Consider the following 1,153,433-nt stretch of genomic DNA (forward strand, 5'->3'; position numbering starts at 1 on the left):
AGTAACCCCTGTGGCTTGCTGTCCAGGTGGACAGAGTTATCCCTGGGGAGGGGACAAGTGTCACATCCCGGGGGTAGAGTGGGCAACACCACTGTGTTGGTCCTGGTGGTACTATCCTGCTCCTGGGATACGTCTGTGAGCAAAGTAAAGTTAGGTGCTGCACAGATGGTATCCGCAGGTAAGGAGAAAGGTTCCCCATGGGTTGGCGTAGTGGGCCCTGAGAGTATAGACAGAAGGATCCAATTGGAGTCAGGAAGGTGAAGAACTCGAGCATGCCCCTGCTGTTGTGGGTCTGGGTCCTTGTTCTATCGCCTCAAACAGGGAAGTACATCAGGATAGTGATTGTTCTCCCCTGGCTTTAGGCTGGTGGGGGGTCATGTTGGACCTGGCTTTTTGACAGGGTCATCCCCAAACTTTTTGCCTCCTTCCTCCCATTTTTTCTGACCTGTTGTTGTTGGCTTTTGAACTCTGGGCACTTTACCACTGCTAACCAGTGCTAAAGTGCATATGCTCTCTGTGTAAATTGTACTGTTGATTGGTTTATCCTTGATTGGCTATTTAATTTACTTGTAAGACCCTAGTAGAGTGCACTATATGTGCCTAGGGCCTGTAGATTAAATGCTACTAGTAGGCCTGCAGCACTGGTTGTGCCACCCACTTTAGTAGCCCCTTAACCTTGTCTCAGGCCTGCCATCGTAAGGCCTGTGTGTGCACTTTCACTGCCACTTCGACTTGGCATTTAAAAGTACTTGCCAAGCCTAAAAGTCCCCTTTTTCTACATATGTCACCCCTAATGTGTGCCCTAGGTAACCCCTAGAGCAGGGTGCTGTGTGGGTAAAAGGCAGGACATGCACCTGTGTAGTTTATATATCCTGGTAGTGTAAAACTCCTAAATTCATTTTTACACTACTGTGAGGGCTGCTCCCTTCATAGGCTAACATTGGGGCTGCCCTCATACATTGTTGAAGTGGCAGCTGCTGATCTGAAAGGAGCAGGAAGGTCATATTTAGTATGGCCAGAATGGTAATACAAAATCCTGCTGACTGGTGAAGTCGGATTTAATATTACTATTCTAGAAATGCCACTTTTAGAAAGTGAGCATTTCTTTGCACTTAAATCTTTCTGTGCCTTTCAATCCACGTCTGGCTAGGTTTAGTTGACAGCTCCTTGTGCATTCACTCAGACACACCCCAAACACAGGGTACTCAGCCTCACTTGCATACATCTGCATTTTGGATGGGTCTTCCTGGGTGGAACCCGAATTAAACATCCTACCTGCTCTCGTCTACCTTCTCATCTACCACGAGTACGAAGTCCGGCGCAGACGACAACGGTGAGTACTGCACCTACGACACACGGGAGGGGGGAGGACGAAAGGTTACGGGCACACACATATGCGACCCCCCCCCCCCAACTATGTACACACCAATGCAGAGCAACAAGTCACAGTGACACCACCCAAACACCCCAGAAAAATGCTAGGACATAATCAAATTTGGAATAAATATTTATGTACCAAAAAGGTCCTGAAAAATATCGTACAACCATGAAAGATATTCACAAGAAAACAAATGACATACACATCAGTGTATAACTGAAGTAACAAGTCCTGCACATCCTACGAATCCATCATGTCCGTGGGCCAAAGTTGTGAGAAACAAGGGCAAAGCCCACACAGGAGACCTGAGTCCTTTGGAGAGAACACTGCAGGGGCATCAGATGTAAAAACTACAGGCACCTCAGGGGGAAGGGAAGGGGGGGGCACCACAGCCACATGAGTCCACGACGCCAGATCCACGAGGAGCCACCATGCCCACTGTACCATCCTGGGGAGTGCAAAGCCACAGTCTCTCAATGTCTCTACAGTGGGTGGGCTGCCCACTGGACCATCCTGGGGAGTGCAAAGCCACAGTCTCTCAATGTCTCTACAGTGGGTGGGCTGCCCACTGGACCATCCTGGGGAGTGCAAAGCCACAGTCTCTCAATGTCTCTACAGTGGGTGGGCTGCCCACTGTACCATCCTGGGGAGTGCAAAGCCACAGTCTCTCAATGTCTCTACAGTGGGTGGGCTGCCCACTGGACCGTCCTGGGGAGTGCAAAGCCACAGTCTCTCAATGTCTCTACAGTGGGTGGGCTGCCCACTGGACCATCCTGGGGAGTGCAAAGCCACAGTCTGTCAATGTCTCTACAGTGGGTGGGCTGCCCACTGGACCATCCTGGGGAGTGCAAAGCCACAGTCCATCAGGTGGATGACAGTCTCCACTGGTCAAGGAGGAGGCATGGTGGGCACAGTGAACCATAAACAGTGATTGAGATGGCGGTGCCCAGCGGAGCGGTGCTTGAGAAGAAGGGCCCAGCGGAGCGGTGCTTGAGAGGAAGGGCCCAGCGGAGCGGTGCATGAGAAGAAGGGCCCAGCGGAGCGGTGCTTGAGACGGCGGTGCCCAGCGGAGCGGTGCTTGAGAGGAAGGGCCCAGCGGAGTGGTCCTTGAGACGGCTGTGCCCAGCGGAGCGGTGCTTGAGAAGAAGGGCCCAGCGGAGCGGTGCTTGAGACGGCGGTGCCCAGCGGAGCGGTGCTTGAGAGGAAGGGCCCAGCGGAGCGGTGCTTGAGAAGAAGGGCCCAGCGGAGCGGTGCTTGAGAGGAAGGGCACAGCGGAGCGGTCCTTGAGACGGCGGTGCCCAGCGGAGCGGTGCTTGAGAAGAAGGGCCCAGCGGAGCGGTGCTTGAGAAGAAGGGCCCAGTGGAGCGGTGCTTGAGACGGCGGTGCCCAGCGGAGCGGTGCTTGAGAGGAAGGGCCCAGCGGAGCGGTGCTTGAGAGGAAGGGCCCAGCGGAGCGGTCCTTGATACGGCGGTGCCCAGCAGAGCGGTGCTTGAGAAGAAGGGCCCAGCGGAGCGGTGCTTGAGACGGCGGTGCCCAGCGGAGCGGTGCTTGAGAGGAAGGGCCCAGCGGAGCGGTGCTTGAGAAGAAGGGCCCAGCGGAGCGGTGCTTGAGACGGCGGTGCCCAGCGGAGCGGTGATTGAGAGGAAGGGCCCAGCGGAGCGGTGCTTGAGAAGAAGGGCCCAGCGGAGCGATGCTTGAGACGGCGGTGCCCAGCGGAGCGGTGCTTGAGAGGAAGGGCCCAGCGGAGCGGTGCTTGAGACGGCGGTGCCCAGCGGAGCGGTGCTTGAGAGGAAGGGCCCAGCGGAGCGGTGCTTGAGAAGAAGGGCCCAGCGGAGCGGTGCTTGAGACGGCGCTGCCCATGTGCTTGAGAGGAAGGGCCCAGCGGAGCGGTCCTTGAGACGGCGGTGCCCAGTGGAGCGGTGCTTGAGAAGAAGGGCCCAGCGGAGCGGTGCTTGAGAAGAAGGGCCCTGTTCAGCGGTGCTCTTCTCCACGGCGGGCCCTGTTCAGCGGTGCTCTTCTTCACCGCGGGCCCTGTTCAGCGGTGCTCTCCTCCACGGCGGGCCCTGTTCAGCGGTGCTCTTCTCCACGGCGGGCCCTGTTCAGCGGTGCTCTTCTTCACCGCGGGCCCTGTTCAGCTGTGCTCTTCTCCACGGCGGGCCCTGTTCAGCGGTGCTCTTCTCCACGGCGGGCCCTGTTCAGCGGTGCTCTTCTTCACCGCGGGCCCTGTTCAGCGGTGCTCTTCTCCACGGCGGGCCCTGTTCAGCGGTGCTCTTCTCCACGGCGGGCCCTGTTCAGCGGTGCTCTTCTCCATGGCGGGCCCTGTTCAGCGGTGCTCTTCTCCACGGCGGGCCCTGTTCAGCGGTGCTCTTCTTCACCGCGGGCCCTGTTCAGCGGTGCTCTTCTCCACGGCGGGCCCTGTTCAGCGGTGCTCTTCTCCACGGCGGGCCCTGTTCAGCGGTGCTCTTCTTCACCGCGGGCCCTGTTCAGCGGTGCTCTCCTCCACGGCGGGCCCTGTTCAGCGGTGCTCTTCTTCACCGAGGGCCCTGTTCAGCGGTGCTCATCCAGCAGGTCAAGGGAGCCAGACCTGGCCTGGACTCCCTGCTCAGTCGCCCTCGGACCGTGATGTTTCTGGACCCTTCGGGGACGGACTCCTGGCCTCCTTAGTGTCCTCCTTCCCAGCTGGGATGTGGCATGTGGGGTCCACCTTCTCCGCGCTCCTGCTGCCCTTCCTCTCCTTTGATGGGGCTCTCGGGCCCTTGCCTCCCCTAGATGGTGTGGGTGGTGAAGTGGCCGCACATTGCTCCTTGGGGGCAGCCCTGTCGGTCCTCGCACGGCGGCCCTTGTTTTTGCGGGTCCTCTTGCCGGGGGGGGGCTGGACGTGTCCTTGCTGCTGATCGATGTGTCACTGCTGGCAAAGGGTGGGCACCAGAACCCATGCACAACAGTGACACCCGAAGCTGGGCTGGTGGTGGCTGCGGTGCTCTTGGGACTCTTTGAAGATGGATGGGGGAGCTCATCGGGGGGAAAGAGGTCAAGGTTAGCCATGAAAAGTTTCTTAGGGCCAAGGTAAAGGGTAGGAGAAGTGGAGATGGAAGTGAAGGTAGAGGAGGTGGTTGTAGGAGAGTCAGGTGTGCTGTCATTGGGTGAAGGTGCTGGTGCTGTAGGCTGTCGTGAGGTGGATGGCTGTTGGGTGGGTGGCTGCCTGCGTTTGTGTGTCTTGGAAGAGGGGGTGACAGACACAGTGGGAGAGGACACAGGGGACGTGTAAATGGCAGTGGGGGTGGTGACTGCACGAGTGTGGACTGTACTGGAGGGTGAGGTGGTGATGGAAGCACTGGCTGATGTTGGGGTGCATGCAGGTGTGAGTGTAGACGTCACAGGGAGGGAGGAGGGAGACGACGAGGAGGGGGACACAGGGGTGGCAGTGGCTGTTGGCATGTCTGCATCTGGGTGTTGCTTGGGTGAGTGTTTGTGGGATCTGTGGTGCTTGTGTTTGGATGAGCTGCTCTTGGGTGTTGAGGTGTGTGCAGGCTGGTCTGATGGTGTGGATGGGATAGGCTGAGGGACAGGAGACAGAGAAAGGCTGGAGGCAGTAAGAAGAGGGAGGCTGGAAACAGGGACAATGGCTGCCGTCAGTGCTGAGGCCAGAGCAGTGAACGCTCGTTGATGGGCAGCCTGACCCGAATGAATGCCCTCCAGGTACGCATTGCTCTGTTGCACCTCCCTTTGCACACCCTGGATGGCATTCAAAAGGGTCGTCTGCCCAACAATGAGCGTCCTTACCAGGTCAATGAGCTCCGCACTGAGGGCAGCAGGGGCAACAGGGGCAGGGGCTGAGGTGCCTGGGGCGAAGGAGACGCGCGCCTTCCTGGGCGAACGGGCACGGAGCGAAGACTGAGGGGCTGCTGGGAGGGCGGGGCTAGTGCGCTGGGTGGCGGCTGTACCTGTAGAGGCGGGGGGCACGGATGTTGCCGCCACCCCTAGGGAGCTCCCATCCGAGGACGTGTCGCTTTCGCTGCTCTCACCAGCGGTCCCCGTCGTGGTGCTCCCCTCGCCCTCCGGATCACTGGTGCCCTCGGTGTCTGTTCCTGGGCCCACCGGGGCCTTGTGTCCTGCAGCTCCCTCGTGCTCCGATGCCAAATCTCCTCCGCCTGATGATGCTAATGCACACATGCACAAGAAGATGAAGAGAAAGGGTGGGGGGAGAAAAAAGAAGACCAGGTTGAGTGCATGCAATGTCAACACCGTTGGCGGAGAGGACAGACACAGGTGCCTAATGCACTAAGCCGCGCATTCGGGGTACACTACTCAGTACTACTGACTAAGACAACAGGCCAAGAGACGTCAAACGCGCACATGGGAGATGCTGGACCTTCAATGGCTGTACTTGTCACCCTACCGAGGTGGGGGCCGGGGGCACAGGGCCATGCCTAAGGGAGAGGACTACACTACAGAAAGCGCCCTGGCATAATGTCACCCACAGCCCTCCTCCCCCACCCATACGCCTCCACTGCGCAGAAAGATAGGAGAATGTGCTGATACTCACCCCCTTGTGTCTGCTGTGATGTCTTAAAGCGCCCATCCAATTCAGGGTAGGCCACCGCCAGGATCCGGGACATCAGGGGGATCATGGTGCGACTGGCACCCCTCCTAGGTTGGGAGGCCATCCCCAGCAGTGTTTCTGCGGTCTTCCTTGTTCCGCGGCGGATGTCCTCCCACCTCTTGCGGCAGTGGGTGCCCCGTCTGTTGTGGACCCCCAAGTTCCGGACTTCCTTGGCGATGGCACGCCAAATCTCGATCTTCTGATGGGCGCTGACCTATTTGACATGTACAGGGTGGAAAGGAGGAAATCATCAATGACCTGCATGTTAGATGTGATTGGACCCCCCCTCCAACTTTGCCATATGGCACATGCTCTCATCTGTCGGGCGTTGCACTCCTCATTCGCCCCCCACCCCACCAACTTACATCCACCCCAATCCACACAGGCATAGCCCATTCCATGTGCACCCGGTGTACTCACTTGTTGGTCTGGAGGACCGTAGAGTAGCGCATACTGGGGGAGGACCCCATCCACGAGCTTCTCCAACTCTTCAGACGTGAAGGCAGGGGCCCTTTCCCCAGTCGCAGCAGCCATTGTATCTTCCAGACCGAGGTCACAGCAGCACTTGCAGTATAGGTCCTCTCCTGTGGATGATCAGGTCTCGAGTGATTAAGCAGATAGAAAATGGCGGTCATGCCCGCGGCGGTGCGTACCGCGGCGGTGCGTACCGCGGCGGTGCGTACCGCGACCGCCGGCGCACTTCGTCATTGGCTCCTGAAACCCATAGGCTTCAATGTTAACCAATGCGGCTTTGCGCCGCGGTCTTCGACCGCCTACCGCCACGGTGTGCCCCGCCAGCGCATTGACCTCACATCCCATTGTCCCACTTCACAGGTCAGGCAGCCGCCATTTCAAGGGCCTACTTGGCTTAATTTTGACTGCGACACACAGGCCTAGGCCTTGCATTGCCACACATACACGCCTTTCAACCCATTGCCATTCTTTAACTGTGCAAGCTGTCTGTACGTACCTGTGGTTTGGCTGACTCTGTGCTCCATGTTGTCCTTCCTAGGCACCGTCCGCTGGGACTTGGGATGAGAAGGAGGAATCCTCGCGTGTACCGACCGCTGGTGGACCTGTCGACAATGGAAGAACGCCATATAATACTTCGATACAGACTTGACCGTGCCACTATCCATGAACTGTGTGCCCAGCTGGAGCCAGACCTGATGTCCCCCATCCGCCAACCCACAGGGATTCCCCCTCTGGTGCAGGTTTTGTCAGTCCTCCATTTTTTGGCAAGTGGGTCATTCCAGACCACAGTGGCCATGTCATCTGGAATGCCTCAGCCTATGTTTTCTAAGATTTTGAGCAGAGTGTTGTCTGCCCTGATGAAACTCATGCGGAGCTACATCATTTTCCCAGAGGAGGGTGACTTGCCTACAGTGAAGGGTGATTTCTATGCCCTTGGACATATCCCCAACATCATTGGTGCCATTGATGGGACCCATGTGGCTTTGGTACCCCCAAAAGACGATGAGCAGGTGTACCGAAACAGAAAAAGTTATCATTCGATTAATGTCCAGGTGGTCTGTTTGGCTGACCAGTACATCTCCCATGTAAATGCCAAGTTCCCAGGGTCAGTGCATGACGCATATGTGATGCGAAATAGCAGCATCCCCTATGTGATGGAGCAGCTACAGAGACAACGTGTGTGGCTAATAGGTGACTCTGGTTACCCCAACCTGCCGTGGCTACTGACCCCAGTGAGGAATCCCCGGACAAGGGCAGAGGAACGCTACAATGAGGCCCATGGGCGCACTAGGAGGGTGATTGAGCGAACCTTTGGCCTCCTGAAGGCCAGGTTTAGGTGCCTGCATATGACCGGTGGATCCCTAATGTACTCACCAAAGAAGGTGTGCCATATCATCGTGGCGTGCTGTATGCTTCACAACCTGGCTTTGCGACGCCAGGTGCCTTTCCTGCAGGAGGATGGTCCAGATGGTGGTGTTGTAGAAGCCGTGGAGCCTGTGGAGAGTGAAGAGGAGGAAGACTCAGAGGACGACACAGACAATAGGGACAGAGTGATACAACAGTATTTCCAGTAACACCCAGGTAAGAATCACCCACGCCATTTCACAATTGCTTATAGCCTCCTGCATCTGTACTTTCTGTAGTTCCCACCAGATCTTTTTGGGTAATTTTTGTTTTTCCCTTCCCTTCTCAGTGCTGTATGACTCAGTGCCTGACTTCTGCTTGGTTTGCCCATGAACTACAGCGTATTGACATTGGTATGTTGTCATCACTAATTGACAGAACAGATATTGAACAGTAATATGTAAAACATTTGCTAATAATACAGCATGACTCCAAACTGATTTGTGTGCAATATGTGATTTATTTACAGTGCTAGATATTGGTACATGTGATTATAAGGGTGATGGGTGGGGGTGGAGTAATGTCCATGGCAGAGTCCAGTTCTCAGTCTCACAGGTGCATTGTCCTTTTGCCTGTGGAAGGATGGAGCAGAGGCAGTTCATGGTTGGACAGAGTGGCAATGTGGGACAGTGGGAAGAGTTCAGGGGGTATGTCCTGCTGGCGGGGGTCTTGACATCCTACTCTGTCTTTTTTTTGGATCTCAGGCTCCTCTTACGAGGTGGTTGTTCTTCAGCAGGAGGTGGGGTTCTGGTGGCCTGTCGTGGTGTTGGGGCCTCCTGTCCACTTGCGCCGGCGGAGGTGGTAGGCTGTTCCTGGTCCGGGCTAGTGACAGGGGCCCTGTGTGGTGCCACATGGTCCCGCAACGCGTCTTCTATCCTGTTGAGGGCCAGGACGATGGTCCCCATTGCGGTCCCGATGATTCTCAGCTCCTCCCTGAACCCCATGTAGCGTTCCTCCTGCTGTGCCTGGATCTCCGTGAACCTGGCCAGTACCGTCGCCATCGTCTCTTGGGAGTGGTGGTAGGCCCCCATGATGGTGGTGAGGGCCTCTTGGAGAGTGGGTTCCCTGGGCCTCTCCTCCCCCCCCTGTCGCACAGCAGCCCTCTGAGCTGCCCGGTTTCCCCCGGCCTCTATCTCCTGGACGGTGTGCCCGCTCCCACTGCCCCCAGGTCCCTGTTGTTGTTGGGGTGTTGGGTTAGCCTGGGTGCCCTGTAGTGGCAGACACACCGCTGATTGACGTGTCCTAGAGACAGAGGCATGGGCCCGCTGGGTGGGAGCTGTGCTGGTGTTGGCAGAGGGGGTCGGGTCTGGTGTGGCCTGGGGCTGCCTGAGGGGAACCGACTGCCCAGAGGTCCCCGATGGTCCGGGCTGGTCATCAGGTTCAGTGTCGACAGAGCTGCTGTCCTCACTGTGGGCCTGTTCCGGGGGTGGGATGGACATTTCTGGACCCTCCTGGCTGGTGTGTTGGCGTTCGGGTCCTGCATGGGGTAAGAGAGTTTGGTTATTGTTTCTGTGTGTGCAATGGCGTGCGTGTTATGGGTGCCCTCGTCCCCCAGTGCAGGCATTCCCTTGAGGGAGGTGTTGTGAGGGTAGTTAGTGGGGGGGGGGGTAAGTGCAGTGGTCATGCTTGGGTGATGGGTGTCCATGGATTGTGTTGGCATGCAGGAGTTGGTGTTGGGATGGGTGGGTTGTGCTGGTGAGACATTGTCAGGGAGGATGTGTGCTGGGGGTTTGGGGGTGAGGGTGGGGGTGTGGGTTGGCATGCTGGTGGGGTGGGGGGGATATAGTAGTTGAGATTGGACTTACCAGAGTCCATTCCTCCGGCTACTCCTGCGAGGCCCTGAGGATGCAGGATGTTGAAGACCTCTTGCTCCCATGATGTAAATTCGGGAGGGGTGGGTGGGGGTCCGCCGCCAGTCTTCTGGACCGCAATGTTGTGCCTGGAGACCATCGATCGGACCTTCCCCCGTAGGTCGTTCCATCGTTTGCGGATGTCCTCCCTATTCCTGGGATGCTGTCCCACCGCGTTGACCCTGTCCACGATCCGCTGCCATAGCTCCGCCTTCCTAGCTATACTGGTGTGCTGCACCTGTGAGCCGAAGAGCTGGGGTTCCACTCTTAGGATTTCCTCCACCATCACCCGGAGTTCTTGGTCCGAAAAGCGTGGGTGCCTTTGGGGTGCCATGGGGTGGTGTGGGTGAGGTGTGGGGTGGTGTATGTGATGATGAGTATGTTGGTGTGTGGTGCTTTGTGCTACTATGTGGTGTGTGTGATGGTGTAGTGTGCCTCAGTGTGTATTGCTATGGATTGTCTGCTGTGTCTCTCTCTCCTTCTCTCAGTAATTGTGGTCGTAGGGGTTTGTGGGTGATGTGGGGGTGTGTTTTATAGTTGATTGATTGTGTGGGAGTGGGTTGTGTATGTGTATCAGGTGTGTGTATTTGTAATTGTCCAATGTGCCTGTGTTTTGGTGCTGTGTGTGTATTTTGACCGCGGCGGTGTGTACCGCCAATGGAATACCGCGTTGGAAAGCCCGCCGCGTTGATTCGTGGGTCGAAATGGCATGGGCGTATTTCTGTTGGCGTGACGGTGGAGGTTTGGTCATCTCCAGTTTATCGCTGCCCGCTGATGTGGCGGCCTGCAGTGGAGGTCGGATTTTTGGAGGTTTGGCCGTTGTGGGTCAGAATGACCGTGGCGGCTTTCCGCGGCCGCGGCGGTGTTATGGCGGTCTTCTGACCGGCGGTAAGCGCCTTTTACCGCCGAGGTCAGAATGACCCCCTTTGTTTACTTTTTAAAGACTTAAGACACTTCATATCACTTTTTAGTGATATCTTTACAAATTCATATTGCATCTTTGATCGTTTTGACCTGCAAATACCCAGATAAATATTATATACTAAACACTGTGTGGTGTATTTTTGTGGTGCTATATTGTGTTATTGTATGATTTATTGCACAAACGCTTTACACATTGCCTTCTAAGTTAAGCCTGACTGCTCGTGCCAGGCTAACAGAGGGTGGGCACAGGATAATTTGGATTGTGTGTGACTTACCCTGACTAGAGTGAGGGTTCTTGCTTGGACAGAGGGTAACCTGACTGCCAACCAAAAACCCCATTTCTAACATTGGTGATCAGCGGTGAGGATAGGACTTGTATTTGTGCAGTGATATACAGTAGCTAAGTATTTCACTACCTACCCACAGTTGAAGGTCAACTTGATTTTTCATCTTTTTGCTTTTAGTTCTCTGATGTCCTCCTGGATATATTATTGATATTTTGGACTTTGGATTTTGGTTTTGCCTGTGATACCTTAACAGATTGAGAATGGGTATCTACTGTGTGTCATTCTTTGTGCCTACTGAATCCCTCACTAAGGCTGACCTAAGGAGGCTTTGCAGAAAATGGGGACTTCCTATGTCAAGGAGATCTACTAAGATGGAACTGCTAGATACCTACATAACCTGGGGGGAAGAAAGATGGGCAGAGGAAGAGGCAGCAAAAAACCAAATGACTAAGTACTCCTCAGATGAGGAGGAGGACTGCTCAGATGAGGAGGAAGACTACTCAGATGAGGAAAGAGAACCAGTGAAAAATGAATGGCTCCTAGAGGCAGAGCGGTCGCTGGAGGAGCTAGATGACTTTATTGAAAGGGCTGAGGCAGCAAGAGCCTTAGCCCTGGAAAAAGAAAGGATTGCAGCTCAGGAGCTGAGCTGTGAAGAGCTGAAACTGGAGGCCGGAAGGGCTGAGTCCAGTTCAGATGGTGGCAGCAAAATTCTTGCATCCAGTACTGCTGAAGAAGGGCACCAGCCCAGAGATGTGGTGCCCAACTTGAAGAAGGGAGTTGACACACCCCAGGCGGTTCAAGAGTATGAGGTAGTTCCCGTTATGCACAGGGTTCCTGAGAAGTTTTGGGGAACTGGCACAGGGAGTCATATTCCTACTAAGGGGGGGGACACTTTACTGTCTCTAGAAGAGAGTGACAGGTAAAAAGGTTCCCCCCTGGTGGACGTCCTGGATATAGAGTGTGGAGACATCCCAGAAGAGTATGGGTTGAGTGTCAGGGACAGTCCAATACTGTTTCACCAGTCTCAGGAGGGTGATGTAGAGTGCTTTTTCAAAGCTGAGTCACTGGATGGTTGGGTGAAGGGTACTGTGGTCAATACATGTGAAGGGCAGAGTGATGTAATTGCTGGAGACCATATGTCTGGTCCTTATTTTCCAGAGCTGCGCCAATACCAGGTGGATTGTGAGTTTTCTGACCCCAGGGAACTTACAATAGAGGCAGACTTCTGGGTGAATACCAGAGAGTCTGAAGAGGCATTTGGGGGGGCTCCTGAAGGGAGTGGTCTAGGTGTTTCCCAACCAAGTGAGGTGGGAGAGGATTGTAGTGTCCCAGGTAGGTCCCAGGTCCTAGAGGGTTCCATTACGGAACGCCAGAAGGGAAGCCTAGCCTGTACCGTAGGGCCACCTGTTGAGGGAGGCTCCGCAGTGTCAGAAGAACTTGGGGGGATGACTGTAGCCAGCATCCCACCAGTTCTGGTGTCTGGCAGTACCACTCCTAGTGAGGGGGTGCAGAAGTCCAGACAAAGGGTTGAGAGGGAGTTGCGGACCCCAGTGGAGGTCCTGGAGAGTCAGGGGTCAGCTCTGAGAGCAGAGCCCCCCAGGAATGACTCAGGTGAAACCGTTTCTGGTTTGGGGGAGATCCAGAGTCTGCCAGATGGGCAGAGGTCAGGAGACCTGCGCCAACCAGACTCTTGTGTGGCTCTTGGGAACGGTGCGTCCCTTGTGGGGGGTGAGTGTGCCCCCAGGAAGTCCTGGCATGCCGGGCAATGGTTCAACCTCAGGGTGGTGACTCTGTGTTGGATAACCAGGTTCAGGGGTTAAACTCTGGCCTGGTGGGGGGGTCAGTGTGCCCCCCAAGAAGTCCTGGGGTGCCAGGCAATTGTTCAACCTAAGGGTGGTGACTCTGGGTTGGATGGCCAGGATCAGAGGTTAAACTCTGACCTGGTGGGTGGTAGGTGTGCCCCCCAGAAAGTCCTGGTGTGCCAGGCAATTGTTCAACCTCAGGGTGGTGACTCTGGGTTGGATGGCCAGGTTCAGAGGTTAAACTCTGACCTGGTGGGAGGTAGGTGTGCCCCTCCAGAAAGTCCTGGTTTACCATGCAGTGATCCAGTCTGAGGGTACAGACCCTGGGCTGGAAGACCAGGTTCAGGGTGTCCCCCCGGACCTGGAGGGAGGGACTACTGATAACAGTGCCCCTACCATGTTGTCTTCTGAGGAGGCCACTCCTAGTTGGAGGGGGCTGGACCCCAGAAGGGAGGGCAGGGGGAGGGAAGCATCACCCCGGGCCCTAGTCCAACCTGAAGGTACAGACCCCAGGTTGGAGGGCCAGTTGCAGGTTAACAGCCCTGCACTGGTGGAGGAATGGTACAGGGCGGCTTCTATAAGCACCCTGACCATGTTGGACTCTGGGGGTACTGCTTCAGGAGGGAGGGTACAGAGCCCCAGCGGGGAGGACCAGGTTCAGGCTATCATCCCTGACCTGGTGGAAGGGAGAGTGGTTAAAGGGTGCTTAGCACCTGGGGCTACCGCCCCCACTCACCACAGCCACAGTTGTGGGAGAGCTTTGAGAGGCCTGGGGCCTGGCTCTCATCCCTGACAGTTGTCAGTAACCCCTGTGGCTTGCTGTCCGGGTGGACAGAGTTATCCCTGGGGAGGGGACAAGTGTCACACCCCGGGGGTAGAGTGGGAAACACCACTGTGTTGGTCCTGGTGGTACCATCCTGCTCCTGGGATACGTCTGTGAGCAAAGTAAGGTTAGGTACTGCACAGATGGTATCCGCAGGTAAGGAGAAAGGTTCCCCATGGGTTGGCGTAGTGGGCCCTGAGAGTTTAGACAGATGGATCCAATTGGAGTCAGGAAGTTGAAGCACTCAAGCATGCCCCTGGGTCCTTGTTCTATCGCCTCAAACAGGGAAGTGCATCAGGATAGTGATTGTTCTCCCCTGGCTTTAGGCTGGTAGGGGGTCATGTTGGACCTGGCTTTTTGACAGGGTCATCCCCAAACTTTTTGCCTCCTTCCTCCTATTTTTTCTGACCTGTTGTTGTTGGCTTTTGAACTCTGGGCTCTTTACCACTGCTAACCAGTGCTAAAGTGCATATGCTCTCTGTGTAAATTATATTGTTGATTGGTTTATCCATGATTGGCTATTTAATTTACTTGTAAGACCCTAGTAGAGTGCACTATATGTGCCTAGGGCCTGTAGATTAAATGCTACTAGTGGGCCTGCAGCACTGGTTGTGCCACCCACTTCAGAAGCCCCTTAACCTTGTCTCAGGCCTGCCATTGTACGGCCTGTGTGTGGAGTTTCACTGCCACTTCGACTTGGCATTTAAAAGTACTTGCCAAGCCTAAAACTCCCCTTTTTCTACATATAAGTCACCGCTATTGTGTGCCCTAGGTAACCCCTAGAGCAGGGTGCTGTGTGGGTAAAAGGCAGGACATGTACCTGTGTAGTTTATATGTCCTGGTAGTGTAAAACTCCTAAATTCGTTTTTACACTACTGTGAGGCCTGCTCCCTTCATAGGCTAACATTGGGGCTGCCCTCATACATTGTTGAAGTGGCAGCTGCTGATCTGAAAGGAACAGGAAGGTCATATTTAGTATGGCCAGAATGGTAATGCAAAATCCTGCTGACTGGTGAAGTCAGATTTAATATTACTATTCTAGAAATGCCACTTTTAGAAAGTGAGCATTTCTTTGCACTTAAATCTTTCTGTGCCTTTCAATCCACGTCTGGCTAGGTTTAGTTGACAGCTCTTTCTGCATTCACTCAGACACACCCCAAACACAGGGTACTCAGCCTCACTTGCACACATCTGCATTTTGAATGGGTCTTCCTGGGCTGGGAGGGTGGAGGGCCTGCCCTCACACAAAGGACTGCCACACCAACTACTGGGACCCTGGCAGACAGGATTGAACTGAAAGGCGACCTGGTGCATTTCTTAGCCACTCTTTGAAGTCACCCCCACTTCAAAGGCACAATTTAGTATAAAACAGGGCCTCTGCCCTACCTCATCAGACACTTGCTGGAGAAGAAACCTGAACCAGAAACTACATCCTGCCAAGAACTGCCTGGCTACTCAAAGGACTCACCTGTCTGCTTTCTACAAAGGACTGTTGCCTTGCTGTTGGCCTGCTGCCTTGCTGAACTCTTGTCTGGCTGTAAAAGTGCTCTCCAAGGGCTTGGATAGAGCTTGCCTCCTGTTCCCTGAAGTCTTAGGACCAAAAAGACTTCTCTTTTCCATTTGGACTCTTCATGCGCCGAAAATGTCGACGCACAGCTTGCTCCGCGGCGATAAAATCGCCGCACGCCGACGCTGCTCGACGCAACACCTACGGGGCGACCGGAACTTCGACGCACGGCCTCGCATGGACAACGCCGCCCGACTTCCAAAGGGGAAATCGACGCAACGCCTGCCGTAAGAAATAAAATTCCACGCACAGCCTCCCGGAACGACACGCAGCCGGAAAAGAAGCCGAAGATTCCACGCACAGACCCTGGGACATCGGGTGATCCCGCGATCCATAGAAGGAAACGGTCCGCTTGCCGTAAAACGACGCACGTCTTCCCCGAGTGAAAAATAACGACGCAAGTACGTGTGTGAAGGGGTGCAACCAACGCACACAGCATTTTTCCTCTCGTAGAACGACGCACGTCTCCCCGCATGAAAAATAACGACGCAAGTCCGTGTGTGAAGGGGCGTAACCGACGCACACACCATTTTTCCACACATCTCCTCTTCTGCAGCCCTCTGCAGAGATTTTCCACTCCAAACCAGGTACTTTGTGCTTGAAAGAGACTTTGTTTACTTTTTAAAGACTTAAGACACTTCATATCACTTTTTAGTGATATCTTTTCAAATTCATATTGCATCTTTGATCGATTTTTGACCTGCAAATACCCAGATAAATATTATATATTTTTCTAAACACTGTGTGGTGTATTTTTGAGGTGCTATATTGTGTTATTGTATGATTTATTGCACAAACGCTTTACACATTGCCTTTTAAGTTAAGCCTGACTGCTTGTGCCAAGCTACCAGAGGGTGGGCACAGGATAATTTGGATTGTGTGTGACTTACCCTGATTAGAGTGAGGGTTCTTGCTTGGACAGAGGTTAACCTGACTGCCAACCAAAAACCCAATTTCTAACACATATGTTACAAATTACGTATTTGGAAGACACTTTCTTCCCACCAGGCCTCATCTGAAACAATTACCAGACCAAGGAGTCCCTGGGTGTCTGCGGTGGCTGACTTGCAGAAACGGGAGTACAGCTCTCATCAGAATCAAATGATGACATTCTGATCACAAAAAATCAACAAAGTCAGAGAGGCATCTAAAAAGGTATAATCACCGAAAAACCCAATAGGCAAATGATGTAACCGGAAGGGAATCTTTCCTTACTAAATAAAGACATCCATATGAACCAATCACTATCCTTCTTTGGGATGTCCTTCCTCTTCTGGGCATCTGGCAGGTGTCTCATGAGAAGGCAATGAGATGGTAAAATACAGAGAACTTTCTTAATATCTCAAATGGAACAATAAATTAACTGTATTTGTACTTTAAACAACACTTCTCATGGCTTACTTTCTTCAAAACTGTAAAAATATCAGCTTATACACTTAATTTCAAAGGTATGATCTTGCAATCAGATTGTGAGAGCTAGACAGATGGACAGAAAGCACAGCCCCCTCCTAGTCCATGCAGGGGGATTGTGTGTTTGGCCATAAATTAGTAAAAAAAACAATTCACACAATATACATACTGTACTGATTAACTTTATTATTAAAAATTAGCATTCAATACAAAATACCCAGGTGAGAAAGAACTCTGTACAAGAGATGTATAACTCTGTAATCTTGTGAACCTCCTGCAAGAGCACCTTAAAAATAGAGGTACGTATTGAAAAGACATAGGCGGTCATTCCAACCCTGGCGGTCCGAGACCGCCAGGGTTGGGGACCACGGGAGCACCGCCAACAGGCTGGCGGTGCTCCCATGGGCATGCAGACCGCGGCGGTACAGCCGCGGTCAGAAACTGAAAACCGGCGGTGTACCGCCGGTTTTCCGCTGCCCTGGGGAATCCTCCATGGCGGCGCAACTTGCTGCGCCGCCATGGGGATTCCGACCCCCATACCGCCATCCTGTTCCTGGCGGTTTCGGCCGCCAGGAACAGGATGGCGGTATGGGGTGTTGTGGGGCCCCTGGGGGCCCCTGCTGTGCCCATGCCAATGGCATGGGCACTGCAGGGGCCCCCTAACAGGGCCCCACAAAGATTTTCAGTGTCTGCCATGCAGACACTGAAAATCGCGACGGGTGCAACTGCACCCGTCGCACCCCTTCCACTCCGCCGGCTCCATTCGGAGCCGGCATCCTCATGGAAGGGTGTTTCCCGCTGGGCTGGCGGGCGGCCTTCTGGCGGTCGCCCGCCAGCCCACCGGGAAACCCAGAATAACCGTGGCGGTCTTCTGACCGCGCAGCGGTATTCTGGCGGCTCCCGCCGGCCCTGCGGTTACCGCGGCCGGCAGGAGTCAGAATGACCCCCATAGTTTACAGTATCGGACAAATTGATCAGCGTCTTTTTGAAATATAAATATGAAGTTTATATAAAGATACATACAAAACTATGAAAACTATGTTGGGGAAATTTCTGTATGTCTATTACAAAAACTTAGAGGTTGGACATTCTCAGGGCAAACATTGTTGGAGCAGTTAATGTACTTGTATTTTTAAATATATATATATATTTTTTAACTAGAAATTCACTGAAAAAAGCAAAGGGTAAAGTAATGTTATAGTAAGGTATAATAAAAATATCTGTTTTCGATAAAAAAAAACCTTAGAAATTCCTTGAAAAAAACAAAGATTTTAGTGAGGTGAATTTCTCAGTGACAATGTTAACTTTTTGAACTAAAAATATACAGAAATTCAGTTGCCATGCATTGCTTATGAATGCACTTATGACCTCACTCATGACATGTTCTATGACATCACTGATAACATCTCACATGACCTTGGTTTTTCCATTTTCCATTCAATGATGTTATCAAAGGTGTCATTTGTTGGGTAATTTGCACTGCATAGGCACGTGTTATAGTTACCTTAGGGCACAAGTTAAAGTTACTTGAGATAACTCTAACTACAACTGGGTTTTTTATGTTTAAAATGTTAGCCTAACTATAACATCCCTGTAACCTTTGTTTTTTTCAGTGAATTTCTGTTTTTTTTTAAATATAGGCCCTCATTATGACATTGGCGGTAAATCCCACTTACCACCATGCTGACTGCAGCCAACATACCGCCGCGGCAGCAGATATCCACTAACTATATTACATCACACACGTACCATTCCGTCACTATTCAGCCACACACACAAATCCGCCAGCCCAAAGATCAGTGATAAACTGGCGGTCTCAAAACCTACACCTTTATGCCAACAGAACTACAACCACAACATTATGACCCACGAATCACCACGGCGGTTATTGAATGGCGGTAAACCATTGGCAGTACATACTACCACGCTCAAAATACACACACACAGACAAAATAACACCACAATGGCTAATTCAAACTACAAACACCTGACACCCATACCACATCCACACTGCTATAAAACACCCTCCCACACTACCCTCAACCCTTTAGGAATACCAATAATTGCCAGCAGAGAGAGACAGCAACAGCACTCACACAACCAGAGCCACATATCCCATCACCTATACACCACCCACGCACCTTACATCACACCTCAACACATCACCCTACAGATCCTCACCCACACCACTCATACTACACCCATGGCACCACAAACACACCCAAGGTTCTCGGAGGAGGCGCTAAGGGTCATGGTGGAGGAAATCATCCGGGTAGAGCCACAGCTATTTGGATCACAGGTGCAGCAGATATCCATTGTTAGGAAGATGGAGCTATGGCGGAGATTCGTGGAAAGGGTCAACGCCATGGGACAGCACACCAGAACAAGGGATGGCATCAGGAAGAGGTGGAACCACCTAGCGGGAAGATGCGTTCCACTGCAGAAAGACACCAGCTCGCAGAACAGAGGACTGGCGGTCGACACCCACCTCTTCCCCCACAACTAACAACATGAGAGGAGCAAATCTTGGCAATCATGCATCCTGAGGGCCTAGCAGGAGTAGCAGTGGGACTGGACTCTGGTAAGTCAACTCTCTCTTACTATCATCCCCCCACCTGCATGCCATCGACGTACTCCCATCGCTCTACCACCTCCCACACACCCCACCATCACAACCCACTCATCCCAATGACAAGCCCTGCATGCCATACCAATGCATGGACACCACTCACAGACCGGCATGGACACCTATCACTACAGCATGCACACTAGAGACAATCAGCTAGCCCACCAAATAACAACTCACACAAGGCAAAGCTGCCAGGGCAATAACAATCATAGAGGGCAACCCACCCATGCACAAAATGTCACACACAGAAACAATAAGACAGCATTTACATCCCCACAGATACCCCAGCCAATGTCACCAGAGAAGAGGTGCCAGAAACATCCAGTCCCCCCCACAGAAGAGGCTCACAGTGATGACAGCAGCTCTGGTCGCCTGGATCTGGATGACCACCCTGGCCCCTCTGGGAACCTCCGGACAGTCGGTTACTCAGGCACAGTCTCACACCACCACAAAGCCTCCCCCTCAGGAAACACCACCACTGCACCCACCCAGCGGGCCCATATCTCTGTCTCCAGGACAAGTCAGTCAGCAGTGTGTCCACCACTACAGGGACCGCAGGGCACCCACAAACCCAGGACAATCAGGGACCTGGGGTCAGTGCCAGTGGGCACATGGTTCAGGGGACAGAGGCACAGGACAACAGTGAAGCTGGGAGGACTGCTGTGCGCCAGGGGAGGACAGGCCCAGGGAACTGACTCTCCAGGAGGCACTCACTGCGATCTTGGGAGCATACCAACACTCTCAGGATACGCTGGGACGGATCCTGGACAAGATGCAGGAGAACTTGCAGCTGCAGGAGGGACAGTACCTGGGGATCAAGGAGGACTTGAAGTCCATTAACACCACCCTGGTCTCCATTGTAGGGGTTCTGGCAGACATGGCCAACAGTATGAGGGAGGCAGTGGCACACCAGCGGACACCCTGACACTAGCCAGGCTACTGAATAGCCCTCCACCTCCACTGCCGCTAGTGGAAAGGAGGGCCCCCCACAGGACCAACAGGCCACCAGCACCCCTCCTCCTGCAGAAGGAGAACCACCCCGCAAACGTTCCCTGCAATGCAGGCAGAAGCCAGAGACTATTGCCAAGACCCCTGCCAGGAAATAAGACTCTCCTGATTGTCACCCTTGTGTCCCACTCTGTCACCCTGGCCACCTTGAACTGCCATTGCTCCCCTTCCTATGCCCCCTTGGACAATGCACCTGTGCTACAAATAGACTGGACTCTAACCTGGACTTTCCTCCATCATCACCCCAGCCCATTGCACTTCTCCCTTTTCATCAGAGCACTTCAATAAACACACTTAGAAAAATACAAGTATGGAGTATGTCAAATGATTTCAAAATGTATTTGTTTAACAAGGTTAAAAAATTGCAATTCAACTGTACAGTAATGTTTGCATAGAAACGACCTGTAGCTGGCTGCAGTGAACACACCAGGAGCAATAGAGGGGCACCAACATCTGCAAAAAGAGATGCCAATGGGTAGAGTGAGTGGGCATAGAAGTAGGAATTCACAGCCTGCCAGTGACAATGTCACACATCAAACTGTCAATGAAATGTGAAATAACACTGTCTTACCTGTGTGTCATTGGAAGTATTGATGAATGACTGCACTTCTGTTGCCCTCATCCTCATCCTCTGACTCCTCATCTTCACTTTCCACAGGGTCCACTGCTGCCACACGGCCATCTCCAGCCTCCTCCTCCTGCGGAAAAGGCACATGGCATCGCAAGGCAAGGTTGTGCGACATACAGCATGCCACGATGATCTGGCAGACCTTCTTGGTGGAATAGCACAGGGATTCAGTGGTGAGATGGAGGCACCGAAACCTGGCCTTCAGGAGGCCGAAGGTACGTTCAATAATCCTTCTTGTTTGCCCTTATGCCTCATTGTAACGTTCCTCTGCCCTTGTCTGGGATTCCTCATAGGGGCCAGTAACCATGATAGGTTGGAGTAATCAGAGTCACCTGCAAATATCGAGCGACAACTGTTAGCCACACACTATGACCCACACCATACCATACACCAACATCCACTGGGTGGGAACCAGGGCTCACCTATTAGCCACACCCTGTGCTTCTGGAGTTGGGCCATCACATTTGGGATGCTGCTATTCCTCAGGATTAAAGCATCATGCACCGAGCCTGGATATTTAGCATTGACATGGGAGATGCATTGGTCCGCCAAACACACCATCTGCACATTCATTGAGTGATAACTTTTTACAATTTCTGAAGACCTGTTCATTTTGTCAGAGGGGGACAAATGCTACATGTGTCCCATCAATCGCATCAATGATGTTGGGGATATGTCCCATTGCATAGAAGTCAGCCTTCACTGTGGCCAAATTCTCCAAGTGGGGGAAAATGATGTAGCTGCACATGTGTTTAATCAGGGCAGACAACACTCTGGTCATCTCTATTGAGAGATTGACTGTGACATTCCTGCTGCCAAGCCCACTGTCACTTGGAAAGAACCTGTTGCCAAAAAATGGAGCACTGATAGCACAAGAGGGGGGATCCCAGTGGGGTCACGGATAGCAGATATCAGGTCAGGCTCCAATTGGGCACACAGCTCTGTGATTGTGGCCCTGTCAAGTCTGTAGGTGAGGATAATGTGCCTGTCCTCCATTGTTGCTAAGTCCACCAGGGGTCTGTACATGGAGGGATGTCTCCATCACCTATTCATCCGCAGTGGTTGCAATCTATGGGGTAAAAGAGTGAGCAGCTGGTCATTATCTATACATTGTAACCACTACAGTTCAATGCATATTGTGATTGTTACAATATTTTGGTGGCATATGTCCAGAATGTGAAATTCTGAACTATGACGCAGTTAGGATCCATGGCCTGCCCGCCCTCTTAAATGGCATCCGCCTGTCCAGTATTGAGGGACAGGTGGAAATTAGGTAATTCCACTGACGTTGTGCGCCGTTGCGGGAGGCGGTTGAGAACCGCTGTGCAACTCCTCATTGGTTATCATTGGGCCCTATGGGGTACAGTGGCCAATGGTGATGTACGCCAGCGGTGACGGTACGACCGCCACGGACGTGACCACCATTTTCTGTCTGTTCACTCACTTGCTACCTGACCTTCAACAGGAGAGGACCTACACTGCATGTGCTGCTGTGACCTGTGGCTGGAACCTACCATGGCACGTGTGACTGGAGAAAGGGCCCCTGCCTTTACCTCGGCGGAGTTGGAGCGATTAGTGGATGGGGTCCTACCCCAGTACCGACTGCTGTATGGGCCTCCAGACCAACAAGTGAGTACACTGTGAGTACGATACATGGGGCATGAATGCATGGAGTGCTGTGTGTGAAGGCCTCGTATGGGGGGGTTGTTGGATGGGCCCTGGGCAGCATGCAGCATGTATGCTGGGCCATGTCTGTGCTAATGGGGGTGGGAAGGGGCATGGTGGGCCATGAGTGTACCAGGCAGGACGGTCTGACTAATACCTTTCCCTGTGTGTATTTCTCTGCAGGTCAGCGCCCATCAAAATAAGGGTATATGGCGTGCCATCGCCAAGGACGTGCAAACCCTGGGGGTCTACAGCAGGTGGAGCACCCACTGTTGGAAATGGTGGGAGGACCTGAGAAGCTGGGCACGGAAGACATCGGAGGCCCAACTGGGGATGGCCTCCCAACGAAGAAGGGGTGCCCGTCGAACCCTGACCCCCCTGATGGCCTTCATACTAGCAGTGGCCTGTCTAGAGCTGGATGGGCTCTTGGGGGCATCACAGCAGCAACAAGGGAGCATCACAGCAGCAACAAGGGAGTGAGTACAGTGCCCTTCATTACTACTTACACCTGGTGGGGTGGTATAAAGGTGGAGGATGTGGGCCTGTGTGTGCCCCTAGGCCATGCCTGACATTGCAGAGTAGGTCCCATGTTGGGCAGGGTTCTGATGTGAAATTCCTCCAACCTAGCTAGTAGGCATCCACTACTGGGCAGGGGTGTGTGGGTCTCAGGTATGCTCAATTGGTGGTATGTGGCCCTACCCATGACGTGGTGACTAGCATTGTAACTGGTAGTGCATTGCCTGTGTGTGAGTGTGTTGGTGCCACCATTGACCAAGTATATCCTTTGTCTCTTCCCCCCCCTTTTTGTTTTGTCATCCTGTCCTTAGGTGCATTAGCATCATCTGGCGGAGGAGCAGAGGCACCTGCGACGGAGGGAGCTGCATCCCACAGGACCCAGGAGGCCCAGTCCGCCAACGGTGAGGGCACCAGTGGGACGGAGGGCGAGGGGAGCACCTTGGCGGAGACAGGAGGGGACAGTTTGGACACGGATACCTCCTCCCATGGAAGCTCCCTGGTGGTGGCAGACACCTCTGTGACCACCCCAGCTACAGGTACTGTAACACCACGCTCAGACACGGCGTCTCTTTCTGTCCTCACGGATGGAACGCGCTACCGATACTCGGAGCGCCGTTCTCTGCGTTTTTTGACTACACATTCTGGGAAGCATATACTTCGCTCCCGGTCGCGCTACACTTACCTGTAGCCCTTTTTTCTTCTTTTTTGTTGTTGGTGGGTTTGTCTGGTCTTTTTACCTGTCTCTGTCCATGTTGTGTCCATCTTGTCTTCTTCGTGTTTTTGTCCCAGCATGCTCTGTTTTTCTTTTATACTACTTCCTTTTTCCTATACTGGTCTATGGGCTCTTCCCAATTCAAGATGGTGTTCTTTCCTTTTCCTGTGATGTCACTTCCCTTTTCTCAGTATATAAGTCAGTCAGTCTTGTTCCACCTTGCGTTGCAAACACATCCTTCTGGTTGTGCTGTTCGCTTCTGTTCTTTGTTCCTGCATCTTGCCTTGGGCGATTTTTGGCTGTTCTTTGTTCCTGCTTTTTGCCTTGGGAGATTTTTGCCTATTTTTGTTTCCTGTTATTTAGTCCTGTTTTTTCTTGTTTTTTTTCAGGAGTTCCTGTTTGAGGTTTTTTCCCCAGTATTGTGGTTTATTCCCTCTGGGACTCCTTCTGGAGGGTACGGTCTGCTTTGGCGTAGCCTGTCAAGCGGCACTGTGGCTACTAGGAGGGGTCGCCCTTATCTGGGAGTATCCAGATCCTGTAAAAGACTTGGGGGGTCATTCCGACCCCGGCGGTCAAGGACCGCCGGGACCGGGGATGCGGGAGCACCGCCAACAGGCTGGCGGTGCCCCGCAGGGCATTCTGACCGCGGCAGTTTGGCCGCGGTCAGAACAGGAAAACCGGCGGTCTCCCGCCGGTTTTCCGCTGCCCTGGGAATCCCCCATGGCGGCGCAGCTTGCTGCGCCGCCATGGGGGATTCCGACCCCCTCACCGCCATCCTGTTCCTGGCGGTTCCGACCGCCAGGAACAGGATGGCGGTGAGGGGTGTCATGGGGCCCCTGGGGGACCCTGCAGTGCCCATGTCAATGGCATGGGCACTGCAGGGGCCCCCGTAAGAGGGCCCCACTTTGAATTCCAGTGTCTGCTTTGCAGACACTGGAATTCGCGACGGGTGCCACTGCACCCGTCGCACATCCTCCACTCCGCCGGCTCCATTCGGAGCCGGCTTCCTCGTGGGGAGGGGTTTCCCGCTGGGCTGGCGGGCGGCCTTCTGGCGGTCGCCCGCCAGCCCAGCGGGAAAGCCAGAATGGCCTCCGCGGATGGCGGCTCCCTCCAGGCGGGCGGCTCCCGCCGCCCGCCGGGGTCAGAATGACCCCCAAGGTGTATTCGCCAACCCGGTATCCAGAAGTGAGAAGTCCAGCGCAGTACGTAACAGGTACAGCCACCAACTCCTGTACCAGCACTGCCCTCCCAGAAGCCCCTCAGCGAGTTTCCTGTGCCCGCTCACCCAGGAGGGTGGGCATCTCCATCACCCCAGACACTTCAGGCCCTGCCCCAGTTAGCCCTGCTGCCCTGAGTGAGGAGGCTATTGACCTCCTGCGATCCATCTCTGTTGGGCAGTCAACGATTGTGAATGCCATCCAGGGCCTGGCAGCCCAAATGCAACAGTCCAATGCATTTCTGGAGCACATTCACACTGGCTTGGCGGCCCAACAGAGATCAATCCAGGCTCTGGCTTCCTCTCTGATGGCAGCCATTGTCCCTGTTTCCACCCTCACCCTCCAACTTCCTCTACCCTATCCCATTCCCCTCAACCCCAACCTATCCCAAGCACACAGGCAGATGAGCATGCACACAGGACAACACCCTAAAGTGGACATGGCAAACACAAGCACCACACTTCCACCCACAGGCGCTCACACAAACACCATCCAGATACAGACATCCTCCACCTCCCTCCCAGTTGCGTATACACTCACACCTGCACGCACTACATCCTCATCCACTACCCCCATCACCAGCACACCTATCAGAACACACATCTCACTGGCAGTCACCTCCCCCACATCCATGCACATATCCCCTGTGTCCTCTCCTACTGTGTCTGTGCCCCCTCCTCCCAAAGTACACAAATGCAAGCACTCAGACACTCAACAGCCATCCACCTCACAACAGCATCCAGCCCATGCACCTGCACCCAAACACAGTGGACTGACACCTACAACTACTCTCTCTTCCTCCTCTCCCAAACCATCTCCCTCTTCTTGTCCCAATGTCCCTAAGAAGCTTTTCCTCTCCACCATTGACCTCTTCTCTACCCCTCGTCCTTCACGTCAGGCCAGGGTGGTCAAAACCCAGGTAAGGACCTCAACCACCCAGTCCACGGGCACAGTAGTGTTTCGAGCAACTCCAGGTGGGAAAGGATCCCGGCCACCAGCCAGACAGACTGAAAGGGTGCATACACCAAGTACTGCAGGAAGGAAGGGCAAGAAGCCAGCCCCAGCTGCTGCCAAAAGGGGCAAGGAGCCATCCCCAGCTCCTGGCAGGAAGGGCAAGGGGCCTGCACCACCAGGCAGTAAGAACAAGGGGCCTGGTGCTGGGACTCACCAACCATGGTGGTGCAGCCATCTGAGGCTGCAGGGGATGGGCTGGAGCTTCCCCCCACCACCCTCAGCAGCACCAGTGGACAGACGTCCGAGGCTGCTGAGGATGAGCTGGAGCTTCCCCTCACCACCACCACCAGCAGCAGCACCAGTGGGCAGCCGTCCAAGGCTGCAGGGGATGGGCTGGAGCCTCCCCTCACCACCACTTGCTGCAGCACCACTGCCACCACTGAACAGCCGTCACTGCTGGCGGACATTCTGTAGACCTGCGTCAATGGGCTGTTGTGCAGCCTGCCCTTGCAAATCCAGTAGGTATGACACCCACCCGAGAGACTGTGACCTTGCACTCTCCTAGATCTGCATCACAGGGCACAGTGCCCCCTCCAGAACCAGTGGAGATGCTATCCAATCACCCCATCCTCCCCAGGATGAAGATTACAGGGCACAATGCCCCCTCCAGAACCAGTGGTGATGCCATCCACTCACCCCATCCTCCTCAGGATGAAGCTCACTGGGCACGATGCCCCCTCCAGAACCAGTGGAGATGCAATCCACTCACCAGGGCAGAGTAATGGGCATGTTACCCTCCTCCAGAGAATGTGGGCAAGTCACCCACTTGAGAGACTGTGGCATTGCACTCCCCAGGACAGAGTAATGGGCATGTTGCCACCTCCAGAGCATGTGGGTAAGTCACCCATTTGAGAGACTGTGGCCTTGCACTCCCCAGGACCAAGCACAGGGCATTTTGCCCCCTCCAGAGCATGTGGGTAAGTCACCCATTTGAGAGACTGTGGCCTTGCACTCCCCAGGACCAAGCACAGGGTATGTTGTCCCCTCCAGAGCATGTGGGCAAGTCACCCACCTGAGAGACTGTGGCCTCGCACTCCCCAGGACCAAGCACAGGGCATGTTGCCCCCTCCAGGACCAGTGGCGTTGTACCATCTTCCGGCTGAGGTGCCCCCGGTTCCCCATCCTCCTGAGGTGCCTGCCCATTTTCAACCTGATGCCTCTGCAGTGTTCTCTCCGTGTTGTTGCAGGAGTCAAATGGGGCCTTGGACTTTTTAATGTGGCCCTGTGGCCCACGAACATTGAGGACTGGGCAGTGTCCCTACATTTGTAAATATGTATATACTTTTTGATTTGGATGCACATATTGCTACTATGTGATCGTGTTACACTCTTTTTAATCTATTGTAGTTGTCCTTGCAGTATCCCTGAGGGGTACGGGGTAAATATGTTATGTTGCTGCATCTGCTTGTATGTATGGTGTTGTGGGTGGGGGTGTTGCATGTGTGTGTCACTATCTTTTTCCTCCCCCCCTCCCCTGTGTGCTAGGCGGCAGTACTCACCATCATCGTCTTCGCCGTCATTGGTGTTCGTAGTGGAGCAGCACGTAGAAGATCATGGGAAGACATGCAGCTCGGGCTCCATCGCGGCCTGGTTCTTCCCTGAGTCTCCACAGGCGAGTCCTTTAACTTCTGAGCTCTGTTTCCGCCAGGCTTTTGATGTTGTTGGTACCGCCCCGGAAAAGGTGACGGATTGGACTATCTTAATACAGTGGGCGTAACATTGTCTTCCGCCTGGCTGTAGACGGTTACCACTGTGGTGCCTGTTGATTCCGCCTTGGCGATCAGTGTGTTAAAGTGGCTGTCTGTCAGAGCTTTTTCCTTTATGGTCATACTTTGGCGGTATTTACCACCAGCCTGTTGGCGGTATTACTGCCACTTTATCACCAACCGCCAGGGTTGTAATGACCCCCATAGTAATTTTCATTACTATACGTTAGTTCAACCACCGCCACAGTGGGTCTGTGAGTGGGTGTGTGATGGTTTGATTGGGGCTGTAAGTGGGTGCACAAGGGTCTCAGTAGGTCTGTGAGTGGGTGCGTGAGTGTCTGAGTGGGTTTGTGAGTGGGTGTGTAAGTGTCTGTGTGGGTATGTGAGTGGGAGAAAGATTGACAGAGAGGAAGAGAGTGAGCGAGAGAGATACTTTTTTGGGCTTTGATGTATAATATAGTTAGAATGAGATATTTCTGTACAATTAAAAAATATAAATGTATTTGTCATTTTTTTAAAGTAAATTTACCTTCAATATGGACCGTAAACATTTCTATTAAAAAAATATATATATAAAAGAGGGAAATGAGTCCGGGTGGACGCAAATTGCTCAATGCTCAGTGTGAAGGTCTGTGACCCCTGCACTGAGCTATTCTGTTATTTTTTAAAATATTTGTTTAGCCCTTTATGGGCTATCTTTGACTGTGAGGGAGCCCTCAAGATCTCCCCCATGCTCCCTACATATTTTGTATTTATTTTGTATTTATTTTACAACAAGCCCTTTACGGGCTATCTGGGACCGCAGGAGAAGCCTCAATGCCTCCCCCACGGTCCCATTGCTCCTAGGAGCTGCTTTAAGTAGCAGCTCTGTGTTTACTGAAGCAGACTTTTCATCTTTGTTCCCTGCACGCATACCTGCATGCAGAGAACAGAGATGAAAGCTTCACTTTCTTAACAGGTCATGCTGTCAAAAACTGGAGTGTTTGCTGTTGCCACCCCGGGACATAGCAGGAGCTGGCCCGGGGGGGGTGCCCAGGGCCATCTATGGTTCCTCAAGGGGGGGGTGCATGGCCCCTTTCAATTGTTTAAGAAGCCCCAGGGAGGTGGTGGTCCCCAGGGCATGAAGTTCCGAAATGGATCCTCTTTACATTATGTAGTCGCAAATTTGCAGCACATTTAAAAAAAAAAATGCTTTTTAGCCCTGGGGTGTACCTTTGGGACCCCAGAGCTAAAGGGTCAGGGTGTTCATACCCTGACCCCTTTTGTATTTTCTATTGTTTTTTCGGGGATTCGGCTTCAGCCGAGTCCCAAGATGGCTGCCAGCACTTCCTGGTTTGATGTGTTGGCAGCCAATCAGATCTCAGCACAAGATCAGAAGGGGTCCTGAATCCTGAGCTTCCCTAGGTATACTAATTTGGGCTTCCTAAAATTTCTCAAAAACTACTAAACGGATCTACACCAAATAGCAAAAAGAGATCTGTTGGACCTAGTCCTTTTTCCAAATGTTTTGCCTCCTTCCTTCTATTTTTTCTGACCAGGTTTTGTTGGCTTTAGGACTCTGGGCACTTTACCACTGCTAACCAGTGCTAAAGTGCATATGCTGTCTGTCTAAATTGTACTGGTGATTGGTTTATTCATAATTGGCATATCTCTTTTACTAGTAAGTCCCTAGTAAAGTGCACTAGATGTGCCTAGGGCCTGTAAATTAAATGCTATTAGTAGGCTTGCAACACTGATTGTGCCACCCACATGAGTAGCCCTGTAAACATGGCTCAGACCTGCCACTGCAGTGTCTGTGTGCAGCTTTAAACTACCAATTCAACCTGGCAAGTGTACCCACTTGCCAGTCCCAAACCTTCCCTTTTTGTACATATAAGGCACCCCTAAGATAGGCCCTAGGTATCCCCATGGCAGGTTGCACTGTATTTAAAAGATAGGACATGTACTGCTGTGTACTGCCAAATTCGTTTTTCACTATTGCAAGGCCTCTCTCTCCCATAGGCTAACATGGGGACTGCCTTTAAATACATTTATTTTAAGTGCAGTCTCCCATTGGGAGTAGATAGAGGTATGGAGTTTTGGGTCTCTGAACTCATAATTTAAAAGTACATATTTTGGTGAAGTTGGTTTTTAGATTGTCAGTTTGAAGATGTCACTTTTAGAAAGTAGGCATTTTCTCGCTGAACCATTCTGTGCCTCTGCCTGCTTCTGGAATCAGCGTCTGGGTCAGATATACAGTTGGGCTATTTGTGAATTCCCTCTAGACAATGACACAAAGGGAGCTGAGGAGTGTGCTGCATATCCTGATAGAGTTTCCTGAGCGAGAGTGAGGAGGGAGGAGTTGATACCTGCACCTGAAAGGGCTGTGCCTGTCATCACACAATGGAGCCTCTGACCGCCTGGTGTGTGCCTGGGGCCAGTGCATGCTGGTCTGATGGTGTGCTTGGGATAGGCAGCGGTAGAGGGGATTGGGTTGGGGTAGTGGAGGTTGGAGGGGGGATGCTGGACACAGGGACAATGGTTGCCATCAGTGCTGAGGCCAGAGCCTGAAATGCTCTCTGTTGGGCCAACTCGCCAGAGTGAATGCCCTCAGGTAAGCATTTGTTTGTTGCAAATGCCTCACTACACCCTGGATGGTATTCAAAATGGTTGACTGCCCAACAGTGAGGTACCTCAGGAGGTCAATAGCCTCCTCACGGAGGGCAGCAGGGCTGACTGGGGCAGGGCCTGAGGTGCCGGGGCAAAGGAGATGCCCACCCTCCTGGGTGAGCGGGCACGGGAAACACGCTGAGGGGCTGCTGGGAGGGTGGTGCTGGTAGAGGGGGAGATGGCTGTACCTGTTGTTGCTGTGAGCACAGAGGTGCCCACCACCGCAAGGGAGTTCCAATCAGAGAAGGAGTCGCTGTCGCTGATGTCCCCTCCTGTCCCCGTCGTGGAGCTCCCCTCGCCCTCCATCCCACTGGTGCCTTCAGACTCCGTACATTCACCCTCCAGGGCCATGTGGGTTGCAGCTCACTCCTGCTCCGGTGCCACTGCTCCTCCGCGAGATAATGCTAATGCACACAAGGACAGGGTGACAAAACAAAAAGAGTGGTAAGACAGAAGAGGCACACGGTCAATGCCAGCAACAACACCACTGTTGGCGGACACAACACACAGGGAGCAGACCCATGCACTAGGCCATGCACTAACAGTTCTTAGGAAAATCACCTGCCCATGGGGGACCATGCCTAAGCCCATTTGCTGCACACCTGGAACCCACAGGAGGCTGACTAGTTGTAGATGACCACTACCACTATTGGGGTTTGAGTGCCACAGAGCCTGCCTAACAAGGGACCTACCCTACCAAGTTTGCCTGGCGTAGGGAAACCCACAGCCCACTTCCCCCACCCAGACACCTCGTAAAGTGCGCAGAGTCAGCTGAATGAGACTGTACTCACCCCCTTGTGACTGCTGTGATGCCCTCAAGCACCCATCCAACTCCGGATATGCCACTGCCAGGATCCGGTACATCAGGGGCGTCACGGTGCGACGGGCACCCCTTCCACATTGGGAGGCCATCCCCAGCTGGGCCTCTGCCTTCTTTTTGCTCCAGTGGCGCAGGTCCTCCCATCTCTTGCGGCAGTGGGTGCTCCGTCTATGATAGACCCCAAGGGTCTGCAATTCCTTGGCGATGGCACGCCAAATACCCTTCTTCTGGTAGGCGCTCACCTACAGGAAAGTCAAAGTAAGAATGGATTTTACTCCCCCGTCTGGTTATTCTTACTCATTGACCACAACTTCCCAACCATGCCCTGAAACACATACACTGACCAACCTCACATGCAGGCCACAGCCACCGCTCACCCCCCCCCCATTTGTCTTCCATCCACGCCACTCCATAGATTAATGTCACATCCACCATGCACACAGTGTACTCACCTGTTTGTCTGGAGGACCATAGAGTAGCGTGTACTGGGGAGGACCCCATCCACCAGTTTGTCCAACTCCTCTGCAGTGAAGGCAGGGGCCCTTTCCCCAGACACTGTAGCCAATGTCGCTTCCAGACTCAGGTCACAGCAGCACTTGCAGTGTAGGTCCTCTCCTGTTGAAGGTCAGGTATCAAGTGAGTGAAGAGATAGAAAAAGGCAGTCTGGTCCGCGGCAGTGCATACCGTCACCGCCGGCGTACATCGTCATTGGCTCCTGGAACCCATAGGGCCCAATGATAACCAATGCTGAATTACGCAGCTGTCTTTGTCTGCCTACCGCGAGGCTGCACAACGCCAGCACAGTTACCTCATTTTCCCTTGTCCCTACTTACAGGTCAGGCAGCCGCCATTTCAGGGGGGCACATGGCAGGGCACCTAACTCCGTCACAGCACTTTTGGGTATGAATACGGACAGACAGCGCCACATACAGATTAAATCACAATAGTGCAAAACACCCTTGTGCTACCCATGTGGTATATGACCCTCTGCTCACCCTTCTCCTCCACATGGCACATCCGCTGGGGCAGATGATGAGATGGCATCATCCTCCGGTGTACAGACCCTTAGTGGACCTGTCGACAATGGAAGACACACACATCATTATCACCTACAGACTTGATCGTTCCACAATCCATGAACTGTGTGCCCAGTTGGAGCCAGACCTCATGTCAGCTATCCGCCATCCCACAGGAATCCCACCTCTAGTGCAGGTCCTGTCAGTGTTCCATTTCCTGGCCAGTGGTTCCTTTCAAACAACAGTGGCCATGGCATCAGGGATGTCTCAGCCAAGGTTCTCTAATGTGTTGTCCAGAGTGTTGTCTGCCCTGCGAAAACACATGCGCAGCTACATCGTTTTCCCACATTGGAGGATTTGCCCACAGTGAAAGGTGACTTCTACGCCCTGGGACATATCCCCAACATCATTGGTGCCATTGATGATACACATGTGGCATTTGTCCCACCCCGCAAGGATGAACAGGTGTACAGAAACCGCAAAAGCTACCATTCCATGAATGTGCAGATGGTGTGTATGGCAGACCAGTACATCTCCCATGTGAATGCCAAGTATCCTGGCTCTGTGCATGACGCTTACATTTGGAGGAATAGCAGCATCCCTTATGTGATGGGCCAACTCCAGAGGCACTGTGTGTGGCTAATAGGTGAGGCCATGGTCCCCACACAGTTTGAATAGGTGTCTGAGTATGGGGTAGTCCCTAAGGGTTAGTGTATGTCTAACAGATACCCCTCAATATTTACAGGTGCCTCTGGTTATCCCAACCTGTCATGGCTACTGACCCCAGTGAGGAATCCCAGGACAAAGGCAGAGGAACGCTACAATGAGGCACATGGGCGAACTAGGCCTCTTATAGAGCAGACTTTCGGCCTCCGAAGGCAAGATTCCGGTGCCTCCATCTAACAGGTGGCTCCCTGTATTACTCACCGAAGAAGGTGTGCCAGATCATCGTGGCTTGCTGTATGTTGCACAAACTGGCTTTGCGACGCCAGGTGCCTTTTCTGCAGGAGGATGGGCCTGATGTCGGTCTTATGGCAGCTGAGGAGCCTGTGCACAGTGAAGAAGAGGAGGCAGAAGAAGAAGATATAGACAACCGAAACAACATCATCATGCAATACTTCCAGTGAGACACAGGTAAGAGACTGGCACTGCTCCTCTCATATCAAACTACTGTAGGACATTGCATAAATCTGCCTTTTTACCTCTGTGTATGGACCCTGACAGTTCACTTTGGCTTTCCTTTTCACAGATCTGGGTACCACATTCTGCCTTCTGCTATGTTTACTGCTGCCCAACAACTGTCATACTTTGGTACGTGCAAATGAACATTGCCATTGATATTTGTCAGAGAGGTTGTAATAACACATTTGTGAAAGTACAGACAGTTTTGTGATTCAAGGGTGTTTATTTAAGTGCTAATCAGTGGAGGGGTATGTGCAATGGGCTGGTGTGATGGTGGAGGAATGTCCATGGTAGAGTCCAGTCTTGTTGTATCACAGGTGCATTGTCCAAGGGGGCATAGGAAGTGGAGTAATGGCAGTTCAATTAGGACAGAATGACATAGTGGGACAGAAGGGTGACAATCAGGAGAGTCTTATTTCCTGGCGGGGGTCTTGGCAATGTTCTCTGTCTTGTGCCTGGATTGCAGGGACTGTTTGCAGACTGGTTCTCCTTCTGCAGGGGGTGGGGTGCTGGTGGCCTGTTGGTCCTGTGGCAGGACCTCCTGTCCACTAGCGCCGGTGGACGTGGAGGGCTATTCATCGTTCAGGCTAGTGTCAGGGGCCCGTTGGTGTGCTACTGTCTTCCTCATGGTGACGGCCATGTATGCCAGGACCACTGCAATAGTGACCAAGGTGGTGTTAATGGACTTCAAGTCCTCCCTGATCCCCAGGTACTCTTCCTCCTGCAGCCGCAGGGTCTCCTGAAACTTGGCCAGTACCATGCCCATGGTCTCCTGGGAATGGTGGTATGGTCCCAGGATGTTGGAGAGTGCCTCCTAGAGAGTGGGTTCCATGGGCCGGTCCTTCCCCTGTTGCACAGCAGTCCTTCCAGTTTCCCTGTAGTCTTGTGCCTCTGTCCCCTGAACCGTGTGCCCACTGCCACTGCCACTGACCCCAGGACCCTGATTGTCTTGGGTTAGTGGGTTTGCCTGGGGTCCCTGTAGTGGTGGACACACTGCTGAGTGACGTGTCCTGGGGACAGTGGCATGGGCCCACTGGGTGGGTGCTGTGGTGGTGTTTCCTGAGGGGAGAGGTTCAGTGGTGGTTTGGGACTGTGGCCGGGAAACCGACTGTCCAGAGGTCCCTGATGGGCCAGGCTGGACATCTTAATCCAGGCGTGCAGAGCTGCTGTTTCCACTGTGGGCCTCCTCTGTGGGGGGACTGGATATGGCTGGCACCTCCTGTCCGGAGACGTTGGGTAGGGGTCCTGTTGGGGAGTAAATGCATAGTTATTGTATCTGTGTGTGTCATCTAGTGCAATGGGTGAGTTTTCCTCTACTCCTGTGCTAGCATTATTGGCTGGGCCCTTGTGTGAGTGGTGATTTTGTGGCCTGGGTGAGTCTCTCTACTGGACATGCTTTGGTGATGGGTGTCCATGCAGGTCTGTGATGGGTGTCCATGCATTGGTGTTACATGCAGGGCTTGGTATTGGGATGTGTGGGGTGTGATAGTGAAGTATCTGCGAGGTGTTGGGGTGGTGGGTATGAGGGTAGGGGTAGGAGTTTGTGATGGCATGCCGGTAGGGTGGGGGATAAAGTAGTTAAGATTTGACTTACCAGAGTCCAGTCCTCCTGCTACTCCTGCGAGGCCCTCAGGATGCATGATCACCAAGACTTGCTCCTCCCAAGTTGCTAGTTGTGGGGGAGGAGGTGGGAGTCCACCGCCAGTCCTCTGTACAGCTGCCTGGTGTCTGGATACTATGGAACGCACCTTCCCCCGTAGGTCTTCTTCCTGATGTCATCCAGTGTTCTGGGGTGCTGTCCGACTGCGTTGACCCTGTCGACAATTCTCCGCCATAGCTCCATCTTCCTTGCAATGGAGGTCTGCTGCACCTGTGATCCGAATAGCTGCAGCTCTACCCGGATGAATTCCTCCACCATGACCCTGAGCTCCTCCTCAGAAAACCTTGGGTGTCTTTGAGGTGCCATAATGTGGTGTGGGTGATGTGTGAGGTGATGTTTGTTGTGCTGTGTGATGTGTTGTGTTGGGGTGTGTTCTTTGAGGTGCGTGGATGTTGTATGAGTGATGGTGTTGTGTGCCTGTGGATGCTGGGGTTGTGTTTGCTATTCTCTCTCTCTCTGCTTCTTACAGAAAAGTCATTGTAAGGGGTTGTGGGTAATGTGGGTGTGTGTTTTATAGTGGTGTGAGTGTGTGGGTGTGGTGTGTGTATGTGTATCAGGTGTGTGTATTTTGAATTGTCCAATGTGGTTGTGTTTTGTAAAAGTGTGTATTTTGAGCACAGCTGTGTTTACCGCCAATGGATTACCGCGGTTGAATGACCGCTGCGTTGATTCGTGGGTCGTGATGGTGTGGACGTATTCCTGTTGGCGTAACGGTGTAGGTTTTGCTATCGCCAGTTTACCACTGACCTTTGGTGTGGCGGACTTGTGTGGATGTCTGTATTGTGGCCGATTATGAGATGTGGGTCGTAATACCTGTAGTGGATTTCTGCCGTGGCCACGGTATGTTGGCTGCCGTCAGTGCGGCGGTAAGCGGGATTTACCGCCAGGCTTGTAATGAGGGCCTATATGTGCTTTGCAGTGGTTCAACTGAGCCAATATTCTGTGTCTCTTATGAATAGAACCCATTCCATGCACATTCCAGGTGATAATATTGTAGTTACATGTGAACGTCATTGTAAGTCCCTAATGTACGAGAACTGACCACGTCACATATATCCCAGCTGTGTGTAGTGTATAGAGCTTGTGGATAAATGTGTAGATGTCCTAAGAGTAATATAAGGAACATTTCCTCCAACTAATTTCAATTCTAGGCTGAGCATAAACTCAGCCAAACTAGTAATAAACAAGAAACTCTTAAATCATAACGTAAAACAAGCATTCGCTACTGGGGGGGTAATAGGCTTGGAAGCATTAGGCTTTGCAGTGATAATAAACAGTTAGGGCAACATAGTGCTCTTAGGGCCCCATCCAGGTCCGCCAGTCATTAGTGAAAATGCACCGTACGTGGAGGGTAGGGCCAGGTTAGCTAGGGGAGGGGCCAGCTGCTCATAATTCACAGCAATAATTTGTGATCCCAGCAGATTCTGTCTATACCAGTATACCACATGTTGCATATCGTGGGAGATCAATGTTCCGTGTCATATCCTGTTCCCTCTACAGCGCACTGCGATCCAGGCAGCAGACACTGGCAGTTGGTATAACACCCTTATTGCCTTCTCTATCAACACATAGGCCCTCATTCTGACCCTGGCGGTCGGCGGAGAGACGGCGGTCGGACCGCGAACAGACCGGCGGTATTAAAAATGGCATTCTGACCGCGGCGGTCCCCGCCGCGACCGACCGCCACTTCTCCACTCCGACCGCCATGGCGGTCATGACCGCGGGGCTGGAGTTTGCGCACTCCGGCCCGGCGGTCGTCCCAAGACCGCCAAGGGTATTATGACCCTGCCTACCGCCGCGGTTTCTTGCGGGCGGGAACCGCCGTGCGAACCATGGCGGTAAGCACTATCGGGGCCAGGGAATTCCTTCCCTGGCACTGATAGGGGTCTCCCCCACCCCCCACTACCCACCCGAGTCCTCCCCCCACACCCTCCACCCCCCTGCCACCCCCCAGAGGTGGTACGAACCCCCTCCCCACCCCCACCCCGACATGCACATACATGCACCCCGACATGCACACACCCCCAACATGCACATATACACACCCCCTACACACACATACACAACGGGGACACATACCCGCACACATACATGCAGACATGCGCACCTGCCGAACAGCACACATTACCCATAGACACAGCAGCACCCCCGCCCGCATACACGCACTCACACACCCCCTCTACACACTCACACGCACACCCCCATGCACGCCCACATCACACAACACCCCCCCACCCCCTCCCCTCACGGACGGTCAACTTACCTTGTGTGTTGGTCCTCCGGGAGGCGACGGGAGCCATGGGGAGGTGACCGCCAACAGAAGACCGCCAACAGAAGACCGCCACACAGAAATGTGGGTCGTAATTCTGTGGGCGGTGTTCTGCTGGCGTGGCGGTGGAGGTTGACCAGTCTCCACTTTCCCGCCGACCGCCAGTGTGGCTGCTGGCGGTTTTCCGGCGGAACGCTCCCAGTGGTCAGAATGCGCACAGCGGCATACCGCCGCGGTCGGCGGTCTTCACCGCGGCAGTAACTCGGCGGTCTTGCGAAAAGACCGCCAAGGTCAGAATGAGGGCCATAGTGACTCTCATGTCATAGCGCCGTCAGGGACATAAATTGAGGGCTGTCTGGGGTGTAATAGATGGGAACCAAGTGACACTTTCCTCTGAGTCTGACACTACAGTACTATCAGCAGAGGAAGCGATGCTATGAGGGGGAGATCGGGCGCTCTGGATGTGATATGCAGTTTGTATTGATGCTTTTTGACTCTCCACGGCCTGCACTAGTGTGGGCACAGTACTTCCCTGGGATGGGCGGTGTAGGGACCGACCTTCTCTGCACAGAAATCGGCACCTCTTTAGTTGCAAGGAGTCCGGGGTCTTCCAAGTGAGGGAAGGTCTGGTCTAGCCAGTCTCGCGCCGTCTCAGGTGTGTCAAAAAAGTGGTTTTTTTGATAATACATGATCCATAACTGGGCCTTAAACAGCGATACGTAGGAAAGGCCCTCTTACTCGGAGTTGCTGCTTTAAGATCTGAAAGGAGGCTTTCCACCTCAGGATCGCCAGTGTGTAATCTGGATATAGAGATACACAAGCATTGTCAATAATGAGAGGGTCTGCCTAATGCGCCATGTGCAGGAGGGTGTTGCGGTCTCTGTAGTTCAGCACACAAACCACTATTGCATGGAGCAGTGCCCTTGGTGGAGATCTCCTGCTGGGTACTCAGTGTGCTCTTTCCACTGTGAATTAGGCCGATAGTCCAGTAGTCGCTCTGTTCCATGGCCATGTCTCCACATACTGTGTCATGTCCATCACTTCCGTGCCCTCCGGTAGGCCAATTATGCGGATATTGTTGCAGCACGATCTTCCCTCTGCATCTTCCAACCTCTCCTGTATGGTCTCCACCTGCTTCTGTAGTTGCTCGATCTCACCTTTGCTGTCCTTCTGTCCGGGTTCGAGGCCAGCACTGTGATTTTCACCCTGTCCACCAGTTTTTGGTGTTTATCTTTAGGAAGGCCACCTTCAGTAGAGATGGACCCCAGTCTTTGCTCTATTGCTAGACTTGACTCCTGAATTTCTTTCAGGATAGCATCCAGTTTGTCTATGGGGGTCTGCAAGCATGGGTGATACATAGTCTTCGGACATTGACACCCTTGAACTTTCCGAGTGTGTTGATTGCTGGCCGTGTTCTTTTGGGTCCACATGCTTCCCTTTCATGCGACCCATAGCTAATTACTTGTTTGGCTCCAAGCAACATGATCTCAATGCAGGGTATGTACTCCAAATGAGAGGGCTATAAAGTTCCATATACCATGCTCCTCCAGCTGTCACCCCCCTTCAAGCCAGTATGATAGGCCTTCAAGATTCAACATTCAGTTCAAGGGGGGTAGGTCCGGGCTACTTATATACTGCCCCTCTGTGCCCTTCTACCCTTGACAATCTGGGGGCGGGAGAGAGGAGGCCACAGCCAGGGCCCACAGCGCCGTCCCCGGCACCAACCTGTCCACTGCTAGGCCAGGGTTTGGCTCGACTTGCCGCAGCCCCCCACTGGAACTGCCCGGTCACAGGGCCATTTCTAGTCACTCTCGGGCTTGCCTTTGTACACCAGCTGACTCCAGTGCCCTCGCCAGGAATCCACAGCAGAAATGGGCCATCAGTCATCTCTGAGCCTCACGGAGCTTCCCATATGCTCTCACATCTTTCTCCCTTTCTGTTCCCCGGGGCATCATCCGGTCCAGCCATACAATTACTAGTTCACCAGCAGCTCCTGAGCTGCCTCGTCTCACTGTTTTCCTCCTTTGTTTCGTAGAAGTGCCATACACCGCTGCGCTCCAGTAGCATGGATAGCCACTAGGGATCCTCACAGCTGGACAGTCCCAGCCCATCACGTCTGCCCCCCTCCTCAGGACTCAGCTGACCCAGATTTGTGTTGCCGGAACCTGCCCAGGCATTTTTCGCAGGGTGTCTTTCTGAAATTTGGATCGCCCCTCGATATGCTAAATAATGTGTGGCTGGCGAGCCTGAATTGGGTGCCCCACGATCAGACGTTCGCCATCTTCTGCAGTTAGCCACGTCCATAGAGAAATGTATTAGTTATCTGGGACAAATTGAAGGAAAGGGTTATGTTTCATAAAGTAATTTTCAGCTGCAAACATTCATTTACAGCTGAAAATTACTTCTTTGGATGAAGCGTAATCCACTTGTTACTATGTAATTGTATACCACATCTGTGTTCAAGTATGCAGTTGCTAGTCCCGCACAAAGTGAAGATCATAGTGTAACATGCTTTGTAAGTTTGGGAGTGTCCACAATGATGCAAACAGATTGCCACTCACACTTTTTTCTGATGGTTGTTGTCCTTTAAAATTGAAGAGATTTACTTCAGTGACACATTGGACCAATTCTCTTTGCAGGGTTTAGGAGAAGGGGATTCGCCCTGGGGATAAAAGGTTATGCTATGGATAAAAAACAACTGTTATTTCACAGTGGGGCTGCCTTTTCCTATTCATAACAGTACTGTGTATACAATTCTGCATTTGTTGAATAACAACGACTAAATATGTCTTGTTACATTGACAGTAGTTGAACTGGAAAACCTGTGTGTATGTTTTGGAATGGCAAAAAAGTATAAATCTAGAACCTTACACCTGTTTGTAGGAGTAGAGTTGTGAACAACTTTTTTTATGAACCAGGTACAAGGCTTGTAGAAGGAAATGAAATTGTAGACCATATCTCCAACACTTTTGGGAGGACGAAGAACATTGGTTAAAATGTTTGGGTGGCAGTGGCAGCCCACAGTATCATGTGATGTTGAGAGATATTGATGTGACAGTTAAAGTGTCTTTTCAAGTTTAAAGTAAAGTCAAGCAGGGGGATCCGGACCCAGTAGAGAGGCACTTTCCGGATATTTGAAATAACGATCACTCCCATGGCTTGTTGATACGAGGTTATATTTAGCATATGCCAAGATGTTAAAAAGGGTTTTACTGCGTCATTGGGTGACTAGGTGCCATTGGAGGACATGATAAGTGATAAGTCGTAGAGGACATATGAATAATTGTTGTTAGCCTGCTTCTACAAATAATTAGAAAGAAGACTCATCTTTATACTTATTTCAGAATGAGGATCCTATTGGTTTTAAAATAAAAATAAAAATACTTTATAATGACAATACCTAGGTGTATTAGAATTGTATTAGGATTAAGTATTGGTTCATATGTTGAGTACTCTCACGCATCTGTATAGCACAAGAGTACTCTTGTTATAGTTCAATGATAGTTCCATGTTCGAGAGCGTCCAGTGGCTGCGTGGCTTTGAGCAACTTGGCAGCTCAAAGAGGTGACAAGCACCGGCGCTCCTGGTTGTGGGTGTTATCACCTATGGAATAAAATGAATAGAAACACTTACCTGCCTCATCATGTTTTTGTCATCTTGGCAATGAGCAAAAAATCCATGCCCTGTTGTCAACACCCACAAACCTTTTGAGAATTTCACATGCCGATGGATCGCTGGACCTCATAACGTCTGTGGTCTTCGGATGTCTGCAGTTGCTTTGTCGTGAGTGGTTTCATTTTGTGCATTGATTTGTGAAATTTTTCACCCATGTCATTGCCACAGGACGCATGTACGTCTTCCCCCAATGCATCAGACAGTGCTTGCTTGTAGCAAAGCGTACTGGTTTTCCCAGCAATCCAAGAGCATTCTTAACAGTGCACGGTGTTGTCATAAGGCACAGAATGGATATGTGCTCTACTCAATGTAGAAACATGCACCACCACGATGAGATGGCCATCTTGGAAGTACAAATGTATTGTGATAGGCACGCCAAGTACTATAGCCTATTGGTTAATTGCAACCACGTCAGGGCAGCTACAGCAACAGACACACCACACATTTTAATCAGTTGTCTGTCACTATAATTACATTACCAGCATCAAGCTTGCCTCCTTTCTTCGGTTTGTGGTGACAACCATGCCAGGAATAATTTACTACATTCAAGGACATCCACAGTATGTTAATTCTTTTGCCTGCATTTACGGTGACAGCCACACCAACTCGAGATCCCAAGTAAGGTTTGACTTAAACAAATCTAGTGCTTTATTCACTAAGGTCTAAGGAGATTTATAGACATAATTACATTGTTTTCTTTATTATGGTTTACAGCACAACAAATTATGCAACCACCTCCATTTTTACAGAGACTAGGCAAAACTAGCATCAAACGCTGTCACTGGGCAAAGATATTTGAAGATTATTAAGTAGCCATTGATGCGGTTAAAGGTTCGCTGGAGCGTAAAGTAGATGTCTCAGATTACTTCATGGGTCTCGCTTCACAACAGGTTTTTGAAAATTTACCACTTGTTTCCCCAACACAAGGAAGTGCTGATGATGGTGAGAACTGGAATTGTTACAAAGAAGCAATGGCATGCATGGGTTAGCAATATGTGGACGAGCCAAGCATAGTGCTTGAAAGACACTTTATTCAAGAGGAGTCGATCTGCAGATGAAAGTGTGGAGGAGTACATCTCAGCACTGAGACTCCTAGCAGCTACATGTGAATTTGAAGCACATACTGACATATACATTACAGATGAATTGGTTTTTGCCTGCATTTAAAAAGAAAATACAGGAAATACTACGTAGTTGTAGGAATCCCGCATTATTTGAGACTGCACACATAGCAAAGAAAAATGAGTGTTCGATGATTTTGACAAAAGCAATTCATAGTGAGCACTCAATGTTTTGAACGTTGCTGAGGAAAATGTGACATAAGATGTTTGTGCAGTGAATGTGATCACAGTGGGCAAACAACCATCAAAGAAAAGTAACTGATGATTTTGCTTTAAATGTGGGTCAAAAAGTCCTAGTTGCCCTGATATAGGAAAAGGATGTATGCAGATCGATGAGAAAGTCCACACATATTAATAGTGTGGAAGTGTCAGATCCTGTAGAAACATGTACAGAATGGCTTCATAATACCATATTGATAATTGAATGTGATACTATAGCTGATTCTTACAAAGTAAAATGCCCATTAGGCACTGCATAAATTGGTGATATTGAAATCCCTATTATGGCTGAATCTGGGTCACCAATTGCCATTTTGTCGGAAGTCATTTTCTTGGAAAAGTGGGGTACCAAAATCAAGGTGGAACTGACAGATGTGAACCTCAAAGCATTTAGTGAGTTTGACATACACCTTCTAGGATACTTTGTATCCAGACTAGAATGTTTAACAAGACGCATTGTCACTAAAGTGTGTGACATTCCTTCAAATGATTCAGAAGATAAATGTGTTGAAACTATTTCTGAATGTATTTTCAGACCAGCTTGGTACAGTCAAAGGCATTGAGCACAAAATTTGCCTTAAATATGATGCTAAACCAATTAGTCACAAAGAGCTTCCCCTACCGCTGAGTGCTAGTGATGAACTAAGATCCACACTAAAAAATGTGTGCCCCAAAGTAGTCTTAGCACCCCGTGACTCCTTGAAATGGGTTTCTCCCATTGTTGTGGCCAGAAAAAAAACTGGAGAGGTCAGACTATGCGCAGACTTGTATTAATTGAATAAAAGTATCCTGTTCGATTGGCACCCTCTTCCCAAGATACATGAATTGCTTGTCAAATTGGAGGGGGGCAACATTTTTTTCAGCAATGGACTTGAGTTCCACATATCACCAAATACCACTCAAAGCTGAATTGCAAGAACGCACCACATTTGCTACCCTGTTTGGAGTACTTAAGTACCTCAAAGTACCCTTTGGTCTGGCCTCAGCAGCTTGCGTCTTTCAAAAACTCCTTGATAATCTGTTGGAGTGCATTCCAAGGGTACATGTCGATCAAGACGATGTTCTGGTTTTGCTACAATTTGGTAAACACACAATTCGACCCTACACAGATTATTATCAGTGTTAGCCAAAGCAGGCATGACAATAAGAACGGAAATTGGCAAATTTGGCCCACAGCAAATTGAATTTTTAGGTTACATGATCACACCAGAGGGCATCAACTCCAAGTCAGCCTTGATCAGGGCTATTCAGGCAGTGAATCTTCCAAAAGATAGGGTTGCTCTTCAGTCACTTTTAGGCTTAGCGGAGTATTATGCCCGATTTCTACACGGATATGCGCGAGCGGTGGAACCACTATGAGCCTTGTTGAGAAAAGGCATTAAGTTACAAGCAGGTTGACTCAAGTCTTTCACAAAGTCAATGATATGATTCTGGAAGCTCCTGCATTGCATCAATTTCAAGATAACTGCAAGTGTTTCATCCAAGTCGATGCCAGCCTAACAGGCTTAGGAGCAGTCCTTATACAATGGGTGTCAGGTAAAGAGCATACTATAGATTTTGCATTCAGGATGTTAAGAACAGCAGAAACACATTATAGTACAATAGAACGTGAAGCCCTTGCATGTGTGTGGGCAATCAACAAATTCAGAACCTACATTTGGGGTGATAGTTTGAGGTTTTCACTGATCATAAATCTCTAATGCACATGTTGAATGTTGGTGGTTTGGGAAAAGCATCAGCAAGATTAGTATGTTTGTTATCAAAACTACATGAGTATCATTTCAACATCAAACATAAAATGATGAACACAATGTGGTTGATTTGGGAGACACTAAAAGCCTCATCATGTGTTTGGCAGGCGGCAGAGGCCGCCCACCAAACACATTGGACCAGAAAACTGTCACTCTGGTTTTCCACCCGCCGGTCCCATTATGTGTCTCCTGATGGGCCGGCAGACGGAAACAGCATTTCCGACAGTCGTCCCAGCGGTACACACACCACAACATTGACACGGGCTTGTAATCGAGCCGGCGGCAATGTTGAAGAGCGGCGGGTGCGGTGAATGTGACGGAGCTGCCACAGTCGGACCGCCGACACCGCGGCACTGGTGGTCCTAGGGCCACCAGGGATAAAATGAGGCCCTGAATGTGCAGTAGCTACTGTCGATGCTGTGGAGTAATGTGTTCCCATTACTGAGCAAACATGACTGGAAGCTTATACTGAAGACCATAAATTTAAAGAAGAGAAGGAATATACAACAAAAGGTTGGCCAGAGAAAAGAAAGTTGTTCGGGGACTTGAACATTTTCTGACAAGTGGTCTCAGAACTGTCAGTAGTTAATGATATGATTATGTGTCATGATTTGTTCATCCAACCAGAAAGCTTAAGAAAATATATCATATTGGCAGCACATCAGGGGCACTTTGGAATCACCAAAAAGATGCAAACTTGTCAAACAATATTACTGGTGGCCGTCATTAGAGTCACAGGTTAAATCCTTGGTTGATGTTTGGGCTGAATTTATTGTGTCTAAGAAGAAATGGAAAATTATAAATAATCCTCTTCATCCTGATCCATTCCCGGAAAAGCTAAGGGACAATGTTGGAATGCACTTTTCTGGCCCCTATAAGATTCTACCAAGTAGAATTAAATATTTGATTCTATTAATAAAAATTCACTCAAAGTGGTTGTATCACATGTTCTGTGATACCCTAGAACTGAGAATGCAATCAAATTTTTAGAACGTTTATTTGCAATTGAAGGGTCACCACAACCAATTGTTACAGACAATGGAACACACTTCTTATCACACAGAATGTGCACATTCCTTGAAAGGAATGATGTGAAAGATGAAAAAGTTGCATGGTACTCCCCAAATTCAAATAGTCTAGTTGAAAAAATGAAGGAAGGTATTCAAACAGCAATTTCATCAAGGCATGATGTTCAAGAATTTGTTGAAATGAAAACATGGAATTACAACATTGTACCACATAGTACCACTGGTGTTTCTCCTTTTACCTTATTGAGAGGAAGAGAGGTACATTGTTTCCCGCGTGGTTGAGGAACAAAGACGTGCAGGGATAGAGGAGCGAAGGACACATTGGTGGCTTCCCAGGTGCTAAGTAAGCAGATCACCATGAAAAAGACATTTGATGATGGGAACAGTTTCAAAAATGTAGATCTGCAAAATGGTGACTGGGGTTAATAAGAAATCTCAAGCGAGTGCAGAAAGGTGTGTCAAAGTTTTCCTCTCTGGTACAAGCTACAAGAATGAGCAAAGGGTCAGCTCTTCTTGGTGATAGGGGATGCACAGGCATCTTCTTTGAGGAAACTTTAAAAAAAAAAGAATGAATCATTGTGATTGGTCTAACTGGGTGCAGGATCCACAGGAAAGATCTTCTTTCTCTCAGGAGTCTTTCTCTTCTGAAGATTACTGTCATTTAGATATTGACACTATAGTAAAACCTATGAATGTAGTGAAGCAAGAAACTGCTGATGCCACAGTCATGATGAAAGAAGGACTTCACCTGAGAAAAGCGTCTTGCAGATTTGACCATTAGGTATTACTTTAAAGGTTTGGACTTTGTGCATGTTATATGTATGTTTGATAATTCTCAAAGGTTTATTACTCAGAATGAAGGTATATCATTACTTTGTTTACCTTCATATAAATAAATAGAGAAAATGCTCCAGTAGAATTGTAGTAGGATAAAGTATTTGTTCATATGTTGTGTACTCTTGCGCATCTGTATAGCACAAGAGTACTCATGTTATAGTTCAATGATAGTTCCATTTTCAAGGGTGGAACAGTGGCAGCGTGTCTTTGAGCAACTCAGCAGTTGCTGGAAGACCTCACAGGCACTGGACTCTCCTTGTTGTGGGTGTTATCATCCATTGAATAAAACAAACAGAAACGCTTACCTGCCTCATCGTGCTTACTTCACTGGGTGTCTGGGGTGATGGGTTGTTTGATGAGAGTGGATCAAACAGATTCACCCTAGACTAGATTTAACCCCAATGTCATTTTGTCTGGCAATTCACTTTATCTTCTTAAACAAATAGACTTTTGTAAATGAAGAAAAAGCATTTGAACTGGGAATTTTCATCAGCTTTGTTAGAAGCTATTGGGTGTACCTTCCCAGTTCACCTGGCAGTTTCAGGTGCTGTATGTTGCTGCAGGGGCAGAGCTATTAATAAATACTTTCCTGGTGAGAAAGAATGGCACAAACACGGGTACATAAGAAGAACGCCCTTATTCTGTTGCTTTTGTCTTAAGCATTGAAACTCTTGCTACACCTATAAGAGGAAACATTACCTAGGTAACAAAAGTATAGTTGTATGTGGAAGGCATTGCCTTATTCTTGGTCCCCATATTAGGAACTATTAAGAAGGCAAAAAGTAACTGCTAGGCTCAGTTGTAAACTTCTAGACTGATGTTTGCAAAAGCTGAAGAAGTGGTAGCACCATGTTAAAATTACTGATGAGATTCTACCTATAGAATTTGCTATGGAGAACTTTGACAAATATATGAGAAACTGAATGATATAGGTTTTTATTTATGCGTATGATTTTTATTGTCTAAATTTTAAACCTCTACTACTTTAAACGAAAAGTCAGCTGAAAGTCAGGTCGACACAATAAATTGCTGACCACATGTATTTGTAATAAATTTCAACTGCATATTGTTGTGTTCTTTATCACAGTACAAATTCAACATTTGTTATTTGAACCAGCAACCAAATAGTGCCTTTGCTAAGGAGGATCAAGAGGCTCTAAATTTAAAAGGTGATTAGTTAGGATGATGACATGTGATCAGAAATTAGTGGTGAAAACTAAGCTCCCAAACATATGTAAAAAAACATGTCACAAGACAACTCAGTCTTCAGCCTTTTTTCTGTATATAGTGACTGAACCCCTAGGTGATATACAATATCGTCAACATATGCAATATGGGATGATGGATCCCCAATCTCACAGAGTTTTCCTGATTTAACAAACACAACAAGTTCCAAGAAAGTTCAGCACAAAAAGTAAGGTAATAAAATTAAACCTCCAAATAATGAGGTCAGAGACTCCCTAAGATGCCTCCTTTGAAGCGTGTAATTAGACAACCATACTAATGTCCTCATTAAAAGTTTGGCGGTCCGAAAACTTTGGCCGCCAAACCCATGGGAAGGTGTTCTGTGTGAGCCACTCACCTGAATTCCAGGTGTTCCGAAGGGACGATGACAATTCTCCAATCCCGGAAGGACTAACGTGACCACAATGAAGAGTAAATTGCCCTCTCACAAGTCCTCAAGGGGAAGGCGGTTTTGGGAAGAGAAAATACCGGCTTCTGTTTTGTGGACTGCAGAATAGGACAGTTGGACCCTGGACTGTGTGTCGTGTAGGGTGTCAGGACTCCTGATTTCTCAAAATACTGGGTTCTTGGTTTTTAGGATTCTGTGCTGCAAAATAATTTGTTTATTAATACCTTGAGTTTGCATAAACTATTGCAAACTGTCAGTTATTGTTCACACATTGTGCATATGTTTCTATAAGGCTGAACAAGTCTCTTCCTCTTTTTACAATGCTTTCAGAGTCTCTGAAACAATGTAAAAACTCAAAAACAATCAACTTGACTAAAGGGCTTCTTTGTGTTCTGGCGTAATCTCTTGCAAATAATAGTTTCGATAAACTTGCTCTATTTCTGATCTCCTAATTCTCAGCGGACAGCTTGTTACAGGAAATACGTCTTTCCTTAATGTCTTTTCAGCAGTATCTTGGATTCTCACCCAAACAATAAATCACACTATTTCTTATTGTCATTAATTATTTAAAAGACAGAGCTATGTTTTGTTTCATTTAAGCGATTAAGCTTTCTTTACCTTGAAATAAAGTTACTTACTTGAAAATTTCAGAAGAACCCAAGCTGGGTTTTTTCACCTTTCTTATTTTCTTTCTTTTATAGAAAATAAGGGATCGTAGGCAGAAGATGGAAGACTAAAGCCAGGACTCCACAGGAAGTCAACCGGAGGCTGAGGATCGCCGTAACTCAACTGGAGGCTGTCCAAAGGACAGGAGATGCTGGAACTTGACTGGAAGCTGGTCAGAGAACGAAGAACACTGGAACTCGACAGGAGGGAGGCTGTAGGACAAGGAACTTGACTTGCACTGGAACTCCACTGGAAGCAGGCTGGAGGACAAGGGGCTTGACTTGACTGGAAATAGGTAAGCAGAGCAATAGGTACGAAACCAGGCAAGGCCTCAGACTCACAAGCATCCTTAAATAAGCAAATGTGCACATGTGCTTTTTGGCAATTGATTGCTTGTTAAAGAAATTAGCAATTATCCTCCTGATTGTGGCACATGTTTAATACAGATGACATTGTGAAGAGCACATATTTTAGCAGTTACAGTTGGCACAAGTTTAGGAGGTGGAATACAATGTGTATAATCAACAAGCATTGGTTATAATAAATGAGACATTTAACAAGCATTGTTTATTGCAAATGTGATATTGAAGGATGTCATGAATGTACCCAAATAAGTCTGAATGTTGCAAGCAACAGTACCTTACTGTAATCGAGTTCTTGGATGTGCTAGTGTGCCCACAACAGAAGGAGACAGCCATCACTCCAGCTACCTTCCAACCAGTCGTATTACAAAGTTGTGGAGGGAACAGTGCTATGATATTGGTCATTTCGAGGGTGCGGGGCAGAGGAGCCCCAGCACTACCCATGCCATGGACAGTGCAGGGGCCCTCCAGCACTGCCTCTCTGCCAGCCTTTCCATGACAGTGTCCCCACCATGGAATGGCTAGTGGAAACAGGATTTGTGGTCAGCATAGTGGCGCTGAGCTCACCACCACCGTGACTGACCATGAGTCCATGCACCATCAGCCCATCTAGAACCTTGTTCCTGGTGGAGAAGGCAATCCGACAGCCAGTGTCGTAATGTGGCAGTTGGACGGCATGGAGTGCGGTTGTCGGACCGTCACTGCACGTCTGGGTTTCCTTAGAGCACCAGACTCATAATGAGGCCCTAAGCCCACTTTGGCAGCAGACTGTAGATATAGTATTATTCACATAGCTCTCCCAGTGGACCTCAATCCTGCACTACCATGCCAGATCACGTTTCTCCCAGTGCACCATAATCAAGCATCACTGTTGGCCCCAGTCACTACAGTGAGTCCAGCTGGGTTGATGTGGCTTGTGGAGCCAGAAGGCTGGCAGCTCAATTCAAAAGTCAATAAATAAACCTTCTGTTTCATAGAACGGTCCAGTTACCTGACGTGACACCAACAACCAAATTGAATGGTGGGCGAATAAATAGTTAAGCAATAAAAAATGCATTATAAAATAATTCTAAATGCCAAATCATAACTGGTACTTTTTCTAAAAAGGCTTTCACTTAATGTGAAAAAATCTGCATGTAGAAGTCAGAGCAGTGGCTTGTAAAATTCACTGCCAAAATGATTTGCCTAATGAAGGTTTCCTTTTTACACAACTACTTTTGTTTTACTTAGCATATTCTTAGAGCCACATTTAATAATTTCCAATAGCCTTGGATTGTTTTTTATGTTTTCCCCTATATTCCCCACCACTGCTTCATGCAATCCGCTGAGGTTTTTTTCTGATGTCAAGTTCGGTTGTTAAATATCAGGGGAAAGCATCAGACAACTAGTGTGGGGAAACTGGACTGATTGCAGAAGCCCCCTTACTTTTTGCCCTCATTTTTTGCTGATATTGGTGTTTTCTGACTCTAACCGTGCCCTGGGCACTGCTAAGCAATCCCAGCATCAGTGTTCTGTTTAAAATGGCATATGCAAATAGGCCTAATTATAATTGCCTTTGCTTTAAGAACCTACCTATAGGTCCCTAGTATATGGTAGGGCATGTAGATTTAGGGACCCCAAGGTAGATAGGGCACCCTTGGGGCACTGCTGTGGTCCCTGGTGTCATTGTAGAGGCAAGTCTTCCTTGCTGGCTGCTTTTAAGTTAAAATGAACCCCAAATTCGACTTTGGAATTAAAAGTAATGCAAAAGTCTCAAACTATCTAGGCCCTCATTATGATGTCGGCGGGTTACCGCGCCGACACCTGCGCTGACGGTCGACAGAAGACTGACAGCACAGCGAAGCCCCCGCCAGCCCTATAATGATGTTCCCAGTGGGTCGGCGGATGGAAACAGTGTTTCCGCCTGACCGGCCCATCAGTAAACAAGGCCTGTCTATTGACGAAGGCTCCACATGGAGCCGCCACTAATGCGGCAGTGTGGCGAGTGCAGCAGCACCTGTCGCGCATTTCCCTGCCCCATAATTCGGGCAGTGAAATGTACCACGGGCTGTGCATGGGGGCCTCTGCACTTCCTATGCCAAGTGCATGGGCAGTGCAGAGGCCCCCAAGGGGGCCCCAAGTCACCCATTCCACCAACCTTTCACTGACCGTGTAAACCGCCAGGAAAAGGCTGGCGGAATGGGACTCATAATCCACAAGGCAGCGCTGCGTGAAGCGCTGCCCTTTTGGATCTGAAATGCTGCCATCGCCAGGCTGCCTGGTGGCGGAAGCGTTTCCACAGTGGCGTTTTAGCCATGGTCATAATACAGCAGGCGGACCGCTACTACCACGGCGGTCAGACCACCACCGTGAATCTGGCGGTCCATGGACCGCCAGATTCATAATTATTTCTGCCTATAGGTCACCCCTAAGGTCTGCCCTAGGTGCCCCCAGGGCTGGGTGTAGTGTAAATATAAGTAGGGACTTTATAAATTATGTTTTATAAGCCCTGGTGAGGGAAAAAAATCCCAAATGCATGTTTCCCCTTTGTAGTGAATGGGCTCCATAGGCTAACATTGAGAGACTTTATTTTTAAATAATAACGCCTTATTCCCATAGAGATGAGCTAAATATAACATGTTTTGAATTCACATTAAATGTTATAACAAATCCAGTGACTTGCCAGTGTTGAATTTAATATAACTAGTCTAGGGAAAGAGTGTTAGAATTCCTTCTGAAATTTACCAAATTCAGCCATGTAGTGCCCTTTCCTAATTGGTCAGCCTCTGGCACCCTGAGCCAGGCTACTTTATTGAGGTGTGAAATGGCCTGGTTGAGACAAAAGAAACATCTGGTGGGCGGGGAAACTGCCACAGCAGATGGATGAGCAGGATGGGGGGAGACCAGCCAAACTGGTCTTCAAAGGAGAAACAACCACTTGGGACAGAAACTGGACCTCCCTCATTTCCTGCTCCCCTAGACAGATGGGAGCACCACTGATTAGATTAGGAGAGTAGTTTAGAGGTGTGTGTTAAGGGAAACATTGCCACACCAAATCTAACCTCCAAGAATGAATTTTCGCCTTATTGGATTTTTAGAGAATGTTGATTACTGGAATTTATTTTTGTCACACTTCACAGGAAGAGGTCGCCCTAAAGGATGGTGGCCTGCACCCCATTGGACAGGAACACCCCCCTGCTTCCCATCCCCAGGAGCAAAGATAAATAAGGCAGACCTGCCCCTCAATTCAGATCCCTGCTGGAAGAAGATACTAGAGAAGAAGGACTGCCGTGCTCGACCCCTGAGCTGCACCTGGACACTGCATGCATAAGGACTACACGAGCTGTACACTTTGGGCTTCACCAAGAAAATTACTTTGCCTTGATCCTGCAACTCCAGGAGTGGACTCTCTGTAAGCTACAGGAACAAAGGAGCTGACCAGAGTCCCCTGCATCAAGTCCTGAAAGAAGAGTCCAGTTGACCAGTGGCCATTTGAGGATTCTGAGTAGGTTCATTCTGGGAATTGTAGGCCTAACACCCAAGGAACAACTCAAAGCTTTTGGAACCGTGGATCAAGATTGTGGACACTTCAATGACCCAAAAAGGACCTCTGGAAGAAGATCCAGAAGTTTGAAGATATTTGGAGCAACTGTTGCAAAAAGCTCCTTAAGTTGAAGAAGTGTAGTGTGGGAGTTGTAGTCCCAGACCCCAAGAGGCAAACCAAAGCCTCTGAACCCTTGGCTGGAGCTGCGGACCACTTTCCTGAATCAAGAAACACTTCTGAAAGTCAGTGTAACAATGTTACATCATAGGTGACCTGAACTCTGGACCTTGTCCCGTCCAGTGCACCCTTTTTCAACCCTTTGAGCGCTATTTGCTTCTAAGCGCTAGTTTTAATTTTAATTTTTAAAAATTCATATCTCTGGTCCCCTACATTGGATATTTGCCATTTTGTTGTCATTTTAAAGATAAAAATATGTCCTATTTTTATAAATTGGTGTTGGATTTTTATTGCATGTTGTGTTTTACTTATTGACTGTTTTGTTGATATTAAATGCTTTACACACCTGTCTCCTAAGTTAAGACTAACTGCTCGTGGGCCAAGCTACCAAGGGTTGAGCAAGGATTAATTTACTGAGATCTTGACTGGACCTAGTGTGGGTTTGAGGCCTATTGCAGAGTGTAGGTACCTACCTGCCCTCACCAAAAACTCACTTTCCAACAACTAGTATTGCAAATCATGCCACCTTTGCAATGTTAATTATTGTACTACATGTCATTGTTGTGAGGACTTCTTGTGCTGACGTTAGCTGTCCATTTCAGCTTCATTTTATGTTTTACATGTTTTAGCTGACATCACTTTTAACAGTGCATTTTTGGGCTTGCATGATATTATTTCAAGAACACATTGTATATGCTGTATGTTTTTATTTAGCCTTTCTCCACGTGTAATCTGTCCACTCTGTTCCAGGCTAGAAACACAGTACAAGGTAGCCTAGAACTTCCATTGCCCATTCAGGAACATCTTCTACTATCAAGACATAGTATTACATCAGGGCTGTGCCTCTAATAGAATATACACTGATCCATAGGGCTTAGAGGATCACCCCATCTGCGACCGCCTACAGGTGAATGCTTTGTTCAACATGCAGCTCTGCTGGCGCTGACCTTCCAGTTTGCCAAGAAGGATTGCCATCTACACTACAGGCCAGGTCCCGGGTTCAATTTGCCAGGTATGGGGGCTAAGGCTATCCTCTTAGAACGGGTGAAGGCAGTGGGTACCCTCACTATGCTCTCAGTACAGGGTTAGTGTTAGGTAGGAATATCTAGAAATCATTTGCCATGGTTGGACTGCTTATTCTTTTCACCATGTTCATAGTGCTGGTAACATTGCTTTGTTTCTTCTGCCTAATTATCCCAGCTCATTGTCTCTATGCAAGACTACGATTGTATTGAGAGCATATATCGTATCTCTCTTGTATTTCGCCTGGGCACGCATGAGTAAGACAACGAAAGGGTAAGATCTGGTCCCACAATTCCTGTGGTGATCAAAGTGTCATGTTCAGGTTGCCATAGTCACCTTCCACCCTGGTAAGGTTAGGGATTTTGGTGAGACACTATGAGCTAGCCAGAAATTAGGCAGACAGCTTCTGATGGCGTGCATAGACTCAGTCCCAGTATTCTGAAGATCTGTCGTCCTATTACGCAGTCCTATTATCTTAGTAGAAATTGTATAACACTATTGTACTCCATCCATTAAAAAATTACGTTACAAGGCGAACTGGGATGTACATAAAAAATGCCAAGGTTTAACATGCCAGATATTGCAGCCTGAACAATAGGCCTTGTCAATATTTGTTTGTAGTACAGGTAGAAAGGATGATTGTTGAACAGAAAGGCAAAAAGCAGAGCAGACACATTAAAGGCATACAGGCTGCACAAATGAAGCTTCTATCGTATAATATTGTCATACAAAATATTGAAATACAAAACTACCATCAACAAAATGTAGAGAACACAAATGTTGCCAACCTATACATAAAACAAAAAAAACAAAAATATTAATAACAAATACTTACAAAAAGAGAGCAAAGCTACCATGAACTACGTGTAGAATAATCCCTAACAGAACTTAAACTAAAAATATTCAAATAAACTAAACAATTGAACCATGTGCAAAGTGTGACTATTATTAAACAACCAAAGCCAGAACACTACTATAAAAGAAATAACCATTAATTAAATCAAACTAAAACCAGACTAAAATAATTACCCAACAGAAACCTACAAAATATTATAAATAATACAGTATTAAATTTTTTTTTCATTTTGATAACAATAAAAAAGAAACATAATTTCAGGAAAAAAAAAATTAAAACAGCCCCTAAATAAAACAAGTGCAATTAAAGAAACACATACATACAAAAGTACTTAATATAACACAACAGGATTATACATATTTGCAAAATAGCAAAATGTTAGCAAACACAAAATACATTCCCACCAAACACATACATGCTCACTGTTTTGCAGCTTTTCAGAAAATATGACATCCATAACAAATGTAATCCATGCAGGAATTTGTAAAAGATGTAGTCTAAACAATGTGAAAATACTGATAAAAATAGAATCCAATCCAATTCAAATAAATAAAAACCATGGACATCATCTATACGCCCCACAAAAATACTGAAATGCTAAAGCAGCTTCACAAAAAATACAAGGAAAAATAAAATAAGCAGATCTCAACTGTTTTTCCTTGGGAAAAATACATTTAAAAATGCATCCATGTCCAAAAAATACATCTCAATTTCTAATAAACAACCTACAAAAGAAACCTACCCACATAACATTCCACACATAGACACAAAAAATTCAAAGTACCTAAGAATAGTTAGATATAACTATATTAACTATCTAATATTGAAAATACATTTAGATAATTCAAATATATGGCTGGTGCATGCACCGCAAACAATTATGAGAAAAACCCACACTAACTGCAATCTAAAAAAATGAAAACATACAAATACAAATTTAACAATGTACATATTAACCGTAAACATATATATTAAAAAATGTACCCTCATTGAAGAACAGCAACGAGGAACCGCTAACCTGCACAATTGTCAGGCTCCAAAAACATCGAAAATAGACTAGAAAATAAAGCAAGCATTAAAAATGGTGGACTATGGAAATACAGAAAGTCTTTCCTTTTACTCAAACTAAAGGAGTAAAGAAATGAAAATAGTTAATTTGTCTCATGCTATAAACATGTAAATATACATGAAAAATACTGTTAAAATGTACAATAATTGAAAAACACTATTTTTTAAAATATATATTTATATATATAATAATAGATTTTAAAAAACAGAAAAAGTAAACCCTTTCTTTCAAACAATATTAAGAACAATATGCATCCAAACATCTATTAAAAAACTTACAAAATTGTGTATGCAAAAAATATAACTTTTTCTAGTTAGAGACTTTTGAAAAGTGCATTTAAAAATAATACATATATCAACTCCAATGAAAGTGTTGCAATAAGTGCAAAAATAATAAACATGAAAAACTAAAGTGTATACCATGACACAATGAAATAAAACTGAATTAACTCCAAACTAACTAACAAAGCCGAAACTATCGCTATTTATTTAATTTACATTAAATATTTCACTCCATATATTGCCACATTGGAGAAAATGTGTTAGATTGGGTGGGTCAGATTTAATATTCCTACTCCAAACTTAACCACATTGAAGAAAGTGTTGGACTTTGTGGGGGAGGTTGGTGTTAACTTTAGTATTCCCACTGCAAACTGAACTGCACTTGGGAAAGTGTTGGCCATTAGTGGGGAGGTACACGTAACATTCACATTCAATTCTAAACAACATTCTTTTGAAATCTAAATCAATAAAAAATATAAATAAACCTGATATATTACACATAGAAATCTCAAAAAACATTTATTTATTACATGGAAAAGAGAAAATATTTTTTGAAAACAAAAAAGAGAAAATATATAAATTAAATTGAACCGTTTTTAAAATATAATTTCAAATCCTAAATTCAGCTTTAAAACTACACCCCACACAAAATGTTACTTTCTTTCACACAATGTTAAGAATGAATCTAAAAATAAACTAAAAAATACACATAAAATGTAAAAAGCTCCATGTCCTGGTTAATCCTACAACCCAGTCCTAAAGTACTTCAAAGCAAATTTATATACATTTGAAAAACTATTTGAAAAACATACATATTTGAAAAAACAACAAGCAAGCCAAATGCATAAAAATAAAACCTCTAAAAACTGTACAAATTAAATAAAAAAATTACTTTAATAAAAAACACAAAATGCTTAAGTGTAATTAAATTTACTAATTATTACAATATATTTTCAGTACAAAATTTCAACATAAAATGTCAGTCTAAAAAGCTAGATTTAATTTCAAAATATACATCAAAATAATGTAAAAAAGCAAAAACAATACAAAATATATAGCAATTCATATTTTTTAATTATTGTAAATAAAAAGATTGAAAGTATAAAATCAGAAACAAAACAAAAAAGCGGCATACAACCTGTTCCTAAAACACATAAAATTAAAATGATGGAAGATAGTTCTAGCAAAAACGCCAGGGCAGGCGTTAGCATGATGCAACAAGGGGAAATACTTTTATTTCACCTTGTTTTTGCTTTTTCTATGTGTGCTTCATTTTGCAGCACACATAGAAAGAGCAACATGCCATGAATGATTGTTTATGTGCAGGAAGGTGTTTCTTCCGGCAAAAAAAAAAAAACAATCATTCAATAATGACGATTTGCTGCTTCTATGTGTGGTAACAAATTGCTATTGTAGATTGTTTAACAATCATACCTTCAACGCAGACACCCTTGTACTATGGTGCAAGGATGCATGTGTTGGCACTGGCAGCTAAATTTAGAGCCAGCACTAGCGGAAACACAGGGGTGTGCCGTATTTGTAAAAATACGGCACATCCCTGATTTTCAGAAGTGAGGCAGCGTGGCACTGCACTGCGTGGTGCAATGCTGCGCTGCGCTACTTCCGTGTAAATATGCCCCAAAGACTTTGTAAAACAATATTCGCTAAGTACGACTACATAACTTATGACAAATGGTGTGTGGGCCACTTCCGTGTTTTGGCTGTCTGCAGATATTCATGGATTACTCAAAGACTTGGCGTCCAAGTAAGTTGGTGAGGAAAGTTTGAGCCAAGGGCCCAAAGCAGTTCCAGAGTCATGAGCCTGAAAGGTCAAAAGGGAAGTTTCAGGCTGACAATAACCCTTGGAGATTGTTGTTCTAGATGAAGGTCCATCCAATTAGAGTAACTGTTCTAATGCTGAAGTGTCCTTGGTGGGTTCTAACTGACATGTACCTCAGGTATCTGGAACTTGTTCTATATTTTTAGACAATGAGCCTAGATGTGGATTCTAGTTTAGGTCACTAATGTAGTTTCTACAAGTACTGTAGATCCTCGCTGAAGAACCCTGATATGGGTTCAACTGCAGATGCATAAAACAGGTTCCAGCCAAGGTGTCCTCCTGTGGGTTCTAAACTGGATACCTTCCACAAGTTAAAACCCCAGCCACTGACCCAAAGAAACATTGTGAGGGCCAGACTCGCTCCAATCCTGACCTTCCCCCACTTGTTTCCTTCATGGTTCAGATGACGAAGTTGTGAAATTCACTCCTGACACTTAAAAGGATCATCCACATCCATTTAGACAGCAGTAAAGCTCATGTTGTTCCCTAACAGATAATCTTATCATGCACCTATAAGATTAGATACTGGCAGTTCTTATCCAAAAGTCTCACTTTGAGTTACAGTTTTATGCAGCACTCTAAATTAAATATGTTAATTGATTGCTTTCATTCCTTTTTGCCTCTAATACATTTGTTCCTTGCTCTCACTTGCACTGCATGGCATTTTCATTTATGTTCATATCAGACACACATCAGAATTTGCAGTGCAGAAAATTTTTCTGTCACTACCTCTGCATTCTATCTAGTACACAGTACTTGAGAATTTGTTTTTGATAGGATACAAACATGTTGTCTCGCTAGATGACCAGTGCCCCTGCTTTAAGTTTAATAACTAAAGAAAACTCCGAGGACGATTCTGATATGAAGTGGTTAGATTTATAAAGGAGTTGCTGCCAGTACACTGTCACAAAGGATCTACCTTTCAGTGTAAACCTTGATTTGTGTTGGAAAGTATCCCTATCAAAACAAAAAAGTAGAGCTTTGCCCTATTTTGCACCATTTTGCTTTAAGGGGGCATCCTGTGGGTGGCACATGGTCATTCTCATACAACCACCTATGGATTATGACACATAGCCCTCTTTCCTAAATAAAGTACAAAGTGCGTTTAGCCAAAAATGTATGTTTTGTTGAAGCTAATGTGTGCGAAAAGGTTTCTTTTCTCAGAACTTGTGTAACTTTGCATGTGTATTTTATTCCACATAATTTATAATAACGATACAAGGCCGAGATAGCCCTACCATTATTTGAATCTGTGACTTGAGGCACAGATCACAAGACAGAGCTTCCTTTCCAACTAAGGGAGCTAATAAATCTAGAGGTAATTCATTTCCACATACCTGAGCAGAACAAGTCTGTGCTCAAAGTGTAAAAACATTGCCTTTATTCATATTCCTGTTTTAATACAAACAGATCAGGTATGCACAAAGATAGCAATAACATTTTGCTTCTAATTTAAAAATATATTGTATAATGTGCTTTGTAAAATTGATAAAAGATACAAACTAGACAATGCAAATAAGAAAATGTTTAAAAAGCAAACATACATAGAGCTATTCTATAAACACTCTAAATAAGTAATTAAACCTTAAGATAAATAGGAAAGTTGACGTAATGTCACCAAAGGTACACGGCCCTGAACAAGAGAAGCTAAAAAAAAACAATTGTAACCACAGTGATGGTTTGAAAATGAATGCTTCCCTTTGGTGTAACAGACTGAAGTCTGGGATCTTCCACAGTCAATAATGTAACTCAGATCCAGAGTGTAATCTGCTGCGGTATCTCCAGCATGTACTACATTGCAAGCTATGTTATTAACTTTCACTCAAGAGGAACAGGATTCCATCTGTTTCTTATTAATTTCCTGTGTCACCAAGAGGCGTGTCACAAGAATGATTTCTCGCTGCTGCAGCATCTGCAGCATCATCCATCAGATGCAGTCTACAGCCCTATCTACTTAGTTAATGCAAAGGCTGCACGTTCCCCAGGCTCCCATCCTCATCTCTGAAAGTCTGTCCAGTCTGGAGGACCACAGATGCAGGTTTCACCGGCCGTTGCAGGCAGGAGGTGTTAACAATCCAACTTCATGCAGACGTTGCCTTTGTCTGATCTGTGAGCAATGTTGTGAACACTGGGGTGTTGCCTTTGCATTTTCTGCATCTCTTTACCATAATTTATTCATAACTACACTCCAGGAGTGTAACACGTGCACGTGTGGCGCAGGAGGGTGGGTGCTCAATACTTTAAGAAGCTCCAAAACTGTCCGGCTTCAGCCCCAAATCAATTAATATCTGTGAGATATGGGAGACGTGGGGGCCCCTCAATACATTCTACAGCGGGGGCAGCATCATTTTGCGTTTCGTAGCTGCCCCTTTCCCGCACAGGGGGACAAAAAACACTTTGCAATAAAACGTCACCACAAGTATCAATCAAGGGCCGCACTGATAAATAGAAAAAAATAGAAAATCGGATAGTGGGGAGAGTTCATTTTTGGAGAAAGAGACACGATTTTTTGGATACGCAAAAGGAGTGAGGGGCTTTGACTCAAGGAGTCTGGGTGACTCAGAGAAATTACCAGTAAATCAGGAAGGAAACAAAATAAATAGCTCGCCCCTCGAGTTTGCTGTGTTCTAATGGGCAGTAAAGACAGTGACTATGATGCAGAATCTCACTGAAAGTGGGTGTAAATTACTTATTCCAATGACTATTGAGCCACGGAGTAGGTGACTATTTCCTATTCTTGTGGAAATTAGGAAACATAGCTAATGAACTTCCATGGCGTCGTTTAGAGCTAGTTTGATCTAGCAATTGGCTTCTTGATTTCACAGGGAGAAATAGGACATTTTTTTAATTTAATTATTACAGAGTTTACATGTATCAGCTATTTGTATTCTTTGTTCCCTACATTTTTTTTGCTGAGTGACATTTAGTACTAAGTTTAAAATAAACATCGTTCCACTCACTGTCCCCCTTTCTAGCTTTCTTGCATTGGGATGGAGAATTGATTATGTTATATGCTAAAGTAATCAAATAAGTAATTTCACTAGATTTTCCAGGAATTACCTGTCTACCTTTGTGTTCTTTGTAATAGAACCATCTTTTCTACAGTATAATTTTTGTTTCCCTTATGATCCTTCTCTGCCGTCGCAGGGGAGTGAATTGCAGGCACACATACATCAGTTGTATTCATCCTTAAGGAAAGGGGGCAGGATAAAATTAGGCTCGGGGAATTATAATCTGTTAAGAAGACAGCTACCAATGCAGCACTCGAGGAAGGGCAGATACTGCCAAGTACAGAATTTTTAAAAGTCGGCCGAAATTCAGTTTCACAACCACAGGAATGAAAGGGCCTTACCATAAGTCGAATAACGATTTACACAAATATATTTATTACAGATGTATTCAGTCGGAACATCACACTGAATCCTAACAAGTGCCTAGCACAGGAGTAACTGACTTAGAACTAATGCTATTCCAAGTTTAGTCCTGCAAGGTTGCAATTTACTGCCATGTTTGGTTAAAGCACGTGGACGTTTCATAGACAAAATGAGATACAGCACATCATTTGCTACATCAGAGTAAAAATAGCATTCAGAAAACAGGGTTGCAGAGTCTTCGCCACTCTGGTACCCGCTGAATGACTAGACCATACACTGAGCTGCAAATCACACGTCTTTATTCCTCTGCCTGTACCTGTGAGCTCCAACATTCTAAAGCAAACCCTCATACATTATATTCTAGCCATTATGTCACACACAGATACAGAGTCCTTGGGGAGCCATAAAGGTTCCATTCAAATCATGCAAGACACTACATCTCTTCCTCTGTTAAAAGAAAAATTGCAAATTTTTGAAAATCATTTGACAGACACAAAATCTATATATACAGAAACGTGTAGAACTATATCTCTTTAATTACTCTTCTTGGCGCTTTGATCTGTCTACCCAGTCTGGCTACTGGAAGATGTGAATGGTCATCTTCAATGATGGAAATTGTCAAGGATGGTAATAAGTCATTGAGTTTTCACAATCAGCCTTTCTTTCACCATCTCGAGCTGAAATTTGAAGAAACACAGGCCTGAATTGAGAAGAGTCTCTGTTAAGGGACTTTCCAGGTCAGTGGATAGTCACCGTATGTCCTTTGGTAGATACTACTTGAAACAGTTCAGCATTGTAAGGAGCATCAGATTTTCTTTCTGTAGCTGTAGAGCGATCCGCAAATCTCCCTTTTGGAATGAGAGGTCTTTCGCATGTCGCCTCTTGTCTGCATACATTTCCATTTTTTGTTTTTGAACCAAGTCCATTGTACAAATCAAATTTTCATAAGTATCTCTCTTTGTGGCCCATTGAGGTATCTTGGTTGCCATTGCTGTCCCGAATATCAAAGTCACAGGACTTTCACCTGTGGAAAAGTGAGGTGTCGAACGATAAGCTCATATAGTAGTTTAGCAATGTTCCTAAATTGAGCTTATCAAGAGTTGCAAGCTGCACTGCTTTCTTTAGCGTACCCATAAAATGCTCAAGAAGCCCATTGGCCTGTGGCCACAAGGGAGTGATCTTTTTATGTTTTACATTCAGACGCTCCGGAAATTCCTTAAAGTCTTTGCTATTAAAGGGTGGATCATTGTCCAACTTCACAATGGATGGCAAACTCCACGTTGCAAATATGCTATCAAGTTCCTTGGTCACTCGTTCATGTGTCCTTGATGAAAGATCTTCGGCCAATGGAAAACATGAATATTCATCTATTATCATAATTAAAAGATGTCCATTTTTTAAGTAGACCACAGAAATAAATGGCTTTGTTGTCCTAGGCACGTTTGCCATATTAAGTTTATGTTGAGTTACTTTGGTTGACAGGCAATTGCATATGTGACAGAGTTCGAGCTCCCTGTCAACTCTTTCTTCTAGATATGGAAACCAAATATGGTCTCAAAGAGCTCTCTTTGTAGCAACAATACCACAATGTCCTTCTTGAGCCACTTCTATCACTTTTTGTCATAACCTCTCAGGAATCAGAATCCTCGATCCTCACAGACTAACTCCTTCCTGAGTTATGGATAATTCATCGTTGACATTCTTGCACCTTTGATATTCACCATCATTACTTAGTGGTCGATCATGTTTGTTCCACGACTGAAATGTAATTATGTCTTTTAACTTTAACATGTCACTATCATGACTCATAGCAGTGACGATCTGGGCTAACGATAGAGCAGATGGTGTACTTGACTTGACAAAACAATTGATGTAGGCCTCAGCTGTTTTGGAACGATGCCATGACCTTGAATAGGCACTCTCAAAAAGTAGTCAGCAGGATTTTGATCCTTTCCAGGTTGATGCATAAGTGTATAATCATACTCTTGCAATAGTAGTCCCCATCGTTCAATGGGTGGAGGCTTCTTGGCCTTTGGATTTCCAAAGATAGTCAGCAAGGCTAGATGATCAGTCACCAGTGTAAAATGATTTACGTACTTGAATACATTGAAATGTTCACAAGCCCATACCACAGCCAAACTTTCCTTTCCAGGCTTTGAGGAAGCATGTTCTGATTGACTAGTATAGGCCACAATATGTCTTCTTGAATTTGGGCTTACACTATGCTGTGCAAGTATAACGCCTGACCCAACAGGGCTAGCAGGGGTGGTTCCTGAATGAGAGCAGTAGGGCGTTTCCTCACTGTACTTGAGGCCTCCCTGGCCCCTGTACTAAAATAATAAATTATGCTAAAAAGTAAAAGTTGTTTTTTTCTGCCTCCATAGTTTTATTTTAGCCGCGGTCACATCATGATGCAGGGAGGCTGCTGGTGCAGAATCATGAGCGTGTTAGTAGGGGCGGTACATAAATATTGATAGCAGAGGATGCTGGTGGGGTCTACTCTGCACTTAAGTGTAGTGCGCATGTCAGGTTCGATGGGTTTCTTTCGCCGACCAACCTGAAATGGGCATTGGAGGTCTCTTCTACCTGCACAGGTTAGGGAGCCGGGGAATCACAGCCAAAGCATCCCGGTCTCCTAAGGAGTGCTGTTAGTGCCTGCTCCAGCCAATCCCGGCACTGCTTTTATTCTGTTCATTAACATAAACATCAGGAGAGCAGCGTCTGGATTGGCTGAAGAGACACAAGTATGCCAGTCTAGTAGTTTGGCAGCACAGGGATGAGAAGTTTGGGTTTGCGAAACATGTCCAATTGCTGTATGGCTATGTGAAGCCGTGCAGTGATTGGTAATTTTCTCTCTCTTTTTGTTCCTTCATTCCTAGCGCATTGTTTACAAGATAACAGTCAAAAAGAAGAGGGCGATGCAAGGCCTGTGTGAGAAAGACTGCAAATTACTAACTTCAGTAAGTAAAGCATATGTGTTAAATTGATTCCTTAGAAAGACAGGATGTGGTGTAATGGCCAGAGCTGCGAACTTTGGAACTGGGGAACCAGGTTCAAGGCTCGGCATCAGCTCAACATTCTGTGACGCTGAGCAAATCACTGAATCTCACTGTGCCTGTATTATGAATGTGCCCTTGTGTAATGTAACTGGTGCTCATGTAAAACTCTGGCCTTCTAGAACTTTGTGTCGATAACACCCAATAGCAAACTGAAAAAAAGACTGTGACAACTGTCCCATATATTGATTGTTCTAGGCATATATGAAGAAGGAGCGTATCATCCCCAAAGCAGACTCCAGGATGAGTGTAACAAGCAAATTGGCACAATCTGTGTAGCTTCTCGAGAGTCAAATCTGTACCAAAAATTGGTAAGCATAGTGCAGTCTATGACAACCTTTTTGCAATTCTATGAATGATTGCATACCAAGCAGAGTCTGAAAGAAAACTGTACTGTGGTCCACATGGCCTGATTGCAATGCTGTGAGGTAGATGTTAATACCCTACACTCTCTCCTCAGTCACTATGGTCAAACTGAAAGCTTCCATTTTATTTTTACCTTAACCAGGCTACAATCTATAGTATTCCTCTCTCAATTAATGATGCAGAATAAAGCATCAAATTCAGTGGTTATGGTTGTTCTGAAAGACACATTTTTTTCCTTATCCATTCTACTTTCCCTGTTTCTTTCTTTTCTTTTCTTCTTGCTGTCAGTGATTGAAAAGAAAAGGGCACGGTTGCACCTAAATCTGTGCAGATGTTTCTTTATTCGTATCACTATGCATAAATAATTACCCTGCTAATTAGTGTCATTATTTTCACAGTCCTGATTGTGGTAAGAGGGGAAACCTGCACTGCGGGCCATGCTTCCATCACCCTTTTTGTTTTCCTTCTAATTGCAGAGTAGTGGCTTGGTGCTATACTTCTCAGATGTTGAAGTCAACTGCACTGCAAATGGATCCCAATGCAGTCAGCACACTGCAATGGCATGACAGCACAAACAGCATCAATCAGGCCCTGACAAATAGGCCCTTTGCTTCACAGAGCAGAAAATGAGTGCAAAAAACAGCTGCTAATTGCTACTCTTTTTGAAAAAATAACTCTTGGGGGGAAGACAAAACCCCCCACTTTTGCCTGTCGGGCTTGCTTGCTCCACTCACTAGTGACATATCACTCCAAATCAACTTTTACTCCCCACCACCTTCAAATGTCACCAGCTACCACTGAGGGCTAGAGTGAACCACAATGTCAGTATGAAGCTTTGGGAAGAAGTATGCCATCTCTCTACCATTTTCTATTGCATGTGAGAATATTTTGAAACTCTTTTCACATTCTCTTGACCATTTGAATGAAACATTTTTCTTGGTTAATTAAACGAGTCCCCTTTCTGCCATGGAAAGGCTGGTGGAAAGGAAGTGCTGGGGCCCACAGGGGGGGCTCTCTGCACAGCTGCCTTAAATTTTTACTGTCTGCTACAGTGCACATTTTGAAAGTGCTGGAGACCTCCTGTGTGCGACAGCATTGGCCTTGGCTCCATGTGGAGCCAAGGCCAATGCTAAGGCACCGTTTCCACTAGGCTGAGCGATGGAAACCTCCAAACATGGAGGTTTCGGCCGGTCAGCCTAGTGGAAACATTGTAATCAGGCTGGGGGAAACCGCCAGCTCTGCGGCGGTCTCCTCCCCACGGGGCTAGTGGTCGGCCTGCAAGTCTCATAATGAGGCCCTAAGTCTCTTGTATCTAAACAAACCAACATGTGTAGCAAAGGATGTAATATAGTGGCAGTTTTCTAATTGAAGATAAGCTTTATTTAAATCAAGTCAAAAAAAGATCTTGTCACCATTCAATTGCCTAATGATGTCTGTAATGTGCGCCCCTGAATGTTGATCTCCTTCATTTGCTTTGTTTGATTGGCGCATGTCAACCTATATGCACACAGCTCCTTCATGGTCTTTTTTAGGCACTACTACAATGGGAGGAATCCATGGCATAGGACCAGTAAAACATTCAATAATGTCATGCTTTAGCAATGACTCGAGTTCTTTTTCAACAGCTTCGTGTAAATGAAAAGCGACTCCGTTTTGTCTCTGAGCAACAGGACAGACATCCTCATTAATATGCAGTATTATTTTCACAATCTTTAACTTTCCTAAACCATGAAACAATGAAGGGAATTGACTTACTATTTCATGATCAGCATTCATGTTGTTATTCACTGTAATCAGTCCCATGTCAGCAGTCATGTTGAAACTGAGTGAACCCAGCACTTGCTGCTTTACCTTGAAGTACATGTATAGGTGCTTGAACCTTTCTTTTCTTATGTTTCACTGTCACCATTAATGAACCTTTACTCTTCATGCGCACCATGGGTGTCAATGCAGCTTCTTTCTATGCTTTGGTCATTGATTGCGTGAGCCCTGGTAAAAGGGACAGTTTATTGTACTTTTCTTCAGGCATTATATTTATCAAAGCACCACTAACGATGATGAAAGGTATTGAACATCCATTTATTTTCAATGTAATCTTTGGGCAGTGTTTGTATAATTTTTTTATTTTGTCATGTCAACTTTTTCTTGGCTAACTTTTTTCCTCACAGGCAACCAGTCTGACACATGCCTGTGTCCCTGAGGTAATCATTGACATGTCACAATCACTTTCTTCACTTTCACTTATTATTGAGGCTGAAGAACTGTTTGACGATGATCCAGAGTATGATTGACTTCATTTAGTATCTATTTGCCTCAACTGATGTTGCCACTTGGCCTTGTGGGCACATGTCAAATGTTGCCTCTGGAATGTTCTGGCAGCTATTTTGTCTTTGCATTGTGACACACTTTTTCCTTCACTCTGCACACGTCACAAATTGGTTCTCTTTACCGCAGCCTTTGTATATTTGACCAGTGGCGGGGTACTTTTCTTCGTGTGGAAGTGGAAATCCACATCTGAAATACAACTTGATTTGTGTAGACATCACTTTCTGTCTTTCAGTCTTGCTTCAAATTACTTTTCACACTTATGACTGACTCGCTCTGGGCACTTCCGGACACCATGTTGGCAGCTTGTCTCTCAGCATGTTCCTCAGCTCTGGCAGCCATCATCACTCAGGCCTGACTTAGATTTTCTATCAGCATTCATCCATCGATCATTCTAAGCCTCACGGCTTCTTCATCATTAAATTAATTGAACTTACAGTGTTTGATGAGTGTGTTGAGTATTTCTGTGAATTCATCGATTGTTCCAACAACTCTTTGACGTTCTTGCGAGAAAACATATTGTTCATAATCAATATTTGGTACTGGACTTAACTTGAGACTCAAAGCATTCTTAATCTGAATGTATGTGATTTTGTCAGTTCTTGGCATTTTCTTTATGATTTCTTTCATACCATCACCAGCAAGACTTTTGAAATATTTGATAATCTTTCTGTTCTCTTCAAGAGCATCAATGAAATCATCAAATGTCTCTATCCACGTAGTCCATCTATTGCCAATATTTAGCTTTTTGGCATTATTGTATGGTGGTTTAAGGAAGGCAGCTGCATTGTAAACTGGTGTGGAACTCACTGACATTGAGAGTAGTGCTTTCCCTGGCCTTTCTGACTAGAAATCAGACTCTGTTCCATTCATGCCCTGGTCCTGACTCTGTGATGGGCTGACTCGGGGGCATCCTTAATGGGCTATATCAGCCAAATGCCTTTCTGCCGAGTTTCTGGCCTCAGGAAATACCGACTGCTCCTTTAGCACAACCCCTGTGCTTCTTCTTGGGCCAACGTCGACCATGATGCAGTAGCTTTCTTTAGTAGGCTTGGTAAGTTCCTCACTTTATTCTCTTTATACTTCAGTTTGTAATGTTTTACAACTGGTTGATCCACCTTCAGTGCTATTTGATATTTGGTAATTGTATTTAATTGTGCTTTGTAAACCTGGTTGAATTTGCCTTTAATGTTGACACTCCAATGTATAACTTTATTTTGGGTGGCAGTGCAGTTCCTTTTGGTATGGTCTTGGTCATAGTTCCTTGACCAACGATGCATAGACTTTTCCTTGAAGCATTCTTTCCATTCACATGCTTCACACCAGCTGGAGTTGCACTTTGACTCCACATATGCCAACTATTGACTCAGCAATTTGACGAAGTCACACGTGACACACAAACACTTTGCTTGGACCAGGGCAAACTCTTGAGGAGAGCACTTTGTTCTTCAGGTTACTTATTTCACCTTCTTCGCCAGTTGTAACATCTTCCCTAGCCTTGTACCCACTAAATGACTAGGCCACACAGAGCTGTAAATCACAGATCTTTATTTCTCTGTGTGTACCTGTGAACTCCAACATTCTAAAGCAGACTCTCATACGCTCTATTTGAGTGATTAGGTCACACACAGATATGGAGTCCTAGAGGAGTCATATAGGTTCTGTTCAAATCATGCAAGATACTACAACGGTAATACCTTTTCAAAGCTGCAAAAAGGAGTTTGCATCTTAATCAGGGTCAGCAGTTGTGCAGTAAAACCAAATTTTTACCCTGCACAAATTTCGCTAGGTAAAACCTTGTGGAATTTATGCAAGGAAATTAACAGACATTCTGACTTCTGCAACCAAGAATGTGGGAAAACATGTGGAATTAGTATATTATTCCCCTGTCTAAGGTGCAGAAATGGAAAGTGAAGGTAAGTGCAACACACATTAGTATAGCATTTAGTGGGTAGTGTATCTGCTAAAAAATAATCAACAGCTAGTAATGATGTAAATAGTAATACACGCAACCCATTCCACTATCGCTTTGCACACTTAAATACCCATATTCAAAAGAGGGCAGTAATGGGACATCCACCTAAAAAAGGTACATGCCATTCCCACTTCCTCTCTGGTTCACCCTCTTATTTAATGTGCAAGTACAATGCTTGCCAAGGGTGTGAGTTGCAGTTAACTTAGGGCACGAGTTATAGTTACTTGAGATAACTGCAACTTGTGACATGCAGTAGTTTTGTTAATTTAAAATGGTGTGTTTTAACATATTCACCTAATTATAACACCCCTCTCAGCTTAGTTTTTTGAGTGAATATCTGAGGTCATTCTTAATTTAAAGAAAGATATTGTTACAATTCTAACAATAACATCACATTTACATTTGCTTTTTTCAGAGAATTTCTATGTTTTTTAAAGTAAATTAAGATATCCATTGCACAGCTGACTTTGTCATATAAAAATATAAAGAGTGCCATTTTAAGTAAGGAAGGCTAACTGGCTTTGGCAAAGGGCCAGAACACCAAAATATAAAAAGTAGCAGGTCTATTGGCTTTATGAAGGGGTCCAAACATAAACATATCTAAAGCAGACCAATTGGCTTTGTCAAAAAGTCACCACCAACTATAATCAAATGTATATTTCATAAACTCACTCATTGTAATTTTGATTATTGTGATTGCTACAAAATATTTAAAAAAAAATAAAAAAGCAATATTTAAAGAACATGACTATACACGTCTTTGAGTCTTTTCTTACATTTTCCAGGCCACAAACGTCTGCCATAGAACCAACCACATGGGGTCCCTGCACTCCAGCTGAAGAACACACAGCTCCAGTTCAGAGTGCTTTAACAATGTAGTAAGTGTCCTGGGGTCATAGATGCAAGGACCAGAATACTTACATTGTTTTTTCTTTAATGTTGCAGGGGTGCTGCTGTGCTCCCTCCTGCCATCCACAACATTAAAGTGCATTTTTTGTGCATAATGGGGCGCTCCTTGCTTGGAGCAGTGAAGAATAAATTAGTGTCTCCTGAATCTCTTTTATTATTCTTTTTTTGAACTTTTTTAGGTGTTTCAGTCCCACCTAGGACACTAAAATTGTATATTACCTTTAGGGCCACCAGTGGGACCCGCTAGGCCCTGTGGCCTCTGCAGACTACCTAGCCAGCACACAGCATGGATGACAGTGAGAACAAACTATTATTTTAAAGTTGGTGCCCAGGTGCCCAGCTAAGCATCCAAAACTTGGCCAATGGTTGGGAGATGTGAGGGGCAAGCCCAAGGCCACACCAGCCCTTGTCAGATCACCAGCCAGAACCCACCCTGGGTGCTGACTGGAACCAGCTTCATTCCTTTGCACCTGCTCGGACAGAACAGCCTGCCTAGAGTCATTTTCTGATGCAAAACCATCCATACCACATGACTCCTGTCTTTTAAAACACAGGAGTCATGTCCATCACCCCAATGGCCAGCACAAGGGACCAGGGTCCCCTGGGCATGGCCAATGCACCCAGTGCCATGTAGGGGGGGCATTTCAGGGCCCCCAATGGCACTTTAAAAAAATGAAAAATACTTACCTGTACTTACCTGGGATGGGGTCCCCCATCCTCCGCTGTCCCTCTGGTGTGGGGGGGTGTCCATGGGGTCTGGGTGGGGGCATCTGTGGGCTTATTGCATGGTGTTCCACCATGGAAATAGGCCCACAGGTCCCCTAACTCCTGCTCTGACCCAGGCATTAAAAAATGGGGCAAAGCAAACTTTGCACCATTTTTTGACTCCTCCTCCCTCCCATGCACCATTTTTGCACGGGTGTATAAATATGGCGTTAAGGCCATAGAGTCATTTTGTGCATGGGAACGCCTACCTTGCATTTCATTAAGGCAAGGTAGGTTTCCACTTCCAAAAAATGACTTTAACTCCGTAAATGTGGTGCTAGACGGGTCTAGCACCAAAGTATAAATATGGAGTTCGTTTTGCACCAAATTAGAGTAAAAAGAAAATTATGCTAATTCAGTGCAAACAGAGTATAAATATGCCCCTTATTCCCTTATAATGGGGAGAAATGAGGCTGCAAGTATGTGACCACCATAGTTACACATGAGGAGTCTACAATTGACAGTTTTTTTAAACATGCTTTGAATGTGATATCTAAACAGATCAAACTTGCCAAGAGGTGCTTGCCATTAGATGGTAGCACTACCCCTAGTAGCCTTAATACCCCATGTCAAGGCTTTCCCTGTATTGTTAATAGTGCTTTTTCTGAGGCAATGTGTATGGAAATGTTTCCTGCTCCTGAAAACAACCCTATCTTGCATACTGAGCTGGCAGCTAAAAGAAAGAGAAGGGGCAGCAGCTGTCAAAAGTTTTGGACAAAAGTATTAACATTATTCATAGCACACCATAGGATCACAACTTTGTTTGCTGTGTTAGTTCTAAACGTGGTTTCTGTTTGAAGGAACTTCTTCAGCCTCTTATTGACTCGATAGGGTGTTTTCTGTCACTTTTCATTAATCCCTAAGTTCTACTATTCGTCTAGGCCCTTTTATTTAATCTCCTTAAACGATTTCTGGAGCACCAGTAACACCTACATCATAACTTGCTGTGCTACCACCCCCTTCCGTCGCTGCTTCCAGTCTGCGCTAGTACAATAGAAGGGAAGCCTTTCACTAGCAGCAAGTCTCACACTATCCATTCACTTCAACCAAAAGAGCTTGTCTCATGCTAAGGTGCACTTGCATGGTGCTCAGGACTGGATAAGTAGACCTATCTCTCTATTGCCTACTTTAAGCTTGCCCCCCGCAGCCTGTCCTATGTTATGATTCTTGCAAATGTGCTGTCACTTCACCAACAAAGAAGACTTTCAGCTTAAAAACAAAGGCATTAATTGACTGACTAGATATTTTCACTTAAATGTTCCTAATACTGATTATGTATTACCGACAAAGAGGGTTGCTTGGTCCTTCTCATAAAGTATTTTGCAAAGTTTGTCCTGTTGTTACTTTTGTGTAACTGCACATTTTTTACTAATTTGTTACTCCATGTGCCTACTAAAAAAAGTCATATTGAGGTTTTACCAATTGGTTTTTAACACCTCCATCTTTTTAGTCTATTGTCAAATTACAACATTAGCTCTTCTGCTCAGGCAGCCTGTAATTTAAATGTTTTAAATCCCTTTCAAGGGACTTGAAAAGGTAGACTGGCTTTGGCTGAACATTTAAGTGGATTAGGTATCAGTTATGTGGCAAATAATAACCCTATGGACAATCTGAACAGCCTAACTACCAATGTTCTGAGTGCCTTAAGGGTGCTTAGGTGGAATATTACTGGAACCAATTCAAAAATTAAATTAACAGACTGGATGTGGTATTTTTACTACTTTGATATACATATATAATATTCTTACAAGCAATCTTTGCTACTAATGATTTATTCTTTGATGGTTACTCTTGCTATTCCAATCCCTCAGTCCCTTTTGCTTCTACCAGAGCCAGACAATGGCTCTCAACATGGTTCAAGTTGTCCCTTAAAAGTTGTGTTATTCCTTTTGCCCTGGAACGCAGGGGGATACAAGCATTCAAGATGAACTTGAATACCAGTTATTCTTTCCACTTACTAAATGTTTATAATGATGATTTTACTTATAAGCCTACTACAAATGTTGAGACTCTGTTTAACTTTATTGATAGCCTTAGCACAACCACCAGGCCACCTTATAAGAATCAAATATAATCCTCTGTGGAACTGTAATGCTAAAATGATAGACATTTCTTCATTATTTGACAACTATTCTTCACAAAGAAATAAGGTTTCTTTATCCAGTCAGTTTGATTCCAGGGACTTCTTTTGCATTTGTTTAGTTGAAAAAGATCTTATTAGCGCCAAAGAATCTGAGGGTAAAGTACTTTATTTTATCCTTACATTTTGTGGGCACAGTTGTTGTTCAGTTATCAACTATATGTTTTTGTCCCTTAGTTTGTTTAACTATCTTTTTAACACTAAATTAGTAACCAAGGACTATGAGGTTCACACCCTACAGAAAGCAGTTCTTGGACTACCTGTCACAATTTACACACCCTCAAAAAGTCTGATTCCTATGAGAAAGAGGAAATGTATTATGATAGTATGGCTACTGTATGATACACATGTACTTGTATGTAATATGTTAAAAACCAATTAAGATTTATTTAAAGCATGCATCCTAGACAGTACTAGCTGTATTGAAGTTCTTCGATTTTTCACTGAATGGAACCTGCAATCAAAAGTTATCTTCTTATACCTGTTCAGATTTATGCTACTAGCAAACCTAGGTGGATTGATGGAGCTTGTTCTTCATTGATCAGATGTCTGTGGAAAGAAGGAAGAATGAACTTAACTGTTCCAACTGCAAATCCCTTTTGGAGGTGTTTAACCAGAAAGATTCCAAATTGTTTTGGCAGGCGGTCAACTCTATCATAGTCGACAAGGGGTCTTTACCTGGTCTGGAGGCACACGTTCCCACTGTCTTGTGGGTAAAGTATTTATTGCCTTACCCATTAGGGCAGATCTTCTATTACTTACATTGATGATAACATTTATTGTTGAATGAAGGGTTTAACACTTGACCATCACAAAGTCCTTCAAATAAGGCTCTGGGTCCAAATTCGATATCTATGGATCTCTATAAAGCCAATATTGATCTATGGGCTCCTCTGCTTCCCAACGTACCCAAATGTCCATGTAGCACACATTTACTCACTCCAGGGCTCCTTCCACTATCACCTCTATGTTTGAGAAAGGCAGTTGATCTGACTCCATTGATACAGAGTAATATTCCTGATAGGCTCAACTGTGAAAGTTGTGGGCAGAATCCTTCACAGTAGGAATCAGGAATGGTAAAGGACACAACAATATTTTGCCACCCACCTCCCCATGAAAGGCAACTCGGGCCCAGATACATGAAGCCTTTATATTTCAAAGGAGCATGAAAATTACCTTTTTTTAATGGGACTGAAGACCCATGGATCCTCTGTGAATCTGTGGTTCTGTTAAAAAAATATGTTGTTGGCCGCAGGGGGTCCCTCTCACGAGGCCCCTATCTTGTCCCTCTATAAGTTTTTTATTCTTGTTGATTGACAGGGGAATAAGTCTATGAGTTCTAAAATGGCTGCTGCCACATCTTTGTTGGTGTCCAACACCTCCAGGAGGGACCCTCTCTTAGAGAAAATACACACAAATTTGCCCAGTTAGTCTTAAGGCTGGAGATCTGTGGATAATCTGGAAATGTGCTCACTACCACCAATATATATGAAGCATGGCCTCTGTGAAACAGCAATGTGTCATCCACATGTGATGAAACAATATGATTCCCCCCAGGCGATTCTGTACCTCAGTTCCCTACTTTAGTATGGAGAAGTGCAGCAAGAGGCTCCATAGCTAAAGCAAATAATACAGATGACAAGGGGCATTCTTGCTTGGTTCCCCTCAGGATTTAGTCACTGCTGCAAAACAACACTGCAATCTGCACACATACTACAAGATGCCCCTAGGGAAGGTGGACACACTTCAGCATAGCTGGTCTAAACCCTATACTCCAAAACCACAAAAGGTAAGGCCATGGCACTGTGTTGAAGGACTTTTGGAGATTTACTAATGCCACTAATAGGCACGGGGCTTGCAAAGAAACCAAGTTAATCACACAGAACATTTTCCAGAGGTTCACATAAGTATTATGGCCAGGAAGTACCCATGCACTGCTTGTGATCTTAAATATCACATTACAAATGATATATTAAATGACATAATTGATTATATCACTGAAGACATCTTAAGTGACAACCCACTTCAGCCTGCCTTCTATGTTTAGCTTGCTGTCCCTGTCCCTGCCTCACCACCTGCCCTCTGTTCTCTGTATGACTTACCAGGCTTCCTCACACCTGCCCTCCATGATCTGTTGTTCTGCCACTGCCCCTGCAGCTTGCCCTGTATGGTCAGATTACTGTCTCTGGTTACAGACACCGCAGCACTCAATGAGTTCATAGATAAATAAGTCCTTCAGTTAAGTTCCGTTAAGGTAAATTCTTTTATTAGAAGACATCGACATAAGTCCATCGACTGATCATCTTTCCATAACCACAGCCATCGTATTCAATTGGATGAACATCATTGAACAAGCAGACCAACACGTGTTTCGTCACAACAGGTGACTTTTTCAAGACTGCAAGATATATACGACAGTTATGGTAATCACTCCCTATCATGAAACGTTCGAGGAGGATAACATGGTCAATGGAGTGTAGGGGTCAAAATGGTGAAGCATGTGTCCACAAAGGAGAAAAACTGGTAAATTGCCCCTGTACCAATGAGAAAGAACAAACAGTGAGAAAAGGATTGTGGAAACACACCTATTATATGAGTAGATAGATCAAAGCACTCTGTGCTGACGTGTCCTAGGTGCCACAGCATAATAATGATGGCATTAAAACATGCAGTGAGTAGAATATTTGTGTTGATGCCCCGTCACCATCATCCGTGCTAGTTATGTGCTGAATACATAAAAGGAACTATATAGAAATGGTAGTAAATTACCACAACAGAGAAAAAGAGAAAGCATACCTCTAGGAGTAAGCACGGTCTGAGAAGTACCTGATAAGTGAACACAGTAGGTGCAGTATGCCTAAGAAATATATTAAGCAACTCGTCATAGTAGTGTCAAAAGAGGATCGAAGTTGTATGAGACCATGGTAAGTCTCATGCCTGGGGAAAGACACAATGATATGTGAAATCTGACGATGTACATGGCAGCGTTGTGCATCTAAAGAATATATCGAAAAAGTGAGAACACGCGTCTCTACGCCAGCACTATCCTCAGTTCACTTCTCTGAGGTAAGCCATTTTTTTACATCGACTTATACTTTCTTTGGTCCTTTTCATTTTACAAACTTTGCCCCTTTGATTTTTGATTTATTACAGATACTCCAACCCTCATTACAGCCACTCCCTCATAATACTGGCACCACGGCACGTTCACGCATGGCTTCAGGCTCTTGCCTTAGTCACTTCTGATCGGTAGCCCTTGTTCTGACTTATGACTGGGACTTTTTTGGCATCTCCCGTTCGCTTCCTAAACCATGCGCTTACATTTGCTTCCCCTTTATTTTTATATTTTTCCCTGTAATGTCAGCATAAACAGTACTTGTTTACATTTCATAACACAAAAGTATACTACATACAACAGCTGGCGTTTGTTTCAGTTTTACAAGCCTTTTTTTCAGATGCTTATGTTTGCTTCCCTTTACAAACTCGCTGTTTTAAATTTTTATAGTGTCTAGACAACATTTGGTCTCCGTTTTTCTCAATATATTCTTTAGATGCACAACGCTGCCATGTACATCCTCAAATTTCACATATCATTGTGTCTTTCCACAATCATGAGACTTACTATGGTCTCATACAACTTCGACAACCAATATTGTGTGGTGTTTCTTTTGAACACCACAATACTCTCTAAGGTAGTGGAGCTCACTCAACCACATTGCACCACAGTTCTTTTCTAAATACGTAACATCTATACTTATACAACATTTGGGAAGTGCACCTTATTTACCACCCGTACCCATCTTCCTCTGTGTATAGCTTGCTATCTCTGCACTTGTCCTCTGTCCCTCTGTTTTCCGTGAGTGTGCCCCTGCCTCCTCTATTCCACCCTCTGTTGTCCTTTGTGCTTTCACAGTCACTATTGCTTGACCTGCATGGTCCATTGTGCTTCCACTACCCCTTTTAGCTTCTAGACATGGTCATATTGCTACCCCTGCCTCCCTTCCCCATGCCCCCTGCTCTCCATGTCCATACCCCATTTCCTTCCCTTCTGCCTTGAGTGGTCCATTGCCACTAGCCCTCTCACTTGCCTGGCATAGTCTTGTGTGCTGTCACTGCCCTCTCCACCTGCTCTACATGATCAGAGTGCTGCAATTGCCCCCATCCAACACTCTGACTCTGTGGTTCATTGTGCTGACACTGCCACTCCTGCTTGCCATGTATTGCCTGTAGTGATGTCACTGTTCATGTTCATCCAGCCTACTCTGTTTGATCATTTTGCAGACATTGATCCCTCTTCCTTCCTGCCCTCCATTCGCCTCCTGTGTACCCCTCCTGCTGTCCATGGCCCTTTGAGCTGCCACTACCCCTGCCACTTTCCTTGCATGTTCTGTTGTGCTGTCATTGCTCCCCCTGCCTGCCTTATGTGATCAGCTTGTTGTCCCTACCTCTGTCTCCTCCCACGTATCCTCTATTCTCCATATGCATGTCCCAGGTTCCTTCCTTAAACCTTTCTGCCCTACATGGTCTGTTGTCCTGGCACTGTCCCACCTGCTTGCCCTGTTTTCTGCCACTGCCCCTGCCTGCCTTGCATGGTCAGCTTGCTGCCCTGCACTCCTCCCTCATGCACTTGATTTTCCATGTGCACTCTACCTCCTACTATCCTTGGTCTGTTGTGCTGACACTGCCCTCCCACTTGCCCTGCATGGTCAGTTGTGTCACCAGTGCTCCTCCCACCTGCTCTGCATTTTGAACTTACCTCCCCTGTCCCTGAACCCTTCTCCCACTGCCCCATGTTCTTCCAATGCATGACATTGCCCACTCTCCTCTGTGCTCCATGGTCCTGTTAACGCGTCCTTTTACGTCAATTTGTGCACATTAGGACTCGTTTTAGGCCAACGAATCTTTTGACCCAGTTGAGAGACACTGTAGGACGAGATGGCTGATCAATATGTCAATCAATATATCAATAATGTCATCAATATTTATCACCACAATACATTTCACTTTGGTCAAAGACATTAATCAAATTGACGACGCAACCATGACCTTTCAGCCATGAATAACCACACCTTTTAATAGAATTTTATGAAGTTTATTCCCTATTAGTTACAATCTAAAATTAAGTGTGTCAATCTCAAAGCCAAGAAACACAACAGCATAGTTACAATATGGCAACTTTGATAAGATTTCAATAAGGCAAGAATCATAAACATCAGAATATAACACGGCGCAAACATAGATCGGAATACAGCATAGTGTCAAATACGCCTCAGTTCAACATAGCATAATGTCAGTCGTTTGTCTATTTGCGTCAATTTGATGATCACCTGTCCTAACCACTAATTAGCATCGGCATGTTGGGCTTGATGCAAAACAATTTAGAACACCAATTTGAAAAACATCTAGCTATGGTCTCTATCAAAATTAAGCAGTTGGTACCTAGAAAGGAAAAGCAAACAGACAAATTACAAATTGCATTGTCATAATTACCCTTCAAGGATTAGGTCAGCACACAGGATCAGTCTTCGTCTTCAGGGCATCAGTCAAAATGCCATCAGTCTAAACTCAACTAAAGGGCATAGGGGCCACTTCCCTCGTAAGGAGGAAAAGTGCAAATGGGCAGTCTATGGGTGAGGATGATTTTAATAAGTCTCAAAGTCACCAAACAGAGTGACAGAGTTTCTGGATAAAATCGATAGCATTCCGTACCTAGTTCTAATGACCCTTCTGTGACATGGGTTTTTATCCCTTTTTCGTAGTACATTCCCCCAAAATTCTATTGGACATTTACTATACCCCACTATCTTTAACCTATCAAATTTAGCATTAGGTAATCCCAATTGTCACCCCACATTAATTCATAGCACTTTGATTGGTCTTCATAATTGACGTCTTCAGAGGTGGCACGTCCGGTGTTACTTCACTCTTTGGCACGTCTTTTGGGTCAGCAGATCCATTGTCCTTTGGTCTAAGCGACCTTGTACATTTCATTAATCTACATTTGTTTCAATTTGCACATATCCTTTTAAAACAAGGCACCAAATATGTGCTTGGGAACGGAATCAACATAGATACGTTCGTTTTCCAAGTTGAAGAAAAAGAACAGTTGCAGGGTCATGGCCCTTTGCGAGTCAGCTCACTGGAAAACAGAAAAATGCATTTAATATGAGAGCTGGGCAGCTAAAACCCGCAGCTCACGCTAACTTAAGGCCTATAAAGATTTTCAATACAAATGCAATAACATAAATGTTAATATAAGCTTAATTAAACATAACATAAACGTTTTATTTATCACTATTAGTCTGTGTATACATTGGTGGTCATTTACCGTGATCACAATTAAGGTGCACGTTTAAGCAAAACTGCTATTATTATTGTTTTCTACACAGCATCATTACACATTGATATAAGCATTTTATTTTAATATAGGTTAAGTAAGCTACGCTCTCTCAGTCCCTCCTCTGTTGACGCTCGTCATCACACAAACCTTTCCCTTTATCCCTTTATTTTAATCTTTCACTTTACGCATAATGTGCATTTCAACATCTTGTCCCTTATGTGAACTCTCCCAAATATCATTGAACATTTTCTCTCTTTCGTTTTCTTCATTTCTCCTTGTTCTTTTGGTCCAATTTCTGGCAACCCACCCACTGTAGAGACTTGTGAGACTGTGGCTTTGCACTCCCCAGGATGGAACAGTGGGCAACCCACCCACTGTAGAGACTTGTGAGACTGTGGCTTTGCACTCCCCAGGATGGGACAGTGGCCATGGAGGCCCCTCGTGGATCTGGCATCGTGTACTCATGTGGCTGAGGTGCCCCTCCTTCCCTTCCCCCTGAGGTGCCTGTAGTTTTTCTATCTGATGCCCCTGCAGTGTTCTCTCCGTTGGTGTCAGGTATCTTGTGTGGGCCTTGCCCATGTGATTTGGGCCCAATGGTCCACGGACAATGACAGCTAGAATTATCGGACTTTTAATATTTATGTATATATTAGTTTTAAATGTGTGATATTTTTATAAGGCAATAATCCAATATATTCAACTTTTTATGATCTATTCCTTTTGTCTTTGCATTCTTTCGGGGGGGCTTGGGGGTTGTAACAGTGAGGTATTGCTATGCATTGATGTGTGTGTTGTAGTGGGTGGGGTGGGTGTGTCGCGTATGTGTGTCCCCGTAATATTTTCTCCACCCCCTCCCCTGTGTCGTAGGTGCAGTACTCACCGTTGTCTTCTGCGCCGGCGTTTGTGCTCCTGGTAGAGGAGCAGGAATACAATAGCTGGTAGGATGTGTAATTCGGGTTCCATGCTGTCCAGATTCCTCGTGGGGTGTATGGAGGTGAGCGTTTTCGGTTTGAAATGTCTGTTTCCGCCGTGTTTTTATCGCCGGGGCTACCGCCCCGGAAAAGGTGGCGGATTGGTGGGTTGTGATAGGGTGGGCGGTACATTGTCTCCCGCCTGTCTGTTGGCGGTGACCGCCGCGCTGTTTGTTTGTCCCACGGAGGCGGACGGAGTGTTAAAGTGGCGGTCTCTGTTGGCGGTTTCCGCCAGGGTCAGAATTCCATTTTATTACCGCCAGCCTGTTGGCGGGTTAGCCGCCGCTTTAACACCGACCGCCAGGGTTGGAATGAGGGCCAGAATCTCTTAAACAAGACCCATCAACGAACATAATGCAGTCATTTTCTTTCAGCTGTGTGTCTTGAATATCTGGTTGTGGCTTTGTACATAATTCCGTTACCTCAAGACAATCATGTTCAAATTCTTCCTCATTGTTAACTTCAGTACCCTCAGCAGGAAGCAGAGTTGCCGGGTTTAACACAGTACAACACTTCAACGAAACATTTGGTGACCCCAGTATGATTGTCTCATATTTAGTAAGTCGGGCATTTGTCATGTGTTGAGTTTTGGTTTGAGTCAACAAAATTTAAACTGAATGAGGAACCATTACTGTTAGGGGGTATCCCATCACTATGCCTTCACACTGCGTAAGGCTTTGACCAACTGCTGCAACTGCGCGCAAACAACCCGGTGATGCTGCTGCGACGGGGTCCAAGGTAGCTGAAAATACGCTACAGGGCGATTTGCCCCTCCATGGACCTCTGTTAAGACAGACAAAGAACAAGCATCACATTCATGACATAACAGTAGAAAAGGTTTTGTATAATCAGGCATTCCTAACGCTGGTGCCCTGCACATGCACTCTCTCAATTCCATTAATGACTCAAGCTCTTCTTTGGACAAAGCTATGGTGTATGGCTCATCCTTGATCTCTTTGCCTGTCAGTCTTATTAAAGGTTTTGAGATGATCGAGAAGTTGGGTATCCACTGGCGACAGTAGCCTACCATTCCCAGAAACATCCTGACATCCCATTTTGTCGTTGGAGGGTTCATTTGCAAAATGGATGTTATTCTTTCTTTCGATATTCTCCTGGACCCTCTTTCAATTAGATGTCCTAGGTATTTCCCTTCTTTCTGACAGTACTGCAGCTTCTTGGGTGACAACTTGTGTCCGTTCTTTCCCAAATGATTCAGTAAGGCAATTGTATCATATTTACAGTTATCCCTTGTTTTGGATGCAATCAGCAAGTCATCGATGTACTGCACTAGAGTCGAGTTAAAAGGCAGTACTAAGGAATTCCTAATCCTTTTTCATTATCTGATTAAAGATGGACTGTGATTCAGAAAATCCTTGAGGAATTCTGCACCAACTGTACACCTTATCCAGGAATTTAAAACTGAACAAAAATTGGCTGTCCTCCTGAAGAGGTATCGAAAAGAATGCCTGTGACAATTCTATAACGGTGAACCATTCAGCATCACACGGAACTTGAAACATGATCACTGCTGGATTGGGCACTATGGGGCAACATTTTACCACAATCTAATTTATTTTTCTCAAATCCTGCACAATTCGGACTTTCCCACAGGGCTTTTTCAGACCCATTATTGGAGAATTACATGGACTGCTCAAAACTTCTTTCAAGACTCCCTGTTTCAGAAAATCTGCAATTGTTTGTGACACTTCGATAAGAACGTCTTGTGCCATATGATATTGTGGCACCTGGGGAAACACTGCATTTGACTTTACTTGAACTTTAACTGGTTCCACGCCTTTTATTAGTCCCACCTCCTTTCCTGTCAGATCCCACACTCTCTCTGTCACTGTTCCCTGTAACTCGACAGGTAGATCAATCAGTGTAATCATTGGAAACAAGGTAATCAAAGGATAATCCTCATTTGCTGTCCCTGTCTCTTCCTCTGAAAACTGACCTTCATCTCCCTCATCGTCACTGTTTGTCTGTACTTCGATCCCATCATTGGAACAGATAATCGAACATTTTGTCTTGCACAGTAAGTCCCTCCCCAGTAGGGATACCAGACTTAAATCACAGACCACAAATCTATGCAGTCCCTGGAAGTTGCCGATCTCAACTTTTACTGGGTCTGTAATCAGGTTTGTCAGGTCCTGGTTTGCTGCTCCGACTACCCTTATGGTACGCCCCGAAAGTGGTAGTTTCTGAACCTCCGCACTCCTGACTGTAGAGCGTGTAGCTCCAGTATCGACCAAAAACGAGACTTTATAACCCATCACCTTCCCTTCCACATAGGGACCCCTTTGATCCACCTCTAAGGATGCTGCAAGCCTGCACTCTTCACTATCTGAGCTATCATCCGACCATTCTTCATTCATGCCATTTTCACCTCATAATGGGAATTGCTGCACTGTATTATTTTGACTCATTACCTGACCTGTGACCTGTTGAGGAAGCATGACCTGTTGCTGTCCCATCAGAGCCATTGGTAATTGCATTTGCTGTCTAGGTACCATGGGAACCTGCTGTTGTACTTGCTGCATCTGTGCTGGATGGAAACGCGGCATTTGTATTTGCTGCATGGGCTGTACCCCTTGCATTTGTACCAGGTTATTTTAAAAATTTGGATTTTGATGTCTTGGTTTCGGACCTCTTACATTTTGCAATGTACCAACATTAGTGCTTTGTTGAACGACACCATCCTGCACCACATTTGGGCATTCCCGTTTCCAGTGCCCCCGCACTCGTGACATGGTGACATCTTTTTCACCCCGTGTACGTCATTTTGAACCACAACAGTATTCAAGTCTGGACCGCGATTCACGAACCCTCGGCCTCGACCTCTCGGTTGTGCTTGAAACACACCATTCATTTGCGGTTGCTGCTGTATCATCTGCTGGACTCCATTTCCCTGTATTCCTGCCTGTGCAGCCCTTATTTGCATCACCATCTCTTTCTCTTTCAGCTTTTTCTGCTTCAATTCAATTTCGGCACTACAGTATTTCGCATACTGCAATACTTCATCAATCGGCTTTGCTTGCCAACAAATTAACTGATTCTTAATCATTTGACTAACCTCTGGTTTTAACCCTTCAACAAATCGGAACACGAGATGGTTCATGTCTTTTGGCTCAATGGTCTCAGTACCACTGTAGTGTTTGAATGCATTAAACAACCTTTCATAGTAAGCATGTATGGATTCTTTAACCTCTTGCGAGGTCTGATCGATTTTCTGCCAATCAGTCACTTTCGGCGACACCTTTTGTTTCAAAAATTCAATCACCTTATGATAGTACTTCATCACCTCCTCAGAGGGAGCTCCAGTCACCTTATCCCTTGCCGGCTCCTTCGTTGGCCAGTCTACCCCTCTTTTTCACTCAAGCCACAAATCAGACGGAACAATAATCTCAAACAAAGTATTCAAGTCTTCCCAGAGACACTTCGCAAGCTTCACGAACCTATCTGTTTGCTGATACCACTCGATAGGTTTCTCCCTCAATCTGGGATAATCATTAGTAAAGGATAGGATGTCTCCTCTGGACCATGGTACACGTACTAAAACACCACCAGCTGTTTCTCTCATGGGTAGTATTTTTACTGATTCTGTATCGGGTGAGGCTTTGGCTTGACCTGACCCTGGACTGTCACCCTTTTCCTTATCTCTTTTCTTTGCCCATCTGCCTTCCCATTTTTCTAATGCACCCCAAATCTGCGCACTTTGCAATAATTCTTTTAGATGCGCTTTTATTCCAGCCGACCTCATGTGCTCAAAATCTTTCGAATCAAAATCTAATCTGTAGCTTCTTTTCAAATGTTTAGTGTTTTCAATGTCAATGTTGTACTTGTCGGCTAGATTTGCCAACCTCTGATGCACTTTGCCTACCTCTTTAGTAATCTTGGGGCACAGATACCTCAGCTCTGCTTCTGTGTATGACTCTAATCGGTTTACCCCCATTGTTCCGTCCACTAGTTTAGCAGCTTCCACTCCCAATCTTACAAAATTCAGGTACTCATCTTTTTCTGACCTTTCCGGTTCTACTGCTGTTACTGTAGTCTTTTGCGAAGCATAGGTCTTCTCTAACCACTCATTCAACTGCTGTACTGTAAAGCCTTGCAGTGAAATGTTCCCTGCATGCATCATTGGTGATTGTGAAACATTCGTACTCATCGTCTGTGGGGTCAACAGGCCTAGCCCTGGAAGACGCATTGTTTCCAATGGTGCTTCCACTGGGCTAAGATCTATTAAAGACCTCGGCTTTTCGACTACTTGTTCTCCAGGGGCCATTAACTGAGGGGTTCCTATGGACCCTCCTTGTATTGCATCTTGGGTCATTACCCCCTGATCACATACGCCAGATTTACCTTGTGCATATAGTGGCACTGGTGGACCAACAGTAATTGGTAACGATATGGCAGCGGGTGTCTGACCTGGTCCCAAACTCCGTGGAGCAGTTATTCATATAGGTCTGCTCCAAAGTACCCGGAACAGGTACTAATGGAGGACCAGCTACTGGGTTGTACCCTGGCATCAGCTGTGGCTGTGGCTGGGACAGCAATTTCAGAGTACACTCAATCTGTACTAACCTTGATTTTGTGTATATCGGGTCTGGCGGCACTATCAGGTTTGTAGTAGTCTCAAGTACTGGGACTTCTGGATAGATTCTCTGTATCTGCGGTGGAGGTTGCAACTGTATCTGCATGTCTGGTGCAGTGGGTACACTGACACCTTTCTGTATCGAAGTCGTATCACTGGTCTGTACCGTATCAGTAACTCCCTTCTCCTGCGTCTGGTTCCCAGGATCCACGCTAGTACTCGGAACACTGTCGCTCACCGCATAAGGTGGCGGGCGATCATGTAATAATCGGTCCATGAACTCTTCATCGTCTGAATCGTCTTCTTCTTCCCAAGGTCTCTTATTCTCCTTAGGCTTACTAGAATCTTTGTCTGTTTTACAGGAGGCTTTCTTTCCCTGCGTCTCTTCTCCCTGTGCAATTGCTGGGAATAATTTTAATCCGTCAACTATTCCCCGTCTCCACATTTTGTTCTCATTATCCCATCTAGCTTCTGCGTAAGACTTTTCTGCCCTTTTCAGTCTTCTCTGAAACCTTTCTTGTCTATGTTTAAGAGCCATCAAATCCCAAATCGCTAAAGCCTCATACTGAGCTGGCCTCGGAGGTGGTTTTTGTGTACTTAACATCCACCTTAAATTCTCTAGCACCTTCGGATTGAACGTCCCATGTTCTGGGAACGCTAAACATCCCTCCTTTTCTGTTAATTTGCGCCACTGTTTCATCCATAGACAAGGTGCAACATCCTTTTCCTCCATAACTATATAAGCTGGCGTACCCTCAGGCGGTGTAGGTTCCCCATCAGTTGGCATAATGTATGCGTCTCCTTTTAGAGCACTCTTAAAAGCCTTGACAAAATTCATCTTTGCGTTTTCTCTTATTTGTATTTAATCAGAAAGTGACTTTAATTTCCAGGACACTCTTCACCCACCTTTCTCAACCTATTGCCCCTCACGGACGGCAGCCAATCCATGCGCGACTCCTCTCGACAACTGACCTATCTCAGCGCGGCACCACTGCAGCTGACAAAGTCTTGCGGCTCGTCCGCCCCTCACTGAATTCACACAAAACTAATGCAAAATATTGCGAGCACAATACAAATCTGTCAGTTTACTACAGGAAGGGTAACACATTCGCTTCAGAATTTTACAGAGATTTCACTTAAAGCCTCGGCCGCTACTCTCTCCTTCTCAATTCCCGCATACGCAAGCAGAATTCGACCCGCAAATCCTACTCTCGACTTGTCAATGGTTCGTCCTAGTGCACTTTAGAACTTGCCAAATCTCCATCGAAGGTTTCACACATGCATTTTGATTCAAACTCGACTTGTCAACCACGCCCGATTGACCTATTAAACCTCACAGATTACAACATAAACCCAAGTGTCTCCTACACTTGTCAATATACTCCGGAGTCTTAGACCACGACGGGTCTGTACATAAACAACCAACCACGTGGATAATTTTGAGCATAAAGTGCCACACTCATATGAAGTACGCCGACTTCCCTACTCTCATACTGCGGAGTACGCCCACTCCTTCTAAAACAACGCTTACTTGACCTAGATACACACAAACGTCACAATTCACCTGCAAAATGCATAAGCTGAGCAAGCGCAAAAACCCTATACCACACACATTATGACGCCGAAAACATCCCCAACTCACTTAGGCAGGCTCCGAGATCTCGGGAAAGTCATGGTGAATTTAGAAACACATCATACCTCCAATTTGCATTATCACAGAAAAACAATTTAAACAATGATTCTCCGTCCTAGGGCCCCAAAGGGCCAAAACCGTCGCTCTGCTACCAGAACTGTTAACGCGTCCTTTTATGTCAATTTGTACACATTAGGACTCGTTTTAGGCCAATGAATCTTTTGACCCAGTTGAGAGACACCGTAGGACGAGATAGCTGATCAATATGTCAATCAATATATCAATAATGTCATCAATATTTATCACCACAATACATTTCACTTTGGTCAAAGACATTAATCAAATTGACGACGCAACCATGACCTTTCAGCCATGAATAACCACACCTTTAAATAGAATTTTATGAAGTTTATTCCCTATTAGTTACAATCTAAAATTAAGTGCGTCAATCTCAAAGCCAGGAAACACAACAGCATAGTTATAATGTGGCAACTTTGGTAAGATTTCAATAAGGCAAGAATCATAAACATCAGAATATAACACGGCGCAAACATAGATTGGAATACAGCAGAGTGTCAAATACGCGTCAGTTCAACATAGCATAATTTCAGTCGTTTGTCTATTTGCGTCAATTTGATGATCACCTGTCCTAACCACTAATTAGCATTGGCATGTTGGGCTTGATGCAAAACAATTTATAACACCAATTTGAAAAACATCTAGCTAAGGTCTCTATCAAAATTAAGCAGTTGGTACCTAGAAAGGAAAAGCAAACAGACAAATTACAAATTGCATTGTCATAATTACCCTTCAAGGATTAGGTCAGCACACAGGATCAGTCTTCGTCTTCAGGACATCAGTAAAAATGCCATCAGTCTATACTCAACTAAAGGGCATAGGGGCCACTTCCCTCATAAGGAGGAAAAGTGCAAATGGGCAGTCTATGGGTGAGGATGGTTTTAATAAGTCTCAAAGTCACCAAACAGAGTGACAGAGTTTCTGGATAAAATCGATAGCATTCCCTCCCTAGTTCTAATGACCCTTCTGTGACATGGGTTTTTATCCCTTTTTCGTAGTACATTCCCCCAAAATTCTATTGGACATTTACTATACCCCACTATCTTTAACCTATCAAATTTAGCATTAGGTAATCCCAATTGTCACTCCACATTAATTCATAGCACTTTGATTGGTCTTCATAATTGACGTCTTCGGAGGTGGCACGTCCGGTGTTACTTCACTCTTTGGCACGTCTTTTGGGTCAGCAGATCCATTGTCCATTGTTCTAAGCGACCTTGTACATTTCATTAATCTACATTTGTTTCAATTTGCACATATCCTTTTCAAAGCAAGGCACCAAATATGCGCTTGGGACCAGAATCAACATAGATATATTCGTCTTCCAAGTTGAAGAAAAAGAACATTTGCAGGGTCATGGCCCTTTGCGAGTCAGCTCACTGGAAAACAGAAAAACGAATTTAATATGAGAGCTGGGCAGCTAAAACCCGCAGCTCACGCTAACTTAAGACCTATAAAGATTTTCAATACAAATGCAATAACTTAAATGTTAATATAAGCTTAATTAAACATAACATAAACGTTTTATTTATCACTATTAGTCTGTGTATACATTGGTGGTCATTTACTGTGATCACAATTCAGGTGCACGTTTAAGCAAAACCACTATTATTATTGTTTTCTACACAGCATCATTACACATTGATATAAGCATTTAATATAGGTTAGGTAAGCTACGCTCTCTCAGTCCCTTGTGCTATCGCTGCCCATCTCCTTTGCCTTATGTGGCTGCTTTGTCTTCACTGCCCTTGGGCCTGTCTTACATGATCAGCTTTCTGTCCCTATTCCACTCCACTGCCTTCTGAACAGAATTTCACAAAATGTGTCCAAAAGCTTGATCAATACTCAAAAATCTTGCTTTTTGTGATTTGAGACAAATCTGTTTTTACATTTTAGGGATATTACAGTTTAAAAATTAGAGATATCTGTAGAGGGACACCAGTAGGAAAAAACTGCAAAAAAGATCCTGATTGGCTGAATGAAGAAAAATGTTTTGACTGCCATTACCAGACTTGGGGACTCGAAGACTGTGTGAGGACGTGGGTTGCCCTCTTACTGATTATTGGGTGCAGGCCCTGCAGCCTGTCCCAAAGGCTGTGCATGGGGGTCTTTGCCACAGAAGTACCATAAAAGATATTACTTCACAGTAAAAAACAATGGAAATTCGCTGAAAAAAAGGTAAAAGAGGAGTTATACATTAGTCTTATAATCATAAAATAATCTACTGTTTGAAAACCAGTAAAACACTGACATTCACAGTTAAAAGTAATTGACAGAAGTACAACATGCACTGCTCTGATGCACAGATCATGATCTCACAAATACCATCACAAGTTACCATTATGTGAGGGTATTAAAGGAGATAAAAGTGCTTGCACATAAGAGGCAAACGGACATAGGCACAATTTCATGACAGTATTGCAAACAAAGGGAATCCTATGTAATGGAGCATGACTTTGTCATGCTTATAGGATACTAAAACAGACCATAGATGGAGTAACACTAGCGATAATAGGCAATTATTATACTTCTCTTAAGAGTCAAATTCACATCAGCCATGCACTTTTGTGCACAACCTTATTTACTTCATTTCTGGAGTGCGCAGAAAGGGGAAGAGATTGAAGAGCTTATAGCATGCTTAGTAAGAAAGAGAATGGTTCTACATTCCTAGTTCCTGCAAAATACTCAGACTAGGTGGGTTACACATTTTCTTTCAACCAGGTGCAACCCTATTCTTTGATGACTCCAAAAGTGTTCCTTTTAGCAATTCTTGACTAGCTTGCAATAATAAAGTTCAAGTTCTCAATTATCAGGTTTTGTTTTTTTATTCTTTTTGAATGCCAAAACGTTTGTCTTGGTTAATGAGATGACTTCTTGATCATCCTCATTCAGGTAAATCTCCCAATACACACTTTCTTCTAAATCACACATCACAGAGGTGCCCTCAAAAAGTCCAGAATTTTGGTTTGGATTTAGCCTGCTTTATATGCAATTCAGTGCTGCTGTGTTTGGCCCTGGTTTGATCATTAATATATCAGCTATCAGCACAGGAGTTATTCTAACTTTACAACTTCTAGAACCTTCTCTAGTTTTTTTTTATTTGCTGAACATGGAGTGCTCGTTCCCCTCTCCTGTTGCCCTTCTTGGATTAATCACCATTCCACTATTATTACAGAGGCACTGAAACCACCGCAGGCTTTAGTCCGGATTAACAATCAAATACTTGCCAGTTTTATAATGGATTTAAATTAGGGGTGGGAAGAACTCTCGGAATTTCACTCCATGGATTTCTGCGGAGTTACATAAAAACTCTGTGATATTCCACAGAGTTCCCCCAATAAGCAGAAAAAAATGTATGTTGTGCTGCTCATACTGTAATTTAGTGTCATTAGCGTTTTCCATGCTGAAAAATCAACATGAACTGCAACACATTATGCAATAGCTTGCAGCCATTTTAGTTGGTGTTGCTGCTGTTCGATTACAAAATCTACTCAAGAAGCAGCTCTTTTGCCACAACCGCCACTGTGACCGCTTGTGTTAGAAAATCACACTGGGAGGCCTCCTAGCAACTGGAAATCGAAATAGGAGACAGCAAATCTCGCTTGCGCTCACCAGCTCACTTACTGGAGCCTGTCACTTTTCCTATTGTCATTATGTTGCTCAATTGGGAGAAAACTTCTGCTATGCAGCAATCAGTGGAATTTTGCTGGGATTCTGTGTTAAAACAGTAACACAGAGCTGCCAAATTCCTCCAATTTGGCGAGCAGAATGAACAATTCTGCCAGGGCCTAACTTAAATCCTAGTAGACTATTAGTGGTTCCTTCAAGACATACAAGTGATCACACAGGTGACAGTACACTAATTGGAGCTTGGTATGAACGAAGGGCTGTGTTGACCACTTGGATTTCATCTCTGAGAAATACAAACTTGCTGGATGCCAAGTTTGCAAATCCATTTTACCGAAACTGTTGCTTTATTATTACAAAAGTAAACTCCATTCATCAAGTTTTGAAATCTGTGTCTCAAAATATCAAATACATCTTTCTTTTTTTCTTTTCTTCCAATCTGCTTCCTTAACTGCTAGTCTCCCTCTATTTTTAGTAATTTCCTCAAGACAACATTGCCAAAGCTGTTGTCTTATTTTTATTCTCCTTTGCTGTCACTTTTCAACCTCCTTCTTGCTTGTTTTATTGTCCCCTTTCCATCTATTTTCTTTGGCATGATTTAGGATTGTGCATCATCAAGCCCCTATGTTTTACCTCTTCATTTTCTGCTTTTTTGTGCTCTTCCTCCCCCTAGGTGTTCTTCATCTTGATTCCATTTTTTTTTTTACTAAAGAGGTGTTAATATCTTGTATTTGCTTTATCACTCCTTCTGTTCTACCAAGTTATCCTGCTCTCTCCCCCTTTTCTTACCTGTTTTGCTTTTGCCATTGTCTTGAATCCACGCCTCGTCTGCTTTCAAGGTTGCAGTACATATAAAATAGAATATTGTGACAGTGCGCATTTTGAGGGTACTGGGCAGGGGCAGAGGGCCCCCTGCGCAAGCATGGGCAGTGCAGGGGCCTCACTGTGGCCTCTGGCACTTGCTCTCCGCCAACCTTTTCATGGTGGTTCAACCACCATGAAAAGGCTGGTGGAGAACAAGGTTGTAATCAGCAGGGCGGCACTGACTTCAGCGCCGCCCTGGCTGATTACAACCTGCACCACCGTCATCCCATTGGGATCAGAGATCCTGGTGGGGATGGAGGTAAGTTGGCAGGTCTGCCCACCAACCTTGTAATGTGGTGGTCCAACCGTTACCGTGAGTCTGGCGATCTGTTGATCTGGCGATCTGTTGACTGACAGACTCGTAATAAGGTTCTTAATTTGTTAATTTGATTCCATGAATCATACCAGGTAGAGGGCTGGCTTTCTGGCTGGTTATGACATACGTTCTTGGGACTTAGAGACATTCATTACTGACCATTGTATACAACATACCTCTTTGTTGCCAGGTTTAGAGTAAAGTTTCATCCAGCCCAGTGAACAGCACCTAGGTTGTTGAAGCATCATGAATCTATCAACCTAAAATGCTTAATGCACATTCATGGAAGGTAGCACAGTATATGTTGTTAAACAAGTTTCACATTGAATGCTACCAATTGTACTTAAATATTATTGAAAATTTTTATTTGACACATCTCAATGAAAAGTAATACAAGTATGATGAATAAGGATCATTTGGGACTTCTTTTATGAACCCTTGGATCAACACTATTAATTGTGAAAAAATATTTGGACACAATCACAGTTACACCATTAAAATACAAATATAAGTTAACTCTGGTACTATGGTAAAACACACTTTGGATTGACAATTTCAATCATGTAAAATTTACATACATGCAGGAGCACAAAGAGAAGAAAAATGAATTACATTTAAAGATAATACATTGAAGATTCCAATTCATACACACACGAATAACTCTATGATATTTTATAAAACAATTACATTTTGCAACAGTATTAATGTTTCAAAAATATAGTTCACCACTGCAAAAATATATGTTTTATTTGTTTGTGATGTAAAAATTGGGGTTTCTAGTTATACACCAACCCAAAAACCTAGACATCTGTCAGCACTAGCAAATTATTTTACTTCCCCCTTTCACCCTGGAAACAGTAGGAATTTTACTCTAGCTAATAGCTGGTGTAAGTCAATTTCCAGAGTGGGGAGGGGAGTGCATCACCCCTAGATTTTCTGGGGGTGTGAGGGAAGGGTTTTCTCCATAGGGAAAAATATTTCCCCACAGTGAAAAAGTGCATTTGCACAGTAAACCCTATTTGTTCTTCACTGTGGCAAACTCTGTACAGGGGAAAAAGAATGGTGCTGAAAATATCACATGACTTTCCCATGAATATATTGTGAACCCTGCTCCTGGCACAGATTTCCATGCAGAATAATGACAATGTTTGCTTATTCTAGAAAGTATTAAATCAGCACACGCACATATGTGTAAATCTGCAAGTGTAGATTTGCTTCTTTCTTTGTAAAGAGGGCCCAATATTATTAGCAAAAAGTAGAAAGCCTGGAAAGTATTTGTATTGGTTTATAAAATATATGTCAACAGGAATTACAACTACTATATACCATATGTTATTTATGGTTTTTAAACTTAAATAAAATATTTACTGAACTGTAATTGGAAAAACAAATAGGAAGCTGAACAGACATCTTATAGCTTTACAAATGTTTCCCATATAAATCATTCAATTAAATAATGGCCTACTGGAACCATTTTATTCTGTTCATTATGGAACTAGGGTATAAACTATTTAACTTAAGCTATACACATAGTTTTAATAATGTGTTAACTTTCCAATAGGTTTAATATATATTTATATATTTTTAAACTCAGTTGCAGATGGCATCCAACTTCAGAGAAATAGTCAATTGCTGAATATAATCTGATGATAAAAAGATATATTTAAAATAAAGGTCTATACATAATATTGCATGTCTTTATAAACATCTTGTCAAAGCACAAATGATTCCAATACAAACCTATACTCCAATGAAACAATATATTAGACAGAAAACATTTTGTTTCATTCTTCATGGACCTCAGACATCAAAACTATTTATTTTAAGCTAAGCTTTTAGTTATAATTTGTAACTTTGTAAAGTGTTATTATGTACATCACATTGGATTGGAAAATTGGACAATGGCTAATTATGCTCCAATACTGAAAAATAGATACCTAAAATATTAGGCTTTCAAATATTTGTCATGTCACCATAAAGATGTGATAACCATATACAAATGTCCATTCCTCTCTTTACACTTGGATATCATATGGCAGAATGCTAAGTGTTATCTACTAAGTTGTAGACATATACAGTTATTTTGCTTTTTAAAAGATTGCACAAACATTATAAATTCTACTGTGTTATCCCTGAGGTAGCAAAACATTGGCCATATTATTTGAAGTAAAGAATTCCAGCCATGTAACATTTCACCATTGTAAACCAAGACACTACAATGTATGCCATAACACCTAACTCATGTACGCTTATGTATAGTTTCACAGTTTTATAGTACAGATTTATAAGGAGGTAAAGGTGAAACGTATGTATAGTAAGCATTATTCATGATTTATGTTTGTACATTCACTGAAAAAACCTATGGTTGAAGTGACATTATATAGTTAGGTTTTGGAATGAGGCACAAGGTAATGGTAAAAATGGCCCAAAACCACAGAACTACACCAATTGTTGTTTAGAAAACTAACCATAACTTTGGCCTAACTATGCATTGCTTATGATTTCACATTACTCTACTTTTGACATGTTAAATGGCATAATTGAACATAAATATAATACCCATATAGTTCATGCCCACCTGTGAAAGACAAATTTCATAATCATAATGACTAACCCTAAACTACTCTGCAGTACATTTCATTTATGATGGCTGCTAAGATCATGTGGTGTGCAGGACCAAGTGATGGGGAAAACATTTCTTAATTATGAGCAACAAATGCACATTATGTGGCAGCTTCTATGCCACTATTTTTTCCATTCATAATAGAAATAAACAACATTTTTGAAAAGTTAGAAATTATGCAGCAACATATGTGGTAAATGTAATAATCCATACTTATGTGATGAATGCTGAAGTCACAGAATCACATACATCCTCTAGCTCTCAGCATTGTGCATTGTTTTATAACAATTTACTCTTGAAACTAAACCTAAGTATTCTCATTGCAACCTGAGCTCATTGTTAGCTGCAATGTGAAGAAAACTTATTTTTCAAGATACCCACCTCAAATAAACATGTAGTGTAAAAACAAACTGTATATATGTGTAAAATGCTCCTGTATTACATTTCCAGGCCCCTGCTGACTTGCTCGCAATAGGTATAACACCGGGAGAAATAGAAGGATATTGAATAATGTCTCTGTTTACCAAACTGCTTCGATTAATTGATATTGGTCTTATTCATAAAAGTAATCTTACACTTTTGTGTAAGTTTACTATTTTTTGTACACCCAAACTATGAGTTTAATTTTACTAATAGTAAGATAGGACTGTCCTACTTTTTTACGTGCGGAGTTCTCCACCCAACTGCAGAGTCTCTGCAGTCATTAAATCACTGTTGGTAAAATTAAACTCACAGTTTGCAAATACCTAAATAAATGTACACAAAAGTGTAAGTTTTCCTTTTTGAATCAGGTCATGTGCCCTTTGGTATATTTCCATATAGAAATGTCTGCCATGTTAGTTATTATAGGTAACAAGCACAATGTCTTAAGTTGACTGCCAACAAAATCAATGCATTTCTAAATAAATACATGTAACTCAGTAATTAGGGAAAGGTGAGCTTGTTTACACAAAATTTCAAATCATGAGTCAAAGAAACAGATTAGGCAAAGTAGTCAATTGCCAGACATGTTTTTTCTGTGGTAGACCCTTTGATAAAGCATTCTGGCAGCTATGTGCCATATCCTCATTAAGCAAGGAAATAAGTAGCAAATGTTAAAGGAACTCCACAGAAGTTGATTAGGAGTACATTTGTTGCTCCTCTTTTTCTAATCTAGATTGTAATTCAATTCAAGAAGCAGTAATATATTTGATGAATTCTGATACCAGTGCAAATATAGTAATGATTTCAATTTTTAGAAATTTTATTGGTTGTGATAGGTGTATGCAAAACTGATTTTGAACCAATGCATACAATTACGTTGAAATTAATCGGTATTACATCGACAAATATGCCTTTAGCTCACAAATATATATTTTTTTAAATAAAAGTTTAATGTAGCAACAATGTTGTTAAGATAGGGAATTCATCCAATTTGAATATGGTATAAATGATCATGAATGAAACATATTTGCACTTCAAGGGAAGTGGATGACATGAAAGGCATTAAAAGGGGCATTTCTGCCTACTTCTCCACTTATCGTTATAGATTATTTTTAATATTGTGGAATACATGTGTGACGTCTTTGATCGCATGTCAATTTATATGTTACGGTATAGATTTTATGAGCAACAGATATTAAAAGAACAAAAGTCATTGACTAAAATTTAAGAAGATGATACTACTTGGGCGGACTCAACCTCCTGGTTAAAAGAACCAGAGGGAGTGCTGAAATGAGACTGACTGGAAATACGTATTTCTTTTTAGACTCTAAGAGACATTATCCGCCAACGAGCCTTCTTTTTTCCCCCCTGTTCTTAGCCTTACCAGCATACGCCCCCATTAAAACTAGCAATAGCAATTGGTGACTTGCTTGGTAATTTTAATTTTCACCCCATCTGGATCTCTGTAATTATCCAGTCAGTCTAATTTCAGCACTCCCTCTGGTTCTTTTAACCAGGAGGTTGAGTCCGCCCAAGTAGTATCATCTTACTTGGGTGGGGCTAGGTGGTCAAATGATGAAGCAAGACACTATTATGTTTGTGAGACCACCTAGTCCGTAAGGGAACTCCCCCCTCCACCTGTAGAACTACATAGCACCCCCTTATTCGGACGTTCTCCCACCATGACTTCCCCACTTCAGAATCTAAAACGATTCTAACACGGCGTACTGAGGGAATCGACCCAGTCCCACCCTCAGGTCCTACTACCCCACACCTTTAGTGATGATATATGCCAGTTTCCAGGATTCATGAAAATTTGCTGTATTTAACGGTCTTCTCAAGAAGCCCACAGCTGACCCAAATCCACTGAGAAACGTCCAACGCAAATCCCTGTGCCTATAGCCAGCCAAAGTAATTGGGAAGGCCAAAAGCATGCAACTCACAACCCACCTCAAACTGCATCATCTTCTAGAAAACAGACCACTCAATCAAGATTCGGAAAGAACCACAGCACCGAAAAAGCACTCATCGTGGCCAGCAGTGACATTTGAATTATCCTTGGCCGTGGAGAAACAGTGACCCTCATTCTGCTCGACCTTTCCACAGCCTTCAATACTGTTTCCTACAATACCTCCATCAGAAGACACCATGAGATTTGCTTAAAAGGGTACACTCTTAAATGGAAGTCTTCCATCATCATGGGAAGAACGCAAAGGGTTAGGCTGCCATCCTTCACAACAGAAATCCTGAAACTGATATGCAGAGTCCCACAGGAATCGTTCTTCAGTCCCACCCTTTTCAACAAACACCTGTCATCGCTCATCAACATCATCTGATCACAAGACATCACTGTCATCTGCTATACTGATGACACCCAACTCATCCTCTCCTTGGCGGACATGGCAACCACAACCAGAACCAACTTCACCAACTGCATGACCGTGGTTGCAGACTGGTTGCAAACTAACTGTCTGAAGCTCAGCTAGACAGAAGTGTTGGTCTTTGGCAACAAGACCTCCCGATGATACTCCACCTGTTGGTTAGGACCAACACTCCCATTCACCAACTTTGAAATAAATCTAGGGATCATTCTAGACAACAAGTTCAACCTGATGGCTCAAGGCAACGCAGTGTGCACTTCCTGCTTCCTATGCATGGTGAGAAAGATGGCTGCCTTGGAACACCACACAAACCATCATATAAGCATTCATCACCAGCAAGCTGGACTACAGCAACACTCTCAGCTGGAATCTCCAAACAACTCCTACACACATTCCTCGCCATGCCATGCCACACCCCATCACACTGCACCTCAGGAAGCTTCACTAGTTCCCCATTCACAAGTGCAGCTAACTTAAACTTCTCGCACACATATACAAAGCCTTCAGGACCAGGACACCTGACAGCCACATACATTATCATCAACCTACCAGACATCTATGCTCTGCCTTACTCACACACACACACACCCTTCCCGCATCTGCAAAAGCAAAAGTGAAGGTCCATTATTCTCCTTCACTGCACCCAAGACATGGAACAACCTCCCTCAATACATCAGAGCCTCTTCCTCACTTATTGAGTTTCACAAGAAGCCGAAGCCCTGGCTCTTCACATAAGCACCTTGGGGAATCACATACCTCCACAACTGCCCAAGCACCTGGATACCCTCTTGGGTGATTAGTGCACTACACAATCAACATAAGATAACATAACAAAACATAACATAACATAACATATGATTTAAAAATCTGAAATGAATTACCTAAATAACTGCTCTTTTGAGGACCTTAAGGAACATATTTAAAATCTCTAGGTACAGTGCTTTGGATCATTTACAAAGGAGTCTTGTTTTAATGATAGCACCTAAAATTATATCACGTCACATTATCAATTGCACTTGTGATATCAGGAGCCACATCTGAAATGAGAGATCAGAAGACAAGTGTCACAGTCGACTTCTGCCATTCTGCAATTTACCTCCCCCCGGTTTACATAACCATACTAATAATGGCATTGTGTAGGCCTAGTAAGCTAGATTTCAATTGCAGAATGCTCACTAGGGTTAAATCCCCTTCACACACATTATGCTGAACTGTAGACACCCCAAAATTAACTGTGGTTAGTCTCCTATTCTACCCCAAAAATCAAATATAAAGGCCCATATTTATACTTTTTGACGCTAAACTGCGCTAACGCAGTTTAGCGTAAAAAAATTTAGCGCCGTCTAACGCCATTCTGAAGCGCCATGCCGGCGCCGTATTTATGGAATGGCGTTAGCCGGCGCTAGCAGACCGGCGCTGCCTGGTGTGCGTGGAAAAAAAACACGTAGACCAGGCAGCGCCGGCGTAGGGGGAAAATGGCGTTAGGGCGTCTTAAAATGGGGCAAGTCAGGTTGAGGCAAAAAAATCGCCTCAACCCGATTTGCGCCATTTCTTTCGACGCCCAGACGCCATTTAAATGACTCCTGTCTTAGTAAAGACAGGAGTCATGCCCCCTTGCCCAATGGCCATGCCCAGGGGACTTATGTCCCCTGGGCATGGTCATTGGGCATAGTGGCATGTAGGGGGGCACAAATAAGGCCCCCCTATGCCACCAAAAAAAATTAAAAAAAATAAAAAATTATACTTACCTGAACTTACCTGAATGTCCCTGGGATGGGTCCCTCCATTCTTGGGTGTCCTCCTGGGGTGGGCAAGGGTGGCAGGGGGGGTCCCTGGGGGCAGGGGAGGGCACCTGTGGGCTCATTTTGAGCCCACAGGCCCCTTAACGCCTACCCTGACCCAGGCGTTAAAAAGTGGCGCAAATGCGGGGTTTTTTGCCCCGCCCACTTCTGGGCGTGATTTTTGCCCGGGAGTATAAATACGACGCATTTGCGTCGCCGTCATTTTTTTAGACGGGAACGCCTTCCTTGCATCTCATTAACGCAAGGAAGGCGTTCACGCAAAAAAATGACGCTATTTGCCCATACTTTGGCGCTAGACGCGTCTAACGCCAAAGTATAAATATGGCGTTAGTTTTGCGCCGAATTTGCGTCGAAAAAAACGACGCTAATTCGGCGCAAACGGAGTATAAATACGGGCCAAAGTGCTCACATTTCCTTGTGGAGGGTCTGCATATCTTGACCAACTCCTCATTTCTTTGAAGGAGAACAGTTAATTATAGGACAAATGTCTGTTGTTGCTAGTTTTAAGATGATGTTATTTTGTTGCATAAATTCTGGAATAACAAAACAACATCACTAAGTATGTAAACTATCTGGGGTCTCTGGTAACTTCCAGGATAAGACAAAGATTTGGATTAAGGAACTGTCCCCACACTTCTCAAAATTATTTCAATATAGAAAATAGCATTTCATAACCTATCTCTCAATTTCCTCAAAACCATTTAAATGTGTGTAAAAAACAGTAAACGCCTAATTTACAGAATCAGAAGGACCAGGTTTATGATATATATGCTTGTGTTAATGGGTGCGTGATTCTGTCTGTGTCTGTGTGTTTATGTGAGAGAGAGAAAGAGAGAGAAGAATAAAAGGTGGTTTGTGACATTTATCACAGTACCCTGTCATTAGCTGAGCCAAAGTGAACTACGCTAGGTCAAATTAATAATTTCTTTGTGCCAAGTCTACTAATCTGTGGCTTGAGTTAGTAACTTTTGAAGGTAGCAAACCTAAGAAATGACAGCAATGTGAATTGTACACATATATTTTCTTAAAGCAATTTGTGTTTGATAACTACTGTTTCTGTTCATTATGGTATTCATGACCCTTTTGCTGAAAAGTACCCCAAGCCCAGTGCTGTTATTTTAACCCTTAGGAGGAGCACATTTCAGGTAACCAATCCAGGGGTGCAGTAGAGGGATGTTCCCTCAAGTGCTGTTTGTTCATAATTCAAGAAGTTATTGGACATTGGCACCATGTCTGTGAAAACTGCCCTCAACTGTTTTTGAAAAATGACAAGAACATGAAAACTCACACATACTACTAGAAGAGTTGTAGACACAGCAGTTGTGATTTGTCAAAACTGTGAAGGGTGTACCAATGTCAACTTTGAACTGACAGTTGAATGATAACTGAGGAAGACATTGTGTCATTTTCTACTTTAGTGGTTGGTGCCTGTTAAGTGGGTCTCCAATAGAGGAAGGCTATGGTCGCTCACCATGGTGGGAATATGTGTTGGTGGAATGTAGGTAACCATGTAGGTAACCATGTGCTGTGCAATAAGTTCTACACATGCCAAGAATACAGCCTCCTTCTACATCCCATAACAAACCTCCAGAAGAGTAGACAATCGAATGAGAAGTGTCTTTATATGCACAGAAAGCTCTATGTGCCTATTACCATTTGACAAGGACCCAGTCCTGGAAACACATCAGTGGTGGTAAATACAGCGGCCATTGAGTAAAATAGGAGTATGCAGAAAGAACTTTGAGAAAGAGGTTAACATGGATGTCTAGTCCTTACCTGAAGCCTGGCCCCACCAAAAAAATAACAAGTAAGAAATACTAAAAACCCAGCTCAATGACATAACCTTTAGCAGCTATGAACTCCATTTCATCAATGCTACATCACTTGGTTCACCCCAGACACTAGCTTTACCATCAAGGACCACATTGCCAAAACCAATGACGGTCTGGAACCAGTTCTCTCTTCTAAAGAAAGTGAAACCATTTCTTCCACAAAGCAACTTCAGAACTGCTGTTCAAGCCCTTTGTACTCTTGCATATAAATGGTGGTAACATTTTCCATGGCATCCAGGAGTACACAATGTCCTCCCTTAAGAGGATTGTAAATGTCACAGCATGTACATCAAGGAACTGATAAATTATGATCGCATCACCCTCATCCTGATAGAACCTTCTTGGATCCCTTGCCAGCTTGCATCATCTTCAAAACTCACTGCATCATTTACAAAGCTATCATAAGCAGTACCCCACTTATCTTGCAGACAAACTCCTCATCTTTGATGTCTCTCGCCAACCTGCAGCCAGAATACCATCGACTAGAAACTAGGAAGGATTAAAAAAAAAAGAAAGAAAGGGCAGTAGGGTTTTTCCATTTGTGCATCCAGGATCTAGATCAAAATCTCCATATCTAATAGGACTCCCCCAATGCTTCTACAATTGAGAAAATAGTTGAAGAAGAATCCCTTTAAAGTCTAAAACATTGCAATGCAATAGCAGTACACTTTTGACTCCAGATCCGGGTCCCTGTCCCATCACTATAAAATACGCTTGCCTTGACCCTATAGAGTGCTTTGCTTCCTTTTAGGTAGGTTTGTGCTGCACGAATACCACATTCTTACGTATTTATTTAAGCAGAAGTGAATGCCATGCTTTGCATGAGTTAAATGTGCAGCGTTAAATGGCACTGAATTACTGGTTTCTTAAAAGCATCATCTAAAAGCAACACTACTTTGGCAAAATGTTTTCCTACAAACAAGCAAAGACACTCAAGTGCATTACCATCATTTGAAGGCCCTCACCTCCATCTTACAAAGAATGTCAACACAGAGCCATCATTAAGAAAGTCCACTGATTGCTAAAAGAGCCAAAACGTGGAGCAGCCTATCCTTAAAGTTTTCCATATTCGACCATGGTGGGAATTCAAATAGAGTAGTCACAAATGCTTTTTATTGCAGTTGTAACATATAGGCTTTTGGAAATATGAAGAATTGCAATTGAAACAATTCTAGCCTATTCCAGTTATCTTATCTTAAAACTGCTTTTTTGAATGACTACATTCTGTAAAGTTCATTATAACTGCTGTATTGAAAATAGGCAAAAGGCGCTTCTGTTGGTTGAGGATGCAGTGAGATAGCTAATGGTTAAAAAGGTAACATACTCTCTAAAAATAACATGTCACTCCAGGCTACACCATTTAAGCAGACAACTGGGAGAAAATCCTGCGTGCTTCTGGTGCACGAAGACGTATAACACATTGAGTGATTGACTAGTGAGCTCGCTGAGGATCAATAATAAACAACAAAATACCCCCATCAAAATGATCCAAAATGAGTCCAACCCTAAATGTACAAAATAGTGTGCAATAATAGTGCACAAAAATAGGGGAAAGACACGTTAATTACCTAAAATAAATGCAAGTACATTTGTCATTTAGTATGACAATGTATTTGGAGATGGATAAGTAGACCAATCACTGGTTACTGGGTGTTTTTACAGCTAACAAATAGAATGGGAGCTAAAACAATTAAGGGGCACGTGTACAAAGGTTTTTAAAAGTTGTAAACAGTCCGATCCACAGAATTGGGTGGTTTCTGACTACTAAAAAGCATTTTTATGTACCAAGGCCAAATTGCGATTTGGTAACCTGTACTGAATCGCAATTTGACTTTGTGATTCGATATTAGAAAGGGCCGTGCTTAGGGCGTCCCTTCTTAATACTGAGTCGCAGTAGTATGTATGTATGTTTTGCAACCGAAATGCAGTTGCAAAACGTTTGCAGTTTACCACCAATTTCAAATTGGTTGTAACCCATTTGTCTGTGAATGTTTGTAGAAGCATTTTTTAAGTGCAGGCAGTGGTCCCACTGACCACTGCCTACTCTTCATAAATGAAAAGAAAACTTTTGAGTTTCTTTTTTAAATGCATCCCATTTTCCTTTAAGGAAAACAGGCTGCATTTAAAACAAATGCTTTATTTAAAAGCAATCACAGACATGGTTGTCTGCTGACCCCTGCAGGTCATCATCCCTGTGATTTCAGTGATTCCCAATGGGTCACAAAGCAAGGCTTACCTCAGTAATATTCATGAGGTGGGTCTATTTGCGACCCACTGGGAATCCCAAAAGAAACTCACAAAAGTTTCATACATTTGAAATTGCAATTTCCTATGTGCCATTCGCATTAAATCACAATTTGGAACTCACAGTTTCATACTTTCGTACATGTGGACCTAAATGTTTGTTCCCATTCCATTTGAGCTTTATCAGTCCAGCAGCAGGCTTCCTTTCTCAGGGTAATAGTTGAAATAATAAAGAGACAGTACAGAATAAAGCACAGTATGATCTTAAGACTTTTGGTGGCCCCTGGAAAAACACACCTTGGGGACTCCTACATGGAACAAATATGAATGTTATTATCCATTTCAAGCCCTCAAGATCCCAAACAATATTCAATTATGCTCAATTTTAAGACAGTCACACAAGAACAGTTGAAATATGCCTTGCCCGGATTGCCAATCATCTTCAAAATGACACTAGCATTGAGGGCCAGAGTTAGAGGTAATGGTAGGCAGAGAGTGAGGGGTTTAGATGGAGAAACAGAACAGACAGAGGTCAAATAAAAGGAAAATTAATTTACTCATGGGGCCAATTAGAAGGTGAGGTTACTGGGTAATGGCCCACTTTGCCCACGTCTTTAAATGCCTCTGGGCCCATAAATTTTGTTCTCATATACAGATTTCAATGCTTCTCACTGCATCCTACAGCCCTTTATTTACATTCCTTTCTAGAAAAACATAGACATTTGGAATTATTGGGACAGACCTAAATACCTCAAAACACTGTTAAAGTGGCATATTTTTTAAAAGTTGGCATATTCGCAGATGAATTGCTCAGCATAACTAGGACGGGAATGATAGAAATGCACGGCACTCTGAGCCATGCATGTGAATGTAAGAATGGTTGACCTTTGCACTGGACCAGGGAAGAACAAAGAGGTAGGGTGATGCCTCATCGGGTTCATTTTACATCCACAGAGATACAAAGCAATGGTGATATTCAAGCGTGTATGCATGTGATACATGCTATTCTTCATGTGATTCATGCCAATCCTTCATTTCTATAGTTCCATACTCATTCGTTGACATTTTATTTACAAAAATATAAATGTTCTTAGATAATATGTTGAGATCAACAATAGTGTGAAAAATACAAACACTTATAGTTCAATGTTAAATGTTTCTCTTCCAGCTATCTCCAGACTTTTGATGTCGTTTGTCTGAAATTGTGGCCTGTATGAAGACAAAATCTTTCCAGATGAGGTTCCATTGTCAGCGTTGTCTCCTGTAACTGAATGCAGAGCTGAAGAATTGTACTGAAGAAATGTAATCTCGCTGTATGAACTTTGGCTTTGAAATGGGCACATGATTCTAGAATCCTCTGGAAAATCCTTTTTATCGTGCTCGGTTGAAGAGATCCCTACATAGTAACATTCCCTCTCAGGGCTAGCGCTGTCGAGGAAGTTTTCATCTGCATCTGATGGCTCTGAAAAACCTTCTGATGATGCAGTGGAACATGGAGAGCTTTTGCCAGGTTGGATCGGGTTAAGTCCTGCTAAAATTAGCAGCGCTTGTGTGTCAACATCCCAAAAATGTCTCTGTGAAGATTTCTGACCAGGAGAATTTTCCCCAAAATGGCCTCCATTCAATGAGTCACCACTGACACTCATTCTATGTCCACGAAGCCCACTGGATTGAGAATTGCTCACAATGACAGCATATTTAATGGACTCTGATGTACTTTCTTGATAAGATTTGTCAATGCTCGCACAAGCTGAGTCGTGGTCAGGATCCTCGACCTTTTCGCAAAGCGATTCAGGTGCTAGCAGGTCAATTTTACTCTCACCTTTGACATCCTTTTTAACACTAACATTTCCAACACTGATTTCATGCTCTAGAAAAAGAGGAGGCTCAAACGCCAGAGTTTCATGATGCTTGATAAAAAGATGTTCAAGGGTTTCAGGCTGTAAGAGAAGAAAACAAACGTCTTATTATCCCAAAAAGTTAAAGGTTCTAATGCTCTTCTTCAATAACCAGTTAGTAAACATAATTTGTTCCTAAAGTTACTGTTGCATATCAGTCACCATACTTGAAAGAATATACACAACTATCTAACTGGAGATGGAGGCAGTAATTAAAAGAAAATTAGCATTGTTATTAAATACTCTGTAAAGTGGGACGTCAGTTGAAGGCTTTAATTACATTATTACAAGTATTAGCTTGATTGTTCCCTCTTTTATTCATAGTTTTTTTTTTATATATTAATACCATTTTTTATGGAATGACTACATAACATGGGACTGACCTTGGAATGCCCACTACATTAAGAGTGGTAATATAGGTATAGTGATCAGACTATTAGTGTCAGCATTCCAACACCCATGATAGAGATTAGTACTTGTTCTAAAGCATTTCTGTTTCCACCATGACACAAATAGGGGAATCCCTGGCAGTAACATAATATCCCAATGGATTTCATCGCTGGCTGGGAGGTAATGGGATAATCCTAATTGTTCATAATCTTGTCAGAACAGAACTGATCCATTGATTAAGTTCCTTGAGACCACTCTAGACGTAGTAAGTCCTGTTGGGCTTCCATATGCTCCAGAAGTGAGGGACTGATCTAGAGGATTACATGAAATAAGAGCCTGATTTACAGATATTCCACCCACTTTAATTACTGGTACCATGTGCACAGGCGGACATAGCTGTCAATTGTGATAAAGTAATCTCTCTGTCAAACTCTGAATCAGACTCTAAAAGAGGTCTCTGGGCCTTATTTAGAGTTTAGAGTTTGCAGACAGGGTATTCTGTCAAAACCTGGCTGATATCCAGCTTCCCGTATGCCATAAGCTTTACTGCACTTGTAATATGGAAAATAGGGTCCTGGGGGAGATTGCCGAACGAGGCGACGTCTCCTCCCCCGGGAGTTTTGGGGGAAGTTGTGCAGCCCATGACTGCATCCGGCTATTTTGGGTGTTTTTTGGGCGGGGCGCCAGGTATTTCAAGGCACCATTTTGAGAGGGGACACCATTTTAGAGTAGGTGACACAGTGGCTGGCTGATGGGGGTAAAGGTTTTTGTCTCACACTCCCACCCTCAGAGAAAGGAGATAGGGGGCCCATTACTGGAGGAAGCTTTGTCCAGTGGTCAGGCCGTCTTCTGCTGGTTTGCGGGTGTACTGGGATGACGTTGTGTGGGGTTGTCACTTGGAGCAAGTACAGACGGAGGCAGGGAAAGTTCACATGCCAATGAAAATAGGTACGGATAGCACACTTTGAGAACAAAAGAGGGATGGACAACAGCAGGACAGGACAGACAAGAAGGAAACTTTGCATTAAGAGTTATGCTAGTTGCAAGTTCATTTGTTATGTTGCATCAGGAGCCGGTTAAGGATACAAAACTGTTTCAACAGGGAGAAAACAGTCTGAGCTGCTGAAAAGTACTAGATTGCAAGGTTAAGCTTAAAGGGTGGGGTATAGTGGGGGTGAGGAGGGGGGAGAGTTAGGTGAATGTCTGTATAATGAGTATTTAGTTTTGTAAGGCAAAGGCCAAGTTTTTAAAATGTAAGTGCACCTGTTTTCCAATTTCCTGTTTTCCAATAAAGCGGCCTTTTTCACACATAAGTAAGTGTCAGTTTTGGTTATGCTCCCTCTTCCCCAACAGGTTATCTGTCACATTTGTGATAAAGTATCCCATCTGCCAAAGTCTAAATACTGATCTAAGCCTGCAGAGTTACGTGGGTGAAAAGACTGGTCTCCAGTTTGTTCAGCATGACTGCCCTGAATTCTACAGGGTAATGGTGGTGTAAATAAGTCACTGATCTGCAGGTTTGTCGCCAGCTGCTGTAGCTGTGCTGATGGTGAAAAAGCATCATTATTCCTCAGCACCACCTCCACTCATGGGTGAAATGTGTAACATACAGTTTGGCTCCTTTCACCGCTACTGTCATGACTTTAATTTTTAATGCAGCTTCATGACTTCAGGGGTAATTAAATAATGAACAATTGCGGATTTTGATTAGAATTTAACAGTCAGCAATTCATCTTTGATTGTCTGTGTAGATCCACAGCGTGCAGTAGTATCTCTTGGCATTTTGTTTTTGTATTCCAGGACTTTTTCAACAACTTACACTAGTTAGCATAAGTGAAAGAGAAAAAAGATGCATTAACAGTGACATTTACATATGATCCCTCCTTCCCAACGACAACACACCAACAACTCAACACACCACCACCATTCTAGACGAACACTTCACTCAGTGTTCTCCGGCATCCATTGGTATTTAGAAGTAAGCATCACCACCACCCATGCTTACAGCCATGAGAACCAGGTGTACACTCATATTTAACTTAATGGCAATCACCAAACGAGTCACTCTCATGTAAAATGAACAATAAATGCATCCATTGCACTCAGTCAGCAAACACATTACTTGAGCAGCATGACAAGATAACATGCTAAATTGTAAATCACAAGAAACTACAATGGTTAAGTCAGATGCAATGACTATCATACTTGGAAAATATGTAAGTCAAGGCAAACAACATTTTATATGCTTAAAGTGGATGACATTAATTGTAGTTTTAGGGCTAAACACTGCAGCATCCTTTCCCCAAACTATACTGCATCCAAATCAGTAGTAGAAACATACTAGCTACCTACAAGATGTGATCACAGCGCGGTGATGTACTATTTCTGCTGCTCTGTAAGGCTGTTAAAATCTATCCCATTGTTCACAAAACTATGGGTGTACTCATTATAATTAAAGCTGCAATACCAGATCCACATCAAAACAGGATAATATGTGTCTAAACAAATAGAGGAGACACCTCAAAAGAGCCACCAAGAAAACAAATTACTGTGCTCTGGACTTCTCATTTTTGGTGCATTGCTTCAGTTGAGGGATCCTGTCAATTTAGGCTAGAGTTATGTGCTTTCAGTAATTTATTCTTTTTTAAGTTTTCTGCTTCCCCTATTACTGCGATCACAGCTTTGTCAGGAAAACGATTGTTCAGTTATAGGGAAGGGAGTGTCATTCTCTTTACAAATGTCTAGGTAACACCAACAGACCTTTATTACAAGTACACTAGCACATATTGAAAACTTAATGTCACAAGCTTAACATGTTATGAATTTATGGCTGATATGTTTCACTGCCTATGACATGTAGGAAGATTCTTCAGGACCTGAGGACACAAACACCTGTCATTAGTGTTTCCACAGGTACAGTGGTTACCCTAATCACTACTGTATCGAACCAACTAAGCATGCACCACCACTAAGTGTGTAGAGTTTATAGAGTTTAGAATGCTCTTGCTATTGTTATTATTGCAATCACTTAGATGCTTCAGTTAAATACTTGAGCAGATTGGGCAAGAGCATACACCTCGGATTTCATTAGTTAATCCCCTTTCACGGGCTGATGCTAGTGAAAGAGGGTTCTCTGATTTTAAGTGATGGCAGTAGGAGGTCCTGCATGCAAAGAAATCACAAATTAGAAATACGAACAATAAACCTCTATGTTCGCTCAAACGTAAGCCACAATGCTAGGGCAATAAAAGGGAATCTATAATGAACTTTACCCTTGTGAGCATCGTAAAGAGCACATCAGTAAAGATGCATGACTACTGTCCCTCATTTTGACTGTTCCTCGAGGGAGAATTCCTCCCTTAGAGTCGCAAATGTATGCTGATGCTAAGGAGTTATAAATATTGATTTACCTAGATCTCCCAAACCTGTTGGGGAAGAGAGGTCATGTGCATGGAGGGATTACTAGAGTCAATGATTTTAAGAAGGACTCTTCTATTCCATCTTGAGCAAATACTGGTCCTAGTAAATTTAAACAAATGTCAGATAAGTATATGCTGGATTTTTTTTCTTTCACACACTTGTGTGAGCAATGAAATGTAAATGAACTATGTTATAAAGACTATACCTTGATTTTCAGACACAAAATTGGTGTAGAGCATTGAAGATGTACAATATGGATTGACAGTAAACTGGTCCTATTAACAAGGATCACAAGCACCATATTAGGGAGTGTGACTAGTGAAATACACTTTGGAAATGTACTAGCAATGAAAATGCCACTAAAATAACATTTTGGAAAACATGGTTTGTTTTTTTATGACCTCCACTATCAATAGTACTAGGTGTAAATTGTGATCTATAATCCTAAAAATCTTGGATTGTGAAATTCATGTATCTGATGTATGAAATATCAGAATTGGAAAGAGTTATGCTGGAGGCTCAAATTGTAATGGGCTAGTCTCTTTCCATATGTGTGTACTACAGTTGAAGATAGTAAAAACACAAACCTGGCGGTCTATGGGTCCCCACACTGCTAGTTATAGCACCTCAGCCTGACAAGAGACGGTCTCATTAAACAACAGCACTGAAGCTATCTTTATCAGTAGACTGTGAAAAGATTCAGTTAGCATTTTTTTCCCATGCCTGATCATGAGTCTGGGAAACATGTTCCACGATTGTCCAAGTGAGTTCTTTCTAATGGTCTCTGTGTGGCTTCAGTAAAGTGGGATCCCAAATTGAAGGTAATATACTCCTTTATGGTACTCAGACATTCTTGGATTTTGAACTTAACTCTAAGAGTCATCATACGTCCTTAGTACAGGTGTGGGTCCAGTATTCTAACTTTACACATAAGTAGTACTTCCATGGTTTTATGAACAATAGGTATTTTTTCCACTTGGCAGTCCGGTACAAATAGTACATCACCACTCAATGGTCACATCCTGAGAGTAGCAATTCACTTATTACTAGACACGAATGGGCCTTTTTGGATGCACTTAAGATTTTGTGACCCTATTAACACACCATTTAACATTTAACTACTAGCTGGCCAATGAAAGACTACAGACTGTCTATGGATGGGGTTTCATTCTTAAATTCTATTTATAATTATAATAATATCATTGAAAACAAATATCACCTATCAAAAACATTAGAGGTGAAATGTCAGATCGCTTTCTACTCCCCTTTGAAATTAAGCAATGTCAGCCAATTCATAAACTGAAAACAAAATCTAATACTCATTGTAAACAATCAGTTTGACAGTAACATCAGAAGTAAATTCAACCGTGCAGCAATATAAGAAATCCACCAGGGAAATTGTTGGCAAAGTAGCTCAGGTTAACATGAGAATAAATAACCCAAGCTTCCTGTTGTATGGGCCGGAAATAACAGGAACAGAAGACTGGGTTATTTTCCAGAAAAGAAAGTGTATTCCGACATAGGGCCCACGACTCGCAGCCAGGAAAGCAAGATCCCCAAACTGACTGAGTCACTTTCCAACATTCTAAAACACATACCAAATATAAACATATAACATCTACACAATTCCACAATTATACATAAGCACCCACATAACAATATAGTAATTGAATTTTACAGGAGTCGTTCTAATCCTATAGTTCCTACTAAACTTTTGTTAGGCACAGCATTACCTTGTACATCATTTTTTAGTACATTACCATGATGTTTTTCCATGTCAGGAAAAAACATTCCAACCCAACCAATCTGTGTTGTTGTGAAACACGTTGTCATCACATTCCTTGTCATGTTTATTTCTAATAATATTAGCTTGTTCACATGTAACTTTCACTATGGCATTTTTACTCCACCATCCCTTGTCCTGCAGCAAGACAGCTCTCCTGGTAACTCTTTCTACTTTACCTGGAACTGAAAATGTAGATTCCCCTTTGTTAATTTTCATAGGTTTTCTAACCAAAACCCAGTCTCCAGGTCTCACTACAAGATTTCTTGCATTTTTCACACTATCAAAATATTTTTGCTGGCATCTTGCTTCCACCTAACATGCCTGCAAACTTGTTCAAAATCAACCCCATAATCATTGCGATCTATTTTGTCACCCAGCCACTTGGGCACTAACGTAGTTACTGGTTTCCTTCCCCTTAACAGGACAAAAGGTGCAACCCCAGTAGTACTATGAGGTGTAAGATTATTAGCAACAGCAGTTCACACTCCTTCTTTCAACAATAGGTTAGCCCTTTCAACTAGTTCTTTCGAAGAAGGACTATAGAGAGGCACTTTAATATGTTTAACAGAATGATTTACAAAAAATCTAGACATTTCATCTGACACAAAATGTGTCCCATTGTCAGTAACAATCTCTTTAGTTGGTCCCTCAATCTGAAATAACCATTTCAAAAATTTAGTAACAGTGCTAGAATCTGCTGACTTGACAAAAGCAAAATACAACCATTTTGATAAATAATAAATAGCCACAATTATATATTTGTTCTCACTCCTCAAAATGTTAAAAAGTGCAGCAAAATCTAAGCCACTTTTTTCCATGCATTACTGGGCCATTCCGTGCAGCATAAAGGACTGGCATTCAATTTCCAATGTTTATCAGAACATAAACATTCAGGACACTTATAAATAAAACCTTTAACCTGAGCGTCTATTCCACAGCCACCAATAATACTGTTTAGTGTTCTTCACAGTAGCGAAATACCCAAATGTCCTTGATGAGCTATAGAAATTATATTTTCTCATAAGCCTTGAGATGGTACAAACATATTCTGTCTCATTATAATATCATTGACAACAGATAACTCAGGTGCCACTTGAGCAAATGATTTCAACTCACAATCCAAATTCCTGTCTGGAGGCCAGCCAGAAACAAGATACTCTTTAACCTTTAAACTATAGTAATTTTCACAGCTCCAAAACCATTCTTCCTCTGATATTTTGAAATTACCAGCTGCATCTGAAACTGTCATCACACATTCCTCCTCAAAATAAAGTTCACTTTCATCTCCAACAACCGGCAAACGGGAAAGATAATGTGCTCTTATATTCTTTCCACCTGGAATATATTTAGAATCAAAATTAAATTCCTGTAATCTTGAAATCCCCCTCACTAATCTAGAAGAAGCTTTGTTAGAACAACTGTCACTCAACATATATATCAAAGGTTTTGTGATCAGTATACAGCTCAAATCTTGTGCTTCAAACGTACATTTTGCTCAAGAGCAATCAAGCGCTTCACGTTCAATGGTGCTATACTTTATTTCAGCCCAATTCAGCATTCTAGAAGCAAAAGCAATAGTATTCTCAAGTCCATCCACAATCTGACTCAACACAGCACCTAGACCGAATGAGCTGGCATCAACAGTAATACTGCACTTAATGCCATAACTGAACGGTTTAATGGCAGGAGCATTAACTAATAAATCTTTTAGTTTATAAAAAGATAATTGTGTTACCTCAGTCCATACAAATTTGATATCTTTTTTTTAAGTGCCCTCAATGGCTGAACAACCATGGCATACCCACAAACAAACCTACAATAATATTCAGTCCAACCTAAAAATGCTCTGAGTGAATTTTTATCTTTCTGAACTGGTGCTTTTACAATGGCCTCACTAAAGAGGATTTAGGCATGATACCTTCATTTGAAATACTATGCCCCAGATAATCTACTTGGTTAGCTAAAAATTTACAATGTCCTTTGTTGACTGTAAATCCATGTTTCTCCAATTTTTAAAAAACTAGATTCAACAGCTCAAGGTGTTTCCCTTTACTTTCTGTGTGGATTAGAATATTATCTTGAAAGGCTTGAATACATTGTTCTTCACCAAACAATGCATCCATGAACCTTTGAAAAACATTAGCTGCTGATGCCAAACCAAATGGTATTCGCAAGTATATGTAAGGTCCAAAGGGCGTTACAAAAGATGTTAACGGTTGAGAATCTTTGGATAAAGGAATTTGATGATACACCAAACTTAAATCTATTGTTGAAAAATACTTGCTCTTTTCCAAATTTACCAACAAATCATGAATCCTTGGCAATGGGTGGGAATCTACCACAATATTATGATTGAGTGCTCTCAAATCGTCACACAAACGAATCTCACCATCTTTCTTTTTAGCAATAACACTAGCGGAATCCCATTCAGAAGACACTACAGGTGTGATGATATTTTGTTCACACAATCTACCAAGTAATTTCTTAAGATCCGTTTTCACAGAAAATGGTAGTGGACGAAGTTTCTGTGCAACTGGCTTGGCATTACTCTTCACCTTAATTTGATATTGAAACCCTTTATCCAAACCAATATCATCATTACTTTGTAAAATCTCTCAAGTAAATTACTGAGAGTACAATCATCATTTTGCTAATTTGTTTCTGACAAAGAAAGCACAGGAAGATCTCCCTGAACCAGTGGTACATTCTGACCTGGTTTCAAAATTATTTCCAACTTGGCTTGATCTTGCCAGCCCATGATATCCCTACCATGTTCAGCCACATACATTTTAGTAAATATACTTATGCCTTTAAAATTTAAAACATCCATAAAAAACCCTTTCATTATAATATCAAAGTCACCAAAAGCCTAAGGATTGACATTTGTATGTTTCAGTAAATGTTTCGACCAGTATTTTTTGAAAGTTACATCTGAAAATATTGTAATTGGAGAACCAGAGTCTAACCCTAATACTCAAATTGATAGAACCTATTTTAACAGAACATATAGGACTTTTAAATTTCTTGTGTGAAACATCAACAGTATCAACATCTACTGCTAACAACACATCATTAAAACTTTCGCGGAGGTTATCATTAACAACTTCAATCTGAGATACCTTCGTCTTAACCTTGGCTAGACAACACACACCTTGAAATTGACCAATTTTCTTGCAAAAATTACATTTGTTTCATTGAGCTGGACATGACAAATTATTCCCCATATGAAATTTTGACCCACACCTGTAACAGTATCCGAATTTTTTTTTTTTTTCCATACTGTTCCAACTTTTAACTTTTTTGGATACCACTTTGACTTCCAAATCATCACTTTGACACACCGTTGCCACTTGAACATTAGACCTAACATCCTCTGTTAAAATTTTAGAAGAGATAAGAGAGCGTTCTATACTCTTCACTGTGTGCATTACTTCACCTAAGGAAGGATTCTTACATGTCAAAATATGTTCCTGATTTTTTTTGTTATAGCAATTGAATACCAACTAATCACATAAATATATATCAAGATTGAAACCAAATTCACATTTAGCAACAAGTACTCTCAAAACCAAATAATCTTCAATGCTTTCATCTGCTAGTTTCTTTCTTTTGAAAAAATTGTGTCTCTCCAGCATAACAGATGAGTCATCAAAATACTGTTTGGCCATACTTGTAGTAGCTTCTATATATGAGTCCCAGTCTTCATCACCAAGGGGTAGAACAATCGGTGATAAGTTATCAAATGCTTCTTATCCAGTTTCCCCTAGATGATTAAACAACAAAGCTGCTCTACATGTAGCATTATACTTAGAGGCATCAATAGTCACTAAATATTTTTCAAAGATGCGTAACTATTTTTTCCATGAAATTAAAGGTCTTCCAGGCCTTTACAGAAAAGGTGGAAGTTGTACACAAGCCTGTGATGTAGCTTTTAATTTAAAATAGTAAAAAAAAAAAATAGATACAGATACAGAAATATATATTTTTTCACTTTCATCGTGGTAACAGGCAATTAGCACATGTACTTGTATCCACTAAAGAGAATGGTGCTTGTACAGGAGAAAAACAGATATAAATTAACATGGTGTGCACATCACCGTAAAAACATGCACACAACAATGTAGGAATGCAATGAGTGCATGTAAAACATCCCAAAGCACAAAGATGGCCGCCAAAAAACACTGAAAGATGTTGCTAAAGGCAGTTAGGCGTGTATCTCCAGCTCGAAACAACGTCAGTTTCAATAGGCCATGGAGCTTGAACAGGAAGCGTCGACAGACACGTAGTCTGGAGACAACAAGAAGCTCGAGGCATCTGAAATCCGTTCCACGCAGAATCACCAGTCAATCGAAAGATACAGGAAGCAGTAAGCCCAATTAACACCAAAATAAGATCCCGTATACCACGAGTGTCACAGCCGCCACATTATGAAATAAATAGACAATAGCAGGGTCCAAACAAATAGCAAATTGCCAGTGCGCTCAATATTAAAGATGAAATTTGTAATCCAAAGTATGTTATTGGGTCCAGGAAGGTCCACTCGTTGCCAAAATAATGTTGAATGGTATGGAAATAATAGGAACAGAAGACTGGGTTACTTTCCAGAAAAGAAAGTTTATTCCGATATAGGACCCACGACTCGCAGCCAGGAAAGCAACATCTAAACTGACCAAGTCATGTTCCAACATTCTAGAATGCATACCAAATGAAAACATATGACAACTACACAATTCCACAATTATACATAAGCACCCACATAACACCTCCCTAACTCATGGTTCTGACACATACCTAACTGCAAACGAAAGACTCTATGAATATTGTAACAAAGACTGAGAGCACATATAAAAACCCAGAACACTGAGTTAAAAAGCTAGAAAAAATATAAAACCAAAGCAAGCTTTCTTCTAAAGAAGATCCACAACTTGTTATAAAAACTGCAAGAAATGTTCCAACTTGTAAACAAGCTTTGGAAAAGCTAATAAAACTGTCGCATGCCACCCTCCTTCGGGCAATTTTTGTTTTATCATAGTTTTGCAAAACATTATTTTTCAGGAATATGCTGGGCCTTCATCAATGTAAAAAAAAAAACATTTTCTACAAGCAAAAAAGTTTTTGGTCTAAAAAAACACATATTGACATACTACCTCCTCAGAAAGAGACAAAGAAAAAGAAAGAAAGAAAGAAAGAAAGAAAGAAAGAAAGAAAGAAAGAAAGAAGGATGGAAAGAAAGAAGACAAGAAAGAACACAAGAAAGAAAGAAGACAAGAAAGATGAAAAGAAAGAAGGTAAGAAAGAAGTAAAGAGAAAGAAAAAAGGACGGAAAGCAACAGAAAGAAGACAGGACATAGAGAGAGAGCAAAGGAAGAAAGAAAGAAATATAGAAAGCATGTGAGAAGGCAATATTAAAAAAGGCAAGAAATAGAGAAAGAAAGCGAGAAAGAGAAACATAAATAGAGGATAACAACACATAACAGTTTAAAATGGACATTGTTGGAATGGAGACGTCCTCTGCATTGTAAAAAAACAGTGCCCCTGCCCTGAGTGCCCAAAGGTACTGTTGTCTGGTTCCCTAATGCTGATATTTGTTGTCAAAGGAAAGCACACATCATGCGTGTGGCCCAAGACAGAGGTCTGGCTCATGAATTGTGGTCTTGTTTGACCGGGAGGGGTGCCTAAAGCACTACCCTGATAGTGGTGGAAGGCTACTGTCTACACTAAAAAGTTAAATAGCACAAGTGTGGTGCCGTCAGCATACTGTGGAGTGAACGGGTCCTTTTTAGGTCAAGTGCACAAGCGATCTAGCCTGCTGTAATCTATCTGTGGGCTTTTAACCACGCCCACCGCATACCCATCACTCGCTCATGGGCTTGCCTTTCAAAAATCTGTGGTTTTCATTGGTAAATACTTTATGTTTGTCCCTCCTTGGGGCAGTTTTCTTACCGCCTCGGCCATCAACCCTGTTACATAATAATTGCATGTTTGCCGATACATTTGACAGCAAGAGAACTTCTTTTTCCTTTTATGTTACTCCTTCACGCTAATGCTCATGGTGGCCATGGCGCTTTGAATCGGCTCGCTTATGTCAACTGTTTCACTTTTCATTTTCAATTTATGTGGCACGAAAAGTCCACTTAGGAATTTATAACGCTAAAAGCTCTAACTCGAGTAAATGTGAGACATTGCAAATGCTTGTTACCTTGTGTCACTGGAGTGAGGGCTACAGTCTCACCCACCTTCTTTAAAGTTCTGCTGCTGTGTATTTCACTCACCCTTGGCTTTTATCAGGTAGATGTAGAGTGTTGCACAGAGCAGGAGTAGTGACTGCGCTGAATGTATGTGTGCCTATAAAAGGTACAATACAAGAATGGAGCAGTGCTGTGCAGTGCATGCATGTATAGTTAGTGCATGTACTAAGTATATGTATGCCTGCAAGGAATACAGTATATGAGAGATGTAGTGCTGTGCAGTGCATGCTCAATGAAAGCATGAGTTCTTTAATAAGTACAATACATGAACAGTGAAGTATTGTGCAGCACACACTTGATGTGTGTGTGTGTGTGTGCTGGCAGTATGTGTGTTTGCAAATAACACACTCTGGACCAATAAAGAAAAGCTACAGTACTGAACTATGTGTGTGGCGCAGATTGTATGTGTTTCTGTGGTGGCACAATACATGGAGGTAACAGTGCTGGATAGTATGTGTGCTGTGTATTTACACTGACTGCAAGTATGTCTGCATTTGTACATTACACCAGGACACCAGTGAAGGAGTGGGGGACTGGACCAGGTTTCCAAGAATCCGTCTGGGTGTTTGCAGAGGTGGGGCAGCCTTTCTATAGAACTTCATAACCAGCACTGAGAGAACCACAGCATGGGACAGCAGTGGAGTGGACCACGTTACCCTCATAACCGGCGCTGAGAGCTTGCAGTGTGAGACACCAGTGAAGGAGGGGCGCATGTTACCCAGAACCCTTCTGGGTGTTTGCAAAAGCATGACAACATTTCCACAGCACCTCATAACCAGTGTTGAAAGCCCCCAGCGCAGGACCTCACTGCAGGAGTGGAAGAGTGGGGAAGTGGACCAATTTGCTCAGAATCCATCTGAGTGTTGTAGAGGTGGGGCAGCCTTTCCACTGCACCTCATAACCTGCAGTGAAAACACACTGCATGGGATGTCAGTGAAGGAGTAGAGGAGTGGACTATGTTACCCCAAAACCTCCTGGGTGTTTGCAGAGGAGAGGCAGCCTTCCACAGCACCTCATAACAAGCCATGTGCCTGAGCAAAGACTAGGCCAAGAGTGGGCCTCTGTGCCCATCAGAGCCCAGAGGAGGCTATGCTGGGCCGACTCCATTTCATCTGGTACCTTGTTTTTCTATGTAGCTGAATCCTAAACGCCTACTTCTAGTGCTGTAAGTACATTTGTGGTGGTTTTATTTTTGTCTCGAACATGATAAAAAGGGCATTGAACACTAACATTACTAATACTAATACCATGGCTTCCTTCAAAGGAATTATGATCAACAAAATGTTGAAGTGGGTGGTGGGGGTTATCGCTACTGAAAGTTTTTTAACTGAGTGCAGACTCGCTTAGAACAGAGACCTAACAATGCAACAATGGAAAGTACAGTGTCTTTGAGTGAAAGAGAATTGCTGCTAAGTTTGATGTGCAATCTATCTACAACTTCTTTGATGATCCTGGAGCCGGGGGTAGGAGAGTCTAGCCCGTCGGTATTTCCTTTGTCTTCCCAATTCCGGATGCTTCCAGTCCCAAAATGGTAAAGAAGTTGCAACGTGACTCTTGCTGACTCAAGCAAACCTTTTATTGAACCCACTACCTGCATGGGAACAATACCGAGTAAGGTTTTTGAGGATTGCTCTATGAGGCTACGAAATCTTATTCAGTCTGGCCAGCAACCCATCTTGGAGTGCCATACTCTGATTGAATCCTGCCTGGCAGCCTTGCATCTTTCTTAAGGTTTTGACTCCTCAAGAACTACTTTATGTGGTATCTCCTTCTCAATGGCTGCTTAGTATAAATGTCCTCTTGCTTTCTGCCCCCACCTCAGGTCTTCCCCCCTACCATCAAGGGTAAAGTGTGATTGCCAGCCATCACTTTTCCGCACCGGGGGAAAACCATAGTGGTGTTGGCAAGTCCCATACTCAGACAGTCGACAGGCCTCATGTCATGCAAAGTCAAAATGTTTCATAGTTACTGCAAAAGGCTGTGCAAGTTGAGTCACAAGTGGTGGCCACCTGATGCAAATGGGCCTAGTAACATAGCTGCTTGCAATGGAGTTGAGAAAGCCGAGCCGGAATTGGCACTCAATCTGGATGTTATTGACTTGCCACCAACCGTTAGTCCTAATGTTCTAATTTTGGTGGGTGTCCATGCCCTTCGCAAGAATAAGGAGGATTACAATAAAGTGCTGCACTGGCTGGGTAACAACAGGGGCTATCTGCATGTGAATATTAGTAAAGTTCTCAGGATGAGAAGAGTGGTTTAGATCGGCCAGTCTAAAAATGTTTTTTGGGAAGATTGTGTTATTGTTAATTTTAGTAAAACTGTTTTTGTGAGAAATCTATAATACCTTCTTGCAAACTGGTCACCGCTATGTGGAAGGATTGTTATCCTGCCCTTGGGTTATTTTCATAAGCCTCTATTGCCTTTGTACCAGCTGTTATTCCACTAAGTGCACAGCCTGGAGCTTCTTTGGCTGTCCGTTCAAGCTTACATTACACGCATTGCAGTAACACCTATGGCCAGATCCCCATCTCAAATTGTTTCACAGCTCTTATGGACTTGAACTTAATTGACTGACTTTCATCCTGTGCATACTTGGACAAGACTGATAGTATTATCCCACATGTAATCATAGGGGGGTGCCCGTGACCTCACTCTCTGTTGATCTTGAAGCTTTATTTGTATTCAGTTGGAATATTGCTGACATTAGAACAAAGATGCAGATTCCGACCTGGTTAGCATTTACTGAGAAATATGACATTGGTTTCTTCCAGGTAGCATTGCAAATAAGAGCAGTGCCCCACAAGGGAGATGCCAGTTATTATTTTCAAGTTATTTGTTCAAGCTCAGGTCTAGTAAATGGGGGATTACTCCCTCAATTTAAATGTGGAAATATTAGGCACTTCACATCATGGCTTTCAAGCTCTCCTAGTAAAGAGGAGTGGTAATTACCATGTTTAAGTGTTAAAGGTTTATAACAATGATTTTAGGAATGGCCCCAATAGTAATTGTATGCATTTGTTTAATTTTCTCACCTCACTACAAGCACAGCAGAAGACCGATCAGATGAGAGGAGTGATTTTAATGCAAAGTATTTGCAAAATACTTTAAGTGGACCAAAGGCTTAATACCTTGCTATGTTTGACCTAGAGATATCATGATCTGTACTAGAAATTGAGACTCAACCATGTGAAACCTGCTTCAGTGTTCACAAGGTGTTATCTATGTTGCTATTCCTTGCCTCATGCAGGGTGAAGCACAGAGGAACGTATCATCCCTACTCTGAATTCATGATAATGGGCTAACACTTCATTGGCGTATGCACAACCCAAACTACCGATTGGTAGTCTTGATACACCATAATGTCAGTGCCTTTGATAATTGCCTTTGTGAGCAGACTGACAGATCCTGTGTTCAACATGTTTTTGAGGCACTAGAGTTTTATATTACAGTGTCTCTCTTGGAAACACTTAGAAATGTTAGGAAAGAGCCTAGATGGTTTAATACCCATTGCTACCGGTAAACTGAATACTTAGAAAAACTCTATCAACTACCCCTAAATAACTGTGTGAAGTTGCCTCGGCTCATTCTCTGTATAAGCAGCAACTAAACAGGAGGAAAAAAGAGTTTGGTGACAATAATTGGGAGCAGTTGGTTGATGCTGCCAGGCTCAAAGATCAACACACCTTCTGGTCAATGCTCAGGCAATGTAGGTCAAGGGGTACAAGGAGGATTTTCATTTGCAGTAATATAAATCCATTTGAATGGGTAAGGCATTTTAAGGAAAGTTCTATGAGCCTAGTAGATAACCCTATGTCACAATTTGGTTCTGCATCATCCTCAGAGAAGTGGCTTAATTTATTGAATTATGTGGAAGGGATTGTAGAAGCCATACATCATCTATCTCCAAAGCCTCATGCCCAGATGGTTTACCAATGGATTTGCTAAATCGAAATATTGAGCTTTGGGCTTCGCTTCTCACTAATGTTTTAACAACCTCCCTTGTATAACGCTTCCTAGTTCTTGGTAAAGATCTGTAATTGTGCCAGTCTTTAAAAAGGGCAATAGGGCTGAATCCAAGTGCTATCTCCCCATCTCCCTGATAAACACATCAGTTAAGGTAATCAAAAAAGTAATTTTTAAAGGGATGTGTGAATGGTCAGGGACAATAGCATTTACATCCAAGCCAATATGGATTCAGGGAGTGGCTAGGTATGATGGAGCAGTGCCTGAACTTGCATCTTATAGTGGGAAATACACAATTGCAAGGCACTTCCTACTATACCTGATCTCCATGGATCCTATCCATAGATTTTGCCTGTGTGAACACTGACTGTTGTTAACCATGGGTTTGGACGAGGCCTTGGTCCATTTTCTTTACATTCTGCTTGACGCTCTACAGGCTAGGGTCAATTTGGTTTTAAGGGAGAGTTGACTAACCCTTTCCCCATTGCTAAAGGGGTATGGCATGGTTGTATGCTGACCACCAGGCTTTTTATTCTTTATATTAATAACTTAAGTCCATTTTTAATTACAGTCAGTAAATGTGTTTCCAATATCAGCTGCATGCCTAATCCTGCATTGTAATGTAAAGATGATGCAGTTCTAGTGGCACACACGCTGATCACCCTGCTCAAGCTAGTAGATTCTTCTGTCAAATTTATGGCAAGCCTGGATTTAAAGACAACTTTTAGCAAATCACAGGTCATGGCTTATGACTAATAGAGGAGCAAGGTTAATTGTTTAGTCTGTGGAAGTGAGCACCTGATGGGTGTGCATGATTTTCCTTGCCTGGAAGTCATGTTTAACTCTGCAGGTACATGAGACTTGTATATTCTGAATGCTTTACTTAAAAGGTGTAAGCTATCAATACTCTTTTCAATTTGCCTTGGCTCTTGGAGCGCAGGTCAATGACTCCTCTTTTGAGAATTTACAAGTCCTAATGTGTTCCCATAGCAAGCTACGATGCAGATGTCTGGGTTTATTCGAACAGTTCTGCTGAAGTGGACAAAAATTATTTTTGTAGATGTCTGTTGCAACTCCCTCCCTCTGGTTCACATTTTGTCTGCCACGAAGAGCTGGGTCTGCCCTATTTATAAGATGCTACTCTCAGTCCTAATATGGATATCTACTTGGACCAACCCGGAAGCATCTTTGAATAGGGCTGTCAAAGAGGATTATCTCTGACAAGAGGAGGGTCATACCAGGCCTTGGATTGCTTATGTTGCTGCCACTCTAAAGTATTTGAGGGTACAGAGCTTTTTTGGACTTCACTCTAGTAAAGTAAAGGGGAGGAAAATTGGCTCAGAAAGTCATCTTTGTGAGGTCCAAGCATGCTAAAAGGGAGTGGGATGAGTGTATCAAAAGCATAGTGAAGCTCTATCTTAGCATTAAAGAAACTGAAAGAAAGGAGCATTATCTGACATGGACCACGGGGAGGTCAGAAAGGACAATTACTCTTCCCCTTTAACCCCTTCGCTGCCAGGCCTTTTCCCCCTCCTGTGCCGAGCCTTTTTTTGGCTTTTTGGGGCAGTTCACGTTTAGGCCCTGTGGCAGGTCGAACAGTATGAAGACCACTGAGGCGTTAGTTAGTTAGAGGTAAGTGATTTATTTTTAAGTATTTGGAAAGAATAATATGATTAACAAAAAAATCCCAAGTGTTATCGTCTTCCTTAGTTTCTGTGTTCTTCTTTTGTATCTTTTCCCAGGATCGTGATTATATGTTCTGTGTTTCTTATTTCACAGGTGACCCAGCTGTCCAGCTCGCTCGTCGAAATCCAGGGTGGTGCCGGAAATAGAAGGAAAAACGCTAAGGTAAGTATTGTGTTTTTAATTAGGGTTCTTTCCTTTCTTTTAGCTCTGGACTGGGAGGTGGTACACACAATAGGAGGGGGTTGGTGCCAGTGAGGAGTGTGCAGGGGACTAGTGGACACACACCTACTCTTAGTGTGGGTATATGTGACACTAGTGGGTTTATTTACAGTGCCCTCCCTTCTACCTCCCTTTCCAACCCTCCTCTATGACCCCTCCCCAGTCCCTTCCCTTCAAGTTTCCCTTTTTCTTGTCCAAAAGGACCGTACCTTGCTAAGCCACGACCCTCCAGGGCCGTGGCTGGCTGGATAGTGTTCCTCCCGTTGGCCTCCTGGTTCCTCGTTCTGGAGCTCTTCTTCTCTCTCTCCTTTCTCCAATGCCTCATCTGCTTCTTCCCTGGTCCTTTCCTCCTTCTCGCTCTGTCCTTGCCTTGTCTCCTCCGTGGTCCGTCCTCTCTCCTCGGTTGTTTCCCTCTCCGCGTTCCTCCTCCCTGTTCGTGTCCGTGCGACCTCCTTTTGGCTGCCTGTAGCCCGGGAAACACACGTCGTTTCCCGGGCAATGCCGTCCTGGCTTCCGCTCTCGAGCCGCGTCTCCCTGACAACGGGAAGACGCGGAAATGACGTATCGGCCATCTGCTGTTCTCGTAGCCGGGATCGCCCGGCTACATACCTCTCCCCATGAACGGTCCTGCTCGAGGACCGGAGCAGCGTCAGGGAAACGAGATAAATAGTCAGCCGGGGCCTGTTGGCGACCAGGTATGTGACGGACCTGAAAGGAAAATGGTTGCAGTTCAAGGAACCATCGTAATATCCGAGAATTGGTATCCTTATGGGCAGACAACCACATGAGAGGAGCGTGATCCATGAAAAGTATGAAGGGCCGACCCAGAAGGTAATATTGCAATGTATCTACGGCCCATTTTATGGCCAGACATTGTTTCTCAATGGTCGGGTAGTGTTGTTCCCGGGGAAACAGCTTCCTACTGACGTATACTACGGGATGCTCCCTACCTTCCCCGTCAGGCTGGGCCAATACTCCCCCTAAACCCACATCTGAAGCATCAGTATAGAGATGAAAAGGTTTCGAGAAATCCGGGCATCGGAGTATCGGGTCTTTGGTTAGGAAGGATTTTAGTTGTTCAAAGCTGTTTTCCTGTTGCTCTGAAAAGGGTGCTAGCCTATTAGGATGGGATTTAGACAGAAGGTCTGTGAGAGGGGCGGCCAATGTAGAATAATCAGGTATGAATCTTCTATAATAGCCCACTAACCCTAAGAAGGATCGTAACTCTTTCTTTGTTGTCGGTTTAGGTGTGTTTAGTATGTCCTCTACTTTTTTTCTTTGAGGTTTTAGGTTCCCTTGGCTAATTTTATAGCCCAAGTATGATATGTCGGGTGTACCTATGATGCACTTTTTAGGATTAGCAGTTAATCCTGCGGTGACAAGAGTGTGGAAAATTTGGTATAAATGGTTTAGATGATCATTCCACGTTTCACTGAAAATTACTACATCGTCTAGGTAGGCTGCTGCTAAAGACTGGAAGGGATTTAAGAGTTTATCCATTAACCTCTGGAATGTGGCTGGGGCTCCATGGAGACCAAAGGGTAGTACAGTGAACTGATACAGACCGGATTGGGTGGCGAACGCTGTTTTCTCTTTATCCTCTGTGGCTAAGGGAATCTGCCAATATCCTTTTGTCAAATCTAAGGTAGTCATATATTTGGCTTTTCCTAGTTTCTCTAATACGTCATCAACTCTGGGTATGGGATATGTGTCAAACATGGAATTTTCGTTAAGCTTCCTAAAATCAATACAGAATCTAATGGTACCATCGGGTTTTGGTACTAACACAACCGGGGAGCACCAGGGACTATTTGATGGTTCAATTACCCCTTGTTCTAACATTTTCTGTATTTCAGCCTCCATAATCTGCTTCCTCGCCTCAGGAATACGGTATGGCCGTAACCTCACAATTTTCCCTGGCATGGTTCTTATTTTGTGGGTTATCAAAGTGGTTTTTCCCGGTAATGCTGAAAAGAAATCCCGGAAGTGCTCTATTAACCCGTATACTTCTTCTTTTTCTGCTTGTGTTAAGGTTTCATTTACTTGGGGTAGATCTTTCCCGTTACTGTGTTTGGTTGGACAGAGCTCTATACTTGACTTATTATTTGTACATAGTAATCCCGTCAACACTCTAGCAGGGTTTGGGGAATCTGGTTCCTCCCATTTTTTAAGGAGATTTATGTGATAGATCTGTGATTTCTGGGGAGAATTTGATAATTCCACCAGGTAGGTAACCGGAGAGACTGCTCTTATTATCTTACAGGGGCCCTGCCATTTGGCAAGTAGTTTTTGTTCTGAGGTTGGACGCATAATTAAAACCTGATCTCCTGGTTGTAACACCCGTAACTTGCTCCCTCGGTCATAATACTGTTTTTGAATATTTTGAGCTTGTTCCATATTCACTTTGACCGTGTCCCATAGACTTTGTACCTGTGACCTTAAATTATGGGCGTATTCTAGAAGAGGCTTTCCCCCTTCTTCTGCCTCTTCCTCCCATGTTTCGATGGCCATGTCAAGAAGAGATCTCGGCTGTCTTCCGAACACCAGCTCGAAGGGGCTGTGTCCTGTATAGGACTGTTCATGTGTTCGAATAGCATATAATACTAAGGGTAATTTTTGATCCCAGTCTCTCCCTGACTCTTCAATCACTTTTTTCAATAAAGTTTTTATTGTTCGGTTATATCGTTCCACGAGTCCATCCGTCTGTGGATGATATACCGAGGTACGGATTTGGGAAATACCTAAGGTTTTACATACTTGCTTCATAAGAGTGGATACAAAAGGAGTCCCTTGGTCGGTGAGTATTTCATGAGGGAATCCTACTCGGGAAAAATTTTTTATCATGGCCTGGGCCACTGTCTTCGTTGTCATACTTTTTAAGGGAACGGCCTCGGGGTATCTTGTGGCATAGTCAACCATGACTAGGATATACGTATAACCTTTTGAGGATGGTACTACAGGTCCTATGAGGTCCATTCCTATCCTACTGAAGGGGATATCTATAATGGGGAGGGGCATCAGAGGTGCTTTCTTAGGCCTACCAGGTTCAGTGAGTTGGCATCTGGGGCATTGGGAACAATATTTACGTATGTGAGCAAATACTCCCGGCCAATAGAACCGTCTAAGAAGGTATTCTTCTGTTTTTTCCCTCCCATAGTGGCCGCCCCCAGGTTGACAATGTGCCATCGTTAGGACCTGATTTCTATAATGCTCGGGTACCACTAATTGTTGTTTCTGTTCTCCGGTACCGGTAGTGGTTATACGATATAAGAGGTTGTTCTTAATGAGGAAGTAGGGACCCACCTCTTCGGTTTCTTCTTCCCTGGCCGACTTCCAGGCGTGAGCGAGAGAAGGATCTCCTCTTTGTTGATGGGGAAAACTGACAGGGACTTCATGTGTCTCTGCAATAAGGCCTGTGTTTGGTCCTGATCTCTCCTTTCCCAAGTAATTAAATTTTTCCATTTGTTTCTCTCGGCGTGATAACCTTCTCCGGATTGTGGGACTTTCTGTACTGCTATCGGAAAAAGGAGCGTCTCTCCACCACTCCTGTGTCAATGTGGGTTGTCGAACGTAATCCAGTATTTCTTGGAAATGTTCATAATCAGTTCCAATGATACACTCCTCAATCAGATTTGACATTACTCCCATCGGTAAGGTATCCCGGTGTTTTCCCCATTCCACTGTGAGGTCGTATAAAGGGTATTGTTCTTTATCTCCATGTATGCAACATATATTCACCCATTGTTCAGTTCTTTCACCGACTAGGGGGACTATATCTTTTCTTACCACCGACTGGCTACACCCTGAATCAATAAGTACCCATATAGTATTCCCATTGACTTTCAAAAGTTGTTTACATTTTTGGTTACCTCTTCCGGTACACAGTACCCGTCGCCTAGTAACTCCGATTTCCATGGGCTCACTACTGTCTTGTTTTCTGGGGCACATGCGGGCAATGTGGCCCCATTCCCCACAGCTATAACATTGGGGTCCTGCTACTGGTGGAGGATTAGGAAGTCGGTGAGGTACTGGTTCTTCCGCAAAGGCTCTTGTCGTACTTTTAGGAGTGGAAGGCCCTGGTTTTAAGATTGGTCGGGTGGATATATTTCTCACATCAGTGGAGCGATGATAAGCACATGCTAGATCAATTGCCATGTCCGTAGTCACTTTTGGATGTTGGCGGATCCAGTTCTTAGTGGTGGTAGGTAGGGACTCTAAATATTGTTCCAGGACAATTGTTTGGATTACTTCTTCCCTACTATTCCCGGAAGAACCCAACCATTTTAATGCCAAATCCTTTACCCGATAATAAAAGGTTCGGGGATCTTCATTCGGTCCCCATTTGATTTTTCTACATTTAACCCTATAGTATTCCGTGTCATGTCCCACACGTTCTAAGATACTAGTCTTTATCTCTTGGTACGGCGTGGTTCCACCCGGGTTTGCTGCTTGATATGCTGCTTGTAGGATCCCTGTAAGTAAGGGGGCGATATACTGACCCCATCTATCCTCAGGCCATTGGGCGGATGATGCCACTCTCTCAAAATTAGTAAAAAAGGCTTCGGGGTCTTCTCCGTCTTGATATTTCTGTAATACAGAACTTGGGACATTGGGATGTACTTTGCTACTAGCAATGGTTTCAGTCAATTTCTTCATGGCCGTCTCATGGACCAGTTGATTATTCTCAAGAATGGTCGCCTGACTTTTCAAAGCTGACTGTAACGCTTCCCTGTCCTCTTTGGCCTCTCGCTGGTGGGCCTTCCACACCAGTTGGAGATGACGTTGGCCCTCGGCCAATTGCTTTATCATATCCTCTAATGAGGGTTGTTCACTCATGGTTATACTGTTCGATTACTGCGGGGAGGCTACACAGGTAGTGATCCCACTTCTGACACCACTGTGGCAGGTCGAACAGTATGAAGACCACTGAGGCGTTAGTTAGTTAGAGGTAAGTGATTTATTTTTAAGTATTTGGAAAGAATAATATGATTAACAAAAAAATCCCAAGTGTTATCGTCTTCCTTAGTCTCTGTGTTCTTCTTTTGTATCTTTTCCCAGGATCGTGATTATATGTTCTGTGTTTCTTATTTCACAGGTGACCCAGCTGTCCAGCTCGCTCGTCGAAATCCAGGGTGGTGCCGGAAATAGAAGGAAAAACGCTAAGATAAGTATTGTGTTTTTAATTAGGGTTCTTTCCTTTCTTTTAGCTCTGGACTGGGAGGTGGTACACACAATAGGAGGGGGTTGGTGCCAGTGAGGAGTGTGCAGGGGACTAGTGGACACACACCTACTCTTAGTGTGGGTATATGTGACACTAGTGGGTTTATTTACAGTGCCCTCCCTTCTACCTCCCTTTCCAACCCTCCTCTATGACCCCTCCCCAGTCCCTTCCCTTCAAGTTTCCCTTTTTCTTGACCAAAAGGACCGTACCTTGCTAAGCCACGACCCTCCAGGGCCGTGGCTGGCTGGATAGTGTTCCTCCCGTTGGCCTCCTGGTTCCTCGTTCTGGAGCTCTTCTTCTCTCTCTCCTTTCTCCAATGCCTCGTCTGCTTCTTCCCTGGTCCTTTCCTCCTTCTCGCTCTGTCCTTGCCTTGTCTCCTCTGTGGTCCGTCCTCTCTCCTCGGTTGTTTCCCTCTCCGCGTTCCTCCTCCCCGTTCATGTCCGTGCGACCTCCTTTTGGCTGCCTGTAGCGCGGGAAACACACGTCGTTTCCCGGGCAACGCCGTCCTGGCTTCCACTCTCGAGCCGCGTCTCCCCGGCAACGGGAAGACGCGGAAATGACGTATCGGCCTCGGCCGATACGTCATCTGCTGTTCTCGTAGCCGGGATCGCCCGGCTACAGGCCCTCATAACTTTTTGTTCACATAAGCTACCCACGCCAAATTTGCGTCCTTTTTTTCCAACATCCTAGGGATTCTAGAGGTACCCAGACTTTGTGGTTTCCCCAGAAGGAGGCCAAGAAATTAGCCAAAATACAGTGAAAAAATCGTTTTTTTTTTTAAAATGGGAAAGACGGGCTGCAGAAGAAGGCTTGTGGTTTTTTCCCTGAAAATGGCATCAACAAAGGGTTTGCGGTGCTAAAATCACCAGCTTCCCAGCTTTCAGGAACAGGCAGACTTGAATCAGAAAACCCAATTTTTCAACACAATTTTGGCATTTTACTTGGACATACCCCATTTTAAAGATTTTTTGTGCTTTCAGTCTCCTTCCAGTCAGTGACAGAAATGGGCATGAAACCAATGCTGGATCCCAGAAACCACAACATTTCTGAAAAGTAGACCAAATTCTGAATTCAGCAAGGGGTAAGTTGTGTAGATCCTACAAGGGTTTCCTACAGAAAATAACAACTGAAAAAGAAAAATATTGCAATTGAGGTGAAAAAAACATCAATTTTTCTCTACGTTTTACTCTGTAACTGTTTCCTGCAATGTCAGATTTTCGAAAGCAATATAAAGTTACGTCTGCTGGACTCCTCTGGTTGCGGGGATATATAGGGCTTGTAGGTTCATCAAGAACCCTAGGTACCCGGAGCCAATAAATGAGCTGCACCCTGCAGTGCGTTTTCATTCTATACCGGGTATACAGCAATTCATTTGCTGAAATATAAAGAGTAAAAAATAGCTATCAAGAAAACCTTTGTATTTCCAAAAAGGGCACAAGATAAGGTGTTGAGGAGCAGTGGTTATTTGCACATCTCTGAATTCCGGGGTGACCATACTAGCATGTGAATTACAGGGCATTTCTCAAATAGATGTCTTTTTTACACACTCTCTTATATTTGGAAGGAAAAAATTTAGAGAACGACTAGGGGCAATAACACTTGTTTTGCTAATCTATGTTCCCCCAAGTCTCCCGATAAAAATGATACCTCACTTGTGTGGGTAGGCCTAGCGCACGCGACAGGAAACCCCGCAAAACGCAACGTGGACACATCAAATTTTTTGAAAGAAAACAGAGGTGTTTTTTGCAAAGTGCCTACCTGTAGATTTTGGCCTCTAGCTCAGCCGGCACCTAGGGAAACCTACCAAACCTGTGCATTTTTGAAAACTAGAGACCTAGGGCAATCCAAGATGGGGTGACTTGTGGGGCTCTGACCAGGTTCTGTTACCCAGAATCCTTTGCAAACCACAAAATTTGGCTAAAAAAACACGTTTTCCTCATATTTCGGTGACAGAAAGTTCTGGAATCTGAGAGGAGCCACAAATTTCCTTCCACCCAGCGTTCCCCCAAGTCTCCCGATAAAAATGATACCTCACTTGTGTGGGTAGGCCTAGCGCCCGTGACAGGAAATGCCCCAAAACACAACGTGGACACATCACATTTTTTTAAAGAAAACAGAGGTGTTTTTGCAAAGTGCCTACCTGTAGATTTTGGCCTCTAGCTCAGCAGGCACCTAGGGAAACCTACCAAACCTGTGCATTTTTGAAAACTAGAGACCTAGGGGAATCCAAGATGGGGTGACTTGTGGGGTTCTGACCAGGTTCTGTTACCCAGAATCCTTTGCAAACCTCAACATTTGGCTAAGAAACACATTTTCCTCACATTTCGGTGACAGAAAGTTCTGGAATCTGAGAGGAGCCACAAATTCCCTTCCACCCAGCGTTCCCCCAAGTCTCCCGATAAAAATGATACCTCACTTGTGTGGGTAGGCCTAGCGTCCTCGACAGAAAATGGCCCAAAACACAACGTGGACACATCACATTTTTTCATAGAAAACAGTGCCTACCTGTGGATTTTGGCCTCTAGCTCAGCCGGCACCTGGGGAAACCTAGCAAACCAGCACATTTCTGAAAACTAGAAACCCAGGGGAATCCAAGATGGGGCGACTTGTGGGCCTCTGACCAGGTTCTGTTACCCAGAATCCTTTGCAAACCTCAAAATTTGGCTAAAAAAACACGTTTTCCTCACATTTCGGTGACAGAAAGTTCTGGAATCTGAGAGGAGCCACAAATTTCCTTCCACCCAGCGTTCCCCCAAGTCTCCCGATAAAAATGATACCTCACTTGTGTGGGTAGGCCTAGCGCCCGCGACAGGAAAAGGCCCAAAACACAACGTGGACACATCCCATTTTTTCATAGAAAACAGTGCCTACCTGTGGATTTTGGCCTCTAGCTCATCCGGCCCCAGGGGGGGCAGAAATGGCCTAAAATAAATTTGTCCCCCACCCCCCAATTCCCCCCCGGGAGGGACCCTTGCCTACGGGGTCGCTCCCCCTGCGTGACATTGGCGCCAAAAAATAAATCCCCGGTGCCTAGTGGTTTCTGCCCCCTTGGGGGCAGATTGACCTAAAATCGGCCAATCTGCCCCCAAAGCGGGCAGAAATGGCCTAAATACAATTTGCCCCTCCAGGGGAGCGACCCTTGTCCAAGGGGTCGCTCCCCATATGTAAAACAAAAAAAACAAAATATCCCTGGTGCCTAGTGGTTTCTGCCCCCTTGGGGGCAGATCAGCCTAATCAAAATAGGCTGATCTACCCCCCAGGGGGGCAGAAATGGCCTAAAATAATTTCCCCCCCCCCAGGGAGCGACCCTTGCCTAAGGGGTCACTCCCCTTGCGTGAAATTCAAGTTAAAAAAAAAAACTCCCTGGTGTCTAGTGGTTTCTGCCCCCCTTGGGGGTAGATTGGCCTCATCAAAATAGGCCGATCTGGCCCCAAGGGGGGCAGAAATGGCCTAAATATAATTTGCCCCCTAGGGGACCGACCCTTGCCTAAGGGGTCGCTCCCCACCTAAAAACAAAACAAAACAAAACAAAAAAAATTATCCCTGGTGCCTAGAGGTTTCTGCCCCCCCTGGGGGCAGAAAAGGCCTTCCCAAAAAAATGCCCCCCCTTGGAGCGACCCGTGCCCAAGGGGTCGCTCCCTTATGTCCATTTAAAAAAAAAAAATCCCTGGTGTCTAGTGGGGTTTCAAAAGCCGGATTGCAAGCAATCCGCCTTTTGAAACCCTGGGAGAGACTTCAAAGGGAAGGAAATACATTTCCTTCCCTTTGAAGCCTCTCCGGGCCTCCCCCACGTGATTGAAAGAGAAATGCTGAGCATTTCTCTTTCAATCGCGCTGGAAGCAGAGCTTCCAGCGCTATGGGGGAGACCCTGTGACAAATCAGCACGCTTTACAAAACAGTTTCTAATACCTTTATTTAAGGTGCACAGAGTGGAACAACGTAGGGTGGCCTTCCATTTTCTTGCAATTGTTGAGCGAGGAGGATGTTTACTACTGAGTCAGCACCTTATTAAAAATGTCAGTTTGTTTGAAGAGAACCATGTAAAATTGAACTTTTCATTGCCCAACTTACATCCAATTCATGGTTCTACATTCCCTGGGTAATTTTAGAAGTATATCAATTTATTTCTAATTGATTCAATAATATACTTTTTGATCTATTAGTTGCTGAGTGGACATCATCCAGCGAAACCAAGACTAAATGCCCTGTAGCCTGGAGTACTAGCACCTGCATGCTTTCCAAGACCAGTGCACTCTGTGAGAAGTGGAGAGCATTGGAGGCAGCGAGGTCAAGGGGGGAACCCTACATGAGGACTCCCTGCGTGAGGATACAGCTGTGCACTGATCAGCTTCAGTGGCGGCCGGCAGCTTTAGGAGGAGGGGGCGGGCGGGACACACACACACACACTCATTCTTTCACACACAGACACGCACGCACACACATCTAATAACAACACTCATACCATTCAAACATGCACGCACTCACCAAACATTCTTTTTAAAAGATCACACACACTCATTCTTTCACACACACACGCACGCCCGCATGCACATCCATTGACAACACTCATAACACTCAAACATGCACGCACGCACCAAACATTCGATTTAAAACATCACACACACTTACCTTCAGCCTCCAGGTCCCAGGAGGGTTGGGACTGCTGCCTTCCCTCATTGGCTGACCTTGGGTCAGCCAATGAGGGAAGGCAGCAGTCCCAACCTCGTCACAGAGTGGGATGGGGTCAGTAAGACTGCTGACCCCACCCCTCTCTGTGAAGAAGTGACACTGATTGACACTCGCCCTGGGCACTTCAGGGCTTAAACTGAAGCGCCCAGGGAGAGTGTCAATTGGTGACGCTTTCCTCGTCACCCAGGGAAGGGCCTCGAGGCACCTTTGCTGAGCCGAGGAGGTCACGCCCATAGGAGCTGTGACCTCCGCAGCCCAGCAAAGTTCAGCTCAGGCAGCCAGGAGTGTGCGCAAATCGTGCATGTCTGCTCCTGGCTGCCTGAGCTGAACATGGAGAGTGTCTGTCAGGCTGACCTTTGTTCAGCCTGACAGACACTCTTCATGAGGGGCAAAGGTGGAGGGGCATGGCCCCTCCACCCTAAAGGACGGGCCGTCACTGATCAGCTTGTTGCCCTTTGCAGATTTGATTTGGCGACCCCCATATGCCAGGAGAGAACATTTGTGGACTGAATCGTGCATCAAGCCTTGTGCTGGGAGCCCCTATTGCCTCATTGCAGTGATCACATTAGCCAAAGTGGGCCACTGTTGAAGTAATTGTGTGAACAGTGCGGTGACCCCGTGTGCTAGGAGGGGCCACTGTGGGGTGGGCTTTTACACTGTCGGAGTCTGAGTATGCCAGGAGGGGCTGCCAGTACTAACTTGGCAAAGAGTTCGGGCCATTGCCAGGGATAGAGTGAAACTGCAACTAGAAGGATCAGCTCCAGCCATCGAGATTTGCCCCTGATAAACCCATGAGGATGCCCAGGAAGATGTTGCAGCCTCACTGGGCTGGGTCAGGAGCTGAAAAACCAACCCCCCTCTCCACCCAGTTTATGCAGACTTGGAGCATCTGTAAACAGTGGGAAAAACTCTTTTCCCTGACTCTTTGAAAATTAATCAGGTCATGCTCTGATTAGATAACACACACAAGGTGACCCAAACATATATAAAAACTACAGACCCTGGCCTGAGAAAGTTATTGAAAAGTGCATTGCAATGCAACTGTCAATGTTCATAGGAAACTAAAATTTTCTCTCAACCTATCAATCCACTGTGGATTCTGTAAAGGCTGCATTATTGAACTGGACACCATTTGGATGATGTTCTCTACATGCTGGATATTGGAGAAGCATACCTTCTAATCCTTCTTGATCTCTTGACAGCCAGTGGTACAATAGATCAGTAGAGGCTCTTTTGCAGCCTCTATACTCACATCGGTTTAAGGACACTCCTCTGAGATAATTCATCCCATACCCCACCATCAGCAAACAGTTGCTCAGACTGAAAAATACGTGTTGAGTCCCAGCTACTGTCACATGTGGAGTATTGCAGGGCTCTGTTTTCACCTTGTTATTCACCTTGTACATAGAGCCTCGAAGAATAATGATAGAGAAGTCAGGTGAGTTCATCTACCAATATGTGGATGACAGTGAAAGATATATGAATATTACCTCCCACATTGATAGCCCCACTGTCAAGCACCTCCCAATAAATACTAATGAATTGAAATCATTATATGTTTTTGAGTTAAATCTATAAAAATGTAATTCATTCTCATTTCCCATGAACATCACCAAAAACATAATAATGTATTTTGACTTATTGAACTAAAATGGATGGATGGTCTCTCAATCTGGCCCGAGAAGTTAAATGATTTGGTTTCTGGATGGACTCCAGTCTCTCCATGAAAGCACACTTTGAGTGCACAGTGAAAGCAGACACTTTTCATAAAAACACACAAGACCATGCTAATCCAAAAAGATGTCTATCATTCAAGACTCTTCTATCATGACTTCTTTTGTGTTTTAGGAAACTTACTGTGATTTACTTCTGTTTTCCTGTGGTCTGGGATGGGTTCTATTACTTACCTTTGGTGTTTTCTTACACTCTCAGCGTCCCTCTACACACTACACTTACCTAGGTGGGAAACCGACTTTCGCATTCCACTATTTTAGTATATGGTTTGTGTTCCCCCTAGGCCCATTGCAACCTATTGTGATTTACACTAATTGCAATGTTTTCTAACTGTTTTTACAGCAATTTCTGCATTCTAATGTATATACTGTGTATATTGCTTCCCTCCTAAGGGAGTATAGTCTCTACGGTATTTTTGGCATTGTGTCACTAAAAATAAAGTACCTTTATTTTTGTAACACTGAGTATCTTCTTTCATGTGTATGAGTACTGTGTGACTACAGTGGTATTGCAAGAGCTTTGCATGTCTCTCAGATAAGCCTTGGCTGCTCAGCTACAACTTCCCCTAGACAGCATGGCTTCTAGATACTGACTACATTACACTAATAAGGGATACCTGGACCCAGTATAAGGTGTACGTACCTTTGGTACCCACTACAAACCAGGCCAACCTCCTACATTGGTGGTGCAGCGGTGGGATAAGTACTAGCAATTGCCCTATCACTCTGTCACCTGTGCTTTTCACAGGAAAGTTTACTCTATACCTAGAGCTATACAAATATATACCTAGTACAGGATCTAGTCTTTTACTTTCTTTCTGAAAGTCTAAAGGTTAGGTGGAGTAGGTATTTGTCTTTCCTTTCCTTTCACTCTACTCTAACACACTACACTATGTCTTCCTCTGAGGCCACGACTGGAGTCGTGGGAAATCCCTATGAGAACATAACTTTCAAAGTACTAAGAGGGCTTTGCTCATAGAGAAACTTAGAGGTAGGGAAGAACTCTAGCAAGAATTTCCTTTTGAGTCTCCTTCTCCAGGATGACCAGGAGCAGTCCGGTAACCAGGAGGAGGAGAGGGAGGGAGATTCTAACCCTTTAGACTCAGGGGATCAGCCTGAAGATTCAGGGGAGGGCTCTTCACAAAATCTTCCCCCTAGCAAACCATCTGGTGTAACTGGCAGGGGGAGGGGTTCACACACAAGTAGGGATCCCTTCTCACCTTGAGGTCAGGTCACTAGAGTTAGCAACACTAGGTAAAGATCTGCTTCTGCCAATTCTCACGTCACCTCAATTTCTGAGGGGTCCACACTTCCACTCCAGGTGATGACTTCATAGACAGGGAGCTCAGGAAGCTGAGATTGGAGGAGGCCAAGCTGAGGCTGCAGCACCAACAGCTAGCCCTAGATAAGGAGGCCTTAGCTGTGGAGAGAGGAAGGCAGGGGTTGCGGTTAGTTCCCCATGGTGGCAGCAGCAGTTTCAGGAATTATGGTGTTAGGGAGAATACCTTTGATTCCAGGAACTTGCACAAAATTGTTCCCCCTTATAGAAGGGCGATGACATCTACAAGTGGTTTGCTGCACTTGAGAGGGCCTGTAAAGTACAGAGGGTCCCTCAGATGCAGTAGGCTGCTACTCTGTGGTTGTCCTTTTCTGGCAAAGAAAGAGATAGACTTCTCACTGTCAGGGAGGGAGATTCAGATAATTACAATGTTTTAAAGACAGCACTCTTGGATGGATTTGGCTTAACCACTGAACAATATAGAATTAAGTTCAGAGAAACCAGAAAAGAGTCTTCACAAAATTGGATAGACTTTGTGGGCTGTTCTATGAAGGCTTTGGAAGGTTGGCTACACGGCAGCACAGTGTCTGACTATGAGGGTCTTTATAATCTGATTTTGAGAGAGCATATTCTTCACAATTGTGTGTCTGACATGTTGCACCAATACTTGGTAGACTCATATCAGACCTCTCCCCAAGAATTGGAAAAGAAGGCAGGCAAATGGGTCAGAACAACTTGAGCAGAAAAGCTCATACAGGAGGTGACAAGAAGAAGGATGGTAAGTCACATAACAAAGGTGGGGACAAAGAGAAAAAGCCAGAGTCTTCATCAGGCCCACAAAAATCCTCTGGGGGTGGGCACAAATCCTCTTCCAACCAACAGAAAAAGCCTTGGTGTTACATGTGAAAGAACAAAAGCCATTGGGCAAGTGACCCCAATTGTCCCAAGAAATACACCAAAGCTCCCACCACCACAAACCCCACTGCTTCCACTATTGCCCCTCATAATAGGAGTGGTGGTGGGAAAAACACTACAAATAACCTGTCCAAGGGTTTAGCAGGGCTCACGTTGGGTAATGTAGTGGGGGTTGGTTTAGTTAGTGGAACCACTGAGGCTGTTTTAGTCTCAGATGGTGTCATTGACCTTGCCACCCTTGTTGCTTGTCCCCTTAATATGGATAAGTACAAGCAACAACCCCTAATAAATGGTGTTCAGGTTGTGGCCTACAGGGACACAGGTGCCAGTGTCACTATGGTGATGGAAAAACTGGTATCCCCTGAACAACACCTACTTGCTCATAAGTACCAAGTGACTGACGCCCATAATAACACTGTTAGCCACCCCATGGCTGTTGTGAATCTCAACAGAGGGGGGGTTTACTGGTCCAAAGAACGTTGTGTTACCCACTGACCTACCTGTAGAATGTCTACTGGGCAATGATTTGGAGACTTCCGCTTGTGCTGAAGGGTAATTGGAGGCTCATGCAGTAATGCTGGGCATTCCTGGGCACATCTGTGCTCTCACAAGGGCTCAGGCCAGGAAGCAAAGAGGACTGGGAAACTTGGATCCTGGAACAATGGACCAAGTGCTTCCAAAGACTAGGGGTAGAAAGGGTAAACCCTTATCCACCTTCACTGAAGATTCCCCTTTTGATGAGGAGGAGTCTACTCCCTGTGCGGAACCTACACCAGAGGAGCTCCAAGCTGACACAGTTGAGCTTTTGGTGGGTGCAGGGGGGCCTGCCAGGAAGGAGTTGAGTATGGCACAGCAGACCTGTCCCACACAATAGGGTTTGAGACAGCAAGCTGTCAAGCAAGAAGCAGGGGATGTCAGTGACTCTCACGAAGTGTATTGGGAAAACAATCTCCTTCATACAGAGGCAAGGAACCCAAAACCTTGTGCTACCAGGAGGCTGGTCATTCCCTTGCAGTATAGGGAATTTCTTCTAACACTTGCACAGGACATTCCCCTTGCTGGACATTTGGGGTAAAGCAAGAACCCGGGACAGACTGGTCCCTCACTTTCACTGGCCTCATATGTCAGAAGACACAAAAGAGTTCTGTCACTCTTCTGTCACCTGCCAAGCCAGTGGTAAGACTGGTGGCACCCCAAAGGCCCCCTTGATCCCACTGCCTGTGCTTGGGGTGCCCTTTGAAAGGGTAGGGGTTGACATAGTTGGCCACCTTGACCCTTGTACTGCTTCTGGCAATAGGTTTATCTTGGTAGCAGTGGACCATGCTACTGAATATCCAGAAGCAAATCCTCTAAGGACCACTACAGCTCCTGCAGTGGCAAAGGCTCTCCTGGGAATATTTTTCAGGGTGAGCTTCCCTAAAGAGGTAGCATCAGATAGGGGTAGTAACTTCATGTTTGCATACTTGAAAGCAATGTGGAAAGAGTGTGGTGTGACTTATAAATTCACCGCACCTTACCACCCTCAGACAAATAGATTGGTTGAGAGGTTTAATAAAACTCTCAAAGGTATGATCATGGGACTGAAAACCCAGAAGGAGATGGGGTGTCATATTGCCATGCCTCCTTTTTGCCTACAGGGAGGTACCCCAGAAGGGAGTGGGCTACAGCCCATTTGAACTCCTTTTTGGTCGCCCTGTTAGGGGTCCACTTGCACTTGTGAAGGAGGGGTGGAAACAAGCCTTGAAACACCCCAACAGGACATAGTGGATTTTGTACCTGGCCTAAGATCTAGAATGGCTGAGTATATGAAAAAGGCCACCAAAAACCTTCAGGCAAGCCAAGAGTTCTAAAAACAATGGCATGACCAAAAGGCTGTCCTGACTGAGTACCACCCAGGACAGAAGGTGTTAGTACTGGAGCCTGTGGCACCCAGAGCACTCCAGGACAAATGAAGTGGTCCATATCTAATAGTGGAGAAAAAGAGTGAGGTCACTTATTTAGTGGACCTAGGCACTCCCAGAAGTCCTCTAAGAGTACTTCATGTGAACCGCCTGAAACCGTACTATGATAGGGCAGACTTAACCCTACTCATGGCCACTGATGAGGGACAGAAAGAAGGGAGTGACCCTCTCCCTGACCTATTCTCCCACACTGCAGCTGATGGCTCAGTGAAAGGAGTCGCTCTTGCAGACTGCCTTTCAGAAGAGCAAAAGGAGGATTGCAGGAACCCCCTAGGCCAGTTTTCTGAGCTGTTTTCTCTGACACCTGGTCAGGCCACTTGGTGTGAACACACCATAGATACTGGACACAGTTTACTTGTCAAAAGTAAGATTTATAGACAGCCTGACCATGTCAGGGGCTGCATTACTGCATTAAATCAGAAGTTCAGAAAATGTTGGACTTCGAAGTGATTGAGCACTCAGATAGCCCCTGGGCCAGCCCAGTGGTGCTAGTACCCAAACATCATTCTCAGAATGATAAAAGGGAGATTTGGTTTTGTGTAGATTATAGAGGGGTCAATACAGTCACAAAGACTGATGCTCACCCTATACTCAGGGCAGATGAGCTGATAGATACACTTGTATCTGCCAAGTATCTAAGCACTTTTGACTTGACTTCAGGGTATTGGCAGATCACGCTATCAGAAGATGGAAAACCAAAAACTTCATTCTCTACCACTGGAGGGCATTACCATTTCACAGTTATGCCTTTTGGTTTGAAGAACACACCTGACACTTTCCAGAGGCTGGTGAATACAGTCCTCCAAGGTCTGGAAGCTTTCAGTGCAGCATATCTAGATGATATTGCTGTATTCAGCTCCAACTGGGATGACCACCTGGTCCACCTATGGAACATTTTAGAGGCCCTGCAAAAGGCAGGCCTCACTATCAAGGCTTCAAAGTGCCAGATAGGGCACAGGAAGGTGGTTTAGATGGGACACCTAGTTGGTGGGGAACAGATTGAAACACTACAGGGGAAGATCCAGACTATTTTAGTCTGGTCTCCCCCTACTACACAGACCCAGGTCAGAGCCTCAGGTCTCACTGGGTACTACAGGAGGTCTATTAAGAATTATGGCTCCATTGTTGCCTTGCTTAATGACCTCACTTCCAAGAAAATGCCTAGGAAGGTATTATGGACAGCCAGCTGTCAGAAAGCTTTTGAGGAGCTTAAGCAGGCTATGTGTACTGCAACTGAAAATCCCAAACTATTCAAAGACGTTTATTGTTCAGACAGATGCTTCAGAGGTAGGGGTTGGGGCAGTGTTATCACAACTGAATTTAGAGGGCCAGGATCAACCTGTTGCTTTTATTAGTAAAAGGTTGACCTCCAGAGAAAAGCGTTGGTGTGCCATAGAGAGGGTGGCCTTTGCTGTGGTCTGGGCCCTGAAGAAGCTAAGACCCTACTTATTTGGGGCTCACTTCATTGTTCAGACAGACCACAAACCTCTCTTATGGTTAAAACAAATGAAAAGTGAAAACCCTAAATTGATGAGGTGGTCCATTTCCCTACAGGGGATGGACTTCACAGTGGAACATAGACCTGGGAGTAACCACTCTAATGAAGATGGACTCTCCAGATATTTCCACTTAGACAATGAAGACACATCTGGGAAAGGTTAGCCTTATTGTCCCTCGTCTGTCTTTTTGGCATGCTACCAATTCCAGCAGGAATCCTCTGCATCCTTTATTTCACCTTCTACTGACGGAACTACATCTGGGCCCTCCAGGAACTCTACAAACTGCAACAAAGAAGCTAATATGACTTCTGCAACATTGTATCTTCAGCTCCTGCCAGCAGCTGCAACTGTTTCCAGGTCGTGCATCCTCCAAGGACTCCCTGTCTTGAGCCTGCACCAGAATAATGAAGGAATCTCCCTTGAAGTGAAGGAGTCACTTCCCTGCTTCAGCAGGCAACCCTCTGCAGTGACGACCGCGGGCTTGTGTCCCCTCTCCTGACAAAGTGTGTTGATCTAGCAACACAGGTGGTGGACTGAAGTTGACCCGAAGGTCCTAAGGTCCAGCTGTACAACCTGGGTAGAGGTAAGAGCTTGCCTCCCAACGCAAGACAGTACCTGCATGAACAGCATGATTTGCAGTTGCCAAGGTTTGTGTGTGACCTTTCACGAAGTTCTTCATGCACAGAACAGCTCCGTCCACCAGCACTCCTTCCTGTGATATACAGCTTCCTGAGTGGCTCTCTGGTGGCATGGGATCCCTTTGTGTCATGCTGCATGGGCTTCCATTTGCACCTTCTTTGTCCCCGTGCTGTGGGACTCCTGTGCACACTGCCTGGTCTTCTGAGGGTTCTCTGAGTTTCTGATAGCCCTCTCTGTCTCCCCCTCCTGGATAGAGGCCACCAGGTCCCTCCTGGTCCCGAGCTCCATTTTCTGCTAACAGCGAGCTTTGCATATGCCACGGCTTGTTGGCGGAATCCAGCAATGCACACCAGACTGCAATCTTCAATCGGGCGTGGGACATCGTCTGCACCAACCAGGAGCCTGCATCCATCTTCTTGGGTGCAGTATTGACTGTTCTTCTTCACCAATGGTTTTTCTTTTGCCCCTTCATCCGGGTTAGCAGGGTCTCCTGTTCCTCCTAGACTCTCCAGTGCCTCTTAGACTTGGTCCCCTTCTTCCACAGGTCTTCAGGTCCAGGAATCCATTGTTGGTGTCTTGCAGTCTCTGCTGGTTCTTGCATAATCTTCTATCATGACTTCTTGTGTGTTCTAGAAAATTTACTGTGATTTACTCCTGTTTTCCTGGGCTCTGGGGTGGGTTCTATTACTTACCTTTGGTGTTTTCTTACACCCCCAGCGCCCATCTACACACTACACTTGCCTAGGTGGGAAACCGACTTTCGCATTCTGCGATTTTAGTTTATGGTTTGTGTTCCCCCTAGGCCCATTGCAACCTATTGTGATTTTCACTATTTTCACGGTTTTCTAAATGCTTTTACAGCTATTTCTGCATTCTAGTATATATACTGTGTATATTACTTACCTCCTAAGGGAGTATAGTCTCTAAGATATATTTGGCATTGTGTTACTAAAAATAAAGTACCTTTGTTTTTGTAACACTGAGTATTTTCTTTCATGTGTGTGAGCACTGTGTGACCACAGTGGTATTGCAAGAGCTTTGCATGTCTCCTAGATAAGCCTTGGCTGCTCAGCTACAGCTACCCCTAGACAGCCTGGCTTCTAGGCACTGCCCACTAATAAGGAATAACTGGACCTGGTATAAGGTGTAAGTACCTTTGGTACCCACTACAAACCAGGCCAGCCTCCTACAGTTAACTTTTAACAAAATGTTCTTGGAGTCCAACTGCAATCTGTAAAGCATACAAGAATCTTTTCAGGATCTTTTCAAGTGGTGCAAAGTTCAGATATTTCTTGTAAGACTTACACAGGAATTTGGATGTAGTACAAAAAAAACGTAAAAAAAGCAGAAACATGCCAGGAATTAGACGCACTACTTAAAAGAAAACCCTCTGTAAACTGAACAATTAGTCATCTTCAAAGTATATCTGTTCAAGCACTGAGCCCTTCCACACACAGGGGCATATTTCTACTCTGTTTGCGCTGAATGTGCGTCAAAAATGTTGATGCACATTCGGCGCAAACCGTGCCCCATATTTATACTATGGCGCCCGACCACGCGGACGTCAAAATTCCATCATGTGCGTCATTTTTTGGAAGCGGGAAACTGCCTTGCGTTAATGAAATGCAAGGTAGGCGTTCCCTTCCAAAAAATGACTTTAAGGCCTGTGTGCCTTATTTATCCCCCAGCGTCATTTTGACGCACAGGAGGGGTTGGGCCTTAAAAAACAGTGCACAGCCTGATGTGTGCCATTTTTTAACGCCTGGGTCAGGGCAGGCGTTAAGGTTTTTACTTGTTTTTTAAGTGGCATAGGGGGGCCTGATTTGGGCCCCCCTACATGCCACTATGCCCAATGACCATAGTCCCCTGGGCATGGCCATTGGGCAAGGGGGCATGACTCCTGTCTTTCTTAAGACAGGAGTCATGTCAATGGGGATTGTGCATCAAAAAAAATGGTGCAAGTCCGGTTTAAGGCCTGATTTTAGCCTCAAACCTGACTTGCACCATTTTTTGACGTACAACCCCCATTTTTCCATATGCCGGCGCTGCCTAGTGTGATTCATTTTTTTTTACTCAGACCAGTCTGCAGCACCGGCTAACGTAATTCCATAAATATGGCGCCCGCATGGTGCGTTGGAATGGCGTTAGCCGGTGGTGAAATTTTTGACGCACAACTGCGTTGGCACAGTTGTGCCTCAAAAAGTATAAATATGGCCCGAAGTTTCAAAAGGCAGTGGGGCTGGTGGATTTCAAAAGTGGTGGGGTGAAATGGTTCAACCCGAGTACCAGGCATTAACTAACACAGCAAGCGAGCCTGACTTGAAAGAGGAAGTGAAAATATGTTGTCTCACCTTGATGCAAATAGTCTATTTCGCCTAAAACATTTCAGGAAATCCTACTACATTAAAAAAAATCAAAATGTTACCCTTCTGCATGCAACACACTGCACATACAGACTCAAGTCTCACTCTGCACTCTGACACACAGCTCGCTCTGCCCTCTGGTGCAAAGATCACCCTGCTCTCACACAGCATCACAACTCTCCGTGCACATATTACCCTGTACTAACACACACAGCTCACCCACACTCACACAGCTCTCCTTGCATTTACAAAGATACATCATTCACATAGACAACATTCACCCTACACTCACAAAGGCACACTGCTCACTGGTCTCTCACAGACACAACACTTACTTTGCACTCACGGACACACTGCACAATCTAAATTCATACAGACAAACTCACTTTTTTCACTTTCGTGTGTAAAGTAACTTACCTCTTTATCTTCCCTGACCTGTGAACACAGCAGCCTTCCCAGTGTCACGCTTTCACAAATATTGTTTTTCTGAGTCAATATAGGCCTTGATAAGGTGAAATAAGTAGCTGCTGCACAGTTAAATGCGGGCCATACACTTAAGTGCTCGTTAACTAGGGCTCCCTAAGAAATGTTTCTTTTCTGATCATGGACTGCTTTTAAAAGCTAGCATGCCCTGCTGCTGTCTGCAGTGTAGTTACAAATAATTAAAATATAATTAGAACTATTTGTGTAAACTAATGTGTTAACATTAATTATTTTGGAAGAGTAAATGGAGTGTTGGCGAAAAATACGCTGTGATTGAAATATTGCCCCTTTTAATTTTCAAAAAATATCTGCTCTTTACCAATTGCTACTGTTCCGTACCTAGCGCTACAAAGTTGTGTTTGTTGACACTAGATTGGAAAGGTCTATTTGATTTATCACTGTCAGCGTGGCTCTGATTCTAGTCCGGACTTGGCAGGGAACTGGTGAGCACAACCCCTTCTCCAAGCCTGGCAGAGTACGTGTCATGTGGCCTCTTTTTATGGGCCTTAAAGTGAGCAAATACCTGTCCACCTGTCCCTGCTATAACAACTTGCAGTCCCCAGCACGCACGCATACACACACACAAATAAATACACCCCCCAGCACACAGAGAAACACACACACACAACTGAAAATGAAACTTGCCTGGGGGAGTGTATTTAAAAAAGAGCTTGCATGCTTTTAAACTGTGTGGCGATTCCTCAGTCTCCCGTCTCCTACCTACGGCACCACACCAGAGCCAGCTGCAGGAACTTCTACCCTACGAGAAGCAAGGATACAGGTGAAGGTAGATCCTTTTTAGGTTTCACTTGTATGCGCTTGCACTGTGCTTCTGAAATCTATTGTATCTAATACAAATCTAGAAAGGGGCTTACATCCCACCCCTTCCTTTCCATTGGTTACTGTGCTTGCAACTTACTTTTCCTTTCTTTCTATTGGCCGTAGCACTATTTCTTGATTTTAACAATTCTTGTTTTTCTTGTGTTATTCTGCTCCTTTTTCATCAGCGTTGCCCGAACTTCTTTCTTATCTTATTTGTGAGCAAGCGTGTCAATGCTTATTTACGTTTTAGCGTGTGGTTCATCTCCTTCACCCCGTCCTCCTCCCCTCTCCGTGGTGTGTCATCATCCCCGTGCCCAACATGGTGTCACCCTCCGACCTCACAGTTGGTTCACCAAAATTCCTGCTCCGCAATCAAGCTTCTGTAGTGCAAAGTGAGCCTGGCGCACTCAGGAATACAAAGATCCACACTTGGTTCTCTGAAAGTAAACACCACAAGAGCAATTGTATGTGCTCTAATGTTGAGGCTGGCGCTGTGCTTGCTTCCAAGCTAAACACCAGCGATTCTCTCCATTTATGTCTAAACCAGCAGAATAATCAATAAAAAGCCGAGTCATGGTGGTGCAACAAACGCCCTCGCAGCCCCTGTGATGCGTGGGGGGGGGGGGGGGGGAGGGGTGGGGGTCGAGCTCCAGAAGCCCTCCTCCGGCACTATGCGTGGGCCCCTGGATGAGTGCTCCTGATTGAGTCTGGAGCATGCGAGGACCCCTCCATGTATTTTGCAAGGGGTGGGACTTACGTTTTGTTACGCTATTTGTTATGAAAACATCACAGTCCAGAAAAGTGTTCAAGTACTGTAATCAACTGGACAATGTTCGTGCTTTCTGAGCACTTCCTGTTGATTATTGTCTAGGGCATCAAGTGTATAATACAGTCCGTGAGTTCAAACCAATACAATAATGTCAGTGTACAGATTAATAGAGTGTAAGTTGCCTTCACAGTGATCTGCTAAAAGGTTTCCGTCTTCATAAAATAGTGAGTCTGAGCTGGAGGATGTGTCAATCGCTGCAATGAACTCGGTGGTTCCTAAAAGTGCTGTTACTTGCAGACAAAAAGGTTGTTACTCAGTGACAGGACTCCAGCCGCTTAACTATTACAAGGTGACCTAAGAGTGTTTTGTGTGTATAACACTGTTAAAAGTCCATGATACTGTTCCGAATGTTTAAACAGCTAATGAGTATTCCCGTGCCCTAAGTGGAATCAAAAAGGTGTTGGAGGTCGGAGCGGGAACAGGCACTAAGAGGGGCGCAGCAAGAGGCGCGGCCTATGTAAATTAAGACAATACTAAAACATCAGTGCTGGAATCCTGTGCTTAACATGGTATGCCATGTTACCAGTATTTGGTCTTCTATTTGGATGTATTTAACACCAAATTACATCCAACAACAAATGTGTGCACTTTAAGCCAGGGCTTTTGGCTTTAACAATGCTTATTAGCGCAGATTTTTATTCAATATCATAGAATTAAGCAACAACTCACATTCTTGCCTTCACTTTCCCCTGAAATCTCTCGGTTTGCATTAGTCACCTACGTTTTCTCCACACATCTCTTTACGAAGCCATACATATCCATGTCCCATACTTTATCTCCTTCTGTCTTTTTTCCCCATGTACTTCCTTTTGTTTCCTGCACTCCATCTTTCCCTTGGGCTCTCTGACATATATAAAAACTGTTTCCCTTTCCTTTGGTACTGTTAATATTGAAAAAGCTCTGTCCCTCGTTCAAGCACTTTCTCATTGAATCGTAACAACAGATGGCACCTATGTGACCATAGATCTGTGCGCGCTGCAGAGAGGCCAAGGACTGGATGAGCATGTAGTTGGAACAACATTATGACACCGTGTCCGGCACTGTGACAAACTCACACCACTTTCAGCCTCCACACCAAATCTCTCAATGGTGCCACATCATGAACACCAACATAAGCTCGGATCACATACCCTAAGACGACTCAGTGTGCAGTCCACGCTATAGGAGACTGTTAGGTTGCTTGAAAACAAAGCTACAAAAAACAGCAGGGAAAGTGAAATCTTCCTTGGAAATTTGGACAAGGATACCAAGCAACATACCGAAAAACGTGTGAAATGTAAGGAACTGTAACAGTGACTGCCCAACCATTCTTGTACACATTGTGGAGACAGTGATCAGTGGTTTAACTTGTTAGAGAAATAAGCAGAGAGCCAGTGGTGTAACATGGGCCCCTGCGGTGCACGGGGGGAGGGGACGCACTCAGCAAAACTGGCAGGTGGTGGTCCAGGGAGTGTGCCCACCTCAAATTTCGTTAGGCTACTGAGCCATGTTACATTCTCATCTCCGTGTCGCCAGCTTTAACCACTGTCATATTCACCCGAAGTCTTGTACACACTTGGCATGCTAAGTGATACTCATGTTCCTGAAAACTCACTTACTATTCCGTCCCTTGCTAAATGGTTTCATAGTCAGGGTGGAAGTAATGCAGCGCCAGAAATGTAAAATAACAATTTTCATGTGCTGAGCCGTACTCTAGTCCGTTGAAAACCACAGCTTTTCGCAAATAAACTGATGCTGCTGCAGTAGGCAACGGATAGTTCTGCACTTCTTATTAAAATCAATAAATCGTTTTTTTTCGTTTACAGAGTGCTTATGTATTTGTTGGTATTTTAACGTGAAGCTCAGCAAATGTGTTCTTTTGGCTGCCGGCTTCCCTTTTTCACAAGGCCACTCCTCTGCTCCTAATGGAAAACTACTGTGTTCGAAGTGTTTTAGTTTTTGCAATATTGCCACCTCATGAGGAAAGAAAACCTCAATATCTTGTTTCGTGGTAAATCTCAAGTACAGGAGAAATGCTAATTTGTAACCTAAAATTCGAAACACAATCTCAATAAAGGTATGGTTGGTCAAACCTGCACAAACAAGACCATTAGTTACACAAGCCACAGAGTTTGGACACAATCTATCCCAGAAAACACACAGCTTAGTTACCCGGCATCACAATGACACCTTAATGGTAGAGTCATTAGATTGTGGAGGGGGCTCAGGCCACCATTCCTGTCCCAGCGGATGCCATTCTGCCAACCCACTATGTTCAGTTTTAGTAGTTAGAGGTAGGTGCTATCTATCCTCATGTTTTGCCTCCTCTAGCGCAAGCGTTTTAAATATTTCCATTAATGCTACCCTCACTTAGGCAAAACCTAATGCATTTACCAATGCATGTTTCTTTATTCCGACTTCTGACAGGATAAAAGGGTGTATGCTTGACAAGCCCTGCAGCTTCATTATCTGACATGCTGCACTTCATGACGCAAGTGCAGCATGTCAGATGTGTATTGTGACAGTGTGAGGTTAGGCACACATATGCAATACAGCCCAAATGAATCCTCTTCTGCTGCCTACCTAACATTACAGCTTTTACATGCAAATATACGATCTGTGAGATCATTTGTTTTCATGTAAAGTGTAAGAGGTAAAGAATGCAGTTAGTGGCTCTGGCAGAGGAAGGTGGTGGGTCAACGTTCTGGCAACCCCAAAAGGGTTCCATGAGACAACATGCCTGGAACAGTAGCTGATGGTGAAAATGTTTTGCAAACTTACCAAAACTTCAAGTAAGAGAAAAGGCTGGCTGACAGCACATTTGCCAGATAGATCATATGGCTGTCTGGGGGTATGTCAGTGTTAGAACCGGCATCCTTGAAGTGGTTTCCCCTAACTTCTTGCCTTCATGCAGTCTGTTTTTGGTGACTTTTTTTTTGCTGGCTTTGGATTCTGCACACTTTACCACTGCTAACCAATGTTTGTGCTCTTTCCCTAAAACGTGATAACATTGTTTTTATCCTCAATTAACATATTTAATTTACTTATAAGGCGTGTAGGGCCTGTAAATTAAATGGTACTAGTAGGCCCGCAGCACTAATTGTGCCACCCATTTAAGTAGCCCACTACACTTGTCTCAGGCCTTCCAATGCAAAGCCTGTGTGCGCAGTTTTAAACTGCCATGTCAACCTGGCAATATAAACCTCTTACCAGGCCCCAGCTTTCCTTTTTAATACACATGTCACCCCTAAGGTAGGCCCTTTACAGCCCCAAGGACAGGGTGCAGTGTATTAAAAAAGCCATACAGGTGGTTTTAAGTGTGAAACGTACTGGTGGTGAAAAATGATTTTGGCTTTCAAGAACTATTTGCCATTTTATTATCTAAAAATTCAGATGTTCACGTTTCACAAATACTTTATATGTTACCTTCAAGTAAATCCTGACTGCTCTTTGCCAAGCTACCAGAGGATGAGCACAGGTTCATTTGGGGTTCACTCTTGCCTTACCATGACAAGAATTGTGGTTTCTCCTTGCCCAACGCTCACACCCGAGTCAACAAACAATCCAGTGTCTCACAGTCAGGAAAAGCATCTCCATCATCCTGACATGGCAAGTCCAACGAACAGGGAAAATAAACTTAGGCTACCCAGGAATGGTTATCCTAAGTTGACCTTTGTGGGCAAGAGTTACAGGTTTGCCCATTCTGCACATTTTGCATGAAGAAACGCGTTCTAGAACTACATTGTAGGATTGAACCCAGCCTTCTAGGGCCCTTCTTTGTAATAGCATTCAGATTTGACCCAATGGAGGACTTAGAGTCTCAAAAGTTGACTAAAACCAAAAGTCATACTTGAACAAGGCAGAAAAGGTACCCCTGCAAAAGAGTGACCCCGGTGGTCACAGTTTGCATGTGTGTTCTGCTTCGAGCATTTAATGACCTAATTGAAGGTCTCAGAAGCAGCACAGGCTTAAGGTATTTGACTCTGAAACTCCCGTTAGCTATGTCATCCAGGCCTTGCACCACAATAAGAGAAATGTTTCTGTATAAATGGCTGAGTAACATGGTAAAACATTTGATCAGTGTCATTCTCTTGGCTTATCTGACCTCTGCTCCATGTCATTCTGAGTCTAATTTCCCAACTATGTCCTGGTCAACCAGAATAATTCACTGACATTGGCTCATTGTATTTTTGTGGCTTATCTTTAGTTTACAAATTATAAATATCATATCTCTGTGTATCTTAATTAACTCTGGCAATTTGTATCAATTTTGTTTAACCCAGTTTACTTTTGTTTTTAGAAATTGGTTGATAATGTTATTGCTTTGTTTCTTGACTTTATTATTTTTCGATGCTGCTTAACTACATAACATAGATTTTTTGTGAGAAAAACCTGCCTTTTTAGGCCACAGTTACCAGAAGTTAAGCCAAGGTTTTCTCCTTCAGACTGCATTTTGACCTAGCAAAATACAAGATTTGTAAACTTACAGGACCTTCCTCCACATTAATAATTCACAATCTCACACAGACTCTTATTGCTTGCTTCGATTTAGTGCAGTGTATAAGGGCCACATGTACAAAGATCCGGTTTTGCGACTCACAATTTGCGAGTCACAAAACCCAATGTACAACAGTGTCAATGACACTGTCTGCCATTCGCAATGGGGTCGCAAATGACCTACCTCATGAATATTTAAAAGGTAGGTCACAATTTGCAACCCCAATGGGAATGGCGGCACTCACAGGGATGGTGGCCTGCTGGTGTCAGCAGACCACCATGTATGTGACTGCTTTTAAATAAAGCAGTATTTTTTTTAAATGCAGCCCGTTTTCCATAAAGGAAAACGGAATGCATTTCGAAAAAAAAAATGAAAAGTTTTCTTTTGATGTTTTCAGAGCAGGCAGTGGTCCTTGGAACCACTGCCTGCTTTGAAAAAATGTTTTCACATGCATTCACAAAGGGGAAGTGGTCCCATGGTACCTCTTCCCATTTGCAAATGGGTTAGCATCAATTTGAAATTGGTGCCAACTGCAATTGTTTTGCAAACATATTCGCGGTCACAAAGCAATCATACATACCATTATATTCGGTATTAGGAAGGGACGCCCTTGACACGCCCCGTCCTAATACCGAATCGCAAAACCCAAACAAGTTACCGAATCACAGTTTGCGCTTTGTGCATCCCAAAAAGCAATTTTCTAGTCGCAAATGGGCCCATTAGAATCGGCCCGTTGCGACTAGAAAAATGCTTCGTACATCTGGCCCTTATTCCCTTCTTCTTGTCTTCATTTGGTATGGTAAAACATATAATAAAGGTGTTTTAAGATTGTTACTCTCTCCCTGAGCTTTTTTCTCTACATTTTAAACTTCACAAATATTTCTCAGTTGGACTATGCCTCACCGGGAATTCGCTTGGTCCCATTTTCATTTTGCCTTGCCTCACTTCTATAGGATTTGCTTACCTTGCATGGAGAATAGGCAAATTCTGCCCATTAATGTCTATAAATGTGTGGACTCTGCAGCCACCTGCCTATCCCACCGCCTCCTCTAGGATTGTGTGGTCTGAGAGCTTTACCATTTTCAACCTGCAGGATAAAGCTGATAAGTCCTAGAATTTGATGAAGCCTCTTGCATTTGGAATGCCGCAGCCTCATTTGAAAAAGGTTACAATGAGTACAGTTTACATATACATGGCTGATGTTCAAACATTGCATCTATGTACATGCCGTTGTTAAACAATATAATACTCAAATGCTGTTTATTAATTAATCATCACTCACCAACTCCTCTGTCCTGACAATCTTTTGGCCACAGTGGGCTTGTGCATGGAGGAGGAGTGCCTTAACCTTTCAAACCTCTCAAAACTCCTTTCAATCACCCATAGTCTCACATCCTGACTGGCAAATAATGGTTCCTGCCTGTTTGATACAGGCGTAATGCCGGTTTCCTTTGTCTTAGTTTCAATGCAAAACGAGCAATTTCAAATGCGGTCTGTTGGATGAACTTTTACCAGACAAGGGACTTGTTCAAATGCTTTCTGCACTTCCTTGGACAGGCTTAATTTATCACTACACAATCTAAAGATCTCAGTAAGGTATTGGAGAATAGGACATGGACATACACTTTTGCAAGAGCCTTGATGAATTCCAGAATTGGACGAAACACATGTCGGCTGGAGTTTCTGACTGTCTTTTCCGAGCAGTGTGAACTGCATGGTTAAGCACGGAACTATATATGTTTGACTCTTAGGATCGGATGTAACTTCTTTGTTACCATTAGGAATTTCTCAGGATGGATTTATTATGTACACCAATTTAATGTTTGTTTTTTCTTTGTATTGTTTAGTTTATGTATTAAATGTTGTCCTAAATGGAATAAATATCAAATTTTCAGATTGACAGTATATTTATGGTCTTTATGTACTGTAGCTCTGAATGCAAAATCCCCAAAAACTTTTTTCTTGTTCTGGTTTATGTCCTGAATACATTTGTATGATCTTCTTATATATGTAATCACATTGTTTTCTTTTTCATGACTATTTAGAGACTATTTACTTATTGGATAGGAGTGCTCCACATATTTTTATATTTTTGTAGTTTATTGACTGGTTAAAGTCCCTTTTCCAGTATACATATTTGGCAACAATATGTTTATGTGTTTAGAGCACCCGCTTAACACCACTTTACGATAGGAATATGCGGCCAATTCAAGCTTATTGTTGCCTTGCTTATATGTTATGGCAAATAATGGTGTTTGAGGTCAATTGTTTATGGGTTTACAGACTCTTGGCCCTAACCCTAATTCCATGCTTATTTTCAGTTACCTTAAGTGATTAAAGCAGCACTACATTCTTGATTTTACTGGTTGCATGTGATTCTTTAAAAAAAAACGTTTTTATCTTATCTTTTAGAGCGCATGGCTACCATAATGCTTCCTAGAGCTGGAATTCCTGGGGAAAACACATTTAAAGAAATCTGTTCTGAAGAAATACTCTCCATAAATGTTTCCTTGATCTTTTTTTCTTTTCAATAGAATCCCTAAGATTATTGAATCCATTGTGGTGAATGCTCTTTATGTGTAAAAATGCAAACAGTTTTTTTCCACAATCACATTGATCTATTGCTTCTTTTTTTAATAGAGAAGCAATTGCCCCTCCCCTGCAATGTAGTTTCTTCCACTGCCTGTCTATTCTCTTTTCATTTGTTCTCCCTTATTTGTTTCCCACCACCTCACACTTTTCCTCAAACCTGTTTCTTCTTTACCCTCCACTTCTGCCCATACTCTAGTACCTCTTCTCCTACCAACAGTTGTGTAAATATACTCCCTCTACACTCCAGTGCCTCTACCCCTACCTGTGCTGATTACTGTGACTCCTATCTATCCTATGTTGCTTCTTCGCCTTTCTATTGATCCTACCTCCATTTCTCCTGACATCTTTTCCTGTGTCTTTTTTGTGTACCTTGTCCACTCTCCTGGTATTTGTGTTGGATTTCTTGACATTTTTCTTTATTGGTGAAAAGAGTTTTGGAAATTTGCCAAAATCGAGTTTCATCTGTCTGGAGGTGTCAGGCTGGTGTTCTTCAATTCGTTTTTTTGGCTTATATAAAAAATGATGGACATACTGCTTTTACACCTGAATTGATTGCCCTAATATGGAAGTTCTAAGCAAGTTTGATAGGGGCCCAAAACATAATGGGCTTGGTTATAAAGGTATGTACATGTGTAGATTTACTCACATGTAAATCAACTCTTTCAACTAGGAGTGACTGTATACCTATTTGCTAATGACTATTTCCATGTATAGAGTTACTACCAAGTGTAGATGTGCATGTCTCCATCCTGTGGTGAAGCCTTCTACAAATTTTCCTACATATGCAGAGATCTCCCTAGGGTAAAGTATAGAAAAATGTATTAAAATTTATCAAACTTAAAAAATATTTAAAATATGTTATTTAAAATATTAATGTAAAATCATTTTACATACTTATAATAAATCTAGAACAAATAAACTAAAACTTTGCATCACATTAATGTAAATAAGTATTAAATAATTCCATAAAATCAATATAATTCATTAAAAAATATTATCCCTAAGAATAATTGTAAAAATCCCACTTAAATCAAAAAGTCTACTTGTGTTTCATATGTATTACATGTTATTGTATAGAATCATTGTTGAATACTAATAATTATTTAACATAGGTTATGGTATTATAGTTTTAATTTAGCAATAAGTGTATTTTTACATTTTTAAATAACATAATAATGATTTCTTAATAATATGTATATGTATTTGTGTATATTTTAATTTTAAAAGTCAATATAATAGAATTAATCCTAATATCTTTAACTATGGGGTGGTAATTTAATCACCACCTTCATTGATTCCCAGGGTGTGTATTGCAGTACCTGTGCATGGCTATTTGTGGTGTGTGGTGCAGGTGGATGTTTTATTTTGCATATCCCTTCATAAACCTCCCCATTATTGTACCCTAAACCCCTCCCATTTAGGTGTCATTTTCCAGCCACTACCCCAGGACCCTCTAATGTTTACTACTAAAGTGTAGATCTAACTGTGCAGGGATCTTTGCACTCCTGGTAGAGATCTCTGCATAGAAAAGGTAAGAAAGGCGGAGGAGGGAATCTCCACATGTAGATTTGGAAATTGCTGTATTGAGTACTACAAAATGCAGTTTTCAACTTAGACTTAATGTGAGGAGTAATTTAGACCTCCTATTTGCTTTTGGTAGTTTCTGATCTTAGCTACTCCTCTTCCTTTTATATTGTCAGAATTGTTTAGTCTTTTGTTCTGAATTATTGTTCCTTAGAGTATTGCTAAACTCTTGATGATGGTGATGACTGCCTACATTTGTTTTAACATCTACTGTGGTTATCTTTTCTCTGATCTTCAGATACTATGCTTTCTCTAGTTAATTTGTGCTTTGCATTTATTGCTTCAATTAAATTAAGATTTATGATGCTTAATAACTATGTGGCTGTCTGGTTTTCTACTGTGGATCGAATGTGAATGGAGGGTTCATGGTCTCTCAGAAAGTGAAGAAGTAAGTATTCTTGCTGCCAAGCTCAAGCCCCAGTTTGGCCAAACAGCACTTGTTAATTCTTAATGAACACTCACCCATTTAGAAAACAAAACAATGGAAGCCTCAATTAAACGTTTTTGAGTTTGGTACTTGTAATACTGAAGTCATATGTAGAGACTCGGGCCTGATTACAATCTTGGGGGAGGGGATTACTCCATCACAAACATGACAGATATCCTGTCCGCCATATTACAAGTTTCATACGATATTATGGAACTTGTAATATGGTAGGCAGGATATGCGTCACATTTGTGACTGAGTAATTCCCTCCGCCAAGGTCTTAATCAAGGCCTGTGTGTCTGTCAAATCTTTCTACCTTTTACTTTGGGTAACTTAAATTAGGAGACATCATTAAAAATGTCTAGCCGTTTCACCTTAATCAATGAGTCTTATTTGTCCTGTCCTGTCTTATTTCAAAGTTTCTAGATCACTTTTGTACTACACCATATAAAGCACCTGAAATATTTCCCACACTAATGATGGGCCTTTTTACATCTCTTTGACTGTTCTCTTGTCATTAATGTTGTCATGCTGCTGCAAACATTCTATTTTTCCCAGTTGTTGAAATGGCTGTCAGTTGGCCCAGAGTGAAAAATGATTAGCACCACATTTTTTGCTTCCCACCAATTCTGTGGGAATGACTCATCTGGTGTTTTTGTTTTGTGATAATTCTAACATTATTGATCTTCATCAGGGGTATTTTGCTCTGCCTAAGGCATAGTTTCTTTCATAGTCACAATCCTAGATGAACTGTGGGGTAAAACAGACAGTGTTATACCTCAGATCTAATCATGTTAGATCATCTGGCTGCCTTCATCACTTTTGACCTTTTTATTCTGCTCTTGACACTCTTTGGAAGAGGCATCTAGGACAAGGCTTTGAGTTGATTTCATAGGCAGTGGTTTTACCTCTATTCAAATCTTCTCTTATCCTTGTGCATATTGGGTCCCTATGTAAGTCTGGTGTTTTTAGCACCTATGCTGCTTCAGTAGTGGCTTTTGTTCAGTCTGTAGATTTTGATTTCTTATATTATGCTGCTGACAAACAGATCATCGTGAGGCTTTACAGACACCAAATGGTGTGAGAGCAGACACTGTGTGCTGGCTGAGAATGCACTTTTTAAGCTTTTAGGAAAAGTTGAGACTGAGGTCTAAAGCTGTCAGGCAGTGCTTCTTCTAATGGGATCTATGCTTACGGGAATGATTCAGTTGTTTCTTATTGTTAGGACAGAGGGTTCAAAATAAATTTGAACATGACTCTTTTGGTGCCCCCCAAATTGGGCAGCACTTTAACTGCTATGAAATAGCTTGCCTTTCTGGGTGAGTTTTGAATCACACCACATTAAAGACAATAACAATAAGTCCACACTATTGTTGTGGTTTGTACTTTGGGTGAATGCTGGAAAAGATAGTGTTATTCCAATGCTTTGAGTATTCTGCTGAGGACAGTTTGCTGTGGCCAGAGGAGTCATGAGAACCTGTTTCCTGTGTTGGAGTTTACTTTGTGTAATGCAGGATACTAACATGAGCCTTCCTTTGTGTGAATACAAGCCTGTCTTTATGTGTATTGCTGACTTGCACACAATAATTTGGCTATGAGCTGCTGTGTCACCTGGGTTTCAGAGGAGGAGGAAGTATGACCCTACGACCCTACCAATGTGCCTTTGGTGCAAACAGCAACATTTCTTTGGGTGTGTCAGGAACAAAAAAGGTTAATTTCAAAGATTTTGGACAGCTGGGACTGTAATAGTGTCAGCCCCACCATTTCAAATACTAGTGCAGCAACCGCATCATCTCCCACCAGGTATTTGTGATGCCTATGGCACATGCTGGCATTCTGATGTCATCCTGGGAGCTGGAACATGTTATGCATGTGGCACAGATTGACGCATGCCATGTTGCAGCTATTGTGCATCCAGTCACGCTACATTACCTTACGCTGGGGCCATATTCAATTGTATGTCAGATTACACAGGCAAACAGTGAAGGAGTGTGCGTGTTGGGAAGTGTGATAAACACTGTGTACTCAATTTGCACCGGCAGACGTTGGGAGAGTGTGTGAATCAGAGGAGATCATAGCACAGGAAAAGGGTGAGGGTTATCGACCCAAATTAAAGAAGGATTATTTACCCATTTGGATACTGGTTTTAAAGTATTCTGGTACTTGCATAAGACTATTCAAGGAACACTACTAGTTTGCAATGGAACAACACAATTTTATTATGAGCCCATCACATGCATTTTGATTTTCTGGAGCTGAACCTTTGCTAAGATGGGTGGAATGGAAGGACTATTTTGTTCATTACATTGCTGCAAGTGATTAATCCAACAGAATGTCAGCAGACCAAACAAAAATAATTCTTCTTCATTCTTTAGGTCCAGTGGGGTTGACAAAATATAGTCACATGCCAATCTTACAATTGTAGGTGAATTGAATATTTTTGAAGCTGTTTTAAATGACTATGACTTTAGATCTCAGCGAACATATTACTCCATCACAATGGTGACGGATATCCCGTCCACTGAAATATAAGTCCCATTATATCCTATAGAATTTTTATTTTGTCGGATGGGATAGCTGTCACGGTTTTGATGAAGTAGCCCTTCTGATGAGATCTAAATCAGGCCCTTAAACACATATTTTGCACCAAAAGTCAGCATAGGCATTAGGAGGTACAGATTTTTCTAACGTAAACAAGGCATAGGGAAGTCAGTTGATGACTTTGTGGCAGAATTTGAAAAATTGCCGATAGGCTGGAAATTTGGTGCTACGCATAACGACTTAATAAGAGATCAACTTGTCATGCATGCAAACAATCCTGCCATTGAGGAGCGGTTGTGGATTAGTGGAAACTCTCCACTGAAGGAGGTTTTAGCCATAGTAACAAGGCAGCCATTTCTGGTCGCTATGCCACGGATTTTAGGCAAGCCGATAGAGTTGAATTGAGTGTGCAAAGTGGCAACTTGCAAAACAGAGAGGGAGCAAAATGGCGGTTCCAAAGACAAAACTGTCACAAAGGACAGGAAATGTTTCAGTTGTGAAAGCAAAGATGACTTGGCATACAGTTAATGCTGCCTCGTAAACAAAATGTAACAATTGTGGAATTGTGGGACATTTAGGAAGGGTCTGCAGGAAAGAGGAGGGTTGGGTCAAATGTATAATGGAAGATACTAAAATCCCTGTAGATAATGACGTTGAACTTGAACCAGCAAAGACTAATAGTGTCATGAGTTTGTAAGACAATTTTGTACTACATTTCAGTGACTCTAATAAGAAAACCAAACTCAAATGTCACATGACCATTGGTAGAGTACCCATTAAGATCTATGTGGATTTTGACTCATCTTTCACTATTGTGAAAGAAGAAGTTATGAGGGAAAACTTTATTGATAGGATTGGAACACATTTGTTGGCACCTAACATACATCCTGAGAGTTATACTGAAGAAAAGATAGACATTTTAGGTTTCCGATGGTTAACTTTCTCTTTTAAGAATAAGCAATCAAGGGGCACATATTATATAGCATAAGAAGGACCGTTGGTCCTAGGCTGGTTCGATCATGGAAATTTCTACATTATCTTGAATCCTAATAGTGCTGAAAAAGTGTTGGTGGTAGATGATGGGAGTTCAGTGGGCAACCCCATGATGGCAATGTTTCCAAGTACATAGTTAAACTCTAGGTAATTTGAGTGGGTTTGAGCACAATATTGTCCTGATGAGTGATGCCACTTTAAAAATTTGTAAGGTAAGAACTGTACCAATAAAGGCAAGGGATGATGTTTTGAAGGAGTTGGAGACACTGGTGGCACTGGATTTGATCAAACCTCTAGAGGTCTCAGAATGGATTTCTCATGTGGGGGCACATTGCAGTAATGGGAAAATCCATTTGTGTGTGGATGTACATCATCTGAACAATAACATAGCTATTGACTAGGTTCCTTTGCTGGAAATTAATGAGATTTTGTCATTCCTGAAGTGAAGGGAGCTAAATGGTTCTCAACCATACCAGATCTCATTGGCACCAGCTTCTAGGAAATTCACAGCCTTTATTAACCCCTTTGGTGGTTTCCAGTTCAAGTGGAGGCCATTTGGAATGGCATAGGAGGCTGCCGTTTTCTAAAGACTGATGTTTAGATTGTTTGGAAAAGAAAGTGGGGTAAGAAGATATTTTAATTTTTGAAAAGGATAGAGCCAACCATTTCGAGAGATTGGGGACAGTCTTGAAAATATTTGAAGACAAGGAGCTAACTGTGGAGTCTGCCAAATGCAAATTTGCTGAAAGGAGTAATAATTGCCTTGGGCATGTGATTGAGGAGGGTGAAGTTAAGTCTAAACCTTCACTGAACAATGCAATTACTGCGGCATCAGCAGACTGGGTTGGTCCCTTAAACACACCGTAGTGCCTCTCCACGATACCATTGCCACTCAGGTTGTACAGGGGTGTTGTTTTGTGTTTGATACCTACTTTCTCAAAGTAAATTTTTGATGGGGGACGCTGACTGTTACTGCAGTTGTTGACATTAGGCATCCCAGGATACTTTATAATCTTACAGGCAGCTGGACGCAGGGCCAGAGGCGACACGCATCATATATCACTATAGGGCTTCATGCTGCTGGGGAACACTGACTGTTGCTGCAGTTGTTAAGACTACGCATTCCATGATACCTTCTCATCTTACTGCCACTGGAGAAGGGGCCAGAGGTGACACATGCCATATATAGTGCTACACGGCTTCCCGCTGCTGGGGGACACTGACCGTTGCTGCAGTTGTTGGGAATACACGTCCCAGGATACCTTCTCATCTTACTGGTGGCAGAAGATGGGGCCAGAGGTGACCCACTATACAGCATTACAGGGCTTCCTATTGCTGGGGGACGTGTGCAGGACGTGCCCAGTGTGGGCCAACGTGAAGACCGGGCCATGAGTGGGCCTGTCTTTGCCCATCTGTGGCCGGCCAAGACTGGTCTCCCCATCCCTCGTGGTCCCTTTACCTTTAATTCACCAGGATATATTGGTGAGTGAGTTTCTTTTTTACGCAACCGGAATAGGTCTATGTTAACCTGTATCTGTGTGGTTGCCTTATTGATCAAGCCCCTAGTCTACTGGACATCTGGATGTGGAAGAGTAAGCATCAAGGAGGCAAAGAGCAGATGAGGGCAAGTAGGGAGCCTCTCAGCATGACTCTTGACTCCTTCCTGGCCAGAGCTGCCGGATGGTATCAAGGGAGATTGTCTTGGGCAAAAGGAGTCTACTGGACATCTGGATGGGGAAGAGAAAGCAGCAAGGAGACAAGGAGCAGACAGGGGCAAGTAGGGAGCCTCTCAGCATGACTCTTGACTCCTTCCTGGCCAGAGCTGCAGGGGTGGTATCAAAGGATATTGTTTTGGCCAAAAGGAGGCTCTCTCTTGAACTTAGTGACCAACAACGAGTTCTTACCCCATGCCTAGATGTAAACACTACCTGCAACAAAGTAAACAAGGAACCTGATGTTGCTGCAGACTTGGTGGGAAGCTCTGGGCCCCTTCTGACCATGATCAATGATTCCCAGCTAGGTCAGGAGCTCCACTGTCCTATAGATGGTTTCACTAACTTGCCTTTTAGCATGGGAAGCACCATCCAAAAAGAAGGTACCTGTGTATAAAAAAAGGAGTAGAAATGACCTCAAATGTTATTGCACTATCTCTCTCTTAGACTCAACAGTGAAGATCCTGGGTCACATTATTGAGCAGGAAATTGAGAGCTGGACAGAGGAACAGGCTACTATGAGCCCAGTACATTTGGGGTTTATAGAGGGTTTGTGGACCCAGAACAGTGTTTAAATCTACAACTGTTAACTGGCAAATATGCGATTGCCAAGAAAGGTACCCTATACTTAGCTTTCAGGGACCTCAGCAGCACCTTTGATAGGGTCAACCGCACTAAGCTTTGGAGGAACCTAAATAAGATGGGTGTGCCCAATTCTATAGTTGATGTTTCTGTGAGCACTCCACACTGGAACTAACCCCTCTGGAAAGTATGGTCTGGAAGGTGAATGTACAGAATTTTTATCACTTTAGAGGGATGCACCAGAGATGTGTTTTAGCACCAATCGTATTCCTTTTATATACCAATGGCTTGTACGCTTTTCTAGTGGACAAGTGCAAGGACATGGCAGTCATTAATGGGAGGAGTGTGTCAGCTTCACTGTATACCAACAACACGGTTTTAATGTCAAGAACCATTAACAGCTTACGGGGGCGGTGGATGCCTTTGTGAAATTTATTGATGATCTGGACCAGGAAGTTGTTATTACAAAAAGGTGCTATATGGTGTGTGGTAAGTTCCAGAGTATACAGGGTCTGGTGACAATTTAAGGTCAGCCCATTAACTGTGTTCATGAGTTACCCAATTTGGGTGTGACATTTGATGACAAAGGAAACTGGTTATCTTGTATATCTAAGTGTTGGACCTGATTTAATGCTGCAGTGGGCTCAGTTTTTGAATTTTCATCTAGGGTTGGCAACAAACTGATTTTGCCCATGCTTGAGGTGTACAGGTTAAAATGTTTACCGGTGTTAATGTACCGGGCACCCATCTGGGGTTATCGGAATAGCTCTTCACTGCAATTGGAAGAAGGTCTTGTAGGTGGCTGTTGGGAGTTGGGCCTAACAGTCTGCACTTTATCTTACATGAGGTGCTAGGATTGGGCTATGTAGAGGACGTTATCAAGCTCGTCCCTTTGCTCCTTTGATTTTCTATCTGGGTAAATGAGCACACAACTCTCAACAGGGAAATTATAACTGACTCTAGTCTAGGCTGAAAAATACTGTGTTAAAATTATATTGTCTTTGTTCTTGCATATTCTTGCAAGAGTATGTAATTGTGCTCATTCTTTAGATTGCCGGTAGTGGACATTGTGCACAGAGCTGACACTACCACTGCATTGGGATTTTTTATAAAACCTTTTTTATATGAACGAATTTCTGTGGTGGTTTTGAGAGATAATGGTGTGCAATTTGTCTCTAATGCATCAAAAAAGTACTTTGAGAAAGTAGGTATCAAACACAAAACCACACTCCTACAGAACTTGAGAGACAATGGTATCGTGGAGAACTACAATTTGTGATAAAGAGAGCAATTCAGTCTGGGCTGAGAAGACACAGTAATTGGCTAAATGAAGTATGGAAAGTTGTATGGGCTTATAGAATGACTACAAGGAAGCTACTGGATTGTTGTTTTTTTTTATAATGAGGGGAAGGATTCCAAGGAGTAAATATTATCCTGCATGGCTGTGTGACAGCAAAGTGGAACAGTGGTCACCAGATTTAGTGTGGAAAAACTTAAAAGGGACTCACGAGAGCAGTAAATCATACTATGATGACAAACATGGAGTTAAGCCTGTTCAGGTGAGAGTTGTGAGTGAGTACATAGAAGGAAACTGAATAGGGTTCCCAAAGTCAAATTTTTGTGCCAGAGGAGGTTGTGGAAGTGTCACAAAATACTGTTAGGATGAGTAGGAAAAAGGTATGGAACCTCAAAAGGGTGGAGTTGGGTTTGAAAGAGTTGTGGAAGGATTGTAAAGAAGATGTGACTAGTAGTGGAGATTTTTAGTGGTTTGAGGATGACAGATCACCGGCTGTGGCTGAAGGTGTACAGTCAGCACCGCTAGAGATTGACAAAGGAGATTTGCCAATTTATTCAACTGTTTCATTGGATGAACGTGGAGAGGAAGCCAGAAATGAAATTGGGTGTAGTGTTCAGGAATCTGCTGCTACTGCCAGCCAAGATAGTAAGGAAAAAATTGGGTGTGACGAAAAAAGGAGGGAATTTCCTGGGAGATTGAAGGATTGTTGTAGGTTAATGACATACACGCATGATGTTAACTTTCTATTTTTTAATTGTTTTTTGTGGGTTTTGTTTTTTTAAAGGGAGAGATGTTTTGTGTTTTTTTCTTAAATTATTAAAGGGTGGACATGTGTTGTGGTTTGTACTTTGGGTAGACTCTGCAATGCAATGAGTTTAGAATGTGTTATTCCAATGCATTGAATATTCTGTTGTAGGATAGTTTGCTGTGGGCGGGGGAACCGTGAGAGCCTGTTTTCTGTGTTGTAGTATACTTTGAAGAATAAGTAATAATACAAGTCTGCCTAAATGTAAATGAAAGCCTTTCCTTGTGTGTATTCCTGGCCTGCACACAACAACTATTATTCCACCTTTTAGATTCTCTTTCAATATTTTCATATCATTACTGGTGTCACATTACTTCAAAAAGAGAGGAGAGGCATATCCGACTAAGCATTATGAAGAACATATTAAGAGCAGCAGCGACAGAAACATCTTAAGAGATTAGAAGAAAACATTTTAGAAGAGGAACGATAAAGTTTAAAAAGGATAAGTAGAGAAAAAAAATTACAGGGAAGATAATAGAATATGTACAGAGTAACAACAATGAGGCACTACAGGAATTGGAAAACAGGGAACATAAGTACAAACAGATAAGAGATTGAGTGAATTTAGAGGACAAGTGAGGTGTATAACATCTATACGAGACAAACTTACACCTCCCTTATACAAGCCTTCTTCTAATGAATCCAGCCTGCACCTCTCTCATACAAATTCCCAGCTTGTCAACCATTGTGGGTTTCATTATGCATGACCCAAATGCAGCATTGTTGGTTCTACTCCACCGGAGGTAAAGATACTGGAGGCCCGGTTATCTCTGGTGTTGCAGAATTAATAGGCATTCAACTGTAGCCTTAGAATCTCATGAGAAATTAGGAAAATGGGGTGTCCAATTCTCTTACCCCTGTTCCCCATTCATCCCCTCTTTTTTCCTAAGAGATTTCAGTCATTTTCATCAACTGCAGTCCCCTGGGGGGAATGTTTCCAGGAGCTTGGTTTTACAGCAGAAATCAGAATCAGAATCTCATAAAGGGGGCCTGTGAGCTGAATGTAGGTGTAAGGAGTATATGACTTCAAACAACAAGCTTATAACATTACATCTTGTCACAATAGTCCACATCATGATGGCACACTGTACGATTGCTGGTAGCTATTTTCTTGTTATAAAGGAAGATAAACTATCTTTTTATGATATATGATTATAGGCACATATTGCTCTTCATAAAGGTGTTCAGAGAAAGAGGAAACATGGTGTTAATGTTTGAAGAACCTAACAATTCATCTAAAAATTATGACAGTCATTTCTTACTCAGAATGAAGATTATTCATACAGAAAAGAGGTTTAATTGAATTCTGGTTCCAAATGTCAGTTTCTTATCTCAGGTTGTTGCCTTCTGAAGTTTTAGTGCCAACACAAAATATGACTAAGCTCACTGGCAGAGCTTTGCTATTTGAAATGATGTCCCTTGTGCTTTACGGCTGGCAAATTACAATCAATACTTCACATAAAAAACATGCACTAGTAGACAATATATTTCCCTCAGCACCAGAAAAACAGATGGTAACAAAAAATATGACTAATTCATAATTTTATTTGAAAACTGCATTAGAAGTTCTCCACAAACCTTTTGAAAGTTTACTCCTTGGGCCCAAGAACAATTTTGGGGGTTTGGAACATCCTCCCAGAACATTTTTTTCATCCTGTAAGTACATTTTAGAAACTGTTTTAGAGTTTATACACTACTTACATTAGGTGTCTAAACTACATACTTTTGAGGGTTTACAACATAAATTCGAAAATTGCAGCTTGTGTAGGTTGCACATAATGACATATATTCCAAGAATTACAATCCTGGTGGTAAATATAAATAGATTGCATTCAAAGAAAATCTGCAAACCTTCAACCTAAAGCAATTGTGTCATGTCATATTACTGAGTTTATAGAATGCATTGTCCACTGGAAGCACAGGAGTTTGATGCAAAGAGGTTACTGCAGAGGTGAAAGTTTAAAACTGTGGCATAAAAACAGTAAATGTAGCTCAGGAGAATATAGGAGAGTTTAGGTTTCTCTTGGAAAGATTAACATTTTTAAATTCAATTCAGAGCAAGGGGAAACAAGTTCAAAGGTTCATATGCACACAATAAAAAGCTGAGCCCTCCCCATTTATCCTGGCTATCTCTAGGACATTCAAGCAATCGTTTGTCTTGTTGTAGGTTCCTTTTAGTGCTTAGATTGGGCATCTTTATTTTAGTTCCAGGCCTGCAGCCTGTGCCCTTTTACCTGTATATACATTTTACTCATATTAGTAATTTTATTATATTTTAGTACAACTTGCTTTTCTGCAGGGTTATTTTTTTCTAATCAGCTGCCTTTATGCGAAAACATTGTTAAATTCTTTGCATAACATTTCACTCTATACCCTGCTCAAGGCTGCCACTGCACACAATAGTTCACTTGGTATTGCCAGTTCAAGAGTTATGGAGCCAACGTTCTAAGCCTAAACATATTATCATGTCAGGCCTGTTCTCAGAACACAACACATTTTGTTATAAAAACACCACACAGGGCAAAGGAGAGCATAGGGAACATTTAAGCGAGCCATCTTTCACTGTGTGCCACTTCATTGCAGCTTTGTTGATCTTGGCCTTGTCTTTCAAGCCAACTCGGAGGACTACCAGCAGACCAACAGACAGACCCCTGTTTTTCCAGGTATGAGGTCGGGGTCCCCTTCCATAGACGAGTATGGGCAGAAGAGCAAATACTGCTATGCTTTCACATTAGATGCTAGAAGTGTAGGAAATAATTCTACACTAATGATTATACCATGATGATGGGACTGTTTATACTCTAATGGTCACAGTCTTTACTGTGTTATTTCTCCTCTTCCTAATAATTTCAGCTCATGCTTTTTATCATACAATGCAGTTCTTTCAATAAATGTATTCAAACTTATCCTGCGTCTCTTTGTCTGACTTCGTATGTGTGAGGCTTGTGCAAATGAGAGAAATGGGTAAGATCTGTTCCAGCACTACTTCCCTGAGGAGTCAGAGTGTCTCTCATGCATCAGGCTGCCACAAATCACCTTTATTTTCCAGGTTTGGGTGAGGTGCTGCTAGTTAACCAAGAAGGTTCAGGCAGACAGCTTCCAGGCAGTGTGGGACTGACTCAGTCTCCAACACGCAGTGGTGCTGCTGCCCAAGACCAAGCAGTATTAACCCAACTCCAACAGGCAGTGGTGCTGCTGCCCAAGACCAAGCAGTATTAACCCCTTAGTAAGAGTCCTACAACAGTCTGTCGATTTTCAGTTCCTTATTGGTTGGTATTTATTAGAATGAGCATAGGCCTGGAATTGCACATTGTATTGTGGGTCGTATATAAAGACTTCAATTGAATACCATTTTTAGCAGGATACTAATGGAAGGCTCATACAGATGAAAATACATGCACATTCTCTCCACAGCATTCTACAATCTCTGAATTTGTATTAGCAGGTGATAGAGCGTATACATTAGTGCTGTCACTCGTGTCACAAAAAGTAATCTGGATATGACAGGTTTAAGCTTGTGAAAGTAAAAAGAGAAAAACTAACGGAGAAAGCTGCAGTGACACACATTTTAAAGGTGCAATTGCTTGTATTTAAGAGTTTGACTTAGGTACCCTTTGAATTAAATCACGTTAGGAGAATACAATGTATGTTAAAATGTCATTTAGACTCTAGACTAACAGTGCATAAACAAACAGTATTGATTTTCTTGTGATTACTGAAACATTAATGAGTTTAAAAATGTGTGCAATTGAGAAAAATGCACTCCTCTGTTATCATTAATGAAATTTAATAACAAAGTTTTTTTTTCTCCATTTGATAGATGGCACAAATGCCACTGAAAGATTTTGTAACATCAGGGCTCAACTCCATAAGTATCCACACTTATTGGAGGTTGTCCAGTTATTTTATTTATTTTTACAGTTTTAGATAGCACGAACGTGGCACAAGGACATGAGAGGCAAACTTTAAACATTTTTAGGTGCTGAGAGGCTATTTGATTTACCCAGAATCACAGGATACTGAGATGAGGCCAGGATTTCAACCTTTATCTCCCAGATCTAAAGTCTGTAGATCTCCTCCATGAGTGCATTTATGACAGACCTCGTGCCAAGAGAGGAGCAAAAACCTGTCTGGTAGATGTCTGCTATGTTATTATTTGCAATAAAGTCCTGGAGCTGCCCTCTCATAGTCTATTCTAGAAGGTTTCAAAGGGGATTTGCTTAAGCATAGTAGAATTATTTCAGTTTGCTGTAAAAGCAGTTGTTTAAGTACTCTAACTGGACAGCCCTCCAAATGTGAGTTGGCGCATTCTTTAGTCATTAATCTGATTGGCCGTATCTGCTGTCGATATTGGTAAAACTGGTGAACTCTTTCACATCCAAATCAAAAACCATTAAATCAGAATTGGTGTTAAGTAAATGAACAAACATTGGCATAGCCAATAGGTCTCCCCGATGGTTTTGCTAATTAGTTTTTTTGTTGTTTATTAGTGTGGTTGCTATTTATTGCAGTGAAATGTATGTGATGTTAAGGGGCATTGAGTGATCATTTGTCTTTTTCAAAATAGAGGGGGAGGGAGTGTGTGTCTATTTTCGTCTATGTGTATATATACATTCCCGGTGAAACCTGACTCTCACCTCACAATAACAGGCTGAAATCACTTTTACCAAACTATTTACTGAAAATACATTTATTAAGGGGCTATGACACCCCAATCACCTCCCACTGAAGCTATGCCCCTGGCACTAAGGATGGGAAAATAGAAGCAAAATATGAACACTGTTGAAGTGGTCTATTTTGCTTGTATGAACAAATTGTGTTTTCTTAGTTTTTGTGAAGTCCTTTTTACAGAAACAATCAACAGTAAACCATGTGGCAAAGTAATAAAGTAGGTGCTATGATAAAACCACTGAATTGATTTGTGAAGCTTTCAAGAAAGGAACGCAAAACTGTAGTTTCTTTAAAAGTATGTTAATTACACTGCTGATAATATAAACACATCTGAGTGCATTACAAGCAGCTTGTGTGCTTAAGATAGCAATATTTTTTTAAATGACACGTTAGATCTTTTAAGCCATGTGATTAGCGACAAGAAGTCTGAGTGTGGTGGGTGATGTTTGAATAGTTTATAGGGCACTGCGAAAGACAATGTAGTAGCAGTCTGAGCCTTTGCAGCAGCCTGTCACGTTTTCTTGTTTAACGGGCCCCAGTTTAACAAAATATTACTGACCCACTTTCTTTTCTATTCTTAGTACCATTTTGCTGCGAGAACCAAATTAAGGAGAGCTCTTTTTTTCAAAGGTCCTGTCAATGTAGGTGAGAACCAGGGACGTGGAAAGGCACTGCACGCCGTGGCACAACCAGACCGTGCAGCAGCATTCAAACGGCAACCAATTAAACTAATCATAACATTCCAGTGAGTACAAGGAAGCTAACCTGTTACTTCTGAATGGAGTATGCGATTTTCCAGCCACAGGCAGACCCGCGTTTTGTAATTACCCAGACCATAATCTTGTGAAATTGATTTACCAATAGTTGCCAAAATCAAATTTGCGTGGCCTCACACGAAGAGGTCATAGCAAAATGGCACAATCCTCACAGAAAAGTGCAGGAGGTGATGGAGACGGCAGCTTGAGTGGGAGCTCAGCCCTGGGCTGGGCAGAGCCTCACTAGGGAGAAAGACGGGAGCTGGGTACGATGCAAAACCTCACAGGTGGGGAGACTGGGCTTCTGGGATTTAGCTGCCAGCCTGAAATGCCTCTAGGATATGGTGGTTACAGAAGAATCAAAATGTCTGGCAGCCCTTAGAGAAAATGAACATTTTCAGGCTGCCTGTGATTACCTTATGATAATGATTCATAGATCCTGGGAGGCACCTTTGCAATACCTTTAGAAGAATCCAGACTCTGCATCTCATTAACCAAGGCTACTGGCAAGCACATTCCTCAGAGGCAGCATGAAGCAACCAGCTTAAACAAGCAGCAGAGCACCCCATCACGGCAGCTCCGATCAGAGCATAACATCTTTCCTTTTCTGGGTTGGGAGGAAGTGGATGGGACGAATGCTGAAATGAAATGCAAGCAGCTACGGGCCTGAAGCACCCACAGTGTAACATTCACAGGAAAAAAATAATAAAAGTCTCCAATGAATAGGTAAACACTATAAAGTGTAATAATACTGTACCTAGTCCATGCACTGTGGGTGGAACGAAAGAGAAAAGGAGGGACAAAGAGGCAGAACTGACCACTGGCAAGCAAGAAGTTTTAAAGATCACTAAAACAAGCAAATGAGAAGCAGGGGGATGAATTTAAACCCACCGAGATGTATACTAAAGTATACTTGAGGTCGTACGCACAACCTAAAAAAGCTAGCAGTGAAGATCCGGAAGAAGTATATCAATTTATTTAGAGAAAAACACAGAGATTGAATTACTGATTGGCTGAAGCTTTAGGGTATTTGTTTCACATGTATTAGTTAAGTGTAATTCATTAATGACTTTCCATGGGTTGGATGATGAACTAAAGGCAGTTATCATCAAAGCTCTCTTTTCCTTCATTACAGGGATTTATATTCCCTACAATGTTTTATGATTTGTATTTTCTTGGCAGGCACATGTGTATGGCACTACTTCTATCTCAGCTTCAAATAAAGTAGTGTGAGTTTTAATACTCATTCCTTAAAGCAGGGTTTAGTTTGAGGTTGAAATCATGCTATTCGGAGAGACGTTACGTCTTGGAGATTGCTGCATTTGGTGAACTGCCAATTTGGGATTGGCAAACTTAGAATTCACCTAGTAGAATTGAATATCAACTTCCACACTTAGACAAGTTTCAAGATTTGTGAACTTTCCAAATTTGCGAAAGGGCCACATTTTGCACACAAAAATGTTCCCTCAAACTCTTTTTTAATGTTTTGACACAGCAAGTCTTTATAGCTGGGAAACTCTCCTTTAGAAGGGGCTATCACAAACAATTCTATAAACTTCATAACTTTGTGACGGTTACCGAGTTTGCAAGTTTTAAAAACACCTAAAAAAGGTTTTTAGATGTGCTTATACAATAATGATATTCTGAACTAGAATTAAACTTTCAGGCCACAATGAAACTGAGCTTAGTGTCACTGAAAATTTTGAAAGTATCGAACTTTAGGAGTACAATACAATTTATATGAAATCTGATGTAGTCTACATACCTATGATGGGATATCAGCAGAGCTGCTACCAGCAGAAATGATGACAAAACAATTATTGGTAGAATCACGTACATCCCAGTGTCATTTTGTGTTTGAATTTCATCTGAAAATAAGATCATAAAAACTGAAAACAGCAAAAAGGTGTATATTTTGCATTATGAGATATAACATTTAAATATTCAAATGGTCTTACTCATTTTTGATCATATCTTATGCTCATGTGATGTATACAGTTTGCATAATAGTTTAATTCATTGTTTAATCTATTAATTAAACATTGCTATATAAAAATACATTCTTCTGTCATTATTGATATTTACTAGCCGATGAAACATGGGCTTTATAAGAAGTGCTTTAAAAAAATTATCATAGTGAAAAGGCTTCAACATAAAACGTGTTAAAAACACTCGATGATCCCATTGTTCAGCTAGAGAGTACTAAAGTGAGTACTAAGTTAACACTGTTGAGTGCTCCACCAGGAGCAAGCTATTTGGCTACCCATCAAAAAAGGTCCATCGGGACCAGAAATAACCTGTTTTATTCCTGCACTTGTGTGCAGAGTTTCTTTTGTTGCTGGGCTAAGAAAACTGCATGTCTGCCCAGTGGGTACTTAATTCTCCCCAGGGAGGGAAGTGCCTCATGAGGACATGTATGCAAAGGAGCACACACACTACTGTCTCTCTCCTACTCTATTCACGCCTGGTCAGGGCCACTGACCCCCCTCAAGATCAGCAATGTCCTGGGCACCATCACACTTAGAGCCTGTTTTAAATCTTGGTGGTTGCACCGCTAAGCCTTGTCTGCCGCTGACTCAAGAAGGATGTCAAGTCGATGGTTTTCTGCCCACATATTTAGATGTTACAGCTCTGCAAGCCGATTGAATGCCGACAGATTGCTGGAGGATGAAGGCGATGGAGGTCAATGGAATTTGTACAATGGCAGGGGATATGGAAGGGAGGTGTGTGACACACATACACAGTGTCCCTTAGCCATGGTTGTACCCCGCACTACACACTATACAACACATTCTCACAACAGCCCATTGTCATTCCAACCCAACACAACCCCCACATGTCAAAAATACACATTGACATCCATCCATGCCCCAACATACACAGACCATTGACACTGCACTCACACACCACACAACCACAAGAACCAACACAACTGCACACTCAGCTACACAAACACATACCCACATGCACAACTATACACATCATGATAACATCTCCACACAACAATCACACTCACCTGAATGTGTCACACGTCATCAAAACATACACAACATCAATCTCATATGTGACACACATGCAGACATCACCCACTGCCACTCCCTCCACATCAAGCAGCCAACACACACACATGTACTAACACACACACAACTCACAGCACAACATAACAGGTACAGGTCTCCGGGCAATGTGCACACACGGACACAGTTGACAGGTGTGAACGTACCATAATTTTGGTGCCACCATTCACTTGCCAATTGTGTATGTGTGTGATATGTGTTGTGAACCAGTGTGTCCATATCCATGTCTAACTCACTTGTGACCCAGATGCATGTCACAGTGATTTAAAAAAATTACTGTGACATGTATATGTATGCAGTGGCCCTGACCTCCCTTGCAGTGCCCACCCAATGGACCCCGGCAATGCGGCATCCCTACCTTGGAGTCCGGTGACGAAGGGGTTGTGTTTTCTCTCTGGGTCGGTGGCAGGTGTTGCCCAGTAGTGTCCAGAATATAATATAGAAGAAATACTTCAAAACTCTAATGTTCAACATTGTGATGTTTTATTACATGTGCATATTGAAAATGACTGCTTGTTGATAATGCCAAAGAAAATGGAATGAAGTGCATCCTTTCAGGCATCATTATGGAAAGTTTTCAATGTTATGTTATGTTTGGTATATATAAAGTGCTCTTTTACCCAAATGCCCCATGGTGCTAAAAGGGTAGATGAAAGGAAATCGATTTAAATCTTGAAGGTAGTCTATTCTAAAGCTTAGGAGAAAGTACTGAAAAAGCTTTCCCGCTATGGGTGACTGAACAGATTATTAGAAGCAGATCGGAGGTTGCACTGGAGTAGATCTTTGTTCAATCTAATTTTTAACAAAATCAGTGAGAACCCAAAAACTACATTTGTGGCAAGTGGAGGGAGGATATTGTGATTTTTAGGGTCAAGGTTTCCAGGTGCACACATTTATAGATGCCTGCAGCCTAGTGGATCCAGGATACATATAGCATTTACTTGGCCTGGGTGACCTTTATTTAGAATGTCCCTTGTATTTTGTGCTGCTATTTAGAGGGTAATCATTACATACAACAATGCCCTAATGGGGAAAGATCGACAAATTATTTATATATCATAAAACAACATAGGTGAAAACAAAAAAACTATTTATTCATATAAATATATATATTCATTTATTTACTTATACATAAATATCAATTTAATGTATTCATCCTATATGGACAACCCATCTAGTAAAACAACACACCAAAGGCAGATAGTGTGAGAAAAAGTGCTTGTGATAGATAGAAAGAAGAATAATACATATTCTAATGAATCAAAAACCTATACAAAAAACATTAAAAACAGTCGGTTGGTTCTTTTCTGTTTGCTGCATTAACTCCATTCCAAATCCTCAGAGAATCTAAATCAATTCCTTTAATCCTCTAAAGATCCTCTGCAGAAACCAATCCAGACTATGATATATCCGTCGACGTTTCGACCCCTCTATACCTTGGGCCAAATCCCAGCTCCACAATGGGTCTTCTTCAGGGCTAGTACGATAGGAGTCCCTAAAACACCACAACAACTCAATCAAAAACCATCACTTATATTCTAACCACTTCCCCGTTAGGGCATTGTTGTATGCAATGATTATCTTCTACCCAGCCCGATCGGGTTTTGGGTTACCCTCTGTTGTTTATAAGTGCTCTTTAGAGGGTGTCACCGCATGTAATTTCACCTGTTGGTTTGTAAATATTAGTTAATTTGCCTGTAGTATTTAGTTTGATGTATAATCAAGTATGTTTATAATAAAAAGAACTGACTGAACAACATGTTTGTAACTGTTGTTTGTTGAGTTGCTCGGTTTTGAGTGTCTAGCCCACAGATCATCTATTGAGTAAGCATTTCACTGTTCTGCCTTGCAATCCTGAGATCCAAGAGCTAAAAAGCAGTATTTGGATCACAATTTAATTGCCCGCACTAAGTGGTTCCCAGAGCACAAGTGGCGAAAGACCTCCACTTGTTAAAATTGGGGGCCAGTTCCCTCTGTCTGCCAGGGGATTCACCAACCTCGATTTCTTACACTAGATCTCGAGGGGAATAAGTGTGAAGCATTCAAATGATTAGAAGCAGAAATAGAAGTCTGGTCAGCCACCCGTGGATTTTTCGATTCTTGTCAGCAGTTGGTTATTTTATTGCAGGGAGGAGTGTATGTTCAAGGTGAGGGGATTTGGAGCATTACATTCCCACACAAAAAAAGGATTCTATAGTTTGAAGTAGTAGTTGGGGTGCCCTCTTTTGGGTACCGCAGTTGTTTTAAGTGAGTTTGACCTGGGATCTGTAGCAATGGAGAAAGAGGCGTGCCTCTATAAATCAACGCTTTTAAACAAACCGCTCAGCTCATTTCACCCGCAATAACTACAACATGCATGGAAAAAGGCAAGATTTGCTCTTAAGTATAAAGCCAAGGTTTCCCAAAAAATATTCAACTTTTCATTTGATCATTAAAAAAGGATTGACGATTTTGCTTCCACATGCCTTACAAAGGTATGATAATATCTAGGTCTTAACATGGTTTGGAAATAATATATCATGGTAATGTCTGCATCATTTAAATATAGGTACGACTTACCTATTCTACTTTCAAAGTGGGTTTCTATTTTATTTAAAAAAAATCGTTTTTCATTACCATTTTCACTGAGTGTGTCCAAAAATATTTCTTGTCACAGTTTTAATTTTTGGAACGTCCTCAAACTACCAGCCTTTCTACCCCCTTCTGTTTTTTTCCTCCTTAGTACTTTTACAGTAGGCAGGGTTGTGGCAATATAAACTCCATGTAAGCAATGAAGGTGCTCAGTGTATTAAGTGGTCTTTGAAAATGTCTAAGCTCTAATTCACAAGTTGATGCTAAACACTTAGTTAAAACAGAGCCTTTCTAATTGCATGGTGGTCAGAGCCTGAGAATCAGATACCATGGAGAGACTTCAAAGACCACAGGACCGGGAGCTGATTTTAGCGCCACTCGTTCTGACAGTGGCAGTGATTTCATGACGTGCCAGGGGTCAGAGGGCTTTTTAAGGAGCAGTTGACACTGAGAATGGAATTCAAGGACTAGAGTCCCTCTAACCCATTTTAGCCTCACCCATTTTCACATCAGCAGGGATTTCAGCTGCCTAAGTGTGGCTTGTATGCATGCACATGGGGCTATGCTTACTGTGACACTGGAACCAAGCTGTACTCGTCTGAAGATGCACAAATAGGCTGTAATCGATCTTGGATTGTTTGTGTATTGGTTCAGAGAGGACTTAGCTTGGCAGGTCAGGCTAGACTGTTCCTATTAGAACAGGATCAAGGCTGATTTGCATACAGCTAGGTCTCATCTAAGGTAGCATGGTGGACAAAAAAAGTTGGACTTGGAGGTGGCCCGCATAATTACCAGTGGCTGAGTATAATTTAAGTATTTCATCCATAATGTTTCAGGGTTGAGCCTGTGCGAGCATGCGCTAGAGCCAGTGTCTCGCTTGCAAGACTCTGTTGTTATCTAGAAAGGGCTTGGAGCCGGCCCATTGCTTACCATTTGTTTGTTTGCCTGGCACTCTTCTTTAAAGCCTTGTAGGTGGTCACTGCAGGCCTAGCATTATTTCCGTTCCTGTCTGTTGTGCAGGGACCAAGCACTGATTAATTCAACTTACTCAGTGCCTGTCCGCTGCTCCCAACGTGATCGAGGTACCTCCTTTTTAACTTCCAGGGCCCTGAGAACCGAAGGAGTGTGATGTGCAAAAATGTGCCCAGCAGGAAAAACAAAACTGCAAACTTTTATTTTCTTTAGTTAACTATTTTCTTTTATTTTGCCAATTCTTCTTTTCTCACTTTGCACTCATGTTTTGTTTTGTTTTTTCTCATGAGCGTTGTTCTCAAATGATGACGATTATCTTCTTCTCAATATTGTATATTATGTGTAATTTCAAAAATTATGCTTTAAAAAATCATTGTGTAGTACACCCCAATCCACCCCACTCCAACTTAATCTGGCTCACTCCAACCCATGACAGTCCACCCCACCTAATCCCACAGCAATCCACCCAACTCAATCGAATTGACCCTAAACCAATCCAATCCACCCCACCTCACCCCACTCCAAACCAAACCACTCACCCCATTCCACTCCAATCCACCACACTACAGTCCTCCCAACCCACCCCACTCCAATCTGTCCCACTATAATCTGGCGCACTCCAATCCAAAACAATCTGCCCCATTCCAATCCAAAACAATTCTTCCCCACTCCAATCCCAAACAATCTGCCCCACTCCAATCTGCCAAACGCCAATCCAAAACTATTTGCCCCACTCCAAACTAAAACATTCTGCCCCACTCCAATCCAAAACATTTTGCCCCACTCCAACCTGCTCCACTCTAATCCAGAACTATCTGTCACACTCCAGTCTGCCCCACTTCAATCAAAAACAATCTGCCCCACTCTAATCCAAAACATTCTGTCCCACTCCAATCCAAGACCATCTTTCCCACCCTAATCTGCCCCGGTCCAATCCAAAACAATCTGCCCCACTCCAGTCTGTACCAATCCAAACTAAAAATCTGCCGCACTCCAATCCAAAACAATCTGCCTCACTCAAATCCAGAACAATCTGCCACACTCCAGTCTGCCCCATTCAATCCAAAACAATCTGCCCTACTCCAGTTTGCCCCACTCCAATTCAAAACAATCTGCCCCACTCCAATCTGCCCTACTCTAATCCAATACAATCTTCCCCACTACAATCTACCCCACTCCAATCTGCCCTACTCCAATCTAAAACAATCTGCCCCACTCCAATAAAATATAGTCTTCCCCACTCCAATCCAAAACAATTTGCCCCACTCCAATTAAAAACAATCTGCCCCACTCCAATCCAAAACAATCTGCCCCACTCTAATCCAAAACAATCTGCACCAGTTCAAAACAATCTGCCCCACTCAATCCAAAACAATTTGCCCCTGTTCAATCTGTACTACTTCAATCCAAAACAATCTTTCCACTCCAATCCAAAAATCTGCCCCGCTCCAATACAAAATATTCTTCCCAACTCCTATCTCCCCCACGTCAATACAAAACAATCTTCACTGCTCCAATCTGCCCCACTGTAATCCAAAATAATCTACCCCAGTCCAATCTGCCCACTCCAATACAAAACAATCTGCCCACTCCAATCTGCCCCTCTCCTGTTCAAAATAATCTGCTCCACTCCAATCTGCCCTACTTCAATCTATCCCACTCCATTCTGGCCCCTCCAATTCACCCTACTCCAATCCAATCCACTTTATCCCAATCCAAATCAATCACCCAATTCCATCCCATTTCACCCCTCTCACATCCACCACTATCCACCCCACCCAACACCAATCCAATTTACACCACTCCAATCCAAGCCACCTCACACCAATCCAATCCACTCATTCCCACACCACCCCAATGCACCTCACTTCAATCCACCACAATCCACCCACTCCAATCCACTCCACTCCAGCCCAGTCTACGTCATTCCAGTTCAATCCATCCCACTCCAGTCAAATCCACCACACACCAATCCAACCCACTCCAATCCAGTCCAACCCAATCTACCAACTCAAATCCATTCCAACCCAATCCAATTCACCTTAATCCACCCCATTCCACCCCACCCCAAACCACCTTAATCAACCCCACTCCAGTCCAATCCACCCCACTCCAATTAATTCACCCCACTCCAATCCTCTTCGCTCCAGTCCATGCTCCTCCAAAAACCCACCCCACTCTAAAAAGTCCACTGCACTCTAATCCAATTCAACCCAAATCAATCTAATTCACCCCACTCCAATCCACACCTCTACACTCCAGTCCAATCCACCACAATCCACTCCATTCAATCCAGTCCACCCTAATCCAATCCAACCCAATCTAATCTATCCCAAACCAGTCCACCTCATTCTACCTCACTCCAATCCATCCCCTGCAAAAATCCATCCCACTCCAATTCATGCCACTCTAATCCACCCCACCCTAATCCATCCCATCCATATCCACCCCACTCCAATCTACTCCACTCAGTCCAATCAACCCCACTCAATCCAATCCACCTCACCTCACTCAAATTCAATCCACCCCACTTCAAGCCAATTCACTCATCTCCAAGCCTCCCCATCACAATCCAATGCACCACACTCCATTCCACTGCACTCCAGTACACCCCTCTCCAGTCAACCCCACTCTAGTCCACCTCACCCCATCAAATCCACCCAACTCAACTCAACCCAATTCACCCCACTTCAATTCAATCCACCCTACATCAATGCAATCCACCTCATTCCAATACACCCCACTCCAATACACCCTACTCAAATTCACCCCATGACACCCCACCACACTCCACCCCACCCCAATCCAATCCACCCAATCAAACACAACCCAATCAAATTCACCCCAATCTAATCCACCACACTCCAATCCACCTCACTCTACTTCAATCTTCCCCACTCCACTCCAGTCTACCACAACCCGCCCCATTTCACCTCAATTCAATCCACCCCACCCCATCCCAGTTCAGTCCAACCCACTACAATCTAATCCATCCAGCCCAGCCCACTCCAATTCAATTCACTCTAATCCGATCCAGTCCACCCCACTCTAATCCAACTCACCCTAGTCCCATCTGCACTGCTTCAACCCAATGAATCCAATCCACTCCACCATACTCCAATCCACCCCACTCCAATACAATCCACCCCACTCCAGTCCAATCTAATCCACCCACTCCAATTCACCCCGCTCCAAATCACCCCATTCTAATCCAATCCATCCCAATTCAATCCACCCAGTCCAATCCAATCCACCCGCACCAGTCCTATCACTCCAGTCCAATCCACACAGCCCAATCCAATGTAATCTACCCCACTCCAATCCACCCCAATCCAATCCAGCTCCCCCATTTGAATCCACTCGACTCCACTCCACCCCAATCCAGTCCACCCATTCCAAACCACTCCACTCAAACACCCCACTCTACCCAAATACAATGCAATCCATCCCATTGTACTCCAATTCATCCACTAGACTACGTAAATCCACTCTAACCCACTCCACCTTATTCCACCCCACTCCATTCTAATCTACACCACTTCACTCTATGACACTCCACTCCACAACACTCTCTACCACTGAACCACTGAACTGTACTCAACAACACACTCCTCCCCCTACCCCTCTCTATGACACTCTACCCCAACAAATCCACTCTACAATACTGCTTCCCCTTGCCACTCCATGATACTCCATATCACTAACTTTAAGCCATGCTGAACAACAACCACACTGGTGTACAACTTGGCAATAACACATTGCCAAACCAAACGCTCTTGTGTAGGCAAGACCTATTGGCTTTACCATTGCTTGTTTCTATTCTTCATAGGGCAACCATAGGGCAAGATGGCAGGTGCCAGAGACACTGCTGAGGAGCAGCTAACATTACAGGGGAAATCCAAGGCCCAGAGTCATGGAGCCAATTTTAGTGTCACTGGCTATAGCAGGAGAAGAAATGTAAATCACCTAGCACTGTTTGTAAGGCAGGAAGCAGTGCAAGAACCGGAGGCGCTCTTATGGAACAGTTGACATTGCAGGGGCATTCCAATGCCCAAAGTTCCTGAGCTGAGTTTAGCCTCACCCACTCCTACAGTGGTATCGGTTCAGCTGCGTTGAGCTATTGCAACATGAGAATATGTGGAGCAAGTAGTCAGAAGCACTCATAAACAGCACTGTTTATCTGTATTATTGTATATAATCCCCAAATTGCATGGAGAGAAAAGTGTTTTGGGATCCCCTCCTATTGTCAGCACCCGCTTGACGGATCACGCCTAAGATTTCCAGTAAGGAACGGAGGTTGGGGTGGGGTGTGTGTGTGTATCACAGAATGCCCTAAGTGAATTGACAATTCCACATTACCGATAAAATTAACATAATTCCCTATCCAATCACCATCATAGAATCAATGCAATAGTTATCGAGTCCCTTGAACTGCACAGTGATCCAGAAATGGATTTTGCATTCATGTTCATATTGTTATTTTATTTTATTTTTTTGGCAAGTTTGCTCGGCTATCGTGAGAATAATGAGAGATGCTCCCGTAGTCAATGTGCTTGCTGTAAACACTACACGGTATGACTCACATGAGATTCGTTGAATCTGCTTCAAGAATGCACAACAGGCAATTGGTTAATCGCCACTTCATCTTTTTCCTCACAAGGAGTAGTGTACTTTGATTGGGAGCCAGGCTGGCAGCAGGGGAACCAGAAATCATTCATCTACACAAAGATCAAAACCGGCGCTTCCTTCTCCACTGCATGCATTCCACAGCATCCCTCCAGCTGTGCTTCACGATTCCTGGAGGGATAACATCAGAGTACCAGGAGGACAATTCATTTTCCGTAGCATCGCTTCATTTTCCATACGCACCTCACTTCAGCCTTGCAAACTAGATTGCCAATTAGTAGCACGTGCGTTAGAAGATTTCAGAGCTAACAAGCCACCCAAGAAGGCACGTCTGCATATCATCATGCACACTACCCCTCCCAAGCATCACTGACATATTTTTTGCATTAAAAGCAATACCAGTGAGCAGAACACCCTACGCAATGGCTTGCTTTTTGTGAAAATAGTTTCTCTTTTTGGAGTAACACTAACAAATGAGAACATTTTGCAAGTGGTACGGCTAAAAAAATCAAATTATATTTACCTGTGCTGAATCTATCTGCTGATTTAGGTTTACAAATCCCTTCTGCTAGTACTGGATAAAGAGTAAATCGGTACTTCTCAACAGCTATAAAGTGATCTAAAATAATTAAAAAAAGAAGATTAAGTTATGTAATTCTGAAAAAAACACGAAAGTGTCTCAGGCATAAAACACAACACACATTTTCAATGGATATTTCCTTCATATCAAGCATCAGAAACCTATTAAATCACTGTAATTCCTTACTGTACATGCAATCGCTTCGAGCTCAACCCACTTTTATTTCGTTCACACTCGATTTACAATTATGGTTTTTCCGTTCAATCTTGCATCAATGTTGTAATCTAACTGCTCGGAATTTTTTTTCTCCAAATGGCTAGGTATATTTTTCATCGTTTACTTTTGGCAGAAATGATGGTTTCCAACAGGCTGCAGGATAGAGCACTCACTGCCTAAAGACATATTTTTTGGCTCCTGGGACTTAGAAAATTTACTTTACCGTTCTGCTTTTTTGTTTTTGTTTTTACAAGAGGGTTTGAACGATAACCAAAAGACTTGACACATCAAATCGAACATCATACCCTCCTCCAGGCACATAAAAACGAAAATTCTAATACTACTAATGTTATCTCTTAAAAATAATTAGCGGATCCTGTTGTCCGTTTTTACAGATTTTTTTAGCTAGAAATCCATTTATTTTCCTGTCAGTATTTATTATTAAATATGGAAAAATACAAAAAATATGTCTTCTGTTTGACAGTTCTCCCTACTGTCACTCATAGGTGCCAGGTAAGTAGCTGTTCAGACTGACAGATAAGGTAGCTAAAAAAAGAAAAAAGATATCCTGATGAAGCTTAAATAACTGTAGATATATAGATTTTTTCAGCTGCTCTACAATTAAAATGTTTTCAGATGATTGCACTTTGCTGAAAAGTTACAGAACTCATTGGACAATCAAACTTTGGCGAACTTTTATTGGTTAAATAAATGTGGAAATAAACCTATTGTAGCTTCAAATTTACATTAAACACCAAATAAATATAGATAAATATACACAAAAACAGCAAAAAATAAATATCAATAAATACAGGCGGAAATGTCAAAAAAGTGAGTACTGTAACCTGGGAGCCCTAAAATAATATATTATTTGACTGAAAAATTATGATTTAAAATATAATATGTATTTGAATTTGTTGCAGATAATTCTGTGTTTTTTCTGCAAATTCAGATATAGGTAAAGATCATAGAAAGGTTAATCATCCCTCCCCCCAAGAGTGGCAGTGAAGTGAAAAAGAAACAGCCATGAGATGTTTGTGGGCTGAGAAAATATATTCCTTTCTTGTGTGGGGGTAGTGAAGAATGGGAAGGCAGCAGTAGTGTAATGTTTAAGTCATTTTTATTTTTCTAAAAATCTGCAAAAACAGGACAATGCAATGATATAAGAAAGTTTACTGTGAAAAGGTATGAGAAATTAAAAATGTATGTGACCAATTCAACAATGGGAATAAAGAGAAATTAAAAAGAAACATACGTGTATGCTTTGGTGAGGACTGTATTCAAAGATGAAGGCATATGTCATCATTTGAAAGTGAGTAATGTCATTGGTCACAGGGTGTTTTAACCACATAGAAGAATCCTTTGCTGTGCTTTTAGGATGCAGAAAAATAAACATAAAGTAACTTAAACAAGTTAACACTTTGTTGTTGTGTGCTTCATGTTTCGGCATTGAGTGAATAACAATGATTAACCCATTGTGTGATTGAATTTCGGAGTTCAGAAGAACCTTTTAACATTTCACAATTTTGGAAACAGATGAGCCTAGTAAAAGAAAGATATGTTTAATCAATGAATGAATAACGTATTTGTAGAGTGATCTGCTGGTGAGATTGAGAGGACGTCAAACTACGATAGGTGCTGACCACAACAAGGGTTCAGAGAAGAGAGAAGAAAGGTTTTCAAAAGTTTCTGAAAGGCGCTATAGTTTTGCTGGATGCATTGTACCAGAGGGAGTCTTTTCCAGCCCTTAGCTGTAACCACTCAACAGGTGTTGTTGCTGGAATGTGATTGCTTAAATCTTGGTGGCAAGAGGAGAACGATGTTTATGTAACAAAGGACCTGTGCATGGTTTTGTAAGACAACGGTCTTTGTGGATACAGCAGATCAGGGCCAAAGACATAATTATGGCAAAGACACAGAGACTTAAAAAGACTGTGCTTGAGAATAGGAATCTAGTACATTGCTTTTGGATGGTATAAGAAACGCAAGCAATGGTTCAGGCCTCATGTCAGCCCGGCTACCACATTCTGAAAGTGCAGGAGTCTGGATACAGACATTTTTGGAGCTCTATAAATAGGGAATAGAAGAAGATTAGAAACGAAATGATTAGAACCTGTACTATTGATGTTAAAGAGCGAGAAGAAAAGGAAGGACCTTGTGTAGAATTTGTAACAAGAAAAAGTATATAATTTGCGAATGTAACTTGATAAGGATAACTGGTGGCCATGAGGATCTCCACAATGAGGACATAAGAAGCAGAGACAAAAGGACAGCCAAAGTCTGAAGGCTAGCAGGAGGAGCTCTAATATGAGGTTTTACCAAATAGAAAAACTTCCGTTTTGTGTTAATTCTAACATAAAGAATAGTATTATATACAAGAGTGTGTGGCCTTAACAGCCAGAAAACTGGAATTATTTCTGAAGAAGAAGTAGAGTTGAAATCCTGACTAAGTGGCATGTAAATAGCATAGGCCTAGAAACTGAAGGCAAAAGACTGAATCAGATTGGTCAGAGGAGGCAACATAAATCCTAAAGATAGTGATGCTCAAACCAGAGTCTCAAGGCACTCCATAGCAAGTGGATTAAAAAAACTAACAGAAGTGATTGAGAGAAACCGCTTGATTTAATTTGCAAGAAAAGAAGAGAGCCAGTTTAGCACAGTGTCTTGAATCCCAGCAGGATTTAGATGATCCAGGAGACTTTCATGAGACACACTGTCTAATGTGGCAGAGGCCAGAGAGGAAGAGGGCAGCCTCTCCTCCGTTATCCAGGACGACCCATTGTCATTAGCAGCAGAGACCAAACTTGTTTTGGCGCTGAAAGATGAAGATTAGAACATAACACAAAAAAGGAACTATATACTTCTAGAAACCACCTCTGGTTCCTATGTTGGCTTTTTGGGCACTCACTTCCAAGGTAGATGAGTAGATGTTTCCTTGTTGAAACAGCATTACTTTCTACCCTCATACTCATTTACCCTTTGCATCTCTGATAATCGAGGGAGCCCATTCAGACCACAGCATTAAAGTTGTAATAGAACTTTGGTTGAGCACCTAAAAGTGGGGTACGAACATCTCTAAGTAGAAAAGAACATTTTATTAAAGATCCTTTCCTAAACTTTTTGGACAAAGCAGAGACTCTGTTACATACCCTCTGATTCAGTGTGCATATAGGCACATCTAAAACCAAGAAGAAAAAGGAACAAGTTAACCAAGAATGAATCATTAACATGCAAAAGCACAGATATTAAATTGCCCGCTAAGACCAACAGATGATACCTTGAGAAAGCAAAATTAGCTTTTGATTCCCTGTATACACCAAAGACCAAAAATGTCCTTCGTGACAACATTATGAGAGAGGTGAGAAAGTAGGCAGATTCCTAAAGGCTCAACTCCAACAGAAAGAAGCAGAGATGGCAACACCAATCATAAACGATGAAGAGGGAATTTTCAGAGTTGTCCCACAAGAAATCTCAGACAAATTTGCTGACTTATAAAGGGAATGGTACAGTTCAGAAACATTAGGTATACTGGCGAAAGAAAAACTGTTTATGTCACTCTGAAGCTCCCAACATTAATGCAAGATCTCTGAAAAATCATTGAGTAAGTTATATATCAAGGAAAGGAACCTCAGCCGCCATTACTGAGCTTCCCTATACTAAAGTCATGTCAACGGATGGTTTCTTGGTGAATTGTATAAATGGGATAAAGCACAGATAGTAGCTGTCATGTATGGCGTGTACAAAGAGGCAAAGGATGCAGATAGTCTATCATCACTCTAAAGTAAAGCATTGATGAAGATGGATGTCACAATACTGACAAGGACGTTGGCTAACATGCTAAAAAAAGTGATACCTTCTCTAGTTCACGATACAGGTGATGTTTGTACCTTTCACCACACCTCAACAGCATCTACAGACACTGTAGCACATGTTATGGCTTACCAGGAACTTCAAAAATGAACTGGTAGCCCTGCCCCTTGGCACAGAAAAGGCATTTGGCAGGATGCAGGGGACTACATGTTCAGTCGACCTAAAGAAGAAGACCTGGGTGTGATGTTGAACATAAATTAAGAAGGCTGTCTGATCTGCAGAGGCTTCATGTCTGACAACTTTTTTTATTCATTGAGGCATGACCTGAGGATGATGATTACCCAACTATTGTTTCCACTGGCCTTAGACCAATTAGTGGCAGCCATCAGCAGTGCAAATCCTTTGTGGGAATTCACAACCCAGTAGGGAAATGAAAAATGCTAATATGCTATGCTCATCCCAACAGAATATTGCTCACTGCCAACTCTTCTAAGCATCATTAACGCCTTTCCTTTATTTGCTGGATATAGGTTTAGCTGGGGAAACACTGAGGTACTTTCATGTCCAGACCCACTATTTCTGAATCTATCACAGGTTACAACTTTCATACTTGGGCATTTAATCAATACAGTGCTAAGTGCACGATACAATAAGATTACATCAAATGATTATTGATGTTGAGCTCAACTATAACTGTCACTTTGCGGTAGGATGCAGATTAGTATGGTATTCATAGCACCACACTTTAATTATGATCCTGGGCATGCATAGACAGTAACAATTCAAAATCTATATGACAAAGACAGGTACATCAAATCCTTCATTTCAGGAAACATTATACCTTGTTTAAAGACTTTTAAATTATTAACAGATACACACTTTGGTAGGCTAGGACTACCATATACAGAGTCATGTTGAGTCTTATTATTAGGCAATACATCTATCACAGATACCATATCTGATACCCCAGGCTAAGGAAATCTCAATGTGGTTATCCTTAGAGGAAGATATAATCTTTATTAAATGCTTCAAAAGCACCCTCTCTGTTATCGAGTATCCCAATAACTCAAATGGCAATATGGATATGGAATTAGGTCCATAAGTTTTTGAAGGTGAACTCCTCTCTTCGTAATCTTGTTCCTCTCGGGCACAACACAGCTATCCATAATACAGAATGCACTATTTATCTGGAAGTCTGGGCTGATTCATTAGTACATACAAACTAGACAAACGGATCACAAATAGTGAAAATAAACTATTTGAAGTACAAGAAGGTCAATATGACCTGACTAGACCCCATCAGTAGTGGTATATGCAACTTACATACTGTTATAAAAGCAGAATGAGAGAAACTCCATGGGACTTACCTGATTCCCTGATTTGAGAATATCTAAGGAGATTAGACCAACACTAAGGGGTGATGTCTGTGTTGCGGAAGGACCTAATAGGCAAAACATTTTTTTAAACTGCTAAAGGTGACTTAATGCTCCATATGGCAAGAGCTCCTTGTCAGCAATTTAACACTGCTGACTGGTCCCCAATTATATCATCATGTGATACAGGGAACCCCAACTGAAATTCAGTCAGTATGAGGTACTTTTAAAAATGGTACTTGGCAACTACTAAAGCTAGTAGCTTCTTATGTTGGAGATGGACAGAGCCTAACTGTGATCTACCACCCATATTATGGGCTCGTCCAAGTATAGATCAATGCTAGAAAACAGTGTTGGACATACAGATCAGTTAGACAGAATATCCCTTTATGCCTTCTGATAGGGTAGCCTTATTACATGTCACTTCTGATAAGCCAGTTACTATTTTGTATCATAAACCAGGGTTGTCAACTGCCCTTGCCGTGGCTAAAGTGTGCATTCTGATACACTGGTGCTTTCCAGACCCACCTACACATGGATGACTGAAATGTATAAGATGGCTTCCTATGAGCATATCATGTATAGACGAGGAGAGTAGATAGCAATGTTCCTAAACACATAGACCTCATTTGTTCTTCACAGGAGGCACATGCTTATGGTGCCTAAAGGCATGGAATTCGAACTGGACACAGCCATCAGACACATTTTAGAAACATATTTTTTTACTCAGTACTAATATCTAAGTAAAATATATGACAACCCCCAAATCATATCTCTATCAGTCTCACTGAAAATCCTATAAGTGGATTTCCTAAAAGTTTATATTTACCTTCTCTTACCAGGATAACATTGGTTCTTTTTTACTTTCAAATAAAATATTTTAACACAATTTTGTATTATGAATTTTACTTTCTGTTTTTACAACTTTTGGGGATGCTAGCAGGGCTGGACTGAGAACCCAAAACAACCCTGGAAAATGTGTAGAACTAGCCCCCGTGTCAGGGGTGGGCGCAAGTGCGAAGCACTACTGCTTTTGTTACTGGGGGCCGATATTATAGCACAGCTGCAAAACCGTCTCCCAGTAACAAAACCGGCCCCCACCATTGTAAAGCCGACCCCTGCTTTTCCAGCCGCCACTGGAAATGCCTGATGTCTGCTACGGCCAGTCCAACCCTGGATGCTAGTTAATATAATTTTACTTTTTTAAACTCTCAGCCTTTAAATCATTTCTAAATACTTCTAATTGTATTGTTTTTTATTAATATATTTGTCTCAATCCCGTTCATGCATCTCAAAGTAGGAAAATACATTCACCCAGATTCTGAACGTGTACTGAAGATTTATCAAAACTCTTCATAAATGGCGACAGGAGCATTTTGCAGTGTGTAGATCATCGTATATATTACAGTGGCGAATTTATATTTATTAACTAACACGTAACCCAGGTCTCTGTTAACAGCAACCCTGGTGTTTTATTACACACAAATTGCATCACAATGAGGTGACCACGTATGTATCACAGTATATCTTTGATTGCTGGTTATCATAGAGAGAACAATTTAATTCCTGGAGTGCCAATTTCTAAGTCACACTGTCGCTGTGAAAAATGGGGGCATATTTAAGAAAAGTGGCGCTGCACTGTGTATTTGAAATACTGTGCACCATGGTGCAGAGTAGGGGGCATTAGCATCCTTTTTCATGACACTATCGATGTACTTTGCAAGAGAAGTGCCAAAATATTAGCGCTACTCCTGCAGAGTACATAGGGGCCCATTATAAATAATGGAAGCCTCCTTTTAACGCCTGGTCTGAGCATGCATTAAAAGTGCCATAAGAAATGATGCAAGGAAATCTGTTAGATGTCCTTGCAACATTTTTTTGCCCCCCCCCCTAACTTGGAAACGCCCCCTTTGCAGACATCATGCCTGGCGAAGGCATAATGTAGCGCAAAAGGTAACAAAGTGGCACAATGCATGCATTGCTCCACTTTGCAATATGGCGCAAGGATTTTGGCCTCGTTGGGCCACATAAAAAAAAATGACACTAATGTGGCGCAAGGTGGCACTAAGGTCTTATGCATGGTAATTAATGTGTTGTAGAATGATGTTGCTTTATATGCTGTTAAGTAATAAATTATGCCTTCAAATGGCTTGTGGTAAACTGCTAGGGATCCAATCGCTGGGAAGAAGGTTTAGGACTCAGGTCCAAATGTAAGTTGCTACAACACAAATACAATGAAATCTTTGAGTGAATCTGCACAGCAAAATCTCACTGGTATTCGCCATTGGATAAATGCACAGGAATTAAACAAACATATCTGATACATAACTCACCATGTATATAATATCTGCGGATGTCCGGGGGCACAGATATCCACTGCATTCTCTTTTCTTGACTGAGGTTTTCCCATTCAATCACATAACCTCTTGGGTTATTAGCTCCGGGAACAGTTGTCCAGAAGAGGGCTGCACAGCTGTTGTTAATGAGATACACCCTAAGCGAATGCACAATGTTCACTTCAAAAACATAAAAAAACACAAATTCAGTTTATGCCAACTACAGCCATTTTGATTAAAAATAATGATTGTTGAAATGATACACAAACAGTTTTAATCTTCTGCGAGGATTACAGAGATATATTTGCCAACTTGCGTGGGTGCCCTTTTTTGCTGTATACTGAATACAACCCCCTCCCCCCCCCCCCGGGTCAGTGTGGTTAGTTCATTCACAACAGATTTTAAAGTTCAGAATTTGAACTAGAATATGAGGATCAACATTGTTTCAAATTGACGACAAATAAGTTGAATACATTTTTTGGCCATATGGGGCATATTTTCTCACGGTTACTTAATGGTGTGACCCCTGTGCCATCGCTGTTGCAATGTGATATTACATCCTACTTCACCCCGGCATAACTGAGACTCCATTTGGAAAGATTGTTCTGTAAGTAGGTATGACTTCGTTTTGACTTACTCCTCTCTTATAAAATTGATGGAGCCCTCTGTGCGTGTCATGTGTTCTGTCACCATTAATAAAAACAAAGATAAAATAGAGACTGCATCCTTTTCCCATGGTTTGCCATGTGTAGTCACCTTCGAGATGTTCTGAAATAATAATAGTGGCAGGGGCACGATAAAATAGTGTTTAATATTGCAATGTATCATTTTGTGGAAAAGACAGCCAGTGCAGCTCTATCGCCCTTATACCATGGTGCATATCCCACCCTGACCTGAAAAGGCCACTTCAAGACAGTCAGGGGTGGTAGCCATTTTTTCTTTCTCAGTAGACTCATCTCTTTATGAGATAGCCTTCCACCTTAGCCAGGAAAAGCTATTATTGTGAATTCTGGTGAATCCAGGTATGAAATTGTAATGACCAGATCTACGAATTCTAGATTTTTTTCTTCTAGGACCTTTCTGAAGCATGACTCGAAGTTTAAGCAGTACTGCAGAATCAGTGTATTCAAATTCACACAATTCATCCTGGCCCCTGCTCTCTGACATGTCCTGCTGGGGGAATTTGATCTCCCAGAAAAAGAGTAAGTCTATAGAAAATATTTTTGATTAGAGTAAACCACCAAATGTTGCCAACCTTACGCCATCGACAGTAGACTAAGGATAACACCTAGGTCCTTGTCTACATCTCCCCATGAAAAAGCATTGACTTATAAACCCTGTTGTTTTGTACTGATGCTTTTTGATAATTGCATATCTCTTGATAACCACATTCATTTTTTTTTTTTCATTTTTCTCATTTTAACTCAATTGGTATGGGGTGATTAACTTGTACCACAACTGTTCTCTCAGGAAGCCTTTTCTATGTGTGTCAAGCTGACAAGAAAAACACTGAGATTGCGCAAAGGCTTTCAGTGTACTATTTCGACACTAGAATGTTTGCAACAGCTCATATCAAGTATGAGCCTACCCTTTCTGGTAGACCAAGAGTCCTGTTACTGACAAAGCCATTGCAGACCTTGTAGGTCAGAGCTATCGTTCAAAGTAACTCTTTCAGATCTACTAAATTTGGCAGTCACTGCATGACTGAGTAAAGGTCAGCACAGATAAAAGCCACTGTTTACATGATGTCGGTTCATGCATTCTTTTAAAACAATCACATTACGTGCATGACCCATAGAGTAAGTTGCCTCAATGACAATGTCTGATGTTCAAAGAATTAAGATTGGAGGGAAGGCCACAAAAGATTCTGTAGGATAATAAATTGAAAGTCCCATGTCTGCCTGGTGAAGACAAGAGGAGTAGAAAAATCCCCAGAACAGATTTGTGAATTGTTGCATTCCTGTGAGCTGGGTGGGACATGAACTGGAGGAAGGGAGGAAGAGACTCCCCCTTGATACTCCAAAAGGGTGCCATTTGATTCAGTGATAGATCATAAGAAAGGGAGCTAGACACATCTCAAGAACGGGATTAATCTGATAAGGGAATCATTAAGAGTAAGGCTAGGAGCCCAGGATTAACCTTCTGATGCACATATCACTGTGACTGACATCCAGGTGTAAACTGCAGACATTAACATGGCCTGCGTTGTGGGACAAACAGCTTTGGAGAATTTCGTACTGTGACAGAAAGCCTTTCAAGAGGGAAAAAGAGAAGGAAAATGTAAAGTTCAAAAGAAGCAGAGCCCTAGCAGAAAACTTCAGTGACTCAGTCCCTAGGTCACATTTGTTGTTTGGAAAAGGATAATTAAAGGGGAGCCTTCTAGTCTCCCTCCTGGGGACATCTCCCGGGAAACCAAAACCACTGTGGCTGGAGCCTTGAGCACTAGCGCCTGCCTACCTGCTTGCCAAATCACCGGTGTGCCATGTGAGTAAGAGGAGAGTGCTGGGGGGAATGAGGACCATTGGTGAGCCGTATCTAGAAGACTCCCTCAGCAAGGTGTGAGGGAATGGCTGTGCATCGATTGGTCATTGCTTGTGTGTAGTTTTGGCTCAGCAACCAATAGAAGGCTGCCATGGACTTAAACTTATACTAAGCACCGTGATTAGCTTAACAAGCCAGTACCACTGTGTTGCAGTGAACCCATATGGTGGAGGGCACCTCTGTTGAAGTTAATGCAGCAAGAGAGCTGAGACTTGTACCCTCTATGGTGAAGGTGATTGCAATGAAGTAGTCTGCACTTGATTTGTAAAGTACCTTGGTGTTAGACCTGACAGCCTTAGGGTGGTCACCCCTAACTTCTTGCCTGACTCCCTCCACTTTTTAGATACTGTGTTTGATGGTTTTAAGACTCTGAGCACTTTGCCCCTGCTAACCAGTGCTAAAGTGCATATGCTCACTCCCTTTAAGCATGGTAATATTGGATCATACCCAATTGGACTATTTAATTTACTTAGAAGTCCCTAGTACGGTGCACTATATGTGCCACGGGCCTGTAGATTAAATGCTACTCATGGGTCTGCAGCACTGATTGTGCCACCCACTTCAGTAGCCCCTTAACCTTGTCTCAGGTCTGCCATTGCAATGCCTGTGTGTGCAGTTTCACTACTGTTAGAAATGGGGTCTTTGGTTGACAGCAGGTTACCCCCTGTTCAAGCAAGAACCCAAACTCGAGTCAGTGTAAAAGAGAATCACCATCAGCTAACCCCTGCTTACCCCCTTGGTAGCTTGGCAGAGCAGTAGGCTTAACCTCAGAGTGCTAGGTGTAAGGTATTTGTACCAAAACACACACAGTAACTTAATGAAAACACTACAAAATAACACAACACAGGTTTAGAAAAATAGGAAATATTTATCTAAACAAAACAATACCAAAATGACAAAAATCCAAGAAACACAAGTCAAGTTATCAATTAAAAATCAAAAAGAGTCTTCAAGTAGTTTTAAACACACACTAATGTTGTCAGTGTGAAAAAGTACCTTGGGTGCGTCAAAAATAACCCGCAAGGGCGAGTGCGCGTCAAAAAGGGCTTGCGATGCATTGATTTCACTCACAAGCGGGACCTTGCGTCGTTTGTCCTTTCACCGGATCAGGGCCTGTCATTTCTTCCCTCCACAGGAGAGAGATGCGTCAATCCGGTCAGCGCTCTCGGGTCCGGGCATGCCTTGCATTGTTTTTCCATGCCCAGCAGTACTTGAGTCGGAAATCCAGCCGCACGAAGATCTGAAAACCCTGCAGCGCGGGTGGTGATCTCCCAGCCTCCGTCAGCGATGCTGTGCATCGTTTCTCCTGCTCCATTCGTCAATTCTTCGGTCGCATTTCCTGCAAGAGTCGATTCTCAGCTGCGGAGCCGGCGGCGCGTCGTTTCTTCAGCCGCAGATCGGAGTTGCTTCGATCTTTTCCCCGCATGGCACTCTGGTGTGGATATCCTTGTCTTCAGGCTGCCAGCTTGTCCTTTCAGGGTCCCAGGAACTGGATGGGCCCCACAGGGCAGAGTAGGAGTCTCTCCAGAGACTCCAGACGCTGGCAGAGAGAAGTCTTTGCTGTCCCTGAGACTTCAAAGAACAGGAGGCAAGCTCTAAATCAAGCCCTTGGAGATTTCTTCTCAAGATGGAAGGCAGACAAAGTCCAGTCTTTGCCCTCTTACTCTGGCAGAAGCAGCAACTGCAGGATAGCTCCACAAAGCACAGTCACAGGCTGGGTAGCATTTCTTCCTCAGTTCTTCAGCTCTTCTCCAGGCAGAGGTTGCTCTTTTTTCCAGAAGTGTTTCTGAAGTCTGTGGTTTTGGGTGCCCTTCTTTTACCCAATTTCTCCTTTGAAGTAGGCCTACTTCAAAGTAAAGTCTCTTTTCAATGTGAAATCCTGCCTTGCCCAGGCCAGGCCCCCGACACTCCCCAGGGGGTTGGAGACTGCATTGTGTGAGGGCCGGCACAGCCCTTTCAGGTGTGAGTGACCACTCCTACCCTCCCTCCTAGCACAGATGGCTCATCAGGATATGAAGGCTACACCCCAGCTCCCTTTGTGTCACTGTCTAGTGTGAGGTGCAATCAGCCCAACTGTCAAACTGACCCAGACAGGGAATCCACAAACAGGCAGAGTCACAGAAATGTTATAAGCAAGAAAATGCTCACTTTCTAATAGTGGCATTTTCAAACACACAATCCTAAAATCACCTTTACTAAAAGATGTATTTTTAAATTGTGAGCTCAGAGACCTCAAACGCCACATGTCCATCCGGTCCCAAAGGGAATCTACACTTTAATCATATTTAAAGGGAGCCCCCATGTTAGCCTATGAGAGGGACAGGCCTTGCAACAGTGAAAAACGAATTTAGCAATATTTCACTGTCAGGACATATAAAACACATTACTATATGTCCTACCTTAACCATACACTGCACCCTGCCCTTGGGGCTACCTAGGACCTACCTTAGGGGTGTCTGACATGTAAGAAAAGGGAAGGTTCAGGCCTGGCAAGTGGGTACACTTGCCAAGTTGAATTTACAGTTAAAACTGCACACACAGACATTGCAATGGAAGGTCTTAGACATGATTACAGAGCTACGTATGTGTGTGGCACAACCAGTGCTGCAGGCCCACTAGTAGCATTTGATTTACAGGCCCTGTCACCTCTAGTGAACTTTACTATGGACTTACTAGTAAATCAAATATGCCAATCATGGATAAGCAATTACATACACATTTTGTGAAGGAGCACTTGCACTTCAGCGCTGGTTAGCAGTGGTAAAGTGCCCAGAGTAACAAAAACAGTAAAATCAGAGTCCAGCACACATCAAGAACCTAGGGAACAGAGGCAAAAAGTAAGGGAGACCATGCCAAGGATGAAAAGTCTAACAACTACCAATTCGACTTGGCATTTAAAAGTATTTGCCAAGCCTAAAACTCCCCTTTTTCTACATATAAGACACCCCTAAGGTATGCCGTAGGTAACCCATAGGGCAGGTTGCTGTGTAGGCAAAAGGCAGGACATTTACCTGTGTAGTTTCAATGACCTGGTAGTGTAAAACTCCTAAATTCATTTTTACACTGTTGTGAGGCCTGCTCCATTCATAGGCTAACATTGGGGCTGCCCTCATACATTGTTTGAGTGGTAGCTGCTGATCTGAAAGGAGTAGGATGGTCATATGGGGATTTAAAATCCTTCTGATTGGTGAAGTTGGATTTAATATTACTCTTTTAGAAATGCCACTTTTAGAAACTGAGCATTTCTCTGCACTTAAATGTTTCTGTGCCTTACAGTCCATGTCTGCCTGTGTTTAGTTGACAGCTCCCTTGTGCATTCACTCAGACACACCCCAAACACAGGATACTCTTCCTCACTTGCATACATCTGCATTTTGAATGGGTCTTCATGGGATGGGAGGGTGGAGGGCCTGCCCTCACACAAAGGACTGCCACACCCCATACTGGGACCCTGGCAGACAGGATTGAACTGAAAGGGGACCTGGTGCACTTCTAAGCCACTCTTTGAAGTCTCCCCTACTTCAAAGGCACATTTGGGTATGTAAACAGGGCCTCTGCCCCTAACAACTCAGACACTTCCTGGAGGTGAAACATGTAACCAGAACCTGCATCCTGCCAAGAAGAACTGCCTGGCTGCCCAAAGGGCTCACCTTACTGCTTTCTGTGAAGGACTGCTGCCTTGCTGTTGCCCTGCTGCCTTGTTGCTCTCTGGCTGAGGTGAAGAAGTGCTCTTCAAGGGCTTGGCTAGAGCTTGCCTCCTGTTTCCTGAAGTCTGAGGACCAAAAATACTTCATCTCTTCAAGAAGGACTTCTTGTGCAGCGAAAATCAACGCACAGCCTGCCAGAAATGACGCACAGCCTGCACCGCCGTGAAAATGTCACTGCACGCCGAACTGAAACGACGCAGCCCGACTTCGCAATGAGAAGATCGACGCAGCACCAGCGTAGTGACTGGAAATTCGAAGCACGGCCCACTGGATCGATGCACAGCCGAGCCGTAATGACGCAGCCCGACTTCCAGAGAGGAATCGATGCACTGCCTGCAGTGCAGTAGAAAATTTGACGCAACGGCCACCGGATCGATGCAGCTCCTGTGACTTCGTCCTGCCAGTGCAGGTAATCCACGCATCGTCCCCGTGGCGTATGAAAACCTTGCAACCCGAAGAGAATCCACAACCGAGCACCGGAAATTGATGTACAGCCGTCCCTGTGTGAAAAGTAAATGACGCATCCCCGTGTGCGGCCCGAGAAAATCGACCCACACCCCTTTGTTTCCACGCTTCTCCTCCTCTGCGGTTCTTTGTGGAGATTTGTCACGCGAACCAGGTACTTTGTGCTTGAAAGAGACTTTGCTTCTAAAAGACTTAAGACACTGTATATCACTTTTTAGTGATATCTCAACATTTACTTATTGCATTTTAATCGTTTTGACCTGCATTTATCCAGATAAATATTATATATTTTTCTAAACACTGTGTGGTGTATTTCTGTGGTGCCATATGGTGTTTTTGTATGATTTATTGCACAAATACTGTACACATTGCCTTCTAAGTTAAGCCTGACTGCTCAGTGCCAAGCTACCAGAGGGTGGGCACAGGATAATTTAGATTGTGTGTGACTTACCCCGACTAGAGTGAGGGACCTTGCTTGGACCGGGGGCAACCTGACTGCCAACAAAAGACCCCATTTCTAACACTTGGCAACTTCACATACCAGAAGAAGATGCCAGTACTGGTGTTGCCGAAATGTTTGGGCTGTCGCCCGAAGAAACACTAAGGATGCATTCTGGGGGTTGAGTAAGTTAACTGCTCTTAACTGGCCCTTGAGGACTGTGGAAGATGCTGCTGACCACGTCACACCCTCTTGCTTACAGCCTACTGGTATGTATTCCCTGGATGCAGCCAGCAGTGAATGAGGAATAATCCTGACCACATTACAAGGAAGAGGGTGAGACAGGGATTTTCCTGACAAACGCTAGAGCTCTGACTTCAAGGGGACTGTGTTGTTGCTAATGAATGTTGTTACTCCTTTGCATATGTAGAGTTAGAAATAATATAAATTATTTCTTTGTCTTTTAAAAGCAAATATTTGAATGGACACTGATTTATTAACAATGCTGTGTGCACTTTGAGTTATGTGTTGTGTTCACTAATCTGTATTTACACTTCGCCCGTGAGAGCCTTTGACTGCTCATCCACAGCTACTACTGAGAGTCAAGTATAGAAAGGGTACTTGGCCTAGTTGTTTAGGAGCCGTAGAAGGTCGAGCCCTGGGACATCAGGGGTAAAATGTCTTAACCATCTCAGTTGGGCCCTGTAACCCATGTGTGCTCTGTGGTTCCCAAACAGGGGTTCTTACAAACAACTCTTAATTACTTAGCAATATTTTATTATTAGGAGTACTGCCCTCGAAAGTACACAGATTTCTGATACAGATTCGGTTTGTCTGGCTCAGTCTGATTATCCAGTAAAATGGGGTCTGAATCAACATTTATAGAGTGGCAGAACTACGCATGTAAACAAACATATTTAAACACTGACACATAACTAAATATTACCTTCCTTTGTAACGTAGACATGTTCAGAGACCTGAATATAGAATTATAGACTGCTGCTGAGGCCCTGAACCTAATTTTAGGCCCTTGTCTGTAGAGAGAGTCCATAATGAGGGTGAGGGCCTTTAATAACTAGTGTAGCCCAATGTAGAAGGGCTATCATGCTGTTAGAGCATTCCACCACTAAGGGTTCAATGATCTAAATTAAAATGGAAGGAACGTAAACACAAACATTTGGATATACCACCAGTGAAAAAGTGCTTCTTTTTGTGTGTTACCTGTTTTTTTATGGACTGATGGTGCTGGATTTTGAGTTCTGCACACCAGGGCACTGCCGTCCAGTCCCCCTTCAATGTGCTCTGACTCCTAGAACATGATACAATTAGCTAACTCCTAAGTGACATATTGAACTCCCTATGAAGGTCAAAGTATGTGTATGCAGAAAATACAGCAATAGCATGGAAATGCTAAACATCACCCGTGGACTGCAGCACATATATTGCTCCATTTACTAGGCTAACAATGGAAATGTAGCTGCAGGCCTACCTGTGCATCTTGACTCCTGCAACTTTTAAACTTGTAGGCAACCTGCCAAAATAGCCCTTTTGACAAAAAGAACCTTTCTTATAAATAATAAATGAGCCAACCCTAAGTAAGCCTTGGAGTCCACAAAGACGGATGCCTCATATTTAAAAGTGGTAAATGTAAGAATTTAATTTTCGTATGTACTTAAAGTGACTGTCCTACTGCACTCCCAAAAGCTATTTTCACTGTTAGAACTGGAACTGTCCCATGGGAAACACTAAAGTTCAGATAAAATAATTAGACTGGTAATTGGGACAAGTTTTAGAAGTGATCATACCACTACATTTAATATTGATTAAAAATCATTGGTGAAACCGGTTGCTTAGTAGATATTTAAGAAAAGTGACTTTTAAAAAGTTGCACATTTTCTGTAGGCTAGTTAGCATTAGTCAGAAGCTGGACACTGTGAGTGCTTCCCCTTAGAGAGGTGTGAAAACTGCTCTTAGAACAGGAACAAAGGCCTTTAGAAAGAAAGCATGTTCTAAAGCTGTTGAACTTTTAGGACGATCTGGGGTGACTAATATGACTCCTGTCAGTCCAGGAAAAAAAGAATGGGAGGGTCCAGGAACTTCATTAAAATGAAAAAGACCAGTGTGAGGCCTACCCATTCACAGTTCAGTATAAGGGGAGACCTGAGGAAGGAAAGCATTTAGGCCCAGATTTATACTCTGTTTGCGCTGAATTTGCATCATTTTTTTTACTCTAATTCAGTGCAAACCTAACTTCATATTTATATTTTGACATTAGACTGGTCTAACCCCAAAATATTGGAAGTAAAATCATTTTTTGCTAGAGGGAAACTACCTTGAGTCAATGAGATGCAAGTTAGGCGTTCCCGGGCAAAAAATGACTCAAAGCCCCTAGCGCCTTATTTATCCTCCCATGCACAAATGGTGCACGGGAGGGAGGTGAGCCTAAATAATGGTGCTAGGGACACCACCACCCACACCAGAGGGACAGTAGAGGATAGGGGCCCTCATCCCAGGTAAGTATAGGTAAGTAGATGTAAGTATTCGATACATTTTTTAAAGTGCCATTCGGGGCCCTGAAATGGGTCCCCCTACTTGGCATTGGGTGCAATGGCCATGCCCAGGGGACCTTTATCCCCTGTGCTGGCCTTTGGGGTGGTGGACATTACTCTTGTCTTTTCTAAGACAGGAGTCATGTGGTATGGTAGGTTCTGCTTTGAGAAATGACTCTAGGATGGTTAGAGTCATTTGTTTTTACTCTAACCAGCCTAACGTCATTTTACTGTGCAAACCCCCCTTTCCCCATACCACCACCCCCACCCGTCATTTTCCTTGACGTTACCCCACCCTTAGCGCCAGCTTGCGCCATTGCTTAAATATGGTACCCAGCTGGCGCTAGCCTGCGGTAAGCTTTTTCACAGAAAATACTGCACTAGCGCAGTTTTGCGTGAACATTTTTAAATGTGGGGCTTTGTTCCTTGGGCCATCTTCACCAGCATAGCACCAGGCTAGTAGGTGGGGGAGCTGGTCCCAAAACCACCAGTTTGGTGTAGCTGAAGGGATTGCTCATTTCCCTAAAAATACCGCTGGCAACCACACAAGCTCTGCTCCAATGCAGAAAGTTTACGACATCTTGGATTTGTGTCAGAATAGCGTACTGTGGGATCGTTTGCAGTAAGGAAAACAGGATGTGCTGCAGAATTGTTCCCATTGGTTAGGGACTGTCCAGGAGTCATCCCCACCCACTGGCTAGTGAAAGTACAAAGTTGTCACTTCATCCACAGCTCATCTAAACGCAACCCCATCTCGGGCCAGAATCACCATGCATGACTGGCATCTCTGCACATATTTACTTCTATGAAGAATGAAACCCATGGAATGGAGAATTTCTGTGCGGACACAGAATTACCACACAATGATTCACACATTAGTCCCTTTTTCTGAGGGGCTCTTTGGGGAATAACTAAACCCTAGCCCAAACATTCACAACCTCACTAGCTAAAACCACAACTGCAGACTCGCCCTCTGCAAAGAAACATTTAAAGACCCCGAGATTGAACCGTGTGTGGTACATAAAAACTGCAAAACATACCAAACCAAACTATTCCATCGCATTCCGTATCATAAAATATAACATAGCTCCCTATGGTTCCCTCTCTACCTACTATTCCTGCACGTCTTATTGGGCATCCTTTATCATATTCCTATTATGTTATTTGCCTAGTGCATATTGACGCACTCCTGTAGATTTAGATGTTAACATTACTGAACACACTATGCCAGTTTCGGATATTTCTCAAAAATTAAAATCCGAGTCAAGTCAAGAAGATAAAAGGTAGACAAAGATATTATGTAAAGACCATTTCATTTTAAAAAGTGAGCTGAGATCATGGGGACGTTAATACAACTTCCTTAAAACATACATTTCATATTTTGCCTGTTATGCTTATGATGAAGGTCACATGATCTACACTACCTCACATTAAAATCACTTATGTGATCTGAGATCTGAGCTGGAAAAAGCTGGCTTTTGTGGCTGCCAATGATGCTTTGTCATTTGGATATAGCCAATATTGCATTTTGTTCTTACCTGTGCTCATTTGTTGTGAAAATGTCAGATTTAAGTTTCTTATAGACGATCCGATTGAGTTGATGGCTTGAACTGTAACAGTATGTACAGGATCACTCCAGGAAAACGTGTATTGTGTTTTATTTCCAATGTACTCTGACCACTTAGCATTGTTTGATGTGTGATGCTCCACTGCATATCCGCTCACACTGCATAAAGAGTAATTCTTCTTCAAAGGCTGTGGTAAAGAACAACAAGAAGTACATTTATGTGTGTCAAATATATTTGCTCATGCATGTAGAAGGTAAAGCCCCTTATAACAGAAAAAAGCACTGCAGCACTATGCCAAATTTTTAACATTCTAAAATAAGAAAGGTGATAAATATTAATGTGCAGAGATGCATCCTAGTTCAAACCACCCTTCAGCTTTCTGTCCTGACCCATTTTTATTTGATGTACCGCAAACTGCCTCTACTTAGCATTATGAAATACTTATGTCTATGGCAGAAATTAAGAATAAAACTTATGAAGAGAGCTCGTTCCGACATCTTTGTGAACTATTTATGCATGTGTTAGGCAGAATTTATGCTTTATATTGCTTAATGTTATAAACCGCAAATCAGTATTCATTTCTCAGAACTAGCGAATAATTACATTTTACCATTATTGACCTAATTCATAATTTGATTGACATTTTTATCAGTGTCAGAAGTTGAGTTCATTCGTTAGGGATGACCCCCAACCAATTTAATAAACACAATCTGGCTAAATCCAAAGACAGTTCTGAGGGAATCTTTGCTCCATCTCTGGTAGCTATGGCACAAGCAGCCAGCAGTTCCTACAGAAGAGTGTGTTCAAGCGGTATCAACAATTTTATGGATCAAATCTGTTTATTGATTTAAATATATCAACATATAAGTACAGCACATCGTAGTATGATAAACACAATGCAACACCTCTTATTCAAGAAGCTCTAAAGCGGGCCCAATGCATCCATCACCTGTAAAGTCATGTCAAAAGGGACCCCCATCGGTCTCTTCCTTGCCACCCAATGAACAGGTGGGCCATGCGCAGAAGTCTGTTGCGTTGTGAAGCAAACCTCATATGTTGTAATACATAACATATAAAAAACTAATAAAACACTAACAGTGCTTCCCTTGAAGGACCCCGTCTTTTCATCTCTCCGTTGCCCCGCATTGCCCCCGTTCTCCGCAGAATCCCGCCAAATAGGCACACACCCCAGAGTTCAGGTCAGCCCCAGTATTCTCAGATAAGCGGGGCATGTCAGCTAGGTAAATTCTGTGGATAAAATCTGAAGGAACGGTCTCCACTATGTAGTCAGGTCCCCCATCCGCTGTTGAGAGGCCAGAGTAAGCTTCTCCATCGCCAGAATAAACCACAGTTTCTGCAACCAGGACACATATGTCTGTACCCTGTCTGTTCCCCACAAAGCTAGAATCAGCTGCAGCACTGCATTAAGGGCCAGGGCCATCTGCCACCCTTTTAGCGAACACAGAGGAAAGGTGAGGGGATTAGGCAGGCCCAGCAGGGTATACAATGGAAATCTAGGAATCGTAGTATTAAACGCTTTATCAACACCGTCCATAATACTCTCCCAAAATCTATGGAGCTTGGGGCAGTGCCACAGTAAATGCACAAGTGTACCTCTTCCCCCGGACCCCTTCCAACAGAGGCTAGGTCTAGTGGGGTCCCATGTGTGTATCCTTGCTGGGGTGTAGTACCAGTAGGAGGCTACCTTATATGCTGTCTCCGTCCCTGCCGCATTATGGGCCGTGTGATGTATTCTGTAAAAGAAACTCTCCCACTCTTCGTCAGAAAGCTCCCGTTCCAGCTCCTCCTCCTATCTCAACTGCCCATTAGATTTAGACGGGAACCCCTCCCCTGTAAAAGCCTAAAAGCTCCTAAATTACTTGTTTATCATCCTTCTTCATCAGGAGCCATCTCTCAAACTGTGTTAATGGCCTATCTATTAATGCCCTATTAGCCGGCAAAAGGGCCCAGTTCCAGATCTGGTAGTACATCGTCCTATCCTCCTCTGTCAAGCCATATGTCTCTCTCAGCTAATCGAAGGGAATCCCTCCCTGCTCATCAAAAAGGCTCCCCACCCTCTTGCAGCCCCCCTCATGCCAACGTCGCAAACCTTCCATGTGTAGCCCCGGTTCAAAATCAGGATTCGCACCTATGGGGGTTATCGGGGACGGAAATGTCGTCAGCCCCAACCGACTCGCCACCGCATCCCAGATGCGTAACGTTGCTCCCGTGATCGGGGAAGAATAGAGTCCCCCCGCCCTGTGCCGACGCCGGAGCCAGGGCTCCTTCCATATATGAGAGCCCGCCACCGCCTGGTCCATAAAGCACCAATGTTTCTCTGTAAGTGGCCGACTCCACTCTAAAAGAAAACGCAACTGTGTCACGTGAAAATATCGCAGAAAGCAGGGAACCGCCAGTCCCCCTTTCCCCTTAGAGCGATACAGAACCCGTCGCGGGAGACGCGCCGGTCGACCCTCCCAGACAAATCTCATAACCGCCGCTTGAAGAGTCGCTATCGTCCGGGGCGGTGGGGTCAGGGGAAGCGCCTGGAACACATACAGTATACGCGGCAAGACTGTCATCTTTACCGCCGCCACCCTACCCAGCCAAGACAGTTTGAGTCTCCCCCAGGCCTCCAGGTCTCGCTGCACCTCACAAACCACCTTCGCATAGTTCAAGCTCGCCGTCTTTGCAGCAGAAGGTGCCAGATCAACCCCTAAGTAGGAAAGCCGCGAGGACGACCAGAGAAAGGGGTATCGGGCCCTCAGATCCTCCTCAAGCTCCGAGCTTAAAAATCGACTAAGGACCTGGGACTTCTGCATATTCACCCGGAATCCCGAGACCCGGCCAAACTCATCAAGTATCTCCATAAGCACAGGAAGCGATGTCGCGGGCTCCGCCAGGGTAATGATCACATCATCTGCATACAAGGTAATGAGATGGTGATCGCCTCCGAACTTTATGCCAGAGGCTAAAGAGCTCTCTCGCAAACGCTGCACCAGGGGCTCCATGTATAGCGCAAACAAGGGGGAGAGAGCGGGCACCCCTGTCTCGTCCCTCGCCTAATCGGAAACGGCAAAGAAAGCGTACCATTGACTCAGACCGCAGCCCTAGGGACCTGGTAGATACAACAAATCCACGTCATAAAACCTGGACCCAGTCCAAGCCGTTCCAACACTCTATAAAGATACGGCCAATGAACCCTATCGAACACCTTCTCTGCGTCAATAGAAAGGAAGAGTGCCTCCCGGCGAGAGCGATCCGTTTTAGCTAGCAAATGAAGCAGCCGCTTCGTATTATCACTGCACTGTCGGTGCGGTATGAAACCTGCCTGATCCGGGTCAACAAGACCCGCATATAGAAATTAAGGCGATGGGCGAGTATGCCTGTAAATAGTTTGCCATCTATATTCAGGAGCGAAATCGGCCTATATGAAGTGCACTCCTCTGGGTCCTTCCCTGGCTTATGTATAACTACAATGGTAGCATCCAGCATACTGGGCGTTAGGGCTCCTGACGTCCGGAAGGAGTTAAGGAGCCGCACTAAAAGCGGCACGAGTTCCGCACAAAAGGTCTTGTAAAAAAGTGCCGTAAAACCATCTGGGCCGGGGGACTTCCCAACCTTTAGGCGTGAGATAGCGATATGACCTCTTCCGCCCTTACAGGCTGGTCCAACGAAGATGCCTCCCGCTCCCCGAGAGGAGTGAGTGCTATGCCCTCCAGAAATGTATCTAGAGCCACATTGCTCCGATCATCCGCCGCATACAACCCTTGGTAAAACTCCGCAAACACCTCTGCAATCCGATCACTCGTTCTCGCTTCCATTCCGGAAGGGGAACGGACCAGCTTTATTGTCGACGCTGCGTGTTGAGCTCGCAACCGGTGCGCCAAAAGCTTCCCACACCTGTTGCTCCCAATATAGTATTTATGCTTCAGACGCGCCATCGCATACTCCGCCCTGTCCCAATCTAGCCGTTTCAGCTGTTGCCGAACCTTCTCCAGCTCCCGCCAGATTCTGGGCGCTCCAGTAGACTTATGTGAGCGCTCCTTTGCCGCCACCCTTTGTTCCAGCTCTTCCCTCTTCTTGCTTTATTATCTCTAGCGGACAGCGACATCACCTCCCCCCTCACCACTGCCTTCAAGGCCTCCCAGAGCGTCTCCGAACAAGTGTTCCCGTCGTCATTAAAACTAAGGTAGTCCGTAGTTGTGTGCCGGATTGACCCCACCGCTGCCCCATTCTGAAGCAACGAATCTCTGAAGCGCCGAAGCAACGAATCTCTGAAGCGCCAGCCCGAAGCACCCACCCGGCCCACATCCATAGTAACCTCTACAGTAATAGGAGCATGGTCAGACAATGCTCGAGGCTCAATCGTGGCCTCTCTAACTCGGGAGAGGAACTACTGCGAAGCCAGAAAAAGGTCGAGCTGTGCATACGTCTTGGTCGCCGCTGAGTAAAAGGAATAATCCCTACTCGTGGGGTGCGCCTACCTCCACACATCCTCTAGACCACACTCAGCCAGCCACTGACGCCCTGCCACTGTAAATGCTCCGGTCTGCCCAAAGCGGTGGCTGGAGCGATCCAGTTCCTTATCCATCACCAAGTTAAAATCTCCCCCCAACAAGATGGCGCCATCCGGCGAGTGTAGGATCGGGGAGACAGCCTGTCTCAGGAAGACTTCCTGCTGAGTATTAGGGGCATACTTCATGTATTTTTGCCACTACTTCCCCAGGGAAGGACCTTTAAAGCAATATCGCCACCCCAGCATGTTTCGAGGAAGCTGAAGACCAGCATTGTCTAGGGAACCACTGTGAGCGCATGCGGTGTGTGTCCTTATGCAACAAGTGTGTCTCCTGTAACAAACAGATATGGCTCCCAGACTTCTCAAGGCCTGCTAAGATCACCGTCCTCTTAGTCGGACTATTAAGCCCACAGACATTCAAGCTTACGCACTTAATAGCCATGCAACAGGAAGGAAAGAGCGCTCAGAAAAGGAGGAGCCCCGCGGGGGAACTATAGTCCAGGAGAGCACCTTGACCCTTCCAAACAACAGGGCCATATCGCTAAACCACACAATGACCGGGATCTCAGGGAAGCACACCAACAGAAAACCATTACGCACAACAGGTGCTCACAGCAAAAAAGTCCTCTCACACACATCTCCATAGAGGCAAAGTCTCGACAGGGCAATAGAACCTCCCAAGTTCGTCAAGCCAAGTCCAACGGCTCCACCACCCGGGCCCCTCTTTAACGGCCACAAGGCCTTAAGCAATGCGACCCCATTCAGTCCAGCCTTCCACGGCCGCCTCTCCCTTAAGCACTAGTCCTAGCGGCCATGGTGCTCAGCGTCGACTGCCGTTCCGACATCTGTTCCGAAGCCGTAGGTCGCTGCTGCTTCCTCCTTCTCTCCTTCTGCCACCAGCGCGGGTGTTCTCTGCCAGCCAAGCCGACCTTCACACCCAGATCCTGGCTATCACCCTCCAGGTGCAGAATCCGATTTGCCTCCGATATTGACTTCACCTGTCGAAGCTGATCCTTCCATCGGAAGACTAGGCGAAACGGATGACCCCAAGAGTAAGACACATCATGCGCTCGCAAATGCTCAGTAATGGGCTTGAGTTCTCGCCGCCGCTGTAAAGTCCGAACCGAGAGGTCCTGAGATAGTTGGAGCGCGTGCCCTCTGAAGTGGACCTGTGGAAGATTACTAGCCTGCTGCAATATGCTTTATTTAAGCCCATAGCTGTGGACACAGACTAGAATATCTGGCGGACGGTCTCCGGCCCCACCAGCTCGGCCCACTTGATGAACTCTATCTAGCGTGATCTCCCGGGTCTCCTCCAGGCCAAGTATCGAGCGAAACAGTGCCAGCACAAAGTCTCCAATGCCCTCCTTCTCAGCCCCAGATGGCACTCCTCTGATGCGAATATTATGCCTTCTTGAGCGATTCTCCAAGTCCTCCACCGCTATCTGCAGGAGGTCCTGCTGCTCCCGGAGGCAGACGAACTCCTCTTGCAGGTCCTCCACTTCTTCACCGCAGGAGATCTCACCATCCTCCATCTGTGCCACCCTCTCTCCCAGGGACGTAACCTCCCCTCGCAGGTCTTCACCTCTTGAGATATGTCCCTGCGAAGTTCCTGTATATCGCTCCTGAGTGAGTCGAACAAGGAGGTAAGAAAGCCCTTCGTGACAGGGGCCCCCTCATCCTCTTCCATCTCCCCCCGTATCTCTGGGGACTTCGTCACCGGCGGCCCGTCAGCAGCTCCACCCGGCACCGGCCGTGTTCCAGCCAGCATGTCTCTAACTGACCGCTCCCGCTTAGACTTGGAGGCCGCCATCAATCCTGATTCTCTACTGCGACCGTGCAATCACCCAGCCAGGGCCTCCTCGCGGTATCTCCAGGGGACCAGGCCTCACCAGGCCTCGTATTCCACCAGCAGCCACTGCCCTTTCGCTCCTAGACTCTTAATGGCCACTCCCCACCCAGCTGCTTCTTGTAGCACCAGTTCGGGCCACAGCGGGCCGATCACACCGCCGATCAGTGGCCCAGTGCCCTCGCACCACTCTAGGCTGCCTCTCTCCAGAGCTGGGGTACCCTGGTAACACCCCGGCTCGTCCGCCGCCTCGTCTGGGGCCTCCGTCCAACCAGAGGGCCGAGCATTGCGGGCACGTCAGCGCCGCATGGCCGCCGGTGCACCACTCCGCGCCGGGCCCCCGCCGCAGCTCCACTGCACGATATCACCACAGCCCCACCTGTGCTCCTGCCGCAACTGCACCTCGGGCGAAAGGCTGCCGGGCCTTGGGCCCACCACGCGGCTCCGTCCTCGGCGCACCGCGCTCACTGGCACCCAGCGCGGGCCCAGGCCGCGCAGCTCCGCGCCTCCACCTCTCGCTGCAGCGGGCGTCACCAACGTCCTCGGGGCACCCTCTGCTCCTCGGGACCAGCCGCTACCTCCAGGCACCCCTGGACATCGATCTCCGTGGTCGCAAGGCAGCTTTCTGGGGCCCGGGCGGTGGAGCTCAGACGAACGCGTCCGCTCACGCCGCCATCTTGGCCACGCCCCCCCATCAACAATTTTAAAGTGAAGAACACAGCACAATAAAATCCCAAAACAATATAGAACAATAGTAAAAAAGGAACAAAAAGACTCCAAGATCATCACTATAGCTTAAAGAGAACTCATGATGTAAAATGTTTTAAATTGTAAGTAAAAGCATCTAGAAAGAGAGAAGAAGATCCATTAAAAACAATGGTTTGTAGTTCACTGGGACCTAGATGCGATTACAGGCTGTGATGCAGTGGAGGTCAGATACACCAAGCGAGTCACCCTGATCAAAATCTTCTCTGAAATGGAAGTCAAAATCTTCCAGCAGGACAAGGTGCATAGATGTTCCTGACAAGGGTCCCTGAAAGTTGTCATCAACCTATTCGTTAAGCTATTAGTTTTGGCATCAAAAGATCTGAGCAGGAAAAAGCTGGCTTTTGTGGCTGCCAATGATGCTTTGTCAGTTGTATATATTTACAGCCTTGGCTCAGTCCAAGGCTTTACTTTTGTTTAGTCACTTTTTTTGGAACGAAAAATCTTTTATGAGGGCAAGGCTGGAACCAGGACAGGGTTCCACAAGGCTAGATATCTTTTCTATGAGGTCTTCTGAATCAGTTTTTAGTGTAAATTTTGAGCAGATCGAACCTAGTTTTTCTGCCCATCTAGGGTAAAACCTTCTTGAGCAAGAATCAGCACTTTGTCCCAGTCTTTGTCCCAGTCCTCCGGAAGTGGAAAATATGACTGTGTCACACGTTTCACTTTCTGGTCAAAATTGCACATTTTAGGCACCAAATCACTCTTTAGCCAGGTGTACTGCAGGATTCAGTTGGCTGTGGTTACCTGGACCCTTTTAGAGTCAGGCATGCTTCTGTTTTTCTGTCCCTGAAGCAGGCAAACATGAGGCCAACACTTCGAGAGCAGTTCACTAGATGACTGCAGGATTTATAGATCGTTCAGTCCTTGAGTGAGTTCTGTTACTCAACCATGGAAAGGCTGGAAGGTGTAATTGGGCAGGCACTAGGAGGCTGGAGGCCACATGACTCAAACTAACCTGCTTTCAGTGCAGCAAAAACTCAGAGCAAGATGAGCATGGTTCTGTTGTCTGCTAGTGTACAGACTTGTGTGAACCTCAGAATCTTGTCCTAGTCCTCCTGAGGAGATAAAAATGACGATGTCTCACTTTTTCTACAGCTGCTGGGGGATGCTCACTCTAGACAGTACTGCAACCTCTGGCTCTTTAAGGGAGGTTTCTAGGCACTAGGATATTCTCCAGCAGGTCAACTGCAGGGTCCAGTCATTTGTGGAGAATGGGGACTCTTAGAGGTAGATTACTTTCTATGTTTTGTGTCCCTGAAGTAGGCAAACAGGAATCCAACCACTTGGCCCCTGGTGGGCAGTACCAACCCCTGGTCCTTGAGTGAGGCTTCTACTTTCAGCAGGAGTCAGAAGAACATCCAGCAGGGCCAATTTTTCAGGTGGAGTCTACCCAAGTTCAGGAATGTTCTGAGGCAGTGGTGGTTAAGGTGCTAGATTTATCCTGTGAATTGCATGGGATAGGAGAAAGTGCCTCATCTAATTATTTTCCTCCACCACCTTTTGTGGCATTTCTTCCCAAATAGAATGGTCCAAACCAGTTCCATCCCCCACTCGCACATCGTGGCTGTCTATGATGGTTTTGATAACCAATAGAGAAACTCTCTTTGGCTAATGCTAAGGTTGTCCTTTGTTCAGTCAACTGTTCCCATTTGCTCCCACATAGCTAATCCCTGCTAAGTGACTAGCGGTTAATACCTTCTTAGTCTTCCTGCATTTTTAACTTTCCAGCTATGGAGGTATGATGAGTGGCAGAACCTTTTTATAAACTTACTTTACTACTTAAGTTATCAAATGCTTATTTCACCACTACATCTAATTTTGAAAATTAAGAAAGAAATAACTGTGAATGAAGTTAGTATTTTCCCAGCCTGAGATAGAACATTAAATATATGAGTTGCACCCCGGGCTGTGCATTGCAAAGTGTATAGGTCTTCTCTCTTTATGATATATTTTTTTAATAAATTAGGCACGCTATCTTGATTGCTTACAAGGTACTCTTCAGGGATAATTTATTAATATTTAAAAATCGTTTTTCCTACATAACTAAGACATGTGGCTTTGCCATATATTTCTTTTGTCATGTACTGCTGAAGGGCTTTCAAATTTCAGCCTGGTCAAAGTACAGTAGTGCTCCTGGCAGATACATATTTTTGCTGCACTGAAAGGAGGTTAATTGGAGCCCAGCAAGAGTACTGCTTCCAGCATTGGCTTGCTAGAGGACTTCTAAAAACTTGACTAAGTCAGAAGGAAAAACCTTGGTCAGGGGCGAGGCAGAAAATCTATCTGACATAGGAAACACCACAGGCAGCCACAAAATCTCGCTATGAGTTTTTTGGAACCAAAACTAGTGACTTTAGCATACATCAAGGGAAGCGTGCCAACCACTGCTCGGTAAACGTCCCTGAATGGGTTGACGCGGGATGCCTTGTTTGTTGTTTCTAACCTCTGCTTGCTCCATCGTGGTTGACCAAACATCATGCCTAGGTCCTGACCAACAATAATAATGTTGTTTACAATGGTGCATCACTTTTCCAGGGCACATTTTGCCTTAACACTTTGGAAATTCATATATGGTTTTCACCTTATCCTATTGTAAAGATATCAGTGTCTCTTTGCTCAATCATTTTGTCTCTATTTTTCTAAATTGGCTTGTGGATATTATAGTGTTGTGTACTTTACTTAAAATTGCTGCAATTGTTTGAACACAAAATATTAAACAGGATCCCCCATGTGCCAGACCTGAATACTTCCAGATGTGTCAATTAGAATTTATGGGACTAGGAAGGGAAGGGGGAGACAGATATATATACTGAACATAAAGCTGAAATTCTTCAGTTGCCCTGATGTATATGTGATATCTAATTGGAAAAATATTTTGAAAAATTCATCTTTCAAGCATTTCCTGAACTGAAGGTAACAAAATTTCATTTGAAGATGAAGACTAATGATGTTCCATAATTTCAGACTCTGGCATCCTATCTGAAAGTGAGCTTGTGGAAAGCGTTGGAACCAATGACATCAGGTAACAAGAAATGGGTGCCAAACTCGGAAGTGAGACTTAGAACTTACAACCCATTGCAAGACGTTTTCAATTGCCTGCATGAGTCCCAAGGATTGAAGAGGATTTAATTGAGAAATCTCCTCTCTCAATATATCTCAATGTCAGAATCAAGGCTAAACACCAAAACAGCAGGAAAGGGCTATTAACATCAATAATCTGAAATCCTCTTTTTTGCTCATACTGCACAGAAGTAATTGGAAACTTCAGGAGACGATCAGGCGCCAGAAGCTGGATGTTGTTGGATTATCACAAAATGGTGGCATAGATCCCAGCTTTGTCACATAGCCAAAACATGTGTGATTCTTTGTTCATTCCCCTTTGCTTCAAATTCTAAATATGTGTAGGATACTGTAATGTCTAAATATGTGTGATATAAAAAGTAATTGTTCTTTCTAGATTTGTCTTGATTACTTTGTTTGTGTGTTTCGGTGATCTGGTTTCTACTAACTGAGCAGAACCCCCAACACACAAATCACACACTCACACCACCTCATTAAAATGCTCTTGCTAGACCGGACAGCCTTACGGTGGTCACCCCTAACTTTTTGCATGCTTCCCTCCACTTTTTAGATACTGTTTTTGCTGGTTTTAAGGCTCTGCTCACTTTACTGCTAACCAGTGCTAAAGTGCATATGCTCTCTCCCTTTAAACATGATAACATTGGATCATACCCAATTGGATTATTTAATTTACTTATAAGTCCCCAGTAAGGTGCACTATATGTGCCAAGGGCCTGTAGATTAAATGCTACTGGTGGGCCTGCAGCACTGATTGTGGCACCCACGTACGTAGCTCCTTAACCTTGTCTCAGACCTCCCATTGCAAGGCCTGTGTGTGCAGTTTCACTGCCAATTCGACTTGGCATTTAAAAGTACTTGCCAAGCCTAAAACTCCCCTTTTTCTACATATAAGACACCCCTAAGGTATGCCCTAAGTAACCCATAGGGCAGGGTGCTGTGTAGGCAAAAGGCAGGACATGTACTGGTGTAGTTTACATGTCCTGGTAGTGTAAAACTCCTAAATTTGTTTTAACACTGCTCCGAGGCCTGCTCCCACCATAGGCTAACATTGGGACTACCCTCGTATACTGTTTGAGTGGTAGTTGCTGATCTGAAAGGAGTAGGAAGTTCATATTTAGTATGGCCAGAATGGTGATACAAAATCCTGCTGACTGGTGAAGTTGGATTTAATATTACTATTTTAGAAATGCCACTATTAGAAAGTGAGCATTTCTCTGCACTTAAATCCTTCTGAGCCTTACAATCCACGTCTGGCTGGGTTCAGCTGACAGCTACCTTGTGCATTCCTTCAGACACACCCCAAACACAGGATACTCAGCCTCACGTGCATACGTCTACATTTTGAATGGGTCTTCATGGGCTGGGAGGCTGGAGGGCCTGACACTTACATGTCAAAGGACAGTAGCCTGCCCTCACACAAAGGACTGCCACACCCCCTACTGGGACCCTGGCAGACAGGATTGAAAGGGGACCTTGTGCACTTCTAAGCCACTCTTTGAAGTCTCCCCCACTTCAAAGGCACAGTTGGGTATTCAAACAGGGTCTCTGCCCATACCAACTCAGACACTTCCTGGAGAAGTGAACCTGAACCAGAACCTGCATCCTGCCAAGAAGAACTGCCTGGCTGCCCAAAGGACTCACCTGACTGCTTTCTGTGAAGGACCGCTGCCTTGCTGTTACACTGCTGCCTTGCTGCTCTGTTGCGAGAAGTGCTCTCCAAGGGATTGGATAGAGCTTGCCTCCTGTTCCCTGAAGTCTCAGGACCAAATAGACTTCATCTCTACAAGAATGACTCCTTGTGCGGTGAAAATCAACGCACAGCCTGCCAGAAACAGCACAAAACCTGCATCGCAGTGAAAAATCACCGCATGCCGACCCAGAATGACGCAGCCCGCCTTCGCAACGAGAAGATCGAAGCAGCACCAGCGTAGTGACCGGAAATGTGATGCACGCCCCACTGGATCGACGCATAGCCGAGACGGAATGATGCAGCCCTACTTCCAGAGAGGAATCAATGCAGCGCCCGCTGTGCGATAGAAATATCCACGCAAAGCCCATCGGATCAACACAGCCCATGTGACTTCATCCTGTCAGCGCCGGAAATCCACGCATCAGCCGCGGGCATCCGAGAACCCCGCAACCCAAAGAGGATCCATGACAGAGCGCCGGAAATCGACGCACAGCCGTCCCTGCATGGAAACTAAACAACGCGACGCCGTGTGCGGCCCGAGAATTCGACGCACACATCCTTGTTTTCTTCTCCTCTGCAGTTCTTTGTGGAGATTTTGAATGCAAACCAAGTACTTTGTGCTTGAAAGAGACATTTATTGCTTTTAAAAGACTAAAGACACTTTATATCACTTTTACAGTGATATCTCACCATATACTTGATAAATATTATCTATTTTTCTAAACACTGTGTGGTGTATTTTTGTGGTGCTATACTGTGTTATTGCATGACTTATTGCACAAATACTTCTAAGTTAAGCCTGACTGCTCAGTGCCAAGCTACCAGAGGGTGGACACAGGATAATTTGGATTGTGTGTGAATTACCCTGACTAGAGTGAGGGTCCTTGCTTGGACAGGGGGTAACCTGACTGCCAACCAAAGACCCCATTTCTAACAGCTCTCTACTAAGCATTCACTGCACATTGAAGCAGGACTCATGCATATAATATACCTAGAATAAAACAAATACATGAAAAACTAAATGAATAAATAGATTGCATGCCCCATGGTTGTTGAAACTGCAGTGTGAAACACAAGATACAATGAGCAGTTACAGGTTTAATGCTTGTGGTTTACAAGAAGAATCATGGTGGAATTTGGCTAGCCAAGTAAGCTCTAGGCCAGTGGTTACTAATATGTAGTCCAGGGACCCATGGGGATCCATGGATCCCACTGAAGCGGTCCATGACAGCCTGGAAAATGTAATAATATTAGCAGATAAATAAAGTGTACATAATAAAGAAGCAAAATGCACAATTGAAAATCTTGAAAGGTTCTGTAAATGTGAAGGACACTAAAATTGGAGGGCAAAAATGAAGTTAGTATCCTTTGATTGATTCTTGGTAGCAGACTGAGTGCATTAAACATAATATAGTATGGACGATGAGTGGCCTTAATTGAATTTAGAAATGTTTCAACTTTCCTGGTAAAATAAAAGTATTACGTTTTATAATTGTTTGTGAATTAAATATGAAATTTAATCTTTTCTATATTTGTTTGATGAATGTTTGCTTCTGTATATGTTGTGTATTCTTTTGTGGTTTACATAATCAGACATGCTTAGGCCAAGGTCCTCTGTTTCCAGTGATTAGTCAGTCGGCGTCTCCAGAATCCGATAATGATTCAATGGTGGTCCCAGTGTCCAAGCAATGATTACTTGAACATCTACAAAAGTGAAAAGGTTAAGAACGACTGCCCTAGGCTGCGGCACCATCACCCATACCTCTCTAACCTCTCCATTTAACTGATAGTGAAAGCATCATTACTCTTAGTCTGAATCCTCCTCATCCCAATCATGAAATTTTTAGAATGTCTCACTCAACAGACAGATCTATCGGGTTCCCTACTTTCTACAGTTTAGCATTTTACCTTCTCTTAGTCCTTTCCCATTTCTCCTCTCCCATTCACACAAAACACCTCCGCCAGAAAAAGAAATCCTTATTAATACCAAGCTTATGCTGGCAGCAGAAAGGTTGGAAAAGGGTGGGTTGCTGGACAAGGATGAGAAAGGCCCCAAACTATGAGTAAGTAACATTCCTGAACAACAGAAGACAATTCTGTTTTGCAATAACTTCCTGGACAACTGGCCAAAATGTCTAATCAGTAATGCTGTACAAAAACAAGGGGAAAACACCACGCAGCACCTCTTTAAATCTCTGAAAGCTGAACCCGTGCAAGAAGTAGCTACTTCGCTTGTAGACCTACTTTAAATTTTAGAGTGAAAGTTCTGGCCTGAAGTTTCATAAGCTGTGAGCATAGCTTTTTTTACCCATGTGCTGAGAGTAGATGTGGAAGATTTAACGATTTTCTTGCCTGAAACAAAAGTAACCAGTACAGAATTCAAAATGAGGCTATTGTCGCAAGGTAAAATATTAATACTCTGCTAATATCTAAAATGCGCAATAGATGTTTTTTAGGAGAGGAAGGATCCGAAATGAAACTCTGTAACACACTATCTTGCTGAATATGGAATTTGGAGCAGATCATAGGACAAAAACCTTGTCTGGGTCTAAAAACCACTTTCTCCTACGGAATATTTAAGTAAGGACCATCAACTACTAGGGCACCTATCTCACCGATATAGTTAGCTGAAGTTATTGCCAGCAGAAAACACAAGTGAGAAAAAGTAAGGAGACCATTGCTAACAGTTCAACGTGACGCACCTGAAGTGCTTGCAACACTAACTGTGGGACCCAAGAGGCAAGGGAGGATGAAAAGGGCCTCTTTTTAACTCAAAACTCCTGAACAACTGAGACACACAACTTTCAACTGAATTTAGAGAATGTCGCTGCTCTCTACAAACCCTCATGGCTGCATTTTGTGCCTTAGGTTGGGAATAGACAATTTCGTCTAGAACCCATCTTTTAAGAAAGGAATATATAATTCTGCACACAGTCCCTTTTTTAGGACACCAGTGATAAAAATGTAACCAATGGTTTTCATTAGCAGTTCTTGCATAGCATCTTCCAGTTTCCGGAACACACACAACTACCTCTTACGAACAACCCAACGGACTCATTCACAAAGTTAAACTTACACCTTGGTGTGAATTTATGTTTGTCTTGAATTCACAAAACTGCATTTTAATAGTAAGTTTACACTGTGGAGACTCTGCAGTCGGAGCAGAGAACTCAGCACAGAAAAAAATAGGGATGTTTTATTTTTTATGTGTGGAGTTCACCGCCTTGACTGCAGAGTCCCCACGCTTGTTAAGTTTCTATGAAAATGCAGTTTTGTGAATTTCAAAGCAAACAGAAACTTGCAAAAATGTGTAAGTTTGCCTTTGTGGATCAGGCACCGAGAGTATAACGCTAACTTCTCAATCCCTTTTAGAGAGTGGAAGATCTTGCCACAGGGAAAACATTGGATATCTGTTAGTCTCAAAGGAAGGCCAGCTGCTGTACTAACAAAAACAGAGGCTTCATTAATCAGTGTGTGGAGGCGAAAGAAGAGCGTGTGAAGGAGGTGCAGAAAGGGCTGCAGGTGCTGTGGCCATGCTGTTCGTGCCTCCCTAGTGGAACAGGCCTCACTGGCCCCTCACTGCCCCCCCCACTGGCCCTGGCCCCTGCCAAAACAAGTATCAGAGCCACCAGTGGTCAAAGCAAAGTCGGAAGAGTGCGGCACAAGCAAGCGAAGAGAGAGTTGGCACTGCACCACCACCGTCAGTGGCGCTTTCTTATCGAGGGGGTGAGGACTCTGCCCTCTTACTTTCACCCCCCCCCCACAGGGCATGTAACAAATGAAAGTAATTGTGAGGGTAACAACTGATTCAAAAACACATTTACACACTTTATTTGTCTTGCTGGGGGCCGAGGCTGCAGCCTGCTCCACGGTGCCATTCACTGTGCTCTTTCTTGTAGTGATGCTTGCATTCACTAAAACTGTGGCCCCAAAGGCTACAATATTTGCCGGGCTGACATTCTCGCAGCCCTGAGGCCTGTGAGGTCATCAGCTCGGCAAAGACATAGCTTTGAGTGCCAGTCTCCACCCCCTGATGGCATGGGTTTACAATTAGCCCCAGCGGTATTAGTCTGAAGCCTTTAGCGCCGGGGCTTCATGTCAATCAGTGAGTGGAGAGCATGCTCACTGCACCCTTTCTCAATGCCTGACAGGGTCCCATCCTGTGACGAGTTGGGAAGGGGTGGGGTAGAGACTGCAGGCAGGAAAATACACTGCACAGACTTTACGTGTATGCTTTCCACACTAAATTGAATATAGGACGCCATTAATCTCTGATTATTAATTGCCAGCCAGCACACTCATGTCATACAGAGAAGGTGGTACATTCGTCTGGTTTAACTTTTTAATTGAACGAGATTCCCTCCAGTCCAGACGATGCCCCAAAATCCCATCCGTGTGAGGTATGTAAAAAACTTAGCAGCTGCACTGGGCCTGATCTAAGTAAGAAGCAGATCTAGCCTAATCATTTCATCTGTGCTTAAAACCAATATGTAACTGGTACTCATGTAAAGTGCTGAAATACCTTGCACTATATAAAACTGCAAAAACTAAAACCAAAAGGTAATCTTTTGAAACTAATGTCTTTTAGCAAGGTTTGTGCAGCGATCAGTGGTAAGGTCCTGGCACTTAATTACCACCTTTATTTTGTGGAAGGGAATTCATCGGCAATGTTTTCCAGAGGATTGCTATTTAAAAAACACTGAGTTTCTTTAAAAAATGGTCCATTCAAGTCTGGAGCCTACATCACTACTGCAGCCAAAATAGATCACATGCTCCAGTGTTCTGTGAAAGCTTGAACCTGACAACTAGGTGCTATGACAAAGGGCATGGTCTCCTTAGCACACTCAGCTATCCTATAGTTAAGCCAGTAGCATTGAGACAAACCTGCTTGGTCTGCCAGGCACGGTGTTGTGTATTTTCCTGGAGTTTTGATGTAGCGCGAAGTGCATGCGAATCAGAAAGAAGGGGCCAAAAAGCATCTCCAATTGATAACACCCAGATACTATCAGGGCCCATCACAAACATTCAGTGACAACGTTTGTGTGTGCATGCAGGCGAGGGATATTGCAAGGGGCTGAGGGGCAGAATGGTGCTTAGTCTGAGAGTGGTGTGTTCTGTAATGGCAAGGGTGTGGCACCCTGGTGCAGCTTTCTGGCAGTATTTGGTTAAGTGCTACGGGACCAAATTAATGAGGACATTGGTGAAGCACATGTGCTGCCTGCACGTCAGCGGTTCAAATGACAACAGAGCTGAATCAGTCATAATTTCATGTTTTATAACTGTGTGCCCTCAACTATAGTGACAGCTCCCAAAAAATGTTGTGCCTCTTAACATGAACCCTCAATGGCCCGCCTCAACCCTATCCCTCCCAGTCCAGCCCCACCACTGATAAACTTCACCAGCCACCACTGACCACTGACCACTGTCATCGTGGTTGCCATCCTGATGATACAGTGAAGGAGGGAGAAAGGCTCAAACCAGTTATCCAGAACTCTCCCCTCTCTCCAGCTTAGGCGGCAGGCATTAGGTTGGTGTAGCTTGTGCCTCCCAGTGAGGAGTTCGGTTTTGCACATTCTTTCAAAAACTATATCTAAGTAGATGACCTTGAAGAAATTGCGTTCTGGTCAAGTAATTTCTTCTCCAATTAAAAATCCAAGATTAGGGAAACTGTCCCATAGTGCCAGCAGTTCTCAGCATCCTAACCTTAAATCTCCCCTAGTTAATACTTGGTTTTTACGGAAAATGCCCAAAGTGGGAAACTGAGAATAACAGCAAGGACAGAGGGTATTTATTGGATTGTGAGGTTTTAGGGGGTATGGCCCCCTTGCCTTTCAACATCCATGCTGCACACGCAGGGGGGTCATTGTTAGTTGCTCTACTCCTGTCCCTCAATCATTCTGGCTGGGTTTTGAAGGTCAGCAGCTCCCCAAATCTACTTGTGGATGTCGGCAACTGTGAGGTGCCTAATGTAGTTCCAGCCTCAGTAGAGTTCCAGAGAAGTGAAACTGGTGAAAACAAGGTACCACCAATCCGGAAAGAGGTGATGGTTGGTGAAGATTTCACCCTTCCAGACATTGACATTGATCAGAACATGGTGTGTAGGGGGAGCTCTTTAACAGAAAATGTTGAACGAAGGTGGCAGTCTTAATGTACCTTCATTTTCCTCCCAGTTTCCATCTTTACCCCTTTTGTTCTGTAGTTCTCTTTTCTCTTCTCTGGAGGCTTGTCTTTCTGATTTTAAGAATTACAACTTTTTGCAGAATACTCAATTGAATACAGTCAACAGAGGGGAGCGTGTTCCATTGTACATTCTATTTTGCATTGAAAACATTTTTAACTCTATCTTGTTTTTATTGGAAAAAACTGTACTAAATCCTGATCATGTTTTATAAATGATGTCTGCTGTTTTGCTGGAAGTGCAAAGTGTAAACAAAGCCAGTAGTAACTCCTCCCCGGTCCCTTGCAAGAATAACTATACAAATCAAAAGCCTAATGTGTTTGGGCCCTTTAGAGGGCTAAAAGATGTATCTGTCCAAGCTGGCGCAACATCACGCCCTATGTTGTCCCCTAAACAGGATACTGTTTTAGCCAACAAAGAACTATTTTTAAACTTGTTGTTTGGAGATGGGGAGCTGTGTCCACTTTTGGATAATGTGGAGACTGAGATATTCCCAATGTTTAAAAAAATCAAATGGTGCCATCAGAAATACATGTACTCTATCCCTTCAAAAGTTCTTCAGCACCGCAGGTGAAGGGAAATCAGAGGGGAGGTGTGCTGAAAGCAACTGAAAGGTCAGCACATCTATCATCCAAGCCTACCAGCAAACTCTTCTGCAGCAAAACAGGGAAAGAAGAGCACCTTCCCAAGTATTGCATCCCCAGCCAAGATGTCACAAAATGAAAACCTATTGGATGAAGATAAAATTCTACTGCCGGTGGAAAACACTTGGCTGAGGAATTTTCTACACCCACTAGACAAGATGCTGAGAGAGATAAGAGATTCTGTTTTACCCACAGCATCAACTAATTAGTTACCTCTGCCAAACTCCTACATCTTGTATTCCACTGCTGATTTATTTGTGCCTTAATCACCTGATTGTCTGTCCTTATTCAGAATATGTAACCCTGTAGAAGAATGGCAAATTATTTAGGGCTATTACAATCAATATCAGTTCTCTCCAGTTCGATAACTGTACTGCCTCTTCCTGAGACCATCTACCTTGTACGGATTTCTTTTATAAAGTGGTTCCCCACCCTACTGGGCTTGCATCTGTAGTTACTACTTTGAAGTAGGAGGTTCAAGGAAGGGAATTTGAGAAGGTTTAAGACTGATAGCTACCAGGCTGTCCTTTTTTGTAGTTGTGTTGACTCTGGGTCTAACTGTTCCAGGTCATGACGTGCAGGATTCAAATGCATTAGAATTAAGTGGATTATTGGCTTGAGAATACAAGGCACAACATCTGTTGCAGCTGACATCAGTCTCCACACTCCATGCTTGCAAAAATATGTCTTATCTGTTCTTGAAGATTCAAAATATTGTTCCCTGCTAGGAGAACCATTCCATGGTCTGTCTAAAAATGGATGACTATGAAGATCGGAACCAGATCTGATCCAATGCCGACCATGGTCTGATATTTCTTTCTGTTTAGAAATACTGAAAAGAGTGGCAAACGTTTTATATATATTCCTGTGACTTAGATCAAGGAGGATCCCAATTAACCAATCATTCAGATATAGGAATAAACACATTTTCTTCAACTGAATAAATACAACAGAAGGTACCTTTGTAAGTATTCCTGTTGCTGACAGTATGCTAAAAGTGTTCCTCTCCCGGGGCAAAGCAGAGATACTGATGAGTAGAAACATGGATCGGTATATGAAGTCCTGGAAATTGAAAGTTGTTAATTAATTTCCTCTGCGTTTTAGAGTAATTACTTTCCATTATGACTCCATTTTGAAAGGTATTTTCAATATATACTTGTTCACTTCTGCAAAGTCCTCCTGGAGATTTTCATTTGAAAAACAAACTTGAATACATTGGCTCTGATGTCTGTGGGCAAAAAGGCTGTAACATAGTCATCTCTTTAACTGACTTCTTTAAAATCTCATCAACCTGGGGTCCAAATAGCTTAGAGCCAGTAAAGAAAGATGTGCCTATAAGTTCTTTTGGGATGCATTTAACTTTCATTAATACATTCAGATCTGTCTCTCTGCTGTCACAATTGATCCAGCAGATTTTTCTGCTGCACATAGGTCATGAAAGGGAGTATCAGAGACAAATGGTGTTCCATGAAACACAATAGATCTGATCAATCTTCTCCTTTCGGTATCATCACATTTAGCACCTGGAAATGTTTTAGCAATGTTTGAGTAGCATTTCTGCATGTGTCAATGACATTATCAAAGAGTTAGATGCAGCATATGTATGTTTTAATGCCACGTGTACTTGTCAGATGGGTCATTGGGCAGGCAATTGTCAGTGGCAACAGAGGAAGACATGCTGGCAAGAAAAGTACTGACCCTTGACAATAGTGGAAATTTAGATTCAAAGACATGAAAGGAATGTCTTTTGTTGAGGAAAGTTGTATCTAGTTCCTTCCAATATCTTAGAGCCTTGAGAAATGGCAATGAATCTGATGCCGGAGGAACATAGGAGCTGATCAAATCTTCTGATCATCTTTGATTCCAGGTGCTTGAAACTTTAGGTGATCTCTATTGTGTTGAATAACTTCTGCATGTTGAGTGCCTTGTACAAGCTTGTAAGCTTGCATCTGTGAGGTTCAAGATATTCATCTTTTGGCTTGTCCTGAATTTCTTCTGAACAGGAATTTTTTACCATGTTCTGAGGGGTTATAATCACAGCTTTGTCTTCAATGTTTGAAGACCTTCTGGAGATAATGCAGTGGTAGCAGAACCAGGCTCCTCATCTGTAATATGACACTTATCAGTACACTTGTATTCCTCCAACCTGTTCAGCTAGTTGGACAATAATGCCAGCTAAACATGAGCTTATATAACTTCTGGGTCATATCCTCTCATGAGATCAGCCTTCATAAATACTAACAGAGGACCCAACATGCTAAACTGAAGCCAGCAATTAATTTAAAAACAAAATTTAAATTAATCCTACCTTCTCCATCTTGGGTGATACTATCTTTGCACAGGACTGGAAAGGAACAAAATCTTCTATTCTCACTGAGGTGTTTTGTGGGCATGTGGGAGGCGAAATGGTATAAGGAATAAGCAAAGCTAAACACTCACATACAGGAAATTCTTAAATCAATAGGACTGTCTCTCGGGTGAGAAAAACCCTCAAATATTCAGGACTGGGATAAGAAAGAGGAGGATGGAGAGGTAATCACAGATTCAATCTGTACATAGCTACATCCAGAATGCACATTCTCATCTACATTATTGTTTGTTTTCCATGTAAGCACTACTTTGGTATTGGTGCATTGTTTCTCGGAGTTCATATTATTTGTTGGTCAGTGCTCTTAAAACTGCAGATAGATACCTGTAAATACAAACCTATAAACATGCTTGCTTTCACTGTAATTTTCTTCTGACAATGTGAGCACACACTACTGCAAACACTGAACACATGACACATCTTTGACCAAAATGTATTTTAGCAAACATGATGCTAGTCGATGAGTCAGGAACTAAGAAGGGTGCAATTTTAAAATTCAAACTTTTGCAGTTTTTGTTATAAAAGCAGCCATGAAGAAGTAAACTGGAATAAGGAAGTTGGATATATGAGAAGGCTCCAAAGCTCGTGGAGGCTGATAATGTGCAAGATTGCACTATTATCCAGATGTAAAAACCATCGGAAATCAGGTTTGGTGCCTTTTACTTTGGAGGCTATGATGGATTACTTTTCTAAAGATTGCAAACGAGGAGAAAACATATGTTGACAGAAGAGATTGCACTAGAGATTCAAAATATGATTTTCAAAGTCATTGTGTTGAAATGTATTCTTGTCTTTAGGATTCTAAGATAAAGTTAGTCGAACAAAATTCTGATTCCAATTGATTTTTAAAGATTCTATTTTTAAAAAGAATTAACTCAGGATTTCCTGGTTGGACCATGAGATACTTGTAGTCTGCTGGGTAAACGGATTTGGTCTCAAGTGCATTTGAGTCTTACTCTCTCACCATGACTAGTACATTTCTTCATTCATCACCATGCTTTCACCAAAAATATTAATTATTACTGCCCATTTGGCACTGCTTTTCAGCATCTTCAGGTGGCTTCAGTCACAGCTGACAACCTAATACCAGCTTACATTCCAAATTAATATTTATGACACACAGCAGAGAGTACTGACCGGAGAACCAAGGAAAAATCACCCACTGCCTAAAACATGACTGACTTGTATTTGCAAGGCCCAACGCTGAGATGTTGCTAGTAGGAGGCATCATCAAGAATTCCATTTTGTCTGAACAAACGTAAAAGCTGGTACTAGTCCTTTGCTGACATGAAAATAAACAATCTTGCTGACTGAGTTGACGTTCATACACCTAAAAGATTCTGTTATCAAACACACTAATGTTCAACTACTAATGCTGAAAACAATCCTAATACTGGTCTGGTGCAGACCACATCAGAACATGTGTGCTTCTCCATCTAGACTATGATAAAATTGCCCAACTAGATCACAACAAACACTAATATACATAGTTAATAGAATCTAAAATTAAGTAACCAGTCTCTGCCTGAGCTTGTGAGGTACTAATAACACTACATCCACACTAAGGCACTCTTAACAGCCAGCCTGGATATTAAAGCAGGCCTTACCTTTGCAGAGTCACTGAGAGCTCTTCATTAGAAAGTAAAGCCCATGTAACCACTACAGTTCTGCACGTAGCATCGTAAAGCCTCAGATCGCTAACTTCTGTTCTCTGAGGCAGGTAGCCATATGAACCCACCTCCGACATAAACTACCCTAATGACACTGCCATACCACACCATTGAGGCACTCCTTAAAGATATACCAGCAATTGGGGCCACCCTCACCACCATGGAAGACTTTGAAACTGGAGGTATCCATTATTCACAAACATCAGGATAAGGTTGACCAGTGACTGGAAACAGTGGTGACCCAATATAAGCACCTGCTGGACTGGGGGCGAAAATGAGTTTCTCTGGCATAAAATAATTGACCTAGTAAGAAGGGTGAGAAGAGATATATTTTGCATCTATGGAGTCCCTGAGGGAATTGAACAAGAAAATATTATTTCACAATGCTCCTGAAACTTTTTAGCCTTCAGCAACCAGCACTATTAACATTTAATCTGGCCCACCGGATCTGATCTTACGATCCTGGGCAGTTAAACGTGCTCTGTCCATTCATATTATGTGTGCTTTGTCACCAACACACCAAGATCATATCACTGCGGGCATAGAAAGCAAATGAAACAATATCCCTCAATGCCCACCACATTTCTTTATCCTTAGATCACACTGGCTAAACAGTAGGATGAGTCCATGCCCTTCTCTCCAGACCGAAAAACAAGAAGCTAAAGTATGGTCTACTTAATTCTTCATACATTCTAGTGACTATGGATAACAAGACAAAGGAATTCTCTGATCGCTTTGGATGCCCCCACCATGGACATTGCAATTCCTGGAACTGCTGCTGCCCACTCTTCTCAGGCCAACTCACTCCGTACTGTAAAAATCACCTGGATATGAGCCCAGGCATCAGAGAGTAGCAAGTGTGGCTTGGAAAGAATTGGATCATGCAGTCTAGCAAAAGGTGGTGGAAGCCCAACATGAGGAAAAAGACCGACAAATCATGATCCTCCCTGAAGGTTATAATTGTTGAAATACTCTTTCAATCCCATATTACACTCTCTACACAAGTTTTGTGCTGCATTCCATTCTGAGCACATTTGGTGTTCATATAACGTGCCTCTGAAATGTCCTTTCTAATTGAAACTCCTTTTTTGTCTGATTTCCTATGTACTTTACTCTGTCGTAAAATGTCAATGCTATTTTTTATGTGCGATCTATTAAGTTTGCGGACCTTAACTGCTGTGTGCACATAGTACCTGGGCTCCACCTATGCATATGATGGCTGGCTCCGACACTCATTGGAGACAATGTTCCAAAGCGATGTTAGCTTTTGGATCTCCTCACTCAACGCCAGTGGGCCTGTTGCTGAGTGCACACCTGCCAGACAGGAAACACCATCCCCTATTGCAATAGAATTTGTTACTTCCAACATGGCGGCTGCACTTTATGGTCTAGCTACCACATGGATTTCCACTCCTGTGATCGCTTCCACACACCTGCAACCTATTTTGAAATGCTTAAAATCTCACTCACTGGCCTCTTTCCCTACCTCCAGGCTGGCAGAGGACGGTACATCACGGGTAAGATACCAGATGGGACCAACCACATGAGTACTACAAAACATTAACCATGTGCATACAGTGTATGATTTGCCTCTCAACCTCCTCCTTACTGGAGCACATAGGCCCTGATTTGTACTTTTTTGTGCTGCATTACTGTCATTTTTTGATGCAAAAGTGGCACAAACTTTCAAAATACAGTTGTATTTTGTAAGTTTGCACCGCTTTTGTGTCAATAAATGACGGTAATGCAGTTAAAAAAAACTATAAATCAGGGCCTTGGTTTCTACCAGTTATTCCGCAGCTAAGCGCAGTTCTCTGTCTAGTCCTAAGGGGAATAATTGATTGCCCAATAGTATAAGATCCTTATTCTTACCTACTGGGATATATTATCCTGCATCGCTCCACCCTTTTTGTATTTGGCACTATGTTTGCTGTGGTGAGGTGTTTTTCATGTGTAGTCACCTGCCTGATTTGTGTGATTGTACACAATTCACTTTAGGGCAATGATGCGCCCCTAGGATGTTGTTTAATATAATTGACAGCATATTACATGTGTTAAAGGGAGTGTCAACCTACACAGTCAGAGGCAACACCCTTCCCCCAAATAGCCGTGTTTCTTCTTTTTTTCTCTGACAGGTTGGAACCCTCTGTCCTGTACCACAGCAGGTATAGATTACATACATTGTTTGGGCACATTCATTTCACACACTTTGACTCCTAAATGGGTGCAAGGTAGGGATTATCCTTTTGTTCCTGAAGAAATGCCTACGATCTAGTTGGCCACAAGGCATGATGCTTGTCGACCTTACATGACTCACCTTGAAGCTGTCACAGTTCATTAGTCCTTGTGACAGCATTCTTTCTGCCTTGTATTTATCTATGCCAAGGGGACTACCCCAATAAAATTAACTCGGTATAACCCTTAGACACCTAGCACTCCATAACCTCAACTGCACTCATCAATGCAGCAACAAATCAGATGATCTCTGATAAAGAGCCCCCCTTTGGAGCCCATTTGGCATTGCAGCGCGAGCCCAACAAGGAGCAGCCCAATGATGAAGCATGACACACACTTGAGTGTGTGAGTGCTCTTTCTTCTGATCACTCAGACCCTCCAATGTGGTGGATTAGCCCCTCTATGGTTCTAACTGACAGCTTTACATTTTCTAAAGGAACAGCATCCCTTTTTTGCATAGTTGCTATATAATTAGCCTTGTTGCCAGATGGCCCTTGGAGTTATCACAATCAAGTGTGAAGGGTGGGGCTTTGACCTGTAAATGGTTGGTATGGTGCCCCTCATTGTCCTGCATCACCTCCCACAACCTCTCTTATGTCCTCACCACAGACAAAACCCATTTCCTGAAGCTCCACTCAAAATTCTTGTTCTTTCTGGGGAAAAAATTACGGTTTAACTCAGCGGAGACTGGAGGTGAGTCCCAGACCCAACTCTCAATAGGAGAAGTCACCCCGATACACACACTCGGAATGATAGAGCCCTGCTCTGGGACCCGTTAGAAGACCATGCAGTCATTGATATTTGGTGGCTATTGCACCCTTCAGCTCAGAAATACACCTCTTTCTCTTGCCTGCAATGGAACTCAGTCCCAAATAGATTATTATCTCACTCATGGGTGGCTGTTACCTCAGATGATCAGCTGCGACATGCTGGAAGCTAGCCCCTCTAACCAGAGCCCAGTGCTTAAGGGTCTTGATCGAGGAATTTTACAACAGCTTCCGGTCAGGTGGTGGATGAAGCGCTTTACCTATAAATTCCCAAAGATAAGGAGCAACTTCACAGTCATAGTCACAGTTGTATTTGATCCTAATTTCCTGATAATGAAGGGCCTGTGGATTCCCTGAGGATTCTCTGGACAGCCATTAAGGTAATGTGGAGAGAACAGATGTTGCGGGACTCAGTGGAAGGAGACACCGGGGGCTCCTGTGGGAAGGGGAGCACAATGCAGTTAAGTGTGGTGCGGTATGTCGAATCACACCTCTCTCATGCACAGCTTTCCTCAGTTCACTTTGTACGCTAATACAAAAGTCAGCGTAAGTGTGGAAAGAGCACACTCCTCTATAGTAGGGTGTGCAGTCGCACAAACCCAGAACCACATGCACCTGAAATTCATTGTCCAGCCCCTACATGCTGCGGCTGAAGGTGTGCCCAGGGCTGTTTGTCACAGCGATGAGACTGTTTTTTCCCTTGCTCCATATCTGTGAGTCACCGGAGCATATTCACTTTGGCCCCCAGGAAGCACAATCCTCTTTCCATCCTACCTCTCTAAACATGGTTGTAAAGATTTGTGATATAGGAGGAGGATCTGGGTACCAAAACGCACTTCTAAATCTGAAATGATCTTATTGTTGTAGTGGGTGCAATTAGTAATAACAACAACAACGATAATAATAATAATAATAATAATAATAATACTCTTATGTCATGTCACCAGTAGTATTTCTACTGCAATACCTGCTATTACTGCTACTAATACTAATAATGATCAAAATACACTGTGCAGGCCCCGGTAACTGGACTAACTGAAATTGTGTTTTTCAGTGACGAATACTAACCAGGCTTGATCTAAATCATTAGTCTTTTTCCGATCTACTTTCCATTCACTCCAGGTAAATTTCTTTGCCCAGTGCCTCAAGGCTTCTCCATCACTCTACAGCCATGCGTGGATCTTTTGTCATCAAATGTCAGCCTAAAGCTACTTAACCCTGACCTTCAAGTAGACAATCCCAGCCTGTAGGTATAGTTTTCCACGAACACATCCGACGCCATATTCAATCACTTCCATCGAATGATTGTGTGTTAATGATTTCTTGTCTTAGAAGAATGAAACATTGAACCTGCGAAAGAATTGTATTTTGTGGCAAAAACGTCTAAATTTAACCTTGATCTTTAGGCAAAAGCACAGAGAAGATGAAGGAATGAGTACCGTTATGGTAACATCACGGTGTTAAGATCAAAGGACACTCATAGTTATGCAAACACGGCGTGGACTATGCATAATCATGAGGTGGTGGACATATCAGAATATACGCATAAGTACCAACGGAGGTAAAAATATCATTTTTCTGTTCCACTTGGTAATTTGTACAAATCGCACAAGTTAACATTACATGAACTATGTGAAATCTCAGATTTTATGCCAGGGCAACAGTTTGCACAATTTATTGCTGCAGAGGACTAGCTCAAGCTGAAAATGTCTTGGGAGGAAACAGATGGGCTCAAGACAGACATTTACTCTGTGAAACAGTGATCTTGCCAGTATCTACAGCAACTTATGACTGTGCAGCTTCCACTCAATATATACCAAAAATGCATTTTGCTTAATTACTTAACGTACATTTCGTGATATTTTGCTTAATCTTAGGGGTAAAACTGCACAATTTCCTTAGTTATCACGTTTCATTTTTTGGAAGAGTGAATACCAATACACTATATCCGATTTTTACTTTTTAAGCTCTTATAAGGTTTATATGTTTTCAATTTTCTTTTTTTTAAAGGCTACTAGATCAACATTCTTATATCCAGAACAAAATCTTATTACTAAGTAGCTTATCATTTTGTTGCTTTATACAATGCATGAATGAAGTGCGCCCACTGTAGATGAAGAGCTTATTGTAACACACTTTTTAGCTTCACATGCAAGTAGGAAAAGGCCAACCATTAAAGAGCATCATACAGCATTCCAGACACCAACCGATGCCACGAATGGAGATCTTCCAATATTTGTTTTATGAGACTCCAGTGATTACCAAGGCGTTGCATTTCGCTTACATCATTCACTGCAGATCAATGCTATTCAACTTAAACCACCTGTTATGTTCTCATCTAGGGTTTACACTGGATTTAACATCGGACTTTATAACGTAAGAACATAGAGAAACGTTGTGCACCGTAGATAGATAGGTCTGGCAGACATCTTTTTGCCATAGAATTCATCATTTTTAGTGTGTGAGCTCTGAATATGAAGTATTTACTATAGCTAGTAAATACTACGCCACATCCTGTCTGTATTTACTGGGCCACTTAGGATCGTGCCATGACAGAACAACACAAGTGACCCATGAATTTTGGGAAAGCATCAGTGACCCCAAGATGGATGCGATAACCCTCAGTAGGGAATGGAGGAAAACGCTAATACAACATGGATTTCCCTTGTATATCATAGTACTTGTTTGTATCCTGCCATCAGGTAACTAGTTCGAGCAGACTCTCATTTTCACCTAGGACAGCGATCATCTTAGGGATGGTTCATGTGGTCCGCACGATGGCAGAAAGGAAACCGTTTAACCACAAGCAGCACATAGGGTAGTGTAGAAAGCAACTGTGGCTTGTGCAGTGTCAGAGCACCATGTCAAGTCAAACGGGAAGAAGAACAGACGATCTCAAGGACCACGTTTAGAGGAGGACATACAAATCAGGGGCCCAATAAGGAGACAGTCATTGTTTTGAAGGCTGGACTTCACTTTCAAAAGCCAATCTAGGAAAGTTACCTGGATGGTGGAGGAGATAGAGAAAACAGAGAGGAAGTGGAGGTTCATACACATGGAGACTGCTCATTGAGTTCAGGATTATTTTTTATCCCCTTTGGGGCCTGGGAGTAAAGCCCCTATCCTTGATGAGATGTGTTTGAGTGGGACTCAAATTATAATTGATTTGGAATAAACCCCACAGAGAGTATTTAGACCTTGTGAAAAGTGTGATGACCAAACTTAAACAGGGCTAATTTGAGCAAACAAAGTAAGATGCTGGAGACCTTACTGTAGTGGATCCTGTTTAGTTTTAATGGGAATTAGGAGCCTTCTGGCTTGTATGCCTGTGGCCCCTTCATCTAGTGACTTTTAACCTACTTAGCTTGCTCTGTTTTAGCACCATTTATTTAATTATTTCTTCCAAGATGGCTGCCATGTTTATAGTTAGGAAGATGTTTCAGTTTCCCGCTATCAGTGCCACTCTGTAAAGGCATCACTATCAGCGTCAAAGATAAATGAGATACTTAGGTATTCACATTATGTACTTTCCCACTTTCGTGTGCCATTAACATAATGTACTTTTTCAGGGAATTGTTTATATAATTGCCGCCCCAAGCTTGCCTTCTCATCTATTGTTTGGGAACATACCTGCATCAGGGGTCCTACCATTCCAAGGTAACAAGGGTTAAGGGGCTTTTCTCATGGACATGGTACTGGCGGATTAGGTTTAACACACCTAGGTCTCTAGGTTAGAGCAGTGGTTCTCAAACTGTGGGTCGTGGACCCCCAGGGGTCCGTGACACATTCCCAGGGGGTCCGCAGGCCTGGGCTGGGAGGAAGGCAATCCTCTGACAAACACTTGCATTTTTTAATATTTATTGCTTCCCTTGAACAGTTTTAAAAGCACTGCAAACTTCCTCGTACAGCTCTTAAACAAAAATAAAAGCATCAAGATTACTCTAGTGATTAATGTCCCTGCTGGAGAGAGAGATGGGAGTTTTGTCTAGTGCCAGTTTTGACTCAAAGGTAGCACAGAGGGTTAATATGCCTGCTGCAAAGAACCTGTATCAGGCAAAGAACAGCATTTTATGTGCATAGCACAGTCGGTTACTGCTTTTGTTTCTTTTCTCACTGTGCAGTACATAAATCACAATCATAATCTAACATAGTGAGCTATGAACTGCCATTAAGGAGCTGCATGCAAACTGCAAGGCACAAATTAGAAAGTTATTTTTTCCCTAGACTTTTATTTTCCTTGTGCTGCTAAATAAGGTTTGCTTGCATAAAAATGCATTCTTGATATTAAAGTCATTGCTAACCGCTGTGTTGTGAATCCTGAGTTTATGCTTCTCCAAACTAAGCACTCTTAGAAAATGCCTACCAGTGTGGATAACGTGAATCCTACACCTTGATTTCCCCTGTAAAGTGCTCTGACTCCCTACAATGGTATGGGAGGTGCTATAAAACAAATGAATTACATGTGATAGGCAGGCTATGGAGAGATGAGAGGCTCTTATGATTGTACTTCCTTTCCCTACCACATATGTATGTGAAAAAACATTCTCAGATCTATATACCTAAAGATAAAAACAGGAATCGCTTCGGAAATGTTGAATCTGACCGGAGGATTCAGCTTTCCTAAATAAAACTAAACATTGAGAAGTTGGTCGCTGAGATGCAGTGCTGACCTTCCCATTAAAATGTTTCAATTTTGCATATTTTTCCAATATAAAATAATTATATAATTAGTTATTTGAGCGTTTGATTGGTGTGCACTTTTTTGTGTATTTTTTGCAAATTACTGTTTTAATGTTTGAAATTTAAATCGTACAAGTTGCTTGGGGGTCCCTAACTTTCAGTAATGACTCAGTGGGGGTCCCAGGAGTCAAAGGGTTGGGAACCACTGGGTTAGAGATTAGGTTCATCATGTTAGGGTATTAGGATCTATTTCACATATATTCCACATTTTGTGATATTGCAAGATGCTGGGGGTCTTTGTACTCATGACTTTCGTTTTTACTGTTCTGTTCCTTGCATTGTTCATTACCCTAATCATTGCAGCCTATTCAATTTATTGTAGATTGCAGTCTTGTTAAAAATACCTTTTGAAAACTCTACTGCATCTCTTTAATTGCCTGTGTTTGATTGAGACATGAGTTCACGTGAGAAAGGAATCGCCGTTTAGCCACAACCTCCCTGAGATGTCGCACTCTAGAGTCCATGCGTAAATGCTGCCACAAATCACCTTTCACTGTTTGTGTTTTTGGTGAGGAACTGCTTGTGAGCTGGGAGGGTTGGGACGACAGTTGTGACTTGTTGTAGGATTGGCCTAGTCACCTACAAACATAGGTACTGTCATTATTAAACCAGCAGTCTTGCCTAAAGCAAGAGTCAAACTATGACACTATGCTTGGGAAAACAGACAGAATGTTCTGTGTTCATAGGTGGTGATAGATACAAAGTCGAAAATAAAGAACCATCTTTGTTTTACCAACATAAATGTGGAATGAACCTTTACTTACTCTGCATTATAGTCTGATTATGAACTGTCCAGTAAATGCACCAGTTTGGTTGACACGATAACAACATAATTGGTAGTCAAACTTTGGTATTTGGAGAATGTCCCGAAACTGCTGAAATAGTCTGTGGCAAACTTCATACCTCTTGTAATTGTTGCACCTTTCCTCAAGAAGCCTGTAACTTCAAGAAAACTGCAGGACATTGCCAAGCAGTGTGCATGTATTTCCTCCCAGTATTATAATAATTATATTATCACAGTTGGTATATTGCGATAATTGTAATTATCACAGTTGGTATATTGGGGGACAGCAACAATTTGCCTGGTAAATCAGGTAACCCAAGCTTCAGCTGCCAGCCACAGAATGACCTCACACTGACTGCTGCAATATTCAGATGGTGTCAGCCTGCAGACTTTTCTTAGTTTACACAACATATCCATTCCAACAGCCCAAGGTGAGCAAACGTGTCCTGAACTGTAAAATTCTTATTCTTCTCAATTAATCTTCATAATGAATGAAGCTTGAAGGAATTCAGTTGCCTATCCAGCGGCCTAGATTCATTTTTAATTAATCTGTATCTACTCTTCAAGTTAGAAATAGAGAGGAGGAGTCATTGAGGTGTAAACAGGGTTTTATTCAAAGCAGTTGATGTGCCTGGTGACTAACAAATGGCAATGACTTTATAGATGTTGAGTCACATTTGGTTTCAGTTCACTTCAGTTTCCTAATTTAGTAAGAGCTGCTGCTCTGCCAAATCAGATCCTGTATTCCTTTCCTCCCATTTCCTTACTTTAGTTCTGAAGATGTCTACCAAACCCAACTTGTACTCTGATATGTTCAACACTATGATTTTTTCAGCCAATACATTCAACTTCAGTTCTCTAGTGCCTAACCCTGATTGCCTAGAGGATGGGAAGCTAGGCTTATAGGCAAAGCGTAGTGACCTTTGCCCCGAGTGCCTTGTTAGGGGAAAAGGCACACCAGGGCAAGATTCCATAGCCCACAAGATCAGAAGGTCAAATGGTAGCAACTCTAATGAAGACAAAAGGAAAAACGCAAGTGTATTTTGCGCCTACCTATATGGAAGAAGGTACATTTGAAACAAGCCATCTGAAATACTTGTCCGTGGCTCACAGGGTATTATGAGAGGGACTTCAGACACAATGACTCTGAAAGTAAGTGCACTTAAAGATATACAACTTGTCTTTTTTCAACATATAAGAGCAATATTAGGCAGTATTTGTAACATTATTTGATTAATTGGAATAATAGAGAACATCAAAGGGACACAAACCAAAATCAAAGTGAATAACATTAGAAATTAAAAAGAAGGCATTGTATTTGTGACCAGTTAGAGTAAACACTTTTCAATGGTTGGTATTATGGCAGAACACTAAACCCGACTATGCCTACTAGACTGTACTCTAGTTATTTGTTAGTACCTCTGGTAAGCCATTGTAAGAAAACTAGAAGACACATACACATATTAGAAGTAAAAGCAGGTATGCCCCACAGATGCCGTTCATACAAGATCCTTTATATTCCATAAGAGAGTCAGCTCCTTAGAAGTGCTGCCGAGTTCCTGGCCCAGATTTGGACATCCTTCCAATCTATAAATTGCAGGTGCAGTACACAGACTTCTTCTGGTTTTAGTCTAGCAGCGTCCCTTTCAGCTTCAGAACGTCTGACCACAAACTCCGAAATCAAAAGTTTTATTAAGGCTTTTTTTCAAACCCTTTAATTATGAATAGATAACCCTTAAGTATTATCATTGGTTCAGACCTAGTTACAAGAGAAAATTATATTAGAGGTCATATAATTTCAGAATTATGTGCAGGTCTAGAATGTATGAATCTCCCTTTAACCAATGGCAGACTCCAACATGACATATTATGCTTCAAATTGAGGGTAGGACGTGATCATGTGCTGATCACGTTATTTGTACTTGTCCCGAATTTTTATTTCAACCAGCAATTGCACTTAAGTAATATCAACATTTGCTTCTTGCACTGGATATGTATTCACTGCATGCTGTGCTCCAACATATTGGAAGGTGCTGATGGCTCCAATATTTTAAATGGTTGCCAAAACACCAAGCAAGTTCTATATAGCTCAGGAAAGAAGATGGGTGTCGCACAGTGCATTGCTCGTAAGTGTTAATTCAAGCACATAATGAAAATCACTTTCTGAATTACTTTTCATTCTAATGAATGACTGCTATTTTTTTAATCACACAGCATAGCATTCAACACATAGATCAAGTTTAATGCACAAGGTTTAATGCTTTGTGTGTAAATAGCTTGATCATGCTTCAGTGTCAAGTGCTAATTTTCACAACTATTTTCAACTTTTGGATTTCCTGCTATACAAGTGGTGTACTGTGTGACTGGTTCCGTTTTATGACGCTTTACACCATCATAGGCTACAGCCAGGTCTAATTGATTTTTTTAGGCTGTTAATCTTTAAGGGATCACATTCTGATGATTTTTGCAAACTGTCCTTGAAGTACATGATCTTTCATCGATTGGCTTCCAAAAAGGTGAAATGCTTTGCAATGTGTCCAGTGACATGATTCACCAGAAACAACGTTAGAGTTAGTCTCTTTCACCTTTTTAGGCACAATGTGTTATTTTATGGCAAACACTGGCTTTAGGAATTGGTGGCCTTTAGAGTTTCATAATTCCCTCTGTAAAAATGTTACAGGTAAAGTGGTTCTTTTTTCTCCATACCATTGGTTCCCAAACGTTTGACTTCTGTGGATCCCCACTTTATCATTACTGGAACTCAGGGACCCCCATTGAATCATTATTGGAATCCGGGGAACCCCTTACTGAGTCATTACTTAAAGCTGGGATCCTTATCTGTTAAGATTATTTAATTTTCTAAGCAGTTGCGGACCCCTAGAGGAGGCTTCGTGGACCCCCAGGAGGCCCCGAGCCACAGGTTGGGAACCATTGCTCTATACACACAGTAAAGTAGAATAGGACTTTGTATATCTGCGAAGGCTAACTTGCAATAGATATGCTCTGGGAATTGTAAGGTCCTCACCCGCACAGTCATGGCATACTTCATCATCAGGCATTTTCACCCGTGAACTTACATGGGCTCAAGTGGGCTGCAACCCAAAAGTCAAAATAGTATTCATTATTTCTCACTATTATTTATTTCGTGGGTACCAGGGCTCGAGTTATAAGGTTACTAGAGATGGATTGGTGCTACTAGTAGTCTTCCATCTAACTAGGTCAACATATTTCAGTTGTTTATTCAGAGACCAGTGGGTCTGCGGTTTTCTTCAGGACAGGTCTCTTCAAACAGCTCTCAATAATATTAGGGAATACCTATGTGTAAAGCTTGCATGCCAAAAAGTCCTATCAATGATGATACTAAGAGCCGCACAAACAGACACCAATATTGTTTTCACATCAGATTCTATCAAATGTTTAGACTACTTATACTAAACCCAGGATGGGGAAGGAGGTGTCACACTGTTGGCAATTGTCAAGGATAGACCAGTGCCTGTGGTGGGGTAAAGGAAGCAGTAACTGCGGTGGTGGCCTATCATAGACAATTGTGTAACTACAGCACAAGTTCCTAGAAAAAACAATTTATGTTATGGTGACTTCTTCCAGAACATACTGGAGATGCACTTAGAGAAGTAATAATGACAATCAATATTATGACCCAATATTTGCTATATTTATTCAGGATACAGAAAAAAACCAAAAACCATTAGAGTTGCGGAAGAGAATATGCAAATTTATGTCAAAGGTGTACCTGCTCTCTTATCTCGCCTTCTGAAAACAAAAGCAAAATTGAGGTTTTTGCTTTTAAATATTTTCCAACCGGACTTCGCTCACAAAACATTTACACATACAATGAATCTCTTTTCGGAAGGTGTGCCCTATGTACACCCTTCCTAATAGTGATTAGGTATGGTTTTTGTAACCCATTGTGCGAATCCCTGACTTTGTTGTAACAGCAGTTCATTTCATGGTTGCAAAGTGTTGAGGAAAACACCCACTAATCACTACTGTGGTAAAAGAGTTCACTTCTGTCTCACCCGATCTCTAGCTGACTGTCTGATGAACACTTACCCACTAAACATTAATGTGGAGGAAATGTAAATATGGCTTTTTCTAATATGCTTCTAAGTATCAGATATAAACAATTGCTTATGATCTTTCTCTGTTTCAATAGAGGGTTAAGCTTTTTGAAATATGTGTAGTTCAAGCCTAATTAAGACAGTCATCTTGTAAACTGGGATTAAGTGTTTTGTGATTGGTCGTTGTATTAACTAATAAATAATTTGAATTTTAATGTAAGATACATTTGATCACTGCAAAGTGATAGCTATTGTTCCTTCATGACACAAGTTTAGTATTTCTCAAAATGAAATGCTAACACAGAACAACAAAAAATCTGCAGTAATTAATTTACTATAAACCTGCTCCTTAGACTAAGCCATTAAAACTGAGCATACTCCCGCTTATATTGTAAATACAATAGCTATTTACCGTTTATCAACCTTTCTCCATTTCACTGGCATTCGACCATTTTTCAGTAAAATTGTTTTCCATTTAAACTGCTTTAATAACAGAGCAGAGTAACTCAGGGGACTGTCTAGGTGACTGATCACTTTAAATTGTTATGATCCAGAAAATCGTTGCTAGCGCAAGACATCAATTAATATTTGCTTTGCATGCTTCTCACCCCCTGGGGAGGGTTGTGTACTCTTTGGACCATTTGACAATATCCAATCAATAATCACATGGAAGTGTCACATTTCTTGACGCAGTAACTTTAGTTTAAGCAATGGTCCCTGGTGTAGATTTAGCCAATTCACAAACTGGTCCTTTAACAGTAATGCGCTAAATCTACACCCAGCAAACAAAACTGAAAGGCAGATAATGCATTTACATACCTCCCACAGCAAAGTAACCATTGTCCGCTTGTTTATGGGATCGTCTTCAATTTTTCTCCAAAATGAAGGCCCTTTCAACGGAACTGCAAAACAAATATTATTCTAATCACGCACGTTGATTTAAATCACCTCCAGTTTGTAAGCAATAGATCACATATGCATTGGCCATACCTTGCACATCTTTGACTGTTGAATAAATTGGATTGCTCCACTCACTCCAATATCCCGCTCCACTTAGCATTGAGCAGCGCACCTGCACAATGTATGCAGCACAGACATCTGACACATTTATATAGGTGGATTCTGTTTCCATCATATCATAGATCTGTAAAACAATCATATGAGGAATGAACTATAAAACTACAAACTACACTGTTCACTCATTCATTATAGTTGCATTTGGTCTGTCATTTAAATCGGACTCAAAGGTGATTGCTAGAGAATTTTTACATTTGCTTTGGTAAACATTGACAGATTAATTGAAACAGAAGCTGCCATTGAAAACAACAACAATAAAGCAATCAGAGATTGCTGTGCTTGGTAAAGTTGTAATTTCCAAACTGAGTTAAACAGACTCAAAAGTTCAGTAGAATTGATTTTGAACATGCCTCTTTCTTGGCCATTATTTGAGGTTTTCCAGAGTTTCTGAGTAACTTGATCAGGGGTGGTTTATCATAATTATCAATGTAAAAATCCCTCCTCTCCACAAAGCCGATGAAAGTGGAAATAAGAAGAGACACACACCTACTTGGGTGAATTGTAGACGTTTGATTTTGGGATGGGCGCAAGTGAATCAGACGGTTTTCAGTCTTATAAATGACAGATAAAACACATATTTATTTGCATTCATGCTCTCAGTGTAGTTAGTTACATTTTAACTTAGGGAATTCAAGTTACATACAGTGCTGGCATAACTAGTTTTGCATTAAATAGCTTCTGTTGTGATGATTTAGCATGCATCTTATACCACTAGGGAAGTAAAATGCATCCGAGGCATGATCTAGAACATAATCCACCACAGTCAGATGTTCTAGATTCTAAATCGAATCACTGCTCTTTGTTTTGAGGTCAAAGATTCAAGTAAGGCCTGCTGCCTCTGTCAATCATGAGTCTCTTCTTTACTTCTGCTCAGATCTACAGCCTCCGAACAGCTTCATTCACTGCCTAGTTGGTGCAAGACTCAAAGTCAATAACCCAGACCTACTTTCTTTGTTATACGCATGCAAACAACACACCGGATGAGCCACAATCAATTAGAATATACTTCGATTGAAAAAGGTATTTTGCTCAGTCGTGGAGTGAGTTACCAGAACATATACTAAAGAGCACCACATTTTCTGGATTTTCTGAATTCTTCTTGTAAAGGGAAGGAATTGCCATCCTTTCCTATTTTAATAATAACATTGCAGATAAAGAAAGCTCTGTAGATGGGGTAAGAACGTGTGTGGATGTATTCATTGCATTATACATTCTGATATGATGGTTTGTTCATAGATCATTGATATTATAATATTAAATGGTTGGTCCCTTTGATGTGCAGGTTGTCTCTGAGAATACTGCAGAAATAAAGACTACTGCCTTGGATAATTGTATATATACTAAATTGTTTGTAGCAATGCAAAATAAATAAACCATTATGTATGCAAAGCCACCTAGCACAAGTTTAAAGTTTGTACTTTAGAGCAGATGTGCCTCCTAATCCTGATGTAAAAATGTATTTCCACAAACAGCAAAACATCCCACGATGCCTAGACAAATGGTCAGTGTCCATGTAGCAACTATATTGGACCTCTTGGTGAGCTCACAAAAGCCTTCAACCTTGTTTTCCTTGCAGACGTAGCTGTGTCCACTAAATCTACAGGCAACTGAGCCACTTAAGTGTGCCACTGGCTCCAAGTTCAATATTTAAGCATAATTATCCAGGGAAGAAGACTCTCCCAGATTCAAAGCTTAATTTTCCAAAAAGTAAGTGCTAGTCCCCAAAATTATAGAACGTTCAAGAAAACAATTGCTCCCTCTGAGGACATCGCATTACTTCTATAAAAGCATGAACCACTGCTGTGTGCTAAAAGAACACCTATTGAATCACTGTCAATGTGTTCATGAGTATACCCATGCACAACTAAAGAGTTGGGTGCCCCATTAAACAGAGCAGTGAAAGTTCTTGGGGGCAGTAAAAGTGTGCCAGTGTTTAGAACAAAACACAAATGTTGACAATAAGCAATATGATTTGTGAAACACAGATTCCTGTTCCAGTTATGGTTTTGAAACTTAAATCTTTTTTTTTTAGTCCACATCTATCCACATCTATATATGCCGATGTTTCTACCCCCTAACAGAGATTTCTGATGGGGTCTTCATCAGGACAAGTAGTCAGATTTGTATCACTTTGTAAGTGATTTGTATCCATCATTTGAAATTAAGTCAAAGAAAGGTAGCTACCTTCACTTGTCCTGATGACGACCCCATTAGGGATCTCTGTTAGGGGGTTGAAATGTCAACATATATAGATGTTGATTAAAAAATAACAGTTTAAAAATTCTAACTAAGTCAACATTCTTTTTTACTGTAAACACTAGTGCACTATTTGTTCATGATTGTCACAAAGTACTTTCATTGCACTGTTTTATGGGACACTATCAGAAATTGGGTTACTGATTGAGGGGGTGAAACCCACCTTATGAAGAAACCACAATCCTTGTCAGGGTGAAGACTCAAGCAAACCCTAAATTATCATGTGCTCAACCCTCTGGTAGCTTGGCACAGAGCAGTTAGACTTAACTTAGACGTAATGTGTAAAGAATGTATGCAGTATTTCAAACAGTAATAAAGTAAAACATAACACAAGAAAGATCCCACACCAATTTAGGGAAATAGAGTAAAATTGAATAAAAAAATGAAGACCAAAACAGCAAAAATCCAGTCAGTAGAACCAGAGATATGCAATTTTAAAGGATGAAGTGAAAATAGCATCAAAAAGCACAAAGCTCCAACTTTAGACATTTGGTCGTACTAGACCGAGACAAAGTCACAAGTTCAGGTTGTAAATCACAAAAGAAAGTACGGGGTTCTGGCAACTGTAAGTAGATTGATAGTGTGCCAGTTGCGACACTAGACCAATCTTGTACCTCGACTAAAGGTAAAATGTGGATGGATTGTGGGGTGGTATGGGGTCTGTAGAGGGGGATTTCCTTTACGGACTAGGTGGTCTCACACACTATATAGTGTCATGCTTCATCATATGACCACCTAGCCCCACCCAGGTAGGATAATACCACCTGGGCGGACTCAACCTCACTTTTAAAAGAACAGGAGGGAGTGCGTAAATTAATTTGATTTCTGGAAAGAGGGGATCCAGCTATGCTATGGGAATAAAAACACCTACTCAGATACCCGGGTGAGTTTAATAGAAGGTTCTGTGTGGTGTGATTAAAAGAAGTGGGGAACCAGTGTGAGAACAATGACTCACAAGGTCACCTATCTAAAAGAAGTAGCCGACATGTTTCTGCCCTTATGATTGAGCTATGGAGGGTCTCTGGGCATTCATCAGGGCGTTGGATCCCTGTTGCAAATGCTTATTACACGCTGCAGAAATAATCACTGTAGAAAAAGGGGGTGAGGAAGGGCCTACCTTAACCAAGGGAATACCTGGGGAGGACCTACAATAAATAAAATAATATAAACAAACCAAAATTGACGGTGAGAAGATAATCCACAGCAAACCACAACACACGTGACAAATTTCATGCAGAACACAGGAGTACTGGTTGCAATTATAAATAACAGTCGCAGCAATGCTGGCTATGCAAGGCGAACGATAGGTAAGGGCAGACAATTCCTTACCCTAACACTGGAGGCTAATAGCCTCTGGTATCCTGGAGAGGGAGCGTCCCCTTATAGTCAGACTCTAGGGTTAGGAGGAAAAGAGCAGAAGGGGAGAACAAAGATGAAAAAATAGAACAGGGGTAGTCAAGAAATAGATGGTAGAAGCCAAGGACAGGGTGAAAAACTGTAGAAATCCGAGAAAGAGGTCAATGGAGAGGGGAGAAAAAAGGGGGGAGGAAAAAGCAAAAACGGGGGAGGGGGCAGAGAGGGAGGGGGGAGGACAAAGAAAGGAAAGAGGAAGAAAGAAAAGAAGAAAAGAAAACAAGAGAAAAAAGAAAACAAGAGAAAAAGGGAGGAGGGCACAGAACCAGAGAAAGAAAAGAGAAAAGAAAAGAGAAAAAGAGAAGGGAGAAGGGAGGCTTCTTATCTGTGTCTCCAACGTTGGCCGACTCACTGCATCAAAGGTGGGCGCTCTCTGTGCGCCTATACCGACCTCTCCTTCAGGACCGCTTGGGTAAAGTGGCCTGATTGTCGGTAGCTGATATAGTGGTCTTAATAGGGTAAAATTAGCTGCAGCTGCTGGCAATCACCGCCGCGGCCCGGGGGCCGGAAGTCTTGCGAGCTGCCTACGTTTCTGTGAGCCAAGGAGGACTCCGGCCGCCCCGGATGTGTCGGGGGCCGGAAATGGCCAATAGTGCAAGGGGGTGCCCGTGGGTGACGCTGCCCTCATGTGCTGATCCTTCTCTGATCACCGGAGCTGGCGTGGTCGGTGGCCGCGGCTGAGGGAAATCCCTTGTTTGGGCGGATACGCCCAACCCGCGAGTGTTGTCGGGAAACGTAGTTTCCCGGCAGCTCTGCGGGCTGCCTACACGCGTACGTTTCCCAGTGGCGAGCGAGGCTGCCATGGGTTCAGTATGCCCGAAACGCGGAGCACGGGCGGGGTGGAAGGAAAAGGAGGGAAAGGAGGGAAGATACTGTAGAACATCACAGTCTAATATTTTGAGTCTCACCAAAGATGTAACTTTTGGAGCCTGAATCACAGAGTGGGGCAAAGTTTGATTATGTAGCCACCACAACCCCTTCCCTGCTGGCAATATTTTTATCCCTTGGTCTGGTCCCAAGCCCTGTGCAGCAAGATGACTGCTACTGGACCTGGTGGCCTCTTTGTGGACGAGCCACCAAGTCAAAGGTTTACACCAGTGGAGCCATCAAAGGATCTGCTGGTGTAAAACTGGTGCTTCTCTGCCTCTAAACAGAGTGGTGGAAACATCCCGATAACTTTGCATAAGGCCCTTGACCACTTTTTTTGTGTCCCAGAATTTTCCAGCAGGGCATGGAAAGGTGCTGTAGCAAATGAATGTTTCAAAAGGTAAGATTTGGATCTGGATAACTCATCAGTTCATAACCACAGACATTATGTCTTTCTTCGGGATGCTTGATGTCCTGTTGGGACCTCATGTGGTCTACGCAATGCTGAAGTTCCACTTTTTAGCAAGTGCTGATAATGCTACTCCGGGTCTCTTCTACAGCTCCAGATTCCATGGCAGTCCCCTTGGGTTTAGGTTTCTATCAGGGTACAGTGCTACCCACTAATTTGGGCAGCTGGTTCTCTTAAAGTAGGTGATGTCTGTCTTCTTTTAGACAAACAAAAAACAGACCTTCAAGAAGCACTTCCAGTGGAGAACAGGATACATCTCATTGCTCTTCACAAGCAATCTTAAATATTAATTCTGACCTCTAGGGTCCACAATAAATAACAATACCCTGGGGTAAATTATTTATTGAGTGCAAAAGACAGCAACTGTTAGGAGTTTCTGCATAATAACATGCAGATTTCAGTGCTTACCACATCAAAATCCACAGGATACATTTAATACCATATACTTTCCCCCTGTTAATTTCAGGCAGGCTTAATCTAGCAAAATGTAACTCAGGGTGAGATACTTATACAATCCAGTTATTACCAAATGCAGTAAATAAATAATAATAGATTTCAGCTCCTGTGCAAATGGGTTTACACAGTGGTCAGAAAACACCAGCCCACTGGTAAGAAGGGCTTCTTTCAATTATTCACCAGGTCTAGGTGGGTTCTGATGAGCTGGTGAGGTGAGGTGCCATTTTTATCATGAGCCTTTAGCATGTGATTGGTGACAATTTCTGACCCAGTCATACAAGAATCCTCGAAGTCCAGCCATCCCACTTTGCAGACGTTCCTATGGACCTACCTGAAATTGTCCCACAAGTCCTGGTTCAAACCAGTAGAACACTTGCTCTAGGGTTTAGAGCTCCAAAACACCACTCAGGAGCTGCACTATGAAAATGTGAAACTAGCCAAGGCAAATCCCCTCAAATATTTTAGTAGTAGGCTTACTCCCTACTGGAAAATGGAGGAGGGATCCCAGCTCATAGGTTACCATCACAATGATCCCTGCTTAGTATTACCATGTAAGAAGGACCAGACCCAATGTCGTTGTTTGTGCAGGCATCTGTACCCAGGCACACTTCTAACTCCCACATTTCAGGAAAGGTTGCCTACTTCCACAAATGCTGTTATTGTTTAATTGCCACAGAAGCTTTTAACACCTCATAAAAGCTTAATTACTATCGTGAGTGACGACCCGCAGGGTTAAATTAATTACTGCTAAAGCTTGCATGCTGCAAAAAAGTATATTTTTACAGGTAATCTTTGCAATATATTTAGCAAACATCTATTTTTACCACTGAATTAATTTCCTGGTAAATATTAGAAGTAAACTTTGAATGTTTTTTCCAGGATAACTATTATTTTCAGAACCCGAATTGTGTAAAATATATTCAGAACCAAGCCACTCCTTAGGAGAAAACTCCAATATACTTTTCTAAACATGTAGAATGTCTCCATTAACTACTCCAGGGACCACAAGGTACAGTTAGCAGCAGCTTACAAATGGAAAACTGTTTGATTTTGACATTTTTTACTGCAGGTTGCAGCTAGTCATGCCGACGATGTTAGGACTTGTGAACACCTAATCATGTACTCCTAATTATATCATAATCATTTATTTATATGCATTACACTATTGTTGCTTGCTTTTACACATATGACCAAGAATGTGTCAACATTTTTTATAATCCAATGTGGATGTCATTTCACAGTATTTTGAAACATCAAGAGGCTTTAAGTATAGTTGCTAATTTTAATGGGTCATGTAGACCCCAGTCCATCTTATTTAAAGTTATACATTAGTGCATTCCCAAGCGGCGTACCTCACTTTCAAACCTGGCAAACAGAAGCAGGCCTATATGAGAAAAATGAGCCCACTATTGTGTTTATGAATTTTATCTTCTTCTCAAGGACGTTTTGTGCTTCCTTGGAGAGGAAATGCTGCCACATGCACATTAAGTATGTTTTTGCTAAAAGTAGCATGCTTTTGTCAAGTGGTTGCGTTCAATGAACCTACATTGGGTGAAAACCTATATGTACTTGTTTAATTTGTATGCATTCTAGCGTTAAGCTTCAACTGACTTAATTCCAGCAGGAACCCGGGTTGGTTGAATTGACAACTGTCTTCAGTTCTTTTGCTGTGCTGCCTACTGTTTTACCATAAATGCTAGCTGATCTTAGACTTCCTGACATGCTATGTTTTATTTTTTAACAGACTCGTGCTCTGTATTCCAGTCATACATGTCTACACCTTATGTGTAGAGCTCACGTCATTCATCACATTTATGTTTTATGATTCTGGTGCATTTCCTGCGCCCATTTACTGTGGTTTTACTTAAATGCTAAAAAAAAACAAGTTGGCCTAGCCTGTTTCAGCTCCTGTCTGGGCCAGAACACACGGCTGTCTTACATGCCCAGGTTCAAAATGACGGCAAACACTACAATTGTCGTCCTTGAAAAATTACGTCTGCAACACTTCATGCTCAGCAGCATCAACAAATGATGCAAATGCACAGCTCATTGTAATACTCCGCACTCAAACACTGAAACGCAGCAGGGCTTTCGAAGACAGACTATGGCAAAGCGCCTCTGGATTTATATATTTTTTTGTATTTTTATGATCATGATGTGCTTCAGACTTATGATGTTAACAAGTTGGGTGATCTCATTTTATCATGAACAAACCTCAAAAACAAAAAAACACAAATGCAGTTTATAAAATGAAGAGTGTCAATTATCTGTTTCTTTAGCCCTAGAATCAGAAATGGACTGCTATGATGTACAGTTCCTTAATGGAAATCTATATTCAAATAAGCTGTCTTCACCACTCTGAATAATTGCCTGCTCATATCCCTGCGAGGGTTGTTTTATAAATATAGCTACATTTGCTGCCCTGCCATTCAATAAACCTCTCTCTCTCTAGAGATAAGATATCTCAAAGTTAGTGTTGTCAGACCACTCCATGCACCAAAAACGAGTGTAAACAGTTATCAGCTTTGAATTGGCAAATCAATGTACCAAATGTGCTAGTCCAATTACTTTAAATGAAGCAAAAAAGGTACAACTGCCATAATGCACTGATTTGTTAAATAATAAAAGCAGAGAATAGACCGTGTGTGTGTGTGAAGATATCAGGAGCCACTAAGTCCACGTTTGCATTTATTAACAGTGCGACATGTAATTGTGTACACACAAATATTATTGTGTATAGTTTAAATTCGTTTTGTTTCCCTACTTTGAAACATTTGTCTTAAGGGCGTTTCGTTTTGCCATCTGCTGAATGCATTTTTTATATTTGTGTTAGTCTGCTTGGCATTAAAAGTGTGTTTTCATTTTAGTTGAGAATGCTGCCTTACAATAAATCTTCCTAATTGCCAATTAAAAGCTGTTGGTGTTGAACTGGTTGTCCATTTAGGCCAATTAGTTCAATGAATCTCAAAAGATCTCAAAAGAACCTTACCTGCTCAACAGCGAAAACAGCAGAAGCAAAATTAGAACGTGCACCTCCTTCCTGAATGATGACTCTAGCATTGCTCTATTGTTCAGCCACAGGGAAAGCATGGAATTTCAGTGTCTTCTTAGTCTTATTACATCTCCAAAAAGATTTGGCATATATATTCCAAGAGAAGCATTCTCAAAACCCAAACCAAAGAAATGAAAACTTCATCTTAATTCGGAAGATTACTGCACCTCAATAAATTATTTTTTGTAAGGGTGTTTTTGCCTGGAGAATTAAGATTTGTCATGAACAAAAGACACCCATCCCAGCAAAATGGCATCTGGACCATACATGAATTGAAGATTGGTTAGTTGGACGTCCCGCAGGCCATATCTTGCACCATAGCTGATTCGAAAGGAGATGGGAACTTTGCACATTAAAATACAAAAGAAAAGCGTAAAAGGCTTCTAACAGCCGGCATCTTTCACGCGCTTCTCCCATGACGTTTTGCCCTCAACCTTCCTGTTTTGCTTAATTCGTTTTTCCGGGCTTTTTAACTCTGCACACTCTACCATGGTAGCCAGTGCTAAAGGTCTTGTGCTTATCCAGTCAGGCTAAATGACTTCAAACATAAAGTACACCAAGGGTTGAACGTGAATTGGAATTCTGGATCCAATACTATGGAACTCCAACTTGGATTAAAGCAATTAGAATGTCACCTTCAGTTTCAAATGCAATTTCTCACTAAGTAAACGAAGTACTAGATACTTGACAATTCAATTCAAATTCTCTTCATTTGGGTTTTATTTAGAAACCATAAAAACACATATAAAAACCGGAAACAATTAAACTATGACCAGCATTACAAAAAATCATCATTATCACAAAGTTATAAGGTATAATTATTCATCCAGGTTCTTATACAGACTATGGCTCTTAAAAAACAAACATAATTTGTTCAAACAAGCTCATCTGACAACATTTGTAAGCATAAAAGAGCAAGGTGAACTTGTGAAAAGCCTTCCCCTTTCAGTAAAGGAACAATAAAAGAACTTCTGGGTGCATTATAACATTTTAAAAAACATTACGAAATGCAGGGTATCCTGCAGAGACCTTTTGTCGCAGCCAGAGGGACCCAACAAATAAAAATTGTAACAACCTTTGGGGGAGGCGAGGTTCAAATGCAGGAGATTGAGTCTGAATTTAAATAGCAGGTATCTGTCCCTGTTATTTTTCACAAGGGTTAAATACGGCTCCATGCCCAATGTGGTGGTAACCGTAACATAGTTCCCAACTGAGGGTTTCAGCAGCTCTGGTCCTTCCCTGAGCATGGTCACCCTGTTGATGAATCGCTTCTTTACCCATTTGCCATCCCTTCTGCAAATGCCCTCAGGATTGGAGAGTAACTCAGCCCTCCCTATCTTGGGCAGAGCGTCCCTTATGTATCTGAACCACAGTATTCTGAGAGCACCATCCAATGACAAGCATTCCTTCATTATTAGATGAATAAGACTGAATTCCTCCCAGGCCCAAATCCTTACCCAACTCAGTAAAGGACAGAGAGCTATCTGGTCACTGAGGTATTTAATGCCTAGCTCCTTGTGCACACTAAAAGAGGGCATGCTTTGGGAGACACAAAGTATCCGCCTGAAGAAATGATTTTCTTCGATTTATAGCTCATTTACTAGCCCTAAAGACTGAAATATCACTCCCGTACAGAATTTTTGAAATGCACTTGGCCTAGTAGATCTTCACTAGGGTCTTGAATGGTCTACTGCCCAACCTAGATGCATAGCTAAAAATGGCTCCAAAAGACTTCCTGAGCTCCTGCCCTTTTGCTGCAACCAGTGGTTTCCAGTACAGATTTTTATCGAATAACACCCTCAGATAAGGAAAGCTCTTGACTTTTGCCAAGGTATTGTGATTCATAGTAAAAGTCTTAGTTCTGGTTGACTTGGACCTCATTACCGTACTATTTGATATTGTGAAATTCAGATATTGGGCTTTTTCACTTTGGCACGGTCATCCCCAATCTTTTTGCCCCCTTCCTCCTATTTTTTCTGACCTGTTTTTGTTGGCTAAACAGTGATAAAATGCACACGCTCTCTGTGTAAATTGTATTGTTGATTGGCTTTCCATGATTGGCATATTTGATTTACTAGTAAGTCTCTAGTAAAGTGCACTAGAGGTGCCCAGGGCCTGTAAATCAAATGCTACTAGTGGGTCTGCAACACTGGTTGTGCCACTCACATCAGTAGCCCTGTAAACACGACTAAGACCTGCCACTGAAGTGTCTGGGTGTGCAGTTTTAAACTGCCAATGTGACTTGGCAAGTGTACCCACTTGCCAGGCCTCAACTTTCCCTTTTTAAACATGTGAGGCACCCTGAAGGTAGGCCCTATCTAGCCCCATGGGTAGGGGGCAGTGTATGTTAAAGGCGTGACATGTACTTATGTGTTTTACATGTCCTGACAGTGAAATACTGCCAAATTCAATTTTCACTGTTGCAAGGCCTATCCCTCTCATAGGTTAACAAGGGGGTTGCCTTTAAATACCCTGTAGGCTTTGTGTCGCTGCAACCACCGATCCTGCCCAACTTTGCTGATACCGGAGTGTCATAAGTCCAATGTCTGTGACGGCGCGACGACATCGCAGCACCTGCGGCCCTGTGATGTCATCACAACCCTGTAAGGTCACACCGCAGCATCGTGACTCCGCCAGACTTCGTATCTGCTGGAACCGAGGGCTGACTTCGCATCTGACGCTGCTTCACCTCCACCGCCCTGTAGTGAGGGCCCAACGTCGCTGCGCGACGCCACAGTCCTTTTGCCCCGTGGCACCGGAACAGACGCCGCATCGAACCCAGCAAAGCTGCTCTCCTCGATGCCGTGCACCAGCCTGTTTTCTACTTGTTTCTTAAGGTACTGTACCTGAGGGTCGACCGACTCCGTAAACGGCGCAATCAGCGTTGCATTGTAGGAAACGACTCCGTTATGATGCCACTTATTACCAACCTGCAGTGTTTTTACCTCAATAAATAAGCAAAAAGTGGTCTAACGGTAGGAATAAATTAAATTAATATTTTTGAAAAACAGTGCTCATTACTGTCTTCATGGATTATTTACTTTCCAAAATTTAATTCAACTAATTAAGTGCAAGGCAAAACGATGGTTCATTAATGTATTGTACAAAATACAGGATATTTACAAAAAAAAATACAGAATATTTACACACAAAAAACAAATTATAAACAGCAAAAGACATTACATGTATCTCATTGTAGTCGCTTTTTCTTCTAGATTCGACAATGGACAGCTTTCATGTGAAAGCACACATTCATGTGAAACCCACTTTAAAACAATATATAATCAAGCAGGAAATCCTTCTGCTGAACTAATCATGGATTAATGCTTCTATGTGGACAGTTAACAATCTGTCCAGAATATTTCAATGATATATACAGAAACCTGTACTGTATTATGTCATATAATTCAAGAACATATTCTTGTATTATTATTAATTACTTTCATAACACAAAAAAACTCTTGTAGTGACAAGGACGCAATAGAGAAAAAAGTGCACCCCAAGAGAAAAAACACAATGAAAACATTACAATCAAAATTCACTGTTGTTTCTACAATAATTAGTGTATTGCTATATGCACAAAGACAGCCTTGATTGATATTTGAACAAATGCATCCATAGGGGAATCCCCGTTATGGGATAAGAAGTAATGGGGTCTGTCATGTTTAGCTGTTGATGACATTTTGACCCTTAATGAGGATACAAAGGTCTCATCAGGATAAAAGATAACCTGGGGAATGATTGACTTACAGTAGGGTTGCAATTAATGAAATTCTTAGGATAAAAGCCACACTTGGCAGAGAATGTGATATCAAACATGCTGCAGCACAGGAATTCCTGCTTGATTGTATATTGTTTTTAAGTGGGTTTCACGTGAATATGTGCTTCTTCAGATTTAAAAACCCATGTTCACATGAACATTTGAGTTGCTCTTCTGCTTCATTAGCTCACTTTAGAGTTGAGCCGAAAATATCACCTACTGTTTTAATTAGCACTCTACCTTTTTTAGGTGCTTTCTGACTTGAATAATTCATGTCTCTAGTTCCCCTAAACCTATTTGAAAGATATTGGTGTGTTTTTCTCATTATGTTATTCTGTATTTTTCTAAATTGGTTTGGGAACTTTATTGTTTTCTTCCCTTCCTACAGCTTGAATTCAACAAACCTTTATCCGGGGGTTTCTTGCAGTTTATGCTAGCACTACAATAGATTGAGCAGAGATTATCTTGTCTACAATTTTGACTTAACTAGATTGTGGTTATCAAGTATATATATCCCTGAATATACCATCTTGAATGAATTCTCAACCATGTGAAGGTTGTTTGATCTATTCTCCATACCTTTTTTCACAAAAAGCTGTATTTATATTATGAATATTATGATAACTGTCATTATATTTTTCTAAACTAATACATTTTTAAAATATTTACAATTCTTGTTGTAGTGGAGAAAACAGGCGCAAAAACAGAGCCCACTTTGAGGTAACTGACATTAGTAAATTCTGTAATGTCTAAGAAATGTACTCTACCTTCCAAGTGCCTTCTTTCCCATCTGCTGAATATTGAACCTGAAACCGAAGGTCTTCCACCGGAAGGTTTGGTCTTTTCCAGCTCACATTCAAGAGTCTACCTTCGGTGGCAATTTCAGCACTGATGTTTGAAGGAGGTGAAGGTTTTACTAGAAATTCAAAGATAACATCTACATTGTGATACATACAGTGGCATAATATGTCTTAAGAACACAGAAGAACCAAAGTACTACAATCTTAATTTAAAATACTGTTATATATATATATTTGCAAATATATATATATACAAATTTGTCACAAAACACATAAAGGATCACAACACAATGAATAATTATATCAGAGACAATTTAGTCAATTAATACTTAAAATTGTGTAATCCAAGAGCAAAGCTGTTTTCTGTTTGACATTAAATGTATCACCACCAGTTTCAAATGTTTTTTACTGACCCCAGCTGAAACATATCCAATTTGGATATCAGATTATGAACAGCAGAAGAAATGGCGAATTCAGGATTAAATAGAAACAGCCATTGAAACTACACTACTGTTTTTAAGACCAATAACCAGTTCCAAGATGCAGCAACAATTGCAACAATTACATGGAGGAGCCTTCTTAATAGTTTTATGAGTAATCAAAAGTATTTTGGCCAACTCAATTCAGCTTCATCCTTTTGTATCAGTGTAGCAGCAATTTCCAGCCTGGTCCAGTGGTCATCAATGCATTGTCAAATGTTTTCAGAAACTAGTCATAGAACACAAACTGGTAAATACAGTGTTATGTTTTCATTTCAGAGAAAAAAACATTAGATATTCTCATTTTAGTTATGTTTGCGTTGAGTCATATGCCTACAGAAGCCATGGTGCACTGTCAATAAACTGTATGCCATTTTTAAAGCAGTGACCTACGGTGTCAATGTGTTTGGTGAAGTGTACTATGATCAATTTAATCTTGCTATATTGAACTTTAAAAGCAAATACTATAAATCTATTTACCTATGTGTTTAAAATGTAAAAATGATGTACATATAAGAACTGATTGAATGTAAGATTCATTCCACGGTGAACTGTAAAACAATCCTGCTTGTTTTCTCAATTTACCAACATCCTGTGTAATGGGATTCGTACCTCCCTGGTCTTCTCATCCTGCTTATCCTCTCTCTTTGACCTCTGCAGCTAGTAATATCACTCTCACTATGTTGTGTACTTAGAGAAAGCTGCAACACTTCACTGTTATAACAGTTTACTTTTCTCTCTTTTTATCTATTTTGTTTACAGTACTGGTTAAAAATGTGTTAACGTTTATCGTGGCTCACATAGCACTAGCATGATCATCGCAACCATTTTTTAGTCCCAAGAAACATAAACTACCCCAGTCCAAAGTAACATGCATATTCCAGTTCTGGAAACACACACATAGAACTAGCAAATAGAAAATATACACTGACCTTACTTTCAGTAAAAATGAAGTGGTATTTACGTGTAAGGGAAAATGCATAATATTTTTCTAAACCTAAGAAATATGGGTTTTAAACCTAGCAGGTTTGAGCACTATCCTCTATGAAAATTGAAAATCCAGTATACATTTCTGTACAAAGTCACACAACATAACAGCTCCATGTATTGGGCAGTTACGGTGGTAAAAATGTTTCTGGCAGTATGCCACTGTATACAATAGTTACAAAGATAGTTGTTCAATGTATTGGAGGGTTCATCTACATGAAACGTGTTCTTGGGGTATGCAAGTACATATTAAAGTCACAAAAGATACCAGCTCATGTATTTTCAATACAGTTTCTAAAATCACACAGTCATCATTGCAAGCACAACGTATACAGTAACAGCACACATCCAGTTTCCCAACCCCCATCAAGACATTTTCTCCTTAAACAACTCCCCTTTGGTGGGAATTTGTGCTCAAAATCAGGCTTAATACAAATTAAAAGTTGAACAAAATACAGAAAGGACAATGATAGGGTAATAATAGCTTAATACAAGTTTACAAATGCATACAACTATTTTGCCCTGGCCTAAAGGTGTGTCTCAAGGAAAAATAATTTTATTAAAAAAAGACAATTGAGTGATCAGGTTTCTGATTGGCTCAGTTCATGAAAATACATGACCATCAATACTTGCCAAAACATTCTTCTTATAACTGCACATATAATAACATCTTGTTATTCATTCATTGATTATGTTTATTTTGGGACTAAGCCCATAAATAACACACAATAAAAACATTAGAAAAATATAATGCTAAAATGAAACATTATCAATTTACATCAGTGGGATTCATGTAAAACCTATTGTTTACCCTCTTAGAAAGTTCATATAAGCTTTAAAAGAGTACATTTACATGTTATTTTGTTTAGGCATATATAAAAGCATTTATTTCCATGGAATAGTACAACAGCAGTGAGATATTTACGGAGAAGATATGAGCAGACAATTTGAATGATTTAAAGGAAAATACCCTTATTATCCAGACAGAATAAGGGTAGCTGCTGAGACATGTAACCTTAAAGGGGTTACCATTGGTCTGGAAAATTCAGTAAGCTGTCTTAAAGCCTTACGCCCAGAGCATTATAGAGGGGTTTTATTAAGGACCGTCTTGATTTAAATAGGCTTGCCAAAAAAAGTAGGTGTTTTACATCCTCATTAACATAATTGCAAAGTGTGCAGTGTGGAGATCTTGCAAAATGTATCTTCCACCTACTGGTAAACTTGTGTACTTGCTGTGTGCCTAACCTAAATTTTATATATAGTGTTCGAGCTTGGGGTGGTATATAAATGTCCATATATGGTTCCGGGGGAGAGGCCGGTTTGAAGGCTAAGTATTCATCAACCAATCCACCTGCTTTAATGCTACGGTAACAAGATTTAACCTGCTTTCTCAGTATGCGTCCTTGATCAAGATTTTGGTATTGTTGTTTATCACTATAGGATTGTTCCAATACATGTTCAACCTTAGATTGCTAAGAAGTGTTGTGATGTGATGGAACTAGCAGATGAGATTACAATTCCCAAGGTTCATTACTTCTTCTATGGTGAGCTTATGGATTGTGAGTTCTGGAGTTAACCACATTCTTGCCCAGAAGAGTAATAGTTTTAGTGAGGCTTAGTCACCAATCCCTTTTAGCTCATTGTCAAAGAACAGAGGAACAATTGGGGTGCTCTTGGGCAGATTGAATAGTGATCTCATAAAGCTGTTTGCCTTGATTGTTAATCTACTGATATTTCTTGCCACTCCCATATTTTCACTCCATAAAAGGTCGTGACCTGGGCTTTAGACATATAAACCTTGATTGCTGGAGTAATCTATCTAGGGGTAGTTGCTTTATACTTCCTGCTTACTGCAGATGTGCTGTGCAGTAAGAACATTTTGCTTTTTGGAGAATCGGCTTCCACATACCAGATTTGTCTAGCATTAGTCCCTGATAGTCACATTTCCTCACAAAATGCAATATCTCCCCCTTTATTTGAAAGTCTCTTTTGTATGATTTGTAGGGACTAATCATCTGACCTTCATCTCCTGTTAGGTCTGAACCATTGAACCTCCTGTTGTGTTGCTATGCAAGTTCCATCTAGTTTGCACCTGCAGATGTCACATGACCTGTTGGGTTACGTCTGTTTCCACTGTTAACCATTGGTATGCACCATTATGGACCTGGGTTCCGTACTTGTTGTTGTCGATTACCACTTACACCTACTGCCTGGTAAGCCATGCCCGTTTATATGTAACACATGGTTCTTCCAGGGTCCCTTCAGAAGCCTCCACATGTGACACATGCTTTTCTGGAACATTCTTGGCTTCTTGTATAAATAGCCCCTCGGAACTTGCATCAGGGCTTGGCCTCGTACCTGTATTTGGCCCTCACAAGTCTCGATCAAGTCTTGCGCAAGCAGCTTCCCCATACTTGCCTCCTGAGTTGCCTGGATCTCCTGTGATCCTGTTTAGTGTAAGCTATGTCCCTGCACCCATCTCATGAGTAGCCCAGGCTGCATTCGCTTAATTTCTGCACTATCTGGCAAATCTTCCGGAAACCACCAGATGTCCCAGTCTTCCAGGTCCTTCTCGATGACCCCCAAGAACCTTTAGAACCTCTCCTCCATGAACTATCATTCTGTCTCATCTTTAACTTCTAGCAACGATCCACCTGCTGTCTCTGAACTCTGTAAAGTACTTCTCAGGTTAAGTACCGGATTCCAGGTTAGTGTGCCCTAATCTCTACTAGTCCTTGCAAGCCTATCTGTTACCCCTTGCTTCTGTCATTGGATATCTTGATTTTATGAACTGTTTCCCATGTATTAGCGACTGTCTCCTGAATCAGCCTGTACCTCCAATTCTTGAACTAAATGTTATTTTGGTTTTTGGCATACCTTGGGAGTGTTAGGGACTCCAATCTGGAACTGAGAGTTATTCACACTTCTAGTATATCTTGGGAGTGCCCGCAACTCCAATCTGTTTCAGTGCTAACCATGTATCTAGATTCTTGGGAAGTGTCTCTCACTCCAATCCATGTTTCTAATGCCACCTTGGAAATCTCAGCAATTCCAAACGTGTGTCTCGATGCAATCTTGTTTTTTTGTTTATTGTTGTGTTTTCAGGTTTCAATCAATGTGCAGATACTCCTGAGAGTGTTGATAGCTTCAACACTGTATCAAGAACAATTCTGTTTCATGTGAATGTACCTTGTTGAGCCCTTACTTATGTGCAGTACACAACCTCGGGAATGCCGGTAACCTGGCCTATTTAGTACATATTTGCTTTCTGACATCTTGCAATGCACAACCTTGGAAATTGTGAAATATCAACCTTGTGTTCCATAAAGTCTGGTTTCAAGTTTGCTAGTTTTGAATGTAGTACAGATTCAATTGCAACTTGGCCTTCAGCATACCTTAAGAATTGCCTCACTCTGAACCCATAAGTTCGCCGAAATCTAGTTTCCTATTCTTGTGAATGTCTCTGATTTCAAAGATATGTAATGTGTGTTGTGTCTGGAGTGGCACTGACTCCAGTCAATGTTCTGAGTTTCTTGTGGAGTTACATAACTCTACCTAGTACTTCCAATTAATCTTCAAAAGTTCCAGTAGATTTCTCTAGAGTATCTGATTCATCTTCTCCCATGTTATGAGTTCTTTTTGTGTAATCTTTTCAAGATACTCAGCAACTCAAAGTTAATACCTAGAGAGACCAGGGTGGAGCAGAGTTGCTCTCTTGAAACCAGGCCAAAGACTGTGCTCAATTCCACCAAGGCTATATTCAAGTGATCTTTTGAAAGCTTTGAGTACTTCCACACAATACGGATTGGTCTGAAGATCTGGTCTAATGTGCTTACACTTTTACGAAACCCTTCTTGGAATGGGGATAGAGTTTTAACGTCATTCATCCACTCAAAAAGTCTGTCAAGAACCTGACGGCAAAACACCTTTTGTAAGTCGTTGATCAGACTAATGGGTCTATAATTTCTGGAAATGAATCTAACACCTTTTGTGTACAAGTAGATTATTTCAGCACCATGCCATGACTCTGGTATTCTGTTTCCTGCCATAATCCTATTAAATAGTATGTTTATATACGGTCTCCAAACAGTTAATGTCAACTGAAACAGATCTCCAGAAACCTTGTATAGGCCTGGTGCTTTCCCGGGTCTTAGTGACCTAATGGCTATAATTGTCTCAGTGAGAACTGTATGGGACCTAACCACTACTGATTTCTGGGTTGTGAGTGATGCTAGTGGATACTGTGTTGGGGACAAGCTCTGAACCGAATGGTGCATACATTGTCCTAAAGTGTTCCAACCATTGCTGGGGATGCACAAGGAATTCAAGAGGAGTACAGGATTTTGAATTGTTGTGTGCAAAAGTATGCCAGAATGACTGGGAGTCCCTGCTTTTGGATGTTTCGACCAGAGCCAGCCAGTTAAAATTGATCAGTTTTTGCTTTGAAGAATAAGTAACTGACTTATATTGGACACAGGCTTCCCTAATGGACTCTCTTTTTCCCTGTTTAACAGCCTTGATTAACTTTTCCTTAGCCTTACGTAATTCAGTTGTGTAGCAGTATGGTGCCAAGGAGGTTGACCTTTTGCATTGTTGGACACATTTAGTGCACAATAAATATAGGGCCTTAAACAGATCATTGTACAAATTCATAAAATAATGGGTATCGAATGAACCATGAGTATAAGAACCAAAGATATTGGTGAAGTAGGTAAATATTTCTGATAATAATCAGTTTTAACCATCTTACTGTTTTCCTGGTATTCCCTAGGCAGCACTGTCTCAGAGTATCCACCCTGACTCATACTTTTTGTTACCAATTCTTCAGTGGTAGGCCAGAGACAGGTTTATAGGGCTACTTAAGTGGGTGGCACAATGAGTGCTGCAGGCCAGTAGCAGTTTTTTAATTTACAGACCGTGTGTACAGGCAGTGCCACATTACTCGGGATGTATAAGTAAATGTATTGTGCCAACTGGGTGGAAGACAATACTAAAATGTTTTAGGGAGAGAGCACACGCACTTTAGCGCTGCTTAGCAGTGCTAAAGTGTACAGAGTCCTAAGGGTAGGAAAAACAAAGTCATCAAAAACAGGATTGAAGGCGAAACGTTGGGGGAAAACCACTTCAAGGATGTCAGGTCCAACACACTGGATTATTTCTTTGTTTTGTTCTAAATTAAAAATAGATATGTAAACATTCATATTTAAAGTAAACATATTGTTTATATTTATTTTGAAGTTGAGTATATTTTTTTTAATGTTCCCTATACTTTAAAATGGGAAGAGCTCCTCCTCCACTATAGAGTATCCCTGTGCACTGAATGCAAGAGAGATCTAGTGCTAGACTTTAGGAAATACAAGTGAAGAATATGTTAATATTGAGAAACCAATATGTAAGGGTGGTACATAAGTGGGTTTTTCTTTTGTCTGTGTTTTATACACACTCTCCTAATGCCTAATAATTTGTGTGATCTTTATTCTGAGAAATTGAGTAAGAAAAAATTGAAGAGAAATGGAATACATTTGAATGGTTACAACTGTGCTGGGTTTGCGTTGATGGTGCTTTGGAACATACAGTTGAAGTTTAAAGACAGAGTATGTTAGGGAAAGAAAAAAGTAGAAAAGTTAAAAGTGTTAATTGTGGGACAACAACTTGAAGTATATTATGTCATTGTATTTTATGTTAAATGATATTTACAAAGCGCACTAAGCGTCTTGGTAAATGAGTCTAGAACATAATAACCAATATGAGGAGAGGGAATAAATTAAGTGGCAAGGAGCAAAACTTTAAAAAGTTCCATAAAAATTAAGACAAATAGTTGGGATCTGAGATGATGAGAATTGTACATTCTATCAACGGCAAGAGAAAAAGCCTACTTGCTAGTGCGAAATGTGCTGATGAAATGGATATGCAAAAAGTATGAATTTGTAGTCCTAAGAAATTGAAATGCAGTGTGCTGTTTCAAGATCTAGCAAGAAAAAAGGGGGCATGGGTACAAATTGCCTCATGCATTATTCTTAAATATTTAAATTGTAATGCATCCTATTACAGGTGATGGATTGTGAGGAAGGTGTGATCCCATTTTTTTGGACAGTTGTCAACTAGGTTCCTTCATTCTGCATTAATTGTAGGTGGTTAAGCACATTTTTGACAACACCAAGATAGACTCTGTTCCCATAGTCTATTCTTGATTGGTCAATGGCATTGACCATTGATACTTGATGAGTTGAGACACAACGAACGTGGCAAATCACTTAAAGGTAAAAGATGGAGATGCTGCCCACAGTCAATACCTAGGGCTCAAGTGATAGTTTGCCATTTAATTGGATGAAAATGTTGTTTCTTTTGTAGAAGTGGATTTGGCCCCATAGTTGCAGACCTGCTAATAGTGCACCAAAAAAGAAAAAGAGTATCATCAAAAGAAATTTTACTTTTTACAGATTAAGTTTAAGGAACTTTAGTGACATCAGAGAACAAACTGCTGACAAACAGGTAGAAAGGCACATAGATTGGTCTCTAGGGCAGTATTTTTGCAGTGATATTTGTGGACTACAGACATGTAGAATTGAGTGTATAAATCTAGTTCACACAGTTGTAACTCTTCACCTTTTTGCTATTCAACATTTGTGAGATCAACTTATCATTGGTAACGGTGCAGTCTATGGAACATGCAGATAGGATGCTGAAATACAGTTCTTTCTTTGAAAAATGATGGTTCGTTGACCCCCTTACCAAACCATCTTTAAAGCCCAAATATCCAAAATGTATGGCCTTGCCCGAGGACTAAATGTCCTCTACCTTAAGAGTGGAATAGTGTGCACTCCCTCAGTCACATATAATGCATAATATCACACCTATTTGCATGACTTGGGCAGGTTGGCCATGTATTATGAACAGAGGACATATTAGGTAGGACTAGGCGGACGGGTCCTGGCTAGCAAACACCCTCGCATCAGAAAAGGCACCATCATTAATGTTAAACCCATATCAGGGATTCTAACACTTAAAATAAGAGCTTGCCACCTAACCTCGCTTTTTGTTCTTGGAATGTGGAAAAATGATATTATTTACATTTTTATATGATTGCAATCAGGTTTGCTAAAAACTATGGCCCATATTTATACTTTTTTAGCATCGCATTTGCGCCGCTTTTTAATGCAAAACCAAACGTACAAAATACAAATACATTTTGTAAGTTTGCAATGCTTTTGTGTCAAAAAATTACGCAAATGCAGCGCAAAAAAGTATAAATATGGGCCTATGCCAGTGGTTCCCAATCTGTGCGCCGCGGCTCGCTGGTGCGCCATCAAAACTAGCCAGGGGCGCCGCACACAGTTTGGGAACCACTGAGCTATTTATAGCCCTTGGGCCAGTTCGTACAAAATAAAACTACTCAGTTGTAGCAGCTCTTTTTTAATTTTGTCCTTGAGCGCCCTCTGGTGGTTAAACACAACTAAAGGGATTCTACATTTCACAATATTTAAACAGTTATGTTATAACTACATAAAAATGAGACCTGCCCATTTTACTAGGGTTACCGTCAACCAATATTTTCCCCTTACTAAAAAACCCTATGCATGCTGTAATTAAACAACTGTTACATTTTTATTTTTTACAGTTATATATAGAATTACAATACCTTCATTGGCGTCATCCCAATTCTTTTCAGGGAGAAAAATGGATGTACTCCCTAGGCCAGGCTTACATCCCCCACCCGCCAACAAAAAGTAACATAATGGGGAGCCGCAGCCAGTGGCCAATAGATCAAGGGAGCCGTGGGTCGAAAATGTTTGGGAACCACTGGCCTATGCTCTCACTTCAGTACAGGAGTCCTGGTGCATTGTCCCGCCGAGGTTTTGGACAAATATAGCATTTTCGACCTCAGCAGCCATTTCCACAAAAGGGGAGATATGTGTGGGAGGGCTGTTAATTTCCATTTCCACTAAATTGTCCTTTGAATTTAAATCTATACTTATTGCGAGCTCCTTCATACAGAACTAGCTTATTAAGGTAGAAGCTAAGAGAAAAGCACTTGGTTTTACTGTTGTAAATGTTTGCATAATTAAAAAAAAACAATCATTAGACATTCTAATTGATGTTTTAGAAGGCTATGAAATCTGATTTCCCAAGAGCTATTGATTGGTTCCCAGCAATTTTAACTCAAATGTATTTACCGGAGTGAAGGACAAATGATGAGGCTGCAGAATATCAGGATTGTTTAAGGGGTATCCCAGGCTAGATGGACTCTCCCACGCACAATCATTCAAGGGCTTAATTGCATGTTTTAAATTACCTTCAAGGCTGTGCGTCTTCAAGCTTTAAATGGCCACTTTCCTTTTGCTTGCCCAATGGGAATGAGCCACACCAGTCAAAACAGTGAGAGCATCCTTAACATCATGTTTGCTTTGCCTCTGTCCAACTGTTTCAGGCAATTAACAGCTAGTAACCTGTAGTTAAGTGCTGTACTCTGGTTTGCCCCAAACATGGTGCAGCCTGTGTTGCCTGCCTTTAGTAGTATGGCAGGGTGCCTATATAATTCTATCAGTTGTTTATGGACTATGTATTTTTGGCGAGGTTGTTGACCAGTCTAATTTGTATGCTGTGCACTACTTGAGGGACAACAATGCCAGACTTAAGCCTCACTCTAGAGCTACCCGGTGGACTCCAACAAATCCAGATCAGAAGAAGTTCTGTGATTTAACTTTGTTGATGGGATTGATAAGGAAGCTGTCACTTTCTTCATACTGGTCCGCTAGTTCCTTGATGGCGACTGTTAAATTTCCTGAAACAATGATTTGTTTCCCAATTAAGCATGCTTGTTCCTGAAAGCTGGTGAAATTAGCACCACTAACCTTTTGTTGATGCCATTTGCAGGAAACAGATACTTTCTTCTGCAGCACTTTTTTCCCATTTTTCCCCAAGAAAACAAAATGTAGGTGTATTTTGGCTAACTTATCAGCCTCCTCCAGGGGATGCCACAAACCCTGAGTACCATTAGAATCCCCATGATTTCGGAAAAAAGGACACAAATTTGGCGTGGTTAGTTTATGTAGGCAAAAGGTTGTGGAGGCCTAAGCGTGAACTACCCTAAAAAGCCAAAAAAAAGTTTTAGCACTGGAGAGCGGGGTGTTGGAGGCTAGCAGTGAAAGGGTTAAATTTATCTAAGAATGGGAGGTGACTATTTTCCCCTAACTTTTACGATGAGTGTACCAGGGCCCGACCTTTAATAAATACAGTGGTAGAGTTTACTGTGCTAATATCCTAAATTATCAAACTGACTGGGATTGCCAATAGTACAGGCGCTAGTATTCCACCTGAGCAATATTAGTGAGAAACCTGACCAGCAATGGTTTGTTCTGTTATTGCTAGGCACTTGGTAGAAATGCACAGTGATGCCACTGACCAGCAGATGAATACATTGTCAAGCAAATTTGCATCAAAGTGGTTCAGCAGGTTGGTTCAGCAAGTTGCTATGCTAATGGAGCAAAAAATCATTAGCAAAGGCACAAAGAGATATCATCTTGCTTAACAATGAACTTCAGTGTGTCTACCTGAGAGTGATATGGAAAGCTAAAAGGGAGGTTAAGGACATAGAATGGCTGAAATTGTACTCACTGTTAACCATTAGAGCTTGCAAAAGGTTTTCAAATTATGTTAGTGAGTTAGAACAAAGCTGCTGGCAGAAATGGACATCAACGTCTTTGTAGAACAATGGCAAAAGTATGTTAAATCTCTGTATGTTACTTCGGAGGAGGCATATAAATCCCAAACAGTAGACCAACACAATACCATTGCTTGAACAGTTTTAGAGAGAGTCTCTCAAATTATTAAAGAAAGGGGCTGATAGTGCATCTACCTAAAATGGTCTCCCACCCACTCTCTAAATAATAAGATGTCTTTTGGACAACCTGAATAACTCCACTTTTTAAATGGATACTATACAACCAAAGAGATACTGCAACCTAACAGAGTTCTGTATTGCCCTGCCTATTTTAAAAGGCCTCATTCAGTCTGTAAAAGTTATTCAGTGATAGCCTATTTTGATGTAGATGCAACTATTTATGCTCGTTATCACTTGAAGATCTAAAGGATTTAGTGAACAAAACCTCCTTCCCTGTTTTCAGTCATGCTTTGGTGATTATCGAGGGAAAACTAAAATCATCTTATCCCTAACAATGCTGATTGAAAGATCGCAATACCCCTTCTACCTCCCCATTATATGCATGTTTTGAAGACTATCAAATTGCATGTGATGGCATAAATAGCTGCATCACTGGGGAATTCCAGGCCCACTGTTTCAAGTTGTTCGGCAACTGTATTATGACATCTGGGTTTGTGTCAAACTTGAAAAAGGTAATGCAATCTCAGATTCCTTAAGAAACCAATAGGGGACTGAAAAAGGGCTTTGTGCTTTCCCTGCTATTTTGTAAATTGTAGGTTGCAAAAAAAAACACTGAGCTAGTGTCCCCCCAGACTAGGTGGGCAGTTAGTACCAATTATACAATATGCTGATTACTCTGTTGTTGTATTCAGAGGGAAAGGTCTTAATGCAAGGCACTGGAGCAATTCAGGTAGAATGTGAGCTCATCTCTTCATTGTAGGCCTTTAGGTTAAAGCAACCACAGGTTTAGCCATAGCCTGGAGAGAACTCAACCATCTCTGACAGGAGACTCCAATCCCACTGCTGCAGAATATAAGGAGTGGCTCAACCCAGCTGCCAATAAATTGCCTCTGGTTAAATCCATCAAATCTTTTAGGAATAAGGTGATTGCTCTTTGGTTCTCCTCCAATCTCAGAAAAATGAAAAAGAACTGGAGGAGACAGGAAATGGTCTGGAGGAGTAACTACTCCAACGAGGAGAAAGTCAAACATAAACATTTGATTCAGAATTATAAAAATATGAAAAAGATTGAAAAAACTAAATGCTACACTGAAAAAATAAATAAGGCAAAAAACATGTCTTGAGAGCTCTTCAACATGGTTCGGGAACTTGCATATTCTTGTCCTTGCAGTCCGCTGATTTCTAGTCAACATTTCTGTAATAAACTAGTGGATTTCTTCAAAGATAGGGTAAAATCTGTATACAGAGCTTTCAATTCCACACTAAATTCTCACTCCCGGCCCTTGATTAATGAATCGGTGAAGACAAACCACCCTAAGCTCCTCAGTTTTCCAGCTTCCTCCATTGAAAGAGTGTTTGACCTGAATAAACTGACCAAATCAGGTGGTCTATCAAATCCCTGTCCACCGAAAATTTGTAATGAGATAGCAGATACATTACTAAATTATAGCAGTTTACTTCATTACTAATCTGCGTTATCAACACAGGCATCTTCCCTTTCAAGTGGAAAAAAGCAAACATCTTGCAATTGCTCAAACATCCACATTAGATCCCAAGGAGGAGAAGAATTATCATCCTATTTTTCACCTTTTCTTCCCCACCAAAATCCTAGAGAAACGCCTTAATACTGTGGTTTCAGAATCCCTGGACCATAACGAGATCTTGGATGGAGCCCAACTTGACTTCAGAAAGGCCCAAAGTACCAAGTTGGCTCTTTTACTAGCAACAGGAAATAAGGGAAATCATGGACAATGGAGGAAAGGCTGGGGTAGTCCTATTGGACCTATCTGCAGCATTTGACACTGTAAGCCACTTGGTTCTGATGCAAAGAATTGTGGAGATAGAGATGGGTGAGTCGGCCTATGACTTTCTTTGCTCCTTCCTGTCAGAAAAAGAGCAACTGGTTACACTAGGGGATTTTGTCTCCAATCCCTTATCCCTGCCGTACAGTGCTCTTCAAGGGTCTTCACTTAGTCCCACCTTATTTAATATCTACGTGGCTCTTCTTGTGAAACTCACAAGATTTTAAGGCTTTTCCACCATTTCTCATGGGGACGATACGCAAATTGTGATATCTATCAGTAATAATATCGAGGAGGTAGAATTGAAGTTCAACCACTGTATGTGAGTAGCGGTCACCTGGATGGGAACCCACTGCCTCAAGTTGAACTCTGAAAAAACCGAGGTACTCCTCTTCGGGAGCAACACAACCTTTTGGAGTGCTACTTGGTTACCATAGAAACTAGGTTCTCTTCCTACCCAAGTTCCAAAAGTAAGGAACCTTGGGATAGTATTTGATTCTAAACTTACTGATTTCTATCTGTTTTTACCAGCTAAAAACCCTAAAAAAGATTCTGCCCTTTCACCCCGTAGACCTCCAGAAAACTGTTGTGATCTTGCTAGTCGTATCGAAGTTGGATTACTGAAATTCTCTCTACCTGGGCATGTAGAGGCCTCCCTCTAGTAATTACAGAAAGCGTACAGTGCAGCAGCACGCCCGATTAAAAATACCAAGAAATGTTATTCAGTATCGAGAGCCAGAGAGAAGCTCCACTGGCTTAACATACAAACACTCCACTGCACAGGCCCTGATTACCTTATGAATTAGCTCTCCTGGTATGTCCCAGGAAGAAGTCTTCGACCAGAAACCTCGAAATCTGTCAAGGTGCCTAGAATTCAAAGTGCCTCATGAGGCAGCAGAAATTTTATATTTTTGACTAGTAAACTTTGGAATCAGCTGCCTCTCTTCCTTAGAAACCAGTCAAATTTGTTGACTTTTAGGAAACTGCTCAAAACATGGTTATTCTGACTTCCTATGTAGCCATGATATCTTTCTTTTCATGCAGATGTTAGTGCCAAGACACCCTCGGGCATATAAGGTAGGTCGTATCAGGGCTCCATCCTCCCTCCAACTGACCACAAATCTATAATGTCATTCACGCACAATATTTCACTCTCAGCATTCTACATACCAGCTCAGACACATGGGGAATGGGAACACACAGGGTATTAAAACTGTCATGCAAAAGAAGGCAGCATTTACTCACTGGTCTGAAGGCCTACTGAGGCATGAACCTTCTGTCGGTACATGTTTCAAAAAAAGAATGTAGTAATACTTGGAAAAAAAATAAAAAGGGCACCTGGATATTTAAGGGAGATAGTATCACCAGGGCAACCGGATACAAAAATATGTAAGTATGTGATTTTACAAAAGAGGCTGCTATTGCCATCATTTGCCCAATTAAAAACAATTGGCCAGCGTGCTCTCAGGCCTTTCTCTTGATCGCATTTTTGAAATAATAAGAGCACAATTCCTTCTAGTTTTGAGTTATGGAAACACAATTTGTTCATACAAAAGTGTATTCGTTTTGTTCAGACAAAAGTTTATATTTTTAGTCTTGACATTCTTCAGTTTAGGCCCAGATTAAATGAAAGTTAAAACAACAATGGGCTGGAAAGCCTCACTGTTAAGATATTGATACAGTGCCAAATTGATCAGACATGCTGATTAAGAGCCATTTCATGTGAAGAAATAAATGCCCTTGGTGAAAATTATAATAGCTGGTTTCTGACCCTGACAAATACACTGAAGGAACTTAGTATAAGGGCTATCTGGAACAGGAGCTTGGGTTACAATCATCATAACAGCATTCTGAAAAAAGAGATCAAACACAGATCTCTTGTGCAGGATGGGGGTACGTTTACCAAGACAAAAATGTTTTGGTAGCCAATTTTACCGAACGTAGACCATAAGGAAGACTATTAACATTGAGTGCTTGAGAATAAAATTTAGCTTGTTTCATTTCAGTGAAGTCAGCTATAGCTGGAAACCTGAGGCAATTCATGACCAGTGTATCCTGTTCAACATCAAAGTGTTACACTTCCTCTGCCTCTGTCTGGCCAGAAGCTGTGATGGAAGAACACTACTAAAGACTCCACATGAGAACCTGCAGTGAGCCTGTTGAAAAATGTGTAAACTGTAATGATGAAGGGCTCATGGCAGCCTTTGTGAAGTTTGTGAAGGCTGCACAAAACAAATACATGGCAGCCCTAACAGCACAAGCTTAATGATGTCTGCATGTTCTGTATATACAGCACAGTTGATTATTAGGCGCTGCACCTGCTAGTTGTCCCAGAGTAGTGACTAATCTGTGTTTTGGCTTCTGTATCAGAAGCCCTGCTTTGCTTGTACATGTTGTACATAAAATATCAGAATAAGAATCAAACATTAGTGCTTTTGCAGGGTGTGCATACTTCTTTTTACCTGACCTGTCATTATGTCTCGAGCTGTGACTAACCTGAGTTGTATCCTCTGTACTCAAGGACTGGCTTTGTTTTGTGTTTCTCTGCCTAATTTTATGATTTTATCAATTATTAGTGTCCAGACAATCTCCTCTTTATTAGCATATAGTTTGGTGTGTAATTGCCTTTTTACTGTATGTATGTTGTCTTAAACACATTTTTTCACATTAGTTATTCTCTTACATGCAAAGCATCAATAATATGTTTAATATTGGTATACCATTTTATCTTGTGTCTGTTTTTGCTAATTGTTATGGCTTACTCAGCAATACAATGCATTTCGTTAAAGCCTATACTCATGTTTGTGGACATCTCTGCCACTGTAATAGAGATCTAAGGCCAGCGGTTTGTTAATTGCGGTTTTCTACTATGTGAAGTACAGGAGTACTAATTTACATACTTCAAAATGCCTTTTCTTAATTGAAGCCCAAGAGTACAGAGAATATATTGCAGCGGTGTCATGTAAATATTCAATAACAATAGTAAAAGAGCAGTATCCTGAAGTACATCACACTCACAAATCGAGGATGTGTATGGTGGTGACATACCATCTGAGACCTGTCAGAGAAGTAAAATGGGGTAAGACCCCCGGACTATGCCACCCTGAAATGGCTTAATATCAGAAGAGGACTGTCATATCCTGAAAGTGGGCAATGCCCGAAAACCCACAATTTGAAGACTAATTTAAGGTGGAGGGAACATACAGTTTCCAATGCTGTATATCTTTTAAAGAGCTAGCTCTCTAATATTCAATAAGACAAAAGCAGGTAAAAGGGCAATGTATTCTTTTAGATTAAATGTTTGAAAGATTGGTCCAGCCAATACTTGTTTCACCCCTTGTGCATTGTGCAAGCCTGGGGCTTTTTCAAGGCTAAAAAAAAGACAGGTTGACATTCATCATAATGTTGTTGAGTACTGTAAAGATACATGAAACGTCAGCAGAACTGGTCTGTCTGCAGCACTCAATCCATTATCAACTAAAGAGATGGTGAGAAAAGGAGATTTGAAAATCATGCATTTAAGTCAGTTTTTGAAAGGGTGTCAAGCGGGTCCGACAGATACTGAGGATCTCTTGTTTAGTGAAAAAACACTTTATCGCCCTAGCATGGAGGCAAGGCAGAAGTGTCCTTATAAACACTTGGACCGCAGAGACCTGTTACCTTAATGTTTTAACAGTGTTTATGAGGACGCCACTGCCTTGCTTTAATTAAAAAAAAAAAAAAAAACAGACACTGGATATTTAAATCTACTTTTCTTCCAATCTCAATAGTTGATATTGACAAAATAAAGTTAATTGTGTTGCCTCAGTGGTGTTCACCTGTGATTACATTTGAGAAGGTAAGTGTTCCTTCCATTTATTCTATGCTGCACAGTTATGTGCCAATTGTGTTATGTACTTCATTTGCTGTAATGTACTTGTACATTTACTTATAATTGTAGGTGGGGTTGTGGTGCAAAAACATCACAGGCCCAATGCAGAAAAGGCATTTATGAGTATGTTGATGAGCACTAGATGTACTATTGGATTACTTCATATACTCACAAATGTAATTCACATAGCTACAGCCGTAGGGCTTCATCTACCTCGGTCCTATCTCTTATGTGCAAACACCTCAGCCATGAGTGCCTAGATCTCTGCACATACAGCCCTATGTTTTAGGTGTAAATGTGGGAGTGTCGAGAAAATGAGGACAGGAAGAACATGTAAATACAAAACCAACAAAAGTGTAAATCAGTTGCAAATCACTTAAGTTACACCCCTATCCACTGCCTTAGTACTTCAGTCCCAAACAATTTACTCCACCAAGCCTTGGAGGCACACAACTCACACAGCCACACACGGGTACTCACACAGCCACACACGGGTACTGAAAAAACAATCAGTGGTGTAGGTAATAAGACTACTAGCACAAACCCCAACACCTGGGAAAAATAAGGATACGTAGTCATATAATACATAGGATATACCACATTGTACAAAATTAAAAAAATTATGAAAATAAAATTAATTTTAATAGCATAAACAATGGTCATTTAACTGTATAACAATAACATTTGTGGACACGTATTCAAATCATTTTATTAAAATGCAAAACATTACAAAATAAACTAAATAAGATAAAATGTAACTAAAAAAGACATATAACTGTATACAAATCGTATATAAATATGTCTATATATTTATATGTATATGTATATATATATATAGAGAGAGAGAGAAACATAACAGATGCATAAATATGTAAATATACAAATATGTGACTCATCAAGGAATGACAAATATTAGTTCTTATTCTACCTGTCACATAGTCAAAGACACATCATACTCATTGCAAGTTTGAAACACATACACTTAACTGCACACAATGACACACACTTAACTGTTGCTAGAGTCTGGATCCACAAAGTCTCACAACACACAGGGAAGAATGTGGGTGGTACTTATGTGCTCTCAGTAGTGACATTTGACCAATGTGTATTATTTTCCTCATGTGATGCCTGTTTCACTATTTATTTCAACTGGTAGTTCCATAAAGCATAGATGAACATCTCCATCAACGTCATGTAGAACTACATTTCACAAATATATGCCTCTAATACACTAGTAAAGTTAGTAGTAGTAACACTTCCTTCACATCAGGGAGTGGGTACACATACACCTATTACTAGGAGTGAATACAGTGGTGTTGGAACAATTTTCAGAACGTGGGTCCTGACATAAGTGTTACATCACTGAAGTAATAGGGAATGTACAAAATCCAAGTGTTTCACAAAGACCAAATATAGAAAATGAGCCACAGCCATTCAGCAGGAGAGTAGTAAAGGTGTAGTATGTGTATAAGAGTACACTGTTGCGAATATATTATTGCAACATGGTGTGGTAACACACTGTCATTTTCCATTACTGTGGCCACAACATTCGCACTGACATGCAGTTTTACAGATACAACTATATAACACACAAACAATAATGTGTGGAAATATTTTCTCTAAATATTATTGATTTCCACATTGCCAATTAATGTGTCTTGACTTATTTTGATTCTTTTAAAATCTTTGTTTCCACTAAACTTTTGAATTATATACAAATGCGTTTCACTTACACTTTCTTAACTACTGATATATTTTGAAATATTTATAAAGTTCCTTCACCAGTATTTACATGCTGCCGCGTGTTAGAAAAACTGACAGCTTTCCTTTCACACTCTCAGTACTGCAGCAATATTGTCAGATAGTTCACTTTACAAAATCCTCTTACTTAGCAGGCAAAGAAAGAAAAGTAAACACCAATCTCTATGCTAAAAATACAAGAGAGCAATTTGGGATGACGCAGTATGACATTTAGCATCTGTCTTAGAAAACACAGCAACTGTCACAAGGTAAAAACTATTTTTAAAGGCATCTCTATTGCACATTCACCTTCTGAACTCTAGCATGATTATTGAACCCTTACTTCCAGTGCCTATGTGGAAATATCCACCTGGAATTGCTGAATTGCAGTTGGGTGGAGATTTACATGTAAGCATGTGTGTAAATCCTGTCTGAGTACCTAAGTTGGGCTGCAGCCATGTCAAACACAAAGTAAAGAGGCAGGGAGGAGTTCTCATCTAAACTCAAGGTCCCTCTTCCTCATCTAGTAGCAGGTCCCAGACAAATCTGAAGGGGGGACTTCACATTATCCCCGTATTTCCTCGGACAACATGACAGACAAGGCAGGACGGTTTCCCACAGGCAAGTATAAAAAGCAGAGGAAGGAGAATGGAAAGAGGAGCTAAATCACTGCTATGAGGATACTGAAAGGGATGTTAGAGGGGATTACTGAGCTGCAATCACTTTTGCACTGGAAGCACACTCTTCGGAAAGGTTTCTGTTAGAAATTGGGTTGCTGGATAGCAGAGGTTATGCACACTGTCCAAGCGGGAACCACAGTCCTAGTCAGGGTAAGTCATAAACACACCCTAAATTAACCTGTGCTCACCCCCTAATAGCTTGCCAGACAGCAGTCAGGCCGAACTTAGGAGGCAATGTGTTAAGTATTTGTCCAACACTTCAAACAGTAAAACAGTGAAAACACCATACAAAAAGATGCAATACCTGGTTAGAAAATTAGGGCTTCAGTTCATAAATAAAATAAGACCAAAATGGCAAAAATCCAATAAGTAGAAGTTGCGGTATGAATCTTTAAAGAATAAACAGATAAATAGCACTTAGAAGCAATAAGTGCTTACTTGAGATATCTGATTGCACTGGACCGGGACAAAGTGAAGACTTCAGGCCGGCCGTGACGGAGGGCGGGCTGGCTACAGGGACCCAGTGAGGCCTGCTGAACAAAAGTACCTTAATCCTGGTGGCCTCGATGGAGATGCGGGAGTAGAAGAGGTGATACACCGGTGTCAGTCCCCGCAGGAGATGCACCAATTTTTTTCCATACAGTCAAGGAGATGCACCGATTCTCACCATGCAGCAGCGGTGATGTGGAGTGACCAGGGTTAGGTGGTTCTGAAGGAAATGCGCCAGAGTCAATCCCTTCAGCACTGAAGATGCGTTGATTTTTCCCACGCAGTAGAGGAGATGTGTCAAGTTTCTCCATGCTGCAGCAGGGATGCAGTGGTTCCGAACTGCAGTGGTTTCAAAGGTGATGCTCTAGTTCTAGCCTTGCAGCAGAGGTGATGTGTTGGAGTTGATGCCCAAAGTTGGAGGTCCCATCTCTTCCCAATTAGATATTACACTTATAAAATGTAATGAGGTAATCCCAATCTCATCCTATGGATGAGATAGGTCTTGTAGTAGTGAAAAGCGAATTTAAGAGTTTTTCTCTGCTAGGACATGTAAAACCTAAAAGTACATGTCCTACTTTTTAAATACATGGCACACTGTCCTTGAGCTGTTTAGAGCATAATTTAGGGTTGACTTATATGTATTAAAAATGAAGGTTTGGGCCTGGCAAGAGAGTTAACTTGCCAGATCAACATGACAGTTTAAAACCGCACACACGGGCTCTGCAATGGCAGGCCTGCGATATATTTGAAGTGCTACTGAAGTGGGTGGCACAATGAGTGCTGCAGGCTCACTAGTAGCATTTAATTTACAGGCCTTTTGCATAGGTAGTGCACTCTACTAGGGATGTATAAGTAAATTAAATATACCAATTGTGCATAAGCCAATGTTATCATGTTTTAAGCTGATAACACATGTACTATACCACTGGTTAGCAGTGGTAAAGTGCCCAGAGTCTTAGGTTCAATGCAAAATAATTCAGCAAAAAGGGAGGATGGAGGCAAAAAGTATGGGGATGGCCTTGCAGAAAGGGCCATTTCCAGCAGTTTCCATCCAGGAAACACTTTATTTAAAAATAAATGCTCTTAGGGCAAGGGTTGGGCATAGCATCTAGGGCTTAGTTCATGTGATACTGAGTAATCTGTTTATGACCTAGTAATTAAAGAATATACACTCAGCCACTGAATACTTGGATATATTTGTGAATCATTGTACCACCTTGCACGTGGCAAGCATTGTATATCTGGAAGGAGTAAGGATTTGGTCTTTGACATAGATTAGAGTACTTCTTGCACGTATTTGGTGTTAGTTTGTATTCCATGTTGGCAGATTTCAATATCTATTTATGGTGCAAATTCATCTTCCACCTGCTCACCACTCACAGTGAGGGCTTTTTGGTTATATGGTCTTTCACTTTTTTACCGTGCCAATTTTCTATTTCCAGCAACTTCTTTTTTGTATGCCACTTCATATAATCCCATATTTGTTGGTTTTCCAAATGTCTCTCGAATTTACTTGTGTTTTAATTGCTGGCAGGTTACTTCCTGCACTTCTGTTCTGCTTTCTGTTCTACTTTTTCCAGTGCATCGAGCCAAAGTACACCTTCTGGTTTTTGGTGATTGGTTACTTGTTAGTATTTGTATGCAAAAGATTAACTGAATGCTTACCAATTTGCGTTGAAATGTGTGTAAACATGTTGGTCATACGGCAATGGAGTTTTGAGTGGTTATGTAAAGCAAGCAGTGAGTGGGCTCATTCGGTTGTGTTTTTCATTACTTAATAATTACATTTCTGATGAATAACAGTTGTAAATATTAAAATTATTTGTATGTTCATTTCTTAAATTACCACTCACTCATTTTCAAAGAAAAGCCATTTGTATAATTAGGCAACGTTTTATTTCAAATGGTTATTCTCTCAGTGACTAAGTAGTAGGCATTCACAACTGCAGTTTTCTTGCAAGCACTATGGTCATGATTTGAATGGTGCAGTAGATGCAGTGGCACCAGGGCCTAAAGGTATCAACACTCCTGTAAGCACCAGATATTACTATATTTACCTACTAAACAGCACATCACAAATGCAGTTATCTTGCAGGCATTAGGGTCATGATTTGAATGGTGCAGCAGGTGCAGTGGCACCAGCTCTATGAGCCCCTCTAAACACCAAATATTCCCATATTCTACTATTAAACAGGCAATCAGAAGTGCACTTACCTTGCAAGAAATATGTCATGATTTGAATGGTGCAGCAGGTGCAGTGGCAGCAGAGCCAAAAGTTGTCATAACTCCTCTAAGCACCAAATATAGCAATATTTTACTACTAAACAGTGAGTAACAAGTGCAGTTATCCTGCAGGCACTAGGGTCATGATTTGAAATGTGTAGCAGTACAGTTGCACTGGGTCCAAAAGTTGTCTGAACTCCTCTAAATACCAAATATCACTATATTTACTCTTAAGCAGGCAGTAACAAATGCAGTTATCTTGCAGGCACTAGGGTCATGCATTTAATGGGCAGCAGTTGCAGTGGCACCAGTGCCAGAAGGTGTCAGAAGCCCTCTAAACACAGACTATTGCTCAATTTTACTACTGAACATTCAGTCACAAGTGCAGTTACCTTGCAGGCACTAGGTTCATGATTTGAATGGTGCAGCAGGTGCTGTGACGCCGAGGCCAAAACCTCTACCAATCCCTCTAAACACCAAATAATGCTATATTTTACCACTAAACAGGCAGTCACAAGTGGAGGTACCTTTCAGGAAATAGGGTCATGATTTGATTGGTTCAGCAAGTGCAGTGGCTGCAGAGCCAAAAGTTGTCATAACTCCTCTAAGCACCAAGTATTGCAATATTTTACTACTAAACAAACAATCATAAGTACAGTTATCTTTCAGGCAGTAGGATAATGATTTGAATGGTGCAGCAGGTGTAGTGGCACTGGGCTCAAAATTTGTCAGCACTCCTCTAGACACCAAATGTTGCTATATTTTACTACTAAACAGACAGTCACAAGTGCAGTTTTCATGCAGACACTATGATCATGGTTTTAAAGGTGCAGCAGGTGCAGTGACACCAGGGCTAAATGCTTGACGAACCCCTCTAAACACCAAATATTAGTGTACTTTATTACAAAACATGCAGTCACAAGTGCAGTTTCCTTGCAGGAAATAAGGTCATGATTTAAACAGTGCAGCAGGTGTAGTGGCACCGGAGCCAAAAGTTGTCATAACTACTCTAAACACCAAATATTGATATATTTTGCTACTAAACAGGCAGTCACAATTGTAGTTATCTTGTAGGTATGAAAAACAAAAGAAATGATTGCCACGCACTCTGCTCAGCCACAGAGTAAATTTAAGTGGTTTATTCGGTGCAAAAAGAAAAAGAACAACGCGTTTCGACTATGCAGTCTTCTTCTTAGTTCAATAGTCCTTTCTCTAACAGATCTATTTATACTACATATTTCACATACCAATCCAATGCATTCTTGTTATAATAGTTCAATTGTACAATGTAAAATTTCACCTAATTTATACTAAATTTCATCAATTCAAAAATTTGTTCGCCAGAAAATAATATAAATGATACACAAATTATATCTATTATAAATTAAAATAAAAAGCTCATTTTCATAAGTTAGAGAAAGAGCAAAATAAAGTATTATTCTACAATAAACAATAAACAGCCATTACATGATTAAATGAACCTCAAAATTCATTTCCCTAATTAATTTACTTCCAATTCATTGCTCAAATGTGAATCATGTGAAAAAAAGTTAATTTGATTAATGTGATCATATAATTTAATATTTAATCAAAATTCTGGTAATATTTTTAGTGAAATAAATTCCAATTCATTTAAAATTCATTTTAAATCAGAGATGGACATAAAGCTTCTCGTCATAATTGAGCCCTGACGGGATCTTAGTCCTCATTGAGATAATATACTTAGATTCCAGTTGTCTCAATTTTTTTACTCTATTTCCACCTCTTTCATTTTCAGGAATGTGGTCTATCCCATAATAACGTAACATTCTCCAACTATTTGTTTCATGTTGTTGGAAGTGTTTGGCTATGGCATATGTTTGATCTTTATGTAAGACTGCTCTGACATGCTCTAAAATTCTCTTCTTAAGCATGCAGATTGTACTGCCTACGTATCTCAGGCCACAATGACATTCAATTACATAAACTGTAAATTTTGTGTTACAAGTTATTCGATGTTTAATGTTCATTACCGTTTTATCCCATAATTTTACAGTTTTAGTTGATTTTCCAATTTTGCAAGCTTTGCAACTATTACATTTAATGAAGCCACATTGTTGTTCAATTAGCCAATTCTGTTGATTTTTTATTGTGAAGTGGCTTCTTACAATATAATCTTTCAACGATGGAGATTTTCGATACGTGATCATTGGACCTGATCCTATTATTGGACCAAGATCTAGGTCTTTCCGTATAATATGCCAATGTTTGCATAGAATATTTTTGATAAGGCCACTTTCTTTGGTGTATTCAATTATCATCCTCACATTGTTTTCCTCTATTTTGTCCTGTATAGCCTGAGTTTTCTTGGGCACTAATGTCTCATCTCGAGAGATTGTTTGTACTTTTTATAAATTTCTTTGTAAAAGTCGAGAATTGTAGCCTCTTTGTTTAAATCTATGTAAAGTTTCTTTATATTTTAACTGTACCTTTTTCTCATTAGAACAATTTCTACGCATTCTGATCAATTCTCCATAGGGAATGCTTTTTAAAAGTGATTTAGGATGAAAACTTTGACCATGTAAAATGCTGTTTGTTGACGTCTTTTTACGAAAGACTGTGGTTTCTAATTTATTGTTTTCTACATAAATATTAATGTCTAGAAAATTAATTGATGACTTACTCATTTCACAAGTAAACTGCAAACCCATATTATTCTGATTCAATTTGTCAAAGTATAGTTGAAAATCATCCTGTGTTCCTTGCCAAATTATAAATAAATCGTCAATGAAGCGTACCCAAAGTGCAATTTTATCCATAAATACATCATTATCCTTACTCCAAGCTATTTCCCTTTCCCACCAACCCATTGTTAAGTTGGCATAATTGGTAGAAAGGGAAATGCCCATAGCTGTACCACACATCTGCTGGTAAATCTCATGATTAAAGATGAAAATGTTATTATTGAGGCATAGTTCTATCATTGAAAGCAACATCTTTGAATGTTCAAGTTCCGCAATACTTCGCTGTCTTAGAAAATATTTATCTTGTAGGTACTAGGGTCATGGTTTGAATGGCAAATGGTGCAGTGGCAACAGGCCGAAAAGGTGTCAGAACCCCTCTAAACACAGATTATTGTAAATGTTACTACTAAACAGGCAGTCAAGAGGGCAGCTATCTTGCAGACACTAGGGTCATGATTTTAGTGGTGTAGCAGGTGCAGTTACACCAGAGACAAAAGCTCTATGAACACCTCTAAACACCAAATATCACTATATTTTACTACTAAAAAGGCAGTCAGAAGTGCAGATACCTTGCAGGAAATAGGGTCATGATTTGAGTGGTGCAGTAGGTGCAGTAGTGCCAGAGCCAAAAGTTGTCATGACTACTCTAACCACCAAATATTGCTATATTTTACTACTAAACAGGCAATCACAAGTGCAGTTACCTTGCAGGGAATAGGGTCATGATTTGAATGGTGCAGCAGATGCAGTGGCAGCAGAGCCAAAAGATGTCATAACCCCTCTAAGCACCAAATATTGCAATATTTTACTGCTAAACATACAGTCACAAGTGCAATTATCTTGCAGGCACTAAGGTCAAGATGTGAATGGTGCAGCAGGTGCAGTGGCACCAGCCCAAACGTTGTCCGAACTCCTCTAAACACCAAATACCTTACCTTGCAGGCACTAGGGTCATGATTTTTTAGTGGTGCAGCAGGTGTAGTGACACGGGGGCCAAAAGCTCTATGAACCGCTCTAAACACCAAGTATTGCTATATTTTACTACTAAACAGGCAGTCACAAGTGCAGTTACCTTGCAGGGAATAGAGACATGATTTGAATCTTTTTTGGTCTTATTTATTTAAAAATAAATGCTCTTAGGGCAAGGGTTGGGCATAGCATCTAGGGCTTAGTTCATGTGATACTGAGTAATCTGTTTATGACCTAGTAATTAAAGAATATACACTCAGCCACTGAATACTTGGATATATTTGTGAATCATTGTACCACCTTGCACGTGGCAAGCATTGTATATCTGGAAGGAGTAAGGATTTGGTCTTTGACATAGATTAGAGTACTTCTTGCACGTATTTGGTGTTAGTTTGTATTCCATGTTGGCAGATTTCAATATCTATTTATGGTGCAAATTCATCTTCCACCTGCTCACCACTCACAGTGAGGGCTTTTTGGTTATATGGTCTTTCACTTTTTTACCGTGCCAATTTTCTATTTCCAGCAACTTCTGTTTTGTATGCCACTTCATATAATCCCATATTTGTTGGTTTTCCAAATGTCTCTCGAATTTACTTGTGTTTTAATTGCTGGCAGGTTACTTCCTGCACTTCTGTTCTGCTTTCTGTTCTGCTTTTTCCAGCGCATGGAGCCAAAGTACACCTTCTGGTTTTTGGTGATTGGTTACTTGTTAGTATTTGTATGCAAAAGATTAACTGAATGCTTACCAATTTGCATTGAAATGTGTGTAAACATGTTGGTCATACGGCAATGGAGTATTGAGTGGTTATGTAAAGCAAGCAGTGAGTGGGCTCATTCGGTTGTGTTTTTCATTACTTAATAATTACATTTCTGATGAATAACAGTTGTAAATATTAAAATTATTTGTATGTTCATTTCTTAAATTACCACTCACTCATTTTCAAAGAAAAGCCATTTGTATAATTAGGCAACGTTTTATTTTAAATGGTTATTCTCTCAGTGACTAAGTAGTAGGCATTCACAACTGCAGTTTTCTTGCAAGCACTATGGTCATGATTTGAATGGTGCAGTAGATGCAGTGGCACCAGGGCCTAAAGGTATCAACACTCCTGTAAGCACCAGATATTACTATATTTACCTACTAAACAGCACATCACAAATGCAGTTATCTTGCAGGCATTAGGGTCATGATTTGAATGGTGCAGCAGGTGCAGTGGCACCAGCTCTATGAGCCCCTCTAAACACCAAATATTCCCATATTCTACTATTAAACAGGCAATCAGAAGTGCACTTACCTTGCAAGAAATATGTCATGATTTGAATGGTGCAGCATGTGCAGTGGCAGCAGAGCCAAAAGTTGTCATAACTCCTCTAAGCACCAAATATAGCAATATTTTACTACTAAACAGTGAGTAACAAGTGCAGTTATCCTGCAGGCACTAGGGTCATGATTTGAAATGTGTAGCAGTACAGTTGCACTGGGTCCAAAAGTTGTCTGAACTCCTCTAAATACCAAATATCACTATATTTACTCTTAAGCAGGCAGTAACAAATGCAGTTATCTTGCAGGCACTAGGGTCATGCATTTAATGGGCAGCAGTTGCAGTGGCACCAGTGCCAGAAGGTGTCAGAAGCCCTCTAAACACAGACTATTGCTCAATTTTACTACTGAACATTCAGTCACAAGTGCAGTTACCTTGCAGGCACTAGGTTCATGATTTGAATGGTGCAGCAGGTGCTGTGACGCCGAGGCCAAAACCTCTACCAATCCCTCTAAACACCAAATAATGCTATATTTTACCACTAAACAGGCAGTCACAAGTGGAGGTACCTTTCAGGAAATAGGGTCATGATTTGATTGGTTCAGCAAGTGCAGTGGCTGCAGAGCCAAAAGTTGTCATAACTCCTCTAAGCACCAAGTATTGCAATATTTTACTACTAAACAAACAATCATAAGTACAGTTATCTTTCAGGCAGTAGGATAATGATTTGAATGGTGCAGCAGGTGTAGTGGCACTGGGCTCAAAATTTGTCAGCACTCCTCTAGACACCAAATGTTGCTATATTTTACTACTAAACAGACAGTCACAAGTGCAGTTTTCATGCAGACACTATGATCATGGTTTTAAAGGTGCAGCAGGTGCAGTGACACCAGGGCTAAATGCTTGACGAAGCCCTCTAAACACCAAATATTAGTGTACTTTATTACAAAACATGCAGTCACAAGTGCAGTTTCCTTGCAGGAAATAAGGTCATGATTTAAACAGTGCAGCAGGTGTAGTGGCACCGGAGCCAAAAGTTGTCATAACTACTCTAAACACCAAATATTGATATATTTTGCTACTAAACAGGCAGTCACAATTGTAGTTATCTTGTAGGTATGATAAACAAAAGAAATGATTGCCACGCACTCTGCTCAGCCACAGAGTAAATTTAAGTGGTTTATTCGGTGCAAAAAGAAAAAGAACAACGCGTTTCGACTATGCAGTCTTCTTCTTAGTTCAATAGTCCTTTCTCTAACAGATCTATTTATACTACATATTTCACATACCAATCCAATGCATTCTTGTTATAATAGTTCAATTGTACAATGTAAAATTTCACCTAATTTATACTAAATTTCATCAATTCAAAAATTTGTTCGCCAGAAAATAATATAAATGATACACAAATTATATCTATTATAAATTAAAATAAAAAGCTCATTTTCATAAGTTAGAGAAAGAGCAAAATAAAGTATTATTCTACAATAAACAATAAACAGCCATTACATGATTAAATGAACCTCAAAATTCATTTCCCTAATTAATTTACTTCCAATTCATTGCTCAAATGTGAATCATGTGAAAAAAAGTTAATTTGATTAATGTGATCATATAATTTAATATTTAATCAAAATTCTGGTAATATTTTTAGTGAAATAAATTCCAATTAATTTAAAATTCATTTTAAATCAGAGATGGACATAAAGCTTCTCGTCATAATTGAGCTCTGACGGGATCTTAGTCCTCATTGAGATAATATACTTAGATTCCAGTTGTCTCAATTTTTTTACTCTATTTCCACCTCTTTCATTTTCAGGAATGTGGTCTATCCCATAATAACGTAACATTCTCCAACTATTTGTTTCATGTTGTTGGAAGTGTTTGGCTATGGCATATGTTTGATCTTTATGTAAGACTGCTCTGACATGCTCTAAAATTCTCTTCTTAAGCATGCAGATTGTACTGCCTACGTATCTCAGGCCACAATGACATTCAATTACATAAACTGTAAATTTTGTGTTACAAGTTATTCGATGTTTAATGTTCATTACCGTTTTATCCCATAATTTTACAGTTTTAGTTGATTTTCCAATTTTGCAAGCTTTGCAACTATTACATTTAATGAAGCCACATTGTTGTTCAATTAGCCAATTCTGTTGATTTTTTATTGTGAAGTGGCTTCTTACAATATAATCTTTCAACGATGGAGATTTTCGATACGTGATCATTGGACCTGATCCTATTATTGGACCAAGATCTAGGTCTTTCCGTATAATATGCCAATGTTTGCATAGAATATTTTTGATAAGGCCACTTTCTTTGGTGTATTCAATTATCATCCTCACATTGTTTTCCTCTATTTTGTCCTGTATAGCCTGAGTTTTCTTGGGCACTAATGTCTCATCTCGAGAGATTGTTTGTACTTTTTCTAAATTTCTTTGTAAAAGTCGAGAATTGTAGCCTCTTTGTTTAAATCTATGTAAAGTTTCTTTATATTTTAACTGTACCTCTTTCTCATTAGAACAATTTCTACGCATTCTGATCAATTCTCCATAGGGAATGCTTTTTAAAAGTGATTTAGGATGAAAACTTTGACCATGTAAAATGCTGTTTGTTGACGTCTTTTTACGAAAGACTGTGGTTTCTAATTTATTGTTTTCTACATAAATATTAATGTCTAGAAAATTAATTGATGACTTACTCATTTCACAAGTAAACTGCAAACCCACATTATTCTGATTCAATTTGTCAAAGTATAGTTGAAAATCATCCTGTGTTCCTTGCCAAATTATAAATAAATCGTCAATGAAGCGTACCCAAAGTGCAATTTTATCCATAAATACATCATTATCCTTACTCCAAGCTATTTCCCTTTCCCACCAACCCATTGTTAAGTTGGCATAATTGGTAGAAAGGGAAATGCCCATAGCTGTACCACACATCTGCTGGTAAATCTCATGATTAAAGATGAAAATGTTATTATTGAGGCATAGTTCTATCATTGAAAGCAACATCTTTGAATGTTCAAGTTCCGCAATACTTCGCTGTCTTAGAAAATATTTATCTTGTAGGTACTAGGGTCATGGTTTGAATGGCAAATGGTGCAGTGGCAACAGGCCGAAAAGGTGTCAGAACCCCTCTAAACACAGATTATTGTAAATGTTACTACTAAACAGGCAGTCAAGAGGGCAGCTATCTTGCAGACACTAGGGTCATGATTTTAGTGGTGTAGCAGGTGCAGTTACACCAGAGACAAAAGCTCTATGAACACCTCTAAACACCAAATATCACTATATTTTACTACTAAAAAGGCAGTCAGAAGTGCAGATACCTTGCAGGAAATAGGGTCATGATTTGAGTGGTGCAGTAGGTGCAGTAGTGCCAGAGCCAAAAGTTGTCATGACTACTCTAACCACCAAATATTGCTATATTTTACTACTAAACAGGCAATCACAAGTGCAGTTACCTTGCAGGGAATAGGGTCATGATTTGAATGGTGCAGCAGATGCAGTGGCAGCAGAGCCAAAAGATGTCATAACCCCTCTAAGCACCAAATATTGCAATATTTTACTGCTAAACATACAGTCACAAGTGCAATTATCTTGCAGGCACTAAGGTCAAGATGTGAATGGTGCAGCAGGTGCAGTGGCACCAGCCCAAACGTTGTCCGAACTCCTCTAAACACCAAATACCTTACCTTGCAGGCACTAGGGTCATGATTTTTTAGTGGTGCAGCAGGTGTAGTGACACGGGGGCCAAAAGCTCTATGAACCGCTCTAAACACCAAGTATTGCTATATTTTACTACTAAACAGGCAGTCACAAGTGCAGTTACCTTGCAGGGAATAGAGACATGATTTGAATCTTTTTTGGTCTTATTTATTTAAAAATAAATGCTCTTAGGGCAAGGGTTGGGCATAGCATCTAGGGCTTAGTTCATGTGATACTGAGTAATCTGTTTATGACCTAGTAATTAAAGAATATACACTCAGCCACTGAATACTTGGATATATTTGTGAATCATTGTACCACCTTGCACGTGGCAAGCATTGTATATCTGGAAGGAGTAAGGATTTGGTCTTTGACATAGATTAGAGTACTTCTTGCACGTATTTGGTGTTAGTTTGTATTCCATGTTGGCAGATTTCAATATCTATTTATGGTGCAAATTCATCTTCCACCTGCTCACCACTCACAGTGAGGGCTTTTTGGTTATATGGTCTTTCACTTTTTTACCGTGCCAATTTTCTATTTCCAGCAACTTCTGTTTTGTATGCCACTTCATATAATCCCATATTTGTTGGTTTTCCAAATGTCTCTCGAATTTACTTGTGTTTTAATTGCTGGCAGGTTACTTCCTGCACTTCTGTTCTGCTTTCTGTTCTGCTTTTTCCAGCGCATGGAGCCAAAGTACACCTTCTGGTTTTTGGTGATTGGTTACTTGTTAGTATTTGTATGCAAAAGATTAACTGAATGCTTACCAATTTGCATTGAAATGTGTGTAAACATGTTGGTCATACGGCAATGGAGTATTGAGTGGTTATGTAAAGCAAGCAGTGAGTGGGCTCATTCGGTTGTGTTTTTCATTACTTAATAATTACATTTCTGATGAATAACAGTTGTAAATATTAAAATTATTTGTATGTTCATTTCTTAAATTACCACTCACTCATTTTCAAAGAAAAGCCATTTGTATAATTAGGCAACGTTTTATTTCAAATGGTTATTCTCTCAGTGACTAAGTAGTAGGCATTCACAACTGCAGTTTTCTTGCAAGCACTATGGTCATGATTTGAATGGTGCAGTAGATGCAGTGGCACCAGGGCCTAAAGGTATCAACACTCCTGTAAGCACCAGATATTACTATATTTACCTACTAAACAGCACATCACAAATGCAGTTATCTTGCAGGCATTAGGGTCATGATTTGAATGGTGCAGCAGGTGCAGTGGCACCAGCTCTATGAGCCCCTCTAAACACCAAATATTCCCATATTCTACTATTAAACAGGCAATCAGAAGTGCACTTACCTTGCAAGAAATATGTCATGATTTGAATGGTGCAGCATGTGCAGTGGCAGCAGAGCCAAAAGTTGTCATAACTCCTCTAAGCACCAAATATAGCAATATTTTACTACTAAACAGTGAGTAACAAGTGCAGTTATCCTGCAGGCACTAGGGTCATGATTTGAAATGTGTAGCAGTACAGTTGCACTGGGTCCAAAAGTTGTCTGAACTCCTCTAAATACCAAATATCACTATATTTACTCTTAAGCAGGCAGTAACAAATGCAGTTATCTTGCAGGCACTAGGGTCATGCATTTAATGGGCAGCAGTTGCAGTGGCACCAGTGCCAGAAGGTGTCAGAAGCCCTCTAAACACAGACTATTGCTCAATTTTACTACTGAACATTCAGTCACAAGTGCAGTTACCTTGCAGGCACTAGGTTCATGATTTGAATGGTGCAGCAGGTGCTGTGACGCCGAGGCCAAAACCTCTACCAATCCCTCTAAACACCAAATAATGCTATATTTTACCACTAAACAGGCAGTCACAAGTGGAGGTACCTTTCAGGAAATAGGGTCATGATTTGATTGGTTCAGCAAGTGCAGTGGCTGCAGAGCCAAAAGTTGTCATAACTCCTCTAAGCACCAAGTATTGCAATATTTTACTACTAAACAAACAATCATAAGTACAGTTATCTTTCAGGCAGTAGGATAATGATTTGAATGGTGCAGCAGGTGTAGTGGCACTGGGCTCAAAATTTGTCAGCACTCCTCTAGACACCAAATGTTGCTATATTTTACTACTAAACAGACAGTCACAAGTGCAGTTTTCATGCAGACACTATGATCATGGTTTTAAAGGTGCAGCAGGTGCAGTGACACCAGGGCTAAATGCTTGACGAAGCCCTCTAAACACCAAATATTAGTGTACTTTATTACAAAACATGCAGTCACAAGTGCAGTTTCCTTGCAGGAAATAAGGTCATGATTTAAACAGTGCAGCAGGTGTAGTGGCACCGGAGCCAAAAGTTGTCATAACTACTCTAAACACCAAATATTGATATATTTTGCTACTAAACAGGCAGTCACAATTGTAGTTATCTTGTAGGTATGATAAACAAAAGAAATGATTGCCACGCACTCTGCTCAGCCACAGAGTAAATTTAAGTGGTTTATTCGGTGCAAAAAGAAAAAGAACAACGCGTTTCGACTATGCAGTCTTCTTCTTAGTTCAATAGTCCTTTCTCTAACAGATCTATTTATACTACATATTTCACATACCAATCCAATGCATTCTTGTTATAATAGTTCAATTGTACAATGTAAAATTTCACCTAATTTATACTAAATTTCATCAATTCAAAAATTTGTTCGCCAGAAAATAATATAAATGATACACAAATTATATCTATTATAAATTAAAATAAAAAGCTCATTTTCATAAGTTAGAGAAAGAGCAAAATAAAGTATTATTCTACAATAAACAATAAACAGCCATTACATGATTAAATGAACCTCAAAATTCATTTCCCTAATTAATTTACTTCCAATTCATTGCTCAAATGTGAATCATGTGAAAAAAAGTTAATTTGATTAATGTGATCATATAATTTAATATTTAATCAAAATTCTGGTAATATTTTTAGTGAAATAAATTCCAATTAATTTAAAATTCATTTTAAATCAGAGATGGACATAAAGCTTCTCGTCATAATTGAGCTCTGACGGGATCTTAGTCCTCATTGAGATAATATACTTAGATTCCAGTTGTCTCAATTTTTTTACTCTATTTCCACCTCTTTCATTTTCAGGAATGTGGTCTATCCCATAATAACGTAACATTCTCCAACTATTTGTTTCATGTTGTTGGAAGTGTTTGGCTATGGCATATGTTTGATCTTTATGTAAGACTGCTCTGACATGCTCTAAAATTCTCTTCTTAAGCATGCAGATTGTACTGCCTACGTATCTCAGGCCACAATGACATTCAATTACATAAACTGTAAATTTTGTGTTACAAGTTATTCGATGTTTAATGTTCATTACCGTTTTATCCCATAATTTTACAGTTTTAGTTGATTTTCCAATTTTGCAAGCTTTGCAACTATTACATTTAATGAAGCCACATTGTTGTTCAATTAGCCAATTCTGTTGATTTTTTATTGTGAAGTGGCTTCTTACAATATAATCTTTCAACGATGGAGATTTTCGATACGTGATCATTGGACCTGATCCTATTATTGGACCAAGATCTAGGTCTTTCCGTATAATATGCCAATGTTTGCATAGAATATTTTTGATAAGGCCACTTTCTTTGGTGTATTCAATTATCATCCTCACATTGTTTTCCTCTATTTTGTCCTGTATAGCCTGAGTTTTCTTGGGCACTAATGTCTCATCTCGAGAGATTGTTTGTACTTTTTCTAAATTTCTTTGTAAAAGTCGAGAATTGTAGCCTCTTTGTTTAAATCTATGTAAAGTTTCTTTATATTTTAACTGTACCTCTTTCTCATTAGAACAATTTCTACGCATTCTGATCAATTCTCCATAGGGAATGCTTTTTAAAAGTGATTTAGGATGAAAACTTTGACCATGTAAAATGCTGTTTGTTGACGTCTTTTTACGAAAGACTGTGGTTTCTAATTTATTGTTTTCTACATAAATATTAATGTCTAGAAAATTAATTGATGACTTACTCATTTCACAAGTAAACTGCAAACCCACATTATTCTGATTCAATTTGTCAAAGTATAGTTGAAAATCATCCTGTGTTCCTTGCCAAATTATAAATAAATCGTCAATGAAGCGTACCCAAAGTGCAATTTTATCCATAAATACATCATTATCCTTACTCCAAGCTATTTCCCTTTCCCACCAACCCATTGTTAAGTTGGCATAATTGGTAGAAAGGGAAATGCCCATAGCTGTACCACACATCTGCTGGTAAATCTCATGATTAAAGATGAAAATGTTATTATTGAGGCATAGTTCTATCATTGAAAGCAACATCTTTGAATGTTCAAGTTCCGCAATACTTCGCTGTCTTAGAAAATATTTATCTTGTAGGTACTAGGGTCATGGTTTGAATGGCAAATGGTGCAGTGGCAACAGGCCGAAAAGGTGTCAGAACCCCTCTAAACACAGATTATTGTAAATGTTACTACTAAACAGGCAGTCAAGAGGGCAGTTATCTTGCAGACACTAGGGTCATGATTTTAGTGGTGTAGCAGGTGCAGTTACACCAGAGACAAAAGCTCTATGAACACCTCTAAACACCAAATATCACTATATTTTACTACTAAAAAGGCAGTCAGAAGTGCAGATACCTTGCAGGAAATAGGGTCATGATTTGAGTGGTGCAGTAGGTGCAGTAGTGCCAGAGCCAAAAGTTGTCATGACTACTCTAACCACCAAATATTGCTATATTTTACTACTAAACAGGCAATCACAAGTGCAGTTACCTTGCAGGGAATAGGGTCATGATTTGAATGGTGCAGCAGATGCAGTGGCAGCAGAGCCAAAAGATGTCATAACCCCTCTAAGCACCAAATATTGCAATATTTTACTGCTAAACATACAGTCACAAGTGCAGTTATCTTGCAGGCACTAAGGTCAAGATGTGAATGGTGCAGCAGGTGCAGTGGCACCAGCCCAAACGTTGTCCGAACTCCTCTAAACACCAAATACCTTACCTTGCAGGCACTAGGGTCATGATTTTTTAGTGGTGCAGCAGGAGTAGTGACACGGGGGCCAAAAGCTCTATGAACCGCTCTAAACACCAAGTATTGCTATATTTTACTACTAAACAGGCAGTCACAAGTGCAGTTACCTTGCAGGGAATAGAGACATGATTTGAATGGTGCAGCAGGTGCAGTGGCAGCAGAGTCAAAAAAATTCAGAACCCCTCTAAGCATCAAATATTACAATATTTTACTACTAAACAGTCAGGCACAAGTGCAATTACCTTGCAATCACTAGGGTCACAATTTTAGTAGTGCAGCAGGTGCAGTGACACCGAGGCCAAAAACTCTATGAACACATCTAAATGCCAAATATTGCAATATTTTACTACTAAACACGCAGTCACAACTGCAGTTACCTTGAAGGCAGTAGGGCCGTGATTTGAATGGTACAGCAGGTGCAGTGGCACCAGAGCTAACAGTTGACATAACTCCTCTAAACACCAAATATTTCTATATTTTACTACTAAGCAGGCAGACACAATTGTGGTTACCTTGCAGTTAAAAGAGGCATGCTTTGAATGGTGCAGCAGGTGCAGTGGCACTTTACTAACTACACATTACTATACTGTAATATGATGACATAATAATTAAGGTACAATTTACAAGTTTGGAACCCTTGGATAATAATTCAACATACATCACAACATAAACAACGATCCATGGAAAAGTATTCATGCAAGAACCCTTAGTCGCAGTTATTGAAGAAATAGAGAGAGGAACATAAAATGGGTTTCAGCAGATCGAAAATTATAGTGGTTGGCCTTATTATGGATTTTGGTTTCATGTTTCCAGTGATCAGAAAGTGCCTTACAGTTCTAAAAATGTGGCACGTCAGCACAAATTAAATACAATAAATGTATTTAAAGAAAACATGTAGTTTTATGAAATAAATGTAAAAAATGCGTTTTCAATTGAGAGCATCAATACAATGATGTTTAGGAAGAAGTACATATTTAATAACAGAAGCAATTTCAAGATTTGCTACCCATCTCTATCGATTAATATATTAGATTGTCAACATAAGTATTTCACTTTTAAGTAAAACTGCCTCAACATGATTAAAAGCAACAGTACATTTCTGGGAATTAATTAACACTCACCAAATCGTATCAATATATACAACGAATACCAGTATGCCACATTTTAAAAGACCAATATCACACTTATCAAATACGTAGGATTAAATACATGTATATTAAAGGCGATCTTTTCAAAGTATTAGAACCCATTTTGTCAGGATACGGTAGAATTAAATCTTCCTTCTCCATTGCGCACCTACCTACATCCCTTGGCATGACACAGATTGGTGCTGATGCAAGTGATCCGAAGGGATGCGTGATGTCTATCCACATTGTGTATGCACACACAGGGTAGATGGGTTGAAAGATGCATTCATAGACGTCATCACTACGCAACCAGCAATCTTCGGAGTCCGAAGTATTTTGAATGCTCGGTTGTTCAGAACAATAGATGCTACTCCTTCAAAAGAATTGAAATGTGGGTTAATTTTCTTTTCCAAATGAGGAAGATGAATTTAAAGAGTAAAAAATTGTATGTTGACATATATTATTAATAATTAAGTAGCTCATTTTTATCTAACAGTTCAGTACTTCGTCTTCTGATTTAAAGGACGTGCATTATATGAGCTTTGATTATGGTAAATACTGCAATTAAGCAGGCATAGAGAAGTTTGTCAAAGTACATAAAAAAGTTTGCACGAACGTTTTTCCACAGCATAAAAAGTCGTGCATCAAGCCCTGAAAAACGGGATAACCACAGGCATATTAGAGGGGAGCCTGAATAACTTAGATGAAACATTTAAGTAGATATTAATTTACTGCTTATGAATGTGAAAATTAGTCAATGCAGTTTAGGTGAATGATATCTTTATTTGAATAATTCAAGCATCTGAAATTATGTTGGAACACTTCATTCTCTTTGGTACTTTGATAAAAAAAAAAGGGCTTTTTTCTCTAAATAGACATGGGTTTGAATATTTCAGGATTTTGTTAAATTGAAAATGACCAAAAGTGGGCCTATCTGTTCCGAAAAATGGAAAGGTATTCACATCCCTAAGCTACTACAAAGACAGCGGCCCTAGTACGGTATTGGGTTTCTTTTTTTAGTATGACATTTTTATTGACTTTCAAAATATGTTTATTGCATATTTGGCTCAATACTGCTATAAAAGCAAAATAACAAACAAATAAGAATGACTCCAGAAATAACCAATGCCAAAGAACACAGAAAGATGAAGGGTATGCCGGGTGGGGTCTTTGGAGAGAAGGGCAACAAAAATCCTGTTTGTAAAGGCCAGGTAAATAAGACTGGACAAATTCTCATTAGAGGTTGAAACCCCTGTCTACTCCTACTGGTGCAATTTATAAGCTTAAAGCGTACCAATCGTAAATTAAGCCACAACTAATATAACCCTGCTTCAAAAATTACATCATCCTTATTACGTTCCTGGGTTGGATTTTCAGAGTACTAAATGCCACATATAATTTGCCCTGCATGCAAAATGACAGAGGTTTTTGGTAATGGGAAGTAGTCTCTAATTTTTTGATTTCATGTCCCTTGCATGTATAAGGGATCCAAGCACGTAAGGGCGAAGGAGAAACGCAATGCTGTTCTTTGTGAACACAAGAAATAACGCCTGGCAATTTGCTTTCCTTTGCTTGAGTCTGAATACTAGTACTCTTGCATTACTGTAACAGTTATTGTTCACCTGCTATCTTGCATTATATGATAATCGTTGGTCCATAGTTAATGCAGACGTTTACACCAGTATGGCAAAAACATATCCTGTCCATATATGGGTATCATTTTGTTCATAAAGGGCATGTCATCGTACTGACCAAATTCCAGTGAGGCTTACCTGACACCATGTCCTAGGTCACAGGTTTGATAGGCGGTAACAGTCTCTTTGTTAAACCGCAAGCCCCTTTGTTCCCGCTTTGTCATAGGACCGTCGCTCGAGCATTAACCTCAACTACTGCTCAACCGTGCTAGCATTGCAAAGCTACTGCTCTGCTCCATGCCTTCATGCAAATCCTCCTTCTCTGCATGTACAACTTTCCTCCTCAAGCTCACACTGCAAAGGCCACACTACAAGCTGCAGTATCATTGTTGTCTTCCACGACGCTCAACAACACTCATAATCTGCAAGTGAATCAACTCTTTGGCCATGCAGTTATGAACCAGTTCATGCTGCACACCTGTGAATTCAGCAACTTACACAATGCGCATGACCAAATCAGCTCTTGGGTCGTGCAGTCATGAAACAGCTGCTGAGCTGTGGTTACAAGTTTATACTCTATTTCCCTTTCTGAGACTGTATTATAGTTCTTACTGCACAGTCTCTATCAGAAAGTACACATTTGTACAACAAACATGCACTTTATATCAATGAACTGTATTTGTGGGGTGCTCCAGGGCCAAGTACATGAAATGGAATGCCGATGCAGATTCAGCCGTTAAAATCAAAATTATAGTTCCAATAATTGTATTCCAATTTATATTGATGGCATAAGGAATATAAAATATTCAGCTCTCGAGCACCAAAAACTGCACATCAGTCTAAACTCATTTGTACTGTTAAAAGGGTGGCCATCTTAGAAGGGTCTATGATTCTATAACACTGTTGACATAAGGTAATGTAATTGGGAAATGCCTGTCATTTCTTAAGAGTCACCTCATTTAAATGTTTGTCATGCAGTGTAGCGGCCATATTGGAAACAACATGCAAGCATTATAGATACTCCATGTTTTTTAAATTACAGTTTACAAATTGCACAGTTGAGCAAGGAACACAAGGACTGTTGCTAAGTGAAACATATATATCTAGTGTGTCTGCTACTGTTCATAGAACTGTTCCTAAAGAATGGTTTGCTCATGCTGCATATCCTGCACCTTGTCTCCCAACGAAGTTGGTCTGTTGCAAAAGATGGCGGGACACCAAAATAAAGTTCTCCATTCCAAAATATGCATGCACCCCGCATTTATTTGCAACTACACGCAAGGTCATAGTATTTTTTTTTTTTTTTCTTTTCTTATTGAAAATAGTCCAATCCTATTAAATGTGGCAACTAGTAACCCAAATACTCCAAAATGTGCGTTTCAATGTTTAAAGAAACACCAGAAAAATAGGAAAAGGTTTACTTGGAGAAAGATTAAGCAAAGGATGTAAGCACATCATGACATGCTAGTGGTGAGTTTTTAATAACATATTAAATTTGTAGTTTGATGTATATTTGTGCATGTGACAAGAATGACTGCACATTCACATATTTATTTAGGTCATACTTTAGTTTATATGTAGAATATGTGGCTTTGATTGGGGAAGGCTTCTTTTCAAGATGGTTTCCACAATTAACAAACACCCCTGCTACATGCTGAAAGCAACGCACCTCAGTTGCTGCAATGGAAGCACTTCCTAGGAGGTAGAATGATACACAAAACAGCCATCAGCATGAGATGAGAGATAACTACAGCTCTGAAGCTCACCACCTTAACATCTTTTGAGAATAGTTAACGAAAACTAGCTACGTGTGAAGCCTAACCTGAAACACTGTAACTGCCCTCTTGCTATGCCCAGTTTCAAATATCTATATTAGTTTGCTGAGATACCCACTGCCTTTTTAAAGTCTATTCTGCCTCACGCATAACTTCTGAGATGAACACTGCCAGAAATCATTACACAAATCTGCAATTCCAACTGAACAGGAATCCTGGCCCCTAAGTTGCAAGGACTTATTTGATTCATCAACTCCCCACCAAAGTTAAAGTAATGCCTTTAAAGAAAGGTTCAACCTTCTATGTTAGGTCTCATTGGAAAGGCAGCAAATACATCATTTTAAATGTGTGATAAATGGAAATGTAAAATGGAGTCCCGAGCATGGCCGAAAAGGTGGTGGCTCAAGGGATTGAAAGGAAACTAAGTTAAATAGTAACCAAATAAAAGCAAAACTGAGTAAAAGTTAAGTAAAGGTACAGTAAGCCATAGGAGGCAAAATGTGGATGGAATAATATAAGCACAATATCCAAGTGTCAGTCTTGCGGGGTGTCTGGAAGGGACCAAAGACTAAAATTAAGGAGCATGGAGCCACTATCTGCTTGCGGTCTATTATAAGACACCACCATTCTAGCCAACCTGACAAATGTTTCCCTTGGTAACAACTGGGTGTGCTCATACCCTTGGGTGGTGAAACTGCCAGTGCCCCCTACATTCTATTTCGCCATGGACAGTTTGCATTCTTCTGGAAAGAGACACCCCTGAGATACTCTTGAAACATTGTTGAGCCATTAAGTGATAAATCTTGTACAGAGCTGAGATTGAAAGGCAATTATTGTCAAATATAAATTGCTAAATTAGGGGCATGGGAGGCCACCTTTCCAGTGAAAACGGCACCTGCAGCCACAAGTGGCACATTATTTAGAACCATGAGGAACACAAGACAAAACACTAAACTACAAAACATTAAACTAAAAACACCTCACACCAGTTCCTCTGAGATTTTTGAAGGCACTTAAGATTTCAAGGAGACCATAGCAAATCATCAGAGGCAATTAATGGGTGACATGGCAGGAGTGACCATGCATGTTTGCACGCCAAAGAGGTCCGTCTGCATCTGTAACGGCAATTGACATGTTATCTCCAGGAAAACCAAGAAAAGGACCTGGTCAAATGTCACTCGATCGTGTTATTCTTTGATTCATCCAACAAGTGAGTCTTCTTCTCTCCTTGTCTTAAATCAGGGCAAGATTTAATTGAAGAAAGTTGAGCCACAGGACACCCTCAGCAGCAATATTCTGAGACAATCTTCAGGTGCATTTCAACATGTATTAATTCATGTTATGCCTATCCAGTCTTCAGGAAACAGAATTACCAATTATTTTGCAATAATGTAGTCACTGGCCAGCCGCAGGAGCACGCACTCCTGTGTTTCAGCCACCCCAGGAATTACCCCTTTAACTTACAAGGTTCAACAATAGACCACACAGACGGTAAGCACATCCCAGAGGCTGTTACAAGAACAGGCAGAATGTTTTTCTGTGGACCCCAGCAAAATCAGTATCAATTTGATCACCCTAATGCATTGCAAACAGGATCTTATCTGTTTTACTGATCTTTGTTAAGACGGAGATGGTCGGACTTCCATCCTCATATCGGCTAAAAATCAACTACCATTGCCTGGCAGTAATTCACAATGACCAGGAGGAAGAGCCAAATGGCAACCTCCTGCCAGCTGATCCAGTCATGTCTAGCCCTCTCAGTAAGCCAAAAAGCCCCAATCCAATCGTATCCCTTCACCTTCTTGTCATCATGAGCACCATGTGCAGTAAGCCAGAACTTATGGCAACCAACCTAGCACTTCACACCCTGAAACTAGATGATCAAACCAAAATTCTTACCAATATATAAAATGTTGCAACTATTGACTCACAAATATATGCCATAGAGAGCACAGTAAAGGGTTTGCTTAAACACAACAATGTCTCAAGGAAGATTAGGAACTGCTCTGCGATTGTCTTGAAACATGCAGAGGTGCTAAAAGTTATTAAATCCATTCTGGTCAATTGTAGAAAGAAAATAATTGGTGGAAAATGCAAAGGTAGAAAACCTAGAAACAAAGATCTCCTATACTACCACGCCATTGAACCTTCCCATCAGTGGCCCTTCATGGCAGTACTAACAAACCACAAAGAGATTCATTCATAAACTGCAGCACATCTAAGACCTCAAGATACCCATTAAAGCCTACAGGAGGAAATTCCACAAACAACAGCTGTATAAAATCTTAAGAAAACCGCAAAGAAGGAAGCAATCAAAACAAAAATATCTAGCGCTTAAAAAAGTTAGTGAACAGCCAACAGTTGAGGTCTTCACATCAGAGGCAGGAGCGCATGAAAATGGAAAAGATCATGCAGAAACGATCTAGCAGTCAATGGATGAAGGTACTGATATCGAAAGCCATTACTTGCAATTCAGCACTTGACATTTTCCACTTCTTGCCAGGAGCACAAACACATAAGAGAGTTCTCACTGGACCTAGAGCACCATCCGCTATGTTAGATTTAGTAAAGCCATCTACTGTGTCTCCTAGAACACAATGCAATGACCCCTTGAGCATGCTGCACTGCACCTGTTCATTTGGCCCAAAGAAGGTGTGGAAATCTGGTGATGACAAATAGACAAGTTGAGGCCAGTCAGACCCTGGAGACTCTAATGGCCAACAACAACCGAACGCTTCTGCTTTTTACATGGATCCTAAAGGAACCGTCACTTAAGTCCCAGGAAATGGTCAACATACAGGGTACTGGACGGCGATATTGTTGAAGTCACCCAGCCTTTTTTGGCCCAGTGGTCTCCTGGCCCCCTGACTAAAGTGATGTCAGTTTCAAAAGCTAACAAAAACCTAAGAAATACTTTCAGCCCCACAAATAAATTGCCCTATGAGACTCAGCATGTTGTTATAGCTGCTTGTCCTGTTGCCAAAATCTGACCAGGTACATCAATGAATTACATAGAAGGACTCAGTTAAGCTACGGAGGGGACAAATGCAGTACCATCCAACCTGAGCAACAGGGGCAAATGCAGGCATCTTCTAATATCACCCAACCCGCCATCATCTTATTCACACCAATTCATAGTTCCAGGGGTCAGTATGACATCCTGAATAGAAGCAATCTTTTAAAATCACTAAACTTTCAACCAGATTTAGAGAGATAGAGTTCTCTCCTAACTTACTGTGGGTTGGTTTTCTTCTGCTGTATTCCATTGCCAAAAGAGGAACCACCATAATATGGTAGGCAAGAAAGTGTACAGCGGGTCTTACACTGTCAAAAGGAACTGCCCTAGCCAATTGGGGCATATTGATCTGTGAAGGTTTAACCAACAGTACCTGTCAATCTATGAATCTTGTGCTGCCTCACATTTAAACCAGCAGCAGGATGCACACCATCAATGTTCCCTTAAAACTGCATTGACTGACAATGTGAATGGAAGCTCTAGACCAAGCAATGCATCTATATTTGACACCAGGATCTCTTTACATCATGAAAATATATGTAATGCCTGGTTTAAGCCTCAGTTTTATTCTCTTCAGATACACCAACTGCTGTAATTTGAAATCCATAGGAGCTAGCTCGTGTTCTACCATCTAAAGCCCAGAAAAAAATCCTAAAATTGAATATCGCAGGCCTGAAATCTATATTTGAGAATAAGGACTGGATAGAATCTATAAAATCTCAATCTATCTGCTGTTTCCAAGCGATCTGGGCAATGAATGAGATTCACATAGACAGTTTTTCATCATATAGTATAGGAACCCAAAAGAAAGAACAGAGAGGCCAAGTGGGGTGCAAACTACCTTAGTATCCACTAACCTAGGCATGGTTAATCAGGAATCCTTTCAAATTAGCAATAATAGTAAGCTGCTTCACATTTCCAGTGAACTGTGGAAACTAGATATACTAAATATGTATATCCTACCTGGGTAACCATCAGTAACTAAAGCCCAACTCCAAGAGTTGGATTAATTTAGTGGTTCCCTCCATTTTGAACCCTCACCACAGCAGCAATCTAGCCGGCTTGCAGCCAAGCTATTCTGTGCGAGCCACTCACCTTCCGATGGGACGATGACAGTTCCCCAATCCTGGTGAGGACTAACGTGACTGTGTTGAAGAGTACATTGGCCTCTCACAAGTCATTGAGGGGAAAGGGGTTTGGAAAGCAAAAAAGAGAAAATATCAGATTCTGCTTCGTGGACTGCAGAATCGCACTGCTGTACCCTGAACTGCGTGTCGTGTTGGGTGTCAGGACTTATGATTTCTCAAACTCATGTGTTCTTGGTTTTTAGGATTCTGGGCTGCCAAAGAATTACTTCATTAACACATTGAACTTGCATATGACACATTGTGCATATGTTTCTGTAAGGCTGAACAAGTCTCTTCCTCTTTTTACAATACTTTCAGAGTCTCTGAAGCAATGTCCAAATTCAAAAACAATCAACTTGGTTAAAGGGCCTCTCTGTGTTCTGGTCCTAAGGTCCACTGCCTACTCTTAAAGAATGAAAAGAAAACTTTCCAGTTTTCTTTTTAAAAGGCATCCCATTTTTCATTAAGGAAAACGAGATACATTCAAAAAAAATGAATTGCTTCATTTAAAAAGCAATCACAGATATTGTGGTCTGCTAAATCCAGCAGGCCACCATCCTTGTGATTTTCCACTACCCCCAATGGGTCTCAAATTCTGATCTACCTCATGAATATTGATGAGGTAGGTCCGTTTGCGACCCACTGGGAATCGCTAAATGTGTCAGAGACATATTAGTACATCACTGTTTGTGATTTCCTAATTATGAATTTTCGCGATTCATAATTAAATAATTGCAAATACAAAGCTACATACCACTAGCCCTTAGTAGTGCGAAACCAGAACAATGTTGAAAATTATAGCCGACTGCGATGGAGTTCAGTCCAGGTACATGAAGTGGATTAGGTCCTGTCTCTGCTTACCTTTAGACTGAAGAATTGTTAAAAATGTCTGATGTCTGAGAAGGTAAAGTTCAACAGGGGCAAGGCAGCCAGCAGTGTCAGAGAAGTAGACGTTGAGGGGGACAGTGGATGAAGTTGCAGTGAAGATTTCTACTTTCCGACTTAGGACCTGATTTAGATTTCAGATGATGGGATTTTCCATCACATTGGTGACGGATATCCCGTCTGCCGAAATATATCAGCAGACAGGATGTTTGTCACCATTAACATGTCCATCAAAATCGAAATTCTCTTTTTTGGAATGAAAAAAGTCTCATGCAGAATGAAACTGCAGGCTAGCATCGACGAGGGCTCCATGAGGCAGGATACCTCTTCTATGAAGAGCCACTGAACAGGATTTTCTGCTTTGGAAAAGAACTTAGCAGGAGCTACTGCAAAGTCAGGCTGACTGGCAATGTAACTTATGTGGATTGTTGAGGAGGTAAGTCTTGATCCCCTCATGGTTCTCAGGGCACTTTTGGGCTGAAAATTTTGTAGGTACCAAGTTTAGCATTTAGGCTGATTGGGTACCTTTGGAACTCCTTGCAAGTGTTCAGGACTCAGTGGGCACCACTTGGAGGGCTCAAGTTACTTCAGACAATGTCCAAGTACGAGGTTCAAGTGGTTGAAGCTTTTTGTGTCCCAGTAGCTCAGAAAAGAAGATCACCAAACTAGCCTTTAGAGTCACTCTGGTTTCAACACCAGGGCAGTCCTCTGAGGGTTCAAGGCAGGTGGCTTCCAACAGCATGGCAGTCCTCTGAAGCACAAGGCAGGCCTCAAGCAGCAGGGAAGTCCTCTGAAGTGCAGTGCAAGTCTTCTAACTGTCATCCACAGGTTGAGGTGTGAACTGAAGAGCAGATCCAAGGGTCCTATTTTTATATGTGGTACCAGCTTTGAAGACGAAGAAACTTCTGGAGTTTTCACCTCACAGATGGCTATGGAATTTCCTTCCTCCCTGCCCTGGTCTTAAAATGACTGGGATGATAAAAGGCTAGCGTGAAGTCCTTTTTGAGGGTGCTGACGCAGCTCCTTTGAAATTAAGTGGGACTGTGCACAGCTCCCCCATCCCATCCTGGCAAGAAAACTTAGGCCCATATTTATTTATTTTTGGCGCCGCTTTTTGATGCAAAAACGGCGCAAACTTACAAAATACAATTGTATTTTGTAAGTTTGCGCCGCTTTTGCATCAAAAAAGTATGCAAATGCAGCGCTAATAAAGTATAACTATGGGCCTTAGTCCGCTTTTGTGTCACAGTCTAGGATGAATAGCTAAGCTGCCATGTTAATCACAGTCAGGTGACACAGTATTTAGGCTGCAGGCACCAAATGGTTATAATATACCAACATTCTAAAAGTTCCCATAAGCGTCATGTTCAGAAATGTGACTTAAAATCCCATCCCACTTACGTTTAAAGAGGGTTTTAAATTACAATTCTTTATATACCAAACATGACATTTCCTCCTGTTCTCAAACAAATGTTATCACTTATTAAATATAATAAGGTACCCTCATGTTATCATATGGAAGAGGTAGGCCTCACAGTAGTGTAAAATGAATTTAGGAGTTTTCACTCTCAGGGCATCTAAAACTTAAAATATACGTCCAACTTGTTAGCTACAATAAACCCAGGCCTTTGGGCTTTTATGGGTGATTTATATGTGTTAAAGATTTAGTGGCCTGGACAAAAGAATATTTTTCCTGGTCAACACAGCAGTTTAAAACTGCACACAGGCTACATTGGCAGGTCTGGGACATGTTTTACAAGCTGCAATGCATGGCATTATAAGTGTTGCAGGCACACTAGTAGTATTGAATTTACAGTCTCTGGATACATTGTGTACCACTTTCATAGGGACCTATAAGTAAATTAAATGTGACAATCAAATAGGTGTTGACCAATTTTACAATGTTGCAAGGAAAGAGAGCAAACCCTTAAAACTGGTTAGCTGTGGTAAAGTGCACAGGGTCCTGATGCGAAAAAAATGAGTTTCAGCAAAAAGGAGGAGAGTAGGCAAAAACCTTAGGGGAAGACCACCCTAAGGCTGACAGGCTTTCACAGATTTAGAATAGGATTTTTGCCAGTGAAATTGTATACCAGCAACTGGTTCAATGGAAGGAGTAGATCAGCGACCTGTAGCTGTGAGTTGGGGGTGATGACTCTGTCATGCATTTTCTGCTGCTTTACTCTTTCGCAGTGCAGGTCAGAAGATACTATCTTCACCCTCTTTTCACCAGCCATAAAATCAGACATTGTAAGCATGCTCTGGCCTTATGCATGTGTACCGATTCTGATGCAATTTTTAACCAGATCTCTTCCTACAGCTATGCAGCTTGGAAGGCCACCAGAATATTATTACTTGCTAGTTGCACTACCCAGGGCATGTGATTTGAAGAACTTTCTACCTCTGCACTTTTGCACTTTACGAGTTCCTCGCACTGGGATTTATAGAACATTAGTTATATATTTTTTTTACCGTATGACTATAAGAATGGTGAGACCTTTTTCAGAAATAGCATATTCACTTTATTTTAAGTCTTTTTACAACAGGCATTATAATACGGTACAAGTATAGATATTTCTTGATTTTTTTTTCAGAAACGGTACCAAAACAGCACTTGCACTTTATTGATATAATAGGATACACAACAGGGATTATAATATGGGACAAGAATAGATATTGTTTTATTTTTTTTCCAGAAACAGCACATGCACATTATCGATATAGCAGAATATGCTATTTAATGCTTAATTGTTTTAGGCCGGTCTCACTCAGGAGCTCTCATGCCAGGGTACTGAGCTGAGGCTGCGCCCTGGAGTTCAGACCCTCCCCTGATCTTGAGGGTTGCAGGGGCCTTTGTTACACCACTGGTTAAGTTCAACATATCATGACTGTGGAGACTTTCAGTAACGCCTAGATTTATAACAGTACTTAGGTGAGCTTTATGATGTCCCTTTACTGAAACCCTTAGATGCAACCATCAAATTATTAATAAATATAGTAGCAGGCTAATCTCGACTAAATATCCTTCAGTTCCTCACTGTCAGACTGATCTTTCTATATGTTGTAAGTAGGAAACTCTCTTGACATACGTTCCTTGCGTCATCCTCTCATTAGAGGCCAAATGACTTTCAGCTCCAGCAGTTCACTTCTGGAGAGAGGGACATAAACACAACAAAGTTAAACAGATTTGAGCTAATGTGCCTTAATGTTTGAAAAACACTCCATATTAAGTTCCCATCAAGTGAATTGACTCTGTTGCAACTGCTCTTTGGAGGCATTAAAAGTGCTAAGTATAGGATTCTAAGAAGATAAAACACTCCATTTGTACTGGATCCTGTCTAGGTGTGGTTTGATATGCTCTTCACAACTGCCAAGAAGTATTTATGGAATTTATTTCCAAAAAGCCATGTGGATTATCCACACTCCCTACAGCCGTGCTATGTGAAGTGCTGCATCAAAGGTTTCGAGTTTATACAATTCCATGTCTCCTTAAATTCAGCACTCACCGGCGTCCTTTCTAAAAAAAAACACAAATGGGTTCTTGTTGTCTACATGAAGATATTTTCTTTTCTTTATGGATATGTTGAAATATCCTTATGCATCTCCCTCGGGATAGTTCATAACATTATGATCCTCATGTGAATTGCTAAATAACTTTGGGCTGTATGTCCGTCTACCTTACAAAAGGCAAGTTTCCAAAGTTAAATGAAGGGCCCAAGGTGCTCTGTGTGGAAAGGGTTGACCTTTCGCCATTGTCTCTGGGATTTTTTATTGGTTTTAGAAGACATTTGTTGCTGGACTTCAGTGTTCTGAAGGAGCAGATATACAAAGGCGTATATAGTAATATGATGGACTTCTACTGGCAGCCTGCTGATCTGCCCTACAGTTGTAATATGTATATATTTGTAGGTATTACCTGTGGCCCTGTTTTGCTTGTTGTAGTTTTTTGTCTGCACTGAAACGTTCTCTGCTGCTTGTTAGAGCACGGATTGTGCTTTATAAAATATAATTAATAAAATAAATATACAACAAACAATACACTTCTTGCAATCTCATATTCTTTTTACAATCGATAAAACTTTAATATTACGGGCAGGAAGGTCAGATGGGATATCAACAGCATCATTCCATTAATCCAAGAACACACACAAGAGGAAATAGATTCCTGGAAACTAGCTTTGTGACACACGGGCTGCTTTAAGCCATCAGTGACTGTGTTTGATATCATCTACCTCTACCTGTGGGAGCAGAAAGCAGTTATGTAAGACAACGCTGTACACAAGACAAAGATGAACAGCCGGCTGTGAAACTGCCATTTCAAGGGTAGGTAGAAACACTGTAAACCACTGTAGGAAGGAAGTGCATGCGAATTACATGTCAAATGATGTTGAACTAAGGTATCATGCTGGAAACCAATGAACACGTGTCGCCGCACACGCTACATATCAGATCTTCGCTATCGTCTTTCATAGCCAAATGAAGATCTGTAAAATTCTGTGGCATACAGATTGTCTGCTTTTATTATGGCCTTAGCAGGTTCCAGGCATGTGCTAAGCTTTGTTCCAAAGGCCCGAATTTATACTTTTTGGTGCAAAACTGCGGCAATGCAGTTTTGCACCAAAAAGCATAATGCCGGCTTGCGCCATTCCTGAGTGCCAGCCGGGCACCAAATTAAGAGAATGGCACAAGTCGGCGCTCAGCTCGGGCTAGCATCAACTAAAATGACGCTAGCCAAATGGGGGTGGTGGTAGGGAAGGAGGAGGTTGTGTCCAAAAATATGACGCTAGCTTAATTAGAGGCAAAGAAATGCCTCTAACCAGACTAGTGCCATTTCTTGGCGCACAACCACCAAAAACATGACTCCTGTCTTAGGAAAGACAGGAGTCATGACCACCACCCCAATGGCCAGCACAGGGGACCAGAGTCTCCTGGGCATGGCCATTGCGCCCTGTGCCATGCAGGGAGCCCCAAGTTAGGGCCCCCAATGGCTCTTTAAAAAAGAAAAAAAACATATTCACCAATACTTACCCTACTTACCTGGTATGGGGTCCCCCATACTCTGGTGTCCCTCTGGTGTGAGTAGTGGTGTTCCTGGGGCTTGGGGTGGGCACCTGTGAACCTATTCCATGGTGTCTGCCAATGGAAATTGGTCCACAGATCCCCAAATGCCTGGTCTGACCCAGGCATTAAATAATGGTGCTAAGCAAGTTTAGCACCAATATTTAGCCACTCCTCCCACCCGTGCATTATTTTTGAACGGGATAAATATGGGGCTATAGAGATAGCACCATATTTTGGATGGGAATCTCATTGACGCAAGGTAGGTGCACGCATCCAAAAAAATGGTGCAAAATCCTATGTCTAACATCAATATGTAAATATGGAGTTGAGTTGGCGCTTAATTTGCATAACAAATGACGCAAATTCGGCGCAAACAGGGTGTAAATATACCCCCCCCCCCAGTGTCTCAGAACAGGCACATACTGTGCAACAATATGCAAGCAGTTACAAGACAAACAACTATGAGTTGAAGACCTCTGAGCCCATCACATGCCATGCAGTGTTCCATTTATCCTTTATATTTGTCTGCTGATTAAATAATGGTGCTATTGTGTGTTTACTTGTTTCCAAATCAATACTAATCAGCTTTGCGTGAGGTGGCGGTCTTGTTTTCTGTTTTCGCTGGTTCAAGTTGGGTCCCAGAAATTAGCATGAGAACAATATGTGACGCTTTGCGTAATAAACCAATTAACTTAAATACACGTTATGCTGTATTTCCATCTGACGATCATGTATCACATTTGTAGTTGAGGTGACAATAGGGACTACCAAAACGTGATCCACAAAATAGGGGATGAGGGACTAACATGTCTGTCTCTGACCTCACAAAAACGTAACTCAACACAGGCCTTAAAAAGAGCTTCTTCGGGGTTTATTGTGTGAGGAATATGAAGATGTAAATGAAATCCATTAAAAAGGAATGAAGTCTAAACTGTCCTCACCCTCATTTGTAAGCTATTTCCTTTATTTTCGTGCAAAGTTATGTTATGCATTTTACTGTTTTTACAGGACGATCGACCACCTGGTGTGGTGCCACATGTCTTGTAAAGACAGGCATTGCGTGTGACCCCTGGTTGCAGCTATTGCCATGCTGATAGTTTGACTATCACCGCTATGCATCACACGTTGTCTCGCAAGTTACCACAGTGCCAAAATGTGCAGAACATGGATCGAAGTATGGCTTACAGCCAGACACACAACAGAGCTACAAAAAGTTAGCATATAAACGTTCGTCCCCTATTTGTTTGATCACTTCAAAGAACACGGCATGACACTTAGGAGTGGTGGCGGGATTTACCATGTCTTCACACAGTGCTAAAACTCTTGCGTTACCTCTCAAAGTATATCGAGCAGAGGTGAAAATATTCTAGGGGACAGACGCAGAGCAGAAGCATCCTCGAATCCACTAATACCAGCTTGACATCATTGTCAACCTCAGCCATCTTGCTCTCTCCCTTTCTTCCCGTCCCACACACTGCAGATAGGACCGATCTGCAAGTTCTAAGGAGCAAAAGTACACTAAAAGTTACAGTGGTTGGTCTGGTACTGTCTCCACTAGCTAATTATCAGCTTTCTACCATTATTTCGTGCCTTCCCTTGAAATGCAAATAGGACTGGTGAGTGGCGTGTATAAGGAAGTACACGAGGGGGCCCTTTCCGATCTCACTCAGAAGCTTGTAGACCAGTGTAATGTGCTGAGGGAGCCCTCTAGAGCTCGCCCCTTCCCGCACCACGGGGAATGAGGAGGCCTTTGTTACGCCACTGGAAGCACCCCAGAAGCCACAGCAGCGAGTCTCCAGCAGCCAATCACCACACCCCTTTTTATTTCTGCCTTCTGAAACTGCCACTCCTAGATTGTGGCTGCCCTGGCATTCTTGGTAAATAGCTTTCGAGGACAAGGGTGCCTCCTGTTTAGGCCTGTTGGGACAAGGAATGGTCTCAATCTAGAACCCCTACCTCCATCTAAAGCACACTCATGATGTGCCTCTAAAGCCATGCACCTCACCTTATTGCAACACTCAAACCCAGACCATGTGCACACTAACTTGGAACACTTCACAAATAATATCCTACTTACAAGCATAAGTACTTGAGCCATACAATATACCCTCTTTCCTATGCCCATCACCCTATCCGTATGGAAGACTGCCACGTTCATCCTGATCGTCAGACCCCCAGCACTAAATAGGGTCTTCACCAATGAAATCTCAGGTTTCATCATGCCTTTCCCCATTTAATATATACACCACATATTCCTTACAGTCTTCAAGAAATATAAAGCCTGAAATACTAAGTAAATATAAGAATCCCTTCTCCACACTTCTGAACAGCATTATTATCAAGAAGCACATCGCCAAATCTGCCCATTCCAAATCAATTACCTCTGTCCTCATGACAATGAGCTCACATTCAGTCTAATGTAGGCCCTGGCATGCCTGTACTTGATTGACCATGTCGCCACTGACCTTCTTGCTACTTCATGCCACACCAAACTCAGAAAAACAAAGACACCTCAAGCTCAAAGAAGATCACCAAGGATTCCAACTCCCACTATCTTTCACTAGATGTCAACATGCTCCTCACTAAATATATCAACACCCTGAAAAAATGTAAACTTTAATGCACCATTCAAAACATAATCCTCCAAAACCGAAGCTTCAACACCATGGTACTACCAAGAACTCTCAGTGAACAAGTATTCCATACAAAGGCAATAAAAGAAATTGACACAGAATACATAGGTCCAGTTGATCTCACGTCAACCAAAGCACCTAATCTGCATACAGATACCTCACCTGTGGAGATAAAGTCATCTTAAACAGAACTACCTTTCACAAAGTGACTAACGGAAGCAAAACACCTTTCAAAGCGGTCAAGCCCCAAGTCAGCCCATTACCTGACCCACTAGTCCCTCAGTCAATAGAGAAGTGCAATGCAAGCAATTAAGCTTTTAAGCTCCTCCCCATCCCCAGTAGTATCAGCTCCCTCAAAACCACCACCTACAGAAACACAATAGAGATCCATCCATGGAGATATCCTGATATCCACACTTTATGATCTCTGTAATATTGAAAACAGTCTTTATTCAACTTCAAGAGAATATCAGTAAAACTAACCGTCTGCAGGGCTAACAACCCAGATTCAGACAATGCTGTAGCATGAACAATGTCACTCTTCAGACAGCCGAAGACAGCTTTCTAAACACAAAGAGGAGTGCCGCCTCTCACCTAATGCTACCCAACATTGCTGCAGCATGTTTTACAGCAACCAACAAGCACCAATACATAACCTGGAAACTTGGTTGTGATTCCCCAACACAGGGACTTGGTTGTGCTCCAATATGAACTGTACACCCAGAACTGGCAGGCCAGGCCACCTTCCACCACTACAACTGCACCTTCTGCCTTGCAACTGGACACTCCTTATATGGACAAGGGATAGACTGGTACTGCAACAGTTAGCTGACAATTTTTAATGTATTAATGTGTTGGCGGCACTCAGTGTTAGTATTGTGACCAGAAATGCTATTGACTGTGGAAGGTGCTGAACTAGGAGCAGAGAAAAACATAACTTAGAACAACAGGTGGACCTTGGGTAGATTCAGCTGCTTCGAGCAAAGAGAGACTGGAGATCTAGAGGTTCATGAGAAAAAATCAGGGAGGGCATATAAATCGTTTTCAAAAGATGGTGACAAAACATGATTCTGCGGGAATAGAATAGACAGTATTATTTAAACACCCCTCACGATTTACCTTAACATCATTGCCCGAGCCAATTTAAAATATTTACCCCATTTGTGTATGCGTGATTCAATACTTAGAAATTAAAGACCAAGATTTTTAGGCTATGGGAGAGCATTTTCAATGAGGTTATTTAAGGCTTATCAAATATCACGTCACACGTTTACGCATATGTATAGAAAAATTAGTGTGTAATAAAAACTCAACAGGGTTTGATGAATACACTGTAAAAATTGCATACAGACCTGTAATATTTCAACTTTATATAGCTTTCCTCCAGCATCAGTAATTTGTCTTTGGCCCAGGTGCACGTCATTTTAGTAATTTTACTATCAGTTTCACAGGAAATTGAAATGTTGACATCTGCAAGAAGTAAAATTAATTAAGGAAAGAGGCAGACAAATAAGTGATTTCGCTTATCAAATTGAGTGATTATCACCGTTATAGACACACATCCACACTAAAAAGTTAAAATGTTGCATGTCTTTAGTCAACACAATTAAAATTGGATGGGTTTTTAATTGTACCGAATATCCTGCATGGAAACAATATTGTCAATAAACAATAACTATTTTTTCCTAATTATACCTCCTTCCTCTACTGAGTACCCCACAACAAAAAGCACCAGACATGTCAAACAAAATAAACTAGATATGAAAACACTTCAAAGCCGCACATTCGTCTTAAAGTCTGTGCTTCCCAAAAGTGTGCATGGTAGTATTTCAGCTACACTAATAACATGTGCTAATTCCCCATATATGCACACTGGTTAAAATATAGAAAATAACATCACATGACTCAGGAGGGAAGGTCATATCTTTGGGACAGCATACTGACAGTCATTGACGTGATTTAGGGGTCGCAGCTGGGACCCCTGGCTTGACCCTTATGACCCCTGCCATAGAGTTTGTGTCTCCTGTCCTCACCGGTGGCAAAATCAATGCCTGGGACACAGTGGCAGCTTTATGGTCGTCAGTTGGGGTTCAACTCTCTGTTTTCTGTCAAAAAAAGTTATTACACTAATATTGAATAAAAGAGTATTCACTATTAATGCAAAAAATGGAACACAATTAGCTGAAATATGACCTACACCGACAGCTAAGGTAAGTAAAAAAATGATTTTAATGTATGTTGTGTTTGTGCTTGCGGGTGGGTTTATGTGAGGGAATGTGAGTGTATGTGTGTGAGTGACAGTGAAGACCAAAATGTGTGTGATGTCACTTACTCTGCCCCTGGTATTTTGGTGAATTGATATCCATGCTGCTAGTGCATTTTATTAGTTTGTTTTTGCAATCTTTGAAATCTATAAACAACCTTACCATGAGCAAGGTACCTGCGCTAATAAGTTCACATTTCAAACCCATGGCCTCCAAGCAAATGTGAAAATTTACGTTTGGCGAAAAAGACATGGAGATTTTGGCAGAGGAGACAGCGAAGAAGGAAACCAGGTTAATGGCACATCTGGCACATAAGGCAAGTGCCATTGTGAAATGACAAATCTGACAAAACAACAAAGTGAACTCAGGCAGCACCCATGCATGCTGTGTACAAAAATGCAAAAGCAGATATGAAGATCTCAAACATCATGTGAGAGAACTGATAACTAAGCACCAGTGTGAATGTCGAAAAAACGCATGAGGTGCGAGACCCTATATTTGACTTTCAGCCTTGGGACATGCAAGAGCATGCAATTATGAGCCACGGAGGCACCATGCTAGTTGGAAACCAAGGACACAGTGAGAATTATGCAGGTTAATTAATATTATGTTATAAATGTTTCTAATGACTATTGCTAATACTAATATTAGTAAAATCATTTTAATCACAAATGTAATGGTTTCATTGTGACGGGTGTGTTTTGAAACCTAGAAATCTGATTTTAAAATGTACTTAGAATATATCTCCATAGATAGATAGATAGATAGCTAGATAGATATTTTTAAAAACGAGATGTCATATTTCCGTGATAAATATTTTTTGTTTTAATATTACATTTGCAGGGGACACTGCATAGGGGGATGTTGAAAAATTGTCAACTAGTTGTGAGCCTCCACCAAAGAAACAAAGGCGACATGCTGCCAAAAGATCCTCTACCATCATCCCAGCACCTGAATGTCTACCTGACCCCACTTCTAGTCCAGTCAGAACCAACATCAGAACAACAACAATTCCAGAACAACAACAACAATTTCAGCTGCTTTCACAACTACAAGTGTGATTATTTCTACAACCAGTGGCAAAGGTTCCATACTGCCTGGCAGTGGCCCATTTCCAGTAGGATTTCCAGTTTATGTGTCACTGCAATCACGAGTGTTGCAATAAATAGCATCCCTACACTGCCATTGATCCCCGTCATTACAGCCAACTACCATTATCTCAGTGGATGTAGCTGACTGTGCTCGAGGATGATAGGAGGGTTTTGGATGTAGAGGAGGTGTAATCAGCAGAGTAGCAACAAAAATACAACAAAGAAATCAGTTGCAAATGTGGAGGCTTGAAGCATTGATGATGTCCCACATTCTGAGGATCATCCTTCACACACGCAACAAGGGTGAACAGAGCTAACACTTCCGCAATCCTTGACTGAAATTGCCCAAACTCTTGAAAGCATATTGGCACTTCAGGATACCATGATGAGTAACATATTCGTTCCCACAGACGTTCGTGTTCAGCTCTCTAAAACCAAGTGCACCACGAGCAGTGGCATAACAAAACTTGAGGCTGCCCCCTCCCCCTGGATTCAGTCAGGAGCCTTCCGCCCGTGCAGAGTGTTCAGATCCGAGGGGGTCCCCTGGAGTTCGGGGCCCCCCTACACTGCAGGAGCATTTGTTACACCACTGTTCATGAGAGACCTAGTTCAGGTGTTCAGATATAGATACCAGAATATAGGTATTTCCTGATCAACATAATACAGCAACTCGAAGGCAAGGATCGGAACAAAGGCATTGTACATTGGTTTTGGCTGAAGGAGGTGACAGTAAAAGGGTTATTAGGTACCGCACTCATGAAATCAATAACTTTACCCAATACATTGCTGAGAGGTATATTGCACTGTTATATGCAATTTATACACAAGCTCAAGTTCTACACTTATTAAGCAATGGTCCAATTATCACTACCCAAGTTTCACAACATTAATAAGGTAGCGGTACTACCAGCTACTTTCCTCAATCTACTACCTCATCATCACATTCTTCGGTGCAGGTTTCAGCCATCTTAACGTGGTATAGAATAAGACAAGCCCAACGACCAACAGAGGCAGTCCAATTTTTTTATAGTACTGTAATCATGTAATAATGTGTTATTATACAAGTATTTCTGCATAGAAAATGTAAATACATTAATTTTCTTTAGTTTAAATTGATATTGTTCACGGTAACAAATTTATATTTTTTGGTTTTATTCTTTGGATTGTATAACCAGTTCACCCTTACCTCCATGCTGATAGATTTTGCGTAGAAATTAGTTAATTAATTGTGACAGCAGCTTCCTATGAGATTTGACGTTAGTTCTTCCAGAATGTAGACTAAAGTGCTTAAACTACAATTCCAGGTTCAATTACTTATGTTTTTATATCTTCTGTGAATTGGAAAGCAAAAATCATAAAACATATACCACCTGCTTATGGCAGGAGGTAAGAGAGGTTTTTGCCCATGGAGATGGAAGGTGAATAGTGAATGGCAGCAGCGGGAAGTGAGAGAGCGGGTGTTGGAAAGTGTAATATTAGTAAGGGAAGGTAGGTACCTACATTTAGTAACAGGCCACAATCCCACACTACATCCAGTAAAGGTCTTAGGGCCAGATGTAGCAACCCTTTTGCGAGTCGCAAACGGCAAAAATCGCCGTTTGCGACTCACAAACGTGGGTTTGCAATTCAAAATGCATATTGCGAGTCGTTACCGACTCGCAATATGCATTTGCGACTCGCAAATAGGAAGGGGTGTTCCCTTCCTATTTGCGAGTCGGAGTGGTATGCAACTCCATTTGCGACCGCGTACGCGGTCGCAAATGGAGTCGCAGTTACCATCCACTTGAAGTGGATGGTAACCCACTCGCAAACGGGAAGGGGTCCCCATGGGACCCCTTCCCCTTTGTGACTGGACCCCATATTATTTTTTCAGGGCAGGGAGTGGTCCAAGGGACCACTCCCTGCCCTGAAAAATCCGAAACTAAAGGTTTCGTTTTTTTTTGTAGTGCAGCTCGTTTTCCCTTAGGGAAAACGGGCTACACTTCAAAAAAAAAAAAACTGCTTTATTGAACAGCAGGTCGCTAACATGGAGGCCTGCTGACGTCAGCAGGCCTCCATGTTAGCGAGTGCCTATACTCGCAATGGGGCCGCAATTTGCGACCCACCTCATGAATATTCATGAGGTGGGTCATTGCGACCCCATTGCGAGTTGCAGTCGGTGTCTGAGACACCATACTGCATAGCAATTTGCGACTTGCAAATTGCGAGTCGCAGGGACTCGCAATTTGCAAGTCGCAAATTGCATTTTTGCTACATCTGGCCCTTAGTGTATTAAGCCTTGCTCAACCCTTGGTAGCCTGGCCCCTGAGCAGTTAGGCTCAACTTAGGAGAAGTGGGTAAAGCATTTAATATCAACAAGACAGTAAATAAATAAAACACAACACATAATAAAAGTCCAACAACAATTTATAAAAACGGAAAATATTTTTGTCTTTAAAATGTCACCCGACGGACCAAAATCCAATGTATGGAACCAGAGACATGAATTTTAAAGATGTAATGTAAAAACGTGCTTTCTAATGCCTAAAAGCAAAAGCCACCAACTGGGTGACCTGGGCAAAGTCAAAGTTTGAGGCCAACTGTGATGAAGACCAAATGGAATACACTGAGAGGTAGGCGTCTGTCAAAAGTTTACCTTCAGGTGGTAGCAGGGCCCCCTGTGCGACGGCATTGGACTCAGCTCTATGTGGAGCAGAGTGCAATGCAGCTGCACATTTTCCACTGGGCTGGCCAGCAGAAACCTTGGTTTCCGCTGGTCAGCCCAGTGGAAAACTCATAATGGTGCTGGTGAGGAGCTCACCAGCACCATGGCGGTCTCCTCATCGATATTTGGTGGTCGGGCTTTTCTTACTGCCAAAATCATAATCAGCCCTTTAGTCTCTTTTTTAGAACTTTTTCTTTTGTTGTCAGTTGAGGCTCCTGTTCAGGCCGGCTTGCGAAGTGACATCATCAGCTTGGCTCACCGCAAGGTCCCGGTCAACCCCTGGAAGTCTTGTCCATGGGGAAAAGCTCCAGAGCTTCAGCAGGATGAACCTCAAATTGAGGCCGGAGCGCGGTTTGACGTCGCCGGCTTGAATCTGGTTGACAGGTCAGTCACCTTATGGAGCTTTTTCACAAAGTTGCTCCAAACTTCTGTATCTTCTTCCAGAAGCCCTTTTTGTGTACACAAACCTGACCCAAAGCTCCAGGAGCTCTGAGGTGCTCCTTTGATTGTGGGACCACAGTGCCCCGAATGCACCTGGTCAGAATCCTCAAATGGCCACTGGATGCTGGTCAGCTGGGCTCTTGTTGCATGACTTAATGGATGGGACACTGTTCAGCACCTTTGTACCAGTTGCTTTCAGGGAGTACATGTCGGATGCTGTTGCAGCAAGGCAAAGCCCTTTTCGTGGTGAAGCCCAGAGTGTGCAGCTGGTGCAGTCTTTGTGGGTGCAGTCCTTCAGGTGCAGACCAGAGGTTCAGTAGGGCAGTCCTTCTACTCCAGTATTTTGTTCCAGCAGGGATCTGAATCATTGGGCAACTCCATCATATTTATCCTTGCTCCTGGATTGGCAAGCAAGATGACACACCTGACCAACGGGGTACAGGGGACAACCCCTTACTGCAAAGTGTGGCAAAAATCAATCCCAGAAAGCAACAATCCTTAAAAACCTAAAATGGAGAAGATCTCTCCTTGGAGATTACATCCAGCTGAGCCCAGCCACCAGTGTGGCTACATTTCCGTAACACACCCCTTCCTGCCCCTATCCCAATCTTATTACTGGGGCTCCCAACTGGCTGGGGGAGCAGGAAATGAAGGCCTAGTTTCTGTCCTAGGTGGCATTCACTCCTTTGAAAACTAGTTTGGCTACTCTACCTCCCTTCCCGCTCTGCTATCTGCTGCAGCAGTTCTCCTCCAACCAGAAGCTTCCTTTTTTCCAGCCCAGGCCGCTTCACACCTCATTATGGTAGCTTGACTCAGGCTGCCAGAGACTGGCCAATCAATCCAATCAGGAAAGGAAAGGGCACTACAGGGCAGATTTTGTTAACTTTCTGAAGGAGTTCTAAAACTCTTTCTCTGTATTAGTTTTATTCTAACTTTTAGTTTGAAATCAAGCATGAAATATTTAGCTACTTTCTAGCAGAAATGATACTTTATTGTTTCTAATCAAGACTCCCAATGTTAGCCAATGGAGCTAATGTACTACAATGGGGAAAACAAATGTGGCTGTTTTTCACTCACCAGGGCTTATAAAAGCATATTTTATAAAGTTCATGCTCATATTTGCACTGCATCCAACCTTTGGGGCACCTAAGGCAAACCTTACGGGTGGCTTATATGAACAAATAAGATAGCTTAAGACTTTGGAAGTACTTTTAATTTGAAAGACAAATTTGGTGTTAATTTTACTTTTAAAAGCAGCCTGCAAGGCAGAGCTGCCATTAATATGGCGCCAGGCCCCACAGCAGTGCAATCAGGCGTGCCCTAACTACCCTGGGGTCTCTAAACCTACATGCCCTACCGTATACTAGAAGGCAGTTTGTCAGAGCCAATTATGATTATGCCTCATTTGCATCAACCATTTTAAACAGAGCTCTGGCCCTGGGACTGGTTAGCACTGCCCAGGGTGCAGCGAGAGTCAGTTAACACCAGTATCAGTCAAAATGTTTGGAGGTGATCAGGGCAAAAAGGATGACTTTCTCACAACAGTTCTCTTTTTAATTCTGTTGGAGTCATCTTCTGCATCCCAGAGGTGATTGATGCAGTCTTGGGTCTGATGCATCAGCTATCCACAGCCCTTGCAGCTCGGCAGGGAGGTCCTGCTCCAATGTCTCTGGCCCTGAAAAGTCAAAGCCCTCTGTTTGTGCATAATTGTTAATGGATTTCTAAAATAAGATGTCTTGACACAACTGTAATAGTGACTTGGTTTATTTCACCCAACGTTGTCCTTCTCTGTGAAATAGACTAACTCATAATGAGAGCCTTTACGTGAGAACTTGTTGTAGTTTAACAAAACAAAATTGACCATGTTCCATAGATGAGAAAATGTATAACTAGTACCATCTTTGTACATTATATTCTAAAATATAGATATCATATAGTTTAGACATATACATTTCTGATGTAATTTCCAAATATATGTTTATAAAAGAATTAGACGTACGGACACATTGCTTGAACATTAATGTTATGTTTCTAAGGTGTTTAACCACTGCATTTTAATCTAAAATGTGAACACTTATTTTTGGTGAAAAAGTTGATCCGGACATATCCCCTACCATCCAAGCACATGTAGGAAGATCAAGACATAGGAGACAATTAACACGAATAGGTCACAGCAGCACTTTGACCAAAGCTCCACTCACCATCAAGATTAGCACAATATCTGGTGCCTCAGCCATATTTCCAAACCCCTGTCATGTATGCATCTAATTTACAGTTTTCTTCCATCCTGCTTCCTAGTGAGAGTGTTCACAGAACATAATTAACAATAACTTTAACTTGCATCACAGCTCATTCAACAGTCACTACTGTGAGAGAACAGAGCACATCTGCTCTTACGGGCCACCTGTTACTCCTACTTCATGCATCAGAGTGCTCCTGCAACCATGTCTTAGGTCGAAGAAGCTAACCGGATGCTGCAGGAGGGAAAGGGAGTGAGAATCTAAACAAGAATTCTATTGCAGTTAGGAGCATATATTGATGCTAATGATGAGTACCCACAAACAATTGAGGCTTAAGCAGTTTAAGAAGGCAGGAAAACAACACTAGATAGCAATCTTGGAACACTCATCAAGGCTAATTACTGAAATGCAGAAGCATACGTCTATACTGATACAAAATTCAAGATAATCTACAACTCCTGTTGTAGGTATGGGTGGCTGCCTCTTAATCAAAAGTGACAATATATCTAACCTGGTGCATCTGCAACAACAGCAGTATAAACGAGCAATAAGACAACCCATTTAGATATGCAGAGACTTAAGACTGTCACAATGCCTATGCATGTTAGACATGAATGAGTTAAGAGCAAATCATGAGGCACTATAGAGGATGACAAATGCAGTACAACTTAAGCAACCAGGTTGCACCAGTGGTAGCAGCTATGTTGTCAGCAACTGAACCCATACAACAGAGCATGTAGAGGAAATGTTCTGCTACACTTAAGCCTACACCATCAAGCAGTGAGACCAGTAAACAGCCTGACATGCTCTCTTGCTGCCTAAGCACAACCTTCCATCAGCCTTCTTCAATCAGCCCTCCAAGAAGGTCTGCCCGTTTTGCTCATCTGACACAGGAATAACAAACCACTTGTTTGGCTAATAATCCTATACATCTTTGTAAAATACATTGTAAAATTGTATGAAGGAAGGTGGGAAGGCCACATACCTACTATCTACATTTTGCTTGGCATGTGAATTTATCTGCACAGGGAACTATTAGCATTATATATATTTATATAATTCTTGTTGTACGCTGAAACTTTTGTTGTGATCCATCAAGCGATGGCTAAGAAAAGGAGGGTGAGGGGGTGAAAGAAATGTGTTTCCCATGTGAATTTCCATAGGAGCTTTGGACAAGACTACAACCCAAATCACTGGACAGAAGTACACCTAATTTGGCAGAAAGCTGGCTTTTATTATGCATATTGTGCTTTTTGTAATTTGGTGTAAATCTGTTATTTAGTTTTTGAGATATTGAAGGGAAAATAAATTTGTATATCTAGGGCCGCAGATCTGTTGCATCATTTAACACATATGTGACGTATTCGCGAATGCACGTGCAAACTGGAATGCTGTGATTGGCTGACCGCAACCTGACTAGAAAGTTGTGGCAGCCATTTTAGGGAATGGGACACAGTCCCCAGGGCTGAAAATTGAAACGAAAAGTGTGGTAAGGGGTCATGGTGGAGTTACCCTGACCCCAGGGGTGTCAAATAGGAGTCTTTGTGGATCAAGTTATGACCTTACAATGTTATTTTTCAAGGCGCGCAATATTCCCGAAAGTGTTGCAATGCTCAGAGTGCGCCTTCTGTGTAACATTGTGACATATTAGAAAATATAAGGCAACAACAAAAAAAGTTTCATACACTCATTCATTCACTCTTACTAGCATGCAGAAAGGCTCACTCACAGTACCACTCAGAAAGTCATACATCCACTTTCAGACCCACTCAGACATTCACGCACCCACTAACAGACATACTCAGACTCTCATGCACCCACTCAAAGACACACTCATCCACTCATGGGGTTAGTGCGATTGGCTGTAGGGACTGGCCACGGGCCAGGTCCTGTAGCCAATCCCACCGCGCCTTTGGCCGTACACAGTGCAGGGTTGGGTAGTTATAGGAGGATTGCCACAGGGCCTGGTCACGGGCAGACCCTGAAACCAACCACCACCATGCACAGCCATATGTGGCACTGGTTGGATTAACGTATAGTAATGAAAATGATTTTATGTTAAAAAACAAGGGAATTCAATGAAAGAAACTAGGTTATTGGGACGTTAAAGTTAGGAAATAAAATTGAAAAAAACATAGGAATTCAGTGAAAAAAACAAAAGTTACAGGGATGTTATAGTTAGGCTCATATTTTAAACGTACAAAATCATAGAAATTCACCTGTTGGAGGTATTTCAAGAAACTCATGCCCTAAGGTAACTAAAACTCGTGCACTGCTAATTACCCTACAAATTACAGTATTCATGACATCTTTGATAACATCATTGATAATATCAGTGTAATATATGCAGTAACATTTTTGATGAAAAAGCTGTGCATGGTGGGTGCACGTGTTATAGTTACCTTAATAACTCTAACTATAACAGGTGAATTCTATTTCCTAACTATAACATCCCTGTAACCTTAGATTTTTTAATGAAAAAAATAAATAATTTGTTTTATATATATATATATTATATATACATATTTATATATATATATATATATATATATATATATATATATATATATATATATATATATATATTTATATATATATATATATATATATTACCTACTGGCTGGCTGTTGCCACTAGGTAGTTATAGTTAAAAGCTTTTTCTTTTCAAAACTAATATGACAGTCAGTTCACCTGTTGTGTTGAAAGCTTCAGGGTGGTCTGTGGTCCGTGAAGCGGAGGACTGAGAAAAAAGGGGTGGGGTCCCAAAACACCCTTTTCCCATAGGCTCTTTAGACACAACTACAGCCTGAACCGCTGAATTGAATTACACCAAATTTGGAGGAGAGCTAGATCTTGGTCCGCCAATCGTGCTTTTTGTTATTTGTTGTAAATCCATTCAGTTGTTTTGGAGGTATTAAAGGAAAAATAAATATGATATCTGGGCAGGTTTTAGTTATAATATTTGTTGATGGTACCACACACATTTTAGGAATTGTGGTGTGTTGTAAGGTGATTCTACCCTGTGAAAAAGCATTCTGCTGCGATTTCATTAATCATGTTGAGAGAAAACTGTTTTCTCATCATTTTCCCAAAGTTCTTATGGAAGGTGCTCCGGAAGCTTAAATAAGAGCATATTCTCTGTAACTTCACACTTTCTCAGTCATATGAGAATGAAGTCTGACATTCTCAGTAAAACATGTATGTCCAACAGGAGATTCCCTTGTGTTCAATTGCAGCCACCCACGGTGTTCTAAGGAACAACTAGAGCACTAGCAGTCTTTCTTAACAAACAACAGTCTTTCTTAACAACACATGTGTGGCAGACCTGAAGTCATTTTGGTTGAATCAAACTGGTAAAACTTAAAATATTTAGGCCCAGATTTAAGCCGCCCTAGCACCTCCTTGCGCCACATTTGTGTTATTTTTGTACGCTAATGTTGCCGAACAAGGCCAAAATTGCCATGCCAGATTTACAAAGTGGTGCAATGCTTGCATTGCTCCACTTTGTAATTTCTTGTGCCACATAATGCCTGTGCCTGGGCGCCTAAAAAATGACACAAAAAAATCAAAACCTTTTTTGCAGCTTTTTTAACGCCTGCACAGAGCAGGCATTAAAAGGAGGTGCGCCATTATTTATAATGGGCCTCAATGTGGTTTGCTGGATTGGCGTCAGAATTTAACTACCACCATGGTGTGCCATATCTTTCATATGGCGCACACATGATGGCTTTAGGGGAGTGCTAAGGGGTGCAAGAAAAGTAGCGCTGCATTGGATGCACCACCACCTTTATTAAATATGCCCCTTAATTTAGAAAGGAACAAAATGAAGGTGTTCATTTTTTCATAGAAATTACGGTTAGTGCTGTAGAAAGAAAAACGAAGACATGTTTAAAGTGAGTTCTCAAATATCTCCCTCTTCTATTTCATTAAAACATTCTGACATGCAGACTGAAACATGCACTTTCAACAAGATCAGCAGATTGCCAGTTAACTCCCTGGTAATCAGAAACTTTCCAAGAGTGTTCTAATGAGCAACTAGAGTGCTAACATTCTGAATCTATGCCACAAATGTGGCACATGAGAATGCCATCTTAATGGAATCGAAGTGGAAAACTGAAAGCATTTTCTACTGAGGATACTACAGTAAATGAAGAATTTAGGGAGCTTCATAACAAATAGGTCTCCTAAAATGTCCAACAGAGAAAAAAGAGCCGAAATGTAGCACAAATTTCACCCAAATGTAGCCCAAGCATAGCCCAATGACAAAAGTTTGCAAAACACATTTAGAACTCTGCGGACAGGTTACTCCATCGCATCTGTGATGGATATCCCATCCGCTGAAATCCAAATCCAAATATATTCCATGGGATTTAGATTTCAGCAGATGGGATATCCATCACCGTAGTGACGGAGTAACCCATCCACCGAGTTCTAAGTCAGGCTCTTAATTTTTTTGTCTTTTTGCAGTTTAATATAGCGTAAACTTGACCCGAAGATTTTGGAGTGCTTTACATGAGCATCAGTTACATTACACAAGGACATATTCATTTTGGGTTTAGGCATGGGGAGATTAAGGGTCTCATTACAACTTTTGCGGTCCTAAAAACGGACCGCCAAAGCCATGGTGGTGTCCCACCAAAGCATATTACGATGTTCTTGTCGGTCTGACCGGTGGGAACGTTGTATTATTTGTTCCTGCCGGGCTTACCAACGAGAACAGTACTCCGATATTGGCCTCAGCTCCCTTAGCACACCAACACCATCAAAGCAGACAGTGAGCATTCCGATGGTGCTGGGCAGGGGGGCCCCTGCACTGCCCATGCTAAGGGCATAGGAAGTGCAGCAGCACCCCTGTGGCCCCCTGCACTGACTTTCGGCCATCCTTTCCATGGCGGGGTCCGCGCCTTTTGAACGGCTGGTGGAAAGCTGAGTTGCAATCAGCCAGGCAGCACTGAGTTCAGTGTCGCCCTGACTAAATACAACTCATACCGATGTCAGCTCATCGTGAACCATGTTCCTGGTGGGAACGGTGGTTTCTTGCGGTCTGACCACCAGGGTTGTAATGTGGCAGTCACATAGCCACAGTTGAAGTGGTCTGACTGTCACTGTGAGGCTGGCGGTCCTTAGACCTTCAGCCTTGTAACCAGGCCCTCATTGATTTGCCCAGAATGCCAAGCTGACACCGAAACTTGAACCTGGTTTCCCATTTGCAAAGTGTGCAGCTCTGGCCATAGAGCCACACCCTCTCTCCATGTGTGACATATAATCAAGTGATCAACTGGATAAAAAGGCATAAAGATAGCAAATAATTTAAAAGTCCTTTGTCACGTCACTATTTGAGAACTCAGAAAATATGTCCTAATTTTAGCATTTTTAGAGCACTAACCATAATTTCTATGGGAATAAGACCCTCTCATTTTTATAATTTCTAAAGCAAATGCTTTAGGTATTACAGTTTTATTATATCAATGTGACATCAGGCATGCCTCACTTTTGTAATGAATAAAGAATGTTAGCACTCTAGTTGTTGATTAGAATACTGTGGGGAGGCAGCAATCAAGGGGAGAGACTCGGATATTTGAGGGCAGGGAGGAGGGTGCAGAAGGGCCACGTTGACCATGCAGGGCAAGTGGAATGGGCAGTGGAAGCACAATGGACCATAGATGGGCAGGGGAAAGTGGGGTAGGGGTAACAACCCAACCATGCAGGACAGACAACAGAGGCTGTGGCAATATAACAGACCATTGAGGGCAGAAGGAAAAGGCAGTGGCAGTGCAAACATACATGCCAATAGACCCGATTCAGGCAGGAGACTCCTGATGTTTTTAAGCCCAAAAGGGCTTTATTTCATCTGTCTCCTACCTGAAATTGCCTCTTTTTCAATGTAAGTCAACGGGGAAAATCAATTCCCTAGGTTTTGTTTTTAAATCTCCCTCTTACCATGTTCAAAATGTTAGCTGGTATGGTACATTGGATTATGGATGGCAGGAGAAATAGGGCAGGGACATGGACTCAGATAACAGAAGGTAGGTTGGAAATGGGCAGGGGCACCAAACTGACCTTACAGGGCAAGGGTCAGGGTTTGCAGCAGCACAATAACCACACAGGGCAAGTGGGAGAGAAGTGAAGCACAAGAGACCATGGAAACAATACGGAGGGGACAGGGCCATGCACATGGACACATGAGAGCAGAGGGTAAAGGGGCAAGGCAAGCAAGCTGACCATACCGGACAGACAGACAGGATAAACAGTTGCAACATACCGGACCATGAAGGGCAGGAGGGAGGGTGCAGGGGCATGACAACGGACCAGACAAGGCAAAAGGGAAGGGATAGGGGCTGCATGCACATGGAAAGCAGAGGGCAGGGAGCAAGGGGGCAGAGCAGGAGGAACAAGCTGGCCATGGAGTGCAGGAGGGATGGGCACTGGAAGCAGAACCCAGCATGTAGGATGACAGTGAGACTATAGTGGCATACAAACAGACAACAGAGGGAAGATGGGAGGGAGTCAGGGGCAGCAAGTTGACCGAACAGGACAGGTGGGAAGGGCTGTGGCAGCACAGGAGACTCTGCATGGCAAGCAGGAGGGTTACTGACAGCACAACAGGTGCGGTGGGCAATTGGGAGGGAGCAGGGGCATGCACAAAGGACCATGGAGGACAGACGAGAGGGGTAGGGGTTGTACACAGATGAGAGAGGGAAGGGGAAAGGGCTTCACAGCAGACTACGCAGGGCAGGCAGGAGTAGAAGCTGCAGCACAATAGAGCATGGAGGGCAGAAAGAGTTGCAACAAAATAGACCATGGAGGACAGGAGGCAGGGGATAGGGGCATGATACTTGGGTAGGCAGGGTAGAAATGGCAGGGACAGGTGGCAGCCATCTGACCATGCTAGGCAGGTGGGAGGGGGAGTGGCAGCTCAACAGAACACTCAGAGTAGATAGGCGGGCAGCGGAAGGTCCTTGGAACATGGGGGCAAAAAGGAGGAAGCAGGTGCATGCTCACAGACATTGGAGGGCAGGGGGAAAGAGGGTAGAAGCAACAAGCTAAGCACAGAGTCTAAGGAGGAAGGCAATAATGGGGCGTAGCATTGAGCAATGGAGGGCAGGAGGAGTGGGAAGAGATAGCAAGCTAAATGGAGGGCAGTGGCAGCCAACTGGACTATGCAGGGCAGGAGGGATGGAGTCAGTGCATCGACTCAGACAACAGAGGGTAGGAAGGAGGTGGATGGGCCTGTTCAGGGCAGGCAGGAAGGGCAGTAACAGAACAACGGCCACACAAGACTGTAATGAGGGAGCAGGGGCATGAACTTGGACAATGGATGGGAAGGAGGAGAGGGATCAGGAGATGCAATCTTGGGTAGAGGCAGCACAATGCTAGGCCAGCACCTGCATCCAACCCACCCCTCACTGTGCATTGTGATGGACATCTTGCTTTAAAAAAATCTAGAAATTCACTGAAAAAATTAAAGTTACAGGGACGTTATAGTTAGGAAAGAGAATTTAAAAAAATCTTGGAAATGCACTAAAAAAACAAAGGTTACATGAGCATTATAGTTAGGTTCAGATTGTACACACACAAAATCATAGACATTCAGCTGTTATAGTTATAGGTATTTTATATAACTATAACTCAGGCCTTATGGTAACTATAACTAGCGCCCTCACCATGCACTGCTAATTACCCCAGATATTACTTCACTTGTGACATCTTTTATGACATCATTCATAATATTCCTGTAACATTTGCAGTGAAATTATTGATAAGAAAACTGTACGTGGCTAGGGCACTAGTTATAGTTACCGTAGGGCATGAATTATAGTTAGATACCAGCTGAATTTCTATGAATTTGTGTGTGTAAAACCTGAACCTACCTTTAACATCCCTGTAATCTTTGGTTTATATACTTTATTTCTTTTTTTAAACATAAAAGTGCACATCTCAAACAGCAATACAAAATTGATGTAATCAATTTAAGATGATTAATCTGATTAAAATCAATATACACAGGAGTGTGCAGAATGTACAATACATTATAAAAAAACTGAGTAGTTATTAAAGTCTCAATGAATAAAATGAAGGGTTTATGGCCCATCGGGCTAGCACCAAATTCGGTACGTAGTTCTCAAGGACCTTACACGGATAAGTCTTCAGTCCCAAACTATCAAGTCTGTCACACCTCCCCCAGTGCTCTGGCTCTGATATTTCAGCTCCAGAGCAAATACTTGGAAACTGTGCAATCAATGAATTCTTTAGTCTCAATATGCAAACGCCTAAGTGCTACTGTGCACTGTCTGACCCCAAGCTGTCTACAATTTGGACGGAGCCAACACTTCATCAGCTCACATACCCAAGGCAAAAGAAAAAGAAGTGGGGTACAGTCTGCTGTGCACAACAACACACTGGGCAGGCAGTGCTCGCATCAAAAAACTTGATATATAGAAGTCTAGCAGCATGAATTGGAAAAAACCTAAGAAACATTGGAACTGGCAATATGGTTTAAAATCTAAAAGATCTGTAGTGAGAGATCCATGATTATTTTCGCTCCCTTCAAGACCCCACACAAGCCCAGTAAATGTTCTTTAGAGGCTGCTTGGGAAGGTGAAAGCAACTCTCACTATTGTACCAGTAATCCTCTAGGCCCAAGTGAAGTACTGAATCCTTAAAGTAGCATACCCACGTTATTCTATTACTTTTATCTGCTTTAACTATGTTCCTAAATGCATGGTAATAGTCTGCAAAGGCTGAGGTGTACTTAAGCCTGCCCCAGTATAGGAGAGATCATAGCTGGGCCTTGTGAGTAATGGTGTTAATACCCATGTCCCACCTTAGGGAGAGCAGGCTTGTACCTTTGGGAAGGTTCACAGGGACCTTAAAACGTTATTCTCTGCTACCCCGAGTGGAGCCAATCTAAATAAGCCCCATAGTTTGCCACCATATGAGGCACTACCCTCTGCCTTGATGATGTATACCTTTAGGGCTAGTGAATAGGTCTCACTTTTGAGGCATTTTCAGTCTAATGATTCCAGATGCTTGATGGCCGAGGTTCAAGCTGCTCTTCTTAACTTGGGGAAGTTATTGCATTGAATTGGTAAGCCTTATTCTGAGGTCATTGAAGGAGATTACCCTGTCAAGGCCACAACCCTCAAGAACGATGAAACACCTAATTGACCTGTGGGGATTTAAAGTCATGAATTTAGTTTTAGCACGAGTAATTACTAGTTCACAGTCAGCACAAAAACATCAAAATGGTCCACCAAGGTCTGCAGGCCAACTGGGGTCTTGGAGACCAACAAGACGTCATCTCAAAAAAAAAAAGCAGAGGAACTTTTAGGGCCACAACCCTTGATGAATCATTATACCAGGCATCAAGGTGAGCTACCACATTGTTGAGGTAGAGAGAAAATAAGCTAGGGGCAAGTACACATCCCTGCAGAACACCCTTATTGGTCCCTATCCATTCTATCAGATCTCCTTCAGACCCCCAGTGTACCCGAGCATAGATATCCTAATGCAGATGCACAAAAAAGTGCAGCAAGTTATGGTGAACCTTGTTCAACTTCAGTACCTCCCAAAGTTTTTGTCCTGGGACCATGTTAAATGCAGACTTAAAATCCACAAACACTAAGTAAAGATGCAACCTCTGCAGGTTAAATGTCTTCCAATCAATGGTAAAAAAATCTAAAGACTCGGTCAATGGTACTTACATCTCTTCTAAAACCAGCTTGGAAATTACATAAGGCATCATGCTCTTCTATCCAGAGGTCAAGTGTATTCAATATCTGCCGGCAGAAGATTTTCTGGGTCATGTCTATAAGGCTTATTGGTCTATATTTGAGGGGGAACCCCTGGAACCCTTCTTGTAGACAAGGACTATCTCTGCTGCTTTCTAGCTGGTGGTAATTTCCACACCCTCAAGAACTCATGTTGCTCTAACTGGCCCAATTCTCTAGGTCGACGCAGAATAGCCTCCCTCCCCCCGATCCCATCAGGTCCAGCAGCTTTACCAAGGGCAATGCTATTAATTGGAAATGTAGTTTCTTTTGCATCTAGTACTAGAGAAGGGATGGAATCTTGAGCTCAGTGGTGAGAAGTGAATGAGATGCTTGTTGCTTCCTTGGACCATAAAGGTCAGAGATGTGATTAAACCAAGTGTCTCAATTGATGGTGCATACTAGATGACACTTCCCACTCCCCCACGGTTAGCTACAATGCTTCAGAATTTCTCAACTTCCCTAGCCTTCGCAGCATCATTTAGGTCTTCCAAAATGCGGGTTTCCCAACTCCTGCCTGATTTTACCTGGACCTGCTTATAGACTTTCCTCTTTTGTCTGATAGCAATACAATTTCCCCTTTCAATAGCATGTTGTTACTCATTTGTTGCTTGGCTGCAACACTTGTTGCACCATGAACTGGCTGCTTTTGCTGGCATTGATCCCTAAATAGCTTCCTCCAAAAACATTGACCTATTATATTATTGTGGATGGATCAAACCGCAAATTTTCTATCCTGTTATGACCATGATGTATCTAGGTTCTCTACAGTGTCCAAAAGGGGGTTATTCATAGTGGCCCTACGCTCTCAATCCATTTAAATTTTGGGCCATTTAAGTCTATGCTTATATTTCAATGGAATCCGCCCAGTGGAGAAGGAAAGGGGAGACCCCTTCAGAAGATTAAAAAGGACAGACACTGTACAGTGCATGGCATTGTGCTCACTGTTGTTTCTTGGAATGACCCTTATATGACTCTACACATATGCTTCGTCCCCTTTCCCTTAGACTAATTGGCTGGGCCCCAGGGGATGGGGTCCCTGGGCTTAAAATCGCCCAGGGAGGGAGGCCATGTGCCCCCTTACCTTTTATTCATTTGCCAATCCCCAGGGATAGAGTCTCTGAGGCTGAAATCAGCCTAGGAAGGGAGGCCGTGCAGACCCCTCCCTTTTCAGTAATTGGCCGGGCCCCAGGGGATAGGGTCCATGGGGCTAAAATCAGGCCAGGGACGGGAGCCATGTTGTCCCCCAGCCCATATCTTTGATTGTCAAGGGCCGGGGGCTGGGTACCCAGGGCTAATATTGTTCCAAAGAGGGGTGCAGTGTGCCCCCTTCCTGAATGATAAATTTAGAAAGCTGCAGGGGTAGGGGTCCCCGGATGCAGATTGGCCTGTGGAGGGGGGCCACATGTCTGCCTCCTTTTCATTATTGATGGCCAAGCCATGGGAGATGGGGTCCCCAGGGCCAAAATCGACCTGAGGAGTTAGACTGCATGCCTTCCTCCCAATTTGGTATATGAATGGGCCCTGGGGAGTGAGTTCCCCGGGCCGTAATAGGGAGGTCTGCATGCAGTGGGTTAGGTGCAGGGTCTGGCCAAAGGCTGTGCACGGCGGGGGTTAGATTAACAGAAGGTAATTAAATACTACTTAATGTTAAAAAAAACACTAGTAATTCACTGAAAAAAACAAAGGTTACAGGGACATTATAATTAGATTCAAATTTTACATCCACCAAACTATAGAAATTCAACAGTTATAGTTATACTTATCTCAAAAAAATATAACTTGTGCCCTAAGGTAAATAAAACTCTCAGCCTCACCATGCACTGCTAATTATCACACATACAAAATCAGACCACATCATCTATGACATAATTGAAAATATCACTGCAACATCTGCAATAAAATTACTGATGAGAAAACTGTGCATGGAGAGTGTGCGAGTTATAGTTACTTGCAGTAACTATGCACTTCTGCTCTCATAATCCAGCTACTTCGCCTGTCACTGTTTGACTGTTTGCCTGCCTTTAATCCTGCCCAGTTCTCCTCTGACTTTTGACTAAATTCACACTACACAAATACCACATACATACATCAATGTCCCTTATTTATTGTATACATGCAGTGTCTGTCCATAGTGTTGCAATTTCTGTTTCTTTCACTTTAATCAGCAGTGAGAATGTGCAAAATTTGCACATTTGTTACATAAACCACGTACATTTTTCTAAAATATATTTAATAAATGACGTACATTTCTTCGCACATTCCATGCACTAAAAAGTTGCAATAGATATCGTGCATCACTCTCTTCCCACTCGCCTACACATAAAAATAAATACATGCCACCCAATCTCACCACCCTCTCTGACTTCGCTCTCCCTCCCTCCCTGAGTCGACCTCTCCTCTCTAGTGTGAGTAGTGAGCCAACATCGCATTCGCAAAGGTTTATGCGGAGCCGCCGGCCTGCATAACTAATTTTCCCGTGTCGATGGAACCTTAAGTTTGTTTTTATTATTCTTTTTTTCGAACAGGCAAGGAATGAAGTACTGCTTCTTACTTTTCTGCCAGCATACAGTGTAGTCATTGTTTTTACAACTTGATGTTTCTTATCAGAGTGAAACTAATCTCCCGCGTCTTCAACCTCCAGGCCAAGAGCTGAAATATGCTCTTTCAATTTCTCGCTTGACCCCAAAGAGATAATTGGATCCAAAAGAGTCTGGCACACGGAGATCATTCAGGGATCAGAGCTGTCTCAGGGCGCCTTATAGGTGAGCCCTCCAGAATATCCATGTGTTTTGTGAGTACAGGAGTAATTCAACAGAATGCTTCTTTATCAATCAGCGAAGTGGGAAATCATGTGGTTCTAGTCCATTACTGAGACACCGGAAGTACATTAAGATTGCACCCATCTATGCTGGTCTGCAATGTACAAAAAGGATTAATACATACAGTTTCTAAGGGCTAATCAAATGAAACAAGTATGTTGTTTGCTTTTGTTTGAAAATTAGTCCTAATCATGCAATTTTCTGGAATGGCTTACATTCTTCTGAAAGGTTACTAGACATCTAAATGATCTCTGAAGGAAAAAACAGATGGCTATCCTGTGTCCATTCTTAAAAATACGGCAAAGAAGCAAAGAACAGTGTGGCAGAAATAAGCACACAGACCCTTTCAGACTTCTGAATGGAGTGGATACACAATGGACCTCATTACGACTCCAGTGACATCTCTGATTTTGTTACATTTGATTATGTCCTACAGATACCCTGGGGACGTTATGCAAAATTTCAGTCTATCAATATTGGAAAACATGATTTCTTTTCTAATCAGGTTGTATTAGAGCCTCCTCCGAAGAGATTATAATTTTTCTGTTTGTAGGACACAGACATTATGCCAGAGAAGTGGGGGAGATGGCAAAGATTACGGGCTGAGATCACAATCTGCTCTCCACCACTGACGACATAGAAACCTACTTGGAAATTACCCTTAATATGCAGCAAAGTATTCACCTGTCCCGATTGAAATTGAATGCTGCTCACTATCTTGTTGGGTTCCCAAAGGGTGCATCTAGGATGGAAGATCTCTGCATTTTTTTTTCAGCTATCTGACTGGTCCCTCCACTTAGACTGCTAAGATACAGACATTGTAGATCATTACTTTTATATTTACAACTGATCCCTATGGAAGTTGTCTGCCTTACTTTAATACATTTTATAGAAGCTGCAGTGAAGATAAGGAATTTGTGGAGGATAGCCACTAGTTTATTATATTGACATGTTTTTATTTGATTGTGGGCTTTTCAATTGTGTATTGTTTTCAAAGGCTTGTGTCTAGATTTGACCTATTATCGTTTGCGGTTGATTAATTACAACACGCTTATATTTCAGTGTACATACGTTTTATGGCCTTTTGAGCCAAATATAGAATGTTTTGATGTGATTTGACGTCCGTGTAAATGCAAATACCTCACACTGCGGTATGCACCAGATGTGTAATTACCGCTCTAATCAAACTTTTCCTGCTCAGAATGAAATGCAGCATGCACAGGCAGAGTTTTGCACACCAGACACAGCACGTTTTCTAGTAGTGTTTCTTGTTCCCCTTTCTTCATTTTTGTTCTGTCAAACTGTGAACAGGGCAAGTTACCAGATCTGCAGTTTTTTCAGTGTAGCTTGCAGGACCGGCTTCAGGTTTTTTAAAGAAGCATAGGTGGACTATAAAGATGAATGGCAGGGGCCAAAAACTGAAATACAAATAAACGTTTATGTGATGTGGTATTTTAGGTACAGACATATTTCATCATCATCTTCATTCGATTCATTTTTATATTTTTTTTTTTACAGAAATAAAAATAACAATGTTAAAATCTCAAAGTGCAGATCCATTAAGCGTGACATACATTAATGTATCAAACTTAAGACTTATCACCTAGCTTTTTTACGGTAACCTAAAATAACCTGCCAATTAAGTAAAACATCATCCATCAGAAGAGTAGCATACTATAGTACTGAATGGTAGACTTTAAAAACTGACCAACATTAAAACACATTTTACTAGAAGTTAACATTTGTAGGAAAAGTAATGTACATCTACACATCACAAAGCATAGCTTCTTGAGGATAGGAAAGAAAACTCTACGTGAGAATCACTCATAGAACCTACAAAAAAAAGTGAAGAATGGTCTGTGGCAAAAAGTTATTACAGGGTCTCTGCATACAGAGGCCATGTCGTTGTAGTGACCCAATGGAAAACAAATATGCCATTTAATGGAACCCAGTCTGAACCCATTAATGAGCATTTGCATTCATGAATGTGTGACTAAGGGCCTTAGTATGAGTTTGGCAGTCCAACTGTCGGACCTCTGATATGGCGGTGGGGAGGACGGTGCCAAGCTCCCCATGGCCGTCTTATGGACTCCCCACCTGGCCTTTTCATGATGGGTTCTTGCCATGGCAGGGCTGGCAGAAAGGCAAATTGTGATCAGCAAAGCGGTGCCGAAACTGCCATTGCTGTGCTTGACCACGACTTGCACAGCCACCAACCCGTCGGGATCCATAATCCTGGTGGTGGCGGCAGTTTTGTGGCGGTCCAACTGTCAGCATCGTAAACTGGCGGTCTGACCACCAGGGTTGTGGCGGTCAGACTGCCACTGCAGGTACGGTGGTCCTTGGACCACCATACTCGTGAGAAGGACCTAAGTCAAGATAAAGTCCAAAGCCTATTGTTGGTTGAATCACTATATATTCCTTAATAGAAGGCTTCAACAATTTTACCACAATCCTCTTATGGCACCTGGAATACATGAAAGACTATTTAAGTCAGACATTGTCATTGGACCTCAACTCTGATGTCTTTGTAAACATAGACTGTCTACCCAGTTTTGCCGTAACTAGGAATCCAAAGAGTCTTAAGGCCATGATCACATATTAACAAGTCTTTAATTACTTCTTTGTTTAGGGAGGTGAGACCATTACACCAAATCAAGGCCCACAACAGCAAAGGAGCTAGTTTAACTCCTTCTTCCACAAAATCTAAACCTAGCTCTTGGTGTATGGTGTAAATTGGGCTGCACAAAGGAAGCCCCAAGAGACAATGACACGTGGGTTTCCTCCAAATGCATGCTTCTTACATTATTTTGCCTCCCAATACCTGCACCACATGTCAGAATAGGAACACATTGCTGTAGCAAATTTCCAATAAAATGGCAATTGGTCGGTTGCCTATGCGAGCAGCCAACTTAAATAACAACCCTGTATCTGGGCCCAGAACTCTATTGGGGGGGATTTTGCTTACAGAGTACTCTACTTCGTAAAACTGAAGATCTATAGCCACTAGGTAAGTTAGTAGTTTCAACCTAATGTCATCATTATCACTAGTCAAGAGATTGTAAATCAATACAAAATGTGCTACCTAGCACTAAGGTCTAATCTTCAAACCCAAGGGCTACTGTGGGGTTTTAGATAATTTGTTATTATTGACGACCTTCCAAATAAAAACTCAGGGTTATATTTAACTTACAAGAGGATACTAAATTATCCCAAGCCTCTTTTAGTACATCACTTTTCCTTGTTTCAGTGCAGTCTTGTATTCAGCTCTACATTTAGCAATGTCATCCATATCCTTAGGCGATTGCATAAACACCCAATGCCTCCTATTATTAGCAGATCAACAGGTTTTATCAAACCACGCTTGGGAATCCCAGCTTAAAATTCTTTGTGGCTTCATGAGTAAGAGTCTGATGCATCTTCTCAATTTTACAAAGGCCGGATAACCTCTGAAGGGCTATCTATAGAAGATAAACACCGAACCACCAGATCTAAATTAGTTTGAATTAGTTTGTGCAATACGTCACCAAGATCTGCAAAGTTCCAAACTAACCTTAGCCCATTATAATTTGTGGTGATTTTGTACATCATTCAGACATGTTTTTTGTTTCACCCTTAGGGGTTGATATTGTAATAACACATGTGATAACTGTAGATACTCGGTCTTATATTGCTTTCTAAAATGTGCTTTCTCAAGTGCTTTGATATAAAAATATAATCAATGATAGACTCCAGCCCTTTCCTGAAAAGATCAGCATAGGTAAATTGAAGGATCCAGGAAAATCCAAAGCATTACCTAAATCTTGACACATCAAATAAGTGAACAAAACCTTTCCCCTGAATTCCCAGGTATGAACCACATCTATGGGATCTATGAATTGAAATGGTTTTAAAGTTGCTAGCTATATCCTGACCCCTAACATCAAACTAAGGCCTATATCAGAGCATATAATGTTGTTTCCCAGGTCATCAACAAATTCAAATAATATTAAAAAATTCAGGCTATCAGTAGCTTAAGAAGAATCATTGTAGAAATGAATTCAAACAAAATTACAATTGCCTAGTCATTTTAAGCAAAATGCCTGGTTAAGCCACAATTGCTGATATCGTTGATATACAGCATTAAAATGTTCCCTTAAATCAGGTGGATAAGCTAACCTTAGCCCTATCTGAAGTCGAGGGCAGAGCACGCTAAGAAAAGCAGATAAATCCATCAAAATCTATATCATTAGTATCCCAAGTTTTCTGTACCAGAACAATGGTGAATATATTCTATCCAGTTCTCCAGATATAGGCCCTCATTATGAGGCTGGCGGTCATCAGATCGCCAGCCTCCCTGTGGCGGTTTTACCACCGCAGACCCGGTGGTAAAGACCGCCGCATTGCAAGGCAGAAGCCAAACTGCCACAACGCCACCTGGCCCGCTGGTGCGGTCGCACCGACGAGGCCAACGGTGAGCTCCTTCAGCCTGGTGGCAGGCCTGTGTCTGCTTTCCGTGGCTGTCACCCTGCCAAGAAAACCCTGGTAGTAATGCACCCGGCAACAGGAATCCCCATTCCTGTCACTGACAACACGCACCCCAACACATCCACACACATGCAGACCCATACCTCCAACCCGTCCACACACTTACAAACACCCCCAACCGTACACATCCATTCTAACACTCCCACTCGCTCTCGCACTGACATACACACACCCCCACTCACACATATGCACCCCCTCCACAAACATTCACACCCACACACCGCTTGCATACTTTGACATATACACCCCTCCGCAAACGCATATATTCACGTACAGACCCCTCTGCATATGCCTACATTCTCATACACACCCCTCTGCATTCATTCACACACGCCCCCCTCACTCGCAGACTTGCACACATGCACCCCCACTCACATGCATCCCAATACACACACCTACTCACTCGCACCCCGACAGCCCCACTCCCCTCCGCATACATGCAGACACACACCCCCAACCGCATGCATACATCCAGACATCCCCACTCGCTCGCTCACAAACACGCACTCATACACACCCATTCTCACACATACATGCACACACCACACACATACATCCAACACTCCCCCCAAGCCCCCCTGTTCCGACGACCAACTTACCTTTTCCGGCAAGCTGGTCATTGAGGGAGGTTGGGTCCTGGCGGTTTTGCACCGCCAGCATCACCACACCAGCAATACTCCGGCTCATAATACAGCGGGTGGAGTCTTGCTGGGGTGGCGGTGCTGGTGATGCAACTGCCTCTTTAACTCTGTTGGCCAGGCAGTCGGAGTCCAAACACAACTCCTAATATGGAGGTCAGCAAACCAACAGCACTGGGGCTCTGTTGACTGCAGCGGCATAATGAAGCCCTTAGTTTGGTTGTTTCACCCGAATATTCCAAGATATTATTTTAACTCAGAAAATGTGTGTGGTTTGGTATTATGAACAATATCACCTTCAACATGGTTCAGTAACTGGAGAGCAAGGCTTTGGATCAATCTGTCAATCGTTTTGTGATAAATTTGAAAACTCTGAAATAAGATTGTATATAGGAATCTGGGCTACAGAGCTTAATGGAAAAATAGAGCAGGAATCTGTTCCAAGTTCCTGAATATCAGGCTTCAGTGTCTATAAATGAAGCTGAAAGGCTAAGCTGTATTGGACTGGGACATATCTGCCCTTGAAATGATTGATGTAAAAGACCTCCAGCCAGTTAGGCTTATCTAATATTCTCAATGCCAGCTACCATCAAAGAATTTAGCCAAAGGGCCTATCCCCAGGCCCTTATGCACCACTGTGATAGCCTAACAACTGTAGGTATTAAACTCTGAATTCATGACTTGCCAGTGATTGATTTTATTTTTAAGTTGGTCTAAGGCATCTCCTGACTCAGGAGATAATCATGGTACTTTAGGCAGAATGATTACATATGGGTATGATGAGGGTGGAAAATGTATAGCCAGAGTAGCCTCTGTGTTATGCCACAAACATCCAGCATCTTGCACCTCGGGCCACCCAGCTTTTCTTCCTGTGGTTGGACTATGATGATCAACACATCTACCCACAGAGTTAGGTGCCTGCATACTATTGCATAGTCTGCTGGTACCTATTGTATATTGTGTATATATATATATATATATATATACATATATATATATATATATACATAGAGTTTAGGGTTGGGTAAGGGTTTAGGGATGGGTTGGAGTATAGGGTGGTAATTATACTTTTAGGGTTTAAAGGTGGATAAGGGAATTGGTTGTTAAGGGAGTTTTTTAGAGTGTATGGATTGGTAAGGGTATTTGATGATTAGGGTATTTTTTGGATTTAGGAGTGGGTAAGGGAACTGGGTGTTAAGGGTGTTTTTAGGGTTTAGGAGTGCAAAAGGGTGTTGGGTGGTAAGGGTCATTTCAAATTTAGAAGTGGGTGAAGGTATTGGGTGGTAACTCTTTTTTGGGGTTTAGATTTGGGTCAGGGTTTTAGGTGGTAACAGTATTTTTAGGGTTCAGTGTTAGTGAAGGGAATTGGGTGGTGGGGGTACTTTCAGGGTTTGGTTGAGTAGGGGTTTGGGTGGTAAGAGTGTTTTTAGGGCTTAGGTGTGGGAAGGGGTATTAGGTGGTAGAGATATTTTTTAGGGTTTAGGGTGGGTAAGGATATTGGGTGGCAAGGGTATTTTGAGTGTTTAGGGGTGGGTTAAGGCATTGAGTGGTATGGATGTTTTTAGGGTTTAAGGGAGGTTTAGGTTATTGGATGGTAAGGGTACCTTTAGGGTTTAGGGTGGGTAGGGGCATTTGGTAGTAAGGGCATTTTAGGTTGGAGGGATGGGTAAGGGTATTGATAGGAAAGGGTGATTTTCTGGTTTAGGGGTGGGTCAAGGTATTGGGTGGTAATGTAATTAAAAAAGGTGAGACTGAATGGTCTCACCCTAAGAATATAAAATGTATGTGTGTGTGTGGGTGTGTGTGTGTGTGTTAACACTTACCTGAGTGGTAAAGACATATGTGTGGTAAAGACATGCCTTGTAAAAAATGCATGGTAATTGGCAGCATTGTATACATTCAACCAGCTGGGGAAAGTGACAGAGACACCAGGAGCCACCCTTGGCTTTCAAAACCGACCTCCAAGGGCTCCAGCCCACCAGGAAATAGCCTGGGCAATAAAAGACAAGTTCGTCCATGATTACATGAGGCAAACACCCTGAGCCTCAATATAACTGCTCCCTTAACTTGGATACTGTTTAGCTGGAGCAGAGGCATCTTGCAACGCAGAAAAATGCGACACCATTCTTGTTGTCACCGATATGCAGGGGAGCATAGATTCTGCAACTAGACAACATGCTGGAGTTCATACAATTTGGGAAGTTTATCTTCACTTATCCGAGGGACGATGCTCGGGGTTTTTAGAAGCACCAGTTACCAGTTACATTGTGCTGGAATACCTTGGGAATGAACCAAACACATAATATACCCTTAATCCCAAACCAGCATATTACAAACACATCACAGCCTTTCCTCTCTGTGCACTCAGTGCCATTTAGGAAGGGAGACAGCACTCTGAATACCACTATCAATAACGAAACTCAACATTCTTCAACACCAGATGAACATGCCAATGCGCTATAGGGACAGTGGCATGTCTATCAGGATTTTCCCTCAGTATGGGGCTTTATAGAGATAATAAAATCCATTCTGGCCTTTGGAATTTGTTTTTCTGGGATTTAAAATGTTAAACAATGCAATAAACGTGGGAAAGTACACAGATTTACCAGTGTGATTTTCTGAGCCACAACTAACTGACAAGCATGCATTTGCAGGTCAGTCCAATCTCTAAAGACCCAAAATAATCTGAGGTCAAATTCTTGGAGATTTCCTTCAGAATACGACCTAATACATACTGCAATTGCTCAAGCAATGAGACCAGTGTCTCTACTGTAGTAAACAAATGGAATCTTGTGATATACTCCATTACTCAGATATTCTAATCACTTTAACAATGGTTTTCACATGGTCGGGGTGCTCTAAAATTTTTGTGCATTCTTTCTCTAAGTTCATCTCTTTATGCAGTCTTATTTTTTTGGCTCTGTTCCACAATGTGCTTTTGCATAACTCAAATGTTATTAAGCCGCTTAATAATTAAGGAGGTTGTGATCATATCAGATTAATGAACGCAATCTTGTTAGGGTACAATACGTTCAATGAGAAATCTCTGTGTAACCCATGGTGGCTATGGCGCAAAGACAAAAGTGTCCCCAGAAAAATCTGTGGTAGGTTTAAGCAACCCCCAAGCAGAAGTTAACAAGACAAAACAATACAATTACCAAACCAGTTTAGAACATTCATGAAAATGTAATAAGCAAATGAAACTAAAAAGGATGAAATCAGAGTAGGGTATTAGGGGACTGCATAGCAGTTTTTTTTAAAGTTTTAAAGCAACAAGCACCAAAAAGTGGCCAGGCACAAATCAAAGTCAATGTTGGCTGTAGACTGGGACTATTTGATTTAGAGTCGGGGCAGCATGGTGTTTCTGGCAATTGAGGGACAGTGATCATTGTAATTCAGACTTTATGCACTATTTAGGGTGGGACATACGTTCTTTTGTTCAGAACCAAGGAGTCCAGAACTCCAATAAAGGAAACCCAAACAATACCCTACAGAATGGAATAAAACTCCCACCATTTAAAGGTAATTTAATTTTTGTTTTTCAATAAAAACTCCAGCTTTGGGAGAATGTTTTTGAAGAATGAAAAACTTTGCTGAGCAGGCGGATTTAAAAAAAGTACTCTTAGGAAACCTTCAGTTCCTTCAGAGGAGTTGTCCTGAGGGTGGCTTTGCTAAAGGCACATATTTCTCCACCTGCCTGGCAGAGATTTTTAAGTATGGCAAGTGGTCTCCTGCCAAGTCTGTGTGGGACATCTCCCTGCTGACTTGACAGATCCTTAGGCCATCCTCCATACTCTAAATTAGACTTTTAGGCCCTCATTACAACCTTGGCGGTCTTCTAAGAATACCGCCGAGGCAGCGGGTGCCAGAATACCGCCAGTGCTGGTGGTATTTCTGGCTCCCTATTTCAACTTTTCCATTGGGCCAGTGGACAGTAACAGTGTTACCATCCGCTGGCCCAGCGGAAAAGTCACATCAACATTGCTGCCAGCTCGTAATAGAGCCAGTGGCAATGCTGATGTGCAGTGGGTGCAGTAGAACCCATCACACATTTCACTGCCCGAAATTCAGGCAGTGAAATGCACGATGGGGCTATGCCTGGGGGCCCCTGCAATGCCCATGCCAAGCGCATGGGCAGTGCAGGGGCTCCCAGGGGCACCCCAAGTCCCGCTTACCGCCAGCCTTTCCACGGTGGTGTTTACAGCCGTGGCCAAGCTGGCGGTCAGGGACTCATAATCCCCAGGGCAGCAGAGGCCCTAAGTCTTTTTTCTTGTTCTCATATCTCTGCAGGACAATACCTAATACTGTAGCTGATGACAGGTCCATGGGGTCAGATGCTTCCTTTTGTTGGTCTGACAGTAGCCTTGAACTTGAAGCAAGAAAGGTCTGATCATCTTCACACCACTATCCCTAGCCAGAAAGGATGCATATTTCTTGGACAGCTTTTAGTTCTTTGTCCCAGTCCTCCAAATGCTAGAATAATGGCAAAATCCCAATTATTGTTGATGCCTGGAGAGTCACTCTTGTGACATTTCCATGCCAAAAGTAAAGGCAGTGTTTCAGCCTTTGCAATAACATCTGTTTCTGTTCCCCTCCCTAATGGCCTATCCTACGTAAGTGTTCAGTGACTGCCTAACAAGAGTCTTCTTGTCTTTATATGTTGATGAATTGTTTCCTGGAAGAACAACTTTTCAACTAGAATTTCAGACAGCATAAAGTACATATTTTAACTGTTGCATTTATATTATTGATATCAGAAATCCACTTTCACCACTCCACCAGGTGCTTTATAAACAGTAAAAATATTTTAAGCAAGTTTCTGGCATTTCCTGACCAAATTCTCAACATAAACGTTTATTCTTAAGCAGGTGTCACGGTAGGAAAGTGCCATTTTATCTATATGACAAACAGCATCTAGCTTGCCCCCATTTTATACATTATTCACCCAGCTCTGAGTGGTTAAAATATACAGAATTGTGACTGGCCCAGAGCAAAATTCCAGGGGTGAGAGTGCACTGCTCTGGGCCAATCCAATTCACCCAATTGTTTCAGGGCCCAAAATTACTGAGTCTGCAGCTTCCAGGGCCAGGAAATCCATGTCACCAGATTCAGAGTCATATATGGTGCTGTAGGGGCTAATTGCAGTTGCTATTCACAGCCCCTCCTGCATCTTGAAAAATGAGGGGAGCTAAATATGATTGACCAGCTTTCACCACATGTTCTTTGCCCTCCCCTCCTTTTGCCCCCCCACTACTAACATTAGCCAAAACAAAGCCCCCCAAATCCATTCACCATTTGCTTGAAGCAGGTGCTAAATGAATGTAATTTTGTCCTTTTATTTTACCTGGATGGTGAAAACACGCACACACGCACAGAGGTAGACAGGCACACACAGACACACACACATGCACACACTTTCACACATTTCCCCAGTCTATGCATAACCTTCACAGTAAGGCTTTGGTAAGCCCTTGATGGAGGTAGACAGTAGTCTACTTCTTCTAGGCTACAATCCCTTGGCCCTCCCGGGCTGCTAATTACAACAATTGGGTGACGGAGAGCATTCAACCACTTGAATGGCATAATTCCCACCTCTGCCTCAGTTCGTAGCCCAATTATTTTTTGCCCTGCTGAAATCCACTTGTAATACTTGACCTTGTTCCAAATGATGAGCCAGGATGACACTTGGGTGTGGAGGATGCCTGCCAGCACTGAGCTGATATTAGAGCCTCATAACCCCCTGTCTAGGTCGCAGGGACTTCACTTGTTTCACGTCCAGCCTACCATATACACTTCACAGGGTACACAGGGTCAGAACTTTAAGGGCTCCTCGAACATTAGAGAGGAAGCACAGTTTTCATTCAGCTGGTTCCAATTAAACTGCCATATTCTAGATCATGGTCTTTAAATCATCACCATACAGAGGCATTCTGTTGCCATAGTCCCACACAGTCAGCATTCCTACTGCAAGTCTGAAGAGTGTAGTCGTATCGCCACACTCAACAGTCAATCTCAAACATTTTCTTCACCACCACATTTTGGAGGAAGTTTTTCAACTCATTCACATAAACATTATTTCCTAGAACAGTGACATCATCCCTATGAAGAATAATATAAGGACCACCCTCTTCTTAGTGCAGCTTGTGTTTCTGATAATAAATCAGGGTCTGATTCGCAAAACATGTTTTATTAAGTATGGCTAACTACTGAAATGCAGGAATAATTCACTAATCAATCAGGAGTAATGAAAGCCCACTAACAAAAATGGTTGTTAATTAGATTTGTATTGTTCATATATTAAAAGCATTGATTAACTTCCATACACTTTATGGTTATCACAACTGTAAAAATAGTATTACAAAAGAATTGAATGTCATTTTACCTATCACATATATTTGTGCATAGCTGTGGTGGCATTCATCATTATGGCAGCAGTACAGTGCATCGAATGGGAATTTTCCTTTTGTTTTCGTTGCATTCAAGTTGAGAAGAGTTACTTTTCCTATGTTCTCATTGATGAATGTATATTGTTGTTCTGGAACTTTCTCCGCTAGATTCAACCACCAGGTTAAAGTTCTAGAAGATGCATTCATCTTATTGTAGGTACAATAAAATGAGGCACTGGAGCCAACGCTTGTCAGAATTTTCTGGGGAAAGTACATAACTTCTGTTAAAAGAAAAGAAGCAAAACAAAGTTATAAAAATACAATAATACATTTAGAAAAATATTACACGTAGATCTAATTGCATTGCAAATTATTTGAAGATACTCCACTATGAGTTATGCATCAGTACAGGTAATATTTACAGCCTCAAGAAGAGTGTTGCCTAAAAATCACATGCAAATACAGTGTGGGTAAGCAAAGCTACTATATAGTGGCAGGTCAGCTTTTGTCCCTGATTTCAAGTTTATCTGTTGATAACAAATTGCAACTTGCAGACCAGATTTTACTGATTAATATTAACAATACTGTAACTGTTCCCTGCATTATTTTAACTAGAGAAAACTGGATATGCTACAAAAGCCTTAAACGCAATTTGCAAGAAACCTGTGCTATATTTTTACTTTTAAACTTAGCATGGCACACAGAATGATGTCATAAGTGGTATTCAGTCAAAGCTAATCTCACAGCAAGCTAATACTGGTTAGCAATTAGGAAGCCTTCTGCCATTTTCCAAAAGACTGTGGGGGTCATTCTGACCCTGGCGGTAATTACCGCCATGGCGGAGGTCGGCGGTAGCACCGCCAACAGGCTGGCGGTGCACCGCTGGGCATTCTGACCGCGGCGGTTCAGCCGCGGCCAGAAACGGAAAGTCGGCGGTGTCCCGCCGACTTTCCGCTGCCCTTGAGAATCCTCCATGGCGGCGGAGCGCGCTCCGCCGCCATGGGGATTCTGACACCCCCTACCGCCATCCAGTTCCTGGCGGTTCTCCCGCCGGGAACAGGATGGCGGTAGGGGGTGCCGCGGGGCCCCTGGGGGCCCCAAAAAGAATTTCAGTGTCTGCCTAGCAGACACTGAAATTCGCGACGGGTGCAACTGCACCCGTCGCACCTTCCCACTCCGCCGGCTCAATTCTGAGCCGGCGTCCTCGTGGGAAGGGTGTTTCCCGCTGGGCTGGCGGGCGGACTTTCGGCGGTCGCCCGCCAGCCCAGTGGGAAAGCCAGAATGACCGCCGCGGTCTTTCGGCGGGAACCGCGTGGCGGGCGGCGACCGCCGTCCGCCGCGGTCAGAATCACCCCCTGTGTCATATTGCACCTTCTAGTATTGAAGTTCTAAACTTGGCAAGGGAATTTATTATGCAAGGCTGACTTTTGGGAAAGCATTTGCCTAAAGAGTTACAAGTTTTCTTTGAAAATTAAGGAATGAGTTGTCTATTGAGAATGTCTTGGTACTGAAAGGTGTTTCTCCTATTGACATCAAGAATAAGATAATTTCCTTTGCACATTTGGGACATATTGGTCAATCTTGTAATATTAGGAAAACAAGGGAGTTGATCTGATAGAATTTTGGGGATTTGACTTTCCTTTCCTTTGGTAAAAACTGTTTGTTATGTCAAAATGCAAAGTTTTTAAAATGCAGAGGGTGGATCAGTTCAGGAATGTGTTGCCGGATGATTCATGGAAAGATTTGGCTATGTATTTGTTGGTACCTTATGAAGGCATTGAACATGGAAAGCTGTATGTTTACGTACTCATTGACTATTTCGCTAAATGGGTGGAATTTAAGTGCGTATGTAACTCCGATAAAATTTTGGCTTTCCTCCAGGAATGTTTAAGAAGGGAAGGTTTTCCTGATTCTGCTATTTCCAACAATGGCGTGAAGGTCATTGTAAAACTACAGAATTATGTTTCCAGTTTATGTTTTAAGCATAAACACACAGCTTAATATTTTCAGAATATGAATGGTCTTATTGAAACCTTTAGTTGAAGGTATTCCATTGGCTAGTTGAGGAAGAATTGACGTAAAGAGCATATTGCAACATTAATTTCATCATATCATTGTACTTATTTAATGAGGTGTACTCCAGACAAGGTTTGAATGGCAATTAGCTTATGAGACATGATTCTAGGTTTGACTTCTATGAAGTATATAAGAAAGTTAAAAAGAATATTTAGTATAAAAATGATAAATCCGTTAATTCTAAAAAAAATTTTTCAAAATGTTCTTTTTATGATTTGGTGTTGGTGATTGGGTTAAAATAAAACGTCCATAGCATGTGTCTAAAGGGATTTCACAATTTTCAAGGACATGCAAAGTTTAAACAATGGGTCGCAGTGGAGTTGCTCAAAGATGGCTTGAATTAACAAGGATGCTTCTTCCGAGTTCATAGAAGTATCTAGTCTTGACTTTACCAGCAGTTCTGTTTGCAAGCAGTATAATTTGATTGATCCCAATGTTAATACTCCAAATACTTGCTACTAGTGATACATTATTGTCAAGTGGTTCTATTGTATCCTCTTTCTCTTTACCTGATCCTCATCAAGAGCCTGAAGGTTTTAGTGTGAAATCAATAAGATGATTTTATGATGTATACGTTTTTATATTTTTTATGTTTGTTTTGTATAAAGGTACTAGGTGTGTTGGAATGTTACAGGATGTAAGTTTACAAGATGTAAGTTGTTTTTATGTCTATTATGGAATGGAATTGTCACTATGTTCTATGTATTTTATTGGTGGGTGTAGTGTTTCTTCAAGTTATTTTCCTAATTCTAAGCCAGTTGCTTGTTTCAGCTTGTTTCAGAGGTGTGTGGGTGTTCCAATGAATACTTCAATTATTTACTTTGGTGGGTTGTTCTTACCAGAGAGCAACCCTGACACTTTCGCATGTATATTAAGTGTACCGTGGCACTGTGGCTAGAGAGAGGAGTTGCTCTTTCTTTAAGCAATCAAAACAGAAACCTGGGAGACTTTTGTAGCTACATACATTTCAATTGAGCTTACCACTTGCTTAAAATACTATTGGATTAACAGCTCTTTGCTAAATCTGTGTGTCATGCATGAATGTGGTACACAATGTAACCTTACTCAGCAACAATAAAACTACATGACCTCTCACTGTGAGCTGAGTTTGATACTTGGGCTAATGTGTTTGTGTGTGTACAGTGGGTGTGACTGTGCCTGCCATAGTGAATATTCTGCAGTCAATATTTTTGTAGGTGTAATTTCTGACCTTGGTATGCTGACATGTAGCATGATAGGGATCCATTAAGTAATGGAAGGGGGCTGTTATGTGCAAAATTACCAGAGTGATTTCCTCATGGATGGGCAGCATTTTGGGAGAGAATCATTGGAAATCAAATGTGTGGACCCCCGGAGTAGGCCCGGTACTAGAATTGTATATTATTGTTGTCAGGCAATTATATGAACTAAATATTGTATCCTAAAAATTCTTGTGAATACCACCCTATTGGCGTTAACACTATCAAACTTAAATTACATTTGACAGTTTGTTTGTAAACAATCTTTAGTGCACAATGTTTATGAAAGGCTACATTTATGTATTACGTAATTTGGCGCCGGCTACATATTCAATGTTGATAGAGGTGGCATTTGGGCTGTATCAGTGACAATTATTAGTAGTTCTTATGGGTTACAAAACATTTATTTTAGAAACAAAAATATGTGACATTGCTGTATTCATGAATTTTGTTCAGTGCTTGGTGGTGAGTGAAAGAATTTAGTGACAAATTTCCTGAAAAAAATAAATCCTGCTAATGATTCTGCATAAACTATTGGCACTGAAAATGTTCATAAAATGCAGGGTGCCTATAGATGAGGAGCAGCAAGATTGGACAGAATAAATCCAGAACATTATTGTTAGACTTGGCATCCTTTGCGTGGTCTCCCCTAACTTTTTGCCTCTGTTTCCCAGTTTGTTGATACTCTAGGGACTTTACCACTGCTATCCAGTGCTAAAGTGCAAGTGGCCCTATGTAAATTTTATGTGTAATTGGCTTTCCATGATTGCACATTCTATTTACTGGTAAGTCCCTACTACAGTGCACTAGAGATGCCCATGGCCTGTAAATCAAATGCTACTAGTGGGCCTGCAGCACTGGTTGTGCCACCCACAATAGTAGCTCTGAAAACATGTCTCAGACCTGACACTGCAGTGTCTGTTAGTGCAGTTTAACTGCCAATTTGACTTGGCAAGTGTACCTACTTGCCAGGCCTAAACCTTCCCTTTTCTTACATGTAAAACACCCCTAACGTAGGCCCTAGGTAGCCCCATAGGCATGGTGCAGTGTATGTTTAAGGTAGCACATTTACTAATGTGTTTTATATGTCCTGACAGTGAAATACTGGCAAATTCGGTTTTCACTGTTGCAAGGCCTGTCTCTCTCATAGGTTAACATGGAGGATGCCTTTAAATATGATTAAAGTGTAGATTCCCTTTGGGAATAGATAGACACATGGAGTTTGCGGTCTCGGAACTAACAATTTAAAAATACATCTTTTAGTGAAGCTCGTTTTGAGATTGTGTGTTTGAAAACACCACTTTAAGAAAGCAGGCATTTTCTTGTTTAAACCATTCTGTGACTCTGCCTTTTTGTGGATTCCCTGTTTGGGTCAGTTTGACAGTTGGGCTGTTTGCACCTCTCTCTAGACAGTGACCCAAAGGGAGATGGGGTGTAGAATGCATATCCCGATGAGCCATCTGTGCTAGGAGGGAGTGTTCACTTACACCTGAAAGGGCTGTGCCTGCCCTAACACAATGCAGTCTCCAACACCCTGGTGTGTGTCTGGCGCCCGGCCTGGGCAAGGCAGGATCTCACCAACAAGAGAGACTTTCCTTTGAAGTAGGCCTACTTCAAAGGCAGAAAAGAGTATAAGAAGAGGACCCAAAACCCCTGAAAATGAGATCACTTCTGGAATCAAGAGCAACTTCTGCCAAGGAGAAGAGCTGAAGAGCTGAGGAGAAGTGCTGCCCTGTCTGTGACTGTGCTTTGTGGAGCTATCCTGCAGTTGCTGCTTCTGCCTGTGAAAGGGGACAAAGACTGGAATTTGTTGTGCATTCCTACTTGTGAAGAATCTCCTAGGGCTTGAGCTGAGCTTGCCTCCTGTTGTTGAAGTCTCAGGGCCATCAAAGACTTCCCCTGCCAGCACCTGGACTCTCTGCTGAGACTCCTGCCTTGCCACATGGTGCCCTATCCAGTTCCTGGACCCTTCAAAGGTGAAGCTGGCAGGAAAAGTATGAAAATCCACGCACAGACCGCAGTTCGGGGAAGTTTTGACGCACATTCCGTGACGCGGCTGATAAACCACACGCCGCCAGCTTCGCGGCTGAAATGTATGCTCCACTTGCATTGCGGCTGGAAGGCCAATGCAACGAGGCTGGAGAAACGACACGCAACACCCTCTAACAGAGGCTGATAACAAAGCAAACCCCACGCAGCGCAGTTTTGTGATACCGTGTGACCAGATTTTCAATGCAACATTGCTGGGCACGGAAAAACAACACAAAGCCTGGCAAAAAACTATAAACATTGCTGTGTTTTCATGCTCTTTTCCCTTTTAACTGTGGACCGATGCTGCATTTTCCACCTGTGACATATCGTGAGACCAAAAGCATAAGACGGGTCACTGATAACCTTAATATAGGTTTGACAACCTGGGGAATTATGAGGGTCAGAGAAGTCTAACAACGATTTGACAGTTCTCCAAAAGCTTTTAAGAAGGTACGAGATTATATATGAAAATTAGTCCTTCAAGCAAAAAGTAATAGTCCATTAAATTTGTCATCAGTTATTTTGTTTTTATTTAGTTTGGTTTAATTTAAAAAAGGAGCAGTGCTTTCGCTCAGATTCTTTGTGGATTATGTAAACTAACAGAAGTACAAAAGAGATACACAGGAAAATTATTATATAGAATTTTCAATAGTCATATTAGCTAATTTATTAGGTCTGATTTTGTAAAATGGTATTGAGTTTAACAGGAAGCAGTTCTGCCTCTCATATAACGTGTAAACCATTAAGTCTGAACTATTATAGTATAGCACAAAGACGTCAAAGCATTTTAATACAGATGTGTTACTTTTTTCAGTAAATAACATTAAAATCACGTTGTGTGCGCCGGTTTCTTCTACATTAATCTAGCCCAGTCCTGGCTTCGACAGCTTCAGTAGGCACGTTTGAGGAAGATATCCTCTGCAAACAATCATTTTTATAATTTGCTTGCCTACAAGCTTTTTTTCAAGCGTTTAATCACTACCTATTCACAATAACCCGATCTATTATAAGTAATAACAGCAAAAAGAAAGTCTCCTAAATAGGAAGAATACTGCGAAATAAAAGTTGGTTGCACATGGTAGATAGAAAACACCATTAGACGTTGGTGTTCTTTGCGGTCAGGAAATTAGAAGACCTGGACTAACCATATTATTCACTTATCTTTTATACCACATAAATGTAATTTTGCATTGGCATGCACTGAGGTCTAGGGGTCTAAGGTTACATTTTCTGACCAAATTATGCTATTTATCTTTCAATACATTTAGTTTAGACTTTAGTGAGAAAGCAGTGCTGCATGATTAGCTTATGTTAGCTCAGTAGTTTGGGGGTAATTTAGAGATTGGCGGATAGGGTTCTCCACCACAGCTGTGGTGGAGGACCGTATCCACCAAACTGATGGTTGGTCCGCTCTGTTTAGAAGTGAGAAGACCGTCCTTGTCCATCGATGGTACCCACGCTGGCTCCAAGATTGTCAGAGTCATTCCTAGTTTATTTTTCAAAAACAAATTCCTGATGTGGGAGTTCGTTTTTGAAAAACGAAAAAGTTTTCTGAGCGGTCGTGTGACCTAAGGTGGTTGTTCAGCAAACTTACAATGACTTCAGAGGAGTCTCCATTGTTTCTCTGAAGGCAGTGTGGCAACCAGTTATATGGAAAAGTGAACACATACCTACCTGTTTGGAACCACCTTTATATGACTTTCTTGTAGTGTTCCAATGCAAATATATAGGCTACCCAATGAAAGAACCTGTGTATTTATCAGTGTGATAAGCTCCTCACTGAAACAATAACAAATGGTCGCTTTGCATGTACATTGGACACTTTAGAACAGTGGTTCCCAACCTGTGGTCCGGGGACCCCTGGGGGTCCGCGAAGCCTTCTCAGGGGGTCCGCGACTGCTTAGAAAATTAAAAAATATTAACAAATATTGACAAATTAGGTCCCATGCTTCCAGTAATGACTCAGTGGGGGTCCCTGGATTCCAATGATGATTCAGTGGGGGTCCCTGGGTTCCATTTGTGATAAAGTGGGGGTCCACAAAAATCAAAAGGTTGGGAACCACTGCTTTAGAAGAATATGACTTACCCTGGTCTCCGGACTATGGAAACTGCACTCTGCACTTTTTCTATTTAAAAGGAACTGCCATATCCAGTGACTAATCTGCAAATAAACTGAGTATTCGGATGATGCAGAGCTGGACGAGACATGCTGTTCTGTATATCAAATTAAATACATCTGTGAACCTTGGTTGACCTTACGGAACGAGGTAGGCGGTATCATTTATTCATACTGGGCAAGTGATTCTGTGAAATTACACTTAAGTAAACCCTTTAACATCAATCTGTTTCACTCATTTCCTGCCTCCCTCGTTCTGTTTTTTTCATTATCGGTGCTGAAGCTGTGCATTAGATGTGTTTTTAATAAATTGACAATCTGTCTTGTAATCCTTTAAAGGGGAATTGAATTAAATCAGCCTTTTGAGAAACCCCGGGGCTCTCAAAGAATTATGAACTTAAAAATGTCAAACAATCTTTTTCATCTGAAGAACAAAAAAACAGAAATTTACAACAGTCACTGAAAACTTTGGACCTGATTTAGAGTTTGGAGGACGGCAGATATTCCGTCCTCCGTATTATGATTCCATTATATCGTATGGAAATTGTAAAATGGCAGATGGAATAACCATCTCGTTAGTGACAGTAACCCGTCTGCAAAACTCGAAATCTGGGCCTTTATGTCACTCTTTAATAAATGGGTCAGTTCACTAATGTACACTCAGCCCAGTGTACAAGAACGAGGCAGCACAATGGGTTCATAATTTCAAGACGTTAACTGTGGTCAGGTGCAAGTTTGCAGTGAACATCAAATGAAGAGAGCTTGCCTCACTGGACACAGTCAGAGACTGAGGCAAGGTTCGAGGCTGGTTATTAGTAGAGGTAAGTATGTAACTATCACTAGCAATTATGCCTCCAGACGGTGTTAGGTTCAGCCAATGTCTCAAAAAATCAGCCACTGTTCAACCCCCTTTTAGTTTGGCAACAAGCAGGCAGGCTTAACTTAGGACACAGGTATGTAAAGCATTTAAATACACCAATACAGTAAATAAGAGACACACACAATAAAATCCCACACCAATTTATAAAAGTAGTAAATATTTTTATCTTTTGAATGAGACCAAAATAACAAAAAAACTATATAGGGAACTGGAATTATGAATTTGTAAAGATTCAATAAAACAAAACTCTTTCTAGTGCTTAGGAATTAATAGCGCCAACCAGGGCACATCTGGTTGCACTTGATTGGGAGAAAGTCAAAGTTTGAGGCAGACTGGGATGGAGCCCTGCTCGGATACACTGAGCAGGAGCCCTCAGTCAAAATTTTACCTTCGCACTTAGAAACTTTTCTGGAGCTTTTCTCTTTCGATGTCATGCAGTCCTCTTCAGCAAGCCAATTTCGATTCAACATCATCGGACTGCTTTTCCATTAGACCCCAGTAAAATTACTCGATGTCTGGAGCTCTGGAACTTTCAGCGTCAGCGGGACCAACCTGAAATCCTGGCCAGGTCGCGGGTGAAAGTAGTCGGCTTGACTCAGGATGGTGAGTCGGTCCATTTATGAAGCTTTTTCCAAAGGTTGCTCCAAACTTCTGGAACTTCTTCTTGGAGTACCTCTTCAGGGTTCAAAGTGTCCAAAACACACATTCAAGGGTCTAGAAGCTCTGAGGTGATCCTTGGAAGTTTAGGACCACAATTCCCACAATGCGCCTGGACAAATTCTTTAAGTCCACTGGACACACTCCAGGCTGGGGACTTTGGTGGTAGTTGATGCAGGCAAGCTCTGTTAACCTGTTGTTTTCAGCGAGTCCACTCCTCAGTACTTTTTTTGAAGCAAGCCAAAGTCCTTAGGGGTGTGCAACAGGAGCAGTACTTCAGTCTGCAGACCTCTGGGTTTCTGATCAGGGTTCCAGCAGGGCAGTCCTTCTTCTTCTTGTGGTTTCAGGCAGCAGATCTGAGTTACAATGCAGGTCAGCAAATTTTATTCAATCATCTTGGGGAACAAATAAGCAGACGTCCTTTTCCGCTTGCTGCAGGATGCCCCCCCAAAATAATGACAGCTTACTCCAAAGTGTGGAATTTTCTTGACCCATAAAGCACTGCACTTTAAAATTCTATGATGGACGATGTATTACTCCCGAGAAGCAAGACCTGGCTAAACTAACCTACTGGTGTGGCTCATTTCCATTAACACTCCCCCTGTGGATCTGCAAATTCCTTTCCTGGGACTGCTATCTATCTGTGGAGAACAGGGTGAGAGGGCAGCCTCGCTGGCATTCCTTTCTATACAGCTTCCTTTGAAGCCCAGTTTGTTACCCAGCCCCCTTCCTGGCCTGGCCTCAACATCTGCCAACCTTCGCCATCAGATAACCTCTGCTCAGTGCAGGCCACTTATCACCTCATCAAAGCAGCCTGGCTAATCCTGTTAGGGCTGACCTATCAGGAGAGGTCACTAGCAGGCTGGAATTTGGCTTACAGAAAAGAAAGTCTTATAACTTCTGTACAAATTCAACAATGGCAAATTGTTGGATTTATCATTACTATTCTTTTGAGTCCTTTCATAATACATTTAGCTTCCTCCTAGCAATACTTGTGCTTACGGAAAATATTCCCATGTTAGCCTGTGGAGCTACGTATCTACAATGAGAAAAAATGAAAGGTGCAGTTGTTCCCTCATCAGGGCATATAAAACATATTTTATATTGTCTGTACTTATAGTTACATGGCATCCCACCTCCGGGGCACCTAGGGGAGATCTTGGGGTGACTTATATGTAAATATAATGAAGCTTACAATTTGGAAGTACCTTAAATTCCAAAGTCGAATTTACACACATTTTACTTTTTAAAGGTTGTCTGCAAGGAAGGGTTGCTTTTAAAAATGACAGCAGCCAACACAGCAGTGCACACTCCAGTGCAGGAAATCTGCTGGGCCTCTAAACTTCCCTGCCCTATTACATACTAGGGACTTATATGTTGTCTGAATAACCCTTGTCCTATTATCTACTAGGGACTTACAGGGGTCTGTCTTTGCCAATTATAATTGTGCCAATTTAGCATATACCTTTTATTCATAGCACTGGCCCTGGGCCTGTCTAGCAGAGACCCGGGCACAGCCAGGGTCAGTTACCACCAGTAACAGCCAGAAAACCTTTGGGTGAACATGCTAAAAGGATCACTTTCTCACAGGCAACAATCCACAAATGCAGAAACAATGTAACATAGCAGTCAAATGATTAGGGGCCTGATTTAAATCTTGGCAGCATACATTTTCCATCATGATGGTCACAGAGTCACCATACTGCCAAGACGGTGGTCCGTTTGCCAGATTTGACTGCAGGGAGAGCTTAGGTTTAATCACGCTGGAGACAGACTTCTCTGTGTCTGCTGTGGTTAAGCCCCTCCAACAGCCCACAGAGTAGGGGCCATAAGAGGCAGATCTCTATTTCCACCAAGCTAATGTAGATGAACAGAATTAGAGGCCAGTTTTCACTGCTGTCACTACCAGGAAAACACTGGCAGGAAGGCTTACTGAAAACTGCAGTCTTCTCACCTTGCCATTTTTAATTCTCAAAAAGAAAATCCCACTTCAGGATTTACTGTTTGAAAATAAAAAATAAATACGATGCACAGCTTCCTCATGTTGGTGGAGCTGTGCAACAAACTTCAAAAAGAATGCTTTAGACATGTCCGCCAGCTTGGTGGTAATTTCTAAATTTGGCTGTCAGCATCTCCATCATGGTAATATAGTAATTTACTCTGTCTCCCTGACACGGAAACACACCAACAGCCAGCTCATAAATCAAACCCTAGGAGTGGCTCTAAATGTAAACAGACACTGATTCACAGGAAACAAAGTGTGCCCTGTGAATTCCTAGAATGCATGTCAGAATAACAACCACAGAAGTACTGTGAAAACATATATATCGTCAACATACATATGTACACTTACATAAAGTAAATCTATGCTTACCCATATATATACTTACCTTCACAGTATTTTTTGTGTGAATATTCTCACTGCAATATTTATGTAGCAGTATGTTTAGGGCTCAATATTTAACACTACATTAAACCTGTATATAACATGCATGCAAATAAAGTATACACTGCTCTCCTTTATAGATATATTCAGCAGGGAGATCAGGAGCTGACAGAAAGTAAAGAGTTGCTAAAGACAATGAAAAACGAACCACAGACTACAGGCATCACAATGGATGCAGTAGGAACAACAGATACCCACCAAGTCATCCAGCCTGGAAGCCATCATCAGGCAAAATACTAAAGTGGTTGAAGAGGACATGTAATACAGCAGGAGTGTGAGACACTGTGCACACACTTCCAACTGGATGTTACTACATTGATGCTCAACTGATAGATGCATTCAATGCACGATGCATTGCATAGATGTGAGGTTGAGATGTATTTGTTCAAAGGAATCTCTTTCAATTGCCTTTGTTCATGAGTCTCTTTTAGGTCTTATTCACATTAGTATTTTGTGTGTAACTTGCTATTTTACTTTGTATGTACATTCTCATTCAATCAACCTTGTCATGGGATTTCCGTCTACTTTGTCTTATTATTACACTTTTCTATAGGCACGTTTTGTTGTGCATTCATACATTACATTATGAATGAGTTCTCATTGTCTTATATTAAACATGTTTTCAAAAAGTAAGCAAATATTAGGAGTGATGTATAAAAATTATGGGCCTCATTACGACCCGGGCGGCCGGCGGTAAGCTGGCGGTAACACCACCAACAGGCTGGCGGTGTTCCGCCAGCTATTATGACCGTGGCGCCATAGCCACGGCCATACCGCCGGCCCCTCCAACATACTGCCAGGATTATGAGTCCCCGACCGCCAGCCTCTCCACGGCGGTGAACACCGCCATGGAAAGGCTGGCGGTAAGGGGGACTCACAATGCCCCTGGGGGCCCCTGCACTGCCCAGGCACTTGGCATGGGCAGTGCAGGGGCCCCCAGGCACAGCCTCATCGTGCATTTCACTGCCCAAATTTCAGGCAGTGAAATGCGCAATGGGTGGTACTGCACCCGTTGCTCATCAACATTGCCGCCGGCTCTATTACGAGCCTGCTGCAATGTTGATGTGACTTTTCCGCTGGGCCAGCGGACGGAAACACTGTTACCATCCGCTTGCCCTGCGGAAAAGTCATAATAGGGAGCCAGAGATACCGCCAGCACTGACGGTATACTGGCGCCCGCACTTTCGGTGGTCTTTGGCCAAGACCGCCGACGTTGTAATGAAGCCCTATATGTTTTTTGATTTTTCAAAAGACTGGGATAGATGGAGTTAAAGAAAGAAACCAAGAGGGCAATGGGAAGCTCTCAAAATAATTTTCATCTAGATGCATTTAAACCTGTCTCAGACCTATCTTATTTGAAAGCCAGGAAGCCCAGTTCAATAAAATAAGTAGTATCTATGACTCTTGTAACTTAAACCCTTGTGTTTCTCGTGTTACTCCTGCAGTAAGAAAAATGTGACAATATACGGTTAGATAATTTGACAATTCTAACTTTGGAATACAGGGTCTTCTGGTAGCAGAGCCAGATGAGGCATTACTTCTGGAAACTCAATATTCACCCGCCTCTAAATGTGGTGAGGGAGCTGTGATTTCAGGACAGGAGCCACACCAATTTCTGACAGAGCTACTTCTCCACCAAATCATATATCATTCCCAAAGTGTGAAGTAGAAGGTAAGAATGAACGCATGACAAAGAAAGTGAGCAGGGTCAGACAGGCCTATAGGGCAATCTGGCAGTTCCGGATGGCCTGGTCTGACAGGTCATGTTGTGGGCCATTTGTTGGCTGTTGGAAAGCCTGGTTTTTGCTTTGCTGGCCTAGTTTTACCGTAGATTTCCTTGACATTGCTTGCAGCAAGCTCAAATGCATGCAGTTTTCCATACCTTGTAAAATACTTATTCTGTGTATTTTACAAGTTCAAAGCTGCACAATTTGCAAATATGGCCAACTTGCAAACATGGGCCACTTGTTTTAACTAATGAGGGTACTTTTATTTTGATGTCTGGGTCTGTTTTCTGCCCCATTCCATTACTGGAAGTGAGCAGATATTAGAGTAATATGTGACAGAAAGTTCCCTTGTGAGGAAGAAGAAAGGCCCTAAAATGGAAAAGGAGGAACTAGCAGAAAAGATCGACAAAGAGAGAGGACATACATTTTTGGGAGAAATTATGGAATGGTGGGAGATGGAAAAGAGTAACACACTCGGGGTGAAGGGTCGAGGTCACAGTATTAAAAAAAACACAAGCAACACATTGCAAAAAGCAGCTATTTTGTTGTGCACTAGAATCACTGGCTTTCACAGATTACATGTGAGCTGTTTGCATTGGACCAATATGTCCAATAAACCAGTGAGCTGCTCAGGACTTACAGTCAATTACATGATTTTCCAGTGAATTGATTTCATCAGCCATGCGATGACTGCATTGCACCAACCCTCTTAGAGCAACCTACATTGATGTGCAGGTGTAGGAATATTAAACACGTTCAACACCATAAGGTATACTGTGGTTAATAAAAAGCACCTCCATACATCTAATCAAATGAGTAAAATATGTAGTTTATCATATATTGGAGACTTTAATCTGTAATGGAGATTGGACAGAAGATGCTGTAACTGGCAACGTGTTAAAGGTAGAAGATTATGAAGTGGGAGATACAAAGGAGCGATGCCTTGAAAATTGTAATTTATTGGATTGTTCTTTGTATTGCACTCACAAGCAGCATGCTGGAGTAAGGAAAAGTGTTTAAATCTGTGTTTGCAGAAAACAGGTTAATGTCAGAGTTTCTATTGAAAAGGCATTTTTGTTTTCTTAATGACTTTGGTGCCATTCAACAAATCTGCATGAAACTTTTCAAAAAAAGTGAATGAAAGTTGGGTAGCTTATGGTATGTTTTGTGTAGATTCATCAAGAGGGGGCCAAACAACAGGGGCACTAAAAGGGGTATTTCTCATTTTACCTCCCATAGGATTCTTTATTCCTCCATATATAAAATTTAGGATTATTTGATCTGAAATATAAATAAAATGTTCAATAGAATTACACTAGGCTTTAGAGCTTTTGCGCGGAGGAAGTGTCTTCGCATATTTCAGTGTAAATCCATTCAGTTATTTTGGAGTAATTACGTCTAAAACGTTTTCCAGTGTAGGCGTGAAGAAGTTACATTTTAGAAATATTTTGGCAGTTGGAAAGGGATATTTTTGATTTGCCTATACCTTTACCACTTTTTGTGAATTTAGCATGTTTTCCTTACTTCTGGTATTTTCAAATTTGTGAGTATTCAATGATCGTGCGTATTTAAAAGGATCTCAAAAAGGCTTAATTTGCTAACAAATATGAGCTGATAGAATCCATATGAACTTTGGCAGACATTTGGCATTTTTAGCCTTCTATAGGTGTGGCAAGTTATGTGCAGATCTAGCAAGAGGAGGCAAAGTTAAAAGGGAGAGAGAAAAAACGATTTCATTCTCTAATAACTTTGATGCTCTTTCACGAGTCTGCATGAATTTCGGCACCATGCTAAAAGACTAGGTCCAAAGGAGAAATCTCAGGCTTCATGCAGATCCAATAAGAGAGTGTAAAGTTATATGGAACGGGGTTTAAGAATAACTTATTTCTTAATAAAATGCTTGCAGTTTTATCGATCAGCACCATACTTGGCACACACTTACCATAGTTAGCTTACTCACGATATTTTGAGTTTCATGCAAACCTGTCAGGTGGCACTTAATGGGATGGTCAAAAAAATCAGCATTTCCAATTTTAAATCCCCTAGGAATCTTTGCTCTCTTCTACAGAAAGAAACATGGGGGCATATTTATACTCTGCGCCGGAATTGCGTAGTTTTTTTTGACGCAATTCCGACGCAAAACTAACTCCATATTTATACTTTGGCGTTAGACGCGTCTAGCGCCAAAGTCCATGGAGTTTGCGTAATTTTTTAGCGTCGACACCTACTTTGCGTTAATGATATGCAAGGTAGGCGTTCCCGTCTAAAAAAGTGACTCCGAGGCATGTGCGCCATATTTACACTCCCGGGCAAAAATCACGCCCGGGAGTGGGCGGGTCAAAAAAAATGACGTCCAGCCACTTTTGCGTTGTTTTTTAGCGCCTGGTCAGGGCAGGCGTTAAGGGACCTGTGGGCTCGGAAGGAGCCCAGAGGAGCCCTCCCATGCACCCAGGGACCCCCCCTGTCACCCTTGCCCACCCCAGGAGGATGCCTAAGGATGGAGGGACCCATCCCAGGGAACATAAGGTAAGTTCAGGTAAGTATTATTATTATTTTTTTTGTGGCATAGGGGGGCCTGATTTGTGCCCCCCTACATGCCACTATGCCCAATGACCATGCCCAGGGGACTGAAGTCCCCTGGGCATGGCCATTGGGCAAGGGGGCATGACTCCTGTCTTTGCTAAGACAGGAGTCATTTCAATGGGGGTTGGGAGTCTAAAAAAATGGCGCAAATCGGGTTGAGGCGATATTTTTGCCTCAGCCTGACTTGCCCCATTTTTTGGCGCCCAAGCTCCATATTCCCCTACGCCGGCGCTGCCTGGTGTACGTCATTTTTTTTGACGCACACCAGGCAGCGCCGCCGGCTAACGCCGGCTAACGTCATTGAATAAATACGGCGCCCGCATGGCGCTTCAGAATGGCGTTAGCCGGCGTTAGATTTTTTGACGCACAACTGTGTTAGCGCAGTTGTGCGTCGAAAAGTATAAATATGGCCCATGGTGTGAAAGTAAAACTTTACCCGGGAAGTGCCATTGCTCGGCATGTAAATATGTTCTGTAGTTTTCAAGAAATTAGCATTTCAATATTTAGTGTGTCAGTGGGCTTGAAAGGCTTAAAAGTAATAGCCATCTAAATCATTAGTTTGTGGACATTCCTTGAACTCAAGTTTGCGGACTGTCCATGGACCTTGATGTAAAAATAAAAAAAGTCCTTTGAACAAAGCAGCTTTTAGCTCCTGTAGTCCACTTCCAGCTAGCAGCAGCAGAGGTCTGGCCTCCAAACCCATAACAAGCATTTGCAATCCACTGGCTCTCGCATTTGCTCGAGTTGGAGATATTAGTGTTGTAAACTCCTAACCGGACTTTTCTTGCCACATAAATTGAAAATGAAAGTAAAACAGTTTCACATAAGTGAGCCGACTGCTGCCATGAGCGTGAAGGAGACACACAAAAAGAAAAATAAGTTTGCTCGCAGTCAAACGTATCAGCAAAAGTGGAATTAGCCATGTTAACAGGGTCGATGTCCAAGGCAGTAACCAAACCGCCCCAAGGAGGGACAAATGTAAAGCATTTACCAATGATAACAAATAATTTTTGAAGGACAAGCCCAGGAACGAGCAATAGTGATGGGTGTGGTTAAAAGCCAAAATCGATAATAACACATCGGAAAAGCAGCGATTGCGCGCTGCTATGCTTGACCTAAAAACAGGGCCCACAAATCCCTATATAAATGTAATAAATATCCAGCCAGGCTACAGACCAATCTCTACACCCAACCTCTGATACTCATGTTTAAAGGCCACACAGCAAGGGTGGCAGACTGTGGCAAGTTAGCAAAGTAGTAGAAAATCCATTCTTTTCTGCCCCCTCACTAATAAGCATACCCTGATGGATTTGCAATAAAATCTATGTACTAAAGTTAAAACAAACTTGCAAATGGCCTTCCAAATCCCATAGTGGTGCACAAAAGGGTACCAAAGGTTTTAGCAAGAAAAATAATTTTTGACCACCCCCTTTAACGTTGCCCCCTTTGTCAATCCTTCCTGAAAACTGGGATTCTTGCATGGGACTTCTAAAAAACCTGTCAAATATAATGCCAATTCCTTAACCAGCAACAAAGTTATTAGAAAATTAGCCCTTTTTTGATCAACCCTACTTAAGTGTGCCCTTTCTTCGTGGATTTATCTGAAACTCAATATTTGGACAGTAATATATGAATATATATATATATATATATATATGTATATGAAGAGTGAGTTAAACATGATAATGGTATGGCAAATTCATTCTCATTCTTCATAAGGTGACAAAAGCAAACAAACACAAATGATGGACTGGCTTATGAAGGGTGATACCCTGAAACCGGTCCCAGGTTGCTTGTTTCTGGTTCAGGGAGGACCTGGCTTGGCAGTTTGGGCTGGACTGTTCCCATGGAGAACAGGGTCAAGACTGATTTGCATATGGCTGGTGTCAGGAATAAGGCCAGGCGCGGTCCAGGTCTCGCTCGAAACTCCGCTGCGCAACTCTGCAGCGCTTTATGCGCACCACTTGTCATTCCCTCTTGTTCCAAAGGGGCCCACCAGCGTTGTCTGCCCTGTGGCAAAACTTATAGAGCTGCAGGTTCAGGACATCAGTGGACAAGATGCACTTATCAGTGTTATTCTATGAAGGGACTACAATTTGCATGTTTTTAGAGGCAGCAGCCATCTTGGGGTGTGGCAGGCCTATAAAGCCCAGCCACACCCAAGCACGTTGCTCACTATTTTGAAGACTTCGATGCAGCCAGACCTCGTGGGGGTTTCTCTGGAGAAGAACAGAGTTCCTGATTGGCAAAGGGCCGTCTAACCAAAGAATCCCTGTTTCCATGGTGCATTAAAAAACGAGTAGGTCGTACTCATAGCGGTAAGGCCTTGCTGAATCCAAGTTTGGAGGAAGTCATTACTTCCAAAAGGTACAGTGCTCTTTTGCACGAGCAATTCAAAGCATTTCAGTTCGCAGATGTAAACACTTTTGTGCACAGCAATTCAAAGCGTTTCCCTTCATAGGTGTAAAGCGCCCTTTGCACAAGCAATTCAAAGCGTTTCAGTTCACAGATGTAAAGTGCTTTTGTACACAGCAATTCAAAGCGTTTCCGTTCACAGATGTAAAGCGCTCTTTTGCACAAGCAATTCAAAGCGTTTCAGTTCGCAGATGTAAAGCGATTTTGTACATACCAATTCAAAGCGTTTCCATTCACAGATGTAAAGCGCTCTTTTGCTCAACAATTCAAAGCGCTTCAGTTCACAGATGTAAAGTGCTCTTGGCACGACAATTCAGGCGCTTCAGTTCACAGATGTAAAGTGCTCTTGGCACGACAATTCAGGCACTTCAGTTCACAGATGTAAAGCGCTCTTGGCTCAACAATTCAAAGCGTTTCAGTTCAGCGATGTAAAGCGCTCTTGGCATAGCAATTCAAGCGCATAAGTCCTCAGGTTTAAAGCGCTCTTGGCATGACAATCAAAGCGCTTCAATTCACAGGACTAAAAGGTACTTGGCACAACAATCTAAGTGATTCAGGCTACTTGAGTAAAAGCGCTTCCTGGTATTATTGAGTAAAGCGCTTCAAGGTCAATGAGTAAAACGTTTTGGCATTTATTGTTGTGAATGTGAAAGTATTTCTGGAGATAAGCAAATCATAGTTTTCATTGTTCTTTGAAAAGCTTAAGATGTGAAAAGCATATTTAATTCTTTGAGATTTTCTAATTGATGATCAAAGGTTTATGTTGTGAATACATAAATGTTACAGGATTGATATTCTGTGTATAATAATAGTTCACAGTTCTTGCCATCTCTTGATTCTGAGATCGTAGTTTACTCTTGTTCCATGAATCAAAGAATGGGCTTTGCCCTCATTTCAAAAGTGTTCTCCATCTGATATCTCGGAGACGCATTTAGTCAAGAGTCTATTGATGAGTTACATTTCTATGAAAGAGTAAATGCATATTTGTTCTAACCTTTACTTTTCAGATATCTCTCCCTGCTGTTCCCTACCCTAATTCCCTTCCCCCTGACTGGCTTCATCCTAACTCTGTGCTATAATAGCTTTCTGAGTGGGTGATGCCAGAAGGTGGGCCTTTTGTTCAACAATGTGCAGATCCTGAGGAAAGGACACCGTGACAGCTGGGTCCAAACTGGCATGGCATGTTACTCAAAAAAACTGATGGATTAAACCCAGATTTGTCACTGGGGCTGAATGCTTGATTTGTTCTGCATTCCGTCCATCATCTGTTGTTTTTGTATTTGTCGCCCCAAGTGGGAAGGGTATGCCAAGTCGTGGGTCCCGTGCTTGCTATGCCATCAGATTCAAGCTAGCTTGGCTGATGAAGGGTGATACCCTGAAAATGTTCCCAAGATGCTTGTTTCTGGTCTGGCAGTTCGGGCTGGACTGTACCCATGGGGAACAGGGTCAAAACTGATTTGCATATGGCTGGATCCAAACTGGAATGGCATGTTATGCAAAAAAACTGATGGATTAAACCCAGATCTGTGACTGGAGGTGAATGTTTGATTTGTTCTGCATTCCGTCTATCATCTGTTGTTTTTACATTCAACTTTCATAAGGTACCAGAATTATTAGCATACCAATGATGTTTTCACCCCATAAAAATTTGATTCCCCTACATAAAACTTGACATACCAACAAAACACTAAACATGCTCAACGTCTGCCAAATGTCATGCACAGGGTTGGCACAAGGGACTCTTTAATACGGTATGTGATTAAAAAAAAGAAATAAATCACTAAAAATAACAAAGGTTAACATAATGTTAACTTTGTTTATAACACCTTAAGGTATGCTGAATACAATTTCAGATATTCGCTTGAAAAACAGAGTGTTAGAGTGATGTTATGGCAATGAATTGAAACCACAAAACCACTGAAACATGCACGTTATGGTCAGGAACATAACAATCTAGCAGATCATTACTCCCACACCCTATGCAATGATTGTGACCTCACAATATTTATATAAATAAATAACAACAGCTAATAGCTAAACATAATCAAACAACAACAAACGGTCAAGTCAATACATTCATAGTCATCTCTGCCACAGTGGTAAGGGTAATGTGATATGTAATCTCATTTGGAAGATGATATACAACATTTGTAATGCTATCTGCTTCATTAAAAGTGAGTGCATGATGAGCATTGCAATTAGAGTGTAAGTTATGGTTCGAATGGCTGTTGTGCAAGTTATGGATTATGCTGTTAACTGGAAGTTGGGAATATGAACAGCCATGCACAGCGCAGGGTTGACCACAGGACCTGGCCTCCAGCCAGGCTCTACTATCAACCTTCCACAGGTGGCCAACACCCACAACAATCCAATAAGTAGAACTTGATATATGACTTTAAAAAAAAAAAAACAGCAATGTAGTGCTTAAAAATCAATAGCGTTAAAAGGTTACTTGAGGTCATGCTACACCGGGGTAAATCCAAACTTTAGGCTTGCTGCAATGGAGGGGGGCGGGCTACACACAGGGCATGCTAAGAAAGTGCCTTGGATGGAGTAAGCATCGGCGTCAAAGACTCGATGCGTAGGTTCCGATCCATGCAGTCGGGAAGATGTGTCATCGGGGAGCCTCGCAGTCGGGTCCAGTGTCAGCATAGAACCATTTTTTATGCAGGCGATGTGTCACTGATGAGTCGCTCAGTGATGTCTTCACATCACTGCTGCTTTGTCATCGAACTTTGCAGTCAGGACCCATGTCATCGTCGAATCGACACTGAGTCGGCATGGAACAGCACAGCATTGGTTCCAAGTGGCACAACTGCCTTGATGCGTCCGTTTTCAGAGAAAACAGCTGCAGAGTCCACTCTCAAGGTCCAGGACTCGGTAGTCACCTCTTGGCAGGGAAGGACTCTCAAGGTGGCAGAGTCCAGCAGCTGAAGCAGAATTGTGGGAAGTCTTTGGTGGCCCTGAGACTTCTAGAACAGAAGGCAAGCCAGAATGCCCTTGGAGTCACTTAGTTCTGAGGACGAAGAGGTGCAGGTCCAGACCTTCTCTCTCCCAGGAACGGAGGGCACCAGGGAGCAGGGCAGGTGAGCAAAGCTGGGGTCCAGCAAAGTCCAGCAGAATTCCAGCAGAGTGGCAGTCCTTCTAACAGCTCAGTTGTCGTTTTTCGTGGCAGAGTATCTCCATTTCCAGAAGTGTACTGATTTGGTAGGGTCAGAAGTCCAGTTCTCATACCCAGTAGTGCCTTTGGAGTGGGGGTGACTCCTAAGAGGGGCTTTGAAGGGCCCACAGGTTCTCCCTTCCCTACCCTAGCTCCAAAAACACTAAAGGGGATTATGCAGCTGTTGAGGAATGGGTGGACTAAGACAAGAAGGGAATGGGCTGAGGAAAACATACCATTCAACTCTGCGCTTTTGGGAATACATTAAGGGGGTCATTCTGACCTCGGCGGTAAAAGGCGCCTACCGCCGGTCAGAAATCCTCCATAATCCCGCCGCGGTCGCGGAAACCCGCCACGGTCATTCTGACCCGCAGAAGGCAAACCTCCGAAAATCCGACCGCCACAACAGACCGCCAGACCAGCGGTCGGCGGAAAAGTGGAGGTGACAAAACCTCCACCGTCACGCCAACAGAAATACGCCCATGCCATTACGACCCACGAATCCACGCGGCGGTCATTCAAACGCGGTATTCCATTGGCGGGACACACCGCCGCGGTCAGAATACACACAAACGAACAAAACTCAGCCACATTGGACGATTTGAATCCCACACACCTGATACACATACACACACCACTCCCACACACACAATACAATATAAAACACCCACCCACATCACCCACAAACCCCTACGCTAAAAAATTCGTAAAGAAGGCAAGAGCGAGACACCAGCATCCAGAAAATAACAGCCACAGCCACTCAACACCATCACCCACACACTATCCACACACAAAACAACACACACCACCACACTCAACTCACTTAAATACACATACTCCACCCCACACATCATACACACCACCCCATGGCACCCCAAAGACAACCCCGCTTCACAGACGAAGAACTCAGGGTCATGGTGGAGGAAATCGTTCGGGTAGAGCCCCAGCTGTTCGGCACACAGATACAATACACCAGCATTGCCCGGAGGACGGAGCTATGGCAGAGGATTGTCGACAGGGTGAACGCAGTGGGACAGCACCCCAGAAATCGGGAAGACATCAGGAAGCGATGGAAAGACCTACGGGGGAAGGTGCGTTCCATGGTATCCAGGCACAACATCGCCGTGCAGAAGACTGGCGGAGGACCCCCACCTCAACCCCCACAATTCACATCATGGGAGGAGGAAGTCTTGAACATCCTGCATCCTGACGGCCTCGCAGGAGTCGGCGGAGGAATGGATACTGGTAAGTTGAAGCTTCAATACTGCTTCCCCCCCACCTGCATGCCAAATCATACCCCAACCCTCACCCCCATCCTCGAACCCCACCCTCACCCCCACCCCCATCCTCACCCCCACCCTCACCCCCACCACCATCCTCACCCCCACCACCATCCTCACCCCCACCCCCAGCACACCTATTCCCCGCCAATGTCTCACCATCACAACCCACACATCCCAAAACCTAGGCCTGCATGCGTCCACTAAGCATGGACACCCATCACCAAAGCATGCCCAATGCATATACACATCCCCCCCACAAGCCACCCTCACCAAAGCCCCCACACACGAATGCCAGCACTTGGGGACACGAGAACCCATAGATACACCCATATGCCACTCATTGAAACTATAACCATACCTCTATACCCCTGCAGGACCCGACCGTCAACACACCGCGGCGGAGGGGCCAGAATTCTCCACACCCCCCACCCAAGAGGCCGTCAGCGATGACAGCAGCTCTGTCGACCTGGACACCGATGACCAGCCCGGACCATCGGGGACCTCTGGACAGTCGGTTCCCCTCACACAGGCCCAGGCCACTACAGACCCTAACCCCTCTGGGAACACCAGCACAGCTCCCACCCAGCGGGCCCATGCCTCTGTCTCCAGGGCGCGTCAATCTGCGGTGTGTCTACCACTACAGGGCACCCAGGATAACCCACCACCCCAACAACAACAGGGACCTGGGGGCAGTGGTAGTGGGCACACCGGCCAGGGGGCAGAGGCCCAGGGAAACAGGGGAACTCGGAGGGCAGCTGTGCGACAGGGGGGGGAGGAGAGGCCCAGGGAACCCACTCTCCACGAGGTCCTCACCACCATCATGGGAGCATACAACCGCTCCCAGGAGACGATGGCGACGGTACTGGCCCGGTTCCAGGAGATCCAGGCACTGCAGGAGGAACACTATCGGGGGTACAGGGAGGACATCAGAGCCATCAACACCACCCTGGTTACCATGGTAGGGCTGCTGCAGGACCTCGTCAACACCAGGGCGGACACTGAACAACACCCAAGGGCCCCTGCCACTAGCCTGGACCAAGAACAGCCAACCACCTCCGCCGGCGCTAGTGGACAGGAGGCCCCCGCACAGCAGCAGCCCACCAGACCCCCACCTCCTGCAGGAGAAGAACCACCCCGCAAGAGGGCCCTGAGATCTCGCAAGAAGACAGAGTAGGATGTCAAGACCCCCGCCAGCAATGGATACCACCTGATGTCATCCCACTGTCCCACATTGTCACCCTGTCCATCCTTGAACTGCCCATGCTCCATCTCTCCACAGGCCTCTGGACAATGCACCTGTGTGACTGTTACTCTGGACTCTGCCATGGACATTCCTTCACCATAGCCCCCACCCACTTGAAACCACCCATCCCATTTTGAGCACTTAAATAAACACCTATTTTGCACCAAAATATCTGGAGTCTGGCTGTGATTTCAATATATTGTAATTGACATGACAGTGCAAATATGTCCTTGTACATGGTGAAGTCAACAAACAGCTGCCACAAAGCTGTAGTCCATGGGGAAACGAAGCACAGGACTCGTAGTGGGGACCCCAGATCTGAAATAGGGAGGGAAAAGCCAAAACTCAGTCATCATACACTGGGGCAAATAGACAGGCAGCAGAGATGCAGGAGAGTAGTTAACATTTACTAAATTATCTTTGAAATGTTACCTGTGTCCTATTGGAAGTACTGTTCAATGATTCTGTCCCTGTTGTCTGTTTCAGCCCCGTCGTCTTCCTCCTCGTCACTCTCCTCAGGTTCCACCGCTGCCACAACACCACCGTCTCGACCATCCTCCTGCAGGAAAGGCACCTGGCGACGCAAAGCCAGGTTGTGAAGCATGCAGCAGGCCACGATGATGTGACACACCTTCTTAGGTGAGTACATTAGGGATCCACCTGTCATATGCAGGCACCTAAACCTGGCCTTTAGGAGGCCAAAGGTGCGTTCGATCACCCTCCTAGTACGCCCATGGGCCTCATTGTACCGTTCCTCTGCCCTGGTCCGGGGATTCCTTACTGGGGTCAGTAGCCACGACAGGTTGGGGTACCCAGAGTCCCCCACTAGCCATACACGGTGTCTCTGTAGCTGTTCCATCACGTAAGGGATGCTGCTATTCCTGAGGATGTAGGCGTCATGCACTGACCCTGGGAATTTGGCATTTACATGCGAGATGTACTGGTCAGCCAAACACACCACCTGGATGTTCATTGAATGGTAATTTTTTCTGTTCCTGTACACCTGCTCCCTGTCTCTTGGGGGAACCAAAGCCACATGGGTCCCATCAATGGCACCAATTACGTTGGGAATATGTCCAAGGGCGTAGAAATCACCCTTCACTGTAGCCAATTCGCCCACCTCAGGGAAAATGATGTAGCTCCTCACGGATTTCATCAGGGCAGACAACACTCTGGATAACACCTTCGAAAACATGGGCTGAGACATCCCAGAAGCAATTCCCACGGTTGTCTGAAATGACCCACTTGCCAAGAAATGGAGTACTGACATGACCTGCACCAGAGGGGGAATCCCTGTGGGTTGGCGGATGGGGGACATCAGGTCGGGCTCCAGCTGGGCACACAGTTCATGGATAGTGGCACGGTTAAGACGGTAGGTCAGGATAATGTGGCGTTCTTCCATTGTCGACAGGTCCACCAGCGGTCGGTACACGGGAGGATTCATCCGTCTCCTCGCCCAACCCAGCGGACGGTGCCTAGGAAGGACAACATGGAGCACACAGTCAAGCAACCCACAGGTACGTACTCACAGCTAGCACAGTAAACGATTCTCTATGCAGTGAATGGCGTGTCTGAGTGGCTATGCAAGGCCTAGGCCTGTGTGACGCAGTTGAAATTGAGCCATGTGGGCCCTGGAAATAGCGGCTGCCTGACCTGTGAAGTGTGACAATGGGATGTGAGGTCAATGCGCTGGCGTGGCACACCGCGGCGGGCGGCGGGCCAAGACCGCGGCGCCAAGCCGCATTGGTTAACATTGAAGCCTATGGGTTTCAGGAGCCAATGGCGAAGGGCGCCGGCGGGACGCACCGCCGCGGTACGCACCGCCGCGGACGTGACCGCCATTTTCTATCTACTTATCCACTTGCGACTTGAACTTTCACAGGAGAGGACCTATACTGCAAGTGTTGCTGTGACCTCGGTCTGGAAGGGACAATGGCTGCTGCACCTGGGGAAAGGGCCCCTGCCTTCACTGGAGAGGAGTTGGAGAAACTTGTGGATGGGGTCCTCCCCCAGTATGCGCTACTCTACGGTCCTCCAGACCAACAAGTGAGTTTAATTCTATCTGGATTTGGGGCCGCTGGCTTGGGGGCCTGGCGGGGGGCCTGGCGGGGATGGGGGGCATGTTGGGCCTGGCGGGGGGCATGGCGGGGGGCCTGGCGGGGATGGGGGGCATGTTGGGCCTGGCGGGGGGCCTGGCGGGGGGCCTGGCGGGGATGGGGGGCATGTTGGGCCTGGCGGGGGGCCTGGCGGGGGGCCTGGCGGGGATGGGGGGCATGTTGGGCCTGGCGGGGGGAATGGCGGGGGGCCTGGCGGGGATGGGGGGCATGTTGGGCCTGGCGGGGGGCATGGCGGGGGGCCTGGCGGGGATGGGGGGCATGTTGGGCCTGGCGGGGGGCATGGCGGGGGGCCTGGCGGGGATGGGGGGCATGTTGGGCCACTGGCAAGGAAAATGCTGACAAACTTGAACGTGGTATTTCTCCCTCCCTGTACGTGTCACATAGGTCCGCGCCCATGAGAAGATCGGGATTTGGCGTGCCATCGCCAAGGAAGTCCGGACCCTGGGGGTCCACCATCGACGGGGCACCCACTGCCGCAAGAGGTGGGAGGACATCCGCCGCGGGACCAAGAAGACCGCCGAGTCTCTGCTGGGGATGGCCTCCCAACGTAGGCGGGGTGCCTGCCGTCAACTGAGCCCCCTGATGTTCCGGATCCTGGCGGTGGCCTACCCTGATTTGGATGGGCGCGTGAGGGCAGCACAGCAGACACAAGGGGGTGAGTACAAGCATTATCTACTCTGTTGTTGCGCAGTGGAGGTGTCTGGGCGGGGGAGGAGGGCTGGGGGTCCCCCTAGGCCAGGGCGATATCTGTAGGCTGGGCACCCCCGTAAGCCCCTGTGTCCCCAGCCACCACCCTCAGTAGTTTGTCAGTACAGCCATCCCTGGGCCGTGTCATCCATGGGTGCAGTTGTCAATTCTAGGCGTGTAGGGCATGTTCCACGGAATGCGTAGCGGACCCCAAGTGCGCAACTTAGTGCAGGGGGCATCTGTGTCTGTCATGTCCGCTAACTGTACCGGAGATCCATGTAATCAATATCCCTTTATTTCTCTCTCCCCCCCCCTTTTTGTTTGTCTTTCTGTGCTTGTGTGCATCAGCATCATCAGGCGGAGGAGAAGTGGCATCGGGGCAGGAGGGAGCTGCATCTCACATGGCCCAGGAGGGCCATGCCACAGAGTCAGACTGGACCAGTGAGACGGAGGGCGAGGGGAGCTCCACGACGGGGACGACTGGACCCTGCAGCGACACGGACACGTCCTCGGAAGGGGGCTCCCTTGCGGGGGTGGCACCATCCGTGCCCCCCGCCATTACAGGTACAGCCGCCACCCAGCGCACCATCACCGCCCTCCCAGCAGCCCCTCAGCGTTCGCCCCGTGCCCGCTCTGCCAGGAAGCCGGGCATCTCCTTCGCCCCAGGCACCTCAGGCCCTGCCCCTGTTACCCCCGCTGCCCTCAGTGAGGAGGTCATTGACCTCCTCCGAACGCTCATTGTTGGGCAGACTACCCTTTTGAATGCCATCCAGGGGGTGGAGAGGGAGGTTCATCGCAGCAATGCGTACCTGGAGGGCATTCATTCGGGTCAGGCTGCCCATCAGCGATCGTTCCAGGCTCTGGCCTCAGCACTGACGGCAGCCATTGTCCCTGTCTCCTGCCTGCCTCTACTAACTCCCTCCTCCCAGTCTCCTGTTCCTCTGCCTGTCCCACCCACACCATCAGACCAGCCTGCACACACCTCAACACCCAAGAGAAGCTCATCCAAACATAAGCACCACAGATCACGCAGACATTCACACACGCAACATTCCGATGCAGACATGCCAACAGTCACTACCACCTCTGTGACCCCCACCTCCTCGTCTCCCTCCTCCCTCCCTGTGACGTCTACACTCACACCTCCATTCACCTCACCATCAGCCAGTGTTTCCATCACCAGCACACCCTCCACTCCAGTCCGCACACGTGCAGTCACCACCCCCACTGCCATTTACACGTCCCCTGTGTCCTCTCCCACTGTGTCTGTCACCCCCTCTTCCACACCACACAAACGCAGCCACCCACCCACCCAACAGCCATCCACCTCACGACAGCCTATCCCTCCTGCACCTGCACCCAAAGACAGCAAACGTGACTCACCTACAACCACATCCTCTCCCTCCACTCCCATTCCCACTGTACCTACCACTCTCCATTGTCCCAAGAAGCTCTTCCTCGCCACTACTAACTTCTTTCCTGACCCTGAGCCCCCCCCTCCTTCTCGTCGGGGTAAGAAGAGCACCTCAGCCACCACCAGCCCTGCAGCCCCCTTGACAAGGGTGCAGGGGTATTGGAGCCCGCCAGCCCGCATGTCTGGATCTTCGCCCAGCAGCAAGGGGACAGCCAGCCCACCCCCTGGGAAGAGGAGCAGAAGGCGGAAGGGGCGCCGCAGGAGCCCGCCTTCTACATCCCCCCCGGACACCACCCAGAGACAGTCACCAGCCACAGCTCCAAAGGGAGGAAAGGGCCACAGGCCCACGACTAAGGAGGGCAAGGGCAGCAAGTCGGAGAGGTCAGGCAGCAGGCCTGCTGCCCAGGAGGAGCCCACAACCCCCATAGCCGCTGCCCCGGGAGGAACCGGCACAGCTGCCCCGGGAGAGCCCACCACCCCCATAGCCGCTGCCCAGGGAGGACCCAGCCCAGCTGGCCAGGAGGGCCCCACCACCCACAGCCCAGGTGGGCATTGAAGGAGCACCATCCCCGCTGCCCAGGAGGGCACCACCAGGCAATGAACAGTTGGCCATAGACCAGCCGCCGTCTCCAGAACCGCTGAACTGGGCCCCGCCGTCTCAAGCACCGCTCCGCTGGGCCCCGCCGTCTCAAGAACCGCTGAACTGGGCCCCGCCGTCTCAAGAACCGCTGAACTGGGCCCCGGCGTCTCAAGAACCGCTGAACTGGGCCCCGCCGTCTCAAGAACCGCTGAACTGGGCCCCGCCGTCTCAAGCACCGCTCCGCTGGGCCCCGCCGTCTCAAGTACCGCTGAACTGGGCCCCGCCGTCTCAAGCACCGCTCCGCTGGGCCCCCGCCGTCTCAAGAACCGCTGAACTGGGCCCTTCAAGGCAAGGAGCGCTGAACTGGGCCCCGACGTCTCAAGAACCGCTCCGCTGGGCCCCGCCGTCTCAAGAACCGCTGAACTGGGCCCCGCCGTCTCAAGAACCGCTGAACTGGGCCCCGCCGTCTCAAGCACCGCTCCGCTGGGCCCCGCCGTCTCAAGAACCGCTGAACTGGGCCCCGCCGTCTCAAGAACCGCTGAACTGGGCCCGCCGTCTCAAGCACCGCTCCGCTGGGCCCCGCCGTCTCAAGTACCGCTGAACTGGGCCCCGCCGTCTCAAGCACCGCTCCGCTGGGCCCCACCGTCTCAAGAACCGCTGAACTGGGCCCTTCAAGGCAAGGAGCGCTGAACTGGGCCCGCCGTCTCAAGAACCGCTCCGCTGGGCCCCGCCGTCTCAAGAACCGCTGAACTGGGCCCTTCAAGGCAAGAACCGCTGGCCCTTTGGCAGACGTGGCAGGGCAGGATCTATCTCGGGCAGGGCTGCAGGATGTCCTCTGGCCAACTTGCCTCCTCCAGTGGCAGTGGGGTCTGTTATGGACTGTATGGACTGTGGCTTTGCTCTCCCCAGGATGGCCCAGTGGGCAGGCCACCCACTGTATTGACTGTATGGACTGTGGCTTTGCTCTCCCCAGGATGGCCCAGTGGGCAGGCCACCCACTGTATGGACTGTATGGACTGTGGCTTTGCTCTCCCCAGGATGGCCCAGTGGGCAGGCCACCCACTGTATGGACTGTTTGGACTGTGGCTTTGCTCTCCCCAGGATGGCCCAGTGGGCAGGCCACCCACTGTATGGACTGTATGGACTGTGGCTTTGCCCTCCCCAGGATGGCCCAGTGGGCAGGCCACCCACTGTATGGACTGTATGGACTGTGGCTTTGCTCTCCCCAGGATGGCCCAGTGGGCAGGCCACCCACTGTATGGACTGTTTGGACTGTGGCTTTGCTCTCCCCAGGATGGCCCAGTGGGCAGGCCACCCACTGTATGGACTGTGGCTTTGCTCTCCCCAGGATGGCCCAGTGGGCAGGCCACCCACTGTATGGACTGTATGGACTGTGGCTTTGCTCTCCCCAGGATGGCCCAGTGGGCAGGCCACCCACTGTATGGACTGTATGGACTGTGGCTTTGCTCTCCCCAGGATGGCCCAGTGGGCAGGCCACCCACTGTATGGACTGTTTGGACTGTGGCTTTGCTCTCCCCAGGATGGCCCAGTGGTCATGGAGTCCCCTCGTGGATCTGGCGTCGTGTACTCAAGTGGCTGAGGTGCCCCCCCTTCCCTTCCCCCTGAGGTGCCTGTCCTATTTTCTTTCTGATGCCCCTGCAGTGTTCTCTCCGTGGAGTTCTTGTCGTGGGACTGGGCCTTGCCCCTTTGCACAGGACCCCTGTGATCCACGGACAGTGGTTGGACTACATTTAGTAGCTGTATATATTTTGTACATAGTTTATTTATTTATTGGGATTACTGGTGTCCATATTTCAATATATCTGCCCGTTTATGATCTCGTCTTTTGGTCTTTGCATTATTTCGGTGGGGGGTGGTTTGTGGGTTGTGACAGTGATCTGTGGGAATGCATTGATGTGTGTGTTGTAGTGGGTGTGGGTGGGTGGGTGTGTGCCGGTAATCTTTTCCCTCCCCTGTGTCGAAGGTGCAGTACTCACCGATGTCTTCCTCGCCGCCGGGCGTGCTCCTGGTATATGAGCAGGTATAGGAGTGCGGGGATGACCTGCAACTCTGGTTCCATACTGCCGGAATCTCGCGTGGAGTGCGTAGAGGTGAGCGTTTTCCCGTTCGTAGTCTGTTTCCGCCGTGTTCTTATCGGCGGTGCTCCCGCCCCGGAAAAGGTGGCAGATTGGTGGGTCGTAATAGGGTGGGCGGTACATTGTCTGCCGCCTGGCTGTTGGCGGGAACCGCCGCGCTGTTTGTTTGTACCGCCGTGGCGGGCGGAGTGTTAAGTTGGCGGGCTGTGTTGGCGGTTCCCGCCAGGGTCAGAATTGCATATTTTAGACCGCCGGCCTGTTGGCGGCTTGGCCGCCGCTTTATCACCGACCGCCAGGGTCAGAATGAGGGCCTAAGTGTCTAAAAGCTAACCCCATGAGAGTCCTAATGGATACTTTTAATTGCTTTCGCTGATTACTTGTATTGTGTGCCTAGAAACAGCTGGCAATAAAGGACCGGGCTTTTTGAATCCAGCAGGTTATTACCCATTGGGCTCATGATGCCCAATAACTAGGCTGACCGTCGACTGGTCAAAATCCTTAACCTCAACCCAAAATCTTTCCCAGTAAATACCAGCCTCTCAAAGGGAGGAACACAGAGGTTAACAATATCCCCATTAGAGGCTACCTTTCAAAAGATCAAAGGAGAACAAACAATTGAGTCCTGAATGGCATGTGAGACATTTTCATGAATGATGGCAAGATCTGTATTTTTGAGAGAAAGGGGTGTAAAATAGAGAATTGATTAAAGAGGCAATTTACTATTCTAGAAATGTATGTAGAAAGTTGCATGGTATTCATACATGTGATGGAAATCTCTCTCTTAATGCACAAACTATTTAACTTTCAATATGTTCTTCTTTTCCTTTCAACTATTTCACTGTTAATGCAGCCCAGTGCATAACCCTACCACGAATGGTAAAGAAAAAGAAGTAGTTTAACTATGAAGTAGATGCTTTAGGGAGTCACATAAAAATCACACAAATAAATAACATATAGTTGACATGTTATGACAGTAAGTAAAAATAGTCGGCCTATTCTATAACTATTTCTTCACTCGCACCAGATGTATCACAAGACGTGCACTTTTTATCGCCCTTAACAAACCTTCTGCCAGAACTCAGTTTACAGCCATTGACTCCCCATTGCTGCTGTTGATCTGCTGATCTTCTTCACAGTGGAAGTGAACCTCATACACAGCGTGGTCATAATCTAGAACTAATTCAAAATCTGCCTCCTGTGCTTGCTCACCCTCATTTTTTCATTTAGCTTTTATAGCTGGAAATTGAAAAAGTGTTTGCCTCCAAGCTTTGTTACAAAAGTCAAAATGAAAATACTAGCTTTACTTTCGTCTTTGAAAAGAAAGTCTTATCAGATGTTATGTAGCTATGCCTTATATCCATGACATGAAATATGTTAAGTCTACTTCTGGCTTCAGGTTAAACCAACCTGCCCTTCTAGTAGGCTTTACCCTACAATAATTTCTATAACAATTAAAAAGTGTTTTTACCTATCTAAATCCCAGTGAGTGATCCCCTTTAGTCCATATTGAAAGTAAATGCATAGATGTAAGACATAACCATGGCTGTGCATCATTTTTATTCCCAAGGTGGGGGAATTTGGTTGCTCGGTTGGTCTATGATATTCCTAGACAAGAATCATCCAGGCAAGCTCTCCCATATCCCCCTTTGGCTGCCTGTGGCCCAAAGGGTTAAATTCAAATCCCTCTGTATAGCTTATTGGGCATTTATGGACAACGGCCCTTCGATTTCCCAACCTCTGATTTCTCCCTATAGCCCTACCAGAAATCTGCTGTCAACTAATTCAGGACTTGCAGTGGTCCCTTCAACATATGATGTTGACAAGTTATAAAACTCCTTTATCCCTCACCCCCTCACCCAGGGCAACCAACTTGGAACTTCCTTTTCGTATACTTCTGAAAACATGGTTGTTTGACTGCACCCACCATTAATAACTTGGTCAGCTAGATGTGTACTTGGCGCTGGGATGCCTATGGGTAGCCATGCGCTCTACAAGTGCAAAAATGTAATTAAATGAAAATGAATTGAGTAAAGCTTACAATTGTTGAAGTTTATGAAGTTGACAAACCTTTTTTATTTTTAGTGCAATCTCATCACTGGAAAAGCATTTCTGTAAAAAAAAAGACATTTCAGAAATACAAGGGTGCGTCGTATTTACTACAATACAGTGCACTGCTGTGTTTTCCATAGTGCTGCTGCTAAAATTAGCTGCCTAGTGCCATTGTAGGCATCCTTGCATTGTAATGCAAGGGTGCATGCATTGCAGAGAATGATTGTTTATGTGAAGGAAGGTGTCCCTTACTGCACATAAACAATCAATAATGTTGATGTGTTACTTCTGTGTGTGCAGCAGTATGCAGCACACATAGAATTAGCAAATCGTCATTATTTAATGATTGTTATGTGCAGGAACGAACAATCATTAGTGGCGTTTTTGCAAAACGCAAAAAAATGCGAAAAAGCATAGAAAAAGCAAAAATGAGGAGAAATAAAAGTATTTCTCCTCACTGCGCCACTCTATCAATCAATCATTCAATCAGAGGCATTTGTATAGCGCACTGCTCACCCGGAGAGTCTCAAGGCGCTGGGGGGGGGGGGAACGCTACTGCTCGAACAGCCAGGTCTTGAGTTGCTTCCTGAAGGCGATATGGTCTTGCGTTGTCCGGAGGTGGATGGGGAGGGAGTTCCATGTCTTGGCTGCCAGGTAGGAGAAGGATCTTCCTCCGGCGGTGGCTCTGCGGATGCGGGGGACGGTGGCGAGAGCGAGGCTGGTGGAGCGGAGCTGGCGGGTGGGCTTGTGGAAGGTCAGGCGGCTGTTGAGGAACTTGGGGCCCAGGTCGTGGAGGGCCTTGTGTGCGTGGGTGAGGAGTCGGAACGTGATTCTTTTGTTGACGGGGAGCCAGTGCAGGTCTCTCAGGTGTTCGGAGATGTGGCTGTGTCGGGGGATGTCCAGGATGAGTCGTGCTGAGGCGTTCTGGATCCGTTGGAGTTTCTTCTGGAGTTTGGCGGCGGTGCCGGCGTAGAGGGCGTTCCCGTAGTCCAGCCGACTGGTGACGAGGGCCTGGGTGACCGTCTTCCTGGTCTCGGTGGGGATCCACCGGAAGATCTTTCGAAGCATGCGCAGGGTGTTGAAGCATGAAGATGAGACGGCGTTGACTTGTCTGGTCATCGAGAGGGAGGAGTCCAGGATGAAGCCTAGGTTGCGAGCGTGGTCCGTTGGCTTGGGGGTGGCTCCCAGGGCGGGGGGCCACCAGGAGTCGTCCCAGGCGGATGGTGATGATCCCAGGATGAGGACCTCCGTCTTGTCTGAGTTCAGTTTCAGGCGGCTGTTCTTCATCCATTCGGCGACGTCTTTCATCCCTTCGTGTAGGCTGGCTCTGGCGGCGTCCGGGTCGCTGGTGAGGGAGAGGATCAGCTGGGTGTCGTCGGCATAGGTGATGATCTTGAGGTTGTGTTGACGTGCGATGGTTGCGAGGGGGCTCATATAGACGTTGAAGAGGGTGGGGCTGAGCGATGACCCTTGTGGAACTCCGCAGATGACTTCGGTGGCCGCTGACCGGAACGGGGGGAGGCGGACTCTCTGGTTTCTTCCGGCGAGGAATGAGGTGATCCACTCCAGGGCCTTCTCCTGGATGCCGGTGTTGTTCAGGCGCTGTACCAGGGTGCGGTGGCAGACAGTGTCGAACGCTGCGGAGAGGTCCAGGAGGATGAGGGCCGCAGTTTCCCCATTGTCCATTAGGGATCTGATGTCGTCTGTGGCTGCGATGAGGGCGGTCTCTGTGCTGTGGTTGGCTCGGAAGCCGGATTGCGAGTGGTCGAGGGATCCGTTGGTCTCGAGGAAGGCAGCTAGCTGTCTGTTGACGGTCTTCTCAATGACTTTGGCAGGAAACGGGAGGAGCGAGATGGGGCGGTAGTTCTTGAGGTCGGAGGGGTCTGCAGTTGGTTTCTTCAGCAGGGCACTGATCTCGGCGTGTTTCCAGCACTCCGGGAAGGTGGCGGTGTTGAAGGAGGCATTGACGATGTCACGGAGGTGGGGTGCGATGATGTGGTCGGCCGTGTTGAAGATGTGGTGTGGGCAGGGGTCCGTAGGGGATCCGGAGTGGATGGTGTTCATTGTGCGTGTTGTGTCTTCGGTGCTGACTGGGGTCCAGGTGCGGAGGGTGGCGGTGGGGGGCATCGGTTCGGTGGTGGGGTTTGTGGTTGGTGGGCCGAAGCTGTTGTGAATGTTGGCGATCTTGTCGTGGAAGAAGGCTGCGAGGGAGTCGCAGAGGTCTTGCGAGGGAGTGATGTCATTGTTTCCGGCGTCGGGGTTGGAGAGCTCTTTGACAATGCTGAAGAGTTCCTTGCTGTTGTGGGTGTTGTTGTCCAGTCGTTCCTTGAAGGCTGTCTTCTTTGTGGCGCGGATCAGTTGGTGGTGTTTGCGGGTGGCGTGTTTGAGGGCCGTCATGTTGTCTGTGGTCTGGTTGGTGCGCCAGGTGTTCTCCAGGGAGCGGCAGTTCTTCTTGGAGGTGATGAGCTCGTCGGTGAACCAGGAGGCTTTCTTGCTGCTGCGTCTGCTGGGGGGGTTTTTCTTCAGTGGTGCGAGGGCGTCTGCGCAGTTGGTGATCCACTGTGTGAGGTTGTTGGCGGCTTCGTTGGGGTCCGTTGAGCTGGTGGGGGGGTTCTGGCTGAGGAAGGTGGTGAGCTGGTCGCCGGTGATCTTGTTCCAGCTCCTGCGGGGGGTTTGTTGAGGGTGGTGGTGGGTCGTCGTTTTACTGAAGCTGAAGTGGACGCAGCTGTGGTCAGTCCACTGGAGATTGGTGGAGTGGCTGAAGGTGACATATTTGCTGGATGAGAAGACTGGGTCAAGCGTGTGGCTGGCGTGGTGGGTAGGGGTGGTTACCAGTTGCTTGAGTCCGAGGTTGGCCAGGTTGGCCAGTAGAGCAGTGGTGTTGCGGTCCTTGTCGTCCTCCAGGTGGAAGTTGAGGTCCCCCAGGAGGATGTAGTCGGTGGAATTGATGGCGTGGGGGCTGACGAAGTCTGTGATGTCTTCGCTGAACTGTGTGCGTGGTCCCGGTGGTCTGTAGATGAGGGTGCCTCTGAGCGTGGTCTTGGGGTTGGTGTGTATCTGGAAGTGGAGGTGTTCGGCGGAGGTGAAGGTGTCATCGGAGTTGGTCGTGATGCGGATGGTGTTCTTGTGGATGATGGCGATGCCTCCTCCTGTCTGGTTGACGCGGTCCCTCCTGGTGATTTTGTAGCCTTCTGGGACGGCGATGGCGACGTCGGGTGCTGAGGAGGCGTTCATCCAGGTTTCCGTCAGGAAGGCGATGTCTGGTGCTGTCGAGTCGAGGAGGTTCCAGAGTTCGACGGCATGCCTGTGAACGGAGCGGGTGTTGAGCAGGATGCACATCAGGTGTTTGTTGCTGGGGCTCGGTTTAGTAGGTGCAGTGTTGGGTCGTAGGCTGGTGAAGCGGCAGGTCAGGCAGGTGAAGGGTCCGTGGGTGCGTCTCGGGGTGGCTCGGTAGCAGGCGGTGTTTCGGCCGGCGTTGAGTGCGTGGAGGGTTCTGGCATCGTAGCTGTGCAGGGTGTGCTGGCGAGGGCGAGGACCAGGGGGTCTGGCGCTGGGCGCGGTCCAGGCGCGGACGGGCGCAGACGGGCTTACCTTTGGCGCACCTTCGCGCTCAGTCGGTGCTCCCGCTGCGCGCTTCCGCTGCGCGGTCGCTCTGGGGGCGTCATAAGTAAGGAGCCGGGAGGGAGGAGCAGCTGGGTGGCGGGAGCGGTCTGGCGAATGGAATCACAGGGGGGCGGGCCGCAGGGAGGCAGCGGCGGGAAATCCCAGGAGCAGCGAGCGAAGGAATCTGCAGGCAGGAGGCGGCAAAGGCAGGCAGGAGCGGCAGCAGTGAGTGGGGCGACCAAGCCCTGTGGAGGGCTGAGCGGTCACACTCTGTGGTCCCCTACGGTCCCCTTAAGTAAGGAGCCGGGAGGGAGGAGCAGCTGGGTGGCGGGAGCGGTCCGGCGAATGGAATCACAGGGGGGTGGGGCCGCAGGGAGGCAGCGGCGGGAAATCCCAGGAGCAGCGAGCGAAGGAATCTGCAGGCAGGAGGCGGCAAAGGCAGGCAGGAGCGGCAGCAGTGAGTGGGGCGACCAAGCCCTGTGGAGGGCTGAGCGGTCACACTCTGTGGTCCCCTACGGTCCCCTTAAGTAAGGAGCCGGGAGGGAGGAGCAGCTGGGTGGCGGGAGCGGTCCGGCGAATGGAATCACAGGGGGGCGGGGCCGCAGGGAGGCAGCGGCGGGAAATCCCAGGAGCAGCGAGCGAAGGAATCTGCAGGCAGGAGGCGGCAAAGGCAGGCAGGAGCGGCAGCAGTGAGTGGGGCAACCAAGCCCTGTGGAGGGCTGAGCGGTCACCTAACGCCACCCCTGCGGTGGCATTAGTTTTTGCCACTGCCTCAGGTTTACGATTTCTCGTAAATCTGTGGCAGCATCAAAATGCAATGGGTGTCATGTGGGCACGCCCACAACACCACCCATTGTACGCCCCTTTGACCCAAAGTAATGCGAGTAAAGGGGCTGTATTTACAAGGCAGCGTTAAGCCACAAAAAGTGGCTTAACACTGCTTTGTAAATATGGAGCAGCGCATTGCACTATTAGAATGTCGAAAGAAGTGACATTGCAGTAGCACAATGCCCTTGTAAATGAGGCCCTAAGTTTGTTAAATGTCTCACACACCTTCACGAAACGGAGGAAAAAAATGCACCAACTATGTGCCGTACAGGGCATTACCAGTATTACACACCAAATAGGAACCTGCAACTGGGTCCCCCGAATGCCAGATTCACCAAATGCCAATGTGGCCTAATACTTATTCCACTTTATACCCGTTTTTCCCATCACCATAAACCTACTGTTGCTTTATTTCCCTCTTGCAGGTTATTTTCTATCATTGGTTTCTACTTTTTCCCTGTTTTCCAATTGTTTACTTTCTCCTTTCTCTTGCTTTCTTTTTAGTTTGACGATGAAAAACAAGTCTTTATCCCCAAACAAGTGCAAATGTCCACAGCACCTGCAACCACCAACACAACAACAGCACACTCCACTCCTTTGTGATCGATTTAGAAGAAATGTGTTATATTTCTCTGCAGGTTCGGGGGTGAAGGTTAAAATTTCACTAACCAATAATGAAAAAAATGCCATTGAATAAAATATGATGCTTTTGGTATTTCAGACTAAGGGGTACATATTCTAAGATTTGAAACTGCGATTTTCCAATTGCTATTTCATGTGAATCGCAATTAGGAAATCGCAATTTCAAATGCATGAAACACTTTTGAGTTTAATTTACAATTCCCAGTGGGTCGCAAAAGGACCTACCACATCAATATTAATGAGGTAGGTGAAAAGAAAAATGTACGGTTTTCCTTCTTTTTAAGTGTTTATTTCAGCTTAAGGAACAGCGACCAACCCCAGCCAAGCCTCCCCAGTCCAACCGCCAGCAACCTTTTCCTTAACATTCTATATTCCTATCTTACCAACACGAAACGTTTAAGCTTCGTAGGCAGTGCTCCCACTGCCTACTCTTAGAAAATATTTCCCCAACTATTCTCATAGGGGAAGAGGTTCCTTGGACACCCATTTGGGTTACAACCAATTTAAAATTGGTGGTAAACTGCAAATGTTTTGCGATCCCATTCATACATATTTTTACAATTCAGTAGTAGGAAAGGACGTCCTCAACAATGTCAAATCGCTAAACCCGAAATGCTATTGGTAACAAGTTACTGAATGACAACTTGGGCTTTGAACATCCCAAAAAGCATTTTTCCTGTCACAGACATGTCGATTCTCTGAATTGGCCCCTCTGTGACTAGAAAAAAGCTGTGTTCATGTGGCCTTCAGCACATATCTAAAAAATGTAATCAGACAGCAGTCACTACAACCAGATTAGCTATATATTACATAAATGTATGTCATGAGTTCTGAACCTCTTCAGTGTGATTCAAATTTCACGCCAAAAATACAGACCTTCTATTTTGTGCAAAGGGAGTGGCGACTACAGAAATATGTTTGCTTCAATTGGCGTTTTATTCAGCTTTTCATCAGAATTATGCATATCACATATATTTTTATTTCTACATAAAAGAGACACTAATTATATGTTAGATTTAATAACTTCCTGCACATTTAAAGTCCACATGGTAGTTATCACAGTGCTTACAGTTTGCCTTAACCTTGCTCTATTTGAATATGACTCAAGATAATTAGAGAATTTTTTGCACAGTTCTGATGTGAAATAGTGTGGAGTAGAGGTCACCCGTCGGTATATTAAGCTATTTCAATTGCTACCTGGAAGCTAAGTGAATGTCCGGTGAAAGCTTTGATGTAAAATAGTTCACGTGCTAGTATAATGAGTATTTTGGTGAATATTTTGAAGATATCTTATTACAGCCGCTCCCTTTTTGTAAAACGAAAAAAAGTCATTTGCACTTCTCTTGAGCGATAACATGATCCCGCCTTCAAACAAAGCGAAAAGGTAAGTGACTAGGACTGACAAACGCGTCCTTAAAGCACCAACTTCATACCTGAAGGTTTGGCCACAAGATTGGTAAAATATATCAGCTACTAATTAGCAGCTTTTGAATAAATAATATTAACTTTATGTAAAGCTATTGTAGGTAGGCATTAATACAAAGTAAATATTAGCAATTTATTGAACAAGCTATATTTACCTTCATTTACATGTACATGGGAAGTCAGTAGCCACACCTTAAGCAGTGCGTGGTTCCCATCAGAAACACAAATTTTACGTTTAACTGTTATTTTCGTCAGTTAAACATTTAAACATTAAGTGCTAAAATGTTAAAAACAAAACTATAATGTCGTCGATCTGCCTACCAATACTTTTGACAAAAATAATATTCCTCGAAAAAGTAATAACACAACGACTATTTCCTGCAGTTTCCTACCTTGTGAAGCGAGATCCAAAGGACTGCTCCAGTCACTCCAGAGTCCTGGTCCACGGATTCTCCTACCACGCACTTGAACAAAATGTGAAGAACCTTGCCTTTTTGTTCCTAGGGTAATGCAATTTCTTCTAACAGTCTCCACAACCTAGGGAAGCAGAGCAATATGTTTAAGTCTGGTTCTGTTTGTGGCAATTAATGAAAACATGGCAATTAATTAAAACAGACGTTTAGAGTGCAATATCCTGTTTGAACATTGTCTGTCATTGCTGTAAGACTGCTTAAAGCCATTTTGATGAACCACACATAATCAATACAGAAAAAGATCTCAGGACATAGCAAATGAGAAGCCTGGAGGGCTACAACATGCGAATTGGACAGCTGATGACTGAAAGATTGCCCGCATTCAATTTTCCCTTCACCGAACTATCCGCTCTAACCAAAGATTCAGGTTGATATCTGTGCAGTTCTTGCAAAACAAACATACGCAAACACATTAATATAAATTAGGAGCCACAAGAGTTGGACACCTTGCTACTGTTGGTGTTCTACTGGTGACCCCCAGTCTAAGATGAAGAAGCTACAGGATTGCACAAGCAAAAGATATTGAGTGGTCAAAGAGTACACTTTGCCTCTTAGTACATTAAACTGCTGTCCCATCCCTCAACCTCAGTAGCAAATAAAAGGCTGCTGAGGATTTGGAAGAGGTAACAAGTAGGAGTGTTTCCTCTCTCTGATGTGCCAGAGAGAGAAAATGAAAAACGAATAACCCACAAAGAAAAGAAAGTTTGGGACTGCATGGCACTAGAAGGGACATAGAGGGACCCAGAGCCTGCACAGTTTAGGGCTGAGGCACCTTGAAGACACACTTGAATTGCCAATAGAGATCAGACCACACAATGGTGCCCTGGGTGCCTGTCCCCAGCAGGGACATGCCACATCCACTTGCCCCTGGCAGAAAATGCAAATGGGATGAGATGGTGGGAGAGAGCAACTGGATGAGCACTGAAGGCTAAGTATCCTTCCATTTCTAGGAGGGTTTAGTCAGTGGCTCATATTCAGGTGTCTGTATTTGGTATAGGTGCATGTCTACTTAACCTGTGTAGTGTTCTGTTTTTATCCTTGTAAGAAAATGGGTTATTACTTGTGTAAGGTGTGAGTCCTACAAAAGCAATGTGTACACAATTCTCTCCTTATTGGGAACTAAGTACCCCATTTTAGCACTTGACTCTTACAGGGTAGCAAAGCAGAGCAGTCCAAAGCCTACTCAAGGTTGGGGATGTGGGCAAGTAATCTCTATCCACTGACATGCAGATTCTATTATGGTTGTTGGACTTGACCTTTTCTGCCGGGTCATCCCCAAACCTTTTTACTTTCTCCTCCAGTTTTGCTGATCTAATTTTTCGGGCCTTAGGACTCTGCACATTTTACTATTGGTAACCAGTGCTAAAGTGCATATGCTCCTTCCTTACAATATGGTAACATTGGCTCATTGCCAAATGTCATATTTAATTTACTTATAAATCCCTAGTAAAGTGTTACTACATATGTCTGGGGCCTGTAAATTATATTCTTCTATTGTCTGCAACACAAAAGGATGATGGACTGAGTGCTCACCATGCCACCATAATACGGACTCAACCATATGCAGATCACTCTTGACCCTGTTCCCCATGGTAAGAGTCTAGCCCGAACTGCCAGGCCAGGTCCTCCGTGAACCAGAAACAAGCATCCTGGGACCGGTTTCAGGGTATCATCCTTCATCAGCCAGGCTAGCTTGAAACCAGTGGCACGTTGAGCATGGGACCTACGTCTGGGCATACCCTTTCCACTTAGGGCAATTTTAGCAACACAAAAAGATGTTGGCTACTCTTAAAACATATTTCCCCAACTATTCTCATAGGGGAAGAGGTTCTTTGGGGACCCATTTGGGTTACAACCAATTTAAAAGTGGCCGTAAACTGCAAATGTTTTGTGACCCCATTCATACATATTTTTACAATTCAGTAGTAGGAAGGGAGGTCCTCAACATGCCACTTCCCAATGCTGCATTGCTAAACCCAAATTGCTATTGGTAACAAGTTACTGAATCACAATTTGGGCTTTGAACGTCCCAAAAAGCATTTTTCCCGTCGCAGACACGTCAATTCTCTGAATTGGCCCCTCTGTGACTCGAAAAAAGCCTTGTTCATGTGGCCTACATCAGCACATATTTCAAAATGTAATCTGACAGCAGTCACTACAACCAGATTAGCTATATATTACATAACTGTATGTCATGAGTTCTGAACCTCTTCTGTGTGCTTCAAATTTCACGCAAAAAATATAGACCTTCTATTTTATGCAAAGGGAGTGGCCACTCTAGAAATATGTTTGCTTCAATTGGCGTTTTAATCAGCTTTTCATCAGTATTATGCATATAACATATATTTTTATTTCTACATAAAGGAGACATTAATTATATGTTAGATTTAATAACTTCCTGCACATTTAAAGTCCACATGGTAGTTATCACAGTGCTTATAGTTTGCCTTAACCTTGCTCTATTTGAATAACACTCAAGAGAATTAGAGAATTTTGTTTCACAGTTCTGATGTGAAAAAGTGTGGAGTCGAGATCACCCGTTGGTATTTTAACCCCTTCGCTGCCAGGCCTTTTCCCCCTCCTGTGCCGAGCCTTTTTTTTGGCTATTTGGGGCAGTTTGCGCTTAGGCACTCATAACGTTTTGTTCACATAAGCTACCCATGCCAAATTTGCGTCCTTTTTTTCCAACATCCCAGGGATTCTAGAGGTACCCAGACTTTGTGGGTTCCCCAGAAGGAGGCCAAGAAATTAGCCAAAATACAGTGAAAATTTTGTTTTTTTCAAAAAAATCAGAAAAAGGGGCTGCAGAAAAAGGCTTGTAGTTTTTTCCCTGAAAATGGCATCAACAAAGGGTTTGCGGTGCTAAAATCACCAGCTTCCCAGCTTTCAGGAACAGGCAGACTTGAATCAGAAAACCCAATTTTTCAACTCAATTTTGGCATTTTACTGGGACATACCCCATTTTAAAGATTTTTTGTGCTTTCAGCCTCCTTCCAGTCAGTGACAGAAATGGGCATGAAACCAATGCTGGATCCCAGACACCACAACATTTCTGAAAAGTAGACAAAATTCTGAATTCAGCAAGGGGTAATTTGTGTAGATCCTACAAGGGTTTCCTACAGAAAATAACAACTGAAAAAAAAAAAAATTGAAATTGAGGTGAAAAAATCTGCAATTTTTCTCTACGTTTTACTCTGTAACTTTTTCCTGCAATGTCAGATTTTTTAAAGCAATATACCGTTACGTCTGCTGGACTCCTCTGGTTGCGGGGATATATAGGGCTTGTAGGGTCATCAAGAACCCTAGGTACCCAGAGCCAATAAATGAGCTGCACCCTGCAGTGCGTTTTCATTCTATACCGGGTATACAGCAATTCATTTGCTGAAATATAAAGAGTGAAAAATAGCTATCAAGAAAACCTTTGTATTTCCAAAAAGGGCACAAGATAAGGTGTTGAGGAGCAGTGGTTATTTGCACATCTCTGAATTCTGGGGTGACCATACTAGCATGTGAATTACAGGGCATTTCTCAAATAGATGTCTTTTTTACACACTCTCTTATATTTGGAAGGAAAAAATGTAGAGAAAGACAAGGGGCAATAACACTTGTTTTGCTATTCTGTGTTCCCCCAAGTCTCCCGATAAAAATGATACCTCACTTGTGTGGGTAGGCCTAGCGCCCGCGACAGGAAATGCCCCAAAACACAACGTGGACACATCACATTTTTTGACAGACAACAGAGGTGTTTTTTGCAAAGTGCCTACCTGTAGATTTTAGCCTCTAGCTCAGCCGGCACCTAGGGAAACCTACCAAACCTGTGCATTATTGAAAACTAGAGACGTAGGGGAATCTAAGATGGGGTGACTTGTGGAGCTCTGACCAGGTTCTGTTACCCAGAATCCTTTGCAAACCTCAAAATTTGGCTAAAAAAACACATTTTCCTCACATTTCGGTGACAGAAAGTTCTGGAGCCACAAATTTCCTTCCACCCAACGTTCCCCCAAGTCTCCCGATAAAAATGGTACCTCACTTGTGTGGGTAGGTCTAGCGCCCACAAAAGGAAATGGCCCAAAACACAACGTGGACACATCCCATCTTTTTACAGAAAACAGAGGTGTTTTTTGCCAAGTGCCTACCTGTAGATTTTGGCCCCTAAGCTCAGCCGGCACCTAGTCAAACCTACCAAACCTGTGCATTGTTTAAAACTAGAGGCTTTGGGGAATCTAAGATGGGGTGACTTGTGGAGCTCTGACCAGGTTCTGTTACCCAGAATCCTTTGCAAACCTCAAAATGTGGCTAAAAAAAACACATTTTCCTCACATTTCGGTGACAGAAAGTTCTGGAATCTGAGAGGAGCCACAAATTTCCTTCCAACCAGCGTTCCCCCAAGTCTCCCGATAAAAATGGTACCTCACTTGTGTGGGTAGGCCTAGCTCCCACGAAAGGAAATGGCCCAAAACACAACGTGGACACATCCTATTTTTTTACAGAAAACAAAGGTGTTTTTTGTCAAGTGCCTACCTGTAGATTTTGGCCCCTAGCTCAGCCGGCACCTAGTCAAACCTACCAAACCTGTGCATTTTTTAAAACTAGAGACCTAGGGGAATCCAAAATGGGGTGACTTGTGGGGCTCTGACCAGGTTCTGTTACCCAGAATCCTTTGCAAACCTCAAAATATGGCTAACAAAACACATTTTCCTCACATTTCGGTGACAGAAAGTTCTGGAATCTGAGAGGAGCCACAAATTTCCTTCCACCCAACGTTCCCCCAAGTCTCCCGATAAAAATGGTACCTCACTTGTGTGGGTAGGCCTAGCGCCCACAAAAGGAAATGGTCCAAAACACAACGTGGACACATCCCATTTGTTTACAGAAAACAAAGGTGTTTTTTGTCAAGTGCCTACCTGTAGATTTTGGCCCCTAGCTCAGCTGGCACCTAGGGAAACCTACCAAACCTGTGCATTTTTTAAAACTAGAGACGTAGGGGAATCCAAGATGGGGTGACTTGTGGGGCTCTGACCAGGTTCTGTTACCCAGAATCCTTTGCAAACCTCAAAATTTGGCTAAAAAAACACATTTTCCTCACATTTCGGTGACAGAAAGTTCTGGAATCTGAGAGGAGCCACAAATTTCCTTCAAACCAGCGTTCCCCCAAGTCTTCCGATAAAAATGGTACCTCACTTGTGTGGGTAGGCTTAGCGCCCACGAAAGGAAATAGCCCAAAACACATTGTGGACACATCCTATTTTTTTACAGAAAACAGAGGTGTTTTTTGACAAGTGCCTACCTGTAGATTTTGGCCCCTAGCTCAGCCCAGGGGGGGCAGAAATGGCCTAAAATAAATTTGACCCCCCACCGCCCCACGGGGAGCGACCCTTGCCTACGGGGTCGCTCTTTTGCGTGACGGCGCAAAAAAAAAGATCCCCAGTGCCTAGTGGTTTCTGTCCCCCTTGGGGCAGATTCACCTAAAATCGGCCGATTTGCCCACAAGGGGGGAAGAAATGGTCTAAATACAATTTGCCCCTCCAGGGGAGCGACCCTTGCCTAAGGGGTCGCTCCCCATCTCTAAAAAAACAAACAAACAAAAAAAAACACAAACAAAAAATTAGCCCTGGCGTCTAGAGGTTTCTGCCGCCCCGGGGGCAGATCACCTAATAACAAATTTGACCCCCCACCACCCCCTGGGGAGCGACCCTTGCCTAGAGGGTCACTCACCATCTCTAAAAAAAAAAAAATTGCCCTGGCGCCTAGAGGTTTCTGACCCCCCTGGGGGCAGATCGGCCTAATAACAATAGGCCGATCTGAGGGGGGGCAGAAATGGCCTAAAATAAATTTGCCCCCCCTAACCCCCTGGGGAGCGACCCTTGCCTACTAGGTCGCTCCCCTTGCGTGACGGCGCAAAAAAAAAAGATCCCTGGTGCCTAGTGGTTTCTGCCCCCATGGGGGCAGATTGACCTAAAATCGGCCGATCTGCCCCCAAAGCGGGCATAAATGGCCTAAATACAATTTGCCCCTCCAGGGGAGCGATCCTTGCCTAAGGGGTCGCTCACCATCTCTAAAAATAAAAAAAAAATAAAAAATATTGCCCTGGCACCTAGAGGTTTCTGACCCCCCTGGGGGCAGATCGGCCTAATAACAATAGGCAGATCTGAGGGGGGCCAGAAATGGCCTAAAATAAATTTGCCCCCCTGCCCCCCCCGGGAGCGACCCTTGCCTACTACGTCGCTCCCCTTGCGTGACGGCGCAAAAAAAAAGATCCCTGGTGCCCAGTGGTTTCTGCCCCCTTTGGGGGCAGATTAACCTAAAATCGGCCGATCTGCCCCTAAAGCGGGCAGAAATGGCCTAAATACAATTTGCCCCTCCAGGGGAGCGACCCTTGCCTAAGGGGTCGCTCCCCATCTCTAAAAAAACCAACAAACAAAAAAAATCCCCAGTGCCTAGTGGTTTCTGCCCCCCTTGGGGGCAGATCGGCCTAATTAAAATAGGCTGATCTGCCCCCCTGGGGGGCAGAAATGGCCTAAAATGAATCTGCCCCCCAGGGGAACGACCCTTGCCTAAGGGGTCGCTCCCCTTACGTGAAATTCACGAACAAACTCCCTGGTGTCTAGTGGTTTCTGACCCTAAGGGGGGCAGATTGGCCTCATAAAAATAGGCCAATCTGCCCCCAAGGGGGGCAGAAATGGCCTAAATATAATTTGCCCCCTATGAGAGCGACCCTTGCCTAAGGGGTCGCTCCCCACACCTAGAACAAAAAACTAAACAAAAAACAAACAAAAAAAAAATATATATCTCTGGTGCCTAGAGGTTCCCAGGGGTGGCAGAAAAGGCCTTAAAAAAACATGCCCCCCCTGGGAGCGACCATTGCCCAAGGGGTTGCTCCCTCATGCCAGTTTCGTTTTCACAAAAGACATCCCTGGTGTCTAGTGGGCGTTTCGACAGCCGGATTGCTTTCAATCCGGCTGCCAAAACGCAGAGAGAGACTTCAAAGGGAAGGAAATACATTTCCTTCCCTTTGAAGCCTCTCTCGGCCTCCCACACATGATCGGAAGAGCAATGCAAATGCTGAGCTTCCAGCGCGATGGGGGAGGCTCTGTGACAATCGGCGCTGACGTCACAGGGCGGGGTGGGGGGTCGGGTGGAAGGGGAAGGGCTTCCCCTTTCATCCCTGACTTGGGGGGGTGGGGAGAACCCCACAGAGGGAGCGCTAGCGCTCCCTCTGGGCTGTGTGCCCAGGACGTAATGTTTACGTCATGGGCACAGCAGCACTGTGCCTCAGGACGTAACCATTACGTCCTGGTCACAGAACGGGTTAAGCTATTTCAATTGCTACCTGCAAGCTAAGTGAATGTCCGGTGAAAGCTTTGATGTCAAATAGTTCACGTGCTAGTATAATGAGTATTTCGGTGAATATTTTGGAGAAATCATATTACAGCCGCTCCCTTTTGTAAAACAAAAAAAGTCATTTGTACTTCTCTTGAGCGATAACATGATCCCGCCTTCAAACAAAGCGAAAAGGTAAGTTACTAAGACTGACAAACGCGTCCTTAAGGCACCAACTTCATACGTGAAGGTTTGGCCACCGGACTGGTAAAATATATCAGCTACTAGTTAGCAGTTTTTGAATAAATGATATTAACTTTACGTAAAGCTATTGTAGGTAGGCATTAATACAAAGTAAATAATTAGCAATTTATTGTACAAGCTATATTTACCTCTATTTACATTTACATAGGAGGTCTGTTTTTGCAGTGGTCACACCTTAAGCAGTGCATGGTTTCCATCAGAAATACAAATTTTACGTTTAACTGTTACTTTCACCAGTTAAATATTTTAACATTAAGGGGGTCATTCTAACCCTGGTGGTCGACGACCGCCAGGGCTAAAATGACGGGAGCACCGCCAACAGGCTGGCGGTGCTCCCATGGGCATTCTGACCGCGGCGGTACAGCCGCGGTCAGAAACGGGAAACCGGCAGTGTCCCGCCGGTTTCCCGCTGGTTTCCCGCTGGTTTCCCGCTTCCCTAGGGAATCCTCCACGGCGGCGCTGCTTGCAGCGCCGCCATGGGGATTCCGACCCCCTTACCGCCATCCTGTTCCTGGTGGTTTTCACCGCCAGGAACAGGATGGCGGTAACGGGTGTCGTGGGGCCCCCTAACAGGGCCCCACTAAGATTTTCAGTGTCTGCATAGCAGACACTGAAAATCGCGACGGGTGCAACTGCACCCGTCGCACCCTTTCCACTCCGCCGGCTCCATTCGGAGCCGGCATCCTCGTGAAAGGGGGTTTCCCGCTGGGCGGGAGGGCGGCGGGAGGGCGGCCTTCTGGCGGTCGCCCGCCCGCCCAGCGGGAAACTCAGAATTACCGCGGCGGTCTTTTGACCACGCAGCGGTATTCTGGCGGTTCCCGCTTGGCGGGCGGCTCCCGCCGCCCGCCAAGTTCAGAATCACCCCCTAAGTGCTAAAATGTTAAAAACAAAACCACCATGTCGTCGATCTGCTTACCAATACTTTTGACAAAAATAATATTACTCGAAAAAGTAATAACAATGACTATTTCCTACAGTTTCCTACCTTGTGAAGTGAAGTCCAAAGGACTGCTCCAGTCACTCCAGAGTCCTGGTCCACGGATTCTCCTACCACGCACTTGAACCAAATGTGAAGAACCTTGCCTTTTTGTTCCTAGGGTAATGCAATTTTTCCTAACGGGAGTGTTTCCTCTCTCAGATGTGCCAGAGCGAGAAAATGAAAAACTAATAACCCACAGAGAAAAGAAAGTTTGGGACTGCATGGCACTAGAGGGGACATAGAGGGACCCGGAGACTGCACAGTTTAGGGCTGAGGCGCCTTGAAGACACACTTCAATTGCCAATAGGGATCAGACCACATAATGGAGCCCTGGGCGCCTGTCCCCAGCAGGGGGACATTCCACATCTACCTGCCCCTGGCAGGTAATGCAAATGGGATGAGATGGTGGGAGAGAGCAACTGAATGGGCACTGAAGGCTAAGTATCCTTCAATTTGTAGGAGGGTTTAGTCTACTATTGAATCTGCAACACAAAAGGATGATGGACGGAGTGCTGAAACGCTTCACTCACCCCCAGTCACATATCTGGGTTTAATCCATTGTTCTTTTGCTCACCATGCCACCATAATTTGGACTCAGCCATATGCAAATCACTCTTGACCCTGTTCCCCATGGTAAGAGTCTAGCCCGAATTGCAAGGCCAGGTCCTTCGTGAACCAGAAACAAGCATCCTGGGACCGGTTTCAGGGTATCACCCTTCATCAGCCAGGCTAGCTTGAAACCAGTGGCACAGTGAGCACAGGACCTACGTCTGGGCATACCCTTTCCACTTAGGGCAATTTTAGCAACAAAAAAAGATTATGGACCGAGTGCTGAAACTTTACAAATACTCACCCTCAATCACAGACCTGGGTTTAATCCATTGTTCTTTTGCTCACCATGCCACCCCAATTTGGACCCAGACATATGCAAATAAGTGTTGACCCTGATCCCCATGGGAGTAGTTCAGCCCAAACTGCCAGACCAGGTCCTCCCTGGACTGGAAGCAAGCATCCTGGGACCGGTTTCAGGGTATCACCTTTCATCAGCCAGGCTAGCTTGAATCCAGTGGAACAGTGAGTACGGAACCCACATCTGGGCATACCCTTCCCGCAATTTTAGCAACAAAAAAGGATGATGGGTGGAGATCTGTGACTGGGGGTGAATGTCTGAAATGTTTCAGCACTCAGCACATCATCCTTTTGTGCTACTATGGATCCTCCAACACTGATTGTGCCATCCACATAAGTGGCCCACTAAACAAGTCTCAGGCCTGCCATTACAGCATGTGTGTACAGTTTGACTGCCATGTCTCATTTTATAAGGGTAATTCTTAAATAGGAACAGGTGACCAGTTCATATATCATGTTTCTGGAATTGGAATTTTAAATTCTCACTTATGATGAAGCCATATTTTAAGTTACAATTTTGAAAATGCCACTTTTAGAAAGTTGGCATTTTATTTTAGCCATTTGGAGTCTGCAGTCTGTACCTGGCTCAGATGACCAGAGTAGCTGACAGTTGAGCTTTGCGTATTCCCCCTAGACAGTCAGACACACAATAGAGAACATAGGTGTGCCTGGGTGAACCATCGCTGGCAGGATCAGAGGGAGGAACTGGGCACATCCCCACTTACACCTATCGCGGGTTCGCATAGGCTGGGCAGAAGAACATAAAGTGTTCAATGGTTTCAGAGGTGCTGCCACAAGCAGGGCATATATCAGGGAGACCAATCAGCCCCCACCTGTGAGTCAGTGACATCAGGGGCAGGGAGCCGAAACGAAACCTTGCATATAGGCTTTTGCCGTGCAGATCCGGTATAATGTCCAAATAGGCTTCAAACTTTGAAGTCCATTTAAGATCAATAAAAAAGTTAGTTAAACGACCATGAGATTTACAAGTTATGTTATTGTCCCTAACATAAGACCAATAAATTAACTTTAAAACATTTTTATGCCGTCTCTCTAGTTTGTGGGGATTTTCCCAATAATCACCCAAGCCCAACAGATGGAACCAATGGGACACATGGCAAATCCACGGGAGAGTATTGGTATTTTGGCATTTTAATAAATCAAGTAAGGAGGTCTTATATATATCTAGTTCAGGGGTAGTCCATAACCGGATCCAATACAGTAAAGGTCTTAAAATAGCTAAATCTGCTGCTCGACTTAACCCCAGATCCAGAAATATTGGGAGCAGGGGTGTGGAGCGTGGACACGCTATCAAGGCCCTCGCAAAGCTGTTTTCTGTGACTGAGATCTTGTTACAGTTGGAGAAACCCCATACCTCCGCTCCATACAGAGCTGCGCCTTGTGCCTTGGCTATATAAATCTTTAATGCTGGAGAAACAGCTTTTACAAGGGAACCCTGATAAAAGCGCAGTATGGACGAGGCTCTATGTTGTAGCAACCCTGCGCTTTTTGTGATCTGCTCTTCCCATGATAGTTTACTAGTTCCCACAGTTTAGCTCTTGGAACCAGATCAAAAGCAGATCGCAGATCTATAAATACTACATATAAACATTGCTTGGCGATAAGGACATATTTCCAATACAATATAGCCAATCGAAAGACCTGGTCTATCGTGCTAGTTTTGGCACGGAACCCGGCCTGTAATTGAGAGAGAATTTGGCGCTCCTCAACCCAGCTAGTTAGCCTCTGCAAAATTTGTTTAGCGAAAATCTTTTGCAAGTTGTCTATAAGGCTAATTGGCCTGTAATTGGCTGGAAGGTTGGTGTTTCCTTTTTTGTAGATGGGTATAATTTCGGCCCCCTTCCATGTGCCCGGAATTTGTCCCCCTGCAGCTATACTATTTGAGATGGCATTGATATACCAGGACCAGATATTTGGTTCTGATCTAAAAAGATCTCCAGGGAGTTTGTCCGGTCCGGGTGCTTTGCCAAGTTTCAGACTGTTTATAGCCTCCAGGGTTTCTTCTACTTTAAAAATGAGATGACTCTTGGGGATACACTGGGCCCCCACTTGGACTGACATACTGGGAATCAAATCCAATAGTGTAGATGGGGAGTTGACTACATTGGTGTCCGTTGAGCCCTCTGGTAGGGCGTAAAGAGTAGAAAAGTGTTCTACCCAGCTTTCTGGTTGTATGTGGTTACTGGGGCAACTCCTGCCTCCATTTTCTCTTTTAGACAGAAGTTCCCAAAAGCACTTATTATCCTTCTCTCTGGAGGCAATTAATAATTCCTGCCAGAAGGAGTCCTCCCACCGCTTTTTTGCATTAGACACGGTTTCTTTGTATAGAGATCTAGCTTCTTTGATCTCCCCCTGGGAACCGGACATTACTACTGCTTTTAGCCCAGACTTAGCCTTTGAGCACCTCTCATCAAACCATCCCTTACGTGCCCCTTTTCCTTCACATGGCTTTGGCCGCCTTGCTTGATAAAAAAAAACCCGTAGCTGAGTGGCCAAACTATCATGAATTTTAAGTATCGGAATGTTCCCCACAAACTGCTCTTCATACTCGGCCAAATTATTTAAAAAGATTTGGTATATTGCTCTGATATGATATGGGTTAGACATCACTTTTGGCCAAGTAATCTTAGAGAATTTATTATTCCAACATGGTGGCGGGATTATTGTAACATGATTATTATATGTTCTCCTAAACATTTCTCCGGAAAGGGTAAGAAGCAAGGGAAAGTGATCGCTATCACTTCTCACTATTACTTCCATGTCTTCCAAGTGGGGCCACAACCTAACATCAACTAAGAAATAATCTATAGTGCTTGTGGACTTGCCCCTTTTGAACGTTGGTGCAATGTTCATATCAGATGGCGTCCTACCATTACAGGCCCTAAGGCCGTGTTTTAAACATAGTGAAGCTAATTGAGTGGCCACCCGAGATTTTTTGCAGGGCCGAGTGATAGATAGTTGCGGGATCCCCCACAGCTCATCCTCTTCATCAGTTAGGTCACTAGTAAGGATGGAAGGTTCAAAGGTGTAATTAAAATCTGCAGCTACAATTAAAATATTTGAGGGGTGAAGGCTTTCTACAAATTCGGACAAAATGGCCAAGGTCTGAGGCTCGGAGCTACATGAGACCGATCGTATATAAACATTAACAATAACAATTGATAAAGTTCTTTTGAACGTAATGCACATAGCTTTAATATCTACAGAAATAATTTCACACTGCAAGTTCTTGTTTACAAGTAGTAACAACCCACCTTTCTTCCGGCCCAACCCCTTCTCTGGAGGTATAGCAGGAACACTAAATGAAAGGAATCCATCTATAATAGTAGCATCCTCTACCCAAGTTTCCTGGAAGAGACAAACATCTATATCCTTAATAAAAAAGGCCCAATTGCTGTCATCTAATTTCTTTGCCAACCCCAGCAATGTTCCAGGACATGAGTTCTAATGTGCATTTGCCTTTGTTTACCACCACAGTTGAACAGCCAGCGTCCCCTGGGCCCAGGTCATTATTACAAATGTTGAATGTTGATACTTTATTGTTCCCCTTTAGATGTGAAACCTTGGGACAGGCCATCGCATGAGTCACTGGTTCAGAAGTCAGTCAGACAGAATCAGGCAGCGGCCCAAGATCGGTAGCTGCCTTACATACAACACCTCCTTGGGAACTAGTTAAGCCAACTGATCCATCAGGTCCCCTATCTGGTCCGTGATTGTGTGGGTTTAACATAAGTCTTATCCCCGCCTTAGTTGTTGCTCTATTCGAGTGGGTGCGAGAGTCAAAATCCATTAGTTGAGTCACCATAGACTCATCTCCAAAATGGATAGTAATTATGTCAAATTTGGTCCCTGAGATGCTGTTTGTCTCGGCCGATGTTATATCCGAACGAATGACAGAGAGACAGCTTCGTCGGGAACGTATCCAGTGTATGACTTTATTAGTCAAGGAGGCTTGGTTCTCAACTGACCCTGGCAATAATTTTGGAACATTAGTCAAATAGATTTTGTTTGTTCCATAGTTTGTACACAAATCCTGTTCTTTGTAACTGCGTTCTCAATACTGTTACGGGGGAATTGTTGTTATAGAAGGTTTTGTAAGGCCTGTTAGGAGATTGTGTGGGATTGTCCCCTTGGACAGTTTCGAGGGGGTCGGATCCATTGATCCTACCTCTAGCTCTACCACTAGTTGGATTAGTCGCCCAGTTCCCTTGACAATCCCGGTTTCTGGGTGCGTTTTCAACCCTCCCTTTGGGCCTCAAGTTATCTTTAGTATGGTTGGGGCGGTTAACTTCCCTCCCTTGTGGAATTGTCCCCCCTCTGACGGGGAGACAAGGATTAACCCTTGGCTCAGCCACCTTATTTGGGGCAGAGGAGGGGAATACTTCTTTCCCCCTGACCTCTCCACAAACCCTACAAATCCCTTTGCAAGCACAGTTATTCCCATGCTGGTGCACAAGATTATTCTTCAAGAGATCTATTAGTACTAGAACCAGTCCCTTGGCTTCGTCAACTCCCTGGAGAACTTTAGCCAGATTGTCTCTGCAAGCTGCTGGGTCATTACCTTCCGGATCAAACTGGGGGATCAATGGAATAACACTAGGATTAGATATTCCAACTGCAGGCTTAAGCACACTCACAGGCACAGGCAGGTCCCCTTTTAGTTAATCTGGAGCCAGGACAGGGAAGGCAGGATGCCTGTGGACTTCAAAGGGAAGCCTCTATAAGTTTTTCCCCCACTTGGCAGGTACAACTGAGTATAAGTACTGGACCTCGGACACCACCACTTCACTACACATCTAGACCAGTGGAAACTTTGCCAGGAAGACCAGTTGCCTGCTTCCCTCTTGCATGGACGAGAAGGACTGGACTTGCATTGTTTGAACCCAGAATCTCAGAGTAACTCTAAGGGCTGGGTGGCTGGCCTCCTGATCTGAAGCCTCAGGAACACAAGAGGCTTCCATCAACATTGTCCCTGAACCTGAACTCTGCCATCCCTGAGGGTACCCTACCAAGTGCTGCCACCCCAGTCCTGGACCCTTGAAAGTGGGCTTAAGGTGTTATGCCAGCCTCTGTGGATTCATCAGAACCAACACATCTCCTTTCCTGTGTGGCAAAACCTACAGAAGAACCGGTGCATCTTCCTTGCTGCATGGATTGGACGCGCTGCAAAGACCTGCATCATTGCGGCAGCCCATATTACCTTTGGAACCTTTGTTGTGTGTCGCATTCTTGTTGTAGGCCCTCACATCTATCATTAACGGCCTTACAGCTCCTTAGAACTGCTGCATTGCCCCAACTGCACTATACATCCCTGACTCTGGACATCGCACAACAAGCCCTCATCAGTGAATCTTGCAACACTCCACAAACCAGGATTGAAGGTACTTTGCTCAGTAGGCCCAACTTGGTCCCTGTAGCCCACCCACATCCATCGCAATCGGCCTGAACCTGTGACTTTGTCCCAGTCCAGTGCAACCAGATTTCCAAATTTGGTGATTTAAGGCTTTTGGTGCTATTTTTCCTAAAATCTTTCAAATTGAAAATCTCCTGTTCTACTGATTGGATTTTTGTTATTTTGGTTTTGTTTTATTTGTTAAAAATATTTTGTAACGCCATGGTGGGCTCACTTTGTATTGTGTTTTCAATGTGTTACTGTTTGTACAAGTACTTTACACATTGCCCCTGAGTTAAGCCTGACTGCTCTATGCCATGTTACCCGAGGGTTGAGCACAGGTCAATTTTGGGTTTGCTTGTGTCTTCACCCTGAGGAGAATTGTGGTTGCTGCTTCAGAAGTGTTTCAGCCCCCGCAACCAGTAATTGATTTTCAGTGAGTTGTGGTAAATTCTCCACTTTGCACATGATGACCCACATTTGTTTGCTGACTGATACGGATGTTTTTTAAATCTGCATACTAGTGCACTGCTGTCCCATCCAGTGTAGGTGTTCTGGCCTCTAAACATGGTAAAAAATGTCTATTGCCAATTGGTATGCTAACGCGTCCCTTTATGATAAATTATTACACATTGGGACTCATTTTAGGCCAATGAATCTTTTGACCCTGTTGAGAGGCACCTTAGGACGAGATAGCTAATCAACATGTCAATCAATACATCAATAATGTCATCAATATTTATCACAACAATGCATTTCACTTTAGTCAAAGACATTAATCAAACTCAAGACACCACCATGACCTTGCAGTCATGAATAACCACACCAGTTTAGTATAAATTGTAATGATTTTATCCCCTATTTGGTTACAATACAACTAGCAAATTTATTAATCTCAAAACCAAGAAACACAATAGCATAGTCACGATATGGCAACTCTGATAAGATTTCATCAAAGCAAGAACCACAAACATTAGAATATAACACGGCGTGAACATAGGCTATCCTTAGCAGAGTGTATTAGCACATTGTTCAACAAAACATAGATTCAGTCATTTGTCTATTTGCGTCAGTTTAGTGAACCCCCTCAACTAACCTCAAATTAGCATTGGCATGTTGGGCTTCATGCAAAAACAATTTAGTAAACCAATTTGGAAACCATCTAACTATGGCTCCTGTCAAAAAGAAAAGCAGTTGGTACCTAGAAAAGAAAAGCAAACAGACAATCACAATTTCATTGTCATATAGTTACCCTCCAAGTTTGGTCAGCACTCAGGTTCTGTCTTCATCTTCAGAACACCAGTTGATTTGCCATCAAAAAAGAGATTCAGCTCCAGCAAAGGAAAAGGGGGCATTTCCCTCATAAGGAGGTAAAGTGTAAATGGGCAATCTAAGGACACGGATGGTTCTAGGTAAAATCAGCAAAGTCACTAGGTAAAGTGACAAAGTCTCTGGATCATATCAAATCGCATCAGCATCTCCCTAACTAACTAACTCATTTCCATGTGTCAAGGGGTTTTATCCCTCTTTCGTTGTACATTCCCCTAAAATCTAATTGGACAAGGGGTTGCACCCGACTATCTTTAGCCAATTAAAATCAAATTACTTCATCAAATTTGTTACCCCACAACAGTTCTCACATATTTTATTGGTGCTTATGATTGACGTCTTTAGCGGGTGGAATGTCCGGTATGATTTCATCGTCTTGTGGTCCTTTGCACATCTTTGGTCAGTGGCTCCTTTGTCCGTACCGGTTTAGGCGACCTTGTTAATCTACACTGTTGCATTTAGCTAAAATGTTACTATAGGCAGGGCGAATTTCATGAGAACGGATCTACTACAGTTACATTCAGCTTCTAGCTTTTGGAAAAAACAAGAGTTCATATCCTTTAGCGAGTCAGCACATTGCACGTTAGAAAAAATACATTTAATATGAGAGTCAGGCAGCTAGGCCTCGACTCATGCTAACTAAGGCCTAATGATTTATTAGTTAAACCTTTAATAACATAATCATTAATAATTAGTGTAAAACCGTATTATAACATTTAAATCTTAACATTATTAGTCAGCTTCATTAGTCCCTGTGTACATTGGTGGCCACTCCCCGTGGGCACATTTCAAGTGCACGTTTTAGCAAAACATGTTAATACAGTTTCTATACAGCATTATTATATTATACATTAGTTCATAAACATTTCATGTTAATATAGATTATATTACGCTCTCTCAGGTATATTGAACTTTTAAGTACCAAGTTCATGGAAAGTTAAATGTCACCTCTCATCTGCAGCAGATGTTGTGCCATCCGCTAGACTTGCAAAGAAAACGTGGCTTCAAGCCTATATGTGTAACCTGACAACTGCAGCGCCTACCCATGCAGACATACATATCTTAACCCTTTTTGAGAGGAATGAACCATACATTTAAATATTAAATAAGTCACCCATATGTAGGCATTGCAGCCTACCAACTAGGTTACCTAGTACGCTAAAGTGGTACATGCAAGCATTTAGTGTTTGCATGCTCCCACAGTGACTAGCACCCAAACGTTATGTCCACTGTAAGAGCTTCAGCTGTCCTAGCAGAAAGACTAAAGAACAAAATACTATGGCCCGCATTATGACACTTGCGGTAAATCCTGCTTACCGCCATGCTGGCAGCCACCAATATACAGCTGCAGTGGCGGATATCCGTTAACCATATTATGACACACAAACCAATCCTACAGAATACTGCCACACACACAAATCCACCAGCCCAAAAGTCAGTGCTAAAGTGGCAGTACCAACACCCATACCGTTACGCCAACAAAACAACGTCCACCACATTATGACCCACAAATCACCACAGCGGACATTCAACGGCAGTAAACCATTGGCGGTTCATACCGCCGCGGTCAGAATGGACACCGACTTACAAAACAACACATTGGCCAGTATGAAAAACACACACCTGACACCCATACACACACCACACACACCCATTCACAGCACTATAAAACATCCACCCACAGTACCCACAACCCTTTGCCAACACCAAAAGACTGCAAGAGTTAGCCACCAACGTCACAGAGACAACTACAAACACATCACTGACACCCCACATCACACACCACATCACTGAACACACTCTCACCAACACACAACATACAACACCCATGGCACCACAAAGGCACCCCCGTTTCACTGAGGAGGAGTTAAGGGTCATGGTGGAGGAAATTGTCAGGGTAGAGCCACAGCTGTTTGAGCACAGGTACAGCAGATTTCCATTGCCCGGAAGATGGAGCTATGGCGGAGAATCGTGGACAGGGTGAATATTGTGGGACAGCACCCAAGAACAAGGGATGACATCAGGAAGAGGTGGAACGACCTACGGGGGAAGGTACATTCCATAGCAGCAAGGCACCATCTCGCCATTCAGAGGACTGGCGTTGGACCCCCACCTCCTCCCCCACAGCTCACAACATGGGAGGAGCCAGTTTGGTGTAGGTGAGGAGGAGGGGACTGTTCATTTACCCAAACACACCTCTGACTGGTACACTAGAAAGTTGTAAGGACTCTAATTGTACATAGGACTGAGAAGTAGACTACAAGGGTTAGTCAGCTCTGACCTCCTGCATGGCTGCAGGGACACAATAAGCTGCAAGAGGTCTTATTTCTTGAATGCCTAGCTGACAAGTAGCATCAGCACCTGGAATGAATGCTGCTGGTGGCCTCTGATGAAGTGAGTCCAGGCCCCTAAATATGAGCCCTCAGATCCTATGTGTCATGACCCTGTGGTAATTCCCAGTTTGGTCATGGTGATCCCCATTATTCTACAAAGAATGTTTCTTTCTCCGAACAGCGGGTCCGGGCATTCCGAAGGTGTGGTCCTCCTTTGCGGCATTCTGTGGGGGCCTTCTTGCAGAAAATGTGTACTACACAATGAGCCTGCTTGGCTTTCTCCTTCCCACGGTTCCTATGTGAAGTTGTGAGAGAAGGGCCTCATTACGAGTCTGGTGGCCTTCAGACTGACAGACTCATGCTTTTGGTCAGTCCACCACACTCTTGGCAGTCCGACCGCCAAATTATGACCCTTGTGGTAGGACCGCCAGGGGACCACCATTAGGAACATGGTTCCTGACTGGGTGGCTGCAGTTGGAGTCATGGACAGCCACGGCGGCGCATCCCTGAAGGTACACTTAACATTATGAGTATGCAAAATTCACATAATTCGTTTTTGCGTAATAAGGCTAAATTTTAGAAAAATTATGCAAAATGTTGAGTAAATGCAAAACTATAATTTGCATTATATTTTAGAGTGAAATGCATCCTTTTATACATTCTGAACATAAGGATGCATTTTGTGCTAAATTTATAGCCCAAAAAACACAAGTTCTGCAAACAGATCTGGTCTTTCAGGTTTATCCCGTCCACTTGTGCTAAATTTTTTGCAACAAGCAATTATGTGATGTGTCTTAATAGCATTATTTTGGGAAAATGGTGTAACACTTGTACATGAATGCAAATTAATTTTATGGCAAGACCGGAGGCTCCTATTATGCTTTCTTTTCTTGTTTATTTTAAATAGAAGCAGTTAAGACAAAAAACTGCAAATTCCAAGAGGCAAACAGTAGTAGCCAATGGGAAGAAACGTGCAGTTCCAAGTAACGCACCAATCATAAACAAGCTGCCCCCATAATACTTATCTTGATGGTGAACAGCCCTCTTTTCTTGCTGCTCACAGTCAAGATAAGTATACATTGTTTCATGATATTCTTAAAGTAGTGTTAATTACGGTGATTTCTAACAGTATATGCAGTAATGTATGTGCGACTGCTTATCGCGTGGCATTTTCTCATTAGCCGGCTTGTAGCTGCACATTTCTTTCACAACTGCCTCGTGCGCGGCTGTTGTTTGGAATCTTTGGCATTTCCCTTAGCTTTCGGGCCATTTTCAATGACAGTTGAGGGGAAACGTCGAATTCATACCTCTGCGCTTTCAGCAATTTCTAGACTCTGGTTTTATCGGCTTTGGGCCCTGAATTTTCCGACCTCTGGCATTGCGGTCCTCTTTAAGGTTGATCTTGTTTTTCTCCTTGCCAGCCACTCCCTTTTCTCCACCCATGGGTGGAGCCTAGCCATTTTTTCCTTCGCTTGAGAGGCTGTTAACCCTTTCCTCACCAGTACTTTAAAAAATTACAGTTTTACCCAACAGTTATGATGGAGATGGACAGTTCTCCTATTTCCGATACTCTGAATGAGGAGGAGGAGGCTATTAAAGATTAGAAAATTCTGTTATTAATTTGGTTTCAAAGATGATTTTGGCCCAGTCTGTGGGGGATAGCAGAAAGTGTCCTTTTTCTTCAAAAGTTCCCAAGGTGGCGCTATTGGTTGGTGAGGGTTCCTCACAAAAGGCAGAGGTTGTGGTTTCTCAAAGTCCTCCTTTACGGGAGGGGATAACCAAAAATAAATCATCTAAAAAATATGCCTCTAAGTCCAAGCACTTATCTTACCCTATTATTATATCTAAAATCCTTGATACTGATGAGGATTTGCAAGATGCTGACTATGATACAGATAAATCCGACAATGATGATGGGCATTTGTCCCCCCCTCCTCCCAAGAAAGCCAAACATGTGGCTCAAGAACTCTCCAAACCATGTAAAATTACTGACACAGAAGGGGTTCCTATGTTCGACCCGAATGATATACATCATCCACATTCCACTGAATTACTTCCTGCAGACCATGTGGCAGAATACGTAGCTTCTAGAATATGCACTCATCTAGACAAGCAAGTCAGAGCAAAGCTAAGGTCGGAATGTCCCCATCCTTCCCTACATTGAAAAATAACGGTAACTCCTACTATTGATTCTTCTGTCATTACCTTTTTCACAAAGTTCAGCAAGGATTCCCGCAAGGGAGTGGATAAGGCATGATCTACATGCCAGGACAAACTGTTAGACATTGTGTGGCCTTTAACCCACATTTTTGACATGGGTGAGGCAGCTCGCTTGGATAATGCTACTGTTAACCCTGTTGACCTGTCTTTATGGGTGCAGTGAGCTGTATGTTTATGGGGTAATGCCAACCCATGAGCGTAGGAAGGGACTTCTGCTCAAGCTCGATCCAAAACTGGTGAGACTGGCCGTCACAGATCCAGGAATTAAGGTGGAAGGTCTCCTGTTTGGGGACTCATTCATAAAGGAGATTAGTAAATATGTGGCAACGTTCGCTTTACTGGACAAAGTCCAAAAATCGCTTAAGAAGATGTTTTCCAGTCGGGTTTTTGCCAGGGATCGCAGAGGTAGGAGCTGCTTTGCTGGCCGTGCATTCAATAACCAAGGTTCCCGTGGTGTCTACAACAACTCTTACCAGGAGTACATACCACAGTTCTATCCACAGACAAACATTTGGTTTCTGTAATAAAGGCAACAGAAGTTCCAGATTCACATCCCAGCCCGGTAAGTACTCTTCTGGCCTTCCTATTGTAGGAGGTGGGATTTTACTATTTCTTCCAAAATAGCAGTCAATAACAGCGGATCTGTGGGTTTTAAACACTGTTCAAGGAAATACTATTGAGCTTTACTCAAAGCCTTTTCAATTAATGCTTCCTCATCCTCCCCAGTTTTCTACAGAAATGACAAACTTAGGCCCTCATTACAACATTGGCAGTAAAAGGCGCTTACCGCCGTGCCGAAGACCGCCAATACACCGCTGCGGCGGCGGGAGACCGCCACAGCTATTATGACACACATCACGGAATCCGCCGAAATTCAAACACCCACACAAGTCCGCCACACCAAAGGTCAGCGATAAATATGCGGAAACAAATCCTCCACCTCCACGCCAACAGAAACACGCCCATGCTATTACGACCCACGAATCCACGCGGCTGTCTTTCAACCGCGGTATTCCATTGGCGGTACACACCGCCGCGCTCAAAATACACACACCTCTCCAAAACACCGCCACATAGGACAATTCAAAATACACACACCTGATACACATACAAACACCACTCCCACACATCCAATACAATATAAAACACACACTCACATCACCCACAAACCCCTACGACCACAAATTAGAGACGAAGGCCAGAGAGATACAGCACAGAATAGATAACACCATCACACAGAGACACACTACACCATCACCCACACAACATCCACGCACAAAACACCACCTACCACTACACCCACCACACTCATCAACACATACACCACCCCACACATCACACACACCACCCCATGTCATGCCAAAGACACCCCCGCTTCTCCGAGGAGGAGCTCAGGGTCATGGTGGAGGAAATCATCAGGGTAGAGCCACAGCTATTTGGCGCACAGGCACAGTACACATCCATAGCCAGGAAGATGGAGCTATGGCAAAGAATAGTCGACAGGGTCAACGCTGTGGGACAGCACCCAAGAAATAGGGAGGACATCAGGAAGAGGTGGAACGCCCTATGGGGGAAGGTGCGTTCAACGGTATCCAGGCACCACATCGCGGTACAGCGGACTGGCGGCGGACCCCCACCTCCTCCCCCACAACTAACAACATGGGAGGAGCAAGTCTTGTCCATCTTGCATCCTGAGGGCCTCGGAGGAGTCGTCGGAGGAACGGACACTGGTAAGTCTAATCTTCACTATCATATCCCCCACCCTACCTGCATGCTATCACACACCCCAACCCTCACACCCTCCCCTATCACCCTAACTCCTCACTAATCTACCCATAACACCAACCACCCATCCCAACCCCAAGACCTGCATGACACAACTAAGCATGGATAGCCATCACTAAAGCATGCCCACTGCACAGACCCACAACACCCCCCAACCATCACCACACAAGCCCCCACACAGGAATGCCTGCACTGGGGTACACGCACACCCAACCATTGCACACCATGAAACACACACATGCAATAATCATGTACTTATACCCCCGCAGGAACCCAAAGGAACGTCACTACACCAGAGGGTCCAGACAACACCACTCCACCCCCAGAAGAGGCCCACAGTGACGACAGCAGCTCTGCCTTACTGGATCTTGATGACCAGCCCGGACCATCGTTGGCCTCAGGACAGTCGGTTCCCCTTGCCCAGCCACAGCCCAACACCGAACTTCCTCCCTCTGGTAACACCAGCACAGCACCCACCCAGCGGGCCCATACCTCCCTACCCAGGACAGGTCAATCAGCGGTGTGTCCACCACTACAGGGCACCCAGGCTAACCCACCACCCCAACAACAGGGACCTGGGGGCAGTGGTAGTGGGCACACGGTCCAGGGGACGGAGGCACAGGAACACAGGGGAACTGGGAGGGCTGATGTGCGACAGAGGGAGGACAGGCCAAGGGATCCCACTCTCCACGAGGCCCTATCCTCCATCATGGGAGCATACCACCACTCCCAGGAGACGATGGCAACAGTCCTGGACAAGTTGCAGGAGACCCTGCGCCTGCAGGAGGAGCAGTATTTGGGGTTCAGGGAGGAGCTCAGGACCATCGGCTCCGCCCTGGGCACCATCGTAGGGGTGCTGACGGACATTCAAAAGACTTTGAGGGACACCGTGGCACTCCAAGGGGCCCCTGACACTAGCCAGGACGACGAACTGCCCACCACCTCCGCCGGCGCTAGTGGACAGGAGGCCCGGCCACAGGACCACCACACCAGCACCCCACCCCCTGCAGACGGACAACCACCACGCAAGCGGGCCCTGAGATCCAGGAACAGGACACAGCAAGATGGCAAGACCCCCGCCAGGAAAAAAGACTACCTGATTGTCCCCCCACTGTCCCACTTTGTTACCCTGTCCAGATTGGAACTGCCCCAGCTCCACTTCCAATGGCCAGATGTGCAATGTACCTGTGAGACCAATAGACTGGACTCTGCCATGAACATTATTCCACCATGACCTCTCCCCATTTCACAACCCCCCTACATTTTTATGCACTTCAATAAACACCCTTGAAACCTCAATAATATTGGAGTCAGTCAATGATTGTGAACTTTGTATTGTCAATTACAGTGTTAAAAAAGGTTAGCCATTGGAAGGTCAAGATACCTATGTCACACATCACAAGCCTTTCAAGGGTGCAAGCTGTTGACACGTAGGTCAACAAATTAGTGAAACTGAAATGGAAGGGGACAACTCAGTTAACAAATAGGGAGTGAAATGTAGGTACAGGATAGAGGCAGACGTGTGAAATGTAATATAATGTGAAACATGAAATTGTACTCACCTGTGTCTTATTGAAAATATTGCTGTATAACTGACTCCCTGTTGTCGTTTTCATCTTCATCAGCTTCATCCTCATCCTCATCACTGTCCACAGGCTCCCCAGGCTCCCCCGCTGCAACAACACCGTCATCTGGATCATCCTCCTGCAGAAAAGGCACCTGGCGTCGCAATGCCAAGTTATGGAGCATGGAGCAGGCGATGATGATGTCGCACACCTTCTTCGGTGAGTACAATAGGGACCCACCTGTCATATGGAGGCACCTGAACCTGGCCTTCAGGAGGCCGAAGCTCCGCTCGATTACCCTCCTAGTCCGCCCATGGGCCTCATTGTAGCATTCCTCTGCCCTGGTCCTGGGATTCCTCACTGGGGTCAGTAGCCAGGACAGGTTGGGGTAACCAGAGTCCCCCAATAGCCTAACACGGTGCCTCTGGAGTTCACCCATCATATCAGGGATGCTGCTATTCCACAGGATGTAGGCGTCATGCACTGAGCCAGGGAACATTGCATTTACCTGCGAGATGTACTGGTCTGCCAAACAGACCATCTGGACATTCATGGAATGATAACTCTTCCTGTTCCTGTACACCTGTTCATTCCTGCGGGGGGACCAGAGCTACATGGGTCCCATCAATGGCACCTATGACGTTGGGGATATGTCCAAGGGCATAGAAGTCACCTTTCACTGTAGGCAAATCCGCCACCTCAGGGAAAATGATGTATCTCCTTACGTGTTTCAGCAGGGCAGACAACACTCTGGACAAGACGTTGGAAAACATAGGCTGGGACATCCCTGATGCCATGGCCACTGTTGTCTGAAAAGACCCACTTGCTAAGAAATGGAGCACTGACAGCACCTGCACGTCAGGGGGTATTCCAGTCGGATGGCGAATTGGTGACATCAGGTCAGACTCCAACTGGGTACATAGTTCCCGGATTGTGGCACGGTCAAACCGGTAGGTCACGATGACATGTCGCTCTTCCATTGTCAACAGGTCCACCAGCGGTCGGTACACCGGCGGATTTCGCCATCTTCCAATATGTCCCAACTGACGGTGCCTGAGAAGGACAACAGCAAACAAACTGTCAGCATTCCTCCAGGTATGTACCCACAGTCATACACAAGACTACACCAGACAAATAACCCATCCGAGAAAGGTTTTGAGTGTAGGCCTCGGTATGTGTGACGCAGTAGTAAATTAAGCCATGTGGGACCCTGAAATGGAGGCTGCCTGACCTCTAAAATGGGACAATGGAATTGTGGGGTAACTGCGCTGGTGTTGCACACCGTCGCGGTAGGCGGTCGTAGAGCGCGGCGCAATGCTGCATTGGTTAACATTGGACCCTATGGGTCCCAGGAGCCAATGAACAGGTGCGCTGGCGGTGATGATGCGCACCGCCGCTGACGTCACCGCCGCGGACGTCACCACCATTTTTTATCTGTTCAATCACTAGAAACCTGACCTTCGACAGGAGAGGACCTACACTGCTAGTGCTGCTGTGACCTCGGTCTGGAAGCGACGATGGCTGCTGCGTCTGGGGAAAGGGCCCCTGCCTTCACTGCACAGGAGTTGGAGAAACTTGTGGATGGGGTCCTCCCCCAGTACACGCTACTCTACGGTCCTCCAGACCAACAGGTTAGTACACAGGGAGCACGTTGTATGGGCTAGGCCTGGGTGGAGAGGGCTGGGTGGATGAGGGAAGGGGGTAGAGTACATAGAACAGTCATGCATGGGGATGAATGGACCACATGGATAGAGTTGGGAGGGGGCCAATTACAACGACGGTGCAGTAGGCAATGACTGTTCCTCTTTCCTTGTGCATGTCATGTAGGTCAGCGCCCACCAGAAGAGGGACATTTGGCATGCCATCGCCAAGGAGGTCCGGACCCTGGGGGCCCACCAGAGACGGGGCACCCACTGCCGTAAGAGATGGGAGGACATTCGCCGCTGCAGCAAGAAGACGGCGGAGGCTCAGCTGGGGATGGCCTCCCAACGTGGGAGGGGTGCCCGTCGCACCATAACCCCCCTGATGTTCCGGATCCTGGCGGTGGCCTACCCGGAGTTGGCTGGGTGCTTAAGGACATCACAGCAGACACAACGGGGTGAGTTCAACCTCATGCAATGGACTTTGCGTGCTGTGGAGCTGTCTGGGTGGGGGTGGTGGGCTGTGGGTGTCCCTAGGCCAGGGCGAGTTAGGTAGGCAAGGCCCCTCCGTTATGTAGGCCATGTGGCACTCTACCCCAGCAAAAAAAAAAAGGCAAATTGATGTATAGTTGCCCCTTTGCCATCCATGTGGGCAGATGTCTACCATTGCCATGTAAGCCATTTCCCAGGAATTGCATGTGCAGAGGGCAGGAGCACGGCGTAATGCAGGGGGCTGCTGCGTTTGTCTTGTCCGCCAACGGTAGCGGTATGCCATGCACTAAAACTCTCTTTCTTCTGTCTCCACCCTTTTCCTGCTCTCCCTGTCCTTCTGTACATCAGCATCATCAGGCGGAGGTACAGTGGCACCGGAGCACGAGGGAGCTGCATCCCACATGGCCATGGAGGGCCACACCACAGACTCTGACTTCATCAGTGGGACGGAGGGCGAGGGGAGCTTCACGTCAGCCACAGGATCACCAAACAGCGATACGGACTCGTCCCCCGATGGGAGCTCCCCTGTGGTGGTGGCACCATCTGTGCGCCCCACTTCTACAGGTACAGCCGCCACCTCCCCTACCAGCACCGCCCTCCCAGCAGCCCCTCAGCGTTCGCCCAGTGCCCGCTCACCCAGGAGGGTGGGCATCACCTTCGCCCCAGGCACCTCAGCCCCTGCCCCTGTCACCCCTGCTGCCCTCAGTGAGGAGGCCATTGACCTCCTCAGGTCACTCACTGTTGGGCAGTCTACCATTGTGAATGCCATCCAGGGTGTAGAACGAGAGTTGAAACACGGTAATGCATTCCTGGAAGGCATTCATTCTGGTCAGGCTGTCCTTCAGCGAACCCTGCAATCTCTGGCCTCAGCACTGATGGCAGCCATTGTCCCTGTGTCCAGCCTCCCCCCTCCAACTTCCTCCACCCAGACCCAATCCCCTGTACCCCAGCCCATCCCAAGCACACCTACAGACCAGCATGCACACAAGTCAACACCCAAAAGTAGCTCAAGCAAACATAGGCACCACACTCACCACAAGCACTCACACAAGCATCAGACCCATACAGACACAGCAACACCCACTGTCTCCACTGTGTCCCCCTCCTCCTCTTCTCCCTCCTCCTTCCCAGTCTCGTCTACACACACACCTGCATGCACCACATCTACAGGCACTAGGACTCGCACCAGGACACCCAGCACCACAAGCCGCTCACCTGCAGTCACCACCTCCACTGCCATATACACGTCCCCTGTGTCCTCTCCCAGTGTGTCTGTGACGCCCCCTCCCAAAGTACACAAACGCCAGCAATCACTCACCCAACATCCATCCGCCTCACGACAGCCTCCAGTACCTGCACCTGCACCCAAAACACCTAAAGTGACACCTCCTACAACCACCTCCTCTTCCTCCACTCCCAGAGCCCCTCCAACTACCCATCCCAGTGTACGTCAGAAACTGTCCCTATGTCAAATTGACCTTTTTGCCCCCCCCCCCTCCAATTCATCAGTCCCGTCGTAGCGCATCAGCCAAAATGCCTCTAGTACCAGTGGTGCGTGTTCCAGGTTTTTGGAGTGCCCCGTCAACCAGGGCAGGCAGTAGGACCCGGAGCCAAGGCACTGTCAGCCCACCCCCTGTGAAGGCTCCGAAATTGGAGATTGGACAACGGGACCGTGTCAAGACTCCTGGTGGTACAAACAGTGAAATGGGATCCAAGGCGATTGGTGAGTCATCTGTAACTCAAAAGAAGGTGGGGAAGGTCCCGAGGAAGTCTCCGAAACCTGTTGTGAGTGTCACGGCGGAGAAGTACGCCATCATTTCCGGCGGTCCAGACACAACCGCCAGCACCCTCGTTACTGGTCAGGAGACCACCGCCAGAGTCATAGCCCAGGAGGGCTCAAGTATCGTTACTGGTCAGGAGACCACCGCCAGAGTCATAGCCCAGGAGGGCTCAAGTATCGTTACTGGTCAGGAGACCACCGCCAGAGTCATAGCCCAGGAGGGCTCAAGTATCGTTACTGGTCAGGAGACCACCACAACCGCCGGAGTCACAGCCCAGGAGGGTCCAGAATCTCACAGCCCCTGCTGGGCAAATATGGAACGTCATGCCACACACCAATGTCAGTATCTGAACCGCCATCTTAGGCTACCGCTGAACAGTCCATAGGCAGCCATGGCAAAGCACCGCTGAACAAGGCCAAGACCGCCATGGTGAAGACCGCTGAACAGGGCAAAGACCGCCATGGCAAAGCACTGCTGAACAGTCCATAGGCAGCCATGGCAAAGCACTGCTGAACAGTCCATAGGCAGCCATGGCAAAGCACCGCTGAACAAGGCCAAGACCACCATGGTGAAGACCGCTGAACAGGGCAAAGACCGTGTGGGTATGAATAGTCCGGCACATCAGGCATCGTTCTCCCATGTGCAGCTGGGACAGTGACAGGACAGGTACTTTCACGGGAGACTCATCCAGTCTGGGCACCAGTCCCCCTCCAGAACCAGTGGAGACCTGCATCTACCTGAGAGACTGTGGCTTTGCACTCCCCAGGATATGGCAGTGGGCAACCCACCCACTGTAGACACTTGAGAGACTGTGGCTTTGCACTCCCCAGGATGGCACAGTGGGCAAACCACCCACTGTAGTGACTTGAGAGACTGTGGCTTTGCACTCCCCAGGATGGCCCAGTGGGCAACCCACCCACTGGAGACACTTGAGAGACTGTGGCTTTGCACTCCCCAGGATGGCACAGTGGGCAACCCACCCACTGTAGAGACTTGAGAGACTGTGGCTTTGCACTCCCCAGGATGGCACAGTGGGCAAACCACCCACTGTAGTGACTTGAGAGACTGTGGCTTTGCACTCCCCAGGATGGCACAGTGGGCAACCCACCCACTGTAGAGACTTGAGAGACTGTGGCTTTGCACTCCCCAGGATACATCAATGGGAATGGAGCCCCGTCGTGGATCTGGCTTTGCATTCATGTGGCTGAGGTGCCCCCCCTTCCGTTCCCCCTGAGGTGCCTGTAGTGTTTCTATCTGATGCCCCGGCAGTGTTCTCTCGGATTTTGGTCAGGTTTCTATTGTGGGCATCGCCCATGCATTTTTGGACTGTTGGTGAACGGACATTGTTGTGTACATATCTGCACTACTTCTTGTTTTGTATATTTATATTTGACAGATTTGGTGATATAGATCCGTATATTTTTTAATGAGTTGTATATTGGCTAAATACAAAGTTTGGGCGCTATTCGTTTGTCATTGCATTCTTCCGGGGGGGGGGGTTGTTACTGTGATTTTTGTGACAGCATTGGTGTGTATGTTGTAATATGCAAGGGTGGGGGTGGGGGTGTTTGGTGGGTGTCCCCGTAACTTTTGCCTCCCCCCTCCCCTGTGTCGTAGGTGCAGTACTCACCGGTATGTTCTGCGCCTACGTCGCTGATGGTCGTAGATGAGCAGGAATGCAAGGGCAGGTAAGATTTGTAGTTCCGGGTCCATGGAGTCCTCGTTCCTCGTGGGATGTGTTGAGGTGAGCGTTTTCCCATTGCAAAAGCTGTTTCCACCGTGTTTTTATCCATGGTGAATCCGCCCCGGAAAAGGTGGCGGATTGGTGTGTTGTGATAGTGTGGGCGGTACATTGTCTTCCGCCTGTCTGTTGGCGGTGACCGCCGCGCTGTTTGTCTGTACCGCCCTGGCGGGCGATGTGTTAAAGTGGCTGTCTTTGTTGGCAGTTTCCGCCAGGGTCGTAATTCCATTTTTTTGTCCGCCGGCCTATTTGCGGTATTACCGCAGCTTTAACACCGTCCGCCAGGGTTGTAATGACCACCTTAATTTCTTCAGAGATTCAAACTCTTCTTCAAAAACAGGCAATCGTCCCTTCTCCGCTCGATTTTTCAGGCTTTATCAGTTCGGTCTTTCTAGTCCAAAAGAAGAACAAAAAGATGCACCCTGTTATCAACTTGAAACAGTTCAACCACTTTGTCATTTATCAACATTTCAAAATGGAAACCATCTTGCATCTCAGGGATTCTTTGCTTCAGGGCAACTGGATGGTTCACTTAGATCCTCAGAATGCGTATCTCACTGTCCCCATGCATCCGGATTCCAGGAAGTACTTACAATTCTAATGGCAAAACCAGTCTTATCATTTTTTCTCCCTACCTTTCGGCCTCTCTTTCGCTCCATGGTGTTTCACAAAGCTCATGAAGCCGGTAGTAGCTTTTCTCAGAGCTCAAGGAGTCAGGTTGATCATTTACTTGGACGATATCCTTCTTAAGAACCAAAATTCTTTGTCTTTTCTATCTCACATCCAACTAACTTGTACTCTTCAGATAGATATCTGTTTCATTATCAACAATGAAAAATCTTCTATAGTTCCAATTCAACAGATTCAAACTGCAGCTGCACGTGATCTGGTCTTTCACATTCCTCCCATTCACTTGTGCTAATTTTTTGCTGTAAACAATGTGCAATTATGTGATGTGGCTTAATAGCATTATTTTGGGAAAATTGCTTAACAATTTTAACACAACGGGCCTGATTCTAACCGCGGCGGGGGGCGGTCGCCGCCCGCCATGCGGTTACCGCCAAATGACTGCACCGCGGTCACAAGACCGCGGCGGCCATTCTGGCTTTCCCGCTGTGCTGGCGGGCGACCGCCAAAAGGCCGCCCGCCAGCACAGCGGGAAAGACCCAGCAACGATGAAGCCGGCTCCGAATGGAGCCGGCGGAGTTGCTGGAGTGCGACGGGTGCAGTAGCACCCGTCGCGAATTTCAGTGTCTGCTATGCAGACACTGAAATTCTTTTTGGGGCCCTCTTACGGGGGCCCCGCGGCACCCCCTACCGCCATCCTGTTCCTGGCGGGAGACCCGCCAGGAACAGGATGGCGGTAGGGGGTGTCAGAATCCCCATGGCGGCGGAGCACGCTCCACCGCCATGGGGGATTCTGCAGGGCAGCGGGAAACCGGCGGGAGACCGCCGGTTTCCCGCTTCTGACCGCGGCAGAACCGCCGCGGTCAGAATGCCCAGCGGTGCACCGCCAGCCTGTTGGCGGTGCTACCGCGGTCATTCGCCCTGGCGGTTTTTACCGCCAGGGTTAGAATGACCACCAACATTTCTAAAGAGTACTCTAGCGAATCGCAATTAGGGACTCGCAAAATGAAATGTACAAAGATGTCTCAGGCATTTAGGCCCGCGTTATGACACTGGCGGTAAATGGTGCTTACCGCCATGCTGACAGCTGCCAACTTAACGCCGCACTGGCGAATATCCGTTCACCATATTATGACACACACATCCCAATACGACAGAAGACAACCACATACACAAATCCACCAGACCAAAGGTCAGTGCAAAAGTGGCGGTCCCAAAACCCACACCGTTACACCAACAGAACAACACCCATAAAAATTATGACCCATGAATCACCACGGCAGGCGTTCAACAGCGGTAAACCATTGGCGGTACATACTGCCGCAATCACAATGGACAACCACATCCAAAACAACACTATATTGGACAATTCAAACAACACACACCTGACACCCATACACACACCACACCCACATACCCACACCACTATAAAACACACACCTACATTACCCACAACCCTTTACCAACATCGATTGCCACAACAAGACTAAGAAGAAGAGCACAGAGACAACTAGACACACACACCACTCACACCCATACACCCCTCACACATTCCACATCTCACACCCCACCACATTACCCAACACACCCTCAACAACACACATCACACAACCCCCATGGCACCTGGTTTCACTGAGGGGGAGTTAAGTTTCATGGTGGAGGAAATCGTCAGGGTAGAGCCACTGATCTTTGGAGCTTAGGTGCAGCAGATATCAATAGCAAGGAAGATGGAGCTATGGTGGAGAATCGTGGACAGGGTAAATGCCGTGGGACAGCACCCAAGAACTAGGGACGACATCAGGAAGAGGTGGAACGACCTACGGGGTAAGGTACGTTCCACCACAGTAAGACACCAGCTCGGACTGGCAAAGGACTGGCGGTGGATCCCCACCTCCTCCCCCACAACTCACAGCCTGGGAGGAGCAAGTCTTGGCATTATTGCATCCTGAGGGACTCGCCGGAGTTGGAGGAGGACTGGACACTGGTAAGTCTACTTTTAACAATTATCACCCCCATACCTGCATGCCATCACACACCCTCAATCTCACTCCCATCACTCCACCACATCCCACACACTCTACCGTCACATCTCATTAATCCCAATGCCAAGCCCTGCATGCTGTAGCAATACATGGACACCCCTCCCAGCCCTTCATGGACACTCATCACCAAAGCACGCACAGCATAGGGAAACTGACGTACCCACAATACACCAAACTTCACAAGCAAAAGCTGGCAGGGGAACAACAACCATAGAGGGGAAGCTACAGAAGCACAAATCTCAGCCACATGAAGCATAATACATCATTTACATCCCCACAGATACCCCAGCCAATGTCACTGGAGAGGCGGTGCCACCACTATCCAGTCACCCAACAGAAGAGGCCAACAGTGATGACAATATCTCTGGACTTCAGGATCTGGACGATCTACCTGGCCCATCAGGGACCACTGGACAGCCGGTCCCCAAGCCCACTCAAAGAGCCTCCCCCATCAGGGTCCAACACCACAGCACCTACCCAGCGTACCCACACCTCTTTTCCTAGGACACGTCAGTCAGCAGTGTGCCCACCTGTCCAGGGACCCCAGGCCACACCTCGCACACAAGACAATCAGGGACCTGGGGTCAGTGGTAGTGGAAACACCTTTCAGGGGACAGAGGCACAGGCCAACAGGGACACTGGGAGGACTGTTGTACACCAGGGGGAGGACAGGAGCAGGGAACTGACTCTCCAGGAGGCACTCTCCGAGATCCTGGGAGCCTACCAACATTCCCAGGACACGATAGGCCGGATCCTAGACAACGTGCTGGAGAACAGGCGGCTGCAGGAGTGACAGTATCAGGGTATCAGGGAGGACTTGCAGGCCATTAGCAACACCCTGATCTCCATAGCAGCGGTGCTGGCAGACATGGCCAACATCATGAGGGAGGCAACACCACACCAGCGGCCCCTGCCACTAGCTCGTCATCTGAACAGCCCTCCACTTCCGCTGCCGCTATTGGGTAGGAAGCCACAGCCACAGGACCAACAGGCCACCAGCACCCCTCCCCCTGCAGAAGGTGAACCACAACTCAAATGTTTCCTGTGAACCAGGCAGAAGCCAGAGACACTTGCCAAGACCACCGTCAGGAAATGAGACTCTCCTGATTGTACCCCTTGTGTCCCACCGAGTCACCTTGTCCACCTTGAACTGCCATTGCTCCCCTTCCTATGTCCTCATGGACAATGCACCTGTGCTTCAAACAGACTGGAACAATACCCTGGACTTTCCTCTAGCATCACCCCATTCCATTGCACTTTCCCCTCTAACAATAAACACCCTTGGGTAAAACTTGACTACTAGTATTTCATGTATTGCACATTTTGTATTGATTGAAACAGCTACAACCATTGCAAATGCACTGTACAAAGAATGAGCATAGAATTAATGACCTGTAGCTTGCTGTTGGGATCACACCAGGAGAATATTGTCATATCAACAACATCTGCAAAATGAATATCCAGAGGTAACAGTAAGTAGGGCAAAGAAGTGGGTAACACCAGAATGCCAATGCCACACAGAATACACCAATACTCATAGAAGTTGCACCGTCTCACCTGTGTGTCATTGGAACTACTGACGTATCACTGATGTTCTTCTGTCCACATCCTCATCCTCTGCGTCCTCATCCTCACTGTCCTCAGGGTCCACTTCTGCCACAGGGGCATCTCCAGTCTCCTCCTCCTGCAGAAAAGGTACATGCCGTCTGAAGGCCAGGTTGTGCAACATGCAGCATGCCACTACTATCTGGCAGACCTTCTTGGGTGAGTAGCACAGGGATCCACCTGTCAGATGCAGGCACCTGAACCTGGCCTTCAGGAGGCCAAAGGTCCTCTCAATGATCCTTCTGGTACACCCATGTGCCTCATTATAACGTTCTTCTGCCCTTGTCCTGGCATTCCTCACAGGGGTCAGCAGCCATGATAGGCTTGGGTAACCAGAGTCACTTGCAAATATTGAGAGACAACATTTAGCCACACAATCTCCTACAATGGCCAACACCATAGGCATACACCAACATATACGGGATGGGAACCAGGGCTCACCTATTAGCCACATCCTGTGCCTCTGTAGTTGGGACATCACATTTGGGATGCTGCTATTCCTCAGGACAAAGGCATCATGCACAGACCCAGGATACTTAGCATTGAAGTGGGAGATTTACTGGTCCGACAAGCACACCATCTGCACATTCATGGAGTGGAAACGCTTACGATTCCTGAACACCTCTTCATTCTGGTGTGGGGTACAAATGCAATATGTGTTCCGTCAATCACCCCAATTATATTGGGGATATGTCCCATTGCATAAAACACGGCCTTCACAGTGGCAAAATCCTTAACCTGGAGGAAAGCAATGTAGCTGCACATGTGTTTTATCAGGGCAGACAAGACTCTTTTTAGCACAATTGAGAACATTGGTTGTGACATTCCTGCTGCCAAGCCCACTGTCACTTGGAAAGAACCAGTTGCCAGGAAATGGAGCACAGATAGCACTTGCACATGAGGGGGGATCCTAGTGGGATTACGGATAGCTGATATCAGGTCAGGTTCCAACCTCCAGTGTAGCTAAGTCCACCAGGGGTCTGTACACGGGGGTATGTCTCCATCTCCTACTGATCCACAGCTGTAGGTATCTAAGGGACACAAGAGTGAGTAGGCTGTCACAAACTGAACAATGGAGCCACAACAGCAGTCCACAATGTCCAAACATGTTATGGGGCAGTGTAATTTGCCTATTGATCCTGTGATGCAGCAATTATCGATAGGCTTCTTCACCCACCGTGAAATGACGAGCGCCTGTCCTGTGTGGAGGGACAAGTGGAAGTGAGGTAATGCCGCCGATGTTGTGTGCCGTGGCAGTAGGAGATCGTGAACCGCCGTGCAATTCCTTATTGGTTAATAGTGGGCCCTATGGGGTACAATAGCCAATGGGGATCTACGCCGGCGGTGACAGTATGCACCGCCATGGACATGACCGCTATTTTCTATCTGGTTCCTCACTTGTTTCCTGACCTTCCATAGGAGAGGACCTACACTGCATGGGCTGCTGTGACCTGTGTCTGGAACCTACCATGGTCCCAGCCTTCACTTCTGAGGAGTTGGAACGACTGGTGGATGGGGTCCTACCCCAGTACGGACTGATGTATGGGCCTCCAGACTGACAGGTGAGTACACTGTGGGCACGATGCATGTGGCATGAATGTATGGAGATGTATGTGAAGGCCTCATGTAAGGGGGGTGGGCAGATGTCCTCTTGGCGGTGTACATGTTCTGGGCTGGGCTATGTGTGTGCCAATGGTGATGCAAATGGGTATGGTGGGCCATTTGAGTGACAGGCTGGACTGTTTGTCTAATGGTGTTCTCCTGTGTGTATTGCCTCTGCAGGTCAGCGCCCATCAAAATAAGAGAATATGGCATGCCATCGCCAAGGAGGTGAGGACCCTGAGGGTCTATGGCAGGCAGAGCACCCACTGTCGGAAACGGTGGGAGGACCTGAGACGCTGGGCATGGAAGACCACGGAGGCCCAGCTGGGGGTGGCCTCCAAATGAGGAATGGGTGTCCGTTGGACCCTGACCTCCCTGATGGCCCGCATACTGGCGGTGGCCTACCGTGACTTGGATGGGCGCTTGAGGGCATCACAGCAGCCACAAGGGGGTGAGTACAGTGGCTATCATTGCAACTTACGGCTGGTGGGGTGATGTCCGGGTAGTGGTTGTGTGTCAGTGGGTGCCCCTAGGCCATGCCAGGCATAGCAGCGTAGGTCCCATGGTGGCTAAGGGTTTGAATGTGAAATACTGCTTACCTAACTTGTTAGTATTCACTTCTGGGCAGGGCTGCGTGGGTCCCAGGGGGGAACATCCTTTTTTACGACTTTTTTTTTCCGAAAGTCGTGGTTAACGAAAGCGCAACAACGCTTTTTTTAACCACGACTCCGGTTTTTTGTGCCTTAACTACGTATGTTCTGAACAACGAACATGCATGGTTAAGGTACAAAGAAGTGAGTTGGCGAAGGAAAGTGGTGGGTTTAGGTTTTGGGGAGGGGGTGGGTGGTCAGGGGGTTTTAGGTTTTGGGGTGGGGTTGGGGGGGTGGGGCGTTTTTGGTTTTGGGGAGTGGGTGGGGGGTCAGGGGGTTTTAGGTTTTAGGGTGGGGTTGGGGGGGTGGGGCATTTTTGGTTTTGGGGAGTGGGTGGGGGGTCAGGGGGTTTTAGGTTTTAGGGTGGGGTTGGGGGGGTGGGGCGTTTTTGGTTTTGGGGAGTGGGGTCAGGGGGTTTTAGGTTTTGGGGTGGGGTTGGGGGGGTGGGGCGTTTTTGGTTTTGGGGAGTGGGTGGGGGTCAGGGGGTTTTAGGTTTTGGGGTGGGGTTGGGGGGGTGGGGCGTTTTTGGTTTTGGGGAGTGTGTGGGGGGTCAGAGGGTTTTAGGTTTTGGGGTGGGGTTGGGGGGGTGGGGTGAGTGATGTAGGGTGAATGGTGCCTATTGCTAATGATTTTATCAGGAATACCTTTACAACGAAATATTGTTGTTAAGGCATTCGTGGTAAAATCATTAGTAGTAGCAACGAGGTCGGTGTTCCGACCTCGTTGTTAAGGCAGTACTTGTTTTTGAAGTTGTTGTTTCGTCGTACAGTCGTCCCAGGTGTGCTTCATTTGGCAGTGTGTGTCCCTCCTCATTCCTTGGTGACTAGCCATTTCACTGGTAGTGCCATGCATACTGCGTAGGCCTGTTCCTTGTGTGTGAGGGTGCTGTGTACGCCAATGGTGGTGTTGGTGCAGTCGTTGACCCAGTGTATCCTTTGTCTCTCTCCCCTCCTTTCTTGTTTTGTCATCCTGTCCTTATGTGAAATAGCATCATCTGGTGGAGGAGCAGAGGCACTGGCAACAGAGGGAGCTGCATCCCACAGGACCCTGGAGGCAGAGTTCACCGATGCCGATGAAACCAGTGGGACGGAGGACGAGGGGAGCACCATGGCGGAGACTAGAGGGGACAACACAGACTCTGATAAATCCTCTGATTAGAGCTCTCTGATTGTGGCAGATACCTCTGTGACCACCCCAGCTGCAGGTACAACCGCCACCCCATACCAGCACCACCCTCCCAGTAGCCCATCAGCGAGTTGTCCATGCCTGCTCACCCAGGAGGGTGGGCATCTCCTTCGCCCCAGGGACCTCGGGCCCTGCCCCAGTGAGCCCTGCTACTCTGAGTGAGGAGGCTATTGACCCCTTGAGATCCATCTCTGTAGGGCAATCAACCATTGTGAATGCTATCCAGGGGCTGGCATCCCAGATGCAGCAATGCAATGCATTCCTGGAGGGCATTCACAGTGGATTGGCGGCCAAACAGAGATCGATTCAGGCTCTGGCCTCCTCTCTTATGGCAGCCATTGTCCCTGTTTCTACCCTCCCCCCTCCAACTTACACTTCCCAGTCCCATTCTTCTCAACCCCAACCCATCCCAAGCACACAGGCAGACGAGCATGCACACAATACAACACCCAAGAGTGGCACAGGCAAACACAAGCACCACACTTCATCCCACAGGCACTCACACAAACACCATTCAGTTGCAGACACAACATCCACTGTCTCCACTGCCTCCCCCTCCTCCTCCTGCTCCACCTCCCACCCAGTTACGTCTACACTCACACCTGCATGCACTACATCAATATCCACTAGGAGCATCATCACCACACCAAGCAGAACACACACCTCACTGGCAGACACCTCCACAACATCCATGCACGCGTCCCCTGTGTCCTCTCCCACTGTGCCTGCCCCCCCAAAGGACACAAATGCAAGCACTCAGACACCCAGCAGCCATCCACCTCACAACAGAATATAGCCCATGCACCTGCACCCAAATCCAGCAGACATAGACCTCCAACAACCTCTCCCTCATCCTCCATTTCCATTACTCCTCCCTCTTCCTGCCCCAACGTACCTAAAAAGCTTTTCCTTTCCATGATTGACCTCTTCCCTAGCCCTCGCACCCCGTCCTGCACGTATGGCCAGGGTAGCAGGGTAGCAGGGTAGCAAGGACCCAGCCTAGGACCTCAGCCAAACAGTCCATGGGGTGACACCACCTACTTGTGGTTGTAGGGATTCCAGACCAACAATACTGAAGGGGAAGGAGCCTGCACCAGCTGCGAAGAAGGGGAAGGAGCCTGCACCAGCTGCGAAGAAGGGGAAGGAGCCTGCACCAGCTGCAAAGAAGGGGAAGGAGACTGCACCAGCTACGAAGAAGGGGAAGAGCCCATCCACCACTCCCAGGAAGGGCAAGGGATCGCCAACCCATGACCAGGAGGAGAGGAGGCAATCTACGGCAGCGGTAGCTGTCAGTCAAACACCACCACCAGCTGTCACAGGGCCCCCACCGCCAGCCGTGGTTGTGCAGCCATCACCGAGTGCGGGGCTGACCAGGAGCCTCACCCAACCACCACCACAGTGTAGCCATCACAGTGTGCAGGGGCTGACCAGGAGCCTCCCCCAACCACCACCACAGTGCAGCCATCACAGAGTGCAGGGGCTGACCAGAAGCCTCCCACAACCACCACCACAGTGCAGCCATCAGAGAGTGTAGGGGCTGACCAGGAACCTCCCCCAACCACCACCACAGTGCAGCAATCACCGCCGGCGGACGCCATGTAGTCCAACCTCCAGGGGGTACTGTGCAGCCTGCCACCTCCAGAACCAGTGGGTAAGTCACCCACTTGAGAGACTGTGGCCTTGCACTCCCCAGGACAAAGCACGGGGCATGTTGCCCCCTCCAGAACCAGTGGGGAAGACACCCACTTAAAATACTGTGGCCTTGCACTCCCCAGGACAATCACAGGGCATGTTGCCCCCTCCAGAACCAGTGGGCAAGACACCCACTTAAGAGACAGTGGCCTTGCACTCCCCAGGACAAAGCACAGGGCATGTTGCCCCCTCCAGAACCAGTGGGCAAGACACTCACTTGAGAGACTGTGGCCTTGCACTCCCCAGGACAAAGCAATGGGAATGTTGCCCCCTCCAGAACCAGTGGGCTTGTTCCCGCATCCGGCTGAGGTGTCCCTCCTCTCCCTGAGGTGCCTGCCTATTTGACAACTGATGACCCAGCAGTTTTCTATCTGGATTGGTGCAGGATTAGTGTGGGGCCTTGGATTGTGCCCTGTGGCCATGTGGGCCCTTTAAACTATGGACTGGGCAGTGTCCCTTTTTTATACAAGTGTACATATCTGTTTCATAGCCAAATCGGATTGTTGATTTTATTGCTGGACTGATTACAATCACTTTTGTCAATTCCTGTTGTTCTTGCATTATTCTGCAGATTTTCAGGGGTCAAATTGTTTTTGTAATGCATCTGATTGTGTGAATGGCGTGTGTGTGTCGGGTGTGTGTTGTGCGTGAGTGTGTCACTCTCGTTTTCCTCCCACCCTCCCTTGTGTACTAGGTGGCTTTACTCACCGTCGTCGTCTTCACTGGCGTTGGTGTTCCAGGTGAAACATAATGTAGAAGATCATCGGGAATACTTGCAGTTCAGGTTCCATGTCAGCATGTTTCTTCCCTGTGTCTCCAATGGTGAGTCCTTTGAATTTTGTGCTCTGTTTCTGCCAGGCTTTTGATGGCGTTGGTACCGCCCCGGAAAAGGTGGCAGATTATAGGGTCAAAATATGGTAGGCAGTACTTTGTCTTCCTCCTGGCTGTAGGTGGCTACCGCTGTGGTGACTGTTGTTTACGCCCTGGCGGTCGGTGTGGTACATTGGCTGTCTATCGGAGATATCACCGCCATGGTCATAATTTGGTGGTACTTACCGCCAGCCTGTTGGCGGTATTACTGCCACTTTATCACCCACCGCCAGGGTCGTAATGAGGGCCAGAGTGTCATACAGTGACAGTCTCAAAAAGGCAAATCGCATCACACAAACGTGTCTCACATAGCCATCCCAACAAGCAAATAGACAAATACAGAGAGGTAGACTGAGACAAGCCGAGATTCTTAATCATAGTTTTTGTCATAAAGATGAAGATGCGCTCAGAGTCTAGGGGCTCTGATATATACAACTTTCCAAAGGTGCTCGTAACACAAAAATCAACAAGCACCTCTTATCTCGCTGCGGCAGCCAAAGTCTGAAAATCCATGCACAGACCGCCGTGCTGAGAAATTTTTGACGCACCTTCCGTGACACAGCTGATAAACAATGCGCTGTTGGCTTCGCGACTGAAATCAACGCTCCACCTGCATCGTGGCTGGAAGATCGAAGCAACGCAGCTGGAAAAATGACATGCAACACCCGCTAATGGAGGCAAACCCCACGCAGTGCGGTTTTGGGATTCCGTGCGACAAGATTTTCAACGCATCGCTGGGTGCAGAAAAACAACGCAAAGCCTGCCCAGATCCAAGGTGCCTGTCCAGATCGACGCATCGCTCTCTTGCGGGAGACAAGAAACGGCACACCCCGACTGGAGGAGGAACAACACACGGTCTCACGTGCGAGTGAGAAATCAACACACACTCACCAGTGTGGTGTTATTTTGATGATACCCAGGTACTTTTGCACGCTAACAATGTTCTCACTGTTTTCTAAAGGATTTAAGACTTAGGGGGTCATTCTGGAACCGCCAGAATACCGCTGCGCGGTCAAAAGACCGCCGCGGGTATTCTGGGTTTCCCGCTTGGCTGGCGGCCGACCGCCAGAAGGCCGCCCGCCAGCCCAGCGGGAAACACCCTTCCATGAGGATGCCGGCTCCGAATGGAGCCGGCGGAGTGGAAGGGGTGCGACGGGTGCAGTTGCACCCGTCGCGATTTTCAGTGTCTGCATGGCAGACACTGAAAATCCTAGTGGGGCCCTGTTACTGGGGCCCCTGCAGTGCCCATGCCATTGGCATGGGCACTGCAGGGGCCCCCAGGGGCCCCACGACACCCCATACCGCCATTCTGTTCCTGGCAGCCAAAACCGCCAGGAACAGGATGGCGGTATGGGGGTAGGAAGCTGCGCCGCCATGGAGGATTCCCCAGGGCAGCGGGAAACCGGCGGTACACAGCCGGTTTTCCGTTTCTGACCGCGGCTGTACCGCCGCGGTCAGAATGCCCATGGGAGCACCGCCAGCCTGTTGGCGGTGCTCCCGCGGTCGTTGGCCCTGGCGGATTTTACCGCCAGGGTCAGAATGACCCCCTTATTCTTTGAAAATTCTTAATTTGACTTGTGTATGTTGGATTTTTTGTCGATTTGGTCTTGTTTTGTTTAGATATTACCTATTTTTCTAAACCTGTGTTGTGTCATTATATCATGTTCTCATTGAGTTACTCTGTGTGTTGGTACAAATACTTTACAAATTGCTTCTGAAGTTAAGCCTGCCTGCTCGTGCCAAGCTACCAAGGGGGTGAGCGGGGGTTAACTGAGGGTGATTCTCCTTTACCCTAACTAGAGTGAGGGTCCTTGCTTGGACAGGGTGTAACGTGACTGCCAACCAAAGATCCCATTTCTAACAGCCGGTAAAGTGTGGGAGGCCTTCAAGGTGACCATCTTGGGGAAATGTATGACTGACATATGGGGTACGCAGATCACTGGTAGGCACAGTCACACGATTGAAAAAAAAAGATAGACACACACGGATGAGGTCTGGAAAGTCTGGAAAGTGTAGCACAAATTACAGGATGAATAAAATTACGCCTGAAATATACTGTGAAAACATGATTATCACACATACATAGAATCACAACACCAACGTTTTTGTTACTCTGGGCAATTTACCACTACTATCCAGGTGACATCACCGGTAAGCTGCTGGAGTGGCTTGTTTACAGAGGGGAGGAGTGCAGTGGTAGCCCTCAGGGCCATGAATTTGTGGGATACTGACATCCCAGGAAGCAATCCTGGATCGCTTTGCTGAGTTCTACTCAGAGATATATGCAAGGCAGGACGGGAGAGATGAAGCAGGAATGGAGGCCATTCTTGATGAGGCACAATTACCTCGAAAGGATGAGTACATGGCCCTATTGAACACACCAATAGATGAGACAGGCATTAGATAGGCTATCAAACACAAGAATACAGGGAGGGCACCAAGCAATGATGGGTTGACAGTGGAATTCTAACATGTGGATCTACTCTATGCAGCACTGTTAGCCATGTATCGGAAGACATTTGAAACAGGGGTGCTGCCTGCATCACTGAGGGAAGCACACATTGTGACTCTCCCTAAGCCGGGTAGGGATCCTGCCGACTGAGAATCATATCGACCACTATCAATGATCACAGTGGATACAAAGATAATGGGGAAGATATTAGCCCAGAAACAGGCAAAGGTGATAGAAAAGGTTAAATATATGGACCAGGCAGGGTATGTTGGTGGTCCTAACACATCCACCAATATCTGAAAAGCATTCCCTCTTATAGAACAAGCTGCGGCAAAGGAGGAACCTTGCGCTCTGACCAACGTGGATACCCATAAGGCATTTGATATAGTTGACTGGATGTTTCTGGACAGGACACTGAGACGATATGATATGGATGGTTTATCTGTGATGGGTAAACCTACTGTACACTGGCAGTAAAGCTAGAATGAAAGTAGGCCACAGGATTTCTAGTGCTTGGCCGATAGAGTGGAACCCGACAGGGATATCCCTTCTCTCCCCTGATATTGCAATGGTTATAGAACCATTGACACAGATTATAAAACATAGACACATGGCTGCTGGTGTATTGATGGGGGACAAGTGGGAGGTCATCTTATTATATGTGGATAATATCCTGTTAACCCTGAGGAATCCAGCAGTCACATGGATAGCTCTCAGTGCCACCATAATTGAGGTGGGGGCTCATTCAGGTTTCACATGGAATACAGATAAATCAGTGCTTTATCCGATATCATCCATTTGGGTCGGGGATGACACTACACACAACATAAGAGTACAGACCACACCTGTTAAATATTTAGGGGTACAATTAAGTTCAGATGTAAATGAAACCTTTGACTCAAATGTGGGTAATTTTCTGGTGGGTCTGGAGCAGAGCGCACATAAATAGCTGTGATTCCCAAAGTCCCTAGTGGGGCGCATAGCTCTTAGTAAAATTATCATGTTACCTAGAGTTCTATATGTAGTACACCATATACCAATGTGCATTCCAGAAACCTACTTTAACAAAGTGGACGAACTGCTTACATCACTGAACTGGGAAATGGAAGGGAGAGGATAAGTTTGGAGGTACTTAAGCTGCCCTGGGATGGTGGATGCTTACTGGCACCGGACTTTGGGGATTATTATTTGGCCTTTCACCTACAATACACAGTGCCGTGGTTCCAGGAAGAAAGCAGTTATCCTATAGTTGGAACACTGAAACGCCTGCTTCACCCACAGAAGCCGCTGGTGCTGCCTCTAGTCCCTCGGAAGAAAAGGGTCACTTTACCCCTACTGGTCAGACTCTTTTGAAGGTATGGCAATTAGGGGGTTATTACAACTTTGGAGGAGGTGTTAATCCGTCCCAAAAGTGACGGTAAAGTGACGGATATACCACCAGCCATATTACGAGTTCCATAGGATATAGTGGACTCGTAATACGGCTGGTGGTATATCCGTCACTTTACCGTCACTTTTGGGACGGATTAACACCTCCTCCAAAGTTGTAATAACCCCCTTAGTGTCTAAAAGAAAGGGTGATATGTAGATTTATATGCAGCACCAAGAGAGGGTGATATGTATATTTATATGCAGCTCCTGATCCCGTGGCATACAAGTATCAGTCCTCTGCTGCAGGTGTTTTCAAGAGTCAGAGAAGGGGGAAATACATCACAGAATATACGGGACCTATATAAGGATGGCAGGCTGGTTGGCTATGCAGATTTCAGTACAAGATCGGGAGTGTGAAGTGGTGGCTTTCTGGCATATGCTGATCTGGTGGCAGCTATCTGCAAGACCTGAGCGGGGTTTCCACAGGAACAGGAGACACACACACACTATTGGGCACAGGTGATAACCTCATTACACAAATTTACACACTGCTGTTGCCAAGCACAGTTGGCGTGATACAGTCCTTATGTATGCATTTATATTGGATCAGTTTCAGGTGGGCATTATGTGTGACTTTCCTGCAGTTGCTCAGCATGGACAGCCACTCGAGTTCCCTCAATTCCACACCCAAGTCACCTTCCCATTGTGACTTCAACTTTTGCATTGGGGCAACTGGGTGTTGCCAGTAGGTAGTTATAGCTAGGAACTAGTTTCCATTGAAAAGGCATTTTTTTACTTGGCTATATCTTTGTCGCCGTTTGAGGAATCTTCACAAACTTTTCCCCAAAAAGTGTCAAGATGGGTCTTTTGTGCATGGAAAGTTTTGGCGCGATCTTTCAGTGGGTATTGTGAAAAAGAGGGGGTAAAAAAAGTGTGTTTCCCATGTCAATTTCCATAGACTGATTGGACATGCCTGCAGCCTGACCCGCTGGATGGAATTACACCAAATTTGGCAAAAAGGTAGCTTTAGACCGCAGATCACTCTTTTTCTTATTTGGTGTAAATCTGTTGAGTAGTTTTCGGGTTAAAAGGAAATCTAAATTTGTCAATCTGGGTGGAACCTATGCACAGATCTCATGGTGCGATCTGATTGGCGGATCACACTTCAACCAGAAAGTGATTGCAGCCATCTTAGGACCAATATACATGATAGCACCCCACTGAAATGCATTCTATTGAATTTCAGGTTTTGAGGGTCACAAAAAGGAGAATGCATAAAGGGTGATTACACAATTTGGTTACAATAGAAATGATTTGTTGTTGGCACAATACGAATTTTAGGAATTGTGGTGGGTTATATGGTGATTTTACCCTGCTAGGATTTCATGAATCATATTGGAGAGAAAACTGTTTTCTCATGATTTTCCCACTGAAGTTTTGGAACGTTCTCCAGAAGCTAAAATGAGGGCATATTTTCCATAAATTCACACTAACTTTCTCAGCCATATTAGAATGAATTCTGACATTCTCAGTAAAACATGTGTTTCCAACAGGGCAGCCTGTCAGAAGATTCCTTTTTGTTCTACTGCAGCCTCACAGAGAGTTCTAAAAAACAACTAGAGTGGTATTAGCATTACTTGTGACAAAAGTGTGGTGCACTTGAAGCCATCTTGATTGAATCAAACTGATAAAACATAAAACATTTAACTTAGGAAGGAACAAAATGAATGTGAGTCATACAAATTATAGCTAGTACTGTACAAAGAAAAATTAGGACATGTTTTAAGTGAGTTCTCAAATATCTTCCTCTTCTATTTCATTAAAACATTCTGACATGCAGACTGAAACGTGCACTTTCAACACGCAACAGACTGCTGCCAGTTAACTTCCTGGTAATCAGCAGCTTTACTACAGTGTTCTAATGAGCATATAGATTGCTAACATTCTGAATATATGGCAAACATGTGGCACATCTGAAAATCATCTTGACTGACTTGAAGTGGAAACTGCATTTTCTACTGAGGATACTGCAGTAAATGCAGAAATTAGGGAGCTTCATAACAAATAAGCCTCCCAGGAAGTCCTCCAGAGCAAAAAGAGCCCAAATTAGGGCCTGATTATGAGGCTGGTGGTCCCCCTGCCCAGGCACCCTCGAATTACGCACAGTCTGCTGTGCAGACAAGTGTACATTTCAATGGTGCTGGTGCCCTCTGCATGCGGCAGCATTACCGCTGGCTCTAGTATGAGCAGGCAAGAACGTTGCCACACATTTCCTACTTTGTGGACCGGCAGAAACCTTGGTTTCCCCCAGTCAGCCCAGTGGACAATCGTTAATGGGGCAGGCCGGGGGTCTCCAGCACGACGGCAACCACCCCATCAGGAGTTTGGTGGACGCGTGTTTCTGTCCGCCAAACTCCTAATTGGCCACATAATTTTAATTTTTTTTGCAGATTTATATAGCGAAGACCTGACCCGGAGGTATTGATGTGCTTTACATGAGCATAAGATACATTACACAAAGACACATTAATTTAGGTTTTTAGCATAGGGAGATTAAGTAATTTGCCCAGAATTACAGAATGTCGAGCTGACGCTGTAACTCAAACCTGGTTCCCCAGTTGCAAAGTCTGCAGCTTCGGCCATAACACATCATTTCCCCTACGTTTTTTGGAGCACTAACCATGATTTCTATGAAAATAAGGCCCTCTCATTTTTATAATTTCTAAAGAAAATACTTTAGTTATTACAGTTTTGAATACATCAAGATGACGTCAGACGTGCCACACTTTTGTAATAAAATAGAATGTTAGCAATCCAGCTGTTCATTAGAATACCGTAGGGAGGCAGATGTCAGGGACTCGGACTCGGATAATTGAGGGCATGGGTGAGGGTGCGGAGAGGACAAGTTGACCACGCTGGGCAGACTAGAGGGGCAGCAGCAGAACAATGGACCATGGAAGACAGGGTAAAGAGGGGCAAGGGCAACAAGGCAACCATGCAGGACAGGCAAAAGAGGCTATTGCAATATAACAGATCATTGAGGGCAAAAAGAAGAGGCAGTGGCAGTACAACCATACATGCCAACAGACCCGATTCAGGCAGGAGACTCCCAATGTTTTTAAGCCAAAAAGAGCTTTATTTAATTTGTCTCCTGCCTAAAATCTCCACTTTTTCAATGTAAATCAATGGAGAAAATCAATTCTCTGGGTTATTTTTCAAAATCTCCCTCTTACCAAGATCAAAATGTTAGCAAGTATGATATATCGCATCAAGCAGGACAGGAGGAATGGGGCAGGGGTATCGGCTTGGATAACAGAGGGCAGTAAGGAGATGGGCAGGTGCACCAAACTGATGTTACAGGGCAGGCATCAGGGTTTGCAGCACCACAATATACCAAACAGGGCATGCAGGATGACAGTGCAGCACAAACGGCCATGGAAAGCAATAGGTAGGCGACTGGACCATGCACATGGACAACAGACAGCAGAGGAGGAAGAGACAAGAGCAGCAAGATGACCATACTGGACAGAAAGGAGGGACAGTTGCAGCATAACTAACAATGAAGGTCCGGAGGGAGGGGGCAGGGGAACGACAATGGACCAGATAAAGTAGGAGGGAGGGGGTACGGGCCTGCCCATGGAAAAAGGATAGCAGGAGTCAAGGGGGCAGGAGCAGCAAGCTGACCACGGAGAGCAATAGTGAGACGATACAGAGGGAAGGTGGGAGGGGGTCGGAAGCAGTAAACTGACCATACTAGGCAGGTGGGAGGGGGTGTGGTAGCACTGAAGACCATGCATGGCAATCGAGAGGGTTAATAAATGCACAACGGTCATGGTGGGCAAAAGCGAGGGGGGAAAGGGCAGTCACAAAGGACCATGGAGGACAGAAGGGAAGGGTAGGAGCTGGATACAGATAAGAGAAGGCAGTGGAAGAGGCTTCACAACAGACCACACAGGGCAGGCTGGTGGAGCAGTTGCAGCACAACAGAGCATGGATGGAAGAAGGGAGAAGCAGCAAAATGGACCATGAAGGACAGGAGGAAGGCGATAGGGGCATGAACTCAGACAAGCAGGTTGGAGGTGGCAGGGACAGGGGGCAGCAATCTGGACATGCTAGGCAATTGGGAGGGGCAGTGGCAGTTCAACAGAACACTCAGAGTAGATAGAATGGGCAGTGGCAGGTCCATGGAACATGGTGGGCAAAAAGGAGGGAGAAGAGGCATGCACACAGACATGGGCAGTGGGAAGGAGGGTAGGGGTAGCAGGCTACGCACATAGGCTAAGAAGGAGGGTGGTGATGGGGCATAGAATTGGGCAACAGAGGGCAGGAGGAGTGGACAGGGATATCAAGTTAAATGGAGGGCAGTAACAGCACATCGGACCAAGCAGTGCAGGAGGGAGGGGGCCGGTGCATGGACTCGGACAGCAGAGGGTGAGAGGTGGTTGGGGCAGCAAGCTAACTGTTCAGGGCAGGCTGGAATGGCAAAGGCAAAACAATGGACTCACAGGGCTGTAATGAGCAATTAGAGGCATGGACTTGCACAATGGATGGGAAGGAGGAGAGGGGAAGGGGCAGCAGACTTGGGTGGGGGCAGCACAATGCCAGGCCAAAGTTATAGATACCTTAGGGCACAAGTATTGAATTGTCATTTCAGCCAAGAGAGTACCCATACAGTATAACTATTGTATTGCAATGTACGGCATAAGGAGTTTAATATCATGGTATCAAAAATATCTACACCTCATATATCCAACCATAAGAAGCTGGACTGGCGATTCATTGTGATATGAAATTTACTATTGTATGGTCCACAATTTCATAATGCCTTAATGGGTGAGCTTTATAGGAAGGGAAACTACCAAGTTATGACAGCCAATTTCAAGTTTCATCAATCATGTGTACACATTACCCAGAGGGAACTTTGTTATATCTACAATCATCTATTTCTTCACATCAGTGCTGGGCAAGTTACCTCAAATGTGTATACAGTCACCCCCCCCCCGCCCCGACATGTGGAATAGGGGTCAGTATTCCATGCAACTCAGCATCTCTACATGTGCAAGTGAGTAGTGTGATGAGTGTTGTGTGCAATTCTACTCCTCACCACTCTCTTACATATCTCATAGGTCCATTATGTGCGGTGACATCCCCCATGTAACAGTCAGTGTTCCATACAACTAAGCGTCTCTGCATGTGGCACTAGGATATTGCAAATAGGATTTCCTATTTTGTGAATCACAAAATGCGAAGTTCTACTGGGTAGAAATCACATTTTCAATGCAGCATAGGCATTTGTACATTAGGAAAGGCAGTTTTGCATTTCATAACCACCAGAATTGCGACTCGGTCAGTTAAGAAATGCAAAATCCTTTTGAACTGTTAACGCGTCCGTCTATGTCAATTTATACACATCAGGACTCGTTTTAGGCCAATGAATCTTTGGGCCCAGTGGTGAGACACCGTAGGACGAGATAACTGATCAAAATATCAATCAATATGTCAATAACAATATCATTATTTGTGGAGTTATAATAGGCCCTCCTCTTATCGTTTCATGAGTTAGGACTCCCTGTTCACACATCCTTGTTTTCTCCTGTGCATATAACGGCACCGGGGGACCAACTGTAATGGGTAGTGATATAGCGGCAGGTGTCTGGCCTGCTCCCAAGCTTCTTGGAGCTTCAACACCATAGGTCTGATCTAATAATCCTGATGCAGGTTCTTTTAAAGGACCCGCTACTGGGTTATACCCAGGTATCAGTTTTGGTGGTTGTGACACTAACTGCGGAGTTGACTCAATCTGCATTAACCTTGGCTTTGTATATATCGGGTCTGGCTGCACCACCAAGTTCGTAGTAGTCTCAAGCACTGGAACATCAGGATAAATTCTTTTTATCTGTGGTGGAGGCTGTAACTGTATCGGCGGGTCTGGAGCAGTGGGTACACTGACACCATTCTGTATCAAAGCTGTATCGCTATTCTGCACTGTATCAGTAACACCCTTCTCTTTCGTCTGGTTCCCAGGATCCAAGCTAGTACTTGGAGCACTGTCGTTCACCGCGTAAGGTGGTGGACGATCATGTAACACCCTATCCATAAACGCCTCATCATCTGATTCGTCCTCTTCTTCCCAAGATCTTTTATTCTCTTTGTGTTTGTCTGGTTCTTTGTCAGTTTTGCAAGAAGCTTTCTTTCCCTGTGTTTCCTCTCCCTGGGTTATTGCCGGAAACAGCTTCAACCCATCCACTATTCCTCGTCTCCACATTTTGTTCTCATTATCCCACCTAGCCTCTGCATAGGATTTTTCGGCTCTTGTCAATCTCCTGTGAAATCTTTCTTGTCTATGTTTAAGAGCCATCAGGTCCCAAATTGCCAAAGCCTCATATTGTGCTGGTCGAGGAGGTGGTTGCTGCGTACTTAACATCCACCTCAGATTTTCTAAAACCTTTTGATTAAACGTTCCATGTTCGGGAAACGCTAGACACCCTTCTTTCTCTGTTAGTTTGCGCCATTGTTTTATCCATAAACACGGTGCAACACCCTTTTCCTCCATAACCGTGTAAGCTGGTGTACCCTCAGGTGGTGTAGGTTCCCCATCAGTTGCAATGATATACACATTTCCTTTCAATGCGCTTTTAAATGCCTTAACAAAATTCATTTTATTTTATTTTTACTCAGAAACGGCTTTGTTCCCAGGACACTCTTCACCTACCCTTTGCTCAACCTATTGCCTCTCACGGACGGCAGCCAATCCGTGCGCGACCCCTCTCGACATCTGACCTATCCCAGCGTGGCACCACTGACGTCACACTCACACACACTGCAGCTGACAAAGTCTTGCGGCTTGTCCACACCTCACTAACTCCTTACAACTCATACAAACTAATGCAAATTATTGCTAGCACTTGAATGACAACACAAATCTGCCGGTTCACTACAGGAAGGGTAACACATTCGCTTCAGAACTTTACAGAGATTTCACTTGAAGCCTCGGCCGCTACTCTCTCCTTCTCAGTTCCCTCATATGCAAGCAGAATTCGTCCTGCAAATCCTACTCTCGACTTGTCAATGGCTCCTTCTAGTGCACTTTAGAACTTGTCAAATCTCCATCGAAGGTTACACACATGCATCATAACTCGAAACTCGATCTGTCAACCACGCCCGATTGACCTATTAAACCGCACAGATTACAACATAAACCATTTTAACATCATACTCCGGAGTCTTAGACCTCAATAGGCCCGTATACAACAACCAACCACGTGGATAATTTTGAGCAACAAGCGCTGCATTCACATGAAGTACGCCGACTTCCCTACTCTCATGCTGTGGAGTACGCCCACTCCTTCTAAACAACACTTAATTTGGCCTAATCACACTCAAGTATTCACAATCACCTGCAAAGTGCATAAGATTTAATAAGCGCAAAGACCCTAACCACACATACTATGGCGCCGAGAACATTCCCAACTCATTTAGGCAGGCTCCGAGATCCCAGGAAAGCCCATGGCAGATCTAGCAACTCATCATCTTTCCAATTTGCATTATCACAAGAAAACAATTGAACAGTGAAAACTCCGTCCTAGGGCCCCCAAGGGCCTAACCGTACTCTGCTACCAGAACTGTTAACGCGTCCGTCTATGTCAATTTATACACATCAGGACTCGTTTTAGGCCAATGAATCTTTGGGCCCAATGGTGAGACACCGTAGGACGAGATAACTGATCAAAATATCAATCAATATGTCAATAACATTGTCATCGTTTAACACCAAAATATCTCTTACTTTCGACATTAATAAACATTCGGCGCAACCATGACCTTTCAGTCATGAATAACCACACCTTAATGGAGTTAATAAGTTTTATTCCCTATTGATTACAATCTAGTAGTAAAGGCATTAGTCTCAAAGTCAATAAACATATAAGCACGATTACAAGATGACAACCACAATAAGCTTTAGATAATGCAAAGATCACTAGCATAGATAATCAGATAGATATAAGCGGATTATAACACATGAAACTTTCTAAGATACTAGTTCAGCATAGCACCACGTCAGTCACGTCAGTTTGTCAGTCAGAATGAATACCTCGTCTAACCTCTAATTAGCATTAGCATGTTGGGCGTCATGCAAAACAATTTTGAAAACCAATTTGGAAAACTTCTAGCTAATGTCACTTTCTGGTAGTTTTATTTCTTCTCTAAGAATTCTTGTTTATTATTTTTAGCTTTCACAATTTTCAATGTCTTTCTCTTCAATTTTCTTGTTGTATTTTCTTCAGGTACCGTAGTACTGGCCTGGTATTTCTCGATCAAAACAGAACGCTAAGAATTCTTGTTGCCATTCAGAGGTTGTAGCGTATGCCCATTCAGGACCAGTATATCTTCTGTTTGCTATTCTTTTTCTTTTTATTCTTCGTTCACCTTGCTGTTCTCCTTCACTCAGATCGTCTGCCCGTGAGGTATCGCTTTCCTCTATTATTGTTTCGTTTGCTATTTCTCTTATTCTAAAGTGTGAATTGTCTGGCCAATTGTCACCTCTGTTCGTCTTACTTCGGCGTTTTCCTTCAGTACCTTGGACAGCACCCTCCTCTGATAATATGGTGTTTTCTCCTGATAGGCTTGGAACTCGTTCGTCAGATCTTGATTCGTTCTGATTTAAATTTGCCACTTCTTCGTCTCCCTCTCCTTGTTCGACACTGTATTCAGATTCTGAATTGTATTCGTCTGCTTCTGGGAGAACCTCTCCTTGACTTTGTTCTCCTGCTGCCTCCACTGAGATTGGCACTTTGTCACCTCTCTCGAACTCACTGATAGTTTGAGGGACAAGGCTGTTCTCAGCGGGCTCTCCTGTAGTCTCAGATCCTTCTTGACTGATCTCTGATTCTGAGACTTCCCCTCTTGAGGTTGCTGCACCGGAATTTTCAAGTTCCTGTTCAACAGGACACGCTACCCTTTTTGTATGACTGGCATGTATCCAGTTGGGAACCCCGGCACACTTCACAGCAGTAGTGGTGGTCAATATCACTTGATATGGCCCTTTCCAACGCGGCTCAAGACACGATTTTCTTACGTGCTTCTTGACAACCACCCAATCTCCAGCTTGCAGAGAGTGTCCTGGTTCGTCGATTGGTGGTAACGTGTTAGCTTCCACCTGGTGAGAGAAAGAGCGAATCACGTCAGCCAAACTTTTGCAGTAATCCAACACCATATCATCTGTAATATTCACTAGTGCATTTGCAGGTACCGCTGGTAACCTCATTGCTCTGCCCATGAGGATTTCATGCGGGGACAATCCTGTTTTCTTATCTGGCGTGTTTCTCATAGACATCAGCACTAGAGGTAATGCATCTGGCCACTTCATGTTTGTTGCTGCACACATTTTTGCTATTCTTGATTTCAAAGTACCATTCATCTGTTCGACTAGTCCTGAAGCTTCAGGGCGATAGCTACAATGCAGCTTTTGTTCAATGTTGAGTGCGGCACACAGGAGTTTAATCACCTCATTGTCGAAGTGTCTTCCCCTATCTGATTCTATAGAAACCGGAAACCCGAACCTGGGTATTAATTCTCTGAGTAGTAGTTTTGCAACTGTAAGACTGTCATTCCTACGTGTGGGATATGCCTCAATCCAATGGCTAAAAACACACACAATCACCAGCACGTATCTCAGACCTCCACAAACAGGCATTTCAATGAAATCCATTTGTATCTTATTAAATGGACCACCAGCTCTCCCAATGTGGCTCAAAGTTACCACAGTTCCTTTTCCAGCGTTCATCTGTTGACAAATGACGCATCTGTGACAAGTAATCTCTGCGGCATGTCTGAATTTTGGATTGAACCAATCAATCTTAAATGATCTGATCATGGCATCTCTTCCCAAATGGGCCTGCCCATGATACAATCGGGCAAATTGTGACAGAAGACTGTTTGGCAACACTAGTTTTCCCTCTCCTGATACCCAAATATCGTCTGCTCTCTGTACACACTGCATTTTCTGCCAGGAACGTTTTTCTTCCTTACCAACGTGGCTTTGTAATGTCTTTAATTCGTCTAAAGTATCAACCACTCGTAATGCTAGACTTAAGGCTGTGTCATTCTCAGGTTGTGGTAACAGTTCCCATTGCTCTTTAAAAGATATACAGTTCAATGCACAAAATCTGGCAACCTGGTCTGCATAACCATTCCCCATTGACACAAAATCTTGGGATCTGGTGTGAGCACTGCATTTCACCACAGCAATTTCAAGAGGCAACTGAATCGCATGTAACAAATCTCTTATCTGTTCTCCATTTTTCACTGGTGAACCAGAGGATGTCATAAACCCTCTTTGTGACCAGAGTTGACCAAAATCATGTACAATTCCAAATCCGTATCTGCTGTCTGTATAGATTGTGACCTTTAGATTTACAGCAGCATGGCAGGCTTTTGTGAGAGCTATCAATTCTGCCACCTGTGCAGAAAACACTTTCTCGAGCCAGGAGGCTTCGACTATACCGGATATGGTACATACTGCATAACCAGCTCTCAAGGTTCCTGATAAATCTCTTAGACAGGACCCATCAACGAACATAATGTAATCGTTTTCCTTTAACTGGGTATCTTTTATATCTGAGCGAGGTTTGGTACTGAGCTCAGTTACCTCCAGACAATCATGCTCAAACTCTTCCCCATCTTTTATTTCTGTATTCTCAATGGGAAGTAGAGTTGCCGGGTTCAGTACAGTGCACCTTTTCAATGTGACATTTGGTGACCCCAGAATAATTGTCTCATATTTGGTAAGTCGGGCATTTGTCATGTGTTGTGTCTTAGTTCGTGTCAGCAGAATTTCAACAGAATGTGGAACCAATACAGTCAGGGGATATCCCATGACTATGCCCTCGCATTGTGAAAGGCTTTGACCAACTGCTGCGACTGCTCGCAAACAACCCGGTAAGGCTGCTGCGACAGGGTCCAAAGTAGCCGAAAAATATGCTACAGGGCGATTTGCATCTCCATGGACCTGTGTTAAAACAGACAAAGAACAAGCATCACGTTCATGACAGAACAACAAAAATGGTTTCTCATAATCAGGCATTCCTAATGCTGGAGCCCTGCACATGCATTCTTTCAGCTCTAGAAATGACTCAAGTTCTTCTTTTGTCAATGTGATTGTGTATGGTTCATCCTTAACTTCCTTTCCTGTCAGTTTTGTTAATGGTTTTGAAATGATCGAGAAGTTGGGTATCCACTGGCGACAGTAGCCCACCATTCCCAAGAACATTCTGACATCTCTCTTTGTTGTTGGGGAATTCATTTGTAAAACAACTGTTATTCTCTCTTTTGATATTCTTTGAGACCCTTTCTCAATCAGATGCCCCAAATATTTTACTTCTTTTTGGCAGTACTGCAGCTTTTTAGGTGACACCTTATGTCCGTTTTTTCCCAAATGATTTAATAAGGCAATGGTATCATATTTGCAACTGTCTTTGGTTTTGGATGCAATCAACAAATCATCAATGTACTGCACAAGAGTCGAATTGTAAGGTAGCACAAGAGGTTCCAAATCCTTCTTCAATATCTGATTGAAGATGGATGGTGACTCAGAGAACCCCTGAGGAATTCTGCACCAACTGTATACCTTATCCAGGAACTTGAAACTGAACAAAAACTGGCTGTCCTCGTGAAGTGGAATCGAGAAAAACGCTTGTGATAGGTCTACTACGGTAAACCACTCAGCATCACAAGGAACCTGGTACATTATTACTGCTGGGTTGGGAACCACAGGCCAGCATTTTACCACGATTTCGTTTACTTTTCTCAAATCCTGCACAATTCGAACTTTCCCACAGGGCTTTCTCAAACCCATAATTGGAGAGTTACACGGACTACTCAGGACTTCTTTCAAAACTCCCTGTCTGAGAAAATCTGCAATTATCTGTGTCACTTCAATAAGGACATCCTGAGTCATGTGATATTGTGACGCTTGTGGGAACACTGCATTCGGCCTTATCTGCACCTTGATTGGTTTTACTCCCTTTATTAATCCAACCTCCTTTCCAGTCAAATCCCACACCTTCTCTATCACCGATCCTTGCAGATCAGCATGTAGATTGATCAAGGTGAACACTGGAAAAAGGGTAATTAGAGGGTAATCTTCATTCATCTCTCTTCCTTCTTCCATGAGCTGACCCTCATCTGCCTCGTCATCACTGTTTGTCTGAACCTCTATTCCACTATTGGAACAGGTAATTGAACATTTGGTTTTGCACAATAAGTCTCTTCCTAACAAGGATACTGGACTTGAATCGCATACAACAAATCTATGCAGGCCCTGGAAATTTCCAATTTCAACCTGCACTGGGTCAGTGATTGGATTAGTCAGGTACTGGTTAGCCACACCAACCACTCGTATGGTGCGCCCTGAGAGAGGTAATCTTGGTACCTCTGCACTGCGAACAGTAGAGCGTGTAGCTCCTGTATCAACTAAAAATGAGACTTTGTAGCCCATTACTTTTCCCTCCACATATGGGCCTCTCTGGTCTACCTCTAAGGATGCGGCGAGTCTGCACTCTTCACTGTCTGAACTATCATCTGACCAATCCTCATTCATCTCATTTTCACCTCGTAATGGGAATTGTTGTACAGTGTTGTTTTGATTTGTTACTTGACCTGTGACCTGTTGAGGAAGCATCACCTGTTGCTGTCCCATCGGAGCTAGGGGTAACTGCATTTGCTGTCTAGGCACCATAGGGATCTGCTGTTGCATCGGTTGTACTGATACTGTTTGGAAACGCGGCATTTGCATTTGCTGCATAGGTTGCACCCCTGTCATTTGTACCAAATTATTTTGATAGTTCTGATTCGGGTGTCTCATTCTTGAACCTTGTGAATTTTGCAATGTACCAGCATTGATACTCTGCTGAACTGTACCATCCTGCATTATATTTGGACAATCTCGTTTCCAATGTCCCACGCCCCCGCACGCATGGCATGGTGACATCTTTTTCACTCCTTGACCATCACCTTGAACAACAACATTATTCATGTCCGCACCACGGTTCACAAACCCTCGACCTCTACCTCTCGGCTGTGCCTGAAACACACCATTCAATTGCGGTTGTTGCTGTATCATTTGCTGAACACCATTTCCCTGTATTCCAGCCTGTGCAGCTCTTATCTGCATCACCATCACCTTCTCCTTCAACTTTTTCTGCTTTAACTCAATTTCGTCACTACAGTATTTCGCGTACTGTAATACTTCATCAATCGGTTTAGCTTGCCAACAAATCAAATGATTTTTAATCATTTGACTGACCTCCGGTCTCAGCCCTTCGACAAATCTGAACACAAGATGATTCATGTCCTTCGGCTCAATTGTTTCAGTACCACTGTAATGTTTGAATGCCTTTAACAATCTTTCATAATATGCATGTATTGACTCTTTAACCTCTTGAGAGGTCCGGTCAATTTTCTGCCAATCAGTCACCTTCGGCGACACCTTTTGTTTCAAAAACTCAATTACTTTATGATAATATTTCATCACCTCTTCAGAAGGCGCTCCAGTCACTTTATCCCTTGCCGGTTCCTTTGTGGGCCAATCTACCCCTCTCTTGCATTCAAGCCATAAGTCTGGCGGAACAATTATCTCAAACAAGGTATTTAAGCCTTCCCAGAGACACTTCGCAAGCTTTACGAATCTATCTGTCTGTTGATACCACTCGATCGGTTTTTCTCTTAACCTGGGATAATCATTCGTAAAGGACAAAATGTCTCCCCTGGACCAAGGCACATGCACCAAAACACCACCAGCTGTTTCTCTCATAGGTAGGATTTTCACTGTCTCTAAGTTTGGTGTGACTGTTGTTTCATTAGATACTGGACTATTTCTTTTCCCCTTATCTCTTTTCCTCATCCATCGGCCTTCCCATTTCTCTAGTGCTCCCCAAATTTGTGCGCTTTGCAGCAGCTCTTTCAAATGTGTCTTCATGCCTGCAGATCTCATGTGCTCAAAATCTTTTGAGTCAAAATCTAATCTGTAACTTCGTTTCAAATGTTTCGTGTTTCCAATGTCGATATTGTATTTGTCTGCCAAATTCGTTAATTTCTGGTGTACTTTGCCTACCTCTTTGGTGATTTTAGGGCATAAATACCTTAATTCTGCCTCAGTGTAAGACTCCAACCAATTTACTCCCATTGTTCCATCCACCAATTCAGCAACTTCTGCTCCTAGTCGTACTAGATTTAGGTATTCATCGTGTTTCTCTTTCTCAGGTTCGATTGCAGCTGCTGTAGCCCTTTGTGATGTGCAGGTTTTCTCTAACCACTCATTTAGCTGTTGTACTGTAAAACTCTGCAGTGAAATGTTCCCTTCATGTATCATTGGAGTGTATGAGGTATTTGTACTCATAGTTTGGGGAGTCAAGACTCCCAATCCTGCTTGTCGCATTGCCTCAAGAGGTGCCCCTATTGGACTAAGGTCCATTAAGGGTCTTGATTGTTCACAAGCCTGTCCTCTCTGTGTCATTATTTGTGGAGTTATAATAGGCCCTCCTCTTATCGTTTCATGAGTTAGGACTCCCTGTTCACACATCCTTGTTTTCTCCTGTGCATATAACGGCACCGGGGGACCAACTGTAATGGGTAGTGATATAGCGGCAGGTGTCTGGCCTGCTCCCAAGCTTCTTGGAGCTTCAACACCATAGGTCTGATCTAATAATCCTGGTGCAGGTTCTTTTAAAGGACCCGCTACTGGGTTATACCCAGGTATCAGTTTTGGTGGTTGTGACACTAACTGCGGAGTTGACTCAATCTGCATTAACCTTGGCTTTGTATATATCGGGTCTGGCTGCACCACCAAGTTCGTAGTAGTCTCAAGCACTGGAACATCGGGATAAATTCTTTTTATCTGTGGTGGAGGCTGTAACTGTATCGGCGGGTCTGGAGCAGTGGGTACACTGACACCATTCTGTATCAAAGCTGTATCGCTATTCTGCACTGTATCAGTAACACCCTTCTCTTTCGTCTGGTTCCCAGGATCCAAGCTAGTACTTGGAGCACTGTCGTTCACCGCGTAAGGTGGTGGACGATCATGTAACAGCCTATCCATAAACGCCTCATCATCTGATTCGTCCTCTTCTTCCCAAGATCTTTTATTCTCTTTGTGTTTGTCTGGTTCTTTGTCAGTTTTGCAAGAAGCTTTCTTTCCCTGTGTTTCCTCTCCCTGGGTTATTGCCGGAAACAGCTTCAACCCATCCACTATTCCTCGTCTCCACATTTTGTTCTCATTATCCCACCTAGCCTCTGCATAGGATTTTTCGGCTCTTGTCAATCTCCTGTGAAATCTTTCTTGTCTATGTTTAAGAGCCATCAGGTCCCAAATTGCCAAAGCCTCATATTGTGCTGGTCGAGGAGGTGGTTGCTGCGTACTTAACATCCACCTCAGATTTTCTAAAACCTTTTGATTAAACGTTCCATGTTCGGGAAACGCTAGACACCCTTCTTTCTCTGTTAGTTTGCGCCATTGTTTTATCCATAAACACGGTGCAACACCCTTTTCCTCCATAACCGTGTAAGCTGGTGTACCCTCAGGTGGTGTAGGTTCCCCATCAGTTGCAACGATATACACATTTCCTTTCAATGCGCTTTTAAATGCCTTAACAAAATTCATTTTATTTTATTTTTACTCAGAAACGGCTTTGTTCCCAGGACACTCTTCACCTACCCTTTGCTCAACCTATTGCCTCTCACGGACGGCAGCCAATCCGTGCGCGACCCCTCTCGACATCTGACCTATCCCACCGCGGCACCACTGACGTCACACTCACACACACTGCAGCTGACAAAGTCTTGCGGCTTGTCCACACCTCACTAACTCCTTACAACTCATACAAACTAATGCAAATTATTGCTAGCACTTGAATGACAACACAAATCTGCCGGTTCACTACAGGAAGGGTAACACATTCGCTTCAGAACTTTACAGAGATTTCACTTGAAGCCTCGGCCGCTACTCTCTCCTTCTCAGTTCCCTCATACGCAAGCAGAATTCATCCTGCAAATCCTACTCTCGACTTGTCAATGACTCCTTCTAGTGCACTTTAGAACTTGTCAAATCTCCATCGAAGGTTACACACATGCATCATAACTCGAAACTCGATCTGTCAACCACGCCCGATTGACCTATTAAACCGCACAGATTACAACATAAACCATTTTAACATCATACTCCGGAGTCTTAGACCTCAATAGGCCCGTATACAACAACCAACCACGTGGATAATTTTGAGCAACAAGCGCTGCATTCACATGAAGTACGCCGACTTCCCTACTCTCATGCTGTGGAGTACGCCCACTCCTTCTAAACAACACTTAATTTGGCCTAATCACACTCAAGTATTCACAATCACCTGCAAAGTGCATAAGATTTAATAAGCGCAAAGACCCTAACCACACATACTATGGCGCTGAGAACATTCCCAACTCATTTAGGCAGGCTCCGAGATCCCAGGAAAGCTCTTGGCAGATCTAGCAACTCATCATCTTTCCAATTTGCATTATCACAAGAAAACAATTGAACAGTGAAAACTCCGTCCTAGGGCCCCCAAGGGCCTAACCGTACTCTGCTACCAGAACTGTTAACGCGTCCGTCTATGTCAATTTATACACATCAGGACTCGTTTTAGGCCAATGAATCTTTGGGCCCAGTGGTGAGACACCGTAGGACGAGATAACTGATCAAAATATCAATCAATATGTCAATAACATTGTCATCGTTTAACACCAAAATATCTCTTACTTTCGACATTAATAAACATTCGGCGCAACCATGACCTTTCAGTCATGAATAACCACACCTTAATGGAGTTAATAAGTTTTATTCCCTATTGAGTACAATCTAGTAGTAAAGGCATTAGTCTCAAAGTCAATAAACATATAAGCACGATTACAAGATGACAACCACAATAAGCTTTAGATAATGCAAAGATCACTAGCATAGATAATCAGATAGATATAAGCGGATTATAACACATGAAACTTTCTAAGATACTAGTTCAGCATAGCACCACGTCAGTCACGTCAGTTTGTCAGTCAGAATGAATACCTCGTCTAACCTCTAATTAGCATTAGCATGTTGGGTGTCATGCAAAACAATTTTGAACACCAATTTGGAAAACTTCTAGCTAAGGTCTCTATCAAAACATACAGCAGTTGGTACCTAGAAAGAAAGGCAAAATGAATTTCCATTAGCAATTTTATAATTACCCTCCTCTGATTAAGTCAGCATTCAGGATCAGTCTCCGTCTTCAGGACATCAGTTAGATCGCCGTCAGTCTATCTAAGTTAGAGGCAAGACACTCTCCTCGTAAGGAGAAAAGTGTAAGGGGCAGCAGTATGGGCAAGGATGGTTTGTCTAAGTCTCAAGTCACAAAATTGTGTGACAGAGTTTCGGGATGCAATCAATATCATTCCCTACCTAATGGATCATTATTTCCTGTGTCATGGGTTTTTATCCCTTTCTCGTAATTCATTCCCCCAAAATTCTATTGGTTAGTCAATACACCCCATCATTGTTAACCTATCAAATTATACATTAAGTAATGCATTTGTCATCTCTCAATATTGTTTGGTCTTCTGATTGGTCTTCATAATCGGCTTTCCGTAGGTGGCATATCCGGGGTTACTTCATCATCTTGGCACACGTCTCAGGTTAAAAGTTCTCTTTCCCTCGTCTCATTGTCCTTGGAAGTATCTACAAATGTTTCGAAGCACAATCATTTTATACTAAAAGATGCTAGCATGCGGATGGGAAAATGTCCCCATGTTTCAAACTAATACAGAAAGAACAATAGCTGGGTCATGGTCGTTTGCAAGTTCTGCACACTGAAGAGACAGGAAAAATACGCTTTTTAATATGAGAGCTACACAGCTTCTGCTTGGCTCATGCTAACTTAAGATATACGAGTTCTAATGAATGCAGTTCTATACGTTTTAATGTACTCAGTTAGGCAAACTATAAACGATTATTTCTTACAGTTGACATTAGTTTATACATATGAACGATTCTCCATTTTTATGAATACGCTTTTAATGAATGTTTTATTAATACAGCATTGTTAGACATAAGCATTTCACGTCTATAATATGTAATATCAAATACGCTCTCTCAGTACAAATGGGTCTATGCCTTACTAGAAGAGTCTGGCAGTGGACTACTTTTTGACAATGGAAGAGTTTCACGTGGGACTGTAGTTATAAGGTGCAAGGTTTCAAGAGAAATCTCCCTTTCTGGTGTTTAGTAAGGATGTGAACGGCTTTGATTTGCTACACGTTCCACTGCAGATTAATTTTCACCTCAGAGGCATTTGTATTAGTTTCCACAATAGGTGATGGGTTAAAACCCATCTAACAAGGTCTCAACTGCACAACAATTATGTAATTGCCTACCCCATGTGCACCCCTCATAGACAGATGCCTGCATTCTCTGTATTTTTCCTTTAGGAAACACACCAATTTGACCCCAAAGCTTTTCTTTTCTATCGGCATCATTATGCATTGTTGCATTGGAGGTTGACTCTTCAAGGTAGAGTAAGCGAGGCACCACCAATTTTTCTATCCACCACAGTCAGCAGCTAAGCAGATGGTTCAGGCCATTAGTGTGGTTGCAGGATTTTAGTTGCAAATTGAGCACGTGTGACGGAAGAGGTTTTGACATCGTTGTCTTTTTTTACATGTAAAAGCAAGAGAAAGAGAGAAGTGGAAAGGCTGCAACATTTCAATGACTCCGTGACAAAGAGCACAACTTATCAAGATCGTGTAGCCTAATTGGCTGTATGAAGCATAAGTGGCAGAAGCAGTCATTAAAGCAAAGCAACCGGGCAAAGCCTTCCTCTGTAAATGAATGGCTGCTGCAGTGTTTCAAGACAGCCATCCAATAACATGAGAAGATGATGATCTGGGAGGGAAAAGGTTAAAAACACGCTACTGTCTGCCATGGGTGCCCTCCTCTAACAGCTAGTGGAGGTGATGGTACAGGTACTTCCCTGGCTACAAACAAGGTAAGTAATACTCTAAGATTCACAGTGGGAGTGTCTCAGGAATGTTGTTTTGTTTGAAAAAAGTGTAAATAAGTGAGTTTGGCACAGCATATATTTAGGAAAGTTTTGCTCTGTGAATAGCGTACAGACAAAAACACCATGAAAAACACAGAACTAAGATGCAACTTTCTTCAGAGAGCTTAGGGCCAGATGTAGCAAACGTTTGCGAGTCGCAAATGGCCCGATTTGCAATTTGCGACCCCGCAAAATCGGAAATGGGATGCAAAAATCCCATTTCCGACTCGCAAAATGCGACGCAAGCCATTACCGACTCGCAAAATTTGCGACCCGCAAATAGCAAGTCGCAATTTGCGAGTCGCAAACCATATACAATTGCAACTCGCAAATTGCGACTAGTCGCAAAAAGACCATTTTGCACTTCCAATTTACCACTAACTCAGAGCAGGTGGTAACCATTACCAAAGTATAAAAGGAGACCCAGAAGGCATCTGGGTTACTCAAGATGGCAGAGATATACCTGATAGCAGTGAGGAGGAGAGCCCACGCCACCCAGCAGAGGAGGAGGAGGAGCCAGAGACAGGAGAAGATATACAGAACAAGGCAGACACTCTTCCAGCAAACTGAGGAGGAAATATATGATAAATATAGACTTATATAGACTTATACGCAGCTATACTAGATTTAATAGAATTACTCAAACCACAGCTAGAACGCCAGACTGTGCGCGGCTGCACCATCCCTACGCATGTGCAAGTGCTATGCTCACTGCACCTCTTGGCCTCGGGTAGCTATCAGGGGGTAATTGTTGTGGCAGGTGGGGTATCCCAAGTGCACTCTCACGGTTCTTTAGGGCATTCCTAGACACCTAACTCACACACATGTCCAGATACATATACCTACCCAGGAATGAGGCAGAAATCAACAGCACCAAGTTGGAATTTTACAGGATTGCCAACTTCCCCCATGTCATAGGGTGTGTAGACGGGACACATATACAAATATGCCCTCCTGCAAACCTGGAATATCTGTTCCGCAATAGGAAGTGTACCCACTCACTCAATATTCAGGTGGTATGTGACGCCCATTATGTAATCACTGACATGGTTGCAAAATTTCCAGGCAGTACTCATGACTCCTACATTTTTAGGCACAGTGGGATACACCAACGCCTGGAACGTGGGGAGTTTGGAGACGGATACCTCCTAGGTAGAGCTGAATACACCTTGCAGACATACACACAGGTCAATGTGCAAACCACCCATGCCTTGCTAACATTGTACGTTTTGTGCCAAACAGGTGACAGTGCATATGCACTACGACCATGGATACTAACTCCGTACCTAACACCCAGCAATGATTCCGAGAGGCGATACAACAGTGCACATAAGAGGACCAGGAATATAATAGAACGTAACTTTGGACTGCTGAAAGCAAGGTTCAGATGCCTCCACCGAAGTGGAGGTGCCCTCCAGTATACACCAATAAAAGCTTTCAAAATAGTTGTTGCATGCGCTATACTGCACAACATTGTCACCCGACGTGGGCTACATCTCACCCCTGAAGACCCAGATTCTGAGGATGAAGAGCAAGAGCTACTACATCGCCATCATGGGGAAAGGAGCATCGCAAATCAAGGCAGACTGAGACGGGAACACATTGCAAACCAATACTTTGGAAGGTACGTGCTCACTTTTACCATACTCACCAATGTAACACACAAAGGCGGTGGCGGGCGGCGGTAGCTGCCCGCCTGGCGGGAACCGCCCGCCTGGCGGGAACCGCCGAATGACCGCGGTCAAAAGACAGCGGTGGCCATTCTGGCTTTCCCGCTGGGCCAGCGGGCGACCGCCAAAAGGCCGCCCGCCGGCCCAGCGGGAAAGACCCAGCAACGATGAAGCCGGCTCCGAATGGAGCCGGCGGAGTTGCTGGGGTGCGACGGGTGCAGTGGCACCCGTCGCGATTTTCAGTGTCTGCAAAGCAGACACTGAAAATCATTATGGGGCCCTGTTAGGGGGCCCCACGACACCCGTTCCCGCCATCCTGTTCCTGGCGGTAAAAACCGCCAGGAACAGGATGGCGGGAAGGGGGTCGGAATCCCCATGGTGGCGCTGCAAGCAGCGCCGCCATGGAGGATTCCCTGGGCCAGGGGTAAACCGTCGGGAAACCGCTGGTTCCCCTTTTCTGACCGCGGCTTTACCGCCGCGGTCAGAATGGCCCAGGAAGCACCGCCAGCCTGTTGGCCGTGCTTCCGCGGTCGTTGGCGCCAGGGTCAGAATGACCCCCAAAGAGTCCATGTGTTAAGTGGAAAGAACAAGTGATTTAATAAGTGCAAACAAAAAAACTATGTACAATAGGAACAGTTCAGGGGCTTCAATAGTCCACCTGGCATGGGACACATTGACGTCATGTGCCCCAACCCCAGGACTGTGGGGAGCTCAGACCCTACGGCGGGCTCAGCCAGCATGGCTGGTACTAGGGGGGTCAGCAGTGCCCTGCCTTGTGCTTCCACTGCAAAGCACCCTGGTGTCACCGGCAGAGACACTGCTGACAGTGGAGCCCTCCTCACTGTCCTGTGGCATGTCGCCTGTGCCCCTGGCCACCTGCCGTGCCTCCATGAGGTCTATAGCATGGCTGAGACGGCCCAGTCCCCGTGCCACGTCACTAGCAAAGTGGCCCATGTCCACCTGGAGGCTGACTGTGCGCCTAGGCAGACCTGTTGTGTTTACAGCCAGCCTTACTATTGAGGAGGACATCCTGTCCAGGCGGTTCAGCAGCTAGCAGTCCCTGCACCGTGCACTCTCAGTCTGCGTTAGCAGTCCTGCCACTAGTTGGCGCAAGGAGAGTGCAAGGTCAACCCATGTTGGAACTGATCACCTGCAACTCTGAATGTACCTGCTGCATACTGTTGCCATGATTTTGCTCCAAGCGCCGCAATGCCCCACTAATCCTCCTTAATTCCTGTGTTTGCAGGCGCTGACCCCATAGGAGTGCGGCCTCGGTTTGTGATGTGGAGGCATCCCCTGACCCTGCCTGCTGCTCGGAGGATGGTGTTCCACGTCGCCTGCGACGCGGTGGAGGCCCTGTGATGTCTCCTGTGGCACTCTGGCTCGTACCTGGTGCAGGCTCACACACCACTACTGCAACAGGTGTTTCCTGAGGGGACATGGTTTCGGTGGTGCAGGTCGCAGTGGTGGCTGGTCCTGTTCCCTCATGTGCCTGCTGGCTGACCAGTGGCCCCTGGCTGCTTGGGCTGGTGGGGGTGTCTTGTGGGAGACCTGCGGGACATAGGGAACACACTGTCAGTATCTACTATCTGTTATCAACTTCCTAATAAACTATTGCCTATGAACTGCCTACTTGACTACATTGCCCATAATGCATCATTCTGGTGTTTGCTACTCTGAAATGGAGCTATTTTGGTTGTGCATGCTCCTGTGTACAAGGTGGGTGGGGGTATGGCATTAATGAGGGTACATGCATGTCACATGATACTCACCGGTTGATGGTCCTGCCTCAGAGGTGTCCAGATCTCCCATCCCGCTTACAGCCTCAGGCTCTAGGGTCTCTTCTACCCTTTCCTCCAGGGGTGTGGGTGGTGGTACTGTCGATGGTCCCCCTCCTGTGCCTCTCATCTCCCGGAACCGCTCTGCCACCCTCTCCTTGGTCCTGGAGCACAGGTTGTACCACCTTTATTTCAATTCTTCCACACTCCGGTGGCTGACCCCCAGGGTGTTGACTTTGTCCTGGATCTCCTGCCAGAGTCTTCTTTTCTCTGTCTCTGGCACGGTGAGGGCTGCCCTGCCAAACAACTGATCATGGTGCTGACAGCACTCCTCAGTCAGCACCTCTAACTCTTTTTCAGCAAACTTAAGTTTCCTCTTCCTTGGGTTTTCAGCCATGGTTTCAGGAGCTCTGTTTGTTTGCTGTGCTGAAATTTAAATGGGTGTGGTCCTCCCTCCTCCCAGGTGTATTTGTAAACTTCCTGGCTGTGATGTCATCATCAGGAGCCAGGAAGTATTTTCCAGAGTGTTCTGCAGCACCTGCATTCAATTGGCGGGAAAGTCGCAATTTGCGACACCCACTCGCAAATTGCGTGTCTGTTTTTTGTGCGGTCGCAAAAAGCGACCTCGCAAACAGCGGACTCGCTATCTGCGGTGCGGCTCCGTGTGCGAGTCACAAACTGTCCTCGCATTTTCTAGCTGCATTGCAGTTAGCGAGTCGGAAATTGCGAGTCGCAAAGAATCGCAATTTGCGAGTCGCTAATTTTTCCCTCCCTACATCTGGCCCTTAGTGTGTTACTGCACCAGCAGCTGTGGGGCGCATGATAACCACAAACACTGAATGTTTTGTGATGGAGCCAGAGTTAGAAATCTATAATTACCACCATCTCCTAGAACACTTGCTAATTTCCTGTCATTATCAAATGAGTGGCTATCACACCTCCAGACAGACATCCTAGCTGGTCTTATTTATGTCTCTACCTACGAAGCTTCTCTTCCACTTTCCCTTGGGTGAATGGAGGTGGACATCCAACCAGAAGATATCCTGACAAGGATTTGGGTCCTGCAAAATATGAATCTGTAGAAGTTGAGGTTTAGAATATCATATGATAAGGATTTATAAGGGCACATTGGATCACATCAGCAACATTTTATTGAGAATAGTTGTTTTAGAAACCAATTTGGCAGAACCTCATCACGTGCATCAAACTGAAACTAGTAAAATGAAATACACTGGCTGGTTGGATTCACAACATTTGGATCATCACAACAGATACAAATGATTTGGGATGCAAATAAAATCTGTACTTTTTATGAGGACTCTCCAGGCACATTGGTCTTACAACATGCTTCCAGTTGGGAACAGCTGGAAAGCCATCAGAAGGTCTCTGATGGCTTTACTCCTCTATTGAAGAACTAACTCCAGGGTAAGCCAAATATTGCAGTCAAGATTTTGCAATGGCTCCAAGAACAGCTAGTGACCCTCAGACCAATTCATAATAAGAGGATAGACAGTTTGACAGCAGACAAGCTTAGAAAGTTTTTCCTATGCTCACAGGACTATTGAGTGAACCAGAAATCTCCCCGTTCAGTTTGTAGGACAAGAGGAATTCCAGTGGCTGGATCACAAGAGTCCTCTTATTCCTCTGTTTTGTTCCCATTTTCGTGTGGAGAGAGGCACACTTATAGATGCCAAGCCATGTACATTGCCAAAGAGACTTCTTTATTCTTTCTTTTTGAGAGAGATACAATTTTACTAATATATTAGTGGCATAGAAGTTAGCATATGATGATTAATTCATCTATATTTGAGAGGCCTAACAGATAAAACAACATGACCTGTAAAATGTGCGTGTTTGAATTATGATGAACCATGTGGCCATCATTTGTATTAAACACTTCGTTTTAACATGAGAGTTTGCATTTCATTCAATAAATGTACTAATGTGAATTAATATTACATTTTTTATTGAAATATTAAATTAATCTGAATTAATTTGATTTATATTGGATTAAATGGATTTTATTATTGCAAATTACGTGTGCCGAAAAATGAATGAATATTTTAAATTGTTTTAACATGTTATAAATAATGTTTGAAATTAAATAATTTTCTTTGCAGATATGAATTGTAAGGTGTGCAATAGGCTTATTAATGTATTGAATGTATTAATGTGTGTCAAGGGTTCTTAGCTTGACTAGCCCTAGAAGGATTCATTTTGCAGCATTAATGGAAAATCACTTGTTTATTCTGTCCCCTCTGATCTGAATTCTTTTTCTAGGCTGCTAAAGGGAATGTTGAATGTCCTGTTGTATTGAAGGCAAGAGACATGTTTTAGAAGCTATGTTACACTATTTGTTCTAGCTTTCGAACAGGACAGGAAATTTGTAGCTCTCATGAGAAATGTATTGGTTTAGTTCATTGTGTGCCGTGAGACCGGGTCTCAAGTAACAAATGACTAGAGAATGTAATATTTTGTTAGTTACATGTAAACCATCCAATGATAATGCACTGTTGCTGAGAAGTTTTTAGTATAGTTGCAGATTCGATGGTGCCATCTGTAATGATTGGATGCTAAAACTGATGTCTGAAATGGGCCCACCTGAAGGACCAATGAATGGATCGTGTATACTTCAAATTAGTGAAGAATTTGGAAACTAAGAGTCAGTCCCATGCCTGCTTTGATGTTGTTTACAACTCTGTCTGGGACTGTTGAAATTTTCTGTCATTCTCCTATTTTCAAATTTCCCTGATGAGTGTCTTCATCATAGTCTTAAATTCCCTATTCTGTTATAAGGTCCAGTACAAATAAGGCCAACTAATTCTGAATTGCTAATGTGTCCTCTGTGCAGCCTGCGATCTGCTCCATCATGATGCAGTTGTCAACTGATGCCGGAAGATGGTGACTGTCCTGCCTGATGAACTAGTACTGTATGTTGTCTCATGAGGTGAGGTATCACTAAATGTGGTTTCTCGTTTCCTTCCAGTAAGTTATTACACCAGCATATTTTTATAGTGAGGTATTATAGTTAGATGTTTTTCCAAATTATTCCTATCTCTTTTTTTATTTTTGGTTGTGTCTGCATGAGCTTGGCCATTCTCACACATGCAAGTCCAAATTTGTGTTAGTGATAGCAATGGCCCAGTTTTGAGTCCTGAAATCTGAAATTGTATGCTAAACTGTATTTTGATGATTTACTGATGTCACCATCATCTGCTTTGAATTCTATCAATAATGTTCATATTATGTTGTGGTTAATCTACATTATTCTTTTGTACTGTCTAACAGTATTGATGTTTATTAGGTTAAATCTCTTCGGACATTTTGGTCAGCCTATGGTTTTTCTGTATGTTTATAACTTGATTTTGCGCACCATATATGTAACATTGATTTGGGGTTTGTAATAAAGTTTTGAACCTTTATTCGGTTTGGAGTCTGATTCAATGTTAAATTGTCTATGGTGTTTAGTATTGTTTATGGTATGATGTAATTGATTTGTGTTTGAATGATTCTGACTACTACACTCTTCACCAAGTCCAAAGATTCAGTCAACCACAGTAGGTGAGAATAGTGATAGTGTCTCACCTGAGTGCTGGTGGTTATTGAAAGCAGAACCCGAGAGGAGTAATTCCTTTTCGGGGGCCCCAGCGCTTTAGCACTTTCCTTTCAAGTTGTTTCAAGAATTTTAATGAGGACAATGAAGGAGAGTGCTTCAGTGGTTCTGATTGTTGCAGCCTGGCACCGCTCATATTGGGTTCCTCTTCTGCATTTGATGGCGGGGATCTATATCATTCCATCTCTTCTCTGGTTCTCTAGTCTGTCTCTCTTGAGACTGTCTCACCTCCGCTTGCCGGCTTGAATATTAAGATAGATTTTCAGAATAAGGGTCTTACTAGGGAAAAGGTGATTGCAAAACAGGATTCAAGAAGGAGTTATACTATTGATCTTACTCTCATCACAGGTGTTCCTCCCAAGGGTGGTGTGAAAATATGGAAATTAATCATTGGTTTGGGGAAGGCATGGGCATTTGTTAGAAACTGGGTATCTAGGTAGAAGAGGTATGCACCCTGTCTAAGTAGGGGGCCACAATCATAGTTAGTGTAAGTCAGATACACACCCTAATTAACCTGTGCTCACCCTCTGGTAGCTTCGCACAGAGCAGTCAGGCTTAACTTAAGAGGCAAAGTGTAAAGTATTTGTGCAACATTTAAATTACAGTAACACAGTGGAAAACACAACAAAAAGACTTCACATCAATAGTGTTAAAAGGTTACTTGAGGTTGCCCTAAACCAGAGCAAATCCAAAGCTCAGCCTGACTGCGATGGAGGGCAGACTGGCTACAGGAATCATGCAGAGCCCACTTAAAAAGTACCTTGAATGGAGAAGCGTCAACATCGTGAAGGTGATGTGTTGGTTCTGATCCATGCACTTAAGAAGATGCGTTGATGCCGAGTCCTGCAGTTGTGTTCCACGTTGGATTGAACTCCATTGAGATGTATGAGATGCGTCATCATCGAGCCGTGGAGCAATGCCCTTGGGCCATCGTTGTGCCAATGTCGAACCTCACAGTCAGGTCCCACGTCGTTGTCAAATCGGCAATGCATCGGTGTCAGAGGGCACTGCATCTGTTCCGAAAGGTGAACCAGCTCTAACATGTTGATTTTTGCAGGCACACAGCTGCAGAAACCTACTTCTAAGGCCCAGTACTGGATTGGCACCTCAGGCAAGGGTAGGACTCAAAGAGTCCAGCAGGAGGAGCAGAGATGCAGGCAATCTTTGATGTCCCTGAGACTGTAAGAACAGTAAGCCCTTGGAGTCACCTGGTTCTGTAGAGGATGTAGAGAGCAAAGTCCAGTCCTTCTCACTCCCATGCAAGAGGCCAACACAGCAATGCAGTTGACCAGAGTGGCAGTCCCTCCTGGCAGCACAGCCATCCTTCTCCTAGCAGAATGTCCTTCAGACCCAGAAGTGTGCTGATTTGGTTGGGTTTGGGGTCCAGTACTTATACTCAGTTGAGCCTTTGAAGTGGGAGGGACTTCAAAGAGTGGCCCTTGAAGTGCACAAGGTCCCTGCCCTTCCTTTCCTGGCCCCAAACACTCTAAAGGGGGTTATGCAGCCCTTCATGTTGGAAGAAGCACAGCCCTATTCAGGTGTGTTAGCTCATTCCTCCCATCTAACCCAGGTGTGTGACAGTCTAGAGGGGATGCACATAGCCCAGCTGTCATCCACCCTAGACATGTATTCAGAGAGAGAAACACAGATTGGTTAAAAAAACAGAAGATGCAACTTTCTAAAAGGGGCATTTTCAGACTTACAATTTAAAATCTGACTTCACCATGAGTTGTGATTTAAAATTGTGAGTCCAGAGACACCAAACTTGGAAGTTACACTTAAAAGTTGCTTCAAGGTAACCCCAATGTCAACCTATAAGATAGTGATAGAGATAGAGAGAGATAGAAATTTGGATAGAGATAGAGATAGAGATGGAGATAGAGATAGAGATAGAGACAGAGATAGAGATAGGCCTTCCAGTAGTGAAAAACAAATGTAAAAGGTTTCATACCAGGACATGTTAAACATAAAAGTACATGTCCAACATTTTAAATGCACTGCTTCCTGCCCTTGCTGCTAACCAGGCCTACCTTAAGAGTGACATATCTGTAACAAGCATTTGCAATGCAATGGGTCTCGCATTTGCTCGAGTTAAAGCATTTAGCGTTGTAAACTCCTAACCGGACTTTTCTTGCCACATAAACTGAAAATGAAATGTAAAACAGTTTCACATATCTAACTGGACTTTTCTTGCCACATAAAGTGAAAATGAAAAGTAAAACAGTTTCACAAATGTGAGCTGATGGACACCATGAGCGCAAAGTAGACACACAAAAGGGAAAAGAAGTTAGCTAGGAGTGAAACGTATCGGCAATAGTGCAATCATCCATTTACCCGGCAAAAGTGCAATTATCCATGTAACAGGGATATCGCGCTGTCTGCGAAATAAAGAGAAAAAGTAGTCCAGAAACCATACGGAAAACATCAAGCCTCGCACGTTTTTAGTAGTTGGCCAGTGAGCTAGAGGAGGGCTAAACATCAGAAAAGGCCTCGGAATAATTCACTAATTAAATCAAGCTAATTTTAAAAGGCAATCACAAGAACCAACCAAACTGATGGGTTGCACATGGGTGTGGTTAATAGGCCCCCAGAGAGATTACACCAGGGACAGAGCACTTTGCGCTCTACTCTAAAAACACTATTAACAGAGTAAGTGGACAACAACTCTTCGTTCATTTAAAAACAGCATGCTTTATTTAGTGTACAATAGATATGCTTTTTTTTTTAAAATGAAAGAGAGGCACTGCTGAGATTCAAAGTCAGAGGGGGTCATTACAACATTGGGGGTATAAGGTGCTTACCGCCGTGCAGAAGACCGCCAATACACCGCCGCGGCCACAGTAGACCGCCACAGCTATTATGACACACATCACGGAATCCGCCGAAATTCAGAAACCCACACAATACCGCCACACCAAAGGTCAGCGAGAAACATGCGAAAACAAATCCTCCACCTCCACGCCAACAGAAACATGCCCATGCCATTACGACCCACGAATCCACGCGGCGGTCTTTCAACCGCGGTATTCCATTGGCAGTACACACCGCCGCGCTCAAAATACACACACATCTCCAAAACACCGCCACATTGGACAATTCCAAATACACACACCTGATACACATACACACACCACTCCCACACACCCAACACAATATAAAACACACACCCACATCACCCACAAACCCCTACGACCACAATTCACGAACGAAGGCCAGAGAGATAGCACAGAACAGACAACCCCATCACACAGAGGCACACAACACCATCACCCACACAACATCCACGCACAAAACACCACATACCACTACACTCACCACACTCATCAACACATACACCACCCCACACATCACACACACCGCCCCATGGCACGCCAAAGACACCCATGCCCGCTTCTCCGAGGAGGAGCTCAGGGTCATGGTGGAGGAAATCGTCCGGGTAGAGCCACAGCTATTTGGCTCACAGGTACAGCACACATCAATAGCCAGGAAGATGGAGCTATGGCAAAGAATAGTGGACAGGGTCAACGCTGTGGGACAGCACCCAAGAAATAGGGAGTACATCAGGAAGCGGTGGAACGACCTACGGGGGAAGGTGCGTTCAACGGTATCCAGGCACCACATCGCGGTACAGCGGACTGGCGGCGGACCCCCACCTCCTCCCCCTCAACTAACAACATGGGAGGAGCAAGTCTTGTCCATCTTGCATCCTGAGGGCCTCGGAGGAGTCGTCGGAGGAACGGACACTGGTAAGTCAAATCTTAACTATCATAACCCCCACCCTACCTGCATGATATCACACACCCCCACCATCACACCCTCCCCTATCACCCCAAATCCTCACCTATCTACCCATGACACCAACCACCCATCCCAACCCCAAGACCTGCATGACATAACTAAGCATGGACACCCATCACCAAAGCATGCCCACTGCACAGACCCAGAACACCCCCCAACCATCAGCACACAAGCCCCCCCACAGGAATGCCTGCATTGGGGTTCACGCACACCCAACCATTGCACACCATGAAACACACACATGCAATAATCATGTACTTATACCCCCGCAGGAACCCGAAGGAACGTCACCACACCAGAGGGTCCAGACAACACCACTCCACCCCCAGAAGAGGCCCACAGTGACGACAACAGCTCTGCCCCACTGGATCTTGATGACCAGCCCGGACCATCGTGGGCCTCAGGACAGTCGGTTCCCCTTGCCCAGCCACAGCCCAGCACTGAGCTTACACCCTCTGGTATCACCAGCACAGCACCCACCCAGCGGGCCCAATCCTCCCTACCCAGGACAGGTCAATCAGCGGTGTGTCCACCACTACAGGGAACCCAGGCTAACCCAACACCCCAACAACAACAGGGACCTGGGGGCAGTGGTAGTGGGCACACAGTCCAGGGGACGGAGGCCCAGGAACATAGGGGAACTGGGAGGGCTGCTGTGCGACAGAGGGAGGACAGGCCAAGGGAACCCACTCTCAACGAGGCCCTCTCCTCCATCATGGGAGCATACCACCACTCCCAGGAGACGATGGCCACGATCCTGGACAAGTTGCAGGAGACCCTGCGTCTGCAGGAGGAACATATTTGGGGTTCAGGGAGGAGCTCAGGACCATCGGCTCCGCCCTGGGCACCATCGTAGGGGTGCTGACGGACATTCAAAAGACCTTGAGGGACACCGTGGCACTCCAAGGGGCCCCTGACACTAGCCAGGATGACGAACTGCCCACCACCTCCGCCGGCGCTAGTGGACAGGATGCCCCGCCACAGGACCACCACACCAGCACCCCACCCCCTCCAGACGGACAACCACCACGCAAGCGGGCCCTGAGATCCAGGAACAGGACAGAGCAAGATGGCAAGACCCCCACCAGGAAATAAGACCACCCTGATTGTCCTCCCACTGTCCCACTTTGTTACCCTGCCCAAATCGGAACTGACCCAGCTCCACTTCCAATGCCCAGATGTGCAATGTACCTGTGAGACTAATAGACTGGACTCTGCCATGGACATTCCTCCACCATCAACCATCACCATTTTACAACCCCCCTTCATTTTTTTGCACTTAAATAAACACCCTTGAAACACCCCAAAACAATGGAGTCAGTCTATGATTTGTAAATCTGTATTATCAATTACAGTTTCATAATGGGTTACCCATTGGAAGGCTAACATACCTATGTCACACATCACAAGCCCTTCAAGGATGCAAACAGTTGACACATAGGTTACCACATTTGTGAAACTGAAATGGAAGGGGACAACTCAGTTAACAAATAGTGAGTGAAGTGGAGGTACAGGATAGAGGTAGATGTGTGAAAATTAATGTAATGGTAAAAAAGAAAATGTTCTCACCTGTGTCTCACTGGAAATATTGCTGTATGACTGACTCCCTGTTGTCGTTTTCGTCTTCCTCAGCTTCATCCTCATCACTGTCCACAGGCTCCACAGGCTCCACAGCTGCTACAACACCGTCATCTGGATCATCCTCCTGCAGAAAAGGCACCTGGCGTCGCAATGCCAAGTTATGGAGCAGGCGATGATGATGTCGCACACCTTCTTCGGTGAGTAGAATAGGGATCCACCTGTCATATGGAGGCACCTGAACCTGGCCTTCAGGAGGCCGAAGGTGCGTTCGATCACCCTCCTAGTCCGCCCATGGACCTCATTGTACCGTTCCTCTGCCCTGGTCCTGAGATTCCTCACTGGGGTCAATAGCCAGGAAAGGTTGGGGTAACCAGAGTCCCCCAATAGCCATACACGGTGCCTCTGGAGTTCACCCATCATATCAGGGATGCTGCTATTCCGCAGGATGTAGGCGTCATGCACAGAGCCAGGGAACATAGCATTTACCTGCGAGATGTACTGGTCTGCCAAACAGACCATCTGGACATTCATTGAATGATAATTCTTCCTGTTCCTGTACACCTGTTCACTCCTGTGGGGGGACCAGAGCTACATGGGTCCCAACAATGGCACCTATGACTTTGGGGATATGTCCAAGGGCATAGAAGTCACCTTTCACTGTAGGCAAATCCTCCACCTCAGGGAAAATGATGTATCTCCTTACGTGTTTCAGCAGGGCAGACAACACTCTGGACAACACGTTGGAAAACATAGGCTGGGACATCCCTGATGCCATGGCCACTGTTGTCTGAAAAGACCCACTTGCAAGGAAATGGAGCACTGACAGCACCTGCACGTCAGGGGGGATTCCAGTCGGATGGCAGATTGGTGACATCAGGTCTGGCTCCAACTGGGTACACAGTTCCCGGATTGTGGCACGGTCAAAGCGGTAGGTGATGATGACATGTCTCTCTTCCATTGTCAACAGGTCCACCAGCGGTCTGTACACCGGCGGATTCCGCCATCTTCTCATATGTCCCAGCTGACGGTGCCTACGAAGGACAACAGCGAAGAAACAGTCACTATTCCTCCAGGTATGTACACAGTCACACACAAGAGTACACCAGACAATAAACCCTTCCTGTATGTGTGTTGAATGTAGGCCTCAGTATGTGTGACGCAGTTGAAAATGAATCCATGTGGGCACCTGAAATGGCGGCTGCCTGACCTCTAAAGTGGGACAATGGGATTGTGGGGTAACAGCGTTGGCGTTGCACACCGTCGCGGTAGGCGGTCGTAGAGCGCAGCGCAATGCTGCATTGGTTAACATTGGACCCTATGGGTCCCAGGAGCCAATGAACAGGTGCAGGTGCGCCAGCGGTGATGATGCGCCCCGCCGCGGACGTCACCGCCATTTTCTATCTGTTCAATCACTAGATACCTGACCTTCGACAGGAGAGGACCTACACTGCTAGTGCTGATAGTGACCTCGGTCTGGAAGCGACGATGGCTGCTGCGTCTGGGGAAAGGGCCCCTGCCTTCACTGCACAGAAGTTGGAGAAACTTGTGGATGGGGTCCTCCCCCAGTACACGCTACTCTACGGTCCTCCAGACCAACAGGTTAGTACACAGGGAGCACGTTGTAGGGGCTAGGCCTGGGTGGACAGGGCTGGGTGGAAGAGGGAAGGGGCAGAAGTCATACTACAGTAAAGCATGGGAATAAATGGGCCACATGGTCAGAGTATGGAGGGGGCCACACACATTGATGGTGCAATTGGTAATGACTGTTCCTCTTCCCTTGTGCATGTCATGTAGGTCAGCGGCCACCAGAAGAGGGACATTTGGCGTGCCATCGCCAAGGAGGTCTGGACCCTGGGGGCCCTCTAGAGACGGGGCACCCGCTGCCGGAAGAGATGGGAGGACATTCGCCACTGCAGCAAGAAGACGGCGGAGGCTCAGCTGGGGATGGCCTCCCAACGTGGGAGGGGTGCCAGTCGTACCATGACCCCCCTGATGTTCCGGATCCTGGCGGTGGCCTACCCGGAGTTGGATGGGCGCTTAAGGACATCACAGCAGACACAAGGGGGTGAGTACAACCTCATTCTGCGGACTTTGCATGCAGTGGAGGTGTCTGGGTGGGGGAGGTGGGCTGTGGGTGTCCGTAGGCGAGGGCGAGTTAGTTAGGCAAGGCCCCTCCGTAATGTAGGCCATGTGGCACTCTACCCCACCTCAGAAAATTAGCAAGTTGAGGTATAGTTGCCCCTGTGGCATCCATGTGCGCAGATTTCCACCATTGCCATGTAGGCCATATCCATGAAATTGCATGTGCAGAGGGCAGGAGCGCGGCGTTGTGCATGGGGCTGCTGCGTCTGTCTTTTCCGCCAACGGTAGCGGTATGCCATGCACTAAAACTCTCTTTGTTCTGTCTCCCCCCCTTTTCCTGCTCTCCCTGTCCTTTTGTACATCAGCATCAACAGGCGGAGGTACAGTGGCACCGGAGCACGAGGGAGCTGCATCCCACATGGCCATGGAGGGCCACACCATAGACTCTGAATACACCAGTGGGACGGAGGGCGAGGGGAGCTTCACGTCGGCCACCGGATCACCAACCAGCGACACAGACTCGTCCGCCGATGTGAGCTCCCCTGTGGTGGCGGCACCATCTGTGCGCCCCACTTCTACAGGTACAGCCGCCACCCCCCCTACCAGCACCGCCCACCCAGCAGCCCCTCAGCGTTCGCCCCGTACCTGCTCACCCAGGAGGGTGGGCATCACCTTCGCCCCAGGCACCTCAGGCCCTGCCCCAGTCACCCCTGCTGCCCTCAGTGAGGAGGCCATTGACCTCCTCAGGTCACTCACTGTTGGGCAGTCTACCATTGTGAATGCCATCCAGGGTGTAGAAAGGGAGTTGCAACACGGTAATGCATTCCTGGAGGGCATTCATTCTGGTCAGGCTGCCCTTCAGCGAACCCTGCAATCTCTGGCCTCAGCACTGATGGCAGCAATTGTCCCTGTGTCCAGCCTCCCCCCTCCAACTTCCTCCACCCAGTCCCAATCCCCTGTATCCCAGCCCATCCCAAGCATACCTACAGACCAGCATGCACACAAGTCAACACACACAAGTAGCTCAAGCAAACGTAGGCACCACACACACCACAGGCACTCACACAAGCATCACACCCATACAGACACAGCAACATCCACTGTCTCCACTGTGTCCCCCTCCTCCTCTTCTCCTTCCTCCCTCCCAGTCTCGTCTACACACACACCTGCATGCACCACATCTACAGGCACTAGGACTCGCACCAGGACACCCAGCACCACACTGCCCTCACCACCTCCACTGCCATTTACACGTCCCCTGTGTCCTCTCCCAGTGTGTCTGTGACGCCCCCTCCCAAAGTACCCAAACGCTGGCAATCACTCACCCAACATCCATCCACCTCACGACAGCCTCCAGTACCTGCACCTGCACCCAAAACAGCTAAAGTGACACCTCCTACAACCACCTCCTCTTCCTCCACTCCCAGACCCCCTCCAGCTACCCATCCCAGTGTTCGTCAGAAACTGTCCCTCTGTCAAATTGACCTTTTTGCCCACCCCCTCCAATTCATCAGTCCCGTCGTAGCGCCTCAGCCAAAAAGCCTCCAGTACCAGTGGTGCGTGTTCCAGGTTTTTGGAGTGCACCGGCCACCAGGGCAGGCAGTAGGACCCGGAACCAAGGCACTGGCAGCCCACCCCCTGTAAAGGCTCCGAAATTGGAGAGTGGACGACGGGACCGTGTCAAGACTCCTGGTGGGACAACATGTGAAATGGGATCGAAGGCGATTGGTGAGTCAGCTGTAACTCCAAAAAAGGTGGGGAAGGTCCAGAGGAAGTCTGCCCAGCCTGTTGTGAGTGTCACGGCGGAGAAGTGCGCCATCATTTCCGGCGGTCCAGACACAACCGCTAGCACCGTCGTCACTGGTCCAGAGACCACCGCCAGAGTCAGTGCCCAGGAGGGCACAAGTATCGTCACTGGTCCAGAGAGCACCGCCAGAGTCAGTGCCCAGGAGGGCCCAAGTATCGTCACTGGTCCAGAGACCACCGCCAGAGTCACAGCCCAGGAGGGCTCAAGTATCGTCACTGGTCCAGAGAGCACCGCCAGAGTCAGTGCCCAGGAGGGCACAAGTATTGTCACTGGTCCAGAGAGCACCGCCAGAGTCAGTGCCCAGGAGGGCCCAAGTATCGTCACTGGTCCAGAGAGCACCACCAGAGTCAGTGCCCAGGAGGGCCCAAGTATCGTCACTGGTCCAGAGACCACCGCCAGAGTCACAGCCCAGGAGGGCTCAAGTATCGTCACTGGTCCAGAGACCACCGACAGAGTCACAGCCCAGGAGGGGTCAAGTAACATCACTGGTCCAGAGACCACCGCCAGAGTCACAGCCCAGGAGGGCTCAAGTATCGTCACTGGTACAGAGACCACTGCCGGAGTCACAGCCCAGGCGGGGCCAGGATGCCACAGCCCCGCTGGGCAATGATGGAACGTCATGCCACACACCAAAGTCCAGTGTGGAAATCGTCATGCCACACACCAATGTCCAGTGTGGAAATCGTCATGCCACACACCAATGTCCAGTGTGGAAATCGTCATGCCACACACCAATGTCCAGTATGGAGATCGTCATGCCACACACCAATGTCCAGTGTGGAAATCGTCATGCCACACACCAATGTCCATATCAGAACCGCCATGGCAAAGCACCGCTGAACAGTCCTGAACCGCCATGTCAAAGCACCGCTGAAGAGGGCAAAGACCGCCATGTCAAAGCACTGCTGAAGAGGGCAAAGACCGCCATGTCAAAGCACCGCTGAAGAGGGCAAAGACCGCCATGTCATAGCACCGCTGAACAGGACAATGCACCGGGTAGGAATGAATGGCCCACCACATCAGGCATCCTTATCCCATGTGCAGCTGGGACAGTGACAGGACACTACCTTTCACGGGGAGACTCATCCAGTCTGGGCACCAGTCACCCCCCAGTACCAGTATGGACCTGCATCAACTTGTGAGACTGTGGCTTTGCACTCCCCAGGATTGAACAGTGGGCAAACCACCCACTGTAGAGACTTGTGAGACTGTGGCTTTGCACTCCCCAGGTTTGAACAGTGGGCAAACCACCCACTGTAGAGACTTGAGAGACTGTGGCTTTGCACTCCCCAGGATGTAACAGTGGGAAACCCACCCACTTGTGAGACTTGAGAGACTGTGGCTTTGCACTCCCCAGGATGTAACAGTGGGAAACCCACCCACTTGTGAGACTTGAGAGACTGTGGCTTTGCACTCCCCAGGATACATCAATGGGCATGGAGCCCCGTCGTGGATCTGGCTTTGCATTCATGTGGCTGAGGTGCCCTCCCTTCCCTTCCCCCTGAGGTGCCTGTAGTGTTTCTATCTGATGCCCCGGCAGTGTTCTCTCCAATTTTGGTCAGGTATCTATTGTGGGCCTTGCCCATGCATGTTTGGACTGTTTGTGCACGGACATTGTTGTGTACATATCTGCACTACTTCTCGGATTGTATATGTAAATAAGAGTGATTTTATAATACATATATTTGTATATTTTTGTATGACATGTATAGTGGCACATTACAAAGTTTGACCGAAATTCGCATTGTCTTTGCATTCTTCCGGGGGTATTGTGGGTTGTTACTGTTCTTTTTGTGACTGCATTGGTGTGTATGTTGTAATATGCGAGGGTGGGGGTGTTTGGTGGGTGTCCCCCTAACTTTTGCCTCCTCCCTCCCCCGTGTCGTAGGTGCTGTACTCACCGGTATCTTCTGCGCCTACGTCGCTGTTGGTCGTGAAGGAGCAGAAAGACAAGGGCAGGTAGTATTTGGAGTTCCGGGTCCATGGAGTCGTCGTTCCTCGTGGCACTCCCAGCCAATCCTGATGCTTCTCTGGGCAGCGTCAGGATTGCAGGAGTAGATGGAAGAGCAGAGAAACATCGCGTTGCGGGAGCAGAGGTAAGTGTTTTTTTAATATGTTTTATGTGTAGTGGTGTGTACCCCACTTGCGTGCCGCCCCGCCCCTCGGTGACCCACGAGCCATGACTGTTCAAAGTCGGGATCCCATTTGGGTGTGAGAAAGTTTAAAGCAGCCTCCTTTTGAACTCTTGAACTCAGTTTGTCTGCACTTGTTTGTTTGTAAAATATCTAGTTTCTTTGGGTAACCTTTTCACCCAAGAGATTGGTGAACTAGGTTCCGGTTCTTGTAAATCCCCATTATTGGGAGTTTTTACCAAATATATTGTGATTGGGTCCTTCCTTAACATCTAAATGCTCCTCATATTTTCTTTTAGAGCTGGGGATTATGCTTCCTGAATCCATGCCAAATCCTGATACGCCAGAGGATGTTTTAATACCCACTCTTGATGCAGGGAGGGCAGTGTTGATTTATTTAATGAGGGTGAATGACTCCAAGAATACTGATTCATTATTTTGAACGTTGGCTCTGCTAAAAAGTGGGTTCCACGCTCTAAGCAGATGGGATCAGTCATCAGATTGAACAACATATAGGTTTAAGCAAATTCCTCTTCCAGAAGAAGTGCAGGGTCGCTCTACAAGGAGTATATCAGCATCCTGTATGGAAACTTGGCAAACTTCTTTGTTTGAGATATATAGGGCTGTACTTGCCCAATTGCTTCTGTATCTGTAAATCAGTACTCCCCTCACTGTGCATCTCATAAGATACAGCATTTTAACAACAGGGTTATGAGGTATTTTCCGCTGAAGGTGCTCACGTGACTCTAAATTCTGTTATACATTTTTAGAGCGGTTTAGCATCATTAATTGATGGAGTTTAATTTCCATTTGCTTTTTTAATTTGGCTTCATCTCGACCATTAACTGTGGTAGTGCTCGTATGGTAATGACTGGGCTGAAGAAAAGAATAAGGAAGTAATGTTTTAACTACGTATCAGTAATTTGATTACAATATGAATCTGAGGAATGGTGAACACTAGCAACTCAGATGACCTTCCCTCGCAGTTCTTATATAGTGTTCAGAAAGTAGCCATGTGCTAGAAGACCACAGACAATGTATTTATGGTTGTGGTAAAATACACAACTCCAAAAATAAACTCTAAATTAAAAAGGTGATCTGAACCTGAATTTTAGATGCTGCACATACATGCAATTTGCATACAATACGAGCATTAGAACCGTAAATACATTTAAAGGTGATGTCAGATCATTCATGAGAATTTAGGCTTACAGGCTTCACTCACTCAATACAGGAGGCAGCCTGAACAATTACGCAGGAACAACGAGGTGCGTTGTCCACGAAAGCGCAACAACGCTTTCCTAAACAACTACCTTATTTTCCACTGCCTTAACCACGCATGTCTGAACAACAAACATGCGTGGTTAAGGCAGAGGAAAACAGACTCGAGATCAGAGAGGACGTGGTCAGGTAAGTGGGGCTGAGTAGGGTTAAGGGGTAGTTTTAGGGGTGGGGTAATTTTAGGTTTTAGGGGTGGGATGGGGGTTGGGGTAGTTTTAGATTTTAGGGGTGGGGTAGTTTTAGGGGTGGGGGTCGGGGTACTTTTAGGTTTTAGGGGCAGGGGTCACAGTAGTTTTGGGGGGCGGGGTTGGGGTAGATTTGGGTTTTAGGGGCGGAGGTGGGGGGTCGAGGTAGTTTTAGGGTTTTGGGGCAGGAGTGGGGGGTCACTTTAGTTTTAGGGACGGGGTGGGGGTTGAGGTAGTTTTAAGTTTTAGGGGGCCGGTGGGGGTTTGCAGTAGTTTTATGGGTGGGGGTGGAGGGTCGGGGTAGATTTAGGGGCAGGGTGGAGGGTGAGGGTAGTTTTAGCTTTTAGGGGCGGGGTTGGGTGGAGGGGTACTTTTAGGTTTTGGGGCAGGGGTCACAGTAGTTTTAGGCCTTAAGGTGGGGTAGGGGGATCACAGTAGTTTTAGGGGCAGGGGTGGGGGGTTGGGGTAGTTTAGGTTTAAGGGGCGCAGTGGGGGGTCAGGGTAGTTTTAGGTTTGTTGGCAGGTGTGGGGGTTGCGTAGTTTTAGGGGTGTAGGGTTGATGTAATTTTAGTTTTTATGGGCGGGGTGGGGGGTCGGGGTAGTTTTAGGGGCGGGGTGGGCGGTTGGGGTAGTTGTAGGGGTGGGGTTGGGGTAGTTTAGGTTTTAGGGGTGGTTTGGGGGGTCAGGGTAGTTTTAGGTTTTAGGGTGGGGTGGGGTGGGGGGTTGCAGTAGTTTTAGGGGTGGGGGTGGTGGGTCAGAGGGGTCGCATGCTGGAACCATGTGCCATTCCACGCATGCCTTTACCAGGAATGCCATTACAACAAAAACTCGCTGTTAAGGCATTTGTGGTAAAGGCATTAGTGGTAACAATGCAGTCCTTGTTCCAACCACATTGTTCAGGCATGCATGGTTCCAGCATGCGTTGTTCCAACATATATTCACTCAATACACTTCGGAGTGGTCTTTTGTGTTCCACCAATTTCAATGTTCAGTCTGCAAATATCACAACCCTTTTGGCATCGGGTCCCCATGGCTTGAAAGGTTTTCTCTGAAGAAATTTCCTTCAAACATTTCTTCTGTTTGTGCCAGAAGCAGCGTTCTCATTCTATTAGATGGACAGTGTCACAGTTAAGATCCACCTTTAGGCATCTCACACAATTGCAGCACATTTACGCTGGGAAAATGCATTTCGAAACTGTCCCATGGATCGAAAAGTTAGTAAACTGCTCTTATTACTCTGGCAACAGTAAACCTGCATGTCGCGTAAAAGGAAGCCACATTCCTGAAAGTCCTAATATATAGTGACCGCTGGTGTTAATCTTACCTTGTTTTCAAACAATTGTAGAATATATGAGCCTTTTAAAGTAAATCTGCAGAAGCAAAATATTATGCTCAGTTCGGAAGACAAGCTAGTTAGGGTCTATACACAAAGGCATTTATGAGTATGGGTTTACATGCTTTTGTGAATTGGTAACAAACATCTAAAATGGAAATAACATGGGAATAGTCAGTGACTATTCAAATATACAGTTTGTACGACCAAAAAGAACTGTGCCCTATGTGCAGGTTTACTAAAAGGACTTGTTGATTCTGGGCTGATTCAGAAAGGCATGTACGAGCAGGTATAAGAGTACTCCTGTAGTACGTCTTCGTATCATAAATGCTTTTGTGAATTGACCCCATTATTTGCATTGTGAAAGTAGAGGACATAGTTGTATATTTAATAAGAACTAAATAAATTCCATGTGGCTAAGAAAAGGAGATAATTGTGCAATTTCTTCCTTCTCTGATATTACAATATAAGTTTTAGTAATGGAGCTAGTATTGTTACCAATCTAAAAATATATGTTGTTTGTGATAAAATGCGCAATGTTGGGAACAGACGTGATCTAACGGCAAGGCTTGATGATATTGGAATTTTGAAGCCAGGTTCAAGTCCTTGCATTGGCTCAACATCCTGTGATTCAGAGAAAATCACTTAATTTCCCTGTGCCTAAAAATTAAAAAAGAACCTGATGCTCATCTAAAGTGCTACAATGCCCTAGAGCTGAGTTTGTGCTACATACAACTGTAAACAAGTGTTCAAAATCTTTTTTTGATAGATGAATGGGATGTAAAGGGTACAATCAACATTGCCTATGAAAGATGTAACTCTTTTTGGGCATACACAAGGCAGGAGGCAGGGAGTATAATGCCCCTCAAGTAAAGTACTGCTCTCCCTAAGCCTTGTATTAAAGTACTGCTCTCTCTTAGCCTTGTATTTAATGCATTTGACACTTTTAGGTAGTGCCTATAAACAGCTTTCAGCTGACTTTTGTTGAATACCTATTTTGGACAATGCTGATATTTGAAGTGAGCTTGGGGTCAGCTTACCATTGATTGACTTCTTGTCAATCTCAATTGCTTCTTGTTAGAAATGGGGCCTCTGGTTGGCAGTCAGGTTACCCCCTGTCCAAGCAACGACCCTCACTCTTGTCAGGGTAAAAGAGAATCACCCTCAGCTAACCCCCACTCACCCGCTTGGTAGCTTGGCACGAGCAGGCAGGCTTAACTTCAGAGTGCTAGGTGTAAAGTATTTGTATCAACACACACACTAACTTAATGAAAATACTACAAAATGACACAACACAGGTTTAGATAAATAGAAAATATTTATCTAAACAAAACAAGACCAAAATTGTTAAAAACCCACCATACACAAATCAAGTTATCAATTACAAAGCACAAAGAGTCTTCATGTGATTTTAAAAACAACGCTAACGCTGTTAGCATGGAAATGTACCTGGGAGTGTAAATAATAACCCCACATGGGCGAGTGTGCATCAAAAGGGGCTTGCGATGCCTCAATATCACTCACAAGCGAGACCGTGCGTTGTTTCTCCTTCGTTCGGTTCGGCATGCGTTGTTTCTACTCTCCGCAGGAGAACGATGCGTCGATCCGAACAGAACTCTCGGGTCTGAGCAGGCCTTGTGTCGTTTTTACAAGCCCAGCAATGTTTTCACCGGAAATCCTACCGCACAATGATTCGAAAACCATGCAGCGCGGGTTGTGATCTCACCAGCCTCCATCAGCGATGCTGCGCGTTGCTTCTCCAGCAGCGAGCGTCGATTTTTCAGCCACATCTCAGAGTTGCGTCAATCTTTTACCTGCACGGCCGTCTGTGCATGGATTTCTTACTCTTGTTCTAAAAGCTTTTCCTTTCAGGGTCCCAGGAACTGGATGGTCACCACTTGGCAGGGTAAGAGTCTCAGCAGAGGATCCAGGTGCTGGCAGAGAGAAGTCTTTGCTGTCCCTGAGACTTCAACAACAGGAGGCAAGCTCTGTTTCATGCCCTTGGAGAGTTCTTCACAAGTAGGAAGGCACACAAAGCCCAGTCTTTATCCTCTTGCAAGGGCAGAAGCAGCAACTGCAGGATAGCTCCACAAAGCACAGTCACAGGCAGGGCAGCTCTTCTTCGTCAGTTCTTCAGCTCTTCTCCAGGCAGAGGTTCCTCTTGGTTTCCAGAAGCGTTCTAAAGTCTGTGGTTTTGGGTGCCTTTCTTATACCCATTTTGCCCTTTGAAGTAGACTTACTTCAAAGAAAATCTCTCTTGTTTGTCAAATCCTACCTTGCCCAGGCCAGGCCCCAGCCACACACTAGGGGGTTGGAGACTGCATTGTGTGAGGGCAGGCACAGCCCTTTCAGGTGTGAGTGACCACTCCTCCTCTCCCTCCTAGCACAGATGGCTCATCAGGATATGCAGGCTACACCCCAGCTCCCTTTGTGTCACCAGCTCAACTGTCAAACTGACCCAGACAGGAAATGCACAAACAGGCAGAGTCACATAAATAGTTTAAGAAAGAAAATGCTCACTTTCTAAAAGTGGCATTTTCAAACACACAATCTTAAATTCAACTTTACTAAAAGATGTATTTTTAAATTGTGAGCTCAGAGACCCCAAACTCCAAATGTCTATCCACTCCCAAAGGGAATCTACACTGTAATCATATTTAAAGGCAGCCCACATGTTAACCTATGAGAGGGATAGGCCTTGCAACAGTGAAAACCGAATTTAGCAGTATTTCACTGTCTGGACATATCAAACACATTAGTATATGTCCTACCTTAAACACACACTGCACCCTGCTCATGGGGCGACCTAGGGCCTACCTTAGGGGTGTCTTACATGTAAGAAAAGGGAAGGTTTAGGCCTGGCAAGTGGGTACACTTGCCAAGTCGAATTGGCAGTTTAAAACTGCACACACAGGCACTGCAGTGGCAGGCCTGAGCCATGTTTACTGAGCTATTTATGTTGGTGGCACAACCAGTGCTGCAGGCCCACTAGCAGCATTTGAATTACAGGCCCTGAGCACCTCTAGTGCACTGTACTAGGGACTTACCAGTAAATCAAATATGCCAATCATGGATGAACCAATTACATACACATTTTGGATGGGAGCACTTGCACTTTAGCACTGGTTAGCAGTGGTAAAGTTCCCAGAGTAACAAAATCAGCAAAAACCGAGTCCAGCACACATCAACAACCTGGGAAACAGAGGCAAAAAGTTAAGGGAGACAACGCCAAGGAAGAAAAGTCTAACACTTCTACTTTATTCACTGACTTGTCTTTCTCGGTTTAAAGTTATCCCTCACTTATCTCATAGATACTTTACCATCCTTTTGGTCGGAACTTGCACAGAAGCACATCAAGTACTTTTTAGGGTCAAGCCTAGTGCATGCGTCTCGTAAGCGATACACTCTTGTATTAAGTAAAGGGCTTGGAGCTCACTACTTGTTGGTTTGCGTGGCACTCTTCTTTGCAGCCTCGTAATTTGTGAAGGCACGTCTGGCATAATTTCCGTTCCTCTTTGTAGAGCAGGGATCAACCACTACTTAATGTCAACTTAACTAGTGCTCTTCCACTGCTCCCGACGTGATTGAGGTACTATTTTGTTTATTTTAAGTTCCAGTGCCCTGCAGACAGAAGGCTTGTGACTGGCAAAAATGTACCCACCAGGAGAAACACAATTGCAAAATGTTTGTTTTTAAAGCTAACTTTCTTATATTTTGTTAAGTCGTCTTTTCTCAGTTTTCTTTTGTTTTTGCTGGCACTGTTGTTGAAAGATGACAACTTGTTCGAAATATGTAAGACCTATTGCATTGCAAATGCGTGTTTTCTTTTACTTTCAGTGCTCCATAGGAAAGGTTGTATTTTCATGCTGTCTCCCTGGTTTACTGCTTCCCTCTCACGTCCCCATGCAACTGGCTGCATAATTATAATGCATGCCAAAACATATATCACCACTCCTGCACATGTATACACCATTATGCTTTTTTGTGTTGCTGTTCAGCATTGGCAATAATAATGTGGTTTATTTTCACGGATTCAGTCAGGTGTTGGGAGACTCCTAGATTATATTCTAGACTTTCTCACTTACAGCCAAATATACTCTCTCCCTGTCTCCCTCTCAGGTCCAATAGAGGAACAGTTTTCTGGAGACCCTTTAGTTGGAGCTGATGATGCAGAAAAAGAAAGACTAACAAATATTCATATATCATGTAACAAAATCGTATAAGGTAGTGTGAATTTAGCAAAGAAAAATAACGTACGTGGGAAAATGTACCCACGAGGTAGTTCGCCATTATTATAAACGAGCGTAATTAATCATGAAGAATCGACAAATGTAGTAATGTGTCATAATTGCAGATGTATTCCTTGATTTTCAAGTTGAAACTGTTTTATGCTTAGCTTAAATTTAGCAGAGGCTTTGGCCTAGTTGCTTGGTCTCAAATTTTAACTGTGTGGTTTTCACTTGTATTAACAAAAACTTATTTTAACTTTAAGGTTGTATTTTTCCAGTAGAAATGACTAATACACTTATCTCAAGGATTCGTGCTAGGCAAGTTTCATCCCCTTTGAAGCAAGGTCAGTTTCTGCAGACAATAAAGACACTGATACAGAAATAATAGGCAAACTTTGTTGCAACTTGTGTTCCAAGACTCCAAGGTCACCTTATGCATAAATGAGTACTAAGAGAAAGACACTATTCATTGGTCAAAAGGAAGCCATCCTATGAACCCTCCAATGGAAGACCCTGAAGAATTTGGAACGTTTCTTACTTAAACCCACCAAACAAAGAGAAATCAGCCATTTTCTTTGATGCCATTTTGAAGCCAGATTCAAGACGCCATTTTAAATGACACTTTGATGCTTTTCTCTGTCGCAGAGAGAGACTTAAAGAATTCTCACCCTAGGGACTTTAACTTTAATTTTGCCCCGTCTTGTCCATGCAGTAAAATTTGCCCCATTCTCCTTGCTGCCGCAAGGAAAACTTGCTTTAACTTTGCCCCTTTGAAATCTGTCCCATGCTGATCGAACCGGTACCTGAAGGACGAAGACTTACCTTGAATGCTGATTGAATTTGGTAATTATGAAAGGACATTTGTATTATGCATTGTGTTTTCCTTCTTAGGTACCAACTGCTTATTTTGACAGAGCCCAAGCTAGAAGTTTTCTAAATTTGTGTTGACTAAATTCGTTTTTGCATGAAGTCCCACATGCCAATGCTAATTAGAGGTTAGTTGAGGTATTCATCTGATGCACCATGCTAAATTGAAATCTTGTTATGCTGACCGATGGATGCAATTAGTCAAATTCAGTTGCTTGTATTAGTGATTTGTATTGCTATAACCGAGTGCATTATAATCCAAATCTTGCGTAGATTACCTTTCTTCAGTCACTATGGACAGCTAGTAATGTTCGTATATGTATACCATTTGATTTTAAGACTTACTTATATCGTGTTAGCTTTGTTAATATAGGGAAATAAACTCATTAACTTTTAATAAACAGGTGTGGTTATTCATGACTGAAGGTCATGGTGTGTCTAATTACTGATTTCCTGTTAAATACATTTGTTGTTTGATTATTGATTGAGTATTGGGTATTGATTAAAATGATTATTGATTATTGATTTGAGTGATCCGACTATTCTTGGATGAGGTGAACCCAACTCGGTCAAAAGGTTCACCGACCTCCGGCGTGTCCAAGTACAAGTAATTTATAAAGACTGGACGCGCTAGCAGTAGATGGTAGCAGAGATTGATGGTTTCGCCCTTTGGGACCCCATCCGAACAATAGACGGATTAAAGTTTGAATTTTCTTTGATAAAACAAGTTGGAGAGATGATGATGCCCTAAATCCCCAATGACTTTCCCGGAATCTCGAAGCTTGCGAATGGAGGAAATGGAGGTGTGAGGATGTTTTCGGCGTTTCTAGTGACGGTATGAGTGAAGTTAGGGTTTTGCGCTTGCATAGCTTATGCCGCAGATGAATTGTGAAGTTTGTGAGGATTTTAGGGGGTTACGAACTCCAATCAAACTTTTAGAGGAGTGACACTCCAAAGTGTGAGAGTAGGGAAGTCGTCGAACTTCACATGTGTGTAGCGCTTTGTGCAGGAAAAATTGTCCACGTGGTTGTTGATGTTGAGACGGGCCCTGCGAGGTCAAGAGACTCCGGAGTATGTTGAAAAGTGTATGAGACACTTGGTTGATGTTGTAATTTGTTCGGTATAGTAGGTTGATCGGGCATGGTCAACAAGTCAGTACGAATGTTGAGGAATAAAAGAAAATTTTTGACTTTGAGATTTGACTAATTCTAAGGCGCGCTAGAATAGTTCATTGATCAGTCGAGAGTAAAGTTTGCGGGTCAAATTTTGCTTGCGGAAGTGGGAAACTGAGAAAGATGGAATAACTGCAGAGGCTAGTGAAAAATCCCTAAGGTTTCTGAAGCGATTGTATTACCCTTCCTGTAGTAAACCGACAGATTTGTTTTCTTCTTTTTGGTTAGTGCTCGCGATATATTGCAGAAATTAATTTTGAGTGAAGCTAAATGAAGGAGGACAGGCTGCGAGACTTTGTCAGCCACAGTGTGCAGGTGTGACGTCACTAGGAGCCGCGCTGGGATAGGTTGGTTGGTGAGAAGGGTCGCGGACGGATTGGATGCAGTCCGTGAGGTGCAATTGGTGGGGAAAGGCAAGCGAAGAGTATTCCGGGAATTAAAGTCACTTATTGATTACATTTTTTTGAAGAAAATAAAAGACAGAAAGATGAAATTTTTCAAAGCACTTAAGAGTGCCTTGAGGGTAGATGTATATATTAAAGCAAATGTAGGAGAATAAATACCGCCTGAGGGTACACCAGCTTACATCGTGATTGAAGAAAAGGGTGTCGCACCATGTCTTTGGTTAAAGAAATGGTGCAAATTAACAGAAAAGCATGGAAGTGTAGGGTTCCCTATCCACGGGTCGTTTAATCTAAGAGTTTTGGAGAATCTAAGATTTGCGCTATATGACATGAAAGTACCTCCAAGACCAGCACAGTTTGAAGTATTAGCAATTTGGGAGCAAATGGCTAGAAGGCAACTACAAAAGAAATTTGAAACAAGAGTGAAAAAAGTAGAAAAGACACTAGCGGATGCTAGATGGGATAGTACTCAAAAGGTTTGGAGATCAGATATATAGCAGGGGATTAAATTGTTTCCAGCAATTACTGACAAAGAAGAGATGGAAGGAAGGAAAGCTACCTATAAAACAAACAGGAGTCAGTCTGGAGATAGAGAAAACAATAGAAATTCGAAAAGGTCAGACGAATCAGACGATGAGGAGTTCATGCTGCAATTGGTAAATGACCGCCGCCACCGTATGTGGAAAGCGAAAATGGCCCAAGCACTAGTACTGCCCCTCTAGAACCAATACAGGGTACTGTAACACCGAATTTGAGAATATTGCAGAGGCAAAGTAGTACCGATATGCCTTTTATGCCAGAAATACCACAAGTTCAGAGAATATACCCTGACGTGCCTAAATTGAAACCTGTCAATGATTATCAGCCACAGGTTCAGAGGCGCTATTATGATGAGCATAATTTGGGAATGACTTCTAATTTAATGGTTCAGGGAGGACAGAATTACCAAAGACCGACTGATTCAAGCCGAATCAACACAAATTTTGATGCCTCAAAAGCAGATGCAAGAAGTGCCGAAATACATTCAAATAGCAGAAAACCAGTTAGACATGCCAACAATGATGAACCATAATATGGGAATTAACATGCCACAGAATTCGGGGAACAGACAGAATCCGGATGCAATATCTTTGCCTATCACTGTAGGCCCGCCAGTGTCATTGTATATACAGGCAAAGCCGAATGTATGTGACCAAGGGGTAATGACACAAAATGAGACAGGAAGGAGATGCATAGAAAATACTCAAGAAACGACTCCGGTAGGAACTCCACCAAATAGATCTGGGTCTTTGTTGGAATTTAGTCCAATTCCAGCTTGTGCTCCGTCAACTGTAGTAAGGTCAGGTCCATCACTAATAGTACAGCTAACTTCAAAAACAGAAATGTTACAGAAACCATCAGTAGCAGTAGACGTAAGTGCCACATTGATGGGACTGAACGCGCAACAGTTGACACAATGGTTGAACAGCCTGAACTCCCCACAGAGTACACCCAGCGGGAAGGGAGAAGAATATTTGAATAAAATAAGATTGGGAATGGAAGCACATGGACTAGTAGAGGGAACGATGGGTCTGAACAGGTGAGAATCATACACAGAAGAAGAGCTGCGATACATTTGTCCTAGAATCACGAGAGAAGTAAGCAGCATACATAGGAGGTTACAAGAAATAGCAGATAGATACAAAGTAGACAAATGTAAAACCAAACACTAGAGCAAAAGTTACAGGTTAGATTTTGAGACAAAAGATTTTGAACACATGAGGTCTGCAGGAATAAAAACACACCTTAAAGAGATACTGCAAAGCGTGCAGGTTTGGAGATGTCTAGACAAGTGGGAGAGCAGGTGGGTTGAGAAAAAAGATAAGAAGAAAGAAAGTACCCCAGATCGGAATGAGAAAGCACAACAGAATGATGATCTTATAACGATGTTACCAATGAGAGAAACAGCAGGGGGAAAGCTTGTCCATGTACCATGGCACAGGTGTGATATTCAATCCTTTACAGATGACTTCCCTAAATTAAGAGAGAAACCGATCGAATGGTATCAACAAACAGATAGTTTTGTGAAACTCGCAAAATGTCTTTGGGAAGACCTGAATACTTTATTCGAAATTGTAGTTCCGGCAGATTTGTGGGAAGATTGTAAAAGGGCTGTAGGTTGGCCAACAAGTGAACCAGAAAGAGATAGGGACACAGGTGTACCATCGCCTACGGTAATGAGTTTATACCACAAGGTGATTGAGCATTTAAAAACAAAAGTTGCGTCGAAAATGTAGATTGGCAGAGAATTGACAGAACAGCACAGGAGGTTAAGGAGTTGATACACGCATACTATGAGAGATTGTTGAAAGCATTTAAAAATTACAGTGGCACGGAAACGATTGAGGCAAAGGACATGCTCCATTTTGTGTTCAGATTTGTGGAAGGATTGAGACCCGAAATCAGCCAGATGATTAAAATGCATTTGATTTGTTGGCAGTCAAAATCGATCGATGAGGTGTTGAACTATGCAAAATACTGCAGTGATGAGATTGAGACAAAACAGAAAAGGTTGAAAGAAAAAGTGATGGTGATGCAGATTAGAGCAGCTCGGACAGGTTTGCAAAGTTTGCAAGGTTTCCAAGGTTTCCAAGGTTTCCAACAACAGTTGCTGCAGCAGCAACAGCACGGAAATGCTATGTTTCAGCCACAGATGAGAGGCAGAGGCCGAGGAGGTTTTGTGAATAATGGTCCTGATTTAAATAATGTTGTGATTCCAAATGGTATACAGGCAATGAATAAGGTGATGCCATGTCACACGTGCGGACTCGTCGGGAATTGGATACGGGAGTGCCCAATGTTGGTGCAGGAAGGTGTAGGTCAGCAAAACAATGATGTCAATACATTTCAGAATATGAGAGGACCGAAATCGAGAGGTCCAAATCCAAATTTCCAAAATAATATAAATCAGATGCAGGGTCTACAACCTATACAACAACAGCAGGTGCAAATGCCCGTGTACAAATGGCACAGTTGCAGCCAATGCAACAGCATTTTCCTATGGTACCTAATCAGCAAATGCAAATACCCTTAGCGCCAATGAATCAGCAACAAGTAATGCTTCCTCAACAGGTCACGGGTCAAGGAATGAATCAAAATGACACAGTACACCAATTCCCGTTATATAGTGAAAAAAGTGAGAGTGGAATAAATGATGTATGGGAGAGTGAAAGTTCAGATGAGGAGGGAAATTGTATGCTTGCAGCATCTTTGGAAGTTGATCAAAATGGACCGTATGTGGAAGGAAGAGTTATGGGTCACAGTGTTTCCTTTTTGGTTGCACAGGAGCTACACGCTCTACAGTCAGAAGTATCGAAGTACCAAATTTGCCACTTTCAGCGAGAACAGTTCAAGTAGTGGGAGTAGCAAATAGGTATCTGACAAACCCAGTCACAGATCCAGTGCAAGTCAGAATTGGTAACTTTCAAGGGTCACATAAATTTGTGGTGTGTGACTCGAGTCCGATATCCCTATTAGGGAGAGATTTATTGTGCAAATTGGGATGCTCGATTATGTGCTCAAATGATGGAATTAAAATTCAGACAAACAGTGATGAGGAAGAAGAGGACAGTTTAGGAGGGGACGAAGTGGAAACTGTCAATGAAGAGTATCCCCTGATTACTCTTTACCCAATGCTCACTGAAGCAGATATTCCTGCTGAATTACAGGAAACAGTTGAAAAGGAAGTGTGGGATATGACAGGGAAAGAAGTAGGATTGGTCAAAAGAGTGGAACCAGTGAAAGTGACTGTAAAACCCAATGTACATTTTCCCCAGACTCCACAATACCATATGTCACAAGACACTCTCATGAAAGTCGCCCAACTCATTGATGAGTTTGTGAAACAGGGAGTACTGAAAGAAGTACTAAGTAGTCCATGTAATTCACCAATCATGGGACTAATAAAACCGAGTGGAAAGGTCCGAATTGTTCAAGATTTGAGAAAAATAAATGACATAATAGTCAAGTGTTGTCCCATAGTACCAAATCCAGCTGTGATAATGTTTCAAATTCCCTGTGATGCAGAGTGGTTCTCAGTCATCGACTTGTCATAAGCATTCTTTTCTGTGCCTCTTCATGAGGACAGCCAATTTCTCTTTTGCTTCAAATTCCTAGACAGAGTCTACAGTTGGTGTCGAATTCCTCAAGGGTTTTCGGAGTCACCATCAATTTTCAATCAGATTCTAAAGAAAGATTTGGAATCATTGGAATTACCTTTTGAATCAACCTTAGTATAGTATATTGACGATTTACTGATCGCATCCAAGACAGAAAATGACTGTACGGTTGACACTATTGGCCTATTGAACCATTTGGGAAGGAATGGACACAAAGTGTCTCCTTCAAAATTACAATTTTACCAGAAGAAAGTGAAATATTTGGGTCACCAAATAGAGAGAGGGTCGAGAAGAATCATGAAAGAAAGAATAACAAGTGTACCTCAAATGAGTCCACCCAAGACGAGAAAAGAGGTGAGAACGTTTTTGGGAATGGTAAGCTACTGTCGCCAGTGGATTCCCAATTTCTCAACTCTAGCCAAACCTTTACTGAAACTGACCCAGAAAGATGCGCTGGATGAAATAGTGTTGAAAAGAGATGAAATGGATGCTTTTATTGAATTAAAGGAATGCATGTGCAGAGCTCCAGCTTGAGGTATGCCTGATTACACAAAGCCTTTCACATTGTTTTGTCATAAACGTGATGCATGTTCCTTGTCTGTCTTGACCCAAGCCCATGGTGGCATAAACAGACCAGTAGCATATTTTTCAGCTACTTTGGATCCAGTCGCAGCAACCTTACCAGGATGCTTGCATGCTGTCGCAGCAGTTGGTATAAGCCTAAATCAGAGTGAAGGAATAGTGATGGGACATCCTTTAACAGTTATGGTCCCTCACTCAGTCGAAATACTTTAGACACGTTCCCGAACACAGCACATGACTGGGGATAGGCTTACAAGGTACGAGACAATAATTTTGGGATCACCCAATGTGCAGCTGAAAAGGTGCACTACGTTGAATCCAGCAACCTTGTTTCCCAGTGAAAATGTCGAAATTGAGAACGCCGAAGACATCGAGCACGACTGTCTTCAGGTGACTGAATTTTGTACAAAACCAAGACCTGATATCGAAGACACCGGATTGGAAGAAAATTATCAAATTATTTTTGTTGATGGTTCATGTTTAAGAGATGCACTAGGAATATTGAAAGCAGGATATGCAGTATGTACAATAACCGGTGTTCTGGAAGCATCTTGGCTTCAGGGAGTTTACTCTGCACAAGTGGCAGAACTAGTAGCCCTTACTAGAGCTTGCCAGCTTTCCGCATTAATGAAAGTCACCATTTACACTGACAGTCAGTACGGGTTTGGAATAGTGCATGATTTTGGACAATTGTGGTGACAGAGAGGCTTCATGATCTCTTCAGGATCACCAGTGAAAAATGGTGAAAGAATAAGAGAATTATTACATGCCATCCAGTTGCCATGAGAAGTAGCAGTGGTAAAATGCAGTGCACACTCGATCACAAGACTTTGTTTCTTTGGGAAACGGATATGCAGATCAAGTAGCAATTGAACTGTATATTGCTCAGAGACGAATGGAACTTAATAAATGAGCCAGAACTTGAACCAAGTGAAGCCTTTGTTCTAAAAGTTGGAGATACAATCGAAGAATTGAAATTCCTACAAAATAATGTCAGTAAGGATGAGAAACTCTCATGGAGCAAATTACAATGCGTAAAGAAACCAGATGATTTGTGGGTTTCAAGTGAAGGGAGATTGGTTCTGCCAGACAGTCTTTTGACACAATTAGCCAGGTTGTATCATGGACAAGCCCACCTTGGAAGGGATGCCATGATTAGACTATTCAAAATGTACTGGTTCAATCCCAAATTCCGTCAAGTTGCTGAAGCAGTTTGCCATCGTTGCGTCATTTGCCAACAAATGAACGCAGGGAAGGGAACAGTAGTAAATTTGAGCCACATTGGAAGAGCAGGTGGGCCATTCAGCAGGATGCAAATGGATTTCATTGAGATGCCTATGCATGCAGGGTTGAAATATGTGTTGGTGATTGTGTGCATTTTTAGTCACTGGATTGAAGCATACCCTACACGCAGAAATGACAGTCTCACAGTTGCAAAACTACTTTTGAGAGAACTAATACCACGTTTCGGATTCCCGATCTCTTTAGAATCAGATAGGGGAAGTCACTTCAATAACGAAGTAATCAAATTATTGTGTGCAGCACTGAACATTGAACAAAAATTGCATTGTAGCTACCGCCCTGAAGCATCAGGACTAGTGGAGCAAATGAATGGCACATTGAAATCGAGGATGGCAAAAATATGCGCATCCACAAACTTGAAATGGCCTGACGCATTGCCCTTGGTGTTAATGTCAATGAGAAACATGCCTGATAGAAAAACTGGACTATCACCGCATGAAATCCTCATGGGCAGAGCCATGAGACTTCCAGCAGTTCCTGCAAATGCTCTTGTAAATATTACTGATGATATGGTATTGGACTACTGCAAAGGTCTGGCTGAAAGCTGGTAACTGGGTCGAGATAAAGAAGCACGTGAGGAAGTTGTGTCTGGAACCCCGTTGGAAAGGACCTTTTCAAGTGATTCTGACAACTACCACCGCTGTGAAGTGTGCGGGAGTTCCCAACTGGATTCACGCCAGTCACACGAAAAGGGTGACGTGTCCCACAGAAGAGGAATTTGAAGCGCTGAAATTACCAGCAACTGACAGGAAAGTACCAGGCACCAAGCCAGAACAAAGAGAGCCTGAAAGCGAACGAGAAGAAATCGAGACAGGAGAAATAGTTTTCTGAGGAAGGCGCAGTCAATCCTTTTGAGGACAACAAAGAAGCCTCAGGAAGTGACAAAGATCCCGGAGGTGACAAAGATCCTGTCACAGGTGAAGAAGCAGGAGAGCCTAATAAGAGGAGGGCTTTCCCCGAAGCAGGCGATACAGGAAAAGAAGGAGAAACCCTGATTGACCTCCTAGGGGAAGAAGACAAGACAGAGCAGAGAGAAATTGTTCAAGTTCTTCCAGAACCGGTTGCAGTTCCATCAGGTGAAAATAGCGCGAAACTGAGGCAAAGCATATCGCCAGTGAAATCAAAGACTAAAGAATCATTAAAAGAGAATGAAGGGCCAAAGTTGAAGGAGAAAAGAAAAGAAGCATCTATCGTAATAACAACACCGAGTGAAGAAAAAGACACAGCCAAAGAACAAGACATAAGCGAGAGAGAATCGAAAGGAGATGCAAAATAGAAAAGGAAAAGAATACTGAGCAGAAGATATTCTGGTCCAGAGTGGGCATACACAGCCACTAACGATTGGTCAGACGAATTTCTAGCTCTCAGTCTTGAAAACGAAGAAGCAGAACGACACTTTGGTACTTGAAAAGTGAAATTTCATGAACATTACCGAATAAGACATTGACAACCTGATTGAATTTTGAACCGGATAAGACATTGATAACTTGATTGACTTTGAAACCGATTTTGAGACAAAGCTGCTAATCCGATAAGAGACTAAGCTGCTAAAGAAAACTGTGTGAACATTGAACTCGTTCAGCTTTATATATATATATCTGCAAAACTGATTTGATAAAGTGTCTTCAACTTTCTGATTCTATATAGATCATGCCAGGCAGTACTACAAAGGGACATAAAATGAAGTGTTCTAAATACATGTGTATAGGTCTAATAACTGCATGTGTACTAATAATTATAGCAATAGTTTTTGTAATGTATGGAGAGAGTGAAAGAGACGCGAATGATGCTTCTACTTCTAAAATTACTACTGAATTAACTCCTTTGCAGAAACTCGAACAAGATGAGAAATATTTACACGACAAGAAAGAACTCTCTTCCAACGTCTTCTATTGCTTGCTGAATGAGTATGTTGAGACAATGGATGCGAGAGATTGTTATGTGTGCACACAAATACCTACCTCAGTAATAGAAGGAGTGACATATCATAGCATGCCTCTTACGTATGGAATTTCATGTAGCTTGTTACTGACCAGATTTTATGGCCAGGAGTCTATTGAATACTTCTATTCCAATCATGATGTCATGTTTTCATATGTCCCCATAATAGAGTACTTGAGTAAAGTAGCAAGAGATTATTATGTAAAAATAGTTAGGGGTTTCTTTGAACCACTATCACCTTTTTCCACAGCTCAAGCTCATAAAGAAAACCTTACATGCTTGCTTTCACCTGTAGAGAAAAGTTTTTTAGATCACACTGAAGATAGAAGGAAAATGGTAAGGGAAAAATTAGAAAAAGAATTACACAAAAGAACGTCTGTAGATAACTATGCTTTTGCCACGATAAAGACCCAAGGGAAACTAGCTTTAGATGCAATACACATAGGAAAGCTTTGCATATATAGACCCAAATCATATTATGACACAATCTTGGTGGGAACGAGTGAATGTAAACACGCGTTTTTGTTTCAGGCTAAATGGACGTTCATGTTAAATGGCCTAGATCTAACTACTCCAGGAGTATATTATATTTGTGGACTCAATGCCTATTATCGCCTGCCAAAGGGATGGTATGGGAGATGTTACTTGGGAATAGTATTTCCAAAGATTTTTCAACTAGACGACTTAAAGAAATTTCCAAAGCTGTCTGAATTACATCGCATTCAGAAAAGAGAGACAGTTTCTTGTGTGGTAGGAGATATATTTGGAGCAATGATTTCTTCTGTAGGAGTTATACTGAATTCAATTAAGATACAAAAGTTGTCAACTATTGTGGATAACATGCTGACAAAATTCTCAGGAGCCATGATCCTGATTGATGCTGAACTCGCTGCAGAAAGAGCTATGACTCTTCAAAACCGGCTTGCTTTAGACATTCTTTTAGCAAAGAATGGCGAAGTTTGTAAAATGCTTAGTGCACGTCACTGTTGTTCTTATATTCCGGACAACAGTGGGCAAATTAGGAAAATGCTTACAAATTTAACTAACGAGAGTGCAGATTTGAAAGAATTGAAAGAACCAGGAGTATGGGAAAAGGTTGGAAAAGGATTTGCTTCCGTGGGAAATTGGCCCAGCAACATTTGGAATGGACTATTACAGAAAATAGTAAAAGGAATATTAATAATTTTAATTTTCTTATTAGGTATTTGGGGAGTATGGAAATCTATTAAAATATTGAAATCAAGAAACAAAAGGAGAAGAGAAGAGAAAGAACAAAATAAAATAGTAGAAATATACAGAGAAAAATCAAAGGGAACAAAAAGGAAGAGGGAATTGACTGAAGTGCCAAACTACTAAAACAGAATTGTAATGAAATAAAATTTGTGATGGAAGATTTGATGTGATGAAATAGTTAGTCATCAGAGGAGGGATTGATGAAGCAGAAAAAGAAAGACTAACAAATATTCATATATCATGTAACAAAATCGTATAAGGTAGTGTGAATTTAGCAAAGAAAAATAACGTACTTGGGAAAATGTGCCCACGAGGTAGTTCACCATTATTATAAACGAGCTTAATTAATCATGAAGAATCGACAAATGTAGTAATCTGTCATAATTGCAGATGTATTCCATGATTTTCTTGTTGAAACTGTTTTATGCTTAGCTTAAATTTAGCAGAGGCTTTGGCCTAGTTGCTTGGTCTCAAATTTTAACTGCGTGGTTTTCACTTGTATTAACCAAAACGTATTTTAACTTTAAGGTTGTATTTTTCCAGTAGAAATGACTAATACACTTATCTCAAGGTTTCGTGCTAGGCTAGTTTCATCCCCTTTGAAGCAAGGTCAGTTTCTGCAGGTGCAGACAATAAAGACACTGATACAGAAATAATTGGCAAACTTTGTTGCAACTTGTGTTCCAAGACTCCAAGGACACCTTATGCATAAATGAGTACTAAGAGAAAGACACTATTCATTGGTCAAAAGGAAGCCATCCTATGAACCCTCCAATGGAAGACCCTGAAGAATTTGGAACGTTTCTTACTTAAACCCACCGGACAAAGAGAAGCCAGCCATTTTCTTTGATGCCATTTTGAAGCCAGATTCAAGACGCAATTTTAAATGACACTTTGATGCTTTTCTCTGTCGCAGAGAGAGACTTAAAGAATTCTCACCCTAGGGACTTTAACTTTAATTTTGCCCCGTCTTGTCCATGCAGTAAAATTTGCCCCATTCTCCTTGCTGCCGCAAGGAAAACTTGCTTTAACTTTGCCCCTTTGAAATCTTCCCCATGCTGATCGAACCGGTACCTGAAGGACGAAGACTTACCTTGAATGCTGATTGTATTTGGTAATTATGAAAGGACAATTGTATTATGCATTGTGTTTTCCTTCTTAGGTACCAACTGCTTATTTTGACAGAGCCCAAGCTAGAAGTTTTCTAAATTTGTGTTGACTAAATTCGTTTTTGCATGAAGCCCCACATGCCAATGCTAATTAGAGGTTAGTTGAGGTATTCATCTGATGCACCATGCTAAATAAAAAAAATTCTAGCTATCGCGTCAAGAATTTTCAATTCTATTAAGGACACGGAGGCGAGGATTATGCTTTCTCTTTCTTTACTGACTTAAACAGCAGCCAATGAAATACAAGTAACAGAATAAACTACAACACCCAGGATACCTAACATCCTGTCACATGGTCCAATCACCATCCATGTCCTCTGCTATGAGTCCTTTGACCTATGAAGTCACTTCCTCTTTCTTTGTTCAAACAGATAATGTCAACTTGGAAATGCAAACTTTCTACGCCATCCCGAATCCGGAGTCATAAACTTCTTCTCCATAGTGAAGAACCGAAACTTGGAGACTCAGGGGGTCATTCTGACAACGACCACGGAAGCACAGCCAACAGGCTGGCGGTGCTTCCTCTGTTATTCTGACCGCGGCTTTACAGCCGCGGTCGCCCGGCTGGGTCCGGCGGTTTCCCGCCGGATTTCCCACACAAGCAGCGCCGCCATGGAGATTCTGACCCCCTTACCGCCATCCTGTTCCTGGCGGTAAAACCCGCCAGGAACAGGATGGCGGGAACGGGTGTCACAGGGCCCCTGGGGGCCCCTGCACTGCCCATGCCAATGGCATGGGCAGTGCAGGGGCCCCCTAACAGGGCCCCAGCAGGATTTTCACTGTCTGCTTTGCAGACAGTGAAAATCGCGACGGGTGCAACTGCACCCGTCGCACCCCTGCAACTCCGCCGGCTCCATTCGGAGCCGGCTTCCTCGTTGCAGGGCCTTTCCCGCTGGCCCGGCGGGCGCTCCTTTGGCGGGCGCCCGCCGCCCCAGCGGGAAAGCCAGAATGGCCTCCGCGGTCTTTTGACCGCGGAGCGGCCAGGTGGCGGTTCCAGCCCGGTGGGCGGCGCCCGCCGCCCGCCGGAATCGGAATGAGGCCCTCAATGCCGGAGAAACAACCGGTAGAAAATAATAACTCAATCTTTCCATGAGGTTACGACCTTCAGGCGTTCTTCTGATCAGAAGCTGTAACAATAAACATGTAGGTAATATCCCATAAAATATACGTTATCTCAAACTTTATAATTGCAAATAATGGGAGGGTTAAATGACAATATCTCATCATATATACATAATAATTGATAATAAATATTCCATAAATATAACAAGGGAGGGATAATCCTCGCCTCCGTGTCCTTAATAGAATTGAAAATTCTTGACGCAATAGCTAGATTTTTTTTTATTCTATGTCAGGACCGGAGGCTCCGATTATGCTAGTTTAAAGCTGTTCCATCACCACACTTGCTACATCCAATACAGGTTTATGATAAAACTTATGAAAAGTATTTTCTGAAGACCAATCTGCGGCTTTCATTATGTCCTCTAAACGAGAACCTAAAGCAAATGATTTTTAAGCCATAGCCCCTCTAGCAGAATGGGCCCCAAAAACAGAGGTATTAATACCTGCTTCATTCATCAGCCATCTCATCCATCTAGCTAAAGTAGCTGAGGAAACCGGTTTAAAGGGTTTTTGCAAAGCAATTAACAATTGACCTTTAGCATCCTGTCGAAATTCTTTTGTGACAACTTCATAATCTTTTAAACATTGAACTACACATAATTTTGAATTTTCCATATGAACTGGATATGATACTGACCTGCAATTTGTTTTAGTTCTCCTTGTCACCGAAAAGGAGACTCCTTCCGGTGAAAAGGTTCTACCTGCTAAATCTAAAGCTCTGACGTCCGATACTCTTTTACAAGAGACAAGGCATAAAAGCATGGTTAACTTAGCTGACAACTGCTTGCGAGACAAATATCTGGTGGTAGGCCGAGAATCAAGAAATTTTAATATAACATTAACATCCCATAAAACAGTATATTTAGCTTGAGGTGATTAGAAAGACATATACCCCTCAAAAGCTTGCAAGTTAATGGATGTTCTCCAATGGGCTTGCCTTCTAACTGTGAATGCCCTGCTGAAATGGCAGATCTAAAATTATTGACATTCCGATAAGCTAAACCCGAACTGGCTAGTTCTGCTAGAAAATTAACAATCAAACCAATATGCGCTTCCACTGGATTGGCACCCCTTCCATCACACCAACTAGACCATCTGTGCCAGGCTGAATCATATCTCTTATGGTACTACTGGCCCAGGCCTGTTTAATGAATTCCGCAGCTTGTTGCGAAACATCTGGGGTATTCCATCTCGACCTGAAATTAACCAGACTAGAAGTGTTAACTTCCCTTACAAGATCAGAGGATGTTGAAGGCCCTCTGGACTCAAAAGAAGATTCGGACGAGGAGGAATCAGAAGAGGAGAGGCACAGGCTAAATGTAGAGCACTGGGAAACCAAGGCTGTGCTTTCCAAAACGGAGTCACCAGAACAATCTCTGTTTTCTGTCTCCGCACTTGAGCCAGAACTCTGGCGATCATCAGAAAAGGAGGAAATGTATAACCTCGAAACTGGGTCCAGTCCTGAAGAAAAGCGTCTGTTTTCAGAGCATAAGGGTCTGGACGCCAGCTGTAAAATTTTTGAATTTGGCAATTGAGACGAGAGGCAAACAGGTCCACTTCGCAATTGCCCCATTCCTGGACTATCTGGGCAAAAATCAGAGGATCCAGCTTCCAGTCGGTGGAGTCTGATAGGTATCTGGAGTTCCAGTCTGCTATGACATTCTGATCCTCAGGCAGATATTCCGCTATGACCACTAAACGCTGGGTTAGGCAAAAATGCCAGAAATCCTTGGCAATCTCCGCCAGAATTCTGGACTTCGTGCCTCCCAATTTGTTGACATACCTCACTGCTGATATGTTGTCCATCCGTAATAGTATGCAACAATCTGTTTTCTGCGGGGAGAGGCTCTTTATAGCAAATGATCCCGCTAGAAGTTCCAAACAATTGATGTGAAGGGATTGTTCCCACTCTGACCATCTGCCCCCCGTCACTTGGGAGTTGCATCGAGCTCCCCAACCCCATCTGCTGGCATCGGACTCTATCACTACCCCAGGGTGAGAGCCGAAAATCGCCCTGCCGTTCCAAGCTTCCATGTGATGAAGCCACTATTGAACTTCTGATCTTACCTCGGCAGTCAATGGGATTTGTTCTGAGTAACTCAGACCCTGTTGTAGATGCCTGATTTTGAGCCTCTGAAGTGCTCGATAATGTAGGGGTGCAGGGAATATCGCTTGAATAGATGAAGCTAGTAAGCCCACTACCCTGGCTATATTCCTCAAAGAGACGGTCTGGCAAGCTAACACCGATCTCAATTCCCTCTTGATGTTGCGTATCTTCTGAGAGGGAAGAAGAAGCTGACATAAAATGGAATTTATCTGAAAGCCCAGAAAATCTATCACTTGTGAAGGTTTCAACAACGACTTCTGTACATTGATCAGGAAACCTAAGTCTTGTAGGAGACTGATGGTCCAATCCAAGTGTAAGATTAGGACTTGATGGGAATGAGCCATCAGCAGAATGTCGTCCAGATATATAATCAATCTGACTCCCTTGAACCTGAGGCATTCCATCACAGGTCTCAAAAGCTTCGTGAAGCACCAAGGGGCTGACGATAGGCCGAATGGGAGTGCTCGGAACTCCAGGCACTGACCCTTCCACTGGAATTGTAGAAATCTCCTGTGGGGAGGAAAAATTGGAATCGACAAGTAGGCATCTTTTAGATCCAGTCGAACCATCCAATCCCCTTCTAACAGAATGTCCCTTAGCATGTGGATGCCCTCCATCTTGAAATGTCGGTATAGGATCCACTGATTGAAATCCTTTAGGTTCAAGACTAAGCGGTGGCCTCCTCCTTTCTTGTCTACTACAAAAATAGGGCTGAGGAAACCGCAAGGATGAGGGTAAGTGTATTGCACGGCTCCTTTGTCTAAGAGAGCTTGCACTTCTTTGTCTATAAATCTTGATTTGCTTGGGAAACACACATTATTACCGGAGGGGACAGTTGTTTGGGAGTGCTGACAAACTCCAGTCGAAAACCTTCTACTGTTTGGAGAACCCATGGATCTCCGATATCCGCTTCCAATTTGCTAAGCAAGATACCACTCTGCCCCCTAGTTTGACCTGAGAAAATTGAATAATGCTCACCTGTGAAACTGGAGTCTTGAATGGCTCCTTGTTGGCCTCTGCGATGACCCCTACGGAAACGGGGACGACCCCCTCTGTGCCGTGTGGGGTAGAAGGTGGAGTCCTGGTCTCCGTACCAGCCACCTCTGCCTCTCGGATAGTAATTTTGGGGACTGTTGAAGGAGCTGCGGCCGGACATACGTCCTCCGAAACAACCGGCCCTGACAAAAAGGCCTTGTTTAAAAACCTTCTTGAGTGACATTTGTGCCTTGTCAAGCGAAGAAAAGGTGGAACAGAACTTGGCTAAGTCTTTGATCCGATTATTTGGGATCTATGCGCATAAGTACAGACTTCCTGCGTTCTGCCGAAATGGCACAGTTAGAATTACCTAGTAGGCACACAGCTCTTTGTGCCCAGCCGATAAGGACATCGGTGTCCACCGGAGTGTTAGATTCCTTGGCTACATATGCCAACTCAAGGATCTTAGTCAAGGGTCCTGAAAGATCCAACAGTTTGTCCTGACAACTCCGCCAGGAGCGGTCTAAGCCTTTTTTGGGGTCCTTGGCGAATTTTTTCATAAAGGTGACCATAGTGGGGTCTATCTCTGGAGTATCGGAAACCTTGCCCTCCAGGTCAGGTCTGGGGCATTCCGCTTTCAAGCGTGATCTAACCTCTTTATCAAAGCTTTTACGTAGATTAGCCTGGACATATTGTGCTACTTCAGGAGAAGGGAACCCAATTGGTGGATCTGGGATGAATGATTTCCGTGGGATCAAAGTCCAAAACCTGGAAGGGAGGAGGAGTTTTCTTACTTTTCTTACTCGGTATGGGGGCGTCCGAATCATCTGAATCATCAGAGGAGGAATCTTTATCAGAGGAAGAGGTAGAAAGGGGGGTCCCCTTTTTTGAGCTGTAATTATGTTCGCCACTGCGTTTTTTTCACAGCTTCTCGAAAACGTCAGTATGGACACCACTGACCTCTGCACCAGTCTCCAGATTTTTTGCTTTGTCTTTGACTTTTTTAGGTTCGTGTTGAGGAGTTTCCTGAGTCCAACCCTGTGTGCGAGCGAAATCAAATATTTGCCCTGAAAAGGGTCCCAAAGCTCTCACTAGAGCATCATTTACTGACTGCTGTACCCTGGTTTCAAGGGCTTCCACCAGGTCAACTTCAAGTCGATTGCCCAACTCCTCTGTATAGTACTCAGCTTCTTGTTCATCCCATTGAGCCATGGCTACAATATGTATCAAAGTACTGAGGAGAAAGAACCTTTTACTCAGGGATCCAACAGGGGGAGTGCAAAAACCCCAATCTCAGGCAAGAAAAAAGGAGCCCCTAATATTAAAGTGTGGAGGAAGCAGCCTGAAAGGCACTCTAGGCAGCAGGCGTCAGGGAGCAATAATAACTATTTATTTGAGTGAGGGGGCACAGACAGGCACGCAGCATCCACGAGCCGATCCTCACTAAAATGAAAGTAGATCGGCTCGAAAATGCGTGCACGTGCGTGTGAGCACTAAAAAATGGAAAAGAGACTGCCCTAGAGCAGCTCCGCTTCCACTCCACTTAAAGAATCGGGCTGAAATTTTGGCAAAATGCCATAAAAACGAAGCACGAGAGCGCTTCTACAAATATACCGAGAGCGCGCTGAATTGCGACGCTTAGATCGGTAATATTTTAACCTTTAAATAAACAATGTAAATTACAAACATTCGGAGAGAAAATAAAAGTGTACTTATCTGCTGCGAAGCAGCAAAGAAAGAGGAAGTGACTTCATAGGTCAAAGGACTCATAGCAGAGGACATGGATGGTGATTGGACCATGTGACAGGATGTTAGGTATCCTGTTACTTGTATTTCATTGGCTGCTGTTTAAGTCAGTAAAGAAAGAGAAAGCATAATCGGAGCCTCCGGTCCTGACATAGAATTGAAATCTTGTTATGCTGAGCGATGTATGCAATTAGTCAAATTCAGTTGCTTGTATTAGTGATTTGTATTGCTATAACCGAGTGCATTATAGTCCAAATCTTGCGTAGATTGCGTTTCTTCCGTCGCTATGGACAGCTAGTAATGTTCGTATATGTATACCATTTGATTTTAAGACTTACATATATTGTGTTAGCTTTGTTAATATAGGGAAATAAACTCAATAACTTTTAATAAACAGGTGTGGTTATTCATGACTGAAAGGTCATGGTGTGTCTAATTACTGATTTCCTGTTAAATAAATTTGTTGTTTGATTATTGATTGAGTATTGGGTATTGATTATAATGATTATTGATTATTGATTTGAGTGATCCGACTATTCTTGGATGAGGAGAACCCAACTCGGTCAAAAGGTTCACCGACCTCCGGGGTGTCCAAGTGCAAGTAATTTATAAAGACTGGACGCGCTAGCAGAGCCTCCTGGACTTCTATGGACTGGTCCTGTTGTGTGCACCTAGGAGTCAGCTATATAGGCTCCTGCAAGGCACACAGACATTCTACACATGGTAGAAGGACTGAATGTCTGGAATGTGCCAGAAAAAGAGTCGTCTTTCATGGAGGGTCTTGGTGTGCTGATGCCAGGAAGCCTTCAGATCATGGGTCAGCAGGGTTGGACAGAACAGCGGATCAAAGCTCCTACAGTCTAACTCATGCTACAGAGAAGAAAGGGAAAGTGCCAAAAGCTGAGGAAAGGCATTAGGAAACCTCACACATCATTCTTGAGGTATGGAGTCTCCAGAACCATACACCTGGTGGCTGGAGCATGACACTACATGCACAGAGCAGAAGACCCAGTTAAAATTAGTCAAAAGGTAGCTGCCCACTATCTCTCTCCATCCACCTGTCAAGACGAGAGCAGGCAGAAAAACTACCAGCTTACAATCCACCATGGAGGAGACTGTGTTGAGTGGGAAGAGAGCTGGCGTGGCTGGAAGCATCACAGTTAGTGGGAATAGTTGCACAAGAGCCCAAGAAGGTTGGAGCACACACTAGGATCTATTGGCCACCTAACAAAAACAAAATAAAAGAAAAATGAAAGAGTTCTCTTACTCCATATCTGCAATGCATCAAAAAGAATCACCTCATATGATGGCGCACTCCATATGATCCAAGTCTTGGAAAATGTATACATCTCAAAAAGGTTGAGGGCACCCTCAAAGAGTTTGGTTTGGTTGTGAGTGTCCATTCGGAATGACAGTAAGTGCCCCCAAGACCCTTTGCACAGGGAGAAATATGCTGCTCTGAGGCCCTGATAACGGGTTTAGGTGTTAGCTATCACCTAAGATAAATAACAATATTACGGGATATTTCATTTATCATCTGAAATACATAACACCTATGATGAATTTGCAGGAAATAGCATACAGATTATGGTGTTTAAAACACCAAAATTCCCATGGTACATGTGTTAATTACCTGCCAACTCGTAATTCCAACCTGCACATAAACAGAGGTTTGTACACAGGTTGGATTGTAATGACTAAATCGTAATCAGCGCCTTGGTTTCCCAGGAGGGTGAATTAGCATTACAGGAGAATGTGGGCTCATTGTCTATTATTCCCTAGGTGGAACTTAAATATTCTCAAGGGAGTGATGGTCCTTGTTGGCCCCGAGTGGTTGTTTTTCAGCCAAGAGTAAAACACAAAGGGGCAGAATTAGGAGCTCCTAGCACCTCCATGCGTCGCTTTAGCGTAATTTTTTTCATGCAAATGTGGCCCAAAGAGGCCAAAATCGCCGTGCCAGATTTACAAAATGGCCCAATGCATGCATTGTGGCACTTTGTAACCCTTTGCGCCAGGCATAATGTATGCAAAGGGGGCATTCCCCCATTGGGGGAGGAGGGGCGAAAAAATGGTGCAAAGAATTCAAAGAGATTTCTTTGTGTCATTTGTTTTGGCACATTTAACGCCTGCTCAGTGCAGGCGTTAAAAGGAGGCACACCATTGTTATGATGGGCCTCAATGGGCTTTGCAGGATTAGCATCAAAATGATTGACGCTAATCCTGCGAAGCTCCAAACTAGCATAACATTTTTTGATGCTAGTTCCCTAACTACCCCCATGGTGCACCGTATCTTAGATACAGCACACACATGGTGGCGTTAGGGAGACGCTTGGGGTGCAAGATACATGGCTCTGAACTGGGTGCAGCACCACTTTTCTTAAACCAGGCCCCAAATTTTGTTGTTTATGTATGAAAAGTTGAGTCAAAGCTCATCAGTCGGACTTTTCCACAGTAAAGTGCTGGTGATATAGTTGTTGTTGTAAAGTTAACAGCCTTAAAATGTAACATGTTGTGCTGTAGGTTTGATTTCAATATTATGAACTCCTTGACAAGGCCAGTGTCTTAACTTTTTAATATTACATAACTTTGTGTGAATTACTGTAGACATCCAAAGGCTATTAATATCTTTGGACACTTAGGCCCTGATTTATAGTTTGTTTGCACCCCATTACTGTCAATTTTTGATGCAAAAAAGGTGAAAACTTACAAAAGACAATTGTATTTTCTAAGTTTGTGCCGCTTTGTGTCAATAAATGACGGTAATGCGGCACAAAAAAAGTATAAATCAGGGCCTTAGAGCCTATAAGGAGGGACAGTGCCTTTAACATACAGAATAGCCTGAGGCAGAAGGCTATAAAGATATGAGAACATTCCATCCACTGAGGGTAGAATGTTCTCATTTAAAAAGTGAAAAACAGACATACAAACATTTGAATGTCGGAGCAGAAGGCTTATACCACACATTAAAACGCGGAGCCACTTCATTGTCTGCAACCGAGCGCTCAACATTGTAATATTCTAATTGGTATCAAAGCACATTACTGCTGATTTCATATTTCTTGGATACTTAGGTCCATAAAACAAAATAACACATATGCAAAATCCTCAGTGGAGAGCACAAACAACCACAGTTTGCAGATGCATTTGATCTTAATTTTTATTTAGAGTGGTTATAAAGTACAACAAACCACCTAATGGTGGCTTCGGAGCTTATGAGATCATATAGAAGAATAGGTTAAGGGACCATAGTCTTGGCATACAATTAGCCAGGAACCAGCAACATGCATGGTTTGGTGGATCAGAGGATGAATACATCTATGACAAAGACCTGTGTTTGGCCTCATGGTTACAGGTTCAATTCCCTGTCATTCCTTTCATCATTTTGTTCTTCCGGTGTTGATAAAATGAATAGCATTGAGTTGGGTAACAGTAAATAGCTGGCAGTCAGCATGAAGATAGCCTTCTAGGTAAACATGGTTTAATAATACATGATTTGAATATAATCAGCTGATGAACTATCACTTCAGAGTAAGGTAGCTGAAGCAGGTAATGCAGTTTAAAGAGCCAATAGTGTCAAGATGCTGCCCTAGGACGTACACCTTTACCTGTTTTTGGCATCTGAGCAGTAAGGCCTGAGGTAAGTAGAAGACACAATAGATTTACATTTGACAATCCTATGTTTTTTGAAGAGGTAGGTTTTTAGCAGCCTTCTGAATTTGAGAAAGTAATCGAAGACTGAGTGGTAGAAAGTTCCACAAATTGCACATCTGCCCCATACACAATAAGTTGTGGTTGGTAGACCATAAGTTTCTAATTGCTGAAATGGGACAAACAACTTGAAATGGTAGTTTGGTGAACAGCCAGGCATCTGAAATTCACTCTTTCCTTTATGGAAAGCCTCTGGGTGGACTCTAGATTAAATGTGATGTGGTTGTGACATTTCAAGCCAAACAGGAGATGAGGTTGATGGCTTTGGTCTCTTTGCATTTGTAGTGAAGAGCATAGATACAGTGTACAGTAGTACAGTATAGCGTGGCATACAGTGTAGACATTGTTGCAGCAATAAAGAGGAGTCATTGAGTATTCACCCTATTTTCTGAGGGGGATGAGTGGTTCAGCAGGCTCTAGTAAACAAAAGTGTGAAGGAGACATATGGGCCAATTTATAGTTTAGTGGATGGGGTTTTACTCCATCAGCATGATGGAGTAAACTGCTGTGTCATCCTGATGGCGTGCCCCCTTCCAAATTCTGAGATCTCTAGCACTGGCAGGAACCATTGGCACAGTTTGACAGAAGGCACTGTAAACATGACAGAGCCACACTGCAAACGTAAATATTCTTTTTTTATTTTGCAAAACAAAAACCCAAAGAAAATAAAAAAAATGCTTACATCACTGTGGGTGTTTTCTCCCATGTAAAGGGGGCATTTGCAGTTTTCACTGCACTTTACTGCCAGGATTTACGTGGCGGTGATGGACAGGGAAAACTGGCTATGTGTTCATTCACTCTAAATTGGATGGCCAGACACATCGTAAAACCTCTGATGGCCCTTATTCCATCAGGCTGCTGGAGGTTTATGTTGGTGGCAGAGAAGAAGTAGTCTCCACTGTTGACATAACAAAGTCCGCCTGCCTCTAAATGAGGTGGACAGATCTTCAGTTTGACGAAGAGGGTAGACCGCAGCCATCGTAATGGAGTACCTTCTCTGCCAAACTCTAAATCAGTCCTGTCTTTATCAAGCTGCACATGAAGGTTGCAGGATTTTTCCACTAAGTGTTAAGGACATCCCAGGGGTTTAGAAGGAATACAGAGCTTTTGAACACCCCACTTTTGATTTTAGCAGCTATGCAGAGTAATGGACCTAGTTTGACTTAGTTTGTAAGGTTTAGAATCCAGGGCAAAAGCACAATTGTGTGTTCTATAAATGCTGTTGAATATGTCAGTGTTGAAGAGCACATGAGAATCAATTGTGTCAAATGTGGCCAAGAAATCTAATAAAATCAAGGCACAGGGTAGGCCTTAGTCATGGGTGCTGATCAGTACTTACATGATGTTACAAAGGCCTGACTGACAGTCACTAAAAACATTATAATCCAGGTGGTGGGTAAAGTGAAAAGGTGAAATCTGTTTCAAGAGCCTTTACAACAGAGTCAAATTGACATGTTTGTATTTGGACAGATTATCCATGTGAATTGTATATTTTTATATGCTAGAGCTAAGAATGGGTTGTTTGGGGGTTAGCAAAATAGATTCACTTCAAAGAATTAGGTTAATTATCCTGATAGTGAATGGTAACAGTGCCAAAAGACAAACATTTTCCATTTTAGTTTTGAAGGCAAGTCATGGTGGGGAGGATTTGTTAAGGACATCAGAATTCGACTTAGCAACTTCAGTTCTTAGTGTAAATTCACAAAGGTGTTAGAAGAGAGAGGTGCCCCTGGGTGCTTAATTAATTTTGGCTTGACAAAAGGAGCTGTACTGCATACTCTGCTATAGTACATAAGAGAGCATTGGCACGTGCAAGCAGAGGTATCTCATGCTAATAGTCTCCTGCTGAATATGTCCTTACAGAGTATGTGGAAGATGCAGGCATCTTTCCTTCTTGCATGTTGTGAGCACTCTAGGAGTTGTCTAGAAACTACACTTTATAAAGAGGACCATTGTTTGGGGGCAAGGACGGTCCTCTAGACCCCTCCGCATACTGTGAGCATCAACACCAGTCCAGTAGTCAGGTAGTCTGAGCTATGTTTTCATTCACCTGGGCTATGTGTTAATGCTCGAACACATGTTTCTGGTCTAGTGGTGATGACAATCTGAGGGCCCTTGAGAAACAAGAAGGAGCACCACCTGCCGTAAACTGTGGAAGTCGTATAGTCCACACATTACAGAAGAACGAGCACTGACTCACAGGGCAAAGATGGTTTCAATGGCCTAGTTCTTAATACTGGCCAATGTGTAAGCTTGTGTCATGCCCAAATTCCTGCTTTGAAACCAAACCAAACCAAACCAAACCAATGTTTGAGAGAAAACTCAGTCTAACTAGTATTACAGTGTAATTCAACATTGTTCAAAACCTAGACAAGGCTACTAGTCCATATTGTTATTATTTTTTGTTTTCTGCTTTTCACATAGCACCCTATGTTTCAGAAGCTATCATTCCAGATCACGTTTGCAGCAGAAGTAAACCTCACATGCCTTATTATTATAATAGTTCAGCCCACGTTATGTACATGTGAAAAATGCTAGTAAACAGAGTCCTTTAAATTGACCTTTTCAATTGATGGTTGATAAAATTACCTGCCAGGTGTTTCCAGGCACGTTCCCAGATTGCTTCACCTCGTACTGAAGCTCATATGGTAATGGTTTGGGGTGTGACCAGCACAGTTGCAATTTTCCTTCCTCTGTAATTTTCATTTTCAGGTTTAATGGAGGGTTGGGTTTCACTAAAAAATCAACACAAATATATTGTAATTCCTCGTGTAATTGCACAGACTTCACATGTTGTATTTGTGTTTAAGTATGTAACTTGTTTAATCTTTAATCTTGTTTAATCTTTATGAAAATAGTTGAACAAGTGCAATATTTGCCTGGGGTGAAATACTGCTTTGCCCAATCACAACTGGCCCAATGTTCCTGCACTCAAATTTTCTAGATGTGGGAACTCTGGGCCTGATTATACAGGTCTAAAAATCCAGAGTGGAAATCAGAGGAGGGTCAGGCAGGGACTGTGGAGACAAGTGCAGTCGGACCTGTGCCTGACCCTGCTCCTGTTGCACGAGAGGCACTCAAGGTCCCCACTGCCTGGCTCTAACCACGCCTGCTCACTGATCCTGCCCATCCTCTGCAACGCCTGAGCTCCCATTTACCTATTGGTCAGAGTAGGTGGTAAAGAGGAACAGTAGCCAACATGTATTGGGGATAATTGCCATAATTTATTTCACACAGACAATCTGACTGCATGGTTATTCCCCAATCTGCGGGGATTAACTCTTAACTACACTCCACGGTAGGATGATTCCAGTTCATAATGGTGCACAAAATGTGCAAAACCATTATCAAATAGTCTGTCAACAACATCATCGAAGTGATTCAAACAATTAATGTCGCTAAACCCTATAAGTACAGCAAAAGCTTTTGTGTTTCATACACTTTATGGAATGACATATTTCACCTTTTGAATTCAATTACGCTGTGGACATGGATAGTCAGACCAGTTCTGCATCATCTGAAGTAGGCAAAGGATAGTGAACAAACACTCTTGATTTCTTGCAGTATCTCCCCTGGACGAAATATACTTAGTTTATATCCAGTAATCCTCTCTGGTTCTCATTGTTGAATGTACTTCAATATACGGGTAATACTTAGTGCACATAGATTCTTCTCAAAAAGTCGTACAATATATGTTTCTCAAATACTTTTTCTACTGTGTAGATCAACCCCATTACCTCTTACAATATCTCATCCCACGATTCATAGCCATTTTCCAAATAGATGGAACAGATTTCCATTGCATTGTAAGTGGCACTCCTCAAGTTGATCACATTCAATTACAATTGAGCAAAATTGATAAAGGGTGATTAAAATTTAGGCTCAACAAAATCCTCGTTGCTCTCTTTGACAACAGGGTTGATTTCTCTTGGAACTAGTTCTTCTTTAGCAAGGGTAAGTCTGTATCTTTCAGCAGATCATGATTCATTGAGTAGCATGTTACAGCACTTTTTCTTTTGTACCCTATACACTAACATCATTAATCCTGGTGACTCCGTGGAAACCTCTGAGCTTTTGTGAGAGAAGCAAGGTCCACATTTATTTTGTTTTCGAAAGAAATCGTGAATCATACCTCTGCATTAATAACCTTAAATTTCATTTTCCAACAATTTATTTAGATTCCGGCACAGAAACCTCAATTTTCTTGTAGCCTAGTTTCTCTTTGAAGAAGGAAATGTATATGTCAGGACCTCTGGTTTTTTACATGAACTGAGTGCGCGATTGCGTTTGGTGGTGTTTCAGATTTTCAAAATAGACAAAACTCATTCCATCAGCTCTCACTCCTGGAAGGATCCAAAAGTGGGCATTGTTTGTGTGAAATATTTTCTTGAACTTCAAGTTGAAGGGTCAAGTCCTTCCTTCCTTCCTATCCTTACATAAATGTTCCTTGGGGGAAGGCAGAGGCCGTGAGGAAGTTTTATTCTAATGGGAACATTTTTTGAACGTGTTTTGTAAAATGGGTCGAGAGATGAGGTCAGGACAGAACTTGCTAAGGCTCCCCAGCAGCCACACAGAATTGATGGAGCATAATTTCAGTGGAAACATCCCATGAGGCTTGAACAACACAATGTTTAGTGCCTGTCTACAATTACCCACAAAATGTACATTTTGCCCCTGTTAATTTGCTTTATTATGGCAATTAGTAAGTGCATAATTTGCACCTGATTCCAACGTCGATACTCCGGATTTAGAAATAACACGTATTTAACACGTAAAAAAAAATAAGTGAAAATAATATGTTAAGCTTTTTAACAATGAAAATGAGAACTGGTAATTCAGCTCTACATTATCAGTTAAGGGTAATTAATTATTAGTTGTCATAAATGCCATATTAATCATACTCACCGGGATATGGCTGAAAATAGCCTAAAAATCTACAGGATGTTTTTGTAATTTTAATAAGGGTTAGGTTTAATTAGTATAGAACTACAGACGGGCTGAGCTTGCAAAATGTTACTCGAGGCAACTTTCTCGCTTTCTTATTTTGACACTGCATGTTTTTCCACTTAGACACCATGGGCGCTGTACTTATTAGACTCTCTTTTATCCGTAATTGTACATACAGATGTATTTTAACAATGTTATTTAAATAATTTAGACCTAGCTCAAACACTCCAACTTCATTAAGTTGTTCTGCGGGAGAAAGAAAGTGTCTAACATTTAATCTTCGAAAGATGATTCTAGACAAGCGCTGTGTTTTCTGGAAAAGTCTGCAAGAAAGAGAATTTCACTCTCGTGCACTTATTTTCTAATTTTTTATCAGGAAAGTGGCTACTTCTTCACAAGAGATTGTTTGGTGATAAAAAATTTGTTGATGTGAATATCTGAAACAGTTGTTTCAAAGTTATGTTCTTGAGAGAAGAGGCTTACAGGAAGCGGACTTTAAAGGTAGCAGACTGAGTCATGAAATTGGCATTACCCTGCATACCTAGGGACATATTTTGTGAAAATGCATAATTGCCCTGTTAGCACTTTCAATGGGTGTCCCCCGACAGTGACATGAGCAATGTACTGCATTACATACAAAATGTGCTGTCACAAGTAGAGACATGAACTCCTACCAGAGACACAGTACAGACAAGGCAAACAATGCATGTGTTGAATGTTTAATCTTGTCTCTTCCGAGTCCCTATGAATATAGTTTTTTAAGGAGCAGCTTCTGCGCGATTGGCCGGGGCATATTCAGGACTGGCTCTCCAGCACACTGCCTCCATCCAGTCAGGTATGCCACTTCACTGACTTCCAGAACGCCTAACAGAAAATAGTACAAATCAGTGCACACGTTAGAAAGTGGGTTTTGATGGATGAATACAAATCCTCTTTAATCAACAGCCACAATCCTTGTCAGGGTGGTCCACAAAAGTCACTACATTAAACTTTGCTTAACCCTCTGGTAGCTTGGCACAAAAGTAGTCAGGTTTAACTTACAAACAATTAGTAAGGTATTTATGCAGAACTTAAACAGTAATAAAGTAAAAACACCACACATGAAAAAGACAATTTCCACACAAATTTAGAAAAATGTAGTACAATTTAACAAAATATTTGACATAAATATGACAAAAATCCAATCAGTAGAACCAGAGTATGAGTTTTCAAATTGTTGAGTAAAAACTAGTGCCTACAATTCAGAGCACCAAATACGACATCTAGTCATGCGAGACCTAGTAATGACGTAGATAACAAATTATAACTCCTTCTGATTGAAGGCCATCTGAGGGATGGTGTCCTCTTAGGGTCAACAGATCATTACGTTTGTCATCCCCTTTAAATAAAGTAAACTGCTTAAATGCTTTAAATACAAAGGGCCTGATTACAACTTTGGAGGAAGGTGTTAATCCGTCCCAAATGTGACGGATATACAACCAGCCGTATTACGAGTCCATTATATCCTATGGAACTCGTAATACGGCTGGTGGTATATCCGTCACATTTGGGATGGATTAACACCTCCTCCAAAGTTGTAATCAGGCCCAAAGTGTTTTCTTTGAAAAAAGTTTATTTTTTTAAAAACGTTTGAGACTTGTCAGTGGGAGGGAAATAGGATGAGGAATGGGTCCCAAGGGGGTCACTTTTGCGAATGAATTATCACATAAACTTGGCAATTTGCAACTTGTCAATGTTTTAAGTTTAGTACATAGTTAAAACCTTTTTGGGGATCAGTGAGCCAAACTGTATGGGAGCATAAATAACATTTAGCACATTTTGCCACACATCTTTTAAATATTGACTTAAGAAATATAGGGCCAGATGTAGGAAGCAGTTTGCGCCTTGCAAAATGCTCATCGCGATGCTCATTCACAATGTGCGAGTCGGTACCGACTCGCAAATTGTGAATGCGACTCGCAAATAAGAAGGGGTGTCCCCTTCCTATTTGCGACTCGCATCGCGATGCTAAATTGCTTTGCGACCGCGAATGCGGTCGAAAAGCAATTTGCAGTTACCACCAGTGTCACACTGGTGGTAACCCATTCGCAAAAGGGAAGGGGTCCCCAGGGGACCCCTTCCCCTTTGTGAATGTTGCCCCAAATGTTTTTTCAGAGCAGGCAGTGGTCCAATGGACCACTGTCTGCTCTGAAAAAACGTAACTAAATGGTTTCGTTATTTTTTTTATTTTGCAACTCGTTTTCCTTTAAGGAAAATGGGCTGCAAAATAAAAATAAAAAAACTGCTTTATTTAAAAAGCAGTCACAGACATGGAGGTCTGCTGTCTTCAGCAGGCCACCATCCCTGTGAGTGCAGGGACTCGCTATGGGGTCGCAAAAAAATCGACCCACTTCATTAATATTAATGAGGTGGGTCTTTGCGACCCCATAGCGAATCGCAGATGGTGTCTGAGACACCGTTCTGCATCCGATTTTGCGAATCGGAAATTGCGTGTCGCACCGACTCGCAATTTCTGATTCGCAAAATCGGAACTTCCTACATCTGGCCCATAGTGCCCTTTTTATCTCTTCTCTAGTACAAAGTGAACTACAAAGCCTGTGGAGCATTGTCTGTTTAGTACATTAAAATTCAGACTCAACCAAAATATTTGTATCATGACTTAAAGATTTCTTACATCTTCATATAATTCTAAAGTGTGGTGGTCAGGAATGCACTGGATAGTTTATCTCACAGCCCAAAAGGGGAATTAATAAAAGTGCCAAGACCAATTTTGCCCTCTTTTGGATGCTTCGAATTTAAGTGGCATTTCATCTGCTTGTTTTTGTCAGCAGAGGGCCAGATGTACTATTAAATGATTGCAAAATACTGGTGGCAATTTGCGACCAGTATTTTAAGGAGTGGCCTATGTACTAGTACTAGTAGTCAATTAATAAAATTCCTAATTGTAGTGGATCGGAATATCCAACCTACCTCATGAATAATAATGAGGCAGGTCACAAATTGTGACTCAATATGACTAGAGGCCATAAGAGGTGTGATCAGCAGGTCTCTGATTGCTTTTTAATAAAACAAACTTTTAAAAAAAAGAATCCTCCCATTCTACATTCTCATGTTATGATGAACCAAACAATTAATCAGCAGCTTCACACTAAACTCTAGCATGGGTGTACTGAACCATGGTTGTGCTGTTGAATCAAGTTTATTAACAATCTTGGCATTGTAATCACCACACGTTATCATTCCACAATTCTTACAGCAGGCCACATGTAAACCCACTGTAATCTATAATCTTTCAAGAATCTATTTTTTTATCCAGTACTGGAGATAAATGGGGCTAGGTCCTGGTTTCCATCCTGAGAAGGACTGTTTTCTATTTTAAGAATTGGGCAGTCATCATTTACATCAATAGCTCTACTGCTCATGGCACAAAAAAGTAAAACGTAAAATGACGTCAAATAATGGACTTCTTTTTTGTCATTCTGTGGAATAACTAGTATCTAGGAACTAAGGGCCAAACTTATATTGTTGCAGAAAGAGTACTCTGTTGCAACCATGGCAGAGGCAGTGTGCCCTGGTCGAACAAAGGGTGGACTCTCAACCTCATTCAAACCTACCCTAAATGTCAGGCCACGCTTAAACAGAATTTGCAAGGGGACTTTTAGCATTTTTCTGTGCATGGTTAGAACAACAGACGTTGTTATTCAGTTAATTCAGTTAATTTTTATAACAATAATTAGTAACAGACCCTACACCTGTAAGTATAATCTGATGATTTGCTGCAACGTTCGTGACAAACTGGCCATTATCACTGTTGACGCTTGCATGTTCTATAACTATCCATCAGTTGCAGCTTTCATGGAGCACTCTAATGACAGGGGAGTTGAATTAGGCAAGTATATACTGCAACGTAATTAATGTACACAGGAGCATTTTGTGCCACACTTAAAATGTCAACTTTTTTGGCAGTGGCTGTGCCTCAACTATTGATTATATATTTGTTTTTGGAGACCTTTTGAAAACTCCTTTAAGCAGAAACATCCTAGATGCTTGAAGATCATAATTCCTTGATTGTTTCTTTTTTGTTCCTCTCAGTCTACTGTCCATAAACACGCTGAGCTGTTTCATTTCTCATCCCCTCAGCATAATGGGTTAAGGTTAGCTTGGAATCTTCCCTATCTATTGACATTGCTGGATACTCTGATAAAAACAACTATAGCACTTTTATGATCTACTTATCAGACACTGCATGTCCCATTCAAATAACACAGACTTTTATTCATCTGTGCTATTGGATTACCAGTTCTCTTCTTAAATCTCCAGTCACTTAAACTGATTACAAAATTCTCAAGAACACACAAACAAGATAAAACAGAAATCTCATAAGCTACATGGTTATAAATCCCAAACTGATAACTGATATTAAAATAATCATTGCACTAAACGATACCATGATGATCATCCAAAAATTAATAGAAGGTAGATAGCAATAACAAATTTTAAAATAATGTATCTCACAGAGACTCCTAAAATGAGGGAGGCTGCACAAGCTGAAATGCCCAAAAATAAATTAGGCTGACAACAATGTGCAAAATCATCAATCAGTACCTTCTAGAACAGTGGTTAAACATGATAAACCTCCTTAACCATTCAAAGTTTTTCTGATGCAGTTCAAAGTCTCTGAAAGCCCCCTCTACAGACCTTCAGGTTTTAGAGCAAGGTTGGGCACAATCGAGTAAAGCTTACATTTTAACTTATTATTGGGCAAATGTAAAGGGTATCCCATTGTACCCAGCTTATCCTATGCTTTTGAGGGTTAACCAGTCTAAATTGTGCCTTCTTTCATCTCACCTGGGCCGTGATCCTACACTCATTAAGGTTTTATTTAATTTGCATCGCAATCCTATGGCTAAAGTAAGATTTTGGACCAATGGGGAGATATCAGACTCATTTAATTTGGAAAGAGTAATTAGCCAATATTGTATTCTGCCCCACATTTATATTTTATATATTAATTAGCTCAATTCACATCTAGTGAGCAGTTGCATTGATGTTTCAGTGGTAACGGTAAACCCTTAACTGTTTTAGTTAATGCAAAAAATGTGGTCTAACCTTCCTGCACTCCTAGGGGCATATTTATACTCCGTTTGCGCCGAATTAGCGTAATTTTTTTTGACGCAAATTCGGCGCAAAACTAACGCCATATTTATACTTTGGCGCTAGACGCGTCTAGCGCCAAAGTATGAGTAAAGAGCGTCATTTTTTAGCGTGAACGCCTTCCTTGCGTTAATGAGATGCAAGGTAGGCGTTCCCATCCCAAAAAATGACTGCGCCGCAAATGCGTCGTATTTATACTCCCGGGCAAAAATCACGCCCGGGAGTTGGCGGGGCAGAAAACCCCGCATTTGCGCCACTTTTTAACGCCTGGGTCAGGGCAGGCGTTAAGGGACCTGTGGGCTAAAAATGAGCCCACAGCTGCCCTCCCATGCCCCCAGGGACCCCCCCTGCCACCCTTGCCCACCCCAGGAGGACACCCAAGGATGGAGGGACCCATCCCAGGGACATTCAGGTAAGTTCAGGTAAGTATAAATTTGTTATTTTTTTTAATTTTTTTTTGGCATAGGGGGGCCTGATTTGTGCCCCCCTACATGCCACAATGCCCAATGACCATGCCCAGGGGACAGAAGTCCCCTGGGCATGGCCATTGGGCAAGGGGGCATGACTCCTGTCTTTACTAAGACAGGAGTCATGTAAATGGCGTCTGGGCATCGTTTAAAATGGCGCAAATCGGGTTAAGACGTTTTTTTTGCGTCAACCTGACTTGCGCCATTTTTAAGACGCCCTAACGCCATTTTTCCCTACGCCGGCGCTGCCTAGTGTACGTGTTTTTTTTCCACGCACACCAGGCAGCGCCGGTCTGCTTGCGCCGGCTAACGCCATTCAATAAATACGGCGCCCGCATGGCACTTCAGAATGGCGTTAGCCGGCGCAAAAATTTTTGACGCTAAACTGCGTTAGCGCAGTTTAGCGTCAAAAAGTATAAATACGGGCCCTAGTGCGCTGAGGAATTTGGTGGCAGTGTTTACCCAGTTTATGTTGAGTCCAAATCTTGACACCAATTTTACCAAATAATAGATAATAGTTTGTGGGACTAAAAGCTCTAATATGGAAACTTTTATCTTAAACAACAATAGATTAGAAAAGATTGCTAATTTTCAGCATTTGTGGGAAACATTTAATTCTTCCTCTTTATTAAGTACAAATGTCTCTGTGAGATGCCAAAAATGGACCTAAACAATAGGTACTTTGTTCAATTTATGATCATGCTTATGTGGTAAACCAATGGTCCCACTGCTAGAAATGTATACGTTATAATGTGAATCAATTGCTATCTATGGAGTTTGGATATGGCGTCACGCTAATTCAATCAAATGGAAGACAACTGCTTCTGCCGGCATCTCTCCATGCTGCATTTTACCAACAGATAGATGGAATGGGTCTCCCACTATATTCTATATGTGTTGCAAGGAGCTTGGGCTCAATTATTTGAAGAACAATATTAAACTTTTCTTCTTAATGTCATGTTTATCTATTTTTTTAAATCCTGAAGCCACTCTCAACCAGTCAATCACTAATGACCGTTTAACTTGTGAAAGAGGATTGAAAATCCCATGGCTATCAAATGCCAAAGAGTGTTTTCAGAAGTAGAGAAGTTTGTTCCTGTTTGAATATCCTTTAACTTCAGTTTGCAAGACTGACAAGCAATGTATTGAAAGGGCATTTTTAGACAATATGAGTTTAGCCAGGGAAGGACACGAACTGTGAAAACCAACAGTGAGACAATATTTTATCATGGAAACTTGCCCAGGTATTGAGTCTTATTTGAAACTGGTGCTGGGTCTCTGGGTAAGGGATTTAGGGCCAAGTGTAGGTAAGTATGATTTTGCGAGTTGCAATTTGCGAGTCATAGCGACTCGCAAATTGCAACTCGCAAAACCAAATGCAGAAAGGTGTCTCAGACACCTTCTGCGACTCGCTATGGGGTCGCAAAGACCCACTTCATGAATATTAATGAGGTGGGTCGCAGTTTGCGACCCCATAGCGAGTTCATGCACTCACAGGGATGGTGGCCTGCTGGAGACAGCAGACCTCCATGTCTGTGACTGCTTTTTTAATAAAGCAGTTTTTTTTTCCATGGGGACCCCTTCCCTTTTGCGAATGAGTTACCACCCACTTCAAGTGGATGGTAACTGCGAGTTGGTTTGCGACCGCATTCGCGGTCACGAAGCAACTCAGCATGGCGATGCGGTTGCAAATAGGAAGGGAACACCCCTTCCTATTTCCGAGTCGCAGCCTCAAATTGCGAGTCGGTACCGACTCGCAATTTGCGGTTGTGCATCGCATTAGGCCTTTTGCATGCCGCAAACTGTGATTTTCGCAGTTTGCGACGTGCAAAAGGCTACCTACATCTGGCCCCTACTTTTTAGATGTAGATCCAGTATGATTTGAAACTTTCCTTTGCAATGTGGTTTCAAGTCACATTATTTTTTTCTGTAAATTTTATCAACACTTTACTGAACTGTTCTTATTATCTTTGTGATGGATTACTATTTTTACACATTGCAGAGCTGCTTTGTGTATCTTATAGCTGCCTTAGGATGGTATAGTTTGTTTTTATTGTGGGATCCTTTTTTTACAATCTATTTTACGTTATTCAAATATAATGCTATTATAATGTTTGTAGTCTTTCTTTGACATTTGAAATAAATATTTTTTTACTTGCCTTGACTTACAAGACAGTATGAAATATTAATTAAATAAATGCCATGCACAAAAGAGATTACAATTTTAGTGTTGTGTTTATTCCACATATGTAAATAACCTCCAAAATCAATAAAATTCCTGATTCAGTCTTAATGTCCTAAAAATATTACCAGTAGTGGGCAAAACCTTCAAGGCAAGAATTCATACATTTACTGATGAATAACCCTACATCTGAAATCTAGACGTTCACTAATGAATCATCTGACCTTTCTACCAACAATGAAGTGTCAATTGACAGTGGGTAACCAATTTAGTTATCAACTGCTCTGTCATAGCAGTGGATTATGAGATTCAGATACGGAAATCACTAAAAAAGGCTCTCTATGACAGCCATACATAACATACAGAACTATGGATAGGTAACAATGAATAACAGAGATGTTTTTCGCTGGGGTGTTGAGTGACATTAAACAGGCAACAAGAGTGAAGCTTCAGTGACCTATGTTGTCTCTCAGAACCCTGAGGTTAAAAACATCCTTGTAATTCCCTTTTTCCCATGTAGAATTTTATGTTATGCATGTCGCCCAAAATCATCTGCAGGTGCTTTCAACTGCTATGCAGGGGCAGAGGAGTAATGGAGTAGCCATACATAACATGGCCTCTGTTATGTGTCCCTGTCCCAAATATTTAAAAAATGTACTTGTCATATTTGACCAACATGAACCACTTTCCCTGCCTTCCTTCCCCCTCCTGCAGCTTTGCTTTCTGCTTTCGGTCAAAGAAGATAAACAGCGATGCTCTGACAGGCTCTCAGAGAGACCTTCAGGTTGGCTTGAAAGGCCTTTATAATATCACCACAACTGCTAACATGTTTTGTTCTCAACTGTTGATATGTCATAGCAGTGGGTTATGAGAAATAGAAAGTGAAATAAAGTGTATAGCCTCTCTATGAGAGATATGCTGTGGGGAGTCTGGTATCTTATATAGTGTGGTTGTGTGATCTTGCAGAGGCATACACTCACAAAGGCATCTTGGGAAGAGTCAGGCTCATTTGTAAAACCTCTTCCCCAACCCCGGGTAGCTGTACCTTCGAGCAGCAAGACTTAAACAAAGGAACTAGTGTAAAGCATTTAGAAGCTCTAAACAACAGAATGTGAAAGTCACACAACATGAAGGAGAACTGACACCAATTTATAAAAATAGATTATTATATTTTTGTACATTTGTAGGTGCCAAGATGAGGGAAATCCAGCAGAGGGTTTTGGAGATATAAGGGGTCATTACGACCTGCCGTGCGGCCGCCAATGCAGCCGCACCCCGCAGCGGCCATTTGGAGATCCCCGCCGGCCCAGCGGGGATCACGGCTGCAACATAGGAGCCGGCTCTAAATGGAGACGGCGGTGTTGCGGCCGTGCGACGGGTGCAGTTGCACCCATCGCGCTTTTCACTGTCTGCTATGCAGACAGTGAAAAGCTCCATGGGGCCCTGTCAGGGGGCCCCTGCACTGCCCATGCCAGTGGCATGGGCAGTGCAGGGGCCCCCAGGGGCCCCACGACTCCCCGTTCCTCCAGACTTTTCATGGCGGTGCAAACCGCCAGAAAAAGGCTGGCAGTCGGGGACTCGTAATCCCCTGGGCAGTGCTGCCGCCGTGGTCGTAATAGGCCAGGAAGCACCGCCAGCCTGTTGGCGGTGCTTCCATCATTTTAGCCCTGGCGGTCTCGTACCGCCAGGGTCAAAATGTCCCCCATAGATTTTGAAAGAAAACATCAATCTCAGCTTTTTAGTCCAAAGCACAAATAAACATTGTTAACCACCAAGTTGGGAAACTTTTGAAAACTGTTGTGTTTAGCTACTCTGGCTCAGGATTGGGTGACCAATCCCAACAGGTAAGAGGTCAGGGAGGCCAATAAGGAATATTTGGATGGTTACCAGATCACCATTTCCACACTTTACATCATAACCACCATAGAGGTCAATGGAGTGGTCCTGATGCTGAGGATACAGGATGCTGAGGGATGCTGTGCAGGTGATGGAGGTCTCCTTCTGGTTATTCCTTAGTCAACTGGTGAGGTAGAATGACTTTGGCCACAGGGGTCAGCGAACCTCAAAGTCCTCTTTGGGCCAGTTGAAGTCCAGCAGCAGCTGGGCTACAAATCTCCGTCCGCAGTGGGACCACTGGTTTTCTTTGTTGAGGCTTGTGCCTGTTTTGTTGACCAATTCACACTCTAGTTACTCAACAGCTATGGCCAACACAACTGCAACTTTTGAGTCCGGAGCGGTGGTCCTATTGGCTGCACATCGGCAGTCAGTGGCAGTTCCTTGGTTGTGGCTACTGCCTAGCCAGAAAGGCTACTTTAAGCTTTTATGGCCCTGGCCTGACTGATTCAGTCTGGGGCTCAGGAGCGACTTTTCTGTGAGCCAGGGGCCACAGACACAGTCGTCTCTTCACTTGCCCAGTGAGCAGCAGGTGCAGTTCAGTAGTCGGTGCAGCTTCTCTTACCAGGTCTAGTGGTCAGCCTGGCAGCATGGCAGTACTTCTTCGGTGTACTCTCTAGGCCAGTTGTGATCTGAAGTTCAGGGTGCCAGGGATGCCATATTTATGCTCACAAAGATGCTGGGGAGATAATGCAGTTAATAGCTAATGGGCTACAATGATCCATCCTGCCCTGTAACAACTTCTGGCTATATGTGGCATCTAACAATCCCAAAGGGCGTTATTCTAATCCCTATCAAGATGTTTGAGCCCTTCCTTGGTCAAATGGAGGCTGGAAGCCCATTTTAAAGGTGAAAATGATTTGGTAATTGGTTTCCCCTCTGTTTCCACCACCAGTCCATCTACCTGAACAAAGGGGCAGCCCTACTCGAGTATGATCTCAATTTGCCATCAAAGACAGTTTGTCCTTTGAAGCTCACCTTTTGGACTAACACCCTGTGTGGCTTCCTGCAATAAGGAGGTAAAACCCCCCTCTGCAGCAGGCATTGATTGTTCCTGGACCTGGGAGTTTTTCACACTACTCCCCAGGAAGGCAGACAGCTGTCTGGTGGCCAGCAACTGGGAAAGGCCGCCGGATAAACTGGGGAAAAGGGTGGCAACTCTCTAAAAGTTCCTTTTTCTAAAAATGACATTAAATTTGACTTGGGCATCAAGTCAAGTTTAATGCCATGATTAATCTGTTAGTTTAAAGACCCGATATGCGTAATCCAATTCAGAAGAAAGCAGGATTGAGATGGCAGCCTGTAACTCTGTACTTGCCAATGGGACTAGTAGCTTTTCCACAGTAAAATGGCAATTTGGAAGTTTTACTGTTAGAACATATTAAAGTATATGTCCCACTGAAAAATGTACAATTCCCTACATTAGGGCTCAATCGGCCTTCTTTACGGGAGATTCATATATATTTTAAGGGAAGTGGGGGCTTTGCCATTTGTTTAACATTGAACTAAGCAGTTTGAACTGCTGTTCCAGGCTGCAGTGGCAGGCTAAGAGATTTTGTCAGACACAGGGTGGCAAAATCAGAGCTGCTCTAACTTACATACCCTATGTATCTTTGGTACCATATACAAGGTGCGCATGGGAAGCTGGCTGATGTCAGTTGGGGACAGCCAATTCTAAGTACATTTTATATGGGGTTAGACCACTGGCACTGAGGCCTATTGGAAAGTCCCAGCATTCTCAGAGTCAAAAGACAAGCAGCATCAGTCCAAAACTGCAAGTGATCATCCAAAAAGAGGCCTTTCCTTGCACATACAGAACATAACCATTAAGTTTTCACTGTAAATGCACAAGTGGTGCAGATTAAATCTGGCTGCTCCCATATTGACCATATTGACATGACAATGTATGAAGTTATAATAAGTCAACTATGAAGTGGTGCACTTAGAATTCCATATTGAGGTGCATTCACTGTAATATAGAATCTAAATGTGTGCGGTCTAACTATATTAAGTGAAATTTAACTATTGACTCTGATTTTATATTATTCTTGGTCTTAATAGAGAGTATTTACACTTGAAACAATAATAAATTTCATAACAAATGTGCACTACATGCTATAGGTTAATGTCCAGAAATGTAGTTCCCTGTCATATTTACTTACATAGGTTAGCAAGTTATTTTGTTTTGTATTTATTGTGACATAAATTTTAAACAAGAATTATCACTGACAATTTATAAGTGAAAGTTTTTATGTGTTATGATTTATTTGAATAAAGAGTGGCATTTTAATTCTGCTTAGTTTAGTCATGTTGTCCTCATAGGCCACAGTCTCATAAAATGTGGAAATTGTTTTTCTCCTTTACTAATGTGTCCCTTCTTTCCAGATGTTGTTCGCATGAAACATGGAAATAGATGTGCTATTGTTTCACTTATAAAGAGCCTGAGATTTTAACCTTGAGAATGGTACATGGAGAAACTGAGAACCTGAAGACCAGCTTTATCCATTTTTGTTGCAAAGTCGTACAGGACACCAAGGATGGATACCTTTTCAGGACTGTCTTGGGAACCTGCAAACATGTTGCAGATGTCTGTTGAATGAAGCGAAGGGACTGGACAATGAAATCTTTCGATCCATAGGAGTTACCAATGGACAAATAACCATTTACTTTAAACCTTAACTAACTGATTTCAGTTATGACGAAGAGGAGATCTGTGGGAAATGGCACTTTATTGAGGGCTATCACCAAACTTTTTGCATCCTTCTCTTATTTTTCCGACCCTTATTTTGTTGGCTTTAGGACTCTGGGCACTTTAACACTGCAATCAGCGCTAAAGCGTATTTGCTCTCTCCCTAAAACGTGGTATGGTTGGCTTTCGTCCTATTGGCATTTTTGATATACATGTAAGTCCCTTGTAAAGTGGTATATCATATACTCAGGGCCTGTAAATCAAATGCTACTAGTGGGCCTGCAGGGCTGATCACACCACCCACAGAAGTAGCCTTTCAAACTTGTCTCAGAACCGACACTTCCTTGCCTGCATGCACAGTTTGCTGCCACATTGACTTAACATTTTAAACTACTTGCCAAGGCCTAAACTCCCTTTTTACTACACCTAAGTCACTCCTACGTTAGGCCCCCAGGAGTCCATGACACATTCCGAGGGGTCCACGGGCCAGGGCCGGCAGGAAGGAACTTCTCCAGTTGGGGCCTCCCGACAGAAGCACATGCATGTTTTTATATTTATTATTACTTCAATTGGGCAGCAGTATTAAAAGCACTGCAGAGTTCTTTGTACATCCAACAGCTTTCGGATAAAAATCAAATTGTCAGGATAAGTCTGGTGATTAACAAACGTACTTGCTGGAAAGAGATGGGAGTTTTGTTTGGTGGCAGTTTTGACTCATCTAAGGTAGAGCAGATAGTTGATATACCTGCTGCAAAGAACGAGTATCACGTAAAGAACAGTATATTATGTGTATAGCACAGTAGGTTACTGCTTTTGTCACAGAGATTCTTTTGTTACTGTGCGATTCATAAGTTACAATTGTAATCTAGCACAGTGAGCTACAAACTGTCATGAAATAGCTGCATGCAAACTGCATGGCACAAACTAGAAAGTTATGTTTTTCCCGCATTCTTTCATTATCCTCATGCTGCTAAAAAAGGTTTGCTTGCGTAGAAATACATTCTTAGTATTAAAGTCAACGCTAACCACTGTGTTTCTGCTTCTCCAGGCCAAGTAGTCTTAGAAAATGCCTACCAGTATGGATGACATGTGAATCCCACACCTTGTATTCCCCTGTAAAGTGTTCCAACACCCTACAATGGTATGAAAGGTGCTATAAAACAAAATGAATTACATGGCATAGAGAGGCTATGGAGAGATGAGATGCCCTTATTATTTTACTTTCTTCTCCCCATCACATATTTATGTGAAAAGCTTTCTCAGATCTTATGTACCTAAAAAGTAAAATCAGAAATTGCTTGAGAAATGTAGAATGTGACCTGAGGATTCAGGTTTCCTAAATACAACCAAACATTGAAAAACTAGTCGCCGAGATTGAGTAACTACCTTCTCATTAAAATGTTTCAATTTTTACATATTTTCTTCAATATAAAAAAAATATGTCTTTAGTAATTTGAGTATTTGTTTGGTGTGTACTTGTTTGTGTATTTCTTGTGCGTTACTGTTTTAATGTTTGAAATTTACAATGTACAAATTGCTTGAGAGTCCCGAGCTTCCAGTAGTGATTCAGTGGGGGTCGTCAGGAGTCAAAAGGTTGGGAACCACTGGTCTACATTAACTTGAGTATACATTTGCAATAAACCCTTCATCTTTATTTCCAAGTTGGATATTCATTTAGTTCCAAATTGGTCATGCTGTAAATTAAATGTTGATTGATATCATGTTAAATGTCTCTTATCACCAGCTAAGGTGCAAAGATTTGTTGACCTCGTTTAGAGCATACCTGAAATGCTCCACCACAAGCAACAGTAAAGACAGCTAAAAAAGCTTCACCAAAATTACTTGGCCATGCTCTCTGACAGACAATACCAACTTACATGCCTTTATTTAGGATGGATAGAAGCAACCCTCTAGAGCTGTAAATGGGATACTGTGTGACACACCTCATACCTGAGCATTCTTGGTAACTTTTAACATGGACTTTAGCCTTGCAGCAGCAGTGCCAACTGTCTCTGAGATAAATGAACAATCGCAAACTCAACAGCTGTACATGAACATATAAAAGTAAGTTCCCTTAACATTAAAATTTATAATAAAAAATGCTGATAGTGTTACTGATGTTTCTTTACTGTCCCTTATATGATGGTGCTGGAACAATTTTCAGAAAGGAGGTGAAGCCATCAATGTTATATCGCTGAAGTTATTGAGGCTGTGAAAAATCAAAGTCACAAAATTCATACAAAGAACAGGTGTACCAAATGAGCCATGTCCATTCAGCAGGAGGGTGGTAAAGGTATGGTATGTAGCAGATAGTGCATTTTGGAGCACATGTTTGCAAATATATCACAAAAGCACGGTATGGAGGTGCACTGTCATTTACATGCAGCAGCCCTTCCATTAGTATATAACTTAGATACCCTAAGTGCACAGACAGATAAAACTGTGCAGCACAGAACAGGTGGGAATCGTGTTTCAGCTAGTACTTATTATTTGTGAATCACCAAGTTAAATGTCTTTATTTGTTTTGATCCTATTGAACTATTAGATTTTCATCACACTTCAGAATTACAAGAAAAATGTGCTTCATTTTTGCCTTCGCAACTGCTGATATATTTTGAAATTGCTGAACAGATTTTTTTACAGGTATTTTGTCAGACATCAGTTCCTTCCTCTCATTCCGTACCTCAGCAAGGTTGTCACTTTACAAAACCCTCTCACTTTGCAGTGAAATAAAAGTAAACATCAGTCTTGTTAAAACAGTCAGCAGTAATTTGTCGGAAGACATATCCTGACATTTGATCTGTCTTTGAAGACAGAACAAACTTAGCAAGATGAAAACAAAATGTAAAGGCATCTTTATTGCCCATTCACCTTCTGAACTCCACCATGTTTTTTAGGGTGCTGCAGCACCCCCTGGCACCACTACATCCAGTGCCATTGCCCTCATAGAAAGCATATTGTTTGACAAGACCCCACCCATGTGCTGTGGGAACTTCAAGAAGTGTAATGGGCCAGGTGACTGGTAAAACCCTAGAAAATAACTAGCCCCACTAACTTACTGACGGTGATTTTTATTCTATTCACATACAATTAAGCGATAAAGGAGATTTATTAACTCCTTCGCTCCCAGGCCTTTTCCCCCGCCTGTGCCAAGCCTTTTTTGGGCTGTTTGGGATAGTCCGCGCTTAGGCCGAACTTTTTGTCCACATAAGCTACCCACGCCAAATTTTCGTCCTTTTTCTTCCAATATCCTAGGGATTCTAGAAGTACCCCAATTTTGTGGGTTCCCCTGAAGGAAATCAAGAAATTAGCAAAAATACAAATACAAGAAAGCTTGTGGTTTTTTCCCTGAAGATGGCATCAACAAATAATTTGTGGCGCTAAAATCACCATCTTCCCAGCTTTCAGGAACAGGCAGACTTGAATCAGAAAACCCTATTTTTTAACACAATTTTGGCATTTTACTGGGACATACTATTTTTTGTGCTTTCAGCCTCCTTCCAGTTAGTGACAGAAATGGGTGTGAAACCAGTGCTGGATCCCGGACAGCTAAACATTTCTGAAAAATAGACAAAATTCTTAAATCAGCAAGGGGTCAATGTGTAGATCCTTCAAGGTTTTCCTACAGAAAGTAACAGCTAAAATAAAATAAAAATTGAAATTGAGGTGAAAGAGACATTTCTGTCAATGTTTTCTTCTATACCTTTTTCCAGCAATGGCAGATTTTTTTAGAGCAATATACCGTTACATCTGATGGACTCTTCTGGTTATGGGGATATATAGGGCTTGTAGGTTCATCAAGAAATCTAGGTACCCAGAGCCAATAAAGGAGGTACACCTTGCAATGGGTTTTCATTGTATACCGGGTATACAGCAATTCATTTGGTGAAATATAAAGAGTGAAAAATAGGTATCAAGGAAACCTTTGTATTTCCAAAATGGGCACGAGATAAGGTGTCGATTTTTCTACACGTTAGCATCCCAAAGTCCAAAACGTGTAGCCCTCACCATTCCACGTGGGACGATTTTGAGATTTAGCCAAGCTCTCATGGCCCAAATGTAAAATCAAAACCCAAAATAATCAACTGTCCACTTCGTTGCCATTGGGAAAAGATCTTTTAGTGTATGAGGGGGAGAGCTGAAAGACCGTTACCCCCTTCAGTTGGGGTGGGGGCATAACCATGCCCATACTGGGAGGTAGCCACCACCCCACTACTTTTTTTTTTAATTATCTGGCATCTAGTAGGCTTTCTGTCCCCCTGGGGAGTGTATCAGGGGTAATTTGTTTGGGGTGGGAGCATGGCCCTACCCTCACCCTCTTTAAAAAATAAAAAATAAAAATCTGCCCTAGTGGCTGGTGGACTTTCTGCCCCCTTTGGGGGCAGATGGGCCTTACAAAAATAGGCTGAACTGCCCCAAGGGGGGCAGAAAGGGCCAACAGTAATGTGCCCCCATGGGGAGCGACCCTTACCCAAGGGGCTGCACCCCCACACAAAACACACACACCCTAGCCTAAGGGGTCGCTCGCCATCTGTAAAAAAAAAAAAAAAAACATAATTCCTGCCGCCTAGTGGTTTCTGCCCCCCCTTGGGGGCAGATCGTCCTAATTAAATAGGTCGATCAGACACCAAGGGGGGCAGAAATGGCCTAAAATAAATTCGCCCCCCAGGGGAGCGGCCCTTGCTTAAGGGTTTGCTCCCTTTGCATGAAATTGGCACACAAAATAATCCTTGGTGGCTAGTGGTTTCTGCCTCCTTTGGGGCAGATTTACCTAAGAAAAATATGCCAATCTGTCCCCAAGGTGGGCAGAAATGGCCTAAAATAAAATACACCCCCCCCCCTGGGGAGGCGACCCTTGCCTACAGGGTCGCTCCCCATCTGTAAAACTGTTTTTTTTTAAACATCTTGGGGGCAGAAAAGGACTAAAAAATGCCCCCCCAGGGAAGCGACACTTGCTCAAGGGGTCGCTCTCCTTTATTGTTTATATATAAAATAACAAACTGTCTGGTGGGCATTTCTGAAGCCTGATCCCTTTATGATCGGGCTGCAGAAATGCTCAGAAAGACATGAAAGGAAAGGTCTTTCCTTTCATGTTTCTCTGCCTGCCCCCCATCCCAACTGGAGGAGAAATGCTTTCATTTCTCTTGCGATCACACTGGAAGCTGATCTTCCAGCACAATAGGGGTGGCCTCTGATAAGGTCAGCATGCGATCGTGCGCTGATGTCATCAGATGTCACTGGGGGGCATGGGGATGCTTGGGGCGAGGGTGGAAGCCTGGGGGGCCTGCCTATAGGCCCTAGGGGGGAGCGCTAGCGCTCCTCCTAACGGCCTGTACCAGAATATAATGGTGCTTGAGTCCTGCGCCACAGGACACAACTATTGCATCCATGCCAGGGAAGGGGTGAAGCATGCAAGTTAATGCTCTAAAAAAAAAAAAACAATCACATGTGGCTACAAACGTAACATCACCTGGCCAGCTCTGACCCCTTCAACTCCATAATTTCAAAAACCGCCAAACACCATATCGATCATCTTGCATACTACACCAAACACACACATGCACACAAATAAATTCATAGCTAGCAACACAATTCTCATATGTCACCTGTAAACTCAAATAACCAACATCCAGCAGCATACACCTGAGATGTTTCTTAAATGCTGCTTAGTAGTCTCAAAGTGAGCTTTGTTGGTAACATACATGGTTTATAGTAACAGTTGTTTAAGAATTCATGCCATGCACAACTGGTTGGTTTGCATCATGCTTTTAGTGCTATTGGAACCAAATCTGAAAACATGAGAATACCTGAATGTACCAAAATGCAGAGGGGAACCCCCTCACAGCTAATAGTGTGAAGCTTTTGAACACTGTCAACTGATCATTTGTTCAAAAAGGCACTGTGTATTTAGCCTTCCCGGGCTGGTTGATCTTCACTATACTTTTAGTGGTACTGGAACCAAACTTGATTGTGAAGCAGCATGCCGTATTTCACCTATGATGCATTTTCTGAGATTGCAAAGATAGATTGATCTTTATGTTTCAGATGTCTAGTTCTAAATGCTGTTGTCACAGGTTGCAATGTGGGATGTGTGATCACTGAGTACTCAGATGTTTAGAGAGCATTTAGGGTAATGTGCATGGAGCAATGTTCAAAAACATTGAGGTAGGGGTCAGATTGAGCTCCTCAGGAGTTGGTGTGTTGAGTGAGTCCTAATTGTTAGTGGAAACATGGGGAGCAGTCTCTAGGGAAGAGTGTTTGTGGTAGAGGGAGGTGGGGAGCGTGATTTGAAGACTTTGTAACTAATCATTCAGGAATCCAGTTAAATTTGATGCCAAGTAGTTCCTTTTGAAGAATAGATAACATATTATCTGCCAGTTAGTTGTAAGTGGCTGTAATGATGTATGAGGAGAGTTATTGCATCTCTCATGTGAATCATGCCTATGGGTAGGGGAGTTCTTCTATGAAGAGCCAGTTTGTATGCGTTTGTTTGGACTTTTTGGCTCTACTGAAGGGGAGGTTGTTTGACGGAGGGAATGCCGTAGTAATGTTACATTAAGGTGCGCATCAGTGTGACAACGCATTTGTTTGACACACATACGTGAAAAATCACAGTTAGCCGCACATTTAAATGTGAAACCACAATAAGATGCAATATTAATCTTGGCGCAACATCATCAGAACTAGTGAGCACACTTTTAGAGACTAAAATCAAATCTCTTAGTAAAACGTCAGCTTGAATGCTGAGGCACTTTAAGTGCAAAAACACATTACGTATGGATTACGAATTGGGGTGGTAAAGTAATACTTGTAAAAAAACTGTTATGTGTGCTAACACCCAGCCAGTACAGTGCAATTATAAATGTGTCCCTAGAAATGGGGAATAGCCGGACATAAGAGTATTTCCTTTTCTGTGGGGATTATCACTCACATTTATAATCTCCTCTAAACAGGTATTGCATATGAACAGGAGGCTGCTCTTGGGTTTGAGGTAGGATCGAGGGTGGGGAAGGTGGGTATGCGGTTTAGTAAGGGAGACTGCAGTCTGGCAGAGGAGAGCATATACTCTGCACTATGGCTAATGGAGGGGTGGAGGGAAGAAAATGTGCGTGGGCTGCTATGCAGCCCATTCCAAAAGGGACATTGCCATTCAGATTATCCAAAAGGTAAAATCAGATCAGTTATTCCAGTACCCGATAAATGCACATGTGGCACAATGGCCCACTCAATATTGAGTGGAGTAGAATTCTATACAGATTCCCCCCTCACTCAACTTATGATAGTGCTTTGGGACCAAACATCACACTTAGGTGCACGAACACATTTTGCTACACATAACCAGTGCTGCAACATCAATAGGAGTGTGAAGACATTTTGAGATATAAGTAGGAGCCAAAGTTACCTTTAGTTGCAGAAATACATTTAGGTGCAAACTCACCCCTAGTGAAAAGACTGTTTTTGGTGAAAAACGTGGTATCACATTTAGGTGCAAAAGAGTGCTAGATCCAATAGAAACAGCTCATGACAAGCCCACACAATCCTTAAGGAAGCCCAAAATAAACAAAATCCATAAATACAAGAGTTAGGTAGTGTAATATGGGGCTTACTTAAAAAGCCCAAAAGAAAAGCCACCTTCTCTGAATGGAAGTGCACAACGAGACTGAACTCTATCAGTAAAAGTCGTCACTGAAAATATTAAAGTTGAGATTTGCGACACTTCACTCCCCAAATTAGCGTAATATTCTTGTAGATTTGTTGCTGAAGAAGTTCTTAACAATGTTACATTACCACGCTGGCCACACAAAGGACAGGTGCAGCCAAGTGAGCCTTTCTTCCGCTATGCTGTCGCACTAGCAGTGAGGATCCATGAGATGGACATTAAATAAAAGAAGACTAACGAAGGGTTAAAACATACAAGACAATGCTCACAGGCACTGAAAGATGATCCAGCACAGGTTAGGTAAGACTGAAAACCTTGTTGGAAATATGATCTCGATTAATATGCAAATGCACTACAATACCCCGTAGTTGTTTCATATTTTCGATGCATTCATATGCTTCATATTTTCTTTTAAGGGTGCTTTTTTTGGTAGGAAGACATCTAACGATTATTAGATATGCGTTTAGGTACATACTGAGGTCAATTTTCAAATACCGGTTTCTTTATAGGCCGCATTTTGGTTGGTGTTTTAGTGAGGGGGTACGATACTTCCGTTCAACGTAGCGTCTTTGTCTACTAAAGTGTCCCTGTCAGGCGCTGCTGTTCCTCAGTATTGCAATGGAATAACTCCCAAGGATGCAGAATAATGCACCTAAAGCCAATAGGATGACAATAATATAATAATAATACTCTTCTGGCCTGACTCAAGGTGTGAAAACATGGCCTCAAACCAAAGCAACCAATGACTCTAGTGACTGACCCTAGACCCACTCTGCGTTTATTTGTTTTACACAATGTTAGACGCCAAACCTAAAAATATGATTTTTACGATCAAAGCATTTTTACAATCTTAGCGATTCCAGGTGAAAATAAAAATGATGTCTAGAACGTACAAACATTAGGTTTCAAATACCAAGTTACCACCCGCAACAGTCCTTGGAAGCGCTTCCTGTCTTACGAGGCATGAATGGTAAAGTAATGATTAAGGTAGCGCTCCTGATAAGGAGACAATTAAGGCAGAATAAAATATGTGTATTCACGTTCAAACAAGGGAATGAGGTAAATGAGAATAACCGACAGAGGAAATCAGTCGCTATTTGCAGGAAGGCCTTTTTGTCACTGCTAAATACAGAACAAAAATAGAGTCAATTAACTGTTCTATGTTCCACAAAGTAGCAAACCAAGATAAATATGTTTCCTTATGCATTGTTTTAGCTAGCAAAAGTAAAATATTAAAACCTTCATGCGACATTGCAGAGCTAACTGAAAGCGTGCATTTACTTGACTATGGATCATTCAATAGTCAAGAGAATAAGTTATATTATTATGCCCTGAATTGAAAAATTATATGTTAAATCGATGGAAAGCTTTTAAAACCACACAATGCAGAATTCATGTTTGTCTTCTAGCGCATCAGAGACTCGAGGTAATAAACAGAGATACAACAATTTACCTCAAACAGTACAAAGGTAAGATTGACTTTGTAAGGCAACAAAGCTGCTGAACTTAATAGTTTAGCATGCAGATGCGTTCAGGCATCAGTTCCTTATCCAATAATGATATAAAGTAACTGCAGTCTTTGAAAAAGAGTTTATTTAGTTTAGTAAATGAAGAGTAAAAGCATTAAATGTAAGCAAAAGAACATGAAATATTCCTGTTAAAAAGGCTGGGTAAACCTTATTTTTTTGCAAACAAAGTGTTTGCCGAGATAGACTTTATACTCTTCATTATGTTGCCGTGTATTGGTTGCTATAGCTACCTTGAACTAAATTTAAGCATCTTTTTCTTGGTATCCACCTATTATTTACTTTTTTTATAGCAATAATTGCTACAATGAAATTAAGAGAGTTCTAGTAAACTCTGTTTATTCGTAAAGCACACTGAACAATTCAGCCTTACTCTCACATAATGAACCCATGAAATGTTCAAAATGGACCATAAGGCAACAGTACATTGCCACGACAAAACAAAACATTTTTTAAATGCATTATTTCGCATATTCTTTATGATGAAAAATTGCATAATGCAAAGTTTGAGGAAGTCACTGTCCTGATATTTATGGAGGAGAGCCCATGCTCATTAAGCTGTACCTGAACATACACAGAACACAGACTAAGCTGTACACAAAAAGAAGTGCACCAAAGGTACTGGTGGTTCAGCCTTTAGCAGTCAGGTTAAGGTCAAGGCTTAATATTGTGAAACCTGATTCGAGATTCAAGAAATAACATATGATTTTAAACAATGCAAATCAGCTGCACACAAGAAAAAAATGAAATGAAGCATTTTGATTAGCTTCCAGATGGGCGATACCTCTCTAGGAGATTTCTATCTGGTACCTAAGACAAACTTCCTTACATTAACAGCCCTCATGTCACTATTCCTGAATCCCTTCGCACCTACGTGTGAAGGTCAGGAAGTACTAATAAAGACCTAGAGTGATCATTTAGCTTCCAGAATGCCCCTGCCCTAGACAGAAGATGCTTTAGAATCATTAACTTTCCAGTGCACAACACTGAATATGTAAAGGAAAATGATTCTCATCTCCTCAGCTACATGTTCTTTAAGTAAACAAATCTCTGACAATATTCTTTTATGATTAAAAAGTTTGCCTCAGGAGCTCTGGGTAATAGTACTTAATTCACAACAAATTCAGCAGGAGAGGATAGTTCTCGGTTTGTGATCCTATCCATCTCTTAATCTGTTCAACTCAGATGCCCAAAAGAGGTATTAGAGTGTTATATGTGTCTTTTGATTCACTTTGACACTCAGTCTAATGTATTATCTATGACCTTGTTAGCGAGGAAAATATGTCAAACTATCTCAACAAAGTTAAAATGTAGTTGTTGATGTAACAAGGACTTAAAGAGGAGTCCTTAAATCAACGATGATTGTTGGAGTCATGTTAGACATGGGGTACATGGTTTGCAGTCAGTTTGCACTCTGTCCAAGCAGGGAGCCTCAGACTAGTTAGGGCAATGGAGATACACACTTTAGATGACACCTGATCACCCCCTTGGTAATTTGGCACAAGCAGTCAGGCTTATCTCAAAGGCAATGTGTAAAGTATTTGTACCAACCCACACAGTAATACGGTGAAAACACTACAAAATAGACACCACACCAGTTTAGAACAAGCTTTTTGTAATGCAATGGGTCTCGTGTTTGCTTGAGTTAGAGTTATTAGCATTGTAAACTCCTAACCGGACTTTTCTTGCCACATAAAATGAAAATTAAAAGATAAACAGTTTCACATGAGTGAGCCGATGACTGGCATGAGCGTGAAGCAAACACACAAAAGAAAAGAGAAGTTCGCTCTCAGTGAAACGTATTGACAAAAGTGCAATTATCCAGGTTACCAGCAAAAGTGCAATTATCCATGTAACCGGAAAAAGTGCAATTATATGTAAAAGATTGAACGTGCGCCTGAACCCAGTATGTTTTCAGCAGTTATGCGGTGCGCTCGAGGAGGGCTAAACACTGGAAAAGGCATGACGTATGCATGCCTTTCACTAATCAAACCAAATGAATATTAAAAGGCAAGACCAAAAACCAACCAAACTGATGGGCGTGGTTACAAGCCCATAGAGAGATAACAACAGGAACAGACTGCTTTGCGCGCTCAACCCTACAAATAGGGAATATTTATCTAAATCAAACAAGACCAAAACAACAAAAATCCAACAAACACAAGTCAAGATATGCATTTTCAAAAGAATAAGAGTATTACTCCATGGAAAACAATGGAAATGTTGATTTTACACAAAGCACCTGGTTTGCGTCAAAAATAAAGCTGCAAGGCGAATGAGGCTAAGTCGGAAAAGTCAGCGATGCGCCGATTCCTTACTCGCAAGTGAGGCCGTGCGTCATTTTCTTCTCCAGTCAGCGAAGCATAATTTTTCTCTCCCGCAAGAGAGAGATGCGTTGATTTCCAGATGGGCACCTCAGATTCGCGCAGGCTTGCATTGATTTTTGACACCCAGCGATGATGTGTGAAAAATCCGGTTGCACTGTGTCGGTAAACCGCGCTGCATGGGGTTTGTGTCATTACCAGCAGCCACAATGGTTTTCTGTAAAGATTACTCCTTTAGAAGTCCATTCCTTTTTCCATAAGTTCTTCTTTATTAAAGTTCAGGAAATCACAATACCTTCAGCGCAGCTCCTAATTCAACCTCCCTTCTCTCCAGTCTCTATCTCAGCCTCCTCATTCTATTCTTGACCTCAGCCACCGCATCATCACATTCTAGGTTCTAGGAAAAAGATGTCCCAAGCAATAATGGAAAGTGACATCTCTACACACCTCCCCCTTTCAATATAACAGGAAAATAAATGAACATTGACTTATAGGATAAACAACTATATACAATAACAAAGGATGTTAACATGTATATTAACGATTAATTTTGCAAACACATCTCATGCTCCATGTGGAACCATTTTCTAGGATCACAACATTTCTTTTGACATCCTGTACAAGTTGGGGAAGAGAGTACTTGCTTTCTCCTTTCACAATAATTCCTTTCTTCCTCACTGCCACCCAGTTTCCCTTCTGTATATCACAACGTTTAACACTCATCCTTCTGTTATAGTGTGAAGCACTTTTCTCCTTCATCTTCTAAACCCTTGCCTTTATCGACTCCCTGTCAACTATCACCTTCCTATTGGCCTTTAACCACACCGGACATTCCAATACTCCCGGCTCCCTACCCTTCAATTACACAAAAGGTGACACTCCCGTTGTCGAATGAGGGGTTGTGCGATACGTCCATATCATCTTATCTAATTCTCTCTTCCAAGGAAGCTGGTTGGCCAGAGATAATTGGATGTTTTCCATTATCAATCGATTTATCCTCTCCACCAAACCATTGGCTTGTGGATGGAAAAGAGCTACTCTTTCATGCACAACGGTGATCTCTGATGATACAAATTGTACACCATTATCAGACACCATGGATTTAGGAATTCCCTCCTCCATGAACACTTCTTCAAAAAATTCAATAACCACTGAGGTTCTCACATGATCAACCATCTTAGTAACAAACCACTTGGAGTGTTAATCTATTAGCACAAGTATGTATCTACACTTCACGCCCAACCTGAATACTGGTCCGATGAAATCCACTGCCAACTTCTCCCAGGGTCTACTTGGAAATTCTACAGGTGCCAGGGGGCCTGTCTTAATACCTTGGTCTTATCACTGTTGGCACATGCAAAGCAATTTTTTACCACTTCTTCTACTTGTTTATCCATCTCAGGCCACCAAAACGATTGCCTTACCTTTCTTTTCATCATTCCCCTACCCAGATGTCCCTGATGCGTGATCTCGATAATGTATTCTCGTATGTTAACAGAAGGAACAAGCTGATCTCTCCTCAATAACCTCCCATTGACTATGCTTAATTGATCTTTGATTCTGAAATACCCAACCAGATCACAGTCATGCTCATCGTTATTCCTCCAACCATTAACTACCTTTTCCTTCAAGACAGGATCAGTAGTTTCCAAATCTTCCCATTCCTGGGCTGTTATAGCCAACTCACCTAGAACAGTTCCTATAACATCTTTTACTCCATCCTCCACAAACTGCTCTTCACTCATGGGCACTCTAGAAAGATAGTCTGCAACAACATTCTTATTCCCTTTCACAAACTCCACAATAAAGTTGTAACTCAACACTGACAGTAACCATTTAGAATTCATTGTGTAATGCTACCTTCAAATCCCCACGTCCTGCCTTAAAAATATATGTCAATGGTTTGTGGTCTGTCCTCAGTTTAAAGGGTAAACCCGACAAGTAGAATTTAAATTGGTTAATTCCCCAACAACAAGCTCGGGCCTCCCTTTCGATTAAGGAAAATGAGGCCTCAGCACCTTGTAGTTTCCTAGACGCAAAACCGATTATGTGTTCCTTACCTTCTCTAACCTGTGCCAGTACAGCTCCTACACCTACATTACTAGCATCTGTGGTTAAAAAGGTCTTAGCATTCGCATCGAATACTCCCAGGGTAGGAACTTTCAAGATACAGTCTTTCAATTCCTGGAAAGAGTGCTTACAACTCTCATCCCACTTGTACGTTACACCTTTTTTCATGACCTTTCTCAGCGGTTCAACTATTTCGGTAAAATTCCTCACAAACTTTGAGCAATATTCTACAAGTCCCAGAAATTACCTTAGCTCATCTTTTGAACTGGGTTCAGGCGCACGTTCAATCGCAGACACTATGCTCTTTTTGGGCCTAATACCATCCTTACTTATTGTGTGTCCTAAATACGTCACCTCCTGCTTACGAATTTTACATTTCTCCTTCTTAATTGTTAGCCCATTTCTTTTTAATCTGTACATTACTACCTGAAATAGAAGGTCATGATCGGATTCACCCTCTCCCACTATCAATATGTCATCCTGGAAGCATAATATCTTACTCATGTCCCCAAAGATTCGCTCCATTATCCTTTGAAAAACCGCAGAAGTGGAGGCAAGCCCAAAAGGCATCCTCTTATAGCGGAAAGCCCCCAACGGAGTTACAAAGGATGTCAGATGTTGTGAATCCGCATGCAAGTTTATCTGGTGGTACGCAGAGGACATATCTAGGACACTGAACACATTCCCTTTCGCTCTTACTGACAACATCTCTACAATGTTAGGTAGTGGTTGTTGGTCAACCCATATGCACCTATTGAGATCCCTAAGATCAATGCATAAGCAAATCTTTCCACCCTCCTTTGGTGCTACCACCACTGGAGCTAACACTCCGAAGATTCGATCGGTTTGATGATGTCCTCCTTCAATAGTTTTTCCAACTCTTGCTTCAAAGGTTCTCTCATTAAATTTGGGACATTTCTTACTTTATGAACCACAGATGTAGTGTTCTTCTTCAATATAATTTTATGAGAAAACCCTTTTAGGAGGCCTAATTTTTTGAAGAAAAGACCTCAGGATGCTTTGTAACCAAACTGTGTTGCAGTGACTCAGTCACTACTCCAATGTCCATTTCGTTGGTAAGCAACACTGGCTCTTTTACGTTGGGGTTTAAAATTATGCCTAGATCTTTTTGATGACGCCAACCCAGCAGATTTGTCCCATAGTCCATGATGTACACCTTTCCTCGAATTATCCTTCCTTTGAAAGAGATTGACATCCAGTGCATTCCAACTAGCTCAATTCTCTTCCCAGCGTAACCCACAGCTTTTATGTCTGGAACTGCCAAGCTTTTGTCCGCTGGGTTCGTCCATTCCGAATCATATACTTCTCTTGATATGAGAGTAAACAAGCTTCCTGAATCCACTAGAAGCTTGACTAGTACATTGTCCAACATTACTTGGGCATGTGGTTTTACTAGTATGTCAGTACTCTCTTCTTTGACCTCTTGAACTGATTCTCCTTCACTTTCGTGAGAAATCAGTTCCCCGTGCACAGTCAAAATTATGTCCTCCATAGTTTCACAGACATCTTGGGAATTTCTTGGACTGGCTTGTTTCCTGCATTGGACTTGAATCTACAAACTTTGGCAAAATGTCCTCTTTTACCACAATTACGTCAAATAGCATTCCTAGCAACGCATGCTCTACTGGAGGCTATGTGCCCCGGAACGTCACAACTGTAGCATTTTATTTCTCTCCATTCTTGTGTTCTGCGTTTCTCTTCATTATTTACTTTCATTCCCTCAGAATTCCTAGTAAATTTGTTCCACTCCACTTTAGCTCGTGGCTCTTCTTTCTTTTTGATTTCAGCTATAATTCCTTGTTTCATTTCCTTGGGGACTTCTTCCATCTCTTGTAACCATACAGCTGCATGCTCAATCCTTTTAGCAATTCGTATAGCTTCCTCCAGAGTTGGGTCCCTCATAAATAATTTTTCTCGTATCCTCTTATCGTGTGCACACCCCACAAGTTTGTCCCTTATCAGGGAATCTAATAACTGATTGAACTCACAAGATAATGCAAGACCTCTCAAACTTGCAACATATGATGCAATATCTTCGTCTCTTCATTGCACTCTTGAAAACAATTTGTGGTGTTGTAGCACAAGATTAGTTTTTGGCGTAAATTGTGCATCTAGCATTTGTACAGACATGTCGAAAACATTAGTAGGTTGGCCGTCTCCCATTCCCAGAGATACCTCCGGCAGGTTTTCATAGATTCTTCTGCCTTCAGTGCCAAGGTGATGCAACAGGATTGCTTGTCGTCTAGGAGGGGCATACTGGTCACTACCTATCCCCAACATGTAAGTATTAAAAATGTTCTTCCATTGTTTCCAGGAAGAGGCGGATCCTCAGGAGTTGCCAGGAACGGTGGGGGTGCAGATATACTTTGATCCCCCATTTCTCTGTTTTATATGTATATTGTCTTTTTTCTTTCTTTTCTTTTTTTTCTTTTTTTTCCAATATGTGTATATTTATTTTGTTACAAGTCTCCTTTCCTATTATAAATCTCACTTTTGGTTACTGGAAATCAACTTAATTATGTTTGCCACTGGAGCTTTAAATATATTCCTAGTCTTTCTTTTATGAATAGCATAGTCTTTTTTCAGTTTCTTCTATTTCCTCTCTGTCCCTCTAAGAAATCCAGACAATGCTTTCACTTGGCTGTAAGAGGAGGAGTGGATTGTCCAGAGCGTCGGGTAAGTTATTTTCCAATTATTGCTTTTATTATTTTATAGCGCTCTGATGTTTATTCTGCTCCTTACACAATTCGATGTTTTGATGTCAGCGCGAACGCACGCACGGTCAAAAGGCGCGTGTGATCCAACTCGGTTAGTTTGGCCCCAACACGGTTAGTTCGGCCACATACATTGAGCGCGTGCGAGACGCACGCGATTCTGCACGCGATGCACCGCTGCCGGATGGTGATTTCAAATCCAATCAAAGTTTCACACGCACGAAATGCGCTTGTAATACATGCCACAAAATACAGTTTTCAACACAATCTAGTGGAAGTTATGTACAACAACTCAGATAGCCGTTACGATCTCAAGTTATGATTAGAGTACGAGTAGAGTAAGCACAATTAAAGTTAAGTATCTTTCTTGAATTGTTAATTAAATATAAGATTCTTCCAACTCTTGCTGTTACCTTCCAGCCGTTTAAATTATGAAGATTTCAAAGTTTCCAGTTTCCAAGTTTCCACGTTGAAAGGAACTGTAAATGTTTGATAAATCCAGGAGTGAAGGTGTCCTTAGCCCGTCTCCTGCACGGGCCCCTCGTCGCCAATGTAAAGATTACTCCTTTAGAAGTCCATTCCTTTTTCCATATGTTCTTCTTTATTAAAGTTCAGGAAATCACAACACCTTCAGCGCAGCTCCTAATCCAACCTCCCTTCTCTCCAGTCTCTATCTCAGCCTCCTCATTCTATTCTTGACCTCAGCCACCGCATCATCACATTCTAGGTTCTAGGAAAAAGATGTCCCAGGCAATAATGGAAAGTGACATCTCCACACATTCTCAAGCCATGATGCGTCGATCTCCCAGCCGTGATACAGGTGGAGTGTTGATTTTAGCCGCAAAACGGGTGGCACATCGTTTTTCAGCTGCGTTGCAGGTGGTGCGTTGAAATTTTGCCTGCGCAGTGTTCTGTGAGTGGATTTCGGTCCTTGTTCTGCCAACTTACCTCACAAGGGCCCAGGGACTGGATAGGGCACCACTTGGCAGGGCAGGAGTCTCAGCGGAGAGTCGAGGTGTTGGCATAGGAAGTCTTTGATGGCCCTGAGACCTCAAAAGAGGAGGCAAGCTCAACCCAAGCCCTTGGAGATTCTTCATAAGCAGGAATTTACCACAAAGTCCAATCTTTCTCCTCTTTCAGGCAGAAGCAGCAACTGCAGGCCAACCGAGCAAAGCACAGTCACAGGCAAGGGGGCAGTACTCCTTCTCCAGCTCTTCAGCTCTTCCCCTTGGCAAAGGTTCCTCTTGATTCCAGAAGTAATCTAAACATTTGAGGTTTTGGGTCCACTACTTATACCCCTTTCTGCTTCGGAAGTAGACAAACTTCAAAGGAAAGTCTCTTGTTCACAAGATCCTGCCTTGCCCAGAAGGCTGGTGACTGCATTGTGTGAGGGCAGTCACAGCCTATTCAGGTGTAAGTGACCACTCCTCCATCCACTCTAGCTCGGATGTCTCATCAGGATATGCAGGCTACACCCCAGCTCCCTTTGTGTCACTGTCTAGAGGGGGATTCAAAAACAGCCAAATTGTCAGTCTGACACAGACAGGGAATACACAAGGCAGGCAGAGTCACAGAATGGTTTAAGTAAGAAAATGCCCACTTTCTAAAAGTGGCATTTTCAATCAAACAATTTAAAAACATTTTTACCAAAAGATGTATTTTTAAATTGTGAGTGCAGAGACCCCCCAAACTCCACATCTCTATCTGCTCTCAAAGGGAAACTAAACTTAAGGATATTTAAAGGCAGACCCATGTTAACCTATGAGACAGATAGGCCTTGCAACCGTGAAAACTGAATTTGGTAGTATTTCACTATTAGCTCATGTAAAACACATGAGTACATGTCCCACCTTTAACATACACTGCACCTTGCCCATGGGGCTACCTATGGCCTACCTTAGGGTACCTTAAATGTATAAAAAGGGACGGTTTGGTGCCTGGCAAGTGGGTACACTTGCCAGGTCGAATTTGCAGGTTAAAACTGCACACACAGATACTGCAGTGGCAGGTCTGAGCCATGTTTACAAGGCTACTCATGTGGGTGGCACAACCACTGCTGTAGGTTCACTAGTAGCATTTGATTTACAGGCCCTGAGCACCTCTAGTGCACTTTACTAGGGAAATATGTCAATCATGGAAAAGCCAATTACACATATCATTTACACAGGAGCACTTGCACTTTAGCACTGGTCAGCAGTGGTAAAGTGCACAGAGTATCAAAAACAGCGTCCAGCACACAGTAAAAACATGGGAAGCAAAGGCAAAAAAGACTGGGGAGACCACACCAAAGATGCCAGGTCTAACAGGTCAGCTAAAAGCCTATTGTAGTAGAAACATTTTCAAGTATATATGTGTTAGCTTGCATGTCTTCAACGTGTTAAGTCTCAGAGCTGGCTTGTAGATAACATGGCTGACATTGTGGGGCACTCTTTGTCCTGCACAGTCCGTACAATTTGGAAGTGGGTTACATGTGGTGTTTGGTAGTATCTAATGTATTTGGCCAGCTTTAATAGCCTCTTGTTATGATGACATTTTAAGATAAAAGGCATGTTTCAGTGATGTGAAGGCACTGCCTAAGGTAAAATAATGATATGGTGTGAAAAGCCTCAGGCAAAACTTACCACTCTAGAATAATGTTAAGATTCAAGAAGTAGTAAATATTAAATCAGACTTTCATTGAAGAACCAGGTTGTGAGGCAGCAATCATTTAATCAAAGGAAATATGAATATATTTTTTTGCCATTGTCTGCCTCTTGATTTATGTAGCTGGGAGACAGACCCAACCCTAACTTTTAAATCACACGTAGTCTGTGTTATAATGACAAAGTTTAAAAATGCAGTTGCTACTAATAGGTACTCCCTACAATATTGTAGCAATCAATGAGAACTACTCAGCCCATGCCTTCAAAGAGTTTTTGAAAAGGTTTTCTAGCTACAAATCATGATTTGGGTTTCCAGAGAATCTCATTCTCTTGATGTAAGGGCTGTAGTACCACTGGCATGGGATGTGAGGGTTATGAGATGTGTGGATTATGTCAGCCCACAATAACACTGCAACATTGATTAAAAGTGATTAAAACCAAGAGTAGAGAATTAATTTAATACCGGGCCAATACTCTTGCCAGTGTCAAGGGGTTAGGGACCCAAAATGAATTAAAGTTTGTGACCCATTTCTGATGCTTTGAAATGGAACCTCAGCTATCTGACTGGTGTGGCTTCTGGCAATTACAAGTGATGACCAGAAATAATTTTGCAATGGATTAGTCAAAACTCTTTCTCACCCACTTGAAAGATTAGAGCTCTTCACTCAGGTTAAAATGTCTGATATCAGGAACCCAAAGGTTTGGAGCATTGATGCATGAACTAGTCAGCAAACTTGGTTTCAGAATACCTGCACAGAAAGGGTGTAATTTGTGGCCAGACAGGAAATTATATGTCGTCATGCCTCTCTATGACTTTTAAGACTACCAGGAATATTTTGTGCATACTTTGACAGCTTGCCTTACATGAAACTTGGGATTTCAGATATACATATGGACAACACCTCACTCCTCACAGAACATCTCAATTTCCAACTACAAACTGACGGCAATACTACCCTAAGAGGCACTCCCATATAGAGACCCCCAGGACCATCACCAGCTTTCTACAAAGCCATCCCCAACGTAATTGCACCACTAGCCATCCACTCCAACCACTACATTCTACTCAGGGACCTCAATTTCCACATTGATGAGCGAAGTTAACTCCATCACACTCCTTTAAAATTTGAGCAATATAGGCCTCACCCAACTAGTCAACATACCCACACACAAGGCCAGACACACTCTCGACCCCCTCTTCACCTCCAGTGACACAGTCAGACTCAGCCATATCCCAGAACTCTCCTGGTCTGACCACAGCATTGTCCCCCTCACCTCCACTGATGCCCAACACACCACCACTAGGTACCACAGAGCTGACTACTGCAACTGGAGCACAGTAACTGAATCACAGTGGAAGCAGGCCCTCAGCTCATACAAACCCAAGTCCTAATCTAACCTTGACCAAGCCATCCTGAACTTCTCCTCCTGGATAACTGAATGTGCTGACTCAGTTACTTCACTGAAACCAGCCAGGACCAACAACGCCTCTATAAATGCCCGCTGGTACACTCCGGAGCTCAGAGCCACCAAGTGCAGTTGCTACAAACTTCAGAAACAATGTCGATCCATCAGAAATCCCTCTGGTAGAACAGCCCACAAAGCAACCCTCAGCAACTACCTCTGACAACTCAAGGAGTCCAAAAGAGATGCCATCATGACCTGCAACAACGCAGCATCCAACAGAATAAAATAACGTTTCGAAATAGTAAAAGAATACTCCAACCCAGCGGAGAACACCATCCACCCCTCCCATGAACTCTGCAACACCCTTCCAGACTACTCCCACAGCAAAATTGCTACCATCTACAACAACTTCGACCCCAACCCCTTATCTCCAGCCTCAGCTCTCTCAACCTCCCGGTGCACACCAACGGCACAATCTGCACATGGGCACCGCTCACCACTCAATCCACATCAGCCACCATGTCATCAATTCACTCCGGGGCACCCACAAACCCAGGCCACCACCACCAGTTCAACCTCGGAACCCATCTCATCAGCATGGATCTCACCAGTATCCTCAAAACCTCCATCACTTAGGTAGTATTTTCTGGACAAATGGAAACATGCAGAAATCAAACCCCTCCTAAAAAAAACCTCTACCACCCCCAACAAACTCAAGAATTACCGACCCATCTCTCCACTCCCCTACCCGACCAAACTACTTGAGAAGGCAATCAATCAACAGCACACCTGCTACCTGGAAGAAAACAACCTACCGAACACCTCTCAATTAGGTTTTCATTTCAACCACATCACAGAGACCACACACATAGAAGCCACTGACGACATAAGAGTATTTCTCGAAAACAGAGAAACAGACTCCCTAATTCTCCTCAACCGATCAGCCACATTCCACACCATCTCCCAGCACAACCTCATCAACAGACTCCATAGCATCGGAATACAAAGCAACACCCTTAAATGGATCACCTACTTCCTGACAGACTACACTCCGAGCATCTGACTACCCTCTTTCACCTCCGGACCCAAGAGCATCATTTGAGGCATACCCAAAATTCATCTATCAGCCTCACTTTGTTTAATACCTACATCACCCCACTGGCCAACATCTTTAGATCCCACAGACTCAACATCATCTCCTATGCAGACAACACTCAACTGACCCTCTCACTTACTGAAGAACCCTCAAACACCAGAACCAACTTCTGCAACGCCATGGCCACCGTAGCAGAATGGATGAAAACTAACTGCCTGAAGTTTAACTCCGACAAAACAATAGTCCTGATCTTCAAGAAAAATACCTCCATTCGGGACCATAGCTGCTGCCCAGCCAAACTTGGACTCACTTCCATGCCTATGAACCACGCTAGCAACCTTGGCATCATCCTTGACAGTAAGCTGACCATGACACAGCAGATCAACACACCTGCATCCTCCTGCAGCCACACCCTCTGAATGTTCTGCAGAATCTTCAGATGGATCCCTGCCAGCACCGGGAAAACTGTCACCCAAGCCCTCGTCACCAGCCACCATGACTACAGTATGGATCTCTGCGCTGTCATGTCCTCCCAGCTCCTAAAGAGATTCCATACAATACATAACTCTATCGCCAGACTCATCCTGGACCTTCCCTCGTACATCCACATCACCACCTCCTCAGAAAACTCCACTGGCTCCCCATCTAGAAGAGATGCCATTTCAAGCTCCTCACGCATGCCTACAAAGCCCTACAAGATCAAGGACTGGACTACATCAACCACAGTGTACACTTCCATCAACCCACCAGACACCTGTGCTCTTTTTCTCTGGCCCTCACAAACACACCCAGAATCAAGCACAGCTGCATCAGCGGCTGCTCTTTTTACTACATCCCTGCCAACACCTGGAACAACCTACCTCTCCTCCTCTGAGCTACACTCTTAATGGCAGACTTCAGGAAGAGACTCAAGATCTGGATCTTCAACAGAGGCATTACACACCAGTGCACAGATACCCCCAGGATTGACAATGATGTGTTGATTGATGCTCATACCGATGCAGAACCTATATTGATACCATTCTAAGAAGCAAAGATGCACAATGCTTTTGTGCAGGAGTGTCTCACATGGATAGGGCTGGGCGGGTTGGGGTGTGCGGGGCGCATCGGGGGCGTGGAGGGTGCGGGGACAAAATAATAAACAAATAATAAAAGATACTAACCTGCTTTGCTCCCGCCCTGCGCTTCGCTACTCTACCTTCGCTGCTGCATGCACAGGCTCCCAGCCTGCCCTGCGCCAATCCTGACGCCAATGAGTGTCGTCAGTATTGGCTGGAAGCGCCCAGTCAGGGTGCTCCCAGGCAGACTGGAAGCCTGTGCCGGCTCTCTCCAGCCCAGCAACCATGCTGCTAGGCTGGAGAGAGTCCTGTGCGCATGTGTATTTGGCCGGCCCAAGACAGCCGACCAAACACACATACGCTCTGAGGGGAGTGAACAGTGCACTCCCCTCAGCTCGTCACCCCTAATGCCCTGCCTCTTTTACATGGAAAGGATAATAAACAGAGTTTATTATCCTTTCCATGTAAAAGGAATTGCAGCGGTTGCTGCTTGTGGGGGGGTGATGCTCCTTCGCCCATATGAAGGAGCCGCACCTGCTATTGTGCACTGAAAAAAAGTGGTTATGCTAGTGTGCAGCTGTGTGCCATAGGAAGGACCATATTCGGTAGTGATAGTAACATTATATTTATATTTGTATTTATTGTAGTCAAAGCATTATGAATAAAAACACTGTACAAAGCTATAGAACCGTACATAAGAATATTGACAGAGGTGATGTAAATAAGAAATTGATTTTGATACACGGTTAATACAGAGTAATGTGTAGAGAGTGGTAGTGCACTACAAAGAAGGAAGGTCATATAAGAATACAGTGATTAACTGAGTGCCAAGAGGATAATAAGACCCACCATAGACCAATGGCACAACAAAGCAAGAAGTAAAGATCAGAGCAAGGAGGCACAAACAAGACAAAGCAAAGAAAGAGGCATAAACAAGGGCAAAACAGTTCGAAAAAATGGAGCAGAGCAAGACACACAAAGGTCAAAGAGCAAAAGGCACAAACAAGGTCAAATCAGGACAGAAAACACAAAGCAGAGAGGCACAAGCACAGGCACATGCAGAGCCAAAAACAGAGCAAAGAGGCAAAGAGAGAATGGCACAAAACGGAGTTGGCACAAGGGAGTGAAGAGGAAGAGATGAAAAGCGAGATTCAGAGAGAGAGATGAACCCAGATCAGTCCGTTGCAGCCCTTGCCCTTGGTATCTGAATGTGTATTTTTGGCTTTATTGCAACACAGCGTCATGCAATGGGGGGCAGGTTTCATTGCCACGCTGCAGATGCAACAGTTAAGCTCCAGGTATCATGAAGGATCAAATGTTTTCTATGACTTGATCTAAGCTAAAAAGGCATTTCAAGAATGAAATGTGTGGCAGCTGATACAGAAATGAACAATAGGCCAAATCTGGGGTGTTGTGGCAGAGAGGGAAACAGATGGAATTTTAAATTTTCTACATAAGTATACCCTGAGGTAATTTGCCTAATTCAATACTTTTGGCATGCACCTGGCACATCAATCAACTGAGCTACTTTACCTGTTATGGAGAAAGAAAATGCACAGGTGTTTGGTTCAGGGTTGCCAGGTGAACTAAAGAAAACCATATTTGCAGACCTGATAAAAGCATCATGAGCTTGTTACTGCTGGATCAGAATTATGTCACACTAATGAGTGGCAAAATATCACCCTTCAACAATACTTAGTGCAGAATATTCCATAACTACAATACCATTAAGGCGCCTGTATATAGGAAAGTTTAGACTTACTATTCAAACACTGGCAAGTTCAGAATTACAATTTTAACACCGGGAAAACACTGGTTAAATTTACAGTACAATTAGGTAATGAAAATAAGACATTGCCTTACGTAAAAAAACAAATTCACTGATAAAACAAAGGTTAAAGTGACATTATAGATAGGTGACAAAGTGCCACAAGAGCAAACTTTTAAAAGCTGAAGATTAAAAAATACTTCAGTTATAATGTAATCAAGTAACTTTAACTTGCATCCTCATTAACAGCTTATGACCTCACTTATCACATCACTCATGACATGTTAATTGACAACATTGATGACATCATTGGTGGCATACGTGACTTTTTTATTTTATTTTTAAACTGTTTTACAGTTTGAAGTACTGTGCTTTCAACTGTGTATTTTTGCACCTTTTCAATAGCTTTTATAAAAAGGATTTTTTAATTTATTTAGGTATTTTTTTTTACAAACCTTTGTGTTCTCTCTAAGATAATCTTCCATGGTCTTGGAAAAAATATTATATGTATTCCTCCAATTTATAGTTAATGCCTGCAATATGTAGAACAATGCTGCATCTTGTAAACATATTCCTCTTACTGTTGATGCAGCACTTTCTCTGGCACAGCCTGCTCTTTTTTTGCTGCCTGACTCCTCTCCGCCTTAGCATGAGCTATTTCTTTGGGATTTATAACTCTTAGGTGCTTTCATATCCCAATCATTACCATGGAATACTGGACAGATTTACTCCTATGAGGCACTTGATTGCACAATGTGCACATAGCCGCCTGAGTATTTAATTTGTGTTGGCCAACTCTAAGTATGAAAAATTGCCACACCACTGACTCCTTTACAGGCCTCGGAAATTGTGCTGCTGCAGATGTTGAAGCAATGACAATAACTTTATTACCTGTGCTACGGCTGGTGGATTGTATTTTGGTGTCCAGTGGTGTGCAATGTTCTATGTAGCCAGGATGAATTGTGATAGTGTTCACACCAGTCTGTCTATGTGTACCAAAGGGGTACTCCTGTTGTGGAAATTCATCTGAAGATTTTTCGAAAGGCTTCAAGCTTATATTTTGTTCCTTCAGTATCCAGCAAAATTGCTGTTTCATTTTTACTGTTTTTATGTCCCATTGGTACCACTGTACTTCAGTGGGACACAGACTGCCAAAGCTAGTGGGTGGCATGACTCCTATGAGGTCTTTCCTTCCTTTTTGAGTCCTGCAGTAGTCCTGCTGGACTCAGAAATTTTACGAAAGTTTAGTTTACTAGGAAGGGGTTATTTTTCCAAGTTTGAGCATAAAGGTTTGCTAGATGGCCCAAATAACTAGGAATACTGCCATTAATGAGTAGCACTTCAATGTACACACATCCTTGGCTCTCTTCTCTGTATTTTCAGTGATTTTTCAATTTCTGTAGAGACCTCAACCATAAAATGTGTAATATAGTAACTGGAATCTGGAGAAGATCAGAGAGGAGCTGAAGGGTCTGAGGAAGAACAACAGGAGTCAATGGCTTCATCACAGTCCATTGTTGGGCAATTCCATTCCTCCTGGAGAAAAACATCTAACAAGCAATTCATTTCACAGAGAGGTTTTAAGGGGTGCTTATAAAGTAATTCTATGGCACATTGGAAATGATCAAACACTTTAATTCAGGGTACACCATGGAAGTCAATGCAGCTAAGAGCAAATGTGAAAAAGATGAGGGTGCACCAACATCTTCTGCTTCAGCCCAGAGTCAGTAACCTAGTGATTCACTTCCTGCACAAGTTACTGTCACTGAAGCCCTAGACTTGTATGCAAATTTTGCACTATATTGAATAACATCTGTTGACGACAAAGTCCAGCAGCAAGAGATCAGCAGTTGTCTGCTCATCAAATGAACTGCAAGATATACTTTTTTTCTATTTTTTGGACTTGGACCCAAGCTTAAATTTCCTGTTTTTTTTTCTTATATTTAGATGACCCCCTAAATAATTTTAAAAGATTTATGGTGTCATCAGTAAAGCTAACAATAATATCACTTGAGCTACCCTCAGTGATATTATCAATGATGCCATTTAACATTTCATCAGTGATGTAAAAGACGAGGTCATAAGCAGTGCATGGTGGGGTATGGCGGGGTACCAGTTATGGTTAGCTTAGTAATTGATGAATTTGAGTGGGCTTTTCACTTTGTAAATATTAGTTTCTATCTTATTTCAACATCTAACTATAACTCAGTGTTGAAAACAACCATCTTTTGTGTGGTATTTCCCCACATTCTTGCTTTCTGTTGCTGAACCATTTTTTGTCAGCCATAGGACTCTGAGCACTCTACCCAGCTAACCAGTGGTAAAGTACTTGTGCCTTCCCTTTTCAAACATGCTTAAATTTATATACTTGATTGGCACATTTAATTTGCTTGTAAATTCCTAGTATATGGTACCACCTGTAAAGTACCATAAGAAAAGCACTTTTTAGTTTTCCACTGAGTGTGGATTTTAATTGTTGCACAAATTTAACCCCTTGCATTCTGGTTTTGGTTCAATACATTTGTTGAATCAAATGCAAACTGCCAAGGCACAATTCAAATATAGACACATGAAGAGAGGGGGAGGTGCATCATGATTCACTCTTGAAAGTCATGACCCCTCCTCACACTCAACAATGGTAAATATTACAGTCCACACATGCATACATATATGTGTGTGTGCATATATCACTTCCAGAATTTTTCGGGCTTCCGTCGTGCACCTATTCGGTGGGTGCGTCTGCTTTTTGCAGAACCAACACTCTCTGCTATTAATACTCCACTCTCTGTTCTACTTAGAAAATAGAAGCTGGCAGCGCGTGAAGGAGGAACAACAATGCTATGCACATCAAGGTTGCTTTGAGTTTATTCACTTGCTACCATAACCATCTTCTGACACGTTTCGGCTGTCCTACAGCTTTGCTCACTTTTTGGCAATGAGTATCTGATGGAGCACTGGGTAATGTAATATGTGAAATGTAGCTCCTCCTTAGATGGTAGACATTGGAGTCTAGTGCCCTTAGAAATTCAGATGGCTTAAATATTCCTTTACTGCGCCATTCTAATAAGGCAGGAAGCAAGTCCAGTTCTCTGGTGAGAGTTTCTTAAGGACATCTCCGCCAGACCTTTTTTAGTGGGGACACATTGTAACAAACTCTGCATTTTACTGCATTATGCGCACATAAACATTTTCAAATCCTCAAGGTTTGGAGGTAATTGTTATAATCTGAGTTGTTATTTGTTTTTTGTTTTTAAAACATTTACAGCGAAAACAGAAATCAGGTCACATCTTGGATCGCAAATTTCAAAGTGTAATAAAACCAGTTAGGCAAAAGGAAAACAGATATTGTAAAAAGAGCAATACAACAGTAGTGAGAACTAATCCCACCCTTTAGACGAAATACCAGCACAAACGGTAAGCAGTTTCTACTGTGGGAGAAGATAAATAATAGTGTCATAAAGCAATAACAATCATTAATGTCCATATGCATACCTTCTGCACAGTAGACCTGGTCTATGGTCTGCCTGCAATTAGCCTGTGTGTCCGGACTCTTGTGGACAGAAGACAGAAAAAAGTGGGGTGGGAAACCACAAAGGAAGGGAGCGTAAATGGTGGCACCATCACTTGATTCGGTGTTAGAGAGCTGGAGATAGGAAACTAAGGAACATAAAGTAGGGTGAGATTGAGAGCGGGAGGCCCAGGAGGAGTTATCAGCCTTTAAAGGGTCCAGATCCATAGTGTCAGAGAGGGGTGGGTCGGAGCTGTTCAGAGCAAAACAAGTCAAGTGCCATTGATAGTGACGATGAGGATGTCAAAACATTTAATGAGGATTCACCATGCCAGTGCCTCAAACCCGCTCTGAGTGCAGAGTGGGAATGGATAATGATGAGTGGGGACGAGCAGGGAGATACCATGCCTATGATCTGAGCACTGGAATTTGGGTAGCTTTTGAACTATGGGAGTGATCGGCCAAGAATCATTCTTATATTTGCATATATGTCACTGCGTTACCTTGCAGCCTGTATAAGAATCATTCAGATGCTCCTATTCTGTACATTTCAACCACCCACATGTTGTGGGTGGGCAACTGTAGCGTGTGCCAATAGCAACGTATCCATATTTTTGCCACTGTGAGCGCCATGGCTATCAGGTTCCTCATGTGAGTTGTCAGGGTTGGTAGGTCAGTTGTTTTGTGTGATAGCACCAACTTGCATGTCCAGTGGAGGGGTATGTGAAGTATCGCCACTAATAAGGTCTGGCCAGATGACTAGTAGTCCTGTAGATCAGGACAATGGTAGAGAATGTAGGGTACGTCACAGGTCTCATTGGCACAACACCAGCAGGCGGAGTGGTACAGTATGCACCCTGCATGGAGTTATTTTGGGGGTCTAGAACCAGTATTCTGACCCATTTGTCCATATCCCCAAGAACTGCAACCCAGTCCTTTTCTGTATAATCTAGTTGAATTACCCCTTGCCATTTGGTGCATAATTGTGCCCAAAAGGGTCAAGAGTGGAGGTGTTGGAGAATAAGATTAAAATTCGGAGAGCATAAGAATAATTTTCTGTTGCCAGAAGTCCTAGAGGATAGGTCACCCCACCCCTTGTATGCTGGTGTTGCCTCAGACAGAAGTTTGAAAGCGCAGTCTGATATTATTCTGGAAATGTTTGTTGGTAGTAGACCAGAACTTAAACATTGTCTGTATGACCCAAGTGTGTTTTGTATTTCAGGAAGTTTTAATATCAAGTGCTATTGCAAGATACAGTGGATAGCTAAACAGTGTTTGGTTGTGCCATTGGTAAGTAGGAAAAATGTACAAAATGAAGTGTAGATGGAAGAAAGCAAAGCATGGGTAAGTGAGGTGCAATGACCCAATCTCTTATATTCGTCTAGAGGAAAGTTAAAAAGGGAAATTGCACTGCATGATTGAATGATTTTACTGAATTGTGCTGTAGGTTTGATTGATGTGTATTCTTGGTTGAAAGCAAATGTTTAAGATAGAAAACTTGTCATAAGAATGGTGTTGCAGAAGACAGCATTTCAAACATGTGCGTTATTAAAGAATGATGTACAATTACACATTTACACTAAGCAATATGGTGAATCACATATAGATGAATAGACATGCTATCAAATTGTAGGTGACAACTGCAGTGCCACAGAGAAGCTAAGTAGTGTGATATATCACAAAGGCAATTGCTAACATACTGCAGGTAGGGTTATAGAGGAAGCTTCTTTTATTTATTTTTTACTTGTTTTCTTCTGTAATTTTGTTTATAAATTGATGTGTGGTGCTTTATGAGTAGACAACTATTTCAAAATGAAAAGGGGATGTTTCTGAAAGGTAATGGAAAAGTATTTTAAAAGAAAAGGGGTTTTGATACAATAGTATCATACAAAAAAAGCAAATGTTTGTGTATATATATATACATACGTATCTATAAATATAATAAAAGAGGATTTTATTTTTTAAAGATGAAAGTGATTTGTATTTTATACATCTGAAACAATAGTTTCAGGGCTTAATTTGATATTGGATGGCACTACTTTATTATAGTGTTCTTGCAAAGCGCAAAGCAGTTGAAGTAGAGAATGGCTTTATAATATGTTTAGAAGAGGTTAGTTGCAAGAGCAGTGGGGCAAAGAACAGCAACACGTATTTTTGTTGCATTTTTGGGAAAGCCTAGGCACACACACACCTTTACTCTGCCAAAGGGCAAAAGAATTGGTACATGCAAAAAGACCAGTGACTAGGCAAAATAATAACTACAACAACAAATACAGCAAAGATCATTAAGTATATTCATAAGAGAGATTAGTAGATAACACTATGGGACTGATTACGACTTCGGCGGGGGATTACTTCGTCCCAAATGTGACGGATATCCCACCCGCTAAATTACAAGTCCATTATATCCTATGGAACTCGTAATACGGCAGGCGGGATAACCGTCACATTTGGGAAGGAGTAATCCCCTCCGCCGAAGTCGTAATCAGACCCTGTGTCTTTATGACATGCTAAGCATTTACACATCACTCACATTCTAAACAAAAAGGCCATACATCAGCAATTAAACTGTTGTGCCAGCAAAGTAAATATATGAAAGAACACAAATGTTCCCTAAATTACATACTGCACATCATGGTGTATCTGCAGGCCAACAAGCAACTACATGAGACCCCGTCAGAAAACCTAATGAGAGCACTAATTGTAACAATTTATACATACTATAGGCTTGATAGCCAGCCCATCCAAGCAAAGGCAAACTATATAAATAAATATGCAGCCATCGATTGACAGCAGGTTTTACAAAGCTCACTCTTTCTCTGCACTTCTTCACGTATTTGAGGAATTAGTGGCACAAGGTCCTGCAGGCCACTGATGGTGCCTGAAGTCAGACTTAAACAGAGTCTCTCTGTTGAACTTACATATCTGTCAGGGAAAACAGGAGACTATTTGCTGTTCTTTGAAGGTTAGAGCATATAGAGGTCAATTTGCCAATCATCTGGATCTTGAAATGGTAATGTATTTACTTATTTTATATTATAGGTATGCCAGTAACCTTCATAGCTCTCTACAATTATCTTTTACACTCTTTAGACCTAATTTCATATCACTAGTGCTTTCATCATCAAAGCAGCTCATTTGGACATTGGACAGAGTGTTGGGTTATACTCTGAGCAACCGTTGAGCTATACATCACATTCAAGAGTCCTGCACTCCTTGAAGTATGTACTAAAATCTTATGAGGACCACAGAATGGAGGTTTAGTGGAATTTTCCCCGCATAGTGCCTTACCTTTGTTTTGGTATTTGCTTTTTATTCTGGGCTCTGCAGCCTGTCAAGATAATCATTTTATGTTGTCTTTTTTTGTCCACTGGTATTTGTTTTCTCTACTATGTCGGTTGTGAGGTAGAAGGTACACAGAGATTCTGTTACAGTATACCAAGGCGCAGATCAGTTTCATTTGCCGGTTTCATTGGTCGAGAACTTGAGCAATCAAGTTGCTGTTTTCCCTCCCTCCTATTACTGGAAAGGAAGGAGGGTATTTCAGAATAAAACAGTATGTTTAGTGCTTTTTCCTGTTTTGACTGTGACAAGTATATCATTTTGGCACAAAAGCAAATTAAACGGCACCCGAATTTGGTCTTCTAACACAAGCACTTCTGTTTTGGACGAATTTAGTCACGGTAGATATGATGAGGGACATACCCTCTTTGTTTTTAGCCGGCTTCAGTCTATAGTATGATGTGTATCTATAGATGGCGAATAACAATTCTGATGTCTGTTCACTGTCCTGTGGTGCATTTTTATGTAGAGGAACTATTGTAATTGATAATCCTCTTTCTGCCCCTGCTGCTTTATCAATATTTCAGGCTTGATTTAAAGTTGTTCAGGAGCCAATTGTTTCTGCACAGAAATGCATAGAGATGTTAAAGGAGGGAGAAATGTTTTTCGATATTCCTCCATCGACATTTCTTACAAGTGAGATAACGGAGACTTTGGAGGTAAAAAGGTCAATGTGACTCTAAAGCATGCGATATTAGTTGTGGATTAGCAACTCCTCTTATCTGTTAATGTACTATGCCGTTGTGAGTTGGGAGGTATACAGAGACAAGTTTTTCTGAAGAACTGGAATTCTGAAAAATAATTTTGAAACAAAAGGAATGGCTGTGGAACCAAACTGAGATAGTGCAAATCAATCAATAAACTTTTTCGATAACTAAGAATAATTATTACAGTGTTGACACATAATGCTTGTAAAATGTAAAAACAACACATCTCTATAATAACATTTCAGACATTGTGTACATATTATTAATAAAGCATGGGGTTTTGATGATGAACTGCATATTTTACAAAATAACCAACCAGTGAGCAAACGTCTGTGCCTATAGCATTTGTAAAAAAACATAAGACTGGTGCACGCCTGGCATATCAATTCTTCTAAAAACAGGAATTAAGAAATGACACCTACAAACTTGATAAAATTCACAAAAACAAAAAATTTAATGAATATTGAGGGGATGATTCATCAGAATACTGACCTAATGGGAAACAAAGGCCACTGTGGATAATGGCTAATCTAAATCGTTTTAAGAAGGGTCTTTTCCCAGGGATATGTAAACCAGGCTAAATAGGGCTCTTTAAGTCATTGGGGCCTGCAAAATAACATATTGTCTCAATAAAGGTTTCAGTAGCTCCTCCACTTCTCTTAAGAAGCATGTGCGCTCCATTTAAAATCCCCTACCGAAATGCTGTCTTTTACAGTTATTGAGTAGAGATGTGTGAGGAATGTGGTTGTTGATTGACTGGGGTGTGAGCCTTGGACGACCAACAGCCACAATCCCTTGCAGGGTAAATCACAAAAAGTCACTAAATTGACCTCTGCTTTACACTGGGTAGCTTGGCACAGAAAGTAGTCAAGCTTAATTTAACTTAGAGCAATGTGGAAAGTATTTCTGTAGCACACAAACAGTAATAAAGTGAGAACCCAATTTAGAAAAATAGAGTACATTTTAATAAATTACTTGACACGAAAATGACAACATTTTTTTACAGGTTAATGTTCAAAATAGCACCTGAAAGATCAAAGCGCCAACCACGGACTTCTGGGTGCACAAGACTGTGTCAAAGACAAAACTAAAGACCGATTATGATAGAGCACGGTTCAGATACAAGAAGTGGATTGGGCCCGGTCACTGCTTACCTTCGGACTTAGAACATTTTGAAAGAAAAATGTCTGAGGAGATAAAAGTTCAGGGAGGCAAGGCTGCAGGAGATGTCTGAGGAGTGAGCTTTATTGGCTAAGTTCAGGCTTAGTCACTGAAATGGAAGTAAATAAACTCTGGCAGGACAAGGCAAAAGGCTATAGCCGAAGACAGTTCCACAAAGTCAGATTGGAGAGGACCACTAAAACAGATTTACTGCTGTGGAGAAGAAAGTACCAGGAGAAGCCACAAAGTCAAACTGAATGGCTAGGCACCTGGGGGGGATAGGCGAGCAGTTAGTCCCGGTCTCCTCCTGGTTCTCACAGCACTTTTTGTCCAAACTTTGTCTAAGTTATTAGTTTTTGGAAAATGGCCATCTGGGCACTTTTAGCATCGCAACCAAAGGTCCAGGAGTGGATAGAGGCCTCTTGTGGGTACAGGAGTCACTTAGGCTGGGTCCAGGTGCCTGGATCAAGATGGTGGGAGCCTGTTATTTCCCTGTGGCTCTGAAAAGGAGGCCAAAAAACTAGCCCTTGGAGTCATTACTCTTAGTCCTTGCTGCAGGGCTGGCCTCTGAGGGCTCAAGGCAGGCTCCAGGCACAGCAGCAGTCTAGCAGAGTGCACAGCAGGTTACCGTAGCAGGCAGTCCTCTGAGAGTCCTTCTGCAGGTCCAGTAGTGAACTGAAGAGTGGGTCTGAAGGTCCTATTTTTATACACTGGTGCCCTTTTTCTGAAAGGTGGGAGAAGTTTCTAGAAATGTTCCTTGATGTTCTTGGAATTTCCTGACTCCCCTGCCCTGACTCCAAGCCGGCTGCAGTGACAATACAGAGTTCATAGGCCCATTGTGAAGAGACAGGGCACAGCCTATTTAAGTACATGTGCTCAGCTCCGCCCCCCCCCCCCCCCCCATCCTGCCAGTTGATGGCCCATTGAGGCACACCTAATCCCACTATTCTGTGACTCTCTGGGAGGAATTCACAAAATCTGTCAGCTACACCCAGTCTCATGACCCAAGACAGGGTGCAGGCACAAACAGCTACGGGCAGGAAAATGCCAACTTTATAGAAGTGGAATTTTCAAAATTGTCCTACTTTACCACTAAACAGGCTTTATCATTCTTATTCCATAAGTACCATCCATGACATATCCATCTCATCTCACGTAGGAATAATATAATATTAAATGAAATAAGCAATCTTCAATGTCTTCAGTGTTATCCAATGGGAGGGGTAGGCCTCACAGTGGTGAAAAATTAATTTGGGAGTTTTTCAATACCAGGACATGTACATCTTAAAAGTACATGTCCTACCTTTTGATTACACAGCACCCTGCCCTATGGGCTACCTAGGCCTACCTTAGAGGTGACGTATACATAATAAAAGTGGAGTTTAAGGCTTGGTAAGGTGGTTTAAATACCAAGTCAACATGGCAGTGTGACACTGCATTTAGGCTTCAATGGTGGGCCTGGGACAAGTTTTAGAGGCCTTCTTACCTGGACGGTGCAATAGGTGTTGCATGCCACTGGTAGCATTTAATTTACACACCCTGAGTATATTGTATGCCACACTACAAGGGACTTAAAAGTAAATCAAATATGCCAATTAGGTATATGCCAATCAAACTATGTTTACAGGAATGAGAGCTCGTACTATAGCACTGGTTAGCAGTGGTAAAGTGAACAGAGTCCTAAGGCCAACTGAGGCAAAAATCCATCAAAAATGGAGGCAAATAGGCAAAATGTTTGATGGTAGACCACCCTAAGTCTGACAAGTTTAACACAATGTAAAATAAAACTAGTATGTGCAGCAGTTCTGCTACAGATTTGACGTAGCAGAGCCATGGTATTTTAAGACCATAATCACATGCAAGACAATCCTCAAAGATGTCTTTTTAAATTTGCATATTTGTTGTTCTAGACAGATATCTGCAATAACATTGGGGCTATTTTAATGAGACCCTCAGCGAAACTGAGACCCATCTCCTCCTTCATACAGTAACATGGACTACCTGGCATAATGCAAAATGATGCCTACAAAAACGATTTCCCTCAGTTTGGAATTTAGGCATATGACTGTGGACCTAAATACTCCATAACTTCATTTTGTTAAACACTTTCTGCAATAGATTTGCAATAATGCAGGGATTACTTTACTACATAACTTTAAGGCAAAATTGGCTGACTAAATCTCTGTTACTACAGAAACTAGATGAACCAAATGTTATATCCTACTATTTCAGAATACTCAACTGGACTATACGTGGGTAAGAGTTATTTGGGGTCAGCTCCTCTAAACCAGAATAATGATATATCTTTTTAAAATGGGTAACCCACTGGTTAGCCATAATATATATTCCATTGCCTGTGCCTGAACCTTAGCTGATTTTTTTGAATTAACAACCTTCCACAATTGCTTAGTGTCTCTAGACTTGGAAGAGATGACCAATCTATTCTGAGCCTGCTCCCTCAATGTGGATGATTTTCTCTTTTGAAGGGTGGATTTATAGTCTGATTTACAACTTGCTGTTTCCTCACTGCATTTAGGGCTTCTATTCAGTACCCGCAGTAATCTTCTATTGGCCTGTGAACTTTCTGTGTCAAACCATCGAGGGGAGTCAGATCTATGGCTCCTGCTCTGTTCCCAAAACATGTTCCTGATGGACATAGCAAGGATGACAAAAGCATCAATGACATCTCCTAGGATGCTATCCTGAGATATGCACAGATTTATACAGGTCACATTAAAAGCTGTAAGATGATTGTGGTCACTGTAACTGTTTAGCCAGAGATAGTGATTAAACCAGCAGGATTAAAAACAGGATCATCTTACAGGACAAGAGATTCTGAGTAAATTCAGTAACCCTCAACATTATTGCAGACTACAAGAGAACCTCCCAAAGCCTATACAAAATTATTTTTGCAACTCTCCACACACACCAAGGATGAAAGTTATCTGAGCCAGAATACATTTTTATTCTTGAATTTCAAAAACCTAAAACACTCTTCAAATAAACATTACTAAAAATTAATCAGAACATTGAATGGCTTCTGGTCGGAGCAATAGTGTCAGGATTTGGGTCCATTTTAGAACCCAATGGATGGTATGTTATTTTTTTTCACCAAATGTTCATGCCAGTCAATGATTGCTACATATGTGGCAGCACTAATTTTATTAACATTGTTTATGATAAATCCTTTGACCCCTCCAATGAAATACTGGTGACTTTGGATATAGAATCCCTGGACACCAATATTCCCCGAGAGGGTGGGAAAAGGGTTATCCATTTTCTATTAGACACCAAACCCCAAACTTAACAGCTACCCATCAGACCCATAATTGTCTTATATTTGGCCTTGTCTAAAAATGTGTTCTATTTTGATAGAAAATATTTTTTACAGATTGAAGGGACATTAATAAGAACAGTTGTGCTACAAATTTTGCTATACTCTTTATGGACACTCTTAAATCTACCAATATCCTGTCTAAGAGTAATCCTTTTACATCTTTCATATCTTCGTGGAAACATTATATTGATTATATTGTTTGATCTGGTGTGGTTCAGAACCAGCAGATTGGTTTCCTTAGATGGCTAAATAATAACTGTAAATTACTACGCTGTACCATGCCTCATAGTAACTCCAAAATCAAATTTTTATGTTTTTCAGTGAAAGTTGGAAACAAACACTCATATACCACTTTTATAGGAAACCAACTGAAAGGAGGTCACTTCTTCAATGCTCCATATACCGCCCTAGTTCCGTCAAGGATGCTTTACTCTATAGGCATTCCTTAGGATAAGGAATATCTATGAACTCAAGACAGACCTTTCGAGGAAGCCGCTGTATTACCCATCATCTGATAAAAAAACGCTATCTACATCGCCAAGTCTACTGCTCCATAAAAAGAGATTGATATTGCCCCAGAGATGAACTTTTGAACCCACATGACAAAAACGAGAATACAAAATTTTATGTATAACAACTTTCTCACCCTGCATCTAATTTCAATCCAAATGTATTTAAAAAATGACCTACATTGTCCGTAGGGGACCTGTAACTTGAGTCACCTACTTTTGCTTTTAGAAAAGAACAGCAAGTAGTAAGTACAGCCCTTCTAGCCAATAATACCCCTAGAACCATAATGACATGGGTATTTACAAGGCGGAAGTGGCATTTCAAATGTGGTCAGTGCAAAATTTGCCACTTAATGTTTGAAACCAAAGAATTTTCTTCTGAAATCACAAGGGGTGCTTAAGCATTTTTCCAACTGTAACACCTGAAATGTGGACTACAACATATTTTCACCATGTGATTTACTTTACATAGGACAAATCAGCCTGAAACTTTGCCTACGTATTTGCTAACATAGGCGTATGGTCAGATTGAGGGGCTATAATGCACCCATTTATGCACATTCACGTTAAAGGAGCACCTCTTTGGAAGATCTGAGATGGCAAATTTGTTCTTCACTCCGTGCGGGTGCTATTTCGAGAACAAAGAAGAGCTTAAGTGGATTTTACATTGTGATACTGTAAATGCAGACCTGAACAGCATAGAGGACAAACATTTCACATAGTAGATGGCTGTTGATTTCCACCAAATATAAACAATACCCCTGTAGATACAAATTAATGTCATATTTTATGGTTGCTGATGTATCCATTATGTCTGTCCCCAAAATTATTAACTATTACAGATCACCTTGAATACAAATTATTATTTTTTATTCTTAATGATTTATCCATAATGTTTTGTTCCTCCCAAATTGGCTGTTGTCTGCATTTTTACATCTTCAGTTTTTGATCTGTTTGGTTTTCACTCTGTCTTTTATCTTCTACTATCTGTGATGTACTAGTGGACATTGATTTTTCCCTAGTATAGCTGCTGTTATCACCACCTTCCAAGATTACCTCCTTGACTGGTCTAGCCTATTGAACCTCGCAATTCATTTCACCTGGACTCAGGCATTTCAGTGGAGTTCCCACAAAGATCAACCATGGCTGGCGATCCTTCTGCAAGCCACAGAATGGTTAAGCTACCAGCTCTGTTTTCTCCAGTTACCGAAGAAACGTCTACCTACGTTCACTTGCAGCCAGAATGAACTAAGGCTAGTTGTGATCCATTGCTTCAGGAGATGGTACCTTTTCCTTTCTGGTCCACTATGCTTTAAATGGCATATAATCCTTGATTCTTTGCTGTGTTCCCTGATTAGCTGATTTATACTTAATTGCAACATGTGGCCCAATAATTACGTTATGGCTGTATCTTGACCAGTTTTATAGGACTCAGTGCTAGGAGGTCAATCTTCTCAATCTAAGAGCCTCCCATTTTGATAACATTATAGTGAGCCCTCATTTATTCTGGGATATCATCTACACATTTTGAGCTTACTATTCACCAAATTTTAATTCATTACTTTATCTAAAACCCTTATTACTGTACCATTGGGTCTTCACACTTCATTCACTATGAGAATCCGCACGGATCAGTAGAATGGGATGCACTGCTTCAATATCATTGGACCCAACGTATTGTATTCATTTTCCTAATGATCTCTTTTTTTCTGATTAGACCAATCTTAAATCTATGTAAGTACTTGAATGGAGTGACCTTCACTTTTTAGCAACATTTTGCAACCATTAGCCTGGTCCCCTTAACCCTCCCCTAATGTTCTCTCCTTTCTTGCTTCTCCTTGTATTGATTTCTTTTGGAATTTCCGTCTCTGGTCTCTGTTTTCCTTTAAATATTGCCCATAGCTATAATCCCATACCCCTAGGGGATCGAAACGTTATTGACAAAACATCACAAGCCAGTTACTGACTTGGACATCATGTTTGAAATATTTGTAATAAAAAGGACCATGGCCCTGATTTATGAGGGCCTAGCACTTCCTTGTGCCACATTACTTCTAGTTTTAATGACTCTAATGTGGCCAAACGAGGCCAAATTTGCCGCAGCATATTTACAAAGTGGCGCAATGCATGCATTGCACCACTTTGTAACCCCTTGCACCACCTTATGCCTGCGCCAGGCATATTGTTTGCCAGGGGGTGTTCCCCTCTTAGGGGGACCACAAAAATGGCGTAGTGGAATCTATGAGATTCCACTGTGCCATTTTTTGTGGCTATTTTTAACACCTCCATAGAGCAGGTGTTAAAAGGGGGTATACCATTGTTTTCAGTTGGTCCCTATGTACTCTGCAGGATTAGCGCCAAAATTTTAGTGCTAATCCTGCACAGTACATTAACAGCGTAAAAAAAGTTGACGCTGTTGCCCCCACCCTGTGCCATGATGCTCCATATATTAAATATGGCGCACATATGGTGGTGGGAGAGGGGCCCTAAGGGACGCAGGAAAAGTGGTGCTGCATTAGATGTAGGACTACTTTTCTTTAATTCTGGCTTATGTATTATTCACTGGAACAACCATATCACAGTGTGTACCTGGGTGAGCACTGAGCACTTTTCACCTCATTTTTTATGCTAAAATTTACAAATTAAAAAACATGACCATGGATTAACCATTCCTGTTTTTGGTAGACGTTTATTTATTTTACACATTCACTTTAGATTTGTCTTTGCAATTAAACTTCCAGAGACCCTTGTTCCCTTAAACAAATGTGATCCGAGGTTCCTATACCTTCTAAAGTAAACCCTGTTTCTGATATAGAAATAATTATTTGAGGCACAGCACTGGACTGACCTTTTGAGTAGACATCAGGCTTTAACTCTGTTGGACACGTGGTTGAACAAAGGAAAGGAAGGAGGGTGGCTTAATTATTACAGATGGGATACGAATTTAAAAGGACCATCACATTTTTAGAGTTTTTGGAATTTTGGGATATTTGAACCCACATCAAATTAGTAAAACCTCAAAGAAAATCGAAAGCAGCAGCTTAGCCTCAAAGGGGTCACCAAATACAACTGGTAATGCTAAAATTGCCAAGAAGGTATGGGAGTGTCCAAAGTACAATTGGTTGTTGTTGGTGGCTCTTTCTCTGGGCAGTATCAATAGCATCGGTTTTCTTACACATTCAAGACCTTGTGCCACCTTTATGCAAACATGACTAGAACTGATGAAGCTGGCTATGTTCATTCACCAGTAGAATGCAATGAAACTAGATGTTCCCTGAGCTGGAACTGACTAATTAATTTACTCATTCAGTGTAGCTTCGGTGCTGGGTTCAAAAATCTAAATCTGACAATCTATAATGAACACAAGGCCCAAGTATGAATTTTATTCTGCAAGGTCACAGACTTCCCCCATGCACAGATATTATCTTATGAAGAAGGGTACTACATAAAATATTGTGGTGAGGGGCAACCACGTCTATATGAGAGAGGTCAACACACTCCTGCTGTTTCCTGCCAGAAAAGATGACATTGGACAATGGTCATTTAGGATTTGAGTGCATCTCAGAGCAGGTAATTTAAAGCATTGCATGCACAATATCATAAAACTGCGTGAATAATCATCCTAGACATAGAAATAACCTCAAAGTGAGAGGTAGAAAAATGTTGCCCAACAAAGCACTGATGACATGCCATAAGCCTGAACCACATTTTGTAGTTGGAAACAAGATTAGATGGTGGCACACCAAAAATATGGGGCTATGCCTCAAGAAATTGAGCTAGCGTCAAAAGAGTTAAAGATGGGAGAAAATATAGCAAGACTATAAAGCCCACTGCTAAAAATACATGAGGGCTCCAAACCATGTTTAATATCTTTTGAGATTCAAAATCTACATCACCACGCAGTGACACGAGATCATTGTTTAATGTTTAAAAAACGTGAAATCTACAAACAGGTCCAGTCTGTCCAACATTCACCCCCACCAGTGACTGTTGTTGCTCATGGATTCCTTATTTTGGGGGAATACTCTTTTGTAGATCCTGTTCATTTTTGCAAAGAAATATGCAATATACATTGGTAAACAGGAAAAAAGTTTGACTGAGAAATCACTGTTACAATACAAATCCTGCTACTGCCCCTAAGAGATATTATTTGAATGTAATACATATTGGTATGAGGCCTGATACCAAGGGCATAGTTATGTGGTTAAAAGTGATAATGTAATAATCTTTTCCACTGTACTGTGGTAATGTCATACTCATTTCCAGTGTACTGATGAATTTAGGTATCACCTACCAGTGCAAAAGAGATGTGTTCGGCATATTTTTTTAAGCATCTGCTACTAAACGTTAGTTATATTTGTGTTAGGCATACTACATCCTTTAACCCTTCAACCTACACATCTTCTTTATCCCTACTGTTCAACATGTATCTAGCCTCTCTTTCCAAACTCGTAAACATTCAAACTCCCTTGCTATGGCAATGAAAACACTGCTGAATTTGCTGCAACTTTAGGGAGTCAAGAATATTAGACTTGGAGGATGCCTATTTGGAAAAATAGATTATACAGATTCACCTAAAAATCAACTCCTCTAAAACTGAAACTCTCACTTGTGGAACCCAGAGAAATTACAACCCCACTGTTAGCACCATGAACTGGGGCAGCCATCAACTACAATTCACGTGAAAACCCTGCGTAATTGCGGACTCTCTTTTTGATCCAAGGTTAACAAAGTGACAAGAAACTCATTGTACAGAAGAAGAATTCTATTATATTCTACTTTCCTCTACTCAGGGCTTTCTCATCAGATATCACAATTGGATTATGCAAATGGCCTCTAGATTGGAATCCACTTACAAAAATAGTTGCAAAGCTACAAAGAATTCAGAATGCTGCTGTCCGACAGGATCACAATCCTCTTGCCCTCAGACTACTACTCAAACTGTGGTTTGCAAGAAGAATATCCTACAAATCCCTCGGCACTGCTCATCGGGGTGCCCATGGACAAGGACTAATATCCCTGAATCCAAACTCATATTTTACAGTCAAAGACAAAACTCTAGGTCAGGCATGCCCCCCCACCCCCACTCCCCCCTCATGATAGCTGTTCCTTTAAAAACGACATTAAAGGCAATTGGTTCTCAAAACAGATATGCAAGCTGAAGAATATACTGCCAGTCAAATAATGACCATCAACAGCCACGAACACTTCAGATGAGCGAAAAAGTCGTGACTTTCCTGAAGCCATGATGTTAGTGACCGACTCTATCGTGATTGGTTTCGGTATACAGCTTGCAAAACTATCATCACGCTCTTTTTGCTTTCCCACCATATGTGTAAGGTGCACTTGCACGCCGCTCTGTCTCGTTTATGGCACAATATCTGGGCATCAGGCACAATAACACTAATACTCCATAATAATAAAACACAACCAAAGCATCGCTCTTATCCATCCACTTTACAAGTCCTTTAATATAATACACTGGAAAGCTCTTTGAGCGGCCAAAAAGTGCTAGGAAAGTGCTGTAAAATGGTGATTTACAATACAGTAACACACAGATGAATTAGAATTACATTGGTATACTTGTATGAACATATTCTTTAGCAATAACCTTTATGTGGTTCTGTATTTCTAATTTATTAATAATGATATATATTTCACGTTGGCACTAAATGGCATTTGCTCCTGATGAATATATTTGCATTCGGGACCATAATGAAGCCACGTTGTGACTGGTGACCATTGTAAAAATTGTTCTTGCGATAGAAGTGTTGCCTTTTTTCTGTGTTCAGTGTAACTGAGGAGTTAATAACAGGCACCCTTCAGTATTTCACAGCACTCAACCTAATGATATTTAACTCGTCACTTTTGTGCTCAGCAATTACGATATATAGAAGGCAGTATAAATTGAAAAGTTCCACTTACCTATATCGAGAGGCTTGACGTCCAACAAAGGAGATTCGAAATGTGCCATATCAGTTGTGATGTCCACCCACATGGTGTAATGGGAACTTATGTTCATGATAGGTAAAGAGCATTGACACAACGTATACCCGCTGCATTGACACAAGTCACTCTTGAAGCTGCCTTCCTGTGTGCCGAAAGACTCCTCAATTGACAGATTGGAGCTGCATTGAAAACACATGCTTTAGTTTTCACCATTGCAAAGTATTCGTAATGTACATCTGCGAGCGTACAACCAACAAATATATTTCTGTGAAAGCAGTGAAAACTTATACAACACCACTACTTGTACAACTGTTTAACCTCCTGTCTGCAGAAACTGCGTGGAAGTACATGTTATGGACTCTAACAATAATAAATTAGCATGAAGAAAGGCTCACTTAATACTTCCAAATGCTGTGGATCGACATAAACACAGATTTGTGTTGGACACACAGTTCTCTAAAGCTGCACTTTTATTTGGAGTTCAGTACTCATTACTTCTTTGACACAAACATAAATAGAGAGCTGCTATGCAATGTTATAAATTGGACTCTATGATCTGTTCCCAAACATTTGAAATTGCACATTAAATCATGTTCAGCTTTATAGTAAATTCCACGCTCATCAACTAATTTGTAAATGAAAAGGACAGTTCTTGGACATGACAATCATTTGGGCATCAAGAGAGAAATTGTACAGGTATGTATTTTTGTAGCGCAAAGAGAGCACTGATAATCGTATGGCAAGGGATGCAGCTTGAGATAAGTAAGTGCAACTTCTTTACAGGTAGGAGGTATCTCTTCATTTAACTTCAGGCAGGGAAGCAACAAATGTATTTAATTTCAGTGACTGAGATTGGTTATACATTGCCTTTGGAGCGTTTTGGATCTCCATCAGGATGAAGTGTTGCTTTGAGTTCGAGAATATGAGAAGGTGTGTCATTTAGTCGTCTCCTTCTTCTGACTCTTTACCTTGAGCTTGTGATGTCACTACTTTGGGTACTGAAAAAAACACTCCAGATTGTTATCTTGCACACCAAGTGTGGGGCTGTAATGCAGAGACTTGAAATTGAAGCTGTATATCTCCACCAATGAAAATCTGAATGAGTATAGGAGTAGGATCCAGCTCCCAGAATATCATGTGTCTGTCACCATAAACTGGAATTTAAGACTTGCTAACATTTCACTTGAAGACATTTTGCTTTGCTGAGGACAAAATAGCCATCAATCAGGTCCTAACAGGATGAAAGAAGCTGGTTTGGGTGCATCATTTACACAAAATAGGTACCATCCACCTAAGGTAAAACCTGAAATCAGTGACTCTCAATTAGTCTGACTAGTGACCCAAAACAAGCATTAACTTGAGTGAGACTTAATGCATTGTCTTGTGGCATGGTGCACAAGAGAGACTACTCAACAGAGATAGCTGGCACAGGGATCACTGGAAGAGATTACTAAAAAGGAGGCCATCCATTTAACACCGCTCAGTCCACTTCTACCTTTCACAGGTGAGCAAAGAAGTTAGAATTGTTCACGATGTCAGAAGCAGTCAACAGATTGATCAATATATTTCTCATAATCTCATAACCATCTACCAAATGCAGTATTTAATCTCTCAAATTCAATAAGCCCAATTCTATCTAAAGGCCTGCAGAGAATACAGGAGATCATTGTCCTACATATTCCACAGGTGATGCAGCACAACATTCTCCAAATCTTTGCTAAATAGGGCAAGTTGGAGATTAAACAAGAGTTATTTGCTTGTTCTGGATCCAATGTAGAGAGCCTGTGAGAAGTTGTCTGTGAAGAGTTAGGGATCAGATCCCTAATTTTCCAAATTTTGACTGAGAACAAAAGTTCAGTTTCACATGCATAGACTTTAGGAGCTTTATTTCAGCATTAAAAAATACATCCACTATGTCAGCAACAAGGATCATGTATATTCAAACATTTACAATTTCTAGGGATTCAGTGTTCAGCACTAAGATCACAGATGCTGTTCCATGTTGCAAGCATTTATCTGTTCTGCAACCAGCACTTCAGGCAACTAGAGGTTGTTCTTGTACTCATTACTGACCAGCTTTTTGTTATAAGAACTGTGCACATTAATAAGCCTGTTGCTGAGCAGTCACAGTATAGTCTTTAGCTTCATTGTGGGAAAAATTTAATAATGATAAAAATTGAGCAGTCACAGTATGGTCTTTAGCTTCAGAGCAGGAAAAATGTAATAATGATTTGTAAAAAACCTGCTCAAATCAACCACATAAGTTCCAGCCACGCTGTTTCCATGGATTTGTTGTCCAAAGAAAAAAGGATAAAAGTAGGGTTTGTAAGAGAACACTTCAACAGCCCCACCAGCTCCACTGTGTGATGATGTTTTTGTGTGAATCATCGGATATTCTGTGAATTACTGAAAGCTGTCAATGAATGTATGATTTTCATGGGCCCACAACTGGCATCACTTTAAACCTATATTAAAACCTGCTAGCACAAACCAGCAGGGTGATTATAATTTGAGAGACATGATTGATTCATCTACATTATCTGCAAAGCTGCATTGCATCCAGAAAGACAGTAGATATCTAGTAAAGTAACAGTGTTGCAGGATGGGAAAGTACTTTTAGCAACTAGGAATGCAAAAGTGGATTTAGAGAGATTTAGTTATATGTTACTAATCCATTGTTTGTCATTGATAACTGCTAATGCCCATCCTGGCTTGGATGTGTGCATTTAACGTACTAAAATCCTCAGGCATTTCTGAAACAAATACCTATCCACTACAATCATTGAATTGATTGCAGGGGATTGTACAGGAGGTGTAGGGAGTGGCTGAGAATATGCAAAGAGTGGACTAATATATGATGTGCTTAAGGTTCTGCCTTTAGATTCATGAAACATGTACTAAAACAATGGTGCACTTTTAACTCATAGTGCATGGGGGAAGCACTCCTTTAAAGCCCTGTATGAAATTCCAGTAAGAGTCCTTTTATTGTGGCCTCATTTAAAGTACAAGAAGCATAGACTTTTCAAAACATTTTCTGAGTCAGTCAAGAATAGATGTTAATTAGTATGTGTAGGAGGCTGGCCTGGCTTGTAGTGGGTGCCAGAGGTACTTACACCTTGTGCCAGGTCCAGTTATCCCTTATTAGTGTAGAAGAGGTGTTTCTAGCAGCTTAGGCTGATAGAAGGCAGCTATGGCAAAGCAGCTTAGGCTGAACTAGGAGACACGTAAAGCTCCTACTATACCACTGGTGTCATATGCACAATATCATAAGAAAACACAATACATAGAAGTACTAACAATAAAGGTACTTTATTTTTATGACAATATGCCAAAAGTATCTCAGTATGAGGATAAGATATATGCACAAGATATATGTACACAAACCAAAATTATGCAGGTAATAGCAAGAAAAGTAATGCAAGCAGTGTAAAGTTACAATAGATTGCAATAGGAGCCCATAGGTATAGGGGCAACATAAACCATATACTCCAAAAGTGGAATGCGAACCACAAATGGACCCCAAACTTATGTGACCTTGCAGAGGGTCGCTGGGACTGTAAGAAAACAGTGAGGGTTAGAAAAGTAGCCCACCCCAAGACCCTGAAAGGTAGGTGTAAGGTGCACCTACTACCCCTAGAGAGCACAGAAGTCGTGATAGGGGGATTCTGCAGGAAGAACAAACACCAGCAATGCAACAACAGTGGATATCTGGACCTGAGTACCTGTAAGACAAGGGGACCAAGTCCAATAGTCGCGACAGTGTAGAGAGTGGGCAGGAGCCCAGGAAATGCCACCTGAGGGAGCAAGGAAGCTGCCACCTGTTGGAAGAAGCTTGGAGTTCTGCAAGAAAGAAGAGGACTAGGAACTTCCCCTTTGGAGGATGGATGTCCCACGTCGCGATGAAGCTTGAAGAGGTGTTCCCACGCAGAAAGACCGCAAACAAGCCTTGCTAGCTGCAAGGGTTGCAGTTAGAGTTTTTGGGTGCTGCTGTGGCCCAGGAGGGACCAGGATGTCGCCACTTGGAGGAGAAGACAGAGGGGGCACCCAGAAACATAGGGAGCCCTCACAGAAGCAGGCAGCACCCGCAGAAGTACCTGAACAGGCACTTAGAAGCAAAGTTAACCAGAGTCCACCCGAAGTCACAAAAGGGAGTCCCACGATGCCAGAGAACAACTCAGAAGGTTGTGCACTGCAGGAAGGAGTGTCGGGGACCCAGGCTTGGCTGTGCACGAAGGAAATCCTGGAAGAGTGCACAGGAGCAGGAGCAGCTGCAAATCATGCTGTACCCAGCAATGCAGTCTAGCGTGGGGAGGCAAGGACAAACCACCACCAAACTTGGACTGAAGAGTCACTGGACTGTGGGAGTTACTTGGACAGAGTTGCTGAGTTCCAGAGACCACGTTCGTTGTGCTGAGAGGGGACCCAGAGGACCAGTGATGCAGTCTTTTGGTGCCTGTGGTTGCAGGGGGAAGATTCCGTCGACCCACGGGAGATTTCTTCAGAGCTCCTGGTGCAGAGAGGAGGCAGGCTACCCCCAGAGCATGCACCACCTGGAAACAGTCGAGAAAGCCGGCAGGATGAAGCAATACAAGGTTGCTAGTAGTCGTCTTGCTACTTTGTTGCGGTTTTGCAGGCGTCCTGAGCAGTCAGCGATCGATCCTTTGGAAGAAGGTGAAGAGGGAGATGCAGAGGAACTCTGATGAGCTCTTACATTCGTTATCTAAAGAATTCCCCAAAGCAGAGACCCTAAATAGCCAGAAAAGGAGGTTTGGCTACCAAGGACGGAGGATTGGCTACCAAGAGAGGTAAGAGCCTATAAGAAGGAGCCTCTGACATCACATGCTGGCACTGGCCACTCAGAGCAGTCCAGTGGGCCACAAACACCTCTGTTTCCAAGATGGCAGAGGTCTGGGACACACTGGAGGAGCTCTGGGCACCTCCCCTGGGAGGTGCAGGTCAGGGGAGTGGTCACTCCCCTTTCCTTTGTCCAGTTTCGCGCCAGAGCAGGGCTGGGGGATCCCTGAACCGGTATAGACTGGCTTATGCAGAGAGGGGCACCATCTGTGCCCATCAAAGCATTTCCAGAGGCTGGGGGAGGCTACTCCTCCACAGCCTTCACACCTATTTCCAAAGGGAGAGGGTGTAACACCCTCTCTCAGGGGAAATCCTTTGTTCTGCCTTCCTGGGCCAGGGCTGCCTGGACCCCAGGAGGGCAGAAACCTGTCTTAGGGGTTGGCAGCAGCAGCAGCTGCAGTGGAGACCCCGGAAAGTCAGTTTGGCAGTTCCCGGGTACTATGCTAGAGACCCGGGGGATCATGGAATTGTCACCCCAATGCCAAAATGGCATTGGGGTGACAATTCCATGATCTTAGACATGTTACATGGCCATGTTCGGAGTTACCATTGTGACGCTATACATAGGTAGTGACCTATGCATAGTGCACGTGTGTAATGGTGTCCCCGCACTCACAAATTCCGGGGAATTTGCCCTGAACGATGTGGGGGCACCTTGGCTAGTGCCAGGGTGCCCACACACTAAGTAACTTTACACCCAACCTTCACCAGGTGAAGGTTAGACATATAGGTGACTTATAAGTTACTTAAGTGCAGTGGTAAATGGCTGTTAAATAACGGGGATGTTATTTCACTCAGGCTGCACTGGCAGGCCTGTGTAAGAATTGTCAGAGCTCCCTATGGGTGGCAAAAGAAATGCTGCAGCCCATAGGGATCTCCTGGAACCCCAATACCCTGGGTACCTCAGTACCATATACTAGGGAATTATATGGGTGTACCAGTATGCCAATGTGAATTGGTAAATTTAGTCACTAGCCTGTTAGTGACAAATTTGGAAAGCAGAGAGAGCATAACCACTGAGGTTCTGGTTAGCAGAGCCTCAGTGAGACAGTTAGGCATCACACAGGGAACACATATAGGCCACAAACTTATGAGCACAGGGGTCCTGGCTAGCAGGGTCCCAGTGACACATAACAAACATACTGACAACATAGGGTCTTCACTATGAGCACTGGGCCCTGGCTAGCAGGATCCCAGTGACACAGTGAAAACACCCTGACATATACTCACAAACAGACCAAAAGTGGGGGTAACAAGGCTAGAAAGAGACTACTTTCTCACCATATGCAGCTAGCTTTTCAGACCCCATTCAAGAATCTGAGACAGACCATTTGTCTCCTTCACCAGGAGAACAAAATATTGCTGACTTCAAGGAAACCTTTTATTTTTATATTTTCATATTTATTTATTCACTTATTTATTCATAGATGTGCCATTTGACAGAATATCTTTGTGCAATGATTTCTAAAACTAACTGATATCTTGTAGTTACATTTTGTAGGAATTATATTGTACCAAAACTGCTATAGACATCAAAGAGGTTATGATCTAAACAACACTTGGAATACAATGGCCAGCAATGTGGCACCAAAACATGCAAATATTTTTATGCATGTCATCCAAACTAGGTTGATATTTTATCATCTGATTTGGAAATGCAGAATTAATGTCTTGTGGGTTTTTTGCCTTTACAGTGTTGAATGCTTGAGGATGGTGGAGCATGTCGTAAAGGTGCATATGGTGGATGGAAATGTATTTGTCAAAAATAGTTTTCTTTTCACATCAACTTTTTTATTCTAAGGTTAAAACTTATGGATTAGTATGCATTCAGACAGTAACAGTGTAAATTATAGTATCAAGTGAGAACACTTCAAATTTTTGGTTAACAGAAAGATCGGGAAAATGAAAGAGAAGGAAATATCCAGAAGTTCTGCTTTGTGAAGCTAAACAATAGCGATGTACACATGGAGAAAGGATATTCAGGACATGCTAATAAAATAGAACAAGTTTCAAAAGTTCCAGTACACAGGATAGTGATAGCATCTAAACAAAGGAACCTATCCATGTGGGAACATATTTCAGGTTTCTAAAACCCTACGTCAAGTAAGTGACAAGAATGTTAAAATCTCATATTTTGGGACACGTGTTTCTGAAAATTTGATGACCCTCAAAAATTTTCCTTTTGTATGTGTATATGTGGAGAAAGGTTTATACAAATTAAAGATACAGTATATAAATCAACTATTAGTGTAGCAGGCTTGCAATCAAATTTGACAAAACATTTCTCAGAGAGACATCCGAACTTTCAGTTAAGATCCCAGATCTGTGAGTTGGTAAGAAAGCTAACTAGAGGAAAATACAGTTCAAATTATCACTCCAGGAGGAATTTTGGTGCATAAAACATCAGGAATATACAATGAAAATGAAGCTGTTTCTTAAAAAAAAATGTAAGATACATACAGATCAATTCAATTTAAGTATTTAATCATGGTGGAGAGAAGACTCAATAGATCTGAAGAAAGGCACACACTACTTGGGCACAGGAAAAGATGCAATGATTGAAAGGAATTTACACATGCGTTCTAAAATGGTAGACATACATGCATGATAATGAACATGTTGGAGGTGTAGAATTTGTGGAGAGGCCCTGCCATGGTTTCAATGAACTCTGAAAGTAGTAAGCAATACTGAGAGCAAAATGGTGTGTATTTGTAGTAAAAATGAATGTGGTTTAAAACATAATCCTGAACAAAGATAGAAGAATTTAATGAAGACAGTTGAATGGTGAATTAGAAGTTATGAGTTGAATATTATTTCAAACACCAAAATCATTTATGAATCAGATACGCAGCAACCAAAAGGAAAATATGTGTTGGAAATAAATTTTGTGGGAGAACCTAAGTTGACGTCTGGATCCAGCCCACATTAATTATATTGGAATTGTGAGCTGGAACGGACAGCAATGATAATGACAGGATGACTGGTAACCGCTCTGCATTTGCTAGAGTGGCTGATCCTAAGTGCTATGAGGTGTACCTGGACCTCTGTGACCTCTGCAGTGCATGAAATTGTTAGGATTTTAGTTATGCATTTAGAGAATAAGTTGCATTTTGCAAGGTGGCAAATTCTCAATATGAAGCTGATGGACACAGGGCAGTACAATTCAATTCAAGATCCAGCTGTTTCTGATTCACAGGATTGGGAGTGTCGGACCATTCACCAAGGTTAGGGAAAGCTTTTAGTTAACTCTGAAGGGCTGAAGAGCCTTTGAAGAGCTGCAGTATTTGATGTGAATATGGACCTCTTGCACTGGTTCTGCCTTCCAGGAACTTGAAGACTTTCACCTGTTCCTTCATCATATGGTGTGGGACAAGAAGGCATGATTCATATTTCCTTTGACAGGTCCTGTTCTGATGTTAGAGCACATTCCTATATGCTTTTTCTGTAGAAGGCCTTGGCAGTGAGCAGTGCATCTCTATGCCTGTTTTGTTTGTTTGCCTCTGTGCTTCAGGAGGCTTAGGTGAAATATGAGCACAGTGGGATGTTTCAAGCAGAAGTCAAGCTCTTCAACATGGAGGAGAATGACTGGTATTCGAGAATGACTGATATTCTTAGTGAGGAACCCAGTTTGGCTCGTTGGTGCTTCTACTTGGAATCACTGGATCAAACTGAAACTGAATCATCTAATTGAGGGTTTGACCATTCATTGCAACAAAATCAGTAATACCCCAATGAAATGTAAATGGTGACAAAGAGAATGATCTTAACACAAAAGGGTGAGGGTCCTTAAAAGGGATGCCTCATTGCCTTCTCTTTGATTCTATTTCAGAATATTGTCAGACATAATTATTGTGCCATAAGTTAAAACCTGAACCTGAATTGTATATAGTAATTACTCCAATGAGGCAATATTTCTGTAAATTATATTTGAAAACTGTATGCCACTGTGAGTACCACACCTCCTCTGGATGAAATCCATTGTCTCCCAAGGGATATGTTCATCAGAAATATTAGCACAAAGACTTCCCCACTGTTGGAATAATGTGCAAATCTTAAAACAGGATTGTTGCGTAGTTAGCTTTCAGAGGAGAGCAATATAGAGACAAATTGCAAATGAAAACAAGCATTTGCAATACAAAAGGTCAGACATTTGTTCGAGTTCTCGCACATAAATTAAAAATGAATAGTAATACAGTTTCGGATAAGTGATCTGATTCAAATCGCTACACCATGAGCGTGAAGGAGACACACAAAAGGAAAAATAAGTTTGCTCGCAGTCAAACATATTGGCAAAAGTGCAATTAGCCATGCAACAGGGTTGATGTCCAAGGTGGTAACCAAATCGTCCCAAGGAGTGACAAACGTAAAGCATTTACCAAGGATAACAGTGGATTTTTGACTGGCAAGCCCATGAACAAGAGACAGTGATGGGCGTGAGGTGGGCATGATTAAAAGCCCAAATAGATAACAACACGTCGGAAAAGCAGCGCCTGCGCGCTGGTATGGTCAACCTAAAAAATTGGGGCAATCTATGAAATCCTGAAGAGTGCTAGAAACATAGTCCAGGTGAATCATTTGTAAAACTATAAGTTCTGATGCCCAAAGCTCTGCTTTGGTGGCTGTTAAAAATTGGTGTGCTGAATACCAAGGCTGCATAATGTTGAATTAATCTCAAACTTCTTTAATCTGCTACCAGATGTTGCTGTTTCTTAATCTCACTCTTGCCAGTCCCTGCTTTCTCCCTTTGTGATGTTTTTTTACATCATTCTTTTCCTCATTCTTTACTGTTTGTGTGTTTTCCTTCTCTGGCTCGTGGTCAATACCTGATGAGGGAAAATAAGTGCTGGCCACCAAAAATGAGCGCCAGTGCGTCCCACGAGCAGCCACCGGCTCAAATTAAGCATACCAATGAGTGAACAAACAAAATCACTCAAAGTGCGCTTCTGCATGAGAGATTGAGAAATGCTTGTTAATGACATACACCCTCTTGCATGGTATAAGGTGTACACGTTCATTTGTTATCAAGTAACCATAAAATAAATGTATTAAAAAATTACATTTTCAAACAAAATGTGAGTCATTCTGTGTCAAATGTGCTTTGAAAAGGCAAATAAACAATAAAGCATGCTGTTCATATTTCAACAAAGCACTGAATGAAAAGCTTGGCAAAAAGATGTTCTTTATTTTGTCATCATACATTTTTATTTAATAAGTACAGCACACAGAATGCTGAAAGAATACATGTCATTTCAACATAAATAAAAGACCATTTTGGAGGCGTAGTTCATTCATACTGCATCCATGTTTAATAACTTGGCCTTAAATGGGAGGGTGGTTGTAGAATTTCCTAACTTAATAAAATGCTGATGACTGTCACTGACTATAAAGCTTGCAAGAGATGCATTTTTTTGTGATGCGCTACACATGGTCAGAACACACTTTAAAGTATGTTTCCCCAGAATAGCAGCTATGATTGGTAGCTGGACTGATCATACTTAGCTACTACCATGAATTATATGGTCGGCTAGATGAAGAGGCTTGACAATTAGCCTTTTAAGTGTCTTGAAAGAGGGATTTGACAAGCACTACTAATCACCTCACATGTACGTCAGAGTGTTGTTATCCAATGGCAAATCACTAATATCCTTATGGAACTCCGTTGGCTCCCCTTGCTGACCAGCATCATCTTCAAAACCAGCGGCATCATTTACAATGCCATCATGATGAGCACTCCACTTACCTTCTGAGCAAGCACACCAACTGTGGAGGCTCTCCTCCCGCATGGAACAGCACATCTTCAGCCAGGACACCATTAAATTGCAAACTGGAAAGTGTAAAAAAGAAAGAAACAAGGCAGCAGCTCTTTCCAGCTGGGCACTCAATATATGGAACAACTTCCCTGTATCTATAATGACAGCCCCAACGCTGCTCCACTTTAGGAAAGAGTTGAACACACACCACTTTAAAAAAACCAAAATTAAAAATGCAATAAGAATCCAATAACCAATTACCTCTCCTTTCACTTATTGACTGAACGTGTGTCTTTGAAAGTGAACAGCATTTCTGTGCCTTTTGGTTTAGGTTTACACTAAATACCACATAGATATATTCATACTTACTGGGGCTGCTGGTTAATTTGAAAAAAATATGTAATTACCTTTACCCGGTAATCAGAGTATGGGGCATGTTTACAAGCCCCTAGCGCCACCTCGTGCCGCCATAGCATCATTTTTTTACGTTAAGGCAGCATTAAGGAGGCATTTCTCCTGCAACTTATTTACAGTTGCATTGCACCACTTTGTAAACTCTTGTGCCACATTATGCCTGTGTCAGGCATAATGTATACAAGAGGGGCGTTCTGACGCAGGGAGGCCCAATAAAATGGGTCAGTGAAATTAACATTTCACTGCTCAGCGCAGACGTAAAAAAAATTGATGCTATTGTCCTAATGACCGCCATGGTGTGTCATATTATAAATATGGCACAACCATGATGTCGTTAGGTGGGGCAGGGGTGACACAATAAAAGTGGCGCATCGGGACCGATGAGCCACCTTCTTGTAAATATGCCCCTTTTTCTTTTAAAGAGAAAAATTCCTCTGTAAAATCCCTCTAGTGCGTTGTAGACAATGTGTTGGGATGGGAATGTTCACCACATTGTATAGAGGCATATTCCCAGGCCCTAAGTGTCCAATTGTGTTTATACCGTATCATTACTTTGGATTTTTTACCCTGAAGTCATGGTAATCTATTATGTATACAGAGACCTAAGCCTGTCCCTAAAAACAGTAAGTCCTGGGCTTCTCCTGTGACCTAAAGGGGTCACACCAAACGTGTCCTTACTTGGTGACTGTGGACTTCTGGTGGCAGCATACTGTGTTTCGAGACATAACAGACTGACCACACCATTTCATCTGAGTCACTTATGTGGGGGACTACTAGGTGAGCTGACAGCACTGTTTGGGTATGGGATTTGTATATTGGCCTGGATGCACAACGAGAGATTGTAATCACCTCTGCAGATATTCTGAAGCATTTGCAGCTATATTGAGAGCGCAAAGAGAGAAAGTGCGGCCAAATGCATGCTGCATATCCCGCGAGGATCTAGTGCTAGGTTCAAGTTGCACTGATAAGGTAAACATTAACTGAACACTACCCCAGAGACACAGAGTGCTTAGAGCTGAGACTGTGGACTTATTTTGTCAACCACAAAGAAACCAGATACCCTTTAAAGCTTTGACTGTGAATCATAGATAGTTACCTGCTCCACTTCCCACTGTGAGCCTGTCCTGTAATTTTCTTGCGTAGATCGGAACTACCTTGCATGTGGCCCCTCCTTAGAACCCTGTGTTCTCTTGCATATTCTAATTGTGTTGTAATACATACTTGGTGTAATAAAGCACTTTTTTAAAAAAAAACTAAAGCATATTGGTGGACAGTCACTGTTGAGTTCTCCTGTGTGATTGTTGAGTTCTGAGGGCCTGGTTTAGACTTTGGTTGAGAAGGTACTCCATCGCTAATGTGACCTAGTATCCTCTCTGCCAAAGTGAAGTTCCACCTGCCTAATTTTGACTCGGGTGGAACTTCAGTATGTAGACGTCGGAGATGACTTTGACTCTGCTAACTACATGCACCTGCAATGGCCTGACAGAGTAAGGGCCATCAGAGGTTTAGCCATGTGTCAGACCACTCTACTTAGAGTGGGCAAACACATAGCCAGTTTTTGTGTTGTGTTCACATTCTGCCATAGGAAATGTCAGCAACACATGTTTGTTTCTGCAAGACAAGACACAGCATTCTGAAAACTCAAGCCATAGCACATGAAAAAAATAGCGTGTGAAAATAACTTAAATGGCCATATTAAAAATGAGACATGTAACAGGGCCAGTCACATGGGAGAGAACAACACGATAAAAAGAAGGGACAAATGGCAACAACTGACCCCTAAAAAGCAAGGAATTTCTAAAGGCACATGAAGGAGCCAATGAAAAGAGGTGGATGTGGTAAAATACCAGAGATCTAAAACGGCATGTCTTGAAGAGACAGCTCATGCGCTGCCTGGGCGAGACCTAAAAAACATTGACAGGTTTGAGTTTATTTACCATAATAGTGCAGTACTGCAAAATACGACCTTTCTAAAGAGTTTAATAAGACTAAAAAAAATGCAATGTGAATGGAACTTAACCATATGAATCCATAACAATAATTGCTTCCAACGAATTACTCTCTGAGAGCAGGAAATGGTGCTGTAACAGCTCTTTACACAAACTATAGCGCCATGCTCAAATGGGTTGATCTAGGAACCCTCCCATTGACCTAACAACAAAAAAATCCTTTTCCTTTAAAGAAGTCTCTCCCACCAGGGATACACCTTGGTTGCATGCTCCATCATAGAGTTCCTTCACGTTTAGTTGTGGAATGGGGTGTGCTACACCTTATGAGATGCAGTGGAGCACTTTGTTGGAAAACGAATAAGGTAGTGAGTGGGGCTAAGGTTACTCTTTATAAATACCTGCCTACAAGCCCTAACATTTTAATCCCGGCACCAGCCGGTATGATTAAAAACAGTTAAAAGAAGAATAGTTAGGATATCCTGGGGATCCAGTTACCCCTACTTCCTTTTAGGGTCAACATGTTTTTGCCACTAACAACCACAATCCACATCTTTTCCATAACGCTTACATAACTGGTGAATTTACGATACATACATCGATCACACTTAAACCACCTACTTGGTGTCCATAAATGGGTATATTGTAAGGCACGTATTATTGTGCTAGAGGTACATGAAGGAGAGGCATGCCTGTTGTCACACAGACTCCAAGGTCCCCGTCTGGCTTGTTTGCCTAAACTACCTCTGACGGTGCCTGCATCTCTGCGTCAGAGGAGGGTTAGCTCATGCTCTACAGAACTTCATCACGCTCCTTAACTTGTTTATGGCTGCAACAGCATTCACATAATTATAAGAGAATATCCACTGGACAGTTTAAATACAGTAGGACATGCCACTCAATCCTTATTTCTTGTGAAATTTTGCAAAATTCCATTTAAGTTTTGCACAATTATGCTTTTGTAGTGAACTGTGTTTTTCAGGTACTTTGTGTTATTTTTTACCCAAAGGCACATCTCATGTGTAAGAACTTGGCTTATAAGTTGGGCTGAAGGTGAGACCTGTACAAGTAATATGTCCACAATTTCTCCTTACTGTGAACCAAGAACCTCATTGCAGCATTTGACTCTTTCAGGGTGGTGAAGTAGAGGAGTCCAAGGCCTGGTCCTGGGAGGTGATTGTAGTGATGACATGTAGAATATAGAATGTGGTCATAACCACATATAAAATGTTACTGTTTAGAGTAGGTGCTCAGTTGGATAGGAAGAGCTGGGGAGAGAGAGCTGAAGAAGCTGTCCCATTTCTCAATAAATATATTTGGTACCATTAGATGTGGTGTTGCATCATCACAGTGGTGTGGACTAGTAATCACTGGCAGGCAATAATAACATTCAATACATGACTGTCCAGTAAGTCATTTTTTTTTTAAACTAAAAGTGCATTTATTGCACACACACTATTAAATACTGTGCATTCATTTACAAATATATATACATTAGGCAGATAGAAATACCTTTGATGACATTCTGAAATAATATTTGACCCCTAATATGTCAGGATCGCCAAAATCTCAGTAACCCTCAACTATATCAGATAGAACATCACAAATTCTGGAGGTATCAATTTAAAGATATCAGGCCTATAAGCTTTGTCACAGGTCACCACTACAAGAGTATAATGCAAGCCAATTGAAGGGGTCACAACTTCAAAATATGAGGCAAGCCTAGAGGCTTTGTCAAGGGGCCACCACATTAATAAGGCCAATAACCACATGTTAAACATTAAGATTGTGTCATTGAAATTAGTAATCACGTTAAAGTGTTGTCATTATTAATACAAAGCATTGCAATGTTTATCAAAAATCAGAAACATATAAGCAATAAAGAATGCAAAACCAACAGATCAAAGGTTTGACTTTTTCTTATACATTTTAGACCACATAAAATACAGCCATAGAACCAACTCCTTGAGGTTGCTGTACACACAGGATGTAGCACAATAGTTCCAGCATTAAGAAAGCTTTGAAATAACATTATGAAAAGCCTGGGGGTCATGCATTCCAAGATTGTAGAAACGTAAGGGCCCGTTCTCAAATTCATAGTGGGGAGGCTTATGTATTCTCTGCCACCCCCAGAGTATTTAAAATCCAAGTTGGTTGTGAGCCTGCCCTCAGGGGGCCACCCCATGAAGAGAAAAACATTCAAATCAAACCTTGCAGGGCATTATGGGATGCTCCCACCATGGAGTAGTGAATATTTTATTAGTTGTTCTCCTGGTGTTTTCTGGGAGAGTCGAGTTGCCCTCTTTTTTAGGGTTGAGCGTGCACGCGCTCTTGCCTGCTGTAATCTCTCTGTGTGCTTTTAACCACACCCACTGCACGCCCATCAGTTTCGTTGGTTTGTGGGCTTGCCTTTTTAAAATCGCTTGATTTTATTTGTGAAAGACATGCATACGTCATGCCTTTTCTGGTGTTTAGCCCTCCTCAAGTGCACCAGCCAACTACTGAAAACATACGTGGCTCCATGTTTTCAGAATGGTTTCTGGACTATTTTTTCTTTTTGTTTCCTATGTAGCGTGATCTTGCTGCACATTTGCCAATACGTTTGACTGCGAGCGAATTTCTGTTTCATTTTGTGTGCTCCTTTACGTTCATGGCGTGGTGCTTTAAATCTGCTCGCTTATGTGAAACTGTTTTACTTTTCATTTTAGGTGGCAATAAATGTCCAGTTAGGACTTTACAATGCTAATAGCTCTAAGTCGAGCAAATGTGAGACACACTGCATTGCAAATGCTTGTTCCTATTCTTTTTACCGGGTGCCTATTCCCACTTGTGACACCCCAAGGCAGGTTTTTGTGGTAGGGCTGCAGGGAAAGCCCCAAGGTCCCACAAGACCATGGCCAGCTCCCCATGCACAACTCCATACTGTACGGATTCAGCAATATCTTATGTGCCCCTCCTGCTGAATAAGGCCACTTTCCTTGTGCTCCCACAACAAGGAGCAGCCTCCTTTGTCTGGGTCCTGGGATGGGATCCCAAGACCTTGTAATCTGTCTTTGGGCCATGGGATGGGGTTGCGGACAACCTTTAAGTGGATGCGGACCCAGAAAATGAGGTCCACAAGCCGAGAGAGAAATGAATTCATTTAATCTTGTACCAACGCTGATCACTGACCTAGCCAGGAGTAATTTTAGAAAGAACAGTGGAGTGCCAGATGCACAATTTCTCATGTGGGGGGAGTCAAAGATCAAAATCTTTAAATGGACATAACTCCTGCCCTGATGAGCGAATTTCATAGATCTTTTTGTTCCTGGTGGTGAGCCCTAGCTACCTGGAGCATTTCCAACAAGCCTCCTGAACTCTGTGAGAAGCTGGATTCACTGTGCACTCCACAGACCCATTGGCCTCCTGACCACCTTGCAAGACATCTGGGGGGCAGTGAAGTCTAAGTCTTCTCCCAACTGATCCACAGGGACTTTAAGGGAGGCAGCATTACTGGTCCTGGGGTCAGTAGACAAAGTCCTCAGCTCATTACGGTATCAGCGGGCTTGTCCTTCCAGCTGCCTATGATGTTGCTGCTCTCTCAGTTCGGATGTAGGGTCTTGCTGCCCTTCGGGATCTGAGATGCCACTTGTAAGCCCAGTCCAGTTTGTGAGTGGGGATTCCTTCTTTGTCTAACTTCCCCCCTTCCCTGAGTTTGGCTCCAGCCTGGTTAGGGACACAAAAGTCTGGGGTCAGGTATCTTTTGTATATTAGGGAGAGCCCCTTTGAAATGTAATCAGGGCAGGGCTCAATTCCTTCCTAGCCATCCTGTCAGGAAGACTCACTCCCTTTACACCCAGGCCCCTTTTTGGATGGTCTGTCTTCAATAAGCTGGCAGAAGTTCCCGTAAAATGTAGGCAATAAAATGCCAACTTTATTTTTTTAAAGTGCCATTTCTTACATACTAATTTAAAATTCTATGTAACAATTAAAGTTGGTATCAGTTCTAAATAGCGGGATCTCAGCCCAATGTCATTGGAGCACTTTACATAAGCATCAGTACACTGCACAAGGTCTTTTTCATTTTTTAGGCAAGGAGAAATGATGAAATTTGCCCAGGATCACACGAAGTTGAGCCGACGCCTAGACTAAAACTTGGTTCCCCAGTTTTAAAGTCGGCATCTCTGCTCTAACGCCACATCTTCTCCGTAGAGCTTTGTGTTGCTTTTATTTTACACTATCCAAGAGCAATTGGTCAATTACAGATTTTTAGATTTAACAGGGAAAAATTAAAATTACAGTTTATGACTCAACACTATGGGGCATATTTATCTGTTTGCGCCGGAATTGCGTTGTTTTTTTTTACGCAAATCCGACGCAAAGCTAACTCCATATTTATACTTTGGCGTTAGACCCGTCTAGCGCCAAAGATCTTGGAGTTTGCGTCATATTTTAGCGTGGACACCTACCTTACGTTAATGATATGCGAGGTAGGCGTTCCCGTCTAAAAAATGACTCCAAGGCATGTGCGCCTTATTTAAACTCCCGTGCAAAAATGACGCACAGGAGTGGGCGGGTCAAAAAAAATGACGTCCAGCCGCTTTTGCGTCATTTTTTAACGCCTGGTCAGGGCAGGCGTTAAGGGACCTGTGGGCTCGGAAGGAGCCCAGAGGTGCCCTCCCATGCCCCCAGGGACACCCCCTGCCACCCTTGCCCACCCCAGGAGGACGCCCAAGGATGGAGGGACCCATCCCAGGGAACTTAAGGTAAGTTCAGGTAAGTATTTTTTTTTTTTTTTTTTGTGGCATAGGGGGGCCTGATTTGTGCCCCCCTACATGCCACTATGCCCAATGACCATGCCCAGGGGACATAAGTCCCCTGGGCATGGCCATTGGGCAGGGGGGCATGACTCCTGTCTGTGCTGTCTGTGCTGTCTGTCTGTCTGTAATTTCAATGGGGGTTGGGAGTCAAAAAAAATGGTGCAAATCGGGTTGAGGCCAATATTTTGCCTCAGACCTGACTTGCCCCATTTTTTGACACCCAAGCTCCATTTTCCCCTACGCCGGCGCTGCCTGGTGTGGGTCATTTTTTTTGACGCACACCAGTCAGCTGCGCCGGCTAACGTCATTCCATAAATAAGGCGGCCGCATGGTGCTTTGGAATGGCGTTAGCCGGCGTTAAAATTTTTGACGCACAACTGCGTTGGCGCAGTTGTGCGTCAAAAAGTATAAATATGGCCCTATGACTTTACTTACTGAGCCACAACACACATATCTATTTGCTGATACAGCTGGAGATATAAAAAATGTGAGCTTTATAATCTTCGCTGTCAGACTGCTGATTTGTTGTTCGATGTTCTCTGACTTGCTACAGGTCCATCCTGAGCGTATAATCAATTTAAGGGGCCATAAGTGGGTATGGAATTGAAGCGATTAAAGAGAAAATTACATATTCACTCACGATGTAATTACTTCATCCATTGGTGACCTGAAATAGTGTGTTAGCTCACTCAAGTATCAGAGGCTACATTTTAATAAATAGCATTAATCCTGAAATCTTTCCCTAAATTAAAAGTCTATTCAGGAATAACTATATTTATGCTCAGGTCTGTTCCTTTGCTACTTGACTGCTGCCAGCAGGCCCCGCGTACTGAACAGTAGATGGTGATCAAGAGATGAAAGAGAACATCAATAATCAAACCTTCAACGTGACAGTTGTGTTCACAAAACAAACATGGACGCAGCATGTCCTCCCTTTCAAATGCAGGCCGGAGAGCATGAATCACGCTGTGTTTATCTACTTAGCAGCAGCAGAGCCGGGAGGCGCGAGCAGCAGCAGGGGGCAGTTTCTAAAGGCGGCCAGGAAGGCAGTTACATGAGCTAAGTGGAGGAATAAAACCACCAATGGAAAACCAAAGGTGCTCCCGCGTGCTGCTTTGCTCCCGGGGTTTCAAATGCAGACCAATACCTAATGAACGTTCCCTAATGATGATGAAACCAACAGTGCTACTTTAGCACAGGCACAAAAATCACCACAAAAAAGGAAAGAACAAATACCCTTTACAACGTTTGGCATTTCTTTGCTTCTAATTGCCCGCACGCTATTCGTGTGGTTCATGTCAAAAACGCCTTGTACATTTACGTTGCCGTATACATGACAACGGTTTCTAACGTGTTTCCATAGCTGCTGACTTTATTGTGGGCCGCAGTACAATACCTGAGTCCGCGAGCTATGATTCGATTACACTAAAGTGGAATAGGACTCAGTCAGCCGCGACTACAAGCACGCACATGTCCTCATTCACTCAAGAGGGGTCAGTCACCTCCTGTGATCTCCCAAACATTGATACTTCCTCTACTTTCCTAGCTTGAATTGTGTATTTTCTGGTGAAAGGAGATCACTCGCATGGGCTTTGGGGAGGGAGGAGTTATTCAGTCCTTGGCGTTCACGACCGTGGAAGGGTCTTAGAAACTGCACGCACTATTAACTGAAGTGAAACAAGACTTTATAGAAAGCACAGGGTTATTAAATGAAAACCAAGGATTGAGGACCTTTTTCTTGGTCACATGCAGTCATCTGGTAGCTTTACTCTTCCACCTCAGGTGGCGACAGTGGGGCAGTAGCAATCTAGAGTGATAGAGGGACTAATGTAGCCACGTCTCACTTGGATTGTAAAAGATAGTTATAAATGGAATGCATTGTACCACATACAGTCCTGGCCCTGGTGCCACTGCACTTGCTGCATTGACTAGAGAGGCATGTGTGTAGTGGTATAAAAGGCAGGCAGGCCCCGAGGACTTGCTCTTGATGAGGCGGGCATCTCATGACTGAATGCACTATACACAGGGCTATCTGTCAGTAAGCTAACGCGAAAGAGTCAGGCTGTGCTATCAGTAAATTAAATGTATACACCGTGCTCAATAAGTGACACAGATACATCATGCACTTCGCTGAGAGGACATATTTCATTTGGTTACAGCCTGTCACACTTAATTAGAGTAGATATGAATGAACTGCATGAAAATAATCCTACCCCACAATCATATTTTGAGGGAAAATCCTGACCCTGCTATGATTCGTTTATGAACAAATATTCTTCAATGATTTCATGTCAGTCTGCTGCTGAATTTTCTATTTAAGGGGCAGGCAGCAGAGCAAAGTCAGTGAATTTCGCTCTCTGGCATTAATTAAATCAATACAAAAAGTACCACAAATCATACATGTCTGTTGCTATACTTGATTAAATCTTTCACACGGTCAAGTTGCTGTCTTAAATAAAGTGGGTCGAAAAGATGTATGTCAAATAAGGTTTGCCAGTTCAGTCAGTGACTTGCTTGTGAGTTTGTATCACAAAATACAAACATTTCCTACACCTATCTCTTCTGAAAGGTGCACGTGGACCTGGAGACAAGAAGTTTAGCAGGCCAAATACCGTCCATCAGGGTGGCGGACGACATTATCCTCCCCCCCTCCACCCCGCTGGACTACCACACACCAAATTAAAAGATGACTGCTGGCTTAGCGGTCATCTCTGCACTTTGAAGGGAACTGCCTGTCACAGATTTTCTTTCATTGTGTTAAATGGTTTGTGGCATGTTAGCCTCGATTTGATGGCCTCCCAACCAAACTTTGAACTTTTTTTTTGTTTTTCAATAACAAACTCTCAAAGCATGAGTTTGTTTTTGAAAATTAAAGAAAAAAACTATAGACAGCCACATCTTGGGAGCTTCTTTCAGGATATGAGGATCATTATAGTTTTTTTCGCCCTGTTTCTCACTGAAAGGTTTTTCCTGGCACCAACGGACAGGAAAAAAAAGATAATACACTGTCCACCCGAAAAAGAGTGGAAGGTGTAATGTCCTTCCTCCAATGGCTCCTTCTCTATTGGGCCAGTAGAGGAATAATGGCACGATGGTGGAATACTTAATATACAGCCATCTCTAGATAAGGGGGCTAGAACTAAGGGTTGGGTGGCAGAGAACCATGGCCCTCATTACAACTTTGGCGGGCGGAAGTTGTAACCACTGCGCGGCCACCAATGCAGCCGCACTTCCCCGGTGGCCATTACAACATCCCAGCTGGGCCGGCGGGCGGAAACCGAGTTTCCGCCCGCCAGCCCAGCGGGGATGTCGGCCGCAACATGGGAGCCAGCTCCAAATGGGGTCGGCGGTTTTGCGGCGGTGCAACGGTTGCAGTTGCACCCGTCGCGCTTTTCACTGTCTGTTATGTCCATTACCAGCCCAATTGGAAATAAAAGGTATCTGGTACTGAGGCACTGACTGGTTCAATTCTGTGATTTGTTACGTCATATTTATTAAATATTTGTAGATAATGTTTTGAGGCTAATTTTGCCTGCCGTCCTCTGAATGGCTAAAATATTGACTTTGGTAAATCCAGGAGCCAAAAGAGTTGTGATCTGCAGGTTTTAGCGAATCAGGTCATGGAACAAAATAGCAAATTCCAGTTAAAGATACATATGGCTATTCACAAAGTTTTTTTTTTTTTTATAAAGACTTTTATTTTATTTTGAAGAACAAAAAGGAAATACACAACAAACATACATTACAGAAATACCTGTGAAACACCGATTTCAATACCATGGCGCTTTCACCACGATGTAACATCTGCCACCTTTGTCTCAATCGTCCTGTGGGGCCCGGAGACCTGTTAAGTTTTATGTTTTTAAGGTTTGAAGGATTCTGGGAATTGTGGTCCTGTCTTATAACATTAAAGTAGCTGACCGATCCCCCCTGACACCGCTCCGAGAGAGGTCAGTATGTTTTCCCCTTTTGTGGCCAGTGATCGGTCGCCCCGCACACAAAGCAAAGTCTTCAGCTATAGCTGCCCCATGGACCTTGGGTGATTTTTATTCGGGGGTGTATGGAGCTTCCTGTCGTCTTAGTTTAATCAGTCAGCCAACAAACCCACCCATCTCCCCCATATTCTATTGTATTTTTCAGGACACCCTCTCGCTTCATACACCAGTCTTTCGCAACCTGCACACCAATCCACTCCTCTTCTCCACTTGTTAAGGGTCGGCGCTTTTACGGCCTTCCATGCCGACATAATATCCCTTTTTGCCACTAAGCAGGCCACTCCCAGGAATGTGCGGCTCGATCTATTTAGCCCTGTCTCGCCCAGTGCCCCCAGTAAAAGTGGTATTGGGGATACCTCCACCGTAGACTGCAGTACCTCTGAAACTTCCTTCATAACCGCCCTCCAGTATGACTCTATAACTGGGCAGGCCCAGACCATGTAGAAGAAATCAGCTCCTGGCTGAAAGCACCGGGGGCACTCGTCTGTGGTCCGAAGATTCGCCCGGTGGAGCCTCTTAGGGGTAAGGTAAGCTGCGTGTAAATAAAGGGACTGTAGCAATTGAAACCGTGTGGATATGGCCAATGTTCGGGGAGCCATTAGTGCCTCTCTCCAATCCAAATCCTCCATGGGACCCACCCATTCCTCCCATTTCCAGCGGAGTTCCTCGAGGGGAGGGGATGTATTAGTAAGGATGGAGCGGTATATTTGGGAGGTTCCTCCTTTATTTAAGTGTCCCATCATAATCATAGCCTCAAGCGGGCTATACTCTGGGATGCTGTCTCCTGGTCGTACGTGTACCCTTAGAGCATGTCTGAGCTGTAGATATTTGTGAAACTGGGTGTTGTGTAGAGAGTATGTTTTCTGAAGTTCATCATATGATCGAATGTGGGAGTTGCCCCAGATGTCGCCGATCGTAGTTATCCCAATATTGTCCCAGTTCCGAAAGCCCTCCAGGGTGGAGACTTCCTTTAGCCATTTCCCCTGCCAAAGAGGTGTCTGTAGAGTTAGGTGAGCCCACCACCCCGTGGCTCTCTGTGCAGTGCGCCATCCCGTGAGGACCAGCTTGGTCACCTCTGGGGTGGATGTCGGAATCGCTCCCTCATACAGGGTGTTGAAAACCCCGTTGTAACCCATCTCATGAAGTTCCAGTCTGTATGCGGGATCGGTCCAACCCCCCTTTAGCCAGTCGTTAATCACCAGTAGGCGCATAGCTAGGTAGTAAAAATAAATGTTGGACATCCCCAGTCCCCCTTCGTAGATGTTTCTTTGACACGTGACTAGAGCTAGTTTGGGGCGTGAGCCGTGCCACAGAAATTGGCGTGCCATAGCCTCGACCTCATTGAACCATTTCCGAGGGATTAGGTGCGGGAAGTTTTGCAGTTGGTATAGGAATCTGGGGAGTACCATCATTTTGTATAGAGCTATTCTCCCCAACGTGTTGAGTGGTAGATTCCGCCAGCGTTGGAGGTCTTTCCTGGAGTTTTTAAGGAGCGGTGTGATATTCAGTTCCCAAGCTAGCTCTGGGAGCAGAGCTATGTGGACGCCTAGATATTTAAAACTATTGCGGCGGATTGGGATGTTATCCTGCCAGTTAACACAGTCTCTCGAGGGGTGTAGTGGGATCAGTAGGGATTTGTTAGCGTTCAGGGTAAGCCCCGAGGCTTGTGAGAAGAGCTCTAGGAGTTCCAGGACCCGCGGGCCGCTCATTGTCGGGTTGGAGAGGTAAAGGAGGAGGTCGTCAGCATACAATGCCACTCTTTCCTCTGGTCCCGTAGGCCATGCCCAGCCTGATATCAGTGGGTCTTCTCTCAGTAGTTTTGCCAGGGGCTCAACTGCCAGGGCGAAGAGTAACGGTGATAGGGGGCAACCCTGGCGGGTCCCGCGACGGACAGGGAATGGATCGGATGTCACTCCATTCACCTGAATACGAGCTGTCGGGTCGGAGTAAAGTAGCTTTACTAGGTTTCGGAATTTAGGCCCAAAACCGTTTTTCTTTAAAACATGTTCTAAGTACGTCCAGTCCACAGTGTCAAAGGCGGCTATTCACAAAGTTAACTTACACTTATGAGTTATTTACCTTGTGTAGTTCGCTCTTACACTTTTTAAGTAACTTTACTACTTTGGACTATTCATGAAATACAAGTGTAAAGTTACTCAAAAGTGTAGATTTACACGCATTCACCACCTGGAGCTAAATTTAGGGCTGTAAATCACTAATACCAAAAAGCAGCGGTAAGTCCAGCACTATACATGGCCAACCAATGAATACCGCAACACCTCCCCCATAGAAAATAAAGGATGTAGCTATTTAAACTATAATGCCATAGGAATTAATGTTAAATTAAATAAAATTACTTTAAATAGTTCAAATATAAATAAATATATTATAAGTATAAAATACCTACAAATAATTCATATTTAAAATTCAATTATAAAAAATTTTAACAACCTTTTTTGAATTTATAAATTAATGTAACATTATTTATCATTAAAATGTAATTAAACTATATTTAACTGATAATGTATTCCACTTTAAACAATTAATTATTAACGCATTATACAAAATATATATATTTTTTACTTTAGCTGGGAATTTAATTTTTAATTTAAACTTCAAAAAGTGATTGTTTTAAATGTAGTATATTAAAATTAATTAAAATGTTAATTCAAAGTTATGTTAATAGCACTGTCACATTTGTTGTTTTACATTTGAAATAAAAATAGAACATTATTTTACATTAATATTTACATAACGTTCCCATAGGGAGATAGCCCCGCCAAACTATACAAACTGTGAAGAGCTTCGTAACATCAGATGAGTTTTGAGTCATTGTGATATAAATTTTAATTAGAAAGGCACCAGGGCAAACTAGTCTGTATATTTAGTCCTGACTGAAAAATGGAATCCTTATTATTCTGCATTTTTAATTACCAATTACATTTTTAGTCATCTCCACCTTCATGGCAAAATGCAAACATCACAGTTATCATGAAACTTGCCAGGAACTCCTTGGTATACATTTCTATAGGTTTACCCTTAATTAATCACCTCTCAATTTTCAGCTTTCAAGTGAATTGGATAAACATGGTTATATCGAGTTTTATAAACTAATTTAAAAATTCATTTTATGATTGATTACTGAGGCTAGAATGCAAGTTATGAAATTATACTTTGAGACAGGCAGAATTCTGAATATCAAATTTCCCGATGTTAGTGTTGTGTAGCCATTTTATGTATAGCTCCATGCACTTTAGTTTAACATACTAGGCCGCTGTGCACTTTGCCCTAGATATATTTTATTCAGCTTTGCACTGTTATTTTACAATAACCGTTTTTTACGGTCTTGTTTTAATTTCTTCTATCACACTGTTTAGCTTAGTTCAGCACTGTGTTCTCAAATAATGCATTCTTGATCGCCCTGTGCTTCAGTCAAGGCTACAGTCTGGTACATTGCCGGTAAACGTGGTAGAAGTTTAGTCTCCAACATTCGTAGAAAATACACATCCTTACGTAGGGACATTTTTTTAGAACATCTGTGTGTTAGTTATAAAAACACTTTCTAGTCCTAGTACACGTCAAGAGGGAGATTCCAGCCAGGGAACCACAACTGTATGCTGAATGCCCGTTGCAGATGCTGATACAGATTACAGGCCTTTGCTCAGGTATGAGGGTTGATGTCCTCACGGGGGAACCAAAAAGGCAGGCTTAGAGCTTAACATGCTGTGCTCAAAATATAACTTAGAGAGAGACTAAAATAGTGGCACCATGATAGCCTTATTCTTGTGTTTCACTCTCATCGTCACTATTTTAATATTACTGTGTTGTGTAGTTCTGGTTATTGCAGCTCACGCTTTGCTATCCAAAATGCAGTAGTTTTATTAAACCAATCTTTAAAACTTATACTGCCTTTATTGTCATTTATATATGAGACCGCATTGTGTATGAGAGAACCGGTTGTGACCTGAGTGACCACGACTTCCCTGAGAAGTACTGAGATGTCATGCGCTCAGCTGCCCAATTGTCTCTGCCATTTGGGAGAGATGAGGCACTGCTAGTTAGCCGGAGCAAAACCCAGATTTGGAGTGACAAGCGTCATCCACCGTGGGTCAGACTCAGTCCCCCCACATTGTGGACGATCTTGCTGCTCAAAATCCAGTAGTCTCATTAAGATAATGAGAGTCTACGCAACATTAGGGTGTGTGCTATTGGTGGGGAAAACTGCATAGAGATAATTTTGATTGACAAGAAATGTTTAAACATTTTGGAGATGAATCTAATGTAAGGGAATAGAGTACATCAAATATTTATAAAATAAAAATGGCATTCTAGTATGAAATTGAAATATATTTTGAATTCAAAATATAAATGAAAGGAATTTGGTTTATAATGGTCTTAATCAAATTGATGGCAAACCTCTGAGCGTATGTAATTAAAGGTTCTATTACTAATGGCTAATATGATGATGAATACTGGGTGGAGGGCTAATGGTTTTCCACTGCCTGTTAAATAATTGTTTAGAAAGGCAAAATATGTTTTAAAAATAAATACAAGTATGCAATTCGAACTGTACTAAAAAATATCAATAGAAGGTGCGATCCCCCCACTTTATGCTGACTGGTATTTCTTTTTGTTTTATCTCTGAACACAGGGCACTGCTGTCCAGTGCCCATTATAAGTGTTCTGACTTCCAAAGGATGGTAATAATGGATAATCCTGAATTGGAATATTTATCTTTTCATTAAATCCCTAGTAAGGTGCAGGAAAAGATAAAAAAAGACATTCAAAGTTAAATGTTGCATTTGGACTACAACATATGTACCAGTGTAGCCTGACTACTACAGCTTTTAAATCAACCAGCAGAGCTGTGAAAATATCCCTTTTTACAAGAAAGAACCCTATGTTTAATTATTGAACAATTAACCTGTAAGTGTGGCTCATGCCCACTGGGTAGGAAACCTAGTATTTAAAAGTGATACTTGCAAGAATTTAGCACTGCATGTTGACCATCCCCCAAAAACTATTTTCTCTGTGAAGGACTGGAGCTGTTTCAAATATAAAAGCTAAAGTTGAAATAAAATAATATTTCTGCTACCTTTGTTAGCCAAACTACCAAAATGATTAAACCATTATTTTTAATGCTTATTAAAACTCCAATTCACTGGTGTTTAAGAATAGTAACTTTAAAAAAGTAATACTTTGACTACCTGAACCTCTAATAGGCTACTTGGAATCAGTCTGCCAGCAGCTGGCTCCTGTTAGTGTCTCCCCTTCATGAAATATGAAAACTGCTTCCAGAGCAGAAGCAATGGCTTAGGCCTTTAGCAGAAAGACCTGCGTGTGAGGTATGTGACTCCTATCAGCCCAGAAAGGGCAGGTAGGGAGGGTTCAGGAACTTCATTATCTTGAAAAGGACCAGGCTGAAGCCACCCAGAGAAAAAGAAGCCTTTGTTCCCTGGCCCGCTGGTAGAGAGACTGAAGCAGCCCAGTGGGAGGGGGAGATTGGGCCCAGAAGCAGTTGGGTGTTGTTTTGAAGGAAAGGACTGCCCATTTCCCTAAAAAACACACCTGTGGCTGGCAAACCAGCAGCCTCCAAGGCAGAAGGATGCTGATATGTTGGTTTTTAATCATCAGAATAGTGCACTGTGGAATATTTTGCATAAAGGCAAACAGGATGTTCTGCAGAAGTGGGAAGGGTTGTCCTGAGAAATGTTTTTCTAATTAGTTAGGGAGTCTCTAGGAGTTGCCCACTGGCTAGTGAATCCTACAAAGTGGCTCCTCCCCCATAGCTCAACAGAACCAGTAGGAGAAGAAGACTGGATCTGCTGTCTGTGACGAATGGAAAACAAAAGTATTGGAATTGCTGCCCCTTGTAGTCAGGACTGAGAAGAGGCGTTGAAGGTCTAGTGAACTGATCTCCTGAATGGCTATAGTAACCTAACAATTTGTAACCAGCCTGTACCTTGCTAGTGGTCTGTGCTAGAGTGAATCCTATTCCCAAAGTTCTGCCCCTGAGGTCCTGGGAGCCTTAGAAGTGGTCAAGAGGAACTGAAGCAGAAGTCTGAAAAGCTGAGGATTAGAGAATGTTTTGACTACAGAGACCTCCGGACCTTAAGCAGGATCATGTTCCAAAAGTGTGTGACCTCAATTGGGACCTTGTTAGATACAATTACCAGGTTTGCCCCGCTGAAGGATGAGGAGCTCCAAAAAAAGCGACTAAGGCTGAGGATAGAAATTTTGACCAGGCAAAGGCACGGAAAGTATCCACCAGATAAGAAAGTACTTTGGTAGCTGTGAAATTATAATTTTTCCACTCAGAGCCTTTCCCACTAAAACCAACTGCTTTAGCTGGATCTTGTTCAATGGCTATCTGACATTCAGAGAACTTCACTGAATACAACCTGCATCCTTGCACTCCTGGAGGATTTTGACTTCCATTTCACAAACTAAGGACCTGATTTAGAGTTTGGCGGAGGGGTTACTCTGTCACAACGGTGACGAATATCCCATCTACCGAAATGTAAATCCCATAGGACTTTAATCAGGCCCTAAGTCAGAAAGTAAATTCTTTCACTAGTATGACACACTTTGGATACCCGCCCTCCACCTCACCTCATTCGAACAGTGACTTTTGTTTGGAGCTTTACCTTTTTTTGTCACTTTTGACCTAAAACTTTAAAAATTCCTATTTCCTATGCCCCTTGTTGGATTTTAGCCATTTGCTATTATTAAATTATTCTCAGTTATTGGTTGTGGGGATTTTATAGTGATACGTTATGACTTTTTAATTGTTTTCATATTGCTTAATACTTTACACCCTTTCCCTTAAGTTAAGCCTGTCTTCTCTGTGTCATAGCTACCAGGGGCTGAGCCTAGGTTTATTTATTAAACATGTGTGTTGGAACTGAGAGGGTTTTGGATTTATTGCTTGGGAAAGACTCACATCCTGCCAAATAATAACCCTTTTTTTCTTACAGAAGGTTTCTTATATTTCCTTACAGGAGCTATTAAGAACAGATGTGACATAATGGGCCAAAACAACATTGATGCACATTTCAGTAGAATTCTAACCACTAAAACTGCCACAAGGGTCTAAAAATCAAACGTTTACCTAAATGCACCCCATAAAATTAAATACCATCTGAAATAACATTTGTCAACGTTTATCTCCTACTCAAACCACTAATGTGTGCATTGAGTATGGAATTTTCTTTGAAGAAGCTTCCATTAAAATAACATGACATAGTTTATATAATCAGAACTTTTAGTCATTTAAATGTACAAGAAGAACATTCTTTCATGCAAAACTCCAGAAACATAAGCACTGCACACTTTACCACATTATTATCCATACCACACACATACAAGCCTCTTAAAATTGAAATCAATCATAGAAGTGTATGATCATTCGTATATGTAGTATGTATGATAAAATATTATTCAATTCTATGAATTGTATAAACTAAAACAAGGTATCATTAAGTTCAATAAATCCATATGTTATTCAGGCAATTAAATAAATGAGAATATGAACCTGGGCAATGTGCCTTGACAAATGTTAGAAATCAGTGTGCAAATGGGGGATTAGGAGAATGTTTCAGCAAACCGATGACCCTGGCTTATTTCAAGACATAGACACCCTACAATAAGTGGCTCACAGAGTAGAAAACTTTAGGAGGAGAAAATACTCTAGGTACTTTCATAGGTGGTATGTTTGACCATCCTACTCTGTCTTGAAGAATTCTACAACATGGTACTTTGCGTACTGGTATCCAATAGGAGTTTGTGGGGTCTCGCTAAGGCAGCAAGTATCAGGTCACTGAACTACCATTTCTTCCTTATATTTCTAGCAGGATCATAAAAACTTAAAATGGAATTTCGATCCTCTGTTCACCCAGTAGAAAAATGCATCATTGCATAGGTAACATTTTGAAAATTATATTTGCTAAGTAGCAGGTTTGCCATATAAGGAGCACATAAAAAGGAAGTGGGTAATAACTAATTTTTCCGAATCTGATCATACACATTAATCTCACTAATTAGCTTTTTTCTGACCAAATCTGCAGTCTAAACCTAATGTAAAATTTCCCTCAATGGTTTTGTTAAATGTGAGTAGAATATCCACCACTGTCCTTGAATTGATTTTTTTCAAAAACACATCTATAAAAAGACCCAAACGTTAAGTACTGAGCTGGTGTGAGCTAGCGAAGAATACATGTATTAGGAGGCAGTCACAAAAGTGGTTACAACTTGTGCATCAATTTTTTGCAAATGTTCTCCGGTTTTGTGAAGCAACCTAGGTGGGTCACCGCACAAACTCACCATTCACAGGTGGTCACAGAGCAACCTATCTAATGAATACTAATTAGGATGCAATTTGCAACTCCCTGTAATTGGCTTAAACACAGAGATGGTGGCCTGCTAGGTTTCAGCAGACTACCATCCCTTTCTTTTCTTTCTCTTGTTTAATTAATTGTGGTCCTTAAAAGAACAGTGCAGCTTTAGGAAAATATTTTTTTTCAATTTGGGAAAACATCAGTTGGAGTATGGTGTGGACTCCTGGATTACTACTTACTCCCCCAGGCTTCCAACACAATTCACAAAGGGGAAGGAGTCCCTCCTTTAAGGGAACCTGTGATTGCTCACCGATTTGTGACCAGAATTGTAGACATAGACCACTGTAAAATTGCATATGGAATCACAACTTGGACTAAACTCCCATTCTATGTTCCTTCCAAATTGTGATTTTTTATGGGTCACAAAACATATTTTAGGAGTTGGGCCACCTTTGCTTACTTGTAAAAGGGGTTTTGTACCTTATAAAAATTTGGTTTTGGTTGCACACGCAATGAGTTTGAATTGCGGAGTTTGCATTCGCAAAATAATTTTCATATTAGGCCCCGGATTCTTTCTTTTTGTCTTTGTTAGAAATGGGTTCTCTAGTTGGCAGTCAGTTTACACCCTGTCCAAGAATGGACCCTCAGTCTAGTCAGGGTAAGGGAAATACAACACTCAGATAACCCCTGCTCACCCCATTGGTAGCGTGGCACAAGCAGACAGGCTTATCTCAGAGGCAAACTATAAAGTATTTGTACAAACACACAGTAACACAGTGAAAACACTACAGATGGACACCACACCAGTTTAGAAAAATAGCCAATATTTATCTAAGTAAAACAAGACCAAAATGACAAAAATCCAACATACAAAAGCAAATATATGAATATTTAAGATAAAAAGAGTATTAATCCATAGAAATCAATGGATGCGTTGTTTTAGCAAAGTACCTGATATGTGTAAAAAAAAAAGCCGCACGGGTGAGCGTGCATCGGAAAAGCAAGCAATGCGTCGATTTTTTAATCACAAGTGAGGTCATGTGTCGATTCTTTCTCCACTGGGTAAGAAATGCGTTGGATTCCGGACAAGCAGCTTCGGGTTCGTGTGGTGATGTTGAAGATTTTGATGCCCACAGACGATGCATGGAAAATCCAGACAAAGGGCACTGATAAATCCATGCTGAGCTGACGATGCATCAATTTCACTAGCGCTGCGCTGATTTTTCAGCCACAGTGCAAGTGATGCATCGATTTTTCTGCTGCTCGGCTCCGGTGCATGGATTTTCACTCTGGTTCTGCCAGCTTCTCATTCCAGGGGCCCAGGGCCTGAAGGTGGCACCACTTGGCAAGTCTGGGGTCTCAGCAAAAGTGCCTAGGTGCTGGCAGATGAATAAGACTTCTTAACAGGAGGCAAGCTCAGTCCAAGCCCTTGGAGAATCTTCACAAGCAGAATACACAGCAAAGTCCAGTCTTTGTCCTGTCTAAGGCAGAATAAGCAACTGCAGGCCAAACCAGCAAAGCACATGCAGCAAAGGTTCCTCTTGATCCGGAAGTGTTCTAAAATTGTGGGATCAGCAGTCCAATACCTATACTAATTTCTGCCTTTGAAGTAGACAAACTTCAAATGAAAGTCGTTGTAGTGCACAAGACCCTGACTCTTCCTTGCCCTGCCCCAGACACACTCTAGGAGGTTAGACACTGTATTGTGTGAGGGCAGGCATAAGCCTTTCAAGTGCAGGTGTCAGCTCATCACTCCTCCCACTCGAGCCCAGGAAGACTCATCAGGATATGCAGGACACACCTCCGCTCTCTTTGTGTCACTCTCTAGCGTGAATTCAAACACAGCCCAACTGTCAGTCTGATTCAGACATGTATTCAGCAGCCAAGCAGAGGCACAGAATGGTTAAGCAAGAAAATGCCCACATTCTAAAAGTGGCATTTTCAAACAGACAATCTAAAAAACAACTTTACCAAAATATATATTTTTAAATTGTGAGTTCAGAGACCCCAAACTCCAAATCTCCATCTGCTCCCAGTAGGAAACGGAAACTGCACTTAAAAGATATAGGCCGTGCAATTGTGAAAAACAAATTTGGCAGTATTTCTCTATTAAGCCATGTAAAACACACCAATACATGTCTTACCTTTTGAATACACTGCACCCTGCCCATGGGACTGCGTTGGACCTACCTTAGGGGTGACTTACATGTAGCAAAAGGGAAGGTTTGGGCCTGGCAACTGAGTTTAAAACTGCACACACCGACACTGCAGTGGAAAGTCTGAGACATGAGGGCTACTTATGTGGGTGGCACAATCAGTGCTATAGGCTCACTAGTATCATTTAATTTACAGGCCCAGGCACATCTATTGCACTTTACTAGGTACTTACTAGCAAATCAAATACGCCACTCGGGGATAACCAATCATAATCACAATTTACACAGGGAGCACTTGCACTTTAGCAGTGGTCAGCAGTGGAACAGTGCCCAAAGCACCAAAAAAAACAGCAACAATGAAATCCAGCATGCAGTCAAAAATACAGGAAGCAGACGCAAAAGGACATGGGAAATCATGCCAATGAAGACAGGTTTAACAGTCCTCCGTCTGCTCTCCTACTTTTTGGAGAACTTTGCTATGAACCCTGAATGGTGAACAAAATAGAAAAAGTGGTTACTGTACACTATAATCCGCATGCTTGTTTTATTCCAGCCCACCATTTTTATGGGTGGCTTGATGGTGCAGCTGCTGCCAGACCTTTTATGATCAACAGAAAGTACAGATTTAACTTGGGCAGAAGTTATGTGTGTCAGCTGAAAGCTACCACTTGTAAAGCACTTTTTGCCCTGTGAGAAAGTGTATTCTCAATACAGCAGGGCTACAGTGGTTATGGTGACACACTACTAATCAAGGCTATAGGACTAATTTGTTTATTATTTTTGGGATGTGAGTGTCTCCTGCAAGGTGAATGGTTGCATACTCCTGGGTATCTCTATACTGAGTACCTGACTGCACATGAAACTAGTATCCTGACTCTTTGTTTGTCCTAGTGTCATGCTATTCTAGTGTTTGAGCAGCAACCAAGGCTGGTCTCTGGTAATGTAAGGTCCAACATCTGTTTTATTTCCTGGAGGGGTGAACTGGACTAATGCCCATGCTCTGGGGGCATCCAAACATGGAGGTTGCAATGTACTGTGTTCTGTGAGTCAGGAGTATGACCAGACCTTTTTTCTAAGTCAAAGAGAGGCTAACCTACTAACTCCTCTTGTGTAAAGTTAAGCTGTTAAGTTAAACCCAGAATTCTGCAGAGGAATACTCTGTGCATGTTGAGTGTGTGTATGTGCATTATTGGTGAGGTGAAAGCCTGAGCAGTAGGACCAGTGCTATCCATTTTTAGATGCCCCTGGTTTTACATTTCACAAGATAAAGGATGGACATAGCTTCCCCAGACAGTGGAAGTGTATTGCATGCATTTATGGGTCTGAAGGGTGGAGATCAAGACACTGAAGTGAGGGGGTGGAGACAGGGCTACCATTAGAAAGTTAGTAGGGACCTGGTTTGCATAGTGCTGCTGAATAGCTCTTCTGAAGAAGCCAACTGCCAACTGGTAGGTGGAGGAACTCAGAGGTGGGGGTTGCAGTTTCTGTTGTTCAATGTGAGGAAGCTTCTAGGCAGGAACTGCCTTTTCTGTCTGGTTTTGATTTAGTATGCCTAATAACAGTCAGGAGCATAGATCTCACAACCCATTTTGTCCTTGCTCAGGATACTCCAACTAGAACTCATTTTGCTTCCTTTCTGGGTTCTATATGAACTGAGATCTCCACAGAGAACTCAAAACACTCCTGTATGACTAGTGCTATTGTCTGCATGACAGACAGTCACATAGTGGTGAAGTAGTACATCTGAAGTTTGTACTTTCTGATGGAGGGCTTAAGGGTCTGCCAAGTGCCTAGAAGCCTGACTAACGATTGACGCAGCAAAGGAGAATGTTCAGCTCTGCAGAAGGAAAGTTTCCTGGAGGAAAAGCCAGTGTGATATCGCCATGAGAAACACCTACAAAAAACTGACTGCCCTAGCAAACAAAGCCAGGAGTGACCCATGCTGTAACAGGGCGTCAAGTATATCTCAGTGGTTCCTGTATGAAGCGCACCAAGACTTTGCAAGTACGAGAACTATTGTGTCATCTGACAGTCCACCATGGGTTTGAGATCTGGTTTAGCCGCTGCAGACACCAGAAAAATGGAAGACACATTGCTGCAGAATTGGGAGCTTAATCGGCCTAACTTCTAAGGAGACATCAGCACAGATGGATCAGCTCAGAGCCCTTACCTGCTATGACTAGGTACCCTTGTGCACTCAGCCTGGAGGGCTGTAACTGCCAAGGATATTGTGATGTTGCTCAGGATCTGGTGCATTGACTCCATCCAGGTTGAAGAGAGGCTAGTACGGTTGCCCCTTCAGTGAGAAGCTACCGTTGCAAATAGTAGGTATGTAAGCTGAGCCCGCCACCCCACTACACCAATAGATCTACAACAGTCATTGAGCAGGTAAAGCAGGGCTTAACGTGCAAAGTGAACAAGGGACAAAAAGAGCACAGAGGATCATGGCGTGGGGACTTAAGATTTTTTGAGTGAGTGACCATCATTGGTGAGTACTGAGTTGCTTACCTAATCAGTGGGGTAAATAGAGCTTATCCTCACATGTGCTTAATCAATGCATATAACTGCATCATCCCAGGGAACAAAAGATATTAGAGCTCTAATTAGATAAATAGGGTGCAGCACCTTGCTGAAGGTTGCAACTGAGAAAGCAACCTTGTAATTGTGCTTCCTATTGAATTGAGTAATATTTTGTTTTTTCTGTTTTAAAAAGAGAAGGACTTGGATGGGCTACACATTATTGCAGCTGTTGGTTGTCAACTGAGTGCAGTCCACATTTCTTCCTTGAGAAGCCTTTGTTTGTTTGGCATCCATATCTTAAGAGTCTACTGTAGAAAGTGTTATACTTGGCCCAGTTTGAAGAGCCATGGGAGGAATGCATCCTGGATGCCTGTGGAATCTGCCTAAACAACCAATGTGGGGGCCCAGTATCCCTTGTTTGCCCTGTGTCTTCTCCATTCCACTTCCCCAACCAGGGTCTCAGACTTTCTGGCAAGTGGTGTATAATTTACAAGTTCCGGTTCCAAATGTCTTAAACAGAACAATATGTTTACCTAAAGCACAGCATGACCTGCATAGTACAGTGGCAGATGCAAGGTTGGTGGGAGTAGACCTTGCCAGTTTGAGAGTGACCTAGTAAAACACTTGCATGGATGCTGAAGGAATATCCACCTAGAACAGCAGAAGTCTTTATGTTCGGAGACAGGGTATCCCATGACTGGATCGATCCTTCAAGCTTTCTTTGCCTAAAGAGTTTTACAACCTTAAGCTTTGTATTTCCCCTAATCAAATCAAGGCCTTTCAGATAATATTACCCTTGCTTGGGTTGACGAGAGAGTTTGTGAATTCCTTCTATTCCCTATCAACATGTCATTGATAGTTTTGCTAATGGTAATGTTCCAGGCTCTGATGGCAATTGACTTTTACAAACAACTTAGTGATATCCTGGCCCCCTGGCTGGTGGAGTTATATCAAGATATCCTTGAATACCAGACTTTACCCCAACCAAAAAATGCCTTTATTTAAATAATCTTAACACAGTTTGAAGATTATGGCTCATACCAACTGCTATCTCCTATGAATACGGATCATAACATTTTGCTGTGAGTCCTAGCCAATAGACTAATACCTGGATGGGCCACTTCAAATAATCCCATACTTGAAATGGTTCACCATATCAAATCGAATGTCCAGGCTGTCTTGGTGTTCCTTGACTCTTTTAGTTATTATTGCAGCCAATGTGCAGATGAATGGCTATTTTACCTCAGTTCTTGAGGTGAGCAGCGTTGTCCCCTATCATCTTTGTTATTTGCTTTAGCTATTGAATCTCTTGCTTACTTATTGCATGAGCAGCATGGACATATGGGCCTGGTGCTTTCTACATGGATGTGTCTGGTATCCCTCTATTCAGATGTTCTAATACTATTCGTGAAGGACCTAGAGGAGGACTTTTGCTCTATCATTTCAGACATTATTCAGTATGATGACTTTGCAGGTTGACAGATTAATTGGGAAAAATCAGAAATGTTCCCTCTTGCTGAAAACACCCAGAAAATTACGCCAGGAACTCCCTTGTTATGGAGAGAAGATATGGTGGGATCTCTTCAGAAGAAAATAATACTTCAGGATAATTATGACCCAGTCCTCAATAACCTCTCAGCAGAGACTGAGCATTGAATAACTCTGTCCATCTCTATGACTGGCAAAACAGTTCTAATAAAAAATGATTGTCCCTCCAAACTTTTTAAATCTTCCTATAAATATTCCTATTCCATCAGGTCTATGAATGTTTATTCAGCTGCACCAATTATTATTAAAACTTGTATGGGGTGTTAAGGCTCTGCAAATGAATTAGGAAAAGCTAACACAAGCATGAAGGGTCTGCTATACTTGACTCTGTATGCTATTTTCTGGCAGCACAGGTGCACTATGCTATTTATTGGGTCAGCTCAATTTATCTTGGTGCGCACCTCCCAATTGAGAAGGACCAGCTTGAGACAGGTATACTGTCTGTCAGGATGTCCAGGCCGGGTAGATACAAAGAGACAGCCCCTGCATGTAATGGGTAATTTAGTCGCTGGTGAGACGGGCCAAGTTGCCTCAATTCTACTCCTCTTAATTATCCATCATTGATAAGTTTACTCTGTCCCCCACATTGGACAGGCGACACTGCTGATCATTGCTATCACTAAAGTGGGACTGTTTTTGGATGGCAATTTTCTCATGTTTGAGCAATTTTGATCACTGGATGAAATCAATATGCAGGATGTTTTATAACCCCTACAGCTTGCAACATGTGGCCACCACACAGGAACAGCAAGAGTTCACCCCACTAACACAAATGTGGGTATCCACCTCCTCTAGAGGTTGGGTTAAACAGCTTGCTAGAAATTGGGTTTCCAGTTGGCATAGGTATTCACCCTTGTCCAAGTAGGGACCACAATCCTAGTCAGGGTAAGTCACAAAACAAATTATTCTGTGCTCACACCTCCAGTAACTTGGGACAGAGCAGGCAGGCTTAACTAAGAAGGCAATGTGTAAAGTATATGTGCAATAAATCATACAGTAATACAGTGAAAACACCACAAAAATACACCACATGTTTAGAAAAATAGATAATATTTATCTGAATAAAATAAGGTCAAAACAATGAAAATTCAAGGTACACAAGTAAAGTTATGAATTTTTAAATATTAAATCCTACTAAAGTGCTTAGAAACTCAATAGCTCTAACTGGGGCTATTACAGCATTGTTAACGGAGTATTTCCCAATAATCATATGCCATAGGCGCCAGTCACGGAGTCGCAAGGACACCCAGGCACAGTACCTTTGAAATCAAAGAAACAAAGACATCTCATGGAGTCGAGGAAATGAAGCGTTGCTGTAGCCGGTGCGCCATCAGTCTCTTTAGGCGTCCGGGTAGGTGAGGCGTCAGTTCTTTATTGCGTCGGTTCCGTCCGGCTGCAGGGGGAGCAGGTGCGTCATCAGTGGTGAGATGTCGGTTCTTTGTGATCCAGCGAGGTCGATGAATCCAGTCAGTCAAGACGTGATGAGTCGACTTCCCAGTGTTGTGATCTCATTGTGTGGCTAGGGGTGGCTCCTCCGTTTGGGTGAAGGAGCGCTGCCTGCCCCCTCCAGCAGCGGCAGCTGCAAAACCTTTACCAGAAAATGATAATAAACTTAGTTCATTATCGTTTTCTGGTAAAGGGGCAGGGCAATGGGGGTAACAAGCAGTGCACTCCCTCTCACTGCGTAGGTATGTTTGGCAGGCCATCTCGGGCCAGCCAAACACACCTGCACAGTGGGCTCTCTCCAGCCCAGCAATACAGCTCCCAGCCAATCCTGATGCTGCTTTGATTGGCTGCAGGGCAGGCTGGGAGCCTGTGCCTGCAGCTGCGATGAAGGAGAGGAGCGGCGCGACGGAAGGTAAGAAGGAAGGTAAGTGTTTTTATTTTAAAAATTTAAATCAATGTTTATTCCCCCTCCCCCCGTGCGCTGCCCTGTCCCTTCCATGCCCTGCGAGCCACCACTGTGAGTAACGTCAGCGGCATTGCAGCGATGTCAGACTTGTGGTTGTTGCGTGAAGTGGGGACCACAGAGCTGGAGCAGGCAGTGGTGTTGCGTCGGGCAGTGACATCTGTGCTGGAGTTGTGGAAATCGGTCATGGAGTCACTTAAGTCAGAAAACTAGCTAGAAGCTAGTAGGTGAAGTCTTTGTTGGCCCTGAGACTTCAGAACAGGAGGCAAGCTTAATCCAAGCCCTTGGAGAGCACTTTTGGAGAAGGCATAGTCTTTCCTTTAAAGTCAGAGGTCAGCAGGGTAACAGGGCAACAAGCAGGGCAGCAGTTTTTAAGACCCCAGGAGGGCAGAAACCTGTCTGTGGGTTGGCAGCAATGGTAGCTGCAGTAAAAACCCCAGAGAGCTAGTTTGGCACTACCCAGGGTCCATGCTGGAGCCCCGGGGATGCATGGGATTGGCACCCTAATACCAGATTTGGCAATGGGGGGACAATTCCATGAACTTAGACATGTTACACGACCATATTCGGAGTTACCATTGTGAAGCTACATATAGGTACTGACCTATATTTAGTGCATGCGTGTAATGGTGTCCCCGCACTCACAACGTCCGGGGAAATTGTCCTGAACAATGTGGGGGCACCTTGGCTAGTGCCAGGGTGCCCTCACACTAAGTAACTTTGCACCAAACCTTCACCAAGTGAGGGTTAGACATATAGGTGACTTATAAGTTACTTAAGTGCAGTGTAAAATGGCTGTGAAATAACGTGGACGTTATTTCACTCAGGCTGCAGTGGCAGTCCTGTGTAAGAATTGTCTGAGCTCCCTATGGGTGGCAAAAGAAATGCTGCAGCCCATAGGGATCTCCTGCAATCCCAATACCCTGGGTACCTACGTACCATATACTAGGGAATTATAAGGGTGTTCCAGTGTGCCAATCAGAGTTGGTGAAAATGGTCACTAGCCTGCAGTGACAATTTTAAAGACAGAGAGAGCATAAGCACGGAGGTTCTGGTTAGCAGAGTCTCAGTGACACAGTTAGGCACCACACAGGGAACACATTTAGGCCACAAACTATGAGCACCAGGGTCCTGACTAGCAGGATCCCAGTGAGACAGGCAAAAACAAACTGACACACAAGTAAAAATGGAGGTAACATTCCAGGCAATATGGTACTTTCCTACAAGCGGGCACGGGCAACTCGCTGAGGGGCTACTGGGAGGGTGGTAATGGTATGGGGGTGGTGGCTGTACCTGCAGCTGGGGTGGTCACAGAGGTGTCCACCACCACCAGGGAGCTCCCATCGGAGGAAGTATCTGAGTCTGTGTTGTCACCTCCAGTCTCTGCCATGGTGCTCCCCTCGTCATCCATCCCACTGGTTCCCTCAGTGTCGGTGGACTTTGCCTCCAGGGTCCTGTGGGATGCAGCTCCCTCTGTCGCCGGTGGCCCTGCTCCTCCACCAGATGATTCTAATGCACACAAGGACAGGATGACAGAATACAAAAGGGGGGGGAGAGTCAAAGGAAACACTGGGTCAATGACTGCACCAGCACCACAGTTGGCATACACAGCATCGTCACACAAAGGGATCAGGCTTAAGCACTATGCATTGCACTGTCAGTGATATGGCTAGATGCTAAGGCAATATGAGGGCCACACACCACCAAATACACCCCTTCTGGTACCCACCAAGCCCTGCCTGAAATGGTATTCTAACAAGCTAGGTTACCTGCATTTGCTATACACCCACTACCCTAGAGTTGACCCACGCTGCAATGTCTGGCCTGGCCTGGCCTTAGGGGCACCCACTAACTCACATCCACCACCGGATCCCACCCCACCTGCCAAATTTTGGATTAATACCCACTGTATTGATCCACTTGTGGCTGCTGTGATTCCCTCAAGCGCCCAACCAGCTCTAGGTAGACCACCGCCAGTATGCGGGCCATCAGAGGGTTCCAACGGGCACTCCTTCCTCGTTAGGAGGCCATCCCCAGCTGGGCTTCCGCGGTCTTCCATGCCCAGCATCTCAGGTCCTCCCACCGTTTCCAAAAGTGGGTGCTCCCCTTGCCATAGACCCCCAGGGTCCGCACGTCCTTGCAGATGGAATGCCATAATACCTTCATTTGATGAGCGCTGACCTGCAGAGGCAATACACACAGGAGAACACCATTAAACAAACAGTCCAGCCTGTCACACAAATGGCTCACCATTCCCATTTCCATCACCATTGGCACACACGTCGCCCGGTGCACACCAAGTACACCACCACAAGAAATTCCCCTCCACCCCCCTGATGACACAATGCTTGCACACACATCTCCAGGCATCCTTCCCACATGCATTGTGCCCAATGTGTACTCACCTGTTGGCCTAGAGGCCCATACAGCAGTCCGTACTGGGGTAGGACCCGATCCACCAGTCGCTCCAACTCCTCCGAATTGAAGTCAGGAGCCCTTTCCCCAGTCATATGGGCTACGGTGGGTTCCAGACACAGATCACAGCAGCACACAGTGTAGGTGTTCTCCTGTTGAAGGTCAGGAAACAAGTGAGGAATCAGAAAGAAAATGATGAACACGTCCACGGTGGTGTACAGCGTCTCCGCCGGCGCAGATCCCCATTGGCCACTGTACTCCATAAAGCCCAATATTGTCCAATGAGGAATTGCAAGGCGGTGCAAGACCGCCTTCCGGCACGAAGTCCAACATCGGTGGAATTACCTCACTTCCACCTGTCCCTACATATAGGACAGGCAGTCGCTATTTCAGGGGGGGACAACAGTCATGTCGACATTAACTGCGTCACAGATTAGATTGACACATACCTCACCATTAAAACCGTCCCATCACATAAATGCACCATGTACACTGAAGTTGTGGTTCCATTGTTCCAATTGTGACTGCCTACTTACTCTTGTGTCCCTTAGACACCTACCGCTGCGGACGAATAGGAGTTGGAGACATACCCCTGTGTACAGACCCCTTGTGGACTTGGCTACACTGGAGGACAGGCACATTATCCTCACCTATAGACTGGACAGGGCCACAATCACAGAGCTGTGTGCCCAATTGGAGCCAGACCTGATCTAATCTATCCGTCATCCGACTGGGATCCCCCCTCTTGTGCAAGTGCTATCAGTGCTCCATTTCTTGGCAACTGGTTCTTTCCAAGGGACAGTGGGCTTGGCAGCAGGAATGTCACAGCCAATGTTCTTAATCATGCTGGCAAGATTCTTGTCTGTCCTGATGAGACCCATGTGCAGCTACATTTCTCTTCCCCAGGTGTAAGATTTGGCCACTGTGACGGCCAGATTCTATGCAATGGGACATATCTCCAATATTATTGTGGCGATTGACGGGACTCATATTGCGTTTGTCATCCCGCCAGAATGAACAGGTGTTCAGGAATCGTAAGAGTTTCCACTCACTGAATGTGCAGATGGTGTGCCTGGCGGACCAGTACATCTCCCTTGTCAGTGCTAAGTACCCTGGATCGGTGCATGATGCCTTTGTTCTGAGGAATAGCAGAATCTCAAATGTGATGGCCCAACTACAGAGGCAGGGGGTGTGGATAATAGGTGAGACTTGGTCCCCACCCACTGTATGTTAGTGTAAGCCTTCAGGTGTTCCCCCCATAGGACTGTGTGAGGCACAATGCGGGCCCTCAATACTTACAGGTGACTCTGGCCTACCGTGGCTGCTGACCCCTGTGCGGAATGCCAGGACAGGGGCTGAGGAACGTTATAATGAGGCACATGGGCGAACCAGATGGATCATCGAGAGGACCTTCGGGCTCCTGAAGGCCAGGTTAAGGTGCCTCCATCTGACAGGTAGATCCATGTGCTACTCACCCGAGAAGGTCTGCCAGATAGTAGTGGTATGCTGCATATTGCAAGGCCTGGCCCTCAGACACCATGTGCCTTTTCTGCAGGAGAAGGAGACTGAAGATGCCCCTGGGGCAGCAGTAGACCCTGAGGACAGTGAGGATGAAGAGGATGAGGATGAGGACAACAGAACATCAGTTATCCGTCAATACTTCCAGTGACACACAGGTTAGACAGAGCAACTGACCATTCCTATGACTATTGTATTTGGTGTGGCTATAACATGATGACATTAACTACCTTTGCATCTCAACTTACTGCCACCTATGTCTTGTCATTTTACAAATGTTGGTGATATACCAACTGTGTACTGATGTGCTGATTACAGACAGCTACAGGTCATTATTCCTATCCTTTTACAGTGTACAGATCATTTGCACTAGATGTGACTGTTTCTATAAATACACATTTTCAATACATAAAACACTAGTAGTCAAGTTGTGTTCAAGGGTGTTTATTGTAGTGCTAAGAAATTGAGGAGAAAGTGCAATGGAATGGGGTGATGATGGAGGAAAGTCCAGGGTATTGTTCCAGTCTGTTTGTAGCACAGGTGCAGTGTCCAAGTGGTCATAGGAAGGGGAGCAAAGGCAGTTCCAAGTGGACAAGGTGACACTGTGGGACACATGGGGGACAATCAGGAGAGTCTCATTTCCTGGCGGTGGTCTTGGCAAGTGTCTCTGGCATCTGTCTGGTTCGCAGGGAACATTTGTGGGGTGGTTCACCTTCTGCAGTGGGAGGGGTGCTGGTGGCCTGTGGGTTGTGTGGCGGGGCCTCCTACCCACTAGCTGCAGTGGAAGTGGAGGGCTGGTCAATGGACTTGCTAGTGGTAGGGGCCCACTGCTGTGCTGTTGCCTCCCTCATGATGTTGGCCATGTCTGCCAGCTATGGAGACCAGGGTGGTGTTAACGGCCTGTAATTCCTCCCTGATCGCCGGATACTGTCCCTCCTGCACGTTGTGCCTGATCTCCTGCATGTTGTGAAGGATCTGGCCCATCATGTCCTGGGAATGTTGGTAGGTTCCCAGGATCTCGGAGAGTGCCTCCTGGAGAGTCGGTTCCCTGGTCCTGTCCTCCCCCTGGCGCACAGCAGTCCTCCCAGTGTCCCTGTTCCCCTGTGCCTCTGACACCTGAACGGTGTGCCCACTGCCACTGACCCCAAGTCCCTGATTGTCTTGGGTATGAAGTGTGGACTGGGGTCCCTGTACAGGTGGGCAAACTGCTGATTGATGTGTCCTGGGGACAGAGGTGTGGGTATACTGGGTGGGTGCTGTGGTATTAGATACTGATGGGGAGGCTCTGTGGTGGACTGTGAGTAGGCATGGGAGACCGGCTGTCCAGTGGTCCCTGATGAGCCAGGTAGGTCATCCAGATCCTGAAGTCCAGAGTTACTGTCATCACTGGGGGCATCTTCTTTTGGGGGACTGGATAGTCATGGTACCTCCTCTCTGCTAACATTGGCTGGAGTACCTGTGGGGATGTAAGTGATGTATTATGCTTCATGTCTTGTTGACATATTGTATATCCCTGGCTTCCCCTCTATCGTTGGTGTTGCCCTGCCACCTTTTGCTTGTGTATGGTGATGTGTGAGTGTTACTTTCTGTATGCTGTAAATGCTTTTGTGATGGGTGTCCATGCAGGGCTGGGAGGGCTGTCCATGCATTGCATAGCATGCAGGGCTTGGCATTGGGGTTAGTCATATGTGTAGGTAAAGTGTGTGGGATGGAGTGGAGTGATGGGAGTGAGGGTGAGGGTGTGAGATGGCATGCAGGTATGGGGGTGATAAGTGGTAAATGTTGACTTACCAGTGTCCAGTCCTCTGGCTACTCTACCGAGTCCCTCAGGATGCAGTAGTGCCAAGACTTGCTCCTCTCATGCTGTGAGGTGTGGGGGAGGAGGTGGAGGTCCTCCACCAGTCCTCTGTATGGCAAGCTGGTGCCTTGCTGCTATGGAACGTACCTTCCCCCGTAGGTCGCTCCACCTCTTCCTGATGTCGTCCCTTGTTCTTGGATGTTGTCCCAAAGCGTTCACCCCGTCCACGATACTCCACCATAGCTCTATCTTCCTTGTAATGGATATATGCTGTACCTATGCTCTAAAGAGCTGTGGCTCTACCCTGACAATTTCCTCCACCATGACCCTTAACTCCTCATCAGTGAAACTAGGGTGCCTTTGTGGGGACATGGGTGTTGTGTGGTGTGTGTTGGTGAGAGTGTATTGCGTGATGTGATGGGGTGTGTGATGTGGGGTACGTGAGGGTTGTATGGGTGTAAGTGGTGTGTGTGTCTAGTTGTCGCAGTGGTCTTGGTGTCAGTCTGGTGGCAATGATTTGTATTCGTAAAGGGTTGTGGGTAATGTGGGTGTGTGTTTTATAGTGCTGTGGGTGTGTGGGTGTGGTGTGTGTATGAGTGTCAGGTGTGTGTTTATCGTATTGGCCAATGTGGTGTTGTTTTGTATGTCGATGTCCATTCTGAGAGCGGTGGTATTTACCGCCAATGGTTTACCACTGTTGAATGTCCACCATGGTGATTCATGGGTCATAATGGAATGGGTGTTGTTTTGTTGGCATAGCGGTATGGGTGTTGGGACCGCCACTTTTCCACTGACCTTTGGGCTGGCAAATTTGTGTATGTGGCTGTATTCTGTCAGATTGGTGTGTGTGTATCATAATATGGCGAACGGATATTCGCCACTGCGGCGGTATGTTGGTGGCCGTCACCGCGGCGGTAAGCGGGATTTACCGCCAATGTCATAATGAGGGCCTTAGTGTCCTGTGATTATGGTTGTCTGGGTGGAATACACAAGGGGAGGTGTCAACCAGCACAGACCAAACATGGATTGAAGACACAGTTAAAAGAACTTCACCAGTAAGCAGGATTTTCTATTACCATTCTGGCAATACTAAACATGACAGGACTACTCCTTCCAGATAAGAATCTACCACTTAAAAGTATGTGAGAGCAGATCTAATGCTAGTCTATGAGAGGAGCAGGCCTCACAGTAGGGGAAAACAAATTTATGAGTTTTTAACTACCAGGACACGAAAAGCACATAAGTGCATATCCTGCCTTTTACCTACATAGCACTCTGCCCTATGGGTTGTCTAGAACCTACCTTAGGGGGATAAATATGTAGAAAAAGGGGTGTTTAAGGCTTGCTAAGCAGTTTTAAATGCCAAGACAAAGTGGCAGTGAAGCTGCACACATAGACCTTGCAATGGCAGGCCTGAGACATGGTTAAGGGGCTACTTAAGTGGGTGGCACAAGTAGTGCTGCAGGAGCCCTAGTAGCATTTGATTTACAGCCCCTAGGCACATGTAGCGCACTTTACTAGGGACTTACAGGTAAATTAAATATGCCAATTGGGTAGGACCCAATGTTACCATGGTGAGGGAAGCGAGCATATGTTCTTTAGAACTGGTCAGCAGTGCTAAAGTGTGCAGAGTCCTAAAACCAGCGGAAATAGGTTCAGAAAAATGGAGGAAGGCAGGCAAAAAGTTGGAGGATGACCACCCTAAGGCTGTCAGGTCTAACACAGATATATTAAATGACAAAGGCTATGCTGCCTGCCACTGATAAGTCCATCAGGGGATGTTGAAAGTGTCCCAGTAAAATTTTGGGGCACTGTAGTAAGTTTTGATAAACCAAAGACTTATGCATTTTAATTTTATAAATGAGGTCTACAATAACCCTGAATGACTTCACAAAATACATTCAACATGATCCCTTGAACGTATCTGATGTTCCACTGCAGTGCAGCCTATATGTAGTGATGTGGTGTAATGATTGAATGACCAGAGCTGGGCTCGTACCTTGCCGTAGGTTGTTGCGTCTAGGCATTTGATGGCATGGAGAGGCATGAGAGATAGTAATCACATAATTTACATTAATTGACTGCATTACTACTTTATCTGGTCTCTGTAAATCTACCCACAAGTAATAGAAGAGCAGCTTGTGGTATGCATTAAATGCAGAGAGTCATGACAGATGCTCACTATATTCCCCCAGATCAACAGGTGAGCAACCTGAAGGCATAGACTGAATACAGGTAGCAATGGGGAATTATCCATATGCTGAGGAGCAAGCCACAGGCATGCACAGGAGAGCACAGTGATATCAATGTTCATAGCAGTCTAGGAGGAATAGTGGCATATCTTTTGGCATGGAACTCTTACAGAGAGCCAGGATACATTATTTTGTTACTGAGTACACCCAAGAGCAGCAGAGAAAAGTCCCACAAGAGCTCATGGAGGAGCGACAGAGGAGTGATCCACTGGAGTGCACTAAATCTCATCAGTCATTAAAAACTAAGGCCCATATTTATAATTTTTTTCCTCGCAACATCACAAAGCAAAACACCTTGCTGCGCTATGCTGCGTGAAAGGGAGAGGACAGGAAGACTCCATATCTACAAGATATGGTGCATTCCTGCTCTCTCCTTGTGCTGGTGCACTTTTGGAACCAGGTGTAAGGGTGCCTGCATTGCCTGCAAGATTGTTTTTATGCAGGAATGGACACCTTCCTGCACAAAAACAGTCCTTTAAGGCTTTTTCCGATTTCTTTGTGTCTTGCTTTCTACAGAAAGAGGAAAAATTAGGAGAAATAAAGATATTTATCCTACCCCTGGAAGCCTAGGCCTGCTACTAATGGAAAACCTGGTAATGTGCCAAAATCCAAAGGTGGATGCTTCGGACACCCATGCTCCACCCATGGAACACCTCCGTGGGGCAGAGTAATGCAAGGCCGCAACTTGCAATTCACTAAGCCCCGTAGGGCCAAGCAAGGTGGCCTTGCGTGGCTTGGTAAATGTAATTCTAGATTTTGCATCACCCTGCGCCACCTTGCCTGATGCAAGGGTGATGCATAACCTTTGATAAATAAATCTGGACCACAGTTCCAGGGGAACAGAAGAGTAAACCCATGTACATGTACTGTTTATAGGCAATCAGGCATGCAGGCAGAAGAACAGGAGGATTTCCACAGACATGGAACCCACCCAGCAAAGGTAGAGGTGCAACTACTGGAGTAAGTGAGAATTGGGGAACCTGTAGAAGTAATGCATATAGAATAATGAAAAAAGAAGGAAGTATGGAAAATATTTAGGAGACAAAGGGCAGAAAGATAGGAATTATGGCCATAGGCTCTTTCCAAGCCCTATCAGACTAATGCAGGGAAAAGGCCCTGGGAGGCCCCTAATCTCTCCCTCCTTTGCCAGGCACTCAGGCAGGTGACTTAGGGAATGGTTACATAAGGCCTCATGTGATTAGGGTGACCACTCATCCGTAAATTTCGAGGACTGTCTGTTATTTCAGTGTCAGGTCCGTTGTCCATCATAATTCTTTTTACAGGTGTCTTTTGTCCATAATTCTGAAGATTGGAGGAATCTGTGATGCCCATTATTGAGTTTTAAGTCCAATTATGTATTTGCTTTTCTTCTTTGCTATTTTGTTACATCTATGTTATGAATGTTGTGTCAAAAACTGCAATACAAAGAGTATAACATAAATGTATTAACCTAAATCTATGAAGGAGCATCTTGGGCTAGGTATTGATTCCACAAAGGGTAGAGAGAAGTGACTTACCACCTTAAGCTGACCACAGAGAGACATAAAATGATAAGATGGGAGAGGACCACATGAATGGCTCAGGGAGAAACAGATGAAAATGCCTCTTTTTTGCATAATCATCTCAATTTTTGTGAACTGATGCCGTTGGTTTTGACTTGGAAATCTGCTAATCAGGTGTATGTGCTCTGACCCTTAAAGTATGTGGAAACTGGTTATACTCCAACTGACATATTTAGCATAACTATTGGTCCCTAATATACGGTACAAAGAGTACTCAGGCTATGTCCGTTAAATACCATTAGTGGACTCTGGCACCCATGGTGCCACCACATCCAGTGCAAACATGATTGCAAACCTACCACTGTAGTCTGACTACTGCAGTTTTAAACTGCAAATTCAACTTGTCAAACTATCTCAGGTAACCCTATGGCCAAAGTTTGTGTGAATCACTATTTACCTCAGTTCTTGGGCTGAACAGGGTTGTCCCCTTTCAACCTTTTTTATTTGCTTTAGCTATGGAACCCCTTGCTTCCTTATTCTATTAGCTGCATGGACACAGGGGTCCTGTGTCAAAATAACCTTGGGTGTGGGGCAATGTTTCTGTTCCTCTGGCAGGATGGCTACCTGGGCTGGGTCCACAAGATTGACTAACCTCAAAGAGACCTAGCCTGTCACAAACATATGTTTGCTGAAACCTCAGCAGGGATCTCCTTTGTTCCCATAGTCAGGTAGGCACCAATCATAATGGGAGAGGAGCTTCCCCAGAACTGGTTTGATGTGACCACAGAAGAGGGGTAGCTCATTTCCTTGGCCACACCCTTGGGGTGGGTACGCAAGACCTGCACAGAATGAGAATGGTTGTGCCATGTTGGATTTAGCTATAGAGGTGCAGTATGAGTTTGTTTACTGTAAGGCAAAAATGGATAGGTCCACCCCTGGGAATGTTTTTCTTTTTTTCTTATTGGTTAAGAAGAGGCAATACGTCTCCCTTATCCACAAACTATAATTGAGCATCAATGTAGCACCCCTGGGTACCTTCTTTAAAACACTGCTTGGCCTATGGAAGACAGAAAGATTATACCTGGTGTTGAGAGCTGTGAGGATATCTGAAGAGATGGACATACTCCTACATGTATTAAGGACAAGAAGTGACTTGGAGGGGCAGTTACCTGACGTCCAGTTAAACTGCAAGACTACAAACAGCTTCAGGAAGCACTTTGTTTAACAGCCCGCCTGATCTATTTCAAATGGACCTGCCCTGGACCCTTCTGGTAGCTTCTGTTGGAGTGTCTTGACTCCCAAGTGCTGTCCTTAGATTCCTAGAACCTTAGCTTGCTGTATTGATGAGTACTCCTCCCAACATCCTGAAATAACTGGGACTTAGAAAAGGTTTTGGCCTACCATCCACCCCAACTAATAATATACTTTCTCACATTGACACTGTAAGATCTTCTAACTACCACTCAACAAAAGGAAATGAGGTGTACTCAATGTAGAGGGAACTGGAGAAACCAAGGAGGTCTATGGATAAGATCAAGGCACAAGAGGTACCTGTGACTCAACTGCAGAGGAAACACAGTGGGACCATGAGGCTAGAGTTCAGAAGTCTGAGAATTCTGTCTGCGCTTCGATTGTCCATGTTAAATCCAAAGTGAAAGTAGAGTGTCTAGAAAATTAGGAAAATATCTTGAAGATTTGAGTACTGCAGCTATCTGATGTGAAAGAAATTGAGAATCCCCAGCTCCCCGACTTGCAAAATAGAGAGGACATGCTTTATTTTAAGTGAGGTGGCATAGGGGGAGGCGATAAAACAATTAATTCTGTTAAAGCTCCTTGCGTCTCTGAGAAGGGGTCCTTAAAAAAGATAGTGATATGGTTATGTTGAATGTGAAATGGGGTAACTCCGAGCAGTGGAAGCTGGGTACTATGATTGCAGTGAAAAAAGAGAGATCTAACTTTGTATGACACAATGATTCACATTTTCTCAGTTCCATGTCCCCCTTAAGAGATGATTAGACCTAGAGACTCTGAAGAAAGAGCTGATCCTTATGTCATACATGTATAGCTTCAAGGTGTCTGAGGATTGGAAGACATTTATATTTTTCAACCCAGCAATAACTGAACTCAAGTGAAAGGAGAGAAGGGCCAGTTGAGGAGGATCACCCAACATGACACTGTGCCTTTGGTTGTGGACTTTTGCAACTATTGTAAGCAGGTATTTCTGCTTTTGTGTCTCACTTTAGGTTAATGAAGGACATGCTTGGGGTCAATATTACTTGTAGTACACAATGTTTAATCATTCTTGTCAGATTGCTAAATGAAATACATTTCCATTCTTAAATGAATGATTGAATAAAATATTTGTTAGAGCAACTTATACTCAAGGGCATCTTGTTGCTGAAAAGGCAAGTGGCTAGGAATAGATTGCATCAATAAATTTCACTCTTAATTAAAGAGATGAATTTTCAAAGGTTTGCAAAACAAGCTGCAATTTGAACTGGCACAACGAATAACGTACCTCCCAAACAAAAACACCTAAAGCAGAAGAACCAAAGTCATGGCAAAAGATACTGGGTGGCGGGGACTACTTGGAAGTAATCATAGGATGTGGGCCTGTATCACCTGACTCCCAGTACTGTGCAAGATCCAATAAACCAGGCACTTTGTTTTAAACAAAATTCTTTGTTTCACTGGTAGCTCATGTAATTTAGGTTGGGCATCCGTTACATGATCAAATTTACTCAGTTAATGGACCAATCTCACTGCCATATTCTGACCAAGTTAAATTCTAGCGAGCAGCTGAGTGGGAAGGCCTAAATAGCAGGCACTGGGGAAGTCCAGTCTAGAAAGAATGGCCGGATCCACGACTGATTATCTTAGTTCTTGAAGGATGACCAGGATTTTTTCGAAGAGCCTTATTTAGTGAAAGCTTCCAAAGCCAACTGAGATTCTTAATCAGACTGACAGGATAATTAGGGTGTAAGATTTGGGGATTGACTGAGGTGTGAGTCCTGGTCAAACAGCAACCTCAGTCCTTGCCAGGGTGAGGCGCAAGCCAACTCTAAATTAACCTGTGCTCAACTCTTCGGAAGCTTGGCACAGAGCAGTCAGGCTCAACTTAGAGGCAACGTGTAAACTATTTATGCATCACTTCAAACAGTTACACTGTGAAAACACACCACAAAAGAATTTCACATCAGTTTAGAAAAATAGAGCTGAATTTAATAAATAAAATGAGACCAAAATGGCAAACATTCAATCAGTAAAGCTGGAGTTATGATTTTTTAAAGATGTAAGTGTAAAATAGTGCCAAAAAACACAAAGCTCCAACAGTGTCTATCTGGTCTTGCTGGAGTGGGTCAAAGACACGCTTTCGCGCTGACCATGATAGAGCATGGGTTGTCTACAGTTACCAGGTTAGACCCACTGAAGCTTACTTTATCAAATTGGTGCCAAGAGTCTCGTTTGTGATGGAGAGTGTGGTGAAGAGCAGGGTGAGCATCATGGAAGGCTGCCAGAGTAAGGCAAAGAGCAGGCCAGGCATCGTTGGTGTGCAGGTGTTGCTGCAGCTTCGTGTTGGTTTTTCCCCACTAGTGGTTGATGCTGTAGCATGAAGAGGCGGCTGCCAGAGCTTTGCATTGAATAGCACTGCAAGTGGGAAAGTCTCAGTGTAAGTGGGCTGGTTCACAGTCACAAGAGCTCAAAAGCTTGAATACAGCTCCCTAACCCAAAAGGTGCAGGTCCTGAGGGGCACCACTTGGGGGTAAGGAACTCTGGGACTGGTGCAGGATGTTGGGGAGCCTTTTTATGTCACTGAGTCTCAGGTCAGTAAGCCAGCAGACTATCCCTTGGAGTAGTCAATCTGGTGTCCTGGGCTCAAGGGTGAAACTGCAGGTCCCGTTCACCTCTCTCCCAGCCAAAAGAGCAGCAGGCAAAAGGGCAGCAGGCAGCAGGTCAGCACAGCGGGGCAGCAGTTCCTTCAGACTAGCAGTCCTTTCAGCACCGCAGCAGTCTTTTTTTCTGGCAGAGAATCCACAGGTCCAGAAGAGGTGGTGTCTGAGATTCATTATTTATACCAAATTGTGCCTTTGAAGTAGGGAGAACCTTTTAGAGGCATGCCTTTGAAGTGCACAGGTCCCCTGCCATCCTGACCCTGACTCCAGTCTAACTACAGTGGGTATGCAGCCCTTTGTGTTGAGACAGGAAACAGCCTATTCAAGTGTAAGTGGGGCTGGGCCCTGGCCCATTCAGTCACACCTAATTTTCCCATTTTGTGTGGCTATCTATAAGGAACACACAAAGCCTAACTGTCCATTACACTCAGTGCTGTGACCTAGAAATAGGCTGTAGGTACCAAATGGCTAAGGCAAGAAAATGCCAACTATCTAAAAGTGGCATTTTCAAAATTGCAATTTAAAATCCAACTTCACCATAAATTAGGACTTTTCATTGTAGAATACACCAAACACAAACGGACTACCTCTTCCCATTTGGAACTAACACTTATAAAATGTAGTAAGGTAACTCCAATGTTATCACATGGGAGAGGTAGGATTTGCAGTAGTGAAAAATTAATTTAAGAATTGTTCACTACCAGCACATGTAAAACCTATATGTATTAAAAAGGAATGTTTGGTTCGGCAAAAGATTTACATTGCCATGTCGAAACTGCAGTTTAAAACTGCACACACACTGGCTGCAATGGCAGGTCTGAAACATGTTTAAAGCGCTTCTTAAGTGGGTAGCACAATCGGTGCTTCAGACCCACTAGTAGCATTTAATTTGCAGGCCCTGGGCACAGGTAGTGCCTCTATACTAGGGTCTTGTAAGTAAAGTAAATTAAATATGCCAGTTGGGTATAGGTTAATATAACATGTTTTAAGGAAGAGCACAAGTGCTTTAGCACTTGTTAGCAGTGATAAAGTTTGCAGAGTCCTGAAGCCCTCGAAAATGAAGACAGCAAAAACAGGATGCCTGAACACAAAACGTTAGGGGGGCACCATGCCAAAGATGGCAGGTCTATTAGAGGGGCTCCCAGAAAGTTTTGCCAGAAATTGACATTCTAAGTAGGCATTCAGATCCAGCACATTCCTGCCCATCCAGGTTTGAAAGACCAGGAGGCAGGACCGGAGTCTAGGGGTGGCTCAGACTAAAGGTAATCTGGGTGTGCACAAGACAAACAGCTCCAACCAAAGGATTTGATTATGTTGATTAAAGACCACAAGTAGATGTTAACCAGAACCACAGATAATGAAGATCCCAGAGGGACTGCACCTCACCTTGTTGGGCTTGGATCTGTAGGAAGATAGTGTCAATGTCTGTTTATGCCATAAAGAAAAAAGTGGAAAACAGCGCATGGGCCGTTCCTTTTAATCCTAAACTATCCAATAGGCCGACTAGGATGAAATGATCAACAGTATCAAATGCTGCACATAAGTCCTTTATAATGGGCCCGGCATGAGGCCCCACATCCAGGCTCATTCTGAGATCATCAAATGTCAACACAAATGTGTCTTCATATCCTGTCTTCTTATCATGCCTAGGTGGGAACTGCTTTGTATTGCATTAAGAAGATTGTGACAATCAAAGTGTCTAGAAAGCCTATTGCTTGATCTTTCTGGTGGAGAGCAAAGATATAGGTTTATAATTGGGCTCCAGTGTAGGAGGATGACTAGGTTTTTAGTAAATACGTTGCCTAATCTTTCTTAAAGGTTGTTAAGCCAATCATTGCTATTAAGTGTGCTTTAAAGGCAATTACTAACTCTTCTCCTGTGCCTTTTCTCCTGCTCTGGTGATAGACTCTTAGCAGTGACTAAGCTATTGCAAGACTAGAGGCAGCATGTAAGTAGATTTCTGACAGAATAACATACCTGGGTGAAGGTCACTCAGTCGGAGATTAATCTCGTCCTTAGTTTTAGAGCGTGATCGAACATTATGGTGGTCATTCTGACCCTGGCGGTCTTTGACCGCCAGGGCGGAGGACCGCGGGAGCACCGCCGACAGGCCGGCGGTGCTCCAATGGGGATTCCGACCGCGGCGGTAAAGCCGCGGTCGGACCGGCACCACTGGCGGGGTCCCGCCAGTGTACCGCGGCCCCATTGAATCCTCCGCGGCGGCGCAGCTTGCTGCACCGCCGCGGGGATTCCGACCCCCCCTACCGCCATCCAGATCCCGGCGGTCGGACCGCCGAGATCCGGATGGCGGTAGGGGGGGTCGCGGGGCCCCTGGGGGCCCCTGCAGTGCCCATGCCACTGGCATGGGCATTGCAGGGGCCCCCGTAAGAGGGCCCCTACATGTATTTCACTGTCTGCTGCGCAGACAGTGAAATACGCGACGGGTGCAACTGCACCCGTCGCACAGCTTCCACTCCGCCGGCTCGATTCCGAGCCGGCTTCATCGTGGAAGCCTCTTTCCCGCTGGGCTGGCTGGCGGTCTGAAGGCGACCGCCCGCCAGCCCAGCGGGAAAGTCAGAATTACCGCCGCGGTCTTTCGACCGCGGAACGGTAACCTGACGGCGGGACTTTGGCGGGCGGCCTCCGCCGCCCGCCAAGGTCAGAATGAGGGCCTATGTCATGCGGCCTAAAGGCCAGGACTAATATTAATGGGTGAACCCACTGAACACTGGCACTGTCCATTCTGAGGTTACTAATCATATCTCATAGCTGTGGGTTAGGGCATGGTGCATGCCCCTCAATTCCAGCAGTTTGCATGCATTAAACCGAAAGCAGGTGATTTCCTCCTGTTCTAAGGCGTCAGAAGGTCTGACCTTGGACTTTTATTTGTGAAATGGGAAAGGTAAGACTTGGAGTTCATGTTTTTTTTGTGGTATATATCTGCTGTTGCTCACTCTTGTATGTCACTGCTCTATCAAATTGTTTAAAAACAAGCCTGCTTTTGGGAGCTCCACATTTTTCAATAATATATTATAATATAATAATAACAGCATATCAGGAAGTCACCTTTGATAATTTACAGTTGACACAAGAACATAAACAAAGCAAAAAGCACTACAAAACCCATAATTCCGAATGTGAATAGAAACATGAACTTCACCTGCAAGTCATTAGATGGTTTGTCTGGTTTGGTGTAGTGTGCTCGACATACATACAGTACACATGTTGCATGCAGTAGTACAGCAGCCACAGTCCCAAGACTGTTTGGGACCACTACACAACCAGCAGCAAAGAGAATAGAAAACTGCTTTCAACGTTCAATGAATTAATAAATAATCTGGTGTACTGTGATGGAATTGCACACAATTTTGCTTATAAATGAAAAATAATAATTGACAACATGTGCATAGACTGAATGTTCATGTATCCTTTGCAGGATGTTCGTTGAATTTGAATTCCATACGTTAGGTGTGGATCTGGAGCATGAATGGTAAAAAGTGTAATATTCTGTTGGCTGCAGTTCTCCAAGTGAGCTATATAATGCCATTTTTGTTGCAGCAACCGTCCCACAATTCATTAGAACCGGCACTGTAAGCAAGATAGCCACTCCAAACAAAGTCCAAAATGAAGGTAAATATAGCAAATAAACATGGTTGGTCAAAGGAGGTGGGTCAAATGTTGTGATAAGTACAGCAAAAAAGTAGTCTACCTTTGTGTGTCCGTTTTCTCTTTCAATTACGCGTGTCATATAGCTGAGGCAGGCTGGATGGGATTGGGTCTGAAGTTATTATTTTAGGCGGTTTGAGACAGAGGGGAACGAGCAGTCAGAAGAGAAGGGATGTACTGGGGCACAATGACCGTAGAGAAAATGCGTATTACCAAGTTATTTGTAATGCAAAATTAAAGTGTCATGTCACAACTACTGCACAAAACAAAAAAACATCGTTAAGAAACAAAACGGGTTCACCAGGAAGGCCAAAGGCAGCACCGACTGTCTCCTGGGCAGGATTTTCTGAACAGAGTGTCCTGCCAGCTGCATACTTGACGGTTGTCTCTTGGGCACAAACCATACCAAATTAAATATCTGTTCAAATTTCGCGTGGCAGCCCAGAAAAACAAATGTTTACCATAATTGTCAGATACAGATCAAGAATAAATGTTTTCTAAAAGTAGTCGTTAGCATTAGGGTTTTCTCTATCTGAAAGAGGGAAGCAATTCGAGATACCTTTGCATGCTGTGCTGCGCATGGAATGAGCAAATGTTTTTGAGCATATTTTCAAACGCCCTATGTACAAATTTCACATAATCTCTTGGGTGTTTCAATAGAAGTTGATTGAAAACATTCTCATGTACCCGTTATGGGCCATAGTCCACCTCCCAAAAAAACAATCTCAGTCCACATGGTGTCAGCATGATGTCAATTTTAAAGACTCTATGAACATATTTTATTCAATTGTAATGGCACAGAGTGAAAGGTATAGGCACAAAGCATTTTAAATGCTCTGAGTCAACAAATAATACATTGTTTGAATAAAAAATAAAACAAAAAAATACATAATCTTGTATTGTTCAAGAAATCTCTGTACATATGTGCTCGCAATCCATAGAAAGAACTAAAACATGAGTTAAAAAAGAGTGAGTTCAGTCAACATAGGTAATCATACATGTATGATAAACGATAAACGATACCTACTGAAATATTTGTCGCATCATAAATACTAGCGTTATCTCCTTTCGTATGAATAATTCCTCACTCCATGAAAACATCAACAGCCTCGCCCAAACACTAAAACCTGTCTTATTTATTTTTCGGGAGCATGAAATAATATCCTATTCTCCCACCTAAATTTCAGGATGATGAGGTACACAATTCACTCCAATCCCCAGAGGTACCCGCAATTACTTAAATCGTCTTCAAGCCTTGCAAATACTACTTGTGTACAATACACAGAGTTTGTACAATGGCTCAGCTCCTTTCATTAATTGCTTTGCTTAGGTCAGACCCTCATCAATCATATCGGACAGTGTCAGCCCCAAACATCATCAAACCAGTTGAGTATTTCTCTCTCACCATTATGCTGTAGTTTGTTCGGTATATTGGAACCCCTGTTAGTGAGCACGTATTCTTTCCACCTGCATCAGCAGTAGAAAGAGCCTATTTTATGAATATAAAGGCTGTCTTGACACAAGGTTCCCCCACTTAAAAGGAACTGTTAGAGCGTCTGACCTTAATAAGTAAACTTACAAGGGGGCGCGAATAGGTCGATTAACCTTTTGACTCGCAATTAAGATGTTCTTACCATAGCTCCAATACATAATCAATTATCAAAAACCAATACACAATATCAATAATCAACACCAATCAATAACAATAATAATCAATGGAGTCAGTAATTGTCACACACCATGACCTTTCAGTCATGAATAACCACACTTGTAGTAATAGAATAGTTATTTCCCTATATTAACAATGCTAAAGTCATGCAGATTAATTGTCAAAATCAAATGAAACACATACAGAAACAATACTGGCTGTCCAAAGCAGCGGAAGAAACATAACCTGATCAAAGCTTGAACTATAACACAGTCTAAGGTTACGGTGCAAATTAATAGCAAAGTCAACTGCGTCAAAGTGATTACATACATTCGAATTCAGCAGAGAAATTCATCAAGCATTATTCCCTATTAGCATAATTTTGTTAGTGAGGATCCTTAACTAACACCAGATTAGGATCAGCATGCTTGGCTTCATGCAAAACAATTTAGCAACATCAATTTGGAAAAACATCTAACTATGGCTCTATCAAAACAGTGCAGTTGGTACCTAGAAAGAAAAAGCAAATATGCATAATAATTAACAGTCTATTTCATTATACCTATCCTCACTGTGGATCAGCAAGCAGAGTCAGTTTCGTCCTCAGGACATCAGTCGATCAGCAAGGCAATCAGGATTCAGCATCAAAGTTCAGAAAACGCAAAGGGGGTCATTACAACCCTGGCGGACGGTGTTAAAGCAGCGGTAATACCGCAAACAGGCCGGCGGACAAAAAAAGGGAATTATGACCGTGGCGGAAACCGCCAACATAGACAGCCACACTTAACACTCCGACCGCCACGGCGGTACAGACAAGCAGCGCGGCGGTCACCGCCAACAGACAGGCGGGAGACAATGTACCGCCCACAGTATCACAACCCGCCAATCCGCCACCTTTTCCGGGGCGGATTCACCGTGGATAAAAACACGGCGGAAACAGCTTTTGCAATGGGAAAACGGTCACCTTAACACACTCCACGACGAAGGAGCCCACCATGGAGCCCGAACTACAAATGCTCCCTGCGCTTGTCTTCCTGCTCCTCTAAGATCACCAGCAACGTAGGCGCCGAAGACAACGGTGAGTACTGCACCTACGACATAGGGGAGGGGGGAGGCAAAAGTCAGGGGGACACACACGCAACACCCCCAACCCCAACCCGACCCTCACCCACTACAACACACACCAATGCATTTCCGAACATCACAGTAACAACCCCCAACCCCCCACGGATAAATGCTAAGACAAAAGGAAATGAGTTCAAACATTGTAATGTATCAAAAATCAGTAAGCACATATATACATCAATATATACACATTCCAAATATATACATTACGAATAGTAGTACAGGTATGCACATTTCAATGTCCGTGGACCACTGGGCCCAAAATGCATGGGCGAGGCCCACACACGATGCCTGTCCTGGAACGGAGAGAACACTGCAGGGGCATCAGATAGAAATACAACAGGCACCTCAGGGGGAAGGGATGGGGGGCACCTCAGCCGGATGACAGCACCACGCCAGATCCACGACGGGGCTCCATGCCCATTGATGTATCCTGGGGAGTGCAAAGCCACAGTCTCTCAAGTCTCTACAGTGGGTGGGTTGCCCACTGTACCATCCTGGGGAGTGCAAAGCCACAGTCTCTCAAGTCTCTACAGTGGGTGGCTTGCCCACTGTACCATCCTGGGGAGTGCAAAGCCACAGTCTCTCAAGTCTCTCCAGTGGGTGGCTTGCCCACTGTACCATCCTGGGGAGTGCAAAGCCACAGTCTCTCAAGTCTCTCCAGTGGGTGGCTTGCCCAATGTACCATCCTGGGGAGTGCAAAGCCACAGTCTCTCAAGTCTCTACAGTGGGTGGCTTGCCCACTGTACCATCCTGGGGAGTGCAAAGCCACAGTCTCTCAAGTGGATGCAGGTCTCCACTGGTTCTGGAGGGGGACTGGTGCCCAGAGTGCTTCATCCTGTGAAGGACAGACAGAGTGGATGCAGGTCTCCACTGGTTCTGGAGGGGGACTGGTGCCCAGAGTGCTTCATCCTGTGAAGGACAGACAGAGTGGATGTAGGTTTCCACTGGTTCTGGAGGGGGAATGGTGCCCAGAGTGCTTCATCCTGTGAAGGACAGACAGAGTGGATGCAGGTCTCCACTGGTTCTGGAGGGGGAATGGTGCCCAGAGTGCATCACGCTCCCCGTGACGGTCCCAGTTCCGTCACTGTCCCAGCTGCACATGGGCTAATGATGCTTGATTTGGCGGTGCTTTGCCCTGTTCAGCGGTCTTCACCATGGCGGTGCTTTGCCCTGTTCAGCGGTGCTTGCCTTTGCTGTCTCTGACCTGTTCAGCGGTGCTTGCCTTTGCTGTCTCTGACCTGTTCAGCGGTGCTTTGCCCTGTTCAGCGGTCTTCACCATGGCGGTCTTTGTCCTGTTCAGCGGTGCTTTGCCCTGTTCAGCGGTCTACACCATGGCGGTGCTTTGCCCTGTTCAGCGGTGCTTGCCTTTGCTGTCTCTGACCTGTTCAGCGGTGCTTTGCCCTGTTCAGCGGTCTTCACCATGGCGGTCTTTGCCCTGTTCAACGGTGTGTGGCATTACGGTCCCTCAGTGCCCAGCGGGGCTGTGGCTGCCGGGGCCCTCCAGGTCACTGACGCTGGCGGTGGTCTCCGGACCAGTAACGATACTGCTGCCCTCCAGGGCACTGACTCTGGCGGTGGTCTCCTGACCAGTGACGATACTGCTGCCCTCCAGGGCACTGATGCTGGCGGTGGTCTCCGGACCAGTGACGATACTGCTGCCCTCCAGGGCACTGACTATGGCGGTGGTCTCCGGACTAGTGACGATACTGCTGCCCTCCAGGGCACTGACTCTTGCGGTGGTCTCCGGACCAGTGACAACAGTGCTGGTGGTGGCGTCCCGGCCGGCGGGGAGGATGGCGGCCTTCTCCGCCGTGCTGCTCCTCCCAGACTTTGGAGACTTCTTCTGCCCCTTCATCACCTTGGGAGGAGTCACAGCTGACTCGGCACTCCCCTCGGGACCCTTGTGAGCTGTTTTGCCGGCAGGAGTCTTCACCCTCTCCCGTCGGCCACTTTCCAACTTAAGGTGCTTTACAGGGGGTGGACTGGCAGTGCTTTGGCTCCGTGTCACACTGGCTGCCCCGGTGGCCGGTGCACTCCAAACACCTTTAACAAGCACCACTGGTACCGGACTTTTTTTGGCTGAGGTGCTACTACAGGACCTATGAATTGGAGGGGTGGGGGTGATGGGAAATAGGTCAACGTTGCTGAGGAAGAGTTTCTGACGAACACTGGGACAGGTAGCTGGAGGGGGTCTGGGAGTGGAGGAAGAGGAGGTGGTTGTAGGAGGTGTAACTTTAGGTGATTTGGGTGCAGGTGCAGGTACTGGAGGCTGTCGTGAGGTGAATGGATGTTGGGTGTGTGGGTGCCCGCGTTTGTGTACTTTAGGAGGGGGCGTCACAGACACACTGGGAGTGGACACAGGGGACGTGTAAATGGTAGTGGGGGTGGTGAGTGCAGTTGAGCGGGGTGTGGTGCTGGGTGTTCTGGTGCGAGTCCTAGTGCCTGTAGATGTAGTGCATGCAGGTGAGAGTGTAGACGAGACTGGGAGGGAGGAGGGAGATGACGACGAGGGGGACACAGTGGAAGCAGTGGATGTTGCTGTGTTTGTATGTGGGTGATGCTTGTGTGAGTGCCTGTGGGTTGTGTGGTGCTTATGTTTGCCTTAGCTACTTTTGTGTTTTGAGGTGTGTGCATACTTGTCTGATGGTGTGCTTGGGATAGGCTGGGGTACAGGGGACTGGGTCTGGGTGGAGGAAGTTGGAGGGGGGAGGCTAGACACAGGGACAATGGCTGCCATCAGTGCTGAGGCCAGAGATTGCAGGGTTCGATGAAGGGCAGCCTGACCAGAATGAATGCCCTCCAGGAATGCATTACTGTGTTGCAACTCCCTTTCTACACCCTGGATGGCATTCACAATGGTAGACTGCCCAACAGTGAGTGACCTGAGGAGGTCAATGGCCTCCTCACTGAGGGCAGCAGGGGTGACAGGGGCAGGGGCAGGGGCTGAGGTGCCTGGGGCGAAGGTGATGCCCACCCTCCTGGGTGAGCGGGCACGGGGCGAAGGCTGAGGGGCTGCTGGGAGGGCGGTGCTGGTAGGTGGGGTGGCGGCTGTACCTGTAGAAGTGGGGGGCACAGATGGTGCCGCCACCACAAAGGAGCTCCCATCGGCAGACGAGTCCGTGTCGCTGTTTGGCGATCCGGTGACCGACGTGAAGCTCCCCTCTCCCTCCTTCCCATTGGTGTATTCAGAGTCCGTGGTGTGGCCCTCCACAGCCATGTGGGATGCAGCTCCCTCGTGCTCCGGTGCCACTGTACCTCCGCCTGATGATGCTGATGCACAAAAGAACAGGGAGAGCACAAAAAGTGGGGGGAACGACAGAAGAAAGACAGGTTGAGTGCATGGCTTACCGCTACCGTTGGTGGACAATACTGACACAGCAGCCCCCTGCACTACGCCGTGCACTTGGCCTCTACAGATGCAATTCCTGGGATCTGGCCTACATGGCTATGGTGGACATCTGCACACATAGATGACACAGGGGCATGTATACCTGTACTTGGCACTCTACAGAGGTGGGGTGGAGTGCCACATGGCCTGCATTCCGGAGGGGCCTAGCCTACGTAACTCGCCCTGGCCTAGGGAAACCCACAGCCCTCCTCCCCCACCCAGACCCCTCCACTGCGCGCAAAGTCCGCTGAATGATGTTGTACTCACCCCCTTGTGTCTGCTGTGATGCCCTCAAGCACCCATCCAACTCCGGGTAGGCCACCGCCAGGATCCGGAACATCAGGGGGGTCATGGTGCAACGGCACCCTTCCCACGTTGGGAGGCCATCCCCAGCAGAGCCTCCGCCGTCTTCTTGCTCCAGCGGCAAATGTCCTCCCATCTTTTATGGCAGTGGGTGCCCCGTCTCTGGTGTCCTTGGCGATGGCACGCCAAATGTCCTTCTTCTGGTGGGCGCTGACCTACATGACATGTACAGGGAAGAAGAGAAGTCATTACCAAACTGCACCGTCAAAGTGAGTGGCCTCCATCCCTATCCTTGCCATGTGGCACATGCATTCACACTCCTTCATGCTCGCTGAACTCTGCCCCCTTCCTTCTCACAACCAGCCCTCTCCACACAGGCATAGTCCATACAAGGTGCTCCCTGTGTACTTACCTGTTGGTCTGGAGGACCGTAGAGTAGCGTGTACTGGGGGAGGACCCCGTCGACTAGCTTCTCCAACTCCTGAGCAGTGAAGGCAGGGGCCCTTTCCCCAGACGCAGCAGCCATTGTCTCTTCCAGACCGAGGTCACAGCAGCACTTGCAGTGTAGGTCCTCTCCTGTCGAAGATCAGGTATCGAGTGATTGAACAGATAGAAAATGGCGGTCACGTCCGCTGCAGTGACGTCCGCGGCGGTGCGTATCATCCCCGCCGGCGCACTTCATCATTGGCTCCTGGGACCCATAGGGTCCAATGTTAACCAATGGAGCATTGCGCCGCAGTCTACGACCGCCTACCGCGACGGTGTACAACACCAGCGCAAATACCTCACATCCCATTGTCCCAGTTTAGAGGTCAGGCAGCCGCCATTTCAGGGGCCCACATGGCTTCATTTACTACTGCGTCACACATACCTAGGCCTACACTCAACACACATACAGGAAGAGTTTTGTATTTGGTGTCGTGTTCTGTGTAGCTGTGGGTACATACCTGGGAATTTGTTGACTCTGTGGTCGCTGTTGTCCTTCTTAGGCAAGGTCAGCTGGGACATTTGAGGAGATGGCGGAATCCTCCGGTGTACCGACCACTGGTGGACCTGTTAACAATGGAGGAGCGAGATTTGATCATCACCTACAGGTTTGACCGTGCCACAATCCAGGAACTGTGTACCCAGTTGGAGCCAGACCTGATCTCACCAATCCGCCATCCCACCTGACTTGCAGGTGCTATCAGTGCTCCATTTCCTTGCAAATGGTGGCCATGGCATCAGGGATGTTCCAGCCTATGTTTTCCAACGTGTTGTCCAGAGTGTTGTCTGCCCTGCTGAAACACGTAAGGAGCTAAATCGTTTTCCCTCAGGTGGAGGATTTGGCTACAGTGAAAGGTGACTTCTATGCCCTGGGACATATCCCCAACATCATAGGTGCTATTGATGGCACCCATGTAGCTCTGGTCCCCCCACGCAGGAGTGAACAGGTGTACAGGAACCGGAAGAGTTATCATTCCATGAATGTACAGATGGTATGTTTGGCAGACCAGCACATCTCCCAGGTAAATGCTATGTTCCCTGGCTCAGTGCATGACGCCTACATCCTGCGGAATAGCAGCATCCTGTATGTGATGGGTCAACTCCAGAGGCACCGGGTGTGGCTATTAGGGGACTCTGGTTACCCCAACCTGTCCTGGCTATTGACCCCAGTGAGGAATCCCAGGACCAGGGCAGAGGAACGCTACAATGAGGCCCATGGGTGGACTAGGAGGGTGATCGAACGCACCTTCGGCCTCCTGAAGGCCAGGTTCAGGTGCCTCCATATGACAGGTGGTTCCCTATTCTACTCACCAAGGAAGGTGTGCCAGATCATCATCGCCTGCTTGATGCTTCACAATCTTGCTTTGCGACGCCAGGTGCCTTTTCTGCAGGAGGATGGTCCAGATGACGGAGTTGTGGCAGCTGTGGAGCCTGTGGAGCCTGTGGACAGTGATGAGGAGGAAGCTGAGGAAGAAGACATAGACAACAGGGAGTCAGTCATACAGCAATATTTCCAGTGACACACAGGTGAGAACAATTGTTTTACTATTACATTCACTTTCACACTTCTACCTCTATCCTGTCTGTCAATTAGTAGCAGTATTTGGTAACTGAGTTGTACATTTCCCTTACGGTTTCACAGGTGTGGTTACCAACGTGTGTCATCTACTTGCATCCTTCATGGACTTGTGATGTGTGACATAGGTATGTTGGCATTACATTTGAAAACGCATTTTGTCACTGTCATTGCTAATATACATTTTCCAAATCACACACTGACTCCAGATTGTTTTGTGGTTCAAGGGTATTTATTGAAGTGCTAATTATTGGAGGGGGTGGCAAAATGGTGATGGGTGATGGTGGAGGAATGTTCATGGCAGAGTCCAGTTTATAAGTCTCACAGGTGCACTGCCCATATGGGCATAGGAAGTGGAGCTGGGGCAGTTCCAATCTGGACAGGGTAACATAGTGAGACAGTGGGAGGACAATCAGGGTGGTCTAATTTCCTGGCGGGGTCTTGCCATCTTGCTCTGTCCTGTTCCTGGATCTCAGGTACCGCTTGCAGGGTGGTTGTCCGTCTGCAGGGGGTGGGGTGCTGGTGTGGTGGTCCTGTGGCGGGGCGTCCTGTCCACTAGCGCCGGCGGAGGTGGTGGGCAGTTCATCGTCCATGCTAGTGTCAGGGGCCCCTTGGAGTGCCACGGTGTCACTCATGGTCTTTTGTATGTCCTTCAGCACCCCTACAATGGTGCCAAGGGCGGAGCTGATGGTTCTGAGCTCCTCCCTGAACCCCAAATACTGTTCGTCCTGAGCGCTGGGTCACCTGAAACTTGGCCAGGACCGTCGCCATCGTCTCCTGGGAGTGGTGGTATGCTCCCATGATGGAGGATAGGGTCTCGTGGAGAGTGGGTTCCCTTGGCCTGTCCGCCCCCTGTCACACAGCAGCCCTCCCAGTTCCCCTGTGTTCCTGTGCCTCCGTCCCCTGGACAGTGTGCCCACTACCACTGCCCCCAGGTCCCTGTTGTTGTTGGGGTGGTGGGTTATCCTGGGTTCCCTGTAGTGGTGGACACACAGCTGATTGACGTGTCCTGGGGAAGGAGGTATGGGCCCGCTGGGTGGGTGCTGTGCTGGTGTTACCAGAGGGTGGAAGGTCAGTGTTGGGCTGTGCCTGTGCAAGGGGAACCGACTGTCCCGAGGCCCACGATGGTCCGGGCTGGTCATCTGGATCCAGTTGGCCAGAGCTGCTGTCGTCACTGTGGGCCTCTTCTGTGGGTGGAGTGGAGATGTCTGGATCCTCCTGTGTGGTGACGTTACGTAGTGGTCCTGCAGGGGTATAAGAGCATGATTATTGCATGTGTGTGTGTCATGGTGTGCAATGGGTGGGTGTGCGTGTACCCCAGTGCAAGCATTCCTGTGTGGGGGCTTGTATGATGATGGTTGGGGGGTTGTTATGGGTATGTGCAGTGAGCATGCTTTAGTGCTGGGTGTCCATGCTTAGTTGTGTCATGCAGGGCTTGGTGTTGGGATGAGTGGTTTGTGTTATTAGTACATTAGTGAGGAGTTGGAGTGATAGGGGAGGGGGTGAGGGTGGGGGTGTGTGATAGCCTGCAGGTAGGGTGGGGGATATGATAGTTAAGATTTGACTTACCAGTGTCCATTCCTCCATCGACTCCTCCGAGGCCCTCAGGATGCATGATGGTCAAGACCTGCTCCTCCCATGTTGTTAGTTGTGGGGGAGGAGGTGGGGGTCCGCCGCCAGTCCGCTGAATCGTGATGTTGTGCCTGGAGACCACTGAACGCACCTTCCCCCGTAGGTCGTTCCACCTCTTCCTGATGTCCTCCCGATTTCTTGGATGCTGTCCCACAGCATTGACCCTGTCGACGATTCTTCGCCATAGCTCCATCTTCCTGGCTATGGAGGTGTGCTGCACCTGTGCTCCAAATAGCTGTGGCTCTACCCGTAGGATTTCCTCCACCATGACCCTGAGCTCCTCCTCGGAGAACCTGGGATGTCTTTGGGGTGACATGGGGTGGTGTAGGTGATGTGTGGGGTGGTGTATGTGTTGATGAGTGTGGTGATGTGTGGTGGTGTGGGGTGTTTTGAGCGTGGATGTTGTATGGGTGATGGTGTTGTGTGCCTCTGTATGGTGGGGTTGTCTATTGCTGTAGTCTCTCTCCGGCCTTCTTTCAGATTTTTTGGTCGTAGGGGTTTGTGGGTGATGTGGGTGTGTGTTTTATATTGTGTTGGGTGTGTGGGAGTGGTGTTTGTATGTGTGTCAGGTGTGTGTATTTTGAATTGTCCAATGTGGCGGTGTTTTGGAGATGTGTGTGTATTTTGAGCGCGGCGGTGTGTACCGCCAATGGAATACCGCGGTTGAAAGACCACTGCGTGGATTCGTGGGTCATGATAGCATGGGCGTGTTTCTGTTGGCGTGACGGTGGAGGTTTTGTTTTCGCCAGTTTATCACTGACCTTTGGTGTGGCGGACTTGTGTGGGTGTCTGAATTTCGGCGGATTCCGAGATGTGGGTCATAATAGCTGTGGCGGTATTCCACGGCCACGGTGGTGTATTGGCGGTCTTCTGCACGGCGGTAAGCGCCTTTTACCGCCAATGTTGTAATGACCCCCAAAGTCTTTAAGCGGTAAAGTTAAGCACGTCTCTTGTCAAGACGCAAAAATGGGCAAGAATGAGCTATGGCAAATGTAGAATGCTGTGCTAAATGCTGCTTTCCTCTCAGTGCAGTTCTGTTAAATTAAAATGAGTAAAACTATATCCCAGATCCCTATTGGTCAGTTAATTGCATGTTCACACTTTGTCCAATAAAACTAAAACTCCAAATCTATGAATTCTATCATTACTCCATTCACATGTCGTTGATTGGTTGTCCTGCAATATCCTCATCATCCGGCTTGTCAGGTAACAATATTATTGCAGCTTCCCCTCCAGTCAGTATCTCCATTGTTCTTCTCCTGAGAAAGTCAGTCTCACATTACACACAAAATGTTACATTAGCAAGAACAGCATCATCTAGCAGTCGGTTCTCATAGGAAATGATTCTCAGCTACGAGCACATTTAAACAATGCAAAATGAAGTATAACTCTCTAGGACAGCCATTTATTAAACGTTAAAAAATACAGCTTTGACATGAGGCCTGGCATGTAGGCCAAGGCATTTGCTAAGTTAAGGCCTACAATTAATAAAGCTAGTACATAATGCATAATCCTTAATATGACATATTACTACATTAGTCAAACATATATTCAACATTTCACAATATTCAACTACTAATAAGTACACATAAGTAAAATTGGTGGGCACTCATCGTAATCACATTATCAAATGTGTGCATTAGTTTTCTACTTTATTATTTTTTCTACACAAACCCATTATACAGAATACATGAACACTCATTAATAATTTTTATTAATACACCTGTGCTAGCAGAACACATGCAGCACGATCATCAGACATTTACGTGAAATGTCATATGTATAAGTATATAAATCCAGTACAATATTTAAGTATTAAATGGGGTCTTTGGTTGACAGTCAGGTTACCCCCTGTTCAAGCAAGGATCCTCACTCTGGTCAGGGTAAAAGAGACTCACTCTCAGCTAACCCTTGCTTACCCACTTGGTAGCTTGGCAGAGCAGTAGGCTTAACTTCAGAGTGCTAGGTGTACCGACAACACAGGTTTAGAAAAATAGGAAATATTTATCTAAACAAAACAAGACTAAAACAGCAAAAATCCACACTACACAAGTCAAGTAATGAATTTTTAAAGATTAAATTCAAAAATAGCGCTTAGAAACACAAAATGCTTCGATGAGGTGTTAACACGGCGTCGCGACGGAGTCGTTCCCAACAATCCAACACCAGCGGCGCCGGCCACAGAGTCACGCAGACCCCCAGGTACAGTACCTTGGTGAAGAGTGAAAACAAGCCGATGCGCGAAGTCGGGGATCGTGACGTCCATGCGAAACGTTGAATCCACGCACTTCGAGCGGCATCAGTCACGACGTGGTGCGGCGACTTCCACGGAGTCGCGGACTTCGGCGGGGCTGCAGCGGTGTTAGGCCTGCGAAGGTCTGCACGTTCCAGCGATGATCACGGAGTCGGTTGCAGGCGGCGTCACCGGATTCAGCAGCGGCGTCAGTCCGGAGTCGTCTGAAGTCGATTTCCTTGGATTTTCACCAGCTTTTCCTTTCAAGGGCCCAGGGACTGGATAGGGCACCACTTATCAGGGTAGGAGTCTCAGCAGAGAGTCCAAGTGCTGGTAAGGGAAGTCTTTGATGGCCCTGAAACTTCAGAACTGGGGGCAAGCTCAGTCCAAGCCCTTGGAGAGTCCTTCTCAAGCAGGAATATACCACAAAGTCCAGTCCTTGTCCCCTTGCACAGGCAGAAGCAGCAACTGCAGGATAGCTCCACAAAGCCCAGTCACAGGCAGGGCAGCTCTTCTTCCTCAGCTCTTCTGCTCTTCTCCAGATAGTGGTTCCTCTTGTTTCCAGAAGTGTTCTAAAGTCTGTGGTTGTGGGTGCCCTTCTTATACCCAATTTCTCCTTTCAAGTAGGCCTACTTCAAAGTAAAGTCTCTTTTGAATATGAAATCCTGCCTTGCCCAGGCCAGGCCCCAGACACTCACCAGGGGGTTGGAGACTGCATTGTGTGAGGACAGGCACAGCCCTTTCAGGTGTAAGTGACCACTCCTCCGCTCCCTCCCAGCACAGATGGCTCATCAGGAAATGCAGACTACACCCCAGCTCCCTTTGTGTCACTGTCTAGTGTGAGGTGCAACCAGCCCAACTGTCAAACTGACCAAGACAGGGAACCCACAACAGGCAGAGTCACAGCAATGGCATGAGCAAGGAAATGCCCACTTTCTAAAAGTGGCATTTTCAAACACACAATCTTAAAATCAACTTTACTAAAAGATGTATTTTTAAATTGTGAACTCAGTGACCCCAAACTCCTCATGTCCATCCGCTCCAAAAGAGAATCTACACTTTAATCAGATTTAAAGGTAGCCTCCATATTATCCTATGAGAGGGACAGGCCTTGCAACAGTGAAAAACAAATTTAGCAATATTTCACTGTCAGGACATGTAAAACACATTACTTATGACCTACCTTAACCATACACTGCACCCTGCCCTTGGGGCTACCTAGGACCTACCTTAGAGGTGTTTTACATGTAAGAAAAGGGAAGGTTTAGGCCTGGCAAGTGGGTACACTTGCCAAGTCAAATTTACAGTTAAAACTGCACACACAGACACTGCAGTGGCAGGTCTGAGATATGATTACAGAGCTACTCATGTGGGTGGCACAACCAGTGTTGTAGGCCCACTAGTAGCATTTGATTTACAGGCCCTGGCACCTCTAGTGCACTTTACTAGGGACTTACTAGTACATCAAATATGCCAATCATGGATAAACCAATCAACAATACAATTTACACAGAGAGCATATGCACTTTAGCACTGGTTAGCAGCGGTAAAGTGCACAGAGTTAAAAAACCAACAGCAACAGGTCAGAAAAAATAGGAAGCAGGAAGCAAAAAGATTAGGGATGGCCCTGCATAGGAAAAAAAGTCCAACAGTTACCATTAAAGAAAATCATATAATAGTGTGCAAACATACAAAATATAACTTGAAAAGTAATACATGAGAAGTATTATAGTATATTCGCATACTTAGCCAGATCATATTTTAACTTATCGAGTGTTGCAAGTGAAATGCCCAGGGGCTGCACAAGGCAGGAACACGGTTGGTCCAAATCTGCACTGGTAGTTTGTACTGTGCACTCAGCATCACCTGGTCAGTCAGGATCTCATTAGAGAGAAGGCTGCCAGACAGCACAGCTGTCTTTTTGGCTTCATTTGTTGTAGGATGTCCAGTATGTCTTTGACCCTCCTGTGTAGCATACCCTGTTTACTGTATTCTTCCATGAGTGCTCGCTTTCTGTAAACAGGCCTTTAAATTTTGCTGTGCATTCAAAGACAGAGTTCAAATATCAAGCTCTGTCTTCCAAGAGAGGTTGGTGTTTACTTTTCTTTCTCTGACTTTAAAATTAGAGGATTTATCTGACAATTTGGACATATGAAAGAAAATGCTTTTTTCTAGCACACAACACAATTTAAATGTCCATAAATGAGCTGTGCACATATTGCAGAACATATCTAAATAATTTTGAAGTGTGCTGGAAACAAATAGTTTGATACAATCAAAATAAATCATTACACTAGGTGTTGGACCTGGCTCTTTTTTCAGGATCTTCCCCAAACCTTTTGCTTCTTTCCTCCTATTTTTATCTGACCTGTTTGTGATGGCTTTAGGACTCTGGGCACTTTACCACTGCTGACCAATGCTAAAGTGCAAGAGCTCTCTGTCTAAATGATATTGCTGATTGGTTTATCCATGATTGCCTTATTTGATTTACTAGTAAAACCCTAGTAAAGTGGACCAGAGGTGCCCAGGACTTGTAAATCAAATGCTATCAGTGGGCCTGCAGCACTGATTGTGCCACCCACATGCCCACATGAGTAGCCCTGCAAACATGTCTCAGACCCGCCACTGCAGTGTAAGTGTGGTGTATGTGTGTGCAGTTTTTACTGCCAGTTTGACCTGGAAAGTGGATCCACTTTCCAGGCTCAAACCTTCCCTTTTACTACTTGTAAGTCACCCCTAATGTAGACCCATGGGCAGGGTGCAGTGTATTTAAAAGGTAGGACATGTACTAGTTTGTTTTACATGTCCTGATATACTGCTAAATTTGTTTTTCACTATTACAAGGATTACCTCTCCAATGGGTTAACATGGGTATTGCCTTGCAATATCTCTTAAGTGTAATTTCCCACTGGAAGCAGATAGAGATATGGAGTCTGGGGTCTCTGAGCTCACCATTTAAAAACATATTTTAGTGAAGGTGATTTTTTACTTGTGTGCTTGAAAATGCCACTTTAAGAAAGTGGCTATTTTGTTGCTTAACCATTCTGTGCCTCTGCCTGGCTGTGGAATCCACTTCTGGGTCAGGATGACAGTTGGGCTGGTTGTGAATTCAGTCTAGACAGTCACACAAAGGCAGCTGAGGTGTGCCCTGCATATCCTGATGAGACATCCTGGGATAGAGTGGTGGGAGGAGCTGACAACTGCCCCTGAATGGGGCTGTGCCTGTCCTTACACAATATAGTCTCCAACCTCCTTGTTGTTTTGGTCTTGTTTTACTTAAATATATATTGACTATTTTTCTAAACTTGTGTGGTAACCATTTGTAGTGTTTTCACTGTGTTACTGTGTGTGGGTACAAATACTTAACACATTACCTCTGAGATGAGCCTGATTGCTTGTGCCAATCTACCAAGGAGGTGAGCAGAGGTTATCTTAGGAGCATGACACCCTTGCCTTGACTAGAGTGAGGGTCCAATCAATATTGATAATAAAAACATTGCATTGTTCACCATAAATCATTGGCAGCATAAAATGCAAAGCACTGAAAATTATTTATATCTGAGTCTTTCTTTTACACACTTCAGGCCATATATAATGGGTCAACTTCTACAAGTCTTTGTACTCCCAAACTGTAGAGCGACATGCCCTGAACCAGGAAAGCTTAAATAAGAGTCAGGTTTGTCTGGGGAACATGGATTCTCCGAGCCTAGACAAAGTTTGCAAAGTTTTTACGGGGGACTGCTGTGCTTCCTGCAGCCCGCTTGCAACATGTTTGAAAATGCTTGTGGTGCCCCTACTCCTCCTGGTGGTATCAGAAGTGAGAAATAAGTAAATTAAAAGCCCCTTCAGGGCATTGTAGGGCTCCCCTCACTGGGAGCATGAATAAGAGATGAGTGTTTTTTCTATGCACAAGGATTAAGACAGCCTTGGCCTGACCTTTCATTCTTTTCGTTTTTGTAAGAATATCATGTACACAGCTAATGCAGAGTGGGGAGCCCAATCTTGTAATGCCCCAGTGGCTCTCCACCTTGCCAGCATTATTTCAGGCCGTTGTGGGTGCCGACATGCTTATTTCCCTGCTCACATCCTCATGGGTGGGCTTCCACTAGTGATGATCTCCCCGTTCCTTCCAGTCACTGGCAGGGGGAGCAGGAGGCAGTACCTCCTACTCTAGTTTAGTGGTCCCAGGGGGATGGGAGACACTGGATCAATACTGAGTGGGCTGGCCCAAGAAATAGGGGCCCCGGGCAAACAATGAGTCTGGGGAAGAAGCCCCAGTCATTTCCTCTTCCTAGATAATGCTAGGAATAACTGGTGAAAGTCCTGTGTCGTCCACCTGGGGCTTTGGTTCTTCCCCTGGTAAATTTAAGGAAATATGACAGAGCTCAAGATTTTTTAAATTTCACGTTGTGGGTCACATTGGGCCATAATGTTTGATCTTGCACTCGTTTTAATTCTGGTGGTGAGCTCTAGCCTCCACACCTCCTGGCCTCTAAAGAGTGCACTTTGCAAAGAGCTTGTTTCACTGGCTTCTTGTGTCAGCATTTTCCTATTCTTTGCCCTTCAAAGACTCTGTGGCCTCATGATCATGTAGAAGGGCATAAGGGGGTCGGCGTTACTAACCTGGGAGAGACCAATTTGGTCCTGGGGTTCCACTGTAGAAAGAGTTATTAGTTCATCTAGGGCATGACGTGGCTTGCCCTTTCAGCTGTCCATGATTCTGGTGTTGTCACCATTCAGGATCAGGGTTTTGTTCTCTGTCTCTCCCTTTTGCAGGGGTTTATAAGTAAGAGTGGAAAGTTTTAGATGGCAGGCACCTCTCATAAATTCAAGGATATCACATCATGTCCATCCCATCGCAACCCTCCTGCACAGTATTCTGGGACAATCTAATGTGACACACTCAAGTTTTCTATGTGAAGAGCTCCTCTGAGGGCCTCAGATCGATCCCTAACTGACATCACTGTGAGATACATCTCCATTAAAACTCCTAAAGGGCTGCCCCTCCTTTGTCAGCTACAAATGTACAGACTTACTCCTTTGTTTAGAGGGCCTGGGATGTCCCAATGAGGTTGCAGTCTGAGAGCTAATTACTAGATGTAGATTTTCCTCCCCACCGCTTCCTTCTCAGAAACTGAGCTAAACAGTGATAATTGCTCCCTTTGTGTGGCAGGTCTTTGTTCCCTCTTCTGAGAAGTAAAGTAATTAATTTGGACCATCAGGGGGACAGTACGTTGTGCATCTATGGTATTTGGACCTGCATATTCAAATTCAGAATGCAGATTTCACACCAGTTTGACACCTTGCTGGATTGTGTAGACCTAAGAGGAGCTAAGTTTCACTTTAAGGCCGAATTTCCCATATGTGTTAAATACAGCAACACTGCAGATTTTCCAGTAAATCCTACTGGCCTACCTATAAATGCTCACCAATATTATAAGGCATAAGCCAGGTCAGCACCTATCCTGGCAAGATCCATTCTGTGCCAGGCTACCTGGGCGCATTTTCCAGACTGTGCATGATGGTATCCACACACGCACAGCCTGTACATATTTGGGCACAAGTGTTCATATGCAATGCCCCTTATCCTAGCTACACTGCAATGGTTTTATCTTCAAAGGCGGCACTGGCAGTAAACAGACTCAGTCCAATTGCAGTGAAATTATAGTGTGAGACACACCCACAATAAAGATCCAAAAACTGGGTGATCAAGTGGCAACAAATCCTGGTGTACTAAATGAGCAGAACCCATTTGCAACATGGATCAAAGCACTGAGATAAAATCATTGTAAACCAGCAGAATTGATTAATACATATTGCGAACTAATAAACCAAAACTGAAATTCTGACTTTTGCTAATTCCACCAAAGAGGGACCTGGGAGGTGTTGGACTGATTTATTACCCTTACTGTCGCCTGCTACTTCAGCTCATAATTTCGGCACTATTTTTGATCCTGCTGTCTTATTCGGCACCCGTGTCTCCAATCTAAGAGCCACTTGTTTCATGCTATTAAAAATGCTGAGTAAAATTCAGACTCTTTGGGGCATATTTATACTCCGTTTGCGCCGAATTTGCGTCGTTTTTTTCGACGCAAATTCGACGCAAAACTAACTCCATATTTATACTTTGGCATTAGACGCGTCTAGCGCCAAAGTTCATGGAGTTAGCGTCATTTTTTTGCGTGAACACCTTCCTTGCGTTAATGATATGCAAGGTAGGCGTTCCCGTCTTAAAAAATTACTGCGATGCATATGCGTCGTATTTATACTCCCGGGCAAAAATGACGCCCGGGAGTGGGCGGGACTAAAAAACCAGCATTTGCGCCGGATTTTAGCGCCTGGGTCAGGGCAGGCGTTAAGGGACCTGTGGGCTCAGAATGAGCTCAGAGGTGCCCTCCTAAGCCCCCAGGGACACCCCCTGCCACCCTTGCCCACCCTAGGAGGACACCCAAGGATGGAGGGACCCATCCCAGGGAAGAAAAGGTAAGTTGTGGTAAGTATTTTTTTTAATTTTTTTTTTGGCATAGGGGGGCCTGATTTGTGCCCCCCTACATGCCACTATGCCCAATGACCATGCCCAGGGGACAGAGGTCCCCTGGGCATGGCCATTGGGCAAGGGGGCATGACTCCTGTCTTTGCTAAGACAGGAGTCATGTTAATGGCATCTGGGCGCCCAAAATAATGGCGCAAATCGGGTTAAGACGATTTTTTTGCCTCAGCCTGACTTGCACCATTTTTGGACGCCCAAACGCCATTTTTCCCTACGCCGGCGCTGCCTGGTGTACGTGGTTTTTTTTCATGCACACCAGGCAGCGCCGGTCGGCTAACGCCGGCTAACGCCATTCAATAAATACGGCGCCCGCATGGCGCTTCAGAATGGCGTTAGCCGGCGCTAATTTTTTTGGCGCAAAACTGCGTTAGCGCAGTTTTGCGTCAAAAAGTATAAATATGGGCCTTTGTGTCTTGCATTATTAAAAGACAGTGGTCCAGTCTCTCATCCTTGTTAGAAAAGATGACTGAACCTCAGTTTAGCTAGGCCTCTCTCAACATCTTATAAATTGTTTTCAAGCCATTCTAAATACAGCTGCATTCCAGGATATCCACCCATTTATGAAAGCTAAGGAAGCCTAGCCTCTTTATAGCCCTGAGTCTGTGATTCAAACATTTCTTCAGAAGTTGTTTTTCAGATATCACCCAACCAGTAATCTTCACCCACCTCCATTTTTCTACTCTTCTGGGCCGTCAAGCCTTTTCGTACACTGCAGCAAAAGCATTGGGTAGCCACCCTTTCCTCTAAGGTGTGCTCTTTCCCTTATGAACTTCGGCAAACCTCCTAATGCTCATCTCTTTTTCCAAGTTTAACTTTAATCAATCAATCAAGCATTCAAAAAGGGGATGTACTGAATGCATAAAATATTTTATGAAAATGGGCGACAAGCAATGAAGTTTATGATAGGTGACCGGATCCAGAAAAAGACATACTGCGAAGAAAAAGCGTTTGGGTCTGAATGCAATAAACGTGAACTAAACTTCACTTAGAATTGGTATCCAAAGTGTTTTGGCAAAACGATTATTTCAGTTTTCCTCTCTTCCTTTACTTGTCTGATTGTTATGGCCACTATGCATTGCACTTTCCCCGACCTTTTCTCTCTCTAATACTCCATGTCACCCATTCTTAAAATGTACATTCCAATATACAGCCCACACCGCCTGAGGCTGTAATATTGTGGGCAGGATAAGAAATGTCCCATTAAGGACTTACAGAAACGTTATGATGAGAATATGGAGTGACAATATTAGCCCTTGTAATGAATTTAATACTTAGTATATAATTCTAAATAGAACATTATTTTTTCATAAATATGAAAATTAGAAAAAGTGGTACTGAGAGGAGAATGCTTTTTACTTTCAAGAAAGGCAGCAGATCCCAGGTCGAGTGAAACTGTACTGAGGTAAGGACACTGAAAGTGCTATGATTGGTGATTGGTCTAAAAGATTTGTGAAATAAGACGCAGCTCCACCATCATCATGATTCAGAAAAATGATTTTGATCATTGACAGTGGATCATAGAAGAGAAGGATGAGGTGACAAAAACAGAGCTATAAGAACTAAGACACACACCTGGATTTCTAAGTACTCTTAAACTGGTATGTGTGATGACTAGGTGGAGCTGGGAATGGATGGAGAAAATGATCATTCCACCACATGCCACACATCAGCTGGAGAAGGAGTCCACTAAACAAAGGACACTATGAAGACCTAGACGATCCCCAGGCCCCTCACCATACTCAAGTTGTATGATACAGAGACCACATTAAAGGTTTAGTCTGTTTAATTAGAGAAACAGTAAATATCAGACGTATGCATATAATGGGACATGTGAAGTGCCCACTCACCTAGCAAGCAATGGAGTGTTGAATACAGTAGAGACAAAGGGGACATTTCAGATCATGATCTAAGCTAGCGGAAAGGATTCCAGAGGACTGTCAGTGAGGAGGAGAGGGTGCTGATACTATTAGGACGGAGAACAGGATGACCTCTGGATCTCCAAGAAGGTGAGTTAGCAGAGCGCTATACTTGTGTGCTGGGTTATAAACAGGAAACATTAATGAACCCGTACACTCAAGTAATTGAATGCATTTATACACACAAATCACCTTGAGACTGACCAGCTGACGTGGTTGCACTAAATACATTCTTCCTGGATTAATTCAAATACATGACAAACTAGGCAATGAAAAACGCATTAGGAGGCTCAAAGGGAAGATGAAAGCGTTGACAAATCAAAACAGACATTGCCCATATTAAACGGGTGCACCAGTGAAAACACAGTGCGAGAAGGCATCAAAGCTCTGGAATGTATTAATAATGCACAATAGCGCTGGAACTAGGGGTGGTGGAGGTGCTGCATCACCCCAAGGCAGCTCTGATGGAATTCACGTTGAAAATTAACAATCTTTGGCTTATTTTATAGCAACATGTACTGTGTTTTTATCAAAGACGGCAGTCAAATGTCAGACGTCTTCTGGCTGTTAGTATTCCGAAAATGTTGTGTATCTTAACCCAAGTGACACTCTTACCAAGATACAGGAGAGTGTGAAAGGAAAAGGCAGGATGTCAATGTTTTATAACATATATATAAATAAAATTATCTATGTGGTTTACAGATTAAACTTTACACAAGTATTTCATCAACTAACAGAAACCCTGAAACACAGTGGGTCTCTTTGTAGGACCCATGGTATGGAAGGAGTTAATCCGGCACCCATGAAATACAGTTGCAGTGGGGTATTTGCCAGGCGTGGTGTTAGCTAATCATTGTGAGTTTATACACTAAGGATAAAAATGAGGATCACATGTTAATAACATATTTTTCTTTGTTCGAACTGCAATATATTCCCCTTAAATTTACCTGAAAATATCTGTCCTGGGAAAAGCGCAGAATTTTCAAACAAGTTAGAATCCTGATCCAAGCTCAAATTCAGGATAATAACCTACACTCCAGATTTTAGACATGTTTTTGTTAACAAGTGCCCCAAAATCAGCTGTTGGACCTCATACTCTGCACCTGCACCAAGTGATATCTCTCATTAAATACACTTGCTCTTTGAGTAGCATTTTGATTTTTCACAACTCTATGTCTCAACACCACTGATGTCAAACAGGACCAGGGTATACAAGAAGAAACAGGCCACCGTGAAAACTGCTCAAAGTGCTTCCTTATTTAATTCTCCTTTGAAGAAATTGCAGCCAGGGTAACTAAATTATCATGTACATGAAGCTAGTTTGAGTTTTCTTCCACAGTATATATTCTTTCTGTTCAGGATATAAAACTGCAATAGCAAAATACGCCTGGCTCAATATGCTGTACAATGGAAAAGATGTACCTACGAATGATGACTTCACAATCAATCACTGGGCCGCATTGCAGTCCATTGTTTTTTATCCTCTATGCCACTTCAGACAGAGACCAGAGACATTCAAACCAGCCCTGCATTTGCATTATTTTTTAGTCATACTTAAGATCCATTAATGAAGTATACCTTAAGCGCTTTGACACAGTGAGCAGGAGAGTTAGGTCTGAACATACCTGTCACACTTAGGCCATTGCATTGAGGAACACACAAAGGCGATGGATGGGCTGCTTAGAAAAGTGTCAGCTGCTGACAAGCACGTGTGCTGCATACCAGTCCATGATTTTCCACCCATCATGCCACTTCAGATGGTCACTGACTTTATGCAAAACAGATTTGATCCTGCTCCAATAGGAACAGACCAGCCTGAACTGCCAGGTCAGGGAGTCTCTGAACAAGACTTAGAGCAACCCCAGACCATTTTTGGCCTGCTTAGGCAGAGCGGGAGCATGGACAAATTACTTCTTGCTGGGCCACATTTCAGCAGAGTCCGGAGTAGCTTGGGTGAGTGTCCTGGGACCGGCATCTCATCTGATTCCACAATCCACTGTGACAACGGGCAAGAGCTTTTAGCGCCACTGGATCCACTTTACCAACTCACATTTCTACTGTATGTTCTTTGTTGAATTTGATTTTAATTGGCTTCTATTCTCTGTGGATTTAACCAACATACACGGTATGCAGTACCTTATTACCATTGCACGTATAGCTGTTCAATGCAAATGACTCACGAGTATTCCCTGTGAAGCATAGGTGTTACATGGCTGAGGAGCACCATCAATCATCAATGTTAGTATATGTAAATGTGACAGGCCAATCAAGGAACACCACAGTGTTATACACTCAGTTAAGCTACTTTAAATGGTAAGTATCTGGGAACAGCTGTGTCATACTTTAATATATTATATACTTACAGCATATAGAAGAGCTTAATTCCGTAGTTGCCGCTCCTGGCATATGTTTCATATGTTGAATTAAGTTGACAAACAAGTTTGTCCATGTTGCCTGTCGTCCAGCAAAGTATACGCCAATGAAGATCTAAAACAGATGTTATTTGCATCATATTAACTCAGTGTTCCAGTTTTTTGTATGATTAAACTATTTGCCTAATATTCGGCGGTACAGTCCCAGGTATGAAATGCCTTTTTTTTAATTTTCCCAGTCAGTGCATCCTCATCGTTTCTAAAATTAAATACATGCCAGCTTTCTGGCTATAATCACCATTTATTTTAGCGTGAATGATCCTGAGTTGTAATACTTAAAGAATTGGTGGTTTTTACATTTATTTTAATTAATTTAACAAGAAAACATGTTTTGAATTGGCTGCAATAATTGCGTAGCTTTTCTGTTAAATAAAAACGAATGAACAATATTAAAATAAAATAAAGTGGCACAGAGCCACTTGCCTAAGATGCAAACAGCTGGGATGAGTCTGTGATTAATTCAACACCCCCCAACTTCCTCCAGCATCATGGCAAGTCCCACAATATTCTGCAATCTGCGTATCTATTAGGTGCTGTTAAAGAGAGCGTGGGACTTTATAACTATTAAAGAGAGTGTGACACTCTGTAAAGCAGGTTGTCCGATTAAATGAAGCTCTAAAAAATAAGCACTGTCAAAGCCAGTAGACCTGGCTTGCATTTCCAGTACTAACTAAAACATTTTAAAACGCCTACTGCAGTGAAAACACAAATCATAACACTATTACTTTCTGTATACTGCCCACCTGTGAGATAAAGAATTTAATGTGCTATGAGTCAATGATCTTTTGGGATGTAAAATAGCCCCTTGTGCATTACAATGCAAGCAGTGCATAGGTGACAGAATGATACACCAAAAAAACAAAAATACTCATCTGGGTAGAGCAAAAGCAGACAGATGTGCTGTCACACCAGATCTAAAAATTGAACGTCTGAACCTGAGATGCAGTTTCCTTAGGCAACCGATCAGGGATTACTTCTGAGCAATGGTCTTGATGAGGGGCTCTCAGCGACTCTGATACAGCACAAATGAATGGCTAATTTGAAGAGCACGGTCTTTGATGCATTTCACTGGTCCGAGACACTGGAATACATCTAATTAAGGTGGTGTATCTGGGAAGCTGTGTCCTACCTGCCAATATGGAAGACCAGGAGTAAGCAATGCATTGTGTTGTGATTGAGACAAAATGGCACGTATATTCTTGGCATGGAAGTCATATGATTCCTGGGGAACATGACCACTAGGGTGCCCTGCCATATTTAAAGTTGTGTAGGGAAAGTGGAAAACAAGGCTTGGTGTGATGCTGTTGCCTGTAAAAACATAATTAAGTTGGTGATGACAAAATGGTTGTGTTGCTAAAGTTGCCCTAAATGGGAAGGGTATGCCCAGACGAGGGTACCATGCTCACGCTGCCACTGGATTCAAGCTAGCCATACTGATGAAGTTCGATACCCTGAAACCGGTCCCAGGATGCTTGTTTCCGGTCCAGGGAGGACCTGGCCTGGCAGTTTGAGCTGGACTGTTCCCTTGAGGAACATGGTCAAGACAGTTTTTCATATGGCTGGTGAGCAAAAGAACAATAGGTCAAACCCAGATCTGTGGCTGGGGGTGAGTGTTTGAAAAGCTTCAGCACTCCGTCCGTCATCCTTTTGTGTTGCTAAAGCTGCCATAAGTGGGAAGGGTATGCTCAGACGAGGGTACCATTCTCACTGTGCCACTGGATTCAAGCTTGCCTGGCTGATGAAGTGTGATATCATGAAACCGGTCCCAGGATGCTTGTTTCCGGTCCAGGGAGGACCTGGCCTGGCCATTCAGGCTGAACTGTTCCCATGGGGAACAGGGTCAAGACTGATTTGCATATGGCGGGGTCCAAACTGGGGTGGCATGGTGAGCACAATAATGATGGATTAAACCCAGATCTGTTACTGGGGGTGAGTGTTTGAAAAATGTCAGCACTCCGTCCATCACCCTTTTGTGTTGCTAAAACTGAAAAAGGCCAAATTGTGGCAAAATATTTGATTTTTTTCTTCAAAGCATGAGGAAAAGTGTTGAGGGGCTTTCTTTTTTAAAAAAAAGCATAAATAAAAGGTTTATTAAAGAGTTTTGTTGCAAAGCTTTTCACAATTCTATAAGTGATGGCAATATGTCCTATTGTTACAGTTTTTACCTCTTTGCAGCTTGTAGGGGAATCAAGTGAGCAACCCATGGGTGAGCCAAAAAAGCTAAACCTTTTGCAAATCAGGACAAAAGTCTGAGTTCAGTGAGGTGTGATTAGTGGAGATTTTCTCAAAGAAACTAATCATTGATAGTAAAAAAGAATAGTGGAAGTAAGGAAGAAAAAACTGAATGTAAAATGTTATCATATGCAGTCTATTGCACCTAAGATAAGTCTACATAACTAATATCCCATTACATCTATCACACTGTTCTGGGTGAAGAGTTGTATGGTGTTTGTCAGCTGTCAAAAAACAAGCAATACCCAAAGCCATCAACCAAGCTGCAGCTTATTTTACTGTGCATCATCAATGCATCAGGACACAATGTAAACTCTAAAAAATAAAGAAAGACTATAAAGGAAAGTTATACATTTTTGTAATGTGTGTAAGAATCTGAATTTAAGAACAGGGAGTTATTTGTACAACTCTGAAATTTGTAATTCTATCATGTTTCTAAGGGTATTTTACAAAATACTTTCTTTCATACACACTGACATTTGGAAGACAAAAACGTAATGAGATTCAAAAGATATTAGCAAATGTACTGCTATTCTGCATTCCCACATTTCTTCAAATAAAAAGATACACCAGTTGTGTAAATGGGCTCATTGTCTGCAACAGAAGAGGCCACTAAAACACAACGTGTAAACATCAAGATTTATCTTTTATTTTTAATTATTTCTGGGGATGTAATAGCTTTGGTATTTGGGCAAGGATTTAGCTGGTGCACTAAGAAACATATCAACAAACACCAAGGTAAGTCGAACGGTCAAGTGGGTGCATGGATCCTGCTGCTCTTTTCTTGTGCAGAATCTACTGTAAATGTCAACATTTGGCTAAAATCACAGAATTTTGTCATGTTTCTGTAAGGGAAAGTTTGAGAGTCTGCGTGGATTGAATAAAGTCCCACTGTCCAATATTTCCACACTACTGTCAATAAGTCCTCAATTTGTTCCACATTGATATATTAAAAATTGTGTTCTTGTGACATTTGCAGGGTATTCTGGAAAATAAAATTTGCTGGGATCTACGCAAGTCATATGATCCTCGATTCACCTGTATATCCTGGTTTCAGAATTGGCCAACATTGGGTGAATTCCCAACTCTGGGCAAACATCTAGCAGCTATTCCCTGTGGAAAAAGAGGAAATTGGGTCTTCTTAGACATTTTTTAACATGTGTAGCATATTCTTGGTAGGGAAATGTGCTGAGGGTCCACACAAGCCACAACACCCTGCATTTGCTTCTACAACACTCTCTCCTTGCTAGCAATACCTTTCCTTAGAGGATCACTGCTTAGGTACTATTGCAGAATGGTGATCTCTGAGCAGGGGTCCACCCATTACTAGGATGGTTTCAAGGAAGAGCACACTAAAGAGTTATAAGGTCTTTCTACCTAGTGGGTGAGCCATCTGGGACTAGTCTCAATGTGCCCACCCATGGTCCCAGACATCCCACTACACTCCAGCACTCAGCATTTTCTAAAAATTAGAATTGGGTGTACGTTGACCCTATCTGTCTTGTCATCAGGCCACATTCCCCCACTCCAAGAGCCTACACAGCCTTTATGGTCTACTGAGGGTCAAAAATGGGGATTTCCCAGCAGTCAGTCTGCCTAATGTCTGCAGAAAGCACTACACACCAGGGGTTATATTAAAAAATAAAACAGAGTGGTAGCTGAACTATCCTGTTGGCTGTTTTTTCTGCAGTGAGTGTTTCCCAGGAAGTCAGGGTTCTTTCATGTGGGTTTGTAGGTAGGCTCCTGGTGAAGGTGCAGGGGTTCAGTCAAAGATCGAAGTTGTTGAAGATGGCTCTAATCTTGTTGCTGAAGAACTCCAAGAGGCTGTTGCAAAGTTCTTCAGAGGGAATGACCCTGTTCATTGGGTAAACTGGTGGGGTGAAGTCTTTGATGATCACAAAGATTTCTTTGTTGTTCTTGGAGCTGTTATGGCCTTCTTCTTGATTTATTTGATTTGCTGTTGGTATCATCTCTGGGCTGATTTTTATGACTCTGTCATTTTCAAGGTGGTTCATTCTCCATTTTATATCCACTGAGGGTTGTTGTGAGACATTGAGTTATTGGTTGAGGGGATGAAAACCTACTCAAGCAACAACTTCATTCCTTGTCAGAGTGAACCACAAAAGTCACTAAATTAACCCGTGGTTAACCCTGTGGTAGCTTGCCGTAAAGGCAAATCAGGGTTATTTTAGAGGTCTGAAAACAGGGACCTGCTTAGTCCTGCTGAAAAGGTTACCTTTTCAAAGTCTGGCCCAAAGAGTCCAGTTGTCAGGATCAAGGCTGCGCGCGGTCCAGGTTCGACCTGAAGATCCACTGCGCGGATTTGCGGCGTGTTATGCGCACCACTGGTCATCCCTGTGTGTTCTAAGAATGGCCAGCAACGTCGCCTGCCTTGTGGGAAAAACCCACATAGCGTCAGGTTCTGGCCACTGGTGGTCAAGATGCACTTATCAGTGCTATTCTATGAAAGGACTACATTAACCATCTTTTTAGAGGCAGCAGCCATCTTGGGGTGTGGCTGGCCTATAAAGCCCAGCCACACCCACCCTAGTGGCTCACTATTTTGAAGACTTCAATGCAGGCAGACCTCAAGGGACCTTCCTCTGGAGCAAAGCAGAATTTCTTCAAAGGCAGCTTGGCAGAAACTTGAAGGTTCCAGTTATTCCCTTTTGGGAATTCAGACACAAGTAGGTAGTACTCATGGGCAGTAAGGTTGTAAAGAGCCCAAGGCAGAAGGGAGTTGTTTCTCCCTAACTTTCAGCATTCCCCTAGACTAACGAGCTTGGCATAGCGCTTCAGTTCACGGCAGCCAATGCGCTCAGTAAAACGCTTCAGTCCACGGCAGCCAACGCACTCAGTACAGCGCTTCAGTTCACGGCAGCAAACGCGCTTGGCAAGGCGCTTCAGTTCACGGCAGCAAACACGCTTGGCAAAGCGGTTAAGTTCACAGCAGCAAACGGGCTTGGCAAAGCGCTTCAGTTCACGACAGCCAACGCGCTCAGTAAAACGCTTCAGTCCACGGCAGTCAACGCGCTCAGTAAAGCGCTTCAGTTCACAGCAGCAACCACACTTAGCAAAGCGCTTCAGTTCACGGCAGCAAATGCGCTTGGCAAGGCGCTTCAGTTCACGGCAGCAAACGCTCTCAGCAAAGCGTTTCAGTCCACGGCAGCAAACGAGCTCAGTAAAGCGCTTCAGTCCACGGCAGCCAACGCGCTCAGTAAAGCGCTTCAGCCCACGGCAGCAAACGCACCCAGTAAAGCGCTTCAGTCTACGGCAGCAAACGCGCTCAGTAAAACGCTTCAGTCCATGGCAGCAAACACGCTCAGTAAAGTGCTCCAGTCCATGACAGTGAAAGCGCTCAGCACAGCGCTTCAGTTTATCGCAGCAAGATGCGCTCTGTAAAGCGCTTCAATTCACGGAAGCATTGCGCTCCAGTACAAGCGCTTTTTATGTACAAAAGAATCTTGTTTAAAAGAGGGTTGCAGTATTAAGAAATCATTGTTCATTTTTTTATGATGCATTATATGTGAGATACATACTAAGATGCTTTACATTGTTTGAAGAAAACTCTTTAAGTGTTTAATGAGTCTTCTAAAAAGAGATTTATGTTTAGAGTTTTATCAATGCATTAGTGGTTCTATGATTGATATTTCAGAGAGTGTCCATGGTCTAAAACTCTGTTTTTCTTGGGACTCTGAGGTCTCAGTTCATTCTGGTGTTGTGATTTACAGAAGGGGATAATTGTCCAATTACAAAGAGTTTTCAATCTGGAGTTATTGAGATGCATGTATACAAAGGCTTTGATGGTGAATTAGATTGTCATTAATGAGTATATGCATGCTTGTACTAACCTTTTCCTTTTCAGATCTCTTTCCCAGCTGTTCCCTGCCCTAATTCCCTTTCCCCCGCCTTACTACATCGTAACTCTGTGCTATTAAAGCTTTCTGAGTTGATGACGCCGGGAGGTGGGCCATCTTGTTCAGCGACGTGCAGATCCCGAGGAAAAGCCACCATGACACCAGTTCACGGTAGAGGAGGAGGCTGTGAGGAGCAATGAAAGTGTCTCAAATGGTCGTTGCTGTAGCACGAAGAGCAAGCCAGGTGTTGCAGATGGTCATTACTGTCACATGAAGATCCGGTCGGGTGTTGTGGATCATTGATGCTGGAGCCTCACATTTGCAGACACCATGGGCTGTTGATGCTATAGCTCGAAGTGCGGATCTTGGGTTGCCAATCTGGTCATCACTGCCGTGCGGTGTTGTTCAAAGAGTTGGGTTCACTGAAGCTTTGCATTTGCGGGCTGTCCAGGCAGCAGGATCTTAGTGTGAACAAGCCTTGTCACCGTCTTCAAGAGCCCAAAATTTCAGGATTTCTCCTTTGTTTTCAGCACTCTGATGGCAATCAAGGGCCCAGGACCTGCGGCGGCACCTCTTGGGGATCAGGGAGTCACTCTAGCAGAGACCAGCAGGGCTCATGCAAGTCCAGTTGCAGGTCCAGCCATTTCCAGTTGCAGCAGCTCAGCTGGGCAGTTGCAGGGAGGCCTCTGAAGAGAGAAGGTCAGCCAACTAACTCTTGGAGTCACTCTGATAGACTTGGATGAAGAGAGCAGGTCCACTCTTCCTTCTCAGACAGCAGGGCAGGCCCTAGGCAGCAGGGCAGTCCTCTGGCAGCAAGACAGTCCTTCTATACTATTTACAGGTTAAGGAGTGGGCTGAAATGTTGGTCTGAGGGTCCAATATTGTAACACAGTGCCAGTGTGAGAAACTTCAAGACTTGCCACACTTCTTGCTCTGGAATTTCCTTATTTCCCTTTTCCTGGCCCCAAGGGCCCTGGGGTGACAACAGACTAATATGAAGTTCTCTGTGAGTGTGCTGAGGCAGCTCCTTTGAAGTGGAAATGTGGTGGGTGACAGCTCAGGCCCCACACACCTTGTCAGAATGACAGCTAAAGAAACCCAAGACTTGCTTTGTCAGGAGGCTCTGAGCCCCAGGAGGTGGTCCATGAGCGCCTTCATTGGTCAGCTGTTGTCTATTACATCAGCACTATTTAGAGCACCTACTTTCCGCGTTGCACAGGACACCCGCAGCTAAGGAAACCAAGGGCTTGCTTTACCAGGAGGCTCTGGTCTCTAGGAGGTTCTCCACAAGCTGCTCCACAAGCTCCTGCACCGGTTAGGTGTTGTCCATTACATCAGCGCTATTTAGAGCACCTACATGCCATGCTACGCTGGATGCCTGCAGCTAAGGAAACCCAGGACTCGCTTTACCAGGAGGCTCTAGGCTCCAGGAGGTGGTCCACGAGCCCCTGCACTGGTCAGCTATTGTCCATTACAACAGCTCTATTTGGAGCGCTACTTGCCCTACCATGTGGGATGCGTGCAGGCCGTGAAGGTGCAAAGCCCAGGTTAAGGTTGGGCCCATCCTGCTCCTGTAAGGGACAGGTGGTGGCAGGGCAGGGTCACCACCCTGAGCTACCATCTAGGTCTTGGCACCAAAAATCAGTGGCCCTTTCTTTAAAGTGAGTTGATATCTATTTATTTTTTGTTGTCACTGACTTCTTACTTACATTGGTATGCTTTGTTATACACATGTGAATTCCTTCTGTATGGGAGGTAAACTAACTCCACGGAGGTGCATTTAAGACTTTTGGGAGCTCTGAGAGGTATTGTGCCTTTTCTGCATTTGTGGCTGCTCTCTGGGGGTTGAGCAGATTGCATGAGCCTATGGTTTCTGTAGCTACATGGTGTACCCATTCTTGGAGTGACTCTTGGTTTTGTTACTTTTTGCTGTGGGGTTTTATGTTTCTGTGCTCATAGTGGGAAAACGTAGAGCCAATGATAAATCATCTGATTTAGGAAAAGCTAAGAAACAACCAAGACACGCAGCGGAAAACTGTGTGCTTGACGATATAGATGTCCTGATTGAGGAGGTGGAAGGACAATTGGGCCTGAAATCTAAGAGAAATAAGGCGGGGAAGGGAGCTCGAAGGAACATTCTGTCTTTTTTTAAATCGGGGACTTTGCCGGCAGCTTTGATAACAAGAAGCAAATTCTTTGAACCTCCCCAGCGCACATTAGCCAACAATCCCATAGAAACTATGTCACCAAGAATGTTACGAAGATTACCAAGGCCCCAGCCTGTGAGCAACTCAAGCGAAGAGCAAATCATTGCATTAGAATGTTCTAATCGCTTTAATCCCTTAGGCAATCCAGATGAACAGCTGGTAGAGCAAAGATCCCCATTGAGTACTTGGCCCTGGTCTAAACTCTAACCGTGCACATATATACACGATCAAAACAGATCTAAGGGAATTTACAGATTATGGGGGTCATTACGACCTTGGCGGGCGGCTACTGCCGCCCGCCATGCAGTAACCGCCGTGCGGCCGCCAATGCGGCTGCACTCATGCGGCCCCCATTATGACATTCCCGCTGGGCCGGCGGGCGCAAACCAAGTTTGCGCCCGCCGGCCCAGCGGGGATGAGGCCGCAACATAGGAGCCGGCTCCTAATGGAGCCGGCGGTGTTGCGGCCGTGCGACGGGTGCAGTTGCACCCGTCGCGCTTCTCACTGTCTGCTATGCAGACAGTGAAAAGCTGGCCGGGGCCCTGTTAGGGGGCCCCAGGACACCCCTTACCGCCAGCCTCTTCCTGGCGGTGCTAACCGCCAGAAACAGGCTGGCGGTAGGGGTGTCATAATCCCCAGGGCAGCGCTGCATTGGCGGATTATCACCGCCGGGGCTAAAACGGCGGGGAACCGCCGGCCCCGGCGGTGCAACCGCGGCGCTACCGCCGCGGTCGTAATAAGGGCCTCCGTACCGCCAGTACGGTCGTAATGACCACCTATATCTCCAAGCTGACAGTGTTATTAAATGGGAAATTGGATAGCCTGACTAGCTTCTAACTTCTCTTATCACAAACCAGAAAATCAAGCAGAAAAGGAAGTAGGCGCACAGAGGAGTGGTTTAATATACAATGGTAGTACTACCATCAACACTAATACTGTCCCTCAGCAGTCAGTGCCTTATCTACATCACAGATACATGGAATTAAAATAGATAAAAAGAGTGGTGGTTCCTGATAAAACCATAAAGAGTCCTGGCAGGAGATGTGCTCCTGTGAAGAGATTAGGTGTAAAATCCTTGCCACAGTAGAACCTCTGGGGTACCTACACCAATTCACTGGGATTTAATACATCTTGCAGCTCCAAACTGATTACTTCATGCAAGACAGCATATCATATATTTTTATTAAATAAATGTTCAAAAACTACAGACTGGTGTGAAGGAACTGCCTGGATCCTTAACAAATAAGGTTGTTCAATGGATTCGAAAGTTGAGGGGGTATCGGTCAGTTATTAGAGAAGATATTCTTTTGGCAACTCGATTTAGCAATTCTTCCTCAATATGGGACCGTATTGGGTTGAAGTTGGTGAATTCTAAAATTGCAGAAGATCTAATTACTTTAGCACTTAGGTTCAGACCTTCTACTAACTCTCCAATACGAATGAAGATCAATGCCCATAATATCCAAATAGCAAACTGGACTACTCCCCCTAATTTTCACAAGACTAAACAGTCCCATAGCATGCCTGCTACGAGGCACGCACATAATCTGTCTGATATTGACTGATTGCTAGATGATTGGGGGCAGCTAGTCATGCTATTAGGACGACGAGAGAATGTTAATTTAAATCTAGTGAGCACTCACAGTAAATTCATAGAGTCACTTTATTCTCTTTTTATGAAAGAGATCCGAAGGAGATGCTACGAACAAAGAGTTTTGCAGTGGTATACCAGTGAGTGCAGGTTAGCTAAAACTAACCTCCTAGAAACCATCAAACAGGGGCCACTTGAGTGTTTAGGAAAAAATATAAGACTATTATGACTCAAGCAAAAAAAAATCTGCGAGAAGACCCAGTGGGATGAAATGGCTGATGTTCTCCAAAAAAGCAATGCTAAGGGTGTCCGGAAGCTTGTAGCACCACAGGGAATCATCTGGAAACTGCAGTAACACCAGAGGTCTGGATAGCTCATTTTGGAATACTTTACATAGCCGGGCATAAGAAGGCACCTGGGTGTAATGTATCTTACTCAGCATCCCTCACAAGTACTGATATGGGTCAGGGCAATAGGGGAGTCCAGGAAAAGACTGAGCGGCTGGGAATAGGAAGCCATTCCTCCTATTTGAGTCATATAAAAGGGGCTACTAAAGGTAGCTCCTTAGTGTTTAGTAAGGAAGAGACAGCCTTGGCAATAAAGCAACTGAAGGCAGAAACAGCCCCAGACCCAGATGGTATACTTGGTGACCCATCTCGAGATTTGGACACCCTATCTGAATGCTTTGGGAACTGCCATGTTGAGCAGAGAGGAGGATCCAGCTTGAAGGAAGGGAGCCACCATAGTACTGATCTTCAAAAATGGTAGGTGAGATATTACATCTAATTATAGACCAATCAGCTTGTTAGATGATAGTCAAAAGATCTTCTGTCAGCAGGTGCTGATGAGACTGCAGTCTTGGATGTATGATAATAATATACTTTCAGATTGTCAAGCTGGATTTAGACCAAAGGTCAGTACTGTGGACCAGGTGTTTCGATTTACGCGAATTTGCAGGAAATATGTGACCTTTAGGCAGCACCATCTTTATGTCGCCTTTATTGATCTAAGGGCAGTGTTTGATTTGGTCGCCAGAGAAAGTCTTTGGAGGGTGCTTGCTTCGTCTAGCATTCTGGCAGATTTGTTGAGAATTTTGCGGGTCCTGCACAGTGACACATACGCTCAGGTTAAGTGGAACGAGGGAGGGCACTTCAATGATTCCAATTAAACATGGGGTTTGATAAGGTTGTGTATTAGCTCCCACTCTCTTTACCTTGTTTATAAATGGGGCTGTGAATTGGCTTGAAGATTGTAGGCACAATGCTCCAAAATCTGCCGGCATTAGTATGCCTATACTTGTTTGAAGATGATACCCTTCTTATTTCCAGAACACCCTCAGGCCTCCAAACACTGCAAGACAGCTTTTTTTAAAAAAGATTGTGCACTAGGGGGCATATAAATGAACCCATCAAAGTCAATGTTCATGAATATGAACCTGCACAAGTCTTTTAGGGGTAGGATGAGACTTGTTGGGGAGTTGTTGGAGCAAGTTAATTGTTTTGATTATTTGTGCGTAAGACTTGCTGCAAATTTGTTATGGGCCCCCCAGGTAGGGAAGAGTAGGGCCGCCCTTCTTCAAAGATCCTCTGTATTTGGTAAGATGTACAAGGATACCTCTAGAGGTACCGTATCTCCAGCTCTTGAGGTCTATAGGTGTACTGCTATTGTGGGGGCTCTGTATGGCACTGACGTTTGGGGATGTACTGATGTGTCCGTACGTACTGTGATCGATAATACATTTCTCAAGTCATTGTTTTCCCTTCCCCAGAATACTCCCCTCCTTCCCCTACATTTGGACCTTTTTTGCATAGAATAGTGCAAGGTTTTTAATTGAAATTTAGATTTTTAAATACCCTGGAGTTAGAATAGTAAATCTGCTCCCCTCCAGTGTATGCACATTCTCCAATGCCAGACTGGATATAGAAGAGCAACACTGACGCTTTCTTCTAATGTGTTCACTTCCCCAGTGTTTACTGAATTGTAGTTAGAATAGTAAATCTACCTACCCTACCTCCATGTATGAACTTTCCCAGTTTTTTTTGATGGATGTTGGATTAGTAAATCTGACTTCTTCCCCCACAATGAATGAACGTTCCCCATTAGTGTAGGATTGTAGTTGGAATAGTGTTTTGAGTTGTTTTTATTAGTTATTTTGGATGGAAATTAGGTTACTACATCTGTCTTCTTCCTAGATTTTTGTTTAAACATTTAGAGCATATGTAATATAAAGTATACATATTTAAATCATTTCATGTTTTATTATTTTTTAATTATCAGCTATTTTGATTATCAGTTTTGGTATTTTAAAATGTGACATTTTGTTACATATTTTCAAACATTTACAACATTTTAATACAATTAAAGTGCATTTTAAATATATTTTACAAGTAAAAAGGGTACTTATCTACATTGTGCTCTATTAATAATTATAAAAAATATTCTATTTTTGTATTAAATGTTTATATCTTGATGTGCATTTTATTGTATTACCTAGTAATATTATACAAACCTAGATATATGTTTAAGAATAATTGGTTGCTAAGTTAGTGTTTATGTGTTTAATTGTTATATGTTTTTTTCCAAATTAATTCAATGGTAAAAAAAAAATATTCACTTCTATTATAACTTAAAGTAATATTAATTACAATTAAATACAAATACCAGTTTATTGTAGATATTTTGTAACACAATGTTTTGGTATTCTGTGCATACCTGAAACATCCTTTTTGTTGCTTGCTGTTTTTCAGTGTGCTTTCTGTTTTTCAGAAGGAAGGATAATGTCTCTTTAGCACCACCCCAAAAGAGACCTGATCCTTCCTACTAGCGAAGGGCAATCACCCAGAAACACTGTCCAGGAATGCACAGAAATGCCAGCACTGGCTGAATCAATTGATGGGGAATGCTTCTTTACTTGTGAGGTACTGAAGTTATCAAGAACTACATTCACCATAATTCAATGGGGAACTGTAGCAGAGATGCCAGCAGTGTGCACGCTGCTCCAGGGACGTCAGGGAGTGTATATCAATAAAAGAAAAATCTCCGTCTGTACTTTTATGTTTTTCTATTGTGGAAGTGAAATTTCTCTTTTTCCCTTAATGTTCTACTTTGGGCTATGGGAAATCGTCCTGCTGTCCTGTTCTTCCCCCTCTTCTTAATTAATTTTGTTAAGAGTGTTTTCTACCTATGTTTTACTTTTGCCCTTTAAGCACAGCACACTTTCTCTCCTCACCTCATTTTAGTAGCATGAGGACCTAGGGCCCCCAACACTACAGCTGTGACATCGCGGTTTTACATTTTGCTACAAACTATTGAGATTTAGTGCTCGAGAAATGGACAAAAAATGTCCAATCCAAATATGTTGGCATCATTTGGGTAAAGTATCATATGCTATGCACCGTTTCTCTAGTGCAAGTCCTATAAATCAAATATTCTCTCTTTATATTACAGAATATTTTTAATCACAGAGACTATACAAAGAAGATAAATGTTATATGTAAAATGTGAGCTATGCAGCAGGATTTATTTTAATTAAAAATCATGTGTATCTATCACTGCATTTGATTCTTTTTTTCAAGATTCATTCAGACATACTTGCTGAATAAGGCAAGCAAGAACCTACAATTATATGTCGAGTCTTTCTTTTAAGAGCAGTTTGCATGAGTGAAAGTCGAGGAAAAATGGACGAATCTGGGATTCGTTTGAGAAACATAAGAAAACATGCCAAAGAGTTGTGTATTCTATCATCATGACATAGAAAATAAACACATACCATTTTGTCGATAAATCGAAGCATGTGTGCCTGCTGGATCGTTCTTCATTTCAGTGCCATCTGCGAGCGCTGAAACATTTATGGCTGTATTATTCCCGTAGCAGCAGAGGAAATCTTTTCCAGACACCATTAATGTTGGTATGTGTGTGGAACTTGGACTTGGATTGTGCTCATCCAGAGGAACTCCACGGCCTTCCTTCCAGCTGGAATGTCTACTTGGAACTCGGACGTCCAAATGTGAGTGTGAGGTTGCATTTACAAGTGCACAAGTTAAAAGAAAATCACATGGTGGTATCTGATAAGTTGCAGTACAGGCGACTGCGGATACGATGAGATCTGAAAAAGGAAAAAAACACAAGAAGAGGAGTACATGAGAAAAGGCAAGTCTTTCCATACACACGTTTTTTTAACTCTTCCAAAGGAAAAGAATAGAACGTTATAGACAACAAGTTTCTCTTCCTTTTCCCTCTTCCATTTTAGGTCTAGCTTAGGATAGGTTTGGTTGTGTGACCGAACTCAAGGGACGGCAAAATCAAGAAAACAACAGGCTTCTGTAGTTACTTACCCAGTTATACATTTTGCATTCTGCCTTTATAGTGGTGAGTGGTCTAAAAAAGTAGCCTCTTTCCACAATAGCCCTATGAGGTTTTCCTGAAATAAATGATGGCCAGGTGATCCCCGTGACTGTGGCACATGTCCTCTAGAATCAGAAAAGCAGGAAATTGTGTAGAACTCAATTTGCTTATTATTGTCTCCGCGGTATGCATTCACGAAGAGCAATAAAGCATTAGCACTGGGGTTTCCTTCCCAGGAACTAAACACCAATTTTACAATTATCAGGACTGCTCCTTCCTCACACTGAGAAAGTAATTTATTAGCAGGAGTGGCAGCAGCAGCACTCTTATGAGCAGTGGGCAGTGCCTGCGTTGTCTTCATCTGACCGCAAGAAATCAGTCTGTTCCATTTAACAATTAATCCCCATCCACCCATGCTTTTTTCACTGGCTCTAAAGGGATGGGATCAGAAGAACATGGGTTGGTGACAATTACATGAGCAGGACCAGTTCATTTGATATTTAACATCCCAGCAGCCCCTACTCCCCATCCTGAATAGAGACAGCAATCTCCAGCATGCCAGCTATGTATTTCCTACTAAGGTACCAACTGATGCACTGGAGTACTCTCATTCACCTTCTTTGCCAAAATAAAATGCTTGTTTAGGTACTTTACCAGTCTTGAGGGGGAGGCTTTTATATCGAAGCCGTGTTAGCTTGTGCTCACTCTATCCTTCAGCCTCGGCATCAGGCCATGATTACCAACGTCTTTATGCACTGGTGTCAGGCATAGATGCTCAGTTCCAGGCTCTCCATCTTCCACCAGTGAGGGCAGTGCAGGGTGGTTGGTCAATGGTGAGGAACACTGGTAGCCTGTTGGAAGCTGCCATTGTGGTTCAGTGCTTTGGTACAGCATTTTGTTTTAATTGTGGTTTCCCAGATGATCTATTTTAGGCCTTCACCCACTGTTAAAATTATTGTATATTTTTTCTTTTTAGGTTTTCCTTTCTTGAACTATATTTGTTTTGTTGTTTAGGTATAAATGTCATATTTTTATGTTTTTGTGAATGGATTGAATTCCCTTTTTCAGTGAATGTTTTCAAATAATGAACAACGTTTCATGGAAGCTGATAACTTCACTTCTTGTTTCTTGTTTTTAAACAATAGGCAAGGTTTCACAGAATGTAAGTAAGAGAAAGAGGGCCCAGGCCTCTCAGCTAATTGGTTATTCTGAAATTGTTTAACAATGTTCAGATAAATTATATAAACTAAGAAAAGATTTAACTTTCTACCAGAGACAAAGGCAAAACAAAGCTGTTCCTTTGCCGAAGGCTGCTGTGAGGCACATCTAGCTTTCATTCACTGGGCTTATATGCCGGCCTACCAAAACATGCAAGAATGACAGAAACTGTTACTTTTCTGAACATTAGTTTTGTTGTTCAGAAGAGCTATGAGGGTGTGAACCATCTTTGAAACTCAAACCAGTCCTCATTTTGATGCTAATACTTAGCTTAGCTCGTCAAGTGAAATGTGAGTTGGTTAGGCATATTAATATAAAGACTCTTTTATGATATCACCACAGTGTTACAGTTTGTTTTGCTATTCATTGCTGACAGTAGTCTGTTGAGTTTTATAACAGTTACAATTCATATTGTAGGCACTAGGATAGGTTTTTGATATTAAAATGCATCTTTAAAATATATTGTTGGTTTCCTAGTGTTTTTTGTGGGAGTGCCATTCCATGCTGAAAGAGTTTTTGAGTTCCACTAACTATCTCTGTGAAAACTCACAAGATTGCTTGTTATCCAGAACTTATCTCAGTCTAGTAGTGCTCACTGGATTTTGGATGGTTACAGCCTATCTGGCTTTCAGCCTAGGGATGACACACTGTCAAAGCCATTAGTGCCAGCGGGTCCAGAACGCCTTTTACTGGGTGATGTTCTGAAAAGAAAATCAAAAGAGCATACCATCATCCAGGACTTAGAATTTATGGTACCTGCACAGTGCCAACATGTCATTATCTGAATGAAACGTTTATTGGATGGTGTATTGTTGTATACATTTTTGGACATAACACAAAATAAAAAATGGTTGCCAAAAAAAGTTGCTCTGTGATTATTGATTGTATTGATAAACCTATTTATTGTAATTAACATACTAGGGGCCTCCTAATATGTTTTAATAACCTGGATTGAACCTTGTTAGACAATTCAACAATGAATAGAAGCTTCCTTGTGTGCAATAGTGACTTAATGCCTGTGCTTTACACCACCTGTCGGCTGTATGTAGCATTATTTTCGGCTGTTTCATAGAATTGCAGAATAGGCCTGTATAAGGAAATGCCACAACACAAGAAAAATCCCACAATAATTTGGAAAAATAGGTCACTGACACAATATCAAGGTAAAAAACATTGTTTCTTATCACAAAGGTGTGGTGGTACTCTGTATACAAAAGGTTGTTAGCTACAATAGGAGAACGCCCTAAGATTCCCAAGTTGGGATGTAACAGGAACATTACTTGAAGCGTGGAGGGAAAATATTCCTTTATGGAATAGAATGTCTCACACACCTAATAGTGTCATGCTTCATCATAGGTCTCCTCTCCCCACCCTGGTAGGGCCATGCCACCAGGGTGGGTTCAACCTCCTGGTAACACTCAACAATAGGGAGTTCTTAGATAAAAAAAATTACTGGACATCTACGTACCTTAATACCTTGCGGACTACCAGTATTTTTACCTTAAATAGTGGTGTCTACAGGTATGATTAAAAACAAATGATCGGTCGTGCTGAGGATAATGGCTCAGCCCGTCTCACAAAAGCTGACATATATTGCCCCTCACATAGAGCCTATCGTGGTCTGAGCCATTCCTCAGGGCTATAGATCCCTACCTAATAAGGTGTGCTAACACCACAATATAACTCTAATCCTGCACCACACGCAAGTCCTACCTGAGTGATGGGATTTATGTTGAGAGCTATTCAGACAAAGACACAGAGTAATTCAAAAATAATAAGAGTTAGACATACATCACCAACATTCTTGGTAATTTAAAAAAGTATCACGCTTCAATCACCATTATTCCTAGATAACCAACACATGTGAGCATGCGAGTGATGTACACTACAAATCACTGCAAACAAGGTGCAACTACTGTGCGTTAGTAACATGTGTTCTTATCTCAAATCATTCAATTATCAGTATGATTCTTAATTATCAGTATGATTCTTAATTCTCCGTATTCAGTTAATTAACTGGGCCAATAGACACTATCGCTTATAAAGTTGCTATACAAGTCAAACACATTTTGTGAAATCCCTTACCCTAAAGTTTAGGGGATGCTTGTGCCCGGTCTGGGGCAGGGACAATGTCCTTTGTAGTCACACACCGTATATCACAGAGGAAAAAAGGGGCAGAACACAGTGTCTCACAAGGAAGTATAATACTCAAGAAAATCAGGATTTTATACCCAAGATATCATGTAACCTCTAGAAAATACCAACTACTAATATCGTTCTCACAACTTTAACTCACTAGTCACTGAGACCTGTATACGTACAGCACCCGCCCTGTAAAGAATAGAGCCACCATAGTAGGTAGAAATATAGTTATTAAGGATCATGACACCAAAATGTTACAGACGTGACTTGAATCATCCAATTTGTTTCGTGTGTGTCCCGCATGATGCAAGGCTAGGAACAATATTTTTTGACATGAATATTGTGTCAAAACTATTCTTTACCAAAATATCATGTCCCTATATACATATATATATATATATATATATATATATATATATATATATATATATATACATATTTATATATATATATATATATATATATATATATATTTATACACACACATATATATCATTATCAGTAGAGGGACATGATATTTTGGCAAAGAATATTTTTGGACACAATATTTGTGTCAAACAATATTGTTAATAGCCTTGTGTCATGCGATACAAATATATATATATATATATATATATATAAAACCTAGTGTCAGTCACCAATAGGTAGTTATAGTTAGGGCCTAGTTTCTTTAGAAAAAGCAGTTTTTTGCTTGCCTATATCTTTGGCGCCGCTTGATGAATCTTCGCAAAAAAATTCCAAGAAATATGACAGTCACATAAGCTGCAGTCTGGACATTTATGGTGTGATAAGTCACACAGGGATGAGATAAAGGGGTGATTTAGAAGATTTCTAATGTTAATTTCCACAGGAAAAATTAAACAGCAATAGCGTAAATACCACTGGACGGAATTCCACCAAATTTGGCAGAAAGGGAGCTCTTGGTCCAGAAAGAGCCCTTTTTGTTATCTGGTGGAAATCCGTTCAGTAGTTTTCCAGAAATTTAAGAACATCCAAATTTGTATATATAGGGAACGAAGAATTCGGCAAGTCCCAGAAAAAAATATTAAAAAAAAACAAAAGGGGCCAGGATACTAACACCCCATCCCCTTAGCTCTGGTGGTAGGGTCCCAAAGGGATCCCCCAGGGCAAAAAGGCATTAAATTTTTTTTTACAGTCAGATCTGCCATAAAATAATAAAACAAATGAAGTGTGTTCTCCCGCGCTTCCTTATTATGAGCTCCCAGGGCTGTTTTGATATGCAGGGGGCGCCCGGCCCCCTCCAGTTGCCCCGGGGACCACCTTCTCCATGGGGCATTTAAGAAATGATATACGGGGGGCCTGTGTCTCCCCCGTGCCCTGGCGACCCCCACCCCAGGGCAAATATTTTTTAAAAAGAAAAGGGGGTCCCTTTGAGAACCCCATTAGCCCTGGAGACCACCCCCCAGGGCTACACTGAATTTTCAGTGGAGGGGGTCATGCCCCATGGAGCAACACCCCCCTGGGGCGAATCTTAAAAAAAAGTGGGTCACTTTGGGACCTCTAAGCCGCGAGGACCACCGCCCCAGGGGCTTCTATATAGTTCTATGCGGAGGGGCCTGTGGCCCCCCAACGCCCCACGGACCACCACCCCCAGGGTAAACAGAAAATAATTGAAAGGTGGTTCATTTTGGACCCCCCGGTCCAGAGGATGACCACCCCCTCAGGGCTTTGTAAACATTGGAAGGTGGCCACAGGCCTCCGTCGTGGAGCCACTGTTTTAAATGAGTTCTCAAAAAACTCAGCCCCTCCTCCCTGACATTCCTTCTATGGTTTCTCCGCCCATTTCCTGGCAGGGGCTGACAGCTGGCTGATCGATTCAAATCCCTGCTCAGACAGCTGGATAGAGAAGTGATTGATCCTAATCCTGAGCTGAGTTAGAGAAAGATGACACTCCTGGATGACCCATAAGTTGTACAACTATGCGTTTGTAACCTACTGCAACATTCTTTTCATATTGGTTACAGTGTACATTGGTGTGACTATGGTCTCGGGGGCCCTAGGGAACCTTAGTTACTCCCTAGGTCTCCCCTTTTCCATTGACATTTATTGGAGTGTCCCACCAGTGAAAAAACAGTAAGCACACTGAAGTTGACATTTAATGGAGTGTCCCAACAGTAAAAAGACAGTAATCACACTGTCTATCTCTCACAAGTTTACACCCATCTCATGAGGCCAACTCCAGGTCACCACCCACTCTGCATAGTTCCATCTGCGCCGGGCTACCTAACTGCAGTTCTTGGGCTGCGCACACCAGGAATCCTCCTTGCGCAGCCCTCACAAGTGTGCACACGCATATGCACACATGATCACGTGTAACCAGCCCTCCTAGTCTTGCGGTGCCACAGCAGCCTTCCCTCAGCAAGGAAGCACCAGCAGTAACCACGTACAGTCCATTTTACCATGAGTTTACTGTGGGTGAGTCCCCGACTAGGAGGCTCCCTCACAGTAAAAAGTAAAAAAACAGGTGATCAAAAAGCAACAAATCAGAGTGGACCGAATAGTCAGAACTGTCCTCTCACAATATCAATGCAATATTTGCAGTAAATAATTTTAGGAAAAAACTGTGCATGGCAGGGGTGCCATTTATAGTTACCTTAAGGCATGAGTTATGGTTAATTGAGGTAACTCTAACTATAACTCCTGAATTTCTTTGGTTTTGTACGCTTGAAATGTGAGCCTAACTATAACGTCCCTCTAACCTTTGTTTTTTTTCAGTGAATTTCCATGTTTAAAAAAAAACTAATTCCTAACTATAACGTCCCTGTACTGTCTGTTTTTTTTGGTGAATAAATACTTATAATATTTTTTAGGTTTTTGGATGATAATGTTATAGTACAATTTAACACTATTATCATCCAAAGTGAGTGAGTGAATGTGTGACTGACTATGTATGTAAGTAGCTGCATGGGTGAGTGACTCAGGGGGTCACTCCAAGTCTGGGGTTCTTGAGACCACCAGACTTGGGGTGGCCATTGGACCGCCACAGTGGTGGCGGTCCGATCCGCCACATTTTGACTGCGGCTGAAACGCTGCAGTAATACTGCCGACACCACCAGGCTGGAATCAGCCTCCAGCCTGGCGGTCCCGGGGGTTGTAATCAGCCAGGGCAGCGCTGCAAGCAGCCCTGCCCTCCAGATTACAAGTTCCATTCCACCAGCCTTTCCATGGCTGTTTAGACCGCCGTGGAAAATTTGGCAGAAGGGGGGTGCCGGGGGTCATCTGGGGGCCCCTGCACTGCTCATGCACTTTTCACGGCACTTGGCCCATGCACAGCCCCGTCGCGCATTACACTGCCCGCATTACAGGCAGTGAAATGTGCGATGGGTGCTTCTGCACCCGCTGCACTGCCACATTGGCGCCAGCTCAATTCTGAGCTGTCGTCAATGTGAAGGCCCTCTTCACCGCAGGGCTGGCGGGCAGAAACACTATTTACGCCTCCGGCCCTCAGTGAAGTCATAATAGGGCTGGCGGTGTCCAGTGATGTCACTGACCATCTCATGAGTAATGTAATGGTGAGGTCATAAGCAGTGTATTGAGGGGGCATAAGTTATAATTAGCTCAGGTAATTCAAACTGCTGAATGTCTAGGGTTTTTTATGAGTGAAATCTGAGCCTAACTATAACATCCCTATAACCTCAGATTGTTTGTCAGTGAATTTCTATAGGTGTTTTTCATTCTAATTATTAACTACTACATCCCTGTAACCTTTGTTTTTTAGTGAATACATACATATATTTATATATATATATAGAGAGAGAGATAAATATATATATAAATATATATATATGTTTATATATATATATGTTTATATATATACATAGGGAGAGATGGATAGATATAGATATAGATATATAGACACACCACACACAGAGACATATTTATATATATATATATATATATATATATATATATATATATATATATATATATGTATATATATATATATATATATTAAAAAAAACAAAGGTCACAGGGACGTTATGGTTAGGTTCATATTTTACAGCACAAGACCATAGAAATTCAGCTGTCACAGTTATTTCAGGTAACTATAATTTGTGTTCTGAGGTAACTATAACTTGCACAGTTCCCATGCACAGTCTTCCCATCAATAATTTTACTGCAAATGTTAGAGTGATATTATCAATGATGTCAAACAAGATGTCATGAGTGAAGCAATATCTCGAGTAATTAGCAGTGCACGCTTTCAGTTTTACACTTCAATTCCGTCAAGATGAGATTCAGATGTGCCACACTGTTGGTATAAATCAGAATGTTAGCACTCTAGTTGCTCATTAAAACACTGTAAGGTGCTGATCACCAGGGAGGTAACTGGCAGTCTGCTGCTGGTGTTGAAAGTGAATGTTTCAGTCCGCATGTCAGAATGTTTTAATGAAATAGAAGAGAAAGATATTTGAGAACTCATTTAAAACATGTGCTAATTTTTCTTTATATAGAGCTAGCCATAATTTCCATCACAAAATGAGTTCCCTCATTTTGTTATTTTCTAAATTAAATGTTTTAAGTTTTATCAGTTTTATCTGTTTAATTCAATCAAGATGGCTTCAGGTGTGCCACAGTTTTGTCGTAAGTAAGACTGTTAGCGCTCTAGTTGTTCTTTAGAACACTTTGGGAGGCTGCAGAAGAACGCAAGGGAATGGAGATTTTTCTTAGCTTCAGTGAAAGAAAGTCTTGATTTTATTAAAGACACAGAGGCAAGTATTATGCTATCTTTTCCTGCTTTATTTTGAAAGCAGCCAAGATAAAACCACACAATCCCAGTATTCCAGGCTGGGAAAACTACAGAATGATGTCATAAAGGCGGACCACCAGTCACCAAAAGATAGTAATATAAATGTCTTGACTGGGAGCAACAAGTCCTCTTTTCTTGTGTAAACAGTTAATAGATTTTAAACAAAGGTACAATAAGTAAAAGAATAGAAAAAGCCAGTCAATAACTCAAAGCATCCTCAGGTGATAGTCCAGGATATTGAAGTCCGTCTTGAGGTTTACCCTTTACTCGACTGTGGAGAAAGGTGGAATAAACTGTTGTTGTAATTGATGAAGAATCAACTCCTGTTTAAGATGTCTGGTTCGGAACGACCATTGAACCTAAATAAACAAAAGTGGGTTAAAACATTTGCGGTGGGATAATACTCGCCTCCTTTCTTTAATAAAATCAAGACTTTCTTTCACTGAAGCTAAGAAAATCTCCATTTTATTAGAAGACCCAGAGGCTCCTATTATGGTAGTTAAAAGGATTGCAACAATAGCATTAGCAACATGAGAAACGGGTTGGACTTAAAGAGGACCCCCTGAGGGACTCCACAAGTTAGAGGGACGATATCTGACAAAAAAGAGCGGTCCAAAACTTGGAAGGTTCTTCCTGTAAGAAAGGAAGAAAACCAAGAGAGCGCTGGGCCTCCCACGCCTACCTTGAAGAGTCTGTCGCAGAGAAGAGAATGGTCTACCGTATCAAAAGCTGCGCTAAGATCCAGGAGAATAATGGCTGCATGTCCTCCCTTGTCTAATAGTTGACGGGCAGATTCGGTCACTGTTAGAAGCGCAGACTCAGTGCTGTGTTGTGCTCTAAAACCCATTTGGGTGGGGTGAAGGAGCAGATTACTCTCCAGATAACTCATCAGTTGTAGATTCACATGTTTCTCTAGTATCTTGGCTAGGATGGGGAGAAGAGCAATGGGTCTGTAGTTATCCAGGACCGAGGGGTCAAGTTTAGGCTTTTTAAGAAGAGGTTTTACAATAGCGTGTTTAAGAGATTGAGGGAAGAGGCCCGAGCTAAGGGAATTATTAAGTATTCTAGTCAGAGGGGAGATAACAATGTTTGCGGTTTTTATCAGGGTGGACGGGGGGGCAGGATCCAGAGGGGAGCCAGATTTAATAGCACTGAGTAATTTAAGGGTTAGCACATCTGTGAGCGGTAAGAACGTAGTTGGTGAAGGCCCAGCCAGTAGTGAATTCACTGCCAGCTCATCAGAGGGCTTCTGGGAGGAGGACAACGAGAAATCAGTATAAATCTTCGTAACCTTGCCCTGGAAATGAGCTGCTAGAGAGTTACTATGACTAACAGAAGCTTCCGTTGGGGGGGCGGCATAGGAATAGTAGTGAGCTCTTTAAAAATCTGGAATATTTCCTTCTGAGAGTTGGAAGGGTTCTCTATTCTCCTGCTATAATAGCTAGTTTGAGCTGCCTTAATGTTCTGATGATAATTTCTGATGGCTTGCTTGTAATTTTCTTTGGCTGAAGAGCTGTAGTCCTTTCTCCAAGTTCTTTCTAACTTTTTACAGTTTGTTCTAAGTTCTAATAGTAAGGGAGAGTACCATGGCTTAGAATTGAGGTGTTTTTTTTTTGTTCTTAGTTTGGTGGGCAGTACTAGATCCAAGTGGTAGAGATCCAGCTGTCAAAATGTTCCGGAGTGTTCAGGTGGAGAGTCGCCGCGGAACCTGGTGGAAGCACAGAGTGCGGTGTGCCAAAGATTGGGTAGCAATTTTGACCAAGTGCGACTTAAGATGGTTAGCTTAGGCTGAGGGTCTCTGGGGACATCATAAGGGAAGTTAAATGGAAGGAGAAAATGATCAGTCCATAATAAAGGCAGTGAAGAAGAGATGGCAACATCTGAGATATTGCTGAAAAGCAGATCCAGAGTATGGCCTTTCACGTGAGTCGGACCCATGACAAATTGGGTCATGTCTAGCGCATTAAAAGAGGCCAGCAGGATTTTTGCTGAGGGGTAGTCTGGATTATCGAAATGAATATTAAAATCCCCGAGTACGGTTAAATTCGGGGTCTTACCTATGAGGCTAGCCACAGCCTCGGGTAGCGATTCTAAAAAGGAGGCACAAGGGCCAGGTGGGCGATAAAGAAGAATTCCGGAGAAGGTAAAGGTGGCTGATAAATATAGGGAAAAGGTCATACCTTCACAGTCTGGGATCCTAAGAGGCGATGACAGACACAATAGCCTTTTTGTGAATAATTGCTATACCACCACCTCTATTCTGTGGTCTGTCCATATGGGTTATAGAGTAGGAGGGGGCAGGGACTTACAGATATCAACTGATGAGTCCTCATTGAGCCAAGTTTCCGTTAGGAACAGGGAATCAGGAATAAATTCTTCCAAAAGTGTATAAATATATAGAGCGAGTGCTGGTAAAGAACGGCAGTTGAGGAGTAACATGTTGCCCGACTGTAGTTGAGGGGGAATCAGAGGAGTAGTCGGAGGGGTCCAGAAACAGTCCGGACAGGAAAAGCAGGTAGCGGAATGAAGCATGTTTACCTTAACAGGGCATGGCGGGTGACTTCTAAGGGCATGCAATTGAGAGGAAGGGTAGTTCAACCTATTGATAGAGAAAAGGGCAGCATCACTGGGCCCTGGGTGCGTCAGGGCGTGAACGGGTGCAGACGGGCTTGCCTTTGGCACGCCTTCGGCGCGGCCGGTGGCCGCCCGTGCTTAAATGATTCATGTGGGCGGGCCGGCCAAGCTCCACACCACCAACAACTAAAGCGGAGACCAAAATGGCAGGCGCAAAACGGCTGGGTAATGACCGCCGGTCAGGGCAGAAAAATGCCGAATGCCTCAGGTAGAAAGGCCCCAAAGTTAAAAGTTAAAGAAAGAACAGAATGAATTTAAAAAAAAAAAAACGTGGCTCCCACGTTCTAAACCTGCACCAATATAAAAACAGGAAGATATTTTTTCTTATTTTTGTTATTTTATCTAAAAAAAAGTAGCCCTTACTGATAGAATGTATTTCCATTATTAAAGTGCTCACTGCAACTAAAAATAAGGAAGAAGGCACCGGTGGAAAAACTAAAAGTACGGTTCTAATAATATTCCAAAAGTAACCTGAACCCGAAGAGTTAACAGAAGGGAAAAACCAGGATGTGGGCGGACCAACAGGTGTGGCATTCAAGGCTAGGTGTGTATTGAAGAGGAGACACCTAAACGAGGATGAAGGAGGACAGGAGATACCGTGATCGTCAGGAAGGGCAAAGCGCAATCGTCAGGAAGCTCAGAGTGCATAACAGACAATGACAGAAAAGCTGAGGAAAGCAGGCGAGCGTTAACAAACATTCTGAATGAGGCTGCAATTGGGGCACGAGCGGTAGAGAGACCGCAAAGTATAGAAACTGAAAGCATAGAACAAATGACATCATTCTGTAGTTTTCCCAACCTGGAATACTGGGATTTGTGGTTTTATCTTGGCTGCTATTAAAATAAAGCAGGAAAAGATAGCATAATTGGAGCCTCCGGGTCTTGTCATAAAATCATCTGACAGGCTGTTACTGTTGGAAGTGCAACAGGAAAATATTTTAGTACTCACTTAAAATGTGTCCTAATTTTTCTTTCTACAGCACTAACCATAATTTCTATGACAAAATGAACCCTCTCAATATGTTCCTTTCTAAATTAAATGTTTTAAGTTTTACCAGTTTGATTCAATCAAGATTGCTTCAGGTGTGCCGCACTTTTGTCATAAGTAAGACTGTTAGTGCTCTAGTTGTTCTTTAGAACACTCCGGGAGACTGTATTAGAACACAGGGGAATTAACCAACAGGGTGCTCCTGTTGGAAGTAGATTTTACTGAGAATGTCTGACTTCTATTTTCATACGGCTGAGAAAGATAGTTTGACTTTATAAAAAAAATGCTCTCATTTTAGCTTCTGGAGCATCATCCATAACCTCTATGGGAAAATCACGTGAAAACAGTATTCTCTGAAACATGATTCATGAAATCCTAACAGTGTAAAATCATCTTACAACACACCAGAGTTCCTAAAATTAGTATGGCACCATCAACAAATGATTTATATTGTAACTAAAATGTATTATCACCCTTTATATTTTCTCCTTTTTGTGACCCTCAAAACCTTTCATTCACTATAAAGCATTTCAATGGAGTTCTATCATGTATATTGATCCCAAGATGGCTGCCATCTCTTTCTGGTCAAACTGCCTACAGACAATCACATCTCACCATGAGATCTGTACTTAGGAGCCACTCAGATATACACATTTGAATTTCCTTTAATATCTCAGAAACTACTGAACAGATTTACAAAAAATAAGAAAAAGCATGATTTGCAGACCAAAAGGTACCTTTCTGCCAAATTTGATCTAATTCTGTCCAGGGGTTCAGGCAATAGTCATGTTCAAAACCTCTTTGTGAATTAAAATAGGAAACACACTGTTTTGACACCCCATTTTTTCACTGCCCGCTTGAAGAATCACTCAGAATTTTTGAATGCACCACAAGACCCTTCGGTGCACATTTTCTGGCAAATTTCATAACGATTTGTCAAACTACGCCAAAAATAAAGCCAAGTCAAGAACCGCTTTTTCAATGGAAACTGGGTCCTAACTATAACTAACTACTGCTGACCACCAGTAGGTAACATATATATACATATAACACCCTATGGTAACTATAAATTGTGCCCCCACCATGCACAGTTTCTTTTCAATAATTTTGGTGCTAATGTTTCATTTATATTTTTATTCACGTTATAGGAGTTGCCATGAGTGTTTTAATATCTGGGGTAATTAGCAGTACATGGCGAGGGCACGAGTTCTAGTTACCATAGGGTACAAGTTGTACTTGAAATAACTCGAACTATAACTGCTGAATTTCCATTGTTTTGTACGAGTACATTTAAAGCCTAACTATAACGTCCCTGTAACCTTGATTTTCTTCAGTGAATTTCTATAGTTTTTTTAATGTAAAGTAATTTTAATTGCTATACATTAATCCAACTACTGTTGCACACATCCTTCGATTGTGCATGATAGAGGTTGACGGTTGGGCCTGGCCTGTGGCCAGAACCTATTGCCAACCCTCTATAACTACCCAACTCCATGCTGCACATGGCCAAATGGTCTGTCTCTCTGGGTGTGAGAATCAGTGTGAGAGGATGTCTCTGGGTGTGTGTGTCCGAGAGTGAGAGTGGGTGTGTGAGGGTCTGAGTGGGTACACAAGTGTCCGAGTGGGTCTGTGAGTGGGCGAGTGAGGGTCTGAGTGGGTCTGTGAATGAGTGCATGAGTGTCTAAGTGGGTCTAAAATATAGCCCTGTCCCAGGAAGGTGATGGTCCCTCGGGTCTTGGGGTTCATATGGCCTCCTACTTTATTTTACTGTTGCAGCCCGGGAAAGTTGTGGTCCCCAGGACCTGGGAGGGGTCTGTGCAGCCCTCCATAAAAGTGTAAATTTGTTGCCCCGGGGAGGTTGTGGTCCCTGGGAAGGTTGACCAGACCCCCATACTTTTTTAAATGTTGTCACAGGGAGGTGGTGGTCCCCGGACCCAGGGGGGTCCACATGGCCCCACATATATTGTTAAAATATAGCCAACCCCTGCGACCAACCCTCTATAACGACCCAACCCCTACCACGCATGGCCGACAGCTGTAAGTGGCACGGGGTTGGATGTTTGCAGGGGTTGGCCCTGCGGCCTACTCCTGCCACACACAGACTGTGGCTGTGTGTGGCTTGGGGCTAGGTGGTTGTAGGAGCCGGCCGAAGGGTGTGGCCATGGGCCAGGCCCTGCTTCCAACCCCTGCTGCGCATGGCCAAAGGCCATATGTGGCATGGGATTAGGTGGTTATAGGAGCTTGGCCGTATGGTCTGGCAACAGGCCAAGTCCTGCTGCCAAATCTCAACTCGCACAGTTGAAGTCTGTGCATGGCACAGGGTTGGGTTTATAGGGGCCCTGCAGCCAACTCCTGTTGCACATGGCCAAAGGACATGCATTGCACTGGGTTGGGTGGTTATAGGGGGTTGGCGACAACAACCCCCAACAAACACAGCTGAAGGCCGTGCATTGCACGGAGTTGGGTAGGTAGGTATATGGGGTTCGGTGACCAACCCCCACTGTGCATGCTAAAGGGCATGCCTGGCGTGGGGCTGGGTGGTTATAGGGGTTGTGTGCAGGCCTTGCAGCCAATTCCTGCCGAAAGCCATGTGTGGCTTGGGTTTGGGTGGTTATAGGGTTGGCCGCAGGCCAGGACTTGCGGCCTGCCCTGCCAACCACTGCCAAACACAGCACACACAGACATATTCACACACCCACTCACACACTCAGACACACACAACACCCCTCACCCTCTGACCCCCCTCCCCTGTCAGACACCCGACTTACCTTGGACGAGGAGGTCATCTGGCAGGCAATGGGAAGGGGCGCTGCTACCGCCAGCAGCGCCCCACCAGCAGAACACCGTCAGGCCTATTTCAGCTCATAATACGTCTGGCAGCGTTCTACTGGCGGGGCGGTGCAGGTGGTATCAGCTCCAGGTCACCACTGTCTGCCAGTATGAACACTGCCGGATTTCCACCCTTATTGACCAGGAAATCAGGCAGTGCTCATAATCTGGCGGACGGATGGTTCACCGCCACAGTGGTATGGTGGAGGCCATCACCACGGCAGTAGGCGGTTATTACCGCCAATGTTAAAATGAGGGCCAGAGTGTTAGTCTGCGGTGGATGTTCGAGAGAGAGGGAGAGAGATCGAGAAAGAGACAGACATAGAGGGAGATAGAGAGTCTCAGAAGAATAGTAGGGATCTTGCAAGTCAGCATTGTGGTGAATTACGACAGATGTACATTGTACCTAGCACTAGGATAAAGGGACCATGGCAGTCATAAATGAGATGCACTGGAAGTACTCTGTGCAGGTTCAAATGCTGAAAAAGCTTGATGAAATTAAGCTTCATAGGAAAAGATGAGTGTAGGGTAATCCCCTTACTCCAGATCTTTTGGTCACTGTCCCCACTCCTGAGCTTTACATCTACAAATTATTGATTTCAACTGTTAGTCTCATGAGTTCATTAGAAGCAAAATGAGACATCAAGACAGCATTAGGCTACCACACTAAAGACCAGGACTGAAAACAGTGTTCATAGTGACCAAGATGAGGCAGTGACCCTGTGCCTGTGTGGTTTCATAGAATAGAATACTGATGTGCATTTGCTGAGCTGCTTCTTTTTTGTACACATCCATTAGTAGAGGACTGTGTACTTAAAGATTAAAGTACATGTGTGAGAAGTGTTTTAGGTTAGAGAACTTGAATAGCAGGGCCTTTTCTGGTCTGATATGAAGATGGTTCAACTGTGTGCTGTACCCAGCACTCGAACAGGAGGTAGATCATTATTTTATGTGTCAAGCTGAACAGCAAGATAGAGTTATATTGGGACAGCACATAAGTACTGCTGTAGCAGATGGAGTAGCAAGTAAGTAGTGAAGTATATAAGAAAAGCTGCTTGTTCATCTCAGTGTTGGAATGGTGGGGATGGTTGAAGATAAGTGCCCCTTGCTTATAATTTGTTGGATTGTGTGGCACTCTTCTTTAGTCTCATAACTAGAGATGGCTGCCATTTCAACATTTCCATTCCTGATCGTGGTGCAGGGACCAATTACTGATTGATACAAATTAATCAGTGCCCATTTGCTGCTCCTGATGAGACTGAGGTACTATTCTTTTCTTTTTAACTTCTCCTGTCCTGCAAACAGAAGGCGTGTGACTGGCAAAATTTGCTCATAAAGGGCAAACAAAACTTCAGTTTTATTTTCTACAGTTAACTTTTTGTTTTATTTTGCCAAGTCTTCTTTTCGCACTTTACACTCATGCTTAGTTTTGTTTTTGCTTGTGGGAGCTGTTTTTCAAAAGATGACTATTATCTTGTTCTAGAGGCTGCAAAGCAACATTGTTTTTTTCTTATGTGTAATTTTCTTGCATGTAATTTCGCAAATTATGCTTTACAACATAATTGTGCAGTACACCTGAGTCCACCCCACTCCAGTCACATCCCCCGCACTGAAAACCAAAAATCTCGCTCCTGTTCCTTCCAATTCACCCCTCAAATCCTCCCAACCCACCCCACTGCAATCTGCCCCACTCTAATCCACTCCAATCTGCCCCACTCCAATCCAAAACAATCTGTCCCACTTTAGTGCAGCAATCCAAAGAAATCTGCCCCACTCCAATTCACAGCAATTTGCCCCATCCCAATTCATAACAATCTGCCCGACTCCAATCCAAAGCAGTCTGCCTCACTCCAGTCATCCCCACTCTAGTCCAATCTGCCACACTCCAATACAATGCAATCCACCTCACTCCATCACAGTACACCACTCCTCCAAGTCCACCTTATTTCCATCTGCCCCAGTTCAATCCAAACCAATCTGCCCCACTCCAGCACAGCAATCCAAACCAATCTGCCTAACCCCAATTCAAAACAATCTGCCTCACCCCAATATAAAACAATCTGCCTCACTCCAATCCAAAACAAACTGCTCCAGTCCAACCTGTCCCACTCCAGTCCAAAACAATGTGCCCCACACCAATCAAAAACCTTCTGCCCCACTCCAATTTGCCCCACTTCAGTCCAAAGCAATCTGCACCACTCCAATCTGAAACAATTAACCCACTCCAATCCAAAACAATCTCCCCTACACCAATCTGCCACATTCCAATCCAAAACAATCTACCCTACTTCAATCTTTCCCACACCAATGCAAAACAATGCCTTACTCCCCAATCACAGTCTGCCTCACTCCAGTCCAAACAATCTGCACCACTACAATCCAATCCAATCCACCCCACTCCATTACAATCAACCCCACTTCAATCCAATCTGCCCCACTCCAATCCTGTCCACCACACTACAATTCAGTCCACCTCACTCTGATCATCCCACTTTTCATACCCCAATCCGCCCCACTCCAATCTGTCCCCCTCCAGTCTGTCCCACTTGTCCTACTGAATTCTGACCTGCCCTACTCCGATCTGCCCCACTCCAATTCAGAACAATCTGCCCCACACCAATCCAAAATAATCTGCTACACTCCAATCCAAAATCTTCCCCTCTTCAATCAAAAACAATCTGCCCACTCTGTCTGACTTCAATCCAAAATAGTATGCCCTACTCCAATCGAAAACAGTCTGCTCCACTTCAATCCAAAACAATCTGCCCCACTCCAATCCAAAATAATCTACCCCACTCAAGCCTGCCCCACCACAATCCAAATAATCTACCCCAATAGAATCCAAAACAATCTGTCCTACTACAATTCAAAACAATCTTCCCCACTACAATCCAAAACTATCTGTCCTAGTACAACCCAAAACAATCTGCCCCACTCCAATCCAAAACACACTGCCCCACTCAAATCTACCCCACACCAATCCAAAACAATCTGCCTCACTCCAATCCAAAACAGTCTGCCCCACTCCATCCAAAACAATCTGCCACACTCAAATCTGCCCACTCTAATCCAAAACAATCTTTCACACCCCAGTCCAAAACAATCTGCCCCAAAACAATCTGCTCCACTGAAATTCAAAACAAACTGCCCCACTTAAATCTGTCCCCCATCTATCCAAAACAATCTACTCCACTCCAATAAAAAACAATCTGCCCCACCAAAATCCAAAATAATCTGCCTCACTCCAGACAGCGCACTCCAATCTAGTCCATCTCACTCCAATTCAGTCCACTCCATTCTGTCCCTATTCACCCCACTCCAATCCACTACAATCCACCCCACACCAATTGACCCCAATCAACACCAATCCAATCCACCCCAGTCTACCACTCCAATCCAATCAAATCTACTCCACCCGTGTTCACCACAAGCCATCCCACTCCAGTCCAACCCACCCCACTACAGTTCAGCCCACCCCAACTTCAGTCTCACTCACCCCTCCCCAGTCCAACACATCCCACTGTCCAACGCATCCCATTGATATAAACCCCATTCTAACCCAAACCACTCCACTCCAATCCAACCCAAACCAATCCAATCCAACCCACTTCACTCCAACCCAACCCACCCAATTAACTCTAGCCCAATCCACTCCATTCCAATTCACCTGCCTCACTCCAGTCTATCCCACACCAATCCAATCCACCTTAATCCACCCCACTCCAAACCAACACACCTCACACTGTCTTAATCCACCCCAATCCAAACAATCCCACTCCACATCAATCCAGTCCATCCCACCCCAATCCACTCAACCACGATCCAATCCATCTCACTCAGTCCAATACACATCACTTCATTCCTGTCCACCCAACTCCAGTCCAGCTCACCTCACTCAGTGCAGCTCACCACACTCCAATCCAATCAGACCTACCTCAATGCATTCCACCCTCTCCAGTCCACCCTACCACAACCCAATCCAATCCAACTCATCCCACCCCAATCCAACCCACCCCATTTTAATCCACTCCACTCAAATCCATTCCTCTCCATCCATTCCACTACACCCACTCTAATCCATCTCAACTCACTCTACTCCAATACACCCACTCTACTCCAGTCCACCCCACTCTACTCCAATCCACCCACTCAAACCCAATCCTATCCATTCTACTCCATTTCACCCCACTCTACTCCAATCCACCCCACTCTACTCCAGTCCACCCCACTTCACTTTACTCCAGTCTACCCTATTCCAATCCACACCTCCCCAATTCAGTTCACCCCACTCCAGTCCACTCCTCTCCAATCCATCCCACTCCAATGCAATTCTCCCTAACCCACCCAACTCGAGTTCAATGCAGCCCACCTTAGTCCCCCCACTCCTGCCCAATCCACCACAACCCACTACACCTCAACCCACCTTAATCTAAACCACACCAATCTAATCCACCCACACCAATCCAATCCACCCACAGCAATCAGACACACCCCACTCCATCCACCCCACTCCATCCAATCCACCTTACTCCAATCCACCCCACCCCACTCCACTCCACTCCAGTCCACCCAACGCAAGTCCAATCCACTCTACTAACTTCCAGTTCACTCCAGTCCACTACACCCCACTACATCAATCCATTCCACCCTGATTCACCCCACTGCAAACAATTTCAAACCATCCCACTGCAATCCAGTCCACCTCAATCCAACCCATCCACTACAACCCAATCTACCCCAATCCAATCCAACCCACTCAATTCCACCCCACTCAATTTCCTCCCTATCCAGTCCAACCAACCCACCCCATTCCAGTCCAATTCAGCCCACTCCAGTCCAATTCACCCCACTCCAGTACGTCCCACCACACTTCAATCCACCCCACCTCAGTGCAGTCCACCCCAAGGCAAACCACCCCAACCTGCCCCAATTCAACCCACCCCACTGCAATCCAATCCGCCCTGCTCCAGTCCACCCCACCCCAATTTAATCCAGTCAACCCCACTTCAATCCTACTCACCCCAATCCACCCACTCCACACTACTCCAATCCACCCCACTCTACCACAATCCAGTCCAATTTACCCCACCACAGTTCAATTGACCCCACCCCACTCCAATCCATCCAACCCACTCCACTCCAATCTACCCCAAGCCACTCCAATTCATCAATCAATCACTGCATTTGTAAAGCGCGCTACATACCCACGAGGGTCTCAAGGCAATGGGGAGCGGAATGCTACTGGTTGAAGAGCCAGGTCTTGCGGAGTCTTCTGAAGGCCAGCAGGTCCTGGGTCTGTTGTAGGATGGTGGGGAGAGTGTTCCAGGTCTTGGCGGCGAGGTAGGAGAAGGATCTGACGCCGGCGGTGGTTTTTGGGATGCGGGGGACTGTGGTGAGGACGAGGTTGGCTGAGCGGAGGCTTCGGGTGGGGGTGTGGAAGCTGAGTCGGTTGTTGAGGTAGGTGGGTCCGGTGTTGTGCAGTGCTTTGTGTGCGTGGATCAGGAGCTTGAAGGTGATCCTTTTGTTGACGGGGAGCCAGTGCAGGCCTCTCAGGTGGAGTGTGATGTGGCTGCGGCGGGGGACATCGAGGATGAGTCGGGCCGAGGCGTTCTGGATGCGTTGGAGTCGTCTCAGGGCGTTCCCGTAGTTTAGTCTGTTGGTGATGAGGGCCTGGGTAACGGTTTTTCTCGTGTCGAGGGGGATCCATTTGAAGATCCTGCGGAGCATACGGAGGGTATTGAAGCAGGACGCGGAGACGGCGTTGACTTGCCTGGTCATGGAGAGAGTGGAGTCGAGGATGACCCCCAGGTTGCGTGCGTAGTCCATGGGTTCCGGGGCTGTGTCTAGTGACGTGGGCCACCAAGAGTCGTCCCCCAGGCTGATGGGGTGGGTCCGAGAATGAGGACCTCTGTCTTGTCTGAGTTCAGCTTCAGTCTGCTGTCCTTCATCCAGTCGGCTACGGCCTTCATTCCTCTGTGGAGGTTAGCTTTGGCGGTGTGGGGATCTTTGGTGAGGGATATGATCAGCTGGGTGTCATCGGCATAGGAGATGATGTTGAGGTTGTGTTGTCATGCGACGTGGGCGAGGGGGGCCATGTAGATATTGAACAGTGTCGGGCTGATCCCTGTGGGACGCTGCAGATGATCTCGGTGGTTTTGGAGAGGAAGGGTGGGAGGCGGACGCTCTGGGTTCTGCCGGAGAGGAAGGATGTGGTCCAGGCCAGGGCCTTCTCTTGGATACCGGCGTCATGGAGGCGTGCTGATAGGGTGCAGTGGCAGACCATGTCAAAGGCTGCTGATTGGTCCAGGAGGATGAGGGCGGCTGTTTCTCCTTTGTCCATCAGGGTCCGGATGTCGTCAGTGGCGGCGATGAGGGCGGTCTCGGTGCTGTGGTTACTGCGAAAACCGGATTGGGAAGGGTCCAGGATGTTGTTGACTTCGAGGTAGCGGGTCAGCTGTTTGTTGACAATCTTCTCGGTCACTTTTGCCAGGAAAGGGAGCAGGGAGATGGGCCGGAAGTTCTTGAGGTCCTTGGGGTCTGCCTTGGGCTTCTTCAGAAGGGCGTTGATCTCAGCGTGCTTCTAGCTTTCTGGGAAGGTTGCTGTCTCTAAGGAACAGTTGATTGTTTTCCGGAGGTGGGGCCCGATGGCTGCGCTGGCTTTGTTGAAGACATGGTGAGGGCAGGGGTCCGATGGGGATCCAGAGTGGATGGAGTTCATGGTTTTGATGGTGTCTTCGTCGCTGACGCTGGACCAGACGGTCAGGCGACTGGTGCGAGTGGTAGTCGCAGGGGTGGTGGGTGCGGGGGGGTCGGGGTTGAAGCTGTCGTGGATGTCGGTGATCTTGCAGTGGAAGAAGGTGGGCAGGGAGTTGCACAGGTCTTGAGATGGCGGGATGTCGTTGGTGATGGAGCTGGGGTTGTAGAGTTCTTTCACGGTGCTGAAGAGCTCTTTGGTGTTGTGAGCATTGTTGTCTAGGCGGTCCTTGACGCCGGTCTTCTTGGCGGTCCTGATGAGTTGGTGATGTCTGCGGGTGGCGCTCTTGAGGGCTGTGTGGTTGTCTGGTGTTCAGTCGTGGAGCCATTTCTTCTCCAGCTTCCGACAGGTGTGCTTGGAGATCCGGAGGTCCTCGGTGAACCAGGCGGCTTTCTTGTTGGTGTGGTTGCTTGTAAAGGTCTTGAGAGGGGCGAGGGTGTTGGCGCAGTCGTTGATCCACTGTGTGAGGTTGTTCGCGGTGGTGTCTGGGTCGGTGGGGACGGTGGGTGGCCTCAAGGCGAGGGCGGTAGTCAGTTGGTCCTTGGTGACCTTGCCCCAGCAGCGGCGTGGTAGCTGTTGGGTGCGGTGGTGTGTGGTGGGTTTTCTGAAGGTGAAGTGGACGCATCTGTGGTCGGTCCAGTGTGGTTCGGTGGTGTGGTTGAAGGAGACTTGGGGGCTTGCGGAGAAGATGGGGATCGAGAGTGTGTCCAGCGGCGTGAGTGGGTGTCGTTACGAGCTGTTTGAGTCCGAGGTTGGCGAGGTTGTCGATCAGGGCGGTGGAGTTGGCGTCGTTGTTGTTCTCGAGGTGGAAGTTCAGGTCCCCGAGGAGGATGTAGTCCGTGGAAGCGAGGGCGTGGGTGCTGATGAGGTCGGCGATGGTGTCCCTGAACTGTGGGCGGGGTCCGGGAGGTCTATAGATGAGAGTTCCTCTGAGGGTCGTGTTGGGGTCGGTGTGGATCTGGAAGTGCATGTGCTCGGCGGTGGTGAGGGTGTCATCGGTGTTCGTTGAGATTTTGATGGAGTCTTTGTGGATGATGGCGATTCCTCCTCCCACTCCTTTGGTGCAGTCTCTGCGGGAGATCTTGTAGCCCTGTGGGATGGCTATGGCGATGTCTGGTGCTGAGGTGGCGTTCAGCCAGGTCTCCATCAGGAAGGCGACGTCGGTGGCGGTGGAGTCTAGGAGGTCCCAAAGTTCGATGGCATGCTTGCGAGCGGAGCGGGTGTTGAGGAGGATGCAGCGGAGGTAGTTGGGTTCTCTGGCTGGTGGTGTGGAGGGTTGGATGATGGTGAATCTGCAGTTCCGGCAGGTGAAAGGCCCCTGGGTGCGTTTCGGGGTGGCCCGGTAGCAGGGTGGTCTCGTCTGGTGTTGAGTGCGTGGAGGGTGCTTGCGTCGTAGTGCAGTCTGGCGTTGCGGGGGTGCGGGTTCCAGGGGTTATGGTGCTGGGTGCGGTCCAGGCGCGGACGGGCGCGGACGGGCGCAGATGGGCTTGCCTTAGGCGCGCCCGCTGCGTGCGTCCGCTGCGCACCCGCTTCGCGGCCTCAATATGAGGGCAGAGGGAGGGAGGACCAGCTGGGAGGTGGGAGCGGGGCGGCCAATGGGAGTGAAGGGGGTGGGGCAGTAGGGGCTCAGCAGCAAGGGAAAAACCCAGGGGAAAACCTGGGGAAAAAACTGCAGGAAAAAACGGCGGGAGAGGGACAACAGAGCACAGGGGTACAGAAAGCAAAACACAGGGGCACAGAATGAAAAAACTAAGTGGCACAGAAGCCAAGCGCAGGGGTACAGAAAAAAGGGAGCGAGTAGTCAGGCGGCAAAAGCGGCAACGGAGGTCCAACCCACAGGGAGCTGCATGGCAGATGGGAGGAGCGACCTGCCTGGTGACAGGGTCAAAGGTCACTCTATCCACTCTCGTCCAATACACCTGACTCCACTCCAATTCTCCCCACTCCAGTCTACTCTATTCCATTCCATTCCACCCCACTCCAGCCCAGTCTAATCCACCCCACTCCAGTTCACCCAACTCAAAACCACCTCATTCTAGTCCACCCCACCTAGTTGTATCACTTCCATCCAATCCACCCACCCCAATCCAGTCTATTCCACCCCATGCCACACCTCTCTAAGACAGTCTCTGCCACTGAACCACTGAATTCTATTCTCCTTTCCCCACCTCTATGACACTATACCCTCGTACTCCACTCTACAACACTTCACTTCGACACTCGAAGCCACTAACTTTTAGCCATGCTGAACAGCAATCACACTGATGTACAACATGGCAAAACACATTGTCAAAGCCAATAGCTCTTGTATATGCGAGGCCTATTGGCTTTGACAATGCTTGTTACATGAATTCCGTCCTGCATCCATGGTTTTCCTGTAATCACTGCAATATGTTCTAATAACTTCGGCCCGGTACACTTCAATGTCAAGACTTAAATAACTAATCTCTACTTCTTCTTAGGGGGTTGTTATAAGGGGCACTCGTGTGCTTGGGATCGCTGATACACAGTTCCCAAGTAGATAATGTTTGTATCTAGGCCCACCCTGTCAATAAACCAGGCTATGGATGTGCGCTGTATAAATACAAACATACAACCCATGATATACTTCTGGGATTGACCTTGTTAAAATGTAAACAAATATACATCAATGGCGAGAAAGTCTTTATTTAGCATAATTTTCACCGAAGGACAGTATTACTTACCAAGAAAAGCAACCAGCAAGCTAAGAAGAGTCATATTGTGCCCTCAGCAGCGGATCTGAAAAATACAAAAACACTGGAGCATGAGGTGCAAAACAAAGGAAATACCAATTATGAGATCCTATTTACATGCTGTACTTTATGTGTTAAGTCATTTACAAACACTAATTATAATTCCGTATCAAACATAAATTTGTCTTTTTATATTGTGATAGAAAATCTTTGTTACATACACTGTCACTAACAAACGGGGGGCATTTGTTTCAACTTTTTCCCCAACAGACATTTATTTTGGTGAAACCTTGCCCAAAAATATTTCTATGAAATTTCAAATGCAAGCGCACACAAGCTAACAATGTAAGGCTTTTAGAAGTAAGTAGAAAGTATATTTCCAGGTAAGGCATTCGCTATGCGAATTAGGGTTCGCTTTTTTCGGTCTCTATTAGGGCATTGTGAAGCTAAACAGTTTGCATACAGACAAATAGCCCAGCCGTTACCTTTGTGTGCCTTCAACGGAGCACGTTGTGCATGTGGTCTGGGAAACATTGTGAGCTACGATAATGGAAGCTCAAATCATCTCGTTGTTAGCAGACCAATATAATTACCGCACAATGGCAGACAGAGACAGCGTGTGCCACTGTTTAAATGAGGTCCGACTTCTCTTTGTGTCAGTTCCATCTTTGCATATTCAGGGAATTTCTGTTATATGTTGTTACTGTCCCTAAATAACATGTGCCTTGTTTTACCTTCAACCCCTAAAGTTTTTCAGTCTATAGAGAAAAACATTTTCAGCCACAGGGGGTCGTGGCTTCAACACTATGGCGGAGGAGCGTCGCCTGCTTGCCAGGGGCAGCAGCTGCAACACTTAAAAAATAACAATGTTTTATTTTTTATAGTTGCAGAGCCATGAGGAATGACAAGCAGGGAGGGGGAGTGGTGTGCACTCCCCTCAGTGCGCATGTGTGTTTGGCCGGCTGTCTCTGGATGGCCAAACACACATGCGCACAGAGCTGTCTCCAACCCAAGGTGCGTTGTCGAGTTGGAGGCAGAAGGCACAAACTCCCAGTCTGCCTGGGAGCGCAAAGCCAGAGCTCCCAGGCCAATCCTGATGCGGCTCTCATGCCAGCAGCATGAGAGCTGCATCAGGATTGCCCGCAGGGAAGGCCGGGAGCCTGTGCCTCCTGCAGTAGAAACCTGAACCGTGGCGGTGTGGTGATGCAGCGGGATCGAGGTAAGTTTATATTTTTTATTTATATCTTTTGGTTTTGTTCACCCCCTCAGCCCACGCCCTGCAACTTTGCCACAACTGGTACTAAACACATCTGAAAACCTGCTACAAAGACTCACTTCTGGAGTTCGAAATCATTTATTCCAAACGTGTGCTATAATACAAGGGGACCAGGAGTAATGAGCGGACAGACCCAGGCACTCAACCAACACTAACTTGAATCTTTAAACATTTGGAACATTCCATAGCTCAGATTCTAGTCTACAACACCAACAACCCACACATGACACTTAAAGACACAACATATTGTGTCCCTTTAACACAACTCAACAAGGCAATATGTTGCTTATACTTACAACAAAAAAACTAGATAGCCTTTCATTTCATTAAAACGTATACAAGTTAAAAAAGTCCCTCAATCAACTGTATTAAATAATTCTCTTCTTCGGAAAGGACTTCTTTAGGTGCGAGTATATCTGCATACATCTCCTCTTGTTGAATTTTTACTGCTTCTCCTTCACAAGCTGAGCCTCTCTTTGTTGAGTCCAGTTGTACATCCTGATAAATATCCCAGACATTCTGATCACTTTTCTTACTCCCATCCTCTCACAAGCATTCATATGACCTCTTGGCTTATCCCTGGAACTCTTTTTCAGGGGCATAGGTTCAGGGAGGGTGTTTGGGGTGTTACACACCCCTAATAAATGCATTTTCTGGAAAACAATTGAGCACAGGTGCTTTCAGTTGGGTATGGTGAGGTGTCTGTCGGATTTCACAAGGATGTTTTACATACACATAGACAAAACATGCACATATACTCTCTCCCTCTCTGCTTAGAAAATCTTCCAAAATGTTGGTTATTTTACAAAATATTGTGTTTTCTCTCACTTAGTACCCCTACCAATCCGCATTAGTCTCCCTTTCCACTACCTTTTTAGCCTCTCTCATGTGCCCTTCTTGTCAGAGAATGTATTTTGACACTATATACCAGCCTGATTATTGGAAAATCTGAACATCATATCTCCCAGTCTTACTGACCAAGCTATGCCCCTGCTCTTTATTATTTCACTATTTAACTGGGTCCAAACACTTTCATCTGCTAAGTGACTCTCCTGATCCTTTCCTCAAGACCAAGAATACTCCCGCCCTCAAAAGTACTTTGGACTTTCTTAACTCTTAATATTTGGTACAAATTAATTCCCATTGCTTTCATAACATCACACTATCATACTGTTTCTTGTTTTTCCTCTGTAATACCTGCACATTTTGATTAATCTTCTCACTCACACACATGGAATTCTCGAAGTACACTTCGACTACTCCAGTCTTCCCAACTATCTTGGTTGCAGCACTGTCATACAATTTCTGCCTCTCAACACATTACATAGAGACACATTTGTGGAAGAAGGTGACATATTCCTATATGCTATTAACATTTCTCTTAATCACTCATCCAACATAATTCATTAACAGTTGTTAATATTCCATATCCTCCAACCAATCTGCAAACACGGTTCATCAGTGATTTCACTTTAATTTGGTACAAAGTGATCCTTTTGTGTTCAATTCCATGCGCCTCAACAAATGTTTTCTTTCATCTGAAACAAACTGTACCTCATAATCTGTAGCTAGTATTTTGGGTACCACCTCAGGTGCGAAAAGCTCTTCAACAAATGTAATCACGGTATGCATATATTTCTATTTAGTTCCACAATAAATTTTACTTCAATCAAATTGGAGAAATATTCATAATTAAAGCATATTTTCTCATTCCCTGAAATGTGAAAAATGGCCCACTGATGTCAATTCCTAACTTGACCTAAAGCTCACTTGATATATCCACCATCACAATTGGTTGTTTTCTGCATACTAACCCCCTACCATCCTCGCTACATTGCTTTCAGTTTCCCACTTCCTCTTCCAATCATAGTCGATGGATGACTGCCAGAAAGGCTCCCACCATCTTTTCTTATATTAATTCATCCCTGCATCTTCTTCATGAACTAAATCCACCACTAACATCTCACCACAAGTGGTGAAATTAATTTGTTACCATTTGTTAACAAAGCATTCTCTAATGACAATCTTGTTCCCGCCAGGCTCATTGCCTTTAACCAATAACCTTATCCGAAGTACAATCTAGTTCCATTGCCTTGACACATCCCTGTTTACTTACACAACCACTCCTGCAATCACTAATACTAGCCACAAAGCATGCTTAATCCTTTGCACCACCTTGCTTTTTCTCTAATTCTTTCTTCTCCACTTCTTCACCAATTGACAACCTGTTAACCTACAATACTCTATGTCAAAATTACATTCCATCAGTTGATTCTCTAATGATTTAACATAGCAGTTTCCCTTTCTGAATGCACCTTAATACCACCAAGAATAAAAATAAGCAGCTTGTGTATTGTTCTGAGGAAGAATATAGAGCCAGATGTATGAAAAGTTTTTGCACTCGCAAACGGTCCGAATCACAAATATAGTCCGTTTGCGAGTGCAAAAACGTGGTTTGCGATGCATGAAAGGCATTCGCAGACCAAAAGTAAGAAATCGCAAAAATTGAGATTTTTTGCGTTTGCGAGCTGGTTTTGCGAGTCGCATTTTGCGATTCGGTATTTGCAGTACGAAATTGCGAGGCGCAAAATGCGATTCGCAAATCCAAGTCGCAAATAGATGCATCAAAAAATCGCAAATTGCGATTTTTCGCAGAATGGCATTTTGCACATGCAAAATACCACTAAGTGAAACCAGGTGGTAACCAGGTGCAACCTATATAAAGATGCCCAGAATGCCTTTTCACAATGGCTGCACTCTACGTCATGGCGAGGAGGATGAGGATCTTGGCAGGTTTGAGGAGAGGGAGGAGGAGACAGGAGCGCATTTTCAGAGTGCGCATTACATTTTTTGACCTGACAGAGGAGGAAGTATATGAGAGGTATAGGTTGAACTCAGCCATGATACTTAATCTGATAGCTGAGCTACAACCCATACTGCAGCGCAGAACACTAAGGACTTACAGCATACCCACCCATGTGCAGGTATTATGCTCCCTACACCTACTTGCCTCAGGGAGCTATCAAGGGGTCATAGCAGCAGCTAGAGGGGTTTCACAGAGTACCCTCTCCAGATTTTTCAATGCATTTATCAACGCCGTGCTAAGCAAACTCCAACAGTACATCAGATTCCCCCACACCCCACAGGAAATACAGCAGACAAAAATAGAGTTTTACCAGATAGCACAGTTCCCCCACGTCCTAGGTGCCATAGATGGCACACATGTGGCAATCTGTCCACCATCAGCCACAGAGTATGTGTACCGAAACCGTAAATACCAACATTCCATGAATATTCAGGTGATATGCAATGCCTCCTATATCATAACTGATCTTGTGGCCAGGTACCCAGGGAGCACACATGATTCGTACATCTTTCGCCACAGCGGCATTCACACAAGACTGCTAGCTGGGGAGTTTGGTGAAGGATATCTACTAGGTATTTTCCCTCTGTACATTCATGCAGTAGTGACGTCTGATGGCTCACTTACTCATTGTACCCTCTGTTCCTTCCAGGAGACAGTGCCTACGCAGTGCGCACCTACATGATGACGCCCTACCTCAATCCCACAACACCAGCAGAACGGAGATACAATGCAGCACACAGGGCAACCCGCAACGTGGTGGAGCGCACATTTAGACTGCTGAAGAGTCGCTTCCGTTGCCTCCACAAAAGTGGAGGGGCACTACAGTACAGTCCAGAGACCACATGTACAATAGTGGCTACTTGTGCAATCTTGCACATTATAGCTACAACCAGGGGCATACCTATAGAAATCAGTGACACTGAATCAGATGAGGATGATGATCCCATACCACCTCTACAGCCAGCAGACAGGACCAGTGCAGCAGAGGGAAGGCAAAGGCGTGCCGACATCACACACAACCATTTCAGACGTGAGTATGAATGACACAAATTCACTGACAACTGTACCTGTAGTGATATACTGTAGATTTATTACCTTACGTCAGTTAATGTATGATTGAGAAATAAATGAAACAGGTAATGTCACAAACGCAAATAAACTAATGAACAGAGTCATGCACTATTCCCTCATAGTGGCAACAGCAGTGTAATGGTGGCAAGAGTCACTTTTTTCTCCCACGCACACCACTCGGGTGCCCAGTTAAGTCACTGGCACCTCTATTGTCACCTTCAGTGGCAGTGCTGTGCCTGGCACTGCGCCGTCGGGTGTCTGCTGCTGGTACGGCAACACTACTGAGGCTTGAACTGTCCTTAATGTCCCCCAAGGCTACCTCACTTGGAGTGGCAGATCTTTGTCCCAGAATGTGTTCTATCACATTTATGATTTGCACTAGTCCCTGGACAACGTCCCTGCTGCTATGTGCAGCCTCCACTTGTGCCGCTACTGCGCGACGGGCGATTACTGCAGTGGAATTAGCCATCCTGTTGGAGGACCTGCAGTAGCTGCCAAACATTGTCCGGAATCTGTGCTCCTGTCTGCGCCGGCTAACCCTCTCATGGCGCAGCTCCTGGCAGAGCTCACTGACAGCACTTGTTAGGTCCCTGGTGTCCTTAGAAGCCTGCACCTGTCCCTCACGCAGCTGTAAAATATTGTCATTGAGTGTGTCCAGTTTGCGATGCAGGCCCATCATATTGCGGTTGTGTACTCGCAGGTTTCGGTCTAAACTGAGGATCCGCTTATTTTGCAGACGCTGCTGCAACATAGCAGCTTCAAGGCCCCCGAATAAGGACGGACCCTCACCTGCCTCATGATGTTGTGGCTGGGACTCTGTCACAATCCTGCGTGGTGCTGTTGATGGCTGACCCCTGCCCTCCAAACTCTGGCTGCGCCTGTCTGGTTCTGACGGTGTGCTTGGCCCTTCTAAGTGCTCATCAGAGTCGCCGCTGAACTCTGGCAGTGGTAGTGCCCTGGGCCTGCGTCGGACAGTGGACATGTGGAGGGACCCACTGGTGTTGGTATCCGAGGGCTGATGGGTGTCCGTCTCCCCTACACATGTACTTGGTGTGGCTGCTGGGCCTGGCCCACCTGCAACAACAATATGCAGCATGTCAGTTCTGTATGTTACATTATCTGTCAGAAAATGTCAATAAAGATACAGGTACTGCTCTACACGGTGTTGTGTGTGTTGTGTTACCTTGGGTGTAACTATACTTCATTACATTGTTATGCTACTGTCTGTACTAGTTTGTGGACTGCCACTCCCATAATGCAGTGTTGTGCTGCTTCTAAGATGTGGACTGGACTACTTCACACACTGCTTCACATTACATGCTAATTCCTAAGGGGCTTTTGTGCATACACATATAGGGTTCCTAAACATCATTGCACTTACCTTGGCTGGTACTCAGTTTGCCGGAGGTGTCGAAGTCTGTGACCTCAGTCACAGCTTCAGGGAGGAGTGTGGATTCCACCAGGTCCTCCAATGGTGTGGATGGTGCTTCTGTTGGTGGTCCGCCACCTGTACCTCTGGCCTCCGCAAGTCTCCTTGCCACCCTCTCCTTTGCACGGGAGCGCAGGTCATACCACCTTTTCTTTATTTCCTTGATGGAGTGCTGTGCCACTCCAATGGCGCAGATTTTGGATTGAATGTCCAGCCATAATCGCCTCTTTTCACTATCAGGCACCTGGAGTGAGCTTTTTCCGAACGGGCGGTCATGGCTTCTCACCACCTCCTCAGTCAGGACCTCAAGCTCCTGTTCACTGAATTTAAGCTTGCGCTCCCTTTCAGCCTTCTCCTGTGCTGGGGTCTCCATCCTGGCTCAGGTGTGTCTGCTCCTGCTGAGTGCTGCTCTGTGTGGCTGGGCTGCTCTCTCTCAGGATGCTGGTTTGGGTGTGGCACCTGAAACTGCCTGGGATGACTCATTTCCTGCTGGTGATGTCATCAGGCTCCTCCAGGTGTGATTTCTCAAACTTTCTCGCATTTTGCTATTTTTTACCGAATCGCAAAAAAATCGCAAATTGCGAGAATGCAAATTGCGATTCGGTAAATGGGCCTCACAAACCACAAATAGCAATTTTTAAGAAATCGCTATTTACGAATCGCAATTTTGTTACATGGCCAATTGCGACTCGGAAATAGCGATTTCTTAAAAATCGCTATTTGCGATTCGCAAGCTCATGTTTTCATACATATGGCCCATACTGCCCTAAATGTGAGTATTAAACTTGTGTACCACAAGCGTGGATGCACACAAACTACTTTTCTAACACTGAATAACTAGTTAAATCTGTGTCAAGTAAATACAACAGTCCTAACACTAAAAATACCTTTTTGAGTAACAAAAGCTCCTATCCCCTTCTCACTCACATTCACTGTATTGTACACTAGCAAACCAAGTATATATGGTGGCAAAATTGGTGCTTCAGCTAACTCTTTCTTGATCATAGTAATTTTTTAACTTGCTCCACATCCAATACAAATCCAGTATTCATCTTAAGTAATCTTAGAAGTAATTTAACTTTGGCAGAAAAATGGTTTATGAATTTGCATAAAATTCACATGGACTAATGGATGACATCAACTGTACTCTGCTGTTAGACTCTGAAGCCCGAGTCACAGATTTCAATAAACCCTTCAGAGGTTAAATACCTTCTGTAGAGGTAACAGCTTTTGCCACGTGGCCGGACAAACACAGAAATTCACCAAATATAGTAAGCAGCGCTACCTGTAACTTGCACCTCTGCCATGGACTGCTTATAACCTCACATATGACAACACTCATGACATGTTCTATGACATCAGTTATGATATCACTGATGACATTTCATCTCATCTCATCTACCCCCAACTCCAAGCCACTATTGGCCCAGGGACCCCCACCCCCCAGCAGCACTTATTTAGATAAAGGAGAGGGAGGCATGTTGTCATCTTCCCCAAGCCTTGTTAGGCCCTGGAGCCCATCCTTTAGGGCCACTCTTTTATTCCCATACCCTGGGGCCTGGTGTCCTTGTTTGGGAAGGAGGGCATGCATCCTCTGACTGATTGAGGCCCTGACAACCCCATCCCCTGAAGCCCAGTGATATTTTTATGGGGGAGAGGCAAGAGGTCCCACTCCCTAGGGTGATTTCGACCCAAGGAACCCCATCCCAGGGGCTCAGCACCATACTGAAAGGAGGGGCATGTGGCACCCTCCCTGGGCTGATTTCAGCCCCTTGGATCCAATCCCCAGTGGTCTGGCAGCATACATAAGCGGAAGGGGACATGCAACCCCTTTTCCCAGGCCAATTTCAGCCTGGGGATCTCATCCCCTGGAGCACAGCACCATACTGAAGGGGGAGGGGCACATGCCCCTCTGCCCCTAGGCCGATTTGAGACCGGGGACCCCATTCCCTGGGGCCTGGCTTAACAAAAATAAGGTGCCCACCATATCCTCATTGGGGGCTTCTGGGGAAGCCCCAAGGCCCTTATGGCCCCAGCCAGTTCTCCACATCCAGCAGGAGTCAGCATTGCTCCCACCAACAGGGGGCAGCTAATAAGGTTGATCCTTGCAGGCAGAAGAAATATTTAGATCTGTTTCTCCCACTGCATCAATTTAGGCAGGGAAACAGATCTAAAGTCCACTCCCAGGTGTTTAGTCTTGCATGGAAGGAGATTTAAAATTGCTTCTGGCAAGCAAGAGCAAACACAGGATTCACAGTCTGGCAGTCATGGAAACTGCTATGTCCCGGGGGTGGTCACCTGGGGACATAGCTGCTGAGCTGGCCAAAGGGCCATTAGTGGCTCAGAAAATGGGGCAGTATGGTTCCATCCCTTAAAGGTTTGGCCCTAAGTGTTGGCTTCCCAGGGCATTTTCAGGCTCAGGGAGTGGGGAAGTGCAATCCCCTGCCCCTGCATTTTGTGAATTTTCAACCTCTGGGTGGGTTTCCCAGGGCCTCTAATGGCTCGGGAAGGGTGGCTGCGTGTTTCTCCCCCCATAAAATTTGTTTTTCGCTCTGGGGGGGTGGGATCCCTGGGGCAGCAGGAGGCTCGGGAGGGGGACCACGATGCACCCCTTCCCTATATAAAGACAGCCCATGGGGTCAGGGTCCCCAGCACTTATAATCAATAAAAGCAGCTCGATTGCCATTTCAGGAACGGTCATTTTTTATGATTTTTTCTTCTTTTTTAGCCCCTAGGAGTCTCTCTATGCACCCCTCCCCCCTTGGAGCATGGGGGGTCAGGGTGTCCCCATTGTGCTTTTTGTGTTTTGGTATAAATCCATTCAGTGGTTTCCTGAGTAAAATAATGGGTCAAAATAGTTGTATATTTTGTAAATTGGACTCACAAGAGACTTGTGAGCCTCCTGCAAGAGCTTGGATTAAAAAATGGAACCTGTGATGGGTCAAGAGGCCTGTGTTGTCTGTGAGCCTTCACACTCTTGCAGGAGTGAGAGCCTCTCACGAGTCCCATGAGCACTCTGATTGGCTGGCTATTGGAACGTTCAAAATTAAATGGCCACCATTATTGTTTACTGTGAAAGATTGGAGGTGTTGTGAAAATGAAGTAAAAAAACTATATAAGGGAGCAGCAGAAGGCCATGCTGCCCCCCTAGTTTTAGAGAGGAGAAGGGATAACTACTGTGAAGATTATAAGTGTATAATGTTTTTAACTAATTTTTATGATCTTGTGGGACACTCGCTGGTGTGTAACTAACAAAAAGTAGTATGTGAGTTCTCAATACAATCTACTAGTAGAAACACATATTATGGTCCTTGTTATTGAGAGGAAGTGTATAAGAGATAAGTACTGTGATGAGTAGAAGGTTAGTTCTCTTTTTTTTTAAAGTTACAATCTTGTGAGACTGTCACATAATTGTGAACAGTAGAAAGGAGTAGGTGATCTTTGAAGATACTGTTATATGCACACTTGCTACTGTAGTACAGAGCATTACTGGAGATTTTGTTTATCTGAGTATACTATTTACACCCATTGGCTTGGTAAGAGCTGTGAGTAGAGTACAATCTCTTTCCCAACCCTACCATTTACACTTGAGAGGTCTCAGTGAAGAGGTCAGTCTTTTTCCACACAGATACCATGAACCCTAGTCATCTGAGGGAGAGATCTGAAAGGAGAGGACAGTACCACCCCACACCCTACTATGGACAGCTGTCATCCGAGAGAGAGGCCTGACAGGAGAGGCCAGTCCTTCTCCAGCAACTACTATGCACTTCAGTCATCTGAGAAAGAGTTGTGAAAGGAAAGGCCTGTCAATCCACATACCCTACTACCCACAGCTGTCTTCTGAGAGAGGTGTGAAAGGACTGCCTTGTCATTATCCACACACTACAATGCACAGCCGTCATCTGAGAGAGAGACCTGAAAGGAAAGGCCAGTCCATCCACACACCCTACAATGCACACCTGTCATCAGAGAGACAGGTCTAACAGGAGAGGTAAGTCCATGTACATATCCTAATATGTGCACCCATCATCTCAGAGAGAGGTCTGTAAGGAATAGCCAGTACATGTACACACCTTACTACGCACACCTGTCATCTCAGGGAGAGGAAAGACAGCAGAGGCCAGTTCAAGTGCACACTCTGATATGTACACACGTCATCTGAAACAGAGATCTGACGGAAAGGGGAACTCTCTCCACTCACTACTATTCACACCTATTATCTGAGAGAGAAGTCTGAAAATAAAGGCCCAGTCTCTCCCCACACCCTAGCATGCACAGCCGGCATCTGAGAGAGCTGTCTGTAAAGAGAGGGCAGTACCTCCCCATACCCTACTCCACACATCTGTCATCTGAGAGGGAGGTGTGAAGGGAAAGGCCCGTCCCTCCTCATACACCCCATTCCACCCACCTGTCATCTGAGAGAGAAGTCTAAATGGAGAGGCCAGTTCAGCCACAGACCGTACTACACAATTCTGTCATCTGAGAGAGAGGTCTGAAAGGAGACAACAGTCCCTCCACACACCCTACTACACACACCTGTCATTTGAGAAAGAGGTCTCACAGGAGAGGCCAGTCCTTCACCACAACCTACTACACACACCGGTCATCTGAAAGAGAGGTTTCAAAGGAGGGCTAGTATGTCTACACACCCTACTATGCACATCCGTTACCTGAAAGAGGTCTGAAAGAAGAAGCCAGTCCCTCCCCATGCACAGCTACACACATCATGTAATCTGAAAGAGAGGTCTGACAAGAAAGGTCAGTCCCTCCCCAAACACCCTACTGCACACTTCTGTCATCTGAGATATAGGTCGCAAAGGATAGCTAGTTTGTCTACACACATTATTATGTACATCCGTCATCTAAGAGAGAGGTCAGAAAATAGAAGGAAGTCACTCCCATTCACCCTTCTTAAACTGGACACTCATTATCCAAGAGAGGGTTACCAGCAGTAGAGAGGCTAGTCTCTTCCATATACTACTATTTCCATGCAATTGTTTTGTGATCCCGCAAAAATCTCACAAGAGTAGCATGCAAGCTTCAGGGAGTGAAACTTGTCTCATGGGGTTCATTCACTCTCAAGGGCATCTCACAAGCCCTGCATGGAAAATTACTGAGTCTGCTACTGTAGATAACTTAATTCTAAATATATGATCTTGCGAGTGGACTGCGAGAGCAGAACAGGAAATACACCCCTCTGAGAGTCCACGCAGGGGATTGTGCATCCATCTACCGTTAGCATCTTGCAAGAGCCATCACTTAAAAAAAATAAAGAACCATATATAATAGATGCCAACAACACTTAGAACTTTACGATCTTGCAAGTCTCCAGAGAGCTTCTTGTGATCCTCTTGTGAGAGTACTGACACTGAAAAAGAGATTGCTGTTGACATGTCCTGATATCAAAGTTACAATAACTGAGCAAATAAACAATTTATATCACATATTTATCTGTTTAATACTCACACACATTTTACAAAGATTTTGCAAACTGTCAACCATATCCTTTTTTGTTACAATAAAAAGAACATTCTTATAGTATAATGTCTGAACACAACATACATTATACTGTCACTCTACCACACACACTCACAAAAATAGTTAATTTACTTTTAAAAAAAACCTTAGAAATTCACTGAAAAGCAAATGTTGAAGTAATGTTACAGTTAAGTATAATAAAAATATCTGTTTTCTTTTAAAAAAAACATAGAAATTCACTGAAAAAGACAAAGGTTAAAGTAACGTTATAGTTAGGTGAATTTCTCAGTGGCAACGTTAACGGTTTAAACTAAACAACATACAGAAATTCAGCAGTAGCACTAATTATATTTTGCGCCCCCACCATGCACTGTCTTTGACCTCACATATGACTTCACTTATGACGTGTTCTGTGACATCATTTATGACATCACTGATGACACCTCAAATTACATCATTGATGACATCACTAATGACATAATCCAAGCTTTGTTTTCTCACATCCTGCTGTATAAATTGTGGCATACTTCACATTATCAATCCAACCACATATGTATGGGCACCATCATTAACTAGGGTGTTCATTTTGTATACAATTTGTTAGAAATTGAATGGGGTTTATGGTTGGCAGAGGTATGCACCCTGTTAAGCAGGAACCAAAATCCTGTTCAGGGTAAGTCACCAACACACCAGTCAAGACTTATGATATCATCAAAAATAAGCTTGTCTCAACTTGAATTTCAGTCAAGACTTATGATATCATCAAAAATAAGCTTGTCTCAACTTGAATTTCAGTGAAAAAAAACATATTCGCACCAGGTTACAAAACCCAAAATTATCGATGTGAAGTAAACACTGGAGCCGAGATAGTGGTCATGGAAATATAAAAACAGACAAAGCTTAATCCACCCAACATGGCTGTCAGCAATGCTGGACTAACAGGGGGCTGAACGAGCCATGAACAATGTAACTAAACTAGGAGGTCAACAACCTAGATGAGGGGAAAATAAGGAGGCATGGGCAAGAGAGGAGCCGGAGCCAGCTAAAAGGGCGGAGAAGAGAAAAAAGACAGAAAAGAAGGTGCCAACTCAATCTAATCGTGACTTGATCTTGAAACTATAGTAGAGGTGTATGGGTCTGGGAATTTGTCCTGAGGGGACAGCCAGCCTACTGCCCGGTGTGGATCAAGGCAATTAGTGTTTCACATACCCACTATGAAGTGATGGGGTTGCTGGTGCAGTTGAATTGAGCATGTACTTCTTAGATATGTCCCCATGCCTATAATGTGTGGTATGATAACGTTAGTAGTATACTTACAGTCTAGTAGGAATCAGTGCTATAGTGATTACTAAATCAAGAAGGGACAGAGAAAATTCATCACTTTTTTTCTAGGTGAAAAGAGAAACAGTCAATAGCTTCCAAATAAAAACTGAAAGCAAGATATTATTCCATAGGTGCAATGTTTCGTATCCCAGTAAGAAAGAAAGTGGAGGAGTCCTATATTCTATTGTCCCACTGGCGGTTATTTTGACAAGGAACGCAAAGGACCTAACTAGCATTTTAAAACCAAAAACCTATTTATCTTGCTAAAACGTCTTTTGAGGTTGGTCTTTTACCCTGAATGCACTGGAAACACCCTTTCAATGTTTGATAAAAAGCAGTGCCATTAGACTTATTAAAAAAAGGAATGTACATGCTCATGTTGAGGTCTTCCTAAGTTGCTCACTTTATTTGCCTACTAACGGATGAATGCTCAAACAAGATGGTGTTGTGGACTGTTTTGACACATGAGCTGACATGACTGTTTATGCAACTCAGACCACTGGGGCTGGAGCATATTCCTTCTCAGGATAATGCTTTAAACAAGGTGAATAAATCTTTTCACCCAGCATAATGGTGTGCAGATATAAGCATAATGTACACAGAAAATTAATTTAGACTGACAGCATGACCAATGTGGCAACACAAAGAAAACTAAAAGTCTGAAATAAAGTCCAACAGTTTTAGTACAGATCAAAGCTCAGAATATTGCAGATAATTCTCAGAACAAGACTGTGAAGATACAGAATCATAATAGGCTGTCCAAACCTCTTAAACGTTGAACTAACATCAAAAAGATTATGCACTCAATCAATGCTACACATAATAGCAATAAGAACATTTGAAAAGGGGGAAGCAAACACTGTCTAATTCTGTTAATCATTTAACAATTTAATTTTGACAGTTTAGTAACCTGGAAAAGAGGTAACCCTACGAATTACCAAATCCATGATAGCATGTGCTGAGTTAAACGCATGTGGGCAATAAAGCAAAAAAGCACAAAAGGACAAAAATAATTTGAAAAAGGAAACCTAGGGTAACTAAAGTTGGCAAAAAGTAAGTAAAAAAGAAAATGTGTCAGCATTTCAGAAGCTTGATCAAGAGTCTTCTTCTCTGGGTCAGTGGAAGTATCTCAAAGTTCAGCAAAGCATTTCAAAGAGGCAAGGGCAGAGGGGACTGTACCTCTCATAGTCCAACAGGTTCAGAAAGTAGAGTGGGATGGAGCAGACTGCTCAAAGAGGAGTTTAAGGAGAAAATATTGCGAATCTAGCTGGGAAACAGTATATTAAAGTTCAATGTGCAAAATCATTTGTCCATCCATCACGCCGTATGATGAAAAAGGTGTAATTGTCCAATGGAAGCCAGTGATGCGACACAGAACTGCAACATTGATGAAAGTTCCCATTACCAACATGTAGAAAACGTCCATCTTTGTTCATCCATGCGGGTTGAAACAGTTGTATACCTAGTCTATTCTACAGTTCCTGAGTGTACTGGGTTCAAGGTTAGTTTCTCAGTCTCACTATGTGTAAGACAATTGAACATCTATTACCAAGCTAGCATTCTCATGGGAACGAAGTCTGAAAGAAAAGTTTATACTAGCCAGAATGACTAAACATTTTCTGCAGTCAGAAATCTGGGCCTTGCAGGCCCAGCAAAGTGAATTAAAATGGCACATTCATTTATGCAAATAAGACACATTTAACATTCAAAAGTATGAATCCAACAGCCTTGTCTTCATGTTAAAGTAGATGTAAAACAAAATAACTTTGTTAATACATTGAATTGAATAGGGTGCAGAACTATAATCTTCATCTTTTGCATTTAAGATTTTAAACATTTCTCTTTTGAAAATCATTATAATTTTAGTGTACACTAATAATTAACACCATGAAATTTAACATATAAAGGAATACATTGGTTAACATGAAGCTGAAAGGCTATATCACATGCTTTTCAGTAACCTATTCTACAGTGAATGCATATTAATGACTTCCAGTGCACCACTTCACAGCAAACTATTAGTACTTTGATTAACAAACTGCATAAGTTGTCACATATGGATGATCACTGTGACATCTGGGGTAGTATCATATTTTCTGTTACATCAGTGCTCCCTCTGATGGCGAATCAAGCCATGATGTCATTTTCAGTCTCTCATTTCCAATGAGACAGTTCAAAATATGTAAGGTTGCTCCAGAAAAGATCTTCTGGCCTCCTCTAACTGCTCAATGTCACTATAGTATATGCATTGTCTAGTCTCCATCTCAAACCTGTCTTCTCTTTCTCTTCTGCTTGTTCTCATATCTTTCAGCTCCTTGAATAACTTATAGAGACCAACTGCAAATAAGGCACACAAAGCTATTATCAATATAGTTCTCAGGATAGTACCAACAAGTTCTTTCCCTTGGCTCCCAAACCACCTTTTAACTTCTGGAAGACCACTACCTATTGCTTCCCAGGCACCTGTCACTTCTAACTCCTTCAGGTCCTTATTCAGGTTTGTGAAATTGAAATATACTTCCTCACCTATTGACCATTGTCAGGTAAATAGGTGCAGCTCTGTTAAACTTATAACATTTCGCAAAAACCACCCTCCTTTGCAAGAAGGATGTCTAGCACAAGACTATTTTGTGAAACTGTTTGATCTTACAGCAACCATTTCTGTGTCTACTAAGAAGAAGGCACCTGCTGTATCTGTAGATAGCTTATCTATAATAGTTGATAGCTTCTTTATATTGTTATCATTCAGGATTACACCCACAGATGGAATTATTGGCACCAAAAATATCCCCTACTTTCTCTGATGCACTAGCACCTCTTTCTTAACTCAAGTGTTTGATTTCTCATCCCAGACAGGACTCTACATGATAAATATTTGGAAAGACTACTCCTAGATAACAAGTACCATAACAGCTTTTTGGCAGCTTGTAATAGCAGTTTCCCAAAAAATGAAATAAATACCTGATACAGCGAGCTCTTGTCCAGCTAACATAAAAGTCCAAACACTTTTCAACAAAAACACAAGAATTGTGTTAGTTTTTGATTTAAGTCTTTATACACATATTCTCCCTACTTGTTGCCAATATAAGGCAAGGGATCCTTGACTCCCTGCTAGTGAATGAGTTTCTTCTTTTCCCCAACTTTGTAGAACTAACTTTTTTTCTTTCATAGCTTTCATTACTCTTCTTCTATTTTCATATTATCCAATAAACTCCTTTTCTACTGGGGTGAGAATACAGGTCAAATTATTTCTTTGGGCATAGACTGTACCAAATGTCAAGGTGGGTTCAAAGGAACCTCCCACTGTATCAATGTTTTGCTCTTTAGCAATGTTGCTCAAATGTTCCATGAGTGGGACAATCGGGAAAACAAGATCATAGTTTGAGTAATAATATTGATAATATTCCTGCTGATATATAAATGTTAGCAACAGCCTTCATGAAGTTCCATAGGTTTAGGGGATGCTATGGTAAGTGATCCCCTCACTCACTGATAAAGGCAACTGGGTGCACATGTAACTGTCTTTAACTTCCATGGTATTCACATACTCATTCAACAATTTGTAATAGATGTTTATAGGTAAATCACCTCTGGATCTAACTGTATATAGCTCTTTCTCAGTAAGCAAAGACCTTTGGTTTGCTATTGGGCTTGCAAAACTCGGTACACTTGTGGATTTAACTTTGTCTGAATCTCTAGGTGTTGGTAAACATAATCCAATGAGCAACAATATAATCATTATAACTGTCACAGCTAACAATCCTACACATATGTACCTAAGCTTACTCTTTTTGTTTCCACAAGACTCCATGAGTTCTCTAATTTCAGATCTAAAATACAAATTAAAAAATCAAAAATACAAAAATGTAAAGATACATTTGTGGCAGCAAAATATCAACTGTCTCTTTCAATCCTTTTTGAGCACAGCAAATATCAAAAATAGCTTCCTTTGCAAAAGTCCAAATTATTTTACAAAATGTCCTTGATCTTCTCGAAAGCTCGTCAAGTTTTCTACAAAATGTTCAAAAAGCTTCTAATAAAAGTTCAAATGTGTCTAATGGAATCCCAAGTCGTAGTCACTAATATTCACTTCTAGGATAGAATCTTTTTGTTCATCAAGCTGTAATGAAATTTCAAAGTTCAGGTCCACTGCAATCACAAACTCAAGAATGTTGAGCTAGATTCATATTGTTAAAGCAAAAGGTTGCACATTCTTTCTTCTATTTGTTTTCTGCAAAGTATTCAGGAGCTGAGTACTTTCGACTGGGTACTCTCCTTCTCTTTGATCTCCGAGTTACTAGACCCTCAGCATCACTGTCACTTTGACTCAACTCCTCATTTTTTTCAGCAATTGCTGAGGGCACTTGTACAGCTGGCACAGCTTGCTCACTTGGCCAATTATATTGTGGTACAACTATTTTTACTACACCATCTGGTTCTCTTCCAGAATCTGAACTTCCAGGAGTCAACTGATTCTGTTTTGACCCCTCTTTACCAAAACCTGCTGTTGACTTCATCAGAACCTCCTCAGATGGCAATTGTGCTGGATCAGCCACTTGCATATCCACAACAGCTTGACTAACCTGATCCTCTGACTCACTGTAACTGACGCTTCAGGGACAGGTGCTATTTTATATAAGGGAATAGGAACTTTGGAAGTGTGGCTCACATGTACCCAGTTAGGGAGACCAGCACACTTCACAGCTATCATAGTGACCAACACTAACTGGCGGGGCCCCTTCCAATGCAATTCCAAGCTGGATTTCCTCACATTCTTCTTATCCATGACCCAGTCGCATAGACGCAGGTCATTGCAAAGCTTCTGCTGTGGTTGTGTTGTAGCTTCTCCAACCTGATGAGACACAGGACAAATCACGTCAGCTAGTCCTTTGAAATACTCCCTTACCAAGTCATCTGTAGTATTTTGAAGTGCATTCACAGGTACAGTTGTCAATCTCATGGCTCTCCCTATGATGATTTCATGAGGAGACAAACCAGTGTTTCTGTCAGGAGTAGTGTGCAAACTCTACAAAACAAGATGAAATGCATCCGACCTTTTCAAAGTGGTGGACACACATACTTTTTCCAGTCTGGACTTCAGAGTTCTGTTAACTTGCTCCACCAACACAGAAGCCTCAGGTCAGTAACTGCAATGTAGTCTGTGCTAAATTTGTGATGCCGCACATAATTTTTCAGGACCTCACTGTTGAAGTGTATCCCTTGATCTGACTCTAGAAAGGTTGGGAATCTGAAACGTGGTATCAACTCTACAAACAACAGCTTGCTACTGTGAGGCTATTATTCCTCCTGGTCGGGTAAGCTTCAACACAACGAGAGAAAACGCACAAAATGACCAAGATATATCTCAGTCCATTGCATACTGGTAGATCCATAAAGTCCAACTGCATTCTGTTGTATGGTCCTCTTGATCTACCCATGTGACTCAGTGTGTTTACTGTATGTTTCCCTACACTCATCTGCTGGCATGTGACACACCTGTGACACACAGCTTCTGATATCAATCTGAATGTGGGGTTAAACCATGTCTTCCTAAAAGATCTAATCATTGCATCAGAACCTACGTGAGCCTGTCCTTGATAGTATCTGGCCGTGGGTGGTAACAGACTGTTTGGCAACACAGCTCTTCCATCACTTGAAACTCAAATATCAAATTCATCTCTTTTGACACACCTTGCTCTAATCCAGATCTGCTGTTCTTCCGCTGTTACGTCTTCCTGAAATCTTTAAACTTCCTCCCAAGTATCAGTAGCATTTAACAGGATATTTTGACTTGTCTCATCACTTGATTCATTACACCATTCTCCTTTAAATGAAGTGCAGATTAAGGCAAAATACCTTGCCACTTCATCTGCATACGTATTTCCCAGTGTTACATAATCAGTTGACTTCACAACCACAATCCAAACAGGCAACTGTAATGCATTCAACAAGTTGTAGACTTTATCACCATTCCTGACAGGTAATCCAGAAGAAGTCCTCTCTCAGACCACAATTGACAAAAGTCATGATCAACACCAAAGTCATATTGATTATCAGTGTAAATCATCACTTTCAGCTGTTCAGAAACAAAGCATGCTCTGGTAAGACCAACAAATGCAGCTACTTGGGCAGAAAAGACTCCTTGAAGCCAGGAGGCTTCGATCACACCTGAGACTGTGAAAACTGCATAAGCAGCTCTCAGGATCCCATCTTTATCTCTTAAACAGGAGCCACCAACAAAGATGACATAATCATTCTCAGTAGGGCAAACATCTTGAATGTCAGGTCTCGACTTGTTGCATAGTTCAGTAACATCGAGACAGTCATGCTCAACCTCATCATTGCAATAATTTGCATTTCCAACAGGGACAGGCAATACATTGGCAGGATTCAACACTGTGCAATGCTTTAGATTTATGTTGGGGGCAGCGAGAATTATTTGCTCCTATCTGATCAAACAAGCGCTAGTCAGATGTTGGGGTTCGGTTAGGGTTAACAAAAATTCCACTGAGTAGAGTACAAAAACATTCAGGGCATGACTCATAACAATGCCATCATACTGTTCTATGCTGAAACTCACTGCAACAACAGCCTTTAAACAACCAGGCAAAGCTGAAGCCACAGGATCAAGAGTGGCAGAAAAATAAGTCACATGTTTGTTTGCATTTCCATGCAACTGAGTCAAAACTGAGAGAGCACATCCCTCCCTCTCACAGCAGTACAAAGAGAAACATTTGTTATAAACAGGCATTCCCAGAGCAGGGCCAAGGCAGAGATTTTCTCTCAGCTCTATGAAGACATGTTTGCAGTTCTCATCCAATGGTACCGGATCAGACATATCTTTGTGTGTCAGCCTCTGTAAAGGCTTGGCCAAAAGGGAAACTTTTGTAATCCACTGATGACAGTAGCCAGCCATTCCCAGGAACATCCTGACTTCTTTCTGAGTTGTAGGGGAATTCACTTCGGAATTGCTGAGATTCTTTCTTGCAACACCTTCCTTGCACCTTTTTTAATGTGGTGACCTAGATACAGAACTTCTTTCTTTCAATATTGCAATTTAGTCAGGGAAACCTTATGACCATTCTCTCCTAAATTATTCAAAAGGGCAATTGCATCTCTCCTACATGCTTCTGGATTATTTGATGCCACTAATAGGTCATCAATGTACTGGGCCAAAACTGAACGGTAGGGCATTTTAAGTGACTCTATATTCTTTTTCAAGAGCCGGTTGAAAATTGATTGACTCTCTGTATACCCTTGTGGGACTTGGCACCATGCCAAAACAAGACTGCCAAACTGAAAAGCAAAGAAACGCGGAGAGAACCTGGCCCCCCTCATGCAATGGTATGAAATAGAATGTTTGCCATAGGCCAATCACAGTAAAACTCTGCTTCTCAAGGAATTTCAAATAAAAGTACTGCTGGATTCGGTACCATGGGTCAACATGGAACATCTATCTTGTTAATTTTGCAAAGATCCTGGACAATGCATTACTTTCCATTGGGCTTTTGAAGTCCCATAATGTGAGAATTAAACAGACTTCCCATTATCTCTTTCAGAATACCCTGCTCAATTAAACAATCTGTCAGAGGAGTAATTCCTGCAATTGTCTCATGTGTCATGTAATATGGGTGGAAATGAACCAAATATAAGGAACCACGTACCGGAGGCCCACAGAATGTGCAGCGGCAGCCATGGATAGAGAGCTGCAGATCATGCCAGCCCTGGTCCTTGCCATATACCTACACGACTGAGACTGCCGACGAAGACGATGATGGTAACTACCGCAACCTACGAAGCAAGGGAGGAAAGGGCAGAGTTACATACCCACCCACTCTACCCATCAGGCAATGCCCCCCCAACCCTTCCCAGCAGCACAAGTCATACACCCCACACCAAAAGGTACGTACCCGACCGAAGGCTATTGCAACTTGACCATAGTAAATACAAAAGCCTCAGACCCATGAAAAAGTAAAACAAACACCAGGGTGTAACTGCATGCAGCCCAAACACAGGCCACACAGAAACTTTAATAAGAAGCTCACTGAGCCAAACAATTCAAACAGGGCCAATGGCCAGTCCGTAAAATCCCAATCGTCATGGCCCACAACGGGCCCCACCTGACTCCCACAAGTGCTGGGTACTCCACAGAACGGGGCACCATATGGGGATCCAGGCACCTCACGTAAGGGGGGCAGGGGGTGGTGGGGGTGAGGATTTTTGACAGGGGTGGGCCTTTGACTTTCTTGTGGAGGGTGGAGGGGGGTGGGCTTCTCCTTTGAAGGGGGTGGGGGCTGTTTGGCTTGGGTGGAGCTGGATGGCCTAGGCTCTGACTGGGCCTTCTTCTTCTCTGGGGAAGGGGCACAGGAATGTGAAGGGTGGACTGGGGAGGGCTGTGATGTGGAAGGAGCGGAAACGGGAAAGGAGGTGGGCACATATGGGGACAAGACGGGGTGGGCCAGTGGGTTGGAAGAGGTCAGCACAGGAGAGGAAAAGTTTCTTAGGAGCAATTGGGGTGGGCGTGGGAGTGGAGGCACAGGGAGTGGATGTATGGGGTGTAGGGGTGCTTGTAGTGGGTGCAGGTGACTGCTCAGTATGCTGTTGTGTGGTGGCTGTCTGGTGGGTGGGTGTCTTGGTGCGTTTGTGTGTCTTGGGAGGTGGGGGGTGGGCACAGTGGGAGAAGACAGACAGCTAGTGTGGATGTATGTTGTGTGGGTGTCTGCAAGTCTGGTGAGTGTGCTGCATGTGTCAACTACAGTGCAGGTGTGGTGTATGGGGTGCATGAATGGCTGTCTGCGATTGTGGTGAGTGCAGGAAGAGGAGCAGTAACAGTGAGTGAAGGTGCAGTGCATGAGGGTGTGGATGTAGAGGGGACAGACAGAGAGGCGGAAGAGGTGGGCACACTGGGGGAAGTGGACGTTGTGTGTGCAGGTGTCTGTTGGCTGTGTGAATGCTTGTGGTGGGAGGTGTGGTGCTTGTGTTTTGAAGTGTGCTGCTTGTGTGTTGATGTGCCTGTCAGCATGTCTGATTGTGTGCTTTGGACAGGTGAGGGGAGTGGGGTGCTGGAAGGGGTAGAGGAGGTTGGAGGGGGGACAGAATGGCCAGGGAAACTGGCTGCCGTCCGAGAGGAGGCCGGAGCCTGAAAAGATCTCTGTAGGGCAGACACAGCACCGTGAATGCCATCCAGATAGGCATTTGACTGCTTCACTTCTGATGCTAGCCCCTGGATGGCATTGACAATGGTTGTCTGCCCTACGGAGATGGTCCTCAGGAGGTCAATAGCCTCCTCTGTGAGGGCAGCAGGGCTGACTGGGGCAGGGGAGGAGGTGCCTGGGGTGAAGGAGATGCCCACCTTTCTGGGTGGGCGGGCATGGGCAACTCGGTGGGGAGCAGAAGGGAGGGCGGTGATGGTGATGGTATGGGGGTGGCGGAAGATCTCACGGTAGTGGTGTGTGCACTAGGATCTGCCAGGGGACCCCCATCGGAGGAGGTCTCAGTCACTACCTCCTGTGGTAGTAGCCTCCCCGTGGAAGTCCCCTCGCCCTCCCACCAACTGGTCCCCTGGGCATCCGTTGTCTCTGCCTCAGAGGATCCGTGGGCCACTGCCTCCCCACTTGCCTGTGCCGCAGCTCCCTCCCCAGATGTTAATGCCGTACCAAACCAACACAAGAGAACAGGGATGGGGAGACAAAACAGGAGAGACACTTGTAAATAGCTGAATGCAGATACAGAATGGCCAGACAAACACCCACCCCGCAAACCCACCCAACAGACAGCATCGTACACTATGACCATGCCCCTGACTACTGACCAGAATACTGCTCTACACCCATCCCCTGAAATACTTTTGGCTGAGGTAGGTGAAATTTGTCAGGGACACCCCTACACCCTTTGGGGAACATACAGTAAATGGACACCAGTCAAATTCCCTGCTCTAACTAGCATGAGCCCCATTGCACACCCAGACATCCTTCCAGACTGAAGCATGGTCAATGAGTACTCACCCCCTGGTGACTGGTGTGCAGCCTTCGAGCACCCATCCAGATCTGGGTATGCCACCGCCAAGATCCGCTGCATGTTGGGAGGCCTCACTGATCTTTCGCGCCCAGTGCTGCAGGTCCTCCCACCTCTTTCGACAGTGGGTGCTCCGCCGGTTGTAGACCCCCAGGGTCCGCACCTCCGTGGCGATGGCATGCCAATGTGACCTCTTCTGGTGGGCGCTGACCTAGAAGGGTGACACAGAAATGGAACACAGAGGTCAGGCACTTGCACGATAGGAACAGCTGGCAAATTGTCCAACATGGAACAGACAGTATTCTCAGACATACAGGACAGTCGCACTCAGCATTCCATGCACCATGGCTCCATGCATGCTCAGAGGAGCAAACATATGTCCAATTCATACCATCCATTACACATACAGTGCCCTCCAAACACAGACTCACCTGTACCTCTGGCTGTCCATAGAGTCTGCCATACAGGGGCAGGCCCCCATCCACTAGCTTCTCCAGTTCTTCCTGGGTGAAGGCCGGGGCCCTTTCACCTGCACCACGTGGCACATCCATAGCCAGAGGCAGGCCACAGCAGTACACAGAGTGGAGTACCTAATCGCACGAGATCAGGGAGTCAAGTGATCCAACGATGACGAATGCGCTTATGTTCTGCGGCGGTATGCACCGTTACCGCTGGCGGGGATCATGATATGCCAGGATTCACCATTGGCATCCAGGTTAGCCAATGAGGGTGCAAACAGTGAACAACCTTACGCTGCCTTATGCTGTGACGTCAACCGCTAGCGGTATGAGGTCACTTCCACAACGAAGGGGCAGATCTACAGTGGGCAGACATTTTGCCATCACCTACGAATCTAGAATTTCATACTACTCACAATGCAGGGCCTACTAGCCACATGAAGCACCTAGGCCTCTATCCATTCCATATAGTAGCACATATGAATTACTCTGTTCCCTCCTAGTGATGTACATGTACATCTGTCGGGTAGCAGTTACTGTCGAGACACTACAATGAACAATGCAGTGCAGAAATGATGAGAAGTGTGCCTATGTATGTGTCTTCATCACTACTTTTTGTAACCCCTCATAGGTACCGGCCCTTGTGGTGAGGAAGGGCACCATCGGTGTACAGGCCACTTGTGGATATGGGGACCATGGTGGAGCGTCAGCTCATAATCACTTACAGACTCACACGTGCAACTATTCAGGACCTTTGTGCATTACTGGATCCTGCACTAACTCCGAGAAATCATAATCAGCATGCCATTCCAACTGAGGTGCAGGTGCTCTCCACACTCCATTTCCTGGCCACAGGCTCATTTCAAGTGACAGTGGGCATGGGTGCTGGTTTCTAACAGCCAATGTTCAGCCAGGTACTGACAAGATTTCTGAATGCATTTGTACATCTGCAATCCTATGTGCGGTTTCCCCAAATTACTGACCTCCCTGCCATCAAGTATGACTTCTATGCCTCTGCAAACATTCCCCATGTCATAGGTTCCATCGATGACACACACATACCCATCATCCCCCCAAGAGTGAGTGAACAGGTGTACAGATGCTGGAAGAACTTTCACTCCATGAGCATCCAATTGGTATGTACTGCAGACCAGTACATTTGCCATGTGAATGTCATGTTTCCAGGTTCAGTCTATGATTCATTTGTGTTGAGGAACAGTAGTGTGCCACAGAAGATGGAACAACTACAAGAGAACAGAGGGTGGATCATAGCAAAGTTTGTCTGTCAATAACTGACACATTGAAGAAAACCAGCCTGTCTGACTAAGGGACATAACAATGAAGAGTCTGTATTGAACCATTTTGTAGGTCATTCTGGCTATCCAAACTTGCGTTGGCTCCTGACACCAGTGAGGAATCCCAGGACGGATGCAGAGAGGAAATACAGTGTGGCCCATGGACGTACTAGGAGGGTAATAGAGCGTACTATAGGTCTCCTGAAGGCTAGATTCCGGTGTCTACATATATCTGGGGGTTCCCTGGCCTATGGGCCTGATAAGGTGTGTAGAATAGTGGTGACCTGCTGCATGCTGCACAACGTGGCAGTTAGACATACTATCCCCCTCTTGGAGGTGGAGGGTGCTATAGGTCCTGATCAACTACCTCAGAGAGGTGAAGAGAGTGATGGTGAGGATGAGGAAGGGGAAGATGTCCATTCCAGGAACCAACTGATACAACTCTACTTCCAATAACTGTGTTGGACTTAAGCCTGTCATTCGGGTTAGTGACTAACACTGTCAGTGTGCTCTGCCATATGGGGGGGTTGGTCATGATAGGCGATACATGGACCACTTCTGCATGGTACTGACAGAAAATAAATGCATTCCCTCCTTGCCACCATTTGGGCACACAGTACTACCATCATGCACAAATTGAAAATAAATTTGTTCTCTGCCAGTTGCATCCATACTCCACTTTGTTCACAATTTAAGACTGTGGACAGTGTTACAGGTGTGAAATGTGTTTTATTGGCAGAATTGAGTGAATTGTGCTATATACAGTGATGGGAGTCGTAAGGTTTGGGTGTCCTCAAAACCAACTTGGTGGCAGCCTTGTTGGATGGTTTAGATGGGTCAATTTTGTCAAATAGTACTTCATTTTGCCCTCAGCTAAGTGTTGTTGGGGAATGGGTGGGATGGTTGCTTTGCATTAGTAGCAGAGTCAATAGTAGGAGGGGGCCTTGTTCTTAGCTAGGTTTCCAGTGCCATATCTTGGCCCAAGAGTACATTTGGGCGCCTGCTGTGGAGCTTCTTGGGTGGCATGGTGGGCCCTTGGGTTTCCTGGGAGGGTATTTCCTGGGATGTTTCTGCTGCTTGGGTCATCAGATGCTCGTTGTCTTGGGCTGTTGTGGGGCCTCTTGTCCGGTGTGGGTGCCAGACTGTTTTTTTACCAACTGCAGCAGTGCTCGAGCAATGGTGGCCATTGTGGCATTGTGCTCTTTCTACTGCTCCATGGCCTGTTGGTATTGTTGCTGCTGCATCCTCTGACTTTGCTCCAGGGTGGACACAATCTGTGCCAACCTGTCTTGGGTATGTTGGTAGGCCCCCAATACCTTTGCAATAACATCCAGGGCTACTTCATCCATCCTGTGGCCACCCCCTGGCCCACTGGGACACTTGAACTTGCCTAGCCCCCTGTGCCTGTGTCCCCTGCACAGGTCTGGACGTGCCACTTGTACTGGGGCCCTCACCTTCCTGCATGTTGGGAGTGGGAGACTGTGGCCTCTGTAGCTTTGTTCCACCAGTCTGTGCCCTGGGTACACTGGTGTGGGTACGCCTCCCCTGGCCTGCTGGTCTTGACTGGGTGTTAGGGGTGACAGTGGTTTCCTGGGTGGGGCTGCTGCATGGTGAAAATCCAGGACTGTGTGAGGGGCCTGCCTGCTCATCAGTGTCCAGGGATCCTTCACAAAGGTGGGCAGTGGCACTCCTTGTCCCGTCCGATAGGGTTGCATGGGTGGTGGTGCCTGTTGGGGGACATACACATGTCTGTTACATATGCATGTAGGCTTGAGGTGTACAGGACTGTGCTATTTTGTGATGGTGTTCATTTCAGTGGCCTTCCAGGGTGCCTTTGTGAGGTTGACATAGCATTTAGTGCCAGTGGTGGGGTTGCATTGTGGTGGGGGTATTGTTCCATTGTGGGTACGTGCAGGGGTGGGTGGCTGCACACAGCAGGAGTGATGTGGGCCTGTTAGTGGGTTGTAGGTTGTGCAGAGTAGTGGATGTGGTGGGTAATGGCTCGGTGGGGTGTAGGTCCAGGTGGGTGTGGGTGGGGTGGTGCATGCATTGCAGCTGTGGTGTATATGGGGTAATTGTAGATGAGTCCATTCCTCCAGTGAGTCCAGGGAGTCCCTCTGGGTGCAGGATGGCGAGGACCATCTCCTCCCAGTCAGTGTAGTCGGGTGGTGTTGGTGATGGCCCTCCCCCAGTCTTCTGCACTGCGATGTGGTGCCTAGATGCCATGGCCCTGACCTTCCCCAGCAGGTCTTTCCATCTCTTCCGGATGTCGTCCCTGGTGCGTGGATGGTGTCCCACTGCATTCACCCTGTTGACAATGGTCTGCCACAGCTCCAATTTCCGGGCGATGGGTGTGTGCTGCACCTTGGCCCCCAATATTTGTGGCTCCACCTTCAGGATCTCGTCCACCATGGTCCTTAGCTCCCTTTCAGTGAAGAGTGGATTTTTTTGGGGGGACATGGTGAGTGTGGTGGATAGTGTCGGGACTGGGGACGGGGTAAGGGTGCTCCTCTGCGGGTCAATGTGCGTCTCCTGTATGCTGGCATTCACTGTCTGGCTCTGGTGCTCTCCGTCTTCTTGTCCTGGTTTCATTGCAAGGGATTGTGGGGTGTGTCTGGGGGTGTTTTATGGGGTTCTGGATATGTGTCAGGTGTGTGGGTGATACGCCTATCCAATGTGTGCACTTGTTGCTCTTGAGTCCACTTGCCGCCCGTGGCGGTCGCAGCCGCCAATGATCGTCCGGCCTTCACTGTCCGCCGAGGTGATTTGTGCATCATTATTTGGAGGGCGGGATGTGGGTGTGCTTGGTGGTGGCGGGGTGGGGTGGGCTGGGATTCCTGCCGACAGAGTCCTGGCGGGGAGTGGTGGTTTGGGTATTTTTGTCTGGTTTGGGTTTTTCATTCATTATATGGAGGGTTTCCATTCACCACCAATGGCGGAATTCTGATCACAGAATCGCATGGACCCCAGGCACAGCACCTTTGAAAATGATGAGGAAACGAAGATGTTGTACAGAGACGGGGAGGTGAGGTGTCACGGCAGCCAGGGCACCGTTGGTTCCTTACTGCTACCGGGGAAGTTAGGTGTGGGTTCCTTACTGCGAGGCAGGGGAGGTGGGGTGTCGGTACCTTTCAGTTGCAGGGGAGCACATGCAGCTTTAGTGTTGATGTTCCGGTTCCTTACGAACTGGCAGGGTCAATTAATCCAGTAGGTCAAAACTTGAGAAGTCAACCTTGCGGTGTGACGATCACACCATAGGGCCAAAGGTGCTATGTGGAGGTGGGTGTCCCAGACGTCAGGGACATGGTATTCAGGACTCATGCTGCGGTGAGACTTTAAAGGTGCTGAGGCGGTATTGGACCAGCGGCATTGGTTGTGTCGTTGCACTCAGCGAGGACCATGGCTCTGGTGCAGACAACGGCATGGAGTCAGCCAGTGGCACAGGTTCCAAAGTCGCTCTGGAGTTGATGAACCTAGTTTCCTCTTGGTTACACCAGAACTCACTCCAAAGGGCAGAGAAACTGGATTTGGCACCACTTGGCAAGTCAGGACTCTTAGCAAAAGAGCCCAGGTGCTGGCAGGTGAAGTCTTTGATGTCCCTAAGACTTCTAACAGAAAGCAAGCTCAGTTCAAGCCCTTGGAGAACCTTTGGAAGCAGGATGTAGAAAGTAAAGTCCAGGCCTCTCACTCCTAGGACAGAAGAAGCAAGCACCAAGAAAGCACATCATAGCAACAGGCAGAATGGCAGTCCCTCCTGCAGCATCTAGCTCTTCTTCCTGGCAGAATGGTCTCAGGCCAGAAGTGTTTTAAAGTTATGGTCTCAGAGGTCCAGTACTTATACTCATTTCTGCCTTCCAGGTAGGCAAACTTCAAAGGAAAGTTTTTGCAGTGCACAAGACCCTGCCCTTCCTGCCCTGGCCCCAGACACACTACAGAGGGTTGGAGACTTTTTGTTTAAGGACAGTCATAGCCCTATTGAAGTGCAAGTGTCAGCTCCTCCCACCACTCTAGCTCAGGAAGACCTATCAGAATATGCAGGACACATCTTAGCTCCCTTTGTGTGACTGTCTTGAGTGAATTCACAAACATTCCAACTGCTATTCTGACCCAGGCATGTTTTTCCGAACCAGGCAGAGGTACAGAAAGGTTATGCAAGAAAATGCCCACTTTCTAAAAGTGGCATTTTCAAACTTACAATTTAAAAACCAAGTTCACCAAACAATGCATTTTTTCAAGTGTCAGTTCAGAGACACCAAACTCCATCTGCTCCCGATGGGAAATTACACTTAAAAGATATTCAAATCAATCCTCATGTTATCCTATGGGAAAAACAGTCCTTGCACTAGTGAAAAACGATTTTAACAGTATTTCACTATAAGGTCACGTAAACCACACCAGTACATGCACCCTGCCTATGAGGCTGCATTGGGCCTATCTTAGGGGTGACTTACATGTAGTAAAAGGGAAGGTTTGGGCCTGGAAAACGGGTGCACTTGCCAGGTCAAACTGGCAATTTAAAACTGCACACACAAACACTGCAGTTGCAGGTCTGAGGCATGTTTACATGATTACTCGTGTTGATGGGACAATCAGTGCTGCAGGCCTACTGGTAGCATTTGATTTACAGGCCCTGGGCACACATAGGGGGTCATTCTGACCTCGGCGGTAAAAGGCTCTTACTGCCGGTCAGAAGACCGCCATTCTACCGCCGCGGCCGCGGTAAACCGCCACGGTCATTCTGACCCACAACTGCCAAGCCGCCAAAAACCCGACATCCACGGAAGGCCGCCTCATCAGCGGGCAGCGATAAACTGGAGATGACCAAACCTCCACTGCCACGCCAACATAAACACGCCCATGCCATTACGACCCACGAATCCACGCGGTGGTCATTCAACCGCGGTATTCCATTGGCGGTACACACCGCCGCGGTCAAAATACACACCCAGCTCCAAAACACAGCCACATTGGACAATTTGAAATACACACACCTGATACACATACAAACACCACCCCCACACATCCAAGCAACTATAAAACACACACCCACATCACCCACAAACCCCCACTAGTTGGGAATCGGAGAATAGGCGATAGAGAGAGAGAGAGAGAGAGCACAGCAATCGAAAACCCCAACACACACAGGAACCCAACATCATCAACCACACCACATCTACGCGCACATCACCACACACCACCACTTAAATCACCACAAACACCACCCCACACCTCATCCACACCACCCCATGGCACCCCAAAGACACCCCAGGTTTTCGGACCAAGAACTCAGGGTCATGGTGGAGGAAATTATAAGGGTAGAGCCCCAGCTCTTCGGCCCACAGGTGCAACACACCACAATAGCCAGGAAGGCGGAGCTATGGCAGAGGATCGTCGACAGGGTCAACGCTGTGGGACAGCATCCCAGAAACCGGGAAGACATCAGAAAGCGCTGGAACGACCTACGGAGGAAGGTACGGTCGATGGTCTCAAGACACAACATCGCTGTGCAGAAGACTGGCGGCGGACCACCACCCACTCCTCCCGAATTCACAGCATGGGAGCAAGAGGTCTTAAACATCCTGCATCCTGCGGGCCTCGCTGGAGTAGGCGGAGGAATGGACTCTGGTAAGTCTAGTCTCAACTACTCCCCCCCCCCAACCACCAGCATGCCAACCCACACCCCCACCCTCACCCCCAACCCCCCAGCACACATCCTCCCTGCCAATGTCTCACCAGCACAACCCACCCAACCCAAAACCAAACCCTGAATGCCAATACAAACCATGGACACCCATCACATATGCATGACCACTGCACATACCCATCCCCCCCACAAACCACCCTCACAACTCCTGCCACAAGGGAATGCCAGCACTGGGGGACAAGGGCACCCACAAATTGCACGCCATGGAACACACAGAAGCAATAACAATACTCTTTCACCCCTGCAGGGCCCGAACGCCAACACACCGGCCAGGAGGGTCCAGATATGTCCATCCCACCCCCAGAACAGGCCCCCAGTGAGGACAGGAGCTCTGTCGACCTAGAACCTGACGACCAGCCCGGACCATCGGGGACCTCTGGACAGTCGGTTCCCCACACACAGACACAGGCCACAGCAGACCTAACCCCCTCTGGGAATATCAGCACAGCTCCCACCCAGCGGGCCCATGCCTCTGTCTCCAGGACAGGTCAATCAGCGGTGTGTCCGCCACTACAGGGCACCCAGGCTGACCCAACACCCCAACAACAACAGGGACCTGGGGGCAGTGGTAGTGGGCACACCGTCCAGGGGACAGAGGCCCGGGGAAACAGGGCAACTGGGAGGGATGCAGTGCGACAGGGGGGGGAGGACAGGCCCAGGGAACCGACTCTCCAAGAGGCCCTCACCACCATCATGGGAGCATACCACCGCTCCCAGGAGACGATGGCGACGGTACTGGCCAGGTTCCAGGAGATCCAGGCACAGCAGGAGGAACGGTACATGGGGTACAGAGAGGAGCTCAGGAACATCGTCCTGGCCCTGAACCTAATAGTCACCACATTGCGGGACCATGTGGCACCCCAAAGGGCCCCTGTCACCAGCCCGGACCAGGAACAGCCTACCACCTCCGCCGGCGCAAGTGGACCTCCTGCTGAAAATCAACCACCCCGCAAGAGGAACCTGAGATCTCAAAGGAAGACAGAGTAGGATGCCAAGACCCCCGCCAGCCTAAGATCCCCCCGGATGTCATTCCACTGTCCCACATCGTCACCCTGTCCAACCTTGAACTGCCCCTGCTCCATCCTTCCACAGGCATATGGACAATGCACCTGTGCGACCGAGAACTGGACTCTGCCATGGACATCACTCCACCCCCACCCATCACCGTTTTACTATCATAGACCTATATGTAGCACTTTAAATAAATCACTAATTGCACTTAAAACACTCAGGAGTCTGCTTGTATTCTTAACAAATGTATTACACTTAACGGTTCAAAATTGTTCAGTTACATTGTGATGACAACATACCAATGTCAATGTGCTTTACTCCATGGGCGAACAAACCGGAAGTCACGCAGTGGGTCATACAGCTCTGAAAAGGCAAGGGAAAGTCACAATTCAGTTGAAAGGAACTGGGGGGAAACACAGAAAGGAGAGATGCAGGAGGCTAGAAGTAAATGTAAAATGGCGTGGGGGATTCTTACCTGGGTGCTACTGAAAATACTGTTGTATGACTGTGTCCCTGTTGTCCGTGTCGTCCCCGTCGTCTTCCTCCTCTTCACTCTCCACAGGCTCCACAGCTGCTACAACACCACCATCTGGACCATCCTCCTGCAGAAAAGGCAGCTGGCGTCGCAATGCAAGATTGTGAAGCATACAGCAGGCCATGATGATCTGGCACACCTTCTTGGGTGAGTACATTAGGGATCCCCCTGTCATATGCAGGCACCTAAACCTGGCCTTCAGGAGGCCGAAGGTCCTTTCTATGATCCTCCTAGATCGCCCATGGGCCTCATTGTACCGTTCCTCTGCCCTGGTCCGGGGATTCCTCACTGGGGTCAGTAGCCACGGCAGGTTGGGGTAACCAGAGTCACCTATTAGCCACACACGATGTCTCTGTAGCTGTTCCATCACATAAGGGATGCTGCTATTTCGCATAACATACACGTCATGCACTGACCCAGGGAACTTGGCATTTACATGGGAGATGTACTGGTCAGCCAAACAGACCACCTGGACATTCATCGAATGGTAACTTTTCCTGTTTCTGTACACCTGCTCATCGTCTTTTGGGGGTACTAAGGCCACATGGGTCCCATCAATGGCACTAATGATGTTGGGGATATGTCCAAGGGCATAGAAGTCACCCTTCACAGTGGCCAAATCACCCTCCTCAGGGAAAATAATGTAGCTCCGCATGTATTTCGTCAGGGCAGACAACACTCTGGACAAAATCTTAGAAAACATAGGCTGAGACATCCCTGATGACATGGCCACTGTTGTCTGAAAAGACCCACTTGCCAAAAAATGGAGGACTGACAGAACCTGCACCAGAGGGGGAATTCCTGTGGGTTGGCGGATGGGGGACATCAGTGCTGGCTCCAGCTGGGCACACAGTTCATGTATAGTGGCTCGGTCAAGTCGGTATCGAAGTATTATATGACGTTCCTCCATTGTCGACAGGTCCACCAGCGGTCGGTACACGGGAGGATTCATCCTTCTCCTCGCAAGTCCCAGCGGACGGTGCCTAGGAAGGACAACATGGAGCACAGAGTCAAGCAACCCACAGGTACGTAACTACAGCTTGCACAGTACACGATTCTCAATGCATTGAATGGCTTGTATGAGTGGCAATGCAAGGCCTAGGCCTGTGTGACGCAGTAGAAATCAGGCCATGTGGGCCCTTGAAATAGCGGCTGCCTGACCTGAGAAGTGTGACAGTGGGATGTGAGGTCAATGTGCTGGCGTGACACACCGTGGCGGTAGGCGGTCGAAGACCGCGGCGCAAAGCCGCATTGGTTAACATCGAACCCTATGGGTTTCACGAGCCAATGACTAGCTGCGCCGGCGGTCGCGGAACGCACTGCGGCGGTACGCACCGCCACGGGCGTGACCGCCATTTTCTATCTGGTTAATCACTCGAGACCTGATCATCCACAGGAGAGGACCTATACTGCAAGTGCTGCTGTGACCTCGGTCTGGGAGATACAATGGCTGCTGCGACTGGGGAAAGGGCCCCTGCCTTCACTACAGAAGAGTTGGAGAAACTTGTGGATGGGGTCCTGCCCCAGTATGCGCAACTCTACGGTCCTCCAGACCAACAGGTAAGTACACTGTGTGCACGTTGAATGGGCTATGCCTCGGTTGTGTATGGTGGATGTAAGATGGTGGGGTGGGGAGACAATGACGAGTGCAAGGCACGACAGATGAGAGCATGTGCCACATGGCAAGGTTGGGGAGGGGGGGCCAATCGCATCTATCATGCGGAAAATTGATGATATTTCAATTTCCACCCTGTACATGTCAAATAGGTCAGCGCCCATCAGAAAGTCGACATTTGGCGTGCCATCGCCAAGGAAGTCCGGAACCTGGGGGTCCACAACAGACGGGGCACCCACTGCCGCAAGAGGTGGGAGGACATCCGCCGCGGGACCAGGAAGACCCCCGAGTCACTGCTGGGGATGGCCTCCCAACCTAGGAGGGGTGCCAGTCGTACCCTGACCCCCCTGATGTCCCGGATCCTGGCGGTGGCCTACCCCGATTTGGATGGGCGCGTGAGGACATCACAGCAGACACAAGGGGGTGAGTACCAGCACATTCAGCTATCTTTACGCGCAGTGGAGGTGCCTGGGTGGGGGAAGAGGGCTGTGGGTGACATTAGGCCAGGGCGCTTTCTGTAGTGTAGTCCTCTCCTTTAGCCATGTCCCTGTGCCCCCGCCCCCCACCTCTGTAGGGTGACAAGTACAGCTATCCATGGTCCTGCATCACCCATGTGCGCGTTTGTTGTCCCTAGACCTGTTGGCCTAGTCACAAGTACTGAGTAGTGTACCCCGATTGCGCGGCTTAGTGCATGAGGCTCCTGTGTCTGTCCTCTCCGCCAACGGTGTTGACAATGCATGCACTCAACCTGTTTTTATGTCTCACCCCACCCTTTTTCTTTATCTTCTTGTGCATGTGTGCATTAGCATCATCAGAGGGAGGAGAATTGGCACTGGAGCACGAGGGAGCTGCAACTCACAAGGCCCCGGTGGGCCATGGCACATACACCGAGGTCACCAGTGATACGGCGGGCGAGGGGAGCTTCACAACGGGGAGCCGTGGTGACACCAGCGACACTGACACGTCCTCGGATGGGAGCTCCCTAGCGGTGGCGGCAACATCCGTGCCCCCCGCCTCTACAGGTACAGCCGCCACCCCGCGCACCAGCTCCGCCCTCCCAGCAGCCTCTCAGCCTTCGCTCCGTGCCCGCTCGCCCAAGAAGGCGGGCGTCTCCTTCGCCCCAGGCACCTCAGGCCCTGCCCCTGTTACCCCTGCTGCCCTCTGTGAGGAGGTCCTTGACCTCCTACAGACCATCATTGTTGGGCAGTCTACCCTTTTGAATGCCATCCAGGGGGTAGACAGGGAGGTGCATCGTAGCAATGCATACCTGGAGGGCATTCATTCGGGTCAGGCTGCCCATCAACGATCGTTCAATGCTCTGGCCTCAGCACTGACGGCAGCCATTGTCCCTGTTTCCAACCTCCCTCTTCTAACTGCCTCCAGCCTGTCTCTGTCTCCTGTTCCTCTGCCTATCCCACCCACACCATCAGACCAGCCTGCACACACCTCAACACCCAAGGGCAGCTCATCCAGACATACGCACCACAGATCACACAGACATTCACCCAAGCAACACCCAGATGCAGACATGCCAACAGCCACTACCACCTCTGTGTCCCCCACCTCCTCGTCTCCCTCCTCCCTCCCTGTTACGTCTCTACTCACACCTGCATGCACACCACCAACAGCCAGTACTTCCATCACCAGCACACCCTCCAGTACAGTCCGCACACGTGCAGTCACCACCCCCACTGCCATTTACACGTCCCCTGTGTCCTCTCCCACTGTGTCTGTCACCCCCTCTTCCAAGACACACAAACGCAGGCAGCCACCCACCCAACAGCCAACCACCTCACAACAGCCTCCAGCCCATGCACCTTCACCCAAGGACAGCACACCTGACTCTCCTACAACCACCTCCTCTTCCTCCACTCCCATAACCACTACACCTACCCTTTACCCTGGTCCTAAAAAACCTTACCTCTCCACTCTTGACCTCTTTCCCTCACCTGACCCCCCCCTCCATCTGCTAAGAGTCCCAAGAGCGCCTCAGCCACCACCAGCCCGGCTTCAAGGGTCACCGTAGTGCATGGCTTTTGGAGTCCCCCCTTTGCCAGCAGTGATACATCGGTCAGCAGCAAGGGGACAGCCAGCCCCCCCCCTGGAAAGAGGACCCGTAAAGTAAGGGGCCGCCACGTGACGACTGACACGGCTGCCCCCAAGGACCAAAGTTCTGCCACTTCACCTGCCACAACATCCAGGGGAGGCAAGGGCCAGAGAGCCACATTGAAGGAGGGCAAGGGCAGCAGGGCGGAGAAGTCAGCCAGCAGGAGCGCGGACCAGGAGGGCCCCACAAGCCCCATCCCGGGTGTGAGGGAGGACACCCAGGGGCCCAGCACACCGTCACTGAAGGGTCCAGCAACTGCACGGTCGGAGGGCGACTGAGCAGGGAGTCGTGGCCAGTTCTGACTCCCTTGACTTACAGAACAAGCACCGCTGAACAGGGCCCCGCCATGCAGAAAGGCACCGCTGAACAGGGCCCGCCGTCCAGAAAGGCACCGCTGAACAGGGCCCCGCCGTGCAGAAAGGCACCGCTGAACAGGGCCCCGTCGTGCAGAAAGGCACCGCTGAACAGGGCCCCGCCGTGCAGAAAGGCACCGCTGAACAGGGCCCCGCCGTCCAGAAAGGCACCGCTGAACAGGGCCCCGCCGTGCAGAAAGGCACCGCTGAACAGGGCACCGCCGGGAGGAGCACCGCTGAACAGGGGCCCTTCATCTCAAGCACCGCTCCGCTGGGCCCCGCCATCTCAAGCACCGCTCCGCTGGGCCGCGCCATCTCAAGCACCGCTCCGCTGGGCCCTTCCTGTCAAGCACCGCTCCGCTGGGCCCCGCCGTCTCAAGCACCACTCCGCTGGGCCCTTCCTCTCAAGCACCGCTCCGCTGGGCCCCGCTGTCTCAAGCACCGCTCCGCTGGGCCCCGCCAGCTCAAGCACCGCTCCGCTGGGCCCTTCATCTCAAGCACCGCTCCGCTGGGCCCCGCCGTCTCAAGCACCGCTCCGCTGGGCCCTTCCTGTCAAGCACCGCTCCGCTGGGCCCCACCGTCTCAAGCACCACTCCGCTGGGCCCCACCGTCTCAAGCACCGCTCCGCTGGCCCCTTCATCTCAAGCATCGCTCCGCTGGGCCCCGCCGTCTCAAGCACCGCTCCGCTGGGCCCTTCCTGTCAAGCACTGCTCCGCTGGGCCCCGCCGTCTCAAGCACCGCTCCGCTGGGCCCTTCATCTCAAGCACCGCTCCGCTGGGCCCCTTCCTGTCAAGCACCGCTCCGCTGGGCCCTTCCTGTCAAGCACTGCTCCGCTGGGCCCTTCATCTCAAGCACCGCTCCGCTGGGCCCTTCATCTCAAGCACCGCTCCGCTGGGCCCCTCCTGTCAAGCACCGCTCCGCTGGGCCCTTCCTGTCAAGCACTGCTCCGCTGGGCCCTTCATCTCAAGCACCGCTCCGCTGGGCCCCGCCGTCTCAAGCACCGCTCCGCTGGGCCCTTCATCTCAAGCACCGCTCCGCTGGGCCCCTTCCTGTCAAGCACCGCTCCGCTGGGCCCCGCCGTCTCAAGCACCGCTCCGCTGGGCCCCGCCATCTCAAGCACCGCTGGCCCAATGACAGTGCCGGTTCTGTGTCGTGCTAATGTTCACACTGCACTCGGGCCACCCTGCCTCCTCCATTGCCTGTGGAGACTGTTATCCACTTGATGGACTGTGGCTTTGCACTCCCCAGGATTGAACAGTGGGCATGGTGGCCCCTTCTTGGATCTGGCGTCGTGGACTCATGTGGCTGTGGTGCCCCCCCTTCCCTTCCCCCTGAGGTGCCTGTAGTTTTATCATCTGATGCCCCTGCAGTGTTCTCTCCAACGGACTCAGGTCTCCTGTGTGGGCTTTGCCCATGTGTTGATACACTTTGGCCCACGGACATTTGCAATTTCAGTGACTGTGCTGGACTTATTGCCTCTATTTATCGGTTACGCAATGTTTACACTTGGATTTTTTTGTTTCATTTTCCTATTTTACCATGACTTCAATGAACCTATTTTTTATATAAATTTAGTTTCTCACTTTAATTATATCTTTTTGTTATTCCGGGGGGTTTGGGTGGGGTCACTTTGACTTGGTGCTCTGCATTGGTGTGTAGATAGTTGGGGGGTGGGTGTAATGCGTATGTGTGTGCCCGTAACCCTTCCTCCTCCCCCCCTCCCCTGTGTCGTAGGTGCGGTACTCACCGTTGTCGTCTGCGCCGGAGTTCGTACTCGTGATAGATGAGCAGGTAGACGAGAGCAGGTAGGATGTTCAATTCGGGCTCCATGCTGTCCTCTGTCCCCGTGGAGTGTATAGAGGTGAGCGTTTTCCCGTTCGTAGTCTGTTTCTGCCGTGTTTTTATCGGCGGTGCTCCCGCCCCGGAAAAGGTGGCGGGTTGGTGAGTTGTGATAGGGTGGCTGTACATTGTCTGCCGCCTGCCTGTTGGCGGTGACCGCCGCGCTGTTTGTGTGTCCCGCTGTGGCGGTCGGAGTGTTAAAGTGGCGGCCTCTGTTGGCGGTTCCCGCCAGGGTCAGAATTCCATTTTTTGGACCGCCAGCCTGTTGGCGGGTTGGCCGCCGCTTTATCACCGACCGCCAGGGTCAGAATGACCCCCATAGTGTGCTTTACTAGGGACTTACTGGTTAACCAAATATGCCAATCATGGGTAAACACAATGGCCGGTGGGTCATTGTTTTTTTTACCTTCAGATAGAAAATATGACTTTGGGATTTTCTTTTTGAAAATAAAAAAAACTTTGTAGTTTGCTGTATGTCTCTGTCATATTGATAGAACCATCTGTCAAACGTACAATGCATTGACAGGAATAGCAGTGATGGCGGTTCCTGCCAATGCTTGAAATGTCCGCTGGACCAGCAGGTATTTCTAAATTTGGCAGGGTGATGGAGTAATTTACTTAGTCACCCTAGAGGAGAACCTGGTTTCCCATTGATATTTAAATCCAGCCCAAAGTCTTTACAGAGGTTCTGCTCCTTTCTAAAAAACTTTGCAAGGCCAAACATATCAAAACAGATGTATTGAAATGATTACTATAATAGTAATACTGCATAAAGATTGCATGCATAAACAGATGCACACAGACACACACATTTTTCTATTGAAGGAAAAAGTGTATATTTACAAGACCAACCACACCTCCCAATTGTCCAAGTATAGAAGAGACAATCCTTCTTCTTTACAGGAATAAAAGCAGTGACAAAGGCAATAAGTATGACCTTTTTTTAAATAGAGCATGCTTTGTTATTGATTAGTGAGTCTGCACGTGTCTATGTGCACTTGTTGTGAGGACGGGTTAGTGCTTGTATAGTTGGATGGATGAGTGAGTACATGGCAGAACAACAAAGGTAAGGGACTGAGTGTCTGGATGGTTGAGCAGATAAACAGACAGATAGATCTGCTCACCAAGGCTGACCCAGAAGTGGCGATCTGCCCAGTGTTAGTACTGCTGCCTGGCAGATCAGTTTCACCCAGGGTCGAACCTGTCCGACGGTCCATGCGTGGGTCAGTTTTTATGCTGTGTCAGGGCCTGTTTTATGGTCTGCTGAGCTGGTTTTTACTGTTGATTTCCCTAATATTAATACATTGCATGCAGTGAGCTCAGATCGAGGACATCAGTGCACTACTTTTCAAAACACTTATAAAACTTATACAAACCACTTTCACAAGTTTAAAACTCCGCCATTTACAAACATGGGCCACATTTTTTAGTTCTCTAATTCACTAATGAGGGCCACTTTTATTTTGGCATCTGGGACTATTTGCTGTCCCAATCAAACATTGGTTTCATCTACCTAGTGCTGAAGGGAAGAGTGTGCTGCTCTATTTCTTAGTAAACTTCATTCATGAAGTACTTGGCATTAGAGTATGCTGATCATCACTGTAGGCCTAGCTTTGCTCCATCTGTCACCAACACTAAAGGCAGCGGCTGGAAGAGTGCAGTACAGAGTCAGGGTCTGATGACTTTCTCTCAAAGTTACAGAGTTCTGAGTGTCCTTTTATACATTTCTTGAAGGGTTATATAACAATTCTATACATTCCTTGCAGAAAGGAATCCTGGTCTAGTCGTGGAGTCATAAAACCGACCATCCGAGAGAGATCTCAGTGGATCTCGACCTTGCATGGACAAAATGCGGGCCAGTAGGTAACATGTCCAGGTGTCCAGCAAGAGGAGCACTAGATCACTACGTGTTGTATGCTGATTAGCTGAGTGTTTCTAACTCCATGTGGGATCTAACTTTTATGGCGTTTTGGGAATGCTCACCCCTCCGCCAAATGTGTTTTGTTGGGGGCCAATTTCCTAGAACTACTGTGGTGTTGCTGCCTATCTGTGAGATCAATCTGAGTTTTTCCTGTTTGAGCATTTGTCTACAGGCTATGTATCACCCCACCTGTTATCTGTCAATCAGCAGCTTCAAAGGCCTAAGTCGCAGCTGACCACGTATTTCAGACTCAGGGTTGATGTCATGTCGGGTGAACTCGACAACAGTGATGCAAGTTCATTGTTATGTTGGCAAATATCATGGTGTACATTTACATCATTTTTAGGCATATTAACACACTCATTAATCCTTCATGTATTCTCAGGTTTACCAAATCACTCATTAATTCTTAATGTATTTTCAGATTTACATCATACATCACGAATTCTTAGTGAGTGCATGCTGAGTGAGAAATGCACAATAAATCACTAATCATCAATATGTACCCACATTTGCACCATAACTCAGTAAATAAGAATGCATGAAAATATTAGGAGCATCATTGTTAAGCAATGTGTCATCATCAGGATGAGAACTCTGAATCCATCCACTGTGTACACTTTAGATGCTGCCCTGAATTCAGGACCATTAAGGTTCATCCCTCTGGACACCTCTGTGCAAGTAAATTGGGATCTACCTTAAGCTCTGCAAAATGATTCTCGTCTCAATTATGACCCTCTAAAATTCTTCCAAGTGGTGTTATGTTGTTGACAGCAGTTGCATAAAGACAGTTTATTAAGAAGTTGGTCAGTCCGGAGCTGTTGATTCAAAATAATTGATTCATTCATCACTATGATTAGTTATCCAATATGGTAGTCCTCCAACTCACCATCTCATTGTCTGCTGCCTTACCTATGACCACATTATTGTCTTTTATCATTGCACCTACCTGGAACATTTTATCACTTTAGCTCACAGAGCCCTTTTGATTTTTCTACATCCTTTTGCATATATTTGAAGCTTGAGTTTCACAATTTTCATTTACTTTGCATATAATGAATTATTGCACGATGTCCAGGTCTCCTAACATTGATATTCATATGCATTTGCTTGTTTGATTGGATATTTGACAATCATCAATTGATTCAGAATAATTTGGTAAATTATACCTAGATGGACCTTTGTTGTTCTTAATTAAATAAAGACTAGCCAGCAGTAGCAAGCAGCACTGCACAAGCTGAGCGTAAAGTTACATCATTGCATGCAGAGTGAATGGACGACTCACACTTTGTGGGTAGACAAAGAGGTATGTTTTTGAATGTTTTTATTGTTTCGATAGGGAAAGAGCATAATGAATTTCACTGCCACATTTCTGTAATATTGTGATGCACATTTCCCATAGCAAGCACAAATATCTGAAGTTCCCCCTGCTCAGAGACCACACACACAGCATGTCTTAAAAACCCCAGAGCTGCTTGATTTACAGATGAGGACTACTTTTTTACTTACTACCCATTTTGTAATTAACCGCCACTTTTATTTTGGTGTCTGGTAGACCTGACAGCCTTTGGGTGGTCTTCCTTCCCCTCAACTTTCTGCCTACCTGCTCTGCTTTTCAGACCTCATTTTTGCTGGCTTTAGAACTCTGTGCACTTTACCACAGCTAACCAGTGCTAAAGTGCTTGTGCTCTCTCCCCTAAAAATTGTAATATTGGCTTATCCACAATTGTCATAATAAATTTTCTTATAACTCCATAGTAAAGTGCATTACATGTGCTCAGGGCTGGTAAATTAAATGCTACGTGTGGGCCTGCAGCACTGGTTGTGCCACCCACTTGAGTATTCCCTTTACCATGTCTCAGACCTGCCTTTGCAGACCCTGTGTGTACAGGTTTACACTGCCATGTCAACCTGGCAAAATAACCCCTTGCCAGGCCCAACACTTCCTTTTTTATACACATAGGTCACTCCTAAGATAGGCCCATAACAACACAGAGGGCAGTGTGCTATGTTTTTAAAAGGAAGGGCATGTACTAATACGTTTTACATGTCCTGGTAGTGAAAATCCTTTTTCACTGCACAAGGCCTATCTCTTCCATAGGATAACACTGGGATGACCTTATTAAATCTTGTAAGTGTAGTCAACAATCTGGAAGAGATAGGCTTTATGAGTTTGGTGTCTCTCTAATCATGATTTTAATTACAACTTATGATTAAGTCAGATTTTACATTGTAATCATGAAAATGCCACTTTTAGAAAGTTGGCATTTTTCTTACTTTAGCCAGTTGGTGCCTGCTGTCTGTCTTTGATCACTTTTCTAAGATGAGTGAAAGCTGTGCTTTGTGCATTACACCAAGACAGCCACACACAAAGGGAGCATAGGTGTGACTTGATGGGCCTTGATGGGCCATTGTGGCAGGATGGGAAGGAGGACCTGGCCATATCCTTACTTACACCTGAAAGGCTGTGTCCTATCTCCGCAAAAAGAGCTGCATAAACCCCAGTAGTGAGTCTGGAGCAAGAGTAGGAAGGGTAGAACCTCTGTGCACTTCAAAGGCCTGTCTTTGAAATCTCCCTGAATTCAAAGGATAAATTGTGTCCAACTTCTGTACCTCTGAGACCCCTAAATCAGTACACTTATGGATTTGTGACTACTCTTCCAGGAAGAAGGACTGATGTACTTCTGAAGGACTTCCTGCTCTGCTGGACTGCTGCTTTGCTGGACTCCTGCCTTGCTGTGCTGCCCTGACGCCTGCTGTTCCTCTGTCTGGGTGAGACGGACTGGACCTACATCACTTGAACCCAGAGTGACTCCAAGGGCTAGAGTTAGATTTGACAGTCTTCCAGTGGTCCTCCCCCAACCACTTGTCTTCCTCCATTTTTCTATTCTATTTTTTGCTACTTTTAGGACTCAGCATGCTTTACCACTGCTGACCAGTGCTAAAGTGCTTGTGCTCTCTTCCCTAAAATGGTAACATTGGCTCATACCACATTGGCATATTTAATGTACCTGTAAGGCCCTCGTAAAGTGCACTAGATGTGCTCAGGGCCTGTAAATTAAATGCTCCGAGTCTGTCTGCAGCACTGATTGTGCCACCAACCTAAGTAGCTCCTTAACAATGTCTCAGATCTGCCATTGCTAGGCCTGTGTATGCAGTTTCACTGCCATATCACTACTGTAAAGCTTGCTTCTCTCATAGGCCAGCATTAGAGATCCCCTTATATGCTTTTAAGTGGTAATTTCTGATCTGAGAGGCATAGGCATGTCAAATTCGGTATGGTTGGAATGGTAGTGAGAAATCCTACTTACTAGTGATGTTGGGTTCTACCTTACTATTTCAGAAGTGCCACTTTTAGAAAGCAGGCATTTCTCTGCACTTACTGGCATCTGTGCCTTACAGCCTGTCTGCAATCCACGTCTGGTATGTGCTGTCGACAGCTTCCCTTGTGCATTCCACTCAGACAGCCATAAGCACAGGACACAGCTGCATCTGCATAGAGATGGGTTTCCCTGGGCAGAAAGTGTGGAGGGGCTCTCTCTTATTCTTTAAAGGCCAGTGGTTTGCCCTCACACAAAGGACTGATACCCCCCACAGGGCTTCTGGCAGACAAGGCTGGGTTGAAATGGGGATCTTGTGCACTTCAAAAACACTCTTTGAAGTTTCTGCCACTTCAAAGGCACTTTTGGGTATATAGACTGGGTCTGTGACCCCACCAAATCAGACACTTCTAGACCTACAATTGGACTGTGTCAGAGGGACTGCCTGGCTGCCCAAAGGTCTCATCTTGACTGTTTTTCTGAGAGGACAGCAGGCCTGCTTGTTTCCCTGCTGCCTGCTGACCCCTGACTTTGCTGGAAGGATTCTGCCTTTATTCTCAAGTGTTCTCCAAGGGCTTGGATTGAGCTTGCCTCCTGTTCTGAGGTCTCAGGGCTATCAAAGACTTCATTATAGAAGAGAAAATCCAGAGCATCAGAAAATCAACGCAACGCCTGCAAATTCGACACAACTCCTGCAAAATTCGACACAATGCCTGCCAGATCAACACATACACCTGCCTCGCTGTTAAAAAATCACTACATGGCCTGCCAGAACGATTCAGTGCCTGTTGCTTCTGCTCAGCACATTCTGGGTTTTCCACGCATCATCCCTGGGCATTGAAATATCCCTGCATTGCAGTGGGGAACCAAAGCTACACTCCTGGAAACCGACACATCACCTTGCAGTGTGGAAAGAAACAACTTATGGCCTTTGCCTCATCCGAAAGATCCACGCATCACTTTACTTTTCAATGCATCTCCTCCACTGCAGTCCCTTTGCATTTTATTTTTGATGCATCCCAGGTACTGTATGTTAAAAGGATACAACTACTGATTCTTAAGGATTGAGACTCATTTAAACTTTTAAAAAGCGATATCTTGAGTTGTGCATATTGGATTTTTGTGGTTTTGGTCTTATTTTATCTAGATAAACATTATCGATTTTCCTAAACTGGTGTGAAGTCCTTTTTGTTTTGTTTGTACTGTGTTACTGTATGACTTGTTGCACAAATACTTTACACATTGCCTTCTAAGTTAAGCCTGTCTGCACTGTGCCAACCTACTGGAGGGTGAGCACAGGATAGTTTCGGTTGTGTTGTGACTTAGGGGATTGTGGTCGCAACTTTGACAGGGTGTATACCTCTGCCAACTAGAGATCCAATTTCTAACAGCTAGCGACTGGTCTCCTGACCCGAAGTTTCAGAGACATAAAAGACTTCCAACCAACCTACTTCTGCACCTGGACCCTGCCATCTGTGAGCCTGCCTGGCCAAGTGGTGCCACCCTAGCCCCGGAGGCCTAGGGTGCTTACTCCACAGAACTAACGAATCCTCTGACAACCCGATGAATTGCCACAGCTTCATGGATCTGAACCAATGCATTTCTATGCTTGCAGAGATTGGAAACTATTGGAAATGGTCTTGTGGCTGGTGTAGCTACTTTCACAGTTCATCCATTCATCGCTCTGGCTCTTAGATATATCAGTCTCTGCCATGTGTGATTATTAAAAATATTATTTAGTGAAACTGAAAAGGCAAGTCGCTAATTGCAAGTGCTTTTTAAATATACTAGCACCTGTTTTTTTAACAAAAACACAACAGATTTTGGTTAATCATGCGGATGCCTTTTATAAATGTGCAGAAGCAAAATGTACAAACAACTGAAGAATTACAGAGATGCTCCGAGAAAAAGCCTGGTCACCAAGCTGAACGGAAAAGGACCAAAGTGCTGCCATGGCAATTTTATTATTCATGGCCACCCCATAAATAATGCTATTTTGAACATCGTGACTGTGAATAATTGAGTGACTCTGAAACAAAACCCTAACAAATACGGCAGGTCATTTATCACATGACTAAATGGCGCTGCAGATTGAAAAGAGATAAATACTCCTGTGTGTTTGTGTGCATATCTTTTGGGACACTTCAAGTATTGACTCTCCCTTTAAATATTTTTCTGGCTAAACATACAGTATGGCACCAGTGAAGGGTACATGGGAGATTGAATAAATGTAAATTGTAAGCCTAGACAGAAAAGCAATGGAACAATCTGTATTATATAGATTGTTCGGTGGGTCAATAACCTCGGAGGGGTTGGCGCTTAAAATAATTAAGGAAGTAAGGACTCGGTGCTTGATTGCTTTCCAAGATACGCACCACCCCGCTGAACCACTAACCCAAAAGAGTGACTGATTACTTGCATATCTTTGTGGAACAAGCACAGGATCAACTAAAATTAGGGTCACAGATATGATCTCAATGTCTGTAAATCGGTCACTCAAGAACTCACTCACAGAATCTAATATCCCGATTAAGAAGACATGTGGAATAGCTAAATGCTCTTCTGAACCTTTTTGATTTTTACATCACACATGCTAAGGTGAGTAAGTGGCAGGTTGTGAAAGATAACACCAGTCCTAAAGGAAAGACAGCACAACATGCAGATAGGACACATATGTTTGAGATATGTCCTGTAATTATATCTTATTGAGAAGACGTGCCAGGAAAAATGCCAGTTGCCACATGTGATAACATGAAAAAAGACCCAGAATTAATTGTAATAGGATCAGTGAGGGACACGCACAATCAATTTCTTTTTTAGTAATTTGATTACAGTTTTCCATATTGCACATAACTTTAGAAGACACATTCAGACACAGACCTCTCTATAGCTTCAGAAAGTTCTCAGGATTCTTAAAGCAATGGAATGCAAGCCACCCTTCTGTGAGAAACTGGGTTATTGGTTGAGAGGGATGAAGCCCTACTCAAGCAGCAGTCATAGTCCCTGTCATGGTGAACCACAATAGGTCACTTAATTAACTTGTGTTTAACCCTGTGGTAGCTTGGCACAAATGTAGTCAGGCTTAACTTAGAGGCAATGTATAAAGTACTTTTTGCAGCACTTAAGCAGTTATAAAGTGAAAACCCAACACAAGAAAAGTTCTACTGCAATTGAGAAAAATTGAGTTATGTTTAGTAAAATATTTGACACAAAAACAACAAAAATCCAATCAGTAGAACTGGAGGTAACCAATTCAAACAATTTGAGGAAACTATAGTGTCTAAAAGCCAAAGCACCACTCACTTTTATCTGGTCGTGCAAGACTGAGTGAAAGTGACAAGTTCATGCTAACTGCAATGGAGCACGAGCCAGGTAAAGAGACCAGATTAGTCAGAACAAAAGAGCTCCTTTCACAGTGAGAAAGCTATCGGGAGCTGGGAGAACACCGTGGATGATCACCACCATAGTGCGAAGATCCACCAGGCATCGAGAACAATTTCTGCTGGAGATTTGGGTTGGTAGTCACTGCAGTCTATCGATGCTGTAACGTATATAGTGTAGATCTTGCATTGCTAGTTGTCACTGGTGGTCGCTCTACAATAAAGAGTCAGGTTTACTGGAGCTTTGCGTTAGCAGTTGGGTGGCAGCAAGATCTGAATGAAGATGGGCCCCTTTGTGGTAGCAAAGAGTCCAAACCTTCAGGATTTCTCTGCATGCTCTCGGAGGAGCTGAAATTATACCACATCAAAGTCCAGGGCCTATGAGGCACTTCTTAGGGGTCAGTAACTCACTCTAGCAGAAGTCAGCATGGCTGTGGCCGGTCCAGTTGCAGGTCCAGGCAGGTCCAGTTGCAGCAAATCATCTGTGCAGTGGCAGAGAGGGCTCTGAAGCTTGTTGTGTTCCTGTAGGGGAGAACAGGAAGTCAGTCAGCTGACCCCTGGGGTTACTTCAAAATGAGACCAAGGGTGCAGGTCCAGTCTTACTTCTCAGACAGTCAGGCAGGCCTCAGACACCAGGGTAATTCGAAGGCAGCAGGGCAGTCCTTCTTCTGAAGTTGCCAGAGGTCCAGGAATGTATGTAAGAGTGGATCTGAGGGTCCCGTTTTTATTCCTGGTGCCACCTTTGAAGTGGGAGAAGCTGATAGAGTTTGTCCTCCACAGAAGTGTCTGGAATTTACTGCAACCCTGCCCTCACCCCGGTCAGTCTGGGGGCACAATAGGCTAATATGAAGTATTTTGTGAGTGTGCTGGGCCAGTGCCTTTGAAGTGCAAGTATGGCAGGTGACAGCTCCACCCCACCTATCAAGGAAGGATGGCCCAACTTGTCAACATCCAGAGAGACAGAGAGACAGCAGCATTGAGCTTTCAAGTGCTACTAAGTCACACAGTTTTAATACAGTGCTGTGTCCAACAAACAAGTAAGTAGTTCAACAAATGAAACATCATATAATGTGACTCTGACATGAATATAACTGCCTTAACCAATACCCTCCATAAATCCAATTAAACAAAATGAACAAACACACATAAGTGAATTTTACAGAGTCATATATTGTGTGGAGTGTGAGAGTGAATCTGTTAGATGGGCACCTCCTCCACGAATGTGGCCTACATCAGTCCTATCTCGACCTTCCTAGGAGGTTATATCTGGAGGAAGTGTGTGGGGCTGCAGGAGTGTGTGTGGCAGGCTATAACTGGAAATCCAATGATAAGAAGGACACCAGGGGATCCTAAGAATATTCAAAGTTTTAAAACGTGTCTAGGAGTATATGTACCAGATGTTCCATTGCAAAGCCTGCCATAGCCTGGCATGCCATTGAGTGATCAATGGAGCATCAGGTTTTTTCCTATGCTGCTGTTAGTGCCATTTTAGCAGCTCTCAGACACAATCAAATGATTAAATGATCACTTGAGGTTTGGAGTTTAAGAGACTGTCTTTTAGTCCCAAAAGGGTAAACCTTGGTATAGCAGGAATGGGTATCCTAAAATCTCTTTAATTTGCACATGAATCTCATAGGGGCTGATCTTGGGGCACTCCCACCAGATATGATGGAAATCGCCAAGCAGCCTGCAACCCCTCCAGCACATATCCATCAAGTTGGGGAAAATTCTTTTGAGTTTGGTGGGACAGAGATACCAATAGTATTCAACTTTACAGTGGGCATCCCTCATCTCCATGAAGTGGTTAAATCTTGGGATATAATGGCATGGTCATTGCCCCTATTCTTCAGAAATCGCCTCCACCATAAAGTGGATGAAAATTCTATATGTCAGGGTTGAATATTAGAGGTGGTATAGAAATGAGATATAGAAATGAGATAGCTCCTTTCGTTCCCCTCAAGTTCCTAACAATTTTTTCATTTGGGGAGAGGTCTCTTGTGGTGGCCGCTCTCTCTTCGGGTGGAGTACCCAATGTTTTAATCATGTGTAGTGCTATTGCTCCAATTGTGGTAACCTGAAGTTTTGTTGACAATTTTCAGACGTAAGAATATCCCACCCCTGAAATCATTCGGAAATCATGAGATACCCTTCTTTCTTCACCCCCTGTGGAAAGGTCCCTGGGAGAGTGCTGGGGGAATGCTGAGTTAAAATAAATAGGTGCTAATGGTGAGGAAAATGTAGTCCACACGATTCACTTCATCCCAGATATTAAGAGTTGTTTCTGTAGGCGTGATTAGTTAAGCGTTGATAGGCCGGTCTGCTTTGGGTTTCCATAGCAGGTCCCAGATGTATCGTCAAACACAGCCCAGTCCATAGGGAACTCATGCTTGTCTGATTCATGCAGCGACCACTCCATGATCACTCTCAATTGAGCTGCTTTATGAAAAGAGGGAAGTACAGAAGTGTGAGCCCCTTTGCAGCTTGAGGCAGCCGGAGTAATCTGTTTGCAAGCCTGGCTCTGCGGTTTGCCAAAGAAACTTAATCAAGAGAGTACGCAGCTTTGAAAAAAGTCCCACTCTATTTCAATTGGAGAGCCTTGGAATAAATATAGGAATCAAGGTAATACTGTAATCTTAATGGTGTGGATATACCCAAGCCATGACAGATAAAGTGGAGCCCATCTCTTAAGATCTGCCTTAAATTGCTGAAGCAATGGGGGGTAATTGACCTTATACAAATTGGAGAGTCTCGGAGTAATTTTGATTGCCAAGTAGGTGAGGTCTTTTTTGATCCAGGAGAAGGGTGCAGTAAGAGCCAACACCTCCCTCTTGGCTGGAGGGAGAGTGAAATGTAGAAGGTATGATTTGTGGAGATTGATGTGATATCCCGCCACTCCCTCAAACCTTATCAACTCTCGCTGTAAAGCTACAGGCGATGGTGCTGGGTATGTCAAGGATAATAGAACATCATCCGCAAATAAAGACTGTTTATGGGCAAGGGACCCAAAGGAAAACCCCACATCTACCCCTGCCTCACTCTCTCAGCCAGAGGTTGTATGCTAAGAGCAAACAGGAAAGTAGAAAGCCAGCACCTGTGGCGTGTACCTCTTTCTAAGTTGAGTGTATCTGAGCCTACCCCATTTACTAGTAATCACAAGAGAGGGTTAGTGTAGTTGGCTTGGATCATGGCAATAAGTTTATCGCTTATGCTGAATCTTTTCAAAGTTTGGAAGAGGAAAGCCCAGTCTATATGGTTGAATGCCTTTTTGATGTCCAGTACTACTACGACCACTGAGATGCATTTTTTTATTAGCCTTTTTCACTAGATGGATTACCCACACACTTTGTCATGTGTTTGCCTCCCTTTGATGAACCCAGACTGGTCTATATGTATCAAGTCCAGCAAAACTAATCTACTCACAAGCATCCTGGTGTACAATTTGACATCTAGATTCAGAAGGGCGACGGTTCTAAAAGAAGTGCAAAAGTGCAATCTTTCCCCAGGTTTGGAATAACAGATAGTAAGGTCTCACTCATCAAGTGTGTATTGTGGCTATGTGATTAACGAGTTCAGTCAGGTGTGGTACCAGATCTGAGTTAAAGGTATTATTGAATTTAGCTGTGAAGCCATCTGGCCGGGGTGATTTATGGAGGTTAAGGGCAGCAATGGCCACCCAGACCTCATCTACCTCATTAGAGCTTCATTTTGGTCATCGGTGACATGCGGGAGATTTACTTTCTGGAGGTATTGCAGTTTGTCTCCCGTCTCCGGTGTTTCAGCTGTATATGATTGTTTATAGAAAATATGAAGGCTTTCGCCTTATCAGGGCCTGTCTTTGCCACACCCCTATCTTCTAGATTTATATAACTTATATATTATTTTTCCTGATTAACCCTCAATTTTCTCACCTCACGGATTCTGATCTTATTTTCTTGGGTATATGCCCCATGTTTATGGCGTAGCAAAGTAAACTCTGCCCTATTAGTATATATTGTGTTCAGTTTCCCCCTGAGTGCTGTAACTTTCCATTGAGCCTGTAATGAAGCGCGTTCTTCCTGGGCCCATTCAGACAACTGCAATTCCGCCTCTAGAAACAACCTTTCTTGGGTTTTTTGGTTGGAAAGGGTGGCATAAGAGAAATGCATTTCCCTTTGATGACCGCCTTAAAGGCGTCCCAATGGTTGTACAGATTAGTGTCTTGAGGGTCATTCACATCAAAGAATTCCCTTTTGGTTTTACAGAGGTCATCCCTAAACAGACTGTCTCTCAGTAAAGGGTTGGGAAAAAAGCACCTCTAATATTTAGAAGCTGGAAGGGTCCACTCCAATATCAATGTTATAGGGGCATGAGCTGAAAGAGCAGTAGGGTAGAATTTTGAATTCAAGAAGGAATGTGTAGGAAATTGACTTATAAATGTATACTCAAGTTGAGAGTATGTGCGATGGAAATGGGAGAAGAAGGTGCAGTCCCTGGGTTGCAGATGGATATGTCTCCATGCATCTATAAGTCCAGTCCCCTTTATTATTGTTTGCAAGGTTTTAGAGAAGCCCTGGTGGGTGCTCATGTCAGATGCATGCTATTTAGGTTCTAGGTATGGTTAAAGTCCCCCATTATAATAATCTCTCCTTTAGCAAATTCCCCTAAATCTGTAAGGCAGAACTGTATGGAGGCCGCTTGGGCTACAACAAGAGGGCTGGAATTTGAGGGAGGGGTGCAAGAGAATGGCTACCCCATTATGTTTGGTGGTATGGGAAGGTTTGTAAATTATGGGGTAGGCTTTATGGTGTAGTCAGTGATCTTCGCTGCGCTTGAGATGAATCTCTTGTAAGACCACTACATCATACCTTGCATCCAAAATATATTTCCCTATTTTATGAAACTTGACAGGAGAGTTTAGGTCTTTTACATTCCATGTCAATGCTGTTAATACCATAATAGTATGTTACATATGGTCATGCAATGTCCCCATCCTTACTTTTATCACTTCCCTAGCCTGCCTGCCTTCCCCCACTGTAGAGAAAGAAAGCCTTGACCTCGATCCCCTCATCGCCACTATGGAAGTTTCCAATGAAGTGACATTCATGGAAAACAAGTACGAAAAACACATTTGAACTATTGGGAACCTAATTCCCTTGGAAGGAGAGAACTTGAAGTATCACTGTGACATTGCGGACATTTAGGTAATTTCCACATAAACATTTGCAACTGAAGCAAATTAATTTGGGTCATTGTTACATCAACATGACATCACACTAAAAGAGACAATGCCTTGTAAAAAAGGCAATTTGCACTCTAGGCACATGATGGAAGCATTTGGGCCCAACAGAGCAAGTCATGGTAACAGAAGCTCAAGGGAGGCGAACAGTTCATAGGATACTACCAAGACAGAAAAGTGGTGGATTTTAGCTGAAGTTCGTGAAGAACAGCCAGGGTCCACTTGGCCCCATCTTTTTCTCTGTCATCTTCAGCACCTTTGAGAGAGCCAAGAACCTTTGTCAGTCCAATAGTGATAGCCCTAGGAGAGTTGCTGCTTCCATTAGCTCTATAAAATAATGCAATTTATTTTGGTAGATGAAAGCAAGGCCAAACAGGAAGGTCCACATGTATTTATTGTTTTCCCAGAAAAGCTTATTGGTGACTGGCCTGCTTTGGAGTCTTTGTGCCAGTGTGGCTGGTGCGATGTCCTGAAATACAGAGCATGTCACTCTCTGGAAGGAGTCCGTTTCCACTTTCAGGGCCACTTGTAAAATCGCTTCTTTCACCTTGAAAAAATGTAATTTTGCCAGGATGTCTTTGGCCCCCTACCCTAGGTCTTCAAGATCCTCACATTTCAGAAGTGTGGCTTGAAGGTGTTCCTGAAGTTGGGCGGAAGAGCCCTCCAGTCTTCCGAAGCGCTGTTCTAGAGATTGCCATTTAGTTTCCAAAGTCCAGTGTGTGCACTTCCACTGAGTCTACTTCTTGCTGCAGCGTTTAGAGTGTGGTTGTAAGATCTGAGCGGAGGGCATCCAAAGAGTTGGCCATGTTAGACTGCAGTTCCTTCTGAAGCTCTTTTTTGAAGTCCTGCACCAAGGGCAGGCGGTCTTCTTTCTTCAGCGCCATGGCATCGTCCCCAGAGTTGTTTGTCACTAGGTTCTGCCGGTTTAAAGTAGGTAGTTGGACATCTTATTGCACAGTGTTTTTTGGGCAGCATGTGGGCTTAAACCAGAGTGTCAGAGCCTTAGGTGCCCTTTAATTGGTTGGGAGGGTGCTTGTTGTGAGCTTCATTGTTACAGGCATTTCAATATGTTGAGTAAGCTGTAGTATGTTCTGTGTTTCGGAGGCCTCTGATGTTCCCATCTGCAAAATGGTGTTGTGCTTGATTTTTAGGCCTCTCCCATGAGCTTGTCCAACTTACCAATGCAATCACTTCCCTGTGACGATGTCATAGGCACTCGTTGACTCCTGCTGCCTCAGGTTGCACTGTGTAGATGGCAGAGCTTGGGTGATTTAGCACCACTCAGCTATGTTGGTTGGCCATGCGTCCTCCCTCTTTTAGATAACGTTTTTGGCTCCAGGGATGTGGTGGCCACAGGCGCCCATGGGATTCACACAGACCCCCCTACTTTTTTTGTTATTTAGCTCCAAGGAGGTGGTGGTCCCAGGGACATATTGAACCCCTTGAGGGGGGTCTGCACGCCCTCCCTCCTATTTTTACTTAAAGACCCGGGGAGGTGGTGGTCAAAGAGCCCAATGGAGGGGGTTCTGTGTGGCCTCCTTTATGAGAATAAAACCCCAGGAAGGTGGTTATCCACAGGGCTCATAAAAGCTAGAGGAGGGGGCCGCATGCACCTCCCTACTTTATTTTTTGTATATACTGTCAGGCCCCTGTGACCTACCTCATACCAGAGCTTTGTTAAAAAGAAGCGCAAGAGCCCCCACTTTTTTTTTTAAACATTTTTGCTGCAGATTTCTAACTCTGCTGTGATGTCACAGCAAACATTTTTTTAAAAAAAAGCTTTTTTTGCTCTGCATGGTACCAGCGGGACCCCAGCACCAAGTCTAGGGGGTTAGAGTATTCCTACCCTGCCCCCTTTTCTTATCCTTGTCAAGACCATGTGTGGTGCTGAGTTGACTCCTTAATGCGGTGTTGGCTGCAGGATTTGAGTTCTTATAGGGGGTAGGCTGCACAGCTTAGCTAGGCTGCAGGGCCTAGTGAGACCCTGTGGTCAGCCCCCACCGTGCAGACCTAAAGGCTGTGCCTGGAGGAGAATGGATTAACGTAAAGTAATTAAAGTTACTTAACATTAAAAAAAACATATAACTTCACTGAACAAAACAAAATCATGCCCTCACCATTCACTGCTAATTACCTGATTACATCACTCATGAGATCTTTGATAACATCATTAAAAATATCAATGATGTAACATTTGCGTTAAAATTATTGAAGAAGAAACTGTGCATGGCAGGGGCACCAGTCATAGTTAACTTATGGCATGAGTTATAGTTACTTGAGCTAACTTTTACTGCTGAATATCTATGGCTTTGTGCATGTAAAATGTGAACCTAACTATAACCCCATCTGGACCACATCTTTACCTCAAGCAACTGTATCACCATTGAGACCATCTCCACTCCAGGCTGGACTGACCAGTGAATCTTAACCTGAAGGTGGGACGGATTTGAACGAAAGAAAATGTGAATGGTGTGTGTGTGTGTGTGTGTGTAGAGCTTATTTTGGTTTCTCAATAGCTTTGGCCCAGTTTGACAAATCTTCACAAAACTTTCAAAACATAAAGTCCACTTCAGCTCCTTCTTGGAAAGTTTAAGGGTGATCCGTCAATCGGGGAGCGAGAAAAAAGGGGGATCTCAAAATGCAAAATCCCCATGGATTTTCCAGTTTTCAGGAAAAACTACTGAAAGGAATTACAACAAATTCAGCAGGAAGCTACATTTTGGTCCGCAGATTGTTGTTTTTGTCATTTGGTGCAAGTCTGTTCAGTCGCTTTTGAGAAATTAAGGGTAATTAATAATGGTATATTCTGTTGTTGGGCTCGTGAGCGTCCTGTGAGCCTCCCACAACAGCGCAAAATCAAAAATGGAGCCCTGTGATTGGTCAAGACGCCCATTTTTCCTTTGAGCCTTCACACTCTCAAAGGACTCTAATGAGTCCCATGAGTCCCATGAATGCCCTGATTGACTGGCTGCTGGAATGTTAAAAATTAAATGGCTACTATTACTGTTTACTGTTGGAGGTTTTGTGTAAATGGAGTAAAAAAGGAGGTAGCAGAAAGACATACTGTGCCACTAGATTTAGAAAGGAGGTGTCTAAGCGATAACCACTATGAAGATAATAAATTATAATTATTTAATCGTGCAGGACTCTCGTGGCATCATGAATAGAATAAAAATGAGTATATGAGTTTCCAATACACACTAGTAGTAGGAATGGATGTTGTGGTCCTTATTTTTTAGAGAAAGTGTGTAAGAGATAAGTGCTTTGATGAGTAGATGGTTAATTTTGATTCATAAAAATGTTATGATCTCGCAAGACTCTTGTGGGGTGGTGAAAAGTAGAAAAGAGTATGTGATCTTTGAATACACTGTAGTATGCACACTTGTTACTGTGGGAAGGAGTCTTACTGATGATGGTGTTTATCAGAGTTGACTGTTTATGTACATTGGTTTAGTAAGAGTTGTGAGTAGAATACAACCACTTCCCACACTCTACTATGCACCCCCATTATTATAGAGAGGGGTGTTAGCTGGCAGGACAGTCCCTGGACAGAGTATACTATGCACATCTGTTATCCAAGAGAGAGGTTTCGGCAGAAAGGCCAGTCTTTCTTCACAAAACCTACTATGCACACCCGTCATCTGAGAGATAGGGCCGAAAGGTGAGGCCAGTCCATGGACACACCTTACTATGCTAATCTATCATCTGAGAAAGAGGTCTGACAGGAGAGGCAGTCCATGTACACACCCTAATATGCACATGTGTCATCAGAGAGAGAGGTCTGACAGGATGGGACTCTCCTTCTACACTCACTACTACGCACAACTATTGTTAGAAATGGGGATTCTGGTTGGCTAGGGTATGTACCTAAGCAGGGAGAACCCACCCACTCTAATCAGGGAGAGGGAATTACTCCCTGCTCATCCCCTTGGTAGCTTAGCACGAGCAGTCAGGCTTATCCCAGAAGCAATGTGTAAAGTGAACACACAGAACGCACGTGACACACTATTATCCCCACCACATAGGAAACGCAACAAGTTGTATAAAAATAAACTGTGTTATACACAACACCATTAGGCAACATGTCAGTAATATCCTGCTACCCAAGCAGTTGGCACAACATTACACAGTACTATTACTCTGCAAAAGGCAGCAGTAGTCACATACTACACATAGGTTACTGGTTATTCTGCAACATAAGCAGTAGTCAGGTAAACATTGCCAAAATGCACATGTCATGGAAAAAACACATATCACCAGAAATGCATAGGGTAATAGTAAACACATAAGCAAAAATGCACTTGTCCTAGTAAACATACCATCATAAATGCCCATAAAAGGAGCATCAAAGAATAAATGCAAGTCATGAAACACATTGCACCCCAGTGCACATGTGAAAGCCATTGTCCAAAGATGGCATAGGTCAGTCTAATTACTAGGGCTTCCATGCCCTAGGGAGAAAACAGGGGCGTCTGCTACGAATACCGGGGGCACAGACTGGCCGTCAGTGGGACAGAGCCTCCATTGAGGCCTCCGTCCATCCTGCAAAGTTATGCCCCCAAAAACCAAGGCCCCCGCGATCCCCAAAATATGCCCGCGGAGGGGGGAGATACTACAACAAAAGCACGCACCCATGTGGGAGGCAACCCTACTCTTCACACGGGGGTCACCTTCAGCAGCAAAAGCCTCCTAGCTTTGGAGGCCCACAGCCCAGCCGCCCGTCCTCCAACTGAAGCAGGGGTGGGAGGCTGACGGGACAGCCCACCTCTCTGGGGAGCGGGGGAGGCCTCCTGCGGCCTCTTCTCCTTCCCTGACAAGGGATGGGGCCTGAGACCAGTCCTCGGGGGAGCATGCAAAGAGCCCTCCTGGACCCTCTGGTCAGATGCCTGGCTTTCCCGACCTCCTCACAGCACACCCCGGGCCTCACGTGACACTCGGCAGCACGTCTCCCACACAGGGAACAACTGCTTCTTCAAAACTTAGGCGGCGGCGGTGAAGCACCCAAAATAGATGCATGCCTGTGCTCCAGGAGCAATCCTCTCCGTTGTCCTCGCCCTGGAGGCACCAGTAAAAGCTTGCCTCATTTGCCTGACTCCTGGCACCCCTCCTGGGTTGCAGGGGAGATTTACTCACTCAGGGACACTGAGACAGAGCTCTTCCTGCGCTTAAGCAAATAAAAGGGCCAAGCTCTCTTCCTGTGATTCTGCAAACCAAAAGACAAAACGCTCTTCCTGCGTTTCAGATAAATTGGAGAAGGTGAATTGTGCTTTCAGCACACAGTCCACAGTGCTTCCCTCATGCTGGTGAAGTAGGGGATAAAGCACTTTTCTAACACCAGGATACCAGAAGGCAACAGTGCTCTTCCTGAACCTTCAGGAAAGATGCAGGGGAACGGGCAGCACACCACCCAGCCCCTCAAGCAACAAAATGGGGCACAAGAGCTGCAAGGCCCAAGCAAGCAGGCCAGCACAACGTTTTGCATGCAGTGGTAGTTCCTCCTAGTGACCCAACAGGTCACAGATTATCACAACAGCAGCAGTACAAAGGCGATTCCTTGTGAGTCCATCCAGCAGCATACTGTGTCCAGGTCAGTCCATTAGTGTGTCCTTTACATCGGGAAAATCCCTTCATCAATTTTAAGATACTTTCTTCTGGATATTTTTTTACAAGAACCTGTCATGCTACCAGTACTTGTCATATACAAAAATATTTATTAAACATTTTTGAACCATTCAAAAAGAAAAAAAAGAAAAATATACTATCCCAGTGCAAAAAAGCAACACCAAAAAGAAAAGAATACAGTGCATTAATATTATCAGCATTAAATCATAAATCACAACAAAGTTTTTTCAAAATGTTTAATAAATTTGAAAGGCTTCTTCTGTGGGTGGCGCAAGCAGCGCTGCATGCCATTAGTAGCATTTAATTTACAGGCCCTGGGTACAGAAATATAACTGTACAAGGGACCTAGTGCTAAATTAAAATTTCCAATTAGGCAAAGCCAACCATACCAAATTTAGAAGGGAGAACACCTGTGCTTTAGCACTGATCAGCAGTGATAAAGTGCTCAGAGTCCTAGAGACAACAAGAGGTCAGAAAAAATAGGAGGAGGAAGGCAAAACGTTTGGTGATGACCCTGCAAAAAGGGCCAGGTCCAACACCTATCATCTAAGAGAGATGCCTCACAGAGAGGCCAGCCACTCTCCACACACCCTACTACATACATCCGTCATCTGAGCCAGAGGTCTAACAGAAGAGGTCAGTCTGTGTAAACACCTAAATAGGCACACCTGTCATCTTAGAGAGAGGCCTGACAGAAAAGGGCAGGCGCTTTCCCCACTCATTGCTCCATCCACCAATCAACTGAGGGAGAAGTATAAAAGGAGAGGCCAGCACATGCACACAACTTACTCTTGAGATGTTACCAGTGGTGTCATAAATTATGTCATAAAACGTCATGAGTGTTGTCACATGGAAGGTCATAAGCAATGCATGGTGGGGTGACAAGTTATAGCTACTGCTGCTAACTATAACTGCTGCATTTCTGTATTTTATTTCATTCAAAACATTAATGTTGTCATTGAGAAATTTACCTAACTATTACATTACTTTAATATTTGTTTTTTCAGTGAATATATATACAGGACCATCCTACCTGGACCACCCTGTCTCCTTCCACACCCCCGCCAGATCCCTCCGCTGTGCTCAGATGGCCCTGGCCACCATCCCTCACATCTGCAAAACCACAGCCGGAGGACGATCCTTCACCTACATCGCAGCAAAGAGCTGAAACAACCTCCCCCTGCACCTCAGACAAAGCCCGTCACTCACCATCTTCTGGAAGAACGTCAAGACGTGGCTCTTCGGATGAGGCCCTGCCCCTCTCCCCAGCGCCTTGAGACCCTCATGGGTGAGTAGCCATGCTTTACAAAAACTGTCTGATTGATTGAGAGGTGACAAGCAGTGCATTGTGCTTCTTCCTGCCACAGCATATGGCATAGGGTTGTAGGCTTTATTATAAGCAACTGCAATTATTGACACACAGTGTGTAAATATAGTGCCCCTCAAAAAACTGTTTACTAAGAGTAAGGTTGAAGGCACTTAGTTCATTCAAGTGACTGCTAGCACGTATGCATACTAGGAAGTCATCACATTCATTGAAAGTTCAATATAGACTCATCATCATACATCAGCTTTAGGATATTCAGGGCTACATCTGCAGCTGTCCAAAAGGCCAGATCTATCGACTTTGCCAATACTTGTTTCCTCTTTTGAACTCTTAACATCTGATATTTTCACCTCTGGGCAGTGATGGGGGTCATTGATATGGCACCAGCCAGAAGTGCTTTGCCTTAAACAATAGATCTATTTTGTATCGAAATTGGCAATTAGGAAAGCTGTAAAAGTGTATCTCAATTATTTATTTATTGTTTAGTAATTGCCTTACAATGTACTATAAAACACAAAACACAACATTTTACAATATCTGTTATAAAATCATGCAATACAAGAAGAGCAACTCGCATAGTTTATCTATTAATAGTCAAACTCTACATCATTAGCAGTGGGGGAAGATGTTGGCTAATGCAACTCTAGTACAATAAAAGTTCGAAAAAAGAAGCAATTGCAAATGCTGATTGGCAAATCCCATCATTACCATACCGAGTCTAATCCTGGTCCACTTTTACGAAGGAGCATGATAAGATGCAAATAAGTGTGTAAATAGGCAAAATGCACAGTTTCCCATAATGTTTCAATAACGTGCCGTCAGTATATAATACAAAATATAATACAATACAAAAGGGATCAGGACCGGCTTTAGCACTGGTGACGCCCTGTGCAACAGTTTTTTTTGGTACACCCCACCCCATGACCATCTCCTCAGATTCCCTCACTAGCACCTGGCAAATGTGCCGCTCATCCCTCCATAGCCCCTCTCTCACATACATTCACTCAGCGAAGGTAAAGGCTGGCTTTACTAATCTACTCCAATATCAACGTAAAATATAATTCTGTTCATTGCAGCAGGCATGTTAACCCTCTGTGCTACTTTATGGAGAGTCAAAGCTACCGCTAGACAAAACTCCCATCTCTTTCTTTAGCAGGAACATTAATTGCAAAAGGTATCTTGACATTTTAATTGCTTCCTAAAGGCTGTACAGCACAAGGAACTTTTCAGCCGGTCTTTTTAAATCGCAAGTTTCGTAAGTTATTGTTGAACACTGCGCCCCCTGAGGTCAGCCCCCACTTCCCCTAATCCAGACCAACACCCGGTGCAGCTGCACCGCTCGCACCACCCTAAAGTTGGCCCTAAAAGGGATTGTTGCACCTTTCCATGTATGTCAAACTGCTGGCCACGCTGCCCATAGATATGAGGATATAGAACTGAAAAACATTACATCCTCAGTCCAATAACAGAGAGATATAGTACTCATTGTTGATCTTCTATCGTAGGACCTAAACAAGGGCAGCAGACACATTTTACGGGCTCTTACAAGCTTGATACAAAATAGCAAGAGATGTATGGTGTTATCCTTTGACCTATAGCATTCAATTACATAATTCACTTTCCTTGGTGAGCCTTGCACATCGCACTAGATATTCCTTTGCGGGGAAGGTCCCCATTCAGACTGTAATATAGTGAGTACGTTCCTGCTCAGCATGGACCAGATCCAGATAGCACTTATACCCTGATTCCATGTTTCCATTTGGTTCTACAGCCTGATCTGACCTTGGCAAGCTTTGCCTCCCAGATGAATGCCTGATAGTATTCTTTCACAATTTCCGCTGTACCAGGGCAGAAATTACTTAGGCCCTCATTATGAACATGGCGGTTCAGACCGCCATGCCGGCGGCAGTGGAAAATACCGCCACCAGCATGGCGGTCTGAACCGCCATATTATGAACACAGGTAGGACCGCCGCCACCGCCAGGCTACCGCTGACAGGCAGCCTGACGATGGCGGATATCATTATCCTACAGGACAGCGTTGCAAGCAGCGCTGCCCTCCGGATAATAAACCCTGTTTCCTCCAGCATTTCCCTGGCGGGTTCCCCTGCCAGAGAAAGACTGGCAGAAGGGGTGCTCCGGGCCCCTCTGGGGGCCCCTGCACTGCCCATGCACTTGGCATGGGCAGTGAAGGGGCCCCCGTGTAGTGCCCTGTCGCGCAGGTCACTGTCCGATTTACGGACAGTGATCTGTGTGACGGATGCTGCTGCACCCACCGCACTGAAGCATTGACGACGGCTTCATGTGGAGCCGTCGGCAATGTCCTGGACCTGCATTCTGCTGGGCCGGTGGGCGGAAACACTGTTTCCACCTGCCGGCCCAGCAGAATGTTTGTAATTCAGCCAGAGGGTTGTAAAGGGGGCTGGCGGTCTATGAAAAGACAGCCATCATGAACACGGCCGGGTTTCCAGGCGTGTTCATTATGAGCCCCTTAGTCTCCAATAGAAACCTCATTGCAGGGTGGTTAATAATCTCCTAAAATGTGACAACAACCAGCCCTTAAATAATTTTCTACTTCCACCACTGATTGTAGATATATGGTGGCTTTCTGCTTTCTAACCAGCCTAAACCAGGGTAACACAGGTTTTGTTTCAGCCAAATCTGAGATTGTAGTAAGGCCAAGTTCCAAATATGGTGCCAGTAATGGGGTGCCTGGCCCTAAGCAGTGCTCTTCGAAAGTTGCACTTTCAATGCATAAAGATTGTCCTGCGCCCTTAGGTCAGCACCATGTAAGGCAGCAGCGACTTCTTCCTGTTAGGCTTGAAGAATGTAATTAATGAGCTGACTGCCCGCCTTTTGCTTAATTGACGTTTGTAAAAGTATAGTCCTAGCCTTTGATATCTGGTTCTCTCAGCAAAGGTGTTTAGTAAAGCAGATGTCTAGATAATCATAATACATGTCAGAAATAGGGTTGTTGGTTGACAGGCGTGTGAGCCCCATTCAAGCAGAAACCAAACTCTTAGCCAGAATAAGACAGCACCAATCTGCAAATTAACCGATGCTCACCCCTGATAGCTTGGCACAGAGAAGTTAGACTTTTGAAGACAATGGGTAAAGTATTATTACAACACTTCAACAGTGAAAACCCATACAAAAAGGATTCCACACCAAGTTAGAAAAATAGAACCTACTTTAATAAATAAAATAGGACCAAAATGATAAAACTCCAATAAGTAGAACTTGAGATATGAATTTTTAAAGAATAAACTGTAAAATAACACTTAAAAGCCAAAAGCACAAAGTGGAGATATTGTGTTGCACTGGACTGGGACAAAGTCAAACGTTCAGACCAGCCGCAATGGAGCACAGACAAGCAAAAAAAGGTGTCTTCAAACTGGGGAGCAGGCCGCCCTAGAGGGGCCTCAAGAGAACCTGGGTGGGGGTTGAGGGAGCAAGCTCTGACCAAAAGAAGCATTATGCTGATAACAGTGCTTTGTTTTAGGCGGAAAAAATGATCAGCAGTAAGGTGCTCTGCAATGGGCTATCACTAACATCTTTTGTCACTTATATCTTAGTTGGGATTACGTGTCAAAACCTCCACACCTGAGTTCTAATATATCACACTGTGAATACATCTGCAACCCCTAGCTTGTCCCTTGCCACCCCTGGCACTGCCTCTGCGACCCCTGGCTTCTGAGGTGGCAAGATCAGTGCCTGGAAAGCAGTATTAAAAACTTTCGTATGCCCAGAGTATTGGGCTTGCCTGAAACAAATCAATAGGAACTAAGTCAGGCTTATGCGCTTTGCTCTTTTTCATACCGTGCAGGGCTCTCTCAACTTCTGGTGTTAAAATATTAATGGAGGGGTTGGTTGATAGTGTCTACTTGGCTTGTTATCCCTCCATAGGTTCCTATATTAGTTTGCCCGTTTTTTATCCAATGTGACATTCTTGTTTATCTGCTGCGCCTCTCATTATGTGGTGAACCCAATTTAGCTTTCTTGGGATTCAGGAGATTAGCTTGGCCCTTTGGCTTGCAGGCCTGTGACCCAGTCACTGAGTGACTTTTATCCTCCTTAGCTTGCTCTGTTTTAATCCATTTATTTTATTCTTTCTTTTAAGATGGCTGCCATTGTTTATATTTTACAAAGATGTTTTGATTTGCATTATCAGTGCCACTCTCTGAAGACGTCACTATCAGCGTTGTAATCAAGTGATGTACGTAGGTATTAACATCATGTCCCTTTCCCACTTATGCGTGACAGGAAAATATTGTACAGTTGTTGGGGATTGTTTATATATTTGCCACCACAAGTCTGCCTCCTTATCAATTGTTTGGGAACATACCTGCGTTAGGGGTCCTACATGATCTGTATAAATACATCTAACACAAAGTCATTAGAGAAATTCCTTCCAGATGTGATCTACACTGCACATCGCCTTGCTGCAGAAATCAGCCTTTGTGTCACCACGGAGTCTGACATAGAGACCTCATTCCAAGGTAACAAGGGTTTGGGGGTGCTTCTCATGGACATGGTGCTGGCAGATTAAGTTTAACATAACTAGCTCTCATTAGGTTAGAGATTAGGTTCTCTTTGCTAGGAATTTTACATTTTATATTTATTGCTAAATGGTGGGAATCTTTGTATTCACAACTTTCATCAATACAATTATGCGTCATTTATTGTTCGTTATCCTAATCATTTTACCCTAGATTGCAGTACTTTCAATAAATATATTGAAAACTGTTCTGCATCTCCTTCTTTGCCTGTGTGTGACTGAGACTTATTAGTAACATGAAAAAAGGATTATTCCTGTTCCACTGCGAGTTCCCAGAGATGTCACAATCAAGAGTCCATGCGTAAGGCTGCCAGAAATCACTCTTTACTGTTTGAGTTTTGGTGAGGTACTGCTTGTGAGCCGGGAGGGTTAGGCCGACAATTGTGACTTGTTGTAGGAGTAGCCAAGTCACCTACAAACAAAAGTGCTGTTATCTCTAAACCAGCAGTCTGACCTAGGAACTAGAGTCCAACTACGACTTTTACATGGGTAGCAGTTTCCTGAACCTCTTCGATTCCTTCCTAACAGCTGCTTCTCTTGATCAATTCATTTTGTGCAGCTTGCTTTTTGACTTTTAGTAACTGCTTACATTCCCATCAACATGCTTTGAAATAAAGTTATTCTTGTATGTTAAGACATTGTGAGCACAGTGCTACCAAGACATTGCACTCCATAGTGTAACATTCTGCATCATACCAAGAGTGATTATTAAAGGTATTTGATAGTGGCTTATGATTTTTAATTCGATGTGTCCATAGTGCTATGATCTCATATAACACTAATTGAAAGAGATTTAATATATTATCATTGCTAGTACTTGTATTTATATAATTTCCCGAAATTCACAAGAATGCCATTAGATCATCAAGATATTTTTCTACCTTTCATTGAATAGCTCTCTTTTTGTTGATCAGGCACCAAGCTGGTGGTCACACAAGCGTATCCACTGAGGTCTGACTGTCCCCTGGTGCTCACTGTAAGACTAGTTACAAGGGGTTCAGGATCACTTTCAGTCCTCCTTACAATTCCCGTATCAATCAAATTTCCCCAGGTTTCCATTCTGATTATAAAGTAGCCAATCAATGAGGCCTTTGGGAAGCGATTATGGGACTTGTGTACTGGACAATCAGAAAAGGTTCCACCATTTAAAAAAAGAGAGAGTGTCTTTTATGAGAAATGTTAAAAAGTCTTTCCCTTTCTTACTTACTTTTGACCAGCTAATGCCCTCTTTTGGGATACTTTGGCAATGGTCTCCTGCCAACACAGATCAGCAATAATCATTCCCCTTTGTGGGTGCCATTTCTTAGGGTAGTAAAAATTGACCTCTCCGATGTATTAGATATAGTACAGAATCATAACTGAATCTCAGGTGTCCACCCTGGTGGAATACATACATTAAAGATGTCTTTACTGACCTTAGTTAGTCTAACATTCAATGCATTTTAGGAGAGAGAACTCCAACCAAGTTATTGCATCTCTAAATTTAAATTACAGGATGAACACACTAAAATGCCCATACTGGTCAACCATTTTTGGAACATTGTGCAAATACAGCACTTTGTGTTACTGGAGGCTTTTTAAAATTCACTCTTCTTTATATCCTGGGATGTTATCAGTCATAATGCTGTCACTGATTAAAAGAGGGATAGGAAACTGAACCTATTCAGGGAACCAGATGAGTTAAATTTTGAGAACAGGTTAAAAAAACTCATAACGGCACGTGGCAATAGTATGGTAATTTTAATCATATTTTCTCAGGTGCAGTTTGTACATGAGGTTTGGAAGCATTGACCTCCCCCACTGTTCACCACATTTCCTTCAAAATGAATTATCTTGTACTTCTTCCGTTTAGGGGCGATCCATGATGGAGCTCTCTCACCCGGCATAATAGTGAGTTTCTGCTAGTGCTAGAAGCAGATGTCACAACATGTGGCTGTGTTATTAAATTGTGCATTTCAGATTGTCAGGCGTTTTCACTGTGGCCACTTGGCATGTGCAGTTAAGGCTTCTGCAATCAATAGCTGAGAGGCAGCTGAGAGAGCAGAGGCACAGCCCCACAGGTGTCAGATGGAGCACTATATTTGCCTGCTGGAGCCAATCTAGGCCCTCCTCCTATATTATGTTGTTTTGCATAAGGGCAGTGCTTGGACTGCCTCGGATGCTACTGTCCAACATACACATCTCTACAGCCAGCAAGTGCAATGCAGGAGTAACATCTGGTGTGTTTGCAACTGAATGTGTTCTGCAGAAGATCAAATGGGCAAAGTAAGATAATGTGGAATGTTTTTACCGCAACTTTTTATGTGCCCCACCACTTTCAAAAGGTGCCTGCCACCACTGTATTTTGTACCATATCCTCATGTGTATATATTTACTTCTATCCATTGCCTTCCCAATAGCAAATTTTGAGGCAAGTGGGATTAAAGTTTGTGTTGGAACTATGTTTCCATTACTAGTAGTAGGCATTTGCTCTGGGAGGTTGTAACTTGACCAGGCTTTATATTTGTGCCAATTTCCTTTATTTTATCCTCCATAGAAAACATGGGGTTTCCTTCTGTTGTGTAGTTGCTTTTTGTTCTGTAATTTTACATTTTGTATGCCTCTTGACCTAGGCCTCATCATATGATTGGTAAGGTCACCTCCTTCTGCTTCCAGCTGGCCTGCACACTTTTGTTTTCAAAATGGGATCGAAAGGAGCAGTCTTTACCTCACCTTTGAGTACATGATTGTTGTCTTTACTTCTCTGGGTTAATGGCCTACCTATGGGTTTTACAAGTCATATTTGGGTTCATCATATTTTTATATTTCTTCCCCCTTGAATGTGAACGGCCTGCTTAATGAATAGATGGGGTAAGCTCCTTCTTATGCTTCTTACCCTTCTTCTTCTTACTTCCTTTGTAACAGCTGGCACTGAATCCAGGCTAACACCCCTAGCTTGGATGTTGCCTGGCCTCCACTGCTGACTTGTTCAGTACGACCTGGTAGCTTCTTCTTTTCCCCTTATTTCTGCATCATAGTTTATCACTGTACGTTATATGCTCCCTTTGGGAAGTGAATCATTGGAGGCTCCTTAACATCAGTTCTGACCCCCAGTACATGTTGTCATTTCGTCAGAAGGTGATGGAGTAGATTCTTCCTTCTTCATTAGGTCATCAGTCTGAAGTGCCACATTGCATTTAGCCGTGGTACTTGTCAAAGTTTAGAGACTCATTATTAATAAGGATGCAATATGGTCAGTTCCACCTAAAGATTTCTCCAGTAATGTGAGCATGGTGGTTAACACTAGTTGTAGGGCATTTAATGCCTCTGAAATGATAACATCTTGCTTAGTTCTTGGGGAATTCCGAGTGAGTGGGTATGTCCAGGCATATTAAGGAAGATTGAGTAATCTGATTGCAACCCAGACTACTGGTACCATTTAGTTCAAGAGCACACTTATTGGATACATTGGGGGTTATTCCAAGTTTGGAGGAGGTGGTAATCCGTCCCAAATGTGACGGATTTACCACCAGACGTATTACGATTTCCATAAGATATAATGGACTCGTAATACGGCTGGTGGTATATCCGTCACTTTACCGTCACTTTTGGGACAGATTACCACTTCCTCCAAAGTTGGAATAACCCCCATTGTGTTCTAGTCCTTGGGTAATTGTTTTTTTATGAGCATTATTCATTAATTTATCTGGGATAGTCGGTCCATCAGGAAGGGTGTAGTCAAAACCCACAGGGAAGATATCCAAGGGAAGGAGTTTTTGGGGTAATGCTTCAATGTTATCATCTTTTCGGACAGCTTGTAGTAAATCCTCAGATCAGCTACAATTATTGGCTCCATCTGCCTAGACTATTCATCAATTTTTTCTTTTTCATCTAATGGACTTAGGGTCTGATTTAAGAAAAGTGGTGCTGCACACAGTGCAGTGCCACTTTTCTCATTCCCCTTATTGTCCCCCCCCTAGCGCCACCATGTGTGCACCGTATCTAAGATACAGCACATCATGGCGGTAGTTAGGGAACTAGAGGCAACAATTTTGACACTAGATCGGAGCTTTGCAGGATTAGCGTAAAAAATGGTTACGCTAATCATGCAAAGCCCATTGTATACAATGGTGTGCCTCCTTTTAATGCCTGCCCTGAGCAGGCGCTAAAAGTGCCAAAAACAATGACGCAAAGAAATCTCTTATATTTCTTTGCGCCATTTTTTCGCCCCCCCCATCCCTGGCACATGCATAATGTAGTGCAAAGGGTTACAAATTGGTGCAATGCATTGCACATTTTTGTAAATCTGCTGCAGCAATTTTGGCCTCATTGGGGCACATGAGTGTAAAAAGAAATTACGCTAATGTGGCTCTTAAATCAGGCCCTCTGTTTCTTGATGCCTCCTTTGTCCATGGCTTGTGCATTTGTATGGATTTGATCTAGCTGATTAGGCTCTGAATGATAATTACACTTATTGGCTGAGGTAATTGCAGTGGCTTGTATAGCACACTCAGCCTCTTTATGTGTCAGGATATGAATTGTCATCTACTCTGTTAATTGCCTCTGGAAAAAATAGTGAATAGGTTTGACCCAAGTTTTGTTTTTGTTTTTGAGTTTAATAATGCTTTATTGAATAAGTTAGCAAACATTAGTACAATAAGATAACTACATTGGAACAAAAAAAGTCACAAGGATAGTTATACCTATAAAAACAATTTATGTACACAATCGGAATAAAATATTGAACCATAAAATAATAGCATTTTTGTTATATTTTAGTAAAGAAGAAAGAGAAGAGAGAAAAGAAAAAGAAAAGAAAAATTAAAACAATGCAAAATGAAGATCACATGTTCTCAATATAGCAACTATTAATTCTAAATAAAGAAGAGAAAAAAGAGAAATAACACAAAAAAGGACATTCAAGGAGGTTCAAAAGCAGTATTAACAGTAGTATCAAAGGTCTTGTGTTCTGAAAGAAAAGATGTGAGAGGAAGCCATAACTTGTCTCTTTTAATTAACAGTTGCGTAGTATTAGCATTTGCTCGATCCATTCTGTGATTATAGAAAATCAGATTCCACCAAGCTACAACAGATATTTTTGTGGCATCTTTCCAATTAGAAGATATAATTTGCAGTGCACTAGCATTGAGTAAATCAGCCAGTTTGCCAAGCAGGGATTGGGAATGCCAAATAGATGAGGTACTGCCCCCAAAAATATGTAATATACTGAAGGGTACATTGATGGACACAATTTGATTAACTTTATCCCAAACTTGTTTCCAAAAAGTGTGGACTGAAGGGCACTCGAAAAACATGTGCATATAATGGCTATCTTCTTTAGAACACGACCAGCACTTACTGTCAGTGGTAAGTTTAAATTTATAAAGATCTATAGGAGTATAATACAACCCATTATAAAAATAAAATAATGTTTGGGTTGTAGACGCTGAACGGGATGTGGTATGGAGTTTTGACCATATTTGTTTCCATGTAGATATAGCAAAACTTTGATTAAAATCCTGTTCCCATGCCAATTCTATTTTAGACTTTGGTCTCACGTGACTGGTGTGTGTAAGGGTTCTGTTTATAAAGGATACTGGGACTTGTGAGGAGAAATTATGAGGCTGGGAAATAGGCTGTGTAGAAGAAGTAGTATCCAGATTGTGAGATAACAATTTATCCTCTATATATATAGCGGAGAGAGATTGGTACTGCACGGCGTAATGAGAGGAAATATGAAATGTCTGTTGAATATCTTGAAATGCAAGTACAGCATTATCTAAAACTAAATGATCCGGAGTTATAATGCCTTTATGCATCCACTCCTTCCAGACTAAAGTTCTATTATGAATTTTAATATCCTTGTTGTACCATATGGGAGTTTGCCTAAGGTTCTCAGATGAGGAGTGAGAGGCAACAAGTAGTGGCTTGGCAATAGAGATAGAATGAGTGATTATCAGAGATTGAAGGGATGTAGGGGGTTTTGAAAGCTGAATTGCATCTCTAATAGTAAATGGTGTAATTTATGAGTGTTCCAATTGACTCCATAGAGAGCTTCCATTTTGAAAAGTAAGAGAGAGGGACAACCAGATTTGTTTTAAAACAAAGGTAGAATGATATCTTTTAAGGCATGGAAATTGTACACCTCCATTAACTCTAGGTTCTTGTAGTTGGATTAAAGATATACAAGATTTACGTTTGTTCCATAAAAATTTCAGAAATAATGTATTTATAGTTTTTTTAAAAACAGATGGGAGTTTAACTGGGAGCATAGATAGATAAAAATGTAAAATGGGCAACAAAATCATTTTGACTGTGGCCAATCTTCCCCACCAAGTTAAATAAAGAGGGTACCATCTGTCAAGCAATTTCAAATTCTTTGACTCGACTTCTTTGAGATTAATTCGAATAGTGTCTTTAACAGAATTGGAATAGGATATGCCCAGGCATTTAATGTGCTTAGAGTTCCAAGTAAAACCAGTATCTTTAAACATGTCAGGTAAGCAATAAGCATTTAATGGCAAAACCTCTGATTTGTCTACATTAAGCTTTTATCCTGGGACATTTGAGTATTCTCGTAGTAAGCAAAAGCATTCCGGAATAGCCTGTTGAGGATTAGAGATGAAGAGCAGACTATTATCAGCATATGCTGTAAATTTATTCTCTATGTCTTTGTGCTTAAAGCCGGAAAAATCAGAAGGGGCTCAAGGGCTAATATAAATAAAAGCAGTGATAGAGGACAACCTTGTCTAGTACCTCTGTTTAGGGGGAAGTAATGGGAGTGTTTACCATTGACTAAAATAGATGTAGAAGGTGAGGAGTATAAAATACTAATGAGTTTAATAATATGAGGACTAAAGCCATGCCATTTTAATGCTCCAAACATAAAATCCCAACAAACTTGATCAAAGGCTTTTTCAGCATTGAGAGTTATAGCACCTATAGGGTCCCTGGACTTAGTAGCAAGATGGAGAATATTGAGAAACGTTCTAGAATTATCTGATGTGTACCGCCCCCTTAACAAAACCTGACTGGTGAATGTCTATTAAATCTGGGATAAAATGATTAATACGTAAGGCAAGGACTATTGCAAATATTTTACAGTCAACATTGATAAGGGAGAAAGGTCTATAATTACCACATTTGGATAAATCTCTATCTTTTTTAGGAATCAAGCACAACATAGCTTCAGAAAAGGTGCCCTTTGCTTGATCTTGCGCTATGAAATATTATATAAGTGTTAATAACTTTGGGACTAAAATGGATGCAAATGTTGAGTAAAATTCAATTGAAAAGCCATCAGGACCCGGGGCCTTATGTTTAGGAAGTTTGGTAATGGCATTTTTATTTTATTTTTAATTTTTTTAATTTTTTTAATTTTTTAATTTATTAATTTATGCTTTTAGTAAACAGACACCCTTCAGCCCTTACAACATTAAGGTAGACATAGCCACAGCCTGGTACAGCTATGAGGCATCTCCGTCAGCTCACAATAAGAAGGATCTCGGGAAAGTCACACTCAGTTCTGCTAAACAGAGTCCAAATGTGATATTAAATGTCTGTCCTCAAATAGCATAGAGCTGAACTAGCCACAATAAACGCCTTGGCTCGAAGGGCGAAGAACAGAATAACAATCAACAAAAATAGAGCAAAGAAGCCGGGAAAGGGAGCAGACAGCACCATCATCAAACTTCACAGCCAGCACTAGCACACAAGAGCGGTAACTCAGGTAATTCCCACAAGTGTACCCAATCAGCAAGAGTGCCCCTTAGTTATGAACAGACTCCAGATAAGAGTGCAGGGGCGCCCAAATATTTCGTGGCCTAGAGCTCTCTGGAGCCAACTCCCAATTAGTTGTCAGTTGTTCCTGACAGAACGCAGCATCATGCAGCCAGTCAGAGACCTGAGGGGGGCGGCCACCGCCCCAGCAAATCGCAACCCTGCATTTAGCTAAAAGCAACAACATGCCCACTAATCTCCGCACAGCGAGCGGCACCCCATCCACCTTACACAGCACGCCAGCACAGGAGAGGGAGCCAATTCTAGTCCAATCATCTCCTCAATCGCATGCAAAATCTCCCGCCAGAAGTTGTGCACTTCCTCACAGTGCCACACCAGGTGAAGAAAGTTGGCATCCGGAGCGTGACATCTTTCACAGTTAGCATCCGCGCACAGCCCCATAGCACACAAGCCTCGAGGAGTATGATCCAGACGATGTAGGAATTTGAAGTGAATGAGGCGCAGCCTGTAGTTTGGAGATAACGCCCTCATGTGCGCACAGCACGTCCTCCAGACTACATTCGAAATATCCTCTCCTACATCAGCCACCCACTTCGCTTTAGCAGCCATCGCCAACCCCCCCCTTGCTCCTCCATGCAGCCATACAATTTAGTAACAAGCTTCTTCGGCGACTTTGCGCTCCACAGAACCTCCAGCGCACGGCATGTCAGCGGAATCTCAGGAAGACCAGGATAGCGCACACGAAGCATTGCACACACCCACAGCACATACAACCGATGTAGCGCACTATCAGGCTCATCACCAAACGCCGCCTCCGGGGAGATCAACCTCCCATCCACAAACCAGTCCCCCAGGAGCGACAGGTCCGAATCACAGAGATAGTTTTGTAGCTGCAAGACGCGAAACATCGCCTCATCGGCCGACACCGGCCACCGACATCGACAGCGCAAAGGGCTCGCGTACCCCGGAATGCTTCAATATGGCCATCCAGGCCCTGACAGTACACGCCACTGTATCCACACCCCGGGGGTGGGGCCGCAACAAGCCCCCCAGTACGCGCTCCAGGCCATCCGGCCATACCGCATCGCTCTCTGGGGGGAGATGCTGCATGTAGCGAACCGGGCGGATCCAGTAATATGCAAAATGGGCCTGCGCACAATAATAATAAAGCTCCAGGTCAGGCGCCGCAAGCCCACCCAATTCAAACGGTAACGTCAGTTTCTCCCATGCAATTCGAGGTTGACCGCCGGCCCAGACCAGTCAAATCATAACGGAGCGGAGGCGTTGTAAAAAGCAGGCTGTGAGGACGAGAGGAAGATTAACCAACAAGTATAGGAATTTAGGCAGCACCACCATTTTAGCTGTAGCAATCCGCCCTGTCAAGGACAATGGCAGGGAGCGCCGCATTTCAATTCTATCTTCCAGCCAAGACATAGCTTTACCATAATTGGCCAACCAGAGAGTCTCAACAACTCAGCCATACTCCCAAATACCGAACCGGGCCGCAAGCCCACTCAACAGGGTATCGGGACATGCAAGCCGCCGACCCTGGTGAAAGAGGCAGCACAAAGGACTTAGACCAATTTATCGCTATTCCGGAAAGTCCACCAAACCGAACGATCTCATCCAACAGAGCATCTAGATTTTGACCAGGCTCAAGCACATACAGCGCAATGTCATCCGCATACATAGAGATCAAAATAGACCGTTGACGAAACAGCAGCCCTCTATCATTATGGCGCTGTTGCAAAAAGGCTGCTACTGGCTCCCTCGCTATCGCGAAAAGCAACGGAGACAAAGGGCACCCCTGTCTGGTCCCACGAGCCACCGGGAAGGGGGCCGACATGCTGCCATTCAGCAGCAGTCGGGCGACAGGCTGCATGTATAACAAACAAATCCAACTCACAAAGCGCCACTCGTCCCCACCCTGTCAAGAAGCGAAAACATATATTGCCACACCAACAAATCAAACGCCTTTGTGGCGTCCAAAAACAGTGCTGCAGCCTCGTCGTCAGCGGCGACCGAGCCAACAGCCGCAAAAAATGTCTGCAAGTTGTGCGCCATAGACCGTCCCGGAACAAACCCTGACTGATCTGGCAACACCAGTTTCATCATCACTGGCTGCAGCCGTGCCACTATCATCATGGCCAAGATCTTATTATCTATGTTAATCATAGAGAGTGGGCGATACGAATCACAGCTATGTGGATCCTTACCAGGCTTGAGAATCATAACTATGAGCGCCTCCTGGTGGGAACCAGGAAGAATTCCAGTCCGCATTGCCTCAGCATAGACCTCCAGCAAATGAGGCGCGAAAATATCAGAATATTCTTTATGAAGCGCAGGGGTCAAACCATCCAGGCCAGGGGCCTTATTCTCAGGCAGACGTGAATCGCAGCCTTTACCTCATCCTCAGAGAAAGGATCATCAAAATACTTCCTATGCACATCGTCAAACCAGAGCAAGCTAGTCTCAGAGAAGTAGTCCTGGACCACCTCAACAGGCAATACGGCAGGGGCGGAGTACAGATCCATGAAACATTTGGTGAATACCTTCATAACGCCGTCAGTGCCCACTACAGGCTCTCCCCTCAAAACATCCACCTCAGTAACATAGCTGCTGGCCCAGGGCCTACAGAGCATATTCGCCAGCGTACGTCCGGCTCTCTCTCCCTCACTGTAACGCCTCACCCTCGCAAACCTCCCCAAGAAACATATCTCCCTCATGGATGCATCTTCGTATGAAGATACTGCGTCTCTAAGAGCCGCCAGTGTGTCGCCAGACCAATCCTCCACCAGATGAGACTCCAACTCTGCTATCTGAGCCTCTAGATCAGCCAACTCCCGCCGCAGCGCCCACAGCACGCCGTGCTGTTTCAAAATACAAATCTCATGAATAACCACTTTAAAGGCCTCCCACAATGTGCCTGCCAGAACCACCATTCTCCTCAAAATAAAGGACAATATCCCAACGTATCTCTTCGCGGAATGTCTCATCCCGAAGCGCCCGCTGGGGCAGATGCCATGTAAAGGCACGCGCAGGGCCACCAGGCACCGCAAGCTCCAATCTGACCGGAGAGTGGGCCGACAGCGTACGAGCCAGATGATCCACCAACCGAGTCCATAGTGCCACATCACGCGATCCCAGCCAGAGGTCAATACGCGACCAGCTATTGTGTACATAATTGACACATGTACCCTCTCTCGCCTCGCCGTGCTGCATCCACCACAAGTCCGCCAAAGCAGCATCCACCATAATCGCAGATAGCGCCTGGGCAGCTGCTGCATGCTGCACCCGTGCCAGGCTCTCCCGGTCACTCTCCGGGTCAAGAATCACATTGAAATCCCCTGCTCAGATCACAGCTCCTCCCCCCAGTGACTCAATCAACCGCCAGACCTCACTGAAAAACTCAGGGTCATCCGTATTAGGACCGTACACCGACACGAGTCTGCAAGGCCTGTCCAGTAGCGTTCCGCTTAATAATACATATCAACCATGAGGGTCAACAATCGTCCTCTGAGTGTGCCACTGCAGCCCCTTCCGTAGCAGAATCACTACCCCCCTGGCATAGCGCGAATAGACAGAGCCATGGCATTCCCCAATCCACCCAGCTTTCAAACGATGCATTGTAGCAGCCACCAAGTGCGTCTCCTGCAGCATGCATATGTCTATGTTCTGGCGCTTAACATACGCAGACATAAGCCTCACCTTACGTCCGTCATTCAAACCTTGCACATTCCAAGTGAGACAGCGGATCAATGTCACCCTCTCCTGCGTCATTGCCACATTCCTTCCAAGACATAGTTCAGCACTGCCACGCTCCCAAACCGACCAGTCTCGCTCAGACAAAGAAAACAGTAAAGAAGAGTCAGAAGAACAGATAACAACAAACACATATAAAATCCCACCCTCCACCCACGCAGACCCCCCAACCGGGTCAAAGCAAGTATCCACGCCCTAATAACCACATGTACCCAACCGATCATGATAACAAGACTCATCCAAAGGGCATGCAGCTAGCCACCCAACCCAACATTCCGACCAGGACACGGATTGGTGGGCATAGGGCCCAAATAAAGGAACAGCGTCAGGACAGCAAATAAGGCAGCAGACAAGGCAGCGGACAGCATATCCAGATGGTCAGGTAATCAATCACCAGTCAGGGCTATTCAGTCGTTATCGCTAAGGGACTCGTGCTCTGCATAACGTTCACTTGATGTCACTGCTGCAGACTTCCGAGGAAGAGTCTTGGCAAATTTAGCCGCCAGCTTCGGATTCATGAAGAAATTGAATTTTCCTCCATACTGCACTTTCAGTTTCGCAGGATAGATAAGGGAAAACCTAGCATCCGTTTGACTAAGAGAGCGTTTAATCAGTAAGAAGGCCCTGCACGCAGCCTGCACACCAGGGGTGTAGTCCGGGAAAAAGTTCAGTGTTCTTATATATCACCGGGCGGCACTCTCTAGCCAGTCGAAGAACCGCAACCCTATCGTGATAATTCAGTAACAGAAAATAATTGGGCGTGGAGGGGTCCCAGGAGGATGCCGGGCCCCCAGCGACCTATGCGCCCTCTCCACCACTAACAAACGAGACAGCTGACCAGGAAAAAGTTCGGAAGTACGTGCCTCCAGTTGATCAATACGGGAGTCATGATCATCCACCCGGGCTTTGATACGGTCCAACTGCTCAGTTAAATGGTGAAGCTTCCCATTGATTCCTGCCAAGCTGTTCTTCAGATCTAGAAACATAGCTTTGACCGACACGTCCGAAGACTCCTCCTCCACCGCCTTCTTCTTAGACTGAGAAGTAAGTGTTCCCCCTTTCTTCTGACCTCCATCAAAGGAGATCTTCGCTTGTCGTTGTCCGCTTTCCCCATTGTGCAGCTGTCAACCCTCGGCCAGAATGCCCGCCTCCAGTACAGCCAGAAACAGCCAACGTAGACTGGTCTGTCAGTCCGTGGCCCGCAAGCACCTCAGGTCACACCTCACCAGCCAGGCCTTCCCAGCGCCCGTTCCTCACTGCTCTGGCCACCAAACTCGGTCCAGCAGCTCCACGCCCAGTGCGGACAGACCACCTCCTCTTGCCAGCTGTCCAACCGGCCCGACCCAATCACAGTCACCTTCAACAGGTCCGCCGCCTCCCCTCCACACTAGGGGCTCCAACTGCGGTCGCCATTGCGGCCAGCAGCCCGCAACGTAGGCCACCCAGCCCCGTGGGCCCCAGGGCCACAACCACAGCAGGAAGCCACTGCGCTCCTCGCTGCCCCCCAGTCAGCTGGCACCGCCACCAGGCCTCCGGGCCCAACAGTTTCCAAAAGGCCCAGCCCCACGGGCGATACAGCCCGCCAATCCACACAGCAACCAGCCCACCTCAGGGGCCAAGGGCCGAGGCCGTGGGAGTCGCGGGGGAGCCGCGGTCCGGCCCGACTGCCGATCGGCAGAGCCCTCTCCTCCAGCAAGCGGCTCCAAGAGGCAGCCGTGCTCCCCGCGGCACCCAACCAATCGGCACCACTACAAGGCTGGCAGGCCCAGCGATCCTTGAAGGGCCGGGCCCCGCAGGGCTGCAACGCCTGCTGAGTTGTGCAGTTCCCAGCCCTGCCTCAGGAGCCCGGGGCAGCAGTCCACGGGAGCTGCGGGGGGCCCTGGTCCGACCCGTCTGACGATCTGGCCCCGCAGAACTCCCCTCTCCCAACAAGCGGCGGCGCCGCAACGGCGACTCCGCTCTCCTCCCTCAGCAGTCCAACACGGGCTGGAGGCCCGCGACGCCACGTCCGCGGCCGCTCAGTCTGATGCAGCCCAGGCCCTCTGTCGCCGCCGCCTGTGTCCGCCTGTCTGTAGCCGCAGCCGGGTCTCTGGACCATAGACATTGCAAATGGAGTACAGCACCCCATTAATTTTAGCTATCAGTAATATCCATCTACCTGTAACATCTTTAATCTCTTCTATAACTTGTACGTGTAAAGATTTCTGAAACAAAATTATTACCCCATTCTTGTTGTGAACTACAGAGGAACCAAAAACAGGACCAACCCAATTTCTATTTAAACTTTTAAAGTCCTGCTCCTTAAGATGTAATTCTTGTATGAGAGCAACCTGAAATTTTAATTTAGAGAGAAGTTGGAGCACTCTTTGTTTCTTAACCGGATTATGTAAACCCTGGGGTCATGTGTCCTCCTTGGTCCAGTGGAAACAGCAATGGCAGATGATGTCCTGTTGGGTCCAGCCTAAAATGGAAGTAGAAGCATGGAAAGAGGTAGGTTTTGTGCCTATTCCCCTCCAATCCGACAACTCAGATTCGGAGGTCCGTCTGCCACAATTGGCATAAAGGTAAGGCACATCCAAATCTGCTTGGCGGTAGTAGTGGCAGGAGTCCTGCCATCAGCTATTATTCCCAATGCTGCCGTCAAGGCGGCTGGAGATTCTTGGTGAAGTCAGGGGGACTCTAGTGCTCTTTTGCCTATGGTCCCACCAACATCTAAATCAGGTGAGCGGACCGCCTTGTAGGCGGATAGGTATTCCATAAAAAATCGACCATGGGACAGTTACCACCAAGATCTAAATAAGGCCCTTAGGCGGTCATTCCTACCTTGGCGGGCGGCGGTCGCCGCCCGCCTGGCGGGAACCGCCAGAAGACCGTAACGCGGTCAAAAGACCGCGGCGCTCATTCTGACTTTCCCGCTGGGCTGGCGGCCGACCGCCAAAAGGCCGCCCGCCCGCCCAGCGGGAAAGCACCAGCAACGAGGAAGCCGGCTCCGAATGGAGTTGCTGGTGTGCGACAGGTGCAGTTGCACCCGTCGCGATTTTCAGTGTCTGCCAAGCAGACACTGAAAATCAATGTGGGCCCCTGTTAGGTGGCCCCTGCAGTGCCCATGCCAGCGGCATGGGCACTGCAGGGGCCCCCAGGGGCCCCACGACACCCGTTCCCGCCAACCAGGCTGGCGGGAAGGGGGTCGGAATCCCCATGGCGGCGCTGCTTGCAGCGCCGCCATGGAGGATTCACAGGGGCAGCGGGAAGCCGGCGGGAAACCGCCGGCTTCCCTTTTCTGACCGCGGCTTTACCGCTGCGGTCAGAATAGCCCCAGAAGCACTGCCAGCCTGTTGGCGGTGCTTCCTCCGTCCCCTACCCTGGCGGTCTCGGACCGCCAGGGTAGGAATGACCCCCTTAGTCTCTTATTTGGAAGTCGAAAATCTCCAGTGGGGAAAAGCTAGAAGATGCAATGAGTTCCACAAATTTGGATTCCTCTTTGGCAAAGGACTGCTGACCAGGTTGTGCTACTGCAGAGGAAAATGCAGTGGGAGCTGCTACAAAGTCAGGCCAACTGGCATTGCAGATTAGATGGATGAAAGAACAGGTTGGTCTTGGTCTTCTATCAGTTCTGTGAGCAGTTTTTGAAGAAAAAATGTCCAGTCTTGAATTTTGGGTTTTAGCTCTCTGGGCACCTTTAACACCTTTAACACCAGCATCAAGGATCCAGGATCAATATGTAACATGTAGGGGGCTGGGACTCACTGAGGCAGGATCCAGGTGCAGATTCAAGATGGTTGGACCCTTTTCTGTCAATGAGGGCCTGATAAGCATGCCAGCCAACAAGCCATTAGAGTCAGTCTGGTAGTCCTGCTCTCAGGAAGTGGAACAAGGATCAAGCTGATGGACAGGCCTCTGTGGGTTCAAGGCAGGCTTCAGGCAGCAGAGCACTTCTTCCGAGTGCTGCAAAGCAGTTTTCTGAAGTACACAGTAGGCCACAGCAGAAGGCAGTCCACTAAGAATACTCACGCAAGTCCAGAAAGTGAACTGAAGAGTGAGTCTGAGGGTCCTATTTGTATACCTGGTGTCTTCTTTGAAGTAGGAAAAGTTTCTAGAGAATTTCCTTTTAAGTACCTGGAGTTTCCTGACTCCTCTGCCTAGGCTCCAGCCTTGCAGCATGACAATGCAGTCATTGTATGAAGACAGAGCACAGCTTATTGATTTGCAATTGGGACTGTTCCCAGCTACACCCTCCTCCTGCCAATGATGGGCACTCCAGGCACATCTAATCTTTATATTGTATGGCTGTCTAGGAGGAATAAACAAAGTCCAACTGCCTGCTACACCCAGTGATGGGACCCTGGGACAGGCAGCAGGAACCACATTGTGACTTAAAATCCAACTTTGCCCTTAAAGAGCATTTTAAATTACAATTTCTCATGCACCAAACATAAACTCCTTACCTGCTCTCATTCAAATGATAACATTTATTAAATGCAATAAGGCAACTCAATGTTATCCTATGGGTGAGGTAGGTCTTGCAATAGTAAAAAACAAAGTTATGGATTTTTCACTACCAGGAGATCTAAAACTTAAAAGTACATGTCAAACCTTTTAACTATAATACCTCCTGCCCTATGGGTTACCTAGGGCCTACCTTATTGGTAATGTATATGCAATAAAAGGGGTGTTTAAGGCTTGCCAAAGGGAGTTATTTTGCCCAGTCTAATTGACAGGTTTAAACTGCATTAAGGCTACAGTGGCAGACCTGGAACATGTTTTAAGGGGTTACGTAAGTGGGTAGCACAATACAAACTTTGCTAGAGGCACATAAGTAAATTAAATATGTCAATTATGTGTAAGTAAACTTCACCATGTTATAGGTAGTGAGCACAAGTTCTTTAGCATTGGTCAGCAGTAGCAAAGAACACAGAGTCCTAAGGTCAATAAAAACATATTCAGTAAAAATAGGGAAGGTGAAGGCAAAACGTTTGGAGACGGCCCTGTACAGAGGGCTAATTCACACAAGCAATTGTTATAGTGTAATCCAATGTTTTTCTATCAGAGGGCCAGCTGTGCTATTGTGAAAAACAACTTTGTAGGCTTTCACGGCCAGGGCAAGTGAAAGCTTAAAAACTATATTTCCTACTTTTCAAATATCATGCATTCTCCCCTATGGACATTCTGGGACTACTTTAGGGGTGAATCAAATGTGCTAAAAGGAAGGGTAAGGCCTGGCAGAAAGTTCAAAAAGCACAGTTAAAACATTCATACACAGGCTGCATGGGCAGGTGTGGAGACATGTTTTACAGTGTTACTCTGGAGAGTGGCACAATTAGTGCAGCAACTCACTTGTAGCATTTAGTTTACAGGTCATAGGTATATGTAGTACCTCTACTAGGAATTTATATGTAAATTAAATGTGCCAATTAGTTTTATGTCAATCTTCGACTGTTTAAAACTGAGAGAAGAAACACTTTATCGCTGATTAGAAGGAGTAAAGTGCACAGAGTCCTATGGCCAACAAAACAGGTTCAGTTAAAGAAGGCACAAATCTAATGTGTACTGCTGTTAGTGCACATTTCCAACTGCCGCTATCCTGGGAATTTTCAATCAGAGGCACTTAGGCCCGTATTTATACTTTTTGACGCTAAACTGCGCTAACGCAGTTTAGCGTCAAAAATTTTGGCGCCGGCTAACGCCATTCTGAAGCGCCATGCGGGCGCCGTATTTATTGAATGGCGTTAGCCGGCGCAAGCAGACCGGCGCTGCCTGGTGTGCGTGGAAAAAAAACACGTACACCAGGCAGCGCCGGCGTAGGGAAAAATGGTGTTAGGGCGTCTTAAAAATGGTGCAAGTCAGGTTGACGCAAAAAAATCGCCTCCACCCGATTTGCGCCATTTTTAACGACGCCCAGACGCCATTTACATGACTCCTGTCTTAGTAAAGACAGGAGTCATGCCCCCTTGCCCAATGGCCATGCCCAGGGGACTTATGTCCCCTGGGCATGGTCATTGGGCATTGTGGCATGTAGGGGGGCACAAATCAGGCCCCCCTATGCCAAAAAAAAAATATTAAAAAAAAAAAAATTATACTTACCAGAACTTACCTGAATGTCCCTGGGGTGGGTCCCTCCATCCTTGGGTGTCCTCCTGGGGTGGGCAAGGGTGGCAGGGGGGGGTCCCTGGGGGCATGGGAGGGCAGCTGTGGGCTCATTTTGAGCCCACAGGTCCCTTAACGCCTGCCCTGACCCAGGCGTTAAAAAGAGGCGCAAATGCGTTTTTTTTTTACCCGCCCACTCCCGGGCGTGATTTTTGCCCGGGAGTATAAATACGACGCATTTGCGTCGCAGTCATTTTTTTGGACGGGAACGCCTACCTTGCATCTCATTCAATCAATCAATCAATCATGGTATTTATAGAGCGCGCTATGTACCCGTCAGGGTTTCGAGGCGCTGAGGGGGGGGGGGGGGGAGCGCTGCTGGATTAGCGGTCGAAGAGCCAGGTCTTGAGGAGCCTTCTGAATGTGAGGAGGTCCTGGGTCTGGCGAAGAGATGTGGGGAGAGAGTTCCAGGTCTTGGCAGCGAGGAAGGAGAAGGATCTGCCGCCGGATGTCTTGCGCTGGATTCGGGGTACGATGGCGAGGGCGAGGTTGGCGGATCGGAGTTGACGTGTTGGAGTGTAGAAGTTGAGTCTGGTGTTGAGGTAGGAGGGTCCGGTGTTGTGAAGTGCCTTGTGAGCGTGGGTCAGGAGTTTGAAGGTTATCCTCTTGTCTACCGGGAGCCAGTGGAGTTCCTTTAGGTGAGGGGAGATGTGACTTCGGCGAGGTATGTTGAGGATCAGTCGGGCGGAGGCATTTTGGATACGTTGGAGGCGTTTGATGTCTTTGGTTGGTATGCCTGTGTAGAGTGCGTTGCCGTAGTCAAGTCTGCTGCTGACGAGGGCCTGGGTCACCGTCTTTCTGGTTTCTGTTGGAATCCACTTGAAGATTCTGCGGAGCATTCGAAGGGTGTTGAAACAGGAGGAGGAGACGGCGCTGACCTGTTTGGACATGGTGAGGGCGGAGTCCAGGATGAAGCCGAGGTTTCTTGCGTGGCTGGCAGGGGTGGGTGGGAGTCCGAGGACGGAGGGCCACCATGAGTCGTTCCAGGCCGAGGGGGTGCGTCCGAGGATGAGGACTTCCGTCTTGTCGGAGTTGAGTTTCAGGCGACTGTTGTTCATCCAATCGGCGATGGATTTTAGTCCCTCGTGGAGGTTTGTTTTGGCGGTGAGCGGGTCTTTGGTCAGGGAGAGGACGAGCTGGGTATCGTCGGCGTAGGAGATGATGCTGAGGTGGTGTTGGCGGGCCAGTTGAGCGAGGGGGACCATGTAGACGTTGAACAACGTGGGACTGAGGGAGGATCCTTGGGGGACGCCGCAGATGAGGTTGGTGGCTTTGGAGCGGAAAGGGGAGAGACGGACTCTCTGCGTTCTGTCGGAGAGGAAGGATGAGATCCAGTGGAGGGCTTTATCTTGGATGCCGGCATCTTGGAGGCGGGTCAGTAGGGTGCGGTGGCAGACGGTGTCAAAAGCGGCTGATAGGTCGAGGAGGATGAGGGCTGAGGTTTCGCCGTTGTCCATTTGATGTCTGATGTCATCTGTGGCGGCGAGGAGGGCAGTCTCAGTGCTGTGGTTTCGTCTGAATCCGGATTGTGAGGGGTCCAGGATGGAATTGTCTTCGAGGAAGTGGGTGAGCTGAGTGTTGACGATCTTCTCGATGACTTTCGCTGGAAAAGGGAGGAGAGAGATCGGACGGAAGTTTTTGAGGTCGTTGGGGTCAGCCTTGGGTTTTTTGAGGAGGGGTTGGATTTCATTAACGCAGGGAAGGCGTTCACGCAAAAAAATTACGCTCTTTACTCCTACTTTGGCGCTAGACGCGTCTAACGCCAAAGTATAAATATGGCGTTAGTTTTGCGACGAATTTGCGGCGAAAAAAACGACGCAAATTTGGCGCAAACAGAGTATAAATATGCCCCTTAGATCATAGATTCACAGCTATGAAGAAAGTTTGTGGAACCTGCTTCTCTTGTAGCGTCCTGAGCAAACACCTACATATAGTTTGCAAAATGCTATAAATAATATAGTGACAGCTCCCTGTTAGGGTTTGAGGTTTTAAATTTACAAGTTATATAATCCTCTAGTGCCATCAATTAGACCCTCCATTAGACCAAGATATCAGCATGAAGTGGGGACCCTCTCTCCTCTCAACCTTTGAAGCCTCAAGCCGCACCAGAGCTGCCTTCTCACTGATGCATACAGTGCAACACACACACAACCCACTTCCTCTTCTATTGACAGATGGCAGGTGTTCAACTCATTCCACTGTCTAGATTTTAAAAGGGAGGGACAGGGAGAATGCACGGCAAAACTTGACCTGCAGAACATAGGTTATAAGCAGGCTAGTACAGACTAAGCACATCATCTAAATACAGAGGGGCAAGATGTTTTAAACATTTGCAGACCATGTATCAGTGTTAATTTGAACACAATACAGAACTGTAAGCCCAAAGAAACAATAAAAAACAAAGAAAGTGAGCAGAATTGATATGAATTGATAAGACTAACTAAGATGCATACAGAAGAATAAATAAAAAATAAGAGCATACTTAGAAAGCCAAAAACATAAAGAGCAATAATAGTCCAAGTGAGACAAAGTAAAAGATTAAATGAGGAGTTTAAAAGTAGAAAAGGAGAAAAAGGGCGCAGATGAAACATTTTTGACAGGTAGTATTTCATGTCCTGGGTGGTAGGTTAAGGCAGTGCTTACTCCTATAACATTTTACCATCGTAGTTTGAAAGGATGAATATGGATGTTGTAATGTGTGACATGAACATTTATGCATATTTGTTGTTTGCCATTTTGCTGTGGTGGTGATGGCTTCTGTTGTTTTTTTGTGCAGCTCTGTTTTTGTGTTCTATTATTGCAATACGATTTTGTTGTGCTGCAATGTTGTTGTTGTGTATGTATTTGGTATTTCTAGAGAGGGCACCTTCCGAAACAGCAACTGAGCACTGAACAGGGGCAAAGAAAGGTATCATGGATCAACAAGTGACAAGATGGGTACTTGCATTGTGCACTGCGATGTATTTCCCTTCAAAGAGGTCCATGTTCAATACTTTTCTAAACAGGAACACTTTTAAATGTGGTTCAGATGGATAGAGCGATGTTGTTCCAGATCCGTTGATGCGCAGATGGAAAAGGCCTTCTGCTTTGTTTTATTTCTTTTTCACACTTCTTAATTTGGAGTCTGATGGTGTAATGGATGTTGGTGTACCAAGAAACGCCAGAGATTGTGAGATTGTCTGCAAGATAACCTGGAGTGCTCATAGTGATGGCTTTGTCAAATGTTGCGGCTCGCTCTAAAGATGATGATGTATGCTGGCAAGGTCAGCCAATGAATTTCCATCTGGATTGGGGTGATGAGGAAATATGTCTTAGGACTTAGTTGAAACATGCTGGAGTGTAGAATGTCTTAAGTGTGCCAGTGTGGAATCTGAAGGCCATGTAGTAGGTGGTTATCACCATCTAGATTCTGAATGTGGTGTACACTGTTTTGACTGTTTTGCTGTTGTGTGCCCTGTTTCGTTTAATTCTGTTTTTATGATGATTTGTGTATGTTATTGTGCTAAAAGCAGCACAGGTATTAACAGGTCCTTTCGCCAGCAACCATTTATCACAGCTCTTCAACTACTTAAGGCTCCAGGCAGCCTAAAACTGTGGTAGAGACTGTGGACCAGATCACAAAACATTTCTGACTGGTGTTATTTCAAATCCTTGGTGGTAAGTATTACAGTGCTTGTTCCCAACACCTTTTACCATTGTATTATTAAAACAGGATTCGTGTGATGGTAATGCATCACAAAAACGTTTCTTCATATTTGTTGGGTGGAATTTTATTGCATTCTGTTCTGACTGTTTTATTGTGATGTGCCCTGTTATGCGCACCAATAGATAGTTGGTGACATGTCTGTACCATTATATATATTAGAAAAAAGGGCTAAACCACTTTCCTTCCTTAACATACCCTCATATAACTTACATTTAATTGTCTCACTCCACACAAAATGTTTGTAGGGGCACAGTAACCAAGGGCCAGATGTAGGTATAAAGCAAATTGCGAGTTGCAATTTGCGAGTCCGAGCGACTCGCAAATTGCAACTCGCAATTTGCTATGCAGAACGGTGTCTCAGACACCGTCTGCGAGTCGCTATGGGGTCGCAAAGACCCACCTCATTAATGTTAATGAGGTGGGTCGCAAATTGCGGCCCCATAGCGACTATGGGCATTCACTAACATGGAGGCCTGCTGTAGTCAACAGACCTCCATGTTCGTGACTGCTTTTAAATAAAGCAGTTTTTTTTTTCAAGTGTAGCCCTTTTTCCTTAAAGGAAAACGAGCTGCACTTAAAAAAAAAATCCGAAACCTTTTGTTTCGTTATTTTTTCAGGGCAGGTAGTGGTCCCTTGGACCACTACCTGCCCTGAAAAAATATTTTTGGGTCCATTCACAAAGGGGAAGGGGTCCCATGGGGACCTCTTCCAATTTGCGAGAGGGTTACCATCCACTTCAAGTGGATGGTAACTGCGACTCCATTTGCGACCGCATTCGCGGTCACAAATGGAATTGCATCCCACTGCGACTCGCAAATAGGAAGGGAACACCCCTTCCTATTTGCGACTCTGAAATGCATTTTGCGAGTCGATTCCGACTCGCAAAATGCATTTCTGCATAGGAAACTCCGGTTTGCGAGTCGCAAACGGCAATTTTTGCCGTTTGCGAGTCGCAAACAGTTTCCTACATCTGGCCCCAAATGCTTAGCTTCAAAGGCTTGCAGGTGTCACTTCAATGAGGCCGCATCCCTAAGAGAAGAGGCTATAGCATTTGTTGTCCTTGTCTAGACAGGTCTTCCCAGCTACTATGGAGGCCCCCATTGCATTGTGAGTGGTAGATTAGACCTTGAGGGGTAGTTACTTTATGTAAACCTTTCTAAAAAGCAGGACTGAGCTAGCCTTGTTGGATTTTGAGGAGAGCTGGAACAAAGGTGGGGCAAAGATGGTACTGTCATCTTCCGTTTGTTGCTCTGGCAGGGCTTATGCAAAAATGCACCTTTATGAAAAAGAAATTGCTTAATGTGATATGCATAAGGATTGTCACCATCCACACAATGAGTTTGCCTCTCAAAAACGGCTACAGGGATACTGTCTGGGAGAGCGTAGCATGCACCAACATAACAATGGAGTGAGCTAGCGGAAAGCCTTCCTATCTGTCTGATAAAAAGTTATAACTTTCTCTCAAATCTCTTGATTTGGACATGCAGTTCTAAAAGCTAAGGAAGATAATATCTTATTGAGTCAAAACTGACAATGCGGTGCAGGCCTTTTCCAGTGGAACATTTTTACTCTTGGAACTTCTTCTTGAGTCTGAAGAGTGCAGAAGAGTTCTGAGATAGAGGAAAATGTGGGTATCTAGTATCAAACTCATAGATCTGTGACAAATAAACAGCTATTCGACCCGCAAATATAAAATCTTTCTCCTGCATCTGATGAGTGAAAAAGGTCTGCAGACAAATAAAGATGCTGCAAAGGAATGCAAGGAACCTGTTGCAAATAAACATTTTGCAGTGGACCTGACTGGGTGTTGTGTGGAGACTTCCCACAACTTAAACCCATGACCCAGTGTTTAAGAAGCTTTTCCTGAAAGTGTGTAGCACCACAGATTATGTATATTCTTTTGAAAGAGCTGAAATGTCAAAATCCTTGCTTTCTGGAGGTCAAGGAGACGGTACCAATGGCTTCTAGAAAAACATGCAACCTTTTTTGCTACATTTTGATTGTTTGTTCTATTCTGAGCTTTTGACTCCACTGCTCAAAGAAACAACAGAACTACAAAAGAGAAGCAGCCACCTTGTTCAATGACAGCTTCTAACCTTTCCACAAGTGTGTGGAAATATACATGGTAAACTCAGAGCTCTGTCAGCAAAACTTTACACTGTCCCACTTTGCACTTTATTTTCTCGCTCAAATGCATTAAATCCTACTAAAGTGTACTAAAATCAATTAATAAATTAGATTAAAAAAAAGAATCATAATTCTGGAGATATTTATGAAACACTCAGTTTTTGGCCTTGTGGTTTGTAAATGTCACCAGAATCCCTCAATGGCAATTCAGGCCCGCATTTCTCCTTTACCTATTATGTATTCTCTGCATATTACAAACCGTGGTCTCCACTGTGCAGTTATGATTCAGCCACACCTTTAATTGAAAAAGGTTTTGATGTGCTTATAACTTTTGACCCACATGGACAGATTTGAATACAATCTGCCAGCTATGAAAAAGACTATAATTTCCCATTTTAGCTCCCATGGAAAATTTTGCTGAAAGGTGGTGCAAGAACAATCAAATAGATATATAACAACCTTGGCTTGAAAGCAGAACTTTATTCAGAAAATATGGTTTGGATGGTCTGGAATAAATCCATTCAGGAGATTTTGAGATATTCATTTTAAGAAAAAGGTGCCAGGTGGGATTTGTATGGTTAATACTATTGTATATCTTGTAAGTTGAAAGTCATGTGTTAATTTGCTTTGACGTTTAGCACTGTTTGATGAATGTGCCTGATATTTTGGCAGATTCTTAGTTTGTTCAGTGGTATTTTTGAGCATCTGCCTCTCCCTAAAAGGGGGCATATTAAAAGGGGGAAGGTATCAATAAATTTCTCACGTGCTTGTAAAGTTGGTACTGTTTGATCATTCTGTGGCAAGTGGCATATAGTTATCAAGTGATACCCAGAGTAGGCATATTTGTTTTTGTGAAGCTGCAATGGGATCTAAGCTAAAAGGGGGCAGAGGGGCTCAGAAGTATTTTTGATTTGCTGATAACTTTAGCACTGTTTAATGGATCTCCTCCCAGTTTGACAGTGATTTAGCATATTTAACTTTCTTTTAGTGTTTTTAAGTTTGTGCAGATCCACCAAGTAGTGTTGAGGTATAGAAGCAGGGCAAAAAAGTATTAATGTTCTAATATCATTAGCTCTGTGAGATGAATTTGCACAAAATGTGGCTGGAGCAAGGAAGGCTTGTTTTTAGTTTAGAATGTCAGGTTGTGTGGTACATTCCACTAAGGAGGACAATAAAAATGTCAACTTATTTTACCACTAGCACTGTTTGATGAATGCACATCAAACGTGCCAGGCATATAGGAAGTTATACCCAGTTCAGGTATTTAAGGTTTTGTGCCAAGCAAAAGGAGAGAGGAATTAAAAAGGGGGCCAAAATATTTTTGATTTACTAAAAACATTGGCACCGTCTGATGGATCTGCATGAAATTTGGCAGATACTCAACAAGTTGAGCTTACTCTTGGTTTTCCCAATTTAATGCTGGTCCATAAAGGGGAATTCCCGGGAACTCTTTGAGGTACCCCCATGTAAAGAGAAGAGACTCAAAACACAATTTAAAAGGTATGAGATAGCACTGTTCAAGGAGATGGATGGTAGAGTAGAGGAGGAAGGCGAGTCCCTTCTGGATCTCATGTCAAGCAAGGCAAGTCAGCTTAGTAGAAAGAATAGCCCTCTCTCCCACTTTTATAGAAAAGCAAAAGCAACAATGCTGCCAGTTGCTGAGATACTTTGCCTCCTAAGTGTCACTGATCTCAGGGCTCACCAACGGGTGTGCCCATGCTATAGACACATGTGATGCCTGTTAAGAATAAAACCTACAGAGTGTCAGATAAGGTGAGGGCTAGCATCAAGTATAAGGTGTCTAGGATGCTGAGTCTGGGTATGATAAAGCCTTCCATTTGTCCCTAGTTCAGCTCAGTGGTCTTGATTACAATCACAGCCCTACCGACTTGCCCCTGAGAACTGCTGTTCTGTTTAGAATACAAGAGACTCAACTTAGCTACCATATCTGAGCTGATGAGCTCATTAACATGTTAACAGCTGCCGGGTTCTTCAGTACTTTTGATTTGATTTCAATGTACTGGCAGATTGCACTAATAAATGGTGGAAAGGGTAGATCATCATTTGCTACTCCATAGGGGCATTTCCAAATCCAGATGATGGCCTTTGATTAAAGAATTCCACTGCCACCTACCAGACGTTGGTCAATCGGGTCCTGACTAAGTTGGAGTTCAGTGTTGTCTACTTAGATGACTTTGTAGTCTTCGGCACCATCTGGAAAGACTACCTAATCCACCACCTGGTAGATCAGGTACCTCATTTGTTCCCTGTCACTACGGCCGACAAACTTCATTATTTACAAATTGTACTCCACCACATTCCCATCACTTTCTACTGTGGATCATGACTCACTGTTGCATTTATCTGTAACACAATTGCTACATCAGCTTCACTTCATTTTGTAATATACCTTGCAAAGCTGTTCACAGGACTAACATCCATCACCATAAACCATTTATCCTCACCCATCATTATAGTTTTGAAAACGTTATAGTGAAGAAACACATCTACTGTTTTTTTATCCATCGACTTCTCTCAATACTCATGATATTATTATTTGACTGTTAATTGATACATGAATTGCACATAGTAAATACTAGATCACCTGTGCTCATATATGAAACTTGCGATATAACCTGTGTGAAGATAAAATAGGAACAGGCTCCATATTAATAGTATAGAATAAACAGGACCCCGGTGTCTACCTTCACAACTTCACAACTGTCAGACTTTACATTCATATAGTTTATTGATATTTGTTATTCTTTAGATGTGGTCCAAGCCATTTCTTAGTTGTTTTGTTTTGTGTAAGGTCTTTCATCCCTACTCAAGTTTCATCCTTCTGGTAGCAAGGTGCTGTCTGACATTTAAAAAGTCAAAGTATGAATTACACACTTTAATCTATAACGTTTGACCCATACCAGCTACATACTCTACTCAGAGTGAGAAAGAAGTGTGAAAACTGCTTCGAGCGGAGAGACAATGGCCTAGGAGTGAGGAAGTGTTTTTCTTCCTTTGGGAGGAAGACAAGTTAGGTTGGGTTGGGCCAAGGGCCTTAATCAAATTCAAATGAGCCTGCCCTTTCACAGATAAATGTCACGTGACACTTTGAAAGGCCCCAGCCCTTGTTCCTATATTCAGGATGGCACCAAACCAGTGGGAGGAATGCTAACTCCAGAACAAGTTTTCAATCAGCCATAGAGGAAGAGACTACTCATTACCATGGCTGCATCTCTCAGTGAGCACACAGGCTCTGCACACGGGGAGAAGGTTTTTATCATCTTGAAACTTGGGAATAATGTGCACTGAGGGTTGTTTGCAGTAGAGCAAACAGGAACTGCTGCAAACATGTGTAGGACTGCCCCAGGGAACCTTTAACCCATTGGTTATGGAAGAACCAAGAGTCACCAGCACCCCCTAGCTGGTGCCAGGTATAAATGTGGCACCCAAATGCACCATCCTTAAAGCACATTTGGACCTGCTGAAGGTCAGAAGAGGACTGAGCCTGCTGTGTATGACCTGAAAAGAGCCCTGAAGGGCTGGACCTGCTCCTTATTGTATCTAGGACAAATAACTGGATGATAGGCTCATGAATGGGGATTAGAGAAAACTGAGGTGATAGAGGAAACTGTAAATAGCTCATCGAAGCAGAAAAGGTGAGGGATGGATGATTATTTGGGAGGACATGAGGCTATGGGCAAGTTGCAACAGGAAACATGGAGCCAGGTTCATAAGGCCCTAGAGCCTCGTTGCACAAAACTATTGTAATTTTTTTAGGCTAATGTGGCTCAAGGAGGCAATTTTCGCAGCATCATATTTACAAAGTGGCCGAATACATGCATTGCGCTACTTTGCAAACCCTTTGCGAACCCTTCCGCCACAGTATACCTGTGCCACACAATGATGTATACCTTTGCCAACTAGAGACCCAAATTCTAACTACATATACATATGTATATTTAGAAATTGAGTCTCTAGTTGGCAGAACTATGAACCTGTCCAAGTAGGGACCACAATCTTAGTCAGGGTAAGTCACAACACAACCTAAATTAGCCTTTGCTCAAACTCTGGTAGCTTGGCACAGAGCAGGCAGGCTTAACTTAGAAGACAATGTGTAACATATTTGTGCAATAACTCATACAGTAACACAGTAAAACCACCACAAGAAGTACTCCACACCAGCTTAGGAAAATAGATAATATTTATATGAATAAAATAAGACCAAAACAACAAAAATCCAATATGTACAAGTTAAGGTATCATTATTTGAAGATCTCAATCCTTAAGAATCAGTAGTTGTATCTTTTTAGCACACAGTACCTGGGATGCGTAAAATATAACGATTCACAGGGGTCACATAAGACGAGATGCAAAGGTGATGCATTGGATTTTCCAGCATAGCAAAGACAATGCAATTTAGGAAGATAACACCTTCAAGAAAGGGAACGGTGGGAGAACATGGCGGGCTGTGCCGTAGTAGCAGCGCGCTAGGACGTTTCCGGTTCCGGTTCCTGGGCAGTGAGGAGACGGTCCTGCCGATCGAACTGCGGTGGATACACGGATGTGCGCACCGCAGTTCTTTAGACCGGATGAAAGGCGGAAGGCAGCTGGGGCTGCGTGGTGGTGCCGGGCCACGCTGGAGTTGCGCCAAACACGGAGAGGAGCGGCGCGCATTCCCCTCTGGGGGAATAGCGGCAGCGGCAGCGGCAGCACCAGCGAGGTTTGGACAAAGCAGGCGAGGCGAGGAGCGCCGACTGGCAGCACTTTTGCTGCAGAAAGGGGGACGGAGACCAGGGTCCCTCAAAGAACGGTGAGGCAGAGTGGGGGGTGGGGGGGAGGCGGTGATACCCTCTCTCCCCCTTTTGGTCTAACGAGTGTGGAGGGGACTGGTCAGCTTCGGACTGACAAACTTGATTTTGCATTAGAAGGTAAGGGGGCTCAGGCAAGGAGAAGACTGCAATTAAACCATTTGAGGGAAGAAGGAGTGCTGCAAGGAAAGAGGGGTAAAGTAAGCTTAAGGGGAGAGATAAGTTGACTCCCTCCCTGAGGTCATTTTTTAAAGTGAGGCCGGAGGTAGTCAAGCTCACCCCCGGTCAGGTTAGAGCGGTGATGGAGGCTTCCGCCTTACAGCTTGCTGATTCCGCTGGTGAGGGCAGGGGGTTGGTGGATAATAGTACGATTTTGTTGTCTCAAGCTAATGGAGGAAATAAAGAGGGAGCAGGGTTGGAGAAGACACTCCCCCCGACGCAGTCTGGCAAGGATCAGTTTGGCGCCCCTCAAGTTCGGAGTTTAACCACAGTGGTTCTACAGTCGCAAGACCCTTTACTTTCGGTTGTTGAAGAGACCTCTCTGTTTCTGCCCCCTCACTTTCCCAGAGCTCCTCCTTTGAGGCGCTGATTTTGTCCATCTCTGAGGATGTAAAGAGAGGATTTGCGAATTCAGAAGTAAATCAAGGGCAGATAAGAGAGGTTTGCGCAGTGTTAGAAAGAAAGATCAATGGTTTAATGGAGAGAACTCAGGTTCTCGAAGAGGCTATGGGCGGTATGAAGGAGGAACTGGGTCAACATAAGGTTGAGATTGATGTACTGAAGGGAAATGAGCAGGTATTAAAAAATAGGATTGAGCAATTGGAAAATTACTCAAGAAGAAATAACTCAAGACTTTTGAAAGTGCCAGAAGGTGTGGAAGGCAACAATCTCAAAGCCTTTGTGGTCTCGCTAATCAAATTGGCAGTGGGACTGGAGAAGAGTGATGAGGAAATTGGAAAGGATATTCAGAGAGTCCATCGGGATCCTTTTAGGAGGCGGATGAACAGTAGTAAACCTCTGAGAATTTTGATAAATTTTTTGACATATGAGATGAAAGAGAAGATCTTATCTAGAGCGTTAAAACAAAAATCTTTAAAAGTAAATGATGTTGTCATTGAGATTAGGTCTGATTTATCTAGGTCTACTATGGACAGGCAGTGGGAGCTTGGGAAGCGTTTGGAGATATTTATAATATTAGAGATACGACTGATGCGGATGAACTATTGGAAGTAGTTAAAAGTGGGCAGACCGTAAAATAGTGTTGTTTTTTATGTGGGGGGGTTTCCACGGGTGGGGTAGCTGGGGGATGGGAGTTGGGGGTATGGGTATGGCGGGGGTTGGAGGGGTTGGAGGGGTAAGAGTATAAAAAAGTGCTTGTTCAACTCAGTTATTTGTCTTGCAATATTTGAGAGATAGCTAGTAGGGGGAGAGGCCAGGGGACAAGGAGTACATCAATGCAAATTCTCTCTTGGAATGTTAACGGTCTGAGGACGAGAGGAAGAAGGGATCGAATATTGCAGTACTTGCATGATTCAACTGCACAAATTTTGGTTCTGCAAGAAACCCACTTAGCAAAGGCTGAGTGTATGAGCGTAATTAAAAAGCTGAGGTGGGTTCAAGCGTTTGCACGTACAGAGCATAATTATCATACTAAAGGAGTGGCTATTTTGTTTAAATGGCTACAGCAGGGAAATGTAGTAATATTGGAGGTAGAATCGGATACAGCAGGGCGGTGGGTTGTAGTTAAAGTACAGTTTAATGGCCGTAATTTTGTGTTAGCAGGGTATTACGGGCCTAATTGTGACGATATAGAACCTCTAAGACGGCTTTTTTCTCAGCTTCTTGAATTCTCGGACCCAGTCATTATGATGGGTGATTTTAATGTTGTGTTAGATAATGAGCTGGATAGGGATAATTGTAAGTCGCGAGGCACTCCCAAATCGCAACAATATTTAAGGAGGATGATGAAAGAATTTGGGTTGTGCGACATTTGGAGACAAAGAGTGGGAAATAGTAGGGATTTCTCTTTTTTCAATAAGAAGTACAGACATGCCTCTCGAATTGATTATTTTCTATTAGATTTACGCTTGAGAGAGGCTGTGAAAAAAATAGTATGTCTGCCCTCTCATTTATCTGACCATTCCGCGGTTGTGCTAGATATGAGTTTTCCACAGAGAATAATCAGCAATCGGTGGACCATTGACCGCTCTTTACTACTGGATCAGGAGGTGGTGATGCAATTGCGTAAGTAATCAGATTTTTTTTTTAGTGCAAATGCAGGGTCCGCCCCAATGTCAGTGGTATGGGATACGTTTACGGCTATTATCAGGGGGGAGATAACGAATATCTCATATCAGAAGCATAAACTGTTTAGAAATGAAATTAATTTGTTAGAGCAAGAAATGCTGAAGTATAAGGTTGAGTTGATAGAATCAGGTGAGACAGAGGCTTTGAGGGCTAGTTTGGATGGGCTGAGAAAACAGTTGGAGAATGTATTACAGGGAAGAATTCTAAGGAGATGGGAGGCAAGCAAATTGGCTCATTTTGATGATGGGGAAAATGCTGGGAAGTTGTTAGCCTGGAAGTGTAAAGCAGATTGAGTAAGGAACTATGGGCCATATGTACAAACACTCTTTCCCATAGACACAGAATGGGTAAAAACCTTTCCTACATCTGGCCCTATATTAAGGAGATTGAAATGGAGCAGTCAGGAGAAAAAGGAACGGACAACGCTGCGAATGAATCTGCTTTTCAAATTCTTTTTACACAATTGTACTCGGAGGAGTTAGAGGTGGGAGAAGACATGGTGACGGATTGGTTGGGGTCTAATATATCTTTATGTATAACACCGCAGGAAAGGGAAACCCTCAACGCCCCAATTACGCCAGAGGAAATTAGGAGAACCTTGAATAGCAGTAAGACCGGGACCGCTACGGCCCCTGATGGCTTCCCAGTAGAGGTATATAAGGCATTAGGGGATTCGATAATCCCAGCCTTGACAGATTTGTTTGGGGGGATTTTTGAGCATGGCTACAGTATTCCTTTTTCGTGGAATGAGGCTGTTATTTCATTAATTTTGAAACCTGATAAAAACCTTGCGAAATGTGCTTCTTGTCGGCCCATATCGTTGTTGAATAGCGATTATAAATTATTAGCTAAATTTTTAGCGGACAGGCTGAGTAAAATAGTCAATAACTTGGTGCACCCAGATCAGAAAGGCTTTTCTAAAGGTAGATACTTGCATGAGTTGACTTTTGAATTGATCGGGGCGATAGATTTGGCTACAACTTCCGGGTCACCGTCGGCAATTATTATTTTAGATGCAATGAAGGCCTTTGACCATGTCAAATGGAATTATTAAAAATCAATCCTAAGGCAGGCCGATCTAGGAACTAAGTTCTGTGGGGTTATCGATCAGATATATACAGCACCTTTTGCCAAGGTGTTGGTTAATGGGAATCTCACAGGGCCTATTACAATTTCTAGAGGCACTAGGCAGGGTCGTCCCTTGTCTCCTGTTTTGTTTAACCTGTATATTGAACCATTTGCTGGAAAGATTAGGCAAAATAGTCTCATCCCTCCCTTTCGCTGCAACGGTTGGGAAAAAATAAATCTTTATATGCAGATGATCTTCTGATATACACTAGTAATTTACCATTGGCCTTTAATACAGTCAAGGAATTGGCTGAGCAATTTGGATGCATATCGGGATATCAGGTTAATGTGGGAAAAACGGAAACTATGCAATGGAATATGGAGGCAGGGTTGATACCGATTAAGCAGGAAGTACGGTATTTAGGTATTTTAGTGACTCATGACCTTAAGGGTCTAGTTCAAAGGAATGCACGAAAATTGTTAGCTGAGTGTAAAGGTATGTTGCAGAAATGGGCACATCTCCCTTTGACGATACTCGGAAGAGTAAATTTAATTAAAATGTTTATTTTGCCTAAATGGAACTTTGTGTTTGCAGCGATCCCTCTGGCAATGCATAAAGGGTATCTGGATAAAATGCAGCTGGCAATAACTGTTTTTATTTGGAGTTCAAAGGGGCCAAGGATATCTTGGAAGAAATTACGTAGAAGAAGGGGAAAGGGCGGATTGGCTTTACCAGATCTGGCATATTATGCTTGGGCCTTCCTATTCAAGAATTCAAGGATGTTGTTTGTATGCCCAGATGCTTCAGCGGTTGGTGTGATGTATAAGGCAATGGTCTCAACGGCTAAAGGGGCTTCAAGGCATTTCCTTTTCAAATTTGGCGATCCCAAGTTTTTCCCAAAAATGTAATTGAAAGCACTGCATGGGATGGCAAAGAGCTGGTATCAGTTGAGACGACGACTTGGTATTCTTTATTACAGCCATTACGTGCCTATTTGGGATTCCCCGGGCACCCCAGAGTGCTTTAAAGATATTTTAGCATTACCACTTAAAAAGGCAGGGGTGGAAAGTTGGGGCGATCTTTTTCGAGACGGAACTTTGCTTTCATGGGAAGAGTTAGTAGAGATAACGAGCGGTTCCCTGTCTAGGCTGAAGGTTTTGCAGATAAAAGAGTGGGAAAAAGGAATTAAGGGGGGTCTGGGGGTGGAAAGCCCATTGGAGGATGCTTTTTTAGAATTCTCTGTCTCTGTCCCTATAAAGAAGTTGGCGGTTTGGTATTGGGAAATGGTAGAAATCTCTGATGGGAATTTCACACTGCTGACTGATCTGTGGGGTAATGATATGCCCAGGGATAAGGTTGGTGTATGGTGGAAGAAGTCGTTGTCGACTCTTTACGAAGTAGTGAAGCCAGCCCCGTTGAGGAAGAATCATCTTTATATTCTACACAGAGCTTGTATCTCGCCGGCGAAACTTTCTAAGTTTAAGAAAGGAGAAGTGGTTAAATGTTTGAGATGCGGTAGTGTGGGAGTAACAGATGTTCATATGTTTTGGGATTGCCCCGCTATCCGTTTGTTTTGGGAGGAAGTTTTTGGTGTTGTATCATCTATGTTGGGCTGGGAGATTACTGTATCGCTCCCGCTGATTATATTTGGGCAGCTACAGGAAGAGGGCATAGGGAGTAGGCTGAGTAATGCTAAACTTAAATTTTTGTTTTATGTAATTTTGTTGGGTAGAAATGAAATTTGCAAAAACTGGATGAAGGACTCCCCTCCGATTTATATGGACTGGCTCAACACAGTTTTCCGCATTTCGAACATGGACTTGAATACGCGGCGTACTAGGATAAATGCGGAACTGTGGTTGCCTTTTTAAATTGGGGGGGAGTTTTATGAATTATTTGAAATTTGTTGGTGTGAAATATCTGAAACTGGCCTGTTGTTTATCATCCAATGATTATTCACCGCTCGCTACTCTTGCTTGTCTGTTTAAGCGGACCGGGGGATATAATGGTGCCCCCTGGCTTGGGTCCCTCTCTTATCTAGATGGTGAGAAGGGTGTACGGATCAAGAGGTGGCTCAAAATGCGGGGTTGAATGAGGAAAAAAAAAAAAAAAGACAATGCAATTTATCCTTCCACGCAACAAGATAATGCGTTGATTTCCAGGACCTCAGCCTTGGTTCCGCAATGCATCGATACGGTAGGTGATGCGTCGATATTCCATTTCTGCAGGTGTTGCATCGATCTTTCGATGCACTGGGATTTTCTCCTCTTTAGTGGAGTCTTTGTAGGCCCTGAGATTTCAGAACAGGAGGCAAGCTCAATCCAAGCCCTTGGAGAGCACTTTTGGAGGAAGGCAGAGTCCTTTCAGCAGGGTCAGGGGCCACCAAGCAGCAGGGCAACAGCAGGAGAACTGTCCCTTTCAGCAACGCTGTCCAGGTGAGTCATTTGGGCAGCCAGACAGTCCCTCTGACATAGTCTAGTTGCAAGTCCAGAAGTGTCTGATCAGGATTTATACCTGAAAGTGCCTTTGAAGTGGAGGAAACTTCAAAGAGTGGTTTTGAAGTGTTCAAGATACCCAGTCAACCCAGCCCTGTCTGCCAGGAGCTGTGTGGGGGAGGAGGGGATATCAGTGCTTTGTGTAAGAGCAGACCTCTGGCCTTTGAAGTGTAAGAGAGACCCCCTCCACCCTTTCTGCCTAGAGAAACCCATCTGTATGCAGAAGGATGCAGATGCAGCAGAGTGTCCTGTGTTTATGGCTGTCTAGGTGGAATGCACAAGGAGAGCTATCCACCAGCACAGACCAGAAGTGGATTAGAGACAGGCTGTCAGGCACAGATGGCAGTAGGTATAGATAAATGTCTACTTTCTAAAAGTGGCATATCTGAAATAGTAATGTAAAATGTAACTTCACCAGTAAGTAGATGTTCCTACTATCATTCCAACCATACCACATTTGACAAATCTATACCTCTCAGATCAGAAATTACCACCTAAAAGCATATGGGGGAATCTGTAATGCTGGTCTATGAGAGGAGCAGGCCTCACATTAGAAAAAAACAACTTTGGGTTTTTTTCACTGCCAGGACATGTAAAACTTATAAGTACATGTCCTGCCTTTTACTTACGTAGCACCCTGCTCTACAGGTTACCTAGGGCTGATGTTAGGGGGGGACTTTAAGGCATGGCAAGTAGTTTTAAATGCCAAGTCGAAGTGGCAGTGAAACTGCACACACTGGTCTAGCAATGGCAGACCTGAGACATGGTTAAGGGGCTACTTATATGTGTGGCACAATCAGTGTTGCAGGCTCACTAGTAGCATTTACTTTACAGGCCCTGGGCACATCTATTGCACTTTACTCTGGAGCTATAGGTAAATTAAATATGCCAATTGGGTATGAGCTAATGTTACCATGTTTAGGGGAGAGAGGACTTTAGCACTAATCAGCAGGGCTAAAGTGCACAGAATGCTAACACCAGCAAAAAGGAGATCAGAAAAAAGAAGGGAGGTAGGCAAAAAGTTGGGGGAAGACCACCCTAAGGTTGTCAGGTCTTTGAAAAACCAAAGGTTACAGGGATGTTATAGTTAGGTTCTGAATTTACTCACACTAAACCATAGAAATTCAGCAGTTATAGTTAGAGTTGTTTCAGGTAACTATGACTCGCGCCCTGAGGTAACTATAACTCATGCTCTCGCCACGCACAGTTTTTCCTCAATAATTTGACTGCTAATGTTTCAATGACAATATAGAATTTGTCATGGGTGCTGTAATGTCTGAGTAATTAGCAGTGCCAGGCGAGGGCCCAAGTTATAGTTACCTTACTGTGTGATTGACTGTGATTTGCCCTAGGGAGGGGCGGTCCCTGGGGCACAGGAGGGCCCAGCGGGTCTGCCTGCATAACCATATTGAAGTGCCTCGGGGAGGCGGTGATTCCCAAAGTGTCGTGCAGGCCCCCCGACATTACTGTGATTAGGCCCAGGAGGTGGTGGTCCCCCCAGGGTACATGTGGGCCCAGAAGGCCCACCCGCATAACTATATTGTAGTGACCTGGGAGGTGGTGGTCCCTAGTGCTGTGGGGGAAGGGGCATGTGTTCCCCCACGCATTTATTTATACATATTTCCCCCTCTGCATATGTTAAAACATTAAAAAGAGTGCCCCGGGGGGTGGCGGTCCCTGGGGCTTTAATAAGCCCTAGGAATGGGGCCCTGTGTGGCCCCTCCCATTTTTCTGCCATGCTCTGGGACCTGGCCCACCCGGGGGCAAAAATAAAAAGAAAGCGCCAGAGACTGTGCACCCTTTTTTTAAAAATCACAGCATAATTTGCTGATCCACCACGATTTTCACAGTGATTTTTTAAAAAGTACTTAAGTCTTGGGAGGAGACCGTGGAGGGCCCCTGCAGTAAAGCTAGGGGCTAGGGTAACAGTAGCCTGCCCTCTTTTATTTTTTTTCTAATTTTTTTGAGACTCAGCTGAAGTTGAGTCTCAAAATGGCTGCCAACACTTCCTGGTTGAAGCATTGGCAGCCAATGAGATCTCTGCAAGAGATCGGGAGGATTCGAGAAGCTTTTATGCCTCTAGATATACAAATTTGGTCTTCCTTTAATTTTTCTTAAACTACTGAGCGGATTTACACTAAATAACATAAAGCGCAATCTGCCTTACGAAAGCGACCTTTCTGCCAAATTTGGTGTAATTCCATCCAGTGGTTCAGACTATTGCCGTGTTCAAAGCTCCTATGGGAATTACCATGAAAAATTCACTTTTTTGACACCCCCTTTTTCTCGGCCCCTGCTCACTGGATTGCCCCGAAACTTCCTAGGTAGAACAATATTCTCTGGCAGACTTTTTTTGGAATATTTTGTTAAGATTTGTCAAAAGGCCCCAAAAATTTGTCAAACCGCTCCAAAGTATAGGTAAGTCAAAAAAGTGTTTTTCTATGAAAACAAGGCCCTACATATATCTACCTACTGGTGACTGTGACAATGTCCCAATGCAAGAGAGTGTTACAATGGACTAAACGATTATAATCAATTCAAATTATAAAATGCAGAGGTGGGTTCAAAGATTCCTATCTACAATGTTTCAAAGTCAGGCCTGACCTCTCACAATATGTCTACTTCATTTTGTAATGAGCAGTTTATAGGTGTGTGTACAGTTCCTCATGTTCAGCCCAAATGGGGTCTTAGTCCTTAACTTAATAATATATCATGATTCCAGATGGTGGAGTTTTAGAGTTCTGATGCCACTTCTTTGATTCTTTGGCACATGGGCTATACCATAATAGCGCATTGCCTTCCAATTACTGCTGTGATTTTGTGCATAGTGTCTGGCTATGGCATAGCTCATGTCTTTAAAGCTTCCTGGAGTGCAACAATCATGCTTTTAATGGCAGCGGAACACCCTCTAAATAAAGGAAATAATGGCAACCAATCCTTGTCCCCAAAAAGAGACTCACACTCCTGGATGTATCTTTATGAAAAACTTTATTTGGCAACGCGTTTCAACCACAAGGTCTTCATCATGGCCGTAGGGTAGTCTATTTTGGTGAAAAGGATTTGTTGCTATATATATATATATATATATATATATATATATATATTGCTGTGTCGATGTCTTTCTTCATCGCTGACAGCCACACCATAACACCACTCCATAACACCATGGCATTGTCTGCATCAAAAACAGGACACTCCAATATTAATGCAGTGATTTATTGAGCAAAAATGCACCACCACAACAGGACACCAACACATTTTGACTACATGCCTTCCACCTCACAGTCCTCAAGACCACAGTCCCTCCTCTCTATCGCCACCCCACACATTGCACCACCCACAATGCAGCATCTAATTTCATATTTTTTAGTGGGTGCCATCTTAGGGTGTTACAGAAATATTATCATTAGGCTTTCAAGGACATAAATGAGACAGTGTTATCCACATTCATTACTCCATTCTAAATTGTAATGGTTCCCAACTTTGTGAAGAGTATCTTTTCACTAATCCATGATATAAAAAATGTGTTTTCTGTAATAACTACACAGTATTCTATTACCCTAACATGTCAAAACTATGATATCATAGCACCTAAATACCACCAAAAATTAGCAATATGGCAGGTAATAAAGTGCCTTGTTCATCATAAACTAAATATCAAACATTATTATTAAATCCATTATATTGAAAATTTGCTAGTTTTACAATAGACGGGCAGCACATCACCATACCTCCATCTTGATACGGCAATAGATAAAGTAATTTGTGCAGCATAAATAACATTTCAAATATAATTGTATTCACACATGATTCACACAAAATGCATCTATATTGCACTAAACGTCAGGCCCATCAGTATATATTTTCCAATCATGTCCCCATCTTTATATGATCACACAGGGTGCCAACAAAACCAATTAAATTCATGTTAAGCTACATGTAAGATTGGATGCAGTCCATCTATATTCAATTCTTCAACACATCAAAGATCAATAGGCACCACCTTACTGTATTGCTCCATCCACATTCCAAACTTCATCTCTAGGTGCCTAGAATTACAAATACTGTGCAAACCACTTTTAGCAGAATACACTGATGAATATTGCGTTTAATTCAGCTTCACTTTGGGATATCTAAAGTGACAGGTCCCGTGCAAACTATGTTTCAGCATACTGTTTTACATTTCATTAGTGCAGTGCCTATGCGCATCAGTCCTCAACTCAACTGCAAAGGGATGTCCCTGAGAATCTTGTCATAGCCCTTTGCTGTTTGAAACTAATGTCCTATGCTCAACATATGAGCTATCTAAAAACCTGATGATACTAAACCGTCATGTTCACTAATGCGGTATCCCTAACAGAGTAAAGGGGAAAGGTTCACAGATAGAGGGGGCCAAATCAAAAGTGAACACATTTAAAACCAAGCATATCCACTAAAGAGAGTTAATAACCAAATCACAAGTCTCATCACCAAGTACAAAGTCATGCCTTCTTATCTAAAGTGCTCAAATGATTTAGCAGCATACTGTTGAATAGGAAGTCTTAACATATAATCCAGATGTAGCCTTTCACAGCACTGCCCCACATATAGGAGACACCACTTATGTAATTAAAGTGCTCAAACAATTTAGCAGCATTTTGTTGATTGGGAGGTATCAGAATATACTACAGACACTGATCATTGCAGCCCAATCCTATAACACAGATATTCCACTTTTCTATCTAGATATGGGCATGCATCTCTGCATCTAGATTATGACCCCATGGTCTCACATTTCCTAAGGAGAGTATCATCCTGGACTCAGATGTTCTCAATTCCTGTTCGTGATCCCCCCTCCTTGGATCCACTTTTTTGTTAAGCTCTTACAGTCACCATCATGAACATCCTAAAAATGCTTATCCATTGCATAGGTCCTATCTTGATTTCTGATGCCTCTTAAGTGTTGCAAAAAATGGACCTTGAACTTGTGAATCATGCTTCCAATATATCTTTTGTGGCACTCACATTGAAGAATGTACACAAGAAAATCAGTATCACAAGTGATTCTTTCTGAAATAAAACATGATCTCCCCTCAAATATTTCATAAAATTGTCTATTTATCCCATACTTGCATACTTTGCAAAGCCCACTGCGCCAAAATCCCAGACTCTTTTTCATCAGCCATGTTTATTTGTCATTTTCTACAAACATGCTTCTAGCGAGAATGTCTTCCAGTGATCTCGCTCTACAAAAGGTAATATGGGGGTGGGGGACAATCTTTGTTTTAATATGCTCGTCCTGTTGCAAAACATGAAAAATTGCAGGTGAGAATAGCACTTATCGCTTTGTGCTCCTGATTGAATTCCAAGACAAATCTGGCAGGGGATGATTCAGTGGATTGCTGTTCTTTTGGGGGTATTTGATCATGTAACAGATCTTCTCTCTTTTCACTTCCAGCCCTCTCATATGCACCATATAAAACCTTATGGGGAAATCCACTCTCCAAGAACCTGCTCAACATTATAGAGACTTCCTTTTCAAATGCCCTGTAGTTCGAGCAAATTCTATGTGCCCTCAAAAATTGACTACAGGGAATACTCCACTTGAGAACCTTTGGATCCCCACCATTACCATGTAAGATTGAGTTGCAGGCCGTAGGGTTTTGGAAAACATGAGTTTACAATTTTCCTTCACTCACTTCTAGTAGGACATCCAAAGATGTAATCCTAGTTTTGCTCCAGGTCACTGTGAGTTGAATATTGAAGTTGTTTTCATTCAACTGCTTAATGTATTTATTTAGTTGACTCTCCTCGCTGTCCCATGTAAGGAACAGATCATCAACAAAGTGTACCCATTGCACAACCTTTTCCATAAATTGGTTGAACTCATCAGGCCACGCCACCTCCTTTTCCCACCAACCCCTATAGAGGTTGGTGTGATCCGCGCAAATGAAGCCCCCGTAGCAGTTCCTTCCTTTTGAAGGTAATATTTGTTGTTAAACAAAAAGATGTTGTGCGTCAGGCAAAATGATAACATGGACATGAGCATCTCTGTATGTTATGTAAATTCAATAGAGCAAGCTTTCGAAAAGTATTTGAAGGCCTGTATCCCAAATTCATGCTTAATAGATGCATAGAGAGACATAACATCCATTGTAACCATGAGGTAACTACTCACCCAGGGAATATTGTTAATTTTAGAGAAGAAATCAGTGACATCTCGTAGATAGGAGGGGAGCACGGTGACATAAGGACACAAAAATAGATCTAAAGATCTTGATGTATTTTCCAGGAGGGAATCAATCATACTGACTATAGGTCTAACAGGGAGATGGTGTTTGTCTTTATGGATCTTGGGCAGAAAATAAATGCAAAGACTGTTAGGATGATCTATCTTTTTTTTTTTTTATCTGTTTTTATTTTCCAAATGAAAGATAACAGATCAACATATAAATCAACACAGTGCAGGTTCAGCAGAGTAAGATCACGGACATATAATGAAACCCAAAGGGGCGCACACAGCATTGCATCATCGGTGAAGACATCACCAGATCCCCCATCCGGTCCACAATCCCAGGAATCAGCCCCACAACTTAATGAGACCAGACCGTTAATAACATAAACAAGTCAAGATAGATCAACCCCACATTTGATTGTCACAAGTACTAACAGGAAGAGTGTGTTTCCCCGTCCCCACCACCATGTTGCTGCTCACAGAACAGACGTCCCCCTCATCAGTGAACCGTTCTAGAAGTGCACTCCAAGCAGCCACATCAGCAAGCGCCCTCTCATCGCTACGTGTCATGCGCATGTGTTGCTCCTCTGCCACCCCCCCACTCCAGTAGATCCCGCAACCAGTCAGTGACCGCAGGGGTCAGCGCGCTCATCCATCCGATCGCAACTCTACGCTTGGCTCGTACTAAAGCCAACTGTACCATCCTGTAGACAATCCCTCTACCCCGCCACCTGCGCACCACACCCAGGAGACAGAACAACGGAGTGACCTCCAAGGACGACCTATCTTTAAATATGCATGCTCTTCGAATTCATGTAACCCTTAATCAAGCCATTCTTTAAGCACATCATGCAAATTTATTGAATTACCTCTTAACTTCTCATAATGATCTTAATTCTCATAATGGTCTCAAAACTGTTTCTGGGCTTCTTTGATGTACTGTATGGTGTCCATAAGGACGATGTTCCCGGCTTTACTAGAGGGCTTGATAATCATCGACTCATTGTCTTTAAGTGCATCAAATTCTATCTTGGTGGTGAAGTTGCCCTTCCCTTTACTTCTGGATGTGGTATGTAGTTTGCTGATGTTCCCCACCACTAGTTCATGGAAAATATTGACCAAGTTGTCGCTGGGCAACTGGGGATTAAACCTGCTAGATGGTTTAAAATGCCTTGCATATATATATATCAGATATATCAGTGGCAAAGCCCATAGATTTAAGATGCCTGCTAGTTGCATCTTCCTTCTCATTTTGGGATGGCATGTTTTTTGCATCCACTGTATCTAATTCCTTAATAGCCAATAATTCAAGTATATTCCCAATAGAAAAAACAGAATATATATGTGTATATGTGTGTGTGTATATATATTTTATATATACAGATATATACACAAACATATTACATACATATATATGAATGTGTATATATGTGTGTGGATATGTAAATACACACCAGTATATATGCACCAGTAGGCAGTTATAGTTAGGACAAAGTTTCCATAGGAAAAGTGTTTTTTATTTTGCCAATAACTTTGGTGCTGGTTGGTGAATCTTCACAAAATGTTTCAAAACAGTCAGGGCATCTAAATAAAGGGGGGGGGGGCTCAACTGGGCCATATTTGGCCCTGGGGACCACAACCTCCCCAGGGGTGACCTGTACACTCTGGAAGGAGGGGGGCCCCAACCTAGAGCCATGTTTGGCCTGGGGGGACCCCCATGGCTGGCTTCCAATCCCCTTAGGTGCCCATGTTGGTTTCCCTTGGCGGGAGGTTTAACAACTCCTGCCAAGCAAGAGCAAACTGGAAGCTGTCTTCCAGTGGATGGGAGCAAGTAAACTGCTCCTGCTCACTCAGAGTGGACTTTTCACCTGCTTTCCTGCCCACTGTTATTTGTTTATTCAGTTTATTTTGGGGGCATTCCCCTCTCTGAACTGCAATCAATTCAATTAATACAAAATAATTTATGAAAAAAAATTGAGCAGACATCCAGCTCAAAACTTCTTGCACAAACACAATAGAACAGTGGTTCCCAAACTGTGGTACGTGGCCCCCCTGGGGTCCATGACACATTCCCAGGGAGTCCACAGGTCTGGGCCAGCAGGAAGACACTTCTCCAGCAGGGAACTCTTAAACAAACACAAGCATGTTTTTATATTTATTACTTCCTTTGTGCAGCAGTTTAAAAGCACTGCAAAGTTTGTTGTACATCCAGCAGCTTCTATGCAAGAATAAAAGTGTCAAGGTAACTCTGGTGATTAATGTACCTTCTAGAGAAAGAGAGAGGGAGTTTTGTCTAGTGGCAGTTTTGACTCAACTAACATAGCGCAGATGGTTAATATACCTGCTGCAAAGAACGTGTTTCATGCAAAGAACAGTATGTTATGTGCATAGCACAGTGGACTACTGCTTTTGTCACAGAAATTCTTTTGTTGCTGTGCATTTCATAAGTTACAATCCTACTCTAGCACAATGAGCTATGAACTCCCATCAAAGAGCTGCATTCAAACTACATGGCACATATTAGAAACTTATGTTTTTTTCCCAGTCTTTCATTTTTAGGGTCGAGCCTGCATTGAATGCGCTCGCTCATGCGTATCGCAGGGAGACTCTTTTGTATTTAGAAAAGGGCTCGGAGCCCTGTCAACTTCACGTCAGTGCTTTTTATTGGTTCGTGGGCTTCCCTAATGAAATCTGCTTGCTTTCGTTAGTCGAAGGCACCCATATGTCATGCCTTTTCCGGTGGCAAGCCCTCCTCGAGCGCAGCGACCAAGTACAGAAAACATGCGAGGCTCGCTGTTTTCCATCGGGCTCGTGGACTTTTTTTTCTCTAATTTAGAGCGCGATCTCGCTTGGCAGAAGTCGAGCGCTTTACATACTTGAATTCACTTTTTCGAGTTGTATACATAAATGCACTTTTGCCCGACAGGTGAAAAGTCGGGTTAAGAGTTTACAACGCGATCAGCTCTAACATGAGCAAACGCGAGACCCGTCGCATTGTAAATGCTTGTTCTTATGCTGCTAAAAAGGTTTGCTTGCATAAAAATACATTCTTATTATTAAAGCCAATGCTAACCACTGTGTTATGTTCTGAATCCTGAGTTTCTGCTTCCCCAGACCAGTGTCGATGACATGTGAATCCTACACCTTGTAGTCCCCTGTAAAGTGCTCCAACACCCTACACTGGTATGAGAGGTGCTATAAAACAAATGAATTACATGTGACAGAAAGCCTATGAAAGCCTATGAAAAGATGAGAGGTCCTTATAGTTTTACTTCCTTTCCCTATCACATATGCATGTGAAAAAGCTTTCTCAGATCTTATGTACCTAAAAATAAAACCAGAAATCACCTGGGAAATGTAGAATCCGACCTGAGGACTCAGCTTTCCTAGATAAAACCAAACATTGAAAAGTTAGTCACTGAGATGCAGCGCCAAACTTCTCATTAAAGTTTTTTCATTTTTGCATATGCAATATATGAAAATAATTACAACTTTAGTAATTTGAGTATTTGTTTGGTGTGTACTTGTTTACGTATTTTTTGTGAATTACTGTTTTAGGGCCAGATGTATCAAAAAAGGCATTTGAGATTCTGAAATAGCGATTTTTAAGAAATCGCAAAATGCAATGTATCATATTTGCGATTCGGTAATAGCGATTTCTTAAAAATCACAAATGCTATTACCGAATCGCAAATTGCGATACCGGCCCCATTCGCACCTATGGACCTGTAGGCCCATATCTGCAATTTTTTTGCATTTCCCAAATTGCGAATTCCTAACTGGAATTCACAAATTTGGGAAATGTAAACCCCAGGGTGCTGGGGGCCTAAGACCCCCTCTGCTGCATCCCATGAAGTTTTTTAAGGACATGTAAGGCGCACACATGCCAAAAGGGCATGTGTGCGTTACATGTCAATTTTAAAAATGCATTTTAAATGCATTTTTAAAATTTGCACATGGTTACCACCAAGTTCAACTTGGTGGTAATAGCGATTCCTTAATGCCCAATTTGCATTAAGGAATTGCTTGTTACATGTGGTTTAGAAATCTTAAATAAGGATTTCTTATTTGCGATTTCTTATTTAGAGAATCGCAATTTGCAATTCTCCTAACAGGCTAGCAAATTTAAGGAATCGCTATTTTAGCGATTCCTTAAATTTGCGTTGGGAATGCCTTTCATAAATACTGAAAGGCATTTTTGCATTCGCAAACGGGCATTCGCAATTGTTTGCGAATCCAAAAAGGCTTGATACATCTGGCCCTCAGTGTTTGAAATTTAAGTTGTACAAATTGTTTGGGGGTCCCCGTCTTCCAGCAGTCATTCAGTGAGGGTGCTCGGGAGTCAAAAGGTTGGGGACACTAGCCTCTTGTGGTGGCAGAAATAACAAAATATCCAATGAAAAGAGAAGATACTAAAGAGAAAGGATGACAAAGTGATCAACCATATCAAAGTGGTTTATTAATGAAGCATAAGTAAGGTTGACTAAAATGGCAAGCAGAAGAAAAGCATTTAACAAAACATGTAAAATTATTTTCCCAGCACTCAGAATCCCCGTGGATACCTGTGAGTGCATTTGTATGGCAATACAAAATTACTATCAAGTTGTTGTTGGGTGTTTTTCTAGTTACATTTTCAGTATGTGATGTGCTCTCTTCTCTTTTACTTAGGAGAAATATAAATTTGCTGTGTGCTATATATGCTTGCAACATTTATCCGCTGGGTTAGGCTTCTAAAACTTCATCTTCTTTTCCTCTTTACTAATTTGTTCACAAAGAGCTATTCTTGGTCTGCCTTTCTTTCCAGTCTACACAATTCCACCAAACTCTATTGCCTATTTTTACATTGCAGTATGTGGATTTTGCTTTCTGTTTGCTCTTTTACCTAGTAGTGTAATGGGTATATTTACTCCTGCATTTCAGTAATTCTTTTTAGATGACCTTGCATTCTCAGCCTCCTAATTCTAATGGCAATGAGATCACCTCATTGTCAGAAGCATACCCCTATGCCTGTCCTTCTCCATCTACTTTTGTTTTCTCCACCTCTTCTCTTTTTTTTCTTCTCTTCTGAATGGCCTCACTACATCTACTCTTTATCCTACTCAATAAAGGTTGAACTTTCCTATTCATCTTTTTAGATTATAGCCCTCATTTGCTACTTCACTTTCCCAAGCTAACTCTGGAGCATGCTAGCAAGCAATTTTCATTCATTTGGCTATCCTGACTCAATATTTCCAAAAACTGGATCTTTACAAGACTCTTTTGACTACTCATGTTCACCTCATACTTCCTTCGAATCATGATCACCCAACATTGTCACATTAGCCACACTGAAAACTAATTCACTGTCTCTCTCTTCCATTCCAGAATCACACACAGGCAAAGTAAGGCTTGATATGCAGTCCGTATGCTGAATCAGCTTACCAGGCTTTTGCTCCATTAGACACTGATAGTTGTGCAACCTAACTAGACTTGCAGTCATCACTTTGCCCACATCAGGAGAAAGCATAAAAACATGAGAAAATGTTCTAATGCCCACATATCCACCAATCACTGCCCCTCAATTACTGAGTAGTTCTACTTGGATTTTCCTTTAGAGACATTGATCCATAAGCAGCAGTCCATTGGTTTTCACCTTCACACTGACATAACACAGCATCAAGACTACATCAACTCACATCTTTAGCCACTACACACTGTCCATAATAAATATTTTCAAACAGGAGCATATGCTATATTCTAGATGTGAGGGTACTCTTCTATCTGTCCCACAAGAAAAAAATTACACTATTACTTAATAACAGTCTCAAAGGTTCCACCTTTGATGTATAATCCTCGAACAGACTTGCATAAGATTCAAATAGACCTCAAAATCACACCATTTGTTTATCAGTCATAGGTTCTAGCATTCAGCATCACCTCAACATGAATGTTTTTCAGCCCGATGCCATCTTTATAAATTGTATCTCCACACTGCCTGTTTTGATTTGGCATTTAATCATTTCCTAGACAAAACCTGCAAGGGCATGTCTAACCTAGAATAATGTTCTTCAATAATCTCCCAAATCACAAGTATGTTATCTTGTAATGTGACCAGTCCTTTAATACTCTACAGTTTCTTTTATGATCCTCTGAAAAACTTTTGAGGCACTAGTCACACCGAAAGGCATGTGTTTGAACTGAACCATTCCCTCTGGACTAACAAATGCAGACAGATGCCTTGAATCCTCCACAAGTCTTAACCAATGATATGCACTTGCAAGGTTAATGTAGAGAACACTGAAGTCTACTTCAAAGTGGCGACCATTTTGAGCATATTGAGAAGAGAGTGATGATCCTCCCAAATGGCATCAGTAAGACTGTGTAAATCAACACATAGGTGCCATTCTCCTGAACACATGAGTGAAATCACTATGGATGCAACCCGTGGAGAAAGCTTTACTGCTACTGTGATATCTTTGCCAGACAAGTCTCTTGCTATTTTTGTCAAGCTATCCCTGTAAGATAATAGCAAATTCCTCACTCAATGTCTGTTTGGGACAGCACCATCAATGATCTTGATAGGGTGTCCAGTTATTGTATCTAGCTAAATTTTCAACAAAACAATTCCTAAACTTATCCTGTATGCCCTCAAGTTGATTTCCATTTTCATTTGGTAATCTCTAATAGCATAAACCAGATGATCCGCCATCAGACCCAGACTTATACCCATCTCCTCCTGGTGGGGCAAACCCAAAACGGCTTCAAATCTTTCTCTGCAGTATGCTCTCCATGTGCCCTGTAACCTTTAAAGTTCAAGTCACACCAACAATATCCCAAAATGTACTCCTGTGGGCAGTGCAATTACCAGGTCAATCATTAGTAATCAGAAGTTTCCTTCCCTTCCATAACTGCTGCCCCAATGTTTTTTCACACAATGGTAAATCACACACATGTATCCACAATGACCTCCACAGGACAACCATCCAAATAAATAGTGCACCTGGGCAAACTTTGCTATTTTTTTTCTGTCCCCACACTCAAGGCTACATTGGGGTCTAAACTAAAGCAATAAATGTGGTCACAATTGCCTAGTTGACATAAAAATAGTGTAGTCTCAGCACGTTTGCATGTGTTCGCTGAAGTACACACATCTTATGAGTATATAGCAGATAGGAAAAGAAGAGTGATGGTGTTGAATTAACATTCATTCATTCAATAAGCTGACTAGTTGATGATCCTACTCTGTATTCCAATTATGGGACAGGACAGTGTTATTACGTGCAAAGGCAACCCATTAGAGTAAGATGGAAGTCCTTTCTGTGTGTACTACCTGTATATGAATATTTCATGAATATTCCTATTGTATTCCCATTTTAGGGGCCCAATTCACAAAGGTATGTAAAAGTATGCATAAGTGTATCCCTGTAGTACTTCTTCATGTACTCATAAATGTTTTCAAGTACTCAAAAGCAGTTTAGGGTAAACCTAAAGCTGACATTTTTAGATTACATTGTAATCAATAGTAGAATGCTACTCTCCTTTGATGTTAGTTATTATATTAAGATAAATAAGACTGCAAAAGAGAATTTTATTTTGACAGTTTTCATTATGTCATTATTGAAATGGGTTTGATAAATCAAGAGACTCTATAGAAGGTCCGTTCTATGGCTTAAGCTTGTACTTTGGAAATTAGAGTTATGTGATTGTGACTTTTATTTTGGAGATGTTACTCTCCTATTTCTTCATTGTTTTCCATTATCATGATGACATACAACAGTACTTGACAGACTGTTCCTCTCAGAAAAACAGTGCCTCACACACTGATTGCAACTCAAATAAACATGGAACTCTAGTCACGCCCTGAAGTTCAATCACACCAAAGCAAGGAAAATAAGAAACAGTGCAAACATGGCTCATCTACAATAACCTGGTTGCATTCAAAACCCAAGTTTCACTCACTGCCAAGTCACTTAGATTCACCTTGTAAACTAAATACACCCTAAAGGAACAAAACAATAAGAAATCAAGATGTCCTTCTACCAGCTCTCTTAAATGAAGAAAGTGAAACCATTCCTTGGAGAAAACCACTTCAGAAATGCTGTTGAAGCCTGCATACTCTTGCATCCATATGGTTTCAGTGCCCTGCTCCACAGCCTCCTACGCTCCACATGTCAGCATTAAGGGCAACCAAAAAGATGTTGCATGCCTCATTAATTGTCTGACGAAATATAACCACTTCACCCCCATTATGATGTAGCTTCACTGGATACCACTACCTGCTTTCACTTCCTTAAAAACAAACTGCAACATCTGTAAAACTATCACAGGGTGTAAGAAAGTCCTCCTTTGTGCCATGGTCACCCCAAACTTTTTGGACATATACTGGTGGTTACTGACTCTTGACTGTGCCCTGGGTACTGCTAACCAGTCCCAGGGCCAGTGCTCTGCGTAAATGGATTGTGCAAATTAGGCTAAATATAGTTGGCTGTACCAACCTACCTATAAGTCCCTAGTATATGGTAGGGCATGTAGGCTTAACCCCAGCTTAGGTAGTGCACCCATAGGTGCACTGCTGAGGTGCTCAGTGTCATTTTAAAGGCAGGTCAGCCTTGCTGGCTGCTTTTAAATTAAAGTTAACCCCAAATTCGACTTTGAAATTAAAAGTGCTTCCAAAGTCTTAAGCTACCTTATTTGTGCATATAGGTCACCCCTAAGGTGTGCCCTAGGTGCCCACAAGATTGGGTGCAGTGTAACTATCAGCAAGGACCTTATAGAATATATCTTATAAGCCCTAGTGAGGGAAACATAGCTGAATTTGTTTTCCCCAATTGTAGTGAATGGGCTCCACAGGCTAACATGGGGAGACTTTATACTAAAAAAATAAAGTGTTATTTTCCACAGGAAGGAGAAAGGTATGCCATGTCTAGTATCAAATTAAAAGTTAGAATAAGTCCAACAACTTGCCACTGTTCAATTTAATATAATTTGCACCTAGAAAGAGTTTTAGAACTCTTTCTAAAGGTTACCAGTTTCAGCTCTGTAGTTCCCTTCTCTGAATGGACAGCCTCTGGCATCCTGGCCAGGCTGCCTGGATGATGTGTGAAGTGGCCTGGGTTTGAACACAAAGTAAGTGTCTTTGGAAGGAGAACCGCTTCAACAGATGGTGAAACAGGATGGGGGAGAGCAGCCAAACTGTACTTCAAAGGAGGGAAGGACTTTTGGGCCAGAAAGTGGACCGCTCCCATTTCCTGCAATACCAGACAGCCAGGTGCTCTCTGATTAGATTAGGAAAGGGCTAGAAAGGGGTCTAAGGAAACTTAGACACAAGAGGGAGTGGGATCAGCCAGATCAAACCTCTGAGATTGAATTTTTGCCATCTTGGATTTTTGGAGAATGTTGTTCCCTGGGACAGATTTTTGCAACACATCCTAGGAAGTGGTCACTCAAGAGGGTGGGTGGCCTGCACATGATTTGTCAGAGGCCACCCTGCTTTCCACCCAGGAGCAAGGAAAAAACTGGCAGAGCTGCACCCTACTTCAGATCCCTACAAGGAACAAGACAAAGAAGAAGAAGGACTGCCTTGCTGGACCCCTGACCTGCACCTGGACACTGCACTGAGAAGGAATGCACCAGCTGCTCACTTGGGCTTCACCACTAAAATGACTTTGCATGTCTCCTACTTCTTCAAGAAGGGGCTTCCTGGTTTCTATAGGTAGAAAATAGCTGATCAGTGTCCCCTGCTTCAAGTCCTGAAGATACGGACCAGCTGACCTGTTACCAGTGGTCATTTTTGGATCTGAGCCTTATGCATTCTGGGAGTTGGAGTCCTAACCCTCAAGGAGTCACTCACAGCTTCTGGAATGTTGGGGTGACTTGTGGACTCCTAAAGGACAGTCAAAGACCTTCTGGAAGAAGATCGAGAAGTTTAGAGAAGTTTGGAGCAACTTTGGAAAAAAGCTCCATAAGTGGACTAAGCCGACGTCGTGAGCCAAGTTGGCTTATGACGACTGGGACTTGGTCTGACTTGTGGGTTCATCCCTCTGAAAAGCTCTGGAGCCCCACTCTTACAGGATTTCACCAGGGGATCGTGGAAAGGCAATCCAATTAAGTCCACTTGAAATAGGCTTGCTGTGGCAGGTCATCCAATGTAGGAGGGAAAAAGCTACCAAAAAGTTTCCACGTCCGAACGTAAAAAGTTGATGAGGCTTCCTGCGCGGCGTATCTGAAGAGGGCTCCAGGGAGGTCGGCTTCAATTCCAAGTTCTTCTCCGATGAAGATTTCCATCATGAAAAATCAGCTAAGTCAGAACATAGAATTCTTCACCGAGGGCTCCTGAGAGGCATATCCGAAGAGAGCTCCAGGGAGGTCGGATCCGAATTGTGACTTTGTACCAGTGAAGACAAATCTTCAAGATAAAGACTAAGTACGAAGGTAAAACTTTGACTGAGGCCTCCCACTCACTGTAGCTGAACAGGGCTCCATCGCTGTCTGCCTCAAATTTTGACTTTGCCCCAGTCTAGTGCGACCAGACAGCCTGATTGGTTCTTTAAGTTTCTATGTGCTAAAAAACATTTATTCTTTAAAAATCCATATCTCCGGTTCCCTTTATTAGATTTTTGTCATTGTAATTTATTTGAAAGATAAAAATATAATATATTTTTATAAATTGTTGAGTTTTTATTGTGTTTCATGTTTTACTTATTCACTGTTTTGTGATTTTTAAATGCTTCACACACCCATCTCCTAAGTTGAGCCTAACTGCTTGTTTCCAAACTACCATGGGTCTAGCTGGGTTTAATTTATTGATACCTGACTGGACCTAGTGGGGGTTAGTGGCCTATTGCTAAGTGTAGGTACTTATCTGCCCTTACCAATAATCCACTTTCCAACACAGGAGTAATCCTGCCTGCCTGTCGGATTCTAATAAACCCACTATCCCTGGAAGCTCTCAGCACATTTGTAGCAAGAACTCCATCAGACTAGAGATGAATACATGCAAAAAAGTACAGCAATATGCCTTCTCTATGTATGCACCAAGAAGCTGGAACAAGATCCCCCACCCTTTTCCAATTTAGGAAAGAGCTGAAGGCACAACTCTTAAAAGAACACTCCATCACAACAAAGTAACAATCCTTTACGAAGGCAGCTTCATCTGCAATTATCTAGTGACTGTATCTTTGCCTTTTAACAAAAACCGTACAGCACGCTGCTGCCTTTTAGCTGGGTTTGTGCTCTAAAACTACCACAAATGTGCATTAGTTATCAAACTCAGAATGCATAATTCTTTTCAGAACCAGTTTCCCCTGCCATTACTTATTGACTGTATCTTTTCCTTTGACCTTGTACAGCACTCTGCTGCTTTTTAGTTAGGTTTGTGCTCTAAAACTACCACATGCACACATACATGCCCAAAAACATTAGCTGCTAAATTCAGAACACACAATCCTGCTTTTATATAGGATTTTCTACTATTCGTGATCTGTTGAAATCAAGCATATTCGTTTTCTTTTATGTGCAAACTTCCATTGCTCATTTGCTGCTTAAATTAACACATGCATTTCAGTTTCATATGCATAATGTTCAATATTTATCTAATGTTAGGGACGTTTTAAAATTGTATTACAGTTTATAGCAGTTCCCTTACCTTTCCTCTAATTGTGTTAAGTGTTAATATTAGCCATATGACTTTTTAATTAGTGCATTAATCTGTTCCTCAATGTAATCACAATCAAATTTATTGTAGTGTCCCAGTGAGATCTCACTGAGCGAAATCCCTAAAGTGTGGAATCATTTTAATTACCCTATAGGGAGGAGTTCTTCATTTTGTTTGATAAAGCCTTAATAATGTTGTTTTAAACTGAAAATTAGTGTTGAGTTTCAATGTGGATTTTTGTTGACATAAACTGAGATGGTATATTTATATTACAATTAGGGAGCTGTGTTCTTGGTTTTCTCTGATCAGAAATCGTGAGGAATATAATTAAGCCAATTACCAAAGCAATGACTCAATATCAATTATTTTATTGAACAGAATCTCAATTAAGATATTGCCTAATAAATAGAATTGATAATTTAATAGGTAATTTCATTATTGACAGTCATATTCATTTATTTAAATTAAAATGTGAAAATAATACAAATGTATACAAATGAATATATGCATATTAGTATGAATATTAATACAATTTAAATGAAGTACATATGCATAAATACACAATGATATATATATATATATATTCACTTAAAAAAACAAAGGTTGCTTGGACGCTATAGTAGGTCAGAATGTACTCACCAAAACCATAGAAATGCAACAGTTATTATTATGGTTATCTCAGGTAACTTTTACTCGAGCCCTAAGATAACTATGACTCGTGCCTTCCCCCTGCAGCCAGCCCCCTATAACCAACCAACCTCGTGCCACGCATGGCCAATGTGACACACCAACAAAAAAAAAAGGAGGCTGTGTACATATACCCTGACACCTTTGCCTTGGTCCTGGGGTCCCCCTTGGACACTGCCAGGTCTGAACTATTTATTTTTAAATTTTTGACTAAAAAGGGTGGTCTCCTGCGCTTTTTCTACTGTTGCCCCCATTTGGGCCACATTATAGGGGCATGGTCAATTTAATTAAGAATGAAGTGGGGGTTCCTGTGCCCCCCTAGGCCTTTTTAAAGCCCCGGCGGACCACCACCTCCCATGGGATATATTTTAACAATATGTGGGGCCTCTTCAGGGCTACATAATTTCAAAGAATCGGGGGCTACATGAATCACCACCTCCCTGGGGCTACATTTTATGATTATGCAGAGGGGCTGCATGGACCCCTCTGGATCTTCAGGACCACCACTTCCCCGGTATTACATCATTATAGGTGCTGCGCAAACCCCCCCCAGGTCCCAGGGACCACCACCTCCCTGGGGCTATTTTTTAAAATATGTATGGAGTGGCCACAGGGACCTCCACCAGTCCCCAGACACCACCACCTCCTCTTGGCAAAATACAGTTTTACAAAGGGACCCCTGGGGCCCGGCCTCATGTTCTTGGGTGCCCTGGCCCCACCTAGGGCACCCAGTATAGATTTATGGGGATGATGGGGGAAGCCTCAAGGCCTCCTTGGTCACAGCAGGCTCCGTCTCCTACAGAAGCCAGCATTGCTCCTGCATGCAGGGAGCTTCTGAAAAAAGCAGCTCCCTGCGTGTGGGAGCACTGTTTTTTTCTCTTTGCCTGCCCCCAAGTTAGCAGGCAGAGAAAGAGACAAAAAGCCTGCTTTCAGAATGCTGAAAGCAGAGTGTTTTATTTTGCTTGGCGGAAGTTGGACCTGTCCCCCCCGCCGGGGGCACAATATCTTAGAAACTCAGGAGACCATTTTTTTTTTTAATTCACTGAGAAATCTGTAGATCCAGCCATGGATGCCTCTGTGAATTATATAAAAAATAATTTTTAGCCCTGGGAGGATTCAGGGGGAGCCCTGGACCAAGGCTAGGGGCATAGTGTATACATACTCTGTACCCTTTTCTTTTTTTAAACTTTTTTTGTTGGAGTTCAGCTGAAGCCCCAAAATGGTTACCAACAATTCCTGTTTGAAGTGTTGACAACCAATCAGATCTCAGCAGGAAATCTCGCTGAATCCACAGCCCTGGATATGCACATTTCTTTTCTCTTTAACATCTTGAAAACTACTGAATGGATTTACACTAGATAAAAAAGGGTGATCTGCGGATCAAAAGCTACCTTTTTGCCAAATTTGGTGCAATTCCGTCCAGGGGTTGGGCCTGTAGATATGTCTAATGAATCTATGGAAATTAACATGGGAAATGCACTTTATTTTACTCCCGTTTTTGTCTTGGCCCCCGCTTGACAGATCATTCTGAAACTTTCCATGCACAACAAAACCCAACTTGACATTTTTTGGGAAAATTTCATGAAGATTCATCCAACAGCGCCAAAGATATAGGATATATATATATATATATATATATATATATATATATATATATTTATATTAATAGTGGCAGGAGCATGTTAGTTAAACGTGAGAGTTTCCATAACAAAATACATTTTTGTTTTCTTAATGTTTTTGGTTCAGTTTAACAAATGTTCACAAAACATCCCCCCAAAAAGTATTTTTCCATCTCCGGTCCGTTCTGGAAAGTTTTGGGGGGGTGGTACGTCAAGTGTGGGATAGGTGACAAAAAAGAAAACAGGGTCTCAAAACACTTTTTTCCTCTTGTGATTTCTTTTCTATAGGAAAAAATAGACAGTGATACGGGAGAAAATGGCAGAATTGCACCAAATTTATCAGAAAGCTCCATAATTATCCAGAAAGCGTGCTTTGTGTGATTAGGTGTGAACCGGTTCAGCCATTTTAGGGAAATTAAGGTTTAAAAAATAGCAGTAGCTGTTGCTGCAGTGCTCTTGCTGGAATTTTGCAGGAAAAAACAAGAAAAGAATAATTCTGATTGGCCAGTTCTGCGGGAGCCCTGGGGGACCAAGTGATGTGATTTGCTGGCTGCAACATGAATGAAAATATTGAAGCCATCATTACAGATCTTGGTCCTTGAGTTTGAAAACTAAAATGAAAATCCATATAAAGGGGAAGGATAGGGATACCCAAACCCATAAGGTTTGTCTAGGGGTCGAAGAGGGACTCATCACATAACCCCTTCTTCCTGTAGGAGTCCTGTAGGGCTAAAAGAACTTGGAAAAACAGGGAGAATGTACAATTCTGTGGGTAGTTGGCCAGGCCCTGTGGCCAACCCCACGCTGCACACGGTCAAAGGATGTGCGCATCGGGAGCATGGGTGCATGGCCTGGCCAACCTCCACACTGCACACAGCCTTTGGCTTTGCATGGCATGATACGTATTGTGATAACATATTATTTTACTATAGAAAACAATGAAAATGTACTGAAAAAAACCAAAGGTTATAGCTATACATAAGTAAGGTAGTAAGTTTATAACTTACTAAATAAAAACATACAAAATCACTTTAAAACTGAAGGGCAAAGCTAGAGTTCTCCATAGCTCTTCTAATAATAAAAAACGAACATTTAAAATAAAAAAAACACTGGACTTTACTAGTTATATTCAACTGACATAAGTAGAACTTGCACCACTATAGTGCACTCCTGTGACCGCCCATACTACATCACTGATCACATCCGCAATCTACCCAAAGCACTGTGCTTTGGAGTACATTTCTGTTTTTTTCTGATATACATCACATTTCTATAAAAATTGTCCTTGAGCCAAGTGCCGCATAGATTGCCTTGTGGTTGTGTGAAATTGTGGATTGCAAGTGTAAAATCATTCCATTCTGCCCACCAGCAGCTGCACTTGCAGTTTGCAATTAAACCCATATTAGGTATCTCACCTTTTGTGCAAACCTGTAAACTGCCAAGGTTATTAAACAAATCAAAGTTTTGAAGCCCTTTTAACTATACTGCTTACCTTGGCATATCTTCATTAAACGTGAGCTCCCTGCATCTGTCTCAGTTTGACATACCAACAGAAAACTAAATAGATAGGGGTCTATTCACAAAAGCATTTTTGAGTACATAAAGCAGTAATCCACCTGTAATATTTTACATAGCCGCAAATGCTATTCAGAAATCTCTGACTGGGAGACTTTGCCAACACCTGCACTATCACATATATGTAGATTTATCCTCCATTAGTGCAGAGAATCAAGTGCAGAGTACCTTGTAGCAGTAAATGTAGAAGGGTCAAGAAAGAGTGGTAGGAAAGTGGGGAATTTCTACTACGAGATGGTGGAGTAAAGGAACAATAAGGAAGGATTTGGGTAGAAATGTGTGAATACTAAACCCCACTCACAAAAGAGTAAGATAATCACTATTCACAAAGTTTACACCTACATCCACACCATATTACTACTGGAAACCCAAGCCCTGGAATAAGTTGGTCACTGCTCCTGCAACAAACCCTCATAGAAATAAAAGAGGTAGAGAATAACAGTAACACCAGATAAGGAAATTAGGGAATACAAATAGTTTGAAATGTAAAATAAACATAGTCTTTAAACAACATTATTATTAAAAATGGTTTTGAACAACAGCATTAAGTTTAACTACAAGTAATAGAAAACAATCAGGGGCTCAGTCACATTCAGCACACTTGCTACTGGAAGGGGAGGAGGAAATTAATAATTGGGAATGTGCTTCGGCCATAAACAAGTGAAACTCACTACAATATCAAGCCAGTCACACGCAGACTGACCACATAAGAAAGCAAGGAATAGACCAATAAAATGTGTTTTTCACCAGGTCCATGAATATCTTTGTTGCCTTTCCCTGAAGGTACAACTATTTGCGGAAGAGTGAGAGTACAGAGTATCAGCATCTTTGGTATGTCTAAGAAAGCAGTCACTGCTAGAATCACTCTTAGCGGTCCCGATGCTTGCCATGGTTGCAGACTGGGAGCAGGATCTCAACTCACCAGCAGTCCGCTAACAGGCATCTTAGCTGCATTTCCTTTCTTGACCACTGGATCCTTCCAGGTGCTCAGTGGAAGTGCTGGTGATATCTTCAAGTTGCACTTCAGATGTCTTGACAGTATGGGGGTGCTCCAATACTATTGAGAATTAGTGTGCATGTTTATTGTAGTGTGTGGTACACAATATCATAATGTGACAGTACTTAGATGTATAGCTAACCCCTGAATTACAATGAATGAATGATTATGACACTATGCACATTCACCATTGTGAGAGACCATTGTTACACTATGTAGCTGTGATATCCAAACCTACAAGTCTATACTATATACGTCAATAACATGCAATGGCATTTTCAGGTCACTCTCTAATACACCACATTTAGGCGGTCATTCCTACCTTGGCGGGCGGCGCCCGCCTGGCGGGAACCGCCAGAAGACCATACCGCGGTCAAAAGACCGCGGCGGTCATTCTGTCTTTCCCGCTGGGCTGGCGGGCGACCGCCATAAGGCCGCCCGCCCGCCCAGCGGGAAAGCACCAGCAACGAGGAAGCCGGCTCCGAATGGAGCCGGCGGAGTTGCTGGTGTGCGACGGGTGCAGTTGCACCCGTCGCGATTTATAGTGTCTGCCAAGCAGACACTGAAAATCAATGTGGGGCCCTGTTAGGGGGCCCCTGCAGTGCCCATGCCAGTGGCATGGGCACTGCAGGGGCCCCCAGGGGCCCCACAACACCCGTTCCCGCCAGCCAGGTTCTGGCGGTGAAAACCGCCAGAACCAGGCTGGCAGGAAGGGGGTCGGAATCCCCATGGCAGCGCTGCTTGCAGGGCCGCTGTGGAGGATTCACAGGGGCAGCGGGAAGCCGGCAGGAAACCGCTGGCTTCCATTTTCTGACCGCGGCTTTACCGCCGCGGTCAGAATAGCCCCAGAAGCACCGCCAGCCTGTTGGCGGTGCTTCCTCCGTCCCCTACCCTGGCGGTCTCGGACCGCCAGGGTAGGAATGACCCCCTTAGTGTATGTTTAAAAAATAATAAATAAATATGGAATATATATATATATATATATATATATATATATATATATATATATATATATATTCACCAAAGCCAAAAAGTAAAATTCGCACATTCAGGATTCAGGGCAAGTGAAAGCCATGTTTAATCAAAGCACAACGCGTTTCGGCTGACACAGCAGCCTTGGTCACGTGATATTCACCACCAATCAACCATTACTTAATACTATTCATCCATAGACATAAAAATAAGACAGACAACAGATACAAGGTACAAGATAGGAACCCAAAAGTACAACCTTATATAGTATTACATTATATCTGGATTATAATAACTGGTGGAATCTATACCAGTACACACAATTGTCAAGTACATAAATAAATAAATACATATAAATATATAAATATATAAATATATAAATATACAAATATATAATTATACAACCATGTGACCGTATAAAATAGATATGCAAACAATGTCATGTAGAGGCTGAAGGTAAAGTTAATTGATACCAAAATCGAACACCGGGCTAATATATTATCATAAAATATTGTAAAATATTATCACTTATAAGCCCAACGGAAAACTATACTTCACACAGTGCGAAGGATAATTAAAATAATTATTCCTAAACCACAATGACTATGATAATAATACCCCTATATCGCTTCTTACATGATTAATATTAATACACCAGACCAATAATATAATAAAAATTCTTATAACATTTTCTTATCTTATAACCTGCACTGCCAACACCCAATAACGTGCAATACGACGAGAGCGGTGGAAAGTAGACATCAGCATTAATTTCAGCCGACCAATTAAATCTGAAAAAGACATATACATATATTAAATAGGTGACCATAACTATCCCAATCTAATCAGCTACTAAAAACATCTCATAAACACTAAATTAGTTCTAAAAAAAGAGAAGAGAAGGAAAAGAAAAACAAGTAAAAAATCTCATATTTGATATTCAAAAAAAGTTAATACATTCATTTAAATACTTTCATCTTTTAATAAATGCACTAGTAGTCATGACTACCCAAACTGTACCCTATTATGGTTGTATTTCAATCATCATACAAATGGGTATTAAGTTCTTCCCCAGTATTCAATCCTTTAGGTGTCTTAGTCTCTAGATCTAAAATGTATTTTGACTCTTTCTTCCTCAATATTAGTTCCCTATTACCCCCTCTATGGGATGAAGGGACATGTTCAATGCCAAAATAGGACAACTGGGTCCAATCAGAACTATGTTTCTCTCTAAAGTGCCTTGCTACTGGGTAGTGATCATCTACTGAAGTTATGGCACGCATGTGTTCCAAGATCCGTTTTTTAACACTATGTTTAGTACTTCCAACGTACCATCTTTTGCAGGGGCATTCCAATATGTAGATCACAAAAGGAGTACTGCATGTTATAAACTGATTAATTAGCCTGTTTTTACCAGGTTTACATAGTGCATATTGTTTACGCATAACACTATTGCGGCATGCTTTGCAATGCCCACAAGGAAAGAAACCTTGTAGGCCATGTTCTCTAAGTTGAGATATAGTAGTGATGTTATTAGATCTTAACATATCCTGTAAGCTACGTCCTCTTCTATACGTAATCTGAGGTCTATTTAATATCGAATCCCCAATAACGGGGTCACTTTTCAGTATCTTCCAATTTTTTGTAATGATATTCTTAATTTGTTTTGTATCATCACTAAAAGTCATAATCAGTCTGGTATCGTCATTATCATCCAACTTCTGTTTAGGAATATTGTCAAATAAAATATCAGTTCTTTTTGTTACCTTGATTTTATCGATTGCTTTTTTAATAACCCAATCAGGGTATCCCCGCTGTTTAAATCTCGTAATCATTTCTTTTTGCTCAATTGCAAAAGCTTCATCAGTGCTGCTAACTCTTTTAGCTCTTAGCAGCTCTCCATAGGGAATACTCCACTTTAAATTTTCTGGGTGTCCGCTTGAAGCATGTAATAAACTATTACCTGCTGTGCACTTACGAAAGAGTTCAGTATTAACCTTGTTTTCATCAATCTTTATCAATGTGTCCAAAAACTCAATAGATAGCCTACTCATTTTGTGCGTCAGTCCTATATTCAAATCATTATTGTTTAATTTACAAACAAAATGAGAAGCTTCTTCCTCGGAACCTTTCCAAATGATGAAAAGATCATCAATATATCTTAGCCATAAGATAGCCTGGCTGGTTTCTGGATATTTTTCTTCATCTTTAAAAATATTCGCTTCCCACCAGCCTAAGAAAAGGCAGGCAAAACTTGGAGCAAAGCAGGTGCCCGTCGCAGTTCCGAGGATCTGCTGATAAAGGACCCCATTGAACAGAAAGAAATTGTTCGTCAGACAATATCTTATCATATCTATTAACATTTCAGTGTGTGCCAAGTATTTCAGTGATCTAGCATCTAGAAAATGTCTGTAAGCTGCAAAGCCCATATCATGGTCGATAATAGTGTACAGGGAATTGACATCTAAAGTTAATAACAGGAAATCATCTTCCCAAACAATTCCTTCAAGTTTCCCCAAGAAATCCTTGGTATCACGGACATAGGATGGAAGATTGACAACAAATTCCCTCAGAAAATAATCGACATATTTGGAGACGTTTTCTAATACACTACCACATGAAGATACAAGAGAATCTGATACCCCTAGTTCCACTGAGAGTGAGAAATCTATGGAAGAAGTCACCAGCAAACCAGCAACTTTTTTAGACGAGTATCGCCTGCTGCGACGCGGCAGGCAAGTATCCAAGAACCAACATGGACAGAGCTCCGATTACAAAGGCAGGACATCAGGCCGAAGAGGAAGACGAGGCGGAATAAGAAGAGGCGAGAGAGAGTCAGAAATCGCAGTAAGAACAAATTTCGATATGGGGCAAGTGGGAAGAATAACAAGAAGCTCCAACATACTAACATTATGGATGTAAACATGGTGAATAAAACTATTGTGAATCTATCTAACTTTGTGTTATCTGACAGTGATAAATCTACACTATGTTTAGGCCTCTCTTTCTGCCCTACAGAACGTTTTAACTATGCTGAAACAAGGATTGACTTTTTTAAATTTATTAGAAAACTGAAATTGAGAAAATGGTTTAAACAAAAAAACTCGCCCGATGTGAGGGTTGGAGGCCCCCAGAGGGATGTTTTCCATGATGTTCTTAATATCAGTGATGTGGACTCTCTGATTGCATTGTATGAACTGGAGAACAATGTTGTAGACTCTATTACAACTAGGAATGTCTATCAAATTCTTGATGATTTAAATATTACATATGATGTGGCTGTCCCCACTGGATTTAAGCCTAGATCTACATTCTTTCCTATTATGAATCATGATAATATCGATACATTTTATGATTTGGTGGTAAAAGATTTGATCCAATTTCGACATAGAACATGGTTCAAATCCAAATGTAATTACAATTTAACTCAATCTCAAAAAGATTTTATTACAACTTTGGCAAGTGATACAGAAACTATTGTCTGCCCTGCAGATAAGGGCGGCAATATAGTACTTATGGATAAACAAAAATACATTAAGGAAGTTATGTGCCAACTTAATAACACACATTTCTATAAGGTTTCCACCAAAGAAAGTTATACCAACAGTATTGTGGGGATCTGGCAGTTACTTATGGAATGGAAAGACAAAGGCTTATTACTGTGGAAAGAGTATTGTTTTCTCAAGAGAGATTTTCCCAAACTACCGGTATTGTACATTCTTCCCAAGATTCACAAAAATAGAACTAATCCACCAGGAAGACCTATAGTATCTTCATGTGGTAGTGTATTAGAAAACGTCTCCAAATATGTCGATTATTTTCTGAGGGAATTTGTTGTCAATCTTCCATCCTATGTCCCTGATACCAAGGATTTCTTGGGGAAACTTGAAGGAATTGTTTGGGAAGATGATTTCCTGTTATTAACTTTAGATGTCAATTCCCTGTACACTATTATCGACCATGATATGGGCATTGCAGCTTGCAGACATTTTCTAGATGCTAGATCACTGAAATACTTGGCACACACTGAAATGTTAATTGATATGATAAGATATTGTCTGGCGAACAATTTCTTTCTGTTCAATGGGGTCCTTTATCAGCAGATCCTCGGAACTGCTATGGGCACCTGCTTTGCTCCAAGTTTTGCCTGCCTTTTCTTAGGCTTGTGGGAAGAGAATATTTTTAAAGATGAAGAAAAATATCAAGAAACCAGCCAGGCTATCTTATGTCTAAGATATATTGATGATCTTTTCATCATTTGGAAAGGTTCCGAGGAAGAAGCTTCTCATTTTGTTTGTAAATTAAACAATAATGATTTGAATATAGGACTGACGCACAAAATGAGTAGGCTATCTATTGAGTTTTTGGACACATTGATAAAGATTGATGAAAACAAGGTTAATACTGAACTCTTTCGTAAGTGCACAGCAGGTAATAGTTTATTACATGCTTCAAGCGGACACCCAGAAAATTTAAAGTGGAGTATCCCCTATGGAGAGCTGCTAAGAGCTAAAAGAGTTAGCAGCACTGATGAAGCTTTTGCAATTGAGCAAAAAGAAATGATTACGAGATTTAAACAGCGGGGATACCCTGATTGGGTTATTAAAAAAGCAATCGATAAAATCAAGGTAACAAAAAGAACTGATATTTTATTTGACAATATTCCTAAACAGAAGTTGGATGATAATGACGATACCAGACTGATTATGATTTTTAGTGATGATACAAAACAAATTAAGAATATCATTACAAAAAATTGGAAGATACTGAAAAGTGACCCCGTTATTGGGGATTCGATATTAAATAGACCTCAGATTACGTATAGAAGAGGACGTAGCTTACAGGATATGTTAAGATCTAATAATATCACTACTATATCTCAACTTAGAGAACATGGCCTACAAGGTTTCTTTCCTTGTGGGCATTGCAAAGCATGCCGCAATAGTGTTATGCGTAAACAATATGCACTATGTAAACCTGGTAAAAACAGGCTAATTAATCAGTTTATAACATGCAGTACTCCTTTTGTGATCTATATATTGGAATGCCCCTGCAAAAGATGGTACGTTGGAAGTACTAAACATAGTGTTAAAAAACGGATCTTGGAACACATGCGTGCCATAACTTCAGTAGATGATCACTACCCAGTAGCAAGGCACTTTAGAGAGAAACATAGTTCTGATTGGACCCAGTTGTCCTATTTTGGCATTGAACATGTCCCTTCATCCCATAGAGGGGGTAATAGGGAACTAATATTGAGGAAGAAAGAGTCAAAATACATTTTAGATCTAGAGACTAAGACACCTAAAGGATTGAATACTGGGGAAGAACTTAATACCCATTTGTATGATGATTGAAATACAACCATAATAGGGTACAGTTTGGGTAGTCATGACTACTAGTGCATTTATTAAAAGATGAAAGTATTTAAATGAATGTATTAACTTTTTTTGAATATCAAATATGAGATGTTTTACTTGTTTTTCTTTTCCTTCTCTTCTCTTTTTTTAGAACTAATTTAGTGTTTATGATATGTTTTTAGTAGCTGATTAGATTGGGATAGTTACGGTCACCTATTTAATATATGTATATGTCTTTTTCAGATTTAATTGGTCGGCTGAAATTAATGCTGATGTCTACTTGCCACCGCTCTCGTCGTATTGCACATTATTGGGTGTTGGCACTGCAGGTTATAAGATAAGAAAATGTTATAAGAATTTTTATTATATTATTGGTCTGGTGTATTAATATTAATCATGTAAGAAGCGATATAGGGATATTATTATCATAGTCATTGTGGTTTAGGAATAATTATTTTAATTATCCTTCGCACTGTGTGAAGTATAGTTTTCCGTTGGGCTTATAAGTGATAATATTTTACAATATTTTATGATAATATATTAGCCCGGTGTTCGATTTTGGTATCAATTAACTTTACCTTCCGCCTCTACATGACATTGTTTACATATCTATTTTATACGGTCACATGGTTGTATAATTATATATTTGTATATTTATATATTTATATGTATTTATTTATTTATATACTTGACAATTGTGTGTACTGGTATAGATTCCATCAGTTATTATAATCCAGATATAATGTAATACTATATAAGGTTGTACTTTTGGGTTCCTATCTTGTACCTTGTATTTGTTGTCTGTCTTATTTTTATGTCTATGGATGAATAGTATTTAGTAATGGTTGATTGGTGGTGAATATCACGTGACCAAGGCTGCTGTGTCAGCCGAAACGCGTTGTGCTTTGATTAAACATGGCTTTCACTTGCCCTGAATCCTGAGTGTGCGAATTTTACTTTTTGGCTTTGGTGAATTATAATTACCGGCTTGTTCATGCCGGTTTTTGCACCACCCCTCTCGGGCCACATGAGTTCATTTCGAGCATCTGTTGTTTATATATATATATATATATATATATATATATATATATATAATAATTTAAATTATACATACATGTACAACTGACTGCATTTACAACATTTTTAATTTAGTTTTCATAGAGCAATATTAATAATTTTTAATTCTACAGACATGTCTTCCCCTTCTCATTTACTATTATACCAATGTAATCAGCCTATGTACTCATTTTCTCAGCATCCAATATGCAGGTCAGAGAACTCAGTTGTCGGGACAGACTTCTCTACCAACTACAACAAACCACATATGACATACAGAAAGTTCATCATTCCTGAGCCATCCATTGCTTACCACGCCTATCCTCCTCCATTCTGCTGCTCCTTTTGTTGTATAGTCCCCAAACATCCCTAAGGATCATGAAGAGAGCGTCCCAGGCTTTTCTCAAGAAGAATTAGAGATCATTGGGGAGGGGTCCTTAATAAGTATTCTCATCTGTATGGGGGGCCAGGGAACCAACTGATTAATGTAGCACAGAACCAGATATGGCAGGATACTGTCACCTGCTGCAGTGCAGTGGTTTTCACATCAATAGAGCATATAAGTGTAGCATGCGCTGCAAGAATCTCTGGTGCAGGGCATTTCTGAAGGCACAGGATGTACTGTGGATAGCCTTCTAGAGGTACTGTACCAGAATATTGCAATCTAAATAGCATCTGAAATGTATATTCTCGCCTAAATATATTTTACAACATCCCCCAATTGGAAGTAAAAAAAAAAACGAATCTACATCCAATGGAAAAATATTTTTTTATAAATGGTATTTAAGCCACAATATTTATGACAAATACATGTTTTCTATCTATATTCTGACATACAACCATCCCACTTCCATGTGAGGTACCACAGATGCTCCCCACTGCAAATAGCCTGACTGATCCCCTCGCCCGCCAGGCTTAGGTAGAGACACGCAGGCAGCAGCAAGTCAGTAAGTCTGATCATTAGGAGAATACATGATTGCATATAAGGTTTGAAAGTATTATCCTGACTGGTGCTGCAAATATTTTATGTGTCTTTGTATGTCTATGTTGCCTTACTACATGTTGTCTGGTAAAATGTGTTGTTGAATTAATTATATTTTAGTAATTTAAAAAAAAAAACATTTTACACATTGTATTACAATATATTAGCACGCACACACTTTCTAAAGAAACTGCATCTGTATTTAAAAGAAAAGTTGATGCTACCATTGTCATATGGCTTTACTCGAAAAATGAGTTACTTCAAATTATGAATTGTATGTAACCTTAATGATGTAAGATTTTTACCAGGGGCGGCCCCTCCATATTGGTGGAGGAGTGTCGCCCCACTAGCTAAGAGCCAGCAGCAGAAAAATAAAAACAATATTTGAATATCATTTTATTTTTCTGCTGCTGGCTCAGCCACCAGGTGCAGGGAGGGGTGGGGCTGGGCCTCGGGAGGTGGGATGAGGAATTATGTGCACTACGTGCGCATGTGTGTTTGGATGGCCTAAGATGGCCGTCCAAACACACAAGGGCACTTAGGTTTCTCCAGCCCAGCTGTGCACACAGCCTGGCTGGAAAAACTACACAGGCCCCTGGGTTGTGTCTGAGCCGCAGTCACTTCCACTCAGACCAATCCTGATGCTGCTTACATGCTATGTTCAGCATGTAAGCAACACCAGGATTGCTGGTAAGCCTCTTCTGGTGTCCCAGCAAATGCTGGGACACAAGAACAGGAAAGGAGGACGAGGGATGCAGCAGGAGAGAATGACAGCAAACGGTACATTTAAAAAAAATATATATATATTTTCCCCTGTCCCCGTCGCCCCCATTGTCCCACCACCCCTTGATATCTGCGGCAGCCAGCGCTGATTTTAACATCATGTCAGATACAAATTGGAGACCATTTCAAAGACACATCTCAGCATTATTCACATAATTATGCACACAAATTTGTCATTCTAAAGTACTCAACATACAATGTACACTTTACGCAGCTGCCATCACTTATCCAGAAAATAGCCATGCATATTTGACCCATCCATAATCATCTCTTGACGATCAACTCATACCTATGTTCCTGTTTACTAACAAAAATGTATGTAAAGGTGACATTGTTCACATAATGAAAGGGATTCCATGTGCTAAGGAGATATTTCACCACGTAGTTAATAGACAAATGAGACTATGTGAGGATAAAGTTATATTTCTTTCAGATACAAATCAGTCAACCACAGACAATCACTGTCAAAAGTGGCATGTGGAAAAAACAAACTTGCACGGAAAAGGGATGTTGCATGTTCACATCACACTTTGTCACATTTATTGTTGTTGTGATAAAAAATATATTTCAATATTCATGAAGTGATGGGCATATGCACTCATTTCTTTCTTTTGTCACATTCTTTTAGACTTGACAGCCTTAGGGTGGTCATCCCCGAACATTTTACCACCCTCCACTTTTCTGACAGTGTTTTTGCTGGTTTTAGGACTCTGCACACTTTACAACTGCTAACCAGTGCTAAAGTGCATATGCTCCCGCCCTAAAACATGGTAATATTGGTTCATTCCCAATTGGCATATTTGACTTACTTACAAGTCCCCAGTAAAGTGCCCAGGGCCTGTAAATTAAATGCTACTAGTGGGTTTGCAGCACTGATTGTGCCACCCACATATGTAGCCCCTTATTTATGTCTCAGGCCTGCCATTGCAAGGCCTGTTTGTGCGGTTTCAATGCCACTTCGACTTGGCATTTAAAAGTACTTGCCAAGCCTTAAACTCCCCTTTTTCTACATATAGGTCACCCCTAAGTTAGCCGCTAGGTAACCCATAGGGCAGGGTGCTATGTAGGTAAAAGGCAGGGCATATACATATGTGTTTTATATGTCCTGGTAGTGAACAAGTCCTATATTCGTTTTCCACTACTGTGAGGCCTGCTCCTTTCATATACTAACATTAGGACTGCCCTCATATACTTTTTGAGTGGTAGATTCTGATCTGAAAGGGATAACCAGGTCATACTTAGTATGGCCAGAATGGTAATTGAAACTCCTGCTTATTGGTGAGGTTGGATTTTGTATTACTATTTTAAAAATTCCACTTTTAGAAAGTGAGCATATCTCTGCACTTAAAACCATCTGTGCCTTACAGCCTATCTCCAATCAACATCTGGTCTATGCTGATAGACAGCTCCCTCGTGCATTTCATCCAGACAACCACAAACGCAGGACACTCAGTTACATCTGCATTCATCTGCATACTGAATGGGTCTTCCTGGGCTGGAACGGTAGACGGCCTGACACTTACATTTCAAAGGCCAGTGGCCTGCCCTCACACAAAGGACTGATAACCCCCCACTGGGACCCTGAAAGACAGGACTAGGCTGAAAGGGGAACGTGTGCACTGCAAATCCACTCTTTGCAGTCTCCCCAACTTCAAAGGCATTTGCAGGTATATAAACTAGGTCTCTGACCCCACCAAATCAGACACTACTGGACCTGCACCTGAACTCTGTCAGAAGACCTGCCTGGCTGTCCAAAGAACTCTCTGGACTTCTTTGCTGAGAAGGACTGCTGCCCTGCTGTTGCCCTGCTGCCCTGCTGACCCTTGACTGTGCCAGAAGGACTCTGGCTTCCCCCAAAAAGTGCTCTCCAAGGGTTTGGAATGAGCCTCCCTCCTGTTCTGAAGTCTTGGGGACAACAAAGACTTCAACTGCTAGCTTTTTGCTAGTACCCGGCTCCAGCGACTCCGCAACAACTTCAGCGATGCCAGTGACGCAACAGCCTGCTCCCGCTCTGTGGACCTCCTTTCATGCAAAAACTGTGGCTTGCAATGCACGTCCGACATTGCTGCGACTCCGCTGACATCACTCAGGGTCATTGCAACACTGCACAGTCGACACATCACGTCCTGACAGACCAAAACCAGCAACCCCGCTGGGTCACAAGGAATCAATGCATTGCGGCCCATGCTGCATCATCTCCCCATGCATTCGGATGGAACTGACAACTCACCTTCACCTGCTTCTCAGTGTGGCACCAACGCACTGAAGCCGTAAGGAACTGATGCCGCACTGACTCTAGCGACGCCTCTTTCTGACTCCATGGAATGTCCTTGTTCTTCGTTTCGAAAAGGTACTGTACCTTGGGGTCCGTCTGACTCCGTGACCAGCATCGGTGGTGTTGGGTTGTTGGGAACAACTCCATCAATGATGTTGTGATAGCCCCGTTAGAGCTATTGTGTTTTCTAGGCACTTTATGTGGATTTCATCTTTAAAAATTCATAACTTTGCTTGCGTACATTATACTTTCATTGTTTCAACAGTGTTTTATTCAGATAAATATTATCTATTTTTCTAAACCTGTGTGGTGTTTTTTTGTGGTGTTTTCACTGTGTTACTGTATGATTTATTGCACAAATACTTTACTAAATGACTTCTAAGTTAAGCATGACTGCTCAGTGCCAAGCTACCGGAAGGTGGGCACAGGATAATTTTGATTGTGTTGTGACGTACCCTGACTAGGATTGTGGTCCCTACTTGGACAAGGGTGGTTACCTCTGCCAACTAGAGACCCCATTTCTGACAGATTCCTATACAGCAGCAGGTGAAGGAAAAATCAGGGAAGAGTGGGACTACAGTGGAGAGAAAGATGCACCCTGGCCATTAGGCAGGCACTAGAAGCCTCCACCACCACTACTCAGGAGTGATAATCTACCAACTTGCAAAGTGCACCCGCTCAGACAGTAACTCATTCCCAACCAAAAAAAATACATTTGCTGGAAACTGCTGATGGCATGATTCGGCAGGACACCACATTGTAACAGGAGTGAAATGATTTAGGCTTCTCCTAAACCAGAGGATATATCATCAACAGTGTCCCAGGAGTATGCCCCTTCATCTTTAAAGTCTGCGGACACGCCCTTCAACATTAAGAGGCCACCACAACATCAGGGCCTCCATCTGTGCCCATTGGTGCCCCATCTCCTTCACCAAGTGTGAACTTAGAAGATCGGCCATCAAGAGTAACATTAACCTCAGACACACCTAAGTACGCACATGTTGGCACACCCCCAAAGTATGTTCAAATAAGTAATTTCCATGAGGCTGCGGATTGCTATTAGGAGACAGTCTCTCAGAATGTCAAAGAGATGGTGGAAGAGTTGGAGGCAAACTGAGAGGAGCAAGCTGACCAGCATACTGACATTCTTAACTTTGTAGCTTTCTAACCTCCTAGACTGTAGTCATATCTTCTTGTCTAGTGACCCAACCTTCCCGACCCACTGTAGTTGTGTCTTTCAGTACATCTTCTCCAGCTGTTCCCATCTCTAACCCAGTGTGTTTAGTGACTAGAAAGTATCTAGTCCTGCCTTGGAAGCCCATTCTCAGTGTCAGAGAAGGACTTATTGGTGATCAGCAAACCCAAGCTGGAGGATGCTGAGGAACTTTTGCCGTAAACCCAGCCCAGCATCTCTGATAAACCATCTATGTTGGGGGAATGGCTTTCGATTTCTGATGAATTTGGACTTTTCATTTCTGCACTGACTATTCTTTAGGACTTTTAGCCGATGATGTGAAACATTTTTTTGGGATATTTCATAATGTTACTGTATGTTCTCAATTAACTGTGTAAACAGACTTGTCCCCTGACCTTCTAAATGTGTTGTTCTTTTGCGGACCCCTCTCCAAGTTGACTATCACTCCCTAGCCTCTGACCATTTTTGTTCTTTCACCCCTTGTCAAGGACTGTCTCCATCCAAGACTAAAATGTCAATGTATGCATTGCTTTATTATCATTATTATTAGTTTATTGTTATTAATATTTTCTCAACAATCTTGGATGTGTTGCTATATTTTAGTTGGTGTGTGGGCATGCCTGGTGATGTAACTCTGCTGCAGAAAGGATGTGTCAGGTTGGTAGCATGGTACGGTAAAAGTGTCCTCACGCGAACGTCTTCTTTGGATAAGCTCACATGAAATGGTACGCTAGTGGATGGTAGCTTAAACTGATGCTCATTTAGAAATGTGTGCAAAAAGTTTTATTACATCTTGAAATTTGGGATATGCATACATAAAAGACTTGTTATTTTGTTGAGAACAAATCAGTGATGGGTTAAGTGAACTGTTCATGGCATTGATGGTTGATGAATGGTGGTTTGTAGGGTTTGTGGAAGGGGTGAATTTTTTTTCTGTACATCACATGATGGAAGCATATGCTCTAGCCCTGCAAATTGACATAGGTTCCACACTAATGTGATCTGTATCATCTGTATGGCCACCGCGTGTCCCCTTGCATCCTACTCCCTGGACAAAAAAGAAAGGTTTTAATCTCTTGCTAGACACAGGTCTGTCACACCATCAATTATGCACCCGTTTCTGGTGAGATTCAATGTTGCATGGTTTCTCTCCCATTTGATGAATCATTGTTGGAAAAATAGATTCACCCAGATGACAGGATTAGTTCAATGACATCCCACACGCCTTGTGTGTGCGGCTATCTTTCATCCCCTGCAGGTTGAGTGAAATGTAAATGAGTGTGTTCAGATCGTGGTGTAGAGTGCAATAGGGATCAGTTATTGAGAGAGTGGGATTGCTTGACCTTGACTGGTTATGTTTGATGATTTGGCTTTCAGTAGGTTGAAAGCGGTATGGTCTGTCCCATCCAGGGGCAGCAAAAAATGGCGAATTAAAAGAATATGCATACAACAGTGATTCCTTTCATTATAGCCAATTTTGTCTTTACTACTTCCTTGGTTCCATCTTTCATGCCTCACTTAATTAGGATACCTTTTAAAACTCAGTGTGATGTAAAGTAAAGTGATGTAATTGTGCATATGTGTTCTTTTGTGTGTTTGAGCTGTTTATGTGTGTGTGTCTCTGCTGTATTTTAACCCAATTTATACAAGCCTACACTGTCCCAGAAATATTAGTATTCTTAAGTTAGCACAGCTCTCATCCTTTTGTGGTCTTAGTTCGCTAGAAGGGCTTGTGGTGGGGAAAATATGTAGAAAGGCACAACAATTGGAGCGTTGTATGATATTATCTGCTATGTCACATAAAGTGGGTCTAGAGTATACACATCAATGAACTGAATTGCTAGGCATTACGTGGGTAAGAAACTCTAAAATACACAAGCCATTGTACGCAGTCACCATAGTGTTGCTAACTATTGAATAAATGAACAACAAAATGACTCCTTTATCCTTTGCAAAATGTTGATAAATCATTTGTACAATATTCAGGAATCTTGGGCTAAAAGGTACAATAATGGGCCTGCAGAAAAACAGTCTTGGATTCTATATCTGATACCCGTAGTGATGCAGCATTGATGAGAGGATACTGCTCATCTCCACCAAATGCTCAAGAGATAGAGATTAAGGTTTGATTTCGGATTTATGACTGGAATTAGATGGCAACTAAGAAGTTTCAGATTGTTAAGAGACAGAAAGGAGAGTATGAAAGCTGCTTAAATGAATCAAGACTCTGGAAAAAATGAATTATTAGTGCAGTACGCTTATATAGAGCATATAGTACATAGGAAAGCTTGCTATTCAAGACAAAATGGCAACTACTCTCTAAAGCAGGAGCTTTCTGTCTTACAATAAACGTGCTAAGTTTGAGGTTGAGGTGAAAATGCTTACCTAGGCCTGTATTAAAATATCTGAGCCGAGAAGTTATTCTCAAGGTGTGATGTAAGCATCGCAGGATGTCGGGTTGTTGAAAAATGGCACCATGTGGAATTTGTTTATAAGACCTAAGCCATCAAATTAAATTGGCATGTGATTAAACCATTACAAATACTGTGAGCACACCAGTTTCTTGCATCTAAACCTAATGTGTGGCAGATCCCTTTTCTGAGCATCACAGTGTGTCATTGTCAAGTAAATTTTAATCAAAAAAGTAAAAGGTCTTAAACTCATTTTGATGTTGACAGCAAGAGATCATCTGTCAAACCTTTGTGGATTCTATTTCCACCAAATTATCACACCTCTACATCATTTTGAGGTAAAGTATGGTTATTTATCCACATATGGCCCTCCATCATTTCTATCACCAGGAGAACTCTCCATGCTTGGCAACCACTGGCATCTGGTGGAAGAAAATTGTAGATACTGACTGTCAACCTATAGCTCCATTCTATATTTTTCTCTGTTTTTACATATGTCATTACTCAATAAAAATTCCATCAAACTGCAATAAAGGCTGATTGTGTTTTTACTCAAAACAATAGAGACACATTATGTCCTCCATCATCCTTCATCAAGCTACTCTACCACTGATGAAGAAGCTCAAACAACAGAGCATTATGAGGTTCTGAGAGCCATCACTCAATACAGGAACATTTTAAAAGATTCCTGAATGATAAAAGTAAATTGCTACCTCTAATGTAATCCAGCAAGGTGTTGCAAAAATCAAACGTCTGGGCTTGACAGTCTGTCAAGAGTAGCATGTATAATACTACTTCTTATTAAATAATATCAATACAATTTCCCAAACTTATTAGCTTCCACACCTTCTCATGTAAGTTCAGAGTTAGTTCACAGTGATCATCAGGGGCTCTTGACAGGTTGGGGTTTGGCCATTCAAATTTAGTTGACATATATAGTAATTATACTCTCAGTGGTAGGCATTGGTAATGAGAAAATATTTTGATTGAGTAGAGTAGCTCTTCCTCTCGACTACCATGTTAAAATTTAGATGCAGTCATCAATTTGTTTGGATTCTCAGAAACCTCTATAGAAGTCAACTGCTTTCAAGTAAGACATGACTTTTTCACAGAATGTTATTAAACCTTTGTAGCTGAGGTTAGTGGAACTCTGTGTTTTTTTTTGTTTCAGAATTAGGAACTATTGTATGCTGTTGGTTTACTTGTTTATTCAACTATGTCATCATGAGTGACTCCATTGCAACCATAAATGAAGGTTCCTGGCACACTGACAGCCAACAAAGTTAATGTTAGAAATTGGTTCTCTAGTTGGCAGAGGTATGCACACTCTCTAAGTAGGGACTGTAATCCTAATCAGGGTAATTCAGATACACTTCCTAAATTAACCTATGCTCGCCCTCTTGTAGCTTGGCACAGATTAATTTAAGAGGCAATGTGTTAAGTATACGTTCAACACCTAATTACTGCAACACAATGAAAGAAACTACAAAAACACTCAATATCAGGGAGTATTTATCTAAGTAAAACAAGACCAAAACATCAAAAATCCAATAAGTAGAAGTCGATATATGAATTTGTAAAGATTAAATGTGAAAATAGTGTTTAACAGTTACTTGCAGTCAAAAGGTTACTTGACGTTGCATGCGACCAGTGCAAATCCTAAATTCAGGCCAATCACAAGGGATGGTAGACCAGCTTCAGAACCCTCACAAGGTCCCCTGAAACAGTGTCTTTGATGGAGCAAAGCCTCAATGTCACTATGAGTCAGTTTTTGTAGAAATCAGCTGCATAACCCACTTATGAGGCTAAGGGGCTGAAGGCACCTCAGGCAAGGGTAGGACTCACAGATGGCAGAGTCCAGTAGCACCAGAGGAACTGCAGACAGACTTTGAGGTCCCTAACACTGCGGAGAACGGGGGCAAGCCAACAAGCCCTTGGAGAAATTTGGGTTTAAGGATGTAAAGAACAGGTCCAGTCTTTCTCTCAAGCCAACACAGCAAAGCAAGTAGCAAAGTGGAAGTCCCTTCTACATCACAGCACATAGCAAGAAGTAGGCCAACACAGCAATGCAGTTGCAGAGTGGCTGTCCCTCCTGCCAGCACGCATCAAGCCAGTTAATGGCCCATTAAGGCCCATTTAGAGGGAATGCACAAAGCTCAGATGTCACCAACCCCAGACCTGTATTCAGAGATAGGCAGAGGCACAGAATGGTTAAAGTAAGAAAATGCCAACATTCTAAAAGTGCATTTTCAGACTTACAATTTAAAATCCAACTTCACCATGGGTTGTGATTTTAAAATGTGAGCCCAGAGACACCAAACTCCAAAATTTTATATTTTCCCAATTGGAAGTTATGCTTAAAGGCTGCTCTGAGGTAACCCTGAGTGAGCGATAGGCCCTGCATTAGTGAAAATGAAATGTAATCGTTTTTCACTACCAGGACATGTTAAACTTAGGAGTACATGTCCAACTTTTTAAATACACTGCACCCTGCCCTTAAGGATAACTAGGGCAGGGTGATACCTACACCCTGCACCCTACAGGATAACTACCTTAGGGTGACGTATGTGTAATAAAAAGCAAGGTTTGAGCCTGGCAAGTGGGTGCACTTTCGAGGTTGAAATGACAGTTTAAAACTGCACACACAGGCTCAGCAGTGGCAGGCCTGAGACATGTTTGAAACGCTACTGTAGTGGGTGGCACAATCAGTGCTGCAGGCCAACTAGTAGCATTTAAATTTACAGGCTCTGGGTGCATACTGTGCACTTTATTAAGGGATTACAAGTAAATTAAATATGCCAATTGTGGAGAAGCCAATATTACCATGTTTTCGAGTATAGAGCACCAGCACTTTAGCACTGGTCAGCAGTGGTATAGTGCCCAGAATCCTACAACCAACAAAAACAAGGCCAGAAACCGAGGAGGAGGAAGGCAAAAAGTTTGGAGATGACCCTGCAGAATGGGCTATTTCCACCAGTTAACCTATCTAAATCTAGTGTATTGAAACACACCCCACTCCCTTATAAGATACTTTGAGAAGTGGGTCCATCAAGAATGTTGTAAATATTAAATTAAACAATCATCTTTGTTCAAAATCAGTGTCCAAGGAACCAGTCCCAAAAATCCCTGTTGGCACGAGTCATGTTAGTACGAATGACATTCTTCTAAGAATATTATTCCTATTCAACACCACTCCCATAATATTAGCTACTGGATCAATTACTATGGGTCTACAACTGAAATATTTATTCATATGGAGATATAAATTAACTTGGTTAAGTTAGAAGATGATCTGTCACTTGATGTCAGGAGACAAGAGTTGCAACAATTTCTTCAAAATCATAAAAATAGTTTATAAAATATTTTAACAGGTCTCTTCAGCAGCATCAATGTACTTAACAGAAATATTGGCAAAGAATAAGGTTCCAGAAGAAGATAGAAATCCGACTGCTCAGTCTCTGGTGGTAATAAAAAAAACTTGTGAGACATCAGCCATCTTACTTAGACAAACAAGAATGCAGTAGTCTAGTGTCTATTGAGACTATGGAGGCATATTTCAGGAAGTGGAACAAAAGAATGAACATTTTCTGATGGACATCATTTGTCAGAGATTCAGCGTTGAAAGGTTCCTTTGCTAAAAAAAAGCATTTGCCATCAAGCTACCTTGACTTCTACAGGAGTGCAGTGATTTAAATACCTGTTAGTAGGATCTTGGATTTATTTGGGCGTCCATTGCACTAGAGGTAAAGTAGAAAGAAATCATATCTCCTCTCATCCATGTAAACAATGTTTAATAGGAATCTCAGTATTTCCCCAGTGAGAGTAACACCGTCTAGTAACAGACAGCCTAACTGAGGATATCTGTGATATTGTTCTGCAAGAGAAGGCTTTATATGAGTCACTGAAATATCTTACATTGATAATAATTATTTTCTTGTGCATTGCTAGACTTCAAGATGAGAAGCCCTCAGCTATCCCTTCTCCTTTTCCCTTAGGTCTCTCTGTCTTCGTGCAATCACCTTGACTAAGATATCAATATGTGCGCAGTATCACTATTCATCATAGAAGTCACTGTTCCGCAGCAAAAGATATCAGGGTTTTGAAAATTCATAATTCTATCACCGCATCTATATAAATTAATCCTTTTTTGTTATTCTATTTGCTTTTTGATAATAACAAATATGCAGTCTTCAGTGGAATCGTGCTGCTATATTTTGGATTTTCTGATGCAAAAATGTGTAAAGGTTCGATATCAATCTATTTGGATTCATTTTGAAGATTGGTTTGACATCTCCAGCACTTTTGGATTTCTAAAACTTGGCATACTTTTTTCATTGTGGGAACCCTTGGGTCCAGAAATGATCCTGTTAATTAAAACCATGAACAAATATAAACTAGTTGCATAAACAATGCGGTATATCATTAAAGTGTTTGACTGATCATTTTCTTAGAAGTTAGCGAACAGTTGCTCATAGGGCTGACTGTTTATTTCAGAACCAAGGGCCATATGTACGAACACATTTTCCCATTGACACAGAATGGGAAAAACCCTTTGCTACATCTGGCCCCAAGTATTATATTTTACAGTAACATAATTTACTGATCCAGCGCTAAGCAGACTCAACGTGTGAAAATTAGGTTTCATCAAATCTTTTCTTGATTCTTTGTTTTTACAAGTTGCTGTCCGAAAAATATTTTGCATAAGACGAGGAATATTTATTGGCCTGAATTTCAGAAATAGTTTTAAAAGGCCACATTCAAGAATGCAAATAAAATGCTGTCAAATTAATAAGTGTGGTCGAGGCGACAAATACACATCACACAGAATTTAATATAAAAAATAATCTATTTTTTATCCCTATGAGAATGACTAATTACTGTGGATATTTCTGATTCTAACTGCTTTAAACATACCCGGGAAGGACATTTAGACCACATACATGAAATCCTGGCTGTTTTGTTTCGAGAATTGCATCCTTATCTTTCCAATATTTTCTACAGCTCTTGGCAATATACTGAAGTCGCAATTGAGTTACCTGTATTTTGTTACTATACTTGTTGCATCACCAAGGTGGAATTTACATTTTATTCTTTCATGACAGATAGACTGTAAATGCTGCATAGATGGTGGGCACATTTACAACTAACATTATAGACTATTAGTATGGAAAGGACTTAATGGACTTTTTGATTGATTAACCAAATGTGGTTCTATTTGACCTAAAATGAAACGTAGCTCTGCTTCTGTCTCTCACTCATACCTTGACATTTTGTGGAATTTGCAACATTTTCATAAATGCATTAGTGAAGGGAAAACATGAGGTATGTGGGTTTTTGTTTTGTCCTCAAATACCTACTTTGAAAAATGTAATATTTGTAAAAACTCTTTTTCGTGTCTTTTTATTTTTTCAAATCTATTAAACATTTAGATGTAGAGTTCAACTAATGGCTGAGAGGATAGAGAAGGCACAGATATTTTTTTTTTTTTATTGTGACTTGTCACCCGAACTGTACAAGGTTGCAAGGATTTTTTTTTCAAGACCATTGTAAATTTCTAGAAAAAATATGGAAATAGTCATAGGTCATGAAGTTAGGTGTGATTCGTGTTTTTGGGGAAAATTCACATTGGTCCTATTTCCCCATTTTCACCCTGTTGTTCATGAGTCTAATTTAACCTATTTCCCCCCTGTGGTTTTTGAGTCAACGGTGAGAAAAAGCTATATATTCTCTGCAATCGGGTAGAATAAACATTTGTGCGTTCACGAGCTAGACTTGTAGAAGAAGATTAACAATATGTTGGGGGCGTTAATGAAGATGAAGTTGTAAATTCAATGAACTATGTGAAGACTAATAACCAGGAACTTCCCAAAACCTTGCTCATGTGACAAAACGTGAACAACCTTCTAGAAGGACTGGTCAGTACTGGTAAAAAGATTTGTGAGAGAAATGTATCATGTTGCAAAAATATCTTCCGTATTTAAGGCAAATCATGTAATCGAATCTCTTTTTGCAGCTCAAAACAAACACCTTAACTTGTCAGCCACTCAATGAACAGTGTTAAATAGTTTAACATATAGTTAAGAGTAAGTTTTGGGTCTGCACCAGGCCCATAATTGGATGCCTTTCTTGTGCATTTCAGTACTCTGCTCCTGATTGGATGTATTTTCTACCTATTCTTTTGTTTGTTTGTTTTTTCCTAGAGCAAGATTTGCCTTGATTGGCTGAGTGTAACCTTCAAATCTGATATAAAATAAATATTATTGCCATGCTTCTCCGACATTTGGCCTTTAGAAATCGATGGGAGACAATATCTTGCCCTCCCCCTTCTCCCCCCCCTACAGAAGACCCCCCACAACCACGTGCACCTTTTCCCACCAACCAACTTACAATGTGACTGAAATCTAGGAACGGTAGAACTACGATATTTTGGCCCGTATTTATACTTTTTGACGCTAAACTGCGCTAACGCAGTTTAGCATCAAAAAGTTTTGCGCCGGCTAACGCCATTCTGAAGCGCCATGCGGGCGCCGTATTTATTGAATGGCGTTAGCCGGCGCTAGCAGACCGGCGCTGCCTGGTGTGCGTGGAAAAAAACCACGTACACCAGGCAGCGCCGGCGTAGGGAACAATGGCGTTAGGGCGTCTTAAAAATGGTGCAAGTCAGGTTGACGCAAAAAAATCGCCTCCACCCGATTTGCGCCATTTTTAACGACGCCCAGACGCCATTTACATGACTCCTGTCTTAGTAAAGACAGGAGTCATGCCCCCTTGCCCAATGGCCATGCCCAGGGGACTTATGTCCCCTGGGCATGGTCATTGGGCATTGAGGCATGTAGGGGGGCACAAATCAGGCCCCCCTATGCCAAAAAAAAAAAAAAATTATACTTACCTGAACTTACCTGAATGTCCCTGGGATGGGTCCCTCCATCCTTGGGTGTCCTCCTGGGGTGGGCAAGGGTGGCAGGGGGGGTCCCTGGGGGCATGGGAGGGCAGCTGTGGGCTCATTTTGAGCCCACAGGTCCCTTAACGCCTGCCCTGACCCAGGCGTTAAAAAGATGCGCAAATGCGGGTTTTTTTGCCCCGCCCACTCCCGGGCTTGATTTTTGCCCGGGAGTATAAATACGACGCATTTGCGTCGCAGTCATCTTTTTAGATGGGAACGCCTACCTTGCATCTCATTAACGCAAGGAAGGCGTTCACGCAAAAAAATGACGCTCTTTCCTCATACTTTGGCGCTAGATGCGTCTAACGCCAAAGTATAAATATGGCGTTAGTTTTGCGCCGAATTTGCGTCGAAAAAAACGACGCAAATTTGGCGCAAACGGAGTATAAATATGCCCCTTTGTATACTCAGTGTTACACGTTTCAAGGTGGCTATCGTATAAGCTTAACGTGATGGTCATGTGAGAAATAGACAAAATAACATTTTGAGATGACTGCCTGACATTATTACCTTTGACAATGTTTTTGCCACAATTCTACAAGCACTTGCAAAAGAAATAGTGGCAGCAAACAAGCAATGTCAGAGCATGCGGACTGGCTCTGGCAATGCCTGTTAATATTTCGGGGGATTTGAAGGTAGGGTAAGGAGCTATATTTCACTTCACATTGCTTGCAGAATGAACGTGCGTGTCTACTTTGAGCACAAAAAATACGCACTATTAATGTATTGCGGCATTTGTGCTTTTTTACCACTAATTTAATTGGTGGGGGGGTTGCACTTTGAAACAGTTGATGCGAACAAAATCATTCACTGAACCTGAGTCCTATTAAATATGCCCACAGATTTGATTACATAGGAAATTCACCCTTGGAAAAAAGGGGATCTGTGAAGTAATCGCCACAGGCCTAAATAAAAAGGAATAAGGTCTCTTTTACAGAACTAGAATGAGTTCAAAGTGGTCTTCCCGAGGAAGATCAGAACAAAGCGCACTGATATTTCTTTCCAAGCAACCATCCCATCAGTGTCCATCTACAGAAAAATTGCCACATGAACTCTCTGCATAGTCTCTGCACAGTCTTACCGGTTCATTAAACTTTCTCAATGATTCCTTGACACCATTTTTAGCTTTATAAATGGCTAATGAAAGGTGATACAAGTCACCCAAATGATTCATGAGGAATTATGTTAAACATTATTCCCGACAGAATTGTATAGCGCATGTATTGAAGCACTTTGATGACATACTTCATCTTGTCATCATGAAAAGAGCAGATACGATGTCATTTAATGAATCCCCATTGGCAGCAGATTGGGCAAACCCCCAATCCGGTTTTATGCATGCAATTTAGAAGATGCCATGTCACAGCAGTGTACAAAGAGATTCCCTGGCTCACTTATAAAAAGGATTCTTTTATTAACTTGAGCTGTGCATGTAGGCCTGCTTTCTGGTTGTTAGCCATAAAATATTGTTTCTCCCCTCATTCTTGCAACACAGTTGAAGGCTCGGTAATCAACCGAGCTGTTGAATAGTTCTGTAAAATCGCGGGGGTTGCCAAAGTGCTGCGTAAACCCATAAAGCTATTATGCTTAAGAAATATACATGTGAGAAATCTGCCACAGCACTTCAGGGTTGGTTTATTGACATGTCTGCTAAGATTTACATTAGGTTGCAAACCCTTGCATCTCCTGTCCATTTTTTTTTACAAATTAGTCCAGATAAATACCTACTTATTTATTTTGTTCATTTTACACTGATATTAAAAACAAATCCATCAGACCTATTCTGAGATCTTTGGGCTATAGACCTTGTAGACAAAATTGTATTTGTGTCGCAGTGTTAAAAATGTTGTCCACATGTTTTTCTGTAGACTGTAAGAACTAGCAGTGCGTGAAGAGTTTGACTTCCTTCACAAAGTCGGGCAAAATCGATAACCCTCACCCTTTAGAAACACATGAAGAGATGAAATTTAACCGTTATTTCCTGCGACCGGATGTTGTGCTTACGAAGGCTTGAGCATCTGGCTGAAAGGAATTGAATTCCCATTTTCCCAGCTACCATTTGGGCCTTGTCAGGTCGAGAGGACCACTGCTGTGTATCCATCCTATGGAGGGGTTATTTCAGCAGGCGGGAAAGGCAGGTAGTTCGCTACGGGCAAAGAAGGCAAAAAATATGAGTGGTGCCATGGATGAGGTGCGGTGGCTAACTACTGCAATTTGAAACTGATATGCTCACCTGATCTCATATAGCAGAGACAAAGGGAACTCAATCTGTATGGAGTCGCAAAGCACTGAGTTTCGCAGTGTTGCACACCCTTAGCAAAAACCTGGCATTGGTATTCCAGGTTATATTGAGATGTTCAACTTTCCTTCATGGCAAAATGGGCATTGGTGGCATTGTTGCAGTTTTCACGATTCTTCCTTTGTGGTGAACTATTGATTTTATATTGATATTATAGATGATATGACATACTTGATACATTTATATGTGCTGATGATGATGATAAATAGTTGCAGTATCTTGGTTTCTAGGGTCTGGCTTGACAATGCACCTGCCTCTAGACAATTATATGAGCATCACTAGAGAGAGGCTTTGGCTCTGCCCATATGTTGGGAGCCCGGGTACACGTTTTGAATGGCCAGAAGTTGTGTGCTTCCACAAAAAATGCTTGCCATCCACGCAGCTGTTATCAGTCTGTTTATTTATACAGCTGCTTGAGCTTGAACTTCCAGGGACGCACAACATTGTAATATTATTAAAGTGTCTCTGATAACAAGACAATTTATGGTATTTTTCTCTGGCAGCATAACAGATGGGAAGAGGACAGTCAGTAACGTGCATGAATGTTTAGGTGTGGCTTGACAGTGCACCTGCCACCTGCCTTTTAACCTTCGCCAATTGTATTCTATAATTCTTTGCTTCCATACAAATACATATCAATTTGCAAGCTATTTACTGTAATGCTACACATTATCATACAATTTTACTTTGAAGTAAGACCTCTTAGCAATGCCAATGCATTTTGGGGTCTACCTTGACAGTGCAGCTGTCACTAGATAATTAGGTGAGCATCATTAGAGAGGGGCTTTGGCTCCACCCACACACAGGAAGCTTTAAGTACATGTTTTGATTGGGCAGAAGTTGAATGCTTCCTCAAAAAAAGTGACTGCCCTACACAGAGCTGTAATCATTATGTTTATTTTTTCAGCTGTCTAAAATTTAACATTCAAGGGAACACATGTCACTGTAATGCTGTAAAGGTGTCTAAAATAACTAGGCACATTATTGTGATTTCCTCTGGGCAGGAACACAAAGGGGATGAGGGCAGTCATTAACCAACATGGATTTTTAGGCCTGGCTTGACAGTGCAACCATCTCCTGACCTTTTAACCTACACAAATAATCTTCTACAGTTCTTTCATTCCACACAAATACTTAACCATTCCCATGCTAGCTATTTGTAATGCATCAAATTACCATTCAACATTTCTTTAAAACCAGACCTATTGCCATTGCCAATGCTTCTTTAAACGTTATGCAGAGAGGCTGCAATTAAGGCAAACAAGTACCCTCAATGGTGAGTCCACTCTTGCAGCTGTATATCTAATCTTTATATTGATTAAACTCTTTAGTGCTGGGGTTTTGACCTACATGTTTTCTTCACTATCTTTCCTGTGTGTAGTTTAGAGAGGCCACGTCTTCCCACAGGAGGCTTTCTCCTTTAATGCCCCCAACAGGGGCTGACACAGTTGCACTTCTGCATCAGCTTCCAGCCTCTCCTGTTGCAAATAGATGAAGTCAGTACGCATCAACATGCTGCTGTCATTACTATGGAGAAAGGCACAGCTGTTGCAGACAAGTGGGTCCTGCGGTTCATATCTGGGGCAGATCTAACCCCCTGAGCAGCTCCTGCAGAGAAGAGGCACAGTTGAAAATGGCAGAATATCCCTTTCCAGCTGCACACCACCCCAAAGTATTCATGATTAGGGTTCACATCAGGGCATAGCTCCCTTCCTCTCCCTCCCACTAGGTCACTAGAGAAGATTAAAATAGACCAGGTCCCCTGATTATAGGGGCTGCTCCTCCTTAGACAGTTTGACCCTTGACCCTTTCCAGGGTGCAGGGGTAGTTGGGCTCCTAGGTTTTGGTTGACCCTCCAATTGAAGGGAAAAGTTCACTCGATCCTAGGACAAAATGAAAAGTGTCATTATTATTAGACATGGGCCACATCCTGGGGCACAAGTCTGCTCTGGGCAAGGCATCACTCAAGAGATGCACAGTTAGAAAGGAGAGGGCCTCCACTTACCAATGGTGCATCTCCTAAATGAATTTCTGCTTGGGGACTGTTGCAGGGTGAAATTGTTCCTCTTTTCAATGTTGTACCTACTAAAACATTTCCATCTTGAGCATGACAACAATACCCCAGTTATCATTGTGATTTATTCCACAGGGCTCTATAAAATGTTGTTTGATAATAGTCAGATTTGTGTCATGTGAGATGATTGGAATAAAACAGGATTACAATTGGATGTAATTTTTTGGGCTTGCCAGAACATCTGATAGATATTATGTCCCATTTGTTCAAATCCTTTGTGTCTCATGCAAACATCTGTATTTGAAACGGGTCACGTCCAGACAGAGAAAGCACCTAGTTTTATATTTTGCATTTTTATGCTTGCACATTTGTGAAGAGAATGGAAGCATTAGAATGGAGAGTATTAGCCAGACCTAGTGGCATAATAGACTTTGGCATGAGGCATGTTTAGAGTTTTCTCTGATTTTATTTTGTCTTTCTTAGTCGCTTCTTTTCCAATTGTTGTTAATGCAAATGTAACGGCATTTAGTTTCTTTTCTAGAATCAACAGAAACACATTTGTCCCTTCTCTATCAAGCATCTTAAATCATATGCCATGCTCTCATTTCTGTGCAGTGTGCCAGTACTAGTGTGCAATATGGCATTCCTGTTTTTTGTTATCAACATACTTAGTAGAAATTAAAGTTAATTCTGCTTGTTTTTGTTGGAATTGTCATTTTGATTTGTGTGTTAGGTAAAAGTATTGCTTGCTGTTTTTTCCTGTATGCTGTTTCCTAATGAATGTTGCTGTATTTCTCCTAGGCAAATTTTAGATATTATTCAAGCTACTGTTCGTTACCAAATACTTTGTATTTTTCCTTTTTATAGATCCCTTTGTTTTTTCCCCTTCTTTTCCCCCTCCAGTACATTGTCTCTTTCAGCTCAGTCAACCACACACTGCTTAATCACACTTCATACACATTCTTACTAGTACAGCAATTGGGAAAAATGAGGTAGAAAATGCACATGCCCTCTAAAAGTTAGAACGCTGCTTAAGCCTTAAGCTAATACTGGAAGAGTGATATGTCACCAGTTAGGATAGTTAGACAACATCTAAAGGTAGGGAACTTGGTTCAGGTTCTGGAAGTGAATTTTCCATTGGAGGACTTCTATCCGATAAGACTTCCTCTATAGTCCTGATGTTCCGTCAAAAACACAACCAGCACCATTGAGAAACAGTGATGTATGGGGTTGTGTTGAAACACAATACACAGTTTTAGAAGTATTGTGCACAGCAAGGGAGCTCAGTAGAAAATCCCCTAATAGTTTCCAGCCTGTAGTTACTTATTTTACTAGAGCTGCTTGAATTAAACTCCCATACGGTGAATTCTTCACCCACTTGCCAAATTCCAACTTTTAAAATGAGTTCCTTGATAGAATTGTGTATCAAACTAATTTGAGTGCCAGTTTCTGGAAGTGCGTAGAGGCACGCTGGCTACACATTTATTGCACACCTGTGACCTTCCACCTGTTTTAGGGCAATATATTGGGCCTTACATTGCTCAGGTGAATACAGTATTTCTGACCTTCAACCACAATTCTGGCAGCATCCATCTTCCCATCTTTCCTGAGCAAATATTATTTGTTTTGATTTGGCAACATCTGGTGTATGAAAATGAGCATTCTGCAGCATTGCACTTGAGTAGTTCCAGTATATGTTCTAAGGCTGTATGCATAACCAGTGGATATCTTGCACAAGTTATAAATCTTGGTTCCATACCAAGCTCTCTTAATGAACAGCAACTACACTTTGTACAAGAATAAAGAAATAACCAGTGGAATTTTTGCACAACATATACATTTGGTTCCATGCCAAACTCTCTTAATGAACAGAAACTACACTTAAGATTAAAGACTTAACCAATAAAAACCTTGCACAACAGCAACTTTCTACAAGATTCAAGACTCACCTCTGCCATGTTCTGTTATTCAGTATACACCTCAACAAACTTTGCTGAGAAATAGTGCACCACATGATCAATTTTGCACAGACTGTCATGTGCTGCCTGGTTTTGTAGTAGTGTTGCAGAATAATCATTTTTTTATGCAACACGTTCTGGGTAATTGGTTACCCAAGGAATGCAACCAATCTGTGGCATTTCTCGAAACTAGAGACACCAGGGAAATCCAGTGTGTTGTGACTTGTGTGGATCCCATTGTTTTCTTGCCAAGGTTCATGCCAAAACTTGCACTGCTTCAACTAATACATTTTAGCCTCCACTTTCACATTCCTGCACAGTTACAGAACATTTTATAATTTTACATTCTGTATATATATATATATATATATATATAGTAGAAGGCGTTTTTGCCGAAACGCGTTGACATCGCATTTCAGGACGCTGTGTCACCTGTATTAAGAAATAAAATTATCAACTGAATTCGAGCCTGTTGGATGCGAGTCTATTTTACCATGGAAAATCAACTGACGGGATCGGTGCAGCCGTCAGATGGCTAATTGTCCATCTGTTGAAGAATCATATATATATATATATATATATATATATATATATATTCATCTGTTAATATTATTTAATTTCCTAAGCATTCACGGACCCCCTGAGGGGGTTTCCAGGGGTCCCTAAACCACAGGCTAAGAACCACTAACCGAGGGGAATCAGAATGTGCTTTGTGTTAAATCCCAGCACATGGTGTGCTTGTTCACTATTTACTTTACTCTATATGAACTGGAGCAAAACGTGGTCACATAGATTGGTCTTGTGACCTCTGGTTTCTGTATGGTAGTTAACAATGGATCCCTAGTAGCACTTTTTCTAATGTAATGTTATTGATTATCCTTACAAGATAATGTTTTTTTTTAGTTTCTTATTTTTTTCATGTTCTCGAATATACTGATATCTGTGCAATTCCCTCTTAGTCAAATTGTCACACTGGCATGCTGTTAGACATGGCATCCTTGGCATGGTTTCCCCAAACTATTTTTGCCTTAAGCCTTAAGATCTCCAGTTTTGCTGACCTCATTTTCTTGGCTTTAGGACTATGGGCACTTTACCACTGCTAACCAGTGCTAAACATCATGTGCTCTCTGCTTAAAACATGGTATTGTTGGGTTATCCACAAATTGCATACCTAAGTTACTTATAAGTCCCTAATAAAGTACACTACCTATGTGCAGGGCCTGTAAATTAAATGCTACTAGTGAGCCTGCAGCACTGATTGTGCCACCCACTTAAGCAGCCCTTTAAACATGCCTCATGCCTGCCATTGCAGAGAAGTGTACCCTTTTAAACTGCCATGTCGACCTGGCAAGTTAACCTCTTGCCAGTCCCAAACCTTCCTTTTTAATACCTATACGCAACCCCTAGGGAAGGCCCTAGACAGACCAAGGGCAGGGTGCAGTGTATTTAAAAAGCAGACGTACTTTTAAGTTTGAAAAACTCCTAAATTTATTTTTCACTACAGTAAGGTCTATCGCTTCCATAGGATAACATTAGGATTACCTTATTATTTTTTTGTGTGTAATTTTCAATAGGGAAGGGATAGCACCCCCCAAGCTCGGTGCCTCTGGAATTACAACTTAAAATCACAACTTATGGTGCAGTCGGATTTTAAATTGTAGTTATGAAACTGCCACTTTTCGAAAGTTGGCATTTTCCTACTTTAGCCATTTGATGGGGTGACAGCTGTGCTTGTGCATTTACTCTAGACAGCCACAGACAAAGGGAGTTTAGGTACAACTGATGGGCCATCCACAGTCTGATGGTACATCTTGGGCAGAATAGGAGGTAAGAGGTGACACTTATATCTGAATAAGCTATGTTGTGTCCCCACATAAAAGGTTGCATACATCCCTGTAGTGAATTTAGAGCCAGGACAGGAAGGGCAGGGACTCTGTGCACTTCAAAGTCCTCTCTTTGAAGTCTCCTCCACTTCAAAGGCACAACTGGAAATAAGCACTGGACCTCTGACACTACCTACTTACCATACTTCAGGGCCTGTGGATATCTGTCAGGAAGAAGGTCTGCTGTGCTGCTGAAAGGACTGTCACACTGCTGGACTCTGCTAGACTCCAGCTCTGCTGTGCTGACCTGCTGACCTCCCTGCCTGATAGTGAGAAGGACTGGTCCTGGATATCTCCAACTGAGAACCCCTTTGAGGGCTTGCTGGCTTGCCTCCTGCTCTTCTGGAGTCACAGGGACACAAAAGACTCCCAACTCATCACCTACAGAACCTGGACTCTGCCATTTGAGAGTCTTGCCCTCTCAAGAGAAGCCCATTGAGGTTGGCCTGACTTTTCAGATTTTACCTGGTCTAGTGTGACCAGATGAACCCAGGTGGAGTTTCATGCTTCTAAGCACTCCAACTAAGTTTATTGTTTAAAAATTCACATCATGGCTTCTACTTATTGGATTTTTGTCCTACTGGTCTTGTTTTGTTCATTAAATTAAGATATATTTTACTAAACTGGTGTGGAGCTTTTTTGTGGTCTTTTCACTGTGTTGCTGTTTGAAGTGTTGCACACCTATTTTGCACATGGCATCTTAATTTAACCCTGCCTGCTCTGTGTCAAGCTACCAGAGGGTGAACAGAGGTTAATTTATGGTGTTTATCTGACTTACCCTGACTAGGATTGTGGTTCCTGCTTGGATAGTTCTCAAAGCGGAGGAGACTGTTCCTGTCTGTGGCTTTGTATTATACCTCCATTTTAAGGTTGCCAGCCTCCAGGTAAATTCTAAGATTAAGAAATGCTATTTCCTGTTTACTCGTAGTCATGGTAAATTTCAGAAAAGGGTTTAAGGAGTTAATTCACAGAGTAATGGTCTGTAATATCCAGGAAATTACTTTATCTTAAGAACTCCCTCATAGTTGAGATTGAGTCTACTGTAGTAGTATATGTCCATCTTACCAGGGTGGGTTGAGGTGGCCAATGATGAAGCTTGTGATGAGGCCTCCTCATCTAATAATAATAGATTGTCATATTGAGCCCCTACGTTTTCTAGATTGGCATATTGAACCCCTAGGTTTCCTAACTAGGTAGAGAAAAAATGTATCCTTCAAAGGAAGTTCACCATACCTTTTGTGTAGCGAAGTTGTGTGTCAGGATGAAGTATGGTGGGCTCTGTTTCCTTTGTTTCGCTCTATGTCATAATATAAATCACTTACTCTACCTGTGCACAGAAAATGTATAGTGTAAATTGATTGTAGTGTAAATCACTCTAGTGCCTTTGGGCATGGATTCTGCTATCTAAAAAATGAAAATAGTGGTTTATCATATCATGCGTGGAAGAATGGACATGCTAGATAGTAGGACTTTTGTTGATCCCCTCAGTTCTTGAACTTTCTCTAATGGAAATGTGAGGAAATTCTCTGATTTAACTCAAAGTTTACTTTTTCAGGGCATTATGGGTAAGAAAAAGTGGTGGGGTGCAGGCACTCTACATAACCCTGGATTCCCTAGGATAGTTTTGATGTTTCAATGGTGCTTTTTAGGGCCTTTTCTGTCCCAGGTTAAAGCCCTATTCACACAAGTGGGCTACCATTTGTATCCAAGAGATGTATGGTTATTTTGGGTGATGGGACTTTTGTCAGTCCTCGCAGATTGCAGAATGTTCCCACACAGAATCAAGAGTACATTCTGTAATTGTAACTAACGCTTCATGTTTCCTTGGCATTCTGGATAAGTAAAAGTAGTGGTATCTGTGCAAGACACAGAAAACTGGAATCCTCATGTGTTCCTAGTTTTAAGAAAGGTCTAGGGTTGGGAGTTTACCTTTGGTGCCTACCAGCTTTAGGCCATTACACATATTCCAAGCATGATAGTTTTTCACATAAAAAATGTGACTTTTCCAAGATGCGTTTTGTGCTCTTCCTGTCGGGGGGACAACGTCATCCATAAGTAGGCTACCCTTCCTACCTAAGAAGTGGGAAACACTGAGTGGTAGGAGTTTTGATGATCCCAGCAGATTTCAGAACTTTTCCTCATAGAAATTTGAGAAAAGGCTGTGATTTTAACCACAGTTTGATATTTGCAGGGTATTCTAGGCTGGACAAATTAGTGGGAGCAAGGCAAACCACACCACAATTGACTACCTCGGATATCTAGTTTTCAAAAATGTCTATAGTTGGTAGGTTTTCTTGGGTGTTGGGAAAACCCTGACCCAGGTACAGCACACACCTACCACAACAGTAGTCTGTCATATCCACACATCATTTGCTCTGTTCCAGGTCGTATATTTGGTCCTTTCCTTTCCGGTGTGATAGACCTACTTGCACATGTGGACACGGTTTTGAAAGAAAACATGGCTCCTATTTACAAGCTCACCTAACTCCAGGATGTGATGGAAAATTAAATTAATAACTCATGTAATCTTAGTCCTCTCTTTTGAAGCTGTGAAATAGGCACTACACAAAAGTTGTTAGCAACCATGTTACAAGCCATGAAACAAATAGCCTTTCTTAAATTTGCATCACAATAAAACTTCCACACAATAGCAGATGTCAATACAAAATGCTTGTAAATTCTGTTTTTGTTTCAATTGCGTTCATCCATTTTGTAAGCCCGCTCCTGTGCTCTCCTGTGTCAATTTCCAGGGCAGCAAATCTCCTTACAGGCAACAGAGGTGAAGGTTCCTCGCTCCCGCCGTCCAGAATGCAGACGAGGACCGGAGCAGAATCTTAATCGCTTCATTAAGCATCTGCCATTTAGAATATGTGTTTCCAGGGTCTCCGCGGGAGGAGCCTAGGCACGTGTTTCAGTACATCAACCCATATCAGTTAAACCACCTACAAATCGCACTGGCAGCTTCCGTCCCTCCTGGCGCTCTATGGTCGCTTCTTCTCACCTTAGCACGTATTCGAACTGGTAGCTGGAGGCGGATGGTAGAGCCTCCAATTCCTCCCTTTCTAAGCGCTCCCGTCTGCTCTCTTGACTCGTCCGGGCCCGCTCTCCCTTTTCAGCCTAATGTTTATACCAAACTAAAACGTGAACTCGTAAATTCCGTGCTTTTTGGTCATCGTTTTTTTTTTTGTTATTGGAGGGAGGAAGAAGAGAAGGAAGGTAATGAGAGGGGGAAGAGGGAAGGAAAGATATGGGAAGGAAGGGGGGAATGGAAGAAAAGTTGGAAGAGCAAAGGTACGAGAGGGGGAAAGGAGGGGGGAAAGGAGGGGGGAAAGGAGAGGAAAAGGTGGAGGAAGGACCAAGGGAAGGAAAAGATGATGGGCGGGGAAAGCGAGAATGGAAACAAACAACGATGAGTGAAAAGCTGGCACTTTGGAGGCATAGAATGGAGAAAAGAACAGAAAAGAAGAAAAGAAAACAAGAATAACTGTGAATAAATGGGTGTGATAGGAAATTATTAACATTTAGATAAATGAGTGTGAGGGACAGAGTTGTCAGAGCAATGCAGCCTGTCAACGGTGAACCTTTATGTGTGTCGTACATTTCAAACTAAAGATTTCTTCTGCAGTTGCTGCTGGTGGCTCGCAGCCCACTCTGCAAAGCTCGCAAGCACGCGCCTGTCTTCACTTAACTAAAGAGGATGCCGTTCCAGATAATCTGAGCACTTTCTCTTTTCAAACAAATAAGCAAACGCTCTCCCACTTCTCTGTGAGTAACATTGTGTACTTATATGTTCAAGTGGATACTGGAACATGGCATTTTTAGGACGGACGTTCTTCACAGTAAGGAGACAAGCCTAGGAAAAATATCACTCGTCAGCGGTAATTTGTGTTCAAATGCGGGTGAGTTTCTACAAGCTCAGTCTTCTGCGCATACTGCCCTCCTTGGGGCCTCGTCAGGCGTAGCAAGCGCTAACTAAATGTATTTTAAAACGGGGGGGAAACATCGGCAAAGTTGAGTACATAGCTCTGCGTAAATTTGCGTAAGAACAAATGCTCCTTCCCCATAAAAAAAACTGATCGTGATTTGTTAAGGATTCACAACAGTCCCCTTCTCCACTGTGATGTTAACCGTTTAATTCACAAAAATGGGTATTTAGAACTAGACTCCGTGAAAAACAGCAAAACGACGCAAGAGCTGAAGAAAACTAATAACTGTTGTTTTACAGTGCTTAGAAACAACGGGGGTGCAGTATGAAGCGCTAATGAAAACATGTTGCTATTAAGTTCACTCAAACAACTCTTTGAAATAAGCTGCCGGTGCTTAAATGGTGCACTGAGTAGATCAGGTCTGAGCCTCTCCTCCCTACCTTGGACCCTCTACATTCGGTCATAGACCTGGGCACCCTAGAAGCACTAAGTCAATCCATGACCCTGCTTGGGAACGCGCTGGCACTGCAGGCCTTTCAGACTCTGAAACACCGGCGAGTCACGAAGGTCTGCAGCTAGAATTAGTCAAGCCCCAGGGCCCCATAAATCATGCGTCCACCATACCTGCTCCAGGGCTCGGCTCCTGCGGCCACGACGCACGTCTGTTCTGGGATCTCGCTGGGGCTCTTCTTTTTTAGGGTCGAGCCTGCGTACCATGCGCTTGTTACTTTCTCCAATTTGTTGACTTGAGAGGGCGCTTCCGGGCTCGGTAGCTGCATTGGTTGTCACTGTCAGATGCTCGCGTGGTCCATGTGCAGCCGGTCCTTGCGATGTGCCGGTGAGGAGCGCGGTGCCCGTGTTTGTCGATGAACTCGGTGGGGTCTTAAGACTGTGTTTGAGCAGAGCTCCTCTCCGCACCTGTCTGACCTCGGCGTGCTGATGTGCGACTGCTGTGCAGTGCAGAGCTATCCCTCGTCTGCCAGGGCTCAGTGCAGTGCTCTCCCATGTGCTCTTGAACTAGCGCTGAGGGCGCTGCCCACGTCTGCTTGCGCACAGTGCGATGACGCTGTTAGTCCAGATGTGATACCCACGGTGCTCATTCTTGTCTGCGCGCTCCTTACTACTGATGAACTCTTATGTGCGCAGCCTGTCACCAGTTTCTATGCTAGTTAAGCACCGCTCCTGTGGCGCTATCACTTTCCTGTAGCAGATCTGTGGTGCTCTTAAAAAGCGCACTGATTGCGTGTCTCTGTGGTGTAGCTGATCATAGTGGCTATAAGCATTTCGTTGGTAACTATAGCTGTAAACTACACCCCAGGACGAGAAATGATTGCCAATGCATGTGGGAGCTCCATGAAGCACTATAGTAGTACCGAGAGCTTAGTGCATCCCTGGGTGAGAGTTGAGCAATGCGGTTCAAATCCCTGAACTAATGCAGAGAGCTGCATGAAGCTTTAGGTGAGACCCGAGCAAAGCGTCTCAAAGGCTTTGAGAGCACAATGAAGCGCTGGTTTAAAGCTGAGCAATGAGGGGCAACGGCTCTCAGCACTCAGCAGCTCTGGACTGAGAGCTCACAGCAGTTCTAGGCGAGAATTGAATAATGTGGTTCAAAGCCTGTTAAACCCCTGTCTAAAGCTCAGAGCAGCGCTGAGCTAGATATATACAATGCTATTCAAAGCCTGTCAGAGGTCAATACTGCACCCAACTAGGGTTGGAAAAAACAGCTAAATGCAGTTCTGGCTCTACTGTCTCAGATTTCCTCTTTATTTGTAAAAAAAAAACTCAGGGACAGATGTAGGAAGCATTTTTCAAGTTGCAACGGAGCTGATTCGCAGTATCGGCCCGTTTGCGACTAGAAAAATGCTTTTTGGGATGCACAAAGCCCAAACTGCGATTTGGTAACTTGTTACCGATTCGCAGTTTGGGTTTTCCGATTCGCTATTAGGAAGGGGCGTGACAAGGGCGTCACTTCCTAATACCAAATCCAAATGGTATGTATGATTGTTTTGTGACCACGAATGCGGTCGCAAAACAATCACAGAAACGGGAAGGGGTCCCCATGGGACCCTTTCCCCTTTGTGAATGGCTACGAAAATATTTTTTCAGAGCAGGCAGTGGTCCCACACGCCACTGCCTGCTCTGCCTGCTCTGAAAAAATTAAAAGAAAACTTTTCATTTTTGATTTTGAAATGCATCTCGTTTTCCTTTAACCTCTTAGCTGTTGGGCCTTCCCCCTCTCCCCCCAAGTGCTGAGCCCTTTTTTGGCTATTTGGGGTAGTTTGCGCTTAGGCCTTCACAACTTTATGTCCACATAAGCTATCCACGCCAAATTTGCATCCTTTTTTTCCAACATCCTAGGGATTCTAAAGGTACCCAGAGTTGCCGAAGAAGGCTTGTGGTTGTTTCCCTGAAAATGGAATCAACAAAAGTTTTGTGGTGCTAAAATCACCATCTTCCCAGCTTTCAGGAACAGACAGACTTGAATCAGAAAACCAAATTTTTCAACACAATTTTGGCATTTTACTGGGACATACCCCATTTTTACTATTTTTGGTACTTTCAGCCTCCTTCCAGCTAGTGACAGGAATGGGTGTGAAACCAATACTGGATCCCAGAAAGCTAAGCATTTCTGAAAAGTAGACAAAATTCTGAATTAAGCAAGGGGTCATTTGTGTAGATCCTACAAGGTTATCCTACAGAAAATAACAGCTGAAAAAAAGAAATATTGAAATTGAGCTGAAAAAAACAGCCATTTTTCTCAGCGTTTTACTCTGTAACTTTTTCCTGCAATGTCAGATTTTTTAAAGCAATATACCGTTACGTGTGCTGGACTCTTCTGGTCGCAGGGATATATATGGCTTGTAGGTTCATCAAGATCCCTAGGTACCCAGAGCCAATAAATGAGCTGCACCTTGCAATGGGTTTTCATTCTATACCGGGTATACAGCAATTCATTTGCTGAAATATAAAGAGTGAAAAATAGGTATCAAGAAAACCTTTGTATTTCCAAAATGGGAAAAGATAAGGTATTGAGCAGCAGTGGTTATTTGCCCATCTCTGAATTCAGGGGTGCCCATACTAGCATGTGAATTACAGGCCATTTCTGATATAGACGTCTTTTTTACACACTGTCTTACATTTGGAAGGAAAAAATGTAGAGAAAGACAAGGGGCAACAACACTTGTTGTGCTATTCTGTGTTCCCCCAAGTCTCTTGATAAAAATGGTACCTCACATGTGGGGGTAGGCCTAATGCACGCGACAGGAAAGGCAACATGGACACATCACATTTTTACATTGAAATCTGACATGTTTTTTGCAAAGTGCCTAGCTGTAGATTTTGGCCTCTAGCTCAGCCGGCACCTAGGGAAACCTACAAAACCTGCACATTTTTGAAAATTAGACACCTAGGGGAATCCAGGATGGGTTGACTTGTGGGGCTCTGATCAGGTTCTGTTACCTAGAATCCTTTGCAAACCTCAAAATGTGGCCAAAAAACACTTTTTTCCTCACATTTCGGTGACAGAAAGTTCTGGAATCTGAGAGGAGCCACAAATTTCCTTCCACCCAGCGTTCCCCCAAGTCTCCCGATAAAAAGGATACCTCACTTGTGGGGGTAGGCCTAGTGCCCGCGACAGGAAATGCCCCAAAACACAACGTGGACACATCACATTTTGACAAAGAAAACAGAGCTGTTTTTTCAAAGGGCCTAGCTGTGGATTTTGGCCTCTAGCTCAGCAAGCCCCTAGGGAAACCTAGCAAACCTGCACATTTTTGAAAACTAGACACCTAGGGGAATCCAAGATGGGGTGACTTGTGGGGTTCTGATCAGGTTCTGTTACCCAGAATCCTTTGCAAACCTCAAAATGTGGCCAAAAAACACTTTTTCCTCACATTTTGGTGACAGAAAGTTCTGGAATCTGAGAGGAGCCACACATTTCCTTTTACCCAGCATTCCCCCAAGTCTCCCGATAAAAATGATACCTCACTTGTGGGGGTAGATCTAGTGCCTGCGACAGGAAATACCCCAAAACACAACGTGGACACATCACATTTTGACAAAGAAAACAGAGCTGTTTTTTGCAGAGTGCCTAGATGTGGATTTTGGCCTCTAGCTCAGCAGGCACCTAGGGAAACCTAGCAAACCTGCACATTTTTGAAAACTAGACACCTAGGGGAATCCAAGATGGGATGACTTGTGGGGCTCTGATCATGTTCTGTTACCCAGAATCCTTTGCAAACCTCAAAATGTGGCCAAAAAACAACTTTTTCCTCACATTTCGGTGACAGAAAGTTCTGGAATCTGAGAGGAGCCACAAATTTCCTTCCACCCAGCATTCCCCTAAGTCTCCCGATAAAAATGATACCTCACTTGTGGGGGTAGGCCTATTGCCTGCGACAGGAAATGCCCCAAAACACAACGTGGACACATCACATTTTGACAAAGAAAACCTAGCTGTTTTTTGCAAAGTGCCTAGCTGTGGACTTTGGCCTCTAGCTCAGCAGGCACCTATGGAAACCTAGCAAACCTGCACAGTTTTGAAAACTAGACACCTAGGGGAATCCAAGATGGGGTGACTTGTGGGGCTCTGATCAGGTTCTGTTACCCAGAATCCTTTGCAAACCTCAAAATGTGGCCCAAAAAACACTTTTTCCTCACATTTTGGTGACAGAAAGTTCTGGCATCTGAGAGGAGCCACAAATTTCCTTCCACCCAGCGTTCCCCCGAGTCTCCCGATAAAAATGGTACCTCACTTGTTTGGGTAGGCCTAGTGCCCGCGACAGGAATAGATCACACAACGGTCAATGTTGGTACTTATATGAGGCAACTGTTGACCCTGGGGTGTTCCATTCCTTACGCAGGCTCTAGGTATAGGCACTCAAGTAGGGTAGTGTTTTTATCAGGACAGGTGAGGAATCACTGGGTGGTAGGAATTTTGTGGATCGCAGCATATTCCTGCAGTTTGTGTGACAGAAATGCAAGAAAATAGAGTTTTTAATCAACATTTCAGCTTTGCAGGGTATTCTGGGTAGGAAAGCTTTGGGGAATCCACACAAGTCACACCTCTGTGGACTTCCCCAGATGTCTAGTTTCCAGAAATGTTTGGGTTTAGTATGTTTTCCTATATAGCCGCCGAACCCAGGACCAAAAACACAGGTGCCTGCCTTACAAAACCAGTTTGTTTTGTGATAGATAATTTTGATGTCTCCACAATACAATGTGGGCAGTGGAATTCGGGGATTAACTAAATTGGGGAGCTCCCAAGAGAGCACCCTCTCTGTGCTTGCCCCCGCATTCACCTGCTCTCTGGGTTGGGCTAACCCACTATTGCCCTGTTGCACAGACTGTGCTTGCGAAGGGACAACAGGACTGCCCTCATCACCTCCCTCACAATTTAGTGGAAGGAGTTATCCAATGGGACTCCTCCAACTGAAAAATCACTCCCAGAGTCTGCGCCATTGTCCCATCCCTCAGATGCTGTCTCATTATCTGCTGACTCAGTCTCTGATCCTATGTCAGAGCTGTCCTCTATAACCAGAGTGACGTCAGCAGCAGTCATCCATCAAGATGCCATCTCTGCTATTGGCTAAACTGTTGCTCTAAAACACTAGCCTGCATGGACAGTCACAAAATTGCTGGTGTGTGTGTGTGATACGTGCAACAGTAGAGGCCACCTTACCTGCGCTTCTGCCCTCAATCAGCACGTTCTTTCAAGACACTCAAACACCTTGTCACATACCATTCGTCACAGTCTTTAGCACCCCCTGCGCCTAGTCCAACAATCAATATTGGTGCTCCCACTCCCATGTCCTCCTCCTCGGATTCCCTCATTACCACCCAGCAAACGTGCTCTTCATCTCTCAATAGCCACCCTGCACATACATTTCATTTGTATTATAGCGCAGGTAGTGGCTGACTTTACTAACATACTCAGCTATTTACTTAAAATACAGATTTGCTCTTTGCAGTAGTCAAATAAACCTTCTGCGCTTCTTTATGGCACTAAAACTGCCACTAGACAAAAGTCTGATCCTTTTGTAGCAGAAACATAATCACAAGACTTACTTGACTTCTTTATTGCTGCCTAAAAGCTACAGTTGAAATGCATCAGTTGAAGTATGTGCACTGCTTTGAAGACGCAAGCTGCAACTGCAAGACAACTGGTGGCAAATATATATATATATATATAAGATATGTATATAGATCACATTTATATGTGGGTCTGGTTTTCCTGGGGGCCGATTGCAGCCCCCAGGGAAACCATACATGCACTGACAAAAGTGATATATATATATATATATATATATATAGATCTCTATACAGATACATCTATCTACATGGATATATCTATATATATATAGACCGTGACCAAGACCGTGAAGGTCGAAACGCGTAGGTGTTAGGTGGTGGGATGTTTCGTTATTGAAAATAAAAGTGGATTCATCACAATCCTGTGAGTGCGGCATTTTTAACCTAAGTGTTAAACTGGTATAATGATTTACGGGAATAGGTCCTTCCCGGATGCCGGCACCGACGAGTAGAGCGCGCTTCCTTTTGTGGATCTGTTTGAGCTTAATATATATATATATATATATATATATATATATATATATATATATATATATAGATCTATCTATAGATATATCCATGCAGATAGGCATATCTATCTACATGGATTTATATATTATATATATGTTTTTTATATTTTTTGTTGTGGTAGTTGTAGGGTTTCCTTGGGGCCAAAATTGCCCCCACAGGGGGTCGCCCTGCTTATGGGCGACCCCCTGTCAATTTCTTTTTTTTTTCTTTTCAAAATTAGCCCCTGGGGGTGGCGCAATCGTGTCCCCTCAGGGGGCCCCAAAATTGAAATTGAAAAAATATGGCCCCACAGGGGGTCGCCCTGCCTACGGGCGACCCCCTATCAATTTCGGGTTTAAAAAAAAAAAAAAGCCCCTGGGGGTGGTGCAATCGCACGCGATCGCGCCCCCCTTGGGGCCCAAACATTTAAATTAAAAAATATGGCCGGGGGGGTGGCCCGTTCCCCCCAAGTGAAATCCCTGGTGTCTAATGGCGTTTCCTGGCCGAACGTGGGAAAGGCCGTTTGGGGGCGTTTTCCCCATTGGAGCAGGAAGCAGCCCTACGGCGCTTCCTGCTCCGATGGGGAAAACAACACAGTGATGTCAGCGCACCTCGCGGCGCACTGACATCACAAAGGGGCGGGTGGGGGGGAGACACAGAAGCTCTTCCGTGTCTCCCAGGGGTAAAAAAAAAAAAGAAAATCCTTGGGTGCAACGCACCCGAGGATTTTCGAAACCCCTCTCTGGTGTCGCCCACTGGTTGTGACCCGCACCAGGGAGGTAGTGTGGGCGTCGGCCAGTGGCCGATGCCCGCATTAAAGGGGTTAAGGAAAACGGGCTGTATTTGAAAAAAAAAACTGCTTTATTTAAAAGCAGTCACAGACATGGTGGTCTGCTGTCTCCAGCAGGCCACCATCCCTGTGAGGGCGGCCATTCACAATGGGGTCTCAAATTGCGACCCACCTCATGAATATTCATGAGATAGGTCATTTGCGACCCCATTGGGAATCACAAACAGTGTTAAGTACACTGTTGTACATCCGGTTATACGACTCGCAAAATGTGAGTCGCAAAACCGGATCTTTGTACATGTGCCCCTTAGTCTCATATTTATGCTTTTTTTTGCACTGCATTTGTGTTATTTTTTTAAGCAAAAGCGGTGAAACTTACAAAATATAATTGTATTTTCTAACTTTGCGCACCTTTTGCATCAAAAAATTACACAAATGTGGCGCATTAAAGTATAAATATGGGCTTAATTGCTTCTCCCATCATGGCTGTCACAGCACTTCCTGTTCAGTGTCCCCAAAGATGGAGGAACTACCTGTGAACACATCCTATTTACATCAAAATAACTGGAAAGCAAATTTTTTTAACACACCTTAAACCACTGGGAGGTGTGGAAGGGAAAATTAGCACTGTGAGGAGAAAGGCTATGACAGGGTGTAATAAAAGTTACCAGTAAGTCATGTTAGCAATATTTATGTTAGTATTTTTATAGAGCGCTTGTATCGGTTTCATGGCGCAGAGATGGGGGCGTACGCGAGAAAGCTGTAGCCAAAGGATTAGTTATATGCTTGGATGGATAACCAGGTTTTCAGCAGTTTCCTACATTTCTGATAGCAAGTGGCAGATCTGATTTCTGGGGGAAAGAGTTCCAGATATTGGGCACAATGATTGAGAATCTGGCTCCACCAATCCTCTTCTTTTTAAATTTGTGTACCAACAGGTAATTGGAGTATGTGGAGCACAGGGCATGGATGGGGGTGTACTTCTGAATGCAGGGGAGGAAATAAAAGACAGACTTTTATTGTTTAGTGTTTTAAAGATGATGCAGCATGTTTTGAATATAGGGCCAGATTTAAGAAAAGTGGCGCTGCATCCAAAGCAGGGCCACTTTTCTTGCATCCCTTAGTGCCCCCCTACCTCCACCATGTCTGCGCAGTATTTAATATGCTGCACACCATGGCACAGGGTAGGGGCAATAGCATCAAAATTTGTGACGCTATTGATGTACTGTGTAGGATTAGCACCAACATTTTGGCACTAATCCTGTACAGTACATAGGGGTCCATTGAAAGCAATGGTGTGTCTCCTTTTAATGCCTGCTCGGTGGAGGCATTAAAAGTAGCCGCAAAAAATGTCACAGTGGAATCTCTCAGATTCCACTGCACCATTTTTGTGGTGCCCCTAATGGGGGAACGCCCCCTTGCATACATTATGCCTGGCACTGGCATAATGTGGTGCAAGAGGTTACGAAGTGGCGCAATCCATGCATTGCACCACTTTGTAAATATGGTGCGGTGAATTCGGCCTCGTTGGGCCACATTAGCGTAAAAAATTATGATAATGTGGCACAAGGAGGCGCTAGGCCCTCTGAAATCTGGCCATAGTTCTTTGGGCAACTGGTAGCCAATGAGGTTTTTTTACCAGGGAGGTGATGTGGCACCGATTGGGTTATTTATATATAAATTGGACAGCTTAATTCTGGACAGTTTGCAGCCTCTTAATGAGGCATTTGCGGAGGCCAGCGTATAAGGGATTAGCATCATCTATCCTTGTTGTAACAAGTGTGATGGAAGCTTGAATGAGGGTCTCTGTGGGCCCCCGCTGTACTGCGGCGTCCCTTCTTCGAGCCACGGTCAGGCTGCTGCTCCGAGTATTGGCTCGCCTGCATCGCACGGCCCGTGTTTCTCCATGTCTTCTCTTGCGGCGCGGCCCAAAAAGCACATTTCGTGCTCCCGGTCGTGCCACCTTTCCAGCTTTCCTTCTTGATATTTTTCCCTTCCTTACGTGGGGGGAATCCTCTTCTTTCTTCCTTTTTTCTTCTTCTTCTCTTTCCACTTTACTTCTTTTCTTGCTCTGTTGTCCATGTTGTCTTCTTCTTTGTGCCTTTTTTCTTTTTTCCATGTGGCCTTCCCAATCCAAGATGGTTTCGCTCTTTCTTCCTGTTTGTCACTTCCTGTCTCCTGGTAAATATGCCTTTCAATTCTGGTCTTCCTTGCGTTGCAAACACTTCCGCTTGGTGGTGATCCTCGCTCCTGTTTCTTCGTGTTATTCTCTAGTTCCTGTTGCCCTTGGTAGAGATTATTCCATTTTTTAATTTATTTTTAATTATCTTTTCTCCTCTTTTTCAGGAGTTCCTGTGTAGAGGTTTTTCCCCATATTGTTGGATTTGTTTCCTCTGGGGCTCCTTCTGCTTAGGCGTTCCCAGTCAAGAAGCATTGTGGCTACTAGAAAGGGTCACCCTTATCTTGGTCAGTCCAGAAACCGCAGAAGACCGGGTGCTCCTTCAAGTTCTTCAACCAATGGTGGGAAGTGACGTGCAGACCGTGACACTCTGGTTTTAAAAATTTAGCTTTCTTCTTATTTCGCCAGAACATAAAGAAGGATGCAGAAATTACTTCTCCAATTTGAGGCTTCATAGATAAATCATCTTTAATGATCACTTCAAGGCTCTTTGCTGATTTCTCAGGGATTGTTGAGATTCCCATCTCAGAGGGCCAAAATGATGCTGTCCAGTAGTCAACGTTTCTTTTAGTAATAAAACTTTTGGTGTTATTCGAATTCAATTTCAAGTGATTGCTGTTCATCCAATTACTGATGAATAGCATGGTCATTTGGAAAAAATCCTTAGAATCTTTGAAGTTGTTAGTTCTAAACAATAACTGCATGTGATCCGCATAGTTGTAGAGCATGCACTTCCTCTCTTTAAGAGCGTGGAGGGATATAAAGGTTGAACAGATGAGGGAAAGAGGGGAAGAGAGGAGTACTGAAGGGCTCCACACTCCAGCTGAAGCTCAGGTGAGGCGTGAGAGGTTAGGCGGACAGACTGAATATAATTCAATAAAAAAGAAGTGATCCAGTCCAGTGCTGTGCCCCGAAGTCCTGCAGCCTCGACACAGTCCACTAAGCAGTTTTGGTCTACCGTGTCGAACTGCATAGGTTGTCTATCACAGAAAGGATGTCTGTTTCTGTAGAATGAGCTGGTCAGAAACCTACCTGGCAAGAGTCCAGGAATTTGGGGCCAGATGTAGAACGCGTTTTGCATGGCGCGAACTGCAAAAATCACAGTTTGTGCCATGCAAAACGCGCATCGCGATGTACATTCCCATTTTGCGAGTCGGTACTGTCCCGCAAAATGGAAATGTGACTCGCAAATAGGAAGGGGTGTTTCCTTCCTATTTGCGACTAATTCCGTGATGCAGAATTGCTTTGTGACCGCAAACGCGGTCGCAAAGCAATTCACAGTTACCACCAGTGGCACACTGGTGGTAACCCATTCGCAAAAGGGAAGGGGTCCCCAGGGGACCCCTTCCCTTTTGTGAATGTCACTAAAAATTATTTTTCAGAGCAGGGCCAATGGACCACTGCCTACTCTGAAAAACCAAAACCAAATGGTTTCGTTTTATTTTTGTATTGCAACTCGTTTTCCTTTAAGGAAAAGGGGCTGCAATACAAAAAAAAAAAAAGCTTTATTGAAAAAGCAGTCACAGACATGGAGGTCTGCTGTCTCCAGCAGGCCACCATCCCTGTGAGTGCAGGGAATCTCAAGGGGGTCGCAAATTGCGACCCACCTCATTAATATTAATGAGGTGGGTCTTTGCGACCCCCTTGAGATTCGCAGAAGGTGTCTGAGACACCATTCTGCGTACGATTTTGCGATTCGGAAATTGCGAGTCACACCGACTCGCAATTTCCGATTTGCTAAATCTTTTTTTGCTACATCTGGCCCTTGGTTTCTTCTAGGAAGGTGCAGAGATTTATTGCCACATGTGCTTCTAGTACCCTAGCCATAAATGATAACAGGCATACAGGGTGGTAGTTTTTCAGTGTTAATGGGCGATCTCCTACTTTTTTGCCTTCCTCTTCTGTCTTCCTTAACCTAGTCCCCTTGAACTAAGTGTATATCCAAGTTGAGTGAAAATTCCCAGCAAAACCGATCATCACAAATATTGTTGGCAGCTTGTGCAGATTTATTAAATCATGAGTAACAACATTAAACTTCACGCCCTTTATTAATGTGCAGCTGAGAATACAGTTGTCCCAAAAGAAGAAGAAACTACTTCACCCAAGCATAATTTAAATTGTGAAATAAAGATATGGGGTGTAGCCAGGTAGAAGCTGAACAAATATCTTTAAAGGAAGCACTCTTAAATGCAGCCCGAGAAGAGCAACATGGCATTAATGCAGGCAACGGACCCCCATCCTTTTTATGTAGAAAATAAATAAATGATCATTCTGACCCATCTACTTAATTTTGAGGTACAAGGACGATGGTCCTCATAGCTAAACCAAAAGGTGACAAATAAAAAGACTAATTGCTGAAAGAGGAAGTTCTTTGGAGATAAATAGAGACAGTTTTTTGGAGCTCCAAATAGTGGCACAACGTTTCATGATTAGAAGAAGGATAGGGTGAGAGCAAGCAGAACTAAATTATGGGAGAAGTGGGAAGAAAGCAACATCTTGGGTAAAAGGCATTATCAGGCCTTAAGAAACCGTATCTTAAAAAAACGCATAAAATGTTCATAAGAATGAAGGGCCCCAATGTCTCCTAATCAGTGGCCTGAAGAGATTGACACCATAAAAAAACCTGAGTCATTAACTTTTATGGAAAAAATTTATCAAGGGGCTCAAAAGGAGTCTCTTGAAGAGCACCGAGTTCCCTCCTAGAGGCCAACTCCAGAAAGATATCTGATTGTGAACAAATGGCTCACTTAAATGAAAACTTCAAAGAAATCTTGCCACTAGTAAATGAAATTCCAAAATTGAAGAACCCTTCACACCCGTGACGGCTGCCTATTAACTACATTAAGAAGCAACTGTAAATCCCCAAAAGATATGTTGGCAAATGTTGACAAGGAAACTCAAAGGACTGCTTTCTCATCTATCACCTAATAATGAGGTTAAAAACACTACAATACAAAATGTTTGCCATGTACAAAAACAAGGGGGGACCCAAGAGCCAATAATCACCTGGGGTAGATAATTACTCATTTGAGACATTGGTCGCTATACAATAACATACCAATGATCGTTTTAAACATTTAATGAGACAACATCACAAAGAATATTTCAAAGCTCAGTTTCAATCACTTAAAAAGTCATTTAAAAAGTGGTCTGTACTCCAAACATGATGCACTCTGACGGAGGCATTGAAAGTGCATACACACAGTGCTTTTGCAAAGGACTAAAATGAAAATTATAATCTTTTAAAGGCTCACAAAAGAATAGACATGTCAATGGCGTTTTGATCCCTTTTAATTGTGTAATCCTCATCAGGGCTGGGCAAATAATGAGGAGAGTCTGAAAGTAAAACAGGAGAGGAAGGTTAGAATCTACAAAACACAGAATGCATAAAGTAAACATTTAATATTACAAGCCTTGCAATGCTCACAGGGGGTTCTAATTGGCCCGAAAAGACCAAGAAGAGAAAATGGGAAATGCGGAAAAGGAAATGGCTAAACTCGCAAGATAGAAAGGGAACCCAAAAATTCCCAGTGCAGTTAGGACCGTAACAGTCACCAGTTGTGATAGAACTCGCAACTCAAGCAGAGATGAAGCACAATGTAGAGCGAGTCCTCCACAGAACAAGAAATCTGACAAAAAATGGAAATCAGATTCATATGGCACCGCTAGATAATAGCAGGCCAATGATGATGGCGTCTCAAAAACTGCAGAAAATGACTGTAAGAAATCTGGTATTAGTTGAGGGTGGTGAGGACCTACCTCAAGAAGTAACCAAGGGCTACATGTACGTAGCATTTTGCACGTCACAAATGGCAATCTGGCCGTTTGCGACGTGAAAAATGCACTGTGCGATGTACAGACCCATTTTGGTGAGTCGCAATTAGGAAGGGATGTCCCCTTAGTAACTGCGAGTCACAGTCCCATGTATGATTGTTTTGTGACAGCGAATGCGGTCACAAAACAATCGCGGTTAGCACCAGTTTCAAACTGGTGCTAACCCATTCGCAAACAGGAAGGGGTCCCCGTGGGACCCCTTTCCCTTTATGAATGGCACTGACATTTTTTTTTCAGAGCAGGCAGTGGTCCCGGTCTGAAAATATTTAAGGAAAACGGGCTGCATTAAAAAAAAAAAAACTGCTTTATTTAAAAGCAGTCCCAGACATGGTGGTCTGGTGTCTCCAGCAGGCCACCAACCCTGGGAGGGCAGCCATTCCCAAGGCGGTCACAAATTGTGACCTACCTCATGAATGTTCATGAGGTAGGTCATTTACGACCCGCTTGCGGATCGCAAACAGTGTCATTGACACTGTTGAACATAAGGTTTTGGGACTCACAATTTGCGAGTCGCAAATCTAATATTTCGCACATGTGACCCCAAGCCACCAAATTGACCTGAGCTCAACCCCCTGGTAGCTGTAGCACACAGTGGAGAGGCTTAACTTAGATGAAATGTGTAAAGCATTTATGCAGTTTCACTACAGTAATAAAGTCAAAATACAACAGAAGGAAAATTGCAAACCAATTTAGGAAAAAAATAATTAATTCTAATAAATTGACACCAAAATGACAAAAATCCAATAAGGGGAACCAGAGATTAGAACTTTGAAATTTTAGGGTTGAAAATAGCATATAGCAACGTTAAGCAAAAACCATGGGCAACTGGCCATACATGATTGATACCTAAGTTCTAGTAAAGGCTTACCAAGAGGAGCACAGCTTGGGTTCAGAATCCAAGTTCAACACAGTCAGATGTTTTTACCTTTGAAAGTAATCTCTGGAATGGATGTGAAAAATCCTCGGTGGGGCAATACATCAGGCTATGGCTGGAGAGGGCTGCATGTTATTGAAAAGCCAATGGATGAGTTCTCTGTGAAGCCTATTGCCTTTGATGGGAACCTCCAGAGCAGGGGAAATTTGGATTTGCACCCAGAAAGAGTCCTTCTCCAGATGAATACCTCTGGGGCCTTCATCAGATGAAAATTTCTACCTCTCATCTTAGGGCCTTATAAAGAGTTTGGCGATCTTGCGACCGCTAAACTTGCAGTGACGGTCAGACCGCCACAGATTACAACGCTGGCGGTGGCACCGCCAGGGGACTGCCACCACTGCCAGGATCACGGAATCCGATGGGGTGGCTGCGGTTGTGGTCAGCCACGGCGACACTGAGTTGAGCACCGCCGTGTTGATCACGACTTCCCTTTCAGCCAACCTTTTCATGGGGGGTTCTCCACCATGAAAAGGCTGGCGGAAGGCCAGTGCTGGGGGCCACAGGTGGGCCCATGCACTGCCCATGGCCATGTCATGGACAGTGCATGCCCCCCCTGCCCAGCACCCTCAGAATATGCACTGTTTGCTACGGGTGCTGGGGTCACCCTCTGTGTGATGGCATTGGCCTCTGTTCCCTGAGGAGCCGAGGCCAATGGTGCCATATGGTTTCCACTGGGCTGACTGGCAGAAACCTCCTAATACAGACGTTTCTGCTGGTGAGCCCAGTGGAAACATTGTAACAGAGCCGGTGGGGAGACCTCCAACTCCCTGGCTGTCTCCTACCCACAGGTCTGGCAGGACGATGGTCGGCCTGCCAAACTCGTATGAGGCCCTTAGTCACATTTTGGAGCTCTGATCCTTCCAGCAAGGCAAAGGTGAAGGTTGAAGACCAGTAGCAATGCACCTTCATTGGATTGGCTTGGCTAGTTAGTCCTGGTCCTTCTGAAGTTCTCAAAATCAAAAAGTTTTTAAATCCTTGGTTTCTGGGAAAGTTAGGAGAAGTACTATTTGACACCAGCCTAGTGTTCAGGACCCTGGAAGACAGCACTTGGGGGTCCTATCCTACTTGGCTGGTGCCTCCCTGACTGAGGGAACAAAGAAGGGCCCAGCATAGGTGTCAGCAAATATTTGCCTGTGACAGGGTAAGCCTTTTTTAAGTTAGGGCCTCATTACGAGGCTGACAGGCCGACCGTCAGCCTGCCAGCCCTGTGGTGAGATGACCATTGCGGACATGGAGGTCTTCTCACCAGGCCTATTACGACTTTCCCACTTGGCTGACAGGTGGGAAGCGAGTTCACACCTCATCAAATGGGCTATTCAGACAGTTTGGACTCATGCAAATGGGCCTCTAGAGGCTTTAGGCTGGGAAAATGTAACTTTCTTAAAATACTTTTTCCAAAATATTTATTACAAATTGGACTTCACCAATGTATTGGGCTTGTAATAAATATTTCAAAAAGTCCAGGAATTAAAGTGGTAAGTGTTTCCTAGCCAGAGATAACATTAGTAAATGTAACATTGTATCACAATTCTTTTCTATAAAACAGCCTTTTCATTGTTTAACATTAACCCTTTAAATGCCCTACTTTTAAACACAAAGCACCCTGCTTTTTTGGTAGTAAGGCATATTTTGGAGTGAATTATTAATATTTAAGAAAAGAAAGCTTAGGCCTGTTAATAAGGGTTATTTTGACAGGTTGAATTTTTAGTTTTAAAGTGCACAGTTAGGCTACAATAGCAGGCCTGCAGTCAGGTCTGCACTGTCACTGCAGTGAGTGCCACAGTGGGTGCTGCAGCTCACTGGTGGCAGTGAATTTACAAGTCCTGGGTACACTCTTGTACCATATATTAGGAACTTGTATTAGGGACTTGTGAGTAAGTTAAATATGGTAATTAAGGGCATTCCAATTTCATCATGTTGAAAGGGGTAACATAGGCAGTATACCACTACTTAGCAGGGGTAAATTGAATAGAGCTCTATAGCTAGCAAAAACACCAGAGACAAAAATCTGGAGGTACACCACAGAAATATGGCCATTTCCAACAGTGACATGCCTGATACCAACACTGTTAATAGGAAAATGAATTGAGGAACACAGAGGGAGTCAGGTGTTGCCTACTTCCTAAAAAGATTTGCATTGTCTAATTGTGGAGGATGCATGGAGCATTCTGACTAAATGCAGTGTCCTTGCTTAATAGCAGAGTAAAGTGTCTGGCCAGAGCCGTGCCAAAGTCAAATTCAAGCAAAGGACAATGAAATTCTGGCTTAGCTCTCCAATTAATAGCACCTGGTCATGGCCTGCCATCAGTTTCCTACAGAATTCATAATTCTCCTCTTACCTTTGGCTTTGACTGAAAAGTTTTCAATGTTGTCAGTCAATACCACTTACAGACAAAATGTACATTGATAGTATCCAATTTTACTCCCAGCTTTGTAGTTCTATATATGGATTCTGTTGAATTTGAAAATGAATTGTAAAGGATTGTGTTTCACCATGCACCATGACAATTCAGAGTTAGAATTTCTAGATCTCATTGTGAAGGCTTAATTTTTTTTGATTATACAGATGGAACAGAAAAGAAAACCAACTGAGAGAAACACTCTTCTCTCTTATTACAGTTATCACCTGAGATTACTCAGAGACTTTTTACTGTATGGTCATTTTCTTAGGATCAGGCAAAAAAGAAAATGGAAGACAGTCTTTAACAGAGAAGCAGTCACTTTATCTAAAAACTCTTACAGAGAAGTTATCCACGATGTCTAGTAAACTGCTCAATGAAAAGAGCATAGTATTGCCTAAGGGTGAAATCCTTACACCCAGTGAAATGAAAACCAACAAGAAATTGGTCTATGTCACAACTTTCTCTCCAGCCTCCAATAACATTTACTACTCAAACTTACACTTAAGCAACAATAGAGAAATTATTTCAGTTTGGAGGAGTTAGATTTACTGTTCCGACTCCAACCTGAACAACAGTAGAAAATGGCCTGGACTTTGGAGAGGTCAGATTTACTATTTCCACTCCAACATAAGAAACAGTAGGTTAAATGTAGGACTTTGGAGAGGTCAGATTTACTATCCCCACTACAGGCTGAGCAACAGTAAGTGTGGGACTTTGGATAGGTCACATGTGCTACTAACGCTCCAATCCTAACAGTAATGGATAAAGTGTTAGACTATTAAGAGGTCAAGCTTACTATTCTCAATCTAACCTCACCAGCAGCTGAAAAAGTTTGGATATTTAAAAGGATCATCTTTATTTTTCCCAAAACTAAGGGCCTAATTACAATAATGGCGGTTCAACCGCTGGACCTCCAATATGGTGGTATGGAGGCTGCTGCCAAGCCAACGGCCTCCAGACCGCCATATTACGATGTTCCTGAGGGGCTGGTGGGACAGTCAGTGTGGCGGCATTGGCTTCAGCTCTCAAACAGAGCGGAGGCCAATACCAGCTGCACTGACTGTGCTGCCAGCACACTGGGAATGCTCAGTCTGCCATAGCAGACAGTATGCATGCCGAATGTGCTGTTAGGGGGGCCCCTGCACAGCTCTGACATGGGCATGGGCAGTGCAGGGCCCCCCCTGTGACCCTGTCTTTGCATTTCCGCCAGCCTTTTCATGGTGGTGTCCCCACCATTAAAAGGCCGGTGGAAAGGCAAGTCGAGATCAGCACGGAGATGCCAACATCGTCACCGCCGTGCTTGACCACGACTTGCACCGCCTCCAACCCATCAGGATCTATGATCCTGGTGGTGGCGGCGGTCTTCTGGCAGTCTGACCGCCAGCATCGTAATCGCCGGTACTGTGGTCTTCGGACCGCAGTACTCGTAATAAAGCCCAAAGTAATAAGTATATACTGTACATAGAATCAAAGTGAAAAAAATATAAATAAAATAGTAAAAAGTTTTTACCTCATAAAAACTAAAAACATAATGAATTAAGTAATTCAAAAACTACAGCAATGTAAATGCAATTTTAAACCACATTGTACAATAATAAAAAAATATCAATAAAACATTTTGAACAGCAAATCTGAAAAGACAAAACATGGTAATTAAAAATGCAAATTATTGAAAACTGTGTACACATTTATTAAAAATAAAAAAATAATAAAAATTAGGCTTAAACACAATTTACAGAACTATTAAATGATTTTAGCAATTAATAAGGAATAAATAAAATTTAAAATGAACAGCAAATATTTAAAACACTTCCAACCTACTTCTCTTCAAGCCAAACAACTCATCAAAAATAAAAAAAATATAAATATTATTATAGTTTATCAAATTTAATATATCAAAATATTAACTCTATTAAATAACACACATTTTAACATGCATATTTAAACATTTTATTTAATAACTAACACTCATAAAATATTTCAAATAATATGTTTAATAATTTGGTAATTTTTTTTAACCTAATTAATTAGTGAATTCGAAAGATTTAAAATGCATTTTATTTTGCAACATACTTCATTGCTTATGCCCCTACAAACCCAACAACCAATCAAATACTTTTAAAATAATATTTTAAAAGTCCTAAACATTAGGGGTGGGTGGTGAACTCTGCTCAGCTCGCGAAGTAGAGCACGGAGTTCCAAAAAACTCTGCGTAGAGAGCGTAGTTTTTTCCTTGCTCACGTTTGTCAATTGTGAGTTGGGAAATCTTACTCAAGACCACATCCCGATGAGATTTGTCGATGTGAGGGGTCGCAGTATGGTTGCAACTGCCCACATTGAGAAACATTCCGTTTGCGTTGAGGTAGCTGCCGTTTGAGTAGAAAATCAACTCGAGTGGCAGAAGAGAAGCAGTGTCCTCTTGCGCTGCGCACAGAGCCGTTCGCGCCGATTTTTCAGTGCAGGATAAGCACCTGGCCCTAAAAATCTGAGCAAATGGCACAACCTAGAGCAGTTCATCGCTTGAGGAACTCCACGTAGCATGGCATAGTTTTTTGGGCACTTCGAGGACATCCGCGTAGCGCAACTCCGCGAACTCCGCCCAGGCCTACTAAACATTTAAAATAGATAAAATGTACAAAAACCTTAAACTAAATATAATTAATACAAAATATTACATTTAACACCAACACTATATAAATCTTTACATGTATCTATTAAATAATTAATTAAAACAAAATATCCAATTAACCAATCAAAATTTAATGAAATAAATAACAATTAAGAAATTATTTAGCAATTTGCAAAATATTATGATATATATTTTAAACCACTGCCCTTCCTATTCTCCTACAAACCATACAACTGCCCAATAAATAAAAAATGCAAATAAAATATTATTTTCAAGCATATTCCAAACCCAAAAACATATAGGGCCTCATTACGATTTTGTTGGAAAAGCCCGTCGGCTGAAATTCTGACGGGAGGTTGCCACCATGATGGCTGCCTCCCCGCCAGGTCCACTATGAGTTTTCTGCTGGGTCAGTTGGTGGAACCCTCAGTTTCCGGCCAGTGGCCTAGCAGGAAATGGCCTACAACACTGTCTCCGGCTCGTAATAGAGTTGGCGGCAATGCTGTAGTGCACAGGATGCACCAGCAACCTCTCAGTGTTCACTGTCTGCACAGCGGGAAGTGAACATTGCGAAAGTGCTGGCCAGGGGAGGCCCTGCACTGCCCATGCCAAGTGCATGGGACCCCCTAGGGCCCCCTGCACCTGTTCTCCCCCAGCCTTTTCATGGGTGGTGAATCTGCCATGAAATTGCTGGCGAAGAATGAAGTTGTAATCCCAAGGGCAGCGCTGTTCTGGCGGATTAGGACCGCCGAGACCACCGGGATGACTAACCCTGGCGGTTCTGCTGGTCCGACCGTGGCACAACCGCCGTGGTGGTAATGTAGTGCTCGGACTGCCGTATTTACTGTGGTCCGATGGCACCGTGAACCTGGCAGTCATGAGACCGCCAGGTTCGTAATTCGAGCCATAGTTCACTTTTAGTGCCAGCATACCATGCAGGTGATAATGCACTTTGCAAATACACATATGATGGAATACCTAAACAATAGGTTCTAATACTAAAACTAATAGAACATTACAAAATAATTAATAAAACAAATAAATAGAACAATATTACATAAAACAACATTAAATAGTTCAATATTTTGAACAAAGCAAAAACATATAGGGCCTCATGTTGACTTTGGCGGTCCCACCACGGGACAGCCAAAGCTGCGGGGAGAACACCACCAGCAAGGCGATGGCATCCCTCTTGGTCTATTACAATTTTTCCACCAGTCAGACCAGCAGGAACAGTGCTATGAGATATAACTCTGCTCCCTTAAAGGAGCCAAGTGCTATCTCGCAGCAGAGGGGGCCAACCAGCACCCTCGGAATGTGCACTGTCTGCAAAGCAGACAGTGCAAATTCAGATGGTGCTGGGCAGGTGGGCCCCCAGCACACCCTCACTGCCAGCCTTTCCATGTGGGTGAAACAGCCAAAGAAAGGCTGGCGATGAGGGAGTTGTACACAGCCAGGTGGTGCTGAGTTCAGTGCTGCCCTGGCTGAGTACAACTCTGACCGCTGCCATGCCGTCGGGTACCATGTTCCCAGCAGGGACGGCAGTCCCCTGTCGCGTCTGCCCACCAGGGTTGTAATTGGTCAGTCAGACCGCCTGGAGTGTGGCAGCTGTCCTCGGACCACCATACTGGTAATGAGGCCCTATATTTTTACATTTGAGTTATGCCAATCTAAGGGAAGCACTTTGTCGAAAATCTTCCAGATTAATTGGTGGAATTAATTATCACAAGGGGAACAAATGGTCTTTTAGCAGAAAACTCTATGTGGAATGTGTCCAGTTTAAGTTTTTCACATAGCATGGTCAGTCGACATGTGTAAAAGGTTGATGAAGCTGAGTGTGAGTAGGGAAGGTTGATGTCAACGTTGAAGACGTGGTGATCTCACCGAGTAGTGGGGAAGTCCCTTGTCACTAAAATAAGTTTGTTAAAGACAATGATTACATCAAGGATTTGGCCTGCTGAGTAAGTTGGTCCAGTGACTTTTTGGTGGGGGACATGATCCCCAAAGGTAAAGGTGGGGATGAGGTATGGTACTCTTCCAAAGTTTCAATTAGAATGTCTGACATAGAAAGAAAGAAAGAAAGAAAGAAAGAAAGAAAGAAAGAAAGAAAGAAAGAAAGAAATGGCCTCATCTATATTCATCAAGGCTTCTTCTGCTAGCAAAGTTGCTGTAATAAAGAAGAGGTCAGGTTTGGAGCCTGAGAAGTGGTAATGTAGTAAACCTTGCTCATCAGAGTCTAGATTATGATAACCACATGGACAGTTCTTGAATTAAGGTGGTCATTCCAACCTTGGCGGTAAAATCAGCTTACCGCTGTCAGAAGACTGCCAACATACCGCTGCGGGCGCTGTAAACTGCCACGGTCGTTCTGACCCACAACAGGCAAACCGCCAAAATACAGACATCCACAAAAGTTTGCCACACCAAAGGCCAGCGAGAAACTGGCGATGACCAAACCTCCACCATCACGGCAACAGAAATACGCCCACACTATCATGACAAACGAATCCACGCGGCGGTCTTTCAACCGCGGTATTCTATTGGCGGTACACACCGCCGCGCTCAAAATACACACACACTTACAAAACACAACCACATTGGACAAATCAAAATACACACACCTGATACACATACAAACACCACTCCCACACACCCAAGTAATATAAAACACACACCCACATCACCCACAAACCCCCACTCCTCCAGAATCGGGATCACGCACAGAGAAATAGAGATCCGAGCACCCAGACGTGCATTTTACTTTCACCCAGCAATATTACCACGCACTTCACACAACACACCAATACACATCACCACACTTAGCACCACACAATCCACCCCACACATCACCCACACCACCCCATGGCACTGCAAAGACACCCCAGGTTTTCTGAGGATGAACTCAGGGTCATGGTGGAGGTAATTGTATGGGTAGAGCCACAGCTCTTCGGGACACAGGTGCAGCACACCACCATTGCCAGGAAGATGGAGCTATGGAGCAGAATAGTCAACAGGGTAAATGCAGTGGGACGGCACCCAAGAAATAGGGACGACATCAGGAAGCGGTGGAACGACCTACGGGGGAAGGTGCGTTCAATGGTATCCAGGCACAACATCGCAGTGCAGCGGACTGGCGGCGGACCCCCACCTCCTCACCCAGAATTTACAACATGGGAGGAGCAGGTCTTGGCGATCCTGCCTCCTGAGGGCCTCGCAGGAGTATCTGGAGGAATGGACTCTGGTAAGTCTCATCTTCACTACTCCATTCCCCCCACCCCACCAGCATGCCAACTCATACCCCCACCCTCACCCTCACCTCCATCACACATTGCAAATGTCTCACCATCACAACCCACCCATCCCAAGCCCTGCATGCGACCACAAAGCATGGACACCCATCACCAAAGCATGCCCACTGCACATCCCCATCCCCCCCCAAACCACCATCACAAAAGCCCCCACACAGGAATGCCAGCACTGGGGTACACGGGCACCCACCCATTGCACGCTATGGCACACACAGATGCAATAACCATCCATTTATACCCCTGCAGGACCCGAACGCCACGTCACCGCGCAGGAGGGTCCACAAATTTCCACTCCACCCCAGAAGAGGCCCACAGTGATGACAGCACCTCTGTCGACCTGGATGTAGATGACCAGCCCGGCCCATCGGGGACCTTGGGACAGTCGGTTCCCCTCAGACAGCCACAGACCACAGCAGACCTTCCCCCCTCTGGGAACACCAGCACAGCACCCACCCAGCGGGCCCATACCTCTGTCCCCAGGACACGTCAATCAGCGGTGTGTCCACCACTACAGGGCACCCAGGTTAACCCACCACCCCAACAACAACAGGGACCTGGGGGCAGTGGTAGTGGGCACACGGTCCAGGGGACAGAGGCCCAGGGAAACAGGGGAACTGGGAGGGCTGCTGTGCGACAGGGGGGGGACAGGCCCAGGGAACCCACTCTCCACGAGGCCCTCTCCTCCATCATGGGAGCCTACCATCATTCCCAGGAGACGATGGCGACGGTCCTGGCCAGGTTTCAGGAGATCCAGCTCCTGCAGGAGGAACAGTATTTGGGGTTCAGGGAGGAACTACGAACCATCAGTTCCGCCCTGGGCACCATTGTAGGGGCTCTGAATCAGGTAGTCACCACATTGCGGGACACTGTGGCACCACAAAGAGCCCCTGACACTAGCATGGACCAAGAACTGCCTACCACCTCTGCCGGCGCTAGTGGACAGGAGGCCCCGCCACAGGACCAACAGGCCACCAGCACCCCACCCCCTGCAGAAGGAGAACCACCCCGCAAGCGGGCCCTGACATCCAGGAAGAAGACAGAGTAAGATGCCAAGACCCCCGCCAGCAAAGGATACCTCCCTGATTGTCATCCCACTGTCCCACATTGTCACCCTGTCCATCCTTAAACTGCCCCTGCTCCACTTCCCACAGCCATTTGGACAATGCACCTGTGATAATACTAGTCTGGACTCTGCCATGGACAATACTCCTCCATCACCCCTCACCGATTTGCAACCACCCACCAATATAGAGCACAGAAATAAACACAGTTATTGCACAAAACATTCTGGAGTCTGGCTGTGATTTAGTACAAATGTATTAGACATTACTGTGCCAAAATGCATATTTACATTGTGATGCCAACATACCACTGTCACAAAGCTGTAGTCCATGGGGAAACAAAGCAATTGTCACGCAGTGGGGCCCACATCTCTGAAATCGGAAGGGAAAGTCACAACTCAGTTACCATACACTGGGGAAAAAGGACAGACAGTAGAGACGTAGTAGTGGTTAAGTATATGTAATATGCCGGAGTGGATTCTTACCTGTGTGTCACTGAAAATACTGCTGTATTACTGTGTTCCTGTTGTCTATGTCGTCCTCTTCGGCTTCCTCGTCTTCACTCTCCACAGGCTCCACAGCTGCTACAATACCGTCATCTGGACCATCCTCCTGCAGAAAAGGCACCTGTCATCGCAAAGCCAGAATGTGAAGCATACAGCAGGCCACGATGATCTGGCACACCTTCCTTGGTGAGTAGAATAGGGAACCACCTGTCATATGGAGGCACCTGAACCTGGCCTTCAGGAGGCCAAAGGTGCGTTCGATCACCCTCCTAGTCCACCCATGGGCCTCATTGTAACGTTCCTCTGCCCTAGTCCTGGGATTCCTCACTGGGGTCAGTAGCCATGACAGGTTGGGGTAACCAGAGTCACCTAATAGCTACTGTTAGACTTTTCATCCTTGGCATGGTCTCCCTTAACTTTTTGCCTCTGTTCCCCGGGTTGTTGATGTGTGCTGGACTCTGATTTTACTGTTTTTGTTACTCTGGGCACTTTACCACTGCTAACCAGTGCTAAAGTGCAAGTGCTCCTGTTTAAAATGTGTACGTAATTGGTTCTCCATGATTGGCATATTTGTTTTACTGTTAAGTCCCTAGTAAAGTGCACTAGAGGTGCCCAGGGCCTGTAAATCAAATGTTACTAGTGGGCCTGCAGCACTGGTTGTGCCACCCACACAAGTAACCCTGTAATCATGTCTCAGACCTGCCACTGCAGTGTCTGTAAGTGTATTTTTACACTGTAAATTCGACTTGGCAAGTGTACCCACTTGCCAGGCCTAAAACGTCCCTTTTCTTACATGTAAGGCACCCCTAAGATAGGCCCTAGGTAGCCCCAAGGGTAGGGTGCAGTGTATGGATAAGATAGGACATATAGTAATGTGGTTTATATGTCCTGACAGTGAAATACTGCCAATTTCGTTTTTCACTGTTGCAAGACCTGTCTCTCTCATAGGATAATATGGGGGCTACCTTTAAATATGATTAAAGTGTAGATTCCCCTAGAGAGTAGATGGACATGTGGAGTTTGGGGTCCCTGAACTCACAATTAAAAAATACATCTTTTAGTAAAGTTGGTTTTAAGATTGTGCGTTTGAAAATGCCACTTTTAGAAAGTGAGCATTTTCTTGCTTAAACCATTCTGTGACTCTGCCTTGTTTGTGGATTCCCTGTCTGGGTCAGTTTGACAGTTGGGTTGTTTTTCAACTCACACTAGACAGTGACACAAAGGGGGCTGGGGTGTAACCTGCATTTTCTGATTAGCCATCTCTGCTAGGAGGGAGGGGAGGAGTGGTCACTCTCATCTGAAAGGACTGTGCCTGCCTCTGACAATGCCGGCTCCAACCCCCTGGTGTGTGTCTGAGGCCTTGCCTGGGCAAGGCAGGATTTCACAAGTAGGTGTGAGTCCCCTTTGAAGAAAGGCGACTTCAAAGACTAAAATGGGTATAAGAAGGGCACCCAAATCTACAGACTTTAGAAACACTTCTGGAACCAAGAGGAACCTCTGCCTGGAGAAGAGCTGATAGCTGAGGAAGAAGTGCTGCCCTGCCTGTGACTGTGCTTTGTGGAGCTTTCCTGCAGTGCTGCTTCTGCCAGAGTAAGAGGGCAAAGACTGGACTTTGTGTGCCTTCCATCTTGTGAAGAAATTTCCAAGGGCTTGAGTTAGAGCTTGCCTCCTGTTGTTTGAAGTCTCAGGGACAGCAAAGACTTCTCTCTGCCAGCACCTGGAGTCTCTGGAGAGACTCCTGCCCCGACAAGTGGTGCCCTATCCAGTCCCTGGGCCCTTGAAAGGAAAGCTGGTGGAATCCAAGGAAATCGACTTCGGACGACTTCGGACCGACGCCGCTGCTGAATCCGGTAACGCCGCCTGCACCTGACGCCGTGACCTTCGCTGGAACGCGACGCTCTTCCCAGGCCTGATGCCGCAGCAGCCCCGCTGAAGTCCGCGACTCCGTGGAAGTCGCCGCACCACGTCGTGACCGATGCCGCTCGAAGTGCACGGATTCAACGTTTCGCACAGACGCCGCGATTCCCGACTTCGGGCATCGGCTTGTTTTCCCTCTTCACCCAAGGTACTGTACTTGGGGGTCTACACGACTCTGTGTCCGGCGCCGCTGGTATCGGCTTGTTGGGAACGACTCCGTCACGACGTTGTGTTAACATCTCATCGAAGCATTTTGGTTTCTAAGCGTTATTTTTTAGTTTAATCTTTAAAAATTCATAACTTGACTTGTGCATGTCGGATTTTTGTCGTTTTGGTCTTGTTTTGTTTAGATAAATATTTCATATTTTTCTAAACTGGTGTTGTGTAATTTTGTAGTGTTTTCATTAAGTTACTGTGTGTGTTGGTACAAATAATTTACACCTAGCACTCTGAAGTTAAGCCTACTGCTCTGCCAAGCTACCAAGGGGGTAAGCAGGGGTTAGCTGAGGGTGATTCTCTTTTACCCTGACTAGAGTGAGGGTCCTTGCTTGAACAGGGGGTAACCTGACTGTCAACCAAAGACTCCATTTCTAACATTGGTGATCAGCGGTTGGGATTTGGACTTGTATTTGTACTTGACATACAGTAATTAAGTGTACACTACTGTTTGAGTTCAGACCACTACGTGACCACATACTGCTTGTCTTGAGATTTTTGCTATTTCTCTTTTTGTGGATTTTTCCCTAAGTCCACTTTGTTTTTTTCCGCTGATCCTCGATTGACTTTGAACTTCATTTGGGAACTTGTTTCTGCATTTGGAACTTTGCACTCTTTTTACCTTTCATCATGTCTCTACTTGGAGATGCACCAGTTGGAGCTGACTTTGACCTTGAGAAATTGGAGAGTTATACCAAAGCTCAGTTGAAGCAGTTCTGTAAAAGTTTTGACTGTCCCATTAAGAGCTCATCCAGGAAGGAGGAGCTGCAAAAGGCGCTGAGGGCCTGGGTGACAGCCAAGAGCACTGAAGGGCACACAGAGGAGGAGGGAGATGAGGAGGATGAGGAAGAGTGTTCAGTACACAATGGTATTGTGGGTGGGCCTGTTATGTCCAGGGAGAAGGTCTCCAGGGCAGGTAGCAGTGTCTCATCCAAGGGTCTGACACCTGAGGAGTTGCAGGACAGACAGGCAGAGAGGGCATACCAATTGGAGCTGCAGAAGCTCAATCTGGGGAAAGAAAGAGATGAGAGAAGAGCAGTCCTTGAGGAAAGGAAGATGCAGCTGGCTCATGAGCTTAACTTAAAGGAGTTAGATCAGAGGAGCCAGTCCAGTAGGGATGGTGGCAGCAATCCTACAGTGCAGCCGGAGAGAAGGGTACACATCCCAAAAGATCTTGTGAGGGATTATAAGAGGGAGGATGACATCTACTTGTGGTTCAAGGGTTATGAGTCAGCTCTCCACGTGAACCTCGTCCCTGAAGCTCATTGGGGGGCAGCCCTGTGGAAGCATTTTGAGGCAGAGGGGAGGGACACACTGACGGCCTTAGGGGATGCTCAGAGTCTCACCTACCCTGTCATGAAGGAGGCCTTACTCACCAGGTATGGTCTCACCGCTGAGCAGTACAAGGAGAAGTTTAGATCCTACAAGAGAAAGGAATCCCAAACATGGTTGGAATGTGTTGATTCTTTTTGCAGGTCACTGGATGGTTGGGTGAAGGGCAGTAAGGTAAACACGTATGAGGGGCTTTACAATTTAATTGCTTGGGAGCACTTGTACAGTTTATGTTTTCCAGAGCTGCGCCAGCACCTCATTGACAGCAAGCTGACTGACCCCAGGAAGCTTGCGAAGGAAGCGGACCTTCTGGGAGAGCACCAGGGTCCATAAGAGGTATGGGGGAGACCACACCAAGGGTGGGCAGGGTCCCTCTCAGAAGAAAGGGGGGTATGGGCAAACAGGGGGAGTTCTCTAAAGGGCCCCAAACTGATTCCCAGGGTAAGGATTACCAATCCCCCAGTGAAAAGAAGCCATGGTTGTCCAAAGGGAAGCCAGTGGCAGGTGGTCCCCCACGTAAGTGCTATGCATGTGACCAGGTGGGTCATGTGAGGGGGGACCCCAAATGCCCCAAAAGTACACCGGCACCCACTGGTGCACCGTCCCAGGGTTTAGCCAGTGTAGCGCTTGGGGAGGCGATGGTTTCAGGTGGGTGGGAACCAGCAGAAATAACCCTTGTCTCACTAGGGGACAGTGAGATGGTCCAGAGAAACCTAGTGCCTGATAACACTAAGAAATACAGGCAATGGGTGACCATCAATGGACAGAGGGCGGAGGCTCTGAGAGACACAGGAGCCAGTGTGACTACAGTGAGGAGTCACCTGGTGTCTGAAGAGCAGATTGATCCCCGGGTACTTCACCAAGTAGTTGCGGTAGACAACTCTGAGCGCCTCTGCAGAGTGGGGCAGGTTCCCTTTGAATGGGGGGGGGGTCTCAGGTTCCTGGAAAGTAGCTGTGAGTCCAACCATGCCTGTTGATTGTTTGCTAGGTAACGACCTAGAGGATTCCCCTTGGAAGGAGGTGGAACACAGGTCTCACTTGGAGATGTTGGGTCTGCCTGGGTGGGAATGCGTATCCACCCGGTCTATGGCAGCCAATCAGGGTAGTCAAGAGCCCCTGGAGCCTGAAACAGTGGCCCAGGGGACCGCCAAGAAGAGGAAGGGCAGGGGGCACGGGAAACCGGCCCCAGAAGTTCCCACGGTCCGGGAGGAGGCAGAGCCTGAGGGTGATGCCCCAGAGCCTACAGGGGAACAAGTGGCTGAACTGGGGGAGGTCCCTGAGCTGTCGCAGTGGCAGCAGGAAGGGGGACCCACCAGGGAAGCATTCTGCACAGCGCAGAAGGAGTGCCCTACTCTTGAGGGGCTACGGCAGCAGGCTGCAGCCCAGGCGGCTGGCGAGGCGCCAGGTACTCACCTGATATGTTGGGAGAATGGCCTCCTCTATAGTGAGCCTAAGGTTCCTGAGCCTGGGTCAGCTCGTATGCTGGTGGTACCCCAGTGCTTCAGGGCCTTTCTACTGGGTTTGGCTCATGATGTGCAGTTGGCAGGACATCTAGGGCAGGACAAGACCTATAAGAGGCTTGTCTCCCACTTTTATTGGCCCTTGATGCACAAGCAGTCAGCTGCTTATTGTAGGTCTTGTCAGACTTGTCAGGCAAGTGGCAAGAGTGGGGGGAAATGCAAAGCTCCCCTCCAACCTTTACCTGTAGTCAGTACTCCCTTTCATAGGGTAGGAATTGACATTGTGGGGCCTCTGGATCCCAAGACAGCCATAGGCAACAGGTTCATCCTGGTCTTGGTGGACCATGCCACACGGTACCCAGAATCCATTCCTCTAAGGACGGTCACTGCCCCCGTGGTGGGACGTGCCTTGATGGGAGTTTTTACCCGCATGGGGTTCCCCAAGGAGGTGGTATCTGATAGAGGTACAAACTTCATATCCACTTATATGAAGTCTCTGTGGAAGGTGTGTGGGGTAACCTACAAGTTCACCACCCCTTACCACCCCCAAAGTAATGGTCTGGTTGAGAGATTCAACTGCACCTTGAAAGGCATGATTCAGAGCCTGTCAGAGCCCTTGAGGCGTAAGTGGGACGTCCTCTTGCCATGCCTTCTGTTCGCTTACAGGGAGGTGCCTCAAAAGGGACTTGGCTTTAGCCCCTTTGAGCTCATCTATGGCCACCCTGTGAGGGGACCGCTCAGTCTGGTGAAGGAGGCTTTGGAGAAAGCTCCTAGTAAACCACCCCAGGATGTATTTAGCTACATGCTGGCACTAAGAAACCAGACTGCCCGCTTCAGGAGTCTCGCTCAGGAGAACCTGGAAGCAAGCCAGGAGGATATGAAATGGTGGTACGACCAGAATGCCACTCTGGTTGAGTTTCAGCCTGGACAAAAAGTGTGGGTCATGGCACCAGTGGAGCCTAGGGCTCTCCAAGATAAGTGGACTGGGCCTTTTGAGGTGGTGGAAAGAAAGAGCGAGGTCACCTATCTGGTAGACTTGCAATCCCCCAGGAACCCTTTGAGGGTCCTACATGTCAACTGCCTCAAACCACACTTTGAGCGAACTGAGCTGTCCATGCTCCTAGCGACAGATGACAGGGTGGAGGAAGAGAGTGAGCCTCTTCCTGACCTCCTGTCTGCAGGAGAGAAAGATGGGTCTGTGGAGGGAGTGATCCTCTCCCCCTCCCTGACTGAGGAACAGCAGAGGGACTGTCGCCACGTGCTGGGACAGTTCGCCTCGCTGTTTTCACTGATCCCAGGAGTCACACACCTGTGCACACATGATGTGGACGTTGGGGACAGTACACCTGTTAAACATAAGGTTTACAGGGTGACTGACAGGGTCAGGGCTTGCATTAAGGAGGAAGTCTCCAAAATGTTAACCCTAGGGGTTATTGAGCACTCCAGCAGTCCTTGGGCCAGCCCAGTGGTCTTGGTCCCAAAGGCTGCTGCTCCTGATGCCACTCCAGAACTTAGGTTCTGTGTGGACTACCGGGGTCTCAATGCGGTCAGCAAGACTGACGCACACCCCATCCCCTGTGCTGATGAGCTCATTGATCGGTTAGGAGCTGCCAAGTACCTCAGTACGTTTGATTTAACATCTGGGTACTGGCAGATTGCCTTAACTGAGGGGGCAAAGGAGAGGTCAGCATTCTCTACCCCAGATGGGCACTTCCACTTCAATGTGATGCCCTTTGGGATGAAGAACGCCCCTGCCACCTTTCAGAGGTTGGTCAACCAGGTGTTGGCAGGACTGGATGAGTTCAGTGCCGCCTACCTGGATGACATTGCTGTGTTTAGTTCCACATGGGAGGAACGCCTGCAACACCTCTGGAGAGTGTTAGAGGCCCTGCAGAAGGCAGGCCTCACTATTAAGGTGAGCAAGTGCCAAATAGGGCAGGGTTCTGTGGTGTGCTTAGGACACCAGGTGGGGAGTGGCCAGGTGGCACCCCTACAGCCTAAGATTGACACGATTCTGGCTTGGGAGCCTTCCAAGACCCAGACTGAAGTGAGAGCCTTTTTAGGTCTCACAGGATATTACCGGAGGTTTGTTAAGGGATATGGTACCATTGTTACCCCCTTAACTGAGTTGACTTCTAAGAAGCAACCCAAGAAAGTGATCTGGACAGAGGCTTGCCAGAACGCTTTTGATGCCCTGAAGGCTGCCATGTGCACAGCACCTGTGCTGCAGGCACCTGACTACTCCAAGGAGTTTGTTGTGCAAACAGACGCCTCAGAGCATGGTATTGGAGCAGTACTCTCACAGCTAAATGAAGAGGGCCTAGATCAACCCGTAGCCTTCATTAGCAGGAGGTTACTACCCAGGGAACGTAGTTGGAGTGCCATAGAACGCAAAGCGTTTGCTGTGGTCTGGGCACTGAAGAAGCTGAGACCCTACTTGTTTGGGACTCACTTCCGAGTTCAGACCGACCACAGGCCCCTCAGATGGTTAATGCAGATGAGGGGTGAGAATCCAAAACTGTTGAGGTGGTCCATTTCCCTACAGGGGATGGACTTTACGGTGGAACATCGTCCTGGTACAGAGCACGCCAATGCTGATGGTCTGTCCAGGTTCTTCCGCCTTAGTGATGATAACTCCCATGAGGTTGGGTAGTTGCTCCACACTTTTAGCTGAGGGGGACATGTGTTAGACTTTTCATCCTTGGCGTGGTCTCCCTTAACTTTTTGCCTCTGTTCCCCGGGTTTTTGATGTGTGCTGGACTCTGATTTTACTGTTTTTGTTACTCTGGGCACTTTACCACTGCTAACCAGTGCTAAAGTGCAAGTGCTCCTGTTTAAAATGTGTACATAATTGGTTCTCCATGATTGGCATATTTGTTTTACTGTTAAGTCCATAGTAAAGTGCACTAGAGGTGCCCAGGGCCTGTAAATCAAATGTTACTAGTGGGCCTGCAGCACTGGTTGTGCCACCCACACAAGTAACCCTGTAATCATGTCTCAGACCTGCCACTGCAGTGTCTGTAAGTGTATTTTTACACTGTAAATTCGACTTGGCAAGTGTACCCATTTGCCAGGCCTAAACCTTCCTTTTTCTTACATGTAAGGCACCCCTAAGGTAGGCCCTAGGTAGCCCCAAGGGCAGGGTGCAGTGTATGGATAAGGTAGGACATATAGTAATGTGGTTTATATGTCCTGACAGTGAAATACTGCCAATTTCATTTTTCACTGTTGCAAGGCCTGTCTCTCTCATAGGATACTATGGGGGATACCTTTAAATATGATTAAAGTGTAGATTCCCCTAGAGAGTAGATGGACATGTGGAGTTTGGGGTCCCTGAACTCACAATTAAAAAATACATCTCTTAGTAAAGTTGATTTTAAGATTGTGCGTTTGAAAATGCCACTTTTAGAAAGTGAGCATTTTCTTGCTTAAACCATTCTGTGACTCTGCCTTGTTTGTGGATTCCCTGTCTGGGCCAGTTTGACAGTTGGGTTGTTTTTCACCTCACACTAGACAGTGACACAAAGGGGTCTGGGGTGTAACCTGCATTTCCTGATTAGCCATCTCTGCTAGGAGGGAGGGGTGGAGTGGTCACTCTCATCTGAAAGGACTGTACCTGCCTCTGACAATGCCGGCTCCAACCCCCTGGTGTGTGTCTGAGGCCTTGCCTGGGCAAGGCAGGATTTCACAAGTAGGTGAGAGTCCCCTTTGAAGAAAGGTAGTCAGACTAAAATGGGTATAAGAAGGGCACCCAAATCTACAGACTTTAGAAACACTTCTGGAACCAAGAGGAACCTCTGCCTGGAAAAGAGCTGATAGCTGAGGAAGAAGTGCTGCCCTGCCTGTGACTGTGCTTTGTGGAGCTTTCCTGCAGTGCTGCTTCTGCCAGAGTAAGAGGGCAAAGACTGGACTTTGTGTGCCTTCCATCTTGTGAAGAAATCTCCAAGGGCTTGAGTTAGAGCTTGCCTCCTGTTGTTTGAAGTCTCAGGGACAGCAAAGACTTCTCTCTGCCAGCACCTGGAGTCTCTGGAGAGACTCCTGCCCCGACAAGTGGTGCCCTATCCAGTCCCTGGGCCCTTGAAAGGAAAGCTGGTGGAATCCAAGGAATTCGACTTCGGACGAATTCGGACCGACGCCGCTGCTGAATCCGGTAACGCCGCCTGCACCTGATGCCGTGACCTTTCGCTGGAACGCGACGCTCTTCGCAGCCCTGACGCCGCAGCAGCCCCGCTGAAGTCCGCAACTCCATGGAAGTCGCCGCACCACGTCGTGACCGACGCCGCTCGAAGTGCACGGATTCAATGTTTCGCACAGACGCTGCGATTCATGACTTCACGCATCGGCTTGTTTTCACTCTTCACCAAAGGTACTGTACTTGGGGGTCTACACGACTCCGTGTCCGGCGCCGCTGGTATCGGCTTGTTGGGAACGACTCCGTCACAACGCCGTGTTAACATCTCATCGAATCATTTTGGTTTCTAAGCGCTATTTTTGAGTTTAATCTTTAAAAATTCATAACCTGACTTGTGTATGTCGGATTTTTGTCATTTGTTTTCTAAACTGGTGTTATGCCATTTTGTAGTGTTATCATTAAGTTACTGTGTGTGTTGGTACAAATACTTTACACCTAGCACTCTGAAGTTAAGCCTACTGCTCTGCCAAGCTACCAAGTGGGTAAGCAGGGGTTAGCTGAGGGTGATTCTCTTTTACCCTGACTAGAGTGAGGGTCCTTGCTTGAACAGGGGGTAACCTAACTGTCAACCAAAGACCCCATTTCTAACAGCTACACACGGTGCCTCTGGAGTTGACCCATCACATAAGGGATGCTGCTATTCCGCAGGATGTAGGCGTCATGCACTGAGCCAGGGAACATAGCATTTACCTGGGAGATGTACTGGTCTGCCAAACATACCATCTGTACATTCATCGAATGATAACTCTTCTGGTTCCTCTACACCTGTTCACTGCTGTGGGGGGGACCAGAGCTACATGGGTCCGATCAATGGCACCTATTATGTTAGGGATATGTCCCAGGACATAGAAGTCACCCTTAACTGTAGCTAAATCCTCCACCTGAGAGAAAACGATGCAGCTCTGCATGTGTTTCAGCAGGGCAGACAACACTCTGGACAACACGTTGGAAAACATAGGCTGGGACATCCCTGATGCTGTGGCCACTGTTGTTTGAAATGACCCACTTGCAAGGAAATGGAGCACTGATAGCACCTGCACTTGAGGGAGGATCCCTGTGGGATGGCGAATTGCTGACATCAGGTCAGGCTCTAACTGGGTACACAGTTCCTGGATTGTGGCACGATCAAACCTGTAGGTGATGATTAAATGTTGCTCCTCCATTGTCAACAGGTCCAACAGCGGTCGGTACACAGGAGGATTACCGCCATCTTCTCACATGTCCCAGCGGACGGTGCCTAAGAAGGACAACCGCGACCACAGAGTCAAACAACTCAGAAGTATGTACCCACATTCTACACAGAACACGAAACATAATCCAAAAAGTTGCCAGTATGTGTATTGAGTCTAGGCCTAGGTATGTGTGACGCAGTTTAAATTGAAGCCATGTGGGCCCCTGAAATGGCGGTTGCCTGACCTCTAAACTGGGACAATGGGATGTGAGGTAACTGCGCTGGCGTTGTACACCTTCGCGGTAGGCGGTCGAAGACCGCGGCGCAATGCTGCATTGTTTAACATTGGACCCTATGGGTCCCAGGAGCCAATGACGAAGTGCGCCGGCGGTGATGATACGCACCGCCGTTGACATCACCGCCGCGGACGTGACCGCCATTTTCTATCTGTTCAATCACTCGATACCTAATCTTCAACAGGAGAGGACCTACACTGCAAGTGCTGCTGTGATCTCGGTCTGGAAGAGACAATGGCTCGTGCGTCTGGGGAAAGGGCCCCTGCCTTCACTGCACATGAGTTGGAGAAGCTCGTGGACGGGGTCCTCCCCCAGTACACTCTACTCTACGGTCCTCCAGACCAACAGGTAAGTACACAGGGAGCACGTTGTATGGGCTATGCCTGAGTGGAGAGGGCTGGTTGTGAGAAGGAAGGGGCCACAGTTCTGCGTGCATGAAGGACTGTGAATGCATGTGCCACATGGCAAGGCTAGGGATGTGGGCCACTCACTTCGACGGTGCAGTTGCTAATGACTTCTCTTCTTTCCCTGTACATTTCATCTAGGTCAGCGCCCACCAGAAGAAGGATATTTGGCGTGCCATCCCCAAGGACGTCCGGACCCTGGGGGTCCACCACAGACAGAGCACCCACTGCCGGAAGAGATGGGAGGACATTCGCCGCTGGAGCAAAAAGACGGCGGAGGCTCAGCTGGGGATGGCCTCCCAACGTGGGACGAGTGCCCGTCCACCACAGCCATGTAGGCCATATCCCAGGTACTGCATCTGTAGAGCCCAACAGCGCGGCGTAGTGCAGGGGGCTGCTGTGTCTGTATTGTCCGCCAACGGTAGCGGTAAGCCATGCACTCAACCTGTCTTTCTTCTGTCGTTCCCCCCCCCCCTTTTTGTGGTCTCCCTGTTCTTGTGTGCATCAGCATCATCAGGCGGAGGTACAGTGGCACCGGAGCACGAGGGAGATGCATCCCACATGGCCATGGAGGGCCACACCACGGACTCTGACTACACCAGTGGGACAGAGGGCGAGGGGAGCTTTACGGCTGTCACAGGATCTGCAACCAGCAACACGGACTCGTCCTCCGATGGGAGCTCCCTTGTGGTGGCGGCAAAATCTGTGCCCCCCACTTCTACAGGTACAGCCGCCACCCCCATACCAGCACCGCCCTCCCAGCAGCCCCTCAGCCTTCGCCCTGTGCCCGCTCACCCAGGAGGGTGGGCATCACCTTCGCCCCAGGCACCTCAGCCCCTGCCACCTCTGCTGCCCTCAGTGAGGAGGCCATTGACCTCCTCAGGTCCCTCACTGTTGGGCAGTCTACCATTTTGAATGCCATCCAGGGTGTAGAAAGGGAATTGCAACACACAAATGCATTCCTGAAGGGCATTCATTCTGGTCAGGCTGCCCTTCATCGAACCCTGCAAACTCTGGCCTCAGCAGTGATGGCAGCCATTGTCCCTGTGTCTAGCCTCCCCCCTCCAACTTCCTCCACCCAGAACCAATTCCCTGTACCTCAGCCTATCCCAAGCACACCATCAGACCAGCATGCACACACGTCAACACCCAAGGTAAGCTCAGGCACACATAAGCACCACACATCCCACAGGCACTCACACAAGCATCACACACATACAGACACAGCAACATCCACTGCCTCCACTGTGTCCCCCTCATCGTCGTCTCCCTCCTCCCTCCCCGTCTCGTCTACACTCACCTGCATGCACTACCACTACAGCCACTAGGTCCCGCACCAGCACACCCACCAGCACACCCCGCTCACCTTCACTCACCACCCCCATTACCATTTACATGTCCCCTGTGTCCTCTCCCAGTGTGTCTGTGACTCCCCTCCCAAAGTACACAAACGTAGGCACACACCCACCCAACATACATCCACCTCACGACAGCCTCCAGCGCATGCACCTGCACCCAAAGCCACAAAAGTTACACCTCCTAAAACCACCTCCTCTTCCTCCACTCCCAGACCCCCTCCAACTACCCGTCCCAGTGTTCCTAAGAAACTTTTCCTGACCAAGCTTGACCTCTTTCCCGCCCCCCTACCCCCTCCAATTCATAGGTCCCGGACTAGCACCTCAGCCAAAAATTCTCGGGGACCAGTGGTGCCTGTTGTTAGAGGTATGTGTAGTGCACTGGGCACCAGGGCAGCCAGTGTGACAAAGAGCCACAGCACAGCCAGTCCCCCCCGTGAAGCACCAGAAGATGGACAGTGCCCGGTGGGAGTGGGGGAAGACTCCAGCCAGCAAAGCCGCTCACCAGGGTCCCGGGGGGAGTGTCCACTCAGCTGTGACTCCTCCCAAGGTGGGGAAGGGACAGAAGAAAACGCCAAAGTCTGGGAGGAGCAGCACGGCGGAGAAGACCGCCATCATCCCACTGCCCAGGAGGCCACCGCCAGCCCCATCGTCACTGGCCAGGAGGCCACTGCCAGACTCAGTGCCCAGGAGGGCAGCCCGATCGTCACTGGCCAGGAGGCCACCACCAGAGTCAGTGCACAGGAGGGCAGCCCGATCGTCACTGGCCAGGAGGCCACCGCCAGAGTCAGTGCCCAGGAGGGCAGCCCCATCGTCAGTGGCCAGGAGGCCACCGCCAGCCACAGCTCAGCTGCCCAGGAGGGCCCCGGCAGCCACAGCCCAGCTGCCCAATGAAGGACTGCCAGCCCCAGCCCAGCTGGGCAATGAAGGACCGCCATGGCAAGCACCGCTGAACAGGGCAAGCACCGCTGAACAGGGCAAAGACCGCCATGGCAAGCACCGCTGAACATGTCAGAAACTGCAAACTCAAGCACCGCTGAACAGGGCAAAGACCGCCATGGCAAGCACCCACTGAACATGTCAGAAACTGCAAACTCAAGCACCGCTGAACAGGGCAAAGACCGCCCTGGCAAGCACCGCTGAACAGGGCAAGCACCGCTGAACATGTCAGAAACTGCAAACTCAAGCACCGCTGAACAGGGCAAAGACCGCCATGGCAAGCACCGATGAACAGGGCAAGCACCGCTGAACAGGGCAAGGACCGCCAACTCAAGCACTGCTAGCCCGTGAGTGGCAGGGACAGTGACGCAACTGGGACCGTCACGGGGAGAGTGATGCACTCTGGGCGCCAGTCCCCCTCCAGAACCAGTGGAGACATGCATCCACTACCTCAGTCCTTGGCAGGATGAAGCACTCTGGGCACCAGTCCCCCTCCAGAACCAGTGGAGACATGCATCCACTACCTCAGTCCTTGGCAGGATGAAGCATTCTGGGCACCAGTCCCCCTCCAGAACCAGTGAAGACATGCATCCACTACCTCAGTCCTTGGCAGGATGAAGCACTCTGTGCACCAGTCCCCCTCCAGAACCAGTGGAGACATGCATCCACTCCGTCTGTCCTTAACAGGATGAAGCACTCCGGGCACCAGTCCCCCTCCAGAACCAGTGGAGACTGTTATCCACTACCTCAGTCCTTGGCAGGATGAAACACTCTGGGCACCAGTCCCCCTCCAGAACCAGTGGACACTGTCATCCACTACCTCTGTCCTTAACAGGATGAAGCACTCTGGGCACCAGTCCCCCTCCAGAACCAATGGAGACTGGTATCCACTTGAGAGACTGTGGCTTTGCACTCCCCAGAATGGTACAGTGGGCAACCCACCTACTGTAGAGACTTGAGAGACTGTGGCTTTGCACTCCCCAGGATGGTAAAGTGGGCAACCCACCCACTGTAGAGACTAGAGAGACTGAGGCTTTGCACTCCCCAGGATGCTACAGTGGGCAACCCACCCACTTGTGAGACTTGAGAGACTGTGGCTTTGCACTCCCCAGGATACATCAATGGGCATGGAGCCCCCTCCTGGATCTGTTGTGGTTGTTCACTCATCCGGCTGAGGTGCCCCCCCTTCCCTTCCCCCTGAGGTGCCTGTTGTATTTCTATCTGATGCCCCAGCAGTGTTCTCTTCGTTTTGATCAGGTATTGTGTGTGGGCCTCACCCATGCATTTTGGGCCCAGTGGTCCACGGACAATGAATGGTGCAATACCTGCACTACTAATCGTGATGTATATTTTGTTGAATGTGTAATTATATCTGTATATATTTGGTTAATGTATTTTGATATATTACAATGGTTGAACTCATTTCCTTTTGTCTTTGCATTCTTCCGGGGGGTTTGGGGATTGTTACTGTAATGTTTGAATATGCATTGGTGTGTGTTTTGTAGTGGGTGAGGGTGGGGGTGGGGGTGTTGCGTATGTGTGTCCCTGACTTTTGCCTCCCCCTCCCCTATGTCGTAGGTGCAGTACTCACCGTTGTCTTCGCCGCCGGCGTTGATGATGGTCGTATAGGAGCAGGAAGACTATCGCAGGGAGAATTTGGAGTTCTGGTTCCATGGTGTCGTTGTTCCTCGTGGGGTGTGTAGAGGTAAGCGTTTTCCCTTTGAAATGGCTGTTTCTGCCGTGTTTTTATCTACGGTGAATCCGCCCCGGAAAAGGTGGCGGATTGGTGGGTTGTGATACTGTGGGCGGTACATTGTCCTCCGACTGTCTGTTGGCGGTGACCGCCAAGCTGTTTGTCTGTACCGCTGTGATGGTCGGAGTGTTAAAGTGGCTGTCTTTGTTGGCAGATTCCGCCACGGTCATAATTCCCTTTTTTTTACCGCCGGCCTGTTGGCGGTCTTACCGCTGCTTTAACACCGTCCGCCAGGGTTGTAATGACCCCCATAGTTTTATATGTTTGTATATTTTTTATGATTTTTTTAATTTGGATTTTATTTTTCTCTGGTATGTTTCACATTTTTTGAATATTAGTAAATATTATTTAATATACATCTTTAAAATCTGTGACTGATATAATATTGTATTTCTTAATGTTTAATTGTAAATATATAGGATGTTAGTTTGGGTTATTTTGTCTTCTAAGTACTTTTTATTATTTTTTATACATAAAGATTTACTTGTGAGCATGGAGTACTAGTTGTGAGTATAAACATTTTAGTGACCATCACTTTGACTAAAATGGTTTAAATTGGAGCGGGAATAGTAAGTGTAATCCCCTTTACTGTCCATCACCTTCCACAAAATATTTTTGATTGGAGTGGGATCATTAATTGTCATCCCTTTAGTGCCCAACACTGTCCCCAAAATGGCTTAAATTTGAGTGGGAATAGTAAATGTAGCCTCTTTAGTGTTCAACAACTTCCCCAAAATGGTTTATTTGGGATATCATATTTTTCCCATTTAATGTCCAACACCTTTCCTAAAATGGTTTAGATTGAAGTGGGAATAGTAAAAGTTGCCCCTTTAATGTCCAACACCTTCCTCAAAATGGTTTAGATTGGAGTTGGAATAGTAAATGTCACTCCTTTAGTGTCCAAGTGTCCAACACCTTTCCCTAAAAGGCTTAGAGTGGAATGAGAATAGCAAATGCTCCACTTTTAGTGTCCAGCACCTTCCTCAAAATGGTTTCCATTGCAGTTGGAATAGTAAGTGTAGCCTCCTTAGGATCCAAGACCTTCCCCAAAATTGTTTACTTTGGAGTTGGGATAGTATATGTTGCCCCTTTAGTGTCCAACACCTTCTACAAATTGGTTTAGATTAGAGTGGGAATAGTAAATGTAGCTCCTTTAGTGTTCAATACCTTCTGCAAAATAGTTTAGAACAGGAATAGTAAAAGTTGTTCCTTTAGTCTCCAACATCTTCTCTAAAATGGCTTAGATAGGTGGGGGAATAGTAAATGTCCCCAATTTAGGGCCTCATTATGAATTTGGCAGTCCCACCATGGGAGTACCAAATTCACAGAAATCACTCCACCGCCATAGTGGTAATGTTCCCCTTGAGTGTATACCGGAGGTAACATTGTAATACGTATTCCTGCCAGTCTGACCAGCAGGAACAGTGTTAGGATATTGGTCTCCGCTCCTTAAAGGGAGCCGGGCCAATATCCTACACTCCAGCACCCTCTGAATGTGCACTGTCTGTGAAGCAGACAGTGCGCATTCCGACCATGCTAGGAACGGGACCCAATCACTGCCCATACCATGGGCAGTGTAAGGCCCCTCCTGGAGCCCCCAGCACTGGATGTGAGGACAATGAGGACGACTTTGGCCCATCTGGGATACTGGGTCAGTCAACAACTGTCAGTCTCACCCTGCCTACATCGACTCCACCCAGCCTTATTGCTTCTACATCCCAGGCAATCATTTGCCCCGAAACCTGTGTCCCAAGGACAGTTAACACCATCCTGTGCCCCCTAGTACAGGTACTGGAGTCACCACTACAGAACCCAGACAATGAAGGACCTGGCACCAGTGGGAGTGAGCAAACTGTGCCAAGGGCATAGGCACGTGGTGGTAGGGTGTGTGGGAGGGATAGTGTGGGCCAGCGGACTGAGGTTGCTAGGGATATTTGCCAGGGCACCATTTCCCAAGTCTTGGGAGCCTGCCAACAGTCCCAAGGTGTGATGGGCCAGGTACTTGCCATAATAGGGAGATAAAGCAGCTGCAGGGTGACAACCACCAGCAAATCATGCAAAAGTGGGAGGCCCGCAATGTCAACATGGCCTCCCTAACAAGGGTACTTAGAGACATTAATACCACCATGAGTAGGTTAAGTCCTCAACAGCAGACCCCTTCCATTGGCCATGTAACATCAGGCCCTTCTACATCTGTGGCAGCCAGTGGAATGGAGGCTCTGCAAGGGGAAGGCCCTGCCTCAGACACCACAGCTTCTGTAGCTGAAGAACCCCATACCCTGCAAATCTGGACGTCCACGAAAACATCCACAAGGAACTGATGTCAAGACTTCAACCACTGCCAGGAAGTGATCCTTTAATGAATGGTTCCCTTTGTGTGTCACAGATACACCCTGTTGACTATGTTACAACCACTCTCCATTTTCCAATAACACAAGAACACTGGATTTAAGATTCCAAATGTTGTAGCAGATACCCTGATGATTCCATCCACCATGATTGAACCCACCCCTGTTTGCACTTTATGATTTGATCACATTCCCTACATTTTCCTGTGCACTTGTAAATAGACACAACTAAACCACATATCATGTTTGAGACTAATCTTCCACTATTTTGAACAGTTAACTGTGAAAATTGTTGTCCCCACATGATATTCACATATGTACCAAATTTGTTAAGCCACATCTCACATGATTCAATCTGTTTTCTGCTAAAGTCTTATCACATATCCATACTATACCTACCAAATGACCATACCCCGTAACACAGACAGAGGTCAGTACAACTGTCTTCAGTCATTGAACCTTTCACTTACCATAGTAAGATATCTGTAGGCATGCTACTCACCTATGTCATTCTTGACACACATGCACAGTGTCCTGCAATAAGGAAACACAGTGACAGCTACATGCCAGCTATAACCAATGAGAAGGTTGAGGTTATGGATTGTACAGGATGACATGTATCTGAGACACAAGACCACACATGACACCCTTGGGCTATGATAACATGTCAAGCAGTTCTAATGTGTGGAACAGTACACCACCATCCCAATGTCCTGACTGTCTGGGCATGGAATTCACAAACCACCAACATGATGCTATAAAGTATCTGGATCTATCCATGTTCGCTTTACATGTCAGACCTGCAAATCCCACCAGCCTGTGACACAATTAAGAATTGACTACATGAGGATGACCTTGTGAAGCAATCTGCAAAGTAAAACTGTTATACAAAAGGTATAGGCAGGTAATGGAAACGAAGACCAATAAAGACATGTCCCAACTACAATAGTAACACTGATTATGCAGTGTGACAAACATTAGCAAAGGAGATCATCATGATAAGCACAGCTCCAAGTACAAATTTGCATGCACACCTGAGCAATGTACTGCTAAGCAACTATTGAGCTGTCTGATGGTCATACAAAGACCCTTCTCAAACATCTCCAAGCCCCCCAAATAACCCACTGAGTCAAGTATCTAACAGAACAGCACATACCTCCAGACAGGTGAAGTACTGATTTATGAGATCTGCCCGGCTGTCTCTAGCTTCATCTTCATCGCTGTCACTGTCTCATTCTCAGGAACTGCTGGCTCCCACTCATCTGGTATTTATGGGATCTGATGTCTCAGGTCAAGATTGTGAAGCATGCAGCAGGCAACAATGATTTGACACATTTTGGCTTGCGAATAGAGGAGGGCTCCACTATACTTATCAATGCAACAAAATCTAGACTTTAGGAGCCCAAAGGTCCGCTCCACAACACATCTTTTCTTTCCATGGGCCTCATTAAAGCGAACATGCCCTGGTTTAGTTGGGGACGTCACTGGTGTCAACAACCAGGGATGGTTTTGGTAGCATGAATCCCCTCTAAGGAATCATTACATGTGTGCATACATAAATCTTTGTCATCATTAAATTTGGGAGCAGGCATAAGATACGCATGACGCACATCACATATATCATTTACCAACCAGCCAGGCCCTCTCTGTTGTGTAATCAGCAGTGGGATATTGCTGTTCGGCATGATGAAAGCATCATGAACTGAACATGGTACTTTGCACATACTTGGGAAATCTAGAGGTCCGCCAAACAGATTACTTGGACATTTCTTCCTCTTCCGATACACCTGTTCATTGCCATTAGAGGGAACCGAGGCTACATGGGTAACATGAATGGCTCCCACCACATGTGGGATGGGTGCCAAAGCATAAATATCAGCCTTCACATGGGCCAAATCTCCACTTTGTGGAAATCGGATTTAGCTGCCCAGGTGTTTTAACAGTGCTGAGAGGACATTCATCTAGACCAAACTGAACATTGGTTATGACATCCCTGCAGTTAGAGCCATGGTATTTTGAAAGGAGCCTGTGGCCAGGAAGTGCCTCATTTACATGACTTGTAAAATGGGTGGAATGCTATTGAGAAGACGAATGGCAGGCATCAGATCTGGCTCCAACTGACGACAGAGATCCATAATTGTCTGCCTATCCAGGGGGTAGATCTGGATGACATGTCGATCCTCCATCATCTGCTGGTCTGCTAGTGGACGGTACACTGGAGGGTGTCTGGCTCTTCTCATTCCAGGGTTACAAGATGATGTACTATAAGAAGGTATGACTATCAGACCTTGTGTCCATTGTAAGTGTGAAACTACATATGTCACACATGATGCTTGGACCTGCCGTATGAAAAAGGTAAACATGGTTCACAGGACATAACTAGGGAAATAATGGCTTATTGCTGCAATGTTATCCCCTTACCTCGATTGTGACTAGGTAATGGATACAGATGTCACTGAAAGTCTCAGCAGTAATGACATTCTTACCATGTTTCACATATGATAGACACTAATACCATTGATCCGATTGCCATGAGGGTGCAGACTATGGGGGTTATTACAACTTTGGAGGAGGTGTTAATCCGTCCCAAAAGTGACGGTAAAGTGACGGATATACCACCAGCCGTATTATGAGTCCATTATATCCTATGGAACTCGTAATATGGCTGGTGGTATATCCGTCACTTTACCGTCACTTTTGGGACGGATTAACACCTCCTCCAAAGTTGTAATAACCCCCTATGCCACTAATGATATATTGCTCACATATCATGAATATTACAACATGACTATTAATTTGGATACACGGTTGCACAGAGCCAGCACTGAAAACCATGGCGTAGATATGTTTCTGACCTTGTGACACATTTTATTTTTATTGTTCAGAGCATGTAAGGACCTTAAAATGGTAGCTGCCTGACCTACTGTACAGGACATTACGAAATGACCACCGGCGAAAGACGTCATGGTGGTTGACGGATACTGCTGCATTGGATATTGCGATTGGAACACATAGCTGCCTTTGGCGGTCTTGGGGCAATGGTGGTGCCTGCCAGCGGTGATTGTGGTGTTACGTGGCGGACGTGACCGCTATTTCAAACTTCATCTCTCACTTGACTCCTGATACTGCTGCCAGCAATAACTCCATGACTTAAGCTGTGGTGTACTGCCTTTGGGAGCAGTAATGTCACTTCCTACAGGTGATAGGGACCGCTGCATAGGGTATCTCTTTGAACATCTGCCTATGGTTTGCCTTACTGTTGCACCAATATCTCCTGTGGACCACGAACTGCTGATGTCCCCGATGAGGGTTCATACACAGGCATGCCCTTTGAGACTGAGGTTGCTCCGCGAGACCACCTATGAGCCTTCCATTTTGAGATCCACCGCGGATGAGGACACTGCAACAGATAAGGTTACACCAGGAAATACTGCCCACTACTGCTCTGTGGATCCGTTTGTCCGCCCAGCACTCGATTTGACTTCAGATGATGTTGATTCATTTCTGAGGTCCTTGGTTGGTGATTTCGATGACACTCTTCAAGATCATGCGTACATCAAATGATTGATGAATTGCCTTGCCATTCCTGATTCAAAATTATGCATTTACATTAACTTGCTTTGGCACGCTGTGCTTGTCATGGTTGACATTAACATCGCTGTGTGTTTTTAGCAGATTCATTTTTAATATCTTTTAACCTATTTTAATTTTTTTTAGCTTGTTTTTATGCTTTTAGCTTTTAGTTCAGAGCAATTTTAGCTTGGGTTCCTGTACCTTCATCATACCTGTTACGGCCATGGGGAGGGTGTAGTGAAACCTAGTTTGTTTTAATGGGATAACAGGAGTTAGCTTAACCTCTGGCTTGCAGACTCGTGCCCCCGTCACCTAGTGACTTTTAACCTACTTAGCTTGCTCTATCTTAGCTCATTTAATTATTTAACTCTTCTAAGATGGCTGCCTTGTTTATAGTTAGGCCACTTGTTATGAGTTACATTATCAGTGTCACCACGTTAAGGCGTCAAGATCAAGTGACAAAGACAAACAAACAGTAGTTATTCACACTTAGGGATTTTCCCTCTCTATACTTTCGAGGGATTGTTTATATTAATTGCCGTCCGAAGCATGTATGTTATCTATTGTTTGGGAACACACCTACGTCAGGGGTCCTTGTAGATCTGTATAAATATATCGCACTTTAGACAGATAATCAGAGGGATTCCGACCAGAGGGCATCACCACCATCGCTGATATCGATGCTGCAGTCGTCTTGACGCTGACCCAGTCTTCGTGTCCCTGCGGAATCTGAGATAGAGACCTCATTCCATGGTAATGAGGGTTGGGGGCTCCTCTCATGGACATGCCATTGGCAGATTAGGTTTAACAAACCCAGCTCTCCTCTAGGTAGGAGGTTAGGCCTTTCACATTAGGATATTAGGGCATATTACATCTTGTATGTCTTTTCTAAGCATTGCAAGATGGTGGGGGTCTTTGTAATAATGACTCTCGTCTTCACAGTTCTGTTCCCTGCATTAGTCATTATCCTAATCATTGCAGCCCATGCAACTTATCACAAATTGCAGTTACGTTGAATAAAAACTATTGAAACTTTACTGCATCTTTGTCATTGCCTGTGTTTGTATGAGACATGATATATCTGTGAGAAAGGGGTAATCTCCGTTTAACCACAACACTCCCTGAGATGTCTTATTCTCAAGTCCTGGCGTAAAGGCTGCCACAAATCACCTTTTACTATTGTGTTTCTGGTGAGGTGCTGCTAATGAGCCGGTAAGTCTGGGACAACAGTTGCGATTTGTTGTAGGAAAGGCGTAGTCGCCTACAAGCAAAAGTACTGTCATCCTTTAACCAGCAGTCTTGCCCAGAGCAAGAGTCCAAACTACAACACCTGCCTTCTCACCTGAGGAGCAGGAGAAGGTGGTGGAGGACGTCATACCCCTGTATGAACAGCTCTATGGTACACCAGATGAGCAGGTAAGTGCATCATGTGCACAAACATTTCCTTAGCCCAACTATACTTTCTAATACTAAGCAAAGGCTGATGGTCAATGTACCGATTGTGTGCTAAAGGACTATAGGATGACAAAGTTGTGATATAATTGTATGAGTTCCCGGTCATGTACTTATGTTTGGGGACAGAGATTGAGTTCTGAGACATTGTGGAGAGTATTTATTGTATGTTCTCTGACCCACCTTGTGACTGTTGCATAAGGTTAGTGGTGTTGGTATACCAGACTCCTCCTGAAATACCATATTTGCATATGAGTTTGCTCTCTGGTGGTATGTGATAACATGAAAGCTGGTGCTGGAGATGCAATTCATCTGCCTGCGTCCACTTCACATCTGGCCATGTTCAAGACAGTCAGTGTTTGGCTAGTTGTATTAGATAGTTAGTTACCCTGCCTGTTTTAGTACAGAACATGTGGACATGACATTCTTTATTTTTCCTATGTCATCCATGCAGGTCAACGTCCATCATAAGAAGGGGATCTGGTGCGCCATCACCAAGAAAGTGCGGACACTGGGGGTCCACAGCTAGCAGAGCACCCACTGTCGGAAGAGGTGGGAGGACCTGAGGCGCTGGGCCCGGAACACTGCAGAGGCCCAGCTGAGAATGCCCTCCCAATGAGGACGGGGTGCCTGTCGGACCATGACCCCCCCTAATGGCCCGCATTTTGGCGATGGCCTACCCTTAGTTGGATGGGCATTTGAAGGCAGCACAGCAGCCACAAGGGGGTAAGTACAGACCGAAATTATGCTTGTGCCTGTAGCAGGTGATTGGGGTAGGGAACAGTCTGTCAGCTCTGACAATGTGGTAAGTGCAAAGTGTCACAGATCCCCTGTGTACACATTGATGTACCATAGCCATCTATAGCACTCAGTTGTACACATACAGCCCGTCTTCAGCCTGCATCAGAAGGAAGAATGAATCTCCCTTGGGGTGAAGGAGTCACTCCCCTGCTTCGGCAGGCACCAACTGCAATGATGACTGGCTGCGTGGATCCTCACTCCTACCGAGTTGCGTGGATACTGCATCACAGATGGTAGACTGAAGTGGTTACAATGGTCTTCCCTTCCAGCTGCCAACTTGGGTGGAGGTAAACCCTTGCCTGCCCATGCAGGACAGTACCTCCATGCACTGTGTTCTTTGCAGCTGCCAAGGCTTGTTGGCATTCTTTCCATGAGATCTTCAGGCATCTTGAAGCTCCTGCCTCCAGCACCCCATCTTGTGATGCACAACTCCCTGAGTGGTTCTTTGGCGGCTTGGAAACCCTTGTCGTAGCGCTGCATGGGCCTCTTCCTAGACCTTTGTGTCCCCATTCTGTGGGACTCCTGTGGGTGCTGCCTGAGCTTCTGTGGACTCTGTGTTGCTGATGGCCCTCTCTAATTCCTCCTCTTGGGTAGAGTTCACCTGGTCCTTCCGGAATCCCGGTAGCACCACTTTCCGCTATCCGCGAGTTTTGCATGTACCAAGGCTTGTTGGCGGAATCTGAAATCGCAAACTCAACCACAATCCTCTTTCCGGCATGGGACATCACTTGCATCATCCAGGAACTCAACTTTGTCTTCTTGGGTGCAGTGCTGACTCTCCTTCTTCCACATCGACTCACCTCTAGCACCTTCAGTCTGGTGGGTAGGGGCTCCTGTCCTTTTTAGACTCCTCTGTGCTTCTTGGACATGGTCCCCTTCTTCCACAGGTCCTCTGGTCCAGGAATTTACTGTTGGTGTCTTGTAGTCTCTTTTGGGTTTTTCATAATCCTTCTTTTCTCCTCTGTGTGTGTTCTGGAAAATTTACTGTGATTTACTCCTGCTTCTTGGTCGCTGGGGTGGGTTGTGGTACTTACCTTTGGGCTTTCTTAGTACTCCCAGCTCCCCTCTACACACTCCACCTACCTAGGTGGGGAACCGACTCTCACATTCCACATTTGTAGTATTTGGTTGGTGCTCCTCCTAGGCCTATTTCTCTCTATATTGATTTTCACTAATTGCACTGTTTTCTGTTTTTATGCCTATTTCTGCATACTAGTGTATATAATTTGTGTATTACTTACCTCCCAAGGGAGTATAGCCTCCATGGTATTTTTGGTATTTGTGTCACCAAAATAAAGTACCTTTATTTTTGTAACACTGAGGGGGTCATTACAACCCTGGTGGACGGTGTTAAAGGTGCGGCAATACCGCAAACGGGCCGGCGGACAAAAAAAGGGAATCATGACCCTGTATCAATATACATGTCTGTCAAAAATATACAGATATATAAGAAAATCAGCCAGAAATATATATACATTATGAGAAGTAGTGCAGATATGCACATAGCAATGTCCGTGCACCACTAGACCAAAAAAGCATGGGAAAGGCCCACAAAAGATACCTGTCCTCAATCGGAGAGAACACTGCCGGGGCATCAGATAGAAATACTACAGGCACCTCAGTGGGAAGGGAAGGGGGGGCACCTCAGCTGGATGACTGCAAAGCCAGATCCACAACGGGGCTCCATGCCCATTGATGTATCCTGGGGAGTGCAAAGCCACAGTCTCTCAAGTCTCTACACTGGGTGGGTTGCCCACTGCCATATCCTGGGGAGTGCAAAGCCACAGTCTCTCAAGTCTCTACAGTGGGTGGGTTGCCCACTGCCATATCCAGGGGAGTGCAAAGCCACAGTCTCTCAAGTCTCTACAGTGGGTGGGTTGCCCACTGCCATATCCTGGGGAGTGCAAAGCCACAGTCTCTCAAGTCTCTACAGTGGGTGGGTTGCCCACTGCCATATCCTGGGGAGTGCAAAGCCACAGTCTCTCAAGTAGATGACATCCGCCAGTGGCTCTGGATGGGGACTGGTGGCCAGACTGGATCAGCCCCCCCTTGAAAGTTCCTGTCCCGTCCCTGTCCCAGATGCACATGGGATAAGGATGCTTGATGTGGCGGTCTTTACATTCTTACCCGGTGCATGCCCTGTTCAGCGGCGCTTTGCCATGGCGGTGCTTGTCCTGTTCAGCGATGCTGTGCCATGGCGGTGCTTGCCCTTTTCAGCGGTGCTTTGCCATGGCGGTGCTTGCCCTGTTCAGCGGTGCTTTGCCATGGCGGTCTCTGGACTGTTCAGCGATGCTTTGCCATGGCGGTTCTGGACTGTTCAGCGGTGCTTTGCCATGGCGGTCTCTGGACTGTTCAGCGGTGCTTTGCCATGGCGGTGCTTGCCCTGTTCAGCGGTGCTTTGCCATGGCGGTCTCTGGACTGTTCAGCGGTGGTTTTCAATGGGGGTTCTGGACTGTTCAGCGATGCTTTGCCATGGCAGTCTCTGGATTGTTCAGCGGTGCTTTGCCATGGCGGTCTCTGGACTGTTCAGCAGAGCTTTGCCATGGCGGTTCTGGACTGTTCAGCAGTGCTTTGCCATGGCGGTCTCTGGACTGTTCAGCAGTGCTTTGCCATGGCGGTCTCTGGACTGTTCAGCGGTGCTTTGCCATGGCGGTGCTTCCCCTGTTCAGCGGTGCTTTGCAATGGCGGTCTCTGGACTGTTCAGCGGTGCTTTGCCATGGCGGTCTCTGGACTGTTCAGCGGTGCTTTGCCATGGCGGTTCTGGACTGTTCAGCGGTGCTTTGCCATGGCGGTCTCTGGACTGTTCAGCGGTGCTTTGCCATGGTGGTCTCTGGACTGTTCAGCGGTGCTTTGCCATGGTGGTCTCTGGAACGGGCATTGGTGTGTGGCATGACGATCCGTAGACTGGGCATTGATGTGTGGCATGACGTTCCATGGACTGGGCATTGGTGTGTGGCATGACGATACCCAGACTGGGCATTGGTGTGTGGCATGACGTTCCCTCATAGCGCACCGGATCTGTGGCAGCCGGGTCCCTCCTGGGCACTGACTCCGGCGGTGGCGGTCGTCTCCTGACCAGTGACGATACTTGGGCCCTCCTGGGCACTGACTCCGGCGGTGGTCTCCTGACCAGTGACGATACTTGGGCCCTCCTGGGCAATGACTTGGGTGATGGTCTCCTGACCAGTGACGATACTTGGGCCCACCTGGGCCTGGGCACTGACTCCGGCGGTGGTCTCCTGATCAGTGACAATACTTGGGCCCTCCTGGGCAATGACTCCGGCGGTAGCGGTGGTCTTTTGACCAGTGACAATACTTGGGCCCTCCTGGGCACTGACTCCGGCGGTGGCGGTGGTCTCCTGACCAGTGACGATACTTGGGCCCCCCTGGGCAATGACTCCGGTGGTGGCAGTGGTCTCCTGACCAGTGACGATACTTGGGCCCTCCTGGGCAATGACTCCGGCGGTGGCGGTGGTCTCCTAACCAGTGACGATACTTGGGCCCTCCTGGGCAATGACTTGGGCGGTGGTCTCCTGACCAGTGACGACGGTGCTGGCGGTGGCGTCTCGACCGCCGGGAATGATGCCGCCCTTCTCCGCCGTGAGACTCACAACAGGCTGGGCAGACTTCCTCTGGCCCTTCCCCACCTTTGGTGGAGTCACAGCTGACTCTCCAATCCCCTTGGGACCCCTGTGAGTTGTTTTCCCACCAGGAGTCTTCACACGGTCCCATCGGCCACTTTCCAATTTCAGAGCCTTTACAGGGGGTGGGCTGCCAGTGCCTTGGCTCCGGGTCATACTGCCTGCCCTGGTGCACTCCACATACCTTGAACAGGCACCACTGGTATTGGAGGCTTTTTGGCTGAGGCGCTACGACGGGAATGATGAATTGGAGGGGGGGTGGGGGCAAAAAGGTCAACTTTACACAGGGACAGTTTCTGACGAACACTGGGATGGGTAATTGGAGGGGGTCTGGGAGTGGAGGAAGAGGAGGTGGTTGTAGGAGATGTCACTTTAGGTGTTTTGGGTGCAGGTGCAGGTACTGGAGGCTGTCGTGAGGTGGATGGATGTTGGGTGTGTGGGTGCCCGCGTTTGTGTACTTTGGGAGGGGGCGTCACAAACACACTGGGAGAGGACACAGGGGACGTGTAAATGGCAGTGAAGGTGGTGATTGCAGGTGAGCGGCTTGTGGTGCTGGGTGTCCTGGTGCGATTCCTGGTGCCTGTAGAAGTGGTGCATGCAGGTGTGTGTGTAGACGAGACTGGGAGGGAGGAGGGAGAAGAGGAGGAGGGGGACACAGTGGAGGCAGTGGATGTTGCTGTGTCTGTATGTGTGTGATGCTTGCGTGAGTGCCTGTGGGTTGTGTGGTGCCTATGTTTGCTTGAGCTACTTGTGTGTGCTGACTTGTGTGCATGCTGGTCTGTAGGTGTGCTTGGGATGGGCTGGGGTACAGGGGATTGGGTCTGGGTGGAGGAAGGTGGAGGGGGGAGGCTAGACACAGGGACAATGGCTGCCATCAGTGCTGAGGCCAGAGATTGCAGGCTTCACTGAAGGACAGCCTGACCAGAATGAATGCCCTCCAGGAATGCATTTCCGTGTTGCAACTCTCGTTCTACACTCTGGATGGCATTCACAATGGTAGACTGCCCAACAGTGAGTGACCTGAGGAGGTCAATGGCCTCCTCACTGAGGGCAGCAGGGGTGACTGGGGCAGGGCCTGAGGTGCCTGGGGCGAAGGTGATGCCCACCCTCCTTGGTGAGCTTGCACGGGGCGAACGCTGAGGGACTGCTGGGAGGGCGGTGCTGGTAGGGGAAGTGGCGGCTGTACCTGTAGAAGTGGGGCGCACAGATGGTGCCGCCACCACAAGGGAGCCCCCATCGGCGGACGAGTCTGTGTCACTGCTTGGTGATCCAGTGGCCGACGTGAAGCTCCCCTCGCCCTCCGTCCCACTGGTGCATTCTGAGTCCGTGGTGTGGCCCTCCATGGCCATGTGGGATGCAGCTCCCTCGTGCTCCGGTGCCACTGTACCTCTGCCTGATGATGCTGATGCACAAAAGAACAGGGAGAGCACAAAATGGGGGGGGAATACAGAAGAAGAACAGGTTGAGTGCATGGCATACCGCTACCGTTGGCGGACAAGACAGACACAGCAGCCCCCTGCATTACGCCGTGCTCCTGGCCTCTGCATATGCAGTTCCTGGGATATGGCCTACATCGCTATGGTGGACATCTGCACACATGGATGCCACAGGGGCAACTATACCTGTACTTGGCACTGTACTGAGGTAGGGTAGAGTGCCACATGGGCTGCATTACAGAGGGGCCTAGTCTACACATTTCTGGCTGTCCTAGGTACACCCACAGCCCTCCTCCCCCACCCAGACCCCTCTACTGCGCGCAAAGTCCGCAGAATGAGGTTGTACTCACCCCCTTGTGTCTGCTGATATGCCCTCAAGCGCCCATCCAACTCCGGGTAGGCCACTGCCAGGATCCGGAAAATCAGGGGGGTCATAGTGCGACAGGCACCCCTCCCACGTTGGGAGGCCATCCCCAGCTGAGCCTTCGCCGTCTTCTTGCTGCAGCGGCGAATGTCCTCCCATCTTTACCAGCAGTGGGTACCCCGTCTCTGGTGGGCCCCCAGGGTCCGGACGTCCTTGGCGATGGCACGCCAAATGTCCCTCTTCTGGTGGGCGCTGACCTACATGACATGCACAAGGGAAGAAGAGAAGTCATTACCAACTGCACCGTCGATGTGAGTGGCCCCCCTCCCTACTCTAGCCATGTGGCCCATTCATTGACATGCATTAATGTTCCCTGAATTCTGCCCCCTTCCCTCTTCCACCCAGCCCTCTCCACCCAGGCCTAGCCCATACAACGTGCTCCCTGTGTACTAACTTGTTGGTCTGGAGGACCGTAGAGTAGCGTGTACTGGGGGAGGACCCCGTCTACCAGTTTCTCCAACTCCTGAGCAGTGAAGGCAGGGGCCCTTTCCCCAGACGCAGCAGCCATCTTCGCTTCCAGACCGAGGTCACAGCAGCACTTGCAGTGTAGGTCCTCTCCTGTCGAAGGTCAGGTATCTAGTGATTGAACAGATAGAAAATGGCGGTGACGTCCGCAGCGGTGACGTCCGCGGCGGTGACGTCCGCGGCGGTGCGTATCATCACTGCCGGTGCACCTGTTAATTGGCTCCTGGGACCCATAGGGTCCTATGTGAACCAATGCAGCATTGCGCCGCGGTCTACGACCGCCTACCGCGACGGTGTGCAACGCCAGCGCAGTTACCCCACAATCCCATTGTCCCAGTGTAGAGGTCAGGCAGCTGCCATTTCAGGGGCCCACATGGCTTCATTTGATTCTGCGTCACACATAGCTAGGCCTACACTCAACACATACAGGAAGGATTTTGTGTGTGGTGTCGTGTTCTGTGTAACTGTGGGTACATACCTGGATGAAAATTGACTTTATCGTCGCTCTTGTCCTTCGTAGGCGCCGTCAGCTGGGACATGGGAGAAGATGGCGGAATCCTCCGGTGTACCAACCGCTGGTGGACCTGTTGACAATGGAAGAGCAACATGTCATCGTCACCTACAGGTTTGACCGTGGACAATCCAGGAACTATGTACCCAGTTGGAGCCAGACCTGATGTGACCAATCCGCCATCCCACTGGAATTCCCCCTGACGTGCAGGTGCTGTCAGTGCTTCATTTCCTTGCAAGTGGCTCTTTTCAGACAACAGTGGCCATGGCATCATGGATGTCCCAGCCTCTGTTTTCCAACGTCTTGTCCAGAGTGTTGTCTGCCCTGCTGAAACACGTAAGGAGATAAATCATTTTCCCTGAGGTGGAGGATTTGCCTACAGTTAAAGGTGACTTCTATGCCCTTGGACATATCCCCAACATCATAGGAGCCATTGATGGGACCCATGTAGCTTTGGTCCCCCCCCCACAGGAGTGAACAGGTGTACAGAAACAGGAAGAGTTATCATTCTATGAATGTACAGATGGTATGTTTGGCAGACCAATACATCTCCCAGGTTAATGCTATGTTCCCTGGCTTTGTGCATGATGCCTACATCCTGCGGAATAGCAGCATCCCTGATATGATGGGTCAACTCCAGAGGCACTGTGTATGGCTATTGGGGGACTCTGGTTACCCCAACCTTTCTGGCTACTGACCCCAGTGAGGAATCCCAGGACCAGGGCAGAGGAACGCTACAATGAGGCCCATGGGCGGACTAGGAGGGTGATCGAACGCACCTTCGGCCTCCTTAAGGCCAGGTTCAGGTGCCTCCATATGACAGGTGGTTCCCTATTCTAATCATCGAAGAAGGTGTGCCAGATCATCATCGCCTGCTCGAAGCTTCATAATTTGGCTTTACGATGCCAGGTGCCTTTTCTGCAGGAGGATGGTTCAGATGACGGTGCTGCGGCAGCTGTGGAGCCTGTGGAGCCTGTGGACAGTGATGAGGAGGAAGCTGAGGAAGAAGACAACGACAACAGGGAGTCAGTCATACAGCAATATTTCCAGTGACACACAGGTGAGAACATTTTCAGATTTTACATTACATTCACTGTCACACGTCTTCCTCTATCCTGTGTGTAATTACTTGGGATTATTTGGTAATTGAGTTGTTTCTTTACATTACGGTTTCACAGGTGTGGTTACCAACGTGTGTCATCTACTTGCATCCTTCAAGGACTTTTGATGTGTGACATTGGTATGTTGCTTTTACATCTCACAACGCATTTTCACACTGTCGTTGATATTACATTTTAACAAATCATAGACTGACTCCAGATTGTTTTGTGTTTCAAGGGTGTTTATTGCAGTGCTCAGAATTGGGAGGTGGTTGTTACATGGTGATGGGTGATGGCGGAGGAATGTCCATGGCAGAGTCCAGTCTATTAGTCTCACAGGTGCACTGCCCATCTGGGCATAGGAAGTGGAGCTGGGGCAGTTCAAGTATGGACAGGGTAACAAAGTGGGGCAGTGGGGGGCAATCAGGGTGGTCTCATTTCCTGGCGGGGGTCTTGCCATCTTGCTCTGTCTTGTTCCTGGATCTCAGGGACCGCTTGCGGGTTGGTTGTCCGTCTGCAGGGGGTGGGGTGCTGGTGTGGTGGTCCTGTGGCGGGGCGTCCTGTCCACTAGCGCCGGCGGAGGTGGTGGGCAGTTCATCGTCCTGGCTAGTGTCAGGGGCCCCTTGGAGTGCCACGGTGTCCCTCAGGGTATGCTGTATGTCCTTCAGCACCCCTACGATGGTGCCCAGGGCGGAGCTGATGGTCCTGAGCTCCTCCCTGAACCCCAAATACTGGTCCTCCTGCAGGCACTGGGTCTCCTGAAACTTGACCAGGACCGTGGCCATCGTCTCCTGGGAGTGGTGGTATGCTCCCATGATGGAGGAGAGGGCCTCGTGGAGAGTGGGTTCCCTTGGCCTGTCCGCCCCCTGTCACACAGCAGCCCTCCCAGTTCCCCTGTGTTCCTGTGCCTCCGTCCCCTGGACCGTGTGCCCACTACCACTGCCCCCAGGTCCCTGTTGTTGTTGGGGTGGTGGGTTATCCTGGGTTCCCTGTAGTGTTGGACACACCGCTGATTGACCTGTCCTGGGGAGGGAGGTTTGGGCCCGCTGGGTGGGTGCTGTGCTGGTGTTACCAGAGGGTGGAAGGTCAGTGTTGGGCTGTGCCTGTGCGAGGGGAACCGACTGTCCTGAGGCCCACAATGGTCCGGCCTGGTCATCAGGCTCCAGTAGGGCAGAGCTGCTATCGTCACTGTGGGCCTCTTCTGGGGGTGGAGTGGTGTTTTCTGGACGCTCTGGTGTGGTGACGGTCCTTTGTGTTCCTGCAGGGGCATAAGAGCATGATTATTGCATGTGTGTGTGTCATGGTGTGCAATGGGTGGGTGACCGTGTACCCCAGTGCTAGCATTCCTTTGTGGGGGCTTGTGTGATGATGGTTAGGGGGTTGTTCTGGGTATGTGCAGTGGGCATGTTTAGGTGATAGGTGTCCATGCTTCGTTGTGTCATGCAGGGCCTGGTATTGGGATGTGTAGTTTGTGTTATTAGTACATTAGTGAGGATTTGGGGTGATAGGGGAGGGTGTGAGGGTGGGGGTGTGTGATAGCATGCAGGTAGGGTGGGGGATATGTTAGTTAAGATTTGACTTACCAGTGTCCCATCCTCCACTGACTCCTCCGAGGCCCTCTGGATGCATGATGGTCAAGACTTGCTCCTCCCATGTTGTTAGTTGTGGGGGAGGAGGTGGGGGTCTGCCGCCAGTTTGCTGAACCGCGATGTTGTGCCTGGAGACCATTGAACGCACCTTCCCCCGTAGGTCGTTCCACCTCTTCCTGATGTCCTCCCTATTTCTTGGGTGCTGTCCCACAGCGTTGACCCTGTCCACTATTCTTCGCCATAGCTCCATCTTCCTGGCTATTGATGTGTGCTGTACCTGTGAGCCAAATAGCTGTGGCTTTAACCGGACAATTTCCTCCACCATGACCCTGAGCTCCTCCTCGGAAAAGCGGGGGTGTCTTTGGCGTGCCATAGGGTGGTGTGTGTGATGTGTGGGGCGGTGTGAGTGTTGATGTGTGTGGTGATGTGTCGTGGTGTGTGGTGTTTTGTGCGTGGATGTTGTGGTGGTGATGGTGTTGTGTGCCTCTGCGTGGTGGGATTGTCTGATCTGTGCTGTGTCTCTGGCCTTCGTGATAAATTTTTGGTCGTAGGGGTTTGTGGGTGATGTGGGTGTGTGTTTTATATTGCGTTGGGTGTGTGGGAGTGTTGTTTGTATGTGTGTCAGGTGTGTGTATTTCGAATTGTCCAATGTGGCGGTGTTTTGGAGATGTGTGTGTATTTTGGCGTGGAGGTGGAGGTTTTGTTATCGCCAGTTTATCACTGACCTTTGGTGTGGCGGACTTGTGTGGGTGTCTGAATTTCAGTGGTTTCCGAGATGTGTGTCATAATAGCTGTGGTGGAATTCCGCCGCCGCGCGGTGTATTGGCGGTCTTCTGCACGGCGGTAAGCGCCTTTTACCGCCAATGTTGTAATGAACCCCTGAGTGTTTTCTCTCATGTGTGTAAGTACTGTGTGACTACAGTGGTATTGCATGAGCTTTACATGTCTCCTAGATAAGCCTTGGCTGCTCATCCACAGAACCTGGTTTCTAGACACTAACTTCAATACACTAACAAGGGATACCTGGACCTGGCAGAAGGTGTAAGTACCATAGGTACCCACCACACACCAGGTCAGCCTCATACAGTCTGTACTTACCCCTTTGGGGCTGCTGTGCTGCCTTTAAACACACATCCAAATCAGGGAAGGTCACCGCCAAAAAACAAGCCATTAAGGGAGTCATGCTCTGACAGGCACCCCATCATTGGAAAGAACATCCCCAGCTGGGCCTCTGCGGTCATTCGAGCCCAGCATCTCATGTTCTCCCATCTCTTCAGACAGAGGGTGCTCTGCCGGCTGTGGACCCCCAGGGTCCGCACTTTCTTGCCAATGGCATACCAGATCCTCTTCTTCTGATGGGTGTTGACCTGCATGGATGACAAAGATCAGAAAGAATTTCATGTTTACATGTACCACACAAAAACCAGCAGAGTATTGTACAAGTCAGTTTAGCAACCCTTACACAGACTGTCCAGAACATTCACTCCACTAATAGATGAGCATATACAGTGAGGGCATATGTGAGCTGGAAGCAGGCAGACAACATGGATCTCCATCACCAGCTGTAATGTTATCACATATGACCAGACACCCAACACATATGAAGAATAGTTTTCTCAGGTGAAGTCTGCCATAACACCTCCACTAAGCACGTGCAACAGTTACAAGGTGGCTCGGGGAACATACATGACACACTCTCCACAATGCCTCAGGGACCTAACTCTGTCACCAAACATTAGTACATGCCCAGGAAGTCACCCATTCTAGCACAACTTTAACACCCAAAGGGCTTTAAGGACAGAATCCGAAACATTGCCCATCAGCCTTTACTTAGCAAATCAAAGAATAGTCTAGCTAATGAGACGTATGTGCACATGGTGCACTTATCTGCTCCTCTGATGCACCATAGAGCTGTCCATACAGGTGTAGGACCTCCTCCACCAGCTTCTCCAGCTCCTCTGGTGAGAAGGCAGGAGCCGTATCACAAGCAGGACGTGGCATGAGTACTCCCAAAGGAAGTTCACAGCAGCTCAGGTCATGGAGGTCTTGCTGGCAGCAGTGTCAGGAGTCAAGTGAGAGATGAAGTATGAGATGGCAGTCACATCCACCATGTAATAGACCGTTACTACCGGGGGACATCGCCATTGGCCCTGGTCTGCCTTAGACAGCAATGTGTTCCAATGCAATGTCCACCGCAATAGTGTCCACCTACCGCCATGATGACTTCCGACGGCGTTTTCAGGTCATTTCCTATTGTTCAGTACAGTAGGTCAGGCAGTCACCATTTTAAGGCCCTTAGATGGTTGGAAAAGTTAATTTCATGATACGTCACAAGATCAGAAACATATTTACCACATTGCCTTGAGTGCTGGCATTAACTAACCATGTATGAATGTCCAGATTGAACTGACATGTTGTCATGGTAATAAGATAAAAGTAAGGTATCTTTAGTTTTTGGGTTTTTATGCAATGCATAGTTGGATGTCCATATAACAGAGGCTCCCTGAATTATGCATTTACATTTCCATGTCATAATTGAGGGAAAGGGATGAAATACACTAAGTTAACATCATGCACATTTGTCTCTGCTGTGTACCATTTTTCTACTGTATCATTTGCCATGTCACAATATGACATGAGAAATATATTTAGAAAGTTACAAGGGACACAAGGAGTGATGGACATACCTTCTTATTTTCCCTTTCTCTTCTGTTACCCTGAAATGAGAATGGTCAGACAACCCCCACTGTACCATCCACTAGCTGACCTGCAGATCATTGGGGATCGACGTTATTCAGATCTACCGCATGGATAGGCAGACAATTATGGATCTCTGCTGTCAGTTGGAGCCAGATATGATGCCTGCCATTCGTCACCAAATAGCATACCACCCATTGTATAAGTCATGTCAGGTCTGCATTTCCTAGCCACAGGGTCCTTTCAGAATACAGTGGCCCTAACTGTAGGCATGTCCCAGCCTATGTTCAGTCTGGTGTTGAAGGATGTACTCTCTACATTTTTAAAGCGCCTGGACAGCTACATCAGATTTCCTGAACCTGAGGATTTGGCCTATGTCATGGCAGATTTTTATGGACTGTACACATGTAGCTTTGGCTCCCCCACATGGCAATCAACAGGTGTATCGGAACAGGAAGAACTTCCACTCCATTAATGTCCACTTCCACTGTTTGGCCGACCAATACAATTCCCAAGTATGTGCATGGTACCCGGGTCCAGTCCATGATGCCTTCATCATGCGGCACAGCGCCATCCCAGAACTGATGATACAACACTACCCAGGGAGGGCCTGGCTTGTTGGTAAGTCACATATGTCATGTGTATTAGTATCCTATGTCTGCTGCCAAATGTAAGGATGTCCAAGATTTATGTTTGCAAACATGTAGTCATTCCTTACACAAGACTCTGGCTACCCATTCCATCTCTGGTTGTTGACACCAGTGAGGTACCCAACCATGCTAGGGGAAGTCGGCTTCAATGAGGCCCACGGAAGGACACAGTGTTCCGTGGAGCGGTGTTTTGAGCTCTTGAAGGCAAGATTCCTTAGCATTGATAAGTATAGTGGAGCCCTCCTCTACTCACCAGCCAAAGTATATCATATCATTGTGGCCTTCTGCATACTCCACAACCTTGCCCTGAGGCATCAGATCCCATTCATCCCTGATGATGGGGAGCAAGTAGTTCCCTGGATGAGAATGTTGAAATGCCAAGTGAGGATGAAGATGGAGACATCTGGGCAGTTCTCATCAATCAGTACTTCACCTGACTGTAGGTATGTGTTGCTCTATAATTTGATTGACTCAGTAGGGTAGTGGTGGGGTTATGGATGATTGAGAAGGGCTTTTCTATGACCATCAGACATATTATTCATTGCTTTGCAATACATAGCCCAGCTTTTGCAACAAAATAGTAAATGGAGTTTAAACTATTGTGATGTTCATTTTTGTTAGTATTTGTCACAATGCACATTTTAAGTTATAATTGTACTTGGGGCATGTATTGCTAGGTGAAGTTGACCTTTACCTGCCTAAAATCTTTGTTTCAAATTGGTATTTTCCAGATCTCAACACAATGCCATCCTCATGTGAACATTTCGGAATTGTGTCACTGGCATGTGGGTTTAGCTGATGTGACATGTGAAGTGAATCCACGTATCTAAACAGGGTCCCTGAGCTAGATACAGAGAGTAACACACAGGGAAGCAATACTATGAGTATAACGTAGTTTACTCTCCATTAACCCCTTCGCTGCCAGGCCTTTTCCCCCTCCTGTGCCAGGCCTTTTTTTGCCTATTTGGGGCAGTTCGCGCTTAGGCCCTCATAACTTTTTGTCCACATAAGCTAACCAAGCCAAATTTGCGTCCTTTTTTTCCAACATCCTAGGGATTCTAGAGGTACCCAGACTTTGTGGGTTCCCTTGAAGGAGGCCAACAAATTGGCCAAAATACAGTAAAAATTTAGTTTTTTTCAAACAATTTGGAAAAAGTGGCTGCAGAAGAAGGATTGTGGAAGAGGTGTTTTTTGTGAAGTGCCTACCTGTAGATTTTGGCCTCTAGCTCAGCGGGCACCTAGGGAAACCTACCAAACCTGTGCATTTCTGAAAACTAGAGACCTAGGGGAATCCAAGGAGGGGTGACTTGCGGGGCTCGGACCAGGTTCTGTTACCCAGAATCCTTTGCAAACCTCAAAATTTGGCTAAAAAAACACATGTCCCTCACATTTTTGTGGCAGAAAGTTCTGGAATCTGAGAGGAGCTACAAATTTCCTTCCACCCAGCGTTCCCCCAAGTCTCCCGATAAAAATGATACCTCACTTGCCTGGGTAGGCCTAGCGCTGGCGACAGGAAACACCCCAAAGCGCAACGTGGACACATCCTAAATTTTGGAAAAAAACAGAGGTGTTTTTTGCGAAGTGCCTACCTGTAGATTTTGGCCTCTAGCTCAGCCGGCACCTAGGGAAACCTACCAAACCTGTGCATTTCTGAAAACTAGAGACCTAGGGGAATCCAAGGAGGGGTGACTTGCGGGGCTCGGACCAGGTTCTGTTACCCAGAATCCTTTGCAAACCTCAAAATTTGGCTAAAAAAACACATGTTCCTCACATTTCTGTGGCAGAAAGTTCTGGAATCTGAGAGGAGCTACAAATTTCCTTCCACCCAGCGTTCCCCCAAGTCTCCCGATAAAAATGATACCTCACTTGCGTGGGTAGGCCTAGCGCCGGCGACAGGAAACACCCCAAAGCGCAACGTGGACACATCCTAAATTTTGGAAAAAAACAGAGGTGTTTTTTGCGAAGTGCCTACCTGTAGATTTTGGCCTCTAGCTCAGCCGGCACCTAGGGAAACCTACCAAACCTGTGCATTTCTGAAAACTAGAGACCTAGGGGAATCCAAGGAGGGGTGACTTGCGGGGCTCGGACCAGGTTCTGTTACCCAGAATCCTTTGCAAACCTCAAAATTTGGCTAAAAAACACATGTTCCTCACATTTCTGTGACAGAAAGTTCTGGAATCTGAGAGGAGCTACAAATTTCCTTCCACCCAGCGTTCCCCCAAGTCTCCCGATGAAAATGATACCTCACTTGCGTGGGTAGGCCTAGCGCCGGCGACAGGAAACACCCCAAAGCGCAACGTGGACACATCCTAAATTTTGGAAAAAAACAGAGGTGTTTTTTGCGAAGTGCCTACCTGTAGATTTTGGCCTCTAGCTCAGCCGGCACCTAGGGAAACCTACCAAACCTGTGCATTTCTGAAAACTAGAGACCTAGGGGAATCCAAGGAGGGGTGACTTGCGGGGCTCGGACCAGGTTCTGTTACCCAGAATCCTTTGCAAACCTCAAAATTTGGCTAAAAAAACACATGTCCCTCACATTTTTGTGGCAGAAAGTTCTGGAATCTGAGAAGAGCTACAAATTTCCTTCCACCCAGTGTTCCCCCAAGTCTCCCGATAAAAATGATACCTCACTTGCGTGGGTAGGCCTAGCGCCGGCGACAGGAAACACCCCAAAGCGCAACGTGGACACATCCTAAATTTTGGAAAAAAACAGAGGTGTTTTTTGCGAAGTGCCTACCTGTAGATTTTGGCCTCTAACTCAGCCGTCACCTAGGGAAACCTACCAAACCTGTGCATTTCTGAAAACTACAGACCTAGGGGAATCCAAGGAGGGTGACTTGCGGGGCTCGGACCAGGTTCTGTTACCCAGAATCCTTTGCAAACCTCAAAATTTGGCTAAAAAAACACATGTTCCTCATATTTCTGTGGCAGAAAGTTCTGGAATCTGAGAGGAGCTACAAATTTCCTTCCACCCAGCGTTCCCCCAAGTCTCCCGATAAAAATGATACCTCACTTGCGTGGGTAGGCCTAGCGCCGGCGACAGGAAACACCCCAAAGCGCAACGTGGATACATCCTAAATTTTGGAAAAAAACAGAGGTGTTTTTTGCGAAGTGCCTACCTGTAGATTTTGGCCTCTAGCTCAGCCGGCACCTAGGGAAACCTACCAAACCTGTGCATTTCTGAAAACTAGAGACCTAGGGGAATCCAAGGAGGGGTGACTTGCGGGGCTCGGACCAGGTTCTGTTACCCAGAATCCTTTGCAAACCTCAAAATTTGGCTAAAAAAACACATGTTCCTCACATTTCTGTGGCAGAAAGTTCTGGAATCTGAGAGGAGCTACAAATTTCCTTCCACCCAGCGTTCCCCCAAGTCTCCCGATAAAAATGATACCTCACTTGCGTGGGTAGGCCTAGCGCCGGCGACAGGAAACACCCCAAAGCGCAACGTGGACACATCCTAAATTTTGGAAAAAAACAGAGGTGTTTTTTGCAAAGTGCCTACCTGTAGATTTTGGCCTCTAGCTCAGCCGGCACCTAGGGAAACCTACCAAACCTGTGCATTTCTGAAAACTAGAGACCTAGGGGAATCCAAGGAGGGGTGACTTGCGGGGCTCGGACCAGGTTCTGTTACCCAGAATCCTTTGCAAACCTCAAAATTTGGCTAAAAAAACACATGTTCCTCACATTTCTGTGGCAGAAAGTTCTGGAATCTGAGAGGAGCTACAAATTTCCTTCCACCCAGCGTTCCCCCAAGTCTCCCGATGAAAATGATACCTCACTTGCGTGGGTAGGCCTAGAGCCGGCGACAGGAAACACCCCAAAGCGCAACGTGGACACATCCTAAATTTTGGAAAAAAACAGAGGTGTTTTTTGCGAAGTGCCTACCTGTAGATTTTGGCATCTAGCTCAGCCGGCACCTAGGGAAACCTACCAAACGTGTGCATTTCTGAAAACTACAGACCTAGGGGAATCCAAGGAGGGTGACTTGCGGGGCTCGGACCAGGTTCTGTTACCCAGAATCCTTTGCAAACCTCAAAATTTGGCTAAAAAAACACATGTTCCTCATATTTCTGTGGCAGAAAGTTCTGGAATCTGAGAGGAGCTACAAATTTCCTTCCACCCAGCGTTCCCGCAAGTCTCCCGATAAAAATGATACCTCACTTGCGTGGCTAGGCCTAGCGCCGGCGACAGGAAACACCCCAAAGCGCAACGTGGACACATCCTAAATTTTGGAAAAAAACAGAGGTGTTTTTTGCGAAGTGCCTACCTGTAGATTTTGGCCTCTAGCTCAGCCGGCACCCAGGGAAACCTACCAAACCTGTGCATTTCTGAAAACTAGAGACCTAGGGGAATCCAAGGAGGGGTGACTTGCGGGGCTCGGACCAGGTTCTGTTACCCAGAATCCTTTGCAAACCTCAAAATTTGGCTAAAAAAACACATGTCCCTCACATTTTTGTGGCAGAAAGTTCTGGAATCTGAGAGGAGCTACAAATTTCCTTCCACCCAGCGTTCCCCCAAGTCTCCCGATAAAAATGATACCTCACTTGCGTGGGTAGGCCTAGCGCTGGCGACAGGAAACACCCCAAAGCGCAACGTGGACACATCCTAAATTTTGGAAAAAAACAGAGGTGTTTTTTGCGAAGTGCCTACCTGTAGATTTTGGCCTCTAGCTCAGCCGGCACCTAGGGCAACCTACCAAACCTGTGCATTTCTGAAAACTAGAGACCTAGGGGAATCCAAGGAGGGGTGACTTGCGGGGCTCGGACCAGGTTCTGTTACCCAGAATCCTTTGCAAACCTCAAAATTTGGCTTAAAAAAACACATGTTCCTCACATTTCTGTGGCAGAAAGTTCTGGAATCTGAGAGGAGCTACAAATTTCCTTCCACCCAGCGTTCCCCCAAGTCTCCCGATAAAAATGATACCTCACTTGCGTGGGTAGGCCTAGCGCTGGTGACAGGAAACACCCCAAAGCGCAACGTGGACACATCCTAAATTTTGGAAAAAAACAGAGGTGTTTTTTGCGAAGTGCCTACCTGTAGATTTTGGCCTCTAGCTCAGCCGGCACCTAGGGAAACCTACCAAACCTGTGCATTTCTGAAAACTAGAGACCTAGGGGAATCCAGGGAGGGGTGACTTGCGGGGCTCGGACCAGGTTCTGTTACCCAGAATCCTTTGCAAACCTCAAAATTTGGCTAAAAAACACATGTTCCTCACATTTCTGTGACAGAAAGTTCTGGAATCTGAGAGGAGCTACAAATTTCCTTCCACCCAGCGTTCCCCCAAGTCTCCCGATGAAAATGATACCTCACTTGCGTGGGTAGGCCTAGCGCCGGCGACAGGAAACACCCCAAAGCGCAACGTGGACACATCCTAAATTTTGGAAAAAAACAGAGGTGTTTTTTGCGAAGTGCCTACCTGTAGATTTTGGCCTCTAGCTCAGCCGGCACCTAGGGAAACCTACCAAACCTGTGCATTTCTGAAAACTAGAGACCTAGGGGAATCCAAGGAGGGGTGACTTGCGGGGCTCGGACCAGGTTCTGTTACCCAGAATCCTTTGCAAACCTCAAAATTTGGCTAAAAAAACACATGTCCCTCACATTTTTGTGGCAGAAAGTTCTGGAATCTGAGAAGAGCTACAAATTTCCTTCCACCCAGTGTTCCCCCAAGTCTCCCGATAAAAATGATACCTCACTTGCGTGGGTAGGCCTAGCGCCGGCGACAGGAAACACCCCAAAGCGCAACGTGGACACATCCTAAATTTTGGAAAAAAACAGAGGTGTTTTTTGCGAAGTGCCTACCTGTAGATTTTGGCCTCTAACTCAGCCGTCACCTAGGGAAACCTACCAAACCTGTGCATTTCTGAAAACTACAGACCTAGGGGAATCCAAGGAGGGTGACTTGCGGGGCTCGGACCAGGTTCTGTTACCCAGAATCCTTTGCAAACCTCAAAATTTGGCTAAAAAAACACATGTTCCTCATATTTCTGTGGCAGAAAGTTCTGGAATCTGAGAGGAGCTACAAATTTCCTTCCACCCAGCGTTCCCCCAAGTCTCCCGATAAAAATGATACCTCACTTGCGTGGGTAGGCCTAGCGCCGGCGACAGGAAACACCCCAAAGCGCAACGTGGATACATCCTAAATTTTGGAAAAAAACAGAGGTGTTTTTTGCGAAGTGCCTACCTGTAGATTTTGGCCTCTAGCTCAGCCGGCACCTGGGGAAACCTACCAAACCTGTGCATTTCTGAAAACTAGAGACCTAGGGGAATCCAAGGAGGGGTGACTTGCGGGGCTCGGACCAGGTTCTGTTACCCAGAATCCTTTGCAAACCTCAAAATTTGGCTAAAAAAACACATGTTCCTCACATTTCTGTGGCAGAAAGTTCTGGAATCTGAGAGGAGCTACAAATTTCCTTCCACCCAGCGTTCCCCCAAGTCTCCCGATAAAAATGATACCTCACTTGCGTGGGTAGGCCTAGCGCCGGCGACAGGAAACACCCCAAAGCGCAACGTGGACACATCCTAAATTTTGGAAAAAAACAGAGGTGTTTTTTGCAAAGTGCCTACCTGTAGATTTTGGCCTCTAGCTCAGCCGGCACCTAGGGAAACCTACCAAACCTGTGCATTTCTGAAAACTAGAGACCTAGGGGAATCCAAGGAGGGGTGACTTGCGGGGCTCGGACCAGGTTCTGTTACCCAGAATCCTTTGCAAACCTCAAAATTTGGCTAAAAAAACACATGTTCCTCACATTTCTGTGGCAGAAAGTTCTGGAATCTGAGAGGAGCTACAAATTTCCTTCCACCCAGCGTTCCCCCAAGTCTCCCGATGAAAATGATACCTCACTTGCGTGGGTAGGCCTAGAGCCGGCGACAGGAAACACCCCAAAGCGCAACGTGGACACATCCTAAATTTTGGAAAAAAACAGAGGTGTTTTTTGCGAAGTGCCTACCTGTAGATTTTGGCATCTAGCTCAGCCGGCACCTAGGGAAACCTACCAAACGTGTGCATTTCTGAAAACTACAGACCTAGGGGAATCCAAGGAGGGTGACTTGCGGGGCTCGGACCAGGTTCTGTTACCCAGAATCCTTTGCAAACCTCAAAATTTGGCTAAAAAAACACATGTTCCTCATATTTCTGTGGCAGAAAGTTCTGGAATCTGAGAGGAGCTACAAATTTCCTTCCACCCAGCGTTCCCGCAAGTCTCCCGATAAAAATGATACCTCACTTGCGTGGCTAGGCCTAGCGCCGGCGACAGGAAACACCCCAAAGCGCAACGTGGACACATCCTAAATTTTGGAAAAAAACAGAGGTGTTTTTTGCGAAGTGCCTACCTGTAGATTTTGGCCTCTAGCTCAGCCGGCACCCAGGGAAACATACCAAACCTGTGCATTTCTGAAAACTAGAGACCTAGGGGAATCCAAGGAGGGGTGACTTGCGGGGCTCGGACCAGGTTCTGTTACCCAGAATCCTTTGCAAACCTCAAAATTTGGCTAAAAAAACACATGTCCCTCACATTTTTGTGGCAGAAAGTTCTGGAATCTGAGAGGAGCTACAAATTTCCTTCCACCCAGCGTTCCCCCAAGTCTCCCGATAAAAATGATACCTCACTTGCGTGGGTAGGCCTAGCGCTGGCGACAGGAAACACCCCAAAGCGCAACGTGGACACATCCTAAATTTTGGAAAAAAACAGAGGTGTTTTTTGCGAAGTGCCTACCTGTAGATTTTGGCCTCTAGCTCAGCCGGCACCTAGGGCAACCTACCAAACCTGTGCATTTCTGAAAACTAGAGACCTAGGGGAATCCAAGGAGGGGTGACTTGCGGGGCTCGGACCAGGTTCTGTTACCCAGAATCCTTTGCAAACCTCAAAATTTGGCTTAAAAAAACACATGTTCCTCACATTTCTGTGGCAGAAAGTTCTGGAATCTGAGAGGAGCTACAAATTTCCTTCCACCCAGCGTTCCCCCAAGTCTCCCGATAAAAATGATACCTCACTTGCGTGGGTAGGCCTAGCGCTGGTGACAGGAAACACCCCAAAGCGCAACGTGGACACATCCTAAATTTTGGAAAAAAACAGAGGTGTTTTTTGCGAAGTGCCTACCTGTAGATTTTGGCCTCTAGCTCAGCCGGCACCTAGGGAAACCTACCAAACCTGTGCATTTCTGAAAACTAGAGACCTAGGGGAATCCAAGGAGGGGTGACTTGCGGGGCTCGGACCAGGTTCTGTTACCCAGAATCCTTTGCAAACCTCAAACTTTGGCTAAAAAAACACATGTTCCTCACATTTCTGTGGCAGAAAGTTCTGGAATCTGAGAGGAGCTACAAATTTCCTTCACCCAGCGTTCCCCCAAGTCTCCCGATAAAAATGATACCTCACTTGCGTGGGTAGGCCTAGCGCCGGCGACAGGAAACACCCCAAAGCGTAACGTGGACACATCCTAAATTTTGGAAAAAAACAGAGGTGTTTTTTGCGAAGTGCCTACCTGTAGATTTTGGCCTCTAGCTCAGCCGGCACCTAGGGAAACCTACCAAACTTGTGCATTTCTGAAAACTAGAGACCTAGGGGAATCCAAGGAGGGGTGACTTGCGGGGCTCGGACCAGGTTCTGTTACCCAGAATCCTTTGCAAACCTCAAAATTTGGCTAAAAAAACACATGTCCCTCACATTTTTGTGGCAGAAAGTTCTGGAATCTGAGAGGAGCTACAAATTTCCTTCCACCCAGCGTTCCCCCAAGTCTCCCGATAAAAATGATACCTCACTTGCGTGGGTAGGCCTAGCGCCGGCGACAGGAAACACCCCAAAGCGCAACGTGGACACATCCTAAATTTTGGAAAAAAACAGAGGTGTTTTTTGCGAAGTGCCTACCTGTAGATTTTGGCCTCTAGCTCAGCCGGCACCTAGGTAAACCTACCAAACCTGTGCATTTCTGAAAGCTAGAGACCTAGGGGAATCCAAGGAGGGGTGACTTGCGGGGCTCGGACCAGGTTCTGTTACCCAGAATCCTTTGCAAACCTCGAAATTTGGCTAAAAAAACACATTTTCCTCACATTTCTGTGGCAGAAAGTTCTGGAATCTGAGAGGAGCTACAAATTTCCTTCCACCCAGCGTTCCCCCAAGTCTCCCGATAAAAATGATACCTCACTTGCGTGGGTAGGCCTAGCGCTGGCGACAGGAAACACCCCAAAGCGCAACGTGGACACATCCTAAATTTTGGAAAAAAACAGAGGTGTTTTTTGCGAAGTGCCTACCTGCAGATTTTGGCCTCTAGCTCAGCCGGCACCTAGGGAAACCTACCAAACCTGTGCATTTCTGAAAACTAGAGACCTAGGGGAATCCAAGGAGGGGTGACTTGCGGGGCTCGGACCAGGTTCTGTTACCCAGAATCCTTTGCAAACCTCAAAATTTGGCTAAAAAAACACATGTTCCTCACATTTCTGTGGCAGAAAGTTCTGGAATCTGAGAGGAGCTACAAATTTCCTTCCACCCAGCGTTCCCCCAAGTCTCCCGCTAAAAATGATACCTCACTTGCGTGGGTAGGCCTAGCGCCAGCGACAGGAAACACCCCAAAGCGCAACGTGGACACATCCTAAATTTTGGAAAAAAACAGAGGTGTTTTTTGCGAAGTGCCTACCTGTAGATTTTGGCCTCTAGCTCAGCCGGCACCCAGGGAAACCTACCAAACCTGTGCATTTCTGAAAACTAGAGACCTAGGGGAATCCAAGGAGGGGTGACTTGCGGGGCTCGGACCAGGTTCTGTTACCCAGAATCCTTTGCAAACCTCAAAATTTGGCTAAAAAAACACATGTTCCTCACATTTCTGTGGCAGAAAGTTCTGGAATCTGAGAGGAGCTACAAATTTCCTTCCACCCAGCATTCCCCCAAGTCTCCCGATAAAAATGATACCTCACTTGCGTGGGTAGGCCTAGCGCCGGCGACAGGAAACACCCCAAAGCTCAACGTGGACACATCCTAAATTTTGGAACAAAAAAGGAGGTGTTTTTAGCGAAGTGCCTACCTGTAGATTTTGGCCTCTAGCTCATCCGGCACCTAGGGAAACCTACCAAACCTGTGCATTTCTGAAAACTAGAGACCTAGGGGAATCCAAGGAGGAGTGACTTGCGGGGCTCGGACCAGGTTCTGTTACCCAGAATCCTTTGCAAACCTCAAAATTTGGCTAAAAAAACACATGTTCCTCACATTTCTGTGGCAGAAAGTTCTGGAATCTGAGAGGAGCTACAAATTTCCTTCCACCCAGCGTTCCCCCAAGTCTCCCGATAAAAATGATACCTCACTTGCGTGGGTAGGCCTAGCGCCGGCGACAGGAAACACCCCTAAGCGCAACGTGGACACATCCTAAATTTTGGAAAAAAACATAGGTGTTTTTTACGAAGTGTCTACCTGTAGATTTTGGCCTCTAGCTCAGCCGGCACCTAGGGAAACCTACCAAACCTGTGCATTTCTGAAAACTAGAGACCTAGGGGAATCCAAGGAGGGGTGACTTGCGGGGCTCGGACCAGGTTCTGTTACCCAGAATCCTTTGCAAACCTCAAAATTTGGCTAAAAAAACACATGTTCCTCACATTTCTGTGGCAGACAGTTCTGGAATCTGAGAGGAGCTACAAATTGCCTTCCACCCAGCGTTCCCCCAAGTCTCCCGATAAAAATGATACCTCACTTGCGTGGGTAGGCCTAGCGCTGGCGACAGGAAACACCCCAAAGCGCAACGTGGACACATCCTAAATTTTGGAAAAAAACAGAGGTGTTTTTTGCGAAGTGCCTACCTGTAGATTTTGGCCTCTAGCTCAGCCGGCACCTAGGGAAACCTACCAAACCTGTGCATTTCTGAAAACTAGAGACCTAGGGGAATCCAAGGAGGGGTGACTTGCGGGGCTCGGACCAGGTTCTGTTACCCAGAATCCTTTGCAAACCTCAAAATCTGGCTAAAAAAACACATGTTCCTCACATTTCTGTGGCAGAAAGTTCTGGAATCTGAGAGGAGCTACAAATTTCCTTCCACCCAGCGTTCCCCCAAGTCTTCCCATAAAAATGATACCTCACTTGCGTGGGTAGGCCTAGCGCCGGAGACAGGAAACACCCCAAAGCGCAACGTGGACACATCCTAAATTTTGGAAAAAAACAGAGGTGTTTTTTGCGAAGTGCCTACCTGTAGATTTTGGCCTCTAGCTCAGCCGGCACCTAGGGAAACCTACCAAACCTGTGCATTTCTGAAAACTAGAGACCTAGGGGAATCCAGGGAGGGGTGACTTGCGGGGCTCGGACCAGGTTCTGTTACCCAGAATCCTTTGCAAACCTCAAAATTTGGCTAAAAAAACACATGTTCCTCACATTTCTGTGGCAGAAAGTTCTGGAATCTGAGAGGAGCTACAAATTTCCTTCCACCCAGCATTCCCCCAAGTCTCCCGATAAAAATGATACCTCACTTGCGTGGGTAGGCCTAGCGCCGGCGACAGGAAACACCCCAAAGCTCAACGTGGACACATCCTAAATTTTGGAACAAAAAAGGAGGTGTTTTTAGCGAAGTGCCTACCTGTAGATTTTGGCCTCTAGCTCATCCGGCACCTAGGGAAACCTACCAAACCTGTGCATTTCTGAAAACTAGAGACATAGGGGAATCCAAGGAGGGGTGACTTGCGGGGCTCGGACCAGGTTCTGTTACCCAGAATCTTTTGCAAACCTCAAAATTTGGCTAAAAAAACACATGTTCCTCACATTTCTGTGGCAGAAAGTTCTGGAATCTGAGAGGAGCTACAAATTTCCTTCCACCCAGCGTTCCCCCAAGTCTCCCGATAAAAATGATACCTCACTTGCGTGGGTAGGCCTAGCGCCGGCGACAGGAAACACCCCAAAGCGCAACGTGGACACATCCTAAATTTTGGAAAAAAACAGAGGTGTTTTTTACGAAGTGTCTACCTGTAGATTTTGGCCTCTAGCTCAGCCGGCACCTAGGGAAACCTACCAAACCTGTGCATTTCTGAAAACTAGAGACCTAGGGGAATCCAAGGAGGGGTGACTTGCGGGGCTCGGACCAGGTTCTGTTACCCAGAATCCTTTGCAAACCTAAAAATTTGGCTAAAAAAACACATGTTCCTCACATTTCTGTGGCAGAAAGTTCTGGAATCTGAGAGGAGCTACAAATTTCCTTCCACCCAGCGTTCCCCCAAGTCTCCCGATAAAAATGATACCTCACTTGCGTGGGTAGGCCTAGCGCTGGCGACAGGAAACACCCCAAAGCGCAACGTGGACACATCCTAAATTTTGGAAAAAAACAGAGGTGTTTTTTGCGAAGTGCCTACCTGTAGATTTTGGCCTCTAGCTCAGCCGGCACCTAGGGAAACCTACCAAACCTGTGCATTTCTGAAAACTAGAGACCTAGGGGAATCCAAGGAGGGGTGACTTGCGGGGCTCGGACCAGGTTCTATTACCCAGAATCCTTTGCAAACCTCGAAATTTGGCTAAAAAAACACATGTTCCTCACATTTCTGTGGCAGAAAGTTCTGGAATCTGAGAGGAGCTACAAATTTCCTTCCACCCAGCGTTCCCCCAAGTCTCCCGATAAAAATGATACCTCACTTGCGTGGGTAGGCCTAGCGCTGGCGACAGGAAACACCCCAAAGCGCAACGTGGACACATCCTAAATTTTGGAAAAAAACAGAGGTGTTTTTTGCGAAGTGCCTACCTGTAGATTTTGGCCTCTAGCTCAGCCGGCACCTAGGGAAACCTACCAAACCTGTGCATTTCTGAAAACTAGAGACCTAGGGGAATCCAAGGAGGGGTGACTTGCGGGGCTCGGACCAGGTTCTGTTACCCAGAATCCTTTGCAAACCTCAAAATCTGGCTAAAAAAACACATGTTCCTCACATTTCTGTGGCAGAAAGTTCTGGAATCTGAGAGGAGCTACAAATTTCCTTCCACCCAGCGTTCCCCCAAGACTTCCGATAAAAATGATACCTCACTTGCGTGGGTAGGCCTAGCGCCGGCGACAGGAAACACCCCAAAGCGCAACGTGGACACATCCTAAATTTTGGAACAAAAAAGGAGGTGTTTTTAGCGAAGTGCCTACCTGTAGATTTTGGCCTCTAGCTCATCCGGCACCTAGGGAAACCTACCAAACCTGTGCATTTCTGAAAACTAGAGACCTAGGGGAATCCAAGGAGGAGTGACTTGCGGGGCTCGGACCAGGTTCTGTTACCCAGAATCCTTTGCAAACCTCAAAATTTGGCTAAAAAAACACATGTTCCTCACATTTCTGTGGCAGAAAGTTCTGGAATCTGAGAGGAGCTACAAATTTCCTTCCACCCAGCGTTCCCCCAAGTCTCCCGATAAAAATGATACCTCACTTGCGTCGGTAGGCCTAGCGCCGGCGACAGGAAACACCCCTAAGAGCAACGTGGACACATCCTAAATTTTGGAAAAAAACATAGGTGTTTTTTACGAAGTGTCTACCTGTAGATTTTGGCCTCTAGCTCAGCCGGCACCTAGGGAAACCTACCAAACCTGTGCATTTCTGAAAACTAGAGACCTAGGGGAATCCAAGGAGGGGTGACTTGCGGGGCTCGGACCAGGTTCTGTTACCCAGAATCCTTTGCAAACCTCAAAATTTGGCTAAAAAAACACATGTTCCTCACATTTCTGTGGCAGACAGTTCTGGAATCTGAGAGGAGCTACAAATTGCCTTCCACCCAGCGTTCCCCCAAGTCTCTCGATAAAAATGATACCTCACTTGCGTGGGTAGGCCTAGCGCTGGCGACAGGAAACACCCCAAAGCGCAACGTGGACACATCCTAAATTTTGGAAAAAAACAGAGGTGTTTTTTGCGAAGTGCCTACCTGTAGATTTTGGCCTCTAGCTCAGCCGGCACCTAGGGAAACCTACCAAACCTGTGCATTTCTGAAAACTAGAGACCTAGGGGAATCCAAGGAGGGGTGACTTGCGGGGCTCGGACCAGGTTCTGTTACCCAGAATCCTTTGCAAACCTCAAAATCTGGCTAAAAAAACACATGTTCCTCACATTTCTGTGGCAGAAAGTTCTGGAATCTGAGAGGAGCTACAAATTTCCTTCCACCCAGCGTTCCCCCAAGTCTTCCCATAAAAATGATACCTCACTTGCGTGGGTAGGCCTAGCGCCGGAGACAGGAAACACCCCAAAGCGCAACGTGGACACATCCTAAATTTTGGAAAAAAACAGAGGTGTTTTTTGCGAAGTGCCTACCTGTAGATTTTGGCCTCTAGCTCAGCCGGCACCTAGGGAAACCTACCAAACCTGTGCATTTCTGAAAACTAGAGACCTAGGGGAATCCAAGGAGGGGTGACTTGCGGGGCTCGGACCAGGTTCTGTTACCCAGAATCCTTTGCAAACCTCAAAATTTGGCTAAAAAAACACATGTTCCTCACATTTCTGTGGCAGAAAGTTCTGGAATCTGAGAGGAGCTACAAATTTCCTTCCACCCAGCATTCCCCCAAGTCTCCCGATAAAAATGATACCTCACTTGCGTGGGTAGGCCTAGCGCCGGCGACAGGAAACACCCCAAAGCTCAACGTGGACACATCCTAAATTTTGGAACAAAAAAGGAGGTGTTTTTAGCGAAGTGCCTACCTGTAGATTTTGGCCTCTAGCTCATCCGGCACCTAGGGAAACCTACCAAACCTGTGCATTTCTGAAAACTAGAGACATAGGGGAATCCAAGGAGGGGTGACTTGCGGGGCTCGGACCAGGTTCTGTTACCCAGAATCTTTTGCAAACCTCAAAATTTGGCTAAAAAAACACATGTTCCTCACATTTCTGTGGCAGAAAGTTCTGGAATCTGAGAGGAGCTACAAATTTCCTTCCACCCAGCGTTCCCCCAAGTCTCCCGATAAAAATGATACCTCACTTGCGTGGGTAGGCCTAGCGCCGGCGACAGGAAACACCCCAAAGCGCAACGTGGACACATCCTAAATTTTGGAAAAAAACAGAGGTGTTTTTTACGAAGTGTCTACCTGTAGATTTTGGCCTCTAGCTCAGCCGGCACCTAGGGAAACCTACCAAACCTGTGCATTTCTGAAAACTAGAGACCTAGGGGAATCCAAGGAGGGGTGACTTGCGGGGCTCGGACCAGGTTCTGTTACCCAGAATCCTTTGCAAACCTAAAAATTTGGCTAAAAAAACACATGTTCCTCACATTTCTGTGGCAGAAAGTTCTGGAATCTGAGAGGAGCTACAAATTTCCTTCCACCCAGCGTTCCCCCAAGTCTCCCGATAAAAATGATACCTCACTTGCGTGGGTAGGCCTAGCGCTGGCGACAGGAAACACCCCAAAGCGCAACGTGGACACATCCTAAATTTTGGAAAAAAACAGAGGTGTTTTTTGCGAAGTGCCTACCTGTAGATTTTGGCCTCTAGCTCAGCCGGCACCTAGGGAAACCTACCAAACCTGTGCATTTCTGAAAACTAGAGACCTAGGGGAATCCAAGGAGGGGTGACTTGCGGGGCTCGGACCAGGTTCTATTACCCAGAATCCTTTGCAAACCTCGAAATTTGGCTAAAAAAACACATGTTCCTCACATTTCTGTGGCAGAAAGTTCTGGAATCTGAGAGGAGCTACAAATTTCCTTCCACCCAGCGTTCCCCCAAGTCTCCCGATAAAAATGATACCTCACTTGCGTGGGTAGGCCTAGCGCTGGCGACAGGAAACACCCCAAAGCGCAACGTGGACACATCCTAAATTTTGGAAAAAAACAGAGGTGTTTTTTGCGAAGTGCCTACCTGTAGATTTTGGCCTCTAGCTCAGCCGGCACCTAGGGAAACCTACCAAACCTGTGCATTTCTGAAAACTAGAGACCTAGGGGAATCCAAGGAGGGGTGACTTGCGGGGCTCGGACCAGGTTCTGTTACCCAGAATCCTTTGCAAACCTCAAAATCTGGCTAAAAAAACACATGTTCCTCACATTTCTGTGGCAGAAAGTTCTGGAATCTGAGAGGAGCTACAAATTTCCTTCCACCCAGCGTTCCCCCAAGACTTCCGATAAAAATGATACCTCACTTGCGTGGGTAGGCCTAGCGCCGGCGACAGGAAACACCCCAAAGCGCAACGTGGACACATCCTAAATTTTGGAAAAAAACAGAGGTGTTTTTTGCGAAGTGCCTACCTGTTGATTTTGGCCTCTAGCTCAGCCGGCACCTAGGGAAACCTACCAAACCTGTGCATTTCTGAAAACTACAGACCTAGGGGAATCCAAGGAGGGTGACTTGCGGGGCTCGGACCAGGTTCTGTTACCCAGAATCCTTTGCAAACCTCAAAATTTGGCTAAAAAAACACATGTTCCTCATATTTCTGTGGCAGAAAGTTCTGGAATCTGAGAGGAGCTACAAATTTCCTTCCACCCAGCGTTCCCCCAAGTCTCCCGATAAAAATGATACCTCACTTGCGTGGGTAGGCCTAGCGCCGGCGACAGGAAACACCCCAAAGCGCAACGTGGATACATCCTAAATTTTGGAAAAAAACAGAGGTGTTTTTTGCGAAGTGCCTACCTGTAGATTTTGGCCTCTAGCTCAGCCGGCACCTAGGGAAACCTACCAAACCTGTGCATTTCTGAAAACTAGAGACCTAGGGGAATCCAAGGAGGGGTGACTTGCGGGGCTCGGACCAGGTTCTGTTACCCAGAATCCTTTGCAAACCTCAAAATTTGGCTAAAAAAACACATGTCCCTCACATTTTTGTGGCAGAAAGTTCTGGAATCTGAGAGGAGCTACAAATTTCCTTCCACCCAGCGTTCCCCCAAGTCTCCCGATAAAAATGATACCTCACTTGCGTGGGTAGGCCTAGTGCCGGCGACAGGAAACACCCCAAAGCGCAACGTGGACACATCCTAAATTTTGGAAAAAAACAGAGGTGTTTTTTGCGAAGTGCCTACCTGTAGATTTTGGCCTCTAGCTCAGCCGGCACCTAGGGAAACCTACCAAACCTGTGCATTTCTGAAAACTAGAGACCTAGGGGAATCCAAGGAGGGGTGACTTGCGGGGCTCGGACCAGGTTCTGTTACCCAGAATCCTTTGCAAACCTCAAAATTTGGCTAAAAAAACACATGTCCCTCACATTTTTGTGGCAGAAAGTTCTGGAATCTGAGAGGAGCTACAAATTTCCTTCCACCCAGTGTTCCCCCAAGTCTCCCGATAAAAATGATACCTCACTTGCGTGGGTAGGCCTAGAGCCGGCGACAGGAAACACCCCAAAGCGCAACGTGGACACATCCTAAATTTTGGAAAAAAACAGAGGTGTTTTTTGCGAAGTGCCTACCTGTAGATTTTGGCCTCTAGCTCAGCCGGCACCTAGGGAAACCTACCAAATGTGTGCATTTCTGAAAACTACAGACCTAGGGGAATCCAAGGAGGGTGACTTGCGGGGCTCGGACCACGTTCTGTTACCCAGAATCCTTTGCAAACCTCAAAATTTGGCTAAAAAAACACATGTTCCTCATATTTCTGTGGCAGAAAGTTCTGGAATCTGAGAGGAGCTACAAATTTCCTTCCACCCAGCGTTCCCGCAAGTCTCCCGATAAAAATGATACCTCACTTGCGTGGCTAGGCCTAGCGCCGGCGACAGGAAACACCCCAAAGCGCAACGTGGACACATCCTAAATTTTGGAAAAAAAACAGAGGTGTTTTTTGCGAAGTGCCTACCTGTAGATTTTGGCCTCTAGCTCAGCCGGCACCTAGGGAAACCTACCAAACCTGTGCATTTCTGAAAACTAGAGACCTAGGGGAATCCAAGGAGGGGTGACTTGCGGGGCTCGGACCAGGTTCTGTTACCCAGAATCCTTTGCAAACCTCAAAATTTGGCTAAAAAAACACATGTCTCTCACATTTTTGTGGCAGAAAGTTCTGGAATCTGAGAGGAGCTACAAATTTCCTTCCACCCAGCGTTCCCCCAAGTCTCCCGATAAAAATGATACCTCACTTGCGTGGGTAGGCCTAGCGCTGGCGACAGGAAACACCCCAAAGCGCAACGTGGACACATCCTAAATTTTGGAAAAAAACAGAGGTGTTTTTTGCGAAGTGCCTACCTGTAGATTTTGGCCTCTAGCTCAGCCGGCACCTAGGGCAACCTACCAAACCTGTGCATTTCTGAAAACTAGAGACCTAGGGGAATCCAAGGAGGGGTGACTTGCGGGGCTCGGACCAGGTTCTGTTACCCAGAATCCATTGCAAACCTCAAAATTTGGCTAAAAAAACACATGTTCCTCACATTTCTGTGGCAGAAAGTTCTGGAATCTGAGAGGAGCTACAAATTTCCTTCCACCCAGCGTTCCCCCAAGTCTCCCGATAAAAATGATACCTCACTTGCGTGGGTAGGCCTAGCGCTGGTGACAGGAAACACCCCAAAGCGCAACGTGGACACATCCTAAATTTTGGAAAAAAACAGAATGGTGTTTTTTGCGAAGTGCCTACCTGTAGATTTTGGCCTCTAACTCAGCCGTCACCTAGGTAAACCTACGAAACCTGTGCATTTCTGAAAGCTAGAGACCTAGGGGAATCCAAGGAGGGGTGACTTGCGGGGCTCGGACCAGGTTCTGTTACCCAGAATCCTTTGCAAACCTCAAAATTTGGCTAAAAAAACACATGTTCCTCACATTTCTGTGGCAGAACGTTCTGGAATCTGAGAGGAGCTACAAATTTCCTTCCACCCAGCGTTCCCCCAAGTCTCCCGATAAAAATGATACCTCACTTGCGTGGGTAGGCCTAGCGCCGGCGACAGGAAACACCCCAAAGCGCAACGTGGACACATCCTAAATTTTGGAAAAAAACAGAGGTGTTTTTTGCGAAGTGCCTACCTGTAGATTTTGGCCTCTAGCTCAGGTGGCACCCAGGGAAACCTACCAAACCTGTGCATTTCTGAAAACTAGAGACCTAGGGGAATCCAAGGAGGGGTGACTTGCGGGGCTCGGACCAGGTTCTGTTACCCAGAATCCTTTGCAAACCTCAAAATTTGGCTAAAAAAACACATGTCCCTCACATTTTTGTGGCAGAAAGTTCTGGAATCTGAGAGGAGCTACAAATTTCCTTCCACCCAGCGTTCCCCCAAGTCTCCCGATAAAAATGATACCTCACTTGCGTGGGTAGGCCTAGCGCTGGCGACAGGAAACACCCCAAAGCGCAACGTGGACACATCCTAAATTTTGGAAAAAAACAGAGGTGTTTTTTGCGAAGTGCCTACCTGTAGATTTTGGCCTCTAACTCAGCCGTCACCTAGGTAAACCTACCAAACCTGTGCATTTCTGAAAACTAGAGACCTAGGGGAATCCAAGGAGGGGTGACTTGCGGGGCTCGGACCAGGTTCTGTTACCCAGAATCCTTTGCAAACCTCAAAATTTGGCTGAAAAAACTCATGTTCCTCACATTTCTGTGGCAGAAAGTTCTGGAATCTGAGAGGAGCTACAAATTTCCTTCCACCCAGCGTTCCCCCAAGTCTCCCGATAAAAATGATACCTCACTTGCGTGGGTAGGCCTAGCGCCGGCGACAGGAAACACCCCAAAGCGCAACGTGGACACATCCTAAATTTTGGAAAAAAACAGAGGTGTTTTTTGCGAAGTGCCTACCTGTAGATTTTGGCCTCTAGCTCAGCCGGCACCTAGGGAAACCTACCAAACCTGTGCATTTCTGAAAACTAGAGACCTAGGGGAATCCAAGGAGGGGTGACTTGCGGGGCTGGGACCAGGTTCTGTTACCCAGAATCCTTTGCAAACCTCAAACTTTGGCTAAAAAAACACATGTTCCTCAAATTTCTGTGGCAGAAAGTTCTGGAATCTGAGAGGAGCTACAAATTTCCTTCACCCAGCGTTCCCCCAAGTCTCCCGATAAAAATGATACCTCACTTGCATGGGTAGGCCTAGCGCCGGCGACAGGAAACACCCCAAAGCGTAACGTGGACACATCCTAAATTTTGGAAAAAAACAGAGGTGTTTTTTGCGAAGTGCCTACCTGTAGATTTTGGCCTCTAGCTCAGCCGGCACCTAGGCAAACCTACCAAACCTGTGCATTTCTGAAAACTAGAGACCTAGGGGAATCCAAGGAGGGGTGACTTGCGGGGCTCGGACCAGGTTCTGTTACCCAGAATCCTTTGCAAACCTCAAAATTTGGCTAAAAAAACACATGTCCCTCACATTTTTGTGGCAGAAAGTTCTGGAATCTGAGAGGAGCTACAAATTTCCTTCCACCCAGCGTTCCCCCAAGTCTCCCGCTAAAAATGATACCTCACTTGCGTGGGTAGGCCTAGCGCTGGCGACAGGAAACACCCCAAAGCGCAACGTGGACACATCCTAAATTTTGGAAAAAAACAGAGGTGTTTTTTGCGAAGTGCCTACCTGTAGATTTTGGCCTCTAACTCAGCCGGCACCTAGGTAAACCTACCAAACCTGTGCATTTCTGAAAACTAGAGACCTAGGGGAATCCAAGGAGGGGTGACTTGCGGGGCTCGGACCAGGTTCTGTTACCCAGAATCCTTTGCAAACCTCAAAATTTGGCTAAAAAAACACATTTTCCTCACATTTCTGTGGCAGAAAGTTCTGGAATCTGAGAGGAGCTACAAATTTCCTTCCACCCAGCGTTCCCCCAAGTCTCCCGATAAAAATGATACCTCACTTGCGTGGGTAGGCCTAGCGCCGGCGACAGGAAACACCCCAAAGCTCAACGTGGACACATCCTAAATTTTGGAACAAAAAAGGAGGTGTTTTTAGCGAAGTGCCTACCTGTAGATTTTGGCCTCTAGCTCATCCGGCACCTAGGTAAACCTACCAAACCTGTGCATTTCTGAAAACTAGAGACCTAGTGGAATCCAAGGAGGGGTGACTTGCGGGGCTCGGACCAGGTTCTGTTACCCAGAATCCTTTGCAAACCTCAAAATTTGGCTAAAAAAACACATGTTCCTCACATTTCTGTGGCAGAAAGTTCTGGAATCTGAGAGGAGCTACAAATTTCCTTCCACCCAGCGTTCCCCCAAGTCTCCCGATAAAAATGATACCTCACTTGCGTGGGTAGGCCTAGCGCCGGCGACAGGAAACACCCCTAAGCGCAACGTGGACACATCCTAAATTTTGGAAAAAAACATAGGTGTTTTTTACGAAGTGTCTACCTGTAGATTTTGGCCTCTAGCTCAGCCGGCACCTAGGGAAACCTACCAAACCTGTGCATTTCTGAAAACTAGAGACCTAGGGGAATCCAAGGAGGGGTGACTTGCGGGGCTCGGACCAGGTTCTGTTACCCAGAATCCTTTGCAAACCTCAAAATTTGGCTAAAAAAACACATGTTCCTCACATTTCTGTGGCAGACAGTTCTGGAATCTGAGAGGAGCTACAAATTGCCATCCACCCAGCGTTCCCCCAAGTCTCCCGATAAAAATGATACCTCACTTGCGTGGGTAGGCCTAGCGCTGGCGACAGGAAACACCCCAAAGCGCAACGTGGACACATCCTAAATTTTGGAAAAAAACAGAGGTGTTTTTTGCGAAGTGCCTACCTGTAGATTTTGGCCTCTAGCTCAGCCGGCACCTAGGGAAACCTACCAAACCTGTGCATTTCTGAAAACTAGAGACCTAGGGGAATCCAAGGAGGGGTGACTTGCGGGGCTCGGACCAGGTTCTGTTACCCAGAATCCTTTGCAAACCTCAAAATCTGGCTAAAAAAACACATGTTCCTCACATTTCTGTGGCAGAAAGTTCTGGAATCTGAGAGGAGCTACAAATTTCCTTCCACCCAGCGTTCCCCCAAGTCTTCCGATAAAAATGATACCTCACTTGCGTGGGTAGGCCTAGCGCCGGAGACAGGAAACACCCCAAAGCGCAACGTGGACACATCGTAAATTTTGGAAAAAAACAGAGGTGTTTTTTGCGAAGTGCCTACCTGGAGATTTTGGCCTCTAGCTCAGCCGGCACCTAGGGAAACCTACCAAACCTGTGCATTTCTGAAAACTAGAGACCTAGGGGAATCCAAGGAGGGGTGACTTGCGGGGCTCGGACCAGGTTCTGTTACCCAGAATCCTTTGCAAACCTCAAAATTTGGCTAAAAAAACACATGTTCCTCACATTTCTGTGGCAGAAAGTTCTGGAATCTGAGAGGAGCTACAAATTTCCTTCCACCCAGCATTCCCCCAAGTCTCCCGATAAAAATGATACCTCACTTGCGTGGGTAGGCCTAGCGCCGGCGACAGGAAACACCCCAAAGCTCAACGTGGACACATCCTAAATTTTGGAACAAAAAAGGAGGTGTTTTTAGCGAAGTGCCTACCTGTAGATTTTGGCCTCTAGCTCATCCGGCACCTAGGGAAACCTACCAAACCTGTGCATTTCTGAAAACTAGAGACATAGGGGAATCCAAGGAGGGGTGACTTGCGGGGCTCGGACCAGGTTCTGTTACCCAGAATCTTTTGCAAACCTCAAAATCTGGCTAAAAAAACACATGTTCCTCACATTTCTGTGGCAGAAAGTTCTGGAATCTGAGAGGAGCTACAAATTTCCTTCCACCCAGCGTTCCCCCAAGTCTTCCGATAAAAATGATTCCTCACTTGCGTGGGTAGGCCTAGCGCCGGCGACAGGAAACACCCCAAAGCGCAACGTGGACACATCCTAAATTTTGGAAAAAAACAGAGGTGTTTTTTACGAAGTGTCTACCTGTAGATTTTGGCCTCTAGCTCAGCCGGCACCTAGGGAAACCTACCAAACCTGTGCATTTCTGAAAACTAGAGACCTAGGGGAATCCAAGGAGGGGTGACTTGCGGGGCTCGGACCAGGTTCTGTTACCCAGAATCCTTTGCAAACCTAAAAATTTGGCTAAAAAAACACATGTTCCTCACATTTCTGTGGCAGAAAGTTCTGGAATCTGAGAGGAGCTACAAATTTCCTTCCACCCAGCGTTCCCCCAAGTCTCCCGATAAAAATGATACCTCACTTGCGTGGGTAGGCCTAGCGCTGGCGACAGGAAACACCCCAAAGCGCAACGTGGACACATCCTAAATTTTGGAAAAAAACAGAGGTGTTTTTTGCGAAGTGCCTACCTGTAGATTTTGGCCTCTAGCTCAGCCGGCACCTAGGGAAACCTACCAAACCTGTGCATTTCTGAAAACTAGAGACCTAGGGGAATCCAAGGAGGGGTGACTTGCGGGGCTCGGACCAGGTTCTATTACCCAGAATCCTTTGCAAACCTCGAAATTTGGCTAAAAAAACACATGTTCCTCACATTTCTGTGGCAGAAAGTTCTGGAATCTGAGAGGAGCTACAAATTTCCTTCCACCCAGCGTTCCCCCAAGTCTCCCGATAAAAATGATACCTCACTTGCGTGGGTAGGCCTAGCGCTGGCGACAGGAAACACCCCAAAGCGCAACGTGGACACATCCTAAATTTTGGAAAAAAACAGAGGTGTTTTTTGCGAAGTGCCTACCTGTAGATTTTGGCCTCTAGCTCAGCCGGCACCTAGGGAAACCTACCAAACCTGTGCATTTCTGAAAACTAGAGACCTAGGGGAATCCAAGGAGGGGTGACTTGCGGGGCTCGGACCAGGTTCTGTTACCCAGAATCCTTTGCAAACCTCAAAATCTGGCTAAAAAAACACATGTTCCTCACATTTCTGTGGCAGAAAGTTCTGGAATCTGAGAGGAGCTACAAATTTCCTTCCACCCAGCGTTCCCCCAAGACTTCCGATAAAAATGATACCTCACTTGCGTGGGTAGGCCTAGCGCCGGCGACAGGAAACAACCCAAAGCGCAACGTGGACACATCCTAAATTTTGGAAAAAAACAGAGGTGTTTTTTGCGAAGTGCCTACCTGTAGATTTTGGCCTCTAGCTCAGCCGGCACCTAGGGAAACCTACCAAACCTGTGCATTTCTGAAAACTAGAGACCTAGGGGAATCCAAGGAGGGGTGACTTGCGGGGCTCGGACCAGGTTCTGTTACCCAGAATCCTTTGCAAACCTCAAAATTTGGCTAAAAAAACACATGTTCCTCACATTTCTGTGGCAGAAAGTTCTGGAATCTGAGAGGAGCTACAAATTTCCTTCCACCCAGCATTCCCCCAAGTCTCCCGATAAAAATGATACCTCACTTGCGTGGGTAGGCCTAGCGCCGGCGACAGGAAACACCCCAAAGCTCAACGTGGACACATCCTAAATTTTGGAACAAAAAAGGAGGTGTTTTTAGCGAAGTGCCTACCTGTAGATTTTGGCCTCTAGCTCAGCCGGCACCTAGGGAAACCTACCAAACCTGTGCATTTCTGAAAACTAGAGACCTAGGGGAGTCCAAGGAGGGGTGACTTGCGGGGCTCGGACCAGGTTCTGTTACCCAGAATCCTTTGCAAACCTCAAAATTTGGCTAAAAAAACACATGTTCCTCACATTTCTGTGGCAGAAAGTTCTGGAATCTGAGAGGAGCTACAAATTTCCTTCCACCCAGCGTTCCCCCAAGTCTCCCGATAAAAATGATACCTCACTTGCGTGGGTAGGCCTAGCGCCGGCGACAGGAAACACCCCAAAGCGCAACGTGGACACATCCTAAATTTTGGAAAAAAACAGAGGTGTTTTTTGCGAAGTGCCTACCTGTAGATTTTGGCCTCTAGCTCAGCCGGCACCTAGGGAAACCTACCAAACCTGTGCATTTCTGAAAACTAGAGACCTAGGGGAATCCAAGGAGGGGTGACTTGCGGGGCTCGGACCAGGTTCTGTTACCCAGAATCCTTTGCAAACCTCAAAATTTGGCTAAAAAAACACATGTTCCTCACATTTCTGTGGCAGAAAGTTCTGGAATCTGAGAGGAGCTACAAATTTCCTTCCACCCAGCATTCCCCCAAGTCTCCCGATAAAAATGATACCTCACTTGCGTGGGTAGGCCTAGCGCCGGCGACAGGAAACACCCCAAAGCTCAACGTAGACACATCCTAAATTTTGGAACAAAAAAGGAGGTGTTTTTAGCGAAGTGCCTACCTGTAGATTTTGGCCTCTAGCTCATCCGGCACCTAGGGAAACCTACCAAACCTGTGCATTTCTGAAAACTAGAGACCTAGGGGAATCCAAGGAGGGGTGACTTGCGGGGCTCGGACCAGGTTCTGTTACCCAGAATCCTTTGCAAACCTCAAAATTTGGCTAAAAAAACACATGTTCCTCACATTTCTGTGGCAGAAAGTTCTGGAATCTGAGAGGAGCTACAAATTTCCTTCCACCCAGCGTTTCCCCAAGTCTCCCGATAAAAATGATACCTCACTTGCGTGGGTAGGCCTAGCGCCGGCGACAGGAAACACCCCAAAGCGCAACGTGGACACATCCTAAATTTTGGAAAAAAACATAGGTGTTTTTTACGAAGTGTCTACCTGTAGATTTTGGCCTCTAGCTCAGCCGGCACCTAGGGAAACCTACCAAACCTGTGCATTTCTGAAAACTAGAGACCTAGGGGAATCCAAGGAGGGGTGACTTGCGGGGCTCGGACCAGGTTCTGTTACCCAGAATCCTTTGCAAACCTCAAAATTTGGCTAAAAAAACACATGTTCCTCACATTTCTGTGGCAGAAAGTTCTGGAATCTGAGAGGAGCTACAAATTTCCTTCCACCCAGCGTTCCCCCAAGTCTCCCGATAAAAATGATACCTCACTTGCGTGGGTAGGCCTAGCGCTGGCGACAGGAAACACCCCAAAGCGCAACGTGGACACATCCTAAATTTTGGAAAAAAACAGAGGTGTTTTTTGCGAAGTGCCTACCTGTAGATTTTGGCCTCTAGCTCAGCCGGCACCTAGGGAAACCTACCAAACCTGTGCATTTCTGAAAACTAGAGACCTAGGGGAATCCAAGGAGGGGTGACTTGCGGGGCTCGGACCAGGTTCTGTTACCCAGAATCCTTTGCAAACCTCAAAATCTGGCTAAAAAAACACATGTTCCTCACATTTCTGTGGCAGAAAGTTCTGGAATCTGAGAGGAGCTACAAATTTCCTTCCACCCAGCGTTCCCCCAAGTCTTCCGATAAAAATGATACCTCACTTGCGTGGGTAGGCCTAGCGCCGGCGACAGGAAACACCCCAAAGCGCAACGTGGACACATCCTAAATTTTGGAAAAAAACAGAGGTGTTTTTTGCGAAGTGCCTACCTGTAGATTTTGGCCTCTAGCTCAGCCGGCACCTAGGGAAACCTACCAAACCTGTGCATTTCTGAAAACTAGAGACCTAGGGGAATCCAAGGAGGGGTGACTTGCGGGGCTCGGACCAGGTTCTGTTACCCAGAATCCTTTGCAAACCTCAAAATCTGGCTAAAAAAACACATGTTCCTCACATTTCTGTGGCAGAAAGTTCTGGAATCTGAGAGGAGCTACAAATTTCCTTCCACCCAGCGTTCCCCCAAGTCTCCCGATAAAAATGATACCTCACTTGCGTGGGTAGGCCTAGCGCCGGCGACAGGAAACACCCCTAAGCGCAACGTGGACAAATCCTAAATTTTGGAAAAAAACAGAGGTGTTTTTTGCGAAGTGCCTACCTGTAGATTTTGGCCTCTAGCTCAGCCGGCACCTAGGGAAACCTACCAAACCTGTGCATTTCTGAAAACTAGAGACCTAGGGGAATCCAAGGAGGGGTGACTTGCGGGGCTCGGACCAGGTTCTGTTACCCAGAATCCTTTGCAAACCTCAAAATCTGGCTAAAAAAACACATGTTCCTCACATTTCTGTGGCAGAAAGTTCTGGAATCTGAGAGGAGCTACAAATTTCCTTCCACCCAGCGTTCCCCCAAGTCTTCCGATAAAAATGATACCTCACTTGCGTGGGTAGGCCTAGCGCCGGCGACAGGAAACACCCCAAAGCGCAACGTGGACACATCCTAAATTTTGGAAAAAAACAGAGGTGTTTTTTGCGAAGTGCCTACCTGTAGATTTTGGCATCTAGCTCAGCCGGCACCTAGGGAAACCTACCAAACCTGTGCATTTCTGAAAACTAGAGACCTAGGGGAATCCAAGGAGGGGTGACTTGCGGGGCTCGGACCAGGTTCTGTTACCCAGAATCCTTTGCAAACCTCAAAATTTGGCTAAAAAAACACATGTTCCTCACATTTCTGTGGCAGAAAGTTCTGGAATCTGAGAGGAACTACAAATTTCCTTCCACCCAGCATTCCCCCAAGTCTCCCGATAAAAATGATACCTCACTTGCGTGGGTAGGCCTAGCGCCGGCGACAGGAAACACCCCAAAGCTCAACGTGGACACATCCTAAATTTTGGAACAAAAAAGGAGGTGTTTTTAGCGAAGTGCCTACCTGTAGATTTTGGCCTCTAGCTCATCCGGCACCTAGGGAAACCTACCAAACCTGTGCATTTCTGAAAACTAGAGACCTAGGGGAATCCAAGGAGGGGTGACTTGCGGGGCTCGGACCAGGTTCTGTTACCCAGAATCCTTTGCAAACCTCAATATTTGGCTAAAAAAACACATGTTCCTCACATTTCTGTGGCAGAAAGTTCTGGAATCTGAGAGGAGCTACAAATTTCCTTCCACCCAGCGTTCCCCCAAGTCTCCCGATAAATATGATACCTCACTTGCGTGGGTAGGCCTAGCGCTGGCGACAGGAAACACCCCAAAGCGCAACGTGGACACATCCTAAATTTTGGAAAAAAACAGAGGTGTTTTTTGCGAAGTGCCTACCTGTAAATTTTGGCCTCTAGCTCAGCCGGCACCTAGGGAAACCTACCAAACCTGTGCATTTCTGAAAACTAGAGACCTAGGGGAATCCAAGGAGGGGTGACTTGCGGGGCTCGGACCAGGTTCTGTTACCCAGAATCCTTTGCAAACCTCAAAATCTGGCTAAAAAAACACATGTTCCTCACATTTCTGTGGCAGAAAGTTCTGGAATCTGAGAGGAGCTACAAATTTCCTTCCACCCAGCGTTCCCCCAAGTCTTCCGATAAAAATGATACCTCACTTGCGTGGGTAGGCCTAGCGCCGGCGACAGGAAACACCCCAAAGCGCAACGTGGACACATCCTAAATTTTGGAAAAAAACAGAGGTGTTTTTTGCGAAGTGCCTACCTGTAGATTTTGGCCTCTAGCTCAGCCGGCACCTAGGGAAACCTACCAAACCTGTGCATTTCTGAAAACTAGAGACCTAGGGGAATCCAAGGAGGGGTGACTTGCGGGGCTCGGACCAGGTTCTGTTACCCAGAATCCTTTGCAAACCTCAATATTTGGCTAAAAAAACACATGTTCCTCACATTTCTGTGGCAGAAAGTTCTGGAATCTGAGAGGAGCTACAAATTTCCTTCCACCCAGCGTTCCCCCAAGTCTCCCGATAAATATGATACCTCACTTGCGTGGGTAGGCCTAGCGCTGGCGACAGGAAACACCCCAAAGCGCAACGTGGACACATCCTAAATTTTGGAAAAAAACAGAGGTGTTTTTTGCGAAGTGCCTACCTGTAAATTTTGGCCTCTAGCTCAGCCGGCACCTAGGGAAACCTACCAAACCTGTGCATTTCTGAAAACTAGAGACCTAGGGGAATCCAAGGAGGGGTGACTTGCGGGGCTCGGACCAGGTTCTGTTACCCAGAATCCTTTGCAAACCTCAAAATCTGGCTAAAAAAACACATGTTCCTCACATTTCTGTGGCAGAAAGTTCTGGAATCTGAGAGGAGCTACAAATTTCCTTCCACCCAGCGTTCCCCCAAGTCTTCCGATAAAAATGATACCTCACTTGCGTGGGTAGGCCTAGCGCCGGCGACAGGAAACACCCCAAAGCGCAACGTGGACACATCCTAAATTTTGGAAAAAAACAGAGGTGTTTTTTGCGAAGTGCCTACCTGTAGATTTTGGCCTCTAGCTCAGCCGGCACCTAGGGAAACCTACCAAACCTGTGCATTTCTGAAAACTAGAGACCTAGGGGAATCCAAGGAGGGGTGACTTGCGGGGCTCGGACCAGGTTCTGTTACCCAGAATCCTTTGCAAACCTCAAAATCTGGCTAAAAAAACACATGTTCCTCACATTTCTGTGGCAGAAAGTTCTGGAATCTGAGAGGAGCTACAAATTTCCTTCCACCCAGCGTTCCCCCAAGTCTTCCGATAAAAATGATACCTCACTTGCGTGGGTAGGCCTAGCGCCGGAGACAGGAAACACCCCAAAGCGCAACGTGGACACATCCTAAATTTTGGAAAAAAACAGAGGTGTTTTTTGCGAAGTGCCTACCTGTAGATTTTGGCCTCTAGCTCAGCCGGCACCTAGGGAAACCTACCAAACCTGTGCATTTCTGAAAACTAGAGACCTAGGGGAATCCAAGGAGGGGTGACTTGCGGGGCTCGGACCAGGTTCTGTTACCCAGAATCCTTTGCAAACCTCAAAATTTGGCTAAAAAAACACATGTTCCTCACATTTCTGTGGCAGAAAGTTCTGGAATCTGAGAGGAGCTACAAATTTCCTTCCACCCAGCATTCCCCCAAGTCTCCCGATAAAAATGATACCTCACTTGCGTGGGTAGGCCTAGCGCCGGCGACAGGAAACACCCCAAAGCTCAACGTGGACACATCCTAAATTTTGGAACAAAAAAGGAGGTGTTTTTAGCGAAGTGCCTACCTGTAGATTTTGGCCTCTATCTCATCCGGCACCTAGGGAAACCTACCAAACCTGTGCATTTCTGAAAACTAGAGACATAGGGGAATCCAAGGAGGGGTGACTTGCGGGGCTCGGACCAGGTTCTGTTACCCAGAATCCTTTGCAAACCTCAAAATTTGGCTAAAAAAACACATGTTCCTCACATTTCTGTGGCAGAAAGTTCTGGAATCTGAGAGGAGCTACAAATTTCCTTCCACCCAGCGTTCCCCCAAGTCTCCGGATAAAAATGATACCTCACTTGCGTGGGTAGGCCTAGCGCCGGCGACAGGAAACACCCCAAAGCGCAACGTGGACACTTCCTAAATTTTGGAAAAAAACAGAGGTGTTTTTTGCGAAGTGCCTACCTGTAAATTTTGGCCTCTAGCTCAGCCGGCACCTAGGGAAACCTACCAAACCTGTGCATTTCTGAAAACTAGAGACCTAGGGGAATCCAAGGAGGGGTGACTTGCGGGGCTCGGACCAGGTTCTGTTACCCAGAATCCTTTGCAAACCTCAAAATCTGGCTAAAAAAACACATGTTCCTCACATTTCTGTGGCAGAAAGTTCTGGAATCTGAGAGGAGCTACAAATTTCCTTCCACCCAGCGTTCCCCCAAGTCTTCCGATAAAAATGATACCTCACTTGCGTGGGTAGGCCTAGCGCCGGCGACAGGAAACACCCCAAAGCGCAACGTGGACACATCCTAAATTTTGGAAAAAAACAGAGGTGTTTTTTGCGAAGTGCCTACCTGTAGATTTTGGCCTCTAGCTCAGCCGGCACCTAGGGAAACCTACCAAACCTGTGCATTTCTGAAAACTAGAGACCTAGGGGAATCCAAGGAGGGGTGACTTGCGGGGCTCGGACCAGGTTCTATTACCCAGAATCCTTTGCAAACCTCAAAATTTGGCTAAAAAAACACATGTTCCTCACATTTCTGTGGCAGAAAGTTCTGGAATCTGAGAGGAGCTACAAATTTCCTTCCACCCAGCGTTCCCCCAAGTCTCCCGATAAAAATGATACCTCACTTGCGTGGGTAGGCCTAGCGCTGGCGACAGGAAACACCCCAAAGCGCAACGTGGACACATCCTAAATTTTGGAAAAAAACAGAGGTGTTTTTTGCGAAGTGCCTACCTGTGGATTTTGGCCTCTAGCTCAGCCGGCACCTAGGGAAACCTACCAAACCTGTGCATTTCTGAAAACTAGAGACCTAGGGGAATCCAAGGAGGGGTGACTTGCGGGGCTCGGACCAGGTTCTGTTACCCAGAATCCTTTGCAAACCTCAAAATCTGGCTAAAAAAACACATGTTCCTCACATTTCTGTGGCAGAAAGTTCTGGAATCTGAGAGGAGCTACAAATTTCCTCCCACCCAGCGTTCCCCCAAGTCTTCCGATAAAAATGATACCTCACTTGCGTGGGTAGGCCTAGCGCCGGCGACAGGAAACACCCCAAAGCGCAACGTGGACACATCCTAAATTTTGGGAAAAAACAGAGGTGTTTTTTGCGAAGTGCCTACCTGTAGATTTTGGCCTCTAGCTCAGCCGGCACCTAGGGAAACCTACCAAACCTGTGCATTTCTGAAAACTAGAGACCTAGGGGAATCCAAGGAGGGGTAACTTGCGGAGCTCGGACCAGGTTCTGTTACCCAGAATCCTTTGCAAACCTCAAAATTTGGCTAAAAAAACACATGTTCCTCACATTTCTGTGGCAGAAAGTTCTGGAATCTGAGAGGAGCTACAAATTTCCTTCCACCCAGCATTCCCCCAAGTCTCCCGATAAAAATGATACCTCACTTGCGTGGGTAGGCCTAGCGCCGGCGACAGGAAACACCCCAAAGCTCAACGTGGACACATCCTAAATTTTGGAACAAAAAAGGAGGTGTTTTTAGCGAAGTGCCTACCTGTAGATTTTGGCCTCTAGCTCAGCCGGCACCTAGGGAAACCTACCAAACCTGTGCATTTCTGAAAACTAGAGACCTAGGGGAGTCCAAGGAGGGGTGACTTGCGGGGCTCGGACCAGGTTCTGTTACCCAGAATCCTTTGCAAACCTCAAAATTTGGCTAAAAAAACACATGTTCCTCACATTTCTGTGGTAGAAAGTTCTGGAATCTGAGAGGAGCTACAAATTTCCTTCCACCCAGCGTTCCCCCAAGTCTCCCGATAAAAATGATACCTCACTTGCGTGGGTAGGCCTAGCGCCGGCGACAGGAAACACCCCAAAGCGCAACGTGGACACATCCTAAATTTTGGAAAAAAACAGAGGTGTTTTTTGCGAAGTGCCTACCTGTAGATTTTGGCCTCTAGCTCAGCCGGCACCTAGGGAAACCTACCAAACCTGTGCATTTCTGAAAACTAGAGACCTAGGGGAATCCAAGGAGGGGTGACTTGCTGGGCTCGGACCAGGTTCTGTTACCCAGAATCCTTTGCAAACCTCAAAATTTGGCTAAAAAAACACATGTTCCTCAAATTTCTGTGGCAGAAAGTTCTGGAATCTGAGAGGAGCTACAAATTTCCTTCCACCCAGCGTTCCCCCAAGTCTCCCGATAAAAATGATACCTCACTTGCGTGGGTAGGCCTAGCGCCGGCGACAGGAAACACCCCAAAGCGCAACGTGGACACATCCTAAATTTTGGAAAAAAACAGAGGTGTTTTTTGCGAAGTGCCTACCTGTAAATTTTGGCCTCTAGCTCAGCCGGCACCTAGGGAAACCTACCAAACCTGTGCATTTCTGAAAACTAGAGACCTAGGGGAATCCAAGGAGGGGTGACTTGCGGGGCTCGGACCAGGTTCTGTTACCCAGAATCCTTTGCAAACCTCAAAATCTGGCTAAAAAAACACATGTTCCTCACATTTCTGTGGCAGAAAGTTCTGGAATCTGAGAGGAGCTACAAATTTCCTTCCACCCAGCGTTCCCCCAAGTCTTCCGATAAAAATGATACCTCACTTGCGTGGGTAGGCCTAGCGCCGGCGACAGGAAACACCCCAAAGCGCAACGTGGACACATCCTAAATTTTGGAAAAAAACAGAGGTGTTTTTTGCGAAGTGCCTACCTGTAGATTTTGGCCTCTAGCTCAGCCGGCACCTAGGGAAACCTACCAAACCTGTGCATTTCTGAAAACTAGAGACCTAGGGGAATCCAAGGAGGGGTGACTTGCGGGGCTCGGACCAGGTTCTATTACCCAGAATCCTTTGCAAACCTCAAAATTTGGCTAAAAAAACACATGTTCCTCACATTTCTGTGGCAGAAAGTTCTGGAATCTGAGAGGAGCTACAAATTTCCTTCCACCCAGCGTTCCCCCAAGTCTCCCGATAAAAATGATACCTCACTTGCGTGGGTAGGCCTAGCGCTGGCGACAGGAAACACCCCAAAGCGCAACGTGGACACATCCTAAATTTTGGAAAAAAAACAGAGGTGTTTTTTGCGAAGTGCCTACCTGTAAATTTTGGCCTCTAGCTCAGCCGGCACCTAGGGAAACCTACCAAACCTGTGCATTTCTGAAAACTAGAGACCTAGGGGAATCCAAGGAGGGGTGACTTGCGGGGCTCGGACCAGGTTCTGTTACCCAGAATCCTTTGCAAACCTCAAAATCTGGCTAAAAAAACACATGTTCCTCACATTTCTGTGGCAGAAAGTTCTGGAATCTGAGAGGAGCTACAAATTTCCTTCCACCCAGCGTTCCCCCAAGTCTTCCGATAAAAATGATACCTCACTTGCGTGGGTAGGCCTAGCGCCGGCGACAGGAAACACCCCAAAGCGCAACGTGGACACATCCTAAATTTTGGAAAAAAACAGAGGTGTTTTTTGCGAAGTGCCTACCTGTAGATTTTGGCCTCTAGCTCAGCCGGCACCTAGGGAAACCTACCAAACCTGTGCATTTCTGAAAACTAGAGACCTAGGGGAATCCAAGGAGGGGTGACTTGCGGGGCTCGGACCAGGTTCTATTACCCAGAATCCTTTGCAAACCTCAAAATTTGGCTAAAAAAACACATGTTCCTCACATTTCTGTGGCAGAAAGTTCTGGAATCTGAGAGGAGCTACAAATTTCCTTCCACCCAGCGTTCCCCCAAGTCTCCCGATAAAAATGATACCTCACTTGCGTGGGTAGGCCTAGCGCTGGCGACAGGAAACACCCCAAAGCGCAACGTGGACACATCCTAAATTTTGGAAAAAAAACAGAGGTGTTTTTTGCGAAGTGCCTACCTGTGGATTTTGGCCTCTAGCTCAGCCGGCACCTAGGGAAACCTACCAAACCTGTGCATTTCTGAAAACTAGAGACCTAGGGGAATCCAAGGAGGGGTGACTTGCGGGGCTCGGACCAGGTTCTGTTACCCAGAATCCTTTGCAAACCTCAAAATCTGGCTAAAAAAACACATGTTCCTCACATTTCTGTGGCAGAAAGTTCTGGAATCTGAGAGGAGCTACAAATTTCCTCCCACCCAGCGTTCCCCCAAGTCTTCCGATAAAAATGATACCTCACTTGCGTGGGTAGGCCTAGCGCCGGCGACAGGAAACACCCCAAAGCGCAACGTGGACACATCCTAAATTTTGGGAAAAAACAGAGGTGTTTTTTGCGAAGTGCCTACCTGTAGATTTTGGCCTCTAGCTCAGCCGGCACCTAGGGAAACCTACCAAACCTGTGCATTTCTGAAAACTAGAGACCTAGGGGAATCCAAGGAGGGGTGACTTGCGGAGCTCGGACCAGGTTCTGTTACCCAGAATCCTTTGCAAACCTCAAAATTTGGCTAAAAAAACACATGTTCCTCACATTTCTGTGGCAGAAAGTTCTGGAATCTGAGAGGAGCTACAAATTTCCTTCCACCCAGCATTCCCCCAAGTCTCCCGATAAAAATGATACCTCACTTGCGTGGGTAGGCCTAGCGCCGGCGACAGGAAACACCCCAAAGCTCAACGTGGACACATCCTAAATTTTGGAACAAAAAAGGAGGTGTTTTTAGCGAAGTGCCTACCTGTAGATTTTGGCCTCTAGCTCAGCCGGCACCTAGGGAAACCTACCAAACCTGTGCATTTCTGAAAACTAGAGACCTAGGGGAGTCCAAGGAGGGGTGACTTGCGGGGCTCGGACCAGGTTCTGTTACCCAGAATCCTTTGCAAACCTCAAAATTTGGCTAAAAAAACACATGTTCCTCACATTTCTGTGGTAGAAAGTTCTGGAATCTGAGAGGAGCTACAAATTTCCTTCCACCCAGCGTTCCCCCAAGTCTCCCGATAAAAATGATACCTCACTTGCGTGGGTAGGCCTAGCGCCGGCGACAGGAAACACCCCAAAGCGCAACGTGGACACATCCTAAATTTTGGAAAAAAACAGAGGTGTTTTTTGCGAAGTGCCTACCTGTAGATTTTGGCCTCTAGCTCAGCCGGCACCTAGGGAAACCTACCAAACCTGTGCATTTCTGAAAACTAGAGACCTAGGGGAATCCAAGGAGGGGTGACTTGCTGGGCTCGGACCAGGTTCTGTTACCCAGAATCCTTTGCAAACCTCAAAATTTGGCTAAAAAAACACATGTTCCTCAAATTTCTGTGGCAGAAAGTTCTGGAATCTGAGAGGAGCTACAAATTTCCTTCCACCCAGCGTTCCCCCAAGTCTCCCGATAAAAATGATACCTCACTTGCGTGGGTAGGCCTAGCGCCGGCGACAGGAAACACCCCAAAGCGCAACGTGGACACATCCTAAATTTTGGAAAAAAACAGAGGTGTTTTTTACGAAGTGTCTACCTGTAGATTTTGGCCTCTAGCTCAGCCGGCACCTAGGGAAACCTACCACACCTGTGCATTTCTGAAAACTAGAGACCTAGGGGAATCCAAGGAGGGGTGACTTGCGGGGCTCGGACCAGGTTCTGTTACCCAGAATCCTTTGCAAACCTCAAAATTTGGCTAAAAAAACACATGTTCCTCACATTTCTGTGGCAGAAAGTTCTGGAATCTGAGAGGAGCTACAAATTTCCTTCCACCCAGCGTTCCCCCAAGTCTCCCGATAAAAATGATACCTCACTTGCGTGGGTAGGCCTAGCGCCGGCGACAGGAAACACCCCAAAGCGCAACGTGGACACATCCTAAATTTTGGAAAAAAACAGAGGTGTTTTTTGCGAAGTGCCTACCTGTAGATTTTGGCCTCTAGCTCAGCCGGCACCTAGGGAAACCTACCAAACCTGTGCATTTCTGAAAACTAGAGACCTAGGGGAATCCAAGGAGGGGTGACTTGCGGGGCTCGGACCAGGTTCTGTTACCCAGAATCCTTTGCAAACCTCAAAATTTGGCTAAAAAAACACATGTTCCTCACATTTCTGTGGCAGAAAGTTCTGGAATCTGAGAGGAGCTACAAATTTCCTTCCACCCAGCATTCCCCCAAGTCTCCCGATAAAAATGATACCTCACTTGCGTGGGTAGGCCTAGCGCCGGCGACAGGAAACACCCCAAAGCTCAACGTGGACACATCCTAAATTTTGGAACAAAAAAGGAGGTGTTTTTAGCGAAGTGCCTACCTGTAGATTTTGGCCTCTAGCTCATCCGGCACCTAGGGAAACCTACCAAACCTGTGCATTTCTGAAAACTAGAGACCTAGGGGAATCCAAGGAGGGGTGACTTGCGGGGCTCGGACCAGGTTCTGTTACCCAGAATCCTTTGCAAACCTCAAAATTTGGCTAAAAAAACACATGTTCCTCACATTTCTGTGGCAGAAAGTTCTGGAATCTGAGAGGAGCTACAAATTTCCTTCCTCCCAGCGTTCCCCCAAGTCTCCCGATAAAAATGATACCTCACTTGCGTGGGTAGGCCTAGCGCCGGCGACAGGAAACACCCCAAAGCGCAACGTGGACACATCCTAAATTTTGGAAAAAAACAGAGGTGTTTTTTACGAAGTGTCTACCTGTAGATTTTGGCCTCTAGCTCAGCCGGCACCTAGGGAAACCTACCAAACCTGTGCATTTCTGACAACTAGAGACCTAGGGGAATCCAAGGAGGGGTGACTTGCGGGGCTCGGACCAGGTTCTGTTACCCAGAATCCTTTGCAAACCTCAAAATTTGGCTAAAAAAACACATGTTCCTCACATTTCTGTGGCAGAAAGTTCTGGAATCTGAGAGGAGCTACAAATTTCCTTCCACCCAGCGTTCCCCCAAGTCTCCCGATAAAAATGATACCTCACTTGCGTGGGTAGGCCTAGCGCTGGCGACAGGAAACACCCCAAAGCGCAACGTGGACACATCCTAAATTTTGGAAAAAAACAGAGGTGTTTTTTGCGAAGTGCCTACCTGTAGATTTTGGCCTCTAGCTCAGCCGGCACCTAGGGAAACCTACCAAACCTGTGCATTTCTGAAAACTAGAGACCTAGGGGAATCCAAGGAGGGGTGACTTGCGGGGCTCGGACCAGGTTCTGTTACCCAGAATCCTTTGCAAACCTCAAAATCTGGCTAAAAAAACACATGTTCCTCACATTTCTGTGGCAGAAAGTTCTGGAATCTGAGAGGAGCTACAAATTTCCTTCCACCCAGCGTTCCCCCAAGTCTTCCGATAAAAATGATACCTCACTTGCGTGGGTAGGCCTAGCGCCGGCGACAGGAAACACCCCAAAGCGCAACGTGGACACATCCTAAATTTTGGAAAAAAACAGAGGTGTTTTTTGCGAAGTGCCTACCTGTAGATGTTGGCCTCTAGCTCAGCCGGCACCTAGGGAAACCTATCAAACCTGTGCATTTCTGAAAACTAGAGACCTAGGGGAATCCAAGGAGGGGTGACTTGCGGGGCTCGGACCAGGTTCTGTTACCCAGAATCCTTTGCAAACCTCAAAATTTGGCTAAAAAAACACATGTTCCTCACATTTCTGTGGCAGAAAGTTCTGGAATCTGAGAGGAGCTACAAATTTCCTTCCACCCAGCATTCCCCCAAGTCTCCCGATAAAAATGATACCTCACTTGCGTGGGTAGGCCTAGCGCCGGCGACAGGAAACACCCCAAAGCTCAACATGGACACATCCTAAATTTTGGAACAAAAAAGGAGGTGTTTTTAGCGAAGTGCCTACCTGTAGATTTTGGCCTCTAGCTCATCCGGCACCTAGGGAAACCTACCAAACCTGTGCATTTCTGAAAACTAGAGACCTAGGGGAATCCAAGGAGGGGTGACTTGCGGGGCTCGGACCAGGTTCTGTTACCCAGAATCCTTTGCAAACCTCAAAGTTTGGCTAAAAAAACACATGTTCCTCACATTTCTGTGGCAGAAAGTTCTGGAATCTGAGAGGAGCTACAAATTTCCTTCCACCCAGCGTTCCCCCAAGTCTCCCGATAAAAATGATACCTCACTTGCGTGGGTAGGCCTAGCGCTGGCGACAGGAAACACCCCAAAGCCCAACGTGGACACATCCTAAATTTTGGAAAAAAACAGAGGTGTTTTTTGCGAAGTGCCTACCTGTAGATTTTGGCCTCTAGCTCAGCCGGCACCTAGGGAAACCTACCAAACCTGTGCATTTCTGAAAACTAGAGACCTAGGGGAATCCAAGGAGGGGTGACTTGTTGGGCTCGGACCAGGTTCTGTTACCCAGAATCCTTTGCAAACCTCAAAATTTGGCTAAAAAAACACATGTTCCTCACATTTCTGTGGCAGAAAGTTCTGGAATCTGAGAGGAGCTACAAATTTCCTTCCACCCAGCGTTCCCCCAAGTCTCCCGATAAAAATGATACCTCACTTGCGTGGGTAGGCCTAGCGCCGGCGACAGGAAACGCCCCAAAACGCAACGTGGACACATCCCATTTTTTGAAAGAAAACAGTGCCTACCTGTGGATTTTGGCCTGTAGCTCACCCGGCACCTAGGGAAACCTACCAAACCTGTGCATTTCTGAAAACTAGAGACCTAGGGGAATCCAAGATGGGGTGACTTGCGGGGCTCGGACCAGGTTCTGTTACCCAGAATCCTTTGCAAACCTCAAAATGTGGCTAAAAAAACACATGTTCCTCACATTTCTGTGGCAGAAAGTTCTGGAATCTGAGAGGAGCCACAAATTTCCTTCCACCCAGCGTTCCCCTAAGTCTCTCAATAAAAATGGTACCTCACTTCTGTGGGTAGGCCTAGCGCCCACGAAAGGAAATGGGCCAAAACACAACGTGGACAGAACATATTTTTTCACAGAAAACAGAGGTGTTTTTTGCAAAGTGCCTACCTGTGGAGTTTGGCCTCTAGCTCAGCCGGGCCCGGGAGGGGGGGGGCAGAAATGGCCTAAAATAAATTTGCCCCCCCCCCTGGAGCGACCCTTGCCTATGGGGTCGCTCCCCCTGCGTGACATTGGCGCCAAAAAACAAATCCCCGGTGCCTAGTGGTTTCTGCCCCCTTGGGGGCAGATTGACCTAAAATCGGCCAATCTGCCCCCAAGGGGGGGCAGAAATGGCCTAAATACAATTTGTCCCCCAGGGGAGCGACCCTTGCCTGATGGGTCGCTCCCCATCTCTGAAAAAAGAAACAACAAAAAAAAATTGCCCTGGCGCCTAGAGGGTTCTGCCCCCCCCCTGGGGGCAGTTCGGCCTAATATTAGGCCGATCTGCCCCCGGGGGGGCAGAAATGGCCTAAAATAAATTTGCCCCCCCCAACCCCCACCCCACCCGGGAGCGACCCTTGCCTACGGGGTCGCTCCCCCTGCGTGACATTGGCGCCACAAAACAAATCCCCGGTGCCTAGTGGTTTCTGCCCCCTTGGGGGCAGATTGACCTAAAATCGGCCAATCTGCCCCCAAGGGGGGCAGAAATGGCCTAAATACAATTTGCCCCCCAGGGGAGCGACCCTTGCCTGATGGGTCGCTCCCCATCTCGAAAAAAACAAACAAAAAAAAAAAAAACACAACAAAAAAATTTGCCCTGGTGCCCTGAGGGTTCTGCCCCCCCCTGGGGGCAGTTCGGCCTAATAATTGCAAGCAATCCGGCTTTTGAAACCCTCGGAGGGACTTCAAAGGGAAGGAAATACTTTTCCTTCCCTTTGAAGCCCCTCCGGGCCTCCCAAGTGATTGAAAAAGAAATGCTTTTGCATTTCTTTTTCAATCGCGCTAGGGAGGCCCCTGTGACAAATCAGCGCGCGCTCGCGCGCTGACGTCACAGGGGGGGTGGGGGGGGGGTTGGGGGTGGAAGGGGAAGGTCTTCCCCTTCCATCCCGACTTGGGGGGGGGAAGGGGGGTGCACGGGGGGCGCACTAGCGCGCCCCCAAGTTCCCCTGTGCCATGGACGAGATGATCTCGTCCAAGGCACAGGGGAACTGTAGCCTTGGACGAGATCATCTCGTCCAAGGCACAGAAGTGGTTAACATAGCAAACATAGGAATGGAAATCTTAAATTCAAATATACAACATACAATATATTTCAATTTAGATATTTATTATAGCTAATTAAACATTCAGTTCGCACATAATATAATCAACATAGAATCAACCAAAAAAATATAATACAACCCCCTACCCTAAATGAAACATACATATATGAAAACATGAATAACATACCAGTAAATATGCAAAAATAAACAAATAACACAGAACCAACAAAATCACAAAATAGTATACATACAAATTTACAACCGCCTCATACATGAGAGGATATTTAAACAGCACAATAAAGTTACTGCTTTGATGCTACAATTATGCGTTGTAGTTTGGATTGTATAAAATTCAACATAATAACAGCCAATTCTAGGTTATAATTTCCTGATTCACATTCTCGTGTTACAGGCCTGATGGTAACCAATCCTGGTCAGGGCTTCAAATTTGCCAATTTCAAACACTTCATGCCAATGTTCAAGACATGCCAATTTACAAGCCGACGCGCGTTTCGGTGAGTGAAGAAAAATATAAATACACCTTCATCAGGACTTTATGACTCAGTATAATTGGCATACGTACATCTTGTAATCTGCCTATCAAAGAAACATCAAAATTATTCATTAGAATTCTTTGCATAGGGGGAAGGCTCGAATCATGTCAGATTTGCAACCAGACCAACTCAAGTGACTTAATTAAGAAAAAACACTGATAAAGTGCCCAACATCAAAATCTATAAAACCAATGCTTAATAAAGGTAAATAAATCTAAAGATTCAAGGAAAGCACCATTAGTGTCCAGCAAAATACTAGATAAAGTGCAGAAATAGAATCACCTATAGCATAAAAGTGTTGGATTACCACCAAGAGAATCTAGTCAAGAATAGTGAAAGACTAGTTTGTTTATATTAAAATAAGATAAAATACCTTAGATATGAAAGAACTTAGATATCCCTTACAGGCTGGATTAAACACTCTCCAACTTCAAATTTGTAGTCCAAAATGAAGGACTAACACATGGATATAGCTAAATGAAGCTATGCTTTCTCACTCTAGAAGCAAACATAATGAAATCATTAGCTTGCACAGGGCAGGAAAGTCCACAGGATAGAAAAGAAAAAATCTGCTCATATGTACAATCGCTAACTACAGACTTACCTACAAGTTCACATGGTTTAAAAAACGTAATCCACAGGGGAAACCCACAAGGATACCAAACTGGTAGGGAACAACTTGCTAACTGCAAGGGAACGGGGGGAGTCATGAGCCAGATAGAAATGACACAATCCAGACGGTATAAAATAATTCAATCCACAAAGGTTCAGCAAAGCTAGCCTACCAGTATCAGCAGGATCCAGGACATATGACCAGCACGATGATCTCTCGAGGAGCAATAACCCGTACTTCCCCAGCTGCCTCCTATTTAAACCAAATCACCACAGGTGATGCGATGAACATAGAAACAGGCCCGTAGGGGCCATCTAAGGAAATGGTCAAACATGCGCCATCTTAGAACCGTCAAAACAGCATGAAATATGCCAAAATCTACAGAGAATAAGAGGTACAATCAAACTGTAGAATCATAGCCATATAGTAGTGGCAAAAGGAAATAACCAAAAATAAAAAATATAAAAAATAATGGCCAATTCTAAATCAAACCAAAGAGTAGATATCACTTACCAGCACGCCCAAAACAGTGGGCGCCATCTTGGAACGTCAAAGTACAGGGTACTCAATGTCCCAAGGGTAGGCACAAAATGGGTTAGTAAAATACAATACGTATCGTGTATATAATACAAATCGATAACATAAGGTTTTATAAGAAGGAACCGAAAACGGTTTTATCGTATAAAGTGAAGAATTCACTTCAAAGTAAGATAAAGGGCCACCACAGGAGAGCACAAAGCAACCCTGTGGTAGGCACCTGGAAAATTATTGACCCCTCAGGCAATCCTGTACATAAGTACTCAGATGGCATTGCTCCAAGGGAGATCTTCGTTCAGGCCATTCTCATATGTGTTTAAAGAAAAAATCCAAAACACTTCTTTCTTTTTCCTTTGTTTTTCAGGGTCCACATCGTTTCTTGTCAGTACTTTCTCAAGAATAATCCACCTGATATCTACCTCCTTGTGGTTTAAAGATAACCAATGAGCAACTAGGGGGGCTTTGATCTTTTGTGTCCTAATCGCAGATTTATGTTCCGATAGCCTAGTTCTAAATTCCCTGGAGGTCTCACCTATATATCCCAGGTTGCAGGGGCAAATAATCAAGTAAATTAAATTTTTAGATCTACAATTAGTCATGTCCATAAATGGGATAGTCTTGTCATTGAATGTAAACTCTTTTGCAACAATGGCTGAGTCACAGGCGTGGCATTGGCCACATTTGTAATTGCCCGTAACTGGATTAGATCCTGTTAGTGACTTTTGGCCAAAAGTAGATACAAAATTGGTAGCTGATTTCACCAAATGGTTCCGTAGGTTTTTGTTCCTCCTGAAAGCGAACAATGGTTTTTCAAGTTTATCCGCTTCAGTATTGGAATTCAAAATGTGCCATTCTTTGTTAATAATACCCCTGATTTGATTATTCAGGGTAGAATGGTGAATCACACAGGCTAGCCGGTCACTGGTCTTGCATCGTTGTTTTGAAAACAGGGCCTCACGGTTGTAAAAGTTGGCTCTTTTTAAGGAATCTTTGATGGTTCTAATCGGAATTGTGTCACTGGCATGTGGGTTTAGCTGATGTGACATGTGAAGTGGCCATGGATTGATCCAGGTACTGACTGACATTATATTGCTGGTGTATGATTTTCATGCCAGGCTGTCAGGACAGTGGGATGGCTGTATTCTGTTCCACACTATAGACCTGTTTGTCATGGTATTTGTCAGGTGTGTGATCATGTGTCTATGACAAATGTCTTCTTGTGAAATCCATTCACTCAACCGTCTCATTGATAATTGTACTATCTGACTTGTATATAGCTGTCACTGTGTTTCCTAATTGCAGGCCACTGTGCATTTGTGTCAAGACTGACATAGGTAAGTAGCATGCCTACAGAGATATGATCATGGTAAGTGAAAGGTTCCCTGTCTGGGGACTGTTGTATTGACCTCTGTCTGTATAATGGAGTATGTTCATTTGGTAGGTATGTTATGGGTATGTGAGAAAGGCTTAGCGGATGACAAATGTCACCAATATATTTGGCAATTTGGATAGACAAAGTTAGACATGTCCCTTACTTCAGTGGTCTGTGGGATGTTAGTTATTAACACCTATGCTGACGCGCTAAATTGTGAAGATGTACTTGAGTGTGATCATTGACGTCTGGTCAGCCTATGTGCTGCACAGTGCTATAAATGGGGGTTGATGATTGTTCCCTTGTATCAATGTGTATGCATTGAACCCAGAATCAACAGAACATATGACCTGTCTATTCCCACATTTGCTACATTTGAGTGTATTATGTGTATTCAACAAAATTCAACAGTTACTGTTCAAAATAGTTGAAATATGATTCCCAAACATTTATTGTGATTTAGTTGTGTTTATTTACAAGTGCACAGGAAAATAGACTGAATGGGATTAAAGCGATAAAGTGCAAACAGGGAAGAGTTCAGTCATGGTGGATGTTATTATCAGGGTAGCTGCTACAACATTTGGAGTCTCAAAGTCCAGTGTCCTACTATCTGTGAAAACTGGAGAGTGGTTGTAGAAGAGTCAACATGGTTGTAATCTTTGCATCTGCACCTCCTGCTTGATTTTGTGGATGTCCACATTTGCAGGGGTTTCTTCAACTACAGAAGCAGGGATGTATGAGGCTTGTCCTACCCCTGGCACAGCCTCCATTCCACTGGCTGCCACATATGTACAAGGGGCTGATATTATATGGCCAGTGGAAGGGGTTAGGTGTTGTGGACAGACCCTGCTCAGGGTGGTGTTGATGTCTCTCAGCACCCCTGTTAGGGAGAACATGTTGGAATTGAGGGCCTCTCACTGTTGTATTACTTCCTGGTGGTTGTCCCTCTGCAGCTGCTTGATCTCCCCCATCATGGCAAGTACCTCACCCATCATGCCTTGGGACTGTTGGTAAGCTCCCAAGACTTGGGAGATGGTGTCCTGGCCAGAAGTATCCCTAGCAGCCTCAGTCCACCGGCCCATACCATCCCTCCCACGCTCCATACCCCAATGTGCCTGTGCCCTTGGCACAGTTTTCCCACTGCCAGTGGTGGCAGGTCCTTAATTGTCGGGGTTTTCCACTTGTGACTCCGGTACCCTTACTGGGGGGCACATGCTAGTAGAAACTGTCATAGGGACACAGGTTTGGAGGTGAATGGTTGCTTGGGATGTCGATGCAACAGGGCTGGGTGGAGTCGATGTGGGCAGGGTGACGCTGACAGTTGTGGTCTATGATGTTAGGGATATGTACCAGGGCATAGAAGTCACCTTTAGCTGTAGCCAAATCCTCCACCTGAGGGAAAACGATGTAGCTCTGCATGTGTTTCAGCAGGGCAGACAACACTCTGGACAACACGTTGGAAAACATAGGCTGGGACATCCCTGATTCTATGGCCACTGTTGTTTGAAATGACCCACTTGCAAGGAAATGGAGCACTGATAGCACCTGCACTTGAGGGGGGATCCCTGTGGGTTGGCGGATTGCTGACATCAGGTCAGGCTCCAACTGGGTACACAGTTCCTGGATTGTGGCACGGTCAAACCTGTAGGTGATGATTAACTGTCGTTCCTCCATTGTCAACAGGTCCACCAGCGGTCGGTACACCGGAGGATTCCGCCATCTCCTCACATGTCCCAGCGGACGGTGCCTAGGAAGGACAACAGCGACCACAGAGTCAATCAACTCAGAAGTATGTACCTACAGTCTACACAGAACACGAAACATAATCCAAAAAGTTGCCTGTATGTGTATTGAGTCTAGGCCTAGGTATGTGTGACGCAGTTTAAATTGAAGCCATGTGGGACCCTGAAATGGCGGCTGCCTGACCTCTTAACTGGGACAATGGGATGTGAGGTAACTGCGCTGGCGTTGTACACCGTCGCGGTAGGCGGTCGAAGACCGCGGCGCAATGCTGCATTGGTTAACATTGGACCCTATGGGTCCCAGGAGCCAATGACGAAGTGCGCCGGCGGTGATGATACGCACCGCCGCGGACATCACCGCCGCAGACGTGACCGCCATTTTCTATCTCTTCAATCACTCGATACCTGATCTTCGACAGGAGAGGACCTACACTGCAAGTGCTGCTGTGACCTCGGTCTGGAAGAGACAATGGCTCGTGCGTCTGGGGAAAGGGCCCCTGCCTTCACTGCACAGGAGTTGGAGAAGCTCGTGGACGGGGTCCTCCCCCAGTACACGCTACTCTACGGTCCTCCAGACCAACAGGTAAGTACACAGGGAGCACGTTGTATGGGCTATGCCTGAGTGGAAAGGGCTGGTTGTAAGAAGGAAGGGGCCACAGTTCTGCGTGCATTGACTGTGAAGGCATGTGCCACATGGCAAGGCTAGGGATGTGGGCCACTCACTTCAACGATGCAGTTGCTAATGACTTCTCTTCTTCCCCTGTACATTTCATCCAGGTCAGCGCCCACCAGAAGAAGGATATTTGGCGTGCCATCGCCAAGGACGTCCGGACCCTGGGGGTCCACCACAGACGGAGCACCCACTGCCGGAATAGATGGGAGGACATTCGCCACTGGAGCAAGAAGACGGCGGAGGCTCAGCTGGGGATGGCCTCCCAACGTGGGAGGGGTGCCCGTCGAACCATGACCCCCCTGATGTTCCGGATCCTGGCGGTGGCCTACCCTGAGTTGGATGGGTGCTTGAGGGCATCACAGCAGACACAAGGGGGTGAGTACAACCTCATTCTGCGCACTTTGCGCGCAGTGAAGGTGTCTGGGTGGGGGAGGAGCTCTGTGGGTTTCCCTAGGCCAGGGCGAGTTCCGTAGGCTAGGCCCCTCCATAATGCAGGCCATGTGGCACTCTACCCCACCTCTGTAGAGTGCCAAGTACAGGTATACATGCCCCTGTGTCATCTAAGTGTGCAGATGTCCACCACAGCCATGTAGGCCATATCCCAGGTACTGCATCTGTAGATCCCAATAGCGCGGCGTAGTGCAGGGGGCTGCTGTGTCTGTATTGTCCGCCAACGGTAGCAGTAAGCCATGCACTCAACCTGTCTTTCTTCTGTCGTCCCCCCCCTTTTTGTGGTCTCCCTGTTCTTGTGTGAATCAGCATCATCAGGCGGAGATACAGTGGCACCGGATCACGAGGGAGCTGCATCCCACATGGCCATGGAGGGCCACACCACGGACTCTGAATACACCAGTGGGACAGAGGGCGAGGGGAGCTTCACGGCGGTCACAGGATCTGCAACCAGCGACACAGACTCGTCCTCCGATGGGAGCTCCCTTGTGGTGGTGGCAAAATCTGTGCCCCCCACTTCTACAGGTACAGCCGCCACCCCCCTACCAGCACCGCCCTCCCAGCAGCCCCTCAGCTTTCACCCCGTGCCCGCTCACCCAGGAGGGTGGGCATCAGCTTCGCCCCAGGCACCTCAGCCCCTGCCCCTGTCACCTCTGCTGCCCTCAGTGAGGAGGCCATTGACCTCCTCAGGTCCCTCACTGTTGGGCAGTCTACCATTTTGAATGCCATCCAGGGTGTAGAAAGGGAATTGCAACACACAAATGCATTCCTGGAGGGCATTCATTCTGGTCAGGCTGCATTTCATCGAACCCTGCAAACTCTGGCCTCAGTACTGATGGCAGCCATTGTCCCTGTGTCTAGCCTCCCCGCTCCAACTTCCTCCACCCAGACCCAATCCCCTGTACCCAGCCTATCCTAAGCACACCATCAGACCAGCATGCACAAACGTCAACACCCAAGGGAAGCTCAGGCAAACATAAGCACCGCACATCCCACAGGCACTCACACACATACAGACACAGCAACATCCACTGCCTCCACTGTGTCCCCCTCGTCGTCGTCTCCTCCCTCCCAGTCTCGTCTACACTCTCACCTGCATGCACTACCACTAGGTCCCGCACCAGCACACCCACCTGCACACCCTGCTCACCTGCACTCACCACCCCCACTACCATTTACACGTCCCCTGTGTCCTCTCCCAGTGTGTCTGTGACGCCCCCTCCTAAAGTACACAAACGCAGGCACACACCCACCCAACATACATCCATCTCACGACAGCCTCCAGCGCATGCACCTGCACCCAAAGCCACAAAACTTACACCTCCTACAACCACCTCCTCTTCCTCCACTCCCAGACCCCCTCCAGCTACCCGTCCCAGTGCTCCTAAGAAACTTTTCCTGACCAAGCTTGACCTCTTTCTCACCCCCCACCCCCTCCAATTCATAGGTCCCATACTAGCACCTCAGCCAAAAAATCTCCGGGACCAGTGGTGCCTGTTGTTAGAGGTATGTGGAGTGCACCGGGCACCAGGGCAGCCAGTGTGACACGGAGCCACAGCACAGCCAGTCCCCCCGTGAAGCACCAGAAGTTGGACAGTGCCCAGTGGGAGTGGGGGAAGACTCCAGCCAGCAAAGCAGCTCACCAGGGTCCCGGGGGGAGTGTACACTCAGCTGTGACTCCTCCCAAGGTGGGGAAGGGGCAGAAGAAATCGCCAAAGTCTGGGAGGAGCAGCACGGCGGAGAAGACCGCCATCATCCCCGCTGCCCAGGAGGCCAGCCCCATCGTCACTGGCCAGGAGGCCACCACCAGAGTCAGTGCCCAGGAGGGCAGCCCGATCGTCACTGGCCAGGAGGCCACCGCCAGAGTCAGTGCCCAGGAGGGCAGCCTGATCGTCACTGGCCAGGAGGCCACCACCAGAGTCAGTGCCCAGGAGGGCAGCCCCATCGTCAGTGGCCAGGAGGCCACCGCCAGCCACAGCCCAGCTTCCCAGGAGGGCCCCGGCAGCCACAGCCCAGCTGCCCAATGAAGGACCACCAGCCCCAGCCCAGCTGGGCTATGAACGACCACCATGGCAAGCATCGCTGAACAGGGCAAGCACTGCTGAACAGGGCAAAGATCGCCATGGCAAGCACCGCTGAACATGTCAGAAACTGCAAACTCAAGCACCGCTGAACATGGCAAAGACCGCCATGGCAAGCACCGCTGAACAGGGCAAGCACCGCTGAACATGTCAGAAACTGCAAACTCAAGCACCGCTGAACAGGGCAAAGACCGCCATGGCAAGCACCGGTGAACATGTCAGAAACTGCAAACTCAAGCACCGCTGAACAGGGCAAAGACCGCCATGGCAAGCACCGCTGAACAGGGCAAGGACCGCCAACTCAAGCACCGCTAGCCCATGAGTGGCAGGGGCAGTGACGCAACTGGGACCGTCACGGGGAGAGTGATGCACTCTGGGCACCAGTCCCCCTCCAGAACCAGTGGAGACATGCATCCACTACCTCAGTCCTTGGCAGGATGAAGCACTCTGGGCACCAGTCCCCCTCCAGAACCAGTGGAGACATGCATCCACTACCTCAGTCCTTGGCAGGATGAAGCACTCTGGGCACCAGTCCCCCTCCAGAACCAGTGGAGACATGCATCCACTCCGTCTGTCCTTAACAGGATGAAGCACTCTGGGCACCAGTCCCCCTCCAGAACCAGTGGAGACATGCATCCACTACCTCAGTCCTTGGCAGGATGAAGCACTCTGGGCACCAGTCCCCCTCCAGAACCAGTGGAGACATGCATCCACTCCGTCTGTCCTTAACAGAATGAAGCACTCTGGGCACCAATGTAATCCAACAAAAAGGAGGGCGAGATAGTGAGTGATTGGCGCTCCTGTTCTCACAATCTATAGCTTGATATAACTATATCAACAGCTGCTTGTACAGACAAGCAGCGTGGCGGTCACCGCCAACAGACAGGCGGAAGACAAAGTACTGCCCACAGTATTACAACAGGCCAATCCGCCACCTTTTCCGGGGCGGATTCACCGTGGATAAAGACACGGCAGAAACAGACATTTCAAAGGGAAAACGCTCACCTGAACAAACTCCACGAGGAAGGAGGGCATCATGGAGCCGGAATTACAAATCCTACCTGCCCTTGTCTTCCTGCTCATTTACGAACACCAGCAACGGCGGCGGCGACGACAACGGTGAGTACTGCACCTACGACATAGGGGAGGGGTGAGGCAAAAGTCAGGTGGACACACACGCAACACCCCCACACCCACCCTCATCCACGCACATTACAACACACACACCAATGCATGTCAAAACATCACAGTAACAACCCACAACCCCCCCGGAAGAATGCAAAGACCAAAGGAAATCAGTTCAAAAATTGTAATGTATCAAAATACAGGTACCAAATATATACAGATATATATACACATTCAAAAGTATATACATTACGAGAAGCAGTGCAGGTATGCACATATCAATGTCCATGCACCACTGGTCCAAAAATGCATGGGCGAGGCCCACAATAGATACCTGTCCACAAACGGAGAGAACACTGCTGGGGCATCAGATCGAAATACAACAGGCACCTCAGGGGGAAGGGAAGAGGGGGCACCTCAGCCGGATTACAGCACCACGCCAGATCCACGACGGGGCTCCATGCCCATTGATGTATCCTGGGGAGTGCAAAGCCACAGTCTCTCAAGTCTCTCCAGTGGGTGGTTTGCCCACTGCATTATCCTGGAGAGTGCAAAGCCACAGTCTCTCAAGTCTCTCCAGTGGGTGGTTTGCCCACTGCTTTATCCTGGGGAGTGCAAAGCCACAGTCTCTCAAGTCTCTACAGTGGGTGGTTTGCCCACTGCTTTATCCTGGGGAGTGCAAAGCCACAGTCTCTCAAGTCTCTACAGTGGGTGGGTTGCCCACTGGACCATCCTGGGGAGTGCCAAGTCACAGTCTCTCAAGTGGATAACAGTTTCCACTGCTTCTGGAGGGGGAATGGTGCCCAACCTGCATTAGGCTCCCCGTGACGGTTCCTGTTCCGTCACAGTCCCAGCGGTGCTTTGCCATGGCGGTCTCTGATCTGTTCAGCGGTTCTCTGCCCTGTGCAGCGTTGTTTTGCCCTGTTCAGCGTCTTCACCATGGCGGTGATTCCCTTGTTCAGCAGTGCTTTGCCATGCCGGTCTCTGATCTGTTCAGCGGTTCTCTGCCCTGTGCAGCGGTGCTTTGCCATGTTCAGTGGTCTTCACCATGGCGGTGATTCCCTTGTTCAGCAGTGCTTTGCCATGCCGGTCTCTGATCTGTGCATTGGTGTGTGGCATGACGGTCCCTGATTGCCCAGCGGGGCTGTGGCAGCCGGGGCCCTCCTGGGCACTGACTCCGGCAGTGGTCTTCTGACCATTGACGATACTCCTGCCCTCCTGGGCAATGACTCCGGCGGTGGTCTCCTGACCAGTGACGATACTCCTGCTCTCCTGGGCAATGACTCCGGCGTGGGTGATGCTTGTGTGAGTGCCTGTGGTGTGTGTGGTGCCTATGTTTGCCAGATCTACTTTTGTGCGTTGAGGCGTGTGCATGCTTGTCTGATGGTGTGCTTGGGATGGGCTGGGGTACAGGGGATTGGGTCTGGGTGGAGGAAGTTGGAGGGGGGAGGCTAGACACAGGGACAATGGCTGCCATCAGTGCTGAGGCCAGAGATAGCAGGGTTCGATGAAGGGCAGCCTGACCAGAATGAATGCCCTCCAGGAATGCATTACCGTGTTGCAACTCCCTTTCTATACCCTGGATGGCATTCACAATGGTAGACTGCCCAACAGTGAGTGACCTGAGGAGGTCAATGGCCTCCTCACTGAGGGCAGCAGGGGTGACAGGGCCTGAGGTGCCTGGGGCGAAGGTGATGCCCACCCTCCTGGGTGAGCGGGCACGGGGCGAACGCTGAGGGGCTGCTGGGAGGGCGGTGCTGGTAGGGGAGGTGGCGGCTGTACCTGTAGAAGTGTGGGACACAGATGGTGCCACCACCACAAGGGAGCTCCCATCGGCGGACGAGTCCGGGTCACTGGTTGGTGATCCGCTGACCGACGTGAAGCTCCCCTCGCCCTCCGTCCCACTGGTGCATTCTGAGTCCGTGGTGTGGCCCTCCATGGCCATGTGGGATTCAGCTCCCTCGTGCTCCGGTGCCACTGTACCTCCGCCTGATGATGCTGATGCACAAAAGAACAGGGAGATCAGAGAAAGGGGGACGATGACAGAAGAAAGACAGGTTGAGTGCATGGCTTACCGCTACCGTTGGCGGACAATACAGACACAGCAGCCCACTGCACTACGCCGTGCTCCTGGCCTCTACAGATGCAATTCCTGGGATATGGCCTACATCGCTATGGTGGACATCTGCACACATGGATGAAACAGGGGCATGTATACCTGTACTTGTCACTCTACTGCGGTGGGGTGGAGTGCCACATGGCCTGCATTACGGAGGGGCCTAGCCTATGGAAGTCGCCCTGGCCTAGGGAAACCCACAGTCCTCCTCCCACACCCAGACCCCTCAACTGCGCGCAAAGTCCCCAGAATGAGGGTGTACTCACCCCCTTGTGTCTGCTGTGATGCCCTCAAGCGCCCATCCAACTCCGGGTAGGCCACCGCCAGGATCCGGAACATCAGGGGGGTCATGGTTCGACAGGGACCCCTCCCACGTTGGGAGGTTATCCCCAGCTGAGCCTCCGCCGCCTTCTTGCTCCAGCGGCGAATGTCCTCCCATCTTTTCCGGCAGTGGGTGCCCCCTCTCTGGTGGACCCCCAGGGTCCGGACGTCCTTGGCGATGGCACGCCAAAAGTCCTTCTTCTGGTGGGCGCTGACCTATATGACATGCACAGGGGAAGAAGAGAAGTCATTAGCAAGAGCACCGTCGAAGTGAGTGGCCCACATCCCTGCCCTTGCCATGTGGCACATGCATTCACAGTCCTTCATGTTCACTGCACTCTGCCCCCTTCCCTCTTACAACCAGCACTCTCCACCCAGGCATAGCTCATACAATGTGCTCCCTGTGTACTTATCTGTTGGTCTAGAGGACCGTAGAGTAGCGTGTACTGGGGGAGGACCCCGTCCACGAGCTTCTCCAACTCCTGAGCAGTGAAGGCAGGGGCCCTTTCCCCAGACGCAGCAGCCATTGTCTCTTCCAGACTGAGGTCACAGCAGCACTTGCAGTGTAGGTCATCTCCTGTCGAAGATCAGGTATCAAGTGATTGAACAGAGAGAAAATGGCGGTCACGTCCGCGGCGGTGATGTCCGCGGCGGTGCGTATCATCACCGCCGGCGCACTTCGTCATTGGCTCCTGGGACCCATAGGGTCCAATGTTAACCACTGCAGCATTGCGCCGCGGTCTTCGACCGCCTACTGCGACGGTGCACAACGCCAGCGCAGTTACCTCACATCCCATTGTCCCACTTTACAGGTCAGGCAGCCGCCATTTCAGGGGCCCACATGGCTTCATTTGCAACTGCGTCACACATACCTAGGCCTACATTCGACACACATACAGGAAGATAATTGTCTTTGCTGTTGTGTTCTGTGTATCTGGGGGTACATACCTGGGATTTTGTTGACTCTGTGGTCGCTGTTGTCCTTCCTACGCACCGTCAGCTTGGACATTTGAGAAGATGGCGGAATCCTCCGGTGTACCGACCGCTGGTGGACCTGTTGACAATGGAGGAGCGACATTTACTCATCACCTACAGGTTTGACCGTGCCACTATCCAGGAACTATGTACCCAGTTGGAGCCAGAACTGATCTCACCAATCCGCCATCCCACAGGAATCCCCCCTGAAGTGAAGGTGCTGTCAGTGCTCCATTTCCTTGCAAGTGGATCGTTTCAGACAACAGTGGCCATGGCATCAGGGATGTCCCAGCCTATGTTTTCCAACGTGTTGTCCAGAGTGTTGTCTGCCCTGCTGAAACACGTGAGGAGCTACATCGTTTTCCCTCAGGTGGAGGATTTGCCTACGGTTAAACGTGACTTCTATGCCCTTGGACATATCCCCAACGTCATAGGTGCTATTGATGGGACCCATGTAGCTCTGCCACCCCCCCCACAGGAGTGAACAGGTGTACAGGAACCGGAAGAGTTATCATCCCATGCATGTACAGATGGTATGTTTGGCAGACCAGTACATCTCCCAGGTAAATGCTATGTTCCCTGGCTCTGTGCATGACGCCTACATCCTGCGCAATAGCAGCATCCCTCATATGATGGGTCAACTCCAGAGGCACCGGGTGTGGCTATTGGGGGACTCTGGTTACCCCAACCTGTCCTGGCTACTGACCCCAGTGAGGAATCCCAGGACCAGGGCAGAGGAACGCTACAATAAGGCCCATGGGCGGACTAGGAGGGTGATCAAACGCACCTTCGGCCTCCTGTTGGCCAGGTTCAGGTGTCTGCATATGACAGGTGGTTCCCTATTGTACTCACCGAAGAAGGTGTGCCAGATCATCATCGCCTGCCCGATGCTTCACAATCTTGCTTTGCGACGCCAGGTGCCTTTTCTGCAGAAGGATGGTCCAGATGGCGGTGTTGTGGCAGCTGTGGAGCCTGTGGAGCCTGTGGACAGTGATGAGGATGACGCTGAGGAAGAAGACATAGACAACAGGGAGTCAGTCATACAGCAATATTTCTAGTGACACACAGGTGAGAACAGTTTTCTTTTTACCATGACATTCACTTTCACACTTCTACCTCTATCCTGTCCGTCAGTTCATAGCAGTATTTGGTCACTGAGTTGTACCTGTCCATTACGGTTTCACAGGTGTGGTTAGCAACGTGTGTCATCTGCTTGCATCCTTCAAGGACTTGTGATGTGTGACATAGGTATGTTGGCTTTACAATTGGAAACGCATGTTGACACTGTCATTGATTATACATATGTACCAAATCACAGACTGACTCCAGATTGTTTTGTGGTTCAAGGATGTTTATTTCAGTGCTCAAAAATGGAGGGGGGTAGTAATATGGTGATGGGGGACGGTGGAGGAATGTCCATGGCAGAGTACAGTCCATCAGTCACACAGGTGCACTGCCCATATGGGCATAGGAAGTGGTCTCATTTCCTGGCGGGGGTCTTGCCATCGTGCTCTGTCCTGTTCCTGGATCTCAGGGTCCGCTTGCGTGGTGGTTGTCCGTCTGCAGCGGTGGGGTGCTGGTCATGTGGCGGGCGTCCTGTCCACTAGCGCCGGCGGAGGTGGTGGGCAGTTCATCATCCATGCTAGTGTCAGGGGCCCCTTGGAGTGCCACGGTGTCCCTCATGGTCTTTTGTATGTCCTTCAGCACCCCTACAATGGTGCCCAGGGCGGAGCTGATGGTTCTGAGCTCCTCCCTGAACCCCAAATACTGCTCCTCCTGCAGGCGCTGGGTCTCCTGAAACTTGGCCAGGACCGTCGCCATTGTCTCCTGGGAGTGGTGGTATGCTCCCATGATGGAGGAGAGGGCCTTGTGGAGAGTGGGTTCCCTTGGCCTGTCCGCCCCCTGTCGCACAGCAGCCCTCCCAGTTCCCCTGTGTTCCGGGGCCTCCGTCCCCTGGACCGTGTGCCCACCACCACTGCCCCCATGTCCCTGTTGTTGTTGGGGTGGTGGGTTATCCTGGGTTCCCTGTAGTGGTGGACACACCGCTGATTGACGTGTCCTGGGTACGGAGGTATGGGCCCGCTGGGTGGGTGCTGTGCTGGTGTTACCAGAGGGTGGAAGGTCAGTGTTGGGCTGTGCCTGTGCAAGGGGAACCGACTGTCCAGAGGCCCACGATGGTCTGGGCTGGTCATCAGGATCCAGTAGGGCAGAGCTGCTGTCGTCACTGTGGGCCTCTTCTGTGGGTGGAGTGGAGATGTCTGGACCCTCCGGTGTGGTGACGTTCCGTAGTGGTCCTGCAGGGGTATAAGAGCATGATTATTGCCTGTGCGTGTGTCATGGTGTGCAATGGTTGGGTGAGTGTGTACCCCAGTGCTAGCATTCCTGTGTGGGGGCTTGTGTGATGATGGTTAGGGGGTGTTATGAGTATGTGCAGTGGGCATGCTTTAGTGATGGATGTCCATGCTTTGTTGTGTCATGCAAGGCTTGGTGTTGGGATCAGTGGTTTGTGTTATTAGTACATTAGTGAGGATTTGGGGTGATAGGGGAGGGGGTGAGGGTGGGGGTGTGTGATAGCTTGCAGGTAGGGTGGGGGATATGATAGTTAAGGTTTGGCTTACCAGTGTCCATTCCTCCACTGACTCATCCAAGGCCCTCGGGATGCATGATGGTCAAGACTTGCTCCTCCCATGTTGTTAGTTGTGGGGGAGGAGGTGGGGGTCCGCCGCCAGTCCGCTGTACCGCGATGTTGTGCCTGGAGACCACAGAACGCACCTTCCCCCGTAGGTCGTTCCACCTCTTCCTGATGTCCTCCCGATTTCTTGGATGCTGTCCCACAGCGTTGACCCTGTCCACGATTCTTTGACATAGCTCCATCTTCCTGGCTATGGAGGTGTGCTGCACCTGGTGTGTGGTGTTTTGTGCGTGTAATGTTGTATGGGTGTTGTGTGCCTCTGTGTGGTGAGGTTCTCAGTTGCTGTGCTCTCTGTCTATCTGGCCTTCTTTCGGAATTTTTGGCCGTAGGGGTTTGTGGGTGATGTGGGTGTGTGTTTTATATTGTGTTTGGTGTGTGGGAGTGGTGTGTGTATGTGTATCAGGTGTGTGTATTTTGAATTGTCCAATGTGTTGGTGTTTTGGAGATGTGTGTGTATTTTGAGTGCGGCGGTGTGTACCGCCAATGGAATACCGCGGTTGAAAAACCGCTGCGTGGATTCGTGGGTCGTGATAGCATGGGTGTGTTTCTGTTGGCGTGACGGTGGAGGTTTTGTTTTCGTAGTTTATCACTGACCTTTGGTGTGGCGGTATTGTGTGGGTGTCTGAATTTTGGCGGATTCCAAAATGTGTGTCATAATAGCTGTGGCTGAATTCCGCGGCCGCGGCGGTGTTTTGGCAGTCTTCTGCATGGCGGTAAGCGCCTTTTACCGCCAATGTTGTAATGAGGGCCTAATACCATTGATCCGATTGCCATGAGGGTGCAGACTATGGGGGTTATTACAACTTTGGAGGAGGTGTTAATCTGTCCCAAAAGTGACAGTAAAGTAACGGATATACCACCAGCCGTATTACGAGTCCATTATATCCTATGGAACTCGTAATACGGCTGGTGGTATATCCGTCACTTTACCGTCACTTTTGGGACGGATTAACACCTCCTCCAAAGTTGTAATAACCCCCTATGCCACTAATGATATATTGCTCACATATCATGAATATTACAACATGGCTATTAATTTGGATACACGGTTGCACAGAGCCAGCACTGAAAACCATGGCGTAGATATGTTTCTGACCTTGTGACACATTTTATTTTTATTGTTCAGAGCATGTAAGGACCTTAAAATGGCAGCTGCCTGACCTACTGTACAGGACATTAGGAAATGACCACCGGCGGAAGACGTCATGGTGGTAGGCGGATACTGCTGCATTGGATATTGCCATTGGAACACTTAGCTGCCTTTGGCGGTCTTGGGCCAATGGTGATGCCTGCCAGCGGTGATTGTGGTGTTACGTAGCGGACGTGACCGCTATTTCAAACTTCATCTCTCACATGACTCCTGATACTGCTACCAGCAATAACTCCATGACTTAAGCTGTGGTGTACCGCCTTTGGGAGCAGTAATGTCACTTCCTACAGGTGATAGGGACCGCTGCATAGGGTGTCTCTTTGAACATCTGCCTATGGTCTGCCTTAGTGTTGCACCGATATCTCCTGTGGACCACGAACTGCTGATGTCCCCGATGAGGGTTCATACACGGTCATGCCCTTTGAGACTGAGGTTGCTCCGCGAGGCCACCTATGAGCCTTCCGTTTTGAGATCCACCGCGGATGAGGACACTGGAAAGGATAACGTTACACCAGAAAATACTGCTCACTACTGCTCTGTGGATCCGTTTGTCCGCCCAGCACTCGATTTGACTTCAGATGATGTTGACTCATTTTTGAGGTCCTTGGTTGGTGACTTCGATGACACTCTTCAAGATCATGCGTACATCAAATGATTGATGAATTGGCTTGCCATTCCCGATTCAAAATTATGCATTTACATTAACTTGCTTTGGCACTCTGTGCTTGTCATGGTTGACATTAACATCGCTGTGTGTTTTTAGCAGATTCATTTTTAATATCTTTTAACATATTTTAAAGTTTTTTTAGCTTGTTTTTATGCTTTTAGCTTTTAGTTCAGAGCAATTTTAGTTTGGGTTCCTGTACCTTCATCATACCTGTTACGGCAATGGGGAGGGTGTAGTGAAACCTAGTTCGTTTTAATGGGATAACAGGAGTTAGCTTAGCCTCTGGCTTGCAGACTCGTGCCCCCGTCACCTAGTGACTTTTAACCTACTAAGCTTGCTCTGTCTTAGCTCATTTAATTATTTAACTCTTCTAAGATGGCTGCCTTGATTATAGTTAGGCCACTTGTTATGAGTTACATTATCAGTGTCACCGCATTAAGGCGTCAAGATCAAGCGACAAAGACAAACAAACAGTAGTTATTCACACTTAGGGATTTTCCCTCTCTATACTATCGAGGGATTGTTTATATTAATTGCTGTCCCAAGCATGTCTGTTATCTATTGTTTGGGAACACACCTACGTCAGGGGTCCTTGTAGATCTGTATAAATATATTGCACTTTAGACAGATAATCAGAGGGATTCCGACCAGAGGGCATCACCACCATCGCTGATATCGATGCTGCAGTCGTCTTGACGCTGACCCAGGCTTCGTGTCCCTGCGGAATCTGAGATAGAGACCTCATTCCATGGTAACGAGGGTTGGGGGCTCCTCTCATGGACATGCCATTGGCAGATTAGGTTTAACAAACCCAGCTCTCCTCTAGGTAGGAGGTTAGGCCTTTCACATTAGGATATTAGGGCATATTACATCTTGTATGTCTTTTCTATGCATTGCAAGATGGTGGGGGTCTTTGTAATAATGACTCTCATCTTCACAATTCTGTTCCCTGCATTAGTCATTATCCTAATCATTGCAGCCCATGCAACTTATTCTCAAATTGCAGTTACGTTGAATAAAAACTATTGAAACTTTACTGCATCTTTGTCATTGCCTGTGTTTGTATGAGACATGACATATCTGTGAGAAAGGGGTAATCTCAGTTTAACCACAACACTCCCTGAGATGTCTTATTCTCGAGCCCTGGCGTAAAGGCTGCCACAAATCACCTTTTACTATTGTGTTTCTGGTGAGGTGCTGCTAGTGAGCCGGTAAGGTTGGGACAACAGTTGCAATTTGTTGTAGGAAAGGCGTAGCCGCCTACAAGCAAAAGTACTGTCATCCTTTAACCAGCAGTCTTCCCCAGAGCAAGAGTCCAAACTACAACACCTGTCTTCTCACCTGAGGAGCAGGAGAAGGTGGTGGAGGACGTCCTACCCCTGTATGAACAGCTCTATGGTACACCAGATGAGCAGGTAAGTGCATCATGTGCACAAACATTTCCTTAGCCCAACTATACTTTCTAATACTAAGCAAAGGCTGATGGTCAATGTACCGATTGTGTGCTAAAGGACTATAGGATGCCAAAGTTGTGATATAATTGTATGAGTTCCCGGTCATGTACTTATGGTTGGGGACAGAGATTGAGTTCTGAGACATTGTGGAGAGTAATTATTGTATGTTCTCTGACCCACCTTGTGACTGTTGCATAAGGTTAGTGGTGTTGGTATACCAGACTCCTCCTGAAATACCATATTTGCATATGAGTTTGCTCTCTGGTGGTATGTGATAACATGAAAGCTGGTGCTGGAGATGCAATTCATCTGCCTGCGTCCACTTCACATCTGGCCATGTTCAAGACAGTCAGTGTTTGGCTAGTTGTATCAGATAGTTAGTTACCCTGCCTGTTTTAGTACAGAACATGTGGACATGACATTCTTTATTTTTCCTATGTCATCCATGCAGGTCAACTTCCATCAGAAGAAGGGGATCTGGTGCTCCATCACCAAGAAAGTGCGGACCCTGGGGGTCCAGAGCTGGCAGAGCACCCACTGTCGGAAGAGGTGGGAGGACCTGAGGCGCTGGGCCCGGAACACTGCAGAGGCCCAGCTGAGGATGCCCTCCCAATGAGGAAGGGGTGCCTGTCGGACCATGACCCCCCCTAATGGCCCGCATTTTGGCGATGGCCTACCCTTAGTTGGATGGCCATTTGAAGGCAGCACAGCAGCCACAAGGGGGTAAGTACAGACCAAAATTAAGCTTGTACCTGTAGCAGGTGATTGGGGTAGGGAACAGTCTGTCAGCTCTGACAATGTGGTAAGTGCAAAGTGTCACAGATCCCATGTGTACACATTGATGTACCATAGCCATCTATAGCACTCAGTTGTACACATACAGCCCGTCTTCAGCCTGCATCAGAATGAAGAATGAATCTCCCTTGGGGTGAAGGAGTCGCTCCCCTGCTTCTGCAGGCACCAACTGCAATGATGACTGGCTGCGTGGATCCTCACTCCTACTGAGTTGCGTGGATACTGCATCACAGGTGGTAGACTGAAGTGGTTCCAATGGTCTTCTCTTCCAGCTGCCAACTTGGGTGGAGGTAAGCCCTTGCCTGCCCATGCAGGATAGTACCTCCATGCACTGTGTTCTTTGCAGCTGCCAAGGCTTGTTGGCATTCTTTCCATGAGATCTTCAGGCATCTTGAAGCTCCTGCCTCCAGCACCCCATCTTGTGATGCACAACTCCCTGAGTGGTTCTTTGGCGGCTTGGAAACCCTTGTCGTAGCACTGCATGGGCCTCTTCCTTGACCTTTGTGTCCCCGTTCTGTCGGACTCCTGTAGGTGCTGCCTGAGCTTCTGTGAACTCTCTGTGTTGCTGATGGCCCTCTCTAATTCCTCCTCTTGGGTAGAGTTCACCTGGTCCTTCCGGAGCCCCTGTAGCTCCACTTTCCGCTAACCGCGAGTTTTGCATGTACCAAGGCTTGTTGGCAGAATCTGAAAACGCAGACTCAACCACAATCCTCCTTCCGGGGTGGGACATCACTTGCATCATCCAGGAACTCAACTTTGTCTTCTTGGGTGCAGTGCTGACTCTCCTTCTTCCACATCGACTCACCTCTAGCACCTTCAGTCTGGTGGGTAGGGGCTCCTGTCCTTTTTAGACTCTTCTGTGCTTCTTAGACATGGTCCCCTTCTTCCACAGGTCCTCTGGTCCAGCAATTTACTGTTGGTGTCTTGCAGTCTCTTTTGGGTTTTTCATAATCCTTCTTTTCTCCTCTGTGTGTGTTCTGGGAAATTTACTGTGATTTACTCCTGCTTCCTGGTCGCTGGGGTGGGTTGTGGTACTTACCTTTGGGCTTTCTTAGTACTCCCAGCTCCCCTCTACACACTCCACCTACCTAGGTGGGGAACCGACTCTCACATTCCACATTTGTAGTATTTGGTTGGTGCTCCTCCTAGGCCTATTTCTCTCTATATTGATTTTCACTAATTGCACAGTTTTTTGTTTTTATGCCTATTTCTGCATACTAGTGTATATAATTTGTGTATTACTTACCTCCCAAGGGAGTATAGCCTCTATGGTATTTTTGGTATTTGTGTCACCAAAATAAAGTACCTTTATTTTTGTAACACTGAGGGGGTCATTACAACATTGGCGGTATAAGGCGCTTACCGCCGTGCAGAAGACCGCCAATACACCGCTGCGGCCGCGGTAGACCGCCACAGCTATTATGACACACATTACGGAATCCGCCGAAATTCAGACACCCACACAACACCGCCACACCAAAGGTCAGTGATAAACTGGCGAAAACAAATCCTCCACCTCCACGCCAACAGAGACACGCCCATACTATTACGACCCACGAATCCACGCGGCGGTCTTTCAACCGCGGTATTCCATTGGCGGTACACACCGCCGTGCTCAAAATACACACACATATACAAAACACCGCCACATTGGACAATTCAAAATACACACACCTGATACACATACACACACCACTCCCACACACCCAACACAATATAAAATACACACCCACATCACACACAAACCCCTACAACCAGAAATTCTGAGAGAAGGCCAGAGAGACAGCACAGCTATTGACAACCCCATCACACAGAGGCACACAACACCATCACCCACACAACATCCACGCACAAAACACCACATACCACTACACTCACCACACTCATCAACACATACACCACCCCACACATCACACACAACACCCCATGTCACGCCAAAGACACCCCCGCTTCTCCGAGGAGGAGCTCAGGGTCATGGTGGAGGAAATCGTACGGGTAGAGCCACAGCTATTTGTCTCACAGGTATAGCACACATCATTAGCCAGGAAGATGGAGCTATGGCACAGAATAGTGGACAGGGTCAACGCCGTGGGACAGCACCCAAGAAATAGAGAGGACATCAGGAAGAGGTGGAACGACCTACGGCGGAAGGTGCGTTCAACGGTCTCCACGCACAACATCGCGGTGCAGCAGACTGGCGGCGAGCCCCCACCACCTCCCCCACAACTAACAACATGGGAGGAGCAAGTCCTGACCATCTTGCATCCTGAGGGCCTCGGAGGAGTCGGTGGAGGATGGGACACAGGTAAGTCAAATCTTAACTATCACATCCCCCACCCTACCTGCATGCTATCACACCCCCCCACCCTCACACCCTCCCCTATCACCCCAAATCCTCACTATTCTACCCATGACACCAAGCACCCATCCCAACACCAAGCCCTGCATGACACAACTAAACATGGGCACCCCTCCCTAAAGCATGCCCACTGCACATACCCAGAACACCCCCCCAACCATCACCACACAAGCCCCCACACAGGAATGCCTGCACTGGGGATCACGCACACCCAACCATTGCACATCATTACACACACAGATGCAATAATCATGTTCTCATACCCCTGCAGGAACCCGAAGAAACATCACCACACCAGAGGGTCCAGACAACACCACTCCACCCCCAGAAGAGGCCCACAGTGATGACAGCAGCTCTGCCCTACTGGATCCTGATGACCAGCTTGGACCATCATGGGCCTCAGAACAGTCGGTTCCCCTTGCCCAGCCACAGCCCAACACCGAGCTGCCACCCTCTAGTAACACCAGCACAGCACCCACCCAGCGGGCCCAAACCTCCCTACCCAGGACAGGTCAATCAGCGGTGTGTCCACCACTACAGGGCACCCAGGCTAACCCACCACCCCAACAACAACAGGGACCTGGGGGCAGTGGTAGTGGGCACACGGTCCAGGGGATGGAGGCACAGGAACACCGGGGAACTGGGAGGGCTGCTGTGCGACAGAGGGAGGACAGGCCAAGGGAACCAACTCTCCACAAGGCCCTATCCTCCATCATGGGAGCATACCACCACTCCCAGGAGACGATGGCCACGGTCCTGGACAAGTTGCAGGAGACCCTGCGTCTGCAGGCTGAACTGTATTTGGGGTTCAGGGAGGAGCTCAGGACCATCAGCTCCGCCCTGGGCACCATCGTAGGGGTGCTGACGGACATTCAAAAGACCTTGAGGGACACTGTGGCACTTTAAGGGTCCCCTGACACTAGCCAGGATGACGAACTGCCCACCACCTCCACCGGCGCTAGTGGACAGGACGCCCCGCCACAGGACCACCACACCAGCATCCCATCCCCTGCAGACGGACAACCACCACGCAAGCGGTCCCTGAGATCCAGGAACAGGACAGAGCAAGATGGCAAGACTCCCGCCAGGAAATAAGACCACCCTGATTGTCCCCCCACTGTCCCACTTTGTCACCCTGTCCAGATTGGAACTGCCCCAGCTCCACTTCCAATGCCCAGAGGGGCAGTGCACCTGTGAGACTAATAGACTGGACTCTGCCATGGACATTCCTCCACCATCACCCATCCCCATTTTACAACCTTCCTTGATTTTTTTAGCACTTAAATAAACACCCTTGAAAGCCAAAAAAATCTTGAGTCAGTCTACGATTTGGAACTTTGTATTATCAATTACAGTGTCATAATGGGTTACCCATTGTAAGGCTAACATACCAATGTCACACATCACAAGCCCTTGAAGGATGCAAGCAGTTGACACGTAGGTTACCACACTTGTGAAACTGATATGGAAGGGTACAACTCAATTAACAAATAGTGAGTGAAATGTAGGTACAGGATAGAGGTAGACGTGTGAAAGTTAATGTAATGTTAAACCAGAAAATGTTCTCACCTGTGTGTCACTGGAAATATTGCTGTATGACTGACTCCCTGTTGTCGTTTTCTTCATCCTCAGCTTCATCCTCATCACTCTCCACTGGCTCCACAGGCTCCACAGCTGCCACAACACCGTCATCTGGATCATCCTCCTGCAGAAAAGGCACCTGACGTCGCAATGCCAAATTATGGAGCATGGAGCAGGCAAAGATGATGTTGCACACCTTCTTCGGTGAGTAGAATAGGGATCCACCTGTCATATGGAGGCACCTGAACCTGGCCTTAAGAAGGCCGAAGGTGCGTTCGATTACCCTCCTAGTCCACCCATGGGCATCATTGTACCGTTCCTCTGCCCTGGTATTCCTCACTGGGGTCAATAGCCAGGAAAGGTTGGGGTAACCAGAGTCCCCCAATAGCCATACACGGTGCCTCTGGAGTTGACCCATCATATCAGGGATGCTGCTATTCCGCAGGATGTAGGCGTCATGCACAGAGCCAGGGAACATTGCATTTACCTGCGAGATGTACTGGTCTGCCAAACAGACCATCTGGACATTCATGGAATGATAATTCTTCCTGTTCCTGTACACCTGTTCCCTCCTGCGGGGGGACCAGAGCTACATGGGTCCCATCAATGGCACCTATGACGTTCGGGATATGTCCAAGGGCATAGAAGTCACCTTTCACTGTAGGCAAATCCTCCACCTCAGGGAAAATGATGTATCTCCTTACGTGTTTCAGCACGTTGGAAAACATAGGCTGGGACATCCATGATGCCATGGCCACTGTTGTCTGAAATGACCCACTTGCAAGGAAATGGAGCACTGACAGCACCTGCACGTCAGGGGGGATTCCAGTCGGATGGCGGATTGGTGACATCAGGTCTGGCTCCAACTGGGTACATAGTTCCTGGATTGTGGCACGTCAAACCGGTAGGTGACGATGATATGTCTTTCTTCATTTGTCAACAGTTCCACCAGCTGTCGGTACACCGGAGGATTCCGCCATCTTCTCATATGTCCCAGTTGACGGTGCCTAAGAAGGACAACAGCAAAGAACCAGTCACTATTCCTCCAGGTATGTACCCACAGTTACACACAAGACTACACCAGACAAAAAAGCCTTCCTGTATGTGTGTTGAGGATAGGCCTAGCTATGCGTGACGCAGTAGTAAATGAAGCCATGTGGGCACCTGAAATGGCGACTGCCTGACCTCTAAACTGGGACAATGGGATTGTGGGGTAACTGCGCTGGCGTTGCACACCGTCGCGGTAGGTGGTCGTAGACCGCGGCGCAATGCTGCATTGGTTAACATTGGACCCTATGGGTCCCAGGAGCCAATGAACAGGTGCGCTGCCGGTGTTGATGCGCACCGCCGCGGACGTCACCACCGCGGACGTCACCGCCATTTTCTATCTGTTCACTCACTAGATACCTGACCTTCGACAGGAGAGGACCTACACTGCTAAAGATGCTGTGACCTCGGTCTGGAAGCGACGATGGCTGCTGCATCTGGGGAAAGGGACCCTGCCTTCACTGCACAGGAGTTGGAGAAACTTGTGGATGGGGTCCTCCCCCAGTACACGCTACTCTACGGTCCTCCAGACCAACAGGTTAGTACACAGGGAGTACGTTGGATGGGCTAGGCCTGGGTGGAGAGGGCTGGATGGAAGAGGGAAGGGGGCAGAGTACATTGAACAGTTATGCATGGGAATGAATGGGCCACATGGCCAGAGTAGGGAGGGGGCCACGCACATTGACGGTGCAGTTGGTAATGACTGTTCCTCTTTCCTTGTGCATGTCATGTAGGTCAGCGCCCACCAGAAGAGGGACATTTGGCGTGCCATCGCCAAGGAGGTCTGGACCCTGGGGGCCCACCAGAGACGGGGCACCCACTGCTGTAAGAGATGTGAGGACATTCGCCGCTGCAGTAAGAAGACGGCGGAGGCTCAGCTGGGGATGGCCTCCCAACGTGGGAGGGGTGGCCGTCGCACCATGACCCCCCTGATGTTCCGGATCCTGGCGGTGGCCTACCCGGAGTTGGATAGGCACTCGAGGACATCACAGCAGACACAAGGGGGTGAGTACAACCTCATTCAGCGGACTTTGCGTGCAGTAGAGGGGTCTGGGTGGGGGAGGTGGGCTGTGGGCGTCCCTAGGCCAGGGCGAGTTAGGTAGGCAAGGCCCCTCCGTAATGTAAGCCATATGGCACTCAACCCCACCTCAGCTGAGTGCCAAGTTGAGGTATAGTTGCCCCTGTGGCATCCATGTGCGCAGATTTCAACCATTGCCATGTAGACCATGTCCCAGAAATTGCATGTGCAGAGGTCTGGAGCACGGCGTATTGCAGGGGGCTGCTGCGTCTGTCTTGTCCTCCAACGGTAGCAGCATGCCATGCACTAAAACTCTCTTTGTTCTGTCTCCCCCCCTTTTCCTGCTCTCCCTGTCCTTTTGTACATCAGCATCATCAGGCGGAGGTACAGTGGCACCGGAGCACGAGGGAGCTGCATCCCACATGGCCATGGAGGGCCACACCACAGACTCTGAATGCACCAGTGGGACGGAGGGCGAGGGGAGCTTCACGTTGGCCACCGGATCACAAACCAGCGACACGGACTTGTTCGCCGATGGGAGCTCCCCTGTGGTGGCGGCCCCACCTGTGTGCCCCACTTCTACAGGTACAGCCGCCACCCCCCCTACCAGCACTGCCCTCCCAGCAGCCCCTCAGCGTTTGCCCCGTGCCCGCTCACCCAGGAGGGTGGGCATCACCTTCGCCCCAGGCACCTCAGGCCCTGCCCCAGTCACCCCTGCTGCCCTCAGTGAGGAGGCCATTGACCTCCTCAGGTCACTCACTGTTGGGCAGCCTACCATTGTGAATGCCATCCAGGGTGTAGAAAGGGAGTTGCAACACTGTAATGCATTCCTGGAGGGCATTCATTCTGGTCAGGCTGTCCTTCAGCGAACCCTGCAATCTCTGGCCTCAGCACTGATGGCAGCCATTGTCCCTGTGTCTAGCCTCCCCCCTCCAACTTCCTCCACCCAGACCCAATCTCCTGTACCCCAGCTCATCCCAAGCACACCTACAGACCAGTATGCACACAAGTCAACACACACAAGTAGCTCAAGCAAACATAGGCACCACACACACCACAGGCACTCACGCAAGCCTCACCCACATACAGACACAGCAACATCCACTGTCTCCACTGTGTCCCCCTCCTCCTCTTCTCCCTCCTCCCTCCCAGTCTCGTCTACACACACACCCGCATGCACCACATCTACAGGCACTAGGACTCGCACCAGGACACCCAGCACCACAAGCCGCTCACCTGCACTCACCACCTCCACTGCCATTTACACGTCCCCTGTGTCCTCTCCCAATGTGTCTGTGACGCCCCCTCCCAAAGTACACAAACGCCGGCAATCACTCACCCAACATCCATCCACCTCACGACAGCCTCCAGTACCTGCACCTGCACCCAAAACACCTAAAGTGACACCTCCTACAACCACCTCCTGTTCCCCCACTCCCAGACCCCCTCCAGCTACCCATCCCACTGTTCGTCAGAAACTGTCCCTCTGTCAAATTGACCTTTTTGCCCCCCCCTCCAATTCATCAGTCCTGTCGTAGTGCCTCAGCCAAAAAGCCTCCAGTACCAGTGGTGCGTGTTCCAGGTTTTTGGAGTGCACCGGCCACCAGGGCAGGCAGTAGGACCCGGAGCCAAGGCACTGGCAGCCCACCCCCTGTAAAGGCTCTGAAAATGGAGAGTGGACGACGGGACCGTCTTAAGACTCCTGGTGGGACAACAAGTGACATGGGATCGAAGGCGATTGGTGAGTCAGCTGTAACTCCAACAAAGGTGGGGAAGGTCCAGAGGAAGTCTGCCCAGCCTGTTGTGAGTGTCACGGCGGAGAAGTGCGCCATCATTTCCGGCGGTCCAGACACAACCGCCAGCACCGTCGTCACTGGTCCAGAGACCACACCCGGAGTCACAGCCCAGGAGGGCCCAAGTATCGTCACTGGTCCAGAGACCACCGCCGGAGTCACAGCCCAGGAGGGCACAAGTATCGTCACTGGTCCAGAGACCACCGCCGGAGTCACAGCCCATGAGGGGCCAGGATGCCACAGCCCTGCTGGGCAATGATGGAACATCAAGCCACACACCAATGCCCAGTGTAGAGATCGTCATGCCAAACACCAATGCCCAGTGTAGAGATCGTCATGCCACACACCAATGTCCGTATCAGAACCGCCATGTCAAAGCACCGCTGAACAGGGCAAAGACCGCCATGGCAAAGCACCGCTGAACAGTCCTGAAACGCCATGTCAAAGCACCGCTGAACAGGGCAAAGACCGCCATGGCAAAGCACCGCTGAACAGTACTGAAACGCCATGTCAAAGGACCGCTGAACAGTCCTGAAACGCCATGTCAAAGCACTGCTGAACAGTCCTGAAACGCCATGACAAAGCACCGCTGAACAGGGCAAAGACCGCCATGTCAAAGCACCGCTGTACAAGGCAAAGACCGCCATGGCAAAGCACCGCTGAACAGTCCTGAAACGCCATGTCAAAGCACCGCTGAACAGTCCTGAAACGCCATGTCAAAGCACCGCTGAACAGGGCAAAGACCGCCATGGCAAAGCACCGCTGAACAGTCCTGAAACGCCATGTCAAAGCACCGCTGAACAGTCCTGAAACGCCATGTCAAAGCACCACTGAACAGTCCTGAAACGCCATGTCAAAGCACCGCTGAACAGGGCAAAGACCGCCATGTCAAAGCACCGCTGAATAGGGCAAAGACCACCATGGCAAAGCACCGCTGAACAGGGCAAAGACCGCCATGGCAAAGCACCGCTGAACAGTCCTGAAATGCCATGGCAAAGCACCGCTGAACAGGGCAAAGACCGCCATGACAAAGCACCGCTGAACAGGGCAAAGACCGCCATGGCAAAGCACCGCTGAACAGGGCAAAGACCGCCATGGCAAAGCACCGCTGAACAGGGCATGAACCGTGTAGGAATGAATGGACCGCCACATCAGGCATCCTTATCTCATGTGCAGCTGGGACAGTGACAAGACAGGTACTTTCACGTGGAGACTCATCCAGTCTGGGCACCAGTCCCCCTCCAGAACCAGTGGAGACCTGCATCTACTTGAGAGACTGTGGCTTTGCACTCCCCAGGATGGCACAGTGGGCAAACCACCCACTGTAGAGACTTGAGAGACTGTGGCTTTGCACTCCCCAGGATGGCACAGTGGGCAAGCCACCCACTGTAGAGACTTGAGAGACTGTGGCTTTGCACTCCCCAGGATGGCACAGTGGGCAAACCACCCACTGTAGAGACTGGAGAGACTGTGGCTTTGCACTCCCCAGGATGGCACAGTGGGCAACCCACCCACTGTAGAGACTTGAGAGACTGTGGCTTTGCACTCCCAGGATGGCACAGTGGGCAAACCACCCACTGTAGTGACTTGAGAGACTGTGGCTTTGCACTCCCCAGGATACATCAATGGGCATGGAGCCCCGTCGTGGATCTGGCTTCGCATTCATCTGGCTGAGGTGCCCCCCCTTCCCTTCCCCCTGAGGTGCCTGTAGTGTTTCTATCTGATGCCCCGGCAGTGTTCTCTCCGATTTTGGTCAGGTATCTATTGTGGGCCTCGCCCATGCATTTTTGGACTGTTGGCGTACGGACATTGTTGTGTACATATCTGCACTACTTCTCAAATTGTATGTGTAAATAAGAGTGATTTTGAGATATAGATATCTGTATATTTTTGTATGACATGTATATTGACACATTACAATGTTTGCCCGAATTTCGCATTGTCTTTGCATTCTTCCGGGGGTATTGTGGGTTGTTACTGTGATTTTTGTGACTGCATTGGTGTGTATGTTCTGATATGCAAGGGTGGGGGTGTTTGGTGGGTGTCCCCCTAACTTTTGCCTCCCCCCTCCCCCGTGTCGTAGGTGCAGTACTCACCGGTATCTTCTGCGCCTACGTAGCTGTTGGTCGTAAAGGAGCAGAAAAACAAGGGCAGGTAGGATTTGTAATTCCGGCTCCATGGTGTCCTCCTTCCTCGTGGGATGTGTTCAGGTGAGCATTTTCCCATAGCAAAAGCTGTTTCCGTCGTGTTTTTATCCGTGGTGCATCTGCCCCGGAAAAGGTGGCGGATTGGCGGGTTGTAATAGTGTGGGCGGTACATTGTCTACCGCCTGTCTGTTGGCGGTAACCGCCGCGCTGCTTGTCTGTACCGCCGTGGCGGGCGGTGTGTTAAAGTGGCTGTCTTTGTTGGCGGTTTCCGCCAGGGTCATGATTCCCTTTTTTTGTCCGCGGGCCTGTTTGCGGTATTACTGCACCTTTAACACCATCCTCCAGGGTTGTAATGACCCCCAGAGTGTTTTTTCGCATGTGTGTAAGTACTGTGTGACTACAGTGGTATTGCATGAGCTTTACATGTCTCCTAGATAAGCCTTGGCTGCTCATCCACAGAACCTGGTTTCTAGACACTAACTTCACTACACTAACAAGGGATACCTGGACTTGGCATAAGGTGTGAGTACCATAGGTACCCACCACACACCAGGTCAGCCTCATACAGTCTGTACTTACCCCCTTGTGGCTGCTGTGCTGCCTTTAAACACACATCCAACTCAGGGAAGGTCACTGCCAAAATACAAGCCATTAAGGGAGTCATGCTCTGACAGGCACCCCATCATTGGAAAGAACATCCCTAGCTGGGCCTCTGCGGTCACTCGGGCCCAGCATCTCATGTTCTCCCATCTCTTCAGACAGAGGGTGCTCTGCCGGCTGTGGACCCCCAGGGTCCGCCCTTTCTTGGCAATGGCATACCAAATCCTCTTCTTCTGATGGGTGTTGACCTGCATGGATGACAAAGATCAGAAAGAATTTCATGTTTACATGTACCACCCAAAAACCAGTAGAGTATTGTACAAGTCAGTTTAGCAACCCTTACACAGACTGTCCAGAACATTCACTCCACTAACAGATGAGCATATACAGGGAGGGCATATGTGAGCTGGAAGCAGGCAGACAACCTGGATCTCCGTCACCAGCTGTAATGTTATCACATATGACCAGACACCCAACACATATGAAGAAGACTTTTCTCAGGTGAAGTCTGGCATAGCACCTCCACTAAGCATGTGCAACTGTTACAAGGTGGCTCTGGGAACATACATGACACACTCTCCACAATGCCTCAGGGACCTAACTCTGTCACCAAACATTAGTACATGCCCATGAAGTCACCCATTCTTCCACATCTTTAACACCCAAAGGGCTTTAAGGACACAATCCGAAACATTGCCCATCAGCCTTTACTTAGCATATCAAAGAATAGTCTAGGTAATGAGACTTATGTGCACATGGTGCACTTATCTGCTCCTCTGATGCACCATAGAGCTGTCCATACAGGTGTAGGACCTCCTCCACCAGCTTCTCCAGCTCGTCTGGTGAGAAGGCAGGAGCCATATCACCAGCAGGACGTGGCATGAGTACTCCAAAAGGAAGTTCACAGCAGCTCAGGTCATGGAGGTCTTGCTGGCAGCAGTGTCAGGAGTCAAGTGAGAGATGAAGTATGAGATGGCGGTCACATCGACCATGTAACAGACCGTTACTACCGGGGGACATCGCCATTGGCCCTGGACTGCCTTAGACAGCAATGTGTTCCAATGCAATGTCCAACGCAATAGTGTCCACTTACCGCCATGATAACTTCCGCCGGCGTTTTCAGGTCATTTCCTATTGTTCAGCACAGTAGGTCAGGCAGTCACCATTTTAAGGCCCTTAGATGGTCGGAAAAGTTAATTTCATGATACGTCACAAGATCAGAAACATATTTAACACATTGCCTTGAGTGCTGGCATTAACTAACCATGTATGAATGTCCAGATTGAAGTGACATGTTGTCATGGTAATAAGATAAAAGTAAGGTATCTTTAGTTTTGGGGTTTTTATGCAATGCATAGTTGGATGTCCATATAACAGAGGCTCCCTGAATTGTGCATTTACATTTCCATGTCATAATTGAGGGAAAGGGATGAAATACACTAAGTTAACATCATGCACATTTGCCTCTGCTGTGTACCATTTTTCTACTGTATCATTTGCCATGTCACAATATGACATGAGAAATATATTTAGAAAGTTACAAGGGACACAAGGAGTGATGGACATACCTTCTTATTTTCCCTCTTCTTCTGTTACCCTGAAATGAGAATGGTCAGACAACCTCCAGTGTACCATCCACTAGCTGACCTGCAGATCATTGGGGATCGACGTTATTCAGATCTACCGCCTGGCTAGGCAGACAATTATGGATCTCTGCTGTCAGTTGGAGCCAGATATGATGCCTGCCATTCGTCTGGACAGCTACATCAGATTTCCATAACCTGAGGATTTGGCCCATGTCATGGCAGATTTTTATGGACTGACACACATCCCCCATGTAGTAGGAGCCATTGACGGTACACATGTAGCTTTGGCTCCCCCACATGGCAATGAACAGGTGTATCGGAACAGGAAGAACTTCCACTCCATTAATGTCCACTTCCACTGTTGGGCCGACCAATACAATTCCCAAGTATGTGCATGGTACCCGGGTTCAGTCCATGATGCCTTCATCATGCGGCACAGCGCCATCCCAGAACTGATGATACGACACTACCCAGGGAGGGCCTGGCTTGTTGGTAAGTCACATAGGTCATGTGTATTAGTATCCTATGTCTGCTGCCAAATATAAGGATGTCCAAGATTTATGTTTGCAAACATGTAGTCATTCCTTACACAAGGCTCTGGCTACCCATTCCGTCTCTGGTTGTTGACACCAGTGAGGTACCCAACCATGCTAGGGGAAGTCGGCTTCAATGAGGCCCACGGAAGGACACAGTGTTCCGTGGAGCGGTGTTTTGAGCTCTTGAAGGCAAGATTTCTTAGCATTGATAAGTATAGTGGAGCCCTCCTCTACTCACCGGCCAAAGTATGTCATATCATTGTGGCCTTCTGCATACTCCACAACCTTGCCCTGAGGCATCAGATCCCATACATCCCTGATGATGGGGAGCCAGTAGTTCCCTGGGTGAGAGTGTTGAAATGCCAAGTGAGGATGAAGATGGAGACATCCTGGCAGTTCTCATCAATCAGTGCTTCACCTGACTGTAGGTATGTGTTGCTCTATAATTTGATTGACTCAGTAGGGTAGTGGTGGGGTTATGGATGATTGAGAAGGGTCTTTGTATGACCATCAGACATATTATTCATTGCTTTGCAATACATAGCCCAGCTTTTGCAACAAAATAGTAAATGGAGTTTAAACTATCGTGATGTTCATTTTTGTTAGTGTTTGTCACAATGCACATTTTAAGTTATAATTGTACCTGGGGCATGTATTGCTAGGTGAAGTTGACTTTTACCTGCCTAAAATCTTTGTTTCAAATTGGTATTTTCCAGATCTCAACACAATGCCATCCTCATGTGAACATTTCAGAATTGTGTCACTGGCATGTGGGTTTAGCTGGTGTGACATGTGAAGTGGCCATGGATTGATCCAGGTACTGACTGACATTATATTGCTGGTGTGTGATTTTCATGCCAGGCTGTCAGGACAGTGGGATGGCTGTGTTCTGTTCCATACAATAGACCTGTTTGTCATGGTATGTGTCAGGTGTGTGATCATGTGTCTATGACAAATGTCTTCTTGTGAAATCCATTCACTCAACCTTCTCATTGATAATTGTACTATCTGACTTGTATATAGCTGTCACTGTGTTTCCTAACTGCAGGCCACTGTGCATTTGTGTCAAGACTGACATAGGTAAGTAGCATGCCTACAGAGATATGATCATGGTAAGTGAAAGGTTCCCTGTCTGGGGACTGTTGTATTGACCTCTGTCTGTATAATGGAGTATGTTCATTTGGTAGGTATGTTATGGGTATGTGAGAAAGGCTTAGTTGATGACAAATGTCACCAATATATTTGGCAATTTGGATAGACAAAGTTAGACATGTCCCTTACTTCAGTGGTCTGTGGGATGTTAGTTATTAACACCTATGCTGACGCGCTAAATTGTGAAGATGTACTTGAGTGTGATCATTGACGTCTGGTCAGCCTATGTGCTGCACAGTGCTATAAATGGGGGTTGATGATTGTTCCCTTGTATCAATGTGTATGCATTGAACCCAGAATCAACAGAACATATGACCTGTCTATTCCCACATTTGCTACATTTGAGTGTATTATGTGTATTCAACAAAATTCAACAGTTACTGTTCAAAATAGTTGAAATATGATTCCCAAACATTTATTGTGATTTAGTTGTGTTTATTTACAAGTGCACAGGAAAATAGACTGAATGGGATTAAAGCAATAAAGTGCAAACAGGGAAGAGTTAAGTCATGGTGGATGTTATCATCAGGGTAGCTGCTACAACATTTGGAGTCTCAAAGTCCAGTGTCCTACTATCTGTGAAAACTGGAGAGTTGTTGTAGAAGAGTCAACATGGTTTATCAGAAGGACACACAGGGAACCAATCATTAGAGGATCACTTCCTGACAGCGGTTGTAATCTTTGCATCTGCACCTCCTGCTTGATTTTGTCGATGTCCACATTTGCAGGGGTTTCTTCAACTACAGAAGCAGGGATGTATGAGGCATGTCCTACCCCTGGCACAGCCTCCATTCCACTGGCTGCCACATATGTACAAGGGGCTGATGTTATATGGCCAGTGGAATGGGTTAGGTGTTGTGGACATACCCTGCTCAGGGTGGTGTTGATGTCTCTCAGCACCCCTGTTAGGGAGAACATGTTGGAATTGAGGGCCTCTCACTGTTGTATTACTTCCTGGTGGTTGTCCCTCTGCAGCTGCTTGATCTCCCCCATCATGGCAAGTACCTCACCCATCATGCCTTGGGACTGTTGGTAAGCTCCCAAGACTTGGGAGATGGTGTCCTGGCCAGAAGTATCCCTAGCAGCCTCAGTCCACCGGCCCATACCATCCCTCCCACGCCCCATACCCCAATGTGCCTGTGCCCTTGGCACAGTTTTCCCACTGCCAGTGGTGGCAGGTCCTTCATTGTCGGGGTTTTCCACTTGTGACTCAGGTACCTTTACTGGGGGGCACATGCTAGTAGAAACTGTCCTAGGGACACAGGTTTGGAGGTGAATGGTTGCTTGGGATGTCGATGCAACAGGGCTGGGTGGAGTCGAAGTGGGCAGGGTGACGCTGACAGTTGTGGTCTGATGAGGTATCTCAAATGGGCCAGAGTCCTCCTCATTGTCCTCACATCCAGGGGTGTTTTCATCACTGAGGGTTTCATCCAGTGGGGAAGTGGCTGTCTCAGGTGTGCGCTCCATGGTCCCAATGGCAAGTACACATGTTGCAGAAGTAGAACAGAGTTACAGATTGTAATACAACATGTGGTATCATACTTTGATAGGTAGGTATGCTTTGAGTCACTTACAGAAAAGCTTTGCTTGATCCTCTGATATGACAGTCACACCTGCTTTTCAAATCTGGGGTACAGCTATGTGGAATACAGACAATTCCTATATCATACACCTTGCTACAGGCTGTCTGAGTATCTTGGCATTTGGATGTCTGTTCATAAACTCATATCTTGGCAGCTGTGTAGCTTAATATTTTTCATGTTACCTTCCAGTTAGCAGTAGTTCAGTATTGAGTCAACAGACAGCTGCACAATGTAATGTGGAAACTGACTTGTCCATCAAATTAGGAGTAACCATTCTACCTGGCCATATTTGTCAGGTGGTGTACAGTGCATATATGTGTGTTACCCCAGGTGAGTATATTTCAATAGTTGATGGGAGGTAAAAGGGACAGTTCAGCAGAGGACACAGCTGTTACTGTGTGTTGGTGGTATTGTACTGGCAGATGCCCATACCACTTCTGGCATTGCCGTGGACTGTAAAATTGTGGAGCATTCAGGTGGCTTTAGTTGGTTGTTTAGTTAACATGCAATGCAAATTTCATAAAGGTACACTGTTCTGGTTTTTCTAATGGTAGAACAGTGCCTGCTGGGGGTAGTAGTGCTGTCAGTCCATGTACTATCTCCCCCATACACATACACTGTGGCACCAGGTGAGTTTAGTTGACATGTGGGATGCCAGACAGGGATATTAGGACAGTTAGACACAGGGGTGGTGAGTGGGTTGGCAGTTGGGATATCACAAGGTGACCTGTGAGCATGAAAGACAAAACTTTTGGGTGACATCATAGGTGCTGTAACTTACCCGACTCCAGTCCCCAAGGTATTCCTGCCAAGCCCTCAGGATGCAGGATTGCCAAGACCTTCTCCTTACATGATGTGAACTATGGGGGAGGAGGTGAGGGTCCACCAGTCTTGTTGACCGCCAGCTGGTGCCTGGCGGCCATTGAACCAACCTTCCCACTGAGGTTGTTCCACCTCTTCCTGATGTCCTCCCTTGTGCGTGGATAGCCTGCTAAAGAGTTCACCCTCTTGACTATTCTTTGCCACATCTTCATTTTCCTGACAATACTAGTTTGCTGGACTTGGTCTCCAAATAGGTGTGGCTCCACTCTGATGATTTCGTCCACCATGACCCTCAACTCGTCATCAGTGAACCAGGGATTTTTTTTGGGAACACTGTAATGCTGGACGACATGGAAAAGTGATGGAAACGGATGATGAGGTGCCGGTGCTGTGTTGTCAGTGGGTGACGGGTGGTGCCTGATGTGTAGGGTACTAATTTGTGTGTTGGGTATTGTTAGAAATGGGGTCTTTGGTTGTAAGTCAGGTTACCCCCTATCCAAGCAAGGACCCTCACTCTAGTCAGGGTAAAGGAGAATCACCCTCAGCTAACCCCCGCTCATCCCTTTGGTAGTTTGGCACAAGCAGGCAGGCTTAACTTCAGAGTATAAGTGTAAAGTATTTGTACCAACACACACAGTAACACAGTGAAAACACCACAAAATGACATGACACACTTTTAGAACAATAGGTAATATTTATCAATACAAAACAAGATGAAAATTACAAAAATCCACCATACACAAGTCAAGTTATGAGTTAAAAAGCAAAAAGAGTCCTATATCCCTTAGAAAACAGTGCTAACACTGTTAGCGTGAAAATGTACCTAGGTTGCATCAAAATAACACTGCACGGGTGAGTGTGCATCGGAAAAGGCCAGTGATGCATTGATTTCTCATTCGCAAGCGAGACCATGCGTCGTTCCTCCTCCGGTCGGGTTGGCGTGCATTGTTTTTCCTCTCCGCAGGAGAGCGATACATCGATCTGGACAGGCACCCTCAGCTCCGGGCAGGCTTTGCATTATTTTTCCGCACCCAACAATGTTGCGGCGAAAATTCGGTCACCCAGTATCACAAAACCACACTACGTGGGGTTTGCGCCGTTATCAGCCTCAGTTATGGGGTGTTGAGCATCATTTTTCCAGCCGCGCTGCATTGATCTTCCAGCCGTGATGTAGGTGGAGCGTAGATTTCTGCGCGAAGCTGGCAGCGCGTCGTTTCTCATTTCGGAAGATGCATCAAAAATTTCCCCTCACGGCGGTCTGTTCGTGGATTTCAGTCTTGGACTGCCAGCTTCACCTTTCCAGGGCCCAGGAACTAGATAGGGCACCACTTGACATGGCAGAAGTCTCAGCAGAGAGTCCAGGTACTGGTAGGAGAAGTCTTTGATGGCCATGAGACTTCAACAATAGGAGGCAAGCTCAGGTCAAGCCCTTGGACATTTCTTCACAAGCAGGAATGCACAACACAGTCCAGTCTTTGTCCCCTTTCAGAGGCAGAAGCAGCAACTGCAGGATAGCTCCACAAAGCACAGTCACAGGCAGGGCAGCACTTCTCCTCAGCTCTTCAGCTCTTCTCCTTGGCAGAGGTTCCTCTTGATGTTGAGAAGTGATCTAATTTTTCAAGAGTTTGGGTGCCCTTCTTATACCCATTTTGGCCTTTGAAGTAGGCCTACTTCAAAGGAAAGTCTCTCTTATTTGTGAGATCCTGCCTTGCCCAGGCCAGGCCCCCGACACACACCAGGGGGTTGGAGACTGCATTGTGTGAGGGCAGGCACAGCCTTTTCAGGTGTAAGTGACCACTCTTCCCCTCCCTTCTAGCACAGATGGCTCATAAGCATATGTAGGCTACACCCCAGCTCCCTTTGTGTCACTGTCAAGAGAGAGGTGCAAACAGCCCAACTGTCAAACTGACCCAGACAGGAAATCCACAAACAGGCAGAGTCACAGAATGGTTTAAGCAAGAAAATTCCTACTTTCTAAAAGGGACATTTTCAAACACAATCTTAAAACAAACTTTACTAAAAGATGTATTTTTAAATTGTGAGTTCAGAGACCCCAAACTCCACATGCCCATCTGCTCCCAGAGGGAATTTACACTTTAATCATATTTAAAGGTAGCCCCCATGTTAACCTATGAGAGGGACAGACCTTGCAACAGTGAAAAATCAATTTGGCAGTATTTCACTGTCAGGACAAATAAAACACCTAAGTACATGCCCCACCTTTAACATACACTGCACCCTGCCCATGGGGCTACCTAGGGCCTACCTTAGGGGTGTCTTACATGTAAGGAAAGTGAAGGCTTAGGCCTGGCAATTGGGTACACCTGCAAAGTTGAATTGGCAGTTAAAACTGCACACACAGACACTGAAGTGGCAGGTCTGAACCCTGATTACAGGGCTACTAATGTGGGTGGCACAACCAGTGCTGCAAGCCCACTAGTAGCATTTGCTTTACAGGCCCTGGGCACCTCTAGTGCACAGTACTAATGACTTACCAGTAAATCAAATATGCCAATCATCGAAATCCAATTACACATATATTTTACATAGGAGCACTTGCACTTTAGCACTGGGTAGCAGTGTTATGTGCCCAGAGTAACAAAAGCAGCAAAAACAGAGTCCAGCACATATCAACAACCTGGGAAACAGAGGGAAAAGCTTGGGGAGATCAGGTCAAAGATGCCAAGTCTAACAGGTATGTTGTGGAGGTGTGGGATGAGTGTTTTTTTAAGTGTGGAGGGGTGTCTGATCTATGGTAATTGCGGTCTCTATCTTGCTGTGTGTAGCGTTCTGGTTGCAAAGGATTGTGGGGTGTGAAGGGGTGTGTTTTATAGTGCAGTTTGTAGGTGTGTCGGTGTGTGCATGTATGTCAGGTGTGTGGAATTTAAACTATCCAATGTGGTGTTGTATTACTGTGGTGCCGCCGACAGCCACGGGTCTCACCACCATTGGTTTTCCTCCATGGAAGAGCTGCTAATGTGATTTGTGGCTCGTAATAGATTGGGTGGATGTTTGATGGCCTGGCAGTGCTGGTGGTGTCAGCATTTCGAATGTCTTTTGGCAGGATTGATTGTGTAACTTGTAAAAGGGAGGTGTGCATGACTGCCAACATGGTGGTCTTTTGGCGGCCGCCACCACGGCGGTCTTACAGTCAGACTGCCAAACTCTTAATGAGGCCCTTAGTCTTTTTTGCAATTTCATTGAGCGGCCATGTTTGTTTACCCCTACCTTCTATTTTGTAGTCTATTTGTGTAATTCTTAGTCTATTTTCTGGGATCCAGAGAATAGTGTTACTATTCCTTGAAATGGGTAAGTGATTTTTAAAGGTTGTTTTTTATGGAGTTGAGGTAGGGAGGATGTAGGGGGAAGAGCTACCGATTAGTTACTGTGTTATACATAGGATTTTAGTACATTTAGTTGTAGTAACAGTAGTGTTTTTATTTAGTGTGTTGTTTTTGTACAGTGTTTTAGTAATGAATCGATATGCTTTATTGTGTTAGTTAACTTGCTTTTTGATGATTGTTATGTATATGTATTTTTTATTGTACTGTTTATTGCTGGTGGGTTTTCCATTTTACTTTGCAGGTTTTTCTATATGAACGTGTCCTATTGGCATTTGGATTTAGCATTTTTTAAAGGAAATCTGTTTCGGCTTCTAATACACCAATAATTTTTTATTTTGATTTTCTTCTTGGGTTTCAAGGAGTGTTTCGTTAAACACTTTTTCAGGCTTTTTTCTGGTTTCTAGATAGGTTTGGATTGCTTTGATGGATCTCTAGTGGATTGGTTTTATTTTTGCATTTTTTGGGGCTTTTTGGAAAATATATTTCCAGTTTATGGTGCATTGTACTTTTTGACTACTTGGAGAGAAGATTATCAGCAGTGCCAGAACAGTAAATCATATTTAATTTATTTGTTTTTGTGTGGGAAATGCTACATATTATCATTTTTGCAAGTGTTATATGATTGTTATTGGTATTGTGTATTTTAAGTGCTGCAACTATTTTACATAATAGATTGAGTTTGCTGTTTGAGGTTTTTGGTCGGTGAGGTTTAGATGTTTTATAAATAATATATATTATTGTGTTATATGACTTATTTAAAATTGGAGTTGTTTAAATGTTTTGACTGATGTAATAAGGGATGATGGGTCAGATGTATCAAGCTTTTTTGCATTCGCAAACGGTGTGAATTGCAAAATTCGGTCATTTGCGAATGCAAAAATGCCTTTCGCAATGTATGAAAGGCATTCACTGTGCAATTTTAAGGAATTGCTAAAATAGTGATTACTTAAAATTCTGACCCCCATTTAGAGAATTCCTATTTGCGATTTCCAAAGCACATGTATCAAGCATTTCCTAAATGCAAATTGGGCATTTAGGAAATGTGATTACCACAAATTAAAGTTTGGTGCTAACCATGTGCAAATGTTAAAAATGCATTATAAATGCATTTTTAAAATTGCCCCTAAGGCATGTGTGTGCTTCACATGTCCTTAAAAATATTTTAAGGACCCTGGGATTTGCATTTCCTAATTTGCGAATTTCTAACTGGAATTCGCAATTTGGGAAAGGCAAAAACATTCGCAACTATGGGCCTACAGGCCGATAGGTGCTAATGGGGTCGGATTCTCTATTTGCGATTCGGTAATAGCATTTGCTAATTTTAAGAAATCGCTATTACCGAATCACAAAATTCATACGTACCATTTAGCATTTCTTAAATAGCGATTTCTTAAAAATCGCTATTTAAGAAATGCAATTCGGTTTTTGGATACACCTGGCCCTTGATTTATTTATTCTTTATATAAAAATGTGTAATGATGGTTAAGATTATAATAAAATGTTTTACGAGTTTTGCAGGTTAGTATTTATCTTATAATATGCTTTTGGATATTACTGCTAACTAGCCTGCTCCTTTGTTATTTATGATGTGTTTAAATTTAAATTGTAGCATGTTGTATATTCTTTTGGTTTGTTTGCTAAGTTTAGGTGCTACTTTTAGTGGGAGCACTGGTAATATATGTCAGGCTGTGCAGGCATAAAGTTGAGCTTGATTGTTAGATCTTGCACTGATCTTAGCTAAGAAAACTATAACAATACACTGGAAGTCAGTGCTCCCTCCAGCCTTGGACCACTTGCAGATGCTGCTCACTCGTTGGGCCCAAGCAGAAGCAACTACCCTACACTGTGAGGATCTCATGCGGGTTGTCATTACCAATTGGCTCCAAGGTGGGAAGAACTGCTCTCCAAACTGATTGACCTACTCCTGAATTCCTCCTCAGACACTGAGGGCCTAGTTACGAGGTTGGCAGTCCACAGACCACCAAATGCATTGTGGCAGTCAGACTTCTGCAATACTGGTGGCCTGACCACCAGATTATGATCCTGGTGGTCGAACAACCAATAAACTGCCGTCTCTGCTGGGATTGATGATCCAAACAGGTTGGCAGTGGTCAAAGTCATGGTCAGCCAAGGTGGTGCAGAGTTCGGCATCGCTGTGCTGATCACGACTTTGCTTTCTGCCAGCCTTTTCATGGCGGGGTTGTCGCCATGAAAGGGCTGGCAGAAAGGCAGACAGGGTCATGTCGTGGGCAGTGCAGGGGCCCCTATGCCATCACCGCAGACAATGCGCATTCTGAAGGTGCTGTGTGTGATGGCATTGGCCTCGGCTCCCTAAGGAAGCCGAGGCCAATAACGCCTCACTGTTTCCACTGGGCTGACCGGCAGAAACATTGTAATACGACATTTCCACCAGTTAGCCCAGTGGAAATATCATCATACAGCGATGGTGAGACAGCTGCCTCACCACCGCCGTATTGGAGTTCTGACGGTTCAAATGCCCAACTCCTAATCAGGCCCTGACTACATTGACCCAGAAACAATGGCATTTATTGTGTGTTCCTCCTCAGCTATTGGCCCACCCATTCTCACTTTGGGTGGGAGGGGCTCATGCCCAACCTTTAAAGAAAATGTAGTTCAACCAGCTCAAAGTATCTATACTTCCTTCTCCATCTATGTGCCCACAGTCACCCCCATCATTTCCCACCAAGGCGGAGTCAGCTCAACACCAAATAGCCCACCACCTCCTTAGGTGCTTGCACATAGGCATATCTTTTAAATTGCTTTTGATGGTAAATGCACATGCTTGTTAATCATTATGCTTGCATAATTGTGTATAAAATCTCAATAAAGAAATGTTGAAGGCGCAATTTGGGTTACAGATCACTCCATTCATAGTTGTTGGTAGCTTTGATCTTTTTGTAGAGCTTCTATAAATTTTTGTAAGGTAGATTGAGTTCTGCTAGTGTGGATTGAAAGGCATAGTGCCATTATCCACTGTGTTGTTTGTTATGGCTTTATGTACCAAGATGCTGTCAAAGACATTCCACCACTGTATTTGGAATTTGTGTTGGCGTCTGTGTCTGGAGTGGTAGTCCGCCAAGTATCTTCAAAATAATCAACAATGGTGACACACTCCTGTCTGTAGCACACCATAAAATGTACCACCATTGTAAATTGACTATTCCACAAACACCTTTCCATTCACATATATGTGAGGGAATACGGACATCATCCCATCAACATAGATAGGACATGCATGAAATTGCAGATGAAGAATGTTTCTTAAAGACAAAAGAACACATGCTAACATGTAGGCACAAGGAATATTGGCAACAGTCATGTCAATGGACATTCCCCACTTACAAAGGGAAAGTAGATTGCTGTATCTGCAAACAATTAACCATGTAAGTCATGTCACATATATGATGGACACCTGTACATCACAGACTGCAGTGAGGCACCAACACCCATCCTACACTGAAGATAACTAGCTTCTGGGTGGCAGATGTCTACATACACATATACCCAAACACATGGCAGAGGACAGTGATCCATAACCTACTTACCTTTGGCCTATAAGATTTGGAGGTTTTGATCTGTAGGTTAGAAATCACACCCACCACAACAACAAACAGTACATGAATGATCACTGTACACAGCCATTTGTGGTCACTGCAGAGCAAGTGGTTTGAGGATTCCCCCGAGTTTTGTACTAGGTCCCAGGTTCAAAAGACAAAGCACACCAGTTTGATATACAAGACATGTCAACACAAACAATCTCCCATCTACTGTGTGACACATGGCTCATCCCTAATTGTCTGGGGGAGCAGTCAGTACCTCACTCAATCACCTGGCAATGGGATAGGCAGTAATCTGCTGTGTACTCACCCCGTTGTGGCTGCTGTGCTGCCCTCAAACACCCATCAAGCTCCGCATAGGCCACTGCCAGAATGCAGGCCATTGGGGGTCATTGTTCGACAGGCAACCCACCCACGTTGCGAGGACAGTTCCAGGTGGGCTTCTGGGCCCAGCATCTCAGGTCCTCCCACCTCTTGCGACAGTGGGCGGTCCTCCAGCTTTGGCCCCCAGGGTCTGCACCCTCTTGGTGATGGCTCTCCATATCCCTTTCTTCTGATGTGTGTTGAAATGCATGGATGCAACACATGGGAAACAATGAGGGGACTGGCATGGTAGGTACAGAAAGTGTCTACCCTGGCCATGTGTGGACATTTCGACTAACAAATGCATGTTCATGCCACTTCAGGGTGTGGGGTTCTGTGTCATGTACTTGTGCCACAAAACATGCTTTTAGACATTTATGTGTCCATCCTACAGAGATGGCAACCAACAAACAAAGGCATGCATTGTCCATTTACTACCATGTGAACAAGCTACTAAATCACATTTCATGGGCTCCTAGGATTCAACACACTGTCTGCACTGTGGGACTATCATTTATGACATGAGCCTGCACTGGACTAATTTAACCTGTATGAAGGTGACAACAGGGATGTGTGAGTAAGGGACCTGTCAGGGGACAGATACACACATTGCAAGAGCAGATTGGTCACAGATCATCAACTCTCCCCTAAAACCGTTTTCATACTCATCAGGGAAAGAGCCTCAATGAGCTGCAAATTAGCAGAGAGCCTAGATTTGGCCACATAACAGGGAGTGGGCACAGTGCCACTGTTGCATAGCAAAAGTGACTCAACACCAGCCTAGACTTGGAACCATACTGGGAGATACATTTAACAGTCTCCGGTTACTGCAGGCTGAGCAGACAGGACCTACATGAAACTCTATTCCCATTACTTCCGTGCATGAGAGTACATCATGTAGCCAACAACAATTTGGTATGTGTTGTGTATGTGGCAACCTGAAGGGCAGAGTGAGTTAGGATATGCATTCAAAACAACAGTTTATCAAGGCCCGATATGGTTTGAAATCTCAGTGGCAACATACACATAGCTCACTTTACACACACCTCACACACACACCATGCATACGCAGTTCATGCTGTCATGCTAATACATGTTGTCTCATATTGACAACATCCATGTGGTAAGAGATGTATGGGGGTGGCTGTGAAGTCACCTCTCCTAGTTTTGTGCATCCAACATAAGATAGATCAGGGTACACTCAAAACACACACATAACAATGTATTAGGACTCAACATCTGGAACTGAACACAGATACATGCACATTTACTCTCCTATTGATGCCACACTGACTGCACTTCCATGGCCTTAACTTTACATTCTGGAAACCAAGGGCACTATCTAGCCTGTGAGGAGGGAATATATGCTGAAGTACAGAAAAATAAATGTGGACATGAGGCACTTACCTGTTCCTCTGGTGCACCATAAAGCTGTTTATACAGGGGTAGGACCTCTGTGATTAGCCTCTCCAGCTCCTCTGGAGAGAAGGCAGGGGCCCTATCACCTGCTGGACATGGCATGATTATTCACAGAGGTGGTACACGACAGCTCAGGTAGTGGAGGTCTTGCTGGCAGCAGTGTCAGAAGGCAAGTGATGGATTTTGTAGAACATGGCGGTCATGTCCACCACGTACGCGGCCGTCAACACCTGCGAACATAACGATTGGCCTGTGATCGCCACTGGCAACAATGTTAGCCTATGGTTGTGTCCGCCGTGGTTGCAACCGCCTACCACCATGACGACTTCCGTGGGCGGTTCCTAATGTCCTGTGGGGTAGGTCGGGAAGCCACTGTTTTAGAGGCCTGAAATTTATTATATGCCTCCTATAAATGCGTAACAACTCTGAAAATTTTGTTTATTTCAAAGATAAGTGCTTGTCTTGTCTTGTCCTGTCATGTAGGTCCTACTACTCTGACACAATTTTTGTACATTGTAAGGCACAAATGGCAATCTGCTTTGGGGCACAGTCACCCTCTGACAAAGGTCTTTTTAAAGTTTCAGACATGAAGTCACAGTCCGAATGGCAAGTTTCATGTACAAATCGTTGATGACCAGATAGATGATGTGTACACGTGTTGCAAAGCAAGGGGGTAACATGTTACTTCCATGTGATGTGCACTGTGTATCATGTCCTCAACTTACAACATGCCCTGTCAGAGTTTGGCATTGGCAGGCATCGTGTATGTTCCAAGGGGCACATCGAATGAAGGCAAAAATAATTTCTTGTCCTCCATAGGTACCCAGGGATAGGGAGGATCAGACAACCTCCTGTCTATCGTCCACTGACAAGCATTCAGACGATGGACAAACTCCACATCATATAGATCTACCATCTGAATCTACGAACATCATGGGTCTATGTTGTCAGTTAGAGCCAGATCTGATGCCTGCCATTGATAATCCAAGTAGCATACCACCCATTGCACAAGTCATGTCAGTGTTGCATTTCCTGGCCACAGGGTCCTTCCAAAATACAGTGGCCCTATCTGCTAGGATGTCCCAGCCTATGTTCAGTCAGGATTTGAAGGATGTACTCTCAGCAATGTTGAAACACCTGGACAGCTACATCCGCCCTTGTGAAGGCTGAGTTTTAAGGTTTGTCACATATCCCATATGTGATGGGAGCTATTGATGGTTGCCTCGGTCCCACTGCATGGCATTGAACAAGTGTACTGCAACAGAAAGAACTTCCATCCCTTCAATGTCCAAGTTGTTTGTTTGGCGGACCTTTACATTTCACAGGTCTGTGCCCGTTATCTGGGTTCAGTCCATAATGCCTTCATTATGCAAAATGGCATGATTCCCCCAGCTGATGTCACAGCTGTACCCAGAGAGGGCCTGGCCGGCGGGTAAGTCACATATGTCATGTTTGTTTGTGTGCAATGTCTGCTGAAAAAGTTCAGATGAGAATGACTCATAGTTGCACATATGCCCCATTCCATAACAGGAGACTCTGCATACACAAACCATCCATGGTTGTTGACGCCGATGATGCCCATGGAAGGACACAGCATGTCTTGGAGCGGGCTTTTGGGCTCCTGAAGGCAAGATTTAGGTCTCTGGACAAGACAGGTGGACCCCTCATCTACACACCCTAAAACATATGTCAGATCATTGTGGCCTCCTGCATGCTCCACAACATTGCCCTACAGATGGATATCTCATACATTCCAGATGAGGGGGAGCTAGCAGTGCAACAGGGTGAGAATCCTGAAATGCCAAGTGAGGATCACAGTGAAAAGAGGAAGGTGAAGACTTGTGGGCAGATGTCATCAATCATTACTTTACTTGAGTGTAAGTATGTAATGCTATATGATTACTGTGACTGTATGAGGAACTGTAGTTGTCAGGATGTTTTGAGTAGGGTTTTTTCCAGTATACAGCCAAGATTTGATTGCTAAATCAGACTTGAACATTTCACTACCTTGATTATCTGCTTCGTTTGTGTCAGTCTCATTGCAATGTAAGTGGATTTACTGATGTTTGATATGAGGTTTTGGTCATAGTTATTACATTTCCAGTATAAACTCCTTGTATTGTTTTTGCCCAGGTTCCTTCACCTTGCCATCCTCATGTGGGAATGTCAGAGTTGTGATATTGGCAGGTATCTGTTGTTGTTCTCACATATGAAGTGGGCATGGATTGAACCAGGTAATGTTGGTCACAGATTTAGGCCCATATTTATGAAAAAATGGTGCAAAACTGCGCTAGCGCCGTTGTGCGTAATTTTTTTAAATGCAAGCTTACACCATTCCCTAACGCCATCCGCACAGCATATTTATGAAATAACAGATGATGGCACTAAAGAATGGCTAACGTCTCAAAAAAAGACTCTAGCCGGTGACAGATGGTGTTAGGGCAAATATCTGCTGCTAGTCAGTCTAGCGTCATTTTTTACGCACAAGCAGCCACAAAATGACTCCTGTCTAAGCATAGACAGGAGTCATTACCACCAGCCCAATGCCCACTGCAGGGGACCAGTGTCCCCAGGGCAAGCCCAACATACCCAGTGCCAGCCAGGGGGCTCCATGAAAGGGGCCCCCAGTGGCACACCACACTCATACTCTTACCTGGGATGGGCTCTCTCCTCATGTAGTGTCCCTGTGGTGTGGGTGGTGATGATGCTGGGGGTTAAGGTGGGCATCTTTGTGCCCATTCCATGGTGTTTCACTATGGAAATGGGCCTACCTGCACATTAACGCCTGGTTTGACCAGGTGTTAAATCATTATTTAGGTCCACCTCCTACTTACAAGTTGTTTCAGCATCGGGAGTTAAATACGATGCTGGTGGTCTAGCATCCTTTTTAGGAAGGGAATGCCTACCTTGCATCTCATTGACGCAAGATGGGTTGCCACTTCCTAGACATGGCGCTAAATTTGGAGTTAAGTTAGCGTCAAAATTGATGATGCCAAGGCAACACTAACCTTCCATAAACATGGGCCTTAGGGTGTATGTGTCCTATGCCAATGCAGCTTGGACAATGGATGGGTGAATTTCTACAGTGCCCAATACACTGGTTTGACGTGGTGTGTTGGTCGAATTGTCTCATATATGTGATCATATGACCATGAAATATGTTCTCATCAAGTGCAATGCAGGCATTCTTCCTCCACATTGTGTTGACAATGATCCTATATGACATTTTTGTAGCTGAAGATGTGTTTCATCATTACAGGCCACAGTGCCTGTGCCACAACAATGACTTAGGTATGTATCATATCATCAGATGTGTGGTCATTGTAATGGGATGAACCTATGATCAGCAACTTTTATACTGCCCTCTGTCTGTGCTATGGCATCTGTTATGTTAACAGACCAGGTTTTGGTATGTGATAAGGCTCAAGTTGGTGACAACATCCACCAATCAGTTAGCCTATTTTACGGGACGAAGTCTGACAAAGCTCTTTCTTTTGTGGTCTGGGGGACGGTACCTTGGGATATCTAGCCGGACTCAATATGGTTCAGCTATTCTTGGCTATGACATTCCAGACATTTTAACAGCCTATGGCCCTCATTACAACCCTGGCGGTAAATCCCGGTTTCCGCCGTGAAGAAGACCGCCAACATACTGTTGCGGCAGCGGAATTCCGCTACAGGTATTACGACTCAAAGCTCGGAATCCGCCACAATACAGACACCCACACAAGTCTGCCACACCAAAGGTCAGTGATAAACTGGCGATACCAAAACCTACACCATCATGCCAACAGGAATACGCCCACAGTATCACGACCCATGAATCAACGTAGCGGTCTTTCAACTGCGGTAATCCATTGGTGGTACACACTGCCGAGCTCAAAATACACACACATTTACAAAATACAACCACATTGGACAATTCAAAATACACACACCTGACACACGTACACACACCACACCCACACACCCAATCCAATATAAAGCACACACCCACATCACCCACAAACCCTTACAACCAAAATCCTGAAAGAAGGCCAGAGAGAGAATACCTAACACAACACCAGCAACCACAGACACACAACACCATCACTTATACAACATCCACGCAACGCAAACAACACACACCAACACATCCCCTCACATATCACAACAGACAGCACCTCACACATCACCCACTCCACATCATGGCACCTCAAACACACCCCAGGTTCTCTGAGGAGGAGCTCAGGGTCATGGTGGAGGAAATCATCCAGGTAGAGCCACAGCTATTCATATCACAGCAGACGTCCATTGCAAGGAAGATGGAGCTATGGCGGAGAATTGTCAACAGGGTCAATGCAGTGGGACAGCATCCAAGAACATGGGATGACATCAGGAAGAGGTGGAACGACCTACGGAGGAAGGTACGTTTCATGGTATCCAGACACCAGATTGCTGTACAGAGGACTGGCGGTGGACCCCCCCCCTTGTCCCCCACAACTAACAACATGGGAGAAGCAAGTCTTGGCAATAATGCATCCTAAGGGCCTCGCAGGAGTAGCAGGAGGACTGGACTCTGGTAAGGCAAACCTTTACTACTGTATCCCCCCACCTGCATGCCATCACATACCCTCACCCTCACCCTCACCCCCATCACCCCAACAACCCACAGATACCCCACTAACACAACCCACACATCCCAACATCAAGCCCTGCATGTAACACCAATGCATGGACACCCATCACCAAAGCATGTCTAGTAGAGAGACTCACTCATGCCCCAAAATCACCAATCACACAAGGGCCACTGCAATAATGCAAGCACAGGAATAGAGGGTATCTCACCCATTGCACAAGACGGCACACATGGATAATAACATTATGCATTCACACCCCAACAGGGCCAGTACCCAACGTCACCGGACAGGAGGTGCCAGACATATCCAGTCCCCCCACAGAAGAGGCCCACAGTGATGGCAGCAGCTCTGCATGCCTGGATCAAGATGACCAGCCCGGCCCATCAGGGACCTCGGGACAGTTGGTTCCCCTGACACAGTCACAAACCACCACTGAACCTCCCCCCTCAGGAAACACCAGCACAGTACCCACCTAGTGGGCCCATCCCTCTGTCCCCAGGACACGTCAATCAGCAGTGTGTCCACCACTACAGGGAACCCAGGCAACCCCACTAACACAGGATGATCAGGGACCTGGGGGCAGTGGCAGTGGGCACACGGTTCAGGGACAGAGGCACAGGATAACAGGAAAGCTGGGAGGACTGCTGTGCGACAGGGGGAGGACAGGCCCAGGGAACCCACTCTCCACGAAGCACTCTCCAACATCATGGGAGCTTACCACCATTCCCAGGAGACCATGGGCACGATACTGGCCTAGTTTCAGGAGACCCAGCAGCTGCAGGAGGAACACTACGTGGGGATCAGGGAGGACTTGAAGTCCATCAACACCACCCTGGTCACCATTGCAGGGGTGCTGGCAGACCTTCTCAACACCAGGAGGGACACAGTGGCAACCCAACAGGCCCCTGACACTAACCTGGACAATGAACAGCCCTCCACCTCCGCCGGCGCTAGTGGACAGGGGGCACCGCCAAAAGAACAACAGGCCATCAGCACCCCACTCCCTGCAGAAGGAGAACCACCCCGCAAACGGTCCCTGAGATCCAGGAACAAGACAGAGAACATTGCCAAGACCCCCGCCAGGAAATAAGACCTCCCTGAATGTCACCCTTCTGTTCCACTATGTTACCCTGTCCACCTTGAACTGCCATTACTCCACTTCCTAGGTCCCCTTGGACAATGCACCTGTGATACTAATAGATTGGACTCTGCCATGGACATTCCTCCACCATCACCCCAGCCCTTTTCACACCTCCCTCCACTTATTTGCACAGAAATAAACACACTTGAATCACAAAACAATCTGGAGTCTGTCTGTGCTTTCACTAATGTGTAATTGCAAAACCTCAGGAATAAAGCAATGTCAATGTACTTGTTCACATAACAATGTAACACAGCTGTAGGCCAGCAGTAAACATAGCAGAGGGAACAAAGTAGGACCCAGATCCGTGAAATGGAAAGGCAAAGTAGAAAGCCAGGGTCCATACACTGAGTGGAAATGACAGACTTATGCTAGCTCCAAAACTAGTATGTGATTGGGAAGCAGTTGCATCTTCTTACCTGTGTCTCACTGGAAGTATTGCATGATGATGTTGTTTCGGTTGTCAACATCTTCTTCTGCCTCCTCTTCTTCACTGTCCACAGGCTCCACACCTGCCACAAGACCACCACCTGGCCCATCCTCCTGCAGAAAAGGCACTTGGCGTCGCAAAGCCAGGTTGTTCAGCATACAGCAGGCCATGATTATCTGGCACACCTTCTTCAGTGAGTAGTATAGGGAGCCACCTGTAAGATGGAGGCACCAGAATCTGGCCTTCAGGAGGCCGAAGGTGCGTTCTATAATCCTCCTAGTTCGCCCATGTGCCTCATTGTAGCGTTCCTCTGCCCTTGTCCTGGGATTCCTAACTGGGGTCAGTAACATCACAGGGTGGGGTAACCAGAGTCACCTACAAATGTCTATGGAACAACTGTTAGACAGACACTAACCCTCTGGGACAACCCCATACCCAGACATCTTTGTCAACTGTCTTGGGACCTTGGGCTCACCTATTAGCCACACACGGTGTCTCAGCAGTTGCCCCATCACATAAGGGATGCTGCTATTCCTCAAAATGTAAACGTCATGCACAGAGCCAGGATACTTGGCATTCACATGGGAGATGTATTGGTCTGCCAATCACACCATCTGCACATTCATTGAAAGGTAGCTTTTCTGGTTTCTGTATACCTGGTCGTTCCTGCCGGGGGGGACAAATGCCACATGTGTACCATCAATGGCACCAATGATGTTGGGGATATGTCCCAGGGCATAGAAGTCACCTTTCACTGTGGGCAAATCCTCCACCTGAGGGAAAACGATGTAGCTGCGCATGTGTTTCAGCAGGGCAGATAACACTCTGGACAACACATTAGAGAAAATTGGCTGGGACATCCCGATGCCATGGCCACTGTTGTTTGAAAAGACCCACTGGCCAGGAAATGGAGAACAGACAGAACCTGCACAAGAGGGGGGATTCCTGTGGGATGGCGGATAGCTGAAATCAGGTCTGGCTCCAACTGGGCACACAGTTCCAGGATAGTTGCACGATCAAGTCTGTATGTGATAATGATGTGTCTCTCTTCCATTGTTGACAGGTCCACCAGCGGTCTGTACACCGGAGGATGCCGCCATCTCATCACCTGCCCCAGCAGACGTGCCCTATGGAGGAGAACAGGGAGCAGAGGGTCATCCAACACTTAGGTATCACAATGTGTTATTTGCTAAAACGTAGAGAAAACGCAATGTGGCGGTATCTGTCTGTATTGCAGGCCTAGATAGGTGTGACGCAGTTTTTTTCCATCCCATGTGGCCCCCTGAAATGGCAGTTGCCCTACCTGTAAGGTGGGAGAAGGGGAAATGAGGTAACTGCGCTGGCGTTGTACAGCGTCGCAGTGGGCGGTCGAAGACCGCAGCGCAATTCAGCATTGGTTAACATTGGGCCCTCTGGGTCCCAGGAGCCAATGACGATGCATGCCGGTGGTGACAGTACGCACCACCGCGGACGCGGCTGCCATTTTCGTACTGTTCACTCACTTGATACCTGACCTTAAACAGGAGAGGACCTACACTGCAAATGCTGCTGTGACCTGTGTCTGGAAGCGACGATGGCTACAGTGTTTGGGGAAAGTGCCCCTGCCTTCACTTCGGAGGAGTTGGAGAAACTGGTGGATGGGGTCCTTCCCCAGTACACAGAACTGTACGGTCCTCCAGACAAACAGGTGAGTACACTGTGAGCATGATGGATGGGACATGAATGTATGGATGGAAGATACAGGGGGGGTGGGCTGAGGCCAGCATGTGAGGATGGTCAGTGTATGTTTTTCTGGGTCAGGGTGGGAAGTTGTGCCAATGAGTAAGAAGAACCAGACGGGGAGAGTAAAATCCATTGTTACTTCACTTTTCCTCTAGGTCTACCTCCATCACCAGCATGCCCATCACCACACACCGCTCATGTGCAATCACCACCCCCACTACCATGCACACATCCCCAGTGTCCTCTCCCAGTGTGTCTGTGAGCCCTCCTCCCAGAGTGCACAAACGCAGGCACACACCCACCCAACAGCCATCCACCTCACAACAGCCTCCGGCCCATGCACCGTAACCCAAATTCATCAAACGTACACCTCCTACAACCACTACCTCTTCCTCCACTCCCAAACCCCCTCCATCTTCCCGTCCCAGTGTGTCTAAGAAGCTTTTCCTGGCTAACAGTGACCTATTCCCTACACCTCCCCCCCGTACTTCCCCTAGGGCCAGGCTTTCCAGGTCACAGCCCAGCACCTCAGCCACCAAACCCCCAGGCACAGTGGTGCCAGCAACTGCGGGGTCATCGAGTGCGCCACCCATCAGGGCTGCCAGTGTGCCACCTTGAGAGGGCAAGGACATTCCGACACCTGTCAAGCCACCAAGGGCTCCGCCAAAACAAAAGGGGACAGTGGTAAGACACCTGCGGCACCATCAAAGGTGGGGAAGGGACAAAAGCAGAAGAGCAGGTCCGGACAGGGCACGGTGGCACAGACTGAGGGACTATTGTCACCCCTTCTGTCAACGACTACACCAACCTGTACGGCGACAAACACCGCAACCTGCACTGCCACCAGCACCGCCACAAGCACCGCCACCTGTACAGCCACCTGCACCGCCACCTGCACGTCTACAGCCTTAGCAACAGTCCCCAGCATCTTCCCCAGTGGGCAGCCATCCAAGGCTGCAGGATACGTCCTGCTGTGTCCCTCAACTGGTGCTGACACATGCACCACCGCCAGCACCGCCGCCACAGACAGCGCCGCAAGCACCGCCACCAGCCCCACAACGTGCTCAGACAGTGGCACCACAGCTGACATGGCTACCATCCCCAGTGGGCAGCCGTCCGAGGCTGGAGGAGACTTCCTGGACCCTGCCCAGCTTCCATGAGGTATGACTCTCATCACTGTAGGTGGAAGGCGAAGCTGCAGCAGGGTGGGGTAAGTCTCTGCCTACATGGCATATTATACTACCTGTTCCTAGGCAAGCTCGTGGCGCACACACCCAGGTGAGGGAATGGGACCTGCCACACTTCATGTGGAGCACTCTGGGCACAAGGCCCCCTCCAGAACCAGTGGAGAAAAGCATCCACTACCTCAGTCCTTGGCAGGATGAAGCACTCTGGGCACAATTCCCCCTCCAGAACCAGTGGAGAAAAGCATCCACTACCTCAGTCCTTGGCAGGATGAAGCACTCTGGGCACAATGCCCCCTCCAGAACCAGTGGAGAAAGGCATCCACTACCTCAGTCCTTGGCAGCATGAGGCACTCTGGGCACAATGCCCCCTTCAGAACCAGTGGAGACTGTTATCCACTTGAGAGGCTGTGGCTTTGCACTCCCCAGGATACAGCAGTGGGCAAACCACCCACTGGAAAGACTTGAGAGACTGTGGCTTTGCACTCCCCAGGATAAAGCAGTGGGCAAACCACCCACTGGAAAGACTTGTGAGACTATGGCTTTGCACTCCCAAGGAAAAAGCAGTGGGCAAACCACTCACTGGAAAGACTTGAGAGACTGTGGCTTTGCACTCCCCAGGATAATGCAGTGGGCAAACCACCCACTGGAAAGACTTGAGAGCCTGTGGCTTTGCACTCCCCAGGATACAGCAATGGGCATGGAGCCCCCTCGAGGAGCAGTGGCATTGTGCGTTCACCTGGCTGAGGTGCCCCCCTCCCCTTTCCCCTGAGGTGCCTGTTTATTTTCGATCTGATGCCCCTGCAGTGTTCTCTCCGTTTCAAGTCAGGTATCTTGTGTGGGCTTTGCCCATGCATTTTGGGACCACTGGTCCAAGGACAATGATTGTTAAACTATCCGGACTTGTGTAGTTGGTGTACATATTTGTATATACTGATTTTTGAACTTTCACTATCTGATTTTTCATGATTACAATTGTTACAATCATTTCATTTTGTCCTAGCGTTCTTCCAGGGGGTGGGCGGGTGTATATCTAATGTTGCTGCATGTATTTGTGTGTATGGTGTTGTGGGTGAGGGTGGGGGTGGGGGTATTGCGTGTTGCGTGTGTGCGTAATTTTTTTCCCCTCCCCCATCCCCTGTGTTGTAGGTGCAGTACTCACTGTGGTCGTCAATGGTGGCTGTCCTGCTCCTGATACAGCAGGAGGAAGGCCAGCATGGGCAGTACGTGTAACTCGGTCTCCACAGCGTCCTGGTTCCTCTTTGGGTGTCGAGACGTGAGTGTTTTCCCTTCTGTGTACTGTTTCCGCCGTGCTTTTGTACCGTTGGTTCCACCCCAGAAAAGGTGGCGAATAGGCCTCTTGTAATACAGTGGGCGGTACTTTGTCCTCCACCTGTCTGTTGGCAGTTACCGCCGCGGTGTTTGTTTCTACCGCCATGGCGGTCGGAGTGTTAAAGTGGCTGTCTGTGTTGGCGGTTTCCGCCATGGTCGTGATTCCATTTTTTTTCTGCAGGCCTGTTGGCGGTATTACCGCTGCTTTACCGCCGTCCGCCAGGGTTGTAATGAGGGCCTATGTCTTGTACAGTGTAATAAAATGTTAGTTGTGACCAGACACTTGTATCATTGTTTAGCGAGTAACCCTCAGCATGACACTACCAGAGACATATCTCTCCTTCCATTACCATCCTGTTTCTTCCTCATGCATCACATGGGCTTAAATGGCAACATTTCAAAATGTGTAAAAGAAGGTAACAGGCAATGTTTTAGTGATAGGTGAGTTTATTGACATGGGTGCAGGAAATAATTGAGAAATGCAAAGGAAAAGGAAAGTGGAGAAATCAGTCATGATGAATGTAATTATATTAGTAGATGCCACAACATTTGAAGTCCAGTGTCCTGCTACCATAGAAAATGGAAGGTGGTTGACGAACAGTCAACAAAGTGAATATGTGGCACACAAAGGAGTTCCATCAGGAAAAAGTCACTTGCTGGCAGTGGTTGTCGCCTTGACAACCATACCTCCTAGATGCTTGGCTAGACGTCCCCGCTTGTGGAGGGGTTCTGCTGCTACAGAGGCAGGGGTGTCTGAGGCAGGTCCTTCCACTGACAGGGCCTCCCTTCCAGTGGTTTCCACAGATGTTGAAGGGATTGGTGTTGCTTAGCCAAAGGAAGGGGTGTGGTGTTGCTCATGGTCCCTGATCAGGGTATTGCTTATTCTATGAACACCCCTAATAGGGAGGCCAAGATGGTGTTGGTGGCCTCCCACTTTTCCAGAGACTCACAATGGAAGCCCCCCTGCAGCTGCTTGCTCTCCCTGAGTTCGGCAAGTGCCTGGCTCATCACACCTTGGGATTCTTGATAGGCTCCCAAGACCTGGCTGATGGTGTCCTAGCCAGGACCATCCCCAGTATCCTCATGCCACCGGCCCACAACATCCCTCCCATGCACCCTATCCCCACATGCCTGCACCCTTGGCAGAACTTGCCCCTTATGACTGGTTCCAGGACCATCATTGTTGGAGGTGTGCTGCTGTGACTCAGGATCCTGGACTGGGACGCACAAAAAGGTTGTCAGAGTCTTTGGGACACAGGTTGGGGGGCAAATGACTGCCTGCAATGTAGATGCAACTGGGCTGGGAGGACTCCATGTGGTCATGGTGAGGCTCACTGGTGTTATCTGACCAGGTTGCCCTGATGGTCCAAAACTGTCCTCAACATCCAGACACCCAGGAGTGTTGTCCTCACTGAGGGTTTCATCCGTGGGATAGTGGCAGTCTCTTGAGTGGGCTTAGTGTTCCCAGTGGCAGCTAGACCTCTGGATGTGACAGATACAATGTTACAGTTTGTATTGTGACATCTATCTCCAATAGTTTACCTTGACATTTTGCGAAGGCCATGTAGCCATTGGATTTTCAGGCTTTCCTTATGGGACAGGCACACACTCTGTCAAGTGTATTGACCTGACATTTGAGCAACATACCAATTCCATTTCAGTCAACTAGCTGCCGAATGTATGAGTTCATTAGCACTTGGGAGGATGGTCACAGACTTACATCTTGCCAGCAGCACAGTTAAAACAGTGGCTGGGCAGAATGTGGTTTAGATCATTTTATGGCCTAGTTGACAGTTATGCAGGCAGACCCAGAGCTTTGTTGTATATATGATTGTTGTCATCATGTGGTCAGTGAATTGTGAATGTGCCTGCTGCCAATACCATTCAGGTGATGCATCTTGAGGCCTTTGATTTTCTCTTATTTTTTTGTTGCACACAGGTTGAGATGTCCTTTCTGCCCACAATATTTTCATCTTGTCTTAGCTGCTCAAGATGGATCTTGGTGGTTAGCCACATCACATAGTGTACCATAATCTGTATCTTGGTCCATCCCAGGTGGGTAAACTTCATTTGTGAGTTCACAGACAGATGCACAATGTCATATAGACACTGCCCGGTTAATGGGGTTACAGGGACTGGCCCTCCTGAGATCTACAGTCATGTTACTCCAAGTACTACACCCAGTATGCATAAGTCATCCTCTCAGATGAATACACTTCTATAGTGCGTTTATGAACAAGGATATTTGAACAGATGCACTCTGGACTTGTGTTTGGAATTGGGGAGACAGAGCCTCCTGGCCTTAGCAGTCAGGTCAATTCCTGTACTTCATGCTCTTGTTCCATCTCACCCCCCCACGTATGTAGACGTCATGTGTGATTTCCCAAATAAGGGTATATGTGCAAGTGTACACTGACCTGGTGTATGGACTGACAGTAATAGAGCTTCCTGTGAGTTGCAGCCATGTAACTCTTGTGTTACACACACTATACTGGTGGTTTCCTCCCAGGTGTGTACACTTCAATTATGATTTGGTACACAAGTGTACTTTGGGGGAGGACATAGTTTTGTTGTTAGTAGTTAGGGGAGCGTTGCCTGCTGCGATTTGCAGTCCTGTCACTTTCACTGCTTCACAATACCTGACAGATGCCATTTCCCCCAGTTAGTACACATCATTTGAGATTTGAAATACTGTTATCTTCAGGGAAGGGGGCACTGTTCTGCTGTTTGTAGTTACAGTACCAGTGACTCTTGGCCTTATCAGTCCTGTCAGTGCCTGTACTACACACACACTATACATATGTCATCCTTCCAAGAGAGTACCCTTCAATGGTGACTTCAGGGACAAGGATCAATGGAGCAGAGGACACTGAGTTGGCTGAGTGGAGCGACAGTACCAGTGCCTCTTGGCCTTATCAGTCCAGTCAGTGCCTGTATTACAAACACACTATGCAGGTGCCATCCTTCCAGATGAGTACACTTCAATGATGAGTTCAGGGACAAGGGTCATTGGAGCAGAGGACACTTTGTTGGCTGAGTGGAGTAACAGTACGGGTGCCTCTTGGCCATATTAGTCCTGTCAGTGCCTGTACTACACACATACTGTACATATGTCCTCCTTCCAGGTGAGTATCCTTCGATGGTGACTTCAGTGACAAAGGTCATTGAACCAGAGGACACTGTGTTGGCTGGGTTTAGTGACAGTACAGGTGCCTCTTGGCCTCATCAGCCCTTCCAGTGCCTGTACCACACACATACATTACAGATGTCATCCTTCCAGGTGAGTACCCCTCAATGGTGAGTTCAGGGTCAAGGGTCATTGGAGCAGAGGACAATGTGTTGGTTGAGTGGAGTGACAGTACCAGTCCCTCTTGGCCTTATCAGTACTGTTGGTGCCTGTCCTTCACACACATTATACAGATGTCATCCTTCCAGGTGAGTACCCTTCCATAGAAAGTTCAGGGACAAGGGTCATTAGAGCAGAGGACACTGTGTTGGCTGAGTGGAGTAACAGTACCAGTGCCTCTTGGCCTTAGCAGCCTTGTCAGTGCCTGTACTAGACCCACAATACTGATGGCATCCTGTAAGGTGGGCACATTCCAATGGGAAGTTGACAGATAAGGCAATTTTGAGTAGGATACACTGTCCTGGGTTTTGTAATTGTAGAACAGTGCCTACTGGGAGTTGTAGTGCTGCCAATCCCTGTACTACACACACTATACACAGATGTTGTTCATCCAGGTGAGTTTACTTCACATGTGAGATGCCATAGAGGGATCTATGGACTATACACACTATACACAGAGGTTGTTCCCCCAGGTGAGACTACTTTACATGTGAGATGCCAGAGAGGGATCTATGGATAGGTGGACACTGGGCTGGTGAGCGGGGTGACAGTGAAGATGGCAAAAGGTGAGCAGTGAACATGCATGACAATACATTTAGGTGAGATATTTTTGTGTTGTGACTTACCAGACTCCACTCCCCAGGTATTCCTGTCAAGCCCTCAGGATGCAGTATGGGCATTTCCTTCTCCTCCCAGGTTGTGAGTTGTAAGGGTGGGGGACCACCACCAGTCTTCTGGACACGCAGCTGGTGCCTGGATGCCATGGAATGGATGTTCCCCCTGAGGTCATTCCACCTCTTCCTGATGTCGTCCCTTGTGCACAGGGTGGGGTATACAGAATTCATTCTGTCAAGTATCATTTGCCACTTTTCTATTTTCCTGGCGATAGTAGTGTGCTGGACTTAGGCTCCAAATAAATGTGGCTCTACTCCTTTGATTTCATCCACCATGACTCTTACCTCATCTTCAGTGAAATGGGGATTTTTCTGGGGTGACATGGTGGGGATGGATGAAAAAATAAGTGCTGGGAAATTAACAGGTGATGGTGAGTTAATGGGGTTGGGATGTACAAATGGATGTGATTGGAAATAGGAATGTATTGAGGGTGTCGGATATGTGCTTAGGGAAAGTTAAGGGGGGTGCCTAAGCTACAGTTTGGTCATTTTTGGATGTGTTCTGGCTTGGGTGTTTGGCGCTGTAAATGCAAAGGATTATGGGTTGTGAACTGGTGTGTTTTATGATGTGCTTTGCAGGTGTGTCAGGTGTGCCAATGTGTGTCAGATGTGCTGTTTTCAAATCCATCCAATCTGGTGTTGTGTATTATTTTGTTGACCCCGAGCCACTGTGGTTCGGACTGCCCTGGGTGTCCATCCCTGCGACTTTTGACTTGTAATACAATCAGTGGTTAATTGGCAGGCTGTTGGGTCTGGTGGTTGGACTGCCTATTTCCTGTCCTCAACCCTCAACATAATATGGCTGTCTGTATGACTGCCAACTTAGCTGTCTTTTGGCAGCTGACACAATGGCGGTCTGGTGGTCTGGCGGTCCACCCACCAAACTCGTAATCAAGCCCACAAGCTAGAGCTATAATGTCTTTTAGTTCAAAGGAAAATTGATTGTTTGTAGCATTTTCTAAGTAAATGGCTTGAGGCATATTTTGAAAGTCCCATCCATCATCAAGTTTTGACAATGACCTAGGGTCTGATTTAGATTTTGGTGGACAGGTTGGATATCCCATCCGTCGAAATATAAATCACATCAGAAATAATAGGATTTATATTTCAATTGACAGGATATCTGTCACTGTTGTAATGGAGTTACCTGTCCACCGAAATCTAAATCAAGCCCTTAGTTTTAGTAAGTTGTCTGAAGTGGAAAATATTAGGATTCGTCTGTCATTGTTTAAGTGTCACATAACAGGGAAGGTTCCTCATTATGTGCAATTTTAAAGTGTTCAGGTATTTTTATATCTTGGTATGTTCTAGGAGGAGGAGAGGTATTGCTGGTGGGTTTTTATTTCATGCAATGAAACGTTTTAAAGTGGGTATAGGTGGTAATTGGCCTGTGGTGTGTTCTGGGACTTTAGGGTGTATTTCTTTTAGGATTTTTGCTGTGGGATCCTGGGAACTAGTGCTTGTCTCTCTTACATTGTGCAATATCTCCCTTACTTTTACTTCTGTTACATTAAGGGGGATGTTGTGTCCCCTTACATTAATTACAACATCATCTTTTATAGTGGCCCTCCCATAGCATGCATTAGAGTAATATTTAGTGCATATCTAATTCACAGTTTCCAATATTGTACTGTTTTGGTTGTATTAGGTGTAGCCCATACGTGACCTAATACTTTTTTCCTTTCTGTAATGTTATATATCTTGCTCTTTCTGTAATTATATCCAAAAATAGTACAATTGTATACAGGATTATAATTTTTAAATGTTTATATGTGTGTATAAAGGATTATAATTTTTTAATGTTTATGTGTGTGTAGGCTATATATACATTATGCACTTACTATGCTTATTGACATGTATGTTATTTTTAGATGTTTCACAATTATTTGCAGCTTTTCCATTGGGAATGTTGTAATATGAAGCAGGTGCTTTCTTTTCTGTTGGTAGAAAAAAAGCATCTCAGTTTCATTTTCAATGTTTATTTTTTGGCAATTTGTAGAGGTTGAGGTGGTTATGTAAAAATGTTCAGTTTTAAGGTGCGTTTCTGTTTTACAATAATTTACATATACTTCCTTTTTTATATCTTTTTTCTGGTTTGTGACCAGTGTTGATTTTCAGTAGCTTAACATGTACTTGAGGTTGGAGTAATTTTCTTTTAGTAAGTATATGTAATGAGATAAAAGTTGTAAAGTCTTTTGTTAAGTATTTGTTATTTTATAATCTTTATTTTAGTTAAAAGTTAGTTTTAATTTAAATATAAGTCTTACTTACTTTGCAAGGTAGCTGACAAGCTAAATATATTTCTGTTTTCAAGTCCTGGTCAGAGAATCCAGCATTTCCTTTTCTTATAGCTTTTGTCATTTTTGGAGTATTACATTGATAAAATGTGTGTGCCTTCTATTGTTGATTTTATTGTTTTGTGATTTTATTGGTTACGTTTTTCTATAGGTTCATTTTATTGGTTAGTTTTTCTTTGCTTTGAATTTTTTTTATCAGTTATGCCCTTTTATGGTAAATGCTAATTTATGTTTTATTTATAATGTTTAATATGTAGTTCAATACTTTAGAATTTTATTTTGTATACGTAAATAGGAAGATTCATATTTAGATTGTTGTTTAAATGTGTATAGTTTATGTAAGTATTTTTTAACTAATGGGATTTATTTAGTTATGTTTTTATTTGCAATGATTTATAAAAAGATTTTGTGATGGAGTATATATATATTTTTTTTTAAATCATGTTTATATGTCATTTAATGTTTATTTTAATCTTTTGTGTAATGTTAACAGGGGTTATTTTTGTTGTGAATATTGTGTGAGACAATATTTGTGACTAATCATATGTTTTTTCAAAGGTGACGAAATTTTTGGTTCAAATATTTTTGTTTTTGATATAAGTAAGAAACAATGGGCTTGACAGTCAGACCGCTGTATTATGTCCTGCAGGCCTATGGAGCAAAGACTGCTGTGTTACAGCTGGCACCGCCAGGCAGCACAGACCGCCACATTCATGAGGAAGCACAAACATGGCTGCGGAGATTGTGTTTCCGCTGGGCACATTATGAGATTGCACATCGCTAATGTGACCATCACCTCAAACCACCATGTCTCAGCAGGCAGAAATGGACAGTGTAAAGGGAGACACTCACCTGGATGCAGCCTTACACGTCCGGTGCCACCATGGATCCCATCACACAAGTCCTAGCAATGCTGCTGATCATCGAAGGTGCACAAAATCCATGCTGCCATGGACACAACCGACCGTAAGTACACACACCTACCTGTGTCATTATCCTCAACAACAGATTGTTGCGCATCAGCCATGTTATATGGGGGTCACCCTACAGGCATCAAGTAGACTTTTCAATGTGTCCAGGGTCGGAATCATATTCGAAGAAGTTCACATTCACAGTCAACAGACACCCCCTTTAGGATGGACACTCACACTGCACCGCAACACTACACAAAAATACACATCTGCTCATCTCAGGCACAGGGGCAGTGAAGTGTACACAACATTGTGTCACACAAGACCAACAACACAGCAACATCACATCTACAAATATAACTCAGACACTCACATATGTATGGATGTGGCATGGAACACAAACACCCCTCCCATGAAACAGCCCTGCAAGGGACACACATCACCCACATTGCAACACAATGGAATGACAATGGGATGCACAATAGACATGGAGACAAGCTCACCATGCAAACAATACCTGCACAATAGGGATGGGGGCATCAGGAGCACTCAGGGAAGGAGGCTGCATTGTGACACATTTCACTTTGCACATGCCCCTTAAACAACATTTGCACAGGAACTGGCCCTTCAGGTATCTCTGGGAAATATAACACTAGACTCAAGTGACATGCCAATCTGCACTGTGGAAGTGCAAGGAATCAACGCAAATACAACTCCAACAGCATGGAACATGCATCTACATGAAGTAGCAGCAAAGTTCACACAGCTAAATGGATACATGCACAGTCAAATGCAAAGGAAGCTGGCACAATTGAGCACCCTCCATGTCTGTACAAACAGAACGTAGATGAATCTATAATCCATATTAGGGGCGACAATTCTAACACCGTACATGCTCCTTTTGGACAACACAAGACGAAATACTTATCATACCAAACAGAACACAATGCTAAAACACCACAATTACATTAACAAACACACATCCATACAGTCAACATACACCTTTGTCTTAGGGGACACCAGCACTGCTCACAAAGCCAGATACTGTAAACAACAGTGAATGGATCAGCAATTAGAATGAAACACACACAACAGTAGGAAGACAAAACAAGTTACTCAGGAACAACATAAAGGTAGAAAATGAATTGCAGAACAGATGTGTACCCAACATAACAACAACTTGGGTTTATTTTGAACCAAGTTGGAAAAGCTCAAGGTTATTGGTCAGTCCATCTGGAATTGTCCATCCACATCAGTCTGCTCACACTTGATTTCTTTACCGCCAGGGAACCTCAACAGGAAGGGGCATCAAGTGGGCAGACAGGAACCTCAGGGATCATCCTTGGGGGGGTCAGATTTGGGTTTTGGTACCAGAGCATGATATATTGACCACATGCCAGGATCTGCTGAGTTACAGGGAGAGGGTACAGTGCCACAGTTGCATAGCCATAGTGACAGTCCTACAGCCTGGACTAGGCCCCATTCTGGGAGTTACATTTGACAGGACCTGGTGTCTGTAGGCTGAGCATAGAGAACCTATACTATACTCCATTCTCATCACTTCCATGCACGATAGTACATCATGTGGACCTCAACAATTTGGTATGTGGTGTTTGTGGCAACCTGAAAGGCACAGTGAGTCATGATATGCCTTCCACAAAATAGTTTAGCAAGGCAAGATGTGGTTTGAAATATTTGTGGCACTAAACACATTGCTCACATGATTCTCAATGGCTCCTACAACATGCATACATAGTTCATGCTGTCATACACATACATGATGGCTAACATTTACAACAATCATGAGGAAAGAGATGTCATTGGATGACTTTAATGTCTCCCTACCTGTGCATTTGCATCCAACACAAGGATGATCTTGGACCCCCAAAGCATCACAAAACACAATGTGACTGAACTTAACATATGGTACTGGTCACCAATGCCTGCACATTCCACATCCCACTGATGCCACACAGACTAGCACACAGGGCACATTGTAGCCTGTGAGGAAGAAAAGGATGGTGAAGTACATAGACAATTGTGCACATGAGGTACTTACCTGCTCCTCTGATGAGCCATATAGCTGTTCATACAGGGGTAGGACCTCAGTAAGAAGCCTCTCCAGTTCCTCTGGAGAGAAAGCAGGAGCCCCATTAATTGCTGGATGTGGCATGATTGCTCCTGGAGGTGGCACACACTAGCGCATGTCACGGAGGTGTTGCTGGCAGCAGTGTCAAGAGTCAAGTGAATGAAGCTGAAGAATATGGCAGTCAGGTCGGGCACAAATGCGGTCGCCACCACTGGAGAACACAGCCATTTGGCCTCAACTGCCAACAATGTTAGCCTATGGCTTTGTCCGCTGTGGTTGCAACCGCCTACTGCTATGATGACGTCCAACAGTTGTCGTGGAAGGTTCCTAATGTCCAGTTGAGTAGGTAAGGCATCCGTTAATTTTGCAGCCTGAAATGCTGTATTGGGCTTTATAAAATGTGTCATTCCTACGAAACACGTTTTTTACCTCACAAACATTCTTATCCTGTCTTGTCTCAACCACCATTGTATTATGTTGCAGGGCATAGATGGCATGTCAAAGCAGGCAATAGTCCACCACCGCCAATGGCCATTTTCCCAGTCAGGATACACAGTCACATTTTGAGGGGCAATTGTGCTGCACAACTTTGTGTTTCATCCAAATCCATGTTGTGGACACATGGGGGGTGATTCTGAGCTTGGCGGGCGGCACACGTCCCACATGTAGTGGGGGGCCATTGATGACACACATGTTGGCTTAGTGCCACCGCAGGACAATGAACAAGTTTATTGTAACAGAAAGAACTTCCATTCCACCAACGTGCAAGTTGTCTGTTTGGCAGATCTTTACATTTCACATGTCTGTGCCCATTATCTGGGTTCAGCCTATGATTCTGTCATAATGCAGAACAGCACTATACCCAAGCAGATGGCACAACTGTACCCAGAGAGGGCCTGGTTGGTTGGTACGTCACATCTGTCCTGATTGTGTGTGTGCAATGTCAGGTGCTACAATCATGAACTGAGCAGCTCATTGTTGCACATATGTCCAATTCCTTAACAGGAAACACCACATAGCCGAAACATCCTTGGACAAAGAGGCCGGCGGAGCCAGTGTTTCCGCCAGTCACATTATGATGTCGCACACCGCCAATATGACAATGGTGGTCCAACCACAATGTCCCAGCAGGCAGAAATGGAGAATATAAAGGAAGCAACTCACCTGCAGGCCGTGTCCTGCACTGCTCATCGAAGGAGCCCTAAATCCACACCACCATGGACGCAACTAACAGTAAGTGCACACACCTATCTGTGTCATTATGCTCAACAACAAATCGTCTCGCCGTTGTCCACATGATATGGGAGTCACGCTACAGGCACCAAGTACACGTGTCATTGTGTCCACAGTCAGAGTTATTCACAATGAATGACACAGCCACAGTTATTAAATGTCCCCTTTGGGTAGGTTATTAACACTGCACCACAAGACTACACCAAAACACACGTCTCCTCATCTCAGGCACAGGGACAGCGAAGTGCACACAGCATTCTGTCAGACAACAGCAACAACACAGCAACATCACATCTACCAGTACAACTGATACCCTCACATTACACACATGCAATGGACTGTCATCAGATTGAACACACATATGTATAGAACACAAATACCCCTCACATGTAACATCCCTGCAATGGATCCACAAATCACCCAAATTGCAACACAATGGAAGGACAATGGGATGCACAATAGTTTGAGAAACAAATATACAAAGCTCTCTATGCAAACATTACCTGACAATAGGGATGGAGGCATCATGAACACCCATGGAAGGATACTGCCCTGGGACACTTTTCACTTTACACATGACCCTTAAACAACATTTGCACAGGAACTGGCCCTTCATGCATCTCAAGGACTAACAATAGTAGAGCCAAGTGACATGCCTATCTGCATAAAGTGGAAGTTCAAGTCAAGAAAGCACATACAACAGCAACAGCATGTGCCATACAGCTAGATTAAGTACCTGCAAGGTACACACATCAAAATGGACATATGCACATTCAAATGCAAAGGAAGACAACACAATTGAACACACTCGATGGCTAGACAAACAAAACTCAAGCTTCCACACATGAGACAAATGCACAATACATATCGGGGGACAAATCTAACTTCACACATGTTGACATTGGACAACATAAGATGAAATACTTACCATACCAAACAGAACACAATGCAATGACATGCCAATTGCATTAACACCCACATATCCATTCAGTCAACATCTACCCTAGCCTTTGGTGACATTAGCCCCGCCCACAAAGTCAGATATTAAAAACAACAGCAAATGGATTGGAATTCAGGCCAAAACTCACATAACTGTAGGCATACAACACAAGTTATACAGGAAGACATAAAGGTAGAAAAGGAATTGCATGACAAAGGTGTACACAAAAAAACAACAACTTGGGTTTATTAAAGGCAGAATAACGATAATCAAAGGCCATTGGCCAGTCCATTTGAATGTATTGTGCCCACACTTGACTGAAATCACTGCCAGGGATCATTCACAGGAAGGGCCATCAAATGGGCAGGAAGGCAGACACCTCAGAGATCATCCTTGGGGGGTCGGATTTGGGATGGGTGGGTTTGGATTTGGGTTTGGGAGAGGGTCCTTTTTCTGGAGGGATGGCCTTCTTCTTGGGGAGGGGTATGAGTGCTTTCAGAGGAGGCAGGTGTGACAGGGTAGGACTTAGATGCGGATGGGATGGGTTCAGGTGTGGGTGGGGCCCTCGGGTTTGGGAGGGAGGGAGGGAATAAGGGAAAAGGCAAGCTCAAAAAGAAAAAGGAAACTCTCCTTGGGAACACAGGGTAGGTCTGCAGAAGAGGTTGGGGATTTGGAGGTTTAAGGAGTGATTGTCTGGTGTGTGGGTGTATATGTCTTGGGTGTGTGCGTGTGTGAGGCATGGTTCTGTTTGGGTGGTGTCTGTTGCATGTGTGAATGTGGGCGTTTGCGTGTCTTGGGGTTGGGAGGTGGAGGAGCTGGGTGATAGAGTGGTGGACATATGTGTGTGTCTGCTAGAGTGGTGTTCGTGGGTATGCTGGATGTTGTGGATGTTTGTGTGTCTGTTGGGGTGGTGTTTGCAGGTATGCTGGATATGTCTGTGGGTGTTGTGCTGGTGTCTGCGGGTATGCTGTGTGTAGCAGATGTGTCACTGGCTGTTGTGGTGGTATGTGTGGGTATGCCTGATGGGTGTGTGGGTCGGTGGGAGTGGTGGCTTGTGTCGATGTGTGCTGCTTGTGTGTGTTGAGGTGGGTGAGTGCGGTTGTTTCTGTGTACTTGGGAGAGGTAAGGGAATAGGGGATTTGGAATGAGAAGAGGAAGGTGGAGGGGGGACGAATGTGTGGGGTGACTACCTGCTGTCGATGAGGAGGCCAGAGCCTGAAAAGATCTGGGTAGGCCAGACATGACACTATGAATACCTTCCAGGAAATCATTGGTCTGCTGAATTTGACTGGCCAACCTCTGGATGGCATTCACAATGGTCGTTTGACCCCCAGAGATGCTCCTCAGGAGGTCTATAGCCTCCTCACTCAGGGCAGCAGGGGTAACAGGGGCTGAGGCAGAGGTGGCTGCAGCAAAGGAGATGCCCACCCTCGTGGTTGAGCGGGCACGGCCAACTTGGTGGGAAACAGCAGGGAGGATGGCGATAAAAAAACTGGGGGTGTTGGGCAAAGATGGTATAGGAGAAGGTCCTGATGGGTCTTCCACCACTAGGAAGTGGCCACTGGAGGTAGAATCTGATGATGAAGATGTTGATCCTGTCTGTTCCTTGGCACTCCCTCTAGGAAAATACCCTTGTTCTTGGCATGGTTACCCCCTTTTTCTGCCTGATGTCAGTGTGTTTGACTGTGTTCACTGAGATCCTGCTAACCAGGACCCCAGTGATTATGCTCTCTCTCCCAAAAAACTCTGGATTTCATCCCACAATTGGCACAGTGGTGCCCCATTATAAGTCCCTAGTATATGGTACAGGGTGCAAAGTACCTGTGTGTGAGGGCACCCTTGCACTAGCAGAGGAGTCAGCATGAACTCCAGGCCCATTTTCCCAGACTTCGTTTGTGTGTGGACGCTATTTTACACATGTACTGGACATTGGTCAATACCTATGTCCAGCTACATAATGGTGACTCCGAACATAGGCATGTTTTTGCAAGCATGGGTTGTAAAATTCCATGTACTCTGGGGGCTGCTTAGAGGACCCCCAGTATTGCCATTACAGACCTCTGAGGGATTCCAGGCAGCCCACGCTGTTGCCACCTCTCAGACAGGTTTCTGCCCTCCTGCTGCTTGAGAAGCTCAAGCCCAGGAAGGCAGAACAAAGGATTTCATTTGGGAGAAGTCTGCAAGAATAATTCCTTCCACTGAGCAGCTGCAGTGTTGTAGAAGAGATCAGGGAGATGGTCACTCTCATCTTCCTGTCCCTCATTAGTGGCCATGAGTAGGGTTAAGTTAGCCTTATCATAGTAGGGTTTCAGGCGGTTCACATGAAGTACTCTAAGAGGACTTCTGGGAGTGCCTAGGTCTACTAAATAAGTGACCTCACCCTTCCTTTCCACTATTAGGTGTGGACCACTCCATTTGTCCTAGAGTGCCCTGGGTGCCACAGGCTCCAGTTCCCACCCCTTCTGACCTGGTTGGTACACAGTCAGGACAGCCTTCTGGTCATGCCATTGTTTCTGTAACTCCTGGCTTGCCTGAATGTTTTTAGTGGCCTTTTTCATGTACTCAGCCATTCTAGATCTTAAGCCAAGTACAAAGTCCACTATGGGGTCATTATGACCCCGGCGGTGAGGGCTAATGTGGCGGCAGTACCACCAACAGGCTGGCGGTACATACCGCCACATTATAAGAATGGCGGATTGTCTGCAGCCAACCCGCCACTTCTTCACTCAGACTGCCATGGCGGTAGCAGCCGCCGGGCCAGGGGTGTTAATCTCCAGCCCGGCGGCCACTATAGTACCAACGGCGGCATTATGAGCCTGCCTACCACCATGGCGGTATGCCCTACTGGTGACAGGGAATTCCTTCTCTGTCACTGGTAGGTGGCTCACCCACCCACCCCCAACATTCCCCAGACGCCCCCATCCACACCCTCCTTCCAGTCCCCTCACCTCCATACACACACACACCCGCAGACACGCACCACACATACACCCACTCACACTGGCATACACGCAGTCATACATGCATACATCCAGTCATGCTCCCACACATTCGTACAGGTGGATTTCCAGCAGGAAAGGGGCACTGCTACTGCCAGCAGCGCCAGCCCACAGAACTCCCAGGCCGTATCACAGGTCATGATACGGCTGGCGGCGGTCTACTAGTGTGGCGGTGCTGGTGGTAGCAGCGCTAACTTACCACCATCCACCACTATGATCACTGCCGGATTTCTGCTCTTCTTGTGGCGGAAGTCCGGCAGTGGTCATAATCTGGTGGACTGATGGTAGCCGCGGTGACGGTCTTTTGGCAGGCGTCACCACAGCGGTAGGTGGTTTCTACCGCCAATCACATAATTAGGGCCTATATCTTGTTTAGGGGGCTTCAAGGGTTGCTCTCACTTCTCTTTCACAAGAGCTAATGGACCCCTACCAGGGTGACCAAAAAGAAGTTCAGATGGGCTTTAGCCCACTCCCTTCTGAGGTACCTTCCTGTAGGCAAAAAGGAGGCATGGTAACAGGACATCCCATCTCCTTCTGAGCTATTCAGAGAGTCCCATAATCATACCTTTGAGAGTTTTATTAAATCTCTCAACCAACCCACTTTTCTGGGGATGATAAGCTGTGGTGAACTTGTAGGTTACACCACACTCTTTCCACATTGCTTTAAGGTATGCTTTAAGGTATGCAGACATGAAGTTGCTACCTCCATCTGACACCACCTCTTTTGGAAAGCCCACCCTGGAAAATATTCCCAGGAGGGCCTTTGCCAGTGCAGGAGCTGTAGTGGTCCTCAAAGGTATTGCACCTGGATATCTAGTGGCATGGTCCATTACCACCAAGATAAGCCTATTGCCAGAAGCAGTAGGAGGGTCAAGGGGACCATTCCTTTGTTCAGTTTTGCACAAAAGCAGGGAATGGGGATCCCTGAACTGGTGTAGACTGGATTATGGAAGGAGGGAACCAAATGTGCCCTTCAAAGTATTTACAGTGACTTGAGAAGGCTACCCCTCCAAAGCCTGTAACACCTATTTCCAAAGGGAGAGGGTGTAACTCCCCTCTTCCAAAGGAAATCCTTTGTTCTGCCTTCCTGGGTTTGAGCTTCTCAAACAACAGGAGGGCAGACACCTGTCAGAGAGGTGGCAGCAGCTGGGGCTGCCTGGAAAACCTCAGAAGGCTGTAATGACTATACTGGGGATCCTCTAAGGTGACATCAGAGTGCATAGAATCATACAACCAATGCTTTCAAAAGCCTTTGGGTATGATTCCAACATGTTTGATACCAAACATTCCTATGTTTGGAGTTACCACTATGTAGCTGGACATAGGGCGTAAAATGGCGTCCACGCACTTACGAAGTCCGGGACAAATGGTCACGGGGGCACCTCTGCTAGTGCAGGGGTACTGTCACACACAGGTACTCTGCACCCTGCCATCAGGGCTGGAGGGCCTGCTATAGGGGTGATTTATAAGTGACCTCGTGCAGTGTAAATGGCAGTGACAGGATGCATGCACCTTTTTATGCAGGCTACCATGGCAGTCCTGCAGAAACCTTTGCATGGGCTCCTTATGGGTGGCAAAAGATATGCTGCAGCCCATAGGGATTCTCTGTAACCCGAATGCCCTGGGTACCTAGGTACCATATACTAGGGACTTATAAGGGGGCACCAGTATGCCAATTGTGGGTGAAATACTGGGTTACCAGTATGCAACAACCAAATTTAGAGGAGAGAGAGCATAATCACTGGGGTCGTGGTTAGCAGAATCCCAGTGAACACAGTCAAGGACACTGACATCAGGCAGAAAATGGGGGTAACCATGGCAAAAAGAGGGTACTTTTCTACACTCATTCTCACTGCTTCCTTCCTGTGCTCAGCCCAGTTTTGAGGGTGCCAGCAGCCCGCCTCTCACTCCTTCTCTCTGCTTGATTCTTGCTCTTAGCCTGATATGGTACATGCCTGCTGTCCTCATTTCCCTCCTTCTCACTGCTTTGCCCTTGCACTCAGCCTGGTTTTGACTGATCCAACTGCCTGCCTCTCCCTCCTTCTCAGAGCTTTCTGCTTGGGCTCAGCCCCTTTTTCTGCATGCCTTCTGACTGTTTCTCACTCCATCTCACTGATTTGCGTTAGAGCTCAGCCCAGTTTTGTGCATGCGGGACCTCAGGATAAACATAGAATATTAACTATGTGCTTGCCCATTGGGATGGTTCCTACAGTTGAACACTGTAATACATGGGGCACGGTGTTTGCCGCGCTCTATACAACGGCACACAGTACACCAACACCAGCCAACCTACCGGAAGTGCTGAAACAAATTCAAGATGAGTACGGGGCTGCCCCGGCCTTAGATTTAGGAATGCAACTGATGGGCAACTTTGCCACGGTTTCTTCAATTATCCTAAGTAATCTTAAAGAGGAAGCAGTTGCACTTGCAGTGCGCATGCGTCTTCGTGATGTTCCGAAACAAGATCAGGAGCGGGAACTGCCTAAAATAATAGCGGAAACATATTCCAGTATCGGTCGAGATAGCCTGGGGGCTAGATCACAAAAACCTCAATTTCAGGGAAAAATTAATAAAGACAATACAAAACAGCAACCTAAGGGTAATAAGAAGCGCTGGGAGAAAAAACAACAAACACCTAAAAAAGAAAGGGGAGAATCTCCATGTACGGAGACCCCACAGATTAGGTACAATCTCAGAAATAGAGAGAATATAAAAACGCCTGATAGATATCAATATACTGATACACGCCAATCTTGTTCCTTTCAGGACACATCGGAAAAGAGAAATGAGAGAGGTGGGCGATCAGAGCAGAGAACAGAGTACGTGAAACCGAGATAAGAATCACAACCCTCTTCGGAGGTTTCTGTCAAGAAGGAAGAGAAACCGGTACAACAAAAACAACAGTTTAAAAAGAAAAAAGTGGCAGCAGTCTCAGTTAGACATGCCACTCAGGAAGAGGGTTCTCTTGAAGAACAAGAACTGGGCTCTAGCACTCCTAGACAGCGCGGCAGAGGTCACAATAGTTCGCCGGAATCTTCTAGAGCATCTGGAGATGAAAGCAACTGATGACTTCATACAAGTAGAAACAGCAGACATGCGGGTCTCCAAACCCGATAGGGTGTATAGAGTAACTCTACAATTGGAAGGAGACATTGAACACACCATACACGCGATCTTTTGGGATCGTGTGGTTAAAATATACGACATTTTGTTGGCCGAACAAGATTGGCCGCCTGATTTTGTCCGCACCTGCCCAGCTGGGGAGGAGGTTATTAAACCTTCCTTCCAGCCCCTTGTTCCAGAGGAACTCGCTGAGTCCTATTCTATAGAATGGGATCTCGCACAGGCACCTGCGTTATATAGAAATCCCGTAGGGTGTGACAGGGATTCTCCATACCATGTAATTCCCATTAAAGCCGAACCTCAGCCACAATCGCAGTATCCCATAAAATATGAAGCAAGGGCACCGGTGAGAGAAATACTTACACAATTAGAATACCAGGGGGTGATCGAACTCCGTGTCTCGCAGATGAATAATCCCTTATTCCCTGTAGCTAAACCAGACCATTCATATAGAATAGTCTTAGACTACAGACATTTGAACGGACATACATGTACATATGCTATACAAAATTCACATAGCACTGCACTAATGAGCAACATTGTGCAGAAAAAATATAAAACGACTTTGGATATCTCGAATGGATTCTTCTGCCAGAATATAGCACCTGAAAGCAGAGATTTAACAATCTTTAGCGCACCAGGCTCCCAGAAAAAAATCTGTTGTTTGCCTCAGGGGTATAAGAACAGCCCAGGACTGTTTGCAGCTCATGTGACTGCTATGTTACACGAGTTAGACCCAGAAGCGTTGTCATATGTGGATGATATATATCTCACGGATGACAAGTTGCTACAACATTTAAGACGGGTAGCCCGCATTGTTGTAGGGTTTGCTGAAATCGGCTACAAATGTAATTTCAAAAAATCTAAAATTGCCTTCCTCAGCATCCTGTTCCTGGGATATGAGCTGTCCAATGAAGGAAAGAGCCTAGCGCCACAATTTTTAGAAAAGTGTGCACAATTGCAACCACCAAATACGATTAAAAAACTACAATCATTGTTGGGCTTTCTAAATTTTGGCAGAACATACATTCCTGATTATGCTACGCGCATAAAACCTTTATATGAATTAATACGTCCTGATTTTTCAAGCAAATTCTGGACAATTGAACATACAAACACTCTTCTGGAGTTACAAGCAGATATGCTAGCAGTAAAACATCTACACACACGGGACAATAAGACGCATTTGGTCATCAGGGTGATAGCTGGGGCCATTGGGTTTACTTATATCACATTTAACGAAGGTGAGACAGTCTCTATTGCATACAAGTCACACTTGTATACCGTTGCTGAACAACGGTTTGCTCCCACAGAGTAAATTCTCACTGCTGTACAGATGGCTGTTATTAAAGAGAGACCTCGTGCCCAGGGAAAACGCATTATAGTCGTTTCTCCTATTCCGGCCCTTGAGGCTGTTACAAAAGCTAGCGTCCCGAACGCAAAAGCACTCCACCCACGATGGATACAATGGGCTACGTCTTTAACAGCCACTGATGTAGACTACATTTTTGGCCCAAAGTTACAAACTCAGGAATTTCTACAGTATGAAGTTGAATATTCAGTTCCCGCTGACACGTTGCCTATTGATCAATATCAAGTAGTCATGAACACCGATGGCTCTGCGCAACCAGTGATTGGAACGAAACACGAATATTCTGCTGCATGTGCAGTTGTGAGTGGCTATATGGAGGGGGAGAAATTCTGTCCCCAACATACATATACACAGACCTTAGGGGATTGTACAGCACAATTGGCTGAGCTAAAAGCTCTACTAATAGCACTAGAACATACAGCTCCGACACAGTTCACGCTGATTGTTTGTGATTCGTATTATTGCGTCCAGTCCTTTAATGAATACCTGCATTACTGGTGCTTGACTGGGTTCAGAGATTCGAAAGGCAACACCATAAAACACAGACTACTGTGGGGGAAGGTAGCAGACCTGAAAGAGACGCTACCCAAAGTCCATGTTGTGCATACACTTAGGCACCAGCACGTTGGAATACACGTTGCTGGAAATACCTTGGCTGATGAAGCCGCAAAGTCGGCAGTGGCAGTTGCCACTGTAGCTGCAGTGACTTGTTCGAGTTCCAAATCAGACACAGACATTATGGCTGCCATAAAAGCTACGGTTGATGGCACGCCTTATCCTAAAGGATTTCCTAATAAGTATCAATACTTCATGGGAAGTATGCTGAACGCTGAAGTTAAAATTCAAAGCGTAGGCGTACGCGACATCCCCAATAAAGATGTAAGGCCACAATTGATTAAAGCAGCGCATGAGGGGGTGATATCTGCACATGCTGGCGTGGCAGCTACAATTTCGCTATTGCAGGCCCTTTATTGGTGGCCTGGTCTCTATAAAGAGACTAAGCAGTATGTCCTTTGTTGCGACATCTAACAAATTAAAGTTTCAACAGCTAAGCGCCCACCGCAGACACCCCTCATATTATCAAACAGACCATTACAGTGTGTGTACTTGGATAATTGCTGTCCACTAACATCGGATAGTGCATACAAATATATACTAGTCGCTGTAGATTCTTGCTCCAGATTTGTGTGGGTGTGGCCACAACGCTTGGCTGACGCTCGGACTGTTATTACAGATTTGCGAGTCTTTGTCGGTACATATGCAGTTGCAGCATTCCATTCGGACCAGGGCCCTGCTTTTTCCTCAAGGGCATTCAGGGACACCATGGCTTCATTGGGGGTCCAGCTCCAGTACTCGTCTCCATTTCATCCCGAGGGAAATTCTGTCGTGGAGCGATTAAACCGCGATTTAAAGCAATCCTTAACAGCCATAGTCTTAGGTACGGGTTGTAGTTGGCTAACCCACCTGTATGGAGTTCAGAGAGCACTAAATAACCTGCCTAGAAGGTCCCTGGGGGGTCGTACTTCATATGAGTGCCTGTTCGGAACACAAATGTTTGTTCTGGATCTTGATGGTCCTGGTGTGGAGGCGGCGGAGACACCTTTTGACATAAATGATCGTATCACTCTTTTACAGGAATTACAGCAGTTCCGTGAAGATAACTCTTCTAAAAGTGCTGCCTCCACAGGAATTAAGGATGTGCCAGTAACACCTACCGGCTGGATTCCCAGGGTTGGGGACCTTGTGCGTGAAAAGGTCACAGTGAAAAAAGAATTTGGCCCTTCTTATCGTGCACCAGTCCCTGTGTTGGGGATACACGGTACCAGAACTGTTATACCACCCCCGTTGCCAGGTGCCAAAGAAAATTGCTTTGTTTCTATTGACAATGTCAAGTTACAACATTAGGCCGATTCTACACAGCCGACCAAGAAGAACGTCAAGTAGTTCCCGAATCCCTCTCACTACTGGAGAAGAAGTTCCGCTTCAAGTTGTCTATACCAACACTGTTGACTCTCCGAGCTTGGGGAGGGTGGATGATGATCTCGCATTAGTTCCACTAACAACGATCAACTTAGAAACATTTGATCAAGTCACCATGACTACAAACGTGACGGGTGGTGCTGTCTACAGTGTACCACCGCGGGAAACACCAACTCCTCCATTGACTACGGCAACGCCTTTTGCACGAACTGCCTCTGGTTACTTTGCCAACAACAACAATGGTGTATCGGACTCGTTTGCCTCTTCGACTGCTGACCTGTCAGGTCCACGTAAGCTGATACGTTGGCTCAAAGATACGTATTTTGTTTTTCCATGGAACTATCTGTGGCTTTTATTGACTATGCTAGCATTTTTTCTTTGGATTGGGTTTGTCACTACCTTTTTTCTGTTGATACATGGTCATTTTCTTCCCGAGAGATCAGCGGTTGAACAGGTGGAGGAGGTGTTGAAAACACATTTTTCATCACATAAGGTTCGAAGAGACTTGTCCTTTGTGAACATTTCTGCAGTGCTAATTCCAGATGGGATTGTGTGGGATAAAGTAATGTTTGATATATGTGGTCCCACTGAAATAATTCAAATATTGTATGTGCTAAAGTTATCTATGAATGATATAGTAATACCAGGCATTGTATCTGATGATTGGGATGTGAAGACAGTTGACTCAATGATGACAGAATTGCAGTATTATACTGTCTATGAAAATGAGGATGTTTACCAGTTTAAAGACAATTATGGTGACATGTTTTGCTATAATTATTATGGGCACCATTTCATACATAAAGCGAGCAGTTCAAAAACGATATTTGAATATAAGCAATGGGAACATTGCCCAACTGCCCCGCAAGAGAGTTCAAAAACTTATTTTGATAAATTTACTTATTTTTCTGGGCATCATCAAAAGAATGCTATGTCATATTATTTGAAGATAACTCCAACTAGGGATAAACAAATGTTGTTGACCAACACGAAATGTATATATTCGGAGTCCTTTGTTTCCCGGTTATCAATTGAAGGTTGTGAATATTGGTCACAAAATATTGATTTGAAAAGTGTTTGGGCAACAAAAAATTGGCAAACAAGGGGTAGAGAAACATTGTTTAGAGCATGTCTCATTTCTGTTCAAATGATTTTTTTAAGCGAAACAGTACAACAGACCAGTTGCTTAGGCTTAGCTACGATCAGAGAATTAAACATGCCCAGTATACCTGCCCCTGCAAAATTTAATAACTGGCAAAAGTACACAAATGCAACTTTTAGTGAGCTTAGTGAATGGGTTCAGAATGGTACATTTAACACTTCACTGACACGTCCAGGTGGGTGGTTATTGTGGCCAATAGATACCAACGGGTGTCATCAACGTTTTGTCACATCCTCGTGGGGTTTCCGAACGAGTAGGTCAGACCCTCGCTATATATCACCAGAACATGCTGAAATTATCACAACATATAGTGTAGGAAAATTGTGCTAGCAATGGCTAAAATCATCCTCGCTAGCTCACGCTCCTGTCTAATAACACTGACTTACAAGATATTTTGTCAGGCCCGAAGATACCACGTAGGAAGCGTTTCTTGTATGACGTATACAATGAAATATGGAAACTTTCTCAACAAGAGGCTGCAGCCCAGCTAAGGCAGATAGATCAGGAAAATATGAAAAAGGCATTAGCTGTTGTGGATAATGGAATTCACACTTGTATGACCGGATATATACAATTAACAACATTGTTTCTTCTGCTATAGACATTATACGATCTGATATGTCATCTTTATATCATGGACAGAGTCAGACCAGGTCCATTATGCAGTTCGGTTGGACGCTTCAGACATTGAAGGCGAGTCGCGTTCCGTGGCAGCACATCAGTGCTAGGGAAATATTTTGTTCCTTTAATTTGACGCGACAACAACAACTAATGGCTAAGAAAGAGGCGACTTATGTCATGCTCAACATTGAAAAGTTAGAAAGATTGCCTTTTACCGTGGCTGAGATTCCCTCAATAGAGTGGTTGATACATTGGGTTATTAATCTGCCTATTTCTACATTACAATTCACTTCTTGTTTGAAACATGTTCTGGTAGGGAGATATGAAAAGTTGGGAGATAGTTACATCCATGAGGTGTGGGAGCTTCCCTTCTCGTACAAATGCCTCAATGGCATGAAAGAGGTCTTTCTTAGCAGTAGTGAATGTGAGACTTCGGTCAGCCATTCAATGATTTGTAAGCAGCTGTCCTTGCATAGGGCGTGTAATGCCTCGGTTGCGAACTTGGCTTGCTATCTGAAGGGAGTTCCAGTTCCCTTGATTAGATGCACGTTCCAGGTGCTTTCAAACGGCAGCTACGTCCTCCTCAATAGTGAAGACTGTTGTGGCATGCGGGCCGGAATACTTTACGTTGTTTCGGTCACCAAGGTCATTACTTGCTGCGAGAACGTGTTGTTTCCCCCCACTAAAATTAGGGAGGTAGCAGATATTTGGCCTCACATTGCTACTTCCAAGTAGAATTTTGACAAGTTAAGTAGACTGAAGGCTTTATTGTTTCAGAAGCATTTGGCCCTTACATCTGCACGCGAGACCTACGCACTTCAGGTGGCAAGGTCATCGGCGGAAATACAGTCCCTGTTAAATACAAACTTTCCGAGACACTTTGGTGAACCAGTGGGACGTATATTAAATGCATCCAGCAAGGCTGGAGTAGCACATTTTTTCAAAGCTGTTGGTATTGGTTTCGTTCAAACCTTTTCTTCCATATTTGGTTTAATACCTTTGGCTATTCATTCAATTTTCGGAAGCATTTTTTGGGGATTTCCGATAACTTTGGATTTATTAGCCAGCATTTTGCTATTGCTGTTGTTTTTCCACAAAGGCTGTCCCGCCGCAACAAGGACGAATGTGGGCGCTCCCATCAGCGCAGCTGTGTCGTGAACGCATGATCCAGCACTTTGGAGCACCACTCCTGGAACATTTGGAGTGTGACTGGTCCCTGTCATTCAGACCGGTTTTGGATTGTGTGCAGCCTGTGTTTCGGTGCCGTTGGTGCTCTTTTGAACATGCACTGGACGTTTGTCTCTCACAGCAATGCCCCCCAGTGATTGATGCTGATCTGTTGATGTTCTCGATTAGGGTTCATTACCAGACATACGCGCTGCGGCTGCGTTTGCTTAGAGAAGCTGATTACGAGATACCCTTCCTGGAGGAAGTTGATATTAACTCGTTCGGAGGCACTGCACGGGATGCCGCCTTGGTTAACACTGGGGCTCTGGAACACACCTGCCCCTTGATAGTTTTTGGCGTGGATTTACCGGTTTTGTCATCTACCGAGGTAGAGAATCTCCTGCTTTCCATGACTGATGCTTGATTTGGACTTATTTGACATTTTTACTTTGAATTCGGCATTTGGTCGCATGCTCATTTTTTTATTTGCAAATTAGTATGCTTGTGTGTCCTCTTAACCTGTTAAAATTTGAATAGGGTTTTCAATATCTTTTAGCTTAGGGCATTTTAGCTTCAGCTTAAACCACTTTCTACCGACAAGGGGAGGGTGTAGTGTAGCCATTTTTAATATAGCTTCATGCAGGTTAGTTTAACATACTAGGCCGCTGTGCACTTTGCCCTAGATACATTTTATCCAACCTCGCACTGTTATTTTACAATAACCAGTTTTATGGTCTTGTTTGTATTTCCTTCTATCTCACTGTTTAGCTTAGTTCAGCACTGTGTTCTCAAATAATGCCTTCTTGATCACCCTGTGCTTCAGTCAAGTCTACAGTCTGGTACATTGCCGGTAAACGTGGTAGAAGTTTAGTCTCCAGTATTCGTAGAAGATACACATTCTTACATAGGGACATTTTCTTACAACATCTGCATGTTAGTTACAGAGGGAGATTCCGACCAGGAACCTACAACTAGATGCTGACTGCCCCGTTGCAAATGCTGATGCAGATTACAGGCCTTTGCTCAGGTATGAGAGTTGATGTCCTCCCGGGGGAACCTGAAAGGCAGGCTTAGAGCTTCACATGCTGTGCTCAGAATATAACTTATAGAGAACATAATCTAGTTGCACTATGATAGCCTTCTTCTTGTGCTTCACTCTCATCGTTACTATTTCAATCCTACTGTGTTGTGTAGTTCTGGTTATTTCAGCTCACACTTTGCTATCTAAAATGCAGTTATTTTATTAAACCAATCTTTAAAACTTAAACTGCCTTTGTCATTTCTATATGAGACCATACTGTGTATGAGAGAACCGGTTGTGACCTGAGTGACCACGACTTCCCTGGGAAGTACTAAAGATGTCATGCGAATCTTGCCGCTCAAACTCCAGTAGTCTCATTAGGATAATGAGAGCCTACGCGACACCATGCTGCCTGCCTCTCCATCCTTCTCACTGCTTTCTCCTTCCTCTCAGCCCAGTTTTCTCCATGTCTGCTGCCTGCCTCTCCCTCTTTCTCACTGCATTCTGCTTGAGCTCTGCCCGGTTTTGTGCGTATCTGCTTCCTGCTTTTCCGTCCTTCTCACTCCTTTGTCTCTGCTCTCACTCCAATTTCGTACATGCCTCCTGTGCTCCTTTCCCTCCTTCCCACAGCTTTTCCTTGTGCTCAGCCTGGTTTTGTGCGTGCCTGCTGTCCTCCTTTCCCTCTTTCTCACTGGTCTCTCCTTGATCTAAATATGGTTTTGTGGGTGCCTACTGTCCTCCTTTCCCTCCTTCTCACATGTTTGTTCTTGCTCTCTGCCCGTTCTTGTCCATCCCTCCTCCCTGCCTCTCCCTTCTTCTCAATGCTTTCTCCCTCCTCTCTACCAAATTTTGTGTGTGCATGCCTCTCCTGCCTTCTTACTGTTTTGCCCTTGTGCTCACCCCATTTTTGTCTCTGCCTGCTGCCTTCTGCTCCCTCCCTCAATGCTTTATGCTTATACTCAGACCAGTTTTGTGCTTGCCTGCCTCTCCCTCCTTCTCACTACTTTCTGCCTACACTCAGCCCAGTTTTATGCATGCCTGCTGCCTGCCTCTCCCTCATTCTCACTGCTTTCTTCTTATTCTGAGCCCATTTGTGTGTGTGCCTGCTGTCCTCCTTTCGCTCCTTCTCCCTGGTTTGTCATTGTGCTCAGGCCAGTTTCATGCATGCCTACTGCCTGCCTCTCACTCCTTCTCACTGCTTTCTCATTTCTCTCAGTTTAGCTTTGTCCGTGCCTGCTGCCTTTCTCTCTCTACTTTTTAATGCTTTCTACTTGTCCTCAACCCATTCTTGTGACTGCCTGATGCCTGCCTCTCCCTCTCACTTCTTTCTGCTTGCACTCAGCCTGGTTTTGTGTGTGCCCTCCTTTTACTCCTTCTCACTGCTTTCTACGTGCTCTCAGCCTGGATTTTTACTGCCTGCCTCTCTCTCCTTCTCAATGCTTTATCCTTGTGCTCAGCCCAGTTTGGTCTGTGCCTGCTGCCTCTGCTCCCTTCTTCTCAATGCTTTATGCTTACACTCTGCCAAGTTTTATGCATGCCTGCTGCCTGCCTCTCCCTGCTTCTCACTGCTTTCTGCATGTGCTCAGCCCGGTTTTGTGAGAGTCTGCTACCTGCCTCTCACTCCTTCTCACTGCTTTCTTCTTACTCTGAGCCCGTTTGTAGATATGCCTGCTGTCCGCCTTTACCTCCTTCTCCCTGCTTTGTCCTTGTGCTCAGTCCAGTTTCATATGTGCCTGCTACCTCCCTCCCACTCCTTCTCATTGCTTTCTCCTTGCTATCAGCCGGGTTTTGTGCATGCATGCTGCCTACCTCTCCTTCCTTTTCACTGCTTTCTCCTTGCTCTTAGCCAGATTTTGTGCATGTCTGCTGCCCACCTCTCCCTCCTTGCTTGCTCTCAGCCCAGTTTTGTGTGTGCCAACTGCCTGCCTGTCCCTCCCTCTCACTGCTTTCTCCTCGCTCTTCTGGGACTGCAGAGGGGGCCTCAAGGCCCCAAGGTCCCAGCCGGCTCCCAGCTCCTGCGGGAGCTGTCATTTCTTCTGCAAGCAGAGAGCTGCTTTAAATATCAGATCCCTGCTTGTGGGATCAGTGTTTTAATCTCTTTTATGCACCCATATTTGTATGCAGAGAAATAGATGAAAACTCCTCTCTAAACAATCAGGAGCTGTTTGACAGCTCCTGCTTGCTGGAAGCAGAGTGTTTGCTCTTACTTGGTTGGAGCTGTCAGTTCAGCCCCCATATATTATGTTGGTTGTCCCGTGGAGATGGCGGTCCCCACAGCTGAGGGGGTGGTGCCGGGCAGGCCAACCGCACACATTTACCAAGATTTGCCCCAGGAGTGCTGGGGTTGTGCAGCCCCCGCACATTTTAATTTATGTGCTCCGCGAAGGTGATGGTCTTCAGTGCTTTAATAAGCCTCCTATTTTGCCCGCAATGCCCCGGGGACCTGGCCACCTCGGGCACAATTAAAAGCAAGCACGGGAGACCAAACTTGCTTTTTAAAAACAAATCCCAGCGAAAACCACAAATATTTATGATTTTCGCCTTTATTTATTTATTTAAAAAAAAAAGCTTTTTAGCCCTGGGGTGGTGTCCCAGGGGGACACCTGGACCAAGGCTAGAGGGGTAGGGTGATTGTCCCCTGCCCCCTTTCTTTTTTTTTTTGATCTCGGCTGAAGCCAAGTTTAAAAATGTCTGTCAACACTTCAACCAGGCCAATCAGATCTCTGCACAAGTTCGGCAGTAGTCATAAAACGGATTTACACAAATTAAAAAGCACTCTTTCTGGAACAAAAGCTACATTCCTGCCAAATTTGGTGTAATTCTGTGCAGCGGTTCGCGCTGTAGTCATGTCTAAAATCTCTATGGGAAATAAAATTGGAAAAGCACTTTTTTGACTCCCCCTCCTTTTTTCTTGGCTTCCTCTTGACAGATCACCCCGAAACTTTCAGTGTACAACAAAATCCTATAGAGCACTTTTTTGGAAAATTTCATGAAGATTCCTCAAACAGTGCCAAAGATATAGGCAAGTCAAAAAACGCTTTTTCAATTTTAACTAGGCCCTAACTATAACTACCCACTGGCGTCTATATAAATATATAGTAAAAGTGCACAGTTGGGTGCAATATTTTTCTCACAACTTTACTTTTGGAAATCTCATTGTGAATGGTTCTTTGAGAGGAACTATTTTTGCAAAACAAATTTAATAAACTTTACTTGTAGCTAATGATAGTGATTTTTTTTTACCCGAAGTAATACATATGCATATATAGGAGAAGGCAATGTATTAGCTATAATAAAAGAACTGACATCCTCATTTTGCCCACCTGAGTCTTGCTTTGAGGTTGATGGCTGCTTTATCATTAACTATTGGTACATTTATTTAGATGTTTTGTCAATTTATGGTTGCAATCTTGTGGAACACTTGTAATGCAAAATCAGAAAAGAAAAATGACCCAATGAAGGATAAGCAGTGGCGGTCAGAGTAAATCAGGAGAAACACCTAGGCTCTCATTAAGACATTGGCGGTAAGTGCCGCCTACCGCCACGGAAGCAGCCGCCAAAAGACCATCCCCCCGGCTAACATCCGTCCGCCAAATTATTACCACAGCCAGATTTCCGCCACAAGAAGGGTGGAAATCCGGCTGTGGCCATACTGGTGGATGGTGTTAAGGTGGTGCTGCTACCACCAGCAGTGCCATGCAAGTAGACTGCCGCCAGCTGTATTGTGACAAATAATACGGCCTAGCGGTGTTCTACTGGTGGATGCTGCTGGCATTACAGCACCCCGTCCCGTCCCCTTCCGGAAGACCCCCTGGATACAGGTAAGTTGGGTTTCCGACAAGAGGGCTTGGGGGGGTGTTATGTGTGTCTGTGGGTGTGTGCATGAATGTGAGAGTGTGTGCGTAAATGTGAATGTGTGCGTGGTGTTGTTTGCGTGTGTGCATGCATGTGTGAGAATGTGTGTTTGAATGGATATGTGAATGTGTGTCTGCATGTCAGTGTGAATGTGTGTACGGATGTGTGAGAGAATGAATGGATGCATGCGTGTATGAATGCGTGTGTGCCTGTGTGAGTGAGTGTGTGTATGCGTGGTGCGTGCTTGCCAGTGTGCGTGAATTGGGGGATGGGAGATTGGAAGGGGGAGTGTGGATGAAGGGGGGGTGGGGGCATCTGGGGAGTGTTTGGGGGGTGGGTGGGCCTCCTACCAGTGACAGGGAAGGAGTTCCCTGTCACTGGTAGGGCCTACCACCATGGTTTTTGTGGTGTTATGAACGCCATGAAAACCATGGCGATAGGCAGGGTCAAAATTCCGCTGGCAGTACATTAGCGGCCGCCGAGCTGGAGATTGGTATATCTGGCCTGGAGGCTGCTACCGCCATGACGGCCATTCCACCACTGTCATAATGTAGCAGTATGTACCGCCAGCCTGTTGGCGGTACTACCACCACATTATCACTGACTGCTGGGGTCATAATGACCCCCTTAGTCTAGTTTCAGTGAAAGGCCTAAAGTGAAGCCTTCATTAAAAACGAAATCCCAAATGGTTCAATTCTAGGATATTTTGTGATTCAGAGGTACTTTAACTCTGTTCCAAAATTATGATCTATGGCTTTCTACAGTTTCATAACTTGCATTCCCAGAGAACACATAATGAGTTTCCGATGACTGAATAGGTGTGGAGCAGTTAGAAACAAGGGAAAGGGATTGAATGTTTATGATAGGGTTGTAATGCGGATCAGCTTTGTAGGTATGTGGAGACTTTGTTCAAGAATGCTCTGTAGATAATCGATAGGGGCTGATTTAAGAGCCCATCCTTGCACCACATTAGCATAATTCTTTTTTTACGCTAATGTGGCCCAACTAGGCCAAAATTGCTGCACCAAATTTACAAAGGGGCACAATCCATGAATTGGATCACTTTGTAACCCTTTGCACCACATTATGCCTGTGCCAGGCATAATGTATGCAAAGGGGGTGTTCCCTCATTAGATATGGCGCACACAAGGTGGTGTTGGGGGACACTAAGGGCGCAAGAAAAGTGCACTGCACTGGGTGCAGCACCACCTTTCTTAAATCAGGCCCAAAGTGTTTTAAATCCTGCACCCGATTGCAAGCCAGCAAAGGATTTTTAAAGCTAAGTTAACATGATCAGATCTTCATAAATTGAGGCACAACTTGGCTATCTGACTTTTCTGTCTTCATAGAATATCTGTTGGGTTCATTAGAATGAACTTTGTATGGCACAGTGTAGTAATTTAGTAACCCTATAATCAGGTGCTAAGTTTGTAAGAGTGGAAGAATTATTTTGAGCCCACAGAGCTGAATAGTGTGCCATTGATTCAAGGGATGAATGAGAGCTCTGAATCAATGAAGAATACTGTTTTTTTAACACTTTGAGTTGTGGTGTTCAAGACTTTAAACTAGAGGGACAAACAAACGCAAGAAAGACAGAATCTGAAATCTCAGGTAAGGAATTCAGTTTTTGTTGTGTTCAGACAATGAAATATTTCTCTCATTTAGTGTTGTCTAGACTGTTGTTTAGTTTCATTACCTTTACGAGTGCAAATGTAAATTTGTATGTCAGTGGCATACATCTCAAAATTGATGTGGTACTGAGGGAGAAACATGGACATCTAGCATTTGAACAATCAATTAGAGATGTTTGATGCCAGAGGACACCACACATTGACTTATCAGAGAAGGAATCTGAAAATCCAATCTGTATAAGTCAATTATGCATAAAATAATTGACTCTGTTTTAGGCAATCATGGATGACCCAATACCCTTTTTTAAAATTAGTCAGCTGTATCTTTTGATCTCCTGTGGTGTACTGTGTTGTAGGCTGCAGAGAGATGGAGACGAAACTCATGCCCTAAGGTAACTATAACTCGCACCATTGCCATGCACAGTTTTTTCCTCAATTTTTTTTACTACAAATATTGCATTGATATTATCAATGATATTATCAAAGATGTCATGGGTGCCGTAATATATGAGGTGATTAGCATTGAATGATGAGGGCGTGAGTTATAGTTACCTTAGGGCACGAGCTATAGTAAATTGAAATAACTCTAACTATAACAGGTGAAATGCTTTGTATGTTTAAAATGTGAGCCTAACTATACCTTCCTTGTAACCTTTATTTTTTTCAGTGAATTTCTATGAGTTTTTTTAACATAAAGTAATTTTCATTTCTACACGTTAATCCAACCACCGCCACACACATTTGGCCATGCACGGTGGTGGTTGGCTACAGAAGCCAACCCCCTATAAACACCCACTTGCACCACAAACGGCCTCTGCAACCAACCCCCCTAACCACCTAGACCCATGCTGTGTATGACCTTTGTCCATGCACAGCAGAAGTTGGCAGAGGTCCATATGACTCCCTCCTCCAGCTGATTTCGGCCCCAGGGAACACATCCCCCAGGGTGCAGTGTTAATGTATATATTTTTGGGTGGGTGACAGGAGTAGGAAAGTAGCCTCTTTCTAGCTTGGTTACCCCCACTGTTTGTCTGTGTGTTTGACTGTGTTCACTGGGATGCTGCTAACCAGAACCCCAGTGATTATGCTTTCTCCTTTAATATTGGTTAATGGTAAAATTTAATCCCACAATTGGCATCCTAGTGCCCCCATGTAAGCCCCTATTATATGGTTCCCAGGTACACAGGGCGTTGGGGTTCCAAGGGATCCCTATGGGCTGGACTCATTTCCTTTTTTTTAATTTAATAAAATAATTTATACTTTTTAAACATATTTCTTTTTGTTAAATACAACAAAAATATCTCATTCTAAGTATATGAGATATTAAAGACTAAAAAAACTATTTTTCTCTCTCACTTTCTTTGTCTCTTTCAGTCTCTCTTTCAATCGATTTGTCCCACTCACACACACACTTATGCACCCACTCACACACCCACTCAGACACTCACTCACAGACTCAATCAGACACTCACGCACCCACTCACAGACCCACTGACCCCCTCATGCAGTCACTTACGGATCCGCTAAAACACTGATGTATGCACTCTCACACCCAGACAGACAATCTGACAGTCACTCTCACCCCCAGATACACCCTGTCACACCTCTTCTAACACCCAGAGAAGCTGTGGCTAACTCCCAAATTACTCCACACATTACAGAAATCATGCCATCTTTCACAGTATAATTGATAATATCAATGTAATATTTGCATTAAAATTTTTGACGAAAAAACTGTGCGTAGCAGGGGCACGAGTTATAGTTACCTTAGGGTATGAGTTATAGTTACGTTGAGATAACTCTAACGATAACTGGTTAATTTCTATGGTTTTGCATGTTTGAAATTAGAGCCTAACTATAACTTCCCTGTAACCTTTGGTTTTTTAAGTGAATTTCGATGTTTTTTTAACTTTTATTTAAATTTTTAACTATAACGTTCCTGTAAACTTTGTTTTTTTCAGTGAATATATATACATATATATATATATATAAATATATATATATATATATATATATATATACAAATAAACATATAATGTATATATATATATATCAAAACAAATCCCTTCCAGGTTTAGAGTGACACATAAATTATACAAAAAAGAATAGAGAACTCTGGGTAATTCCCAAGTTTCGGTGGAGAGCAGCTCCAGTAAGGAGTCACTTTGCGTGAAAAGTAAACAGTGTGAAAAAACATCAGCAATGGACTGGAAATATCCCAATAGCTCCTCAATGAAACAAGAGAGATCACTCATATAGCCCTTAAAACGAAGGACCTGTATAGTATTCCATCATAAACAGTGTATCGTAAACTTAAATGTAAGGGCCAAAATGAAAACTGCAAGATGAGCATGTACAGCAATCATACATGATACTGCCCAAGTGGGCAATGCACCAAACTAAAATAGCAAAAATTAAAGGGAGAAAAAAGTGATTCCATTCAGTTAAGCTGAGACAACATGGCATCCAAGTGGGCATGAGCCCCTCATACAAGAACAAAACACGTGGTAATATGAAACATTATAGGTAAAGTACAAACTTACAGTCTTCAACCAGTATCATCAGTGTTGCTGAAATGGAAGATAGAGTAGAGTGTCCCAGCCGGGGTGCCCTCTCAGACCCAGTGAAGCTTGATGAGAGTCCCTTCCTACCCTTCCTGGAATAAAACAGAAACAAGTTGGCAAGAAAAAAACAAGACAACAACTATCACAAGCACACAGATGTGTAAAAGCATTACTCTGAATGTACATATAATTCTTTATTGGACTTTAAGCCCATGGGAGTCTAGTATTAAGTTCAATTATCAGCCTTGATTCAAGCTTTCTCAACTTAGTCAGCTTGTTCCCCCTTCTGACATCAATGGTGACATGTTCTAGACCAAAGAACTTAAGGCACTTCCTATTGCTAAAATTTTATGTCTCAAAACGACTAGCAATAGGATGTTTGTCCTTGCTGGTAATGCCTCTCATCTGTTCTAAAATCCTCTTCTGTACAGGATGTAAGGTACTTCCTACATACCGAACACAGGCACTCCAACACCTACACCACAGAGGTAGTGCTACTTGTTACAAATTGGGATATCTACCTCTGCTTTGTAGCTGGAGCTATCAAAACAGACTTGACATTGTAGAAGTATCAGCAGGCCTTCTAATCTCCTCAGATGCAGAAACCCTTCAGGCCCTAGTGACTGATTCTCACCTCCACTTTATAGGTCAAATTACTCTCATCACATTCTCTCAAGGATTTACTTCTGCGGTATGTGATCTGGAGGCGATCCGGTAAACTGTCACCTATAACTGAATCACACTTCAAGAGGCCCCTATTATTTTCCAATATGCCTCTAACTCTCCCAGAGTTAGAGCCATCCTCTCTGTTAGTGCGGGTTTGACCTGGGATGCCAATAAGAATATCTTTTCCAGAGAGCTCCCTAACGCTGCACACAGCAAGCTCTATGACGCACCTAGGGTATCACCTCTCTGTGAACCTCTATAACATGCACTGATGTTCTTAAAAGAAGCATGTGTCATCACTGCAATTCTTTCTTGCCTTTACTAGTTCCCCATAAGGGATGCTCCGCGTTGGGCAAGGAGCAAGCTATTGCCTGCTGTGGACTTCCTGTGCAAAATAGTGGTGACCTTGTTTTCTTTGATCAAAACATCCAAGTCAAGAAACACAATGTGGTCCCTGTGAATATTGCATGGGAATTCAAGGGTAACAGTATTCTGATTCAATCTCATCACAAATTATTTGACATGTTGCTCACCCCTTTGCCATACAAGAAAGAGATCATCAATGAATCTCAACCAGAAGATGACACGTTGCATGTCCTAAAGAAATTCCATTGCGGTGGACACCTCTTCCTCCGACCAGTCCATGAACAAGCTCCTGTAGCTGGCGGGGAAACAAGTGCCCAGCTCAGTCCTCTGAAGTTGTCTGTACAATGTTTGCTTGAAAATAAACAAATTCTTAGTGAGACAAAACAGCATCATCTCGAGGAGCATGTGGGTGGGGACAAATAAGAAATGGGTCTAACCCTACAGAAATATTCACATGCTTTGAGACCATCTTCATGCCTAATGCATGTGTGAAGAGATTTCACATCCAATGTCATTAAGAAATAGATTCCCATACTATACCCTCTATTCTCCTCAATACGTCTCTTGTGTCAGCAATGTATGAGGGGTGAGAGCTCACGAACGGGTGGAGGAAATGATCAATATATTTAGATGTGTTTTCCAAAAGACTATTGTGAGAGGAAACAATAGGTCTGACAGGGGGATTAGTGAGGGATTTATGCACCTTAGGGAGAAAGTGCAGTATAGGTAAACAAGGACGTTCATATTTAAGAAAACTGAACTCTTCTTCCTCGATGAGTCCCTTGTCTTTCCAATTTTTGAGCTTATCCAAATATTGTGACATGGTATTCTTATACTCATTCAAATTGACTGTGGTGTAACAAGCAACATCACTAAGGGCCTCATTATGAGTTCAGCAGAAGGGTTAGACCATCTGTCAAACGTCTGACGGGGAGGTTGCTGCCTTAGTGGCTACCTCCCTGCCGGGCACATTAAGAGTTTCCAGCTAGGTCAGTGGGCGGAAATCTCGGTTTCTGCCCGCTGGGCTAGCTGGAAACAGCCTGCAGCATTGTCTCCAGCTCGTAATCAAGCCGGCAGCAATGCTGTAGGATCCTGGGTAAACCAGCACCTTTGCAATGTTCACTGTTTGCAAAGCAGACAGTGAACATTGCGAGGGTGCTTGCCAGAGGGACCCCTGCATTGCCCATACCAAGTGCATGGGCAGTGCAGGGAACCCCCTGAGACCCTTTGCACACGTTCTCTGCCAGCCTTTTCATGGCAGTACTACCACCATGAAAAGGCTGCTCAAAACAAGGTCATAATCCTCAGGGCAGTGCTGCCCTGGCAGATTACGACCACCCCAAACCCCAGACCACCGGAATCTCTGATCCTGGTGGTCACACAAAAAAAGGGAGCACACTGCCTCACACTCCAGCATAAAATAGCCCAAATGCATCATGGTAAATGCAGTCATTTGATTTAAAGATAGAAACATTTTTCAAAAAGTCTTTCACCTTAAGTAGGTGCAGCAAGTGCCGTATCTCTGGACACGTGTTTCTGGCTTTCGGCCGTCATCAGCAGAGAGAAAATATATCTGAAGGGGTTGCTTGAAATGCTGCCGAACGTCTTCACAGGTTTTTGTACCACTCAGTAGGCGAACAGGTGCATCACCAGAGCTCGTCAGCTCGTGGGCTCATGGGAGCCGTCAATTAGACACACAAAAAAAGGGAGCACACTGTGTCTGATCCTGGTGGTGCTGGCGGTCCCACTGCAGCATGGCTGCCATCGTCAAAATATGGCACTTGTATTGCTGCATTGACGGTGGTCCGACCACCATCCGTGAGGCTGGAGGCCTACTGACCGCCAGACTCGTAATGGGGCCCTAAATTGTCTATGTGCCTTCCTCAGATACATCTCAATGGGCCAGATAACCACATTCTTCCCTTTGTCAGCTGGATGAATCACAATAGTATTGTCAATGGACAGTTATTCAGCAGCTTTTTTGGCACCATGTGATGTTGTGCCTAATCCTACTGGGTTTGATTCTCAGTTTTTTAAGCTCCCTGACCACCTTCTCTTGAAATATATCATATCAAAAGCCATCATAGGAGTGAACCTGGATTTGGGTTTTAAACTAGTGAGACACAACATCACAAGTTACTAAAGGGGAGGCTTGTGCCAGAGCCCTGGCACAAGGGCTGGAACTTTGCCAACCCTGGGCAATCTGTCTCATGGCTGACACAGGTGCCCTTATGCACCGGTGCCAGCATTCAGACAGATTCACAGACTCTGGCTGCTGCTCAAACCGTGGTTAGAGTCAGCATATTTTTTTTTGCACCAATGTTGAATAATAGGTTAATGTTCACTAGTGATATACTAAAACAAAGGAGCAGAAAAACAAGGAAGACAGAGCACCAACTTGCATTAGGACAAGCTAGCACCTATAAGAATGTTAAGAATGACACCCAAATATGTTTGTTACAAATTTGTCAGTCTGGTGCATTGCAGTATGCATCCAAGCTCATAGAAACCCTTTATTTAGAAACCTTTATTTAAAACGCGTATAGGCTGTCTCACTTGTCTTGACATTGGAAGTTGAGGTAGGAGCTAATGTGTACTAGAATATTATTTTAACAAGTTCTTACTTTCAACAGACCCAAATCTGTACTGAATGCAAATTAAGCAATCTTGCCATCTTTTACTGTATTTTGCAGGAAGAATCCAAGGCCATTGTCAGTTACACCATTAAGGTCAACCCTTTTCTACAGCCATAATTGATACCCATCCTATTAAATTCACACAGATGTTGATCCTTATTATCATTGATACTAAGGAGCCATGACCTTCAGCTTAAGTGGATGCCTGTATTGATCTTACATCCTAATAAAATAGCTTTTATGTGAATGCAGAAGCCCAGTTCTTTAACCTCTGTACAACTGGATATCAATTATTTTTAATATAAACTAATCACATGCTAGCCCCAAACACAAACATTAGAAGACTTTAGGATGATATGCTTTCCATAAAGCCACTACTTCTATTTTATCTATAAACAGAGTTAGATAGTTCTCTGTCACACGTGCCTGGGACATCTAATTCATGCTTTAACAATATAGATAACTAAGATATTAAAGTGATCTGCATATAATTTTGTGGAAACGTAACCCACTTTTTTAGATGGGAATATATTACTTCTCTCTATGGCCTTATAGATGACACTTTTCTAGATATTCAAAGTAATAGCATTTCTGACTGATGCTACACGTTTCTATAATTAGCTGAAAGCAAATTTCCATTGGTCAGCTTTCACCCAAGTTAATTAGTGACTAAAATGAATGGAGCGTCCCAGTAAATCATGCTTGTTGAGGGAGAAGTTGGTAAAGCAGTACAGATGAATTGTCACTATGACAAAGCATGCCTCGTCATTATTTTGGAAATAGTACCACGTCTGTGTTTCCAAATCTTCAGGTGCACCCTCAGCACTCTCACAAGAATATTGACACAGTTGCATAATATGGAGAGAATTAAATAATTAGTAGGGTCATACATTCTACACTGGAAGGTAGTGCTTAATTGCAGATCATGTGCACAGACCCTCATTTTTGGAGAATAGGGTTTAATTCTTATTATCAGAGCTTGATCTCGAGCAAGTATAGAAGGACAGAAAAGGGAGATATTAGGAGCAAGATACAAGAACAGTGACAAATGGAGAAATCAGGTAAGAAAAAGAACTACAAGAGTGCGAAAAGGAAGCAGAAAGTGTAGGGTTGAGGAAGAAAGAGGAATGAGGTGGCATGAAAACTAAACAGACTTCGTATTCGGATACTCTTGCATTTGAATGCAAGGGTGACAGGATCCTAAGAAAAACTTTAGGCCCGTGCACTAGTTGTATTTATTTATTTGTTGTATAAATTATGCACTGCGTGGGAGCAAGCGATCCTTTCTGTGCTGCAGGACATTCCTATACCGGGGGGGAAATGCAATCATAGTGGGTGACCAGCAGCGCAGTAAAACAGTCATATTCTTAGAAAAACCCTTGGGTTCCGATGTTAGCGACTTTTTACATTTGTTTCACCGCAGTGGCAGATTATCGAGTGCAGTCAACGCTGGAGCAAAATATTTTTTTCTGGTCTGGTATTTTCACTTTTGTTGTATGGAGTTAAATTAAATCTGTCATTATTAGCACGAAAACGGTCAAAAACTCGAGCCAGGAAAATCCCAGGGCTTTGCTAATGAACATCAGTTGTGTTAGCTGACATGGCTGTTGTTGCAGTGTTTGGCCTCTTCTGAACTAATTGTGGCAGCTGTTTGTGGTTTCAAAACCTGGCGAACACCCACTACAGATGACAATAGGTCGTGCCCATCAAATTAATTGCCCGAGTCATATAACATCATATTTAAATTGCTACTCAGAGACTGTTGGACCTGGCTTTTTGACAGGGACATCCCCAAACTTTTTGCCTCCTTCCTCCTATTTTTTCTGACCTGTTGTTGTTGGCTTTTGACCTCTGAGCACTTTACCACTGCTAACCAGTGCTAAAGTGCATATGCTCTCTGTGTAAATTGTACTATTGATTGGTTTATCCATGATTGACTATTTAATTTACCTGTAAGTCCTATTAGAGTGCACTACATGTGCCTAGGGCATGTAGATTAAATGCTACTAGTGGGCCTGCAGCACTGGTTGTGCCACCCACCTCAGTAGCCCCTTAACCTTGTCTCAGGCCTGCCATTGCAAGGCCTGTGTGTGCAGTTTCACTGCCACTTCGACTTGGCATTTAAAAGTACTTGCCAAGCCTAGAACTCCCCTTTTTCTACATATAAGTCATCCCTAATGTGTGCCCTAGGTAACCCCTAGAGCAGGGTGCTGTGTAGGTAAAAGGCAGGCCATGTACCTGTGTAGTTATATGTCCTGGTAGTGTAAAACTCCTAAATTCGTTTTTACACTACTGTGAGGCCTGCTCCCTTCATAGGCTAACATTGGGGCTGCCCTCATACACTGTTGAAGTGGCAGCTGCTGATCTGAAAGGAGCAGGAAGGTCATATTTAGTATGGCCAGAATGGTAATCTAAAATCCTGCTGACTGGTGAAGTCGGATTTAATATTACTATTCTAGAAATGCCACTTTTAGAAAGTGAGCATTTCTTTGCACTAAAAACTTGTTGTGCCCTTCAATCCACGTCTGGCTAGGTTTAGTTGACAGCTCCTTGTGCATGCACTCAGACACACCCCAAACACAGGGTACTCAGCCTCACTTGCATACATCTGCATTTTGAATGGGTCTTCCTGGGCTGGGAGGGTGGAGGGCCTGCCCTCACACAAAGGACTGCCACACCCCCTACTGGGACTCTGGCAGACAGGATTGAGCTGAAAGGGAACTTGGTGCATTTCTTAGAGACTCTTTGAAATCACCCCCACTTCAAAGGCACAACTTAGTATAAAACAGGGCCTCTGCCCTACCTCATCAGACACTTGCTGGAGAAGAAACCTGAACCAGAAACTACATCCTGCCAAGAAGAACTGCCTGGCTGCTCAAAGGACTCACCTGTCTGCTTTCTCCAAAGGACTGCTGTCTTGCTGTTGCCCTGCTGCCTTGCTGAACTCTTGTCTGGCTGTGAAAGTGCTCTCCAAGGGCTTGGATAGAGCTTGCCTCCTGTTCCTTGAAGTCTCAGGACCAAAAAGACTTCTTCCTTTTACGTGGACGCTCCGTGCGCCGAAAATTTCGACGCACAGCTTGTTTCGCAGCGAGAAAAACGCCGCACACCGACGCTGATCAACGCGACGCCCTCGGGACGATCGAGACTTCGACGCACAACCTCGCAAGGACAAAGCCGCCCGACTTCCAAGGAGAAATCGACGCGACGCCTACCGTGAGTGCGAAACTTTGACGCACGGCCTCGCAAGGACAACGCCGCCCGACTTCCAAGGAGAAATCGACGCGACGCCTGCCGTGAGACCAAAATTTCGACGCACGGCCTCGCAAGGACAACGCCGCCCGACTTCCAAGGAGAAATCGACGCGACGCCTACCGTGAGATCGAAACTTCGACGCGCAGCCCCGCAGAACGACGCGCAGCCGGAAAATAAGCAGGAGAATCCACGCACAGACCCGGGACATCTGGTAATCCCCGCGATCCACAAAAAGAGACTGTCTGCGCGCCGGAAAACGACGCCCGACTTCCCCGCGTGGAAAAGAACGACGCAAGTCTGTGTGTGCTGAGAAGAAATCGACGCACACACCCCTTTTTCTACGCATCTCTTCTCCTGTGGCCCTCTGAGGAGATTTCCCACCAGAAACCAGGTACTCTGTGCTTGAAAGACACTTTATTGCTTTTTAAAGACTCAAAGACACTTAATATCACTTTTCAGTGATATCTTCACAAATTCGTATTGCAACTTTGATCGTTTTGACCTACAATTACCCAGATAAATATTATATATTTTTCTAAATACTGTGTGGTGTATTTTTGTGGTGTTATGCTATGGTGTTGTATGATTTATTGCACAAATGCTTTACACATTGCCTTCTAAGTTAAGCCTGACTGCTCGTGCCAAGCTACCGGAGGGTGAGCACAGGCTGATTTGGGATTGTGTGTGACTTACCCTGACTAGAGTGAGGGTTCTTGCTTGGACAGAGGGCAACCTAACTGCCAACCAAAAACCCCATTTCTAACATTGGTGATCAGCGGTGAGGATAGGACTTGTGTTTGTGCAGTGACATACAGTAGCTAAGTATTTCACTACCTACCCACAGTGGAAGGTCAACTTGATTTTTCATCTTTTTTTTGGCTCTTGGTTCTCTGATGTCCTCCTAGGATATACTATTGATATTTTGGACTTTGGATTTTGGTTTTTGCTGATAAGATCTTATCAAAATGGGATTGCTTACCTACTCATTCTTTGTTCGTACTGACCACCTCACTAAGGCTGACCTAAGGAAGCTTTGCAGACAATGGGGCCTTCCTGTAGCAAGGAGATCTACTAAAGCGGAGATGCTCCATCACTACATAGTCTGGGGGGAGGAAAGATGGGCAGAGAGAGAGGCAGCAAGAAACCAAATGACTAAGTACCCCTCAGATGAGGAGGAAGACTACTCAGATGAGGAGGAAGGCTACTCAGAGTTGGACAGTGACCCAGAAATAGATGAATGGCTCCGAAGTCAAAGGCGACAGGAGCAACAATTAGAGGAGTATCTTGCAGAGGTTGAGGCAAAAAGACTTTTAGCCCTGGAAGAAGAAAAGATTGCAGCTCAAGAGCTGAGCTGTAAAGAGCTGAAACTGGAGGCCGGAAGGGCTGAGTCCAGTTCAGATGGTGGCAGCAAAAATCTTGCATCTAGTACTGCTGAAGAAGGGCACAAGCCCAGAGATGTGGTGCCCAACTTGAAGAAGGGAGTTGACACACCCCAGGCAGTTCAAGGGTATGAGGTAGTTCCCGTTATGCACAGGGTCCCTGAGAAGGATTGGGGAACTGGCACAGGGAGTCATATTCCTACTGGGGGGAGGGACACTTTACTGACTCTAGCAGAGAGTGACAGAGAAAAGGGTTCCCCCCTGGTGGACGTCCTGGATATAGAGTGTAGAGACATCCCAGAAGAGTTTGGGTTGAGTGTCAGGGACAGACAGAAACTGTCTCACCAGTCTCAAGAGGGTGATGTAGAGTGCTTTTCCAAGGCTGAGTTACTAGGTGGTTGGGTGAAGGGTACTGTGGTTAATACATGTGAAGGGCAGAGTGATGTAATTGCTGGAGAGCATATGTCTGGTCCTTATTTTCCAGAGCTACGCCAACACCAGGTGGAGTGTGAGTTCTCTGACCCCAGGGAACTTACAGTGGAGGCAGACTTTTGGGTGAGTACCAGAGAGTCTGAAGAGGCATTTGGGGGTGCTCCTGAAGGGAGTGGTCTAGGTGGTTTCCGACCAAGTGAGGTGGGAGAGGATTGTAGTGTCCCAGGTAGGTCTCAGAGCCTAACCTGTACCGTAGGGCCACCTTTTGAGGGAAGCCCCGCAGTGTCAGAAGAACTTGGGGGGATGACTGTAGACAGCATCCCAACAGTTCTGGTGTCTGGCAGTACCACTCCTAGTGAGGGGGTGCAGAAGTCCAGACCTAGGGTTGAGAGGGGGTGGCAGACCCCAGTGGAGGATCTTGAAAGTCAGGGGTCAGCTCTGAGAGCAGAGCCCCCCAGGAATGACCCAGGTGAGACCGTTTCTGGTTTGGGGGAAACCCAGACTCTGCCGGATGGGCAGAGGTCGGGAGACCTGCGCCAACCAGACTCTTGTGTGGCCCTTGGGGACGGCGTGTCCCTTGTGGGGGGTGAGAGTGCCCCCCAGGAAGACCTGGCATGCCAGACAAAGATTCAACCTCAGGGTGGTGACTCTGGGTTGGATAACCGGGTTCAGAGGTTAAACTTTGACCTGGTGGGGGGTAGATGTGCCCCCCAGAAAGTCCTGGAATGCCAGGCAATGGCTCAACCTCAGGGTGGTGACTCTGGGTTGGCTTACCAGGTGAAGAGGTCAAACTCTGACCTGGTGGGGGGTAGGTGTGCCCCCCAGAAAGTCCTGGCGTGCCAGGCAGTTGTCCAACCTCAGGGTGTCGACTCTGGGTTGGATGGCCAGGTTCAGAGGTTAAACTCTGACCTGGTGGGAGGTAGGTGTGCCTCCCAGAAAGTCCTGGGGTGCCAGGCAATTGCCCAACCTCAGGGTGGTGACTCTGGGTTGGCTAACCCGGTTCAGAGGTCAAACTCTGACCTGGTGGGGGGTAGGTGTGCCCCCCAGAAAGTCCTGGTATACCAGGCAATGGTTCAACCTCAGGGTGGTGACCCTGGGTTGGAGAACCAGGTTCAGAGGTTAAACTCTGACCTGGTGGGAGGTAGGTGTGCCTCCCTGAAAGTCCTGGCCTGCCAGGCAATGGTTCAACCTCAGGGTGGTGACTCTGGGTTGGATATCCAGGTTCAGAGGTTAAACTCTGACCTGGTGGGGGGTAGGTGTGCCCCCCAGAAAGTCCTGGCGTGCCAGGCAATTGCCCAACCTCAGGGTGGTGACCCTGGGTTGGGGTACCAGGCTCAGGGGTTAAACTCTGATCTGGTGGGAGGTAGGTGTGCCTCCCAGAAAGTCCTGGTGCGCCAGGCAATTGTTCAACTTCAGGGTGGTAACTCTGAGTTGAATGGCCCAGTTCAGAGGTTAAACTCTGACCTGGTGGAGGGTCAGTGTGCCCTCCAGAAAGGCCTGGCGTGCCAGGCAATTGTTCAACCTCAGAGTGCTGACTCTGGGTTGGATACCCAGGTTCAGAGGTTAAACTCTGACCTGGTGGGAGGCAGGTGTGCCTCCCAAGAAGCCCTGCTGTGCCAGGCAATTGTCCAACCTCAGGGTGTTGACTCTGGGTTGGATGACCAGGTTCAGAGGTTAAACTCTGACCTGGTGGGGGGTAGGTGTGCCCCCCAGAAAGTCCTGGCGTGCCAGGCAATTGCCCAACCTCAGGGTGGTGACCCTGGGTTGGGGAACCAGGCTCAGAGGTTAAACTCTGACCTGGTGGGAGGTAGGGGTGCCTCCCAGAAAGTCCTGGTGCGCCAGGCAATTGTTCAACTTCAGGGTGGTGACTCTGAGTTGAGTGGTCAGGTGCAGAGGTTAAACTCTGACCTGGTGGAGGGTCAGTGTGCCCTCCAGGAAGTCCTGGTGTGCCAGGCAATTGTTCAACTTCAGGGTGGTGACTCTGAGTTGAATGGTCAGGTGCAGAGGTTAAACTCTGACCTGGTGGAGGGTCAGTGTGCCCTCCAGGAAGTCCTGGCGTGCCAGGCAATTGTTCAACTTCAGGGTGGTGACTCTGAGTTGAATGGGCAGGTGCAGAGGTTAAACTCTGACCTGGTGGGGGGTAGGTGTGCCTCCCAGGAAGTCCTGGTTTGCCAGGCGGTGATCCAGTCTGAGGGTACAGACCCTGGGCTGGAAGACCAGGTTCAGGGTGTCCCCCCGGACCTGGAGGGAGGGGCTACTGATAACAGTGCCCCTACCATGTTGTCTTCTGAGGAGGCCACTCCTAGTTGGAGGGTGCTGGACCCCAGAAGGGAGGGCAGGGGGAGGGAAGCCTCACCCCGGGCCCTAGTCCAACCTGAAGGTACAGACCCCAGGTTGGAGGGCCAGTGGCAGGTTAACAGCCCTGCACTGGTGGATGAATGGTACAGGGCGACTTCTGTAAGCCCCCTGGCCATGTTGGACTCTGGGGGTACCGCTCCAGGAGGGAGGGTACAAAGCCCCAGAGGGGAGGACCAGGTTCAGGCTGTCATCCCTGACCTGGTGGAAGGGAGAGTGGTTAAAGGGTGCCCAGCACCTGGGGCTACCGCCCCCCACTCTCCACAGCCACAGTGGTTGGAGAGCTTTGAGAGGCCTGGGGCCTGGCTCTCATCCCTGGCAGCTGTCAGTAATCACTGTGGCTTGCTGTCCGGGTGGACAGAGTTATCCCTGGGGAGGGGACAAGTGTCCCACCCCGGGGATAGAATGGGCAACACCACTGTGTTGGTCCTGGTGGTACTATCCTGCTCCTGGGATACATCTGTGAGCAATGTAAGGTTAGGTGCTGCACGGATGGGATCCGCAGGAAAGGAGAAAGGTTCCCCATGGATGGGCTTAGTGGGCCCTGAGAGTATGGACAGAGGGATCCAATTGGAGTCAGGAAGGCGAAGAACTGGAGCATGCCCCTGCTGTTGTGGGCCTGGGTCCTTGTTCTGTCGCCTCAAACAGGGAAGTACATCAGGATAGTGATTGTTCTCCCCTGGCTTTAGGCTGGTGGGGGGTCATGTTAGACCTGGCTTTTTGACAGGGACATCCCCAAACTTTTTGCCTCCTTCCTCCTATTTTTTCTGACCTGTTGTTGTTGGCTTTTGACCTCTGAGCACTTTACCACTGCTAACCAGTGCTAAAGTGCATATGCTCTCTGTGTAAATTGTACTATTGATTGGTTTATCCATGATTGACTATTTAATTTACCTGTAAGTCCCTATTAGAGTGCACTACATGTGCCTAGGGCATGTAGATTAAATGCTACTAGTGGGCCTGCAGCACTGGTTGTGCCACCCACCTCAGTAGCCCCTTAACCTTGTCTCAGGCCTGCCATTGCAAGGCCTGTGTGTGCAGTTTCACTGCCACTTCGACTTGGCATTTAAAAGTACTTGCCAAGCCTAGAACTCCCCTTTTTCTACATATAAGTCATCCCTAATGTGTGCCCTAGGTAACCCCTAGAGCAGGGTGCTGTGTAGGTAAAAGGCAGGCCATGTACCTGTGTAGTTATATGTCCTGGTAGTGTAAAACTCCTAAATTCGTTTTTACACTACTGTGAGGCCTGCTCCCTTCATAGGCTAACATTGGGGCTGCCCTCATACACTGTTGAAGTGGCAGCTGCTGATCTGAAAGGAGCAGGAAGGTCATATTTAGTATGGCCAGAATGGTAATCTAAAATCCTGCTGACTGGTGAAGTCGGATTTAATATTACTATTCTAGAAATGCCACTTTTAGAAAGTGAGCATTTCTTTGCACTAAAAACTTGTTGTGCCCTTCAATCCACGTCTGGCTAGGTTTAGTTGACAGCTCCTTGTGCATGCACTCAGACACACCCCAAACACAGGGTACTCAGCCTCACTTGCATACATCTGCATTTTGAATGGGTCTTCCTGGGCTGGGAGGGTGGAGGGCCTGCCCTCACACAAAGGACTGCCACACCCCCTACTGGGACTCTGGCAGACAGGATTGAGCTGAAAGGGAACTTGGTGCATTTCTTAGAGACTCTTTGAAATCACCCCCACTTCAAAGGCACAACTTAGTATAAAACAGGGCCTCTGCCCTACCTCATCAGACACTTGCTGGAGAAGAAACCTGAACCAGAAACTACATCCTGCCAAGAAGAACTGCCTGGCTGCTCAAAGGACTCACCTGTCTGCTTTCTCCAAAGGACTGCTGTCTTGCTGTTGCCCTGCTGCCTTGCTGAACTCTTGTCTGGCTGTGAAAGTGCTCTCCAAGGGCTTGGATAGAGCTTGCCTCCTGTTCCTTGAAGTCTCAGGACCAAAAAGACTTCTTCCTTTCACGTGGACGCTCCGTGCGCCGAAAATTTCGACGCACAGCTTGTTTCGCAGCGAGAAAAACGCCGCACACCGACGCTGATCAACGCGACGCCCTCGGGACGATCGAGACTTCGACGCACAACCTCGCAAGGACAAAGCCGCCCGACTTCCAAGGAGAAATCGACGCGACGCCTACCGTGAGTGCGAAACTTTGACGCACGGCCTCGCAAGGACAACGCCGCCCGACTTCCAAGGAGAAATCGACGCGACGCCTGCCGTGAGACCAAAATTTCAACGCACGGCCTCGCAAGGACAACGCCGCCCGACTTCCAAGGAGAAATCGACGCGACGCCTACCGTGAGATCGAAACTTCGACGCGCAGCCCCGCAGAACGACGCGCAGCCGGAAAATAAGCAGGAGAATCCACGCACAGACCCGGGACATCTGGTAATCCCCGCGATCCACAAAAAGAGACTGTCTGCGCGCCGGAAAACGACGCCCGACTTCCCCGCGTGGAAAAGAACGACGCAAGTCTGTGTGTGCTGAGAAGAAATCGACGCACACACCCCTTTTTCTACGCATCTCTTCTCCTGTGGCCCTCTGAGGAGATTTCCCACCAGAAACCAGGTACTCTGTGCTTGAAAGACACTTTATTGCTTTTTAAAGACTCAAAGACACTTAATATCACTTTTCAGTGATATCTTCACAAATTCGTATTGCAACTTTGATCGTTTTGACCTACAATTACCCAGATAAATATTATATATTTTTCTAAATACTGTGTGGTGTATTTTTGTGGTGTTATGCTATGGTGTTGTATGATTTATTGCACAAATGCTTTACACATTGCCTTCTAAGTTAAGCCTGACTGCTCGTGCCAAGCTACCGGAGGGTGAGCACAGGCTGATTTGGGATTGTGTGTGACTTACCCTGACTAGAGTGAGGGTTCTTGCTTGGACAGAGGGCAACCTAACTGCCAACCAAAAACCCCATTTCTAACAGAGACCAACTCTATGGCATTATCAGATTTTCAGGTCTGTGTTTTCAGGGAGCAAAAAGAGCAACTGCAATTAGAAAAGGTTATTGTATTGCATATTAATGCAAAGGTTGAAACTGCAAGATGAAAGGTGAATTCTGCGGAAAAAAAAGAAAATCTCATTATAATTGTAATTGGCTGTAATGGTCAATGGATATGTTGGTCTATATGGACACACTGTGATGGGAACACTGGAGCAGATTTATTAACATTTTGGGGCGGGTTTCTGTCACAAAAGTGATGCGAAACGGCACAAAATGTTTATTTTGAAATTATTTTCCACTACAAACAGAGCTGTGTGCTGGAAAGGTGCCTAAACGTAATGCAAATCAGCATTACCATGCTTCAAGGAAGCGCTCCATGGGTGGTATATGAGTGCTTTAGTGCAACTACCCATGGTTTTAACAGTAACCCCTCTTGGAGGCTGGTTTATTTCTCCAAACTTTTCTGACTTTACATGTGTGTTGCACTGTAGAGCACATATCAAAAGTGGAAAAAGTTTTAAAGTTTGTATAGAAAAATTTACGTTAGACATGACTCACACACTCTTGTGCTGCACAATACTTCATCCCCTGCTTGCCGGTCCGACACAATGCTCTACTCTGAAGCTTCTGAACTTGTGTGTCTTCAGGATGAGAAGCAAATAAACGAATGCACAGACTGTGGGCATCATCTGAACAGAAGCTTTCTGTCTCAGAAAGGCATACCCCATCAAACTATGCATAAAAGCAAGAAGGACTGTATGTTCCATGGAGCTGAAGGAGTCTCACAGGAATTGCCTATTGTTGCGACCATCTCAAGTTATCTAGAATTAAGGCCCTCATTACAACCCTGGCGGTCGGTGATAAAGCAGCGGTAATACTGCCAACAGGCGGTAAAAAAAATTGAATTATGACCACAGCGGAAACCGCTCAGACAGACAGCCACTTTAACACACCGACCGCCACGGCAGTAGCAACAAGCACCATGGCGGTAACCGCCAACAGCCAGGCTAAAGACAATGTACCTTCCACTGCATTATGACCAGCCTATCCGCCAACTTTTCCGGAGCGGTACCAACGGCATCAAAAGCATGGCGGAATCAGAACACAGAAGTCAAAGGACTCACCTCTGGAGACACAGGGAACAACCACAACGCCATGGAGCCCGAGTTGCACATATTTCCCATGTTCGTCTACCTTTTCCTGCATTATGAACACCAGCGCCGGCGAAGACGACCATGGTGAGTACTGCCGCCTAGCACACAAGGGAGGGGCAACACCCTACCCCCAACACCATACACACAATCAGATGCAATAACATTACATATCCACCCTGTACCCCACAGGAATAATGCAAGGACAAAATGAATTGAAGAAAGTGAGTGTAATACAATTAAAGAACATGAATAAGTGCATTAAATTACAAACATATATACATATTTACAAATGGAGGGACACTGCCCAGTCCTCAATGTCCGTGGGCCACAGGGCCACAACACACAGGCCAAGGCTCCATCTCACTCCTGCAACAACACGGAGAGAACACTGCAGGGGCATCAGGTCATAAATACACAGGCACCTCAGCGGGATGGGGGATGGGGGGGCACCTCAGCCGGAACAACACCACTGGTCCTGGAGGGGGGTACATGCCCTGTGCGATGTCCTGGGGAGTGCAAGGCCACAGTCTCTCAAGTGGGTGGTTTGCCCACTGCTTGGTCCTGGGGAGTGCAAGGCCACAGTCTCTCAAGTAGGTGGTTTGCCCACTGCTTGGTCCTGGGGAGTGCAAGGCCACAGTCTCTTAAGTGGGTGGTTTGCCCACTGCTTGGTCCTGGGGAGTTCAAGGCCACAGTCTCTCTAGTGGGTGGCTTCTCCACCGGTTCTGGTGGTGCCATTGTGCCCAGTGTGCTTCTTCCTGGGTAGGATGCAGTGAGAAGATGGCTTCTCCATTGGTTCTGGAGGGGGCATTGTGCCCAGTGTGCGTCATCCTGTGTAGGATGCAGTGAGTGGATGGCTTCTCCATTGGTTCTGGAGGGGGCATTGTGCCCTGTGATGCAGATCTTGGGGAGTGCAAGGTCACAGTCTCTTACCTGGGTGTCAGACCCACTGGATTTGTAGGGGCCAGGATGCACAACAGCCCATGGAGGCAGGACTACACACTGTCCGACGGGGGTGACGGCTGCTTAATGGGGGCAGTGGTGGTGCTGGTGTCAGTGCGGGCAGTGGTGGTGGGAGGCTCCAGCCCATCCTCGGATGGCTGCCCACTGGGGCTGCTGCTGCTGGCAATGGTGCTGGTGGTGGTGCTGCTGTTGGTGCTGGTGGCGATGCTGGCAGTGGTGGGGGGGAGGCTCCAGCCCATCCCCTGCAGCCTCAGACGGCTGCCTACTGGGGCTGCTGCTGCTGGCAGTGGTGCTGGTGGTGGTGCTGCTGGTAGTGGTGGGGGGAGGCTCCAGCCCATCCCCTGCAGCCTTGGATGGCTGCCGACTGGGGCAGCTGCTGCTGGCATTGGTGCTGGTGGCAGTGCTGGTGCTAGCAGTGGTGGGGGGAGGCTCCAGCCCTTCCCCTGCAGCTTCGGACGCATGCCCACTGGGGCTGCTGCTGGCAGTGGTGCTGGTGGCAGTGCTGGCAGTGGTGGGGGGAGGCTCCAGCCCATCCCCTGCAGCCTCGGGCGGCTGCCCACTGGGGCTGCTGCTTCTGGCAGTGGTGCTGGTGGTGGTGCTGTTGCTGGCAGTGGTGGGAGGAGGCTCCAGCCCTTCCTCTGCATCCTCGGATGGCTAAACCACCATGGCTGGTGCTGCTGGTAGTGGTGCCGGGAGGCTCCAGCCCATCCCCTGCAGCCTTGGATGGCTGCCCACTGGGACAGCTGCTGCTGGCATTGGTGCTGGTGCTGCTGGCGGTGCTGGCAGTGGTGGGGTGAGGCTCCAGCCCATCCCCTGCAGCCTTGGATGGCTGCCAACTGGGGATGCTGCTGCTGGCAGTGGTGCTGGTGGTGGTGCTGGCAGTGGTTGGAGGAGGCGCCTTGGGACCCTCACGGGTGAGTAGCGAGCTCTACAATTTTCTTTGATTGAGTGGTGGGGGAGGCTCCAGCCCTTCCCCTGCAGCCTCGGATGGCTGAACCACCATGGCTGGTGCTGCTGGTAGTGGTGGAGGGAGGCTCCAGCCCATCCCCTGCAGCCTTGGATGGCTGCCCACTGGGGCAGCTGCTGTTGGCATTGGTGCTGGTGGTGGGGCTGCTGGCGGTGCTGGCAGTGGTGGGGTGAGGCTCCAGCCCATCCCCTGCAGCCTTGGATGGCTTCCCAATGGGGCCGCTGCAGCTGGCAGTGGTGCTGGTGGCGGTGCTGGCAGTGGTGGGGGGAGGCTCCAGCCCTTCCCCTGCAGCCTCGGACGCATGCCCACTGGGGCCGCTGCTGGCAGTGGTGCTGGTGGCAGTGCTGGCAGTGGTGGGGGGAGGCTCCAGCCCATCCCCTGCAGCCTCCGGCGGCTGCCCACTGGGGCTGCTGCTTCAGGCAGTGGTGCTGGTGGTGGTGCTGTTGCTGACAGTGGTGGGAGGAGGCTCCAGCCCTTCCCCTGCAGCCTCGGATGGCTGAACTACCATGGCTGGTGCTGCTGGTAGTGGTGGGGGGAGGCTCCAGCCCATCCCCTGCAGCCTTGGATGGCTGCCCACTGGGGCAGCTGCTGCTGGCATTGGTGCTGGTGGTGGTGCTGCTGGTGGTGCTGGCAGTGGTGGGGTGAGGCTCCAGCCCATCCCCTGCAGCCTTGGATGGTTGCCCACTGGGGATGCTGCTGCTGGCAGTAGTGCTGGTGGTGGTGCTGGCAGTGGTGGGGGAGGCTCCAGCCCATCCCCTGCAGCCTGGCAGTGGTGCTGGTGGCTGTGCTGGTGCTGGCAGTGGTGGGGGGAGGCTCTAGCCCTTCCCCTGCAGCCTCGGACGCATGCCCACTGGGACTGCTGCTGCTGGCAGTGGTGCTGGTGGCAGTGCTGGCAGTGGTGGGGGGAGGCTCCAGCCCATCCCCTGCAGCCTCGGATGGCTGAACCACCATGGCTGGTGGTGGGGGCTCTGGAGGAGTCCCAGCACCAGGCCTCCTGTCCTTCCTGCCTGCTGGTGCAGGCCTCTTGCCCTTCCTGTCAGCAGCCGGGGATTTCTCCTTGCCCTTCCCTGTCGCAGCTAGTGGTGCCTCCTTGCCCTTCCTAGACGCTGTTGGTGGTGCCTCCTTGCCCCTCCCTGTCACAGGTGGTGGTACTTCCTTGCCCTTCCTTGATGCACCTGGTGCCGGCACCCTGTCAGTGTTGCTGCCTGGTGCCCGGGATCCTCTCCCACCTGCAGTAGCTGTCGACACTACTGTGCCCCTGGACTGGGTGGGTGAGGTGCTTGCCTGGGTTTTCTTCACCCTGGCCTGACGTGAAGGATGAGGGGCAGGAGGGGGAGGGAAGAGTTCAATGGTAGAGAGGAAAAGCTTCTTAGGGAGATTGGGGCAGGAAGAGGGTGAAGGTTTGGGAATGGAGGAAGAGGAAGTGGTTGTAGGAGGTGTCTATCTGCTGTGTTTGGGTGCAGGTGCATGGGCTGGATGCTGTTGTGAGGTGGATGGCTGTCGGATGTCTGAGTGCTTGCGTTTGTGTACCTTGGGAGGAGGGGGCACAGACACGGGGAGACAAGGACACAGGGGATGTGTGCATGGAAGTGGGGATGGTGACTGCCAGTAAGGGGCGTGTAGTGATAGGTGTGATGGTGGTAGTGGATGAGGATGTAGTGCATGCAGGTGTGAATGTAGACGCTACTGGGAGAGAGGTGGATAACGAGAAGGAGGGGGACACAGTGGAGGCAGTGGATGTTGGTATGTCTGCATCTGGATGGTGTTTGTGTGAGTGCCTGCGTGATGATGTGTGGTACTTGTGTTTGTCTGAACCAGTCCTGTGTATTGTCCTGGGTACATGCTGGTCTGCCTGAGTGCTTGGGATAGGTTGGGGTTGAGGAGAATGGGATTGGGCAGAGGAGGTTGGAGGGGGGAGGCTAGTAACAGGGACAATGGCTGCCATCAGGGAGGAGGCCAGAGCCTGGATTGATCTCTGTTGGGCCTCCATGCCAGAGTGAATGCCCTCCAGGAATGTATTTGTTTGTTGCAAATGGGCTGCCAGCACCTGGGTGGCATTCAGAATGGTTGATTGCCCAACAGAGGTGGATCGCAGGAGGTCAACAGCCTTCTCACTCAGGGCTGCAGGGCTAACTGGGGCAGGGCCTGAGGTGTCTGGGGTGAAGGAGATGCCCACCCTCCTGGGTGAGCGGGCACGGGAAACTTGCTGAGGGGCAGTTAGGAGGGCAGTGCTGGTACGTGGAGTGGCGGCTGTACCTGTAGTTGGGGTGGACACAGAGGTGTCCACCACCACCAGGGAGCTTCCATCGGAGGAGGTATCACTGTCAGAACTGTCCCCTCCTGTCTCCGCCGTGGTGCTCCCCTCACCCTCAGTCCCACCGGTGCCCCCACCGTCTGTGGATTCGGCCTCCTGGGCCCTGTGGGATGCAGCTCCCTCCGTCACTGGTGCCTCTGCTCCTCCGCCAGATGATGCTAATGCACAAAAGGACATGGTGACAAAACAGAAAGGGGGGGAGACAAGACAAAGGTTACCCTTGGTCAATGGCCGCAGCAGCACCACTGTTGGCGTACTCAACACACTCACACACAGGGAACAGCCCTACGCACTAGGCAATGCACTACCAGTCACAATGCTAGTCACCAGCTCATGGACAGGGATACCTAATGCCAATTGCAGCCTACCTGAGACCCACAGACCCCTGCCCAGTAGTGGAGGTGTACTAGCTTGTTTGGAGGAGGTTGATATCAGACCCTGCCCAAGATGGGCCCTACTCTGCACTGGCTGGCCTGGCCTAGGGGCACCTACAGGCCCACATCCCGCACCCGGATGCCACCCCACCACACGCAGGTAGTATATTGGGGCACAGTACTCACCCCCTTGTGGCTGCTGTGATGCCCCCAAGCGCCCATCCAGCCCCGGATAGGCCACCGCCAATATGCGGGCCACCAAGGGGGTCAGGGTTCGACGGGCACCCCTTCCTCGTTGGGAGGCCATCCCCAGCTGGGCCTGCTCCGTCTTCCATGCCCAGTGTCTCAGGTCCTCCCACCGTTTGCAACAATGGGTGCTCCACCTGCCAAAGACCCCCAGGGTCCCCACGTCCTTGGCGATGGCACGCCATATACCCTTTTTTTGATGGGCGCTGACCTGCAGAGAAATACACATAGGAAAAGGTATCAGTCAGACCGTCCTGCCTGTTACACACATGGCCCACCATAGCTCTCACATCCCCTTATGCACAGACATTGCCCACCATGCATGTAGCACACTGCCAAGGGCCCTTACCCCAACCCACCCCCACACGAGGCCCTCACACACAGCAGTCCATGCATTCATGCTCCATTCATCGTGCTCACAGTGTACTCACCTGTTGGTCGGGAGGCCCGTTCATCATTTGGTACTGGGGTAGGACCCCATCCACCAGTCTCTCCAACTCTGCAGTGGTGAAGGCAGCAGCCCTTTCTCCGGGGACACGAGCCATGGTCGCCTCCAGACAGAGGTCACAGCAGCACTTGCAGTGTGGGTCCTCTCCTGTTGAAGGTCATGTAGAAAGTGAGTGAACATATAGAAAATGGCGGTCACGTCCACGGCGGTGCATACCGTCACCGCCGGTGTACATCACCATTGGCCACTGAAACCCATAGCGCCCAATGTGATCCAATGAGGAGTCGTACGGTGGTTTTTGACAGCCTCCCGCACCTCGCACAACATCAGCGGTATTACCTCATTTCCACATGTCCCTTTATACAGGACAGACGGACCCCATTTCGGGGGAGAGGGCAGGCCATGGCACCTAACTGCGTCACAATACACATAGGCATCATTAGTGCCTATACATCAATATTGTGTTACAGTCACAACATGCAATGCAGTGTAGTGTTGGGAAATATGGAATGCTGACCATCTACTCACCGTTTGCCCCATCGATTGCAACCGCTGCGGATGAATAGGAGATGGAGACATTCCCCCATGTACAGGCCCCTGGTGGACTTGGCAACAATGGAGGACAGGCACTTTATCCTCACCTACTGACTGGACAGGGCCACAATCATAGAACTGTGTGCCTAATTGGAAACTGATCTGATATCTGCTATCCGTCAGCCCACCAGGATCCACCCTCTTTTGCAAGTCCTATCTGTGCTACATTTCCTGGCAAGTGGCTCCTTCCAAGTGACAGTGGCAGCAGGAATGTCTCAGCCAATGTTCTCAATAGTGCTGACCAGAGTATTGTCTGCCCTGATTAAACACATGAACAGCTACATTGTTTTCCCCAGGTGGAGGATTTGGCCACAGTGAAAGCTGATTTTTATGCTATGAGTCATATCCCCAACATTATTAGGGCTATTGATGGTACACATATTGCATTTGTACCCCCCCCTGAGAAATGAACAGGTGTTCAGAAATCAAAAGAGCTTTCACTCCATGAATGTGCAGATAGTGTGCCTGGTGGACCAGTACATCTCCCATGTCAATGAAAAGTATCCTCGGTCTGTGCATGATGCCTTTATCCTGAGGAATAGCAGCATCCCATATGTGATGGCTCAACTCCAGAGGCACCGAGTGTGGCTAATAGATGAGCCCTGGTTCCCACCCAGGGGTTGTTGGTGTATGGGTATGGTGTGGGCCCTAACAGTTAGTGTGTGTCTAACAGTTGTCCCTCAATATTTTCAGATGACTATGGTTACCCCAACCTCTCATGGCTTCTGACCTCTATGAGGAATCCTAGAACAAGGAACATTACAATGAGGCACATGGACGAACAAGAAGAATAATAGAAAGGACATTTGGCATCCTGAAGGCCAGGTTTCGTTGCCTCCATCTAACAGGTGGATCCCTGTACTACTCACCCAAGAAGGTCTGCCAGATCATTGTGGCATGCTGTATGTTGCACAACCTTGCCTTACGTCGCCAGGTGCCTTTTCTGCAGGAGGATGAGGCTGGAGATGGGCGTGTGGCGGCAGTGGACCCTGTGGACAGTGAAGATGAGGAGGCAGAGGATGAGGACAACATAAGTGCTATAATACGACAGTACTGCCAATGACACACAGGTAAGACACTGTAATTACACTTTACATTGACAGTTTTGTATTTGACATTGTCACTGGCAGGCTGATTTCCCCACTTCTATGGCCACTTACAGTACCCTTTAGCATCTCTATTTGCAGATATTTCTGCACCACTATCGCTCCTGGTGTGTTGACTGCAGCCAACTACAGTTCATTCCTATGTATACATTACTGTACCGTTACATTGCAGTGTTTAAAGCTTGTTAAACTAATACATGGTTAAATGATTTGACAGACTCCATGCTTGTATTTATTCAAATGGTGTTTATTTAAGTGCTAATGATTAGAGGGGAATGTGCAATGGGTTGGGGTGAGGATAGAGGAATGTCCAGGATAGAGTCCAGTCTATTTGTGTCACAGGTGCATTGTCCAAGGGGGCTCAAGGTGGACAGGGTGACAGAGTGGGACACAAGGGTGACATTCAGGAGAGTCTTATTTCCTGGTGGGGGTCTTGCCAATGTTCTCTGGCTTCAGCCTGGATCGCAGGGACCGTTTGTGGGGTGGTTCTCCTTCTGCAGGGGGTGGGGTGCTGGTGGCCAGTTGTTCCTGTGGCGGTGTCTCCTGTCCACTAGCGGCAGCGGAGGCGGAATGCTGTTCATTGGTTTGGCTAGTGTAAGGGGCCCGCTGGTGTGCCACTGCCTTCCTTATCATGTTGGCCATGTCTGTCAGCACCCCTGCAATGGTGACCAGGGTGGTGTGGATGTCCTTCAAGTCCTCCCTGATCCCCAGGTACTGTCCCTCCTGCAGCCGCTGGGTCTCCTGCAACTTGTCCAGTATTTGGCCCATCGTCTCCTGGGAATGGTGGTATTCTCCCAGGATGTTGGTGAGTGCCTCCTGGAGAGTTGGCTCTCTGGGCCTGTCCTCCCCATGTCACAAAGCAGTCCTCCCAGCTTCCCTGTTGTTCTGTGCCTCTGTCCCCTGAACCGTGTGCCCACTGCCACTTAACCCAGGTCCCTGATCGTCCTGTGTTTGTCTGGAGGCCTGAGGTCCCTGTAGTGGTGGACACATTGCTGATTGACGTGTCCTGGGGACAGAGGTATAGGCCTGCTGGGTGGGTACCTTGCTGGTGTTTCCTGAGGGGGAGGCTCTGTGGTGGTATGGGACTGTGCCTGGGTTACCAACTGTCCGGAGATCCCTAATGTGCCAGTTTGGTCATCCAGATCTAGGCATCCAGAACTGCTGTCATCACTGTGGGCCTCTTCTGGTGGTGGACTGGAAGTTCCTGGCACCTCCTCTCCTGTGACGTTGGGTGGGGGACCTGTGGGGATGTAACTGCAGTGTTATTGATTCTGTGTGTTATCTTGTGCATGGGTGCGTTGCCCTGTATGGTTGTTATTGCCCTGTCAGCTTTACCTTGTGTGAGTAGTGATTTTGTGAGCTAGGTGATTCTCTCTAATGTGCATGCAGTGGTGATAAGTGACCATGCAGGTCTGTGAGGGGTGTCCATGCATTGGTGTTGCATGCAGGGCTTGGTATTGGGATGAGTCGGTTGTGATGGTGGGGTATGTGGGAGGTGGTGGAGAGATGGGAGTGGGGTAAAGTTGGGGTTTTGTTGTGGCATGCAAGTAGGGGGGGGGGTGATAGTAATAGATAGTTGACTTACCAGAGTCCAGTCCTCCTCCTACTCCTCCCAGACCCTCAGGATGCATGATTGCTCCTCCCATGTTGTTAGTTGTGGGGGAGGAGGTGGGGGTCCACCGCCAGTCCTCTGCACAGATAGTTGGTGTCTTGCTGCTGTGGAACTCACCTTCCCCCGTAGGTTGTTCCACCTCTTCCTGATGTCATCCCTTGTTCTGGGGTGCTGTCCCACGGCATTGACCCTGTCCACGATTCTCTGCCATAGCTCTGTTTTCATAGCAATGGACGTCTGCTGCACCTGTGATCCGAATGGCTGTGGCTCTACCCGGATGATTTCCTCCACCATGACCCTTAGCTCCTCCTCAGAGAACCTGGGGTGTTGTTGCGGTGCCATGGGTGTATTGTGAGTGGTGTGGGTGAGGGTGTGTGGGGTGCTGTGTTGGGGTGTGTGATGTGTGTGTGTTTTATAGTCGTGTGGATGTGCGGGTGTGGTGTGTGTATGTGTGTCAGGTGTGTGTAGTTTGAATTGTCCAATGTGGTGCTGTTTTGTTAGTATGTGTGTATTTTGAGGGCGGAGGTATGTAGTGCCAATGGTTTACCACCATTGAAAGTCCGCTGCAGTGATTCGTGGGTCACAATTCTGTGGGGGTAGTTCTGTTGGCATAACAGTGTGGGTTTTGCTACTGCCAGTTTATCACTGACCTTTGGTCTGGCGGGCTTGTGTGTGTGGCTGTATGGTGACGGATTGCTATGTGTGGGTCATAATATGGGTGGCGGTAATCCACTGCGGTGGCGGTATGTTGGCGGCAGTCAGCATGGCGGTAAGTGGGATTTACCTCCAATGTCATAATGAGGGCCTAAGTTTCTCTTGATCCATGGTGTTGAGGGAGCACAAAGCACTAGAATTGTCAATAATCCACACCTCTAGGGGTTACCACGAGACGGATCTTGGGTATGGTTAAAAGAGTTAGTAACCACAATATAATACCAATTATACATTCAATTAATTCATAGAAGTCAGTGAGGAGAGTTTAGGTTGTAGTTAAAAAGTTTTACTCAGCATGATTCTTAATATTTGTTTATTAGTAAAATATGTTTTACAGAACATTGCATGAAGCGTGTCCTGAAATCTATCCCTATTCTAACATTCTAAATCAGTAAGTTAAAAATTTGTAATAAAATCCACAGAAAATGATTACACTTCTCAAAAGCAGTGTAGTCAGTAAATGCTATCACTACTCATACAACATACTGTACCAGACTTTTAGAGAAACAGTCTAGCCAGCGAGTCTTGCCTTCAAGAGTTTTGAAAAGAGAGTCTGAGAATAATATTGCTCAAGAGCAATCACAATCATTTCTCTCTACACTATCTTCTTCTCACCCAAACCCACAGCCTATCTGCTTGTCAGTCTCTACTGCTGCTCTCTCTCTCTCTCTCTCTCTCTCTGCCACTGCTGCTATCATTGCTTTTCTGATCTTTCCCTAGGATACTTTTATAATACATTGAGAAACATTTCTACTATTTCTACAATTTCTACTCAAATAATTTGTCCTCCAATCAGATGCAATCCACTCCTGAGAACGGAACAGTCTCAGGGCCTTATTACGAGTTCGGTGGTTGAACTGCCACAACTCTAGTAAGGAGGTAGCGAGGCGGCCGTCAAGCCAGTGGCCTCACCATCGTTGTATTACGATGTTTCAATTGGACCAACCTGTGGACTCTGGCGTATTACGATGTTTCCACTGGTTGGCCAAGGGAGCCGAGGTCAATGCAGTGGCACGCAGCATCCCCGGAATGCGCACTGTCTGTGTAGCAGGCAAAGCACATTCCGAGGGTGATGACAGTGGGGTCACTGCACTTTCACAACATGGTCGTGGACAGTGCAGGAGCCCCTGTGGCTCCCAACACTGCCTTTCTGCCAGCCTTTTCACGATGGGACCCCGCCATGAGAAGTCTGGTGGAAAGGGAAGTCGGGACTGCCTTCGTGATGACTTCGACTGCTGCCAACCCGTCGGGATCCCAGATCTCAGAAGAGGCAGTGGTCTCCTGGCGGTCTTACTGCCAGGATCATAATCTGGTGGTTGGACCGCCAGGAGTGCGGCAGTGAGTGCTGTGAGTTTGGCGGTCGCAAGAAAACCAAACTTATAATTAGGCCCTCAGTCTCTGTAATTTGTCTCAAACAAAGAACAGTTCAAACTCGTAACACAATTGTTTCATCAACAGTAATTTGTAACATGCAATTTTGAAAAACAAAATACTTATGTGAGTTCACAAGTTTCTTTACTCTTGCCATACCCTTCTCACACATTTCCGTACCATAAGCCTATTCATAAAGAAACAATCTTTATAGATTAATTTACCTAACTATGAAAGCCAAATGAGTTCAGTAAGATATAAAAGAATTAAAATAATACTACCTTCTTTGTCAAACAGGAAGAAACTTGTGTCATGCATTGGTCATGAAAAGGTCAGGATAGAAATATTTATGTCGAGTTGAATTTTGTAAAAAGTTTTAATGTTAGGAATTTAGCAAGTCAAGCAAACAGGCCATGCAGAGTTTAAAATGAATGCATGTATTTTTTTTTTTTTTTTAAAGGCAGTTTCGGTTAGGCTTAGTTTTCACTCATTTGTGTCAAGACATAATTAAAATTTTATTTTTAATGAAAGCTTTTGCAGTGTCCTTGCTAACTAATCATGATACTTAGATAATTCAGTCATGGCTTGGTGTTGGAATCCTGCTAATTTGTTGTTCTGTGAAACTACAAAAGACATTTTTGAAACCAAAGAAGTATCTCACATCACACCTACATAGGATATAGACTTGCATACTGGTTATTTTAACAAGGAGTCGTCTGTTAGTATTGCAACGCTATTGCAATCTTTGTTTCCCTGGACAATCCTCTGGGGTGTGTACACAGACTCTGTTCATGGGAAGAAAGGTTTTATCATCTTGAATTTAGGTAAAGAGGAGCACAGTGGCATTTTTTGCAGTAGGACACTCAAGAAGTGCTGTGTAGGTACCCATAGGAACTTTCATCCTATTGATTAGGAAGGGGCCAGGAGTCACCTCCCTCTTCACAGGCTGGTGCAAGGTATACTTGTAGCACCCACAATACCATCCTCAGAACTTTACTTGACCTGTTTAAGATCATAAGAGTACTGAATCTGTAGTCCAAGACCTGAGTAGAGCCTAGAAGACTGGATCTGTACTCAGGACAAAGAAGTGGACTCCAAGGTTCATAAGGCTGACTTTTTGTTCAAGTTACCGGTGCACAACAAACTACAAGATGCTTTTCGAAGTAGACCTGCCCTGGACCCGGCTGGCAGTTTCTGCTAAAGTGAGGCTTGACCCCCCCCCCCCCAAGTGCTGATTCTGAGGTCCTAAAACCCTGGGATATGTCAAAGTGGACTCCTCCTAGCATCTTGAGAAACCTAGGACTTAGAAGTGTTTTGGCTCCAAAAACTTCCAGAGGACAGAAACGAACCAGCCAGGGCAATCGGATGAAGGTGTTTGCCACTGGGCTAAAGAATCAGGTTTCTGCCTCTTGGAGCTTTTCTACAGCAGCAAATCTGATTTATTGGGACTTTGCAGAGAAGGTAAATGACCTTGTCAAGCACTCTTCAGCTACAGCCTGCATCTTTGCTCCACTGCAGGAATCCAAGTTCCAAAAAATGATTGAGGTCCTCATTATAAGGTTGGCCAGCCCACCAGCCCCGTGCAGAGGAGACTGCCACAGAGCTGTCTCCCCACGGCATTTAACAAGGTTTCCACTGGGCTGACTGGAAGAAACCTCCAAAATCAGAGGTTTCCGCCGGTCAGCCCAGTGGAAACCATGCTGTGGCATTGGCACCAGCTCCTCATGTCGCATGTCGCATAGAGAGTGCTTCTAGCACCCTTGGAATACACTGTCTGCCATGAAAAGGCTGGCTCTGAGCTCAGCACTACTGTGGCTCACCGCAACTCCGACTGCCACCAGCCTATCAGGAACCATGTTCTTGGTGGTGGCAACAGTTCCTTAGCAGTCTGGCCACCTGGGTCGTAATTTGGCAGTCGGACCACCAGGATTGTGGTGGTCTGACCGCCACAGCGAGTCTGATGGTCTGAAGACCGGCAGACTCGTAATGAGGCCCAAAGTCTGAAGGTAGGAATCTTCACTTCACAAAGGCCCCAAAGTATCTGGCTGGCAAGGATCTGAATATTAAATTCAAATTTCTTCCACTCTGAGCTTTCCCCCCAAAAGTCAACAGTTTCACAGGGACCTCCTCAGATGGCTTTTCAACCTCCTGGAGTCCTGGTCAGCCACAGCCTTCTCAAACTTGCCCCACTAAAGATTTTAAAGCCTAAATCTGAAGATAAAACTTCTTACTGGGTCAAACCTTGTTTCTGTTGGTGACCCATCGCGGTCAGTCTCAAATGGCACCTACGTTCCCGTCTACCACAATAAAGTTTCAGATGTCAGCACTCCTACACTGTATCTTAAGCCTAGGTGTGCAAGTAAGCAGTGTGAAGATATCAAGCGTCTCTTGTCCAATTCCCTGCTGCATAGGTCTACAGTGAACCTACATGTCAGTAATGTGAGGATAGGTGTAGGTTCACCAAAGTGTGGTAGTTACCATCACTACTGTTGGAACCATATTGTAAAGTTAGTACATCTTGACAGCTGCACAGAAAAGAACCTCACTGCACATAAGACTTGCATAAATAAATAAAAAACTGCAACAATTTTGAAGTATTTGTACAGATAAATAAGACTGTTCCTTTTTTTCAGCATGAGCTAGAGTTTCATCCTGGTCCTACTATTAGTGTCTGGAATTTTGTGTTTTAGAATTTACAGCTAGCAAGTCAGGTAGTCCTAGTCACAGCACAGTCTCTTTGGGTGCCATGCAACTGTTCAAATATTTTTCTGCAGGTTCATGCCTGCGTCACTACTTTTGACCTCACTTACATTTCTTTTCTGCAGTGATGCTGCCTCTCCTCAAAGTCAGTGAGCATGTTGTGTATACACAGAATGTGACTAGGAAATCACGTATTCAGAGTTGCCTCATTGATATCCCCACCTGGGGGGAAGATTCTCATCTTATTGTTACAAAGTATAAGATATTAGATAGCAATCTTAGCTTTACCCTAAGACAGTCAAGGCATACTAAAGTTATAATGTGGCCCAAATATTGATGGAGCACTGACATAGTAATGATGCATACAGTATCAAAACACAAACATCAGAAATTAAATATCAAAAACAAAAATATTGACTTCCTATACTTAACTAGTAAAACCATAAATAACAACATCACACATATTGTTGTTAAAAATATCAATTTTAACCTAAAACAAAAACAGAAATATTGGAAAAACATATTTTTACCTTTAAATAAACATATAGGGGGTCATTCTGACGCCGGGGCCAGGGTCGGCGGGAGCACTGCCGACAGGCCGGAGGTGCCCCGCAGGGCATTCTGACCGTGGCGGTAAAGCCGCGGTCAGACCGGCAACACTGGCGGTCTCCCGCCAGTGTACCGCCGCCCTTTTGAATCCTCCAAGGCGGCGCAGCTAGCTGTGCCGCCGAGGGGATTCCGACCCCCCCTACCGCCATCCAGTTCCCGGCGGTCTGCCCCCCGGGAACCGGATGGCGGTAGGGGGGGTCGCGGGGCCCCTGGGGGCCCCTGCAGTGCCCATGCCACTGGCATGGGCACTGCAGGGGCCCCCGTAAGAGGGCCCCTACGAGTATTTCACTGTCTGCTTGGCAGACAGTGAAATACGCGACGGGTGCAAGAGCACCCGTCGCACCTTCCCACTCCGCCGGCTCGATTACGAGCCGGCATCCTCGTGGGAAGGGAGTTTTTCCCTGGGCTGGCGGGCGGTCTTTTGGCGACCGCCCGCCAGCCCAGGGAAAAACTTAGAATACCCTCCGCGGTCTTTCGACCGCGGAGCGGTATTTCGGAGGGGGGAACTCTGGCGGGCGGCCTCCGCCGCCCGTCAGGGTCAGAATGACCCCCATAATATGTCAAAAATATCATTTCACACAATATTGACCACAATATTATCACTATTAAAATAATCATTAAAATGTTTAAAAGTCACATTATACAGAAACTAATTACTGGAAATGAATCCATAACATTTTATACACATTCTAAAACTGATTATAAGTCAATTACATTAACAAAATCATTACCAATCAACCTAATAAATTACATTACTTAAATCATACTAGTACAATGTGTGTGTGTGTAGGTATATATAAATAACTTCAAATTCAAACCAAACCAGGAAATAAAATAAAAGTGTAAATAACTTTAACAAGTAAAATCAGATAGACAATTAAACCAACAATATAAAAGGCACACTAATTTAAACAACAAAACACTTCAAATATGACAAACACTACAGGATGAGGAAACTCTCCCGGATTCTCTCACCAAACCATCGAATGAAAATATACATCTCTACATATACCTAACCAAGTATGTAAAATTAAAATTAAATTTAAGCTAAACTTTACTTGTTCATAAATGTAAAAGTATAATTAACAATTAATTAATAAAATAGTCTCAAACTTCTATCTCTTTACATAGACTTCCTACAAGACAAAACTATGACTAGGAAAACGGTAAACTGTCAGAAAAGATGACAACAACACACCAACAAAATGACAAAATAAATTGAGTATACATAAATGATTGCAAAATTGTCAACGCACAAAGATCATGAGTAGAAATCAACCTAACAATTTCAACCTCTACAAACTACCACAAACTTAATATTTAAAGTGAAACCAACATTTTCTTTATCCAACAGAAAACAAAACATCTGCTCCACAGTAGAACGCCCCAACAGAAAAGGTGCAAAACCATGTAAAACATGTTAACAGAACATACATGCACATATACAAAGTAGAAGAGAATTAGGCCATAATAACATTGGTGGTAAATCCCGCTTACTGACACAGTGACGCCCGCCAACATACCGCCGCAGTGGCGATTATCTGTTCCCCATTTTATGACACACATCCACCAGTCCGCCAGAATACAGACACATACACAAATCCCCCAGCCCAAAGGTCAGTGCTAAAGTGGAGGTACCAACACCCATACTGTTATGCCAACAAAACAACGCCCACCACATCATGACCCACGAATCACCACAGTGGAAATTCAATGGCAGTAAACCATTGGTGGTACATACTGCTGCACTCAGAATGGACACCTACATACAAAACAACACTACATTGGCCAATACTAAAAACACACACCTGACACCCATACACACACTATACCCACCCACCCACAGCACCATAAAACACACACCCACATTACCCACAACCCTTTACAAACAACAATTACTGTCAGGAGATTGACACAAAAAGCACAGAGACAACAAGACACACAAGCCACATATACCCATACATCCCTCACTCACCCCACCACATTACTCAATGCATTCTCACCAAAACACACCACACAACACCCATGTCCCCACTAGGACACCCCCATTTCACTGATGAGGAGTGAAGGGTCATGGTGGAGGAAATAGTCAGGGTAGAGCCACATCTGTTTGGAACACAGGTACAGCAAATATCCATTGCCAGGAAGATGGAAGGTGGAGAATCGTGGACAGGGTGAACGCCTTGGGACAGCATCCAAGAACAAAGGAGGACATCAGGAAGACGTGGAACGACCTACGTGGGAAGGTACGTTCTGCAGCAGCAAGGCACCAGCTTACCATAAAAAGGATTGGTGGTGGACCCCCCACCTCCTCCCCCACAGCTAACAGCATGGGAGGAGCAAGTCTTGGCATCAATGCATCCTGAGGAACTTGCTGGAGTAGCCGGAGGACTGGACACTGGCAAGTAAATATTTACAACTTATCACCCCCCATACCTGCATGCCATCACACCCCCTCACTCTCACTACCATCACTCCACTCCATCCCACACACTGCACCTACACATATGACTAACTCCAATGCCAAATCCTGCATGCCATAAAAATGCATGGACAGCCCTCCCAGCCCTGCATGGACACAATCACTAAAGCAAGCACATTAAAGGGAAACTAACAATCACACAATATATCACCATACACAAACAAAGGTGGCAGGGCGATAGCAACGATAGAGGGGAAGCCAAGGATGCGCAATATGCCACAGACCTGAAGCATAATACATCACTTTCATCCCCACAGGTGCCCCGGCCAATCCCAGCGGGGAGCAGGTGCCACGACTGTCCAGTCCCCCAACAGAAGATGCCCCCAGTGATGACAGTAACTCTGGACTTCAGGATCTGGACCAAAAAACTTGCCCATCAGGAACCACTGGACAGTCGGTTACCCCAGACCACTCAAAGTCCACCACAGAGCCTCCCCCATCAGTATCCAACATCACAGCACCCACCCAGTGAACCCACACCTCTGTCCCCAGGACACGTTAATCAGCAGTGTGCTTGGATCCCAGTTCACACCTCACACCCAAGACAATCAGGGACCTGGGGTCAGTGGGCACACCATTCAGGGGACAGAGGCACAGAGCAACAGGGATACTGGCAGGACCTCTGTGCCCCAGGGGGAGGACAGGCTCAGGGAACTGACTCTCCAGGAGGCACTCACCGAGATCCTGGGAGCCTACCAACATTCCCAGGACACGATGGGCCAGATCCTTGACAATCTGCAGGAGAACAGGCGGCTGCAGGAGGAACAGTATCAGGCGATCAGGGCGGACTTGCAAACCATCAACACCACCTTGATCTCCATAGCATGGGTGCTGGCAGATATGGCCAACATCATGAGGGAAGCAACAGCATACCAGCGGGCCCCTACCACTAGCCAGTCCGTTGACTAGCCCTCCACTTCTGCTGCAGCTAGTGGGCAGGGGGCCCCGCCACAGGACCAACAGGCCACCTGCACCCCTCACCGTGCAGAAGGTGAACCACCCTGTAAACATTCCCTGCGACCCAGAAAAAAGGCAGAGACACTTGTCAAGACCACCGCCAGGAAATGAGACTCTCCTGATTGTCCCCCTTCTGTCCAACACTGTCACCTTGTCCACTTTGAACTGCCTTTGCTCCCCTTCCTATGGCCCCTTGGGCACTGGACCTGTGCTACAAACAGACTGGAACAATACCCTGGACTTTCCTCCATCATCAACCCATTCCATTGCACTTTTCCCTCAATTTCATAGCACTTCAATGAACACCCTTGGACACAACGTGACTACTAGTAGTTTATGTTTCGAAAATGTGCATTTATGGAAACCGTCACATCTAGTGCAAATGATCTGAACACTGTGAGAGCATAGAAATAATTACCTGTAGCTGTCTGTAGTCATCACATCAGTACACAGTTGTTATTTCATCAACATCTGTAAAATGACAAGCCATAGGTGACAGTAAGTTGGGATGCAATGGAAGTTAATGCCATCCTCTGACATCAATAGTCAGAGGAATGGTCAATTGTACTGTCTCACCTGAGTGTCATTGGAAGTATTGACTTATAACTGATGTTCGGTTGTCCTCATCCTCATCCTCTGCCTCCTCATCCTCACTGTCCCCAGGGTCCACTGCTTCCACAGGGGCATCTCCAGTCTCCTCCAGACGAAAAGGTACATGCTGTCTGAGGGCCAGGTTGTGCAACATGCAGCATGCCACTACTATCTGGCAGACCTTCCCCTGTGAGTAGCACAGGAATCCACCTGTCAGATGGAGGCACCTGAAACTGGCATTCAGGAGTCCAAAGGTCCTCTCGATGATCCTTCTGGTTCACCCATGTACCTCATTATAACGTTCCTCAGCCCCTGTCCTGGCATTCCTCACAAGAGTCAGCAGCCACAATAGGTTTGGGTAGCCAGAGTCACCTGCAAGTATTGAGGGACAAAATGTAGCCTCACTCAATGCTATGGGGATGACACCTGAAGGCATACACTAAAATACAGCGGGTGGGGACTATGGCTCACCTATTAGCCACACTCTGTGCCTCTGTAGTTGGGCCATCACATTTGGGATGCCACTATTCCTCAGGACAAAGGCGTCATGCACTGAACAAGGATACTTAGCAGTGATGTGGGAGATGTACCGGTCCACCATGCACACCATTTGCACATTCAGTGAGTGGAAACTCATGATTCCGGAACACCTGTTCATTCTGGCGGGGGGGACTAACGCAATATATGTCCCTTCAATCGCCCCAACAATATTGGGGATTGTTAGAAAGGGGGTCTTTGGTTGGCAGTCAAGTAACCCCCATGCAAGCAAGGACCATCAGTCTAGTCAGGGTAAAAGAAAAGCACCCTCAGCTAACCACCGCTCACCCCTTGGTAGCTTGGCACGAGCAAGCAGGCTTAACTTCAGAGTGCTAGGTGTAAAGTACCTGTACCAACACACACAGTAACTTAATGAAAACACTACAAAATAACACAACACAGGTTTAGAAAAAAAAAAATATGTATCTAAACAAAACAAGACCAAAATGACAATAAAACCAACATGCACAAGTCAAGTTATTAATTAAAATGTAAAAAGAGTCTTCATGTTCTTTTAAACACAACGCTAATGCTGTTAGCATGAAAATGTACCTGGGTCGCATGCAAAATAACCCCGCACAGGCGAGTGTGCGTCGAAAGAAGCCTGCGATGCGTCGATATCACTCACAAGCAAGACTGTGTGTCGTTTCTCCTTCGGGCGGGTCGGAGTGCACAGTTTCTTCTCTCTGCAGGAAAGCGATGCGTCGATCCGGACAAGCACTCTTGGGTCTGGGCAGGCTTTGCGTAAGTTTTACATGCCTAGCAATGTTTGCGTCGGAAATCCTGCCGCATGGTGATCCAAAACCCGCGCAGTGTGGGTTGCGATCTCACCAGCCTCCGTCAGCAATGCTGCATGTCGTTTCTCCAGCTGTGTACATCAATCTCCCAGCTGTGCTGCAGGCGGAGCGTCAATTTCAGCCACAAAGCCGGTGCTGTGTTGTTTTTCTAGAGGTTGCATCAAAATTTTCCCTGCACGCCGATCTGTGCGTGGATTTCTCAAACTTGGCCTGCCAGCTTCTCCTTTCAAGGCCCTAGGAACTGGATAGGGCACCACTTTGCAGGGCAGGAGTCTCAGCAGAGGCTCCAGGTGCTGGCAGAGAGAAGTCTTTGCTGTCCCTGAGACTTCAACAACAGGAGGCAAGCTCAATTTCAAGCCCTTGGTGAGTTCTTCACAATCAGGAAGGCACACCAAGTCCAATCTTTGACCTCTTGCACAGGCAGAAGCAGCAGCTGCAGGATAGCTCCACAAAGCACAGTCACAGGCAGGGCAGCTCTCCTTCCTCAGCTCTTTAACTCTTCTCCAGGTAGAGGTTCCTCTTGGTTTCCAGAAGTGATCTAAATTCTGTGGTTTTAGGTGCCATTCTCATACCCATTTTGCCCTTTCAAGTAGGCTTACAAAAAAAAGTCTCTCTTGTTTGTGTAATCCTTTCTTGCCCAGGCCAGGCCCCAGACACAAACCAGGGGGTTGGAGACTGCATTGTGTAAGGGCAGGCACAGCCCTTTCAAGTGTGAGTGACCACTCCTTCTCTCCCTCCTAGCACAGATGGCTCATCAGGATATGCAGGCAACACCACAGCTCCCTTTGTGTCACTGTCTAGCGAGAGGTGCAAACAGCCCAACTGTCAAACCAACTAAGACAGGGAATCCACAAACAGGCAGAGTCACAGAGTGGCTTAAGCAAGAAAATGCTCACTTTCTAAAAGAGGCATTTTCAAACAAACAATCTCAAAATCAACTTTACTAAAAGATGTATTGTTGGACTTTTTTGCTCATGCAGGGTCATCCCCAAACTTTTTGCCTCCTGCCTCCTATTTTTTTCTGACCTGTTGCTGTTGGCTTTTGAACTCTGAGCACTTTACCACTGCTAACCAGTGCTAAAGTGCATACGCTCTGTGAATTGTATTGTTAATTGGTGTATCCATGATTGGCATATTTGATTTACTAGTAAGTCCCTAGTAAAGTTCACTAGAAGTGCCAGGGCCTTTAAATCAAATGCTACTAGTGGGCCTGCAGCACTGGTTGTGCCACCCACATAGGTAGCTCTGTAATCATATCTCAGACCTGCCACTGCAGTGTCTGTGTGTGCAGTTTTACCTGCAAATTTGACTTAGCAAGTGTACCCACTTGCAAAGCTTAAACCTTCCCTTTTCTTACATGTAAGGCACCCCTAAGGTAGGCCCTAGGTAGCCCCAAGAGCAGGGTGCAGTGTATGGTTAAGGTAGGACATATAGGGGGTCATTCTAAGCTTGGCGGGCGGCGGTTGCTGCCCGCCAAGCGGGAACCGCCAATTGGCCGTTCCGCTGTCAAAAGACCGCGGGGGCCATTTCGACTTTCCCGCTGGGCCGGCGGGTGGCCCGCCAAGGGAGCACCCGCCGGGCCAGCGGGAAAGGGCCTGCAACACAGAAGCCTGCTCCGAATGGAGCCGGCGGTGTTGCAGGTGTGCGACAGGTGCAGTTGCACCCGTCGCGCTATTCACTGTCTGCTAAGCAGACAGTGAATAGCATACTGGGGCCCTGTTAGGGGGCCCCTGCACTGCCCATGCCACTGGCATGGGCAGTGCAGGGGCCCCCAGGGGCCCCATGACACCCGTTCCCGCCATCCTGTTTCTGGCGGTGAAAACCGCCAGAAACAGGCTGGCGGGAAGGGGGTCGGAATCCCCATGGCGGCGCTGCTTGCTGCGCCGCCATGGAGGATTAGCCGAGCCGGGGCTAATCCGGCGGGAAACCACCGGACCCGGTTTTCCGACCGCGGCTTTACAGCCGCGGTCGGAATGGGCAGGGAAGCACCGCCAGCCTGTTGGCGGTGCTTCCGTCATTTTAGCCCTGGCGGTCGCCGACCACCAGGGTTAGAATGACCCCCATAGTAATGTGTTTTATATGTCCTGACAGTGAAATATTGCTAAATTTGTTTTTCACTGTTGCAAGGCCTGTCCCTCTCATAGGTTAACATGGGGGCTACCCTTAAATCTGATTAAAGTGTTGATTCCCTTTGGGAGCGGATGGACATGTGGAGTTTGAGGTCTCTGAGCTCACAATTTAAAAATACATCTTTTAGTAAAGTTGATTTTAAGATTGTGTGTTTGAAAATGCCACTTTTAGAAAGTGAGCATTTTCTTGCTTATACCATTTCCGTGACTCTGCCTGTTTGTGGATTCCCTGTCTGGGTCAGTTTGACAGTTGGGCTGGTTGCACCTCACACTAGACAGTGACACAAAGGGAGCTGGGGTGTAGTCTGCATTGACTGATGAGCCATCTGTGCTAGGAGGGAGGGTAGGAGTGGTCACTTACACCTGAAAGGGCTGTGCCTGTCCTCACACAATGCCGACTCCGACCCCCTGGTGAGTGTCTGGGGCCTGGCCTGGGCAAGGCAGGATTTCACATTCAAAAGAGACTTCACTTTGAAAGAGGCCTACTTCAAAGGAGAAATTGGGTATAAGAAGGGCACCCAAAACCACTGACTTTAGAACCCTTCTGGAACCAAGAGGAACCTCTGCCTGGAGAAGAGCTGAAGAGCTGAGGAGAAGTGCTGCCCTGCCTGCGACTGTGCTTTGTGGAGCTATCCTGCACTTGCTGCTTCTGCCAGAGTAAGAGGGCAAAGACTGGACTTTGTGTGCCTTCCATCTTGTGAAGAAATCTCCAATGGCTTGATTTAGAGCTTGCCTCCTGTTGTTTGAAGTCTCAGGGACAGCAAAGACTTCTCTCTGCCAGCACCTGGAGTCTCTGGAGAGACTCCTGCTCTGACAAGTGGTGCCCTATCCAGTCCCTCGGCCCTTGAAAGGAAAGCTGGTGGAAATCCAAGGAAATCTAATTCGTCCGACTTCGGACCGACGCTGCTTCTGAACACGGTGACGCCGCCTGCAACCAACTCCGTGCTCTTTGCTGGAACGCGACGACCTTCACAAGCCTGATGCCACTGCAGCCCAGCTGTAGTCTGCGACTCCGTGGAAGTCGCCGCACCACGTGGTGACCGACAGCGCTCGAAATGTGCGGATTCAACATTTCGCACAGACGCCGCGATCCCCGACTTCGCGCATCGACTTGTTTTCACTCTTCACCAAAGGTACTGTACTTGGGGGTCTACGTGACAACGTGTCTGGCACTGCTGGTGTCGGCTGGTTGGGAATGACTCCATTACAACGCTGTGTTAACACCTCATCGAAGCATTTTGTGTTTCTAGGTGCTATTTTTGAGTTTAATCTTTAAAAATTCATAACTTGACTTGTGTATGTCGGATTTTTGTTGTTTTGGTCTTGTTTTGTTTAGATAAATATTTCCTATTTTACTAAACTGGTGTTGTGTCATCAAGTTACTGTGTGTGTTGGTACAAATATTTTACACTTAGCACTCTGAAGTTAAGCCTACTGCTCTGCCAAGCTACCAAGGGGGTAAGCAGGGGTTAGCTGAAGGTGATTCTCTTTTACCCTGACTAGAGTGAGGGTCCTTGCTTGAACAGGGGGTAAACTGACTGTCAACCAAAGACCCCATTTCTAACATGTATGTTTAAATTGTGAGCTCAAAGACCCCAAACTCCACATATCTATCAGCTTCCAAAGGGAGTCTACACTTTAATCATATTTAAAGGCATCCCCCATGCTAACCTATGAGAGGTATAGGCCTTGCAACAGTGAAAAACAAATGTAGCTTATTTCACTGTTAGGACATATAAAACACATTAGTATACATACACTGCACCCTGCCCACGGGGCTACCTAGGGCATACCTTAGGGATGTCGTACATGTAAGTAAGGGGAGGTTTAGGCCTGGCAAGTGGGTACCCTTGCCAAGTCGTATTGGCAGTTTAAAACTGCACATACAGACACTGCAGTGGCAGGTCTGAGCCATGTTTACAGAGCTACTATCGTAGGTGGCACAGCCAGTGCTAAAGGCCCACTAGTAGCATTTGATTTACTGGCCCTGGGCACCTCTAGTGCACTGTGCTAGGGACTTACCAATACATCAAATATGCCAATCATGGATGAACCAATTTCATACACATTTTGTATAGAAGCACTTGCACTTTAGCACTGGTTAGCAGTGGTAAAGTGCCCAGAGTAACAAAAACAACAAAAACAGAGTTCAGCACACATCAATAACCTGGGAAACAGAGGCAAAACATTAAGGGAGACCACACCAAGGATGAAAAGTCTAACAGGGATATGTCCCATTGCATAGAATCCCGCCTTCACAGTGGCCAGATCTTCCACCTGGTAAAAAGCTATGTAACTGCACATGTGTTTCACCAGGGCAGACAAAACTCTTGTCAACACAATTGAAAACATTGGCTGTGACATTCCTGCTGCCAAGCCCACTGTCACTTGGAAATAACCAGTTGCCATGAAAAGGAGCACTGATAGCACTTGCACAAGAGGGGGGATCCTAGTCGGATGACGAATAACAGGTATCAGGGCTGGCTCCAATTGGGCACACAGCACTGTGATTGTGGCCCTATTCAGTCTATAGGTCAGTATAATGTGCCTGTCCTCCATTGTAGCCAAGTCCACAAGGGGTCTGTACACGGGGGTTTTTCTCCTTCTCCTATTCATCTGCAGCGGAAGGTATCTAAGGGTCACAAGAGTGTGTAAGCTGTCACAATTTCAACAATGGAATCACATCCTCAGTGTACATAGTGCATTTATGTGATGGGACAGTGGGAATAGCGAGGTATGTGCTAATCTAGGCTGTGACATAGTTAAGGTTGATATGACCGTTGTCCGCCACCATGAAATGGCAACTGCCTGTCCTGTATACAGGGACAGATGGAAGTGAGGTAACTCTGCCGACGTTGGGCGTTGTGGCGGAAGGCAGTCTTGCACCACCTTGCAATTCCTCATTGTATAATATGGGGCTCTATGGAGTACAGTGGCCAATAGGGATCAGCGCCATCAGTAACGGTGTACATCGCCGCAGACATGACCACCATTTTCTATCAGATTCCTCACTTGTTTCCTGACCTTCAACAGGAGAACACCTACACTGCATGTGCTGCTGTGCTCTGTGTCTGGAACCCTACCATGGCCCGTGTGACCGGGGAAAGGGCCCCTGCCTTCACTTCAGAGGAGTTGGAGTGATTAGTGGATGTGGTCCTACCCCAGTACGGACTGCTGTATGGGCCTCCAGACCAACAGGTGAGTACACCTTGGACACAATGCATGTGGGAAGGATACATGCAGAGGATGTTTTGTGGTGGTGTACATGGTGTGCGCCGGGGATATGTGTGCCAATGGTGATGGAAACGGGATTGGTGGGCAGTATGTGTGACAGGCTGGATTGTATGTGTAATGATTTCTTCCTGTCTGTATTACCTCTGCAGGTCAGGGCCAATCAAAAGAAGAGATTATGTTATGCCACCTCCAAGGATGTGCGGACTCTGGGGGTCTATGGCAGGCAGAGCACCCACTGTCGGGAATGGTGGGAGGACCTGAGACACTGGGCACAGAAGACCGTGAGGCCCAGCTGGGGATGGCCTCCCAACAAGGAAGGGGTGCCCATCGGAACGTGATCCCCCTGATGGCCCTCATACCGGCGGTGGCCTAACCAGAGCTAGATGGGCGCTTGAGGGCATTACCGCAGCCACAAGGGGGTGAGTACAGTTGGCATTACTACAATAATTGGCAGGTGGCATGGGATCCGGGTGGTGGGTGTGAGTGAGTGGGTGCCCCTTAATGCCAGGTCAGACATTGCAGCGTGATCTAGCTCAAGGGTAATGGGTGTAGTGCAAATGCAGGTAACCTAGCTTGTTAGCATTCCATGTCAGTCAGGGCTTTGTGGGTACCAGGAGAGATGCAGTTGATGGTGTGTGGCCCTCATCTTTCCGTGGCATCTAGTCAAATCACTGGCAGTGCAATGCATAGGGCTCAATCCTGATCCCTGTGTGTGACGGTACTGTGTATGCCAACTGTGTTAATGGTTTAGTAATTGACCCAGTGTTTCATTTCTCTCTCTCCCCCCATTTTTCCTTCTGTCATCCTGTCCATGTGTGCATTAGCATCATCTGGCGGAAGAGCAACGGTGACAGAGGGAGCTGCACCCCACAGGACCCTGGAGGCACAGTCCACCAGCACTGAGGGAACCAGTGGGACAGAGGGCGAGGGGGGCACCACAGCGGAGACAGGAGGGGACAACACAGACTCAGGCACCTCCTCCGATGGAAGCACCCTGGGGGTGATGGATACCTCTGTGACCACACCAGCTTGAGGTACAGCTTCCACACCGTACCAGCACTGCCCTCCCAGAAGCCCCTCTGCAAGCTGCCCGTGCCTGCTCACCCAGGAGGGTAGGCATCTCCTTGGCCCCAGGCACCTCTGGCCCTGCCCCAGTGAGCCCTGCTGCCCTGAGTGAGGAGGCTATTGACCTCCTGAAGTCCATCTCTGTAGGGCAGTCAACCATTGTAAATGCCATCCAGGGCCTGGCATCCCAGATGCAGCAAAACAATGCATTCCTGGAGGGCATCCATGGTGGATTGGCAGCCAGAGATCGATTCAGGCTCTGGCCTCCTCTCTGATGGCAGCCATTTTACCTGTTCCTACAGTCCCCCCTCCAACCACCACTTCCAAATCCCAGTCTCCTCAACCCCAACCCATCCCATGTACACATACAGATGAGCATGCACACAAGACAACACACAAGAGTGGCACAGTCAAACACAGGCATCACACTTCATCCCACAAGCACTCTTGCAAATACCAGACAGCTGCAGACACAACCACATCCTCTGCCTCCCCCTCCTCTTCCTCCTCATCCACCTCCCCCACAGTCATATCCACACTCACACCTGCATGCACTGCATCAACATCAACATGCACCACCAGCATCATCACACCAAGAAGCACACATACCTCACTAGCAGACACCTTCACAACATCCATGCACGCGTCCCCTGTGTCCTCTCCCACTCTGTCTGTCCCCCTCATAAAGGACAATAACACAAGCACTCACACACTCAACAGCCATCCACCTCACATCAGCACACTGTCCATTCACCTTCACCCAAGTCCAGCAGACATACACCCCCAGCAACCACTCCCTCAACATCCACTCCCAACCCTCCTCCCTCATCCTGCCCCACCGATCCTAAGAAGCTTTTCCTTGCCCAACTTGACCTCTTCCCCTCACCCCCATCCTGCCGGTAAGAGCAGGGTCCCAATGATCCAGCCCAGCACCTCAGCCAAGCAATCCACGCGGACATTGGTGGCACCACCTAGTCGTGGTGGCAAGTCAGTTAAGGATCCCACTCCACCAGCCAGGAAGGTTAAGGATCCAACACCTCCTGCCATGAAGGGGAAGGAGCTTGCACCTCCTGCCAAGAAGGGGAAGAAGTTCTCAACTCCTGCCAGGAGCTAAGGAGCCTGCACATCCTGCCATGAACGGGAAGAAGCCCTCAACCCCTGCCAGGAAGAGTAAGGATCCAACACCTCCTGGCATGAAGGGTAAGAAGCCTTCGACTCCAGCGGAGACTGTCAGGGTGACTCCATCACCACCACTAGTGGTCATGGGGCCCTCACCACCAGCCTACTCCTCCTGCAGAGGCTACCCAGGAGGCACCTTCACCTGCTGAGACAGTGCAGCCCTCACCTCCAGGAGAGGCTTCCAAGGAGGCACCTTCACCTGCTAACACAGTGCAGCCCTCACCTCCAGCAGAGGCTGTCAGGGTGACACCACCATCACCACCACCACCAGTGGTCACGGGGCCCTCACCGCCAGCTGAGGAAGTGCAACCTACTCTTCCTGCAGAGGCTGCCTAGGAGGCACCTTCACCTGCTGAGACAGTGCAGCCCTCACCACCAGCAGAGGCTGCCTAGGAGGCACCTTCACCTGCTTACACATTGCAGCCCTCACCTCCAGATGACACAGTACAGCCCTCACCACCGGCAGAAGCCATGTAGGCCACTCTCCAGGGACTGCTGTACAAGGGGCCCCGTCCAGAAGCAGTGGGCATGTTCCCCACCTGAGAGACTGTGACCGTGCACTCCCCAGAACAGAGAAATGGGCATGGACTCCCCTCCAGAACCAATAGGAAAGTCACCCACCTGAGAGACTGTGACCCTGCACTCCCCAGCACAGAGAAATGGGCTTGGAGCCCCCTCCAGAACCAGTGGGAAAGTCACCCACCTGAGAGACTGTGACCTTGCACTCCCCAGCAAAGAGAAATGGGCATTGAGCCCCCTCCAGAACCAGTGGGCTTGTTCCAGTATGTGGCTGAGGTGCCCACCACCCCCAGCCCCCTGAGGTGCCCGCCAACTTGCAAACTAATGCCCCTGCAGAGTTCTATCCGGATCAAGTCATGATTCGAGTTGGGCCATGGACTGTGCCCTGTGGCCATGTGGGCCCTTAGTACTTTGGACTGGGCATTGCCCCTTTGTGTACATTTGTACATATCTCTTTTTCGTACAATTGGTTCTTTTGGTAGCTGTTCAAAATCATGTTCTCATTACTGCGTTCTAGTTGTCCTTGCATTATTATGCTGTGTGTTGTGTGCCATTGATTTTCCTCTGCAGCTGGTTGTGTGTATGGTGTGTGTGTGTGTCGGGTGTGTGTCATGTGTGCGTGTGTCACTCTCATTTTCCTCCCTCCCTCCCTTGTGTGCTAGACGGCTACACTCACCATCACTATCTTCGTCGGTGTTGGTGATCCAGGTGGAGCATGATGTAGATGAGCATCGCAAAGACTTGCAGTTCCAGTTGCATGGCGGCTTTGTCCTTCTTTGTGTCTCCAATGGTGAGCCTTTGGTCTTCTGTGTTCCGTTTCCACCAGGCTTTTGACAGCGTTGGTACCGCCCCGGAAATCATGGCAGTTTCCTGGGTGATGATATGGGTGGGGGTACTTTGTCTTCCACCTGGCTGTTGATGGCTACCACTATGGGCAATGGTGTTAACGCCCTGGCGGTTGGTGTGGTACATTGGGCGTCTGTGGGAGTTATCACCGCCATGGTCATAATTTGGCGGCAATTACTGCTACCCTGTTGGCGGTATTCCCGCCATTTTATCACTCAACGCCAATGTCATAATGAGGGCCTTAATAATTTATGTGTATATAACAAATGTGCAAACTTTAAATTAACGTATATATATTCATACTCTTACACTACTTTCGGATACAATGACTGAGTCAGTAAAGTTAATCACCTCTCAGAAAGGAAAGCAGTTACTAAATGACATGGGCTACACCTACAGCCAAGAAAGTGTATAGACAGAAATTATAAACTAGAAATGTTCCAAATATCATTCTAATGCATGCTATGGGAGAAGAACTACAAAATATGATGTTGAATTCATGTAAAAGAGCACAATTATCCCCAAATGTGATAGAAATAGAAGTAAGGACGGTATTGCAAGACGTAAGAGAGGCAAGCACTGGTTCCCAGGAACCCACAACCTAATACTACCTGAATTTCCTCAACACATCACAGGTTAACAACCACCTATTCCTAATTTAAAACGTGTAATTGCACAAACTAAAAAAGCCACCAGTGATACTCCTCCTGCCCCCAGAAGATATCAAGACATAGAAATACCTTAACATTTAACAATAAAACATATTGAAGAACCTTTCCTTTTACAAGACAGCCTAAATAATGACAAATGAATCCTAATATTCTCCACAGAACAAAACTTGCGAAAACTTAGCCAGTGTCAAATGTGGATGACTGATGGGACCTTCAAAATGTGCCCCAAATCTTCCACTCAAATATACACAATACATAATGAATATCAACATATAAATATATCTTTTTATATGCCCTACTATCAAATAAATAAAGCACACTTACTAAAATCTCTTAAACTACATTAAACAATTAATTACAAACCTTCAAAAATAATCATAGACTTTGGACAAGTCATCACTCAATCCATTTTAGAAATGTACCTCCACACAACCATAAAAGGCTGCTACTATTATTTAAATCAGAGCATATGGAGACGCCATCAAAAATCTGCACTGAGTAGAATATAGTGCAAGCAGTAAATTTGCATTTGAAATTAAAAACATGGTGACAGCAGCCTATATTCCTGTCACGGAGGTAGCCAACCACTACAATTTACTAATAGAAGCCCCTTACTACTACAAAATGAAGATAACTAAACCCCCCCAATGGATTATTTTGAAGACACTTGGGTTGGCAAGCTGCAATGGACCAGTCACACACACCAACCCAAAATCAAAATACATAGGTGGAATTTCAATGACAGTACCTTGGCAAAGGAAACTAAAGCAAACCACACGGTGGAAGGATGGCACAATGCCTTCCAATCCACACTAGACAGAACCAAACCTACACTCTATAGCTTTATAGAAAGCCTAATTGCTCGTAGACCTAGCAAAAAAGCAAAAAAATGTACAATATGTTACAAAGTAAAGTTGAAATCTTCATAAATAACAAAGGAATAGATTACTTAGAAGTAGCAACCAAAATCAACCAACCAACCAACCAAAGTCCTAAAAATGTATAACAAAATGTACACCAAGATAACATGTTTATTATTGGCAATAAAGATAATATTTCATTACCTCTGTCAACATTTAAATATAATTTCCAATTTAATGGAGACTGAAATAATACAACATTACACACATTTTTCTAAACAAATGTAAACATCAACAACTAAGGAACTAAAAATAAACTCAGTCCATCATATAAATTAATTACAACACATAAAAACACAATTCCAAAGAACAATTATATAATGTTATTCAACATGATATAATATCAAATTTCCCACCCAAAAGAAATAAATAAATACATCTGTTCTGTAGATGCAGATCTTCCTCTTTATCCTCTTAGTTAAAAATAGTAATCCACCAAAAACAGGAAACATATTGTCCAAAAAGCCAAAAACAAATGCAAAAATAAAACACATCCAATACAAATCCATCAAAGCAATCCAAAGTATGTTGGAACTATAAAAAACCTGAAAAAATAAACACTCCAGGAAACCTGAAAAAAGGAAATCAGAGAAAAAGCATTGGTTTTTTCAACACCAGAGCAGTACGCGCTCTATTGGCGACAAAAATGCAAAAACCCAGCACTCTCAAAACAACATAATTTATGCATTGTGCTGATATGTTGTGGTTTAACCTTTTGCATTGCAGAGTTCAATCCTGAAAACTTATTTTTAATATGCTTACAAATACTGTTCCTTTTCAATGTATTGCTGCAGGTTTTCAGAGTGTGTTAGGGTGTGGCCCCTTTCCAGGGCCTTCCAAAGACTTTCCCTGCAACATGCCTGGGCGTGGTTCTGGGCTGGGCCAAGACTCTATAAAAGAGAGCCAGCCCAACTCCCAGTGCTCACTATTCAGAGGTCCCGGTGCAGAGCAGCAGCTTCTTCCTTAGTTCCTGTCCCGGCGGCCTATTTCGATCTTCCAGTCTTCTGCCCTTCATCCTTCATTGGTGATCATTGTTCGTAAGATGGTGGTTGGACTGTTCCGACACCGTTATTGAGAATTTTCATATTCTTGGCTTAATTCTTAAATGAGTAACAGATTACTTGCGCGCTACCATTTCTTGACATTTTTATGGTAGTTTACAAATAGGCAAGATGCGCGATTTGTTTCATAAAGGTTTGACTTTGTTATTCATTGCGTGCTACCATTTCTTGACATTGGTATGGTGGCTTAAGAATCGGCAAGACGCGTGATTCATTTTATGGTGTTTAAACATTGTTGTCCATTGCGCGCTACTAATTTTTGACATTTACATGATGTTTTACGATTGGCAAGACGCGCAACTCATTTCATGAGGATTTAACTTTTTTGTTCATTGCTCGCTACCATTTCTTGACATTTACATGGTGGCTTAAGAATCGGCAAAAGAAGCTCGATTCGTTTCATTGTACTTTGATCTTGTTATTTATTGTGAGCTGTTATTTCTTGACATTTACATCATGTTTTATGAATCTGCAAGACGCGCGATTTGATTTATGATGATTTGACTTTGATATTCATTGCGTGCTACCATTTCTTGGTATTTTGCATGGTGACACTCGAATCGGCAAGACGCATGATTCTCTCCTCGAGTTTATTTCATGTTGTTTATTGTATGCCACTATTCTAAGATATTTATTATGTAATATTCGAGTTGACAAGTTATGTGATTTGTTTCCTGAATCCATATTGTGTTATTCATGGTGCACAATCCTTTAATGGTGTTTAATATATATATATATATATATATATATAGATATATATATATATATATATATATATATATATATATATCTGCAATATGCGCAATTTGTGTTGAAACATTTTAAGAGTACACAGAAGATCAGAGTTTCTAGATGCAATATTGTATGGTCCTAGTATACATTCTCAAAACCGGCCATCTTGAAACTTAGTCATTTTAAATGTAACTCTTAGATTGTTCATGTTTTCAGAGTGACTAGGCTTAGAATCATAGTCTAGCATTGATTTCAGGAGATATAATTTTCATATTGTGTGTTCTAACCTTTTTCTTACTACAGGTCTCCTTCCCAGCTGTTCCCTTCCTAATCCCCTCTTCCTCTCTTGAACTCTCTCAGTCTCTGTGATTTATCTATTAGAGTCTTGGAGCTGTTCTGTGGTGGATGTGTTGGGAACGTGCACAGACCCCGAGGATCTGGTGACTCTGACAGAATAGTGAGCCCATGAATTATTATCCTCCTGGCTTGTGTATGTTCTCAGCATGGCCACGCTAGACGAGTTAGTCAAGGCTATCACCCAGCTCCAAGCAGAGGTGGTATCATCCAAAGAATTGACAACTAGCTTAGCAGAGAGAGTGAGTCATTTGCAAGATAAGGTAGAGAAGAAGGAACAAAGTCCCACAGGTGTGTCTTGGCCAGGTACTTCTTCTCAGGCTTCAGGAAGTAATCCGATTTCCCTAAATGTTCCTTCTGCAATTCCTTTAGCTCCCCCAGAACGTTTCTCAGGTGACCCTTTGATAGCGCAATCTTTCCTGGTTCAAGTGGAACTACACTACACCTGCAGACCAAATACTTTCCCTGATGCCCAGTCCAAAGTAGCTTTCTTGTTATCATATCTGTCTGGGGATGCAGCTACTTGGGCAATTCCTGTTGTGCGTAAAAATAGTCCCTTGTTGTATAACTGGAGAAATTTTGTTCATGAATTTGAGAGAGTTTTTGATTGTAGAACTGTAACACAGTCAGCAGATCGTGAATTATTAGATTTACGCCAAGGGAATCAAGACCTGGTGTCGTATTTAGCCAACTTTAAATGGCTGGTTGCCGAGACATCCTGGCCTGAAGAAAAACAAGCGGTCTTGTTTTACAAGGGACTCAAAGAGGAACTAAAAGATATCTTAGCGCAAATCGACCCACAACCTACAGACTGCCAAGAATTAATAAATCTTGTCTTGAGACTTGATCATCGTTTAGCAGAACGTAAAGGAACGCGCAAAAAGATTGAAAAATATTCATGGCGCATTCATGATAACAGAGACTCAAGGACTCCAAAAGAAAGAACGCCAGAACCAATGGAAATTGGAACCATCAGAAGACCTTTGACCAAAGATGAAAAGGACCTACGCAGAAAAAATGGACAATGTCTTCATTGTGGGCGAAAAGGTCATTTTGCCAAAGATTGTCCAATCAAACCAAAGAACAAGCAAGGTCCAGTTCAGAAGGTCGCAGCCAATGCACCAGTCGAGTTGGAAAACTAAAACACCCAAGATGCAGAGAAGGGTTGCTCTTGGGTGTCACTGTGGACCCTTCACAATCTAGACATCATAAACTGGAAATAAGAGTTCAGGTCAAGAAAAGGATCTATTTAAAAAAAGCTCTAGTCGATTTTGGGGCTACTGGGAACTTTGTTGATGTCCAATTGGTTCGTGCATGGGGGATCCCATGTATTGAAAAGAAGACCCCAGAAATCATCCAGGCAGTCAATGGAAAACTCCTGACTGGAGGTCCGGTAACTCTTCAGACTATCCCCTTGTTGATGATTTGTGAAGATAAGAATCAAAGAAAGAAACATAAAGAGAAAATCATCCTTGACGTGATCCATGCTCCCCAATATGGGATTATCCTCGGCTTGCCATGGTTAACTCATCACAATCCGGAGATCAATAGGGCAGAACGAAAAATCGTGTTCTCATCTGCGCTATGTAACTAACAATGTCTCCAAAAGATTCAAGTACCAAAAGTTTGCAACTCTTACATAGCTACTGCCGCAGAGAAAGAAATTCAGCTGCCCAAACAGTATTCATCTTACAAAGATGTATTTGATGAGAAAGGAGCAGAGACTCTACCTCCTCATAGATCTTATGACTGTCAAATTGATCTAGCCCCAGGTGCGATACTTCCCAACTGTTGTGTATATGCCCTGTCAGAACATGAAAATCAACATTTACGAAAATACCTAGATCAATTTTTGGAGAATGGCTTCATTCGCCTCTCTAAGTCTCCTGCAGCTTCGCCTTTGTTTTTTGTTCCAAAAGCTAATGGAGAACTTCGAACTTGCATCAACTATAGGGGTTTGAACAACGTCACCATCAAGAATAAATATCCTTTATCCCTAATTCCGGTCTTATTGGAACAAGTAAAGAAAGCAAAAATCTACACGAAGCTTGACCTTCGAGGTGCTTATCATTTGGTCAGAATGAGAGAAGGTGACGAATGGAAAACAGCGTTCAAGACAAGATATGGCCTTTTTGAATACACCGTCATGCCTTTTGGTCTGTGTAATGCTCCAGCAGCATTTCAATTTTTCATGAATGACGTTCTTAGAAAGTACTTCAACATATTTGCCATAGTCTACATCAATGATATATTGATCTACTCAGACAATGAAAACGAACATGTCCAACATGTCAAGAAAATTCTTGCAGCCCTTCGAAAACACCATTTATATTGCAAACTAACCAAGTGTGAGTTTCATGTTACCACATTTGAGTTTTTAGGGGTTATTCTTACCCCTCAAGGTATGGTGATGGCAGAAAAGAAAGTAAAAGCCATATCTGATTGGCCCTCCCCAAAGACTGTTTGTGATGTACAGTGTTTCCTGGGGTTTGCACATTTTTACCGGCGGTTCATAAATCATTTCTCCCAGACAGTGGCTCCAATCACTAAGCTACTAAGAAAGAAAGAAAAGTTTGTATGGTCCCCAGAAGCTGATCAAGCCTTCTCGACTTTGAAGGAAGCTTTCTCCACTGCCCCAGTCTTAACTCATCCTGATGCGAATCAACCTTTCATAGTGGAAGCTGATGCTTCAGCTGTAGCAATAGGAGCCGTCTTATCACAACGAAATAAAGACACTGGTCAACTTCATCCTGTAGCTTATATGTCTCGGAAGTTGAACAAAGCCGAACAGAACTATGTCATTGCTGAAAAAGAGCTTCTGGCGATTTGTGACGCCTTTAAAGAATGGAGACATCATTTGTTGGGTGCCAAATACACTGTCACAGTATATACTGATCATCGTAATCTTCAATTCATGAGTTCCGCCAGACTTTTGACCCCTCGGCAATTACGCTGGATGCTTTTTTTTGCCGAATTTGATTTTGTAGTAACCTTTCGGCCTGGTAAAGATACTCGCAAGGCTGACGCCTTGTCCCATCAAGAGTCTACCACGTTGCCTGCATTTCAAGCCTCCAGAGCTATCATTGCTCTTGACAAGGTTCTATGTATCATAAAAACTGAAGATTTCTTCGAAGAAATTCGCAACTCTTTCACTGTTGAAAAATGGCAAACCTGGGCCCAAGCAGATCCCAAAAGGTCAATCAAGCAAGGTTTACCCTTTCACGACGCTCGTTTGTTCGTACCCACTACCAAACTTCGCAAGATTGTGTTTCATTGGTTGCATGTTATACCTATGGCAGATCACCCAGGTACTCCTAAAACTCTTGAACTGATCCAATGCTATTTTTGGTGGCCTACCCTAACAAAAGATATAAAAGCAATGGTAAACAACTGTGAAGTTTGTGCTCACATTAAAACAAGTCATTCAAAACCAAAAGGGTTGTTACATACACTTCCAACCCCAAGTCGTCCATGGGAGCACATTTCTTTAGATTTTATTACCGGTCTGCCAGTGGTTCAACAGCAGTCAGTAATTCTGGTGGTAGTAGATAGTCTCACAAAATATGGACATTTCATCGCCTGTAAAAAATTGCCCACTTCTAGTGAATTGGCAACTATTTTACTGAACAGAGTGGTTCGTTATCATGGACTGCCAAAGGTTATCCTCTCCAATTGGGGGTCACAATTTTCCTCCAATTTCTGGAAGACATGGTGTAAAACACTCCAAGTGACATCTACACTATCTACTAGTCACCATCCTCAAACAGATGGTCAAACGGAGAGACTAAATCAGACTTTGAACAATACCTACATGCCTACGCTGAAATGGCACTTCATTCCTGGACATCTATGCTCTGGTTAGCTGAGTTAGCTTACAATAACTCATTCCACACTTCTATTGGCGTTACACCCTTTTTTGGTTTATTTGGCTATCATCCTGACACCTTGCCCATCACAATTCCTCAAGAAAGTTCTCTTACTCCAGCTGTGTCAGAAACCATTCAGCAGTTACATCAAACCCAGAAACTGATTCAACAGCATTTAGAAAAAGCCAAACAAATATATAAAAGGATTTATGACAAGAAACATTGTGAGGGACCGCAATATCAACCAAGTGACAAAGTATGGCTTTCCACAAAACATATAGACTTCAAGAAGAAGCACATGTTTAACCCCAAATTCATAGGTCCTTATACTGTCCTTCATCAAATCAATCCGGTGACCTATAAACTACAATTGCCCAGATCCTTACGGATTCATCCAGTGTCCCACACTTCCCTCTTGAAAAAGGCAGTCCAAAAGGTCCACCCTCATCCAGCTCCTGTTCTAGTACAAGGGGAAGAAGAATACGAAGTCAAGAAAGTGCTGGATTCTAAACTGAGAGGGCGTAATCTATGGTACTTAATCTCATGGAAAGGTTATGGTCCTGAAAGTAACTCATGGGTTTCCGCATATGATGTTCATGCTCCAGTACTTGTGAGACGCTTTCATCGTCTTAATCCAAGCAAAACAGGCCCTAGAGCGCGTCTGGGAGAGGGTAGTACTGTCAACACCAGAGCAGTAGGCGCTCTATTGGCGACAAAAATGCTAAAACCCAGCACTCTCAAAACAATGTAATTTATGCATTGTGCTGATATGTTGTGGTTTAACCTTTTGCATTGCAGAGTTCAATCCTGAAAACTTATTTTTAATATGCTTTCAAATACTGTTCCTTTGCATTGTATTGCTGCAGGTTTTCAGAGTGTGTTAGGGTGTGGCCCCTTTCCAGGGCCTTCCAGAGACTTTCCCTGCAACATGCCTGGGCGTGGTTCTGGGCTGGGCCAAGACTCTATAAAAGAGAGCCAGCCCAACTCCCAGTGCTCACTATTCAGAGGTTCCGGTGCAGAGCAGCAGCTTCTTCCTGATCTCCTGTCCCGGCGGCCTATTTGGATCTTCCAGTCTTCTGCCCTTCATCCTTCATTGATGATCATTGTTCCAGGCGGTAAGACGGTGGTTGGACTGTTCCGACACCGTTATTGAGAATTTTCATATTCTTGGTTTAATTCTTAAATGAGTAACAGATTACTTGCACGCTACCATTTCTTGACATTTATATGGTAGTTTACAAATAGGCAAGACGCGCGATTTGTCTCATAAAGGTTTGACTTTGTTATTCATTGCGTGCTACCATTTCTTGACATTGGCATGGTGGTTTAAGAATCGGCAAGACGCGCGATTCGTTTTATGGTGTTTAAACATTGTTGTCCATTGCGCGCTACTAATTCTTGACATTTACATGATGTTTTACGAATTAGCAAGACGCGCAACTAGTTTCATGAGGATTTTACTTTGTTGTTCATTGTGCGCTACCATTTTTGACATTTACATGGTGGCTTAAGAATCGGCAAAAGAAGCGCGATTCGTTTCATTGTACTTTGATCTTGTTATTTATTGTGAGCTGATATTTCTTGACATTTACATCGTATTTTACGAATCGGCAAGACGCGCGATTCAATTAATCATGATTTAACTTTGATATTCATTGCGTGCTACCATTTCTTGGTATTTTACATGGTGACACTCGAATCGGCAAGACGCATGATTCTCTCCTCGAGTTTATTTCATGTTGTTTATTGTATGCCACTATTCTAAGATAATTATTATGTAATATTCGAGTTGTCAAGTTTTGTGATTTGTTTCCTGAATCCATATTGTGTTATTCATGGTGCACAATCCTTTTATGGTGTTTACTATATATATTATTATATATATATATATATATATATATATATATATATATATATATATATATATATATATATATATATATATATATATATATATATGTATATATATATATATATATATATTTATATATCTGCAATATGCGCAATTTGTGTTGAAACATTTTAAGAGTACACAGAAGACCAGAGTTTCTAGATGCCATATTATATGGTCCTAGTATACATTCTCAAAACCGGCCATCTTGAAACTTAGTCATTTTAAACTTAACTCTTAGATTGTTCATGTTTTCAGAGTGACTAGGCTTAGAATCAAAGTCTAGTATTGATTTCAGAAGTTATAATTTTCATATTGTGTGTTCTAACCTTTTTCTTACTACAGGTCTCCCTTCCAGCTGTTCCCTTCCTAATCCCCTCTTCCCCTCTTGAACTCTTTCTGTCTCTGTGATTTATCTATCAGAGTCTTGGAGCTGTTCAGTGGTGGACGTGTTGGGAACGTGCACAGACCCCGAGGATCTGGTGACTCTGACAGGTTTATTATAAATCAAAATAGATTTCTTTAAAAAAGGAAACTACCAATGCTCCTAGGACTCGTTAGGAAAGAAAAACCGGACATTCTCAAAAAACACATATACATCACACTTAGGGCCCTATTACACACCAGACTTGCGGTGGAGGTCGGACCGCTACAGAGTTTTGGCCACCACATTACAACCCTGGCAGTCGGACCGCCAAAAGACCGCCGTCTCTGCTAGGATCTTTGATCCCGATGGAATGACGACTGTCATGGTTGTAATCAGCCACAGCGGCGCTGAAGTCAGCTCTGCCATGCTGAATACAACCATGTTCAACTAAGGAAACTTAATGAGAAAAATGTGTTACATATCTTTATTCTGATAAAATTTAATAAATGTTTTTATTACCTACAAACATACAAATAATTCTTTTTTTACTATGGGGCTGATTATGAGTTTGGTGGTGTACTGCCATTTGTTAAATTTTGTTTTGACCAATGACTTTGTGTTTCACCACTGCGCATATTAGTTGCTCAATGTTCACCAGTAGCACATGGTATGTTTTGTTCAGTTTAGCCGCCTATGGGCTTTGACGTTGCATTAGTCATTACATTCTGTATTCTGCCTATTGGCTTTGACATGCTGTATCCAGTCTAGCCGCCTATTGGCTTTGACATTTCATTCCTATTGGCTTTGACATGATGTATTTAGTTTAGTTGCCTATTGTCTTTGACATGCTATTAGATATTCTGCCTATTGGCTTTGACATGATATCATATATTACATTTTGTATTCAGCTCTGCTGCCTATTGGCTTTGACATGATATTATATATTGCATTTTGTATTCAGCTTAACTGCCTACTGGCTTTGACATGATATTATACATTACATTTTGTATTCAGCTCCGCTGCCTATTGGCTTTGACATGATATTATACATTACATTTTGTATTCAGCTCAGCTGCCTATTGGCTTTGACATGATATTATACATTGCATTTTGTATTCAGCTCAGCTGCCTATGGGCTTTGACATGATATAAGACATTGCATTTTGTATTCAGCTTAGATGCTTATTGGCTTTGACATGACACTAGACATTGCATTTGATATTTAGGTTAGCTGCCCATTGCCTTTAACGTGGAGTTAGACATTGCAGTTGAGAATCCAAGCTGTATTTTTCCAAGCTGTGTTTTTGCACAAGAGAACCAAGATGTTTTTCTCACAGTAGACTAGACATGATAAGAGAGAGTACATGGTGTTGTTCTCTCTGCTTGAGCTTGGGAACAGGAGTAGTCTTGGAGACCTGGCCAGTCTCCAAAAGGCTTGCTCAGTTTCCCAGGTCCGAGAGGCGGGGGCACACCTTTGTAACGAAAGTAACAGGCTGCAGAGAGTCAGATTCGAATCTGCCGGACCTCGTGCTGGAGCTTGGCGCCAGCTGCCAGCAATCCTGTGTGGGTAGATGAATCTCTTTCTCGCGGCTGACAGGGGTCATCAGCTTGCAGACCTTAGAAAGATGAAGCTGTAGATAGTTCCCACACGGTGAAGTATTTGTTTTGCTTTGCATTCTGTGTATATTGCAAACTGATATATTTTGTTTGATTAACGCGGACTTGAAAGCTACTAATTCGTCATACATAAAAATTGGGGTTGGGGAAGAATTAACAACAATAAAAGTCTTCTTTGACCTCAGAAGTGCATTTCTGTTGTGTTATGTTAGTGCTTAGAAACTAGCTAAGAGGAAAGCCCTACAATTGGTACCAGGAGTGGGGTCGGTCATTAAGAGGTGATTCAGAGGGTGTTGACGAGTTGGTAGATTTCTAAGTGCACACTTCAAAAGTGTAATTGTTTTTTGTTGTTTGGAGAATTACAGAAATTGTTTTCTGTTTGGAGAATCACAGTAGCACCGCAGACCATGTCTGAGAATGCATGTGTTGATAAACTGCCTGATGGTGCTAAGAAAAACTGTGAATTGTTTTCTGTTTGGGGAATTACAGAAGAAAATGCATGTGTAGCTAAAATGCCTGATGGTGTTTTGAGAAATAATTCCTGTTGTACATATGTAGAAAACGTGTCTTTTGGAAGTAATGATGACAGAAAGGTCTGGATACCTTTATCTGCTTACAGAGAAATGCAGGAGAAATGTAGGAAGTTGGAACATGAAAATAGGAATTTACGTGAGCAAATTAGCCCGACTGAAAGTTATAAAAAGGCTGTTTTAGAAGAATCTTTCTTGTCCCATTCCAGTAATGAGGGGGTTAAGACAGCTCCGAGCTGCACTGAGTTTTCGTGTGAGCCAGGGTTTTTGGCAGACAAAATGCATTCCTTAACTGATAACACGGACGAGAGAGCTCAGAATGTGATTTACAAGTTACCGTTGCAAAATGCACAAGTAAAACGAAAGATTTTAGAGAAAGAGACACCGAGTTGCATTAGCTTGTTTGATTTTTGGAAAAAGAATAGCTCTCATTTGAGTGAAATCCTAACACTTTTGTATATGGTCACTGTGAAAAATTATATGCAGTTGCGCGCTTGTGATTTGGCAAATGAAATAATGCAGACTTTAGGTTTCTGCGCAGTGCAAGAAGGAAATACTTATGTACATGTAACTCAAGAACAAGGAAAGAAAATAGTGCCCCTAGCTAGAATCATACATTGGATCTGGTACTTGCAAGACAGGGCTAGAGTACCACAGGTAAAAAAGTTATCAATGAAGTTGTGTGCACCATTTGAATTCGTGTCCACTGAAGATAAAAAGCATGTTTGTTTTACTAATGATTCATTGACTGAAATGTTGTTTTCTGGCACCGTAGAAGGAACAGCGTTGTATAATGTGTGTCAGATTTTAAAGCAAGAGCTACGTGAGATGTGTCATTTTTACGCTGATTTTTGGTTCATTGCTAATGTTTTAGCACCTAACTGGTTCAATTACCTTGCAGATGTTAATCAGAAAAATTCAGAGAGAGAAGTATACACCCAGAATTCTGCCTTAGTGGGGATGGCTAAGTGGGTGCCCCAGAAATGTGAACAGCTGAGAGAAAAAGCCACTTACAGGTGGGCAGAGATGAGAGAGATGCACATTCCCCTAGTTTTGATAAAAACTGTGCAGCACGCACAAAAGCAATCTGTCATGCAAGCAGTCACAGAGCAGTTGGGGAGAGGAAAGTTACCAGGACAGAAATGGCAAATTGATCAGGTTTTAGGGAGAGTGATTGCTGCAAATTACCAAGGAAAAATCGAAATTATGCTGATACCTAGAAAAGAATCTGATTCATTCATACAAATTGGAGACAGAATGGCCCAAATTGGCAAAAATGCAGTGAATGGAGGTTTGGTAAAGAAGGAGTATGCCCCAGCCCTTCTGACAGTGCAAGAAAAGGGAAGCTGTGGCGCAGCAGATAAAAACCTCAGTGCTGATGTGTGGGCTGAAGCCCCAAGTGATCCTCCAGAACCTGCAGTGAATATAACAAAGGGCCTCAAAAACGTCCTGCTGATTATAAAACAGGGAAAGAAAGAGGAAGGGTGCAGTTTAAATGAAAAATGTTATTTGCAAGAAAAGTCATACTTGTTTCTTTTGCAGATCCTACCACGTTTCGCCACTGTCCCTGAGTGTGCTGTGTGGTTCCCCTTCCGGTGTGTGCATGTGGGGTCGGGGAAGGGACCGAATCCCCAACCTGAACCTGGCTGAGTAAAGTGCCAGCACCATGGATCCATTTTGCGCAAACTGCGCCTTCAGTTCAAGTTCAACTTGTTTGATTGCATTCTTCCACTGGAACTAAGCTGTGTGTTTTTTTTTTTTTCCCTCTCGTATGGAACTCTGACTTTTGCTTATCTTCCAGCAAACCTTTCAGGTGGACCGTGCCCCTCTACATGAGCAGAACTCATGCCACATCAAATTGCTAACACTGTTGAATTAGAGACTCATTCAGAGTATAAAAATTGCCCAGTCTTTTCTATGTAGATGTAGCTGATGTGAAAGGTTATGAGATCAATGTGTTCATTCACTTCTATTGCTTTACAGGGATTGCTTTGATCATTCAAATGTGACTTGCTGATAATGTTTTTTTGTGCTGATGTTTTTTGTTTTTTGTTTGAAACAAGAGATATGTGAAACAAAAATTCATTGGTCAAAGGGCGGAATGTACTGCCATTTGTTAAATTTTGTTTTGACCAATGACTTTGTGTTTCACCACTGCGCATATTAGTTACTCAATGTTCACCAGTAGCACATGGTATGTTTTGTTCAGTTTAGCCGCCTATGGGCTTTGACATTGCATTAGTCATTACATTCTGTATTCTGCCTATTGGCTTTGACATGCTGTATCCAGTCTAGCTGCCTATTGGCTTTGACATTTCATTCCTATTGGCTTTGACATGATGTATTTAGTTTAGCTGCCTATTGACTTTGACATGCTATTAGATATTCTGCCTATTGGCTTTGACATGATATCATATATTACATTTTGTATTCAGCTCCGCTGCCTATTGGCTTTGACATGATATTATATATTGCATTTTGTATTCAGCTTAACTGCCTACTGGCTTTGACATGATATTATACATTACATTTTGTATTCAGCTCCGCTGCCTATTGGCTTTGACATGATATTATACATTACATTTTGTATTCAGCTCAGCTGCCTATTGGCTTTGACATGATATTATACATTGCATTTTGTATTCAGCTCAGCTGCCTATGGGCTTTGACATGATATAAGACATTGCATTTTGTATTCAGCTTAGATGCTTATTGGCTTTGACATGACACTAGACATTGCATTTGATATTTAGGTTAGCTGCCCATTGCCTTTAACGTGGAGTTAGACATTGCAGTTGAGAATCCAAGCTGTATTTTTCCAAGCTGTGTTTTTGCACAAGAGAACCAAGATGTTTTTCTCACAGTAGACTAGACATGATAAGAGAGAGTACATGGTGTTGTTCTCTCTGCTTGAGCTTGGGAACAGGAGTAGTCTTGGAGACCTGGCCAGTCTCCAAAAGGCTTGCTCAGTTTCCCAGGTCCGAGAGGAGGGGGCACACCTTTGTAACGAAAGTAACAGGCTGCAGAGAGTCAGATTCGAATCTGCCGGACCTCGTGCTGGAGCTTGGCGCCAGCTGCCAGCAATCCCGTGTGGGTAGATGAATCTCTTTCTCGCGGCTGACAGGGGTCATCAGCTTGCAGACCTTAGAAAGATGAAGCTGTAGATAGTTCCCACACGGTGAAGTATTTGTTTTGCTTTGCATTCTGTGTATATTGCAAACTGATATATTTTGTTTGATTAACGTGGACTTGAAAGCTACTAATTCGTCATACATAAAAATTGGGGTTGGGGAAGAATTAACAACAGTAAAAGTCTTCTTTGACCTCAGAAGTGCATTTCTGTTGTGTTATGTTAGTGCTTAGAAACTAGCTAAGAGGAAAGCACTACAGGTGGATAGAAACATCTGTCTGCCAAACTCCCAATGGGGCGGTCACCACGGTGCTGGCAACCTCCCCACTGGCCCCATTATGACTTTCACACTGGAAACCAAGTTTTCCACTGGTCAGCCAAGTTGGAAAGGTGAGACAGATTTGTGACAGATTTGTCACAGGTTCATAATAGAACCGGCGACACTGTTGCCGCACGCATGGGGGATGAGCACCCTCAAAATGCGCACTGTCTGTGCAGCAGACAATCCGCATTTCGAGGGTGCTGGGCAGTGGGACCCCTGCACTGCCCATGCCCTGGGCATAGGCAGTGCAGGGCCCCCATGAGGCCCCCTTCATGTGTTCTCCGCCAGCCATTTCATGGCAATCAGACCACCATGAAAAGGCTGGCAGCGAACAAGGTTGCAATCAGCAGGGCGGTGCTGAGTTCAGCACCACCCTGGCTGATTACAACAAGGACCACCATCAGTCCATAAGGATCACTGATACTGGAGGGGACGGCAGTAGGTAGGCGGGTCTGGTCGCTAACCTCGTAATGTGGTAGTCGGACTGCCACAGCCACGGCAGTCCAACCACCACCGTGAGGGTGGTAGTCTTCGGACTGCAAACCTCGTAATAAGGCCCTATATTTACAAAGACCAACAATATTATTAAAATGACACAAACTATGGGCCTCATTACGAGTTTGGTGGTTGGACCGCCAGGCCGCCATGTTGGTGGCCACCAAAAGACTGCCATATTGGCGGTCACACAGCCCACCATATTATGAGTCACACAGGTAGGCCCACCTAAAGTCAGCCAAAAATCCGGCCCAAAAGGACTCTAGAGGACAGGAAATAGGCGGTCTGACCCCTGGCACTGCCAGCCAGTCAACAAACCATATTACAAGTCTAAAATTGCGATGGCGGTCCCGCCATGGCCGTCTTCCAATGGCAGCGCGAACTGCTGCGGTTGGGGGTCACAGAAATAATTCACATCACCACATTGGTTGCATTTGAAAACAACAAATTGACACGCATTCACACACTCGACAAATCTACAACCACAGTATAACACACACTCCTTCACACAATACAATAATTTGCATCTCCAGCCCGAACACCAGCCAGAGAACGGGCCAAAAGTGTCACCAACTATAGATTAAGCATCCCTCTAAATTGCACTAAGCACATATTCCACACCCTCAACACACACACCACACATATTTGCACTTTTACGCTCCATGTACTCCCCATCAAATCCTCATTACATAGCACCTAACCAGGATATCTATTTTCTAAGTTTATTTGCACCACCATGCCACCAGAGTAAATTCCCCATTTCACAGATGACAAGTTAAGAGTCATGGTGGATGAAATTATCAGAGGAGAGCCACAATTATTTGGATCCCAAGTCCAGCAAACTACAATCAGTTGGAAAATGGAAATGTGGCAAAGGATAGTCAACAGAGTGAACTCTGTAGACAGCTACCTGCACACAAGGGACAACATCAGGAAGAGATGTAATGACCTCAGGGGGAAAGTCCATATCATAGTGTCCTGGCACCAGCTTGTGGTCCTGAAGACTGGCGGTGGTCCCCCTCCTCCTCCCCTACAACTAACATCATGGGAGGAGAAGGTCTTGGCCATCCTGCATCCTGAGGGCTTGACAGGAATACCTGGTGGAATGGAGTAGGGTAAGCCACAACAACAAAAATGGCACCAAAATGTCTTCCATGCATGCTCACTGATCACCAATTGCCACCTATTATGTTACCCCACTCAACAGCCCATTGTCCACCTGTCCATAGACCCCTATCTGTCCTCCAACATATCAAGTAGACTCACGTGGGGGAACAACATCTTTGTATAGTGGGTGTAGTGCTGAGATTGACAGCACTACAAGCAGGCACTGTTCCACTGTCACAAAAACCAGAATAGTGTAGTCTAAATAAAATTATCTTATTTGTCAAATCCCAATTGGAGTGTACTCAACTGAGGGGATCACAACTGCATAGGAATGCTAAGCCCAGGAGGCACTGGGACTGTCACTACACTCAGCCACAACTGAATGCTCCGCTACTATGACCATTCTCCATCTAATCAGCCATCAACTGTACTCACCTGAGGGGATCACCCCTGACTAGTGTGTGATGGCAGGACAGGCAATGACAGGAATGCTTAGGCAAGGAGGCCCTGGGACTCCCACTACCATGAGCCACAACAGAGTTCTCTGCTACTATGACCATTCTCCATCTAATCAGCCATACAACTCTTCTCACCTGAGGGGATCACAACTGCATAGTGCGTGGGAAGAACAGACAATGACAGGAATGCTAAGAACTGGAGGCACTGGGACTCTCACTACACTCAGCCACAACTATGTCCTCTGCTACTATAACCATTCTCCATCTAATCAGCCATCCAACTGAACTCATTTGAGAGGATCATAAATGCATTGTGTGTGGGTAGGACATCCAGTGACAGAAATGATAAGGCCAGTAGGCACAGGAACACCCACTACACTCAGCCACAACTGTATGCTCTACTACTATGACCATTCTCCATCTAATCAGCCATTTAACGGTACTCACCTGAGGGGATCACAAATGCATAGTGCGTGGGTAGGACAGGCAATGGCAGGAATGCTAAGCTCAGGAGGTACTGTGGCTCCCACTACACTCAGCCACAACTGTGTGCTTTGTTTTTATGACCATTCTCCATCTAATCAGCCATACAACTGAACTCATCTGAGGGGATCACAACTGTATAGTGTGTGGGTAGGACAGGCAATAAAAGGAATGTTACAGACAGGAGGCTCTGGGAGTCCCACTACACTCAGCCACAACTGTGTGTTCTGCTACCATGACCGTTCTCCATCTAATCAGCCATACAGCTGTACTCACCTGAAGGGATAACAGCTGTATAGTGTGTGGGTAGGACAGGAAATGCAGGAATGCTAAGACCAGGAGGCACTGGGACTCTCACCACACTCAGCCACAACTTTGTGCTCTGCTACTATGACTATTCTTCATCTAATCAGCCTCTGACATGTACTCACCTGACAGGAGAACAGCTCTACAGTGTTTGGAATACAGGAAGGGAAATTGTTAGTACTCACAGGAGGATCCCTTACTCACTCCAAGCAACAGTACACTGTACACCTTCAAAAATACCTTTACCTGAAAACACACTCATGACGTGTACACACATAGGAGAGTCTAATTGAAAAACCTAATGTAGTACAGAGAGGTAGATGACTTCTGAGGCCAGGATGGCTATGTCTACCCAATCCAATTACCTAGTCTACGCTGCATATTATCCCTGTTGGTATTCTTGCTATAAAAGTCCACTCACCTCAGGGGAAAGACAATGTGAACTGTAAGTTGTGCCAAGAGTAACATCTGAATAAATTCAAGGAGGACCAGGCCATGTAACTCCAAATACCACACCACTGTCCTGATGATATTGTGCCACGGTCCTTGAACCAACAATGAACATGATACACCTGGGAGGGACAAGGATACAGGTCATAGTACACCCTGTGATGCTGCAATATACCTAGATCCATCTAGAGCTGACATGCCAAGATGAAAATAGTGTAGACACGAAGGACAGCTCAACTTGTCTGGTAGGAACTTCCTACACAGATCAAAGGCCCCAAAATGTCTCTACCTTATGGCATTGGCAACAGTCACATCCACAATGCACCGAACATAGGATGACAGCTATCACACATCATCCAAGGTTCTGACAATGCCTGCATGACAAACAAGTAGCGTTAAAGATGACTCAAACAACATCCTGCCCAGGCAATGTCCTACTTGCTCTGCTGGCAAGACATTAGTCTAATACCATCCCTCCAACAGCTAAGGATTCCAAGCAGTCTGAGGCTAGGTCTCTGAACATGAATTGGTATGTGGCTGCAATGCCAGCTCAATACAAATGACAATATGTGAAGCTGTCAGGTGAGGGAAATCAGCATATACAATGTGAACATGGCACTAGCACATGGCACTGACAACTATTAGAGGCAGATGTCAAGATCCAACCACTAATATCTCTCCATATCAACAGGTTATGCTGCTACTGCAACTGGGAATGCTACAACTGACACCACATAGGAGACTGCCGCTACCCTCATAGATGAAACCCTCAGTGAGACAGACTCTGATGTTGAGGATGGCTCTGGCCCATTTAGGCACCCTGGGGAGATGACGCCAGTCAGCCTCATCCTGACCACATTGACTCCTCTCAGCCCTGTGGCCTCAACCTCACAGGCAGCCAGTCACCCCCAGACCTGTATCCCTACAACAGTCTTCTACATCTTGTGCCCCCCAGTCCAGGGTCCTGAGTCACAACCTGCCAACCCTGACAATGGAGGACCTGGAACCAGTGAAAGGGGGCAGGTTGCACCAAGGGTGCAAGCAAGTGGGGATAGGGTGCATAGGAGGGGTGGTGTGAGCCAGTGGCAAGAGGCTGCTGGTGATATCCCCGAGCAGGATACCATCAGCCAGGTCTTGGGTACCTACCAACTTTCCCAAACCATGGTAGGCCAGGTGAAGGAACTCAGGAAAATCAAGGAGCTACAGAGGGATTTCCATCATGAAATGCAGGAACAGTGAGAGGCTCACATTTCCAACATGGCCTCCCTCACAGGGGTGCTGAGGGGCATGAACAGTACCATGCTCAGGGATAGGCAACAATATCACACCCCTTCCTTTGGTGCATCCACACCAGGCCCTTCATTGTTTCCAGCCACTGGAAGGGAGGCCCTGCCAGGGGAAGCACCAACCTCAGACACCCCTGCCTCTGAAGTTACTGAGTCCCCCTGCAAGCAGGGATGTCCAGCCATGCATCTAGGAGGTGCGGGTGGCAAGACAACAACCACTGGCAGCAACTGACCACTCCCTAATGTCACTCCTTTGTGTGCACAGACTTCTCTGTTAACTGTTCCTAAACCACTTCCCACTTTCCATGCTAGTAGGACACTGGACTCTGGACCCCAAGTTCTGTAGCCTCTACTTTATTGATTGCATCCACCATGACTGATCCCTTCACCTTAAGAATTGTTTTTTATCCAGTATCACTATTCAATTTTGTTATAATGGAAATACACACCCCCATCACTAAAACACTGCCTACTACCTGTCTTTTTTATATGTCTGTAATGTTGAATGCTAATCACAAGTAATGTACATGCCTAAAACATTAGAAGACAACAAATAAAGGGAGATGTCTCAGGTAGTGTCATGCTTAGTATGGCTAGCAACACAATGTCACAGGTGTGTGGTCATGAGGATGGCATGGTGAAGAGACCTAGAAGAAATAAGTAACATACAAGGAGTTTAGGCAGGTAAAGGCATACATAATACACAAGCCTCATTTCAAACTTCGTTTGTTTCACCGACAGTGCAATGTGACTGCCCCAAATAAAAGGAGATCCTCGAGAGAGTCACATCTGCAAGCCTAATGTAGTCAGCAAACCAGGGCTGTATGATAGATAGCATGAGATGCCCTGTCTCATGGTGACAGAAATACTCTTCTCAACAAATACTGACCCCTACAGTACCCCATGCAGTCACACTAATCACAGAACATCACATACTTACACTCAAGTGAAGTACTGATTGATGAGATCTGCCCACATGTTTCCACCTTCATTCTCATAATGGTCATATTCACTTGGCATTACAGGAGACTCACCCAGTGGTACTGCTAGCTCCCCCTCTTCAGGGCTGTATAGAATGTTTCTCCTTAGGGCAAGGTTATGGAGCATGCAGTAGGCCACAATGATCTTACACACTTTTGCCGGTGAGTAGAAGAGGGCTCCACCTGTCTCGTCAATGGCCCGGAATCTTGCCTTCAGGAACCCAAAAGCCCGCTCCAATGCACACCATGTTCTTTCATGTGCCTAATTGAAGCAGACTTTCCCCGGTGTCGATGGGTTCCTCACTGGTGTCAACATTCAGGGAAGGATTGGGTATGCAGAGTCCCCTGTAAGGGAGTGTGACATGTGGGCAACCACGAGTCCAAAGCAATATCTCCCTAGCAGCAGACCTAGCATACAAACGCATATAAATGTTCTATGTTACTTACCAACCCTCCAGGTCCTCTCTGGGTACAGTTGTGTCAACAGCTGTAGAATGGCGTTGTTCCACATGATGAAGGCCTCATGGACTGAAACCCGTTACCGGGCACAGTCTTGGGAAATGTGGAGGTTCACCAGACACACTACTTGGTCATTTATGGAATGGTAGTTATTCCTGTATTGATAGACCTGTTCATTTCCATGCAGTGAAACAAAGGCTACATGGGTACCATCAGTGGCTCCCACAACATGTGGGATGTGTGCCAAACTGTAGAACTTTGCCTTCAAATGGGCAAAATTATAATGTTGAGTTAACCAGATGTAGCTTTCCAATTGTTTCAACATTCCTGAGAGAACATCCTTCAAGACCAAATTAAACATAGGCTGGGACATCCCAGCAGTTAGAGCCACTGTATCTTGGAAACACCCTGTGGCCAGGGAGTGCAACACTGACATGACTTGTGCAATAGTTGGAGGACAGGTGGCTGGCATCAGATCTGGCTCAACTGGTGACAAAGGTCCACGTTTGTCTGCCTATCCAGGTGGTATGTCTGGATTACATGTCTGTCCTCCATGGTCTGTAAGTCTGCTAGAGGACGGTACCCATGAGGGTGTCTGACCCTTTTCCTCCCAGGGTAACTATGTGGGGCAAAAGGAAAGTTGTGTCCCTTGCATATTACATAATACATGTCATATACAAACTGTGACATGTCATGTGAGACACTTAAAACATGATAGCTCTCATCAGGACTAACATTTTCACATTTGTAAAATGTTACCCCCTTGCTTTTTAGCATATATGTAGACATTCTCTATCTGGAGAGCAACAATATGTGCATCTAACTTACAACTCTGACTGTGATTCACTGCCCCAAATCCTAGAATGGCCATGGGGGGGAGGGTGGTGGCTCTGCCCCCAATTATGTTGTCATATGTGCTGGACCACAAAACAATATGTTCTCTAAAATGATTGACCTATATGACGGGACAAGGCCAGACCTAAAGATTTACCAGGACAACATTTTCCAAATTGTGACGCTTTTAAAATAGCATTACATTACATTGAATGCCTCTTAAATGGCGGCTGCCTGACCTACTCTTTTGGATATTAGGAACCACCCATTACCACTGTCAGAAGTCGTCATGGCGGTAGGCGGATTCTACCACAGCAGACTTTGCCATAGGATAACATTGCTGCCTGTGGCGGTCTTTGGCCAATGGCAGTCTTCACTGGTGGTGACGGTTGTGTACGTGGCGGACGTGACCACCATCTTCTGCAAAATCCCTCACTTGACTCCTGACACTGCTGCCAGCAAGGCCTCCACTATCTCAGCTGCTATATGCTGCCTCTGGGAGAAATCATGCTTCAAGCAACAGGTGATAGAGTCCCTGCCTTCTTGCCAGAAGAACTAGAGAAGCTGGTGGATGAGTTCCTACCCCTGTATGAACAGCTCTATGGTGTGCCAGAGGATCAGGTAAGTGCCCCATGTGCACAATTTTAGTCAGCCTAGGCTTAGGCCCAGTTCTCAGGTTCTGTCCTCAAAGCCCTGCAGGGACTTACAGTGTGCAATAATGGCTGAGTCAATGGGCATGTATCTACATCAAGTGAGAGGTTTGGAGTCCTGGGACAATGTGCTCAGTGTGTATTGGGTGTTCCCGGACCGATTTTGTGTTGGATGCACATGAGTAGGTGAGGTGTCATGACAGCCATCCCCAGGCAACTCTTGCCAAAAAATGTTTTTCATGTGTGGTCACATGTGATTGCATGACATCAGGAGGTGTGAATGCATGTTGTATGTGTCCGGTGATCACTATTTGAGTGATTCTTTGTTTGCACAGTGATCTCTGGCCACATCTGGCCTGATGGACTGCCGTTCTGCAGCCAGGTAATGACTCCCAAAGTTCCTCAGCTCTGCACATAGACACCCAATGGCAATTGGCTGTAGGCTATATGATGTACTGTGATGCATTTGATTTGTTGGAAATGGTGTTTTGTGTAGGTCTGTCTGCTGAGCCTGCAGAGTCCGGGGCCTGTCAATCGTTACTCACAGCAAAAGTCGAAATCTGGTCTGGTATTGATTCCCTTTTGCAATGCAAGTGTGACACTGTGCCCAGACCCTGTAACCCTGTAACCTTGCCCAGCATGTGATGTTGCCAAATCATGCAGCTTCCTGAGCCTCTGCCCACTGATTACTATGGGAATTGCACTGGGGGCAGGCTGGTGATCTGTGATGGATGTTTTCTTTTCCACTCTGACAATGTGTGTCACATAGCCTTGACAGATCCCTTGATCCCACAGCCCTGTTGTCTCTTTCATCCAGCTCTGATATGCCCTGTGCACGCTCCTTACATTTTGGACATTGCACATCTGCAAACTGTGTTGTTCACTGATGTGCCATGATATCACACTCTGTGGGCTGGTAATAAAGCAGGACATGTACAGTGCACGGACAGGTTTCTCTTAAGGTACTCTATGTTTAGTGAACACACGTATGGAAGTGTGTATTGTAATTTTGATGTGACACACAGACCCCTATCCTGTGAAGTAGCAGGTGCCTGCATCTGTAACTGCACATGTCCACACATGTACAGGCTTGAATCTTTGTGTGCTCTACATGTCACTCCCTTCATTGTGGTCCAAGCACAATGGGTCAGTCTTTAGGCTCGATGTGACATGTAGGGACTGGATGCAGCGGGGCGACATTCATAGGTAGTGGATGTTTATGTATTTTCTTTGCTGTGTGGTTTACATGTCACTTGCCACTTTGTGTGATGTGTTCCATTGTGTTCCTGGTCAATTTCATGTGGCTAACTCATGTCCCACAAAAGTCACAGTTGGCCTACCTGGTCAGTGCAGCACTTGAGCTTGGGGTGTGTAGGGCACGCTTTGGGGGAGTATTTGTAGTCATGTCCCTGTGTCCAATGACTGCTATGTGCCACAGGTGGGCAGGATGGTTAAGACAGCTTAGTGCACTGTCATCTATTTGGCTCAGCCATTTTGTATGGAACTTGTGGTCATAATATGCTGTCTTGTCGTTTGCATCCATGTAGGTTAATGCCCATCAGAAGAAGGGGATCTGGAGAGCCATTGTCAAGAAGGTGTAGACTCTTTGGGTCCACAGCCGGCAGAGTTCCCTCTGTCAGAAGAGGTGGAAGGACCTGAGAAGCTGGGCCCAGAAGACCGCAGAGGCTCAGCTGGGGCTGTCCTCCCAATGAGGAAAGGATGCCTGTTGGACCATGACCCTCCTAAAGGCCCGCATTTTGGCAGTGGCTAACCTGGAATTGGATGGTCTCTTGATGGCAGCACAGCAGCACAAGGGGGTGAGTACAAGGGAAATTCATTCCTGACCCTTTGCCAGGTAATTGCGTGAGGAACAGACTGCTCCCCCTGACAATGTGGGTCATGTCATGTGTCACAGTTCATCTACGATCAAATTGGTGTAGACAGGCCATGTGTTTCCAACTGGTGTGCTCATCCGTTTAGAGCTAGAACTTAACTGTTGGGAACCCTCAGTCCAGTCGCACAGCTGGGAGCACATATGACTGTTTGGTGTACAAATGTTTTGCTTTACCTACTCTGGTGGGTGTACACCAACAGACCACTCCTCCCAAAAGTCTATGGCGGTCATTACAACATTGTCGGTAAAAGCCACATACCGCCGTGCAGAAGACCGTCAACACACCGCCGCGGCCGTGGAAAACCACCACAGCCATTATGACCCACAGCACGGAATCCGCCAAAATTTTGACACCCACACAAGTCCGCAACACCAAAGGTCAGTGATAAACTGCCAAAAACAAAACCTCCACCGTCACGCCAACAGAAATAAGCTCACACTATCACGACACATGAATCCACACGGCGGTCTTTCAACCGCGGTATTTCATTGGCGGTACACACCGCTGCGCTCAAAATACACACACTTTTACAAAACATAGCCACATTGGACAATTCAAAATACACACACCTGATACACATACACACACCACTCCCACACACCCAATACAATATATAACACACACCCACATCACCCACAAACCCCTACGACCAAAAATCCCGAAAGAAGGCCAGAGAGAGACACCACCATCAACAATACTAGCATCCACAGGCACACAACACCATCACCCACATAACTTCCACGCACCTCACACTACACACCACTGCATATCAGCACACTTATCACCCCACACCCCACCCCACACATCACCTACACCACCCCATGGCACGGCAAAGACATCCCAGGTTCTTGGAGGAGGAGCTCAGGGTCATGGTGGAGGAAATCATCCGGGAAGAGCCATAGCTATTCGGATCACAGGTGCAGCACACCTCAATTGCAAGGAAGATGGAGCTATGGCAAATAATAGTGGACAGGGTCAATGCAGTGGGACAGCACCCAAGAAATCGGGAGGACATCAGGAAGAGGTGGAACGACTTACGGGGGAAGGTGCGTTCCGTGGTCTCAAGACACCACCTGGCGGTTCAGCGGACTGGCGACGGACCCCCGACCTCCTCCCCCACAACTAACAACATGGGCGGAGCAGCTCTTGGCGATTCTGCATCCTGAGGGCCTCGCAGGAGTAGGTGGAGGAATGGACTCTGGTAAGTCAAATCTTAACTATTATATCCCTCACCCTACCTGCATGCCAGCACATACCCCCACCCTCACCCTAACCCCATCACTCTAACTCTTCACAAATGTCCCAACATTACAAACCACACATCCTAAGCCCAAGCCCTGCATGCAACAACAAAGCATGGACACCCATCACTAAAGCATGCCCACTGCACATACCCACACACCCCCCTAAACCATCATCACACAAGGTCCCACACAGGAATGCAAGCACTGGGGTACACGGTCACCCACCCATTGCACACCATGCCACACACAGATGTAATAAACATCCTTTTATACCCCTGCAGGATCCCTACCCAACGTCACCGGACAGGAGGGTCCACACATGTCCACACCACCAACCGAAGAGGCCCACAGTGATGACAGCACCTCTGTCCAACTGCATCTAGATGACCAGCCCGGCCCATCGGGGACCTCGGGACAGTCAGTTCCCCACACCCAGTCACAGGCCACCACAGAGATTCCCCCCTCTGGAAACACCAGCACAGCACCCACCCAGCTGGCCCATACCTCCATCCCCAGGACACGTCAATCAGCAGTGTGTCCACCGCTACAGGGAACCCAGGCTAACCCATCACCCCAACAACAACAGGGACCTGGTGGCAGTGGTAGTGGGCACACGGTCCAGAGGACGGAGGCCCAGGAACACAGGGGAACTGGGAGGGCTGCTGTGCAACAGGGGGCGGACAGGCCCAGGGAACCCACTCTCCACGAGGCCCTCTCCTCCATCATGGGAGCCTACCACCACTCCCAGGAGACGATGGCAACGGTACTGGCCAAGTTTCAGGAGACCCAGCGCCTGCAGGAGGAACAGTATATGGGCTTCAGGGAGGAACTCAGAACCATCAATTCCACCCTGGGCACCATCGTAGGGGTGCTGAAGGAAGTACTCAACACCAGGAGGGACACTGTGGCACTACAAGGGGCCCCTGACACTAGCATGGACAATGAACTGCCCACCACCTCCGCCGGCGCTAGTGGACAGGAGGCACCGCCACAGGACCAGCACACCAGCACCCCACCCCCTGCAGAGGGAGAACCACCCCGCAATCGGTCCCTGAGATCCAGGAACAAGACAGAGCACGATGCCAAGACCCCCGCCATGAAATGAGACCACCCTGATTGTCATCCTACTGTCCCACTTTGTCACCCTGTCCATACTTAAACTGCCCCATCTCCACTTCCTATGCCCATATGGGCAATGCACCTGTGAGACTAATAGACTGGACTCTGCCATGGACATTCCTCCATCAGCAACCCTCACCATTTTGCTACCCCCTCCGATTTTGAGCACTAAAATAAACACCCTTAAAGCACAAAACAATCTGGAGTCAGTCTGTGATTTCGGAATACTGTATTAGCAATTACTGTGGCAAAAAGCTCTTTCATTTGTAATGTCAACATATCTATGTCACAGAGCTCTAGTCCATGAGGAATCAAAGCAGATGTCACACTGTGGGACCCACATCTGTGAAATCGTATGGGAAAGTGACAACTCAGTGACCATACACTGGGTGAAAACGACAGACAGTAGAGAGGTAGTAGTGTTTAAGTACATGTAGTAGGCAGGTTTGTATTCTTACCTGTGTTTCACTGGAAATATTGCTGGATCACTAAGTGCCTGTTGTCAATGTCTTCTTCCTCTGCTTCCTCGTCTTCACTGTCCACAAGCTCCAAAGCTGCAACAACACCGCCATCTGGGCCATCCTCCTGCAGAAAAGGGAACTTTCGTCACAAAGCCAAGTTGTGAAGCATACAGCAGGCCACAATGATCTGGCACACCTTCTATGGTGAGTAGAATAGGGATCCACCTGTCATGTGGAGGCACCTGAACCTGGCCTTCAGGAGGCCGAAGGTCTGCTCGATCACCCTCCTAGTTCGCCCATGGGCCTCATTGTAGCGTTCCTCTGCCCTTGTCCTGGGATTCCCCACTGGGGTCAGTAGCCATGACAGGTTGGGGTAACCAGAGTCACCTGCAAATGGCGAGGGACAACTGTTAGACACACACTAACCTGGAGGGATATCCCCAGACCCAAACAACCATTCCCACTGACTAGCTTCCAGGTGCTCACCTAATAGCCACACACTGTGCCTCTGGAGTTGACCCATCACATAAGGGATGTAGGTGTCATGCACTGAGCCAGGGAACTTGGCATTCACATGGGAGATGTACTGGTCGGCAAAACATACCATCTGTACATTCATCGAATGATAACTCTTCCGGTTTCTGTATACCTGTTCACTCCTGTGGGGGGGAGGGGGGGAGCTACATGTGTCCCATCAATGGCACCTATGATGCTGGGGATATGTCCCAGGGCATAGAAATAACCTTTCACTGTAGGCAAATCCTTCGCCTGAGGGAAAACGATGTAGCTCCGCATGTGTTTCAGCAGGGCAGACAACACTCTGGACAACACTTTGGAAAACATAGGCTGGGACATCCCTGATGCTATGGCCACTGTTGTTTGAAATGACCCACTTGCAAGGAAATGGAGTACTGACAGCACCTGCACTTGAGGGGGGATTCCTGTGGGATGGTGGATAGCTGACAACAGGTCTTGCTCCAACTAGGTGCACAGTTCCTGGATTGTGGCACGGTCAAGCCTGTATGTGATTATCACATGTCTTTCCTCCATTGTCGACAGGTTCACCAATGGTCGGTACACCGGAGGATGCCATCATCTCCTTACATGTCCCAGCAGACGGTGCCTATGAAGGACAACAGCGAGCACAGAGTCAAACAACTCAGAGGTACGTACCCACAGCTTACACAGAACACCAATCATAATCTAAAAAGTGGCCTGTATGTGTGTTGAGTCTAGGCCTAGGTATGTGTGACGCAGTTGAAAATGAAGCCATGTGGGCCCCTAAAATGGCGGCTGCCTGCCCTGTGAAGTGGGACAATGGGATGTGAGGTAACTGCGCTGGCGTTGTACACCGTCGCGGTAGGCGGTCGAAGACCGCTGCGCAATGCTGCATTGGTTAACATTGGACCCTATGGGTCCCAGGAGCCAATGACGATGTACGCCGCCAGTGACGGTATGCACCACCGGGACGTGACCGTCATTTTCTACCTGTTCAATCACTTGATACCTGATCTTCGACAGGAGAGGACCTACACTGCAAGTGCTGCTGTGACCTCGGTCTGGCAGAGACAGTGGCTTGAGTGTCTGGGGAAAGGGCCCCTGCCTTCACATCGGAGGAGTTGGAGAAACTCGTGGATGGGGTCCTCCCCATCCACGCTACTGTACTGTCCTCCAGACAAACAGGTAAGTACACTGGGAGCATGCTGTGTGGGCTATGCCTGTGTGGAGAGGGGTGGATGTAAGAAGGAAGGGGGGAGAGTGCAGCGTGCATGAAATTATGGTGAGTGCATGTGCCACATGGCAAGGGTAAGGATGGGGGCCAATCACTTTGACGGTGCAGTTGGTAATAAGTTTCTCTTCCCCCTGTACAACTCATGTAGGTCAGCGCCCACCAGAAAAAATATATTTGGCGTGCCATCGCCAAGGACGTCCAGACCCTGGGGGTCTACCACAGACGGAGCACCCACTGCCGGAAAAGATGGGAGGACATTCGCTGCTAGAGCAAGAAGACGGCGGAGGCTCAGCTGGGGATGGCCTCCCAACATGGGAGGGGTGCCTGTCGCACCATGACCCCCCTGATGTTCAGGATCCTGGCGGTGGCATACCCAGAGTTGGATGGGCGTTTGAGGGCATCACAGCAGCCACAAGGGGGTGAGTACACTCTCATTCTGCTGATTTTGCGCACAGTGGAGGGGTCTGGGTGGGGGAGGTGGGCTGTGGGTTTCCCTAGGCCAGGACGAGTTCCGTAGGCAAGGTCCCTCCGTAAGGCAGGCCATGTGGCACCCCACCGCACCTCTGTAGAGTGCCAAGTACACCTAGTCATCCATGTGTGCAGATGTCGTCCATAGCCTAGTAGGCCGTTTCCCAGGAATTGAACAGTGGAGCCCAAGAGCATGGCGTAGTGCAGGGGGCTTCTGTGTCTATCGTGCCCACCAACGGTAGCGGTAATGCATGCACTCAACATGTCTTTCTTCTGTCATCCCCCCCTTTTTGTGGTCTCCCTGTTCTTCTGTGCATTAGCATCATCAGGCAGAGGAGCAGTGGCACCGGACCATGAGGGGGCTGCATCCCACATGGCCATGGAGGGCAACACTATGAAATCGGACTTCATCAGTGGGACGGAGGGTGAGGGGAGCTCCACGGCGGGGACAGGAGCTGAGACCAGTGACACGGACTCGTCCTCTGATGGGAGCTCCCTTGTGGTGGCGGCAACATCTGTGCCACCCCCATCTACAGGTACAGCCACCACTCCCCCTTCCAGCACCTCCCTCCCAGCAGCCCCTCAGCCTTTGTGCCGTGCACGCTCACCCTGGAGGGTGGGCATCACCTTCGCCCCAGGCACCTCAGGCCCTGCCCCAGTCACCCCTGCTGCCCTCAGTGAGGAGGCCATTGACCTTCTCAGGTCCCTCACTGTTGGGCAGTCTACCATTTTAAATGCCATCCAGGGTGTAGAAAGGCAGTTGCAACAAACAAATGCATTCCTGGAGGGCATTCATTCTGGTCAGGCGGCCCTTCAGCGAGCTTTTCAGACTCTGGCCTCAGCACTGATGGCAGCCATTGTCCCTGTCTATAGCCTCCCCCCTCCAACTTCCTCCACCCAGACCCAATCCCCTGTACCCCAGCTTATCCCAAGCACACCTCTAGACCAGCATGCACACAAGTCAACACACAAGGGAAGCTCAGGCAAACAGAAGCACCACACGTCCCACAGGCACTCACGCAAGCATCATACCCATGCAGACACACCAACATCCACTGCCTCCACTGTGTCCCATTCCTCCTCGTCTCCCTCCTCCCTCCTAGTCTCGTCTGCCTCACACCTGCATGCACTACCTCTACAGCCACTACTACCATCACCAGCACACCCACCAGCACACCCCGCTCATGTGCAGTCACCACCCCCACTACCATTCACACGTCCCCTGTGTCCTCTCCAAGTGTGTCTGTGACATCCACTCCAAAGATACTTCAAACGCAGGCACACACTCACCCGACAGCCATCCACCTCACGACAGCCTCCAGCGCATGCACCTTCACCCAAAGTCAGCAAACGAACACCTCCTACAACCACAACCTCTTCCTCCACTCCCAAACCCCCTCCAGCTCCCTGTCCCAGTGTCTCCAAAAAACATTTCCTGTCCAACCCTGACCTCTTTCCCACACCTCCCTCCCCCCGGCCATCTCCTAGGTCCCAAACTAGCACCTCAGCCACAACATCTCCGGGACCAGTGGTGCCTGTAGTCACCAGAATCTGGAGTGCACCAGCCACCAAGGCAGCCAGTGTGGCACGGAGCCACAGCACAGACAGTCCCCCACCTGTCAAGCATCAGAAGTTGGCCAGTGCCCAGCGGGAGAGGGGGAAGACTCCAGCCACCAAAGCCGCTCCCAGGGGTACAGGTGGGAGTGTGGAGTCAGCTGCGACACCTTCCAAGGTGGGGAAGGGGCACAAGAAACTCAGCAAGTCTGGGAAGAGCAGCACGGCGGAGAAGACCGCCATCATCCCCGCTGCCCAGAAGGCCACCGCCATCATTCCCGCTGCCCAGGAGGCCACCGCCAGCACCAGCCCTGCTGCCCAGGAGGCCACCGCCAGCACCAGCCCAGCTGCCCAGGAGGCCACCGCCAGCACCAGCCCTGCTGCCCAGAAGGCCACAGCAATCATCCCCGCTGGGAGAGAGAGGACCACCAGCACAAGCTCCGCTGGGCTAGAGAGGACCTCCAGCACAAGCCCCGCTGGGCTAGAGAGGACCGCTAGCACAAGCCCCGCTGGGAAAGAGAGGACCGCCAGCACAAGCCCCGCTGGGCTAGAGAGGACCGCCAGCACAAGCCCCGCTGGGCTAGAGAGGACCGCTAGCACAAGCCCCGCTGGGACAGAGAGGACCTCCAGCACAAGCCCCACTGGGACATGAAGGACCGCCAGCAGCTGAGTCACTGCAAAGGAGCCCCGCTGCTCCAAGCACCGCTGAACAGGGCACCGCCGTCTCAAGCACAGCTGAACAGGGCACCGCCATCTCTCGAGAGACTGTGGCTTTGCACTCCCCAGGATAAAGCAGTGGGCAAAGCACCCACTGGAGAGACTTGAGAGACTGTGGCTTTGCACTCCCCAGGATAAAGCAGTGGGCAACCCACCCACTGTAGAGACTTGAGAGACTGTGGCTTTGCACTCCCCCGGATGGAACAGTGGGCAACCCACCCACTGGAGAGACTTGAGAGACTGTGGCTTTGCACTCCCCAGGATAAGACTTGAGAGACTGTGGCTTTGCACTCCCCAGGATTTGGCAGTGGGCAACCCACCCACTGGAAAGACTTGAGAGACTGTGGCTTTGCACTCCCCAGGATTGAACAGTGGGCATGTGGCCCTCTCGTGGATTTGGCGTTGTGCACTCAACCGGCTGAGGTGCCCCCCCTTTCCCTCCCTCTGAGGTGCCTGTTTTCTTGCTCTCTGATGCCCCTGCAGTGTTCTCTCCATCATGGTCAGGGATCTTGTGTGGGCCTCGCCCATACCGTGTGGGCCCAGTGTTCTACGGACTTAATTGGAGCACTACCTGGACTACTATGCTTGGTGTATATTTTGTTAATGGTGTATATATATATATTTTTGCCTACTTGGTTTTAATATATTACAATGGTTACACTCATTTTCTATTGTCTTTGCATTCTTCCGGGGGGGTTGGGGGTGTAACTGTGATGTATCAATGTGTATTAGTGTGTGTGTTGTCGTGGGTGAGGGTGGGGGTGGGGGTGTTGTGTGTTGTGTGTGTGTGTCCCTGTTTTTTCCCTCCCCCCTCCCCTGTGTCATAGGTGCAGTACTCACCGTGGTCTTCGCCGCCGGTGTTCGTGCTCCTGGTAGAGGAGCAGGAAGACTATCTCAGGGATCATTTGGAGTTCCGGGTCCATGGTGTCCTAGTTCTTCGTGGGGTGTGTAGAGGTGAGCGTTTTCCCTTCGGAATCCTGTTTCCGTCGTGTTTTTATCCACGGTGAATCCGCCCCGGAAAAGGTGGCGGATTGGTAGGTTGTGATACTGTGGGCGGTACATTGTCCTCCGCCTGTCTGTTGGCGGTGACCGCCGCGCTGTTTGTTTGTACCGCCGTGGCGGTCGGAGTGTTAAAGTGGCTGTCTTTGTTGGCGGTTTCCGCTACGGTCGTAATTGCAAAATGTTTACCGCCGGCCTCTTGGCGGTCTTACCGCCGCTTTAACACCGACCGCCAGGGTTGTAATGACCACCTATGTGTCCACTTGTGCTACATTCCTACCAGAATACATAACTATGCATTAGATGTAGGCATGTGCTAGCCATGCAGATGGGATGATGTCTGGAATCTCTAAGATATATGTCCATGGGGTCTAGTTGTCATAAAGTTACATTTGCAGTGGTTGTCCATTTACTGTGATGCGTCAGACAGGACTGTGTCAAAATCATATGTTGTCAGACATATACATTCATGCTTTATAGTTAGTCATTAGTCATGTGTAACTGCAGTAGCCATGATGGACATGACAGGCAGGGCCAGGGTGTGGCTCCACTTCATGATAATTTGTACCCCTGATGTGGAATGTTGGTGGTAGGTGCACTGCACCTGACTGCACCTGACTGCACCTGTGTGGATTGGGAATTGTGCCCTGACTTTTGGGATGCATCATGGATTGACTTGCAGTGATATTTGCATCACATGTGTTTGGGCTCAGGGATTCATCCAAAGACAGATGCCATACTTGCCATGTCTGATACGTAGGTAGTGATGTAGCTTCTCATTGTACAACAATTAGATGTCCTCCAGTTAATGGTTGCAAGGTCTGTGTCCCTCCTTCCTGCTTGGTACAGTTGTCTACTACAAACACACTCAGAAGTAAACATGGAAATGGGTGTGAGACATTGGTGTCTGTTAATTGTTAGGGTACCTTACAATGGGTTCCAATTGTTGGCTACTGGTTCACTGGGGTGTGCTGCATGTAGCACAGTTTTGGGGTGGAGTGGTCACCTAGATGTGGTATGGTTAGTGTGGTAGCTAGACTTCATTCATGCTATTGAAGTTGTCTGAGACTAAGACTTGCTCTTGTGTTAGCTTTGTAATTCCAGATAGCATCCATGTTTTTTTATTGGCACATGATGGTGTCACTTTGCTGGCACTTCATACGGGGGGCCACTTGTCATGATGGTATGTTGTGTCTCTCAGAGTTGTGATTGAAGTGTTTTCATGTCCATGTTATGACCCTACTTCACTCCCTTTTGACAGCATCAGCACCGACAGACGAAGGAGATGGGCCGAGCCGAGTGGGGAAGCATCTGGCCATGGGACCTCGGGTCAAGCCACCACCCTACACAGAGGGACCTAGTGGGCCGGAGGGTGAGGGGAATGCCATCGTGGAGACAGGATCTGAATCTACATCCTCTGATTCCTCCTCCAGTGGCCACTCCCTAGTGGTGGTGGACCCATTGAGGACCACCTCGGTACCATCTTTGTCGGCCACCCCTATTCGATCACTTCCCTCCCTGTTGCTCCTCACCCAGTTGGCAGTGCCTACTCACCGAAGAGGGTGGGCATCTCCTTTGCCACAGGCACCTCTGCCCCAGCACTTGTTACCCCTGCTGCCCTAAGTGAGGAGGCTATTGACCTCTTGAGGTTGATCTCTGTGGGTCAGTCCGTCATCATGAATGCCATCCAGGGACTGGCAACCCAAGTGCAGCAGAGCAATGCCTTCCTGGAGGGAATTCACCATGACTGGCCTACAGAGATCTTTTCAGGCTCTGGCCTCCACAATGATGGCAGCCAGTCACCCCTTGTCTTCCGTCCCCCTGCCAACCTACTCTTCCCAGTCCAAATCCCCCCTTCCTTGACCCACCCAAAGCACACAAACAGTTGTATGCATCCACCTCAACAGACATCTATTTGTCTCTGTGTGTATTGTGCATGACATTGTGCTTCCATTGTGCTATGTGTGTGTGTGATGTGTGTGTTGATAGCAGGGTTGTTTGGTGGTGGTGTTATGTGAGTGCCATGGCACATGTATGTATATGTGTGTTGTGTGTGTGGCCAGTCCCTGGCCAGTGTTGGGCGTGAGTGTGTGGAATGCATTTGTAAATGTGCAGTTCTTGTGTTGTTATTGCTGTCTGTGTGAAAGTTCTGTGGCCCTGAGCCTTTGCTGCGTAGCCGAACGTAAATGTGTAACATTGCTGTGCAGTGTGTGTGGGCTGGCTGAAGTGTGAGTGTTGTGAATGTGTGGCTGTCTGTGTTGGAGTGTGTGAGTGTGCGTGTGTTGAATGTTAGGTGTAGCTGCTGCCTGTGGCACCCCCCATGATGTGTTGACTAGCAGCACAATTTTATTTGTAATATCAATAATACAAGTAGGTGTTTGTACTTATGGTTGCTGTTGCCAATGTTGGCAATGAATCTGTGATTATTTTGGCGAGCACCGGCATGATGTTTAAGAATGGCTTCATGGCAGCTCCGGGTGTGTATGGCTGTCTGCAGGTGAGTGTCTCCCTTTATACTGTCTGTTTCCACCTCTGCTACATGGTGGTTGGACTGCCATGTTTACATTGGCGGTGTGCAACCTCCTAAGATGTTGCAGAAACATGATCTCTGCCGGCCTGTTTGAGCTTCCAGGGGAGTGTGGTGGTCTGTGCTGCCACGCAGTGGCAGCAGACCGCTGGCGATCTTCTATTTGCTTGATGGCCAAACTCATAATACTGCGGTTCGCTCTGCAACCCGTTGGCATGTGGACCACCACCTCCAACATGGTGGTCTTCGGACCGCCAAACTCGGAATCAGCCTCTATATCTACTACATAGAAATACAATTAAAAGAAAGAAATACAGACTAAAATAATAAAATTAAGAAAAAAACACTCTGACATAACACATTTTCAAAAAGTGCTAGACACTAAAAAGATAACATTTACTATTTCGACTCCAATTTAAACCGATTTGGGAAAGGTACTTGATACTAAAGGGATGTCTTTCACTTTTCCCACTTCAGTCTAAACGTATAGGGGAAGATGTTTGGCACTAAAGAGGTGACATTTATTATTCCCACTCTAGCTTAACAGTACTGGGGGAAGGTATTGGACAGTAAAGTGGTGACATTTAATATCCCTACTACAGCCTAACCATACTGGGGGGAAGGAGTTGGACACAAAAGGGGTGACATTTACTATTCCCACTCCAGTCTTCCCATATTGAGAAAGGTGTTGGACACTATAGGGGTGACATCTACTATTCACACTCCAGTCTATACATTTTGGGGATGGTGTTGGACACTAAAGGGGTGGCATTTACTATTCTCACTCCAATCTAACCATAATGGGGAAGGTGTTGGACACTACAAGGGTGACATGACATTTGCTATTACCAAACCAATCGAATCATATTGGGGATGGTGTTGGACAGTAAAGCGGTAACATTTACTATTCTCACTTTAGTCTAACCATATTGGGAAGGTGTTGGACCGTAAAGGGGTGACATTTACTATTCCCACTACAGTCTAACAATATTGAGGAAAGTGTAAGGCAGTAAAGGTGTGACGATTACTATTCCCACTCCAATCTAACCAAATTGGGGGAAGTATTAAACTGTAAATGGGTGACATTATTCCCACTCTAGCCTAATCATACTGGGGAGGGTGTTGGGCAGTAAAGGGATGACATTAACTAGTTCCACTTCACCCTAACTAAACTAGGGAAAGGTATTAGACACTAAAAGGATGACATTTACTATTCCAACTCCAGCCTAACCATATTGGGGAAAGTGTTGGTTCATTAAATGTGGAACGTTTACTATTGCCACTCCAGTTTAACCATATTGAATAAGATGTTGGGCAGTAAAGGGGTGACATTTACTATTCCCATGCCAACTTAAACACATTTGGGGAAGGCGTTGGACACTAAAGGGTTGACATTTACTATTCCAACCCCAGTCTAACCATATTGGGGAAGGGTTGGATACTAAAGGTGTGACATTAACTATTCACACTCTGATGTAACCAAATTGGGGGAAAGTATTAGGCAGTAAAGGGGTTACATCAACTATTCCCACTTCAGACTTACCATTCTGGAGAGGGCGTTGGGCAGTAATGGGGTGACATTTACTACTCCTACTCCACTCTAACCATAATGCATATTCATACTATTGCATTAATAGTTTTTAATTTTAGATTAGATCATATTCCTGAAAATGGATAAATTATGAAGCTTCTATAAAATGTAATATTCCCATTTTCAAAATATATTCCTTATTCTATTTATTTGATAAATTATTGTGTTATGTGTATTATTTTTACATGAAAAAATATTTTACACTAACACCATCAATATGTTTTATCACATTTAGAATCTTGTATTATAAACATAATTAATTATAAAACTATAACAACATTTTTAACCAAAAACGTTACTTTAAAAAGTACACTTTTTGAACAACTCCCTGCACTTGTCCCCTTAAAGCCCAACATACTGCTTCTAGAAAATATTAATAAAATCATGATTTATATAACAGAAATCCAACGACAATTGCAAATTTCAACAATTTCACATTGAATCATTTATCCTTTTAAAAACACACAAAAAAAATACCAAACCTATACAATTAAACACACTACGGTAAATTACATACAAATAAACACATACATATATCACATACAACATTTTCTATATCAATATTTTTTACAGCAATATTAGAAACAACACTCTAAATTATATTCTTGACATATTTTGCATCACAATATTGTTTCCAACATTTTGCCTAAATAACAATTTTAGTACAATAACTTCCAACTATTCACAGACATGCCACACTTATTTCCCATCACTAAACTGTACATTTCTCTCCTTTGTTCGGCTCCCTCGTTACATCAAACAGTAGGTCAGATATTAGTCAGAGCAGGAGAATATATTTACCCAAAGAGCTTGGTGCAAGTGATCTTTCTATATATCTCTATCAGCAACAGGTTTGGGAAAATCAACATCTTAAGAGATATTTGTCCTCATAAGTTTGGCAGTCCCAGGACCGCCTTGTTGGTGGTGGCGGTCCGACCGTCAACGAGCATTACAAGTTTGATGGGCGTACCAACTCGTCTGCCAGTGGTCACCTGTGCTGCCAGGCAGTATAGACCGCCATGGTCACGAGAAAGCCCAAACAGGCCGGCAGAGCCTGTGTTCCCGCCGGGCTCATTACGAGTTGCACACCACCAATGTGACTGTGGCAGTCCAACCACCATGAATCAGAAGGCAGAAACAGACAATATAAAAGGATACACTCACCTGCTTACAGCCTTACACGTCCAATGCTGATGTTCATCGATAGACAACAAAGTCAACGTCACAGTGGACACCAACAACCATTAGTACACACACCTACCGGCTTCACCAACCTTAAAAACAGCTTGTAGAGCTAAGAGACACTTCATGTGGGCTCCACCATGGGCAGCAGGTACACGTCGCACACAACACACACTCACAAACATTCATCAACACGAACATGTACACAGTCACAATACGCATACTTTGGGCAGCACACTTACACAGCACTGCAACACTACAAAAATACGAACGGCCACACAGCTCAGCCACAGGGAGACCAAAGGCTACATAACATTGTCATGCACATCAACAAACACACACACAGCACATATACAAATACAACTTACACACTCACATTCACCGCTGACCAGGGACTATCCTCCAATACAACAAACATATGTATCGATGTGGCATAAAAAAAAAAACAACACCATCAGTAAACAACCCTACAAAGGACACACACACACATATCACAGCACAATGGAAGCACAATGGCATGCACAAAACACAGAGACACAAATAGACCAAGAACAACATGACAACTATACCTACGCAATTGGGATAGGGCCACCTGTGTCACAGAGGGAAGGAGTCTGCACTGGGGACATACAACACTTTGAAAAGGCCCCCAAACAACGTGTTCAGAGGAAATGGCCCTATATGTGTTTCAGGGACAAACAATACTTAAAGTAATAGTTAAACACATCTGCACAATGGGGAAGGGAAAGTCAAAAAAGCACATACAACTCCTACTGCATGGGACATACCTCTACATAAACTAGCTGCAAGGGACACACACCAAAATGGGCACATGCAAATGCAAACACTGCTAGCACAATTTTCCATGTCTGCACAAACAAAACTCAAAATGACACACATCACATGAATACATAAGCCATATTAGGGGGACATGCATAACACTATACCTGCCCATATTGGACAACACAAAACAAAATACTTACCATACAAATCAGTACACAATGCCATGACGCCCACTACTGCATTTACACGCACATATGTATACACACAGCAGACACCCTTCTCCAGGGGGACAACAGCACTCCACACAAACTCACATACTGCAAACAACAGCACATGGAGCACTAAGCAGGCCCAAACACGCACCACTGGAGGCACACAGCCAAAGTCACTCAGGAACAACATAAAGCTAGAAAAGGAATTGCAGGACAATAGTACGACCAAAAATATTGTTTGGGTTTATTAAACATGAAAACTTGGAATGTCCAAAGGCTATTGGCCAGTCCATATAACATGGTAAGTGTTGTGCCTAAACTTGACTCCCAACTGCCATGTCACCTCTACAGGAAGGGGCATCAAGGGGTAGGCACCTCAGGGATTATCTGGGGGGGGTCGGATTGGGGAGGAGGGTTTGGGCTTGGGATGGGGGCCTTCTTGGGAAGTGTGGACTTCTTTTTAGGAGAGCGGGGTTGCTTCTTTGGGGGGAGGCATGGGTACTTGTATGGGGGCAGAGGAGGTGTTGGAGGTGCAAGGGATGGCCTGGGAGCTGGGTGGAGTCCTTCTGGGTCTGGTATTGGGGAACAGGCAAAGGTTAAGGCCAAACAAAAAATGATTTTTTGACACACAGTGACGGTTATCAGAAGGGAGTCAGGACTTGGAGGTTGAGGGAGTGGTTGTCTGATGTGTAGGTGTGGATGTCTTGGGTGCGTGCTTATGGGAGGTATGCTTGTGGCTGTTGGGCGGGCGAGTGATAGCATTTAACTATCGTGGGCTAAAGGGGGGTGGAGGTGCTACAGGAATCTGTGGGGTGGTGACTGCAGGTATGGTAGATGTGGTGGATATATGCTTGTCTGTAGTTTTGATGTTTGTGGTGCTTGTGGTAGATGTCTGGGGTCTGCTGGGGTGGTGTCTGTTGGTAGGATGGGTGTGGTGGCTGTGTCAGTGAATATGGTGGTGGTGTCTGTAGGTATGCTTGATGTTGTTTGTGTGATGCTGGGGTTTGTGAGGGTTAAGGGGAAGTTGTGAGTGTTGCTTTGTCTGTGGGTGGATGTTGTTTGTGTGCATGCTGGTGTGTCTTGTGGTACTTGTGTTTGTGTGTGCTTTGTTTGTCTGTTGAGGTGGATGTCTGTGGATCTGTTTGTGTGCTTTGAGTAGGTAGAGAAAGGGGGATTTGGACTGGGAAGAGGGAGTTGGAGGGGGGATGGAAAGTAGGGGGTGACTGACTGCCGTCAGTGTGGAGGCCAGAGCCTGAAAAGATCTCTGTAGGCCAGCCATTGCACCATTAATGCCTCCCATGAATGCATTAGTCTGTTGTAGCTGACTTGTCAATCCCTGGATGGCATCTTACCCACAGAGATACTTCTCAGGAGGTCAATAGCCTCCTCACTGAGGAGAGCAGGGGTAACAGGGGTTGGGGCAGAGGTGCCTGTTGCAAAGGAGATGCCCACCCTCTAGGGTGAGCTGACATGCAATGTTCCCTGTAAGGCGTGCGCGCGAGCATGCACGCACCTTTCCTTCCCCCATCGCGCAGGCCCCTTTGGTAAGCGCGCACGTTGTTCTGTTATCAAATGTTCCACCATTCCTATACTTTGTGGTAGTTTATATGCGTTGTCACTTTCTAAGCCTAAATAAGCCTTTTAGAGCGATATACGTGCTCCCCTAACGCAGATAATGCTCATATTTGAATCTGGATTGAAGTCAATGAAAACAGCGTTTAAATGCCGCGGGGAGTGTTTTAAACATCATTTGGCGTACTTTAGCATACAAGCGAGCAAGTGATATTTGTCTTGGAAATTAATGGTTAATGAGCTAGGAAATTCTTCAGAACAGTAGAAAATGTGCTGTTATCAAATGTTCCACCGTTCCTATACTTTGTGGTAGTTTATATGCGTTATCACTTTCTAAGCCTAAATAAGCCTTTTAGAGCGATTTACGTGCTCCCCTAAGGCAGATAATGCTCATATTTGAATCTGGATTGAAGTCAATGAAAACAGCGTTTAAATGCCGCGGGGAGTGTTTTAAACATCATTTGGCGTGCTTTAGCATACAAGCGGGCAAGTGATATTTGTCTTGAAAATCAATGGTTCATGAGCTAGGAAATGCTTCAGAACAGTAGAAAATGTGCTGTTATCAAATGTTCCACCATTCCTATACTTTGTGGTAGTTTATATGCGTTATCACTTTCTAAGCCTAAATAAGCCTTTTAGAGCAATATGCGTGCTCCCCTAACAGGTCATGTCCTTGGGGTGTGCAACCAGGTCACAAAACTGCCTTGATGCCCTATTGCATGGAGCAATGATATCCCTTTTTTGCTTTAGTGGTATGGAGAGGCTAATGCCAAAGATCTTGGCTAGTTATGCGCTGCACGCGCGTGAATGGTCAATTTCTTGGCGCACATATCCTTGGCTGCAGCGCACAGAGACCGCACACTGCCGCACACAGTGGAAAAAAATTAGAGGGAACATTGCTGACATGGCCAACAGGGTGGGGAGAAACAGGGAGGGTGGTGATAGAACGGGGTGGTGGACAAGGATAGTACTGGGGGAATTCCCCGATGGGTCCTCCACCACTAGAGAGTGGTCACTGGAGGAGGAATCTGAAGATGATGACAATGTCCCGGTCTCCCCCATGGCACGCCCCTCATCTCTGGGTACTGGGTCCCTATGTGTCGGTGGAGTCCTGACCTGAGGTCCTGTGGACAGATGCTTTCCCACTTGGCTTGACCCCGTCACCTTTGCTTGCCTTGGTTGATGCTGGAAAAAAAAAAGAGAACTAGTCCATATTAACACTTCAATCACAACTGTGATTGACATACAATACCAACATGTCAAGTTGGCCCCAGCAAACACCTACGCCTATGTGGCACATACATGTGTCAAAACATATGCATGCATGCCATCTGGATTTACTAAAGTTGCACAAAGGAAAAACAGGATCTCAGACAACTACAACTGCATGGCTGAAGTCTTGCAACCACAATAACTATACAACAAATAGGAGACCTTTCCATACCCAAAGCTGTGCCACATGCAGCAGACCTAATTTAACTTTTGACAAATAATGGTATCCCATTGTAAAATCCATTCCCACATTTCCCACACAAGGTCTTGCACACATCTATTTGGCGCAGACATAATGTACCAACACATAGAAATTATGCCATAAAATCCTGCTATGCTGATTACAAAAGTGCAATATCTTGGAGTAGGTGACATGGAAATACCTATGTCACACTGTTAACATTTCAACAATGTACACTTCAACAAGTGAGGCCTGTCCCAATATAGACAAGGAGGTAGTATCCATGTTACTCATATAGGCCTCACATGTGCCATTGAAAGGAACACTTTTGTGACGTCAAGTTTATTGTATAGCCATTTTAGTGATGCCTCTGGGCACATTATTTAAGCAACTTGGCCTGCCGCTTGTGCCGTTTAGCCTAGTTACATTTTATTCTGCTTCATTGTTATTATTGCAGAAAATTTCTAGTTGTTCTTTCGTTTAGGAAAACATTGCATTTCTTAGCAAAACATTATTTTCACTTTGTGCTTACCTCAAGGCTGCAGAGAGATAGGGTTGCCAGTACAAGTGTTACACTGCATTTCTACTGTTCACAGAAACACACACATCCTTAGGTGGGGACATCGTTTTCAGAACATCAGCTGTTTTATTATAAAAACACTGCTCGGTCCCATGCACATTAGAGGAAGATTCCAACCAGATGATCATGACTATATGCTGATTGACTTTGCTACAGCTGCTTGCTGAGACTACAAGTTCCCTGGCCTACACAGTGTTGGTGTCACTATAGATAACAGGCTTCCTTGCACAGGTATGAGGGGTGATATCTTCTCAGGTGGGAACCCTGAAGGGCAGATTAGGGCCTATCATGCTGTGATCTACCATAGCTTAAGTAGGAACCACCTATATTATGTATAGTGACAGCATGGTGGAACTTTTTCTGTGTTTCATTTTTCTTGTCACCATTTTGCTTCTATTATGTTTCATCATTCTAATTTTTGCAATTCACACCATTCTATCTAAGACGCAGCTGTTTCAATAAATCTTATTGAACCATTTTCTGCCTGTTTGTCTTTGCATGTGTGAGACTAATGTAATCAAGAGAAAAGGGTGAGATCTGATACACCATGATTTCCCTGAGAAGTCATCTTTTCATGCGCCCAGTTGCTACAAATCATCCCTGCTCTTGGGCAAAAATGAGACACTGTTAGCTGGCCAGAAACGTATTAGGCCGACAGTTTTCACATTGTGTGGGATTGGACTCAGGTCCCCACAATTCAGTTGATGCTGCTGCCCAAACCCAGCAGCCTCATTACGATAATGAGAGCTCATGCAACAGCTTTAATATGTCAGGGAGCTATATCTCCAGAATACATAAAACAATGAATCAGTATGCCCCAGGATAATCACCACTAATGTCTGACACCCATTACAATGATATTATCTGACTGGTCTGTAGTAACCGTCTGTCCTTTGCATGTTGGAGAGTCACAGAACTTCCAATGACCAATAGAAGGACTTCAATTTGTTGTCCGATTAGAAGCAACATCACTATCCACATCTTGGACCTGCCAACCTTTGTCTCTGTCTGTGGATGATTGCCTGTACCCAAACATGTGATGTTAAAATCACTGCAAGTCACTATGATGCATGCCAACAGTCAGGGCACAATCCTTACATATTACACATGTGCATTGCACTTTTACACATAATTCCACATCAAAGACATAGATAAACACAGAGTAGTTCCACAATCTGGGACTAACGGTCATATTCCTCATTGCTACTGCAGTTCTACATGCCAAATTACATTTTATGATGCATGAAGGTATCTGTCAGATAACAAACAATGGTGACACACTCCTGTCTGTGGCACAACATGAAATGTACCATGTTGTAACTGTACTGTTCCACAAACACTTTTCCATTCACATATATGTGAAGGAATATAGACATTATCCCATCAACATGAGTACAACGTGGATGAAATTGCGGATTTAGTATGTTTCTTAAAGAGAAAAGGACACATGCTGACATGTAGGCGCAAGCAATGTTGGCAACAGTCACAGGACATAATTCATGTCAATGGACATTCCCCACTTACAAACGAAAAGTAGATTGCTAAATCTGCAAACAATTAGCCATGTAAGCCATGTCATATGTATGATTGACACCTACACGTCGCAGACTGCAGTGAGGTTCCAGCACCCATCATATACTGAAGATAACTAGCTTCTGGGTGGCAGATGTCTACATACACATATACCAAGACAGATGGCAGAGGACAGTGATCCATAATACACTTACCTTTGACCTGTAACATTTACGGGTAGTGATCTGTAGGTTAAAAATTACACCCACAGCAACAAATATTACATGCATGATCACTGTACACAGCCATTTGTTGTCCTTGCAGAGCAAGTGGTTTCAGGATTCCTTCCAGTTTTGTACTAGGTCCCAGGTTGAAAAAGCAAGGCACACCTGTTTGATACACATGGCATGTCAACACAATCTCCCATCTACTGTGTGACACATGGCTCACCCCTAATTGTTTAGGGGAGCAGTCAGTACCTCAGTCAATTGCCTGGCAAAGGGATAGGCAGCACTTTGCTGTGTACTCACCTCCTTGTGGCTGGTGTGCTGCCCTAAAATTCCATCAAGCTCCGGGTAGGCTACCGCCGGAATGTGGGCCATTTGGGGGTCGTTGTCCGATGGGCACCCTGTCCACATCGGTAGGACAGCCCCAGCAGGGCCTCCGCACTCTTTTGGGCTCAGTGTCTCAGGTCCTTCCAACTCTTGTGACAGTGGGTGCTCCGCTAGCTGTGGACCCCCAGAGTCCGAACCTTCTTGACGATTGTTGGGCCTGGGTGAAAAACTCCGCTCCGCTAGCAGAGTTTGAAGAATTCGGCAACTCTGCATTCCACGAACAACAATGAATTACCGATAGACTCCGCACTCCGCAACATAGCAGAGTTTTTTACTTTTTTCTGGGGGTTTTCGGTGCACGCTTACTGTCATTTCACGCATGTGGGAAGTGAGACAAGAGACTTCTGGTCTCTCGCGAGCACAACCAAGATTTTTTACCCACTCGTGAAAGTTAGCACCAGGCCAGCAACTTCTGGCATGTCTTTTGTGATGTAGGCGAGAGCGAGTGAGCACTATCGACTGCTGCTGCAACCTGGCAAAGCTGAAGCAGCTAAAATCTACAACTTTGATAAAAATCTTCTCTAATGGACCGTTCCCATTGATATTTTTGTGCGAGGAGTACTTTCAAAATTTAGTTTTTTTCAACAACAGGATGTGCCCAGGGACTCCAACTACCTGTTCCTGTCCATTGGCTCCTCCCGGCGCTTTGTCCATCTCCTAGTCACTTTTCACTTGGGATTTTGAGCTTGAAGGATCACTTTCTTTGTCTCCTGGATGTATCATTGGATTTGAGATTTCACAAGTAAGTTTAAAAAAAGACTTGTATAAGGGTGTTGTACAACTTGCTTGTTTGATAGAGGGCATGCACCAGGATTTATCTGTACTTTTATTCAATTTTTAGAATTTATTGTGGTGGGTGGCCTGCAGTTGGGGCCTAGTTATAGTTTTACTCGTAATTTTTGTTCTATAAAGGCAATATGTTTTACAGTTCACTACATTTTCTCAATGTTTTGTTTTGTAAATTTGCAATATTCATTTAGTTCACTATGTTAATGTTAAGTGGCCTGTACTGCTAATGGAGTAGGCCTTCCAGCTGTAGGCCCAGTGCTAGTCATGGGTGCATGATGAAACAACTGTTTGCGGTGTCTGTTGAACTGAAACACTATGGATGGCATTGGATTAAATGTAACAAAATATTATTTGGCGGGATTTCATTTTTTCCCTGCAAACAGCATATGGTGGGGTAATAGTACTTTATGCCTTTGTATGATGTGTGTTGATGTTCTAAAAGTTTTAGCCCCTTTAATTTTCATTTTTCAAATTACTGACTTAACGCTGTTGTTTCTCCTGTACCAATGCCTTCTTTGTCTGGCCAATGCATGAGTGTTTGTCATAGGCAACCATTCGTTCATGTTCCCCCTGCCAAGTTCTCAGGGTCCCTATTTGTATAGGTAATTAATTATAGTCCTATACCTATGTGTGTTTTTTGTTTTCCATTCACCTTGCTTGTTGCTTGACATGTGGGTGGTGGCCATTTCATGTAGGCAGCCACTATGCTTTTAGGCCTGCATGTGTTCTTCTTTATTGTGGTGGCCATACCTCCTTGCTGGTTAGTGTTTGACCATGTGGCTAGTGGCCATTTTGTGTGTGTTTTGAAGCCTACATGTGTTCTTCTTTGTTGTGGTGGCCATGCCTCTTTGCTGGTTGTTGTTTGACTAGGTGTTTGACAGCCATTTTGTGTAGGCAGCCAATGTGCTTTTAGGCCTACATATGTTCTTCTTTGTTGTGGTGGCCATGCCTCTTTGCTGGTTGTTATTTGACCATGTGGCTGGTGGACATTTTGTGTAGGCAGCCAGTGTTATTTTAAGCCTGCATGTGTTCTTCTTTTTTGTGGTGGCCATCCCTCCTTGCTGGTTGTTGTTTAACCATGTGGCTTTTGGACATTTTGTGTAGGCAGCCAGTGTACTTTTAGGCTTGCATGTGTTCTTCTTTGTTGTTGTGGCCATGCCTCCTTGCTGGTTGTTGTTTGACCAAGTGGCTGGCGGCAATTTTGTGTGTTATTTAGGCATAGCAGATCAATGCTTATTACTTAAAGCACTATATGAGCAGTGTTTTATAGTTTATTATATACATTTTTTGCATTTTTCACCTCAAGCCCTCCTTTCCTCCAAAAATCCATGTGGTTTTTCATGGTAGTCCCCTTTCCCTAGTACATCAGCAGTTGATTTCTATTTTTTTAAGTAATTTGCTTCACAAATGGTATTTTATTTAATTTCATAATAACAGGATAATAATAATATTTAAATATTTTTGTAAACATGTTTTCTTGGTTTAAGATTTTTTTTAAATGAATTTTCTTTTTCTTTTTTTTTTTCCATTTTCCCATTAGCCTATGTCTGCCATAGGTGTACAGTAGCACTACATAACATTATTCAAAGATTATTATTTCATTTGTCACTAGCTCCTCCCTGAGTGCCACATGCAAACTTGATGCAGATGAAGCAAACAGTTACATTCTGTATGTTGTAGTTGTTGTTCTTTCTTATCCTTCATGAGTGTACATGATAATGAAAGTTAATGTTGGTTTAGTTTTACAAATGGATAGACTGTATTATTTCATAATTATTTATAAATTTAGTTAAGTTAAATTATATTGTTTCTGTGAAGCTACCAACTGGCAGTTACAAGTTGGCCCCAAAGAAAACTGCTACCAAGAAAGCGTCCAGTGATAAGAAGGTGCTTCTCACCACTGGTATGTCGCCCCAGACCTTTTTTGGGCAAAAGCATGTGCCTGGCACCAGCCTCTGGGGAGCAAGCTGGGAGCAGCACTCCTGCATCAGTGGCCCCATGCCAAACTAGGCCCAAGCCCATGTCTGGCACAGAGGCATCCTTTCTAATCACAGGAACACCAACGAGCAGGGACGCTAAATTGGACTTATCTCTTTCTCAAAGTAGTACCCAATCGTTGCCAGAAATTCAGACCGGGGACAACAACAGACGCAGCCAGCAATACCAGTTCCTCCCGATGAAGAAGCACATCAGGATATTGAGCTTCGTAGTGAGGAAGCAGAAGAATTCCCTCTTTCACAAGATCTACTGTCTTCCGGATCTGCGCCATCTCCGTCTTCAAGCTTCCCTTCTGATGATCAAGACTCCACTTGGATGCCACCTCAGTCTGAGACACGTCAGAAAATGCAAGAACTGAAAAGGAAGGTTCCTAAAAGCCTCAGAGTTATGGATGAAGATGAGGAGGATGACGAGTCTGATAATGAGCCAGTCATCATGGATGTTAGTCCAGCCCCAGTGGAGTCAAACATGACCCCATCTTCTCAACCTGCTCCGAGGTATGTGGTACAGATACCACCACCACCACCTTCATCTGTTTCCATATTTACAAGACCAGGGTACGACCTACATCCACAGCCACCTCAGTAGAAAAAGGCACTGCACAGAGGCAAACATCATCAAAACAACATCCACCTACCACCACTTCTTCAGATATTGGCAGTGGCCCCAGTGTTAGAAAGTTGACCTCCCCAGTTTGGGACTTCTTTACAGTAAGTGAAAAGGAGGCAAACATTGCAATATGCTCTATTTTCTGACCAAGTGTTATTCTGGGTAACCTTGGTACAAACTATGAAACCGGAGGCCAAACAACCCATTTGAGAAAACACTAAGCAATCCACTGGGAGGCACATCTTAGCTGCCAAAAGCTCCCAAGTGGTGTTAGTGAAAGTGTTGAAAGCAGGGAATCTGATTGATGATGGCGAAAGGTGAAGACATGGGCCCCTTGTTTACTGTGCCACTGGATTCAAGCTAGCCTGGCTGATGACGGGTGATACCCTAAAACTGGTCCCAGGATGCCTGTTTCCGGTCCAGGAAGGACCTGGTATGACAGTTTGGGCTGGACTGTTCCCATGAGGAACAGGGTCAAGACTGATTTGCATATGGCTGGGTCCAAATTGGGGTGGCATGGTGAGCAAAAGAATGAAGTATTAAACCCAGATCTGTGACTGGGGTTGAGTGTTTGCACTGTTCAGCACTCTGTTCATCATCCTTTTGTGTTGCTAAATCTGCAGATATTGACACAGTTGAAATTTCTTATGGTGCTCGGAAGCATGCAGCAGTAGTCATGTTTGCCATGGAGAAATCACATACAGCTGCAAACATCTTGGATGACTTTAACAACAAGGTCTTTGAATGGCTGCACCCCAGAGGTCTTAACATTTACTTTTTTGCCACAGACAATGGCAGTAATATAGTTAAGGTCATTTCAGATGGTGGCTATTTCATGGTCCTGTTTTTGGTGCACTGCATAAACATCATTGTACAGGACTTCCTCATAAAAGAATCCTGAGTGAGCAACTTACTGTCCACATGCAGAAGAATCTACACTCATTTTAGCCATTCTTTTAAAGCCCGCAAGCTGTTGAGAATTGTCCAGCATGATAATAGAATGCCAATTAAAGTCCTCATACAGGAGGTGCCAACACATTGGAATTCTACTTATTACATGTTACAATGACTGTTTGAGCAGTACAGTCCTTTTGAAATTTTCACGGAAAGTAAGCAAGGAGGACTTGTCCATGGACCAAGTTATCTCATTGGTGCATATGCTGCAGAAACAGCTAAAGGGGGTGTCTGAATGGTAGACATGTGTGGATGAAAAAACAAATGCACAGGAGTTGATGGAGAGCTTAATCCTTTGCTTATCTGTTAATACTAGGCTACAAAGAGCCATTCTGTTATCCAAACATTACATCTGTGCCACAATTCTTGACCCACGGTACAAACAATTATTGGCCGCTTTCATCCCTTTTTCAGACAGGAATGTTTCAACCTATAAGACATGGATTGCTGAGCAAGCCAGAGATGTAGAAAAAAATGGCTAGAAATTAGAGGCCCACTCATGGCCAAAAGTTCTGGGGTGCAGCTTACAACTTCCATAGATCATGCGGACAGTGCTGTTAGCTCACAGCAGCCAAAATCAACACCAGCAACAACAACAGCAGCCCCAAAATCTGCATTTGATTGGTTTCAAAGGCAGGACTTAAGTCCACTGGAGAGGCAAAGGCAAAAGAGCTTGAACAAGGTGGAGCACGATTGAGAGGATGGTGCAGGCCTGTCTGGATGACCCAACGGAGGTCTATCTATATCAAAACCCATTGGTGTATTGGTATGGGAAGAGGCGCCAATGACCAGTGCTCAGCAGGCTGTCAATGAAGTATCTGGAGTGCCCTGTAGCCAGTGTGTTCAGTGCAGTTGGTACTGTTGACACAGTGAGAAGGACCAGTCTCTCGCCCTAAAACGTCAAGAGATTGACCATGATTAAAATGAATCAGCACTTTATACCACCAAATTACAGCATACCTGAAGTACAACCGAAGGCTGATGAGGGTGATTGGTCAGACTCAGGTCATGGTAGTATGTTAGCTGACCAACTTATGGGCGAATCACCTGAGTTCGAGGACAAACTCTACTTCCCTGACTAGACCTGGGTCACCATAGAACTTTCTACTTTCTTCTATTCATGAACTGCTTTGATAAAAAAAAAATATATATCGCTAGCTGGGGGAGCCTTATTATTTTATATTGTTTGTTAATGTCTACATGACTAATGAACCGCAACTGTTTTAGGCACATGTTTGGCCGGATTGGAGTTGGACCAGTGTGCATTGAAGAAGCCTCCAAATCCCTCTAAATCCCTGCAAGGAGATTTGAGAGACAATGCCTGCCTCCATTCTGTGCCTGTCCTTCCTTTTTGTCCCCTAACAGAACTACTGGCCAATGTGTGTTTTGTTTCCTGAATCGAAGAGGATCAGCAATGTGCCACTGTGCTTGATTGGGACAGGTAAGTAATGCTATGTGCCTCAATGACTGATATGAGGGATACTTGTTTCAATGTTGAGATGGTTTGTGTGACTCATGTCTAGTGGTGGCAGATAGTGAGAGTGGGTGTTTATTGTTTAACTATATTATTACGCTTGCTTGTGTTTGTGTCATGATTGATTTACAATGTTGGTGGCATAATAATAGTGGGTGATAATTGTTTCCTGAAGGTGATTTTTTTCCCTTCCTTTTTGACCCTTAGCGAAATTTGTTTGCCGGCGTTTTCACGCTGCTTTGTTTTTTGGTGCTTTGCTTTCTGGTTCACATTTGTCAAAGAAGACCCGACCAGTCCATTTAACTAATAAATACAATTCTAGTCCAGAAAAAGACTACTCTATGTTTCTCTTGTTGTTAAACACAGCTATGGGCTACAGGTCCCTCTATCTCAGTTGGGTCGGGAGACTGTGACTCACGGAGCAGGTGGTATGGAGTTGGACATAATAATCCTGTAGGATGATGGAATGAATCAGAGTGTGAATTGACAACTTAAACAACTGCAATAAGAAGAAAGTTATCAACTTCATGGAAATTAACATGGATGATGATGAGGCTAAGAGGCCTACTCCAATCTGTGGACTAGTGGTTAGAGATGTGTCAGATACTTGATTTGAGAAATGCAATGCCGCTGCGTGTGTCTACTGGCTGGCTCAAATCTGAAACTATGTGGTTAGGTGGGGGGCCTGTTGTAGGAACCTGGAAGAGACAGACATGTGATAAATGATAATGTCACATTATGCAGGTGCTCTAGGCTAAATGTTATGATGATTATGACAGTTGCAAGTTTGATCATCCCTATACATACTGCCACTTGTCTGCGATTGTTGGGTGTTGTAATTGCTCTCACTTAATTGATCACACATCAGTCATAAAATGGATGATCGCAAAGTCCTTTGCTCTTTCTCTGCCACCTCTGAATCTCCTTGGTACACTACTCCTCATGAAGCTTACCTTCCATTCCATCCTTCTTGATTCTACAATATCATGATAATCATTTCTGTTTTACAATCTGTGGGCCTTCTCTTCTCCTGCACCATAACACTCATGCTTACCTTATCAGACTGCTTCAGGCAGCCACTCAAGAAGATTGATGGGGCAATCAAAGAAGATTGCAGATGATTCACCCAATCTGGCAATACAGACTGGTATCATTTTTCTTACACTAATATTTGTTTAGAACTGTATGTGTTAGCTTCACCTCAAGATTAATTGTATGTGCTATTTTGCAAATGTTTGTGACTGAACATGTTTAGATGTATTTTATATCAACTTGGGTCTCACTGGGGCGGATGTAATGTAAAGTTATCTGTGTCATCATCATTTTCCTGTTCCTACCACAACAGGCTCCTGATCATTTCCTAAACCAGATGAATATTGTGTTTGTGTAGTGTTTGCCTTTTTGTCGCACCTTTCCCCAAATCCTTTTCCCATCCATTCATCAAATCCCTAACCCTCTTCCCCCAGGCTGTGTAATTTATTTAGGTGTTACTTCATAGTTTACACCATTGATTGATCACACATTTGGTGGGGCGGATGTGGTAGAAGCAACATCAACTCAGTGTGCAGGATCTTCATTTGAGTTCACCTAGGTGGAGTGGGTCCTCGCTTCCAGTGCTTTCATTGTTAGTGCACTAGCATGCTACTACTACACCACCATGCTACCTTGAGAAACCATGCAGCCCTCGCTTCATCCATTCAGGTAAGCAAATTATGGAGCATTGTTGTACTTATAGTTTAGGCAATATAATTGGCAATGGCAAATATCTCCGCCCCACTCCTATGGGTCGAAGTTTTCAAAATGCACTGCAAAGACTAGGAGAGTATTTGGACAAGGTTACCTAACCGAATAAATAATTGTTATTCACTATCAGCAGATTTTAAAACATGCTGCGCTAAAGGAAATGCACTATCAGCAGATTTGAAAAACACACTGAGTAAAGGCAGCAGTGTGAGGTAAAACACCCCAAAAAAGAGTTCAGGCATAAACAACTGTAAATAAATATTTATTTTTCCCTGTCCCTAACAAAAAGAATAAATATCCACCCCTTCCACTCATAGCTGGCCCAGCCAGGTCCCCAAACAAATGTCCCTTTCCCCAACCAAAGTATAACTCAAAACAAAGTAGAAAAGTCCAGCAAAAACCCATTCCCATCCTCTCCACCCACAACAAGTCCCACCCACCAAAATAAAAGGTTAAACAAGGGGCAAAAGAGGGCACTAAAGGCAGGCCAGGGTTTGTCTGAGGAGCTCCTCCATGCTTACCTTACAGGCCTCTAACAGCACCAGTCTCTGAAGGATGCAGCATTGGAAGACGATGTCTGAGGGGGGAGCAGCAGGGATGATATGGGGAGGGCAGCTACCCTGGCACTGAGGGCTGGTGTTGTTGGACTGGAGTCGCTAGGGCCTGGCTGGGATCCTGAGTACTGGCAGCAACTGCCGCTGCCGCCTCCTCCTCCTTTTCCTCGAGGACCACCAGCCGCTGTTACTCGGCCCATAGGGCCTCAAGCTTCTGCCACCGCAGCCAGGCTGCTATTCCCTGACATAAGGGTGGACAAGCAGGAATAGCTACATCAAAAAGAAAAGAGAGAAATTGTAAACAATGCTCTGAGCAAAACACTTGTCTAAAATCATGTAGTGTAGTGGCACTGTAGCAGTAAATTTGGTTGTCACCGCAGGCCACTCAATTTTAGGGTGATAAGAGTCATAGCCACTATGGACTATGGAGTACAAGTATTCTTCTGTCCCCTGTTGTGCTAAATTAATGGTGGCATTGTTAGCTCAGCTGGAGTCCTGGTTTTACTCGTTACTGTCTGCAGCTAGGGCAGCTGTACTTGAAAATTATCTTATTCCAATGGCCCTGATCTTCTTTGTACCTGGACTACAATACTAAGAATGAAACACGCCAATTAGTATAATAAAATCAATCATGCAGACATATTGTTTGCCATAAGTAGGCAGCAGGAAAAGCGATGCACTGCAGTACTGAGAAAGGATTAAGGAATGTGATTTATATAGATTGTATTTGGCGCATTTGCATCATCACAGACTATCCCATTCAGAAAAATCAAGGCAGTTACATATGTACCACTTTACTCACTGTCCTCATCCCCCTCCTCCACCACACTTTGTAATGACTACTCTTTTTTTAAAAAAAAGACGTTTATTTTGCAGTAATGAAAGGAATCTTCTAAACTTACTCAACTGTTGGGTAAGATAGAGGGGATTAGGATGGGTGGTAGAGTACACACTTTACTGATCAATCAATTCCTCATCATCATCATGTGCCTAGGGTTTGGCTAGTAGTGTGACTCACTGCAGTTGGCAAATGTTGAAAGGGAAAAATTAGAACAGAAGTAAATCCGTTATGGAAGCCATAAGGAAATATATTGATATGAGTTGGCTAGAAAAATGTGGCACAAGCAAAGATTAAATTTTCAAAATTATTCAGAAGTCTGTGACATAACTTAAGAAAGATTAAAGGAGTGAAATACTTGAAGCGACTGACTCAGTGGGCACTGGGATGCAAGGGAAACACACTTTGTTTTTGCATTGCTATGCATTGAAAAGTGTTCGACACATTAACTTAAGTTAAGTAGACAGGCACACATTGCAGAGCCAATATTGCAGTGCCGATTCTGCTGAATTGAGCCATGCAGCTGTTAGGTAAACATGGGTGGCACTGGTGAAAGGCCATAGTAAGGGAGGTGATGGGTAATGGCTGCTGGGATACACATACCTGCCTAGCTTGAAAAATACTGATAGTCAATGGGAAATTCTGAAATACCATCAAACACTATTCCAAGCAAGTCAAGTAGATGAGAAGAACATCCCTATCCAGAAGAGCTCCCTTGTTTCCTCATTCCAAGCATTTATCTAGTCATCAATGTAACTTTTTCTAGCACTTTTATTCTTCACCTTTGGCTTTGATACAAACCATTTAGCCTCACATTCCCTCACCTAGTTCTTCACCATTTCAAACCATCCAAATTGCAAACATGGTTCTCTACTAACCTTTCACCAACATCCATTTACCCAATAACCACCCATGCATCCTTTCACCCATTTACCCATCCAAGAGCTCTAACCCACCCAAGGAGTCTGTTCACTCATCCAGGCATGGAATCTTTTCACTCACCTGGACTGGCATCCTTTCACCTGTATACCCTTTCATCCATCTTTAGCCCACCCATGCATCCTATCATCCTCCTCATCATCCACCTATATGAATATCATGCACCTTTTTATCCACACATCCTTTCACTCATATTTATTTCACCCATCCTTTCTCCTTCCATCCTTCTTTCAATTTTCCAAAACACATCATAGTTCAAGTTCATTTTATGAACCTCAGTCTGCTGAGTAGCAGATAAAAGAGACCATTAATACTTAACTCCCACTTTACCTACTAAAGCAGGTATTGATGAGTGAGTCAACAACACTAGTATACCCTTGTAGTGACAATATTATTAATTGTCAATAAGCAAGCAATAAGACTTGTCACTGCCCGCCGCTTCCGCTGCCAAGACTCCCCCTCAACTGCTTCCACAGCCCCGTCTGCGCTGTCGCTGTCACAGCTGAGCCTAGGACTGGTGGTCAGTGCGGATAGAAAAAGACATTATACAATTTAGACACCAGATAGGCCTCCCCTTATTTTTTTGTTATAGCAAATTACAACTGCAATACATCAATATATTTTGGTTACAGACTTCTCTTATGTCAAAATATCAGGTGGGCATTTTGTTGGTTGACAATTGTTTAAAAGCCAGGAAGTCGAGTAAAAACAAAAACATTTGGTAATGGAGGGGCAGAACTAGCTATTGATGAACCTGAGTTTTTCTAGAAAAATTAAAGGGTGCAAGAATTGGTCAATGAAGGACATTTGGTCTTGGTTGCCTAACGCAATGCGACTATCCCCCTCATACTTCCAACTATGGTGAGCGGTCATCAACTGCTAGTATACTAATACACAACATCAGAGGGTATAACTATAAACAATGCCATGACCATGTTCAAAAACATATTTTTATCCTCTTTTTAATAATTGAGCTGGAGCAACAAAAAGAAAGCTCTGTCATGAAACATTTGTAGAGTACCTTACATGGTTGTGTAATCTTCAGTGCATGGGCTCTCTGAGCCTTACCACCAATCTATAAGATAAGATACATAAGGGAAAAGGGGAAGCTCACTGACTAAGCAGAAGAAAGTGAGCTACAGATAGACTAGCACAGTCAGACAGTTTGAAGTAACAAAACTTGAAATACAGAAAATACGTAAATAGGATAATGCAAGGATGAAGAAATAATTTATGAAACAGATAAATCGAAGTGGAGTTGGAAAACATTAGCAGACAGGCACAGTAAAAAGGTACAAAATAATTCTAAATGTGGAGTGGTAAAAGTTAGGGAAATAAATATTACTATCAACAACAACAGGAGGACTTACTGGGGCCAGCAGAGCCATCTGCCCCCGACACTTGTAGAGGGGCCGCGTTTAGCTACCTCACCCGCCTCACTAACCCTCTTCCTGCCCCTGGATGCTTGATGATGTAGGACGAAAAATTTGAAAAGATTAGTAGTACTGTTAATAAATAATCTCTTAAAGAATATTATTTTTTAAAGGAAAAGGCAAACTCAGTAACATTTCTAAATCAGAGGTTCAGAGAGCTTGTATAATAATAATAATACTAATATCATGGACCATCCTATTTCAAATTTCCTAACCCTATTCCAAATTTCCTAAACTACATTTTGGACTTACTAATAAATTGCAATGAATGATTTCTACGGTTCTCATTTCATTCTCAATCTCTCAAAGCATAGATTGGATGCATGCATGCAGAACTACTGCACATCACTGGGAAATTACTTGGCAGTTGGCACTGTGCGAGCTACAAAAAATAAAGGGCACAGAAAAGTGAGAGAACATGCTAACTCACTATTACTAATATTAACTATGACTATTTTAGACAGGGCACAGGAGGAGCCTCTGCATTATTTCTTAATCAGCCCATGCAAGCAGCAAAAACAAGTACAATTAGGTAGCGCCGAGCACCTGTCTACATGATGATGCATTATATTATAGTTGTAACATAAAGTTAAATTACCTGTGGGTGAGCTTCCCGTTTGCTATTTGGGAAGAAACTATTAGCATAGAACACAACTAATAATTAATATTACTCACTGAGCCCCCTACCTCTATGCCTAGCAGGTCGAGCAGGTCTGTTTCATAGTCCAGGATAAGCTGTTGCTGTGTGTGCCGGACCCCAGAGCTGTGGCCCACAGCCCGGTGCACCCTCTTCCAGCGTTGCTGGTACTCCTGGAGGCTGTACCCAGACCTGGGCCTGCTGCCAAGGTGGAGGGTAGGTAACGCTGCACATAACACACCACGGCAGCCACCTTCACCTTGGAAGAAAAGCCGCTGGGCTGTGGTGCTTGAGGGCCTGGCACTGCCACTCCCCTGCTTTCACATTGCACTGGGGGCTTGGGAGAGAAGAGATAAAGAAGAAGGAATCAAAAAAAAGAAAGTAAAGCAAAAAAAAAAAAGTTACAACGTTGCAAAAAATTAGGAGAAAAGTTAAAAGCTAAAAACACAAAGAGAAAAGGTATTATAATAAACAGAAAATAGGGGGAATAGGTTTTAAAAGTGTGGGATAGGAGAGATATAGAAGGAGATAAATGAAGGCCCCTGCGTCATACAAGCAAAAGAAACAAGATGGTCGTGCCCACATGAACTACATGGTGCCGTTTGCATGAGAATTCCAACGCGAGGACATACTTCGCATTGCCAGTGACGGTAAACGCTACGCAAACGGGCACAGCAAGAAATGCCACCAGCTAGCAGAATTCTGTATAGCTCAACGGAGTTTTTTTGCAACTTTGCAGAGTTCGGCATAGCATGGCTATGCGAACCCTGCCCAGGCCTTGGGATGGCTCTCCATATCCCTTTTTTCTGATGGGCGTTCACGTGCACGGTGCAAAAGACAAAAAATAAATTATGTCCACAAGTCATTGATTACAGGGACATGCTACAAACTCTTCCCAATCTGCTTTCCAACCCACCACCCTGCTCAGGCCCTCCACTGACTAGGTAGGTCAACTGTCATCTAGTTAAACATACTGTAGCAATCTGACTGAGATCTGGGGAGCTGTGGGGCACAGTACATTCTGTGGCTTCTGAAAGGTAGAATCCTTGGGTGTTAATGCATAGGAACACTCACACTCTGAGAATGATTCTCTGCATACAGTTCCTACAGGCTACTGCCTGGCTACAAACTTAATCATTACTCATGGGAACAATGAGGGGCTTGCATGGTGGGTAAAGAAAGTGTCTACCCTGTCCATGTGTTGACATGTGGACTTACAAATGCATACTCATACTAAAAACCTTTTCATACTAATCAGGGAATGAGTCTCAATAAGCGGATAATTAACACAAAGCCTAGATTTGGATGTCAGGATCCACTGGGATACAGGGAGTAGGCATGGTGCCACAGTTGCATAGCAAAAGTAACTCAATATCAGCTTAGACTTGGACCCATGCTGGGAGATACATTTGACAGTCCCAGGTCTCTGCAGGCTGAGCAGACAGAACCTACATGAAGCTCCTTTCCAAACCCTAACATGCATGACAGCACATCAGGTAGCCAATAGCAATTTGGCATGTGTTGTGAATGTGGTACCCTGAAGCGCAGAGTGAGTCAGGATATGCCTTCAAAACAACAGTTTAGCAAGGCCAGATATGGTTTGAAATCTCAGTGGCAACATACACATTGCTCACTACAAACACACCTCACACATACCACATGCATACACAGCTCATGCTGTTATGCAAATACATGTTGTCTCACATTGACAACATCCATGTGGTATGAGATGTATGGGGATGGCAGTGATGTCACCTCACCTAATTTAGTGCATCCAAAGTAAGGTAGATCAGGGCACACTCAAAACACACACAACAATGTGTTAGGACTCAACATCTGGCACTGGACACTGATACATGCACATTGACTCTCCCATTGATGTTGCAACAACTGCACATCTGTGGCCTTAAGTTCACATTCTGGGTCACATGGGTGCAATCTAGCCTGTGAGGAGGGACTATAAGGTGAAGTACTGGAAAATAAATGTGGACATTAGGCACTTACCTGCTCCTCTGGTGTACTTCAAAGCTATCCGTACATGGGTAGCACCTCTATGACTAGCCTCTCCAGCTCCCCAGGGAAGAAGGCAGGGGCCCCATCACCTGCTGGACATGGCATAATTGCTTCCAGAAGTGGTACACAGCAGCTCAGGTAGTGGAGGTCTTGCTGGCAGCAGTGTCAGAAGTCAAGTGAGGGATTTTGCAGAACATGGTTGTCATGTCCGCCAGGTATGTGGCCATCACCGCCAGAGGATACTGCTATTGGCCTGCAACCACCACTGGCAACAACGTTAGCCTATGGCTGTTGTCCACCATGGTTGCAACTGCCTTCCGTCGTGAAGACTTTAGCAGGCGATTTCTAATATCCAATGGAGTAGGTCAGGCAGCTGCGATTTTAGAGGCCTGAAATGCATTTAATGCGTCTGAAAAATGCATCACAACTCCAACAATGTTGTTTGTCCAGTAAGAAGTGCCTGTCATGTAGATCCTACTACTCAGATACAATTTTTGTACATTGTTAGGCACATATGGCAATTTACTTTGGGGCACAGTCCCCCCTTAACAAAGGTCATTTTAAAGCTTGAGAAATGAAGTCACAGCCCGAGTGGCAAGTTTCATGCACAAATTGTTGATGACCAGAAAATGAAGTGTACACATGTGTTGCACAGCAAGAGAGTCACATGCTTCTTCTGTGTGATTAACAGTTGTGATACGCACTGTGTATAATGTCCTCAACTTGCAATATGCCTTGTCACAGTTTGGCATTGACGTGCATCATGAATGTTGCAAGGGACACATTGAATAATAGCCAAAATAATTTCTTGTCATACATAGGTACCCAGGGAGGCGGAGGATCAGACAACCTCATGTCTATCGTCCACTGCCAGAGCTTCAGACTATGGAAGAATGACACATCATTCAGATCTACCATCTGAATCAGCAAACAATCATGGATCTATGTTGTCAGTTGGAACCAGATCTGATGTCTGTCCTTCATCATCGAAATAGCATATCACCCATTGCACAAGTCATGGCAATGTTGCACTTCCTGGCCACAGGGACTTTCCAAAATGCAGTGGCCCTATCTGCTGGGATGCCCCAGTCTATGTTCAGTCTGGTTTTGAAGGATGTACTCTCTGCAATGTTGAAACACCTAGACAGCTATATCTGGTTTCCTCACCGTGAGGATTTCGCTCATGTTAAAGCTGTGTTTTATGGTTTGGCACACATCCCACATGTGGTAGGAGCCATTGATGGTACACAAGTTGCCTTGATCCCACAGCATGGCAATGAACGAGTGTACCACAACAGAAAGAGCCTCAATTCCATCAACGTCCAAGTTGTTTGTTTGATAGACCTCTACATTTCACAGGTCTGTGCCCATTATCCATGTTCAGACCATAATGCATTCATTATGCGGAACAGAGTGATCCCCCGGCTGATGTCAAGAATATACCCACAGAGGTCCTGTCCATTTGTGTGCAATATCTGCTATAAAAATTGCCATGGTTGCTGATGCTGGTGAGGAACCCAACTACACCAAGGGAAGTTCACTTCAACGATGCCCATAGAAGAACATGGCATGTCGTGGAGCGGGCTTTTGTTCTCCTGAAGTTCAGATATAGGTGTCTGGACAAGACAGATGGAGCCCTTCTCTACTCACCCAAAAAGGTTTGCAAGATCATTGTGGCCTGGTGCATGCTCCACAACATTGCCCTCTGGAGGGATATACCACAGATTCCAGATCAGGAGGAGTTAGCAATGCCACTGAGTGAGAATCCTGAAATGCCAAGTGAGGATGATAGTGATGAAGACGAAAGTGAAAACGTGCGAGGAGATCTCATCTGTCACTACTTTACTTGAGTGTAAGTATGTAATGTTATGTGATCACAGTGACTGTATGAGGAAATGTAGTTGTCAGGATGTGTTGAGAAGTTTTTTTTCCAAAGTACAGGGGGACTTATACTTTGCAGTATACAGCCAAGGTTTGCTTGCTAAGTCAGACATTTTACTTCATTGAATATCTGCTTTGTTTGTGTCAGTCTCATTGCAATGTAAGTGGATCTACTGATGTTTGATATGAGGTTTTGGTCATAGGTATTATATTTCCAGACTAGAATCCTTCTATTGTTTTTGAACAATGCCATCCTCATGTGGCCATTTCAGAGTTGTGACATTGGCAGGCATGTGTTGCTGTTCTGGCATGTGAAGTGAACATGGATTTATCAGGTAATGTTGGTCACAGATTTAGGGTATATGAGTCATGTGCCAATGAAGCTTGGACAGTGGATAGGTGGAATTCTGAAGTGCACAATACACTGGTTTGATGTGGTGTGTTGGTCCAATTGTCTCATGTGTGTGATCATATGGCCTTGAAATACTGTATGTTCTCATCAAGTGCTATCCATGCATGTTCCTTTCACATTGTGTTGTCAATGATCCAGTATGACCTTATTGTAGCTGTAGATGTGGTTCATCATTGCAGGACACAGTGCCTATGCCACAACACTGAAATAAGTTTCTATCATACCACCAGTCTCTTGGTCATTGTAATGGAATGGACCTTTGATCAGGGACTGTAGTACTGCCGTTTGTCTGTGCCATGGCTCATGTTGGCAGACCTGGTTTTGTTATGCGATAAGGCTCAAGCTGGTGACAACATCCACCAATCTGTTAGCTTATTCTACGGGACGAGGTCTGACAAAGCGCTTTCTTCTGTGGTCTGGGGGACGATGTCTTGGTATATTTAGCCTGACTCAATATGTTTCAGCCATTCTTGGCTATAACATTCCAGATGTATTAACAACCCATAGGCTGTAGAGTACAATAAAATGTTTGGTGTGACCAGACACATGTATCATTGTTTTGCAAGTAATCCTCAGCATGACGCTACTTGAGACATATCCTTCCTTCCATACCATCCTGTGTCTTCCTCATGTGCATCACATGGGCTTACATTTCAAAATGTGGAAAAGAAGGTATCAGGCAAAGTTTTAGTGATAGGTGAGTTTATTGACATAGGTGCAGGGAATAATTGAAAGATATAACAGAAATGTAAAGTGGCAAAATCAGTCATGGTGGATGTAATCATATTAGTAGATGCCACAACATTTGTCCAAAGTCCAGTATCCTACTACCATAGGAAATAGAAGGTGGTCAAAGAACAGTCAACAGAGTAAATATGTGGCACACAAAGGAGTTCCTTCAGGAAGAGGTAACTTGCAGGCAGTGGTTGGTGTCTTGATATCCTCACCTCCTGGATGCTTGGGTGGACAGTCCCCGCTTGTGGAGGTTTCTGCTGCTACAGAGGCAGGGGTGCCTGAGGTGTGTCCTTCCACTGACTGGGCCTCCCTTCCAGTGGCTGCCACAGACATTGACGGGGCTGGTGTTGCTTGGCCAAAGGAAGGGTTGTGGTGTTGCTCACGGTCCCTGATCAGGGTACCGCTGATCTCCCTGAATAACCCTGATAGGGAGGATAGGATCGGGTTGGTGTCCTCCCACTTTTCCAGGGACTCACAATGGAAGTCCCTCTGCAGCTGCTCGATATCCCTGAGTTTCGCAAATACCTGGGCATCACAATTTGGAATTCTTGATAGGCTGAGAGTGTCCTGGCCAGGACCCTCCCCAGTAGCCTCATGTCATTGGCCCACAATATCTCTCCCACGCACTCTACCCTCACATGCCTGCAACTTTTGCACAGCTTGCCACCTACCACTGGTTCCAGGGCCATTATTGTCAGAAGTGTGTTGCTGTGACTGGAGGTAAAAGATGGTTGTAACAGTCCTCAGGATACAGGTTGAGGGTGAATGGCTGCCTGTGGTGTAGATGCAACCAGGCTGAGAGAACTCGATGTGGTCATGGTGAGGCTCACTGGTGTCATCTGACCAGGTTGCCCTGATGGACCAGAACCATCTTCAATGTCCAGATGTCCAAGAGTGTTGTCCTCACTGAGGGCGTCATCCGTTGGGGCAGTGGCAGTCTCTCGAGTGGGCTTGATGTTCTCAGTGCCAGCTAGACCTGTTGATGTGAGAGATACAATGTTACAGGTTGTATTGTGACATCTACCTCCAATACGTTACAGTGACATTTAGCGAAGGCTTGCAGATTTTCCTTATGGGACAGTGTTATCAATTGTATTGACCTGACATTTGAGCAAGATACCAATTCTACTTCAGTCACTTCAGTCAACCAGCTGCAGATTGTATGAGTTCATTAGCACTTGGGAGGATGGTCATAGACTTACATCTTACCAGCAGTACAGGCAAAACGGTAGCTGGGCAGAATGTGGTTCAGACCATTTTATAGCCTAGGTGACTCATGCAGCCAGACCCAAAACTTTGTTGTACATATGATTGTTGTTATCATGTGGTCAGTGAATTGTGAAAGTCTGCTGCCAATACCATTCAGGTGATGCATCTTGAGGGCACTGGTTTTTTCTTTTTGTTTGTTGCACACAGGTTGAGATGTCCTTCCTGTCCACAATAGCTTCATCTTGGCTTTCCTGCTCAAGATGGATCTAGGTGGTTAGCCACATCACAGAATGTACCATGATCTGAATCCTGGTCCCTCCCAGGTGGGTAAACTTCATTTGTGAGTTCACAGATAGACGCACAATGTCATATGGACACTGACCTGGTTATTGGAGTTACAGGGACTGGCCCTCCTAGGATTTACAGTCATGTTACTCCAAGTACTACACACAGTATACATAGGTCATCCTCTCAGGTGAGTATACTTCCATTTCAAGTTGATGAACAAAGATATTTGGACATTTGCACTTTGGGCTTGTGTCTGGATTTGGGGAGACAGATCTTCCTGGCCTTAGCCGTCATGTCACTCCCTGCACCTCATGCACTTGTTATATGTCATCCCCCCTGATGTGTAGACTTCATGTGTGAACTCAGATCTGCACAAGAAGTCCTTCATGTTCTGTGCACATTAAAGGCCCATTTGTGGAAATGCTGGTATGTCAGTGTTGATAGAGGGGTTACTTGTAGTAAGTGCCAGTGTCTTTTTAAGTTTTTCCTGTCTCAGTGGTGGCCATTGTGAAAGTCAGCCAGGAAGCATATTACGTTCTTTGATTGTTTTTGTTAGAACAGAGATTTCTAGTTGGACGTGGTTTGTACTCCAGTCAAGGTAAGGGAGCCACACAGCTAAGATAATTCCTGCTCAACCCCTAGTAGGTCACTTCAAGCACCCTTTGGCTGAATATTGCAGTGTTGCTCCTCAGTTGTAGCAGAAAATAATAAACTCCACATATTCTAACAACTACAGTTCTTTGTACAGCCACAACCATTACGCCACATGGCATTCCTACACTCAAGAAAAGGTGCTATTGATGAAATCTTCCCGCAAGTCAGCTGCGTCCTCTTCACCAGTGTCATCCTCACTAGGCATTTCATGAGTCACACCCGGTGGCACTGCAGGCTGCCCCTCCTCTGGGATGTACGGGATATTCCTCTGTAGGGCAATATTGTGGAGCATGCAGCATGCCACAGTGATCTGACACACTTTTCCGGGTTATGAGAGAAGGGCTCCACCTGTCCAGTCCAGACACCTAAACCTGGCCTTCGGGACCCCAAAAGCCAACTCCACTATCCGCTTTGTTCTTCCATGGGCTTCATTGAAGTGGACTTCCCCTGGTGTATGTGGATTCCTTTTTGGCGTCAACAACTAAGGATGGTATGTGTATGTAGATTCTCCTGTTAAGGAATGGGACATATGTGCAACAATAAGTCCCTCTTATCAGAATTGTAGCACCAGACATTGCACACACACAAACAGGACAGATGTGACTTACCAACCATAGAGGCCCTCTCTGGGAACAGCTGTGACATCAGCTGGGGGATAGCGCTCTTCGGCATAAGAAGGATTTATGGGTTGAACCCACATAATGGACACATACCTGTGAAATGCATGGATCTGCCAAACATTCAACTTGCACGTTGATGGAATGAAAGTTCTTTCTGTTGCGGTATGCTTGTTCATTGGCATGTGTCCCTCACACATGTGGAGGGCGTTCAAAACCATTAAAGTCAGCCTTCACATGGGTGAAATCCTCATGTTGGGGAAACTGGATGAAGCTGTCCATGTGTTTCAACATTGCTGAGAGGACATCCCTCAAAACCAGACTGAACATAGGTTGGGACGTACCAGCTGACAGGGCCACTGTATGTTGGAAGGACCCTGTGGCTAGGAAATGCAATACTGACATGACTTGTACAACGGGAAGCATGCTGGTTGGGTAACTAATAGCTGGCATCAAATCTGGCTTCAACTTTTGACATAAGTCCACTATTGTTTGCCGATTCAGACAATACAGGAGGATGATGTGTCGTTCTTCAATGTCCTGAAGGTCTAGTGGTAGATGGTAGACAGGTGGTTGACGTATCTTCCTTCTCCCTGGGTACCTATTTATGTCAAGAAACGTGTTCTATCATTAGTCATTATGTCCCAGCTACATGCATGATGCATGTAAATAATAACATGCGACAAGGCATTTTGGAAGGGATAGACATGTCAACCAGTATACATCACATAACTAGGTGAGGAGACATTTCTGACATCCACTGACATCTCTTTCCTCATGATTGTTGTATGTCAGACAACATGTATGTGCATGACAGCATGAACTGAGTATGCATGTTGCATGAGTCAGTTGTGAGTAATGTGAACCAGTTGTGAGTAATGTGAGCAGTGTGTATGGTGCCACAAATAATTCTTTACATATCTGCCCTTGCTAAATTGTTGTTTGTAAGCCATGTCATGACTCCCTCTGCCCTGCAGGTTGCCACACACACCACATGACAATTTGCTGTTGGCTACATGATGTACTGTCATGCATTAACGTGATGGTGATGTAGTGTCATATAGGTTCTGTCTGCCTGCAGAGATCAGGGCCTGTCACATGTATTTCCCAGTATGGGTCCTAGTCTAGGCTGGGGTGGAGTCACTGTGGCTATACAAGCCCAGTAGATCCTGTCATGTGGGCAATATAAGCCTCTGTCATAAAAACTGGCCCAGAATGCCTCAGTCCTTTGATTAAATTATAAATGGATCTAGAGGTAAATTGCTAATCTAATCCACATGTCCACTTAGCATTGTAAATGTGTGTCTTTTACTCATGACTGGTCCCTTACTGCCACAGCCTTTTGTCACATTCACACAGGTCATATTTGTCCTGTGCAGGCTTATTGCATAAATGACAGTCTCACAGTGCAGACAGTGTTGATTCCTGGGAGGCCATGATATGTGACTCAGTAGCTTGCTCACATAGCAGAAACTGAATAAACGCATGCCTTTGTTTGTTTGATTCCATCACTGTAGGATGGACACATATGTCCGTAAGCATTTTCTGTGGTACAGGTACATAACACAGAACCCCCCCCACCTGCTGTGGCATGAGTCTCCATTTGTTAGGCCACCTGTCTACACATGGACAGAGTAGACACTTTCTCTACCCACCTTGCTAGTCCCTTCATTGTTGCCCATGTGTGATGTTTGCATTTGTACTCTGGCAGTTGCCTGGGGGGACTATATCCAGAGAGTCATTCTCACATAGGAGGTCATTAGGAATTTGTCAGACGGAAACATCTGTCCACTAAACGCCCGATGAGGAGATTGCCGCGGGGCTGGTGGTCTCTCCACCGGACCCATTACAACTTTTCCACTAGGCTGACCAGCCCAATGGGAAAGGTGTGGCAGCATTGTTTCCAGCTCATATTTGAGCCAACATCCTTGAAATGCACACTGCCTTTACAGTGCGCATTTCAAGGATGCTGGCCTACCGGACCCCTGCACTGCCCATGCCACAGGCAGTGCTGGGGCTCCCCTGTGGCCCCTGCACTTGTTCTCCACCAACCTTTTCATGGTGGTGAAGCCGCCATGAAAAGGCTGGTGGAGAACAAGGTTGTAAACAGCAGGGCGGTGTTGAGTTCAGCACCGCCCTGCCTGATTACAACCAGGACCACCGTCAGCCCATTGGAATCTTGGATCCTGCCAGGGACGGCGTTAAGTTAGCGGGTCTGCCCTCAACCTCGTAATGTGGCGGTCGGACTGCCACAGCCGTGATAGTCAGACTGCCACCACGATTCTGGCAGTCTTGTGACCACCAGACTCATAGTCAGCCTCTTATTGTTAATGTATTGGTCCACTCATGCCTAAGGAGTTTACCATTCAGAAGCCAAAGAGGTGTGATGTATCTCATAGTGGCTCACATCTCATTCAGGTTGCTACAGCATGACTGACACAATGTCAGTTAGCTTGCTTAGTCATTGTAGGGCCTGAGCAGGGTCGTGGGTTCGTCTGCAGGTTGAAAAATGTATGTCTGTAGTCACGTCCCTGTACTTATTGGTCTATATGGGTCACTCTTGGGAGGCGTATATGGGTCACTCTTGGGGAGTATTGACACATAAGAAAGTTCAAGCTTGATGTTACTGACATGTATGTGATTCAACCATTCATGATGAGACTTGTGAACATGATCTCTTAATTTGTCTTTTGCATCCATGGAGGTCAACGCCCATCAAAAGAAGGGAATATGGAGAGCCATCACCAAGAAGATACAGACCCTGGGGGTCCACAGTCGTCGGAATGCCCACTATGGAAAAAGTGGAAGGACCTGAGACGTTGGGCCTGGAAGATCACAGAGGCCCAGCTGAGGCTGTCCTCCCAGCATGGGCAGGATGCCGTAGGACCATAACCCCCCAAACGGCCTGCATTATCGCAGTGGCCTATCCAGAGCTTGATGAGCGTTTGAGGGCAATTCAGCAGTCACAAGGAGGTGAGTACAGGGCATATTCCTGCCTGTCCCATTGCCAAGTGACTGTGTTAGATTCTGACAACTCCCCATGACAATTAGGGTTGAGCCATGTGTTACACGGTAGATAGGTGATTGTTTGTGTAGACATGTCGTGTTGTATACTGAAGTGCCTTGCCTATTATCCCAAGGACCTAGGACACAACTGAGTGGAATCCACAAACCACTTGCTCTGCAGGGATGACATATGGCCATGTACATTGATCAATCAAGTACAGTTTGTTGCTGTAGTGGGTGGAATTTCTATGCAACAGACCACTACTCCTAAATGATCCAGCCCAAAGGTAAGTAAGTGATGGATCACTGTCCTCTGCCGTGTGACTGGGTAAATGTGTACATAGGCATCTGCCACCCAGACACTAGTTGTTTTCAGCATATGATGGGTGCTGGTGCCTCACTGTAGTCTGTAAAGTAAAGGTGTTCAACACACATGTGACAGTGTTTACATTGTTCTTTAGATGCAGCTGTAGATCACTACTTGCTCTTGATAAATGAGGCATGTCCACAGACAGATATCTGAGTTTTCACGACCAAAATGTGAAGAGTGATGTAGCTTCCAATTGGGCAGCATATTGAGGGCAAGTCTCAGGGCCTCTCCAACATTCAAGGAACTAATGGCTCCTGCTGATCCACTCAGAGTATGCCATAGTAAGGGGTGCCAGACATTCGTGGTGAATACACTGGGGCTTGCTGATTCATTATGTGGTAAAATTGGAGACATCTCTCCCTGATATATTACACATGATGTCTACAGTGTCCATTTCTATGCCGCATGTGAGCCCTATCTGAGCAACAATAATATTACCTCCATGAATTTATTTGAGAAAAAGATTTACTTGGTGAGGTGTAAATTGTTGATATGTTTCCATTGTGACATGGGTATTTCTATGTCACCTTCTCCAGGATATTGTACTCTTGTCATCAACATGGCATGATTTTGTATCTTATTTCTCATTGTTGGGTCATCATGTATGTGACAAATAGATGTGTGCATGACCTTCTGTGGGATCTGTGGAAATATGTTTTGCATTGGCCTACTATTGTATGCCAACAGGTGACTGTCGTCTGCTCCATGGGGCAAAGCTTTGAGGGTGATGGTGCCACCTAATAGTTGAATGGTCATTGTGATTTCACAGCTTCAGCCATGCAATTACAGTTGTCTGACATCCTGATTTTCCTGAGGGCAATTGTTGACGGTTCAGATGGCATGCATTCATATGGAATGGCACATGCATGGGCCATTTAGGTGGAGTTTGTTTATGGGGCCTATTTGACATCATAGTACTGTATGCTAACCTGAGCTAGTGTGTTCATGAACATGTGATGACCCTATTTCTCTTTGTATTTGCAGCATCAGCACTGGCAAGCAAAGAAGACAGGGCACAGCTGAGTGGGGAAGCATCAGGCCACGGCACCTCGGGTCAAGACACCACCAACACAGAGGAACCCAATGGCCTGGAGGGCAAGGGGAGTGCCACGGGGGAGACCACTACATCATCATCATTATTGGATTCTTCCTCCAGTGGACACTCCCTAGTTCTGGCAAACCCATTGGGGCATCCCCCTGTACCATCCTTGTCTACCACCCCCTTTCTATCACTGCTCTCCTTTTTGCTCCCAACCAAGTTGGCAGCACCCACTCACCCAAGAGAGTAGTCATCTCCTTTGCCCCAGCCCCTCTTAACTTTGCTGCCATCAGTGAGGAGGCTAGTGACCTCCTGAGGAGTATCTCTGTGGGTCATATAGCCATTATAAATGCCATCCAGGAATTGGCAAGTCAGCTACAACAGACCAAAACATTCCTGGAAGGCAATCATGTTGCAATGTCTGGCCTACAGAGATATTTTCAGGATCTGGCCTCCACACTGATGGCAGCCAGTCACCCCCACCTTGTGTCCTCCCTCCACCTCCTTCTTCCCACTTCAAATCCCCCAACCGCTTTGCCAACCACGCAGACAGATCCGCACGTATCCACATCAACACGCAAAAGGAGCACACACAAACAAGCGCCACAAAATACACCAGCATGCAAGCAAACAGCCACCCACAGACACTCCCACAGTCACAACTTCCCTTGACACCCACACTACCCCAGCATCACACACATACAACATCCAGCGAACCCACAAGCACCACACAAACAGTCAGTGTCAAACCCACCACACCCATCTTACCTGCAGACACCACCACAGCAGAACCCCAGACATCCACCACAAGCACCACACCCACAGACACCACAACTAGAGACATAAAGACATTCTCCCCTTCCAGCATGCCTACAGTCACCACCCCAACAGACACACACACATCCACCACTTCTTCCCCAGGACCTCCACCTCCCAGACCCCCAAGGCACACAAATGCACTCACTCACTCACTCACTCACCCAAAAGACACCCATCCCAAGCCCAAGCCCAACTCCAGCCCCTCAAAACTACCATTCCCAAGGATGATCCCTGAAGGGCCTGCCTGCCCCCTTGACACCCCTTCCTGTGGAGGCTCCCTTTCAGTTGGGAGTCAAGTGTTGGCACAACACTGTGCTATTATTGAAATTTAAATGGACTTGCCAATGGCCTTGGACTCTTCAGCTCCACTATTTATTAAACCAACAGAGTTGTTTTGTTTTAGGTACACCTTTGTCCTGCAATTCCTTTTCTACCTTAATGTTTTTCCTGAGTAACGTATGTTGTGCCTATAGTTGTGTGTGTTTAAGTCTGCTTGATGATCCATTTGCTGTTGTTTGCAGTATCTGACTTTGTGGGCAGTGCTGATGTCCCCCACGACAAAGGTATATGTTGAATTTATGGCTATGTGGGTGTAAATGCAGTGTTGGTGTCATAACATAGGGGGTCATTCTGACCCCGGCCGGCGGCGGAAGCCGCCGGCCTGGCTGGGACCGCCAGAATACCGCTGCGCGGTCAAAAGACCGCTGTGGGTATTCTGGGTTTCCCGCTGGGCTGGCGGGCGACCTCCAGAAGGCCGCCCGCCAGCCCAGCGGGAAACACCCTTCCATGAGGATGCCGGCTCCGAATGGAGCCGGCGGAGTGGAAGGGGTGAGACGGGTGCAGTTGCACACGTCGCGATTTTCAGTGTCTGCATGGCAGACACTGAAAATCTTTGTGGGGCCCTGTTACGGGGGCCCCTGCAGTGCCCAGTGCCCATGCCCATTGGCCCCCAGGGGCCCCACAACACCCCATACCGCCATCCTGTTCCTGGCGGCCAAAACCGCCAGGAACAGGATGGCGGTATGGGGGTCGGAATCCCCATGGCGGATTCCCCAGGGCAGCGGGAAACCGGCGGTACACCGCCGGTTTTCCGTTTCTGACCGCAGCTGTACCGCCGCGGTCAGAATGCCCATGGGAGCACCGCCAGCCTGTTGGCGGTGCTCCCGCGGTCATTGGCCCTGGCGGATTTTACCGCCAGGGTCAGAATGACCCCCATAGTGTATTGTTTTTTATGGTACATAGTTCATCTTGTGTTGTCCAATGTGAACATGTATGTGGTTAGACGTGTCCCTCTGATAAGGATTATGGATTCATCAAATGTGTGTCAGATTGTGTTTTGTTTCTGCAGACATGGAGTGTGCTCAATTGTGGCAGCTTTATTGCATTTAACTGTGAATGTGTCAATTTAGCTCTGCATACCTTGCAGCTACTTCCAATAGATGTATGTCCCATGCAGTTGGAGCTGTATGTGCTTTGTTGACTAGCACTTCCGACTGCATGAATCTAACACACTCGCTTAGAGTTCCTTGGCTGAGATATATTATGACCTTTTTTTTAAATATGGGCTGCGAAGCATATTACCAAAACCCACAATCACTGGAAAAAATAACCAGGAGAGATTTGAGGGCTCTGACTTTGAAGCACTTGGATGAACAGAGATGGGAAGTGGAATCAAAAAAATCTACAGTAATGTCTAACCAACTAATTCTGTCGACGGATGCAGTCCAGCCTTACCTAGTAAGCGTGGTAAATCACCGACATCGATTTGTTCTTACAAGATTCCGCTTAAATATCTTATATCGGCTAGTAACCTTTCCGATTATGAGTGACTGGAGTACAGTTTTAAGAGCATGTCCATGTGATGCGAAAGCTCCCCAATCTACAATGCATGTGGTCCTCTTTTGTAAATGTTATGATATACCAAGAAAACGTTTCTTATTGCCTTTTTTAAGATCGACTAATTTGCGTCAGTGCCGCGACGCGTATTTCAGCTTACAGATTTTATCCTCTATTGAAATGTGTGGAATTTTAGCAAACTTTTTATGTACAGTACTCTCTGTAAGGAAGTCTATGGGTGTACCGAACTAATTTTATTTGAATATCTGGAATCTCCGGTAAACCCCTCACTCTCTAGAAAATACTGCAATGGAACTCGATTTTGCACTGATGTAAATTTATCAAGTTTTATATATCTGTCCTTGAATGAATTAAGGATGTGTTTTATTACTTTTTCTATTTATTTATAATTTTTCTTATACATATTTATTACTAAATGTGTTATTATTTGACACTTTTATGGCTTGTTGAAAGTCATATAATGTCTGTTTGATGATGATGACTAGCACTTCCACATTGTGCAGATAGGTGTGCCATTTGGCTCCAGTACTGTTTGTCCCTGTGAGACATGTAGGCCAATTTCCTGTTCACATGTTGTTTTAAGGGCTTGTGCAAAGTGATATGTGTCTTAGTGCAACCTACTTCCCTGAGTGCTCCTGATGCCCCCATCCCTATTGTGCAGGTATTGTTAGCATAGTGCTCTTTGTCTCCGGCTATTGTGCATGCCATTGTCCTTCCATTGTTCTGCGATGTGTGCGTGTGTGTGCCCATTTCAGGGCTGTTTACTGGGAGTGTTGTTTGTGTTCCATGCCACGATCATACATATGTGTGTTGCATGTGATGACAGTCAATGGCCTGTGAGGAATTTGAGTATGTGAGTTGTATTTGTATATGTTATGTTGGTGTGTTGTTGGTGATGTGTGAGACAATGTTGTGTAGCCTTCACCATCCCTGTGTCTGAGGCGTGTTTTTGTATAATGTTGCTATGCAGTACGACTGACTTGCCCAAAGGGGGTGTATTGCGACTGTGAATGTGACCATCTTTATGTACGATTTGGACTGTACACACAATGAGACGTGTACTTGGAGCCCATAACGCGACCCCCATATCATGTGGATGATGGCGCAATGAGCTATTACATTTAATAACTCAGGTGGGTATGTACTTACGGTCAGTGGTGTCCACGATGACATGGATTTTGTGCTCCATTGATGAACAGCAACAGCAGCAGGACGTGCATGATTGGCTCCATGGCGGCAACGGATGTATGAGGCTGCCCGCAGGTGAGTGTCTCCCTTTATAGTCCCTGTTTCTGCCTGCTGAGACATGGTGGTTGGTTCGCCACAGTCACATTGACTATGTGTAACCTCATAATGTGTCTGGCGGAAACACTATGGGGGTCATTCCAACCTCGGCGGTAAAATGCGCTTACTGCCAGACAGAAGACCGCCATAACACCGCCGCGGTCGCGGTAAACCGTCACGGTCATTCTGACCCACAACAGGCAAACCGCCAAAATACCGACATCCACAAAAGTCCGCCACACCAAAGGTCAGCGATAAACTGGCGATGACCAAACCTCCACCATCACGCCAACAGAAATACGCCCATGCCATTACGACCCACGAATCCACGCGGCGGTCTTTCAACCGCGGTATTCTATTGGTGGTACATACCGCCGCGGTCGAAATACACATACTCGTACAAAACACTACCACATTGGCCAATTCGAAATACACACACCTGATACACATACACACACCACTCCCACACACCCAATACAATATAAAACACACACCCACATCACCCACAAACTTCCACTCCTAGAGATTCGTGAACACGCACTGAGAAAAGACATCCGAGCACCCAGACGCCCAATTCACTGTCACCCAGCAATATTTGCACGCACTTCACACAACACAGCAATACACATCACCACACTTAGCACCACACAATCCACACCACACATCACCCACACCACCCCATGGCACCTCAAAGACACCCCAGGTTCTCAGATGATGAACTCAGGGTCATGGTGGAAATTGTACGAGTAGAGCCCCAGCTGTTCGGGACACAGGTGCAGCACACCACCATTGCGAGGAAGATGGAGCTATGGAGCAGAATAGTCGACAGGGTCAACGCTGTTGGACAGCACCCAAGAAATAGGGACGACATCAGGAAGAGGTGGAACGACCTACGGGGGAAGGTGCGTTCCATGGTCTCAAGGCACAACATCGCGGTACAGCGGACTGGCGGCGGACCCCCACCTCCTCCCCCAGAATTTACATGGTAGGAGCAAGCCTTGAACATCCTGCATCCTGAGGGCCTCGCAGGAGTCGGTGGAGGAATGGACTCTGGTAAGTCTCATCTTCACTACTTCATCCCCCCACCCCACCTGCATGCCAACTCATACCCCCACCCTCACCCCCACCCCCATCACAACTACCCCTTGCAAATGTCTCACCATCACAACCCACCCATCCCAAAACGTAGCCCTGCATGCGGCCACAAAGCATGGACACCCATCACCAAAGCATGCCCAATGCACATACCCATCACCCCCCCCCCCCAAAAACACCGTCACAACAGCCCCCACAAAGGAATGCCAGCACTGGGGTACACGGGCACCCACCCATTGCACGCCATTGGCACACACAGAAGCAATAACCATACTTTTATACCCCTGCAGGACCCGAACGCCAGGTCACCGCGCAGGAGGGTCCACAAATGTCCACTCCACCCCCAGAAGAGGCCCACAGTGATGACAGCAGCTCTGTCTCCCTGGATCTAGATGACCAGCCCGTTCCATCGGAGACCTCGGGACAGTCGGTTCCCCTCAGACAGTCACAGGCCACAGCAGACCTTCCCTCCTCTGGGAACACCAGCACAGCACCCACCCAGCGGGCCCATACCTCTGTCCCCAGGACACGTCAATCAGCGGTGTGTCCACCACTACAGGGAACCCAGGTTAACCCACAACCCCAACAACAACAGGAACCTGGGGGCAGTGATAGTGGGCACACGGTCCAGGGGACAGAGGCCCAGGGAACTGGGAGGGCTGCTGTGCGACAGGGGGGGGGACAGGCCAAGGGAACCCACTCTCCACGAGGCCCTCTCCTCCATCATGGGAGCATACCACCACTCCCAGGAGACGATGGCGACGGTCCTGGCCAGGTTTCAGGAAATCCAGCTTCTGCAGGAGCAACAGTATATGGGGTTCAGGGAGGAACTAAGAAACATCAGTTCCGCCATGGGTACCATCGTAGTGGCCCTGAATGAGTTAATCACCACATTGCGGAACACTGTGGCACCTCAAAGGGCCCCTGTCACTAGCATGGACCAAGAACTGACTACCACCTCTGCCGGCGCTAGTGGACAGGAGGTCCCGACACAAGACCAACAGGCCACCAGAACCCCACCCCCTGCAGAAGGAGAACCACCCCGCAAGCGGGCCCTAAGATCCAGGAAGAAGACAGAGTAACATGTCAAGACCCCCGCCAGCAAAGGATACCGCCCTGATTGTCATCCCACTGTCCCACATTGTCACCCTGCCCAACTTTAAACTGCCCCTGCTCCACTTCCCACAGGCATTTGGACAATGCACCTGTGATACTGATAGTCTGGACTCTGCCATGGACAATCCTCCACAATCACCCCTCACGGATTTGCAACCACCCATCCAAATTAGAGCACTTGAATAAACACACTTATTGCACATAAACAATCTGGAGTCTGTCTGTGATTTTAACAAATGTATTAGACATGACAGTGCCAGAATGTTTATTCACATTGTGATGCCAACAAACCGCTGTCACACAGCTGTAGTCCATGGGGAAACAAAGCAGATGTCACGCAGTGGGGCCCACAGCTCTGAAAATTGGAAGGGAAAGTCACAACACTGTTACCATACACTGGGGGAAAAAGTCAGACAGTAGAGAGGTAGGAGTCTTTAGGTAAATGTAATATGCCGGTGTCTACTCTTACCTGTGTGTCATTGAAAATACTGCTCTATTACTGTGTTCCTGTTGTCTATGTCGTCCTCTTCGGCTTCCTCCTCTTCACTCTCCACAGGCTCCACAGCTGCTACAACACCACCATCTGGACCATCCTCCTGCAGAAAAGGCACCTGGCGTCGCAAAGCCAGGTTGTGAAGCATACAGCAGGCCACGATGATCTGGCACACCTTCTTTGGTGAGTACATTAGGGATCCACCTGTCATATGGAGGCACCTGAACCTGGCCTTCAGGAGGCCAAAGGTGCGTTCGATCACCCTCCTAGTCTGCCCATGGGCCTCATTGTAGCGTTCCTCTGCCCTGGTCCTGGGATTCCTCACTGGGGTCAGTAGCCAGGACAGGTTGGGGTAACCAGAGTCCCCTAATAGCCACACCCGGTGCCTCTGGAGTTGACCCATCACATACGGGATGCTGCTATTCCGCAGGATGTAGGCGTCATGCACTGACCCAGGGAACTTGGCATTAACGTGGGAGATGTACTGGTCAGCCAAACACACCATCTGTACATTCATGGAATTATAACTTTTCCTGTTCCTGTACACCTGTTCACTCCTGCTGGGGGGTACCAAAGCCACATGTGTCCCATCAATGGCACCTATGATGTTGGGAATATGTCCAAGGGCATAGAAATCACCCTTCACTGTAGGCAAATCCACCACCTCAGGGAACATGATGTAGCCCCGCATGTGTTTGAGCAGGGCAGACAACACTCTGGACAACACCTTGGAAAACATGGGCCGGGACATCCCTGATGCTATGGCCACTGTTGTTTGAAATGACCCACTTGCTAAGAAATGGGGTACTGACAGCACCTGCACTAGAGGGGGGATCCCTGTGGGTTGGCGGATGGGTGACATAAAGTCTGCCTCCAGCTGGGCACACAGTTCATGTATAGTGGCTCGGTCAAGCCTGTATGTCAGAATGACATGTCGTTCCTCCATTGTCGACAGGTCCACCAGCGGTCTGTACACGGGAAGATTCCTCCATCTCCTCGCATGTCCCAGCGGACGGTGCCTAGGAAGGACAACAGCGACCACAGAGTCAATCAACCCACAGGTACGTTCCCACAGCTTGCACACAACACGATTCACTATGCATTGAATGGTTTGTATGAGTGTTGAGGAAAGGCCTAGGTATGTGTGACGCAGTAGAAATTAAGCCATGTGGGCCCTTGAAATGGCGGCTGCCTGACCTGTGAAGTGTGACAATGGGATGTGAGGTCAATGCGCTGGCGTGGCACACCGTGGCGGTAGGCGGTCGAAGACCGCGGCGCAAAGCCGCATTGGTTAACATTGAAGCCTATGGGTTTCACGAGCCAATGATGATGTGCGCCGGCGGTCGCGGTACGTACCGCCGCGGTACGCACCGCCTCAGTACGCACCGCCGCGGGCGTGACCACCATTTTCTATCAGCTTAATCACTCAATACCTGATCTTCCACAGGATAGGACCTACACTGCAAGTGCTGCTGTGACCTCGGTCTGGAAGAGACAATGGCAGCTGCGACTGGGGAAAGGGCCCCTGCCTTCACTTCTGAAGAATTGGAGAAACTCGTGGATGGGGTCCTCCCCCAGTATGCGCTACTCTACGGTCCTCCAGACCAACAGGTAAGTACACTGGGACCATGCTTTGTGGCCAATGCCTGGGTTGAGTCGGGTGGTTGAAAGATGGTGGGGAGGGGAGCGATTGAGGCATGCATCAGACGACAGATGAGAGCATGTGCCACATGGCAAGGGTGGGGATGGGGGGCCACTCACATCGAGCATGCAGAAGGTGATGACAATTTTTCTCTCCCTGTACATGTCACATAGGTCAGCGCCCACCAGAAAGTCGCGATTTGGCGTGCCATCGCCAAGGACGTCCGGACCCTGGGGGTCCACAACAGACGGGGCACCCACTGCCGGAAGAGGTGGGAGGACACCCAACGCGGGAGCAGGAAGACGGCGGAGGCTCTGCTGGGGATGGCCTCCCAACGTAGGAGGGGTGCCAGTCGTCAATTGACCCCCCTGATGTCCCGGATCCTGGCGGTGGCCTACCCCGATTTGGATGGGCGCGTGAGGACATCACAGCAGACACAAGGGGGTGAGTACAAATACATTCTGCTGACTTTGGGCGCAGTGGAGGTGTCTGGGTGGGGGAGGAGGGCTGTGGGTATCCCTAGGCCAGCGCGATTTGTGTAGGCTAGGCCCCTCCGTAAGGCATGGCCCTGTGCCCCCCACCTCTGTAGGGTGCCAAGTACAGGTATCCATGGCCCTGTGTCATCTATGTGTGCAGTTGTCGTCCATAGGCTTGTAGGCCATGTCCCACGGATTGCGTATTGGAGCCCAAGTGCGCGGCGTAGTGCAGGGGCCTTCTGTGTCTGTCTTGTCCGCCAACGGTAGCGGTAATCCATGCACTCAACATGTCTTTATTTCTCCTCCCCCCCTTTTTTGTGGTCTTCCTGTTCATGTGTGCATTAGCATCATCAGGCGGAGGAGAAGTGGCATCGGAGCACGAGGGAGCTGCATCTCACATGGCCATGGCGGGCCATGCAACTGACTCGGATTTCACCAGTGAGACGGAGGGCGAGGGGAACTCCACAGCGGGGACTCGTGCTGATGTCAGTGGCAGCGACTCGTCCTCTGAAGGGAGCTCCCTTGTGGTGGCGGCAACATCCGTGCCCCCGCAACAACAGGTACAGCCGCCACCCAGCACACCAGCACCGCCCTCCCAGCAGCCCCTCATCGTTTGCCCCGTGCCCGCTCACCCAGGAAGGGGGGCATCTCCTTCGCCCCAGGCACCTCAGGCCCTGCCCCTGTCACCCCTGCTTCCCTCAGTGAGGAGGTCATTGACCTCCTGAGGACCATCATTGTTGGGCAGTCTACCCTTTTGAATGCCATCCAGGGTGTAGAAAGGGAGGTGCACCGGAGTAATGCATACCTGGAGGGCATTCATTCGGGTCAGGCTGCCCATCAGCGATCGTTCAACGCTCTGGCCTCAGCACTGACGGCAGCAATTGTCCCTGTCTCTAGCCTCCCCCTCCAACTTCCTCCACCCAGACCCAATCCCCTGTACCTCTGCCTATCCCAGACACACCTACAGACCAGCCTGCACACACCTCAACACCCAAGGGAAGCTCAACCAGACATAAGCACCATACATCACACAAGCATTCACACAAGCAACATCCACATGCAGACACAGCAACACCCACTGCCTCCACTGTGTCCCCCTCCTCCTCGTCTCCCTCCTCCCTCCCTGTGACGTCTCCACTCACACTTGCATGCACAACATCTTCAGCCACTACGTCCATCACCAGCACACCCACCAGAACACTCCGCACACGTGCAGTCACTACCCCCACTACCATTTACACGTCCCCTGTGTCCTCTCCCAGTGTGTCTGTCACCCCCTACTCCAAACCACACAAACGTAGGCAGCCACCCACCCAACAGCCATCCACCTCACGACAGCCTCCAGCCCAAGCACCTGCACCCAAAGATACCAGACTTCACACTCCTACAACCACATCCTCTTCCTCCACTCCCATACCCACTACACCTAGCCGTCCCTCTCTTTCCAAATTGATTTTCCTTTCCAAACTTGACCTCTTTCCAACAACTCCCCCACCCCGTCCATCTCATAAGACTGCAATCAGCACCTCAGCCACCACCAAACCAGGACCGATCAGGACTGTTGTCCAAGGACTGTGGAGTCCCCCACCCTCAAGGGCAACTAGTTCTGCTAGGAGCCAAGGCACGGCCAGCCCACCCCTGGAAAAACACCCAAAAATTACCAGTGCCCGGCGCGAGAGGCCAAGGACACCAGGGACCAAAATCCCTACCCTGGCTCCGGCTGGAAGTGGGGTGCCACCTGGCACACCGCCAAAGGTGGGAAAGGGCCACAGACGACCAGGGAAGGGTGGGAAGGGCAGCACGCCCGACAAGTCCGGCAGCAGGCCAGCTGCCCAGGAGGGCCCCACCAGCCCCATCCCAGGTGTGCAGGAGGACACCCAGAGGCCCGGTACGGCAGCCCAGGAGGGCCCCGCCAGCCACAGCCCAGCTGCCCAGGAGGGCCCGCCAGCCACAGCCCAGCTGCCCAGGAGGGCCCCGCCAGCCACAGCCCAGCTGGGCAATGAAGGAGCACCAGCCACAGCCCAGCTGGGCAATGAAGGAGGGCCAACTCAAGCACCGCTGAACATGGCAAGGACTGCCAAGGCAAGCACCGCTGAACAGGGCAAGGACCGCCAAGGCAAGCACTGCTGAACAGGGCAAGGACCGCCAAGGCAAGCACCGCTGAACAGGGCAAGGACCGCTGAACAGGGCAAGGACCGCCAAGGCAAGCACTGGTGAACATGGCAAGGACCGCCAAGGCAAGCACCGCTGAACATGGCAAGGACCGCCAAGGCAAGCACCGCTGAACAGGGCAAGGACCGCTGAACAGGGCAAGGACCGCCAAGGCAAGCACCGCTGAACATGTCAAGCACCGCTGAACAGGGCAAGGACCGCTGAACAGGGCAAGCACCGCTGCACTGGGCCCTTCATCTCAAGCACCGCTGCACTGGGCCCTTCATCTCAAGCACCGCTCCGCTGGGCACCGCCGTCTCAAGAACCGCTGAACTGGGCCCTTCATCTCAAGCACCGCTGCACTGGGCCCTTCATCTCAAACACCGCTGCACTGGGCCCTTCATCTCAAGCACCGCTCCGCTGGGCCCTTCATCTCAAGCACCGCTCCGCTGGGCACCGCCGTCTCAAGAACCGCTGAACTGGGTCCTTCATCTCAAGCACCGCTGCACTGGGCCCTTCATCTCAAGCACCGCTGCACTGGGCCCTTCATCTCAAGCACCGCTCCGCTGGGCACCGCCGTCTCAAGAACCGCTGAACTGGGCCCTTCATCTCAAGCACCGCTGGCCCATTGGCAGAAGGGGCAGTGCTGCATCTGTGTCGGGCAGGGCTGCACGAAGCACTCTGGGCACCAGTCCCCCTCCAGAACCAGTGGACACTGTCATCCACTTGAGATACTGTGGCTTTGCACTCCCCAGGATGGTACAGTGGGCAAGCCACCCACTGTATGGACTTGAGAGACTGTGGCTTTGCACTCCCCAGGATGGTGCAGTGGGCAAACCACCCACTGTATGGACTTGAGAGACTGTGGCTTTGCACTCCCCAGGATGGGACAGTGGGCAAACCACCCACTGTATGGACTTGAGAGACTGTGGCTTTGCACTCCCCAGGATGGTACAGTGGGCAAACCACCCACTGTATGGACTTGAGAGACTGTGGCTTTGCACTCCCCAGGATGGGACAGTGGCCATGGAGGCCCCTCGTGGATCTGGCGTCGTGTACTCATGTGGCTGAGGTGCCCCCCCTTCCCTTCCCCCTGAGGTGCCTGTAGTTTTTCTATCTGATGCCCCTGCAGTGTTCTCTCCGTTGGTGTCAGGTATCCTGTGTGGGCCTTGCCCATGTAATTTGGGCCCAGTGGTCCACGGACAATGACTGCTAAAAGTATCAGACTTTTAATATTTATGTATATATTAGTTTTAAATGTGTGATATTTTTATATGCCGATAATACAATATATTCGACTGTTTATGATCATTTCATTTTGTCTTTGCATTCTTCCGGGGGGTTTGGGGGTTGTAACAGTGATGTATTGCTATGCATTGATGTGTGTGTTGTAGTGGGTGAGGGTGGTGGTGGGTGTGCAGCGTATGTGTGCCAGTAATATTTTCTCCTCCCCCCTCCCCTGTGTCGTAGGTGCAGTACTCACCGTAGTCTTCTGCGCTGGCGTTCGTGCTCCTGGTAGAGGAGCAGGAATACAATAGCTGGTAGGATGTGTAGTTCGGGTTCCATGCTGTCCAGATTCCTCGTGGGGTGTATGGAGGTGAGCGTTTTCCGTTTGAAATGTCTGTTTCCGCCGTGTTTTTATCGGCGGGGCTACCGCCCCGGAAAAGGTGGCGGATTGGTGGGTTGTGATAGGGTGGGCGGTACATTGACTCCCGCCTGTCTGTTGGCGGTGACTGCCGCGCTGTTTGTTTGTCCCGCCGTGGCGTTCGCAGTGTTAATGTGGCGGTCTCTGTTGGCGGTTTCCGCCAGGGTCAGAATTCCATTTTTTTAACCGCCAGCCTGTTGGCGGGTTAGCCGCCGCTTTAACACCGACCGCAAGGGTTGGAATGACCCCCTATATCCGCCAGCTTGTTTGTGCTATCTTGTGATCATGGTAGTCTATGCTGTCTGGCGGTGCCAGTGGAACCGCAGCAGTCTTTGCTCCATAGGCCATCATGACTCATAATACGGCAGTAGGACCTCCATCCCGATGACGGTCAGACGGCCACCACCTCCGTGGTGGTCGACGGACCACAAAACTCGTAATGAGGCCCCTTGTTATTGGACTCCAGCAAATGTGCTGGTTTTGCTTTGAGGATCTTTCAGTGCTTCAATGCCATCAGTATGTTGGATCGAAGTATATAGGCTTACCACGTGTATAGTGGTTATTAGATAGACTACCTCCCATTTGATGTTGTCAAGCTTGGCCATAAAGTCTTTGCTGTCTTTGGTGTCATGAATGTAGGAGGGAAGATTCTTCATTAGAGGTTGCAGATGGTAGCCAAAACATTCTCCTACCTGCTAATGAATAGAATTGATGCCTGCAATGATAGGATCGGAGGAAAGTATTTTTTATGGACCTTTGGGAGTAGGTAAAAGGTCGCCATCGTGGACTGGTCAATGTACCAGCTCTTCTTTTCTCACGTCAAAAATCCTGCATTGTACAATTCTTCCATTTTTATTTTTAGTCTTGTTTGGATGTCCTTTGTGGGATTTTCTTGTTATTTCTGATGGCAATTACTATTTGGTAGTTTGCCATACTCATCTTTATTAATCAAACAAAGTGCAGCAAGCCCAAAGCAAAACGCATCAATCCCTAGTAGTTACCAAATAGTCACAGTGTACACAGAAAATACATTGTTGAATATAATATGGTGTGCAAGTCCACCAAAATCCCTGCCGCACAGAGGAACCAGAGGGGTGAGGAAAACACCCCAATTGTCAAAGAAGAAAGGATTAGGGGGTGCACCACTTTAAATTGTAAAGACGATTCTATATAATAATTATGAAAAGTCCCAAATTGCCGAACAGGTAGTAACACAGAGTTTCTGTTAGTTTCTTCCAGAGAACTTTATTTGGTCAGAGACACTTGTTACGACAGTAAGTTCATGAAGATAAGCAGCCAAACAGCCAACGCGTTTCGCCCTATACACTTGGGCTTCTTCAGGGCAAAAAGTGAGATTCCAATTTGGATTTAGAAGTCGCTCACAAGATATGTATGAATACGGACGAAGGTTCAGAAAACTGAAATATGCAGATGTGTAGCTGCGCGCTGTTCCCGATATATGACAGGCCGGTAGACAACGAAAAAAGGAAAAAGAGAGGCGGGCCCAGCCGTGTTGCCGCCCGTCAAATTTAGTAGTGTACGTAGCGCGTCCGAGTGTTGGAAAAAAATAAAAAAATTAAAATATCTTTACAATTTAAAGTGGTGCACCCCCTAATCCTTTCTTCTTTCACATTTCCCTCTTTACCTGCTTCTTTTATAAGCAACGCACTGTTATTCTGTATGTGTTAGATAGCTTTTCCCTCATCATTTGAGGTAAGAATTTCTTCTTTTGTCAAATTTGTATACTTTGTCCATGTTGTGCAGTACTGCTGTATGAAAAGGTCCATGGTATTTCTTGGTGGTAGTTGAGGAGTGAAAGCTGACTTACATTGGATTGCATTAGTGTCATAGATGCAGTTATGATTACACTTTCAAGAGAGTCAATGCCAGGCCTGGATCCTTGTTCATTCAACTGGCTAATGGACTCTGGTTCCTTATCGATCCTGCTAATGTTGTTTTATCTTTTTGCAAATGTGTATACTCAACCCAGCTACTAGTCAATTTGATCTCTATGAAATTTCAGTGTATTCCTTTTGACTAGATTCTCAACATCGTCATCTTTGACTTTGGTGGTTTTTTAATAGTTTTTCTGTAGTGATGTTTTACCATTTAGCGCCTTCAAATTATTTTGTAAGTTTATCTACTGTGGCTTTGTATTTATCGCATTCCTCTTCGGCAATGTCAATAAGCTGTCTAATCGTACTATAGGAGGCCTCTTTAAGGTTGTTTTCCCATTTTTAATGTGGTTAGGATTTGTAGTTTCCACTGGAGGGAATATTAGGATTCTCTAGCCCCTGAATATCCGCCAGCTTCTAAATATTTCTTAAGTGTTGTAGCCTCCTTTTTGCTGTCTCCTTTAAAAAAAAAAAATATAAATATGTATTTATGAATTTGCAGCCCTGTTTCATGTGCTATAATTTGTGTTTACAAATCACTCAATGCTTTTACGTAGACATTTAAATAAAGGGAGCAAACTGTCATATTGTGTATCTTACTGTTTGTGTTATAAGTGACAGAATTAGGTTTTTAGGGCAGGGACTTTCTGGCGGGGGTCCTAGATAGTGAGTCAAAAACATGTTTGATAGAAGCATGCAACCCAGTTTGGGGGGCTATAAGAAAATGAGTGTACTATATGGCAAGACTGGGGGCCTTATACTGCAGTACACTTGCATTTATCTCCTTGCATTCAGTCAGAGCTATTTGCTCAACCCTGAGCTCAACCCTTTGGTAGCTAAGGCACAGAGAAGCAAGGTTTAGCAAAGAAACAATGTGTAACACATTTAACAGCACCAAACAAATAAATAAGAACATCACCAAATAAGAAACCAACAGAAACACAATTTATAATAGAGCACATTTTCAGGATTTTTTAGAGTCCTTGATGACTATAATCCACCACAGGGTTCCAGAGATATGAATTCTTAAAGCATTAAAAACATTAACTTGAAGCATAAACAAGCATTGGCAAGTCAAAACTTTGCAAACTCTTGAAAACTTTGCAAAAGGTTGTTACACTGAGTTTGGTGACTACAACCCAAGTTGGGTGGCTACATATTATGGGACAGAGGTCTAGGAGTCTAGAAAGGAAACTATGGACAGTTACTCAGCCACCAGAGGGTCTTTGAAGTGAGTTCCAAATGTTACATGACAACTGCTATTTAATTCTGTGGAGTGGTCCTGATGCTGAGGGATGCAGGCTTAAAGATGCTCAATAGATGCTCCAGATGCTGTTCGGTCCACGGGGTGAAGTCTGGTTGAGGTCCTCAGTCCACATGTGAGTGGGTGTGACTCCGGCTATCGGTCTTGAGGTCCCACAAAGTTCTCTATGTAGGGGTCAAAGGGCTGCTGATGCAGACCAATGCAGACCTTTCGTTCTTGCAAACACAGCAGTTGCAGTCCAAACCTTTGGTGGAGGCTAGTGTCCCTTGGGAAGGACAAATGTGGTCACAACCAGCACCCACAGATTCAGCAGACTCAGGTGCTACGTTTGGCTATCCCCAATTTTTCATTGAAGTACTCGGTGTCTGGAAGCAGCCAAACAGCTTTGATGGCTGCCAGGAATGTGGTTTGGGCTCTTCCAGCTTTTATATCCACAGTGACTTTCTGGGGCGGCAGCCAACTGGCCCCTGGAGCCCCTGCTTTAGATTCAGGCCAGAAATAAACTTTTCCCTTGGCCAGGCATGCAGAAAAGGGTTCAACCTCTGTTGTGCAGCATGTTCAGTTGCTATGATGTGGCAGCCTCTCTTGGTGCAGAGTGGCCTTCTTCTTATCCTCAGTCCAAGTCCTGTGGGTACTAGAGTCTCGGGTGCCCGGGGTGCCCATTATATCCTAGTAAGGTGCCCTGAGGGAACAATGCAGTCACTAGCCAATGAACTAGTTGGTCCCCTCTTACCTGGTGGCACAGTTCCAGTGATGTGTGGCATCTGGCTATTCCAGAGTGCACTTTGCATGACACAACCAACATGGCTAAAGCCTTCCTCAATTATGAGGACCTCAGTAGCCCACTGCTGGAAGTGCAGCTACAGTGGGCAGCACGCCCATGGAAAACTGCTTCTAAAACTGGTTTCCCCTCCTTCGGCCTTGTCTAGGGGAAACAATGAGCTTCTTTTATGGGAATGTTGTCACAGCGCCCCTTCAAAGGCAGGATCACACTGTAAATGCTTGCCTTTTGAGCCAACAACCTGTGCAGCCCACCCTGTGGGTGGGGGTCGCACCTCCAGTGTGACAGCAGCCTTTGTTCTCAGCCTGGGAGTGTTTCACCCATCTCCCCAGACGGGCAGAAACCTGTCTCAGTCCCTGTGCCTTTCTGAGGCCACAGGACAGGCCGGGCATATCTCATAAAAGTGGTCATTATTAAAATGGACGCAAATGTTGGCCTCACCATTGAGTTGCATTTGATGTCCCCTTTAAGTTGATACCACACATGACAGGGTTAGGTAGTTCTGTCAGAAGTTAGACGTATTTGAGTGCCAGCCGTTAACTCAGCAAATACCTTATAAGTAGGCCTGGGTGCAAATTCTGCTCTACTTTGGAGTTTTTAGAATTAGGGCACTTTGCGCTATGTGGAGTAGTGCAGAGTTCCTGAATTCTGCCATCCAGCATAAAGCAGAGTTCTGTTTTCTGCCCATGTGTGCAAGATTGTTGGTTTTCCCATGATACTCTCAGGCCGCAAGTGAGCGTGTGCAAAGTTTTACGCACACTTGTGACACCACCAAAAACAGTGACACTCATCAGTGGGAACACAGCTTGAGTAGATTTTCTACTCAAGATGGTGCTAAATCTAGTCAAAAAGAGGTTTTTAAGTGGATTATTTTCTCCAATGGACCCTTCAAGTTGTTTTTTAGTGTAAGAAGCCTTTTTTTTTTTCAGCAGGATGGAAGTGCGTCAGAGACTCCAACTTCCTGTTTCTGTCCAGCAGGCTCCTCCCAGTGCTTTGCCCACCTCCTGGTCACCTTTCACTTGGATTTCTAGGTCACTACATCAATCTGTTTGTCTCCTGAATATATGCCTTTAGATTTAAGCATTTTGTTTTTGCGATATCACTCAAGAAAGTTGTTGTGAAAGGGTGTTGCTTGTTTGGACATGCACCAGTACTTCTTTGTACTTCAATTTGATTTTTTAATTTCATTGTGGTGGGTAGCCATGAGTTTAAGTAGGTGCCTGGTTATTTTTTTTCATTTAATTGATTTTTAATCTTTTGTAAAAGAAAATTTTTGCACAGCTCACTACCTTTTCTCCATGTTTGTTACATTTGCAATATTCATTACTATTGGGCTTCAACTTCCAATGGGTCATCTAGCCAGGCGGCCCAGGACTAGTCATCAGTGCATGAAATAAATCTTTCTGTAGTATTTGTTTTTTGTTAGAAATGGGGTCTCAGGTTGGCGGTCAGTTTGCACTCTGTCCAATCAGGGACCCTCACTCTAGTCACTTTACTCACTTAAGATAGCCCCGGCTCACTCCCTTGGTAGCTTGGCACAAGCAGTCAGGCTTATCTTAGAGTCAAAGTGTAAAGTATTTGTACCAACACACACTGGAATACAGTGAACACACTACAAAATGGTCACCACTCCATTTTAGAAAAATAGCCAATATTGATCTAAATCAAAGAAGACCAAAACAACACAAATCCAACTTACAAAAGTCAAGATATGATTTTTCAAAATAATAGAATCTTACTCCGTAGAAAACAATGGATACATTGTTGTTACACAAAGTACATGGTTTGCGTCAAAAGTAAAGCTGCAAGGGTTAGCGTGCTTTGGAAAACTCATCAATGCATTGATTTCTTTCTCGCAAGTGAGGATGTGCGTCATTTCTTCTCCTGTAGGGTAGGTGATTTCCAGACGGGGCACCTCGCATCTGCACAGGTCCACTTAGAATTTGACACCCAGCGATGATGCATGTGAAATTCAGCCACATAGTGATGGAATATCGTGTTTCATGGGGTTTGCATTGATTTTAGCAACCGCAAGCGGGTGGGGCGTACTTTCTCTAGCCGCGATGCAGATGACTCATCGATTTCAGAGCTGCGATGCAAGTGGTGCGTCAATTTCAGCTGTGGGGCGGGTGGCGCATCATTTTTACAACCGCGCAGCAGGGAGAGTGTCGAAATTTTCCGCGCACGGCTTCCTGTGCATGGATTTCAGTCCTTGTTCTTCCTGCTTCACCATTCAAGGGCACAGGGACTATATAGTCCTTGGCAGGGTAGGAGTCTCAGCAGAAATTCCAAGTGCTGGCAATGGAAGTCTTTGATAGCTCTGAGACTTCAGAATAGGAAACAAGCTCAGTACAAGTCCTTAGAGACACTTCACAAGCAGGAACATACCACAACATCCAGTATTCATCCCCTTTCTCAGTCAGAATCAGCAACTGCAGGATATCCCCCCAAAAAAAAGTCTTAGCAGGGGCAGCACTTCTCCTTCAGCTCTTCTCCTGGCAGAGGTCCCTCTTGAATCCTTGAAGTAATCTAAACTCTGGGGGTTTGGGTCTAATACTTATACCCTTTTCTGCCTTTGAAGTTGCCCAACTTCAAAGAAAAGTCTCTGTTGTTTATAGGATCCTGCCTTGCCCACGTCTGGCTCCAGACACACATCAGGCCACTCCTCCTTCCAGCCTAGCCCAGATGGCCCATAAGGATATGCAGGTTACACCCTAGTCCCCTTTATGTCACCTTCTAGTGAAGATGTGCATACAGCCCAACTGCCAGTCTGACCCAGATAAGGAATCCACAAACAGTCAGAGTTACAGAATGGTTTGAGCAAAAAAATGCTCACTTTATAAAAGTGGCATTTTCAAAAACATAGGCCCTCATTATGAACACAGCGATGTTAACCGGCGTGTTCAGGCCGGCGGTCATTTCATTGACTGCCTGCCCCTCTGGGACCCTGCCGGCCGCATAATGGACAGTTTGCTGGGCTGTTTCCGCCCGCCGCCCGCCGGCCCAGCAGAATGTATGGCCGGGACATTGCCGTGGAGCCGCCATCAATGCCTTTGTGCGGCGGGTGCAGCTGCACCTGTCGTGCAGATCACTGCCCATAAATCGGGCAGTGGCCTGCGTGATGGGGCACTGCAAAAGGGCCCTGCACTGCCTATGCCAAGTGCATGGGCAGTGCAGGGGCCCCCAGGGGAGCCCCGGAGCACCCTTTCCACCACCCTTTCCCTGGCAGAGAAAGGCTGGGGGCAGTGGGGATCATTATCCAAAAGGCAGCAGCGCTACCCTGTCGGATAATGATTCCTTCCACCGTCAGGCTGCCTGTCAGAGGCAGCCTGGTTGTGCGGCTCTCCATGTGTCCATTATATGGCGGTTCAGCCCGCCATGCCGGTGGCGGGCTTTTCACCTGCCGCCGGCATGGCGGGCTGAACCACCGGGGTTCATAATGACCCCCATAATCTTAAAATCAACTTTACTAAAAGATGTATTTTTAAATTGTGAGCTCAGAGGCCCCAAACTCCACATGTCTATCCGCTCCCAAAGAGATTCTATACATTAATCATATTTAAAGGCAGCCCCCATGTTAACCTATGAGAGGAATATGCTTTGCAACAGTGAAAAACGAATTTAGCAGTAATTCACTGTTAGGACATGTAAAAACACATCAGTACATGTCCTGCCTTTTACATACACTATACCCTGTCCATAGGGCAATATAGGGCCTACCTTAGTGGTGCCTTACATCTATAAAAAGGGAAGGTTTAGGCCTAGCAGGTGGATATACTTGCCAAGTCGAATTGACAGGTTAAAACTGCACACAAAGACACTGCAGTGGCAGGTCTGAGCCATGTTTAAAGGGCTACTCAGGTGGGTGGCACAATTAGTGCCGCAGGCCCACTAGTAGCATTTTATTTACAGGTCCAGGACACCTCTAGTGCACTTTACTAGGGACTTACTAATAAATCAAATATGCCAATCATGGAAAAGCCAATTACACATACAATTTACACAGAGAGAACTTGCATTTTAGCACTGGTCAGCAGTGGTAAAGTACCCAGAGTACCAAAACCTGTAAAACCAAAGTGCAGCAGACAGTCAAAACATAGGAAACAGAGGCAAAAAGGACAGTGGAGACTACACCAAGTATCCCAGGTCTAACAGTTTTAGAACTTCATTTAGGGCAGGGATTGCATTGGATTAAGTGGAAAATGCTGGCTATTGTTTGCATTCCATATGTGTCTGCAAAAAGTGTATATGTGTGTTAATATTTGATGGCATAAGTGTATGTGTGTTGTTCTAAACTTTTTATAACTCAATTAATTTTCACGTTTTGCATTGCATGTTAGTGCTTTTTCAGTTTTACCACCATGCCTCCTTTTTTCTGGCCAGTGTGTGTGCTGTTGTCATCAGCCACCATTTTCTTTGTCCTCCATTCCATGTGGCTTGGGTGTTATTTTGTGTAATCTGTGTCCATAGGCTTGTATATGTTTTTGAACCCCATGCCTCCTTGCTAGCTGTTGTTGTTTGACCATGTGGCTGACAGCCATTTTGCACATCTAGCCAATGTTTTTGCTATAGGCTTGTATGTGTTTTTTCTCTCTATTTGTAAAGCCCCAACTGAGACCTGCACCTACCCCTACCTCAGTAGAAGAATGCACAGCAGAGAGGCAACCGAAGGCACTCTCACCTACTTCCAGTTCTTCTTCAGGCATTGGCAGTGGCCCACTAAGAAAGTTCTCATCCCCAGTTTGGGACATTTTTATGCTTAGCAAACAGGAGGAGAATGTTGCAATATGCTAAATTTGCCACACAAGTGTTTGTTAAGGTAAGTCTGCTTCATATTATGGTACTGGAGGCCAAAAAACTCATGTGAGAAAACATCATGCAATCTGGTGGGAGGAGCACTTTAAACCAATTGCTGAAAGTGGTTGTGGTGGTGAAGGTGATGAGAACTGGGTAACATCAGCTACAGCAAGTCAAATCATGGTGGAAGGTGAAGAAGAAGAGTGTGACATCCTCACATATAGCAGCCCTTTCCCCAGCAGTGCATCAGAATCACCCTCCTCAGCGACCTCACAATGACACAAGAAGACTCAGGCCCTCATTTTAACCTCGGCGGTCTTTTCAAAAGACCGCTGAGGTTACTCCGGGCTGAAGAACGCCAGTGGTGCCGGTCTCCCGCCCACCGTATCATGACTGCTGGCAGCCCTCTGCCCTTTTTCGGACGGAGAGCCGCCAGCAGCCATACTGGCGGTCGGCGGTGAAGTGGAGGCTGCTCCACCTCCACTGCCACGTCATCAGAACACAGCCCACCAAATCACGTGGGGGGGTAGAGGGGTCGTGGATGTTGGGGGAGGACTCTGGGGAGGGGGAGGGGAGGAGACCCCCATCAGTGCCAGGGAACGAATTCCCTGGCACTCATAGTGCCTACCGCCATGGATTTCGTGGCGGTACAAGACCCCACAAAGTCCATGGCGGTATGCAGGGTTCTGATACCTCTGGCGGTCTAGTGACGGCTGTCGGGCTGGAGACCGAAGTCTCCAGCTCAGCGGTCATTACCACCCTGGCGGCCCCAGTATAGAAGTGGCAGTTTTGCATGGCGGTAACCCCAATGCTTGTAATTCCATTTTTTTTCCCGCCTGTTGGCGGTGGGTATTACCGCCACTTCTACACCGACCGCCAGATGGAGACACCACGGCAAACAGTGACTGCCCTCAATGTACTACCTACTTCTCGAAAGTGGCCTGCATCAGTGGCCCTAGAAAAGAAGAAAATCCAGGCTGCTTTTACATGCATGTTTAGGCAGAAGGGGTCCGATGATTGTAACCACCCAATGGCACAAGTGCACAAGGGAAAGCTGGCAAAAAATGATAACGCTGGACGTCCTCCCTTTTTCGTTTGTGGAAGGAGTGGGATTACAAGAATTTGTGGCAGCCATCTGCCTGAAATGGAAAGTTCCAAGTATGACCTATTTTGCCAAAGTTGCTGTTCCAGTGCTGCATCACGATGTGCTGCAATTGGTCGGAACACGTTTTGCAGCAACGTGTTTTCCACACAATCCACCTGACGACAAACATGTGGACCAATTGTTAAGGAAACTGATTACATGTGTATCACTAGACATTGGATTTCTTTTGCTGGGGTAAACCAAAAGCTTTCTACAGGTCTGGCCCTAAAGAAAGTTTTAAGAGCATTCGTTGGTATGCAGCAGTAGCCATGTTCGCATGGAGAAATGACACACAGCTGCAAACATCTTGAACAAATTTAACAGCAAGCTGTCGAAATGGCTGAGAAGCAGATGTCTCCAAACTGGATTTGTTTCTGTGGACAACGGCAGTAACATAGTGAAGGCCATGGCAGATGGAGACTATTACAGGGACCTTTGTTTGGCGCACTGCATCAACCTGGTTGTGTAAGAGTTTCTCAAGAGAGAGGACATAGTCAGTAACATATTGACCACCTGCAGATGAATCAATCTGCACTAATTTCAGCCATTCTTTCGAAGCCCGGAAGCAGTTGGGGACTATTCTACATGTTAATAGAGTACCAGTTAAAGCCCTGATTTAGAAGGTGCCAACACGTCGGAACTCGACCTATTATATGTTTCAATGCCTGTTTGAGCAGTACAGACAGAGGTGGTCATTCTGACCCTGGCGGTCTTTGACCGCCAGGGCGGAGGACCGCGGGAGCACCGCCGACAGGCCGGCGGTGCTCCAATGGGGATTCCGACCGCGGCGGTAAAGCCGCGGTCGGACCGGCACCACTGGCGGGGTCCCGCCAGTGTACCGCGGCCCCATTGAATCCTCCGCGGCGGCGCAGCTTGCTGCACCGCCGCGGGGATTCCGACCCCCCCTACCGCCATCCAGATCCCGGCGGTCGGACCGCCGAGATCCGGATGGCGGTAGGGGGGGTCGCGGGGCCCCTGGGGGCCCCTGCAGTGCCCATGCCACTGGCATGGGCATTGCAGGGGCCCCCGTAAGAGGGCCCCTACATGTATTTCACTGTCTGCTGCGCAGACAGTGAAATACGCGACGGGTGCAACTGCACCCGTCGCACAGCTTCCACTCCGCCGGCTCGATTCCGAGCCGGCTTCATCGTGGAAGCCTCTTTCCCGCTGGGCTGGCTGGCGGTCTGAAGGCGACCGCCCGCCAGCCCAGCGGGAAAGTCAGAATTACCGCCGCGGTCTTTCGACCGCGGAACGGTAACCTGACGGCGGGACTTTGGCGGGCGGCCTCCGCCGCCCGCCAAGGTCAGAATGAGGGCCAGACTGTTGTCAAAGAGGAGGGGATGCAACTGGGAAATCTATAACTGTGGATGCAGACAATTGGGGCCTAGTGAAATGCCTGACACAGATGCTGCTCCCTTTTGAGGTTTTCACACAGGAAATTAGCTAGGAGCACTGTTCGATGGGCCAAGCTATCCTGTTGTTGTATCTGCTATAGGACCAGCTAAGGAAGGTGTCTGAAGGGTTCAACTCCGAGATGTGAACGAAAACCCAGAAGTGCATGCCTTGGTTGAGAGCTTAAGCTATCGCTTGACTGCAAGGCTGCAAAAGTACATTATATAGTCCAACGAGTACATCTGTGGCACCCTGCTTGATCCATGCAACAACAAATGTTTCTCACTTTCATTCCTTTTTCTAAAGGGGATGCTTCAAAATACAAAAGATGGATTGTTGAGCAAGCAGCAAACCAGGAAGAAGAATGACTAGAACTTATACAATATAGTCTTATATTGTTTGTCTACAGTTCTGGGGTGCCACTCCCAACTTCCAGAGAGGGCAGTCTTGTCTCATCACAGCAGCCAACACCAGCAACAAGAACACCGGCAACAACTACAACAGAAGCATTGAACCCAAGCTCTGCATTGGCTTAGTTTCAAGTGGCAGGTCTTAAGTCCAGTGAAGAGGCAAAGGCAAAAGATTTTGAGCAAGTGGCAGCACCAATGATCATTTAGGGAATTTTCAAGGAGTATATGGATGACCAAAAACAGGTGCATCTAGATCAAAACCCATTGGGATTTTGGTAGGAGTATGGAAGATGCAGCAATGGCCAGAGCTCAGTAGGCTGGCACTAAAGTATCTGGCTTGCCCTGTAGCCAGTGTGTCTGTTGAGTATGTGTTCACTGAAGCTGGTACCATTTTTACAGTGATAAGAACAAGTCTCTTGCCTCAAAAAGTGGAGAGATTGACCATGATCAAAATGAACCAACATTTCATACCACCTGATTACACCATTCCCGAAACACCAGAGGAGGAAGAGGAGGACAATGATTGGTCAGAATCAAGTATGTTAGCAGACCAACTTCTTGGTGAACAACCAGTATTTGAGTATAAACTCTACTTCTTCGACTGAGTATGCCAGTGCCACCATGGAACGTTTTAAATTATTTCTTGTTGAATTTCTTTCTTTGCAAAGCATTGTTTGTGTCAGATTTAATTTTATGCTGCCCCACCATATTTTAGTTACATATGTGCCAGATTGGAGTTGGACCAGTGTGCAGTGAAGAACCTTCCACAATACCTTCATGACATTGGAGACAATGCCTGCCCGCCTCCCTCCCAATGCCTGTCCTTTTCCTGCATCACTTAGCAGGGCTGGCCCAGAAGATAATTTACATACAAGAATGCCTATACCAAATTCCAATGTGTTGCCGTGCTTGGATTGGAAGAGGTAACTATAACTAAGTACAGCTAATGCAACAATGAGTGAGTGATTGTGAGTGATGATTGATGATTTATATTGTGGAGAGTGTTCAACTAATAGTAAACTTTTATCAATCTTTGGTGCCTGGACCGGCTTCAGGCATGCACCCAAGAGTGATGCACATTCCAAGCAGAATGCAGATGCAGAGCCCAATTAGACAATACAGTATCATTTTTCTTTTAACAATCATATTTTTAGAGCTGGGTGGGTTCAATTCACTCCCCCATAATTTGATTTTTTCAAACCTAGACGTCAGAACATTTAGATTTCTATACATTGGGTCTCTGTGGCAGAGGTACTATTTGCAATTAATTTAATTGAACTGTGTCATATTCATTCCTACATTTCCTCCCACAACAGGTTGTTGATGATGATGTGCTGCTCATTGCCCTGATGAATACTGTTGTTGTGTTGTGTTTGTCTTTGTCACACATTTTCCCAAATCCCCTTTCCCATCCATTCAACAAACCCCTAACCTTCTTCTCCTGGGCTATGTGATTTATTGAGGTATGACTTAAGTTAATTTACTCCAAATAGTTCCCACATTTCGAGTGGGTTGGTTTTTAAATGCGACACCAACTCACTGGTGGATATTTTATTACCTCAGCAATAGCCGACACCAGCCCCACATACCCAACCACGCATAAGTAAGAAAGAACATCATTCCTCAAAGTCAACATCATTATTGAGGTCTTTGTTATGCATCAATAAACCTTGTAACCTTGTCGACTACAGAGTACGGACTTTGAGTACATTTGTCTTGACTTGTGGAGTTCATAGCTTTGTTTTTCAAATGCCATACTTACCATTGCTTAGAATAATTTACTATTGCTAGTTTATTATATGAGGTAATCTTTGATGTGCTATGGTGGTAGTAGTCTGTCCTTCGTCTTTCAAATCCTGTAATATAAAAGTATACGTATAATCTACTAACTCTTGGTTTTTCTTTCAATTTAGTTGCCTGTGATCCTTTTGCCTAATCCTTCAGTTTGAGATCACCTAGGTGGGAGTGGGACCTCACTGTGACGCCTGCACTGTTAGCACATGACCACTACCATAAAGAAGGTGCCTTGGGAAGGCGCCAAGGGAAAACCTTCAACCACCAACCCCCTACGTCATCTTTTCAGGGTGATGGAAATATGAGGTGAAAGTGAACTACTTTACTTGGTATGTAACTAACTTATACTGTAGTTGAGGTAAGTGCTTGTTTACCTATGTTTCTGTAGGCATTATAGGGAATGGGAGCATACCTTCCTAACTGGCATACACTTAGAGAAATAAAAGGACAGGCTGCGGTAAAAGGCATCAGTGCAAAGTTAAAGTAAAACACAAAACAATTTCAGACATGATGTTGATTATAAAAATGTTCCCTTTACCAACATAAAATATAAATAATGAAATGCAAAATCCACCCTCTCCACCCACAACAGACCCATTTCTCCCACATCTTTCCCCATACCCACCAACGTCCAAAATAAATGTCCAAATCCAAATGACTGTCCAATGTCCATAAGAAAACACCCTTCCCAAATACCCCTGCCCATGTCTTTCTCCCACACATTTGTTTTGTAAAAGGGTAAAAGAAGGCACTTTGTATGAAGGTCTCCACCTGTTCAATGTGGCCCTCAAGGAATGCCAGCCAATGGCCCACTTGAGCCAGCACACGCAGCACACTGTGATGGTAGAGCCGGTCTGAAAGAGGGTTGACATGGGGATGGGCAAATACAGGTTGGCGACGGCACTGCTGTGGCCTGGAGTCTGAAGATGCATCCAGTTGGCTGGTGAAACTGGGCCCTGGTCTAGGAGCAGGAACATGGTCGTCCTGGTCCACCAGCCACTGGTAATATGCCCTGTTGGCCTTCGGTCTCTGCTTCCAGAGCCGGGCCAAGATCTCCTGCCTTATCTGTGGTGGAGGTGGACCAGCAAGAGTTGCTATATGAAGAAAAAATAATAATAAACAAGACAAATTGTAAAGAACAATCTGTGCAAACACTTTTAAAAAAAAAATTACATAGTGGCAATGTATAAGTACAATGCTGCTGGTCCCCTAGGGCCATTAGAATGTTTGATGTGATGATTATAAAAGTCAGTCACAGGGAGGGAAGAGATTACAACACGTGCCTCAGAAAACCACTGACTTGCTGAAATAGCATAATATTTAAAAAAGAGTGATTTGTTTTTTTTCTGGTAAAGGATTGCCTATTAATTGAACCACACAGACACTTTCTGTGGAAAAAATAAAAATAACTTTGTTTAATGAGTGAGGGATCTTCCACTAGGGAGTACATGTATTCTATTCTTGTTGTGCTAAATGACTGGAAGTGTGCTAGCAAGCACATCGGGTACACTACAATTTTGCTGCTCTCTGCAAGCTGCAGCAGGGGCAGCTGCAATGGACAACAAATTATCTTTGATTTCATTGGACCTGCTTGTCTCCAAACGCCTTTCAATTCTACCCTGACTAAAAGAGGCAGATGATGATATTATGTCACACATGCCATGTATAACATGCAGATAATAGATATCCTGTGTAGATAAAGTAGACAGTGGGAGAAACAATGCACTGCAGTACAGGGAACAAGGTATATAGGGGGTCATTTTGACCTCAGCGGTCTTTTGTCAAGACTGCAGAGGGACCGCCGTGCTGAAGACCGCGGTTTTCCGCTCGGCGTATTACGACTGTTGGCAGCTCTCCGTCCTTTTTCAGGCGGAGAGCCGCCAACAGCCATACTGGCGGTCGGCGGGGAAGTGGAGGTTGCTCCACCTCCACCGCCACATCAACAGAATACCGCCCACTGAATCACGTCCTGTGATTCGGCGTGGCGGTGTTCCGTTGACAGTGTGGTGTCGGCGGAGCAGCCCCCATGGATCCCGTCCCCTCCAGGAGGATCGACAGACAAGGTAAGTCGATCGTCCGTTAGGGGAGGGGGTGGGGGGTGTCGTGTGTTGTGTGCGTGCATGGGGGTGTGTGTGTGTGTATGTAGTGGGGGTGTGTGAGTGCGTGTATGCTTGCGGGGGTGTTGTGAGTTTGGGAATGAGTGCGTGTATGTCTGTAGGTATGTCTGTATGGTTGTGTGCGTGTATGTTTGAATGTGGGTGTGCGTGTCTGACTGTGTGTGTGGATGTTGGCATGTATGTCGGGGACATACAAACTGTGATCTAGTGCAGACAGTGGAAAATGACTTCCTACGGCATTTGTTGAGGGTACCAAAAGGCACCTCATTGTACGTCACACATTCGGAACTTGGGGTTCCCTACATTGCAGACTTAATAAAGATCCAGCCACTACTACTATGGCATAAAGTCTGGACTTCGGAACACACCAGTTTTAATAAGGCTATTCTGACCGACTGTACAAAATCATTATATACATTAAGGGTACCATGGTTAAAATACATCATGACCTTTTTCGAAAAAATGGGCAAGCAAGACTACTATACAAACCCAGTCTCTTTGCAGAAGATATCCAGGAAGGACCTGAGTATCTTGGCACTAAACTATCTAGAAGACATACGTTGGGAGGTGGAATAAAAAAAAACCTCAGTCATTTATAATCAAATAATTTTAACGGCTGAGGGTATGCAGCCGTACTTGGCAAACATGGTACTTCCTCGCCACCGTTACGTTCTCACAAGATTTAGACTAGACACATTCCATCGTCTAGTTTCTTTTCCAAGTATGAACGATTGGACCACTGTGTTAAAACCATGTCCCTGTGACGCAAAAACACTTCAATCTACAATTCATGTGGTTTTATTCTGTAATTTCTACGCCTACCAGAGGAAGCGTCTAGTTGTTCCGTTCCTAAGGTCAATTAATCTCCCCCAGTGTCGCACAGCCTATGTTTGTCTCCAGTCACTATCTTCTTTAGAGATGTGCGGAATTTTAGCTAATTTTTTATGTTCTGTATTAAAGATAAGGAAATCTATGGGGGAGGCGATCGAATTTTAACTCATTGTGATAGGGTGTTTATTTTCTTGATTTATTGATATATTGATGTACTAGACTGATTTATTGTTGTGTGCTTTTACATCTTCTTTTTATTATTCTTATTATTTTATTCTATTTTTATCTCCTTGACTTTTTCTTATTATTGAATTGTATGTATGCATCATAATTGGAGATCTTTTATGACTGTTATGTCTTTTATGACTTGTTGAAAGTCGAATAAAGATTTTGTACCCTTATGTATGTCGGTGTGTGTGCGTGTATGTGTGTTGGTGGTGCCTGCATGCATGTCGTGTATGAATGAGTGATGTGATGTTGGGGGTCGGGTAGGGAGGGGGTCCTGCCACCTTTGGGGGGTGGCAGGGGTGTTGGGGGGTGTAGGGCAGGGAGTCGGGATGGGGGTGGGGGGCGGGGAGACCCCGATCAGTGCCAGGAAACTAATTCCCTGGCACTGATAGTGCTTACCGCCATGGATTTCATGGCGGTTCCAAACCGCATGAAATCCATGGTGGTCAGCCGGGTCCAAATACCGCCGGCGGTATAGTGACGACCGCCGGGCTGGAGACCCAGGTCTCTAGCCCAGTGGTCGTCTCCGCCCATGCGGGCGGAAAGGAGAAGCGGGGGATGACCATGGCGGTAACCGCCATGGTCATAATTGCAAAAAAAAGACCGCCAGCCGGGTGGCGGTCTTACCGCCGCTTCTCCGCCGTCCGCCATGGTCGTAATGACCCCCATAGACTTTTTGGGCGAGCTCGTCACAGAGTATCCTATCTGCAAAAGACAAAATCAGAGACAATTAATTCCACTTTACTTCCTGGCCTCACCCTCAAACACAACTATTTAAATCAAATACATTCACTTAGCAATAAGGGAAGGAAAAGAAAATTAAACTTGACTTAGGGACTGATTTAGAGGACTATTGTTTGGCTCAGGGGTTACTCTGTCACAGATATCCCATCCGCCAAATTACAATTCGCAAAACGGTGGACGGGATTTCCGTCAGCCAAACTCTCAATCAGGCCCTTAACCCGCTGCCGCAGGGTAAGGTAGAAGGAAAAGTCCTGGTAGGTATGATAGAGGTTACGCTGTACAATACTGTTGGGTTGGGTGGTTCACTAATGATGAGCTTAGGCTTAGCCAGTCACCGTAGTTGAAATTGAAAGTTGATGAAAGTCAAATTTGCGCATTTAAACAGGCGTAAATCCATCATGAAAGTCATATGAAGTATGAATCACTTGTCCAGGCCATAACAGTTGGCACATGACAAAAATGTTTTTTTCAATGTATACAGAAGTTAGGAATGAATAGGGCAGTACTAGGGGAGGTGAATAAGTGGGCACTAGGAGAGAAGAGAAAGACATCTTGTTTTTGTTTTGGTTTGCAATTCATTGAAAGTTTTGTAAATGCTACATTAACAGAAACAGATGCACATTGCGCAGCCAACCCTACAGTGTCTGATTGAAACATGCTGCAGTTGGGTGGGGTCATCATCATGGTCCATGGGTTGCGAAGTGCTATGGGCAGAGAGGTCATAGATGTTGATGGATGGATGGAATCTGCCTGACGAAACAAATATAGTGCGTATCCTAGTAATTGTCAATTTCCAAGCAATATGACTTGCCACTGCAGAGACTCCCCATTCAAGTACTGCAACTGGCGCACTGGTGCTGGCCCCTGCACTAGTGGTCTGAGTGGATAGAAAAAACAACACTGCACATTTTAGATGCCACATACACCTCTCCCTTTTTTAAACAAAATACAATGGCAAAACATGACTTCAGTTGAGTTTGCAGTATCTACTCTCCCATCTAAAATATCACTTTGAGCATTTTGCTGGTTGACAAAGTTTGAAAAGTCAGTAGTCAAGCCAACCGTAATGGAGGGGCAGAGATAGGATAATGACTATGACTCATTTGAAGTGCAATGAAGGGGTAGATTAAATTGGTCAATGAAGTACATATGGTTTGTGTTAGACTTTTCATCCTTGGCATGGTCTCCCTTAACGTTTTGCCTCTGTCTCCCAGGTTGTTGATGTGTGCTGGACTCTGTTTTTGCTGTTTTTGTTACTGCTAACCAGTGCTAAAGTGCAAGTGCTCCTATACAAAATGTGTATGTAATTGGTTCATCTATGATTGGCATATTTGATTTACTAGTAAGTCCCTAGTACAGTGCACTGGAGGTACCCAGGGCCTGTAAATCAAATGCTACTAGTGGGCCTGCAGCACTGGTTGTGCCACCCATATTAGTAGCTCTGTAAACATGGCTCAGATCTGCCACTGCAGTGTCTGTATGTGCAATTTTTAACTGTAAATTTGACTTGGCAAATGTACCCACTTTCCAGGCCTAAACCTTCCCTTTTCTTACATGTAAGGCACCCGGAAGGTAGGCCCTAGGTAACCCCGAGGGCAGCGTGAAGTGTATGGTTAAGGAAGGACATATAGGTGGTCATTACAACCCTGGCATTCGGTGTTAAAACGGCGGTAAAACCGCCAACAAGCCGGCAGAAAGAAAATGGAATCACGACCATGGCGGAAACCGCCAACAAAGACAGCCACTTAATCACTCCGACCGCCACTGCGGTAGAAACAAACACCGCAGCGGTAACCGCCAACAGACAGGTGGAAGACAATGTACCGCCCACATTATTACAACAGGCCAAACCGCCACCTTTTCTGGGGTGGATTCACCGCGAACAAAAACACAGCGGAAACAGGACTTGGAAGGGAAAACGCTCACTTCTACACACCCCACGAGGAACCAGGATGCCATGGAGCCGGAACTCCATTTTCTCCCTGCCTTTGTCTTCCTGCTCCTCTACCAGGAGCACGAACGCCGGCAGCGAAGACCACGGTGAGTACTGCACCTACAACACAGGGGAGGGGTAGGGAAAAGAGAGTGACACACACACGCAACTATTCCCCCCCCTCACCCTCACCCACCACAACACACACACTAATACATGTTGATACTTTACAGTTACACCCTCCAACCCCCCCCACCCCGGAAGAATGCAAAGACAAAAGGAAATTATTGTAACCATTGTAATCTATTAAAATCCAGTACTCAAAAATATATATACACTATAAACAAATTTATACACCAAGAATACAAGTCCAGGTATTGCACCGTTTAAGTCCGTGGACCACTGGACCCAAAATGCATGGGTGAGGCCCACACTCAATACCCGATCAAAACGGAAAGAACACTGCAGGGGCATCAGATAGAAATACAACAGGCACCTCAGGGGGAAGGGAAGGGGGGGCACCTCAGCCGGATGAGTGCACAACGCCAGATCCACGAGGGAGCTCCATGCCCAGTGCTGTATCCGGGGGAGTGCAAAGACACAGGGGGTTATTCTAACTTTGGAGGAGTGTTAATCCGTCCTAAAAGTGACGGTAAAGTGACGGATATACCACCAGCCGTATTACGAGTTCCATAGGATATAATGGACTCGTAATACGGCTGGTGGTAAATCCGTCACTTTTCCGTCACTTTTGGGACGGATTAACACCTCCTCCAAAGTTAGAATAACCCCCACAGTCTCTCAAGTCTTTCCAGTGGGTGGTTTGCCCACTGCTTTATCCTTGGGAGTTCAAAGCCACAGTCTCTTAAGTCTTTCCAGTGGGTGGTTTGCCCACTGCTTTATCCTGGGGAGTGCAAAGCCCGAGTCTCTCAAGTCTTTCCAGTGGGTGGGTTGCCCACTGCTTTATCCTGGGGAGTCAAAGCCACAGTCTCTCAAGTGGATAACAGTCTCCACTGGTTCTGGAGGGGGCTTTGTGCCCAGAGTGATTCATCCTGCCAAGGACAGAGGTAGTGGATGTGAATCTCCACTGGTTCTGGAGGGGGCTTTGTGCCCAGAGCTCTTCATCCTGCCAAGGACAGAGGTAGTGGATGTCTTTCTCCACTGGTTCTGGAGGGGGCTTTGTGCCCAGAGTGCTTCATCCTGCCAAGGACAGAGGTAGTGGATGTGAATCTCCACTGGTTCTGCAGGGGGCTTGCAGCGCTCATGGGCCTGCGGTGCTGGTGGGTAGCTCAGTGAGCGTGCTGCTGGCGGCGGTGTCCTTGGCAGCGGTGCTGGTGGTGGCGGTGTCCTTGGCAGCGGTGCTGCTGGCGGTGGTGTCCTTGGCAGCAGGCTGGTGGCGGCGGTGTCCTTGGCAGCGGTGCTGGTGGGGCGGCGTCCTTGGCAGCGGTGCTGGTAGTGGCAGTGTCCTGGGCAGCGGTGCTGGTAGCGGTCTTTTCTGCTGTGCAGGTTGGCGGCGACTTCCCTTTCTTTCTGTGCCCCTTCCCCACATTGGATGGTGGCGCAGCTTTCTTCCCACTCCCAACTGTAGTCCTGGGAGGGCCCTTGGTGGCAGGTGTTTTACCCTCCTCCCTCCGGGCAGTGGCCAACTTCTTATGCTTCTGAGGTGGGGGACTGTCCGTGGTCCGGCTCCCTGCCACACTGGCTGCCCTGCTGCTTGGCGCAATCCAGAAGCCGGTTACTGCTGGCACCACTGTTCCCGCTGATGTGGTGGCTGAGGTGCTGGGTTGGGACCTGGAAAGGCGTGCCCTAGGGGACTGAAGAGGTGGTGGAGGTGAGGGAAAGAGGTCAAGGTTGGACAGGAAACATTTTTTAGACACACTGGGACGGGTAGATGGAGGGGGTTTGGGAGTGGAGGAAGAGGTAGTGGTTGTAGGAGGTGTACGTTTGCTGACTTTGGGTGAAGGTGCATGGGCTGGAGGCTGTCGTGAGGTGGATGGCTGTTGGGTGGGTGTGTGGCTGTGTTTGTGTACCTTGGGAGGTGGGCTCACAGACACACTGGGAGAGGACACAGGGGATGTGTGAATGGTAGTGGGGTGGTGAGTGCATGTGAGCGGGGTGTGGTGATGGGCGTGCTGGTGATGGAGGCAATGGCAGAGGATGTAGTGCATGCAGGTGTGAGTGAAGACGAGACAGGTAGAGAGGAGGAGGACATGGAGGAGGGGGGCACAGTGGAGGCAGTGGCTGTTGGTATGTCTGCATGGGTATGATGCTTGTGTGAGTGCCTGTGTGATGTGTGGTGCTTATGTTTGCCAGAGTTTCCCTTGTGTGTTGAGGTGTGTGCATGCTGGTCTGATGGTGTGCTTGGGATAGGCTGAGGTACAGGGGTTTGGGTCTGGGTGGAGGAAGTTTGAGGGGGAGGCTGGACACAGGGACAATGGCTGCCATCAGTGCTGAGGCCAGAGTCTGAAAAGCTCGCTGTTGGGCTACCTGACCAGAATGAATGCCCTCCAGGTATGCATTGGTCTGTTGCGACTGCCTCTCTACACCCTGGATGGCATTCAAAATGATAGACTGCCCAACAGTGAGGGATCTGAGGAGGTTAATGGCCTCCTCACTGAGGGCAGCAGGGCTGACAGGGGCAGGGGCTGAGGTGCCTGGGGCGAAGGAGATGTCCACCCTCCTGGGTGAGCGGCCACGGGGGACACGCTGAGGGACTGCTGGGAGTGCAGTGCTGGTGGGGGGGTGGCTGTACCTGTAGATGCGGGGGTCACAGAGGGGCCCGCCACCACAAGGGAGCTCACATCAGAGGAGGAGTCCGTGTCACTGGTCTCAGCTCCTGTCCCTGCCGAGGAGCTCCCCTTGCCCTCCGTCCCACTGGTGGCTTCAGACTCCGTTGTCTGGCCCTCCAGGGCCATGTGGGATGCAGCTCCCTCCACCTCCAGTGCCACTGCTCTTCCGCCTGATGATGCTATTGCACATAAGAACAGGGAGACCAAAAAAAGGGGGGGGGGAGAAAGAATAAAGACATGTTGAGTGCATGCAATACCGCTACCGTTGGTGGACACTACAGACACAGAAGACCTCTGCACTACGCAGTTCCCTAATTATTCACAGGGACATGTGGTACAAGGCCTATGCCCAATTGATGCACACATGGATGTCACAGGAGCCTCACTAGGTGTAGTTGCCTCTGAACACTGGTGGGGTGGGGTGCCACATGGCCTGCCTTACGAAGGGACCTTGCCTACTAAACTCGTCCTGGCCTAGGGGAACCCACAGCCCACCTCCCCCACACAAACACCTCATAATCCGTGCGGATTCAGCTGAATGAGAGTGTACTCACCCCCTTGTGGCTGCTGTGATACTCTCAAGTGCCAATCCAACTCCGGATACGCCACCGCCAGGATCCAGAACATCAGGGGGGTCATGGTGCGACGGGCACCCCTCCCACGTTGGGAGGCCATCCCCAGCTGGGCCTCCGCTGTCTTCTTGCTCCAGCGGCGAATGTCCTCCCATCTTTTACGGCAGTGGGTGCTCTGTCTGTGGTGGACCCCCAGGGTCCGGACTTCCTTGGCCAAATATCTTTCTTCTGGTGGGCGCTGACCTACAGGAATGGTACAGGGGAAAAAGAGGAGATATAACCGTCTGGACCATCACAGTCATTGGTCCACGTTCCCACCCTTGCCCTGACGCACATGCATTCACTGTCGTTTCATGCACGCCTCATTCTCCCCCCCATCTTCTATCCACACCACTACACACAGGCATTGCCCATACAGCATGCTCACAGTGTACTTACCTGTTTGTCTGGAGGACCGTAGAGTAGCTTGTACTGGTGGAGGACCCCATCCACTAGTTTCTCCAACTCCTCCGTGGTGAAGGCAGGGGCCCTTTCCCCAGACACATGAGCCATTGTCGCTTCCAGACTGAGGTCACAGCAGCACTTGCAGTGTAGGTCCTCTCCTGTCGAACATCAGGTATCAAGTGAGTGACCGCCTACCGCAACGGTTTACAACGCCAGCGCAGTTACCTCATATCCCCTTGTCCCACATTAAAGGTCAAGCAGCCGCCATTTCAGGGGTAGACATGGCATTAATTTTAAATGCGTCACACATATCTAGGCCTTGCATACACAGTACGACAGGGACATAGCGGATTGAAAAATGTGTGCAATAAAGTTGTGTTTTCGTACCTCAGTGTTGTCTGCCCCTCTGCTCGCTGTTCTCGTCCATAGGGCACGTCCGCAGGGGCAGGTGAGGAGATGGCGGCATCCTCCGGTGTACAGACTGCTGGTGGACCTGTCGACAATGGAAGAGCGACATGTAACTGTCACCTACAGACTGGACCGTGCCACAATCCTGGAACTGTGTGCCCAGTTGGATCCGGACCTGATGTCAGCTATCCGCCATCCGCCATCCCACAGGAATCCCCCCTCTAGTGCAGGTGCTGTCAGTACTCCATTTCCTGGCAAGTGGGACTTTTCAAACAACAGTGGCCATTGCATCAGGGATGTCCCAGCCTATGTTCTCCAGCGTGTTGTCCAGAGTGTTGTCTGCCCTGCTGAAACACATCCACAGCTACATCGTGTTCCCTCAGGTGGAGGATTTGCCTACAGTGAAAGGTGACTTCTATGCCCTGGGACACATCCCCAACACCATAGGTGCCATTGATGGGACAAATGTGGCCTTGGTACCCCCCGCAGGAGTGAACAGGTGTACAGAAACCGGAAGAGTTACCATTCAATGAATGTGCAGATGGTGTGTTTGGCCGACCAGTACATCTCCCATGTGAACGCCAAGTTTCCTGGCTCAGTGCATGACACTTACATTCTGAGGAATAGCAGCATCCCTTATGTGATGGGGCAACTCCAGAGGCACCATGTGTGGCTATTAGGTGAGGACATGGACCCAAAGGGTTAGTGTGTGTCTAACAGTTGTCCCTCGACATTTGCAGGTGACTCTGGCTACCCCAACCTGTCATGGCTACTGACCCCAGTGATGAATCCCAGGACAAGGGCAGAGGAACGCTACAATGAGGCCCATGGGCGAACTAGGAGGGTTATAGAGAGGACCTTCAGCCTCCTGAAGGCCAAGTTCAGGTGTCTCCATATGACAGGTGGTTCCCTATTCTACTCACCAAAGAAGGTGTGCCAGATCATCGTGGCCTGCTGTATGCTTCACAACTTGCCTTTGCGACGACAGGTGCCTTTTCTGCAGGAGGATGGTCCAGATGGAGGTCTTGTGGCAGCTGTGGAGCCTGTGGACAGAGAAGATGAGGAAGCAGAAGAAGAGGACATCGACAACAGGAACACGGTGATTCATCAATACTTCCAGTGAGACACAGGTAAGAAGACATCACTGCCTGCTACATCTGATACACTTGTTCTACCTCTCATCTGTCTGTCACTTTCACCCAGTGTATGGACCCTGAGTTGTCACTTTCCCTTTCGATTTCACAGATGTGGGTCCCACTGTGTGAGATCTGCTTTGTTTCCTCACGGACTAAAGCTGTGTGACATAGGTAAGTCCTAAATAGTGGAGGGGGCTGTAAAATGGTCAGAGGTGATTGTGGAGGAATGTCCATGACAGAGTCCAGTCTATTAGTCTCACAGGTGCAGTGTCCAAAGGGGCATAGGAAGTGGAGATGGGGGCAGTTGATGGATGGACAGGGTGACAAAGTTGGACCAAAGGATGACAATCAGGGTGATCTCATTTCTTGGCAGGGGTCTTGGCATTGTTCTTTGTCTTTGTTCTGGATCTCAGGGACCACTTGAGGGTGGTTCTCCATCTGCAGGGGGCGGGGTGCTGGTGTCGTGGTCCTGTGGGGGTGCCTCGTGTCCATAAGCGCCGGCGGAGGTGGTGGGCAGTTCATCGTCCAGGCGAGTGTCAGGGGCCCCTTCTTGTGCCACAGTTTCCCTCCTGGTGTTGACGAGTTCCTTCAGCACCCCTACAATGGTGCCAAGGGTGGAATTGATGGCTTTGAGTTCCTCCCTGAACCCCAAATACTGTTCCTCCTGCAGCCGCTGGGTCTCCTGAAACTTGGCCAGTACTGTTGCCATCGTCTCCTGGGAATGGTGGTAGGCTCCCATGATGTTGGAGAGGGCCTCGTGGAGAGTG

The 1,153,433-nt window shown here is 45.1% G+C and overlaps 1 protein-coding gene across 1 annotated transcript; it reads right to left on the minus strand.

Moving 5' to 3' along the window:
- Window positions 1–101,826: 101,826 nt before the first annotated feature.
- LEPR (leptin receptor) lies at window positions 101,827–816,069 on the minus strand. The gene is made up of 19 exons (XM_069232491.1): window positions 815,617–816,069; window positions 660,350–660,404; window positions 635,734–636,069; window positions 622,009–622,132; window positions 543,491–543,693; window positions 485,973–486,118; window positions 372,365–372,509; window positions 332,673–332,957; window positions 301,146–301,263; window positions 283,839–284,038; window positions 246,708–246,856; window positions 233,581–233,734; window positions 233,410–233,492; window positions 197,189–197,405; window positions 185,947–186,129; window positions 178,158–178,253; window positions 168,154–168,256; window positions 162,541–162,616; window positions 101,827–103,849 (listed from the first exon to the last, which is right to left on the minus strand). Exons 2-19 carry the CDS (start codon window positions 660,381–660,383, stop codon window positions 103,046–103,048), a joined length of 3,456 nt encoding a protein of 1,151 aa, XP_069088592.1. The 5' UTR covers window positions 660,384–660,404; window positions 815,617–816,069; the 3' UTR covers window positions 101,827–103,045.
- Between the last annotated feature and the right edge of the window lie 337,364 nt (window positions 816,070–1,153,433).

The sequence above is a fragment of the Pleurodeles waltl genome, chromosome 4_2 (genome assembly GCF_031143425.1).
Source record: "Pleurodeles waltl isolate 20211129_DDA chromosome 4_2, aPleWal1.hap1.20221129, whole genome shotgun sequence".
Taxonomy (NCBI): domain Eukaryota; kingdom Metazoa; phylum Chordata; class Amphibia; order Caudata; family Salamandridae; genus Pleurodeles; species Pleurodeles waltl.

Bases quoted from the DNA above. Each gene is read 5' to 3' on its own strand.
- LEPR (XM_069232491.1), bottom strand. From the start codon at position 660,383: ATGACTCTTCTTAGCTTGCTGGTTGCTTTTCTTG. The intron at 301,264-332,672 runs GTAAAATGACAT...TACTTCTTGCAG, and splicing joins TGCACAAATATATGTGATAG to ATGTCAACATTTCAATTTCC. The intron at 284,039-301,145 runs GTCTGTATGCAA...ATTCTTTTGAAG, and splicing joins ATAAAGTTGAAATATTACAG to GAGTAGCATCTATTGTTCTG.